At 37.6% G+C, this 1,153,433-nt stretch overlaps 1 protein-coding gene and 1 pseudogene across 3 annotated transcripts; one reads left to right on the top strand and one right to left on the bottom strand.

The window, feature by feature from the left end:
• The first annotated feature begins 9,913 nt into the window (after positions 1 to 9,913).
• On the top strand, positions 9,914 to 11,767 carry LOC135966525 (pyruvate kinase PKM pseudogene; annotated as a pseudogene).
• Positions 11,768 to 223,132: 211,365 nt separating this feature from the next.
• Positions 223,133 to 1,130,606, bottom strand: THSD7B (thrombospondin type 1 domain containing 7B). 3 transcript variants are annotated; one of them, XM_065525431.1, is made up of 28 exons: positions 1,130,464 to 1,130,606; positions 1,016,151 to 1,016,324; positions 844,952 to 845,762; positions 811,259 to 811,504; positions 790,603 to 790,772; positions 742,037 to 742,192; positions 732,201 to 732,398; positions 674,520 to 674,711; positions 672,587 to 672,821; positions 663,398 to 663,513; positions 632,529 to 632,658; positions 629,180 to 629,283; positions 511,150 to 511,344; positions 504,735 to 504,998; positions 465,812 to 465,990; positions 350,074 to 350,207; positions 333,500 to 333,650; positions 285,583 to 285,724; positions 283,080 to 283,195; positions 280,848 to 280,965; positions 257,920 to 258,065; positions 245,177 to 245,336; positions 243,837 to 244,010; positions 243,646 to 243,741; positions 240,443 to 240,525; positions 236,903 to 237,095; positions 232,634 to 232,721; positions 223,133 to 224,330 (listed from the first exon to the last, which is right to left on the bottom strand). In XM_065525431.1, exons 2-28 carry the CDS (start codon positions 1,016,287 to 1,016,289, stop codon positions 224,249 to 224,251), a joined length of 4,818 nt encoding a protein of 1,605 aa, XP_065381503.1. In that variant the 5' UTR covers positions 1,016,290 to 1,016,324; positions 1,130,464 to 1,130,606; the 3' UTR covers positions 223,133 to 224,248. The 3 variants fall into 3 exon arrangements, with proteins under 3 accessions (XP_065381503.1, XP_073864684.1, XP_073864683.1); XM_074008583.1 differs by lacking the exon at positions 504,735 to 504,998; XM_074008582.1 differs by lacking the exon at positions 1,130,464 to 1,130,606 and having other exon boundaries at positions 1,016,151 to 1,016,325.
• Between the last annotated feature and the right edge of the window lie 22,827 nt (positions 1,130,607 to 1,153,433).

The raw sequence follows: 1,153,433 nt of genomic DNA, 5'->3' as shown, positions 1-1,153,433 counted from the left end.
GGTGTATATGTGTGTGTGTGGTGTATATATGTGTGTGTGTGTGTGTGTGGTGTATATATGTGTGTGTGTGTGTGTGTGTGTGGTGTATATATGTGTGTGTGTGTGTGTGGGGGGGGTGTATATATGTGTGTGTGTGTGTGTGTGTGTGTGTGTGGTGTATATATGTGTGTGTGTGTGTGTGTGTGTGTGTGGTGTATATGTGTGTGTGTGTGTGTGGTGTATATATGTGTGTGTGTGTGTGTGGTGTATATGTGTGTGTGTGGTGTATATATGTGTGTGCGTGTGTGTGTGTGTGTGTGGTGTATATATGTGTGTGTGTGTGTGGTGTATATATGTGTGTGCGTGTGTGTGTGTGTGGTGTATATATGTGTGTGTGTCACATATATATTAAAAAAAACATAAAAACTAATGTGAATTTCCTTTCCCTACCTGTACTGGAACAAGTTTAAAAGTCCAACACACATAGGGGAAACATTAAGAAATGTAAGTCATCGTCATCATCACGGTCATCTTCACCAAACACTCATTTGGCTGGTGGGAAACAGATTCAAATTGAGTTCTGTTTGACGTCTGAATTCAAGACATTCACATGTTGAGAGCTTAATCCTTTATCCTTTACTGCCTCATGTATTCTGTATAACCAAGAGAGATGATAGACTTCTATTTATTTGTGCCTTTTCTTTGGTTCTACATGGACACCTATTGGTCTTCCACATAAAACTGTATTTATCCCGAGCCAGTCTGGATAGGCTTGTGTTCCTGAATACTGAGAGTTCTTTGAGTAAATGCTATCTCTAGATAATTTTATCCTATGTCATAGGTTTAAATCTTACCCAAATGCTGGTTATTTCTAAACTAACACATCCAGTTTTGACCTCCCCTCTCTGTGCAGATTCAGATACCTGACTGCCAAATTAACACCTCTCCTGGGATATCTGAGAAGCATTCTGAATTCAACCACTCCAAACAGAAACTTTGTTTCCTCCCTGCCCCAAATATGATGCTTCCTCTCACTTCCAATCTTAGTGGAAATATCATCTCTAACTATGCAGTGACGCAGGCCCTCAATTTAAAAATCAGCCTGGATTCCCTCTTTCTAACACACTCCACGTCCATTCCATTGGCAAAGCCTGTCAACTTTTTCTTCACAACACATCCTAAATGGAGTCCTCACCTTTTTTGTAGCTACTACCCCAGGCCATGCTTCCATTATCTCTCTTCTAAATTACTGCAGTCACTTCTGACTGTTCCCTCTACTTCCATTACTATTTTTTTCACCACCTCAATCCCTAGCTATTTTCCAAACAACAGCCAGAATGATTCTTTCAAAAACATAGATCAGATCACATCATTTCCTGCTCAAATTCTGTAACAGATTTTCATCACATGAAACAAATCCATAAGTTTTCACCATTATCTCCCAGGCCACAGGGAATCTAGGCCCTGCTTATCTTTTGTGTCTGTTACTTACTACTTTTCCCTCTGCCACTCTATATCACTTTTGCACTATTTTTCTTGCCATTTATTAAACCTCCCAGCTCTTGCGGCCTTAAGGCTTCTGCTTGGCTATTCCCTCTTGCCCCAGATATTGCTGTGGTTCTTTCATCATTTCTTTCACTTCTGAACCTTCTCTCCAACAATACTCTCTCTACACACACATTGTGTCATTCCATATTCAATCACACTTTATTTTTTCCACATAGCCCTTATCACAACCTAACACTATATTATGCATTTGCTTCTTAACTTGCTTACTGTTTTCTTCATTAGAATGGACACTCCACAGGGGCAGAGATTTTGCCAATTTTGCTCATCCTTGTATTAAAAACATTTTTTAAAGTGCCTGGCACACAGTAGGTTCTAAAAATAAGTGTTGAATTTTAACATTATGCCTTTAATATTTTTTCTAAAATAGGCTTTTATGCTCTGTATTCTTAGATTATGCTGAACACAATTGTCTTTAAGATTTGCAGCATTTGTTAGAAATGCTACTTGTGGTGCTCTGTTAGAAAGTACAGATCTAAGGCTGGGCACGGTGGCCCACGCCTGTAATCCCAGAACTTTGGAAGATCAAGTCGGTGGGATCATGAGGTCAGGAATTTGAGACCAGCCTGGGCAGCATGGTGAAACCCCGCCTCTACTAAAAATACAAAAATCAGCTGGATACGGTGGCACACGCCTGTAATCCCAGCTACACAGGAGGCTGAGGCAGGAGAATTGCTTAGCCCCAGGAGGTGGAGGTTGTAGTGAGCCAAGATCGTGCCACTGCACTCCAGCCTGGGTAACAGAGCGAGACTCTGTCAAAAAAAAAAAAAAAAAGAAAAGAAAGAAAGAAAGAAGGAAGAAAGGAAAAGAAAGCCAGAAAGCTAGAAAGCAAGAAAGCAAGAAAGCAAGAAAGCAAGAAAGCAAGAAAGCAAGAAAGCAAGAAAGAAAGAAAGAAAGAAAGAAAGAAAGAAAGAAAGAAAGAAAAGAAAGAGAAAGAAAGAACAGATATAAGAATGGTACGATAAAAGTATGGGAGGCTGCAGTTGAATATGGCTTTAGTTCTCATTTTGAACATCAGTGTAACAGCCATGGTAGATTAATGGCTTCCTTACTTTTTTTTTTTTTTACAGTATTACTGATTACATTATGCATATTTTTCTTTCATATCTCTTACATCTTATTCCATGAAATAAGTACATTTTTTTCTGCCTTTTCTTCCTGCTGAATGTTTATTCACACTTCAAAATGCAGGGAAGATGTTAGCTTCATCAGCAATCACTGTTACAACTTTTTCTTCCTCTTCCAATATATCGCTAATTATATACAATCTTACTATAGAATTTATTATGTTATTGCAATCTGATTATTAAATAAACTAGATTTCGTGAGATGAAAGCAGAAAACATAGCTACTCACTTTATCCACTAACTTTTAAATTCCCACACCCAGAGGTTAGTTTCAGAAGATCATAGAATTTGCCATTGTGTTCAGGTACTGAGTATCTCACCTTCAAGTAACAAAAAAGCATTATCTGACACTGTTTTAAAACTATATTTGGAAACACCAAGAATTTAATAGCCAAGGTAACTTTGAAAAAGAACAAACTTTGAGGATTTACATGATTAAATATCAAGACTTACTATAAAGCTAAAGTAAATCAAACAGTAAGGTATTAGAACAAGCATGGACACATAGAATAATAAAACAGAAAATAGATCAGAAACAGACATTTCTATGTATAGTCACCTGATTTTTGACAAAAGTCCTACTACAATTTAATGTGTAGAATGGCCTTTTCAATAAAAGGTGCTTCATCAACTGGGTATCTGTGAGGAAAAATTTATTTTTACCCCTCCTCCTACCCTATAAAAAAGCAAGTTTGTGATTTGCAAAAATCACATCAACTATATCTGAGACCTTGGTGAGAAATGTAAAATAATGTAGCCTCTTAAAAGAGAACATAGGACATTATTTTTGTAATGTTGGGATAGGCAACGATTTTCCAAACTGTACACAACTGTAACTAACTGTAATTGATAAATTAAATTTTCATAAAATTAGTTTCTGCTTATCAAAACACACCATTTAGAGAGTGAAAAGCTCAGCCACACACTGGGGAAAATTTATATATAAAACTAAGGATTTGTATCCTGAATATATAAAAAGAAGCTACTCAATAAAAATGGTCAAAGTGGTCAAAAGACTAGAACAGGAACTTCACACACACAGACAGACACACACACACACACACACACACACACACACACACACACACACACAGAGTCAATACGACATCATTACTTATTGGGGAAATGCAATGAGACACCACTACACAAAGACTCAAACTTAAAAGACTATTCAATGTAAAATTGAATAAGTGAGGAAATGGAGCAACTAGAATTCTCGTACACTGCTGACTACAGTATAAAATTTTACATACACTTAGGAAACTTGTTTAGCAGAATCTACTTGTTTCAGTGTTCACTGGTGGTCAGGTTGTGCTGCAGGATAGACTATCACATGAATGTGGTCAAATGTGGTCAAGGTTAACAGGCAAAGAAGTGCCACCCAGCGGCAAGACCAGTGCATGATTTGAGGTCACTGAGAGCAGACAAGCTGCTTAGCAGGCTCAAATGATACAGTGTTTACTTACACCAAAATGAGAGAGAGAGTGTTTACAAGATCCAGTCCCTTGAAATGTGCCAGTCCGCCATAGACAGCAGATCCACTCCAAAGCCAAGGAGGGCAGTATGGCTGCAGGCATCCCACTTCATGCTGCAGTAGAAGGCCGCCCCCCAACACCCACCCTTCCCATTCCCTCCCCCAACTGTGGGATCTGAAATACGAAAAGCCGGGGACAACCAATGATACATTCACTTAATCAGAACAAAGGAGTGCACACACTGAGTTGGAGGCAGGGAAAGATAGACCCACACAAGGTGACAAGCCCAGTTCAAGGTGCAAGGACTCTATCTCTTGATAAGGAAGTGTTCCAGGCCCAAGCCCATTCTTATGTACCTGAGTGGGGGTGAGTATGAGACTGCCTTTCCCTATATTACCAGTGTTTAATGTGGTCTTCTGTGACCCAGCAAGTCCGCTCTTATGCACTTTACCTGTGAGAAACACATGTACAAATATGTTCATAGTAGTTTAACCCCTAATAGTCAAAGCCTGAAAACAACCCTTCCATCACTAGTGGAATGGATAAACCAGTGGTGATACGTTCCCACCACGGGAATCTATGCAGCAGTAAAAACACACTGCTGACCACCCAACCCTCAGTGTGACACCCACAGACATAATGTAGGGGAAAGAAGCCAGACACAAAAGATTTCATAATGGATAATTCCGTTTATGGAGAGTTCAAGAAGAGTTAGCCATCTAAAGTGATAGAAGTCAGGATATTGTTTGTTTCCTGAGAAGTTCTGGCTAGGGTTTACATGGGTAGAGATAAGAAAAAAGTCATCCAGCTGTACATTTAGAATTACTGACTTATGCATTGCATGTTTGCAAAAAAGAAAAAAGTGCAGCCTAGTCTAAAATAACTTCATTTCCAGCTCCCCGTCCCACTCCCAGGCTTGATGTGAGGTTCTCCAGGCTTACAGAGGGGTAGGGAGGAGCACGTGCACTTTTCTTCTTTCTTCCTTTATTCCAGCCTTACCTGCTTTCTAGCTGACCTTCAGGTCAGGCACAGCAGTGAAAGAGGATTTGAAGAAAAGGCCAGATGTTTCTGGACTGGGGCTTGTGTGACAAATTCCGAAATTCTGCCCCTTTAATCCTTGAGTGGTGACTGTGTACTGGACAGCCTCCCACGGCACTGAGCCTTTGCAGGAGCAGAGCCCTCCAGGGCGGACTCTTCCCGGCGGTGCGGTGCCCCTGCCCAGGCGGCTCTCAGTCACCTTACCTGGAGCCAGCTCTCTGGGGCCAAGTCTCTTAAGATGACTACAGTTATTCCAACATGGCACAAGTATACATATGTAACAAACCTGCACGTTATGCACATGTACCCTAGAACTTAAAGTATAATAATATAAAAAAAAAGAATACCTAAAAAAAATAAAAAATAAAAAATAAAAAGATGACTACAGTTCTGCTACCTCCCATGCGCTAAACTCTTCCTACACGAAAATCCCGCTACTTCTGTCTCTATAGAATTATGAACTCTTCTTATCATGTCGTTCTGCCTGCGCTCCATCACACAAAGCACTTCAGCTTCTTTCACAGAGAGGACTGCTGTCAACAAGAGTCACGCCCTGTTCCTGACTCCTCAACTCCAGGGCTTCTGGTTTTGTTTTGGTTTGGTTTTGAGACAAAGTCTTGCTCTGTCGCCCAGGCTGGAGTGCAGTGGCTCTATCTCAGCTCACTGCAAGCTCCGCCTCCTGGGTTCACGCCAGTGTCCTGCCTCAGCCTCCCAAGTAGCTGGGAATACAGGCGCCCACCACCATGCCCACCTTATGTTTTGTATTTTTTGTATTTTTAGTAGAGTCGGGTTTTCACCGTGTTAGCCAGGATGGTCTCGATCTCCTGACCTTGTGATCCACCCACCTCGGCCTCCCAAAGTGCTGGGATTACAGGCATGAGCCATCGCGCGGCCCCGGCTTCTGTTCATCAAGCCATTCTTTGGATGCGCTTTCACTCTTCTTGAGGTGATGGGGGAGCAGGGGTCCAAGGAAAGGGGAAGAGCACAATTTGCCCACAATTCTCTTCAAGGAAAACCCCACCAATTTCATTTTCTCAATATCCTGGCCTCCTCTTTGCAGATGCTCTTGTTTGGAGGTGGCTATAGGTTAAGGTTTGCAGAATCAGCTCCAAGACCTCCCTGACTGAGAAGTCAGATGAGATGGTCTGTCCTCTTCAACTAATGCCCATTGTCCTTACTGTGGAGTATCAAAAGAATAATGGACATCACTGGAGAAAATGCACTTAACATCCTGTTATAAAACATAAAACGTATTTTTATTTATTTTTTCACATGACTACTTTTCTCTCTACGCCCTACTTTATTCACACACGGAGAACAGACTGAGATGCATGTATTTGTATCCTAAGTGCTCAGATCTGATATGGACGATTGCTGGAAAACAATTCTTGAGAGTTTATATTCATTTAGGAACAACACACCAGTTTTCTAAACTTATTCTAATTTAGACATGTATAAAAGTACAACAGCAATGCATCTGTATCTGTCAGAATAAGCTAGCTTATGCTACAATTGTATATAAAACAATAGCCTCAGTGACTTAAAATACAAAAGCCTCATTTCTCATGCATGCTACATGTGCATTGCAATGGAGTTTTGTGCATCATAATGACTCAGGGATCCAGGCTGACTGAGGGTCCATCTCCACCCGTTTCCATGACCACAAACACAGGTGGAAAGGGAGGGAAATGTGAAGGACATCCTGGTTTTACAAGATTTTGCTCAGGAGACACATGTCAATTTCCCTCACAGTTAATTGATCAAAGCAAGTTGAAAGGAGAAGATAGATATGCATGAGGTAGAGAATTCTAATCCTTTCCTAAAGAGATAATGAATATTGCTCCCAAATATTTTCCCCAAAGCTAGGAGAAGAGGCTTCAAATTCAACAAATCAAGCTGAAAGCCTATACTCTTAATCCTATCAATCTATCTGCAACATGCTGTGTAATTACAATACACAACTATATATGCTATCTCTGAACACATGCAAACATATACATACACAAATACATAAAGAGATGTATATTCCTTTTTAGAGTATTACAAAATGTAAAACCTTTTCTAGATTTCTGTCCACATCTAGACCCCCCTTTTGTCCCAATATTGCAAACTTGGTGCTTGTACTTTCAATCTGCACATTTTCATAATAAAGGTATTAATAAAAATATATTGTGCTTCATATTTAAATAAAATGATATTTTGTCACTTGCTTCTTTTACTCCACATTACATTTTTGAATTAACTACAGATCTTGTTAATTCTTCGTAAGTTTAATTGACATTATTTTATAGTCACACGGCAAAGACACTGGATCATATACTTGATTTATCAAGAGTCCATGAGTCAAAGACTTTTTTATTCTGCTTTAAAATTTCTTTTCTTAAAAAAAATTAGGAAGTCTCGACAAATGCCAAAGCAAATATGTTCTGTGGCTTCTTTCAGTTTTGTCAATGATAGAATCAGGAAGAGAGACTTTCAGTCAGAGCAGGAGGGCACCAAGTTAGGTTACAAAGTTGATGCACAATTATTTATTCTAATCCTGAAAAAAGTTCAAAAGCTCTGCATATCACAAAAACCCCAGCAACTAGAAGATACCACATATTACAATATGTCCCAATACATGGCTTCAAAGACTAGAAACCAGTGTACTCGTAAGTTATCAGATATCTTCTGGATGTTCTAGATGATATAACTAGCTGCTGTGGTTTGGATGTATGCCCTTTGTCTCATGTTTCACTTGGATCCCCAGTGTTGGAGGTGGTGTCTATTGAGAAGTGTTTGGGTCATAGGAGCAGATCTCTCGTGAATAGACCAATGCCCTCCCTCAGTGTGAATGAGTTCCCACTCTTAATTTCTGCAAGAGCTGGTTGTTGAAAGAGCCGGGCACCTCCCCCTCACCCTCTTGCCTCCTCTCTCGTCGGGTAATCTCTGTGCTGGCTGATGCCTTTCGCCATGAGTGGAAGCAGCCTAAGACCTTCACCAGATGCAGATGCCCGATCTTGAACTTTCCCACCATAAGAGTGAACCAAATAGGTCTTTTTTCCTTAGAAATTACCCAGCCCCAGGTATTCTTTTGTATCAGTATTAAACGGACTAAGGCAATAGCGATGCCAATTCTGTAAACAAGAATGTCAAGGGTTCAAAAACACAATATAGTTTTCACTACTTCAATACAACTTTGAGTCTGAAATAGTCACTAGTACTTACACATAGCACTAGTACAAAGCATTTCTGTTTGAAATATGTTATCAAAATAAACTTTCAAAGACACAGTCAAAAATAAACTCCTATAATCATACAATAAAATTTTGGGAGACTACTGTAACTATTTTGAGATTTATATTTTCTTTTTAAAATCAGAAGTAAAAGTTTTCTTCCTTAAGCAGAAACATTTAGTTTTTGGAAACATATTGAGATTTGACCCCTTTAAGTTTCCTATTTTTATAATCTGATTTTAATTTGCTGCTGTCACACATGTTAAACAATATATTTTATGCTGGAGTCAAAATTCGTCAGATTTCTCTGAATCCAAAGGTTTTAAGAGAATTTCCAAAGGTTTTAATTTCTAAAGGCTTCCAAAGGTTTTAAGAGATTTTGTAATTAGACAGGGGCTATAGAATGTTGTAATGTACTCTTATAGGTAGATCAGTGATTATTACATTTCATAGTATGTATTAAGAAAACAATCAGTTTAATTAACACAAACATATACATTTCTTGGATATACTGATTTTTTTCTCAGCTAAACAATTTGGTAAGGGATCTTCTTTCTTGTTAAGAAGAAAATGTATGGAGGGAAATTCTACTTTCAGTAATTTCTACCTCTTTCATCTAGTCTTGTGTTTAAACACTGAAGAAAGTTCAGAGATGATGTATGCATAGGCCCTGATTGCATGTACTCCTTTTGTAATTGGTTATAAATTTGATTTTCATGTGATTAGCCGAGAAAATGTTCTATTTATGGACAAGATTTTAACAGCTGTGAATAGTACTTCATCAAATCTAAGACACCATCAAATTACCACTCTCCCCTCTTTTATCCTCCTCCTTCCAAATTTTTTATTAGAGAAGTAACAGCACGTTTATGAAAAGCTTTTGTTTTCTTCCAATATTGCATAATACTGACTGGGTCAAGTTATATGTTCTTACGCTCACATTTTAAATGTTTATTTTTATATTGTTTTACATCAAGAATGAATTTAATATTTAATCAAACACTATTTTGGCCTCTATTCATAACGTCAAATTTTTTTCATCTGATTTACTGATATGATGAAAAATATAGTGACTTAATATTGAATTATTCTTTAAGTTCTCGAGTAACCTCTGCCTGACCCTATTTTATACTCTTTTTTAAATTTACTAAATTGAATTTTTAATAGTTACAGTTTTTCATTTTGTTTTTCAATCATAATTTATTTTTAATGTTTCTTTTTGTTAACATGAACTTCTCAAATGGAATTTTAAGCTGTTTTTAATATTTTTATTTATTTACTTGTTTTTATATCCTGGAAGAGTTTAAATAGCCTAGAATCTGTTGCTTCAATATTTAAATGTACTCTTGGTTAGAGCATTCTGGGGCTTGTGCAGCTCAGAGAAATAAATTTTTATGTCTTTCATCAAACAATACAGACATTTAAAGTTATATTGTTCTGAGTAAAATTTGGCTATGGCACAGCAGCTGCACGTCCCTGGGATCCACATCTCTTCCAGTTTGCAGCGTAGCCCGAGTCGGTCAGCGCCGGAGGACCTCAGCAGCCATGTCGAAGCCCCATAGTGAAGCCGGGACTGCAGTCATTCAGACCCAGCAGCTGCACGCAGCCATGGCTGACACATTCCTGGAGCACATGTGCCGCCTGGACATTGACTCACCACCCGCCACAGCCCGGAACACTGGCATCATCTGTACCATTGGCCCAGCTTCCCGATCAGTGGAGACGTTGAAGGAGATGATTAAGTCTGGAATGAATGTGGCTCGTCTGAACTTCTCTCATGGAACTCATGAGTACCACGCGGAGACCATCAAGAATGTGCGCACAGCCACAGAAGGCTTTGCTTCTGACCCCATCCTCTACCGGCCCGTTGCTGTGGCTCTGGACACTAAAGGACCTGAGATCCGAACTGGGCTCATCAAGGGCAGCGGCACTGCAGAGGTGGAGCTGAAGAAGAGAGCCACTCTCAAAATCACGCTGGATAACGCCTACATGGAAAAGTGTGACGAGAACATCCTGTGGCTGGACTACAAGAACATCTGCAAAGTGGTGGAAGTGGGCAGCAAGATCTACGTGGATGATGGACTTATTTCTCTTCAGGTGAAGCAGAAAGGTGCTGACTTCCTGGTGACGGAGGTGGAAAATGGTGGCTCCTCGGGCAGCAAGAAGGGTGTAAACCTTCCTGGGGCTGCTGTGGACTTGCCTGCTGTGTCGGAAAAGGACATCCAGGGTCTGAAGTTTGGGGTCGAGCAGGATGTTGATATGGTGCTTGCGTCATTCATCCTCAAGGCAGCTGATGTCCATGAAGTTAGGAAGGTCCTGGGAGAGAAGGGAAACAACATCAAGATAATCAGCAAAATCGAGAATCATGAGGGGGTTCGGAGGTTTGATGAAATCCTGGAGGCCAGTGATGGGATCATGGTGGCTCGTGGTGATGTAGGCATTGAGATTCCTGCGGAGAAGGTCTTCCTTGCTCAGAAGATGATGATTGGGCGGTGCAACCGAGCTGGGAAGCCTGTCATCTGTGCTACTCAGATGCTGGAGAGCATGATCAAGAAGCCCCGCCCCACCCGGGCTGAAGGCAGTGATGTGGCCAATGCAATTCTGGATGGAGCCGACTGCATCATGCTGTCTGGAGAAACAGCCAAAGGGGACTATCCTCTGGAGGCTGTGCGCATGCAGCACCTGATAGCCCGTGAAGCAGAGGCCGCCATCTACCACTTGCAATTATTTGAGGAACTCCACCGCCTGGCGCCCATTACCAGCGACCCCACAGAAGCCACCACCGTGGGTGCCGTGGAGGCCTCCTTCAAGTGCTGCAGTGGGGCCATAATCGTCCCCACCACGTCTGGCAGGTCTGCTCATCAGGTGGCCAGATACTGCCCACGTGCCCCCATCATTGCTGGGACACGGAATCCCCAGACAGCTCGTCAGGCCCACCTGTACTGTGGCATCTTCCCTGTGCTGTGCAAGGACCCAGTCCAGGAGGCCTGGGCTGAGGACGTGGACCTCCGGGTGAACTTTGCCATGAATGTTGGCAAGGCCCAAGCCTTCTTCAAGAAGGGAGATGTGGTCATTGTGCTGACCGGATGTCGCCCTGGCTCCGGCTTCACCAACACCATGCGTGTTGTTCCTGTGCCGTGATGAACCTGAGAGCCCTTCCTCCAGCCCCTGTCCCACCCCCTTCCCCCAACCCATCCATTAGGCCAGCAACGCTTGCAGAACTCACTCTGGGCTGTCATGTGGCACTGGTGGGCTGGGACACCAGGGAAGAAGATTAGTGCCTCGCTGAAACATGGCTGTGTTTGCAGCCTGCTCTAGTGGGACAGCCCAGAGCCTGGCTGCCCATCATGTGGCCCCACCCAATCAAGGGATGAAGGAGGAATGCTGGACTGGAGGCCCCTGGAGCCAGATGGCAAGAGGGTGACAGCTTCCTTTCCTGTGTATACTCCGTCCAGTTCCTTGAGAAAAATGGATGCCCAGAGGACTCCCAACCCTGGCCTGGGGTCAGGAAACAGCTAGAGAGTTAGGGGCCTTAGGGCACAGGGCTGTTGTTCCCTTGAAGCTGACTCTGGCCCTGGCCCTTACTTGCTTCCCCAGGCCCCTGGGCCTCCCCAGTTCGCACCTGTCCACGCCCTCCACTCAGCTGTCCTGCAGCAAACACTCCACCCTCCACCTTCCATTTTCCCCCACTACTGCAGACTACTGCAGCGCCTCCAGGCCTGTTGCTATAGAGCCTACCTGTATGTCAGTAAACAACAGCTGAAGCAAAAAAAAAAAAAAAAAAAAAAAGGGGGGGGGGGCTATTTACAAGTTTTGGAAAAAATAATTCTTTGACTGTTTCATTTTTAGAGTAATATGCCATTGCAGCTCTTATTTCTTACTTGATGTGTTGAAATTTTTAAAAATATTTTACTCAAATATTTTGGAGCTAAAATGTTTTTGATTTTTTTTTCTATTTTTGTTATCTCTCAATTTATTCCAATGTGGCCTGGGAACATTGGCACTAAAATTTCATGACCGATTTTTCTGTATGGTTTAGTATGTCAATTTGTATAAAAGCTCCATTAGAAAAGAATATTTGTACATCTTTTATACGATTTCACATAAGATGTATGTTACTGATTACATTATTTAAATATGCTATATCCATGTTTTCCTTTGGTTTAAATCGTTTGCAAATGACTTAAGAATGTATGTTAAAATAATTTCCTAAAAATTTCATTTTATTTTACGTATTGCAATGTCATGTTATTATATGGTTAAGGGTTTACAAACAATACAATTATCCATGGAAAACTTCATATCAACTTTATTGTTTGGCCTTAAGTTCTCTTCATCATACATTAATATCATTGTTCCTTTGCTCTATTAATGCGTGTAGGTGTCCATGCCTCCTCCTCCACACCAGCCCATAAAATAAAATGAAACACTTGCATGGATGTCCGTAGGATATTTTCCTCACTACAGGCAGAGCTTTACTATAATAATGAGATGTTTGATTGTGAATAAAGAATCAGGTAAAAGGAGGTAATTGGATGAGAAGACACTTAACAGTATTTTGTTAAGTGAGACAACATACGTTTTATATTGAATGAGTAAAAAAGAAAGAATATTTAATGTTCTAGGCTTTATAGTCTGAAGTTCTCTTTTTTAATACTTTGCATTTAATTTTCTCTTTTGTGTTAAAGATTTGAGTCATATCAATAACATGCTATAAGTTTCTGACCCCAAAACAAAATAGACACTTGAGATGGGCTGCAAACCTTATTCTTTATGAAAACTGATGGCCTGAACTGCAAATCTTCTATTTCCATTAGCCATGGCTGCTTTAACACTTGCTCCAACCTGTGTAATTTATGTTCTTTTTCTTGGAATACAGACTTTTCTTTAGATTTATTTTATTAGGTTTGTGCAAAAGTAATTGTGGTTTTGCCACTGAAAGTAATGGCAAAACTACAATTACTTTTGCAGCAACCTAGTAATTATTATTATTTTGTAATTATTTTAAAACAGATTATAGCTACACATAATACAAGTTTCTTATTTTGAAAGACAAATTTCTTATGTTTATGGCTATAACATGGTTTCCATCAGATTGGTCTGAGTCTTTATTCAAATACTTGCATCCCAGAAAATAATGAATTGAAATCAATTAGATTTAGATTTAGATCAATTACATTGCTACGATGCCAGATGACAAGTCCATTTGTTTTGCGATCCGTAAAAGATAAGACTTGGTTAGGGGAAGTGTTTGCACTGTGCTGAAGTTATATTATTCATGTTGGTTGTTACAAACCAGGTTAGCTGGAGTGCTGCTTTATTTCTGTAAGACTTCGGATGGCAGTGCCTGACCCTCTGCCACCCACCAAATATACACACATAGAATCCTTTATTCCACAGTAAGTGCAAGCTAGAAATGAGTACCCTGGATGACATTATGTGTACTAGCACATAAATACTACTCTAAGAAGAACTGAAAAGACTAATGTTTACTTCTCATCTACTGCCCTTGTGCCCAACACCTTCCTTCTGAACTTGACATTGGTGCTAGATTCTGCCAGATATTTATCAGACTTTGACTTTGCCCTTGATGTCCTAGCCTACCTCTCATTCTGATCTCATTTATCCCATATCTTGCAAAGATTCCATAAAATTTCTGGCATGTAACCAGCACTCCTCCTCAATTTCCAATGTGGTATAAATATTTTGCTATGGATTTCAGGGAGTTGGAAAGGTGGTGAGGAAAGAGGTTAAATGTGCAAGTTCAACTCACCCTGTAATATTGACATATGTCATTTAGTTAATTTAGACTATTTAATTAACCATATTAATCTTTCAATGAATTGGCAATGTAATCATTAAGTGTATGGGCCTAAGACAAAGGCAAACAGACTTACTAATAACTTTCTACATGATCTTGTACAAGACAATCAATCCGGGCTTCAGGTTTCTCACATGAAATATGAGATAAAAAGGGTTGATTTCTGAAGTTCTTATCACTTCTCTAATTTCATGACTGTGGTTTTTAACAGTGCATTTAACTGAAGCAGTTCACTAAGACTACGTTGCACTGCTGTTTGAGGAGTTAAGCTTCATATATAAAACTGTTCCTAAGTAAAAAGGGAGTATCATTCTCTCTGGATTCTGAGAGAACTGCAGTGATAACAAACAACCTATGCGTAACCACTTTACTTAAGTATCACATGGTAATTGTCCATGTACAGTACTTGATGCTGTAGATATTTTAAGGACCATTTCTCTTTGATGTTCTTGATGAAAAATGTCATGCTCCATTACTCAGCATTTAGAACTAATGACTGTTACTCTGTGCTTGGTGCCAGCCAGTTCCCACTTTTACTTCCAGAACACTGACAATGGCAAGGGGCATCTTTTGAGAGCTTTTGAAAGACATTAAAGATCAAGACAGGTCACATTCATAAAGTCCTTTGTCCCTGTTAATTCTTTAAAAAAATTTAGTCAAATTCCATCTGATAAGAAGGCAAATGTTTTTTGAGAAGCTCTATTTGCACTAAGGAAATAGCAAACAACACTACTGCCTATAAAAGGGAGGTAGTTGTATTAGTCTGTTCTCACGCTGCTTACAAAGACATACCTGAGACTGGGTAGTTTATAAAGGAAAGAGGTTGAATATACTCACAGTTCCACATGGTTAGGGAAGCCTCACAATCATGGTGGAAGGTGAATGAGGAGCAAAGTCACCTCTTACATGGTGACAGCCAAGAGAGCTTGTGTGGGGGAACTCCCCTTTATAAAACTATCAGATCTTGTGAGACTTGTTCATTATCACAAGAACAGCATGAGAAAACGTGCTCCCATGATTCAATTACCTCCTACCAGGTGCCTCCCACGACACGTGGGGATTATTATAGTTCAAGGTGAGATTTGGGTGGTGACAGAGTCAAACCATACTAGTAGTACTAACACTTTCCCAACACTTACTAGTTCATTCATTGCCTCATGCCATTATAAGTCATGCAAAATTGTCAGATACAGAAAACAATCTTTGGATTTGATTCCAAGATAATGGGATCAATTATATTAATTAAATTGACCAGCTAATTTATTCAAATGTCTTAGTAATTTGGTATCCAAGAAGTTTGTTGTTTTTATTTTGGTTTGAAATACATTCGACTACTAAAAGAGATCTGAGGTGTTACCTTGAACATCCACTCGGCCAGTGCAGTGAATTCTAGAATATCCAGTATAGGGGGTCATCTTGTGGCAGGCCAGGTCTCACGAATACAGGCTTCCATAACAACTGTTTCAGCACTGACTGAGTGGTTAAGTTAAATATTAAAAGCTGATAGAGCCAGTGCCCTCATACAAAGGCTGGAATATAGCAAAAGCCCACCAAGAGTTTTGCCTGGGCCTTTCCTGGGCCTCGAACTATGACAAGGTATTGAAGGAATTCTTAACAGGACCAGTTTAGGATTAAACAAGTTTTCCTGTGGGTCTGAAGAAACTCCCCAGAACTTCACAGAGAAGTTTGTTGTGGGTCTGAAGGAATTCCCCAAACCTCCAGGATTTAGCAGGAGACAAGATAAGGTAGTCACTCCAGCACCTGGACCCATTTAGATTAAGTAAATTTACTATGGCTAAAGCTCCAGAGGAAGGTGTTCAAAACTGAGACTTTCATTATAGTTAGAAGAAGTTAATCACTTATGTCTTTAGATGAATGCACACTTATACATAGAAATATAGCTTAGAAGGTATATAAGCTCTGGAAAACTTTGCAATTTTCAGTTGGTCTGGTGATAATTTCCAGGCTTTATCCCTGCGCCGTTATTGAAGTAAACTCCCTTCTCTCCCAGTTCATCTGCATCTCGTTATTGGGCCACAAGAATAAGCAGTCCAACCCTTGGTTTGGTCCAGGAACAATCTAGCCTCAGTTGAACATATCTTGTTATAGAGAAAGCTCTATTACCAACATAGGTGTTTCTCTTTTTGAACAACTCTTTTAAAGGTTAGGTTTACTAATGTCTTCTTGTTTCTACCAATTTGTCCTAATTTTTCACCCATATCCTCATTCACAGCCTCCCTGTTCATCCCTGTACCTGCATAGAGAAACGAAATATTTTCTTCTTTTTATATGCATGTAGTCATCCAACAAGTTGATTATTGTATATATAAAGTATATGTATGTATGTGTTTAATCACACTACATATTAGGCAGCATGCTAGTCACTGAATAAAATAGAGATTAGTATAAATATGGTGGCAGCCTTCAGAGAGTGTACTAGGCAAGAACACCATGGACAAATAAACTGTCCATTCCAATAGATAGTCAGTGTTTCCAATCTTTGAATTCAAGGTTTGGAGATTAACTTTGCATCTAATAAACTTATGTGTGTTCAGCTTTCCTCATGCCTCAAATTAATCATTTTAATTTTATATTTGTAGAGTATTTAAAATACGATATTTCATTGCAACTATGCGTTGCTTAATAGAATTAACAATTAGAATAGAACAATTATAAACCCCATTTATAATAAGCATGCCATGTTAATAGTACACCAATGTATACTACTTCCTTGATGCTCAAATAATAGTGATATAGTGATTAGAAACACAGCACTGCAATTTTTGGTCTGAATAATTTCAAATATGTTTGTAATAAACAAAGACACTTTTATAAATAGCCCTGGGAGGAAGTATTGAGGATTTCTGCTTTTACTATTCCAGTCAGTTGAGCCTACAGTAAATAAACTACAAAGACAGCTGTAAAGTAAATACCAAGAAACATCAGACACGTTAGGCTTCATAAATCTCAGAATGTTATCTTGACTCATATTGAGAGAGAGTTGTATCTAGTAAACATACACCATCCTGAAACTTTGTTAACCAATGACAGAAGAGGCAGAAGTAAGTCTCTGAGTCCTGGGGAATTCTTCTGTACAGAGCTCTACTTCAAACTTTTGCTGCTAATGAATATAATTCATCAAGAAGATTTTTTAAAATTTTATATAGTTACATAGACTGCTCTCCTGTTGTGGAAACATCTGCTTAGAACCTCAGAAATTAGGGAATTTAAGCTTTTCTTTCTTAAATAGGCCTTAATAACAACAGGCAGAATTCGTATTTAATTGTGAAGCCTTAATTGTTGTCATTTCTAGTTATCTTTAAATTAAATTTATAAAATACACAGCCATGCGTGCATGCACACACACACACACACACACACACACAAAATTTTTAAAAGACTTACCAATTCCAAAAGTGGAAACAAATCACAGAACTCTTTTAACATGTCCATGACTGTATTGATTCTTTAAAGTTTATGTTTCATGTACATTTCAATTTGCAGATGGCTATAAAATTGATGTAAGTATGATAACGTAAAGCAATTTTAGAAAACTTGAGAGCAGCAATATCATTCGGTGGATAAAACAAATATTAAATAAAATTTATCTAATTACATTTACTTCTTCTGTATTTCTGACTATAAAACTGGGTAGAGGGGGAAGGTGGAGTGGAACTTGTTATGGTGGCGGAGCAAAGGACTTTTGAGCCCTCATAAATAAATAATAATAAAATATGTGAGAATATGTGATACAATTTCCTGTTATAGGATACCTAATGCAAGTCACACTATCTCATACCATGCATGGTTTAATTTTACCAAAAGAATAAACCTTATTATTTTTCCCAGTAAGAGTCAGCAAATAACCTGTGGTTATGATTTGTTTTCTTTAAGCATGAGCTACTAAATAACACTTTGCAGTTGAATGACAGTTTACACTCCTGTTGGCAACAAAAGACCAAATCCATATAGAAATGGCATTCTTATTCCATAATGATATATTTATTTAGTGTCATTGGACTTTGATCAATATCATTTTCTCAAAACATAGAACCCCTTTTTTTGTGGCTAAAAGAACAACGTATATCAAGTAAAGTCTTTTAGCTCCTAATATCAGAATTTGATTATGTTTCCTGAATTTGTATCTAACTGTCTTCTTCCTTTGTGAGATCAAAATTATGTCAAGTGTTTTTAAATAAAAAACAGTTATTAAATAAAAGAGATAATGAATGTGATGTGTTTATCAAGCCAACAAGGTTTTATTACATCAAATGTTTGTATCATTTCAATATGAAAATTTTTTACACTTATTTGTTATTAAGGTCTCATTTTCCGTAAGATAAGTCACAAAAAAACAAAGAGGTGAATGAGTTCAAGAATTCATGGAGGTTTTGTTAGTCTTAGGCACAGGAACGGGCTTTTGTTTAATCTTACAATTGCATGGGTTTAGCTCTTTCTGTCTGTAAACATTAGAAAAGATTTTAGCCATAAATAAATGAAAACTTGAGTTACAGAAGTTCAAATGAATCAGGGTATTTTTCTCAAGTATATATATTTTTAAGCCTTGAGTAAAGCAGCTTTAGTGTTAGTTTAACAGCTTGACTGTAGGGTTAATGTCTCTGAGATTCTTTGGGCCTTTCCTTCATCCTCGCTACCCTGTGGTCCAGGGTATCTACCCATGTGCAGTTAGGTTATTTGCATTCAAAGCCATAACAAAAGGACAGGGTACCAAGACACTGAGCCCATTGTCTTTCAAGAAATTAAATATGTTTCTCTTTTAACTGCCACTGTCCTGTATGGCTACTTTAGTGGGCAGAAATGTATGGAGATTTTCTAGCATCTAAATGCAGAGGTGAGCAAGAGAGAGAAGAATTGAGAATATATTTTCGATTTGTAAACCCATGGTGCCTACCATAACTGTTGATAGTCAATCTTTTTCGAACAAAAAGCCACACAGTAACTACCTGCTAAAACGACTCTATAGACTGCCAATTCAGAGGAAAGATAGTTTGAATTTGTAATTTTACTGAGCAGACAGGGTGGTGTAATTGGTTCTACTTCTACCACATATACTGGTTGAATTTATGACATTATCTACATATTTATATAATTTCTCTCCTCCAGGTCTTTAATCAAACATCACCTTCTCAGTGAGACTTTCTATGGCTAGGCTGTCTAAAAGTATAACAAACATCCTTTCACCAAAAACTTTGCCAATGCTCTCTATTGATTGATTTTTTTTTTTTGGTAGTATTTAATGTTATATATTTTCTATATTTATCCTGTTTGGGTTTTCCTCTCACAGTAAAAAAGATTTTGACCAAGACAAACATTTATCTGTTTGCTCCATGTCTGTATACTCTCCACCTGGTACAGTGCTTGTTGCATTGTAAGGATTCAATAAAAACATGTTACAGAAGCCAATGAATGAATGTCACTACTGAGTTCAAAGAGAACTAATTACCCAATAGATTCGTTTAAACTAGGACTTTGATTCTACTCACATTGTTGAGATGAAATAAAATTATGCATTTATTGACACTGCAGCATAATATTGATCAAATTAAACACATAATTTGAGATCTACCTGTGTTCCAGAGAATATCAATTGACCATGTTGAATACAGGTATATTTGTTTTCCCAATCAATATTATTGCAAATTACCATTGGACTCCATCATTCTGAAAAAACAATTTTCATTTTTTCTGCTCAGTGAACATAGCCAATCTGGATACAAAGACAATTGGAACAAAGTTGTATAGATCCAGAGATACCAAGAAGGATGTATGATACACAATTCGTCAAGAATGTGGAATATAGTGTAAGAAAATTTAAAATTCTTTTCAATTTATTTACCTTCAAATTAAGACAATTCCTCGTACTAATAACAATAGGTTTATTGTGCATGTACTTAACTTTTCAAAGCCCTTGAAAACTGTTACCTCATCTTATTTCTATAACTTGCATATGACTAAGCACATGTCTATTCCTCTGTTACACCATTATGAACCTGTCTCCCTTAGGGACTGTAGTGCCTTGAAGGTAGGAATTGCATCTTTTTCATTTTTATGCCATTTAGTTAAAACATTCACTTTGTTAAAACATACACTTACATATACGTATATATCCAGAAAGAGGCTGTTAATTGATTATTTATTGGACTTGGAATTGGTGGGGCAAATCCGTATAGTTTTAAAGATCAAAAGAGACCTGTTTCTCTTATCCCATTTTGTTATGCGCAAACTTGACAATAAGGAAGCCAAACAAACCTACCAAACTAAAAGCTCTTGATACGGAGACTGTGAAAAGTATGATCTATTTTCGTTGTCAATCACTAGATTTTATTGAAGATCCAAAAGGTCTTAGCACAATATTAGGTACTTGGGATATAATTTAGACATTAGGTATTCTCTATGTCTTCAAGAGATAGACAGTTATTGACTACTTACAACTTGACAAATGGACCACCCCTCAACAAAGTCAGGGGTCTATTTTCTAATACAGAAATTTATACGCCTTGAGTAGAAATACTTTTACTTTTTTCTTGGCTGATATTGCTTTCATAACGCTAAACTTTTACTCATTTTGCTAACATACTTGATGTTAACACTTTAGCCTTATATATTTTACAAAAAATAGTTTGAATTACTGTCCCATAGAAAGAAATGCAAGCACTTTAAAATGTGCTTCCCCTCAACTCAGATTTTATCATTAAAATTCCATGAAACTTCTTCATGATCCTATCAGTTATCTTAAATACTAACTGCTTACTGCTCTTAACATCTTGGGAAGAAAACCAATGGGGTATTGCTGAATTTTTTGGAGGCATGCCATTGAAACGATTGTAAAGATATGTTCAAACAAGGGCCTCCAAGGTCAGGTCTATGCTTATTTTATAAATTTGTTTCAATGATCACAGTCTGCTCTCTGGGTCATATAATTGATTACAGGTTTGTCTCCCCTCTGACCTATGTACCTGGTAGGCTGCCACCAACTAAATTTATATCATAATGAAATCTATACCATTGTAGGATGACTATAGTTAACCACAATGTATGATGTAGTTTCAAATAGCTAGGAAGAGGATATTGAATGTTCCCAACACAAATAAATGATAAAGCTTTGAGATAATAGATATGCTAATTACCCTCATCTAATCACCATACATTATAGGTATCCAAATATTACTATGTACTCCATGAATATGTATTAATATGGCAATTACTATTTGTCAATTAAAAAATACAATTAAGTCAAAAAAATTTAAAAGATATTTTTTAAAAGCAAATGGTAAATTTTAATTGTGAGCCAGTCTGTATTCTAATATATTAAGGGATCCTTTTGGAGAGTGTTGGGTGGTTGGATGAACTAGTATTGTACAGGTTCACATAAATTGGCATGTATTTCATAGCTTCATGCTTGTCTTGGACCTATTTTCCTGGGTGGTTTTTCACAGCACTACTGTAATTAGCATGTAAAGAACATAAAATCTCTTTATAGTGAAGTTTTAGTTCAGTCAGTTAGATTAGTCTCACCCCTAAGAGCAAGAGATTATTTTGAAGACAGGTCATCTTTACAAAGAGAAAGAAAAAAAACCCACGGGAGAAACCCAAGTGTTCAGCCTGGGTGATAAACCTTTCTCATAGATAGATATAGCACAGATACACACATTTGCAGGCATTCATGGCATATAAGAAAGTGTTTCTGTAATTCATGGATTAACACCAATTAGTAAAATAAAGATAATATCAGAACATAAAAATTAAGTTGATTATGTATACTTAGAGTACATAGACATGCACAGATCTGAACATTGGATAACTATACAGAGATAAAGGAACCTCTTACAATTTGCATATCAGCTTTACTTCCAGGAGACAACTCATTTACTCTCCATTAACATATGATGAAGCCTGATGTCCAGGAAAAGGAAGGCTATAAAGACTTTTGCCTATTTACTCCCATCATAATCATGACTACACTACAAATGGACTGACATTGAATGCCAATTAGAGTTTCAATTTCATTAGTTACTTGTAGATATCATACACAATTTGTTAAACATATTTATCTTCATGTAAATATGTAACAAATTATGTATAGTATATTTGATATTTGGGGTAAAGTATTACTAAATTATTTTACCAACTTTATAAACAGAATACTTTTGTGGAATACTCCCTAGGTACCATTGATTATGTAGACCACGTTAATATTCTTAATAACACCAGATAAATTGTACTGAGTCCAAATAACTTCAGACAGAGAAAAGTTGGAGCATTGTACAATTCCCATCTTCTATAAGGCAACTATGTCTATGAATGCAAATTTTTTAAATGCGTTAGGTGAAACCTTGAGAATCAAAAATCTATTTATAGTCACAGTAAAATCCCAACATTACACTGTGATTGAAGGGCAGAAATTGAATTTTATGAAAATGTGCAATTCAATTAATGTGAGGTTAATGAATTAATTGGTTCAAGTTCATGTATTTAGTCAGAATGAGGCCCAGTGATTTGTCTGTGTGAGCTAAATCCATAACTGGTTTGGGCTGTAGTTTGGCACCACCTAGTGGCTATCGCCCACTTTGAGTTAAATACTGATGGGGATGATTTGAGGTCTTGTGGATGGGTAGACTTTGACCTCAATGTTTCCATACCTGACCTCATTTCTTTGGACGCTCTGTCCACTTTTTCCCACTTCCATAAATACCTAGAACTATAAACTTTCTCTGACACTTGATGAGGAATAGAATGCCATTATCAATTGTATTATATACAAATTTATGTTATCAGTTGCGGCAGGCTGACATGAGTTTTAATATTTGCGAGTTTCAAATTAATATTCAATTTTACTAAAAGATTAGTTTTCCTTAGACCTTTTAGTTCATCTATGTTTTATTAACTTATAAGCAATATTTAGATAAAAATGAGATTAGTCTCTTTCATCTTATTTAAAATTAATGGTTAACCCAAGTTAAGCAGTTAACGTTTCCTAACCAGTAGTTCTTGTCTACAAACTTAGTGAAGTACATTCTCTTAAGCATACTAAACTAAATTTTATGAATTAAACGTATATATATTTAAACATGATATTACACGTTATTAATCTAATAAATAAATTAACACAAGCCAGGAACTGAGTTCTTAAAAATATCACAATTCAGTTTATAAAAACATCCTATTTTCTCACAGCTAAAACCCAGAAAGCTAATATATCAATTATTTTTAGTACAAATATTTTAAATAATATACACAGATTCCAAATTTAACATAAAATATTAAGTCCGATTAACTATTATATCTACACATATTTCTTTGCCAGTCCACTGCTCCAGAGAGTTCTCCATGAAGTAATCATTTAAGTCTTCTCAACAATGGCTTGACTGACTGACGTGACTAGTTTAGAATATGGGGGACGAGTATGGTGCTTATCAGTCTGAGTTTGAATTAGGGACAGAAATTCCACCAGAATGATTTTCACAAAGTCTTTCTTACAATCCCTATGCTTCTATGCCTTTCACCTAGAATTTGGCTTTGCATTCTCTCTCCCCATCCAATGCTCTGTAACCTCTTTTAAGTTTTAAGCATGATTTGGCAGATGCAATTATGCCCTCAACCCTAGGTTTTTGAATTTTCCACTAATATTTGTCTCGCTAGCAGCAACTCTGTTGTCATGCAAGTGATATGCTATGGACTCTGGCAACCTTTTCATACTTTTGCTCTTCACTGGCCACAAATGTGAGGGACTGACAACTTCACTGAATACATATTTAAAGAATGACTTTTGAATTAATCTGAGGAGGACATATCATCTATTTGATACAGATAGTTCAAAATACATTCATTTAACATTTTGCTTCAACATGATTCACTTTGAGACTAAGGCAGTTATTCCCATACACCCAAATGTATCTAATAATACATATGAACATCAATAAATTGTTGTTAATTGAGACCCCTGAATGCAAAATATTATGAAGAAACTAGAAAAGACATCTCTCCTCACTCTCACACCCCACACAACCAGAGGTCTCCAACTTGAGAGTTAACTGCAATGTCACAAAGGCAGTTATGTATTTCCTAGTGAGGAACGTATTTCTTACACCCTACAGCCAAGCTATTGGTATAACCAGGTTATTGTTCCTCCAAATAAGTGAGATTGATGTTCTAACACCTCTTATCTCCCCCAGAAGGAATTGCAGAATAATGGTGTCTATGACAATATATTTTTAATTGTTTGGGATATAAAGAAATATTTGTTAATATACATTTTATAAATATATATGTATACATACCTACATCAAAAAATCCACCAAACAAAATTTTTAGGCAAAAAGTAAGTCACATATTCTTCCTTAAGGCAGATTGTCAAGGAATGCAGCAAAGTTGGAAATATTTGCCTTACAAACAACGAAGCCATAGTTTCTTAAACCATACTTTTTCCATAAGAATAAAAAAGTCATGGCAGACATCAGATCCCATTTGAGTTTGTGCTTCGGGATTATAAAACCAATGCTGACGTTAACAGATCTTCATTCATCTGTATGCTGCCATTTAAGGTACTGTTGAGGAAAAACATGAAAGTAGAAAATAAGAATATCCTGTGAAAGCTTATCTACGCTCTGATTATCTTTGTAAAAACTCCCTTTCATTGATTGCAGCTAAAGTAACATGAACGAACAAAAATTACCCCAGTTCTGAAAGACAAATTAATCTTCTGAGACAGTACTGGTTAATGTTATTATTAAAAATAACCAATCAGCCAGTTCTAGACAACTGGTGAAGGCAGCAGTAATGTTACCAGTTGCAAACTTAAAATCAGAAAGTAACATGTCCTTAAAAGCAATTGTATTAAGCAAGTAAATATGTTTATTTGCAAAATTGGGAAATATAGAAAAGAAAAAAAGTTAACTTAGTACTATTGCACAGAAAGAACTCCTATTAACCATTTGGTGTAGGCTTATATGCTGCCCTTTCTTACATAGAGAGGTTTAATTGACTCCCAGTTCCACATGGCTGGGGAGGCCTCAGGAAACTTACAATCATGGCGGAAGGCAAAGAGAAAGCAAAGACCTTCACATGGGAGCTAGCAAGAGCAGGGAAAACTGCCTTATAAAACCATCAGATCTCACGAGAACTCATTCACTATCATAAGAACAGCATGGGGGAAATCATCCCATGATCCAATCACCTCCCACCTGATCACTCCCTCAATTCATGGAGATAATAGAGATCACAATTCGAGGTGAGAATTGGGTGGAGACACAGCTCAACCATATCAAAGGGAAATCAAAGCAGGGTAATCAGGGTAATTAATTAAAAGTCTACCTATAGGTCAAATACCCCAGTTTTCTCTCCACATCCCCTTTACAATTGCTTGTAATGCAGCATTTACTCCCAGGAAAAATTAACAGGGTTCTTTTTGACAGAGGTAAAAATTACCTGTTTGGGAATTATGATTCCTAGGATAGATGTTGGCATTCCACTCTTTCTGGCATATGCATTCCACTCAGCTTATAGTTCTATCTCCATCCTGTCACCCTAAAGTTAAGCATGTTTTATCTATTTAGCCTCTCTGATCTTCCTTCAGTGTATAGGTAAAACTCCTTAGTCAAGTGAGACTCACTGCTGTAGTTTGGATGTCTGTCCCTCACAATGCTCATGCTGAAATTTTATTCTCAATGTCGGATGTGGGGCCTAGTCATGAAAGGTTTGGTGTCACCCTTACAGGAATGAGTGCGTTCTCACTATTAGTTTCTGTGAGAGCTGGTTGTTAAACAGAGTCTGGTACCTCCCTCTTTCTTTTGCATCTTCTCTCACCATGTGATCTCTGTTCAGACTGGCTCCTTTTTGCCTTCTGTCATGATTGGAAGCAGTCTGAGGCTTTCACCAAAAGCAGATGCCGGTGTCATGCCTCTTGTCCAGCCTGCAGAAAAAAGAGCTAAATAAAACTCTTTAATTAATAAGTTACTCAGTCTTGGGTATTCTTTTATAGCAACACAAAACAGACTAAGATACTCACATATACAAAAGAAGAAGAAACTACAGCAATTTCCTAGAAAAATTAACCCAGAAGCACGGCATGCTTTATATATGAAGTTGACTAAGATCTTGAAATAATAGGATAAAGCACACTTTTAAGTTCAATATGCATTACTAACATTCTTCTCTTTCTTGTGTCTAGATAATTAATACAACATGAAAGAAAGCCCTGATTTGTAGTGTTTGCCAACTTCTGTGATGTAAGTACTTCCACCATTGGAGATTTCAAATGAGCATTGTGATATCTTTGAACACAGAATTGAGAAGAAATGCACAGAAGTACATCATTATATTGTATTTACAATACAGAAAGAACAGGAGTAAATAATTTCAAGATCAGCGATAAAATGTAGTAAAATGATTAAGAAGTAATGAATATCTTTGTTTCTCATGTATTTTATTTAATTTTAAGTGTATGTAATATAATGTTTAATAATGACCATATTTAACAACTGGCTCAAACAATTTCTGATAATTTAACAATGAGCGTTTGTGAACAGTTACAAGCCAGTTTCCACACGACTGCACATTAGGGATTTCACTCTTGCTGGTAGCTCTTTCAGAACGATTCTCTTACCACCCTTTGAGTACCTTGTTTAACTCTCATTTCCTCTTTATTCATTTTAACTGTTTATTAACCACCCAATTGATAGACATGCTTTTTTTAAATTTATTTTTTAATTAACAAAAATTATATTAGCAAAAATCGTGGTTTTTGCATCAACCTAATACATATTTATCATGTTTTTATATATGTATACATTGTGGAATGGCTAAATAAAGCTAATTAACACATACATTACCTCATGAACTTATTTATTTGTGATGAAAACACTTAAAATTTACTTTCTTAGCCATTTTCAAGTGTGCAATATATTGTTACTAACCCTAGTCACCATGTGGTACAACAGATCTCTTGAACTTATTTCTTCTATCTAACTGAAATATAGTATCTTTTGATCAACATCTTCCTGATCCCCCCCATCCTTCACCTTTTTGCCAACCCCTGGTAACCACTATTCTGTCTTCTACTTCTATGAATTGGTCATTTTTAGATTCCACATATATGTAAGATAATGCAGTACTGACTTGTCTTTCTGTGCCTGGCTCATATCACTTAGTATAACATCCTCTAGGTTCATCCATGTTATCACAAATGACAGGATTTCCTTCTTTCAAGAATGAATAATAATCTATTGTATATATAATATATACCACATTTTCTTTATTTATTTATCTATTTATGGATGCTTAGGTAACTTTCATATCTTGACTTTTGTGAATAATGTTGCAATTAACATAGGAACACTGATTGTATTTCCTTTGGATACATACCCAGTGGTAGGATTGCTGCATCATACTGTAGTTCTATTTTTAATTTTTAGAGAATTCTCCATACAATTCTCATCTCATAATGAAGCCCTTTTCTGATCACACTATTTAACACTGCAGCATAGCCCCATCTCTTCCCTTGAACACTCCTTTCTACTTACTGTGCTCATTATCTCTATACAGTTTCTCACCTCAAGTATACTATGCTATTTCAGTTATTTGTTCATCCATTCATTAGTTTAAGTTTATATTTTACTCCTCATTTAAAATATAAGCTCAATAGAAAACTAAATCCTTGTCCTTTTCAGTATTGTGGCTAAAACAGAGATTCCACAATTTCAACTCATGTTACTTATTCAGTGAATTTTTTAAAACTTTCCAACATTCTTAAATGCCACTTAGTCAATCTTCCTGTCTGTCATTGATTCTGCTTGTAAATGCCCATTGTCTAAACAAGTTGTTGAAAAAGTTAAAAATTCAAATAATGCTTTATGAACTTGATTAAGAAAAAAATATAGATTATTTGATTAAATTCAACTAAATTGTTCCTTAGGAGATTTTATGTGAAACAACTCTGAGTGGGTCAATATAATCTGCATTTTCAGATAGCAGTTAAAATTAATATAATCATAATCATGGCTGTTGAACTCTTGTCATCAGATTTATTATCTGAACACAAGTAAACTGATTATTCTTTGCACAGAGTTGCTCTTACCAAGTTCCTAATTGCTTGACTGGATGCAGTCAGAGCCCATAAATGTCCATTCATGACTCAACCAGGTTCTACATTTGAATCTGGAGCTAATATGGTTTTGGGCAAAAACATTACAGTGTGAGTGAGTCATAGTGTTACATTAATCCTACATGCTGTTAATTAAGAAAGTACTTTTTAAATCTATAAATGTTAATTATTAAACATTTACTTTAGAGCTTAATGCACTTTAGTTGGAAAGAAACACCTAATTGCTTCAGAAACAACTAGAAATATCTTTAGAAAGCTAAAAGTAAATATAGTCAGATAAGTACACTTACCATTAACTTCAGCAGTATACACTAAAAAGAGATAATTTATTTATTTTTTAACTAAAAGATTGTACCTATTTTCTGTTTAAAAATGTACAATTCAGTGGTTTTTAATTCTGCCACAATCACAGGGTTCATAGGGTTCTGCAACAATCCTTACTGTCTAATTTCAGGGAATTTCCATCTACCCTGAAACAAACTTCATGCCCATTCATAGTCACTTCCAGATAGGCTGAATACCTGGGTGATGAAATAATCTGTACAACAAACCCCATGACCCAAGATTACCTGTGTAACAAACCTGCACATGTACCCTTGAACTCAAAAGTTAAAAAAAAAAAAAAAAAAATTGTCACTCCCCATGCCTTTCTTCCCCTAGTCCCTTGCAAGTGTTAATCAACATTCAGCCTCTATCGATTAGCCTATTTTGGACATTTCACATAAATTGAATCTTACAATATGTGTCTTTTTGTGTCTGACTTACTTCATTTAGCATAATAGTTTCAAGATTCATCCACACAGCAGTGTGTATGAGTACTCCCTCACCAAACTTTTAACGGTTCTATAGAGATACAATTCACATACTAGACAATGCACACATTTAAAGTGTAAAATTCAATGGCTTTTAGCGTATTCACAAAGTTGACTATCACCAAAATAAACCTTAGAGCATTTTCATTGTCTCCAAAAGAAACACTGCTCTTGTTAGCCCTAATCCTACAATCCTCCATCCCTCTTACTCCTCCCCACTAGTCCTAGATAACTATTCGTGTACTTTTTGTCTCTATAGATTTGCCTATTCTGAAAATATCATATTACAGAATTATATAATATATTGTCTTTTGGGACTGGTTTCTTTCACTTAGAATGCTTTCAAGGTTCAACTATTTTATGACAGGTATCAATGATTCCTTCTTTTTAAATTACAAAATATTATTCCATTGTCTGGATATATCACATTCTATTAATTCATCAACTGACAGGTGAATTTGGGTCATTTTCATCTTTTGGCTCTTATGAATAATAATGCCATAAGCATTCATGTACAAGTTTTTGTGTAGTTACATGTTTTCATTTCCCTTGGATGTATACTTAATTATGAAGTTTCTGGGTCATATGGTAAATATATGTTTAACCAGTTGATGAACTGATAAGCCATGCCAAATGGTGTGGTACTGGTATAAAAATAGACACATAGATCAATGGAACAGAATAGAGAAGACAGAAATAAAGCCACATATTCACAACCAGCTCATCTTTGACAAAGTTGACATGAACATATATCAGATAAAGGACACTTCAATAAATGGTGCTGGGAATATTGGAATGCCATATGCAGAAGAATGAAACTGAGCCCCTGTCTCTCACGATACACAAAAAAATCAACTCAAGATGGATTAAAGACCTAAACATAAGACCCAAAAGTAAAAATACTTGAAGAAAACTTGGCAAAAACTGTTCTGGAGATCCCTTTAGACAAATAATTTATTACTAAGACCTTGACAGCAGAGGAAACAAAAACAAAAATAAACACATGGGACTTAATTAAATTAAAAAGCTTCTTGAACAGCAAAATAAATCAGTAGAGTGAACAAACAACCTGCAGTATGGGAAAAAAAAATTGCAAACTATGCTTCCAGCAGTGGACTAATATCCAGAATACACAAGGAACACAAACAACTCGACAGCAGCAACAACAACAGCAACAAATAATCCCATCAAAAAGTGGGCAAAATACATGAATAGGTATTTTTCAAAAGAAAACATACAAATGGCCAACAGGTATATGAAGAAAATGCTCAACATTACTAATCATTAAATAAACACATATTTAAACCACAATGAGATATCATCTTATACCAGTCAGAATGGCTACTATTAAAAAGTAAAAAAATAACAGATGTTGGCAAAGATACAGAGAAAAGGGAACTCATACATTTTTGGTGAGAATGTAAGTAAGTACAATCTCAAACAGTATGGAGGTTTCTCAAAGAACTAAAAATAAAACTACCATTTGATTCGGCAATTCTGCTACTGGGTATCTACCCAAAGGAAAACAAATCAATGTATCAAAATGATATTTGTGCTTGTCTGTTTATAACAGCACTGTTCACAATAGCAGATACCAAATCAAACTAAGTGTCCATTGGTAGATGATTGGATAAAGAAAACGGGGTATAAATACACAAGGAATATATTCAGCCATAAAAAGAATGAAATCATGTCTTTTACAGAAATATGGATGAAACTGGGGGTCATTATCTTAAGTAAAACAAGTCAGACACAATAAAACAAATACTGCCTTTCTCACTCATAAGTAGGAGCTAAAATATGTGTTTAGATAGACATAAAGAGTGGAATGATAGACAAAGAAGACTCAGAAGATTGAGGGGATGGCAGTGGGGGTAGATATGAGAAACTACTTAATGGGTACAATGTACATTATTAGAGTGATAGATACCCTTAAAACCCTTACTTGCGTACTATGCAATCTATGCATGTAACAAAATTGAACTTGTACCCCCTACATATATGTAAATTAAAAAAACAGAAAAATGATGAATATAATAAAAAGAATAAAATATATTTTCTTAGTTCTGGCCTTGCAGATTAATTAACATCTTAATCTCTAACCACATAGTTTGGATTAATAGCAACTTAATTTCAATAACATACAAAAATTGCTTCTATATAGCAACCTTTCCTCTTTCATCTTTGTGCTATTATTGTTGTATGATTTATATCCTTCCACATTGTATGTCTATCCAAGCACATTTATAATAAGCACTTTATGTGATTGTGTTTTATATAAGATAGGAGAAAAAAGCGTTCCAATAAGTTTTTGGACTTTCCTATGATTCTTTATAACTTTTCTGTTTCAATGATTTTTTGCCTTGACACTACTTATTTTGTCCCTTTTCAAACTTTGTAAAACTTAATATTGAATAATAACAGATTCATTGAATCTTCTCTCAACTCAAGTTTCCTTTGCAAATAATGAATGAATGTCTCCAAGTAGAAGAAACAGCCATTTGAGAGTCACAGCAACATCGGCATGCTTGGTGTATTTGAAGAATAGCAAAAGGCCAGCATGACTGCAGCCAAGGAAGCAAGGGGAGATACAGAGATGAAAATGCAGGAGGGGAGCTGAACAAATCATATAGGATCCTGGAGGCCAAAGCAGAACTTAGGTTTTTATCCTAGGTGAAAAGTAGCAGAGGCTTCAACAAGCCTTGCCTGTTTCTGCCTGTTTTTTCTTAACTGTCTAATGTCTGTCATGAGTAGAGCAGAACTCAGATAGCTGCTGCCCTTTCACCCTGGCTCCCAGCAGATTGTTGAAACTGCTTCTTGTGGTGTATCATGCATGTTTTGAAGTTGGTTTGTTGCTACAGCATAAATTGAGTGATACTTTCTTTTTGTGTGCATGTTTATGTCTGTTTTTGACCAACATGTGGTTCCCATCAAATAGTAGGTGCTCAGGAAATGAATGAGGGTTTTGAAAAGCCCAGGCTACTGCAACAAAATGCCACAGCCTGTGTGGTTTAAACAACAGGGCAAGATAGAGGAGGTGTTGCTCTTGATTGGTTACTTTGCTTGTCAAATACATGCTCCCTGCTGAGCCGTTTGTCATCTCTAAGAAATGGCTAGTCCAGGAGGGGCAGCCTGTCCCCAACCAGAAGGGTTTTTTAAGATGTCAAAATATCATAACATACCGAAAACAAAAACATAAACAATATATCCCCTATTATCTTACTAGTAATTTTTGTATACTCCATATATTTTATGCATATATGTATGTACTTATACATATATGTGCATATATGCTTACAGTATGTGTGTATATTTACCCATACATAGATTTCATAAGTGACATTACAGCATATATATTGATTTGCAACTTGTTTTATCACATAACAAACTAAAACATTTTAATGCTGTTTTTCCTACATCTTTTAAAAAGCTGCATGTTTTATTACATATCTGTACCAGTATGTGTTTAACCAACATCCTATTGATATTTATGTTTTTTTCTAGGTATTTTTCTACAGGTATGCTTGTGCATTTCTACTTGGGTATCTGTAGTGCAAATTTGTAAAAGTAGAATTGCTGGACTCCAGGGTACACATGATTTGTATTTAGATAGTGACAGATTGTTCTCCAAAAGATTCTCCCAGTTTTCCATGTTTATTGTTAAAATCTTCATTGATGATAAGAATGAACCCTTGTTGTTATAAACCACTGCGTGAGATAAAGAAATTCAAAGAAATCTTGAAGTAAGAGGAATAACTTTTCCACTCATGCCACATGCTTAGCCAGAAGTGAAGAAAATGACACTTTGCCATCTTTCGGCTTTCTCAGGAACAGATTCTAGTTTAGAAATTTACTAAACTTGCGCTATAATTTTCCATACAACCAGCAAAATTTTTACCTTTGATCATTAAGGGTATCAAATGCAAACAATCTAAATGGATTTCTTCAATTCTTAGCTTTTAAAACATAGTCCAGATATAATGTCCTTTATAGCCAAGTGTCAATGTACTAAAACTACATTAAGCCTCACTGAACTGAGATAGATAAAAACATCTAATATTTTTTAGGTTTAGAGAAAATCTGAAAATAGATTTTAAAACATTTCCTTTTAATAGGTGTTGTATACCGGCAAATTTTGGGTTACTACCTTCTTTCAGACAAATATTTGAAATTAATAGTACATGTCCATGTAGTGACAAAGGAAAATTACATGATCACTTTTATGGGAAACACCAATCTCCAAGGAAGATGGCAAGACATTATAATTGATGAATTCACTCTTTGGCTATATTTCTTAAATCTGAGGAGTTTAATTTTTGTTGAAAGTGTAATATATTGTATTAAATCTTAATTATCTAAATGCCACGATGACCTTGGAGTGATAGCTAAAGATTCACTAGCCAATATTTCAAGATATGAGCAGCCTGTATAATAGTATTGAAGGGTAGACAAAGAGGGATAAAGTATGTAATGAATTATCTATTCAACCAAATAGATTGAAGTTATATAAAATGGCAATTCAACTACAATATCAAAAAATTATTGCAAAGTGAGAATGTTTCCCTGACTGGCATGGCTTACATTTTCTTCTTTTTATTTTCTCTCACAAGCTGTAATGTGCCGTTTAACAGAACCTAATAGACCATATATCAAGTTAGCTCAAAGAGCATATTATCAATTTTACCGGCTTAAGGTTTGGCCAAATAATAATAATAGTATCAGATTCCAGCCTGTGGATACCTTTCTAACAGGATTTTGAAAAATCTCAAAGTACTGTGAATAATCTAAATATAAAGCTCTGCATATTATCTTGTTGTTATCATTATCGTTATTACTATTAGACTAGCATTTATTTAATTCCTACCAATTCAGAAGTTATCCTAATTAATATAGAACAAACTTGTTAATTTGGAAAGTTCTCATGAAGAAAAATTGTGCAAAGGTGATAGCTTCCTAACTTTGAGTCTTACCATGTCATCAAAAAATCATACCAATTACCAATGAAAATAAAATCTCCCAGAATGCATACCCACAGATAACTAAAAGACTGAAATATTACAAACTTCAAGTTATATCTAAGTAAGCACATAAATAAGCGAGAACATTAGAGTTATGTATAGAGTTTATGCATTCGTTGCTGGTCATGTGTGGACTGCACAGAAAAGAGGAGATATGTGAGAGTTCCATGGGAGAACAAAGATTACATCAAATAGGATTGACCCTTCTAAGAAAAGAGACCCACTGATTGGGCAAAGAATATGTTTGAAATATACCACAGTAGTCAGTCCTCTGATATGCCAGGTTTCAAACATATTCTCTACAACACAATATGGAGAATATGTTTGAAATCTGGTGTATCAGAAGACTTACTACTGGGAATTTACAAAAAAAAACAGTTTGGAATATGTGAATTACCAGAGGAGGCAGCCCTGGGAAATAACTTTTTCTGGGTTTACGATAATGGGGTAGCTGATGTCCAGATGAGTTTTCCTTAGAATCAAATAATTTTGAAATGGTAAAAAGGAGCTGGTAAATAAATAAATGAATAAATAAATATAATCATCTGAGAAGATAAAAAGTTACAAGGAGCTCCAGAGAAAATAGGTATTACTGAAAGTTCATTAGGAGAAAAGATGATAAGAATAAAAAGAGCAAAAAAAAAAAAAAAAGAAGGTAACCAAAATAAATTAAAAAATGTAAAAAGAGTCAATTCAAAGGGGTAAATGGCAAAGTGTCCTTTTATTCACTTCTGGCTAAGCATGTGACATGATTGGAAAAGTTATTCTTCCTATGTCAAGATTTCTCTGTATTTCTTCATCTCACCCAGTGGTTTATAACCACAAGGGTTCATTCTTATCATCAATGAATATTTTAATAATAAACATGAAAGACTGGAACAATCTTTTGGAGAACAATCTGGCACTATCTAAATATAAATCATGTATATGGCATCCAGTAATTCTACTTTTACAAATTTGCACTACATATATCCAAGTAGAAATACACAGGCATATCTTAGAAAAATATCCAGAAAAACATAAATATCAATAGAATGTTTCTTAAACACATACTGGTATATATCTCTGTGTGTGTGTGTGTGTGTGTGTGTGTGTGTGTGTGTATATATATATAAAATAAAACATGAAACTTTTAAAAATAAATTTTAAAAAGCATAAAAATGTCTTCAATTTATGTGATAAATTGCGAATCAATATATATGTTATAATATCACTATGAAATATATGTATGGGTAAATATACACACATACTTATAAGCATAAATGCACATATCTGTGTAAGTACATACATATATGCATAAAAATATATGGAGTATACAAACATTATTAGTAAGAGAATAGGGAATATATTGTTTTTATTTTTGTTATCAGTATATTGTATTTCAACATCTTAAAAAACTCTTCTGGTTGGGGACAGACTGACTCTCCTGGTGTAGCCATTTCTTAGAGATAACAAAGGGCTCAGCAGGGAGCATGTTTTTGATAAGCAAAGTAACCAATCAAGAGTAATACCTCCTCTATCTTGCCCCGTTGTTTAAGCCACACAGTCTGTGCATTTTGTTGCAGTAGCCTGGGCTTTTCACTACCCTCATCCATTTTCTGAGCACCTACTATTTGAAGGGAACCATGCTAGCACTGGGAATCCACATGTTGGTCAAAAACAGACATAAACATGCACACAAAAAGAAAGTATTACTCAATTTATGCTGTAGCAACAAACCAACTTCAAAACATGCATGATACACCACAAGAAGCAGTTTCAACAATCTGCTGGGAGCCAGGGTAAAAGGGCAGCAGCTATTTGAGTTCTGCTCTACTCATGACAGACATTAGACAGATAAGAAAAAACAGGCAGAAACAGGCAAGGCTTCTTGAAGCCTCTGCTACTTTTCACCTAGAACAAAAACCAAAGTTCTGCCTTTGGCCTCCAGGATCCTGTATGATTTGTTCAGCTCCCCTCCTGCATTTTCATCTCTGTATCTCCCCTTGCTCCCTTGGCTGCAGCCATGCTGGCCTTTTGCTATTCTTCAAACACACTGAGCATTCCCATGTTGCTGTGACTCTCAAATGGCTGTTTCTTCTACTTGGAGACATTCATTCATTATTTGCAAAGGAAACTCGAGAGATGATTTGATGAATCTCTTATTATTCAATATTAAGTTTTACTTGCTTTTTAAAGTCATATAGGATGATAATTGAATTTATAATAGAATGAGTTGGGTCTTTTTTTAGATTAGTCAAAAGAATGAATTGTTTTTCAAAATTTTGTTTTTCTGATATCCAAAGGAAATTACATCCACATAGGATCATCCTGGCTGATATTTAGCATTCCTGAAGAGTGCCAATTGGCTTATTCTGATCATTTGAATCATTTGAATTTCAAATCTGGCAATGTCTTGCTGCAAAAATAAAAAAAAAAAAGACCCTTGCAAAATAACACTATAGCTTACATATTATCTTCTTTATCACAGGGAATAATGGGACAGCTGAAAATTGTTTCAGCTTCATGACAAAGATGGGAGAATCACTTTATGGTTTCTAATTATACTAGCTACAGCAGACATGTGAATTCTCCCTGAAATATTTTCGTTTTTGCAGAAACTCTGCCTGCATCTTTTAAACACATTTCCATTATGTTTGAGTAGTTAAGTGTATCTCATTTTGCATTTTATTTCCCTTGATATTTGCATGACAATTGCAAAGTAAGACACAACCAGAATAACATAGTAATATCCTACATATCAGTTCATTTTAAAGACACAGTTCATTTTAAATAGGCAATAGCCTTGGTAATTAATTAGTCCCTCTCAGTCCTTCTTCATCCTGCTGTTGAATCATGTGACCTTTAGATTTGGTTAGAAGAGGGCACTGGCAGTAGAGAGCAGGAGGAGAGAAAGTTCTGTACTTCTCAAGTTGCTTCTCTGGCTGGATAGCAGTTTAATAACAGCAGTGATACTTCATCAACAGCCACAGCTCCTGTGGGGTGGACCCTCACTCATAGGGGCAGTTCTCACAGGTTTTAGCAACCACTTACTCTGCTTCCACTCAGGCCTTGAAATGGTCAGGCTTCATACCATCCTACTCCTCTGCGGTTCACCTTCTCTTGTTGGTTCCCTTAACCCTGCCTCCAACTTTCTAACTAGTCCTTTCATTACTCATTCCATGACCCTGTGACAATGTCATTTCTTCACTGTCCAGGACCATGGCTTATACTATGGCTTATAATATCATCTATCATGTGCCGTGTCCTACAAAAGTTTTAAAATAAAAATGGTCAAGATGACAGTCAATGATAGTTTTCCAACTGACCAGTCATTTCACATCATAAAGGTAAGATTCAGCTCATTCACCCTTTCTTTCTAGTAGACTTGTCCCCCATGTTCTTCTGAGAGCTGAGGGGATGACCATGGTCTGGCCAAGCCTCAGTCTACCCCTCTCCCCCTTTTCTCCTCAATATTGGTAGAACCTGCTATCTGTTGAGAGAAACCAGGCAGCTTTTCTGCTTGCTTGGATTCTTAAGCATATTGGGACCATCTATTTACTAAAAAAAAAAAAAAAAAAAAAAAAAAAAAAATCCTGGCCGGGCGCGGTGGCTCACGCCTGTAATACCAGAACTTTGGGAGGTCAAGGTGAGCAGATCATAAGATCAAGAGATAGAGACCATCCTGGCTAACACGGTGAAACCCCGTCTCTACTAAAAATACAAAAAAATTAGCTGGGCTTGGTGGTGGGTGCCTATAGTCACAGCTACTCAGGACGCTGAGGCAGGAGAATGGCGTGAACTCGGGAGGCAGAGCTTGCAGTGAGCGGAGATCATGCCACTTCACTCCAGCCTGGGTGACAGAGTGAGACTCCATATTAAAAAAAAAAAAAAAAAAAAAAAAAAAAATCCTTCAGAATAGGCAAGTTTATAGTTACTTAAAACATAAGTCTCCATTTCCAATGCCATGAGTAGCATAGGAATATGTTATTTTTCCTAAGATTCAAATGATATAAAGCACACAGAATAGAATGCTCAAAGGTCCCCTTTCTTGCCTCCCATTTCTGTCTCTATAGATTTGTCTAGTCGGTACATTTCATATGAATGGAATCATACAATATGTGGTCTTTTGTGACCAGCTTCTTTCACTTAACCTAATGTTTTCAAGGTTCATGATGTTGTAACATGTGTCAGTACTTCATTCCTTTTTGTTGCAGTGATATTCTATTGTATAGATATACCACATGTTGTTTAACTATTCATCAGTCCATGCATATTTGTACAGTTTCTACTTTTTGGCTATTATGAATAATGCTGCTATAACCTATGCAAAATTTTCTGTGTGAATATATATCTTCACTTCTTTAGGATATATAGGAGTGAAATTGTTGGGTCATGTACTAACTCCAATGTTTAACATTTTGAGAAACTTTTCCAAGAATATTCAATTGGCTGTAATTTATTGGTGACATTTTCTGTAGTATTGTGGAGTTTATAAGGCAAAGAAAGTTTTATGAAGATCATAAATATTTTCTTAACATGATTAATTGAGAGATATAATTTTGCTGAAAAGGTAAATTTACTATTCTAAAAATATTTATAGATATAAAGAGAAATCTAGAAAAAAATAAAATATATGTTTCAGACCAATATTATTCACAGTTATGGCCAGGTTGGACGATTATTACAAATATTTAGAGCTTAAGTTTCAAAGTGTTGTAGATAGATCTTATAAATCATCATTTCAAATGTCTGTATCTTACATTTAAAGAGATAAAGTCATTATCTTCCAAATATGACTGAATTGGAGATTAATCTTGGGTTTTTATATTGTTGAAACCTCATATTTTATCATTAAGACCATGTATTTCATATTGTGTATTTGTTTTTGTTTTAGTAGGGGTTATCTGCTCAAAATTAATGTCTATCTCTCTAATAGAAGAGAGAGGGTTTGGGGTATACATGGATTTTTTAAAAAATAAAGCTAGACCTGTTTGGGGTGGATAAAATAACAGATATATTCAATTTTTATAATAATGTGTAATGATCTTGATTTTATATGAGAATTTTAGTTAATGCCCATGTAACAAATTATCTTCAATATATGCTTCTATATGCTATTTATCAAAATAGCGCTTTAAAATTTTTTAATTTATTTATTCTTTTAGCAATTAATGCTAAAAGGGTATTACTGTACTCGTGGTTTACATAGAAACCACAACTCGAATGGTAATTGACTTATTTAAAATCAAATGACAAACAGTTGTAAATTTAATGCTCATTTCCTAATTCCATACCTAGATTTCTGTAGCACAGCTGCAAAGTTTGGACGATATAAGAAAATGTACTTTGTAGATTAGTTGCCCAAAATAGTGACTTCCAGTAAACTGTGATGGCTTCATGAGGCTATTATTTAAAGTTTATTATACTTCTACGGATTACCTAGCAAGAGCTTTGGTGAGTCATATAAGAGGTGATGCCTCTAAGAGATACCTGCTGGAATCATGGAATCCAATCCAGGGCTTCTCAAGGGGCTTCTAGAGATACTTTCCTGTAAATGCAAACCTTATTTAAAGGGCTGTGAATTCTGCTAGATATGTAATTTGTGATAAAGAAAATGCTTCACATTAAAACTATTCCCTTCATTTTTGTGTCACGGATGTAGTCATTCAATGATATTTTCTTTAAAAGTACTGACAATTAATATTGCAATTTTCAAGCAAAAACCCTTAAGAAACTAGCATTCATCCAAATACTTTTCTTTTCAATAAACGCTATCAAACGCTATTACTTAGAAGTAATGATTTCTAAGGGCCCCAACACGGGTTTTATAAATTAAATATCTTCAGGACTGTCTCTGAGAACAGTAATCAATATTTTATTTTATTATTTTAAACTATTTTCTGTTCTTTTAAATATCAACTTTCTCTGGTCCGTCCTTCCTTCCCTCCCTCCCTCCCTTCCTTCCTCCCTCCCTTCCTTCCTTCCTCCCTTCCTTCCCTCCTCTTTTCTTTTTTCCTTCCTTCCATTCTTTCTTCCTATTTTATACTTAATTTTTCTTTTGCATTTATATATTAATTTTCTTGTGTGCTTGTAGCTTCTTGGTTTTTTTTTTGTTGTTGTTGTTGTTGTTGTTCCTATTTAAAAACAAGGCATTTGAAACTTGATGGGGACTTTGGTTTACATGAAGGAGGACTGATAATCAACAGGAATACCTAAAGAGAAGTAATCTCATTAGTTAGGGAAATTCAATGTAATTGAAACTGAATATCCTTGATCCAGGATACTAATGCCCACGGTAGTAGAGCTAGTTCACGAAATAGTGTGTTGAGTGATTGCTGTGTATGCTGATCTTAGGAAGAAGAGAAGATAGGCACTGTGGTCAAGTCACCCCCTGGAAACACCTCATCCTTAATAACATTATTTGGGGAATTGCTGGACTCAAGGGATACAATTATAAAACTTGGACTTTGGTCTAAAATAAGCCCAAACTGTTTTATCATTGTCAAGCCAAAACATTTTATTACTGGAAACAAGTTTATGCTCTAGTTTTACTATTTCCACTAGTGGTACTACTGCTCTCCTTTTATCTCTTGTTTAAACACTTGAAATTATTCTCAGATCCTCATCTCTCTGCTTGTATTCAATTTAGTAATTTATCTTACGTCTTTTCCTCTTTTCCATTTACGCTGGAGCCACCCTTTTCCTGGACTTCTATAATGTTATTTTAATAAATGAATCATGTTTGCCATGACCGTACCCATGCCTGCAGGAAGATAGTCCAAATACTCTGGTGCCAGGCAGAACCAAGTTCAAATCCTGGCTTTGCCCCTAAATATCTACATTAAATAAGGAACTTACTTAACCTCTTTAAATTATTATTTCTTTTGTAAAGTTGAGATAATCATAGTTCTTACCATATATGGTTTGGAGGAATTTTAAAAAGGAATGTAAAATGCTTCACACAGTACCTGCCACATAGTAGGTCCTAAATAGTAAAAAATGTTAACTATTACTATGTTAAAATTGTACTGCCTGTCAACTTTTACATTATTACATTTAACCCAACATTCTTAACACATAAAATAAAAGCTATAGTTATTTATATCAAGTGTGTCTCTTTCGCATAGCAAGAAGCCGCTTCTAGATTCTTAATGACAAATCCATGGTTACTAACATTTTACCGTCTCTATTTTTCGAAGACTTTAAAAGACAAATTATAATTGTATACAGTTATGGGGTGCGATGTGATCTTTTGATATATGTCTACAATGTGCAATGATTAATTCAAGCTAAATTAACATATCCATCGCCTCACATACTTACCATTTTTCGTAATGACATTTGAAATTTACTTTCTTAGTTTTGAAATATGCAATATGTTGTTATTAACTATGTAGTTACCATGTTGTTCGATCAATCTCAAAAACTTGTAACTCCAATCTAACTGGAATTTTATATAACAACTTTCCATTCCTTTTTCCCCACACCCAGCCTCTAATAATGACTATCTTACTTTGAGTTTGACTTTTTAATTTCAACATGTAAGTGAAATCATGTGGTATTTGCCTTTTTGTGCCTGGTTATTTTACTTAGCACAATATCCTCCAGGTTCATCTATGTTGTTGCAAAGGATATGATTTTGCCCGTTTGTTAAGGACTGGATAATATTCGTGTGCATGCGCACGTGTGTATGTGTGTGTGTTTGTGTGTGAATACACTACATTTTATTTATCCATTTATCTATTGATTCCATATCTTGACTATTGTGACTAATGCTGCAATGAACGTGGGAATGCAGCTACCTCTTGGACATGCTGATTTCAATTCCTTTGAATATATAGCTAGATATAAGATTGCTGAGTCATATGGTAGTTCTATTTTTAGTTTCTCGAGCACTCTCCTTAGTTTTCCTTAATAACGTTACTAACTCACATTTCCAACAACACTGTACAAGAGTTTCCCTTTTCTGCACATCCTCACCAACTACTCTCCTTTTGTCTTTTTAATAATAGCTATGCTAAAAGGAGTAAAGTGATATCTCATTGTGGTTTTAATTTGTATTTTCCTAGTGATTAGTGATACTCTGTACAAAAAATCTCTAAAGACTCTACCAAAGTCTGTTAGTATTGATACATAAATTCAGGAAAGTTGCAATATGCAAAAATTAATATCCAAAAATTAGTAGTATTTATATACACTAACAATAAACTATCCAAAAAAAAATCAAGAAAAAAATTCCATTGACAGTAGCTACGGAAAAAAAAAGCACTTAGGACTAAACTTAGCCAAGGAGGTAAAAGATCTGTAAACCTTGGATAAAGCAAATTGAAAATAAATGAAAGGAAATTCTGTGTTCATAACTGGGAATAATTAATATTGTTAAAATCTCCATACCACCTTCCAAAATCTATAGATTAAATCAATCCCTATCAAAATTCCAAGTCCTTTTCCACAGAAATAGAAAAAAAAATGTCTAAAATTCATATGGAACTGCAAATTATTCTGAATAGCCAAGGCAATTTTGAGAACAAAGCTGGAGGCATCAAACTACCTGATTTTAAAATATGTTACAAAGTTATAGTAATTAAAACAGTGTAGTATTGGCATAAAAACACACCACAATAAAACAGATTAGAAAAACCCAAAATAAACCTACATATTTACAATCAATTGATTTTTGTCAAAGATGGCAAGAACACACAACTGAAAAGTTTGATCTCTTCAATTCAATAAGTGGTGCTGGGAAAACTGGATATCCTCATGCAGAAGAATAAATTTAGACCTTTATCTTACAGCACATACAGAAATAAACTCAAAATAGATAAAAGACCTAGACATAATAATGGAAACTGTAATACCACTGGAATAAAACATAAGTGAAAAGCTCTGCACCAGTTGTCTGTGCAATGATGTTTTAGATTTGATCCCAAAAGCTTAGTCAATAAAAGAAAAAATAAACAAATGAGATTGCTTCACACTAAAAAGCTTCTGGACAGCAAGGGAAACAATGCTAACAGAGTGAAGAGACAACCTGCAGATTGAGAGAAAAAAATTTGCAAACCATACATCATATAAGGGATTCATATCCAAAATACATAAGGAATTCAACTCAATAGCAAGAAAACAAGTAACTCGATTTTGAAAATGGGCAAAGGAGTTGAATAGCCTTTTCTTAAAAGAAGACATACAAATAGCCAACAAGTATATGAAAAAAAAATATTTTTCTCTATTTTTAACCACTTGCAATTCACACCCCTAAAAAGTATAGATTCCTATAATGCCTTTTTGAGTATCAACCTCATAATGAGAAATCATATTTCTTCCAATTGACTGAATAATAAAGTCTAAATGCCTTAAATTATGTTGAAAGTGCTTTCCTATCTGGCCTCTACCTACTCCTGATTCTCCATTGATGTCCTATTATTTCTGTATATGAATAAACCATGTCAGCAAAATTCATCTTCTTATTGTCTGTCAGTCCACTGTTATATATCCTGTCCCTATCCTTTTACTGATGAAATGATAAAACGTTCTCCTTGAATTCTTAATTCCAGCTTCAATCTCTACTTAAAGTCTAAAAATCAGTGGCCCTTAGCTTCTACTTCATTGTTTTCTACCACATTTACGACATGCTATTTTGTATTTTTATTAATCTTTATTACAAACATGACAAATCTTTAAACTTAGTTAGGTACCATATGCAGTTCACCATTATCAGTAAGTAGACAATAAATAAGGAGAGTAGGACCAATTGCAATGGACTCTTTAACAAATTCGCACACTAGACCCAGCCAATCCACTTGGAATAGAATGAGAAATAATTCAAAATGCAAAAACAATGTTCATGATACATACAGATGTCCATGAGGAGATTGTTACTGTTTTCAGTCGTATAAATTTTGAAATGACCTAAACGTCCAACTATAATAAGGTGGTTAAAAAATCACAATGCATTCACTTGGTGAAGAAATATATGTTATTAAAAATTAGGTAGTAATCAGTCTGAAAAACATGGGGAAATGCTTCTTCTTATATTTCTTACTATTTACTGAGAACGTACTTTATTCCAGAGTTGGGCTAAGAGGCTACACATATCCATTAACTTCATTTTTTCTATATTACCTGATGACAATGGAATTTCTACTATTTTATTATTCATCTGTTTACAGCACTGTAGCCACTACATTTGCAAGCTCTCTAAGAAAGATTATTGACAATGTTGATAATAATCACAGGATTTGTCTATTAAAAAAATACAGAAAAGTAGAGTCACCGATGATGCTACCACAATTTTGCATCTTGATTTCTTTCCTGGAGGCTTGTTTTCATGAGTTTTGGCTATTATAGATGGAAGTAAGTTTGAGCTCTCTTATTAAAGAGTCAAATTAGCTAACCTGAAGTCAGTATCTTGTGGGTTCTATTTTTCCATCCAGGTAGTCATCCGTTTGTAGAATAGGTGAGCTTTACAATGATCTAATACAGCCTGGGCAGTAAACGGTAAGAATGGATGCCTACAGTCAATAAGAATCAATACCAACATAAGTAAGTAATAATGCCATAGTTGTGCATAGTGGGTTAATATCCACCTTAGTGATTGAGCATTAGAAATTTATTTGTGCTGTCTTATGCCCTTTCAGTCACACTTCACCAGCAAACCCTGAACTATTAGACTCTTAGGAATCAACTCATGCTTCCACGGATGGCTGAGCAAAGTTTTAATGAGACAATCTAACACACTGAAAGCAGTTTCCTCATGAAATCCCAATAACCAAGATAAGTAGAGTTTCCAACAAGTTATATTGAGAAATCTGTACAGAGTTCTTAATTAAGTGGCAAAGATAATTACAGACTTCTAATTAGCTACTTAGTTGCTATGAATTAGTGAATCTCATTGCTTGGATAGCTTTTACTCAATTTTGTTGTTGAAAAAAATACATCCTCTTCAACTTCCTTCTTATTATTCTCTCACTGTAATTAACCATTTCTTTGTACCACTGACCTTTTTGAAGAGACATTTAATTATTGTTAATCCTTAGCTCTTGTTTTTAATCATCCAAAAAATGTAATAGCTTTAGCAGCAACAAGCACCTTAGCTTAGGACTGGATCTATGAAAATGATAGAATATTGAGTCACACGACCTGAAGACTAATGTAGCCTATTTCTTAAATAGATGAGAAACGCTCCCAAACTCTATTACCAGGAAAGGGAAAGCATTAGCTAATATTTTGTGGTACATATTTGACCTTCTTATGTGCTAATGTATTTCTCCTAATCATCACCTCCTCATTATTGAAGAGAGAAGTTCATCCTAATGGACAATTGAGTTTCACCTCCAATCTAGGCCAATGAAGCAGAAAACATTAAGAATCCACTTCAAAACAATCTTTTTCATTTACTGAACATATTCTCAGAGGCTTGACACAAAGACTCATTTATTCCTTTCTGTTGATTGTAGAAATAAATAATCATAGAGTAGAAAGAATTTTTTTTTTGGTCAAAAAAATTTGAGTTCTATTGACGGTCGTAACAATAACAACAGTGATAACAATAAGAACAGTGATAACAATAACGACAATGATTTGTTGGCTAGTATGCGCCAGTCACTGGAGTAGAAAGAATTTTAATTCAGTGAGTTGATTGAGGAAACTAAGAAGTTTGGTCAGAATTGATACATAACATGTAATAAAAATGATCACACCATTGCCCTTCCGTGATCTCATGGATGGGATAAAAGAGTCTATTGATCCCCTGTCTCTTCCATGCATTCTTTCTAACAATTATTACCCTCATTGGCTCATCTACCTATTTCTTATTTTGTTTAATAAACCTGTTATTTCCTGGATGACCTAATCTAGAACAAAGGACAAATGATAGTTCCTGACCCATTATAAATACTCTTTTTTAAAAAATGAATGCTCTTAATGAAAATCTATCCCATGAAGAATTCAAATGTGACCCCTCTCAGAGTCACAATATTACACATTCTAGCACGAAGGATACGGAGGTGCCAGACATAGCCTATCTTTGGCATGAGGACATTAAAAGCAGATGGACAAACCCAACCTCTATCCCGAGTTTACATGATTGAGGCGGAAACTGATTTGGTAGGGAAGTGGACAAAGATAGACTATGTCTGAGAAAAACCAATCCGTTGAATAAATAATAGAAAGGCTAGTGAAATTTGATTAAGATTTGTTTGTTTGTTTGTTTGTTTGTTTGTTTATATTTAACTTCTGTGTTCTCAAGTAACAGTAGAACTCAAAAGGGTTAGAGCTGTGAGGGGAACATTAATACAATTCTTTACTCCCTATGTGAACTTGGGGAAGTCATTTGACTTCTTCAGGCCTCAGATTAATCAATCACTAATTCTACTCACTTAATAGTGTTGTTGACTACTTTACATAAATAATGTACATATGTTTCTTAGTCAAGTGCTTGCCATATATTAAGTACTAAATAAATGTTACCAACTAGTCCAATTTATCTATCAAATACTGAAAAGAACTAGCCATTACTTTCTAAAAACTAAATTCAGGACAGCTGCAGTTTAAAAAAGTTCCAGTGAGGCACAGAGGAACAACATATGATGGATTCTTGAGTGTATCCTTTCCAGTCTTCCTCTGGCAGGGTTGACTCAGGTTATGCTGGAATGTGGCCTTAGCCACTGCTTAAGTGGACCAGGTTGACAGTCTTGTCACACTGAATTAGCATGCTGGACTTGGCATACTCATTGAGCTTAGGGTTGAACAATTCTCAAAGATAAAACTCCATGGCTTTCTCTGAGGAGGTACTGGGTGTATTCACAACAGTGCCTCAAAGTACAGTTGCACATGCAGTCTGCAAAGGCCTCATTACCCAAGCTATGACCACCTCCCTACCACATCAGTTTCAGCCTCAGCTATGTAAACTCAGGATGGAGACTGGGTTTGTCCATCTACTTTTAATGTCCTCATGCCAAAGTCCCTGGTATGTAATGAATGTCAAGCTCATGCAAATCTGAGAACTGTGATCTTGTTGTTGGTACTAGGTTTTCCAGTCCTCATCTAGTCCTCCAAGTCCTAAGGTTTCCAGCGAGCAGGAGTGGAACTGAGGCCACAATAAAAACCTGGTGACCCTTCTCAATGCTGCCATCTAAGTGAGAGAGTTGGCAAAGATCCAAGCAGAACTGGTCACGGCCAAATGTTCTCTGTTTGTTCCAGGAAGGTCTGACAGACCTGGGAAACAGAGTTCTGTTTTCTGATTCTACTGAGGCAATTAAAAAGACCATCAGGGCCAAAGTAAAACTTTGTATTTGGTGCCTTTTTAATATTTGTAATGTGCAAATTAGCATTTTACTGTTTAGTTTCTGTATTCAAGGAATTAATGCATTATAACCATGAACGTTACATAAAATTCTAAAATGAAATATATCTTCAAACGTACTAGATGTATTAGTCCACTTTCACTGATAAAGACATACCCAAGACTGAGCAATTTACAAACGAAACAGGTTTAATTGGACTTACAGTTCCACGTGACTGGGAAAGCCTCGCAACTATGGTGGAAGGCAAGGAGGAGCAAGTCACATCTTGTGTAGATGGCAGAAAATGAGCGTGTGCAGGGGAATGCCTCTTTTTAAAACCACCAGATCTCATCAGACTTATTCACTATCATGAGAACAGCATGAGAAAGACTTGCCCCCATGATTCAGTTACCTCCCAGCAGGTCCCTCCCACAACACATGGGAGCTCAAGATGAGATTTGGGTGGGGACACAGCCAAACCATATCATTAGATGTCACAAATTCAAAAACATTTACAATAGTTGTAAAAAGTACCTTCTCTAAGGAACATATGCATAAATAAAGTTATTGAAACAAGACTATAGGGAACACATAGATTTAGCCTACCTAAAAGCACAGATTTTAAAAAAATAATTTAAGTAAATTGTTTTGGGGTAGCTCATAATCAATGAACTTTTAAACTCATTATTTCAGGACTTCCACAGACAATACCCTTTAGTATAATAAGATGGTTTTAAAGACATTTTTATTTTTATTGCCAAATGTTTACTGCTTTTTAGGGCTAAAATAGGTCTTGATATAACTTAATGGCGTGTGCGTGAATGTGTGTGTGTGTGCATGTGTGTGGAAGCAATACATATATATGTATCCAACCACCATTAGGAAACAGGTCAAAATGACCACATTTCCATGTATATTCTTATACAGTATGGAAATAGTCACCCAGGTGGGTACATTGGTATGCATGTTCTAGAAAATGAAGAATAGAAAGAATTAAGGAAAGATTATCTTCCTCCTTTTGTAATTTGATTTTTTTGTTTCAATCGCTTTTGGGGAACAGGTGGTTTTTGATTCATGGATAAGTTATTTAGTGGTGATTTAGTGGTGATCATGGGGTGCACCTGTCACCGAGCAGTGTACACCCCCTCCCACCCTTCCCCCCAAGACCCCATAGTCCAAATTATCATTCTTATGCCTTTCTATCCTCATAGCTTAGCTCCTGCTTATAAGTGAGAATATACAATATTTAGTTTTCTATATCTGAGTTACTTTACTTAGAATAATAGCCTCCAACTCCATCTAAGTTGCTGCAAATGTCATTGTTTCATTCCTTTTAATGGCTATGTCTTTCTCTTCAATGTTCTCTACAAATGCACCTGCACCTAAAGGTATATGATTTGGCAAATTCTATACGTATCATAGGCTATAACTTGGTCTCTAATTTCACACATGAAATCTTTTTTCATCCACTTGCAGTTAACTCAGTGAGGATATACACTGTCCTTTCCTTGTTCCCCAAGCACCAGCAAAGTGTTTAGTTGGGTGTTTAGTTAATCTCCCCTTAAATATTGAATAGAAAAACCTTCATTTGCAGAAACTGTTCTTTATGAAGTCCTAATATATGCCACGTGCTCTGCTCTGTGCTCTTTGGAGACTCTTTTATTTAAGCCTTACAACAATACTAGGAGGAAGGTATTACACCCATTTTAATAATGAAGAAACTGAGCTTAGTAATATGCTCAAGTTCTTACATCTAGGAATAAATCTGGGATTTAAATTGAAATCTGTCTAAATCTATGCTCCCATCTATTATCAAGTGTGGCTTCCAAAACAGTGTGGGCAGAATCTAAGGGTGGGTGTGTCCTCATGCTTACAAGCCTCTCTGCAGTCTGTGAAGATGGAGAGGCAGCGAGAAGTGAAAGAATGATCTCTGGGTGGAACCTGCCTGTCCCATCACCACCATGGCCCAGCAAGAAACACTTCAGTCCAGATTTCCCTTCTCTTGAGCATTGAGTAAGCACAATAATGCCCCACCCACACCACCAAAGATGTCCAAGCCTCAATCCCTGGGACCTGTGAATATGTTATGTTCCATGGCAAAGGGGAATTAAGGTCGCAGATGGAATTAAGGTGGTTAATCAGCTACCCATAAAATAGGGAGATGGGCCATTATCCTGGATTATTGTAGTGGTCTCAATATAACCGGCAAGGATTTTTCAGTGGAGAAGAGGACGACAAAAGAAAGCAAACCAGAAAGATAGCAATGTGAGTAGGACTGGAGCTATGTTGCTGGTTTTGAAGAGAGAAGAAGGGGCCCTAAGCCAAAGAATGCAGACAACCCCCAGAGGTCGGAAGAGGTCAGGGAACAGACGCTCCCCTAGAGCCTCCAGAAGACACCAGAACACCTACTCCTTGGTTTTTGGCCCGTGAAACCTATTTTAAATTTCTGATCTCCAGAACAGTAAGATAATAAAAATGCATTGTTTGAAGCCACTAAATTTGTGGTAATTTTTTACAACAGCTACAGAAGGAGATTAATACTAGCACTAGTTGGTGTCTTGCAGCCTCAGAATGTATATTTTGTAACGGGGCGGTGAGACCTCCTTCCACTCCACATGTACACAGAGACACTCAGCACATATCCCTGAATGGGTGATCTCACTCCGGCATGTGCGCTGGGCAGTCAGTACCAGAGGCAGTTCTGCCACGGCTTAGTGCAGATGTCATCTTTGGTAGGACAAAAATCGTGTATTCAGATCTAAAAAAGTAATCAAAAGCAAGTCTATAGGTCATTTTCATCTAAACTATTCCTAACACTTCTGTCAATTTACCAGGGGTATACAATCTTTTGACTTCCCTGGGTCACATTGGAAGAATTGTCTTGGGCCACACATCAAATATACGAACATTAATGATAGCTAATGAGCTTTAAAAATTGCAAAAATGCTTACAATATTTTAAGAAACTTTATGAATTTGGCCACATTCAAAACTGTCCTGAGCCCCATGTGTCCTGCAGGCCGCAGGTTGGATAAGCTTTATTTAGATCATGCCAAAGGAGCACAGTTCCATGAGGAAGGAGGAGGGGGAGCATGTGGTGCGTTTGCATCCGATTTTAATTTCTGGATGTTTCAAGTCATATTCTGAGTACCGAAGGTAGGCCTAACTCACTTCTCTGCTACACAAAATATGACCAAGTGGGGTACACAGATGTAGGAGAGGTGTACAGGAGAAGCCCTGCGTGCATATATGGAAGCGAAGGCATGAAGTTGATGTAGATTTTATAGAATCACAATGCTTAAAAGCCATATTTGAATATCAGTTAATTACCAATACCCTCCCCCTCACCCCCAAGAAGAACGAAGACACCAGAAACGGTATTATTTGTAATTAATTATATATCCACTAGATGGCAGTATAGTGTAAGCAAAAAGAAAATCTATTCCCTCAGCCCCAGGCTTCTCTGGCTGTTGGTAAAGGATGTTTTGTCGCTGTTTCAGGAGAAAAGGAGGAAATTCAGTCATGTTAAGGCAGTCAACTTAGAGGGCCAGGGCTGTTCTAGATTGACTCCACGGCTAGAAAGAGCGTGGACTCTGTGTATCTCAGCTCCTGTAATTCTTAGCTATGAGATCCTGGCAAGTTGCTTAACATCACAAGGCCTCAGTGTTCGCATGTATATAATGGGTGGGAATGTTATCTTTCTTACAAGGGAAAGAAAAATGAAGTAAAACGGAGTAATATTATTAAAACATGTAAGATTTAATAAGCAGTCAATTATTAATAGCTCTGTGTCTCCTTTGGGTAGGGAAAAAATAATAGAATTTAGATTTTAGGTCCTAAACTAATCTAATCTCCAGGTATGGTTGTGAGGAAAATGTGGGTCTTGAAAAGTAAAGAGAGAAGATTTATTCTTTACTCTGCTTCAATGTGGCTAAAACTTCCCCACAAAGTGTCACAATAACCTTTTCTTCACGTTCTCAAATGCAGTTGCTCCCCTTACCATCTCTCCTTGACACGTGAAGTTCCTCTCCTGTGAGGAGCATTGCCAACTTTTGAGAGGTCTGCAATGTTGGACTAACGTTTACGGCGTTTGCACAGGCAGGAGGTCACAGTATGGACGCCGGTGCTCGCCATTTCCCTCTTCCTACATCTGCCTTTAGTTTGTGAATGCGTGAGTTCATAGTGAGTTAATGGAAGATCTACCAAAATATGTCCACATAGAACCAATGAATGTGACCTTATATGGGGGGGGAAGCTCTTTCAAGATGTAATGAAGTTAAGTATCCTGAGATGAGCTCATCCTGTATTATCCAAGTGAGATCTAAATCTAGTGGCCAGTGTCCTTAGAAAGGCATAGGGAGATTTGTGACAGAGAGGATTCTGCTGTGTGAAGACAGGGACAGAGATTGCAGTGATGTGGCCACAAACCCAGGAACACCTGAGCGCCCAGAAGCCTGAAGAGGCAGGGAAGGATTTCCCCCTAGAGCCTTTGGGAGGCGTGTGGTTTTTGGCCAGCGCCCTAATTTCAGAATCCTGTACGCCACAACTCTGAGTAAATATTATAAATTCTTATCGTGCTAAGCTACCAACTTTGTGGCCTTTTGAAATGGGAACTCTAGGAAACTAGTACAGGTGTATATCAAGAAAATTCCTATCCCCACGTATTTTTTTCCAGTATGCTAGAAATTCCATGATTAGCAAATTTATTCCTTTGGTTTTCATTGCAGATTCTTTAAAAATAAAATACACAAGGTCCTGGGAAAGGTGTCCTATTTTAGAGAACGAATGTTCACACCACAGCCTCTGTGAATGGATGGCTCATATCTACAGAAAAGCACTGAATATTTGGAAGGAAACAATTCTAAAGGGTTGTAGGGTTGTAGGGCACTGGCTCTAGCAGACTAACTTGCCTGGCTGCAAGGAAACTTGTCTGGTGTTTGACCCAGAGGTTCCTCATTACTTCAGTGGTCTTCAATGAAAGAAGCCAAAGTTTGGAGAAACCCCAAGCAGTATTGCCTTTAGACCCATCTAAGACCCCACTCCGGACTAATTTCTGGAGGTCCCTTTCCATAGAGGATGTGCCCACGGGGCTAATGGAACATGTCCCCAGAATTAGCATCTTCTCCTCCCTGCTGTGATGCAGGTGGTGCCCAGATCCCAGAATTCTTCACCCACATGGTCTCCCAGCCTTTCCCCAAGGCCCCTGCAGGCTTCTCCTCTAGATCTGCCCTCTCTGGGGTGGCTAGCACCATACTGTGCACACTCCTAGGCTGGGGGTGGTGAATGTGTGAGGCCCTTCGCAGGACAGAACGGAGCTAGAGGTACAGACAGGTGGCTTGCTGGGACCCAGGACCCTTCTTTTCTGGCACCACCAGGTTCTGGCTGAAGAATTTGATGATTCTGAACTCAAATGTGGCCTTTCTGGTCTCTTTTGCATATTTGTCAAGGTAGGAGGATTGAACGTATTTTATTAAATGATTAGTTAACTTGGCTTATAAATTAAAATATTTAGACAAATGGAATGTGGGCCTTACATTTGCATCCTTTCGTTGGGACCAGCCAAACACGAGGCGGCCCTGCCTCTGAGACAGGCAACGCTATAGGAGCACTCTGGAAAGCTGGAGTAGTGTGTGAACGGCAGGCCATAAAAGGCAGGACATAAAAGCAGAATCCCAGTGCTGGAGGTGCCCACAAGGAAAAAAAAGAAAAAAGAAAAAAAAAACCTAGAAAAGGAATTGGTAGTAAAATCCAAGCATCACACCAAGCATGGAAATGGCTACATCACAGACAGCAGATACCAGGTCCCCCATCTCCTGGCTCTTCAACTTTAGAAAAGAAGCTTAAAGTCTTGAACTGAAATTTCTTAAAATGTAAAATCAGGATGATTAAATATATGTCAAAGCGTTATTATGAGAATTCAGAAAGCAGTAAATCAAAGCCATTACTTTAAAACGAGGACACATACTTCAAATACTAAATGCAGCGGAAATTGTAACTATCCTGGTTACAGCTATTGACAATGTATCACATGGAATTGCTGGGACTGGGTAGGGTGAGTCTTGGGATGAGAAACAACATTGAAATGGACATCTCACTCAAAAGCATCAGATGTCTCAGTAAGAGAGGCAAGCTCTGAACTCCCAAATTGAATTTTGTATGGACATATACCCACTTATGCGTGGAAATATAATAATGGAGCACAACTAGTTGGGAATAGCTGTTTTGAACATTCTAAAAAAAAATTGCTTGTCTGGTCTGCCCACCTTGGCTCCAGAGTGGTAAATGTGAGTCTTACATGTGATTTTTAGTTTGGGTTTGCTCAGATCAGACATCTCTCTAATACGGTACATGGAGAGTTATTACTATTAATTTTTCATAATAGAGTACTTCGAGAAAACATATGAGCCTTTTCAAAATGAAAATGATATGCAGATTATTAAAATAGCAATGTGAGAATGACTGCATAATAAACTGAAAGATCTAAATGGCACACTCTGTGTTAAATTTCATTCTGCCTTTACTAATATCTTGGCCCGTTGGGAATGGTCTTGTTCTGCTTTAACTCAGAATGTCTTATTTATTCCTCTGAACAGAACTTGTTAATTTCCTTATGAGATAGATACCTCTCTGGAACCTTCCCAGGTGGCTGGGAAGATTGCTTCCTGGTATCATGATCTTCATTGTAGTTACAGAGAGTTTACCCTCTCTGTAGCTATAGCCACTGAGAGAGAGTTTAGACGTTAATTTAAAAAGCCCTTACCAGGTATTTCTAAGAAGAGGCTTTTTCGCCTGCAGCCTGCGAGCACCCAGCCTACTGGCTATGAGTTATGAATGGATCCAGAAAGGCACCTGGCTCTGCTTTCTTGGGTCAGTACCCTTGTCTTGGCTTGGCCTCATGTACTTGCTCTGTGTTCTGCCCAGTCAACTTTTTGTTCTTCTCAAAGCTGTGGCAGTGAGTAGACTTTTATGATCCATAGCTTTTTCCCCCTTTGTCATTCAAAGAAGTTTCCAATTAGGTCATAGCTAAATATTGATTCTCCATTAAGCAGAAACATAAATACAATTTTATTTCCTCTGTAACACCATTAAACATCCTCCTTGGCTACAGAGGTCCAAGTTTTATGATTTTTACTATTTCTCACCCAGTGATCTCTTAGCTGGTGAAGCACCCAGGACACTGCCTGGTGAGAAAAAGAGAAGAGAATCTCTGGCAATATATTGCAAGGCAAGAATACTACAACTTAATGGTGATTGAGAAATTCAAGTCTATTTTTTTCAGGCAACATCCAGTAACATCTTTCTTGGTATCAAGCTTGCTATCAAGCTTATCAATAGCTTGAAAAAAATACTGATGAATGTAGAAAGCTGAAAAGGGTAGGTAAAATACTGAAAGTCAGAGTTGGGAGGCAAAACATCTTTACCTTGGAATGATAAGCAGAAGCCAACACTGTTAAATGGAGCATAGATGAAAGTAGATTCCTGCTGCAAAGGTGGAAACCTGCTGTCCAGGTGCAGCATGGGAAGATGTGTGCTAACACTGGACTTGTTTCAGGGATCACTCCCCACAGTAGCTTCAGAGGCTGGAATGGCCTCAAGGTACTGCACACTCCAGCCTTTACCTTCCTGTCCAGCCTCACATCTAGTGATATTTTCTGCCAACCTGCTCCCTTCACACAGGTAATGGGGAGGAACATTTTAGCTCAGTATAAGGAAGAATTTTCTAACAGAGCTGTCGGAAAGTAGAATGAACTTTCTTCAGAAGCAGAAGCAGCCTATCTCCCCCCAGCCATTCAGGGGTTCTAGCCAAGGCTTAATAACCTTTTGTAAGGTAATTGGAAAGAAGATTGAAACAATGTAACTAAGAAAATGGGCTTTGGGAAAAAAAAAAAGACAAGTTCAAAGACTTTCTCTAAATAGATACATTGTTTTGAGCTGAGTGGTGGTTTCTGAAGCTGGATAGCCTGGTTTTCAATCTAGACTGCACTTACCAGCTGTATGACCTTGGCATGGCACTGAATGTCTCCTGGCCTCAATAATCTCATCTACAAAATGTGGACAGCAATACTATCTGTCTTGTAAGTACTATTACGAGCATTGTGTGAGGATCAAACAAGTCAGCAAACATAAAACTCAGAACATTACCTGGCATATAGTGAGTACCTAAATAATGTTAACACATTTGTCTATTTGTTTTTGAGACAGAGTTCAGCTCTGTTACCCAGGCTGCAGTGGTGCAATCTCAGCTCACTGAAACCTCCGCCTCCTGGATTGAAGTGATTCTCCTGCCTCAGCCTCCTAAGTAGCTGAAATTACAGGCATATGCCACCATGTCCAGCTAATTTTTGTATTTTTAGTAGAGATGAGGTTTCACTATGTTGGTCAGGCTGGTCTCAAACTCCTGACCTCAGGTGATCTGCCCGACTCAGTCTCCCAAAGTATTGGAATTACAGGCATGAGCCACCATGTCCAGTCAAATGTTAATTATTATTCAACTATCTCAACCTATGTTTCCTCTACAGTAAAGATAATATGTGCCTTATGGATTTCCTTTAAAAAAATAAAATATGTATTGTATTTAATATGGTACTTGACATACTAAACAACTATGTTTATTAATATGATGAAATGCTTTGAGCTACGTAATATCTAAGATGTTAGACACTATAAGAATAAACCTGAGATTTTGTGATCCAATGACTGAGCAACAGCAGGTTATCAAGAAATTTTCCCAGCATGCTCTTTGGAGACAGATACCTATAGCTTGTGTATGGAAACAAAATGTTCCATTTAATTTAATACATTAATAATTTGAAAGAGAGAAGGATAGAGAGGAAGGAAGTGTAATAGGAGTAAGAGAGGAGGCAGGGAGGAGTAGTGAGTGAGAGAGAGTGAGAGAGAGAGAGAGAGGGAGAGAGAGAGAGAGACAATGAAAACTTGAAGCTTGTATATTTCACTCCCACTATTCCATGAAACAACATATGGACAATTAGGTTAAAAAAAAAAAAAAAGAGAGAGAGAGAGAGAGAGATAAAAAAAAGAAAACCATAATGGCATTGTCATCTTTCTGATGAGCAACTTATTTGTTAATCTTCATTATCATTGTATTTGATTGGGTTTTGAAAATATTCATTTTCAGGTTGAAGAACAGAAGTTGATTTCAAAGTTTCTACGTAATTTTTCAGCTATATTCTAAAAACTACAAATTCCTCTCAGTCTAATCACCTACACTGAAGTGTCAGTCTCCAGACACAAGTGAATTACTTTTTGTGCCAAAAACATTTTTAGTTAATATTTCTTGACATTGTAGATTCAAATATATTTCTACTGTTATGCATCATTTAACTTCTGTCTTCTATTTTGGGATTAAAATGTTACAACAGAGACTCTTATTCTCAAGTTTCCTAACTCTTATGAATTAAAATTGAATGCTTCCTCCAATTGCTTTTATTTTAGTTTTCTAATAAAGCATTTCATTTGTACCTTGATTTAATAAACCCTAACCTGTCTGCATGCCATGGGCCCTACAGGAGATATAATGGAAGCATAAATTTTGTCCAAGTTTTCCAGGTTATTGTGCTCTAGTTGGGGTGGAGGAAGAAGGAGGAATTAAGTGTGTCTATGAAACAGTTAAGATTCTGATTAGTTATTTACAAGATAGGCACCATCATACTTTAGGGATCAGAGATAACTCTGGACTGATGGTGGGAGGTGAGTTCTCATTCTAAAGAGTTGCTGCTTCAAGGCAATAGCAAATGCTGGCTCTTGGCCTTTGTGTGCCATGACAGTGGGAAAAATAACTGCAGATTATCTTTCTTCAACTACAGAATGATCCTAATGATGCCTCCCTCTCCACGTGGCTGTAAGAACTAAAGATAAAGTATACAGACCACCTGTCCTATAGGAAATAGTCGGTAACTGTGACTTTGTCATGTTTATCCTTGGTATGCAATGTGGTGAGGGCCTAAAGTGATGGGTGGGATTTAGAGACACACAGGACTTGAAATCCATGTAAGACATGTTGAGGGGAAAAGGAGTAAATAGCAGGAGTAGAAGTTCCTCACTGACAGTGGTAGAGGTTGGGAAAATTTGGAAAATACATGAGCAGCCCAGAAGGGTGAGATGAGAATCCGGAGCTAGTGTGTTCTTTAAAAGATAGGAGCAAGGGTGAATCTTTCTTGTTGTTGTTGGAAGCTTGCAGCTTGTATAATTTGGGGCACCATCATAAAACTTCTGTTACAAAATTAGGTACAAAAATAAACATCATGGGCAAGGCGCAGTGGTTCATGCCTGTAATCTTAGCACTTTGGGAGGCTGAGGTGGGTGGATCACTTGAGGTCAGGAGTTTGAGATTAGCCTAGCCAACATGGGGAAACCCCATCTCTAAATTAGCTGGGCATGGTGGCAGGTACCTGTAATCCCAGCTACTCAGGAGACTGAGGCAGGAGAATCGCTTGAACCCGGGAAGTGGAGGTCGCGGTGAGCCAAGATGGCACCATTGCACTCCAGCCTGGGCAACAGGAGCAAAACTCCATCTCAAAAAATAAAAATAAAATAAAAATAAACACATTATTTTATGTAAGGAAATAAGCCACAACATGCTCCAGTTTTTTTTCACAGCTGACAGATTTCAAAAACATCACAAAATTCAGGAAAATAGCATAATGGCACAATGTGGCTATGAATCAAAAAAGGATATATGGCACCAAACTGGATTGTAATATACGCTCAGCTGAAATTCCTGTTACACGAATCTAAAATATCCACACTACGACATCACCTTCTGACACAAGGGGGTGTGTACGTAGAGAGAACCAAAGCAGAGAGGCATGGAGGTATGAATTTATTTAGGTTAAATATCTTACTTTTATTTATTTTACAGTGACATATGACCATACAAACATAATGCCAGGGGCCCTGCCTGTGAGTGCCCTCAACCTTATGCCTCATTAGCTTCATGGCAAATCCACTTCTGCACATGGACGATGGGAGAATCATTGCAGTGAGGCATCAGAACTGTTGCTTTAAGGAGATGGAATCCAGTTTTGCAATGGCTAGAAACCCAATGAATGTGGAGAGACCACTATTTAAACACCGCAGAAGAGAGAGCCATTGGAGGGAGTATCACCACTTATTAGATGACCAACACAATATGGACAATGACAGAGAAGAAGCAGCCCAAATTCACAGGGATGTGGAGCTCATGTGACCAAGAGAATATACAGCAGAGGCTTTGGCAAGAAAACAGCTACTGTCTGGAAGAAAGTGTGTCCACATCATATTGGCCATGGACTTCAGGAGGTAAGCACGTCAAACAGGTAGGGAGGAGGAAAATGCCCCCTTTCCGGCATGACTGACCACATCACACGTGGAAATAGAATGAATACCAATCCCAGTGCTCATGACAGAAAACACAAACAGATTGAGATCCTCCTATGGCAACAAGATAGCCAGAGTCTAGGGATACCCAAGTTAACCTAGACCAGGTTTTTAGAAGGGAAATTATTCTTGATTATTGTGGGGGTTCTCTGCAAGTCCTGTAGTAATCTGAGGCCTACCATGTATAGCACTCATTTTGCTCAGGTGAGAAGCCCTTTCCTTAAGTTTAATTCTGAATCCCCATGATAGGGGAATGGAAGCAGCCAGACAGCAAGTGAGAAAGTGCTGTCCACAGTGTCTCTGCCGAACCAGCCTGCCCAGGTACCTGGACACTAGACTCACCGGCTCCCACGTGAGATGCACAGTTTCAGGGGGAACTGGCCAAACTCAGGTAATAGAAGGTAAATCCAGGGTAACTGGCCAATCCAAGGTAATGGCTTCCAAAGTCAATGTAACTGGCCAATCCCAGGTAAGATGACCAGTCTAGATGCAGAAAGGAGAAGCAGGAAGCGGGTGCCCATCTATATTTTCTGTCTTCAGTGGGCAACAGGCACCATCTTCCTTGATGTCAACTAAACTAGAGAATGACTCCAACTCTTTGGCAGCAAATTTACTTTCTCACTTAATCATCACAGTCTCTAACAGGCAAGCATTTTTATTCTACTTCATGGACAAGCTAATAGGCTCCAAGTTGAGCTACTTTTGTAAAGACTATGTGGCTATAAAGGCAGCACCAAGCAAATAAATAATGAACGTATTGTAAGTAGATTAACTGTGTTAGGCCATTTAATTATCACTGTAGCCCTATAAGGTAAGTGCTGTTATTATTATCCCCATTTCACAGCTGAGGCAACTGAGGCACAGGGAAATCTGGAAGCTTGTCTGAGGTCACACAGCTTATAGGAGGTGAGGCTGGGATTTGAACCAAGACAATTAGATTCCAGAATATATTATTTCACCATATACTGTTCTGCCCCTACAAGATTTCAAATTATGACTTTCTAATTCAGTCATCCTCCTCAGCTCACTCCACCACTCTAAGCTGAATTCACAGACAGATCCTTCTTCACACAAATACAGACAAGATCACTTCATCCAAAGTGCCAATGGAAGTGTCTGGTTGATGGAAAAGTAATTGCACCATTTAATTGTCATTAAAAGCAATGGAAAAAACCGCAATTACTTTTGCACCAACTCATAGAAGAAAACACATAGGGGGAAGGTAATGAGTCCATTTACGGAAATGCAAAGTGGAGACTTGTGAGTGCCCCTGAGGAGAAGGAGCCTTCAGGGATTTGTCCTAGAAATGCAGATTCGAGAGTCAGCAGCAGGCGGTAATAGGCAGAACCATGAGATAGGAGCTGCTCCTGTGTAATTATGTAATTAAAATAATGATACCTTAGAGTCGCTTAGTACTTTATAATTTTCAAAACACTTTTATGTATGTTATTATATTTAATCACCTATAATATTTTTAAATTTAAGTGATACTAAACCTGCTGCATATTATAAAAATGTTTTAATATGTTTCTATTCTAGAGATAAAAGAACAAGATGACAGAGAAAAGTGTAAAGGAGAGAATATGATTTCTTGTCTTTCCCTCATAGGCTCTTAATTGAGACATTTTCCTGAAAACAAAAGTCAGATTAACAAGAGAAAAGCCAGGAGAAGTTTAGTAATGTGTACAGTACCCATCACACAGAAGAGGCCTCAGTTCAAAGTATTTCTCTCTCAAGGCAGTGGCTTGGGGGATTTACTTATATAGTATTTTGTCAAAGAGCCACAAATCCTGTATAGTAACACGATAAAGAAGAGAATATCTTCAGGCTTCCTAAAGGCAGGAAAACATGAGAATGTAAATTTATGGGAAGAGTAAAGTCTGCTCCTAGATGCTCTGGTGTTGCTGTCTCTGAGCTGATAAGCAAGCATTGGAAAGCAGCCTATCTTTAGGTGGGAAAGGCGGAGGAGGGAAGGTCGACTTTTGTCTTTATAAATTGCTGTCCTGACATCATGCAGGCAGAGGGAGGGGCAGGATACCCCATGCATTCTTCAGCTTAACAATCCTCAGTATTCTGGAGAAGACTATTTTGGCTTCCTTCAAAGGCTAGGCAACTGGTATTTGTTGAACTCGTGTTATATGCCAAGAAATATGTACAAGATGTTTATGCCATTATCTTACTTAATCCAACAAAAAAAGTTATGAGAGCAAACCGTATTCTCACTTTACAGATACAGAAAATGAGGCTCAGAAAGCTTAGTAACTTGGCCAATATCACACAACTAGCAAGTGTTCAGGCCATGTTCTCCCAGGTCTGTCTCACTGGGGAGTTCATTCGCTTACACAACACTACAACAAGCTTCTTTTGCAAAGTCTTCCCAGCTGTGCTAGGTGCTTATGTATCACCCAGTAGATGACACCACCCAAATACGTATTCCCAATGTTGTTGTATGATAATATTCATTAGAGTTTTGTTATCTCTGTACACAGATTACTCACATTCACACAAAATGAGTACAACGAAGACCAGAAAATTGGTGTCAATGCATCTCCCATGGCTACCAGATTCCCTCCTCCTGCTTCCAGGCCAGTTCACATGGTTGTGATTACCCTTCCACCTGAACATTCTTTGTTCTAGAATCAAGCTGTATCCCTATCAAAGCTGCTATTTACCATTCACCAAAACTTGCCGGATTAACACATATTATCTGCCTCCTCCATTCTTCTGGTATTCTTCACCGCCTGCCTCCGGGGACTTCTGTCAGCTTTTAGAACTTAAAGATTTGGACTCTGCCACATGCTGCCTCTCCTTTAAGCTCCCTTCCCAGCTGACTAAGCCTAACTGTTGTACACTTTTGCGAAGAGATTGAGGTATCAGAAAGGCCCTTCCAACAAGTACGACGCCATACAAGATCCAAACGGAAAAAGCCCACCAGGCCAACTTGAATAAGTATGTTTGTGGGATCCAGCCTTCCTTAAGTCAACACAAGACCACACATTCAAAGATATTCTTCAAGAATCTAGGACAGGGGAGGCAAGTGGAGTATAGACTGGTGATTCCCAAACTTTGCTGCATATTAGAATCAACTGGACAGCTTTCCAAACTTCCAATGCCCATCCCACCCTAGTTTAATCAGAATGTCTGGGAGTGGAAATGAGGCAGCCATATTTTCCAAAGGTCCCTTTGGATTTCAACATGCAGCAAAGTTTGGGAACCACTGATACAGACAGAGTTGCTTTCAATTCTTCCAACTTCTATTTGTAGGACCAGTGTCTCTCCACACGCACTCCACCCCCCACAAGGGGAGGGCAGTAACTAAGGCTCCCTTGCCTGGTATTCCATCCTCCCCTTGGTACCCGGACTCCATCATTGGGAATCTTGACAAACAGCTCTTCAATAAGATGGTGAAGGAAGAAAAAAATTGGGCTCCTAAGGAGAGAGCAAGTCGGGGAGGCTGTAGAAGAAGCCATAAATTCAGCAACATAAGAGACGAGAAATTTGAGGCTTTGTGGCTGAGCTGGCAAGAGCAGTTATTCAAATGATGGTCAGTTCCTCCCCAGAGCCAGACCCCTTTTGGGACCTGCAGAATGGCCTCACTCCCACTTTGCTCCAGCTAATGGGATAACGTAGAATTCCTCTCAGGAAAAATGCTGAGCTTTTCAAAGGGATTAATAAATAGGAACAGTAAGGAATGACTATGAGGGTCTTCCTGTGGAGACAAAGGTTTGGTGAGTGTTATCTGTAGTCATTCCTTTTCATTGGTGCCAGCAGCTGCCTCTCTGTGGTTAGGTAAGGTTAACCCTAAACCTCTATGTACGGTGCCTCAAATCAAGTAGCAAAGGCCTGACTCAAAATGAAAAAGGCCCTTGTATTTGACACTGGGACCTCCTCTTGTTTAGCACTGACTCAGACTCCTGTTCTTCACCAGCATCCTCTCTTCTACTTCTTACCAAATATGTGAGTCTACTTGGCTTCTCTGCTATTTTGAAGGAAAATACATCAGGAAAAAAGGGGCGAGGGAGTTAAGCAACTCCCAAAGAAATACTGATCCTGGCCTTTAAGGCTTTGGATCACTTGTCAAAAGAGTCCAGGAGTCCCCAGAGCCACAGAAGCTGCAGTGTGGTCATTGCAGCACAACTAAACTGACGCTTGCTGGACTCCAGCTCTTCAGCTTTTTAAAAAGTGAGTTGTCAAGAAAGGAAGATCCCTAAGCCAGGTTATCCCATTAACCACTGGATAGCAAGATGGAAAATAATGTAATTTAGTCATTTGTTAACATGCTACCATCTGGTCAGTGCAGGTGCCATTCTCTTGAAACTGTGGCACAATGAAGGACATACATACTTGGATTGGACTCACTGGGTTGCATCACATCTCTGCTACTTACGAGCTGAGTGACTTTTGGCTTTTAAAAGATAGAGTTTATTTGAGCAGATAGTAATTCATGAATCAGACAGCTTAAAACTAGAAATGGTTCATAGCACTAAAAAGAGACATGAGGGGAAGCTTTTGTAGAGTGAATGTAAGAGCAAATAAAATAAATTATTTGATTGGCTAAAGTGTGAGCAAATGCCTTATTTAGAATATCTTGACAGGAAGTTCAAGACAACATTACCTAATGCCCAGGAGGGTGCCTGTGATTGGCTGAGATTAAGTTTTGTTTTCTTTTAAGTTCTGTATTGAGTTTTGGCTTGCTTACTCCAGAACCCAGGGTGTCAGAGCCATCTCAGTCAAAGTTCCTCCCATTTAATTATTTTAGCAAGGCATTGCTTCTCTGTGCATCAGCTTCTATCTGTGAAATGGGGTAATAAACTTGCTCTGATGACTATATGATTAATACGTGTAAAGTACTTAAAACAGTTCCCAACACGTAATAAGCATGTTTTACTTGTTTGTCATTATTATCCCAAAGTTCTCCATAACCTTCTAGTTGTTATTCCCTTTGGCAACAATTTACATTTTGGATTATGAATTTTTCTCTAAACTTTGTTTCTTGTTTTTCATAACACACATCCTGTCTTCTCTAATTTCTCCATTCTCCATATTCTTACTCCTTCCTCTTTCTCACTATTCACTCAAATTGGTCTGTCCCAACATTTTCTTCAGGGTTATCTGTCTTTTAATATCTCTATTTCCCTTTGAACAATTTTGTCTTCCTCCTGTAGCTCCTTCTGCCATGACTAGGTGGATAAACCAAAGCCTCTGGCTACTCTCAGGTAGACTTTGTGGTTGGAATTTGCTCTCTGACTCAGTGGTTGATCAGTTTTGCATCAGAAGACTGTCTTCATTTGGATTTTGCCACTTACTAGCTGAATGGTATAATTAGTCATTTTTAATATCTCTAAGTCTTAGTTGTTCTCCCAGTAAAATGGGGATAATAATAATAGTTTCCACTTCAAAGAGTAATTGTAAGACTTAAATGGGCCAAGTGCGATGGCTCATGCCTGTAATTCCAGCACTTTGGGAGGCCGAGGCAGAAGAATTGCTTGAGTCCAGGAATTGGAGACCAGCCTGGGTAACATGGCAAGACCCCATCTCTAAAGAAAAAGCAAAAGAAATTCGCTGGGAGTGGTGCATGCCTGTAGTCCCATCTACTTGGAAAGGTGTAGCAGGAAGATAGCTTGAGCCCAAGAGTTGGAGGCTGCAGTGAGCTGTGATCGTACCACTGCACTCCAGCCTGGGTGACAGAGTGAGACTCTGTCTCAAAAAAGAAAAGAAAGGAAAAGAAAAGAAAAGAAAAGAAAAGAAAAGAAAAGAAAAGAAAAGAAAAGAAAAGAAAAGAAGTGCACCTGAGGCAAAAAAAAAACAACACAAAATGTGTTTAGCGATTCTATTTGACCTCTCCAATCCAAAATATCTAAAATCCAGACTTACTGCCTTCTTTCCACCCAAACTAGCTCTTCTAAATTTCTTAGCACTGCTGATGGTACTGGCACATTTTTAATTACCTGTTTTCATGATTGAGTCATCCTGACTCTATTATCCTTTTCACTCCTCATCTGAACAATGGATGGGTCAGGATAATCTTGACTTTTGTTACGCAGGTTCTTGCTACATTTAACTTTGAATGTTGTTAATCTTTTCAATATGCCTTAAGCCCTGCCCTCTTTTTTCTTTAAAATTCTGTTTGGCTTTAGAAATTTTTTTGAATTTGCAACATCCATTAACCTTATTAATTCCAATCCTTTGATGGTATAATGAGCATAATCGTCCAAAAAGTGACCCAGAAAGTTAGCTGGAACTTAGGACCACTATGTCCCAATGAGAGTTGCTGGGTCCAAATTCAGCTTCCCATGTGGCCTCCTAGGGATCACACAGTAACATTCAGGGGACCCACGGTCTTTAAGTTCCAGCTATCTGGCTTCTCCAGACACTTCCTATGAATTCAGACACCACGTGACTAATTAATCTGTGAATTCACCCACTGATAGGCTAATTTATCATACTTTTTCTGGAAAAAATGAGAGTAACAAGGTAAAGTGTTACCAGTTGGATCTGCTGCAGGGTCAGCATTGCCTTGGCCTCTATACATCTCTCTTTGGGGTGAAAGGAACATCAGAACTCACATGATGTCTTTTTCCTTGTATATGGGCTTATTTAAGTTTCTCCGAAAAGCCTGTTTTTTGTTTGTTTGTTTGTTTTTGTTTTTGTTTTTTAAATCCATACTATGTAAAGTTGTAAATTTAGCATCAAATCCTAGCGCTGTAATGCACTGTCATGGAAACTCAGAAGGGACCTACCTATCTTGCACAAAAACCTTTCAGCCTGCCATATAAAGTTCTTTATAATCCTATGCCCAACTTTTCTCTCCAGTGTCTTCTTCCATTAGTCCCTCTTCCCTTAGCCTTCTATGTACTTATACCTTTAAATCACTACCTGGTGATTTGTTGCCTCTGCTCTTAATAAGTTATCATCCACTCCTACCTCTTCCTGTGAAAATCCTGCCCACCTTCTGTCATCTACTCTAAAACTACCTCCTCCAAGAAAGCATCCATTAGAGACAATTCAGGTGAGATCTCTGCCCCGGACATCGTTCCTCAGACTATCCTTATGGCGCTTAGCATATCATGACTTGGATTGTGAATATTTGGACATAAATTCTTAACGCTTTTTATCATAAAATTATTCAGGGATAAAACTGCTGTTACCCATCATTATACATCCAAATAGTCAGCACACACTACTAAGCTTGAAGTGGTCAATAAATGTGTGGTAACATAGAACTTATGTTTCATAGCATATATAAAGAAAAACACGGTCCATTTAAATGCTTGGAGCTTTAAAAATGAGCACAAAGCTTTTCTTCGGTTTTAAAGACTGCAAAAGCCAATGATTTGCTGAATGCCAGTGACAACTACAGCATTTTTTTGCCATTCTGACTCATTGTAGATGTGTCTTCCCCCTCTGAATGGCTGGCAAGTACTCTGAAATGAGTTTTTGTTTGTGGTCTTTCTTAGCGACACATTATAAATAGCCCTGATATTTTTATTGATTGTGTTTGGTACTTAAATTACTCTCAAGCAATTTTTGCTGCAAGGAGGGCCTCATTTCCTAGCCAGCCTGCTTATAAAAAATACCAGCTTAGTCTTGTATGTGGACCACTGCCCCTCTTTCACTGCTTTATTGTCTTTTGTATTCAAATATGTCTCAAATATGAGTGACTACTTTAGAAGAAGTCTTCCTGATAAAATGTCCTTCATCTTATGTAAAATAAGGCTATGGTAAGAAGTGTAAAAGTTCTGGATGTAACATCAAAACAATGTAGATATTAGACATAAGCCATATATCCTCCAAGGTTTACCCTTTTTCTCTCCCAAAATGCATGGTACCTTTAAAATAAATCTCATTTTTAAATTTATGATTATTGGATTGATTTATTGTGGACTAAACTAGAAATGAGTAAAAAGAAAAGCTGCCTATATCCATACTGTCTCACGTGTCTGCGTGAAGAGACCATCAATCAGGCTTTGTGTGAGCAACAAGGCTGTTTATTTCACCTGGGTGCAGGCGAGCTGAGTCTGAAAAAGGAGTCAGTATAAATATTGACGCGTAGTCCTTTTGCAAGAGTGAGGGCTCGAGTTAAGGCAATGAGTTTGGCTTGTTAAGAGGTAGTGGAGGGGGCAGAGCGGTAGCCTCAATGATAGGTGTGGAAGATATTATAGCATAGTCTGCCTTTGCTGGTGAGTGGCGATTAGGCCTGGTGGAACTGCCATCAATAAACCAAGTGTGTTCAAGGTGAGAAACAGGAAAGAAGGAAATATGGGGAAATGGAGTGAATGCCTGGTGGATCAGAGAGATACAGCCATGGGGTTCAGATATGGTATCAGGAATAATGTGGGAGGCTGGATTGAAGTCCGGGCCAGGAACAATGGTAATTGTGGGAGACTTAACAAAGAGTGAGTATAGCCGAAGGAACCGCGGAGCAGAAAGTATATGAGTCAGGTGGGAGGAAGAAAATAGATTTTGGAAGTTATGAGAACTGCAGAAAGTGAGTTGAGCATAGTTTTTGATTTTGAGGGCCTCCAAAAGTATTAAAGCAGCAGCAGCAACCGCACGCAGACATGAGGGCTAGGCTAAAACAGTAAGGTAAAGTTGTTTGGACAGAAAGGCTACAGAGCGTGGTCCCGGCTCTTGTGTAAGAATTCCAACCACACACAGATTCTAACAGCTAGGATTGTTTTTTGTTTGTTTTTTACCAAATGCAAGCAGGCATGAGGTAAGTAAAAATCACAGTCATGAAAATAGTCATGACTTTTCACTCAGTCATGGAGTGGAGGTCGGGGGAGGGATAGCATTAGGAGAAATACCTAATATAAATGACAAGTTAATGGGTGCAGCACACCAACATGGCACATGTATACCTACATAACAAACCTGCACATTGTGCACATGTACCCTAGAACTTAAAGTACAATTAAAAAAAAAAAAAAGAGTAACAGGAACTGAATTTATCCCCCTTCTTAAACTAAGAAACAAGACAAAATTTGTGAAGCAATGGTTTTCAGACATTGTACAGCAGAGAGTAAGGAATAGTGACAACAGAGAGAACAAAAATAAGCAAGATGAGACCAATGACATCCACAGCCTATTGACTGGAGAGGTATTGACTGGAGAGGATTTTAGGCAAAATGGTAGTAAAGGTATATTAGCCGGGGTTCTCCAAAGGAACAGAACTGGTAAAAGATATTATATCTATATCTATCTATCTATATATAAGAGAGAAAAGGGTGAGAAGAGGAACAGGCAGATGGGGATGGAGAGAGAAGATGATTGGTTTAATTTATTATGGAAATTGGCTTATGTAATTATGGAGGCAGAGAAGTTCCATCGTCTGCCATTAGCAAGCTGGGAAACAATCCAAATTTGGAGACCTAGTAATCAGGGGGCTCTTGATGTCATAATCTAAAGAGATGATATAAAGTCTAAAGAGTTGGTATAGGAGGCTAAAGACCTAAGAACCAGGATCTCTGATATCTAAGGTCAGGAAAAGATTGATGTCCCAGCTCAAGAAGAGAGAGTGAATCTGCTCTCCTCCACTTTTTGCTGTTTTGGGCTCTCAGTGGATTGAAAGATGTTGATCCATGTTAGTAAGGGTGATCTTTACTCAGGTGACCAATTCAAATGCTAATGTCTTCTGGAAACAACTTCTCAGACACACCCAGAAATAATGTGATATGGTTTTCTCCGTTTCCACATAAATCTCATCTTGAATTGCAGTTCCCATTATTTCCAAGTGAGGTAGGAGGGACCCTGTGGGAGGTAATTGAATCATGGGGTGGCTCCCCTACACTATTCTCATGATAGTGAATAAGTTCTTACAAGATCTGATGGTCTTATGAGGGGCTTCCCCCTTCACTGGGCTCTCATTCTTTCCTTCCTATTGCCATGTGAATAAGGACATGTTTGTTTCCCTTTCTGCCAAGATCGTTAAGTTTCCTGAGGCCTCCCCAGCCATGCTGAACTGAATCAATTAAATCTCTTTCCTGTATAAATTACCCAGCCTCAGGCATGTCTTTGTTAGCAGCATGAGAATGGACTAATACATAATGTTTAACAGCCATCTGGATATCCCTTTCTCCAGACAAGTTAACACAAAAAATTAACCATCACATAGGAGTAACCAAACTGGAGCTTAAAGTTTTCTTGAGTTGAGGAGACAAAGCTGGAGTTCAGGAAGGCCAAAGCAACTCAAATTTATGGAGCAGAATACCAGGGATAAAAGATCCTCTAGAGAAGGTGGGTTCCAAAGATCTTCAGAGGGTTTCCTTAAGCCTTTAGCTGTGTACTGATCACTGCATGCATGTGAACAAACTACCAAGACTAAGCAAAGAACCATCAGAAAAAGACAGTAAAAATAATATTCAGAGCTTACACAGGGCCAGGAATAATTACTGCTTTCACCAGCCAGAATGAAAATATATCTTAACAATATGCATCAAGTGAAGTCTTTAAAAGGGTCCTACCTTAGAAGCAGAATAAGTTAGCCCTAGAATAAAGGGTGCTCTATCCCAAACTAACACATATTAAAAAACAAGCCTCAAAAGGATAAAACAAGTGACTTAACTGCATCGAGGGGAAAAGAAAAACCTCTCAAGTATTTAAAGAAGTAAAAAAATATTCAGCACCCAATACAAAATCCACAATGTCTGGTACCCAACACAAAATTACTAGGTACAAAAGAAGCAGGAAAATATGACCCATAATGAGGAGAAAAATTATTCAATAGACACAGATACAGAAAACGGCATGGATGATAGAATTCATCTAAAAAGAACATTGCATACCTATTAAAAATGTCTTCTGTATGCTCATTAACATGAAGGAAAGCATAAATATGTCAAAGAGAGAAATACAATTTATAAAAGAAAGACCAAAATTTAACTTCTAGGGATGAAAAATGTAGCAGCTAAGACAAAAACAAACAAACAAACAAACACCCTGTATCATATTAACAACATTTTAGACCCCGCCTAAAAAAAATTGATAAACTTATTAAACATGCAGGGAACAAAAGATTTTTTTTAAAGTGAACATGCTGTGGGACAATACAATATCAAGTAGCCTAATAGATCTATAATTAGAATCCCTGAAGGAGAGAAACAATAATAGGGTAGAGACAGAAAGATATTTGAAGAAATACTGTTCAATTTTTAAAAATTTAATGAAAACTATAACCCCACAAATGTGAAAAGCTCAACCAACCTCAACACAAGAAACTGAAGAAAGACACAGCAAGGCACATCGTAATCAAATTGCTGAAACTCAGTGATAAAGAGAAAAATCTTAAAAGCAGTCACGAAAAAAAGACCATTTGTACAAATGAAAAAAGGTAAGTGACAGCAGGCATTTTGTCAGAAATAATGCAAACCAGAAAAGAGTAGAGCAACATCTTTAAAATGTTGAATGAAAAGTGTCAACCTAGAATTCTATACACAGTAGAAAGAACTTTTTTATTATTATTATTTTATTTTATTTTTAGATGGAGTCTTGCTCTGTCTCCCAGGCTGGAGTGCAGTGGTGCAATCTCGGCTCACTGCAAGCTCCATCTCCTGGGTTCACGCCATTCTCCTGCCTCAGCCTCCCGAGTAGCTGGACTACAGGCGCCCGCCACCACGCCTGGCTAATTTTTTGTATTTTTAGCAGGGACGAGATTTCACTTTGTTAGCCAGGATGGTCTGGATTTCCTGACCTCGTGACCTGCCCGTCTTGGCCTCCCAAAGTGCTGGGATTACAGGCTTGAGCCACCGCGCCGGGCCGAAACAACTTTTAAAACCAAAGTGAAATAAACACTTTTTAAGACATACAAAGCGGAGGGAGGCAATTCATTATCTGCAGATCTTCACTAAAAGAAGAAAGAAAGAAGTCCTTTAGATGGGTAGAAATTTATAAAAGAATGAAGAACACTTAAAAAGTTAAATATGTGGGAACATATAAGATACTTCTTTTTATTTAAAAGTATCTTTAAAATATGATTGCTTAAACCAAAAACGATAGCAATGTATAATGGGGGCTTATGACAATAGGGCTTATGACATAAAATGCATAATGACAATTGAACTAGACTAGTCTAGTCTTAAACTTACAGCATAGATATAAGATTCTTATACTCTAGGTAAAGTAATTTCTTTTCTTTCTTATTAGAGACAGGGTCTCACTTTGCCATCAAGACTGGAGCACAGTGGTGTGATCATAGCTCACTGCAGTCTCAAATTCTTGCACTTAGGCAATCCTCCTGCCTCAGCTGGAATTAGAATCCCCCCAAGTAACCGGAACTACAGGCACACATCACCAGGTAGGTAAAGTAATATTATTTGAAGGTAAACCTGGATAAGTTAAAAGTATACATAGTAATCCCTTAAGCTTCATGGTATAGCATTTGATAGCTGTATGTATCTATTTGATATTAAATTTAAATCTACTTTTCAAAGACACAATAGTCATATGTAACTAGAGAATAGTGTTGGGCGGTGCAGATAATAGAACATTTTCATAATCATATAAGGTTTTATTGGACAAAAAATAGAGCAACCACTAAAAACAAAACAGAGGTGCATAACTAATAAGTCAATAAAGGAGATAAACTAGAATAAACATGTATTCTTCAAACAAATGGGGAAAATTAAGCAAGAATAGATTGAATAAATGAAAAAAATCCAGCAATATGGTAGATTTTAACCCAGCCATATCAAAATAGCAAATATTTGTTTTTGTTTGTGAGAAGTCTTTAATAATAAGTTGACCAGTAATGTGGTCAGTATATTTTTTTCTATGAAAAACCTAATGTTATTCTGCCTCACAAACCATCTAACAGAAAGGGTTTGTTTACTTCTTTGTTTCTACTGCTTTTTGCTATTTTTCAGCTCCCATTGCTTATGGGAAGAATCATATAGGATGAAGATAGACTGATAGATCCACATACACTGAGAGTGTCATATATACCTAATTCACTGGGGAAGAAAGAAATACAGCATTTCTTGACTGAATGAAGACCATGACACTTGAGCTAGCCTTTGTCACCTTGTTTTGGCATGTAGACTATTTTGGGGGAAGACTGAACTACATTTACCCACTTTACTGTCTCTGTCTCATAGTCTATGGGCACCAGATCGCAGCATCTCTTGTTTTAGCCTTGATTTGTCATTAAAGAACACTAACACATACATGTTTGTTACTATCTATGCATAATCCAATTATGGGGAGGGAAAATATGTGTCACTGGTTGAATTTCAGTGAAAAGGATTCTACTGTTTATGCTAGTCTGAAAATGTACTTTAAAATACATTTTCCCTTTATATAGAATTTCTCTGAGTTTGAAGATTGCAAATAAAATCTAATATTTCACGTGTTATTTTCCTGTTTAAAAACAACAACAACAGTAATAACTTAAAAACAACTAACAATATTCCGGCATTGAGTCTAAACCACTCAAAGTCATTTAGCATACTATGAAGCAACTAGCAGATGATTTAGAGCTAGACACGCCCAGGATCAGTTTTACAATTTATTAGTCCTATGACTCGACTGGGACAATTTATTTAAACTCTTTGAGCTCCCTGGGTTTATTTGAATTTCCTGACATACATTTAAAAACTGGATAATGACACCACTTAGGGTTATTGTGTAGATCAAATTAGATAATGAAAGCAAAAAAAAAAAAAAAGTCTCTTATTCAATTCTTGGCTAGGAGAATGTCATCAGCAAATGTTAGTCTTCCTTCCTCCCTTTTCTATATCATTTTTGCGTAAGTTTCTTATTACAATTTAATTTTTTATCCAGCAATGAATAAATGCATAGCTTTCCCCAATGTCTGGGAAAATAAATTTGGTAGCTTCCTGTTCATGATGGGAGATTGAGACACACACATGCCAAAATATGTTTGAGATTCTAGTAAGAAGGTACAAAATGAAATATATCCTTAATAATACAGAGAATAGGCCAAGCATCTCAGGAAACAGGACATTTTGGAACGTGAATGGGACCACATTAACATGCAAGTCATAATAGAAAGAAAAAGCCCAAAGAAGGCTACATTGAAGCTACATTTTGGGAGGCTGAGGTGGGAAGATTGCTTGAGCCCTGGAACCGTATATGAGTCTGGGCAACATGATGAAACCCTGTCTCTACAAAAAAATGCAAGAAATTACCTGGGCATGGTGGCATGTGTCTGTAGTCCCAGCTACTTGGGAGGCTGAGGTGGGAGGATCCATTGAGCCTGGGAGGTTGAGGCTGCAGTGAGCTGAAATCACACCACTCCACTCCAGCCTGGATGACCAGTCTCAAAAAAAAATTAAAAAGTAGAAGCTGAGCTTCCTGGCAAAACCCTGGAAAGAATGGCAAAACCCTGGCAAAACCCAGGCTCAGAATCATTAGGCAGGGAAGGTACAGAGGGTTGTAGAGTAATAATCTGAATAAATAATTTTAAAACTGTCTATATAAATACTAAGTCAATTGATCCTTTTAAATTTAAGCAAACCTACATATACCAAAAATCAGAGAGCAGTAGAGTTGCCTCTGTAGCTAAAACTAGAAAAAGAGTTTTCCATTGAGTTTGAACAACCTATTCATGTAAGGTTAGGATTCCTAAGGCGGTATGTATCTTAAGAGGGAAACACATTTCTTTCAGTAGAGGAGAAGGACAGTTTGCTACCTACACCCCATCTGTGTACCCTAATAGGAAACCTGAAAGCCAGCTCACCTTGTCCCGACACCCAGGACTTATAGTCATCGCTGTCAGTCCTTCATTTACAAGAAGGATGTTTTGATTGTTTTAACAAAAAAAAAAAAATAGGTATTAGACTTGTCAGAAGCTTAGAACAGGTCTCTAATTATCTATGATCATCCACCTCACCATTTACTCGTAAATATGATAGAAAATTAAAGACGACTAAGCATTTGAGGAAAACAAATGACTTGATACAGAAGTACCAAAATGAACACACAAATCAACTGATCAAGAGGAAAGCAGATACAATTCAGCAAAGTTAACGTAATATTTTTAATTTCAATTTTTATTTTCAAAGAGAATTGAAAAGACATTTATCTTCATTGCAAAAAGACTTCTAGGAAAAAAGATCATAGTACTTACACTAGAAATGTCATTAATAAAACAAAAAGAAAAAATGAGAAATGAATTGAGGAAATCACATATAACCTAAAGCCAATAGAATGTTACGTTATGACTGGGACAATTTGTTTAAACTGCAATTAATTTAATTTCCAATTAAATTAACAGTTAAAACTACAGGACAGAAATTCAAAATATAAAATTAGGAAGATCTGTTTCTAATAAAAATTTCAATATTATGACTTAAAAGCTAGAAGACTTCAATTAAGACTAGGGAACATAGGCCGGCTGCGGTGGCTCACGCCTGTAATCCCAGCACTTTGGGAGGCCGAGGCGGGCAGATCACGAGGTCAGGAGATCGAGACCATCCTGGCTAACACAGTGAAACGCCGTCTCTACTAAAAAAAAAAAAAAAAAAAATTAGCCGGGCGTGGTGGCGGGCGCCTGTAGTCCCAGCTACTCGGGAGGCTGAGGCAGGAGAATGGTGGGAACCCGGGAGGCAGAGCTTGCAGTGAGCTGAGATCCGGCCACTGCACTCCAGCCTGGGCGACAGAGCCAGACTCCGTTTCAAAAAAAAAAAAAAAAAAAAAAAAAAGACTAGGGAACATAGAGGGAAAAATTAAGGGAGGAAAAGAAGAAATTTATTAGAACTAGAGAGAGACAAATGTTTAATTGAAGTATGAATGAAACAAAGTTGACACTTAGACAATCCTTGGAAGAGTTCAAGACACCAATGATTAAAGATTCTAAAACTTTTCTGAAAGAATATGATAAAATATATCAATCAATTAGCAGAGAAATTATAGTTAAATTGGTATCAAATCTTTCTTCAAAAGCACTGGATGCTAGAACAGTAATTCAAAATTATATATAAAAAAATTCTCAACCATACATGTCAAGCCTGTATCAGAACAGAGTAAGAACTCTTAAGGTAGCAAATGGCCCCATATGTCTAAGTCACATGCCCACTGTGGGCTGACTGTAGCTCTCTTCTACATTGTCTTCACCCTAGGATCCAGGTCCTTTTCTGGGACATGGCTCTTCTGCTGGAAGAGGGAAAGAATGCATAAAGAACAATGATGGAAAGATCAAAGTGACATTATTTGGCAAATTTTATGACTTAAAAGCTGGAAGATATCAGTTGCATCACAAAAGAAGCATTGAGATATGATTGAATCCTCCAAAAAACAAAGAGCTATCCATGAAGGTGATGCTCAAAAAAGCAAAGCAAAATACGTCTGGAAGATATCAGTTGCATCACAAAAGAAGCATTGAGATATGATTGAATCCTCCAAAAAACAAAGAGCTATCCATGAAGGTGATGCTCAAAAAAGCAAAGCAAAATACGTCATGTTCGAATGATAGAAAATTTTAAAAGAGAATTATTTTGATTGATGCTGGCTAATTCTCTTCTCATTAGCATATCTTACGTGATGTTGAATTATATTTCTTTCTATGGGTTTCTTTTCATGGTTTTGACCATACTCCTTTGTTCTTGTAAAAAGTAGTATTTGGATAATCCAAATATTATTAATGCTATTTATTGGCATTTAGATATGTAGAATCTCAAACTATTAACATACTTGAATGAATTACAGTTTTATCGGAAGGAAAATTGTACAAGTCTTGATACTTCAGTAATAGTACAGTAGGTACGATAGTGGTAAAAGGAGTAGATTAGTGTAGGGGAAGTACATTGCCTTGTCTTTTTTTAGGTTTCAAGCTGATGGAACAAATATGTAGGCCCAGATACTTTATTTACATTGTGTTTTAAAACCTGCAGCATAACTAAAATGATAGTATAATTCTTGAAATTCAGAATGAGGGGAAATATTTGGCAGATGGCAGAATAAGTAAGCTGAATTTTTCGTCATTAATAGCTTAAATAAAAGAAAACTATCCTAAGTTGGTAAGTCAAGCAATGAAGTCATATTGATATTACTAAGATATTATTAATCATCAGAAACTGAAAAACACAGGTAGTTAAAAGAGGCTACCTATGAGCTAACTGGAAATGGCAATGGCTCATTATGTGCATATGTTATTTTTATAATAAAATATTGATCAAATTAGAGCAAGTAGATAATAGAATTTAGACAATTTTAAATTATAAAGTGTCTAGAAGTTATCACAACAAGATATTTGGCAAAGTTGTTTGCAGATTAAATAAGGTAACAGAAATGATGGGCACATGATAGATATATACCCACAAAATTCTGTGGTGTAGAGTTTTTTCACAATTTATGGGACTCATTTTGTCCAGAGCCAAGTTTTATTCTTTTATTGCAATCAGATTTATCTCCTCACAGGTCATAGAGGAAGTCATAGTGTTGTTAAACATTATGCCTTTGATGCATTTTTTCTGGAACAATTGAAAGTTGATGTCCCATTTAACTAGAGCATTCTCCATATCAAATGTTCTCTTTCATTCAACCATGGGATAATTTTTAGAGAGACCATTATGTACCAGGCATTATTCTAGGAGCTGATCATGACCCCCATTTGTACAGTATACTCATGGTTACCAGGAATATACTGCCTTCAAAGAGTTTGCAGCCTATCAGTGAGGAGGCAACCTTAAGGGCAGAAGTAAGTGAAGATATTTTAACAACACAGAGAAGGGGTTTCCTAACCCAGCCAAACCAGGTCTGAGAAGCACCCCTGAGTGAGAGATTTTTTAGTTGCTACTGAAAGGCTAGAAATTAGTCATAAAAGCAGGTTGAAGAATTGGGTGTGACTTTCCAGGCAGAGGAAGTTGTAAGTACAAATCATGTAGGCATCAAACCCAGATGAGGTTTTGGAGTAGCATTAAGTATTCTTAGTGCATTAAGTAGCATTAAGTCTAGCATTTTCATGTGAGAGAGTGAGAGAGGATTAAGCCAGAACTGGAAATAGCTCAATCATGGCAAAGTTTACCCTGGAACTTTATCCTGGAGATGCTGCTTCTTGAAATAGTAACTGGATCCCACAGTTCAGAGTAATCGCACTCTACTCAAACTTTTCTTTGCCACATATTTAGGGTATTACTGATGTTGTCTTAGACACCTCTCAAACTGTGTGATACATTACTTTTTTCTACAGTAAGAATCTATAATCCAGAAGGCAGAGACTACAGTTCATTTGCATCTTTCATGGATGTTAGCATAGTTCTTAGTATACATAAGATAAATATTTTATTGCAACAACTATATATTTGGGAACATATTTGTTAAATACAGCTTGATAAATCTGTGATAGTATACTTCATATGATGTCAGCAAAATGGATAAACACAGTGTCATTGTTGATGTATTTATTTATTCCATATGAAGTTTTGCACATCGGATTCTAGAATTTTTCCCTTTTTAGGGTTGCTGAGTTAAATAAGAAATAAAAATGAAATGCTACAGTACTTTGTCAATTTATTTTAACACTCAACACTTTCTCTAAGTTCAAAATGGAAATGCTTTCATCAGAATATGCCTACATATTCAAGAATAACATCATAAAATGAATGTTAAAAATAACTTTCGTTCTCTTGTCAGTCCAGACTGCCAAAGTATTGTGGCATTTTTAGCAAAGTCTAGATCCTTATTTTCCAATGAAGGCTTGATTTCTCTTCTAAGTTCTGGGCTATGGATCAACCAGACACCTCATTAAAGCCTTGGTTTATTAAAATAGAGGAAATTGCAACTCCCAGCATTGCTTCTATAATGTGCACCATCTTTAACAACAAACCCAGTAAGTAAACTTGAATGGCTGTAGCGTAAGAAAATAATTAATTAGCAAAATGCATTATAATGAAGAAAGAGAAGTTCAAAATAAATCATTAATTACATAATGCCATGATATTTTGTATATTGTCACAAGAAAAATACAGGAAACTATCATGCTAACTTCAGATAATATAAAGCATTGATTTACCTGTGGGAGAGCAGATAAGAAATTATTTTATCACCTTTACTTTTGTTCTTTTAATTACCTCTTTTATACTGTGGCAAATGACACTTGTGGTTATTTTACTATGTAAAATAATCTTTCTCTATGTCCCTATCTCTATTATCTAGAACACGTGTATGGCACAATATAAAGTGTTCAATAAACACTGGTTGAACAGAATCAAATTTCTAGGTCTATCCTGAGACACAAGACAGGAAAGCCAATTCAAAATAAATTTTTTTAATGTATCCCCTACTGCCCACCTTTGCCCTCTTCAGGGCTTTCTCAAGGCCACATCATATTCACATGGTTTCCTAAGCTGAACCACAGTGTGCCTCTGACTACATCCAACATCAACCTTCTCCTACTGAACTGTCTGTGAAGAAAGCACCCAATTAGCCATTTATCGCAGTTATAAATTTGTGGTCACCAACATTAAGCAGACTGTCAGTCCTACTGTGTTTCTTTACTCCACTCTCTCTCATTTTAGTTAATCCTCCAACACCCACATCCATAGATCTTCATAGATCTCACAGTAGAAATCTAACTTCCTATGTCTTTAAGGAAACAAATTCTACCAGAAAAAAATCATTTCAACTTCTTGCTATGAAAACCTCAGATTTCTGTGCCCTTGAATCCATCCATTCTGCCTGGTCTCCCATCAAAATGAAAGGAAAGTCCCTTCCTCAGTCTAAAGCCAACCTTCCCTCTGACTCTTCAGAACTCTCATCCATTTGATTGTCTTCTTTCTGCCTGGTGCCTTCAACCTCTTTCTCTACCAACTTGTGCATACCAGATTTTCAATATGTTCCAGACTTCTGCATCAAAGAACAAAAACAAAAATTACACCTTTTACTGCACTTTTACTTCTAGCTACTACATTCCCTGTTCCTACCTTCATAACAAGTCTTCTTGAAAGAGTTGTCTACACTGACTCTCTTCTGTCTTTATTATTTATTCTATCCCTTTATTATGCCTCAACCCTCGGAAAATTGCCTTACTCTGCCCTGTATGAAAACTGCTTTTGTACTGTCATGAATAACTTCCTTATCAATTAATTAATTGACAGTCTTTGATTCTCTTTAGCTTTAATCCTCCCAAACAGCATCTGACACTTTGGTGCTGCACAGAAAATATATAAAGTAGACCTGACCACTTATCCTTAGAAAGTCCTGCTTACAAGGTTGCCCTTGGCCGGCATCTGAGAATCTTAATTTGAGCAGAATTCCCAGCATTCCCAGAAGTAATTATTGAAATCAGGATTGTGAAGAGATATCTGTACTCCCATGTTTATTGCAGCATTATTCATAATAGCCAAGATTGGAAGCAACCTGAAAGTTTACAGACAGATGAGTGGGTAAAAGACATTGTGATATATAAGTACAATGGAATATTATTCAGCCTTAAACAAGAGAGAAATCCTGCCATTTCAAGCAACATGGATGAACCTGGGGGACATTATGCTGAATGAAATAAGCCAGGCACGGCTGGACACTGCATTATTCCACTTATATGAGGCACCCTAAATAGTCAAACTCCTAGAAACAGTGAAAAGAACAGTGATTACCAGGGAATGGGGGGAGGAGAAAATAGGGAGTTGCTTCTCAGTTGGTAGGAAATTACAATCATGCAAGAAGAATTAGCTCTAGAGATCTGTTGTGCAGCATAGTGCTTATAGTCAACAATATTGTATTATGCACTTCAATATTTGTTTAGAGGGCAGATTTCATATTAAGTATTCTTATCACAGAAACAAACAAATTCACAAGGGACACAAGAAAATTTTTGGTGGTGATAGATAAGTCTTTTACTTTGATTGTAGTGATGGTTTCACAGGTATATGCATATGTCCAAAAATATACAATCAATGTGTGCAGATTTTTGTATGTTAGTTATGCCTCAATAAAGCTGTTTTTTTTTTATTATTTTATTTTATTTCTTTAAGAGTAGCTAACAGTACCTAAACTGCCTATGCACACAATACGATTTATACTGATCACCTGATTTCCTTCAGGGAGTCTGGAATTTTCATACATGCCAGGAATTGGTTGCCTGTATGATAAACCCCCAGTAAAAACTCTCAGCACTGAGTGTCGTACAAGCTCTCTAGGTTGGCAACATTTCATATTTGTTGTCACAGCTTGATGCTGAGGGAAATTACCTGTGGTCTCTGCAGCTCCCCTGGGAGAGGATCCTGGGAAGCTTGCACCTGCTTTCCTCTGGAATTTATCCATCTGCCTTTAATTTTGCTGATTTTGCTTTATATTCTTTCCTATCATATAATTAATCATAGTTGTAAGCACAATTTATGTTGAGTCCTGTGAGGCTTCCTAGAGAATCACTGAACCTTGGAGTGGGCTTGGGGACCTCAACACAGATATTCATTTTTAGAAACTCCCTCCGCTTCTGGCAACACATTTCCTGATTTTATTCCTGCTGTTCTGTCTTTCTTATTTTTAAAAAATTGTATTTATTTATAGTTTTGTTCTTAAATTTTTATTTTATTTTTTCAACTTTTAGTTTGGAACCAGGGACAACATATGTGGGTTTGTTACATGGGTATATTGTGTGATGCTGAGGTTTGAGATATGACTGAATCCATCATCCAGTTATTAATCATAGTATCCAATAGTTTGTTTTTCAGCCCTTGCCCCACTTCCTCTCTTCATGCTCTAATAGTCCCCAGTGTCTATGCTTCATATTTTTGTGTCCATGTGTTCCCAATGTTTAGCTCCCACTTATACGTAAGAACATACAGTATTGGGTTTTCTGTTTCTGCATTAGTTCACTGAAGAAAATAGCCTCTAGCTACATCCATAATGCTGCAGAGAACATGATTTCATTCTTTTTTATGGCTGCATAGTATTCCATCATTCCTCAATAGCAACGGCAATAAAAACAAAAAAATAAGTGAGACCTAATTAAGCTGAAGAGCTTCTACACAGCAAGAGAAAACATCAAAGCAGTACACAGAAAACCTACATAACAAGAGAAAATATTCACAAACTATCGATCTGGCAAAGGTCTAATATCTGGAATTTATAAGGAACTTAAATCAACAAGAAAAAAAAGAAATAACTCCATTAAAAAATGGACAAAGGACATGAACAAACACTTCTCAAAAGAAGACATAAAAGAGGCCAATAAACATATGAAAAATGCTGATTATCACTAACCATCAGGAAATGCAAATCAAAACCACAATGAGATACCATCCCACACCAGTCAGAGTAGCTTCTGTTAAAAAGTAAAATAATAATAATAATAACAACAGATGTTGGCAAGACTACGGAGAAAAGAGGAAATTTATACACTGTTGCTGGGAATATAAACTAGTCCAGCCACCGTGGAGAACCATTTGAAGATTTCTCAAGGAACTAAGAGTTGACCTACCACTCAACCCAGCATCGTGTTACTGGGTATATACCCAAAGGAAAATAAATTGTTCTACCAAAAGGACATATGCACTTGTGTGTTCATCACAACACTATTCACAGTGTCAAAGATGTAAAATCAACCCAGTTGCCAATCAACAGCAGATTGGGTAAAGAAAATATGATACATATATACCATCTTAATTTATTTTTAGATGACTTTTTCTTTCCCCTCCTCTAAGTGTTAATGTACTGTGGATGTTCTGCTCCACTGACTCTGTGGTCTCTCTTGGTGATACTTCATTCTGCATTGATGCCAATGATTTCCAAAATTTTCACTTTTCTCTAGTTCTATATTCTGAGTTCCAGATTATTACATTCAATTTTCTTTCTTTCTTTTCTTTTTCTATTATACTTTAAGTTCTAGGGTACATGTGCATAACATGCAGGTTTGTTACATATGTATACTTGTGCCATGTTGGTGTGCTGCACCCATCAACTCGTCAGCACCCATCAACTCGTCATTTACATAAGGTATAAGTCACAGTGCAATCCCTCCCCCCTCCCACCTCCCCATGATAGGCCCAGGTGTATGATGTTCCCCTTCCCTATTCCAAGTGATCTAATTGTTCAGTTCCCACCTATGAGTGAGAACATGCGGTGTTTGGTTTTCTGTTCTTGCGGTAGTTTGCTGAGAATGATGGTTTCCAGCTGCATCCATGTCCCTAAAAAGGACCCAAACTCATCCTTTTTTATGGCTGCATAGTATTCCATGGTGTATATGTACCATATTTTCTTAATCCAGTGTGTCACTGATGGACATTTGGGTTGCTTCCAAGTCTTTGCTATTGTGCATAGTGCCACAATAAACATACGTGTGCATGTGTCTTTATAGCAGCATGATTTATAATCCTTTGGGTATATACCCAGTAATGGGATGGCTGGGTCATATGGTACTTCTAGTTCTAGATCCTTGAGGAATCGCCATACTGTTTTCCATAATGGTTGAACTAGTTTACAATCCCACCAACAGTGTAAAAGTGTTCCTATTTCTCCACATCCTCTCCAGCACCTGTTGTTTCCTGACTTTTTAATGATCGCGATTCTAACTGGTGTGAGATGGTATTTCATTGTGGTTTTGATTTGCATTTCCCTGATGATTAGTGATGATGAGTATTTTTTCATGTGTCTGTTGGCTGTATGAATGTCTTCTTTTGAGAACTGTCTGTCATATTCTTTACCCACTTTTTGATGGGGTTGTTGGTTTTTTTCTTGGAAATTTGTTTGAGTTCTTTGTAGGTTCTGGATATTAGCCTTTTGTCAGATGAGTAGATTGTAAAAATTTTCTCCCATTCTGTAGGTTGCCTGTTCACTCTGATGGTAGTTTCTTTTGCTGTGCAGAAGCTCTTTAGTTTAATTAGATCCCATTTGTCAATTTTGGCTTTTGTTGCGGTTGCTTTTGGTGTTTTAGACATGAAGTCCTTGCCCATGCCTATGTCCTGAATGGTATTGCCTAGGTTTTCTTCTAGGGTTTTTATGATATTAGGTCTAACATTTAAGTCTCTAATCCATCTTGAATTAATTTTCATATAAGGAGTAAGGAAACGATCCAGTTTCAGCTTTCTACTTATGGCTAGCCAATTTTCCCAGCACTATTTATTAAATAGGGAATCCTTTCCCCATTTCTTGTTTTTCTGAGGTTTGTCAAAGATCACACAGCTGTAGATGTGTAGTATTATCTCTGAGGACTCTGTTCTGTTCCATTGGTCTATATCTCTGTTTTGCTACCAGTACCATGCTGTTTTGGTTACTGTAGCCTTGTAGTATAGTTTGAAGTCAGGTAGCGTGATGCCTCCAGCTTTGTTCTTTTGACTTAGGATTGTCTTGGCAATGCAGGCTCTTTTTTGGTTCCATATGAACTTTAAAGCAGTTTTTTCCAATTCTGTGAAGAAACTCATTGGTAACTTGATGGGGATGGCATTGAATCTATAAATTACCTTGGGCAGTATGACCATTTTCCCAATATTGTTTCTTCCTATCCATGAGCATGGTATGTTCTTCCATTTGATTGTGTCCTCTTTTATTTCACTGAGCAGTGGTTTGTAGTCCTCCTTGTAGAGGTCCTTTACATCCCTTGTAAGTTGGATTCCTAGGTATTTCATTCTCTTTGAAGCAATTGTGAATGGAAGTTCATTCATGATTTGGCTCTCTGTTTGTCTGTTACTGGTGTACAAGAATGCTTGTGATTCTTGCACATTAATTTTGTATCCTGAGACTTTGCTGAAGTTTCTTATCAGCTTAAGTAGATTTTGGGCTGAGACAATGGGGTTTTCTAAATATACAATCATGTCATCTGCAAACAGGGACAATTGGACTTCTTCTTTTCCTAACTGAATACCCTTGATTTCTTTCTCTTGCCTGATTGCTCTAGCCAGAACTTCCAACACTGTGTTGAATAGGAGTGGTGAGAGAGGGCATCCTTGTCTTGTGCCAGTTTTCAAAGGGAATGCTTCCAGTTTTTGCCCATTCAGTATGTTATTGGCTGTGGGTTTTTCATAAATAGCTCTTATGATTTTGAGATACGTTCCATCAATACCGAATTTATGGAGCATTTTTAGCATGAAGGGCTGTTAAATTTTGTCAAAGGCCTTTTCTGCATCTATTGAGATAATCATGTGGTTTTTGTCTTTGGTTATGTTTATATGCTGGATTACGTTTATTGATTTGCGTATGTTGAACCAGCCTTGCATCCCAGGGATGAAGCCCACTTGATCATGGTGGATAAGCTTTTTGATGTGCTGCTGGATCTGGTTTGCCAGTATTTTACTGAGGATTTTTGCATCGATGTTCTTCAGGGATATTGGTCTATTTTCTCTTTTTTTGTTGTGTCTCTGCTAGGCTTTGGTATCAGGATGATGTTGGCCTCATAAAATGAGTTAGGGAGGATTCCCTCTTTTTTTATTGATTGGAATAGTTTCAGAAGGAATGGTACCAGCTCCTCCTTGTATCTCTGGTAGAATTCAGCTGTGAATCCATCTGGTCCTGGACTTTTTTTGGTTGGTAGGCTATTAATTATTGCCTCCATTTCAGAGCCTGCTATTTGTCTATTCAGGAATTCAGCTTCTTCCTCGTTTAGTCTTGGGTGAGTGTAGGTGTCCAGGAATTTATCCATTTCTTCTAGATTTTCTAGTTTATTTGCGTAGAGGTGTTTATAGTATTCTCTGATGGTAGTTTGTATTTCTGTGGGGTCGGTGGTGATATCCCCTTTATCATTTTTTATTGCATCTATTTGATTCTTCTCTCTTTTCTTCTTTATTAGTCTTGCTTGCGGTCTATCAATTTTGTTGATCGTTTCAAAAAACCAACTCCTGATTCATTGATTTTTTTGGAGGGTTTTTTGTGTCTCTATCTCCTTCCGTTCTGCTCTGATCTTAGTTATTTCTTGCCTCCTGCTAGCTCTTGAATTCGTTTGCTCTTGCTTCTCTAGTTCTTTCAATTGTGATGTTAGAGTGTCAATTTTAGATCTTTCCAGCTTTCTCTTGTGGGCATTTAGTGCTATAAATTTCCCTCTACACACTGCTTTTAATGTGTCCCAGAGATTTTGGTATGTTGTATCTTTGTTCTCATTGGTTTCAAAGAACATCTTTATTTCTGCCTTCATTTCGTTATGTACCCAGTAGTCATTCAGGAGCAGGTTATTCAGTTTCCATGTATTTGAGCGGTTTTGATTGAGTTTCTTAGTCCTGAGTTCTAGTTTGATTGCACTGTGGTCTGAGAGACATTTTGTTATAATTTCTGTTCTTGTACATTTGCTGAGGAGTGCTTTACTTCCAATTATGTGGTCAATTTTGGAATAAGTGTCATGTGGTGCTAAGTAGAATGTATATTCTGTTGATTTGGGGTGGAGAGTTCTGTAGATGTCTATTAGGTCTGCTTGCTGCAGAGATGAATTCAATTCCTGGATATCCTTGTTAACTTTCTGTCTCATTGATCTGTCTAATGTTGACAGTGGGGTGTTGACGTTTCCCATTATTATTGTACGGGAGTCTAAGTCTCTTTTTAAGTGTCTAAGGACTTGCTTTATGAATCTGGGTGCTCCTGTATTGGGTGCATATATATTTAGGATAGTTAGCTCTTCCTGTTGAATTGATCCTTTTACCATTATGTAATGACCTTCTTTGTCTCTTGATCTTTGATGGTTTAAAGTCTGTTTTATCAGAGACTAGTATTGCAACCCCTGCTTTTTTTTATTCTCCATTTGCTTGGTAGATCTTCCTCCATCCCTTTATTTTGAGTCTATGTATGTCTCTGCATGTGAGATGGATCTCCTGAATACAGCAAACTGATGGGTCTTGATTCTTTATCCATTTTGCCAGCCTGTGTCTTTTAATTGGAGCATTTAGTCCATTTCCATTTAAGGTTAATATTGTTATGTGTGAACTTGATCCTGCCATTATGATATTAACTGGTTATTTTGCTCGTTAGTTGATGCAGTTTCTTCCTAGCCTCGATGGTCTTTACATTTTGGCATGTTTTTGCAATGGCTGGTACCGGTTGTTCCTTTCCATGTTGAGTGCTTCCTTCAGGATCTCTTGTAAGGCAGGCCTGGTGGTGACAAAATCTCTAAGCACTTGCTTATCTGTAAAGGATTTTATTTCTCCTTCACTTATGAAACTTAGTTTGGCCAGATATGAAATTCTGGGTTGAAAATTCTTTTCTTTAAGAATGTTGAATATTGGCCCCCACTCTCTTCTGGCTTGGAGAGTTTCTGCCGAGAGATCTGCTGTTAGTCTGATGGGCTTCCCTTTGTGGGTGACCTGACCTTTCTCTCTGGCTGCCCTTAACATTTTTTCCTTCATTTCAGCTTTGGTGAATCTGGCATTTATGTGTCTTGGAGTTGCTCTTCTCGAGGAGTATCTTTGTGGCGTTCTCTGTATTTCCTGAATTTGAATGTTGGCCTGCCCTACTAGGTTGGGAAAGTTCTCCTGGATGATATCCTGAAGAGTGTTTTCCAACTTGGTTCCATTTTCCCCCTCACTTTCAGGCACCCCAATCAGATGTAGATTTGGTCTTTTTACATAATCCCATACTTCTTGCAGTCTTTGTTCATTTCTTTTTCTTCTTTTTTCTTTAGGTTTCTCTTCTCGTTTCATTTCATTCATTTGATCCTCAATCGCTGATACTCTTTCTTCCAGTTGATCGAGTCGGTTACTGAAGCTTGTGCATTTGTCACGTATTTCCCGTGCCACGGTTTTCACTTCTGTCAATTCGTTTATGGCCTTCTCTGCATTAATTATTCTAGTTATCAATTCTTCCAGTCTTTTTTCAAGATTTTTAGTTTCTTTGCGCTGGGTACCTAATTCCTCCTTTAGCTCTGAGAAGTTTGATGGACTGGAACCTTCTTCTCTCATCTCGTCAAAGTCATTCTCCATCCAGCTTTGATTCATTGCTGGCGATGAGCTGCGTTCCTTTGCAGGGGGCGATGCGCTCTTACTTTTTGAATTTCCAGCTTTTCTGCCCTGCTTTTCCCCCATCTTTGTGGTTTTATCTGCCTCTGGTCTTTGATGATGGTGACGTACTGATGGGGTTTTGGTGTGGGTGTCATTCCTGTTTGTTAGTTTTCTTTCTAACAGTCAGGACCCTCAGCTGTAGGTCTGTTGGAGATTGCTTGAGGTCCACTCCAGACCCTGTTTGCCTGGGTATCAGCAGCAGAGGCTGGAGAAGATAGAATATTGCTGAATAGCAGTGTACCTGTCTGATTCTTGCTTTGGAAGCTTCGTCTCAGGGGTGTACCCCACCGTGTGAGGTGTGGGGTGTCGGTCTGCCCCTAGTGGGGGATGTCTCCCAGTTAGGCTACTCAGGGGTCAGGGACCCACCTGAGCAGGCAGTCTGTCCGTTCTCAGATCTCAACCTCCGTGTTGGGAGATCCACTGCTCTCTTCAAAGCTGTCAGACAGAGTTGTTTGCATCTACAGAGGTTTGAGCTGCTTTTTGTTGTTGTTGTTGTTGTTGTTTAGCTGTGCCCTGTCCCCAGAAGTGCAGTCTACAGAGACAGGCAGGACTCCTTGAGCTGCTGTGAGCTCCACCCAGTTCGAGCTTCCCAGCCACTTTGTTTATCTACTTAAGCCTCAGCAATGGTGGGCGCCCCTACCCCAGCCTCGCTGCTGCCATGCCACGAGGTCACAGACTGCTGTGCTAGCAATGAGGGAGGCTCCGTGGACGTGGGACCCTCCTGGCCAGGTGTGGAATATAATCTCCTGGTGTGCCCGTTTGCTAGGATCCTTGGTAGAGCGCAGTATTGGGGTGGGAGTTACCCGATTTTCCAGATGTTGTGTGTCTCAGTTCCCCTGACTAGGAAAAGGGATTCCCTTCCCCCTTGCCCAGGTGAGGTGATGCCTCGTCCTGCTTCAGCTCTTGCTGGTCAGGCTGCAGCAGCTGACCAGTACCAACTGTCCCACACTCTCTAGTGAGATGAACCCAGTATCTCAGTTGAAAATGCAGAAATCACCTGTCTTCTGTGTCGCTCGCACTGGGAGTTGGAGACTGGAGCTGTTCCTATTCAGCCATCTCGCTCCGCCCCTCAATTTTCAAAACACATCTCCAGTTTGGTGGGTCATAGATTTCCCAAATATAGAAATTAAGATACCATGCCATTGTTTCCTTCTTACAAATCTTTCCTCTCAAAGCTTTCCCACTTTAGTAGTGGTACCACTTCCCACACCCAAACAATCTGCAAGTTCTACTGTTTCTAAACATATTTTGAGTTCACCTACTTCTCTTCAATGCATGAGCACTACTCATTTCAAGGCACAGTCAAGATCTTAGCATACTTGTGTCTTTCCATTTCTAGACTTGATCCATTGTCTGGTTGTGTACCGAATTTTGTTTCCTTCAAATGTGTGTGTATGTTGAAGCCCTAATCCTCAGTATGGCTGTATTTGGAGATAGTGCCTTTAGGACATAGTTATGGTTAAGGGGATCATAAGGATGAACCTCACCTTGATAGGAATGAAATCTGATTTTGCTATCTTAGAGAACACCAATCAGGTACTTTTTGCTAGTCCCTGTGATAGCTCCTGAAGATACCATGGTATCATCTTATAAGAAGAGAAAGAGACACTGGAGACACCTCTCTCTCTCTCTCTCTCTCTCTCTCTCTCTCTCTCTCTCTGTCTTTCTCTCTCCCCCACCCCACTCGTTGTATGCACAACAAAAGGCCTTGTGAGAACACAGTGAGAAGGTATCCACCTGCAAGCCAGGAACAGGGTCCTCACCAGAACCCAATGTTTTAGTACCTTGGCCACTACTTTCTGTTTAAACTTTCAATGGTTTCTTCTTGCTGTTCAGATAAAATCCAAACTCATTGATATTGTCTACAAAGTCCCTGTCTAACCTGGTAAACCTTTAACTTCACCTTGAACCACTCTTTCCCTCTCCATCTACATCACAGTAGCTGTATTTATTTCCTTAAACATCTCAAGATATTTTTTGCCTTTGGGTATTCAAACAGGTGTCCTTTAGCCTATAATCTTCTTCACAAGGCTTCTATCTTCTTACCCTTCATTTATCATCATAAATTATATTTCCCTAGAGAAACCATTCACACCCCCTTATGTACATGAGTTAATTTCCATTATCTTGTATCATTATATGAAAGTTGTTTCCTTTATTGTACCAATAAGTCATATGACATATTTGTTTCTTTGCTTGTTTATTGTTCATTTCCCCACGTTCTGTATAAATTTCACAGTTAGGAAGTGTGTCTAGTTTTTTCTCTAATCTAAAGCTAATTCCTGCCTCAATGCCTGTCATGTAATAGAAGCTTAATAAGTACTTGTTAAATAAGCAGATGGATATGTGGGTGGTTGGATACATAGCTATCTCAAAGAAACTTCAAACACAAAATCCAAATTCCTTAAAACAATTTACAAGGCCTTCCACAATCTGGCTCCTGGTAACCATATAATGACTTGCTGAGTGAGAAAACCTTGAAGTTGGAATATGATTCTCCCCATAGAACACTGGTGTGATGCTAGACATCAACTGTTTTAATATTTTTAGTACCTACTTATGATAGTTACTAGCTAGCTCCATCTTCCCCCAATGTCCTCTTGCTGCATCATTACATGAAAACCATAATGGACATATTGTGGTTCCACCAGGGTCAGTGCTCCTCTTCTCTTCTTATTCTTCACACACACTTTTCTTGCTCTGTAAAACACTCTCTAGAGCCACTTTTACTTGGCTGGTGTTAGTTGTCCCTACAGTCTTGGCTTAAACATCAATTTTGAAAGGAAAGTCTTCTCTTCCCCTAGATTAGTCAGGCTTCCTGCTACAACTTAACCTAGTTCCCTAAGCTTCCTCATTAGTGCCTCCTCATATTGTAACTATTACTTGCCTGTCTTCCTTCCTGTTAGACTAGCAGTTCTATGACACTGTGGACTATCATTTGTGTTCCATGGTATCTTCAGAAGCTATCACAATGACTAGCAATAAATAAATAAATAAATAAGCCTGGTAGGATTAAATTGGTGTTCTCTAAGGTAGCAAAGATCAGATTTCAACTCCAGGGCTTTCTGGCCCAAGCATCTCTGAACTGATATTTAATATGAAGACTCTACTTACCAAATCAACTTCAGAACTGACATGTTTTCAAAACAGACCTTTAAAAAAACATGTCACAATGTTCTGTGACAGAAGCAGGCTTTGTATCAAGGTATCTGACTTTCTATGCTTCACTCAGCCCCTCCCTAAACCTATGAATGCTTAAATGAGTATAAAATATGATAATCCCCATTTTGCTGAATCTTTAATTTCTTGGCTTCTTTAATATGATTTAAATAAGCCTTGTGGTGCTTTCTTAAGAAATCAGGCTTATACATGCTCTGGAGTTTTGTGTAGCATCGTAATGTTAAATAAGACTGATTGTTACCCCTGTCCAAGAAGAAGCATTTTAGTAGTAAACCAAAGATAGCACTGAGGCTGGCTAGCAGAGAGCAACAGTCAGAATTACAAGCAAAGAGGCAGAGACCTTGGTTCCTGGGTATTTATGAACTAGCATAGCCATCAGATGATGAATTGGGTGAGTTGACGAAGTTGTGTGCATTAGACTATTTCCTGACCTGAGGTGTATTCTAAAACCTTTGAAGCTAAAACATTCCTCAACCTCTTTCTCGGCTCTATCTTCCCCAACTTCCTTTCTCTCTACCTCTCCTGTGTGTCTTGGGACTCCCTTCCATGGCATATATACATCCTTTATTCCCCTCTAGCAACTCTGCCTTCATTTTCTGGCTAAATTCACTCATCTAATCTCTGTTTTTAAGCCTCATAATCTTAGGAGTGGTTGAGCCATATTTGTACTCTAACTAGAAGAGTGTTTTAGCTGGAAGTGTGCAAGTGTTCTCTTTTCCCCACAACCTTGTCAGCATCTATTATTTATCTTCATAATAGGTCAAAAGTTGCAAGGGAGAACACCACCACTTAAAGCAACTTAAACACACTTGGGAGCATTTATTGGTTTAGGAAGCGAGAAACGATACCCAGGCTGAGACAGAGATGCAAGAATGAAGGCCTCACTTCACATGCTAACATGGAAATTCAAATCCTATTTTTGTTCTTCTTTTTATTTTTCTTTTATATTTTTTTAAAAAAGGTTTTTATTATTGTTATTATACTTTAAGTTCTAGGGTACATGTGCACAATGTGCAGGTTTGTTACATATGTATACATGTGGCATGTTGGTGTGCTGTACCCATGAACTCGTCATTTACATTAGGTATACCTCCTAGTGCTATCCCTCCCCTCTCCCCCAACCCCATGACAGGCCCTGGTGTGTGATGTTCCCCACCCTGTGTCCAAGTGTTCTCATTGTTCAATTCCCACCTATGAGTGAGAACATGCAGTGTTTGGTTTTCTATCCTTGCAATAGTTTGCTCAGAATGATGGTTTCCAGCTTCATCCATGCCCCTACAAACCACATGAACTCATCCTTTTTTTATGGCTGCATAGTATTTCTTGGTGTCTATGTGCCACATTTTCTTAACCCAGTCTATCATTGGTGGACATCTGGGTTGGTTCCAAGTCTTCCCTATTGTGAATAGTGCTGCAATAAACATATGTGTGCATGTGTCTTTATAGTAGCATGATTTATAATCCCTTGGGTATATACGCAGTAATGGGATGGCTGGGTCAAATGGCATTTCTAGTTCTATATCCTCGAGGAATTGCCACACTGTCTTCCACAATGGTTGAACTAGTTTACAGTCCCACCAACAGTGTAAAAGTTTTCCTATTTCTCCACATCCTCTCCAGCACCTGTTGTTTCCTGACTTTTTAATGATCGCCATTCTAACTGGTGTGACATGGTATCTCATTGTGGTTTTGATTTGCATTTCTCTGATGGCTAGTGATGATGAGCATTTTTTCATGTGTCTGTTGTCTGCATAAATGTCTTCTTTTGAGAAGTGTCTGTTCATATACTTTGCCCACTTTGTGATGCGGTTGTTTGATTTTTTCTTGTAAATTTGTTTAAGTTCTTTGGAACAATGAGAACACTTAGACACAGGGTGGGGAACCTCACACACCAGGGACTGTCGTGGGGTCAGGGGAAGGGGCAGGGATAGCATTAGGAGATATACCTAATATAAATGATGAGTTAATGGGTTCAGCAACCAACATAGCACATGTATATATATGTAACAAACCTGCACGTTGTGCACATGTACCCTAGAACTTAAAGTATAATAATAATAAATAAAATAAAATAAAATCAATTTTGAAGATGTATCTTTCAACAGCTTGGCAGATACCCTTAACAGCTCAATATTGATACCAGCGGTTTAGCAATCCCAGTAAAAAGATGACATCATTCTTTCAACATCTGCATAGCAAAAAACAAACAAACCACAAACAAAAAAACACTAGCTAAAAAATTATGAACTTGTAAACCAAAAAGTGTCTGAGACTGATCCCAATTAATTAAGAAATTTATTTTGCCAAGTTTGAGAACATGCCTGGGAAAAAGAAACACAAATTATAGTAGGATCTGTGGCCTGTGCTTTTTTCAAAATAAGGTTTTAAGGACTTCAATATTTATTTATTTACTTACTCATTTCTTTTCTTTTAACTTTTATTTTAGGTTCAGGAGTAGATGTGCAGATTTGTTATACAGGTAACTTATGTTATGGAGATTTGATGTATATACAGATGATTTCATCACACAGGTACCAAGCATGGTACCCCATAGATATTTTTTCTGATCCTCTCCCTCTTCTCACACTCCACCCTCAAGTAGGACCCAGTGTCTCTTGGTACCCTTTTTGTTTTCATGTATTCTCATTATTTAGCTATTTAGCTCTCACTTATAAGTGAGAACAGGCACTATTTGGTTTTCTGTTCCTGAATTAGTTTGCTAAGGATAATGATTTCCAGCTCCATTCGTGTTCCTGCAAAGGACATGATCTCATTTGTTCTTATTGCTGCATAGTATTCCAAGGTGCATATGTATCACATTTTCTATCGAGTTTACAATTGATGGGCATTTCAGTTGAATCCATATCTTTGCTATTGTGAAAAGTGCTACAGTGAACAAATGCATATGTGTGTCTTTGTGGTAGAACAATTTGTATTCCTTTGGTTATATACCCAGTTACGGCTTTGCTGAGTTGAATGGTAGTTCTGTTTAAAGTTCTTTCAAAAATATTCCAACTACTTTTCACATTGGCTTAACTAATTTCCATTGCCACCAGCAGTGTATAAGTATTCCTTTTTCTCCACAACCTTGCCAACATCTGTTATTCTTTGACTTTTAGTAATGGCCATTCTGATTGGTGTGAGATGGTATCTCACTCTGGTTTTGATTTTCACTTCTCTAATGATTAGCAATGTTGAGCATTTTTTCATATACTTTTGGCCACATGTATGTTTTCTTTTGAAAAGTGTCTGTTCATGATGGACTTCAATATTTAAAGGGAAAGACTGGACAGGAGAGGAAGAAGGAAAGAAAAAAGGGAGAGGATAAGTAATGAGAAATCCACATTTTACAGGTGAAAAGGGAGTAGTGGGGAACAAGTCAATTATGTATCTGTCGTATGCTCAGTAAATCTACATTTTATGTAAGATAAAGTAAGCATATGACATTATAGCTATCTGGGAACAAACGGAAGACAGGTTTTTGTTTTGTTTCTGCTTTTGTGTTTTGCATGACTCAGTTCCAAAGCTTAACTTTTCCCTTTGGCATTGTGAGTTTGGGGTCCCAAGATTTTATTTTCCTTTCACAAGCTGAAAGACAACAAACAAAAAAGGTAATGTCTACCTCTTGGACCAATCACTTTCGTTCAGTGAGAGTGATATAATAATTACCCAGACTTGGAGTAGGTGGTCATTCTTATAGCCTGAGGAAAGTAGATTAAGGAAGGAGTGGTTTCTGGAGGAGCCAGGGAGATCAACAATGGTTATACCTGCAGATGTACTCTAAGTATAGTGAGATAGCAAAGAACTTGTGTTCCACTTAACCAATAACTAGCAGAAAGGCTTACCTATCCTGTGTCTCAGGATCTTCATTTTCTTTCCCACCTAAAAGATGTATTGTGATAATCAAATATAATGAGATAACAGAGAAATCATTTGAAATCTTTTAGAATGCTGTACATAATTAGGGTGTTGATTTTTTCCAAGTTTTGTTTGTTGACTTTAAGCTTTTGATTGTTGTAGTTTTTTCTTTACCAAGATAAAGACTGACTGAGATGACTTCTGGGATCATTTTACAACTGAGAAAGTTGAGTTTCAAAATAGGAAAATTTCTGCTGTGCTGTAACAGAAAGTTGCATCATAGATGTCAGTAAGCCCCAGCAGTTCCGGAGAAGTATCACTCTCTGCATGTCCCAGGAGAGGGCTGCAGATCTTGCCACATGCCCCTGACTAGATAGTCTATTGCATGGTGTCTTCTTTCTTTGTTTAAGTCACCCTGTCTTGAGTTTAAAAGGTTCTCTGTATCCTGGGGTCCTTAGTGTAATTGTAATAACCCACTGGGTTCATCTTGCCTGCTGCCCAGAAAAGTCAATGCACTGAGAACAGAAGGTTTTTGCATAAAGAAAAGAGGTTAATTAACACAGGGCTAGCCAAGAAGAAGGCAGAGTTTATTACTCTGTAGAGTAATAAACAAGTCAGCCTCTCTGAGAACTCAGAGACTAAGGATTTTAGGGATGATTTGCTGGGCATGGGATTAGGGAATGGGTGCTGCTGATTGGTTGTGGATGAAATCCCAGGGGTCTGGAAAATGTCTTTGTGCTCTTAGTCTGCCTCTGAGTGGCTGGGTGGGGTCATAGGACCTATTGAGTCATGCATCCTGAGTATAGGTGGAGTCAGCCAGTCCCCAGAATACAAAAGTCTGAAAAACATCTCAAAAGACCAATCTTAGGTTCTACAATAGTGATGTTATCTATAGAAGCAATTGGGGAAGTCACAAATATTGTAAACTCCAGCATAGTGAATGATTATAGAAGGGCAAACTATGTTTGCATTTTAGCAGAATTCAGGTTCTTCTCATAATCCTAATCTTGTGGTTACAGTCCCTGAACAAGAAGAGGTCAGTTTTAGAGAATGACTATTATCCTTTCTTCAAAGTTAAACTATAAACTAAATTCCTTCCATGGTTAGCTGGACCTATGCCCAGGAATGAGAAAGGGCAGCCAGCCTATGAGGCTTGAAGCAAGACGGGGTCAGCCATACTGGATTTATCTCACTGTTTCTGCAAGGGCGGTTTTGTAATCCCAAAGCAGACTAGGAATAGCACTCATTATTCCTCAGTTCCTTCTAAAGCAAGTGAGCTAAGACACCTACAGATACCAGGTAACAAAAGCTGAAATCTGAGGGTCATAGCAGCCAGATGTAAAGTCAGAAAACAAAAGAGGTTGAAAGAACTTATTCCAGAAGTTATCTTCCTGCTCCTGTGCACTGCTTATTTTTACACAATGACCTTTTACTTTGGCCCCAACTCATTTATCCACTCATCTATCTGCATTTGCTTGGTTCTTTAAGATTTGCAAGCAAGAGGCATAAAATGTTGCATTTGGTAAAACTGCCTTTTCAAAGATACTGAAAAATGTAGAGAGACAAAGCACTTCAATGTTTCATATAGATAATGTTTTAGGCTTCCAGTACTTCCAACATATATGGCAGATATACAGCAGGTCTCATGGGAAACTGGAAAAATGCCTCAGGATTCTTCAAGGGTCACACTATATGTATACTTATTGCCTTCACTTTTTAGGTAGGAATTCATTTCCAGAAGAGTGGAACTGATAGGATGTTTAATCACCATGTAAATGCCAAGCAACCCTAATGGGTGGAATTTTACCCCAAGTTATTTTTGGGGCAATTGGACTCCTATGTGCTTTTAGAGAACCTTTTTTCTTCAAGTGCTAATCTCTGACCTAGTGAGTTAACAAAGAGAAAAGTTTGATATTACTCAATATATGAGCCATGGTTATTTCTGCAACTTCTTTCCTACAACAGAAGATGCCTTTATGACGGGAACACATGGCTTCATTACCCAGTGTGTTACCCAGCGTTTTCACTGCCATAAAGAATTGCCTAAGACTGGGAGTTTATGAAGAAAAGAGGTTTAATTTACTGACAGTTCCACAGCCTTAACAGGAAGCATGACTGAGAGGCCTCAGGAAACATACAATCATGTCAGGAGGTGAAAAGGAAGCAAGCACATTCTTCACAAGACGGCAGGAGGGGTAGGGGAAGAACCACACTTTTAAACCATCAGATCTCCTGAGAACTTACTCACTATCACAAAACTGCATGGGGAAAATCTGCTCCCATGAGCTAATCACCTCCCACCAGGTCTCCCCTCTGATATATGGGTATTACAATTCCATCTGAAATTTGGGTTGGGACACAGAGCCAAATCATATCATTCCACCCCTGGTCCCAGACCCTCCCAAATCTCATGTTCTTTTTACATTGCAAAATTCAGTTATCCCTTCCCAACTGTCCCCCAAAGTCTTAACACATTCCAGCATTAACTCAAAAGTTCAAGTCCAAAGTCTCATCTGAGTCAAGGCATATCCCTTTTGCCTATGAGCCTATAAAATCAAAAACAAGTTAATTACTTCCAAGACATGATGGGGAGTACAGGGATGGGGCAAGTGCTCCCCTTGCAAATGGGAGAAATTGGCCAAAACAAAGGGACCACAGGTCCCATGCAAGTCCAAAACCTAGCAGAGAAGTTATTAAATCTTAGAGCTCCAAAATAATTTCCTTTGGCTCCTTGTCTCACATCCAAGACATGCTGATGCAAGGGGTGGGCTCCCAGCACCTTGGGCAGCAGCTCAACCCCTGTGGCTCCGCAGAGTACAGCCCCATTGGCTGTTTTCATGCACTGTTGCTGAGTGCCTGAAGCTTTTCAGGGTGAACAGTGCAAGCTGTCAGTGGATCGATCATTCTGGAATCTAGAGAACAGTGACCTTCTCACAGCCCCACTAGGTAGTGCTCCAGTGGGAACTCCGTGTGGGGGCTCCAGCCCCAAATTCCCCTTTGGCATTGCCCTAGCAGAGGTTCTGCCCCTGCAGCACATTTCTGCCTGGATATCCAGACATTTCCATACATCCTCTGAAATCTAGGTGGAGGTTTCCAAACTCTTGCCTTCTGCACACCCACAGGCCCAATACAACATGGAAGCTACTAAGGGTTGGGGCTTACACCCTCTGAAGCAATGGCCCAAGCTGTACCTTGGCTCCTTTTAGCCATGGTTGGTGCTTGAGTTGCTGAGATGCTGGATGCCAGGTCCTGAGGCTACACAGAGCAGCAGGGCCCTGGGCCTGGCCTATGAAACTATTTTTCCCTCCTAGGCTTCCAGGCCTGCGATGGAAGGGGCTGCTGTGAAGATCTCTGAAATGCCCTGGAGACATTTTTTCCATGGTCTTGACTGTTAACATTTGGCTCCTCATTACTTATACAAATTTCTGTAGCCAGTGGCTTGAATTTCTCCCCAGAAAAGTGGGTTTTTCTTTTCTGATCACCCTAGGATGGAAATTTTCCACAGTTTCATGTTCTGCTTCCTTTTTAGTTTAAATTCCAAATTCAGACCATCTCTTGTGAACACATATGACTGTATGTTGTTAGTAACAGCCAGGTCATATCTTGGATGCTTTGCTGCTTAGAAATTTCTTCCACCAGACAGCCTAAATCATGTCTCTCAAGTTCTGTAGGGCAGGGGCAAAATGCTGCTAGTTTCTTTGCTAAAGCATAGCAAGAGTGACCTTTACTCCAATTCCCAATAAGTTCCTCATCTCTGTCTGAGACCACCTCAGCCTGAATTTTGTGGTCCATATTGCTATCAGCATTTTGTTTAAAACTGTTCAACAAGCCTCTAGGAAGTTCCAAATTCTCCCACATCTTCCTGTCTTCTGAGCCGTCCAAACTGATTCAACCTCTCTGCCTGTTACCCAGTTCCAAAGTCATTTCCACATTTTCAGATATCTTTATAGCACTGCCCACTCTCCCAGTACCAATTTTCTGTATTAGTGTGTTTTCACACTGTTGTAAAGAACTACCTGAGGCTGGGTAATTTATGAAAAAAAGAGGTTTAATTGACTCAGTTCTGCATGCTTAACAGGGAGGCCTCAGGAAACATACAATCATGGTGGATGGCAAAAGGTAAGCAAACACCTTCTTCACAAAGTATCAGGAGAGAGAGTGTGTAAAGGAGGAGACGTGCCACACTTTTAAACCATCAGATTTCATGAGAACTCACTCATTGTCATGAAAACAGAATGGGAGAAATCCACCCCCATGATCCAATCATCTCCCACCCAGACCCTCTCCTGACATGTGGGGATTACAATTCCACATGAGATTTGGGTGGGCTCACAGAGCCAAACCATATCACTCAGTAAATATCCTTTCTGGATTCAGAAATTCAACCCAATTTCAAAGGGAATAGACCCTAGAATTTATGCATGCAGTTCATTTATTCATTGATTTACTTATTCACTCATTGAGTAGATATCACTTAAAGATGTCAGCTACTTATTTATACTGTGGAAAATAAAAGGTAAATAAACTAAGGTCCTCATAACTAGAGAAACCTACAACCTCATAGAAGAGACAGTTATGCAAATTGTCATTGTAATTTTGCTAAGCATGCAATTCACAGATGTATGAATAAAATGTTATGGAAATGCACAGAGAGAAATAAGTTGAACTCCCTGGAGGTGTCTGTGGGTGTTGGAATACTCTAGTTATCTGTCTCCTGTAAGACTGCAAAAAGAGGAAGTAAAAAACTATTTGAAACTGTTGACTCGAAACTAAATCTTGAAATAATGAGAACAAAATTGTCTACAGTTTTAGATGAGTCTAGCAAGAGTGTATCCTGATATGTAAGGATTAGAATGCTATTTATTTTATATCTAAGCTGAGAAATTTTGAGAGACAAAGGAAACTTCAGAATTACCCAGCAATAGCAAACATTGGGCTGTCTTCCCCCAGGTGCAGACTTGAGGGCAAGAATTTGAGTACAAGCCATTTATTTGGGAGACTATCCCAGGAAGCACAAGCATGAGAGTGAGGAACTAAGGCAAGAAAAGGATAGGACACAATAATAGTTATGTATCAAGTCAGTTACCACTGTGGGTAACAGGGACTCAATCTTGCTGAAAAACTGAAAATTGATCTAGAACATAACCCAGATGTATCCCCAAGGAGATAAGAAACTGGGCTATTTATCCCTCAACTTCCATCTTTTATCATCTAAGGGCCACACTCAAGAGCATAAACAACTACACAATTCTGGCCTGCCATTCTTTCTAGCCTAGAGGAAGCCTTATGGAGAGAGTCACAAGTGCTTATGTTGGGATGTCTTAGACATAGACTTGAATGTGAACACCCGATGCGTCATAGGTGGAAACCAACAACATCTGCTATAAGGTGTTTCCTAAGATGGTCCCAGGGAAACTAGGCCATATGATCTTCCTACTAATTGCCCCATGTATTAGGGCATCTCCTCTTGAGTTGAGTATAAATCTGAATAGTTCAAAACTGTTAAATTTTTAGGGAGGGATAAAAAAACTTCTACTGTTAAACTTCTACAAAGATCTCCTCATACTATCTTGCTCATACTATTCCACATCTATATAAAAGCTCACTGAATTGCTATGTCCCTCGATTCAATTACATTTGCTCCATCTGTACTTGCTTGTGAAAACTCTCTAATTACCAAGTACACATTTAATTAAGCACCTTTTTAATCAGTTAGCATGAAGTTGTGAAAGTCGTAAGAGTGAGAGTCAGTCATATGAGATGAATAGCCAAAACCATAATAGATCCACCTGTTCAAAATTGGCAGACTAAAATAAATGTGTAGAACTTTAAATATTCTGTGGACTATATTCTACTTTGCTGTTTTGCAAAATGGCTTTTGAGTCATCATTAATGCTCTCAGTAATTAATGAACACCAGATGGAATATGAAACAAACACTGCCACATCCATCAGGAGGTGTTTCCTCAGAGTTAAATGAGGCAGAGCTTGAAAAGTTTTACCTCCCCTAGTCTTGGTTCAAAGAAGGAAAGAAGGTCCTTAGATACATTTTTACATATTTTGGAGGAAACCTGGATGCACACCTTGACTTCTATTATACCCAGACCTTACACCATCTGTTTCTAATGAAAGATTCTATAACTTTATGTCAAATATCTTCAAGCAGTTTTTCTTCTCTCTCACTAGGTAGAAGGCATAATTTTGAGAATCTATAAAATGGGTAAGAAAAGGAAGAAAGCAACTCATATGATCCTATGTAGCTAAATTATGAAAATAAATGAATTGGTAGTTACTCCATTGCTCTCTGCTTGGCAGGCTAAGTATAAATCTGCAATTAAAGAATAGCATCAATCTTAGGACTTCCAAATAGTAATAACAATGGATGTTCTGAGGTTCCCTATGCTCTTGAAAGACAGGGAACCAGGGCAAAACACAAGGAACTTCCATAGAGGGCTTATGGAAGATGAGGTCATGTGGAATCAGGCAGTAAATTGAGATGCAATGGCTGTGTTCTGGGATGCAAAAGTGAGAAGATGATCTGTTCTTTGGACTTTTCTAAAACTTTCATTGTAACTAAAATGTTGGGAAGTCATGAAGAGAATGCAATAAACTCGTTAGTTCTAGCAATTGAAATTGTGGTGGTGCAATAGTTTCAAGAGAAATTTAGGTGGAAAAGACTCATTCAGAGAGGAAGCAAGGCAAGACTGGCTGTAATCTAGAGAAGTTCTTCTAAGAAGTGAGTAAGATACAATTGTGTGAGATAGCACAGTTGATCTGTCCATACTCTACGTCCTAAGTTTGCTTCTTATATAAACTGGGAAGAAAGTTGGAAATAGGGGCTCTGCAATATTCTGGACTGAATGTTTACGTGCCCCCACCCAAATTCATGTTTTGAAATCCTAACCCACAATCCACAATGTGATGATTGTATAAGATGGTGTCTTTGGGAGCTAAGTCATGAGGATAACCGCTCATGAATAGGATTAATATCCTTATAAAAGAGACCCTAGAGAACTCCCTTGTCACATTCACTATGAGAGGATACCGCAAGAAGTTGGCCATTTATGAGTCAGGAAGTGGGCCTCCATCAGACAGTGAATTTGCTGGCACTTTGTTCTTGGACTTTCCATCCTTCAGAACTGTGAGAAATAAGTGTTTGTTGCTTAACCCATCTAGTCTATGGTATTCTCTAAGGCAGTCCAAACTGACTAAAGCATACAAGTGAAAAATAAACAACGTTTTACCCTTTGAAACAAAAGATATATTGAGCTATCTCCTTACTTGGCTTTACCATGCTCCCTCTCATATCTGGGCCCTGTTGTGTATTCCCCATTAATTGAATTACTGTTACCTGTTACATTTGCTATTTTATCCATCTACACAATGCCTACCTCAAAGGCCCAACCCAAGTCTAACTCTCTCTAAGGAACTTTATCATTTGAGTCTGCCTTACTCTCTCTTGCTATTCTGAAATGTTTTGACACTTGTGATCTGTTCCACTAAATTCATTACTAAAATGTAGTCTGTTCTGTAGTGCATGCTATTATTTCACAGGGACAGCCTTATCTCTGCAGTAGGATTGCAGTTTCCTCCAGTCATGACTATGATTTACACTTCTGTACTATGCTCGTAATATTAAACCTAGAGTAACAAGAATTCACAGAATGTTTGAGCTGAAACAGAGATTTGATTTAAGTCCAGCATCGAGGGATGAGGCAACTGACACCCAGGAAAAACAAACAAACAAAAAAAACCAAAAAACTTTTCTAGTGCCTTTCAAAGAGTTAATTACAGTGACAAAACTGGGGTATAAAATTTCTGACCCAGCCAGGCACACACCTGTAATCCCAGCACTGACACCCAGGAAAAACAAAAAACAAAACAAAGCAAAAAGAAAAACTTTTCTAGTGCCTTTCAAAGAGTTAATTACAGTGTCAAACTGGAGTATAAAATTTCTGACCCAGCCAGGCTCACACCTGTAATCCTAGCACTTTGGGAGGCCCAGGTGGGTGGATCATGAGGTCAGGAAATCAACACCGTCCTGGCTAACATGGTGAAAACCCATCTCTACAAAAAATACAAAAAATTAGCCGGGCATGGTGGCAGGTGCCTGTAGTACCAGCTACTCGGGAGGCTGAGGCAGGAGAATGGCTTGAACCCAGGAGATGGAGCTTGCAGTGAGCCAAGATTGTACCACTGCACTCCATCCTGGGTGACAGAGCGAGACTCCGTCTCAAAAAAAAAAAAAATTCTGACCCAAAACTAATGTTTTTTCTCTCATACCATATAGCCTCCAAGATGTGATATATAATTATACAAATTTAATCACTTTGAAGTTCTTGAATGTTTAGGGGCATTCCTCGAAACAAAAGGATTGGAACCTACTACATTTTCTAGAAGGTAGGCCATCTTTAAAGAGCAAACTAAAAGGTTTCACTCAAAAGAACATTTAACCTGTTTTAGTCTAAGCAGAGGTTTTTGTTTTTTCTAATGAATGCCTCTGCTTTTGGTTCTTTCTAATAATCAGCAAGAAGGAGGGCATTGATATCATTTAAAGTATATCACTCTACCTGACTGCAGGACCATCTTTCTGTCTTCTCTAGTAGTTAGGAAGTATATAAATTTGGTTCCAAGTGACAGGTGAAAAAGGTCTAGCTACAACTTGAGACTTCATCAAAAACCTGCCTGTTCCTTCCAGCTATAGATCACTCAGCATTATCCCAGCAGCATATAAACTTTCTTCCAAGGAAAAAGGAACAAACACACAGTAAGAAAAGAAAGGGAAAGAGCAGAGAAAAAACTCAAAGGAATTGAAAGCAATAGATAAGTCCTCCTTTTGCAAACCCAATATTGCCTGACCCCCACCTCAAACCTCACCCACACATAAATGACAAATGCCAGTATGCAGACTTAGGTGTGAGCTGCTGAAAATGCACAACCACTGGATTCTTTAAAACCTGACAACACAGATTAGCCTCAAGGAGTCTTATACAGAGAGTGCAAATTGAGCATAGAGAAAGAAGCTTCTTGAATGTATCAAGGATGAGGACTTGGGCATGCATTCTCTAAAATTCATATCAGTATCAATTTTTTGAGCCCTAAAAAAAAAAAATAGCAGAGCTTTAATCCTAAGGGAAAAGAGTTAACCATCCAATTACCCCTAGGTTTACAAACTTAAAGGCTAGCTAATCAACTCCTTGATTTTTAAGTTTGTTTCAGACCAGCATTTTTGTTCTTTCTGCTAGGCTAGAAAGCTATCTGAACTGCCTTAAAGTACTGTCTTGTATTTCTTTCTTTTCAAATGCACTCACAAAGTTGAATTTCTGAAATGTATCAATTTGTAAAATATCAGTTCATATCAGAGAGAAAATGCTAGGTTTTATGGTTTGGATATCTCAGGAAAAAATTAACGTGTTACCTGACAACTAAAAAAAGTTAGGAAACAATTTGTGCTTTTGACTTGTCGAAGACCACTCCTCCAAAACCCATGATTTTCTTAGTATACTGAACCAAAGTTATTTCTAGAACCAAAGGAAATAAATATGTCTTTACATGGCGCTGATTAATTATATGACAATTTGCTACTAAAATATAAGTATATGTATATATGTAGAAATTGTTTTTTAGAAGTTCATAGAGGTTGTGCTGGACCCCTATTGACTCTTCCATAGGAATGACACCATGTTCAAAGAGGCAGGAGAAGAGACATAGAACCAGCAAACAAGACATAGAGTTTATTGAGGAGACTTATACTACAGTGTAGCCCAGTGGTAATGGGCTGGATAGTAGAACCACTACTGTTTGTAAAAAACACACAGTTGATATAGCGTTTTATCTTAGCACCCTCCCCCTAGCACCCTCCACCTGGCAACCTTCACTTAACCCAAAACAAAAGGCCTTGATCCACTGTAAGGCCTACATGATGGGCCAGGGGTTCAGCTGTTCCTCATCAGTAAGGAATAAATCTCCAAGTTGTCTGCTTCCAGGTTCCTTAGCTTGGACCTCTGAACACACATTCTTCTTAGATGATGGGGTCTTTAAATTATTGCTGTCAGATGAGTCTGCCATACAAAAGACTTTTAAGGGTGTCATATATTAACATTTAAACTTAATACCTAGAAATGTGTTTTAAGTACTTATTAGGAAGAATAAAAACTCTCTGGTTACTTTATATATAAGCAAAATAAGTCACATGTAACAATACTGTAAAAGAAATGTTAATGTGTTTTTTGAGGGAGCAAGCTTCTGAAAATTAATACAATACAGTATCTTTTGTGCTTTTTTCCTTCATTTTAGTTATACTGATCAGAGAGTGATATGGTTTTGCTATGTCCCCACTCAAATCTCATCTTGAATTGTAGCTTCCATAATCCCCACATGTCATGGGAGGGGCTTGGTGGGAGGAAATTAAATTATGGAGCCAGGTTTTTTCCTGTGCTGTTCTCATGATAGTGAATAAGTTTCCCAAGATCTGATGGTTTTATAAAGGGAAGTTCCCCTGACCCTGCTCTCTTGCCTGCTGTCACGTAAGTTGTGCTCTTGCCCCTCCTTTGCCTTCTGCTATGATTGTGAAGCCTCCCCAGCAATGTGGAACTGAGTCCATTAAGCCTCTTTTTTTTTTCTTTAAATAAATTACCCCATCTCAGATATTTCTTCATAGTAGTATGAAAATTGACTAATACAGTAAATTTGTACCAGTACAGTGAGGTACTACTATTAAGATACCCAAAAATGTGGAAGAGATTTTGGAACTGGGTAACAGGAAGAGATTGGAAGAGTTTGGAGGACTCAGAACAAGACAGAAAGATGTGAGAAAGTTTGGAGCTTCCTAAAGACTTGTTGAATGGTTTTGATTTAAAAAAAAGTCTGGGCTAAGGTAGTCTTCAATGAGATGAGGAACTTATTGGGAACTGGAGCAAAGGTGATTCTTGCTATGCTTTAGCAAAGAGACTGGCGGTATTTTGTCCCTGCCCTAGAGATCTGTGGAACTTTGAACTTGAGAGAGATGACTTAGTGCATCTGATGGAGGAAATTTCTAAGCAGCAATGCATTCAAGATATGACTTGAGTGCTCTTAAAAGCATTCAGCTTTATTCATTCACAAAGATAAGGCTTGGAATTGGAACTTATATTTGAAAGGGAAGCAGAGCATAAAAGTTTGGAAAATTTGCAGCCTGAACATGTGGTAGAAAAGAAAAACCCATTTCTGAGGAAAAATTCAAGCTAGCTGCAGAAATTTGCATAAGTAATGAGGAGCCAAATGTTAATTGCCAAGACAATGAGAAATGTCTCCAGGGCATGTCAGAGACCCTAATGGCAGCCCCTCCCATGACAAGCTGGGAGGCCTACGAGTTAAAAATGGTTTTGTGGGTCATGCCCATGGTCTTGCTGCTGTGTGCAGTCTCAGGACTTGGTGCTCTGCATCCCAGCTGTGGCTAAAAGGGACCACAGTAGGGCTCAGGCCATTGCTGCAGAGGGTGTAGGCCCCAAGCCTTGGCAGCTTACATGTGGTGCTGGACTTGTGGGTGCACAGAAGTCAAGAATTGAGGTTTGGGAACCTCTGCCTAGATTGCAGAGGATGTATAGAAACACCTAGATATCCAGACAGAAGTTTGCTGCAGGGGCAGAGCCCTCATGGAGAACCTCTGCTAGGACAGTCTAGAAGGGAAATGTGGAGTTGGAGCCTCACACAGAGTCCCCACTGGGGCACTGCTCAGTGGAGCTGTGAGAAGAGGGTCACTGTCTTTCAGACCCCAGAATGATTAATAGACAGTTTGCATTGTGCACTTGGAAAAGTCACAGACACTCAACGCCAGCCCATTAAAGCAGCCAGAAGGGGGGCTGTACCCTTCAAAGCCACAGCAGCAGAGCTTCCCAAGACCAAAGGAGCCCACCTCTTTCATCAGCATGACCTGGATGTGAGACATGTAGTCAAAAGAGGTCATTTTGGAACTTTACGATTTGTACTGCCCCACTGGATTTTGGACTTGCATGGGCCTTTAGCCCCTTTCTTTTGGCCAGTTTCTTCCATTTGGAATGGGTATATTTACCAAATGCCTATACCCCACTGTATCTAGGAAGTAACTAACTCACTTTTTATTTTACAGGCTCATAGGCAGAAGGAACTTGCCTTGTTTCAGATGAGACTTTGGATTGTGGACTTTCAAGTTAATGCTGAAATGAGTTAAGACTTTGGGAGACTGTTGGAAAGGCATGATTGGTTTTGAAATGTGAGGATATGAGATTTGGGAGGGGCCAGGAGCAGAATGATATGGTTTTGCTGTGTCCCCACCCAAATCACATTTTGAATTGTAGCTCCTTAATACTCTTGTCATGGGTGGGACCTAGTGGGAGATAATTCAGTCATGGGGGCTGGTTTTTCCCATGCTGTTCTTGTGATAGTGAATAAGTCTCCTGAGATCTGATGGTTTTATAAAAGGCAGTTACCCTGCACACACTGTCTTGCCTGCTGCAATGTAAGATGTGCCTTTGCTCCTCTTTTGCCTTCTGCCATAATTCTGAGGCCTCCCCAGCCATGTGGAACTGTGAGTCCATTAAACCTCTTTTTCTTTATAAATGACCCAGTCTCAGGTATTTCTTCATAGCAGTATGCAGATGGACTAATACAGAAATATATGTCCTACTGAAACTTTTAAAAAACACAAGTACTTAATTTTCTCTGTTGAACCTTTCAATTTGCTCATAATGTTTAACGTAATATTTATTTCAAGTCACCAAACTAATGGCAAGATAAAGATGTGGACACACTTAATTTGCTCAATGTTTGTTGAGGTATACTAGTGGTTCTAACATTATTATTCGTGTATTTTTAAACCTGGACATAAAATTTTTAAATTCTTCTAGTATTTTTTAATGTATACTCTAAAAAGAGAATGCAATATATATATAATTATATATATATATTTATATATATCTTTATATATAATTATATATATATATCCCCATGTGTGTGTAAAATTTTTTGCTGACTTCTAATACAACCTACTGTAAGTTACAGTTAAAATGTTTACTTTTCCAAGCTTTGAATGCTATTCTATATTTATAGCCAATGTGACTTAGTGTTGCAATTCAGAGCCAGGATTAGGGTAAAGGGAGTGAGGCCCTGGGGCTCAAAATTTTGGAGGCATTTGCTCCCAGGGCTGACACTGCACTTGTGGGACCCTCAGAGCAAATGTCTCCTTAAATTTCCCAGCCTAGCAATGTCACTAGCAGCTTCAGCCCCAAGTTACAAATTGTGCTCTATGCTCTTTACCAATAAATGGCCTACTGCACTATCCTGAGTGTTACTGTGTCACCTACCCTGATATAGCCACTTTTCTTACCATTGATTTGTGTTCTAGTGAAGAGTTCAGACCTACATACATCAGACTAAATGTGCATAAGGAAAAGGAGTGAATCAAAGAAACAAAAGGGATGATTATACCAGAAGCTAAAATGTCAACTTCTTAACAATTGAAATAAATTAAAAAGACCACATTAAAATACCAGAAAGTAATTGCGGTTGGGGGAGGTGTTTTAAAATTAGCTAGGGTGTTATAAAATCTCTTGCCTCAGTTTATGGAACAACAATCATTTGAAGTGTAGCTGGAAGAAACCAGATTACAGCATGTTCTAACTCCAGGGGAATTGAAGAGAACAGCAAAAAGACTGCCAGTTTGGGGATCTGGCAACCATCTCCTCAGAGACTATGCTGTAAAATCCCAACAGAGCCATGATTTGACTATCTCTGTAGCTCACCATTTTGTGAGCACCTACTTTGTTCCAGGTACCCATCATACTTTAATTCTCACAGCAACTTGTTTTAAAGAAATTACAGAGTATCAGAGTAATTAAGGTAATTGCAAATACCCATGCAATTTACAATTTTCAGACCTGGATTTTATTCCAAGTTTATCTAATTCCAAAGCCTTCAATATTAATCATTGCTTGTGTTTCATGATTGTGAAATATAAGAACGATGTAATTATTGCAATTTTAAAAACCAGAGTGATTAGCCTTACAATTTGGGTAATATTTAAGCATCTTACCCTAAGTTCAGGTCATTGGGTTCTCTTTATTATATGTATTCTCATTCAATTTCCCAGTAGAAACACTAAACTACACTGTGTTCTACACACACACACACACACACACACTCTCTCTCTCTCTCTCTCTCTCTCTCTCTCTCTCAAATAGAACCATGTTTTAATCTCAATATGCAGAATTAAGGAAAAATGATCTTTCCCAATATTTACTAGTTGGCCTAAGCTTGTAAATAATTATCATCCCTACAAACGCTTAGGAAAGTAAATATCCCAGTCCAACTAGTAATTATGGTAACATTGCATGAGCTTAATATTAAAGTTTTTCAGATTTTAGCATTATGAGCCTTACTTATCAGTAAGTCAGCAATTGCTTTTTATGTTTTTGGAGAAAAGCTGCTATGTCTTTGTCTAAAGTAAGTAAAAAAGTAGTGGTCTCCTTTATTAAGAAAACATGTGACTGATCTTGTAGTTATTAAGAGGTTATTTTTCTCACTTGTGTCTTTCTCATATGGAGGATAAATTTAAATGTAAAACTCTATATATTCTCATTTATATATTATTGTTTGTGCATGAACAGGGATTGTGTGTGTTGTTACAGAGATTGGGAGGGGGGAGGCAGAGGGGAACTGATATTTAGTGAATATCTTTTATGTAACAGACGCTCCTTTTAGCTCTCTACATTGTTTTTCATTTAGTACTCACAAAATTTGATTATGCTCTGTATTTTTCAGAACTCTCCTGTTGCAAGTGACAGAAACCCAATTCAAAATGGCTAAAGCAAGCAAGTGGTTTATAAAATAAGCTCATACTGCCAGAAATGCAGGGTAGGCTGGCTATAGTCACAGGCAGAGGTTCATGTAATGTCATTAATCACCTGATGGGTTCTTCCTGCCCATTGCACAGACAAGACCAATTCACTGAGACTGTTATTTTGCAGTAAAAAAAAGAGTTTAATTAATGCAAGGCTGACCACATGGGATAACTGAGGTTATCACTCAAATCAGTCTCTCTGAAGGCTTGGAGGTTAGGGTTTTTCAAGGATAGTTTGGTGGGCAGGGGACTAGGGAATAGGTGTTCTTGATTGGTTGGAGATGCAATTATAAGGATGTGGAAAACAGTCCTCTTGTGCTGTGTCCACCTCTCTGTTGGGGTCCATAGGACTGGTTGAATCATGAGTCATGAGTCCAGGTGGGGATCAGTCAGTTGCCAGCATGCAAAAGTCTGGAAAGCATCTCAAAAGACCAATCTCACTGATATAGCTGGGATGTTTTTACCCTCCAAATCTCATGTTGAAATGTGGTCCCCAGTGTTGGAGGTGGGGCCTGGTGGGAAGACAGACTGCTGATGAATGACTTGGGGCCCTTTACACAGTAATAATGAGTGAGTTCTTATATCATTTCCCAGAGGAACTGGTTGTTTCAAAGAGCCTGGGAGCTCTCTGGCTCCCTCTCTCACATGTGACATGCTTGTTTCCTCTTCACCCTCTGCCATAAGTAAAATCTTCCTAAGACCTCACCAGAAGTCAAGCAGATGTTGGTGTCATGCCTATATGCTTATATGTCTGCACAACCGTGAGCCAAATAAACGTCTACTTTTTATCAATTACCCAACCTCAAGGTATTTCTTTATAGCACAGCAAATGAACTAACACAAGTTCTACGATGGTGAGGTCATCTATAGGATCAACTGGGGAAGTTACAAATCTTCTGACTTCTGCCCACATGACTCCTGAGCAATATAGGATTATACAAGCTATGCCTACATCTCAGCAGAGTTCAGGCCCCTCCCATAATTCTTATCTCATGGCCTTTCATTAGTTTTCAGTCCCTGAGCAAAGAGGGGATTAGTTTTAGGGAAGGACTATTATAGAACTTGTTTCCAACTTAAACTAAATTCTTCCCATGGTTTGTTTGGCACAGAAAAGACAGCCAGTCTGTGAGGCTAGAAGAAAGATGCAGTCAGCCATGTTAGATTTCTCTCACCCTCAATCTCTGCAAAGGTGGTTTCAATTCCTTCCTTGGGCTTCACCCTACCTTAATACTTAGGCATGAACTATGGAGATGGAAAAAGACTGAGGACTCCTCTAACTTCTTCCTGTTGACAGTGGGCATAGTTGGGATGGGGTTTCCCCAAGGACAAGAGGAGTGAAACCATTTTGCAGTTGTCTGTATGTATTCACAGGTGCCTAGTTCGGGTCTCAAGTTCTGCATAACAAAAACACTAATATTCTTACCTATGGTTTCGTACAGCACTTGAGAGAACAGTGGACTATAAGATAATAATGAGCCCTAACATAAGGGGTAAAATTCTTAGCTTCAGGAGTCTCTGTAAAACTGATCTGAGGCCTTGAGGGATCCAGGTGAATGACCGTGAAAACCAGTTAGATATTGGGTTGTTAGTGGAGACTCAAAAACAATGGACAAGAATGGAATCTAATAACAAGTGTACTATAATTTTTCTGAAATAATGTTTATCTCTTCACTTTTTCATTTCTATCAAAGACACATCATAGTAGGACTAATTTATTTACAAAATAAGTTTTATCCTTATTATACTTGGCATAATTATACACATAAAATGAGGTGAGAATAATTAATAGCCATATATCCTTTTTTTAAATTGGCTTTTCTGGGACTTTTTTTTATAAGGAATCTCAGAATAGACCTTTTAAAAGTCTCTTGAGCCCAGCCAAGGATTTATTTGTGCCTGCAGATGTTTGTATGAATTGAATGAATTCCTTCCTTCTCAATGTTTCCAAAATAACTTGGGGTTCCTTGGCCTGTCGGAATGTGACATTCTTTACTTACTACAGGCTAGGAAACCTGTAAACGACAAGGTATGAGACCAATTTTCCCAAGGAACTTTTGTTGGCTCTGTAGTTCAATATCAATTCTTCAAAGCAGTCTGAAAACATGTCATACCAGTCAACGCCTTGGTAAAATAATCAGTGTCTGCAATTGTTTCCTGTTAGAAAAGAAAACAGATTCTCATTGAATTATTCCATATAAATATATTGTCATAAGTTAAGAATATTCATAAATAGTTTCCAAATTCTGGAGAATTCAGGTAGAGAGAAAGATATATATGCCAAACGTTGCTCAAGGGAGTATACTTTACTCAGCTGTTAAAACGTTGTAAACAGCTCAAAAGAAAATAAGTTTTCTTGACTCTGGAAGACAAGCAATGTTTCAAGCAATAAATCATAAAAAGATTATTTCAGTCTTCTATTAGTTCAGTCCATGCCAATAACTCCTGTTTTGCTCAAATCTCATGAATACATCAGCTTTCCATGACAGTCTGGGAAGTTTTCCTATTTCAAATACACAATTTCTAAAGTTATCAGAAACTTGCATTCATGAGCACCCGTCAGAGTTCTCTAGCTTATTATAAAATCACCTTTTCAAAAGGATCTATCTAAAGCATTTGTGGATGACAAAAGTTTTAGAACATTCAAGGTTAATGATACAATTGGTGAAAATGGGCTTATTTTGTGGCATAAAAATTTTAACATAATTATAATTATTACTGGTGACATATACAGAGACATATCAGAATACAAGAATCTCATGCAATTCTGTAACACACAATAATTACACATTCATACAAATATGATCCAAAGAAAGCCAAACATGGGGGGCGAAGCAAGATGGCCGAATAGGAACAGCTCCAGTCTCCAGTTCCCAGCGTGAGGGACACAGAAGACAGGTGATTTCTGCATTTTCAACTGAGGTACTGGGTTCATCTCACTAGGGAGTGCTGCACAATCGGTGATGGTCAGCTGCTGCAGCCCGACCAGCGAGAACTGAAGCAAGATGAGGCATTGCCTCACCTGGGAAGCACAAGGGGGAAGGGAATCCCATTTCCTAGTCAGGGGAACTGAGACACACAACACCTGGAAAATCAGGTAACTCCCACCCCAATACTGTGCTCTACCAAGGGTCTTAGCAAATGGCACACCAGGATATTATATCCCACATCTGGCCAGGAGGGTCACACGCCCACAGAGCCTCCCTCATTGCTAGCACAGCAGTCTGTGATCTAACAGCAAGGCAGCAGGGAGGCTGGGGGAGGGGTGGCCGCCATTGCTGAGGCTTAAGTAGGTAAACAAAGCTGCTGGGAAGCTCGAACTGGGTGGAGCCCACAGCAACTCAAGGAGGCCTGCTTGTCTCTGTAGACTCCACCTCTAGGGACAGGGCACAGCTAAACAACAACAAAAAAGGCAGCAGAAACCTCTGCAGATGCAAACGACACTTTCTGACAGCTTTGAAGAGAGCAGTGGATCTCCCAACATGGAAGTTGAGATCTGAGAATGGAAGACTGCCTGCTCAAGTGGGTCCCTGACCCCTGAGTAGCCTAACTGGGAGACATCCCCCACTAGGGGCAGACCGACACCCCACACCGCACATGGCTGAGTACAACCCTGAGACGAAGCTTCCAAAGCAAGAATCAGACAGGTACACTCGCTGTTCAGCAATATTCTATCTTCTGCAGCCTCTGCTGCTGAGACCCAGGTGAACAGGGTCTGGAGTGGACCTCAAGCAATCTCCAACAGACCTACAGCTGAGGGTCCTGACTGTTAGAAGGAAAACTAACAAACAGGAATGACACCCACACCAAAACCCCATCAGTACACCACCATCATCAAAGACCAAAGGCAGATAAAACCACAAAGATGGGGAAAAAGCAGGGCAGAAAAGCTGGACATTCAAAAAATAAGAGCGAATCTCCCCCTCCAAAGGAACACAGTTCATCGCCAGCAGTGGATCAAAGCTGGACGGAGAATGACTTTGACGAGTTGAGAGAAGAAGGCTTCAGTCCATCAAACCTCTCAGAGCTAAAGGAGGAATTATGTACCCAGCACAAAGAAACTAAAAATCTTGAAAAAAGACTGGAAGAATTGATAACTAGAATAATCAATGCAGAGAAGGCCATAAACGAACGGACAGACATAAAAACCATGACACAAGAAATATGTGAAAAATGCACAAGCTTCAGTAACTGACTCAATCAACTGGAAGAAAGAATATCAGCGATTGAGGATCAAATGAATGAAATGAAGTGAAAAGGCTAAAGAAAAAAGAGGAAAAAGAAATGAACAAAGCCTTCAAGAAGTATGGGATTATGTGAAAAGACCAAATCTACGTCTGATTGGGGTACCTGAAAGTGAGGGGAAAATGGAACCAAGTTGGAAAACACTCTTCAGGATATCATCCAGGAGAACTTCCCCAACCTAGTAAGGCAGGCCAATATTCAAATTCAGGAAATACAGAGAATGCCACAAAGATACTCCTTGAGAAGAGCAACTCCAAGACACATAATTGTCAGATTCATGAAAGTGAAATGAAGGAAAAAATGTTAAGGGCAGCCAGAGAGAAAGGTCGGGTTATCCACAAAGGGAAGCCCATCAGACTAACAGCAGATCTCTCGGCAGAAACTCTCCAAGCCAGAAGAGAGTGGGGGCCAATATTCAACATTCTTAAGGAAAAGAATTTTCAACCCAGAGTTTCATATCCAGCCAAATAAAGTTTCATAAGTGAAGGAGAAATAAAATCCTTTACAGATAAGCAAATACTTAGAGATTTTGTCACCACCAGGCCTGCCTTACAAGAGACCCTGAAGGAAGCACTAAACATGGAAAGGAACAACCGGTACCAGCCATTGCAAAAACATGCCAAAATGTAAAGACCATCGAGGCTGGGAAGAAACTGCATCAACTAACGAGCAAAATAACCAGTTAATATCATAATGGCAGGATCAAGTTCACACATAACAATATTAACCTTAAATGTAAATGGACTAAATGCTCCAATTAAAAGACAGACTGGCAAACTGGATAAAGAGTCAAGACCCATCAGTGTGCTGTATTCAGGAGACCCATCTCACATGCAGAGACATACATAGGCTCAAAATAAAGGGATGGAGGAAGATCTACCAAGCACATGGAGAACAAAAAAAAGCAGGGGCTGCAATCCTAGTCTCTGATAAAACAGACTTTAAACCATCAAAGATCAAAAGAGAAAAGAAGGCCATTACATAATGGTAAAGGGATCAATTCAACAGGAAGAGTGAACTATCTTAAATATATATGCATGCAAAACAGGAGCACCCAGATTCATAATGAAAGTCCTTAGAGACTTACAAAGACACGTAGATTCCCATACAATGATAATGGGAGACTTCAATACCCCACTGTCAACATTAGACAGATCAATGAGACAGAAAGCTAACAGGGATATCCAGGAATTGAACTCATCTTTGCACCAAGCAGACCTAATAGACATCAACAGAACTCTCCACCCCAAATCAACAGAATATACATTCTACTCAGCACCATATTGCACTTATTCCAAAATTGACGACATAGTTGGAAGTAAAGCGCACTTCAGAAAATATAAAAGAACTGAAATTATAACAAACTGTCTCTCAGACCACAGTGCAATCAAACTAGAACTCAGGACTAAGAAACTCAATCAAAACCGCTCAGCTACATGGAAACTGAACAACCTGCTCCTGAATGACTACTGGGTACATAACGAAATGAAGGCAGAAATAAAGATGTTCTTTGAAACCAATGAGAACAAAGATACAACATACCAGAATCTCTGGGACACATTTAAAGCAGTGAGTAGAAGGAAATGTATAGTACTAAATGCTCACAAGAGAAAGCTGGAAAGATCTAAAATTGACACTCTAACATCACAATTAAAAGAACTAGAGAAGCAAGAGCAAAAACATTCAAAAGCTAGCAGGAGGCAAGAAATAACTAAGCTCAGAGCAGAACTGAAGGAGATAGAGACACAAAAAACCCTCCAAAAAAAATCAATGAATCCAGGAGTTGGTTTTATTGAAAAGATCAATAAAATTGATAGACCGTTAGCAAGACTAATAAAGAAGAAAAGAGAGAAGAATCAAATAGATGCAATAAAAAATGATAAAGGGGATATCACCACTGATCCCATAGAAACACAAACTACCATCAGAGAATACTATAAACACCTCTACGCAAATAAACTAGAAAATCTAGAAGAAATGGATAAATTCCTGGACACTTACACTCTCCCAGGACTAAACTAGGAAGAAGTTGAATCCCTGAATAGACCAATAGCAGGCTCTGAAATTGAGGCAATAATTAATAGCCTACCAACCAAAAAAAGTCCAGGACCAGATGGATTCACAGCTGAATTCTACCAGAGGTACAAGGAGGAGCTGGTACCATTTCTTCTGAAACTATTCCAATCAACAGAAAAAGAGGGAATCCTCCCTAACTCATTTTATGAGGCCAACATCATCCTGATACCAAAGCCTGGCAGAGACACAACAAAAAAAGGAAATTTTAGATCAATATCCCTGATGAACATCGATGCAAAAATCCTTAATAAAATACTGGCAAATCGAATCCAGCAGCACATCAAAAAGCTTATCCACCATGATCAAGTGGGCTGCATCCCTGGGATGTAAGGCTGGTTCAACATACTCAAATCAATAAACATAATCCAGCATATAAACAGAACCAAAGACAAAAACCACATGATTATCTCAATAGATTCAGAAAAGGCCTTTGACAAAATTTAACAGCCCTTCATGCTAAAAACTCTCAATAAATTCGGTATTGATGGAACGTATCTCAAAATAATAAGAGCTATTTATGAAAAACCCACAGCCAATAACATACTGAATGGGCAAAAACTGGAAAAATTCCCTTTGAAAACTGACACAAGACAGGGATGCCCTCTCTCACCACTCCTATTCAACATAGTGTTGGAAGTTCTGGCTAGGGCAATCAGGCAAGAGAAAGAAATAAAGGGTATTAGTTAGGAAAAGAAGAAGTCAAATTATCCCTGTTTGCAGATGACATGATTGTGTATTTAGAAAACCCCATCATCTCAGCCCAAAATCTCCTTAAGCTGATAAGAAACTTCAGCAAAGTCTCAGGATACAAAATTAATGTGCAAAAATCACAAGCATTCTTATACACCAGTAAGAGACAAACACAGAACCAAATCATGAATGAACTTCCATTCACAATTGCTTCAAAGAGAATGAAATACCTAGGAATCCAACTTACAAGGGATGTAAAGGACCTCTTCAAGGAGAACTACAAACCACTGCTCAGTGAAATAAAAGAGGACACAAACAAATGGAAGAACATACCATACTCATGCATAGGAAGAATCAATATCATGACAATGGCCATATTGCCTGAGGTAATTTATAGATTCAATGCCATCCCCATCAAGCTACCAATGAGTTTCTTCACAGAATTGGAAAAAACTGCTTTAAAGTTCATATGGAACCAAAAAAGAGCCCGCATTGCCAAGACAATCCTAAGCCAAAAGAACAAAGCTGGAGGCATCACGCTACCTGACTTCAAACTATACTACAAGGCTACAGTACCCAAAACAGCATGGTACTGGTACCAAAACAGAGATATGGACTAATGGAACAGAACAGAGTCCTCAGAAATAATACCACACATCTACAGCCATCTGATCTTTGACAAACCTGACAAAAACAAGAAATGGGGAAAAGATTCCCTATTTAATAAATGGTGCTGGGAAAATTGGCTAGCCATAAGTAGAAAGCTGAAACTGGATCCTTTCCTTACTCCTTATACGAAAATTAATTCAAGATGGATTAGAGACTTGAATGTTAGACCTAGTACCATAAAAACCCTAGATGAAAACCTAGACAATACCATTCAGGACATAGGCATGGGCAAGGACTTCATGTCTAAAACACCAAAAGTAACTGCAACAAAAGCCAAAATTGACAAATGGGATCTCATTAAACTAAAGAGCTTCTGCACAGCAAAAGAAACTACCATCAGAGTGAACAGGCAACCTACAGAATGGGAGAAAATTTTTGCAATCTACTCATCTGACAAAGGGCTAATATCCAGAACCTACAAAGAACTCAAACAAATTTACAAGAAAAAAACAAACAAACCCATCAAAAAGTGGGCAAAGGATATGAACAGACATTTCTCAAAAGAAGACATGCATACAGCCAACAGACATATGAAAAAATGCTCGTCATCTCTAGCCATCAGGGAAATGCAAATCAAAACCACAATGAGATACCATCTCACACCAGTTAGAATGGCAATCATTAAAAAGTCAGGAAACAACAGGTGCTGGAGAGGATGTGGAGAAATAGGAACACTTTTACACTGTTGGTAGGATTGTAAACTAGTTCAACCATTATGGAAAACAGTATGGCGATTCCTCAAGGATCTAGAACTAGAAGTACCACATGACCCAGCCTTCCCATTACTGGGTATATACCCAAAGGATTATAATTCATGCTGCTCTAAAGACACATGCACATGTATGTTCACTGTGGCACTATGCACAATAGCAAAGACTTGGAATCAACCCAAATGTCCATCAGTGACAGACTGGATTAAGAAAATATGGTACATATACACCATGGAATACTATGCAGCCATAAAAAAGGATGAGTTTGGGTCCTTTGTAGGGACACGGATGCAGCTGGAAACCATCATTCTCAGCAAACTATCACAAGAACAGAAAACCAAACACCACATGTTCTCACTCATAGGTGAGAACTGAACAATTAGATCACTTGGACTCGGGAAGGGGAACATCACACACTGGGGCCTATTATCTGGGGGGGGGGCGTGGAGAGGGATTGCATTGGGAGTTACACCTGATGTTAATGACGAGTTGATGGGTGCTGACGAGTTGATGGGTGCAGCACACCAACATGGCACAAGTATACATTTGTAACAAACCTGCACGTTATGCACATGTACTCTAGAACTTAAAGTATAATCATAATAATAAAAAATAGAAAGCCAAACAGTATTTCATACTTGAAAATACCTCCTGTATGATTTTAACACAACAAATTAACCAAATGTATCTTTTGGATTTCAGGGGACCTAATATTTTAAAAAGTTAATAAGATAAAAAGGATTGAATTTAGAATTTGAAATTTTCTTTTTTTTTTTTTTGTAGTGAAAATAATTTTTATTTAAGGTAGAAATATTTAAATTTATTTATTTTTATTTATTTATTTATTTATTTATTTATTTATTATTATTATACTTTAAGTTGTAGGGTACATGTGCATAACGTGCAGGTTTGTTACATATGTATACTTGTGCCATGTTGGTGTGCTGCACCCATCAACTCATCATTTACATCAGGTATAACTCCCAATGCAATCCCTCCCCCCTCCCCCCTCCCCATGATAGGCCCCTGTGTGTGATGTTCCCCTTCCTGAGTCCTTGGAAGATTTGTTAAAAATCAAATGTTTAAAGCACTTGATACCACAAAGTTGGATCACAGGTCATTCATTTAGTCAAAGTGATAACTGACAAAATTTCGAGAAGTCAAAAACCTTTTCTCTGATAAAGAGGAGACTCAGCTTTTCAAACAAGATCCAAGAAAGACAGCTTGAGATCAACTGACAGTCCTTCTCCTCTCCATTCCTTTTTCCTTTTTACCTGCAGTTTACTCAAAAAGCCAAAAATAAAAATAAAAATAAAAAAACCCCACTATTTTTAAGTATTACATGGAAAGTTCTGTTCAGAAGAGAAAACCGAATTCTACCTTTGCATTAGTGCATTATTAATGTAAAAGTTAATTTTTACTACAATGTTATAAATAAATATATCTAATTTTAATTAGTTTAACTGTAAGGTATGATTTCTACAAACCCTTTATTACCTTTTATAATTTTTTATTAAAGGGCAAATTAATGATCCACAAAACTCTATTTTTCAGACACAGTGGCCCAGATTCTGGGCCTGCAGCAATGTGCTTTACATATTAATGTTCAGTTCAGAGAAGAGCTAAATAATCTCCCTCAAATTTTGGACAACTTGCTCACACACAGAAATTCCTTTACAAGATCAATTTTTTACAAATGTTTTACGACTTGCTTAAATCTTCAATTTTGTCTTCTCTTTTTTTAAACTTAGGACAATTCTTAAAAACTGCTAAACTTGACAAAATTACTTTCCCTTTAATAAAAACCATACTGCAATGACTTCTTATATAACCTTTTACCAAAAATGCATTCTTTCTTTATACATCTTTTATATAAAACTGTTTCTCTTGTAGTCTCAATTTCATATTTGACAATGTTAACTCTTTGAAACTTTTACTTTTAGTGAAAATCCTGGTAAGAAATTTTAACCATGTATCAGGCTGCAGAGCCCAAGGAAAGGACAGACCACAGACAGTATCTGACTTTTCCCAGCATAGGCAGGGGACTTGGCTAACTCTACATGTCTCAGGCCTTACTAGTATTTAAATGACTGTAAAACAGACAAGTCAAAAAGTTATACAAAAATGTCATAGCCCAAGTATCTAAATTCTGAAGACTTTTTTTTTAAATTTTACCAATAATCTTAAAAACTATCTTTGTTTACCAAAGATTACTGAAGTTATATTAATTATAAGGAATTAAATAAAATATTTGGGGGCAGATTTCTCATGAATGCTTTATCCCCATCCCCTTTGCTACTGTCCCCATGATAGTGAATGAGTTCTCATTAGATCTGGCTGTTGAAGAATGTGTGGCACCTCCCCACTCTCCCGCTTGCACCTGCTTTCACCATGTGATGTGCCTGCTCACTTACTACATTCTGCCATGATTGTAAGTTTCCTAAGGCATCCCCAGAAGCCAAGCAGATGCCAGCATCATGCTTCCCATACAACCTACAGAGTTGTGTGTCAATTAAACCTATTTTCTTCACAATTACCAAGTGTCAGGTTCATCTTTATAGCAATATAGGAACATAGTAATACACTGGCTCCCCCAAAAGAGAGAAATGCTGGGGGATGAGACAGTGCAATGCTTCCACAATGTATGTCATTGCACGAACATTTTCCCATGGCTGCTGGGTAACCCATCACCCATCAGCCTATTCTGTAATCAGCCCATCCCTCATTCCATGCCTTCTAGGTGCCCAAGAGCATGATTTTATTATCAAAACATGCAAAGAAAGGAGTATCACCCTGTAGTAATAACCACTCACTGTAAGCAACTGCCATTAGCCATCCTTAAAAATATATCTTCTACATAGCTATTACACACTCAAGCTAAATGTTCTGTCATAATGCAAAATAATTTCTGATGCCCTCAAAAGTCAAAAAGGTCAGGTAACACAATGCAAAACAGTGTAGAGCCTTAGAATTTGAGAGGGATCTGTCTATTTACAATTCTTGGGGATCCAAGAGGAAAACAGGTTTTTCCCAAAACAAAGTCTGAGGTTCCTTCTCTATTTTCCCCAAGGGATCCCATCTGTTAGAAACTACTTTAGATCCCCTCATACGGACACTGAGTTTAGCAAGAGGAAGTGACAGGCAGAAGTAAATAGAGAAACAGAATTCAGTTTGACTGAGGAAAAAAAAACTTACAAAAAGATATCAAGAGAGAAAAATCATAGAAGCCTTATATATATACATATTATAATATGTATACATATTATAATATATATATAATATATATATTTGAATATCCACTTTTAATTGAGCTGGGTTATAACTGTAAGAAAATCCTTTCAAATCTCTTATTAACAGACTGTAGCCAGAACAAACCACCAAAACCTCTGGCTTTTAAGTATTTTTTTTCCTTATACTTACTCTCCCAAGTGAAACCAATAAGCCCCAACTAAGGCCATGATTTATGACACACAAGGTGTCCCTAAAGAGGTGGCAAGCAGTTTTTACAAGATCTACCCTAAAGGTAACTCAGAGAAAGGAAAGTTTCACTGGCTATAAATGGGGTACAACTTACATTTCTATCCAGTCATATTCTGCAGGGCCTCAGCTTCTCAGCTACCCATCTACATATAAAGGTCCCAAAACGCTATATGTGCACACAGATGGAAGGCAGGAAAACAAAACCATACATGGGAGGGAAAAGATCAATAAGTGGCAAAACTGACACAGGTATCAGAATAAAGAGGATCTATTCCCTAAGCCAGGACTTGATCCCATGCCAGCACCACAAAAGGGCAAAGCCTTACCTGCTGAGCTATAGCACGGGTGAGTTTTCATTCCTCTTCCCAGGAGTCTGGAACAGTCATTTGTGAACTTGCAAAGGATTTTAAAACTACCTAAGGGAATTCTCAAGGCTAGCCATGACACTATTATTAACCTCTTTTCAATTGTTTGGAATAAGAGAACTCTAAAATCTTTTTTTCTTTCAATGGTGTGCTTAGTTTCAATAGTGACTCAACCTCAAACCTTTCTAAAGCCAGGATGAAAATTTTCCAGGTGTTCATCATATGTTATGGTTTGGATTAGTGTCTCCACTCAAATCTTATGTTGAAATGTAATCCCCAATGCTGGAGGTGGGGCCTGGTGGGAGGTGATTGGATAATGAGGGTGGTTACTTATGAATGGCTTAGCACCATCCCCCAGTCTTGTTCTTGAGATAGAATTCTCACAAGATCTGGTTGTTTAAAATTGTGTAGCCTCTCCCCAGTCTCTCTCTCGGCCCTGATTCCGCCATGTAAGATGCCTACTTCTGCTTTACCTTCTGCCATAAGTAAAAGCTCCCTGAGACCTTCCCAGAAGCAGATGCTGCTACATTTCTTGTACAGCCTGTGGAACCATGAGCCAATGAAACCTGTTTGCTTTATAAATTACCCAGTCTCAAGTATTTCTTTATAGTAGTGCAAGAATGGACTAATACACCATACAAGCAAGAAGTATTTCTAGAGAGTGGGTAGAAAAGGCCTCCTTACGCTCTCCAAGAATTTCCTGTCAGAAATGGGATTAAGGCAGCAAAAGACAACAAAGGCCCCATAGGAATGGGTCCTTTTAAGAAAAAATTCACCTAAGGGCCTGATACATTCAGGATGGAGAATGTGCTGATGTTTCTTGGACTCCCAGTCTTTCAGACAAGCTGCCTAATATGAACCTGAAAATTTCTGCCTTCTGGATTGCAGAATACGCCCACATGGTTACAAAGTCAAGCTCCCAAGAACATGAAACAAGATGAGAGAGAAACCTTATCTAGTTTTTGCTTCAGGGACCTGCAGCAAAGTTTGTATCTGACCAGTCTGCAGGGCCAGCTCAATTGGTGGGTATATAGGGGTCCTAGGCCACCTTCTATCTTATGGTATTCCTCTTTGTGACAGAATGACTCAGAAAGATAAATGCACAGCACAAAGTAGGCTGTATGCCAGATTCCCCACAACCTTAGATTAGTCTCATAAATCCTTTCCCTCATCAATGAAAACCTTTCAGAGGAGACAAACATTAATTTTTACCATTTACTCAAGTGGTTTGCACACACACACACACACACACACACACACACACACAGAGAGAAGCCAGAAGCTGGTCAGAAATTCTTACCCTTTTGCCAGCTTGCCAAGTTTCTGGGCTCCCTTTTTCAAGAAGAGTAGAGTAGAGTTTGATGAAACCACTCTCTGCACCATATTTGTGGGGGCCAAGTTGCAATACAGAAGGAAATCATCCTTTTCTATTTCATGGAATCATAGGAAAAAGCCTCTCAATCGTACAAGATGCAGCCCAACAGGCTATATGGGGGAATTGAATTAACATTTCCCATTCTGGCCAGAATGATATACGTGTGACAAAACACAGACAGTAGTCATCCCACTCAGCACCGAAGTATCAACCTGGCAAAGCTCAAACATCACCCACTGGCCTCTGTTGTCTTTGATCCACTCAAGATCAGGAGGGATGACCTCCAACCCAGAATTTCAACAGTCAGTATCTGGGCAAGATGGAAGGGCAAATGGTCATCCTGAGTTAGACCTGTTGAGCTTCCTTCAGGGCTCACCAAATGTGAGCCGACCAAAAAAGAGGATTCTCCAAATTAAGGCCTGCTGGACTTCTATTAGCAATTCCTTCAGGGATTCCTCCACATATATAAACACACACACATGGGGCCGACAAAATGTGGATCTGGACCAAGGAGGGCAGATCCTGGATGAACCCCCAGATTTGTAACCAACTGATGGGTTCTTCCTGTCCACTGCACAGACAAAACCAACTCACTGAAACTGTGGTATTGCAGCAAAAAAGAGTTTAATTAATGCAAGGCAAGCCACATGCATGGAACTTCCAGTTCCATGGAAGAACGAGTTATTATTCAACTCAGTCTCCTCCAAGGCTCAGAGGTTAGGGTTTTTAAAGGATACTTTGGTGGACAGAGAACTAGGGAATGAATGCTGCTAATTGGTTGTGGATGAAATCATAGGAGTGTGGAAAACAGTCCTTGTGCACTGAGTCCACCTCTTTGTTGGGGGCACAGGACGGCTTGAATCATTAGTCACATGTTTGGGTGAGATCAGTTCATTGCCAGAATGCAAGTCTGAAAAATATCTCAAGAGTTCAGTCTTAAGTTCTGTAACAGTGATGTTATCTATAGGAGCAATTGGGAAAGTCAAAAATCTTGTGACCTCTGCCCACATGACTCCTAAGTAGTAAAGGATTATAGAAACTATGCCTCTATAATCCTAATCTCAGAGGTCAGACCCCTTTCATAAGCCTAATCTCATGGCCTTTGTTAGTTTTCAGTCTCTGAGGAAGGAGGGGTTAGTTTTTGGGAAAGAATATTATCATCTTTAATTTCAAGTTAAACTGTAAACTAAGTTTCTTCCATAGTTAACTTGGCCTATGTCCAGGAATGAATGAAGATAGTCAGCCTGTGAGGCTAGAAGCAAGAAGAAATCAGCCATGTTAGATTTATTTCAGTGTCATAATCTTTACGAAGGTGGTTTTATCATCAATACACAATCTAACTCTCTTTAACTCTGAGGTCTACACTGTGCCATCCTGGCTCAATTCTCCAGAAGTCTCTCAAATCATGTCAGCAAAACAGATCCAGCAACTGCTGGTTTACATCTGTAGCTCGTCAATCCCAGAGAGAGTAAATTCATCTTTCGGAGATGTTTCATTGAGTCCCCACATTGAATTCAATTAGAACACCTTGGTCTCATAACCAACTTTGAACAAGAAACAGAAACAAAGAGAGTTTGGTGCCCAGTTGACCAAACCTTCATCCTATTACCCTGCTTAGTGCCACGCAGGAGAAACTCTACTTGAAGCACATGGGCTTACCATTGGGAGAGGAGTGCTTTCCTAGGGAAAGGTCAGAGATTATCAGAGAAGGAAGAGATGGGGTAAGCATAGGGTTCTGAATAGAAGGCACCAACTTAAATTCCAATTTCAGATCAATAATTAATATTTTGATTATAATTATGTACCAAATGTTATATAATTTTTATTATAAATATGTCCCATGCAATATTTGGAACAATACTAAAAAATTATTCCTTGTTGATCTAAATTCAAATTAAAGTGTGTTTCCTCTACTTTTGTTGGTCAAATTTGGCAATTCCAAATAAGCAAAAACAGCAGAAGTGTACTACAAAGACCCTATTAACATAGCATTTTTCACATGAGAATGTCATAGTTTGGAAACATTTTATAACAAGCCCCAAGTCATACACATATTGCATATCTTAACATAAATTCATAGCTTACTATAAAGTCCCTATTTAATCTACACCTATTTTTCTTGCCCTAGGTCCCTTGAAGTAAAAGGTCCTATACGTACACTTGAAACTAAGAAACTAATCTTTACTTTAAACACAGTAATGCTCAACTGCAACCAATTGACATGACTTCCTGACTCATTAACATAAACTTCAGTAGACTCAGCAAATATTTGTAGTTTCACATTATTCTAAGAACTCTAATTAGCCAATATTCTGTAATTCATACCTTTTTCATGGTCCCTGTGTGATGGCAAACCTGACTAATTGAGAGGAATATTCCAAGGTGGTGGAAAGAAGATCCAGGATGTGACACAAGGAGGCTACACAGAAATTAACTTTCATCACACACAGCTTACCAATAAAGGAATACAAGAGAAACTTTATAGTGCCTGGAGGCCGACAGATCCTGGAGACAAGAAGAACAGAAAACATGGTCTCCATGGATGAGCAGGAAGTTAAAAAACCTAACAGAGAGGATCTAAAGAAAAGAGAAATCTTGTTTCATTTGTGTTAAGTACATAAAGCTAACCCCAATTTCAGACTTAGTGTTACTGCTCCAATGTTATCTTCTTTGTTATCATTTCAGGAAAAAAAAATGCAACTGGTTGTATTTTATTTCCTGATAGTGTATCCATAATGTTTTCATCTCCTCACAAAGACAAATTAGCATATTAGGGTTAAATGAACCTTCTATTTTAATTACGAATCTTCTCACTGTGCTTACAAACTTCCCTCTGAAGACAAAGTACAAAGAACTGATAAAGTAGATGAGGGAAGCACCAGTAGAATGCCTGCTTAAACTGATTTATTAGCTCATTAGGATGGATTAGCCTGTATCACTTATGGACCCTTGGTCTAGGTGAAACCAGCACAAGCAGTCTATCCATACAAAATAGTGAGACATAGTAATGAAATTAAGAATTGAATTTAGTTAATGGGTCATTCTGTTTAGTCTCTCCGTGTCTCCAGAATGATCCAGCATGAACAAGTGGGCATGACCAGTAAGAAAATAATTATAACAGTAACAACAATACTTATTTATCACTTTCAATTATATAGGCTTTATGCTAAATACTGGTATAAGCTTATTTAAAATCTGCAATAATTACATGAGGTAGATCTTATCCCCATGTTTTACAGATTAGGAGACTGTGGTTCCAATACTCATTATGGAACATATTCATGGCAGAGCTAGGGTTTGTAACACAAATCTATTCAGTTTCAAAATCCATCCCATTACCCACTGCCTCGTATTGCCTCCCTGGGCTGCAAAAGAAATATAAAAGTGGGGTCAGAAAATCTGTACTTTAAAAGTGTTTGAAACCTTATTCATGGACACATTTGCTACTCATCTAGACCTCTAAGCTTCCTTTCAGGAAAATAATCACTTCAAGCCTAAATATGCTCTCAGGTAATCTGGCAAAACTGTCGGAAACTGTGTTCCTATCTTCCCTCTGACCCCCCAGGCACCCTGCTGAGATGCCTGATGTAGGACTTCCTTTCATGTTCAGCACCTAAAAAAATCCCAGCAGAATTCCCGCAGCCTGAAATGGACACTGCAGCTCTCATTATGTGGTGAATCTTGGGTGACACTTTCTGGCTAACAGCTCAGGTGGAAGGAAGTGAGATGCCCTTATCCAACCCCACAGCCGTGTCCTGGATTTTCAGCCATACCTCTCCTCTCCCATGTGCCTTCTTTTATTTTCCATTCAATTGGATCCAGGGACAAGTCCATTTTAAAAAGCACTACTCTTCACCACAGGATTAAGAAAATGTCAGGACATACATATTTTTTTTCTTTGAGACAGAGTTTCACTCTTGTTGCCCAGGCTGGAGTGCCATGGGGCAATCTCTGCTCACTGCAACCTCTGCCTCCCAAGTAGCTGGGATTACAGTAATGTGCCACCGTGTCTGGTTAATTTTTTGTATTTAGTAGATATGGGGTTTCATCATGTAGGTCAGGCTGGTCTTGAACTCCTGACCTCAGGTGATCCACCTGTCCAACCTCCCAAAGTGCTGGGATTACAGGCGTAAGCCACGGCGCTGGCCAGGACATACACTTTTGAAATAAAACCCATATGGTGTCTGGTATTCATCACTCTTGATACCCCACAGTTTCCAACCTAACACATCAGTCCTGCCCCCTTTTTGGTAAATGTAAATGCTATCATGACTTCCTCAACTGTTCAGGCTACCTACCCAGATGAATTGGTCAGGCAACCAATTATCAATGGGAGGGTGGGGTTACAATGAAGAGAAAAGAATCCAACAAACCACAGTCCCCTGGTTGAGGACGCCACTTGCTGTGTTAACTTTGTGACTGATAGGTTTTATGCATGGTGCTAGCACTCAGATTATTTGTGAGCATTTTAACAAGGACTGTGAGGTGGCACTCTTTCAACCTAGTGGAATGAATCTAATGTTTGGAATTCCCAGTCCCAACTGACAAGTAGGACTCAAAAAACAATACCCCAAAATGAAGGCCTCAGAAACACCTTAGAAATAAAATTTGCCTCTAACTTTCTCTTGCTCTCCTATCTCTCAGTCTCATTCTCCCCTAGGGCTAACCACAGAAACTATAATCCTTCTTCCCCGAGGCAGGTCACAGAAAGCAGAATGCTTTTTTTTGAAAGGCAGCCATAAAACAGAAAAATATCCTATGTGAAAACTAGTCACAAGTTATCTGACCAACTTTATTTGACTGTAAGTTATAAAACCCCCCTTCCAGAGAGGGACCTGCCCCAAACCCAGAAGGAAAGATGTAGACACTATGAGGTCAAGAGTCTACACAGACTGGCTTTGCTGGATTTCCCAATCAGTCTATTACCATCAGCACATACCCCTTTTGTCCAATCACATTTTTACATGGCTTTCTATACTTTATTGAACATAAGCATAAAAATGAACAATTTCCCCTGTATTTTGGGATCTTCATTCTAAAGGCTCCCAAGTATACATGTTAAATAAATGTATATGCCTTTTCGCTAATCAACCTGCCTTTTGCAATTTGATTTTTCAGTGAAACTTCAGGAGGAGAGGTTAACCCTTTTGACCCTACACAGGGAATTGTAGGGGAGAAATTATATATTTCATACTTCATATAATACTCTAATATTTTGATGCCATTTTATGTACATACAAAGCCAACCCTGACAATGTAGACAAAGGAAAGGGCACTCTACTAAGAATTGAATACAAGGAACCTTATCATAGTCAGTTGTTGAAGTGGAGGTTTTTAAAGGTATTTAATTATGTTAGGATTGTTTACTAGATGGTAGATAATTTCTAGAACTCTGACTGATATGCTTCTATGATTTTGTGTAATTCAGAAAAAGATACTCTTTACCCAGAAGCATTCAAACACATTTTGTCTAACCATGACTACTATTATCCTCACTAAATAGTAGCTCGCAATTAAATGTATGACCTGAAACTATAAAAAGCCTAAAAGAAAACCTAGACAAAACTTCTGAACATTGGCTCAGGCATAGAATTTATGGCTAAGACCTCAAAAGCAAATGCAACAAAAAGACAAATAGATAAATGGGACTCAAACTAGCTTCTGCATAGCAAAATAAATAATCAACAGAGTAAATAGACAATGTAAAGAATGGGAGAAAATATTTGCAAACTATGCGTGTAACAAAGGACTAATATCCGGAACCTACAAGGAACTCAAACAACAAGAAAAAAATGAAAGAACCCCATTAAAAATTGGACCAAGGACAGAAACAGACATGCCTCAAAAGAAGACATCCAAGTGGCCAACAAATATATGAAAAAAATGCTCAACATCACTAATCACAAAAGAAACGCAATTAAAATTGCAATGAGATACCATCCCACACCAGTCAGAAAGGCTATTATTAAAAGGTTTTTTAAAAAACAGATGGTAGTGAGGATGCAGAGAAAAGAGAACACTTATACACTCTAGGTAGGAATGTAAATCAGTACAACTTCTATGAAAAACAGTATGGAGATTTCTCAGAGAACTAAAAATAGAACTACCATTTGACCCAGTAATCCCAGTACTGGGTATGTGCTGAAAGAAAAGAAATTAATTTATCAAAAAGACACCTGTATTCATATGTTTATCACAGCACAGCACTACTCACAATAGCAAAGTCATAGAGCCAACCTAAGGATGGATCTGATGGATGTGGATGACTGATATATATATATCAGTCATATATATATACAGTGCATATATATATACACTGAAATATTACACAACCATGAAAAAGAATGAAATAGGTTTTTTTTGCAGCAATGTGGATGGGGCTTTGTTGTCACCTATAAGTGGAAGCTAAACAGTGGGTACATATGGACCTACAGAGGGAAATAACAAACACTGGGGACTTCTAAAGAGGAGAGGGTGGGAATGGGGTGAGGGTTGAAAAAAAACCTACTGCATACAGCATTCACTATTCAGGTGATGGGCACACTAGAAGCTCAAACTTCATCATTATGCAATATATCCACATAACAAAGCTGCAACACATCTCCTGAATCTATAAAAATAAAAACGTAAAAAAAAAAGTAGTTAGTAACTATCTGCTAATGTTTGTCTTCCAGCAAGAATCTCACAGGGAAATTTCCTGAATAATTTTAAAATATATAGTGCTTACTGAGCACTTACTATACTCTCCAACCTATGCAAAAACCTGTTCTACTGCATCCCTATGTAGAGTGTATAAGTGTACTGCAAAAAACTGTTTACTCTAAAAGAACTTCAGTCATGGTCTCTGAACCCATACTTGGGTGGGGGTGGAGAGGTAGTTGTTTAAAGGCATTTTGGTTTTCCCTTCCTTCTCGGAAGTTTCAGACTAGGTGATAAATTACCTAAGTGCTACCACAAGGTGCACAAGGTGACCCCTGCTCACTATCTCTATGTTTGTGGAATTTGTGACACAAAGATCAATGTATAGCCAGTAGATAGTTTATGTTAATTTAATGAACCAATGTAAATTCTTGGGGAACAACTTAGGAACTGCCCCTTAACTTCTTATTGTTCTCCTTTAAAAACCCACTCATAACTGCTGCTAATGGGAGCGTATGTTCGGGACAACTTGAATCTATGATTCTTGTGCTTTAGTCCTCAACCTTAGCCCAATAAACTCTTTCCTCATATTAAGTTTGCCTCAGTTTCTTCTTTTTAGGTCAACAGCATTATTACATACTTCCTCTTTGTAAGTAAGAAGACTAAAGCTCAGTGAGGTTTGTAATTTATATGTAGGGCTAAAAAGTCTGGTCAGCAGAGGCAGCAAAATTAAAATCTGAAGAACCAGGTTCTGCCTTTGTTCATAGATATGAATGGAAAAGTAGCATCCTGTGCTATGCTAATTGGAGGCCTCCACATGGAGCAAAGTCGACAGAGAATGCACAGGATAAAGGAACACTAAAGCATTTCACTGTGAACCCTGAAAGAGCCAGTCTTGCTCTTTTTGTAACGTTTCTTAATAGCAACAAAAGTAGTAGGGTGGTTGTTGGTGCTGAGTCTTTAACAAGTAAAATCCTCATGTTTAGCCTGTAGGCGCAATGCCCATTTCTTCCCATGAAAGCCAAAACAAAAGCTCTTGCCCACATTTTCCTCCTGCTTCCTCTGCCTTCTCATTGGCGCTGGCGCTTCCTCATGTGGACCTGGGTAGTGGGTTCTTCTCCCTCCTCTTGGGAACTATGAGTAACAACTCTCTGTTCCATGGCAGTCTTCTCCTGATCCACTGTCCTCACCATACCTGAATAATGTAAAAAAAAACCTACATTTTAAAACGTATTGACAGATTTGTGTAAACTGTCTATGTCTTCAGTTTTTTCCTTCGGTAAAATTGAGATACTAATAGTTATCTTTTTCATCTTGTTAATGAAAAGTTTCTATAAATGAATGTGAATGAAGGGCTCAGCACAGTGCCAGGCCTGTGGTGAGAATCAACAACTGGTAGCATTATCATAATTATTCTTTATGAAATTAGTATTATCAATAGAGAGTATCCTTCTGGAAAGTATGGACCAATCTGATTTACCTCTGTATCTCCACTAGCTGGAAAAGAGTTGGCACTAAAAAATGGTCATTGGGTTTTAAATAAATTAAATCATTTATTCTTTTTAAAGACCTTTATGACTAATGCTGAGGACCTAACTAAGCCAGTCAACCTTTATCATTAGAGTGCTATAAATTATCAGCATCTCTGTAGAATGACTGAGCAAAACTACGACTTTTGGGGCATACATGTTTGAACTTATTTAACTTCTAACTAAATAAACAGGTGAACATAAAAATTCACACCCATAAAAGCAAGAAAGTGACAAGGAAAATTCTTCCATGTGTATTTTTCACTATCTTGCCATATAAACTATTAAGAGTTTGGAGTTTGGGATATATCCTTTGAGGAAAAAAATCATAAATTTTTAAAAATGAAATAAATAATAAATATTCTTTCTCAGAATATGATGTCTGCAGGGGACAAACAAATGCCACATTAAGTGGAGACAGTCAACATTCTTCATAAGCAGAGTTATTCTAAAACTATTCCATCTTAAATTTTTAATTCTAACTGTTAATTCCAGAGGCACATCATAACATGAAGTTCTGGTGAGTGAAGCAGAGCCATTCTCAGGAAGACTTTGGACTCCAATGACAGAGAATAATGAGGTATTTCGAGCTTTTGTCACATATGTGCAAGCTCTGATCTGGCTCCAACATGGATTTCTTTGCCTGTGTTGGGGAAATGTTACCCAGTGCACCAAGCAGAGAGCATCGGTGTTAAAGGCAGTTACCGTTGTGTCTGGGCAATGATTTCTTGGTACATAAAACTCTCTATAATACTTCCAAAATTTGCCGTAGCTATGGGAAAACAGGATGTGAGAGAACTGTGGTGCTACAGGAAATTTCTAAATACCATTAGCGCTGCTTCAGAATGACAAAGTGGTTATAAAGTAATGGCCACAAAATTGCTCCTCAGTCTTGTTCTGATGCCCTCTCTGTGGGCTGAAGTTGACTGATTTAAGGGGCAGTTTCAGTTCTCCTCTTGCAGTCTCCCTTTTTTGTGGTAGTTTGTTTGTCTTTTCATTTCTGTCACAATGCTTATCCTTTATTAAGATAATAGCAAAATTGGGACCAATATCTGTTACCCATATCTTCTTAATTACTTATGGTTTTTATATATTCCTAAACCCACTGATGTACATGGCTAAAATTGCATCTCTTTTTTCCAATAATGGCTAATCCTTAATGTTGATCTGAAGAAAAATATATATAAAGAGTACTTAAATCATCATTATAATGTGCCTAAGGTGTGCTGACCACTGTACCAATTTACACTCACTGTCTCTAATTCTTATATAAATACTCCAGGCTAGACGTTCTCATTTTACAATTGAGGAAACTGAGACTCCAAGAGGTTAAACAAGGCAGTGAAAGTCACTCAGATGTAAGTTGTGGCTTATGAACTCTACAGCCCATACACTTTCCTATTATTGCATTTTGTGTTTCAAATTACCATTATTTTCAGTGAATCTCTAAAATTTAACAAAAGTACTTCTTTGGTTATTTAACACAGAAATTCACACTGTCTCTGTCCTTGGGTATGTTAAGAAATAGGAAAAAAGCATGGCCTTTCTGGCAGACTCAAATCAGCCTGGTTCCATAGCATTTCTGAGGAACTCTAATTTTTTAGGCCCTATGCAGCCTTCAAATTGAATAGATAATTCCTAATGTTCTCCTATCTTGAGAAAACATTTCTACTCCACTGTGAGGATCAGGTTCCCTCCTGTTGTCACTGTTCCCAAAGCTGAGCTAAGAAGACAGATGCTATGTGATTCTGTGAAGATCTAGGATTACGTGGGCCTTCTGATGAGGTGTTTAATGGGTGGGGGGGGAGGTTAGCACTCATTCATGCAACAAACACTGCAGGGCTGTTGATAGTGCTGGGGCCAGGGCCTTTTAATCGTGATGGTTGTTCTGTCTTGCTGAGGTGGTTTCCTCAGCTTAGCATATAAAACAGAATTATCAAGCAGAAAGCTGCTTGAATGCCAGTGAACAAGCACTGGGACACTAGCTATGTCATCTTAGGGTAAACTAGCAAAATACCAGGAAGGAGAAGTCCCCTCACGCCCCACCAAGACCCAGTGAATCAAAGGACAGTCAGCTTCTTGTTAAGCTCCCTTCATCAGCAGCCTACATTAACCAACCGCCATTGTGGGTGCATGTTTCCGTCTCTCTCTTCTCTTCTTTGCTTTTTGCCTCGCAAGTGTTTAAGGCTTAGAGTTTCTCTAACCCATACCCCAGCCTTCTCATAAACTATTCATGTAGATAAATTGGAAATGAGTCAGAACTGACACCCCTCTGTGGCCTCAGCTGTTTAGGTAGGACAGGCTCTTCTGCATTGCACTTACAGACTTAACATGAGAAAGTTACTTGTTAAGGACTCGTTCCAAAAATTAGCATTTTTCTTGCTATTGAGAAAATGTTACAAAAAGAGCAAGATTGGTGATGGAAAGAGAAAAGGGAAGTATAGCAAATTTCAAAATAAGAGAAGCAGTTCTTTTAATGTAGCTTTGCTAAGGTTTGAATAAAATGAAGCCAAGTTCCTCCAGGCCCAGAAGGATACCACTCTCCAATCTCTTTTTGGGTATGAGTGGTGTTGAAATGCTATGTCAAAGGGTCTCCTTAACGCATGTAGGCTCTGACAAGATATGCTCAAGGGTAGAGACAAAGACAAAAAATCCAGGGTAAAAATGGGAAGGTAGGGTAATATCCCTAATCCCACACCTAGATATCCCCTCATCTGTGCCTGGTTTAGTAGATTAAAATTATCTCAAAATTTTTCTTACTTTGTTGAATTTTTAAAATACGAAAGAGAAAGTGGGATAACTTATGGTTCATATTTCATGTTCTGAATTAACCACTGTTAAATCTTGGCATATTTGCTTCAAGGTTTTTTGTTTTTTTTTTTTTTCCTTTAAAGTTAATATTTCTCAATTGATTTCATAAAATTGAAAACTGCTTTAACAGAATTTTTAAGAATTGAAAATCAAAAGGAGCATTCAAAAAGATGCTCAAGATGATACTCTCATTAGAGAATTTTTAATTAAAACAAGAAAGATACCACTGCCTACCTATTCAAATGGCTAAAATCCAGAACACTGCCACCACCAAATGCTGGCAGGGATATGGAGCAACAGGAACTCTCATTCATTGCCAGTGAGAATGTAAAATTGTACAACCACTTTGGAGGACAATTGAGCAATTTCCTATAAAATCCAACATAGTCATACCATGTGATCCAGTAATCATGCTCCTTGGTATTTATCTAAAGAAGTTGAAAACTTACATTGACACAAAAATGTATATAGTTGTTTAGAGCAGCTTTATTTATAATTGCTAAAACTTGGAAGCAGCCAAATGTCCTTTAGTAGATGAATACGTTTTTTAAAAAACCCAAAGCAAACAAACAAACAAACAAAAACTGGTACATCCAGACAATGGAATATAATTCAGAGCCATGAAAAAGACATGAAAGAAACTGAAGTGTATATTACTAAGTGAACAAAGCCAATCTGAAAAGCCTAGATACCATATATTTCCAATTATATGACATTCTGAAAAAGGCAACATTATACAGACAGTAAAACAGTTAGTGATTTTCAGGGGCCAGGGAGTAAGTAGAATAAATAGATTTTTTAGGACAGTAAAGCTGTCCTATGTATGAAACTATAATGACAGATACATGCTTCTGTAGTGTGAATGTTGTATCCCCTCATCCACAAATTTACATGTTGAAACCTATTCACCTATGTGATAATATTAGTAGATAAGGCTTTTATGAGACTATTAGATCATGAGCAGGGAACTCTCATGAATAGGATTAGTGCCTTTATAAAAGTGGCCTCAGACAGGAGAATAGCTTGAACCCATGAGGCGGAGGTTGCAGTGAGCCCAGACCACACCCCACACCATTGCACCCCAGTCTGGGCAACAAGAATGAAACTCCATCTCAAAAAAAAAAAAAAAAAAGATAAAAGAAAAGTGGCCTCAGAGAGCTGTCTTGTCCCTTTCACCAGTGAAAAAATATAAAACTTTTAATTTATCCGGTGAGGACACAGTGAGAAGGCATCACTTATGAATCAAATGGGCCATCACCAGACACTAAATCTACTGGTCCCTTGATCTTGTACTTCCCAGTCTCTAGAACTGGGAAATTTCTATTGTTTATAAGTTATCCAGTGTTTGATGTTTTGTTATAGGATCCTGAATGAACTAAAACATGTCATTACACAGTATGTCAAAACTCATAAGATGTACAACTCTGAGTGAGCCTTAATACAAACTATGAAGGCTGGGTGATAATGATGTCAATGTAAGTTTGTCAGTTTTAACAAACGAATCACTCTGATGTGGGATATTGATATCTGTAGAGACTACCTGTGTGTGAGGTCAGGGAGTATATGGGAATTCTCTTTGCTGTGAACCTAAAACTGTTCTAAAAAATCGTCTATTTTGAAAAAAACCACAAAGGTAAAGTATTATTTTAAACTTAATTCTCACCATCCATGCATTTTTATTATTGAAATAGTCGGGTGCTATATTCTGAATATACAAGTAGATTGATGGATTTATATGCAGATGGATGAGAATAAATAAACAAATATAAATATTTATATAAAAGAATTTATAAAGTACATGCTATTTTGATAATAAAGTAAATTTTACTTGAGGTTAAAATATAGAAGTAAAGCTGAAAAAATTAAAATTAATATTCTTAACTATGGTTTCAAAAAGATGCTATGAAATTTTTGGTAAAAGTTGGAGTCACTATCCTTTTTTTAAACTATGTGCTTCAATTTTAAGCCATTTCTATAATTTACTCTGCTTTAGAAGGATGCCACCAATCTCACCAATCTTATCAACTCTCCTCAACTCTTCCTCTGGATTTTTGGTTACTGGTATTCCTGTCAAGATCAACTTTTATAATATCAGCATTTAGTTGTTAACCATAATTCTAATAATTGGTTTTACTCCTACATTTAGTTGATATACTAGTGTTAAACAAAATTTATGGGAGACCATTTTTTTGGACTAGCCTCCTGTACTAGATCCCAGCAGGCCAGACCAAACCAGAATGAAGCCACTCATACTAGGTGCCATGTAATCAAACTGAACGCTGAAGTGGGCCAGTATTCCAAAATAATTCAAAACAAAATGCAGAAGATCTTAGTCAACTTAAGTCAGCATAATAAGGAAGTCCCTCGTGTTTAACCCTATAAGGAAAGTAACTTTGAAATGACCAATCTATTTCTTATTCCCTGTTTCTGCTTTTTTCAGCCCTTTTCTGTCTATAAAACCAAGCCTCTGCTCAGCTCATCAAATCACTAATTATATTTTATAGAATGTGTTGTCCAAATCTAGAATTTCCAATAGAAGTCAATCAAATCTTTAAACTATATAAATTGAAACTTTATGCCTGACAAAATTAAAAATAAAAATAAAACCCTGAAACTTTATATTCAAATAAGCATAAAAAATAAATTTGTTGTAATTTTGTCTTTTGACAGTATGAAGCAGTAATCCTTTAACACATTTCCCTGTTCCCAAAATTTTTATTTTATTATTTTTATTCATCTTTTAATAATTGGAACAGTGTATTATTTATTTATTTATTACATTAGATAATATGACTTTTTTCCTTCTTTCCTGGCTTCTTGATTTTAAAAATTTATTCTTTTTATCTTAGGTTTTTCTAGTTGCCAAGATTTTGTTTTAGTTTCCATTTTTCTTCTTTTTGAGAGTATTTGTCTACACATTCTATTTGCTCTGATACAATGTGGTTAACTTTAGACTCTCTCCCCACAAGTGCATTTTTAGTATAATTTTTCTTTCGTTTTCGTTTTTCTTTTTCACTATGAGATATAATGAGAGCTGGGTACTTTGTGTCACTTCCAATTTTCTACAGCCTGAGGACATGGCAAAAGGATGGGTAAAACTAAGCTAAGGGATGTGTATTTTTAGTTGGAATAGCTGGGATCTGTTCTCTGTCCTGAGGTTTTTGTAACAGGAGAAACAGTAATTACATTTATTCCTTCTTGTTGGGGTTAGATTGAGCTGGTTACACCATTCCAATGGGGACAGACCGGAGAGAATGGTTTTCTAGGATTCATTGCCAAGTCAAGGTGGGAGACTCCATTCCTGAACAACAAACCTTGAATTCTAGATCGTTTGAATCTTATGTGTAGTCCTCAAACCCATACATCTCTCTAAGAAGGTCCGTTAGCAACTTCATTTTTTTTTTCTATTTTGTATCATAGAGATTTCCAGTATTGTAGAATCATAATTCAGAACTTCTAAAACATTCGCAAGTATTCAAGTTGCTCAGTTTCTCTGGAACCTCAGATGCTGCAAAAAGTATCCATCATCATACAGTCACATGAAACAAACCAAGACACCACGCCATGTTCCCTGACTACAAACATGGCAGCAAATAGGAGGCTCTCTGTAGGTAAGAAGAAGCCACCTGTGGTAAGTGATAAATTTTACTTCAAAACTCTTCTTTTGACAAAGCAAATAAATATTTAAATACGATAATATTTGTATCCAAATTATATGTAATAATTTAAAAAATAGAAGCAATCTTAATCTTCTCAAATAAACAATTAGGTAAACGATGATAGCTCTCAATCATAAGAGATCACAAAGCTTCAAAAATTGTGTTTAAATACAGTAGTTGTAAATGACACAGAGAAAATTGTGATAAAAGGTCCTAAACAAGCTATCGGGTTGAAAAGGTCCAATACAGCACCTATGCTCTTTACCATTTTGTTCCCATGCCTGCTACAGTGTCTGGCAGTATAAATGCAATGAAGGAGAAAATTAACGAAAGGGTGAATCTGACTACTCTCCTAGGAGAAAGAAGGAAGATGATACTGCTCAAATGCAATCAATTCCAAGACACCACTTCTAAATACTGGCCCCCATCTCAAGGATACCACTATCTAGGACACTACATAAATGTATTTATTTTTTCTTTTCAATGGAATGAGAAGTTTATGTGTCTTCTTAATGAATTCAGGTCATTTAAAAATTTCAAAAGGAATATTCATCACATTGAGATTCTACCAAGTTCTGAGCAGCCACATTCTTTTTCCTTTTCTTAGCTCCTAATTACTGTAAAATTTTGACAAGTGGTTACACATTCAAATATCTGTACTCAGTTCTTCACAGATTCCCAGAATCCTTTAATCATCTCAGCACTGTCAGCTGCGTCAGCACAGTACCAGAGAGGGGACTACAGCCAATCAGATGTGGAGCGGCCTCGTGCTTCCTCCTTTTAAACTCAGAGTGGCAGACAGGATGCAAAGCAAAGCATAGCCCAAAAGCTAGAGTGTCTTTTCAAAGGCCAAATGAAATTTAATGAAAGAAGAAAGTTTTTATTAAAATGAAGAATCAGAGAAACCAAAAAAGTTGGAGACATTTTAGAGGAGTCAGGAAGTAGCGACTTTGAACTTAAAGAATGTTGAAGATTTTGAATACGTGGTCAGGAATCTTTTAACTACCTACACAAAGACTTCACATCAAATCACAAAGAGGGAGAACGATATAAAACTTTTAATTTCTCAGCATGTTGTAGTTTATTCATCTGATCTTCACGATTTTGTGACTCATTTGATTTATCCTCAATGAGCAAATAATTCATAAAAGGGATAGGTTATTTATTCATTCATTCATTTAGTGGACAATTGTAGTCACTTAGCTAGGCATAAGATAAAAGACAGTTCCTGATCACGTCATGGATAGGCAGACAAATAAATACATAAATATCATAAATAAAATTCTGGCTGGCAATCAAGAAAAGATAATGTGATCTTTACCTCATTCCATACAGTAATATAAGCGTTGTCAAGATGTTCATGTAGCACTATTTGAAATAGTACAAAAAGACCCAGCTTAAATGATTATGTCTCCATTTCTTGAATGATAAATATAGTTAAGTAGAAAACATGCTAATTGTTGCTGAAATGGGGCTGTAGTAAAACAGAAGGGCAGGACCTGGTGGCTCATATCTGTCACCCCAGCACTTTGGTAGGCAAAGCTTTGGATCATCTGAGGTCAGGAGTTCAAGACCAGCCTGGTCAACATGGTGAAACCCCAGCTCTACTAAAAATACAAAACATAGCCGAGCGTGGTGATACGCACCTGTAATCTCAGCTACTTGGGAGGCTGAGGCAGGAGAATTGCTTGCACACGTGAGACGGAGGTAGCAGTAAGCTAAGATCACACCACTGTACTCCAGCCTGGGCAACAGAGCAAGACACTGTCAAAAAAAAAAAAAAAAAAAAAAAAAAAGAAAAAGAAAAAAAAGAAGAAGGAGGAAGAGGAGGAAAATATGCTCTTCTATGGAGAGATCAAGTTCTTCCAGTTTTTCCAGAGTTAAATTAGCAGCTTCCAGCTGTGCAAACTTGGCCAAATTTATTAAACTCCACATACTTCAGTTTCATCATCCTGAAATGTGAACAATAATACTACTTATCTCCGGGTTTTTTTGAGGATTATGTTAAGAGCTACAGAGGACTTAGAGATGTTGCCTCATCCATAAAAAGTGGTGTATAAGTGGAACCTATGATTATTATTCAAAATATATTATCTGTAAATGAAACAGATTATGAAAAAATGCAGTATGAATTCAATAATATAATGATGTATATATTAATATGTTCACATATGTATGTAGAGGCACATATAAAATTATTTCTGAAGTATGTACATTTTACTACTAACAATATTTAACACTTGAGTGAAGGCAAAAATATGGAAGTTATTTTTAACTTTTATTTGAGGTTCAGGGGTATGTGTGCAGGTTCATCATATATGTAAATTGTGTGTCATGGAGATTCAGTGTACAGATTATTTCATCACTTAAGTAATAAGCATAGTACCCAAAAGGTAACTTTTTGATCATCACTGTTCTCCCACCTTGCACCCTAAGTAGGCCCTGATATGTTGCTGTCGTCTTTGTGTTCATATGTATGCAATGTTTAGCTTCCACTTGTAAGTGAGAGCATGCAATATTTGGTTTTCTGTTCCTATGTTAGTTTGCTTAAGATAATGTCCTCCAGGTCCATCCATATTGCTGCAAAGAACATGATTTCATTCTTTTCTATGGCTGCATAGTATTCCGTAGTGTATATGTACTACATTTCTTTTTCCAGTTTACCATTGATAGGCCTTTAGGTTGAATCCATGTCTGTGCTATTGCAAATACTGCTGCAATGAATGGACACATGCCTGTGTCTTTATAGTAGGATGATATATATTCCTTTGGGTATATACCTGATAACAGGATTGCTAGTTTGAACAGTAGTTCAGTTTTAAGATCTTTCAGAAAACGCCAAACTGCTTTTCACAATGACTGAACTAATTTATATTTCCTCCCGAAGTGTGTAAGCATTCCCTTTTCTCCACAACTTTGCTAGCACCTGTTATTTTTAGATTTTTAAATAATAACCATTCTGACTGGTGTGAGGTGGATGGTATCTCACTGTGGTTTTGATTTGCTTTTCCCTAATAATCAGTGATATTGAGCATTTTTTAATATGCTTGTGTTTGATCACAAGTGTTTGATCATGTCCTTTGCCCACTTTTTAATGGGGTTGTTTGTTTTTTGCTTGTAAATTTAAGTTTCTTACGTACTCTGGATATTAAACCTTTGTCAGATGCATAGTTTGCAAAATTTTTCTCCCATTCCGTAGGTTGTCTGTTTATTCTGTTGATGGTTTCTTTTGTTGGCCAGAAGTACGTTAGTTTAATTAGGCCTTATTTATTAATTTTTGTTTTTGTTGCAATTGCTTTGGCATCTTTGTCATAAAATCTTTGCCAGGCCCTATGTCCAGGATTGAATTTCTTAGGTTACCTTCTATGGTTTTTACAGTTTTAGGTTTTATATTTAAGTCTTTAATCCATCTTGAGACTTTTGTATATGTTATAAGGAAGGAGTATAGTTTCAATCTTCTGCATATGACTAGCCATTTATCTCAACACCATTTATTGAATAGGGAGTCCTTTCCCCATTGCTTATTTTTGTCAACTTTGCCAAAGATCAGATGGTTGTTGGTGTGCAGCATTATTTCTGGGGTCTTTATTCAGTTCCACTGGTCTACATTTCTGTTTATGTCCCAGTACCATGCTGTTTTGGTTACTGTAGCCTTGTAATATGGTTTGAAGTCAGGTAATATGATGCCTCCAGCTTTGTTCTTTTAGCTTAGTATTGCCTGTTCGAATAGTATTAATATTCAGGCTCTTTTTCCTTTGTTCCATATGAATTTTAAAATAGTTTCTTCTAATTCTGTGAAGAATGTCATTAGTAGTATGATAAGAATATCATTGAATCTGTAAATTATTTTGGGTAGTATTGCCATTTTGTATCGATTCTTTCTATCCATGAGCATAGAATGTTTTTCTGCTTGTTTGCATCATCTCTCATTTCTTTGAGAAGTATTTTGTAATTCTCATTGTAGAGGTCTTTCACCTCCATGGTTAGCTGACTTCCTATGTATTTTATTTTGTTCTTTTTGTGGCTATTGTGAATGGAATTGTGTTCCTAATTAGGCTCTCAGCTTGGATGTTGTTGGTGTATAGGAATGCTACTGGCTTTTATACATTGATTTTGCATCCTGAAACTTTGCTGAAGTTGTTTCTCAGCTCAAGGAGTTTTGGGCAGAGGCTATGGGGTTTTCTAGCTATAGAATCATATTATCCACAAACAGGGATAGTATGATTTTCTTTCTTCCTAATTTGATGCCTTTTATTTCTTGTCTTGCCTGATTTTTCTGACCAGGACACCCAGTAGGCCAGAGCACTCAGTGGTGATTGAATAGGAGTGGTGAGAGAAGGCATCCTTGTCTTATGTTGGTTTTCAAGGAGAATACTTCCAGCTTTTGCCCATTCTGTATGATGTTGTCTGTGGGTTTGTCATAGATGACTCTTATTACTTTGAGTTATACTCCTTCAACATTTAGTTTTTTGACAGTTTTCAACATGAAGCAATGTTGAAGTTTATCAAAAGTCTTTTCTGCATCTATTGAGATAATCATGTGGTTTTTGTCTTTAGTTCGTTTATCTGATGAATCATGTTTATTGATCTGCATATGTTGAACCAACCTTGCATCCTAAGGAAAAAGCCTACTTGATCACGATGTAGTAGCTTTCTGATGTGCTGCTGAATTCGATTTGCTAGTATTTTGCTGATAATTTTTCGCATCAATACTCATAAAGAATATTGTCCTGAAGCTTTCTTTTTTTGTTGTGTCTCTGCAAGATTTTGGTATCAAGATGATGCTGGCCTCATAGAGTTGTGGGGGAGCCTCTCCTCAATTGTTTGGAATAGTTTTAGTAGGAATGATACCAGCTTTTCTTTGTACATCTGGTAGAATTCAGCAATGAATCCATCTGGTCCTGGGTTTTTTTGGGGTTGTCAGGATTTTTACTTACTGATTCAATATTGGAACTCATTATTGGTCTGTTCAGATGTTCAATTTCTTCCTGGTTCAGTCTTGGGAGATTGTATGTGTCCAAAAATTTACCCATTTTTCCCCTAGATTTTCCAGTTTGTGTGCATAGAGGTGTTGATAGTAGTCTCTGATGCTTATTTGTATTTCTGTGGGGTCAGTGGTAATGTACCCTTTGTCATTTCTAATTGTGTTTATTTGGATCTTCTCTCTTTTTTTCTTTATCAGTGTAACTAGCAGTCTATTTATCTCAGGAATTTTTCCAAGGACCGACTCCTGAATTCATTGATCTTTTGTATGATTTTTCATGTCTCAGACTCCTTCAGTTCAGCTCTAATTTTGGTTATTTCTTGCCTTCCTCTAGCTTTGGGGTTGGTTTGTGTGTGGTCAATTTTAGAGTATAGGCCATGTGCAGGTCAGAAGAACGTATATTCTGTTGGTTTGGGGTGGAATGTTCGGTAGATGTCTTCTAGGCCCATAGTTCAGGTCCTGAATATCTTTGTTAGTTTTCTGCCATCCTGATATGTCTAATACTGTCAGTGGGGTGTTGAAGTCTCCCACTATTATTGTGTTGTTACCTAAATCTCTTTGTAGGTCTCTAAGAAATTGCTTTATGAATCTGTATGCTCCTGTGTTGGGTGCATATATAGTTAGAATATTTAACAGTTAGATCTTCTTGTTGAGTTGAGTCCTTTAACATTATGTAATGCCCTTCTTTGTTTTTTTTTTTTTGATCTTTGTTGGTTTAAAGTTTGTTTTTTCTGAAATTATGATTGCAACTAATGCTTTTTTCTATTTTCTGTTTGCATGGTAGATTTTTCTTTATCCCTTTATTTTGAGCCTATGGGTGTCATTGCATGTGAGATGGGACTCTTGAAGATAGCATACCATTGGGTCTTGCTTCTTTATTCAACTTAGCAATCTGTGCCATTCAACTGGGGAATGTAGCTTGTTTATTTTCAAGATTAGTATTGATATGTGTGAAGTTGTTCCTGTCATCATGTTGTTAGCAGGTTATTATGTAAACTTGTTTGTGTGGCTGCTTTATAGTGTTAATGGTCTATGTACGTAAGTATGTTTTTGTAGTAGCTGGTAACGGTTTTTCCTTTTCTTGTTTAGCACTCACTTTAGGACATCTTGTAAGACAAATCTGGTGGTAATAAAATGCCTCAGTATTTACACGTCTTAAAAGGATGTTTCTCCTTCACTTACGAAGCTTACTTTGGCTGGATATGAAATTCTTATTTACATTTTCTTCTTTAAGAGTGCGGAAAATTGCCAGACGCGGTGGCTGATGCCTCAGGTGGATTACCTGAGGTCAGGAGTTCGAGGCCAGCCTGGCCAACATGACAAAACCCCGTCTCTATTGAAAACACAAAAATTCGTCAGGCATGGTGGCGCATGCCTGTAATGCCAGCTGCTCGGGAGGCTGAGGCAGAAGAATCACTTGAACCTGGGAGGTGGAGGTTGCAGTGAGCTGAGATAGTGCCACGGCACTCCAGTCTGGGTGACAGAGAAAGACTCCATCTAAAAAAAAAAAAAAAAAAAAAAAGCTGAAAATTGACCACCATTCTCTTCTGGCTTTCACGGTTTGCTAAAAGGTCTATTTTTAGCTTAATTGGGTTCCATTTGTATGTTACTTGTCCCTTCTCTCTAGCTATGATTAACTTTTTTTTTTTTTTTTGACCTTGGAGAATGTGATGACAATGTCTTGGGGATGATCTTCTTGAGTAGTGTTTCATAGGGGTTCTCTGCATTTCCTGAATTTGAATGTTGTCCTCTCTGGTAAGTTTGGAAAATTTTCATGGACAGTATTCTGAAATATGTTTTCCAAGTTGCTTGCTTTCTCTCCCTCTCCTTCAGGGACACCAATGAGTGTGTGATTTTTGTCTCTTTACATGATCCTATATTTCTTAAGGATTTCGTTCATTTTTCTTTATTGATTTTTCTTCAGTTTTTCTGACTGAGTTATTTCAGAAAGCCAGTAATCAAGCTCTGAGATTCTCTCCTCATTTTGGTCAATTCTGCTGTTAATGTTTGCAATTGTTTTTTAAATTCTTGAAATGAGTTTTTCAGCTCTATCATTTGTTTGTTTTTTCTAAAAATTGCCATTCCATCTTTCATCTCCTGTAGTGTTTTTTTGTATTTCTTAAAATCCTTGGATTGGATTTCAACTTCTTCTGAATGTCTGTGATCTTTGTTTCTACCCATATTCTGACTTGTATTTCTGTCATTTCAGCCATTTCAGCCTGCTTAAGAACCATTGCTGAGGAACTAGTGTGTAGTTGTTTGGAAGTAAGAAGATACACTGGCTTCTTGAGTTGCCAGAGTTTTTGTGCTGGTTCTTTCTCATCTGTGTGGGCTGATGTTGCTTCCACCTTTGAAGTTGCTGTTCTGCGTATAGGTTTTTGTTTCTTTTGTATTCTTTGATGTGCTTGGTATTTGATTGTGGTATAAGGTGGGTTCAGTCATCTGGCTTCATTTCTGGTAAATTTTTGGAGGGGCAAGGCTCAGTAGGGCATGCCTGGGCTACATGCTCTAACTCTAAGGGCTGGTATCAGGCCCCTAGCTTTGTTCTCTGACCTCTTGAGTTTGGGTATGTACTGTGTTGGAGGGACTGAGGTGTTCCTGGACTGTTGGTCACAGCTCTCCAAAGGGTAGTGCCAGCCAAAGTGCTTCATCAGGTGGTAGCAGTGGAATCGATGCTTGTTTGAATATGCCAGAAGCAGCGGCAGCATGCTGGGCTGCATGCTTGTCAGCTCGGGGGGAGTGCTGGCAGACCCAGGGATACTGGCTTCCATGTAGGAGTTGGTAATGACTGTAGTGGTTACATGGCAGGGGAGAAAGGTTGGGGCTGCTGGGGTCCATTTGTGCATTTGCACCCATGGCAGTGTCAGTATAGGGGTGGGGCCCTGGCGAGTGCCAGGCTAGTGACTGTGAGCACTTTCATGCCAGTGGCAGTGGGGGATGGTTGGGGGAATGCTGGTGTCCCTGCATGTTTACACTGGTGGCAGTGGCAGCACAAGCCAGAGGCAGGGTTGCTGGTGTCCACACATGTATTCATGCCAACAATGGTGATGTGGTGGTGCGGTGGTGGAAAGAGGGGCCTGGTGCACTCATGCTGGCAGCAATGGCATGACAGGATGCATATGCACTCATGTAGTGGCAGAGAAGGGGAGGCAAGATCCACCTGCATACATGCTTGCTATCGAAGCAATGAGGGAGTGGCCATGGGCAAGTGTAGGCCAGCAAAGTGGCATGGGGGAGGCTGAGGTGGAACGAAGATGCAGACAGCTGGTATGTGTCAGTGGGGGACTGCTCTGCTGGAGCTGTCTGATGTTCAGGCATGGTCTGCCAGTGCAGAAGCTATGATGCAACTTCAGGACAGCACTCCAGTTGGGCATCCAAGGATGAATTGCTAACAGGCATGGCCAGGCTGGGGTCCTGAGAGAAGGAGGCAGACAGGAAGACTGACTCCATCTCATGGGCAAAATTGCCCTTCTCTCTTCAGGTCCAACACTTCTCCTGAGGCTAGAGTCTCCGAGGGGAACATGGTGAGCCTTGGGGGATGGGTGTCCCTGGCTGTGCTCTGGAGGAGTTTTTTAGTGAAATGTTTCCACCAATGGAAAGAGAATGATGAGAAAAAAGGAGAATGTGAAAGTTTATTTATTCAATTATATATGTCAATTTCTATTATGTTCCCATTTCGAAGTGGAGATCCTTGAAAAGATTCAAGGATAACCATGGTAAGTCAATAGCAAATCAATATGTATGGTGCTATCATAAAAGTTGACTAAAGAAATAGTACAATATTACCTAAAACAACCTGGGTCAGATGGTAGATGATAGTGTGTCTTACCATCATGCTCACGAATTATTTTATCAAACCATTTCAAAGACAAGTGGCAATTGCCTTTTTTTTCCATGTAGTTCGCCAGTTGTTCCTACACCATTTGTTTAAAAGACTATTATTTGTCCCATTTAATGGTCTTGGCATTCTTAATGGGAATCATTTGACCATACACACATGGACGTATTTTTGATCTCTCAATTCTATTTCATTGATTTATGTCCTCATGCCATACCATAATGTCTTGATTAGTTTTTTGGTAAGTTTTTAAATCAGAAAAATGAGTTATAGTTTTTTGTTCTTCCTTTTCAATATTGCTTTGGTTATCCTGGGTCTCTTACAATTCCATCTGAATGTTAGAATCAGCTGGACAAGTTCTGTGAGAAGTCTTCTGGGATTCTAATAGTAATTACCTGAATTTTTAGATTACTTTTGGAAGTATTGCCATTTTAACAATACTAAGTCTTCGAATTCATGAACATCAGATTTTATCTTTTATTTAGATCTTCTTCCATTTAGTATCTTTCAATAATGTTTCGTAGTTTTCAGAGTATACATTTTACAGTTGTTTTGTTAAATTTTTACCTAAATATGTTATTGCTTTTGATGCTACTATAAATTTTTTCCTAAATATGTTATTGCTTTTGATGCTACTATAAATGGAATGGTTTACTTAATTTTATTTTGCATTTTTTAGTGCAAGTGTACAGAAATCCTGTTGTGTTTTTTTAAATATATTGATTTTGTGTCTTGCAATCTTACTGAGGTCATTTATTATCTGCAATAAATTGTTAGTAAATTTTAAAGATCTTCCATATACACAATCATGTCATTTTCAAGTAGCTATAGTTTTACTTTCTTATTTCCAACCAGATGTCATTAATTTACTTTTCTTGCATAATTTCCCTGGCTAGCATCTTCCATGCAATGTTGAAGAGATGTTGTGAGAGTGGACATCTCTGTCTAGTCCCCGATCTTAAGAGGAAAAGAAGCTAGTCTTTCACTATTCATCCTGATGCTAGCTATAGGTTTTTTTCATAGATACTCTTTATCAAGTTGAGGAAGTTTTCTTCTATTCCTATTTTGCTGTGTGGTTTATCATGAAAGGAGATGGGATTTTGTCAGATTTTATTTCTGCATCTGTTGAAATGATCATGTGGATTTTGTTTGTGCTTTTTCCTTTTCTATTGACATAATATAATATGTTAATTGATTTTATAGGCAGAGCCATCCTAGAACACAATACAAAGAATTCATATAGTATATAATCTTTTGTTTCTGGCTTCTTTTCTTCAGCATAATGCTTTTCAAATCCATCTGTTTCTCTTATAATCTTATATTCTTAAACCAATAATCGGTTCTAGGCTTATCTTAAATAAACCAATTTCAGCCCCAAAAGAGTTATGAAGGTCATGTGAAATTAAGTTAAAAGCAAAGTTTTTGAGGCAATTGATTAATATTTATCTCAAGTACCTGGATTTGTCCAAAAACTTCTTCCACCTTAATTATTGTCAAGTACTTTGATACTTTGATTGCATTAAACTAAGAAAGAGGCAACATACAGTTTAGGAGTACAAATGTTAATTGAAATTCATCAGTTTCTCATATGGTCAATTTTCATTACACACATTTTGGGTTTCATGGAAAAATTTGATTTGATAAACTATGTAGTTTTCTCATGCTGCCACCTAGGTAAATGATGTAGTAGAAGGATAGGGGAGTTTGAAACTAAGCAAACTAAATTCAAATCTTGGTTTTGCTCTTTTTCAGCTGTGTAATTGTATTTGATTTTCTTAACATCTGTCGATCTCAATTGAGTTATTTGTAAAAGAAAATTTATGCATAACATATGATTTATTATTAAATATGTTAATAACAATAACATTAAGGCAGAAACTGATATACAGAGGTTGCTTCATAAATGGTTACAAATCTTATAAGAAGTTTTCTCCATAAGGTATGAGGAAGGAATAGACGAAATGTGAACACATGGCTGAACATAATGGATGTTCATTGAATCTTTGCCTAAGGATAGTAAAAAAGAAAAATATAATTTAATGGTCAACATTACAAGACACCAACAGAGGCCATGGAATAGGTGATCTTTTAAAAAGCAAATAAAGAAGAAGAAAAGTTAATAGCTTTCTATGTTCAGAAGTCATTTCTTTCTTTTTTTTTTTTTTTTTTACAAAGTCTCACTCTGTCACCCAGGCTGGATTGCAGTGGTGCGATCTTGGCACACTGCAACCTCCGCCTCCCAGGTTCAAGCAATTCTCCTGCCTCAGCCTCCCGAGTAGCTGGAACTACAGGTTCTATGACACCACAACCGGTTAATTTTTGTATTTTTAGTAGAGACGGGTTTCACCATGTTGGCCAGGCTGGTCTCGAACCCCTGAACTCAGATGATCCACCCGTCTTGGCCTCCCAAAGTGCTGGGATTGCAGACATAAGCCACCACGCCCTGCAATATTCTTCTTTAAATGTATAGAATAGTACTTTAGAATTAGCAAGGTGTTGATACATATTACCCATTTATCAACCTTCTGGGTTAATAAATATCCTTTTCTATTGCCTCAAGCTAAATCTGTTGCAGTATCTAATAACCCCCTAAATCTTAGTGTCTTCAACTTCAGTCAATCTTTTTCTCTTGTTACATGGTCATCATGGGTTAAATGCAACTCATTGTTCTCATTCTAGGAAACATGACGAACAACTACTGTATGAGATATTTTCAGTCTCATGTCAGGAAAAAGAAAACAATGAATGAAGGACATGATGACTCTAAAAACTTCTACTCATTAATGAGACACATCATTCCTACTCACATTTTAGAATCTGGCATCCATAAATAGATTGAAGTGTATAAGAGATATTCAAAAAGTTCATGAAAATGCACATTATGAAATATCTATGCAGGGATTTCAAAGTTTTACACCAAAATAAAGTCATACTAACTTGTTATAACATGTCTGAACAGGATCTAGTTTGAGGTACTAAGAAGGATAAAACATCAGTTTGAACAGAGTCTTTATCAGAGCAACAAGAATTCTAAAATTGATACAAAACAGACATTCAATTAATGGGAAGCTTGGATGAAAGAATGGTAAAACCATTGATGCTTTCGGAAAGTTTATGGGGACAACGCCCTAAAGATATTAAAAACTTACAAATGAATAGCTCATTTTAAGAAGGAATCAGACATTGTTGAAGATGAAGCCCACAGCAGCAGATTATTCACATCAATTTGTGAGGAAAAAATTAATCTTGTTCATGCCTGTATTAACCAGGGTTCTCTACAGGGACTGAACTAATAGGATAGATGTAATTAGGAAGGGGAGTTTATTGAGAGTATTGACTCACATGATCACAAGGTGAAGTCCCACAATAGGCCCACTGCAAACTGAGGAGCAAGGAAGCCAGTTTAAATCCCAACACCTCAAAATAAGGAAGCCGATGGTGCAGCCTTCAGTCTGTGGTCAAAGACCTGAGAGCCCTGGCAAATCTCTGCTGTAAGTCCAAGAGTCCACAAGCTGAAGAACTGGGAATCTGATGTTTGAAGGCAGGAAGCAGCAGCATGGGAGAAAGATGAAACCTGGAAGACTCAGCAAGTCAAGTCCTTCCAACCTCTTCTGCCTGCTTTATTCTAGCTGCACTGGTAGGTGATTAGATGGTGCCACCCAGATTGAGGGTGGGTTTGCCTCTCCAAGTCCACTGACTCAAATATTAATCTCCTTTGGCAACACTTACAGACATGCCTAGGAACAATACTTTATATCATTCAATCTGATCAAGTTGACACTCAATACTGACCATCACAATGCCCTAATTGTAAAAAAACAATGATTAATAGCATCCACAATAGCCAACATCATAGACATCTTAATTGGTTCAGCTTACACAATTCTGACTGAAAAATTAAAGTTGAGCGAATATTCTACTCAATGGGTGCCAAAACCATTGCACCCAGATCAGCTGCAGATATGAGCAAAACTTTCAATGGAAATTTTACACAAGAGAGATCAAGATCCCAAAGGATTTCTTTGAAGAATTGTAACAAGAGATTGAACATGGCTTTACCAGTACAATCCTGAAGACAAAAAAAAAAAAAAAAAAAAAAAAAAAAAAGGCTACCAAAAGATAGAAATGGTCCAATTGTGAAATGGTCAAGAACAAAAGTAATGGCAACAATTTTGGGAGATGCTAAATGCATTTGGCTTGTTGCCCTTGCGGAGGGCCAAAAACTGATAACATCTGATTATTATGAGAGAGTTTTAAGAAAGTTAGCCAAAGTGTTAGCAGAAAAACACCCAGAAATTTTCATCAGAGAGTTCTTCACCACTATGACAATGTTCCTGCTCATTCTTCTCATTAAACAAAGGCAATTTTGTTAGAGTGTAAATAGGAAATCAATAGGCATTCACCTTACAGTCCTCATTTGGCTCCTTCTGATTTTTTATTGTTTCCTAATCTTAAACAAATCTTTAAAGGGCACACTTTTTTTTAAGTTAGTAATGTAAAAAAATCAGCATTGGCATGGTTGAATTCCCAGGCCCCTCAATTCTTTAGAGATAGACTAAATGGCTGGCACTATCACTTAAAAAGTGTCTTGAACTCAATGGAGCTTATGTTGAGAAATAAAGTTTAATTTTTTATTTTTATCATTTAATTCCATTTTTTACAAACTTTTTGAAGTATATCTATAACTCTTCCACAGGGAAAGGTATAGGATATTTTATGTAATAATATAATCTAATAGAAACTCCACCCTTCCCTCCTTTTCCATAAAAATAAGAGAATATTACAGGTTTAATAAGTACTGAGATATTACTCAGGACATAAATTTATGATATCTCTTCATTATATGAAAGGTATATCCTTCATAAATGAGATTTTTTTCAAGTTTCTGGCTGATGCATTGAGATATATAAAGCTGAGCATTGGCCTTTTGTCATTGTACCAAAATATCATCTTTAGCCAACATTGATTATCATGTTACCAAAATTTTTAGATAATGATAAAAATCTAATTGTAATGAGAATCTCTGATGTTTGAAACATATGAGTTAGGAAAGAATTAACTTTATAAAGAAATAGAGAAAACTGCTGACATCTACTGGATAGAAAATTAAGAACAAAATTTATTCAACTTGTGAAAACTGACGTCCTGATTGGTGTGTATTGAACTAAAAAGATTCTAGAACTATCTATTAATTTCATTTTGACCACCTAATTATATTTTGAAATCATTATTTTGTGGCATTATGTCAAGCAAATTATTTTTCTTTAATATCTTATTGAAAGTTTGACCAATCCCTCTTTTACTATATATTGCACTTTGACTCTGTGCTGAGTGTTGTGATATGCAAGGGAAATGATACCAAGTAACTTCCAATATTGAAGCAATGTATTGTATCAGAAACTGTGATCACTGTTTATATGTGATGTTTCACCTTATTATATTGTCAGCAACTGAAGGCTCTGAGATTTTACTTTATTGGGAAGCTAATTGGTTAGCTTGCCACAGTTTCATGGATTCTGGTAAATTATATGAGCTTCCTGGTTCAGAAAATATAGTTAATTACAAACAATAATGGCAATAGCAAAGGTACTGGCATTTTTTTTTTTTTTTTTTTTTTTTTTTGCCCTGTGCCTCCAATTCCTGATTTCCACAGGGCTATTCAGCCAGAAAACATTAGCACATGCTGCGGTATGTAATACAGGAAAGGGATTCTGTGCTTAGAACTCTAATATTTCATGATAGGTAATGAGTATGCCAGCCCTTTGGTCTGGAAAGAGATATTATCATCACTGCATTTGACAGTAAGCATGCTTGCTATTTGCTCTGGAGGAAAACTCTTATCTCTGTCTTCCAAGGCTATTCTCTATACAAAAATCTTCTAAAAGATAGTTCAGAATAAAGTACAGTAACTGCCTTCCTTATAAGACATAAAATTATGAAATAGCCCTAGAGAATTATGTCACAACAGTATTTGCTTCTTATTGCTACTTCTCTGTCTTGACTGCTGGTGAATTTTCCCATGAGTATGCTACTCAGTTGGCTAGTCTCATTAATTTTAATAAGGTAGGCTAGGACTAAATCCATCACTTTGTTTCCTGTATCATTTAATTAAGACTGCTATCTCCAGAGCTACAAGTAGCAGGAGGAGGCCAATCTGCTGTATTGACCATTCTTCCCAGCTGGACCCAAACAGCTAAATAAATTCCTTTAAGTCATCAGGGTCTACCTTAGAAATCGAGATAATTTTCTTCTTAAATTTCTGCATTAACCTTTCCACTTGGTCCAAAACTTTGAGGTACAATAAGATGTATCAGTGAATATGTAGATTCTGCTTAAACCCAAAAGGGGGAAGTCTAGGGCAATTGTGGCCTTTCAGTTATGGCTGACCTGAATTCATTCTAGAGCTGAAGTGGTATGTTTAGTCATTTCAACAAAGTTAGGGACAAATTGCTACCTGAATGCTTTCCATTGTAAAACTAACTGCTCACAGGGTGTGCTAAAATAATGAGTCATTTATCTCACTGATCTCTCCAGGAATCTTCCCTGAGTAGCTAGGGGTGATCAAATTTTGAAGAGATTTCTACAGTCATATGAGAGCTACATGATCTACTTGTGTTCCTAAATACTTGAAAGTCTTTTAAGGTAAAGACATTATGTCTTTAGGAGAAAGTCAGTTTATGCCTGCCTTAGAGTTAAGAAGCAAATATACACAGAACCCTAGGAAACAAAGTGTTGGCTACAATTGTTGGTGTCCTCAAAGTAGTTCCTACATGCGTCAGGACGCACAGGTTGACAGGATTTCTAACAGCCTCTCTGTCTGGCCATTAGACCTTTGAGTGTCCAGTTCCGTTAAAATGATTGAATCAAATGGTTGTTCTGGAGGACCTGCTTGAGGGCAGTCAATCTAACCTGTCCCTTTTGTCTGTCCCACTGGTTTGGTAGAATTAGTCTGCCTCATCCTCACGGGACGGAGCAAGGGCTACATGAATGAGGGTGGAGAAGACCTCCAGATGTGTTGATGGCTGTTTCACATGAAAGATATGGAAGATATGTTTCTACTTATCTTCTCAGTAAGGTGAAAGGAGATGTTGATCCAATTGTGTTCACAGATATCTGGTAGGGTTTGTTAGACTGAGCAGTCAGCTGAAGTAAAGCTTCTTATAATATTTTGGGAGAGAAAATCAGGGCCTCCTTCTTTGTGAAAGAAGTCTCCAGAGTTGATTCTGGAAGACAAAGATGATTAACGTACCCCTCTCTCCTCTCCCTCTCCATATCTGAAGTGTTCTTCTCCCGGGTGACAGGGTGTTGTTTTCTGCCACCACAAAATAGATGTGCCTCATTTCAACACAGCACAACAGTTGTTTTTTTTTTTTTTATCATCTCCTGCTTACAATTAGATTTCTCATCTAGAAAGATCAGGTATGAGAGAAACAAGGTCATTTTTATAATGTTTGTAGAAATCTATTATGTTCAATTTTGTAGAAGTGGGCCACTGCAGGGGGACTCAATGAACAATGTGGTCAACCAAGAGATCGTTGTATTATGATCCAAGACCAGATCCATCCAACAAAAGAATCCAAGATGCTAACCCAGAATTAAGTTTTTGGGCCCCCCTTTTGGACATCCACGGGGCATATCTACCAAGACCACCTGTGTTTATTATTAGGGGAAAATAAGAAGCTTCAGGCCCAAGAATGATCAATGAAGAATCTTGAATTTTCAAAATATGTTTAAATAACCTCTCACATCTTTGGTCCTAATTATCACCCAAGAAGCAGCCATAGGTAGATGATCCCTTTCTGGGGGCAGCAGCACTCATTGGCCAAATTTCCTTGCTATGGTGTGTGAGCCAAAAGAAAGTGAGAAACACAAAGTCAGAAATAGTTTGAATCAATTTTTGAGAAGGGAGATGCAATGCATGCACAATAATATCAGATACCTGTAGATAAAAGGGAATGTGGAAATTCTATCAAATGCCTTAATAATCAACTCATTACTAAGTAACATGTAGGATAAAACGTGCTTATCAGACTGAAAATGATCTGGAAGGCCAAATACACAGATCATTTGAAAGACCACAACTCTGGCCAAATACAGCTGATCTTTAAGGAACAGAAACACTCACAATGAGAGAAAGCGTAAACAGTGGTAAAACACTGCTGTCAGCCTGGAGAGGGGGTCAAAGGTGCAATCTAGTCCGTCTACAAGAGTGGGGTGACAGCTATACCCTGTACAAGGTGACCTTCCTTATCACAAGACAAATGGGTCAACTTTTGGCATATATCACAAGTTACACATGTGGTGGTAATGGTAACCTCTGCATCAGAAACATAGAATCCTTTTTTTTGTGCCTTGCCTATGACGGTATACGTACTGATTTTTCTGGTATGATAATGAATCCAGACAGCAATAATGGCAAGCTGAGCAGTATAAGCTCAGGCAGTCAGTCTCATCAGAGAATGGACCCTTACCATAGACATCTGCACAAGTAATCAAGATAGCTCCTTTAGCAACCATGATTTATTTTCAGTTTGTGGCCCCAAAGAAAGTGTACTCTAATCTGCCAATATGTAGTGTAGGAAAGGAGAAACAGGCTAATGAAAAAACAGAGGAGCCAAATAGAAAACATACCAAGTCATAGATTTGATGCATCCATATTAATATAAAAAAGGGCTATAGACTCCGATTAAAAGAACTCGTCAGGTTGGATAAAAAGCAAGACACAACTATTTATTTCTCACAAGAGATACATCTTAAATATAAAGTTAGTTTCTACACTATCTTAAGCAGCTGAACCTAAGCCTTAAATTAATCTGCAAATATGTACACGGAAAAGTGTAGAGACTCAGGCAGGAACTCATGCTAAAGTTTATTATTATTATTGTTTTTGTTATTAACAAAAGAGTGTGGCCCTAAGTCCTAGAAAGAAAAAAAATTGAAACACATTTTAAAGGAAAAAACCAGTAATTAATGACAAATTGGATACAGGATAGGATATAAGGGTGAAAAATGACTTTGGACTTAACTACAGTGGCATTTTCAAATTAACATTTTATTGAGCAACACTTTTTTTGTTTATTCAGTGGTTTTAGTGGTTGCCATAAAGGAAGTAAACATAGTTGTGTGTATTTGATTTCCTTCTTTCAATGGGCTCCCGGATGGGCAGAGAGCTCCCATCCAGAGCCTTCAATTGTCAGAAATGGCCAGCACCCAAGAAATTCAAGGGAGAAGTGAAATTGAGTTTCTACCAATCTTGTTCAGAAAGTTCTTTTAATATGTCAGCTAAATTCTCCAAACCAGTACTATCAACATGCTCAGATGCCTTTTTCTCTTTCCTAATCTTCCTAATTCCTGCATGTGGTCTTATATGTAATAGAAAAGCTTATCTTGCTGAGGAGGTAAAACTCCAGATACATAATTTAGTTACAATGCAAAAAACCCACAGTGTGTTTGCTGGCTTGACTCAATATACAGAGATATGCACATTGTTTATCAGAATCTGGAGTAAATTCCACACATATAAACATATTTATCTTTAGTATCTCCAACTTATGGCGGGGGGGGGGGAAGTGATACGTAAAAATCAAAGCTGTCTTGTGCTTTTTTTTTTTTTTTTTTTTTTTTTTCATGAAATGAAAATGTTCATCCTAAAATCACTGTGTGAATCTGCCTGGAGGGTTGATTTTTTTTATTTTTTTTCGAAGTCTCATGGGGATGTGGGGATGTTTTCTGAACAAATTTTTCCTTTAATGTCTGTGGTGCCCTATGTTTAGATTAGCTTTATGAGCTCATAGTGGAACACAAAATAGCCTCATAGGGAAAATATCCCTGAAAAGGACACATTAATAATCCAAATAAATCCCCACTGTCCTGAGGAGATAAGATATGAAGAAATGAGAAGGCTGAATATGGATTATACAAGAGACATCAAGTACACAAAAGACTATGTAGGAAGGAAGTTACCTACTATTCTTCATTTGAATGCAATTTTAGACATTGATGTAGTAATTTCCTAGAGTAAATACTGCAAGGTTGATTAGAGTTACTATATCTTCCAAAAGCACCTCCCTTAAGTCTCAAAACATAGATTGCATTATAAAACCAGTTGAGAGGGCGATAGATAAAGTAATTCTACAGTTTCCTTTGCTTTTCAACCTTGCTGGGGAGTCCTCAGCCAAAACAAAGAGACTTTACATTCAATGCTAAATATAAAATATTTTAGAGATCAAATTTGTTTCCGGAAGGTTAAAAAGTACAGCCTTGAGTGAAATATATATTCCTTTGGAATAGTCATTGATTTTGTTTATTGGGTTATTGTTTTTCACTTCGATGGTATATAGAAGAAGAGAATTAAGTCTCATTAGGTCTGTATTCAGTTACATATTCTACTACATATTCATCAGGGCATGCAGCTGCTTATCTGTCTAGTCCACTGTGGGCACCAGAATCTTGACTCTAATTTTATAAGATGGTTTTCATTCATCCCATCACAAAACATGTAGGGCATTTTAAATGGGGAATATATAGGAAGACAAAAGAAAGACAATAAAAGTGATATTTAATTTACACATATATAACAAACTCTAAAGGAATTCAATAGCTTTTGATATTTATTTGCAGTTCTGATTACTGTTGAGCTGATGATAATCTTTGAGCAATGTGATAATGGGCTAATGTTAATCTTCTCTGGGTTCTCTGGGTGTACTCTGATGTCTGCTTCTTTCTATTGGTTTCAAAGTCTTATTTTGTTCTTTCTTTGTTCCTGAAACAGCCTTTAGCAACTGATTTCCACAGAAGCTATATTTTACTCCCCTTACCTCTGCTCAATGCTAGCTTTCTGTTTTGTATATTGTCAAAAACAATTGTGAGATCTTGCAAGGCTTTACTCTCTACCTGAGACCTGGGGCTGTGATCTCTGTCACCTGCATTTGATGTGTGAGATCTGTATTATCCCGGGTGCTGTTGAGCTAGGAAGGACATTTCAAAACCTCTTCTATGGAAAAAAACATTTTCTGCCTAGAGGCTTTATAGAAAATGTGCTGCAATCTGGCCTAAGCCAATGTAATGTGGTCATTCACAAGTATGAGATTCTTCTTGGTTGACACTGGGCAGTCTCCAGTAGTTTAGAAATAGCTGAAAACAATAGGCATCCTCCCATACAGCCTCACTACCAGAGACTAGGTTATGAAAGCAAATTTTGTACATCAACATCTATTAACAAGCATGCACAAAAGTCATCATAAAACATTTTCAGTAATATTGATTAGATTCTAGGCCTCTCTCCACTTCTGTGTTCTGATACCACCTCACATCATTAGAGACAGATGTGACATCATTCTAGAGGCAGTTTTCACCTTATATTATAGTTGGAGCACATGTCAAATGTCTTAGACAGATGGTTGTGATAATTAATTTAATAGGTCAACTTGACTGGACAATGCAGTACAATGTTATTTGGTCAAACATTATTCTGGATGTTTCTGTGATAGTGATTTTGGATGTGTTTAGCATTTACATCAATAGACTGAGTAAAGCAGATTGTACCCCTGAGTGTAGGTGGGCATCATCCATTCGGTTGAAGGGCTGAATACAACAAAAGGCTGATCTTCCCTTGAATAAGAGGTAATTCTTCCTACCTGACTGCTTTTGGACTGGAATATTGGTTGTCCTGCCTTAAGACTTGAACAGAAACATCAAAACATCAGCCCTTCCTGGGTCTCAAGCCGGCTGACTGTAGATTTTGGGATTTGTCGTCTCTGTAATCATCGCATGAGTCAATTCCTTATGGTAATTCTCTTTCTTCGCCCCCCACTCCACTTTCTCCCTCGTAGTACACACAAACACATATGCTATTGATTCTGTTTCTCTGGAGGACCATGACTAATACAGTGGTAAAATAAATATAGGTTTAATTTCAGAAGTCTAAGCCTAAAACAGTGTTCTGTAAGATTGAGCATATTGGGTTTGCTGATTATGATTCTTATTCTCTATTTTTACGAAGGTGTTGGAGTAGGATATGTTGCCAGGAACAATAACTCTCCTCTGCACTCATCTGAAACAGCACCCAGTTCAATGATGAAAAACTACTTTATCATCCAGTATGTTCATTTTAAGAGCTCCGATGCTGTTTGGAGATTAAGATAGCTAAAGCCTCTGACCTGGAGACTCACAGGGTTACAGGTTGGCATATTGTCAGTCATGGAATTTGGAAAGTTCCTAAGTTATAGATTTAAAGTAACACACATATATATTGGCCTGAGGTATTTTAAAATCAAGTGCAGAGAACACAACAAAACAGCTTCCTTGCCCCCAAGTACATGGACAGCAAAACCCTTCCTGCATACGCCAGTGGCTGTTCCTCAGCAGCAGTAGCCTGAGACTTTCCTCTTTTATTCCATGTCCTTTATTATGGGGTTAGCCAACCAATATGGTATTTGATACTTTATATAAGACCAAATCTGCAGATTCAGCCTGTTATCAATACTTTTAGGAGCATCTAGCGACAGGTGTCTTACTGTGACACACTCTTATAGTCTTGTATTCAGAATCTGCAGCTCACAAGCTTTCCTGAAGACATACCATTTCATGCCCAAGAATAAATGCTTCTTGCAACTTTTCATCGAAGCAACTTTCTTGGCTTTTGAGTTATTTTGAATATGTAAATTTACAGACAAAAAACAGACATTCACTTTATATAATCCCAGCCTCTCATTTGGATAGCTCTTTCCTTAAAATGTGTGCATGTCCTAAATAATCTCCTTCATATTTATGCCTATTCTTTTGAGGAAGAAAAAAATACACTTTTCAGTCTTTGCATCATTTAAAAAATATTACAGAGCATGGGGCTTGTGCTCATTCCTCCTGTGAAGCCATGGCATATAGATGAGATCTTCCAGGGACCAAAAGCTCATCCCTTTCAGTAACAGGTTTTGTATTTGAAATAGCTATGGCCGGTCACCTTCAGTGAGAAGCTTGACCCCATCAAGGCCCTTAATTGGATTATCACTAACCGCTCCCTAACTGTTCTGGTCTTCAGCTTGAAATGTAGCAACATATTTAAATTCCAAATAGGTGAAAAATATGTTTTAAGCCAAAGACTATATCCCAATAAGGTATCTCCTCTATCAATTTGGTACTCCACACAGGAGAGCAACAAATTAGGGGGACTTCCAAGTCTAATATGGGTGTGCTTACAGGGAGACAATGAGTTTCCTCCTCCTGCCTCCTAAAGTCATGCCGGGCTTTCAAGAGACCTGCAGTCCCATGTTGAGCTTTAAGAGTATAATGAAAATATGCTTCTTAATTAATCTCATAGCTTATTATTTGGGCTAAAATTTGGGCTATTTCACCCAGAGTCAATCTGAAGTGAAACCATTGGGAATCTCGTTCTCAGGTTCAGTCAACCAATATGCAAATAATAGATTTCATAACTTCCTCATAATAGGCCAATTAGATAAAAGCAATAGGCAAGTCAGATGCTTGACTGAATTACCCTGTTATTTTTATATTTGATTGAACTTAACAGCCTGCTTAGTTAAAAGAAGTAACCTGAATATAATAAACTAAATGGGACGACCCCTTGTAGTATGGTAGAATACACTACTAAGTCTCTAGGGCCTAATTGGATAGATTGCTATAGCAATTTCTAAATTTGATGAGGCAACCAGTGGGAGAGGAAGCATAGTGATTTTATTATTAATTTTGTTCTTGCAACATTTTCCTCTCAAGAGTGATTTTGGAAGCCCCTGACAAATCTAGAGACCACCAAGGGCTGTGAAAACCAGAGAGTTCTGTTTCTGCAAGTTTTAGTTTTGCTCAATGGGCTTGAACGCCTGGAGGGCACAGGAAGGAAAGGTCTCTAGCTTCAGACTGATTTCAGGGTCTCCAGCCAAAAAGCATCTTACTACATGATTTCTGGACAGGAAAGAAGAGAACATAGCAGAAGCTCACATGGGTAGCAGGGAAAAAGTCAGAAGCAGAAGACAGAACGCAATGGCCCTGGGAAGCTTAGCATCACCCGAGTCACCCCAAAAGAGATGAGGCTGAGCTGGTCCAAACAGATAGAGCTCCTGCTCTGGCAGGCAGGAACAGCAGGGTGAATTGTCTGTTTAATAATCAGATCAGTAGCTGCCTGTGAACTGTGATAAGGAAGCACAAATAGGACTGGGTTAAAGGGGAGAATAATGCACCGTGTCTTCAACTGACAAGTTCTAATTGTCCTGTAGGACTGAGAAAGGATCAGCTTTATAAGGAATATACTTCTAAATATATCAAGCAGAAACCTCAGGCTGCTTAGAAATCTATGTGCCCTTTCATTTAAAGGAGCTCTCAGCCTTGCAGTGTTAGGGCTGGAATTAAAGAGACTGAGGAGGAGAAGCTAAACAAATGGGCATGTGAAAGGCTAAATTTCCAGGTCAGCATTTAGGAAGCCATAGTTAAAACTTTTCATTTTTCATTTTTTTTTTTTAACAGTATGGTCATTATTAAGAGAGAGTTCTGGAGTCATATAGCATAGGCTCCAATTCTAGCTCTGTCACCCGCTGTGTGACCCCAAGTAACTTACTTAGCTTTCTCTGCCTTTATTGACTCATCCCATTAAAGGAGGGCATTGGTGGTGTTGCTCATCATAAAACAGACACTGGGTATAAAAAGCTTATGCCTGTGCTTGACACGCAATGAGTGATCCACCCATTTTCACTATGATTTTTCATGGCTCCTACATCCTGATATGTACCTGCACTGAATGAAAAGACTTTAGAATTCTGTGCTTCCTCTTGACAATGACAATTTGTGTGATGGTTTGGTCCCTTTATGTGCTCCTTTTTAAATAAGAGATTGAGTGATGATGACAGGCAGGAAGATAACAAAGAGACCTCCAGGGAATGTAGAACATGCAGAAGTCGACTTGGAAGATAGTGACAGGCTCCCACACAGACAGGACTGGGGAATATTGCTGTTTTTGTCTTCTTTTCTTTCCATATTTAACTGAAGCAATAAAGTATTCTTAACGTCCACTCTTGGCATTTTCACAGCTTGCTTTTACCTACTTCCAGGTGTCACAACAGGATGACTTCGTAGTGCTAAGTTATTTCCAGAAATATGTTGGAAAATAACTTTTAAGGCAAAGAGGCCAAGCAGCTCACGCTGCTGAACTATTACAGGTATTGTGAGGAGTCAAAATCGTTTGCTAAGTTAATGAAGTAACAGACTTCCATCTACAGTTTACATCACCTTGTCAGTTCAATTTACTTTCTTGCCCATTTCCCTTCAGAATGCAAGGGTGTCAGAACCAAGTTTCTTTTGGTTGAGGCACCTATTTTATGTTCATTTACTTACTGTGTGGCATTTTTATGTCAGGAAAACCACATTTGCTGTCATGAAATGACCCTAAGGTAATAAACCATATATTATGTTTAAAACCTGATAGAGAATTTTGAAGTTACAAACAAGTAATAGAATAATTTGCAGGCAATGTTATTTCCCCACCAGATTTACCTAAAGAAACTACTCTATGGCAAGATCCATTTATTACACAAATCATCGTAAAGATGGTGAATGGCTATTCCAATTTTCATTTACTTTACTTTCAAATTTGGAGAGAACTAGAGGTGGACATTACAGGGGGAAATCAAGATCACTGAAGAATTAGATAAATAATTTTAATCAACAAGCACTTTCAAGGGCTTGCATCATGTCTAATAGAGGTGTATAGAGGGGAAAACTTGCTTTAAAGTTGGTATGGAATTAAATTTTTATTTTTATTTTTATTTTATTTTTGAAACAGAGTCTCACTGAGTCACCCAGGCTGGAGTGCAGTAGTCCAATTTTGGCTTACTGCAACCTCCACCTCCTGGCTTCAAGTGATTCTCCTGCCTCAGCCTCTTGAGTAGCTGGAACTACTGGCATCCTCTACCATGCCCAGCTAATTTTTATATTTTTAGCATAAAATATGTTTCACTATGTTGGCCAGGATGGTCTCAAACACCCGACTCAGGGGATCTGCCAGCCTCAGACTCCCAAAGTGCTTGGATTACAGGCATGGGCCACCATGCCAGTCCTGGAATAACATTTTTAAATTCATACATATGCACACACATTAGTATTTTATGCCAGTAAGTAGCATATCATGCTATGAAAATCACTGGGATCAAATGTGTACAAAGAGGGCTTTTTCTTTTCTTTCCTTTTCCTTGTTTGCTGATAATATGTGTTCTTGTCATTTTGTAACAAAAGTTTTCTTTAAAGAACACTGTTCAGTATCACAGAAACACACACACACACATATATATTTATATATAGTCCTTAGTCCTTAGTCATTGTGTTTACCTGTTAAATTGCTAAAATGTCTCTTTTTTGTATTTTCCAAAATTTCAGTAACTCAAGCATTTGGGGTGATGAGAGAAATAATAAATAATAACTATTTTTTAGCAGTTGTAATATGTATCTTAAAATGCATTGAATAAAAATACAGATTAAAGAAAAGAAATGACAGATGGAGAAAAGATAAGAGAAGGGGGAAAAGCAAAGGGCAAAGCTAGAAGAAGGAAAGTAATGGGATGTTGAAGAAAAAGTCAGATATTAGGGAAAGGAACAAAGAAAGGAAGAACAAGGAGACATGATCTCTCAATTATCTATGAGTAAGAGGTAAAGAAATAGCTTTCTCAGGTAAGAATATCTTCGTTAGAGAATCAGAGAAAAATAAGAGAATAAAATTATTACTACTTCTTTCATGATTGAGGGAATAATGAGAAAATGAAATCTTGCCAACTTCCAACCAAAAGTGCAGGAAGCAGTCATGAAAATCGTTTTGAAAAATCATTATCTCTTACAAACCACCTCCTAAAATATAGATACTTTACCTCCCTTTTATTTACATATTTATGTTTCCCTGTAGCCATGTAGCTCTTGGGGATTGAATTTGCCTGACTGCCTGTAAATGTAAACAAATTGAGGGTTTAGAGCCCAATCACACAATAAGATATCCAAAGGGAGATACTTGTAGGCACTGGTCTTGCGGCTGAAAAATTTCTGAGTCCAGGATTCTGTGACTCTCTTGGCTTTTCATTAATGGTTTTAATGGCTGCTCCATCACCAGCTTTCATACTCACAACAGATAGGAGTAAAGGAGACGGTGAAAAGTAAAAGGGTACAAACCTGCTGAGTCCACCTCCTTTAAAGAAGTTTTTCAGAACGCTCTGTCAGCTACCCTCTGATTATATCTACTTGGCCAGAATTGCAAAAACTTGGTCATCACCGTTTCACAGATACCAGTGAATGTAGTTTTGTTTGCTTGTTTGTTTTTATTCGAGCCCTTTGCTGCTGCCCACAAAATTAGGATGTCACTAAAAAAGTATACCAGGTTGGCAGCTTTTTTTGGATTGCATAAATTGAATTTAAAAGTTACAATAATAGATGAAACTGGTCTTACTATTGCTTTGCTGATGATATACAAGTATTACATTTTTCAACTAATATACCTTACAAAGAAAAAGGCAGAAAGTCTGAAGATGGCAAGTCAGAAAGATGGCAAAAAAGAAAGTCCTGTACCATCCTTTCCCCTCCCCATTAAGAAACCAAATCAACAATAATTCATCTGCAAATTTCTCCTCTAAGAATTTAGAAAATGGTTAAAAGTCTTCTGCACCTTGGGTAAATGCGAAATCAGATATGTAGAAACTGATAGGGAGATCAAGACACCCTCTTGCAAGAATTCCTATTCCTGCCCATGCCGTATGATTGAAAGGAAACCATCAGCTCCTAGCTTCTCCCTGGGGAGGGAAAGAGTTGGACCATGCATCCAATGCCACAGCTTTTCTGCAGGCTACCCACTAAAATGGCTTCTGTTTTGCTTGTTTCAGAGGGCTGATAAGAACCAGAATACTTTAGACATCAATGGGCCAGTGAGAACAAGACAGTGGTTTGATTGAGCATGCAACTGGTTGCCACAGCCCCATCCCCCAACTTAGCACGGAAGGAACAGGCAAAATATCCAAGATCTCAGATTTTTTCTGGAGAAAAGGTTTGGACAGAGCATCTAGTTATTCAACTTTTCTGTGGGCTACTCTGGTAGCTGGATTCAGTCTCACTTGTCTCAAAGCTCTAGGTAGGACAAGTATAATCTGGACACTTAGGGGTTGCTAAGAACAAAGAAAGCAATTGAACCAGCACAAAGATTTGAGAGATCCCAAGAATCAACCAGCCTGACTAGTGAGAGTCTTCTCCTGATGAGAACAGTCTTCATAGACTGGGAGAAATGGCTGTTTTTCTAATGTGCCAACACCAACACAGAGAGCAAAAGAAAACAAATAAATGAATAAATATGTTCCAATAACATCTACAAGATAATTATCTGGAAACCACCACTAATTAAGTGGAGATATGTGATTTATCTGACAGAGAATTCAAAATAGCGTCATAAAGATGTCCACTGAGGTCAGGAGAGCAACGCATGAACAAAATGAGAATTTAAACAAAGATATAAAAATATAATAAAGTACCAAACAAAAACGGTAGGGTTGAAGATTATTGAACTGAAAAATTCAACAGAGAAGGTTTTTTTAAAAATTTTTTCTCACCATTTTGTCTCTTAGTGCACATGCACAGAAAGTTTATTCTTCCTGGCATTTGTATCCAATTAACACTTTTTGTTTTTTTTTAAATTTTAAGTTATGGGGTATGTGTGGAGCAATGCAGGTTTGTTACATAGGTAAATGTGTGCCATGGTGATTTGCTGCACCTATCAACCATCACCTAGGTATTAAGACCAGCATGCATTAGCTATTTTTCCTGATGCTCTCTCTCCCCAGACTACCCTGTGCTTGACAGGCTCCAGTGTGTGTTGTTCCCCTCCCTGTGTCTATGTGTTTTCACCATTCAGTTCTCACTTATAAGTGAGAACATATGGAGTTTGGTTTTCTGTTCCTGCATTAGTTTGCGAGGATAATGGCTTCCAGCTCCATCCTTATCCCTGCAAAAGACATGATCTTGTTTCTTTTCTTGGTTGCATAGCATTCCATGGTATATATGTACCACATTTTCTTTATCCAGTCAATCATTGATTAGGTTGACTCAATGTCTTGGTTATTGTGAATAGCGCTGCAATGAACATACATGTGCATGTAAGTTTATAGAACGACTTATCTTCTTTTGGGTGTATCCCCAATAATGAGATTGCTGGGTCAAACAGTATTTCTGGTTCTAGATGTTTGATGAATTTCCACACTGTCTTCCACAATGGTTGAACTAACTTATGTTCCCACCAACAGTGTAAAACCATTTCTATTTCTCCACAACTTTGCCAGCATCTGTCATTTTTTGACTTTTTAATAATGGCCATTCTGACTAGAGTGAGATGATATCTCATTGTGGTTTTGATTTCCATTTCTCTAACGATCAGTGATGTTGAGCTTTTTTTCATATGTTTGTTGGCCACATAAATGTCTTCTTTTGAGAAGTGTCTGTTCATGCTCTTTGCCCACTTTTTACTGGGATTGGGTTTTTTTTTTCTTTTTTTTTGTAAATTTGTTTAAGTTCCTTATAGACTCTGGATTTTCGACTTTTATCAGATAAAGAGATAGCAAAAGTTTTCTCCCATTCTGTAGGTTGTCTTTTTGCTCTGATGATAGTTTCTTTTGCTATGCAGAAGCTCTTTAGTTTAATTAGATCCCAGTGGTCAATTTTTGCTTTTGTTGCAATGCTTTTGGCATTTTCATCATGAAATCTTTGTCCATGCCTATGTCCTGAGTGCTATTGCCTAGATATTCTTCTAGGGTTTTTATTTATTTACTTTTATTATTTTATTTTATTTTTTTATTTTCATAGGTTATTGGGGAACAGGTGGTATTTTTTTTATGAGTAAGTTCTTTAGTGGTGGTTTGTGAGATTTTGGTGCACCCATCACCTGAGAAGTATACACTGAACTCTATTTGTAGTCTTTTATCCCTCACCCCCTTCCTACCCTTTCCCTCTGAGTCCCCAAAGTCCATTGTGTCATTCTTATGCCTTTGCGTCCTCATAGCTTAGGTCTCACTTATGAGTGAGTGCATACAATGTTTGGTTTTCCATTCCTGAGTTACTTTACTCAGAATAATAGTCTCCAATCACATCCAGCTTGCTGCGAATGCCATTGCTTCACTCTTTTTTATGACTGATTATTATTCCATCATATATATACACCACAGTTTCATTATTCACTCATTGATTGGTGGACATTTGGGTTGGTTCCATGTGTTTTCAGTTGTGAATTGTGCTGCTATAAACATGCATGTGCGAGTATCTTTTCCAGTTTCTCAGGCCTTGGCAGGGGAAAACAGCCTACTGGAGCCACAAAGGTGGCAGCCATCCCTCCCGCTAGGAGCTCATTCATCTTAGGCAGTCTCAAGACTGCTGCCACTGGCTGGTGGGAATTCCAAGCCTGTGGATCTTAGCTAGTGAGTATCTGTGGAAGTGGGGCCCACTGGACAATGCTACTTGGCTCCCTGTCTTTAGCCCCCTTCCTATGGGAGTGGACAGATTTCCTGCCTCACTGGAATTCTCACTAGAGGAATTTAAGAGCAGGCTAGATCAAGCGGAAGAAAGAATCAGTAAACTCAAAGGTGGGTCATTGGAAATTATTCAATCAGAGAAGCAAAAAGAAAAAAATAAACAAGAGTGGAGAAAACTTAACGTATGTCATCAGTTGGACTGGTGTGTGCACAATGGAAATCATGGAATTAGGAGAAAAAGAGAAAGGACCAGAAAGTTATTCAAAGAAATAGTGGCTAAAAATGTCCCAAATCTGGGAATGGAAATGAATATCCAGAACCAGGAAGTCCAAGGATTCCTAACAAGGTAATAACCCAAATAAATTTACACCTAAACACACTGTAATCAAATGGTGAAAAGTCAAAGACAAATAATTTTGAAATCAGTAAGAGAAAAGCAACTTGTTGTGCACAAGGGAACTTTTATGAGATGAGACCATCAGTCGATTTTTCAGCAGAAACTTGCAGGCCAAAAGGTAGTGGGATCATATGCTCAAAGTGCTGAAGAAAAAAACACTTTATAAAATTAAGAAGATTTAAATCATACCATGTATTTTTTTTTGACCACAATGGAATGAAATTAGAAATCAATAGTAGGGGAAAGCTTAAACATTTCCAAATATGTGGAGAATAAACAACGCACAATGAACAACCAATAACTCTAAAAAGAAATCAAAGGAAAATCAGAAAATATCTTGATACAAACAAAATTGAAAACACAACACACCAAAACTTATGAGATGCAGGAAAAGAAATAAGGACAGAGAAGGAAGTTTAATGTGAAAAATGCCTACATTAAAAAATCTACCAAAGAAGAAAACAATATCTGGCAAAACTTTCATTCAGAAATGAAAGACTTTCTCGGACAAACAAAAACTGAGAGTGTTCATAACCACCAGATTTGCCTTACAAGAAATGTTAAAGAGAGCTCTTCCAGTTGAAACAAAAGGATGCTAAGCAGGAGCACAATAAAATAAAAAATTATAAAACTCATTGGTAAAGATAAATTTATAGACAAATACAGAATACTTCTTGATTGTAACTTTTATCCTAGAAGAAAAGTTTTAAAGGTATTATAAATGAATGTAATTTTAAAATATGTTAAGGGTACACAATATGAATAGATGTAAATTGTGACATTAATAACATAAAGCGTGTGCGTCCAGGATATAAAGTGTAACCTTTGTATGCAATTTAGCTTAAATTGTTATCAGTTTGCAATAAACATAACTATTGATATGTAATGTAAGCCCCAAGGTAACCACAAAAAATACTTGTAGAAATTACACAAAAGAAAAAGAGAAGAAAACGAAAGCATAGCGATACAAAAAAAATTAGTGAAATTCAAAGGAAAACAGCAAGAGGGGAAAAGAACTACAAGAGAAACAAAACAATTAACAAAATGGTAATAGTAAATCTATCCCTATTAATAATTACTTTAGATATAGATGGATTAAACTCCTCAATCAAAAGACATAGAGTGGCTGGATGGAGTCTTAAAATCCAACTGTATGATGTCTACAAGAAACTTGTTTTCAGTTGAAGGACACACATAAGCTGAATTAGAAGGGCTGGAAAAGGCTATTACATGTGAATAGTAACAAAAATAATGCAGAAGTGGCTATACATATACCAGGCAAAATACACTTAAATAAAATATTTTGCCACAAGAAATAAAGAAAAACAATATCTATCTATCTATCTATCTATCTATCTATCTATCTATCTATAATAAAAGAGTTAATTCACCAAGAAGATATAACAATTCTAAATATATGCGTCCAAAAGCAGAACACCTAAATCTATAAAGCAAAATTGATAGAATTGATAGAGAAATATAAGCCAATACGATAATGGTAGGAGGTTTCACTGCCCCACTTTTAATAATGGATTAAATGATCAGATAGAAAATTGAAAAGAAGCAGTAGACTTAAACAACATGAAGTACTAAATGGACCTAACAGACCTATACAGAAAGTTTCACTCAACAGTAGTAGAATATACATTGCTCCATAAGTGCACACAGAGCACTCTCCAGTATGGATCACATGTTAGTTCATAAAACAACACTTTATAAAATTAAGAAGATTTAAATCATACCATGTATTTTTTTTTTTTTTGACCACAATGGAATGAAATTAGAAATCAATAGTAGGGGAAAGCTTAAACATTTCCAAATATGTGGAGAATAAACAACGCACAATGAACAACCAATAACTCTAAAAAAAATCAAAGGAAAATCAGAAAATATCTTGATACAAACAAAAATGAAAACACAACACACCAAAACTTATGAGATGCAGGAAAAGAAATAAGGACTGAGAACGAAGTTTAATGTGAAAAATGCCTACATTAAAAAAAAGAAAGATCTCAAGTAAGCAACCCAACTTTACACTGCAAGGAACTAGAAAAAGAATAACCCAAAGACAAAGGTAGCAGAAGGAAGAAAATAATGAAATTTAGACCTGAATTAAACAAAATAGAGAATAGAAAAACAATAGAAAGTCAATAAAACTAAGGGTTGGTGTTTTCAAAAGATCAACAAAATCTACAAATCTTTAGCTAGACTAACCAAGAAAAAAAGAGAGAAAAACTTGAATAAAATAAAACAAAAATGTAAGCAGAGACATTAAAACTGATGCCATGGAAATGAAAAGGGTCACAAGTGATTACTGTAAGTAATTTTCCACTAACAAACTGGATAATCTAGAAAAAATGGATATATTCCTAGAAACATACAACTACCAAGAATAAATTACAAATAAATAGAAAGTCTGAGCAGACCTATAACTGACCTGGAGATTGATTCAGTAATCCAAAACCTCCACAAAAGCCCAGGACCAGATAGCTTTAAAGAATTAATGTTGATAATTCTCAAACTCTTTCAAAATACTGAAACAGAGAAATTTCAAAACTCACTTATGAGACCAGCATTATCCTAATATCCAAGCCAAACCAAGATGTTACAAGAAAAAAATTACAGACCAATATCCCTGATAAACAGGTGCATAAAACCTGAAAAAAAAAAAATTACTAGCAAGCTGAATCCAACAGTGCATTAAAATGACCATACACCATGAACAAGTTGGAGTGTTCTTGGGTCATAACATCCAAACATCAATTAATGTGAGATATTCCATTAACAGAATACAGAATACAAATCACATGATTGTTTGAATAGATGCCAAAAAGAGTTTCACAAAGTTCCACACCCTTTCATGATAACTCTCAACAAACTAGGAAAGATGAAAATTACCTCAACATAATAAAGGCAGCCCTATATGACAAGCCCACAATTAACATGACAATCAACAGTGAAAAACTGAAAGATTTTCCTCTAAGATCTGGAACAAGGCAAGATGCCCACTTTGTCCATTTTTGTTCAACTTAATACCAGAAGTCTTAGCCACAGCAATTAGGCAAGATTAATAAATAGAAGGCATCCAAATTCAAGAGGATGAGATAAATTTTCTCTGCAGATAATGTGATCTTATACATAGGAAACACTAAAGACTCCACCAAAATCTGTTAAAACAAATGAATTCAGTAAAATGGTAGGATACAAAAATCAATAAACAAAAATCATTGGGATTTCTATACACTAAGAATGAATTACTGAAAAGAAATTTAGAAAAATGATCCAATTTACAGTAGCACTAAAAAGGAATAAAATACTTTGGATTAAACTTAACTAAGGAGATGAAAGACATATAGTAAAAACTACAAAACACTGATGAAAAAATCAAATAAGGCCCAAACATGTGGAAAGGCATTCTGTGTTCATAGATTGAAAGACTTAATATTATTAAAATGTTTGTGCAACACATAGTAATCTACAGATTCAAAATACTATCCCTATTAAAATCCCAATTGTATTTTTTAATAGAAATAGAAAAACAATTCTAAAATTTATGTGAAACTGCAAATGACCCCAAATAGTCAAATCAGTCTTGAGAAAGAAGAACAAAGCTGGCAGCACCACACCTCCTTATTTTAAAATATATTACAAAGCTACAATACTTAAAACAGTATGGAACTTTCATAAAGCTAGGCACATGGAACAGTGGAACAGAAAAGAGCCCAGAAATAAATTCATGCATACATTGCAAACTGGTCAAGGGTGCCAAGTTTCTTCAACAAATGATGTTGGGAAAGCTGGGCATCCAATGCAAAAGAATAAAATTAGAGCATTGCCTTATACCATATGCAAAAATCAATTTGTAATGGATTAAAGTGTTAAATATACAAACTAAAACATCAAAACTTCTCGAAGAAACCACAGGAGCAAAGTTTCACGACAGTAGTCTTGGCAATCATTTCATGGATATGACACCAAAAGCACAGGCAACAAAAACAAAATCAGACAAGTGAAACTACATCAAACTAAAAAGCTGTACAGCAAAAAAAGAAAGAAAAAAAAGCATTGTAAAAAAAAAAAAAAAAAAAAAACCCTATGGAATCGGATAATTTGCAAAGCATATATCAAATAAGGGAATAATTTGTAAAATAAATTTAAAAACTCCTACAATTCAATAGCAAAAATACCCTTAAAATTCATGTTTAAAATGGCTAAAGACTTGAACAGATCTTTTCTCAAAGAAGACATACAAATGGCCAACAAGTATATAAATAGATGCTCAATGTCACTAATCATTAAAGAATGAGGATCAAAACTAAAATGTGACATACCTAACACCTGTTAGTATAGCTAATATCAAAAAAAAAAAAAAAAAGAACAATTGTTAGACAACATGTGAAGTAGAAACTTGTGTACACTGTTAGTGGAAATGCATAATGATGCAGCTTCTGACAAAACAGTATAGAGGTTCCTCAAAAAAATAAAAAATAATAGCATTATAAGGGGTATTACTAATCAACAGGTGAAAGTCTCAGTCACTCAATATTAATAACTGCTAGATAGCTACTATACCACAATGTACTTATAGTTAACAATATTATATTGTATACTTAAAATTTTGTTAAGAAGGTAGATTTCATGTTGTGTTATTACAATAAAATTAAAATTTAAAAATTCATCCCAAAATATAGCTAAATGTTTACTAATGGCTGCATTTTGTTTTATTTTAATAAACTCAAAACAATCACTGGGGAAAGCTGTAAAGTTGACTTAGACACATATAAATGAATAAACTATCTACATGAATAAAAACGACTTGAACAAAATTAGGAGAATTACTGTACTAATGGCATGTATGTCCACAAATCTCTGGAAATACTTAACAATCATTTGTAAGCAGAATTCCTTATTTTTAAATATAAAAGCAATAATGTCTGATGGTTTATAAAGGGCTACTATGATTGTATAAATTAAGGTTAGTTCGGTTGCATAAAGAAGAAAACTCAAAATAACCATGAGACAAAGACACGTTAAAGGTAGGCTGTCAAGGCTCATGTGATGATTTGATGAATTATTCAGCCACCTAACTCCTAGTTTTCTCCTAAAATGTCTTCACTACAAGGTTTCTATTTTCAAGGTTGATTCCTGAACAAATATGACATCTGGTGTTCACGCTATCTCATCTTCAACACAGGCAATAGGAAAGTGGAAGAACCAAAACAGTTTGTGAAACTGAGTCAACACCCCTTCAACCACTTTCCTGGAAACCCCATGCAATACTTCTGCATATGTCTTATTGACATTAAGTATTCACATGCCTATACCTTGCTGAAAAGAAGGCTTGAGAAAGTCGTGGAAGGCTAGTTACATCATCACTCTAAATTAAAACTCTGAGTTTTTTTGTTTTTTTTTTTTTATGGAGGAATTAGAAAATAAATATTGGATGGTAATTAGAAGTATACGTTAAAGCAAGTTAAAACTGCTTCCAGCACTTACCAGTGTGCTTCTATTAATAGAGAAGTGGTCACCCAGCCAAATTCATGATTAGAAAGAGCAATTTCATGGTGTTTATAACAAAACAATAGCAACAAAGAAAATATGATTTAGTTGCTTACTGTACCATGTGTCTGTTCTTGTGTTTTGCCCATCTTCAGGTTAAACCTAGCATTTGGTAACTTTACCCCATCATCCGAAATATCCAGCTTTGAAAGATTTGATGAATAACAAAATGTCCATAAAGTTTTATGCAGGGAAGAAGATGATGACCAATTTACATACCATGAAATCTTCCTGCATGGGTTTTCTCCCTCTGGTAGCCGCATCTGTCCACTCTCTTCTGGTCTTCTCTGGCCTTCAGGCTAACCCCTCACTCAGACTCACAAGGCTTTCATATCTATCAGCTGCAACACCAATAGTAAGCTCAGAGATGGGCCAAATGAACATCACATGTGTCCCTTAATTAATCTCAAACATATTGACCAACCATTAAATACTTGCTCTTAGACATAACAGGGTCTAGATTCTCAGCAGTGTGTAAATGCTTATAAAGCCTTGTTGTGGGCTCTAGGAGTTTGAACATCAGTGTAACAGCATGTGAATACCAAGAGGACAAAGACTTGTCCTGCTTGGTGAACAGTGCCTGCTTGTGACCACCAGTGAGAAAATTCATGAGCAAATCTCACCTTTATTTCTGATGGGGCCCAACATAACTCGTCTGCTGCTAAGTGTTTGCTCTTTGGTAGCTTCTTTGAACAAATGCAATTCTATAGTCTTTCGTGCTCACGTTTTCCCAGCTTTTTTTGTAATGAACATTAGAAACAGAAATTTGCAATAGCAGCATTGTGTGCTCCCCACAGAGCTAATAGAAATAGTTACTATTACCAGACAAAGATTTGTCTGATCAACCACAATGATTCTTCAAATCCTGATATTCAGTGTATTAGGTTCTTAATATTAGGAGATGCTTTCCCAAGAAATGAAAAATAAAACCTTTTTGGGTCAAACCTGCAATAACCAGATTTCTCATTAAGAGCGTGCTAGTAAATGTTTAACAACAGGCTGTTCACACACACACACACACACAAACAAAACAAAACAAAACACCAGCCCTAACTTTACGATTTTTTCCAGCTTCTATGGTGTAAATACTCCCTCCAAGGCTGATTTCAAGCTACCTGGGTGATGGCATTAAGGTGGAGAGAGGAAGAGAATTGCAGAAAGGGCTGTTATCAGTCAGTGAGAGCCAGCTTATCACTGACTCTGAGAATTAGTAACAATGTCTGTGCTTTGTATTCACACTTAATGACATAATTAATCAATGTGTCACTTAAATATGGCATTGTGGGAAGCACTTCGACTTTTCAGCCAGGTCACAGGAAACCCTGGCCACACTACTAAATAGCTTCATATTCATGTGATTGTAGGCAACTTCATTCTTTCTAAACCTCAGTTGCTTTATATTTTAAATGGAGAGAACATCATGAGATCTGGTAAGTATTTAATGTAAGAACATATGGAAATTGCCCTCCATGGAATGAATGTTAAGTATGTTTTGTTCCCTACATACTAACACTCATTTATTCATTTTCATTCATTTGTTTTACCTGCATTTATTGCTTAATAAATGCAAAATAATTTTTTTAACTGGCTTTATGTAATATACCTTTTTTGGTTTTCTTAATCATCAAAAGTTACTTTATTTTACTTTTTATTTTAATAAGTGTTTTACTTTCCTCTAACACTAGTATTAAAGTCAATATATCAATACACACCAATTAACACAAGCTAAACAGTTACTGTTCCCTTAGCATCAGTATTTCGGAGAGAGTAGGGAGCGGAGGGGTCCATTCGGCTTAAATAAAACAGTAACTTCTTAGCTCCCATGAATTACCGTGAGGCGATAAGTAGGCTCAATGTTGCCAGATCTTTCCATTTTTCTGAAGAATGAGGAATCTGATTTTTTGCGTGAAAACATCTAATTTTTAAAATCTTACTTTAAAATGCCACAAACCAGTGCTGCATAGATCACATCTGACCTATAGTCTATTCATTTGCACATCTGAATTACTGGATAAGGAGGGTGTGGACAGCAGAAAAGCTGGAAGGAGGAAACTGAGCACGTTGTAGAGGCAGGAATGACAAAGGGAGAAGCTTCAGCCAGAGTCTGCAATTGCTGGAGAGATAGGCTCTCACAGTAGACAAGTTTGTATCAGGACTGTTGGGAGAAATTGAATGTGGTCTAGAATTCCAAAAATTATGGTTTTTTCTTCTGTTGACAATGGAAAACAATGTTTTCTTACGGAAAGAGATTTAATTAAGTTGCTTGTAGCTGAAATTGAATTCAAGGATGGGGAACAGTATGCCTAGTGTTTCAAGACTTGGTGTCAGGTTGCCTAAGTTTGCATCTGGCTCACCAATTTATAATTTTGTTACTATGGCAAAGTCATTTTATCTCTCCAGGAATCATGATAATAAGATTGTTCTCAGCATTAAGATAATTACTGATTATGAAGTGCTTAAGTACTGCTTAGCACATAGGAAGAATTCAAAACAATGTGAGCTATTTTTATTAGTGTCAAATAAAGAAGTGAGTGGCAGAAAAACTGGTTAAGAGGTCAATATAAAATGCAGGTGTAGATTGTTCAAGGAAAGATTCAAATGCCTGAAAAAGAAAAGAAGAAAAGGAAGTATAAAATTAAAGACTGAGGGGTTTTTTTGCTTTTTTTGTTTTTGTTTTTGCTTTGTTTTGTTTTGTTTTTCACTTGGCTAGTGAGTTGTTACAAGACCTACCTTGACAAAAACAAGAAATTGTAAATGGAGAATCTTGTGATCAGGGGAAGATGAGCCGAGCTTTAGAAATAAGCAGAATTTTAGATAAAAATAAAATAAATATTCTGTCAGCAATTGAAGATGGAGGGCAAAAGGTAGATTGCAATTTGAGTATGACGTTTACTGAACAATGAATAATGTACAGTGTCTTATGTTTAGTGTTTTGAAGAAAAACAGGTACGAAAAACTCAATCCATGCCCTTCAACAAACAATATGCAGTTTATTTAACACAGAAAATTGGACAAGGGCAAAAATGATCATTCCACTAGGTAAGCATTGATAAAATGGTGGCAACAAATACTTTGGGTGTTCACAAAAGAGAAAAATAATGTTGAAGGTGGAGGAGAATGGGAGGCTTTAAAAAAAACCCAGCTTTTTATAGGATCTATAATGATGTGGTGCAGAGTTTACAGGGGACAAAGCAAGCTTGAAACAGACACTCGGGAAAATATAGGGTATATTCATGATCAAGGATCAGGGTACATTGGCTGGAATGTGAAAGTTCTTTTGCTATACACATTGTTGAAGCAGAAAGATTAGTTTGGGTCATGTTAGTAAGGATCTTAAATGTCAGGATGGGCACTTTTCATTTAATGCATATGATGAAGAGTTTGCACTCAGGATTTTAGCAGAGTGTACTAATACAAAGAATCTCTGCTTTGAAGAAATTCCTATGGCCATATCATATAGGACTGAGTAGATGGAGAAGGAAAATAACACTGGGAAATAAGTATGGATGGAAAGAAACTACATGAGGCACAATCTGCACAATTTAGCACCAATTATGTCAATGTGGTAAAGTTAAAGGAGGAGTTTAGGAAAAGTGCCTTTAAGCAAATCGGTAAAGTTGGGCAAAGCACCTGATACCCAGATAAAAAATCTGTAATTCAGAAAAGAGACTTAAGCTTAAATTGCAAATTTGATAATCCTCTATAAATCATTATTGAAACCAAAAAGTAAATGAAAATGTCAAAGGGGCATATTCAGAAGAAAAGAAAGTGATTTTGCGTCAGAGCCCTGGGTGTTAGCTACATGGAAGGAGTGGGAGAAAGAGGAAAAGTTAGTGAAGGGGACAGAGAAAAAGAGGTCACTGCAGTAGAAGACATACTGAGAAAGATACAGGAGTGCTGAACAGCAGACAGCCAAAATAATGATTGACGATGAGTTCCTGAGCTCTTTCACTCCTTTTCCTTCAAAGAAAAAGGAGTCTATGGAAAAAGTATAAGGCCACACTGGGCTCTGTCCAACTCTGGGGAAAGCCCGACTTCATAGAGTGCAGAATAGAAGCAGCCAGAAAGAATTCGGGCATCTAAAATACTCCAAAACTACAACTGAAAATGCAATTGGATTTCCTGGAAATTCTTCTATGCCTAGATCAATTGACTTCTGTATTTTTAGAAGTTGTTGACTTTTAATGGAAATGTTGGGATTTATGTAGACATATCTTAATAATGTAGCTTCCAGTGCACTACGAAAACCATTCTGTAGTTCAAAGTTTATCAACCTTAGCACTATTGACACTTTGGACTGAATATTTTGTTGTCAGACTGTCTCATAAATTGTAGAATGTTTAGCAGCACCGCTGACCTCTATTCACTAGGTGCTAATAGTAACCCTTCCCACTTCTGATAGCCAAAAATGTTTATAGTCACAAAATACCCTCTTTCTCTGTATTGGGAACCACTGCTGTAGTTTAAGTAGCCAGAATAAGGGTTTTTTTTTCTCTTCCACAAGAGGAATAATGATATCTAGGCAATGAAGTTCCTAGAGAAATAAAAGTGTAGTTACCAGATTTGTGACATAAAGATGTTACATATACATATATTAAAACATATATATGTGTGTGTATATATATATATGCAAAGAAAAGACAGAGAGAAAGTTATGCTTTCAAGTATCTAACAAGTGGAAGAGGCTGAAGTTATAAAACCCAAGAATAAATTAACCATTATATCTAAGCAGACGTGCCAGAGGGTAGTATTTTCAGTTAGTGGCAAATACAATTAAATAGACAGTCAGTTTGAAGCAAATAAAATTCTCCATATATCTGGTGGCATCTTTACACTGATATAAATTGCAGTGAGAAACAATTTGCATAAATCACTATTATTCCAGAGAGAGACATATAGACCAAGCAAATCTAATGTGACAGATGTTATAAATGTCGTCATTATGGTTTTTCATTTCAATTCACACAGTTCATAGACTTCCTCCCCTGATTGCATTAAACAGGGAATTGGAGCTTCTCCTGTCAGGAAAGACAACAGCTTTGTCATGCAGGGAATTTGTTCACTCAGACTGAGCATTTTCACTTTCCTATGGATAAAACAGTTTTCATGATATGGTATACAAAGCAAATACCTTTGATCAGAAACAGGCTGAAGAAATATCCCAAATTACAGATTAAGACAAAACAAGAGAAGAAAAAACATGTGGTCAGTATCTAAAACAATTTTAGGTAAGTCTGTGCAAAATAATAATGAATTTTATATTTTTTTAATCTCAGTAAACATTAAAATGCACAATAAAGAGCCATACTGATGGTTCAAAAGGGTCCAAATTCTCATATGCAGAGACTGTAAGGGCTATCTGTGACCAAATATGACAAATTCTTTTTAATCCCTTAAATGCAATAGATCACATAGAGCAGAATTTAACTGTCGGTATGTTTATGTCTCTAAGTCTCTTTCATGAGAAATATTATTTCCCCTTAAGACCATTCCTAAAATAGATATATACTGCTGTCTGTTAAAGGTGAGTTGGCTATGTAATTTTTAAAAATATTTTTATGGTTTTTTAGATTTAATTTTTTGGTGTATATATTTATGGGGTTAGATGTTCTAACACAGACATGCAATGCATAATATCACGTAATGTAAAATGGGATATCCATGCCCTAAAGCATTTATCCTTTGTATTACAAACAATCCAATTATACTCTTTTAGTTATTTTTAAGTGTACAATTAAATTAATATTGACTATACTCATCCTGTTGTGCTATCAAATACTAGGCCATATTTATTCTTTCTAACTATTTTCATACCCATTAACCATCCAGACATCCCCTCTACCCGCCTACTACGCCTACCAGCTTCTGGTAACCTCCTTTCTACTCTCTACCTCCATAGGTTCAGTTGTTTTGATTTTTAGATCCCACAAGTAAGTGAGAATATGTGATGATTGTCTTTCTGTGCCTGGCTTATGTCACTTAAGATAATGACCTCCAGTTCCATCCATGTTGTTGCAAATACTGAATATCACTCATTTTTATGGCTGAATAGTACTCCATTGTGTATATGTGCCACATTTTCTTTACTCATTGATCTGTTGATGGACACTTAGGTTGCTTCCAAATCTTGCCTGTTGTGAACAGTGCTGAAACAAACATGGGTGTTCAGCTATCTCTTCAATATCCTGTTTTTTGGGGGACGGGAGAGGGTTATATACCCAGAGTGGGATTGCTGCATTGTATAGTACCTCTATTTTTAGTCTTTTGAGGAACCTCCATACTGTTCTTCATAGTGGTTGTACTAATTTACTTTTCCACCAACAGTGTATAAGGGTTTCCTTTTTTCCACATCCTCAGCAGCATTTATTATTGCCTGACTTTTGTATAAAAGCCATTTTAACTGGGGTGAGATGATATCTCATTGTAGTTCTGATTTGCATTTCTTTGACGATCAGTGATGTTGAGCACTTTTTTATATTCCTGTTTGTCATTTGTAAGTCTTCTTTTGAGAAATGTCTGTTCAAATCTTCTGCCCATTTTGAATTGGATTATTCATTTTTTTCTGATAGAGTATGAGCTGTTTATATATTCTGGTTTTTAATCCCTTGTCAGATGGGTTGTTTGTAAATATTTTCTCCCATTCTGTGGGTTGTCTCTTCACTTCGTTAATTGTTTCCTTTGCTGTGCAGACCTTTTTAACTTGATGTGATACCCCTTGTCCATTTTTACTTTGGTTGCCTGTGCTTGTAAGGTACTACTTGATAAATTTTTGCCCAGTAACCTGGAGATTTTCCCCAGGTTTTCTTGTAGTAGTTTCATAGTTTGAGGTCTTACATTTAAGTCTCTAATTCATTTTTATTTGATTTTTGTATAAATTGAGAGACAGGATTCAAGTTTTATTCTTCTGCATATAGATATTTAGTTTCCCCGGCATGGTTTATTGAAGGCTGTCTTTTCCACAGTGTATGTTCTTGGCAACTTTGTTGAAGTTGAGTTTACTCTAGGAGTGTGGATTTGTTCCTGAGTTCTCTATTCTGTTCCATTGGTCTATGTGTCTGTTTGTATGCCAGGTAACTATAGCTCTGCCACATAGTTTGAAGTCGGGTAATGTGATGCCTCCAGTTTTGTTCTTTTTGCTTAGGATATATTTACTTATTTTGGGTCTTTTGTGGTTCCATATGAAATATAGGATAGTTTTTCTTCCATTTTCATGCAAAATATCATTGGTATTTTAATGGGGATTGCATTAAATCTAAAGATTGCTTTGGGTAGTATGGACATTTTAACAATATTCATTCTTCCAGTCTAGGAACCTGCACTATCTTTCTAATTTTTTGGTATCCTCTTCAATTTCTTTCATCAGTGTTTTATAGTTTTCATTATATAGATCTTTCACTTTTTTCGCTCATTCCTAGGTACATAATTTTATTTTGGCTATTGTACATGGCATTACTTTTTAAATTTCTTTTTCAGATTGTTCGTGGTTGGCATATGGAAATATGAGTGATTTTTGTATGCTGATTTCATATCCTTCAGCTTTACTGAATTTATTGATGAGTTCTAACAGTTTTTTTTTGTGAGGATTTTAGGTTTTTTCAAATATAAGATCATACCATCTGCCAACAAGGATAATTTGACTTCTTTTATTTTCCAAATTGGATTACCTTTATAGTACTGTGTTGCATAACAGTGGTGAAAATGGGCATCTTTGTTGTGTTCCAGATCTCAGAGAAAAGGTTTTCAGCTTTTCCCCGTTCAGTATAATACTAGCTGTGGGTCTATCATCTCTAGCCTTTACTATGTTGAGGTATGTTCTTTCTATACCTAGGTTTTTTAGCATTTTTAGCTTGAATGAATGTTGAATTTTATCAAATGCTTTTTCAGCATTAATTGAAATGACCATACGATTATTGTCCTTCATTCTATTGATATGATGTATGACTTTTTAATTGTGTAATCAATAAATAATCACAATCAATACAACATAAATAATAAACAAACCAATAATAAATAAATTTAAAAAATAATAAAACATAATTATAAATCAAATAAATAGATAATAAATAAAACACAACAAATAATATTTATTTATATTAATATAGTTATTTAATATTTATTTATAATATTTATATAAATAATAAAAATAGAAATGTCATATATTTATTGATTATGTTGAAACTTTCTTGCATCCCAGGGAAAATTCCCACTTGGTCACGATGCATGATCTTTTAAATGTATTATTTAATTTGGTTTGCTAATATTTTGTTGAGAATTTTTATATCAATATTCATTGGGGATATTAGCCCGTAGTTTTCTTTTGGTGATGTGTCTTTGTCTGCTTTTGGCATCAGAGCAATAATGGCCTCATAGAATGACTTTGGAAGTATTCCCTCCTCCTCTGCTTTTTAGAATAGTTTGAGTAGAATTTGTATTAGGTCTTCTTAAAATGTTTGATAGAATTCAGCAGTGAAGGCACTGGGTCCTGGGTTTTTCTTTACTAAAAGACTTTTATTCTGATTTCATTATTATTACTTGTCTGCTTACATTTTGGATTGCTTCCTGGTTCAGTCTTGGTAGGTTGTATGTGTTTAGGAATTTGCCCATTTCTTCTAAGTTTTCTGATTTATTGGCATATAGTTGCTCATAGTAGCCACTAATAATCCTTTGAATTACTCTGGTATTTGTTCTAATAATCTCCATTTTCATCTGTCATTTTATTTATTTGAATCTTCTCTCTCTTTTTTTTTTACTTATTTAGTCTGGCTAAAGGTTTGTCTGCTTTATTTAACTTTTTTTTTAAAAAAACAATCTTTTGTTTCATTTATCTTTTGTATTGTTCTTCTCACTTCAATTTCATTTACTTCTGTTCTAATATTTTACTTCTTTTCTTTTACTAATTTTGGACTTGGTTTGCTCTTGCTTTTCCAGGTTTTCTTTTTTTTGAGATTCATTATTACATTGTTTATTCGAAGTTTTTCTTCTTTTTTGATATATGCACTTACAGCTGTAAACTTCCCTCTTAGTACTGCTTTTGCCATATTCCATAGGTTTTTATACATTGTGTTTCTATTGTCATTTGTTTCAAGAAATTTTTCAATTTCTTTCTTAATTTCTTCATTGACACACTGATAATTCAGGAGCATATTGTTTCATTTTTATGTATTTTTATGGTTTCCAAAACTCATCTTCTTATTAATTTTTAGCTTCTCCATCATGGACAGACAAAATGATTGATATTATTTTAATTTTTTCAATGTTTAACAACTTGATTTGTGACCTGATACATGGTTCATCCTTGAGAATGATCCATGTGCTGAGGAAAATAATGTGTATTCTCTAGCTGTCGGATAAATATTCTGTAAATATCCATTAAATCATTTTGGCTTATAGTGCAGATTAAATCAAATGTTTCTTTGTTGATTTTCTGTCTTGAAGATCTTTCCCATGCTGAAAGTGGGGTGTTGAAGTCTCCAGCTATTATTGTATTGGAGCCTATCCCTCTCTTTAGCTCTATGAATAACTGTTTTATATATTTGGATGGTTCAGTGTTGAGTGTATATATATTAAAATTGTTATGTGCTGCTTCTGAATTGACCCCTTTATCATTATATAGTGACCTTCTTTGTCTCTTCTTATGGTTTTCTTCTTTAAATTTATCTGGCCTGATATAAGTATAGCAATTCCAACTCTTTTTTGGTTTCCATTGGCATGGAATATATTTTTTCATCTGTATTAGTCAGGATTCTTTAGAGGGACAGAACTAATAGGAGATGTGTGTGTGTGTGTGTGTGTGTGTGTGTGTTTGTGTATGTATGTATATGTGAGTTTACTAAGGAATATTAAGTCACACGATTAGAAAGGTCCACAACAGGCCATCTGCATGCTGAGGAGCAAGGAAGCCAATCTGAGTTCCAAAGCTGAGGAACTTGGATTCCTATGTTCACAGGCAGAAAGCATCCAGCACAGGAGAAAAGATGTAGGCTGGGAAGCTAAGCCAGTCTAGTCTTTTCACATTTTTCTGCCTGCTTTACATTCTGCCTATGCTGGGAGCTGATTAGATGGTGCCCACCTAGATTAAAGGTGAGTCTGCCTTTCCCAGGCCACTGACTCAAATGTTAATCTCCTTTGGCAACACCCTCACAGATACACCCAGGATCAGTATTTTGCATCCTTCAATCCAATCAAGTTGGCATTCTGTATTAACCATCCATGTTGCTGAACCCATACATGACCTCCATCCCTGCTACCATGACCATTTTGTTCATGGGTCCATTGGGTGATGACAGCAGGTGGCTGGGGTAAAAGGCTGAGTGGTGTCCACAGAACAGGTCATCCTATCCACTTGATTATTAAAATCCTCCTCTACTGAGGTCACCTGTTGGTGAGCACTCATATGGGATACAAATATCTTCAGTTTTTGACTACTCAGAGAAGTCCATCCACATACATCTTCATCAAATTTTTTTGTCACCAATTTTCTAATCATGTTTCTTCCAAGTCCCTAACCACCCAGCCAAACCATTGGCTACAGTTCGTGAATCAGTATATAATCACACTTCTGGCCATTTTTCCTTCCATGCAAAGGCCACAATCAGGTGCACTGCTTGAAGTCCTGCCCACTGGGAAGATTTCCCTTTACTGCTGTCCTTCAGGGTTATCTTAGAAAGGGTCTGTAGTGCTGCAGCTCTCCACTTTCAGGTGGTGCCTATGTATCGTGCAGAACCATCTGTGAACCAGGCCCTAATCTTCTCTTCCTCTGTCAACAGATCATAGGGAACTCCCCATGAGACATCAGTGCAGTCTATGGGAGGGAAGGCAGGGTGGCAGGAGTGGAGACCATGGGCATTTGAGTCACTTTCTCGTGTAACTTACTTGTTCCTTCAGGACCTGCTCAAGCCTGATCATGTATACACCCCTCCATTTGATGTTGGAATGCTGATGTCCATGACTCACTTTATGGATAGATGGGTCAGAAAGCACCCAGTTCATGATAGGCAGTTTGGGTCGCATAGTGGCTTGATGATGACCCATAGTCAAGCATTCAGTTTCCACCAAAGCCCAGTAACAGGCCAAAAGCTGTGTCTCAAAAAGAGAGTAGTTATCTGCAGAAAATGGTAGGGCCTTGCTCCGAAATTCTAGAGGCCTCCACTGTGATTCATCTATGGGGGCCTGACAAAGGTTCCAAAGAGCATTCCTATCTGCCACTGACACCTCAAGCACCATTGGATTTGCTGGGTCATAGGGCCCAAGTGGCAGAGTAGCTTGCATAGCAGTCTGGACCTGTTTCAGAGCCTTCTTCTCTTCTAGACCCCACTCAAAACTGGCAGCCTTTAGGGTAACTCGATAAATGGGCTGGAGCAACACACCCAAAGGAGGAAGGTGTTGCCTCCAAAATTCAAATAGGCCCACTAGGCATTACCCCTTTCTTGGTTGTAGAAGGGTCCAAATGCAGCAACTTATCCTTTACCTTTGAAGAAATATCTTGACAGGCCCCACACCACTGAACCCCTAGAAATTTTACTGAGGTAGAAGTTCCTTGGATTTTAGTCATATGTATTTCCCACCCTCTGGCATGTAAATGTCTCAGCAATAAGTCCAGTGTGTTTACTACTTCTTGCTCACTGGATCCAATCAGCATAATGTCATCAATGTAATGGATCAGTGTGATACTGGTGGAAGTGGAAAGTGATCAAGATCTCTTCAAACAAGACTATGACACAAAGCCAGAGAGTTGATATACATTTGAGGTAGGACAGTAAAGGTCCTTGCCAGCTGAAGGCAAATTGCTTCTGGTGGTCCTTATGGACAGGAATGGAGAAAAAGGGATTTACCAAATCAATAGCTGCATATTAGGTACCAGGAAATGTGTTAATTTGCTCAAGCAGTGAAACTACATCTGGTACAGCATCAGCAATTTGAGTCACCGCTTGGTTAAGCTTACAATAATCCATTGTCATTGTCCAAGATCCATCTGTCTTCTGCACAGGCCAAATGGGAGAGTTGAATAGGGATATGGTGGGAATCACCACTCCTGCCACTTTCAAGTCCTTTACGGTGGCACTAATCTCCACAATCTCTCCATGGAAGCAGTATTGTTTTCGATTTACATTCTTTTAGGTAAAGGCAGCTCTAATGGCTTCCATTTGGCCTTTCCCATCATAATTGCCCTCACCCTGCCAGTCATGAAGCCAATGTGGAGGTTCTGCCAGCTGCTAAATATGTCTATGCCAGTTATGCATTCTGGCACTGGGGAAATGACCACAGGATGAATCCGTGGACACGCTGGACCCACTGTAAGTCGGACCTGAGCTAAAATTCTACTAATTATCTGACCTTAATAAGCCCCTACTTTAACTGGAGGACCACAAGAATGTTTTGGGTTCCCTGGAATCAAGGTCAGCTCAGAGCCAGTGTCCAGGAGTCACTGAAATGTCTGACTATTTCCCTTTCCCCATAGCACGGTTACCCTGGTAAAAGGCCATAGGTCTCCTTGGGGAAGAATGGGAGGAATATTAATAGCATAAATTGTCAGTAATGTAGTGGAGTCCTTCCTCAAGGAGACCCAGCCTCTCCTTCATTCAAGGGATTCTGGGTCAGTCAACTGGTTCAAGTCTGGAAATTGATCAATGGGTGGTGATTCTCTGTTTTTATAATTCAAATTACTTTTTTGTCTGCTTGACCTGGAAGTCTTCTGCTTATATAAATTAAATAGGAATGCAGTCGGCTTTCTATCAATTTTACTTCCAGGAACACCATAATTAATTAGCCAATGCCAGAACTCTACATGTATCAGACTATTCTGATTGCTGCTTTGCCTCTGCTGTCCATTACAGTAGCTACTCCCACCTTGTCTTTGATGGTTGAGTGCTGCCACTTGCTCCCTGCCACCTTATAATCCAATAATTCTCACTAGATTTAAATGTTGTAGTTGAGCGACTGTGGTTCCCACAGTTCGATCTGACAAACAGAGAAGAGCAATTACAGGACTCTTCAAAGATGCAGGTGCTGCTCTCACAAATCTACTTTGCAAGAATTGCTCAAAAGTATATCTTCTAGACCCTTCCAGCTGGAATGAGTAGATTTAAAGTGACTAACCCACTCCAGCATCCCAATCTCCCTAAGCCTTTGGATCCCTTCTTTTACATTAAACCAAGAGAGATTAGACATTTCGAGCTCACTCACAGTGGGCCATCTATTAACCCATATTTCAGTTAAGCAAGCAAATAAACTATTAGAACCTTTTTTTAACTCCCTGATCTACAACATTAAATGCAGAATCCCTACTTAGTGGGTTCAAACCAATAAATTCAGTCTGATCCAAATCTGTGTTCCTTCCACCATCATCCCACTCCCTTAATATCCATTCTTATGCCTGTTTCCAGATTTCTGCTTATATAAATTAGAAAACTCAAGCAGTTTTTTTCAAATCTAGTGCATCTCCTTGTGTGTCACACTCTGAACCTCACCTTTTAGAGGGCTGTCAGCTTTAGTCTAGTTATAGGTCTAGAAGCAAACTGGGGTGCTGGAGGAAGGACCTGAGGAGAATCAGCACTGTCTTGCCTGGCAACTGCCTCAGAGGAGGCCATCACTGTTGCCTCAGGCAGTGTAGGGTTTATCTTCCCAGACAAAGGTGGAAAGGCTGATGGCAGCATGGACCAAGGAGGCGATGTTGCCCCTACTGGGAATGGGGAAGTTGTTTCTTCTGGCAAAAAAGGTTCATCAGAGTTTACAAGCTCAATGTCCCCAGCTTCATCAGGGTCCTCCCACACATCCCCATTCTAAGTTGTAGGGTTCCATTCTTTTTCAATCAATGCCCTCACTTTAACAGTAGACACTTGGCGAGGCTGCACATGCACTTTTCATTGCAGATCAGCCACTGGCATGATAAGAGCTTGTGTCTGGTTTTCCACAATTTCAGCTCTTTCTCTACAGGAGATAAGACTCTCACTTAGGCAATCTTAGCAATGTAAAGTTCAGGATCTGCTTCTAAATTCGGGAGTTAGAATCCCTGAGTTCTTCATTTTCTTTCATCACTTTGTCCAGTGAACTTAGGAGCAACCAACAAACTTCATTATATTCTTTGGTTCTCCACATATTGTCAAAGATATTATGTATAGAGTCACTAAACTCCTTGCCTCTCATGACTGGCGAATCAGGAGTGTCAAATGTATTTCTTTTGCATAACTCTCTAAACAGTTCACACCAAGGACTATCAGTGTTCTCCATACTATTAGAAGTAGAGTCCTTAGCATTTAGGGTTGAATCATATTAAGCAGGCAACTCCGGAAACTACAAAACCAACAAAAGAACTTTATCCTTAATATTCTGTTTCTCTAGAACCCCTCTCCTGATATCAAATCTGTATTAGTCAGGATTCTCTAGAGAGACAGAACTAATAGGATACACACACACACACACACACACAAACACACACACATATGTGTGTATATTTATATTTATATGTATGTATATTTATATACATCTATTTATATGTATGTATATTTATATGCATTTATATATTTATATATACATATATGTAAAGGGAAATTTATTAAGGAGTATTAACTCACAGTATCACAAGGTACCACAATAGGCCATCTGTAAGCTGAGGAGCAAGGAAGCCAGTCCGAGTTCCAAAGCTGAAGAATTTGGAGTTTGATGTTTGAGGGTAGGAAGCAGCCAGCATTAGAGAAAGATGTAGACTAGAAAGCTAAGCCAGTCTAGTCTTCTCATGTTTTTCTGCCTGCTTTATTTTCTGGCCACGCTTGCAGCTGATTAGATGGTGCTCACCCAGATTAAGGGTGGGTCTGCCTTTCCCAGCCAACTGACTCAAATGTTTATCTCCTTTGGCTATACCCTCACAGACACACCCAAGATCAATATTTTGCATCCTTCAATCCAATCAGGTCGACCCTCAGTATTAACCATCACAACATTCCTTTATTTCAGTCTATATGTGTCTTAACAGGTGAAGTGTTTCTTTTAGGCAACAGATCAATGGGCCTTATTTTGACTGTGTATATTAACAGCAAAATATAGACATTATTTTGAGGTCCAGGTAAGAATCATTAATTTTTTATACATATATATGTATATACATGCACACATACACATACATCTTTATGTATATTTGATATAAACATATATACTACATATGTATGAATATATACCTATAAGAGAACAAAACGCAGCAATATTAAAGATCACTCTTTTGAAACAGTAGAAACCCATGTAACCAGATTATTACAGGAATTACTAGATGTGATAGAGTAAGCTATGTTTTCTCCAAGTTTATAAGTTGATCCCTATTGTTCACTGTGACTGTGTTTGGAGATAGGGCCTTTAGAAAGATAATTAAATTTAAATGATGTCTTAAGGGTGGGGCTCTGATTCAATATGACGGATGTTTTTTATAAGAAAGTGAAGATGTACCAGTGATATTTACTCAGAGAGAAAAGGCCATGTGAAGATACAGTGAGAAGGCGGCCATCTGCAAGTCAAGGAGAGGAGCCCCAGAAGAAACCAAACCTGCTGACATCTTGATCTTGGACTTCCAGCCTCCAAAGAAACTACATTTCTGTTGCTTTAGCTACCCAATCTGTGATTGTGATATTTTTATGGCAGTTCTAGCAAAAAAATATACCAGAGAAAGTTACCTTTCCTGATTTTCCCAAAACTTCTGCTGCTACCACTTCTTAGACTTACAAGAACATATAGACTTTGAAAGATTCTGCTTCAACAAACATCTTTAAAATTCCCTAGGAATGCATATGTTTTTACCCACAAGTGAGAATTTAGTAAGACTTGCTGTGCTTTGCCAGTATAATAGCAACACATGTGGGTCTGTCAACACATGTAGAGCTACACAGGACTCTAACAATCTTTGATATTAAGGTTACTTGCCCAAGACAGTTTGGGCTACTATTATGGTCAGTGCTCCATAACAATAGTTGTATAAGATCTGACACAGCTGCTACTGTCTCAAAGGAGTAGGCAGGAAATTCAGTGCTGTCATCATATGTTAGATGTCAGTTCTACAAAAAGAATGGTGCTGCTACTACCGCCATTGTGGTAGTTGTTTTGAGGCATAGATCTCAGAGCAATGGGGACTAAGTTCCTATTCACACAGACCTTATCTAGTGATAAGAGAAAAAATATGTAAATGTACATCATTAACATGAGACTATTTTCATGCAATTGAGTCACTTAACCTAGTTTTAGAAGTTGGGGAAGATTTTCTTGAAGAAACAATTTTAAGGCCGAGGACAGAATGATGAGTAGAAGTCAACTACTTGAGCAGTCAACCAGTGAAGAGCATTGATGAGCACAGATCTTAGGAAACCTGGGCAACAATGCCAATATGTTGAACCATAGTGAACACACACAATAGGGTTGGAGGAGCAGGTGGGAGAAAAGGATGAAAGGAGTATATGCTAGGAGAAGACAAGAGGAGAGCACATGAAACATAATGCTTGCAAACCACCTTTCGTGTCTAGCAAAAAGGAAAAAAAGATAATGTACTTTGTAATGCTTCCAGGTAATTAATTTAACCACACCAAATAATTATAAAGCTAATTACCTTGAAGCGATGGTTTAATGTGTGTATTGGCAGTAATGGAGTTGTCACCTGAGATAGATTCAATTGGTTATATAAAAATATTTCTTTAGAGCTCTTGCATTAACTGCCTGTGTTAGAGCTGTTTCTTGAAATATATGGTGGTAGGAAAAAAGCCTTAAGGTATTTGAATGGGGCTAACCAATGTCTTCAAAATATGTAAAACTCTAATAGGCTTCTCCACTTGCCAGAAAAGAATGAGATCTCTTAATTTGTTCCAGCCTCAGTCGTCAGCCCAAAGAATTACAGCTCCTGAGACTCATCATTTACCAATCCTGAGAGATGTCCAGATTTGAGACTGCTCATACCAGAATTCCATTGTGCTGCCATGTGCCTGGCCTCCAAAATGAAGGTGGAAGTGTGTAGTTTTCTCTACTGTGTTAAATGCCCTAGTCAGGGCTTACGTATAAGAACTATCTGAGAATGATAGGGCAACAAAACAAGAAAATATATCTTCAATTCACATTGTTATTAGATAAACATCCTTGCTTACTTTAAAAATCATTTCCAGGACAAAGCAGCCCTTGAGAGTCTTGATAGCCTGTGCCTCAGCTACAATCTATTGTAACCCAGCCTGATAATTTCAGCAAATGAATCTTAAATGCAAATGTACCAGTAAAGATTTTAGTCTACAATTTATTTCTGACACTATTGTCTACCTTAGAGCTGATTAAATTATTTAAACTAGAAAAATAGTGATGGCTTTGAAAGTGAAAACTAAATAATCAAACATGGCCATCAAAATACCCCCAGGTAATCACTGGATTCCTAAAGCAAAGATAATTGGTAAAAATCAGACTTTGTTTGTTTTAAGTCCATGTCATTGTGAGCTACTTGGTCATGCCTACAGTAAAGATTCGAACATTATTGGTAAGAGAAATTTTGATGTAACCAACTTTTACTTTCACCTTTTTCTCACTCAAACCTGAACTGAAATTTTAAAAACAAAAACAATAATAAATCAATTGCTCCTGGGCCACTAGCATTGCTCAGCCTTCAGCAATGTATTACTGAAGCATTGACTATGTAAAAGGTATGTGTTAGGGGCTGCCTGGACATGATGGATAAGACAAAGATGAGTAAGAAAAACACTTTTTTTCCTCCAATAAAAATACTATTTAATGGAAGAGAGAAAGGCTCCATAATAAATATAATACCAACTATGACCTAATAATAGTTGCTAAAAATGAAGAATTGCAAGTGCTATAAGACCGGGGCTTTGGTTTCAGTTGATTAAAAATAAGAAAAATGTAGAGATATTTTGCATAAAGGTAAATATGTTTAATTGAAGGAACTGAACTTAATTCTAAAATAAAGGTTCTTTCTGATTTTATTTTCCTAGCCAAGTACAGTAGTGAGAAGAGAGAAAAGAATAGAGCAAGGAGTTGGATCTGTAACTGAACAATCGATTGAGATAACTCATCATCTTCAGATCAGCCTTTTCCTGATTTTTTTAAGTGAAGATAATTCTTTATTTTGTGGAAATATGGTGATATAGATGATAAGGTTGGAAATTCTGGGATATATTTAGATTCTCTGCCCTTAACTGGACAAGAACATCTAAATATCTGAGACCCACTGTTCTGAGAGCCAAAGAGGAAGACATTGAATAGCTGTGTACATTGAGAATTTAAGAAATCTTTATAAAAGAGACAGCTTTGAGGTAGGTCTGCTTGGCATGAACTACTCAGCCTTCTATCTGATTTTATTTTCTTCTGCTCATAATTAACTAAAATATTGTTGATAGAAGAAAAGATGTTGAACAGCTCACTGTAGTCATCTTTACATTCAAGCAATACTAAAACATTTAATACAATCAAGAGATTTAACTCATATGTACTGTATAAATTGAGATTTTTTGTTCAAAGAAACAGAAATCAAGTCAAAGAAAAATTTAAACATGAAATATAAGAATTTATGAGTATTTCCTAGAAACCTAGAAAGGTAGAAATGCAGCATAGCTGGGCCTTGACCAAAAGAAAGAAAGCTACAAGGCATGGTCACATTATAACTCCCAGGGTTACATATTAAGTTCAAGTTATTAGTAGAGACTAATTTGCAGTTTCTCAATCAATTCTGTTTCCAGGAGATGATCTACTTGACTTAGCATGAAAAATATATCCACCCAAGGTCAAATGAATACCATCTTTGATAAAGAGGGGGAAATGGGCTTACAGATTTATGTGAAATAATAATCACCTTATGTCAGACTATTCTTTTCAACTTTTATTTTGGATTCAGAGGGTGCATGTGCAGGTTTGTTCCATGAGTATATTGTGTGATGCTGATGTATACAGTATGGATGACCCCATCACCCAGATTGTAAGCATACTACCAGTAGTTTTTCAACCCTTGCCCCATCCCTCCCTGCTGCAGGTCTAATGATTTTGGCCTGGTGATCCTACAGGTGCATCAGATTAGTTGATTCTCTAACTCTTCTCACCATCTTTGTCCCCAAACCAGAGCTACATATATTTTCAGTTCACCTCCTTTCTGTTGCCATAGCTATCTCTTCCTTGCCTTTAATACCCCACCTTCCATTCTATGTTACTAGAATACAAATCTGAGGTCTATTCTGCTTAAGCCTATTGAATGTGTATCCATAGCCCTTGGTCAATGTCTACATGGCTTATTATGCTACGAATGGCTCTCTATAATCCAGCTCTTTTTTTTTCTCTCAAGAGGTACTTTCTACATTCCCCTTACACCCATGCTTCTTGGAATTATTTCAGGTACCTCATATCTCAATGATATGCCTCTGTTTCTTCTGCCTGGAATACCATTTCCCAATCTGTCTCACAACTTAGCTCCAAATCCTTTGTAAAGACATCTCTTAATCACCTGAGACCAATTTATTGGCATCTTTATGCCTCCAATGTATTGTGAACATACATTTACAATATTATCTAAACATTTTATTGTTTTATACCACTTATGAATCTTCCCCATAATATATTGTAAATTCCTTGAGGGCAACACTTTGTGTCTCTAACTCCTAATACAAAACTTATTGCTGAGAAGGTGTGGTTACATACTAGTATTCTAGCAATTGTAGATGTGCAATGTCCTGAATAAACTGGAAAAGACAAAGCTATGCCAGACTTCAATGACTTGTGAAATTTTATTATCCTCCTGAAGTCAAGGCTCCTTGGAAGATAAGAAATATAACTTTTGTCTTTACCTTTAAGGCATACAGTTTGACAGAAGTTTATATTAAAGAAACGTTTTTTTCTCTTTAAATTGTAATTTCTCTTAGAGTTTGCCCTCTATATGTTACCAATTTCATCATTTTAAAAGATGGAAATGTTCCTCTTTTCTTTTTATCTTACTACACTCTTCAGAAACTTTAGTAGTCATCATACATTCAATAAGCATATTGTTGACTTATCCCTGATTTTATGGGGGAATATTTCTAATATCTCCTTTACTTTTTTTTCATTTGCTCATTGATTATTCAATAGTATATTGTTTAATTTTCATGTATTTTTAAAGTTTCTGAATGCCCTCCTGTTATCAATTTCTAGTTTTATACCATTGTGATTAAAAAAGATGCTTGTTATGATTTCAGTCTTTTTAAACTTAAGATATGTTTTGTGGCCTAACATGTAATGTATCCTGGAAAATGTTCTGTGTGCAATTGAGAAGAATGTGTATTCAGTAGCTGTTGGATGGAATGTTCTATAAATGTCTGTTAGGTCCTTTTGATCTAGAGTTCAGTTTATATCTGATGTTTCTTTGTTGATTTTCTGCCTGGATGATCATCTATCTATTGCTGAGAATGGAGTGTTGATGTCTTCTACTATTATTGTATTGCAGTCTCTCTCCTCTTTAGGTCTATTAATATTTGTTCCATATATTTAGGTGCTCCTATGCTGGGTACATATATATTTATAATGATTATATCCTCTTGCTGAATTGAAACCTTTATCATTATATAATGACCTTCTTTGCCTCTTTTTAAGAGGAAAAGAAAATTTCAAGTTTTTAAACTGAAAAGTCTATTTAATCTGATATAAGTGTAGCTGCCCCAGCTCTCTTCTGGTTTTCATTTGCATGGAATATTTGTTTTCCATCCGTTCACTTTCAGTCTGTGAGTATTCTTAAAGGTAAAGTGAGTCTCCTGTATGCAACATATTGTTGGGTCTTTATTTTTTATCCGTTCAGTCATTCTGTGTCTTAATTGAAAAATTTAATCCATTTGTATTCAGTGTGATTATTGATAGGTAAGAACTTACTACTGCCATTGTGTTAATTCTTTTACAGTCATTTTGTAGATTCTTTGTTTATTACTTTCCTTCTTAGTGTCTTCCTTGATAGTTGTCATTGTCTCTAGTATTGTGCTTTGATTCCTTGCCTTTTATTTTTAGGTTATCTACTAAACTAAAGGCAGGTTTTGTGCTTCATGGTTACCATGAGGCTTACAGACAATATCTTGTAGTTAGAATAGGTTATTTTAGGCTTCTATCAACTTAACCTTGATCTCTTCAAAAAAGTTATATTTTAAGTTTACTGTCACCCCATATTTAGAACTATTCATGTCACAATTTTACATTTTTATATTGCATATTCTTTAAAATAGAATCATACTTACTATTATTTTTCAGTGTTTTATCACTTAACCATTATACTAAGAGTATTAAATGGTTTACATACCATCATTACATTTTTAAAGTATTCTGAATTCGACTATTAGAATACTTTGACTAGTAACTATTATATTTTTCAGATGTTTTGTGTTACTTATTAATGTTGGTGGGTTTTTTTTTTCTCTCCAGCTTGGAAAAAATCCTTGAGTGTTCCCTGTAAGCAAGGTCTGGTAGTGATGAACTCCCTCAGCTTTTGTTTTTCTGGAAAAGTCTTTATTTCTCTTTTATTTTTGAAGTATAGTTTTTATGGGTAAAGGATCATTGGTTGGAAGGGTTTTTTTTCCTTCAGTGTTTTGAACATATCATCCCACTCTCTCTTAGTTGGCAAGATTTCTGCCAACAAATCCACTGAAAGTTGTACTAGTACTACATTGAAGAATGTGATATGTTTTTTCCTCTTTCTGCATTAAGTATTCTTTCTTTGTCTCTGATTTTTGAGGATTTGTTGGGGAATTATTGTTTGTCTTACATTTGATTGGTGATCTATGAGCTTACTGGCATTATTTTTGAAAGTATTATTTCTAGGCCTTTTTCTCTCTTACCTCCTTCAAGAACTTTTACATTATGTGAAGACTAGATCACTTGATGGTGTCCCATGATTCCCATAGGTGTTTATTTTATTTTTATTTATTATTTTTACTTCCCTACTTGAACAATTTTATACGTCCTTTGAGCTTACTGATACTTTCCTATGTTTGATTAAGTCTGCTTTCAAAACTTTCTATTGAATTTTTCAATTCAGTTATTGTATTTTTTAGTTTTAGGGTTTTAATTTGTTTCTTTATTTTGATTCCTCTGTCAAATGTCTTTGTGAACATCATGAATTGTTTTCTAAAATTTTATTTAATTTTCTAAATATACTTTCTTGTAATGCCATGAATTGTTTTAAGAGGATCTCTCTGAATTCTTTGCCAGTCAGTTCATATATCTTCATTTCTTCTGGGTCCAGTTTGGGAGCTTTATTGGTTTATCTTGGTGGTATCATATTTTCCTGATTTTTCACAACCATTGTGTCTTTATGTTAATGCTTGTGCATTTAAAGAGACAGCCACCACTTTTATCTTGTGAAGATGTTATTTTGTGGCTTTAAACTTTTACTATTTAATGTCAGAATTTAACTACTGGCCTGCAGTTAAGTTCTGTTCTGGGGAACACTTATAGTGAGCACCAGACCTCAAATGTGCTGTACCAGAACTAAATCAATGACTTGCAGTTCTTTTCAAATCTGGAGAAGACTTAATCCGAACACTGAAAAATAATTACTGAAGTTTTAGTTGCTTCCTAGTCAGGGTAAGACTCAATAAGAGTACCTGAACCATGTGTGAAAGCTAGCCAGAAACTTGGGCCTAGGAGATACAGGAAGCATGCCCCCTGCACTGTAATTGTGCTGGTTGGTCTCCTCAACATGATGCTCCCACTGATCAGTGGTAGAGTAGCCACTAAGATCTGCACACCAGTCACTGCAATCAGTGCTCCTGATCTTTATCTCCAATTTACCCCAGGTGGTTTGGCCCTATGGGCACTCCCAATGCTTCCATGAGATAGGGCTGGAGTCCTACTGGCACTTCCAGTGCTTTCAGGAGATGAGACTACAGCATTTCCCACCTTCCTGGGAAGATTCCTGGACCACTGGGGAGATCAAATATCCACCTCCAATTCCCTCCTCTCACCTGAGAAACTGTGGGTTGATAGGAATTCTCTGTAAGTGGCATTATGTTAGTTTAGGGGAGGGGTAGTGCAGTCTGAAATAACCAGCCCTCTTATCAGTTGCAGCTTTTGTCATTTTTGCAGATCCACAGGGGTTTTCTGCTTCTCCTCAGAGTTCTGGCAAGTTCAGGGTGGTATTCTTGCCTATTGATAATTGCTAGTTGTACTTTTGTGGAGTGAGTGATACCAGGGGACTCCTCTTCTGCCGTCTTGCTGATATAATATGTCTCCATTATCAATAATACTTCTCATATGTTTCCATTGTTAATAATAAACCATGTAAAATTTTGATAGATGTCTTATACTAGGCTAAAAGAGTTGCTATCTATTATTAGTTTGCTAGCAATTGTTACCATTAATGAATATTACATTTAATCAGATGCTTTTTATATATTTGACATAATAGTTTATTTCTTTTTCTTTAATTTCTAAATATAGAAAGTTACATGTTATTTTTAAATACAAACTGTCTTTATGTTATTGGGACCACTTGATATGGCCATGATATATTTTTTAAAACAAATATTTCAATTTGGTTTGCTAATATTTTAAAACATATTTTGCCTCTATGGTCAGAGTGAGGCTGGCCTGTAAATTTTCTCTGTACTTACTTTTGGTCTTTCATACTTTCTTTTTAAAGTTCTTTATACTTTCACCTTTCTATTTTATCATTATATATACATATATGTTTATTCACTGTGACAGAAAATAAATTAATTTAGTCATATATATTGGTGTTGTATTTTTTATTTAGATTTTCTAATTCTCTTCCCTTATTCATCTTTCCACTCATATCAATCATCACTTCCTATCCAGGAATGTAGGCACTACTCAAAATTTCTCCACAATCCCACAACAATATATAAAATATATATTATGTGAAATAGTCATATATATACTTAAAGATGTAACTCTCATTATTTTTATTAAAAAATAAGCGATATTCTCTATGCTTTTCTCATTTTTCAGCATCTTGGGAGGCAGTGAGATGGCAGCTGCAAGGACGTCAGTTGCAGTGGGGGAGGCATAGCCAGGGCTCTGCGCTCTGCAGAGGCGGCAGGGGCTGGGAACAGGTGATCCCAGTGGAAGTCCCACACCCTATCTAGTTGGCAGAGACTGTGCTCCTCGGTGTAGCTGCAGCCACCTAATCACAGCTCTGGAGCCAATCATCCCTGTACGTTCGGGGACCTAGGAAGCCTCCTGCACCCACAGGCTTGGAAGTGCCTGCTCCGACTCCCTGGCCTCTCCCTGCTCCCAGTGCTACTCTGCAGCAGAGCAAAGTTGCGGACATGTCCCGATAGCTGAGCCCAGGCACTCTTGCTACCTAGCTGGGCATGTGTACACTTAGGGTGGCACTGACATACCAGTCTCTTGCTGCCTTGGCCCCCTCTGGAAACTGCTTCTGAGGCTAAAACATTGGGTGCCGATGGGAGGGAGGCGGGGGGGGCTGAGGGTGGCTTGGTGTGGGTTTGTGGGTGCCCCTCAGTGCAGACATCCTGGGCTCTGTGGATGGCATATTGATGGCAGTGGGAGGCAGACAGATTCCTAGGTGGGAGGGGGCTGTTCCCCTGTGAAACCCCACCTTCAAGCCAGGGATATCCTGAAGCCTGGGCTTCCAGTTCCCAATGGAGTCCACAACCTGGAGTGAGAACTTCCTTGATGCCTTTTGTGACCAGATGGTGCCCATGGCTGCCCATGGACCAATCAGCACATACTTCCTCCCATCCACGGATCAATCAGCATGATCTTCCTCCCTTTTGAGCCCATGAAAACCTCTGGACTCAGTCAGACTCAGATATTCATCAGCAAGACCTGCTTGCAGAGAGTAGCCACCCACTTCAGGTCTCGTCTCTGCTAAGAGGTGTTCTATCAATAAAGCTTTCTCCCTTGCTCACCTTCCATTTGTCCACATAACCTCATTCGTTCTGGACACAAGACAAGAACTTTGGACCTGCTAAACACCAGGAGTGAAAGGAAATGTAACACATTCCTGGCTGGCTCGCAGAGGTGTGGGTGGCAGCTAAAGGGGCTGTAATAGGTTCCTCGAGGGTTTGTTGAGTTGCAGGCAGCGACATACTCCCAGACTGTGGGAGTGAAGGGTGGTGACTCTGCTGGGGGCCCAGACCTCAGGATTCCCCCAAGCCAGAGCTGCTGTAACACTGGGCAGCTGCCCCTTACGACAAGAACCAGTGGCAGGGCTTGGCCAGCCCAGGAGCTGCAGACCTGGCTGAGGGCAGCAGGACTGAAAGAACTGTTACACAAATAGACTTAAAAACTCCACCTGAAACATGCCCTCCACCCCGTCTGCCACCCAGCTCACTGCACAGCAAGTGACGAGAAGGAAAGAAGAGCTGTAGCTCTTCTGAAATCCCAGACCTCAGGGCTCCACAGGACAGGGCTGTGACCTGTTGTAACACCCTCTCTGGGGCTCTGTGGTTTGTGGCGTCTCCAAGCTTTCAAGTGCCATTGCATTCCTCTTGTCCAGATGCTGGTGCCCACAGCAGAGGGTACTTGCTGTATGTCTGTTCCAGCTTCAGCTTTGCATGGAGCTGGCACATATGCCAGTGTCTGGAGCTTCCCATCCCACCACAGCAGACAGAATGCCTGGCTGTGCACAGTGGCCGGCTCCTGCACTCACTCGCTTACACACTTCTTGCCGCTCCATGCCTGACTCTCCCTTGGCAGGCATGGCATACTAGCTGGTAGCATAAGCTGAGTGCAGCCTGCCGGGCCAAGTGTGCAGAATGAGCCCAGAGGGCACAAGGAAAACTCAAGCTGAGGTTCCGCTGGCCACAAAGGTTTCTGGCTGGTGAAGCAACACCCAAAGGATCCTGTGACATAGTCACATGATGATATTTTATTAAATCCTTACTAGTCAAATTCTTTTTAGTGGCTGCATAGTAATTACTATGTGCACATATTGTTATTTATTCAACAGTTCTGTATTGAAGGGCATTTACTTTTTAAAAAAATATGTTGCAATTAACATCTTTATATATATGTTCTTATGTGCCAGCTGATATTTAATTTTTATTATATGGATTCCTAGGAAATAGATATCTAGAAATGTGCAAATGTGTGTGCAAATGTTCAAATGTATGTTTGTTTTTTCAGTAAAACTTTAACATATATTATAATATAGAAAATTACACAAGTCATAATTGTACATCAGATAGTTTAAGATACAGAAAAAGATTAACAGTGCCCGATGGTTGAACTTTACATTGTCATAAAACCCAGACAGTCCTCAATTTACAATCATTTGACTTATGAGTTTTTTACTTTATGATGTTGTGAAAGCAGTAAGTTTTCTAAAGAAACCATACTCTGAGTACCCACACATCATCTGTTTTTTTACTTTCAGTACAGTAGAGTATTCAATAAGTTACATAAAATATTCAGGATTTATTACAAAATAGGCCTTGTGTTAGGTGATTTTGCCCAATTGTAGGGTGATGTAAGTGTTCTGAGTACACTTAAGATAGGCTAGGTGATAATGTTTGCTAGGTTAGATGTATTAAATGTGTTTTCAACTTACAATATTTTCAGCTTAAAATGAGTTCATCGTGACATAACCCCACTGCAAGTTGAATAACATCTGTATTAAGCAAAATAAGTCATAGGCAAGAAAGTAGTATTCACAGATCCTTCTTAACTTATGATAAGGTTACATCCTGATAAATCTATCATAAATTGAAAATTTCATACGTGGAAATTGTGTTTCTTAAATTGTAACTTGAAAACAATGTCTTGGGAGTATAAATTGGTCCAGAAACTTTAGATAAATATGTCTGAATAAACCCATAGTAACTTGAAATGTTTTCAAGTTACAATGGCTTTATTCACACATATCATCATGAGTTGACGAGAATCTTGATGTGTGTCACTTTGCACTATTGTAAAATCAAAAACTCATAAATCACACCATCAACAGGCAGGGATCATCTGTATGTGCTTGCTACATTAATCCTTCTTGGATCTAAACATATTTGTATCATTTTCATTGTATGATGTTCTGTCTCATGGATATGTAACACTTTATCAACCCACAATTAAACATTTGTATTGTTTCTAGTTTAGGGATATTATTAGTAGGGCTGTTATGTATATTCTTGTAAATATCTTTCTTTGCACATAAGTCCATATTGTATGAAAATTGAACCAATAAGTCATCACTTATGCTTTTATTCCACTTGAGTGGACTGCCACAAAATTTATCTAAAGTTTCTGCACAAATGTACACTCCCAGTAATAGTACTTGAGGGTTTCCATTGTGCCAAAGTATTGCCAATATTTGATACTGTCTTTTATTGTTTTAATTTTATTTTTTATTTTAGCCATTTGGCAGATGAGTTCTGGCCTCGTTGTGGTTACAACTTCAATGTGTTAAGGACTAAAAATTTAGTATTTTTTTAATGTATTGGCAATTTTGATATTCTCTTTTCTAAATTGTCTATTCAGTGTGTTCACTTTCTTACTTGGTTGTCTTCCTATTATTGGTTCATAATAGTTATTCATATATTCTGGATGTATGTCATATGTACACGTAGTTATATGCAGTTATATGCACATATAGACACACACTTACATAGTTGACCCTTGAACAATGTGAAGGCTAAGGGCACCAATCACCCATAGAGTGTAAAATCCATGTATGACTCCTGACCCCCCCAAAACTTAACTACTAATGGCCTACTGTAGACTGGAAGCCTTACTGATACCATAAAGAGTCAACATGATTTTTTTATGTCATATGTATTATATACCAAATAATTACAGTTAAGAAAACTAAAGAAAATGTTACGAAGAAAATTATAAGGAAGAGAAAACATATTTATACTACTGCATTGTATTTATACTGTTAAATTTACATTGTCTGCTTACAAGACAAATCATCTGTCTCATATGGCAGGCAACTGCAGCTGCAGACCTCAACCCATAGTACGTATCAAGCAATTCAACTTTTTCATGTAACGTCATGTCTTTTCTCTGCTTAACTCTTTCAGCATCAGTAGAGCCATTTCATAAGGGTCCTGTGGTGTTATTCAAAGTTTCTGGTATTGCACTAAGCACAATGAAAAATACATGAGAACCATGAGAGATCGCTTTTTGATGTGATATACAATTTACTGGAGAGAGAAACTGCTCAGCAGAAATGATTAACATCACCTAGTATTTTAAGTGGATACTCACAGCACTTGAGCTAACTGCATAGTAACCTATAGGAAGTGGCTACAAAATTATTACAGTAGTGGGTCCTATAGTTCATTTTATGCAGTAGTAGGTCCTATAGTTCATATTTACATTTGTTTACATTTCTCTTGACCACAAATGATTCTATGTACAGTCTATGTTTATATGCATAAATTTTGATACATTTTAACTGTTTATATCTGTGTATATTCTATGGTAGTAAATGATGAAATAGATTAGTATCAAAGTAGATTTTTATATATTTTATGCAGTCATGACATACTTTTTCCTAATTTTTAAAAATAATTTTAGGCTGTGTGTTTTATCTGCACTTTTTTTCAAATTGTCTCGAATCTCCAAAATATTTTCCAATATATTTATTTTAAAAATTTGCATATAAGTGGAATCGTACAGTTCAAACATGTCGTTCAAAGATCAACTATATGTATGCATACAACTGTATTCTTCTCCCACTTGTTGTTTACCTTTTCACTCAGTAATGGTGTCTTTTAATTAATAGATATTTAAAATTTTAATTTAGTTTATCCATTGATTTTTTAAATTCATGGTTTATATTTTTATGTCTATTATAAGAAATCATTGCCAACCCCAAGACTACAAAGATACTCTAATACATTTTCTTCCAGAAGTCTTATTACTTATTTAAAATTCACATTTATATTTACAGTACTTCTGAAATTCATTTTGCAAATAACATGAGCAATGTGGCAAGATTAAATATTTTTCTATGTAGATATTCAATTGACTCAGCATTGGTTATTGAAAAGATCATTCTCTCCACACTATAACACAGACTCTCCTTTGATATAAATTAAGTGACCATATATGTGTACAGTCTTTTTTAGATTCTCTGTTCCACTCTCTTGATGTATTAGTTTGTCTTACCCCAACACTACATGATCTTAATAGGTGTAGCTTACATAAAGTTTTCATACCTGGTAATAAAATTCTTCCAATTTTGTTTTGCTTCCACAAATTTGCCTTTTTTATTCTTGACCCATTACCTTCTCTCATGTATGTAAGAATGAGCTTATGATTTTATTTTATTTTCATTTATAATTTCAACTTTTATTTTATTTTATTTTGATTTGGGGGTATGTGTGCAGGTTTGTTACATGGGTATATTGTGTGATGCTGATGTTTGGGGTATGTTTGATTCCATCACCCAGGTAGTGAGCATAGTACCTATAGTTTTCAATCTTTGCCCCTCTTCTACCCTTCTCCCTCTAGCAGTCCCCAGTGTCTATTGTTGCCATCTTAATGTCCATGAACACTCCATGCTTAGCTCCCACTTTTGAGTGAGAACATGTGGTATTTGGCTTCTGTTTCTGTGTTAATTTTCTTAGGATGATGACGTCTAGTTGCATCTGTGTTTCTGCAAAGAACATGATTTTATTCTTTATGGCTGCATAGCATTTCATGGTGTTTATGTGTCACATTATCTTGTATACTGTCCACCATTGGTGGGCACATAGGTTGATTCCATGCCTTTGCTATCACAATATATAGATTTAATATGCATTAAATATTAATCAGTATAATATATATTAATTCGATATTTACATATCTAATTAATGACAGTTAAGTAATTAATTATTTAGATATTTACATATCTAATTAATATATATTTAAAATTTTAAAATTTTAAATTTAGTAAGACACCATTATTGAGTGAAAAGGTAAACAAGAAGTGGGAGAAGAATACAGCTGTATGCATACACACAGTTGATCTTTGAATAACACTTGTGAATAGTCCAGGCTATGATTTTAGACATATTCACATATTCTGAGATTTTCTTTAATTTGTTGATTGATTTGGAGATAATCAGCATCTTTACAACTTTGAATATTGCCATTCATAAAGCTCCATTTACTTACAAAGACCATCTTTAATTTCCCTCAGTAATGTTTCATGACTTTTCTGTGTCTATATCTTATACAACTTTTAGTCTTACTGTGTTTGACAGTTCTTGATGCTAAAGTAAGTATAATCATTCTTTTAAAAATTAGTATGTAATTGTATCTGTTGTTGCCTAAAAACATTTATTTATATATTGACTTTTTAATCTATTAATAAATTCTCTTTTAAATTCTACTTTTCATAGTTTTTTGTGGGTTTTATACATACCTAATGACATTATATGTGAACAATAAATTTTATTTCTTACAAACATTATGCATTCTCTTTTTCTTGTCATATTGCAATAGCAAGGGCTTTTCACAGTGTTGTACAATGTTACAATGAAGTGGTGATAGTGCATATCTTTTGTCTTGTTTTCTATTTTGTAATTTACTACTAAATAGAATGTTTGCTATAAATATATTTTAATACTATTTTTAATTCAGTTAGAACTTACATACAGTGGAGTGCACACATATTAAGTGTTCAGTGTAGTTAATGCTTACATATGTATACATATGTAACCACCATGGGATCAAAATATAGTACATTCCAGGCATTCCGGAAGGCTAAGATGTGCCCTCCTCACATCCTCACATTACCATCAGGGCCTCCTATAAGTGGCTATATACAGTTGGTATTAAATGTGTGAGGGAGCTTATTGATGGAATCCATAAACCATTTTCTGGAGCACAGAGCATGGTAGAGAAATGTGAAAGTTAATCTGCTAGGGCAAATGGTAGATATTCAGCCATTTTTCTCCTTAGAGTTTACTTTTGCCCTTTGTTCTGTTGAAAGATACATATTCCCATGTCAAGTTCTAACACCTTCTATATTATCCTGACATCATTCCAGTTCAGTCATCTCTCTTCCTGAAATACTGCTGTTTGCTCTTCATTTAAGACAGTAGTGAGAAATAGGTAAAGAGTGGGAGAGAAAGTGATTAATATAAAACGTATCTCTTGGAGTTATGATCTCAGTTAAATTATAAATGGTCACAAAATACAACTGATCACTCTGTAACATTAAGAAAAAAACATATAACATGCGATATATACACACACACACACACATATATACACACACATACACACACTCACACACATATATTTAAAAGCACCAAAAAACTATGGGCACAAAGAAATTTAAGTAAAATCATGTTTTATTTTTATTTTTTGAGACAGCGTCTCACTCCTGTTGCTCAAGTTGGAGTGCAGTGGCATCATCATGGCTCACTGCATCTTCAACCTCCCAGATACAAAAGATTCTCCCATCAAGGCCTCCTGAGAGGCTGGGACTATACTTGCATACGCCACCACACTTGGCTAATTTTTTGTATTTCTTGTAGAATTGGGATTTTGCCATGTTGTCCAGGCTAGTCTCTAACTCCAGGGCTCAAGCCATCCACCTGCCTTGGCCTCCCCAAGTACTGGGATTATAGGCCTGAGCCACCATGTCTGGCCTAAGTAAAATAATTTTAGAAATATGTGAGACCTTTAGAGATGCACAGAGACTGCAACATCTTTCATTTCTGAATGCATTTGTTGAGTCTAAAGGAATAATTGGGTGGAAAAGTAAGACCATTATAAGCAAAGCAGCATTAATGCCAAAGGGAGAAGCAAGCTGAGATTTTTACCAGTGCAAAATGACTGACAAGGCTGCTAATGAAATTCTCCATATAAGGAATCTGGGTGACTCAGCAGTGGTTCTGAAAAACTGATGGCAGGCAGGTTGGAAAGTAGAAAGAAGTTGCTTAAGCCCTGCTGCAGGGTGGGGCCTGATCGCATTCTGGAAGCTTTTAAAGACTGAACCCAAGTCATCTAAACTACTGATTAAATTGAAGATATAAGCCACTAGCTCCATAACAAACGAACAAAGCAAGTCCTTTCTGGAAGAACTTATCAACTTGGGTGTCTGCTGCTATTTTGTATTTAAACTGTGGCACGCAATAGAAAACTAGAAGACATGAAAAGTGTTAAGACAATGTGATTCCTGATAAAAAGTTAAAAAGCCTAATTATGTAAAGAAAGTCATTGGTAGCTTGATGGGGATAATAGCATTGAATCTATAAATTATCTTGGGCAGTATGGCCATTTTCGTGATACTGATTCTTCCTATCCTTGAGCATGGAATGTCTTTCCATTTGTTTGTGTCCTCTCTGATTTCCTTGAGCAGTGGTTTGTAGTTCTCCTTGAAGAGGTCCTTCACATCCCTTGTAAGTTATATTCCTAGGTATTTTATTACCTTTGTAGCAACTGTGAATGGGAGTTCACTCATGATTTGGCTCTCTGTCTATTATTGGTGTATAGGAATGTATGTGATTTTTGCACATTGATTTTGTATCCTGAGACTTTGCTGAAGTTGCTTACCACCTTAAGGAGATCTGGGGCTGAGACGGTGGAGCTTTCTAACTATACAATCATGTCATCTGCAAACAGAGACAATTTGACTTCCTGTCTTCCTATTTGAATACTCTTTATTTCTTTCTCTTGCCTGATTGCCCTGACCAGAACTTCCAATACTATGTTGAATAGGAGTGGTGAGAGAGGGCTACTGCTGTCAAAACACCTTTGAGGCAATAAAATTAGATGAAATTATTTTTTAAAAACGTTGGCTGGGTGCGGTGGCTCACGCCCGTAATCCCTGCACTTTGGGAGGCCAAGGCAGGCAGATCACGAGGTCAGGAGATCGAGACCATCCTGGCCAACATGGGTGAAACCCAGTCTTTACTAAAAACACAAAAAATTAGCCAGGCATGGTGGTGGGTACCTGTAGTCCCAGCTACTCGAGAGGCTGAGGCAAGAGAATGGCGTGAACCTGGGAGGCGGAGCTTGCAGTGAGCCGAGATCAGGCCACTGCACTCCGGCCTGGGCGACAGAGCCAGACTCTGTCTCAAAAAAAAAAAAATTTAAAAAGCCAAAAGAGGCAGAACTATAGATGAAACAATTACAGGAATTAGTAGATGAAAAAAATTAAAGTGAAGTAATTTAGAAGAAAAAATGGATGAATTGGTATATAGATGAAGAATTTCAGCAGAGAAAAGGAAAACTAAAAGAGGAAATTCTGGAACTGAGAATTGTAGTGTTGGAAGTGAATAATTAATCTGATTGTCTTAAAAGTAGACTGGACACAGAAAATAAAAGTTATTGACTTCAAATAAGGTAATTTGAAATTCTCTAAACTGAAGCACAGACAGGAAAAAGAAATAATGATTTTTAAATTGGTGATCAGGGCCTGTAGGAGAATGTCAAATGGTCTCATATAGGTATAGTAACACAAAATTGGAAAATAAAATGGGGCCACTTAAAATAGCGATTAAAAAAACACACAAAACCATAAAATACTGAATAATAATTTTAAAGAACCATGTGTAAGACCTTCACATTGAAAATTATTGAGAAAAATTTAAAAACTAAATAAATTGAGAAATAATGTCATAAATTGGAAATCGGAATGTTGAGATGCCATTTCTCCTGATATTAACATATGGATTCATAGTCGTATCATTCCAAATTCTAGCAGGTTTTTAAATTCTAGAACTGAAAAAGTTTATTCTGTATTTTATTCAAAAATGCAGAAGAGTCAAAAGGCAAGTCTTAAAAAAAAAAAAAAAAAAAAAAAAGGACTTACCATATTTCCAGGCAGAATAAAACTACATTAATTAAGTCAATGAGTGTTAGTACACAGACAAATAACATCAGTAGAACTAAAGACAGTGTACAATTACTTGATTTTGACAGATGCACCAATGCAGTTTAATGGGATAAGGGAGAGTTATTTCTTTCTTTCTATGTATCTATATCTATCTATCTATCATCTATATATCATCTGTCATCTATCATCAGCTATCTATCTGTCTATCTATCTATCTATCTATCTATCTATCTATCTATCTATCTATCTACCTACCTATCTATCTATCATCTATCTATCATCTATTTCTTTCTTTTTCTTTTTTTTTTTTTTTGAGACGGAGTCTTGCTCTGTAACCCGGGCTGGAGTGCAGTGGCCTGATCTCAGCTCACTGCAAGCTCCGCCTCCCGGGTTTACGCCTTTCTCCTGCCTCAGCCTCCGGAGTAGCTGGGACTACAGGCGCCCGCCACCGCGCCCGGCTAGTTTTTTTTTTTTTTTTTTTTTTTTTTTTTTTTTGTATTTTTATTAGAGACGGGGGTTCACCGTGTTAGCCAGATTGGTCTCGATCTCCTGACCTCGTGATCCGCCCGTCTCGGCCTCCCAAAGTGCTGGGATTCAGGCTTGAGCCACCGCGCCCGGCCTCTATCATCTATTTCTTAGAGACAGGGTCTCGCCCTGTTGCCCAAGCTGGAGTACAGGGGCATGATCATAGCTTACTATAACCTCAAACCCCTGGGCTCAAGTGATTCTACCACTTCAGGCTCATGATAGCTAGAACCAGTTTTTTTAGAAACAGCATCTCACCATGTTGCCCAAGAAGTGTTCTTCAATTTAAAATACAACTATTTCTGGAGAAAAAATATGTCAAATGAAAAAAACAGGTTTAAAAAATCAGTTAACATTGACCATCTACATTATTCCTTATCCTAAAATTAATTCGACATAAATCTAAATGTCAAAGCTAAAAACTTTTAAATTTTTAGAAGGAAACATACACAAATTTCCTGTGTGGCAAGTGTTTCTTCAGGGCAAATAAGGCTTATCCATTAAAAAAAGTTGAAAAGTTAGGCTTAAAATTAAAATATTCTGCTCACAGAAAGACAACGTAAGGAAATAAAAAGAAAATCCACAGATTCAGAAAAATGTTTATAAAGCATGTAGCTGACAAAGAATGTATATCCAGAACTATGTTCTGCAAATCAATAATAAACCCTACAAATCAATAATAACAAAATAACAAGCAACATACTTTTAAAAAATGACCAAAATATTTGGACAGACACTTAGAAAATGAAATATCCATATGGCAATAAGCATATGAAAAGCTTCTCAATTGTCATGGCTAATGCAAATTACATGTATAATAAGATTTTTAAATAATAATAAAAAAAACTACATATACCAAACAGGCTCATGTATGAAAAGCCTGAAAAGCAAGGATTGTGGAGAATGTAGAGCAATGGGAATTCTTACATTGAGAATCTAAAATTATACTACCTCCTTGCAAAACTGCCAACTAATCTCTAATAAAGCTAAAATACTTCGACCATATGAACCAGCAATTTCACTCCATGTATGATTGTGTATGTCTGCAATCAGCCATCAGGTGGCTAGCAGATCTCTTTAAGAAATGGTGCCATTTAGAGCTCCATTTTGTGTGTCTGCTATTAGCAGGTTTTGCACTTAACAATGGGGATCCTTTGTTGAGCTATGTATAACCACCACACATGTCATTAGGGCCTTAGAGCAAAGAGAAGAGTGACAGGGGAAAGAAACTAATTGACATCAGAGAAAGATCTTGTCTCTCTCTTTTCTTCTTCTTTTTTTTTTTTTTTTTTTTTGTCTGTCTAATTCTAATTCTTAAGAAGGTCCCAGGTTGTGGATACCCTCTGGTGGGTATTTATGTGGCATATGATCATCTTTATATGCCGCACCAAGGTATTCATCACCTTACTTCAGTCTCAGCCTTTGTTGTTACCAGTTTGTCAGTTTTGTTCTTTTCCCATCCTTGATTAACCAACCAGTATATAGCACTGGCTGTAAGTTGATGTCAGTCTTTACCATTGGCCATCTCTATTTCATGTAAAGTGAACCACCAACCCACTGGGAAGGAGCCCTTCACTACTGTCTTTATCTTTCCTTTATTTTAACTCATGGCAGAACATTGTGCAGATCTATTTACCAGCCAGGTCAGTCTTGTTTCATTTTTCATTAATTGGTTTTAGAACACCTTCCATTAGGCTGTAAGTGGGGTAAGAGGCAGCGGTGGGAGTGGGCACTGAAATCCGAAGCACTTTGTGCAGTTTACCCATGCATTTGAAAACTGCCAGTGCTGGATTGCATGCTATTTCCATCTTACAATGAAACGACTGCTGAAAATGTTCCAATTTTACGATTTGGTAAATTACATAATGCCAAGTACTTAACAGGTAGTTTCTATTGTGTAGATACTTGGTGTCACAGGGTTACGTACTCACAGAGCCTAGTAGCAAACCAGAGACTGCTTTTCAGATGGCATATAGTTGTCAGGGAAAGAGGGTAAAGAGAACATGGCCTAACTCCAAACCTCTCAGGGACTGCACTGAAGTTCTTATACTGGGGCTTGCTGAAAGCTTTATTCAGAATCTCTCTACTACAGATCTTTCCAAAACAGTTACGATTGCAGGTCATAAGTTTAAAGGGACAGGGCAGCTTGCATTCCAGCCTATACTTGCTACAGAGACTTTTTTGCTCCAAAGTCCTACTCAAAACCATGAGCCTTTCAGTTAACTTAGTAAACACATTGAAACAGTAAGGCTGAATAAGTTATAATTACCCCCAAATCTAGAGTATCACCACCTTGGATTTCTTTTTTTATTAATCGGCAGGAGTCAATATAGTGGTTGACTTTTACTTTATAAAAGAGATCCCAACATGCCGTAGATCAGAGGGTCCAGAAATTTCACCAATGTAGTAGGCCTCTGAGTTTCATGGGTATTTATCACCTTCTCTCAGGTATACATGTATTTCTTCTTACTCATTAGGTACAATAAGGAAAATGTCATCAATAAAATGAACTAGCAAAATACTTTGTAGGCCATCAGGAAAATTAAGCTCCCTTTAGAATGTATTATGAACGGAGAATGGGAGAGCCGACGAGTGACAAGAACATAATAGTATACTGTTTTTCCTAATATATAAAGACAAAATGCTTTTAACTAACTTTGCTGGTAGCAATAAGGAAAAAAAAATTGTCAAGTCATTATCTGTATACAAGGTGCCAAGGGCTGTGTTGTTTTGCTCTCTAAGAGAGACCACATCTAAAAAGATAGCTGTAATTAACATCACTGTCTGATTTTTTGTGTTGATATGTACCAGAAGACATCTGGGTTTTGCACCCATCAGACAAAGTAGAAAGGATTGAATACCTCCCATGTCATGGGTAAGAGGATCATATTTGGGAAGGACTTTATCTAGAACAACACCAATTGGTGACCTGAACCATAAAGGGCTAAGAGTTCTCAAAGTAGTAAGTATGACTTGGAAATGTAGTCATGTAAATTTGTGGCCTCCATCCCAGAAGTACCAAAGCAGAGACTTTGGGGTGGTGCTTAGAAACCTGCATTTTAACTAGTCCTCCAGGTGATTCCGGTGTGAGCTAACTGGTTTTCATTCATTGGTTTTAGAATACTTTCCATAAGGCTATAAGTGGGGTAACAGGCAGCAGTGGGAGTAGTCACTCTTCTATTTACTAATTATACCTGAACTGAGCCTTAATTCTTGAACCAGGTGAATCATTGTAACATATGTTTGAGCTTTTGCTGGACTCATTGTGATACAGACTGGAGTCAGCAGTTCATCTATCACTGGACCGTCATATGTCCCCTCTTTGACTTGTACATGTTAAAGATTTTAGACCTAGGGATTAACATCAGTTATTCCACTACTTAATTATGTCCAGAAGATTTGTGTGTCTCCGTTTACGTACTGAAAAAGCATCATGGAAAATGGCCACGAGCATCTCGGGGGAAGGCTTGAGCTATATTACTTAAAATATACTGCACTGGTCACATAGTAGGGTCTTTTTCTCTATTAAAGGACTTAGGTCTAGGCATCATGTAAGAGATCACAATTGTCTATGTTAGTGAGCTACAACTGCTACCAGACCTAGAATTTTTTTTCTTATATATGTAAATCAGTAAAAAACAAACTTTCCATCCTTGGGTGTGATTAACAATCACCACACATCACTACAGGTCAATATTCTGATTGCCACTTTGTCCTTGTGAATTTTTATGGCAATTACGCCTAGTTTTAGCTGCTGATGTTTAAGTTCTACATCCTGACCTTTCTTATGTAGGATCTTATTAATTATTCTCATTAAAAATAGGGAGCCCAATTCCAGTGAAGCATCCTCTACCATCATCTCTGACCTACAGAGTCAGCTACCACAGAACTTATCAAAGCTGCTGCCTTGCCAATGCAATTCTTAATGATTTGGTGAAGACAGTATCCTCTGGGCCTTCCATGAGGGTAAGGTTCATGGGTGACTAAGCAGGTTTGAAGTAGGTCCAGTCCAACATCTCCATCTCCTTGATATTTGGTCTTCTTCTAGTGCATGTCTAGTTCACAAGTAAGTCCAGGCCTAAATTCACCATAGATTTAATGCAACTCTTAGAAGCTCAAGTTAAAACATTAAATGATGGATCCAAGGTGACTATTTCCATGTAAACAAACTCATCTTAGGTCTGAGATATATATAGGGCTTATATATATGGCTTATATATCAGACATAATTGTCCTGAGACACCAGCTGTCATACAGTCATTCTAATTTTTCACCCACAATCTGAGTTAACATTAAAGTCATCAATTTTTTTCTTTTCTTGGTTTGTCCTCTCCTGCATTATTATAATCACTTTTGTCATCATAGCAATGAGGGGCCATAGGTGATCTCCCAATTTCCTGCTCTCCATTTGCATTCATAACACACCACCACCAGTGTTAATCTGGGTAATTGTGAATCCATTACATGCCATTGGTTTCTAGAGCAAGAAAATAATTTGTGCTCTCCTTAAATATATGAGCAATGCAATGTGAGAGTCCCATTTCCTGGGGTCACTTTGGTACAAATGACTTATTACTTTGAGTTTAAGCAGGAAAGAAGTGGCTTACTCAAACAAGATGATTGATTTGAGTTTAATAAAAGCGTTTTTAATGAATGAGCAGGATTAGTGGAAAACCAACAGTCATAAATGATTATCACTCTTGTGCCTGAAGTAGCAAAGGAAAGTAGATTGAGGGAGTAATTACTGGAACCCAGAAACAGAATCTCTAGCTATAAAAGAGAGCCACTCATTTTACAGAAGCTGTGGCCTTCATTAGAGGAATATAATCATTCCTTGACCATCCAGCAGGAAGACAGTTGGCTGAATATTCTCTTTTTGCTCTCTAATCTCATGCCAGTGCTTCTTGCCTGATGATGCCTACTAGAATCTAGGGTTCAAGGGAGCTCATTGATGTAGTCCATAAATTTTGTCCTCAAGAGTTTGTGGAGAAAAGTTGCGAGTGGGTCAAGAGGGAAAACAGAAGAAAACATCCAGCACATATTCCCATTTAAGCTTTATTTATAACCTCTAAATAAACTGTTATTCTACAAAAACTTCTTACATATGCTTTGTTGAATTTATTCCTAGTGCTTTTTTGGGGATGTTGATATTTCAAATGGCATATTTTCATTGCATTTGTATTTGCTGTTGGTGTAAATAATTGCAATGAAAATCAGTATGTTGATTTTCTATCTGAAAAATTTACTAAACACTCAATTTTAGTAGTTTGTCTATATTTTTTGTGGCCTATTGAGACAACTTTTCATTTGTAATAATAAGGTTTTTATTCTGATTTTACAATCTTTGTAAGTTTCCCCTCCACCTTACTGGGCTGGTTAGGATTTCTTAATATATTATATTGAAAAAGAATGATGATATTAGAAATCCTTATTTTCTTCCTAATTTAAAGTGAATATTCTAATATTTTATTATTGCATATAAAGAAAGCTGTTACATTTTTTAATAAAAACATTTTATCAGGTGTATTGTTATCTTTTGCTGCATAACAAGTTACTTTAAAAATTAGTGGCTTGAAACAACAACAAACATAGGTTAGCTCATATTTTCTGTGAGTAATGAACCTACGAGCACCTTAGGTATATGATTCTGTCTTAGGGGGTCTCTCATGAAACTGTAGTCAAAATGTCAGCCAGGGAGACAGTAAGTTATAGTCAAAATATCAGCCAAGGCTATAGTCATGGAAAGATTGACTGGAATTGGAGTATTGGCTTCCAAAATGGCCTGCTCATATGGGTGGCGAGTTGATGCTGGTTGCTGAATGGAGACTTTAGATAGGTTCCACACGGACCTCTCTATAAGGTTGCTTAAATGCCTTTAGAACATAGTAGCTGGCTTCCCTCAGAGTGAGCAATCTAAGAGACAGTAAGGCAGAAGCCAAAATGTTTTTATGACACCCTTGAAAGTAACACACCTCTATTTCCACAGTATCTTATTGGGTACACAGATTCACTGAATATCATGGAGAAGTGTTAGTTAAAGTTATGGGAGGTCATTTCTTGGACTGAGCTCCTGCACTAGACACAATCAGACCAGACTAATACAGAATAGAGTCACTCATGCCAGCTTCCACATAATCAAAGTGAACTTAGAAAAAAAGTTTTCCAAAAAACAGGAGATACACAGAGACCCATCCAAATGGGCCCCTTCAACACGAACCAGCGCAGTCAGAAAGTCCTCTCTACTTTAACTCTGTAAGGAAAGTTACTTTAAAACAACCAGTCAACTTTTTGTTCCCTATTTCTGCTTTCTTCAGCCTTTTCCTGCCTATAAAGCGCTCTCTCTCTGCTCAGTTCAGGGAAGCGCCTTTCTGTTTCCCAGATGGAAGGCTGCTCAACTTATGAATCACTAATAAAATCATTAGATCTTGAATTTTTTTTTGAAATTTTGTTCTGTGATAGAGGAAATTACATAAATACATGAAGGTAAGAACAACTAGGAGGTAAGAATTATTGTGGGACATTTCGGAGACCAACTACCATATCAGGTTAGTACTTTTCTTCTATTCTTTCTATTTTTTCTATTAAGAGCTTTGCCGCAGATTGTTCCATTTTTTCAAGTTCTTTTTGAGCATTTATTGAGATGATTACAAGGTCTTCTTGCTTTAATATGTTAATGTGACTAATTATATTAATAGATTATCTAATAAGCCATCTTTGTATTCTTGGATGTATTCCAAAATTGGCGTAGTGTATTTTGCTAGATTAAGTTAATATTTTCTTTAGAATTGCATGAGTGAGATTGGCCAATAATTGTTATATTTTTATAAATTGTACAGTCTTTTCTTATTGTGGTTTCAAGGATATGCTAACCCAATTTAATGAGTTGGAAAGTGCTGGCTGTTTTACAAATTTTATGTAAAAGTTGGTGAATCCTTAGAATTACTTTTTGAGTGTTTGCTGGAATGTATAGGCAAAGTCATCTGGACCAATTATATCTTGTATATAATTACATTTAATCATCAATTGAATTTCTTTAATGTTAAGAAATCAGTTCAATTGTTTTGAGTTTTTCTTTCAAGGAATTTTATGTAAGCTACTAATTTTATTCTCATAAAACTCATCATGTTATTCCCATTACATTTCATTCTCTATACCATGCAATATGTCCCTTTTTTTCATTCCAGATGTCTTTATTTGTACTTTTATCTTGATCAACATTTTCAGAAGATTACCTGCTTTTCAGTGTTTACAAACAATCTTAGGCTTTGTTAAATTTCTTCTTTTTTTTCTGAAAATTTCCAACTTTAGGTGACATTGCAGTTATCTTCCTAATTTACTTAAAATTCTTGCCAATTGTTTTATCTATGTATGAAATTAATGTATATTCTTCAGTTGGTGATTGCAATGCTGATTAAAAATTGTACTTACAATTTTATCTTTTATCTAAATGACCATTTACTGAAAGAAATATGTTAAAAATCCAGTATGTCAGTGAATTCTCTGGTACTTCAGTGGTTTTTAACTTTCATATTTGAGGCTATATTAATATATTCTAGTTAGTAATTTTTATAGCTTTTTATAACTTTTTATTATTATATAATCCCATCCCCATTTTTTAGCCTAGAATCAAACCATACAAAGATGGAATATGGTCTCTTCAGACATGGGAGGGCTCAAACCATTAGTATGTTCTTCAGCAAAATAATGGAGTAATCCATAAAAAAGAAAGCCATGGAATCTAAAAGACAATGGACCCACCCAATTAAACAATAAAGACAAGTCCCAGAATGAGATCTCTATAATAAACCTAAACTATAACCAGTTTGGATTGGAGAAAGACAATGAAGGACTGGAAGTTTGGTAGCTGGATAAAAAGAAAAAAGGTTTTATAGCATATAATCTATATTTAAGAAGTTAAAAATTAATATAATGAAAACAGGTAATAATATATAGGGGAAAAATCAACTAGACACTCCAAAAGGGGGAGAATTGGGTGAAAAAAATGGTTCCCAGATGGGAAGTAAAACGAAAAAGAGCACACTTTTAAGCACTCAATAAGAGACAGTTGGACTGGATGCCTAGTGAAGAAAATTTATATTCCAATATGCTACCTGGACTAGTAGAGTGCTACATTTATTTGGTCATTAAAAATGTCTGTGGCATAAGGGTGAGGGAAAAGGAGACAAATGTTAATATTATTATTGCAAAAAAAAAAAGTGGTCAAAAGATTATTGAATATATGGATGTTTGTATATATTTTTGAATTTAAATTATAAATGATAGAATATTTAAAATAATGTAAATATGAAAAAGTAGAAACAAAAAACTATATTTGCAAGCTCAGTGCTCATCATTCATATTGAAATCAATTGCTATTTTCCAAAGTTAATAAATCAATAAATACAGGTAGAAATATATTTTCTGCAATTACGACAATACACATTTACCTATGCAAAACTGATGAAATTACTCAAGACATTCCATGTGTTTGTGGTCAGTCACTACATCTCACAGTGAAGATAAGACTTGGACATTCAGTACTCTGTAAATAAACTGAGAGTCACTTTGAAACTTCACTGCATCCCCTGTGTTTTCTTTCTTTTCTTCTTTTTTTTTTCACTTTTTTTTAAAAATTATACTTTAAGTTCTAGGGTACATGTGCACAACGTGCAGGTTTGTTACATATGTACATGTGCCATGTTGGTGTGCTGCACCCTTTAACTCGTCATCTACATTAAGTATATCTCCTAATGCTATCCCTCCTGTCTCCCCTCCCCACAATAGGCTCCGGTGTGTGATGTTCCCCTTCCTGTGTCCAAGTGATCTCATTGTTCAATTTCCACCTATGAGTGAGAACATGCGGTGTTTGGTTTTCAGTTCTTGTGATAGTTTGCTGAGAATGATGGTTTCCAGCTGCATCCATATCCCTACAAAGGACAAGAACTCATCCTTTTTATGGCTGCATAGTATTCCATGGTGTATATGTGCCACATTTTCTTAATCCAGCCTGTCACTGATGGACATTTGGGTTGATTCCAAGTCTTTGCTATTGTGAATAGTACCGCAATAAACATACGTGTGCATGTGTCTTTAGAGCAGCATGACTTATAATCCTTTGGGTATATACCCAGTAATGGGATGGCTGGGTCATATGGTACATCTAGTTCTAGATCCTTGAGGAATCGCCATACTGTTTTCCATAATGGTTGAACTAGTTTACAGTCCCACCAACAGTGTATTCCTAGGTAATACCATTCAGGACATAGGCATGGGCAAGGACTTCATGTCTAAAACACCAAAAGTAACGGCAACAAAAGCCAAAATTGACAAATGGGATCTAATTAAACTAAAGAGCTTCTGCATAGCAAAAGAAACTACCGTCGGAGTGAACAGGCAACCTGGGTTTTCTTTCTAAGACAGACACACTTGTTAGAAACATCACTCTTCAAAGAAAGACTTGAGTGGGCTAACTGGCTAACTGAATGCTGGTTGCGAGGGAACCAGTGTGGTCGTACCAGTGTGAAAAAGAGTGAGTTTGTTGTCAGTTCCAACCTAGAATGTTTGATTGATATCTGGGTGACATATATGAACTCTTGGACCAAGACGAACAATAAATTAAAAATAAGACAAAACAAAACAAAGAACCTCAAAATTTAGGAACTGAATCACTTACCAAAAAAAGATAGTTAGGAAGCTAGTGAGTATGTTCTGGGATCATTGCCTGAGTTCAGAGAGTTTTTGATGTATTGTTTATTGGACAGTCATTGCTTGCCTGTGTATTTGTCTAGCCTGAAAGTATAGCACAATTGGGACATGCTGGCTTTTTGTCTCTTAATCTGCAAGCCCACGGTTTGATAGTGAGTAGAATGGTAATAGACTCTGAAGACAGTTTTCAGCTTACCTGGAAAAGCTAATTATTTATGGTAATGTAAACCTATCAGCCATTGACTGAGTAGAGCTGTGACAGCCTACAGTCAGATGAAGTAATTTTACTGTCTTGGTGACCATCAGCATGACACAACATTTGATGGAACCCATATTACTGTTACATTAAGGCATCCAAATGTGTTTTTACAGCATGGTTTTCTCTTGTTTTAACTATGTTATTATAAGTCACTTTACAGCATCTAGCAATCCACTATCCTGCCCTATTGCTCCTGTATTTCACAAGTGAATGTCTTCCTTAAAATAGCCATAATATGTTCTTTGCTCCCAGCCCCCAGGGAACAGTATGTTTTAATTAACATATACATTACACAACTATCTGCTCCTCTTAGTTTTCTGCATAAAAGGGATTGAAATTTGTTCCACCAAAGAAGTAAAGTCAACATGCTCAGAGGGCGCGTTGCAGGTATATTAGCATTTGAGAGGCACAAGTGTCATAACTGGTTTAACTGAACAAAGCTATAATCTACATTTCAGAAAACTGCCAGGGAGAAAAATCAATTCTGTATTTGAGTTGAATTCAAATAAATCCAGCACTATGTATCTGCATTCTGCATATATATCCCTGTTGGGATTTCTACAAATTATTTGCAATGAAAGGCTTACTTAAATTTGTTTAGAGAGAGGCATATATTTGCCATTTTTCTTCAGTGGAAAGGTCTGTTCTTAGAAATTTATGGAAATAACTTGTATCTTCAAAAGTGACTACTGTTGACCTTCTATTTTTCAATTTTTATTTAGGTACAATTATTAAAAATTTAAGCTTTGATTATAAATTTATTCATTGTCTGTAGGAGATGGACTAAGTAAATTGGTACTGGCATATATAATCTAGTGTCAGATTAATCAATGGTAGTGAATATTAAGACATGTATATATTTAATGTTTCTACAATTGAAAACAGATTGGTTTGTAAGGTAAATCTGCTAAGTTAAGGAATTGGTATTACTATTTAGTACTTAAAAACTTATTTTTTGTATCTTTTCCAAATCTTAGGATGAGGCAAGATACTGGTGTGTTGTCATTGTATTTGAAATACACAATGCACGTGAAAAGCCAATAAATTAAAATTTTATACTTAAAGTAATTCCCAGTTTAAAGAATAGAATCAACAAAATATAGTTTCTGAGTAAAAAACAAATTTATAGCACTTGAACTTTGTTTTCTTTAAGCTACTATTTGCTGCTCTAGCTTCAGGTAAAACATTCTTATTCATTATTTAAAATATAAAATATGACAAATTCAACTTACAAGATTTAAAAAAGTTCAAGTAGTTACTCCAAATTATCAGACTAATTATGAAGACCATCAGGGCTATAGCATCACACAACTCCTGTTGGAATCACTCACATAGACGAAACTGAGAATGGAAACCCCTGTTGTGCCATAAGGGATGTTAAGTGGAGTTCTTTGGTTCTGGGAAAAGCCCTGAAGCCTTCATGAGGACTGTGAATGCTTTTCTTTTCCTTTGTGTCAAGTACACAAAAAGGAGGACTTGAAACTTCACCCACTTTCTAATGTGCTCAGAACTTTCCTCCTTCTCTCTCTCATTTGCAGTACTTGGAGCAGCCTGAGTAAGTACTTCATACTGAGTTATCTACCAAAGGTGATTCGCCTTACCGTCCAAGCTGTCTAGTTATCCTGTCCAAAGGAAGATACAATACAGAGCCATTAAAAGGAACTACCCTCTTATTCTGTTAAAACAAAAGATGGAAACAATAAGAATTATTCAATGGCCCTGCATAGAGCATGACCATATGTCCACATTTGCCATTATGATCAAATCTATAAGATCTTAGTTTGCAATGTGACACACAGCCATTTTTCACCTTGGTTAGGCTACAAGATGGGAGCCATTCCCTGTCTATTGGTTAGCAGATTAATCCCCCAAGTAGTTTCAGACCTATTCTAGTTGATTTGTTACAATTTGCTGATGAAATCATATTCCAAAGTACCTAACAACATCTATAAAATAAGAATAATAAATTAGTTTTTGCCTAATGTAGTGAGATGGAGCTTATTAACTCAGAGAGGTCTTAGACCTTTTCTTGTTAATCTTGAATTTAGTTCCCCTGAAGAAATACACACACACACACACACACACATACACACATGCCTGTATACATACATACACATATATGTAATCTCAGAAATATTAGTCATGAATAAAACTTTTATAAATTGCTTTTTGTGACAATGGCCTTGCTTTCTTCCAACTTCTCATAAAATAACCAGCAGCTGAAGGTGTCTCTACATCCTTTACTTTTATTTCTTCAATTTCTGTACAACTTTTTGCCATGTTCTATCTGTCGTTCCAACTGCATGTTTCCTTGTTACTTTATTGTTAAATATCAATATGCTTATGTTAAAAAGGTGTCAATGAACAGTGTTTGGGTAAAGGGTCTGATAATAGAAAACTTGGTGGGGAGACGGTATAATATGCCATTTTAAGGAAATTTCCCATAAAAATTATATCTATACAGAATGTATTTATGAGGGGTGAGTAGCCACACTCACAGAAAAGCCCTTTGACTGTGCCCTTTATGCTTTTATACATGCAGCAAATCAATAATGCTTGATAGAGAGATACTTAGAGATTTGAGAAATAAGTTGAAGCTGCAGTTTTAGGAAGCAAAATAACAACAAAATGAGACTCATGAAGTTTTTCATCCCTGAAATGAAAAACAAGCTCATGGAAAAAATTGACATTGATATCTAGAATGCTGGCCATTTAGAGACACAACTTTCATTGGCTGTGTATCAAAGATCTCTTTGAGATTACATCTACCAGATTTTAAATTTATGAGAAAAACACAGCAAAATGTAGCATCCATCAGACATGGTATGAACTACTAGCTTGAAGTAGTTCATATTTCATCACACTATCTTTCTGTCAATGATGTCACATCTTTGTTAGGCTAGGTTTTCATTGATTGCTCTGAAAAACAGTGCACAGAAATCAATATGAAATTGGAAATGAAGGTGATAGCATCCAAATAGTTTCCAAAATTTGAGAAGTTCCAAGAACATAAATCGACTTTGGCTCCTAATGACTTGGTAATTGTGGTAATTTAAAAATAAAATAAAAATATTACTTTTTTAATTTATGGATGTATTTTTCTTAAAGGCTACTAAATTCTTAAGACATAAATTGTTTTGATCTAACTATTCATAAGCAGAATAAACATTGCTTTTGGCCAACTATTGAGACACAAAGGCTCTGCGGATCAAGAAAGTTTGGGGACTTCTGAATCATATTATTTTGTTGTTTGACATTGTTCTATCATTTGAATCTGTTGAACTTGCTTTAAGAATAATCATAAAAGGTCAAGTGACCTCCTAGGAACTTTTTTTTGGTATGCCTGTGTGTGTGTGTGTGTGTGTGTGTGTGGGTGGGTGGGTGTGTGTGTGTGTAATTCCTATATTCTGTGACCAAATAGTCCCCAGTTTCCTAGTCTCTACCTATAAGTGAATTGAGGCAGGGTTTTCTTAATGAGGTAATTGGGTAGCATACACTGCTTTCAACAACTCCTCCTTCCAGAGTGAAATTGGTGAGGCTGCTCCATGATAGACATGGGATAAAAACTCTTTGGTAGGAAGACTGCCAATAATATGGATCATGAGGTATTAATCAAAAACAATTTCACGCTGTTTGATGAAAAAAAAATTGATACAACTGTTTGGTATCTCATTCCTAGATCAATCTAAGAATGTTAAAATGTCCTCACCCTGGTTCTTATCACAAAGAATGTGGACTTTCGATTGAATCTTTGGGGCAACACTGTCTAGCCAATTATCAGTTACCTGGCCCTCTATCCTTGCCAAAAAGTCTTTACTCTCCAACTTGCAACTCAAACTCCTCTTCTTCCTAAGCCCTACTTTAATCCCCTAGATGCAATTAGTCAAGCCTTCTTTTCTGCACCCATCCATATCATTGTTTCTTATTGTTTATATGTGCTTCCCTGGTTTGTAAAGTTATTAAAAATAAGAATATTCTCAGGAAACCATTGTCAAGTTGTTCTAATGAGCCTCCTTCTTTTATGAATAACTACCAACTTAATGATTTTTCTTCTTTTTCGGAAAACAAATATCATTAATAAATTATGATCATTGCCAATTGCAGGACCTTAATCTTATGGAATGCATAGAAAATGATAGTTAATTCTATAAAATCTGAGGGTAAATGGCTGTGGCCATGGCTAAGATACTGACTGGCTGTGGTCACCCCCAAGGGGAAGAGGAATCAATATTCCAGCACATCTGAAACCCACTTCTGGCACACCTATGTACTTAGCATATTAGCTGATAAGATGTTTTATCATGCTTTGGTTACATCATTATATAAATTTCACAGAAGAAAACTCACAAGCATTATAACAAATGTAATACATAAGCTTGTAAAATTCCTGTAAGATCCCTCTGTCCCAAAATAATTGAGCTTGATGTTTAATGTTGTTATTAAAGAACTATGCAGAGCTTGGCATTAAAACCATTTCTCCCCGGGGCCTCTGCCCACAGGGAAATCTTCTGAGGTGAAGTGGTTGAATGCTCGTCTTTTGAGATTCCATTACTATAAGCATTTCTCATTCATGAAGTCTTTGCTGGACTAATATGTAACACAGACCAAGCACACAGGTAAATTCACCTGTCTAATCCAGGGTAAGGAGTGTAGGAAGTCATGAGGTTGTGGTGCCATGAATCATATCATGTTTAAAACACCCTTGTGGCTGCCTATAATATTCAGAATAAAATACAAATTCCTCAACATGGCTTCCGTGGTTGCATGCTGTAATTCATCTAACCTCATTCAATCACTCTGCAAATATGGTGAGCAAAATTAAGATCCGTGCCCTCATGGTGTAACATCTAAATGCAAGGAAAAAATAGACAAACTATAAAATAAGTATGTTTAGTAAATAGAATGTTAGAAGTAATCAGGCTATTAAAAAAAAAAAGAAGAAGAAACTGGGGAGAAGAAACTAGGTTGAGAGAACCAGTAGGAAAGAGGTCAGCAGTTCTTTTCTGTAGAGAGCCAGATAATATTTAGGCTTTGCAGGCCATACTATCTCTATTGCAACTACTCATTCATTAATGTGTTGTCTATAGCTACCTTCAGAGAGTTGAGTAGTTGCAATAGAGATTGTATGGCCTGCAAAGCCTAAATATACGATGTATATTTGTTTAATCAATGAGAGTGAATGTCATTTCTAAAGAGTGCATTCAACATTCAGTTCCAGCAAATTACCATGAAGGACTGAGGTATTTGTTACCAGATCGTATAAGTTTTCAAGAGAACCTAGAACTCCAAATTTTTATGTAAAAGCTCTCAATTTTAAATGACTTTAATTCAAAAACAAAAACCCTTTGCATACAGAACTGAATCTTTCTGCAAGCTAATTTTCTGGGACTTCTACTATATACATTCACAGGGTAGATCAGTTGGTGTTTGTGAGTCTGTTTTCTACACTGTGCAATGTGGAAACTGACTTAGGTGGCTTATTAAAGTCAATGGCTAGCTAGTAGCAGTACCAGGCACAAACTCACTTCTGATCTCCTACTTTTATTCTCTGCCTATAAGCACTACACATGTTAAAACCATTTGTCCTGTAGGAGCAATGTGCTGTCCTAAGGAAGTGTTCATAGACTTCATTTATGAACTTTTGAATTGTGTATCAGTTTATGGGATATACGTAGTTTTTTTACTTATATTATTTTACTTGGCTTTCCTCCTGAGGAGTAATCACCCCAAATCTTTGGATCTGTCTGGCATAATTTTCAAGTAAAGTAAAAGTCAGAAGGCATCACATTGCATTCAACAGTGTAACTCTGAGCACTGCCTAACCGATGGTAGATGTTTATATATATATGATTTGCTTAAATGAATGAAAGACATATGTAGTGATTATGATATTTGGGAACTGGATGTAACTGAAATAATATTTCAGGCATGTATTATTGGAAAAGCAATTTTATTCAAGCCATGAGTACTAAAAATCTAATATTATCGACACAAATTAAATATATGGATAATTGTTGAATCTGTAATGAATGAAAAACTTGAATGACCTAAGGGTTCCAACTCTGAATATACAATACTCATTGTGGATAATTTTTATTGTACTTTTGATATATAGTGAATATTAAGCATTTTACATTTATTATTAGTGTCTGAATTTAGAGGAACATAATTTTATTATCTTCATTTTGTGGGTCAAACAACTGAGGCACAGAAAAGTTATATGCCTGGTCCAGGATCACACAGGCAATAAACGGCCTAGCCATGGTCTGATCTCCAAAGCAGCCTTTCTTAAACTACTAAGAAGGCTATTGATGATTTAGCTAAAGTGAACTTTTGAAAGTACAATTCTGGGAATTGTTTCATCAATTATACTAGTAAAATAAAATATTCCCTTTTTGCTTTCTTTTTTATTTTAAAATTATGGTATCAGTGGACACAATTAGCTAGCTGGAGGGCTCACCTAGATGTTAAATGGTTAGTAGAGGTCACAGTGTAAATGAAAACATCCTGTAATCTGGTCGTTTGTCAGATTTGTAACATTTCAATTTTCTTCCTTCTCTCACATCATTTATATATCAGTGTTTGCATGATTACAGCGGCTTTTTCTAATATTATTTCAGCTCTAACTGTTCCCTAAAAGCTACTCTATGTCATTGTGACTGGCGCTGGTTCCTAGTATGCCTGATAGTGTGGAGGGGTAAGATTCCTTTTTTTTTTTCTGTCAGCGATAGCAGCTGTCAAGTCCTAAAACACTGAAAAACTGATATTAATACTGTTTTTGTCAAAGCAAGGGCAAGGCACTTCAGAAGTGAATAAATCTAGAACGGCCAACACTGCAGTCTCTTGAGCAGTTTATTTGTTATAAATACAAGTCAATACCACAAGATGGCACCTTTTTACTTTCAACACCTATGATTACAAACAATTATCTTCATAAAATGGTCTCAGCTTTTTAATGTGTTGTTTTAGATATTATTGAAACCTTATAAAAGCAAGACTTTCTACAAACAGGATTGGTGTTTGATGTATATTAAATGAGGTCAGATAATTAAATTTGAAAAAAGAATTTATAAATATTCAGATAAGAAAATTGAAATTACAAAAGCAGAGTTTGTCATCATTAAACTGAATTACAACTGTGTGTGGTTAATGCTATATCTACATGGATAAGTTTTTGTTAAAATACAGTTTTAGTAATCAAATAATCTACCTCATTCTCCAATTTGACCACATATTTCATTTGTACACTCTAACATTCAGTACACATTCCCTGCAGAAATGACCTAGCTTTCATCTAGTCCAGCAATTAACACACACTCTGCTATTTTCAGTAGCTGCAAACCATGAAGTGCCATCATCCCCTGGCTACAAAACAAAATACAATATTTAAAGGTTAAAAACTCAGAGAATTTCTGAAATGGTAATCCATTCTCTCTGTGTTCATGAAAATAGGCAATCCAATTTGAAAGTCTTTAAACCAATGTAAACTTTAGAAAACTCAGTGTTGATGTATGGGAAGAATAAAGACTTTGCACTAATATAGTGCGTAACAATGCAGTGTCAGACTCGTCATTTACAGTAAATGCCTTGATTGGACTTTCCTCTGGATTGTCATTATGCTGCTGAAGATCAAGTTTACTCAAGTCTGTGGGAATTCCATCATGTTTTCTTCCTCCCAGTTCCAAACAGGAAGAGAAGGGTTTTCAGGTCCCTTGGGAAAACCAAAAAATAAAATACTCACACCCACAAACAACTTGAAAACAAAATGGCAGACCTAATAATCCTTGACTCCATGTCCAAATGAAGTTGAGGCAATATTACTTTTGCAATATTTGTATTCTGCCCAATATATCACATCATGAGATTCCTCAAAAAACTGAGAAGTCTGAGAGCTCCAAAAGAGAAAGCGGTTAAGGCAGTTGATGTCTACATTTGGATTTCTTTTTCAGGTTACATGTCTAAGTCTCCATCGTAGGCTAAGGTCAGAGGCTTCTGTTGGGGAGGTGTGCTTTGATGTGGTTTTGGCTTCTTGCTGCAAAGGGAAAAAAAATTCCTCAGATAAAGTAAGTTCATAGAGCTCTGTTTCATCTGCCAAAGACAATTTTGAGGTATAGAAATTCAAGCAGTAAAAATGACAAAGAGATTCATTTCTCTACATGTGCGAGTTTCCTTTTGTGAATATTGAATGCTTTCACTCTCCGTGAAGGAGAAGCCATCATTTTACACAATCTTAAAACTGGTTTAGTGGAATGGAGGAACTTAGCAGAAGGGCTGTTTCCGTTTTTATATTCTTGTTGATATACAACAACGGGAATGTCTTTTCTCACTAATTTTTAAGCTTTTGTGACCTTCACATCACAGATGCTCAACATCATAAGCAGCTGGAGCAGCCAGGCCTCACCCTGCTGGTCTTGTTTTTCAGTAAACACACTTCTGCTCTGACCTGGAACCTGACATTTAGCTGCCAAGATGCCAGAGTGTGTCAGGAAAATTTAACCAATTCTACTCCGTGCAAAGCCATTCTCACCTGGTCTCTGCTTTACCTGAAGTCCACAACTTTGCCAGGTCAGAGAAGGCTGTTTTTCCTTCTCATGGAGAGAAAACATGTTGAACAACATCCCCAAATCATACAGCGATGCCCCAGATGTGGGGCAAAACACCCTGCAGTACATTCCTTGTTTCTTAGTACGGGAAAATCTTAACTTGTATTTACAAATGCTTGTAACCTTTAATTCTGCCACTTAACTTCTCTCACCGCCACACTTACCCTCCCTCCTCAAGGGCTTTGCTTTGCCCGGCCTACACAGCCTGACTTCACCTCTCTCCCTGTCTCCAACCTTCCATGCTTTTATTTTATATTAGCATCTATTGCTTATTGGATGCATACTAAGTGCCAAGATCTGTGCTGAACATTTTACACAAAATCTCTCAAAACATCCCAGAACAACCCTGCAAGGGAGGCATTCGAATTATTGCTACTTTACACAGAAGGACCACCGATGTTGTTTACATTCCCTCAGGTCACTGAGTGAGTGGCAGAGCCTGCATTCTAAGCAAATCTAACACACGTTAACCTTTTCACCACACTCTCCATATATCTATACATTTGGCACTTGGTAGAAATTCATTTGGCACTTGGTAGAAATGACATTTTTTGGTCTACACCTATGAATTAATTTTTGTATTCCGAGTGAATCTAACTTAAAAACAAAGATTTTAATCTATACAATTCAGTGGCATGTGGCACAGTCACAGCGTGGGTGCCATCACCATTATCTAGCTCCAGAACCTTTTCATCGTGCCAAAAGGCAACTCTGCACTCTTCCAAGCAGTCTCTCCCCCATTTGCCCCCGCTCTCAGCCCCTGGCAACCATTCGTCAATTAACTTTCTGCCCGGATAGATTTTGATATCTTAAATGGAATCATGCTGTATGTGGCCTATTGTGTCTGGCTTCTTACACTTAATGGCTAAAATGGTGAATTTTATGTTATGTGAATTTTACTGCAACAAAAAATATTTGATAAAATTAAAATGGTTGTAGGGAGAAACTCCTAGTTAAAAATGCTCAAGTTTTAATTTAAGGAGTAAAATTAATTTTTAGATTGATGTTTGAAGCAAATGATACAAGTTAAAGAAATAAATTAAAAATGGTTTTGGCAGAACCCCTAAAAGGAACTGCAGATTCTCCTGGTGCCCCCCACTCTGGCACCTGGCATGCTGCGGGTGCTCATTGAGAATGTGCTGAGTGCTGGGCGGAGATGGCTGCAGGCAAGCAACTTCCAACCAGAGAAGCTGCGGAGATGCAAAAACATGATTCAGAATTTTCTCCAGAGGGAGCTTCAGCCTTCAATTTCCTGCTTTCCAGGTCCTCTCCAATTTTCAAAAAGGGCATTGCTTAATTATCTGAATAACATCCAATTTAACTTTATCTATACTAAATATGTTCCAGTGACTCTAATTATACTGATGGGCTCAGGCTCTGGCATGAACCCCGCTTGACATGGAGTCCTGGGTATCCCATTCCATGGCATTTTAAGGTGCTAAGAAATCACACACACACCAGAGGTTGAGGCAATCTGAAAGTGACAGCCTGTAAATCTACCCTGACGGTGGTGGTGGTGACGGGGTGGGTTGTCTTAATGGTAAAAAAGAGTACATGGAAGTTCATCTGAAATTACAGCAGGAGTCTTCTCCCTCCCACCTCTCTTGGCTTTCTTTTTTGTGTGGGAAGGGTGCAAAGAAGAAGAGAGGGCTAAGAAATGTAGTTGCTTCCAAAACAGAGATTTTGGCGGTCTACCCTTAATTGGCATTTGCTAAAGGCCACTGGGCAAGGATAAATTAGAGAATCCTAAACACTGGGGAGTTGAGAATGCAAAGCCAGGAGAAAGGCTAGAGGTGGTCATATCTCTATAAAGAGACAATACTATCTCCGGGGAGACACATCAACTTGGCCAGTCTGTATGATCTAGGCTTGGAATATTCGATTCCAAATTTACACAAATATGTTCATACCACTTACCATGTTTGGAATCATGGACTCTGTGGCCACCTCTGGCGAGAAGAGGGGGCTACTAATAGGTAGGCCTTGGACCTCTGTGGGCCATGTGGTATGCTGGGGTTCATTGGGATTAGGACCTCATTTATCATGCATCTTTTCATATTGTGCAACCACCCCCCAATTGCCAGATACCAAAATCGCAATTATGAATACATGAGATCTGAGAAGTTTTATGGCTTAGAATAGATCAGCCTCCTCTCAAATATTAATCTCTGGACCACTGAATATGGTAGCACTTCGCCAAATAGCGGCTTTGCAAGGCTTTCTGGCTAGTAAAAAAGAACCTCAGCAGGAGGAGCTGAGGGGCAAGACTGCACTCAGCAAGGCCAACATTGAGGAGGCCAGCAAGTAGGAGCCTTGTCTTCAGAGCCTCTGGCTTGCTTTCCTTTCTCCCTACAGTATCCATATTTTTCCTTTAGAAGTAAGTTTATTTCTTTTTTTTTTTCTCCTCCACTCTGGTTTCAGAAAAGGTATGATCACCTCCCTCACTCACTAAATCAGGACCCATAAATGCCTGGCACATCATAGGCCACCAACACCACCAGTCATCCTGTGCCCAGGTGGACATCTCTAATCCATCACTCTATTCTCTCCTGTTGAGCTGAGGTGTAGCCTCATCATTCTTCCTAACGGAGCACTCTTGACAGCCATAGCCACTTTTAGAGTTGGCACAAAGCACAAAACCATTTTGCAATCCTAGCTGTGAAAGATCACTGGCAGACACATTTTAAAGTGACCTCTTTTAGGGTCATTTGCATTTTAGCAAAGGATAAAAATTCATTAAGCCAGAAAAGTGAGCTCATTGTGGACTGACAAGCCAGCCTCTGGCACTTCTCAGCAAAGACTCATTCTCAAGCCAGGAGAGATTAACTAGTTTGATGAAAGCAGCAAACCATATTTTGTTTTGGCAGCCACTTGTGAGAGACAAGCCTATGGAGATGCAAGTACCACTCTCAAATTTGGGAAGAATGAGAGTGTATTACAGAACTATGCTGGGCAAGGCAGACTGGACATTATTATCTGGTGTAACTTCCAGGTGCTACATCTAGGTTAACAGAAAGTTCATCCAGTGGTCATCCCCATTAAATTGCTTCATGGATATTTACTGCCAGGGGAGAAGGGGCATCAATAATATTTCTGAAACTCCAAACACTAATGGTAGATGTTCAAAGGCTAGTATTAGAAAGAAGTAGTCTTTAGAAGACTATTTTTTGACATTTTCTCAGAAGCATTTTCAAGTTTTATTATAAATTGCTTTCATCTGAAGTATACACCAAAGACCTGGCATATTTTAGCAGTTCTCTTGTCCTAAGGCTTCTGTTTTTGGCAAAAACATAAAATCTCTAAAACTGTCATCCTCTAACTCTTCTGCAATCCATTTAATAGAATTAGATGCTGGGAAAATATCTATTTGGGTTTCTTTGGCGGCTCATATGTAACCGTAAATGGTACATGTTTTTATATCAATAGGTCTGTACCAGGTCTACAGCTTACTTTACCTGTGAAACAAGGAGCCTCTAAGAAATGTGGAAGCTATAGACATTTTGTTGAGTCTAAGGAGTTTTGGGCATCACTCAAGAGAAAGAAATCACAAAGATTCAAAGGCCAGTAGAAAGAGTGTGCGCTCTAGGGATAGGCAAACCTGGGGTTGATTCTACCATGCTGCTGACCTCAGAAAAGTTAAGAAATTTCACTAGGGATCAATTACTGTTTAAAATAGGGATGGCAATAGCAACACCTCCTTGGATTATTATGATTGAATAAGGCAATGTATGTAATATTTGACATATAAATATTAGACTTTTTTTCCTAGACTGTTTTTTTTTAAAAATACAGGCAATAAGTTTTTACTAATACATTTTATTTATTTGCTCAATAAATCTTTATCAAATTCATGCTTTAAAACAATCCATAAAGCATAGTCATTACTTCTCTCCACCCAAACTCCCTGGGGTTTGATAGAGGAGGAAGATGTTTATATAAATAACTACAATATTATAATGGCATAAATACCACGAGAAAAGGGACATGAACAAATTATTCCAGACTGTTTAAAAAGGAAAATGTTGGTATTTGAGTTTTACAGGGATTAATGAACAGGCAGAGTACCAATAGCTAGCAATGGAAAACAAGGAGTAATCCACAGAAGCAGAAACTTCCTTGGAAAATTAGAGGGGCAGTTCCCTAAGTGCCTGATATGGTTAGATTTTGTTTCCCCACCAAAATCTCATCTTGAATTGTAATCCCCATAAACTCCATAATCCCCACATGTCAAGGGAGAAACTAGGTGGAGGTAATTGAATCATGGCTTCCCCCATGCTGTTCTCAGGATAGAGAGGTAGTTCTCAAAAGATGTGATGGTTTTATAAGGGTCTCCTTCCCCTGCTCTCAGCACTAAATCCATCCTGTTGCTCTGTGAAGAAGGTGCCTGTTTCTCCTTTGCCTTTGGCCATGATTGGAAGTTTCCTGAGGCCTCCCCAGTCATACAGAACTGTGAGTCAATTAAATCTCTTTCCTTTACTAATTACCCAGTCTTGGCTATTTCTTCATAGTAGTATGACAATGGATTAATATAGTGCCCTAATGTGAAATTATTCCTCCTCAAAATTATCTTTCAGAAAGAGGTGACAGTCTTATATTCAATGACTATAAAATCTTTTATATAATGAGGGGCTACATTTGCTATACCAAAAGCTATTTAAAAAAATGCAAATCACAGATATACACACAAGACAAATAAAATGGCCATCTCTCTAATGTATGCAGATAGGTATTTGGATGTGAGGATAAAATCTGTGAAACAGCAGCACAAAGAGATCCAAAGAAGTGCTGTATCTCAAACAACTTGGGTGGAAATGAATATACTAAACCTGATACTGAAGTGAACTGTGGAAAGAAAGACTAAAGCAGTGATAAGAGTGACTTATCTGAAAGGTAGATGGAGACATTGAATAAAATTAGGTTATGAATATGAAATTAGAGAAAAATGAGCATTTTATATAATGAAATACTGTATTTATGTGTGATATAAGATAATAAATGCAACTATAATTTAGCACATTGATTAAATATTAGCACAGACAATTTACTATCTTATCTAAATCAAAAAGTTTATTTAAAAAGTCTATTTTTTTCTTTTTAAAAAAATTTTCCTTAGTTAGAAAATGAAGACTTAAATGTGTTTGAGCCTATATAACATACGCGCCTGTATAGGGTATAGGGAATTAGTAGCAGATACATTTGAAAGAGTTGTTTGGGCTCCAGTTGTGGAAGACTTTAGTCAACTGGTGAGGCAGCCAAAACATGACTTTAGTTTTGCTGTCAGTGGGAAGCTAGAGCTCGTGTGTGAGTAGGAAAGGGCTGATCCTTGGAGCTAAGCTTCAGAAAGACGAATCTGGCTGTAGACTGCAGACGGGAGCCGGTCCAAATATGAGCGCTACTTCCACAGGGACATTATTAAAGGCAGACATTCAGCATGAAAAAAATGTCTATGAGATACAATGTTCATAAATACTTACGTAATTTGGCTACTGAAAAGTAAAGAGAAATTTCATTGATACTTTATATTTTAAAATTCACCAAAAAGCGATGTAGCAAAACTGCACTTGTATCCCATGAATATATATAAAAAAATTCTCTAGAAAGTGGTTTGTTTACAGAATACAATGATGTACCTAATTAATTCCCAGAACTTAGAGTCATGCAGAACGGGGCCTTAATAAACATTTGTTGTCAAAGGAATAGATTACGGTTAACACATTCTTAGGTTGAAGGGAATGGAGAAAAATAAAAAAGGCAAAATGTATGTGTTACTACATGTAAATTTTTAATCTTTTAAATATTTAAGGGAAAAGGGAAGCATAGAATCTGGATTTGGGGATATGGTTGGTTACTAACAGCTAGAATTCATCTAAGCTTTTATAGACCGACAGACTATCTAATTACCTTACACTGGGTTGGTCTATTGATTGCTTTAAAAGTAGTTTCCTATTGGCCAAACCTTCATGTCCTTTGCTGCAATTTAAGAAATTTCCCCTTTGTTTTAATCTTTTCTGGTGATGAATGCTTCCTGTTCCTTTAAACCTCATACAAAGCTTTCAAATTCACATTTGTTCATTAAGAGTAGATCTAGGCAATACTAGCCAAACATCAATTTGAATAAAGAAAATCAGTAAAAAAAATTTGATTCTAGGATGAATGACCAACTGAAGATGACACTTTTTTCACTACAACAACAGAGAAATGTTAGTTGCATAGAAATCTAATTTCTAGGGAAAAATTTCTACCACTATAGGTGGTAGAAAGAATTAAAGTCATCTTATTTCCTTCACCAAATTTCACTGACCAAGAGCAAAGATTTAAAAACCTGTGTAGCCTTGGAAACAGAATTTGAGGTTAATAGACAATGGCTGAATTTGAATCAAAATTAAAACTTGGGTAAAAATTCTCAGGAAAATAGTCTCTGAAATAGATGATGAATATAAATATCTTTATTAGGAGAAAAAATTGAAGTAACACTTTGATCTCATGAAAATTTAAAAAAAATCAATTGAAACTTCTGCTCAAAAAGCTGATATAATATTCTTAGCACACTTGAAAACATTAACATCTACAGTTGACCCTTGAACAACACATGTTTGAACTGCATCAACTTACATGCAGATTTTCTTCCGCCTCTGCCACCCCTGAGACAATAAGGCCAACAACCCCTCTTTCTTCCTCTTCCTCCTCAGCCTAGTCAGTATGAAGATGGTGAGGATGAAGACCTTCATGATAATCCATAACTACTTAGTGAATAGTAAATATATTTTCTGTTCCTTATGATTTTCTTAATTACATTTTCTTTTCTCTAGCTTACTTTATTGTAAGAATATAGTATATAATTCATAAACATATAAAATATGCGTTATTTGACTATGTTATTGGTAAGGCTTCTGGTCAAAAGTGGGCCATTAGTAGTCAGGTTTTGGGGGAGTCGGAAATTATACTTAAATTTTTGACTGTGTGGGGAGTAGGCACCCCAGTCCTCACACTGTTCAAGAGTCAACTGCATTTACTTCTGTCTGGTTTCAAGAGCAGTTCATCAACTAAAATATATTCTGTATGATGAACTAGTTATTATTTTCTGAGATTAATAAATTCTCAGAACTAGTCACTTTACAAAATGGTTTTTTATTTTTTTTTGGAAATGACCATCAGTTAAATTTTGTCTCATAGCTTGTCAATATAAAAAAAAACTTGCTCTACTATTTAAAATGTGCTTACAGGTTGTTTTAACCAACTGGTCAGTTTAACCTAACCGTTCAAAATTTAAGAACAAAATTTAAGAACTGAAATTATCTGTAGTAATTTTCTTAGCCTGGACCACAAATTAGAATTACCTCAGAAGCTTTTAAACACCCAGATGACCTGGCCACATCCAAGACTAATTAAATCAGAATCTCTGGGGAGGGGGATCAAGCATGATTCCCTAGGAGACATCAATGTATTGTCAAGGCTGAAAACTACTGATCGAAATCAAAACACCCAAATGGAAAAGTTCTGACCAATGATTTTCATATTATTCAAATACCAAATTTTAAAAAGTTATCTCAAATAAGAACAAAAAAAATAATGATTCCTCATTTCAACTATTCAGCCATTCTACTGTTGAAGATTATTTCTTGGCCTCAAGAATTCTATTATAATGGGCAATGATCCTGAGATACTTTTTTCAAGTATAACATTAAATCCATAAAAAATACGGAATATAAACTTTTTACTAATTAGTACTTACCAAACAAGGTAGGAAGTAAATACTAGGAAAATCATGATAAGAAAAGCGCCACCTGAAACGCCATAAACCCAAATTTTTACTCGGCCATCTGTTTAAAACAGAGATAACATAAGAAGCTTAGCATACAGAAGTCTGCAGCATTTGAGAGACAGGGCAACATTAGATCTGACAACCCCAAGCTGACCATTAGTTCTGTACTTGAACACCAGCACCTTAGCCAACTGTGCACTCAACTGCAGAAGTTAGCAGTCTTCTAGCATACTCTGTAAATTGCCAGGTATAATCAGAAATTAAAGATTGTCTTAGAACATCATAGGAATATGGGTTTCCTACTAGAAATTATGTCTATGAAAACAACTTTAAAATATTACATGGCACCGTTTTTAATGGACTTTTATAGATAAACAGTTGGCATTGTTGTTTGATTTTTAGCAAATTAACTCTCAAAAGCATTAGGTGTAACTTCATGGCACCAAAATTTTTATGTTACTGAATGTTTTACTTTTTATCTGAATTCTGAGACATGCACAAGTCATAAGCATAAGTGGAAATATCCATAGGTAACAGCTCTCAAATGATGAAAAAGAAATGAAAATGTAAAATATAAGATAGTCAATCAAATGTTTTCATAATACCAAACAAACACTGGTAATCATTATTTCATAAAATCCAGTCAATTGGTAGGCTAATTTGAATTTAAGGTGTTTATAGTTATATGCATATACAAAAATATGGCAAAACATTTGACAACATAAAAAGAACAAAGAAAATTATAATTAAGAGACAACTTTGCATGGAAAGAAAACTACTATGACCATTTTTAGTGGCTCTACTTCCAAAATGACGTTAGGCAAACAAAAACTACATGACCAAACAAGTTAATCAATTCATCAAATTACTGTAAAATTATCACCATGTGTCTACAAGTACACATTATTTTGGATCTGATGTCTACTACAGTTAACAAAATGCATTAACCATGTATTTTAATCTATTATGTTACTTTTATTCTATATAAGATATAAGCTTGAGTATATATATACATACATTCACAAATATATATATGCTTTTTCTAAATATGATAGAAACTTGAGTTGTTTCTGTCACTCTAATGTTTTTTGCTCTATTTTATGTGAGCATATAGCTAACTAAACTTAGAATTGGACTGACAAAGGCAATACCTCAGTATCCAAAACGAATTGCATTTATTTCTGAAAGAAACACACAGAGATTCATCATACTACACCAATGTAATTAACTACAGGTCCAAAATACACGTAACAGTATCTTATTTGAAAAGCTTCTATGTGGGGAAAAACAATCAAAATCTATTGTAAACAACACTTGTTTTGAATAAAATCACAATTACTTTCAATTACATTACAACTACCTATTATAGTTTTTGCTTATAGGACACTTTCAAGTCTCAATCAGATTTTAGAATAAGGTTCAATGTAGTAATGGTATTTTTCTATGGTCATAAAACTTTTACCAAAGCTTGGATTCTAATCTCTTTGAAACACTAATGATGAAATGGCCTATTCTGAGTTTTTACGTTGGTCAAAAAAAAAGTCTTTCCTGAGTTAGGACGCTCCTTATAGCTTATAATCCATAACACCCTGATTGATTCATTGGGAGGATCCAGTGCTTTTAAATCCCCAGGTTAGAGGTGTGTGGTGGTATAAAACCTTTAAAGCCATGTTACTTAAAAAAAGCATTAATGTATTCTATAAGGACATAAAAGATAGGCTAAACCTTCTAACTATTAAAAAAGATACGTAGTGAAAAATAAGTCTTCCCACTACCCTCTCAATTCCCTACAGAGTAGCTATTACTGTTACCAGTTTCCTTGTGAATCTTTCTAGTTCTCTGCATATGCAAGCACCTGAGCACACATATACCAATTCATACACTTCTTAAAAAGACAAAAATGGTACATATCATTCACTTTGATTTGTACTTTTTCTTCCACTAAACAATATAGGTTGGAAATATTTTCATACTAGTTCATAAAAGAAGGTCTACCTCTTCTTAGTATCCCTGTGATTCACCATGACACAGTTATATTTTGGTTTTCCCATTATTCTATTTGTGGGCATTTATATTGTTTTCATTCATTTTCTATAATAAGCAATCATATAATTAATATAACTTACAGACTTCTTTTAGTATATGTGTAAATAACTGCATGATGAGTTCCTTAGAGGAACATTTTAGGTCAAAATATATGACAGGTAAATAAACATATTAGTATGGCCTAATCGTCCTCCTGACAGGTTGCTCTAATTTACACTCTCACCATGAGAACCTAATGAAAGTTGTAAACTCTCTCAAGACCAAATACATATTTCATATACACTTATCTATATATATACAAATATAAGCACACACACACATGCAATTTATATCCCAATATACATATATATGTGTAAATACATATTTTTGTGTATCTAGACACACACAGACACACACACGTATACTCACACATATGATATTGTTGTTTTAGTTAGATCTCCAAGTTCCATCCATGAATAAAAGGTTAAGGGCTTACTTGTGGATTCCAAGACTCATTTCCCTGGGACCTCAAGTTAATTCTCTTTCAGAAATAGGGTCCACAGGCAATGGGTGAATCTGGCTATATTTAATATCATGTTTCCTTCACATTTAAATCTACTTCTAATTTAGCATTAAAGCTAATGAGATGTTTTTAAACACCTTTGGCATTCCCAGACATGCAGGGGAATCAAAAGTTAACTAAGATATGGTGGTATTTCTTAAAAGTTCACTGAGGTGTATAAATATTGCTTCTCCAGTTAGATCTGTGTTTCTCTGGGCCTAGGCTTTGGATTGTGTTCCATTTAAACGGGTCATCAAGACCCTTCTGGTACGGCTAAGGCCTAGGGTCTGGAAGGAAAATTCCTAGGGTATATTTGCCTGAGTGTTTTCTGTGTCTTCCCTTCCTATGCCCCAGGAGTTATGTTGCTTTCCTTGGTCATTTTCAGCGTTTTGTTTCTAAAAGAAGTGTCTGATGGCCACAGAGTCTCTGGCTTTCCCCTTCTACCCAATTCACAAAGTGGGAAGCAGGGACAGGGGTTTGTAAAAGCCTTAAAGGTCTGCCTTTAAAACCTTCCTCTGTCACTTGCTGGTGGTCTGAAACTGATAACATTAACCTGCACTGCCATTTTCAGTTACCTCATCTCTCAAATGGGATGATAACATCTCATTAGGTTCTAAGAACGTAATGAGACATTTCATGCTGTACAACCAGCCAGCACAGAGCCACAGGGCAACAGAAAGCATCTAATAAATGTCCATTCCTGCACTTAGTAAAAGTCGATTACTGAGCCCTGCAGGCCTAATACTGCAATATCTACGACAATCCTGCAGGATAAATACCACTAGATTGAGTTTATAGATGAAAAAATGAGGTCCAGAGAAGTTAAGAAACTACAGCTAATCACAAAACAGGTGTGTGTAAGCCATGACGCCAGTAAGGTCTGTCTACCTTTGAAACTGATACTCTTTACCTTTTCACCAGTGTTTCTTGAAGCAAATAGGATCTCTGGACATTTCTTATAAGTCCTTGAGATTCTATTCCAATTTTCTCATTTAGTTATATATACAAATTCAGTTATAAGAGTAGATCTTTTCTCAGAGATAAATTAGGATTGAAAGATATTTTCAGGTGAGGTGCAGTGGTTCATGCCTGTAATTCCAGCACTTTGGGAGGCCAAGGCGGGCAGATCACTTGAGGTCAGGAGATTGAGACCAGCCTGGCCAACATGGCGAAACCTGTCTCTACTAAAAATACAGAAAAATTAGTCAGGTGTGGTGGCAGGCACCTGTAATCCCAGCTACTCGGGAAGCTATTGCAGAAGAATCGCTTGAACCTGGGAGGCAGAGGTTGCAGTGAGCTGAGATCACACCACTGGACTGCAGCCTGGGTGACAGAGTGAAACCCTCTCCCCAACCCAAGAAAAAAGAAAGATATTTTCAAAGGATATTATTTTGTTACTTAACTCACTGTCTCTTAGACTGGGGTTGAGAGACTTATGTTCAACCATTCATGAAAACACTGTACACTTAAAGGGACTCATGCATCATGCAATATTCAAATCTGAGAAACCCTGAATTATGCCATACTGCCTCTTTCTTCTCTCCTCTCCATTCTCCTTCCCTTCTCCTTCCCTCCATTCCTTCCATTATGAGAAGTGGTCAAAACATAGACCTCCTGTGAGAAAATTCTCATTTCTTACAACTGAAACTCACCTGGATCAAGTGGTTGAAGAGACCATCCTTTAAAAATATCATGTATTTTTGAATTCACAGGTCTGTTTTTCCCAGAAAGGTTTTTCACATCAGCTTTTTTATCCTCTGAGCCTGGTACTTTCATGCAGTAATCCAGGAAACCATTTGATCTCATTATCTCTGTATAGCCCTTCTCACAACCACAGACTCCACCCTATAGCATAAATAATATTTTTATGGTTACACAGTGAGTCAAACATATGAATGAATAAAAATACATATGTTAAAATCACTTAATATTTGCACTATACATCATGGCAATTTAGGGTTTGGGGCAACTGACTTACCAATGACATGATAATCAAATACATAGTTTGTCTTTTTAAATTCCAAAGTCAGCTCTTAAATCAAATGTTAGGTTTTTCAACTGTGTTTACAATTCTGACACCTGCCACATATTAAACCATAGTTCTTTGTGAACAAAGTTAATTAACTATGTCTTTTCCTCTCTTTCTTTCTTTTTTTATCTTTTTTTTTTTTTTTTTTTTTTTTTTTTTTTTTTTTTAGATGCAGTTTCACTCTGTCATTGAGGCTGGAGTGCAATGGCGCAATCTCAGCTCATTGTAATCTCCGCCTCCCAGGTTCAAGCACTTCTCCTGTCTCAGCCTTCTGAGTAGCTGGGATACAGGCACCTGTCATCACGCCCTAGCTAATTTTGTCTTTTTTTTTTCTTTCAATAGAGACAGGGTTTCACCATGTTGGCCAGGCTGGTCTTGAACTCCTGACCTCAGGAAATTTGCCTGCCTCGGCTTCCCAAAGTGCTGGGGTTACAGGCGTGAGCCACCGTGCCCAGCCATCTTTTCCTCTCTTATGGAGATGTTTATGGCATTTAATCAAATTATCTTCAACTCTTATCTCCATTTGTTTCAGATCCTTGCCTACTTGCTCCAACCCACCCTTCCTACTGAGAAGCAAAACAACAGGGATTATGTACATATCTTCTTTGAATTAAGTGCTCTTGCTATCACAGCTGCTAAATCCCTCCATCACCTTTTACTGTTGACCACTAACTGTTAGAGTCGGTAGCTAAGAAGACATAAGCAGGACAGGAGAAGGGTCCCCCACCAGGAATGTCAGGCAACCAGTAGGTGATGGTTAGGCAGTTGTTAAACTGTCTCGCTAACATAATAATTGGTTGCAGCCAGCACTAGGGAAAGGCAGTCTCCCAAAAGATAGAAAACACCTGAAGCTGGTGGTCAGCAGCTTCCTGATAAAATCTCAGGAGTTGGGCAAATGGGCTCAATCACGCTAAGAGGCAAAATGTTAGAGTTTAACTGGTATATGACCTTCCTCTAGGAACACACAACTTGTAAGGGAAAAATGCCTCAAGTGAGCATGCGTACAACTTCAGTAAACACACTGTGCATGCGGCCCCTCCCAAGTCCTGGCAGGTCACTGTGCATGTGGATGGCGCACCCTAAGGAAAGAATCGGGGGAGAAGGGAAACAACCCCCACCCCTGAAGCATGCCAACATATAAAACCCAAGTCAAAGGTCAAAGAGGGCACTTGGATCTCTTTAAGTTGCCTACTTGGCCTTCTTCCAAGTGTACTTTACTTCCTTTCATTCCTGCTCTGAAACTTTTTAATAAACTTTCACTCTTGTTCAAATACTTGCCTCAGTCTCTCATTCTGCCTTACGCCCCTCAGATGAATTCTTTCCTCTGAGGAGGCAAGAGTCAAATTGCTGCAGACCTGTACGGATTTGCTGCTGCTGATGTAACCATATGAAACTACGTCTCTGCTCGAAGGCTTACTTCTGCACTCAAGGAGGGCAGCCTTACATGGGAGATAAAAGACTTCACCAAAGACACATGCTCAAGAGAAATATACCTATGGCTATCTGAGTTATTCCTTCCTTGTAATAACTCGAGTATCATCCCACATCACATCCCTAGTTGGCATTGTGACAATGGGTCTTTAATATTTGTCTGTAAGTTTCTGGTCATTTTCAAGTACAATGAATGTCACCAAGAAGCAGATTATTGTGACACATGATGGATGAAGATTCCTATCTGCCTCTGGAAGTGAACGTGAAAATTAACAGCTCTTCCTCCAGCAAGTATACAGACCATAGAGAAGAGTGGAAGAGAATAAGCATAAGATTATGAATCTCTATGACTTCGCTCTTATGGCTCCTTACCTAAAGCTATTTATCTAGCATTTTCTGAACAGAACTTAGCTTCACAAAGCTACTCATGCCAATCTTCAACAACCAGTTAACTTTATTTAGGTCACCAATTATTGACTGAACACATGATTTTGAGGATAAATAGATACTAAAAGTAAACAAGGCACCTCAATTTTCTACAAAAGGAAAAAGGTAAGAAAAGCACATGTTAACTGCCCATAGTTTAGTTCAGGTTGTAGTCATATAATAATAACACATAGATATGATATTGTCAGTTGGTTTTAATTGAAAGTATCACAAAATGATATCTTCATATCACAGTAGAGAGATCTAACTAAGAAGGTTTGTATATGCTCAGCTATTAAAGCCATATTCTCAAGATGCATCTCTATTTTTAGCATGAGAGAAAAGTTGTAACCAGTCAGTCATATGTTCAAGAGTTCAAGGAAAAAAAGTAATTTCTGTTTAATTAAAGAGGACATCTAGAGAGTTGGTGAAAAGCTACAACTTCTACTTTTCAAACATCATTAACCCAGATGGAGTTGTTCCTGAACTTCTCCTCTTTTCCTTCTATTGCCCTCTGCAAGCTTACCCACTGTCTTTTCTGTGGTAAAGAATTAACCCATCTTGAATTGCAAGGCCAATTATAGGACTGAGTACTTGAATTATTTTTAATCAAATCACTTTTAGAATAAGCATACTATAAGAAAAAGCTTATTTCTTTAAAAAAATTAATATAGTTTTTAAAACTTATAATGCACTGCACACTATGAGTGCCATTGATTAGAATACATTACATGTTTTACATTAATTCCTGAGTTGTTGTAGATGGGAGTTATAGGAGAAAAAGCATAAATAAATTTCTGCTTTGAAAAAAAAATACACGCACAACCCCTACCCCACACACGTATTTTTTTCAACCATAGTCACATATTCAGCTTATTTACAATAGACTAAAAATGTACTCACTCGACAGTAATCATAGTGTAATACAATTTACATAATAACTTCAGCAAATATGAACATTTATAATATCTTTCAAAATAGGTGAGGCGTATAAAAGGTTAAGAAGAGAAGACGTAAGTCAACTGAGAATACTTATTGATAAATAGAGCTGTAATTTATAACATAAATTAGACATTTGAAAGATAGATTTGGCTACAGACAGATTGATAGAAAAAGACTGTTCTCCTTAATACATGGTCCTAACAAGAAATTCTTTATAGCTGGGATTACTCCTGCAAATGCCTCTAGATGGTATCATGGGCATGTGGAACTGCTGCTTGAGCTGCAGCAGACAGGAGAACATCTGATTGTATATGTAAAACACAGCAACTAATGCACTTATAGAAGACTCCAGCATATGACTCACCTGGGTACAGTAGGAGAAAGGTTTTCTGCAGGCTGGAATGCACTGCCGAATGGCAGCAGGACGGGCCTGAGGGGAGCAGCCTCCTACAAAGGAAATTCCATCATCATTTGCAGATTTCTCTATGATAAACATTTCTAATTTTTTGGCATTTTTTTAACCTGTGGCACTGGCCTCTTTGCAACAGTATTATTATTTTTGAAAAATCTATTTGCCAACATTGTGGTCCAAGCCTATTTTATTGATTACGTTAAAATGAATCGTTTGAGATGGGAGGCTCTTCTAACAGAGGCTATTTGCAGTAGAGTTTTTATACTTGTTTATTGGCGATGTGATTCTATCATATGGCTATGCTTGAGCACAAAGTCTATGACAGCCAGAATCTGTAGAAGAATTGATAAAATCTAAATTTAAACTCAGGAGCAGAAAACATATCTACTGGAATACTCCTTCTACATATATACTGCTCCAGCTCCTGAGCACCCAGCTAGGCACTAGCCCAGTTTCAACAACCCAGTAAGTGCTAAAAGAATGCCACGAATGAATTCATGGGACCATGGTATCAAACACGTTGGTAGTATTTTTAAATGTATTTCAGCTGGAATACATACACACAGAGTCACATATAAACACATTCTTAAGAGCAAGCACTGAAGCTCTAGGAGAGACAATCAAACATCTGACACGGTACTTGTTGCTGCTTCGTACATATTTTTGAGTAAATGGATGAGACAATGTATGTCTCTATAACTGGACAATCATTTACATGCTAGTCTTGCTTTGCTAAATTCAAGGTAGTAAAAGAGACATGAGACAAAGCCTAGAGACAATTTGATGAAGCACCATTTATATAGTACTGGTTGCATGGAAAGGTTCTAGCCTTTGGATAACTACAATTGCCAACCCATTATAGTTTATAGTTTTGTAGCTAGCAAAAAGCTCTGGGCCTAAGGCAGAGTAGGGAACAGTTAGACCTACATTGTCCCTAGGAATGAAGCAGCTAAATTCTTACTGTGACTTGAAAAATAACACAAGGAATCCACACAGAAATTTTTAAAAAGCAAAATTCACAGTCCAGAATTAGCATCTAGGTGTGAAATCGATAATTTGGGTGTTAGTGGCAATAACCACACAGTCCTGTTTCTACCAACTGTGTTAGTGGTGGTGGGGGAGACTTTCCGCTCTTTAAACCAGGGATCTCCACAGCAGGAGTACCTCAGCGGGAGGAGGACTCTTGGGAATAGGAAAGAAAATCTTGGAATTTACATAGGTTATAAAACATATTTTTTAATTCTAAGAATTAAATTAAGCTTTAATAATATTTATCAGTTGATACCAGTGACCTGAGCTTCTTCATCAGATGACTGCATGTTATACACTGTGCAAGACAAATTCCGTGCAGAGAATTGATAGCGAAGCCCCTAGAAGTATGTTAACTCTCAGCATATTGCAGAGTATGATACCTTCTGTGTTTCTGACTTGGGAGACTTAGAGTATATTTAGTTTTAACAACTTACAAAAAGGGTAAGCAGGGTAATTACTTAAATAATTAAGTAAATTATTTTGTGGATAAACTATGAATTAAAAACAATACAATAGTGCAAGAGCAAGTAAACAAGAAAAAGGAACTGACAGTAATTCTATTCCTATAGGCATTTCAGCTCTTGCACAAGCTCTCTGTAAACCATAGTACTAAGCAAACATAATGACAATTTAATTTGCTTGGACAAGAAAGCATTTAAAAACCTCAAAAATTGGCCAGGTGTGGAGGCTCACGCCAGTAATCCCAGCACTTTGGGAGGCCGAGGTGGGCAGATCACGAGGTCAAGAGATCGAGACCCTCCTGGCCAACAAGGTGAAACTCTGTCTCTACTAAAAATACAAAAATTAGCTGGGTGTGGTGGTGGGCGCCTGCAGTCCCAGCTACTCGGGAAGCTGAGACAGGAGAATCCCTTGAACCAGGGAGGCGGAGGTTGCAGTGAGCTGAGATTGTGCCACTGCACTGCAGCCTGGTGACAGAGTGAGACTCTGTCTCCAAAATAAAACAAAACAAAACAAACCAAAAAAAACCCTCAAAAATTATTGAGAAGACCAGTTGTACAATCAAATAGTGTCTGTCATCATGAATGAGGGACCTTATGCTCAGTCTATATTTAGATATTAAGAAATAATCATGACTCACAAAATATTCAAAAACTAAGCATCCAGTACATGAATACAAATACCTGTAATTTACATCATTAAAGCTTTCTATGTTTATTGCGGCACTATTCACAATAGCAAAGACTTGAAATCAACCCAAATGTCCATCAATGACAGACTGGATTAAGAAAATGTGGCACATATACACCATGGAATACTATGCAGCCATAAAAAAGGATGAGTTTGTGTCCTTTGTAGGGACATGGATGCAGCTGGAAGCCATCATTCTCAGCAAACTATCACAAGAACAGAAAACCAAACACCGCATGTTCTCACTCATAGGTGGGAACTGAACAATGAGATCACCTGGACTCGGGAAGGGGAACATCACACACTGGGGCCTATCACAGGGAGCGGGGACGGGGGAGGGGGTAGGGATTGCATTGGGAGTTATACCTGATGTAAATGACGAGTTGATGGGTGCTGACGAGTTGATGGGTGCAGCCCACCAACATGGCACAAGTATACATATGTAACAAACCTGTATGTTATGCACATGTACACCAGAACTTAAAGTATAATAATAATAATAATAATAATAATAATAAAATCTTTCTGCATCATTAACATACAAAATATTTTAATTTTTAAATTTTATCTTTATTAGCCCCTTTAATTTCAACTTCTGAGTATGTTTTATATCAGTTGAGTACTGCACACACACATGCTAAGATATGTCGTTTGAAACATTTTATTGAGAAGGGACATGATTTAAAATTTTACTAGCATCTGTCTTTTTCAGTCTTTATCTCAGATCATGATATTTAAGGACATTTTATTGTATTTCAGCTTATTTCTTTAAGTTGTTTGATATTTTTATAGGTCTTAAAATTCAACTGCTTTCTTTCTAAGATGCAAATATCTAATGAAAATTTGTAATAAAATTCATCTAAGCTACCTGCCCAAGTCACCCCTTGCTTATAATTTGTAAGCAAATTCTTCTCACAAATAACAACACTCAGCTGTCTTTGTGAAGTGCCTACATGAGTCTTAGGCAGGAATACCTGTGACATTAACGCCATCTGAACGCTGGCACCACACAGTTCGTTCATTATTGTTCCAAAGACTTGCTTTCCATGTGTAGTGATAACATTTGCCTCCTGTAAGTAAATATGATAATAGCAGTTCTATTACACCTCACTTAGAATAAGCATTGATCAATCAAGGCTAAAGAACTGAAAAGTGCTCTTCGTACCTGTACAAGGGCGTGTTTCTAGAACCTGTTGGGGGCAGCTGTCTTGGTTCTCAAAAGACTGAATTATAAATGTCCTTGATCTAGACTGGCGACCCACAGTCTCAAAGCTTCTTCCATCAATGCAGGTTAATTCACATGTGCTCCACTCTGACCATTCCGTCAAATGGCAGTCTCCTGGACAGTCATGTAGTACAGGGTGGAGAAAACAGCATGAAAAGTGGCACTGGACAACATTTGCATGGGCAGGGCTCACACAGAGATTTGCAGTGATACGTGCAGTTCCAGATACTACACATTCTATATCGATCAATTTTCCAATCAGAATGTCCTAAGAATGATGAAGTAATTTATAGTTTAATCTTGTTTAACAAGAAAGTTGCCAAAAACTAGATTGTTATTACTTTGCTTCAAATTGTAATAGTCACATCTAGAAAATATTATGTATCTGCTAGCGTTAATAAAACTTTTAAAAGAGAGATATAAAAATTATGGTAACTCAGTGTTCAAAGATCAGAATAACATCATAAAATGGATGTTCATAGAAACCATATAAAAGAGAATAAGTAGGTCACTGAAATGAACTATCTTTTGGACCAAAGAATGTTTAATTGAATACCCTAAACATCTTTCTCACTCAATAAATATAATTTATAATTTATATAAATATATCTTTATATAAATTACGTACACAAATATTTTTTGTTTGTAATACATATATGCATGTATTTTATACATACATATATGTGTGTATACATACATACATATATACATGTTATACACTGTATTATAAAAATATATTGCCACCTTGAACTTATGCCATACAAACTATGTTGTGCTACTAGGATTAAAATAAACTGATACATTTTATGTAACTAATAATGACCTTCCCATTTATATAGAACACATTTACAGAGTGCTTTCATGAACTCATAGCCTTACTGGTTCCCACCATGCCATCACCCAGAATTCAGTCAACATTTTTTTAATGCTGGCCAATGTGCTAGGTGCTGTTAGATACGGAATTAACATCACAGTTTCTAGATGAAGAAATCATTGCTCACAGGGGCTAGACTACATACCCCAAGTAAAACAAAGAAGTGATAGAGATATGATTCTAACTTAGCTCTTAAGTTTCCAAATCCAGTGCCTTTTTTTTTCTTTTGCCTACTTTGGCTCCCTCAAAGCAGTAGGTATATACCAAAGTGATAATCACAATTAAAAATGAATTAAAGTTATTTAAAAATTTAATTTTGATGAGTTAGAGCATCTCCAGGAAAAAATTAGTAAAATAAACAAAAAGATCACCATTGGAGGCAATCCCAGTCACTAGCATTGCATACCTGGGCAAGGCACAGAACACAACTGCTTTAGGATGCTGTCCTGAAAGGGCATTTCTCCACACAGTGCATCCTGGACACGTCCAGCTGCATGAGATACTGAACCATTGTGGACCATGCAGGAAAGGCTGCGGATCTGAACTCCTTCCCCACAGTCTCCACCCTATGAGAGGAAAGGATACTTTCACAATTACCCAAATAATTTACATCTCAAAGTTTTGGCTCTTGCCACCTCTTGCCTAAGAAGACCATAGCTGCATATTTTGGTAGCTTCCTCCTCTTGTGACCTATCTCTCAATTATTGACAATAAAGCATCCCTGAGCAACACTGCCAGAGCTGATAGAGAAGCTGCAGTGGGAATGCAAATTTATGCTATGGAACCTATGTACTTAGAATAGACAGTTCATTTTGGAACTCAGCCAAGATTGACTAAAAAAGAAAAACAATACACAATTTGTCCAGGTGTATGTGATAAAATGACCTAATCTGTAATCACCCCCAATGGGAACATGTGAAGTTACAGGGCATAAATTTCTTTTATTTTACTTGTTTTTCTTTTTTATAGAATTCTGTACTTTTTAATATGGATTAGGTTGAGGTTTCTAATAAAACATTGTTTTTCTCTATTGCCACAATAAGTTGTTTTCACAGCATGCCTTCTATGCTGAATAATGTTCCTTGAAGACATGTCATTCCCATCTCACTTAGATATTCTAGGCAATTAGAAAAATTTTGTACAGTGTCTCACAGAAACAGAAGTTTAGAATTGGATGGCTCCTAGTGGTAAACTGGCCCAACCATCTGCCTGATAAAAGGCTTCCTACTATAATATTTTTGGCAGAGAAGACTTCAGTTCCAAAATGTCAGCATAGAAGCAAGCTGGCTTCACCCTTCCCCCAGCTCCCCACAGATATCCAAAAACAAATATTCAATTCTGAGACTATCATCAGCCATATCTCAGAGCTCAAATATGAGGATAAGACAGTTCCTGGTACCACAGAGAAGTGAAAAAACTCAGTAAGTAGTAAGAGAATCAGACTTTCATGTCTGCAATAGCCCTCCACCAGATCTTCCCAGAACAAGTGCACAGACATTTTCCCTTTTACTCATGGTTTCTGGGCTGCAAAATGTGAGATTGAGGTAGACAACCAGCTTCCCCACCATCTTCAGTATCCTGGCAGGAGGCCTGTCTCCGCCTCAACCCACCAGAAGCGTGGGAAGTGCCTGAAGAAAGAAACATCCCTAAGGACATCCAGAGACAAAGGGGAGGGATGACTACTATCCCCAGATCTGAAAACTCTGTTCTGTAATTCATCCAAAGGAGATACCAAGTCAAAATGGCTCTTCAGCAGCACCATACTGTAGGAGGTTGGTTTCACAGGTCCCCTAGGCACGAACCCCTACCCAGCCTTCTCACACTATTGGGATATCCCCTTGGGGACCTCCCCTATTCAGGATAGGCAGCACACTAATTGGTTACTGAAGCAAAGCAAACCTACGCTCAGGATGCTATCTAGTGCTGAAAAGAAGGCCAGAACTTAGCAGCAGAAAAAAAGAAAGAAAACCAACAGTTAAATTACAAAGAGTTACTAAAAAAAATCCAATAAAAAACACAACAAGCCACACAGACAAGCCTAGAATTAATAGCTAGTCCTTCCACATAAAGACAGAGATGTCCATTAAAAAAACAAAAACAAAAAACACGGAAAACAGGGAACCAGGACCACCCCAGATGAATAAAGAAAGGAACCAGTGCGTGATCCTAACTATATGGATATGTGAGCTCTCTGACCAAGAATTCAAAATAACAATTTCTAGAATACTCTATGATCTCCAAGATAACATAGAAAATCTATTCAGAAATTTATCAGAAAAATTAAAGAGTTTGAAATAATAATTTTAAAAAAATAGAAATATTGAAACGACTATATTTGCTGAACTGAAAAATTCATTAGAGGCTCTCAAAAGTGGAATGGATCAAGCAGAGAAGAGAATTAGGGAGCTCAAAGACAGGTTACTTGAAAATACACAGTCAGAGGAGAAAAAGAATGAAAAGGAATGAAGACTGTCTCCAAGATATAGAAAATTACCCTAAAAGACTAAATATAGGATTTATTGGTGCTCAAAAGGGAGTCGAGCAAGAGCAAAGTGTAGAAAACATATTCAAATTAAAAAAAATCAGAAAACTCTCCAAAACTTGAGAATGATATAAATATCCAGGTACTGCAAGGTCAGAGAACACCAAACAGATATGACACAAATAAGGCTATCTTAAGGCACATAATAATCAAACTCTCAAAGGCAAAGGAGAAAAAGAGGATCTTAAAAACATTAAGAGAAAATAAGCAAACAATATGTAAAGGAGCTCCCATTTATCTGGCAACAGATCTTTCAATGGAAATCATACAGGGTCGGAGAGAGTGGGACATTTTCAAAGTTCAGAAGGAAAAAAATCCACTGCCCAAGCATACTGTATCCAGCAAAGTTATCCTTCAGATATAAAGTCCTTTACAGACAAACAGAACTGAGAGAATTCACCACCACCAGACTTCTCTTATGAGAAATGCTAAAGGGGGTTCTTCAGTTTGAAAGAACAAAACACAAATGTGCAAAAACAAAGCATTTGAAGGTATAAAACCCCACAGGAAAAATTAAGCACATGGACAAACATGGAATATCCTAATACTGTAATTGTGGTGTGTAATTCATTCATAACTGAATTTGAAGCCCCAAATAAACATCTATCAAAAGTAATAACAGCTACAGCAACCTGCGAAGAGATATGTAATATAAAAATATGTCAGTTGAGAAAAATGAAAGTCAAAATATCAGGGGGGCAAAGTTAAAGTGTAAATTCTTTTGTTTGTTTCTATTATTTTCTTTGTGATCTAAGCTAACTTTTCATCTCTTCAGAATAACTTGTTATACAGGATATTTTTGTAAGCTTCATGGTAACCATAATTAATGCAAAAACTTACAATAAGTTTACTAAAAGTAAAACGCAACAAATTAAAACTTACTACCAGAGAAAATAACTTCACCACAAAGGAAAAGGGGAGAAAATGAAAAGAGGAGGTACAAAGCAATTAGAAAACAAGCAACAAAATGACAGTAGTAAGTTCCTATCAATAACACTGAGTGTAAATAGACTAAATTTTCCACTTAAAAGACATAGAGCATCTGAATGGATAAAAGAACAAGTCCCAAGTATATGCTGTCTACAAGAAACTCACCTTACCTATAAAGACACATATAGTGAGAGATAATGAAAGTGAAGGAATAAAACAAGATATTCCATGCAACTGGAAACCAAAAAGAGAAGGAGCAGCTATATTTATATCAGCTAAAATAGTCTACAAATCAGAGACTGTAAAAACAGACAAAGAAGGTCACTATATAATGATAAAGGTGTCAGTTCAGCAAGAGGATATAGCAATTATAATTGTTGATATACCCAACACTGGACTTACCAAGTATATAAAGAAAACATTAATAGATTTAAAGAGAGAGAGAGAGAGAGAGAGAGACCATCGCACAGTAATAGCAGAACATTTGAACACTCCACTCTCAGTAATTGACAGGACAGACACATAATCAACAAATAAACACTAGAGTTAAACTACATTAGACCAAATAGGTCTAACAGATATTTATAGAATATTTCACCCAATTGTAGAACATACATTCTTTTCATCAGCACATATATTGGGCCACAAAGCAAGTTTCAACAAATCCAAAAAAGTAGAAAACATATCAAGTATGTTTTCTGAACACAAGGGAATGCTACTAGAAATAAATAACAAGAGGAACCTTAAAAACTACACAAATACATGGAAATTAAATGACATGCTCCTGAATAACCAATGAATAAATTTAAAAATTAAGAAAATGTAAAATTTCTTAAAACAATGAAAATGGAGATAAAACAAATCCAAATCTATGAGATACAGCAAAAGCAGTATTAAGAGGGAAGTTTACAGCAATAAATGTCCACATTGAAAAAGCAGAAAGAATTCAAATAAACAATTTAATGATGTACTTCAAGGAACTAGAAATGCAAGAACAAACCAAACCTCAAACTAGTAGAAAGATAAAATTATATACATCAGAGTAGCCATAAGTGAAAGTAGTCTCACCATACAGAAGATCAAATGATCAAATCTTTGTTTTTCTAAAAAATAAACAAAACTGACAAATCTTAGCTAGACTAAGAAAAAAGTAGACCCAAATAAATAATATTAGAACCCCAAAAAGGAACATAAAAACTGAGTTGACAGAAATACAAATAATCATTACAGTATATTATGAGCAACTACATGCCAACAATTTGAAAACCTTAGACTAAATTGATAAATTCCTGGACATATACGTTCTATCAAGATTGAACCATGAAGAAATAGAAAATGCCAACAAACAAATAACAAGTAAGAAAACTGAAGTTGTACTTAAGTCTCCCCTGAAAAAATAAACCAGACCCTGACGGCTTCATTAATGAATGCTACCAAACATTTATTGTAGAATTAATACGAATTCTACTCAAATTATTTAAATAAAATTGAAGATGAGGGAATACTTCATAATTTATTCCATGAAGCCAGCTTTCCCTGATCCAAGACCAGAAAAGGGCATAGAAAAGTAGAAAACTATAGGCCAGTATCACTGGTGAAAATAAATGTAAAAATCCTGAAAAAATATTAGCAAACCAAATTCAACAATGCATTAAAAACATCATTCACCATGATCAAGTGGGATTCATTTCAGGAATGTAGGAATGATACACTGTATGCAGGAATAACACGTAACTTTAACAGAAGCAAGAACAAAAACCATATGATCATTTCAATAGATGCTGAAAAGCATTTGATAAAATTTAATATCCCTTTATGATAGAAACTCTTGACAAATTAGATATAGAAGGGAAAAGAACTCAAAATAGTAAAGATTTCATATGACAGACCCACAGCTAACATTGTATTGAATGGAGAAAACTTGAAAGCCTTTGCTCTAAGATCTGGAACAAGACAAGGATGCCTACTGTTACCACATAACACTGGAAGTCTTAGCCATAACAATTAGTCAAGAGAAGGAAATAAAGACATCTAAGTTGGAAAGGAAGAAGTCAAATTAGCCTTGTTTGCAGATGATATGATCTTATACTTACAAAAACCTAAAGGCTCTACCAGAAAACTCTTGTAACTGATAAAAGAATTAAGTAAAGTTGCAGGATACAAAATCAACATACAAAAATCAGTAGAATTATATACACCAACAGTGAACAACCTGAAAAATAAATCAAGAATGCAATCTCATTTGCAATAGCTATGAAGGATATGAAATAACTGCAAATCAATTTAACAAAAAAAGTGAAAGATCTATACAACGAAAAGCATAAAACGCTAATGAAAGTAATTGAAGATGATATATGAAAATGGAAAGATATTCTATGCACATGAGTTGGAAGAACTAGTATTATTAAAATGATGATACTTCCCAAAGCAATTTACAGATTTAGTGCAACCCGCATCAAAATACCAAAGATATTCATCACATATGTAGAAAAAAATCGTAAAATGTATATGGAACTCAAAATATCAATGTAGTGGCATAATCAGGGCTCACTACGACCTCGACTTCTCAGACTCAAGCCATCTTTCCACTTCAGACCCCCGAGTATCTGGGACGAGAGGCATCCACCACAACACCTGGTTAACTTTCTTTTTTTTTTTTTTTTTAATTTTAGTAGAGATGAGGTCTCACTATGTTACCCAAACTGGTCTCAAACTCCTGAGCTCAAGGGATTCTCCCACCTCAGTCTCCCCAAGTGCTGGAATTACAGGCATTAGCCACTGTGCCCAGCTGGGACTCAAAATATCTTGAATAGCCAAAGAAATCCTGAGCAAAAAGAACAATGCTGAAAGCATCACACTACCTGACTGCAAAACATACTACAAACCTGTAATAGGCAAATCAGCATGGCACTGGCAAAAAAACAGACACTTAGACAAATGAAACAAAATAAAAAACTCACACTTATATGTATGATAAAAACCCCAGATTTATATCCAGATTTATATTCATGCATTTATAGCCAACTCATTTTTGACAAAAGTGCCAAGAACATGCAGTGGGGAAAGCATAGTCTCTTCAATAAATATTACTGGGAAAACTGGATAAGCATGTGCAGAAGAATAAAACTAGTCCTCTCTCAATATACACAAAAATCAAATCAAAATGTATTGAAGTCTTAAACCTAAGAACTGAAACTTTGAAACTACTAGAAGAAAACAACTTTGGGAAAATGCTCCAGAATATTGGTCTGGGAAAAGATTTTTTTTTCTTTCATGTAAGGTATCAAAGCACTGGCAATCAAAGCAAAAATAGACAAATGCCATTACAACAAGCTAAAAAGCTTCTGCATAGCAAACAATCAACAAAGTGAAGGGACAACCAACAGAATGGGAGAAAATGTTTGCAAACTACCCATGTGACAAGGAATAAATAACCAGAATAAATAGTTCAAAGAATTCAATAGCAAAAAAACCCAAATAATCTATTTAAAAATGGGCAAAAGACCTGAGTAGACATTTCTCAAAAGAAGACATGCAAATAGCCAACTGTCATATGAAAAAAAAAAAAGGTTCAACATTAGTAATTATCAGAAAAATGCAAATCAAAAGCATAATGAGATATCATCGTACTCCAGCTAAAATGGCTATTATAAAAAAGACAGGTAATAATAGATGCTGGTGAGGATGTAGACAAAGGGCAACCCTTGAATACTGTTGGTGGGAATTTAAATTACTACAGCCATTATGGAAAACTGTATGGAGGTTCCTCAAAAAACTAAAAATAGAAGTACCATATACAGAAATTCTACTACTGAATACATACACACACATATATATATATATATACACACACACACACACACACACACATATATACTCAAGGGAGACAGGTCAGTAAATTGAAGAGACAACTGCACTGCCATGTTTATTGCAGCAAAATTCACAATAGTCAAACTATGGAATCAACCTAAGTGCACATCAATGGATGAATGGATAAAGAACACATGGCATAATGTATACAAATGGACTATTACTTAACCATAAAAAAGAATAAAATCCTGTCATTTGCAGAAACATAAATGGAACCAGAGTTTATTAAGTGAAATAAGCCAAACACCGAAAGACAAATATCGTATGTTCTCACTCATATGTGGAAGCTAAAAAGGTGGATCTCATAAAGAGAGAGAGTTAAGATTGATAGTTACCAGAGGCAAGGAACATTAGGGGTGAGGGTGGATGAAGAGAGGTTGATTAATAGGTACAAATATATAGTTTGATAAAAGAAATAAAACCCAGTATTTGATAGATCAGTAGGGTGACTATAGCTTACAATAATCTACTATATATTTCAAAATGGCTAGAATAATTTGAGTTGTTCTAGCGTATAGGAAAATATATAAGGTAATGGATATCCCAATTACACTGACTCGATATTTACAAATTATATGAATATACTAAGTTATCACATATACCTGAAAAATATATACATCTATTATGTATCAAAAATATAGTTCTAAAATAAACAAATAAATAAAATTCTGTCAGGCACTCATGACATGAGTATCTTCGATTTTAGTCAGGTGTTCACACTTCAAAGAAGTCTATTAGATATATGGATAACTTCAGTTGATAGCTCTGTTTTCACGTAGATATTCCAGAAAACAGAGTCCAAGGCAAACCTACTAAGATGCAATCTTAGTATGACTAGAGTAGTGGTAAAAGATAACTGAAGCAGGAAAGGAGGGGAAGCTAACATGAGGTAGTGTGTTACCAAGCTGGCCTTGGCTTCACAAACAAGCACAGCTGGTTTCTTGGCTACCCACATGATCTTCCAAACAGGTCATGGGGTATCACCATGTCTCAGTACCATTCATGAAGAGCAGAGAGGAGAGGAAAGAAAGGAGAGGCATTTAAATGTCAACAACTCCTAGGATCCAGTTCTTATTGATCAACGGTCATTTTAGGAAGTCTCAACCCTTTGTACTTCCAAGTCATGTTACTCAGCTTCCACTAAGTCCAGAAGTTGGTGGAAGAGCTAGAGGCTTTGTGATTATTGCTGCTGCTGTGGATGCTAAGACAAAGAAGAAAAGTGAAGGTGGGAGCAAGAGACAAAGAAAAAGGAGAACAGGAGAAGTGAGTGAGTGAGACAGAGAGAGAGACAGAGAGATCAGAGTAGGGACTCAGGCCTTCAAAATTCCCAGTCTTTTTGCACCTCTGTTGCTGCAGTCAGATATGCTACATGCTACAATCCATTATTAGGTGACAGTCTGACAACTATGCACTTGAAAACTGAGTGTCCTCTCCTTCTTGTGCCTCTTCCCCTGCAGGACTCCCAAACTGCATTGTCTCGATTTTAGAGATGCTATGGCTCTTGCAGAGGCAGGAGTAAAGAAGGACAAGGTGGCCCGCTAAAGCAGTCATGACAGTGTTCCAGGCCGTGGAGCAAGTGATCCATGGGCTGACAGGTCAGTTGGGCATCAGCCATGCCAAGGTACCATGATAGCAGCTGCTGGGCATCAACGGAAGGTCACGGATAAGCTGCTGGAGGGTGCAGGGTGGTATAGAATGGTTGCTCATAAAGCTTCTTAACATATTATTCTTCTTCTTTCTTCTTTCTTTCTTTCCTCTCCTTCTCCTTCTCCTTCTTCTTCCTTCTCCTTCTTCTTCTTCTTCTTGAGATGGAGTGTCACTTTGTTACCTAAGCTGGAGTGCAGTGGGGCAATCTTAGCTCACTGCAACTTCTGCCTCCCAGGTTCAGGTGATTCTCCTGCCTCAGTCTCCCGAGTAGCTGAGATTACAGGCACGTGCCACCACACTCAGCTATTTTTTTTTTTTTTAATTTGTAGTAGAGACAGGGTTTCACCATGTTGGTCAGGCTGGTCTCGAACTTCTGATCTCAAGTGATTCACCCTCCTCGGCCTTCCAAAGTTCTGGAATAACAGGAGTGAGCCACCACGCCCCACCTGAAGAGTTTAAATGAGAGCCAGGTCCTCATAGATGGTGACTTCTGGGCGTTCTCAAATGGTGCAAGGGCAGAAGAAGCTCCTTCAGGCCCCTTTTATAAGGACAATAATACCATTCCATGAGGGTGGAGCCCTTGTGTCCTTATCACCTTCCAAGAACTCCACCTTTGAATTCCATCACATTGGGGGTTGTTTCAACATGTGAGTTTGGAGGAGGCACAAACATTCAGACCACAGCACACAGTCATTCCCACATTTGTTTAATCAGTATTTCATAATTGCTCTAATAATTTCTATGCCTGTTATGAAAGTGTCCCCAAAAAGCACCATAATTTTACATCTAAATGCATTTTTTGGAGATAAGTGGAAGTTCAAAATCAACTCCTAGATTTATTCAAAGCAAATATTCTAGTAAATGTTTATTCCTTAGAGTGAAAAACAGTAGGTATAAATTATTCCGGGGAAGGGCGGGCTCACTTATAACTTATTATTCCAGATGATAGACTCATGGCAGAATTGTCTAGGTGTATGTTTTACTGTGGAGTATTAGACTTTGTGTACTTGGAAAGAAGAGTTTAAAGATACTGCAACATGCCTGAAATTTGAAAGTTTTGAAAGTACTGATATATGGATCCTTAGGTAAAATATGCAGTTTATTAAAGTGTTTTTTTTTAAACACATCATGAGACAGAGTGTGAAGAAATAACGGGAAACAAACTTATGCTGCAGATCACTTTAAAATCCAAGACAAATAACACTGTGCTCCTAGTGTGTATCTTGGGATCAGTCCATATTCAACCTTCATCGCTTATACCTTTGACAACAACAGTCACGATGTGAAGAGAAATCAGCATCAGAATTAATAATTTCAGTCATAAAGCAAACATTCACTCACCCACAGTCAAGAGATTTTACACACAAGGGCCTGAAAATAGACCCAGGTCTCTAAGAGAAAGACTGTAAATGGCACAGGTTCTCTCGCTAACTCTCCATTGCCTAGAGTATTAATAGAGGTTTTGTATATAATGAATTGGCATTACTGCCTGATGTGAATAGGCAGATGGTGCCTATAATCATAATCATAGGTTTAATAAAAATTATAATACTAACTATAACTATGGAGCTCTTAACTTATGTCTATTACTATGCAAAGTACTTTGTATAACTTATCTACTTCCTGCCCACATAACCAGAAAAATAGGTACTACTGCTACCCCCACTTATAAAAAAGAAAACAGATGCTTGGAGAGTTTATAGACTTGGCCAGAAATGCAGAAAAATGGGCAGAACCATGACCAAAATTAGGGCTGCTAGACTCCAGAATCTGAGCTCCTCAAGCAGATTGATGAGCATATGGTGTGTATGTGTTAGCAGCTGAGAAACTTGGGAAGAGTTAGAAAATGCTAAAAAGGAAAGTATGCCTGAGGATAAATACTTCCTTTTTCACAGAAGATACTGGCAGAATTGGCACATCCACTGTGCCCCACGCGAGTTTCTTTTATTATGGGTTGATACTTGTGAAGGCAAGCAGCCACCTAAATATCACCACCCTCATTGAATGAGCTCCCAACTTGTGTTTGGCAGGCAAGGACATGCTAGGACAAGAGGAAGCACAAATGCAGCTGTAGAAAGATGTTTTTCCTTTGTGTAAAAAGGCCCACATGCATTTTGATCACTAATGTTAAAAATCCAGCTTATATATACATTTAAGTATAGTAAATTTTTAAAAAAGATATGGTGTTACCTATCTCACAAAGAGTTAACAATTAGGCTGCAGGAAAAGTAGGAATGTAGCTGGAAGTCAGGAAAAACTCAACTTAGATATTGTCATGATTCCCTTTCTCTTGCACCTCTGCTTTACTTTGTGTCATTTTCGGTGTGCTTTTTGCTTCTGAGTGACTGACTTCATCTATAAGGTAGAATGACGTGGCCACTAAGAGCTTCTGATTACAGTACCTTGGGATGAGATCAATTCCACTTTACATTATTGGGGAAGAATGCTGATTGGCACTGTTTGGGCAAGTGCCCACCCTAGAATAATTAACTATAGACTTGTTTATTGAAGGTTTTGCATAGATTAAGTCTAGCTCCAGAGTTTCTTCCCAAGTGGAAGTGTCAGTGAACGGGAGTCACTCTATCTAGAAATCTGACGCAAGTCTGAAGTTTCTGGAAGCACAAACCAATCCCCTGCTCTGGTGGGTCTCCAGAAGTCTTGTCAGGGCTTTCAAGACTAGGTATTTCCAACAGATGCCATAACCCTCCACCCATCACCAGCACCACTACAGAGAATGACCACCACCCACCACTCTTGTCCTTATTACTTTTGCAAAAGCTTGACATTTGACAGCAAAACACTGCATTTGGCATTTTCCTATAATATTCCTATGGAACAATTTGGTAGACTTGCCTATCAAAGATATGGATTCCTGATACCTGAGAAGATAAAAGAGAAAGTGCCCAAAACAGGTAAGGTACAGTAGTAGTTGTATTTCTGGTAAGACTTGGAGTGTGGACATTGTCTGTTCTCTGTCTGTCTGTCTCTCCCTCCCTCCCATCCTTTGTCCTCTCTCTTCTTCCTAACGTTCAACTTTCCTCTCCCTTTCCCTGAAATGGCTTCCTAAATTCCTTGAGCTTATTTTCTCTATTCTGTCAAAGCAGTCCCAATGATAAGGAGCAATATTCCTTCAATTTTTGTAAGTGAGTCCAAACAACATTTAAATATTGCTGAATACTTAGGAAAGAATTTAGACTAGTAGACAAAGTATTAATATTTAAAGCTATTAAGTTACTTCTGAATTGGTTAATTAGCACGGTTACCTTATTTTCTGTAAAAATGAGACTGAACAAATGTACCATGCATTTTTGTTCTTCTGGGACCTATTAAAATACATAGGCATTTAACTTCTGCAAGATAATAATGTTGCCTGACAATGTCATCCTGACAGGAACACTAAACATCTCTACGAGAATACTCTGCAGATTTCTTAATGCATAATCAAAATTATTGTTACCTAATTAAAGTATGCTTTGGAACATGAACTGAAGGATAAACTACTAGGATAAGAAAGCAGGAAAAAGCAATGTGCTATTTCTTAAGCAAGAAGCCAGAGAGAAAATGCAGTAGAGGATCTTTGCTGATCTAGCAAAAGCTCTTGGTACGTGATATATTATAATGTTGTTAGGCATTTATCTGTCAGGCCAATAAAAAAGTAATCATCGAGGAAAATGTAGTAACCATGGTTCATGTAATAATGTTAAAATATAACTTTTGTACACTTTTGGTTTTCTGCTCATATGCAAGATTTTGTCTAACCCTAGAAGTGCTTTTTAAGAAATCTAAATTTCTTAAACAATCTAAAGCAAGCTATGGATTTTCACAGCATCAGGATTTTTGCCTAATTAAATAATACTTTGATATTCCCAACAAGCCAATAAAATAACAGAATTTTAAAGGATGCCAAGGAGATTGAAGGATTTGTGACCTGTCCTATTATAATCAGTACTTAATGAATGGCTATTTATTATCCTATCGATATCACTCTGCATGAGGTTAAGCCATTTGATTGTATTTTTCCATGTTCTACGTTGCATTAAAAATACATTGTGCCAGACCCCTGGTGCTGTGAAATTTATTCCATCAGTGCATATGTTTGACCAGACAAGTGCTTTGAATATACTGATGAATATTTCTCTAACTGTCATTACATGACCTACCTCCAATTTACATGCAGACCAGTTGCCAAGGACCCAGCTGTAGCAGGGGGTCACTGGGCAGGTTTTCTGCTGGGTAAGCTCTGTGGGGCATGGCCGTCCTTCTCCTTGGGTTGGCATAATGATAAATCGAGTCCGGCTCATTCGACCTAAAATGATAAGGGAGGTGTCAGCTTTTCAGTTAGTTTGGCCTGGAAAGGGACCTGAAGAACAGAACGTTGCCTTATACATGTAAGTCTTCATTTTAATAGACTGAACTATGTCCTATCCCACTTTTAGTTTTTCTGTCATTTTCATTTAGAGTTCTACAGAGATGCAGGCTATCTAGGTTTTCACAATGTTTGAAGGATCTGAAATTCTGTCTTCTACTTCTTTTAGTCTTCAAAGTACAAACTTTCTATTGTTGCCAAGTAGACTAATCTTGTAAACATTGGTAGACTGTTAATTCATTTAATAAATATTTATTAAGCTCTAGCATGATCAAGGCATCCTGTAGTGTGCTAGGGTAAAGTAAAATTGCCAGATGTATCTTCTACCATCAAAGACCTCATATTTTAAGACAGGATTACAAATATTAAATCCAAATAGTGAGTATTGCCTCTTCTGTGAGGCAATAAGCATAAGCATGAACATAAGCAAGTAAGGCAAAAATTACACATAGAATCCTAAAAAATTCCCTAGGAAGGTGCCACCCCAAGGTCCCAATAGTGTCTTTCAATTAATTCAAAACAGATAATTTTTTCAGAGGTTTAGAACCAATTTCTTTCTTCGCTGAGCACAAGATAAAGTTGTTGGCTTGGATGAAGGAACCAAGATGTTTAAAAAACATATGTGCAGATACCAGCTCCTGTTCTGCAATGAAAGAAAATTGATTAGTAAAACTGACTCAGGAAACAGCAGTGCTCCCATATCATCTTATGCCCCCTCCTAGGCATTAGGTCATCAGCTCATCAAGTGGAATAGTGATGGAATAACCTACATTATTGGTTTCTGCTTCTCTCTGTCTCTCTCTTGCACTCATTCACTCTCACTCTCTCATTCCTACTCACCCTGGTTCTTTCTGATGAAGTACTCAGCACATATAATTTAATTACTACTAGTTATTTATGAATATGATGGACTCTCAATGTTTTTATAAAGTTAATTATGTAATTGTATTTGTGATAAATGTTAAAAGAAAAACAGGGTTCTGTGGAAGCATGAATTAGAATGGCAGCCCATTTTGAGAAGGAACCAGAGATCACTGCCACGAGTAGTGGAACTTTAAGTAGAAATCTGAAAAGATGCAAGTCAGATATGATGTGGAGAGAGAATGGGCCACACAGAGCGAAGAGAAGGTGAGGCACAAAGGATCACATGTCTGAGGACCTGACAGAAGCCAGTGCAGCTGAAGCGGAGAGTGACGGTGCAAAGGGCTTGAGAAAATGTTGTTAAAGCTATTACAAGCAGAGCCTTTTAGTTGATGTCAAAGATTCTACATTTATATCCTAAGAGAAATGGAAAGCTAGTGAGGACTTCACTTCTAGATAGAATTCACTTGAAAGCCCTGGATAGAAACAATTACAGATACCTTCAAGTTTAGTGATAAGTAAGGGTGACTCACACTTTCAAAGAACTAGACCTCTTACCGTCCACCAGAATATTATCATAGATTTGGTGGTAAACTAACTCTCTGAGAATATCCTTGAAGAAAACCAGGGGGTTCTAATCACTGGCTTCTAAATTCCTTAAGGTTTATACTTCCGTGTCTAACATGGTACTTCACAGACATTAAGTAAAGTGGACTATATGTTTAATTTATATTTTCATAAATTATTGATGTGATATTATGTTATATGCAAATATGTGATGATATAATAGTATCAATACATTGATTGAGCTGGTACCATACATTAGGCAATATTTTCAACACTTCGTATGCATGGACTCATTTAATAGTGATAACAACCCAAGAGGAAAATTCTACTGTTCTCCCATATTATAGATGACAAAACTGGGGCTCAGAGAATTTAAGTCACTTGTTTCGGTTTAAAAAAACAAACAAACAAAGTAGGCTGCAGAACAAGGTTCAAAGCAGTTTTACTCTAGTAGCTGCTTCATTAATCATGCTGCTGGGTAGACATGAGCAAGACAGCAAAGACAGCTACCTTAGTTAAGTCTTTTTATAGGAGACACACAAGGAAGTTTAGATGGTAGTTGTATTAATTCATTTTCAGGCTGCTGATAAGACATACCCAAGACTGAGAAGAAATAGAGGTTTAATTAGACTTATGGTTCCACATGGCTGGGGAGGCCTCAGAATCATGGTGGGAGGTGAAAGGCACTTCTTACATGGCAGTGGCAAGAGAAAAATGAGGAAGAAGCAAAAGCGGAAACCCCTCAGATGAGATAAACCCATCAGATCTCATGAGACTTATTCACAATTACAAGAATAGCATGGGAAAGACCGGCCCCCATGATTCAGTTACCTTCCCCTGGGTCCCTCTCACAACATGTGGGAATTCTGGAGATACAATTCAAGTTGAGATTTGGGTGGGGACACAACCAAACCATACCATTCTGCTCCCGGCCCCTCCAAATCTCATGTCTTCACATTTCAAAACCAATCATGACTCCCCAACAGTTCCCCAAAGTCTTAACTCATTTCAGCATTATCCCAAAAGTCCACAGTCCAAAGTCTCATCTGAGATAAGGCAAGTCCCTTCTGGTTATAAGCCTGTAAAATCAAAAGCAAGCTAGTTGCTTCCTAGATACAATAAGGGTATGGGTATTGGATAAATACAGCCATTCCAAATGGATAACTTGGCAAAAATAAAGGGGTTATGTGGCCCATGCAAGTCCAAAATTCAGTGGGGCAGTCAAATTTTAAAGCTCCAAAATGATCTCCTGTGACTCCAGGTCTCAATGTCACATCACACTAATGCAAAAGGTGGGTTCCCATGGTCTTGGGCAGTTCCATCCCTGTGGCTTTGCAGGGTACAGCCTCCCTCTTGCTTGTTTTCATGGGCTGGCGTTGAGTGTCTGCAGCTTTTCCAGGCACATGGTGCAAGCTGTCAGTGGATCTACCATTCATGGGGATGGAGAACGATGGCCCTCTTCTCACAGCTCCACTAGGCAGCATCCCACTAGGGACTGTATCTGGGGGCTTCAACCCATGTTTCCCCTCCGCACTGCCCTAGCAGAGGTTCTCCATGAGGGCTCTGCCCCTGCAGCAAACTTTTGCATGGGAATCCAGGCGTTTCCATATATCTTCTGAAATCTAGGCAGAGGATCACAAACCTCAATTCTTGACTACTTTGCACCCGCAAGCTCAACGCCACATGGAAGCTGCCAAGGCTTGGGGCTTCCACCCTCTGAGGCCACAGCCCAAGCTTTATGTCGGCCCCTTTCAGCCATAGCTGGAGCAGCTGGGACACAGGGCACCAAGTCCCTAGGCTACACACATCATGGGGACCCTGGGCCTGGCCAACAAAACCACTTTTCCTGCTGGGCCTCCGGCCTGTGATGGGAGGGCCTGCCGTGAAGTTCTCTGACCTGCCGTGAAGACATTTTCCCGTTGGTCTTGGGAATTAACATTAGAGTCCTCATTACTTATGCAAATTTCTGCAGCTGGCTTAAATTTCTCCTCAAAAAAATATGGCTTTTTCTTTTCTACTGCATCGTCAGGCTGCGAATTTTTCTGAATTTTTATGCTCTGTTTCTGTTTTAAAATGGAATGCTTTTAACAGCACCCAAGTCACATCTTGAATGCTTTGCTGCTTAGAAATTTCTTCCACCAGGTACCCTAAATCATCTCTCTCAAGTTCGAAGTTTCACAAATCTCTAGAGCAGGGGCAAAATGCCACCAGTCTCTTTGCTAAAACATAACAAGAGTCACCTTTGCTCTAGTTCCCAACGAGCTCCTCATCTCCATCTGAGACCACCTCAGCCTGAACTTTATTGTTCTTATCACTATCAGCATTTTTGTCAAAGCCTTTCTACACATCTCTAGGAGGTTCAAAACTTTCCCACATTTTCCTGTCTTCTTCTGAGCCCTCCAAACTGTTCCAACCTCTGCCTGTTACCTACTTCCAAAGTCGCTTCCACATTTTTGGGTATCTTTCTAGCAGCGCCCCAATGTACTGGTATCAATTTGCTGTATTAATCTGTTTTCATACTGCTGATAAAGACATAACCAAGACTGCGAAGAAAAAGACGTTTAATTGGACTTACAGTTCCATGTGGCTGGGGAGGCCTCAGAATCATGGTGGGAGGTGAAAGTCACTTCTTACATGGCAGTAACAAGTGAAAAATGAGGAAGAAGCAAAAGCAGAAACCCCTGATAAACCCATCAGATCTCGTGAGACTTATTCACTATCATGAGAATAGCACAGGAAAGACTGGCCCCCATGATTCAGTTATCTCCCCCTGGGTCCCTCCTACAACACATGGGAATTCTGGGAGATACAATTCAAGTTGAGATTTGGTTGAGGACACAGCCAAACTATATCAGTGGTAAAATTTCTTTCAGTGATAATATAGGCAAGGGCTCATTCTGCAACTCCAGGCACAGAGCTCTTGCATGGAGTGTATATGTTTACACAGATGTTCTTCCCAGAATCACTCAAATCATACAGGTCAGATGTCATTCACATCAAATGTTGTCCCTGCCAGATGAACACATTTAGCACAAGATTTCACATTCAGTTTTGCTTAAATACTCTTCAAGTTTTATAATAACTTTAATGTTTATTCTCTTGACTCAAATACCTATTATCCTAATGTCTTTATAATTGCAGGCTGTGCCATCCATCTTTGTAAGGATAATGACAATGTGGTGTCACCTTTATCACAGCCAAAGAGGCTCTATTTCATTATAACCAAATAACTTCCAGTTTGTCTTGAATTGATGGCATGCTGAGGGCCAGTACTATAGAATCATTTTATTTATTTCCATTAAGGTGACAGATAAGTTTTGCTGGATGTAAAGGTAGAGAAAATCTAATAAATGCAAAAGAAAAAAAATGATGCTATTACTTTTTAAAATAATGAAGTCTCAAGATCATTCATCGGAAGCACAGCTATATGGTTTCTCTAGCTTTTGGTATCCAAACACAAAGAGAAGATTTCCAGACAATGCCTATTACTTCCAAGAATATTTTTTGAAACCAAGGAACATATAGTAAATCTGTATTTTGATGTATTTTGTGTTTAATTGTTTCATGTTAAAGTTCAACAAAAAATATTCCTAATAAATGCATGCAAGTGTAAGAGAAAATTACTAGACCTGATACTTCTGTTGGGTAATTGTTGTCTCTATGTTTCCTTTTCTATTTAGGTCAAGGATGTTTTGATTGTATGAGTTAAAGAACCAAAAATGTATCCCTCAAATAAAAAATGTGGATGTTCCCAATAAAGGGGCCTGCCACCTCCCAGGGTAGTGGTCAAGTATTACTTGAGATGCCAGATCTCAGAAAGGATGGAATATTTAACCAATCAGCTATCTCTCAGCAATAATTGTTCTATCAAGAACTCCGAACAGCAGGAGCCAGAAGGAATTGTTTTGGCAATGATGAGTTTTGATGGGAGAGAGAAAGCAGTGGAGGATGTGGTCAAATTAAAGGTAAAAGTATGGTGTGGTATGGAACATGAGAGAAAGAGAATTTGAAACTAGCTGATGTGCCAGGTACAGTGGCTCACGCCTGTAATCCCAGCATTTTGGGAGGTTGAGGAAGGGGCATCACTTGAGTCCAAGAGTTCGAGACCAGCCTGGGCAGCACAGCAAGACCTCATATCTATAGAAAAAAAATAGAAAGCTAAAAAATAAACCTGATATATGGTGGAGACAGGCCTGGAATGGGCATTAAAAGTTTCTAGTTGGAAACAGTTCTCTCCAATTAACAACTAGTAAACGATTATGACTACATGCAAGTACTTTAACTCCTCTGAGCATAAATTTTCTGTAAAATAAAACTGAGAATACAAAACGTCTTTATTACTTGAAGATAATTCATGTTAGAAACAAATGCCACTTAAAAGTGAAGCTATTTTAAATAGGAATTAAATTATTTTAAATAAATAGTAGATTGGATTAAGAAAATGTGGCACATATACACCATGGAATACTATGCAGCCATCAAAAAGGATGAGTTTGTGTCCTTTGTAGGGACATGGATGCAGCTGGAAACCATCATTCTTAGCAAACTATCACAAGAACAGAAAACCAAACACCGCATGTTCTCACTCATAGGTGGGAACTGAACAATGAGATCACTTGGACTCAGGAAGGGGAACATCACACACCGGGGCCTATCATGGGGAGGGGGGAGGGGGGAGGGATTGCATTGGGAGTTATACCTGATGTAAATGACGAGTTGATGGGTGCAGCACACCAACATGGCACAAGTATACATATGTAACAAACCTGCACGTTATGCACATGTACCCTACAACTTAAAGTATAATAATAATAAATAAATTTAAAAATAAAAAAAAATAAAAAAAAATAAATAGTAAAAAATATTTAAATGAGACTTTTTTTCCGAAACTAAAAAGAATGGAAGTGGGTTTATTTCATCCAATATCCACAAGTATATATATTATGATTACAATTATGTACTCATTATTAGGACAAATAAACTGGTCATTGATATTTCTTACATAATTTTATGACAGCTGTAAGAGATCTTGATGTTTCATAACTGACTTTCACAGCTTGAACATGAAGTCTTTGGCTGTTGAGTCAATGATCATCAGTTTTCCAAGGGCTCACTTTATTCTTGGTGTGACGATCACTCCATAGTGTATCCCCTTTGTGGTGGACACACATTTAATTTACAGATAAAGATAGATCAACAAATCCCCTGATTTGCAATGACAGAACATGTGTGTTAATGGAGAAAGCTTGTTGACTCGGTACAGGTTCTGTAAATGATAAGTTTATTCATGAATATTTTGATGTTATGAGGGGTTTGGCTGTCTGTGGAATTCAAAATAATGTAGATTCAGGTGAAGAATATCAGATGATGAGGACTGCCTGGATGTGTGTCACATAGGTTATACAAATAAAAAGTACTATATAAAACCAGCTCACAAGGGGTTGGGCACAGTAGCTCATGCCTGTAATCCCAGCAGTTTGGGATGCCAAGATGGGCAGATGACTTGAGGTCAGGAGTTTGAGACCAGCCTGACCAACATGGTAAAACCCCATTTCTATTAAAAATACAAAAATTAGCAGACATGGTAGTGTATACTTATAAACTCTGCTATTCGGAGGTTGAGACAGGAAGATTGCTTGAACCTGGAAAGCAGAGGTTGCAGTGAGCCAAGATCGCACCACTACACCATAGCCTGTGACTCCATCTAAACAAAACAAAACAAAACAAAAAAACTTGTGGAATATTTTAAATATAGTAGATGCTTTTATTTTTTTCTTCTTAAACATTTATTTATTTATTTATTTATTTATTTATTTATTTATTTTTTGAGTCGCAGTCTCGCTCTGTCGCCCAGGCTGGAGTGCAGTGGTGCGATCTCAGCTCATTGCAAACTCCGTCCCCTGGGTTCACGCCATTCTCCTGCCTCAGCCTCCTGAGTAGCTGGGACTACAGGCGCCTGCCACCACATCCGGCTAGTTTTTTTTTTTTTTTGTATTTTTAGTAGAGACGGGGTTTCACCGTGTTAGCCAGGATGGTCTGGATCTCCTGACCTCGTGATCCACCCGCCTCAGCCTCCCAAAGTGCTGGGATTACAGGCACGAGCTACCGCGCCTGGCCTTAAACATTTATTTTTAACAAATACTCTCATATCAATTCCTAGAACTGACCCTGAAACATGCCTGTAATGAGCACATAAAGCATGCTACCTGTGTCTCCTATATTTTATTGGGCTTATTATAGTAAATGCACAAAATTATAAAATACATAATTACTCAGCCAGGTCCCAACCCATCAAATCCCTTAACACTGTATCCTGGACTCTTTCTGTTCTCAGAGTAATAGTGAAGCTTGCCGCCATACATATCCTCCTGCTTTCAAAGTCAGAGGGGAAGAATTTCCTTGGAAACTCTCTGGAGTTGTCTTGCTTGGGTTTGTGTTTTCCAATAACAGCATAAGACATGACAATAGGTATCAGCTGGGAACTAAATTCAATCATAAATATTGACAATATGCTGAATGAGCAATGCCCGTTGAGATGAAGGAACAGAAGTTGCTCTCTATTCGTGCACTCATCAGGCTACAAAACAGAGAAAGACACTCCCTATAAAATATATTTCCAGTTAAAAAAGACCTAAATCATGGTAGGGTAGATTTGCTATTTGCTAGTAATTCTCCTCTCTGAGCCTTTTCCTCTTTTTCCCTGGAGAATACTGGGACCTCATTATAAACAACATTGATATTAAGCTTATCGTTATATGAGCAATAATCACTAGCAATGAAAGAAAAAGGATTGAATGGCAAGATCTTTAGAAATGGTATACAGGTTGTAGAAACAAAAACAGAAACAGAGGGGCCAATCCCAGTGACTGCATACAGGTTTAAAGCATATCAGACTAGATCATATTCCCACTTAACTAGGCAGTAGTCAAACTTCCCTCTTGAGGCTCCACTGACAAAGTAAATGTAGGAAATTTTAAGCAATTCAAACAAATCTCAAAACTGGTAAACATTTGTCAACGTATACACTTAGAAAAAGAAAGGAAGTCAAACGCAGTAATTCCCTATTCTGACCATATTTTCCCATCAAAGTAGCCAGTCACCATGCCCTTTAGAGAGACATGCTGTAAACAACAATTCTTCTGTGGCCCTGACACATAGTCACTGAATTTACTGGAAATTATGGTTTTGATAGCTTCGGCCAATTTGGATACGGCCCAGGCAAAGTATATACGTAAGAGATAATGGAAAAGGAAATATAAGAATAATAGAGAGATTGTTCAAGACGGTTCCTATTGACTGGAAACAAACAGCTCATTGAATAAAATATCTGAGCAATTTACATAAATGTACCTATAAACTCCAGGGCACCGTAGATATATAAAAGCAATAATAGTAGTATATGAAGTAACTTTGAGTTTCCAGCGTGTCTATGAATATCATTATTATTGGCTTGCTTTCCATCTGGACATTACTTCTTTTGAACATAAGTTAAATTTCCAAAGTTTATGCACAATCATTGACAGAAAATGGTCACCCAGAAGCCAACATCTAGAAGGGGTTGGCCAACTAAAACACCATGCAGAATAGGATACAATGTCACTTAACTCAAGTTAATGGTTCCTGATAAGAACCCCCAAATCAGGTTAATGAATAAAAGATTTTCGCTTTCAAGGGATTTACCCCTATGGATTTATTCTTAAGCATTGGGTACCTGCAACCTAGTGCTAGACAATAGCAAATACTAGCGGATGACAACATAAGTGAAAAAGAAGCAAAGGAATACTAACAAAACCTCATTAGTAGATGGTCATATTCAATCTAAGTTAACTTTAGTCATATGTGTTTCTGTGTTTAAGGCATTTTATTGTATGATACCTTTTGTCATTGTAAAAGCATTCCTTGTTATGGAGGGAGGCGCTAAATTAATTGAGGGAATACAATGTGTTTTAATATACAAATGATGTCATACATTCTTGCTTAGCTTTTTCTCTTCCTTATCCTGCTTTCTTCACTTTCCTGCCCCTGATAGTTCCTCCCCTTACTCTCCGAGTCACATAAATCACTTTAACAACCCCAGTTTCAGGCTGAGTTTAGGACATAGTTATTAATATTATCTCTTAACACATGATAAACTGAGACTCACAGAATTTAAATATTTTTTGTGAAATGATACAGTAGAAGGTTTGAAACAAAGATTTGTCTTGCTCCAAAAGCATATGCTTTCCAATAGATCTCATCTAATCCATTTCTTAGGTATCAGATACTATGCTCTAGTTATTAGGCCACTCCAACTAGTTTGAGAATTGCACTTAGATCTATCTTTTGCAATAAATTTGTTATATGTATTTGTACACTCCATATTTTCTTTAGCAAAAAGTAATGAAGGTGACTGTGCTAACACCTTTCTCCTATGACAACTTTTTTATTTGCTTTCAGGTACTCATCAGAGTAAATTTCTGAAAGTAGTCGAAAATCAGGTTGTGTATAAAATGCTCAATTAATGTCATGTGGCTCTTTAGGCAGGACATCTACTAAAAAGTGGTTAAAGCTGTACTTTTCATTTCTCTTAACAAATATCAGGAATTTTTATCCAAGTTCATTTTAAGTGCAAAATTTATTTTAAATATTACTGGTGGATATAGATTTAGAATCAAGGCTATTTTCCAGTATAGCAGAGTGGAAGAAAATTATGGTCCTGATCTGCAAACTAAAGACAGCTCTTTAGCACGTGTGTGGTGTTAACACAGCAGTAATTCTACACCAAGAGATACAGTCCATGAGCTTCCCCTATAGAGGAATTCCTTGGCTTATATGAAAATTGCTTCAGGTCTCCAGATACCCTGTTATCCTAGAGAAGATCCAACTTAAGATAAACATTCTATAGGCTTTTCAGAGCAAAACAGACTCTAGTCCCAGCCAGGATCACATCTCTGCCAGGTACATGGGAAGTAACAAGACCACCAGTTTAGAAGTCAAGGCCGTGCTGTCAAGGGACTTAGATACGTTTTGATGGCAGAAGATTAGGCATTTCTGACATTGCTTGGATATGACTCCAGACTTTTCAGTAGTAGAGTATGTATATGCATTCTGACCACTACTTTCAGTTCTATTTTCAAAAATCACATTTCAGTTCCATTAAAAACTAACACAAGTTGAGGGACCACTGTAATATCTATAAACAGCAGCAATACCCACAATGAGCCATTTTCATGGGATGCAAGAGGGTCAGAGAGAGTGAGTTTGCAAATCTTGGAGCTAATATTCCCACTCTTTTTAGAGAAAACCATCAGAGTCACACATTACCTCTGTAAGATTTGCAGCTATTAGATAAACTACATAATATGCAACATTATTGGTTGTGAGGCAAGAACCTATTTACAAGGTTTAAAATTCAGGGGCACTTCTCAAAGCTTTAATATATCTCACTGTCCTTTGTGTTCCCACCTATGACCCATTTTATCTGCTTATTCTCAAATATACCCATAAATTATAATAATTTTTATAGTGATATAGCACGCAACCCAGGGCCATGTACACAATAAATGATACAGAGTGTCAGATATACAGGATCACAGTAGAACAAATGGGGTCTTTGGAGACACCTGAGCTTGGGTTCAAATTCATTCTCCACAACTGACAAGCTATGTAACCTTGGGCAGATTACTTCAGTGCCTATCATTACATCTGTAAAATTAGGTCTACACTTCATAGTACTGTTGTGAAGAATTACTAACATACTCCTAGCATCAGTAATTATACCCTTGACCAACAGGTATTAAAAAGCAATCACTCTCATATTTCATCATTTTATAGATAAAAACAGTGCAAGAGAGTTCTACACAGGATAAGTGAGCAGTCCAACATCCTACAACTTGCCATGGAAAAGCTGACTTTAAAACCCAGATCTCTGAACTTCTTGTCTATTGTTTTTCTTTCATTCCACCACCTAGCTTCTTGTTCTTTTTCCATAAGAACTAACTACTTTATACAGTAAATAAGGCTGAATTATTATGACAGACTGTCCCCAGTCAAGAATACCACACATTGATCAAATTGGATGCAGACACCAAAAATTAAAGTTACTGGCTTGCCCTTGAAACCTAAAAAAAAAAAGCTGGAAATCACAAAGTTGTTGTTGTGTTTTGGAGTTAATACAAAATTATTTTCTCATTATGGGCTAGAGTCAACAGAAAAATTATATGCCATCTGGGAAACACAAGAAGTAGGCTGGGTCATATGCTATAAAAATATTATAAACTCATATGCATTAAATTTAAAAATATAAAATACGGCCAGGCGCGGTGGCTCAAGCCTGTAATCCCAGCACTTTGGGAGGCCGAGATGGGCGGATCACGAGGTCAGGGGTTCGAAACCATCCTGGCTAACACGGTGAAACCCCGTCTCTACTAAAAAATACAAAAAAAAAAAAACTAGCCGGGCGAGGTGGCGGGCGCCTGTAGTCTCGGCTACTCGGGAGGCTGAGGCAGGAGAATGGCGTGAACCCGGGAGGCAGAGCTTGCAGTGAGCTGAGATCCGGCCACTGCACTCCAGCCCGGGCGACACAGTGAGACTCCGTCTCAAAAAAAAATAAAAAAAAATAAAAAATGAAAATAATAAAAATAATAAAAATAAAAATATAAAATACAAAGAAATCCTAGTCTGGATTTAATAACATTCTTAGAGTGTTATCAGTTAAATAATTATGAATAATTCATGATATGCTAAATTTAGAGAGTTCTATATCCTACTGAACTAATGAAAATTCAAGAGACAAAAAAACATGACTAATCCAAATATTAAGCTCTTCTATTACAAGCTTTGATCTTTGAAATCTATCTAAAAAGATCCCTTAGTGGAAGCTTAGAATCAGTCTCTCTCTAAATTGAAATAAATTGGATTCAAACTGTTCTGACCTTGAAATCTTTAACACAATTAAAAAGTATATGCCAAGCATCAGGTGTACATTAAAGAGGCAATCCAGACACTTGGAAAACAAAGTAAGAGCTCATTCAAAATTTCCCCTCAGATCATTGCAGTTCTGTGGGTTCGATGATGAAGTGTGGCTCATGGGGAAGCATAAGGGACATCCAGCACACCAGGTTTTGCCCAACAACTCTGCGAATGCAGAAACAGAGATAGCCGGGCGTGGTGGCTCACGCCTGTAATCCCAGCACTTTGGGAGGCCGAGGCGGGCGGATCACAAGGTCAGGAGATCGAGACCACAGTGAAACCCCGTCTCTACTAAAAATACAAAAAATTAGCCGGGCGCGGTGGCGGGCGCCTGTAGTCCCAGCTACTCAGGAGGCTGAGGCAGGAGAATGGCGTGAACCTGGGAGGCGGAGCTTGCAGTGAGCCGAGATCGCGCCACTGCACTCCAGCCTAGGCGACAGAGCAAGACTCCCTCTCAAAAAAAAAAAAAAGAAAAAAAGAAAAAGAAACAGAGATAATTGTGTGAACTTTTGTTTTTGATAAAGACATCAGCTGAGAATTGCAGCTGCTGAAGTTTGACTCCCAGGTAACTCGCATGCCCACTTTAATGTGACTAAATAAACTCTACCTCTTCCTGTCGTCTCTGCCTATTGCTACAACCTGTTCGAAAAGAGAAAGCGGCTCCTACACAAGACAGTTGCTGGCACTTTGTCTTAGAACAGGCGAGCTGCTGATAGTTTCCTAATGATAGTCTCCAACCTTTGCAGCTCCACAATTTGGTCCCTTAAGAAACAAGTTCATCTGTACCATACATTCCTGCTTCTGATTACTGCTATTCATTTACTGTTTGTTTTTCAGGTTGTGCTCTGTGAGGATTCAAGCATGATTTAAAGACAGAATTATCTTATTTTAATAATATTATTCTCTACCACAGGAGTGATGGTTAGGGAAGAGTGGTGCCATCAGACTGGAGCAGGAAGGCTGGAATGGGGACGACATTTGGGGATGGTAGGGAATAACATGATACACCCACAGAGGCTGCCTTGGCACAGTCTTGAGGGTATGTGCTTAAAAATTCAAGGGCCATATATTCTATTCCTCTTTGTACCACTCAATTTTGTTTTTAAAGTTGGAGACTTGGGCTGGGTAGGGTGGCTTATGCTTGTAACCTCAGCACTTTGCGGGGCTGAGGCAGGCAGATTACTTGAGCTCAGGAGTTTGAGACCAGCCTGGGTGACATGGCATAACCCAGTCTCTACAAAAAATACAAAATTTAATCAGGTGTGGTGGCATGTGCCTATAGTCCCGGCTACTTGGGAGGCTAAGGTGGGAGGACTGCTCGAGCCCAGGAGGCAAAGGTTGCAGTGAGCCAAGATTGTGCCACTACGTTTCATCCTGGGCAACAGGATAAGATTCTGTATCAAAAAAAAAAAAAAAAAAAAAAAGATAGAGGTTGGGCACAAATAAATACAAGTAGAAAATACTCATCTTTATATTTTTGTCTGAAGGTCTTAACATGGGACGTTAAATAGAACAGGTAGTCAAAAAATGCTTGTGAGATTGAACACTGAGCAGCCTAGCAAAGAAAACACTAGTCACAAGAGCTATAGCACCATCCTGCCCAAATATTATCCTACTATACCCTTAGAAACTAGCCAGAGGTGATGTGTAACTGATGCCATACTTACATGCCAATAGACACCATCTACATGATTTCCAAGTACTTTATGCAACCTGATTTCTTCGCTAGTCTTTCTATGCCTTAGTTCACACAAGGACTTTTCTTGTGAAATCTGTGTTTTGTTTTCGTCTTTGTTTATTATTCTAACGATTGGAGAAAGGTGAATTTTAGCTCAGACTATAGCTGCCTAGAACTCCTGAATAGTAAGATTCAAATTTGCATGGGTTTTTGTTGTTTGTAGATAAACGGGGTCTAGTAGACAACAGGGTCTGATGAGTCCACAGCACTACTAGAACTGTTCACAATTTTTAAGTGATCTTTTAATACTAAACTTATGGTTTGGAGTCTTATTCGTAAAGGCTTGCAATCTAGTATGCAAGCTCTTCCCCTTTCAGCTTTCTTTCTATGGTCCAGAACCATCTAGGCAATGACAATAATAAAATTTTTTCAGTGTGCCAAGAACTGTGTTTCAACTGTGAAGATTTACCCACGAAGAATACAAACAGGGTCATTGGCCCCTTAGAAAGAGAGACATGAAAATGGATTCAATTCGTGCATGATAAAAAATCGTAGGAGGCAGTCACGGGGATGATGGTGAGAGGCTCCATGTAAGGAAAAGTGGCAAGGTGAGAAGAAGCATAATTTGATCAAGGGTGTGGTTGAAATGTAGTATATTGGAACTGACAGAGCTGGCAGGGCAGTACAAGGTGATGGAGACAGCACAGGGGAGATCCTGAAGATTCCCGTGGGCCATGTTCACAATACAGGACTTTATTCTTTCTTGCCTTTTCCATGCTATCCTTTCTTACTGAGAGAAACAAACATCCCAGCAGTGGCCCTTGAGGACAACACTGTAGTGCTTATGGCAGTGGGATATCCAGAGTGGGTCTCTCTGGACAGAGGAGCAACCAACTTTTTCAATGAAAGACATCACTGATGCAAACAACACCTCTCATTTGTATGTCTTTTGTGGATTCATCAATGAACATTATTACTAACTTGTTAGTTTACTCTCTGTTGTCCCTAAAATAGATTTTAAGCTCCATAAAAATAGGGAAATTGCCTTTTTTCCCCCAGTGCTGATCTCGTAGTACATAAGACTATAACTGACACGTATGTATTTGTTTATGGATAAATAAATAGATGAATGACTTATATGTCAACATAAAAACACTTGGTCAGATATTCATTTTTAGAATATCACATAGGCTACGAATATAGTGTGTAGAATTTGGAGAGGGGTAAAAGGATGAGATATAAAATTGACAGATGAGGGTGACTGTGTCTATGGAATAATTTTTAAAAGATCCTATGGAGTCTCCAAAAATCCTCTCTTCTACAGACAGGTAGAGGAACATGGAGGAGAAAACTCACATATACTAAACACTCATGATGTGTCTGTTACTATGCCAGGTGTCTTTTAATACTTAATTTCATTTAATTCTCACAACAAAAACTAAACCACTAACATGTGCAAAATTCCAATTTATAGATAAAGAATCAGAGACTCAGAAAGATTTAGCTAAATGTACATGCTTAAACAGCTACATTCGCACGTAGATTTATACAACTTTAAAGTGGATGCCCAATGGAAACCATGCCTGGCTGCCTCTGAAAACAATTGACAAACTATTGGTTAATCACTGTAATCTCAGTCCTAAGACCTGTCATTTCATTTCCACAAGGTCTTTGCTCTCATTTGTGCAAGAAATTACATATTATTGTTGGACATTGCAATTCCCATGTTTTCATTATGAGTAACATTCTTTGTAGAAGTAGTTGTCAATTTTTCTTAGTCACATTTTCCTAATAGGTACCCTGGTTACCGTTTTTGGCCCTGCCCTCTCTAGGACCTTACAGTTGAGTTCACAGATGAGCTCCTTTTTAATCATGAGTCATACCTAGTTTCTCACACAGTCCCAACTAAAGAAGATAATTATCAACAACATCAGCACATCCATTTGTGAGTAGCTTATAGATGAGTCCATAACTTAGTGCCAGTGGTCCAATATGAGAACTTCTAGAAAACTGCTCTCAAATCTCTGTGGTTGACAATCAGATCAAGGTCCTGGTATCTCATCCTCCCCTCCCAATTATGATCTCTCCAAACTGCAGTTCTTCTTCCCATCTCCTCCCCTGTTTAATTTGCCTGCTATGGTTTGGATGTGGTTTGTGTCCACCAAAAGGCATGCCAACATTTGATCTCCTCTGCAGTGGGGTTGGGAGGTTAGGACTAGTGGGAGGTATATGAGTCATAGGCGAGCATTCCTCATTAACAAATTAATGCCCTCCCTTGGAAGTGAGTGAGTGCTCACTCTTGCAGGAATGGATTAGCTCTTGCAAGACAGAATTGTTAAAAATGTGTGGCTTTCTTGGTTTCTTGTTCTTGTTTTCTTTCTCACCATGTGACTGTTTTGCACATGCCTGCTCCCCTTCCACTTTCTGTCATGAGTTGAAGCAGCCTGAGACCCCCACCAGATGCAGCTGTCCAATCTTGCACCTTCCAGGCACCAGAATCATTAGCCAAATAAACCTCTTGTCTTTATAAATTACACAGTCTTAGGTATGCTGTTATAGCAATACGAAATGGACTAACACAGAAAATTGGTACTGAGGAGTGAATTCTGAAAATATGAAAATGATATCTGAAAATGTGAAAGTGGGTTTGGAACTGGGTAAAACACACACAGGCTGGAAGAGTATGCAGGGGCAGGCTAGAAAAAGTCTGCATTGCCATAAATGGAGCAATAAGTGTGATTCTGATGAGGTCTCAGAAGAAGACAAAATGATGAGGGAGAGTTTGGAACTTCTTAGAGACGGTTTAAGTGGTTGTGACCAAAATGCTCACAGAAAGATGGACAGTAAAAGACATGCTGATGAAGTCTCAGATGGAAATAAGGAACTTATTGGGAACTGGATAAAACACTATCCTTGTTACACCATAGCAAACAACTTCGTTGCATCATGGTCATGCCCTATAGCCTTGTGGAATATAGAACTTAAGAGTAAAAGAATAGCATACCTGATGGATGAAATTTCTAAGCAGCAAAGCTCAGGCTGCTGCTGCTTCTAACTGCTTATAGTAAACTGCTAGAGAAAAGGGAAGCTGAGTGGAAAGATTTGGAAAATTTGTAGCATGGCCATGTGGTAGAGAACGAAACAGTATCTTCAGGAAAGGAATACAAGAATACTGCCAAGAGACCCTTTGCTAAAGAGAGTAGCATGGCTAAAAGGGAGCCAGGTGGTAATGGTAAGAACAATGGAGAAAAAGCCCTGAAGGCATTTTAAAGATCTTCTTGGCCAACCCTTCCCATCAGAGGTCCAGAAGTCTAGAAGGAAAGAATGGTTTCAGGGGACATGACCGGAGCGTCACAGCCCTGCGTTGCTGCAGAGATCTGCTACCCACATCCCAGTGATTCCTGCTGGAGCAGCCATGGCTCAATCTTCCCTAGATGTAACCATGCTGTCACTCTGGAGAGTCCAAGCTATAAGCTTTAGGAGCATCCACATCCACATTACTAATTTTGTAATGGGGAGCAGTGAAGGTATGTTGACTTCCACCTAGATTTCAGAGGATGTGTCAGAAAGCTTGGGAGCCCGGACAGAAACCTGCCACAGGAGTGGAGCTGCCACAGTTTTCACCATGGCAAAACCTAGTAGATTCCTGGAAGCAGGGCTGCCCTGGGGACCCCAGACTGCAAAGCCATTGGCAATGTGCAATGCCCACTTGAAAAAGCCATAGGCATTCAACTCCAACTGGCGAGAGCAGCCACATGAGCTGCACTCAGCAAAGCCATAGAGGTGGGGTTGCCCAAGGCCTTGGGAGCCCATCTCTTGCACCAGTGTGCCCAGGACATGAAGTCAAATGAATCTGTTCCAGAAATTTAAAATTTCATGCCAGTCCTGCTATGTTTTATACTTTCCTGGGTCCTGTCATTTCTTTATTCAGGCCTATTTTTCTATTTTTTTTTTTTTATTATACTTCAAGTTCTAGGGTACAGGTGCACAACATGCAGGTTTGTTACATATGTATACATGTGCCAAGTTGGTGTGCTGCACCCATTAACTCATCATTTACATTAGGTATGTCTCCTAATGCTATCCCTCCTGCTCCCCCCACCCCATGAGAGGGGACGTTCCCCACTCTGTGTCCAAGTGTTCTCACTGTTCAATTCCCACCTATGAGTGAGAACATGTGGTGTTTGGTTTTCTGTCCTTGCGATAGTTTGCTCAGAATGATGGTTTCCAGCTTCATCCATGTCCCTGCAAAGGACATGAACTCATCCTTTTTATGGCTGCATAGTATTCCATGGTGTATATGTGCCACATTTTCTTAATCCAGTCTATCATTGATGGACATTTGGGTTGGTTCCAACTCTTTGCTATTGTGGAAAGTGCCGCAATAAATATATGTGTGGATGTCTTTATAGTAGCATGATTTATAATCCGTTGGGTATATACTCAGTAATGGGATGGCTGGGTCAAATGGTATTTCTAGTTCTAGATCCTTGAGGGATCGCCACACTGTCTTCCACAATGGTTGAACTAGTTTACAGTCCCACCAACAGTGTAAAAGTGTTTCTACTTCTCCACATTCTCTCCAGCAGCACCTGTTGTTTCCTGACTTTTTAATGATCGCCATTCTAACTGGTGTGAGATGGTATCTCATTGTGGTTTTGATTTGCATTTCTCTGATGGCCAGTGATGATGAGCATTTTTTCATGTGTCTGTTGGCTGCATAAATGTCTTCTTTTGAGAAGTGTCTGTTCATATCCTTTGCCAACTTTTTGATGGGGTTGTTTGATTTTTCCTTGTAAATTTGTTTAAGTTCTTTGTAGATTCTGGATATTACCCTTTGTCAGATGGGTAGATTGTGAAAATTTTCTTCCATTCTGTAGGTTGCTTGTTCACTCTGATGGTAGTTTCTTTTGCTGTGCAAAAGCTCTTTGATTATATCCCATTTGTCTATTTTGACTTTTGTTGCCATTGTTTTTGGTGTTTTAGTGATGAAGTCCTTGCCCGTGCCTATGGCCTGAATGGTATTACCTAGGTTTTCCTCTAGGATTTTTATGGTTTTAGGTCTAACATTTAAGTCTTTAACCCATCTTGAATTAATTTTTGTATAAGGTGTAAGGAAGGGATCTAGTTTCAGCTTTCTACATATGGCTAGCCAGTTTTCCCAGTACCATTTATTAAACAGGGTACTCCCATTTCTTGTTTTTGTCAGCTTTGTCAAAGATCAGATGGTTGCAGATGTGTGGTATTACTTCTGAGGGCTCTGTTCTGTTCCATTGGTCTATATCTCTGTTTTGGTACCAGTACCATGCTGTTTTGGTTACTGTAGCCTTGTAGTATAGTTTGAACTCAGGTAGCATGATGCCTCCAGCTTTGTTCTTTTGGCTTAGAATTGTCTTTGCAATATGGGGCTCTTTTTTGGTTCCATATGAACTTTAAAGCAGTTTTTTCCAATTCTGTGAAGAAAGTCATTGGTAGCTTGATGGGGATGGCATTGAATCTATAAATTACCTTGGTCAGTATGGCCATTTTCACAATATTGATTCTTCCTATCCATGAGCATGGAATGTTCTTCCATTTGCATGTGTCCTCTTTTATTTCACTGAGCAGTAGTTTGCAGTTCTCCTTGAAGAGGTCCTTCACATCCTTTGTAAGTTGGATTCCTAGGTATATTACTCTCTTTGAAGCAATTGTGAATGGGAGTTCATTCATGATTTGGCTCTCTGTTTGCCTGTTATTGCTGTGTAGGAATGCTTGTGATTTTTGCACATTAATTTTGTATCCTGAGACTTTGCTGAAGTTGCTTATCAGCTTAAGGAGATTTGGGGCTGAGGCGATGGGGTTTTCTAAATACACAATCATGTCATCTGCAAACAGGGACAATTTGATTTCCTCTTTTCCTAATTGAATACCCTTTATTTCTTTCTCCTGCCTGATTGCCCTGGCCAGAACTTCCAACACTATGTTGAATAGGAGTGGTGAGAGAGGGCATCCCTGTCTTATGCCCATTTTCAAAGGGAGTGCTTCCAGTTTTTGCCCATTCAGTATGATATTAGCTGTGGGTTTGTCATAGATAGCTCTTATTATTTTGAGATACATCCCATCTATACCTAGTTTATTGAGAGGTTTTAACATGAAGGGCTGTTGAATTTTGTCTAAGGCCTTTTCTGAAAATATTGGGATAATCATGTGGTTTTTGCCTTTGGTTCTGTTTATATGATGGATTATGTTTATTGATTTACATACGTTGAACCGACCTTGCATCCCAGGGATGAAGCCACCTTGATTGTGGTGGATAAGCTTTTTGATGTGCTGCTGGATTCGGTTTGCCAGTATTTTATTGAGGATTTTTGCATCGATATTCATCAGGGATATTGGTCTAAAATTCTCTTTTTTTGTTGTGTCTCTGCCAGGCTTTGGTATCAGGATGATGTTGGCCTCATAAAATGAGTTAAGGAGAATTCCCTCTTTTCCTATTGATTGGAATAGTTTCATAAGGAATGGTACCCGCCTCCTCTTTGTACCTCTGGTAGAATTTGACTGTGAATTCATCTGGTCCTGGACTTTTTTTGGTTGGTAGGCTATTAATTATTGCCTCAATTTCAGAGCCTGTTATTGGTCTATTCAGGGATTCAACTTCTTCCTGGTTTAGTCTTGGGAGGGTGTATGTGTCCAGGATTTTATCCATTTCTTCTAGATTTTCTAGTTTATTTGTGTAGAGGTGCTTATAGTATTCTCTGATGGTAGTTTGTATTTCTGTGAGATTGGTGGTGATATTCCCTTTATCATTTTTTATTGCGTCAATTTGATTCTTCTCTCTTTTCTTCTTTATTAGTCTTGCTAGCGGTCTATCAATTTTGTCGATGTTTTCAAAAAAGCAGCTCCTGGATTTATTGGTTTTTTGAAGGGCTTTTTGTGTCTCTATCTCCTTCAGTTCTGCTCTGATCTTAATTGTTTCTTGCCTTCTGCTAGCTTTTCTATTTTGGAATAGGAATGTTTACAAATGTCTATACCACCATTGTACTTTGGAAGTAAGTAACTTTTTTTTTTTTCGTAGACTCAAAGCTGGAAGAACTTACCTTCAGTCTCAGATGAGACTCTGGATTTTGGGCTTTTAAGTTGGTACTGAAACAAGTTAAGACATTTAGGATTATTGAATGGAATGGCAGTAGTTTGCATGTGAGAGGAACATGAGATTTTAGATTCACCAGTGGATTGCTATGGTTTGAATTTGGTTTGTTCCCATCGAAACTCAGATCAAAGTTTGATCCCCTTTGTGGTGGTCTTGGACAATGAGGTCTATGGGGTGGTGTGTGGGTCGTAAGTGCAGATCCCCCATGAATGGATTAATGTCCTCCCTGGATGTGAGTTCTCATTCGTTGAATAGATTCATTCCTGCAACACAGGGTTATTTCTCTCTTGCTTCCTCAGTTTCTATCTATTGCTTCCTCTTTCATGATGTGATCTCTTTACAAACACCTTCTCTCCTCTGCTTTCTGCCATTAGTTGACACAGCCTGAGGCTTTTACCAGATGCAGCTGCTCAATCTTGAACCTTCTAGCCACAGGAATCATAAGCCAAGTAAACCTATTTTCTTCATAAATTAACAAGCCTCAGGTATTCTATTATAGCAGCACAAAATGCACTAAGATGTACTAACAGTGTACCAGGATTTCTCCCTAGGTCCTTACTCCAAATTTTTGACATGTACCTTATGATATATTGCAACTCTACTTTAGGACCAGAGTTCTATCCGAAGCCAACTCTGTTTTATGCTATGGTCTTGTTGCTTTCTCTTCCGTGGACCCAGATCTTGATCCCTACTTCAACCTAATGACTGGAATGCCATCTCCGTTTCCACTTACCTGCCTCACTACTGAGTATCAATTGCCTTCTGCATTCCTTGCCATGGTGCATTACTTATCCATTGGGATTCTGGGATCGTGTAGTAATGATTTCTGTTTCTTCCCCAAATATTTATACTCCCTTCTCTTTATAACATTATCGCTGAGATGTGACTGACAACTCAGAAAGTACATTTCCTTCCCTGCCATCTTCCAATGAGTTGGAAATGTAGAGCAATTTTGTCTAATATATATGTAAGAAATGTATGCTGCTTCCAACCCAGTTCATAAAATCTCCACAGTGCCAAGTGATATCACCATCCAGAGTAACTTGGTCCTGTTAAAGTGGCAGAACCTCTGTGAACTTGTGTCCTTGATTTACATTTTGAAGAATAAAGCCCTCTATTTATATGGGTGAAAAGCAAGTCTCTAGTCTATTAGGTTCAGCCTAGGGTGTGCTTTGGGGGTTTACAGCTTTACTTAATAATACAACTTTAGTTAAATAATACATACTACTTTTTCCAAAAACCACTGAGGCCAACATGTTTTTTCAATTTGTTGAGCTTATGACCTTCTGAATAAACACTGTCCCACAGATTCCTCAGCCTCTCTGGAGTCTGCCACTGTTATCTGGTCCATTCTGCAACCTCTGCCTCACTCTCCTAGACTGATATGAAGCCAGGCTCTGGTTTTCTTCCCCTGTGGGTCAATTTCATGTTGACTTCAGCTGGGTCCCATACCCTATGCCATTTATCAAGCTATAGCATACTGAAAGATATTTAGAAACCCTATACTAGTTAGTGGGAAACATGAGGAAACCAATACCTCCATGGCCACAAGTCTGTGAACACTCTGTCCAAGTCGTCCACCCTGAGAGCTGACAGTTGACGATGCATTCCACCAAGCAGGGAATGCTCATTCTCTGGGGCTTCTCCAAATTACGCTGCAAATGGAAATGAAACACAACTTTATTGGAGGACTCACTCTTTAGTCAAATCACTGTCCTTCCGCGAGAAAGACTCTCCTTTACTCTGTGATACTAACCTTTCCATATTTCAGTGGGGAGATATATCCTTTCTTATATAAACTGGTGACAATCATAGAAAATGATTGCCCTTCGATTACCAAATAAAAACTTGTCAGCCCAAATTTCTTTTTATAAAATCCTAAACTCCATTAGGCTGCCAGGAAAGCAGAGGTGTCTCATTACACAGAGATCTGTCCTGTTGTTCAATCAGCAAGGAACCAGAAAGACACTTCAATACCAAATTCAGGCACTTTGTGCTTCTGAATAGGCCAAAAGTACATAGAGGGCCAACACAGAAAGCCAGCTAAGCTAGAAAATAAATAATATGGGGATAAAAATACAATCAGAAACCCATCTGAAGTGCATAAAAAAGCCTGGGCTAAAAATACAATCATGGTCGTAACGATGGGTCAAGTTGATGATACAGTTTATTTTTTTTTCTTGTCCTCTCTGAAACCAGCATCTTGGGAAATGGTAAAATTTTCTAATGGCCAAGGTAGCAGAGGTCTTCGTGAAAGAATAAAACACCTGAGAAACACAGAAAGAATAATAAAAAATTCTGCTCTAGGAATAACACACTATTTGTGTGCTTACTTAGGAAAACTTGGACATTCAATGTGTGTTATATGTTAGCAATACCCTCACCAAGCTAAAATTAATGATTACAGTACAATGACTTGCCAAGTGGGTGAAATGGATATTATTGTAATGAGACATATAATCTGTCTGAGATATATGGATATTCTAGTCATGTTAATAATTTGAGATTTTTAAAAACTGATATTTTTTACATATTTATCGGGCATATGGTATCTGGAAATCACAGAAACTGACTTTCTGTTAATGAATAGTTTATATATTTTTGTATCAAAAGAAAATACTCATTACATACACTAAATAAACAATGCTCACCTATTGGGAGTTGTAGATTAATGATTTTTTTTTTTTTTACCCTGAAACAGTCAACTTCTTTAGAGGCTGATTAAACAAAATAAATGTCAAAATAAATCATGGTATACAGCACTCCGCCCTATCAGCCAGTTTCAGAATTTGACCAAATGGAAATCCATTTCAGATGTTCTGTTCTTAGGATTGGTGACATAGTCTGCAACTGCTCCGTTGGTTTAAAGAGCATGAGCGTGTTGTGACAATACTTAACAGAGCGAAGTCAGGATAGGTGACAGAGGTTTGTCTTGTTTTAATTCCCACTGATGTATTCCACCTCTCTTAAGAGAAATGCCACCAATTTTCATTTTGCCAGTTTGTTAAAGAAGTTTCTGGGGAAATGTGAGTTAACTGGCCCCCTTTTTCCAATTTATTGAAAGATTCTTTCAAGTGATTCTTGAAGTGTGATAGTATCTTTACTTCTATTAAACTGCCTCCACAGTGGTTTTCATTTACATGTTAGCAAGAAAATGCCAAGTTCTTTGGAAAAGTTCTGACTATAGCTTTTGTCTGAACTCCATATAGTTTGGAACAGAGGAAAAAAAGGAGGGCAATAAAATTACAAACATTCAGAACCCATTAATTTGAAACTTGGCAGGGATGCATTTTAATGTAGGTTGCAAAGAAAAATCTCTGCTATTTATCCAAATATTATCTGCTTAAGCAAACTGACATGATTCTGTAATGGCAAGTATCCATGTTCGTCTTCTATGCAAGGGACAGTATTATCACATATGCAAATGAATCACCTGTCCAATACAAAAGAATCATATTTAAATATTAAAGTCACCCCAAGGTCAACAGTTTGGCAAACAAGTACAGTTAAATAACATTTTATAAGTAATAAAAACATATATTTTTAATGAACCCATTTCTCCACTACAAAAATGACCTTTCCCAGTCATTTTGACTAAATTCAAAACTAGTGAGCTATAACCGTACTATACTGGCACCCTTTACTCTAACTGAACCTAAGCTGAGATGAGAAGAAATTAGTCTGTTATCTATATTGGACCTCATGGAACTGCAGACCAATATTAAGAAAAACAAGCCTTGGATGTGAGATATTAATATAAACACATTACCTGCTCACATTGGTCCATGCTGACTGGCTTGCCATCACTGCGCACACAGCTTAGTAGGCGGGTCCTGACGCCTTGACCACAGGGTGCATTTTCACTCAGCTGGCATGTGCTCCACTCTACAGGCATAGGATCACCCATACTGAGTTTCAAAATTATGGCCATGTGAGCAAAATACAACAGATCTTTGATTATCTGCATTGGTGGAGGATAGTCCACACATAATCCTAAAATCATTTCCAGGTAGCTTTGGGAAGCATAGTGCAATGCCTTTATTGCAAAACAAAAACCAAATACACAAAGAAAAGTGAGTTACCTGCTTAAATTTGCTTTCCAGAGATAAAGAGCCAAATGGTTTGTTAGAAACCATCTCATGGTTGGCTGAAGTAGAAGAGGAAATATACTAACCAGGATGGTGACGAAAAACCACTTTAGAATCAACTATTCGTTTAGGATAATTGAGAGAAAAAACAACCCAGAAATGATGCCAGTTGCTATGGTCCAGAAGCTTGTGTCCCCCTGCAAAATTCATATATTTAAATCGCAACCCTCTAGGTGATGGTATTTTGAGGGAGAACCTTTGGGAGATAATTAGAACATGGGAGCTGAGCGCTCATGAATGAAATTAGTGCCTTTATAAAGGAGGCCTAAGGGAGTTTGTTTGCCCCTTCCATCCCGTGAGAATGTAGCTAGAAGGCACTGTCTGGAGATACAGGCCCTCCTCACTAGATGCTGAATCTAGTAGCACCTTGATTTTGGACTTCCAGCCTCCAGAACTATAAGAAATACATTTTTGTGTTTTATAAGCTACACAGTCTATTGCAATTTGTTATAGTATCCAGGACAGACTAAGACACCAATCTTTTATGTAAACTTGAAAATGTTTTCAATACTAAAACCAATCATTTAAACCATTTAGTGCATTTGATACAGAATAGTTAAAAGAGATGCTCCAGGAAAGAAAGAGGGAAAGGCACATAAAATTGCATGGACTGTTACAGAAACTATATTTTTTTCAAATTATTCTATCATGAGAAAAAGTTTTACAGATTTGGCTAGTCATATTACAAACTAGATGGTGAAGAATTAGAATAAATTATCCCATAGTTAATTTGATTTTGCTTTTTTTCTTTTTTTGAGACTGAGTCTCAGTCTGTCGCCCAGGTTGGAGTGCAGTGGAGCAATCTCGGCTCACTGCAAGCTCCGCCTCCCCGGTTCACACCATTCTCCTGCCTCAGCCTCCCGAGTTGCTGGGACTACAGGTGCCCGCCACCACGCCCGGCTAATTTTTTCTATTTTTAGTAGACACGGGGTTTCACCATGTTAGTCAGGATGGTCTTGATCTCCTGACCTCGTGATCCACCTGCCTCGGCCTCCCAAAGTGCTGGGATTACAGGCGTGAGCCACCGTACCTGGCCGTTAATTTGATTTTTAAACAACTGTTATTTTTGGTGTCAGTAGAAAGGAAGACCCTTGATCACACAAAAACTCATTAAGGAAATTTTCCATATTTGGTAGATGATCTAGTAGTTTAATAGGAATAGAATAGCAAACCCATGTATAGTAAAATCAGTCTTTCAAAGATATGCTCTTCCAATAAAGCAAGTTTTATTGTATTTCTGAAACAGTACTATAAAAACCAGAGATCTTTTCTCTAAAGAAAAAGGACAAATACACCAGGTCATCTTCACCCATGAAGACAATCAGACAGCCCCACAGAAGTCACTATGAGGTTTTCCACAAGAGGAATCTCAGCAGTCAACGTGGCTGTGGTGAGGATTTTTTTTTTTTTTTTTTCAGAAAAGGCAATTACCTTGCCTCTGCAGGCATGTGGTGGTTTGGTTGTCAGTATTGAATTCAATGCTGTGACTTAACATGGTTCCACATTTTGCAGCATTTTGGAATGTCTGCTGCTGCAGGGAATGGCAAGGAGCAGATCAATGTAACCATAACAGTCCTCTAGTTTTAGACACTGAGCACTGTAGTGCCTGGAAAAATGCTGAGCAGTGGCCAAACAGCTAGACTTGATGTAATTCCCAGTGCCTCGAAAACATCCCTGACCAGCCAGTCCTAGCATTCATTCTTATTCAGACCCATACAGAAAGTACATCACAAGCTCAGTTTTCTGAAATAATAAAAAGCAGGAAAGAGCCAAATTCTATGACAGTATGATTCCATTTTCTCTCAATGGTAAATTATTCTCTCCTAGTTATTTTTGTTGTTTCAGTTTATCATGGCTTAAATCAACATTTTTCTGAAATGTTGCCAAATCTTTCTAAGCTTCTCTTACTACAGAGATTTTATGTGGCCTTGCTGATTCGACAGGCCAAGAGTGAGCATTTCTTTCTGTGAGGGGATACTAGAAACATCAAGTCCTCAGCCTTTTATGCAAGACACTCACACATTCTACTCTCCATTCTTAATCTTGAGAATGAAAACACACACAAAAATTCTCTCATTAGTCAATGTTCAGGGAAAACGACAAGGTCATAGATTTCAGCTGTACCTGTTAGATTGTACTGGAACTGGAAGCAATTTTCGTTAAGGAGGCAAGGCTGCACCTGTGAGTCTTCAGCACAAGTCCTTGAGCTCAGTGATGGTCTTAGCAGGTGGCGAGTTCTTCTCTGCATTGTGTGGGGATCGCATGACTATTAAAATCAGAGTAGGAAAAGTTAACTGTGGGCAATTTATTTGATAAATTATATAAGATATACACATATAAGTAGGCATATATATAACAATATAGGCAATAGATTATCTGGAGGGTTAAACATATTACTTAGAAAATGAAATCATTCTGTGATTTCTTAAAAACTGTTTTTTTTCCACCTGACAATTCTTTGGTTTTTCCTGTGTTACCTCGAAGGCTACATTTCTATCTCCCATATATAATTAAACACACGGAGACTATTTCTATCATTTAAACTCACACTGTACTCTCAAATAGTCTGCAACAATGTAAGAGATCCATATATTTTGAATGTTTAAATGCTTTAAGAAAAAAAAGGAAGACACTGCCCTGTGACCTCAGATAGTCTAGTCTAATAAAAATAATCACACAGAAAATTTTCATGAGAAAATCATTTTTTAAACACCAGAACACAGAGATATAGAAAGGGAATTATAAAATCAATATTGCCAATACACTAGAACCTTCTTATTTGGGGATGCCTTTGGTCCACAGAGCATGGACAACTGTGCGCTGTTGCCTTTCCGGCAAAATTAATGTGAAAATGTGAACTCCAAAGATATCCTGCAAATATCATGATACCTGTGGCTCCACGTGTCCTCCTCAGCTCCTATAACACTCTTGACTCAGCTCCTATAATAGCCTCAGCTCCTATAATACTCTTGACCCAGGTCAACTGGCCTGCTAGATTTCATCTAGCTGGACTACCCATAGTGGGGCTTCAAGCTCCTCCTACTCGAACAATCTTCTTTCCACTGTCCTCCAAATCCTATTCACCATTTTCAGAACACTAATCAAGCCTTACTCTTCTCACAGTCTTTTATCTAACAATGCCAGGTTCTTCTCTTCCTTTTTGAGCAAACTTCCACCCATCCTAAGGGATAGTCTGTATACAACTGCTTCTAAACACATACATGTGTATCCTCGTGTGCTACCTTTCTTTACGTCGCCATTCTGTTTCTTCATTGCCCTGCCTCTTACTTTCTTTACAAATTCTTTTAGGGCATGTCGAATGATGGTTTCTACTTCTCATGTCACTCCTTGAAAGTCTTGATATCAACTATATGTTGCAATTTTTCAACAAATACTATTAAACATGTTGACAACGTGTAATCCCGGACCCCCAAATCTAACAAGGCCCATAGATTCTTAAATCATGGGAGAAATAAAAGTCTCTGGATTAAGATAATCAAATCACCATTTCTATAGGTGAGACATTTTATTTGGTTTTTATTCCTATTCCCCTTTCAGATATAGTAATAAAGAACAAAACCTATAAACTGAGTCTTGGCTATGAATCAAAATTATTATGTTGGATTGCACTAAAATATGCAAAAAGTATGCCACAATTTTTTCTTTTAATTGTAAAAGTTTGAACCATTGATACACATTCACCATCCATGTGATTTTGTATTTGGATCTGTCAGTACTTATAAAGTAATTTTATACTGAATTGAATCAAATTGTCTCTAGATAATCAAGAAAGGCCCATGAAACCAAGCAATTATTCTTAATTATCTGCACATGCATTCCATGCTAAATGCTTACCGATAATTTATTACTATTTTACCAATTAATTTGAATGCTTCTTCTCATGTGGCAGAATAATAACAAATGATTTGTCGATAAAATAAAATGAAAGAATCTTGGTAGATGCTCCTGATTAGTGCTCTCCTGCATTTCTATCTTATAAAGTAATCAATTAATGTCTGAAACAAGTGATTACAGGTAAAGGCTTAGGTACCTGCTTAGTCTAAGCTATCAAGTAAAAGAGAAAATAAAACATACACACATCAATCAAATTACTATGTAACCTTGAACAATTCGCTTCTATACTCTAAACCTTAGTTCCTCATCTAAACCTAGATGAGACAGAAGAATGGGGATGGGATGAAACTTGACGAGATTTAAAAATTTTCTTCCTCGGATCTCACAGTCCATATGTGTCTAAGTCTGATGGGTATAGTTCTAAAATATCTTCTTGAGGCTCATCCACATTTCGTACCATACAGTTTCAGATAATTACATATTAATATAAAGAAAACCAACACTGCATCTTACTCCCCTACTAAGTTACTTCCCATAGAAACAGGCAAAGAGGATTGCATGGGTTCACGAGCATGATTCAGCCTCGTCTCAGGCAGTATTTTCACACTTCATCTTGTAAAAATTCTCCTAGTGCTGCTAACAAGTGATAGATTACTGTTTCTCCTTATTTCTTTCTAATAGATATTTATAGAAAGTTTAATGTTAGTGTTTTTATCCTTATTTGTTTCTCTCTATTAGCTGTTTATAGAAAGTCCATAAAATAATGAATTATCCACAAGAGAGATGGAGGAGGGTGAGGATAAGTAAAAAAGAGAGGAGAAAGGATGTTTATATCTATCTGGATGATTTCTTTATTAGATCAAGACTCTTCAAATACAATTCTGGATCTTCTCTTCTCTAGAGTAATTATATAAAGACATATTGTCAATTTCCTGCATATAGAAGTGGGAAAATGATGTGTGAATAACTAATCAAAAGTCAACTTTGGACCACTTTTATTTTTAAAAAATCAAGGTTATATAGCTAATGTTTATTTGCTAGGGAAGATGATCCAGTTAGAACCTGTTAGTGTCTAGTACAGAAATCCCTTCTTGAGACTAGTTTTTCTAACTTACTACTTTTGTAAAGCAGCATTTACCTTAAAGTTCAGTCTTCCCTTATGACATTATGCCTTCACACATTTTGTTATCTCTAGAAGCAAAGCCTTTTGCCTGACTTAAATACTTGTATTCATATCCCTCAAGATGAAATCAGATGTCCTTTCTGTGAGCCTCAATTGACTTGCTTGGACCCATAATAAATGGAATTGCCTCATCTAGTAAACATTTCTGTTACATGTATTTATGTTTGTGCATTCCTTCCTATGGGCAATTTGAGAGCCAAAGTCTTAATTTTCTTAGACATTCTGTGCCATGTACTGTGTCTGGTATAGAGCATACAAATAATAAATGTTTGTTATGTGTAATAATTTGGTTCTTCAAGGGTAATATGACTATATTTTTGTAAGCTGCCATTAGGGACAAATGGCCAAGCCTGGATTATGATCATATTGTCTGAATGTAAGAGTTTCCCATAGCTATGTATATCTGATGAAAAGAATATAATATTTTCTCTTTTCTCATAACATTTCCTATAAAATCTAGATGGCATTTTCTAGAAAAATAGAATCCGTCAGGAAATTAATAAAAATATACATAACTGAGTTTTAATTTACTCATATAAAAGATGACAGACAATTTAGATAAGACATTTTAAATACATCTAAACAAAGAGGTATAACTTGATGTTTTTCTCATTATCACTGAACTAGTAATAATCAGAGTTTAATAAAACTTGTGATAAATCCAATTATTTGTGAATTTAAATCACTCTGCAAATTTCTTGTCTGGGGATGAGCGTGACTCCAAGGCCTGGCCTTGTAAGCTTCCATCAGATACAGAAACTCAATGCCTTTATTCTGTTACAGGGTCTAACTGATAATTCTGAGATGGTCTCTCCCTTGGTTAGCCTATTAGTCCTACTGTCAGTAGCTTTGCTGTTTCTCTCTCTGTCTTTTCCTGAGGCCAAAATGGATCTATACTTCAAGAACTTTAGTTTTCTTGTTTGGAAAAATAGTGTAAAACGTTCACAAAAATACCTTTGCAGAGCTTTCGGAAGAATTTTTTAATGAAATTAAACTCTAGTTCTCCAAAGCTGACAAGGAATGAGAAAATATATAGAAAAGTCTGGATCTGAAGAATTGTTACTCATACTTCACAGGTTTAACACAGTTCTCAGAGATTCTTAGGTGAGGGTCACAGAAGTAGAGACAAGATCTTTTCACATCACAGTGCAACAAGGAGAGCCAAACCAAGAACACACAGACCATATGCTCAGTATAAAGTGACAAGCCATCACCACAAATCCCAAACCACAAGCAGGTGGGACCGACAGTGGAAGCCCTGGACCTGTGTGATATCAGCATCTGACAGAAGAGAGCAGAAGGTAAAAATGGGGCAATCTGATGACCCAAGGCAACCAAAATGGGGAACTAAAGCTGAGACCTGGAGAAATTTTCACACTTCAAGAGCAGCTGAATATAAGGGGTTTATGGAGAGGTCTTGGAAGCTGACACAGTCTGGATCCACTGAACTGTCAACATTAACAAGCCAGAGCTCCCTTCCAGAACAGTCTCCTCCTCTCCCCCACCCCTCTACTAAACAGAAACAGGTGGGAAGAATTTCCCAACTGAGTGAAACAAGGAAAATAGCAGTGAGGAAAAAGAAAGGACCAGGAAGCAAGGTGAGGAAGGAAATGGGAAACATTAAATCTCACAAAGTAAGCTGTTTTCTTTTTGACTGTGTGTGTGTGTGTGTGTGTGTGTGTGTGTGTGTGTGTGTGTGTGTGAGAGAGAGAGAGAGTTGGAGCCTTGGAGCCATGAAATCAAATGAGAAGAAAATAATCCTCAACCATACACCCTTTTAAAAGTTCACAGAAACGAATTTCACAGAAAAGTAAACAAAGAAAGAGATAAAATTTAGAAAGGATATTCTAAGGAAAAAGAATAAAGGGCAGTTTAACATCCCCACAGATTAGGCAGTGCAGCAGAAAGAAATGCACACAAAACATATAAAAACTACTGTATCCAAAGGGGTTAAAAGTCACTTAAGAAATGACCCAAGATATAAAAGAACAGCAAAAGATTAGAAAAAATTCAAAAATTAGGTGACAGAACCCAATAAATAATTAGAACTTTAAAAATTATTTTTAGCAACAAAAATGAAACAAGAAGAAATACAAGAATAAAAATACAACAAATAATGCTTAAAGAGAAATTAAAGATGTAAAGAAAACAATTACAAAACACATTCAAAAAGAGATATAAAATAATTTGAAAAAAACTGACAAATAGAGAAGTAAGGAAAAGCAGATGCCACATGTATGTAATAGAATTTCATGAAAATGAAAACCAAGGCAAGAGCACAGAACTTAACAAAAAGAAGATTCAGAAAACTTTCCAATAAAAATAAAGAAAAAAATTTCTAACTACTTATTGGAAAGGCACATCAGAATCACCAATACTGAGACATATCCTAGTATAATTATTAAACTTTATAGAAGAGAAAAAAATTCTTTGAGTATTGGTTTATAAAGAAAATAAAGTATTGTCAGACTTTTTTACAGGAAAATTTTATTCAAGAAGAAAATGTAGAAATATAATAAATATGCACGAAGAAAAAAAAAAAACCACATGATCCAAGGATTGTATGTCCAGCATAGCTCACTTTCAAGTATAACAACCAAAGATAAATGGACACAAGACCTGAAGAGACATTTCTCAAAAGAAGACATAGAAATGGCCAACAGGTAAATGAAAAAATGTTCAATGTCACTAATCATCAGGGAAATGCACATCAAAACCAAAATGAGATATCACCTCATTTCAATTAAAATGGCTATTGTCAAAAAGACCAAAAAAAAAAAATGTTAGGCATGGATGGAGAAACAGAGGGACTTATACTCTTTTGGGGGGAATGTAAATTAGTCCAGCCACTATGGAAAACAGCAGGAAGTTTCCTCAAAAAATAAAAAATAAAATTCCATATGATCCAGCATTCCCACTACTGTGTAGTAGTGGGAAATGAAATAAAAGGAAATGAAATCAGTTATGTTGAAGAGACATTTGCAGTTCCATGTTTATGGAAGCATTATTCATAACGGGTAATATATGGAGTGAACCTAAGTGTCCATCAGTGGATGAAGGGATAAAGAAAATGTGACATACACAATGGAATACTATTCAGTCACAATAAAATTACATCCTGTTTCTTTTTTTGCAGCAACGTGAATGAACCTAGAGGACATTAGGTTAAGTGAAATAAACCAGGTACAGATAGACAAATATGGCATGATTTTACTCATCTGTGGATTCTAAAAAGTTTGATGTCATAGAAGTAGAGAGTAGAATTGTGGTTGCCAGAAGCTGGGGAAGGTAGAGGAGAGAGTGAAATGAGGAGAGATTGGTTAACGAATAGAAAGCTATACTTAGATAAGAGGAATAAGTTCTGGTGTTCCAGTACACAGTAGGGTGATTATGCTTAACAATATTACACTGCATTTTTAAAAACAGCCAAAAGAGAGGATTCTGAATGTTCTCATCACAAAGAAATAATTAATGTATGAAGTGATGTATATGCTAAATACCCTGATTTAATCATTATACAATGTATACATCTATCAAATCATCACATGTACCCCATAAATATATACAATTATGTGTCTATTAAAAACGATTTTTTAAAAAACATAGATATACTGTTAATGAACTCAAACTCATGTTTCCATGAGCCCTATCTTAGGAATTTCCTGGAGACCGAGTTTTAGACATACATTCCAATGACTGGAAATACTTCAATATAGAGATTTGCAATGAGCCACTTCACAGGTGGAACTTAGATAAAAGCTACATGCTCTGAAGATCTATATAAAACACAAATGTAAAAAAAAGGAGAATTTATGTGAAAAAATATTAATGTTTTCAAATACTCGTGTTGGTGGTAGTATAGTATTATTCTGAGAATGTTTTCTTTTATGTGGAATAAAGCAAATGTGTAATTATTATATATTCTATTTCGATTATAATCTTCAGTGTCCTTGATAAACTTGATTCTTAGTATGAAAAAACGAGATACAGATGTAAGACAGAACTAACTCCTGTTGTTCTGAATTTCAATTAGAAACATTAGTATATACCCACTTTTATATTTTGTCTTCAAAATAAAGGAAATAATAATATATATTATAAAGTTCTGCCTACTGAAGTATCTAGGAATAGTGGAATCCAGTAACAATAAGCACTCCTAAAGCTCTTTCTGTGGCACTGAAGAGGCATTACCACTAAAACAAATCAGGTCTTTATAGAGCAATAGCTGATTCCAACTCTGACAAAGGAAATGTCCAAGATGAGCCTGAAACATCCTGACATATATAGCACAGAAGCTAATGAGGACCACCACAGTCTTTATTGAAATATTTATAGGACATATTTTAAAAGACTATCACTAGGAGAATCTGAATATTATTGTAAATGATAATTGAAAAGGATTAAAACACATCAAATTTGTTTAAATCTGTGATTTCATAACAACACAAAAGAAGTCACATATGGTGAAAGCTGCTAAAAATTCCCCATTTTGAAAACCAGCAAATAAAAAGTTGATATTAATTTTGCTTGCCTCCTCAATACAAAATGGATTATTGAATAATTAAATGGCCACGGAAGCAAAAATTCTTTCAATAGAAACAGTTCCACAAACAAATGAGGAAGAATGATAGAATTTGAACACTGCCATTTTGCATTCCCTAAACAGCAAAGGCTGTGGTCGTTGACCATCAATGATAGCCACACTCACAAAAAGTGATAAACACACATTATGTGCTTTCTGGCAAACAGCACACTTTCTATGAAGGAGTCTTGTCAAAGACTAATGAAGCCTTGATATCCAACTTCCAATTTACAGGAAATTCAAGGATAAAGGAACATGTTAAACCTCACCATGCAGATGCAATTCACGAAAGAGAGACTGAAAATGTTTATAGGACAGGTGGCCTGTTTCCTCACCAATAAATTACTAGGAAGGGGGAAAACAAGCAAGGGGAAGAGAAGCTAGGTTAAGAGAGGTTTAAAGACATATCTAAAGACAGAACTAACAATCTGAATTTGAACCACTCTGGTTTTAGACCTGTAAGGAGAAGTAAGGAAAAGACTATCATAGACATCAGGGCAGAATTTACTTTTAAGGGAAGCAAGTTAGTTACTATTAGGAGGAAGTTGTGAAGTTCTTCCTTCCAAGTAGCTGGGAAGGTTCTGCCTCCTGGGTGACTGTTACAGGGGTATTCAGCTAATAATTATTTAATTGTATATGTGTGAAACATATAGTTTATTTGTTCTGCATCTGTGTCCTAATCAGTTTTGAAGAAGTTAAAAGAATCTTTCTCTCATCGTTCTTGGAAAATGCAAGATTATTTTCAGTATGAGATTTGAGAGTTTCCTGACAACCATCTTTTCCAAAGTGTGTTGTTTTCTATAGTGTGTTAGGAGGTACCAAGAGAAAATCAGGGTTCCTAGTCAAATATAATGAGAAAACATTGACCTAAATAGTGCTAAACAAGGATTTTTTGCAATAGAACTTAATGATGTTTGGCAGAGTCTGCGATTTGTTATTAAAATCTATTTTCTGTTTTCATTGTTGGCACAAGACTGATCACACATCCCAGTCTTCTTTGCAGTTAAGTGACCATGTTACTGAGTTCTGACCAATGAGAGATAAATGGGAGGTCTTATGTGACACTTCCACTCCTGACACTAAATCCCATTTGTCATCCTCCAAGCTCTTTGCTCCCTCCACAGAGCTGGAATAGTGGTAACCAGAATTACTTTGAAAGTCAAGCTTGAAAGCAGCACACCCACTATGGGCTTGGGCCTCAGAGTGATGCATATAACAGATTCAGATTGCCCTTTCTACAACTGGAAAACTCACTTTGGACTGTTTTATGGGTGATCAGCAAAAATTACATTGCATTTGAACCATTATAATGTGGGGCTATGTGTTTTGACAAATTATCTATAACTGGTACACTGTACATGGTGACTCTTGAAGAGTTTCAAACTTTTATGTTTCAATTTAGCATTTCATGTAACACAATTTGAATTACAGATTTAAGACACATGAATGTGAAATCATTGTAAATTACAAAGTTATTAATTTATTATCTATACGCATCACTTGGTCTCCTTGAAAATTTTTCTATTAAGATTTACACTCATTTTAAACAAATAGTTTTTGAAAATACATTAAATGCAAGACACGACACCAATGAATAAAACATTATCTAAGGAAGAATTTTCTTTTTATAGTCTGGATTTTCAAGATATCATACCTTGTCTCCCCAAAAGACTTACAATTATGCTTTAAAAGAACATACTAGGGATTTAAAAGGAAACGGAGCTATTTCACCCTCCATACAAAATAAAAGAACTTACTAATGTTGCCTCTGAGAAAGTTAATTTACTAATTTTTTATACGTGTTGAAAGGTAAGGTGGCAGGTGGGTGAGGTTAGTCTTAGTCATCCACATAAGTGGTTTTTTGTTTGTTTGTTTTTCAAACTTCAAGCCATTACATATTATTGGGTCGTGAAAACAATATTAGTAACTAATACTTCTGTAGTGTTTACTATATGTCAGTCACCATTCTAAGTTCTTTAACTCATTTCATCCTTGTAACTGCCTTATAAGGTCGATATATTATTATTCCCATTTTACTGATGGCAAAGTTAAGCAATGGTTAACTTTGGTTAAGCAATTTCATCAAGATTACACAGTTAGAGGCAGAGCCAAGATTCCAACCCTATCAATCTTGTGAGTCCATGTTTTTAATTATGCCATCTTGGTTCTCAATTTAGTGGGTAAAAGCCAGCAATATTCAAACTGATAGGGCACAGCATAGTAAACATCTCTCATACACTCAGGGTAAAAATTATTTCAAAAAATTATATATATATATATTCATAATATCTATAGGTAAACAATGATTTGTGTGTTTTTTGTGATATAAAACACATTTTTATAGTAGACCATGATCAAAAATGATTAAAGGCCACTAAGGTAATGATAAATTCTTATCAAAATAATTTTTCCATTACATAGACTGTCATGATCATTATTGCAAAACTGTGTTTTCATTATAAAGGTTTGCTTGTCCATTTTTTGTGTTTTGCTATAAGCTATAACTTTTAAAAAGAAGTGGATGTTCACTCTATTTTTCTCTCTAGAATATTTCTCCATAAGAAGAAACAATTTTCTTCTTTAAATGCCAGAATTAATTTCAGAACAAAACAATTATCAAATTAAATTTGTACCTAGAAAACTCACATTTGCTTTCAATTATATGACATCTAAAGCAAAAAATGTGATTCTTAAATGTAAATTTGTCAGACAAATTGATTTCTTAAGCATATCTCTTCCCATAGAAATGGGTATGTAGTTAGGTTGGTGTCTGCAGCCTATCTAGATAAATTAGACTTAACTAGAGAAGAAGCAAAAGCTAGTGTCTGAGTCAACTCTTCATGTGTTTAGAATATTCCGTTTCACAGGGTTCTTTGTGACCGAATGTGAAGGAGGATCAAAACTCAAAAACTATTGTTCACCATGGGCTAACACATATCAATACTGACCATGAGGTAGAAGAAAGTAGAACTGAAGGGGGTACTCCAGCAGTCCAGGTGCAGAAAGCATTCCAGTAACTATACTTCAACTCCCCGCTGCTAATGCCCTGGGCTTTTTCACCTTAGCCCTGCCTTCCATGGATACTCTCAATACTAGAAAAGTCATTCTTCAAGTGTGGTCCCAGGACCAGCAGCATCAACATCACCTGGCAACTTGTTAGAAATACAAAGTATTGGGTCCTATCCCATTCTAGATCCACTAAATCAAAAACCCTGGGGTTAAAAAAGACAAAAGAAAAATCTACTTCAGGGTTTGGATGCGGCAATCTTGTTTTAATGAGTCCTCTAAGTGGTTCTGATGCATGTTCTAGTTTGAAAACCAATGCCGTCAAACCATTGTCTCTGAACTTTATGTGCACAATAACTAACTGATATCCCTATCCCCAGCACCCTCCTCTAATCTTCCCCATCACTGTTAATGGCAATTCCAACAATCTAGAGGCTCAGGTCGAACAGTTTGGAGTCAATTTTGATTCCCTTACTTTTCTTACACCTTACAACCCAAACCTGAGCAAATTCTTTCAGCTCTATCTTCAAAGTAGAATGCACAACCCATCTACTTCTCACCATTTGTGCCACTCCTACCCTGGTAAAAGTCACTATCACTCTTCACTTAGATTATAACAATAACCTCATAACTGACTCCACTCTTCCCATTCTACAGATTATGTTGCCCTCTGGGGCCAGAACTATCTTCTTAAAATAGTGCAGGCCAGATTATTTAATTCCTCTCTTTCATACCCTTAAATGGCTTCCCGACTTAGTGAAAACCAAGTCCATTTCTATGCCTACAAAGTTATACACAACAAGGAAGTGTATAGTCCGGAGGAAGAAAGAGCATTACATCTGAATGCTCATGGCCTGCTTACACAATCTGCCCATTCACCTCCTTACACTACCTGCTTACATCTCATTCACCACTCTGGCCTCTGTGTTGTTCCTGGAGAGCTCCAAGCATTTCCTTGCCCCGGGGCCTTGATCTTGCTGTTCCAGCCGCCTGCAACGCTCTTCCTCCAGCACCTGCAGGACTTGCTGCTTTATTTGCTTCTGGTCACCACTGCTCAAAGCCTTCTCTATTAGAGAGGACTTCTCTGATCATGCTATGTAAAAATATCATCAACTACTCCATGTTACTCTTTGTCTTCCTATATATTTTTTCTTCTCCATATCACTTATCACTACTTCATATGCTTTATATTAATTTGGTGCTTTTGGTGTGTTTTGTTTCTTTTAAATTTTATCTTTCCCCTAATAGGCTCATGCCCTTTAGAGATACTAGACAAATAGATTTCCACAGACTGTGTGTGTTAGTGAGTGACAACGCAAGCTTTGCAAGGGCAGTCTGGCCTTTCAGTTGTCTCAAGTAGAGAGAATATTTACCACTTAGCCTCCCCAGGGGGTTGGGATATCTAATGCGTTTAATGAGATTAATGAATGTAAGTATCCTGATTTCCTGGGAGTTTTGGATTTTGCAAGTGCAGTGTACTCTTACCATTAATGCATTTTACACAGGTAAAAAGATAGCGTACAACACAGGAATGTTTTCCATAACATCATTGCACACCTGATCAGAAACTGAAACACTATAAACTAATCTGGTCAGTTAGAAGGGCCGGAGGTTTGGATTTCTGGGGTCCTGCAGTGAAGATGGTCTCTTTCTATACTTTAATTTTAAGGAATTTAACAAGGCATACATATCTGTGCATAAAGGAATAGCTCCTTACAGCTTCCACTGGTCTTTTAAGAAATAAATGGATAATAGAGAGGGAAACCAAAACTATATTCTGGGTGCTATGTTCTTCCCAAAATAATAGCAACAGGAAACATTTAAAAATGTCAATACATACCTAGAACTGTGCTGAACATTCCATATTTATTCTCTCACACAGCCCTTTAATCTCCCAATGAGCTAGGTGTACTTTTAATATCCTTGTTTTTACAGATAATGAAATTAAAGACCAAAGAACATAACAAGTTCATAGTATATGTCTAAGCTGAGATTTCAATCTGGGAGGTCTAATGTGCTCCTCAGTAATGGTTATACTTGTAAAGCACTGGTGCTTGTGGAATATGTTGAGTCGGGGATAACTTTTTTTTTTTTTTTTAAGAAAAAAAAAAAAAAGCACCACAGAGCTGTATTGTTATTGCAGTTATTGTAACTTGAAAAGCATTTAGCATGGCCAATGGTAATTACAGATGGGGAAAGAGAGGGAACAGACACAAGAAACTATAGCTTATAAGCTAATCAAAAAGCAAGATAAATCACAGGCTAAAGAATGAGAGAGCCAAGCTAGGAATAGAACAATAAATAAGGCTTGCTGCCTGCCTTTGAGGAGTCCACAGTTCACAAAAGATGTTCCCAGTCAAGGGGGCTGGCTTGTCAGATTTAGAGTTAATTGGAAGGAGAAGTGCCAGATACATGTTTGAGCATTAACGGGACTGACAAGACCAGGGGCAAAAGCTATGATATCATCAAGATGATATAACGTTCCTGGTAAGACTTTGCTGGCCTACTGCAAAGAGGAAGTTAGGATGATGCATAAATGTCAGTAGATGTTTTGCTTAGCTAAGTTGTTTGGGTGAATATTTTATAATAGGCAGGGACATCTCCATGTAGTCTTTTTGTCTGGTACTTTATGACACTAAGGAGTTGTGAAGTTGCATATTTACAATCCAGTCAAAAGTTTTGGAACAGATAAATGATGTATAGCATAGCCAATCACGGAAATTGAGGCTGTCACCTGTTTATATTACAGTTGGAGTCTGGGAGTAAAGAAAGAAGAAGACCAAGTAAAAGCCAAAATGCTGGCCTGCATTCTCCAAAAATGTCAGTGATTTGCATTGAGAGAGGAAGAAAGAGATTAAAGAGATATGATCCTCAAATGCAATACAGTCTGGATCCTATAATCAAAAAAATATAAATACTATAAAGGGCATTATTAAGACCCATGAGAACTACAAATGTGGACTACAGACTAGTTATAAGTATTGCATTGAGGCTGAAGTTTTAAACCATGTTGTGATTATTTTAGAAAATATCTCTTCATTTAGGATTACATACTAGATGCCTACAACATATACTGAAATGGTTCAGAAAAGATAATAGGTGTGTGTGTATGTGTGTGTTTGGAAGATCTGTGTAGAGTATAGCAATAGAGATACATAGAAAAAGACCTAGACATAGAGGTAAGTGTATGTAGTAAACTTAATAATCGATGGGGCAAATTTTATGTAAATGAGTTTTTCTGGAAATTTTTTCAATGAGAGAGATATAAATGGCACTGGAACACCAATATTAGAAGACACTAATGAATAACACAAGTGAACTGTAGGCTCCTCAAAGGCAGGCAGCAAGCCTTATTCATATTTATCTATATGCCACCCAAAGGGTCCTTAGGTGACAGTTGCTTTTTGAAATGAGGGCACACGAAACTCTTAATCTCAGTTTCCTTCACTCCTTTCACTTTCTCTCTCTTTCCTTTCCTCCTCCTCCTCCTCCTTCCTCTTTTCCTTCCCATGCAATGCTTACTTCTCTTTCTTTATTCTAAGCCCCAGCCATTCAAGAACCAAATTTAAAGTCAAGCCAAAGTAGTCAATAAATTGCTCGAGGCTTCCTGGTCTGTGAGGAGCCCCAGAATAACATCTGGAATGAGACTCCCAGGACAAAAATTCTAGTCTCTGCCAGCAGAGTAGGGGTACTGGGTCTTTCTCTAGACCCCAGAAAAGTAAAAGGGGCCACTTCTATGACATTTCTGTTTTAATATTTGTGCCCCCTTCATTCCTACTCCCTACCATACCCAAGAAAAGGGGCAAAACAACAGATCTAGAACGTGTGTGGGATTTCACTCTTCACCTTCTCCTTTCTTCTTCCACCAAAGAATGCAGGGCCCCTTTCCTCTCAGGTTAGCCAAAGCCACATGATCTGCTCGTGGAAGAAGTGTTAGTCAGTTGCATACTTGGGGCTAGCAACATAGAGGCCCCCACATGGGACTTTGATCTTGGTCCATTCTTTCCAGTCACGTTGTTGTTCTGGGCTCTCCTCATACAGGATGTATTCTTTTTTTTTTTTTCCCTCTTTCCTCATCACTCTCCCATGCCACTTTGCCTAACTCGCCCTTACTTGCCTCTCAGGTTTCTAGAAAAATATTCTCTTCCTGAAAGATGTCACTGATCTTCCCAGGGGTTAGAAAATGTGCCAATATCTGGGTGTGGTGGCTCACACCTGTAATCACAGCACTTTGGGAAGCCAAGGTGGGTGGATCATGAGACAGGAGATTGAGATCATCCTGGCTAACATGGTGAAACCCTGTCTCTACTAAAAATACAAAAAAATTAGGCTGGGCGTGGTGGCAGGTGCCTGTAATCCCAGCTACTCAGGAAGCTGAGGCAGGAGAATCGCTTGAACCAGGGAGGCAGAGGTTGCAGTGAGCCGAGATCACGCCACTGTGCTCCAACCTGGCAACAGAGGGAGACTCTGTCTCAAAAAAAAAAAAAAAAAAAAAAAAAAAAAAAAAAAAAAGAAGTGCCAATATATGCTTTTTAAATACCCTTGCTTTTTTTTACTTTTAACACTACTGCTCTGTTGAGATTGAGTTGGAATTTTCTCTATATCTCAGGAGACTGTTTGTTCCTTGGGGACAAGGTCTCTTCATCATAGCACTGATCTCTACCATAATATCTGTTACATAACAGGTACTTAATATTAGTCAAACACATAATATCTACAACTGATTTTTGTACTTATGTGCCTGACACTGTTAAGTGATTTACATGTATTAATCCTAACACTGGCCTCTGAGTTGTGCACTATTACTCCAATTTTCCAGACATATTGAGGTTAAATTACTTGCCCAAAGTTCCAGTGTCAAGGTGTATATGCACATGAAAGGAGACAGGGTAAAAAGGAGAATGTGATGAGTTTGGGCTGTTTCTAAATCTTAAACTTATTTTCCACAATTGTTTACTCAGCATCCCTATGTACTTGCCTCTCAAAATAGAAATTAGCATCTGGAAAACAAGACATGCAGCCAAATAGAGAAGGTCCATTTTGTCCAGGGGCCTTATTGAAATGTGAACAGAATCTGGGAGGTGAGAGGATGCTCTCTATAAAATTTATGCTTATTAGCTAACTTGAAGGTCAAAATACCCAAAGGACTTATATGTGCAATTTCAGAATTATTATTATATTATTATTATATTATGTTGTTATTACTTTTCTACTCTTACAACCATAGCAAAAAAGTAATGATTTAGAAATTCTACAGATAAATATTAAGATCTAAGAAATACTAGTGGGATGTAATAAATCTAATATAGTCAAATATATCACATACTTCTTTAGGAAATCACAGTTTGCATAATATTATTCATAGATACTTTTAAAGGTAATAGTTATATTGTACCCCAAATGGAAAAGATATTAGAAAAGACTTGGAAAGAAACATGTAAATTTTAAAAAAGTTGAAGTGTGTGCAAAACTCAAGAAGAGATCACTGTGCCCAGTATGACTCATCAGTAGGGACATTTTATGGAGAGCGTCCCTGGCAACTGACATTGTGAGGTTCCATGGGAATAAGTGCATTTTTACATTCTTTTCCATATAAGCAATTTTGGGGATTAAAACGATGCAAAAGAGGACTTCTAGGATAACCTAGACGATAGATACATGTTAAAATTCAAAGCAAAAATCTGGCTTTTCTTCGTAGACATGAAACACATATATTAGATGAAATAAAAATCACAGGTAAAGTGGAATATAGATCACACATCTGAGTTCAAAACCGGTGCTATAGAGTAGTTTAATACTGAAGTTTTAATAATAGCCATCATAATAATGAAATATTATTGACAGTAAAGACATATATCCCCTAGATCAAAGAGAGGAATTGAGTCATTTTTAATTTTTTTTTATTTTTTATTTTTTGAGACGGAGTCTCGCTCTGTCGCCTAGGCTGTAGTGCAGTGGCCAGATCTCAGCTCACTGCAAGCTCTGCCTCCCGGGTTTACGCCATTCTCCTGCCTCAGCCTTCCAAGTAGCTGGGACTACAGGCGCCCGCCACCTCACCCGGCTAGTTTTTTGTATTTTTTAGTAGAGACGGGGTTTCACCGGGTTAGCCAGGATGGTCTCGATCTCCTGACCTCGTGATCCGCCCGTCTCGGCCTCCCAAAGTGCTGGGATTACAGGCTTGAGCCACCGTGCCCGGCCTGAGTCATTTTTTAAAATTAAATTTTATATTTTCACTATTTAAAAAGTTGAAATAGTCACTTTTTTTTATACTTCTCAAAGAAAACTCTTTCCTTACTTTCAGAAAGCTATGAGCAATTAGAAATATTTATTATAAGTGAATTGGGGATCTGATGCTGTTGTTTTTAAGTTGTTTTAGATTTTATTATTATTATTATTTTCGAGACAGAGTCTCACTTTGTTACCCAGACAGGCTGGAATACAGTGGCACGATCTTGGCTCACTGCAACCTCCACCTCCCAGGTTCAAGTGATTCTCCTGCCTCAGCCTCCCAAGTAGCTGGGATTACAGTTGCACACCTCCAAACCCGGATAATTTTTGTATTTTTAGTCTTGAACTCCTGACCTCAGGTGATCCACCTGCCTTGGCATCCCAAAGTGTTGGGATCACAGGCATGAGCCATCATGCCTGGCCATGTTTTAAATTTTTTTAATATTATTAATTTTTATGCATTTGTGATGCTAAGACAAATTATATTTGATATTCTAAAAAAGTAATTACACTAAGTTTTATAGATAGTAATCTGAGCTTGAAAGAATATCAGCAACATGCCAAAGTCACATAGCATAATAAGCAAAACAGAGAGCAAAATCTAGATATCCCCTTCTTGCTGTCTTCTTGGATATCAAGTACTATATCAAGTGCTATCTTTTTATACTTGCTCTATAAATATTAATTCAATAGCAAGAAGAATCATTTTATTATTACCACAGTGGCTAATGAGTCTCAGCCTTCATTCTAAATTATATGGTAACTAGGACCTTCCAAGTATACTGTTCAATGATTTGGGTGTTCCAATGTCAAAACCATCCTACAAAGAAAGTTAAAGAGTTAGAGAACCCATTTTAGGACATTTTAATTACACAGGACTCATTGGAAGAAGTATACTTCCTAAAAAACAAAAAACAAACAAACAAAAAAAACTAGTTACTGTGCAGAAATAAGATTCATTTCTCCATGTCTCAGTCTCTTCACTCAGCTTTACCCCATATAATTCACAATGATGTGAAGGCAGTGAAGTGAGATAAGCTTGAAAGCACTTTGAAGAAACAAAAGGTATTCTACAAATAAATGGTGGTGTCCATATCGCAATGGTGCGACACTCAGGCAAGGGGAGGAGTTCATGCTGGACTGTGCCATGAGACAGCAGTTCAGCAAAGCATCATCTAATGAAAACCAAAGACTATCAAGCTCCAACTCACCACCAATTACACTAAGCTGGAGCAACTCAATCAAGCTCCACTAAAAACAAAATAAAAATTGGTCAGGCACAGACAGACTCTGGGATGTAATGATTGGGCATGGGAAGGGTTGGTAACTGCTAAAGCAGGGTCATTGTGGATGGTAGACACAGACATGTGGCACAAAGAGAAACTCCCCATTGAAAGGTGCTATGGTTTTAATGTGTCCCCCAAAGTTTATGGGTTTGAAACAATCCCAAATGCAACTGTGTTGAGAGGTAGGACTTTTAAGAGGTAATTAGGCCATGAGGGCTCCATTCTCATGAGTAGATTAATTCTGTTATCTCAAGAGTGGGTTCCTTATAAAAAAACAAAGAAACTTGTCCCCCACCCTGATGCTTCTTTTGCCCTTCCACCTTGGGATAATGCACCTAGAAGACCCTTGCCAGATGCTGGCACCTTGATATTGAACTTCCCAGTCTCCAGAACTGTAAGAAACATCTTTCCTTGGCGGGACGTGGTGGCTCATGCCTGTAATCCCAGTACTTTGGGAGGCCGAGGCAGGTGGATCACGAGGTCAGGAGATCAAGACCATCCTGGTCAACATGGTAAAACCCCATCTCTACTAAAATACACAAAATTAGCCGGGCGTGGTGGTGCACGCCTGTAGTCCCAACTACTCGGGGGGCTGAGGCAGGGGAATAGCTTGAATCCGGGAGACGGAGGTTTCAGTGAAAGATATATATATATAGATAGATATATCTATATATATCTTTCCTTTATAAATTACCCAGTCTGGGGTATTCTGCAATAGCAGCACAAAACAGAACAACACACAATGATTCTCCACTCTCAATTAATGTAGCCTCAGAATAAACAATACATTTGAAGGATAATTTGGATTGTATTCCCTCAAGAAGCCCAAGGGATGACCAGAAAGGGGTGAATGAAAGCAGCACAGGTAAATGTGAGAGGGAACAGGCCACTGCAATTTTGGGAACTCAGACACAGTGAACAGAGATAAAATTTCAGAGCGCTCTGTTGAATAGGCGTGACAGATTTTCATCAGATTGAAATAGTTTGCTACAGTTATGACCAATTAGGTGGAGCTGAAAGGATACAGATGTTGGCTTCTGAATGAGGCTCAATTTCAAATTCTGATCCTGCAACCTCAAGTATTATGAGTTTGATTAGTTATTTCATTGCTGTATCTTTCACTTTCTTCATTAATAAAGACGGACTAAGAATGCTACACTGTGAATTAGTACTCCTTTAATAATGAGATAATGCATGCAAAATGCCCACAACAAAGAAACATCATTTTTAAAAACTCCTTTTACTTAGAAGAATGGTTTCAAAGACATACAGTCATGTGTCACTTAATGACGGGGATATGTTCTGAGAAATCCATCATTAGGCAATGTCATCATTGTGTGAATATCATAAAGTGTACTTAAACAAACCTGGATGGGATAGCCTGGTACACACCTCGGCTATACGGGATAGTGTATTCCTCCTACGTTACAAACCTGTACGGACTACTGTATGCTAAGTACTATAGATAATTATAACACAATTGTATTTGTGTATCTAAATACACCTAAAATAAAAAAGGTCCAGTAAACTTATGGCATAAAAGATTTAAAAAATGGTACAGCTATGTAAGTCACTTAGCACAAATGGAGCCTGCAGGACTGGAAGTTGCTCCGGGTGAGTCAGTGAGTGAGCAGTGAGCGAAGATGGAGGCCTAAGGCATTACTGTACACTATGGTAGACTTTATAAACATTGTGCACTTAGGTTACACTCGATTTATTTTAAAAATGTTTTTCATTCTTCAATAATAAATTTACCTCAGCTTATTGTAACTTTTTTATTTTATAAACTTTTATTTTTTTTAACTTTTTGACTCTTTTATAATAACACTAAGCTTAAAACATAAACACATTGTATAGCCTAACAAAAATATTTTCTTTATTTATATCCTTATCCTATAATTATTTTCTATTTTTAATTTTTTTCCTATTTAAACTTTGTTGTTGAAAACTAAGATATAAATACACATTTTAGCTAGGCTACACAGCGTCCGGATCATCAATTTCACTGTCTTCCACCTCCCCGGCTTGTCCCACTGGAAGGTCTTCAGGGGCAATAACATGTATAGCACTATTATCTCATACAATAACAATGGCATCTATTGAAATACCTCCTGAAGGAGCTGCCTGATGCTGTCTTGTAGTTAGGTTTTGTTTTTTTGTTTTGTTTTGTTTTTTGAAACTGTCTCTCTGTTGCCCACACTGGAGTATAGTGGCGTGATCTCAGCTCACTGCAACCTCTGCCTCATGGGTTCAAGTGATTCTCAGACCTTAGCCTCCCAAGTAGCCGGGACTACAGGTGTGTGCCACTACACCCAGCTAATTTTTGTAGTTTTAGTAGAGATAGTGTTTACCATGTTGGTCAGGCTGGTCTTGAACTTCTGGCCTCAAGTGATCTGCCTGCCTCAGCCTCTCAAAGTGCTAGGACTACAGGCCTGAGCCACAATGTCCGGCCTGTAGTTAACTTTAAAATATATATATATATATATGTAGATGGAGTACACTAAAATAAAGATAAAAATTATAATACAGTAAATAGTAGGCAATAAGAAATTTTCAGCTCCATTGTAATCATATGGCACCACCTTCATACATGCGGTTAGTCATTATTGAAATATTATGTGTCACATGACTGAATACTGAAACCAATAACCTTTATTGTTTCCAAAGCTGAATGCTCATTTTGCTTCTGATATGCCATAAGTTTTAATGAAATTCATGGTGGTAGGAACAGAAAAAATATGCCTGAACTGGTTTCCACAATAAGTGTTTTTATCTCTCTCTCTTTCTCTGTTTGTGTGTGTGTGTATGTGTGTGTGTGTGTGTGTGCACGCATGGGGAGGGGAAGGAAGAAAAGGGAGAGACTATGAAGAAGAAGAGGAGACAATGGAGGACGTGGAGGGAGGAAAGAAGAGGGAAGACAAAGGAAACTGGAAGCTGAGGGGCATTGGAAAATTGCCACACCTTGCATGGCCATAGAGGATTTCTGAGTCTTACAAGGAGGAAGGCTTGGTAGAGAAAGAGGAAAAGGATACATGAATGATGGCCCAACCGTGTGCAGTGGAAAGTCACTCCATATGCTTTTTGTTGATTCCCTCTCGTTTAGTTATACACTAAATCCTCCAGTTTCTATTAAAAAATAAAGCTTTATAAAGGCATTCAAAATGAATTTCTTCGAGCTACATGTTTGTCGATATCATACAAGAAGGGAGGAAAGAAAACAAGAGAAAAATCTCTAACGTTTTCTTTCAAGGGTTGCAAATCATTGAAATATGAGTTACACAGATATTTACAAGCTTGGCCTAGATAGAGTATAGTAATCTATAAATGCTATTCAAGTGATTTATGGTACAACTGTTCTAACACATTAGCAATATCAGGAAATGTATTTAATTTATTCTCAGGGATGCACATTTACATTATTCACAACAAACCATTTATAGGGAAACATGCAACCCTTAAACTAAAGTGAATGCATCTCTAGTGAGTTTTGAACAGTTATAACTGTCTAATAAATGCTCGTTTGCTAACTTACTGTACAAGCCAATGTAAATGTTTTCCAGTTCTTCTGTAAGCACTTTATTCTATGAATTAGTGAACAGTTTGGAACACACGGCAGAATCTGTACACTGGGTCCTAAATGATAAAGAATCTGAATGATAAAGAACATACTTTCCTTGCTAAAATTTTGCTAGCACTTGAAAAAGAAAATCATCTTTTACTCCTGATTCTATATTCTAGATTTATCAGATGTAGCAGTGTGATATATTTCAAGGATCTGAGGATTCCTTAGCATGCTGGCTACTCTGGAGAATGTACCATCCAGCAGACTGCTGTGTCACTGGTCTAGTTCCCTCTCGACTTTCATCAGGACAAAAATAATGTTCTGGAATTTGTTAGATCTTTATTAAAAATATGCATATGTGCATGGCATGGAGAATGGGGTGAAGAGGAAAGAAAGAAAAAAAGAAAGATGGGGAAATGGGGAGATAGGAACAGGAATGAGACAGAGTGAGGGAGCGAGAGAAGTAGGAGCTAGGAAGATAGACTTAAGCTCAATCGTTGGGGTCTCTTAGGTCGCCTATCGTTTATTTATCTTAGGAACTCTTTGAGAAATATTTACTAAGTAGCTATATTATAGATATGAAAAGTGAGGGCTATATCTCTATAAACAGAGAGTGTAATGACAATTTTAATAATCTTTTATCAATAAACAATGTCAACCCAATTCAAAATAATTAAATGGTAACCACTAAAATTGTGTACCTTTTGCAAGTGTTCCCTCAGAAAACTACAGTGCACAGTGCATTGCCCTTTTACAGATTTGGACGGCTGAGTTTTACAAAATGGAATTATAATATGTGTTTGAAACATAATATACTTCATTGATTTTGTGTATTTTGTTCTTGGAGATGCCTGCAGTTGTCCTGACTCTATGTTCTCTGTAGTTTGACTATTGTTAAGGACTCTCCTTGTCACTATGCAAGCAGTTTGTTGTACTAGAGGACCATTCTTCCCATGATTCCAGGTAAATTTTATTGTAGTGATATCTGCAAACAATAGCATCTTAAAAACAAAACAAAACAAAACAAAAACAGGTTTCTTTTGTTTTTCTTTTGCCCATTGGACCTTCTTGGATTAGGAAGTGACCTTCACAGCTGACTCATACAGCCAATGCATTTAAACACAAAGAATCCTGTTTCCAAGCACTAAAAGATCAGGACCTCTGACCTGATAGACAATGGAGAATTCCATGGTCTAATATTATTTGAGAGTCAGAGAATCATAATTTAACTATACAGGTGTTGATAACAAAGGCACAGTTCCATTATTCTAAATGTCATTACAACAAAGATTGTATCCAGAAAGGCACTTCCATGTCCTATTTGATCGTCCACGGCAACAGTAATTTTTATTAGTTAGTATACTCCAGTATACTAACCTCCATTCTGACAAAACTTCAAAATTTATCTCAAATCCATGATTTTGGGGCCTAGGCTACTAGTAATGCTAGTTTCCAAATGTTCTGTACATTGTCTTCCAGGTAAGGCAGTCAGCTCTGTCTCTGGAGGATGCTGTATTATCCAGCAAGTGTTCATGCTTTTTACCTGTTTGGTGAGTTTCTATGTTGCCCTCTGTGCTTGCAAGATGTGTGACTTTTACCAGCTGTCTTTCTCAAAGTTTCCAAATGTTCTTTGTGGTTTGGTAAAAAACCACACAACGGTTGCTTAAACATTTATCAAACTTATCACCACATGTTGTTGTATCCTTACATTCTATTGTTTTTATGGCAATATACATTCTCTAGCACCCCTTACAGTTACACATAATAATCTTGTTTCATTATGTCTTTCAAACTTCTAAAAATAATTTAGAATATATAGCAACAAAGAAGAAAATGTGCTGATCAATCCACTCTGTTACTGGACCACAGAACATAGCCACATGGTATTAACAATCTTGAAGAAGAAAGGAGGAGGTACAAGAGAAAAAGGAGGAAGAGGAGAGGGAAGGAGGGAGAGGAGAGAAAAAAAGGAGGGTGAAAGAGAGGGAGAGAAGAAAGAAAACAAAAAAAGAATAAAAGAAGCCATTTATATCAGACACTCACAGCACAACTCTCACATTAACTCAATTTGCATGTGCTTTGATGAATTTGATTGAAACCAATTCATTTTATTTCAATGGAGATAAATATGGGTTAAGACACAGCTATAATTGTTTGATATTTGATCAGAGTATGCTTAACCATGATGATAAGATTTTGGTTTCAGGAGTTTTGAGCAATTAGAAGATGATGTTTGAACACAGCCAAATAAAGAATAATTAAACATTTTTTAACGTATCTAGAAAGTGTGCAGATTTCAAAACATATACTAATTCCATATACTGGCAACACAAAAATAATTTGTTAATCTGACATTCAAGTCTTGTGTTATCTGCCTCCATTTAACTGAATCCTTAACAGTTAGTTAACAGCTACATTGTCTTTCAGGTAAGGCAGTCTGAGCTCTGTCCCTGGAGGATGCTGTATTATCCAGCAAGTGTTCATGCTTTTTACTGTTTGGTGAGTTTCTATGTTGCCCTCTGTGCTTGCAAGATGTATGACTTTTACCAGCTGTCTTTCTCAACCTTTTTGGCTTACAATACTCTCACTTTTTAAAACCCCACAATAAGATATATAGGCTGAAATATATTTGACTACTTTGTATAGCTCTCTGTTTTTGCTACTTGTATTTTAGGGTTTTTTCTTCACTAAGATTCTGAGTCTTTTAAAGATTAGAACTATGTAATATATAGCTTCAAAAGTATTCAGCAATTTATAAGCTCCCAAAAATATACTAAATATTTAATGACTTGAATTAAAATATTAAATAGGTATATAGTTATAACCTTCACTTGAAGTTTGTAATACTATTTTTTAAAGTTTTGTGTGATTAATGAATCATTCATGATTGACATAAACATATATGTGTGTATATATATATTTATTGATTCATATGGAATGTGTACATATATCTATACAAGTATATTTTTAAAATGAAATTTCTCCCAATGTACATCCAACAAAAAGGGATTAAGTCTATAAAAGATAGTCCATTTTCTGTTTAAAACTGAAAGTTTAGTATTTCCAATACCAAGCCACCATAGTAAATCTCAAATTAAACTTTCTTGGATTCACATTTGAATTCAAGAATTGTGCACAAAAGACAACTAAAGTGTTAGAAACCAGAAAGCATTTTTATGTGCTACCTCACCCCTTTGAAAGTATTTATCCCTGGGTTGTTTGAACATGCCTGCTTTAGGGCTGCCTAATTAGCCATGTGCTATAAATATGATAGAAATCATGTCAAGGCTTATGAAACTCACCGCAACAAGTTGCCCATATTACTGCCAATGAGAAGATGTGGTATGTAAAGAAGAAACTTTGACAGACTGAAAAATAAAAGGAGCAGGTATAGCATTTTCATATCTTCTTGTAATTAAATACTGTCACTTTGGAATAGATAGAGGAATACAACAAATGCAACAAAGGGGATAATTGGAAAATTTGAGGCCATAACATATGGCCTTAAATATCATATGGATATTTGAGGAGTGATAAAATATCATATGGAAAGGTGTGCGTTGCATAAAGACTGGAAAGTTGTGTTTGCCACAGAAAAAGAGTACTTTTAGTAGCATTGAATTTAGCATAGTAGTGCCATATAAGGTTAATATTTAATAATTAATTGCATATCTGTACAGTTGCAACCAAAAATGGGAAAGTAAAAATAGCAAAACATTTTCATTTACAGTAACATTAAAAACATACAATTATATAAATAAACTAAGATATGCAGAACATCTACACTGAACTCTATAAAACATTGTTGAAATAAATTAAGAAAGACCTTAACAATGGAGAGATATACCATATTCATGAATTGGGGGACTATTTTTATGATATCAGGCTTCTTTTCCAAACTGATCCTCAAATTCCATTTACTATCAAATAAATACACAGCAGGATTATTATAAGAAATCGACAATGCAATCCTAAAATTTATATGGAAATGCTAAGACATAGAATAGCTATGAAAATTTTGAAGAATTAAGAATAATGAAAAAATATATTATCAAATTTTTAGACTTAGTCTAAGTCAACACTAATTACGGCAATGCAATACTGCTGCATGGATAGACAAACCAATCAATGGAATAAAATAGACAGTTTAGAAAGAGACACATAGCTGTTTGCTTGATGGTCTACAAAAGCAACAATGCAATTTGAAACTATATGGAAGTGGGGGTCATTAATCTTATAGCAGATAACATTGGTGCCACATTCAGATTCCTTCAGATATTTTTACCAGTTCTGTGTACCAATTTCTCAGCTTTGCCATGACTTGCAGCTACTGGCTTGCACCTGAGACTCTCAAATAATTGCCCATGGATTATCTTACCTTTTTAAAACTCTAAGGAGAATCAAAAGTGCCTGAAAGATTTAATCCCCAACTCCAAACAGACAACCTGTAGCTGGTAAGTAACTACTGGCAGGAGATATAAGCCTAGATCCTTTGTCTCAAAAACGGTCATCTCTGTAGTGCAATTCTGCTCCAGAGAGTCTTTCAAAATCAGACTGAGTCTGGGACTTCATTTGAAATAGCACCCTTGCCTGGCTTCTTTCCCTTTTCAGTACTGCTTCCCCTCTATACCTTACAGATTTCTTTCTGGAACATTTAACACTTCCTTAATAAATCACTTGCACTGAAGCTCAGGATCCACCTCCGAAAGGACTCAACCTTATATATTCCTAAACCATCCCACACGCACATAATGTACTTGAGATGAACCATATATCTAAATGTGAACACTAAACTTATAAAACTTTTAGAAGAAAATATGAAAAAAATGCTTTTATGGTCTTGAGTAAGAAAAAGATTTCTGGGGGGGCGGAGCAAGATGGCCGAATAGGAACAGCTCCAGTCTCCAACTCCTAGCGCCAGCGACACAGAAGACCGGTGATTTCTGCATTTTCAACTGAGGTACTGGGTTCATCTCACTGGGGAGTGCCGGACGATCTGTGCTGGTCAGCTGCTGCAGCCTGACCAGCGAGAGCTGAAGCAAGGGGAGGCATTGCCTCACCTGGGAAGTGCAAGGGGGAAGGGAATCCCTTTTCCTAGCCAGGGGAACTGAGACACACAACACCTGGAAAATCGGGTAACTCCCACCCCAATACTGCGCTTTAAGCAAACAGGCACACCAGGAAATCATATCCCACACCTGGCCGGGAGGGTCCCACACCCACGGAGCCTCCCTCATTGCTAGCACAGCAGTCTGTGATCTACCCGCAAGGCAGCAGCGAGGCTGGGGGAGGGGCGCCCGCCATTGCTGAGGCTTAAGTAGGTAAACAAAGCTGCTGGGAAGCTCGAACTGGGTGGAGCTCACAGCAGCTCAAGGAAACCTGCCTGTCTCTGTAGACTCCACCTCTGGGGACAGGGCAATAGCAAACACAGCCAAAACCTATGCAGACGCAAACGACTCTGTCTGACAGCTTTGAAGAGAGCAGTGGATCTCCCAACACGGAGGTTGAGATCTGAGAAGGGACAGACTCCCTGCTCAAGTGGGTCCCTGACCCCTGAGTAGCCTAACTGGGAGATATCCCCCACTAGGGGCAGTCTGACACCCCACACCTCACAGGGTGGAGTACAGCCCTGAGAGGAAGCTTCCAAAGCAAGAATCAGACAGGTACACTCACTGTTCAGAAATATTCTATCTTCTGCAGCCTCTGCTGCTGATACCCAGGCAAACAGGGTCTGGAGTGGACCTCAAGCAATCTCCAACAGACCTACAGCTGAGGGTCCTGACTGTTAGAAGGAAAACTATCAAACAGGAAGGACACCTACACCAAAACCCCATCAGTACATCACCATCATCAAAGACCAGAGGCAGATAAAACCACAAAGATGGGGAAAAAGCAGGGCAGAAAAGCTGGAAATTCAAAAAATAAGAGCGCATCTCCTCCGGCAAAGGAGCGCAGCTCATCGCCAGCAACGGATCAAAGCTGGACGGAGAATGACTTTGACGAGATGAGAGAAGAAGGCTTCAGTCCATCAAACTTCTCAGAGCTAAAGGAGGAATTACGTACCCAGTGCAAAGAAACTAAAAATCTTGAAAAAAAAGTGGAAGAATTGATGGCTAGAGTAATTAATGCAGAGAAAGTCATAAACGAAATGAAAGAGATGAAAACCATGACACGAGAAATACATGACAAATGCACAAGCTTCAGTAACCGACTCGATCAACTGGAAGAAAGAGTATCTGCGAATGAGGATCAAATGAATGAAATGAAGCGAGAAGAGAAACCAAAAGAAAAAAGAAGAAAAAGAAATGAACAAAGCCTGCAAGAAGTATGGGATTATGTAAAAAGACCAAATCTACGTCTGATTGGGGTGCCTGAAAGTGAGGGGGAAAATGGAACCAAGTTGGAAAACACTCTTCAGGATATCATCCAGGAGAACTTCCCCAACCTAGTAGGGCAGGCCAACATTCAAATCCAGGAAATACAGAGAACGCCACAAAGATACTCCTTGAGAAGAGCAACTCCAAGACACATAATTGCCAGATTCACCAAAGTTGAAATGAAGGAAAAAATCTTAAGGGCAGCCAGAGAGAAAGGTCGGGTTACCCACAAAGGGAAGCCCATCAGACTAACAGCAGATCTCTCGGCAGAAACTCTCCAAGCCAGAAGAGAGTGGGGGCCAATATTCAACATTCTTAAAGAAAAGAATTTTCAACCCAGAATTTCATATCCAGCCAAACTAAGTTTCATAAGTGAAGGAGAAATAAAATCCTTTACAGATAAGCAAATGCTTAGAGATTTTGTCACCACTAGGCCTGCCTTACAAGAGACCCTGAAGGAAGCACTCAACATGGAAAGGAACAACCGGTACCAGCCATTGCAAAAACATGCCAAAATGTAAAGACCATCGAGGCTAGGAAGAAACTGCATCAACTAACGAGCAAAATAACCAGTTAATATCATAATGGCAGGATCAAGTTCACACATAACAATCTTAACCTTAAATGTAAATGGACTAAATGCTCCAATTAAAAGACACAGACTGGCAAACTGGATAAAGAGTCAAGACCCATCAGTCTGCTGTATTCAGGAGACCCATCTCACACGCAGAGACATACATAGGCTCAAAATAAAGGGATGGAGGAAGATATACCAAGCAAATGGAGAACAAAAAAAAGCGGGGGTTGCAATCCTAGTCTCTGATAAAACAGACTTTAAACCATCAAAGATCAAAAGAGACAAAGAAGGCCATTACATAATGGTAAAGGGATCAATTCAACAGGAAGAGCTAACTATCCTAAATATATATGCACCCAATACAGGAGCACCCAGATTCATAAAGCAAGTCCTTAGAGACTTACAAAGAGACTTAGACTCCCATACAATAATAATGGGAGACTTCAACACTCCACTCTCAACATGAAGCAGATCAACGAGACAGAAAGTTAACAAGGATATCCAGGAATTGAACTCATCTCTGCAGCAAGCAGACCTAATAGACATCTATAGAACTCTCCACCCCAAATCAACAGAATATACATTCGTCTCAGCACCACATCGTACTTACTCCAAAATCGATCACGTAATTGGAAGTAAAGCACTCCTCAGCAAATGTACAAGAACAGAAATTATAACAAACTGTCTCTCAGACCACAGTGCAATCAAACTAGAAGTCAGGACTAAGAAACTCAATCAAAACCGCTCAACTACATGGAAACTGAACAACCTGCTCCTGAATGACTACTGGGTACATAACGAAATGAAGGCAGAAATAAAGATGTTCTTTGAAACCAATGAGAACAAAGATACAACATACCAGAATCTCTGGGACACATTTAAAGCAGTGTGTAGGGGGAAATTTATAGCACTAAATGCCCACAAGAGAAAGCAGGAAAGATCTAAAATTGACACTCTAACATCGCAATTAAAAGAACTAGAGAAGCAAGAGCAAACACATTCGAAAGCTAGCAGAAGGCAAGAAATAACTAAGATCAGAGCAGAACTGAAGGAGATAGAGACACAAAAAACTCTCCAAAAAATCAATGAATCCAGGAGTTGGTTTTTTGAAAAGATCAACAAAATTGACAGACCACTAGCAAGACTAATAAAGAAGAAAAGAGAGAAGAATCAAATCAACGCAATTAAAAATGATAAAGGGGATATCACCACCGACCCCACAGAAATACAAACTACCATCAGAGAATACTATAAACACCTCTATGCAAATAAACTAAAAAATCTAGAAGAAATGGATAATTTCCTGGACACTTACACTCTTCCAAGACTAAACCAGGAAGAAGTTGAATCCCTGAATAGACCAATAGCAGGCTCTGAAATTGAGGCAATAATTAATAGCCTACCAACCAAAAAAAGTCCAGGACCAGATGGATTCACAGCTGAATTCTACCAGAGGTACAAGGAGGAGTTGGTACCATTCCTTCTGAAACTATTCCAATGAATAGAAAAAGAGGGAATCCTCCCTAACTCATTTTATGAGGCCAACATCATCCTGATACCAAAGCCTGGCAGAGACACACCAAAAAAGAGAATTTTAGACCAATATCCCTGATGAACATCGATGCAAAAATCCTCAATAAAATACTGGCAAACCGGATTCAGCAACACATCAAAAAGCTTATCCACCATGATCAAGTGGGCTTCATCCCTGGGATGCAAGGCTGGTTCAACATTCGCAAATCAATAAACATAATCCAGCATATAAACAGAACCAAAGACAAGAACCACATGATTATCTCAATAGATGCAGAAAAGGCTTTTGACAAAATTCAACAGCCCTTCATGCTAAAAACGCTCAATAAATTCGGTATTGATGGAACGTACCTCAAAATAATAAGAGCTATTTATGACAAACCCACAGCCAATATTATACTGAATGGGCAAAAACTGGAAAAATTCCCTTTGAAAACTGGCACAAGACAGGGATGCCCTCTCTCACCAATCCTATTCAACATAGTGTTGGAAGTTCTGGCTAGGGCAATTAGGCAAGAGAAAGAAATCAAGGGTATTCAGTTAGGAAAAGAAGAAGTCAAATTGTCCCTGTTTGCAGATGACATGATTGTACATATAGAAAACCCCATTGTCTCAGCCCAAAATCTCCTTAAGCTGATAAGCAACTTCAGCAAAGTCTCAGGATACAAAATTAATGTGCAAAAATCACAAGCATTCTTATACACCAGTAACAGACAAACAGAGAGCCAAATCAGGAATGAACTTCCATTCACAATTGCTTCAAAGAGAATAAAATACCTAGGAATCCAACTTACAAGGGATGTAAAGGACCTCTTCAAGGAGAACTACAAACCACTGCTCAGTGAAATAAAAGAGGACACAAACAAATGGAAGAACATACCATGCTCATGGATAGGAAGAATCAATATCGTGAAAATGGCCATACTGCCCAAGGTTATTTATAGATTCAATGCCATCCCCATCAAGCTACCAATGAGTTTCTTCACAGAATTGGAAAAAACTGCTTTAAAGTTCATATGGAACCAAAAAAGAGCCCGCATCTCCAAGACAATCCTAAGTCAAAAGAACAAAGCTGGAGGTATCACGCTACCTGACTTCAAACTATACTACAAGGCTACAGTAAACAAAACAGCATGGTACTGGTACCAAAACAGAGATATAGACCAATGGAACAGAACAGAGTCCTCAGAAATAATACCACATATCTACAGCCATCTGATCTTTGACAAACCTGAGAGAAACAAGAAATGGAGAAAGGATTCCCTATTTAATAAATGGTGCTGGGAAAATTGGCTAGCCATAAGTAGAAAGCTGAAACTGGATCCTTTTCTTACTCCTTATACGAAAATTAATTCAAGATGGATTAGAGACTTAAATGTTAGACCTAATACCATAAAAATCCTAGAAGAAAACCTAGGTAGTACCATTCAGGACATAGGCATGGGCAAAGACTTCATGTCTAAAACACCAAAAGCAACAGCAGCAAAAGCCAGAATTGACAAATGGGATCTCATTAAACTAAAGAGCTTCTGCACAGCAAAAGAAACCACCATTAGAGTGAACAGGCAACCTACAGAATGGGAGAAAATTTTTGCAATCTACTCATCTGACAAAGGGCTAATATCCAGAACCTACAAAGAACTCAAACAAATTTACAAGAAAAAAACAAACAACCCCATCAAAAAGTGGGCAAAGGATATGAACAGACATTTCTCAAAAGAAGACATTCATACAGCCAACAGACACATGAAAAAATGCTCATCATCACTGGCCATCGGAGAAATGCAAATCAAAACCACAATGAGATACCATCTCACACCAGTTAGAATGGAGATCATTAAAAAGTCAGGAAACAACAGGTGCTGGAGAGGATGTGGAGAAACAGGAACACTTTTACACTGTTGGTGGGATTGTAAACTAGTTAAACCATTATGGAAAACAGTATGGCGATTCCTCAAGGATCTAGAACTAGGTGTACCATATGACCCAGCCATCCCATTACTGGGTATATACCCAAAGGATTATAAATCATGCTGCTATAAAGACACATGCACACGTCTGTTTATTGCAGCACTATTCACAATAGCAAAGACTTGGAATCAACCCAAATGTCCATCAGTGACAGATTGGATTAAGAAAATGTGGCACATATACACCATGGAATACTATGCAGCCATCAAAAAGGATGAGTTTGTGTCCTTTGTAGGGACATGGATGCAGCTGGAAACCATCATTCTTAGCAAACTATCACAAGAACAGAAAACCAAACACCGCATGTTCTCACTCATAGGTGGGAACTGAACAATGAGATCACTTGGACTCAGGAAGGGGAACATCACACACCGGGGCCTATCATGGGGAGGGGGGAGGGGGAGGGGGGAGGGATTGCATTGGGAGTTATACCTGATGTAAATGACGAGTTGATGGGTGCAGCACACCAACATGGCACAAGTATACCTATGTAACAAACCTGCACGTTATGCACATGTACCCTACAACTTAAAGTATAATAATAATAAATAAATTAAAAAATAAAAAAAATAAAAAATAAAAATAAATAAAAATAAAAAAAAAAAGAAAAAGATTTCTTAGGACAAAATAGATATTAACCATAAAATAAAACAATAAATTTGGCATCAATAGAACTAAAATCCTCTTCTAAAACAAAACAAAACATTGTGGTAAAAAGTAGAAAGCAATCTAAAATTGTGGAAAACATTCACAATGCTTACATCTGACAGATGACTTACATCTAGAATACACAAATAACTTATTTAAATCAATAATAAAAATAATTAAATTCATTAAAAAAATAGGCATGTGCCTTCAACAATCATTTTACAAATAAGATATCTTAATGATCCATAAGCTGATAAAAAGTTGCTCAACAATATTAGTTATTAGGGAAATACAAATTAAAATCACTAAAAAATATTACTGCATACCCAGCAGAGTAGCTAAAATTAAACAAGAAAAAATCATGGAAAATATCAAATGTTGACGAGGTTGTGTTAAAACGGAAAGTTTCCTACATTGTTGTAAATAGTGTCAAATGGCACTATAACTTTGAAAACTACATCACACACCGGGGCCTATCATGGGGAGGGGGGAGGGGGGAGGGATTGCATTGGGAGTTATGCCTGATGTAAATGACGAGTTGATGGGTGCAGCACAGCAACATGGCACAAGTGTACATATGTAACAAACCTGCACGTTATGCACATGTACCCTACAACTTAAAGTATAATAATAATAAATTAATTAAAAAAAAAAAAAAAAAAAAAAAAAAAAAAAAAGAAAATTTCTAATAATTAATATACACCTATTTTATAACTTAGCTATTCTACTCCTAAATATGTGCTTAAGAGAAATGAGTGCAGATGTTTACAAAATGCCTTTTACAGAATGTTTGCAGTAGCTTTCTTCATAAAGGCTCTAAACTAGAAATGAACCAAATGTCCACTAACAAGAGAGTACATAAATATATGATGCTATAATCCTGCAGTGAAATTTAACAACAAAAAAGAACAACTACTGATCTGCTCGACAACACACAGACATCTCAAAGGCATTATGTTGAGCAAATGAAACTAGACCAAAAAAACTGTGTGGTTCCATTTACATGAAATTAAGACATAATGTTGAGTTAATGAGATCATACACTAAAGGCTAGGGTATTATTCCACTACATGAAGCCCAAGGCGGGCAAAACTAATAGATGTAATAGAAGTGCCTAAATTTGGGTAGAAAATTGTGCATATACACTGAAAAGTAGCATCAAAGATCCTGTAGTGTACTAGATTTGGCTTATCTTTTTGTGTTTAGTGGTTATTCAGAGATATAAGAAGTAAAAATATTGATCAACTCATACCCTTGAGATCTATGCATTTTAACATATAAAGTATATACATCAAAAGACAATTAAAAATTTCCTAGAGTTGAGATAGAAAATAAACATGTAAAACCTTAAACCATACAGGGGATAACAGAAAAATGCAGCTTGGGTGAAGATTCATCCAGTAATGAGAAGTGATTTAGGAATAAAAGTTATGGTCTCAGAATGCGCTAAAGCACTTGAAGTTTTGTCATAATGAAGCATACAGAAATTCAAGGTATCATTCCAACTTGCTTAGAGTGGTATTCCATAGTTAAAATACAGAAATTAAAGGGTACCACATTCATAAAAGCAAAAATGTTCTAATAGAAAAAGATTAGCTTTTCTATGTGGATATTTACAAATAATATATGATTATGTAAAATACAGAAGCTGATGAAAATAATCATCTAGCTCTATAATTTTAAGTTATTATTGACAAAATACAAAAAATTTGAGGGAGAAATAAAACAAGCTATGTATTTTTTGATATGCAAGGTTCACTATTGAATTTTTTGTTTCTATATTTGTAATGCATAGAAATACATATTTAAGATTTTTAATTAAAAAAAAAGATAACCAGTAGTAATATTAAATTACTCAAGTGCACAGACAAATACAAGGCATAGTCCATGAAACTACTGGAGATAAAAGAAATATCAAAGATCCTTTCTTTTTGTAGCATAATACAACAGATGCCCATTATACAAAATAGATTTTAAATACTCCTATGAAAAGCCAAAAATATTAATCTATCTTCTAATGGAAGTCTTCTCTAAAAGAAATAAGCATAGAAAAATTTAAAAAGGGTCAATAAAGATATTTTAAAAACAAAAAGAAAAAGAAAGGAAAACAGCATAACTGTTAGACAGAATAAAATCCCAGGCAAAACGTTCTTATGAAACAAAGATCAGCCAAACATTATATAAACAAACATTTGTGATCCTTATTGAGCTAAATAACATGGTATCAAACTATAAGAATAAAACACTATAATAAAAGCAAAAAGAATTTGACAGAAATATAATTGTTATGGCGTCCTCTAATAGACTGCTATCATTCTATAACTTTTTGATAGGTTTATGACAAATAGGACACAAGAATATTGAAAAATATAATAAATGGAACCAATTTTTTCAATATATATGTATTCTAAGAAAGGCAATCACTGATTTTGTTAAAACTTAAATATCTTTTTAAAGCAAACAAATTAATAAGTAAAAAAGCTTAAATAATATGAAAAACCTTTGAAATTTAAAAACTGAAATATACTGAACTTTATAAAATATTCAGGAAACAAGGACATTTATATCATTATGGGCTTTTTAGACATAATGAAAATGAGAATACTACATGTCAAATTTAAGGTCGGAGTCAAAACCTTACCATTCCACTCTGCCCAAATTCTACTAAAGGGAAATTAATATCTTTAAATGTTTTATTACTACTAAAGATAGTAAATATATTAATAAGCATTTTATTCTAGTTGGAAAAAATGTATGCCTTAAATGCCTCCCCAAATAGGTTACATAAGTGCAACAACTAAAAATGATAAATTAGAAAATAAAAAGACCAGATACAATCATCAAATAAAATTTTGAAAGTAGATTACTAAAGGGGTAAACTTTTAACAAATCTAATCAAGAGAAATGAAGAGAAAAAATAATAAACAAAGTGAAATAAAAGTAGACTCTTCCACAAGGGGATTTTTAAAGTGTATCAGAAAAAATAAAAGTTCTGACAATTAACTCAAGAAATTATTGAAAATGTGAATAGACTAATCAGTCTGGAGGAAACTAAGGAATAGTTTGATCAAAGGTCACCAACCAAAATGTTCTGTATCCAGAGAGTTTCACAGATAAACTCCTTAATGTCATCAGGTATCATGTACCTCCTTAGCTCAAAAAAAAAAAGAAACTATTTCAAAGCAGAGGAAAAAGTGCAAAATGTATTTCACAGCAATTAGATGCCCTAATCCCAAATTTACAAAATTAACATTTAAAAAGGAAATTATAAATCAATGTCAATTATAGAAATATGATGCAGAAGCACTAAAAAACCTATGCTACTTTAAAAAATATTATACAGTAGGAGTGATTGAGTTGTTTTTCTTGGAAAAGCAAAGATATCTAATATAAAAGACTTTCAAAATATTATAATAATTCATCCATTTATACGCAAACACACACATACACAAACACTCATTGCGATACATACAGGGTATTCAATCAAGAAAGTCTAAAATCCAAACCTGATACAATCTTGTATGTTTAGAAATAAACATATTATTATTATAGTCAGCTATACTGGCCAAGTCAGCCATGATGCCTGTCCTGCACAAATTTCCATTCCAGATGATGTCACCCTGCCCATGGTTCTAGCTCAGAAAATGACCATCAATCAGACCATCAGTCTGGTTCTTTGTGAGGTAATCAGGCCTAAGTGTGTCTCACATTGGTGTGTCTTGTACTAAACGCTTGTATTAAAATGCTTGGGCAAGTATTAGCAATGGTAAATAGTACGGCCAGTGATCTAGCTCTTTCCAGGACTTGTACAAAAGAATATTGTGAGTTCTGTTCTGGAGTAAAAGGAAGGGAGAAAGCATGGCTTAGATATGAAAAGTGAAGCACAGGTACTGATAGCAAAAGAGAAAAATCAGGAGGCCCATGAAAGAAAAAAAAATGAACTTAAAAGTTAATCATTTCACTCAAATTTTCTATAATTTTTAAACACAAGTGGCAGCTTATGTAGTCTTCATCTTAGTTATGGTCTCAGTCTTAGTCTTTTGTTCCTTAAGGCGAAAATCATTAAATGATCTCAATCTAAGAGTCATAATAATTGTGAAGCACTTGGCATTGCTGTGTTAATCAGGAATGCAAGGATGTCCAATAACCAGGAGTATATAATTGCCATGGTGGTTGTTGGCTCTTCCCAACTCAGTAAGTTCTGATAGGAAAAAGAATTCTACACGCTTGCATGTACACATCAGAAAAAAAAGCATATCTATTATTTGAGATAATACACTTATATGCCTTAAAATACTAAGAAACCAGACCCCAAATATGCGAGAGCAAATATAAAATTCTAGTGAAGTGAGTAAAAATATGAAAACCAAAAACCAAAAAGAAAACCCAACACTATACTGCCTCTATGCTGGCAATAATATTTTAAGCCGTGTAATTTAAAATGGCAATGCCTAAATATAAACTTAACGTAAAATACCTACTTGAAGAAAATCACAAAATTTCACAATTGGATATAAGGAAAGGGTTGAATTTTTAAAATGTAGGCATAAACTGCTTAAGATTTTATAAAACTGGAGGTTGGACACTAAAGTTTTATTTATATGATTCTGGGTAGTTTCTGCATGCTTAAATGTTTCATGATTAAAAAAGAGAAAATACATTACATTAATAGAATGAGGTAAAATTTTTTTCTAAATAGAATATTGATTAAATAAAAACTTAACAAATAGATCTAAGTATTTTTTTATTTTACAAATGACAAAAATGTCAAAGTTTAAGAATAATAAGAAATGTAAATAGCCAAAAAAGGGAAAAGAAAACCAAATGACAGGAAACTGTGTGCCCAAACATCAAAACCTTACACTTAAGTTATGTGATTTTAAATGGGCAACATGGGGCTGGGTGTGGTGGCTCACTCCTGTAACCCCAGCATTTGTGGATGCCCAGGAATCACCTGAGCTCAGGAGCTTGAGCCCAGCCTGGTCAACATGGCGAAACCCCATCTCTACTAAAAATACAAAAATTAGCTGGGCATGGTGGCATGCACCTGTAATCCCAGCTAGTTGGGAGGCTGAGGCAGGGGAATCACTTGAACCCAGGAGGCAGAGGTTTCAGTGAGCTGAAATCATGCCATTGTACTCCAGCCTGGGTGACAAGAGTGAAATTCCATCTTAAAAAAAAAAAAAAAAAAAAAGACAACATGAGTCAACATACAAATATATGGATATAGATAGAAATGTCAGAATCCAAAATGCCAGAGACACTCATACACATTAGTATGTGAGTAAAAAGTAGTAAAAAGTTGGCGATCACAGATATATGAGACTAGATTAGTTTTTAAAAAAACTATGTGTGCTGGATTTCAATGGACGTTTAAAAATTTAACAGAAATATGCCATAACTGTGTGAAATATAAATGCTAAAATTGAAACAGAAGCATTCAAAAGACTATAACAAGAGAAAAGGGAGAAATTGTATATAAAAAAAAACACTGAAAAATATTCCAGCTCCAGATGTATTTTAAAATGTCAAATAACTATTTCCTACACTTAACAAAACTAGTTCAAAGAATATAAAATGCTGAAACTTGACAAATTATTTTAAAATTAGCATACCAGTAATGCCAAATATGCTAAGATGGGAAGAATAAGAGAGACAGAGATGAGAGAGAGAAACGTCTTGAACCAGAACATCCTGAACCAGTTAAAAAAAATGATAAACTAAAGAGAATTTAATTAATTTATTTATTTTTATTTTTTAGTTTTTTGAGAGGGAGTCTCCCTCTGTCACCCAGGCTGGAGTGCAGAGGCGCCATATTGGCTCACTGCAACCTCCTGCAACCTCTGCCTCCCAGGCTCAAGCAATCCTCATGCCTCAGCCTCCCGAGTAGCTGGGATTATAGGCACCCACCAACATGTCCAGCTAATTTTTGTATTTTTAGAAGAGATGGAGTTTTTACTGTGTTGGCCAGGCTGGTCTCAACACCTGACCTCAAGTGATCCACCCACCTTGGCCTCCCAAAATGCTGGAATTACAGGTATAAGCCACCATGCCCAGCAAATTTTATTTATTATAATTTATTTTTTTATTTTTATAATTATTAGTTTTTGAGACAGAGTCTCTCTCTGTCGCCCAGGCTGGAGTGTGGAGTGCAGTGATGCAATCTCAGTTCACTGCAGCCGCTGCATCCTGTGTTCAAGTGATTCTCCTGCCTAAGCCTCCCGAGAAGCTAGGATTACAGGCATGCACCACTATGCATGGCTAAATGTTGTATTTTTAGTAGAGATGGGATTTTGCCATGTTGGGCAGGCTGGTCTCAAGCTCCTGACCTCAGGTGATCTGCCCACCTAGGCCTTACAAAGTGCTGGGATTACAGGCGTGAGCCATGAGCCCGGCCTCTAATTTAAAGTTTAATTTAAGAATTCTCGGGTATTTCAAAACTAGACATTCTGCTTTATCATATTTATAAAAGACAAATTCTAAAAATAATACCAGCAAAAATGAAAAGCATTGAATAAAACTGACTAATCATTTTTGAACACATACATCTGGTGATATATTGTGTATATATATATTTAAAAAGAAATTCACAGAAAAAAATTAAACATAATACACAATGACTATTTGTTTAACAATAGCTCAAACATATTATATCACCTGATTAAAGCCAGGTGATATAGTTTGGATATTTATCCCCGCCCAGATCTCATGTTGAATTGTAATCCCCAATGTTGAAGGTGGGGCCTAGTGGGAGATATTTGGATGATGGGAGTGGATTCCTCATGAATGGCTTGGGCCATCCCCTTGGTGATAAATGACCTCTTGCTCTGACTTCATACGAGATCTGGACATTTAAAAGTGTGTGGCACCTTCCCCAATATTCCCCTTCTCTCTTGCTCCTGCTCTTGCCATGTGATGTGCCTGATCTCACTTCACCCAAGTAAAAGCTTCCTGAGGCCTCTCCAGAAACCACGCTTCCTGTACAGCCTGCAGGACTGTGAGACAATTAAACCTCTTTTTTTTTTTTTTTAATAAATTACTCAACCTCAGGTATTTCTTTACAGCAACATGAGAACAGTCTAATATACTAGGAAAAGATAAAAATGATTTTTGATTTTTAGCACTATTTAGAAAGTTCTTCGTAATAAAGTATGTATGTCTAGGAAAGATAATGTGAATATCAAGAAAGGATAGGTAAATCATTATTTGTATATTATATAGGTATATGTTAGGAAAACCTAAGACTATGAACTAATTTTGTAAAAACTACTAGTAGAATTAATAATAAAATTAAGATAACACAGCTGGATGCAAGATATTCCTGCAATACCAAAGCACCCATTTGTTTCTTTATACATTAGCACTAACCAATTAGATACACACATGGAAGAAAACACTCCACTAATAATAGTGATTAAAAAAAATGTCAATTCACATGATATTAAATGTAACTGGGTACAGCAAAAATATAAATAAAACTCTTGTGAAAACTTTTTTAAAATGTCTAGAAAATGGAATCCAGAAACTAGTTGGTACAGGAATATTCATTTGAAATGTAATAGAACTTGTGTCGACATACACAAAACTAAGTAAAACATGTTTATGCATTTTTAAGCAATTAAAATATTAGAAACATATCTAGGATTTTTTTAAAGCAAGAAAGAGTATCATAAAAAGTAAACACTTTTATATGACAGAAGGTATCACAAATTGTGTTAAAATTTAATTTGATAGGAAATTTTGGTTAAAGATGGAAGACTATACAAAACTCTTTCCAGGAATACCACTAAAATGATATTAAAAGGATCAAAATGAGAGTGAAGACATTTGTTTATAAAGGTGTACAAACAACAATAGTAATATAAGGACCTAATAGTAATAAAATTTAAGAAGTTAGAAAACTTATCTGATAACTGAGAGCCGACTTGAAAGTACTGAATTCCAAATCAGCAATGGATAAATTGGAACTTGATTTGGACTCTATAGCCTCAAAAGACTAGGAATTTGACCATCAAGTAAATCTGAAAAAGGAGTTAAAAGTAGTGTTCAAAACTAGAGAACTAATCGAAAGTGCATCTGTCAATAATTAACCCGTCTATATTAGGGTTCTCCAAAGATACAGAATCAATAGTGTGTGTGTCCGTGTGTGTGTGTGCGTGTGTGTGTGTGTACTCACATGCATATTAATTTATTTAGGAATTGGCTCACATGATTATGGAGCTTGACAAGTCCCAAGATCTGCAGTCTGCAAGCTGGAGACCCAAGAGAGCCAATGGTGTGGTTCCAGTCCAAAGGGCCTGCTGGCTTTATACCCAAGAAGAGCCAATGTTTTGGTTTCAGTACAATGGCAGGATAAAACTAATGTCTCAGTGCAAGGCAATCAGGCAGGAGTTTCCTCTTACTCATGGGAATGTCAGCCTTTTTTTTTTCTACTTGGGACTTTTAACTGATTGGATGGAACTTCATTATTTGGGAAAAGTAAAGCAGAAAATCTCTACACTGGGCACAATTGACCATGGTGCTACCATTTTGAAAATAAAGTGATTAAGGGAAACATTGCTAATGTACTGGTACTGAGACCTTCTAGAATATTTTTTCTATTTTATCCTCAGAATATTGTCAGCCAGGATCATATGATCCAGATAACATTCTCTGAAAACTGCAACCACTCCAAAATTTGAAATAATTTGAGCTATTACTTCTTCAAATATTTTTCTGTCCACTCCCTACTTTTCTTCCAGGGCTCTAATTATGCATGTGTTAAATGACTTGCAATTGTTCTACAGATCACTTAGTCCCTATTCATTTCTTTTCCATTCTTTTTTTTCTTTCTGTGCTTTGTAGCTATGTCTTCAAGTGAAAACACCTGTATAGCCAGAACAGAGCTCATGAAATAAAATGTTACCTTGTAAAAAAGAAACAAATATTACCAAAACCACCTAGGTCCCTATCATGCCTCACATCTGGCCAATAACCACTCCTAGATGTTGTGAATGTAACACTGCTGAATGCTTGTGGGGGCCGGGATTGTCTTCCTTTCAAATGTGCTGAAGTATGTTTTGGCAGGCAGTAATGTTACCTGTGGATCAGCTTGGTCTTTCTGTGGTTTGTCTTTAAATTTCATTAGGGAAATTCCGGAGTAGACTTTAAGGTTAATTTAACCCTCCTGCTAAGGCAAAACCCTTGTTAGGTCATTAATAAATGATCTCAGAGCTTAAAGAGGTATCTCTGTTTACACTACATGAAATTGAAATGTCTCCTAGACCTGTGTGAGCTTTAGAATATGTATACCTTGCAGATTCTCAGAAGTCATTCTTTGTCTGAACTTGGGGGGTTTCACTCCATGAATGTCCAAATTAATAGTTAGCTAAGAACACCAGGAGGCCCCTTCTAGGTATCTAGATTATTTTGTTTGCCTAGCTCCTTTCTTTTCAGTACTTTGTGTTTCAAATTTCAACTTCCTGTACCTCTCCGACTCTGGTTGCAGGATCCTCACCATGGTCTCCTTGGAATCTCATTCCTTTAATCACCATTCAGAAATTGCCTCTAGCCAGAAACCCATGGTGATTGGAAGGCTCACTTCATTTGGTTTTCTTCCCTCGGTCACCATAGTCCCATGCTACTCATCCAATGTATCAAAACTGTTGGTTTATACATTTTGCCCTTTGTAACACTGTTTACTATGGAGCATAAATCCAGCCCAAAGAAATCCAATGATATTCCATCACTGTTAGACGTGAAAATTCTCTTTTCTCTCCAGTTCTCTTTGAATCGCCTTACAATCATGCTAGTTTAATGACTAATCAGTTAATTAACTTTTGACACTTTGTATGAGTCACATTTTTAATTTTTTGAAAATTATACTTTTACAAAGTATAGAATTATAATTTTACAAGGTATAGAAAAGTGTTGTTAGGTGTAGTTGTTTTCATTAATCATTTTCTCTTAGGAAGGTATGCAGAAGTATTTATGGCTGAAATAATATAAAATGTGGGATATGCCTTAGTCTGCTAGCAAGAAAGTGAAAGAGAAGTGGGGGAAGAAGAGATAAATGAAATAAGGTTTGTCATATGTAGATAATTGCTGAAGCAGGATGATCAATGTATAGGGCCCATCATACTATTTTTTTATAACTGAGAATTTCATGAAATAGAGACAGAGATAGAAATGGAGATAGAGAGGGAGAATGGAAGGTGTCAGGGCAAAGAGAGAGACAGAGGGAAACTGACAGCAATGGAAGCCTTATTTTGTACTCCAGATTGATGATATTGAGAATCAAAGAAGTCAGGCTGTATAAGAAAGAATGATAACAAGCATATTAAATATCAAAACCTTGAGGAACCTAAAGACTGCTTCTATTAGATTGTCATTCACTGCTCCAATGCATGAAATGAGGCACCCTTCTTGCAGTGCCTCATGTGGTTCTGGAAATAAAAGTGGCTCTAAGTGATATTACATCTCACTGCACACAGGGGTAAAATACTCTGCAAGCCCCTGAGTGATGAATTACTGTCATCTGACAAGAGCCAATATCAATTTAGCACACGCAACCAGAATTTACTGTCCAGATTATAGAAAATTATCATCATTCTCATCCTCTGGCTTTCAGCTGTGAGTCAAACAAAAGAACTAGGTAGCATGAGGGTCATGACCATTAGGCACCTCCTCCAGAGACAAATACAGGTTGCCATCTGCATGATAAAAACTGTTAGGTGAGATTGAGGAAGTGCTTAGAGCTGAGCTCCAGTACTAAACTTTGGGATAAATTGCTTCCCTGAAACATAATTTGCACAGGTGATGCTAAGGTGCTGAAAATACTGAGTCATCAGGAATAAAATGTCATTGCTCACAGCATTTCCCCAAAATAACACTGGAGCACAATTAAAAAAAATGGAGGGGGTGTTTTTCTTAACCTCAAATGCTTAATTATAGATCACTTATCAGAAAACCACATGCATTTCTCTTTCTCTTTTAAAGCAGGGCATTTGCCTGAAGAAATAATTTCGGTTTCTGCACTGGCTTTCACTAGTATCTCCTGCACACATAAGGAATTAGAGAAAAGAATAAAGCACAGAAATAAGGTGAACTTTAAAAACACAATATTCAGACTGTGATAGAATCCAGATTCCATTGCACTTAAGCCCTATGTAGTTTCTTTGCAAAGTCTTCCCTTGTGATCCTTTTTCATAGATTGTTCTGGTGATAATTCAAAGATTTGGGTCACTTTTTGATCATGAAGTTTCCTTGGGACCACTGTTTAATAAGCCTCTAATTCCCATTATCTGAAGGGATGCTTGGCTACAGTTCTGGCCAACCCCTGATACATTCAGCTAGAGGTGAATCAAAGGTCAAATAGGTTTGCTACATCTAAGTCACCTTTCTGGAGTGGGTTTGCAAAGTCTTGCTTCTGCAAAATATACAACAGTTTCGAAATTCACTTCCAATACCCTTGTCCTATCAATATCAGTGTTTAGGAAATTCCTTTGCCAAGATTCCAAGGAGAGATATAAATAGAAAATCTGTGTTATTCAATGTTAAATTTCTGTAAGGATTGGTAGCATAAATGAAGGCAACCCAATATTGTTTCAGACACATAAGTGGCTCATCAATTTCAAATGTTCCAAGACATTTGCATCCAGAAATTTATGAACTTCTCTTGAAGAATACATGATTCTATGAATAATCCTCAGCATAATTCTGAAGTATGTAGGATCAGGACAAAAACTGGAAAAACTGAGGTAAAAGAGAACACCTGGTGGTAAGTAATAAACTACAAAATGTCTATATATTTGTATGTGTGTGCATGTACTTATATACATGTATGAACATGTATACACACACACATACCTTTAAAGCAGAAACACCATTAGGAAGGTTATTGTACGCACAATTACATAATCTTCCTTTCATAGTAAAGCATTCTAATACACACACACACACATATATATATATATTTATATATATAACATATGTTATATATATATTTATATATATAACATATGTTATATATATATATAACATATGTTTAACATATGTTAAAGTAAATATATATATATGTGTGTGTGTGTGTATTATGGGAATAAGAAAAAACACGAACATAAAACAAAGGAAACAAATAGTTTTTCATTTTCTTCAAATTCCTCTTTGAATTGTATTTGTTTCTGCTTGATTCATTTATGGTTTTCCCAATACAGTTTTTAAAAAAAGGTCCCAATACAATTTTTAATGCCTTTGTCTTATTTGTCCTTCTGTATGGTTTGCAATTTGCAGTTACTGTCAGGTCAGTAACCCATTCATTCAAAGTTATCTTTGTGATGCGTTATTTTTAAGGACCACTATTAAATTAGATATAAGTTATGTTTCAGTAATGGAGGTGACATTTTATTTCTAAAAGATCGAGTAATAACTTATTTTGTGCAGGGGAAGGGATCTTTCCTGTATAGCTTAAAAAATGTACTGCCCCCTGTCTGGGATTTCCCAACCACATGGCAAACAAGGTAAGTGGGAAGGGGCTTTGTGATGGTTCTTCTTCATCACAATTCTGTGTTAGGTAATACCTTATGACATTTATTTTATACATATTATATCTAATTTTTTAAGCAATCTGAAAAAAATAGCTATTATTATCCTCACTTCCCAGTAAGAAACCTGTAACTCAGATTTAAGTAACTTGCTGCAACCATACTTAAAAACATGTTCAGCTTCTTTATGTGTTTGTCTCTAAAGAAGTACCTTTGCAGGAGAAAATACCCAACAAATAGTGAATTTGTCCCAATATCATATGTCACATGGTAGACTATCAAAGGAGAATTTGGTAAAATAATGGCAAATATTAAAGATCCTTAAATCAGCTCATGGTCTACAGAACACTTATAAAGTAATTGTTTCCTTTTTCTGATGAAATGCACATTGAAGTGCTAATTAAATTATGGGCACAATGATTTAGTTTGCTGCATTTGCTATAATCATTCTCATTCTCATTGTCAATACTGATTGGGATTGTCCTATGATGTTGGGACAGTATGCTAATATCTTGCAACTTAACTAAAGTTATGCAATATATCTAGATCTAGGGAAAATAATCAGATATGAGCCATAATTACATTTTTTCACTTTGAAGTTTACATTTACATGGGATAGTATAGCATACCATCTGAGAAAGAATAAGGCCATTGTGGTTAGACAGACCTGAATGGCCATGGACAAGTGTTACATCATCATAGTGCAATGTTGTTATAAAACTTAAGAGTTACATGTAGCCTTCAGTATACTGTTGGTTATATAAGATATGCTCAATAAAAGTCTATTGCTATTGTCATAGCTTCTATCATTATGTAATTTAGAAGGTACATATGCAGGTAAAGGAACAACCTTTTCATTTCATGCTTACAAGTGGGTAACTCTGTTGTCTTTTTGACACATGAAAGGAGGTTAAAATATTTTCTCTATCTCCAATTTCTAAACACTCCAAAAATTAAATAACTATGTTTTGAAAAAGAAGCCTTGAAAAAACAAAAACCCAAAGGAAATAAACACAGAATGCTAAACCTTCACAACTTTGTATAAAATGTTCTTACAATAAAAATTTTAGCCCAGTGGCCAGATACCTTAAGAGGGCAATGTTTTCATTGCAAAGTGATTAGAACTTAATGGAGTCTTCTGTGAGTAAATTAGGAAAACAAAAGTGAGGAAGATCATGACCTTACATTTAATTAAACTTCTTCAGGCTGCTAATTCGTCTATAGGTTGATTAATAAAGAGTGGTACTAGCACACTTTTTAAAATATAAACATAGTACTCAATCATGGCATAATCATACAGACAGCTAAAACAGCTTCCCTTCTTCTTAAAATAAATATTGCATTTTAAACAAAGAAAAGTATTGAGTCTAAATCTACCTTAACTTTTCCAAGATAACTGGGCCAAGAATGTAAGAGCAAAATCTCTGGCTTCATCAACAGAATAATGTTCATTCTGAGCTCATCACTTATTAAGTACAAAACTTTGTGTGAACCACTTAACATTTCTACACATCAGTTTCTAAGCTGTACAATGAACTAGTAATACTACCAACCGAATAGGATTAGTGCAAATACTAAAGGGAATAGTTCCTACACGTGCCTTGCACAAAATAAGTGGTCAATAAATTTTAACTTTCATTATATTCAGGTTACACACAAAATACACGACTTAGTAGTACAAGTATCCCATTTCTACAAGTTATTCTTATTAGTTTTTCTTCATGTCAATATTGTATTGCTCTAAAAACAACTTGACAAATAAAAATGACAACAGGGTGAAGTCTCTTTCAGGAACAGAATTATACAAATATCAAAGATAAGGGCTCAATATTTAATAAGGAATCAATAATTTGAAGCTCTAAACATACGATAGTAACTGCTTTTAAAGATGTTTTCCATTTCTATATAGAGATTTCCACAGTCTTTCCACAAATTGTCAGTATGACAATTGAGTTCAAAGTATCCTAATTTTCCTTTCTAATGTTTGAACTCATATAATTTGTTCCTAATCCCCACTTCCATTTTTTTCAGTGTTTACTTTGAAATATGAGTATAAAATATCAGAATTTATCTTCTGGGAATAGTAAGTTGAAATATGCTCCTTGAATAATATTTATTTTGTCATACTCCTGTTGTGCTTCCAATTTTTTAAAACTCTAAAAGAAAAAAATAAAGGTAAATGCTTTAGTTTTTTGTTTTTTTTTTTAAGGTATTTTTGTTAGCTTTGGAAGAAGTAGGAACATCGCAAAAGAATGCCTCATCTTCAGGAAAACAGCAAAAGGCAAAAACAGATCATCACTAACAGAAGCTAAATTGCACAGTGGAGTTGAGCTCCTAAGATATAATTGATTCTGCTGGGATAAAAATGGAATAGGACCAAGATATTGTAACGAGAATCATTTTGTTACTAAAGAAGACCCCTTTCACAATGGGTGCGCAGTTTAATCCTAATGTGATCATTATAGGCTCATTTTCCTTGTTCATGTTCCTGCGATAAAGACCCTGAAAGAAGCACTGGCATTTTAAATTGCTCAGTCTTGCTTGCAGACTTTTTTTTTTCTTTTTTTCTTTCTTTGGATTTCCCAAAAAGAAAAAAATTATTTTCCCATGTTACTAGAAGAATGCTTTGGAGACCAGCACTATGAATGCACAGAGAATAACAGTGAAGGCAACAATAGATTATCAGAGCATTGACAAAGAAAGAGAAATTACCTGTGGGCATTTGCTCCAAAGTCCCCATTCAGACATGACACACTCATTGGGACACATAAGGGAACAGGACTGGGTTTCCGGGGGAATTTCATCCTGGTTGCACAGGTTGCTATCCACTGCTCCACCTTCGCTATCTGCAGTATTCACACACCTGTAAAGCCAGGTCACAAGATAGCTTGATTATTTAAAACAGTGGAGAGTATATTTAAAACAGTTATGATGTATCACAGTAACTGACGATAGTTAAATATAACATAAGACCAGCACAGAAACCAAAGAGAACAAAACTTTCCTCCTTTAGTCAGTCAGGCTTTGTGAGCATTAACTCTGTACAGAACCCATTATTCATCAGGGCAAGGGAGAACAATGGAAAGACTAGAGGCAATGGTTGACCTTGGACTAAAGGCAGTGGTTGACCTTGAAGAACTTTATATTTCAAGAGACTTACAATATATTTACTCGGTCCAGCACTGAGTGACTATTCTTTTTATTGTAATGAATCTTGAAGGCTCTCCTTCTCTGAATAAATCCATCACTTTGTAATAGCTAGAACCTTCCTACTTCCCGTGGCATTCTTAAACCTTTCCCAAACTTCTATCTGATACCATGTAAAATTTCCTAAACTTTGTCTCACCCATTTTTAAAGTCATGGCAAAGTAATATGAAAAATAACTGAAGACGTATTTTTTCAGGTAACTTCTGCATTTCAGCAAAGAATGTTTCAAATCAAAAAATGAAGGGCAATGAGCAAGTATTTTCACAAAGCAATTAATCACACAGCACAGATGTATGCATCATGGGTGCTTGGCCTACTCTGTGTCAGGTTTTGAGATAAGTACTGGCAATAATGAGATAATCACACTATTGTTAAAGATGATGAAGATTCAATCAAATTAAAACCAAAATGTTATACCACTATATGCTTGCTAAAATGGATTAAATTGTAAAAACATGGAAAATATCAAAAGCTGGCAAGAATGCAGAGCAACTGTAATTAATTCTTCTTATTCTGCTGGTGGGAGCATAATCTGTTTTGAAAACTGGTTGGCAATATCTACTAAAGCTAAACTTATACATACTATGTAACCCAACAATTCACTTATACTTCCATAGAAATGCATATAAATGTGTACCAAACCAAAAACCAAAGCCAACTGAAAATGTTCACAGCAGCACTATTCATAATGAACCAAACTAGAAACAGTACAAATGTTCAGCAAGACTATAACCTAAAAATATATTATAGTAAACTAATCAAGTTAAATGCCATAAAATGATGAGAATGAATGAAAGAATATGAGTGACAGTCAAAAATACAATGTTGAACAAAAGAAGCTAGACAGAAAACAGTACATATGATCCCATTCCAATGAAGTTAATGAACAGGTAATACTAATCTAGGGTGTCAGAAGTCAGAATAGTGGCTACCTTTGAGGAAATGCTTAATGACTGATAGGGACTTAGGTAGTCTTGATAATATTTTGTTTCTTGACCTCTGGGCTGGTTACACAGTTGTGTTCACATTGTTAAAACTAATCCAGCTGTACCCCTATGATGGGGGCATTTCTCTCTATTTATATCACATCCCAAATAGAAATTAATTTTATAATTATTTTTCAAAATTATTTAATAAAGACTTTCTATTGCAAATATCTTTTGCTAGCTGTTGGGATACAAAGTTGTTATTTGTTAGTGATTCATTTAGTCAATATTTTTGATAGCTTGCTACATACTAAGTCCTCACCTGGGTATTGGGGTACAGAACTGAAATAGAGACAGACAAGATCCCTAGTGTTATAAGTATTTTGTTCTAGTGAAAATGATAAAGATGAAGATGAAACTGGCAATGATGATGAAATAAATCATGCCATTTGCTGATCTAGCAATTCAGATACAATGTCAAGGTCAAGAAGTAAGCACTTTAGTAACAGTACGCTAAAGAGCTCTCGGTGCTCCCTAGATCATGCTATGCTAATGAATTATCCTACACTTTAAGAGTTTCTTTTACACACACATTAAAAGTAGAAAGAGATCGAGACCAGCCTGGCTAACACGGTGAAACCTGTCTCTACTAAAAATACAAAAAATTAGCCGGGCATGGTAGTGGGCGCCTGTAGTCCCAGTTACTCGGGAGGCTGAGGCAGGAGAGTCGCGTGAACCTGGGAGGCGGAGCTTGCAGTGAGCCAAGAACACACCACTGCACTCCAGCCCGGGCGACAGAGCGAGACTCTGTCTCAAAAAAAAAAAAAAGAGAAAAAAAGAAAACTCCAGAAACATTTCAAAGTAGTCAATCACATACTGAAAAATAAAACAAGCTTTCTGAGCTGCTAACTCATGAAAAGTTAGATATTGTATGAAAGAGGTTAGCAGAGAATGGCATACAAAAAAGTTGTAAGTAATGCCTTCTAATACAGGGACTTTAATTCTATGGACTTTAATAATGATGGACTTTAATTTCTCCTGTGGCAAAAGTCAATAGTAGAAGGAAAATCCATGGGATAGCTTAAATGTCCTTTCCTGGACAAACTTAAAAAAAAATAAAAACTGGAAATTGCTTCCCTTCCTGCTTGCACACTATCTGCTGATGTTCATTTATTATTTCACTGAGAAAGAAGAGGGAAGACTTCTGGTTAATGAAATCCAGTGAATGTATGTATTAGCCTCCATTCACTCCCAACATGCCACAAAAGCAACAGTAAAGGAATTTGTTACCAAAACAATAATAATAAAAATTATTATTATGGGGAGAGAAAGGCATTACTCCACAAGGACACAGAACGTGGGGGAGGACAAGTACAAGAAATGGAAAATAGATGGGCTCCTGGTAACTCCTTAGCACATCTGAAAAAGCTGATACTAAACCTTCAAAGGGAAACACCAAAAATAACTCCATTTACAACACAGAACAAAGAAAAAATTCTGGAATTCATGGCACCAAGTACCTCTGGAAATAAGGATGAAAATCAGGCTTAAAAAACTGAAGGATTTATTGAAAGTATGTTTAAGCAGTGCCCAAACCTTTAGATCCTCTCCCCTGGTCCACACAGGTAAGTGATTGTCCATCCCCTCCCCCTGCCGGTGATTGATGGTTTACTATCTGGAGAGGGTCACACAAGGGTCTTTGGACTAGAGAACACCTGGTGCACTTGATGGAGACACTATCCTGTAAACAGAGGCTTAAGTAAAAGTTTACATACCGCAAAAATTACCACAAAGTTGGTGGCTTAAACCATGGAACTGTATTATCTTACAGTTTTGTAGGATGGAAATACAACTTGGGCCTCATGGGCTAACATCAGAGAGTCAGGCATCAGCAGAGCTGCACTCCTAGAGGGGCATCTCTTGCCTTGCCTTTTCCAGGTTCAGGGGCCACTTGTATTCTTTGGGTGACACCCTTCCTCCATCTCCGGAAGCAGCAACACTGCATTTCTTGGTGCCTGGCTTCTATGGTCACATCTTCCTCTCTTTCTTGTCTCCCCTTCCACTCTTAAAAATCCTGTGAATATATTGTTCCCATTGGACAATCTAAGAAAATCTTCCCATCACAAAGTCCTCGCCTTAATAACATCTGCCAAGTCCCTTTTGCCAAAGTTAGCATATCCATAAAGTCTAGAAATTAGGATGTGGACATCTTTGGTGGGCCATTATTCTGTCTATAACCCCAGCATTCCTGTTTCACTAGGTTTCCAGAATACTGGTTGATATGGTTAGGCTTGGTGTCCCCACCCAAATCTCATCTTGAATTGTGATCCCCAGGTGTTTAGGAAGATACCTCATGGGAAGTGATTGGATTATGGGGGCGATTTCCCCCATGTTGTTCTTGTGATAGTGAGTGAATTTTCACGAGGTCTGATGGTATTATAAATGGTAGTTTTTCCTGCGCTGACGCTCACTCTTTCCTTCCACCATGTGAGAAGGTCCAAGCTTGCTTCCCCTTCGCCTTCCACCATGATTGTAAGTTTCCTGAAGCCTCCCCAGTCATGTGTAACTGTGAGTCAACTAAATCTCTTTCTTTTATAAATTAACCAGTCTTGGGTATTTCTTTATAGCAGTGTGAAAATAGACTAATACAGTAGCTGTTAGGATTATCTATTTCACGTATGATTTAATAAGAGACTTTACTGGGTATTCTGACAAGCCCGAGAGTAAAGAATTCAAAATATTTAAATTAAGGGTGTTCCTGAATGAAAATGCAGTTATCCACTACATATCCTGCATCATCAATTTCCTTGACCATCTCCCTTCAGTCATCACCTCACTTTTACTCAAATTCATTGCAAAATTGCTTTAAGGCATTGTCTGTATTTGCTATCTCTACTTCCTCCCCTCCTCTCCTCCCGCCTCCCCGATTATTACCTCTTGAACTCACTTAAATCACACTTTCATTACCATTCCAGAGAAACCTTTTAGTGAGATCATCAACAGACTCCCCATTGCCAAACTCAATGGTCAATTCTTATCTCAGTAAACCAAAAAGCATTTGAAACAGTTAATTACTATATCTTCTTGAGTAACTCACTTGTCAATCTTCTCATTTTCTTTGTTTTCCTTCTATTCCAGTTTTTTTCTTAGTCTCACTTGTAGAATCTTCCTATTCGCTCTAATCTATGAATGTTGGAGTTCCCCAGGACTCAATTTCTTCTCAATACTAAATTTGTAAGCTAATGGTGCCTAAATTTATATTCTAAATGTTTCCTCTGAACTGGACTGTAATAGTTCAGTTGGAAAGCTACTATCACCTCAAATTTAATGTGTTCAAAAGCTAACTTTAGATTTATATCTCAAACCTGCTTCTAATGTTCCCCAACTCAACAAGTTATGCCATTATTCCTAATGTTGCTCAGGCCACACCATCTAACAGTCATTTCTGAGGCTTCTTTTTTTTCCCACTCTGCAATCATTTTATCAGCAAACCCTGTGTTCTGCACCTTCAGAATATATTTCAAATTTGACTTTCGCATCACCTTCACTTTTACTAAATCGAGTCCAACCATTAACTTCTTTCACCTGGAGTTCAGCAACGGCCTCAAAACTGTATCACTCGCTGTTCTACACTGCACTCTAAAACACCTTCCCTATACCACGTCCAATAAGGCTCTTTTCAAATGTAAATAAGATGCTGGGCAGGGTGGCTCATGCCTGTAATCCCAGCACTTTGAGAGGCCAAGGGGCAGATCGCTTGAGGTCAAGAGTTTGAAACAAGCATGGCCAACATGGTGAAACCCTGTCTCTACTAAAAATACGAAGATTAGCTGGGCACAGTGGTGGGCACCTGTAATCCCAGCTATTTGGGAGGCTGAGGCATGAAGAAAACTGCCTCAACCTGGGAGGCAGAGGCTGCAGTGAGCTGGGATTGCACCACTGCACTCCAACCTGAGCGACGGTGCAAGACTCAGTCACAAAAAATAAAATAAAATAAAATAAAATAAAATAAAATAAAAGTAAATATGAGCATGGCATTCCCCCACGTCAAAACTTCCATAGCTTCATGTTGCAGTTGGAATAATATCCAGTCTTTATCTTGTTTGAGTACTGATGCTAGACATATGGGACAGCTTGTTACTCTGTTAATAAGCCAAGAAGGTTCCTGCTTTTTACGCTCCTTGTCACTGGAAATCTCTTTCTAGAGATCTTCATGCTCATTCAGGTCTCTCACTACATTTAGGTTTGTGCTCAAATATTTTGCTGACCATCTTGCCAAAATAATACTCCTGGTAACTCCAATCCAGTTTTGTTTTTCTTTTTGGCATTTTATAGCAAAGACATTTCATTGTATATTAATTGTTCATTTTTTTCTCTATTGCTATTATAACCACATCAGACCAATCAGACTGAATTTTTATGTAACAAAGTTGTGAGTTGTTTCTCTTTTTTTAAATTTCTTTGTTTTTTAATTATACTTTATGTTCCAGGGTACATGTGCACAACGTGCAGCTTTGTTACACATGTATACATGTACCATGTTGGTTTGCTGCACCTATTAACTCGTCATTTACATTAGGTATATCTCCTAATGCTATCCCTCCCCTCTCCCCCCACCCCACAACAGGCCCCGGTGAATGATGTTCTGCTTCCTGTGTCCAAGTGATCTCATTGTTCAATTCCCACCTATGAGTGAGAACATCTGGTGTTTGGTTTTCTGTCCATGTGATAGTTTGCTCAGAATGATGGTTTCCAGCTGCATCCATGTCCCCACAAAGGACACGAACTCATCCATTTTATGGCTGCATAGTATTCCATGGTGTATATGTGCCACATTTTCTTAATCCAGTCTGTCACTGATGGACATTTGGGTTGATTCCAAGTCTTTGCTATTGTGAATAGTGCCACAATAAACATACGTGTGCATGTGTCTTTATAGCAGCATGACTTATAATCCTTTGGGTAAATCACCAGTAATGGGATGGCTGGGTCAAATGATATTTCCAGTTCTAGATCCTTGAGTAATTGCCACACTGTCTTCCACAATGGTTGAACTACTTTACAGTCCCACCAACAGTGTAAAAGTGTTCCTGTTTCTCCACATCCTCTCCAGCACCTGTTTTTTCCTGACTTTTTAATGATTGCCATTCTAACTGGTGTGAGATGGTATCTCATGGTGGTTTTGATTTGCATTTCTCTGATGGCTAGTGATGACGAGCATTTTTTCATGTGTCTGTTGTCTGCATAAATGTCTTCTTTTGAGAAGTGTCTGTTCATATCCTTTTCCCACTTTTTGATGGGGTTGTTTGTTTTTTTCTTGTAAATTTGTTTGAGTTCTTTGCAGGTTCTGGATATTAGCCCTTTGTCAGATGAGTAGATTGCAAAAATTTTCTCCCATTCTGTAGGTTGCCTGTTCACTCTAATGGTGGTTTCTTTTGCTGTGCAGAAGCTCTTTAGTTTAATTAGATCCCATTTGTCAATTTTGGCTTTTGTTGTCACTGCTTTTGGTGTTTTAGACATGAAGTCCTTGCCCATGTTGATGTCCTGAATGGTATTGTCCAGGTTTTCTTATAGGGTTTTTATGGTTTTAAGTGCAACATTTAAGTCTCTAATCCATCTTGAATTAATTTTCGTATAAGGAGTAAGGAAAGGATCCAGTTTCAGCTTTCTACTTATGGCTAGCCAATTTTCCCAGCACCATTTATTAAATAGGGAATCCTTTCCCCATTTCTTGTTTCTCTCAGGTTTGTCAAAGATCAGATGGCTGTAGATGTGTGGTATTATTTCTGAGGACTCTGTTCTGTTCCATTGGTCTATATCTCTGTTTTGGTACCAGTACCATGCTGTTTTGGTTACTGTAGCCTTGTAGTATAGTTTGAAGTCAGGTAGCGTGATGCCTCCAGCTTTGTTCTTTTGGCTTAGGATTGTCTTGGCAATGTGGGCTCTTTTTTGGTTACATATGAACTTTAAAGTACTTTTTTCCAATTCTGTGAAGAAAGTCATTGGTAGCTTAAAAGGGATGGCATTGAATCTATAAATTATCTTGGACAGTATGGCCATTTTCATGATATTGATTCTTCCTATTCATGAGCATGGAATGTTCTTCCATTTGTTTGCATCCTCTTTTATGTCATTGAGCAGTGGTTTGTAGTTCTCCTTGAAGAGTTCCTTCACATCTCTTGTAAGTTGGATTCCTAGGTATTTTATTCTCTTTGAAGCTATTGTGAATGGGAGTTCATTCATGATTTGGCTCTCTGTTTGTCTGTTATTGGTGTATAAGAATGCTTGTGATTTTTGCACATTTATTTTGCATTCTGAGACTTTGCTGAAGTTGCTTATCAGCTTAAGGAGATTTTGGGCTGAGATGATGGCCTTTTCTAAATATACAATCATGTCATCTGCAAACAGGGACAATTTGACTTCCTCTTTTCCTAATTGAATACCCTTTATTTCTTTTTCCTTCCTGATTGCCCTGGCCAGAACCTCCAACACTATATTGAATAGGAGTGGTGAGAGAGGGCATCCCTGTCTTGTGCCAGTTTTCAAAGGGAATGCTTCCAGTTTTTTCCCATTCAGTATGATATTGGCTGTGGGTTTGTCATAAATAGCTCTTATTATTTTGAGATACATTCCATCAATACCGAATTTATTGAGTGTTTTTTGCATGAAGGGCTGCTGAATTTTGTCAAAGGCCTTTTCTGCATCTATTGAGATAATCATGTGGTTTTTGTCTTTGGTTCTGTTTATATGATGGATTACATTTATTGATTTGCATATGTTGAACCAGCCTTCCATCCCAGGGATGAAGCCCACTTGATCACGTTGGATAAGCTTTTTGATGTGCTGCTGGATTCGGTTTGCCAGTATTTTATTGAGGATTTTTGCATCGATGTTCATCAGGGATATTGGTCTAAAATTGTCTTTTTTTTGTTGTGTCTCTGCCAGTCTTTGGTATCAGGATGATGTTGGCCTCATAAAGTGAGTTAGGGAGGGTTGCCTCTTTTTCTATTGATTGGAATAGTTTCAGAAGGAATGGTACCAGCTCCTCCTTGTACCTCTGGTAGAATTCAGCTGTGAATCCATCTGGTCCTGGACTTTTTTTGGTTGGTAGGTTATTAATTTTGCCTCAATTTCAGAGCCTGTTATTGGTCTATTCAGAGATTCCACTTCTTCCTGGTTTAGTCTTGGGAGAGTGTATGTGTCCAGGAATTTATCTATTTCTTCTAGGTTTTCTAGTTTATTTGCATAGAGGTCTTTATAGTATTCTCTGATGGTAGTTTGTATTTCTGTGGTGTCGGTGGTGATATCCCCTTTATCATTTTTTATTGCGTCTATTTGATTCTTCTCTCTTTTCTTCTTTATTAGTCTTGCTAGTGGTCTATCAATTTTGTTGATCTTTTCAAAAAACCAGCTCCCGGATTCTTTGATTTTTTGAAGGGATTTTATGTCTCTATCTACTTCAGTTCTGCTCTGTTCTTAGTTATTTCTTGCTTTCTGCTAGCTTTTGAATATGTTTACTCTTGCTTCTCTAGTTCTTTTAATTGTGATTTTAGGGTGTCAATTTTAGATCTTTCCTGTTTTCTCTCATGGGCATTTAGTGCTATAAATTTCCCTCTACACACTGCTTTAAATGTGTCCCAGAGATTCTGGCATGTTGTATCTTTGTTCTCATTGGTTTCAAAGAACATCTTTATTTCTGCCTTCATTTCATTATGTACCCAGTAGTCATTCAGGAGCAGATTATTCAGTTTCCATGTAGTTGAGCGGTTTTGATTGAGTTTCTTAATCCTGAGTTCTAGTTTGATTGTGCTGTGGTCTGAGAGACAGTTTGTTATAATTTTTATTCTTTTACATTTGCTGAGGAGTGCTTTACTTCCAACTATGTGGTCAATTTTGGAAAAGTGTGATGTGGTGGTGAGAAGAATGTATATTCTGTTGATTTGGGGTGGAGAGTCCTGTTGATGTCTATTAGGTCTGCTTGGTGCAGAGTTGAGTTCAATTCCTGGATATCCTTGTTAACTTTCTGTCTCGTTGGTCTGTCTAATGTTGGTCTGTCTCCCATTATTATTGTGTGGGATTCTAAGTCTCTTTGTAAGTCTCTAAGGACTTGCTTTATGAATCTGGGTGCTCCTGTATTGGGTGCATATATATTTAGGATAGTTAGCTCTTCTTATTGAATTTATTCCTTTACCATTATGTAATGGCCTTCTTTTCTCTTTTGATCTTTGTTGGTTTAAAGTCTGTTTTATCAGAGACTAGGATTGCAATGCCTGCCATTTTTGTTTTCCATTTGCTTGGTAGATCTTCCTCCATTCCTTTATTTTGAGCCTATGTGTGTCTCTGCACATGAGATGGGTCTACTGAATACAGCAAACTGATGGGGTCTTGACTCTTTATCCAATTTTCCAGTCTGTGTCTTTTAATTGGAGAATTTAGCCTATTTACATTTAAGCTTAATATTCTTATGTGTGAACTTGATCCTGTCATTATGATGTTAGCTGGTTATTTTGCTCGTTAGTTGATGTGGTTTCTTCCTAGCATCAATTGTCTTTACATTTTGGCATGTTTTTGCAGTGGCTGGTACTGGCTGTTCCTTTCCATGTTTAGTGCTTCCCTCTGGTGCTCTTGTAGGGCCGGCCCGGTGGTGATAAAATCTCTCAGCACTTTCTTGTCTGTAAAGGATTTTATTTCTCCTTCACTTATGAAACTTAGTTTTGCTGGATATGAAATTCTGGGTTTAAAATTCTTTTCTTTAAGAATGTTGAATATCAGCCCCCACTCTCTTCTGGCTTGTAGAGTTTTTGCTGAGAGATCCGCTGTTAGTCTGATGGGCTTCCCTTTGTGAGTAACCCGACCTTTCTCTCTGGCTGCCCTTAACATTTTTTCTTTCATTTCAACTTTGGTGAATCTGACAATTATGTGTCTTAGAGTTGCTCTTCTCAAGGATTATCTTTGTGGCGATCTCTGTATTTCCTGAGTTTGAATATTGGCCTGCCTTTCTAGGTTGTGGAAGTTCTCCTGGATAATATCATGCAGAGTGTTTTCCAACTTGGTTCCATTCTCCCCATCACTTTCAAGTACACCAATCAGACGTAGATTTGGTCTTTTCACATAGTCCCATATTTCTTGGAGGCTTTGTTCATTTCTTTTTACTCTTTTTTTCTCTAAACTTCTCTTCTCACTTCATTTCATTCATTAGATCTTCAATCACTAATACCCTTTCTTCCAGTTGATAGAGTTGGTTACTGAAGCCTGTGCATTTGTCATGTAGTTCTCATGTCATGGTTTTCATCTCTATCAGATCATTTAAGGACTTCTCTACATTGATTATTTAGTTAGCCATTCGTCAAATCTTTTTTCAAGGTTTTTAGTTTCTTTGCACTGGGTTTGTACTTACTCCTTTAGCCCGGAGACGTTTGATCGTCTGAAGCCTTCTTCTCTCAACTCGTCAAAGTCATTCTCCATCCCGCTTTGTTCTGTTGCTGGTGAGGAGCTGCGTTCTTTTGGAGGGGGAGAGGCATTCTGATTTTCAGAATTTTCAGCTTTTCTGCACTGCTTTTTCCCCATGTTTGTGGTTTTATCTACCTTTGGTCTTTGATGATGGTGACATATAGATGGGGTTTTGGTGTGGATGCCCTTTCTGTTTGTTATTTTTCCTTCTAACAGTCAGGACCCTCAGCTGTAGGTCTGTTGGAGTTTGCTTGAGCCCCACTCCAGACCCTGTTTGCCTGGGTATCAGCAGTGGAGGCTGCAGAAGACTGAACAGCAAATCTTGCTGTCTGATCGTTCCTCTGGAAGCTCCATCTCAGAGATGTACCCGGCTGTGTGAGGTGTGAGGTGTCAGTCTGTCCCTAGTGGTGGATGTCTCCCAGTTAGGCTACTCGGGGGTCAGGGACCCAATTGAGCAGGCAGTCTGTCTGTTCTCAGATCTCAAACTCTGTGCTGGGAGAACCACTGCTCTCTTCAAAGCTGTCAGACAGGAACATTTACATCTGCAGAGGTTTCTGCTGCCTTTTGTTTGGCTATGCCCTGTCCCCAGAGGTGGAATCTACAGAGGCAGGCAGGCAGGCCTCCTTGGGCTGCGGTGGGCTCCACCCTATTCGAGCTTCCCAGCTGCACAGGCACTTCCGCAGCTGGGCGGGCACCCCTCCCCCAGCCTCGCTGCCGCCTTGAAGTTAGATCTTAGACTGCTGTGCTAGCAATAAGGGAGGCTCCGTGGGCGTGCGACCCTCTGAGCCAGGCGGGGGATTATAATCTCCTGATGTGTTGTTTGCTAAGACCCTTGGTAAAGCACAGTATTAGGGTGGGAGTGACCCAATTTTCCAGGTGTTGTGTGTCACCGTTTCCCTTGGCTAGGAAAGGGAATTCCCTTCCCCCTTGTGCTTCCCGGGTGAGGTGATGCCTCGCCCTCCTTTAGCTCTCACTTGTTGGGCTGCACCTACTGTCCTGCACCCACTGTCTGACATGCCCCAATGAGATGAACCCAGACCTCAGTTGGAAATGCAGAAATCACCCAACTTCTGTGTCACTCACACTGAGAGCTGGAGGTTGGAGCTGTTCTCATTCGGACATCTTGGCACCACCTTCTGAGTTGTTTTTCAGTTGCCATGGGTCTCTTACACTAAAGGTTATGAAACCCAATGGGCATGCCCAGATGAACTAACCACCAGGGGAATGTAAGTATGCAGAAGAGAGACTGAATTAAGAGGTGGATACTGCACAGTAGGATGTAGGATCAATCAGGTCAAGTCCCCGGCATCACCCTATAGGAGGATCCACTCAAATCATGTCTCTCAGCATCACCTTATTGCAAGATCCAATCAGATCATACCTTGTTATTTATGCTTATAAAACATGACCTAATCCCCAACTCAGGGAGGCAGATTTAAACATTTCCTCCTATCTCCTTATCAACGAACTTACAGTGAACTCTTCTTGCTGCAAAAACCTGGTGCTTCAGTGTTTTTCTTTCCACTGCATGTGGGCAAATGGACCAAATTCGACTCAGTGACATTATATTGTCAATTCTTGGAGGACAAAAATGTTATTCACTCTTTTATATGATGTGCTTAGAACAATATTTGATACATAGAAGGCAAATATTCATAAATATTTTTTGATTTAATAATTGATTCTAGTCATGGATGAACTATGAAGATGCCCTACAGTTGGAAGGTTTTAAGAAAGAGAACAGATGAGCTATTCCATTCATTATAAGACTTTAAGGTCAATAATAGCTCAGAATGCAAGGTAACTGGAAGATCTGCTTCACATATTTAAAAGTAATTATGTACATACAGCATGGTGCATTGTGAGTATGTATGTTTTCTAGGGCTACCTCAGTGGGTTGAATGGGTTCCCCCAATTTCGTGTATTGAAAACTTAATCTCCCAAATGTGTATGTTGATTGGAGATGGAGCCATTGGGACATAATCAGGATTAGATTCAGTCATCAGAGTGGAGCCACCATGATGAGACTGGTGGCTTTATAAGAAGAGAAAGAGAAAGACTTGAGCTAACATGCAAGCTGTTGCCCTCTCTCCATGTGATGCCCTCCACTTCATTTTGATACAGTACAAAAAGCCCTCGCCAGAAGCTTCCACCAAGTGAAAAGGACATAAATTTTAGGGGACTGGGGCAGAATGATATGGTTTGAATATGTCACTCTAAAATTCATGTGTTGAAAATGTAATTGCCAGTATAATAGTACTAAGATGTGAGGTCTTTGAGATGTAATTGAGTCCTGAAGGTGGAAGCCTTATGAATGTCATTATTCTAGTATTGAGTTCTTATGTAAGTGAGTTTGTTCTCATGGGAGTGGACTGTTGTAAAAGCAAGCTTGGCTCATTCTTGTAGTCTCATTCTCACATGCTTGCTTGCCCTTCTACTTTCCTGCCATGTTATGAAACAGTACTAAAACCCTTGCCAGAAGCTGCTGCTCTGTCCTTGGAATTCCCAGCCTCCAGAGCCATGAGCCAAATAAATTTCTTTTCTTTATAAATTGCTAAATCTGTAGTATTCTGTCATAGCAAAATAAAAAGAGCTGAAACAGCTACCATAATAAAATACCACAGACTGGATCACTTAAATGACAGAAATTTATTTTCTCATAATTCTGGAGACTAGAAGTCTGAGATCAAGGTGTAATCTGGATTTTTTTTTCTCCTGAGGCCTCTCTCCTTGGTTTATAGATGGGCATATTCTCCCTGTCTTCACATGGTCTTTCCTTTATGTATGTCTGTGTCCTAGTCTTCTCTTCTTATAAGGCCACCAGTTAGAATAGATTAGGACCCATACCAATAACCTCATTTTACCTTAATTACTTCTTTAAAGATCCTATTTATTTCCAAATCATCACATTCTGAGCTACTGAGGGTTAGAACTTAGACATACAGATTTTTTTTGTGGGGAAGGGGTTGGAAGATATACAATTCATCCTATTGTAGAGTAATGCTTGGTAGTTATACCGCTTGTATTATATCAGTCTTTGTAGGTTTAAGCTGAGGCAAATGACTGAAAGGCCTTCTTGTTCAAGTGTGTTTTCCTCAATAAACCTTCCATAATTCTGTCTATAGCAATTTATTCTCTTTTTTTAAAAATTTATTTATTATTATTATACTTTAAGTTCTAGGGTACATGTGCATAACGTGCAGGTTTGTTACATATGTATACTTGTGCCATGTTGGTGTGCTGCACCCATCAACTCGTCAGCACCCATCAACTCATCATTTACATCAGGTATAACTCCTAATGCAATCCCCCCCCCCATGATAGGCCCCGGTGTGTGATGTTCCCCTTCCTGAGTCCAAGTGATCTCATTGTTCAGTTCCCACCTATGAGTGAGAACATGCGGTGTTTGGTTTTCTGTTCTTGTGATAGTTTGCTAAGAATGATGGTTTCCAGCTGCATCCATGTCCCTACAAAGGACACAAACTCATCCTTTTTTATGGCTGCATCATATTCCATGGTGTATATGTGCCACATTTTCTTAATCCAATCTGTCACTGATGGACATTTGGGTTGATTCCAAGTCTTTGCTATTGTGAATAGTGCCGCAATAAACATATGTGCGCATGTGTCTTTATAGCAGCATGATTTATAATCCTTTGGGCATATACCCAGTAATGGGATGGCTGGGTCATATGGTACATCTAGTTCTAGATCCTTGAGGAATCACCATACTGTTTTCCATAATGGTTGAACTAGTTTACAATCCCACCAACAGTGTAAAAGTGTTCCTGTTTCTCCACATGCTCTCCAGCACCTGTTGTTTCCTGACTTTTTAATGATCGCCATTCTAACTGGTGTGAGATGGTATCTCATTGTGGTTTTGATTTGCATTTCTCTGATGTCTTGGAGATGCAGGCTCTTTTTTGGTTCCATATGAACTTTAAAGCAGTTTTTTCCAATTCTGTGAAGAAACTCATTGGTAGCTTGATGGCGATGGCATTGGATCTATAAATTAACTTGGGCAGTATGGCCATTTTCACGATATTGATTCTTCCTATCCATGAGCATGGTATGTTCTTCCATTTGTTTGTGTCCTCTTTTATTTCACTGAGCAGTGGTTTGTAGTTCTCCTTGAAGAGGTCCTTTACATCCCTTGTAAGTTGGATTCCTAGGTATTTTATTCTCTTTGAAGCACTTGTGAATGGAAGTTCATTCATGATTTGGCTCTGTGTTTGTCTGTTACAGGTGTATAAGAATGCTTGTGATTTTTGCACATTAATTTTGTATCCTGAGACTTTGCTGAAGTTGCTTATCAGCTTAAGGAGATTTTGGGCTGAGACAATGGGGTTAGCAATTTATTCTCTTAAAGCTTTTCTTTTTCTCCTGAGATTTTCCTTGAATATTTCTAAGAGGCCTGAATAGGATACAGGTAAGAGATGCCACAGTTCATTTACATATTACTTTACAAGCTAGGTTGGTCCATCGTTTTTCAAAACCATGAGAGAATAAGACACAGGAGACAGAGATTTTAAAAAGAAAAAGGTAAAAGCCCCAAATTTGCAACAGCCTGAGCATCTGAGTTTCCAGAAGAAAGGGCAATGAACAAATGGAAGAAAGATAATTTGTCTATTAGCCATTTGCTTGAGCTGGTGGGGAGAAGCAACTTTATAATTTCCCCAGCAGCTCTTCCTTTCAACATGACTACCAGTGATTTTGCAACATTGAGACTGTCATAAATAGTGGGTATATACTCAATTACTGAATAAAGTATATTTCACAGATGTTGAATAACCATCAATGACATAACCAGGCTCTGCCTTGCAACCGACTTCCAACAGTTAACTCAATAGGCAGCTACCTGATTTGGATGCTGACTGTCCATTTGAAACACAGTTTCCTAAATCTGACAAAATAATACACTATGCATGTGCAGGAGTTAACTAAGTTATGCTTCTTATCTATTTCACATACTAATCATTATGTATAAATATTGTAACTTTTGCTGTTTGAATTGTCTAATGTTCATTGCCATTATCCTCAGTTGGTAAGGACACTGTTCTTCTTTCTTTCAAAATCATTTCAAAATAGACCATCTTGGCAAACTCAGGCCATGTAGTTCCTTTGGTTAACATTGCTATATTTATAAACCAAAAACTTTAAACCAGTTTCCACAGTAAATAATCTAGCATTCACTAAATTATCTCAGAGATGTGTTCCTCTTATATTAACATGTATTGCTACTATTCATAGGCGTTCTCAGCCTTTAGTTTCCAAGGCTAATCATGGGGTTTAAAGTAACCTTTTTAATTATCAACATCCACAGTTAAGAAAAAACGTTCATCAACTATACTAACCATAATGCAAGAGAGAGAAATGGCAACACAGTCAGTATCTCCTAATTTGTTAAGAATGACGGCCATGAATCAGTGGAATGACACCAGCCTGCTCCATGCAGGTGGTTCTCACACTGATGTCATTTGCAGGATATGCTAAAGGATTATGGCTGCACTGCAGAGGAACCCTACTACACACATGTGGCAGGTCAGGATGCACACATTTCAATGAATATTTCAAAGATGAGCAAAAACCAGAGTATATGTCATGAAAATTGAGTGTACTTGGATAAACATCACTGCTGTTTTTATAAAAAATATGTAAGTTCCACTTCCCCCTATTTCCCAAATCTCTCCATTTTCACACACCTGATTTTCCTAGACTGTGTTCCTCCTCCACAGCGCAGGGACCTCAGCTCATTGTTGATTTTGCATGAAGACCAGTGTTCTACAACCCAGGAATACTGATTGCACTCACTGTAACATGGGACTGCCTCATGTACCTGTCAAGAACAGGAAAGAAAAACAATTATGTGGAACTATCCAACTTATAGAAAAATAGCCTATCTTTTAGTAATGCTTGCTGAACATAACCCAAGAAACTGCACTCTGGCCCAAACAGCCAAATTACTTTCCCAAAAAGCAAGATAGATTTGGCTTCTCTGAATTTACTGACTTGCCTAAAGAAGCATACAGGGGAAATCAACTAAAATATGATGGTATGCTTTCACAGAAGAGAACAAAGGACAGTCGTTTTCTAGTGCCAAGAATAGGAATTCCATTATCATTTCATTTCCTCAGAGAGCTCACACAGCATCTATTAGATGGTCCAGCTCTCAATTATATGGTATATTGTATTCTCAGATGTACTTTAACATGTCAATTGAAACAAACATATATAAGGAAAATTATTCTTGAATATAAGAGGTTCTTATAATGCATAAGAAAAGTGATATTATTTGCACCAGAAATTTCTTTTTATGCCCTCAAATGATCAATGCTAACAGGCAATCATTTAGCCTCCTGTGTATTGTGGCTTCATATAAATTTAGCTATATGTAGGTTGTTTTCAGAGGGTAGCTAAAACAGATGCACACACACACACACACACACACACACACACACACACACACCCCAAGAGAAATGCTGCTAAACTGTTAGTGGTTCTGCATGATTACTGACTATGAATATTTACACTTTTATGGTGAAAACAATGAGTACAGTAAATGAATTCTTAGGTTATTTCCTATACATTTGTTTGTGGTGATTTTTTTTAGTTGAAATTGTATCCCAGTGGGCAGCCAATTGAGTTTGTCTGCCTCTTTGTGGCTGCATTTCAATTGCATTGCTCCTTAATATGGGGAACAGTGCTCTTTCTAGGTAAGAAAAAGAACACTGTTCCATTGCATGATCACAAAGATGGCTCAATTGTAGGCATGCTTACAAAGAATGGGTCCACCTATCACCAGTGTAGTTAATTCATGCTTTTTCTTTTAAGTAATAACTTAATTCTCAATCCTTTCCTCCTCTTGCCTTTCTAATTCCATAAAATTATAAATGATAACTAGGTTGCATTATCCAAACAGAACCATTGCTTGTATGGTTTTACTAAATGCAAAGGAAAGCACTATGTAATAGGATAATCAAAAGACAAGATTGGAGCACTGTCAGCATGTTAGGTAAAAATCAAATGAGAAAAGGTGATTTGCAAGACTGCCTCTGAGGAATCACAAAATAATGTCAGAAACTATTTTTAACCATCTGGTCCTTCTTGGCTCTCTCACTTAGAACTCACAAGAAGATAAACTACAAAGTCACAAATATATGAGGGCAAAATGAAAGGAGATGGGAAAATAGAAGTAGAAATGGGTGTGTGGAAAGAAAGGAATTAAGTAATAAAAGAATCACATTTCATGCTGTGAATGCTACCAAGAATTGAATGAAAGGGTCAGAAGTATTTCCTACATTAGAATAAGGGGGTGATATCTTATGTCCAAGAATTATTTCCCATAACAGTCATAGGATAGTAGATGTAAGAGAATAATCTATAAAAATGAAGAGATAGGATCCCAACCAACCAGATACTAAAACTGAGCTGATGACAGCTGAGGGTTTAGCTGATCTGACTGTATCATGACAACGATGCTTTCACTGAATTTATGGTTTCATTCTCTGAACCCTTTAATATCTATTAATTTAAACAAAGCTTTTTGGATTTCCCCTGAGATAGAAGACAGCACCTCTGTCAAAGTACTTTGTACAAACAGGGGGTGGATGAAAAACTTAATTTGAAAATTAATTTCTCCTATATTTCATGCATGAATTCAAGAGCAAATGGTTGAGATAACGTCTCTGAAATGAAAATATTTTTTCTAAAGCTATCAATAGTAAGTAGAACTTAGATTTTCACCTTCCCTTCCATATAAAGCCAAACTGAAAATGAAAAACTGTTTGTTTAGTTGCATGTACCTTTGGTATAAACATTTGACCACCTGATTGTATATTGGTTTCTTGCTTATATTCTTTATGCTCCAGTTGTCTGCACCTGCAGCAGGATAGCTATCTGCAATGCCAAGCTATTGGAAGACAGGGAGAAGGTCTGCGTAGGAAGATGTGGGGATACCTTCTTGATTAATAGCATTAAAAGAGCACCTCTTAAACAAGATTCTCCATTCTCATGGAATTACTTGAAAATTTTCCCCATATGTATCTATCACTTAAGAATTTTTCATGCTGTTCATTCTAGCCAACAAATCCTTACCCTCTTCCTTTAAACCCCAAGTTAACCCCATCACAACACAAGGCTTTTTCTCTGACCCCAGTTAGTGTTTCTTTGGCATGTAGTGACAGTCCCAGTTTTAAGCCAGATAATAAAGCCAGGGTGTACGTGTTTGGGGCTGGGCAGTGGTATTGTTAGGGACACATGTTAGGCTGCTAGGGTAGCAAACACTTAAAAAAGCAGGCACCTGGACTCCTTTATGTATCTTTTAGCCTTTCATTACTTTAGCTCTTTATCTCACCTTAGTCCCAAAAACTGTATGTCTATTTCATACTGAGTGAATATGCTCAGAGAGACACAATTTGAACTCTCCATGCATACATATGCTTCTGATCGTAACCAAAGTTATACTTGAACTATCAGCATTTGTTTAAGTGTCTACCAGGGAAAAAAATGTGTGTCTTCTGTAGGGAGAGGCTGTGTTTTCATGATGCATATTTTTCGCAAGACATAAGGTGAAGGGGAGGCTATTAATAAGTATTGGTTGAATTGAAACTAATTATTGAAGGGACCCAGGTTCCTAAATGCCTCTCACTTAATTCTCTAGAGAAAACAGTCCCACTCCATGAAATGAGTAAGGGATATTTTACAAAGCACAAAGGATGATAAGAAGGAATAAAAATAAAAACCTTTTCTTTCCATTGTGGAACTTGGGTGAAGAACAGCAATCTCACTATGTCATTGAAAGGTATCAGTTGATGATTTTCTTGTTGAAAAAAATATATATATCTTTTAAGAACTGTGAAAAATGTCTCCTTAAAGCCTTTATCCAACAGGCAAGGAATCTTATCTAGAGGACCAAAAACACCCACAAAAGACAAAAAGGCAGCAGGGCATTCAAAAATAAAAATTAACTACCCAGATGCCCAATTCCTTCTCCTGTCAGTCTTTTATGCTCTGCCTATTTTACATTGCTGTTTAGTTGGTGCTTATTATAGTTTTATAATGGAAATATGTTGCTGCATGGACTTTATCAGGGAATCATATGAAAATGTTCTAGGGAGAGAAATGAGCCATGGGAAAGTTAAATGAAATCCATTTCTGAATGGCACAAATTAGGGAAAAAAATAATAAGCTTTAATAGGGCCATAGATGCTAAAAAATGCCACTGAAAAGACCAAATCCTCTGAGAGAGGCAACATTTCATTCTCCTAGTAATGAGTCCTATTTGTTATTTCTTCATTGGGGAATTCTGTTTTTATAATTTTGCCAGTTCCAGAGTCATATCATAAACTCATTCATTGAGTCAGTTTTTAAATATTTATTAAATAAGCCTCCATTCATTGTAATTGATCAATTTAACTAAATACTGCTTTCTGATACTGCTTCTCTAGCTACAGACTGACTTCCTTGCCATAAAAGCCGGGTCTTACTGGGGCTTGGTGGAAGTCATTCTTGTATGTCTGAGCTGTAGGGTTCAAAGAGTCAAATAAAACAAATAATCCTTTAACAACAACCACATAAAAAATAGAAAATTTACAGCTTCTGCCTTTCTGTAGCAATAAACCTTTGCTCTAGTGAAGCTGCAAGTCAAGACCCAGGTAGAGGCCTTCAGGCTTGAGACCTCCATGCTGGGCACTGTGGCTGCTCAGTAGAACTTGGAAACCAGTTCAAAGGCCCATCTGGGACCAGAGATCCTGGCAATTCATATTCAATGTCAATTTCATTGGAATGTTAGGGGAAATGGTCTCAAGGAACACTGAGATCAATAAAGCACTATGAGATTGCTTCTTCTCCGAATGTTGTGAGCTCTTTCCATAAGATGTCCAATTTTGCCTTTCATCAGGCCTAGGATCCCATCCCCTAATTCAATGAACTTACTCCTAGCCATTCAATAGGTGTCCATGCTTTCTCTCTTTTCTCATTCATGGCTCACACTTTCCCCCCAGATGGGTTTCCTGGGCTATACTCTCCCCCAATTTACCACATTCTGACCCTTTTCTTATTCAATCAGCAACTAAATTATGCTTTCCTCCATGCTGATTGGTCTGACTGACTGGAAAAGATCACATTTACACAAAGAAGTTGTTCTTCCATTTTTATCAATCATGCATTTATATCTGTTTGTGTACAATATAATGCATGCAATGCTAAGTTTTAGTCCTAACACAACCATTCCCACAAGCTGTACAAATATGTCCATTAATAGTATCTGGTCAGCAATGATACCACCATAATACTGTGTAGAACTTTATAGCTTATGTAAGGTATTCTGTGTCTTAAATCTTGGTCATCACACTCATTGCAGTTAGACAAGGTTGGTATGATCCTTACTTACAGGAAAAAAAAAATAACTGAAATTTGAGGGAAGCTAATGCCCACACTCACACTGAGATGGTGAGATGCCAAGTCTGTAGGGGCCAGTGGTACACGGGCTCTGCCTATTTAGTTTGTTCAGGCACATCACTATCCTCCAAGAGACACTGAATACCTTTTCAATGAACATAATTCTAATAGTTCTAAATTCCTGCAAAAGGAAAGCCAGAAACAGACTTTTCAAAGTTGCCTATAAATTAGATGATGCCTGTTACTTTATATAGACAAAAAAAAATAAAAAATAAAAAATAAAGCTGCAATAGCAGTTTATTCTTAGTCTTTGGGTAAGGAGAGGTATTTGACAATTTCAAAAAGTTAAAAGTCTTTCAGTAAACTACCTTTCATGTTTAAAGCAAGAGCAGGCCTATGTCTTTTGTAAGGTTGCAATTATTTGTGGGAAGATGGTGGGTTAGGAAATTTCCAGAGAGATTTTTGAATTGGTATATGCAGGAAAATTATTATGCCTGTCATATGTACTACTGGTCACTCAAAAGGGCAGTACTGGGAATCAGGTATCTCTGGAGATCCTAGGTCCTGTCACGTGTACTACTGGTCACTCAAAAGGGCAGCACTGGGAGTCAGGTATCTCTGGAGATCCTAGGTCCAGTGGTCCTGGGTCAGTTACCCATCTTGATAACTGTCCATTTTAAGCCAGATGCTCAAGCCTCAGGCCCAGGCTATCCTCCTGTTTGCAGGCATTTTCACACACTAGATTTTTTACCTACACAGAAAGTGAACAGATGGACTCAGAATACTCTGAGCTTCCCATCATGCCTGGTTTGTTAGGAATCGTCTTGGTTTTAAATATGCATTACGTGTTCTCAATTTTGATATTAAGAACTTAAAAATGAAACTAACAATACTAAACAAGCTTTATTTAGCAAAATGTATTGATAAATAAATTGTTGAACTTTAAAGCCAATGGGACGTTTATTAGAATAACTCTGGTAGCTGTGTTCCCCTTCGCCTAAGAACAGTGGTTTGCAATCTGGATGTGTGGCTCTTCAGGACAGCAGCATTATTGCAACTGGCCCACGAACATTTCACATCCTAAACCTTGTCTGTAGTCTCAATGAATAACATAATCTAAGGCGTGTTGGTGCCATCTCTTGTCAAATGAATGTAGGCACCGTTGTGATTAATGAAATTTTAATTTCATTTGAAGGCACTGCTGAATTTGAATGAGCTTTTCTCCCCTTAGGCATTTTCCCAATTCAGGCTGACTAAGAGTATAAGATCTTCATATCAAAAATGCAGGGAACAGCTGCCTTTACATATAAAGAAGAGAAGAAATTGGCTAACAAAAAGGCTATGCCCTAAAAACATACTGCTGCTTATATATGCATATAATAGACCTTCAGAAATCACTTTCAAAAGAGTAATTTTTTGAAGAACAATTTTGAAGAAAATTTTGAAGAATAATTTTTTTTGAGAAGTTCTGAACTCTGGATTTTTTTTCAGCTTATATCTTTACATACTTTTTTAATTACTTCAACTTTCATTTTAGGTTCAGGGGTATATGTGAAGGTTTGTTATGTAGGTAAACTCATAACTCGGGGGTTTGGTGTATAGACGATTTTGTTACCCAGGTACTAAGCATAGAACTGAGCTCTGGACTCTTTACCTTTCATTTTCTAATGATCTAAAGCACTTAACCCTTTCCCTCTGGCCTGAGTATCACGGATGATCTTATAAACATGAGATCCTCAAAATCAAGCCAACACCTACGCCCAGCTAAACCATCCATGTCATCCACATAGTCTTATTTTCCTTGCCATGGTGGAAGCACTGAGACTTAATAAATGCAGTCTTAAGCCATGTATGTACTTCATCCCCGCTCCTGTGCTTCCTGACTCCCTTCAAGGATGTTGCACACAGTGCTGCTTCCCACTAGACAACATATTTAACAGAGGGCAGCCTCTGGCTGACTACTCGTCTCAAAGACCATAGTTAAAGCTAAGCTATCTGCGCTGATGTAGTTTAGATTATTTGTAATGACAGATAAGTAGAAATTCCTTAGTTTTTAAATGCAGAATATTATATTTCCCCCTATGGCAGATTTATATTTCTGATTGTGCGTGGTTTAAGTGACAATGAAAATAAACTACGATTTTTAAGTGAACGCATAGTAACGGGCACTCAATCAGCAACATATATTATTGTTTTACAGATCCTATAAAGTGCACGATATCCTACAAGGCAAGTACTAACACACATATACAGACACACATTTGAGCGTTGATCAGACTCCCGCTGTATTTTTTTTTTTTAACAGAACTGCGGGAGCATATTGACATAGGCACTTGGGGCAAGTTGAACTGTAAAGCCCACATTCTGTTCCACAGCACTATGCAAACAGTCACAGCAAATAGAATGAGAGAGGGAAGCTCACTCCAGAGTCTAAAACGCCTTCTCCAGTACCCTGGGAGATGCTTCCCACTGTCATGCTGTATTATGGCAAGAAATCAGATAGGATTTTGGAGATTGTTCACAGCATGCCAGGGACTCCAGCCATGGTGGTCCTTCCAATTTTCGTAGAACAGATTGTAGTCATCAGTCAAGTTCAAGTGAAAAAAGCAATACAATGCTAGCTATGATTGATACTCTCAGAAAATATTGGAAGAGCTGAATTTACAGGTCTTCAGAAAAGAGGTTATGGATGAACCTTGAGGACACTATGCTATGTGAAATATGCCAATCACAAAAGGACAAATACTGCATGATAGACTTAGGTGAGGTATCTAAAATAGTCAAACTCATAGATACAAAGAATAGAATGGTGGTTGCCAGGGGTTGGTGGGTCAGGGAAATAGGGAGTTCCTAATCAGTAGGTATAAAACTTCAGTTATGCAAGATTAATAAGTTCTAGAGGCCTACTGTATGAAGCCATGCCTGCAGATAACAATGCTGTATTGTACACTTGATAATCTGTTAAGAGGGTTTCATGCTAAGTGTTCTTATCAGAATAATTTTTTTTTAAGTTATGTGTCTCAGAAAGGGTTGGATTGCACCATGCAATGCTTTTACCATCTAGGAGATACTGTTTAGAGTCTAGTGCAAGAATGGGTATATAGATAAATTGAGTGAGTGAGTCTGGGCCACAGAATATGACGACCAGAAATCAGCTGAAAACGGAAAACTTTCTATCTCTGTTGCAAAAAAAAAAAAAAAGAGCATCTGAAAAAAAGACATGTCTGCCTTCTGGAAGGCAGCTAGGGTTCTACAAGTTACAGGCATAAGGTGGGGTTAAAAGCAGAGATCAGTTAACAGATCTCAGTCCTTAGAAACATATGTCCTAAGATGAAGTGAATCAGAAAGGTATGTGGTGCTGTTTAGGATTTACCAAGAAAAGGAGGAGAATGAGTTTAAGCCCCAGGCTTGCAACTTTTTGTTACCTAGAAATAAAGGCTTGGGGAAAACCTTTACTTTCCTTATGGACTTTTGTTAGAAGAAGGCTTGATACAACTCCCTGTTATTCTCAGTGGTTAAGAACTTCATGCTATTCCTTTTCTCTAGGCTGCATGCAACTTACTCAATATATGTAAGAAGGCAAGAAGCTTATAGAGTATGCCCAGGAAATCAATATAATTTGGATTACAAAAAGGTGTTTGTATAAAGAAGCAATATAATTTAAGGCACACACTCCTTAGGCAGAGAAATCCTACATTTGTGTGGCTGGACTATTAAGTACAAATGGACAAGGATGAGTAGCCCTAGTTAGGATTAACCTAATATGAACTACTATACGTTGAAAGGGAGGTTTGTTAATCAATCAAGCAAACTAACCAAAATTTAATTCTCATAAAATGTACACAGGGCCATGACGTGTACAGAATAAAATCTGGAGACTGCAGCTAGCTGGGGTATGTAAATGGGAAAATGTAATGATGTAAACTTGTATTTGTGGACAGTGAGAGTTACTAATACTTCTGAGATTTATATTGTGAGATATTCCAAATAAAGTTTGGGAAAGAATAAGTCATCTTGAATGTGAGGGAGATGAGAGTGTGGGAAAGAGCTAAGAAAGGAGCAAATTGCTATGGTCTCAGTATGAGGTGATAGCTATGGAATAATGATCATCACTATTACTATTTTCACAAAGCCTCCAGTATATAACAAGGAAAAAGAAACACCAAGATTTAGGAGTGAAAATGAAAGAGACAGTTGAAACATCACTGCTACTTTTTGGGATCATTTAAAATTAGTATATTCTAATACTTAGGAATGCATTCAAGTTTCCTGTTTTTCACCAACAGCATTGTGAGGAAAAAGACAAGGCAGCAGCCTCCCAAGTGCCCTGGATTCCAGGGAGTATTGCTAATGAGAAGAGCAGCAGAAACTCTTGGGTATTTGCAAAGAAAATTTCTTCATAACATATTTGCCATCTTATTTCATCTTATGTTGGCTTCCTTGGGATAAATCTGATGTCATGCATGACCTTAAAAGCAATCTGGTCTTTGGAAGTTTTGCTCAAAACTTACCAATATTCACAGTAGGCGAGCACAAAACTGGATCTGGCCTGAATTCTAGGATCACATCCAAAAGGAAAGCCCATAACTGGTAAGAAATGCCTTTTAAAGACTTTCTTATCATGCAGTGAGAGCTACAGGCCCACGATGCTACAGTCTCTTAATCAGCACTGCAAACAAACCTTTCCTACTCTGAAACACATCAGAGTTCTTACATATCACTTATGCCACAGTTTATCAGGAAGTGAAAGAGGACAGAACAAAAGGGTAACTATCAAAAATGGCCTTTATTCTGTCTAGAAAGTCTGATTTTTTTAAAAAAGGAAAAACATAAGAATTGCAGTCTATAAACTCCATTTGATGTGGCTAATTTCTAAATGAGTTTGTTTCAATAGGAGAAAGGAGGAAATTGCTGCATCTTTTTATCCAAGAGATAAAATAGATTATTACTTCATCGTCGTTTAGGGAAAAGACAAAAATGAAAATAATGATTATAATATAGCCCTAAAGAGACTTTTGCACAGAAGTGTTACAAACATAAACACACACACACACACATACACACAGTGAATTTTTTCTTCTCCTGTAGAAAAGTATAAATGTATAAAGAAGCAGTTCTGAGGCAGCCTTGTGCTATTACGAGTCAAAATATAAGGCTAGGCCCAGTACAAAATGGCTTTTCAAGGTATGAACACTTAATGGGAGTTCTTCTATAACAGACCTGATACGTCCGGGAGAAAGCTAAAGTGGAACATAGAGCCAGAAGTGGTGTTTTATAACCAAGGATGGCACAGTCTGACCTTTGCAAAAGTGAGAAGCAAAATTGATTGGATAATGGAATTCCTGCCATTCACTTACATGGTGATAAATTGGGATCTTGGCTCTGAGTTCCACACTAATTTCAACAGCTGGAGACTTTTATTATGGACTAATTGAAAGCTGTTGCTGTATGGAATAAAGGGTATTTTGTTGCAAACATTTTTCTTCTGAGGCAGACAGTGAGGAACAGACAAAGACTGATACAGACCTTTCTGGCTCTTCACAAAATAAAAACAGATGATTGCTGAAGAAAAGTGTTCATTTAAGGCTAACCTGTATCTGGCCTCCATTTGATTGAACTTCATCTGTTTGGCCAAAGGAAAGGCTGCTGTTGGTAAGGTAGAAGCCACTTTTAACAAGAGGAGATATTCCTACATGCAATAAATAATTAAGACCACAAAATGTTGTTACTGAATGGCCAACTAACCCATTTATATAAGGTGGGCATATTTCCACAAACTTGGCCTTGATAATGGGTTAAAACATAAATATACATATGTGTACAAACAACAACAGCCTTCCTCTGATATTTACTGAGAACTAAGAATTCCAGAAAATCATATTTTCTGTAACAAAAAAGCAAGAAAACTCCAAAAAAACACAAAAACACAGTCTCCACAAAAGAAAAAGAAAGAAGGAAATAAAGAAAGAGAGAGAGAGAGAAAGAGAAAGAGAGAAAGAAAAATATTTGTAAACCATTGTCCCTGGTTTATGTTCTGTGCTCAATAGGTATGTATATTGACTTCAATACTGAATGCACGAACACAGAAATGAATATGAATATGCTTTCTGAAAAGCATGCCTATACCAAACCACGATGCTAATATCACCTGAAGCTAAAATTTTTGCCCATTGTTATTATTTTTACAAGATCAGCATTATGCACTAATATCAGTTCTAACTGCTTATAACTATAATCTATAGTGTTTAGATTTGAATGGTTCTGGAGAGTAAAAATATAAATGAATTTAGAGTCTTATATTTCTTAGATTGATATGAATTCAAAATCTTCTCATTTCTGAATCCATTTGTGTTTTTCTCAGTAGAGATGACAGTAATAAGACAATATCACCTCACTTTCCTGTCCCAATTAAGGATGTCTTGAATTAATTTAAAAAATAAACTTCTGAAAGAATTGACTTTTTTCCCCTTAAAGGCAGGTAATATTCAAGGTAGTCAGCCCTCACCGTGTATAACTACAGGCAGACCCTGACGGCATGAGGGAGCGAGGATCACAGAAACAGCTTGATCTCCCAGAAAGTGGGGACCATGTCGTGCACACCTTTTATGTTCCACATAGCACCTCTTTTGTGCTGGACTCATGATGGGCTCATAATAAATGCATGTTGACTGAACTTTAAAGTATAGAGCTTAGGGTTCTGGATCTGAGCTGGCTTCTCACTTGTTGGAGGGGTTTGTTAAAACATGACTCCTTAGCAGGAAACACACTGCTTCTGTTTAATGAAATGGCATCTGTAGAGCAATTTAGGAGATGGGCAGCATCAAGTACTTTATTTGTCTTGGATACCTGTCCTTCATGATTGGATTCCTTGGTTGGGTTCTATTAAATTGATAATGTGGTCCTCTTCGGGGGTGGCTTCATTTCAGTGATGGGTGAGGTGATCCTTGATACTGTGTGAAAGATTATCTGTGGTCTGGTGAGCAGGGCAGTATTAAGGAAGCTGTGAGAAAGAGGTTTTATTTCAGGTTCCGCCATTGATTTTCTGGCAGCTCACTTACAGGACTCTTGGGGTCTAGTTTTTCTCTTCATAACCTGATATTAATACTTATCATTTTCAAGAGATGTACAGCAATGGTATATGAGCTTTAGAAACTTTAAGCGAAGTTGCTGTAATAAGTAACTTTTTTTTAGTAAGATTAGGATTAAAACGCAAAGTTGATGAAATTTTGGAGCTCAGAGTAAACGGATCATCAATTCCAACTGTCTCATTTTCTTCATCAAAAATACACTTGCACTCCCACATAAATTAATCTTTGAATACTTACTAACATTGCACCCTCAAAAGTATTGACTGAGACAGACACAAGCCTTGAAATTGTATGCTTTCTCATCCTCCATAGCCCTGATACATTATTGAGAACAAGAGATGCCCAATCACTAACAGCTAAGCCAGCAAAACAACCTCAGTCATTCAAAAAATATCACTGCCATTTCTCATGATAGTATGAGGAGGCATGTACAATTCTACAGTAATGTCAGTGTTTGAAATTCCTCTTGAGTATGAAGTGATTCCTCCAAAAAAAGAAGTCTTTAATTTTATAATTGAGACATATAAAGTGCCCTACATTGAAAGAATTAAAATCAAGCCATTAACTATTTATAAATCACTATATACAAGGTAGATTATAAGGTATTGATGAAGAATAAAAATAAAAGAGAATATGAATATTATAAAAATCACTCTTCATTAAAAATAAATGTCATCTGATTATAATAGTCATGGATTATATACATCTTCAACAATGGGAACTAGATCTCTTGTACTTACTTTTACTTACATAAATATTCACAAAGTTGTCCAACCACAACCACTATCTGTAATTCCAGAATATTTCCTCATCACTAGAAGAAAAACCATACCCATTAGCAGTCACTGCCCATTATATTCTTCCCCCTTCTTGGTCAACCCAACCACTAGTCTACTTTCTGCTTCTATGAATTTGCCTATTCTGGAAATTTCATATAAATAGAATCATATAATCTGTGACTTTTTGTTTTTGGCTACTTTCATTTAGCATAATATTGTCGAAGTTCATCCATGAACATGTATTTCATTATTTTTTGGAGCTGACTAGTACTCATTTGTATGAATGTACTACATTTTGTTTTTGCATTCTTTATTTGATGGACATTTTGGCTGTTTACATCTTTTGGTTATTCACCTATGACTAATGCTGCTATAAACATTTATAGGCAACTTTTTGCAAGAACCTATGTTATCAATTTTCTTGGTTATATACCTAGGAGTCGAATTGCTGGGTCATGTGGAAATGCTATGTTTACCTTTTTGAGAAACTGCCACACAGTGTTCCAAAGTGGCTGCAACATTTTAGGTTCTCACCAACAATACATGATGATTACAATTACTCTACATCTTTACCAACACTTAACTGTGCTGTAGGCATCTTTGTGGGTGTGAAGTGACATATCATTTTTATTTTCATTTATATTTCCCTAATGACTAATCTTTAGCATCTGAGCATTTTTTCAGGTCCTTCTGGCTGCTTGATTATCTTCTTCAAGACATATTTTGGAGAAATGTCTAAGTCCTGAACCCATTTATTAATCAGGTTATTTGTCTTCCTGTTGTTGAGTTGTAAGAGTTCTTTATTTATCCTCAACACTACACCCTTATCAAATGTATAATTTGCAAATATTTTATCCCATTCTGTGGATTGCCTTCACACTTTCTTGATAGTGTCTTTAAATTGAAAATGTTTTCATTCTGATAAGGTCCAATTTATCTCTTTTCTCTTTGGTTACATAACCTTTCATTGTCAATTGGTTAATCCATGATCATAAAGATGTATATCAATGTTTTCTTCTAACAGCTTTATAGCTTTGGTGCTTATATCTTGGTATTTAATCCACCTAAATTACTATCTTCATATGATATGAGGGAGTGATCTAAATTCATTGTTTACATGTGGATATCCAGTTGTCCAAGCCCTGTTTGTTGAAAAGACAGTTTTTCTTCATTGCATTGCCTTGGCACCTGTGTTACGCTGAACAACAGAACTGCAGAGATATTCCCACCCTGTCCTTAGAATCTGAATAATCTACATGTTTGCTGTGTAGCAAAGAAAAAAGACTTTGCATATATGGTTAAGGATCTTGTGTTAGAGAGATTGTCCTATATTATTTTAGTCAGATGGTAATAATGAAAAGAGTCTTTATAAGAGGATCATAGAAAGGTCAGATACAGGAGAAGCGGGTGTGAAAATGATGCAAAGATTAGAGTAATCTGGCCACAGACTCTGGCAGCCTCTAAAAGTTAGAAAAGGCAAGAAATAGATTGTCTCCTGGAGCCTCTGAAACGAAATAGTCCTGCCAACACCTTGACCTTAGCTCTGTGAGATCTGTTTTGATCTTTTCACCTCTAGAACTATAAGATAATAAAGTTGTGTTGTTTTAAGCCACTAAGGTTGTGATAATTTGCTATAGCAGCAATGGAAAACTAATACAGCACCATTGCCAAAATTGTCATAAATATTTGGGTGTATTTTCAGACTCTCACTTCTATTCCATTGAGTTACAGGATTATCCTTATGTTGGTACAACACGATTGTGACTATTGAGCTATGCAGTAAGCTTTGAAACAAAAAAGTGTAAGTTCTCCAAATTTGTTGTCTTTCAAGGCTGTTTTCGCTATTCTGTTTCCCTTGAATACTTTGTGTGATATCAAGACTTCTAAGTTTATTAAGACCGTTATGAATCTGAACATATGGCAAACCCTGGAGAATGCTCCATGTGCAGTGAAGAATAATGTATATTGTGTTATTGCTAGGCAGAGTGTTCAACACTTAGGTAGTTATTACCTTTAGCTTTACCTTTACTGGTATTCTTTATTTTCTCTATGCAGATTTGAATTACTTTCCAGTGTCCTTTCATTTCAGCCTGAAAGACTTCCTTTAGTATCTAATGTAGGTCTGGTCAGCTAGTAATTAATGTACTCAGTTTTAGTTTATTTAAGAATTTCTTAATTTCTCCTTAATTTTCAAAGAATACTTTGCTCGATATAGAATTATTGATTGACTGTTTTTCAGCATATTTAATTTGTCTTCCTCATGTCTTCTTGTCTCCATGGTTTCTGATGAGAACTCAGCTGTTAATCCTATATTGACATTCATTTGTTTATAATAAGTCACTTCTGTTTTGCTGCTGTCAAGATTCTTTATGTTTGGCTTTGACGGTTTTTATTATGATGTATCTAGGTGAAAATAGCTCTTATTTTATGTTTCACAAAGTTTGTTGAGCTTTTGAATTTATACTTTTCCATCAAACTCAGGAAGATTTTAGGTTTTATTTCTTTAAATAATCTTTTTTGCCCCTTTCCATCTCTCCTCTTTTTTCTGGGACTACCGTTACGTGAATGTTTACATACTTGATAATGTCCCATAGATTTCTGAGGCTCTCATTGTTCTTCACTTTTTAATCTTTCTTGTTCCTCAGACTAGATCATCTCAATTGGCATATATTTCAATTCATTGAATTTTTTTTTCTGTCTGCCCAAAACTGTTGGTTAAGCCCTCTAGCAAATTTTTCATTTCAACTTTTTACCTCCAGAATATCTATGTGATTCTTATAATTTCTATCTGGCTAATTGATATTCTTTATTTTGTTTCACATTATTCTCATACTTTAGTTCTTTAGATATGGTTTTCTTTAGTGCTTTGAAAATATTTAAAATAGTTTCAAAACCCTTGTCTAATATTACAGCTGGACATGCAGTGTTCTATACTGTAGTATGACTATAGTTAACAATAATATATAGTTTCAAATAGCTAGAGGGAAGATATTGAGTGTTTCCAACACAAAGAAATGATAAGTGTGTGAGATAATGGATATGTGAATTAACCTGATTTGATCACCATACATTATATGTATCAAAACATCACTATGTACCCCATGAATATTTACCATTATTATTTGTCAATTAAAAAATAAAATTAAATAAAATATTTGAAGAAGATTGTCTCCTTAAGTCCAACATTCCAGCTTCCTCAGAGACAGCTTCTAGTGACTGCTTTGTGTTTTTGGACCATATTTTGTTTCTCGCGTGTATCACAGTTTTTTGTTAAAGAGGAGACATTTAAAATAATATAATATGGCAACCCAGGAAACCAGATTCTTCATTCTCCCCAATGTTTGTTGTTGTTGCTATTTGTTATTGTTGTTGTTTAGTTACTTTTCTGAAATAACTCTATGATGTATATTCTGTTTGTCATGTATAATAATGTCTCTGTGTTATGATCTGACAAGGATTCCTTTCGATATCTGGAATTAGTAAGTTTACCAGTCTTTGCTGAGTGGCTGTAGGTATGTGTTGGGGCACACGTTCAACATTTAGCTAGGCAATTTAAAACTGCCTTTGTTTTCATCTTTTTTTTTTTTTTTTTTTTTTTGCTTCCAACAAGTCTCATAGTTAGCCTGAGGTGAGATCTTAGGGTCTTGTCAGTGCTTTCCTAAGTATGTGCACAGCCCTATATACTTGCATGCTCTTTTAATTCCCAGGAATATCTTACAGTTTGTCAGAACCCCTATGAACATCTCATTCTCTAGCTTTCCCTTTTAAGGTTTTTGTTACCTTATTGTTTACCCTAACTGTTATATACCATCTCAGGTAGCTACAAGTTAAACAATTGCCTCTAAGTGTTTTAGACTAAACAGTTTTTTTCTCTAGAGAAAAAGCATATCAGAGAAAAAGCTGTTTGTACCAGACCAGCTTTGAATCAGGTCAAACAAAGACAGCCATGTGAGTGGAGTCTTCCAGGGAAACACTGGACAGTTCAAACAATAACAATTCTTCAAAAATAGGGCTTTGAAGGAGTTCCAATCCTGTTCAGCCCTCTCCACTGGTTTCCAAAATGCTAGGTGTTGGAGTTGGTTGTTTTACCACAATTGTGGGCAACTTCTTTCAAGGCTACCCTGCAGCTGGGGTTGGAAACAGGGCAAGTTAAAATGCAAGAAATCTCTCAGTCTCTCAGTTCTCACCAAGAATCAGTCATTTTTCTGAGTAAATGCTCTCCAGATTGCTGCAAACCCTTGATTTATTTCCAGAATTCTAAGAAACTTCATTTTGACAAGTTTTGCCAAGTGGTTCCTGCTGCTTTTATGCAGGAAGAGGTTTGGAGAGATCTTTTCTCCACTATTTTTGCTGACATTACCTACTTCTCTAAATCAAGTTTTACTGAGTCGCAGCCATGCTCATTCAGGTATTTATTGTCTATAGCTGCTTTTGTGCTACTCTAGCAGAGTTGAGTAGTGGCAACAAGATCTTATTATCTGCAAAGTCATTATTTGCTGACCCTTTTTCTACAACTCACAGTTCATTTTAGATAAGACATTATATGTATATCAGACTTTCAGTTATTGTTTTTATATTGTGTGACCAAGTTTTGGAAGAAAAATTCAAATGTGATCCTTTTTAGGGTTAATTTAAATTAAAATAATATATACTAATCAATAAGATGAAGTATTGATTATTCAGCAAGAAACACATCACGAATTGGGAAGACAGCATTCACTATCTTCAACTGAAAAAAAGAAAATGACTTTAAGTCAACACAATGTAATATTTTGGGTCAGTAAGCTAAAACAGTCCACCAAATTGCATGTGTCATGCAGCATGGTATACAGTCTTACTAGCAATAAGTCATTATTTTTACTCAGAGAAAAAAAGTTTCTATAGGACTCTAAGTATTCATCTTGACAAATCATTATAACAATCTTGGAAGTTAAATATGAGATTATGATGTGAATACTTAATTTTAGCAAATTCATCCTCTACACAAGCTGTTTGCACATGACCAGAATGTGAAATGGGAGCCAACCCCAAGAATGTCATGCCATGATTTTACTTATACACCATATGACTAGAAAAAGTCAACTTGAACAATTTGATGAAGCTTAGACATAACAGAAGGTATGACATTATAACATTCCTGGATGTTAAAGTCTGCCTCCTAACAGCCAAACAGCATAAGGCAGAACAGGTCTGGAATTGTACATCTTACCCCCTTCCCACTGTATGAGATCCAAACCACCTAGCCATTTGATTTTCCTTTCTTAGTCCTTGCAAAACCCTGTACGTGAAAAAAAAAATTGAATTATCCCGTGAGTGACAAACTCACTTTAGCTACACTTAGCACTTGGCCCCTGAGGCATTATAAACATCACTCCAGTCTACTACACATGTAGTCGCTGCAAACATTACGGACGTTTTTATTTATTATATGACCAACAATATTTCAAGTAAGAATTGGGGTGGACAGAAATAGCATGTGGATTTATTAAAACTATAAAAGTAAAGAACTTGTGATTTATATGAGATATTGATGTAATCTAGAAAGTAGACTAATGCCTTTAAGAAACAGAGAGAGAAAAAGAGAAACACCATTAATTTTCTGAAAGCTATTTACTAAGAATCTGGTGATCCTAGAATCAGATCTGGCTAGGAAGCTATGTATAAAATTCTCAGCTGTTTGGAGCTATATTAACCATGGCAATGACATTTAATACATTCTGAAAGTACAGGGCAGATTCCGTATCAGAAATCTTTTCAGAGCCTATTATATTATGCTGATTCTGAAATCTCAGAGCATTGTTTTCTTCCTATCATAAAATAAGCCAGGCATGGCAAATTTAAGCAGATATAAATCAATTTCCTAGGTGTCTGAAATAGTCCATTTACTGAAGTAAAGGAATTCATTCAACAGCAATGTATGAGAAAGTGACTCTCTATGGGAGGAATTTTTTTCTGTCATATGTGAACAATGTTTTGATCAGAATTTACAAGAGAAAAAAAGCTGATTTGTGAAGGAAAACATCAAAGCTTCTTTTCACTAAATAAAAACAATAAAGATCAAAACAGATTGCAACACCAACCTGAGCCTTTGTAGAAGTCCATGTTAGCAGTACATGATAAGCAAAAGGGAAAGAAAATTATATATGCATTAGTTGAACTGCTATTATAATGCAAAATTGAAAAAAGTAGAAATCCTTTTCCCTGATCACTCAAAATTAATGGCTATTTTTCAGCTAGAATTTGAATGTTACCCTCCCAGTTCTTGAGCAAAATACTTCCCCCTGATTGATATTAAACACATGATTGTGTGGAAATAGAGAACACATGGATCTGAGAAGGTTAAGCAGATGTTGTCCTAGCTGTCCTCTGGCTATGAGAACTGATTCCTAGGATCAAGGGCTTAACGAAATGAAATAAATCTCTGAAGCTTAACTCAAATTCCCTAAGAAGTATCTTAATCACAGTTTATCACAGGAAAAGACATGAGAATTGATATTTTTCAAGGACACAGGACGTATAGACCAGACTAACTCCTGGAACGTGGATTCCATGACACTTATCCCTACTGGTCCCCTCTTCCTCAACCATGTATCTTTCTTTCCTCCTTAACTTTACCACAACTTCAATTTTGAACTTATGTGAGTGACGGTTTAATTACTGCCATCTTTAAAACTAGACTGTGTGCTCCCTGAGAGCAGGGCTAGGATCATTTTTTTAAAAAAATATTGTAGTCTCAATACTAAATCCAGTGCCTGGTATAAAATAGATATTTCCAAAATATTTTTAGAAAGATAAATAAATGAATGTAGTCTAAAGGCAATGTAAATTATAAATATGTATATATATCTGAAAAATTGTAACCCAAATCCAAAATCCATTTGCAATTTGAAATCAAATTTTACTCTTTTATGTAATAGACCACAAATCTTAATGAACAGAATAATAGTTCCAAAGAAACTAAGTTGAGAAGGTCAATTAAATATCCATATACCTGGCATCTTGTAAACTCTAAGCACATTAGAGTTATACAGCCCATAATTGTCTCAATCTATAAATGATGGTTGTTTGCAACCAGAAGTCATTGAGCCTACAGGCATTCTCAAACTTAGCAGAAAGCCAGATTAACTATTTCAAAAATATTACCAAAATGAGTAAATTGCCATTTATATATTATTATATAGCCTAATCAAAAGAAGAATACCTTTGACTTTAGATAGAAGTATAAAAACATTAAAAATCCTTAGTCATAAGACACCCAACAAAATTCCTGACATCAGGGAAAAGTCGGCTTCATACGTAGTAGACATAATTAAATCAGAATTCAGTGATTAATGAACAATGTTCACATGATAATTTTATTTCACATTAGTATTATATCTATAGAATTATTTCTGTGCCATCTTAGTATTACTACCAAAACTTGATGATGACTGCCCATGCATTGGAATTTAGATCAAAGATCATCAAAACTTGGGTGTATCACTTGCTTCGGTCTTTTTTGGTGTATAGACAACCCTTGCATTTTGGTTTGTCCGGAACAGAGAGTTAGTAGTGTTCTAGGAATGCAGCTGTATAGCTGAAGAGTTGCTAGAATTATTCCATTTTAATTTATTGCATTGCTACAGAAAATATGTGCTGGGTAAATAACAAATGCATTATTAATATTAAAGACCAAAATTCTCTCACTGAATTATAATGGGTAATTTCTTGGATATGGATGGTTAAATTTCTATGTGGCAATAAATAAAAGCAATCAAAAGCACCTCTTTGTCATTCCTCAGGGTACATACTGAAGAAGCATCAATCACATTAGATATGGAAATTTGAATGTATTATGATGTACTAAGTTGTTTTCCTGTAATTACATATATCATTTTTCTTTCTTTTGTAAAAAAATCTTGTTATTATAATTACTTAGTCTCTTGTTAGATAAATATATAATTTCTGGGTAAGATTAGTCCTTTACTGTTCTTGCTTAAAATATTTTCAAATATTTCAACCACTTTTACTTCTGTATGCAATCTTAATCTTTCTTCTTGGCTTTAGTAAAACTGCTTCTGGCTATTTGTACATTAAAATACTGCTATTATGTCAACTTTAATGGCCTAAACAGAAACTGCTTAATTTTCACCCTGGGCCAACACCATTTTCACATATCTAAGTACTATTCTTTCTTTAGAGTTCAGTTCAGATCTCACTCTCTTTAACCCTAAACTTCCCCAAATCTGTGTTTCCACAGTCCCATGAATTTTTGAGACTCAGCAGACAGTACCATAGTTTTGACTTTTTATATATATGTCCTATTTTCCAAATGGAGTCTGAGTCTGTTTTGAGACCGGGATCTGTAGCATACACTTCAGACAAGCTCAGACCAATTCAGTCTCCTACTCCAAACACAGCAGGGTCCCCTAACAGGCCATGAGTATGGAAACCACTGGTATCATGAGTGGTTTCTGTACTCATAGCCTGTTAGAGGGCCCTGCCGTGTTTTGTGTAGGAGAGTGATTCACATACCCATGGTTTCCATACTCATGGCCGGTTAGGTCCCTAAATAACCCAAACCTTGCCTATTTATCTGAAATTGTTTTCAATACTCTCCCTGTACCTTATCCACTCCAGCCACACCACCCTTCTTACTGTTCCTCCATGACAAGTGAATGTCTGTTTCCAAGTCTGTTCCCCCCATTGATAATATTCTTTCTTCAGGCCTCCCGAGCATCCCCCTCACATCATTCTTGGCTATGTCTGACATTATCATCTCAGAGAAGTCTTCTCTGATCATTCTGTCCTCCAAACCATCATAACCTATCATTATCTGCAACTGTTTCTTTGTATTTTTACTTCTTTGCAATCAATTTCCTTCACTTGAATATATACTTCATTAAAGCAGAGTTTTTGACTGTCACATTCCTAGCTGTATCCTAGCAAGGAGCACACAGGATATATTAAATAAATGTTTGTTCCATGAATAATTACCTCTTAGTAAGTTAGGCACCTGGTATAAAGTCTTAAGCAAAGACTGTGAGGATTGATAACTACAGAAAAAGAAAATGTGGTAAAAAGATACTCTGAAGCCATATTATATTATATGGAGCCTATGTGGTCATTGCACTTAAATAAATAGGTATAGGTGTTCGAATTCCATTTCCACGTAATCCAATTTATTCATTACCTGAAATTAAATATCACTGACAGTTAATATAAATGGTAATTAAGGCAGGTCACTAGGAGGTATGAATATCTTTGCTTTTTTTTCGTATGTGTTCCAGCATATACCTCCTCTACACTTCCACAAATAATGAATTTTCAGCCAAGTGTGTCAATGTGAATGGATAGAAATGGTATAGACTTACACAAATAATGAATGCTCATCTAGGGAAATGTGAATCCAAAACACTAACCAGGAGTAAAAATGAACAGGTCATCAAGTTTTACATATTAAAACATTTCCACAGTATTATCTGTATTCGCAACTTTTTGTAGCACCATACAACCATCAAGTTAAATAAAATGCTAAAGAATACTTGAAATTTATCTTAGAGAAAAATGAAAAATAGGGATTTTTATGCATAATTAAGGTAGATGCCAACAGATAAAATCAAGCTTCAATTGTAAGAGGATATATGAATTGAATATGTCTATATTTTTCTTGTGAAATTTCATAATTAAACAAGAGCATGATGTGTATAGACATTCTAACTAGTTTAATATGGAATCACTTGAAAGAATATGTTATTATATAGCTTTTATATGAGAGATATCTAACGTGATTATAAGAAATATGCTTTTCAGCTTCTTTGAGAAACTCAGAGATGTTAAGATACATTTATTACTCATAGATTTATACGTCTGTTTTGACATATCTTAGAATTTGGGGTAAAAAAATGAATACTGATAGTATATATTTTAGTATCAGGTACATAAAACTTTCCTGTAAGTTAAGCATTATTTTGTGTTTAGTTCATGGAAGTAAAAATGAATTGAGTATTATATACATTTTATAATTAAAAACATATAGAAAAGTTGAATGATACAAAGAAAAACTTAAGTGCACTTCCTCTTTCCTCATAGAACCTGTATTTTGCTGTCTCCTCGAGAACAAATGGAAAATACACACACACACACACACACACACACACACACACACATATTCACTGCCCTGGAGCTTTATCAATGATCCTTTTCTGAGTGCAACTTACACTTGGTCATAAAATACTATCCTGTATATTCATAATGACATAAAAGGGACTGCTATCCACTATTAAATAGCCACCAACAATCTGAAAAATAGATGTACTACTATTAGAACCCTTATTCTCGTTAATCCTCTTTACCCCTTCATAAATAGGAAAGAAGGCAAAATAAAAGAGATTACTATTTCTATTTTATGGTACTGAAACTAAAAGAATAAACCTAGATCAAAGGCCAAAGGGGAAATGTAAAGATTAGGGACAAAACAGTGTTTCAAACACTACAGAAGATCAAAGTTGGAAGAAAACAAGCTCTTTTCCCATCAGTTAAATGAAGTCTGTGTGTGTGTGTGTGAGAGGGGGCAGTTATTTAATATATACTTTTTTAAAGGATATTGGAATAAACAACCAGTATTACAGAGAGGAAGCCCCTAAGATTGTAGTTGCCAAATTAAGTGTTTAGTCAACGTTTTTATTGTGCTTATCATGTAATAAGAGAGGGTATCAATCAAGCAACCAAGCAAACATTTTCAGAGACAAATTGCTGGATCTGAGAGTCCTTTTAATCATATGCAACTTACTGAAATCTCAATAACCCAGAAAGCCCAGTCAGTGGCAGCCCAGGCTAAGGGCTCACATGCTCTGACTACATTAAAACAAATATAATAATCTATTTAGGGAATAATCATTTTCTTCTTTTGAAGAGCTATTTACAAAACATTTGTAATGCAATGCTTTGCATATCATTGGACTAGGTCACTAAACAAAGCCTGTGTAAGAATGGAAGATCCAAAACAAACAAGGCAAAACAACAAAACAATAATAACAACAACAAATGCTCCAACTATTTTGCTACCTTCTTGGTAAATGCCAGAATAGTTGAATTTTTTTTTTAAATAAGTAGGGTATTGAGTTGAAGGAGGAATAATGGAGTTATTAGTTTAGATGAACCTGAAACCTAATAAAATAATATGATAAAGAAGTTGTCTCTCATGTAATTATAGAGAGGAGAGATTTAACCAGAGTAGAAATAACAGGATTTACTCTGTATTTGACTTATTTCCTATGGGAAACAATCCTGGAGAGGCACATTATAGAGAACTGGAACATTTCTGATACGAGAGGAATGAGTCAGAAATGAATTAATCTGAAAAAATTAATTTAGCAATAGGGAATTATTTATACTCAAATGCAGTTTGGTGATTTAAATTAAAATAAATATATTTTGGCTTCTCTAATATTTCTAAGCTACATTGTTAAGAAAATATATTATTTCATTATGCATATGTATACCATTATTTATTTATATATAAATATTACCTATTATATATCATATAAGGTATATTACAGATACATAGATGTAAATAGAATGTATATATAGATACATAAATATATTGTATGTGCATATCTATGCATATATGTATCCATATATATGCATATATCTATCCATATATATGCATATATCCACATATTATTTGCTCATATAAAATATATATATTTGTCCTAATAATTGTGATGTTTACCTATATGGTCACTCACTGGCTAGTTTACAGGTTTGTTTTACATTATTACAGAATTTCTAAATTATTCATTATTAAAATCTTAAAAGTGGAATCATAAAACCCTGCAGATTATAACAGAGAAAGAATTAGAAAGAGAAACAAAGATGCAATGAGACAGCCAACAATACTCTGTATCTTGAAACAAACTCCGAGGGACATGAATAACACGTTTTATCTCTATTCCATAACCAAGTAGTTTAATCGTTTATAGCAAATCATTTAATTTCTTGCACTCTCTAATAAGGAAATCTTATCTCAAAGATGTTAATTTTTCCCTAAGGGCTATGATCCCATCAAATTAAATCTAAATTAAATGTGCTTTGTAGGAATTTAATGAGTTACAAAACACAGAGAAACAGAATAATCTAGAATAATTCTTTTTTTCTCAATCTAAAAGTTTTGCCTTTTCCATAATTAGATTTTTTCCAGTTTCCTCAATGATTAGTAATACCAAAGATCAAAGAATTTCTGTTTTAGGATCAAATCAGTAATAGCTTTATGTATTTAGAAAATTGGCATTTGATATACAGAAGAACTACCATAATACATTTGATCAAGATGGCTCTATTGAATTCCCAAGATTCAGATTCAGAATGGTCCTAAAGTAATTGCAAGTCATGTTCTTTCATTCCCCAAACATTTATTGAACTCCTACTGTGTTCTCAATATTATTATGTTAAGCAATTAACTTGGTAAATCAGAATTCACTTCTTTAACATTCAACTCCAAAAACACAGTTCCAATGTGTAAGTCTCCCTTCCAAATACACCTTACTCGGTCAAATACACTCTCTTTGTTTATTTTGTAGAAGGCTAATTATCTCTATTTGGCTATAAGCCCCAGATTTGTGCTTATTCCTCCTCTGAGGAATACTACTTGATATTCTGTGAGCAAAATACCACAACTCACCCAAATTTTCCATGTCACTCCAAGAAGACACTTTACGTACTAAGACCTTAAAACACTGCTGAATTAAGCATTAGATACTAGGTAGTGGTACAAAGCACATGAGCATTAAGGGGAAAGGGTCACACGGATGCCTTTGTCCTAAGTTTACGTTTAGCCCTTGCAATTATCTGCAGATGTAAAAATTCGTATGCAGAAATCATTGCACCTGAAATTAGCTAACTGAAGGTGTAACTGGTCAGTTGCATCCTACTAAGGGAGCCCTTGGTTAATTATCCCAATTATTAGGTAATTAAAGGTATAATTATGTAAATTTCCATGCAACTTTACTGCTTAAAAAAGTCTAGGGCAGAAAATAAGATATGAAAGTAAGCTTTCACAAAAATTTCATTGAGAGTGCTGCTGGGTTTCAGGTGCTTGAGAATTGAATTTCAAACTAACAGTTTTTACCCTGAGTGCTACCTCTATACTTAATCATTGTGGACTGGAATCATATCTTTACTTTGTTCAACAAAGCAATGTGTCAAGGGCATCAGTGTCAGAATATTTTCTTGAATTCACTATTAAGCCTAATTGCCATGATTAATTGTAGAAAACATCACACTCTCATAAGACTGTTTTACTGATCTTGAAGACCAAGCAATGCAACTATTACTAATTGCGTGCTATGTTTCAGAGGAAGCAGGGTGTGTGCCTTATAAGGCCAACTTTTACTGCTTTGGGATACAATGCTTATATTATCCCCACTAGATAATAGGGATATTATCTAGAGAGTCTGTTTACTATCATTTTATTTTATTTTCTGTCCACATAACAATGGGTTTGTAATTTTTAAACACACCATTTAACAACAGAAAGATGTAGGTTAGAAAAATGCTTTGTAGTGACAGAAAATGCATCCCAAAGACTGTGTGTTTAGTTAGTCAAGAACTGATCAATGTTAAGTTCTCTTTAATCTAGATGATTATATATTGGAATTCAAGGATCAATGATGCCTACACTCCTCTGTATCCTAATTCTAGCAACTCAGCTTATGCTATAATCCTTGTGAAATCAAGCCATGTCGCTTATCACAATTCTAGTAGTAGGTACTACACTTGTTTGCATATGCTTTAGTCCACTTTGTGATTCACAGAACCCTGTTTGCTCTTTCTAGGTCTCCTAGACTTCTGCTTCTGTGTTCAAGCCCCTGAGACCAAGTCTGTGACAGCTATCCCCAGAACACCCCATAATGCTGCCCCTTTGGCGCTTCCAATTTTGCCTGCCCTTCACAGTTCAACTTCCTGTCTCTGTAAATGAGACAGCCTGTGCTTAAACAGCACAATTACCCAAGTAAGGCCGATGGCCAAGCTGACTTGAAGCTCTATTTTGTTGTCATTTCAAGGGTCATTTTACAAATCCAGGAAGTATCATTTATATTGTGGTTTAGTCCCATTTCAGTTGTTTTCCAGTGACACCATTTGCAGGGGTACAGTATAGACTACGTACCTTCTCATTGAGAAACATGGTGGGCCTGGCAGGTTATTTAGCCATGTCATGCAATACCCCATGAAAATCTCATGAATGATTTAATAGAGGCATGAGGCATCCTCATGGTAAAAGAAACATATGTTTCATGTAAATCCATGAAACTTTCAATTTTCCAGTTGTAAACATAATTCACTCATGTTGGATCCCTAGAGCTTCTCTACCTATTGCTTAGTCAACAATTAACTATTGCAAAGCCTCAATGAGGCACACACATCTCAATAGCTGATTGCTAGAGCAATAGTAGAATGCTGATTTTTTTTCATTAGGCCTGCACAGCTTTCAAGTTCTAATTCTCCCAAATGTACTCAAGACCATGTTGTGGTACTAACAATAAATGTTTTTCAATTAACAGTCAATATGTGGAGGGAAAAAAAATTAAAAGACTCCTTTGCACTTAATTTTTCCCACATACTACTTAAAAGGCATTTTCTTTCCCTTTTAATGTTCATTGAATCATTATCCGCTTGTCACTTAAATTTCAAATGCATGGGAGGACACTTCTCTAAGTGCTGACATGTAGTTAGAGGTCACACTACAAATCCAGATGTCCCTACTCTCATTACTCATCTCAACCACAGCAGGGAAAATAGGTATAATATCTAAAGGACAGTTTAATTCTTCTGATGATTTTTTTTAACCATAATCTTATCAAAAAGCTTAAACTTTCCATTTGAATTTCCTTTTTCTGAAGTTTTCTGTGGTCTCTCTGAACACAGGTACACTCTGGATATCCTTTAAAAAAAAAAAAAGATTCTTAGGAGGATTCTAAATCCCTTAAACTATCCAGATTCCATGAACATTCTACACAATATTCGCCTAACTCTAATGTTTGCTTATTCTTCTCTTTCAAGGTTCAACTCTTCCCTTACCTTCTTTATGAGGCCTCCCTGTGCACTAAAGCCTGTATCTTTGGGACAGTCATCAGTCCCTTAGCACATATAGGCCTTCTATATTTCACTTAAAATAAATTTTAGGTGAAAGAGATAGTTCCCCGACTGTCTTGAAAATCTCTACCTTGCCTTTTTATCCTTGTATTCCCAATGCTTGTCACAATGAATCATTCATTCTTTCATTCATTTATCTACAGAGTATCTACAAATATCTACAGAGTACCTCATTAAATAATAATGATCATATCTAGATTGCCCATAGTCCAGAGGAAAAAGTGGGAGAGGAGAGGCAGTTAACAGTCATGTAAAGCAAGTAATTCATAAAATGAAATGTGCCTTAGAAAGAGAAAGGACTGTCTCCATGGAAGTGGGAGATCCTGGAAGATTTAATATCTGTCACTGGCCATAAGTAGGAGTTTGCCGAAAGGTAAAGAGAAAGATTTTTCAAGTGAAAATAATTACATGTAAGAAAATTTAATGATTAAAGAGGATTGTATGCTCAAGGAATGCCAAGAATTTTTGGTGTGGCTGGAATGCAGTTGATAGAAAGATGAGTCTGCAAAGTACCAGACTGAGAAGAGCTTTGCATACCATGCCAACCAGTGTGTTCTCTATCCTACGTAAAAGCAGGTCAAGGATTCTGGCAGGTCAGAAGCTCCTATGGAGGCTAATGCAGTTGATATACAGTGGAGTCTGGGAATTTGTATTTTCAACATCTCTAGTGATTCTGATACAAGTTGTCCTCAGGTGAAACTGTGAGAAATGCCATCTGTATGCAAACAGGAAATCTAAGGGAGTTACTGAAAAGGCAGTATGGGGGATGGCTAGCCCACTTCTAGGAGGTTTTGGCACTAGATCAGGCAAAGAATGTCAGTTTTAATGATAATGATTACAGACAGATTAATTTAGTTAGTTGCTACTATGCTTGTATAAATCAAGATTGTACCTGAGTGATCTATAAGTAAAGGCACTGAAATATCATGTGTTTGATTTACAATATTCCAGCAGCTATTATTCTTCTGTTGCTAAACATATTGTCCCCCATACGCTGCACAAAAAAATTCAGTGAGGTAGTCATTACTATCTCTACTTAACAGACGAGGAAACAAGGGCTCAGATAGTTGAAATGACATGCCAGGTGTTACCCAATGCATGCATGATAGGAGTAGGAATTAAAGTCTACGGCTGTCTGACTCCTCCTCCTTCATCATGCTTCCTTTCCAAATATCTGCAATGTAACTTCCAAACTATCCAATGAAATACAACAAACCCCAATTCTGGGCTCAATGAAATACAACAATCAATTTTGGGCCAACAAGATTGGGCACAATTTTAGGTTCAGCAAAGTTCAACATGAATTTGATGCAATTGAAGTTAAGAAATACAGGAATCCAATCAAGTGTGTATCAACATTATTTCTATTGTCAACGATACAAACTCAAGTCCAGCTGATTGAAGCAAAGGGGAAACTTACTGATTCTTATGGCTGAAAAGTCCATAGTAGGCTCCAGGAATTAATTGATTCAGGGAAAAAAAATGACTCTAGAATCCCGTTTTTCCTTCCTTATCTCTTGCTTGCTTTCTCTTTGTCATCTCCATGTTCAGTTTCACTGGTCCTGACAAAATGGCTCACTCCAGAGTGATGTCCTCATATCCTCCAAAATTCAAGTTCAATGGAAGACAGCACTTTTCTTTTTCCTAATCTCTTTCAATGACCCATTGCAGTCCTTATTGGGTCACAGATCTATCCCTAAGTTCACCTTGTAGCCAGGGCAACTCAATGCTCTGATTGTCTATGTGGGAGCCTAATGTTTACTTCTTGATCAAGCACCAAGTCAACACCACCCAAATGTCACAGACTTCCAATGAGGGTTGAACATGATTCTTTGAAATAAAATTTAATTAATGGTACAAAAAAAGGAGTTTCAAACTGGAGGGAGCAATGCTAGCAAATAACCATAACCACAATGTTCAGCTAAAAAATGGAGTAAGGTAACTGACCTTGGCTTTTTATTATTATGACAGAATCAATTACACTCACTGATGAATTAGGTGATACCTTTCCAGATTTCTGTATTTCCTTAGGGCACATCTCTGGACAAATGAAAATTTACTCTAGCAGGAAATCTGTTTTTAGATGGTTTTTATACACATGCACACACACATATGTACGTACACACACACACACACACACACACACCCCAATTTCTACAAGGCAGTTTTCTTGATATGGATTAAATCTATTCAAATAAGGTTATTCTGTAAGCAACTAACTGAATTCTTTTATTTTCTTTTCAAAATAACCCACTGTTCAAATTAAAATACTTTTTTTAAACTTTAATTTGTGTGCACATATAGCCACAATCCTTCTTCAACTAAAGTACATTGGTTCTTTTAATCCTTTAATCAATGCTTCCTTCCAGCAATTCATATCTTTTCATTCCCTTTCCAAAATTATTCATTTCTCTAAGGAAGGTAGAAAGCTTTGCTGACTTATCTCCTCAGTGGTTTGTTACGGATTGGATAAGCAGTACAAAATTTTTGAGGATTTTCCTCTTTGGTGATATTTTATGTTCTCTTGAGTACATGTGTTAATTTTCAACCTGCTCATTCTTCAAGGCACAGTTCAAACCTCCAAGACACCTCTCCTCTATGTGCCAATACCCCCTTATTCAAAACATTTATCACTGTGCACATTTATTATTAATACCATAATAATAACATTAATTACACAAAAACTAATTAAACTGGCTGGGTGTGGTGGCTCATGCCTGTAATCCTAGCACTTTGGGAGGCTGAGGCGGACGGATCACCTGAGGTCAGGATTTTGAGATGAGCCTGGCCAACATGGCAAAACTCCATCTCTACTAAAAATACAAAAAAGTTACTGGGGTGCGGTGGTATGTGCCTGTGGCCCCAGCTACTCAGGAAGCTGAGACAGGAGAATCGCTTGAACCCAGGAGGCAGAGGTTGCAGTGAGCTGTGATTGCACCACTGCACTCCAGTCTGGGTGACAGAGTGAGACTATCTCTCAAAAACAACAACAACAACAAAACCTTAAACTTAAAGGAAATTTAGTTTAATTCTCCATAAACTGAAAACTTACTGAGGGCACAGCTCTGCATTCTCAGCCCCTAGCACCACATCTTACAAATACTAATAAATGGACTTAATATAATAAGTCATGTGGTAGGTTAATATTTTATTTTCAAAAATTGATTTTGCTCAATCCTTTTAGATGAAAAGGAAGGGAATGTACCCAGTAGCCCGGTATCCTATTGAAATCTACCAGGCAGAAGTGGTGAAGTGGTAGGGGACATGGCTCTCTCTCTGCCTCTCTCCTAGCAGTAAGCGTAATGAAACCAGGGGAAGGAGGGAGAAGAGCAGCAGAGATAACGAGCCAAGTGGCTGCTAGCCTGGGAGGGGTGGGCTAGGTGAGATATCTGCAGCTGAAGGGTCATGGCAATGAAACAAAGACCCAGGGACAAGAGAAGAGACACTTACAGGCTAAGGAGGAAAGGGGCTGGCTGGCATACCTGTGACAAGGGCTGGGTGAAGCTAGCTTTTATCTGACTCCTAAATGGGGATGTACGACTACATTAAGAGCTAGGAACAGAGGGAGTAATTTGGTTACACAGCCACTTACTTATTCAGCCCCCTCTGACTCGTTAAACACTTATAAATGTGTGAACTCACCAGCAGCTCTTTGATCTCCAGCTTTCTTCTCATTCATTGCTACACTTTCTGACTATAATATTTCCATTTGTAAGCATGGTACATTGTGAAATACTGTTATTAATGATATTTAAACAAATGAAATTGCACTATTATGTTCAAAATGTGGCTCACATCTATCAAGACAACAAATTACAGATGCAAAACACTACTTAAGCTCCATAATGACAGCATATTTTAAAATGTCTCCCGGAGTAGCAGTTAGGAATTTCAAGAGAAGAGAGAATTATAGTGGCTGGGAAATGGATAAATAAGTATAAGTAACTAGTTTTGGAAAAGGGTTTGCCTCATCAAATGTATGCTGAAGAGATGCTCATAAACTGCCTGTTAAAATAAAGAGAGGTTTGCAGCTACATAGGAGCTAGCAGCTCCGACCTCAGTTATGATCTGGGGCAGTGATTCTCCCTTAGCATTCTAAGAGTTAGAATAAACTGTGATCTCTGGGGTCAGAAAGAGACAGCTAGAAACTGTGCATTGTGTTTGGTTTCTATTTTTTCTGCAGCAGTCCATGTTCAGACTCCATCTGTTTTGAACATTCTGTTTGTGTGAACACAATATTCATGTGTGGTTCCACTACCCTTGGTGCTTTGAACCTCTTAGCCAAACAGCAAATATTTATTTTGAACTAAATGCCAAAGATGGTGCCACAATTGTGAGAAAAGTAAATCAAACACCAACCAACCAACAAAAAAAGCACACCAACAACGACCACATAAAACACGAAGCACAGCCTCTCCTTATCGTCTCCCATCTAGCTGCCCACATACATGAAAAAAAAAAAGAATGAATAGCAAAATGCCAAGCAATGCTAGCCACAATGCAAGTAGATACAAATTCTACAGCAGTGATGACATTCAAAATATTCAGCCACCTAAATGACTGATATCCACCACTGACAAAAGTCATTTACAATCACAGGGAGAACAGCTGGTGAGCCAGAAAGGTACACATCCAAGGAATGTTCATCCTAAGAACAGTCTTAAGGCTGTTCCATGTAAGAATAACCTCAGTTTAGAAGACTCAGACCAGTGCACATCAATTTCCTGACCTTATGAACACACATCTTTTTTCTGCATAATTGATATTTACAAAGCAAAGCAAAACCTAAGCTCCTTCAGAGTTGGGACTCTTTCTTCTCCAACATTTATTCATGGCAGTTGACTCTATAACATTAGTTTGGCAAACATAAACAAGGATGCAGCCATCACCTATAAAAAAAATGCAGCTATTTCTGTCCCAGACTATGTCAAGAGAGGAAGAAGCACCTTGTACTCCAAAATAGCTTAGACTCAAAAATAGTGTTGAACAGGAAAGGAAGAAAAATGAACAGTAAGCTCTAAACTGCAGAGGGCCCTGTGCTCTGCCAGCCAAGCAGTGATTTCCAGTGGCCCATGGCAGAGAAGGTGAGGAGGCAGTTCTACATGAGGAATTTCTTCATGAGTTGGGAAATAGCTCTTTGCTTGGGGAGGCTAACGGCAAAACCTCCCCAAGCAAACTTGAGATTTTTCCAGTGGCTTACTGAATATCCTATTTATACCGCAAGGCATTCATTTAAAATGAGGTCTTGATGCCAACCCTTTTGACATTTTGACAGGCTACAAAACTCAAAGCAGCAGGACTTTCTGTTCTTGCCGTTGTTTGGGTTTCAATGCAGTAAACACATATGCAGTTTCACTTAGTAGACTATAAAAAGAGTTGGTTGAAATCCAGAAATTGATTCATATTTTAATGGAAAAAAAATCCATTAAACTACTTTCATATAAAATTAAATCCCCTCACTGTATTTTGAATTAAAAGTAATGTGTTGAGGACCTATTTGTTCAGAATATGCTGCAGCAGTGGTTTTCAACCATGGCTTCACATTTAGAATCATATAATGATCTTAGGAAAAAAATAGATGGTGTCTGACATTCATCCCGGAGCTTATAAAAGAGTGTGCCCTAGAGATCTGTAAGAGGCGATGGCAAGAACTAGGTCCATTGAAACAGCACAGTGGAGTAACCATGACCAGCTCAGACCCATCTTGACTAAATCAGTGGAAGTGGGCACATACCTGACTGAACACATTTTGGTTCTATGAGCATGAAAAAGGGAATGGAAAGAAGAATGGCTATTGGGCAGACAATTATTGGGTATGTAACCAACTGTGTCTGTCGTGTATTCCAAGTATCTCAAATTGCTCTTAAAAATTTTCAGTGACGTGGGAAACTTACCAAAGCATAGTTTGAAAATGATATTTCTCGTATCAATTCTTCCAGTTTCCTTCCTTTTCTATATGAATAAACAAGGTAACAGAATGTCCCAAGAAAATGTGGGATTGGATTCAGTAACATATAAGCTTCTCCCAAACTCTAAAACAAATCCATGATTCCAGACACTGTGGTAAACTCCAAATGTGAGAAGAAACAGAGGTTTCTGGGCTTGGAAATGTGAAAATTGCATGGAGAAATAGCATAAGTACAGGAAAAACATCTGAAGACTATATGAGCAAATAAAATTGATGTGACAAAAATTGAATTTTCAATTAATGACAGAAGAAGCTATTAACAAAATAACAACTGCAACCTATAATCAGAACACTGATTATATGCCTAGTCCATTTCTACATCTGTGAATATGAAATAATATTTATACCACCCCAATGGTCTAAGAAAAGTATATGACTCCTTGCAGCATTTTTAGGTTGTGGCCTTTACAGTGTCAATAGTAATCTTCAAGTGTATTCATTCAAAACATACATGTCTGTTTAGTAGCCACTATATGGAAAGTCCTCCACCATCCATTAGAGATATTTAAAGATGAATGAGATGAAATCCTTAACATCAGGCAGATAAACAACTAGCTTGAATGCAATCACCCAGCACAAATGGTGGTAATTGGCAGAGTCTTCAATGCAGAAATGATATATCTGGTACAAATGTATACTGTGTCACATTAATTCCTAAGTGCTCTGTTCTGCTCTGCTGAGAGATTTCTAATCAAAATCTGCTTTGTTCTCATTTAAGTAGCAGGTAGATTTGCTACAAAACTTTGCTGGCATGGAGCTGGATTTATAACAATGTCAATAAAATAATGCAAAGGAAAGTTCACAGCAAGAGGAGCTGCAACTAAGGTTGCTAACTGAGAAGAAATTCCACAGTTGCCTTATCCTAATCGTTCCCTCTCCATTCCAAGAAAAAGGAAAAGAAAAAAAAAAAGTGACTCTGAATTGCTTTCTTTCCCTCACCAGCAATTCATTCAACAAACATTCATCAAGCGCTTCCTTTGTGTCAAGAAATATGCTAAAAGGGAAGAAAGACATGCATGCAAGGCAGTCACAACTCCGTGGAATTTCTGGATTATCATTCTAATTTTAAGAAATACATTGAGACATTAAGTGACTTGCTCATGTTACAAAAGAAACAAGCACAAAGCTGGGAATTAAACTTGTCTTTTACAGTTTGATGCGGTTTCTGCACTATCCTTCTGGAAAACACATGCAGTCTACAGGGGACTCTGGAAGGACACTCAAGACTACAGACAGAGAGAAGCATCTGAGGGGTTCACTATAGAGCACTCACGAGGAGTCTTGGCTAGCACACCAAGAAGAGTTTATCTGAGCTGATTCAAACCTGAGAAAAAAACAGCCCAGCCCATGCAGTTCTCAGGCTGAGTTCAGAAGAAAGGGTGGTTTATCTCCATCTGGGAAGCTGTCCACATTTACAAAACGCAGAGCCAAGGAGGTCTTGTGGGATTTTCCTTTGTGATACCCCCACAAGGATGGATTAGAACCCTGGATATCTTGTGCTAAAAAATCATGCAGAACATGGCGTAAGGTTACTCAGCAGCTGAGGGATGCGTGCCAGCAGAGTCTGCCCTGTTGTGTGGACATTCTCTCACTGACAGGCCCTCTGATGCTCTGTCATGTGACATGGTGACCATATGCTAAGAGCACTCCTGCTCTATAGGGAGACAGATTGTCAGAGAAGTCTCAAAAGCCAGCCAGATGCCAGTGTCCCCTCTACTGTCCCTGATCTACCAGAAGTGGCTTTGCCAGCTGGCATCTCCACTTCTCCCAACCATGCTCTGATCACAGAAAACAAACAGGGCTGAGACACTAACAACTTTATTCCCCCGTACCAGTGAAGCCCACCATTGACAGATGAACTAATGGGCAAGAGAAAGAGTCCAATGAGAGTCCAAAGAGAAGAAAAAGAGGGATGGGGGAGATTTTTTCCTTCCTGTGGGCTTTTTTTTTTCCTTAGATGAAGGTGTGCTGCACTCCACATGACTTATTACAATTTATTTACAGATCTCTCTACCCATGAGTGTACAAGCTTCTTAATGACAGTGATGGTCTCACTGATGTCTGTAGTCACAGCCCCTCCCTACTACAAAGGCTAACCCAGAAGGACAGCTCAACAAATATCTATTTTGTTTTATTTTTTTAAAAAGTGCTGTGAAAATGAATTGAGATAAAACACCTATTAAATAAGGACTATAGAATCCAATAATCTGGGGTGGGGGCAGAGTGCTGAAATCCCTGGATCAGCTCTTTCTCACCCAGAAATTGACACAAATAACATGTTAATCTCCCTGGCAATGCCCAAATGACTCTTCGTCTCTATAGCAATTTTACACCTGCTCCCGTGATACTACCAGCCCGCAAAAACAACTCTAACCCAATCCCCAACCCCACCTCAGGTCAGAGAAATTAGGAAGCCTTCTATTTTCCTGTTGTCTGACCAAAGAGTTCACCCACAATGGTTCACTAAACACAACTTTCAAACAACTTGAAGAGTGTGTTAAAAATTCAAGTGCTAATGATTTTTAAGCATGAATCGTGATTCATCCAGCATATTAAATTATGAAATGTAATTTGTAGAAATTTCATCATGCTCCAGCATTATGAAAGAAGTAATATGTAATTGCAATTTAATATTGAATGTTGCCATGTTTATTGGTTTCCTAGTCATATACTGTGCTCCAGGGATGCTGAAGATAAAAGTACCTTATGCCAAAGGGCAGCAAGTGAATGGACTGATAAAAAAATAATAAAGCAATCAAAGAGCTTACCATTCTTATGAGCACTCCCACTGTAGCAGTGTGTACCCAAGAATCTCTGGACATAAAATATATCCAGCATTTATGGGCATCTTTCTCTTATAAATTTAGTGCTTTTAATGAAGCACTGAGAATTAGTTTTAGGTCTGCATTCAGCTATACACACATAAGGAGAGTAACTAGTTCACTTATGCCTAATTTTCTCCTCTGTTAAATGCAGGTGCTTTAAATACATTAACAATGGTTGTCATTATATATACAGAGTGCTTATCCTAGTTTCTGGCATATGGTTAGCATTCAATAAAAATTCAATTCTATTTGTTACACAAATTGTCATCATCATTATCATTATCATCATCCATTTTCATGAAACAGAACAATAAAGCTGGACAAAACCTAAAAAGAATTAATGAATCCAAGCTTTTTTTTTTCCTCTGTAGAAGGGAAGCCCACACTCTGTAAACTAATTTATTCCTACTGCCACCCAACAAATTAGTGAAAAAAAACAAAAACAGAAACGCATCCTAATTCCAAGTCTAGAGGTTTTTCACACAACTATTAAATAATATAAAGTATTTTCACATTATTAAGGACATTGGACAATAAAATGGGAAGTCTTTACCTTTTAGCCTCCCTCTCACAATGTGCCTGTGACAATATTCTCCTCACCTCAGGGCTTTCTGTCTTCATGTGTTTAGCTTTCTTTCCACATCAGAAAGGAAATAGTAACAGTTACTGAAAACTTTATATTCTCTTGCTGGGATTCACTCATCCTCTGAGATACGTTTCCTTTTAAAGCCCCAGTGATCAAATAAAGTTGTTGTTCTTATATTTTAAGTATTTATTACTGAATTCTAAGAAGAATGTGAAAGCAACTATAAGAAGGCTTACATGTATAAAAATAGGACCACTAAGATCCCTACCTGATGACAGATGCTTTCGTTTTTGTTTTTTCTTAATGTGTTAGACATTTACTTATTAAGCCTCAGCCCCAAACTTGTCATTCTATATTCATCTCCATCTTCAAACTGCTAGGGCTAGAAACTTGCAAACTATTATTTGCAGCTTTCCTGGCTAGCGAGTTGCTGATCATATTCTGCCAATCAGAAGTAGTTATGCCAAAATGAAAATCAGTAAGAAGTGAGACATTCTGTTTCTGATGAACCCTCCTGTAGTGATAGCAGCAGTGGGAGCCCAAGTTCTTTTAATGAAGCATTTTAGAATCAGGAGTTAGCAGTTCCACCAGGTGAAGGAACAACAGCTCTTGCTTATACCACCTGCCATGGTTTCAGCAGTATTGAAGATAACTGTTCTAATAATACTAGTGGCAAGAAAACTTTTAGGGACACCAGTCCAGAGATGGCTACATCTTGCTCATGTCTGGATAATGTCCCTTTCCTTTTTTTTTTTTTTTCAGACGGAGTCTCACTTTGTCACCCGGCTGGAGTGCAGTGGTGCGATCTTGGCTCATTGCAACCTCCACCTCCTGGGTTCAAGTGATTCTCCTGCCTCACCCTCTTGAGTAGCTGGGACTACAAGCATGCCACTATGCCCGACTAATTTTTGTATTTTTTAGTAGAGATGGGGTTTCACCATATTGGCCAGACTGGTCTTGAACTCCTGACCTCATGATCCACCCAAAGTGCTGGGATTACAGGCGTGAGCCACCTTGCCCAGCCCCTTTCCCCTTTTCTTTTCCAGCTTATCTAATACTTTTGCAAACTTTTCTATAACAAATCTGTTTCTGGCTGAAAAACATACATTGGTGTTGATTTCCTGATTGGACAATGACTGACAGATACACACTTAAAGCATCTTTAAGGAGGTATTGTTATCTCTGCTTTACAGATGAGGAAAATAATTATTAGGAAAGTTAAGTGACTTGACCAAGGTGATATAAATAGAAGAGCTAGAATTGGAACTATAGTTCTCCTGGGCACAGAAACCCTTATTATTCAATGTTAAGAACTAACTATCTAAACATGTTATAAAATGTTAAGTATATTCTATTGTAATTTTGAAATCCTACATGGCATTTTATAAAATTTGAAATAAAATGCAAGAAATAAATGTCTTTTAAGCCTCCAAATGAATTCATCAACTTTCTCATCCCCATAGCTTTTAGGTGATGTGATCTACAATACAGTATATACCACTCTGTTACTCAGGGTTCTCTAGAGGGATAGAACTAATAAGATAGATATAGATATATATGTATGTGTGTGTGTATATATATCAGAGTTTATTGAGGACTATTAACTCACAGGATCACAAGGTACAATAGTCTGTCTGCAAGCTGAAGAGTAAAGAAGCCAGTCCGAGTCCCAAAGCTGAAGAACTTGGAGTCCAATGTTCAAGGGCAGGAAGCATCAAGTACAGAAGAAAGATAAGGCAGGGAGGCTAAGCCAGTCTAATCTCTCCACTTCTTCTGCCTGCTTTTTATTCTGGCTGTACTGGCAGCTGATTTGATGCTGCCCACCTGGATTGAGGGTGGGTCTGCCTCTCCCAGTCCACTGACTCAAATGTTAATCTCCTTTGGCAACACCCTCACACACATGCCCAGGAACAACACTTTGCATCCCTCAATTCAATAAAGTTGACACTCAGTATTAATCATTACAAGTCCACCCCTTGTCAACTTGAACCCATACACATCTCCTGTGCATGGGTTCAAGTTGACAAGGGGTGGACTTGTAATGATTATAGGTTATAGATTATATGTAAAGATTATATAATCTTCGAATAAAGACAATAATAAGGTCATAATTATGCCTAACATAATACAACTATCCTTCGTACAACTGGAAACGCACCAATCCCCAACCCAAATGCTATTACATAAAGTTAACAACACTTAAATGTTGATATGAAGTCAATAAATCTTATATCACATGATAAAGAAAAAAATAAAATTAAGATATGCTCTTAGTGCAGGTGTATACATGCATAAACATGTTTTTAACAAAAGAAGGAGGAAATACTCATGACAATTACCGTCCTCATTTCTGCAACTCGTCACATGGTTGTAGCTGGTATTGATGACTACCTTCTACTAACATTGTTTTGTTCTTTTTCCTGGTGGAGTGACCCAAACCTTCATTCCTGAAAGGTATGGACAATTTTTAGTCTTTCCTGGATTAGGCTGTTGTAGTCTCCCATTGACCTTAATCACAGGGCATGGTAACACTAAGAGACACCCTAATGGATCATTTCCTGTATTCCACACATAATCTTCCTTACCTCCGTTGTGGAATAGTAGACTGATTTCATCTTGATAGTCTGAGTCAATCACCCCAGCCAACACTGTAACTCACTTCTTAGCCTGTTGACTTAAAGGGAGGGGAAGCCCAAAGTGTCCAGGTGACAATCTTAACTTCCAATTTAATGGAATTGTTGTTGTGTCTCCTGGTGACAGCATTCTTCCCTCTGGAACTAAGACCTCTAGGCCAGCAGAACATAATGTAACAGGAACAGGAAGCAAATATTTTGCTAGTGGATCATTAGGGGTGATGATGGTTGGTGCCATTTGCACTTCCACCCCTTGATTCCTGGCCCTGCAAATCCTGGGTATGGGAGAAACAGTAGCATACATTGGATGCTGATTCAGAGCATGCACAGCCTTCTGGAAAACTTTGCCCCAGGCCTGCAAAGTATTGTCATCTACTTAGCATTGTAATTGTGACTTCAAAAGGCCATTCCGCCATTCTATCAATCCAGCTGTTTCAGAATGATCGGGAACATGTAAGACCAGTGAATTCCATGAGCATGAGCCCACTGCCACACATCTTTAGCCATAAAGTGGGTGCCTTGGTCAGAGGCAATGCTGTGTAGAATACCATGATGGTGGATAACACATTCTGTGAGTCCATGGATGGCAGTCTTGGCAGAAGCATTGCAAGCAGGATTGGCAAACTCATATCTGAAGTAAGTGTCTATTCCAGTGAGGACAAACCTCTGCCCTTTCCATGATGGAAGAGGTCTAATATAATCAACCTGCCACCAAGTAGCTGGCTTATCACCCTGAGGAATGGTGCCATATTGAAGACTCAGTGTTGGTTTCTGCTGCTGGCAAATTGGGCACTCAGGAGTGGCCATAGCCAGATCAGTCTTAGTGAGTGGAAGTCCATGTTGCTGAGCCCATAGAGGATGAGTGGTGTCCACAGAACAGGTCATCCTATCCACTTGATTATTTAAATCCTCCTTTGCTGAGGTCACCCATTGGTGAGCACTCACATGGGATACAAATATCTTCACAGTTTTTGACTATTCAGTGAGGTCCATCCACATATCTCTTCAACAAAATTTTTGGTCACCAATTTTCCAATCATGCTTCTTCCACATCCCTGACCAACCGGCCAAACCATTGGCTACAGCCCATGAATCAGCATGTAATCACACATCTGGCCATTTCTCCTTCCATGCAAAGTGCACAACCAGGTACAGTCCTCGAAATTCTGTACACTGGGAAGATTTCTCTTCACTGCTATCCTTCAGGGATGTCCTGGTAAGGGGCTGTAGTGCTGCAACTCGCCACTTTCGGGTGGTGCAGAATCATCTGTGAACCAGGCCCTAGTCTTCTCTTTCTCTATCAACTGATTATAGGGAACTCCCCATGAGGCCATTGGTGCAGGCTAGGGGAGAGAAGGCAGGGTGGCAGGAGTGGAGACCATAGGCATTTCAGCTACTTCCTCATGTAACTTACTTGTGCCTTCAGGGCTGCTTGAGCCCAATCACATATATACCACTTCCATTTGATGATAATGCTGCTGTGCATGACCCACTTTATGGCTAGATGAGTCAGAAAGCACCCAGTTCATGATAGGCAGTTCGGGTTGCATGGTGACTTGATGACCTATAGTCAAACATTCAGTTTCCACCAAAGCCCAGTAACAGGCCAAAAGTTGTCTTTCAAAAGGAGAACAGTTATCTGCAGAAGATGGCAGGGCCTTGCTCCGATATCCTAGAGGCCTCCACTGTGATTCACCTATGGGGGCTTGCCTGCCAGAGCTCCAAACAGCATCCTTATCTGCCTTTGACACCTCAAGCACCATTGGATATGCTGAGTCATATGGCCCCAGTGGCACAGAAACTTGCAGAGCAGCCTGGACCTGTTTCAGAGCCTTCTTCTTCTCTTCTAGACCCCACTCAAAACTGGCAGTCTTTTGGATCACTTGATAAATGGGCTGGAGTAACACATTAAAATGAGAGGAATGTGTTGCCTCCAAAATTCAAATAGGCCCACTAGACATTATGCCTCTTTCTTAGGTGTAGGAGGGACCAAATGCAGTAAGTTATGCTTCACCTTAGAAGGAATATCTCAACAGGACTCACAACAATGGACCCCTAGAAATTTTACTGAGTTAGAAGACCCCTGAATTTTAATCAGATGTAGTTCCCATCCTCTGGCATGCAAATATCTTACCAATAAGTTCACTGTGTTTGCTACTTCTTGCTCACTGGATCCAATCAGCATAATGTCATCAATGTGATGAACCAGTGTGATACTGGTGGAAGTGAAAAGTGATCAAGGTCTCTTTGAACAAGACTATGACACAAAGCTGGAGAGTTGAAATACCCCTGAGCTAGCACAGTAAAGGTATATTGCTGGCCTTGCCAGCTGAAGGCAAATTGCTTCTGGTAGGCCTTATGGACAGGAATAGAGAAAAAGGCATTTGCCAAGTCAGTGGCTGCATACTGGGTACCAGGAGATATGTTAATTTGCTCAAGCAATGAAACCACATCTGGTACAGCAGTTGCAATTGGAGTCACCACTTGGTTAAGCTTACAGTAATCCACTGTCATTCTCAAAGATCCATCTGGCTTCTGCATAGGTCAAATAGGAGAGTTGAACAGGGATGTGGTGGGAATCATCACCTTGCATCTTTCAAGTCCTTGATGGTGGCAATAATCTCTGCAATCTCTTGGAGAAGCAATATTGTTTTAATTTACTATTTTTCTAGGTAGAGGCAGCTCTAATGGCTTTCATTTGGCCTTTCCCATCATAATTGCCCTCACCCTACCAATCATGGTGCCAGTATGGGGATTCTGTCAGCTGCTAAATATGTCTATGGCAATTATGCATTCTGGCACTGGGGAAATTACCACAGAATGAGTACGTAGACCCACTGGACCCACTGTAAGTCGGACCTGAGCTAAAACTCCATTAGTTACCTGACCTTAATGAGGCCCTACTTTAACTGGAGGATCACAATGACATTTTGGGTCCCCTGGAATCAAGGTCAGCTTAGAGCCAGTGTCCAGTAGTCCCCAACATGTCTTATCATTTTCCTTTCCCCAGTGCACAGTTACCCTGGTAAAAGGCTAGAGGTCTCCTTGGGGAAGGATGAGAGAAAGATTAATAGTGTAAATTGTTGGTAATGTAGTGGGGTCCTTCCTCAAGGGGACCTGGTCTTTCTTTCATTCAAATGGTTCTGGATCTGTAAACTGGTTCAAGTCTGGAAATTGATTGAGGGTCAGTGATTCTCTGTTTTTAGAATTCAAATAAGTCTTTTGTCCACTTGACCTGGAAGTTTCCTGCTTATATCAATTAAGTAGGAATGCAGGAGGCTTCCTATCAATTTCACTTCTAGGAACACGGCGATTAATTAGCCCATGTCAGAGCTCTACATGAGTCAGACTATTCTAATTGCTGCTTTGCCTCTGCCGTCCATTATGGTAGCTACACCCACTTTGCCTTTGTTGGCTGAGTGCTGCCACTTGGCCCTAGCCATCTTGGGATCCAATTATTCCCATTGCATTTAAATGTTGTAGTTAAGTGACTGTAGTTCCCATTGTTAGATCTGACATGCAGAGAAGAGCAATTACAGGGCTCCTCAAAGATGCAGGTGCTGCCCTCACAAATCTATTTCACAAGTATTGGTGAAGGATATATCTTCTGGACCCTCACAGCTGGGATGAGTAGGTATGAAGTCAGTAATCCACTCTACCATCTCAATCTCCTTAAGCCTTTGGATCCCTTCCTCTACATTAAACCAAGGGACATTAGGCATTTCCAGCTGACTCACAGTGGGTCATCTTTTTTTTATTTCATTTTTTATTTTTTTATTAGACTTTAAGTTCTAGGGTACATGTGAACAATGTGCAGGTTTGTTACATAAGTATACATATGTCGTGTTGGTGTGCTGCACCCATTAACTTGTCATTTACCTTAGGTATATCTCCTAATGCTATCCCTCCCCCAACCCCACAACAGGCCCCAGTGTGTGATGTTCCCCTTCCTGTGTCCAGGTGATCTCATTGTTCAATTCCCACCTATAAGTGAGAACATGAAGTGTTTGGTTTTCTGTTCTTGCGATAGTTTGCTGAGAATGATGGTCTCCAGCTGCATCCATGTCCCTATAAAGGACATAAACTCATCCTTTTTTATGGCTGCATAGGATTCCATGGTGTATATGTGCTACATTTTCTTAATCTAGTCTGTCACTGATGGACATTTGGGTTGATTCCAAGTCTTTGCTATTGTGAATAGTGCTGCAATAAACATACGTGTGCATATGTCTTTACAGCAGCATGATTTATAATCCTTTGGGTACATAAGTGGGTCATCTTTTAATCCATATTTCAGCTAACCAAGGAAATAAATTATTAGAACCTTTTTTAACTCCCTGAGCTGCAACATAAAATGCAGAATCCCTACTTAGTGGGCCCAAACAAATAAATTCAGCCTGATTCAACTCTATGTTCCTTCCACCATCATTCCACACCCTTAATATCCATTCCCATGCCTGTTCTCCAGATTTCTGCTTATATTAATTAGAAAACTCAAGCAGTTCTTTTCAAGTGTCATGCACCTCCTTGTGGGAACCTCACCTGTAGGAGTCCAGCGGGACTTTAGTTTAATTATAGGTGTAGAAGCAAACAGGAGTGTTAGCGGAGGGTCCTGAGGAGAATCAATATTGTTTTGTCTGGCAACTGCCTCAGGGGAGGCCATCACTATTGCCTCAGGCAGTACAGGTTTTATCACTTCAGACAAAGGTGGAAAGGCTGATGGCAGCATGGGACTGGGAGGGGATGTTGCCGCTAATGGGAATGGGGAAGCTGTTTCTTCTGGCCAAAAAAGTTCATCAGAGTTTACAAACTCAGTGTCCCCAGCTTCATCAGGGTCCTCCCACATGTCTCCATTCCAAGTGGTAGGGTTCCATCTTTTCCAGTCGATACCGTCACTTTAACAGTAGACACTTGGCGAGACTGTACATGCACCTTTCATTGCAGGTCAGCCACTGGCATGATAAGAGCTTGTGTCTGGTGTTCCAAAATTTCAGCTCTTTCTCTACAGGAGATAAGACTGTCACTCGGGGCAATCTTAGCAGATTTGAAGTATTTGCTTCTGAAGCCAAGAGTTAGAATCCCTGTGTTCTTCATTTTCTTTCATCACTTTGTCCAGTGAACTTAGGAGCAAACAACCAACTTCATTACATTCCTTGGTTCTCCACATATAGTCAAAGGTATTATGTTTAGAGTCACCAAACTCCTTGCCTCTCACGAGTGGTGAATCAGGAGTGTCAAATGCATTTATTTTGCATAACTCTCTAAACAGTTCACACAAAGAACTATTAGTGTTCTCCATACTATTAGAAATAGAGTCCTTAGCATTTTGGGGTCTATCATATTAAGCAGCCAACTCCAGAAACTCCAAAACCAACAAAAGAATTTTGTCCTTAATATTCTGTTCCTTTGAAACCACTCCAAATACCAAAATCTGTATTAGGGTTCTCTAGAGGGACAGAACTAATAGGATAGATATATATAAAGGAGAGTTTGTTAAGGAGTATTAACTCACAGTATCACAAGGTCCCACAATAGGCCATCTGTAAGCTGAGGAGCAAGGAAGTCAGTCTGAGTCCCAAAGCTGAAGAACTTCGAGTCCAATGTTCAAGGGCAGAAAGCATCCAGCACAGGAGAAAGATGAGGCTAGAAGGCTAAGCCAGTTTATTCTCTCCACATTCTTCTGCCTGCCTTTTATTCTGGCCACACTGGCTGCTAATTAGATGATGCCCACCTGGGTTGAGGGTGGGTCTGCTTCTCCCAGTCTACTGACCCAAATGTTAATCTCTTTTGGCAACACCTGCACAGACACACTCAGGAACAATAGTTTGCATCTTTCAATCCAATCAAGTTGACACTCAGTATTAACCATCACAACCACATCACATATACTGTCATATATATGGACAATAAGAGAGGATATAAGGTCAATTTCAAGGCATTTATCAGTTTTCAACTGATGTCTAGTGGGAAAATACTGTCAATAATGAAAAGAGATCAATATGGACAGGGTCAAGAAAAGAGAAATGCAGTGAGGCATAGAGATAGAAAGCAACTGTGTTGCTACTTTGAGACATATAAAATTATAACTTGTGGTAATTGAGGGCGGAGCAAGATGGCCGAATAGGAGCAGCTCCCGTCTGCAACTCCCAGCGCGAGCGATACAGAAGACCGGTGATTTCTGCATTTTCAACTGAGGTACTGGGTTCATCTCACTGGGGAGTGCCGGACGATCGGAGCTGGTCAGCTGCTGCAGCCCGACCAGCGAGAGCTGAAGCAGGGCGAGGCATTGCCTCACCTGGGAAGCGCAAGGGGGAAGGGAGTCCCTTTTTCTAGCCAGGGGAACTGAGACACACAACACCTGGAAAATCGGGTAACTCCCACCCCAATACTGCGCTCTAGGAAACAGGCACACCAGGAGATCATATCCCACACCTGGCCGGGAGGGTCCCACACCCACGGAGCCTCCCTCGTTGCTAGCACAGCAGTCTGTGATCTACCGGCAAGGCAGCAGCGAGGCTGGGGGAGGGGCGCCCGCCATTGCTGAGGCTTAAGTAGGTAAACAAAGCTGCTGGGAAGCTCGAACTGGGTGGAGCTCACAGCAGCTCAAGGAAACCTGCCTGTCTCTGTAGACTCCACCTCTGGGGACAGGGCACAGTAAACTAAGACACACAGACACCTCAGCACAGACGCAAACGACTCTGTCTGACAGCTTTGAAGAGAGCAGTGGATCTCCCAACACGGAGGTTGAGATCTGAGAAGGGACAGACTCCCTGCTCAAGCGGGTCCCTGACCCCTGAGTAGCGTAACTGGGAGACATCCCCCACTAGGGGCAGTCTGACACCCCACACCTCACAGGGGGGAGTACACCCCTGAGAGGAAGCTTCCAAAGCAAGAATCAGACAGGTACACTCGCTGTTCAGAAATATTCTATCTTCTGCAACCTCTGCTGCTGATACCCAGGCAAACAGGGTCTGGAGTGGACCTCAAGCAATCTCCAACAGACCTACAGCTGAGGGTCCTGACTGTTAGAAGGAAAACTATCAAACAGGAAGGACACCTACACCAAAACCCCATCAGTACATCACCATCATCAAAGACCAGAGGCAGATAAAACCACAAAGATGGGGAAAAAGCAGGGCAGAAAAGCTGGAAATTCAAAAAATAAGAGCGCATCTCCCCCGGCAAAGGAGCGCAGCTCATCGCCAGCAACGGATCAAAGCTGGACGGAGAATGACTTTGACGAGATGAGAGAAGAAGGCTTCAGTCCATCAAATTTCTCAGAGCTAAAGGAGGAATTACGTACCCAGCGCAAAGAAACTAAAAATCTTGAAAAAAAAGTGGAAGAATTGATGGCTAGAGTAATTAATGCAGAGAAGGTCCTAAACGAAATGAAAGAGATGAAAACCATGACACGAGAAATACGTGACAAATGCACAAGCTTCAGTAACCGACTCGATCAACTGGAAGAAAGAGTATCAGCGATTGAGGATCAAATGAATGAAATGAAGCGAGAAGAGAAACCAAAAGAAAAAAGAAGAAAAAGAAATGAACAAAGCCTGCAAGAAGTATGGGATTATGTAAAAAGACCAAATCTACGTCTGATTGGAGTGCCTGAAAGTGAGGGGGAAAATGGAACCAAGTTGGAAAACACTCTTCAGGATATCATCCAGGAGAATTTCCCCAACCTAGTAGGGCAGGCCAACATTCAAATCCAGGAAATACAGAGAACGCCACAAAGATACTCCTCGAGAAGAGCAACTCCAAGACACATAATTGCCAGATTCACCAAAGTTGAAATGAAGGAAAAAATCTTAAGGGCAGCCAGAGAGAAAGGTCGGGTTACCCACAAAGGGAAGCCCATCAGACTAACAGCAGATCTCTCGGCAGAAACTCTACAAGCCAGAAGAGAGTGGGGGCCAATATTCAACATTCTTAAAGAAAAGAATTTTAAACCCAGAATTTCATATCCAGCCAAACTAAGTTTCATAAGTGAAGGAGAAATAAAATCCTTTACAGATAAGCAAATGCTTAGAGATTTTGTCACCACTAGGCCTGCCTTACAAGAGATCCTGAAGGAAGCACTAAACATGGAAAGGAACAACCGGTACCAGCCATTGCAAAAACATGCCAAAATGTAAAGACCATTGAGGCTAGGAAGAAACTGCATCAACTAATGAGCAAAATAACCAGTTAATATCATAATGGCAGGATCAAGTTCACACATAACAATCTTAACCTTAAATGTAAATGGACTAAATGCTCCAATTAAAAGACACAGACTGGCAAACTGGATAAAGAGTCAAGACCCATCAGTCTGCTGTATTCAGGAGACCCATCTCACACGCAGAGACATACATAGGCTCAAAATAAAGGGATGGAGGAAGATTTACCAAGCAAATGGAGAACAAAAAAAAGCAGGGGTTGCAATACTAGTCTCTGATAAAACAGACTTTAAACCATCAAAGATCAAAAGAGACAAAGAAGGCCATTACATAATGGTAAAGGGATCAATTCAACAGGAAGAGCTAACTATCCTAAATATATATGCACCCAATACAGGAGCACCCAGATTCATCAAGCAAGTCCTTAGAGACTTACAAAGAGACTTAGACTCCCATACAATAATAATGGGAGACTTCAACACTCCACTGTCAACATTAGACAGATCAACGAGACAGAAAGTTAACAAGGATATCCAGGAATTGAACTCGTCTCTGCAGCAAGCAGACCTAATAGACATCTATAGAACTCTCCACCCCAAATCAACAGAATATACATTCTTCTCAGCACCACATCATACTTACTCCAAAATTGACCACGTAATTGGAAGTAAAGCACTCCTCAGCAAATGTACAAGAACAGAAATTATAACAAACTGTCTCTCAGACCACAGTGCAATCAAACTAGAACTCAGGACTAAGAAACTCACTCAAAACCGCTCAACTACATGGAAACTGAACAACCTGCTCCTGAATGACTACTGGGTACATAACGAAATGAAGGCAGAAATAAAGATGTTCTTGGAAACCAATGAGAACAAAGATACATCATACCAGAATCTCTGGGACACATTTAAAGCAGTGTGTAGAGGGAAATTTATAGCACTAAATGCCCACAAGAGAAAGCAGGAAAGATGTAAAATTGACACTCTAACATCGCAATTAAAAGAACTAGAGAAGCAAGAGCAAACACATTCGAAAGCTAGCAGAAGGCAAGAAATAACTAAGATCAGAGCAGAACTGAAGGAGATAGACACACAAAAAACCCTCCAAAAAATCAATGAATCCAGGAGTTGGTTTTTTGAAAAGATCAACAAAATTGACAGACCACTAGCCAGACTAATAAAGAAGAAAAGAGAGAAGAATCAAATCGACGCAATTAAAAATGATCAAGGGGATATCACCACCGACCCCACAGAAATACAAACTACCATCAGAGAATACTATAAACACCTCTACGCAAATAAACTGGAAAACCTAGAAGAAATGGATAATTTCCTGGACACTTACACTCTTCCAAGACTAAACCAGGAAGAAGTTGAATCCCTGAATAGACCAATAGCAGGCTCTGAAATTGAGGCAACAATTAATAGCCTACCAACCAAAAAAAGTCCAGGACCAGATGGATTCACAGCCGAATTCTACCAGAGGTACAAAGAGGAGTTGGTACCATTCCTTCTGAAACTATTCCAATCAATAGAAAAAGAGGGAATCCTCCCTAACTCATTTTATGAGGCCAACATCATCCTGATACCAAAGCCTGGCAGAGACACAACAAAAAAAGAGAATTTTAGACCAATATCCCTGATGAACATCGATGCAAAAATCCTCAATAAAATACTGGCAAACCGGATTCAGCAACACATCAAAAAGCTTATCCACCATGATCAAGTGGGCTTCATCCCTGGGATGCAAGGCTGGTTCAACATTCGCAAATCAATAAACATAATCCAGCATATAAACAGAACCAAAGATAAGAACCACATGATTATCTCAATTGATGCAGAAAAGGCTTTTGACAAAATTCAACAGCCCTTCATGCTAAAAACGCTCAATAAATTCGGTATTGATGGAACGTACCTCAAAATAATAAGAGCTATTTATGACAAACCCACAGCCAATATCATACTGAATGGGCAAAAACTGGAAAAATTCCCTTTGAAAACTGGCACAAGACAGGGATGCCCTCTCTCACCACTCCTATTCAACATAGTGTTGGAAGTTCTGGCTAGGGCAATCAGGCAAGAGAAAGAAATCAAGGGTATTCAGTTAGGAAAAGAGGAAGTCAAATTGTCCCTGTTTGCAGATGACATGATTGTATATTTAGAAAACCCCATTGTCTCAGCCCAAAATCTCCTTAAGCTGATAAGCAACTTCAGCAAAGTCTCAGGATACAAAATCAATGTGCAAAAATCACAAGCATTCTTATACACCAGTAACAGACAAACAGAGAGCCAAATCAGGAATGAACTTCCATTCACAATTGCTTCAAAGAGAATAAAATACCTAGGAATCCAACTTACAAGGGATGTAAAGGACCTCTTCAAGGAGAACTACAAACCACTGCTCAGTGAAATCAAAGAGGACACAAACAAATGGAAGAACATACCATGCTCATGGATAGGAAGAATCAATATTGTGAAAATGGCCATACTGCCCAAGGTAATTTATAGATTCAATGCCATCCCCATCAAGCTACCAATGAATTTCTTCACAGAATTGGAAAAAACTGCTTTAAAGTTCATATGGAACCAAAAAAGAGCCCGCATCTCCAAGACAATCCTAAGTCAAAAGAACAAAGCTGGAGGCATCACGCTACCTGACTTCAAACTATACTACAAGGCTACAGTAACCAAAACAGCATGGTACTGGTACCAAAACAGAGATATAGACCAATGGAACAGAACAGAGTCCTCAGAAATAATACCACACATCTACAGCCATCTGATCTTTGACAAACCTGAGAAAAACAAGAAATGGGGAAAGGATTCCCTATTTAATAAATGGTGCTGGGAAAATTGGCTAGCCATAAGTAGAAAGCTGAAACTGGATCCTTTCCTTACTCCTTATACGAAAATTAATTCAAGATGGATTAGAGACTTAAATGTTAGACCTAATACCATAAAAATCCTAGAGGAAAACCTAGGTAGTACCATTCAGGACATAGGCATGGGCAAAGATTTCATGTCTAAAACACCAAAAGCAACGGCAGCAAAAGCCAAAATTGACAAATGGGATCTCATTAAACTAAAGAGCTTCTGCACAGCAAAAGACACTACCATCAGAGTGAACAGGCAACCTACAGAATGGGAGAAAATTTTTGCAATCTACTCATCTGACAAAGGGCTAATATCCAGAACCTACAAAGAACTCAAACAAATTTACAAGAAAAAAACAAACAACCCCATCAAAAAGTGGGCAAAGGACATGAACAGACATTTCTCAAAAGAAGACATTCATACAGCCAACAGACACATGAAAAAATGCTCATCATCACTGGCCGTCAGAGAAATGCAAATCAAAACCACAATGAGATACCATCTCACACCAGTTAGAATGGCAATCATTCAAAAGTCAGGAAACAACAGGTGCTGGAGAGGATGTGGAGAAATAGGAACACTTTTACACTGTTGGTGGGATTGTAAACTAGTTCAACCATTATGGAAAACAGTATGGCGATTCCTCAAGGATCTAGAACTAGATGTACCATATGACCCAGCCATCCCATTACTGGGTATATACCCAAAGGATTATAAATTATGCTGCTATAAAGACACATGCACACGTATGTTTATTGCAGCACTATTCACAATAGCAAAGACTTGGAATCAACCCAAATGTCCATCAGTGACAGATTGGATTAAGAAAATGTGGCACATATACACCATGGAATACTATGCAGCCATAAAAAAGGATGAGTTTGAGTCCTTTGTAGGGACTTGGATGCAGCTGGAATCCATCATTCTTAGCAAACTATCACAAGAACAGAAAACCAAACACCGCATGTTCTCACTCATAGGTGGGAACTGAACAATGAGATCACTTGGACTCAGGAAGGGGAACATCACACACCGGGGCCTATCATGGGGAGGGGGGAGGGGGGAGGGATTGCATTGGGAGTTATGCCTGATGTAAATGACGAGTTGATGGGTGCAGCACAGCAACATGGCACAAGTGTACATATGTAACAAACCTGCACGTTATGCACATGTACCCTACAACTTAAAGTATAATAATAATAAATTAATTTAAAAAAAAAAAAAAAAAAAAAAAAAAAATTATAACTTGTAAAAATAAATGAAGTGACACAAAGTATGTGTGTCTGGCACAATTTACATTTCCTCTCAGACCCTCTGGATACCAGTCTCCTCGTACTCAGGTTTTGTTCATAGAGATTCCCAGCTTCCACCGCTGCCTCATCCACAAACTCTCCTGGTTGTCTGGACATCTTTTGAATAAGAATCAGGTTCCAGAATAGCCCTCACGGTGCTAGCTCTAGCTCTACCTCAAGATCTGTTTTCTAAGATACTCTAAATAAGACAGAAAGAAAAAAAAAATAACATTTTAAATGAAACGTTTGCATATTTTAGTTACATTATTTTTGGTCAAATGTATACTAGAAGATTTTTGTTATATTTAATATGTGTCTGTATATCATCAAAAACTTCAAATTATAAAATGCATATATTTATGCCTACTTTGCAGCATTTGGAGCATAGTTTTCCTAGCATAAATTATTAGAAGATTTTATCTTTCCTTTTATGTCTCATTGATCAAGCCTAGATTTATTTGCATATGATGCTGAATTCTACTCTCTCCAAATCCTCTACTTGCAATTAAAATATCAATCCTATAGCAATGTAATTAATTTTTAACAACTCACTTTATTATGCCCTTTTGGATATGTTTTGTAGTAAAACTTACTATTCTCCCCCAATTCTCAGCCTCAACAAATTAATGCATAATCTCAATGTAACCTACTGCTTTTTATTCTTCACTTGTTCACTATGATAAATATGAGGGATTAATTAGAGAAATAAACAGCATTGTTTTAAAAAGTGACAAACAAGCCCCAATGGCTTAGAGAACCTGAGTTATTTAATGTGATAAAGTTTGAGGAAGACACCAGGAAATATCAGGGATCCTTATTGTATACCCTTTAGAGGTTTTTCAGTGGTGTTGCTTTTAACAGTCCTTGACAACTTTTGATATTCTCTTAGGTTTGCCTCTCTAATGATACAAAGTGATTATCCCACTCTGCTTGAACTTGAATCCTGGCTAGGTGACCTTGGGCAAGTCATTCATCTTGTTTCTGCTTAGTTTACTCTTCTGGAAAGTGAGAAAAATATTATTACTACCTCATGGGGGTAAGTATTAGCTGTGAGGATAAAAAGAATTAGTACATGTAAAGGATTTATAATTGTACCCACATAAATTAATCTTTATATCCATGATATCTTTTTCCATAGACTTTTCAAGGTTCTTTAAAAGTAGTGAATAAGGCCAAGCGTGGTGGCTTACGCTTGTAATCCCAGCACTTTGGGAGGCTGAGGCAGACAGATCACTTGAGCTGAAGAGTTCGAGATATGTCCTGGGCAACATGATGAAAGCCTGTCTCTACACATAATACAAAAAATTAGCTGGGAGTGGTGGTGAGTGCCTGTGGTCAGTTGCTCAGGAGGCTGAGGTGGGAGGATCCCTTAAGCCTGGGAGGTCAAGGCTGCAGTGAGCTGTGATTATGCCATTGCTCTCCAGCCTGGGCAAGAGAGTAAGACCTTGTCTTAAAAAAAAAAAAAAAAAGGAAATAATGTAACTAATGTTTCTAATAATCATTTGAAAAGAAACAAAACTTACATGCATTCTGATACTATGAATGATGTAAAATAATTTATAAAAATCACCTAAAATAAAATGAAAAAAATGTACTTTTAATAATGCTTGATAGAAAGTGTGGGTGATTACACTGTTTAGAAAGCAAGTTTAAAATTGCTCTATGGCCATACCACCCTGAATACACTCATCTCATCTGATCTTGGAAGCTAAGTAGGGTTGGGCCTAGTTAGTACTTGGATGGGAGAAAACAAGTTTAAAATTAGTCAAAATTATTAAAAATAATTATTTCCGGACATCGAAAGAAGATAAAAAGTAGATAACAATTTGAACATTGTTTTTTCATGAAGCACTGCTAATTCATCAGGTAAAAATAGTAATTTTGTGGCCACTGGCTGGGACATTCCTACTGCTTCACCCAGGGTGGCAAAATCGAATAGCTTTACAGTTGATATTTGCAGACCCAGTTCAGGGCAGGTGGCAAAGGAACAAGAAATTTGAGTGTAAAATTTCGGAAGTTAGGGAAATGTAAAAAGGTTGAAATAATAAACTCTCCATACATCCCCAGTTTACTTCTAAACTCCCCTGCAGGTGAGACACAGTAATGATCCAGGCAAAGACTGAAAGCCTAGGAGAATTAAGGATTTGCTGTCTCTGAGTCTGTTTACCAACCAACAAACAGCTTGGGTGGCAGAGGATGTAAGCCTTACTGCATGGGGCCAGTATTAGCATAACCTCTGTGTATGTCATTGGCTGACCCTGCAACTGTACAAGGGAACCAGGCTATCGAACACTAAATGGACATATCAAGGACTGCCCCCTTCAGAGCAGACAGATTTCTCAGCTTAAGTCCAGGGAACTTAACTGACTATTAAAACAAAAAACACAACAACCCTTTGGTTGCAGGGGGGACCTGAAACTGACATGAAAGTAACTGCAACATAACATCTGCATCATATCATCTCCACTGTCTAGTTTCTCACACAATTACTAGTCATGCAGAGAAACAGAAAAGTTATCCATGCACAGAGGGGAATAAAACAATCTGTAGAAATTGACTAGGAGTGGACTTAGCAGACAGAGACTTTCAAGTAGGTATTCTAAATATTTGCAAATTTAAGAAAAATACATTCAAAGAATTAAAGAAAAATATGTTCAAATAATAAAAAATACAGATAATGTCCAAACAAATAAACTTCAGAACAGATCAATATCCAGTCGAAAGAAGAGAGAGGAAAAAAATGTTTAAGATAAATAAACAGAGATCTGTGATACACTGTTAAGCATTCCAACTATCATACAAATGGAGTCACAGAACAAGATGATAGAGAGAAAGGAGAGAAATCATATTTTAACTAAAATGGACAAAACCTTCCCCAGTTGGCAACAAATACTGAGGTATGGGTATATGTGGCATAGTAGTTAGCATAGCTCCCTTCTAAATCAGTGAAAAATATTAACTAGTGCATCAAGAAGTTCAACAAACCCCAAATAGCATAAACACAAAGGAGACTGCACCTGGACACATGACGGTCTAATTCCTAATAGCCAAAAATAAAGAGAAAATCTTAAAAGTAACCAAAGAAAAATGACAAATCATGTACAAAGGAAAACTATATGATTAGTGGCAGAACTGTCTTCAGAAACAATGGAAGCCAAAGAAGGCACTGAAATTGCTAACAATTAAAAAAAATTGTTGCTAGGAGAATCTCACTATGAAGCATACTAAAAGAAGTCCTTTGGTGGAAGAAAAATAACACAAATGCTAACTTATCTACATTGGAAGACATGAAGCACATCAGAAATGGTAAATATGGGGTATGTGTTTCCTTTCTTCTTTAAGATTTACAATTGTGTGAAGCAAGGTTATACTATATTTGGGGGCTTATAATGCATATTATAATGCACAGATGTAATATGTATGACAACAACGCAAAAATAATGGGGGAAATGGACCCATACTTGTGAAAAATTCCCACATTTTATCAGAAGTCAGGGTTAATTACCATTAGATTATAATAAATTCAAGATGCATATTATAATCCCTACAGCAATCACTTTTTAAAAATAAATATAGCTAAAACTTAACTAGAGGAGGTAAAATGGCTATTAAAATTCACAGAAGATAGAAAGAATAGAGGAATAAAAAATAAATGATGGAAATAGAAAATAAGTAACCAAATTCCTTATCTAAATCCAATCATACCAATTATTATATTAAATATGAATTTGCTAAACACATCCAACAGTAGAGATTTTCTGACTACGTAAAAAATAATCTCCAATTATTTAATATTAACAAGAGACATAATTCCAATGCAAAGACATAAACAGGTTGAAAATAAAGGGAGAAAAAAATGTTAAAACAAAACGAACAATAAACAGAAGAGAACTAGAATGACTACACAAATTCCAGATCAAATAGCTATCAAGAAATAAAATGTTATTAAAGAAAGAGATTTCATATTTACTGATAAAGGGGAATAACCAATCATAAACCTGTAACAATTATAGACGATTAAGCATCTAACCACAGTCTTTATTTCACCTTTATTTCACAGTGGTGATTGCAAAGAGGCACAGGGAAAAATTGGGGGATTATAGACATGTTCTAAAATTTGCTTTCGGTAGTAGCCAAAATTCAGTTACCAATGCACAGAAGGGAATAAAACAATCTGTAGAAATTGACTAGGAGTGGACTTAGCAGACAAAAACTTTCAAGTAGCTAATCTAAATATTCTCAAATTTAAGGAAAATAGGTTCAAAGAATTAGAGAAAAATATGCTCAAATAATTAAAAATATACAGATAATGACAAAACAAATAAAATTCAATATAGATCAATATCCAATCCAAAGAAGAGAGAGAAAAAAATGTTTAAGATAAACAGATATCTTGCTGTATACTTAAAATGGCCAAATTTTATTGTGAATAAATAAAGGTATACAAAATAAAGGAAGGAAGGAAGGAAGGAAGGAAGGAAGGAAGGAAGGAAGGAAGGAAGGAAGGAAGGGAAGAAGGAAAAAGAAAGAAAGAAAGAAAGAAAGAAAGAAAGAAAGAAAGAAAGAAAGAAAGAAAGAAAGAAAGAAAGAAAGAAAGAAAGAAAGAAAAGAAAAAGAAAGAAAGAGAAAGAGAGAGAAAGAAAAAGAGAAAGAAAGAAACAAAAGAAAAGGAAAGGAAAGAAAAAAAGAAGAGAGGAAAGAAGGGAAGGAAGGAAGGGGAAAAAAAGAAAAAGGAAAAGAAAAGAAAGAAGACAGGAAGATGACCTTAGGCTACACAGGGCTATCATAAGTTGTACAGGACTCCTGTCTCTTTAAACCAATCTGAGTCCTGCAAAATTAGTGTATCAGCACTGTTCATATGATTCTGAAAAAGAAATACTGCTTTGGCCAGGGAGAATGATTCACTGGCCAGGTTGCCTTCAGGAATTAGTATCTACCTGCCCACGGTGTCCCAGAATGACCTCACAGTGGTAAGTCTTGGAACTTCTTGGAGCGCTGGTTAACCCTGCATGGTAGAATAGCAGGTTGGACAGTGTCCTGAGGCAGAAAACAGGTCCCAACCCCACCTAGCTCCAGGTCCAAGTCCAGCTCAGGTCTCTCCTCTAACCACACTGCTGGCCCTGGACAATTCTAGGCACAGGGTATTTTCTATAAAGGAGGGTGTTCCAACTCATAATTGCCTTGAGAAGGGATGGGGCAGCACTTGTCCAGGCATAAATTGAGTACTGAGACTCAGTTTATACACATGAGCTCCAGCTTAATTAATTTAGTTTAAAATTGTTTTATTTAGCAGAAGTCTGGCAGGAGGATGACTTGAGCCCAGGAGTTTGAGAATGCAGTGAGCTATGAGTGTGCCACTGAGCTCCAGCCTGGGCAACAGAGCCCTGTTTCTAAAACACAACAACAAAAAGCAAAACCAGAAATTTAAAAAGAGAGAAGAATTTAAAAATAAATACAATTGGACAGGGATTTCTTTCAGACAACTGAAATCTAAACTCAGTTGATCTCAACTTGTCATTTTTCAAATAACACTTTAAGGTACTTTATTTAACGAATACTTACAGCACTTACTGTAAACCAGTCGCTATTTTAATTGTTTTGCAAATACTTTTTTTTATTACAAGAACCCTGCGAAGTAGATAATATTATCTTTCTTACTTTTTAAGATGAAGAAACTATTATACAGATATGTTAAGTAACTTGCTCATGTTTACACAGCCTCTTAGAGGAGACAGAATTTGATCCTCGAAAGCCTGGTTCTACAATACTGGCTCAATTTGTTGACTGGGATAATTATTTTAGCCCAAATCATCGTTCAAAAGTAATCAATTTCACCAAACATAAATCAAAACAGAAAAGGAAGAATGAAAGGAAGGACAGAAGGACAAAAGCAAAGATGAATGAAAGGGAGGGAGGGAGGGAAGGAAAGAGAGAGAGGAAAGAAGACAGAAAAAAGGAGGAAGAAAAGGAGGAAGAAAAAGGAAACAGAAAAAAAATGGATTTAAACACAGTAAGAAAAATTCAGGTTTGGAAATTAATCTCCTATTTGAAGGGTAATTATAACTTTACAAGGAACTTTATACCCATTTATTATCTAATTCAGGCCCTTATTAAAATCACAAAGGAGGAAGTGGGGATTTATGACTTCATGCAGTTTAAACCACCTGCCTGAAGTGGCCAAGCTAGCTGCTCACAGAATAGCTCTGAATCTGAACCTGACTAAGCTTATTCCATCAAACTTCACTCTCAAATGTTCAAATCACCGAACCCCAAAGTTATGGGAATTTGTTGCCAAGGGAGAAAGACAGTGGAATTTCTGGTATGATTTATGTTCTCAAAATCCCTGAACTATAATACATGACTGGAGTTTGACCTCCCCAGGGCTGGCAATTCTTTGACTTTGTATTAAGGTGGCTCTATTTTCTGTGGTTTGAAGAGAAGCCTGAAGGTTACTTTCTGGCACTGGAGTGAGAGCCATTTGTAATTTCTCTCCCATTGCTAGCTGTCATTGTAAGATGGGGGTTGACAAACAGGCCAGATTTTGTATGAAAGAGAATACTCAGTTCCTGGAGGGGTTATCTATTTTCCTTTCAAGGATATAATTATGTACTGTGCTGCCCTCTCAAATATCCTCAGGCACCTGGAGTCCACCAGCTGAGCTTGTATTGTTAAACTGAAGTAAACATTACTTTCTTCAGAAAACACCAATTATTTGATTGTTAGTTCTTTCAAGCCTCTGGAGATGAGTGGGTCTGCTGAGTTTAAGCTTGCTAATTCACCTTTCTTGAAATTTACTATGCAAGACTCCTTTCTGATTCCGATATTTTTACTATCAGCTGCCTACTGAGCCCAGAAACTGGGTCATCTTGCAGTAGCTTCCAGAACATTCCCAGACTACAAGAGCTTACAGTCTACTGAATCAGGTTTTCATCAGGAGGTTGTCCCAAAACCTGAAAGAGCCCTGTAAAAGAGCGAATGCTGAAGAGAAGGATGTCCGCGCTCTGAAGCATTTCGTGTGGTAAATGCTAACGGAGAAGTCTGTTTGTGGGCTTTTTCGAACCTCCCTCCTGAGTATTTATCTAAGTGTCTCCACATCTCCCTGTGCTTTCCACAAAGCAGCATTTGAGAGTCAGAATCACAGAGAGAGTCATAGGCAGGTAGGTTCAGTCCACTTGGAGAAATACAGGGGTAGTTTTAATTGGTTGCCATTAGTATAGAATCAAGGATTGGAATAAGTTTTTATTCAGGAACACTAAAGAATCCAAAAGAAGGGAAGAGGATGCCTAATCTGACCAGAAAATGGTTTACCAACGGACATATCCATCCTCTAAAGAAAATCCCCCTTGTGTGTAAATGGTGATGTTTATGAAGAAGAGGTATCTAAGGGCTTTTGTGGCCTCAACTCAGTTCTGAAACAAAGCCAGTGGCTGTGTTAGCCTCATTGTAGCTTCTGTAATGTGATGCTGTAACCACTGCCTTGCATGGATATGAAGGGTATGCTTTGCTTTGAACAACCTAATGATAGGCCTGGGTCACCTTGCCTTGGCCTCCTGTCGTCTCCCACTCAACTGCCCTCCTCCTCAGGAGGAATCCCCTTCCCCAGGGATGTGCTTTTCAAACACAAACAGACCAATCCAGAGTCTACACCTCAACTACCTCCTTTACAAGCTCCTACGCACAAGGTCACTATCCATCTGTCCTAATCGCTCCTAAGCCAGGTACCAGATAATTAAAGCTGGCCACTATGCCAGTTATTATAACTAGCCAATCTTAAGCCTGCTTACCCTGCCGTATCCATTTCTTCCCTGGAAAACCACGATAAAAGCTGTTATCACAGTCCCTGCACTCCCTCTGCTTCCTGACAGCCCTGGTGCTATCCAATGTGGGCCCCATTACATGGAGCATCCCTCCTCTTGGGAACTGTGATATAGGGTGTCTTTTCCATGGCAGTCATCTTCTCATCTGATGGCCTTGCTATACCTCTAGTTTTCCATTAATATACTTTATTTGAAAACACTGACTATTTATTATGCAAAGTTGCCACTCTGTACAACTTTATCCCAGGACTTTATCACAGATCGTTGGTCCAGCGGTGATCATGTGGCACAGAACAGTCATCTATAGACTGGACAGTGGCCTATGAGTTGGGCTGGTACAAAAGTTCTGTGGAATTTGGCTTCCCAGGTTGCCAGTGAATGGAACAGCAATGAATCCACAAATGTGGATGGACTGACCCATAGCTAAGCGCTCCTACCATTGTGACCCAACCTGTGGTCCAGGGGCCAGTGCCATAAGCAGCTCCTGGAACTTGGAGCCACAGAAGCTCATGTCCTTCCCCAGAACCATTGAATCAGAATGTGCATTTGAGCAAAAACCCCGAGTGATTTCTATGCATATTAAAGCATATCATCTTCTCATATTAAAGTCTGAAAATGACCACTTGGTCCATGCTTCTTGTGGGTTGCCCCCAGCCTGTGACTGACTGCAGCAGAGATGCAAAGCAGGCCCCTTCTTGGGAAATGTGGGACAGGCAAATTTGGCTCAAGGATCCTCCAATGGCCTTGCTGAATTCCTCTTAGGACTGCATTCTAAAATATTTGCTCCTCCCTCCCTCCCTCTCTCCCTTCCTCTCTTCCTGCCTTCCTCACTTCCTCCCTTCCTGTCTTCCTCACTTCCTCCCTTCCTGCCTTCCTCACTTCCTCCCTTCCTGTCTTCCTCACTTCCTCCCTTCCTTGTCTCCCTCAGTCCAGGGCAGACCTGCATCATGGCAAACTGGCCATGATACACGCCTGTGTATTTTCTCTCACAGGCGTTTCCTCTAAATACATTGCCTTTAATCTTGTCTTGGAGTCTGCCTATTGGACAGCCTGGATTAACACACATCTCTATACCATTTTACATGGCAGCTTTGCTGATCTGCAGAAACTATAAAACTGACCCAACAGATATGGATATAACTTCACCAGCAAAGCAGCACTCTCGCATATCCTTTCCTGACGTTATAATCCAAGACTAAATTCAGGTATGTGTTGTACCCAAGATGACTCCAAAGAAAAGAGAAACAATGAACAGTCTACCAAATCTTCAATGGGGATCTAATGTTTGTGTGGCTCAATCATATTTGTATTATACCAATAATCATTTTAGGTAAAGATGATAATACCTTTCCTTGTTGAAAGGACATAGTTAGACTTGTTGCTGCTATTTTGGACATCCTCATAAAGAAAAACAGTCAACTACATGGATTAGATGGGAGTGGAATAATCCAACACCAACATTTTCAGCAGCATGGCAAGAGTTGAGGGAGAATGAGCAGGTCTTAGATTAGACAGATGCAATAATGACTATCATCTTCTCAAAAATACAGATGAAGGATTTTTTTTTTGCAATTACCTTTTATTCTACATATAAACTATATACATACTTTTCATTAATTTCTTCAGTAAACTATAAATGTTATAAATTCAATTCCTCATCCTGAAAATAAATATTGTAAACCATCACCCATGGAGTCAGAGGTATTGTAAAGAACTGAGATGAACCAGAAGTGGCCTTTCAAGTAAAGGTAATTAGAGGGGAAGTTATGTTCAGGAACATAAACATGACAATCACTGCATCAAAGCTCACTTTCTCTCTCTCTCTTTTTTTTTTTTTTTTTTTTGAGATGGAGTCTCACTCTGTCGCCAGGCTGGAGTGCAGTGGCATGATCTTGGCTCACTGCAACCTCTGCCTCCTAGGTTCAAGCGATTCTCCTGCCTCAGCCTCCCCTGAGTAGCTGGGACTACAGGTGTGTGCCACCATGCCCAGCTAATTTTTGTATTTTTAGTAGAGACGGGGTTTCACCATGTTGGCCAGGATGGTCTCGATCTCATGACCTCGTGATTCACCTGCCTCGGTCTCCCAAAGTGCTGGGATTACAGGCGTGAGCCACCGCGCCCGGCCCACTTTCTCTTTTCTATATTCTGTAAGTGGGTGTTGTCTCCACTTAACAGAGGAGGGAACCAGGGTTCACAAACATTATGTAACTTGTACTGAACACCGTGCATTGAGAAAGTAGGTAATCCGGAATTTAACAGCAGATCTGTTTTGCACCAATGCCTATGCTGTTTTTATTACTCTTCAGCTGCATCACTTGATATTCTTCTCATGAAAAAGGCAAAAATATAACATTACATAACTATAATATCTACATGTACAGCAATGTAGAATTTTCAAAATTCTTTCTCATGTCTCTGTCCCTCAACACATAACATGTTTATTCATAGAGGGTGTAGGACAAGCTTAAAATGGGGAATAGCTGTGATTTTGAACCAAGACCAGGGTCTAGGGCAACAGCAGTGGCAACTAGAAAAGGGAATGAGGAGGCTTTTTTGTGAGGAATTTTTTTATACTGATTGGGGTGGGAGAAATATTCTGTGTTATGACTGGGGTGCTACTTACACAAGTGTATACAACTCATTGAACTCTATTGTATACTTAGGATTTCATTTTATTATATATAAATTAAACCTCAACAAAGTTCATTTTAAGAAGTAAATATATATTTTATATATATATACACATATATATGTGTGTGTGTGTGTGTATATATATATGTCCCAGAGTTATAAAAATGGTATGCTTGCTTACAGATTATACCTCATATATGGCCCATTTGGATGCATGATACTCTGTATATAACAACTATAGAATGAATATTGTGTTTAAAAAATGTATCTTTCCCTACTGTTTCTTTGGAAAGGTTTGTGACTGTTGACAGCCTGTTATTATGTAATATATGTAATATGCAGTAATGACTAGCATCTTCTAAAAATTACAGAGGGAATGGACTTTTTCGGTTTACATTATATCCCATACATGGATATACATACACACTTTGCATGATTTTCTACAGGCCTCTAAGAATATTATACATCCATCAACTTGAAAATAAACATTATAAACCATAACCCATGGAGTCAGAGATATTGTTGTACGGGGCTGAGATTGAATAGAAGTAGTATTCAAAGTAAGAGTAATTTGATGACAAAATATATCTAGCACTGGATTAATCAAAGTGGGGACTGTCTCGAGGATTAAACATCCAAGTTTATTTATATTTATCTAAGTTATTGATTGTAGTTATGATGAGAATCACAGCTTCTCAAAGTTAGCTGATTTCAGTGCATTTTTGTCCTAATTCACAATAAAGGTAGCTTGATTCTGAAGCATTTACTTAGTATCAAGTCAAGGTTAGCAAGAAGTTAGGTTGTATTCATTTCACCCTTGAGATTTTATTAATGGAATCAATGCACTCCATTTCAAATGTAAGACTTGTCTCTGACCTTTCCCTCTCTCTTTTTCTTTCTCTTTTTCTATCCATCTGTTCCTATCTCTGTATCTGTCTCTCTTTCTCTTTATATGTGTACAAACATACATATATACACACATACATATATGTGTGTGTTTATCTATCTATCTATCTATGTATCTGTAAGGATTTATGTTGCATAGTTAACTACAAACCTGACTTAGTATCTCATTTAGTAAGATAACCACTGAAGTTCAAAATTATTATAATGAAAGAACATTAACTTTGGAAGAATAATAAATCAAGGGACGTTATCCTCAATGCATAGAACCTGACTTCATCACAGTGATTTTATTATCTAATATATTTTCAGATTATACTAAAATGTTTCACTACACATCATTTATTGGCTTATGAGTTTCTTGTATTTAGGATTAGGATAAACACTGAAAGCAGACAAATCAACACTTTAGCTTGTGCATTGATCATCACAACCCATTTAATCCTTTCCTGTTTAAATTACTTAATTCATTAGCCAGACCACAGCGAACAAGGCACTTCCAGTTGCATTCAGGGGAAACTCAACATCCTTCACTAGGGAAAGCCCTGGTTAGATTTTTGTAACTACCCTCACAATTAACCACTAAATTTAACTTACCTCTGCTATTCTGTGGCTTCAGAGATGCTAATTTCCTTGCTAACCCACAATTAGATTAGTAAATTATAGGCAATTTTCTTGAGGAAATCTTGAATTAAATGCCAATTACTCGAGTGGTTTTTATAAGTACAATCATATTGGTAATGCATCAATGATTCTTTTCGGGGAGGGAGTTGAGATTCTAACTTTCATTCCTCTTTAAGGTAAGGTTCCTATCGCTGAAGAAACCTATAGAGGAATCAACTAAGATGAATAATAGCAAAATAAATGGAAGAATGAATTCATTTTCATAATATGTCATAGTATAAAACCTAATCAAAAATTTGATTGATATTGTATATTTTGATCTCTTAATAAAATGCCTTTACCAAAATTATTTTTTTCCAAAAAGTGGATGCAGAACCCCTCAATGTAATATTGAAATGACTCTAATATTAGGGATTAATTCATTCAACATTCCATACTTATTGGGCTTGTATTCAGATACTTCATAAAAAGAGATATACCATATTCTATTAAAAGAGTTAATTTTGCTAGATCATAGAATCCTCTTCTTTTCACTGTATGAATAATCTTCAATGTTGATTAATAAAATACATTTGCATATGTCAATAGTATCTTATTCCAAAAGGGGCAGATGCAGTGAATGTTTAGTTTTATGATTTCATGAACGGATGCTAGGTGAAGCAATATACCCCCTGAGAGAATCACCCTTAAAGTAAAAGTCACAATTCAGGGTGATCCTAAATGTTAAGTGCCCCTGCCATGCACTAGCTTTTACCCTTGTGTGAAGTACTGAGAAGATTACATAAAACTATAAATCTTTGTTCCCGATTTAAACCTTTCTAATATAAAAAAAAAAACATGAAACATAAAAGGTACTAAGTATAAAGTCACAATTCACATTTGCAACAATCCTTTCTTGTGCAATTACCAAGTTCTAAGCTCTGGGCAAGGCTGTAAGAAGGCATTGACTGACCTGAGTTGATACCTAATATGCACTCCTCATGTGCATAGAAATGCCCCCAACATGTTTTATTAACATGTATATAAACAAAATGAAATATACTCATGAGTGCTTACTGAATGTCAGATTCCATATTAGGAGCTGCACACATATCAGTTCATTTGATTCTCACAGAAACACTTGAAATACGTATTAGTATGTTCATTTTCCAGATTTAAAAGATAGCTTCACAGAGCGTTAAATGACTGTCAGGATTGTACTGGTGGTAAGTGATAGGGCTGGAAAGTAAAACATAAGTGTGCCTGACTTATAATTTAGACCTTCCTAATTTGCCTCATTTTCTTTTTTGGTGTGTCAACTCTCTAGGCACTGGAAAGGCTAAATTTTAGAACAAACTGTGGCACATGTTAAATTGCAATGACAGCAGGGCCATTAGCCTGACTATGCATGTCAAAATATCTAGATCTTTGCTACTGAGTCAAAAAAAACATGTTTCTGAATTATCCAAATAATTGATTTAATTTTATTTTTCCTATGGTAGATTGAACCTTAGATTCAACTTTTATACTTCGCTTGAGTTGTTCTGATATCATTTAATCTTATGCACTCAGATAGGTTTCATTATTCAATATTCAGTTCTTTATTCTGAGATATCAAAGTGGGTATTTTAATTAGGTCGGGATTTCAATAGCGATGGTTTTTCAAGGAAAGACAAGCCTTTGATTGGAATTGGGGGGTTTTTGTCTGAACTCCATGCATAAACAGTGGGGTGTCTTGAAACATACAGTTTTGGTTTTTCCTGCATTGTCAGGGATTACATACTGCTATAGTCCTTTATCATCCTATATTTCTTCTAAGCTGCATTCCTTTTAATGTAGACTATTTTATCTTTATGTTTTCCTCCAGGATTTATATGGTTTCAATATGCTCCTCATTGATTCCAGATTACACTTTATTGCCTGCCCTCACGGGATGTGTTTCTCCTCCGAGAATTCCTGATAGTCCTCCGGTGCGTATGTGTGTGCACTCATGCATTTGGCTTTCAGCTACAGTCACCATATGTTATTTCTCAGTCTGTCCTCTTCTGCTGCAGCTCATGTTCCCCATTGTTGATAGCTCTGTTCATGAAGCCAACTGAAGGAGCTTCAGTATTGTCATGGCTCCTATCCATTGATAGGCATTGGTGAGAACTTAAGCAATTCAATGCTTTTTAGAGATAAAGATTCAGATGAATCTTATGAAAACCTTTCAGTGTTGAAAGGCTAGTATTCTTTGCCATAGATGTCAAGAGATCAAAAGTAGTAGATGAGCTAGATCACCCAAAGCAAAATTGGGAGTAGGTACAAAATTCAAGGAATGGGAACATAATGAAATGTTGCAATGGGGAAATTATTTTGTTATTGTTTCTTATGCAAGCATTGATATGATGGTATTAGGGCTTTAGCCAGGCTGAAAATATCCATACACATTTTTCTGTAAGTACCAAGATATATTTAAAATTTCTCAGAATTCTGCAGGTTAGACAAGTCCCCGCAATTTGTATACTATTTTATGTTTATAATGAACCATCGAGACTAAAAGAGGAACTGGACCCTGTAATAGAATAGATCAAAGAAGCAAATGTCCTCTGCACTTCACTAAATATAATTAGTCATATTTCACCAATAATTGAGATTTTTCTGATCTTGCCTCATCTACTCACAAGAGACTACCACACTTACCCTTCTCCTGCAAGAGGCACACAGTGTACCCTTCATTTCCTGGTGGTTCTGAACAGGGGCCCACAGATGCTTGGAAGCCAGGCTCTCCATCACGGTTATATATGGGAGATCCAGTACTTCCTTGCCCACTTCCTGAGGGAGCCTCAGCATTGCCCCTGCTAGTAGTCCTGTTGACAATGCCCGTATTCATGGCAAGGGAGCAACCTACCTCTGATCTTTCAAAGGTCTCCATGGGATTCCTGAAAAAAGTGGGGAGGTATTCTTTTCTTCAGCATGAGGCAGCTCACCCTCATTTAGGCCTCTGCTCTCTTAGGGTTTTGCAAGGGCTACCATGAAGATAATGTTGTCAGGATATAATACCTCTCTCCCCCTTATAATTAGTCCAAAAGGCCAATTCCTACCCCTTCTCCCTTTCTCTTTTGTTTCTTACTGAATGAAGGATTGCCATGGTGATTACAACACAACCAACAAACAATTAAGAGCTCCCCTACCCCCGGATTTCATTCTCTCTTCAACAATAATAAAATACCCCCACCCAATAGATCCAAAGATGGTTCACTGGTCAGTAAACTCTGAAGCTTAGGTTAGGATTGGTGGGTGAAGTTGTTCTAGATCATTAAGAAGATATATAAAGCCACCAGGTCAGATGCTTTCATTTAAGGATAGGGAATTAAGAAGTAAGATGCACGGCCAATGTTTCAGAACTACTTGATTATGAAATCAATTCAATTGTCTAAATCATGATAATATACTTTCCACATGAAAAAAAAAAAGACTTTACTGTCACTTCTACAGAGATGTGATATACTGACCTAAACAATCTTAATTCATCTTTTATTTTTTGTGCCTAACACGGTATCTTGGCACATGGTGGGGGGTTCAGTAAATACATCCTTATTGAAGAAAAATAGAAGATACAACAATCCATAAATTAATTTAATTTCACACTTATCTGAACATATTTAACAGATCACTAGAAATCACCTAATTTATTAGCTGTTGTACTACCATTTTATATACGAGAAAGTTCCATATGCCTTGGATTATTTAAAATGCAATGGTGGTAGAGCCAGCATGTTGAGGTGCCATAAGTCCTTGTATGGTGTTTAGTGTCCAGCATTGCGAGGAAAGTAAATGATCATCTAATATAAGTTCTCAGCAGGAAGGTTATATTTTGCTTCATTTTAGTAGAAAAATATTTCCTTGAGGTTTTTGAGCCTTAAAAGAAACAAGGACTCCATGAAAACCAGTATTACTCTCTTAAAGTTGCATATGTGTGACTTTAAAAATGGGAGTCAATGAACAAGTTAAGAAAGCTTCCTGTCATTTAATAATGCTTTTATTTCATGAGGGTAATTTTAGTTAACAGTCTGCCAGTTGAAATTAAGTTATACTGCTATCAGAGATGTTTTTAAAGAAATGAAGTATTTTTATCCATATGCCAGAGGAAATTCTTCATTGAGGAAATACACACACACACACACACACACATATGTATAATTATATGTTTGATACATATATATATTCTTAATTTGGCTATATTCTATCTTGGAAAGTTTGTATGCAATTGGTACATTTGGAAGTGGGTCTAGCCTCAAAAAAGGCAGAGGGGGAATTAGGCTAAATTCATCATAGATAATATAGATTTCAGAGAAGACCTACACAGTTTACTAACCAGTTGAAAAAATTAGGGTCATGTGAAATGTTTTTAAGGTCTACAATTATTTTGCCAGACTGTAGTTGAAAGAAAAAATAATTATATTAAAAGTTATCTTACCATCAATGTTAATCAACAGAATGTTATCTTCTTTAATAAGAGGATTAAAGTGAGATCTAATGTGTGTGTGCGTGTGTGTGTGTGTGGTGTGTGTGTGTTGTATGTGTGACTATGTAGAGTTTCACTCATTAGAAGCCTAAAAAAGTAACTACCAATCTTTCTGGAAGTCTTTGCCTGCATATAACAATTTAGGAAAAGGTTAGGCTGAATTAGTAGTATTTATTTACCCTGTTTTGAATTACAATCCCTTAGAGGACCAAATAAAAATTATGACTATTCTCTGCACAATAGAAAGCATGGACATACAAATAATCACATTTGCCTACCACTTCTGCAATTTGCTGACCCTAGCAGACAACAGGAATGAGATGATTGGAACTATTCAAGGGTAACCTCTGTGTATGTGAATTTCCATATCCCTAAGACCAGGCACATGATAGGCACTCAAAAAAATGTGACTGAATTAAAAATTATCTTTATGAAAAAACTTAATGAGAAGTCACAACTCTATGGGAAGAAATTAAATCCATTTTGTAAACTGCCTCTACTCATGAGGTATTTACAACATAATGATCACTTTAGAATCCTTCCAATTATAACAGTTTATCTTATAAATAAATTGATCAGAGATTTATGCTGCCAAAAGAGAGCAAATATTGCCCATGGTTTTTAAACAGTGCACTTGAAGGAGAGAAATTATTGATGCAATGGTAATTATACTGGTAATAACTTAAAAGAGCTCGCCGTATGAGAGAAATCTGCACATAATAAAAGCTGGCTATATATTTGGGAGTCTAAAAAACCCACACAAAACAAAAAGGACTCAAAAGAGGTAGAAAATAGGCCTATTATTGGGAGTGGACAAAATTTGAGATAAGAGCACATATTAACATGCCTAGATTTTACATTTATCTTTAAAATGTGGAAAGTGCTGGATTGGCTGGAGGGAAAAGTACATTAATCTGGTCATCAGAAGGCCAGCTGTAGTCCAAATCTATCAGTCTTTGGCCATAGGAGACCTTAGGAAAGTCAGCTAAGAGCACTGGGCCTGGAATCTACTCATCGCTTGCAAAATGAGAGGGCTCATTAACTGAGCTTGTAAGTCTTTGGTAGATTTAAAAATGTGACTATCTTTGATATATCTGTACTTGCAGAATTTCAAAGGATGGCTCAAAGTACGCTCACCAATTTTTAATTTTTCTCTCTTAAATTTTTGTGACTGTGATTCGGAGCACATACTATTTTAAAAACTCAGTAAAACAGATAAAGACTCCAATAATTGAGTCTAAATTGAGATGTGATTCACTAGAAATAAAATTTTTGACTTTTATTTTTGTAATATGAAAAATAAAAATTCTGTATTATTTGTAGAAAGTAAAATTGGCCAATAAATTTAGTGAACTTGCCAGGGGGTAGAACTGGAGTTTTGATTGTTAGTTTTGGCAGAATATGCCATTGAAAAGTTAAGAGGCATATATTTTGTCCCAGTACAAATATCAAAGCTCTATTGGAGCAGAACTTCTTTGGAAAAGAATCATGTGAACAGTCCCTTTTTGTTGTGTAACCACTCACTGCTCAGAAATGTATGTGATAAGGGGGCATTTGGAGAGGTTGAGAGGCAGTTGGATACTTGGGACCTGTCAGCAGGCTCTTGGATGGTTAATGAGAGATGAGTGTTGGGTCTTTTAAATTACTAATTTACTCATTCTGGAGTCCCTCCCAAGATAATCCTTGGGGTGATGAAACCCTTGGAAGTGGCTATTTGTATAGAGAAGGACACTTCCGTAAAGACTGAGGGTGTAAACTCCAGTAAAGATTTCCCTGGATTTTGGAATTACTATGGGTGCTGGATTGAGGGAGTTAAGATCTAATTTTCTTCCAATACCAACAAGAGAAAAGGGTTCAGGTGGGCAAAGTGGCTATATGGGTAACGTGGCTATAACAGCTAGAGATCAGAAGATAGCTGCTTTTAAGGAACAGAAAGAAGAAAAGGCAAAGGGCCTACTGCCTTATTGCCAGGCTATAGGAAATATTAAACCTACCAGTTTTTCCTGGGTGTTATTTAATTTGAAATAGTGTATTTATTAAAGTTACTTTGCATTTTCATCTGGAACAACTAACTAGAAAAAAAAATCCAAATTGGTTGAAATAACATTTTGAATACACAATACTTAGCACTGTGCAAAGGATTCTACCTACTATAGAGAGAAACAGACAAGCAACAAATAATTCGACTGTGGTAAGTAATGAGTGAGAAAAGGAATCCCAGCATGCCATGAAATGCAAAGTAGCACTCTGTGTGGTGTGGGGTGGAGATGGTGATCAAGGCAGCATTCTTAGAGAAGGTGATACAAAATATGGGTATTAAAGCATGCATAGGAGTTACAGAGGTAGAGAATGGATACATGGATTGAGCTGACAGAATGATAATGAAAGTGTACTGTTTGTGGGAAAGAAAAGACGTTTGCATGTAATTCTAGATGACTGGGAGAGGGGTATCCATAGAGGCATAGCACCAGATCACAAAGGGCCATCGTTACAAAGTCAGGGAAGTTAAACTTTCTCTTGATATAAAAAATGGTAGCGGGAAAATGGTTATGGAAGCAAAATGAAACTGAATAAGTTAAAAGTACATGTAAGGTAATGAAAACATTCAGTAAGAGTAAGAGTGTGGTAGGCAGAGATGGTCTGGTGAGTTTAATAAGTGCTTCCTAAGAAATATGAGATTGCCATGTTGGTTCTGCTTGCTAGAATAGATCCTTACAAAGGGCAAGAAAACAGCACAGAAATGTCCGTGCATCACATGATCACAGGCTCATTTCTGACTAGGGTACAGGATCTCAGCTAACTACCATCTTTATTTTCTTTTTTTCTGTCCTCGACTCTCAGAAAGAAATATATAAGAAGAAAATCTGGCAATAAATACCAACTTTTTTTAAAAGGAGTAAATTCCAAGGAATTTTTTTTTAGTTGATACAGTCTGTTCTCCTGAATCTTATGAATCTTGATCTACTGTACTCATTTACAAAAATGAAGATGTTAAAGAAATAGAGGGGGTCTGATCAGCAGAGAAGAGTCCATTTATTTCATTCAGCATACTATGCTCTATTAATAAGGCTGTGAAGCAGACTAATAAATTTTAAGCTATTTTCAACATGAAAGACTAAATTAGTAACTTTCTCTTAACTGCAGCTTTAAAATTTAATAATGAATGCTCTCCTTTCATGCAGTTTGATTAATCAAGAGGCAGGAAGATTGATTTCCTAGGAAAATGATATGCTATTGTTCAATTTTATTTACTAGTAAAATTTTACATTCAAAAATGTCATGCACCAAATTTAATTACGAAGCAGCTGATTTCATATAAAAATAGGCAATGTACTATGAGATGTGAAGATTTAAACTGAGGTATAGACAGCATCATTTTCCAAATGACACAAAGGGTATCATATCCAGTGCTAGGTACATTTCCCCTGAGGATTGGCATCACTCTTCTTAAACTACATCTGATCAAAATGAAAGAATAAAAAATTAAATAAAGAAAACAGGAGCAGGAGATAACACATTTACATTATGTTGCTTTTCTCTCGTCTACATTTTAGAAGACTGAAGACTTAAACGTTGTCAGCAACTTGGCTTATATCTGTGCAGTTTTGTTTCTCTCCAGTCCGTAAACCAAAGGTACAATTGGACTCACGAGCTGACCTTTACCACCAGGCATTCTTTTACTTGAAGATGATAATAGACTTTCCTTGTGGTGGAAGTTGTGTGCCATAAATGTCCTCTCTTGTGTCACTGTACTAGTGTGTAAAGTGAGGAGTGCAGGCAGGGAGTAGGAGGACTTGGCTCTTAGGACAACAGAAGACAGAGCTGCATTGCAGGTCATTAGCCTCAGAAAGTTCTTGGATTACATATAATAAAGTTAATCTCTTGCTGACATTTAACCTGCCTCTTTATGGCCAAAATAATAAAACCCACTCTACAAAGGGTTAGAGAAAGCAATTGTTAAAACTATAAAGAAAAGTCTTCACTAAATGCAGTATCTAACTTCCTACAAATCTCTTTCTGGAAAAGATTCAAGGAATACTATGGAGAACATATTAAAACAATAACAAAGAACTGCTGTCCAAAAATACTTTTCTTTTTTTTTTTTTCTTTCTTTTTTTTTTTTTTGAGAGAGAGAGAATGTCACTCTGTCGCTCAGGCTGGAGTGCAATGGTGCAATGTGCAATTTTGGCTCACTGCAACCTCCTCCTCCCAGGTTCAAGCAATTCTCCCACCTCAGCCTCCCAGGTAGCTGGGATTATAGGCACCCACCACCATGCCCAGCTAATTTTTTGTATTTTTAGTAGAGACAGGGTTTCACCATGTTGGCCAGGTTGATATTGAATCCCTGACCTCAGGTAATTCCCATGTCAGCCTCCCAAAGTGCTGGGATTATAGGCGTGAGCCACCATGCCCAGTCCAAAGATACTTTTCTTGGTTTATTGCCATAGTACTTGAAATTGTATCATGTTTTAAGTGCTAAGTTCTTGTGTTATTTATTAACTACTAATTTATGCCAAATACTATGTGTGGTGCTTTAGATAAATCATCTAATTCAATCATGGCAGAATTCCTAGAAAGTAACCACTGTTTTATACCTTTTTATAGAGTAGGAATAAATGAGGCCCAGAATGTCTACACAAGTCTTCTTGATTCCAAAGCTCAAGCTCTTTTCATTAAACCCATCTATCTCCTCTTTACTAACCTTGAATTACAGATGTTTGGCAAGGAAAATTATTGTGGGCAGATGAGAATACTACATCTACCAGTTATTACCCACTTATACCACAGTACAACTTGTTTCAATTGAGATGATTTCTTCTCTGGAGTTGGCATAGTTAATGCAAAAGTAGAGGTGTGGAGGTTAATACCTAAATAGGAGAGGCATGGTAAGAGACTCCTAGCAGGCACATGTATATAATTGATAATAAGTGGGCAGGGATGTTGAATCTGGAAAATAGGTTTAAGATGGAAAGAAAAAGGAGTTTCAAAACTTAAATTTGTCATTTTGTAGTTATAAAATGGTAGTAAGCCAGCTTTCCCTAACTGCATTTGGAACTTTTCTGAAAGTAGGCAAATGGAGTTTCATTTCCCTTGCTTTGCAGTACTGTAGCCTAAAGAAGCAGAAAAGGAGTTTAGGGTTAAATGTAAAACCGTAAAGAATGAATTTAGTTGAAAATAGAGCTAATCAAGAAATTGCTCTTGTCTTCCTTATTGAGATGCAAAGACTAGCTCAAACCAAAACCAGATTAGAAGTAGTATTCTTCAAGAAAAAAAATAAGAAAATGAATTGCTCTACATTTTTCAAAGACCAACACATCACTGATGGTTTAATAAAATCAGAAAATCATGACATATCAAATACTAGAAACAATCTAGAAACTGTTGGAGTTATACACTAAACTAGGAACAATTTAATTCATTTCTTTCCAGAAATTTTTTCCCCAATTTGTCCTCTTAAATGGTTTAACTTTCTTTCAGTTGACACTAATAGTGGAGAAGGCATAAATCTTTTTAAAAGGAACTGGAATGATTTCAACCTGTGTAGCATGAAACAGGTCTTGGCTCAAAGTTGTGGCGAACATAGAAAACTGGCTTCTAGCATCCTGGTATGAAGATATTTGTCAAACACTCAGCCTTTGGGCCAACCCCAATCTAAACCTGTCTCAGCATGATGACAGAATACTAGTCCATTCAGCTAAAAATATTAAGATGAAGGGAGTAAAAGTTAACTATGTGGCTTGGTATCATATAAATACAACTAACCACTTGACTTGATTTAATATATTTTTTCTAGTTTGTGTTACATAAAACCAGATTAATGGGCAAACTCAGAAATAGTACTATCAAAAACATAGTAATAGTACTATCAAAAACGTTGGCCACACCTATAATTCCTGATAGTCTTTTCCATGATCAATTCAGAAAGGTCAATTTACTTTCTTTTTATCCCTCTTCACCTTTCCCTCATTTCAAATCTAGGTAAGGGGGAAAAAGCCACTATTTCTTTTGTATATACACAGCTGTGTGTGTGTTAGGGAGAAGTGTTTTCTTCAAGAGTTAAGTGAAAAAGCCAATCTTCGTTTGGTTAAGAGGTTATAGTTTCATTGCACAGTGTCATTATGCACACGGAAATTACTCCACCTTGGGTCAATGTGTCTCTAATCTAAAAATACAGGGTCACATAAATAACTCTATAAACCTTCATTGGTCTATGGAACTCAGATTCAGATTTTAAAATAAACCTTTCAAGTGATTGTTTGTTACTAATGTGACCAAAAACACAAATGTAAATGAAGGTTTTGAAAAACCATGTTGGGATAAAAACCGGTTATTTGGATAATCCAGAATATGCTTAAATTTAGTTTTCTAACAATTGTCTTTGTGATTAAAATATACTAATTAATGCATACATGCAAAGATTTTTTAAGACAACTTACGGACTTTCTAGACTATGTCCATTATCCCTGGGACCCTCAGACCCTAGTACGATAAACTTTCATATACAGGATTAGCAGTTATCACTTTCTCTACAACAATGCTTCAGCTGGCATTGCTAAGTGACAAAAATAACACCAAGAGTGAACCCTAATGTAAACTACAGATTTTGTCTGATAATGTGTGTCATTGTAGTTTCACCAGCTGTAAAAATTGTAGCACTCTGATGGGGTATGTTGACAGTAGCATAGGCCATGATGTATGTGTAGGGGCTGAGGCTATATGGGAAATCTCTGTATCTTTTGCTCAATTTTGCTGTGAACCTAAAACTGCCTTTAAAAATAGTATCTAATTAAAAAAAGAAAAAAGAAATTTTTAAAGCTCCAGTTGCACCCTATGAAAATATTTAACTTATCTCACTTTCTAACATCATTAGGAATAGATTTTTTTTAAAATATGGTCTTTGTGTATTTAAACAGGGAAGTGTCATCAATGTAAAAACATAATTAACATTTTCACATTGGATTCTATACCATCAAAAAGAAGTTCTGAAAAGTCACCATCTTGTCTAGCATAACCAAAAGCTGCTTGCTCTTACTTGAGACTTAATGGGTATCTTTTGTATGCTGAATGAATTCCAGTGGCCAATTACTAATGGTTAGGAAATGCCCATGTCTTAGCTATACTCACTTTAACACAGTTTATGTCATCATCCCTGCTAACTTGGTGATTACTCTGATCATATGGTATGTTCAAAGTATTTGCATTTGTCCTCAGTGAAACTCACATTACCATTGATTTCTCTGATGGATTTTTCTAATGAATATCTATTGTTCTTGAGTTGCTCAAGTGTTTTTTTCTACGTAACACCACACATGCACAAAAAACAGAATATTGTTCCACAGACTTCACAATCAGTGATGTTCATGCAGAAATGGGGGAAAAAAACAGTAAAGGAAGGAGAGGCTTTTTCTTTAAACTACCAGTGGTTTGAAATATGGTCAGTGATTTCAGGCCAACAAAATATAAAAATATTCCATATTGAGGATATATTTAGAATGTGTATTTGTGTGTGTGCACATTAGGAATGATGCTGGGTCCTGATCCAGGATTTTCTTTTTAATCATTCAAATTATAATTAATCTGGGTCACATCATCTACAGAGTGACTCAACAGTGACTTTAAAGGCTACTATAAGAAACTTGCAACTATGGATTTGATTTTAATTCAATGAATGCAATTCTTAAAACTAAAATCCAAACCAAAACAATTTATGTCAATAAGACTAAATTGGCAAACATCGAAGAAAAAAACTTCTACTTGCTATGAGATTGGGTAGGCTGATATATATATATATATAGTTGTTGCCGTTGTTTTTGTTTTTGAGATGGAGTCTCACTCTGTCACCAGGCTGGAGTGCAGTGGAGCGAACTTGGCTCACTGCAATCTCCGCCTCTGCCTCCCAAGTTCAAGTGATCCCCTGCCTCAGCCTCCTGAGTAGCGGGGATTACAGGCATGCACCACCACACCGGGCAAATGTTTTATGTTTTAGTGGGATGAGGTTTCACCGTGTTGGCCAAGATGGTCTCGAACTCCTGATCTCGTGATGTGCCAGCCTCAGCCTCCCAAAGTGCTAGTATTACAGGCGTAAGCCACCACACCCAGCCCAACATTTTCTTAAGAAGGGGAGACAATAGACCAAATTGCCCATTGCTATGTCATATCTATTTGTTAGCGTAACAGACAACCTAGAAAAAAATATTGTTATTCTTTTAGTCAACAAGTATAGAAAATTAACAAGGGTGGAAAATTATGTTGGCATGGATGAAATTTCAACTTAATCTCTAAAATCTGAGAACTGAGTGGCCAGAATGCATACAGCAGTAGGGATCCTGGAGACTTCATGCTAGTTATAGCTCTGCCCCCCATCAAACTGGGAAAGTCATATACTCTGCAGTGGGGATCCTGGAGACTTCATGCTAGTTATAGCTTTGCCCCCCATCAAACTGGGAAAGTCATATACTCTTTCTGTGGCTCATCCTACAGGATAGGCAGGACTACCCAATGAACACAGTTCTTTTTCCTCTAACATTTGGTAATTTCAGATTCAATCTTAGACTGACTTGTAATTCTTCTTTCAGGCAAGATACAAGTGAATGTTTCATTCCCCCAAAATTGATAGAGGATGCCTTGGCTTCTTCATCTTAGAAGACAGGTGATTTTGAGTACACTGTGCTGTATGCATGCACACATGTGGAAGGGAGAGAAAGACAGTGAGGGAAGAAAATTGTGAAAACACCATCTTTCAGGTCACTAGAACCTCTACTTCTAATTTCATCATCAGTCATTGATAATTCTGTTTTTTATTGTAAGCAGTTGATAAAATTATAGGTAGGACCAATCTTAAAGATTAAGAAAACCTGCTTCCATATCAATGAGTTGAAACTCAAAGTGCCTTTTTTCATAAAAGATACATATATTCTTCAAAATACAATACATGTAATATATATTACATATATCATGTATACATTAGTTTTAAATATATAGGCGTATAAATATAATGTGTATATTGGTATACACGTGCGCATATACATATGAATACCTTAATAGTTAATTAAATAATATTTATTTTACAGTATACTTTAAGTATTAGAAATAAGTTACTTCTCACATATAATAAAAGCTAATATCAGTTGAAATAGTTCACCTTTTTAGCTCCAATGCAGTCTGGCTGGTATTGAGCATTTTACTAGGTTTCAAATTTAAATATCCAAGTATTGATTGGAAATCTGCAGCTAAACACCTTAAGAAACCTCAAACCAAACATGTCTGGAACTAATTGCATCATGTCCAGCCCTCAAGGTGTTCTCTGTCCACTAATGGTGTTAGCATCCTACCAGCCATCCAAGCTTGAAAAATGGTTCTTCTTTAGCTCTCGCTGCTTCAAGTTTCTATCCATGAACACAGCCTGTACCTTCTGTCTCCAAAATGATTCCTAAGGTTATAAGCAGTCGTACCTGACAACACACTGCTTCCTGCCACCAGCAGGGGCTTCTGGGTCTTTGTGCTTTCTCCTGCCCAGAAAGCCTCTCTCCCGTTTTCTACGTGTTAGAATCATCCCACAGGCTCAGCTCCACTGTTACTTTTATAACACCTTCCCTAGCTTCATTGACTAAAATTAATTGTCCCCACCTCAGTGCTTCTAAAAATCCATCTCCAAAGAAATAAAATAAAATAAAATAAAATAAAATAAAATAAATAGGCAATAATAGAGTTCAATGAAGTAGGTGGTGTGGAAGTGCCTTTAGAGTAAGAGTTAGGCCATTTTAACTTCTGAAACCACTGCTCCTGGCACAGGGCCCAGCATCTTCAGTTAATAAACATTCCATGTGGAATTAGTAGCTTATGCTCCTTCATGCACTGGATGGTTATGAAGAGGTATTACCTAAGACTCTGAAGACAAGCTCCCGTGGGTTTTAGTCCTAGATGCATGACTTATTAGTTATGTAACTTTCATTAATTACTTAAATCTCCCTGAGAAATTACCTTCTTCATTTATAAAAAAGGGATGATAGTAGTACGGTCCTCATAGGGTAAACAAGAATTAAAACAGATAACGCAGGTAGAACATTCTGCTCATTAGTTCAAACTCTTAATACTATAATTCCCTCGAGTGGGAGAGCCACCAAAACACCGGAATAAATGGCAGTTAAAGGAAGCAGAGAACCAAGGAATGACGAGCTGTAGGTCCCAAGGCATCCTATTGAGAACACATCTCAGTCCCAAGTGAGACAGAACATACCCTCATGACTTTTGATCATGACTTCTATCACTTAGTGATGTCTCACTCTTTCCCTCTTATTAAGTTTTTTCCTAAAAGTCAGAGCACCTTGCAATGTTTTTATGTCCCAGGGGTTGAAGAGCAATTCATCTGCATTTCAGTGGTCCTGTGCTGTATTGGGCATCTGGATCTCCCACCCACTTCCTGCCTTTCCTCTCACCCTTGTCTGTCATTTTCTTTGCTCTGGAACAAGGTGAGAAGTCGGAACACAATCAGTGCAGAAATGATGGTTCTGATGAGTACACACTAAAAAAGGAAAAGCAATACTTTTTCCTTTTTTACCATTTAGGATTTATAATAATATATACCATTTAGGATTTATAATAATAAATGTAATAATAAATCCTAAATGGTAGCTCAAAGAAAAAAAAAAGAAAAACAAACAAACAAAAAAACAGTTTTCTTTAGGTGACTATTGAGCCTTTGAAGCTGGGAAAGCTACTGCCAGATGGCCAGTCATATTTAAGAATACTGTCAGACATACCCAAGCCCAGGAATAACTATGCAAGCATTTTTCAAACTATGTTTCACGTACTATACTTTCTGTGATTACTCAGTAAGGGTTTTATGATTAAATAAGTTTAGGAAACAAAATACGCTCTACCATATTCACCCTGCACCACCCATTGGAGACCCACAGGGCACATAAGTATATTAGAAGTTTTATAAAATTCTACAGTAAATAAACAAATTTAATTTTGTTTAATCCTGTGTTTCTAGAAATTATTTGAACATGAGAATTTATGCAATTACATTTATTCTTAGAATGCAAATTAGTTTCTTGGTGAACATGCAAAATACAGTTGAAAAGTTGGCCTCTACTAATAATTAGAGTAGTCAACAGTTTTTATGCACTTGAAATTAACCTATAGCTAAACTCTTTTTTTTGAGACAAGAGTCTCGCTCTGTCATCCAGGCTGGAGTGCAGTGGTGCTCTCTAGGCTCACTGTAATCTCTACCTCCCAGGTTCATACCATTCTCCTGCCTCAGCCTCCTGAGTAGCTGGGACTATAGGCGCCCGCCACCATGCCTGGCTAATTTTTTTGTATTTTTAGTAGAGACGGGGTTTCACCGTGTTAGCCAGGATGGTCTCGATCCCCTGACCTCATGACCCACCCGCCTCAGCCTCCTAAAGTACTGGGATTACAGGCATGAGCCACCACGGCCAGCGGGCTAAACTCTTATAGAATGTTATTTCCAATAGCCCAAAGAGAGAACACCATTTAATATTATAAGCATCATTCCTGAGACTCCTTGGATATATGAAAATGCTAGTAGGATCTGCTATTATATTTATGTATTCTCCAATCTTTAATATCTTACTGGGGAATGGGATGTGGGTTGGCAAACTATATCCCAAAGGTAAAATCCAGTCTAATGTCTGTTTTTATAAATAACATTTTATTAGAACACAGCCATGTTTATTCATTTCTTTATTGTTCATGGCTGCTTTTGCAATACCACAACAGAGCTAAGTAATCATTACAAAGATCATGGGGCCTGCAAAGCCTAAAATATTTTCTATTTGGTATTTTGTAGAAGCAGCTTGCTCACCCTGATTTCCAGGGTTACTTTTTATTTAACATCAGATGACGACTTTCTAAAAGTAATCTTAGAGAAGATGTTATCAATAATAATTCAACCTGGAAAGTGTCTAGCTAATAACCTTATCTAATGCCCAGACAGAATTTTACAACTGTCATAGATATAAAACTAAAACATCAAAACCCGATATTTCTGTATGAGCTGCAAAAGTCATGGTATAAAGAAAGTTTCAGTGTTTTGACATGTAACAAAGATTTGCATGCATATGTCTTAACTAAGAGTTGTATGCATAAGTCTTAGTATGCTTGTACTATTATAACAAAATACCTGAGACTGGGCAATTTAAAAAATAGAAATTTATTTCTCACTTTTCTGGAGGCAGGGAAGTCCAAGATCATGGTACTGGTAGGTCTGGTGTCTGATAAAGGTTGTTCTCTGCTTCCAAAATGGCAGCTTAAAAGTTATTTTCTCCAGAGGGGACAAATGTTGTATCCTCACATGGCAGAAAAGACAAAAGGGTGAACTCACTCCCACCCCAACACCTTTTATAAAGACTTAACGACCTTGTAAGAGGCCTTGTCTCTTAATATTGTTGCATTGAGGATTAGGTTTCAACAAGAAATTTGGAGGAGACACAAACACAGCAGAAGTACATAGCACGTCGTGCTTCTGGGAGAAATTATTTTAAAATTCTGATTTGATTTCAAAGATTTACAAGGTTGTCTTTTTTAAAAAGTCTAGAGAATTCCAGTAGCCCATCACATGGGTAAAATTTTAATCCTGTTAATTTATTAATGCACTTAAATTTAGCCTCTTCCAAACACTAATGAAAAATCTCTATTTGAGTTATAATTAATTGGATGGTTCTTGAAACATGCAATTTAGTTTAATCAAAAGTGAAAAATCTCATCTTTTCTCAATAAAGATGGAACTTCAATGTAATTGCCAAAAATATGGAACATTCTACATGCAAATTTAATAAAATAATCTAATACTTATAGCTAGTTTTTTATTAAATTATATAATTTGGTGAGGCCTATATGGGTACTTTGATAGATGTCTTATGTTGGCATTTCAAATTATCATAATGTACTATAAATCGAAATGAGTTTTTCAAAACTTTATAAGATAACTTGACCACAAACGTTTTGTAAATATTGAAATATATTATTTCAAAATATTGAATATATTATTTCTATAATCAATAATAGTAGTCTAATACCATGTTCTTATCCCAAATGATAAAGGAGATTTTCTATAAGTGGGGCTTCAAGACGGCTGCCTAGAGGCATCTAGTATTCACCTCTCTACAAAGAAGAGTCAAAACAGTGAGTAGATAATCACACTTTGAATAGATTGCCTAGGAGAGAAGACAGGGATTCAAGAGAGAAGTGACAGAAAACACCTAAGGCAAGGAATGAGAGAGAAGTGAGGCAGCCTGCTCAACCAGATTTTGTTGAGTGCCTGGAGAGCTTCCCATTGCAGGAAAAGGGTAAATGAAAGACCCAAGCAGTCCACATTCCCACTGTGAACTCCTGCAGTCCTAGCCATGGGAGACCCCCTGACCTTCATGGATCCTGAGACTAATATAAAGATCTGCCTGGAGATTGTGCACCAGCATTGTTACAGAGAGAGCTCATGCTGAGTCCCACAAAACTCTGAGTCCTAAGCAGCTACAGCACAGCACCAGTTTGAAGCCTTAACCCTCATCATACTACTACATACTGCCAGCATCTCAACAGCCGCTGCAACTTTATATCTCTGAAGTCCTACTGATATTCCCTGCCTGCAGCCAGGCACCATTTCTAGATGCTGCTGCCAGGGCAAAAACATGAACCACTGGCAGCAATCCCCACTATTCCCAGAGAAGCTGAGCTTCTGTGCTTTTTACAAGCGTACTGAGGAAAGGCTACCTGCTTGCAGCCACCAACTGGGGCCAAAGCATGTGGTCCCTGGCTCTCTGCCTAAAGCTGCTCCCAGAGAAAGGAACTCCACTTTCCCCAGCAACTGCTGCTGCTCCAACCTGAGCATTCTGACAAGGATCTGAAGATTACTCTACCCCTGTCTACCACAGCCAGCACCTGCATGCACCACTGGGAAGCCAGAGGACAGGCCCACCAAGCCCAGCTCCACAGGACCCAAGCATACTATCTGGGAGCCTGGGAATTACCTGGCACAACCCACCACTACTGACACCTGAGCACTCCTCCTGGTGGCTTAACAGCAGGCCTATCTCACATTCCACTACCACCGGAGCAGGCACCCACCTGCGCACACCATGTGTGGGCCTGCAGACTGGCCTTCCTAGCCCATTGCAGCCACCACTAACACTGGTGTAGACCACTTGGGAGATAGTGTTGTCCTGCCACTGCACTGCCATTGCCTGTGCCATGCCCACGTCCCAGGAGCCCAAAAACCTGTCCACCTACCCAGGCCCACTGCTGCCATTCCTAGCATTTGAGCAAGTTGCCTGGAGGCCCAAAGATAAGCCTGTCTGGACTTTCCAACATCAGTGCCAGCATATGTATATGCTTCCCTGGGGCAAAGGACAGGCACCACTGCCACCATTAGGGTCCAAGGGTTGGCCTACCTGACATCCCTGTCACCAGCAAATTTTCACCACAGACTCCACTAACAACCAACATAAGCCACTGAGCGAATCACAGACACTACTGACGCTGTTTACAGTAAAATAAATCATATGAAAACTATACTGTGCACACAGGATCAAAGCCAAAGTGCCCAACACAATTGACACCATAGATACAACTTCAGGAAAATGTCCTACCCTATTAAAGAGAATTCAAAAAATTAGAAGAAGTGACTCTTACACCACAGGCACAGATATCAATGTAAGGAAACAAGAAACATGAAAAAGTAAGAGAACATGACACCTCAAAAAATACAATAATTCTTCTGCAAGAGATTCCAATGAAAAAAAAATTATGAAATTTTTGAAAAAGAATCCAAAATAGTCATATCAAAGAAACTCAGTGAGCTATAAGACAACTGAAATAAACAATACAAGAAAATTAAAAAAAAAAAAACAGTTGAATGAGACATTTACCAGAGGTGGATAACAAGAAAAAAACAAACAAAAAGAAATTTTTGAACTGAAGAATTCAGTCAATGAAATGCAAAATACATCTGAAATCTTCAACGACAAACTCAATCAGACAAAAGAATTTCAGAATGTTAAGATAGGTCTTTTGAAATAACAGATGAAAATAAAGAATGAATAAAGTCTACATAATATACGGGACACCACAGATTGAATTTTTGCTGTTTTAGCAAATGAAAAGTAAACAAAAGGGATAGACCCAAAATAATAGATGAAAACTTCCCAAGTCTAAGAAGAGATTTAGACATCCAGATAGAGGAAGCTTAGAGATGCCCAAATAGATACAATTTAAAAAGATCTTCACCATGGCTCATTATAGGCACAGTCTCAAATGTCAAAGAAATAAAAGAGAATTCTACAAAAAGCAAGAGAACAGCATATAGCTACTTATAAGAGAATCTCCATTAGACTAACAACATATTCCTCAATAGAAACCTTACTGGGCAAGAAAGAATAGGAAGATATATTCAAAATGCTGAAAGAAAGAAAAAAAAAAACTATTCGTCAAGAATTCCATACCCAGCAAAGTTAACTTTCATAAATGAAGGATTAAAAATAAGTCTTTCCTAGACAAGCCAAACTGATGAAATTCATTGCTATTAGATCAGCCATACCAGAAATGCTTAAGAGAGTCCTACACCTAGAAGTGAAAAAACAGTATCTACCATCATGCAGACACACAAAAGTACTAAATCCACTGGTAAAGCAAATACACAAATGAGAAAGATAAAGAACTCAAATGTTATCACTATAAAAACCCACCAAACTGCAATGATAAACAATAAAAGAGAAAGAAACAAAGACTAAACAAAACTACCAGAAATCAGTTAATAAAACGAAAAGAATAAATATATAAATAATATAAATAATAATAAAAATAATAATCTTGAGTGTAAATAAATTAAAATTTACACTTAAAAGACATAAGCTAGCTGAATGGATAAAAAGGACATGACTCAATTATACGCTGCTTACAAGAAATTCATGTTACCTGTAAAGATAAATATACACTTAAAGTAAAGGAATGGAAAAAGATATTATATGCAAACAGAAGCCAAAAATGAGTAGCTATCTTTACATAAGATAGCACAGATTTTAAATTAAAAACAGTAAGAAGAAAGAAAAACAGTCATATACAATGGTAAAGGATAAATTCAGCAAGAAGATACAATAATTGTAAGCATGTATACACTCAACACCAGAGGACCAAGATTTATAAAGTAAACATTAGATCTACAGGCAGAGACAGACTGCAATACAATAATAGCTGGATATGTCAACACCCACTCTCAGTATTAGAGAGATCATCTAGACAGAAAACTAACAAAGAAACATTGCATATAAACTGGACTTTAGAAACAAATAGACCTACAGAACATTTCATCCAACACCTATAGAATACACATTCTTCTCATCACCACATGGAATGTTCTCCAGGATAGACCATATGTTAGAACACTAAACAAATATCAACAAATCAAGATCATATCCAGTATCTTCCCATACCATAGTGGAATAAAAGTAATAATCATGGCTGGGCACGGTGGCTCATGCCTGTAATCCCAGCACTTTGGGAGGTCGAGATGGGTGGATCACCTGAGGTCAGCAGTTCAAAACCAGCCTGGTCAACATGGTAAAACCCCATCTCTACTAAAAATACAAAAATTAGCTCGTTGTGGTGGCACTCGCCTGTAATCTCAGCTACTTGGGAGGCTGAGGCAGGAGAATCCCTTGAACCCAGGAGGCAGAGGTTGCAGTGAGCTGAGATTGTGCCATTGCATGCCAGCCTTAAAATTCTTAGTCATTTATTTGTTTGAATCCTCAGCAAGATTAAACTCTCAGAATCCCAACATCCTTATGACAAATTATGAAAATAGTTTCTATCTTATATGAGAAAATAATACACAAAAGCTACATACCACAATCTGTGGCATATACTAATCCTTGATCAATGATAGCCATTATTGTAATGTTAATAAATCATTTAAATGGATTTATATCCCATTTCTGTTCACTTCTTCTCTTAGCTCTTTGTAAATCTGTCCAAGTGTAAGTTTCTCTAGAACTGGGTATTCTTGTACTTAAACTTCAGAAAGAAAGAAACTCTTTTCAGACATGCCAGTGACCTCAATGTGCTTGACTGATGTAATTTACTTTCCAAGTATATTGCTAACAGTCATATTGGAGTCTTTGTTCATATGAACTTAGATATACATTCAATTTGGGGAGTCTTTTGACTTTTCACTTTTAAGGTACTTCTTAAGGCCCTTTGAAAATTGATAGATAATGTTTGTATTTATTTATGGGATACATATAACACATTTTGTTACATGCATAGAATGTGTAATAACAAAGTCAGGGTATTTAGGGTATCCATTGCCCCAAGTATTTATCATTTCTATGTGTTTGGAAACTTTCAAATTCTCTCTTCTAGCTTTTTTTGAACTATACGATACAAGGTTAACTATAGTCATTCTACTCTCTTATTAAACATTAGAACTTATTTATTCTCTTACACTGCTTTTTGTATCCACTAACCAACCTGTCTTTATCCTCCACATCCCCAGTCAACTCTACTTCCATGAGATACACTATTTTAGATCCCACATATGAGTAAGAACATGCAGTATTTGTGTTTTTGTGCTTAGCTTATTTCACTTCACATAAGGACCTCCAGTGACATAGATATTGCTTCAAATGACATGATGTTATTATTTTTTATGGCTGAATAACATATATGTATTGTGTGTATATACTACATTTTCTTTATTGATTATCTGTTAATAAACATCTAGGTCAATTCCATATCTTTGCTATTGTGAATGTGCTGCAATAAACATGGGGGTGCTGAGATCATTTTTATATACTGATTTCTTTCCTTTGGATAAATACCCAGTAGTGAGAGTGCTGGGTGATAATGTGTTTATATTTTTAGGTTTTTTAGAAATCTCCATATCATTTTCCATAGTTGCTTTACTAAATTACATTTCCGGGGGCGGAGCAAGATGGCCGAATAGGAACAGCTCCAGTCTCCAACTCCCAGCGCGAGCGACACAGAAGACCGGTGATTTCTGCATTTTCAACTGAGGTACTGGGTTCATCTCACTGGGGAGTGCCGGACAATCAGTGCTGGTCAGCTGCTGCAGCCCGACCAGCAAGAGCTGAAGCAGGGCGAGGCATCGCCTCACCTGGGAAGCGCAAGGGGGAAGGGAATCCCTTTTCCTAGCCAGGGGAACTGAGACACACAACACCTGGAAAATCGGGTAACTCCCACCCCAATACTTCGCTTTAAGCAAACAGGCACAGCAGGAGATCATATCCCACACCTGGCCGGGAGGGTCCCACGCCCACGGAACCTCCCTCATTGCTAGCACAGCACTCTGCGATATCGCGGCAAGGCAGCAGCGAGGCTGGGGGAGGGGCACCCGCCATTGCTGAGGCTTAAGTAGGTAAACAAAGCTGCTGGGAAGCTCGAACTGGGTGGAGCTCACAGCAGCTCAAGGAAACCTGCCTGTCTCTGTAGACTCCACCTCTGGGGACAGGGCACAGTAAACAATAACAAAAACAGCAGAAACCTCTGCAGACGCAAACGACTCTGTCTGACAGCTTTGAAGAGAGCAGTGGATCTCCCAACACGGAGGTTGAGATCTGAGAAGGGACAGACTCCCTGCTCAAGTGGGTCCCTGACCCCTGAGTAGCCTAACTGGGAGACATCGCCCACTAGGGGCAGTCTGACACCCCACACCTCACAGGGAGGAGTACACCCCTGAGAGGTGCTTCCAAAGCAAGAATCAGACAGGTACACTCACTGTTCAGAAATATTCTATCTTCTGCAGCCTCTGCTGCTGATACCCAGGCAAACAGGGTCTGGAGTGGACCTCAAGCAATCTCCAACAGACCTACAGCTGAGGGTCCTGACTGTTAGAAGGAAAACTATCAAACAGGAAGGACACCTACACCAAAACCCCATCAGTACATCACCATCATCAAAGACCAGAGGCAGATAAAACCAAAAGATGGGGAAAAAGCAGGGCAGAAAAGCTGGAAATTCAAAAAATAAGAGCGCATCTACCCCGGCAAAGGAGCGCAGCTCATCGCCAGCAACGGATCAAAGCTGGACGGAGAATGACTTTGATGAGATGAGAGAAGAAGGCTTCAGTCCATCAAACTTCTCAGAGCTAAAGGAGGAATTACGTACCCAGCGCAAAGAAACTAAAAATCTTGAAAAAAAAGTGGAAGAATTGATGGCTAGAGTAATTAATGCAGAGAAGGTCATAAACGAAATGAAAGAGATGAAAACCATGACCTGAGAAATACGTGACAAATGCACAAGCTTCAGTAACCGACTCGATCAACTGGAAGAAAGAGTATCTGCGATTGAGGATCAAATGAATGAAATGAAGTGAGAAGAGAAACCAAAAGAAAAAAGAAGAAAAAGAAATGAACAAAGCCTGCAAGAAGTATGGGATTATGTAAAAAGACCAAATCTACGTCTGATTGGGGTGCCTGAAAGTGAGGGGGAAAATGGAACCAAGTTGGAAAACACTCTTCAGGATATCATCCAGGAGAACTTCCCCAACCTAGTAGGGCAGGCCAACATTCAAATCCAGGAAATACAGAGAACGCCACAAAGATACTCCTTGAGAAGAGCAACTCCAAGACACATAATTGCCAGATTCACCAAAGTTGAAATGAAGGAAAAAATCTTAAGGGCAGCCAGAGAGAAAGGTCGGGTTACCCACAAAGGGAAGCCCATCAGACTAACAGCAGATCTCTCGGCAGAAACTCTACAAGCCAGAAGAGAGTGGGGGCCAATATTCAACATTCTTAAAGAAAAGAATTTTCAACCCAGAATTTCATATCCAGCCAAACTAAGTTTCATAAGTGAAGGAGAAATAAAATCCTTTACAGATAAGCAAATGCTTAGAGATTTTGTCACCACTAGGCCTGCCTTACAAGAGACCCTGAAGGAAGCACTCAACATGGAAAGGAACAACCGGTACCAGCCATTGCAAAAACATGCCAAAATGTAAAGACCATCGAGGCTAGGAAGAAACTGCATCAACTAACGAGCAAAATAACCAGTTAATATCATAATGGCAGGATCAAGTTCACACATAACAATCTTAACCTTAAATGTAAATGGACTAAATGCTCCAATTAAAAGACACAGACTGGCAAACTGGATAAAGAGTCAAGACCCATCAGTCTGCTGTATTCAGGAGACCCATCTCACACACAGAGACATACATAGGCTCAAAATAAAGGGATGGAGGAAGATTTACCAAGCAACTGGAGAACAAAAAAAAGTGGGGGTTGCAATCCTAGTCTCTGATAAAACAGACTTTAAACCATCAAAGATCAAAAGAGACAAACAAGGCCATTACATAATGGTAAAGGGATCAATTCAACAGGAAGAGCTAACTATCCTAAATATATATGCACCCAATACAGGAGCACCCAGATTCATAAAGCAAGTCCTTAGAGACTTACAAAGAGACTTAGACTCCCATACAATAATAATGGGAGACTTCAACACTCCACTGTCAACATTAGACAGATCAATGAGACAGAAAGTTAACAAGGATATCCAGGAATTGAACTCATCTCTGCAGCAAGCAGACCTAATAGACATCTATAGAACTCTCCACCCCAAATCAACAGAATATACATTCTTCGCAGCACCACATCGTACTTACTCCAAAATCGATCACGTAATTGGAAGTAAAGCACTCCTCAGCAAATGTACAAGAACAGAAATTATAACAAACTGTCTCTCAGACCACAGTGCAATCAAACTAGAACTCAGGACTAAGAAACTCAATCAAAACCGCTCAACTACATGGAAACTGAACAACCTGCTCCTGAATGACTACTGGGTACATAACGAAATGAAGGCAGAAATAAAGATGTTCTTTGAAACCAATGAGAACAAAGAGACAACATACCAGAATCTCTGGGACACATTTAAAGCAGTGTGTAGAGGGAAATTTATAGCACTAAATGCCCACAAGAGAAAGCAGGAAAGATCTAAAATTGACACTCTAACATCGCAATTAAAAGAATTAGAGAAGTAAGAGCAAACACATTCGAAAGCTAGCAGAAGGCAAGAAATAACTAAGATCAGAGCAGAACTGAAGGAGATAGAGACACAAAAAACTCTCCAAAAAATCAATGAATCCAGGAGTTGGTTTTTTGAAAAGATCAACAAAATTGACAGACCACTAGCAAGACTAATAAAGAAGAAAAGAGAGAAGAATCAAATAGACGCAATTAAAAATGATAAAGGGGATATCACCACCGACCCCACAGAAAGACAAACTACCATCAGAGAATACTATAAACACCTCTACGCAAATAAACTGGAAAATCTAGAAGAAATGGATAATTTCCTGGACACTTACACTCTTCCAAGACTAAACCAGGAAGAAGTTGAATCCCTGAATAGACCAATAGCAGGCTCTGAAATTGAGGCAATAATTAATAGCCTACCAATCAAAAAAAGTCCAGGACCAGATGGATTCACAGCTGAATTCTACCAGAGGTACAAGGAGGAGTTGGTACCATTCCTTCTGAAACTATTCCAATCAATAGAAAAAGAGGGAATCCTCCCTAACTCATTTTATGAGGCCAACATCATCCTGATACCAAAGCCTGGCAGAGACACAACAAAAAAAGAGAATTTTAGACCAATATCCCTGATGAACATCGATGCAAAAATCCTCAATAAAATACTGGCAAACCGGATTCAGCAACACATCAAAAAGCTTATCCACCATGATCAAGTGGGCTTCATCCCTGGGATGCAAGGCTGGTTCAACATTCGCAAATCAATAAACATAATCCAGCATATAAACAGAACCAAAGACAAGAACCACATGATTATCTCAATAGATGCAGAAAAGGCTTTTGACAAAATTCAACAGCCCTTCATGCTAAAAACGCTCAATAAATTCGGTATTGATGGAACGTACCTCAAAATCATAAGAGCTATTTATGACAAACCCACAGCCAATATCATACTGAATGGGCAAAAACTGGAAAAATTCCCTTTGAAAACTGGCACAAGACAGGGATGCCCTCTCTCACCACTCCTATTCAACATAGTGTTGGAAGTTCTGGCTAGGGCAATTAGGCAAGAGAAAGAAATCAAGGGTATTCAGTTAGGAAAAGAAGAAGTCAAACTGTCCCTGTTTGCAGATGACATGATTGTATATTTAGAAAACCCCATTGTCTCAGCCCAAAATCTCCTTAAGCTGATAAGCAACTTCAGCAAAGTCTCAGGATACAAAATTAATGTGCAAAAATCACAAGCATTCTTATACACCAGTAACAGACAAACAGAGAGCCAAATCATGAATGAACTTCCATTCACAATTGCTTCAAAGAGAATAAAATACCTAGGAATCCAACTTACAAGGGATGTCAAGGACCTCTTCAAGGAGAACTACAAACCACTGCTCAGTGAAATAAAAGAGGACACAAACAAATGGAAGAACATACCATGCTCATGGATAGGAAGAATCAATATCGTGAAAATGGCCATACTGCCCAAGGTAATTTATAGATTCAATGCCATCCCCATCAAGCTACCAATGAGTTTCTTCACAGAATTGGAAAAAACTGCTTTAAAGTTCATATGGAACCAAAAAAGAGCCCGCATCTCCAAGACAATCCTAAGTCAAAAGAACAAAGCTGGAGGCATCACGCTACCTGACTTCAAACTATACTACAAGGCCAAAGTAACCAAAACAGCATGGTACTGGTACCAAAACAGAGATATAGACCAATGGAACAGAACAGAGTCCTCAGAAATAATACCACACATTTACAGCCATCTGATCTTTGACAAACCTGAGAGAAACAAGAAATGGGGAAAGGATTCCCTATTTAATAAATGGTGCTGGGAAAATTGGCTAGCCATAAGTAGAAAGCTGAAACTGGATCCTTTCCTTACTCCTTATATGAAAATTAATTCAAGATGGATTAGAGACTTAAATGTTAGACCTAATACCATAAAAATCCTAGAGGAAAACCTAGGTAGTACCATTCAGGACATAGGCATGGGCAAAGACTTCATGTCTAAAATACCAAAAGCAACGGCAGCAAAAGCCAAAATTGACAAATGGGATCTCATTAAACTAAAGAGCTTCTGCACAGCAAAAGAAACTACCATCAGAGTGAACAAGCAACCTACAGAATGGGAGAAAATTTTTGCAATCTACTCATCTGACAAAGGGCTAATATCCAGAACCTACAAAGAACTCAAACACATTTACAAGAAAAGAACAAACAACCCCATCAAAAAGTGGGCAAAGGATATGAACAGACATTTCTCAAAAGAAGACATTCATACAGCCAACAGACACATGAAAAAATACTCATCATCACTGGCCATCAGAGAAATGCAAATCAAAACCACAATGAGATACCATCTCACACCAGTTAGAATGGCGATCATTAAAAAGTCAGGAAACAACAGGTGCTGGAGAGGATGTGGAGAAATAGGAACACTTTTACACTGTTGGTGGGATTGTAAACTAGTTCAACCATTATGGAAAACAGTATGGCGATTCCTCAAGGATCTAGAAGTAGATGTACCATGTGACCCAGCCATCCCATTACTGGGTATATACCCAAAGGATTATAAATTATGCTGCTGTAAAGACACATGCACACGTATGTTTATTGCGGCACTATTCACAATAGCAAAGACTTGGAATCAACCCAAATGTCCATCAGTGACAGATTGGATTAAGGAAATGTGGCACATATACACCATGGAATACTATGCAGCCATAAAAAAGGATGAGTTTGTGTCCTTTGTAGGGACATGGATGCAGCTGGAAACCATCATTCTTAGCAAACTATCACAAGAACAGAAAACCAAACACCGCATGTTCTCACTCATAGGTGGGAACTGAACAATGACATCACTTGGACTCAGGAAGGGGAACATCACACACCGGGGCCTATCATGGGGAGGGGGGAGGGGGGAGGGATTGCATTGGGAGTTATACCTGATGTAAATGACGAGTTGATGGGTGCTGACGAGTTGATGGGTGCAGCACACCAACATGGCACAAGTATACATATGTAACAAACCTGCACGTTATGCACATGTACCCTAGAACTTAAAGTATAATAATAATAAATAAATTTTAAAAAAATAAAAAAATAAAATTAAAAACTAGCAAATTAAAAATCTTATAAATCTAAAAAAAAAAATACATTTCCACCAACAGTCTAGAAGAGATCCGTTTTCTTTGTGTTTTTACAAGCATCTGTTGTTTTTTCTCTTTTTAATAATATCCATTCTAATTAGAGGAGGATGATACAGTACTTTTGCATTTTCTCAATGATTATTAATGCTGAGTATTTTTTCATATAGTTGGTAAGTCATTTATATGGCTTCTTTTAATACATGTTGACTCCTGTTTCTTGCATGCTTTTTAATGTGACTAGTTGTTTTTTTGTTTTTATCCTGTTCAGTTGTTTGAGTTCCTTGTATATACTGGATATCATTATAGTATCCTGTTGAATAAATAGTTTGCAATTTTTTTCTCCATTCTGCAGGTTGTCTCTTCATTCTGCTGATTGTTATCTGTGCAGAAACTTTTTAGTATAATAATAGAGTTATTTTTTTTTTTCTTTTTGCCTGTGCTTTTGAGGTGTTACTCATAAAATCTTTGCCTAGACCAATGTCCTGAAGTGCTTTCCCTATGCTTTCTCATAGTGGTTTCAGTTTTTGGTTTTCTGTCTAAGTCTTTAATCCATCTCTGATTGATTTTCATATATCGTGAGAGATAGGGGTCTGGATTAATTTTTTCTGCATATGAATATCCAGTTTTCCCAGTGATATTTAATGAAAACGGTGTCCTTTCCCCAATGTATGTTATTGGTGTTTTTATTGAAAATCAGTTGTCTATAAATACATCTCAGCTCTCTGCAACCTCCACCTCCCGGGTTCAAGGGATTCTCCTGCCTTAGCCTCCCGAGTAGCTGGAATTACAGGTGAGTGCCAGCACGCCTGACTAATTTTTGTATTTTTAGTAGAGACGGGGTTTTACCAAGTCCTAGGATTCCATGCCTAGGCCCTTGTAACTGTGCTCTAACACCATAATTGAGAAACTCACTGACTGGGGCAAATAAAAATATAGACCAAGAAGTGTCTGTGTTATGATTCAGATGTTTAAACTAAAAGAGAGCTAACAAGAAAATAAAGAAATACTTCTTGTGAGACATCTAGCATTCCCATACTTCTCAGTCAAGTTCAGTTGACTATGTGGTCTCTATATTGGGAGACTGGGGATAGAAAGTGCCACTGGTAAAGCTAGAAAAAAACTAGAGAAAAGGGAAACCAAAGGGAGTGGACTTTGACAAGTAAAAGCTGAAACCATTCCACCTGTTTCCTCCAGGCCTAATGACTTAAATGGGAATAGGAATAAGCAGAAAAGAATCCAGGGAAATGGCTGATTAATGGCACACAAAGTAAATTTCCGGAAAAACTATAGTAACCAAACATCAGAAAATTGAGGAGCAATTTGAAAGCTGTGTTTATATAGAGGAATTATGAATGGTAGGGCAAACATATGTACAAATACATTGAACATACACTTCGGTAGAATGAAAATATTATCCTTGGAATTCAAGTCTCTATCAAAAATGATACCATGAAAAATAATGTGGTGGGTTTTAAGAAAGTGGAAAGGGCTTAGATCACAGATGGAAATTATTTCACTCATTTATGTCACATGCCTACGATCTGCAGGTGTTGGAGTTTAAGACCTTTGGTTAGTCATCTTCCTCTTGTTCATATTGCAGTGCTGCATTTGTTACATGGTAGCTGCTCATGAATATTAACTGCTTGTCTTCATGCCAGAATACGAGATTTGTGGAAAGTTCATTAAATTATTTCAATTTAAATAGAAAAGAAATTAAGAAAAGTTTCTTGAAGCAACCATAAAAAAACAATAGAACAAGTTTCATTATAAACGGTCACCCGCAGTACTGCCTTTTGGTTTTTGCCCTCAGCACAGAAGAACATTTTCTGGCCCTTGTCCAGCCACGTCTCTCCCCACAGTGAAGAAGCTGCAGAGTCTAGGGGACATGCCATTGGGAGCCTGCACCTAAATCCTGTGTCACAAGCTCTGGACCCCAAAGTTCTCCCCAAAATGGGTTTGAATTGCTTCAAGGACTTGCATGAGCCTCTTTTCTAGATTTATCCTCCTGAGGCTGAGGACTGCACCCTCTTCCCATGTGATGACCCCTAGACCTGAGGAGATGGCAGTGGACAGAACTTATCCAAGTAGACTAGGGTTTCTGGGACAGAGTAGGGATGAACAAGCAGGAATGCAAAACACAGTGTGAAGATGGGCTCTTCCTATGGCACCACGTGCCACCCCAGAACTTTGAGAATCATAAATTTGAACTTAGGCTTCTGGGTAGTTATGAACATATATTTGTCCAGGTAGAAGGATAAAATATATTTTATATAACAGTTTGTTGGCTTGGTTTATAACTTAATTATTTAAACATATGAAATGTGGATGTGTATTTGAATTCCCTCTCCAAATCACAAATATTAAGGGATGAGCCTGGCTTTTGATGTTTGGCTTAGAAATAGGAAGAGCTGACCAGGTGCAGTGGCTTACACCTATAATTGCAGCACTTTGTGGGGGGGCAAGGCTGGTGGGTCACCTGAGGTCAGGAGTTCAAGACCAGCCTGGACAACACAGCAAACCCCATCTCTATTAAAAATATAAAATATTAGCCAGGCATGGTGGTAGGCACCTGTAATCCCAGCTACTTGGGAGGCTGAGACAGGAGAATCACTTGAACCTGGGAGGTGGAGTTTGCAGTGAGTTGAGATTGTGCCATTGCATTCCAGCCTGAGTGATGAAGTGAGACTCTGTCAAAAGTAGAAAGAAAGAAAGAAAGAAGAAAGAAAGAAAGAAAGAAAGAAAGAAAGAAAGAAAGAAAGAAAGAAAGAAAGAAAGAAAGAAAGAAAGAAAGAAAGAAAGAAGAAGAAGAAGGAAGGAAGGAAGGAAGGAAGGAAGGAAGGAAGGAAGGAAGGAAGGAAGGAAGGAAGGAAGGGAGGGAGGGAGGGAGGGAGGGAGGGAGGGAGGGAGGGAGGGAAGGAAGGGAAGGAAGGGAAGGAAGGGAAGGAGGGAAGGAAAGGAAGGAAAGGAAGGAAGGAAAGAGGGAAGGAAGGAGAAGGACTGGGGGAAGACGGAGGGAAGATGGCCATTATATTGCTATATTCTGTCTAAAGACCATAGACATTCTCCGATTCAGCTGAAGTGTGGCAGACATTCTGATTTTTAAAGGAATATTAGGAATCGAAATTTCAATGCAGAAAATTCTAATTTCAAAATCTCCACAACTAATTTTTAAAATTAACAGCTGTTAGCAAACACTGACTAGTTCAAATAATGTATTCTGTAACTGAGAGCTGGCCAGAGCCCCACTAGCTTATAATGGTTTGGGCTTGAAGAAAATTTATAACATTATGGAGTTTCCAATGCTCTTCTTTCAGCACCCTTACCAGCATCGTGATTAATGATAATGGCTACCTATCATTACATGCCAGGTGTTACATTAAGATTTTTGAACATGCTATTTCAACAGCATTCATACTTCCCAATGTTTTTTGTTTGTTTGTTTTCATCCACGGGAAAGCTGAGGAGCTCAACCAACCATTTCCACTTGTCTAGTCTCTTTTATAATAATTTGTAACAAGAAATCTGTTTATCCTTTTGCTCAGCAAGTACAGTAAGGATAAAGTATATGGTCATGGATTAGAACATTTACCTGGTCTGTGAAGAGATTAAACCTTGGTGCAAATTGTTGTAATTAAGTGAGTTAATCTGCTTCCCATATTGATTCCAAGTCTGTAATTCAATAATAGGTTCTGGGCAAGTGAAACTTGAACCTTCTAAGCAATATGGGCATTGGGCATAAAACTCTTCTGCTTCTATGCCAATAAAGTGTCATATCTCGATTACAACTTCTTTTATAGCTTTTCCATAACTCCTTCAAATGGTCTTCTAGATGGGCTATAAAGTAGTTAATCAGAGTAAATTAAAATTTGTACTTAGTACTAAAATGTAAATTAATTGTGTGTTTTCCCCCAAATCTAACCATTTGAAACATCTGGTATGGATATTTTAGTGCTTCATTCACTCTAATGGTGATAATTTTAGCAAGTTGTTAAAAATTACTTCTCACTTCCCCATCATAGTAGTCCAAAGGATGCAGCTAATGTTTCAGCATTGAAGCATCTCTTGCAAACTCATTAGAGAAACAACCAGTCCTCTTTGGTTCATCATAAAGTAAAATAGAGCAGAACGTTATCATCTGTCCACTGCCCACCAGACAATGAAACCACTATCCTTATTGTGAAAAAAGTTTAAAGTTTTCAAGAATCAAGGGCATTAAGTACAGAAAATTAATCTTTTCGCTGCCAAGTTTTATAGTTTTGCATATCAATTTCCCCCAGCTGTGATAGTTTCTTTTATAACATCTGCTGGAAAGGAGGGATGCAAAGTGATTGTATTTAAGCACAGCAAAACTTATTTGATGATTAAGGCCAACAGAATTATGGGAATTTTGTGACATGTAAATGATATAAATTATATAAAAACTAAAAATGCTCATTACTTTTAATTAAGAAATAAGTCAGGAAAGATTTTTCCAATGTTCTGAATAACGTGCATTACAAATGACTGATAATAATTCATGCAAAGAGGATCACATATTGAATTCAGAATGTTCATATTTCACTTTTACATTACAAAGCTATTTCTATTCAGTTTTCTTTCTCTTAGTACTTCTCTATCTCTATTTAGCATTACGCAGCTAACTTGATTAATTTTTCCCCCCAGAATTATTCAGTATTCTACTCAGTTATCTTTCTGGTTTGGTCTCTCAGACGTGGGAGACTTAAATGTTAGTCCCTGTAATCCCAAGGATGGGGAGTCAGAATCTAGACAGATCCAGATAGGTCTACATTCAAACCACTACATGTTCCATTTTCATAAATTCTTTTCGCTGGACTTTATTGAACTTGCATTTGTTTCAGTTTCATATAGACATGGCCTACTCAATTACATAAAAACCAACATTTTAAAAAAGTGGACAAATACACAGAATTAGCAATTCAGTAGTCAACAAAAAGCCCCAATCTCTTTTGACTACACCAACACATTAAAAGGACTGAATCAAACTATTTCCCTTTTACTCTCTTTCACAGGGCTTGATGCTACCTGTCTGGTTTCTAGTTCTGACTGATGTAGAAGGTAATGTAAACACCATAAAGAATCCACAGGGAAATTCATAGAAGGCCAAAAATGGAATCCGAAAGTAAAGTATCTAAATATACACGCTAACTATTCTCCAGTGACTCAATTTACTCACAGAAAATAATGTAATACTTTCACTATGTCAAAAGTTCTACCCACCTCCCCACTCCCCAGCTCCCTTACACATACAAATCTGTTTGCCTCTAAAGCTTTTATTTTTTCTTTTCTTTTTTGTTTGGAGGCACACAGACTTTCACTCACGTGGTTCCAAGTGTTCAGCCCTTGGAGACTCATGATGGCAATGGAAGATAAGACACATGCCTTCTAGCATCTTCAAGTTTAGAGGACAAACCAGGAGAGACACATGCAAAATGGTAGAACATTAGCAAATAACTAGATGGGTATGTAAATATTAAACCAAGCTTTAAGTGTTTGATGTCTCATTGCCTTGCACTTACTAAGATTCTACCCTCACCTATACTGAATGTGTCATCCCTCTGGGACTTTTTAAACTTTTTATAGCAACTGTATATCTAAATCTAAATATATAAATCTCCTTAAATGACAGTTTTCACTGGGATTTCTTTTCATAAATACAGGCTCTTATTTCACTTTCATGCAGAATAATACGCAGCTCTACTTCTCCCTGCCAGCTGCTATTGTTACATGCATTACCAAATGGTGTTGCAACTTTGAATAGTTTACAGAAGGTTTAACTTGGATCAAAACATTCTTGAGAAATCTATAGAAAATATTAGGCTTCGTTTTCTTCATTAGTATTGTTATGAGCCCTCATTGATACGTGCATAATTTTACTATGCCTTTAAATCATTCATAAATAACCCAAAAAGGCTTACATGGTTACAGAGGTCAGAGAAAACAGAAGGAGAAACATGTGTTGTATGCATGTATTGCTTATCTGATTTGGGGTTTGCTTATTTATCATTTGAGTGAAGCACTGGAAAGTTGTTTACAGAAAATAGCTTGCAAGATAGAATCATCCCTTTGCCAAAAACATAAGCGTCAAGGAAGAGCCCAGGTCAATGCAACTCATATACTCCCAGAGAAAGTATTCGGCCATTTTTCCCAACACAAATGAGACTTTCTGATATGTGACATAAAATATTATTTAATTTTCCCATCTCAATATTTTATTTAAAACTATATGCTTATCAAATTAGGTATCAAAAAGAGAGTAACATGAAGTGTATATAGTGGACATTCTTATTTACTCCTCAACAAGCATTCCACCCTAGGTGATCAGCCTACTGAAAAAACCTCCCAACTAGTTAAGATACAGTAGCATCTCAAAGTGTAATCTGCAGACCAGCAGCTCTGCCCTCATCTGGCAGCTGTTCGAAGTGCAGGCTGTCTCCTTTTCTCCAGACCTACTCAATCACAGTGTGCACTGAAGCAACATCTGTCAGATGATTCATGTACATATTAAAGTCTGAGAAGTCCTGGCCTCCCACACCATATAACAAATGCATTCCAGGTGTGACTGAGACATTGCTGTCACCACCCCGCAGAGCCCAGGGTCTCAGATCGTTCACTGTTGCCTTCAGCAGTTCTGAACATGTATCCCAGTTCGTCAAATATTACAGATTTCTATATGTGCCAAGAAGTTTAAGAAATAAAAGGTTGGAAACCACTTGTCTGAGCAAATCAAGCTCTTCCCAGGACTTCTTCCAATGAGTAGTTCACGAATGCAGCTTCAGTCAGTGCGGCATGAGGGAAAGGTTTCTGTGGGAGCTGGGGAGACACTGGGAGAATCTTGTTGTACCTAAGATTCCCAGAACAGCAACACTCTCTTATTCTTTGGTCACTGCTGCTTCAGGAGGCTACTCTGCAAACTGCTGGGCCGTCTTGCTAACAACCAGAGAATGAAGCCAACACTGAAGATGACAAAGCAGAGAGAAACGAAAAGAAGCTCTGTCTTTATGACATTGCTGAGCCACAGAGCCAACCTGCCCTGGAGCCTCCATAACCTCTGGACTTCTTGCTATATGAGGTAATGCATTTCCTTACTCTTCAAGCTCATTTGGCTTAAGGTTTCTTTTAGTTGCAAATCATCCTAATAAACAGGAGAAGGGGCAATTTTACTGACTGAGTGCAAACTGGTTTCGTGTATATTTGAAAAAGATATAGCAGCTCGGATGCCATAAGCATCTAGAGTAGCCGTGTCCAATCTTTTGGCTTCCCTGAACCACAATGGAAGAAGAATTGTCTTGGGCTATACATAAAACACAGTAACATTAATGATAGCTGATGAGCTAAGAAAAAAAAAAAATCACACACAAAAAAACATCTCATAATGTTTTAAGAAAGTTTACAAATTTGTGTTGGGCCACATTCAAAGCCGTCCTGGGCCACATGCAGGCCACGGGTTGGACAAGCTTTATCCAGAGCATTATTATTGATACTTCACACTTTACGACCTCCCATTCAAAACTCCTGGAATGCCAGTTCTCAATGGAAACTCACTGAGCAGTAGAGTAAAATAAATGTGTGATGAATAAATGAAAGAATGAATGAATAATAGCACAAGTACACTAAGTTAAAGCCTTCCAAAATATTTACAATTACCTTGAATTCCATTTTATTGTTACCACTTCTCTTTTTGAAAGCTACTGGGGCTTATTAACAAAATACTGTTTGCTACAAAATTCTCATCCATATAATAAACTCATATCATTTTACCCACCTGCATAACACTTGCAATGTTTTTAATTATATAGCTTGAGGATACACATGTAATATTTAACAAATAATGCAAAGGAAAATACATTTACCACTATATTGTGCCACTCCAAACCATGGGGCCATGAAATACCTTATGTTTTATTTTTCCACATAGAGGAATACACACAGCCATCAGGTAAGGTCTTTCCCCGCCTAAGGAACAGAAAGTTGTTGGAAGTTACAGATTCAGTTAAAACATCTTCCAAAAGAGATTACTTGCTCATGGTAAAGGCCACTTGACATTAGTGGTTCAGAGAGTCATTGTCAGAAGGGAATATTAGAGGATGAAGTCGGAGTGCCACTGGCTTGTTTGTGTCTAAGAACAATGAACATGTAGTGCACACCCATGTTACTGATGTGTCTTATTGCACTTGCATTCCTTTGGGTGGAAGATGTATTCAAAGTAGGAGAGAATAACAATGGGCCAAGTGTCAGGACCTCTGTTCTAGTCAGTAATTAGGTGTCACATCACCTCTCTGAGCCCCAGTTACCTCATTCGCGGAAGGAAGGGGTTGCCTCAGACAGCAATTCTCAGTCCTATCTGCCCATCAGAATCACCTGGAGATTTATAAACATATGGACAGTTGGATCACATCACTAGAGATTCTGATTTAATTGGTCTAGGAAGAGGAGTAGGGGTCATAAATCTTCTCATGTAAATCTAACGTGCAGTCATGTTTGGCAACTAGTAGATTAGATATTTTTAGGTTTCTACCCAACTTGAACTATCTATTACTCTAGTATCCAATTGTCCTGGAATGTCTTAGTTATGTTCAGCCAGGTTCTCTTTGTTGTTGTTGTTGTTGTTTTTTTCATGCATGGGGAATGCCATCGAAGGGGCTCACATCCCAGTCCCACCCTACTCTGCCTCCTGCTTACTCCTAGTTTCAGACAAATTTCAGACAAACAAAACCATACTTGCTAGCAGTGGTAGAAAGGAGGATTAATGTACAGCAGAGCACATAAAGAAGAAAAAAAGGATCCTTGTAGGGTTGTTCTGAAGCCTTTGCATGTCCTTATTTCTCTCTCCTAAATTGGGACATGCTTTGGGCTCTACACCCAGATTTGCTCTTTGCAATAACCTTGATTCAACATCCACAAAGGATAAGGAATCAGTCTCAGGAGAGACCACATAAGATTGCAGAGCGAGATGATTATACACTTATTTTACTCCAAACACAAGCGACTAAAGATACACATCTAATCGACCACTGGGCTATCATAAAATATATTTTTATTGGAAATAAAATGTACTTCTGGTTTCGACATGGATAGCACAGACCACACACTATCCTCAGTAAAAGTAAATAAATAAATAAATAAATAAATAAAATAATTTTTTAAAAAGCCAATTAAGCCAATTGAGCAGCTTTTCAATATGGAGATAATAATAGTAGCAACTTTTCACTGTGCTCTGGCCAAATTCCAACTGCTGGCATCTGTATTTCTATGCCTAAGGGTTTCTTTCAGAACAGAAGACTGCTTATGCTTAGTACAAGGTGCACAGACTTAACATTCCCTCCATTAGGGACTCTCAGAAATTTCCTTATGAATATCCCAGCTCCCTGGCCTTTCAGGTGAGATAAATCTGAGGCATGTGTTCTGCCTCCCAGAGTTACCCACAAGCTTAAACTTCAGTGGCCACTACGGTACCTGGCTTAACAATGTATCTCTCTTGGCTTCTTTTTTTTGTAACACTTCTTACTCACTTTCCTAATGGCATTGTCTGCACTTAAAAATAAAATTCTTGCTCTTGAATCCTGCACTGTTTCTGGGAGAACCCAACCTAAGATAACACTGTTAGCAGTTTTTAAGGCATTCGTGGGAACTAAGTAGTATATGTTTTGGGGGTGTTGGGGAGGGACAAACATTAAAACCAAAAAGTAAATGAGGAAATCATATTGTAGTGTAATATGAGAGACCCAAACAGATGCCCCTCTATCAATTATGATGGACCCAAAGGTTAAAAAACAGTTATCTACAAGTTAGGGATTCAGGGTCTGGCTAGCATGACAAATATCTATACGCCTATGGGCTAAACCTCCTAACCATTGGAGCCATCAGCTCTGATTTACAACCCAGACCTACAACTCTGAGTAGACATGGGACCAGCCTTACAAATATCCTTTTCTGATAAGCTATTGCAGACTTTAATCCAGTTTTAGTCAGCTTATAGAGGTTGTACACAAGCTGTCTTTGTGTCTCACAGATCACTTTTTGACATAAAGTGCAAAATTCCACCTCATTGTAATGCTAAAGCCCTCCCAAAGTGAAGATGAGATATTCATTACATATATGTCTATCCATTGGTCATGCACTCACCTTGCCTCATAAATATGTATAGGTTTTCCCCCAAACCCGCCAAATATGGATGATACTGACTCTGTGAGGCAAAAAACTCAATACATCCTTCTCCTCTTCAAAGAGTGAACATCTTTTGTACAGACTGGAGACTTTTCCTTCCAGGCTTGATAACCAATATTGCCAACAAAGCTCTTGTAGCTATTATTTAGCCATCCTGTTGGCCTTTGGGATGACAGTAGAAGAAGAAAAACCACAGAAGGGTAAATGGGGGGAGTGATGGGGGGTAGGGGCAGCATGTTATATTAAATAGGTTGTCAGGTAGGAAAGAGTAAAAAGTTGAGTTTGTTTCAGACTCCCAGAAAAAGAGAAGAAAAAAAAAAGCAGTTGAGTTTGAACAAGATTTTAAAATATGGTATAAAAATACATGCATGGAAGTGTGAAATGTCCCTTTAAATGAGCAAAATATAAAATTTCGGACCAATTATAAGTTTAATACAGTTGTGTCTCCTTGCTCTGAATACAGAGAAAAGCAACCACAACTTCTGTCTTGGTGTTGTAGTTGCCCCCTGTCTTACGCTACATGATCCTTGCTGTCTCTAGATTTGCGAACTGTCTTTATTTACATGACAATTGAACATGATTTTAAATCCAATGTAGAAGGAATTTGATGAGTAGTTCCCAGAAAACGGCAATAGAGCAAGCTCAAATACTGTACTGTGCCCCTTTCCCCATGGGGGATACATTCCAAGACTCTCCCAGTGGATGCCTGAAACCGCAGATAGTGCCAAACCCTGTATTACTATGTATGGACTTGTTTTCCTTCTTCACAATTTCACAGATAGAAAATGTGCTCTTACCATAGATCTCAGCAACTTCAGCATACAATTTTTTTTCTTTCCTTATTAAGTTGAGAATTTGTACCTATTCACTGAAAGGAAGCACTTCATGGCTTCTCTTTGGCATATGTGAATTTTGAGTTTCACTACCCTTGTGCTTTTGAGCCATTTTTAAGGAAAATAATGGTTACTTGAACACAGGCACTGCAATACCACAACAGCCAATCTTGTCAACCTAAAAGGAAGAAGTTGAGGCTAAATTAATATTGAGAGTTTATTTGGGCCAATGTTGAGGGTTGCAGCCTGGAACACACTTCCAGGTTACCTTGCAGAGTGCTCTGGAGAACAAAGGAGAGCCTGAAGTTTTGTTTGTTTGTTTGTTTTGTTTTGTTTTAAAAGGACAAATCAGGAGAGGGAGCAATTACAAAAGTTGGTTGTCAGGCATTCGTATTGGCTTATAGAAATAGCATTGGTTAGTGATTGGCTATGCGTTGGTGAGCTACAGCATGCACAGCATTTCATGGCTACTTGGCCTCAGTTAGTCTAGAGCCCACATAGCAAGTGGCTTCAAAAGATAATTACTTAGCTCAAGAGGGAGTGAGTGAATGCTGTTACATTTTAAATGCCCCTGTGAGCTTTTATAACTTAAAGAAGGTCACATTTCTCAGATATAGAGTTGTTCATTTTTCTTTCTCAATCTGCTAACCAAGAGGGCTACTAAGTGACGAACTGGTAAATAGCGTATACAGCGTGGAGACACTGGACAAAGGGATGTTTCATGTCCCAAGCAGGATACAGATATGTGGCATGAGATTTCATCACTCTATTCAGGATGCTGCACAATTTAAAACTTATGGATTGTTTATGTCTGGAATTTTTATTTTAATATTGACTGCAGGTAACTGAATCCATGGAAAGCAAAACTGCAGACAAAGGCAGATTACTACATACAATTTCATTAAAGAATCTCTGGTGACTTGCAAAGTAAGTTGAAAGACAAGTTTTATTAAGAGACACCATATTTGATATCAATCAGCTGATTTAGATGATCAACCTGAGGACATGAAACTTTCACACTCTTTATGAGACAGCCTGGATGAGGACTGATGAGGAGATAGAAAGACAAAAGTGGCCCCTTCCATCTGAATCCTCAGCAGTTTACCTGAGCATGGTTATTTAAGCATGTCTCTGGCTCAGAAAAGTGTTATTGGGGAGGGTCATAAAACATTTTTAAAACTATACCATGTCGTTTGTATGTTATCTCAAAGGCAACAAGAAGTTTTGAAAATTTTTAAGGCATATTAGACTAATGATATAGAAAATTCATTAAGGTTTCTGTATGAAGAATAGGTTGAAGCGGAGGGAGGGAGATAAGAGACAGAGGAAACATAATGGTTATGATGGTTATTTTGGAGTGCAGTGAGCAGAGTCCAGAGGGAAGGTAGTGCTCATGTACTTTTGCCATTTGGGGCAAGATATATGACTCAGGAGTAGGCAGCAGTTACTGATATGCTGTGATGAGAAGTGTTGAAATAAACATTTATTGTACCCATATGGCTTTTACACCTCTTTTCATGGTTTCAGGTCATACGTTAAGTCATTATCTAAAATTATCTACTATCTGTATTTAGGAAGACCTGTGATAGTTTACCAGTTAAGATGAAATGCCAATTGCTTACTGAAATGGAATATACACATATCCTATGATCTAGCAATTCTACTCTTAGGCGTGTACTGAACAGAAATGCATACACATGTGTCTACTATTAAAAGACTTATACAAGAATGGTCAGAGTGTTATTTGTAATAGCCCCAGACTGGAAATAATCCAAATGCCCATCAACAGTAAAATGACAAAATGTGGTATATACAATAAAATAATGAAGTATATACAATGAAATAAGGCACTAAAAATCAACAAAATATTGCTACATGTAACAACATGAATAATAATATTAAGTAGAAAAAGGTAGACACGAAAGAGTACATAATGCAAAATTCCACTTACGTAAAGTTGTTTTCCTCAGTGATAAAACTAATCTATTATGTTTAAAATCTGCATAGTAGTTATATTTGGTGAGAGGAAGGTGGCAGCGAAGGATTTAGGAAACAGAGGGGTCATCTGATATATTGATGATACGTTATTTCTTGATCTGGGTAGTAAGTGAGTGAGAATGTTTACTTTGTGAAAATGCATAGAGTCGTGTACCTAATGATTTGTGTGCCTTTCTGTATGCACTCCTTATAAGTATACAAAAAGGGCTAAAGAATTACACATTCATGGGAAGTTATTTAAAAGTTATATTACTTTTTGTCATTAGGGAAAAAATGCTATGCCAAATAAGGTGTTTAGGAATAAAATAAAACAGACTGCTTCCATACAGGATGCAGTGACAACAGCTTTTCCTATGCATCTAAGCTGAATCATTACAATGAAAACATTTGAGTCCAAATGCTCCAGGAGACAATTGAAAAAAGAGGAGCAATCTGCATAACTTATTTCTAAAAGGCAATATAATATAAATAAAAGTAAACTGATGTGGAAATAGATATTATATGTTAGAGACCAAGAAAAACTTTTCATACTTAATATTTATCAAGTACTTACTGTGGATCAAGCAATGAGATATGAAGTTTATATTCATTTTAGCTTATTTAATAATCATAATAAGCTTAGGAGACAGTTGTCACAGTTATACCCATTGACCAGATTATGAAATGGAGACTCAGAAAAGTTCAATTTGAAAAGAGAACTGATTGAGTCTTAACCACTTAATATACCAGTGGGTGACACTGGACACGCTATTACATCCTCTAAACCTTAGTCTCCTCTTCTGTAAATGGAAGGGTCCTCACAGATTTGCTTTGAGTATGGTATTATGCAAATAAGAAGTGATTTCTTCCATTGTTTGAATTAGAAAGGATAGGCTAAGTCAACTGCAGAGAAAAGTTTTTCCATGGCTGATTTCAGAAGAAATGATGACTTCACTGGGCAAGAATCTTAACCCTGATAGTATTCACAAACCTGCCTGATCAGAAGAACCAGCAAAAATAAACCATTTTTGTTTTAACAAATACACCTTCCTTGATCTGCTCTGAGTGTACTGAACTACAGATTCCAGAGCAGGTGCCTGGGAAGCTGTTTTTTATAACAATCTCCTCCCAATCCCAGTGATTTTTCCATTCTTATGACCAATAATGGTTACGATCAATAAACTCTGGATTTCAAAAGACTTAGATAGGCTCCTCAGAGAGATTAATTTTATCTTGAATTTTTTTTTTTTTTTTAAAGACAGAGTCTCACTCTGTCACCCAGACTGGAGTGCAGTGGAACAATCTCGGCTCACTGCAACCACAGTTGAATCTCGGTTCAACTGTGGAGGTTGAACCCTAGGTTCAAGTGATTCTCCTGCCTCACCCTCCCAAGTAGCTGGGATTACAGGCACCCATCACCACCCCTGGCTAATTTTTGTATTTTTAGTGGAGATGGGGTTTTGCCATGTTGGCCAGGCTGGTCTTAAACTCCTGATCTCAAGTGATCTGCCTGTCTCGGCCTCTCAAAGTCCTGAGATTACAGGCTTGAGCCACTATATCCAGTCTTTTTATCTTGAATCTTAAGTCATGTAGATAAAAATAAAATCATGTTTTAAGAAATGTTTTTCTGCAGGAACCTGTGACAATGTATAGGTCACTTGCTTTCTGTTACTTTATCTTAATATTGGAATAAAGTTTGAAAAAATCTAAAGAATGGGAGACTTAGCATGCAATTTAGAATCTTACTCTCAAATGGTATTAGGAAATTTCTTTTTTAATTTTTTTAAAAGATACTGTACTCCCATCTGTTTGGATTTCATTTTCAAACTATTATAAGGGGTCCTTAAAAAGTTCATGGAAAATGTGTATGGTGAAAAAATTACACAGAGATTTCAAAATTTTTTGCACCAAAATAAACTCATATTAACTTCTTACATCATGTCTGGACAGGATCTAGTTTGATGCATTAAGAAAGATAAGATATCAGTTTGAAAAGAATCCCATCAGAGCAACATGAATTCTTCTAAAACTAGAGCAAGAACAAAAATCAAATTTATGGGGAATCTTGGGTACAAGAATGGTGTAATCATTGATCTTTATGAAAAGTTTATGGAGACAGTGCCCCAAATAAAGTATCAGTTTACAAAAAGATAACTCATTTTAACAAGGGATTAGACAATGTTGAAGATGAAGCCCAAATGGGCAGACCATCCACATCAATTTTTGAGGAAAAATTTTATCTTGGTAGTGCCTGAATTGAAGGTAACTGATGACTAACAGTATAAACAATAGCCAACACTATAGATGTCTCAACTGCTGCAGCTTACACAATTCTGACTAAAACAAAATTAAACTTGAGCAAACTTTCCACTTGATGTGTGCCAAAACTGTTGCATCCAGATTAGCTGCAGACAAAAGCAGAGCTATAAATGGAAGTTTTTAAAAGTGGGATCCAGATTCTGATGCATTTTTTCAAAGAGTTGTAACAGGAAATGAAACATGGCTTTATCAGTACTATCCTAAAGACAAAGCACTATCAAAGCAATGGCTACCAAGAGGAGGAAGTGGTACAGTCAAAGGAAAAGCAGACCAGTGAAAAGCAGAGGCCATAACAACAGTTTTTTGGAATGCTCAAGGCATTTTGCTTGTTGACTTTCTGGAAGTTCAGAGAATGATCACATCCACTTATTGTGAAAGTGTTTTGAGAAAAAAATAATACAAACTTTAGCAGAAAGACCCCTGGGAAACCTTCACTAGAGATTCCCTCTTTATCACCACAATGCTCCTGCTTATTCCTTTCTTCAAACAAGAGCAATTTTGTGAGAGTTTTCATAGGAATCATTAGGCATCCACTTACAGTCCTGATTTGGTTCTTCTAACTTGTTTTATGTTTTCTAATCTTAAAAAGAACTTGAAATGTACCCACTTTTCTTTAGTTAATAATGTAAAAAATGATTGATTGCACTGACATGGTTAAATTTCCAGAACCCTCAGTTATTTAGGGATGAACTAAATGGCTAGTATCATCACTTACAGAAGGGTCTTGACCTGGATGGAGCTTATGTTGGAAAATGTTTATCTTTTTTATTTTTATCTCTTAATTCTATTTTTCCACAAACTTTCTAAAGTCCTCTAGTACATTTAGTATAAAAACTTCACACACATAGTTAAAATCAGATCCTTATTATTTCAGTGCCTGAAAGGAGAGGAGAGCTTTTCATTCTCTATTTAAAGCTTAAATGACAGACTGATTCAGAGAAAATTTGAAAAGCAGGTTGTAACGTTTTTCTAGAAAACTACTTGGGAATTTCTACTTGAAGCACTTGGTTAAGAAGACAGTTTTGCAAAATTACAAACAGGATGACTTGATTTTCCTGTTGAAGCTAATGTTATCTAATATTTCAGGACTTTAGGAGTTAAGGGACTAGGGATAATGTGAGATATGGTAGGACAGTGAAAGACTTCCAATGGCAAAATTAGACAAAATTTGCCAACTTCACAATTTTATAGCTGTCTCCAGCCAATCCTGACAACCCTGCCCAAGGGCAGCCTTAGGGACATTTGACAAGCCAGCCTAGAAGAGAACATTCTAGAGGTATATAGCAAATACCTCGAAAAACAGCTAAAAGGGAGTTTGGATGCATGCAGAGTAGCAATACCCAGTATGAAAAAATGTAGTAAAATGTAAGACTAAGTGGACAACGGATATAGGAAAATTGCTTCTCATGATTGATTCTGACAGCTCGCAAGAATAACAATCAAAGATTCAAAAGATTTAACAAGCCTGAGGGGGTAGTACTTTGCAATGATCTACAATAGAGTGTGTGTGGATACAAATGTTGGCAGAGAGGAATCTCTTGAGGAGAAGAAAACAATTTTTATTGGAAATGGCGAAAGGGCAAGAACAAAAAAGAAAAATTGCCTCTCCTCTGAGCTCCATTCAGCTCAATTAGCGCAATGCCACAACTTGAGAGCACAGAGTCAGGGCTAGCTGACCGGCATAAAGGATACAAATGGAAGAACATCAGCTTATATAAGGCATTTTATGCCACCTCCAAGATAGGGTACATGCCTGGGCTTTGGGATTATTACTATGTCAGAGAGAGGTAAAATGTTTTAGAGGTTTCGTCTTCTAAATTAAATCCTCCCAAACAGCCCTGAGTAATAAATCACTGCAGCCCTTAATTATATGGCACGTGATGGTTCATATTTAAAACAAGTTCTTATCCAAGGTAAAACCACCAACCTCCCCTCTGCATGTAAGAATGGCACACCTGAATGTGCTCAATCGTGGATCGGTTTGGGCTGCCTTCCATATGGATACCCAGGAAGATGACTTCTTGCTCCAGTAAAGTCTGGGGCTCCTGCCAAAGTTCTAAGTCCAAAGTGAGCAGCAGTCTGCCAGGAATGATCAGGCCTAGGTCAGGATCAGAGAGTTGGGCTGGTCGAAAAGATGCAAGAGGCCAACACCGATTAAACCAAATTAAATCTGAAGCATAGTCATATATTTCTGGGTAAACAAACATTGTAATAGAATGACAGTTATCTTATTTTCACATCCCAACATGCTGCTAATATAGTTAATGAAGCAGGATCAGAATGAGCATAAGCTACTTCTCCATAGAAACTGTTCTCACTCCAAAGTCATCTTCATTCTAAAATATATTTGTGTATCTTTGGAAAGAAGAAATTCTTAAAAATATCATTACCCTGCTATGAAAAATAAAATTTATTACATTATTCATTTCCAAATTTAGAGCACCTCTCTTTGGGGAGAAGACACGCCTTTAAAATAGCAATTGCTTCTAGAGAACACACATATTTAATTTATATTCTCTCATTCAGTTGCAAACATAATAAAAATATTTTCAAAATGCATTTAAATAGCATGTACTTATAAAAAGTACAGGTAACCTTGATACAAAATTTTTATTCAAACAAACTGAACACAGTGCTTTGCAATTAATAAACAAAATATAAAGATTTCTGGAACTCCCTTGGTTTCAACCGTGTGAAGAACTCACAAAGGGAAATGTAAATGTAATGTCCTCATATTTATTTTTCTATTAGGCAACATTAAAAAAATATGTAGCAAAAAATGTACAGTGCAAGTGCACTTAAATCTACTCAACATATTAGAGACTGTGAAAAATTAAAATATATTAGGTATTTTAATATGCAAAGCTGAGTCAAGGACATTAGCCAACTGACCTGATAATACAATAAACTATTTAGAAGACCTTTTATGCCTTGATAAGAGCTTTGGACAAGCTGCATGCTCAAAGTATTTAGCATCACAAATACACTTAGCAGAAAGCTACTCGAATATTGCTGTCATTTAGGCACTTCTAGAGAAAGAGCTATCATGGTGATAGGTTTTGGTTTAAAAGGAGGCATTTATGAAAGATGATAAATACTGATTTCACTAACAGATTCAGACCAATTTATGAGAAGCATGTGTACGTAATAGCAACCTTCCCATTTATATTGTTGTGTTAGATTGCAATGGGGAATGAAACACCCAAAATGCTCCAGGAAAATTTTGAAAGACTCTTTGGGCAATAATAATTTGGAGATTCTGATCTCTTTCCTCTAGAAGATCTCGCATTTATGAGAATTCTAATGACAAATCACAGCATAAGAGACCAGAGTTCTAATATATTTTTTAATTTCTGTGGAACTAGGCACCACTCATCCAGACAGAAAGCTACCTTTTAAATAAGGTTTCCAGTGAATACAATTTGACAACCCACAAGATAATGTACAGGGGCTGGAATGAGTTGCAAAAGTAGAAAGACAGCCCTTGCCCTCAAAAAGACCTCATATTCTAAAGAGAAACAGTGGAGGAGAATGAATAAGTATATGCAGGTATACTGACATTTACATAAACACACACACACATCAAAATTCAAGATTTTTATGAACAGTATGTTAGGCTCAATCTGACACATAATGTATCCTCCTCATGCCCAAATAGTAAAGATATGTTCCTCTCTTAATGTTATAATTTGGTTACCTTTTTTTCAAAGCTCTTACTTATGGGTAAAAATGCAATAGGGTATTAATCTGGTTCCAAAAATAGGAAAGTAAATCGAAAACTAAAACAAATTGGACAGGAGACGAATAACCTAAAGCTAGCAGTAAAATTGAACTTTATAAAAAAGTCTCAGTGGGTATAACTCTAAATATACCATATGCCTAGCCTAGAGAAACAAATAGTGGCCTCCTCTAAAGAATTGCCATAAATTATAGAAGCTGGGGAATATTTTTTAAAAATGAAAATTGCTGACAACCCAATTTATCGTCATATGAATTACAAAAATATGAATAACGTCAAACAAAGCTCTATATAAAGTATAACATACACATGGGATTCTACTATACATAAGAACAAATATATAATGAAGTCACCACAGAGATCTTTCCAAAAACATACTTATACACACACACAGACACATACACACAGATAGATAGATAGATAGATAGATAGATAGATAGATAGATAGATAGATAGATAGATAGAATGGCTCTGAAGATAATTTCTTTTAAATTTAGGATTTTTCACTACATTATTTCAAAAACTTATGAGTGAGAGAGAGGACTTATTACTTATTGTCCTGATCAATTAACCCATGATAAGATATAAAGTATGTGTGGAGAAAAGTGATTCCTTATACACATTTGGTGCAAATGTAAACTAGTAAAGCCATTATGGAAAATTATATGGCAATTCCTCAAAAAATTAAAAGTAGCATTATATGATCCAGCAATCCCAATTCTGGGTACTTACTCCAAAAATTTGAAATCAGTATGTTGAAGAGATGCCTGCACTCCCATACTCATTACAGCACTATTTACAACAGTCAATTATGGAATCAACCTAAGTGTACATCAACAGATGAGTGGATAAAGAAAATGTGATATAGATACACAATGGGATACTATTCAACCTTATAAAGAAAGAAACCTTGCCCTTTGAGACTGCATGGATGCAACTGGAAAACCTTATAAGTGAAATAATCCAGACACAGAAAGAAAAATATTGCATGCTTTCACTTACATGTGGAATCCAAAACTATCAAGTTCATAGAAACACTGAGTAGAATGGTGGTAATCAAAGGCTGGAAGTCGAGGGAAGGGGAGATGATGCTTAAGGGGCACAAAATCTCAGGAGAAATACATTTTACTTTCAATTGAGATATATTGCATACCATGGTAAATGTAGTTAATAATAGTGTATTATACATTTCAAAATTGCTATGAAAATAAATTTTAAGTCAGCGTGGTGGCTCACACCTGTAACCCCAGCACTTTGGGAGGCTAATGCAGGCAGATCACGAGGTCAGGAGATTGAAACCATCCTGGCTAACACAGTGAAACCCCGTCTCTACTAAAAATACAAAAAATTAGCCGGGCATGGTGGCGGGCACCTGTAGTCCCAGCTACTCAGGAGGCTGAGGCAAGAGAATGGCGTGAACCTGGGAGGCAGAGCTTGCAGTGAGCAGAGATCGTGCCACCGCACTCCAGCCTGGGTGACAGAGCAAGACTCTGTCTCAAAAAAAAAAAAAAAAAAAAAAGAAAAGAAGTAAATTTCAAATGTTCTTAGCAGAGAAGAAAAAGTATTTGAGGTAACAGATATGTTAACTAGCCTGATTTAATTTTTCCACACTGTATTCATAAATTACACATCATTTTGTACCCCCCATATTGTCAATTTACAATAAACAAAATTTTTTTAAGATATAACATACAGATTGGGGTGAGGTTCTTAATTTAGCCACATACATACTTGATATCTGAAATCTCTTTATAACAAAATAAAAGTCAAACTAAATTCTATTTCTGATCATTAAAACTCTGGATTCTTTTTTGAGCATCAAGAAAAACCAAAAAGAAAATATCTTTGGAAGGCTGCAATTGCCTTCTGGAACTCAAAAGTTAGAAATACCCTCTACAGACAGACTTATCTTCACTTACTGAATTGATGTGATTATTCTTGAACTTTGATTTAATTTCTAGTTTGTACAACTTCCCACGGGTATAAGTGCTACATGTTAATAAATTGTTTAGAACAAGTTTCTTTTAAGTCACAACAGGCCCCCAAATACTGTTGTGTCATCCCTTCATAAAATGAGTTATTTTTATCTTATTCTTACTCTCAAATATTATAGATATGTCTATACATTTGCCTTCACATACTGAGAATAAAGTCTGAAAGTCAGAGTTCAAATAAAATCGTTTTATTCTCTTGATAATTTCCTAGTTCATAAAATTAGCATATTAAAACGAGTGTTTAACACTAGTGTTATCAAGGCTTAGCCTTCATTGATGGTTTTGAGGAAGATATAAAAAAATTATCATACATTATTTATAAGTGCTTAATTCTTTTCATTTTAAATGCCCAGAAAATTCCCCCAGGGATGGGCAAATAGTCTTTATACAGAGTATTTCCCTCAAAGTCTCCCTCCTGAACATAAACCTGCATTATTTCTTTCTTTGTAAGGCTTATCTCTTCAGACTATCTCTGCTTTAATTATTTCTCTCCTGTTTTCACTAATCATATTTTACTATCCTGTCACCAAAATCTTGCGAGGTTTTTTTTTTTCAACCTTTACATTGATTTTATAATCCTCTGCTTTGTTTTCCCTAAAAGGTTCATATCTTCTTTAAGAGAATAAACTCTGGTCATTATTTTATCATATAACCTTAAAAATCAAGACTAGCATAATAACTATGCTCTGTTTTAGAACTTAAACACATCTTGTTGAAATTTTTTTTTAAATTTCAGTGAGTTATATGTCTTTTATAAAAACTTAGGGAAAAATAGCTAAAGAGATTGGTCTTGAATTGACACATATTATTCAAGTCTGAGCAGTAATAAACATGCTATTAAAATTAATTAAGAAAAGACATATGAGATTTTCCTTACATTAAACAGCATGCATAGAGTGAATGGAATTGAGAGGGTAGAAATTCATATTCTACAATTAGTAATAGAAGCATGTGTAGCTATTCTCTTAAGTTTCCCAATTACAGAGGATCCACCAACTCATATTAGACACACTTCACCTGTCTAAAAATTTAAAAAAACTTTTTTCTTTTTTTCATTTTTTTTTTTTTTTTTTGAGACGGAGTCTCGCTCTGTCGCCCAGGCTGGAGTGCAGTGGCTGGATCTCAGCTCACTGCAAGCTCCGCTTCCCCGGTTTACGCCATTCTCCTGCCTCAGCCTCCCGAGCAGCTGGGACTACAGGCACCCGCCACCTCACCCGGTAAAAAAACTTTTAACCAAAATCATCTTGTACTCAACTTAGTCAATTGATTAATGTAATATCAGTCCTAATCTAATAATCAGTATGCAATCATGGGAGAAATTTGAGTCCTTTATTATAATTCTTAACAAAATCTTAGACTCTATTATATGTACAAAGCCAAGTGAAATACTCTAATCAACTTTGATTGCTTAGGATGGCAATTTCATTAGACATGTATATGGAAAGGGATCTATCAGGGTTTTATTTATGAAAATATCTATGATTTTTGAGAAAGCAGGTAGAGAACTAGTTCAAAAGAGATTTATAGACTTGTGGAAGATTTGGCAAGATTGAGAATGAAAAACATTAGGATAAAGCGTTAGGTGAAAGAAAAATAGAACACCATTTTTGGAGTTGATGGATAAGGCCACTAATCATATTGCCATGAATGATGTAAGTGATACTCTCCCAACATTATTACTTATGTTGAAATATATATGTGTATATATACACACACACACACACATATATACATCCAACTTTTAAAATATCAAAATTATAGCTTAAGATCATTTAAATATCAATTTGATTTGATTTTGTAAATATTATTACTGCTAAGGATATCAAGTTTGTCTCAGCATTATCTGGAGGGGGCCAAGCTTCGATTACTAATACTATTATTTTAATTTTGGCCCCCTTAATCCTTCTTCTGATATTGTGATAACTTTTCATGAGCTCCTTGTAATAAGAGAATGACTTCAATTTCAATGGGAAATAATGATGAGGATAACTTTTTTAGCTTTTTATTTGTTGCTTCATGTACTTTACCTGATTCTTGAGATCCAGTTTGGGACATGGTCGTCCTCCATTGTAAGGTTTTTCTTTTAGCCATTTGGATCGAATTCTCACTCCAATTCCACAAGATGAACTGCAAGACCCCCAACTAGACCAATCGCTTAACTTGCAATCAAATGGGCAGGGTATGACACATTTTTCTTGAATGTAACCTAACAGAAAAAGATTTAAGAGAAGAGAGGAAAGTCTGATTAAAATGTACTGATCAAATTCACTTTCTATTTCCATGATCACAGTTTGGATTTTTCAACAATATTGCTGTAGTGGGTTCAATAATTTTGTACTCAAATAAACAGACCAAAGTTTTAAGAAATAAATAAATATGACATCTGCATTCAAATTTGTGCCATTCTGTTTACTTTGTAGGCAATTTTGGGATGAAAGGAACAGGAAAAAGTACACAGTTCTGGTTTCTGATAAGAAGGAATGAGGTAGCTCAGAGCTAAAGATGGTGATATCTCCCCTCACTGGGCTTTGTGTTTTCCATCCTATGATTCCTACAATTCACTGTCTGGAAGAGGGATCATAAAAGAGTCCATCTTTCTTAAGGGTCTATGATCTGCAAGGCTTTCACTGAAAAAGATGTTGATTCTGTAATGTGACTTGGGGATGGGAAGAGGACAGACAGTGGACCACAGATTAGGAAGAGTGGGATATTATTGAAAGAAGACAGTAGAAGAATAGCAAAAAGTTGTATAATGGGATATTGCACTGAAATCAAGAGACGTGGGTTGAAGTACAGCTTTAGAAGTTCTAGCTTTACTTGGCCTTGCTTGTGTCTTCAGCCCACTTCTTGCTACAGTCTTTCTCTGGATAATCTCACTGTTTTAACTATCACCTCTAATAATCACTATCAAATATATACTTCCAATGCAGATCTCTCCACTAAATTCTGTACCATCTACTGAACCACTCTAATTTGATGCCCAATTTACTGAAAATTCAACATGTCTAAAACTGAGGCCACCAATTTCCTAAAAATTTATACTTCTCTTGTGTTCCTTTCCCAATTAACTGCAGCATCATCTAATCCCTGTATTCTGTTGTACATGCCTGTATAATCTCTTCTGCTTGACTGTGGGAAGGAACTGTGAATGTGACAGAATGTCCCTCCCATTATTAGGTTATGGTATATGGCAAAGGTGAAGGGAATTTACAGATATGATTAATATACCATATCAGTTAATCAGATTGCGATATGCTAGGTGGGCCTGACTTAATCGGGTGAAGAACCTTAAAAGAGGGCCTGGGTCTTTTTGTGTAGAGAGAGAGAGATTCTCCTGCTAGCCTTGAAAAAGAAAATAGCCATGCTATGAAATGCTGATGGCATGGTCACATGACAGGAAACTGCAAACAGCCTCTAGGACCTGAGGGCAGCCCCTTGCTGTCAGCTAGCAGGAACACAGGGACTTCAGGCCCACAGCTGCATGGAGATAAATTCTGCCCAAAACATGAGGGAGTTCAGAAGAGGAGCTTTCCCCAGCCAAGCCTCTGTTGAGATCTCAACCCCAGCCCACACCTTGATTTTAACCAAGTGAAGCCCTTAAGCAGAGAATCCAGAGAAGCTGTGTCTGAACTTCAGCCCCATGCAAACTGTGAGATAATAAAGATTGTTTTGAGATGTGAAGTCGGTGTTATTATTTTATGCAACAATGGAAAAGCTAAGAAGTTATCCAAAATAAATATCTCCAGTTAGCTTAGACACTCCTCCATCATTCTACACAAACATTAAAATGTATCACAAATCCTTATATTAAAACAAACAAATAAGTCCCCTATTCTACAACTCCTTTGTCAGGCCCTAATTCAAGATCGCACCATTTCTGGCCCAGAATAATGACATACTCTCTCCACAAGTCTGCCTTTCTTTTTCTTAATTGTTCTGTTTTGGTATCTGTCAATTACTCTGAGGGGGGGGGGAAATAATTTTCTAAAATACAAAATAACTTTTATTACTCCTTTTTTGAAACCTTTGCCAAATCCCTATTGCCTTTATAATAAAATGTCAACACACTTTACAAAAACAAAACAAACAAACAAACAAAACCAAGAAAAAAAAAGCATTCTTTATAAAAGACTCTAAACAATGGTTTACAACCTCATCTGTAAAATCTATGTCCATTCTCCAGGACCAACCATAGACCAATTCTACCTGAATCTCAGAGGATGGGACGCAGGAAAGGGTCGTTTTTAAACACATTCAGGTGATTCTGAGGCCTGCCTACCAAACTTATTGCTCCTCCCACCCTCCCATCTCTTCTATCTTAAATTACACCTACACAGACTACTCCATCTTCTGCACAAGCCTTTGCTTGTGCAAAAATTAGTTATTTTCCTAACCAGCTTAGCCTCCCTGGTTCATTACTTTAACCACTCTCTTGCCAATTTGGTTGATGGCCTCATCCCAGTGTTCTGCCATCCCAGGCTGGAAAAACTTCAGACTTAGTTTCCTCCAACTGTTTTCCTTCTCTGTTCTTAAAACAGTGCTGCCAAACAGAGATGAAGAAAATGCTGATACCACACTGGAGACACTTTAATATGTACTCTACCTTCAACCAATTTCTCACACCGCTTAGCCATTCTTCTGAGTTTTCTTCTCACTCTGATTCCATAGACAGCTCTTTCAAACCTCCACCTATTATCAAACTCCTAAGACCTCACGTCTTCCTCACATCTTCCTTCACAAAAAAAAGCAAGAAATGGACGAGACTCCTTCAGTTTCCTATGAGTGTGTCTGTATGCATTCTCATATTTTTTTCTTCTCTCTTCATATTAACATGAAAAAGGTGTCCATTTTCCTATATAAGGAACATTCTTCATTTCCACCATCTCCCCTGGTCTACAGACTCTTTCAGAACCTTGTTTCCTTGATTCTTCCTCTCTCTCTCTCTCTCTCTCTCTCTCTCTATATATATATATATATATACACACACACACACACACATATAATATATATGTATATATATAAAATATTTATATTTCTTTCAGATTAATATTAGAATGACTTTAAATTTCCCCAATAATAGTCATTGACAAGAGAGAATACACTAAAATCTAAGAGTGATCAGAAAAGATCCTTGTGGAGTTGAAAAAAAAAAGCTCCAATAGACACTCCTAAAAGACTAATCCTCTAACATAATGTTAATTTTACAGTCATTTCTAAGGAGTTTTGATTACTAATTCACTATTAGATACATAGTAAAAGCTAAATAAAGGATTAAAAAGAAGCCACAACATTACTTAATTTTAGAGAGAAACTGAGTCACAAAATGCTTTCATTTGCTACCAAATAAAAAGAGGAAAACTAGAAATTAGGTGGGATTAACTCTCATGGCATGCATACTTCACAAATGCAAATCTGAAATTCAAGGAGGTTTCAGATAAATTTTAAATGTTTGAAAGTCTATGTTGGCCGGGCGCGGTGGCTCAAGCCTGTAATCCCAGCACTTTGGGAGGCCGAGACGGGCGGATCACAAGGTCAGGAGATTGAGACCATCCTGGCTAACACGGCGAAACCCCGTCTCTACTAAAAACACAAAAAATTAGCCGGGCGAGGTGGCGGCGCCTGTGGTCCCAGCTACTCGGGAGGCTGAGGCAGGAGAATGGCGGGAACCCGGGAGGCGGAGCTTGCAGTGAGCTGAGATCTGGCCACTGCACTCCAGCCTGGGCGACAGAGCGAGACTCCGTCTCAAAAAAAAAAAAAAAAAAAAAAAAGAAAGTCTATGTAGACCCTATGTTAAAGCAGATTTTGAAGTAGATGCCCTTTTAATTGAGATTTTAAATCATTTTCTTCTACACTTGCATATTGAAGGATTTTAATTAGCAAGCCTGTAGCAATACTTCTTTTTTTCTTTCCCTATGATAAGAAGTAAACCCAGAGGATCTCTATGAAAGTCAAGGTTATAAATTCAATGAGTAAAAAATAATTTTGAAATTCAACAGGACTAAGCAACAGTGACATTTATTTTTCAGGAAAATTATTTTCATGCCAGAGTATACCCCAAAGGAAAATTCATAGTGAGGAATATTAATACTTGCATATTCTTATACCTATCTCATATTCAAAAGGATTAGTTTTACCCACATACTTAACACTTACAGTTTTTGGCAACAGAATATAATCAAATGTGACTATGTACAAGGTTTACCTGCCACATAAAAACTCTAATTTCTAACTACAGAAGTCCAACTAATGTTTAAAAAACTCATTTCCACAAAATATGCCACAGAATCTCTGTTCCCATCTACATAATATTTCTTGGCAACACTCATACATCTAAACCTAATTGCTACCAAAAAAAGCAGTTTTTTCTACCAAAAAGTGTTTTACACTACAGTTTATATGCAGAATACACTGTTTGGACCATCTTATTACTTGGCTTAGGGATACTTCAATGTTTTATTTTAGTTATCAGTGTGCACATAGAATTAGGAGTGAAGTAGTCACTACAGAATTATCAGTGGAGAATACACCAAACTTTGTACTTTTGTAAACCATATTCATTATACATAGTATATGCTCAAAAAATATCCTATTACAGATAAAGATGCACTGAATAGGATTCATTAATACTATCTCTATCGATGTTACAACCAGTGTTATTTATTTAATGATCTACTAAATAGAGTTGAAGCCCAGAGACTTGGAATGAAAGGACTTTTCAGTCTATATTTCTAATCCCCAAAGACCGAAGCCTTTGAGTTAGCATAACGGAAGTATGTGTAAGCACAGTTCTCTGAATAAGGTGGTCTCATTAATACAACCTCTCCCAGAATATTACCTTATGTGCATATTTTCCCTTCATCAGTCAAGTACGAACACATTTTTCTCCCATTAAGATCTAGTTTTGAAAGATCTAAAAGTAGGAAATATTGATTATATTAATCCTGAGAAAATAACCTAGATTAATTTACTTATATTTTCCTGCTATATAAAGTAATAGCCAACATCTCACTGGACAGCTTATGTTCTGTCTACTGACACTGTGCTCAAATAATGAAACACAGTACCAAAAAGGAAACAGATTTTTTTTTTTTCCAATGCTGAACAAGCTAAGATCCTGGAGAATCTTGTAAGTTAAAATATCATGTTGTGATTTTCTCAATATTTAAAAATCTTCTGTTTAAAATTTATTTTATGTTTTTTCCTTTTTAACTTTTATGGATACATAATAGTTGAATATATTTATGGGGTACATGTGATATTTTGATACAAGCATGCAATGTGTAATGATCAAATTGGGGTAACTGGGATATCCATCACTTCAAACATATATCTTTTATTTGTGTTGTCAACATTACAACTCTTCTCTTCTACTTTTTTAAAATATACAACAATTATTGTTATCTATAGTTGCCCTACTGTGCTATTGAATGCTAGATCTTATTCTTTCTATCTAACTGTATTTTTTGTACTCATTAACCAACCTATCTTTCTCCTTCCCTCCCTACTACCCTTTCCAGACTCTGGAACCACCATTCTCTTCACTACTTCCATGAGATCCATACTTTTTCAAATCTCCCACATATGAGTAAGAACACCCAATACTTGTTTTTCTGTGTCTGGTTTATTTCATGTAACATAATCTCCTCTATTTCCATCCATATTGCTGCAAATGATAGGATGTCAATTTCATTCTTTTTATGGACAAATAATATTCCATTGTGTATATACATATTTTCTTTATCCAGCCATCTGTTGATGGGCACTCAGGTTGATTCCACATCTTGGCTATTGTGATTATTGCTGCAGTAAACATTGGAGTACTGATACTTTGATATATTCCCTTTCTTTTGGTTACATACCCAGCAGTGAAACTGCTGAATCATAGGGTAGTTCTATTTTTAGTCTTTTGAGAAATCTCCATACTGTTTTTTATAGTGACTGTGCTAATTTGCATTCCTACCAGTTGTGTTTGAGCATTCTTCTTTTTCCATATCCTCACTAGAGTTTGTTAGTTTCTACCTTTTTGATAATAGCCATTTTAACTGGGGTGATATATCTCATTGTGGTTTTGATTTGCATTTTCCCTGATGATTAGTGGTGTTGAGCTTTTTTTTACATACCTGTTGGCCATTTGTATGTCTTCTTTTAAAAAATGTCTATTCAGATGTTTTGACTATTTTTCAATTGGATTATTTTGTTTTTTGCTATTGGAGTTCCTTATATATTCTGGTTATTAATCCCTTATTGAATGAATAGTTTGCAAATATTTTCTCTCGTTCTGTAGGCTGTCTCTTCATTTTGTTGAGTGTTTCCTTTACTGTGCAGAAACTTTTTAGCTGGATGTGATCCCATTTGTCCATTTTTTGCCTCGGTGGCCTATGCTTTTGAGGTCTCATTTAAGAAATCTGTGAACAGACCAATGTCCTGGAGCATTTTCCCAAAGTTTACTTTTAGTAGTTTTATAGTTTCAGGTCTTATATTTAAGTCTTTAATCCATTTTGATTTGATTTTTGTAAATGGTGAGGGATAGAGGTCTAATTTCATTCTTCTGCATATGGATATCCAGTTTTCTATTTATGTATTTTAGTACTACGAGAATATAATTGTTTTTCTATTTATCTAGTAAAAATACACTATACTAAAAAGTACCCAATGACTTAAATCAGATTGGTTTAAAGGGCATATTTGTTTGGGAAAGGTGGGGAAAAAATTGCAAAAGTTATTTTAACCTTAGTTCAAGAAAGACAATTTGAGAAGTTAGATCAATACTTTACCATTGTTACGCAGAGAGGAACTGACAATGTTAAACACTTACTTAAAATCTCAATCCATCAGCATGTGAAAATGTAAATCAAAGCAATAGAGTTACCAGTTTGCATTGGTGAATGTATACATTTTCTTGGAAATACCACTCACGAAAAGAAGTTGCATACTTTCAAAAAGATGCTTCCAACCTTTTTTAGGTCTCTGTGAGGCCTAAGAGATGATAGTTAAAAAGTGCCTATGTTATTATCTCTTCTTTTTAGAATTCTAAATTATTAAGAGATGGTTTTGAAAGTACTGTCTACTAGTAGAAAGTATTTTACTGCTTTTTAGAGAACTCCATCAGCACAGAAAAATAAGGTTAAATATTATAAATGACGCTAATGTATTGCAAACAAAATATCTCATTTAGACCCACAATATGATAAGGTAACTGAAATGTGGCTGATTTACAAGTCATACAATGTTCAAACAATTAACTGACAAAAAAAGTTTTACTAGATTCCTTAAAACCCAATTTTTTTGTAATACAATAACTTATTAAATTATATTACATCCACCAGGAAAATCATTTCAGTGTCAGCCAGTTTCCTTAATTAAATTACAATTCACTAATTCACTGGTGTACTGTATTTTGGATGTAGATGAGCTATTCAAGGTCATCTAGAAAAAGGCTTCATTTTATAGTCAGAAGTAGAAAGGGAACTCAAACTCAGACTTGGTTGAGATAGTTCACTATCAAGTAGAAACAAATAATTACTATGGCACAAAATGTTCTCTTTAGTAAAGGATTGACAAGATAGAGAATCAACCCTGCTCTTGATCTAATTAATTCATATTTGGGAACAGATAATTCTTATAAATGAGGGAAAAAAATGTGGTATGTGATCAAGTACATATGTTGTATGATACAAACAATGTATACAAATTCTATGACAAAGTGAGATAATATGAATATATTATGGTTTTAATTTTCTAAGAGATTCTTGTGAAAAGTATTTATCATGGTACACAGGTTTTTGGCTAATGGCTTGACTTGCTTCACTTGCCATAACTAAATGTATCGGTGGTAACCTAATCAAGCAGCCAAATCCTATAAAGAACTGATCTTTGAAATTGAACAGTCCAGGCAATTTAATCACAATGGTATCTCTAGTTGTTCCTACAGGCAGAGCTTCCAACATTAACTTCCTTGTGCCAGGTTCCTCCCGGCAGAGAAAAGATATTTTTTTTCTTAGATGATATTGAGGATATTAGAGACAAATGGAAGACTAGACACAGAACAATCTGAACTCTTCAATTAGGACTGCACATACACTAGCTATTTTTCCCATTACTGCAAATAAGTGCTGTTAAAATTAAAGTGACTGAATGCTTTAATCACATAATAAACTTGGCATTTGCAATACAACAAAGACACATAGATTTAAATAACCCAATATTACCGAGTAATTCTTAGAACTGTGGCTCCAAGGGCCTATATGAAGTCTTCTCATTACATCTTCTTGCCTTGAGAGAATTTCACCTTAAACTACACCATACTGTCTGTACTTTACATTTTCTCATTTATGAAAGCTGATTTCTGAGCATATCTTGTATTCATCAGGCTATTCCCCAAATATTTCAGGTTCTGTTCCTGGACACTTTACCACACTTTGAAGTTTGGTGTGATCTTATCATTTGTTTTAGCCAATCAAATGTGACCAGAAATGAAGTGTGTCACCTCTAGGTAGAAGCTTTAAGAGCTGCAGCATAATTTGCCATACTCTTTCTTTCCCTATGCCACAAGGACCAGCAATATTCCAGGTGCTGGCTGCTCAATCAGCCCCGGTCCTTGAGTGATGAGGACTTGGCGCAGTCTCCAGCCAACCCAAGATGGACATGAATAGTGAGAGACCTTGTGGCTTTCAACCACCGAGACTTTGAAGTAGTCTGTTCTGTCTGTTTCTGCAGCATTACCGATCCCATCCTGATGGATCAAGCTTGGCACAACAAAGCATCTTCAGAAGGTGAAGTAAAGAGCACAATGAAACAAATATTTAGAATATTTTGAGAATATAGTGTCCTGAGAAAATACGATTAAGCTATATCAGCAGTTAGCACAGTGTGAATGGCAAATCTAATCAAACGAGGATGTGACTTTGCAAAAAGTTGAGCTTATATATATATTTCAGGAAAATGTATAATTTATTATTTAAAAAAGGACTCACAATATGGATTATAAATCAAAGTCTAACCTTATGTCATCTGGGATAAAATATTAAATCTCCATAGTTCAATTTCCTTGTGTGAAAATAAAAGTGTAACTATGCTTCTCCTTTCTAATTTCTTATAATGCTATGAGGGTCAAAAAATATAAGAAGTAGAATTCTGTGGAAAATAATTAATATATGATGAAAGTGACATACTAACATTTTACTGCTACTAAAAGCTATATAGCAGAGTAAAAATGTTCTTTCATTATTATGTTTTTGGGGCAGGTAATTGATAAAAAATATAATTCTGTAAAGATACTTTAGCAGAAAAATTACAGGGTAATAATTTTCAAATTTGGGTGTCTTTCCTCATTCCAGCTCATTTCCATGTAAATTAAAGACTAGGATAACATTGACAAAATGAGAGATTCTGCTTTGGATCAGTAAATCAATTGTTTCATTCCATGTCTGTCTTTCCAAATCTGCTGCTACCAACCAAGGCCAGATACTCAATATCTCTCACTTGAACTATTTTAATAGTCCCTTAACTGGGCTACAGGTTTCCAATTTCTTTCTTCTAATCCATTCCATGTCTGATCAACTGCAATATTAATATCCCTAAAGTACAACTCTACATATGTCATGGCCTAACCTAAAATAAATAACCTTCACAGTGTAGCAGAATTTTGATAAATAGGCATGTGGAAGGCAATCTTGGCAGGGGAGAGACCACAAATTAAATTAAGAAGATGAGAATGAACCCCAAATGTTTATAAGTCAAATATTCTCTACAATAATTTTTGTTTGAGGAGAAGTATAAATTTGGCTAGGGTGGTGTAAGACCACAGCAGGAGGTTTGCTGGGGAGGCTTAGAAAATTGATTAAGAATTCTGATATAAATTTGATTGTGGCACTGGACTGAAGAAGAGACAGCATGAGATCAGAGCACTTGATTAAGAGAGAATTTGAAAATTCTAAAGTGGCAAATGCTTTGCCCTTAGGCTAAAAGACCACTAAATATAATTAAAAATGGTATGCATGTTGTTAGAGAACAATATAATGAAACATGATAGGATATTACTTATAATTAACTAGTTGTGACATGTACACATGGCTAATATACTATCTAAATGGAAATGACTGCCTTCAAAATGACCAGTGAATCTGCTCTTTAAATAGCAGCTTCATTTCGAAACTGTGAAGACAGGTTTGATACAATGAATCCTAAGCATCAGCAATCACCAGTTTATGAGTAGATACATGGCTCTATGTGTTTCATGGGATTCAGAAACATATAAGCTTAGAAGAAAAGTATGTCTCTTCTTTTTGCTTTATCTCCTAGGTTCCCTAAAGAAACTCTGACCTGAATCCAGCCACTATATTGGACTAGAACAGATTTACCTACTGCTTACCTGCATACTTATTTGCTTATTTATTTATATATTTGTATATTTATTATGAGGATAGGAGTGCAAAATTGGGAGATTTCACATAAAATAAACATTTCTGACTTCCCTTGAAAATGTGGATGATCTGGGAACATCTGGGATCTCATTTCAGCATAGCAACAATTGGCTGGAATCAAATAGCAGGACCTCTTCAGATGAAATGTGCTATCACAGTACTCTACAGTCCCTAAACTAAGGACTGCTTTACCAACGGAAACAAGGCCAAAACTTACTCATATGTCCAATTTTTTTAAAAAGGTAAGGTGAGACTATGGTTATTGGAGAGGAGGGTGGATGATACAGAGATCTACCTGTCCAGGCTCACCCTACTCATCACATGAAGGGATCTAGGAAGAGTTGAGTCAAAACTTTTTTAGTCTGAAATCTTCAGAAGGAGCCGGACTCTACACTACCAGCCAGGGTGGGAGCAGGCAAGTGGGCTCTGGAAATTATATAACGAAAAAGGCATTCTTTAAAATTTAAAAACAGAAGACAAAATTATAAATGCAAATTTAGGTGCAATGATTTAGAAGAGGATCATGATAATAAAGTTTCTGAAGTTTAAGGTTCATTAGGTGGATTAACTTCTATTGCTATCAGTATTCTACATATTACTACACCAGCATTCACGAGACATCGTGAATACCTAGAACATGAATATCTAGACATAGATACATGGAAGCACTCTTTATTGAGAGCCTAGCTCCTCCAAAGAACTCTGTGGACTGGAAGAAAGTTCATAATGTAATACAATGTCTGCACAGCAAGCTTCAGAGACGAGAATCCATTTTTCTATTTGCTGGACTGCAAGGTCATCCAGACAATGATTTGTAATCATGAACAATGAAACAAGTTATTATAAATTCTGATTTATAATCAGAATATGGATTACATGACAAAAAAAAATTTACCTCCAAAAGTTTTCATTTGCCAAAGAACTGTACCTTTCACGGAGCTAATGCAGAAATCAATGTACAAGAATGAATTCACAGTACATTAACTCCTTGTAAGTTACTATAAAAACCTTTGAACTATCACCAAGGTGTAAAATTAAATACAACTTACAGTTTTGATTTATACAGCTCTCTGGTAATGGAGAATTTGTTCCATTGCCAATAATTTTGTTTCGTAACGGATTGTGCATTATCTAATCCAGAGATTTAGACTTCTGTTGTCTGCAATTGACAGATATCTTATATATTTAATGATATACCTTGGATGAAGGAATAAAAGAAGAAATAAAGAAAAGAAGTCAAGACATTTCAATTTATTTATTTAATTTTATTTTCTTTAAAAAATTACATAGCCAGAAATCTTCTAATTACACTAACAGAAGTATCAAGAGACTGTGGATAATCCTAATTCACACAGAGAGGGCTGTTGAAACCAGAAAAAAGCATCAAAAGCAACCAAAATATTCCTCTGAAGAAAAAGCAAAAAGCAACAGAAAAAGAGGGTTTGTTAGTTTTCTAGAACTGTTGTACCAAGTTAGCAGAAACTTGGTAGTTTAAAACAAGAAAAAATTATTCTCATTGCCCTCTCATAATATATGCTCAATTCATTTTGGTACATTCTAGAAGCCTGACATTAAGGTGTCAGCAGGGCTGTGCTCCCTCTAAAGTTTATAGGAGAAAATTCTTGCCTTTTCCAGTTTCTGGTGGCTCCTGGTGGCCCCTTGCTGTGGCAGCATACTTCTAATTTCTGCCTTCATCTTCTCATGGTTGTTTCCCCTTTGTTCCTCTGTCTCAAATCTTTCTCTTTTCTCTTATAAGGATGCTAATAATTGGTTTTGCAGCCTATCCCAAACCTAGGATGATCTCATCTCAAGTTCCTTAATTACATCCGCAAAGACTATTTGCAAATAAGTTCACAGGCACAGGTACTGGGGGATAGAACTTCAACATATCTTTTGCAGGGACAAAATTCAACCTACTAGAGAGAGGAGTGAAGATTATAATAAAGAAGAGAATGTAACACATGGACAAGAGTGCAGCCTTAGATACACACCAGCCTGTCCTAGGTTTATATCCCACCTAAACATGAGTTGCCTAAATCCACTAAGATTCATCGTTATCAACCATCGCAAGGACTACTGCAGGTCAAATCCAGCCTCCACCTGTTTTTGTAAATACAGTTTTGTTGGGACAGAGCCACACCCATTTGTTTCTGCATTGCCTATGGCTGCTTTCAAACTGCAACAAGCAGAGGTGACTAGTGACAGAGACAGTACGGCTGACAAAGTTGAATATATATACTATCTAGACCTTTATAGAAAATGCTATCAAATGGGGTTAATAACACTACCCATTGCATAAGATTATTACGAGAATCAAATGAGAGCATTAAACAGTACTGACCACACAGTGAGCACTCAGTAGGTGAAAATTCACCGTTTCTATTAGAAAGGCATAGTGTCATGGTAGATAACAGCATGGGCTTAGAAATTTAAAGACCTAAGTTCAAAATCAACCAGGACACTTACTACTTGTAGTGTTACTTTGTGCCTGTCATTGAACCTCCCCAATCTTCAATATTCTTTTCTGTAAAGTGGAGGTAATTATTACATCTACTTCAAATTGCTCTGTACATCAGATGGTCTGGAGCAAGAGGTTAGCCATTTCTGCTACTAGTATTATTCTCTAACAAAGAAAATATAACATATTCAGTGTATGAGATGGGAGTGGGAGTTGGGAATACAGTTTCATTTTGAGAAATTCCATATTTAAGAGGATCAAATGTCTCAAGTCTTCCCCAAAATGATGTTTTCTCCTCAAGGCCAAAACCTCTATGGCATGCAGAAAAGGGTAGAGTGCTCATGTGAATTTTTATCTATTTCTTGGCCAAATAAACAGAGTAGGTAAAGATTAACTTTGGTATACAGCAATCAATAGTTCCCTGCTAATTAAAGCAGAATTATTTAAACTATTGAACACAGAGCCTGAAGGCTGGCATCGATGGGGATGAAATCGTAAGACCTTAAATAAAAACAGTTACATTGAAATCTTTATCATCCTCCCACCCTCACCAATCAGGTTCCTCTTCCTGTGTTCCCTCCCTTGCTCCTATATTAGGTCCAAGCTCTTTGAAATGACTCATAGGGACTTCTCTAATCTGTTGCTTTCATGTCTCTTCTTGCTTTAAAGGTGCATGAAATTCTGTAACTTCACAAGGCTCAACAGCTGGTAATAATTTTGTAAAGTGGAGATATAATTCAGGACATGTTGAAGACAGCTTCCTTTGTTTTGCCTCCTGTTCTTCACAATCATCTTAGCTTTATAGGAATTTGTCTACAACCATCATCCCCTTAGAAATGAACTTGGAGCAGCAAGGACATGGGCAAGACCATCTCCTTATGCCGACTGTTTAGACAATAACGGTAATGCATGGGGGGAGTGGGAGACAACGTGATTAGTAAGGATTTTCATTTGATAAGATTTCATGAACTGTCAAATCAGAGCTTGGGCTGCCAAGGCTACAGCTGTGTACATTTGAAGTATAGCTCTGATCCAGGAAAGTGCTGGATTATTTCATCTGGGATTAGAATGTACTTTGCATTCATCTTTCTAGTATATCTCAAAAGATGATTTGGGGAAAAAAGACGAGATAAAATCTTCAAGTGTTATTCAAGAAAACTGAGATACTGTAGAAACAACTATGGAATTTCAGGGCACAAATATTTGTTTTGCTGCTATTGGAAATAATTAAGTAAAACTAACCTATACCTAGGTGTGTGCAAAATTAAGTGACACAATACACAAGCCACACAGGTAGAAATTTGGCTCTGGCTTTGATTTCACACCTGAGACTCAAAATCTGGGGGCTTGTCAACAGTACAATTCTAAATAGAGATATGAGAAATGAGAAGCAAAAAGAGAAAAGAGTTGGAGAAAGAAAACATTCTTACCATTCAACAGCTACCAACTACTAACATTTTGGTACCTTTTTTTGTGTTATTGTTCTTGTTTTATGGTTTGTTCGTAAATTATATTCATACTATTTTACTAGCCATCTAGTAATCATACTGTGGCACAAGAGGCTATTATAAGACTGTTCATAACAGTTATCAGTTGAATGGCCAAGAATTGAATGAAGGCTTGCTAATTTATCACTAACGGGAAATAAATGTAAAATGCTAAATAGATGCAAAATATGGAATACCATGCACTGCTCCCCAAATAAAATCTAATCTACAAACAGCAGCAGGAACAGAGGCAGTTAATACACAGAATAGGGGACAAGCTCTGGAACCAAATTGTGTGTATTACAAAACAGCCTCTGACATTCTTAGCTGTGCATTCTTGTGCAAATTATTTAACCTATCTGTTCCTTGATTTCCTTATCTGTAACAAAAGAATAAAAATAATATCTAACTGATACTATTGACATAAGAATAAATTAGTGAATAAAGAGAACACTTAAAGATATAGCATATTTTAAGTGCTCAATAAATGTTAGTTACCATTATGTATCAGAAATAAGATGAATATGTATATCATAAATGTAAATTAAAACACAAGCTAAATAATATTTATATGTATATATCAGGAATACATATACATTAATATAAACAGATGCAGAGTGAAGTAGAAGGTTATAAATTACATATGAGGGAAGCTAATAGGATTGGGGATACAGACTGAAAGGGGAAATTATGAAACTGAATTAAAAATAACAAGAGGGTGTGCATGGACTGGAGATGAGAACATGCAGTAACTCAGATTCTCTTAGGGAATTTTAAATGTGAGATGCAGAGAAAGTGGTAGAAGCATGGAAGGAACCGGAAAGTTAGGCTGAATCAGGAGACCCAAAGACATAGAGTCACCTGAACAACCGAATCCTACAGTGAGGAGCCATGCAGAAGGCAGAACCAGGAGCCACTGTGCATTTCCTCCTGAGACAGAGGAGTTCCTCTTTGCTTCCTTAGCTCCCTGTGTATCCATCCCTGGGCCCCAATACCTGAGACTACTTCAGGGTTTTCTCATTGTTTGAAATTAAAAATAGACTAATAGTGTATCAGTTTGATTAGGCACTCAGCAGAGAACATTGCCTGTGGATGTGAAAATGTTCTTTAGTTCAATTTGAGGTGTACAAATATAAGGACACAAAATCTATGATAATGACCTTCAAGATAACTTTGTTCATTTTTTCCTGCTCAAAGCCCTGCAGTGGACATCGGGTGGGGCTGGAATGGAGAAAATAGTATCTTTAAGATCTCTGTGCATAGTGATTCATCATTGTATTACTTGGTATTACATCAAGAATCTGAAAAGATTTAAAATATTTTAATTGCTTCCAATATCAAACTATATCAAGAGTGGGTTGTGTGAGTCTGAGGTTTTACTCTGGTGAACAGATGTTATGAAACAACATAAGCAAAGTCCCGGGCAGAGTGCCGAACACATGGCATACCCTTAAAAAGTTTGTATCTTTCCCCAAACCTTCCTCAGGCATGGCTCCAATAACCAAAAAAGGATGCCAAAACTTACCAAGTTAATTAACTGCGACTTAAATGGAATGATATTAGTGTAAAGGAATATAATGAATGAGAAATCTGGGATGTAGCTGCTGGGACATTATAGTCTTAGATATGAGGGGAAGGGGCTAGAGTGAATACAGGTGGTATTAATATATTATTTTCCTAGAAGAAGGCTTTAAAAAATAAAAAGAAGGATGGACATAAAAAGTAAAGTGTTTTCAATGTACATACTACTGAAGATTACAGTAAGATTTTTAGGTGATGAACTATAATGAGCCTCTTGGCAAACAATTAAGTACACCTTAATGGAAGAAAAAAATGTTTGCAGCTGACATAATTATAGGCTTTAAGGCAACCTTGAGGGAAAGGGAGAACAAATGAACAGGTAAAAGTACAAAACTGAGAACAAGACTTGAATCAGGAGTAGAGGAGACGTATGTTATCATAACGAGAAAATAACCGTAGAAATTGAGGAACTATCAGTGTAGCCGAAAGTATCTGTAAATCAATACACAAAATATAGAAAACAGACACAGTAAAGCAAAGACCCACTGTGGGAAATCTGTTCTGCAGTTACATCCCCACATTGTCATGCCTGAGTGCTGAATAGCATCACTACCTGAAAGGAGCTATGAGCTCATGAAAGACCCATTCTTTTTGGAAGTTGTGTAACTTGGCATGAGTTTCAAGCCATTGAAATATTATCTTTGCCCAGGAGGTCTGGGCCTAACCAGAGCACACAGTGCTATACAGCATTAACACAAACCTATGTTAGTGCCTGATTCTGACAAAAATATATGAACATACTGCTAAAGAGCTTCTGAATATTTCAAGAGAGAAGAAATGGGCATCAGGTGTCCAAATGGGCTCCTTTAGATCAACTCAAAGACAGGCATCTAACCTCTTTTGTGATGGGTTTACTAGACTTGTAGAGAAGAAAGGAGACGGTATATGCAGAAAGAAATTTGACAAAAAGTCTCCTGATACCCTCATAAACAAATGTAAAGAGCTAGAGGGATTTTTGTAGCTACCCAAACAATGTTGATTAATGTATCAGTGCCATCCTGAGGGATATCTTCCTGCAACAAATGCTGAGGGGGAATGCTTGGTCTTATTTTGTCCAACATTTTGATTAACAACTTGGATAAAGACACAGATGGCATGCTTATCAAATTTTTGGATGATATAAAGCTGAGAGTTATGGCTAATATATGAGATGTCAGAGTCAAGATTTAGAGCCCTTAACAAGCTGGAATAATGAGTTGCAACTAAGAATATAAAAAGGAATACAGGTAAAAGCACAGTTCTGCATTACGGTACCCAAAGGGCAACGGAACATGTATACTCAGAATGAGGGTTACAAAACTTTATATGAGTTCTTAAAAAACAGACTTCAACAGCTTTTTAAACTGCATACTGAAAATGCATCAATAGTGATTGATGATTGATGATATATAATACTTATATATCAATTGTTATATAGAAATTGATAATTTCTATATCAATACTTATAGATATTAAAGTATACATTTTATTTATTTTAATGTAAATGTCATCTACTGAGCAGTATTTGAAGTGATTTATAAAACATGCACAAAAGCAATGTTGAAATGGCCTAAAGAAAGCAGAAAAAATAGGTGGGGTGCGGAGGCTCATGCCTGTAATCCCAGCACTTTCACAGGCCGAGGTGAGTGGATCACTTGAGGTCAGGAGTTAGAGACCAGTCTGGCCAACATGAAGAAACCTGACTCTACAAAAAATACAAAAATTAGCCAGGGATGGCACATACCTATAATCCCAGCTACTTGGGAAGCTGAGGTAGGAGAATTGCTTGCACCCAGGAGGTGGAGATTGTAGTGAGCCGAGATCACACCACTACACTCCAGCCTGAGCGACAGAGCAAGACTCCATCTCAAAAAAAAAAAAAAAAAAGAAAGAAAGAAAAACGCATTACAATATTGCAAATATTGTATTCCTATTGGTTCAAGAGACAATTTTGAGCATCTTTGCTGTCCAAAAGAGTGTTCTTTGCCTATCATACATCTACTCATCCTTCACTTTTTTAGATCACATTTTCTTCCCTAGAGTGGTCCTCCCTGATTCCGCAACTTAAATAAAGTCCTCCATCTTGTTATTATCTTATAGCGCCCTGCTCCTTTTTGCACTTAGGGCTATTTGAAATTACATATTCTATGTATATACTTTCTTAATATCTTCCTCAACTACTAGACTGTATAGAGATCACATCTGTCTTGTTTAATAGTATATAGTCAAGGCATAGCAGAGGTTTTGGAATCTAGACGTTATTAAATATATCCTATGTTAATGAGTAAATGAGCCAAGAACTAGAGGCTAACAATCTAGAAAGGGAGAAAGACAAGCAAAGAGATAAAGTCTAATGTAAATAATACTTTAGTGTCTGACTAAATTTCTGTAAGAGTATAGAAACACACTGGTGAAGTTGAGGAAAAGGCTTCTTGAAGAAACCGACTTGAGTTAGGGCTTAAAATTGAGTAGAAGTTCACCTTAAAAAGAAAAAGACATCAAACTGAGGAAGGAACACAGGCAAAGAAATGGAGTCATGGAAGGACAGAAGGCGCGTGGGGAACAGTGAGAGGAAGTCCATATGATACACAAAATGTGTGGTTGAAAATGACATTGGGACACTATGTTCCCTTTACTGTCATTTAAGTGGTTAGTGGCCAAATGAAAACATCCTAGGAAAACAGGAGCACAGAAACAAAAGGGGCTAGAGACACTCATATGAGTCAGAAAACAAAAACTCTGGATATTTAGCCTGAAGAGTAAAACATTTATAAGCTGAGGAAGCATTATATATTTTTTCAAATTTATGAAATCATCTTATGCGGACAATTTTTATTTTATTTTATTTACTTATTTATATTAATTATTTGATTTATTTTATTTTGAGACGGAGTCTAGCTCTGTCGCCAGGCTGGAGTGCAGTGGCGGGATCCCGGCTCACTGCAACCTCCCCCTCTTGAGGAGGAGAATCAAGCGTTTTCCCTGCCTCAGCCTTGCCAGTAGCTGGTACTACAGGCGCACGCTGCCACGCCCAGCTAATTTTTTGGATTTTAGTTGAAATGGGGTTTCACCATGTTGGCCAGGATGGTCTTGGTCTCCTGACCTTGTGATCCACCCGCCTTGGCCTCCCAAAGTGCTGGGATTATAGGCATGAGCCACCGCATCCGGCCGCTGACAGTTTTTAAATTTTTTTTTTAATTAAATGAAGTTAATTTGAACGAATGAATGGAAGGAGCTACTTTTAGGCTTTAAACATAAAGATCTTTCCAATCTTACGAGTAGTTCAGCTGAATTTTGCAGTGGTAATAAGCTCTTAGTCAGGGAGGAGGTTTAAGCAGATTCTTCCATAACCATCTCAAATAAAAATATTTCTTACAGTTTTTCTGAAGTTATCACTTCCCATTGTCAACATCATTCTTATCACCTATAAGCTATTCCAAAAGCTATTCCAAATCTAAAATTACAGAAATTTCTTTCTCCTGACTTACATAAAATATTTCAGTTGTGTTTTCTTCTTACCACTCGAATGAAGACTAAGCTCTAATTTTTCTATCTTGCCCAAATTCCTATCTATGGGGTCTCAGGTGTCATGACCTACAAACCACAAATTCTCATCAGATATGTTTTATTTAACCTTATAAATTGCGACTTACTTTCCAGTCTTACTCTGGCATAACATTACAAATCAAGGAAGAAAATCAAAATATTTTATTCCAAAACATGTTTCTCTGCCATATCTTGAAATGGCCCTGCAAAGCCATCTTTTGTGGGGAAAATTTTCATCTATAAAGAATCTCTATTAACATAGCTAGATCTTTTTCTTCCAGACCCTCCCAATCCTAAAGAGATTAACTAAGATCTGAATAGGAAACATTTGTCATCTATTGTCTTTAAGGGCAGCCACTGTAAGACTTCAAAAGAACCATGGTCTCTACAATCTTTTATCTTAACCTGAACATTCCCTTTCTGTCAATCCCAGGTCTTCAGACAAACTGAATGAATTGTCAACCAGAAAATGTTTAAATTCACCTATAGCCTGTACTTTGAGTTGTCTCACCTTTCTAGATCAAACCAATGTATTTCTTAAGTGTATTTGATTGATATCTCATGCCGCTCTAAAACGTATAAAACCAAGCGGTGTCCTGGGCACATGTTTCCGGAATCTCCTGAGGGGTGTGTCATGGGCCATGGTCACTCTTATTTGGCCCAGAATGAATCTTTTCAAATATTTTACAGAGTTTTACTCTTTTTGTTGACACTAGTTATTGTTCTGCTCAGTCCTCCAACCATCCAGAACCGAGTTCTTTGTTTTCCTTTCACCTGCTGGATATTTACCCATGTTAATGTCATCAGCCATCCCTAGCTCACTTTTCTACCTTATTCTAGATTCCTCCGTGTTTCTGCACCTCTGGTCAGTGTCTTCCCTCCCCATCCCTATGGTTGCTGCCTTGTCCCACACTCTCTAGGACCAATGTCACTCTCCTGGCTGGTTTCTCTACCTTTGATTTTATTCGAATCCAGCCTCAACCCTGAAGTCAGAATTACCTTTCTGAAATAAACATGGAATCCTATCCTGTATATGCACACGTATACACACATTCACACACATTTATAAAATATTGGTACTAGGAATTTTAATTCATTTGGAGTATTTTCTGGAGAATCACTTATAGTGCTAATGCCTCAACTTTCTAAAGCGGCAATGTTCTTGACAGTTGGGGATCTGAAGAATCACTGGGAGAGAGAAAGGGAAGTTAGGGCCAGGGCCCCTGAGTTTCTTCCACCCTCAGGCAGGAGATCTTATCCATGGGGCAGCCCTTGGGCAATGCCTCTTCTGATGGGTGTGCTAGAGAAACATTGTTGGGTAAATGTGTTTTTACTTCACCAGAGTAAAAAATGAAGAATTACTGGCCTAAAGCTGAGTTTTGCAGACATCTGAAGCTATTTCTCAGAGGACAGTCCATTTCAAAATTTAACGTGTGAAATGTCATGTCTCTTTCAGTTCATATAGCTTATATCCTGTAAGCATAAGGAGGTTATGCTTAGTTTATGTTGATATGTACTTCAGTAATATTTTAAATTAAAATAATTTTTTCTTGAGTCAGGGTCTTGCTCTGCCACCCAGGCTAGAGGGCGGTGAGATAATACAGCTCACTGCAGCCTTGAATTCCTGGGCTCAAGTATTCCTCCCACCTCAGCTTCCCAAGTAGCTGGGACCACAGACATGCACCACCACACCCAGCTAAATTATTTTTAAAATCTTTATGGAGATAGGGTCTCCCTATGTTGTCCAGGCTGGTCTCAAAATCCTCGGCTCAAGAGATCCTCCTACCTAGGCTTCCCAAAGTGCTGTGATTACATGTGTGAGCCACCACACCTGGCCATACTTAATAAATTTTATCATAAAAAGCGTTTTGTTAACACTGGAGTTCTGTTAGACATGAATCTCTTTAAAAAACAAGGTGAAACTTTACTCAAATTCAGAAAACAGTAAAACCAACTCAAATAACAAAGCTTCTTTAGCACGACAGTTCCTAAACAGGTTAACTCCAATCCACATTTCTAACCCAGTCTTCTATCACCTACATATACCCTAATCACATAGCACTAGTCAATGTTGCCAAACAACAATGAACTCTCATTCTTCAAAACTCAGATTAAATATTCCTCTCTTCTGAGATGCTGTTTATAAAACCTAAAACCACACCAGAATTTCCCAATGTCTAACGAGAATACTTCATTCAAATTTATCTTTTGGTATGTTTTACATTTAATTAATTTACACGTCTATAAGTGATTCTCCAGAAAATCCTCCAAATGAATAAAAATTCCTAGTGCCAATATTTTATAAATGTGTGTGAATGTGTGTATATGTGTGGATATACACACACATAAATAATACATTTATATACATACACAGATATGTGCATATATATATTTGCATTCAACTCTTCTTTTGAATTGTTATTCTTTTCTAATTAGATCTTAAATTGACTTGATTTTTCACAGCTTACTGAGATATAATTCACATATAATTCATGAATTTAAAATGTAAAGTACAATATTTTTCATTATATTCACAGAGTTGTACAACTATTACCACAATCTGACAATACTTTCATCACCCCCAAAAGGGACCCTATATCCATTGGCAGTTTCTCCCTGTTCCTCCAATCCTAAGCAACCACTAATCAAATTTCTGCCTCTATAAAAATGTCTTAGTCCATTCCTGCTGCTATAACAAAATACCTTAAAATGGGTAATTTATAAACATATTTATTTCTAACAGTTCTGGAGACTGGGAAATCCAAGATCAATGTACTGGCAAACTTGGTGTCTGGTGATGGTCTTTTCTTTATACAGTAACTTCTAGCTTCCTTCTTACACAGCAGAAGGGGAAAAAAGTGACAAGCAGGCTCCCTCAAGCCTGTTTATGAAGGCATTACTCCCATGAAGTAATTCATCTCATGAAGGTGGAGTCCTCATAACTCAATCACTCCTAAAGTTCCCACTCTTGTACTATTATATTGGGAATTAAGTTTTAATATATACATTTTGGAGGGGCATACACATTCAGACCATAGCAGTAAATTAGCCTATTCTGGACATTTCATTTAAATAGAATCACATACTACTTGGTCTTTTGTGACTGGTTTCTTTTCTTTCGTATAGTGAGGTCAAGATTCATCTATGTTGTAGCTGGTATTAGTACATCATTCTTTTAATTACCAAATAATATTGCTTTATGGAGAAACTATACATTTACCATTTGTTAGCAGATAAAAGTTGGGTTGTTTTCACTCTCTAGCTATAAAGAGTAACACTACTAAATGTTTGTGTACAAATTTTTACGTGGATGTGTGTTTATTTCTTTTGGATATATTGTTCATCTCTGTTGGGTCATATTGTAATTCTATGTTTATCTTAGTGGGGAATTGATGATTGTTCAAAGCAGCTGAATCATTTTGTATTCACACGAGCAGTGTGTGAGAATTCCAAATTCTTCATATCCTCACCAACACCTGTTTTTGCCTTTTTGATTACAGCCATTCTAGTATGAATTAGCATCTCATTGGGCTTTGGTTTGTAGTTCCTTAATGACATGATGTTGAGCATCTTTTCATGTGTTTGCTGGCCATTTTTGTACTGTCTTTGAAGAAATGCCTACTTAAATCCTTGGGTCATATATCAAGAATAAAAGGACAAATACCTTTTATTTGTTGTCTTGTAAGAATTCATTATATATTCTGCATACAAGTTTCTTATCAGATATATGATGTGCAAATAATTCTCCCATCCTGTATGTTGTCTTTATACATTATTTTTTCAGTTTTATTCTGATATAATTGATAAATAAAAATTGTATATAAGTATACAACATTATGTTTTGATATATTCACATATACTACAAAATGATTTCCAACAAGCAAAATAATATATACTTCACCTCACATAGTTTCCTATTTTCGTGTGTGGTAAGAATCCTTACAATTTTCTCTCATAGAGAATTTCAAGTGTATACTATTATTAACTATGATTGCCATGATGTACATTCAAGTACATTAGTTTTACAGAACTTATTCATCTCATTACTGCAAGTTTGTACCCTTTGATCAGCATTCCCCTAATATCCAATCCCTGGTAACCACCAATCTACTCTCTGTTTCTATACATTTGACTTTTTTAGATTATACATGTAAGTGAGATCATGTAGTATTTGTCTTTCTGTGTCTGGCTTAATTCACTTAGCCTAATGTCAAGGTTCATCTATATTGCCACAAATGGCAGGGCTTTTTTTTTATACTGAATATTTCGTTACACACACACACACACACACACACAAACACACACACAGACACACAAGCACATACCCCACACACCATAATTTATTTGTTGTATCCATTCATCTGTCAACAGACATGTAAGTTGTTTTCTTATCTTGGCTGTTGTGAATCGCACTACAATGAACACGGGAGTGCAGACATCTCTTGGAGATAGTGATTTGATTTGATTTGATTTGATTTGGAAGGGGGAATTATACCATGAAGTTGGACTGCTGAATCATATATTAGTTCTGTCTTTAATTTGTTAAGGAACCTCCATACTGTTTTCCATAATGGCTAAGCCAATTTACATTCCCACCAGCCTTGTATAAAGAAACGTTCTATTTTCTTTACATCTCATCAACATTTGTTACTTTTTGACTATTTAAGGTGATATCTTATTGTGGTTTAGATTTGCATTTCTCTGATACAGGTGATGTTCAGCAACCTTTCATATCCTTGTTGGCTGTTTGTATGTCTTCCTTGGAAAAAATGTCTGCTAAGATCCTTTGCCCTTTTTAAAATTGGGCTGTTTTTCACTATTGAATTGTAGTAGTTTTTTTTAATATATTTTGGATATTAACCCCTTACTGAATATATGGTATCCAAATATTTTTTCCTATTCCATGGGATGCCTCTTCATTTTGTTGGTGGTTTCATTTGTTGTGCAGAAATTTTTAGTTCATGTGGTCACTTGTTTATTTTTGCTTTTGTTGCCGGTATTTTTGGGGTCATATCCAAAATATCATTGTCAAGACCAATATCATGGACCTCTCCCTTACGTCTTCTTTGAGTAGTTTTATTGTTTCAGATCTTACATGCAAATCTTTAAGCTATTTTGAGTTTATTTTGTGTATGATGTAAGATAATGATTCAATTTCGTGATATCCAGTTTACCCAATATCGTCTATCAAAGGGACTCTCTTTTTCCCATTGTGTATTCTTGTTACCTTTGTCAAAGATAACTAGAGCATATATTTATTTCTGGGCTTTATATTCTGTTCCATTGATTTATGTGTCCCTTTTTATGCCTGTACCATACTGCTAATGATGACTATAGCTTTGTAATATAATTTTAACTCAGGAAGTGTGGTGCCTCCAGCTTTGCTCTTCTTGCTCAAGATTATTTTACCTATTCAAGGTCTTTTGTGGTTCCATATGAATTGCAGGATTATTTTTTCTATTTTTGTGAACATTGCCATTGGGATTTTGATAAGGGTTGCATTGAGTCTGTAGATCATTTTGAATAGTATAAACATTTTGACAATATTATTTTGATCTAGGAACAAACAGGATATCTTTCCACTTATTATGTCATTTCAAGTTGTTTCATTGATGTTTTATAGTTTTCAGCTTACAGCTCTTTCACTTTCTTAGTTTTATTCCTAAGTAATTTTATTCTTAAAATGCTATTGTAAATGGGATTGTATTGTTAATCTCTTTATTGGACGGTGGTTTTTAGTATATAAAAACACCAGTGATTTTTGTACGTTGATTTTGTTTCCTGAAAATTTACTGAATTCATTTATTAGTTCTATCAGTTCTTTGGTGGAGTATTTAGGGTATACTATATATAAGATCAAGCCATCTGCAAACAGGGTCAATCTTTCTTTCTCTTTCTTTCTGTTTTTGATGTCTTTAACTTATTTTCTTGCATCATTGCTCTGGCTAGGATTTCTAGTACTATGTTAAGTAGAAGTGGCAAGAATAAGCATTCTTGTCTGGCTCCTGATCGTAGAGAAAAAGCTTTCAACTTTTTACCATTGAGTACCATGTTAGCTGCGGGCTTGTGATATATTGCCTTTATTGTGTTGACATACATTCTTTTATATATATAGTCATCCCTCAGAATCTACAGGGGATTCTACAGGGGATTGGTTCCAGCATCCTTGTGTATACCAAAATCTGTGGGTGCTCAAGTACCTGGTATAAATTCTATAGCATTTGCATATAACCTACATATACCCTTCCATATATTTTAAATCATCTCTAGGGCTGGGTACGGTGGATCATGCCTGGCCAACATGGTGAAACTCCACCTCTACTAAAAATACAAAAATTAACTGGACATGGTGGTGTGTGCCTATAATCCCAGCTACTCAGGTGGCTGAGGCAGGGGAATCATTTGAACCTGTGAGGCAGAGGCTGGAGTGAGCGGAGACTGCACCACTGCACTCCAGCCCCAGCAATACAGTGAGATGCCATCTCAAAGAAAAAATAAAACATAAAAATAAATAAATCATCTCTAGATTACTTTTAATATCTACTATAATGTAAATGCTAGGTAAACAGTTATAGAATATGGTTTTTATTTGCACAATTTTTATTGCTGCATGGTTATTTTTTAAAATTTTTTTATCTGTGGTGGGTTAAGTCCACTAATGCAGAATCTTTCAATATGGAGAGTCAACTGTATTCAATTTATTGAGAGTTTTTATTATGAAGGATGTTGAATTTTATCAAATATTTTTTCTTTATCTATTGAGATGATCATATGATTTGGGCCCTTCATTATGTTAATGTGATATATTACATTTGTTTACTTTTGCATTTTGAAGCACCTTTGCATCCCAGGGATACATCTCACTTGATCATTGTATATGATCCTTTTAATGTGCTATTGAATTTGGTTTGCTAAAATTTTGTTGAGGATTATTGCATCTACATGTATTAGAGCTACTGGCCTATAATTTTCTCATAGTGTCCTTTTCTGGCTTTGGTATAAGGATCATGCTGGCCCCTTTATTTATATATTCTTAATGGTATCTTTTACAGCACATACATTTTTAATTTTGATGAAGTACGATTAATTTTTTCTTTTGTTTCTAGTGCTTTGGGTGGTGTAGTACCTAAAAAGACTCTCCCTAGTCCAAATCTAGAAGATATACTTTTATGTTTTCTTATAATAGTTTTATAGTTTTAGCTATTACATTTAGGTCTATGATTCATTTTGTTAATCTTTGTTATGGTATAAGAGTCAAGCTACATTCATTGGCATATAGACATTCAGTTGTTCCAGCACCATTTGTTAAAGAGATTATTCTTTCTTCATTGAATAGTCTTAGTACCCTTGTTGAAAATCAAATCAATTGAGCATAAATGTAAGGGTTTATTTATGAAATGTCAATTCTGTTTCATTAATCTATGTTTCTCCTTATGCCAGTACCACAGTGTCTTGATAACTGCAACTTTGTAGTAAGTTTTGAAATCAGAGAGTGTATCTCTTTCATTTTTGTTCCTCCTTTTCTTTTTTTTTTTTTTTTTTTTTTTTTTTTTTTTTTTTTTTTTTTTTTTGAGACGGAGTCTCACGCTGTTGCCCAGGCTGGAGTGCAGTGGCGCGATCTCGGCTCACTGCAAGCTCCGCCTCCTGGGTTCACGCCATTCTCCTGCCTCAGCCTCCTGAGTAGCTGGGACTACAGGCGCCCGCCACCGCGCCCGGCTAATTTTTTGTATTTTTAGTAGAGACGGGGTTTCACTGTGGTCTCGATCTCCTGACCTTGTGATCCGCCCACCTCGGCCTCCCAAAGTGTGTTCCTCCTTTTCAAGACTGTTTGACTATTCTTGGTCTCTCGCATTTCTGTATGAATTTCAGAATCAGTTTGTCAATTTATTCAAAAAAGCTACCTAAGCTTTTGATATAATCTGAACTAAATAGTAGATTAATTTGAGGACCATTGGTATTTTAAAATAACAACTATTAACAATATTAACAATTATCATCCATTAACATAGCACATCTTTCCATTTATTTAGGTCTTCTTTAATCTTCCCCAACAATGTTTTATAGAGTATAATACATGAAGGTTTCAGACTATAACAAATTTCTTTAGTTAAATAAATTCTTAAGTCTTTTAGCCTGTTTGATGCTATTATAAATGAAATTATTTTCTTAATTTCATTTTATGGTTGTTCATTGTTAGTGTATAGACCTAACAGAGTATAAGATCAATGGACCTTTGTGACCATTGATCTTATACTCTGCAAACCTGCTAAATTCTTTAGCTCTAATAGCTTCTTTCTGAGGGTGGTTCTTAGTATTTTCTATTTATAAGTTTATCTTATCTGCCAATAGATGTAGTTTAACTCCTGGATTTTCAATATAGATACCTTTTATTTACTTTTATTGCCTAATTGCCATGGCTAAAACCTCCAGCATGGTGCTGAATAGAAGTTGAGAATAGACATTCTTGGTTTTTCCCCAATCTCAGGAAGATTGAACTATTTTTTCTTTAATCAAGGTAGAGAAAGAGTTACTTTGCAGCCCTTCATAAGATACCTACTTGCTTTTTTTATGAAGAAAAAATGAGTAATAAATATTAATTTATTAATTAAAAATCATTTGTTTAGAAGTTCTGTTTACTTTCTTATTTAGGGTAAAATATATTCCATTTTATTCCAAATAGGTACAAAGAAAGTTGTACATGGATTTCATCATGGGTCCATAATTTATTCCCTGAGAAGGGTCAAAACGCACAATGCCTTCTCTAGAAAGGTTTTCCTATCAAATTCATACAGATCAGGCTATAAGGCCCTAGACATGTCTTCTCTCATTTTCCATTTTCAATCACCAGTAAAGAAATCTTGATTCCATACTTGGGCATAATTCTGGATTTAGATATATAGAGTATATTAAACCATTTGACTGGTTGAGATCCTGAAATTTTTGTTTCAGTGTAATTAAAAAAAAAAATTAAAGTATGGTCTGCCTCAGAGGGAGGAGATATTCCTAAATTTGCAAGCCCCTAACACAGTCTTTTATTAGACTATGAATATGTTTACAGCGTATGACTTGTTAATCTTTATAAACTGATATATAGGAAAGTGCCTGATGAAAACTAGATGTTCCATTGATATTTGTTAAAAGTATAAATGAATCCATGAGCAAATGAACCACTATTCCCAATGGATCCTTCCAGGTGACTTCTTGGACAACATGAGCTCCTCAAACATTTTCAGTAGCTGAATTTCTCTTCAAATGAGATCTCATCAGTAAGCCCTTGTCTCCAGCAACTGCTAAACAGGTTGGAATTAGAAAATACAACATACTAAATAAGCAAGGTAAAGCAAATATGTGACCTGGAGACAGACAAGGGGATGCCCAATGCCCTGTAAAAAAGAAACAAAACAAAAGTAAAAGGAAATACTAATTCTATATAAGGTTGTTCAAAGAAATACTGAAATCCCATATTTACTTTCTTCATTGTAACATTTTTGCTGACAGTATTTTGTCTAATAGTTTTCTAGATTATAATTCAATTCAATATAATTCACATAAAGTCCCCTGTGTAGATATCATGCACGAGGAAAACAAAAAGTAACACTATGCGAATGCTTCAAACCCTTGAGCAAAGTTTCAAATTATTTATCATTTGTACATTTCAGGAGTTTAGTTTCAAAAACATGAGAGCCTTCTTAGCATATTCTGGTAGGCTGAAAAACATCCCCAAAGATTTCCAGGTTTTATTCCTTGGAATGTGCAAATGCTACCTAATAAGGTAAAAGAGATTTTGCAGATGTGATATTGAGATGGTAAGTGTGGTGTTACAATTTATATTGGTGTTCATCCAGGGTTCCTGGCTTATAAATCCCATAGTCCTTGATACAATCTTTTGTCACAATGTTGGGTGTGTTAGGCAGGAAACAGAATCTCTCCAACTTCTCCTATCCTCCCTTTCACCTGCCCCAAGGCAGGACTCTAATCTTCTCCAACATTTCTGATTATGGGTGTTAAGACCCTCCCCAGAGAGGGTCATGCCCTATATCCTGTGGAAGGAATGCTGACTTCATGAAACTTCCATAAAAACTCAAGAGGACCACGTTCAGGGAGCTTCCAGATAGCTGAACACATGGAAATTCCTGGAGGGTGGTGTGCCTAGGGAGCGCATGGAAGTTCTGTCCCTACCCCCATGCTCCTCTTGTCTCTTCCTCTGTATCCTTTAGAATAAGCGAGTAAATGTTAAGTATTTCCCTTAGTTCTGTGAACTACTCCAGCAAATTAATCAAACTCAAAGAGGGAGTCATGGGAACCCCAACCTGAAGGCAGTTGGTTAGAATTTTCAGAGGCCCAGAGCTGCAACTGGTGCCTGGAGGTATGGTAGGCAGTTTTGGGGTCTGAGCTGCCAACCTGTGAGATCTGATATTATCTCCAGATAGACAGTATTAGAATTGAATTGGAGGGCAACCAACTAGTATCTGCTGCTGGATGTGTGGAGGAAAAACTCCCATAGATTTGGTCACAGAAGTATTTTTCTGTGTTGATGATTGGTGTTGTGGTGGTCTGTGGGCAGAGAAAAAACATAGTCAGGGTGTTTTTCCCTACATCGAAAGGTTATCCTAAATTGTCCTCATAGGTCAGGTAGTTTAAGTGTTTTTAAAAGAAGGCATCAAAAGGTTTGCTGCAGAAGAAGAACCCAATGTGATATTGAAGCCAGATGCTATGCCACCAGATTTAAAGACAGAGGAAGAGGCCATGAGCCAAGGAATGTAAGGAATGCAACTCTAGAAATGGGAAAAGGCCAATAAAAGCTTTCTTCCAAAGCCTTTGGAGTGAGTATGGCCCTGACTACACCTTGATTTTGACCTAGTGAAACAGACTTTGAACTTCTTACTTACCTTCAGAACTATCAGAGAATAACTGCATTGTTTTATGCCACTAAGTTTGTAGTTTTGATAAAGTAGTCATAGGGAATGAATTCACATATGTAAATTAAAATTAGTTATTCATAAGCATAATTTACAATCTGTGTTTTGTGAGCCATTATTGAGTATGTGTGATGAGCTGACACTTCGCCAGCTGTTTGTGATGATAGAGTGATGAAGTGTTCATGGTCCCTCTCTCAGGGGACACACAGCCCTCTATGGCAGCATGGATTAGCAGTAAGATAGGTAAAATAGGAGAAGTATAGGACTGACGACATCTATCTTGCTAACAAACATTAAGCAGGTAAGCTCTGCTCCTAGTGGGTTCTAGGGTTTGGGGAGTGGGGAAAGGGCTGCCGGGCAAGACTGCCTGTGGTTTTTCAAAAAGGGTGACATTTCTAATACAAGTTCAGAAAGGTTATTAGGAGTCAACTAGAGAATTAAGTTGCAAATTAAATTAAATTAAAGTCACAGCCGGAGGAAGCTAGATAGGTACAGAAGGCAAAAGAACCCTGTCAATAAATTGTGTATATTGAGATATTCCAGAACCCAGGACTGCTGGAGTTCAGAGTGGGGTGGATGAAAGATGAGGCTTCAGGGATTAAACATGGTTAAAATCAAAACCACAGTAGATATCATCTCACTCCAGTAAAAATGGCTTTTTACCAAAGAGGGAATAACAGATGCTGCTGAGGATATGGAGAAAGGGGAACCCTCGTACACTGTTAGTGGGAATGTAAATTAGTATAATCATTATGAATAACAGTATGGAGGGCCCTTAAAACACTAAAAACAGAACTACCATATTATCCAGCAATTCCAGTACTGAGTATACAACCAAGAGACATAAAGTCAACATAGCAAAGGGGTGTCTGTACTCCCACTATTTTCAATAGCCAAAATATGGAATCAACCTAAGTGTTCATCAGTGGATGAATGTATAAAGCAAATGATAATGACAGGAGGCAGACAAATCCTAAGCAGACAGGGACAGGTCCCCGGTGAAATCTGACCTTGAAGCTGAAGACAGTCCTGGGTAAATCCTTGGACCAGATTGAGAACATCTCTGCCTATTTGCTGTGCTTTCGTCCGATTGATCCCCACCCTTCACCTATTTTACATATACCTACCCTTTCCTAATTGGTTTTCTAAACTTTTGTGCCCACCTTTGAGTGATGCCTTTGTTTTAGCCTCTTTTTGCACACTCAAACCAATCAGTACACACTCCCCATTCTGAGCACATAAAAGCCCTGGACCCAGTCACACTGAGGGAGAGATGACCTGACTTCAGGTGGGGGGCACCTTTGCATCCCATCTCTGCAGAGAGCTATTTCATCACTCAGTAACATTATTCTCTGTCCTTTTCACTCTTCGATTGTCAGTGTATCCTCATTCTTCTTTGATGTGTAGGACAAGAACTCAGGACCTACCAAAAGTGGGGCTGAGAGCTCAGTTGCAGTGGCTGCGGGATAAGCACCAGACTACAAGGCAGGCATAGCCTGGCAGGCTGAGTAGATGGTGTGTCTCCTGCAGCAAAGCTGGCAAAGGGGCCAAGGAAAATCCTGTGTCAAAAATGTGGTGTAGCTGGGCACGGTGGTTCATGTCTATAATCCCAGCACTTTGGGAGGCCAACACAGGTGGATCACCTGAGGTCAGGAGTTCAATACCAGCCTGGGCAACATGGTGAAACCCCATCTCTAGTAAAAATACAAAAACTAGCTGGGTGTGGTGGCAGGTGCTTCTACTCCCAGCTACTCATAAGGCTGAGGCATGAGAATCACTTGAACCCAGGAGACAGTGGTTGCAGTGAGCCCAGATTGCACTACTGCACTCCAGCCTGGGTGACAGAGCTAGACTCCACCTTAAAAAAAAAGTGAAATATATACACAATGGAATATTATTCAGCCATTACACAGAATGAAGTCCTGTCATTTGCAGCAACATTGATTGAACTGGAGATCATTATGTTGAGTGAAATTAGCCAAGCATAGAAGGACAAATATCACATGTCCTCACTTATATGTGGGAACTATAAAAGGAGATGTCATAAAAATAGAGAGTAGATTGGTGATTAACAGAGGCTGGAAAAAATAGGAGGGATGAAGAGAGGTTGATGAACTGGTCCACATATATACTTAGGAAAAAATAAGATCTGGTTTTCAATAGATCAGTAGAGTAACTCTAGTTAACATTAATCTACTGTACATTTCAAAATATCTAGAAGAGGAATTTGAATGTTTCTAGCATAAAGAAAAGATACTTAAGGTGATGAATATTCTACTTAACCTGATATGATTATATGAATGTTTCAAATTATCGACAGTATGCAGAAAATATGTAAATCTTGTATACTGATTTAAAAAAAAGGAGGGTAAAATCATGAAGGGCGTGTATCCCATTCTAAGAGGTCTGGGCAATGGGTTGCCATTTGAAAGTTTAAAATCTATGGGAGTGATAATCAGATTTGCCTTTAGGAAAGAACCTTCTCCTTGTAAAGGGAGAAAGGCTGGCAGGAAGAAGGACTGAGTGAGGACAGTGGATGGGTCACCACTGCAGTGAGTCTACAAGAAACGTAAGGCAGCCTGAACTAAGGCAGAGCAATGGGGCTGGAGAAAAATGGACAGAAGAAAGAAACAGCTCTAATGCAGCAATATTATATGAAGTTTTTATCTATGGTCATGTTAAAACAAAAATAGCAAAAGAGGCAAAATCACAACATGAAAACATAGAAACATATTCTTTATCTTGTCAATGCAAATGTCCTTGGCTGAAACACTATTATTCTTCCCCAAGTGGTGAATTGAAGAGCCTTTCGAGGTCTTAGTAAATAAACATAAAGGTGTAAAGGATCTAAGCAATGAGTCATTTGGCAAGAATTTCAGATGACTAGAAAGTTTCTATTTATTTCTGGGAGAGAGGGTATAATATAATTATTCAGTCCCTTCCATGAACTGGACTTATGAAGACTGCTCATAATAGATTAATATGTGTGTCCTGTCTTTGATATCCACAAATCTTTGCCAGGACACTTCATATATAAAATGCTCCTTAGGCCAGTTGCAGTGGCTCATGCCTGTAATTCCAGCAGTTTCAGAGGCCTTGGTGGGCAACATAGAGAGATCTCATCTCTACATAAAAATAAATAAATAAACAGAAAATTAGCCAGTAGTCCTAGATACTCAGGAGGCTGAGGAAGGAGGATCACTTGAGCCCAGGACTCCGAAGTTACAGTGAGCTATAATCATGCTACTGTAATCTAGCTTGGGCTACAGAGGAAACTTTGTCTAAAATAAAATAAAACAAAATAAAAATAAAAACAAAATAAAATAAAACAAAATAAAATAGTTAATTTTGAACCTAGACCTGGAATCAGGAAAAAAGCTATCTTAATCACCTTGATTAATAAAGATATAATTTTCAGTCCTAAGCATGTTCTTCCAGCTCAGCCAAAATAAATTTGTTCATATAGAGTTGTAAGAGAAATATTTCAATATGCAAAATTCAACACATACACAGAAAATCTAAACTTTCTAAATGCATTAATATTAAATTCACTTTTCCAGTGATTGCAAACATGTAAATATTTATTCCTTAAATCCAAAAAGAGATTCTTTATGATGATTATTATTTTGCTTTGTCTTCTATCTATACCTACTTATATATTACAGTAAATTAATGAAATTATAATTGTTAAATTGCAAATGCTAAATTACATCTGGATGATATATTGAAAATCATTAATTGCCTATCAAATCAATTATAATTTATCTGGAATCAGATAGAAAACAGATTACACTTTCATTTCATAATTTGATGAATGAAAGCTTATTCACATTTTTGTCATTGGATCACTTGAAAAATCATTCCTTCTGCATTCTTCCATTGTTTCAAAAACATTGCTTATCCACTAGTAGCGATGCAATTTCATTACCTCTATTCCCAAACTATACATCGAGGGCAAAATAGAACAAGGTTTTCTGTGCTCTTTGTGTGTTACACAGGTGGCTTCTCTATGGATCTGCTTTTGTTATACACAGCTGTTCTACCCAAAGGGCTGTTAAAACATGTGCATACACTCCACACGCACTTCAGAACTTGTATATGGGCATATGTGTGTTGACTCTTGTCTAAACTAGCCTTTCCATTCATTCAGCCAACAGATACTGAGAACCTGCGTGGGGCCAGAGCCTGGGATAGGTATGGGGGATGGAGAAGTGAACATGATTCAGTCATAAATTTCAATGAACTCTCAAATTAGTAAGAAAAATAGAGATCTACATGGATTTTTAAAAGTTAAATGTAGTCCTAAAAAGAAACACAAGAGTGGAAGAAGGGGAAATACTTCCTGCAACGGGTAGCACCTGATCTTAACCCAGAGAATGAAGAGTCCCATGAGAGGAAGAAAAAGGGCATGCCAGGTGAAGTACATCCTCATGGAAGTCCTTGAGGGTTCAGTTGAGGAGCAGCTATATAAAGAAAAGACCAGGAAGGACTGCAAGCAGGCTGATGGCTTGGACATATTTTCGTGTCAGTGTGATGGCTGATGGCTGCTGGCATGACAGATAGCAGGTGGATAAGTCAAGACAGAATAGCATAACATCAATATGTGCAGAGGACAGCAAAAGGAAAGGAAAAGACGAGACATACTTTGGAGACAAAATTACCAGAACCCGATGATTAAGTCATGTTTTCAAAAATATGTTTTGAAAGTCTATGAAATTTCTGACACGTAGGTGCTGTGGATAAGCAGTTGAAAATAAATAAAAGACATTTAAAAATGTTTCCACTCTTCTGGAACTTTGCAATATACTGGAGGGAGAGACAATAAGCACTCATTTCTAAAAAGTAAATATATAACGTGTCAGTTGGTGATTAAGTGCTATGAAAAAACATAAAGACTGGCAAGGGAAACAGGAAGTGATGAGGTGGATCAATTATTAGAGGAATCGGAAAGACTTGATATGACGGGATATTCAGCAGAGACCCGAATGGAGAGATGAAGGCAGGGCCAGGGAGAGAGAAAATTCAGTGTATTGGCATGCTGAAGTACTTTTTTGTCCTGTTCTTTGAGGGGGAAAAAAAAAAAAAAAAAACCACTGATATAAGAAACATGGTTGGAAGTGGCTCACCTCAAGAATCTTAATTTTGTCATGGGATATTTTGTGGCCCAATTTAGGTAGTCCCATAACTGGACCTGTTGTCATACAGATGGAGATGACACCATGCACTTTTGCATCAGGCAGTGATGGAACTCATTAAGAGCCAATAGGGGTTGACAGAACATAGAGACAAACTCCATTTTAAAGTTTTTTAAAAAATAAATTGCAATTTAATATTTCTCCTCACCATGATATTCCCAAAGCCAAGCAGACTCGGCTGTGATTATCTATGGTTTGAGTTATCCATAGAATCCATTAGTATGGATAACTCAGAATTTATGCAGTTGTGTTCCCACAGTTATGTGTATCCAATAGGGGCCATTGGAACATATTATGCTTGATGAGGAATAATTATCCTCATGAAGAAGTCTCCCTTATGTCATCGTGGGGAATCCTGCTCATGTCTAAAATGCAAATGGAAGACAAAGTCCAAGTAAAGATTTAAAAGTGGGAAGCACTTATCATTCTTATTGGGAGATCCAGATTCAGGTCATTACCCTGTGCCTCAGTTTGCCCATGATAAAAATGTATTTTTTTTTTTTTTTTTTGAGACAAGGTCTCTCTCTGTTTCCCAGGCTAGAGTGCAGTGGCACAATCTCGGCTCACTGCAACCTCCGCCTCCAGGGTTCAAGTGATTCTCCCACCTCACCCTCCCATGTAGCTGGATTGCAGGCATGTGCCACCACACCTGGCTAATTTTTGTATTTTTAGTAGAGATGGGGTTTTGCCATGTTGACCAGGCTGTTCTTGAACTCCTGGCCTCAAGTGATCCACCTGCCTTGGCCTCTCAAAGTGCTGCAATTACAGGTGTGAGCCACTGCACCTAACCTATGATGTAATTCTTAATAGTGAGCTAATTCATATACATATATATGTATAGTTAGAGGCAGGGTCTCATTCTTTCACAAAGGCTGGACTGCAGTGGCACAATCATGGCTCACTGAAGCCTTGACCTTCCACAAACTCAAGTGATCTTGCCACCTTAGTCTCCCAAATAGTTGGAACCACAGATGCATGCCACCAGGCCTGGCTAATTTTTTATTTTTTCTAGAGGCAAGGCCTCCCTATGTTGACCAGGCTTGTCTCAAACTCTTAGGCTCAAGCAATCCTTCTGCCTATGCCTCCCAAAGTGCTGGGATTACAGGCATGAGCCACAGTGTCCTACTCCAATTCATGGAGATATATATATATATGTATATGTGTATATATATATACTTTTTAAAACTACGTCTTTATTAGTAACCATTGAAAGATTTTTTTCCTTTGATAGACAAGTATATGTCATATCCCTAGAGGTGACACAATGAGGTATTTTCACTTGCTATTTAAAAAAAAACCTGTTTTTGAAAATATATACTGTGAAAGTAGATTAACACAAGTATCATAAAAGTTATAAGGCTGCAGTAAACTTTGATTAAAGCACGATTTTCATTTGGTGAAAGTCTCTTAGATTCCCTAATAGCTTTTGCTATGGCATTGCAAATTGGTTGAATTACAAATGTCTCCTCTTGTTTCAAGATGTTTTCATTTCTAATCTGAAATGATTATTTTCTAAATTAAAAAAACTCTCCATAAATTCATGCAAAATTAGGGATGAATGATAGATAACATATAGAAAAGATGCCTTGTGTTTGGAATAATCTTGCCAATTCTATCTCTAAATTACATCTTAAAATTACTTCAGTATTTCTTTATTGCCACCACCCTAGTCTGACCTACCATCATGTCTCTCCTTGATTAACTACAGGAGTTTCCCAGCAGCTTCCTTACCCCTTTTAAGTCAGTCTGTAGACAGTAGTCAAAAGTGATCTTTAAAATCTCTAAATTGGATAACATTACCCACTCTACTTCCAAGCTGATGACTGAAGTTAAATTATATCCATATTCCTTGGCTTGTCTCACAAGATTCCACATACTTCTTCAACTTCACTTCACACAGCTCTCTCCTCACTCTCTATGCTCAAACCACAGGGTTTACTTTTATGTCTAAAACATCTTTCCTAGCTTTTATCTTCTGGACACCCCACTAACTAAAACAACCTTGTTCTGTGCTTTGTGCATCTGTCTCCTTCTTACCCTTCACATCTTAGATTTATGTCACCTCAGTGAAGGCTTCCCTAAAGTCTATCAAAAAATTTTCTATTCAGCATCCTCAGAGCTAATCAAAACTTGAAATTCTTTTTATGTATTTGTTTATTTATATCCCCCACCGGACAGTAAACTCCACAAGTTTCTGACTTCCCCTTAACTGTACACTCAAGTCATAGATGTCCAGGTACATAGCAGATGGTCAATAAAAACGTTTTGTTCAAATGAATGAATAAACCAATGCACACATACAAGCTGAAAAGAAAGATTAGAGTCACCCTAAAATGGGTCCATTACTTTTTTGTGATGTATTTAATGTTTCTGAAAGTCAAATCCCTTAAGAAATTAATGTAGACTAATCTAGGAAACCTGTATAAAGCAATAAGAGTATTAATTTAAAAGTCATTAAATCTCATTGTATAATGATATGGGCATATCTTAAATAAAGATAGCTAGTATGCTGGCAATAAAGAAGATCTATCATTTACTTAGTTTGTACACTATAATTGAATTTGAGTTTCTGGTATTACTGAGAACATTTATTAGTACACAAAACCTTGATGACTAAGACCAACATCTACCCATTTATTTCTAGACTTGTTTATTCTTTTTAAAAAAACTAGTAAAAAAAAGAAAAACAGAGCAGGAAATTCAGAAGCTCCATTGTAATGATTGCTTTCAGCCTGTTTCACCAACTTTCACAACAGCTGTATTTAATCTCCACTCCTTTTTCCATACACCCAGATCTTTCAAATTCTCCCAATTAAGGTTCAAAAACAGTATTTTCCTGGATTAACATCTCACAGAACTCTCTGAGATTGTCTCTGTCATTTTCCTATAGTTTTATTCTATTAACTTGGGTATACTTCTACTTTATATAGTGAAACTTTTAAAATTAACTTTTTCATTGATTTTTTTCTCAACTACATTTGAAGACACTCAAGTTCTGATGCCTTCCATGTATATGGTCAGAGCACCAAAAAACAGCATGGAGCATATTTGTTTGTACTTGGCGTTGGCTTTCTCAGTGAAGTGGAGCAGCAGTGTTGACCACCAGCAAACAGGCGGCTAATAAACAAAGGTGAAGTAGAGAATGAAGTGAGTCAGGGATCCAGCACCATCACATTCCAGATAATCATTGAGATGCAGATGTATGCATTTCATCTGTCCATATTTTATGAGAGACAATGTGTTATTGACAAAGGAAAACTAAAACAATTATTATAGAGCAGAGCTATTAATTCTAGACCTGAGAAAAACCTCCCAAACTGTGTGTGAGTGTTCTCATCTGTTACTCTTCATCCATCTCCTTACCAGAGCTGCTGCAGAAGGAGGGGTCAACAGGTCTTCCATTTTTATCAGAGCAGGCTACTGCTCGAAAGCGCATGCCTTCTCCACATTCTTTCCTGTCTCCTTGTACCCGCAGTCCTCGCTGAGGCTCCCTTCTGCCTTCTGGAAGAATGCAATCTGACCAGTTTCCATAAGGTTGGGATATAAATTCATCACAAGGACATAGTTCTGTCTCCACTAGAGGGTAAAGGTCAGCATCCTGGCATTTCTCCTTCTTTCTGCTTTTCCCTGTTCCAACAAGAGACATTGAGATATTAAATGTCTATCTGCTGTTTTGTTAAAACTCACTCACACTTTTGTATTTGTAAACTTTTAGAATATTAAACCTTAAATAAAATAAAGCCTTTGTTTTCTTCACTCTTTTGCCATGAAAGTAATCCTGAGACAATGAAAACAACTCCCAGAACAACTGTGAAATTCAAGTTAATTTGAAAAAAAGTAGAAAATGGTTTAATGTTTGAGAGTGGCATAAAATATTTGGAAGATGTTTGCTACAGCTAGAGAATTCCAGTTAATTTATTTAATATTATTTTCTCTATAGTTTGCTGGAAAAAACATATTGATAACCCTGTCCTCATTCTCCTTGACTAATGATTGCCAGGGAATCAACGAAAGCATCTAAGTGGTTAACTCCCTCTCTTTTTAGTAGAGGTCTCTTGCAATGAGATAGATGGACGAAGTTAAACTCATTTTGGTCTCTGCCATCAGGCAGCTCCCAAACATCTATACAAACAATAAATTGAAATAAATGATCAAGGCATACTGGATAATTTAATCAGAGAAAAAGCTCTTTCATTTTGAGAGATTCTTCTAACTTAAGTATTCTGGAATATGACTTTACCTTACCAATTCACTTTGATGAACCTGTTAGCTGTGGTCCCAACTCTGAGTAAGACAATGCAGTGTCATTTTTCACAGCCGTAAACACTTGGTAATCACGTTTAGTGGATTCTGAATCAGCCTGTAACTTGATTCAACTTTGCTGTCAACACGATTCCTCTAGATTACTAAAAATTTTCCTAGATCTAATAATTCCACCTTTTGTTTTCTCATTAGTTAGTCATCAGCTAGAGTCATGGCTGATTATAAAATATATAGGCAGTTTTATTGGTCTATTTTCTACGTTCATGGCTGTTCTGAAAATGCCTGATACAAGCTGATTGATGCATGGGCTACTTTCTCACTGCTACATGGTTTGCATTACATATAATTCTAGAGTTGTTGACAGGGTGATTGGCTCTATGGTCTGCCATGATGCTTATGTTTGCAATAAATAAGAATTCCTAGGCTGGGCATGGTGGCTCACAACACCTGTAATCCCAGCACTTTGGGAGGCCGCTGCAGGAGGATTACTTGAGATCAGGAGTTCAAGACCAGCCTGGCCAACATAGGGAAACCCCATCTCTACTAAAAACACAAAAATGAGTCAGGTGTGGCAGTATGTGCCTGTAATCCCAGCTACTCAGGAGGAAGAGGCAGGAGAATCACTTGAACACAGGAGGCAGAGGTTGCAGTGAGCCGAGATCGCATCACTGCACTCCAGCCTGGGTGACAAAGCGAGACTGTGTCTCAAAAAAGAAAAAAAAAAAAAAAAGAATTTCTGCAGGACCTGAAGTTGATCTGGTAGCAGATTCAGCTATACTTCTGATAGAAGGTATTCACTTGCCTCTACCATTAGGACACTAGAATAAGTTTGAAAAGCACAGCCTCCATCACAGCCATGAAAATTTACTGGCTGAGAGATATATCAATAGTTAGTGAGTGGCTTCTTTCTATTAGCATTTAGCAAGTTCAAGACCTCCCTTTTTTCAAACTTCCATAGAGTATTGTTCAATCTCTCAGTCTCCATCTCTTCAGTTTCATTTCTCTTCTAAATCCACTTAACCCTGGATTCTGTCTACTTATTTCTGGAAACCACTGTTATCAAGCAAGAAACAAACAACAACAAAAACAAGAAACAAAGCCAAAGCCCTGGAATATCTTTGATTCCTTATCTTTCAGGTCTAATCACTCAGTGATAGTTCAGAGTGTTGACTATACTTTCATTCTTGAAATATTCTTTCCAAGCTCCACCGTAACATATCTTTTTGTTCCTCATCCTCACCCCGTGCCCCCACCTCTATCTTGCCATATATTATTTATTTTTACTTGGTGAACTATTTTTCTTCTCTACCTCTCTTAAACTGATGGGGTTCCCCAAGGCACCATCTTAGGTTCATCTCTCTTCTGATTCTACAACTTCACCCGTTTGAAGAGTTTAAATTATCATCCATATTTCCTCAATTTTAAATTAATGTCTTCATTCAAGATTTCTTGCTCAAGCTTCTAATCCATAGACTGAAAAATCTACACCTAAAGAACCAATCACACCCATCCTCTTTACATCACCTTTCTTTCTCCTGTGTTTCTCAATTCTACCAATATCACCAAGTTAAAAGTTGGAATGTTCTGAATTATTCTGTTGAACCCCCTACATCTGATTAATGACAAAGGCATAGCACTTCAAATGCTTAAAGATTCATTGCATCAGTCCATTTGTTTCCATTCCAATGGGTGTCACCCATATTTAGCCCCACCTGCAAGTCTCCAGCTGAAATTACAGCAGCTTCCTCCAAGATCTTGTTGCCATCATACCTCTATACCTTCAATCTGTCCACCACATTGCAGTCAGAGCCAGCTTTCAAAGTACAAATCTCATCAAATCACTTGTCCACTGAAAACTCTGCCGTGGCTTACCATAGTACAGAATGAAGTCCAGGCTCTTTCCCTAGGGTCATTAAGGACCTATATGATTTGTGCCCATTTGTATCTGCCTCTGGCCTACATTGTACCACTCTGCCTCTAGCACGTTACGATACAGTCATAGTGAGCCTCTTTCAGTTCCTAGAAATTACTCATTTTGCTTCTGGCCTTTGTATGTTTACTCCAGAAATTTCCACAATTTCTACCATCCTTCCGTAGGCTAGCTAACACCTACTTCTTCTTCAGATCAAAACTCACAGGTTACTCCCTCCAGAAAACCATCCTTGAACATGGAAGAATGGTTAGCGAGATGCAATGTTGCTGGCTTTGAAGATGGAGGGGAACGTGAGCCAAGGACATGCGCAGGCTCTACAAGCTTGAAAATGAAAGAAAACCATTGTCCCCTGAAGCCTCCAGAGAGAAATGCAGCCTTATCAACATCTTGTCTTTATTTAGATCTGCGAAACACTACAGACCTGTAAAATAATAAATCTGTGCTGCTTTAAGCCAGCAATGTTGTGATAATTTGTTACAACAATAGGATTTGGGCCGGGCGCGGTGGCTCAAGCCTGTAATCCCAGCACTTTTGGAGGCCGAGACAGGCGGATCACGAGGTCAGGAGATCGAGACCTGGCTAACACGGTGAAACCCCGTCTCTACTAAAAAAAAAAAAAAAATACAAAAAACTAGCCGGGCGAGGTGGTGGGCGCCTGTAGTCCCAGCTACTCGGGAGGCTGAGGCAGGAGAATGGCGTGAACCCGGGAGGCGGAGCTTGCAGTGAGCTGAGATCCGGCCACTGCACTCCAGCCTGGGCGACAGAGTGAGACTCCGTCTCAAAGAAAACAAACAAACAAACAAACAAAAAAATAGGATTTGTTTCAATACCTCACCCAATACAACAGCTAGTATAGCAGAAACTATACTGTAACTATATCCAGTAAAACTCTTGCCATATCTCCAATTAGACTGCAAGCTCTGTTAAGTTAGGATCATGTCTATTGATTCCCTTGTGGTATTACCAAGGACTAGCACACATAAGTGGTAAACAAAAAGAAATTCGTTGAATAATTGAGAAAAGGAAGTTGTAAAACAAAAGAAAAAGAAAAAGATAAAGGAGAAGGAGGAAGGAGAAAAAAAGAGAATGAGAGTGAGGAGAAAAAACTAAAGAAAAAAATGTTCATCTACAAGGTGACCAGAAATTACCAGCAGAACAAATATTCTGTACAAATATGTGCTGCCTCTATGTTTATGATATCCTTATTAATTATATAGCATCACTATTTGATGAAGGATTTAAGCAAGTTAATGCAGATACAGTTGTCACAATAAGAAACAAATTATCAGCGGTCCTTTACTTTGATTATATACTAATCAAAATCAGCATTAACCTTTGGATTCAGAACAAGTTAATATTAAAAATAAATCCCTAGTACAATTCTAAAGACTTTTGCTTCCTTAAGTCAGAATATGTACTAGTTATCTAGTTATTATAAATAAATATCTGTATATTATAGCTCATATAATATTTATAAAACCTGGACAGGTTTTCTATCTAATAAATGGAATATTCTTGGCATTCTATAAACAATTGCTTTAAATACTATTGAGTCTAAAACCTGCGATGACATAGTTTGGGTACAACATACAGAATGCTCAGTGAATTAAAGCCTCCTGTTACAAATGGACAAAAGAAAGTTAAATATCCTGTATGGCCCCATATTCAATGAAGTGGCTTGTATTTATGTTTATATGTTTCAGTGTGTGTGTTTGTGTTAAAGAGAGAAAGAATCACATGGCTTTGGAGTTTGAGTCCAAGGCTTTCAGCAGCATTCATGTTAGAGATTGTTTACTGCATTTACTACCAAATTACTTAGGGATAACAAAATACAAGCATTAGTTTCACGACAATAAAAATAAGTCTTGAAAAGTGAAAATATTTCAATTCACTAGTGGATTATTTTTTCAACAGTGATATTAAATGATTCATTTTACTGTTTTGTTTTTTTTTTAAACTCATGTATTTCATGAAATTGCTAACTTGTTTTGGTGCCACATAGACATAAAGATACACAAAGGTCAATTAGCCACCTGAAAGTACAGCCATTAATAATTTAGAAAAGAAATTTCAAACAATCTTTTAGTATGAGTAATTTTTAGATTAGAGTTTACAGAAAAAAATGTACAGCTATTCTTCAATATTTATATAAAAGGAACATTTTAAATAAAAGTCAAATTCATTGGAGTTTTAACAATTTATAACATAAATGGTGCTGGTTGTAAAATGAATAAATATCCTAGGCTTCTCAATATTTTCCATTTTCATTATGTAGGTGTAAACTATCATCAATAAACTTTCAAGAAAAAAGAAAAAAACTGGCCACTAATTAAAAACTTCCTTTCCCTCTACAGGAAATTCTCTCTCATCTCAAGTATATAAAGAGTTGCTACAGTAGTGGCTTCTGATGCATTATGTTTGTACAGGCAAACAAAGTTTCATTAATTGGCCCCTGAACTTCAAATATTCCTGTCACATACATTCTATCTCATTGTGTTGTTTTTCTATGAGAAATCTGTTGTATCTTAGAAACAAGCAATGTTGCATAAAATTATGTGGCACAAATTTTTGTGGAAGATAGGGCACAAAGCACAGAATTTCTTGTTTGGTGTTTCTGTTTATGGTTATGCATTTCACCTACACTTACAAATGGACTTCCAGTTTGTGTGCAGAAATCCCATTAAAGGCTCTAGTGGATTACTTAAATCCATAATGGTGATTTAAGTTTGAAATGTGATCAGGTAAGCAATGCATTCAGACAAAAGAGTGTTGAAACCAACAGAATTAGCACTTCAACTGCTCATGAGAACAAATGGTCATCTGTGCTTAATTCTCCAATGTCAACACCAATTTCATTATTTCAATGATTATTCTGGCATTTTCCTTTGGTTCTTTGTTTTCTGCACATACAAATGCATAAGAAGTTAAGAAAAGTTGTGGGATATTTATCTAGGCAAGTAGTGAAATACACTATTGCATCAATTATTTGCATACTGCAGGCAAAAAATGCCCCCAGAATTCAATTAAACAATTAGTTGCTTTAATTTCCATTAAATTTTGCAGCTGAAAACAGAACTCATAATTAATATCACAAAAGCAGAATCAGTCTATGTAATTTGATTTTTGCCTTACACTAGTAAAATTTTAAAATGTTAAATTGCTTATAAGATAATGGCAAAAGACAATGACGTCAGTTAGATCTGTTTTGGATCATCTTTCCAAATCGGTGATTGCCTTCAAGCTCACTGAGATCCGGGCATGATAGCACAGGACAAACTTTGCCATTACCTACTCAAAAGAAGTTAGCGAATAAAATGCCTTTTATAACTGCAAAGATTATAAAACTATATAGAGAGGAACTTGATAGCTATAAAATAGTTCACATATTTCATTCATTTTGCAAACATTAATTGAGTACATGTTACATACCAGGCATTGTTCTAAATTTGAGGACATGTATTGAGGAATGGAGAGAGAGGGCGAGACCTGATGCAAATTCCTGTCCTTTGGACCTCACATTCTACACAAAGATCCAGAGATGTTCAGCTTGCCTGATGCTAAAGTGTGAAACGCACACTATACCTGTGAGCTGTCGCCGCCTACTCTTTATGGCTTCACAGTTCGTGGAGCAGGCCGTAAACTTGGACCAAGCAGTGAAGGTGCAGTCTTCTCGACATGGGACCGTGCATTCTTGCACAAGGGGAGGCATGCCATTTGTCTGTTTGAGGCAATCCATCATTTCTGCCGACTGGTTGTCATCAGAGACACATGAGACAGCTGGAAAAAAGCATGGAATCTTTTGTTATTATTTTGATTAAATCACTCAGCTGCTGGTTCCTTGACAAGACAGCAGAATCCCCCAAGGTTTAAAAACTTGAGTTTCACGAATGGTGCAAATTGTGTTCAACATAGCTAACCTTATTTCTCCCTGGAAATTAAATTTTTCTTGTTGCCATTGGAGATATTTGAGGATTTAATTGGTTTCATTATTAATCCAAACCCTGCATTGACAGCAACCAAAATAACTTCCAGTAATTTATTGTACTTCCTGCTCCTCAGCATCTAATCTCTAGAGATGATACAAAACTAAGAAAGGGAATCTATAAGAGTAAGATGAGGACCCAAAAAGGACAAAACCACTTTTAAAAAATCATATAGACTCCTTTTATCATTTTTTCCAAGCACAAGCATGATCTATTCAGATCATTTCCACTGCAAATATCTTTTATTTTTTAATTTTTATTTTTCCATAAGTTATTGGGGTACAGGTGGTATTCAGTTACATAAATTCTTTAGTGGAGATTTGTGAGAACCTGGTACACCCATCACCCAAGCAGTACACACTACACCCTATTTGTTGTCTTTTATCCCTTGCCCCCTCCCATTGTTCCCACCAAGTCCCCAAAGTCCATTGTATCATTCTTATGCCTTTGCATCCTCATAGCTTAGCTCCCACATATCAGTGAGAACATACGATGTTTGGTTTTCCATTTTTGAGTTACATCACTTAGAATAATGGCCTCTAATCTCATCCAGATCACTGCAAATGCTGTTAATTCATTCCTTTTTATGGCTGAGTAATATTCCATCATATATATATACACACACACACACTATGATCATATATATGTACATATGATCACAATATATATGTGTATATATACACATATGTGTATATATACATATGTGTGGGTGTCTGTGTGTATATATATATTCATTCTCAGAGTTTCTTTATCCACTCATTCATTGATGGGCATTTGGGTTGGTTCCATGATTTTGCTATTGTGACTTGTGCTGCTATAAACATGCGTGTGCCAGTATCTTTTTCGAATAATGACTTCTTTTCCTCTGGGTAGATACCGAGCAGTGGGATTGCTGGACCAAATGGTAATTCTACTTTTAGTTCTTTATAGCTTTTTTAGTCCTTTATAGCTTTTCAAAGTTTCTCACACACACTTTTTCAACTAGGAACTCTCTAGTCATTCCTTAAAATAATAATCTTGAGGTAACACATTTCTAAAATTTTGTTTAAATTTTTACTGAATTCTTTGGACTAATGCCATTTATTTTGTTTTATTTTATGAATGACTGCACAATATTTTGGTGCATCTTTTTCACTCTGGTTAATTATAGACTCTCAAAGAATATACATTTATATTCTCTGGATCAACATTTCTCAACCTTGGAACTATTGAAAATTTAGATTAGACAGTTTTTTGTGGGTGTGTAAATGGGTGTTGTGCGTGGTGAGATATGTAGCAGCATCTCTGGCCTCTACCCATTAGATGCTAGTAGCATACACCCCTCTTAACTGGTGACAATCAACACTCTCTCCAGGCATTGCCAAATGTTCCCTTGGGGTCAAAATTGCCCCAGTTGAAAACAACTCTTCTAATTCTTAACCATGGATGTATATGAGGATACACAGATTCCATGGTACCATTTCAGATCTGCCGTATCAACATCTCTGGGTGAGAAAGCAGGGAATATCTTTGTGTTTAAATGGCCCACGTAATTCTGGTCTACCCTGTCTACCAACTACCCATATTTGGCGTGATGCCTTAGACATGCTGTGTGTTAATGGATATTTGCTGAATTCATCATTCTAAAGAAATCACAGTTTAGGATCACTTTTTTTACAGTTTTTAAAAATCTGCTATGTGAAAGGAACAAAAAGACCACAGCTTAGGATCACGTTGTTAAAAAACTTTTTATATAAACTTCTCTTATGCAGGGTAAGTGTACATAGGGGCTCCTTTCAGATGCCCATTCTTCTTGTATTCTGAATTTATTTATTTATTCTGAGCACATCAAATAATACGTCTGTCTGAATACCATCTATATATATATATATATATTTAGAACTGGTGAAAGACAAACCCATCTAATGCTTTAGAACCAAGGAATTAGCTAAGATGACAATGGATGCATACACAATACTTCCCAGTTTGTACATCTGCTCTGTGGCAGGTGGAGCTATTCATTCATTCGGAATATTTTTTGTTTTTGTTTTTATACACGTCGCAGGAACTAAATCCATCACACATCAAGCCAACATCACCTGCATTTTCTTTGTTGGGAATATTGCAGCCATTAATGATGAATACAGCAAGACATTTTATCTTAAGTAGGGTACAAGCAAATGTTCTTTGAATTGCTTGTTTAGATAACCAATTTAGAGTTAATTTAGAGAACTTTTATCTTGCCAAGTTAATTTTTTTCCAAACTGACAATGCACTGAATAACGTGAAGACACATTTTAAATACTTTCAAAAGCATTGCTATGAAATTTAAACCTTTTTTTTTTTTTTTTTTTGAGATGGAGTTTCGCTTCATTGCACAGGCTGGAGTACAGTGGTGTGATCTCAGTTCACTGCAACCTCCGCCTCCTGGGTTCATGCAATTCTCATGCCTCAGCCTCCAGAGTAGCTGGGATTACAAGTGTCCAACATGCCTGGCTAATTTTTGTGTATTTTTAGTAGAGATGGGGTTTCATCATGTTGGCCAGGCTGGTCTCAAATTCATGACCTCAAGTTATCTGCCCAGCTCGACCTCCCAAAGTGCTGGGATTACAGGTGTGAGCCACCACACGTGGCTGAAATTTAAACCTCTTGACATATATAAAAAACATTTTTTTCAATTATAATAAATTATTTTAGAATATTTTATTACATAATTTATTTTGAATATGTTTATAATTTAAAAGCTATGATAAACCAAACTGAATGATGTTTTCAAGTTCTAGAAAGTATCTAACTTAGAATACACTGCATTCATAGAGATCTATATTGAACTTTTCAAATTAATAAAGGAAAGCATTAGAAATTACGAAAGAAGAGCTACAGAATAGGGTGAAATTCACACATATTGCAGTGAAATGGCAATGATTGAAATTTCAAGTCTAAACAAGGAGCTATGTGAACTAAGATAGTTATTTAATTCTTCATGCCCTAGTATTTTCATCTTTAAAATGAGTATCATAAGAGTATCTATAACAAAGACTAGTGAGAATTCTTAAAACAATGTCTCACACTAAGGAGCTTGATACATGCTATTGATTATTACTATCCTTTATATTTGTTTTTAAATAAAGCAGTCTGATGATTCTCCAAGCAAGTATATGTACACACGTTCTCCTCACCATGCCTCATGTGTTTCTTGGTCATCCTTAGTATGTGAAGAATAAAGGTAAGGAGAAAATATTTTTGCATCTTTGCTGGATTTGGTGCTAGATTTGTAAGCATCAGTAATGAACCAATAGCTCAGATATGGTGAAGACACATTCACTGAATTAACAGGGCTGTGCAGAGCAAATCCGTCTGTTTACCTTTATAAATTGATATTGTAAAGTATTTTAATGGAGGCATTTGGGTTTTCTAAATGTCACCAAATGCATGCAAAGTTAGGACATGATGTTTGACAGCACCCACATTAGCCTGAAGACCACAGCTCTCTTAATGGTAACCCAAGGATGAAGGCCATTGAAGAACTACAGAGTTGAAGGGAAAAAAAAAGAAAAGAAAAAACTCAACAAGTACAGATCATACAATCATCAGTTCAGACCAGGAATTAGTTTTCAGGTTTCTTCTAGTTTAGAATTCTAATTTATTTTCAAGTGTGAAAGATCACTGGAAATGAAAACTAAAAAGTTAAATGAAACATTTCCTTCTTGGGAATGTTCTAGTATAAAAGTAATCATTTTATTCATAAACATTAATTGAATTACTGTGTATTGAATTATACTAGAGGGTATGAAAATACTAAAGAAATAGCAAGTAGGAAGGCTGCAGGACTGGAAAATCAGCAAAGCACACAAAACAAATACACAAAGGAAATTAGAAAAGACATTTAGCAAAAATGGGGATCATAAGTAACCAAAGTACAACCCAATTCAGAGGCCCCTTCCATTGCACAATTCTTGGGAAAAGAAATTTTAAAAACTTATTAGTTATACATAACCTACAATATAATTCTGGGACCAATATTAAAGATATATAGTGTCCTTAAATCAGAGAATATTTCCGAGGATTAAATCAGAAGTAGAAATCTATGGATAAAACTATAGGCTTTAAGGTCCCACTCCTGTTGGCCAAGGCTGAAGCACTGGGACTACTTCTACCTCACTGTGCTAACTCTTTGGCATGTCAGCAGTTGCCTCCTAAGCCAGGCATTCAACAGGGGGCCTGAAGATTGCCCCACCACTTCCATCAGGGCTGGCAAATGCACCTGCCACTAGTGGGCCTGAGTAGAGGCTGGCACTATCTAGCTCCACCCACCTTCTTCCCCCGCTCCAGGACATAGTACAGGATCCAGGCCCCTGGTGTTCCATAGCCCAATCCAACATGTGAGACAACCCAGCACTTCTCCCAGGAAAGAGAGGTTGGGCATAAATCCTACCTCTATCACTGCAGCTGGCTCTAACCTGCAAACGCCACCTACTGGTCTGGAGGCCAGACCACACAGCCCACTACAACAATTCCTAACACAAAAATCACAATGATAAGGAAGAAGAAAAGCTTCTCATGACCCCTGCCATCCCTCATTGTTTATGCCACCCTAGCTGCCCAACAGGTCATGAGCCTGCTTATCCACCCAGTGTACCACTACTACAGCTGCATTCAAAGAAGCTACCACACTCAAGCTATTTATAGCCAGGGAAATCATACAGTCTTTGCCACTACATGTATCCAGAAGCAAACCAAATGACCTTACCCAATCATCATAGCCATATCTTAAAGAAAAAAAGTGCTCCTCCCAATAAAAGTGAATTCAAAAATAAGAAGCTACTGCTGCTGTAGATGTGCAGAAATCAATGCAAAGGTACAAAAAGCATGGAAAAAAAAGCAAGGTATTATGACACCCTCAAAGAAACACAGTAATCCTCCTCCAGCAATAGATGCTAACTAAAAAGAAATTCTCAAAATGCCAGGTAAAGAATTAAAAGTACATGTTTTAGAGAAGCCCAATGCAAGAGATGCAAAAGAAATCAGAAAACCAATTTAGGATATGAATGACAAAAACCAAGACAAAAAAATTAGAAAATCAATTTAGGATATGAATGAAAAAATTACCAATGCGATAGATATATAGAAACAATAGATCTGAAAAGTTCATTGAAGAAATTTCAAAATACATTTAAAATGTTAATAGTAGATTAGATCCAGTGAAAGATCTCAGGACTTGAAGACACATCTTTTGAAATAATCTAGTCAGACAAAAATAAAGAGAAAAGAATATAAATAATGAACAAAGCATTTAAGATGTTTGGAACTATGTAAACTGAATGAACTTAAGAATGATCAGTATTTCTGAGGGAGAAGAAAAATAAAGAAGTTAAGAAAACTCATTTAAGGAAATAATTGATTAAAACATCCTTATTCTAGCTAGTGATTTAGATATCCAGATCAGAAGGCCCAGCAATCCTCAAATACACTGCAAAAAAAACCCCAAAAAACAAAAACAAAAAAAAAAACACCCTGATATATCATCGTCAGACTGTCTAAAGTCAGAAAGAAGAAAATAATTTTTAAAGCAGCAAGATAAAAGTGCCTAGGCATCTTTAAAGGAAACTCCATCAGACTAACAGCAGATTTCTCAGCAAAATACTCACAGGCCACAAGAGAATGGGAAGGCATATAAAAAGTGCTGAAAGAGGCTGAGTGTAGTGTCTCACGCCTGTAATCCCAGCACTTTCGGAGGCCAAGGCTGGCAGATCATTTGAGGCCGGGAGTTCGAGATCAGCTTGGCCAACATGGTGAAACCCCATCTCTACTAAAAATACAAAAATTAGCCAGGTGTGGTGGTGCGTGCCTGTAATCCCAGCTATTCAGGGGGGCTGAGGTGGAAAAATTGCTTGAACCCAGGAGGCAGGTGCTGTAGTGAACCAAGGTCGCACCACTGCACTCAAACCTGGGCAACAGAGCAAGACTTTGTGGGGTGGGAGGTGTGCGGGGGTTGGGGGGAAGGCTGAAAGGAAAAACCTGCAGCCAAGAATTTTATACCTAGCAAGATCAAGCTTCACAAATAGAGAAAAAATAAAGCCTTTTCCAAATAAGCAAATATTGAGGAAACTCGTTACTGTCAGACTGGTCCTACAAAAAATCTTTAGGAGTCCTAAACATGGCAATGAAAGGTTGATATTTATCACCATGAAAACATAAAAAAAGTATAAAACTCACAGGTCTTATAAAATAATCACACAAAGAAGGAAGAGAAAGGAATCTAATGGCAACACAACAGAATTTCACCTAACCATAATTTCACCTAAAGACAAATATGACAGGAACAAAACCTCACATGTAAGTATTAACTTGAATGTAAAAAGATTACATTTACATTCCTTTTTAAAGACATAGATGGATTAAATTTATGCTCCCCCTAAAAGATATAGATAAGCAGAATGAGAAAAAGAAAAGATGATCCAACCATATATTCCTTATAAAAAACTAACTTTCTCTCTAAAGACATATATGGACAGAAAGTAAAGAGGTGGAAAAAGATATTCCATGCAAACAGAAACCAAAAGCTAGCAGAGTAGCTATATCAGATAAAATAGACTTTAAATAAAAAACAGCTTATGAAAAGACAAAAATGATCACTATACAATGATAGAGGATTAATTCAGTAAGAGAATATAACAATTCTAAATATATATGTACCCAACACTGGAACACCCAGATTCATAAAATAAATATTACTAGAACTCAAGAAAGAAAGAGACAGCAATACAATAATAGTGGGGATTTAAACATCCTACTCACAGCATTAGACAGATCATTAAAACAGAAAAGCAACAAAAACCAATGGATGTGAATTGGACTTTAGACTAAATGAACCTAGCAGAAATTTACAGAACATTCTACCCAAAGGTACCAAACGCAGAATACGCATTCTTCTTACCAGCACATGGAGCATTCTCTAGGACAGACTACATTTTAGGCTGAAAACAAACCTCAACAAATTTTTAGAAACAGAAATCATATCAGGTATCTTCTCAAGCCATAGCAGAATAAACCTAGATATTGGTAACAATAGGAACTTTGGAAACTAAACAAATACGTGGCAATTAAACAACATATTCCTAAATGATCACTAGGTCAAGGAAGAAACTAAGATGGGAACTTAAGCCATTTTTAAAACAAATAAAAATGGAAATACAACATACCAAAACTTGTTGGGTACAGCAAAAGTAGTGCTAAGAGAGAAGTTTATAGCATTAAATGCCCACATCAAGAAAGTATAAAGATGACAAATTTAAAAACTAATATTCCATCTCAAGGAACTAGAAAAGCAAGAACAAACCACACCTAATGTTAACAGAAGAAAAGAAATAAAAAGATCAGAGTAGAACTAAATGAAATAGAGTCAAAGGTAACATGCAAAAGACTAACAAAAAAAGAAGTTTTTTCTTTTTTTTTTTTGAGACCGAGTCTCACTCTGTTGTCCAGTCTGGAGTGCAGTGGCATGATCTCAGCTCACTACAACCTCTGCTTCCCAGGTTCAAGTGATTCTCCTGCCTAGGCCTCCCAATAGATGGGAATACAGGCACGTGCTACCATACCCGGCTAATTTTTGTGTTTTTAGTAGAGACGGGGTTTCACTATGTTGGCCAGACTAGTCTCAAACCCCTAACCTTGTGATCTGCCCGCCTTGGCCTCCCAAAGTGCTGGGATTACAGGCATGAGCCACCGTGTCTGGCCTGTTCTTTAAAAAGATTTAAAAAAATTGATAAACCACTAGCTGAACAAACCAAGAAGAAAGAAGATTCAAATAAACATAATCAGAAATGAAAAAGGGACATAACAATGATACCACAGAAATACAAAAGATCAACAGAGACTATTAAGAAAAACTATATGCTCACAAATGAGAAAACTGACAGAAAATGGATTAATTCCTGAAACATACAACCTCCCAAAATGAAACCAAGAACAAACAGAAATCCTGAACAGACCAATAAGAAATAGTGAGTTTGAAGCAGTAATATAAAGTCTCCCAACAACAACAAAAAGCCTAGGATCAGATGGATTCACAGATGAGTTTCACCAAACATATGAAGAACTGATATTAATCCTCCTGAATACAACAACAACAACACACACCCCACACCACACTACAAATATCCCTGGTGAACATAGATGCAAAAATCCTCATCAAAATGCAAGCAAAGAAATCCAATATCACATCAAAAAATGCACCACGATCAAGTGGGTTTCTTGCTAGAGATGCAACAATGGTTCATATGCAAATCAACAAATATAATACAGCACATAAACAGAATTTAAGACAAAAACCATTTGATCATCTCAATAGACAGAAATAACATTTGATAAATCCAGCATCCCTTTATAATAAAAACTCTCAACACATTAGGCACAGAAGGAACATAATCTCAAAATAACAAAGACCATGTATGACAAACTGACAGCTAACATCATACTAAATGGGGAAAAGTTAAAAGCATTTCCTCTGAGAACTAGAACAAGACAAGGATATCCACTTTTACTACTTTTATTCAACATAGTACTGGAATCCTAGACAGAGAAATCAGGCAAGAGAAAAAAATGAAAGGCATCCAAATTGAAAAAGATGTCAAATTGTTTCTCTTTGCAGATGACATGATTTTTTATTTAGAAAAACATAAAGATTCCATTAAAAATCTTAGATCTGATATATAAATTTAGTGAAGTTGTAGAATATAAAATCAATATACAGAAATCAGTAGCATTTCTATATACCAATAATGAACTAGCTGAAACATAATCAAGAAGGCAATCCTATTTATAATTCCTACAAAAAATCTAAAAATAAATTTAATTAAGGAGGTGAACTACCGCTATAAGAAAAACTACAAAACAATGATGACAGAAACTGAAGAGAACACAAATGGAAAGACATTCTATGCTCACGATCAAAAGAATTAATATTGTAAGAATGACCATACCACCCAAAGCAATCTGCTGATTCAGTGCAATCCCTATCAAAATACCAATGTCATTTTTTTCACAGAAATAGAAAGGGTAATCCTAAAATTTGTGTGGAACTCAAAGAGCTGGTTTAGCCAAAGCAATCCTGAGCAAAAAGAACAAAGCTGGAGGCATCACACTACTAGACTTCAAAACCCCAAACATCATCTCATTGGTTTAAAAACAGAAACACACAGTAATGAAACATAACAGAGAATCTAGAAATAAGTTCATGTATTTACAGCCAATAGATTTTTGACAAAGGTACTAATAATATACATTGGTGAAAAGAAACCCGTTTTAACAAATGGTGCTGGACAACTGAATATTCACATATAGATGAATAAAAATAGACATTGTGTCTCTCACCATGTACAAAAAGCAACTCAAAATTGTTTAAAACCTAAGCATAAGATGCAAAAGTATAAAAATTCTAGATGAAAACCTAGGGAAAACTTTTCTGGACATTGGTCTAGGCAAAGATTTTATGGATAAGACCTCAAAAGCATGAACAGGAAAAATGAAAATAAATGGGACTATATTAAGATAAAAAGTTTCTGCACAGCAAAGAAAACAATCAAGAGTGAAGAGACAGCCTGTTGAATGGAAGCAAATATTTGCAAACTATCCATCTGACAAGAGACTAATATCCAGAATATAAAAGGAACTCAAAACAACTGAACAGCAAAAAAAAAAAAAAAAAAAAAAAAATCACATTAAGAAATGGGCAAACTATCTGAATGGACATTTCTCAAATGAAGACAAACAATTGTCCAAGAGGTATATTAAAAAATAGTTAACATCATTTGTCATTAGGGAAATTTAAAACCACAATGAGATATCATCTTATGCTAGTTAGAAAAAAATAATGTGTGTGTATGTGTGTGTGCGTGTGTGTGTGTGTGTGTGTGTGTATATATATATATATATATATATGATAGATATGTGGTGAGATCCTGGTTGAGGGTACAGAGAAGAGGGAACTCTTATACACTGTTAGTGGTAATGTAAATTAGCAGAGCCACTAAGGAAAACAGTATGGCAATTTCTCAAAAAGCTAAAAATACTGTATGACCTAGAAATTCCATTATTGGGTATTTATCCAAAGGATAGAAAATCAGTATATCACCTCTATGTTTACTGCAGCCCCCATGTTTATTGCGGCGATATTCACAATTGCAAAGATACGGAATCAACATAAGTACATCAATGAATAATGGATAAAGAAAATGTGGTATATACACACAATAGAATACTGCTCACTCATAAAAATATAATTAAATCTTCTCATTTGCAGCAACAGGTTTGGAACTGAAGGTCATTATGTTAAGTGAAATAAGCCAGGTGCGGAAAGACAAATAATGCATTTTCCTACTGATGTAGGCGCTAACTAAGCTGATCTTATGGAGCTACGGAGTAGAATGAGAGTTACCAGAGGATGGGAAGGATATGTGTGTGGGTGAGGAGGATAGAGAGAGGTTGGTTAATGGGTACAAACATATAGTTAGATAGAAGGGAGTTCTAATGTTTGATAAGAGACTAGGGCAACTATAGTTAATAACAATGTTTTCTATATTTCAAAATAGCTGGAAGACAGGACTTGAAATGTTCCTGATACATAGAAATGATAAATACTTGAAGTGATATATAGCCCGACTCAATCATTACACATTCTCTCTATATAAAGCAAAGTATCATATGTATCCCACAAAAAAATGTACATAAATTATATATCAATAAAAAAACTCAAAAAGAATTAAGGGTGACTCTCCTTTTTTTTTTAAACTGTTACTTTGGTTAAGTTATATAAATTAAGACTCAATGAACTCATCCATGAAATGGGAATAATAATACCTACCTTGCAGGATAAACTGATACAGATAAATTGCTTTGCAAAAAACTGAGCACTTAGTACATTAGTACATGAGCCCTGGGAAGTATATACTATTATGAAAAAGTCTGTTGAAAATGAAATGTAAGAAATGGTAGGAACAAAGCATTTACTATCATCTGTCTTGGTTCTTGGCTCAGGAAGAATTTCCAAATTCCATCAAAGCCTCTTGGGCCCTAAATGTATTACTAGAGCCTCTCTTATATGATAATGTTGAGGTTAGCAGTCTGCTGTGAACAATTACAAATGTATTTTGTGTGTGTGTGTGTGTGTGTGTGTGTGTGTGTGTGTATACACACATATACATATCAGTAATCTGGCTTCTGGGAGGCCACAGTAGTGTCAGTGACAGGCAGGTAGAGAGATAACAGTAGTACAATATTACAGTTTTCATAATGGTGATAAGCAATGGGAAACCTGGCACAGAAGGGAAGAGTACACACTTCCATCTTGAATGAAAGGGATGTGTAATGGATAGGTAGAAAAAAATATGCCATTACAGAGAATTTATCTGTCAGACATCTGCTATTTAGTTGAACAAGTCCTGGGTCCTTCAGATCATAGCAAATCATTCTCAGGACATAATCTTAGAAAAACAATTTCTTTTTTGGTTCTTTCTGTTATTTTAAGTACTACACTATACTATTGGGAAAGGTCTTTCCATTAGGATGGGGAAGACATTTATATACTTCTGACATTTCTTGTTGTATATTTTTACCTGTAATGAGTTAAAGGGAGGGGCAATTTAATGCTTAATTATATTTCATTTATTTAACTTGGAATATTGTTGTCTTTACTGGAGGAAAATTGTACTCCTAGGTAAAATTATTCCAAATAGCTCTACAAGGATCTCATTATGGGGTATTGTTTGAAATTTAGCTATCTTAAGCTCTGGGCAGAAAGCCCTCTGAGAAACTGCCTGGGGCAGCTGAGTATCCTTGTTAGGGAATGATGGAGAAGTAGGTGTTTGAGGTAAGCCACTCAGACAAGAGCATTCAAATGAGAGCAGTCACCTGGCAAGTGGGTGTGTCAGGGTGACCTGGGACCCTCCAAAAATCTCCTTGATGACTGAGGCCACACGTTGCTATGCAAAGTATCTAACAAGCTACATAACACAGAGAACCGAGTTCAGCTACTTCATCTTTTTCTTAATTGCTACACAGGATGAGCCTTGGGAGAAAGGTGCCCAAAAGGGGAGGTCAGAGTGGAGAGAATAGTCATTGATTGCTTTCCCCTGTTACCTGATTCTTTTCAATTCTAGCAGCATGAAAAAGAATACCCTGGCACAAATGTAAAATTATCTAAAAACTTAGCAAAAGAAACAAAGCAAGGATCTGTATGAATTCTCAGTGTGTCTCATAGTTAATTTTTTAAAAAGAATTGCTGTTAACGGTAGGCTAGTCAGGCAGCCCTCTTAAGCTTAACTGATGTCTCAAATAGGCAGATTATTAACTATTAACAAATGACTGGTCTTTTTGCCCTGTATCACCTCTAAACTTTGATAGTCAGACATGCAGTGATAAGTTTTGCTTCTTTTCAATTATGATATGAAGAGGGCAGGGGTTACTGGCCTTATGGTAAGAAATTATAATGTTCTCCCTGGAAAAACCATAAAAGGCTGGAGCTTGCTACTTCAGATCATCACCTTCACCAAGGACACTGAAATTACTTTCCTGAAGTTGATTCTGATCAGAGTTCAACTCTAATAGTTAAAGAAAAAGGATAGAAAGAATTCATTTCAAGAGGTCATAATTTCCAGGAAATGGGGGGTGACATTCTTGAAAAATTGAGGACCTCTACCTATGAAGCTTTCTGTCCTGCAATAGCAGAGGATCTCAGTTCAGCTGCATGGCTCAATTTACATGCATATCAAAGAGCTGAGAGAGTGGGAAGCAATCGCTCAGCTAAACCAATATTCCTACAATGTGTTCTATATGTCAGGCCCTGCACTAGTGGCCTAAGATACACAGATGAAAGAAACAGAAATAAAATTTCACTACACTCAGGGGGCTGCAAGAGCACAGCACTAGGATCTCGAGCACCAGCCAGTCAGTGGAAGCTTTCTGGAAGGAATGATGCATAAATGCTGCACAGGACATGTCCCTTGAAAACAGCATGAGTTTGGCCAGGGACTTGGAACACCGTGAAAGCTGTGCAGAGAAACAAGCAATGTGACAGACTTGTTTCCTGCTCATGCTACTCACTTCAGTAGGAACTTCTAAATTCCCCTTTGATAAGACTTATCATATGTATAATTGCATGTTCAGTGTCTAATTTAATGACACTACATCAGGCTGCCCACATGTGTGGAAATCATGGTTAAAATATAAGTGGAGGTAACAACCACAAGTCCAAAGAGTTAAAGGTTATAATCGAAATTTTAAAAGGTGTAATAAATTAGTTCTATTTCTGCACCTTCACAAATACACCTTCATAATGACCTGAAACCAAGATTTCATTAAAGAATTCTGGGATGACTTGGAGTTTCAGGCTGGAATATGGTGGCAGGAGGTCTCTGGCCTTACTCCTTCTCTTCTCACTCCCCGCTTGACCCTGTTCCAGAATAGACTTTGTTGCATATGTGTGTGGACACTGAAGTCAATCCTCCAATGCTCAAGTCACAAATTGGCCACCTTTTGTCCACTCCATGGCTTAAGATATACACATACACAGTGCAAGCTTTCCTTAGAGATTAAGATTCAGAGTAGAGGCCCCTGCAAACCCTAGAAGCTGGATCAAGACCACTGGGCAGAAGTTCCAAGGTGCCGAGTACTGGGGAGAGTTTAGACAGGTGGCTGAGTGGAGGAGCATGGGCTCTGGTGAGGCTCTCATCTGCCTCATAGATTTCTTGCCCAAAAATGAAGCACAGCAAGAAGGCCAGAGCAGGGGCATGGAGGCCAGGGCAGGTGCCCTCTTGCTGAATCTAAGGTCAGAACTACACTCTATTGCAATTATTTCATCATGGGTTGATACAATCTTCCTTAAGAGCTCCCAACTAGGTAATTATGAAAGGTAAAAATGGCAATTAACACTAGCTCAGTTCCGGCCATTTTAATTAGTTGCTTTCTTGTTTAAAATATTTCTTTTCAGGTAAATGTGCAATCTCTCTCTTTTAGTGACTTCCCTTCTTCTCCCAAGATGGCACCTGGGCGTCTGCTGCAGCCAGCAGGGGCCTTAGCTCTGCAGGAAAATTCTTTGAAGCTCCCTGGGTCTTTACTATCCTCTGAAATAAGAGTGGCTGGAGTCCACCTGGTGACTGCTTGCCCTGGTGATATACATTGCTGAAGTCTCAGGCTGACGAACTCCAGATCCATTTCTCAACATGTGCCTCATCCTCCAGCTGAGGAGGTCTCACCCCACCTCGGCACCTGCTGGGGAGAACCAGCTTGCAAAGGCCATGTGATGAGTGGCCCAGCAGTTCCAGGGCAGGATCTTCTGCTAAGCCAGCCAGCCAGCACCATCAGCTACCACATCCTCCTAGGGCAGGGCATGGGGAAACTTCTGGAGACTCTCTCTTCAGAGGGAGAACTCAGGGAGCACCTGAAAAGGCATTAAGTCCCTCCTTCTGCCAAGTCACTCCAGGGCACAACCGTAAGATGACACAGCCCATGCCATGTCGGGAGTGGGGCCCCTGTAGAGTTATCTCTTCTCAAGATTCTAAACAGGAGATTGAGCAGACCCTTCCTCCACCTCTAGAACATAAGTCTGAGTCAGGGGAAGCCTTGGTTCATATTCCCTCTATGCCACTTCCTTTCCCTACCCCAGTCTCTTTCCTGATCCCTTCCTTTACCTATGCTGGCAGAAAGAGGAGAATTTTAATCCCTTCTGTCTGACAGGGACTTCCCTGGAATTACATCTCTCTCCCTCCGGAAGTGGCATTTACCTTGTCCCTTTCTGTGATGTTATAATGACAGGTTGCAGAGAAAGAAATCTGATTGAATTAAGAATATCAATTAAGAAACATTTTAAAAAATATGAAGCCTGAGATCCATATGCTTTACCATGAGCTGAGTCCCAGGAGAGCTAAGCCTGTGACTGGCTTGTGTCCTGAGGTATCTCCTCATAAGTTCCTGGGACACATTAGGATTCTGCTAAATAGAGTAGTTGGAGTCTTTGAAGCCCACCTTGGAGCAGGTGGCAGAGGGTGTCTATTCACCACATGCCTGCAGAGCAAAGCTAGGTATCAGGTGCCGAAGGACTTGGATGCTCTGCTGGAAAGCTCAACGCCCTTAGTCCTTTTGTATAAAGTCCCACGAGATTTTTTTTTTAAATGCTTATTTGTTTCAAGGGTATATTAGTTTCCTGTTGCTGCTGTAATAATACACAAGTTGAGTGGTTTAAAAGAACATAAATGTATTTGTTTACAATTCTGGGGGCCAGAAATTCAAAATCAGTTTTGCCAGGTGTCAGATTCTAACTGACGTCTGAAAGGTGTTGGTGGGCAAGTGGCAGAGAGCTGGAAAAACACTTGAGAAATCATAGACAGTTTTGACATGGTTTTACTCTCTCTCTGGGCACAAGCAAGCTTGGGCATGTCCCTGGGTACGACCCATGGATGAAAGCCGTATGTGCAGTGTTAGCAGGGTAATTACACATTTTGCAGACAATAGTGGCTCTGAGTCAAGCACGAGCTCATGTGGGTGATCGCCTAATGCATCTTAAATGGCGTGGTTACATAATGTGCGGAGTTGTGCACCTGCACTCCAACCTCGCTGAGTCATGCTGGACCAGATGTCTGCTTCGGCCTCTTCTTGACTGCAGCACATCCATTTTCCTTACATTCCATTCTCAAGGCCAAGGGAGACATAGGCCTTGGACACACAGGTCTGATGCAGAGGCCTTATATTCCACCCCCTAGGCTGAGGGTTTTTCTACTAGGGAGATGCACCCAGAGGGTGGAACCCTTGACCCAGAGGCCACAGCAGTAATACAGGAAGCAATAACTCCAGGTTATGGTGTGCAACCACCCCATGGTGACATTACCCCAACGTTGCTTTATACATTAATCCAGGTTTTTATTTCCCTACCTTTAGGGGTGTTGGGACAGGTAACAACAGGTTACCATTTGTCCCATACCTGGTTGGAGGAGGTCATCCTTCCACCTATAGGTCTTGCTACATGGCTTGGCCCCACATGGATTAGTGGCTGACTAGCCACTTCTGTATTTTCCAGGTAGTTCACCACAAGGTCAAGCTTTGTTAGAACATCCAGCTGTTGGTACAGATTACCACAGGTGTCGCTTCCTTGGTGATCACCATCTATTCTGCTCTAAGTTCAGCCCATTGGCTACTCTATCCACACCCACTATCAAACCATATCGTGTCAGTACTAGGCTAGACTTCAACAGAAGTCCAGGCAGCAGCAGCAGCACTCTGGCTAGACCCATCCATATACCATGCCCCATAGGGAATGGGGGGATGTCCTTCTTTAAATAGTGAAGGTTCAGAGTCTAGGGGTGCCTCAGGCCCCATGGCTTTATTGTGCATTAGGACTACAGATCCCTAGACCTCTTGCAACACTGCTCCTAAGGGGTTTGTACTCAGTGTACTCTGCTGTTCTAAGTAAGTGACCCACTTTGCTAAAGTGGATGTCTGCACCATCCCAGTCCAGGGGATCGTTATGCATGAACGCACCCATCCCACTATCGGGTAAGTCGTCTGCATGATGACTGCAGCCCATCCTGCCATACTCTCACAAGCCTGAAGGGTGGCATATATAGCTTCTAGCTGTTTCTCTATCAAGGAATACTGGAGCTCAGCTCCCTTCCATAGTTGGGACCAAAAGCCTACTGGCATTCTCAAGTGCTCCGTGTGTTGCCACAGGCCCCAACCAAAACCGCCTGTGGTCATACGCACGCCCTGCTCAAATGGGCACTCCTGGTCAACTACCCACAGGGCTTGTGCCTACTGAATAGCCCACTTGGCTGCCAGGAAGGCAGTCTCAGCTGCACCATCCCAATCTTAGGAAAGAGGAATGTTGCCACTTCTAAATCTGCAAGAGAATCAGAGGTTAACATAACATTTTCAACAAGACCATGACATATGGTGGGGCTAGGCATATAGCCCTGTGGCAACACTGTGAAAGTCCATTGTTGCCCCCCGTGAAGACAAACTGTTCCTGGCTCTCTAGAAAAAAAACAATGCATTAGCCAAGTCCACCACATAGTCGTACTGTCCCAAATCCATCATAAGCGGTCCATCAAGTTCATGATAGACAGCACAGCTGTCAAGCTGTGTAAAACACCCACCCCCAGAAGATACCGGCATGGATGTCTACCAGTGCCAGCACTTGCTGTACGTTGGTGGGGGACCAGTGGATTGCTCATTTCACATGTGGCCTCCAGTCGTCCAGTGGCACGAGCGCCTCGGCCGATTCCCTCATCAAACAGAAAAGGCTTTACACCTCCGCCTGGCTGCAGCACATAGTCTTTGAGTTGAAGTGCCTGGATGGGACTGGGTCACACAGCAATGTCCTTTACCCACTTGGGCATTTTCTGGAATTGCTGTTCCAAAGACAACTGTCTCCACAAAGTTAAGAGTATTTCATTGGGCTGCTTACCGATTTTCTCTCAGTCAGCCCCAGCCAAAATCAAACCTATCCACATCTGTGAGTGTGTCACTCACTGAGGCCCCATTTTCTCCCACTGGGGAGGCCCCTGCAGGTGGGACATCTTCACCTTCTTTACAGCATGGACCTCTTGGTACTGCTGATGGTCTCCAGGCCTGCATTCACAGTAGCCTCTAATTCTTTTTCCAAGCTCTATAGCCGGGCCTCCAGGCACCCCACCTGCACCTAGAGGACCCCATTCACAGAAGCTTCTAACTCTTTTTTTGAGCTATGTAGCCAGGCATCCAGGTGACCTGCCTGCATCTGGAGGGTCCTTACCTCTGCTGTATCCCTCAGGGACTGGGTGTGTACTTCTCATAGTGTCGTCAAAAATGCCCACCCAACTCTGCTGGCAAAGGCTCATTCCTCCTTGGTGCTCTGTGCTTCCAGCTGCTTCAGCACCTTTTCCACGCTTGCAGGGGACCCATCTACTGCCACCCAGGTTTCCACCAGGGCCCATCTGAGCAGTACATCTGCCACCAGGTACCACAATCCATGTTGCAGCCACGTGGCTGACCCAGAATCAGTGGGGACTGAAGGCTCACTCACTCTGAAATCATGTTTGTGACACCAATTGTCAGGTTCTAACTGAGGTCTGAGGAGAGTCAAAGGGTGAGTGTTAGGTAGTTGGAAAAACACTTGAGGAATCGTAGACAGTTTTGACATGGTTTTACTCTCTCTCTCTGGGTGTGAGTGAGCCTGGATACCCGCTGGGGCACGAGCCATGGGCACCAGCCATATGTACAGCATTAGCAGGGTAATTATACCTTTTACAGACAATAGTGGCTCCAAGCCAAGCACGAGCTCACGTGGGTGATCACCTAATGCACCTCACGTGGTGTGGTTACATAATGTGTGGAGTTGTATGCCTGTGTTCCAACTCACTGAGTCACACTGGACTGGATGTCTGCCTGGGCTTGTTCTTGACCGCAGCACATGCATTTTTCCTTATACCAGGCTAATGACAAGATGGCAGTAGGTCGGGTTCCTTCTGGATGCTCTAGGAGAGAATCTGTTATCTCACCCTACTCAGCTTCCAGAGGCTGCCTACACCCCTCACACAGAGCCCCTTCCTCCCTCTTCAAAGCCAGCAGGGGAGTGTCTTCACTTCCCTTTCCATCTGTCCCTCTGCTTCTGTAAAGTCCTTTCCATTCATCCAACTATTGTGGTTCAATTGTTTGCTTATGAATAAATGAAGATAAAAATATTTTCAGAGGAATACTGGTATTGAGAAGGGAGTAGGAACAGCTAGAAGGAAGAGAGAGTCCTATGTCCTGAAAAGAAGACTAACTCTATGCTCTCTTTTAACCAAATGCAGTCTTGACCTCCCAGGTTCAAGCAATTCTCCCAGTGAGTAGCTGGAACTAGAGTTGTGCACCACCATGCGTGGCTATTTTTTTTTTGTTGTTTGTTTTCTATTTTTCGTAGAGATCAGTTATCACTTTTTTGCTCAGGCTGGTCTCAAACTTCTGGTCTCAAGTGATCCTCTCACCTTGGCCTCCAAAAGTGCTGGCTTTACAGGTGTGAGCCACTGTGCCTGGCCCAAATGTGTCTTGTTGACTCTACAATGGACACATGTGCTCTAAACTGTCTACCAGAAGCAATGGCAGCCCTGGGTCGCTCCCATATTCCACCTGAAGCTTAAGAGCCAAGAACTACCCGAGTTAGGACATGCATTGGTATTGTCAATGGGATGTTTGCAACAGAGTCTTCCCAACCTACCTGTGAAACTATTACTTGGGCCACAGGGAGAAGGATGAATTGCTTTCATCTTCTCACCAGGTAAAGAGCTGGTGTGGGGCAGGGCAAGAGTCCTAGTAGCATAGGAGGAACAGGGAAGGTGGACAGCTAGCATTAGCATTTTCCAGGCAAAGAGACAGGTAATCCTGGCTAAATTCCTCATTGGAGGATCAAACGCCAGCCCTTCCCCCTGGACTTTAATCACTAGAGCTTCACAAACCAACCACTCTACATATTCATATCCTCTCAGAGGATGTTCTAGCAATCTCATTACTGTGACACTGTGAGTAGAAGAGATCTTTTACTTGCTATTATACAAAGAAATCTATTTGGAAGTTAAAGCCAGTTCTTGCCATACCCCAAATGCTTTCCTTCTCCCCTTGCATTTGATCTCTCCCTGTGCTGCACTCAGTTTGTGGGAGCACAATATCTGGAGGCCCCATTCTTCAAAACCAATGTTTGAGGAAAGTATGTACTTATGATTACATGCTGACTGACATATATGCAACTTTTGAGTGGGAACAGCATGAGTTGTGGAAATTGAATTAAACAATAAACCTGTAATTGCTTGTTAGGGTGCTTTAATTGACTCATAAGTACCATATGCGAAGCTGCGTGGCTGCAGGAGCCCAATTATAAGCTTGCTTATGGAAAGATACAACTTATTTTGCACGTTGGAAACATATTCTCCAATTACTGTTGCCTCAAAAAAGTGAATTTGTAAATAAATAAATGCTTAGTAAGCTAGTAATATATACTTAGTTCCTAGGTAACCTGGAAACATTTTATTTAGGTTCTAATACAAGACCAGAAAATGCCGAGTTGAAAAATACTCCTTCACTTTATTCCAAGGTGTTTGTTGAGCCCTGTAGCCCTGTGTGTTCCCAGCTAAACCAAGAAGTTACACAGATAGGGCTTTTGGCTTCAAGGTATCACTTATAAAGACTGACAAGAATAAGCATTTCAGAAAAAAATGGATAAAATAAAATCACAAACAATTCATAAATTAGATATAAAGAATAGCTAATATAAATGTGGGTCACAGAGGAGGGAGGAGAAACATCTTAAACCGTGGCTGACGATCTGTTGTGGCCAAGTCCAGAAGGGAATGCTAGGAATTGCGGTCAAGTTACTCAGCCATGGTTGGAAGCAAAATCATCAGGACCAGCTCTGGGCTTGGGGAGTAGATTGGTGGAAGTGGGAATCACAGGTGCTCCAAATTAACTTCCTAGCCAAGTCAGGAAATCAGGCACTTCCAGATAAGTAGAGTGAAGACTTTCAAGAATGAGTGGTGAAAGACTAATTGTTGGGAATCCTAAGTCCAAGGAAGAAAGAAAAGTGTTAAATAGGACAAAATGTAACCCACGGATGATGTCTACGTGACAACAAGTGGTGTTGAACCCCAATAATCTCCATCAGCCATGATGAAACCACCCAAAATAAATATACAAGTACAAAAAGTAGCTTGCTTGTTAAGGAGGCTACAGGACAAGTTTCTTAATCCTCAGCTACTCCCGCCTGTAAACTGGACCAAATAAGTACACACTCTGAATAGAAACAGTGGATATGCTGGGCAAAGTCAGTTGCAAAAGAAGTTCCTTAGCCGCTCTTTCCTTTTAGATTGCCTCTTTAAGTCTTTCCTTCTACAAAGAAATATTAAAACCTATATTGAAGAAATTCATCATAAATGTATATAAATTATATTCATCAAGACACTGGCTGGCTGCAATCATTCTAAATTAAGATTTGACAGTGAATATGAAGGAGCTTTCATTGCAACCAGGCTTTTGTGTGTGTTTTTTTTTTTTTTTAAATAGATCAGTGATCCTCTCCCAGGTTTTACAACACCTTAGAGTAGCTCCTTTTATTTCAGTTGACTTTCTTCCATTAAAAATAATTCAATGGGGAATGACTGCTAAGGAATATGGTGTTTCTTTTGGAAGTGATGAAAATGTTGTGAAATTAGTGTGATGGTTGTACAACTCTGTGAATATACTAAAAGTTATCAAATAGTACACTTTAAAGGGTGAATTTTGGCCGGGCATGGTGGCTCACGCCTATAATTTTAGCACTTCAGGAGGCCGAGGTGGGCAGATCATGAGATCAGGAGTTCGAGACCAGCCTGGCTAACAGGGTGAAACCCTATCTCTACTAAAAACACAAAAATTAGCCAGGCATGGTGGTGCGTGCCTGTAATCCCAGCTACTCAGGAGGCTGAGATAGGAGAACTGCTTGAACCTGGGAGGCAGAGGATGCAGTAAGTCAAGATCGTACCACTACACTCCAGCCTGGGTGACAGAAGGAGACTCTGGCTCAAAAAAAAAAAAAAAAAGGTGATTTTTATCTCAACAAAGCTGCTGCAAAATTTCATAATTTAAATATTCTGAATCTTAAATAAATGTAATTTTTTAAACTGAGCTCAGACATTGTATCACAAAACAATGTCAATTAGATGCAGCTTTCCAGAAATCTTAGGAATCATAAGCATTCAGTAGTGAGGAAAAAAAATGATTTTCCCAAAAGTTATGCACTAGACCATTTATATTAACTTTTATAAATAAAAGTACATGCACAAATAAGGAATTAATATTTTGTCATTAATGCAGTTATTTTCACATGCTTATGACCTTCAAAATTTTGTTTTTGAATTTTATCCTCCATTAAGGACAAAATAGACATTCACCTAGACTTTCTGCGATGTCATATTTACCAAATTAGAATTCTGCAGAACACTATCTGGAGGATACAGTCAGTTAATGAAACATAACAGTAATATAAACAGAAGTTTTTTCCTAAGAGGGCTCATAATCTACACGGAATACCCAATTTCCACCACATATGGAAAAAATGCACTAAATATATAAATATCTATGAATCAATTGCATTTTAGTATATACAGAATATGGAAGCATTGAATGGTGATTAAAGTTAATTTCTTACCATGTTATAAAAATCTGTTCGGTAAGAAATCATGTAATCCCCTTTTAAATGAGTGTTCTTTTTCCTTCCTTCTTTCTACATGGCTTCATTAGAGGTGTAAACTAATGATGAGATGCTTTCTGATATTTCCAAGTCATTTTTCTCACTGCCACTCAAAAGGCATCAGACTAGAATCCTTCAGAAATATCTCCTGCATCAGAATTCTGTCTTATGCTGAATGAAGTCTTCAATTCAAATTGTATGAAAGTTTTTGGCATTTCTTTTATATATTTGGGAAAAAAATTTAGACATACTTCATTCTACAGACTATTGCCTACAACTATGCAATATGCTAGAAGCTTTATGCTCCTTAAACCCCTATTTTATGTACATGTACAAGAGAAATGCATATTTGGCAGGTAGAAAGAATAAATATGCTAATTCACACACTGCATGTGTATGATTTATTCCACTTTTGAAGGAATATGGCAGTATTTACATAGGTTTCACCTGTATCTCTGCAAACAGCTGTTGTGCAACTAACTTCCAAATCAGAAGAAAAAAATGGGCTGCGTAATTTTTAACAGTTGCTCTGGGTTTGACAGATGGATGGTGCTTTAGTCACCTGCTGCACTTCACATAAAGGCACAGGGAACAGTTGGGCCAAATCACTGCAGCAGGTAATTATAGATTTTAAAACTGTACTTATTCTTGAAGTATGAGAAGTAATATTCTTAAAAAGCCTGTGTACAACTGAGGTTCTAACTACATCTGCCATGAAACAGGCTATCAGGATAACGAATGCAGCATCATTTATTAGGAAGCTAAACTTTGTGTCATATAATCATTCTAGAAACAGTAACTAAGTAACAAATGGAATGTGAAACCCGAATTTAGAAATAATTTGCTGTTCTCCCATGAAAAACAACTGCAAAGATCCAAGATATTATTATCTCATTGCTATAGAGAAACAATAAATTAGCACAATATCCACATTTATCTTCCCCACTTGCCAAAGTATATTCTACATTTTCTTGTGGATCTGGCTACTTAAAACATCTTCTGAGGAACTTTCCTTTCTCTAAAACGGATTTCCTTTTTGTAGATCACTATGAGTAGTCAAGCTTTGCATGGGATCATAATCACCATTATTTTAATACATCGTCTGTTATGTACAAAGCTGATGCCATGTCAAGAAGGCATTTGTTTTCATTTTGTCTGCTCTCCTCCTCCATAGACTCTCCCAAGGTGCTGCTAAAATTATGTTTATTCATCCCGATATCTTCTTTGGTTTCTCTGGAGACCATGCATTTGCTACATTCTTTATAAAAAAACAAATTTGTTACACTTTAATTCTGTTCTAGAACCTCAAACTTGATAAAATTCTATTATAAAAGTCTGAGTAATGGTGGATTCAGAGGATCATTTTGTAGTCCTTATACACTATATTCATTAGTCATATACCTTCGTGTCTCGCACGAGACTTTTTTAATGAGAACAACTCACTTCATATAATATGCAGATGGATTCCTGAAAAGTTGTATGCAAGAAACATGAAGGAAATGAATTTATTTTAGTGTAGTAGGGAAGCCTGCTATTGAAATGCTTTCCATTCAGAATAATGGTATTTAACCTCAAAGATTCATTTTTCAATGTAAACAACAGATGTTGTGCTTATGTGAAATTGAATTTGCTTAAAGTGATATATATTTCAATACCAAATGACCTCTGCTTTTTTGTGTACAGTGCTTTTTTTTTTTAACCTGTTAAAATTAGCTGAGTTAAGTGTAAAACTGCCTTCCAATGTCTCATGAGTTATAACTTCTTTAAGTCAGGAACTTGACTTATTTTTACCTTGAAACTCTGCAAAATAATTAACCTTAACGTGACTAACAATATTAAATTTGTACATTTGACTACTTTGAGGTAGTACTGGCCACCCAGATGATTCAAATTACCAAGGCTAATTGGACCTGTAACCAGGTCTGATAAAATGTTATGCTACACACTTGCTTCAAGTCTTCATAGCACCCAAGTGGAACTTGTGTCTCCACCAAAGAGTTCCATGACAATGTCCAGGACCCAAGCACAACCTGAGGAGGCAACACAGCTGGTCAGGATGGTCAATCTGGCTCTGGCTTTACCTGTGATTGCTGCATGACCCACTGGCTAGGCTCATGGAAATTCAAGTGTATTGATATGCAAAATGAAGGAGCTGGACCTGGATGATCTGGGTCCCTTCCAGCCCTAATACTCCATGAATACATTATGGGCACAAGCATGTAGAGTGCATTCTTACATATATTGTTGTAATCTGTGGTTCTATTGAGAACTTGCAAGATTAGCATAGCCAGCTGGTACTTATGCATAATTATATTGTTTTTATTCCACTTAGTGACATGTTAAGTACACACAGCATGCTAATACATAACAGAAAACATTCTACAATCTTGGTTAAAAAAATTCGTAACTCACTTAGAAAGGCATTTTACACAACAAATATAAATTAATTGGACTTCCCGACAAAGATGTCACAGTGGAAACTCAAATATACTTTCATGTCCTTCTATAACTGCACTAAAACTTTATGAGTGCTAAACACATTAAGGACAAAGAGAATGGGAAAGAACAAAATAGTGTCATGATTTTGGAAGCTATAAATCAATGAACAAGAGGTAAAGGAATAAAAAGACCAAAGAAAATAGTAAATTTTAAGGCAGAATAGAAAAAGCCAAGAAGTAATCTGATTTACATCACAGAATAAAAGAGGAGTTAAATGGAAAGTAAGGATGTGCTTTAAAAAATCAGAAATATCCCATCCTGTGTTTACAAAGCAGCCAGATTCCCAGCTCTCGCTCTCTCTCCGTCTCTCCCTTCCTCCCTCCCCTCATGCCACAGAGCTATGCATGACCTTCCCTTTATCTTTGCAGAAGACTAGATGTTAAAGGGTATTATCAGACTCTCTCTGACCTGGGGGCCAAGGCATAGCTGAGGGGATTACCTGACCACATTCATGCTAAAGCTGAAACTCCTTGCCATCTTCCCTAACTTAGCTTCCAGAAGACTGACAATCAGGTCTTCCCCGTCTAGGCCACCACTGAAAAATTCTTCTCTTAGAAATCCATTCAGTACAAGAGGAAATGGTCACCTGTGTTGACATGAGTAGCTTTTCAACTGAACAGCCCAGCCAGACCGCTTTACTCTTAAGCTAGTTTGAGCAGAAAAACTCAAACAATTCAACTTTTTTACTTCAATCTTAAAGAGAAACAGAAACTGAAGGATTACCAGATACCTGAGGACAATGTCTGTCACAAATACAAGTTGGAACAAATCAAAACATGGTAAGGGGAAGAAAACTTTGAGAATGAAAAGACTATTTCTAAAACTATTATATTGAAGAAAAACAGAAAGATTTCTACCATGAAACCAGTAGTGCTTACTATGAAAAAAGAATATCTAGCAAGTAAAGATCTTTTAGAAATCAAAGAAAAATAAGAATTAAAAAAACAATTCAATAGAATGTAAGATTAAGTCAAAGAAATCTTTCAGAAGTAGAGTAAAAGAACAAATAGATGAAATCTAGGAGGAAAAAAAGTAGAAACATATATCTAGGAGGTTTAACATTTAGATTATAGGAGTTCTAGAACTAGAGAACAAAAATACGAAGGGGAGGACATCTTTAAAAAATTATTCAAACTAATTTCAAGAATATATTTTTCTAAATTAAAAGAGATAAATAAATGCCCAATCAATTTGATTAAAATAGATCCATATAAGGATACATCTTCATAAAATTTCAAAACAATGAGGACAAATATCTCACAGCTTTTGATTCATTGTCTCTACTGAAATTTAGAAGGAAAATATCTGCAAGATGCTGAAAGAAAACTGTGTCCAACTTAGAATTTTATACCTCACCATATTATTCAAGTGTGAGAACAGAATGAAGATCTTTTCAGATATTTGTAATTAGGAAAATGTTACCTCCACATCCTTTCTCAGAAACCTGCAGAAGAGCAAGATGCACTTCTCTAAGACAACCCACCAAGGAAGAGTAGGGGAGAGAGTAAGAAGACAGAATAATGTTTAAGGGAAATTCCAGGATGGCAGATCTGCACTAAATATCGAGGTTGAGTCCAGATTAAATAGGTCAGAAACATCCATGACAGTTTTACAGAAATATGAAACTGAGGGATCTGATAATCTTGAGAAGAAATTTACTCAATCAGTAGAAATTTTGTTTTTAATAAGATTTTGTAAAAGCAAAAATGTATATAGAAAATGATTCCAGGAAAAATAAAATGCTGCATGAAAAAAAGATTATTATAGTTTATTTACCCATGTAAGCTTTTCAAAAACTTGTAGATAGCTATACTAATATAAACACTGAATATATTAATAAAATTATACAACTTTTGGAGAAGATGGGAAGTGTACATGCATAGCAAGGGGAGGATGAGACAACAGTTTTAAATCCTTATTATTAAGGGCCAGGCATGGTGGTTCACACACGTAATTCCAGCACTTTGGGAGGCCGAGGCAGGTGGATTGCTTGAGGTCAGGAGTTCGAGACCAGCCTGGCCAACATAGTGAAATTCCCTTTCTACTAAAAATACAAAAATTAACCAAGCACGGTGGTGTATGCCTGTAATCCCAGCTACTCGGGAGGCTGAGACGTGAGGATCACCTGAATTGAGGAGGCAGAGGTTGCAGTGAGCTGAGATTGTGCCACTGCATTCCAGACTGGGCAACAGAGTGAGACTCTGTCTAAAACAAAATGAAACTAAACAAAACAAAATCCTTATCATTCAGAGTGGGAAAGCAAAAGATAATGGTTAAATCTGCAATATAAATATCACAAAACAAACACTCTTTAGAGGTACAGTTTAAAAAAACAACACAATCAGCTGAAATAATTGATAGTAGTTGATGCTGGGGAGAACAAATGGAGTCACATATCATAGAAATATCCTTCAAATTATGGGCATGTATACATTTGATAAAAAACAAAATTGAATGAATGAATAAAACAGATTAAATCTAACATCTTTAAAATACTTTCACAAGTATACGAAATAGCATATCAGATCCAATACATGATATACAGGATTCTATATCATATATGCATTTTTTATGGGCAAAGCCTTTCCAATTTTCCTACTTTTGTCAATAAAATATAAAGGAGCATAAGTTTGTATTTCTTTCCTCCAGATATTCCACCTATTATTTATCTTTCTCAAGAAAAATGATACAACAAAAAGTGGCAGATTTTTTTTCTTCCAATATTGTGAAAATAACAGAGACAGCTATTCAAATTCATTTCTTTCTTGTTTTAATGGCTTACTATGTGCCAGATGCTCTATTAAGCATTGCAAAGTAAAAATACACGAAAGATACTCAGTCCTTGGCTTCTGACACCTTAAGTGGGTCATTGGTTGGGAAGGATGGGCAATGTAATTTATTTTTAACCTCCAGAAGGAGAAATTAGAACAGGACACAGAGAAAACTCTGTTGATAGCAGAGGTCAAAATGATGAGGATGAAATACAATGGCTATTTGCTCATAATGAGAGATGAGCTAGCTGGAAACACCAGGGCCTACAAAAGAGAGCAATTTTTACTGAGCTGCGTGGAAAGCCAAAGGTAATGGGTTGCTTTGCAGCTCTTAGTTCACTTCCCTTAGCTGGAACTATTTAGCCTCTTTCAGCACACTCAACCCCCAAATATAATCTCAGATTTAATTTCCATGTTCTTCTTTCTCCATTTCTAGGAGAGTAGCATTAATTTCTGTATCCCTTTGATTTCACAAGTCACAAAGAAACAGTCCAGTGCAAATTCAAAGCAGTAGACATGAATTCTGGTATTGAGGGCATCTCTACTCCTCAGAGCTGCTGCCTGCTAACGCAAATAATGCCAGAAATCAATTTGAAAGACTGCTGACAGCAATTAACAAACTCAAGCCAAAATAATCTCATTTTATTCTCAGCCAAGATAAACTCATTAGCGACTGTGAGGCATCTGCTCCCTTCCAAAACTGTAACCTTGTGAGGAAAAGGGATGCAATGCCAAAGAGTGTCTAAGGTTGTTTTAAAAAAAAAAAAAAAAAGTGCACCCCACCCCCCAGCCCGCCCCACAAACAGCAACAATAACAGCAAATGAGGAAGGGGTAGTGGCAAATTCAAATCAAAACAACTTCAAAAAAGTAAGTGGTTTGGGTGTGAAAATGATACAATTATTTTTTGCTTTAACATATTTTAGGTACTACTAACATTAAATGCTCCTAGTACTCTGTCTACTTGGAAAAGTTGAACCAAGTAAATGAGGCCGAGTCCAAGAAATTCCAAGCAGAGTTCTATAACCGTCTCCCTTAAATATGATCGAAAATTCTGAAAATTACATGACGGTAATCTTTGTGGTCATGATTGCAAATGCAAGTTACATAATGAACACATTTTCTGAGTAGTGGGCAACTGGGAATTAAAGAATCAGGATAAGGCTAAAATTCAACATAGTCTTTTACTTCATGGTTTGAGACAAAAATTAGTTTCCTTTTCAAGTTATTTTCCAATTGTGGAAATGAGATCATATCTGTTTTTTAACAAGTAAAATTCTCTTGGTTCTATAATCTTCAATTCTGATTTTCTAAATTAGCATAATAAAAATATGTCTAAAATTACCCAGATGCTGGAATATGGTATCACTGAAAAGATGAGCTTCTGTTGAAGTAAACTGCATTGATACATCATCTTTACAAACAAACAACTAAATGTAAGCTAGCTGAAAAAGCCAGAATTAATTTAACTAATACCCTCCTTACTAATAACACAATTTTCACAGGGCAAGGATAAACCAAAAGACTTGAAAAAATGCCTAATGATTGACACTTTTTTTTTAATTTTTAAGCAAAAAAAGAGACAGAAAAGGAAAAATGAATTCTGATAGGAAATTTCAGAGTAAAATTCTATAAATTTTTCTTTTTTTTATAAATCTAGAGATTTGGGTTAATTTACAATGATTTTTCTTTCATATACCCGAAGTCCTTCCCTCTTTAATTTCTGAAGGTAGTTCCTTTTTCTTTCAATTACAGGGACAGAAAACAAAGTGGGCCCACATTCTTTGCATAATCTTCAGATACAGGAAGGCTTTTATTCTTTCTCAACAAACTCCATCAAGAAAAGTGGCCCTGAGTCCTTTAGAGTCTTGAACTACAAAACTCATGCTGTCTGACATTTTCAGAAAGACAGACTGAGTAGGTTAGTCTGTCCATGTAATGGACCGAATATCTGTGTCTCCTCAAATCCATTAGCTGTATCCCTAAACCCCAAGAGATGGTATTTGGAGAAGGGACCTGTGGGTGATAAATAAGGTTAGATTAGGTCGTGAGGCTGGGAACATCATGATGGAATTGGTAGCCTTATAAAAGGATGAAGATCTCTTATTCTCTCATGCTCACTCTTTCTGAATGTGCACACTGAGGAAAGGCCACATATCAAGAAGGTGTCCATCTGCAAGCCAGGAAGATGGTGGTAGGGTTCCACCAGAACCCGACCATGCTGGCACACTGATCTCAGACTTCCAGCCTCCAGAACTTTGAGAAAATAAATTTCTGTTGTTTTTGCCACTCAGTCTGTGGTGTTTTGTTATGCCTTCTGAAGCAGACTAATATAGGTTAGAAACATTACAGAACTTTAAAGCTGGAAGGGAACTCAGAGATGACTCATTCCAAAGGTTAAAAACTGGTGACCTTTTGAATTAGCCTGCACACTTGCTTTGTTTTGTGTGCATAGAATTAAAAATACTTTCAAAACATATATTACATAGGGGTGACAGCTGTAACTTCACACAAGTGCCATCATTGCCCATTGCATTACTCCTACCCTAAAAACTTATCTGTGTAACCTGCTTCATGCCTGTGACTCCTATTTCTGCCGTCTCTCTCCTTTTATATACAAAGAAACTACAGTTCAAACATTTAAGGTGACTTGCCCACGCTAAGGCAAGTAACTGAAATGAGAAATGTGTCTGGGATCTTGCTAATCTGTATGGTTTTCTACTGCACGGCCTGCCTAAGGAATATGGTAGTTAGCTACTGCATTGGTATAAAACAGTAGCACATATTTTAGCTACTTGATGCATGGATGCCACGGAAAGATTTCAAGCTAAAAAACAAAGAAACAAACAAACAAACAAACGGAAAAAGCAACCATTCCTTTTTAAATTTTATTTATCTGCCCAGGTGAATTAATGAGTACATAGTAACTTTGAAGATGTAGTATCATCACTTTGGAAGTAAACAGGGAAAACACATCCTTGTACTATATTCCTTAAAAGTATTTCTGTTAATGTTGACTTAAGAAATAATTTAAGGGGTTTTAGTAAGGGAAATAGTATAATAAAGATTATAGCAAAGGAAATAACAGAAAGAGAAAACATAGTCATAGAAATGCTATATTTTAGTAGTATATTAGAAGAGTGAATCTACTAAAATGTCTGTATTTTACTTTAATTACATAAGTCCCCCCAAAATATTTTTATACCAATTGATATCAAAAACGTGTATGTTTTATTTGCCTTTTTTAGATCTTTGCAAGATTTGCAAGGAAAGAATATGAATGGCCTAGTTTTTCTTCTATTTTTATTTTGCTGATTGTATGTCAGTAGCATATTTTGAAGAGAAAAAAATAGCAGAAGTAGATGTAACACATATAAGGGAATGGAAAGAGAAACCTTTTGTAATAACAACTGTAATAAAAAATATTTTGTCCACAGATATTCTCTTATTTGACCCTTCCCAAAAGTCTATCTACACATGTAAAGCAAGGCATTACCTCCATTTCCGAGGAGAGAAAATTGAGGCTTAAAATTCTTCTTATTTTTTATTATTAGACTTTAAGTTCTAGGGTACATGCACACAACGTACAGGTTTGTTACATATGTATACATGAGCTGTGTCGGTTTGCTGCATCCATTAGCTCATTATTTACATTAGGTATTTCTCCTAATGCTATCCCTCCCCCATCCCCTCACCCCATGACAGGCCCCAATATCTGATGTTCCCTGCCCTGCCCTGTGTCCGAGTGTTCTCACTGTTCAATTCCCACCTATGAGTGAGAACATGTGGTGCTTGGTTTTCTGTCCTTGTGATAGTTTGCTCAGCATGATGGTTTCCAGTTTCATCCATGTCACTACAAAGGACATGAACTCATCCTTTTTTTATGGCTACGTAGTATTCCATGTGGCATATATGCCACATTTTCTTAATACAGTCTATCATTGTTGGAGATTTGGGTTGGTTTCAAGTCTTTGCTATTGTGAATAGTGACACAATAAACATACATGTGCATGTGTCTTTATAGTAGCATGATTTATAATCCTTTGGGTACATGCCCAGTAATGAGATGGCTGGGTCAAATGGTATTTCTAGTTCTAGATCTTTGAGGAATTACCACACTGTCTTCCACAACGATTGAACTAGTTTACACTCCCACCAACAGTGTAAAAGTGTTACTATTTCTCCACATCCTCTCCAGCACCTGTTTCCTAACTTTTTAATGATTGCCATTCTAACTGGTGTGAGATGGTATCTCATTGTGGTTTTGATTTGCATTTCTCTGATGACCAGTGATGATGAGCATTTTTTCCTGTGTTGGCTGCATATATGTCTTCTTTTGAGAAGTGTCTGTTCATATCCTTTGCCCACTTTTTGATGGGGTTGTTTGTTTTTTTCTTGTAAATTTGTTTGAGTTCTTTGTAGGTTCTGGATATTAGCCCTTTGTCAGATGGGTAGATTGTGAAAATTTCCTTCCATTCTGTAGGTTGCCTGTTCACTCTGATGGTAATTTCTTTTGCTGTGCAGAAGCTCTTTAGTTTAATTAGATTCCATTGCTCTATTTTGGCTTTTGTTGCCACTGCTTTTGGTGTTTTAGTCATGAAGTCCTTGCCCATGCCTACGTCCTGAATGGTACTGCCTAGGTTTTCTTCTAGGGTTGTTTTTTTGTTTGTTTGTTTGTTTGTTTTTGAGACAGTCTCGCTCTGTCGCCCAGGCTGGAGTGCAGTGGTGTGATCTCGGCTCCCTGCAAGCTCTGCCTCCCTGGTTCACACCATTCTCCTGCCTCAGCCGCCCAAGTAGCTGGGACTACAGGCGCCCGCCACCATGCCTGGCTAATTTTTCTGTATTTTTAGTAGAGATGGGGTTTCACCCTGTTAGCTAGGAAGGTCTCGATCTCCTGACCTTGTGATCCACCTGCCTCGGCCTCCCAAAGTGCTGGGATTACATCTTCCCGGGTTTTTATGGTTTTAGGTCTAACATTTAAGTCTTCAATCCATCTTGAATTAATTTTTGTATAAGGTGTAAGGAAAGGATCCAGGTTCAGCTTTCTACATATGGCTAGCCAATTTTCCCTGCACCATTTATTTAATAGGGAATCCTTTCCCCGTTTCTTGTTTTTTGTCAGGGTTGTCAAAGATCAGATGGTTGTAGATGTGTGGTATTATTTCTGAGGCTTCTGTTCTGTTCCATTGGTCTATATCCCTGTTCTGGTACTAGTATCATGCTGTTTTGGTTACTGTAGCCTTGTAGTATACTTTGAAGTCAGGTAGCGTGGTGCCTCCAGCTTTGTTCCTTTTGCTTAGGATTGTCTTGGCAATGCGGTTCCTTTTTTGGTTTCATATGAACTTTAAAGTAGTTTTTCTAATTCTGTGAAGAAACTCATTGGTAGCTTGATGGGGATGGCATTAAATCTATAAATTACCTTGGGCAGTATGGCCATTTTCACAATATTGATTCTTCCTATCCATGAGCATGGAATATTCTTCCATTTGTTTGTGTCCTCTTTTATTTTCTTGAGCAGTGGTTTGCAGTTCTTCTTGAAGAGGTCCTTCACATTTTTTGTAAGTTGGATTCCTAGTTATTTCATTCTCTTTGTAACAATTGTGAATGGGAGTTCACTCATGATTTGGTTCTCTGTTTGTCTGTTATTGCTGTATAAGAATGCTTGTGAATTTGGCACATTGATTTTGTATCCTGAGAGTTTGCTGAAGTTGCTTATCAGCTTAAAAAGATTTTGGGCTGAGATGATGGGGTTTTCTAAATATACAATCATGTCATCTGCAAACAGGAACAATTTGATGTCCTCTTTTCCTAACTGAATACCCTTTATTTCTTAGAGACCAACAAAGAGACCTAAACTACCACACAATAATATTGGGAGACTTTAACACCCCATTGTCAATATTAGACCGATCAACAAGACAGAAGGTTAACAAGGATATCCAGGACTTGAACTCAGCTCTGCACCAAGCGGACCTAATAGACATCTACAGAACTCTCCACCACAAATCAACAGAATATACCTTCTTCTCAGCACCACATCACACTTATTCAAAAATTGACCACATAGTTGGAAGTAAAGCACTCCTCAGCAAATGTGAAAGAACAGAAATCACAACAGTCTCTCAGACCACAGTGCAATAAAATTAGAACTCAGGATTAAGAAACTCACTCAAAACCGCACAACTACATGGAAATGAAACAACCTGCTCCAGAATGGCTACTGGGTATATAACGAAATGAAGGCAGAAATAAACATGATCTTTGAAACCAACGAGAACAAAGACACAATGTACCAGAATCTCTGGGACACATTTACAGCAGTGTGTAGAGGGAAATTTATAGCACTAAATGCCCACAAGAGAAAGCAGGAAAGATCTAAAATTGACACCCTAACATCACAATTTAAAGAACTAGAGAAGCAAGAGTAAACACATTCAAAAGCTAGCAGAAGGCAAGAAATAACTAAGAGCAGAACTGAAAGAGATAGAGACACAAAAAACCCTTCAAAAAATCAATGAATCCAGGAACTGGTTTTTTGAAAAGATCAACAAAATTGATAGACTGCTAGCAAGACTAATAAAGAAGAAGAGAAGAATCAAATAGATGCAATAAAAAATAATTAAGGGGACATTACCACCGATACCACAGAAATACAAACCACCATCAGAGAATACTATAAACACCTCTACGCAAATAAACTAGAAGATCAAAAAGAAATGGATAAATTCCTGGACACATACACCCTTCCAGGACTAATCCAGGAAGAGTTTGAATTGCTGAATAGATCAATAACAGGCTCTGAAATTCAGGCAATAATTAATAGCCTACCAATCAAAAAAAAGTCCAGGACCAGACAAAATCACAGCTGAATTCTACCAGAGGTACAAAGAGGAGCTGATACTATTCCTTCTGAAAATATTCCAAACAATAGAAAAACAGGGAATCTTTCCTAACTCATTTTATGAGGCCAGCATCATCCTGATACCAAAGCCTGGCAGAGACACAACAAAAAAAGAGAATTTTAGACCAATATCCCTGATGAACATTGATGCAAAAATCCTCAATAAAATACTGGCAAACCAAATCCAGCAGCATGTCAGAAAGCTTATACACCAAGATCAAGTTGGCTTCATCCCTGGAATGCAAGGCTGGTTCAACATACAGAATTAATAAATGTAATCTATCACATAAATAGAATCAATGACAAAAAAAAAAAAAAAAAAACCACATGATTATCTCAACAAATGCAGAAAAGGCCTTCAATACATTTCAGCAGCCCTTCATGCTAAAACCTCTCAATAAACTAAGTATTGATGGAACAAATCTCCAAATAATAAGAGCTATTTATAACAAACCCACAGCCAATATCATATTAAATGGGCAAAACTGGAAGCTTTCCATTTGAAAACTGGCACAAGACAGGGATGCCCTCTCTCACCACTCCTATTCAACTTAGTGTTGGAAGTTCTGGCCAGGGCAATCAGGCAAGAGAAAGAAACAATATTGTTATGTGTGAATTTGATCCTGTCATTATGATGTTAGCTGGTTATTTTCCCTGTTAGTTGATGCAGTTTCTTCCTAGCACCAATGGTCTTTACAATTTGTCACATTTTTGCAGTGACTGGTACTGGTTGTTCCTTTCCATGTTTAGTGCTTTTTTCAGGAGCTGTTGTAAGGCAGGCCTGGTGGTGACAAAATCTCTCAGCATTTGCTTGACTGCAAAGGAGTTTATGTCTCTCTCACTTATGAAGCTTGGTTTGGCAAGATATGAAATTCTAGGTTGAAATTTCTTTTCTTTAAGAATGTTGAATATTGGCCCCCACTCTCTTTTGGCTTGTAGAGTTTCTGCTGAGAGATCCGCTGTTAGCCTGATGGGCTTCCCTTTGTGGGTTACCAGACCTTTCTCTCTGGCTGCCCTTAACATTTTTTCCTTCATTTCAAACTTGGTGAATCTGATAATTATGTGTCTTGGGGTTGCTATACTCGAGGAGTGTCTTTGTGGCATTCTCTGTATTTCCTGAATTTGAATGTTGGCCTGCCTTGCTAGGTTGGGTAAGTTCTCCTGGATAATACCCTGAAGAGTGTTTTCCAGCTTGGTTCCATTCTTCCCGTCACTTTCAGGTACACCAATCAAATGTAGATTTGGTCTTTTCACATAGTCCAATATTTCTTGGAGGCTTTGTTCATTTCTTTTTCTTCTTTTTTCTTTAGGTTTCTCTTCTCACTTCATTTCATTAATTTGATCTTCAATCACTGATACCCTTTCTTCCACTTGATCAAATCGGCTACTGAAGGTTGTGCATGCATCACGTTGTTCTCGTGCCATGGTTTTCAGCTCCATCAGGTCATTTAAGGTCTTCTCTACACTGGTTATTCTAGTTAGCCATTCGTCTAATCTTTTTTTAAGGTTTTTAGCTTCCTTGTGATGGGTTCAAACATCCTCTTTAGCTCAGAGAAGTTTGTCATTACTGACTTTCTGAAGCCTACTTCTATCAACTTGTCAAAGTCATTCTCTGTCCAGCTTTGTTCCGTTCCTGGTGATAAGCTGAAATCCTTTGGAGGAGAAGGCGTGCTCTGGTTTTTAGAATTTTCAGGTTTTCTACTCTGGTTTCTTTCCATCTTTGTGGTTTTATCTACCTTTGGTCTTTGATGATGGCGACCTACAGATGGGATTTTGGTGTGGATGTCCTTTTTGTTGATGTTGATGCTATTCCTTTCTGTTTGTTGGTTTTCCTTCTAACAGTCAGGTCCCTCAGCTGCAGGTCTACTGGAGTTTGCTGGAGGTCCACTCCAGACCCTGTGTGCCTGGGTATCACCAGCAGAGGCTGCAGAACAGCAAATATTGCAGAATAGCAAATATTGTTGCCTGATCCTTCCTCTGGAAGCTTCGTCTCAGAGGCACCCAGCTGTATGAGGTGTCAGTTGGCCCCTACTGGGAGATGTCTCCAAGTTAGGCTACACAGGGGTCAAGGACCCACTTGAAGAGGCAGTCTGGCTATTCTCAGAGCTCAAATACCATGCTGGGAGACCCACTGCTCTCTTCAGAGCTGTCAGACAGGGACGTTTAAGTCTGCAGAAGTTTCTGCTGCCTTTTGTTCAACTATGCCCTGCCCCCAGAGGAGGAGTCTACAGAGGCATGTGGGCCTCATTGACCTGCGTGGGGCTCCACCCAGTTCAAGCTTCCTGGCCTCTTTGTTTACCTACTCAAACCTCAGCAATGGTGGACGCCCCTCTCCCAGCCATATTTGCCACCTCACAGTTCGATCTCAGACTAGTAGTGAGCAAAGCTCCATGGGCATGGCACCCACTGAGCCAGGCACGGGACATAATCTCCTGGTGTACTGTTTGCTAAGACCATTGAAAAAGTGCAGTATTTAGGTGACAGTGTCCCGATTTTCCCAGTACAGTCTGTCATGGCTTCCCTTGGCTAGGAAAGGGAAATCCCCTGACCCCTTGTGCTTCCTGTGTGAGGTGACACCCAGCCCTGCTTCAGCTCGCCCTCCGTGGGCTGCACCCACTGTCCGACCAGTCCCAATGAGATGAACCAGGTACTCATTTGGAAATGCAAAAATCACCTGTCTTCTGCATCAATCACACTGGGAGCTACAGACCAGAGCTGTTCCTATTCAGCCATCTTGGAATGGACCTCAAGGCTTAAAATTCTAAACCTCTTCCTCAATTGTGTCTTGGCTAATAACTTGAGTCCTCTGTAGCCATTTGATCTATATTTCACAAGTCATGAGCCACGGTTTCCAAGGACCCTGTTACATTCATTTAAAAAGTTCATAAACTTCTACATAATCTGTTTGACAAGTTAATTTTTAGTATTGATTACATAAGCTTTAAACAAATATCAGTTGCCCATTTAATGTGGCCCTGCTAGATTTATTTTAGGTTGACTTTTATTCCTGTGATTGGATTTCACATTAAGATTTCTGTATTACAAGTGGTGCACTTATTAATTGATTCACTCATTAATTCAATAAAAATATTTTGAATATCAACTGTCTTGTGAGCCTGTATGTGTTTGTGAATGTGGGGTTGGCGGACTGTGGGAAGAACAGCAAGACAAGTATAGCATAAATCCCATGATATAGACAGAACCTTAAAAGACAGCAAAAGAGGTTTTACATACATACATCTAAACAGAGCATCTGGTGGGTGATGTGTTATCCTAGAAGTTCACGGTACCCAGGAGGTGACCAAATGTTCTAGCAAGTGTCCAAGGTTACAGTAACCTATCATTCTCTTTTAAAATGTGGGTCAGGGTTAAATCCAGACCAGATAAAGAGCCAGGGACCTGTCTGTAGCATCCCATCATCTCTATTCTACCACCCTTCTTCAGTGAGCACCTACCCTGAAACCACCCCACACCCCTGTTGGTAACCGTTTTCCTTGGTAGCACCACAGTTGGATTTCACTAGCACCCCTGTTGGTTTCATCTCCTCTTCCTCTACTCTGATGTCTTGACATTTTGACTCTTTTGTGCCTAGTTTAACTCTCACACTATTTTAAGATAAAGCTGATCTTTCTGTGTCTTGACTCTAAGCCCCACCAGGTCTATTTTTCAAATGCAATTCATCAAAGTCCTAGTCCACTCTCCACGTGTGGCTTGCCCTCGCTCCTGGACTGAGATGCTCCTAGAAGTAGCTGCTTTCTGGGACCCTGAAGGATAGATACAATTTTACTTGACAATATACTTGACAATAAGGGAAAGGAAAATATTCTATGGAGAAGATATGGCACAGCCAATTAGCCTTCCTTGGACTAAAAGACAAAGCTTCATGTGGGAAAGAAGTCTATAAAAGTAAGCACACATGAAATTGTAGAAGGCCTTGTGGGCTATATTAAGAGATTTGGCCTATACAGATAAAGAGTATCTGTGGAATTTATTTTATTTTCAGTTGAGGAATATGCGTTTTTGATCTCTGAAGAATGTCCATAAGTAAAAGCCTTATTTTAACAAAGCTGCAGGCACTCAGGGAGCCTACAAACACAAACATTCACAAGCAAAGGCACTAATATACACTACTTGTGAACATCAGAAACCAGGTTGTGATAATTGGAAAAGTAGAGCTACTAAAGCCATGGTGAAATAGCCATTGAATAATAATTCACTAAGCGCCTTCTACATGTGAGATACTGTGTTTGGCTTAAAGGGGATCTGAGGTATAAGATACAGCATCTGACCTCAAGAGACTGCAAGTGGCTCCTGATCATTCTGCAACCAGCTTCTCCAGAACCTCTAAAAGTAGACTGCAGGAAGTCATGGAAATTGCCAGTAGGATTGTTTATCTGAGAATTTATCCAGAATAAATTCCCTTCACTTTCTTTGATGCTATCCTTCATAAAACAATAACAGGGGTAGCATGTTTAAGATATTTTGTTACATTTATTTGGCATGTACATGTCCAGTTTAAAAAAATTTTTTTCAGTCCTCTGAGTACATGTATCAAGTTCACATCTAAATAAAATACCACATCTAAATCATCTACAGTCTGCAAATTAAATCAGTGCATAATCATGACCAAAAATGCTCTTGCAGATGCTATTACATGAGATTGTAAGGTCAGTTCTATTTTGAATCAATTTATAAAACAAGAGAAAGAGGAAATAAGATTCTCATTAGAACCTTGGCTAATAATTTTAAAAATGTGTCTTTTCAGGGAGGAAATTTAAGTGGGACTTTTAGAATGGTTTGTAGGCAAATCCAAACAAGAAAATAAAACTGACTAGTTTTCCACCCTGCAAAAGAAGCTCATGTTATTTGTTTTCTAATATTTGAAAGAGGCAGCATGTCAAGGTTGGTGCCTGAGGGCATAGCTGTTCACTTAAGCAAGAAAAGGAAAGAAAAAAGAAAAGAAAATCACCATAAAAAAGAGAAAGTGAGGCCGGGCGCGGTGGCTCAAGCCTGTAATCCCAGCACTTTGGGAGGCCGAGGCGGGTGGATCACGAGGTCAGGAGATCGAGACTATCCTGGCTAACACGGTGAAACCCCGTCTCTACTAAAAATACAAAAAACTAGCCGGGCGTGGTGGCGGGTGCCTGTAGTCTCAGCTACTCGAGAGGCTGAGGCGGGAGAATGGCATGAACCCGGGAGGCGGAGCTTGCAGTGAGCCGAGATCACGCCACTGCACTCCAGCCTGGGAGACACAGCGAGACTCCGTCTCAAAAAAAAAAAAAAAAAAAAGAGAAAGTGTCTGGTAAGGTAGGAGACAATAAATGGAGAAATGTTTTGCTCTGAAATGTGAACAAGTGGTGATATTAAAATGCAAACACAGAAGGGGATTACTGGAAATACAGAGCAAAGCCTTACTCTTCACTTAAAATGATCTAAAATGTATGAAACAGAGTGAGCTGCAGAACAAATGATCATTGCTGCCCTTCCCCATGGTATAATCACATGGGCTATTGCAATTTCATCATTACTACTGTCTCCTCCTCTAACACTGTTAATCATATGTCTCAACATTTGGGAGTACAAGAGTAGAGAGTAGGAGAACTGGTCAAGCATTGTTCTCAAAAGGGAGAGACAAGTTAGGCTATCCATTTTCTCCAAATTTATTTTTCAAACACCAATCCTTTCCAGTGCTTTTACTTAACGTATGTCCAGATTGCCTCAAAACTGGAAAATTGGTAATGGCAAGAAGAGAGAACACTAAACATATGGAACAATTACTAAGGCATTGGAGGTCCAACATTTTGCTGCATACCTTATGGAATAATTTTCTAATATTTATAACAATCCTATAAATAAGATATATAATCTCAGTTTGTAAAAAAACAAAACAAACAAAAAAACTCTAAAGCTCAGAAAAACCTATTATTTTTCTCCAAATTAAAAAAACAATAAATGGAGATGTTAAGATATAAACCTAAGACCACCAAATTTCACACCATGTAGTCACTGGAGTATGCCTAACTGTTTCCAAATAGGGAAATATATCTTTGAAGCATAGATACATTTGAAGATGTTTACTTGTAAGTATTAATTTAATTATTTGTTTAAAATTTATTTTCCTTAAGAGTGACTTTTCTTGGTACCTAGCAAAATCTTTTCCTGGGTATTTACTAAATCTTTGATGTAGTGAATCATGCACATATAATGTCATTAACATATTTCAACAAATATAAATAGAAAATATACTTCCTGTGATCACATAATACATTTCTAAGTCAAGCATAACAATGTCTGCTACCAAGGAGGTAAAGTGTGTGTGTGTGTCCTCACTTGGAAAAGATACAGTTGAAAGTAGCAGCTTGAAAAAATAGGCATTGACCCTGTATTACTGATATGCTGCTACGTACAAACTATCCCAAAATAAAGGCTTAAAGTAAGTGTGGATTAACTTGGCAATTCCTTGGGTTTTGCCTGGGCTTACTTAAAAGGTGTATTCAGTTCAAGAGTCAGCTGAAAGCTGAGCTGAGCTGTCACAGTGGAGAAACTGGCATCTCTTCCATGTGGTCTTGCACACTGGAGGAGTCCAGACAGCCCCTCATATGGTGGGATCAGCCTCCCAAGAGGGCAAGCTCCAGTGGGCAAGCTCTCACCACATCTAGGCTTGTGTCATGATTACCAATGTTTTGTGAGCCAAAGCAAGTCACGGCAAGTACAGAATCAACATTGGAGGGGACTATACCAAGGACATAAACACCATGATATGAGACTCATTAAAATAATAATTAAATATTAAAATAACAATCTATTAAAATAATAGATTAAAACAATAATCTAACACAGACATCTTTTGGACTTAAAGACAGCTTTCCTTTAGAAGCATGGTAGAGCAACTTTGTCAATTAAGCTCCAAAAAGGATGTTATCTGATGCTCGGTGTTTGAGAATTTAAGAGGAAAAGAGATCTAATTTTTAAGGTGGATTCCTAAAGAAAGAAGGGGAGGGGACAGAAGTTCTGGTCCGTGAGTTGGTGGATCATGAAATTAGCCCTGAGTGGGCATAGGTATAGCCCTGGTATGTGGATATGTGTAAGAAATAAAAGTAGTAAGCATAAAGATATGCAAATTTGTTAGCCCACCGTGATGCACCCTTGACCAAAATCCACATTAGCAATTGTGGTTCACACAAACAGCCTTCGTGTCTCAGTGATACTCAGTGCCAGTGAATGATATAGGACTACCACAGCAGAGCAGCCTTCAACAGTAGCTAACTGTGTCAGTGAGAAGCCACAGCTGTAGTGGATCTCACAGATGCCTACTCTCTCCATGACTGGATGTCCATGACACACTACCGTGCCTAACACTCTCAGAAGGGCAAAGAAGCATATCCCTTAAGGCAGATGGGCAAAGAAGCATAGCGTTAGCCTAGCTTTACAGAGTGCTCACTAGGTGTCAGTACCATTCTACACACTCTACAGTTGGCTTCTGTGACCATTCCCATTTTATGGAGAAGGAAAAAGGGGCAAAGAAAAGTTAATTAACTTTCCAATTCCAAACAGCTGTTATCAGCAGAGCTGGGACTCAAAGCTAAGCAGTTTGCCTTCCTTGGAGATTGATTCATTAGAAAAGTAAATGGTGTGACCATATTTGCAACTCTTTGGGAAGTTCATGCTGATTTTAAAAGCACTCTTGAATTGGGAATTGCATACTCTTGTGTTTTAATCTTAACGATACTCTGGTCCCCTCCCAGGTCTGAACAAATATATGTTTATTTTTCTACACAGTGAATTTATATTTCTTTATACTTTTTATCTTGTATTGAGATACCTTTAGAAGAATAGATAGGGATTACAATGTATCTTTACAAAAAAAATTCTTTATGTTTATGAAACATTCCTGTTTATGACTATCTCATTTATTTCCTGCAAAAATAAATGTCTGCCATATGATATCACTTGTTTTGTAACACAAGTTTCAGTGGGCCATTCTACTTTTCTGGCTTTGCAATATTTAAATGGCCACTCACATTTCAATCTTAGAGTTGGTGACAACTGGTTTATTTTCATTATTCTTGCTCCAGCAAAAATAAAACTCAACCCAAGACTATGAAGCTCTCAAAAAGCCTCAAAGTTTGTGGCTGTTCTTAAAAAAGAATAAATATTTGAGATCTGATATTCATTCATGATTACTTCTTTCTTAAACTGTCAAAACCTCAAATCTTTTCAAATAAAGCTATTAAAGATACTCATGGTGGATGCTTACTAAATTTTGTTTTTATTTGGTTGTTTACTTTGCCATTTCTATGCTAGACTGCAGGAGTCCCTTGCTATTCTTTTTATTTAACAGTTACTTCCAATCTTTCATAACATCTACTTGAAGCTTCACTGTTAATTTCAGATAAAATGAAAATGCATTCAGAATATTCCCTTTTGATTAGATGATCAAGACTTAGAAAAAAAACAGCTGCTCAGATACCCAGAGGGAACTGAAATGCAAACTTCAATGGAAATAGGACTGAGTTTATGGGCTGTTTTTTGGACAAAAGTAGTACCTTGATTCTAAATTTCATGATACAAAAAATGCAAGATTACTATAGATTTCATAATACATAACCATAAATGCAACTGCTCAATGACTCAGTCAAAAATGACTATAGAACTTATATTCAAAACTGTTAACTTAAGGCTATTTCTTACTTGCTAGATGTACATTATACTAAAAATTATAAAATAAAATACTTGGACATCTATAAAAGACACTAAATACAATATTATGCTATTTTTATATTGCTTAGGGAATGATTTTAACAGATGATGATTAAACATACATTCAATTGGTCAAACTATGAATATGATCATAAATTATTGCTCTGACAGTATACCTATAGGAAATTTCATAAGTTTTCTTTCCTCTTAAATAAGAGTTTTAAAAGGTAAAACAATGTGCATTACACATTTGCCAGAATTAAGATTTCTAAAGTAAAGAGGTTTTTTTCTGACTGCATTAATCATATTCCTGCATTCAACATCCAAGATCTAGGAGGCTGTGGGGATACAAAGGCAAATAAGATACTACTGTAGCCCTTAAGAAACTAATAAGTTCATGGGAAAGACAAATACATAAACACATAACTACAATAACAATGTGATAAAGTATTTTAGTGGAGTTATCTACATAGTTATCAATTCAAGGTGAGGGGAGGGAAATACCAGCTCTGTCTGCAGAGCCAGCCATGTAGTTACAAACAGAATTAGTCTGAGACAGAGAAGGATCAGACATCAGACTCAGCTGGGAGACTAGAAAAGTGGGCCAGATGGTTTTAAGATTGCCTTTTCTAATAAAAACTGGCACAAAGATTGACTTAAATGTGTTCTTTTCTTTCTGTAACTATAGCTTCCCAATTCTTCCAAAGCCTACTCTACCTCATTTTCAATCACATGTGGAATCTCCTGAAGTATGTAAAATAAGGATGGCATAACATTCTGAAAGGTAAGAAAGAAAGCTTTTGTGTGGTTGAAGCTTCTATTATACTTGGCAGAATACGTATAAGATTCTTTTATTTGTATGTATTTATCCATAGGTCTTGTCTAGAAAATTGAAAAGAATAAATTCAAGTGAATTCTCACTGCAAAACACTTAAAAGAATGCCAAGCATGAACACAAACAATGTAATTCTACAGTGAACTTTAGAAGATCTGGAAAAATGATCTCTCATTCTTTTCTCATTCTTTGTTATTTTAGGGAAATCCACGCCATGTCTAGGATATCATACAGAATCCATTCCTGCTTTAGAGACACATTAGGTTGCAAGGAAAAAGAAACAGGATTGGTTAGGTCAGTGAAGGAAACACAGGGAAGCTGGGATACACAGACCACTGCCCATAGGTCTACAACTTGGCCTCATGGATAGCTGGCTCAAGGGTTAACTATCATTCAGAATCCAGTTGCACCAGGAATGAGCTAATAACTGATAACTGACACATCTTGCTAAATTTCAGATATCTATTTCTCCCTAAGTTGGCAATTCCACCATACTCATTACTCAATTTCTTTGTGACTCTGCTTTTACTATCAGCATCTCCACTTACTGCTGACATTTTTTCTAACAGTGCCTCCTTGTCTTTTAAAAAATGAAAATCTGACTGAATCAATTAGTTACTGCCTAATACAAAACATCTCAATTGTCAGAATTCTAGAACTCGGCCAATTAAGAGTTGCCTAGTCTCCTAGTCTCCTTTATAGCTAACTCAACATTTCTACTATCTTCCAGGAAACTCCAATTCTAGGAGATGTTAAGCAAGGATCATTCTACCATTAAAAAAGCTAGATAAAATATGTACCAAGTCTGTCTGTTAGAAACGCATTATATATATATATACACATATTTATATATATATTTCATACATATATATGGGTATATATATATTTCATACATATATATGCATACGCATATATATGTGGATCTAAAATGGAAAAATAAAAATTCTGCTTTAAAAAGAGGAATTCATTTTAAAGGTAGAAGTTTATTTTTTCTCAATACATTTTTCTCCCTTTAACCCTTCTTAAACATTTTCACAAAGAGTTTAACATTAACTACAATCCGAGAGGCCCTACATCAGTTACCTTTAACTGGAGCACTCATATGTGGTCCATAATTAGAGGGCAGTGTCAGGGACATACAATATGGTACTCCACAATTTATATGTCAGGAACCACCGTTGGACATTTGCCTAAGAAGAGGGCCAAAGTCATGGCAGAAAATTTGAATCCTGTAGCCACCCACTCCAGGTAAACCCCATAAACCATGGGGTGATAACTTTAAAAACAAAACTGATTCAACAGTCTATAAGGCCAGGAGGATTAAGTGGGTTAACCCACGAGCCAACTTCTCTGAAGGCCCAACAGAGACTGAAATGACCAAGCTGTTTTTGAGCGGGGAAATAAACAAGTTTTTGTCCTTCCTTGAAAGGAGACACAACTCAGCATGTGGACTTTCAGAAGCAAAATCATGGCTCATCCCATCTCAACCATTTGCCCATTAACCTCCATCAGGATCTTGCAGGCAGATGTCAAAAGTGAGGGAGAATAGGATCTTGATTTTTCTTGCTCTGAAAAGACTTCATCCTTCCTTTATAATGACATGAATTTTTTTTTATCTCCTCTCTTTTCCCTCCTCCTCCGTCTCCCCTCGCCCCCGCCCCTTCCTCTTTTTTATTTTTAGGTAAAGAGTTGCTTTGGGAGTACAATAAATAATGCAACTATTTAGTGCAGAGGTGTCCAATCTTTGGGCTTCCCTGGGCCACATTAGAAGAAGAAGAATTATCTTCAGCCGCACATAAAATACACTAACACTAATGATAGCTAATAACTTAAAAAAAAATTGCAAAAAAAACTCATGATGTTTCAAGAAAATCTATGAATTTGTGTTAGGCCACATTCAAAGCTGTCCTGGGCTGCATGTGGCCCAAGCTATGGATTGAACAAGCTTGATTTAGTGCATTGTGGGCTTAGGGAGGACTAAAAGAAAACTACTCATATTATTAAAAGACCATCCTTAAATAAAACACGTAGTTGGCAAAATTGATCTCCAAGCTTTTCATCCCCTGGTTGTCTTAGCTACATCTAAGCTTTCCCTCTACCTCTTACGTGCTCAGTGCCTCAGGTTGAAAGCCACCCAGGCTTCATCCTTCCTTTATAATTACATGAAAATTTGCTGGTACTGTTCTACATTTTATCTACTTCCTAAACTCTATCAAAGCTCACTCATCCATTGCTTCATTCTATCAGAACTCTATTTTCTATTTAGTTGGAAATGATCCCTAGTAGAAATGTCTGCTCTAGTGATAACCTACTCTGCCTGTTCATGCATGGACCATTGGGTAAACTGATTTTAACAGCAAATAAACTGATGCCTTAGACACCATGACTTGCCTAAAGTCAGAAAAATTGCATTTGTGAAATATTGTGTCCTGCTGAACATATAGGACATCCTTGGTGATGACAAAAATATAACAAATGTATGACTTTTAATACTCTATGTTAAGCTTATCTTGCATATCTTCTATGTTAAGCTTATCTTAATATTCTATATTAAGCTTATATTATTAAATAGCACCTAAGACTCATACCATGTTCTGACACTTGTCATTTAAATGTTGAAGTTCCTCAGGGAATGATCTTACGCCTTCTTCTCACTAGACATTGTCCCTCTCTATGAGACTGGCAGATCTCGTCCAATCCCAAGGATTCAATTATCAATGCTGATGTGAATGATTGCCAGGCTTGATGTGAAGCCTGATCCACTTAGCTCCAGTTATCTACCAGAGATCTCCACTAGGCTATTTTTTCAGGTTCTTCAAACTTGACATATCCAGAGTTCAACTGATGATCTTTCCGGTGTCCTGCTCTACTCTCACAACTAACTCAGTAAGTGGCATCACCATCAATGCTGTTGCTCAACCAGAAACCTGGGTGTTGTCCCGGTTTTGTCTTTCCTTTTACTCCTGTATCCAATTAGTCTTTGGCATTCTACTTTTCCACCATCTCTTCAGCACATCCTCTTCTTCCCATCTCCACTAGCATACTGATAATCAAAGCTACGATCCTGTCTCCTCGGGTTTATGAAAATTGCCTTCTGCCTGGTGGTCTCTCTTAATCCAGTCTTCTCCCCAACCCTCCCCACCTCATTCTCCACATTGCTTCCAGAGTGATCTCTTTCAGACGTAAATCTACTCATGCCACTCTCCAACTTTATGCTCTGCAATGGTTCTATTGTTTTTATTATAAAGTCTAGACACATGAATGTGGCTTATAAACTCCTCCATGATCCCCCTTCTCTCCTCACTGATATGACCCGGTGCCACTTTCTGACTTTCTTCACTGCTAGCTTTAGTTTAACCACAACGGTCCTGTTTCAATTACTCCATTGCACTGAACACCTTCCTTACACACAGATTTATACATAGTATTACTTTTACTGGAAATACTCTTTCTCCTCTTCATCACCAATCTAATTCCCTTCATCCAGTCTAGGCTCAATTATTAATATATTTCCTCCAAAAAAAAAAAAACTTCAAGGATTCCTTAGCTTTATTAAACTCGCTTATTATACCCTGAACTTTTCATTTGTAATGCTTATCAGAACAAGACTTGATTATTTTTATGAATATTTAACACATAACTTCACTATTAGGTTAAAAGATCCATAAGGAAGCATGTATCTTCTTCTGTATTCCATCCCTAATACACTGTACATAACAGGTTATCAAATGGTACTTTTATAAAATAAGTTAATGAGAAATATCTAATACATAAGAGACTTTTTAAAGGGATACTTGATAGCAATATCACTGTCTCTAGCCTCAAACTGTGTGTTCCATAATAGAGATATGAAAACCTTAGTCTAGCAAATTACGATTAACAATCGTCACATCTGATGTTTTATCTGGGATTTAGAAGACAAGATAGATACCTTTAAAGGACATTTTTCCCCTCTTAATCTCTGTTAGTTCTCATGTTGTTATGACTTTAGCATATTATCATTGTCACGGACTGATCATTGAGCAAAATTTTGAAAAATTATGGGCTCATTTATAAAATGAGAGAGAGAGAGAGAATAGAATTTGAAATAACTATCACAAGTAACTACCTAGGTATGCAAGAGTCAAAGAAAAAATGGTCTCAATAAAATGTTGAACACAGCAAGCAATAGCAATAGCCTACTTTTAAACTGTAACTGAAAACAGGGTTTGCAATAATTATAAGTGGGTCAGACAGCTTTGCCCTCCTGGCATAAGGTTTTAAGGTAATTGAAAGGTTCATGAATTAAAGATAGACCTTTCTAAAATATTACAAATCTATAGCTATCATCTGGCACATTATTTAACAAATTGCTAAGGATTTTTATGAACTTTGCACATGCCAGACATGATTCTTATAAACAGCATTGGGGTACTGTCTCCCAGCTGGCTTTAATCAGCTGGAATGGAATGCAATCAGCATCACAAATTAATAATACTCCTTTTCATGATCATTTTATTCCATAAAGAAATGACAAATGGGTAAAAATGCTGTTAAAAATCACAAAATAATGTTTCCAAAGGGAACATTAGTTTGATTTGAAGATGCCCATGATTGCTTATATATGATTTCCCAAAGCAACAGACTTGAACGGATGCTTCTGAAGCCATTTCCACTTTGATTGTAGAGTCAAATAAAGAGTTTTGCCACAGGACAAAATGTGGCAAAAATCACTAACTTTATCTAACTTTATTCCAGTTTATGGAAACAGTTACATGTATACACACTCACACACATGCATCTACACACATTGACATTCAGAAAATCAACATTTGAGATGGTCAGAAAAATACTATTTCATAACTATTTTATAATATGGTTCATTTAATTTTTCAAAACTTTTAGAGTTAGTATCACTTTTTGAAACCTCCAGAAAAAGCAAACCTCCACCTGTTATCCAGGGATATGCTGTCTATATGCATAAATGATCGAACTTTCAAGATAATAGGAATGAAAAATGTAGCATTTAGATTCCTGTGTCTTGACCTTGGCTTTAACATTAAGTTAAACTTTTGTGCCCTCCACTCCCATGCCCCTAGTAAAACCAAAAAGGAAAAAAAAAAAAAGGAGTTCATAGAGATAGGATAAAGAACTGTTCTACACAGCTCATGAAATACTACTACTGTTTCAGATAGACACTTTGATTTCACGTGCATTGGCAGACAATTCAAAAATTATGACTGAGCTCTTATGTGACACACGAACCCGCTACAAAGCTTGAATTACTCATTTGTTTATCTCATAAAGCATGGGCTGGTGCAACATAAGGACATTTCTAGCATACTCCATGGAGACATAATCTGTAACTGTTTAAAATGATAAAAGGCTAACAAAATGGATTGAACACTGCATATCAAGGGCATATGATTAACAGCCCTCAGAAAATCAAAAACCAGAGAAAACACAAAAAAAGCATGAATATGAACATCTGGTCTTGCAGTTATGGATACTCTCAGTAGGAATTCAGTTGCAAACGATTGCTTTTTACTTATTAAATTATACTTGGCTTTTGACACCACCTTGTGTAATCTGCATCTAGAGAGTATACTGGAGACATTTCAATCATATCTTCTGTTGAGTGTCTACATCAACTTGATATTCATAAAATTTTGCATTTGGTTCTTTCATAATATCTTTCTTCACATTAGAGCCTTTAAGATGGTTCAAATGCCTCCATATAGAATTTTCCACGTTGTTGAATTTACACAAACAAAAAGATTAATAATCCAATTTAAGTGCAGCTACTGTGAAACTCTGGCCTACATTTCCTCTAGTAATGCTTTCTATTTTTTTTTTTTTGAAAGTGAGGCCCAAATTAAATTTAGAGCATAATACAATAGAGTTCTATAACTTCTTCCTGTGATTTGATTATAACAATTCTAATTTTAATGCTTTAGAGATGAACATCTAAGCACAATAATTCTAGTGGAACTATAACATTAAGAACTATTTATCATGTAAATAACTCTTAAGTCACTGTATAAGTTTATATCCTAAGCACAGAAGTTGAAAAAAATCGAGCATATAACACATCCAAACTCAATTGTAGAATCCAAGGTTAATTAAGGAAACAAAGGGGATATGACATCGAGATCTGCCCAAATTCATACAACTAGATAGCAGCTGAGCCAAGAAGGTAAAGTAAGCCCAGTGTCTCTTCCTTATGCTCTACTGCTTCTCCTCTTGTTATTAAAAAAAAAAAAAAAAAAAAAAAAAGCAGTATCAATGAATGTAAGTCATTCCAAAGAAGCCTAGTGAAAAGGTGTTCTCTCCGTTCCCAGTACATGGTACCGTCACTCCAGCTCTCCAGAGTCCACACTTTCTACTGCTTCTGTTGTTAAAGTCATATCTTCCATAACTATAAATTCTATACTAATTCTCTCATTGACTTATTAATCAGTGGAACACTACTGACTTCTCACCGTGGTAACATGTAACTCGTACCCACTCACAGGAATGTTCTGTTTCTTAAACCACATGGTAGCATAACAGCATTAGCTTGTCTATATCAACCTTCATCTCTCTTTTTTCCTTCTGTCTCAACTTCTGCCCTGGTAGTTTTACATTGTCAAGGCTGATTAATATTTAAATTCCATAATTTTTTTGTGCTTTCTCATCAAGCAAGGGTTGGGGGCTTTTTTCTGTAAAAGGACAGATGTCAATTATGTTAGGCTTTGTGGAAAATAGTAAGTGTTGGTGAGGATGTGGAGATACTGGAATCCTTGTGCACTGTTGATGGGGTTGCAAAGGTGCAGAAGCTATGGAAAATAGTATGGAGGCTCCTCAGAAAGTTAAACATAGAACTATATGATCCAGCAATTCCGCTTCTACGTGTTTATTTTAAAAAATGAAAACAGGTTCTCAAAGAGATATTTGTGCACCTATATTCATTGCACAGCATTATTTACAATAGCCAAGAAGTGGAACCAACCTAAATGTCCACCAATGAATGAATGGTTAAAGAAAATGTAGTGTATACATACAAACATAAAATAATTGCGTAGTGCCTTCAGAGAGATAAAGAAAAATAATTTATAGGCTAGAATTTTACAGCAAACCCACACTATCCTATCCATGTGTGAGGAGAAAATAAAACTTCAAAACAATTACACATACAAAAATGTATAACACTTTCTAGACACAGACCACTCTGGAAGAATTCAAAGTTGTGCTTCAGAAAGAAGAAAAATAATTTGAGAAAATAATTGGTATAAGAATCAATGCTACTTAGGGATATGCTCAATCAAGGGCATGTGGGGTGGGGGGGAGGGGGAGAGAGAGAGAGAGAGAGAGACTGAGTGAGAGAGAAAGAGAGAATGGAATATTAGTATTATTATGCAGAGCCTTATTAAATTGAATATGATACAGCCATATTAAAGAAGAAAATCCTGTCATATTTTACAACACGAATGAACCTGGCAGACATCATGCTAAGGGAAATAAACCCATGGCAATAAAACACATATTGCATTATTTCACTTATATGAACTATCTAAAGTAGTCAAAATCTCAGAAATATAAAGCACAATGATGGACTAGGGAATAGGGAAAAGGAGTATAGTGTTTCAGTGGCTAGAGAGTTTGCAAACTGTTCTAGAGATCTGTTGCACAACAATGAACATAAAGTTCACACTTTGCACTGTACACTTAAAAATGGTTAGGATGGTAAAGTTTATATTAAGTGTCTTTTACCACTAGAAAAATGCTCTCAAAACAAAGGTAAAGAGGATAAGGGAAGACACAGGAGGCCCTGAAGCAGCCAATAGCACCCTAGCCTCTCACAAAAATAAAAGGGTAAGCTTTCTATCCCAAGCCCCCACCACACCAAGCAACCTTGACATGTCATCAAAGTGGGCGCAAATGTTTTCTAAATAAATATATGCCTGTATGTCTATATGTGTGTGTGTGTGTGTGTGCGCATTTATGTCTGCTCATATATGTGTGTGTGTGCTGAGCTTTTAAAAAAATGTCTTATCCTTTCTTTTCCTTTTTTTTTTTTTTTTATCAGCTGAATTGCTCACATCCTAAAGTTGTTTTCTAATCTCACATACTATCTAGTCCATGGAATCTACATACGTGCTCTTTTCTTCAGCTTTTATCTGGGTTAGAGTCTAAAAAAGAAAAATGCTAAGCTATTTTTCTTTATTTCTTTCTTCAATTGCTCTTCTTGGTCACAGTCATTAATTCTTTAATACCATATTAATTCATATTCTCTCTCTCTTTCTCTCTCTTAGTTTGATTGAGCATGTGACCAAGTAGCATAGTCTCTCACACCCCATTTTTTTAAAAATCAAATTATGTTTCTTCATTCTGAAGCACATTTTTCAATTCTTTCAGAGAGGTCTATGTCTAGAAAGCATTATATGTTTTTGTATGTCTAATTTTTTTCTCCTCACAAATGCATAGTGTGGGTTTGCCATAAAATTCTAGCTTATAAATTATTTTTTCCTTATCTCTCTGAAGGTACTATGCAATTATTTTCATGTAACCAAAATTCTTAATAAAGAAAGTTAATGTCAAAATCTGTTTTATTCTGAATGTACTTCCTCAATTGACCTCATTCTTGGGAATAGTTTCTTCCATTTATTCAGTTGTCTTCCTTGCTTAGTGATACTGCATTTTCTTAAATGTTTGATGGTTAACAATATTTGCATCTGTTTATAGTTAAGATTTGCTGTTAAATTATTTGATATTTCAATCCATATGATATGCCTCAGTATAGGGCAAGAAGTAGCTTCCTCTGATTGCATTCAAGCCTATTTTCAGAAGAAGGGAGGGTGTTGGGTAGCTGAACATACAAAGAAGATTCTAGAGTCACTCTATGGACAGGGAACTCCATATTCTACTTAAACATCACCAACTTGTCTTATTCTTATAAGTTACCAGGTATCAGACTCCCTTTGATAACATATATATCCCCCCATCACTGCCACTTGACCTAGGTGGGAGTGCAGAGGATACGCAAGGGCCAGTCTATTTGTATCTGTTCTGTTAAAGTTGACTACCCACACTTTTATTTGCCCTTAGACCATCATCATGCTCTTTCTATTCCTTATATCCACCCCTTGCAGGCATGCTGCACCCTTGTTTTAGGAGTTCACTTCTATGTAATAATTAGAGAAAATGGTTCTTTCAAACTGGTGATATCTTCTCCAAATGAAGGAAGCTGCACTAGCTGTAACATTTCTGGTTTGTGTCCACTTATTCCTCCCGTGGATAGGAGAAAATCGATTGGGGGTATTTGGAAGAATGTAGTCACATATAAAGCAGCATCTTTTTTGTCACTCAAAAGTGGGCCACTCTGCAGAAATTATAAGTTCTCCTTTTTTCATCTCTACCATGAATGTTATACAGGCAGCAAACACATCTGTAAATGTGGAAAGGCCTGTACAGTCTGATGCTTCCTTGATTGGGTGGTAAGTTTGTCTTATTCTCATATTAGAAAACTCATTTGTTCCCACATATAAGCCACATTATTCAACATAAGCTTCATATGTGAAATATTTAACTCTCTGTGTCTTAGACCAGCAGTCCCCAACCTTTTTGGCACCAGAGACCAGTTTTGTGGAAGACAATTTTTCCACAGATATGGGGGAGTGGCTTTGGGATGATTCTGTTCCACCGCAGATTGTCAGGCATTAGTTACATGCTCATAAGAAGCCTGCAACCTGGATCCCTCTCATGTGCAGTTGACAATAGGATTTGCTCTCCTGTGAGAATCTAATGTGGCCAATACTGGTCCGTGGCTCAGGTGTTGGGAGCCCCTGTCTTAGACCATTGTCCTTTTTTTCTCCATTGATTCAGAACTCAGAAATAACAAAGGAATGTTATTTTTAGGTCACTTCAAAGAACTCAACATGTGTATTTGAGATTAGTGCTTCTATCACACCTCTAATGCTTCTTGTCAGCAATTTCTGGTCCACCAAGGGCTTCAGTGTATTGTAAAAGAATGAAGTTATGCATTAGTTAAATTCTATTTTCTATTGTTTTTAAGAATACACGTGTGGTATTTTTACACTATAGCACGTGCTCAGCCTACATATGGAAATGTGCTCTCTTCTAAAATAAATAAACACTTATTTTAGTGCAGACATTCTCAACTGAAAGTAATTGTACTCCTCTAAGCAGGATTTTAAAACAAGAAGCAGGGTCACGTTTGTTAAAATGACTGAGTGGCAGTATCCAGGAAAAAGTCTAAACATCCTGCATTGGCACAGAATGGTCATGCACAGCAAGAGTCATCCTGCCCCAAACACCAATAATGCCTATGTTGGAAAACCCTGTTCAGGGCAACACTTCAATTACTGAAACAATTCTCCTCTCAGACGTTACAAATGATACAACAGAAACACAAAGGACAATAAGCAATTACTATAAACAATTATATGTCAAAAAACTATAACCTAGAAAAAAAGAATAGATTCTCAGCCACATATAACTTACTAAGACTGAATCATGAAGAAACAGAAAATCTGAACAGACCAATAAGGACTAAGGAGATTCAGTGAGTAATAAAAAGTCTCCCATCACAGAAAACCCAAGGACCTGATGTCTTCACAGCCGAATCCTACCAAATATTTAAAAAACTAATACCAATCCGTGCAAAACAGTCAATAAAAAAAAAAACTTGCAAAAATAAAAAATAAAAAAAAACTCTTGCAAACAAATCAAACTCTTGAAACAAACAAACAAACAAAACAAAACAAAAAAATGGAAGGGATCACTTCCAAACTCATTTCATGAGGGAGCATTCTCCTGATATCAAAGTTAGACAAGGCTTTAGAAGAAAGTAAAATTACAAGTCAGTATCCTTAATGAACAAAGGGGGAAAATCCCCAAGAAAAAAACTTGCAAACTGAATTCAACAACCATGAAAAAGTCCATCCACCATTACTACCTGGGATTTAGCCCTGGGATACAAGGATGGTTTACTGTATGCAAATCAATAAACATGACACATTACATTAAACAGAATGAGTAACAAAAACCATATGATCATCTCCTTAGATATAAAAAAAATCCACAAATTCAGCATCATTTCATGATAAAACAAAACAAAACAAAATCCTCTCACTAAACTAGGTATAGAAGGAATGCATCTACACACAATAAAGGCCATATACGAGAAGCCCACAGCTAATATTATATTCAGTGGTGAAAAATTTAAACCTTTCCTCAAGATTTACAACAAGGCAAGGGTGCCCATACTAGCAACTTCTATGTAACATAGTACTGCAAGTCCTTGTCAGAACAATTAGGCAAGATAAATTAAAAAAAAAAAAAAAAGGCATCTACATAGGAAAGAAAGAAGTAAAACTTTCACTGTTTGCTAATGACATAATCTTTCTTATATATGAAAAATCCTACAGAATATACCAAGAAACAACCTGTTATAACTAATAAACAAATACAGTAAAGTTTCAGGATACAAAATCAACACAAAAAGTCACTAGTGATTCTATTTACTAACAATAAACTACCTGGGGAAAAAAAAAATCAAGAGGACAATCTCATTTACAATAGTTACAAAAAATAAATAAATTTGGGAATAAGTTTAACCAAGGAGGTGAAAGAACTGTACACTAAAAAGCTATAAAACATTGATGAAAGACATTCAAGACTATACAAATAAAAATATATCCCATGCTCATGGATTGAAAGAATATTGTGAAAATGTCCACACTACCCAAAGTAATTTACCAATTCAATGCCAAGTCAATACTAATTTTATCTCTATTAAAATTTCAATGTCATTTCATGTAGACATAGAAAAAACCCTAAAATTCACATGGAGCAACAACAAAAATCCTGAATAGTCAATACAATCATGATAAAAACAAAACAAAACAACAACAAAAACAACAACAAAAAACCCACAAAGAAAAAACAGCTGGAGGTATAACACTAGCTGGTATCAAATTATACTATGGAGCTACAGTAATTAGAACACTTCTGGCAGAAAAAAGAAAGACACATTAACCAATGGAACAAAATAAGAGTCCATAAATGAACCCGTATATGTATGGTCAATTGATTTTTTATAAAAATGCCTAAGAATACGCAATAGTAAAAAGGACAATCTCTTAAGTGGTGTTGGGAATACTGGGTATCTATATAAAGAAGAATGAAAGTGGACCTTAATCCCACAACACATACAAAAATCAACTCTAAATGGATTAAACACTTAAACATAAGATCATAAAATGTGAAACTGCTTGAAGAAAATGTAGAGGAAAAATAAAAACAACAACAAAAAAACTACATGACATTGATCTAGGCAATGATTTTTTGTTTGTTTTTTTATTCGACCCCAAAAGTGCAGTCATCAAGAATAAAAGTAGACAAATGGGATGATATAAAACTGAAAAGCTTCTGCATAGCATGGAAACAATTAAGAGTGTGCAGAGACAACCTATGAAGAAAAAATATTTGCAAACCATATATCTGAGAAGGGGTTAATATTCAATATATATAAGGAGCTCAAACAACTCAATAGCAAGAAAAACAAAAATTTAAAAATGGGCAAGGGATCTGAATAGACATTTTTCAAAAGAGGATACACAAATAGCCAACATATAAATGAAAAAATGCTCAACATCACTAATCATTAGGGAAATACAAATTAAAACCACGATGAGGTATCATCTCACATGTTAGAATGGCTATTCTCAATAAGATGAAAAATAACAGGTGTTGGCAAGGACATCGAGAAAAGAGAACCCTTGTAACTGTCAGTGTAAAATACAGTACAGAAGGTAAAATACAGTATTACAGCCATTAGGGAAACTGTAAGGACGTTCCTCAAAAAAAACAAAAGGAGAATTAGTGTATGATCCAACAATCCCATTTCTGAGCATTTATCCAAAAGACTTAAGATCAATTTGTTGAAGAGATGTCCACACTCCCATGTTCATCGCAGTACTGTTCACAATAGCCAATTTAGGAAGTAAACCTAAGTGTTCACCAGAAGACGAATGGATAAAGAAAATGTGGGATATATACACAATGCAATATTATTCATCTTTCAAAAAGAAATTCTGCCATTTGCAATCACATGAACGGAACTGGAGAACATCAAGCTAAGTGAAATAAGTGAGGCACAGAAAGACAAAAATAGTGCATATTCTTACTCACACATGGAATCTAAAACAATTGAACCCATAGAAACAGAGAGAATGGTAATTATGGAAGCAGGGGTTTAGAGTGTGGAAAAATAATGGTCAATGGGTACAAAATCTCAAACAGAAGGAATATGATCTTTTGACCTTTTTCATATCTTTTACTCAGTGTAGTAATATAGTTAATAATAGAGTATTGTACATTTCAAATACTATGTCCTTACTACAAAAACTTTTTAAGTATTTGAGGTACTGAATATTTCAACTGGCTTGATTTAATTCTTCCACATTATATTCATAAATCATAACATCACTTTGTACCCATTTATATAATTATAAATTATCAATTTACAAAAAACAACTGTCCTCTGAATTCCTCCTAAAACCTTTACATCCCATATACCTGAGTTTTAAGATATATATCATCTGAAACTTAGTTTTTTAAGAGAAGTTCCGAATTTTCCTGAAATTATACATATGAAGAATATATTTTAGATTTGTATCTATTTGATTAAAGTGTAGGAAGTAGAATCTCAGTTCAAGATAAAATGTCTATAAAAAGGAGAGTGATTGCAACTTTTAATGACTATAAATCACAATGATATATTTTATATGATGTTTATCTCCAATGTACCAAACACTGAACTAGTAAGTTTCCATATCAAAACAATCCTATGACAGAATTATTAGACCTTCACACTAGACAAAAGAAAACTGGGGTATCAGCAGATGAGGCAGCCTGCAAACATATGTAAGTAGAGAAGCTGGGATTAAATACAGGTTGGTCTAATGAAAAAAAAAAAAAAGCCCATTCTCTTCCCTCTTTCCTGAACTCAGTACTTCTTCTCTACATAGTTAAATTAGGTAGCAAGAAAAAGCTGAGGAAAGAGGTTCAGGCAAAAATGGGAGAGACATGTCTGTATGGAAGTGAGAAAACACAGCAACCCTTTCCCTATCTGTCCCCTTCCTCACCAAAGCCACCTGAGTCTTAGGGTTGATTTCCACAGGACTGATCTTTCTTCTAGAGTCACGTGATGATGACTACTTACATCAAAGCATTTTTCTTTATTACTGTCACTGAGAGATCAATTTATGAACAACAGCTGCCTTATAGATGTCCCAAATCTCCAGACCACAAATGATGTGCATTATATTTTGAATTATTATTATTCAATTTAGATGTTTGGGCATTCAGTTGAACCCCAGCTCCCAATTCATCCCTTCACAATACTGTACTTTCTACTCTGCTTCATCCATTCTCACGTCCCCAAGAACGGCCAGGAAGACAGTCTCTTGAAATTTTTATATTTTCTTCTCCCCTAGCACTCAGTAGAGCATGAAGGAGCTTGTGCTCATTTGCTCCTCTCTAGTTATTTTTGCATCTACCACAAACACACCTGCTCCAGTGATTTCTGGACGCGCTGGATGCTCGCCATCTGACAGAAACAGTTGTGCTTATTTGTCTGAGCAGAAGGGCCGCATTCTAATGGCACGGGACTCCAACTGATGACACAATTCTTGGATTTCATTATCAGGGATCAGTCTTTCATTTATCTTCAAAAGATATTTATTCAGGAAACAAATATATTTATTCTTCATTGATTTCTAAGAGAACATTTAGGCTCCTACTTCTTTATGTTATCAAAACAGAGATTACAGATTCCTTCAGAGTGGGGATCATGTATCTATTATATACGCAAACTTATGAGTACATACAAGTAGCCAATTCGTTATAGAACTATGCAAAAGACAATTGTCAGATGCCAAGGAACCTTCATAAAATCTCTAAAGAGCAATTAACCTCCAGAGCCATGAACTTTACCATATTTCCTGTTCTTTGTCTTTCTCCATCAACAAAAGATTTCATGATGTGTGGTACACACAGAGGCTTTGTAATTGATTAAAGGATAATGTCTTCCCTACAACATTCAGTACCACATCCTAAGCAGAATTTTGGTTTCAATGAAGCAACATCAACTGTCATATTTAATTAATATTGCTAATTTGAATTTTTTTGGTTTTAAAAACTTTCTGTTGCATTTTATTTTTATTACTTTATAATTCATTAACATTATAAAGTAAAGAATATTTCCTTAGTTTTATGTATGTTGACTTACAAGTGGCATTAAAATTAAATGGATGTAAACCAACAGTAGGTATATGTAGTAGTTTGTCTCTAAGATGCCATCATGAATTTCTTCTCTCTTTTTCGTGCAAGCAATTCCTCACTGAAAGTCAGAGGCCAGTCCTCCCACCTCCCAACCTTGAATTCCCTGACCCATAACTGCTGTGATCAATAGACCATGGCATGACACCTCAGGCTTGGATGTCAGAAGCCTTGTAGCTTTTACCTAGGTCCCTTAGAGTTCCTGATCTGGGAGAAGCTATTCAACATGCAAAATGCTCAACTATTTTGAGACTGCTGTAATATGAGTAAGCCTACCTGGCCATTTGAAGGGACTATGTGGAGAAAAAAATACCTGAATAACCTCAGCTGCTACAACCATTCTTAGCCAGGCTTCAAACTAAAGAAACCTTCAGCACAGTCTCAGCTGCTGTCTGACTGCAACGGATTGAAGGATAAGTGAGAATCACCAAGCCGGCTAATCTTTAGAAGCGTAAGAATGAAAATCTAGTGTTGTTTTAACCCCTAAGTTTTGGGGTTATTTGTATATAGCACTAAATAACCAGATTAGTGTCCATAAGAATATAATGGTTTTCCTCTTAAAAAAAAAATTAACATTAGGAGCCATCCTGAAGAAACTTCCAATGACCAAATTTGGCACAACTTCAGCAATAAAATAATGATAGTAATGGATTAAAACTCATATAGCAAAAGAACTGCCCATGAGTCTGGGCCAATATAAATAGTGGGAAAAATAAATACATAGGAAAGAAGAGACAATTCTTAGTTTCAGTAATATTCAAATTAATAAATAGTAAGACTGATGAAAAGTAGATAATTGCTATTTGAAAATCACATTTATAAATTTTGTGGGTAAGAATCACTGATAGTTGCTAAAATTAAGAATTAAAAGAATGATAAGACACAGGATGCTTTTATACTCTCAAAGTAACCTCACACATAATATGTATTCATTACAAGAGAAAATTTGTCACTTAACAGTGGAAAAATCCTTCAGACACAACATAAACAAAGTGATCAAAATTAATCTGTAATAAGACATGTTGATATCATGTAACTTTTGATTTGATGCTATCATTGCCAAGAAAGTATAACCTCAATCTAATCATGAGAAAGATATCAGACAAACTCCAACTGAGAAACATGCTATGAAATAAATGAGAGGTGATCTTCACAACTGTCAGGGTCATAAGAGATAAAGAGTGAAGAACTGTCTTAGACCAGGGAAAACTAAGAATGCATGACAACTAAACGCAATGTAGGATCCTGCAGTGAATCTTAGACTGGAAAATCAAGACAAAACAAAAGTAGTGGGATAATTGGGGAAATTTGAATAAGTTCTGAATATTAATAGTATTATACCAATGCTGATGTCCTCGTTTAGGTGACTCCATTATTATTATTATTCTCATATAAGATGTTAACAACAGGGAAAGGTGGTATACAAGGAATCAGCCTATAATTTTGCAACTATTTTGTAGTTTTTAAAGTATTTTAAATAGAAAGTAAATATAAAGTTGATACATTAAAAAATTGATATGAAGGAAGAATGGAGGATTAAGCATGACTTCAAAGTTGCTTCATTATATTCTTGAAGAACAGACATTTAAATGCTTATTTTTGAATACTTTTAAAAAGTAATGGAAACCTTTTATGTACATAATGCTTTGATAAAATGTTCAAATAAATAAGAAAAAGTTGCTACATAACTCCAGTTTGACAAACACTGTTTTGTGGTATTCTCTTACAGAACACAACTTCATAATTTAATTGCCCGTCCTGTGCTCTAGCTCATTGCAGCTCCTCATGGTCTTAGCACAGGGAGCAAGACCATGAAAAGAACTGCTGTTACTGCGACTGATCTACTGAGTTTTGCACATGTCTTGATTTTGGTTTGATATGCAACCCATCCTGGAGGTGGAGGATGGAAGAGAAGGTTATTTAAGTTCTTTAACACCATCTCTGTAAATTATCCTCTGATGCAAAGGGGATCTTTGGCTGACACACTGATACTGCAAAATCTCACCCACTGTTCGCAATATATTGGACGAGGAGTTGAAGGGATGAAAACTCAACTTATGTGAGCTAAGGTAGAGTAAAGACAGATGCCATCATTCAGTTTCAGGACAGCTTCAGAAGACAATAGGTTGGGGAGGAAGCAGGTAACTTACTGGTTTTTCCTGCATCAGCACTTTTTATTGCAGCTTTGGAAGGCAGTTAATTATTTAACAGACATAAATACAAAATTGTAAATAGTCTCAAAACATGTAAAGTCTTCTTGAATATTTTTGATGATCTAATCCTCATGATTAACTGTTTCTCTGACACTTTAGTAGTGTTAATTGTGGACTTCCCTCTTCTACTGTCTCAAGAAAACAACTTAAATCAACGAGCTCTTATATTTCTCTAATTAGTAAGCATCTGCTTTCTTTGAAAATTAAGGTTATTAAATAATATTCATTGATGGTTTACTAATGGAATAGTTTGCTATTAGAAAGAATACCCAAGAAAATTAAGAAAATATATAAACAAATAAATCAGTAGAAAAAATAAGCTACTATAAACTAAAAAAGAAAAAAAAAAGAAAAGCAAGCATTTCAAACTTGATAGGGTAATATTCTTCAATTACAACCTAAGAAACTTTCCTCCTGAATGTGTGGCAGCTAGAATTCTAATCACCATTCTCTGTGCAGGTAAAATCACTTAAAATCAATATCCTGGCCTTTCTTAGGCTGTTGCTATCTTCGAAACCAGCATTTGATCTATTTACTCAAAGTGCGCTGAAGGGCAATAACTACAACTCAAAATCACCTTATTACCCCCTCTGTCCTTAAGCTGGTTCCAATCTGTCTAACTACCGCAATGCATGCCAAACATTATTTCTCTCCCAAAACCAATATTATCACCAACTGTTGCTGATTTATTTAGAGGTTGTGAGCATAGGCTATTAACTTTGGGAGGAAAATTCAGTGTGGATAAGAAAAAACTACTTCCAAGTGGGGAAAATAAAAGGAAGGTTAAAATAAAAGAAGCAGGAATTAACGCATCAGTTGATAATCTCTGCTGTGTTGTTTTACCAACCCTTCCTGGAAGGAGAAGGAGGAGCAAGATCAGTTTATAAAGCCCCTGGAGACATCCTCCTTCCTTGGTCACTTTTATAACTAACAGTCAGTGCCCTCGTTACCTTATTTTTGTGCACTCGTAAGATTCCAACACTAAGCAATTCTTGGCTTAAATAAAATCATGAGGTAGTTTTTTAACTTATAAATGGTTGTATTGCAAAAGCTCATATGTAATCGTTAACTTGAATCTCCAAATAGCTACTATATTTTCCCACTAAAATATAAAGTTTCTGGGGTAGGTTACTGGATGAGTCCATTCCCACACTACTATGAAGAAATACCTGAGACTAGGTAATTTATAAAGAAAGGAGCTTTACTTGACTTATAGTTCCACACTGCTGGGCGGCCTCAGGAAACTTACAATCATGGCAGAAGTCACCTCTTGACAGGTCAGCAGGAGAGAGAATGAGTGCCAGCAGGGGAAATGCCAGATGCTTATAAAACCATCAGATCTCATTAGATTCACTAATTACCATGAACACAGCATGGGGGAACTGCCCCCATAAAACAATTACTTTCACTTCCACCTGGTCCCACCCTTGACACATAGGGATTATTACAATCCAAGGTGAGATTTGAGTGGGGACACAGAGCCAAATCATATTAGTTACAGAAATCTAGTTAATCTATTTCTATTCACATTTAACTGTATTCTGTAACCACTCCTATATGGGGAAAATGCATTCAGAAATACCCTAAGAAGTATTGGGTATCAGAAGAGAATTACCTCTGGCTGTTCCAAGAAAGTTACCTTTCTTATAAAAGGTCAAATAAAGACTCCATGGGACTCTCTTGTTGGCTTTCTATTCTCTACTTGTCTATGCTGTAAAATTGTATATTTCATCTGCCCTCTGGCTTGCTTTTTAGTCCAGGTGGGAACCTTACTTTCTCAACAAGGTAATAATTTCTTCAAATGCAATATTCCTTTTATGTCTTCCATGATGTGTAGTACAGTCTAGGTACAGTTTGAGCAATGTAAAGTGCAGAAGCTAATTGCACATGTAGAGGCACTCAGAGACAAGAAAATACAAGACTTAATTTAGTCAGGTGAGCATCCCTGATAATTCTGAGAATTTACTGAATAAGAAACCATTATAATTTGCATTTTTTCCCTCCAAATTTTCCTAAATTTTAAAATGTTACAATTGCAAAATAAATAATTTTTTTAAAGTTTACTTCTTAGCAATTTTAGGAAGTTGTGTTTGGAGAAGGCTGAAATTTTAGCAGCCTTTTTGTGTTTTAATACTGGCTTTTCATGACACATGTGTCATGCCATCATTCATGATGATCTGAGTGGTAACATACTGAAGTGCAGACACTGTGGAGGCACTCCAGAAGGAAATAATGTTTAATTTCTGATCTCTGATGGCTCTCAACAGATTCAAACAAATACTAATAAGAGATTTCTTTTTTGGCATCAGACTGTGCATTTTGCTACGTGCCACAAATTGTCCTTAAGGAAAATTAGATTGTTGATTAATACAATATTAACACAGAGCTACATATAATAATAGTGGCACAATGTTAATAGCAATAATTATGTTAAGAAACATTATATAACTTATCTTTACAATCACTATGTATATCCGACATTATGAACCTTGTCTGACATTATGAACCAAGTCTATTGAAGATTATGTACCTTGACCAAGATTACATAGCTAGCTAGCAAGGAAACCAAGACAGAAATTCCAGTTGGCCTATACCCAAACCAGATTTCATATCTACAATCCTTTATTTCCTTCCATACTGAATGAACAGTTACTTATTTGTATATGTGTAAACCAGAGTTCTGGGAAATCAGGAGTAGAGTAACAGGCATGAGTTTATAATTTGGTTATCATGGAATTTATAATCTGGTTTTATCACATTATTAATTAAACAGTGGATATTAATCTACTAATCACACAAATTCATAAGTGAAACTTGTAACCAGTGCAATGAAGAGATAGGATGTTATAGGGAGACCTTAGCAGGCTGGAAGACAGAAAATTTCCCTTACTGAGCAGAGAAGGATGAAGTGCAGGATGTGCCAAGGGCCAGACGTTAAAGAGAGCAAACTTTTTAAAGTGTTCTAGGAACTGAAAACAGGTCAGTGCAGCTGTAGCTGGATTGAGGGAGGAAAGGGCTTTCCTGACCTGCAAAAACGTACAGACACGCAGGATTTTAACATCGTGTAGACGATTGTGCCTTTGTCCTAAGAGTAAAGGAAAAATTACTGAAAGATTTTAGGCAAGCAAATGGTATCATTTGATTTCCATACATAAGAGATCATTTTGGCTGCAGAGTAGAGAATAGATTAAAATGATAGTATGAACAACAGTACTGGTGGTGTAGACGAAGACAATTTGAGTCCTCCCAGGAGGTAGATGTATCAGAAACTGTTGTTGGGCAGGGGATGAAGGGGGTTAGATGTCCAGGATGAGTTCTAAACTCCTAGCATCCATCAATCTACCTCTCCACTTGCACAACTATTTCCTCTACCAGACAGACCCTCCCAAAATTTCTCTGGGCAACTTTCAATGAGTCAATGAATATGGTTTCCTTCATTCTTGGATCCACACAATTGATACTACAGGGCCACTTAACTCATTCTGTTGCTCTCTGAAAGTCTGTGTTAGAGGAATGTATGAGTCCATTCTCATGCTGCTATAAAGAACTGCCCCAAACTGGGTAATTTATAAAGGAAATAGGTTGAACTGACTCACAGTTCAACATAGCTAGGGAGGCGTCAGGAAACTTATAATCATGGCAGAAGGCACCTCTTCACAGGGCAGCAGGAGAGACAATGACAGAGCTGAGTGAAGGGAGAAGCCCCTTATAAAAGCATGAGATCTTGTGAGAACTTAATATCACAAGAATAGTATGAGGGAAACTGCCCCCATGATTCAATTACCTCTCACCAGGTCCCTCTCAGCACATGTTGGGATTATGGGAATTATAATTTGAGATGAGATTCAAGTGGAAACACAGCCAAACCATATCATTTCACTCCTGGCTCCTCACAAATCTCATGTCCTCACATTTCAAAACACAGTCATACCTTTCCAACAGTCCCCCAAAATCTTAGTTCATTTCAGCATTAAATCAAAAGTCCAAGTCCAAACTCTCATCTGGCACAAACCAAATCCTTTCCACCTCTGAGCCTGCAAAATCAAAAGCAAGTTGATTACTTCCTAGACACAATGCAGGTACAGGCTTTCAGTAAATACGCCCATTCTGAATGGGAGAAATTGGACAAAACAAAGGGACTCAGGGCCTGTGCAAGTCTGAAATCCAAGAGGATAGTCACTAAACCTTAAAGTTCCAAAATAATCTCCTTTGACTTCATGTCTCACATCCAGGTCATGCTGAAGTAAGAGGTGGGCTCCCATGGCCTTCAGCAGCTCTGCCCCTGTGATTTTGCAGGGTACAGTCTTTTGCTGTACCTTCTGCAGGGTACAAACCTCCTCCTGGCTGCTTTCACAGACTGACTTTAGTGTCTGTGGCTTTTCCAGGTGCACAGTGCAAGTTGTCAGGTCTACCCTTCTAGGATCTGGAGGATGGTGGCCCTCTTCTCACAGCTCCAATTGGCAGTGCCCCAGTGGGCACTCCATGTGGGAGTTCTGACCCCTTATTTCCCTTCCACACTGCTCTAGCCAAGGTTCTCCATGAGGCCTCTACCGCTGCAGAAAAATTCTGTCTAGACATCTAGGCATTTCCACACAGCCTGTGAAATCTAGGCGGAGGTTCCCAAACCTCAGTTCTTAACTTCTGCACACCTTCATGCCCAACACTATGTGGAATCTGCCAAGGCTTAAAGCTTGCATCCTCTGAAGCAACAGCCTAAGCTGTATGTTGGCCCCTTTCAGCCATGCCTGGAGCAGCTGAGATGCAGGGCATCAAGTTCCAAGACTACATACAGCAGGAAGGCCCAGAACAGGAAACGATTTTTTCCTCCTAGGCCTTCAGGCCTGTGATGACAGGGGCTGCCACAAAGGTCTCTGACATGCCCTAGAGACACTTTCCCCATTGTCTTGGTGATCAACATTCGGCTCCTCACTACTTAGGCAAATTTCTGCAACAGGCTTGAGTTTCTCCCCAGAAAATGAATTTTTTCTTCCTACTGCATCGTCAGGCAAATTTTCCAAACTTTTATCCTCTGCTTTCTCTTGAACCCTTTACTGCTTAGAAATTTATTCTGCCAGGCTGGGTGCAGTAGCTCATGCCTATAATCCCACCACTTTGGGAGGCCGAGGCAGGCAGATGACAAGGTCAGGAGTTCGAGACCAGCCTGGCCAACATGGTGAAACCCTGTCTCTACTAAAAATACAAAAAATTAGTTGGGCATAGTGGCAGGCACCTGTAATCCCAGCTACTTGGGAGGCAGAGGCAGGAGAATTGCTTGAACCCTGGAGGTGGGGGTTGCAGTGAGCTGAGATCATACCAGCACACTCCAGCCCAGACAACAGTGCTAGACTCCATCTCAAAAAACAAACAAATAAATTTCTTCTGCCAGATACCCTGAATTATCTTTCTCAAGTTCAAAGCTCCACAGATCTGTAGGGCAGGGGCAATATGCTGTCAGTCTCCTTACATAACAAGAGTGACCTTTACTCCAGTTCCCAACAAGTTCCTTATCTCCATCTGAGACCACCTCAGCCTGGACTTTATTGTTCATATCACTATCATCATTTTGGTCAAAGCCATTCAACAAGTATCTAGGAAATTTTAAACTTTCCCACGTCTTCCTGTCTTCTTCTGAGCCCTCCTTCTGAGCAATCTCTGCCTGCTACCCAGTCCCAAAGTTACCTCCACATTTTTGGGTATCTTCATAGCAGCACCCCAGTCTTTGTGGTACCAATTTACTGCATTAGTCCATTCTCACACTGCTATAAACAAACTGCCTGAGACTGGGTAATTTATAAAGGAAGGAGGTTTAGTTGATTCACAGTTCAGCATGGCTGGGGAGGCCTCAGGAAACTTACAATCATAGATGAAGGCACCTCTTCACAGGGAGGCAGGAGAGAGAATGAAAGAGACAAACAAAGCGGGGGAGGGGGCCCTTATAAAACCATCAGATCTCATGAGAACTTACTATCATGAGAATAGCATGGGGGAAACTACCACTATGATTCAATTATCTCCCACCAGGTCCCTCTCACCACATGTGGGGATTATGAGAACTACAATTCAAGATGAGATTTTGGTGGAGACACAGCCAAACCATATCAGAGAATTTGGGAAGGAATGGTTCACTTTTGTAAAACCAGTCAGATGTCACTAGACAAAACATCAGTCTGCTGATGTCCATTTTCAAAGGAAGAAGCGTAACTGCTATTACTATATATTCTGCTATGTTTCCTTGATTCGTGTTTTCAGTCGAGAAAAACAAATGTTTTTGTAGATTTGTTTGTCACAGTAAAAAATAAAAGGATAATTATCAGTATCCTAGCTAACATTTAAATGTTTTAAATTAAATTTCAAAAGTGTCCTCTATGAAATTCAATACAATTAAGTGTTGGAGTAAGAGGACATTCAAAAATCTGTTGCTACTAGAAACTAGTCACTGTATTTGTGCATAAATGTGTTCGTTGTTGTTGTTGATGCTGTTTCTGCCAAATTTTTAGTAAAGAAACTCTTACAGGATTAAGAAAATTCAATGAAAATATTAGCCGTATTTTCAATTACATTTAAAAAATAATATGCTGTCTTTATCTAATATTTTAGACTCATACACATTTATCTAAGTATAATATGTCAAATTTCATGCAGCTATGTCCCCCTTGTAAAGGAGAAGCAGTGAAAAATGCCAATTACTTGTAAAAATCTGATAAGAAGCTAAAATCCCCATATCAATAAGAGAGAAACACTGCAACAGCTTTGTAATTCTTTGCCTCAGTGGTGTTTTGAAAATTCATCCAGCTGCGAAAAAAATGTCAACTTGGACTATCTGCTTTTTAAAATGTCAGCATACCTTTCACAAAGAGGCTACCAAAGAATAATCTAGAAACTCCAAAGGCCACATCTGTAGACGTTAACAGCTTTTTTTTTACAATAATTAATAAAAACGGTTTAGCTTTTGTGCTAAAAAGAATGCATAACTACTTTTATTATCTAACAATTCTAAAACTATTGCTTGCAAATGTTTTTTATTACATCTAGCCTTCTACATTTCAAAGTCAGAGCTACCTAAAACTATGTACCATAAATAACTGTCTCACTTCCTTGTATTGATTTATCTATGATAAGCTTGCAATAAATATTTAATGATGGATAAAGGTAGAAGAGAAAGCAACATGGGGGAGTACAAAAGGAGTAAGGAAATGTAAGAAGAGAAAAGAGCAGAGGAGAAAAGGAAAGGAAAACAGAGAAGAGAGAATGGAAGGAAAAGGAGAAAGATGTCAGAGGTTGGAATAACTAATCATACAAAACAATACCAAATTTCTACTCCTTGATATCATATTATAAGCAAAATTATTATAATCACATATTTTTAATACTTACAGTAAAAATTCAAAGCTAACCAATCAAATCTTCAATTCAGTACCAGAAAATACTAATAAGGAGGTCTACAATGCTCAGTAGATGTCACAGAATATCTCAGGCTTGGCCTGGGCTTACCAGATGCTCACCTAGTACAGCTGTCTCAGTTCTAACACAGGCTTGCTCTGTAAATCAGGGACTTCAGTAGAACAATATGCATATAGTGCAAAAAGTACACTAAGCTTTCATTGGAGATGACAAATAACTACGCACCACCAAGGGAAGGAAAGATGACTTAGTCAAATAGAAATAAAGCCATTAAATGTGCGGATAAATGTGTTTTCTGGGAAAGAATCAACAAGCTTAACTATTCTAGCATTGACCCACAGAGAGATTTTACTCATTTATTATTTTCACACTTAAACATTTATCATAAAACACACTTAATCTTGGCTGCTGTGTGTTTGAAATTGCAACTGCATTTATCAAGGGAGGGGTCCATTTTTCTGGCATTCTTATATTGATCTGTGCTAGTATGCTTGCTGCTTTGTAAGGACTCACATTATATTCACTTGCATACATCCAGTTTTGTCAACTGTATTTTAAGTCCCCCAAAACTGTTCACTCCAGCATCTTCTATTTATTTTAATATCTCCAAAATGGCTTAGCATTTGATAGGCATGAAATCAATACCTTGGAATAACTGATAGCCTTTGTTACTACGAAAGACAGTAAAGGGGAACTGCAAGGTATGAGTATAGGTAGATTTCACAATTTTTTAAAAAATAGAGCCACCGTTTTCTCTGTCAATCATTCAGCCTACCACTTTTAGGAATCTCACTGGCTTTATATAACTTTCTTTGAAGTTTTTTTTTTTTACATTTAGTTGTTTTTAGGTCATTTTCATTTCTTGCATGTTTATGCTTTGTTAAGAATGAGGGGGGCTTAAGACCTTTTGTGGTAACAGCCAAGATAAGAAAGGATGAATGGCGAAGAAATTAATCTACATTGAGTATCAACTACATGCCAGACAAAGATCTAGGCATGTTCATGTGTTGTTATAATGCTATTTATTTTTATGCATTATTTATTAACTCTTACCCTTCTGAAGGGCACACTGATTTTCCTTAGGGTATCTACCCCTCCTTGCTATGATCATGGGTCTCGATAGAAGCTATGCCTCTCACCAGTGTCAAAGGAAGTCTGGATGGATCTAACATAATACCCCTTAAAATATCCATTAGGTCAAGAATCCAAACTGAAGCCAATCAATTCCTGACAATCCCCTGTTAACACGACTCGTTCTGGAATGAGATTGTGACCCGATCCAAGTCAACGGTATATGAGAAAAGATTTCAGAGGGCTACTAAGAAAAATGCTCCCTCACATTTAAGAGAAGGCACTGGGAAGGTATGTCTCTCTTCCTTTAGATGTTATGGCAACACATGAATGAGAGTTTGGGATTGTGAAGCTAAGGGAAAACCTGCAAATGAAGATGGCAGAGGACAAAGCCAAGAGAATCAGAAACCCTGTGAAGCAGATACTAAGTCTTGAGTTCTGCATAGTAGAATAATTTGAGCAAGATTTTAAATTACTTGCAGCAAAAAACATCCTTCCAAATACATTTATGTTACTTTATTACATTCTACCAAATATAAGAAATATATATATATCTCATTCCTATTTTACATTTATTAAACTCAGTTAACAAGTGTGGAGTATCAGGCACCGTGCTAACTGTATTTATTTGTGTGTTGCATGTCTGTGTGTGTGTCTGTGAGTTATCTCCTTTAGCTCACAAAACAGCTCTCTGATGTTGTGTTATTAGTTTATTTTACAGGTCATGAAGTTGATGAAGGATAAATAATTCCACCATGGTCAGGCAGCCAATACATGAAAGGGTGCAGGTCCAGTGAAGCCCACCACCAGGTTTCCTGTGCAGTCCCATTTTGTTGGGTACTAAGATTTTCACCCTGCTTTCATTGCTGTCCTTGCTCTTTTCCAAGGCAAGCACAAAATGGAAAATTTAAAAATCCATGGCTGAAAAGCAAGTCAAAATGAGGTTAACTGCTTGTTTTCACTTCATTTCAGAGCTTTCTTTTCACTTCCATTCCGAGATGCCCGAGATGTGGAGTTTCTGTCTGTGACCAGAAGCTTAAAAAAAGCAGTGTAGGTGGAGAAGGGAGCTGAAATTCAGAGAGATGAGTTATTAACCTGTGGCCACCTGTCCAGTGACTTCTTTCTATAGCAACAACATCTCAAATAGACACACTACTTAACGCCAATGCCTATGGCAAAACCACAAGGAAATCTGTCATATCATATCACGGAAACTGAACAACCAGTTGAATGCAGTTAAGTATGAAATGGAGTTTGCTGACCTCTATTCACAAGGAAGAGGCATGCATTGATCAAGTTGAGTCATGGCTTGAGGCATTCTTCCTCCTGGGAGAAAGTTCCTCAGAAAAGGGTCAGTAATATGGAGTTTGATTTTGTCCTCCTTCCTAATTTTAATCTGTCTTCTTGGTCCTATCTTTGAAAGTTCTTTCCTGTTTCTATACCCTTGATTTGATTAGCAGTCCCCTTGATTTATGCAAAATTATTTTTAAACTTTTATTTCTCCAGAAATATACACTTTCCCTTAAATTATCCATTGTCTCCAAAGGTTGAAAAGCTTTGCTGTAAGAATCAATATGAGAAAGCAGCAAGCACTCAGAATGGTATGTCTGTTGGTAACCATGTAATTTATACCCCTTTAACTATAAGCATTTTGAGGTTAGGAACTATAGAGGTTTTTTTGTTATCTCACAAGATGCCTAGTAAAATTCAAAGCAATGAATGAAAGAATTATAAAACATACAGAAATTTTTGATTGAATGAAATAAACATGAATGTCATTAATTACTGGCTGACTACATTTTTCTTGTGAGGATTACTATTTCAAATATTATAAATTCAACCACAATTATATAACTCAGGGAAGAGATATAGTATCTTATGTCATTTTTTTCATTTGTTAATTAAAGAAACACTTGCTAAGTGTCAACTGTGTGTCCAACTACACTAAGTTTCAGGGCTGCATATGATAAAGAACTTGGTCTCTGCTTCAGCATATTTAGGACACAGAGAAGTAATCAAAATTGAAAAATGATGTGGTAAGTGAAATGAAAATTATACTATGTGCTTATTTCCCAAGTTAACCTGTAGTGACTTTTTACCTCTGAAACATATTAAATCCTTAGGAATTTTGACAATGAGGGAAAAGATAATCCAAGTCTCCAGTGATAAAGTCTGCTTTTTGGCCACTCATTGCTATGAGCCTCAGAGAGTGATGTATTTTCCTATTTAAAATTCGCTTTCAAAATGATTATGACTTAGGGAAAACATGGGAATAAATGAAAGGTATTACTGCTGACAATAATGTGGCATTCTGCTTTGCTAGAGCCAGAGCATTTATTTTTGTCAAACAGTATCTCATTCATCTTCTCAGATTTTCTCATATAAATGATGAATATTCATCTGTAAAATTTATGGAATTAATATCTTTCAAAATTACCAGTTCGCCCTAGTTTTTTGTTGCCAGTTTGGCTTATAGACAAATTTGTCATCAGGCTTCCAGTCAAATTCATTCACATAAGCAAGAGACTAAACACTCACCTAGTCGCTACTACTTAATCAAAACAGACTCCCCACTCCCTCAATAGCTAATAAGTGTCAAAGAAGAGATTCAAGCCTAGAGCTGTGTGTAGCCACAATTCTCGCCTTCATGCCATATACTACCTCTCAGCATAGTTAGTGAAGAGTAGATGCATAACTTATTCTTTTGACTGGAATGAAGAGTAGAAGGACGTGGTAAGGTTATGATGTTGGTCAATAAGGGAGAATGATTTCATAGTAATACAAGAGGAGATTACGAATATCAAGCTTCTCATGGGGGGCAGGAACTGGGAGGCAGGGCAGCCAGAAGGTCAGCCTACCAGTCTCCTTGCTTATGGGTGGAATGGTGTCTCGGTCATGCTGCCTCCGCCTCTGACTTCATATTCATTCCAGTCTACTCTGTCAGTTAACTGTACTGTCTTTACACTCCTCTATTTTGTAGAATATTTTTAACTCCATCATTTCTGCTCAGTTTTTCTTTCAGAATTGTGATTGAACCTGATCCATCACATCCTCCTTTAATTCTCTATTATCACATTCCTTGACTTTCTACTACACTATGTGTTGACTGGTGGGGACCAGTGAGCTTGCCCAAGAGTCAGGAATATGGAGCCACATAGAGACAAGAGCCATGGCATGAAGTTGTCCTGTCCATAGAGCTTGGGAATGACTTTCCTTAACAAAAGCTGTGGAAATGCCAGATAATATTCTTGTTGTGTTTATGATAGAGATAAGGAAATATCCTCTCCTCCACGTCCCTCTATACCAATTAAAACTAGGTTTCTTTACTTACCAGGAAACAAGGTGAGACTCTATGACAAAGAGAGATGTTCCAAGTCTAGAAATCAGAATGGATTAGAGAGTATTCTAGGGCATGTATTGATTCCTACCTAAATTAGGATAACATAGCTAATGCATGGTTAACAAATGTCTAATCAAATCTCAGCTGAAGGTCAAATCTGCTTTTGTGTTAGCTTTAAAGATCTGTCAACTGACATTTATGAAGTGAAGAAGGGTACAGTTAAGGATGCTAGCTCTGGACTCTGAATGGGCCTGAATCCTGGTTCCATACTGTCTTGATAGATGAGCTTGGTGGAGTTAATTTCTCCAAGATTCATTCTCGTTAGATATAAAATGGCAGTGATAATAGTACCCACCTCATAGGATTTCTTGAAAACTAAATACAACCCATGGAAAGATTTAGAACAGGCCTTGAAAAGTAACTGTTCCTGGCTGATATGTTTGCTATATGTCAGGCTCCATGCTACGTGCCCTACTTCTTTAATTTCATTTTAATCATCATAATGTCTCTACCGAGAAAGTGTTATTGCCTGTCTTTGACAGAGAAGGTGGCAGACCTGGGAGTGGAATTAAAGTTTTCACAGGAACTTCCAGTCCCATGATTTGCAACTTTGTAAAAGCTTCCACTCCGATTTGAGATTAGAGCTTAAATTATGATCTTACACCAGGGAGGAAAGGGGAACTGAGTTTTAGAATGAGCAAATGACTTTTTAAGGTTTCAAAATTATATTCCCACAGTGGTATTAACACTTGACAACCTTAATGCTCTACAACCTTAAAACCCTGCTTAATTCAACATATGAGAAGTAATGGCAGTGCAAAGGCAGCCACAATGCGGAGTCTTGGAGTGCATAAAAAGCATCTGCTTCCCCATAATGTCTCAATGAATCATCATGACAAACAGAAATAAAGCCAATGCATCTCACTATATAGCTGATGCCGCTTTTCTGCTCACAAGGCACAGAAGTTAATTATTATGAACAGATGTGCTTAGATTGGACAAGAATTTATACTCCATGAAATTCAGCATGGACTAAAACAACACAATATGGTTGGTATATTTGTATTTCTTGGGTGGTTGTTGAAAGGGATGCACTGCTCACCATCCCAGAATGTTCACTTGAAGGCCCTTGAGAGTCTTACTTTCCTATTACAGACCACTTTGCATATATATCAGTCCAGAAGAACCCACTTTACACATTGAGATTACCACATTGCCTCATTCCTAAAGTGCCTCTGATTGGTTGGTTCAGCTGTTGATGTGCCAGACTAATGAAGCCAGGATTATGCGTACCTTCCCCACCTGGGGCAGTTAATTTTATTTAATATCACGGTAAGACATTCTTATCCCTTCTGGAAAAGGTGACCAGATAAGAATATGTCAACTCATTAGCACAAACACAACATTCCTATTATAATAGCTAAGGATTCATGTGCATGACTTTCATATACAAAGCACAAGGCTGAACAATTATTAATTAATTCAAAAGATACTTATTTTAGATTCTTCCAGTTCAATAAATGAATTATTCACTTTTTAGGTCTAGGGTATTCAAAGACGAGTTAGAAAATTTCCTATTCGATGCCATACATTATTTAGCCTGTAAGAGACATAATACTCTAAACTACAGCATATGTTCAGTTTCCACCTAAAATGGAAAGAATAATTTTCATAAGGCTAATTAAGATAAAGATGATGAAAAATGTTATAATTTGAGTGATAAATATGGGCCGACTTCTTTGTGAAGACCTTATATAACTAATCTCACTTATCTTACAGCTACTTTATGGCATAGGTGTTACCATTATTTTAAAGATGAGAAACTTGTGGCTTAATGAAATCAAGTAACTTGTCTAAGGCACACACACGCTCAAAGCCAGAAAGCCTCTGTGGGATCCCACGTGCATATGCTGCATTGATCTGGGAAGCTAGAGGGAAAGGAATAATTCTTTGAATTGGGGAAGGCTTCAGAGAAAAAAATGCCATCTGATCTGGGCTTTGAGGATAAGTCAGATTTTATCAGTCGAAGAAGAAGAAGGACATTCAAGGTAAAGAAATAGCAGGCCCAAAGCCAGGGGTATGAAAGAATTAATACATTTTCTCTAATTTGAACACATCTCTTTCCAATCCATCTTTGTAAGCACTTTTTAGATGGTTGGTGGATTCACAGTAAAGCCTGTGGACAAGAAATACAATAAAACTTATTATTCCATTTAATATGAAAAGCATGACCTTGGGCTTTGGGCATAATTACAACCCTGACACTAGTCCACATATCACAGTCATTTTTTACATGGCCCAAATCAACAGAGATTAACTCAAAGTTAATAAGGCTTTATAAAGGACAAATTGTACATTTAATGTCATTTCCTTAACCAAAGACTGATAAATCTTACTGAAGGTATATGATTTCAACATAGTTAAACTTTCCAATCTATTTGGATGATTCATTTTAGAGAAACAGGGCAACCTGTTTTTGTGGATAAGTATGACACAGTATGCAAAAATGATCAACAATACTGTTTGTGTAATAAAATACATCCATATATATAGTAAATATACATATAATATTAGAATATAAGAACTGGAGTACAATGTGATATAATCATACTATCTTTGCACATGTGTGAGGTCATATGCCAAATATGGTTACTATGAAAAGAAAAAAAAGAGTCTAATCAGCTAACTATATTCAGCTGCTAATAACAGAAATCCAATTATAGTGGCCTAAACACATTGATAAACACAATAAAATTGTCTGGCAGTTTTATTGTCTCTTATAAAAGAAATATAATGATAAATGCTCCAAAGTTGACAAAGCAACTCCCTTAGGACTTTTCTGTATTTCTACTCTATAATCCTCAGTGAATGTCTCCATCTTCCAGGCCACAAGAACATAGGTGGAGCTCCAAGAGTCTCATCCATGAGCCAAGCAAGAGCAAGAGAAGGGCAAGCCGAATCAGCAACCTTTAAAGGTATTTCCCAGAAGCTCTACACAATATTTTATGCTTAAAACTCATTTCACACACCTAAGCCTTAAGAAACAATGATTTTTTAAGCTAGGCACCTCTAAAAAATGTCAAGTTTGTGTTACTAGGGAATAAGAAGAAAATTAGAATTGTGGAGGCAACAAGAAACCTTCACCACAGTGTCTGATATGAAAAATCTGAACTGATAAGTTGAGTACATCCTATGAGAAAACAGTAGCAACAGCCATGATAGCATCTTTTCAGTGCTTTGCACTTCATAAAGTGCTTTTGTAGTCCACACAATATTGAACATGAAATGATTAAACAGCAATGGTCTGGATTAAAGGGGCTTGGGAACATAAATAGTGTGACACAGAAAATGTCACAACGATATTCACTGAAACATTGTTAATAAGAGAAAAAAGCAAGACTAACATTGCTCTGTAGATAGTAAAAAGAGTCTTGAAGCTGGAGGTGGACATCATGGTAGAGATCACATGGAATGACACAGGAGACACATAAGCACTCGAAACATGGAAGAAGAGTAGAAAACAACAGAACATTTCTAAAGCCACATGGATGGTGTGTTATTACCAGTATCTTGGTGAGAAGGAGCTAACCCTAGGTCCCATTACATGTCCTTCACAGAAATATACACATACGGTATAATCATCTTAACTCCATTTTTTTTTTCAGTCTTCAAAAAACCACAAGTTATAAGAACACGAGTTTCTTCATGGAGTTTCAGAGAGTACAGAAAGATATTTTATAGGAGGTTTTACACCCTGAGTAAAGATTTTAGAGTCAGAAACCTTAAGACAAGTAAATAACTTCCATTACAAAATTCTGTTTAATGAGTCTTGTTTCTAGATATGTTATACATTACACCTTTCCACTGTGAGACAATTCAATCTTCAGAACTTCCTTTAAGATAAGCGGGTGCCTGTGACTACTTGGGAGGCTGAGGCAGGAGAAACACTTGAACCTAGGAGGCGGAGCTTGCAATGAGCCGAGATAGCGCCACCGCACTCCAGCCTGGGCAACAAGAGCGAGACTCCATCTCAAAAAAAAAAAAACAACAAAAAAAAACAAGATAAGCATTCCTATTTTAGAGTTGGAAAAACTGAAGGACAAAGGGGTTAAAAGGTTAAAACCAAGGTTACAAAGCTCTTAAGTATAGAGACAAAAGTTAGACACAGATAATTAGGTTCTAAATCCTATGCTGTTTCTGCTAGGAAGGAGTAGACAAATTTCAAAAATGTTGAATCATAGTTTTCCAATATTATTGTTGCCCAGTTTGTACTCCTTTGTCCTCTGTATCAGTACCCTGCTTTTTTTGGGTGGGGGCAGGGGAGTGAGGGTATTACCTCTGTTTTCACTTTCAGTAGACATATTTGGGATAAGATTGGCCCTATATTGTACCTCCTGGGGTGAGTACTAGACTTAGACTTGACCAATGAGAGTAATGGTGATTGGTTCTTCCTGGGCTTTTTCTGCAACACTGGACAAGGAAAGTTCCCATTATCCTGTGGTTGTTAAACCTGGACTAGGAGGTACTTCTTTATGCACAGAGATGGCTAGAGAATAAAGCGAGAACATAGAGAAGTAGAGTCAGGAAGAAAACCCAAGCCCTGATGATATCATTTGAGTCTCCAGATTTAATCATGCTTGAAGCAAAATCAAAACCTTATACTTTTCAATTATGTGCGAGAGTAGGTCCCTCTTTTTGTAATTTGAGTTAGATTTGCTGTTAATATAATGCAAACAATCTTGCCTAATAGTGGATTTACAGATGTAACTGTAAAAGATGTATGATATAACTAATATGGAGTAATCTAGAACTCAAACAGGGAATAGCTGCAACTCACAGCATGGATCCTTTTTCTTTTTTTCTGTAGAGACAGGGTCTTGCTCTGTCACCAAGGCAATGGTAGTGCAGTGGTATTTAATAGCTCATTACAACCTTGAACTCCTGGGCTCAAGCAATCCTCCTGCCTCAGTCTCAGTCTTCTGAGTAGCTAGGTCTACAGGTGTGTGCCACCATGCCCAGCTAATTTCTTTTAATTTTTTGTAGAGACGAGGTCTGGTTATGTTGCCCAGGCTGGTCTCAAACTCCTGACCTGAAGAGATCCTCCCACCTCAACCTTCCAAAGCTCTGGGATTATAGGCATAATTATATCGCCAGGAGCCACCCTACCCAGCCCCAGCATCAATACTTTTCAAAGCCCACATTTTGTGAGTTAGTAAAACTGGCTTATCTTGAAGCAATCTGAGAATTTTTTTCCTCTGGACATATTTATGGATATACTATAAGATAATTTGATTAGAATGTTCTAGAGTACTTATGATTTGTTTGTTTTTCTTGACCTCACTTGATCCTCTAAAAATAGTCCAGTTACCATATTTCAAAAGGTGCCTCTGCATGTTAGGTAATTGTAGAACATGTAGTCACGCCATATCATTATAGAGGTTTATGAGAAATAGGCTCATTATACAATATCAACAAACACTATTTGAGCACGTAGCATTAATAAATAATACTTGATGTTTGTATCATAAAGGACTTGACTGTCCACTGAACACTTGGGAAAATAAAAATAGATCAGATAATTAGTATGTAGGATAGTCTCATTTCACTAATGAAAATAATACCTGAACAAAGATAAAAGAACAGGAAATAAAATCAAGATATACAAAAAAATTATATCTCCATCACCTGGGAAAAACAGTCAACTGTATTTCATGGATCAGCTTAATGCTGTGAATAAGACTTATGTTTACAAAAGACTTCAATTTATACTCTAAATTCTACACTTTTTCCCCTATGGTTTTACTTTTACTCTTGAAATACAGATTATGTCAGAACTACCAAGTCAGAGGAGTAAAAACCTTAATCATCTGCTGGGAGAAATACATTTATGCAATGTTAACAACAGTCAATGATTATAAATCCCAATTCTACTGGTTCACTCTCTCCTCCCCATCCTCTGCCCACCCAAATTATCATATCATAAGAACCTGGTAGCCTTTTCTTAACAGCAGTTAGTTCTTATTTAGATGATTCACTTGTATGAACCTATCACTTTTTTCCAAAATCTTTGAGAAATCTGTACAAAAATGAGGGAGGGGAACTCATCAGGGAAACCTGGAGTAAATTCTTAGTAACTTTTTGGTTAAGTTTCAGAGGTTATTTTTAGCACAAAATGAGTACTGTGGCATTCTGTTAAGATCAGTCATTTAACCTTCACCAAGTTCTATAACTTCTTAGTTTGAAAGATTCATTTTGAAGGTATCGTTTGTGGTAATTTTTTCACCCACACATGCAGGCTTAGGCAAAGGCCATAACTTCTAACAGATCCGTGAAAATATATACTACTTCGCTATAATTGTCAATATATTTCCACCAGTTGTATCCTGCTGAAGTAATTGTTTTACCCAAGTAATAATTCTGGGATGATACCAAAGACTAAGAAACACACATAATACCAAGAATTTAAAAGTTAAAATAGAAATTTTAAAAGGACTCACAAATTCACATGGAAGAATAAATATATAAAATTTTGAAAATAACTGTACAATGAAAAAAGTATACTAGATGTTAAAACATCATAAAACTAACAATATTACAGCAGTGGAATTACTAATGTGTGAAGCGATGAATCAGTGAAAGAAAATGGAACAGGCAGAGATTCTAACATGAGAAATTACAACAGGCAGCTTTTGAAATCATGGGGTAACTAGGGATAACTGGCTATTTGAGAAACAAAACGCTCCATCTCTACCGCAATTTCCCTCTTAAATATATTCCAACTAAATATAATAATTAAATTTAAAAAGGTAACAGAAGAAGAAGATCAAGTTAGAGATTTTTATAATCTAGAGATAGAGGGGCTTTTCTATAATAACACCAAATCTAGAAACCAAAAAAAAAAAAAAAAAAAAGTTGATAGAGATGCTACTGAAAAATGTTTTAAAATTATATATCTCTAACTCTGAACTCTGTCCAATAATTTTTAAAAAACAAGTAAGTCCATAAGCAAGGTTAAAAATAAATATCAAATGGGGAGCATATTTGCAAAATATGTGACAAAAAGGCTTACTATCCACAGTATGCCAACTAAGTCTTTCACACTTTAGGGAAAGACAAAAAAGCAAACAGCCAGTATAAAAACAGTAAAGAAACTCTGAGAGGTAATGTCTGAAAAGGAATATAAATGACTAAGAAATATTAATAATAGCAATCAAAGAAATTCAAGTACAAAAATGAGTATTCCCATCCATTTTGATTGACAACTATTACAATATTTATTAGATCTGGCATTAGCTAAAGGAACGAAGAATGAGGCACTGTCCTATGCTATTGTTGAAAAATAAAATGATATGATGTTTCTAGAAGCCCGTTTGGAAATATTTACGAAAAACTTTAAAGATTCGTGCTGACTCACAAATTCCACTTATAGAGGTAGGTCCTAAAGTTCAAAATGGATAAAGTTGTAGTTCAGAGCTGTTTCTAATACAAAAACAAGCTCATATCATTCAGTAATAAACTGGTTACCACAAAATGAAACATTCATATGATCAGCTTTGTACCAATGAATAAGGACTTTAAGATATGTCTGCAAACTGTTACGAAGGAAAAAAGCAGATGTGTTTCAGTACATATATGTATAGAAAAATGTTTGGAAGGTTGTACATTAAAATATCAAAATAAATAGTGATTTCTTTAGGTTGGTGAGATTTCAGGTAATTTTTATTATATCTTTTTCTCAATGAATTCTGTGAAACAACAGGATTCTTTTCAAACATAGAAAATATTCTCATAATCATAAAGCAAATTGTATTTTGAAAACACACAAAAAATTATATAAACCCACAAAACAAAAAATTGTTGCTTGCTCAATACCTCTAACTTGACAAGTATGAGTTAACTTGTACTAATGAACAATTTAGGAATATGATATGTCTACAATGGGTAATGACTCTGAATGAAGTCTAAAATAAGCCTTTTTACATATGATATGTTACATATCATGGCACTCCGTCACTTATAAAGCCCCTACACGACTTCAAAGCATAGAAATGCTTCAACCGGATCTCCTCCTAACAGATGATACAAGACTAATCAGACAATAAGCTGGCCTGGAACCTGATCAGGAAGCTCACAGCCGATAAAATCATCACACACTAAACGGGCCTGCTCCCTTATTCCTGGTGATCTTTTCTGCTTGGAGCTCAAATAGGGCAGAGCCAAACCCATCACTGCTAGGACTGAAGTATGAGTTTATGAGTGTGAGCGCACATGCATACAATGTTCTAGGGGTGGGCAGGAGCATCAAGACGGGGTTACTTTAACACCTGGAGGAAATAATCATGGGGAAGCCTCCATTCTCTCTTCCATAGTGTATCACACACAGATGTAATGAGATAAGAGCATTGGGATAGACTGATAAACGACTCGTATGGTAGAAAATGGTTGCCCTATTTGCACCCCTGCCTCCCTCCCAGAGGCATTCTTACTTCCTGTCCGGTGGTAGAAGCTCCTGTGAGGAACCTATAAGACTCCTTGTATCGTAAGAGACAGTCTCCAGAGAGGGTCACCCCTCCTGGTCAGCTTCTGGACTTGCCTGACTATCAAAGGCATTAAAGTACAGTATGATAAATCCTGAAATACATGCTATCTACTCTGAGAAGAATGTAATTTATGCTTGTGCAAAATAAATCCAATTTATGCCTGTGTCCAAATTGCACAAAGGACAGACAATTATTATCAGTAGTACGTGACCGTTGTTTTTCATCTTTCATGAAGATATATGTTTGGTTTCTCAGGAATGGAAGCCTGAAAGCATTTTTAGGGATACATTTCACATTTGGCATTTGACATTCCCATTTCCACATTCAATAAACAAAGCTGCAATTTATCCAAAGAATTCTATAGCTTTTCTAATGTGTGTGTCTTCAGAAGGTAAACGGATTTCACCTTTGGATTAGGGATGAAGCGGAAATTCATATTGATTCACAGGTTCCTTTTATTCCTGGGTTGTCGAGACATGTTCCTAGAGAGTTTGGGGTCTCTTTTGTTCTTTTCCTGTGTGTCACCACAGAATGTCCCCTCTCATTCTGGGTGGGCTGGGAGTTACCCTGACTGATGGTGGTCTGTGGTGGGAGGGATGGAAACGAGCCTCTCACAGACCCACAGGTAGCACCAACATCAGAGGTGTTAGAATAAGGCCTAAAGTCAACTTGAACTTCTCATCTAATAGACCTAATAGGGTCTGTGTATGTCCTTAAAACTGAAAGAGCTGCTGACCCCAAAATAATTCTTCCATTTCAGGTGTTACACTTATTTTATAAAGCTGCTGCAGAAGCTCGTGTTTCAAACTAGTTTTTCAGCTGCAGATATAAATGAACAACCCCAAATCCCCAGATAAATGTGGAAAACCGACAGCTTATTAGACAAAGGTCAAGATGAACAAAGACAATGCAGATTACAGAAGAGAATTTAAAGTAATTCTGTTCTCAAAGAGCAATTTTTTAAAAAAGGTTCTTGCCTGAAATATTGTTATATTCTATTTATCTATCAGTATCCTCATATTTTTTCTAAAAGAAACAATCAGAAAATAAGAAAGCAATTATGGAATTTTAAAAACATGTTACAAAATAGAATAGACATGGCTAAAAATCATATCTGGGAAATAAAATGAAAATACTTTTAAAAGGGCAAAAGAAAGAGATAGAGAAAAATCAAGATATAAAAGGGTAGATATAGAAGACATGTATCAGTCTAACTATATCACAGAAAAAAGACAGGACAACATGAAAATAATAAAATATAATTCTTTTTCATCAGAAGAGACATATAAGTTTTTAAATTATACCCATTAGGTATAGAGCAAAAAATAAGAACAAAATATCTTATTACAATAAATGATGACGAGAATAATGATGATGGTGATGATAAACACATTGACAAATTCTTCTAAAATTTTATAAATTCAGGGTAAAAAGAATCTTTAAAGTTTGAAGAAAAAGGAATGAAAAAGGCACAAAAACAGGCTACCTAAAAATATTTAAGTGTGATGGTTTTATAATGTGTCAACTTGGCTAGTTTAAATTACAATTCCAAGAATGATGGTTTCCAGCTTCATCCATGTCCCTACAAAGGACACGAACTCGTCTTTTTTTATGGCTGCATAGTATTCCATGGTGTATATGTGGCACATTTTCTAAATCCAGTCTGTCACTGATGGACATTTGGGTTGATTCCAAGTCATTCTCAGCAAACTGTTGTAAGAACAGAAAACCAAACACCGTATGTTCTCACTTATAGGTGGGAATTGAACAATGAGATCACTTGGACACAGGAAGAGGAACATCACACACCGGGGCCTATTGTGGGGAGAGAGGAGGGGGGAGGGATAGCATTAGGAGATACACCTAATGTAAATGATGAGTTAATGGGTGCAGCACACCAACATGGCACATGTATACATATGTAACAAACCTGCATGTTGTGCACATGTACCCTAAAACTTAAAGTATAATAAAAAAAAATAAATTACAGTTCCTAGAATTCCATTACTTGTATACAGTCATGTGCCACATAATGACTTTTTGATCCGTTAATGACTAGCCACAAAGACAATGGTGGTCCCATAACATTATAATGGAGCAGAAAAATTCCTATCACCTAGCAACATCCTAACATCACAGCACAATGCATTACGCATATACTTGTGGTGATGTTGTGTAAACAAACCTACTGAGCTGCCAGTCATATAAAAGTGTCTAGAAATGTCCTGAGGCTTCATGTTCACTGCCACTCATTCACTGATTCACTCAGAGCAACTTCCGGTCCTGCAAATTCCATTCATGGTAAGTGCCCCACACAGGTGTACACATTTTATCTTTTGTACTATCTTTTATTGTACCTTTTCCATGTTTAGTTAAGCAAATGACATTGTGTTATCATTGCCTACAGTATTCAGTAGAGTAACATGCAGTACAGGTTTGTAGCCTAGGAGCAATAGATCATACCATATAACCTTAGGTATATCGTAGGCTATCCTGTCTAGGTTTGTGTAATGCAAGTACACTGTGTGATGTTCACACAACAACAGAATCACCTAAAGACACATTTCCCAGAAAGTATCCCTGTCATGAAGTGACACACGACTGCATTTCAGCTTAGAGAGGGTCACAAGGGAGAGTCTAAGAGATCTGAAAGGGGTAAGGAAGATAGCAGGACTTTGGTAGTTCATCTGCATTGTTGCTGATGTACTGACTTGCCTCCAGTGCGTGAAGCAGCAGCTAAGCCTACAATTTTTCTACCTTTCCCTCCTTTGGCTTCTGGGACTCCGAGTTATGTTTAACTCTCAAAGAAGCCCCAGCTTATTCAAGATACCCTCCTAAGCAAGGTTAAAGATAGCAAGAATGGACATGAGTTTCAATTCATCCTCCTGGGTTCCAAGTAGTGCTATGAGTTCCAGCCTGCTTGTGACATTCTCTTTCTGACTGCTTGTCCTGTAGACTCCAAGGTTCATCATCAAATGCAGAGATGACAGCCTTACAGAGACTGATTAACCAGTTTCAACAACTGTGTAAACCAAGTCCCTGTAATAAACTCATATCTCATACTGGTTCTGCTTTTGATCCCGACTGGTACAATAAGTGCCTGATTGGCATAAGATTTCTGACCTGCAGCATGGGGGAAAATTATTTTAAAGCCAGCATTCTATACTCTATCAAACTGTCATTTCAGTTTCGGGGCAAAATAAAATCATCTTTGAACACACAAGATCTCAGAAAACTTACCACCTCAGGGATCCTGAAAAATAACCCAAGCAAAATTAAATATAAATCCAAGAAAGAAAAAGTAGAACTAAATCTAAGTTCAGGTCCTATTTTATAATCACGCAGTAGGTCTAGAAAGCCCCCATGGGTATATCCTCAAGAAGACAACATTCACCATTAAAAAGACAACATTCACCATTAAACTAAGCTACTCATGTATATTAGAATATATATGCATAGCTTAGAAATATTAATATTATACTATGAATTATTATTTCGAGGCACAGTTGCTAAGAAAACTACATATCATGTTTTGTTAAACAAATAAACAAAAATGGAAAGAAGGAAAAGAAAAAATTCCTAAAGAGAGCTATGGTTCCTAGATGAAACAAGCTAGGCATCATCTGACATGAAGCAATTAATAGAATATAACAGACTTTTCTAGAAAAACAATAGCATACATATACCAGTGAAGAAATTACAGAAGAATGAGGGGGCCTACTGAGAATATGAAGTAAAGCATAATTTGTAATTTTTAAAAAATTTATAATGTATTAAGTATAATAATTATACCATGAGGTAGTTCCTTTAAAAATCTTTTGTCACTAATAGAAATTTGGCTTTGAAATCAAGCGTTCCCTATTATTATTTCTAAATCTATATTTATATATGAAAATTTATTCTTATTTTTAAAATGAATGTAAGTTGCATGAGGCAAAGGCTTTATCAACACTGGCAATAACTGCATCTCTGTTTCTCAAAAGTATGCCTACCACACAGTCTTTGCTTGATAGATATTTTTTGCATTAGTTAATTTAAGGAAACCAGGAAGGTTTAGCTTGGTGTTTAGACATTAGTGGTGCAATCTGACTTTTAGGGGACATTTGTCCAAGTATTTTTAATGAAAATAAACTAATGACAGTGAAGAATCACATATACACCATGGAATACTATGCAGCTGTAAAAAAGGATGAGATCATGTCCTCTGCAGGGACATGAATCAAGCTGGAAAACATCATTCTCAGCAAACTAACACAGGAACAGAAAACCAAACAACACATGTTCTCACTCATAAGTGGGAGTTGCACAATGAGAACACATGGACACGGGGAGGGGAACATCACACACTGGGGCCTGTCAGGGGGTGGTGGGCTAGGGGAGGGATAGCATTAGGAGAAATACCTAATGTAGATGATGGGTTGATGGTTGCAGCAAACTACCATGGCACGTGTATACCTACGTAACAAACCTGCAAGTTCTGCACATGGATCCCCAAACTTAAAGTATAATAATAATAAAAAGAATACTCAGAGAAGTTACAAATCCTATTTATATACAGGATTTGAAACTACATATATATATATAAACATTAAAATGTATGTTTATATATGTCTGTAAAGAGTGGGACAATTAAACTTCTTCTATTAAAAAAAGAATCATGCAATTAAAGTTATAAATGACTACCCCAACTTCTTAATGTATCTCTCAACTTTTCTTTGAACCTGAGATTAATCTTTGAGGATCACATTAATTCTGTTTATTAAAATAAAATAAAGCATTTGAAATTCAGCAACTTTCTCATGTGCTTCTGTTTCTGTTTCTTTTTATTCTGTTAAATTCATGTAAGTAAAGGATAATATTTTAAGATAAAAATGTTTATAGTTGTATCTGAGAAGTGAGTTGAGGAAAAATATATTTTCCTTTTATGTTACAGAATTTTTTAAATTTTCCAAATATTTTTACCAACATATTATATATCAATTTTTATAATCAGAGAAAAAGATTAAATACAAGTTTTAAAAAAGAATGAATTCTACATATTATTGTGAAAATACAGTTGTATTATTAATATTAAATAAAATTGCAAAGGTTGTAGTACAAAATGAACCTATATTTTAGTGGCTGGAGGCAGTGGCTCATGCCTGTCATCTCAAAACTTTGGGAGGCTAAAGCAGGGAGGTGGTTTGAAGCCAGGAGTTTGACATCAGCCTGGGCAACAAAGTGAGATTCTGTCTACAAAATATAAAAATAAGTTAGCCATGTACAGCAGTGGGCACTTGTGCTGTGGTATGTGCCTGTTGTTCTGGCTACTTGGCAGGCTCAGGTGGGAGCATTGCTTGAGCCCAGGAGTTTGAGGTTATAGTGAGCTATGATTGTGCCATTGCGCTCCAACCTGGGTGAGAGTGAGAAGACCCTCGTTTCAAAAAAATAAAATAAAGAAGTGCCTCTCTGTGTCTATGGATATTTGCACCTGCATTTGAGAACTACATACCGAGTTATTTTTGAGTTGACTTGGGAAGTAAAGATTGTGGTAGGAGAATGAAGGGGAAGAGTGAATTTTGACTGTACTATTTTTCCTTTCAATTTTTTACAATGGTCATAACTTCGTTTTTAATACAGAAAAGTTTTCTAAAAACAAAATCCATCCATTCTTGCTTTTAAGAACATCCTTCTAACCCGGTGAAACCTCGTCTCTACTTAAAAAAAAAAATACAAAAAACTAGCCGGGCGAGGTGGCGGGCGCCTGTAGTCCCAGCTACTCGGGAGGCTGAGGCAGGAGAATGGCGTGAACCCGGGAGGCGGAGCTTGCAGTGAGCTGAGATCCGGCCATTGCACTCCAGCCTGGGCGACAGAGCGAGACTCCGTCTCAAAAAAAAAAAAAAAAAAAAAAAAAAAAAAGAACATCCTTCTAGCATTTTACTCCTTTTTCTCCCTCATGAGTTTCTCTCTCAGTGAAATAATTCTCTTCAGATATTATTTTTCAATATTAGAAACAAAAGAGCAAATAAAAGAACACTTCTTCTTTAACTGCACTTCACCTCCACCAGCTACTACCCCACTTCTCTACTCCCTTCACATCAAAACTTGTTACAAGATCTTTACTTTTCATTACCCCCAATTACTATCTCCGATTTTCTCTTGAACCCACGACGTCATGCTCTTGTAATCCTTCCCCACTTTCATATAACTGTTCTTGTCAAGGCCAACAATGACCTACAAGTTGATACATCTTATGGACAATTCTCCAACCCACCTTACTTGTCCTTTCAGCAACATTTAGCACAGACAGCCATTCCCTTTCCCTCCTGGAAACATTTCCTTCTCTTGATGTCCAAGACTCCATCCTCTCTTGGTCTTCTCCATGCACCACTAGCATCTTCTCCTCAGCCTCGGCTGTTTTTTTGTCTGTTTGTTTTGTTTTGTTTTGTTTCTCATTTCCCCAATCTCTTAGCCTTGGTTCAGTCCTTGGAGTCTTCCCTAGCCACATGCAATCCCTCCATGATCTCATTCAGTCCCATTGTTTAAATACCAACTATGTGATGTTGACCACCCAAATTCTATCTCTCATCGTACCAGAATAACCTTTCCCTCATAACATTTATAGGGCCTATCCATTCTACCCTCAAACCGTATTCAATATCTGGCCATTTCTTACCTCTAATGACAGCACTCTGGTCCAAGTCACATCATCATTCCCCTGGATGGTTCTAGCAGCCTCCTAATTGGTGTCCTTGATTGGGTCTTTTCAAGTATAGTCTATTACCCACTTAACCACCATGTAAACCAGATCCTATCAGTCTTCTGTATAAAGCTTTCAAAAGCCATCCATTTCACTGAGTAAAAATCAAACGTTGTCACAAGGCTTTATACCTCTCCCCCACCTTTTGGCCTCCTGTCTCACTTTTCTCCTCCTGATTTTTTCTGCTCAAACTTCACTGTCTTTTGCTATTCCTTAAATGCATCAAGGTCTATACTAACCTGGGACTTCTGCATTTTCTCAGACATAAGCATCCTTTACTCCCTTCCCTGCTTCTAGTATTTGCTCAAATGTTACTTTCTGAGCAAGAGCTTCCTTGATCAACATAATATATTAAATTAATATGTTAAATAAAATATATTAAATTTTAAATAAATTTAAATTAAGCCATTCTCTTCACCTCACTCCTGCATTCTCTGTCCTCCTCTCCTGATACATTTTTCTCCATAGCATTTGTCACCATGCTGACATCATATACTATCCATTTCTGTTGATAATCTGTTTTCTTTCACCATGATATAAAGAGTTTAATTTTGTTTATTACTATAGTTCAGTATCTAGAAGTGGTGTTTATGATAAAGTAGGTGATCATTAAACATTTGTTAAATTAATTAACACACCAGTGATGGAATAATTAAACAATCATGCCAGAAAGAGTCAAAAGCAGCAAGCCGATGAGGTCCACAGCCAGTTGCCTGGGAACCATAAAGGGAAACGCAAGAGCAGCGGTTCAAAAGGAAGCTGGGGGCAGCTGGGTTAATGTCTGTAGTGAACATTAACGGGCCAGCTGTGATTCAGCACTGGGTAGAATGATTTTGTCTTAAAGAGCCAGTGGGAGGCAGGTTTTTATATTGCTTTATGAATTACAATAAAAGTTATACATTCCAATTGTAAAAAGATTTTAATTCCTTTTGATAGTGATGAGAATTGCAATAAATAACTTCATACTTAGCACAGGCACATATACTTTACCGGCCCTCATCATGCCAGCACCAAAGTGGTTTCTTGAGCTTCCATTTTTCCCCACATGACCCCTGATGTCTCTGTCCTTGCTGACCTGTCTTGTCCTCTACTCTCCTCAGTCACTACATGAGTTCTTTCAATCCTTTTGTGCGTATAAACTTGCTCAACCATTCTCTTACTTGTCCTATATTCCAGTATCAAATCAACTACTCATCTATTCATGAGCACAAGTATAAATGTATTTCTCTGGCTGATTTCACTTTTTCCTTTTTCCAGCATGTGCCTTCCTCTACAGCAATGCCATCCTCTCATGAATTCTTATAAATCATCCATCTCTACATTTTCAGGCATGTATAAATTATAAATGTTGGGGACAACTTATTCCCTCTATTCCACATAGATTTTGTAATAAATTTTGAAAATGTAATTTGCCATGTGGATACGTATTAATGCACAATAGTTGCATAGAAAACACACACACATACACACACACACACACACACCAATCACTCGGCTAAGTTGCATCACTTAAATAGTAAATAAAACAGAGATGGCATATCATACAATTATCATTCAAAGGAAGGAAGACAAGAAGGAAGGAAAGCTTCTAAATTTTCATAACCTTTTGTAAATTACAAAATAACTTGCCCAGGCTCAGTTCTTCATTATAGCTGATTAAAAGATATTGCTGTAATAAGTATGGATTTTTTAGTTGGAATAAATTAACTTTTTCTGGTTAAGAAACTTGCAGAGGGCAAGGGTAAGTAGGAATAAGAAGCAATTAAAATAGCATTAAGTTTATAAATGCTAAGTATAATAAAATTCCTATTTGATTTCCCTTAGCACATGATATGTAGAGGAACAATTCCATTTAAGAAACAGATTTTTAAGAAAGCATAATCAACCTTTACCTGCTTCTACTCATTCCATAAGGTAGACAAAATATTTTCATCAAGCCCATAACAGTGAGACTGCACTGCTTCTATAAGAAATATTGTTCAATACTTTATTGTCCAATTGAGAGAACAGATGTAAAAGATTGCATATAATATGTTTTATGGTTTAAAAGCAATTTCTCAAAAATATAACAAATCTATACAGAGGGAAAGTTTAAAAATCATATCTATCATTCAGTGGTACAAAATCAATTTCCTATACTGAATAGAGAAAAATCCATGGTACAATAGCAACTATTCATAGTTAAAACTATGTATAATGTTTACATTTAACAGCCGGTTAAGGCCACAAGTTCAATATTTTTAAAAGTGTGAAAACAGTGTAGTGTTTTTTTTCAATAAAATAGAAATATTCCCCAGATCTTTCTTTATCTTAATAAATAAGCTGGTAACTGCACTAAAATGTTGTTATTTTGTAGCCTCACCCTCTGAGATTTCTTAGGAAATCTCAGAATTCTGGGAAATAAAATTCATGTTGAAATTTGGGTGGGGGCACAGCCAAATCATATCACTCCACCCCCGGCCCCTCCCAAAACTCATGTCCTCACATTTCAAAACCAATCATGCCTTCCCAATAGTCCCCCAAAGTCTTAACTCATTTTAACATTAACCCAAAAGTCTATAGTCCAAAGTCTCATCTGAGATAAGGCAAGTCCCTTCTGCCTATGAGCCTGTAAAATCAAAAGTAAGCCAGTTACTTCCTAGATACAATGGGGGTACAGGTATTGGGTAAATACAGCAATACCAAATGGGAGAAATTGGCCAAAACAAAGGGGTTACAGGGCCCATGCAAGTCTGAAATTCAGCGGGGAAGTAAAATTTCAAAGCTCCAAAATGATTTCCTTTGACTCCAGATCTCACTTTCAGGTCATGCTGATGCAAAAGGTGGGTTTCCATGGTCTTGGGCAGTTCCATCCCTGTGGCTTTGTAGGGTACAGTCTCCCTTCTGGCAGCTTTCATGGGCTGGCATTGAGTGTCTGCAGCTTTTCCAGGCACATAGTGCAAGCTGTCGGTGGATGTACCATTCTGGGGTCTGGAGGATAGTGGCCTTCTTCTCACAGCTCCACTAGGCAGTGACCTACTAGGGACTCTGGGTGGGGGCTCCAACCCCACATTTCCCTTCCACACTGCCCTAGCAGAGGTTCTCCATGAGGGCCCCACCCCTGCAGCAAACTTTTGCCAAGGCATCCAGTCGTTTCCATACATCTGAAATCTAGGCAGAGGTTCCCAAACCTCAATTCTTGACTTCTGTGCACCCACAGGCTCAACACCAGGTGGAAGCTGCCAAGGTTTGTGGTTTCCACCCTCTGAAGCCACAGCCTGAGTTGTACATTGGCTCCTTTCAGCCATGGCTGGAGCAGCTGGGACACAGGGCACCAAGTCCCTAGGCTGCACACAACACAGGGATCCTGGGCCCAGTCCACAAAACCACTTTTTTCTCCTGGGTCTCTGGGCCTGTGATGGGAGGGGCTGCCGTGAAAGTCTCTGACATGGCCTGGAGACATTTTCCCTATGGTCTTGGGGATTAACATTAGACTTCTTGCTACTTACGCAAATTTTTGCAGCGGGCTTGAGTTTCTCCTTAAAAAACGGGTTTTGCTTTTCTTTTTTTTTTTGAGACGGAGTCCTGCTCTGTCGCCCAGGCTAGAGTGCAGTGGCCAGATCTCAGCTCACTGCAAGCTCCGCCTCCCGGGTTCACGCCATTCTCCTGGCTCAGCCTCCCGAGTAGCTGGGACTACAGGCGCCTGCCACCTCGCCCGGCTAGTTTTTTGTATTTTTTTTTTTTTTAGTAGAGACAGGGTTTCACCATGTTAGCCAGGATGGTCTCGATCTCCTGACCTCGTGATCCGCCCGTCTCGGCCTCCCAAAGTGCTGGGATTACAGGCTTGAGCCACCGCACCCGGCCGGGTTTTGCTTTTCTACTGCATCGTCAGGCTGCAAATTTTCTGAACTTTTATGCTGGGTTTCTCTTTTAAAACAGAATGCTTTTAATAGTACCCAAGTCACCTCTTGAATGCTTTGCTGCTTAGAAATTTCTTTCACCAGGTACCCTAAATCACCTCTTTCAAGTTCAAAGTTCCACAAATCTCTAAGGCAGGGGCAAAACGCCACCAATCTCTTTGCTAAAACATAACAAGGGTCACCTTTGCTCCAGTTCCCAAACAAGTTCCTCATCTGCATCTGAGACCACCTCAGCCTGGACCTTATTGTTCATATCACTATCAGCACTTTTGTCAAAACCATTCTGCAAGTCGCTATGAGGTTCCAAACTTTCCCACATTTTCCTGTCTTCTTCTGAGTCCTCCAAATTGTTCCAACTTCTGCCTGTTACCCAGTTCCAAAGTCGCTTCCACATTTTCGGGTATTCTTTCAGCAATGCCCCACTCTACTGGTACCAATTAACTGTATTAGTACATTTTCACACTGCTGATAAAGACATACCCAAGACTGGGCAATTTACAAAAGAAAGAGGTTTAATTGGACTTACAGTTCCACGTGGCTGGAGGAGGTCTCACAATTATGGTGGAAGGCTAAAAACACTTCTTACATGGCAGCGGCAAGAGAGAATGAGGAAGAAGCAAAAGCAGAAACCCCTGGTAAACCCATCAAGTATCATGAGACTTATTTACCACCACGAGAATAGCATGGGAAAGACTGTCCCCCATGATTCAATTACCTCCCACTAGGTCCCTCCTACAACACATGGGAATTCTGGGAGATAAAATTCAAGCTGAGATTTGGGTGGGGGCATAGCTAAACCATATCAAACACTAACTGCAAGGACATTCGGTGAGTCATGATGGAACTTTGTTTTAAATTCAGAAATTGTCATATTTATGGAATTACCTTTTGGTGATCAATTTACTCCTTTTTAGATATCTGAGTATTTCTTACCTGGAATTTTCAGCTTAAAAAAAGAAAAAAAGGTGGGGCACGATGGCTCACGCCTGTAATCCCAGCACTTTGGGAGGCCGAGGAGGGTGGATCACGAGGTCAGGAGATCGAGACCATCCTGGCTAACACGGTGAAACCCCGTCCCTACTAAAAATACAAAAAATTAGCTTGATGTGGTGTCGGGCGCCTGTAGTCCCAGCTACTTGGGAGGCTGAGGCAGGAGAATGGCATGAACATGGGAGGCGGAGCTTGCAGTGAGACGAGATTGGACCACTGCATTCCAGACTGGGCGACAGAGCGAGACTCCGTCTCCAAAAAAAAAAGAAAAAAAACTTCAAAAAAAATTAGAAAGGCAGTGGGGACATCCTACTGGCTGTTTTCTTTTCCTTTTTTCTTTTTTCTTTCTTCTTTTAGAAACAGAGTCTTGCTCTGTCACCCCAGCTGGAGAATAGTGGTGTGATCACACCTCAGTGAAGCCTCAAACTCTTCAGCTCAAGCACTTCTCCTGCCTCAGCTCCCTAGAATAGATGGGACTACAGGTGCAAGCCACTGCTCCAGGCCTACTAGATACTTTCTGGGACCCCCTCCTATATTCACATCAGTAATTGTTTGAAAAAGGCAACAAATGTAAATAAGAATGTATAAAGCCAAGTATTAAAAAATAATAAGAATTAAAAAAACAGTTCACTGGAGACAAAAACAGAAAAGGCAAAGCAATAAATATAAACCACATATTTGAATCTCTTATGCCAATTAGAAAGAATTCAGTTTGAAGATGTCTTTTCAGTTGAGGAGAGACTGAGTGTATCACAATGGACTAATCAATGAGCAAGGAAGCCACAACAGCCCTGAGTTTCTAGCTAGTGGAGCTTACACCTAGGGACTATCCACCCAAGCCCGACAGAGCCCAGGTGGGAGGAGCTGTACTCTACTATTCCCTCCTCTGTGTAGTTGTTGTATTCAATGATAATTATAAGGGAGTTGGGGACATTTTTAGAAATATCTGAAATTTGTCTCAACCTACATGTGTGGAGTATTTGCTTGTAAAAACTGTCATTTAGCATTCAATGGTAGTATTGGTAATGAAGTAACCATTAGTAAAAATCAGATGCACAAAATGATTTAAGATCCTATCTGCATTATGAGTTTACAGTCCATGGTAACTACATTGCCCTCATTACCAGAATCCAAAAGACGGTGACAGAAAGACAGTGACAGCGTTCATGATAGATAATTACCTAGCTTCAACAGCCTTGCTAATAGATCCTTACCAACTTGTTTGTTAGCCCCTTAGAGGTAGGATTCCTCTATTTTGTTGCAAGTTCTGTGTTTGGGTAGCAAATTGAGTCACTATAACTAAAAAGGTAAGCATATAAAATTTTTAAGAAACTACTGAAAGCAAGAAAAATAATCCCTAAGTGCAATAAGAATTAAGCAGAAGAAAACTATGAAAAAATTCTAGTTCAGCATAAAATGAAGGACTTAGTAAATTTGTAAACAACATATAACATGAATTATCCTAAGTCTGAAGCTTTTGGGTCAATAGAAAACATGTAAAAGAAATTTGCGATATGGAATATGTGAAGAATAAAACTCATTTTCAACCCGAATGGATTTGTTTTCTCCAAAGAATCTCAAACCACTTACAACAAGAGAAAAATGTAAATTTGACCTTTAACCTTCTGGGTTAACATATTGCACCATTATTCAATGATGACCGTAAAATATCTACCATAAAACAAATTCAGATGAGCTCAATCCTCTGTGAGTGAAAGAGGTCAGATTACACAGGACATGGATTTGCAAAGTCTAATCTATCTGATCCGACAGAAGATAAAATGTTTTGAGGTCTCAGATAGGAATAAAAACAAATTAGCCACCATGGAACCTCAGCATTTAAAAACATATAAGCAGGGAAATTCTACTACCTGAAAAGATATTTTGGCTGGGTGCAGTGGCTCACGCCTGTAATCCCAGCACTTTGGGAGCATAAGGCAGGAAGATCATGAGGTCAGGAGATCAAGACCATCTTGGCCAACATGGTGAAACCCTGTCTCTACTAAAATACAAAAGTTAGCTGGCCAAGGTGGTGCGTACCTGTAATCCTAACTACTCAGGAAACTGAGGCAGGAGAATTGCTTGAAGCAGGGAGTAGGAGGTTGCAGTGAGCCGAGATTGCACCACTGCCCTCCAGCCTGGAGACAGAACAAGATTCCATCTCAAAAACAAAACAAAAACGAAAACAAACAAACAACAAAAAAAAAGATTTTTAATTTCAGTAGGGCAAAATATTCTATGTAATTCAAAATATTCTATAATATTTTGTCTGTTTGATGGATGAAGGCACGATATGTAGCAAAGTTCAAAATTGCCATAGAAATCAAAATTCAAAGAGAACAGAAGCAAAGAAACATATATATGCATTTGTGTAATATATTTTAGAGCAAGAGACTAAGCATATATCACTCTATTACTAGGTAAAGTGGAAAACTAAATATTCATTCAATCGGCAAGTTTTCTCTTTAGCATTTGTTGTGATGTTGCTCGTTGTGCTAGTGTTTTAATTGGAAAAGGCCTTGTTCTTGTTCTATAATAACTCCAGTGAGAAAATGTGAAGAAAATTGAGCCAATTATACACTCAACTAGGAAACTATATTTGAGACAAGTAAACAAATGTCAGCAGAGATACAGGGGGAGAGGAGGGAGAAGAAATGAAACGTGAAAGTAGTATATTCGTATTAAATACTGGTACATGGATAGGTACATGTATGAGTTGTATATTGGAAAGCTTTCATAATGAAAAAAATTTTAAAAGTAAATATTAGTTAAAATTCTGTGAATACAAGAAAAGATAAGCATCAAAGCACTGATTTTCCTAATATTTTCTGAGTGCCAAAAATGTGCCAGACACTATGCATAGCAGTCTCCTCTTACCCATGGAGTATATGTTCCAAGACCTCCAGTGGATGCCTGAAATTGTGGAAAGTACCCACTCCTATAAACACTGTTTTTTCCTATAGATACATACCTATGATAAAGTCTAATTTATAGATTAAGCATAGTAAGAAATTAACAACAATAAAATAGGACAATTTTAATAATATACGGTAATAAAATTACATGAATGTAGTGTCTCTCCCTCTTTTTTTTTTTTTTTTTTTTTTTTTTTTTGAGATGGAGTTTCACTCTTGTCACCCAGGCTGGAGTGCAGTGGCATAATCTCAGCTTCCTGCAACCTCTGCCTCCTGGGTTCAAGTGATTCTTCTGCCTCAGCCTCCCAAGTAGCTGGGATTACAGGCACTCACCACCACGTCCCGCTAATTTTTGTATTTTTATTAGAGACAGGGTTTCACCATGTTGGCCAGGCTGGTCTCGAACTCCTGACCTCAGGTGATCCACCTGCCTTGGCCTCCGAAAGTGCTAGGATTACAGGCATGAGCCACTGCACCCAGCCCCTTCTCTTGCAAAATATCTTATTGTACCATACCATAGGAAACTGAAACCATGGAAAGCAAAACCTCAGCTAAGGCAGGACTACCCTGTAGAGTGTACAAAGATGAATGAAAGACAATTGCTGCTCACAGGTATTTAATAGGAAAGAGAAAGACGAGTTAACACCAAAAAAGAATGAAAGAAGGATGCCAAGGGAGCAGAGAACTGTTTATTGAAAGCCCTGTGAAGACTTTAGCCATAGCAGAGGGAAGACAGACCTTTCGGAGAAAATTAAGTGTAAAGGTGAATTAGGTATTGTAGGGGCAGGGCCAAGTGAGTTACAAAATAAAATACAGGGGGTAGATCATATATAGCCCTATATTTCATGTTTTAGAAGTATTCAAGGCAGTATAAAAATATTAAAGACATAGTTACATAATGAGATAGTAATGTTTGAAAAATCATTTAGAAATATTGGCAGGGATTTGGAGATTAATAGTCCACGTGACATGATGAAGTATTTTTATTTTTTATTTTATTTTTTTTTTTGAGACAGAGTCTCACTCTGTTGCCCAGGCTGGAGTGCAGTGGTGCAATCTCAGCTAACTGCAAGCTCCACCTCCCGGATTCACACCATTCTCCCCTGCCTCAGCCTCCTGGGTAGCTGGGACTTCAGGTGCCCACCGCCATGCCTGGCTAATTTTTTTTTTTTTCGTATTTTATTTTAGTAGAGATGGGGTTTCACCATGTTGGCCAGGATGGTCTCGATCTCCTGACCTCATGATCCGCCCACCTTGGCCTCCCAAAGTGCTGGGATTACAGGCGTGAGCCACCGCACCTGGCCATGATGAAGTATTAAACTAAATTGGCAGCAGTAACAAGGGAGAGAGGAGAATAGATTTACGGTAAAACCTGTAAGATCTTGTGTTTAATAAAAGATGATTGCTTAAACATTGAGAAAATTCCAGAGTAATTTTTCAATGATGCCATTCTTTTCAATATAGAATACAGGAATAACAAGTTGGGAATATTGAGGTACCTCAGTTAAAGTTCTAAAATTACAATTAAGAGAACCAATTCTGGTTAACTTAACAGAAAAGATATAGAAAGATAGAGATAGGAATAGAGAGAGAGAAAGGAAAAAAGAAAAGGTATGAGGTATTTCACAGAACAGGAGAATAAATTATCTCTGGCTCAGCATGAGAGGTCGCCCATGGAATGCCAGCACTTTGGGAGGCCAAGGTAGGTAAATTGCTTGAGCTCAGGAGTTTGAGACCATCCTGGGCAACATGGCAAAAGCTGTCTCTACCCAAAATACAAAAATTAATTGGTAGTGGTGGCACACACCTGTCATCCCAGCTACTTGGGAGGCTGAGGTGAAAGAATCCCTTGAGCCTGGGAGGTTGAGGCTGCAGTGAGCCAGGATTGTGCCTCTGCACTCCAGCCTGGATGATACAGATCATGTCTCAAAAGAAAAAGAGAGAGAAAAAAAAAAACCGACTATCTGTAAAAAGCCAAAACTATGCCGGGCACGGTGGTTCATGCCTGTAATCCCAGCACTTTGGGAGGCCGAGGCAGGCGGATCACAAGGTTAGACCATCCTGGCTAGCATGGTGACACCCCGTCTCTACCAAAAATACAAAAAATTAGCTGGGCGTGGTGGCAGGTGCCTGTAGTCCCAGCCACTTGGGAGGCTGAGGCAGGAGAATGTGTGAACTCGGGAGGCGGAGCTTGCAGTGAGCTGAGATCTCGCCACTACACTCCAGCCTGGGCCACAGAGCGAGACTCCATCTCAAAAACAAAACAAAGCAAAACAAAACACTAAGGCGTTCTTTTTGTTGTTGTTGTTCATTTTTTTAATTATACTTTAAGTTCTAGGGTACATGTGCACAATGTGCAGGTTTGTTAGGTATGTACACATGTGACATGTTGGTGTGCTGCACCCATTAACTCATCATTTACATTAGGTATATCTCCTAATGTTATCCCTCCCTGCCCCCCTCCCCACAATAGGACCCGGTGTGTGATGTTCCCCTTCCTGTGTCCAAGTGATCTCATTGTTCAATTCCCACCTATGAGTGAAAACATGCGGTATTTGGTTTTCTGTTCTTGCAATAGTTTGTTGAGAATGATGGTTTCCAGCTACATCCATGTCCCTACAAAGGACACGAACTCATCCTATTTTATGGCTGCATAGTATTCCATGGTGTATATGTGCCACATTTTCTTAATCCAGTCTGTCACTGATGGACATTGGGGTTGATTCCAAGGTTTTGCTATTGTGACTAGTGCCACAATAAACATATGTGTGCATAGGTCTTTATAGCAGCATGACTTATAATCCTTTGGGTATATACCCAGTAATGGAATGGCTGGGTCAAATGGTATTTCTAGTTCTAGATCCTTGAGGAATTGCCACACTGTCTTCCACAATGGTTGGACTAGTTTACAGTCCCACCAACAGTGTAAAAGTGTTCCTATTTCTCCACATCCTCTCCAGCACCTGTTGTTTCCTGATTTTTTAATGATTCCCATTCTAACTGGTATGAGATGGTATCTCATTGTGGTTTTGATTTGCATTTCTCTGATGACCAGTGATGATGAGCAATTTTTCATGTGTCTGTTGGCTGTATGAATGTCTTTTTTGAGAAGTGTCTGTTCATATCCTTTGCTCATTTTTTGATGGGGTTGTTTTTTCTTGTAAATTTGATTGAGTCCTTTATAGGTTCTAGATATTAGCCCTTCGTCAGATGAGTAGATTGCAAAAATGTTCTCCCATTCTGTAGGTTGCCTGTTCACTCTGATGGTAGTTTCTTTTGCTGTGCAGAAGCTCTTTAGTTTAATTAGATCCCATTTGTCAATTTTGGCTTTTGTTGCCATTGCTTTTGGTGTTTTAGACATGAAGTCCTTGCCCATGCCTATGTCCTGAATGGTATTACCTAGGTTTTCTTCTAGGGTTTTTATGGTTTTAGGTCTAACATTTAAGTCTCTAATCCATCTTGAATTAATTTTTGTATAAGGAGTAAGGAAAGGATCCAGTTTCAGCTTTCTACTTGTGGCTAGCCAATTTTCCCAGCACATTTATTAAATAGGGAATCCTTTCCCCATTTCTTGTCTTTCTCAGGTTTGTCAAAGATCAGATGGCTGTAGATGTGTGGTATTATTTCTGAGGGCTCTGTTTTGTTCCATTGGTCTATATCTCTGTTTTGGTACCAGTACCATGCTGTTTTGGTTACTGTAGCCTTGTAATATAGTTTGAACTCACATAGCATGATGCCTCCAGCTTTGTTCTTTTGGCTTAGGATTGTCTTGGCAATGTGGGCTCTTTTTTGGTTCCATATGAACTTTAAAGCAGTTTTTTCTAATTCTGTGAAGAAAGTCATTGGTGGCTTAATAGGGATGGCATTGAATCTATAAATTACCTTGGGCAGTATGGCCATTTTCACAATATTGATTCTTCCTATCCATGAGCATGGTATGTTTTTCCATTTGTTTGTGTCCTCTTTTATTTCACTGAGCAGTGGTTTGTAGTTCTCCTTGAAGAGGTCTTTTACATCCCTTGTAAGCTGGATTCTTAGGTATTTTATTCTCTTTGAAGCCACTGTGAATGGGAGTTCAGTCATGATTTGGCTCTGTGTTTGTCTGTTACTGGTGTATAAGAATGCTTGTGATTTTTGCACATTGATTTTGTATCCTGAGACTTTGCTGAAGTTGCTTATCAGCTTAAGGAGATTTTGGGCTGGGATGACGGTGTTTTCTAAATGCACAATCTGCAAACAGGGACAATTTGACTTATTTTCCTAACTGAATACCCTTTATTGCTTTCTCTTGCCTGATTGCCCTAGACAGAACATCAAACACTATGCTGAATAGGAGTGGTGAGAGAAGTCATCCCTGTCTTGTGCCAGTTTTCAAAGGGAATGCTTCCAGTTTTTGCCCATTCAGTATGATATTGGCTGTGGGTTTGTCATAAATAGCTCTTATTATTTTGAGATATGTTCCATTCATATCGAATTTATTGAGAGTTTTTAGCATGAAGGGCTGTTGAATTTTGTCAAAGGCCTTTTCTGCATCTATTGAGATAATCATGTGGTTTTTGTCTTTGGTTCTGTTTATATGCTGGATTATGTTTATTGACTTGCATATATTGAACCAGCCTTGCATCCTGGGGATGAAGCTGACCTGATTGTGGTGGATAAAGGTTTTTGATGTGCTGCTGGATTCGGTTTGCCAGTATTTTATTGAGGATTTTTGTATCGATGTTCATCAGGGATATTGGTCTAAAATTCTCTTTTTTTTGTTGTGTCTCTGTCAGGATTTGGTATCAGAATGATGTTGGCCTCATAAAATGAGTTAGGGAGGATTCTCTCTTTTTCTATTGATTAGAATAGTTTCAGAAGGAATGGTACCAACTCCTCCTTGTACCCCTGGTAGAATTCGGCTGTGAATCTCTCTGGTCCTGGACCTTTTTTGGTTGATAGGCTATTAATTATTGCCTCAATTTCAGAGCTTGCTATTGTTCTATTCAGAGATTCAACTTCTTCCTGGTTTAGTCTTGGGAGAGTGTAAGTGTCCAGGAAATTATCCATTTCTTCTAGGTTTTCTAGTTTATTTGCATAGAGGTGTTTATAGTATTCTCTGATGGTTGTTTGTATTTCGGTGGGGTCAGTGGTAATATCCCCTTTATCATTTTTTATTGCGTCAATTTGATTCTTCTCTCTTTTCTTCTTTATAGTCTTGCTAGCAGTCTATCAATTTTGTTGATCTTTTCAAAAAACCAGCTCCTGGATTCATTGAGTTTTTGGAGGGTTTTTTGTGTCTCTATCCCCTTCAGTTCTGCTCTTAGTTATTTCTTGCCTTCTGCTAGCTTTTGAATGTGTTTGCTCTTGCTTCTTTAGTTCTTTTAATTGTGATGTTAGGGTGTCAATTTTAGATCTTCCTGCTTTCTCCTGAGGGCATTTAGTGCTACAAATTTCCATCTACCCACTGCTTTAAATGTGTCTCAGAGATTCTGGTACATTGTATCTTTGTTCTCATTGGTTTCAAAGAACATCTTTATTTCTGCCTTCATTTCATTAAGTACCCAGTAGTCATTCAGGAGCAGGTCGTTCAGTTTCCATGTAGTTGAGTGGTTTTGATTGAGTTTCTTGGTCCTGAGTTCTAGTTTGATTGCACTGTGGTCTGAGAGACAGTTTGTTATAATTTCTGTTCTTTTACATTTGCTGAGGAGTGCTTTACTTCCAACTATGTGGTCAATTTTGGAGTAAGTGTGATGTGGTGCTGAGAAGAATGTATATTCTGTTGATTTGGGTTGCAGAGTTCTGTAGATGTCTATTAGGTCCACTTGGTGCAGAGTTGAGTTCAATTCCTGGATATCCTTGTTAACTTTCTGTCTCGTTGATCTGTCTAATGTTGACAGTGGGGTGTTAAAGTCTCCCATTATTATTGTATGGGAGTCTAAGTCTCTTTGTAAGTCTCTAAGGACTTGCTTTATGAATCTGGGTGCTCCTGTATTGCATGCATATATATTCAGGATAGTTAGCTCTTCCTGATGAATTGATCCCTTTACCATTATGTAATGGCCTTTGTCTCTTTTGATCTTTGATGGTTTAAAGTCTGTTTTATCAGAGACTAGGACTGCAACCCCTGCTTTTTTTTGTTTTCCATTTGCTTGGTAGATCTTCCTCTACCCCTTTATTTTGAGCCTATGTGTGTCTCTGCATGTGAGATGGGTCTCCTGAATATAGTAAACTGATGGGTCTTGACTCTTTGTTCAATGTGCCAGTCTGTGTCTTTTAATTGGACCATTTAGTCCATTTACATTTAACATTAATATTGTTATGTGTGAACTTGATCCTGTCATTATGATATTAGCTGGTTATTTTGCTCGCTAGTTGATGCAGTTTCTTCCTAGCATTGATGGAATTTACATTGTGACATGTTTTTGCAATGGCTGGTACCTGTTGTTCCTTTCCATGTTTAGTGCTTCCTTCTGGATGTCTTGTAGGGCAGGCCTGGTGGTGACAAAATCTCTAAGCATTTACTTGTCTGTAAAGGATTTTTTTCTCCTTCACTTATGAAACTTAGTTTGACTGGATATGAAATTCTGGGTTGAAAATTCTTTTCTTTAAGAATGTTGAATATCGGCCCCCACTCTCTTCTGGCTTGGAGAGTTTCTGCTGAGAGATCTGCTGTTAGTCTAATGGGCCTCCCTTTGTGTGTAACCCGACCTTTCTCTCTGGCTGCCCTTAACATTTTTTCCTTCATTTCAACTTTGGCGAATCTGACAATTATGTGTCTTGGAGTTAGTCTTCTCGAGGAGTATCTTTGTGGCGTTCTCTATATTTCCTGAAGTTGAATGTTGGCCTGCCTTACTAGGTTGGGGTAGTTCTCCTGTATGATATCCTGAAGAGTGTTTTCCAGCTTGATTCCATTTTTCCTGTCACTTTCAGGCACCCCAATCAGACATAGATTTTGTCTTTTCACATAATCCCATATTTCTTGGAGGCCTTGTTCATTTCTTTTTACTCTTTTTCCTCTACACTTCTCTTCTCACTTCATTTCATTCATTTGATCTTCAATCGCTGATACTCTTTCTTCCAGTTGATTGAGTCAGTTACTGAAGCTTGTGCATTTGTCATATAGTTCTTGTGTTATGGTTTTCATCTCTATCAGTTCTTTTAAGGTTTTCTCTGCATTGATTATTCTAGTTATCCATTCATTCATTCTTTTTCAAGGTTTTTAGTTTCTTTGCACTGGTTATGTAATTCCTCCTTTAGCTCTGAGAAGTTTGATTGACTGAAGTCTTCTTCTCTCTACTCATCAAAGTCATTCTCTGTCCAGCTTTGTTCCGTTGCTGGTGATGAGCTGCAGTCCTTTGGAGGTGAAGATGTGCTCTGATTTTTTGAATTTCCAGCTTTTCTGCACTGTTTCTTCCCCATCTTTGTGGTTTTATGTGCCTTTGGTCTTTGATGATGGTGATGTACTGATGGGGTTTTGGTGTGGGAGTCCTTTCTGATTGTTAGTTTTCCTTCTAACAGTCAGGACCCTCAGCTGTAGGTCTGTTGGAGTTTGCTTGAGGTCCACTCCAGACCCTTTTTCCTGTGTATCAGCAGCAGAGGCTGCAGAAGATAGAATATTGCTGAATAGCGAGTGTTGCTGTCTGATTCTTGCTCTGGAAGTTCGTCTCAGGGGTGTACCCCACCGTGTGAGGTGTGAGGTGTTGGTCTACACCTACTGGGGGATGTCTCCCAGTTAGGCTACTCAGGGGTCAGGGACCCACTTGAGCAGGCAGCCTGTCCATTCTCAGATGTCAACGTCCATGCTGGGAGATCCACTGCTCTCTTCAAAGCTGTCAGACAGGGGCATTTACCTCTGCTGAGGTTTCTGCTGCTTTTTGTTTAGCTATGCTCTGTCCCCAGAGGAGGAGTCTACAGAGGCAGGCTGGCCTCCTTGAGCTGTGGTGGGCTCCACTCAATTCAAGCTTCCCGGGCAGCTTTGTTTACCTACTTAAGCCTCAGCAATGGCGGGCATCCCTCCCCCAGCCTCGCTGCCGCCTTGCAGTTAGATCTCAGACTGCTTTGCTAGCAATGAGGGAGGCTCCATGGGCATTGGACCCTCTGGACCAGGTGTGGGATATAATGTCCTGGTGTGTCACTTGCTAAGACACGTGGTAAAGCGCAGTATTAGGGTGGGAGTTACCCAATTTTCCAGGTGTTGTGTGTCTCAATTTCCTTTGGCTAGGAAAAGGAATTCCCTTCCCCCTTGCGCTTCCCAGGTGAGGTGATGCCTCGCCCTGCTTCAGCTCTCACTGGTCGGGCTGCACCCACGGACCAGCGCCAACTGTCCGACACACCCCAGTGAGACGAACCCGGTACCTCAGTTGAAAATGCAGAAATCACACGTCTTCTGTGTTGTTCACGCTGGGAGCTGGAGGCTGGAGCTCTTCCTATTCGGCCATCTTGGGTGCGCCCTAAAGTGGTTCTTAATAGCAAGAAGTTTTGACGAAAAGTACCACCTGGGCCCACTCAATTTAATATTCAAAATCCAGGAAACAAGTGCCATAGGCAATGGCTGGGAAATCATGCCACCTATCCCATGGCAAGGAGAGGGTATGCAGTTTGATTCATAGTTCCACAAACTAAAGAAGGAAATGCACTGTTCAGACTAGGTAACTGGTAAAGATAGGGAGTATTAATGTATAAATTTAACCCATAAGATGAAATAACTAATGAGGAAGTTATGATATACATGGCATGACCAATGCAGAGCAGGGTTATGAGGAAGAAGTGGTCTAGAGTGATTGAAGATAACTGGCATGCTAAAATTGCAGTTGGGAGTTAAAGAAAGGGTGAGGATCTTTTAAGCCCAGCAAATATGGGTAGTTAGCATCAGCTAATAAATAATCTAATATAGTAGATAACAACAACCATGTAGACAAAATTATTTTCCTGGTAATGTAAGGAAGAAAAAGTACTTATTAGAGACCACCTACGTTAACAGTAGATTGGATTGTTGTAATAATACCAATACAAACTACACTTAACAGGTTCTAAAACATAATAAACAGCTCTTTTTTTGAAGTATAATTATGCCATACATGTCATTCCAAAACCTAGGCTTCCAAGGGGAGTTGCTAATAAGATGACACAGTACTCAAATTTTCAGTCTACACAAGTGTTTCAGAATTGAATTGTGAGTTTGCAGTTTTGCAACTGTCACATCACCATCCACCAGCCAATTGTAAATTCTGAAGTGCCTTGGACCCATATGTAGAAACAAATGATTCTGTAAAAAAGTATTTAGCACTACTTCAAATTAAAATGCATTTGTAATTAATTTCTATCTATACACACAGTTAAACCAGTTAGCTTATGTTATTAACAATAAGCACAAGCTGTAAGAAATATTGTTTGTATGGGAAGCATTTTGATTAGTCCTGAAAATGAACAAATATTTTCAAATTAGATCTGTTTAATCATGAGAAGTGAAGCCAACACTCCCCTTCTGGTTCCAGATGCAGCATTTCTGAATCTCAGCACTATTGCTATGCCAGAACTATTCTAGTAACAGCCTCTGCTCCCCTAGTTGTGATCATTGAAAATGTCTTCAGATGTTGCAAATGTCCCTTGAGGGAAAAATTCACCCCCGATTCAAAAGCACTATTCTAAAGAAAGAGAAAGAGAAGCCACATTTTTGGCCCACTCTGTTATAGGTAAGGGACAAAATTCTCTCAGTCTCATGTAAATTCATAGAGTGGCACCTGAGAAATTATATAAATTTGATTCATAATCCTAGCATCAGAGAACTGGGTTGTATGGCATTTTCTCATCATCTCATTTTTATTTCACTAGAAATACACTTTTGAAGGAATCTGTAAAATATGCACACACACAGTAAAGCTGATAGAGCCTCTACTCTCTAGGAGATTAAACTCTCATAAGCACAGTTCCCCTTTCCATTACTTGATTTAAGCCCAGAAAAAGTGTTTTGTTATAGTAATTTTAATGTGTTATAATTTCTGCATTTGGCTTTCCAGAATAAAATCATACATTCATTACATGTATTTTTGTTCATCATAGTTTCCCAAACCTCTGAACCTCCAATAATGGCACATGGATTAATATTTATTGAGCAAACATTTATGGAGTAACTTTTAAATGTGTAATATATCACTATTTGGGGCACTGGGGATATAAAGATGAATAAGGTACACTTTCTGCATTTTGGGAGCTGAAAAATCCAACAAGAAAACCTTTAAGGTATAATTCCTAAACATAAAGTATAAGTAAGAAGGGAATGAATACTGAGAATTGCTTAATTACAACTGGGAGAATGGAATTATTTGGAGAAAGAGATACATGAGATGAGACTAGGACAGAATATAGGATCGCAACAAGTGAAGAAAGGTGAGAAGATTTCCAGGTTAAAGGAGAAGCCAAGAGTTGATGAGTGTTTGTAGATTATGGGTAATGACTGATTAATGGCTAGTGGATGAGGAATATGAGAGACATAAAAGTGTGCATGGTAATAATGACTTTGAATAGAAAAGGACAGCCACTGAAAATTATTGGGCAGGTAACTGAGATAATCATACGAGTTACTCTACACAGACGACCTTTGCTTCATAATTGTGATGGATTTGTAAGAAATGTACCTAGAGCCGTGGGATGTTACTACAATTCTCAGGTGGCTATCAACAGTGGTCTAGTAAAAGGGAATAGGCTGGAGAGTCCTCATGAGGTTGGAACTGACGGGATTCTAAGCCTGATTCTGTTAATGGATCAATGGAGATGCAACTCCTTAAGATTGAAAACTCAGGAGGAGAAAATAGATTCACTTTTAGAAACAATGAATTTGAATGATCATTATATTGTCTGTAAGGTGACTGATGTTCAGCAGGGGAAAATTCTAAGCCTGGTACTGAGAGGGAGACTTCCCTTGAAATAAAGACCTGGGGATTATCTAAAGAGCTTAAATCCTGGGCAGAGCTGGAATGATCTGGGGAGACATTAAAGATGGAAACCACAAAAGGAGAAGCTTGAAGAATGATGCCATGTAAGGTTTCAGTGGAGAAAGAGAAGCGGAGCTCAGCGACTTGGGGATCTGAGCAGTAGAGAGACAGAGTAAGCGCCAGGAGAAAACTGCAAAACAGGAGTAGAGTTACGGAGTCTCAGAAAAAAAAAAAAAAAAAAAAAAAAAAAAACTCTTTAGGCCGGGCGCAGTGGCTCACGCCTGTAATCCCAGCACTTTGGGAGGCCCAGGCGGGCGGATCACGAGGTCAGGAGATTAAGACCATCCTGGCTAATAAGGTGAAACCCTTTCTCTACTAAAAATACAAAAAAAATTAGCCGGGTGTGGTGGCATACACCTTGTAGTCCCAGTTACTGGGGAGGCTGAGGCAGGAGAATCCCTTGAACCGGGAGGCATAGGTTGTAGGCTCTACAGCCTGGACAACAGAGTGAGACTCCATCTAAAAAAAAAAAAAAAAAGAAAAAGAAAAAAAAGAAAACTCTTTGGGGCTGAAAAGTAATTACTGGATTTAAAATGAGAAGATCACGCATAACTACCGGGAGAGAGGTTTCTACGTACATTGAGCCATTTTATAAAGAGGCCTTTTATCTTTCTTCCACATTGCCCTTATACCTCGGTTCTGATAGTTTCCCTTGGAGTTTAGAAGAAAGAAAAAAGGATTTTCTTGTCCAAATCCTGAACTCCCTTATGCATTCATTCAATCATATCCCCTCACCCAAAAATCATACTTACTCAAGTATTTTCTCCTTCTCGAACACCTTCAATATATTTACCCCACTATTTTTTTCTCTTTTTTCTTCATATTTGTACAGGGTGGTCCTATCATCACTCTTTGAACCCCGAGTTTTAAAGCTACTTATTTCTTGGTTTTCTTTGGCAAATATTTTGTAAAGCCATCTACTCAGTATTTGTTTGCTGTTAGCCCTTGGTCCCAAAATTATTATTTAAAAAAATATACAATGACTTTGTTGAGACTAGAGTCTGTATATTCAGCTGCATCCACTCAATTGCCAAATCATTTTACTGTCTTTATTTACACAATTATTTTACAAACATTTGACAATACCACACACATATTTTCTTAAATTGACCCATGTGATTTTTATGATACCATATCCACATTTTTAAATAGCATAAAGATCTTAGGTGCTATTTCATGATAAACAGTCATAGGTAAATGAGTTAGAGAAAACTCTGTTACTTAAAAGAAAAAAAAAGTAACACACTTCTTTATTGCCACAATCTAAGAGCCTTCAATATGCTAACTCTACTGAGGATTTCTTTTTTCTTTCTTTCTTTCTTTTTTTATTGAGGATTTCTAAGAGGAAGATCATTTGGTCACAAAAACTCCCCCCTTCACCCTTGTATTCATATAACAATGAATCTCTCCACTAATTTCCACTCACTTACTTTAAAAAAAAAACATGTCTTGTAATACTTCCATTTTCCCTGCCTTCTAAGGATTGCTGTCTTCCGAAATTTGAAAAAGAAAAAGAGATCAATATTTCCTAAGCAACGATAAGCACTGGTAAAAGCATCAAAAAATTGGAATTATTATCCACTTCATAGATAAGAATATTGAGAGGTTAAGTGGTTCAACCAAGTACACTCAAGTCGTGAGTGGAACAACTATGATTTGAGTCACGTCCCTCGCATTTCCAAGTGAAGGAGCATCCTTGTCATCACACCGGTTTGCCTCTAGGTCTTAGGCCTGTACCTGCCCTCTGTGCTTTCAGTAGAAACTGGTATCAACTTCAACCTTTATACAAATGATTCATATATATATATTTATATATATATAAAATGTTTCTAGAAATAACTATTCTTGCATATTTCAGTCCTCTCTCACTGTATATGTGTGCTCTGCATGTGTGCATTTTTATGTCAATTATTGATGTCAACTTTTTAATGTCAATATTATCCTATTCTCATTGGCCTAAAACCACACTGAGTCTGAAATTTTAACTCATCACTATCCTGTGCTCTGTACATAAAGTTAGCTGTTAAGTCCCGTTGTTTTATTTCCTAAAATGCCTTTTATGTATACTCCTTCTAATCCATTCCTAAAGTCATTCTTCTGGTATAGGCTTTCAAAACCCTTCCTGGCATAATTACAAAGTCTTCAAAAACCCCCAGCTTTCCCATTTTCAGTTCCTACTTCTCATATCCTGCTATGAGGCAGATTACTTTATGAGCTTGCTAAGTTTAATAGACTCTAGTAGGTTTTAAATTCTCATTCCCCATACATCTCAGCTAAAAGAGTGATTTGTTTTTTATTTTGTTTTTCTCACAATGTAAATTTTTCATAACATGGTTGGCATAAAGAGGCATTGTTCACAATTTTTGTATTTGTTTGCGTTCCGAGTAGTGGTGAGGCTGAGTTTTGACTCTCCTCTGTTAGTTTTTAGAGCCTCTAGAGCAAGGGCGGTCTCCTTGTTCTTTCATTGCTACCTGGAAAGAGTGTTAGTGCTTCTGTTCTCCTTAGAAATGAAAACAAAAAAGGTACAAACATTACATGTTTCTGATGCAATCCTGAGATGGCACCTGAGATAAACAGACATGAATACCCTGATCTTAGTAATCCAAGTGTTAAGGGAAGCCAGGGAATTCACGTCTATTTGAAGAGAGAGAATTTTAGTCATGAACAAGAGACATATAATCCTATTACATTTACACAGTTTGCAGTAGACTTTGAAATTCACATTAGCATTCCTGAAGGGAAGATAGTTCTGTGACTGAGAACCATGTAGCTAGAAGAGAAATTTCTTACTACCAGTCTTACAAATGACTGCATTCACTAATTAAAAAAAAGAAAATTACCCTCCACCCACCCATCTTCACATCCAACAACCATTTTATCAATGAAATATCTGCTGGGATGTGGGTGGGTGGAGGTGGAAGAAGGGGCTACTCTGTTCTTTGTATCATAGCTTATTACGTTAAAAATGGGAGGCTGGCCCAAGACAGCATCTCTGAATCTGCACTTAGTTCATCCTGTGTTACGAAAGCATCATTGCCTTAGGTTGGTCATCTCCTTTAATATTTATTTTTAATTTATCACCAATTTTTAAAAGTGTGCACATTCTACCTGCAGCAACCATAAAAGTCACAAATATAATCCTACCCTAAAACATGCAAAGAAAATGAAAAATACCTCACAGAATCATTATTCACTTAGATTAAAATGCAATCTTTGCTGTGAATCCAACACTTTACTCTCAAAACCAATGCCTCTGGTGTTATCAAACACATCCTTTTGTTATAATCTGAAGATATTTTAATTTAGAAAGTTGCCCTACACTGTCTAATTTCTACATTTTAACCTGATCTTCCTCTCTTTTTACCACCTAAAAATCATAATATTTAGGAGAGATTTTTTAGGTTCCTTAAAATATTTATAACCTGTCATTTCATATCAGGTGGTAATTAATTAGATAAATCAATAAAGAATATTATGTCTTCCAATATTTTACTCTGGTGTTCATGGCAGAGTTCTCCCCAAGAATAATCCTTAATACAAAAATATTGGGGTATAATCATTTTTTTCTATGCTATGAACACAGTTATTAAAAACTATCTCACAAAAGTTATTAAAAATAGTGTGGTTAGATAAGTATTTTCTTGTTGCCTATATCGGCAACTTTGATATGTTGATTTGGACTGAGTTCAAGTCCTCTCTTCTTCAAGTCCACAAGAAAACACTGCCAATTGGCTTTGCCCTCTTAGAATACAGTTACATTTGTGGAAGGGGCACCTGGGCTAGGTTACTGTTGCTCCGTATCCCCTACTGGAAATACCCACAGCTCGTGGATAAGGCATTTTTGTCCAAGCCTTGAAGTAAATGGAAGAAATTACTTTCTTTCCCAGAAAACCTTTATCCTCCTCCTCCTCCCATACTAAAAATAAAAATGGCTGTGACTATCTCTATTTTCTTACTATTGTTCAGTCATAGTTCAAACCTATATATGTGCTTTGCTTTCTGAATGAACTGAAATGACTTTTTCCTTGTGATGTAGGTAGATGACTATGGCAGAAAATAAAACTGCAGCTCGAAGGTTAAGTGACTATGATTCTTCCATTTGGAGAATGAAAGTCCATTGTTCCAGAGGTATCCTTTGTCTCCTAAAATACAAGGATACCTGGCATCAGAAAGAAGAACACAACAAGCTGATTGGCTGTCTTGACATTTGGTAGACTATAATAACATCTTTATTTTAGAGTGTGTGTTTTGCTATATTTCTATGTATTTTCCAGACAAAAGTTGGATGATGAGCTGATGGTGGGTAATATCTTTAACCTTCTCTCCATGAAGATACCATACTGAGGAGAACACTTTTAATCAGAAAATAAGACTACTCAGATACACAACACAAATAGTTTTCTCTGAATCCAACTCATGCAATCAACTTACTTGCCTTTGTTTTATATAAATATATACTTTATGTTATACATAGTGTTGGAAAATCATACAAATTAATCTTTTTTTTTTTTTTTTTGAGATCTTAGCTCACTGCAACTTCTGCCTCCCAGGTTCTAGAGATTCTTCTGCCTTAGCCTTCCGAGTAGTTGGGATTACAGGCACTGACCACCACACCCAGCTAATTTCTGTATTTTTAGTATAGATGGGGTTTCACCATGTTGGTCAGACTGGTCTCGAACTCCTGACTTCAGGCAATCCACCTGCCTCAGCCTCTCAGAGTGCTGTGATTACAGGCGGGAGCCACTGCGCCTGGCCATAAATCAATTCTTAATGATTCAATCACATATTGCAAGCCTTAGTGAAAGAGTAGATTATGAAATGTTATGTTAAATAAAGCATATCAGGCAAAAATGGTAAACACACACAAATATATGTTTCTTACGGATTTTCATTTTTAAATACCAGGTATTATTGCTGTATAATTAAGACTTTAGATCTCCATTATTTAACTTCTTCTGATTTCTAATTCCATTCACAACAAACAAACAAACAAGCAAAAACTAAAGGTAATCCACAACTAATGTTGAAAGCGAATTATTTTGCTCATTTTTTTTCCCCAGAAAAACATCTTTACTTTAAAGGGGTTCCCTGAATGCAAAGAAAAGCATACAGAATCTCCATCAAAACTATTGTGTAAGAAAACTGTGACAAAAACTAATTTAAAAAGAACAAAAAGATTTGACAGAGTTTAGAGATCTGACTCTTTTGGTCCACCTAAACACTGTTCAGTGAAAATAAACCAAAAAAGACTACAGATAGTTCAAAAGAGTCAACGATATCATAGACAAGATGATTTCGATCTCCAGTACCTACTCTGTATCCATTACAGGGCCATAATGTCAAGTCTGTCGCTGACAGAGTATACTCACGGGCTGATAAATGACCAGAAAGTTCTGTACAAAAGAAAAATACTGGAAAGTCCATTAAGTCAGCTTTAAAATAGTTACTGTGGATAGCAAAACAAAAAATCAGTCCCTAGCGAAATACACTCCACTTATAGAAATGACAGCATCTTGACTTTTCTCTCTCTCTTTTTTTAGTACTAAAGTTATAGCATTTTAAGAGCAGTTTCTACAAAACGTATTATTATGTTTAAATTTCTTCCTCTTATACTTTTATTTGCCATAAAATATAAGTCACCGTTAAAAAAATTATTCTGATAAAGCACAAGACTCTGGGCAGAAAGAATACTTGGGTCTCCTTGAAGTAGGAGACAACTAGGACAATGAAACTCAAAATGCCCATCTTCCTGGAGATGGTGTAGACGTTTAACTACAGTTATAACTCTATGTGCTTTTCTACCTTCTTGTTTTTCTTATTTTTTAACTGAAAAATTATTATACGAATGAAATCTTAACATGAACCAATTAAACAGGTCAGCAACCAACGCACAATGAAACAAAACAAGTGGTACTTCTGTTTCTGGCAGTCTAATGGCACACAAATCCTGAAATATCCTTTCAAATGAAAAAGACTAAAGCATACGATAATATATATATTTTCTGAATGTATTGCTGGGCTGGTCTGAAAGTAAGGAATCCATAACACCCAAAACAAAGTGAAAGTATGAGACCCTGCAAGGTAAACAAGAAAGACAAATTTCATCCCAAGGGTTTCTATTAAATCTTGAAGATCCCAGGTTTACTTTTATGGATTCATAATGCACAGAAGGAAAAAAAATATGAGGTTGGCTATGGAGAATCTTATAAAATTCCCACACTAGAAGCAATGGCAACTAACACTCACCCTTAGTGTTTAGGGATGAACTAGATAGAAATAAACTTGCTAGGCACAAGGTTTTGGCAAGACAACTTGCAATTCTAAAGCATAGCATTGGATAGCAAGAGAGGAGAATCCTTCACGAGAATGTATAACCTCAAGCTGGCCTTCCCATGACTTTATGGTCTAAGTTCAAACTCCCTCTGGGATACAAATAACTCAAAGACAAAATAAACTTTTCCAAATTGATAAAGGCTTTAAATCCTTGAATTAATTACATCTACAAAGATCCTTTTTGCAAATAAAGTCATATGTGCAGGTTATGATGATTAGCATGGGGACATGTATTTTTAGGAACCACAATCCATCCTATTAATATGCGTGAAGAAACAAGACCGTATCTGTTTAAACAAGCAAAAAATGCTGACCGCAGAAGCTTCTTCATACGGTATAAAACAGGCAGGTCCCTCCTCCTCCCTTCCCTCACCTAAATTTCCTTCCTGGACCTAGCTTTTTCAGCATTTTACAATGCATTTACTTAAATAATCCCTTAGAACATTGAATAGATCACTTCATTGCATTATTATTATTGTTTGAGCCACGGTCTTATTCTGTCACCCAGGCTGAAATGCAGTGGCATGATCACAGCTCACTGTAGCCTCAGCTGCCCAGGTTCGAACGATACTCCCACCTCAGCCTTCTGAGTAGCTGGGACTACAGGCATACATTACCATGTCTGGCTCATTTTTTAAAAATTTCTATTTTCATAGACACAGGGTCTTGCCATATTATCCAGGCTGGTCTTGAACTCTTGAGCTTACGGAATCCTCTCACCTCAGACTTCCAAAGTGCTGAGATTACAGGTGTGAACCATCACACCTGGCCAGATTATGTTAAAAAATAAATTTTTACCAAAGTAGTACATATTCATAGCATTGAAACTTGAATAATGATAAAACAAGTAATTACCCGACTCCTCACTTTGAGTCAATTATTTTTTACTGTTCTACAGTTTCTTCTAATGGGTACTTAATGTTTCTAAAAATATATCCATATACCTCCATTAGCCAATTCCTTAATGATAGGTGTTTTCTACTGTTGTCTTTTTGAGGACAACACCCCCCAGGTCCCTTCACTAAACTCTCAATACTGTTGAATCACATTCTTTGCTTAAATCCATAATTTAATGTTTTTGCTTTTATGACAATATATTCTTTATAGGTAAGCTGAAAAAGTATATTGTAACTATACCTTCTATCTACAACATTTTGTATTTCCTGAAATTCTTTCACTTTTATTTGCAGGCATTTCTATGAATCTGGATAAGTGCTTTTATACCTATGAAATGCTTCTCAGTGCAATTGTCCAGGTCAAACCTGACAAATCCTCTATTCTTTCTATTGTTTATGTTAAGACACCCCTCCTGACACTTTATAGGTCTCCTGCTCTCACCACATGAGCCTAGTGAACAACTCGAGGCCTGTGAACAGCAGTGGTCCATGAATTTCCCTTCTCTTTCTTCCTAGGAATGCCAATGTCCTCTCTTCTGGGGAGGATATCCAGTGTGCATCCTGATTTATTCATCTTTGATGAGGCATATACCCTATTTACTTCTCGACACAGGATGCTTTGAAGGTAAGCTTTTGGAGATTTTGTTTTCTGCAAACATTTTCATGTTATCCTAATAACTGAATGATAATTTAATATGGACTTCTTGGTTGAAAATATTCACATTTCACATTTAGAAGCTATTGCTCTATTTCCTTCCACTTTCCAGTTGATGTGAAAAGTCCTATAATCTTATTCAAGAACTCTGGGTGAGAGATCATGCTGTTTACTCTGGAAGCCTTTAGGGTAATGACTTTACCCCATGTGGTCTGAAATATCACAATGACAAGCCTTGATATGGGTCTTATTTAATCATTTCGGCTCCTTAATGAGTATTTTTTCTAGTATTATTTCTTTGGTACTTTTCTCCCCTTTATATTCTCATTTCTCTATCTTCAACTCTTAGCAGTTTAATGTTCAGAGGAAATCATAGTCTCATAATTCCTTATTCAGACATTCCTTTGATCCACCTGATTTCAGTCTAGCCCTGCATCTCCACCCACCTCTGCTTATTGTCCAGAGTCTAAAACCTCTCTGTTTCCCAGAGAATACATCTCCATGCTCCCACAAGAAAAAGAAAAGGTAGAAATCTGACTCAGTAGAGTGAAAAGTGAGGAACTTAAACAAGGAAGAACTTTGCTGCTCTTTCAGACTTTCAGAGCTCCAGTTTTTATCCTCAACTCCCAATACACACACACACACACTTGCACACTTCCTTCTGCAGAACGTGGAGAATGTGGTTTCTTCCTGGAGTTGTCCAGGATATATCATTTTATTTCCCTCCAGCTCCCACACCTTCACCCTTGCCAACACTTTGTTGTAATCTTGTTCTGCAAAGTACTTTACCATATCTCCATTTACTTTCCAAATTTATATATTATGATGTAGGTTACTGATGGCTCCTAATTTACCTGAAAGTAAGCTTACTGTATTCCTTGTTCTTTGGAGTGATTTTTAAAGGAGATTGATCTCACTGGAGATGTATTTAGTCTTATTGTTTTGTATTTTCCTTTTTGGTTCTTAATTTAAAGAAAAGATGGAGGTAGAAATGTCTTTCCTCCATAATCCTAAAATTGAAGACCCATCCTACTATGCTAAAAGTGCAACTTGCCCATCAACTAAACACCAGGATTGTTCTAATGCTGGTATCAAATTTAGAGAAAGTTCATTGCCTAATCTAAAGGACTATCAGGCATCCAGCTAGAAATGTTCATTTAAATTGAAATCCAAGGAGATTTCATATTCTAGAAAATATGAAATATCTTGCTTTTTATGTGATAATTCTACATCATTTACAAACAATATCCTTGCAGAATTTACTAAATGATTTTGTTTAGTATTGTAGTATCATAGAGTAACAAATTCAAGGTGCTATTTAAACTGTACACTACATAGAGTTGCCACTTTTTAATAGGGCTCCATCCATGGAGTAGATATTGGTGATTTGGATATTCTGTAACAATTTCTCAGCAGAAAGTAGGCAAAAATCTTAAAATAACAATATCATATTATTACAATAATTTAGTGATATATAAAAGTAAAATGTCTTAAGAAAGTGATTCATTCTTATAATTTACACAAAGTCACTGTAGATCCCCACAGAAGTCTTAAATCAAACTACCTGACCAATCAATTTCATCTACCAATTTTTTGACAGTGGTATTATTTCCAAAGGATGACCTATGTAACAAAACAAGAAACTTAATTCTAAATATGCCTTGTAAAAGAACATTAATTATGAAACCAGTATACTTTGATTGATTCTACAAGGTCTAATTTTGCCACATACATCCCTTTAGTGACAAAGTGGTCAGATTTGGAGAAAAATGCGCTTCATATCAAGCTTCATATAATTGGCACCTAGATTATGAATGAAATAGAAAAGTGAGCAGTCTGATGATTCTCTGAGTACTTTTCAGAGATTTCCCACACCTTCTAGACATTGATGATAAAAGGAAGTTCTACTCAGGTCCAGAAGCTTATTCATATGTCTTCCAGAAATTTTAATACTTCCTTTGTATGCATTTGACATATGAGATATGAGTATGTATATGACAATTATATTTAAGCAAGATCCTATGATCATTAAGATTAGTCAATTCATTCAGTTATTCTTTCATTCATCAACAAATATTTAATTAGCACCAAAAAATCTAAAGTATACAGACAGTTGAATTTAATCTTGATATAACCTTCATTCACAGATACCAGGTAATATCTAATATGTATTTGGAATATGAGCATTGGTGTATGCTATGACTGAGAACAGAATTTGCTTATATTTCTTTAGTCCTTAGGTACACTAACTGGTTACAGTTAATCTAATATAAAATGTTAATTATGCCAAAATCTATTTATATTCAACATCAATAAATATAAATAATTCAAGCCAATAATATCACAATTAATTCAAGTATACAAATAAGCAACACATACGAGTTACATAATATTAACTTATGTATTAATAAAAAACTATGTAAAAATCATCTTACCTCTTGTTTGTAACCCCTTTCCACAGGCTTCACTGCTGCCCATTATTCCCTGCCGGACAGACTCTGGCACTAAGATGCAAGGGCTCCATTTCTGTAGCTTCCACCTGTGATTACCAAAAACAATGGACTAGAAACTTCACTGTGATCAACATGCAGAAGAAATACTTAGATATGTTTCAAGTTCAAAAAAACATAAAGACAGCAATTCAATAAAACTGGATGTGAAACCAATGTCATAAAACCAAGCCTTGGCAAGCACTAGAATGACAATAGTCCATTCTACCCCAGATTCATGATTTAGGCACTAATTCAATGTTTTTGAATTGGTCCTGTGGCTAATGAGAAAAAACTGAATTTGGATATTTTGCACATAAACTTTGGTTAATATAGAAAGTGGCAATAATAAACATTAGAGGCATAGATCAGTCTAGAGGGTCTAGTTCTTTATGCACTTAAAATTGTTTCAAAAAAAAAATACAAGAAAAAAAAGAGAGTGAGAAAATCCCTATGTCCCATTGGTGTGTTAGAGAATCAAGGTTTGAACATCCGTAAGCTTGAGGTACAAACTTCACATTAATCTTCTGCTTCAAAATTTTTATAAGCTTGAGGTACAAACCTTCACACTTAATCCGCTGCTTCCATTTATAAGGTGTTCCCAAGGTCTTCTGAAGTAAATCAAACATCTCAATAGGTTATAGAGTAAAAGAACGGGCACCATGGACCTATCTTATCCGATAGTTCATCTTAGGAAAGAGGAATGGACCTGCCGTTGATAAAATACCATGATTTCTAGTCCTCAGAGGATACAATCTTAAAGGCAATCTTCTCACTTTCTACTGGCTTTTCTTTCTCAGGTCAACAAAACTCTCTTTTTATGACTCACAGGGCAGATGATGACTTGTGTCCTTAAATCTGTCTCTTCACAACATTCCAGAAAATTCAAACCCTAAGTATAACTACAGATCCTGCTCTTTCACTTAGTACATTTTAACCCTTTTCATATGAGCCAATACCTCTGATAAAAGAACTACTTCAAAAAAGGAAAGAGAAACATGAAGCAAAACATCATTGACCTCATTCAAGTGGCCTTCATAATGGGAATAGCTGAAGAGTTGGGGAAAAAAAATCAGGAAACAGCTAAACAGGAAACCTGTTACATTTAAAGAAATCATCTATTAATTTTAAATTGTTATAAATTTACTTTATACATGAACAGACACATTCCACATGAATCCAAGATATAGAAGCCAAAAGGTAAGGGATTTTAGTCCAACTTTTGAACTAAAATATGTCGTTCATTCATTAAATTTCCTTAAATTGAGTTTACATAGGCTTTCTTGACCAAAGTGAGATTGAGGAGTTCAATGTCTTTTACCTTGGTGAATAGACTGAAATGGAGGAAAGAAATTTTTGGAATTCCTTTATTAAACTTTCAATTTTAGGATAATAAATCCAGGCTCAGAGAGGTTAAATGATTTGTCCCAGGCTGCGCAAGTCAGGACAGGCCAGTTGCCAGTCCTGTCTCTGGATATTCAGCCACATCCTCTTGGCAACATCTTATTGCCAATTCTACATAGGGATAAAGGTGCCCATGCTGTCTTATCTACTGAATATATTGAGAGAAGTTCAAATACACATGACAGATTAAATAGGCATTTTGATTCTGTTTTAATTTGGTAAACATGTGAATATATCACCTTAATGGAGTCAGAAAGAAGAATCAGAAGAGAATGATAAAATCCTATCTTAACTCACTTCCTAAGACAACTTCCTCCCTAACATAGCAATAAAGGGGAAAGCAAAATCTAAATTGGAACTACATTGCTCAAAATTCAAGGATGTTTCATGAAGGAGCAGAGATTCATGCTGATAACTTGGATACATTTTGAACTACGCATCAGGAAAAATGGCACAATGATCCAATTCATACACAGTAGAACTGATTTTTGGGGAACAAGGCAGGAGGTCATTGATAGCAACTAGCTCAAACACAAGTAGCTAAATTGAAAGGCAATGAGAGAGTAAAATGAGTGGACAAAGAAATAGAAGATCCCACTAATAGTTTTTTGATTTTGTCTGATTATAACAACCCTGGGTTCATAAAAACGTCTAATAATATTTGATTTGGCTATTTTTTTTCATTTGGATACTTTCCTTGAGAGCTCTTGCTGGGCTCAGAAGTTTCAATATTTAGACATTGTACAAAAGGATGAATATTGACAGTGTTTCCACAATGGCCCTGTGGTTAATGAGAAAAAAATAGGAGTCTGGGCATGTTCCCAGTGTTTATTTACATCCTCCCAAAACTGGTCATCGGATAAAAACAATGAAAGTACAGGATGATAAAATCAATAGTAATTTAGACTTCTTCAACAATATCTTTCTTCTTTAAAAAAAAAAAGGAAATAAGTTGTATTCTCTCAAATAATTAGCCCTCGAATTTCACAGCTTTTAGTTTCTCAAATAATTAGCAGAAACATGGGACATTTTTGCTGAAGGCATTTTTAAGTGTGCTGATAAAACCCATATTTTTTTTAAGACCATGGATTATTTTCACAAATCAGTAAAACCCCACAGAGATTGAATTTAATCCCAATACACTTTAAAGTAGCATTTCAATCAGATTTAAAACTGTCAGGTGTTAAAAGGGGGGAAGCTTGTGAGTAAGCAAAGAAACCTCAAGTATTATTTTTATAAATAGTAATCACTAATTTGCCAAGAGGGAATATACAGGGAACATACATAGTTTAAAAGTTATTCATCTTCTTTTTGTAATAAAAAATTTTATCCGTAAGTTAAACTTTTTTTTTTCTAATTGAATGGTTTCTGAAACTGTGTATCACAAAAATTGAGAGCCAAAAACATTTTTAATTAAAATAAACAAGGGAGTACAAATTTGCTCTTAATTCTTGACTAAAGATGTTAGGATGAGAATAATAGAATGAAGGTAAGTTGCCTCCTGCGCGCGCGCGCGCGTGTGTGTGTGTGTGTGTGTGTGTGTGGTGTGTGTATTCCTTCTCCCAGCCCCCAGATAACAACCGTAACAACCTCATCCTGAACCTCTTTCGAACACGATCCTGAAAATGGATTGCTTGGTGGCATAAGTCAAGCAGCTCACTTACAGTCAAACATGCTTCCTTTCCCCTCTGTTAATTAGACTTTCATATTCTCTACTCCTCCCAAATATGTTCCAGATAAGAGGGTAAGAATATTAAAGTATTTGAAGATATGTAAATCCCAGATCCCCTCTTACTTCTTATTTTTCACCAAACGACCGTATATTATATGAAAGAAAATAGGTTATAATTTGTAGTAGGTCTAATGATAATTTTAAAAGATAACTACTTACCGATATATAGGACACAAGGAGACATCTTCACACTCTCTCTCCTCATATAAGGTATCTGGGCATTCCTGGCCTCCATTGGCTGCTTCTTGGATGATGATTCTGTATCGAGACTGTTTTATTGTGGCATTTCCTGAAGTAAACGAAAAAGAAAATTAAATACTGCCCTTTTATGTTGATGCAGATCAAAATCCAGGTAGCAACTGAGAGACAGATAAAGTAAGCACATGTGGAAAGTCAACCTGGGAATGAAAATAACAAGCAAAGACCAGGAGTGAACACTCCATCTTACTTTTATGAAATAAACACACAATACTTAACAATGGTAATTTCAAATATAATTATTTCTCACTGTCTTAATATGTTTAATTATAATCTACCTTACCAATGGCATGAAAGTTTTTTGACATGATCAGAGGGGCCCCAGAAGCCCTCTTTGATCTCCAAACAACAGCTGAAATCACTGGTGTTTTATTATTAGCAACTCAGTCTCTTGAGTAAGGGATTTCTCCATCCAGGCCACTTTTTATAGTGCAAACAAAACACACCTATAATAATTAATATATTAGTAACCAATTTATGGATATTAGTTTATTAGATTTCTTATTCTCTATAACCTCATAACCTTATAACCATATGTATATAATTGGAATTTAGGGAAGAGGCACTAAAATTGGGAAAGAACAAAATATTGTTTACTTCAGGGTTTTGCTGAGAAGTAGAAGTATTAATAGGAACATCAACAAAAAAAAACAATTGATGTTCACTTTAATGTGTTGAGGCACTCATTTCACAATCTTTAGATGCCTTCTGAATCAACATCAACAACAAAAATCAATTATCATTAAAGTGCTTAGCAACTATTTCAATTACTATGTGGAAGATAGACTATTGGCACTATAAATACAGACACAAATCTCTGACCTACAGAACTTACAATTAAGCAAGAAGAAAAGGGGCAGACATATACACAACTAGTTAGAAGACATTGCAGTGTGAGCAGTGTCAGAGAGTGACACAGGGTTAGGTGGGTATAGAAGAAACAGAAATCATTTTAGAATTTGGCAACCAAAGAGGGTTCATGAAGTAGACAGATTTTTATCTGCTTTGAGGGCCTTGATGGTTAAATAGAAAAAAATCATATATATATATATATATATATATGAATGAAATCATATATATGCATATATATATGAATGAAATCATATATATGCATATATATATGAATGAAATCATATATATGCATATATATATGAATGAAATCATATATATGCATATATATATGAATGAAATCATATATATGCATATATATATGAATGAAACCATTCAGGCCAGGGAAACACTTTGAAGAAAGGCACTGAGATGTAAGAATGCAAGGCATTTATTTACAAAGACAGACATGTAATTAACTACACTCAGAAGGAAGGTATGTGAGTATGGCTCTGGGTGTGAGCACATGGGGAGGTGGGAGAGAGGGAGGAGTACAGTGAGGGTTTTAAAGAATGGAGAGAAAAGACAGTGTAGGCAAAGATGGAATCAACTGGTAGGTTTGGTACAAATAATGGACCTACCCATATCAAGATGTTAACTTACAGAAAGCCAGCACAATGAAATAAGAATTTATTAAAATTATATATGCATTTAAAAAAAATCATGAATACTAGAAGACTCACAGTGAGAAGCAACTCACCCACTATGAAAGCTTCCTTACTCTCTGTCTTCCTTTTCAGAAGGAACACTTTCAACTGCTTCTGTATTTAATTTTTCTATGGTTACCTCCAAATCTATAAATACTATGCTTATGTCATTACTTCTTGATTTATGAACTTCAGACATTATGTATTGACTTTCTGCAGTAATTGCCAATTTACTTTGTACCATCTTTCAATCTTTGATAATGATGTTGCTATTTTTATGCCTCTACTGGTTACTTAATAATCCATATTTTTTTAAGTCCTACCCCTCACTCCTGTCCTCCATCAGACCAGTCACCACAACTTGGCATAGTCCTCTTGGGTAGAGGAGCTTTCTCCCTGCCACCACCCACCTTCCTGCTACATTAGGTCATGGCTCCCAATGTCGTGTCATCAATTTCTCTACTTTTTGGTCTTACCCATTAGTGTTCTGTCATCCATAAAGATCTCCCCTCCACTAATGGTCCTCTCCTTTTGTTTTTGAGAAGGAATTAGGGCTTTGAAAATTCCTTTCCTATCATTTTAAATGAGATTCTCAGAAGGAGGAGAGACCAACAACTTCGCACATCTCGTGACTTTGAACTAGAAGTTAAGGAGATGTACAGGATCTTTTCAATCTGTTCCCCAAGATCCCCTTTGTCCTGCTTTAACCTGCTTTATACCCATAGGTGGGCTGCATTGGTGGCCCCCTGCCTTATTGGCTTCTTTTTGGCCTTTGCCAATGAGGCGATGGGACACACAAAAGAAAAGAAAAAAAGGGCAAGTGAAGAGACAGAGAGATGAAGGTATTTATTCCACCAGATTCCATCCTCTGTATTGCCTCAAGTTGTCTCCTTACCTCTAATGAAAGCCACAGTTCCTATGGAGTGGCATTTGCTTATAGCTATTAAATACTTTTCTTTCATTCCACTAAATGTTTCTCCCTCCATCAACTTTACGGCTCTTAACTTTCACTAGCCCAGGTACTAAACCATCATACCCTGTAAGTCTACCTTAACACTTCCTATTCCTTTGTAAATAGTCCCTTCATTAAATCTTCCTCAGTTGCCCCATTTGAGTGGGCTACCTCTTTCCTGGCAGAACACGCCAATAAAGTCAAAGGAGAGATGCTGCTATTTGAAAGACTAGATGCTGTAATTGGCCCCTTTTTAAATGTAGTTAAGGTTATGTGAGGAGTTTAGAAATAGACGCTTAAAAAGAAAAAGAGGGTTGCCAAGACAGGTCTGCCTCATAATAATATAAAAAGCTATCTTTATTTGGGTGGGAACAATCTTTTGTAAATAATTATGCCTTTGGAAAAAGTCTCTTTGCCTACTCCCAATTAATGCCAATTATATTGTACTATCTCTGTTTAGCCTATACTGTACTGTTTAGCTTTAGAATGTTTACTTGAGTGTAGGTTTGTGTGTATGTGTGCTTTGTCCAAATACTATCTTAGGAGTTTGTAAATAAAGATTGAAAACAATAGAAAAAAAAGAAAGGAATGCCTTCACCTCACATGGAGAGAGAAACCCTAAGGGAGACTACATATACAGCATGGATCCATACTTCTCCCTTTACACTAAACATGCACATGTACACACCATACACACACGATACACACTCACACACTGAGGTAGTCTGCCTTTATGGTGTGACTCCAGGTAAAATAATCTAAAGTTTGAGAATAATAGTTGCATTGACTTTCATGCCCTACAGATATTCGGGTGGAGGTTGAAAAGGATGGATCCTCCAGTGAAAATCAACATTTAGTATCGAAGTAACATTTTCCAGAGGAGAAACTGATTCCCACTGTGCATAAGTGAAGAAAAATGTATGCCTTTGGAGAGAGAGAGAGTTAAGGGATGATCTTGAGCTAGGGAAACAACACCAGAGATGTGTGAACTACCTGTTAAGAGTCTTTCTTTCTTTTTCTTTTTCTTTTGCTCTCTCTCTCTCTCTCTGTATTTCCTTGAACTTTGCAATGGACATATTTAGCAATCAATTTTAAAGAATTTTCCTCTCCTTATGATGTAAATGCCTCAAATTATGGTCAAACCTATAGCAGAATCCTTTACACACAACAGACTTAAGTGACGTTGTGGGAAGCTCAAGGGCAGGCAGTGTACACTTGGGATAGAACAGTCAATGATTTTCCCATTTTTGTCTGAGGCATTTAAATCACAGCAACTCCAACTTGAATAGGGGCTGGGTAAAATAAGGCTGAGGCCTACCGGGCTTCATTCCCAGATGATTAAGGTATTCTAAGTCACAGGATGAGATTGGAGGTCAGCATAAGATATAGGTCATAAAGACCTTGCTGATAAAATGGGCTACAGTAAAGAAGCCAGCTAAATCCCATCAAAACCAAGATGGCCACAAGAGAAACCTCTGGTCATCCTCACTGCTACCCTCCAACCAGCTCCATGACAGTTTACAGATGCCATGGCAACATCAGGAAGTTATCCTACATGGTCTAAAAGGGAAGGCATGAATAATCCCCACCTTGTTGAGCATATCATCAGGAAATAACCATAAAAATGGGCAACCATCAGCCCTCAGGGCTGCTCTGTCTACGAAGTAGTCATTCTTTTATTCCTTTACTTTCTTAATAAACTTGCTTTCATTGTACTCTATGGACTTGTCCTGAATTCTTTCTTGCACGAGATTTCAATGATAGACTGCATTATGAAAATATGGCACATATACACCATGGAATACTATGCAGCCATAAAAAAGGATCAGTTCATGTCCTTTGCAGGGACATGGATGAAGCTGGAAACCATCATTCTCAGCAAACTAACACAAGGACAGAAAACTAAATACCACATGTTCTCACTCATAGGTGAGAACTGAACAATGAGAACACTTGGACATGGGGCGGGGAACATCACACACCAGGGCCTGTGGAGGGGTGGGGGGCTGGGGGAGGGATAGCATGAGGAGAAATACCTAATGTAAACTACGAGTTGATGGGTGCAGCAAACCAACATGGCACATGTATACCTATGTAACAGACCTGCACGTTGTGCACATGTACCCTAGAGTTTAAAGTAAATAAATAACATAAAATAAAATAAAGAATTATCTCTTACGGTCTGGATCCATATCCCTTTCCTGTAAAAATTTCACTTCATTTTGAAGCCCACATGAGGGCTGTATCAAGGGAGAACAATAATTCCAGAAATCCAAAAGGTAACCAGCAACAAAAGAAGTAGAGTCTGAGGCAGCCCCCAGTATCATGATTTGAAGCCAGGTAAGAGAAGATGGGGAAAGGCCAAGTAGTAGCTCTAAGAGTGATGTCAAACAACACCTCCTTTTCCATTGAATACTGAAGAAAAAGTGATTTGGGGAAGTAGCTATAGAGAGGGGAGGATAGTGGCTTTGCCACTGGACTACATTTAGATCACCTACGTGTGTAAAACATATTAAATGTTTCTAGGAATTACCATCTTAATCTATGTCAGATCCACGTCTGGGCATTTTATGTATGCATATGCTACCTTATTTTATTATTATCACTTCTTATAATTATTCCCTTTTTACAGGTAAGAAAATGGAGGGTGGAAGAAGTAAATAATTTCCCAAAAATCACCTAGCTAGAGTTAAAACTGTACTAGGCAGACATTTAGGCCCATGATATTTCCACTAAAATAGACTTTATAGTATGATGAAGGAAAAGAGGGAGCATTCGGGGGTGGGGGTGTGAGGGGAAATAGTTTACGTCACTGTCCTTCTGTTATTCTAAAGGAATACTTATTCCCTTCTAAGCAATTTTTCAATAGCACTCGCTTACAGAAGATTTCAGTGTTAAAAAAGTGCCATGTTTGTAAGCTTTTGTGAGTGATGTTTCCAACCTCATTAGGCCTATGAAAAATAACAATAAATTAAAGTGCCTGTTTGCCAACATGAACAATTGCTCAAGCATGATTATGACTAATAACTAGTTTAAATTCAGTTTTGATTTATGCATATTTTATCATCACTAAGTCATCAGGTATAATTAAACTTGCTATTAATTATAGTCAAAAGAAGTAACATTTAGAGAAGATGGTGACTTAAAGATTAAGAAACATATTTACCATAGAAAGCACATGAATGGGCTACAAACATTGAGAGATGTTTATAGATTCTTCGTGAAGGTCTACACTCGTCTTTTCCAGAAAGATGAAAGAGAGAAGAAATGAGTATGTAAAGAGACCCGTTGGGTCATTTGCAGCTAGGTAGGCTGGGGCACATCACACTGAATTCATGTCATGAATGCTGAGCCCTGATGTCAGGGTTATTCGATTAATGAGTTAAAATAAAGGACTGACTCACTAAGTTTGCAACTAATCTAAAATGTAAGAGTAGGGGGACAGCAAGTAGGTAGTAGAACAGGAGTGGACATAGGCACTGGCTGATAGGAGAGGCAGGGTTGGAGACGAACGTGTGGCCAGGAAATTGGGGGCACTGCTAGAGGCAACCATAGGTGCAGAGTAGATGAAGGATAGTCACGTACCAGCAGCGCGTGGTAGTTAATCCAGCAGCAACCTGCAGAATTCTAATAGATTTTAAAAATTAACCTTCAGGGGTTTCCCTTGTTTCTCAAATATTCTTATTACTCATTAAACATCAGTGGTCTATTATGCTTCACAGCACCACTACTGTTCCAGGCCTACCACTTTATAACTCCTGGTTCTCACCCTGAAGTTCTCTTTCCTTCTCTTCACTTATATATACAACTCACCACTCAAAAACAAAACTGAACCCATCCTGGTGATTCCTCTCTCACAAAGATTGAAGCAAAAGGATGACACCAATGCTTTTGAAGATTAATATCACATTAACAGTCTCACATTAAATACTTCCTAGGGTTGAGTTGCAACCCTAACACCTGTTAGACTTCAGGTTATTTCTTTGACCTTGCTAAGCCTCAACTTCCTAAGTTGTAAAACAGGCCAGCTAAGTTTCTAGTTCTTATAACTGCTAGGAGGATTACATGAGATACTGCACGTGAAGCGTGTACACATTGCCACGTACAAGGAATTTTCTCTAGCATAATGGGAGTTCATGAAAGAAAAGAAAGATTTTAAAAAATAGAAGAAAAGTTTCAATAGTTAAATTTTCTGTAATTTAGACAGAGAGAGAAAAAAAAAGTGACAATCCAGCTTTCCATTCGGAACTGAGTCTCATTCCTGTTTTGTACATCTAGGAGCAGACAACGAATGGCTTAAAACCATTCCATGTTCCTGGTAAATTAAACTACAATTGCAAGGCAATTAGTACCTACAACTATGTTCTCATATTATTGGAGAGGAATGGCTAGGATGGTCAAACATCCTGCTCTCTCAGGGCAATTTTAGCTAATACCTATTATCCTAGCTTAAATAATAATAACTCCTCCATTCACTCTCATAAATGTCTTGGTTTGTATGAAACATTATATGATCATTCAAAGACTATCACCCCCATGTGCATGTATAATAAGAAACATGTACATTTTATTTCTAATTCCAGCATAGGATTGCATTTCAAATGTGTGGAAAAAGTAGACTGACTGCACTGCTATTCTTAATATTATCTACTCAACAGGATCACTGGACCTTTTTATTTCTCGATACAGAATTCTGCTGGCATGGTTCAAACATTCGAAGAAGGCTGTTTTGTGTCCCTCAACAAACTTGTTTGTGAAACACTGAATTAAAATTTAATGGGAAGAGAGTATAAGGCTTACCTCAAAATAACCATAGCTACTCTATATGTGTTACTATAACAGAAACATCACAAATGGATGCTATAAAACTGAAAAGACTTAGCATTTATTCAAAAATGAGCATTAATATGAGGGGAAAACAACTTGGACTTGGAAAAAATTCCAAATTGTCATTGAGAAGGCTGGGCGCAGTGGCTCATGCCTGTAATCCCAGCACTTTGGGAGGCTGAGGTGGGTGGATCACGAGGTCAGGAGATTGAGACCACCCTGGTTGACAAGGTGAAATCCTGTCTCTACTAAAAATACACAAAATTAGTCAGACGTGGTGGCGGGTGCCTGTAGTCCCGGCTACTCAGGAGGCTGAGGCAGGAGAATGGCATGAACCTGGAGGCAGAGCTTGCAGTGAGCCGAGATTGTGCCACTGCACTCCAGCCTGGGTAACAGGGAGAGACTCCATCTCAAAAAAAAAAAAAAGCAAAAAACAAAAAACAAAAAGAAGGCTGTTTCTAAGTCAATACTAGTGACAGACAAAGATGGTAGTACAATATTAGGCAGCTTGTTTATTCACCTTTAAATCTGTGACTCTGAGTTATCAGAGTGAAGCATTTACCATATACAGTGTTGTCATCATTAATAAATATTTGTGAGGTACCTGCTATATGTAGGCAACTCAACTAGGTGCTGGTGTTATGCTGAAATGTACATACATGCATTATTAAATCTACCCAGTGCAGCAGAAGTAAAACTTGACAGATAGATAATAACGTAAAAGATCTCTTTAGTTTTATAGGAGTTCAGAAATGATAATATGAACTTTGTATTTATTATCCAAATCCATCAATGTTCTCTCTTTGTTCAAGGAGAAATGCAGGCTTAAGTGGTTAAAAAAAATGCAATGCCCTAGTAGAACTATGAATAGGAAGGTTTTATATACTTCCTTCCTATCCATCTTGGTGTTCCGTATATAGAGCAGATACATCAACAGCAGCATGTTCCCCTAAAATTCCCTCCCAGCTTAAATCTTGAAGTACTTCAAAATGAACACTGAGCTAAAGACTGTATCTATCTATATATAAATGAAATTAGGCAAAATTGCAAAGCTTTTCTGCTAAACTTTCCAGGAATGTTAAAAATAAGCTTCAGAATATCCATATACTTCTTTCATTTTGAAATACTGCCTGAAAAAAATGTACTCTATATTCTTAAATTTTTATAATCATCATTCATTTTGCAACAGAAGCCAAATTCAATGGATCTGACAACAGACAAGACCTTCAGGGCTCTGATTTCTAATCCCAGCTCATTACTGAATTGCTATATGACCTTGGGCAAGGCACTTAACCTTTCAGAACTTCAATTTTCTTACTTGTCCTATGTGGGTAATACTGCTGAGACAATTCACAGGACAGCTGCTAGGAATGCTTAATTAAGCGGGATTTAACTTTTTTCAAATGCTATATATATGTGTATGTGTATACACATATATTTATATATATATATATATAGTGAACTTGAAATTTTTTATATGAAAGCCCTTTGTATAGACTTAAGAAAGAGCAATTCATGTTTATATCTGCATAAACTATCCAGGATAAGAGTCAAGGCAAAAACAAACTTCCTGTAGTAGACACAACACACAGAAACCCAGGGCATAGTTCTAAATTTCCAGGGACTCCTTCCAATATCCTCGGCTTTCTATCCCCAACCACTGCTGTTCTTAAAACACCTCCAATTTAGAGAGAACTAATCTTATCAAACAGTGATCCACTTTGAGTCTGCCCTTCCTTAGTCTCTACATATCACAACTGAAGTCATCCATAGCTGATCTCCTTGTGTTTAATTCCAGCTGCATATCAGAATCTCAGGGATGCTTTCTCAAATTCCTAGTGCCCCACCCTCCTCTCAGAAAGCCAAACCAATTAAATGACCATCCCTGATGGGTGCAGCTCAAGTATTAGCATGTTTTAAAAAATTCCCAGGGAGGAGAACCACCAATTTAGCACAATTAAAGCAGAGTTTCTTATGCATCCAATATGTAAAACAGGAAAAAGACCATACAGCATGCTTAACCAAGCAATAGAAAACAAATGAACACTAGCTAAACCACTACTGCTCTCAACCCGTTTAAAAAACGCGACCTGCCCTCTAGCTAAAGTCCATCATAATGGGTATAATTGGAAATGTGCAGTATAAACAAGGAAGGTTAATAACAACATCTATACTGATAAGTTGTACTTGTCTTTTCTTCCTGTCAATGTGTTATGAAATGACAGGGATTTATTTATTTATTTATTTCCCAAATCCTGACCCCTTTCATTTTAGCAGAGGAAGTGACTGCAGGTGCTTGCTATAACAGGGTCCCCTAATGTGTTGCATTCCATCAGCATTAAGACTGAAATACACTGAAACACCATACTACGTGGGATACAGACAGGTTTGGACGGGTACAAATGTCATCGAAGATATAAGCTGAAAAAATACTGCTGGAATTGAAGCTGAAAATGCTGTCTTCATTGTTAGGCATGAATATTGAACTACATATCTGAAAACTGCTTTAAAACAATTCATGTTGCCCTACTCTATAAATGCTTTATGTCCTTAAGAATGCTATTCAGGCCGACCATTGTGCTGATAGCTTGAGAGAGAAGCTAGCAGAGTGAGGACACGACTCAGAAAGGGCACAGATAGCACCACTAGGTCCCTGCATCCTCAGCTCTTACAGGACGGTGAAATGTATCACTGGACCACTTGCTGTTAGGGAGTTGGCCATGTTCTGCCCATCACTCACTATTGCTCAAACACAAAACTCCTGGGCTTTTTTTTTTTTTCTTTCTGACAAACTTTTCTCAATGTCCCTTCCATGATGGGTCTATATGGAAACTGTCAGGTCTCCGAGCCCAAGCCAAGCCATCGCATCCCCTGTGACTTGCATGTATACGCCCAGATGGCCTGAAATAACTGAAGAATCACAATAGAAGTGAAAATGCCCTGCCCCCGCCTTAACTGATGACATTCCACCACAAAAGAAGTGAAAATGGCCAGTCCTTGCCTTAAGTGATGACATTACCTTGTGAAAATCTTTTTCCTGCCTCATCCTGGCTCAAAAAGCTCCCCCACTGAGCACCTTGTGACCCCTACTCCTGCCCGCCAGAGAATAACCCCCCTTTGACTATAATTTTCCTTTACCTACACAAATCCTATAAAACGGCCCGACCCTTATCTCCCTTCGCTGACTCTATTTTTGGACTCAGCCCACCTGCACCCAGGTGATTAAAAAGCTTTATTGCTCACACAAAGCCTGCTTGGTGGTCTCTTCATATGGATGCTCATGATAGAAACATTGGTTTTCCTAAATGTTAAGGTGAGGGAAATTACTCAGACATTAAATATCAGTTGTGATATTAAAATTTTTGTTTTGGAGGTGTTTGTAAAACATGACTAAGGTCGAGACCACAGTGAAACCCCGTCTCTACTAAAAATACAAAAAATTAGCCGGGCGCGGTGGCGGGCGCCTGTAGTCCCAGCTACTCAGGAGGCTGAGGCAGGAGAATGGCGTAAACCCAGGAGGCGGAGCTTGCAGTGAGCCGAGATCGCGCCACTGCACTCCAGCCTGGGCGACAGAGCGAGACTCCGTCTCAAAAAACAAAAAACAAAAAACAAACAAACAAAAACATGACTAAGGGAAAATAACTCTGTGAATACAAACTAATTAAAATTAGGCTTTTCATTTTTAACCATAAATTTTAGCACAAGGTAGACAAACACTCTTAATTACCTCTTTTATGCATAAGGTACATGTTAATGCTTGTATTGCTGTCATTACTTTTGCAGTGTCAACATGGTCACTAGCGTTCAAAATTTCTCTTTTGGCTTTGTATTGATGAAATAATGTGACTTTTTAGAATCAGTAAACCTGGAGCCCAAGGTCTGTAAACCTAGAAAAATTACTTCTCTCTCAGTACCTCAAAGAGCAATAATAAGAACACTTTATTTGAGGGCTTTGAAGAAGAATAATCAGGTAATGAAATATCAAGTAGCTAGTTCAGGGTTTGGCATCTAGTCAGCATGTAAAAATGTTAGTTGGGAGACAGGTTAGCGTGCAGGAGAGGTTAAACTTATTTCTTCTTTCTTCTTCTAGATGACCCCTGTACTTCCTTTGAGACTGAGCAGAGGGTCACCACTTTCAAGAAGTTTTTTCCACCCTCACCTAAGCAGCCCTCTTCTCATGTTCCTAAACCTCCACAAAGAACTCTGTTGCATCCCGTTGTCTTTTTGACTACCTGTCTTTGAACAGTGAGCCTGTCTAGGTCTTACTGTAGTGCTTAAAGCCTAGTAAGGGCCAGGCGAGGTGGCTTACACCTATAATCTCAGCACTTTGCAAAGCTGAGGTGGCAGGATTGCTGAAGCCCACGAGTTTGAGACTAGCCTAGGCAACATAGCAAGACCCCCATAGCTACAAAACACAAGTACATAAAAATAAAATAAAATAAACCTGGTAGGCATTAATAAATAATTGTTGAACAAATAAAAGAATGAATGAGTGAAAAAAAAATGACTGAATTACCATATAGTCATTTAAAACACATCTTTCTTCTGAATGAGAAGATGGAGACATTAGTTTCCAATATAGGAAACTGCATGTCTAGAGAACCTCTCCTGAAAGATTTGTTTATTTATTTATTTATTGAGACAGGGTCTCACTCTGTCACCTAGGCTGGAGTGCAGTGGCAAGATCATAACTCACTACACCTCAACTTTCTAGGCTCAAGCAATCCTCCCACCTCGGCCTCCAGAGTAGCTGGGACTACAGAAGTGTGGCACTGCACCTGCCTAATTATTATTTGTTTTTTGTAGGACAAGGTTGCCCTTTGTTGTCCAGGCTCATCTCCAACTCCAGGGCTCAAGGAATCCTCCCACCTTGGCCTCCCAAAGTGCTGGAATTACAGGCATGAACTACCATGCCTGGCCAATTTTTACCTTTTTAAGAAATGTTTAAACAAATCAAATGAACCCAGAGTTCACATATGCCAGCTTCCATAACCATCAGTATATGACCTACCTTGTTTCATCTATACCCATGCCACACATGACGCAGATTACTTTAAAAAAATTCAGAAAGCACAGTATTTACATGCAAATATTTCAGAATATATTTAAAAGACAATAACTTTTTAAAACTTTTTAATATCAGAGTAATATACATACTTATACAAATTCTCTTAAAATATTAATGAATACCCAACCATTACTTGTGCTATAATTTGTTGATATGTCCTGTAAGTTTCTTCTCCTTTTATTTTTGTTTCCCTTTCAATTCACTTTGAAATGTTTTTAAAGTGTTTTATAAATCCATGCCTAAAAAAGCATTAAAGTCAGGAGACAGTTTGGAGCACTGGCCCTTGGGAAAATTTCTCCATCACTGATGGTGAGAGCCTGGGATTTACTTGATAAGAGAAATCAGGAAAGAGGAGTCAAAATCTACAATCTCCAACACACACACACACACACACACACAAACACATGCACACACAAATAAAGAAAGCCCAAGATGAGAACTATTTATAGGTGCTTTGAGTTCTAGAAGAAGAATATTGAAATATTCTAAGGAGAGGATACCATTCTAGAAATTGAAGCTATGACCAAACAAAATAAATTATTCCTGACTTCAAGGACTTTTCATTCTAGTAGAGGGAGAAAGGCAATTTGAAAATAAATAAGCTAAACATTTAGTGTTTCATATAGTAATTAAATACTGTGCAAAAAAATACTGTGCCAAGCAGCAAAAGAAACTAGCATCAGAGTGAACAGGCAACATACAGAATGGGAGAAAATTTTTGCAATCTACCCAACTGACAAAAGTCTAATATCCAGAATCTACAAGGAATGTAAACAAATTTAGAAGAAAAAAAACAACCCCATCAAAAAGTGGGCAAAGGATATAAACAGACCCTTGTCAAAAGGACATTTATATGGCCAACAAACATATAAAAAAAGCTCATCATCACTAATCATTAGAGAAATGCAAATCAAAACCATAATCAGATATCACCTCATGCCAGTCAGAATGGCAATTATTAAAGTCAAGAAACATAGATACTGGCTAGGCTGTGGATAGGAATGCTTTTACACTGTTGGTGGGAGTGTAAACTAGTTCAACCATTGTGTAAAACAGTGTGGTGATTCCTTAAGGATCTAGAACCAGAAATACCATTTGACCCAGCAATCTCATTACTGGGTATATACCCAAAGGATTATACATCATTCTACTATAAAGACACACGCACATGTATGTTTATCACAGCACTATTTACACTAGCAAAGACTTGGAAACAACCCAAATGCCCATCAATGATAGACTGGTGAAAGAAAATGTGGCACATATACACCACGGAATACTATGCAGTCATAAAAAGGAATGAGATCATGTCCTTTGCAGGGACATGGATGAAGCCAGAAGTCATCACTCTTAGCAAACTAACACAGGAACAGAAGACCAACACCACATGTTCTCACTCATAAGTGGGAGTTGAACAAAGAGAACCCATGGACACAGGGAGGGGAACAACATGCACCGGGGCCTGTCGGGGGGTGGGGGGGACATGGGAAGGAGAGCATTAGGACAAATACCTAATGAATGTGGGGCTTAAAACCTAGATGATGGGTTGATAGGTTCAGCAAACCACCATGGCACATGTATACCTACGTAACAAACCTGCACATTCTGCACATGTATCCTGGAACTTAAAATAAAAAAAGAAATACTGTGCAGAAAAAAAAATTTTAAAAGGAGCATGGTATGCGTGCCTGTGTGTCTTTCCATGTGTGCCTGTGATGGGTAGGGGGCAGGGGAGTGGTGGCAGGAGAGAAGGTTTTGTAATTTTAAATTTCAAAATCTTCAATGAGAAGGGAATATTTGAGTAAGAACTTGAAGGAGGTAGGGGGTCATCTAATGTAGTATCTTGGGAAGGACAAGTCAAGGCAGAGCTGATAGATATTATGCGCCAAGGCCCAGAGTCAAATTCCAGACAGAGCAACAGCAGAGGTGTGGCTGGATCATTGAGAGAAAATGAGAGGAAAAGCGGGCCACTTCCGCCCGCCCCCCCCCCCCCCACACAATTGGATTTCTACCTGGAACCATATTAAAAATAAATTAGTAAAGACTTTGATGTAAAAATTTCAGAAGAAAAATATAGGCTAATATCTTTGTATTTTTAGGATAAAAAAGGATTTTAAAACATAAAAAAATAAAAGCCATAACGTAGTTGGATAAATTCAACTACATTAAAATTAAGCATTTCTCTTCCCCAAATGACAAGCTTCATTCCGAATGGGGATAATTTTACTACATGTAACCACAAAAGTTTAATATGGAGAATATAATCTTCAAAACAATAAGAAAAACAATTCAACCACGTGAGTCACTTACCAAGTGCTTTATGTGAATCAACTCACTCAGTCCTCATAAGAATCTGTAACAATTACTCTTGTCATTCCCATTCTGCAGGTAAGAAACTGGAGACACAGAGAGCTTCTGTTCCTCATGCAAGGTCCCAGTAAGTGGTTGAGAGGGTTTGGAACCCAAGCAATCTGGGTCCAGAGTGTGCATTCTGCTTTGCTGGCTGTCACAAAAATGAACCTCTCCCTGGTCCTATTCCCTCCAGTTCTTAGATGTTCTCAGCTGAAGAAATGCAATCCAGTAAAATAATCTGGGTTAATGGCAACTCTTCCCAGAAATTAAAACTCAAAGCCAGTTAGGATCTTGGCCTGTAGAGAAAGGCAATAAAGACTGGGGCCAGCATCATGGATGGGCAGGTGATCTGTGCAGGCTCAGGGGTGGTTTAGAGCTCTGTGACAACAGTCCTGAAATTCTCAATAATTTTTTGAACACTGAACTCCACATTTTCCAATTTTGCACAGGACCCTCATATTTTGTCACTGATCCTGATAAGAAGAGATGGGAACGTGGGGACTTTGTGAGATACCCTGGATCTTTGGAACCATTTTACTCCTTGAAAGCTTACACGCAGGAGAGGTGGCTAAAAAGGATGTGTGCCTTGCTGAAATCCAGCCAATTGCTTACTATTGTTTCTATTAAATCCCCTGAGCAGGGAAGAGTGTTTGCATAATCATCTAGTTATGTGAATTACACAGGATGAATGGAAGAAAAATTGAGTGCACTCCAGGTCATGAAGACATACTATTAAACAATATTGAGTTATGATAATTCGTATGCTTATCTACTGCTATGGTTTCAATATTTGCCCCCTCCAAAACTCATGGCAAACGTGAATCTCCTATGTGGCAGAAGTGAGAGGTGGCTCCTTTAAGAGGTGACTGGATTTTATTTATGGATTCATGGGATTATGGATCATGGGAATGGGACCGTTGGCTTTATAATCTGACAAAGCAAGACCTAAGCTCACACGATCAGCCCTTCATCGTGTGATGCCCTGTGTCACCTTGGGACTCTGCAGACTTTCCACGAGCAAGAGGGCTCTCACCAAATGCACACCCTTAACCTTAAACTACCCAGCCTCCAGAACTGTAAGAAATAAATTTTGTTTCTTTATAAGTTACCCGGTTTCAAGTATTTTGTTATAAGTAACAGAAAACAGATGAAGATAACTTCAATTCCCCTTTTCTATTCAAGAACATATTTTCCTCATTTCTTGCCCAGATAATTGAATGGTCCCCTAATTTTTGCACTGGTTTCCAATGTCATCTCACCTCATTATTTCCTATCCTATTTTCTTTTCCTAAAACATAAATGTGATTTTTATCACACCTATGGTTAAAATTTAAATTCCACCAGAATTCCAGATAAGATACAAACTCTGTAGAAGGTCTTCACGAGCGGGTACCTGCATATCTCTTTATTTCTTATCATTCTCCCATATGGGTTGTGTATCTCAAGCATCATTAGCCACCTGTAATTCATTCAATTACAAAGTACCCTCACACAGCCAAGCTTCTGCACACCTATCTCCTCTGCTACTTACTACTTGTAAACATCTATCCCATGTTGACCTGGTAACTCCTGATCTACTCAATTTCACCTTCTCAGTCACATCCTCCCCAATCACAGGACTCCCTTCTCTCTGGCTCCATAACTTCCTATACCCATTCCTGTTATGCAAAAACAGTGTTTGCATGCCTGAATTTCTATTTGAGTGCTCCGTGATAAAAGTAACCTCATTTTATTCATCTTAATGTAACTAGCAGTCAGCATAAATCTTGGTATATAGTAAGCCCTAGAAAAAGGTTTACTGACTCATCCATTATCATTCATTGAACAAATATTTAAGCACTTACTTTGTGGTAGTCACCATTCAACATGTTTCAGCAGAGAACAAGACATGGAACTTCCATTCTAGTTGGGATAATGATAATTGCTGTGAGAAAATAATATAGAGTAATGAAGAAGAAAAAACAAAAACAGGGAGAAGGGCGATTTTTAAATAGGGTAGTCAGAGACGGACTCTCTGAGGCAATGGCATTTGAATTGAAAACAAAGTGTTGAATAAAAGCACCCAAGGGTCAGGCACCACTAGAGGCCAGGAGTTTGAGACCATCCTGGGCAACACAGAGAGACTGTACGTCTAAAAACATAAAAACAATTAATCAGGCATGGTGGCACGCACCTGTAGTCCCAGCCACTCAGGAGGCTTAAGCCCAGGAATTCAAGACTGCAGTGAGCTATGATTGCATCATTGTACTCCATTAGGTGACAAAGCCAGACCCTGTTTCTTAAAAAAATGAAGTTTTTAAAAGTCACCCAGGCAAAATGCTAGGAGAAGAGATTCCCAGAAAGAGGGAGCAGCAAGTGCAAGTCTGAATGAGATGGAAAAAAGCTTGGCCAGAAAAGAGGCCAACACAGCTAGAGGGAAGTAAAGGAGGCAGTAGAAGGTATTAGGGTGAGAGTTCGCCAAGTCACACAGCACCAGACAGCAAGAGTGGAGTCCTCTTAATGAGGCCTTGCCTGTGAAGGGAGATCCACTTCCATAGTAGTTCTTGTGCCTCAACCCTCTACACCTCCCTCACCTACATCTCCTGTGGAGATGTAAATCATGACTTTGGCAACAAGAAACTGACATGTTTCTTGTTATGATATCCTCTCTCCTTTTCTTTCTTGGGATACATCTGCTCAGAAAATGCACTTATTCATCTGTCTTCTCAGCTGTGCTCAGCCAAGGAGAATGTTTTGCTATTCAACATAGGCTGTGGCCAGGTAGGAAAGCCTGTCTCAGTCTGGGGTTGAGAAGCAGCTGATATTTTTATCTCTCTTTGCTTTGATTAACTCTCAGTTGTTTCTGATTTGAGGTAGAAGGAAAGATGGGAAAAGATGGAATTCTTCAAAGTTCATGACCATGTATGACCTTGTTGGTCATATATAATGTTATTTTATATTCTTGCAATGTTTACATTCCTGCAATATTACATTGCATGTTTACATTGCAAAAATGTAAGATAACATTATACATGATAAACAGGTCATAATGTTTAAATACTAAACATTATTATTGTTCCACTATGAGAGCCCCCCCACTCTTTCTCTGTCACGACATACACAAGCACACACATACACACTCACATAAACATACACACCACTAAGTATCTTCTGCTTATAAAATTCATAATGTTTATGGCTTGAGCTTAAATAATCATGAATCCTACAACTTACTTGGGGTAGAAAAAAATACATAATGGAGAAAATTATCACATGCTGAGCAATTGTTGCTGAGCTAATCTCTTTGCATGGGATAAGAAAACCCTATGAAATTAAGCTGTCTTACAGATATTACATGTTATATCTATGTTACATATCAGCATATAGTTTCAGAGATGTTAACTAAAATTCAAAACACCGCGAAAAATTGACAACAGCAAGAGTCCACCAGAAGTCTGTTAGATTCCAAAAAAGGTCAAGCTCTTCCCAGTACCCACGAACAAATAAGACAGAAGCTTAAGACAGAATATAATTCAGTGCAAAACTAAATATGATCAAACATCCACTCAAAACCATTGTGGTCATTCAGCAATGAGAGAGGATATTGCTGGCTCAAGTTAGAAATTAACACACTTGCCACAGAACTTGTCACCACATTCATGTGACCTGTATTCCTACTCCGGTTATCCATAAGGTCTGAAAATACAATATGACAAACATATTTTAGATATCAGCAAATTAAATTTAACTTGGAAAGATTTCAAAAGGCAGACAGCCTATCATTCCTAGCTTGCTTATTTTTGGATATTTTATTTCTTATCATTGAAAACATAACATTCAAGAGATATTCTATCTGAACCATCTATATGTAGCAACTTAATTTCAAAACAATTTCAAGAGATTCACAGACTATCCAGGGCTGATTTTTCTACTAGGGGACACTTAAAAGTTGTTTGTCTAAACCATGAGCAATCTATTTCATTTAAGCATAAAATTTAATAGTTTCTTGATTTTTAATCATACATAAATTATTTGATGTTTTTATAAAACCTGAAGTTTCAAATTGACATATTAAGATCCTAATGTTTAACTCCACCTCTAATTCTAGGCTTTGCTACAGTAACATAAATTAAACACTTTATAAATCTACCATCATATTAGCTAACCCAGTGAGTCAAATACCTCCGGAAACAACACTCTAATTTAGAAATCATATTGAAATGGGACCAAAGCCAAGGAAGCAAAAAATAACTAATTTATTCTTTTTAATTGTAGAAGATTATTTAATAAACTGAAGGAAACACCCCAGGTAAATCAAAGCTAATTTATTCAATTTCTTCACAGGAAGTACATCAAAAGACCAAAAATATACTTCTAATTAGAATAGGTACCTTGGTTTCCGTAAAACAACTCATTTACCTCTATAGACAAACAAGAATCATATTATATCATCTGTGGAGAATTCTACAGATATGAGAATGAAACCAGCCAGAAGAAAAAGCATTTTGCAAAGAAAGAACACTCACATTGAAGGAAACACAGATTTTTGCCATCAATGCTAACAATAAATCATTTTAAATATCCATGTGCCATAGGATTTATTTATGGTAACATAACTTGGCTGTTCCATGAAGGAAATTAATAGCGCTTTAAAGTCACTATTAGATATAAACTAAGACAGCATAGTATTGTATTTCAGGTGTAAAGAACAGAACTCCACACACCAAACCTACATTTGCTTATTTTTCTGCTTTTTAAATTTATTTTGTTTTCCTTGGTACTTTGGTTTATTTTATAAGACAACCAAGACAGCACTGTTTATCATAGACCACTGATAGGAATCGTAGCCAAGGCATTTCGGTAAGAATGCAAGTACACCAGACTGCATATTTTGCTTGTTTGAAGTAAAACATCGCTCAGATCACACTCAGAGTGAGTAATATCAGACTCAGATCATACTCAGAGTGAGTACCTCATTCTGCCAGTTTCTATTCCACATGAAGGTGTTATTCTACTGCATTTCTATTCTCCGGAGCTTCATTTTCCTTTTCTATATTTCTACCTAATTCACAACAGCCCTTTTCCCAAAGCAAAGCTGTGAAGTAAAAAAAAAAAAAAAAAAAAAGCAAGCCTTTTCAATTGGAAACATGCTAGCCTCTTCCAATACTTTAGCACCCAGAGTGTAACTGGTAGAAGGCACAAGACAGGCACGAGCCAGGTTCTGAATTCCTTCTGAAAAGCAGAGCTTGAGCCAGTTGGAGAGGCCAGTCTCCCTGCGGACCACCACAAGCCCTCAGTCCCTGCCGCCTTTGGGCATCACTGTCCCCTCCCCTTCCACATGAGTCTCTGGCCTCAGGGGCTGCTCCAACAGGCTTCTGAGTCATCGAGGGAACCTGGCACAAAACTATTAGGCAAACCGGGGTCAGGCACAGTGGCTCACACCTGTAATCCCAGCATTTCAGAAGGCTGAGGCGGAAGGACAGCAAAAGGAGTTCCAGACAAGCCTGGGCAACACGGCGAGATCCCATCTCTACAAATAAATAAATAAATAAATAAATAAAGGGCCAGGCATGGTGGCTCATGCCTGTAATTCCAACACTTCCAGCATTACTTCCAGCTGCAATCTAAGCTGTAATTCCAGCATTTATAGTTTCCATCACACCCATAGGGTTTTTTTCTTACATCTGGACATCTGCCAGATCTGTTATAAATTCCCATCAAGCCCCCCACTTTTTTTTTTTTTTTTTTTTGTGAGATGGAGTCTTGCTCTATCGCCCAGGCTGGAGTGCAGTGGCATGATTTCAGCTCACTGCAACCTCTGCCTCCTGAGTTCAAGCAATTCTCCTGACTCAGCCTCAGGAGTAGCTGGGACTACAGGTGCGTGCTACCCCGTCTGGCTAATTTTTTGTATTTTTAGTAGAGACGCGGTTTCTCTGTGTTAGCCAAGATGGTCTCGAACTCTTGACCTCGTGATCCACCTGCCTCGGCCTCCTAAAGTGCTGGATTACAGGTGTGAGCCACCGCACCCAGCCAAACCCCCTTTTACCTAATGTAGCTTAAAGGCCTTTGTTCCTTAAAAACTAAAATAGAGTCAATTAAAACAACACAGTAGGTGCCAGTCATACATTTCTTAAACATTCTGTTGGTCTATGGTTACATCGAATGCTTCTCGAATACAGTGGTTTTCAAACTTCAGTGAGTCTTAGAATCACTAAGTTAATTTTAAAATGCAGATTTTTAGGCCCTAGTTCCAACTTCAAAATCAGAATCTCTTAGGGTTCTAGCAAGCATACCACACAGATCTGAGCTGAAGGTTTGTGGACCACATTTTCAGAAACCTGTTCAATTATTTTAAGTTTTACCCATGGGTAAACTTAGGCCACTAAAAGATTGCACATGACCACAATTTTGCATTTCACCTTATATATGGCCTTGGGTTTTTATCAAGAAAGAAACCCTATTAGTGCATTGCATTTCCTATAACCATATGGTTGAAAACAGTAACTACTACTGTTTTTGAACTACTAACTGACTTTGAAGCACCAGTGGGAAATGACTTTAAGAAATTAGCAATTCACCCCGTCTCTACTAAAAATACAAAAAAATTAGCAGGGCGTGGTGTCAGGCGCTTGTAGTCCCAGCTACTCCGGAGGCTGAAGTAGGAGAATGGCATGAAACCAGTAGGTGGAGCTCGCAGTGAGCTGAGATTGCACCACTGCACTCCAGCCTGGGCGACAGAGTGAGACTCTGTCTCAAAAAAAAAAGAAAGAAAGAAAAGAAATTAGCAATTCAATAGGGTTTGCTTCCCTGAGATATATTCATACAACTTCATTACAGATAATAGACAGACTGACAGACAAATGAACAAATAAGTACACAAAAAGTAAATTAAAATGATAGAATGTTTTTCCCTTTTAACCACATTTGCCAGGAAAACATCTGATTCTCTAAGTCTCACACATTCTGTGGCCAGCGTCATCACATATGTTCTTGCATTAAGCTATGCAAATTTTTATGAGGAAAATTGAGCTGTGAAGGTAGACTAACTTCTCGTTCAGCAGTTTGCTAGGTTTGCTTAAGCAAACTGGTTCTTGCTAGCAACTATTTATTTGACACGCATTTACTAAGTTCTGTTCTGTCTTAAGTTATTTCTTGGTACCTTGGGGACTGAAAACTGAAAAGGGCAAGGTTTCAGCCCTCAAGGAGTTCACAATCCTTCAGAGGGACACAAAACACCTTTACCAATAGTCAGACTGCAAATATTTCAGACAGAGTATGGGACTTAAGAGGGGGACGTGTTTATTTCCAGCAGAAAGGTCAGAACAAATTCTGTGGAGGAGGCTAGGGTTTAGGCTATAGTAAGATTTGGGCAAGCAGTAGAGATGAAGGGAGACATTCTAGGCAGAGGGGAAATCTGATTTTTCTTGCCTTCTTCCATAGTGCCCTGACCTTCATAGCACATTTTGTGACTGCATCTTTATTTAGGTAGTTTTGTGTTCAACTCCTCTATCTTCCCTCATTGGATGGTATTCTCTATGACGGAAAGATTTCTGTATGTTTAATTCATTACTTTATCCATATACACCAGCGCCTAGCACAGAGCCTGAAATGCAGTGATCATTCAGCAAATATTTGTTGCTAATGGTTAAGAGCTTAGGATTCCATGTGGTTTTGGTATTTATTAATGTTAGTTTTGCAACCTTGGGCTCTATCTTTAAGCCCTGTTTTCTTTTACATAAAATGGAGTAATATCGCTTCTCGGCCCTTTTGACTAAGATCGAGTGCATAAAATGGAGTAATAATTCTTTCAATATAAGGTTGAGGTAAGAATTAAATGGAATAGTGAGAACATTTAAAGCCTACCCTGGTGGTAATTTTGAAATATACTTTATTATTAACTCTGGGCAGGTGAGGTGATGGATATATTAATTAGCTTGATTTGATCATTCCATCGTGTATACCTGTATCAAAACAACACATTGTACCCCCATACTTATATATAGTTATTATTTGTCAAATTAAAAAAAAATTTAAAATAGAAATAATCAAATAGAGTAATGTATATAAATTATAGCTATTATAAATTTAATAGGAAGATGCAGTGAAATAAAGCACAACTATGCTGAAGTTATAGCCTTTTGGTGGCTAGAATTAAACTTGTCTAGTTCGCCTTTCTGTAGCTGAACAGGGGCACCAGGACAGACAATATAGCAAGTTTAAACACTGGGTTTTTAAACTTGGTCTTTGCTCCTTTGAGGCCATATGGCAACTTCCCTTGAGGTGTGTGTTGCCTCATCTGTGAAGCTGGACTAATAAAACAGCTCTTCCCTTACCATTAAACTGTCCTGACAATTTATGAGATAGCACATGTCAAATTAATGTGTGATCTATAACATCTTTAGTGCAAAGCCTGCACTAGAGGTACTAGGCTTCAAATTCTTGATTTGCTAATAGACAAGCAAGATTATCTGTACCTATGGATGTAGCAAGTAGCTCATCGTCATGGGATAAAAACAGACAAGCCCTAGAGCCAGAGAAGCCTGGATTTCCACCATGCTCTGATTCTAACGTACCAGGTAACCTCGGAGCAGTTACTTGATCTTTCTGAGCCTGGAGATTCTCACCTGTTAGTCATGTATGATTAGACTTACCTCCTGGGGCCACTGTAGGAGGTAAGGGAAAATCCAGTAGATTATACTGTAGATTTCAGGTCCTTCTAAGCATACATCAATCTCTAGTCCAGAGGGAAGATGGAATAATGGGTTGAGAGGAAAGAGGTTGGACTGACAATGCTTTCCCTCCCAGATATTACCTGGATTAACATTTCTCTGAAGGAGTTTACACCAGACTAAGAGTGCTGAGCTCTGAGCAGCAGCTCTCATTCTAATGTAAGTGTTCCTCCTTGTCTCAATATGGTCATCGGACTCTAATGCAATGTTGTTGTTTTTTTTTAAACCAAATTTGATAACTTCTTATGCTGTGTTTTAATAAAACAGGCAGAAAATCCCATAATTTAAAAAAATAGGAAAAAAATAAAATAATATTTAATTGAGAGAATTGTATCCACGAACTTTTTCTCCTTGTGAGATAGGAAAAGGTGTTTTTTATGAATGTTATCAGCAGAACTCCTCAGTTTGGCAGGAGTGTGATTGAAAACTGTAATCTCTACAAGCCCAAGTGTTTGTCATTCCTCCTACTAAATTATCAGGAATATTTATTGAGCACTGGGACCATGTAGTGATCTATGGACTTTAAGTTACAGACTAAAGGAAGCAAGTTACACCCAGCAGCACCTGTGAAGACAAAGATACCTGCACTCATGTATGAGGCCTGGGTCCGGAGACATATTTGTGAGCTATACATCTTACTGTGTTTAATTTCTCAAAAAACTATTTGGAAAAGATAACATTATCTAAAATTTACAGAAGAAGCAAAGAAGATTGAGGTAATGTCAATCTCAAGGAAGAGCAAGGTGTTAAAGGGCCTTGAACATTATTTTTTGGGCCAGTGTTCCAGGCTCAAAGCTTTGATTAGTCAAACACAGCAGATCCTCCATTATTTGGGAACAAATGGGTGAACAAAGGTGTGGATGGTTCTGTGAAGAGGAAGGGCCACATCTGCTTGACAGGGGAAAGTAAAGAGGAAGGTAGTGCTTGTATGTATTTGAGTGGGCAAAATTCTGGAATCCAGAATAGGTTATTTTTGACATTCAGATTGACAAATTCCGTAACTGGCCTGTATCTGTGGAACAATCCGTTAATGCCATAGTTTCCTTTAAAAGAAAGCAAAATCTTTAAGCATTAGAACTGACTGGGGGGCTAGGCGTGGTGGCTCACACCTGTAATTCCAGCACTTTGGGAGGCCAGGCGGGTGGATCACAAGGTCAGGAGATTGAGACCATCCTGGCTAACACAGTGAAACCCCGTCTCTACTACAAAATACAAAAATTTAGCTGGGCGAGGTGGCGGGCGCCTGTAGTCTCAACTGTCAGGAGGCAGAGGCAGGAGAATGGCGTGAACCCGGGAGGCGGAGCTTGCAGTGAGCTGAGATTGAGCCACTGAACTCCACACTCCAGCCTGGGCGATAGAGCAAGACTCCGTCTCAAAAATATATATATAAATAGTAAATAAATAAATAAATAAATAAATAAAAGAACTGACAGGGGAATAGATGTGTTTATTTATTCATTCACTCAACAACAATTACTAAATGCCCACCATGTGCCAGACACTGTACTAAGCACTGGAAGTTCATTAATGAAATGAAAGACTCCTACCCTGTGAGTTTATAGTCTGTCCAGAGCAATACAGGCAGAGAAACAGGTGCCATAATACCAGCAGGTAGAGGACTTAATAACTGCAGGAACTCAACATAATACAAGCTCTCTGACCTTAAGGAACTTTTATCATCATCATTATCATCTAATAATAATAATAATAATAATAATAAATAAATGTTAAGCACTGAGTATTTCTCATCCTCCACCACGAGTAAGAGTCACCTATGGAGAGTTTTAATACTGAAAATTTCCTTTAAACCTGAAGACATTCTGACTGGGGTGAGCTGGGGTGAGTCTCAAGACATCTCTGGATTGAAAAAAACTCAATGGGGTTGAGATTAAATAAAAATAAATCATAATAAATTTCTATATACCTGGCACTGTTCCATGTGTCCTCCTTATAACAGCTCTTTGAAGTAGCTGGTAATATTACCTTATTTTGGAAAGGAAGAAATTGAAACACAGCAAGTTTAAAGTAATTTGTATGGCAGAGATGAGATTCGAACCAAGGAAATCTAACTCAAGAATCCATGCTACATGCCTACGTGTTTTTTTAAAAAAACTCACTGTCTGTTTTTGATACTGAAAACTCAAGAGGTAACTCCAGGAGGGTTGACACAGGAGGAAACGAATTCCACCAAATGAGGTTTCCTACCAACTCCCAGCAGTAGTCTCTGCTGTTGGCTTTCCCGTTACCATGACACTGCTCTCCAGCTCACTCCTTAGAGATGAAAGTTAAAGGAGTTCCTTCAGCCTCCAATTATTTGAGACTGACAAATAATTAATCATTAGCTCCATGGTTTCTAGAAATATTCTGTTGAATATTCTATTTTTAATATACCATAATTTATCTTCAGTCTAATAACTTTACCTCTTTCATATTCTCCCTTTCCATAAAGCGGTAAACATATCTGGCAATTATTTCAACTAGTCCTTTTGGGAGTGGAAGTGGGGATTAATGTATAGATAAAATAAGAATGTCCATGAGGTGACAATTGCTTTGTGTAGCCATCATGACAGGAATACATTGTATTAACCATTAATACTTTGTATTCACATTGCATTCATTTATGCATATGTTTGAAACTTCATATAATTAAATGTTGAAAATATGCAGTGAGGCTCTTTAAACATTCTCTGATATAAATCATACAAAGGATAATATTGATTTGTGATCTTAAAGTGAAAAAATGAGGAATGACGGTGATGACAGCCGTGGCCAACATAATTAATTCCAACACTACCTCGGCAAACAATTATCAGTGATCTCCTATAACAGGCCAAAATGTATGTAAAAACATATTGTAAAATATTAGGCATTAAATGAGTGTTTCTCATCCTTCACCACTTATAAGTTACCTATGGAGAATTTTAGTATCGCAGATATCCTTTCAATCTAAAGACATTCTGACTAGGGTGGGCTGGGGTGAGGCTCAGACATCAGTCCATTGACAAAACTAAGTGCTGAGAAATGTTGCAGTAAGCGAGCTGTTGCTATTATTAACTAGACCACATTGGATACTTTAGGCAGGCATTTGTTTTGTAGGCTGAAAAAAGAATAGAAGAAAACAGAAAAAAAAAAAGTACAAAGGAAATGGTTCTTGATCATTTGGTTAATTTATTACAAGGATTCAACAATTAGGCCACAACAGGCCAAAGCTAGATAGACCTTTGGTTTGCTTAGAAAAATATGAGACTATCATTGATCTTTTAAGGAAAGACTCAGAAGAGGCGGAGCAAGAAGATCATAAGCATGGCTTAAGATTGTCCATGACTTGAAAATACCTTTATGTTTTAAGGTTTTAGCTCTTGAATCAAACCAGGACAAAATAAAACCTGATGCAATTCATCCACTGCTATGTCACAAATCACTGCTGGTGCACTCAGTCCCCTAAACAACCTTGGCCTTCTGAGAGGTTTAGAATGAATGTGGCTTGGGATTTACATAATCCAGTGATTCCCTGGCTGCCAACCACAAACCTATTAAATCAGAATGTATTAGAGTAGATTCCAGGTATCAGTATATTTTAGAGATTTTCAGGTGATTCCATTGTGCAGTCAACTTTGAGGACTGCAAACATAACCACTTCTCAACTTTGATGACCCAACCTGAAGTCACAGCTGCAAAACAAAACAAAAAAAAGGAGTTCTTCTGTCTTCATTAGTTGAGGTTTCCACTTGCTCAGGTCCATCCTCCTGGATCTTTTCCTGATCTCTCAGTTTAAGTTAAACCACTTTTAATCACTCCCCTTCACCTCCCATATTGTCCCCACTTGCTGGTCTGTCCCTAGTCCATGCTTCTCACTTTACAATTTCGATTGGACATTGCCTTGCCCAGAAACTTCTAATGAACCCAACCCTACCCAGAGCTTTATATCCAACATATATGTATCACCTGGGAACTTATAGAAATGTACAATTCCAGGCCCCATTTGGGTCTATTGAATTAGAATCTGCAATTAATAAGATCCCCAGGGCACTTGTATGTACATTCAAGTTTGAGAAGTACTGTTTTAGGACACCATTTCCCAAAAAGTCTGTTGAAGGACACTCTCAAGGACACAAAATCCACTGCCTAGATTTTAATCCACACTCTTCTATCTCTTTACAGAACATCTGTACATTCAAAATATATGCATTGAGTGGCAACTATATGCCCCATACTAGGCTGGGTTTAGAGTATCCAGCTGTGAAGATGACAGAAGTGGTCCTCGTATTCATGGACTTAAAATCTAGTAGGGGCAACTCTAACAAGAAAAGATAAGTTAAGGGGATGAATAGGACGACGTGGGATAATCTACTTAATGGAGGAGGATGTGGGGGGATCTACGGTAGTCTGGTAGATGAGAGCAGCATTCTAGGGAAAAGGCGGGTCTCTGTGGATACACAGGCTGAGGACCTAAGAAGGAAGGGCAGTGAAGAGAGTGGAGTGCCAGTCTCATGCACAGCAGGTACAAACTATACAACTATACAAACACTTGCCCAGTACCTACTCGGTGTCAGGAGGTGGTCTAAGTGCTTTCTTTATAGGCAGGTATTATTATTAACCTCCATTTTACAAATTAGAAAACTGAGGCAAAGAGACATTAAGTAATATATCTGTCACAGAGCAAATGAAAATGCAACCACAGTTATCTGACTCCAGCATCCATGCTCATATGCACCAATGTACAGACTCTTGAACTGGGAGAAAAACATGATACATTCAAGAAGCTGAAAGAAGGGCCATATGTCTAGAGTTAAAGCAAGTTTTGTTCATGGATCTATGGCATTCATCAGAATGAGGGAGAGGAGGAGGAAGAGGGTCACTATTCAGGGGGCCCTAGCTTCTTACAACTGAAAATTTCTGGGACCCACCCCATAGTTATTGAATCAGAATTTCTAGTCATAGATCCAGAAATCTGCATATTAGTAACGCTTCCAGGTGATTCAAATGCAATAAAGTTTGAGAACCATAGGTTTACAGATACAATTTCCTCCAAAATTTTCCCCCTCTTATAGTGTCCTTTAATTAACCCATGGTTACTTAATAATATCTTAGTCCCAAGCTATAACCTAAAAATTAGGGTAAATAGGATTGAAATGGAAAGCTGGAAGAAATCTGAAAATTGAATCTTTGCCTCTGTTGGTCCCTGACTGCCAAGCTGTGAAAAGAATTATCTGGGCTTGAAAAGTTGGCTGCAAGGAGGGACCACAGAGACTTAAAACTATTTTCATTACAATGCCAATGATTTAAACAACTAATTGAATCTCTGGAAATTGGAGTAAAATGTAAAGTTGCTTGAGGAACAATTATTTCACATGCCTGTGATTCTGCTGCCTTTACCCAATGCTGGGAAAAGACTCTCTAGTAGCAGAGAGAATTTTCTTGAACGTAGAATAGGTGGACTAGCAGTGGCTAAAGTAATCTCTGGTCACCAGGGCACACTGACTCAACAAAGTTAATCTGCTTCCCTATGTATCAAGAGACTTCAGAAACTCCAACACCAATTTCTGGCTGCTGGTGGGGTATTCTCTTAAATCCCGCCTCTTTTTACAAAAATTTAACAGGAATTGTACTAAACTCTCATGAATAAGAAGTTAAAATAAATAGCTAAACATCAACAAAACTGCATCATCATAGATTATATTATTCCCTTGCATCTTTTCAGTATTTATCTTTAAGAGCCTGAAATGTCTTTAGGTACATTATCATTAAAATTCCCAAAGTCAGCCTCCTAGATGCTGTCTTTCAAATGGTTCAGAATAGAGACAGAAGCTTTTCTATCCTTGCCTGCTTTGAAATGACATTACCCTGGCTATTTAAAAAACCCTGTTCATCCAGTTCATTTACTTTGGATCTTCACTCAGAAAAAAACAAGTTTTGGAGAGTTTCTAGAAGAGATTGTTGTTTCCACCTGTCAAAAGATTAAATAAAGCACTGTATTTTCAAAGCACTTTCTTATTCAATGTTTTTATTTCCAATTCTATCCGTAAGCAAATCTCATTGTATGCTACTATATTAATTCTGTGACAAATGATCATCAAGAAGATGAAATGCCATAGTTATAAAACTTCATGCTGGTACTCCACCATTGCAATACAAAGATGATAATTTTCAACAGGTGCCTCAGCTCCGTTTTCAATCACTGAGAGGTGTTTGAAAGACCATCAGATCTATGTCAATATTGGCCTTATTTTCATGTCACTCTCATGAAGTGCTGCCATAGATATGTGAGTCAAAGAGCATGTGAAGGATCTTAGATGCACACAGCTGGAATTATCCAAGGAAAGTAAACCTCTGACAGGTTCTCTCTGCAGAACTGCATACTTTCTTCTTTCTTCTTCCAGGCAGCTGGTGCAGCAAGAGAGCCATGACCTGCTTGAGAGGACATGGCTGCCCAGAGAAGCCCAGGGACCAGTGGATGAGACTCACTGAACTCCGGGCGTTAGAGGTAATATTCTTTCTGTCTCTCTTTTTCTTGGATTTGCCTTTTGTAACCGTGCAATGGTAAGATCCAAAGGACCAAGGCTAGTGTCTGAGACTAGGAGAGAGGGACCAAGTTATTAACTCTAGATCTTAGGCCAAAATGGAGTTTTGGGATGAGGATTAATTATATCTTCACATGAACTAGCCCATCAGGGAGCTGCAATAAGCTTTGGGGAAAAGATCTGTTCTAAGAGAGGGGGTCACTTTAGCATATACTCCTATGTGTTCATCTAGGACTTCACTATTAAGTATCCTGGATTAAACCCCTTCAAATATACCCAGATGTATAAAGTATCACCATTAAGAATAAAGAAATATAAATCATATATTGCCAATTTCTGTACTTGTTGAACACTTCATAATGTATCTGCTCTTGTACTCATGTACTCATATTTATCAGTGATGTAAGCACTGTATTCAAGCCCTATATTCTAATGAGGATACCTGGAACTGGGGTCCAGACACACAAGAGCCACATAGAAACTGTGATAGTGATGATGCTTTATAAGGAATCACATGGGAATGACTGTTCAAAATGCCACAATGGGGTTAGCAGAAGATGAATAATTCTGCAATACATACAGGTGGAATTATGACATAAAATAACAGAATATGTTTTCTCTTCCAGGCTCTGGTAGATCTGGAAATACAAGATTTCATTTACAAACTTTACCAAACTTGTTTCCAGGATAACAGGCAAATGAGAGAGAAAAAAAAAGGTGCTTGCATTCCACAACCTCTCACTTTCTTAGCTGTGGAGAAATAATCAGGTTAGGGAAGAAAGGACTAAGAACGCAGCATCCACCTACCTGCTTGGCACATCCTTGGACAGGGTGTCCACTCACTGAAAGCAGTCACAATACAGTCTTTTTTGCATGGGAGAAAACAGGGGCGCACGGTTTCAGGTCGAGTAGAATCTGGACATCTGTCAATGTGAAGAGACCGTGTCAATGCCTCTTTGAGAGACTAAGTGGTTGAACACAGAACTACAGAATTTTAGAACTGAAAATATTAAGGCCCTGATGTTCCTTTAACAGATGAGGGAAGAAAGATGCCTGAAGGTGGAGCTACTTTTCCAAGCGCTCTTGCCAAAGAGCACTTCGGCAAGGTGGAGCTACTTGCCAAAGCTGGAGGCAGAGCCTGAAGCAGACCTCAGCTCTCTTGACCTAGAGACCAAAATAACTCTTCACTACACGAGTTTAAAAATAACCTCTGAAACCAATGAAAGACGAGTGCTGAGAAAGTGTCTCACCATCAGCATCAACTAATTTTATCTTTTTCAGAAGGAAAAAATTGAAATATTGTTTTATACGTTTTATTCAGGGTTATATATCAAATTAGCAATATTCTACAAAAAAAGGATTATAAAAGAAATATAAAAATATATCAGGAAACAAAAATCTTTGATGGTCACTAAAAAATACTAGGAAACTTTGATCGTTAACAGAATTCTAGACTACTTAAATGATTAACAGGTATTTCTTTCCCTTTCTTTCCTTTCTTTTCTTCTCTCTCTCTCTCTCTCTCTCTCTCTCTCTTTCTTTCTTTCGAGATGGAGTCTCACTCTGTCCCTCAGGCTAGAGTACAGCGGCACAATCTCGACTCACTGCAACCTCCACCTTCCAAGTTCAAGTGACTCTCGTGCCTCAGCCTCCTAAGTAGTTGGGATTACAGGCACGCCACCACGCTTGGCTAGTTTTTGTATTTTTAGTAGAGAGTTTCACCATGTTAACCAGGATGATCTCGATCTCTCAACCTTGTGATCTGCCCTCCTCAGCCTCCCAAAGTGCTGGGATTACAGGCGTGAGCCACCACACTCAGCCAATTAACAGGTATTTCCACAGAACACATAGACTGAAAAGTTGGAAGAAGCAAAATATGACAACCTGTTAATAACAAATACACTAGCCAGCATTAACAAGAAAAAAGATCTTGATTTTATTATTTTGCTGATAATTAATTTAATCCTCAGACTTGGGAAGAAAGTAATATAAATAGTTAATGGATTCATAATTATTTGGAAAACTAAAGTCTCAGCAAATAGCAAGCAAGTTTTTGTTGGTTTGCTTGCTTGTTTTTACAGTAGAGATGGCTAAAAATCACATGTATTATATTCTACAACAGTGTTACACCAAGAAGAAAAACAGGAAAGCACTTTACACTATACATTTGGTTTTTAAATTGTTTCCCATAAGTTTCATATAAAGAACAGAGATGCAGTGTGTATAAAGTTTAATAGTGTGAGCTCTGTATCAGATAGCCAGTGCCGGGTTAAGTAGTCTGCCTACATTCTTTCAGTTACTCTTAACAGCAAGGACAAGCATTATAATCTTCATTTTCATATCATAAGCTGAGGTGTTGAAATGATAAGTAATGGACCCAAAGCTTCATGGAGACAAAGCACCTGAAAAAATTATGATTGAATAAACACCAGTCTGGCAAGTTTAAACAGATAATTAATAGACTTCCAGTAAGAGAGAACACAGGAAAATGGAAAAGATAAAATTGATGAGAAAATAATGGACTAAACTACTACAGAATTGAAAAAGGGATAATTCAGAGTGAAAAACCCAGGAAGTGTATACAAAATGACCAACATGCAAATACAGGGACTGTCCAAATTTCAAACACAAAGAAAGCGTTAAGAGGAGAAACTAGTAATCCCAATGCTTTGGGAGGCTGAGGCAGGAGTATTGCTTGAGGCCAGAAGTTCAACACTAGCCTGGGCAACAGAGCCAGACCCTGTGTCTACAAAAAATATAAAAAATATTAGCCGAGCATGGGGATACATGCCTGTAGTCCTAGCTACTTTGGAGGCTGAGACCAGAGGATCACTGAAGCCCAGGAGAGTTCAAGGCTGCAGTGAACTATGATCACACCCCTGCACTCCAGAGCCTGGCCAATAAAGACCCTATCTCTATAAAAGAAAGAGAGAGAGTGATAGAAGCAGGGAGGGAGGTAGGGAGGGAGGGCAGAACAGAAACTAATAACTGTTAGGGCAAAAAGGAAGAAAAATGGGTCATAAGGGCAACAAGGAAGAAAAATGGGTCATCTAAGAAGGGAGAGGAATCTGACTGACATCAGACCTCACCAACTTACATAATTATAAATCTGAAAGCATTTTCATAGTGTTAACATTTTAGAAACAATGCATAGGCAAAACACAGAAGAATAAATTTTGTTTTGGGATAACATGTTCCAAAACATCATTCTGGTCACAGAGAGTACAGGATGACAGCTAGAAAGAGGAGAGAGGATGAACACTGGATGTCCTCCTCCAACAAAGCAGGTGTTCAGAGAGTTGATCTAAACAGAAATGAAATAAGAAACAAAATCATTATGAACAAAATGTTTGTGTCCCTCCCAAAATCTGTATGTTGAAACCTAACCCCCAAAGTAAAAACATCAGGTGGTGAAGCCTTTGGGAGATAATTAGATCATGAGGTTAGAGCTCTCATGAATGGCATTAGTGTCCCTTATAAAAAGAGACACCAAGCTGGCTTCCTCTCTGTGTTCTCCACCATGTGAAGGTACAAGCAAGTGGCCGCCTGCAAACCAGGAAGAGGGCTTTCCCTGGAATTCAACCATGAGGTGACACTGGTCTCGGACTTTCAGCCTCCAAAACTGTCAGAAATAAACGTGTTTATTGTTTCAGCCTCCCAGTCTATGGTATTTTTTTTTTTATAGCAGCCCAAACTGACATTGACAAAGGTTCTAAGGAACTTGATCAAAAGTACTAATGTAATCAACCAACAGAATGCCAACATTCTGGGAGGAGTCAGGAGAGGAACTAGTGAAAATGAGCTGAAGTTGATTACTTTCATGGGAGCAAACCACGGAATGACAATTTTAAATTGATAAATGCAGAGCTGAAAAATATATAATTTAGAGTTAGGAGGTAAACACCAGAAAGGGAGAAGGGCCAGAGATATACACTTGAATTTGCTTGTATCCACATAAAGATATAGGGGAGGTAGATGAGGAATGAATAAAGTGGTTGTTGGTGACAGGGAAGGAGGAGGGAAGTGGGTGAATGAGAGCCGGGGTGGCATAAGGCTTCCAACTGTTCACCTTTTTATAGTTACAATTGGTGAACTATGTGTCTGTTTTCCCGATCAAAATTCAGAGAGAGACAGAAAAAAAATTCAGCAACTGTTAAAAAGTGGTGGTGCTATATAAATACATTTTCTGGCTTTGATAATGTACTATGGTTATGTAAGATGTTATAGCTGGGGGAAGCTGAGTGAAGGGTACATAGGATCTCTCTGTACAATTTTTGCAAGTCGCTGTGGATCTATAATTATTTAAAAGTGATTGTGTTAAGGAGGTAGGATACGAAGTAGAGGAGGAGGTGGTTAAGAACCTACTGCTTTCCACCATCAGTCCCTCTATTATTTTACTTACACAATAAAACATGTAATACTTTGATAAAAATTAACTAAAATTAAAAGATATATACTCAGAAAAAAAGGCTCATAAATTCATTCTTATTAGTGGCATTATTATTAACTATCTTTAAGACATACATACACACACAAGTCATCCATCAAATAGATTGATTCAATGAGCATAACAAGAGAAAGAAAGATGACTGTCATTATCAGGATATAGTGTTATTTAAACAAGCTACTCTGGTAAGGAAAATTTATATCATACTTTAGTCAAGATAAGAAAACACTAAAATCATTCCTAAGTCTCTTATTAATTTTTTAAGGTCTTCTAAAAATGAATTGAACTGCCATTTATTCTAACTCCTCTTCAACCTCTCCTGGTAGATAGCTGGGAATGAAAACACAACTTGAGCAATGCCGACTTCCTGTGCCCAGGAATCACAAGGGTTCCCACATGGACCCACCCAACCCTCAAACATTCATAAAACAGCCTGGAAATTTTTGTGGTGCAACACTTCAAACTTTCTATAGAGACTTGCTAATTATCTCAGGAACTTTACCCGCTTCAATTAGGAGTAAGAGTTAATTTCTTTTAGGGAACTGATATTGTCCATTTTATTGATCCTTTATTGGTGTCACTCACCATAAACACTCACTGAGTAATACTTGAACTCTCCGTGATATGGCCCTTTCTCTCTCAAGTCCAAAAGAAAGAGTATCATTCCCTCAAGAGCAAAGGTCAAGCTTAGGTTACAGTGCTACTACAGAAGACATGAACTGTGGGCTTTCCTGGAAATGAAAGTTATTTTTGGTTTGATAAGGGCCAAATATTTTCTTGCAACTGAAATTGTCTTTTTGTCACTTCCCCTGCCAATGAGGTTTACCTTTTCCTCAGGGATTCAACTTTCTCTTCCTATATATCTATACATTGTCTATCCTTTCATGCATCGTCACATTTCCAATTTCCATAAATTTTCTCATAGTACTCAAAAATAGTCTTTGGCTATTAGCAACCTAGGTGCACCCCAATTTCTTAAAACAGTAAAGTTGGTTTTCTGTATCACTGTATTGTCACTGACAGAGAAAACTTTTGGGCTGACTTTTGATTGTCACTGACTTTTGATAACTTTTGGGCTGCTGATGCTGTGTGTGTACATACATGCACATGCTGTACATACACTAATTTTGAGTGCCTTGATGGTAGAATTACATTTTATATCATGTCTTAAAAATCCCATATTATCCCATATTTAGCTCAGTGTAAATGTTTAGTAACAGTAAGTGAATGATTGAATAGTATTCTGTGCTATTGAAGCCTGAAGACAAATAAATCCCTGGGGAATATTAGGCTTATTTCTCCAGCTATTTCCTCAACAAAACTGAAGCCTTGAAACCCAGAGAAACAGACGGATTCACTTTTTAGTTAGTAAGCATATATGGCCCCTTGCCTTTTGTCAAAATTTAACTTCCCGTTTTCATGTAATACTCTGATTTTGGATTAGCAATGCTCTCCATAAAAGGGAATGAATTCCATTTCGATGAATACATTTTCCTGCACTTGCACTGGAATGTTCTATAACTCTTGTCTCTTGGCCTCATTGTAGGCTTCAGTTTTATTTATTTATTTATTTTTAAGACAGAGTTTCTCTCTTGTTGCCCAGGCCGGAGTGCAATGGCGTGCCATATCAGCTCACTGCAAGCTCCACCTCCCAGGTTCAAGCGATTCTCCTGCCTCAGCCTCCCAGGTAGCTGGGATTACAGGCATGTGCCACCACACCCAGCTAATTTTTGTATTTTTAGTAGAGATGGGGTTTCACCATGTTGGCCAGGCTGGTCTCAGGCTCCTGACCTCAGGTGATCCACCTGCCTCGGCCTCCCAAAGTGCTGGGATTACAAGTGTGAGCCACCGCGCCTGGCCAGCTTCAGCTTCTTATAAGCACTGTGCTGAAATACATCACATTGAGCTACAAAGACCTGCTGTTTTTTAGCTATGCCTCCAGGATTAGTCATCTGACCCAGGAACTGATGTATTCATCTCACTCAGCTAGATGGGGAAACCTGCCAAGCTTTTAAACATTAAATGTTTAAATGGAGCGATTTATTGCTATATCTCACAAAATGCCAGTTGTTTTCACATTAAAGGCAGAAAGCACCTTATCAGGAACTTTGAAAGGCTTTGAGTCATGTGTTTTCAATCTTTATTATCATTCTTTTTTGTACACTGCCACTGGGGAAAGAAAAGCATTGAATAGTAAAACAAAACCAAACACAACTTCAGGAAGATCCCAACAAGCTCTCACTCTGATTCAGTTGTGCCCAGGTAGCTCTCATTTTCTGATACGATCAGTTCTATTACTCGTACAATGGTAACAGTCTCACCTGTACAATTACATGGAAACCAAAACACTAACCCAGGGACACAAGAACTTGCGAGAAACTCTATGCCTCTCAGTGCAGTGGGCTTAGATATAACATTATTTTGATCCACATGTTCCATGGAGTCATGCTTCCTTCTCTTTTCTGAAGGCTACTTTTGTCCAGGGTATTTTCTTCTTCCTTTCCATTTCTCTATCCCCATCCCAAAGATTTCACATATGACAGGGGATCTTTTCCCACTGCAATGACTTTCATGTGAAAAAGAACAAAAGTATATTTCTGGAGGCATAGCAAAGGATACTTTAAATTGCTGATAACCTCCCTGGTGTTTCACCGGACACTAGGTATTATTTTCTTAGCTCAATTAATCTCATTAACCTCAAGAATTGTAATTAATTTCACTAAAGTCAATTCAGGATGCTCATGTTTAACAGGATTATTTGGAGACATACAGTAAGAATTAAAACTAGGTTGTTAAGTCTCCAGCCTCATTAACAGTACAGACAGTAATTAGCAATGTCTTTATATTTGTATGTGTATGTTAGGGAAAACATCTGTATAATTGATTTTTCTGTGCTGGTAAACCACAGCAAAACTGGAGATGATTTACTGTAATAATAATATTTCAGTCTCACTTATGTACATTTTATAACAAATGCATATTAGCTTTATGAATTATGTTTTAAACTACACACTTCTGTTCCTGTGATTTTTTTCTTAATCATCTTTAACATTTGAGTAAGCTGATGTGCTCAGAAACCTTCATAAAACTGTTATTTAAAGTAATAATGATGATGCAAGAAGAAATAGACGCTGATTTGAACATATAACTCAACTTTTTCTGTCCGAATAGCCCTTTAAAATATGATGATAATTCATGGAATAGGTATTAGTCTCAATTCTAACACCTCTTTGCTAAAAAACAAACAAGTTACATTCATGTCCAGTGAATTTTCGTGTCATGGTGGTTCAAAGATGAAAAGCTTTGTGGAAGGGAGATTGGGCTTCAGACATGCTAAAATTTTTCATCACTATAAAGAATAATAGTTTGCTGCATTTTATGTAGGGTTACTCCTACATCTAAGCCATGCTTATTTTTATTTTTACATTTATTCTAATCTTCCGTGCATCTTTTCTTAAGCAGTTGAAAATTTAGGTCATAAAAATAAACATTTTCTAGGCTTCAATTCTTCTCAGATAAAAGGAGTTCTCATGTCTGCATAACACCTTTATAAAGCTTACAGAACTTTACCATAACCTCATGACTTAGGTTATCACCTGAAGCAGGTGATACTGAATATTATTGTCCATATTTGTCTATAACTTCCATTGATTCATTGGTCCAATCAATCCATGTGGTGCTATGGCTACTAGGCAAGTTGAAAAATACAAGTGATACAAGTTGACATTTCCAAAATCACTGCTAGCAATGTAGAATTAGGTTCTGGAGCAAAAACAGTATTTATGAGCTAAAAAGAGCAGGTCATATGTACGACATGTTCACTACTTTTCATGACAGTCCTCTTTAACAAAATTTATCATGGGAGATTAAATGTTTTTCTTGAAGCAAAAGATAAACATCAGCTTCCCTTGATCTTCATATCCAATCCTTGGCAAACCTATCACTCCTCTACACATAGGTTTAGTTCATTCATAAATTCCAGAAATGTTTATACTAACTACCTGCCAGATGCTGTGCTAGACTGGGGTTGGCACAAGAAAGAACATCCAATCCTAGAACTCCGGGAGCCACATTTAGGAGAAGAGAAAGGTGAGACGTTCCAGTCTATGCTTCCCTTCATGTCAGAGTGTGAGTTGCAAATACATGACTCCATGTGTATTTGCAAAACCATCCGCTCATCAGATGCTCTAACACAAGCTCTGGGCAGTGTCTGGCCAGTCTGCACTCTATCCACCGTAAGCAGTTCATTTCCCATAACAGAGCTTGCGTGACTTTCCTTACACATGGCCAAAGTGGCTTCCATGACAGTGTGGATCAAGCCCAGAGCCCTTCACCGTGGTTCCCCGGATGAAATTATTCAGTGTTTCCATTGCTCATAAGAGAAACACAAATTAAATTGAACTAGGCAGGACACTGAATGTATTTTCATATTTTGCCATGGAGGGCAGGGTGTAGTCAGTAGGGACAGGACCACGGTTCAGTGCTGCCAGGATTTGTTCCAACTGCGTATCTGTTTCTTCCTGAGCATCAGAATGAATCTCTCCTTTTACTTTTTCCACAAGACCTGACCTTGTCTATGGCAACTCTCAGCTCATATGCTTAGAGTATCATGAACAGAAAAAAATAAGTTTCCTTCTACCAGCTTGAAAATCCCTGGGGAGGCACTCTGTGTTGCCTAGCTTATGACGCTAGACCAAAGCTGGCAGCAGCTCATCCTAGTGTCCCACACCCTGTGCCTGGAGTAGGGTCTCTGAATATGGCCACTAGGAATCTCTCCAGATAGACTAGTCACAAGTCTCTCTATAATGCATAGGGCCCTTCTGTTTTCTTCTTTATCAGCCTTCCCACAGGAACTTTAGGAAAATATACATCTCCTCATTTGATCTAGTGATAAAACTCCCACAGCCAGTTCTTTAGTCAATTACTTTTTTTCCTCCCATCATTTGCAGTTGTTCTTGATCTTTTTTGACATCTATATCCTAGTTTCCAAGCCCATATTTTCCTACTGTCTTTAAAACATTTTATATCTCCATGTACAGAGAGTATAACATGCATGAGATTGTAAGCCATCTGAGGGCATGGATTCGTTTAGTCTAATTAGAATGGCTGTAATATGGATGTATCTATTTAATGCAGGAAAGATCTGTGGAGTCTAAAGGAGAGTAAGACACAACCCTTTAATGCAAAGCACAGAACCTAGCTTTATGTTGACCTCATCTTTATGTGATTTGAGAAGAGTAAAAAATACTGAGGTCAGCTCTAGAAAATTTGTTTGATTATTCAAACACATTCAATGTTTGTAGACACTATTCATTTTTATCCATGTACTGATATATTAATACATATTATAAATGTGCCAATGATACATACCATAACTGTGTTTATCCTTGTTTGAGGCACATGTTTTAATCTTTAACAGTCAAACAGCAACAACAAACCCTCTCACTCTATCAGAGACCCAGAAATATCTATATCTTGATAAACACTTTCAACTAAAAATACTCAACATGAAATAATCAAATGCATTTTCAGTAACAGGCTAATAATACCTTTTGGTCATCACTTGTCCCACATGACTCTTGACACAGAAGACCCTCCGAGTCTGAATGCCTACACCACACGTGGCTTCTCCATTCCAGCCAATGGTTGCATTAAGGGCAGTTACCAATGTGTCCTCAGAACAAGGGCCCCAAGGTGATGTCTCCCAGTAAAGTTGCATACAGGAATGGTCGTTACACAAACGATGCTCTTGGAGAGCCTGACCAGGGGGACATGGCTTTCCACCTGCCAAAAATAAGAACAAAAGATAAGACATAGTTGTTGCTGTTGTTGCTGTTCTTGTTTTTGTTATTTCTGCTGTTTTTATGGTCTAGAGAAAGAGCTTTGCTGACATAGCCTTCCAAAGACGTGAGCCATTGTGCTCTTCTTTCCAATCTAAGAACAGGGATTTTTGTCCTGAGCAACAACTGAGGATAATATTGTGCGTTCTTTTTCACTAAATAACAAGCGGCAGTCCACATCAATTAGATTTTAAAATTAATTGACTCTATTGCCCACCACTGCAGCATGTATCTCTGAGATAAAATTCCAAAGAAATCTGCTTTTCAAAAAATATTTTTATGCTTCATGTATTAGTTAGAATAGTCTATGACTTTGAAGTGATATTATCTTGAACACACACACAAAACACACACACACACACACACACACACACACACACAGACACCCTTATGCAGCATGGTCTTCCTTTCCTATGAAAGGCGTTATTTTTCTAAGAGAACCATTTTAAGACACCTATCCTCTATCAAGCAGTGCATTTCACTGCAATTTGAGAAATCCAGAAATAACTGTTACAGTTTGGAGAAGAGAGCCCTCCTTAAACTCTGAAATAATACCTGACAATGTGCTATCCCCTGGCAGGAAGACCAGACACACATGCATCCATAGACTCTTGGATGAGTCAGACAATCCAATTTCATTATTGCCCTTTTCACAACATTTTTATTTCCATATAAAAAGTGGTATTTATCTAAAGCATTGATCTTTTCCTACTCTTCCACACTTTAATGGTTTATTCAGTGGGCCAAATGCCCAAGATTTGTGACCTTGGTTTTGTTATTCTTGATTTTTTTTCCCATTCACCCCTTCCAGAAATATAAAAGAAAAGAGCAGAAACCAACTTCACTTTAAGAATATGAAAATCTTCATTTATCTTGACCCTGGCCCCATTTCTCAGGATCAAAGAACAGAAACTTACTTAAAAAGTAGTTTCTCACAGCCAGTGGCCATGCTGTCCTGCTGTTCTAACTGAGCCATGGGCAGAAAAAGCCAAGGGAGGGCATGAAAGAAATGACGTGTGCTGGAGATAGAGACCATCACCGTAAATTACTGGAAGAGCTGCTCCTGTAATTTGTTCTGATGTCACCTGCTTATATTCTCATAGCACTTTTTAGCTTCATCAAAGCCATTTTCACAGTCTTCATGCTGTGCCCCCCTCCTGCAGAATGCTGGCATGACAGAACAGGATACCAGCATGCACGGATCAGGTAGTTTGCAGATGTTAGTCGCAGTTCCCAGTTGAGAAGCCATGTCTCCTGATTATTAATTTGAAGCTCTTTTTACTAAGCATAGTCTAATTATGTTCCCAACTGCACAAGCTATCTTCAGTTTGGATGTGTGTCAACCAAACTCTGCCTTCTTGTCTAAGAAGGGTATTGAAAAATAACATCCATCTGATTGCCATGGTCCATACACAGGTATGTGGTAAAGCAATTCATGTAAACGGGTGAACCCAGCATAGCTAAACTAGAGGATCAAAGCAAAAAGCATAGAGGGAAATGAAACGGTTAACTTGGATTCAGGGAATAGAGATATCATCTATGTGTGACTATTTCCTCCATATAAACTTCTCTATCACCAATGAGGAAAAATGATAATAATTGAGCTAATGCATCCAGAGTGAAAACATTTTCTGTTACTCACCTTCCCCAGCCAGTGCCAGGATAGTTCTTGACCTGGTCTGTTTCCCATCTGAGTTTTTATTTGAACAGGACTGGGAACAGGATGACCACTCCGTCCACTCGCTCACCACACAGTCCATTCGGCAGGGAATTTCACAAGCCTTCCTCTCAGGAGGAGGTGGTACTGGGCAAAGACTCCCTGATACCTCTTCCCCTACAATCAACAAGATCAAGACAGTTGGTGATTAATGCACAATCAAGGCCAGTCCAAGGAACAGTTAGGCTCACTGCTTTATCTATTACTTCAGTTTAAACTACCACAAAAAAAAATGAATCCAGAAATATCTGTTGAAGTTTGGAGAAGAGAGCCCCTCCTTAAACTCTGAAATAATACCTGACAATGTGCTATCCCCTGGCAGGAAGACCAGACATACACGCATCCATAGACTCTTGGATGAGTCAGACAATCCAATTTCATTAATTCCAAATGGCTGAAGACAGTTTCTTCAGCCATTCACAATCTTTACATCAGAAAAAACTGCCAGGAGATAATTTGGCATTTAGAAAGGTAGAGACTGCAGCAAAACTCCCATTTGTAATCCTTCATAGAGACAAAGTTGATTCTTTCAGAAACAATTGAGCCATGGATGGCTGAAGACTCATGTGGTAGATGTGTTACGGACAACCACATATAACAAGTATATGCTTTTCTTCAAAACGGAAGTCAGAGCCGTCCGTTCACCTGAAAACCACAATTTATGTTGAGCCTTCTAATCTACTAAATTAAAAGGAATTTTATAATTCTAGCTTTCTTTTGGGTACATTCACCTCCAAATATGCAACCTTATGCAAGATGATCACATAATGTCTCTTTTGTTCTCCTCTTTCATGGTGGTAAATTATCCAAAACTAACATGAAACTGGACCTGTGGCTAAAGTTATGTTAACAAGTTGACATAAAGTTGACAGCCAGTCTGAAGTTCTCCCTAATACATTTACTATTCCCCCTTGAATAATCTAATGCATTGCTAAACCAAAAATAACTATACTCAAAAATACTGCACAAACACACCAGTTGTCAAGGATCCTCAATTTTGCTATTGCCTCAGTGCCTTTCTATAAATACTATTTACAATCCTTTGATACCATATCATAGAACATGATTTTTCAGAAACTATAAAATAATGGAGTTTTATAATTAACAGATGTTAGGACTAAAGGGATAATTTCTAAGTAACGGAAAGATATCTCAATGACTACAATGGCTTCTTAAAACTCTCAGGTTATTTATTTGATATTATTAGAATTCAAATATTCCTCTTTTATAGATAATAACTCAACTCTTACTATTCCCCTCATTCATAGTCTCCTCATAAAAACAGAGGACACAAAGAATAGTGACATCATTTATTGTTTGAAATAACAACGTAAAATGTGAAATGGCAACTATACGAGAGAGGCAGTTTTGTTTGTATGACTTTATGGCTTTGAAATTCTCTTGTCATGATCTGGCTGAAACAAAAAAATAAATGAGAAGGGGACTAGTATTTATTGAAACATCTCCTTGTGCCAGGCACTGTGTTTTGCATATATCACTCAGGCTTTGCATATGTTATTGAGTCCTCACAAGAAACTCTGAATGGCAAGTGTGATCCATCTCATCTCATAGATGAGGGCTCAGAGCAGAGGCTCAGAGAGGAAACTTTGCTCATGCTTACACGGGCCTGAGCTGGGGAGCAAACCCGAACTCTCTGACTCTAAAACTTCTGCATCTCCCATTAACCATGCTGTGTCTAATTCCAAGGAGATGGATATTCTTTTTCTGAGGAAGTAAATAAAACAATCTGACAGTCAGCAAGACTGCCTGAAGGAGAAGATAGTGCACAGCTAATATCTGTATTCATATTTGTAAATGAGACCAGAATCATTGCCCTTGAGGTACAAATAAAGCTTTTCAAGCATATCATGAGAAGTAATAGAGGTTCTAGCAGATAATCAAGCTGAAAGACCAGTTCCAATAATTCTCTCTTCAGTCTCAATCTATTTCCAGGTTGAGTCCACACTGTGTGTAACACACACACATACACACATACAAACACACACACACACCCCCAATACAGCACTTTCCCAAGTATAGAAGCACGCAGTCCAAACAAAAGGCCCAACCTACATCTAATCAAAATTTAATTTCCATACTTGTGAATATTATTAACATAATCTATACACAAAATATTTTAAAGCTATGTCTTGCTATAAACATTTTGAGGAACAAGATATTTGTTTATGGGTTTTATGAATAAAAGTAAGGGGAAAGGTGGGGAATGTTGGGTTAAAAATAGTAACATTGGTTTCATTGCTGAAAAACTTCTCAGTGTTGAAAATGCCAATATATATTGTAAGTTTCCTAGAAGGGAAATGAGATGTAGTGCTTTTCATCTGTATTTGATCAGGGGCCATACTTTTTGAAGAGCATCTGTCTCTTTCTTTCAGAAATGGTACTTTTATGAGTATGCTTTGAGAAAACTCTACATTAAAGAATTATAAAACTGTCAACTACTATTTGATGAGTAAATACTATGTCTAAGACATATGATGGGATAAAAATAGATGGGTTGACTGTTACTTATCTTTCTAGAGCTCATGATTAATGATGAAGATGAGCTATTAACACATAAAAGTAAAACCAAGCCCAAAAGTAAATATCAAGTTGCAACTGTGTGATTCAAATGTAAAATATTTTAGTGATTCAGGGGATTGGCATGGTTCCCTCCAATAAGGGAAATAAAAGGGCTGAGAACTTGTGGCAAGGATGGACGGTATTTCAGGCGTTGGAAGGATCAGCAAAGGTTACGTAGGAAAATATGAGGTATCTGGAAGATAGTTAATACTGAAGGTGTGTCATGAAAAGAGAAAGCCTATCTTGGAGGAGTTATTTGACATCAAATTCCAACTGATCTAGACAGAAACATAAGTTTTATTATATTTCTGCCTTCCTTAAGTTCCCAGTTACTCAGGTTTCCCGTGACCCAAAATTTACCATCCTCCCTGTTATTACGTTTAGTGTTCTCAGTATTCACTTCAGGTGCTCAAATACTTTTTAAAATCTCAGACTTTTTATAAGCTGATACACCTATTTCCTCAGTGAACTTTAATGTCAATACTCCCACCAACACCAACCTTTTGATAGTTTGGCTATACAGGCTAATTCAGAAAAGTGAACAAATAGATCAGAACTTCAGGGAAGCCAAACTAATAGTCATAAGCATCCTGTAATTCCTGTGGGAGTTATTTTAAAAGAAATCTTGAAAAAACAAACAAACAAAAAAAAACTGCACAATGGTGTCTAAGCTGCAATGTGTCTAGCCAGACTCAATGAAGTGTATTAAGGTGAATTGTAGCTACCAACATTTACTCACTTAAGGACATCACTTAACATTTTTGAATATCAATTATTTCACTTGTAGGAATAAAATAATAACATTTACCTTTTAGAGCTATTCTAAGGATTAGGATTCATTTATTCAACATACATATCAAGGTATCTAACACATGGTGAGCTCTCAATATACGAGAACCTTAAAAAATGTCTTTGCAAAGACATATACCACACAAAAAAAAACAAATGGTCTTCATCTGAAATCTAGATATTTATGTCACAGTCATGGAAAGCACTTGCTTTACTATTCATATTTGTGTACAAATGACAATCAACAGTTTCACAGATTGGTTTACATAAAATATTTAAAACCTTATAATTATACGGATCCTTTTATTGACATGGTTGGCTAATCTAAACCATCTAAGAGCCAAAAATAAAGCACTTGAACCTAAATAACCTCATCTGCCCATATACATTGGTATAATTATCTTCCCATTGTGCAGAGAGAACCCATCTCAGAAGAGGAACATTTATGCTTTCCTGTTTTTATTTTCTTGGATCGATCAATGAGACCACGGAAATCTCAGGCAAGCATGGAAAATAAAGCCCCACATAGTTCAAAAGCTTAGCCATTAAAAGTGAATTTCACAAGCTCAGATAATCTAATGTCATAATAAAATGGAATGTATTTAAGAGGGAAATTGAATTCATCTTTCAAAAAGACTCTATACAATTATTCCCAGCACTCACCAGGCTCCCAGGGATCAATAACAGCAAACTCCCTGTTCTCTCCTCGTGGAATAGACTTATTTAAACCAGTTATGATTCTGGGAAAAAGGAACATGGTGCTGCTTTGACCGTATCACTTGGGATTTTGAAAAATAATTTAATGTGATGAAATTCACATAACATAAAATTAACTGTTTTAAAGTAAACATTTCAGTGGCATTTAGCACATTCACAATAGTTACAAAATATTTTAATCACTCAAAAGCAAAGCCCCATATGCATTGAGCAGTTTCTGTTACCTCTTCCCCGCAGCCCCTGGAAACTGCCAATTTACATTCTTTTTGTCTCTATGGATTTATTTATTCTGAATATTTTATATATGCTTGTGATGTTTTGCATCTGGCTTCTTTAAGCATAGTATTTTGGAGGCACATTCACCTTACAGCATGTTTCAGAACTTCATTCCATTTTATGAATGAACAATATTCCATTGTATGTATATACTGAAATGTGTTTATTCATCTGTTGATGGACATTTGGGCTGTTACCGTATTTTGGTTACTATGAATACTACTGCTATGAATATGCATGTGCATATACTTGTTTGAATACCTGTTTCTACTTATTTGGGATATACATCTAGGAGTGGAATTCTGGAGTCACATTTATCACTCAATTTTGCTGGCTGGTGATTCTGGGGGCTGTGGCATAGATATCCAGAGGAATAGGCCCTGGCTACAGTTCACACTACTCTTCTAATACCTGCACATTCTCAGCAGAATCAAAAGCACTTGGACACGACAAAGATTCCTAACATATAAATATACTCAAGATTACTTAAGAATGTTTCTTTTTTCAGTTCAAATTTATATATCAATTAAAAATAAAATATAAATAGCATGTATATTTTATAAAAATAAACAAACAGCATAGTCTATAATTCTTAGTTTCTGACCCAAGAGTACAGGTGCCCAAAGAGAGAAAGAAAAAATAAAGATATGAACAAAATAGAAAGACAAAGAAAATAAAAAAACCTAGAAAACCATGAATCCACAGTGTAATTTGAAAAGCAGACCAACACTTTGTTATGATACAAACTTCAAACTACCTTACTCGTCCAAAAATAATGCATACTGGGTACTTTATTGATATTTCCTCTTGTATGCTATTACACTATGGAAAATAACGAAACAGTTATCGAAAATACTCTACATGTCATAAAATTTTATGTCCTATTAAAATCTAAGAAAAGAATGCCAATAAACCTTGATTAAATGCTTGCCCACAGCTCAGTAAGATATCAACAGACAGTACGTAGCAAATTTAGTGGAACTCACATGCATTTAATTCCATTTTTAAAATCTAAATATTATGTCCTCAAAAGCAAGTAGCCCCTGGCCACTTCTGGATTGAGACCCTAACCAGCTAAGGAAATGTTTATACTCAGAACCATTAAAATATGGAACAAAAGCTAAGGGCAAAACAGAAGCTATTTACAATATCCTAATATTGCCAACAACACAATTAATGTCTCCTCTTGCTAGTTTCAGAATTGGAAGCATATTTGTCTATTTAGCTCACACATATAAGAAGATACATAAAGAAACTTGATGTCAAATATTATAGTAACAAAAACAACATCAACAACTGCAATAAAATAACAACAGCATCTGATATTTGGGAAAGCTGACAGTGGATTAAACTCTAGCTAACCACATCACATGCAGTATTTCACTGAATATTCATATTAATACCATTAGCTTGGCACTATTGTTACACCTGAGGCATGAAGAAGTTAAAAAACTTGCTCAAAGTTTTTTCCTTACACAGCCAGTGTCTGAGCTGGGTTTGGAAAGCAGATCTGCAGTATGTAATAAGCTCAGTTCTTATCCATTAGGGGTTGTGTTGCTTTCTGGTTCATATCTCACATGTATCTTTCTCTTTACATTACTTTTAGATAGTACCAAACCATGAATAAGGGACTCTACACAATTCATTATCAGCTCATCAGTAAATCTAGCATGGGGGGAGCAAGCCCAGAAGAGTGGGCACCTTGATTATTTTGGAACTGCATCATGGCATGGGGTGGAATTATACAATGCTTTTCAAACATAGAAAAGATAAGTAGATGAAAGAGAGTTCAGAATGAAGAGATGGGAGGAAGTGATAGAATACAAGGCCACATAAGTAAAGACTCAAGTAGGGAGATTCAGCAAAAACTGTACAATGAATGGTGAGCTAAATTACACAAACACAGGCAAAAAATATAATAATGATGTAAAGATGCTCACAAAGTGAAAAACAACGAAGTTCTAAGAGCTGATAGAAGTAAAGAAAGAGAACATAGAGCAAAGGCTAAAATGAACATGGGAGGAAAACCCAAAAGAGACATTAAAAAGAAAATACTTGAGATAAGAAATAATAGCAATAATAAACAATAAGAAACAGTATTTCCAAATAAACATGATTACAAAGGCCAGGAGTTAGCTAAAATGGCATCCGTGTGGCAGGTGAGCTGTTTGTTTCAGAAGCCTAACTGGGTAGGTATACAAAGTTCTTCAACATACAATAATACAACAATAGTAGCTAACAATTTGATCACCTAGGATGTACCCAGAAACATACTGTTATGTTCTACAAGTATTAGTTTATTTAACCCTCAAAGCATTAATATCAGTAAACACATGCATAGTACTTAATAGATGTCAGTTTCTGCTCCAAGTAAATCATCTATATTAATTCATCTAAATTTCACAATAGTCCTTTGTGGGAACTATCTTTATTAATACAGGCACTGTGTCTTGGGTAAGTTAAATATTCTGTGTAGAAACAAACACAAGTAAATGGTGGAGCTTGAATTTGGACATGGACAACCCAGTCAGAGTATGTTTCTTAATCATGATGCTCTACTGATACTCAAGCGTTCTATTCTCTCTCAGGACAATGTATGTACCTGGCTACAGAAGGATCAATCCAGTGGAAAGTCAGTGAAGTGTAAGTATGATCACACCTTTAGTACATGAATAGCGTACTATGTGTTACTCAAGGTGAGAGGAGATGCCAAAGAGCAGAAACAGACTCTATGATTTAGGAGCAAACTGCAGTTGCTCAAAAACAACAAATCAAGCAAAAATCTAACAAAACATCTTAGTGGTCGTGTTAGTTCATTCTCACACTGTTATAAAGAACTGCCTGGGTAATTTATAAAGGAAAGAGGTTAAATTGGCTCATGGTTCTACAGGCTGTACAGGAAGCATGGCTGGAGAGGCCTCAGGAAACTTACTTCATGGCAGAAGGGGGAGCAGTCACACCTTACAGGGCCGAGTTAGGAGGAAGTAGGGGTTGGGGGATACTGCACACTTTTAAACAAACAGATCACATGAGAACTCCCTGTCAAGAGAATAGCAAGGGGGATATCCGCCTCCATGTTCCAGTCACCTCACATCAGACCCCTCTTTCCAATATTCGAGATTACAGTTCAACATGAGAATTGGGTAGAGTTGGGTAGAGTCACAAATCCAAACCACATCAGTGCTGAAATGTTACATTGAGGCGGTCCAGTCACACATTCCAGGAGGAAGCAATCACTATTTTATATTTGTGTAAAGAGTTTGAAAATTACTATAACTAAAATGCAGGAAAAAACTTTGTTGTTGTTGTTGTTGTTGTTGTTCCTAAAAATAACGCCAACTTGTTGATAAACCTTTCAGCTTGGTAGTCAGGGTGGATGAGAACAGGGTAAGAAGGTATCCATTTAAAGTAACTTAGCACTGGATGGTAAAACTCCATGTTTCAGAGTTAACTCAATCTCAGGTTTTCAATGTTTCTCTTCTGTCTCTTTTCTCATTTTCTCCGGGCAGCAGTCAAGGGTCAGGGAAAAATGTATGTAACAATGTTGAACACTATTGTGTGAATTTTGTTGGTTCTCCAACTGAGTTACTGCCATCAAATTGGTCTTGGTGTATTATTACCTAGTCTTGAAAGTGCACCTGCAGCCACTGTGAATTTCTAGGGTCCATGACACGGTTTTCCTTTCTTCTGGTCCACATGCTTCACAGCCACCTACACCTGACTCCAAGCAAGTCCTAGTTTCCTGGAGTAGCCAACATTTCCACAGTCCACACAGGGGCATTCGGGAATTTCAGGACCATCCCCACATGATAAACAGGCCTCGGGGACCTGGTTTGGAGGGTGGGTAGCAGGTAGCTCAGGCCCACTCTGTGCCTAAACACAGGGAACCATTTTCTCTGCTTTCAGTTTCCTTTTAACCTATCTGAAATTTCCATAGTTGTCATTTCCTCAGCCCAGCATTTCATCCACAGAATGAGAGGGGCCAGGGACTCTCACCATCTACTGTCTTCTCCACATCCTCCCCAGGCTCCTCATTTCTGACCCAGGAAGCCAGCAATGTGGGATCCAGGCTTATGCTAACACTCTACACTCTAGTCCTTTGGCCTTCCTTTATGATATTAGAAGGGAGCTACGTGGGATTTACCAAGCACTGTTCTATACACCTGGCTCTTGCATATGAATTACTGACTTCCGGACTTATTGTCTCTGATGTGAGCTCCATTTTGTGCACTAACTCTTGTCTGTATGTTTGTATTTGAGGTATAATTATCCCAATTTTTCCAGTGCATGCCTCAGAAATCAACAGGGGGAGGGTTTCTTGCCCATGAAGGTGTACAAGAAAAAAGCAGACTGCAACATCTCAAAATATGATCTGATGACATCTACTTAATGTGGAAAGCTTATTTCTCATGAGAGTTCTACAGAAAAATTCTGTATAATTTTCAGAAGATGAATCCAGAATAAAAGAATAAAATGAATAAGTGAGCTCTGTAATGTAGAAAATGCTTCTTCAAAAGGAAAATATTGCAGCAAGTAAACAGTGCATCATAATGGACAGAAGAGTTGAGGAGTAGTTGGGACGTCTAGATTTCAGTTCTGCTTTTGACACTTATCAAAATATAACGTTGGAAAATTATTAAGCTTATTAGGCCTAAGATACCTGCCATAAGTGGAGGGAAGGGCAGTACTAACATTTCTGATTATATTATTGGATTTGATGATGGATCAAAGAGGGCAATAGAAAATAACATTTAGAAAATTGTAAACACTATTTATACATAATGTGGTTTTCTTATTATTGGTAAAAATGGGGATAAAAGGCCGGGCGCGATGGCTCAAGCCTGTAATCCCAGCACTTTGGGAGGCCGAGATGGGAGGATCACGAGGTCAGGAGACCGAGACCATCCTGGTTAACCCGGTGAAATCCCGTCTCTACTAAAAAATACAAAAAAATAGCCGGGCGAGGTGGCGGGCGCCTGTAGTCCCAGCTACTCCGGAGGCTGAGGCAAGAGAATGGCGTAAACCCGGGAGGCAGAGCTTGCAGTGAGCAGAGATCCGGCCACTGCACTCCAGCCTGGGCAACACAGCAAGACTCTGTCTCAAAAAAAAAAAAAAAAAAAAAAAAGGGGGGGGGATAAAGGACATTCCAAATAGAAAAATGATTTGAGTTAAAGATACTATGTCTCTTCTCCATCCTAGTTTTGTCTTAGCTAGAAAAGTATAAGAGGAACTGAAAGGATTATAAAGTCAGAAATAATATTCCTCATTTCATTTAGCTGTCTAGCTAGCTCTGCAGAAAAGAATCTGGACCAGCTTCAATATGAGGTATACCTTTACAAAGTACTTCAAGTTATCTAGAAGTTTCTTAAATAGTTAAATAATAAAAACTTTTAAGTTAGACTGGGTAAGTCAATAGAGTAAATTGGTAACACATCACTAAACAATAATCATTTATCTCTGTAATTAACCTTCAGAAACATAACTTTAATGTCTGTACATGGGAAATGTATGGTAATTTATTTAACTACCTCACTATAATTGCACAATTAAGATGTTTTCAATTTCTCTGTGATAAATAACACCCCAAAAATATTCTTGACCATAACACGTTGATTACTTTCCTAAGAATAGATTTATTGAAATGGAAAAACAAAGTCAAAAAACATAAACTTCATTAAAGTTCTTAGTAGAAAAAGTTGCGCATTTGCTTTTTTCCCATTATTTCCATTATTTATCATCACACATAGCTTTTTAATGTACATTCAATAAAATTCACTCTTTGTAGTTGTATAGTTCTGGCAAATGCACAGTCTTATATCCATCACCAAAATCACGAGGCCGGACAGTTCTATCACCACTAAAAAGTTCCCTTATGGGGTCCCCCTGCAGTCAATACTTTCCCATCAGTTCTAACTTTTGGGAACAACTGATAAGTTGTTGTCCCTATAGTTTTGCTTCCCTCCTCCCCCAGAATGTCATATATATAAAAAATGATACAGTATGTATCCTTTGAGGTCTTACTTCTTTCACATAGCAAAGTGCATTTTAGGTTCATCCATGTTACTGTCTCTATGAATCAGTCATTCTTTTTGGGTTGCTGAATAGCATTGCATGTATGGATGTAGCAGGTTTTGTTTATCCATTCTCCTGCTTAAAGACTTTTGGGTTGTTTCCAGGTTTTGGTGATTGTGAATAAAGCTGCTATGTAAGATTTTGTGTGACTACAAGTTTTCATTTCTCTTGAGTAAAATAATCAAGGGTGAAATGTATGAGAGTTCTACATTGCTCTAACTGTTCTACACCCTTAATAGCACTTTGGTATAACCAGTTTCTTTCTGTTCTTTATTGAATTGTTGTCATTCTTATAGGTGTGTAGTGTTATTAAACTGTATTTTTAATTTGCATTTTCCTATTGACTAATGATGCATCTTTTCATGTGCTTATTTGTCATCTGTATATCTTTGGTGAAGAGTCTTTTCAAACCTTTGGCTTATTTTTTTAATTGAGTTTTTTTTTATTGTTGAGTTTTGTAAGTTCCTTATATATTCTAGAAAGAAATTATTTGTCACACATGTGATTTGAAAATTTCTTTTTACAATCTTTTTTTTTTTTTCATTTTCTTAACACTGTCTTCTGCAGAGAAAAAGTTTTAATTTTGCTGAAGTCATCTTATTAACTTTTTCCTGTATAGATTGTGCTTTGGTGCTGTATTCAGTTTGCATTTAAAAATACAAATTTTCAGGAAGGAACAGAAAATACATTGCTCTATGCATACACACAAAAAAGAGAGTTGAAACTTCTATATTAGGACCTATAATTTTATAATTTTGGATAGAGTGAATTCTCCAACCAGTGTGTCCTAGTATACAACACCAACACTAGTTTTCACCTACAGTTCTATAGCACAATTTTTCCATAGTGAATGTTTACTGAAGTAACAACTGAGAGTCTAGCACTATAACATCCTGATAACCTGTATGATGCCATGAAAATTACCTTGTGGCTAAAAATTATTTGGTAGCCATTGAGTATAATGCACCATGATGAAGGTGAGATTTGTCTTTTATAACACTGCGAAAACATCTGGCACAATGTCAGCCACATAGTAGGTCTCAATAAATTTTGGATGAAGAAGTAAATGAGAAGTAAAGGGAAAGATGGTTAGTCTACTTAATGTATAAGCAATCTTTTGCTTTTACAGTATTTGCTCCTAATAGTTTTTATGATATAATTGTGATCATAACATATTGAAAGTTACAGACCATGGCAAACTATTTTCACTCTAACACATTTTTCAGCTCAGGCCTCTAGGAAGCTTGACTTTGAATAAAGTACGCAAAAAGCAAGATGAGTTTGCCTTTTTCTTGAGTTGGGTGGTAACCTCTTCTGTTTTTGTCTGAATCATATGCCTGTTATTATAGCAACCATGATATTGCCAGTTCTTGTCTTTGGATCCTGTACATTTTGGAATTTATGAAAAATTTGTAGAGCTCATCAAACATCTAAGAATTTTTGTACTGGGGAAAACAAATCTACAGAAACAGAACAGTTTAAGGCAGGCAAATCTCACTGACTATGTAATTCTCAGAGGATAACCATAGTGTTTCCCTTTAAAAGGCATTCTTGATGTCTTTTCCCATGCCTGATTCCCTGGCTATTAAACTGTTCCTATTCAATTTTGCAGAACATGGCAGGGGTCTAATGACTAGTTTTGTACTATATTGAAGAAGTATAATAAAACAACAAACCACATAACTACATTGAAAGTTTGCAGTGGTGAACTAGGGGAGAATCACGCTGTATATTTTTCTCATGAAAATCTTGCAAACTAATCAAGACCTTAAAACAATGAATGTGTCCCATTTTTCTATTTTTTTTTCATGAATTCAGTTGAGATACAGTATTACAATACTGCAGACAAAGCAGCATAGAAGCTAAGACTTAGAATAGGTTTCGCACCCATCAGAATTTTTTGTGCTCCAAAGAGAAAACAGCCATTAAAAGTTTAGTTCAGTCTTTAGTAAAACCAGCCAGCTGTAAAAACTAAGATCTTCACATGAATATTAGAAAGATAATAATCAGAAAAACAGAATGGGGAAAGAATAAATTCTGAAGGGATAATCCCAAAGTTCTTACTCAAGGCAAGCTGATATCAGTTGGAAATTTATGTAAATAATAACACCAAATTAATGATATGCATATATCATGAATATATAGATTTCTACTGTAATTATTTTTTATGTAGCACAATCTTCTAGTATTGTCTTAAGACTGATATTTACGCCTTTATGCAATTGAATGAATTCTAAAGAAGAATAAACCTTTACTTTGTCTATCTTCCCTAAAGTCACCTACCAGTTATTACAACAATCAATTTGGCACTGCCATGCTTCTAGCCAATCTCTAATAATTCAGAAGGAAACCAGCACTTTCACTCAAGATATATTTAAATATAAATAAAATATGTGCTGAGATATTTCAAAACACAAGGAGTGAACTTAAGCAAATGTTTCAAAAATCCAAACATCACTTCATATCATTGTCAAATTATCCTTAACACTTCAGAGTGATAGTGACATTTAAGTCAACTTGTATGCTCAGACTAAAAAAAGATGAAGAATACAGACATTTGAAATACAGGTACTCTTTTCTCCTCTGCATTAAAATAAAAAAGAAACATGCCCATGAAATAAGTATGATTTTATTGGATGTTTACTTAAGAGGTCAAATTGTAATTATATCATTAATAATTATATTGATAATTATTGCCTGCAAGGCATAGTTTATTTGGAAGCAATTTAAGAATATTAGATATTTCTGATCATTTATCTTATTCTAACTGGCCTATTGATTAAAAGAATAATTTTCTAATTTTTCTAGGCAATTAAACTGCACTTATTAGGTTATTTGTACATAGGCATTTCTTCCTGAGACATAACAAATGGAGGGAAATAGTTGCTCAATAAAGTCAGGGTTGTATAATATCTTAAGCCTTTAACCCATTATATCACCTTGTTGGCCACAGAAAATGATGTATCTTATGTATTTCTGAATCCCCAGTGCCTAGAATAGTACTTGGCTCATAGTAAGTAGTCAATAAATGCTAATTGAACTGAAACGAGCATAATTGAGCTGAACAGATGTTTTAGCATCTGAGATGTTTTTGGTTTCCATAGAGCTAGCACAAACTGAGGAAATTTTTAAATGACTAGAAATGTATCAACATCAATATATCAAGGTTCTACTGCTATGAATACTGGTAAAGGCACGGATTTATAAGCAGATAGACCCGAGTTTAAATTCTAGCCTGCCATTCTAAGTTGGGTGTCTCTAGGTGAGTTATTTCATCTCTAAGTTTGCATTGGCTTCTTCACCTAAATATGTAAATAATGATTCCTGTCAATACTTCACAGAAATTATGTCATAATTAAATGAGGTAAGATTAAAGTAGCAGGTACACAGTAAGTGTTCATTATGTGTTGGTAATAATAATGACATATGTCTACCAATTTCTATTAATGGCTTTAGATTTTCCATAAATTCCTCACAGATACAGTCAAGTCTGTAAAAACTATGCCAACATAGGAAGAAAGTAGGGAAGAGTGTAAAAAAATAATGGGTATATGAAATGGCATTTATGCAAAGCTTAGCAAGGCACCATCTGATAGTCAGTATGCTTGCTTTGGCAGTGGGTTTACCTGTCCAGTACCCTTATTTTGCTTTTGCTTGGGGTACTATCCATCAGTATACAATTCCTCAGGGGCAGATGTTGAGAAACAACTCTGGATGGAAGGATGACCATGTCCAAAGGAAAACTGTGCAAAAGGGAGTCTCATTTATGTAAGAAAAAATGACTAAAAGTGCCAAGAGAGAAGAGAGTTGAATAATCACAAAAGAGTTAAATCCACATTACACGTATCTCTCGGAAGATACGGGAGCAAACTTGCCCATAGACAACTAGGCAGCTAACCTAGACAGTGATATTCGAGCATCCTTAAAACTATGAGCACTAGCATTAGCAGCTGGAGCCTATGATGTATCACTGTGCTTACAGATCTGGCCTTATGCGACTTCTTATTCAAGTTTGTGGAGATTCAGGAAACCACATTTTCTTTCGCTGTGAAATTTCACAAACTGTGAAAGTTTAATCACCAACCCTGGATTTGTACATCCAGCCAATGCTGAGCTGACTTACGGATCTTTGCCGAGCATGCCAAATCCATCCTTGGACATCTGGGCACCATGGGGCACCCATTTCAGATTCAGAAGTAATCATACAGTGTTTACTGCCAGGCAGTGACAGGATACCTATAATTTCAACAACATGGAAAAGGGGTTCTGTTTCATTTCCCTTATTCATCAGTGTACCTAAAATCTCAAGCCTGCCAAAACTAATTTCAATCCACTCTTCCAAATGTAGATGTAGAGATGGAAGAAGAGCATGTGTGAAAAATTTGCCTGAAAATAAGAAAAGCCCCGGAGTTACAGAATGCAATATTGTTTCTCTAACTTAGAAAATATTCTTCAATTTTCTTCACTATTCAGTTATTATAATGTGGTGTGGGGGGATACCCTGACAACTGCTTTTGGCAGAATGTTTATACTTATGTGTGCAAAGGAGTAAGTATGTAAACAGAAAAATATTAAAACTTTCAGTGTTAATCTATATTTTAAAACACAAGCACATCTTGACAAACTTTCAAATACAGAATGCATGAAATTCATAAAATATATATGAGCATGACTGCAATACTGTTTCTAATTTATTTTTCCCCTCAACAAAATTCTGCCTTTGAATTCTTATTCATTATGCCTTTTATTCAATTGAGTACCCAGGAAGAAAATACAATAAAGCTTTGCTAATTTCATAAAATATTGAAACACTGACACTGCAAATAGAATTTCACTATCTTTATGTACTTCTGGGCCTATCACATAACTTAATCTAAAAACCTATTTAAGAAATGCATAATTTCTATTCTGATGAATTGCTTTCAGTATCTTAGAGAAGAAATATTCAAAACTTGGAAAAACCATTTCCACTTGTTCAAAGTGGTCAAAGAGCTAATTCACACAGATTAAGAGAATAAAGAATATAACAAACTTGGCCAATGTCTTGACATAATCATTGCAAGATGTGTCTCTGGCCCTCTTGCAAGCTTTAAAGGTGAGTTCAAGTGGTCTTCCAAGAAAATAAAGACTATTACTAGGTGGTCATCTTTGCTCAGTCATCATTTTAAAATGTACTATAGTGTCTTAACTTCCTGATCAACAGGTTTCTTCCCATGACTGAGGGCATACAGAGCTTTCCAGGCCAGCAGGCTCCTTTCTGCATTTCAGAATGACTTATTTCAAATGACTCCTCCCCTAGGGAGAATTGATTATCACAGTTTTAGAACTCATATAACCTGTTCAGGAATCTTCAGCTTTTGTAGAATAGGCAGAGAAAAGTTTCTGTTAAAATGCTTGTACTCTGGATATTAGCCCTAATACAGACATTTCTCAAAGAAAATATTTGTGCGGTCAACAAACATCAAAAAAAGCTCATCATCACTGGTCATTAGAGAAATGCAAATCAAAACCACAATGAGATACCATCTCATGCCATTTAGAATGGCAATCATTAAAAAGTCAGGAAACAACAGATGCTGGAGAGGATGTGGAGAAATAGGAACACTTTTACATGGTTGGTGGGAGTGTGAATTAGTTCAACCATTATGGAAGACAGTGTAGGGATTCCTCAAGGATCTAGAGCCAGAAATACTATTTAACCCAGCAATCCTATTACTGGGTATATATCCAAAGGATTATAAATCATTCTACTGTAAAGACACATGCACATGTATGTTTACTGCAAAACTATTCGCAATAACAAAGACTTGGAACCAACCCAAATGCCCATCAGCGACAGACTGGATAGAGAAAATGTGGCACATATACACCATGGAATACTATGCAACCATAAAAAAAGGATGCATTCACGTCCTTTGCAGGGACATGGATGAAGCTGGAAACCATCATTCTCAGCAAACTAACACAGGAACAGAAAACCAAACACCACATGTTCTCACTCATAAGTGGGAGTTGAACAATGAGAAAACATGGACATAGAGAGGGGAACATCACACACCAGGGCCTGTTGGTAGGTAGGGGGCTAGGGGAGGGACAGCATTAGGACAAATACCTGATATAGATGACAGGGTGATGGGTGCAGCAAACCACCACGGCATGTGTATACCTATGTAACAAACCTGCATGTTCTGCACATGTATCCCAGAACTTAAAGTATAATAAAGAAAAATGCTTGCATTTCCCTCTACTTTCTGCCGAAGGTATGACTTTTTTTTTTTTTTTTTTTTTTTTTTTTTTTTTTTTTTTGAGACGGAGTCTCGCTCTGTCACCCAGGCTGGAGTGCAGTGGCCGGATCTCAGCTCACTGCAAGCTCCGCCTCCCGGGTTTACGCCATTCTCCAGCCTCAGCCTCCCGAGTAGCTGGGACTACAGGCGCCCGCCACCTCACCCGGCTAGTTTTTTGTATTTCTTAATAGAGACGGGGTTTCACCGTGTTAGCCAGGATGGTCTCGATCTCCTGACCTCGTGATCCGCCCGTCTCGACCTCCCAAAGTGCTGGGATTACAGGCTTGAGCCACCGCGCCCGGCCGAAGGTATGACTTTTGTGATTTGTATATTTATTACATACCATGCTAGAGATGCCTACTAGAGTTAATGTTATTTTAATAGTTCAATTTCCACTCAAAGGTATCTGACATCAGCAACTTGGTGTCGTAAACATAAGGAAGACAGCAGACAGAAGGAAAATCAAGGTAAAACTACATAAATAGGCATGGTGACAATGTTACATGCCTTTTATTTCCCAGAAAGTAAAACAACATATATGAGAAAAACATATATACTGCCATTAACACAAAAATGGAACAGAGTTATTATCTAAAATCAAAGCCTTCAACTTATTAGTTTATTTCTTTTCCTCCTGTCTGAAACACACTGGCATGCAAAATCACCTTCAGAACAAAATTTATTACTATTATTATTAAATGAGATGCTGAATTTTACCAAAAAAAGGAAACATTAAAATATATACTCTATGGCTTCATGGCTTCTGAACATTAGAACTGTATCCTAACACAATAAGTAGATTCTAAAAATTTCAAGCTTATAAGATAGAGAGTCATATCATCATGGGGCTAATGAAACAGCTGGGGTGATCCTGATAGTCAGCTCAGTGTTCCAGGATCTGGCTCTGTGAGCCAACTCTACCTGCCATTTGTCACCACCCAGTAGCCATTATCTACTTTGATTTAAACAAGGATGGGAATAATTCTGGTGCTAAAACTGGCTGAGATTTCAAGCACCATGATCGAGATTTCAAAACAGGTTTATTGATATCTGTTTTGGCAGCCCAATCTGACAGGGAGAATACTAGGGATAAGGGGATCAATTCTCTGCCTTGCCACTTAATTTTATTTTACTGTGAATTAATGATCTTATATATCATGTATCATTATATATGATTATTCACTTATATATAAATTATACATACCATATACTATTAAATAAATTATATAGTATATATAACATAGAATACATATAACATATGACCTAATATAAACTTCATATAACAATATATTATATATTATGTATATTAACATATACAATATATAATATATATTATATATGTTAGTTAATACTAATATTGAATATAGCATATATTATAACATTATATATACTACTATATTATATATCAGATAACATATTAGATATAATTATTTGCTACTAATAAAATGTGCAAATGGGAGAAAGTTGGTGATACATAACAGCAGATATATAGCATAAGTGTCAGATACTTATCTGATATCTAGCTAGCTAGCTACCTAACAATGAAATATAAATTTTAAAAGCCACAGAAAATGTTGACACCAAAGGGTACATGGTTGTGTGCTCCCAATATATGAATATTCTTTAGTGTATTTCAAATGATTTTACAGCTTCCTTCAAATTTAGGCTTACAAAAATATTACATATTTGATAATGTCTCTGTATAACCTTTTCTTTTTTTTTTTCTTAGCATACAGACATCAGCGTATGCAATTTAGAACAATTTTGATGTGGCAGATGCCATAAATCTGGGCCTGAATTGAATGACATTCCTGTCCTTGAACTTTCTTTTATCCAGTATCAACTATCGAGGGAAGTATTCTAGTTCTACTTTGATTCCTGATCCATAATTTCACACCATTTGTGGTTCTTTCCTTACCCTTCTCTGTATAGCATGTTGGTTTTGTCCTGGAGCCATCCTCAAGACTCAGTGCATGTTTTCACATATTAAACAGCCTCAGTCTCATCTTAAAAATCTTGTATTTTCATGGCTGACTATGGATTGCCTTAAGCAGTGAATTTCTGAACTATAAGTCACGGGACAAAAATGATATTTTTTGTGTGCACTAAAAGAAAATGCTTTAGAGATGAGGCCTACCTTCAAGCATTTAGTATTACCATCACAGCTCTCAATACATTCCATTTAGAAAGCCAGTTAGTCCCAATTCAGACAATGTTTTAATTAGCTTTAAAATTATTCTACATGCTATTTCTCTTGGACACATTTTCAATTACCTAATTTGATAAAAATCTTGACATATCAAATTAGGCTTTGAATAATTTTCAAGCATTTCCAAATCTTGTCAATATTCTAAAGAGTTTTCTGATGAAGGCTTTTCATAATTCTGATAGAATAATTTACTGTGTACCATTGAGATAAGTTCTGAAATGATTGTGGAGACATGGAATTTGAGAATAAAATTATGAAAAAGCTCACTCATTACAAAATGAATTTAGGAGAAACCACCTATGAAACTATGATATCTGCCAAAAATAAACAAAAGGTAAAAACTGACCAGAATCAAACATAAGTGAAGCCAAAGGTAGTGAATTCAAAAGTAACATAGGTTTACATAAAATGTAGCATTTAAAAATATTTGATATAATAAATATCTAATAAAATTTTTGACTTTGTGAGGTTATATTAGAAAACATCACCAAAAATACTAGTGCAATTTTATATGTATGCGATTGTTTTGATTCACATTAGGAGTCCCCCTTTGTTTATTGTTTGTTTAGCTCCAGCATGGTGGATTCTGTTCCTCTTTTTCTTACCATGATATATATCCTTACTTCGAACACTGAATCTGGTACAGATTCACTTGATAAATATCTATTGAATGGATGAATGAAAGACTAACAACAAAGGCTAATTTGCATTCTTATCTTTTCTTTCCATAATCTGGTAATAGGCAGGTGCGTATGCAAATGCCATGAAAGACACTTTGAAATAACAATCATAATTGCAGTGACAAAAATAACAAAAAAAATACTTGTAGAACACTTAGCTGTTTACCAAGCAATTTCACAAACCATGAATCAAACAGTGTTCACCAAGGTATTAGCACTCTTAAATTGACAAGGAAACTGAGGCAAAACAAGATTAATTGGGTTGTTCCAAGTAAGCAAGCCCATTAACCACAGGTCATCCTAACTAAGATCATTTATAAATTCTATATTAAAATTCAGCTAAAAAATTAAGATACATCATTACAGTATTAAAATGAATTGATTGAAAATGAAAATTATACAACACATATATTACACTAATAATGTGATGGTTTAATTTTTTCACATAAAACACTGGCTTCATTGAGAAAATCTTGAGTGTGAGACAGTGAGAGGGCGCAACTATAACATCTATAATATATTCTGTGTATGTGCATGCATGTGTGTGTGTGTGTGTGTGTGTGTGTGTAGGAAGGACAGAGTCTATTGAAGTAATAGGCAATTTAGGTTAGTAGTTTTAAATGGATTATGCTGTACTGTTCCATGTCAAATTTTGTGAACAAAATAATTAAACAGTTAAACCATAAATTACTCTTTCTCATGGCCAGTATCTATTTGTTTATACAAATTTCATTTCCAAAGCCAAAGTGAAAGATATTTGAGGTCACACCGATACCTTTGAAACACTAAACGTCAAGGAAGTAACTTGCAATAATAGGGTCTCAATGACTGTTCACTTTAACAGGCAGGGGAGAAGTAAAAAATGTAATTAAGAAAGAATAGTTAATGTTGCTGCAATCAACAGAATCAAAGTTTGGAAGAAACAGCTCTATTATGAAGACATTCTCCTTTTTCCCCCAAATGAATTATTCTAAAAATTATTCAGAATAAATGAAAGATAGATAAGGAGTTCAAAAGCCATATGACATTCAAAAGCCTGATACACCTAGAGGGCTAAAAATTCTATCTTCTGAAATAACTTTTTTTTAACTTTAACTAAAACATAATCTCATTAAATGACATAATACAAAAGTGAACATAAAAGTTGTACAAGAGAAATGTTAAACACTCTCAGAAGAAATTAATGTTTATTGGTGCAGTCTTTGATACTCCTCTCATCTCTACTTAAATGCAGTTTAAATGTATTACTATACATCAAACCAAGTTGTAATTTCCTACAAAATTCTCTCACTCAAAGTTTATAAAGATTTGGCAATGACCTATAGGTAGTTTACAAAGAGATTTATCCTTGAATGTTTTGAATGTTTAAACTTGAAAAGAAAAGAAAAAAGAGGCTCCTACATGACTGTAAGAACAAACACTTCTAATCAGCCTCAATGGATAATTTTAAATGAATGTATCTATTTTAACACAATTTATAGAGTACTTCTTTTCCCTATATATCTCTGAACCAATTATACAATTTTTTCCAACTCTACATGACAGAATTTTTAATATTGTATGTCTATGTGCTTAGGCATGATCTACTTTTGTTTATTGATTACTTCACGGTAATAGCTACTTAAATGCCAAAAAATGAAAGCTTGATAGATGATAAAGAACCTAGATGATAGGCATCATTGAGAAGGAAAATGAGTATTATGCTGTGCTAATTTTCTTGGGCTATCATAACAAAATACCATAGACTGAGTAGCTTGAACAACAGAAATTCATTTTCTCACAGTTCTGAGGGCTGGAAGTTCAAGATGAAGGTGTCAGTCTTCACAGGGTTGGTCTCTCCTAAGGTCTCTCTCTATGGCTTGCAGATGGCAGCCTTTTTGCTGTGTCCTCACTGGTCTTTATTCTGTGTACATGCCTTCCAGGTGCCCCTTTGTATGCTCAACTTTCTCTTTTTATAAGGATACCAGTCAGATTCAAACAGGGTTCACCTTAACAGCCTAAGTTTAACTTAATCGTTCTTTAAAGGCCCCATCTCCACATGGTTATATTCTGAGGTACTGGATTCTAGGACTTCCCCATATGAATTTTGAGAGAGCACAATTCAGCCCATAACATATGCCAAGTTATTATAATTTAAACGTGTTAAATGCATTAGCATTTCTTAAATTTAGATAATACATGGTAACTTGTTGTCTAACTTTCAAGTAGTTAGAATTGCAAGTAAATAAATAAATTCTTATAGTGACTATTATTAGGCATCATTAGAATGATTTAATCACTTGCCAAATCCAATAGTATTTAGTTCAGGTTCTTAAATTTGAACGCTAAACAAATCAGTTTACAAATATGACCAGACTTTAAAAAACAAATCATAGCTATAACAGTAATTACATTATTTCCAGGTAAATAATGCAATTGTGATGTGTGTCTGTCCACAAATCTGGCACACTGTGGGACCTTGTAATAGTCACTAATAAAAAGAATGAAGTCAATCCATTTATTAACATATTTATTGATCTTTTAAATCCACTCATTTTTTAATGGGGAGACATATCCTGTGCTAAGAGCTATGGATTCAAGGAGAATTAAAGCATGATTCCCATCTTCAAGAGGGTCACAATCTAGTAACGTCAGCTATGCAAGCAAATATTCTATCTGATCAGTGTTATAGGCCTTGGAAAGGACCAACTGAAACCACCTTTGCAAAGATTATGACAGTAAGATGAATCTGACATAGTTGACTCCATTTTGCTTCTAACATCCAAGCTGTCCTTGGTAATTCCTGGAAATAAGCCAAGCTAACTTTGAGAAAAAATTTAGTTTACAGTTTAACCTTAAAGCAAGGAAAATAATAGCCCTTCCCAAAACTAAACTGCCTTTGTAAAACTAATGATATCTACAAGGTTAGGATTATGAGAGGGGCTTTAATTTTGCTAAGATGCAGGCATAGTTATACAATAACCAGCCACTATTCTGGAGGTCATAAGATCTGTAACTTCGCCAATTACTCCTATACATAGCATCACTATTGTAGATCCTAAGATTGGCCTTTTGAGAAGTTTTTCAGACTTTTGAATTGCTGATGACCAGTTGACTCTACCCAGACCCATGGCTCATGATTCAACTACTTCTGTGGCCTCTACCCAGAGGCTGACTCAGCGCATGAGGACAATTTTCCATACCCCTCTGATTTCATCCACAAGCAATCAACATTCCCCACTCTTTACCACCCTGCCCACCAAACCATCCTTGAAAAACCCTAACCTCTGAGCCTTTGAGAACACTGATTTGAGGGATAGCTCCAATCCTTCTGTGGCAGACCTCCATAACAACTGTTTCAGTATTGAGTGGTTAAGTTAAATATTAAAAGCCAGTGCCCTTATACAAAGGCTGGATTGTAACAAAAGCCCACCCAGGGTTTTGCCTAGGCCTTTCCTGGGCCTTAAAGCACAACCAAATAACAAAGGAATTCTTAACAGGACCCATTTAGAATTAAACAAATTTTATTGTGGGTCTGAAGAAACTCCCCAGGCCTCCACAAACAAGTTTACTGGGGGTCTGAAGGGACTCTTCACACCTTGGTAATTTAACAGCAGACAGCTAACGGTAATCACCCCAGCACCTCGACCCATTTAGATTAAGTAAATTTACTGAGGCTTCAGAGGAAGGTCTTCAGGACTCAGACCTTAGTTATAGGTTAAAAGAAGTTAATCACTTATGTCTTTAGATGAATGCACACTTACACATAGACACATACAGTAGAAGGTATATACGTTCTGGAAAACTTTGTAACTTTGAGTTGGTCTGGTGATAATTTCCGGGACTTCTCACTACAGCTGGTTACAGAACTAAAAACTCGCTTCCTCCCGAGTTCATCTGCATCTCGTTATTGGGCCGTGAGAAATAGCAGCCCGACCCTCAGTTTGGTCCGGGAACACTTCCACTTGGCAGCTTTGCATTAATTAAATTCTTTACTGCAAAACCAGGGTCTCAGCTAATTGGTTTTGTCTGTGCAGCGAGCAGGACGAACCAATCAGGTGATCACACAACGATGGCACAAATGAGACGGTGATCAATAATATAAGCAGAGATCAGTACATACTTCATGGAAGAGGTGACAAACAGACTGAGGTTTGAATGAGTTTGAATGAGCTCACCAAACTCGGGAAAGAAGTACAGTCAAGGGCGCTGTCTTTATGTTCTTGCCCAATATTCACTTCTTAAGTGAACCCGCTCTCCAAATGTCCACCAATACCTCAATCCAGTGCCATCTCTTAGCCATATTATGAAAGCCATGCTGGCTGCCTATCCTTACAGGTCACTTTATTTCTCTTATTTCTCTTTCTACCTGCTTTTAAACTCCATGATTGATTGACAGGGTCTTCTTCCTACAAACAATTTGCATTACACTCTGGTAGTTAAAAGATTAACAGCAAAGGAACAGCTAGACATTTGTTGCCACCTGTTGCCTCATATCCATTAATTCAGTATTTCTTGATTAACTGCTATTCTTTATAATACGCGCCCTTTACACGGCAGCAGTGTTTGACAGAAAAGGAATGTAGTGAATGAGTCAAGCTTTGGACCAGAGAGACCTAGATCTGGGCAATGACGTACCCATTTCTAATCTGACCTTGAGCAAATATTTTAAATTTGCTCAGCTCAGTTTCCTCATTTGTAATACAATGCCCACAGTAAACTCTACCTGGTCAAGTTGTTAACATACCAAAAAAAGTATTAACAACACAATAGGTAGCCCTGAAAAGTACATGCATTTTCTTCCTCCTCCTCTCTCCACTTTTACATCTTGCAGCTTCTCTTCATTCCCTTAGACACAGTCCTAAATTACCTATGAAAATGTCTTTTCTTTCTGACATCAACATCCTCTCTCCCCTCTGAACTTTCGTTTTTGGAAAAACAGTGAAAACCTTCCACAAGCCTCACCTGATCAATTACATCCTTTCTTCGAAATCCCACAAAGATATACATTCCTGCTTTAATTAGATGAAATCCTTCCTTATCTAACTGCTTTTATTTCTTTCAATGTATTACTTTGTAGTCACAGCTCCAACCATGAAAACAAATCTATTATTCTGCTTTCATTCATTTAAGCTGAAGTACTGGGCTTCAGCAAACGATGTGTCTATGAATAGTGACTCTCTAATACAGTTAAACAAAATGTATCCTTGACCTTACTCAGATACATTACCACAAAACATGCCTCTTCTACCTGTCTCTAATGCTTTTCTGAGCAAAATCCTTTATGGTCTGTCTCTATTCCCACCTGGACCTGTTTAATTCTTATACAGGGAGTGGTGCCTGGCAGCCCTGTTTGCATATTAGAATCACCTGGGGATCTCTTTTAAAATGCTGATACAAGGATTCAATCCAAATCCAATTAAGTCAGTGCTTGAGGATGGGACCCCCTGATAATGCAACTCTAATGTGACAGGTAACTAATATGCAGTCAGGGCTGAAAACCTCTGAGTGGCAACTAGCTACATGTGATTGTGTATTTGGGATTTTAAACACTCTCACTTATGCTTATTCTTTCTTCCTCATTAATTATATTGTTGAAAGTCAAGATCATTTCCACTCCCCTGTTAGGTTTGTACTGGTTACTAGATGCATGCCTTTAGGCCACTAATTTCACCTCTCATAACCACAATATCTTGCTCCTCAGGATTTAAGGAGTCCTCCTACCTCTGAGGGAGGTGTCAAGAATTAAATGACACAGTTGTAAGATGACTACATGGAGCAGTCAACAGCTGCTTAAGAATCACCCACTAAAAATCAAATACTTGGCCGGGCGCGGTGGCTCAAGCCTGTAATCCCAGCACTTTGGGAGGCCGAGACGGGCGGATCACAAGGTCAGGAGATCAAGACCATCCTGGCTAACACGGTGAAACCCCGTCTCTACTAAAAACACAAAAAATTAGCCGGGCGAGGTGGCGGCGCCTGTGGTCCCAGCTACTCTGGAGGCTGAGGCAGGAGAATGGCGGGAACCCGGGAGGCGGAGCTTGCAGTGAGCTGAGATCTGGCCACTGCACTCCAGCCTGGGTGACAGCGCGAGACTCCGTCTCAAAAAAAAAAAAAAAAAAAAATCAAATACTTTGCCTCCAAAACCACCCTCCACAATTCCTACTCTTTTTTTTAAAAAAAGAAATATGAAAGACATTTAGATTTTTTAAAAAAGGATAATCACTGTTGGAAATATAAACTATTTTTTTTTTTTGTCAGAAAAGGCAGAGCTTGTATGTCGATATACTTTAGTAATGGAAGAAAATAAGTTAGTAGATAGTATTAATATGTAGAAATATGCTGCAACAATCTACCACCGACATTATTCTTATTCTTAACACAATGATAAATAATGTATTAGAAGAGCAAGTAGGGTCTGAATTAATGCAAACTACTGTAAAATAAATGTACAGCTGTTGTAGAAACACTTCTATGGGATTTAAGACTCACATGATGTTAAAAGTAACAGATATTTAAATTCAAAAGTAGAGCTCCTGAGGAGTTGAGAACCTTTAAATACGGATCTGTTTCCATCGCCTCAATTTTTGTAGAAATAAATGAACTTGCAAAAAAATGGTTTCCAAAATGGAAAGTGACGTTCAATGTCTAAAATCATAACACTGCAGAGGCCTCACATCTACTTAACAGAAATAACAGCTATAAAAAACAGAAAATTGCTCTTGCCTTTGTTACACCAAAAACAAAAAAGAAATAAAAACTACATAATTAAATTAAAGGAGTCTAACCATGCATTTCATTAATTTCCTGGCAACATCCCCAGCAAATGGTGTGTCTTTATTTGAACATTTTTCAGCGGTGATAAACTTAGATCTTAATTATGTTGACTGGAAGAATTTCTTATAAATTCCCTTCATTTGTGGTAGGAGAATCTTTGGGATTCTCTGGAGTTCCTCTGGGACCACAGAGTACAAGTTAACACATGTTCTACATGACAGTCTTTTAAATACCTAAAGACAGCTTTTATAATCTCCAAGAATCTTTTCTAAAAATCCTACAGTTTTTTCACCTTCACTGGCACTCTATCCGGCAACAAAACTGGCATTACAAAATGGTATTCAGAAGCATTCTGCTATCTTCCTTCCTTCAGGATTTTGGTTACGGTAGGATCTGGCCCAGGCTTACCTGGAGTCAACAAAGAAATGGATGAGTGTGGTAGACAGAAGAAAACCTTTGGGTCATCTGTGTGGGTGCATCCTAACCTAGCCTCTCACACAGTAAATGGGTGTTATATTCAGATGCAGTATTCCCGGATGACAAAGATTTTGTCCATGCAGTACTAATGCTTATCGACTCCAAATCTGGTTAACTATTACTTATTTATAACAATGCCAGTGTGTTTCAGTGACTTTTTTTTCCTTTCAACAAATCTGCTGATTTCTGGATGAAATGACTACATCATAATCTAAGAAAAATGACACATACCACAAATCATACTTTTCAATATAACTTCTTAAGATAGGTGATTCCTGATTTACTGATGCATTTCATGTATGCAATAAGCCAGCACAAAGCCACCTATAGATTAAAATAATTATGTATTTGTGAATGAAAATGTCTCATATATGAAATGATGTCCTTCTAAATGTCGTCTTATTTCTGAAATGGTGTCCTAATCAAATACTGAATGTCAACTAGAATTTCTCAAAAAGTCTTCACTTGTAATCTCAGATCTCAATCACACTAAACACAACTGAACAGCAGATAAAGTGACATGCAAAAGAGCTCTAAGAAAAATTCACAGCTTACACCGCAACACAGAATATATGGAAATCTGAAGACAATACCACCAGGAGAAATTAATATATAGCATAGTCCTCTTCACCATAACTAAGCATTCTCAACTGAAAGACAAGGGAAAATCCCAACTTTGCTCTTTTGTCCCTTTATTAAGAATTTGATGTAGATATTTCTTAATTTAGAGAAATGTTAAAGCAATCTTTACTTTCCTTTAAATAAAAGTATCACTCTAAACTCTAAACCAACATATCGGTGATGATCTTTACATAGAAACTCCAGAGGATAGAACAGTCTTGCCTATCATTCTATTCCAATTATCATCACATCACCAATATGAAAACTATTTGATGTTGACTTCCGAGCAGCTGTAAACTATTCCTTTTTCCTTGAGATTGTCTATGGATATATTTCTTTCACATACTCATATTTATCACTAGATGGTCTGTGTACCCTTACCTGACAAGGAAAAGGTTATCTATGATATTACAAATCAAAATACTGGTTTGGCTGGGTGCAGTGGCTCTATATCTGTAATTCCAGTGCTTTGGGAGGTCAAGGCAGTAGGATCGCTTGAGGCCAGGAGTTGGAGACCAGTCTGAGCAACATAGGAGGCCCCATCTCTTCAATATATATATAAATTAGCCAGGCAAGCAGCATGTGCCTGTAGCCCCAGCTACTTGGGAGGCTGAGGCAGGAGGACCACTGGAACCCAGGGTCACTGGAGCTTGGGAGTTGGAGGCTGCAGTAAGCTATGATTGTGCCACTGCACTCTAGTCTGGGCGATAGAGTAAGATCCTGTTTCTAAAATTAAGAGAAAAAAATGGTTACAGCATGGACCATATGTGTGACTGCGATGGGGCAGGAGAGGTCGGAAGTCAGGAATGTCTATTTATTTATGTGAGTACTAGGCACATGTGTGTTTGCATTTTAAAAATTCATTCAGGGACTACTGTGATTTATGCTGACTTCTATATGTATGTTACACTTTACTAAAAATGTTATTTAAAAATAAACAATGTAAACTCATTTAAAAAAATACTCGACAAACCAAGAAGAAACAAAAATGTGAAGGTTGGCCTAAAACAAAGTTGAACAGTCAAGAAGTTACATAAATTGTATGTATATAATGCCACAATAAAGTGGGTTCAAACGGAGATTTAAATCTAAACTGATTTCTTTCATTAATTCCACAAGCACTTACACGCATCCATATCATACTCAAATTGAAGTGGGAATGAGTAAGGCATATAGGAATATAAAAGAATAAAAAGGTACGCCTATGCCCTTGAATAATTTATAGCCTTCAGAGAGAAAGAAACATATTTCTGAAATATCTAAGGAAGAATGCAGTGGTACAGATATAAAAATCTGAGTAAGAGAAAAATTATTAAGAATTGAAAAATATTCACATTTTCAACGTTCCTTGAGGAGGAATTACATCCTTTTAAGGATGTAATTATGTGAAGATTCTGCAACAGTCTTGTCAGATGCTGAGGTTATTTCTTCCAAAATCTCAGTTGCATCTCTAGAAATATTTGGCCACCAGCATTGTTTTCTCATTAATCATTCTAGTCACCTGGCCTTTGGAAACTATTTTACCCTATCATGAGCTTTTTCATTTTCTCTATTAAAATCTATTATCAAGTATAGTTCAAAAGTATAATGCAAAATTCTCATATTTGCATATTTCTCTTAGTTAAGGATACACAATAACTTTTAATAATCTGATATGGGGAAATAAATTATGCTTACTTATCAAAAGCAAAAATGCAATATGGTATTTTTTTATCAAAAGTGTTTTAGTGATATTCATCACCACATAATTCTTCTTCTCCACTTCATAAAATGAGCATTGGAATTAGCTTTCACAGTCATTTCAGGAAGAGCATCACAAAACCAAGTATATCAGATCCTTAAATATCAACTCAAAGGAATTAGCTAATGTGTCTGCATTTCTATACACGACTAGTGTAAACAACTAAGTGCATCTTTATATGCACATACGAAATACTTTAAAGATACGCAGTTAATACTGCAAACCTTGTAATTACTGGGACTAGAGGGAGGAGGTAAACGGAAGGAGGCTTTGAGAAGGGGACTTCCTTTATATTTTATATAAACATTTTAAAGTATTTACAATATGCATACATTACTATGCTTCATATTTTTACAGTAAGAAAAGACTAGATACATTATCTTTCAATATATTTTTTTAGAAAAGAAAGAAAAATGAAAACAAAAGCCTGGGAAAAGCATTTGTTTTTAAAACACGTTTTCTTAAGTTGTTCACCACTGTCAGTGAAGAGCTAGACATGGAAAGTAACTTAATAGGACTCACTTGTAGACTGGGAGGGCAGCACCATTATTTACCCAATTTATACTGCAGATCACACACAAAGACTACACTAGGAGTGCCGTGCAGTTCAGCTCTGCCCCTCTATGGTTATGGCAAGAAGCCTTAACAGCATCTACTCTGATTGTTAATTTCCTATAAATAGTGCAAGTCCTGGACATACAAATCTCCTGACTCAAATATCTTAGGCAAAATAATGATAATTTTGTCCCGAAGGCATCATAATACTCAAATAACAAGAGTAAAACAGCAGCAGTAAGGTGGTTTAAATTCTCAGTCTGAAAAAAAGAAAACCACCAAAAAGTCTTCCAAAAAGTTTTTCTTTTATAACTCATCATTTACCAATCTATCTTGGAATAAAGGTTAGTATTCAGAGATATAGTAAGTTAATGAGAATCTACAGATGAGAATCCACAGAAATGGTAAGGTAATCAGAATATACATTCCCATTTATACACCTAAAGCTCCCACCCTCAGCCTTTATATACCCATATTTTACCGCTTAGAGTGCATATATGCAGTGGAGGGGAAGAAGGACATTTTCTGGTCATTATTCAGGTGGTTGAAAGCTAGCAGCTGAAACCCTGAGTCTCTTTTCCTCAGAAAGCCAAGAGGTTGGCAGTAGTAGGGGAATTGTCTTCCAAGTGCAGCTTCCAAGTTGGGGAGGAACTATCAGGGAAATGTGACCTGCAGTGAAGCATTTTTCCATTTATTCTCCTGAAGCAGATTTTTATAAACATAAGTCATTCCTCTCCAAGTGTCAGGATCTACCTCTAAGAGGTTTAGGGATAAAGTTGCAGGTTACACCACTGAAAGATAAAGAGAAAATACCAATCTCGTGTTCTCCTTTCAAAACTGGAGAAGGGCAGGCGGTGAAAAGAGGAATCCCAGAAGGAAGAAAATAAATGAATACAAGAGAAATGCCAGTCTCATTGATTTCTGGACCCAAAACATCTCTGAAGAATTTCTGATAAATGACTATATAGACTCATTAGTATTTCCGTTTCTCTTTTTATCCTTTGGTAAAGACGTTATGAAAATTTGAAGCTAAATAATGAAAAGCAAGCAGGCAGAAAGATGAAGTAGACACAAAGGCATGAAAGATGTACTTGCTACTCCTTGAAAATAAAAAATGAACTCACCAAACCTCCCCACAACACATATCATGCACATGCATACACACGTGCATGAGTGTGTGCTGAATAGGAAATTGTCCAGGTTATTTGATGGAGATAGGATTCAAGTGGCCATCAAAGACCTGAAGACATGGTCTTATTCTCATTCAGCACATTTAGTACAATGGGCATTTCTTAACACTTCAGGGAATCATGCTTCAGCTTTCACAAACATGGACTACACTCTCTGAACAAAGTGCCAATGCCCTAAAATGTTAAGAGGATGCTGACACTGCTTCTGTGATGTTCCTAAACACACAGAACCCAAGAATGGATTCTTTCTGTCCCTTCTGACAACAGCATTTCTGAAGTGCCAATTGTAGCACTTGTCTCCCTCATTCATCTTCATAAAGTTTAAGACTTACTCTGACATCAGCTCAAACCTCTAACAGTACCCCATTCCACAGGGTCCTAATTTCTCTCTCTAAATTAAGTCTGGTATCTTTCTTTTTTAAACAAATTTTAATCAACACATCCTTTGGTGGTGATTTAGTCAGATTACTCCATTTAATATTTATTTCAATGTATTTATTTTTATTTTCTACATGATTTCAGACTTACACAAAAGTCACAAGAATAAAACAAAATATTACTGGATACCATTCAACAAGATTGCCTGAAGTTTAGCTTTTAGCACACACTCAACTGGATTATTCACACATCTCCCTCCTCCAACTTCTTCCTTCCTCCATCTCTCTCTCCTGTGCACATAAGCAGTGGAACTTCACATTGGAAATAATGCTATTGCCTTATTTCCAGACCTTTTGAGATTTTGTCAGTTATCTTACTCATGCCCTCAGTAGCACATCCAAAATCCCTTTCTATCTGAAAAAGTCCCACAGTCACTGTATTTCATGACTGACATTTTTGAAGTTATTTTGGACAATGTCTCTAATTTACATTGGTCCGAAGTTTCTTCGTGATTACATTAGATATTTCCTCATGATTGTATGATTAGATTCAGGGTCTGCACCTTTGGCAGGAATAGCACAGAACTGATGCTGAGCTCTTAGGGCATCGTAACAGGAGGACCCCGCTGTGCATTAGCCCTATTACCGCTGATCTTTGATTACAGTTTGAATAGCCCTTATCTAAAATGCTTGAGACCAGAAGAGTTTTCTATTTCAGATTTTTGCAAATTTTGGAATATTTGCATATGGATAATGAGGTATCTTGGTGATGGAATCCAAGTCTAAACATGACATTCATTTATGTTTCTTTTACGCCATATACACGTAGCTGAAGATAATTGCATACAATATTTTTAACAATTTTGTACATGAAACAAAGTTCTTGTACAGTGAACTATCAGAAGGCAAAGAAGTCACTGTCTTAGCTGCCCACATGGACAATCTGTGGTTGTTTGGCATCACCATCATTCCTGACTCTGAATTTATGCTACAGACAAGCAATCATTTTCTTACACTCATTCACCCACAAGTATTTAGGGGTCAAAATATGGCATGCCATTAATACAGTGAAAAAAATAATGGTTAAAGTTTAGGGTAACTAAGTAGTACAGTAGCATCACCAGAATACCTGGATCAGTTGCAAAATGGCAGCCACAAAAAAAACAACAGCAGGTTTTCCCTCTCCAGCTAAAAGGCTGTGTTTTGATTAAAAGGTTATTGTGTATCTTATTTTTTAGGTCAGAAGAAACATCAGAAGCAGCTGAAGGACCAGGAAGTGGGTCCTCTAGGGAAGAGGAGGCATTCTGCGGGAGGGCTTTTTAAAATGTTTTCTCCAGGTTTTAAAATGTTTAAAACCTCATTAGCAATGGTTTTTGGGTTAGAAGTCTCTCTTTGATTTTATAAATGAACACTATTTCTTGTTCTGTGACGAAGGCACTGCTCCAGTACAATAAGCTCTTCACACTTTTTCACCCTGTCGTCTATAGGCATTTTTTGTGCAGTGCCAACGATGTCATCTCTATGATCATGTCAGTGCTCAAAAATTTTGAAATTTAGAAGCATTTTGGAATTCAGATTTTTAGATTAGGGATGGTCAATCTGTAAAAGTTAAAGTAATGTCTGCTATTTTTTTTTTCCCTCTGTAAAGTTATCATTTCACCTCTTGCAATAAAAACATATCCTGTGGGTATATACTTTCAGATGATGTGAATATCCTGTTCTTCGTCAAACTTTCATCCACTAGTGTCAACATTCGTTGATGATTCTTGCCTGACTTAATTATTACTCTGATGGTTACGAATAGTGACTTTTTAATTCCATTATTCATTTGATATTGGTTGGCTTTCTAATGCAAGTAAGAGTTTTACTTTCTCCCATTTATCTATTTATTTATTCATGCATTTATTAATATCAAGCAGACATACACTTTATTTAATAGTTATAACAGTTAAACATTATTTATTTGGAGCTCAAACTGTCATAGACTTAGCCAGTAGAAACCCCTTCAAAGGGGACCTGCATTCTTTTGCAATATCCCCACCATTCTTGAAATATTTTCTTAGTTTTTGGCACATGAAGATCTCCCAAGCTCATCTTGTTTTTTCTGATTCGCACCAGGAATCAGCTATTTTTGCAAGGAGCCCAGGGTTATTTTAGTAGTGAATGGCATTTAGAAACCAAGATCTGAGCTCTGGGAGTGGCTTGTTGCTACTGAAGTGGCAGTTTCTCGGTTCTCTCAATAAAGAAGCTGAAAAATTGATACATGTCTATACACATATACAGAAACATGTGTATATAGATATATAGACACATATACAGAAACATGTGTGTATACACACACACACATATATATACACATACATACATACATATATATATATATATATGAGTGTGTACCTGGAAAACCCTAGTCAATGATAAAATTAACTCAATAATTCAATAAAGTAGCAAGCTATAAAATTAACAGAAGAAATCAGCAGTGTTCATGTAGATGTATAATAATTAGAGGATACAAAGAGAGAAAACATTCTTTACAATAGTAACAAAAGATAGAATAAGAATAATCTTAACAAGAAATGCATAAAACCTGCATGAGGAAAATACTGAAACAACCCTGAAAGACACAAAGGTTGATGTTATCATATGTAAAGATACTCTTGTTCTTTGAAGGAAAAATCAACCTTGTAAAGACAGAAGTTCTCCCTAAGTTCATTTATAAACTAATTCGATTGAAATAAAAATACTAACACACTTCTTTCTATTTCTGGAGCTTTATTTTTCCAAGACTGCTTACTCAGATCCTGTGTGCGCTTTTAAGTCACTTCCCAGGAGGGCCTGCTCTAAACTGGAGGAAACTCTCAGTATCACACACAGGGTAGTCTCTTTTTCCCTTGTGGCAGCTTTAGGTCAATTTTAGGGCTGCTACTAAGTTCCCCCGCCCTTTCTTTACTACAGCATGGCCCCTTTTCCCCACCCTCAGCTACTCTTGCACTCCCCACAGGGAGGGAATACAGGAGACAGCTCAGTGGACTTGGTGTTTATTTTCCTACTTAATGTTATTGGAAGTGGGGTTTTCTCCATGTTCCAGTTATGCTGGGATTGTGGGTTTTGTGTGGTCTTACTTGTTACTCTCATATTTCCTTACTGTGTTTGGAGGCAAGTTGCGAAACCAATTTTAGAAGGCCTGTATGGCCTTGGCTATTATCCCATTAATCATTACAAGAACCCTGTTGGGTGAGTCCATTAGCTCAATTTCCAAATGAGAAAACCAAGGTTGCAAATTCAGACTCTCATACAATGTCAAATAGCTAAGGAGATCAGGAGTGAGAAAGTCCAGAGTCAGGAGAATTATCTAGAATGCACAAGTTTATGTCTATGATTTGCCATCTAGGTCTAAGAGAGGATGAATGCTTCAAGACATGCAGGTCAGAAGTTTTGTATGCATCCCGTAACCTTATGAGTTCTGGCTTTTATATTCCAGTTTATAACATTCCTTGAAACAACAAATTCTTGATTTTACAGGGAACTGTTCCTATACAGAAAGTCCAATGACATGCTCATCACTGAGGGTGTCGGCAAGGCGGGACAAAGGACCTGCCAAGAGCATCTGCCGCCATTCTTTTCCTTCAGAACCTGAGCCTACTATCTCAAGAAGCTTTCTTGTCAATCAGATGTGTCCTGTCACTGCTGTTTCCACCTTCACAGTTCTCTCACGTGTGGTGAATATGATTAATAATAATGTCCATTTCAAAATTACTAAGAGAGTACATTTCAGATGTTCTCACCACAAGTAATGTTAAGTATTTGAGGTGATGAATATGTTAACTAGTTTGACTTAATTTTTCCACACTGTGTTTATAAATTTAACATCAATTTGCACCTCATAAATTTATGCAATTATAAATTATCAATTTATCATAAAAATGGACAAACACACCGTCACATACAAGTCACACATACACATGAACGTCCAGGGATGTATAGGCAAACATACACACATACATACACACATGTATGATATTCCAAATATTTAACCCCTGGCATAGCAGGGTAACTCATCAAGTTATTGGACCATAGAAAGGTCTGGAAAGTGCTGGGAAAATGGCTGGACTCTGAAGGGTTCCAGGGGTGAGTGAACATTTATCAATACATGCTACACTATTTCAGCATTTCCACAGTCAGTGCATACCCTCTGAATATCAGCTATGCAAATACACACACACACACACACACACACACACACACACACACACACACGCTTTCCTTTCTAAGCTATGGAAGAATACTTCAATAATAGACAGAGACACCACATCAAATAATTTAGCTTAATTTAAAAACCCTACTCAGCATTTCCTATGGCTCCTCATCCTTTGTTCCAGGTTTTCCAATGGTAAAGGCAAATGAGGAAATACTGATTTTCCATTTAAAGTGGGTTTTTTCTGTATATATTTAATTTATTATCGATTTGTTAAATTCAAAATATATCCAGATTTCAGGAATAAGAGTAGGCAGTTAAAGCAAAATGCACAAAAGGCAGTGTGTAAATGGCAGGAGTTTATTTTTTTAAAAAACACTGCTATTCCTTATTCATATGAAAATTGGAAACACTCACTATTCTGGAAAAATGCCCATTGCTTTCCTGCTTCCAAGTTTTGCTTTCACAATTCTTTCTATTTAGAATTTTGCCTCAATTTCCATCTTTCTTTTCAAGTATACAAGTATTCCAAGTCTTTCAGCTTTGTTCCAAATAACACCTTATCAAGAGAATTCCCCCAGCCCCAATCACTCTGGCTAGAAACGACATTCATGATTGATCACGAATATCACTTCACTCTTCTCCCTGTGAGATTTTCCTTGCTTATACCCTTTCTATGTGCACCTTGTTCACTACCTATACTACAAACTCTTGGAGGACACTTTATGTATCATCCATATCTCCTAGAACACATATACATGTGTTGTTGTTTTGAATAAACATGCTGCTTATTAGCATATTATTTATGTATACCCACGATTAAGCTGGGATAAACTTAGATGATCACAGGGGCTTTTCCCACTTCGATTTTTTTCTTTCACTTCTGATTAAATCTCCAATCCCAATAACACTGTAGGGAGGTATAAACCCACAAAACACAAATGGTAACACCAGCAATTTCTCTTCCAACAATCTATCCTAAGGAAAGCATAAAGATTCAGTTATTGGTATATTCATCTTAGCATTATCTGTAATAGTCCACAAACTAGAACATCCCAAATATCCAACAATAGGTAATTCCTTAAAGAAACTGAGGTGCCTTTGTCCTTTGTAATGCAATGAAGCCATAAAAAGACAATGTAGAAAAAAATGTGCAAATAATCAGTAAAATGCTCATACCAAAGTGACAGGTCATCATTCAGTATATATAATATGATCCATAGCTGCTGAAGTAGGGCTGTGTAAGCCTGTGCACAGGCTGCAGTTGGAGAGCATTTGAGGATACTCAAACAAATGAGGGGTGAGAGAGAGCTTCCTGGAGATGATCCCTAAGCCGAGATGACTGACCTAGTACAGGTGGGTAGGCAGCCATGGGGTATGGTCTAGAGTATGCTCCAGGTTGACAGAATAGTGTTAAATAAAGGCTGAGAGGCAAGAGGAAGCATAGGTTTGAGGAATCCCATGTAGCTTACTAAACATTACAGGCAGACATCGTATAAGAAAAGTGGCAGAACCAGGCAAGCACCAGGTTCCCTGCCCTCCTGCCAGGCTGTCTCCAAACAGAAAGGCAACCCCTCATCCCAGCCTAAGCCCCAGACTGTGTTCCTGTCTGAGCCTTGAGGATGTAGCAAGAGAACAATAAAAATGCAAGTAAGAATTAGGAGATTTACATACAATTTTGAAAATAAAACTATATATGAATAATAAAAGAAACACAATGGCATCTGGTAGCAAACTAACATGGAGAGAATAAAGTCGAGAAGGGAATCACAACTCCTGCCACCAATGGACAATTAGCATTTTGTTGAATTCATACTTGATGAAGGGAATAAAGGCAGCAACACACCTGCTTGCCATTCTCAGGAAGAATGGTGTCACCTGCAGGGGTTATCGTCAGCACCTCTGCAGACAGCACACTCTGCCAGAGGCCCTTCAGGAGAGAAACCCTGCTCGGGCCCCAGGACCTTTTGTAAGGGCAAAGGCATACTGCAGTAGGCAGCTTGGGTGATCGCCTGTCAGCAAGAGTGTGGCTGTGAGATTGCAGCGCCTCTCAGTCCCGGCTTAGACCTGTGATAAATGGTCTGCCCTGAGGAGACACACAGCAGTCCGCTGCCAGCGAACAGCCGCCAGACTGTCAGTGGGCAGCCTTCTCCTAGAGCAGCAGTGACAGCTGACGGGGAGCACACCCAATCAACTCTCCACACGAGGGAAAAGGTACAAACCCCTTAAAAGCTGTGAAAAATCCTATGCTTGTCAGAAATATGCTTACCTGACATTGTGAACGGTAAATCATTTCCTCTCTGAATTAGAGTGCTAGATATGCATATGTGCTTTAACCAGCCCCAGGGGATTCTGGTTCCATATTCAGCACTGAAGCTGCTACTGTGACTCATGAAAGCCCAGGAAAGGATGACCAGAAGGACTGTGCAGTACAGAAACCAATGCTGCAAACACCCGAGGATACTTTTGCCAAGTGTCATCAAAGTCAATGGGTTCAGTAAAAGAGCAAGCTCCCTTGCTGCAGGCGGGTCTGGCAGAATCCTTGTCACCATGGCGATCCCACGCTCCCAACCCTCCTCGGAGACACCTCGGAGCAGATGTTATGATGCCGATTCTACATCATAAGCTGCCCAAAGTCAGGCAACTTGCTTCTGTTCTTCAAGCCATTTGCACACAAAAGAATGAAAAATTAGAAAAAAAAAATTGATATGAACTATCATGTACTAAGTGCCTGGTACGCCCTGGATTTGGAATAGCACATGGCATATACATTGTCTTATGTAATCTTCATTTCAAACCCACAGGGTTCAAAAAATCATCTCCATGCTGTTGCCTATGAGAAATACTGAGGAGACAATAAGCAGCAGAAATTCTCTAGTCAGTCACATTCAGCAGAAGCCTACAGAGTGATCTGGACCTTCCAAGCCTTAATTGTGGGATAGTCCCCCTTATTAACCCACAGTTCTTCCTGGCAACCTGGATTGGCCTTCCACAAATGGGTGACCTCATGCAAGTCTCTGAACATGTTTAAGGACTGAACTAGATGAAATCTAAAATATCTTCTATGATTGAAAATCCCTGATTGATTTGAGTCTAACAATGTACTAGGCAATGGAAGGCAATTTAGACTTATTAAGACAGTTTCTATTTTCGAGGAGCATATATAAGAAGGAAGCTCAACGTAGAATACAGAGTTGAATAAACGTGAAGCCATGCAGTAAGAAGGATGTGTGAAATAGCAGACGAGAGAAGAGAGCCGTCTGTGAGGTCAGCATAGTCAAGTCAGAAATACCCTTGGCAAAGAATTTATAGCTAAGTTCTTAAAAGCAATCACAACAAAAAACATGCAATGCACAGCATGGTACCATGGCAAGTAGAGACGGGCACGAAGTGACCAGAAGGTCAGTGTGAAGAATCCTGAGGACAGGACCCTGTGGATGGAGCAGATTTGAACCAAGCTCTGGAGGGCATAGGCCATGAGGAGGATCCTGTAGATGGAGCAGACTGGAACGAAGATCTGGAGGGCACAGGCCATGGCTGACATTGACCTTGTGCCTTCCTAAGTGGTGACACTAGAGGCCCTGAGAAAGAGCAGGGCCTAGAGTGAACACCATGATGGATGTGGACAAGCAAAGGATCAGTGCTGGGGACTATGCTACAGGGCCTACGTATACAGGGGGATTTTTGTTGTTGTGGTTAACTTTCTGTTTTTTCCCCTCATAGGTTCTTGACCAGTGTTGAAACCCTTTGATAGGGAGAAACCAGTTTTCTGACAAGAATTTATGCACCCTCACTTCTGGTGAAAAGAAGCTGCCCATGGGTTTATATAGCTACAGGACAACTCTGCCTAAGAAAACAGCAGCCAGGGAAGTGGGAAGTGAGTGTGGTAAGGAGGAAAATGAAGGAAGGAAGATGAATGAGATGGGAATTGGCTGCCAGAGAAGAGAACAGGTCCAAGAGAAAAATGATAGCTAATATGGTGGCTCTAGGCTTGGAAGAATGAGTGTGTCAAAACCAGGACATTTCTGAGGTTGAAATGTAGTGACATTCATAATGACAGCAGGATAATGGGGATAAACTGGGTTTCACTGAGCAAACCACGGTAAATGACTACTCTATGTAAAATTCTTCCTCCATCTTTCCTGTGAAAACTTCAGTACAATATATGTTTCTGACAAATGCCAGGTTTGGCTAATATCCATATATACATATTTTAAAGTGCCCAGGTCCATTTTCAAATTTATTACAGCATAGAAAAAAGATGCTGCTCCTAAGGACTGCAGAACTCTGGGTAACACATTGTCAAACCTGGAAGTTAGATGAGGGCCATCCCCAAAATGCTATCTCTAGGAAAACTATTCTACAAAGTGTCAGTATGCATTTTACAAATAAAATATTCAATGCTCCAACAATTTAGGACACTCCCAAGGAAACACAATTAAGCAGGTTTTCTCCAGAGGTATTCTCCCTGCAGCCCTTTCTAGGGTAATGTGTATCATGAGTTTCCATAAGAGAGATAAAGTACGTAGTCTTGTTCACTTTTATTTAATTGGAAGATCTATTTTTCCAGGTTATTCATTAGGAGGCCTTCGAACTAATATCCCATGGAACATAATTTGGAAAATTGTCTGTTAAATGAATGGGTTAGAAGATTTCCAGATAGAGTATCTGCCTTCAGCACTCCAATTCATAAGAACAAGAAGAAGGTGGCATTGGTCTGAGACATGAAATATCCATTTGCTGGTAAACAGAGTGGGAGAAAGAGCTCTTGGCAGACTGAAAGGTGATTGGATTCTGGTCTCAGAACTACCTCCTTTGAAAAAGTAAACCCCTTTGATTCTCAATGTAATGAAAGGGTTGAATTCAATGCCTAAGATTCCTTTAGCTCTTACATCTTGATTCCTATATTGTCATTGGGTAAATCCAGCATTTATTTAATTCATTAAATATTGAGTACCTACCATGAGCCAGGCGCCATGCTAAGTGTTGGAGATACCAGATGAACAACAAGACTTATCTTACAATGTCTAGAGCTGGCAGCTCTAAATATTGGGGGATTTCCCATGGAAAGCAAATAAAGAAATTATTTTTTTTTCAAATTTGGTATTAAAATCTCAGATCAGGGGTAAATACACTGGTAGAAGGGTGTGTGGATGAAAAGAATATTGGAAAGAAAATTTAAACTAAGTAAAATAAATTAGCCAGATTGAGAAAAATGAACTATACATTATATACTATATACAGCAAAGGAAATATGAGTTGAATATGATAGTCTATCAACACAAGATATTATCTAACCACCAAAGATAATGCAAAATAAAAAACATTTCTTTCACCACAGCTGTAACTCCCTTTTCTCAGGATTGTCATGGCTTTCTGGGGTAGTGGTAGTTACTCTGGCATTCATTTCAGGCTTCCCAAATCAACTTCTAATCTTGGATTTCTAGCCTCTTAAAACACAGAGATCAGGAAGGTATGTGTCTCAATTGCGCAACTCACTGTGCATTGGTCTAACGCATTTATTCAAGATTACAAACAGGGTTTCAGGACAGATCTTCAGGCAAAAGGAAGTAACTGAGAATTCAAAACACTTCTGGCCCTCTAATCCCTTAAAAGGAAGTGCTGCTCTTGAGTTTCGTATAAAACTTGCACACTATGGTCTATGTGGCGAGTCACTGTGTAGAGCTCACAGATCTCCTGAGGAACAGGCAGGTCATTTGTTTGTGAAACACAGCCACACTCTGGTTGGTTCACAAGCCCCCTGTTCACCTTAGCCCTGGAGAAGCCATGCTGTCATTCTCAGTGTTGCTTCTGTCCTCCCAGAGCAGTTCCTAAGACAATAACTATCCAACATCAAAGGGTTGGCAATGGCTACATTTTCACAGACACTAAAACGACTTCAAATGACATCTCCTAGTGAAAGAATGGAAAGATAACCTAGGGAATCATATCTATACTTTCTTTACCCAATCACATAAGCCACTTGGATTTTCTGAGCAGAATTTTTTAAAGGCACTAGATATTTTACCCTTTTTTGTGGCTATTGTAAGTGGAATTGCATTTACAGTAGTCACGAAAAGAATAAAATACCCAGGAAAACTTCTTAACCAAGGAGGTGAAAGATCTTTATAAAAAGAGCTAAAAACACTGCTGAACAAAATCAGAGACGACAGAAACAAATGGAAAAACATTCCATGCTCATGGATTGGAAGAATATCATTAAAGTGGTCATACTCTTCAAAACAATTTACAGATTCGACACTATTTCTATCAAACTACAAATGTTATTTTTATAGAAGTAGAAGAAATAATTCTAAAATTCATATGGAACCAAAAAAGAGTCCTAGAGTATCCTAAGCAAAAAGAATAAAGTCAGAGGAATCATGTTACCTGACTTCAAATTATACTACAAGACAACAGTAATCAAACCAACATAGTATGGGTTCAAACACAGACACAAAGACCAATGGAACAAAATAGAGAACCCAAAAATAAAGCCACACATCTACAGTCATCCAAAGTCCATAAAGATAAGCAATAAGGAAAGGACTCTCTATTCCATAAATGGTGCCAGGATAACTGTCTAACCATATGCAGAAGAATAAAACTGAACCCTTACCTTTCACCATATACAAAAATTAACTCAATATAAAGACTGAAATAGGAGACCTCAAACTATAAAATTCTTAGAAGAAAACCTAGGAAATACCCCTCACGACATTGGCCTTGGCAAATAATTTATGGCTAGGTTCTTAAAAGCAACTGCAACAAAAACAAAATTTGACAAGTGAAACCTAATTAAACTAAAGAGCTTCTGTATAGCAAGAAAAACTATTGATGGAGTAAACAGACATCCTACAGAATGGGAGAAAATATTTTCAAACTCTGCATCCAACAAAGGCCTAAGATCCAAAATCATAAGGAACTTAAATCAATAAGCAAAAACAAAATAACCACACTAAAAAGTGGGCAAAGGATATGAACAGATAAATCTCCAAAGAAGATATACAGTGGACAACAAACATATGAGAAAATGCTCAATATCACTAATCATCAGAGAAATGTAAATCAAAACCACAATGAGGTACTATCTTAGAATGACTTTTGTTAAAAAGTCAAAAAAACAACAGATGCTGGCAAGGCTGTAGAGAAAAGGGAACACTTATACACTGTTGTTGGGAATGTAAATGAGTTCAATCCCTGTGGAAAGCAGTTTGGAGATTCCTCAAAGAATTTAAAATAGAAACATAATTCAACCCTGCAATCTCATTACTGAGTATATAACCAAAGGGAAATAAACTGTTCTACCAAAAATCACATGCACTCATATGTTCACCGCAGAGCTAATCACAATAGCAAAGACATGGAATCAACCTAGATGCCCATCAAAGGTGGACTGCATTAAAAAATGCGGTATGTATACATCGTGGAATACTATGCAGCCATAAAAAGGATGAAATATGTCCTTTGCAGCAACATGGATGCTCTGGAGACCATTATCCTCAGTGAACTAAAGCAGGAACAGAAAAACAAATACTGCATATCCTCACTTATAAGTGGGAGTTAAAACATAAGTACACATGAACATAAATATGAGAACAATAGATACAGGAGGATACAAAAAGGGGCAAGGGATGGATGAAAAACTACCTATTGGGGACTATGCTCATTTCTTGGGTGATGGATTCAAACAAACCCCAAACATCAGCATCACACAATAGACCTTTGTAACAAACCTGCACATGGACCCCCAGAATCTAAAATAAAAGTTGAAAAAAAAAGCACTAGAGATATAACTTTGTAGCCAGCCCTGTGGCTAGAGACTCCCCACAATTTTTTTCTTTAATAAGTTATATAAATAGGTTGCTTTTATTGTAGGAAGTATATTCTCTTCTGGATAACGGTTTGCCAGTTCTGTGGCTCCTTTTTGGGGCCACCCAAAGCTTTTGATTGGGCATGCCATTTTTATTCTCCTTAACGTAGCTGCGCGCTATTTGTTGTAATACCCAAGTCAATAAGGGAATGACAAAACAAAACAAAAAGCTAAAAGTCATTCATCTGCGACTATAACTAACTATATAAAATTCAAAAGAGAGTAAATAACTTTTTCCAGTAATTTCATTTGGGGAGAGTAGAATGAAGCCTCATATCCCCAAATGCCTATTATCACCTCCAAACAAATTTCAAATTAGTTTTGGCCCATCTATGTTTTAAGAATAGTTTTCTAGTACAGTGGGCTTTCTATTATTTTGCCTTTCCTCTGGATCTCTGACTTTCTTTTCTTCTCTTGTCCAAAATATTGGCCTAAGAAATGAGAATGTTAGAAGGAGCTAGATACAGATATAGACTTAGACATATGATGTATAGACAATATAGACAGATATAGACAGTTGATATGAATATGGATGGATATGTACATGTGGATTTTTTAAATTCCCCTAGATTACATAAGTGATAGACATTTTTAGGTACATAAATTTCACTATTTTATAGTAGCTGTCTCAACTGTTCTCATATAGAATCCTAGGATTCAGTAGCTCAGACCTTGTAAATATATTTGCCTTGTGGCCACAGGCAAGTCTTAACCCTCCCCTTTTATCAATCTCCTCTGTTGTAAAATGGGGTAAGTCACTGCTGTGGTTTGAATGTGTCCCCTCCAAGCTTCATAAGTTAAAACTTCATGGCCAATGTGATAATGTTAAGAAGAGGGGCCATGAAGAGGAGATTATGTTATGAGGGCTCCTCTCTCCTGCATGGGACTAAGGCCCTTGTAAAAGAGAGTGCTCAGCCCTTTTTTCCTCCTCTGCTTTTCACCTCACACTGTGAGGACACAGTGTCCCTGCTCTCCCAAAGATGCAGAAAAAAAAAAAGGCACCATCTTGGAAGCAGAGATGGACTCCTCACCAGACACTGAACCTGGCTATCTCCTTGATCGTGGATTTCCAGCTTGCAGAACTGTGAGAACCACCGATGCCTGACCACCATTGCAGGTCTGTTGTGAGGAGTAAAATGAAATAATGTAAGTGAAAGTAAGTATTTTGAAAGTGGAAAGTAGTATATAAACAGAAGGTTCCATTATCTTTAATCAAAACCACTACAGAACACAGGCATTTTTCATCCTTATTGTACAACATAAACAAATTTGAACACTAAAAATGAAATCAGCCCAAAGTAAAATGTTAGAAATGACAATGAGTCATTTTTCACAACAAATAAATTGATTTTCCATAGATGTTCTTTCCTATTGCATATAAAGGCCTATATCCATCAATACCTAGGTCCCTTGTTTTGACACTGAATATAATTACGTTTCCTCACATAGCTGCTTGGCTCAAGTTACTATCAGAACCTGAGGCCACAAAATTTCCTCCCTATTACCAGAGGGATATGCCAGGATTTATAGTAAATTGTGCTATTACTAAGGCATTTTCTTTAATTAATTAAAAAAATACAAGTCATTCTTTTTAAGAATGTGATCTCAGACTATAATGTAGGCTATGCCTACACCTTCCAGTTCAAACATTCTAACTTTTTACAATCATCATTTGTAAATAATGCTTTCAAACATTTGAATTGACTGAAGATTACCAGACACTCCACTCTTGCAGATAAGAACAACTTCCAGAAAAATCAAGATAGCTGCCAGATCTTCCATTAAGCCTTCATGTTATCTTTTTAACCCTCAGAACAAGCTATATTATACCAGTGTTAAATTTCTAATTTTTGATCATTGAACTATGGTTATGTGAGATGTTTACATTGGGGCAGTGGTCAAGGAATACAAGGGAACTCTTTGTACTGTCTCCTCAACTCTTCAATATTTCTGTAAAGATTTTAAAATTTAAAAGAGTTAATAAAACAAAAATTTTACAAAATAGCATCCTTACAACCATAAGTCTGGAAACTAGGCCTCTGAGAGATAGTCAATTGCCTAAAGTCAGTTGCCATTTCCACTAATTGATACCACCAATTCATTCTATAAAGTATTTAAGTAAGTTTGTTTATACAAAATGAAAGATAATTATAACAATGATAAGAGCTGACATTTCTGCAGCAGTAATCACATGCCAGGAACTGTTTTAAGAACTTGACATAGATGAAATCAGCATCTATATCAAATTTATGATGTAGGTCCTATTCTAACTTCCGTTTCTCACAGCAAAACTGAGATGTCAAAGACAGCAGTAACTTTCTCAAAGTCACACACCTAGCAAGTGGAGACACACAGTATACAAGATGACACTCAAATGATATGAAAGAAAAGAAGGAAGTGAAATGAGTCCAGGAGGGAGACAATCTGGGAATCCGGTCATCAGTATAATTTTCAGGGTGCACTCAACCCATGCTGGCGGCTACATTATCACAAAGAGATGGGCGAATATGTTTGATTTAGAACTGACCAGTGTTACTCCTATGGATTCTCATATAGGATGCTGAAACACACGAGGTAAAGACCCTAAATCTCATACCTTTTGAGGAAATGACGGTGAGTTTCATGGTGAAGAGTCTTATAACTTCATACACTATAGGCAGCTAACATCACAGTCATGAACATTTCTGTAAAAACAATTCTGTAAGTTGTCAGTATTATGTTCTCCAGGCACACAGTTCTCCCCAGTCAGAATTAATCCAGGGAAGGCTTTCAGAATATCTGGATATACACTGTTTCTCTCAGCTGTGCCTGTGATAAATATTGCATGGAAATGATTTTGTGATTGTGCTCTCTGCCAAGTTCCTAAAGCACAGGGTCCTACTTGTCTCAATAAACAAATACCCATATGCCTTAGTATTTCTCTAAAGAGGAAGTCACACTTTCCCTTTCATATTATCCTCTTATACCTGCTGGAATGCCTTATAAACAAAGAAACCCTATTTATCAATAATGATGATGACTGGCCCTTCTGGATAAGTGAATTTTCTATTTACCTGAAGTTTCCAATTTAAACTTGCAGCCTGATCTTATTTTAGCTTTTAATTACAATGCACTCAAAATATACTGCTACTTTCCTTAATCCATTCTAACTTAAATTTTAATATTAAAATTGATTAATTAAAATCAATTAATTAATGGAACATAATCTTGACAACTGAGAAAAACTAGACTTCTCCTTGCCTGTGGTTTTCTACCAGGAGCAATACCACCACTCCTTATGGAGACAATAAAAAATATGTGGGCCATTTTGTTTGCCATGATGATGAGGGGATATGACTGCCAATCCGTGGAGGAGTGCCAGAGATGCTAAATATCATTAATTGCAGGACAACAAGGAAAAATACAAATTTTTCCTGTCCAAAATGGCAGCAGATGGTCCACAGAGCTAACCTCATTGCAGAATAGTGAGGAGATTCCCCTGCAGAAGCCCTAAGCGCTGGTCCCAGCCTTTGTGAGTATGCCTCTGGTGATACTGAGCTCATTACTCACCATTGCTAGGCAGCTAAAATGGAACATGTATTCTCATGTTAGGCCAACATCTGTCATCTTTTTATTTGTACCTATTTGCCCTCTGGAACAACACAGAAATAACTACCATTCCTTCTCAATGAATCCTTATTTAAGTATATTTAATGAACTCTGATGTAATATTAAAGACCACTTTGGTGTCTCGAATTTTGCTTGCTTTTTACTAAACTTTCTCAAACTTCTCAATATGGTGTATTAGCAGCTCCGCTATCACCCTCCTGCAGGAATATCTCTACGACGAAGGAGTGAAAAGCTGTTTATCCCTAAAGAGCTGTCTCCTATCTTCTTTGTGATTTCACATATCTCCTTTTTCAGAGACTCTGCTTCTCTCTCCTCCCAGTCCATTCTGATGAATAAATTCTACGCTGCTTAGCTGTCTGAATATGATCAAGATTAGAATTACAGTTGCAGGGAAAACCAGACAAGTATGTACTATATATCTAACTTAAATTCACTTTGTGCCAAAGGGAAATGTGTGTGGGATTTATGTTTTCATTGTACTGGTGATCTCTCTTGCTCTTAGCTCACACTAGGGAAACAAAAGGCAATATGCTTAGTGTATGGTTAGGAATAGGTTTCATGAGCCTAGCCCAGTGAGTTGGCACAAGTGCCTCTAGTGCTGCATTGAGAATAAATCTCAGGCCAAGTTGGACTTTACCAAAAAATAACATCTTAACTATTGAAAGTTATTGCATAGTCTGGTACAGGGCAGCATCGATGTAGCTGGTACAGGCGACATGCATTCACCAACATTCATAAAGTAGAACAAGCACTGGTTTGGAGTTCTATAACTGGAGTTCAAACTTCTGGTATCAGAAATTACTAGTTAAGTGACTTTAAACCATCAACATCTCTGCCTACAATTTCCCCATCAGTAAATTTGGAATAAAAAATAACAATAATTTCCAATTGGGCTATTATGTGAATCAATTGAAATAACTCTTTCAAGTTCTATAAACATTAAGTGTACCTTAATATATCAGACACTCTGGTATCATGCCTAGAATAAAATGATAAATGAGTCAAGGTATGTGCCCTTGAGAAGCTGAGTCAAATGGCAGAAACAGAGAAATAAACAGATAATTTTAACATAATACAGTAAAGGTATTGATAACTGAATCACAAACTGTTATGAAAACACAAATGATAAGCAGTCCATCAATTATAATGATTTCTGCAGCAAGTGGTACCTACTCTGATAGAAACTGGCTTTAACAGTAAGGAAATAGATTGTCTCACATAACAGCCAGTGCTCACACTGTGGGTTCAGTGGCTCAACAATATCTTCCAGGACCCAGAGTATCTTTCCATCTCTGACCTACTATACACAGTAATGCCTTTATCCTGAAGCTACATATCCTGTTATAATAAGATGGATCACAGCAGCAACTAAAACAACACCCTTCCTTGTTCAAGTCCCTCTTCTCATATCTTGTTGACCTAAACAAATTTAACGTTACCCATTTCTGAACCAATAACCTATAAAGGAATGGAAATTACTATGAATGGCTGTGACAAATAATCTTGGGCAGGTGACAAACATAATATTCACTTGAGATTCTAGACTAGCATAAAATAGTTGGAGTGGGAGTGAAGAAAATGTTTCTTGAAGGACACCAATTCAAGTTCGTAAAGGATAAATAAGAATTAGCCAAAGGAAGAAGAGGAGGATAAGCATCTCAGGCAGGGGAACAACATGACTGTGACTGTGGAAGCAAATTACCATAGAGGTAACAGAGGTAAAGCAGCACTGATTATGAGCTATGGCATTTCAGAGCACAAAAAGTTACACACTATGAATTCTTGATTCATGAATCAGTTAAAATATATGTATATATTAATTTAGTAATTCAAAAAGTATTTGATTATAAGATTAAGTAAAACAAAAATATTGATTTTGCATGGGGTGGAAGGGGCTTTCTACGAGGGCTTTTTGATCACTATATTTCCTGAAAGCATTTGAATAGGTACAGAATGTGTAAACCTCTGATTACTTTTCCTTATCTAGTCATATTGGTCATACCACCAGTGTAAATTTCTCAATCATAATGGAGAAGTGTTTTATCCGTGTTCGTTACGTTTTTTTGTGTCTACATAGAGGGAAAACCAGTAAATGTGTCAAGAGTAATGAGCCAAGGGTCCTATGAAACAGCAAAATACCACTTTAAAATACATTTCAGAAAGTGAAACAAAACTGTGTCCCTGTGACTAATGCTACAACTAATCCCTGTATTGGCATTACAGCGGAATACAATAGGGAATAGAAAAACTCAGGACCTGTCTGAAGGGAAGATGAAAAGGATAGCAAAGGTGACAATCTCACATTAATTCTCACTGAAAGGTTGGGTTGACCATTTAATCACATGAGCTATATTTTGAAATATCAGTACAATCTAGGACTAATTTTGCTTCTTGAATCATATAGAATGGGAACAGAAAGTCGATTGCCTAATAAGAATTTCCAAAGAGATAGAAAAAGGAGACAGCACTCCTATGAGAGACACAGGCACAACTCCGGAAGCAATTTACTCTAAGCTATTTCTAAATATTAAAGTTTGGAAAAAACAGATAACATTTAGTCTGATTGTGAAATATTGGTGGAGTACTGATGGGAACAGTCATTTATTTAGGCCCCTTTTTAAAGGAGAAAAAAGACAAAAGCTATCTTGCAATGTCTATGTATGCAGCAGGGTAGAAAGTGGAAGTAATTCAAAATACAATGCCTGTTTATCAAGACAACATACAGTAAATATATTTAAACCCGCATTGCAGTTCCTCTCTCTTTAGCATTTAAATTGATTCACCAGTTTACATCTACTCCTACCTTTACGTCAAACGTGGATGGGGAAACTCTGATTAGAATGAGTCTGTATTTTTCTCTTTTGGATTTCCTCATTGCAAAACATTATTAGTTTCATCTTTAATTTCACTGCAAGACAACTAAATGAAAGGGAACAAGGAACTTGGCTATAGAAACTTTCTAATTTAATCTCCCTTGCAGTCTGATTCCTGTAGCGTGAACAGCACAGCCTGATCTTATTGGCACTTTCAACTGCAATGTCAGGTTCATTTCAAAATTTAATACAACGTATTTGTCATCACCACATTTCCTTAGGTAAAGACACTGACACCAAACTGCTACCAGTTGGTGGTCTGCAAAAGACAGCTTGCTGAAATGAAAATTCTCTCCTCTAAACCTAAATAACTCATCTCACATATTACGTGTCTTCTGTTCCTGCAAGAGAACACTATTGCTTTCCACTATTTGATCATTTAGTAATTCACAGGTAACAATAAAGAAGTAAAAAAAAAACAAAAAAATTACTCACTGCTTGCTTCTGGAACATTCCAAGAATTTCAAGAATAACTTCTTCGGCAGGAAACAAGAAAGAAGATTAGGACCAATACTACTACTTTTATTTTTTATTTTTATTTTTTTTTTGAGACGGAGTCTAGCTTTGTCGCCAGGCTGGAGTGCAGTGGTGCGATCTCGGCTCACTGCAACCTCCGCCTCCCAGGTTCAACCAATTCTCCAGCCTCAGTCTCCTGAGTAGCTGGGATTACAGGCACGTGCTGCCATGCTCAGCTAATTTTTATATCTTTATTAGAGATAGGGTTTCACCATGTTGTCCAGGATGGTCTCGATCTCCTGACCTCAAGTGATCTGCCCACCTCGGCCTCCCAAAGTGCTGGAATTACAGGTGTGAGCCACCGCGCCCCGCCCAATACTACTCTTGATTCTAACTAAGTGTAACACATGCCTTGTAAGACACGCTCTAGCCTACTTCTCTGTTATATGCTAACATTATGAAGCTGCCCACTGTCCTTCATTGGCTTACAACTGTGTTTTTCAAAGTCTGGTCCCTGGATCAACACCAGCATCGCCTGGGAAACTGCAAGAAATACAAGTTCCTGAGCCCTATTCCAGCCCTACTGAATCAGAAACTCTGGGGTAGGGGCTGGACACATGTGGTTTTACAAGCCCACCAGGTGATTCTGATGCCCACTAGTTTTAGAACCACCGATCTAGAAGAAACAAGATAGAGCACCATGTTTCCCCTACATTTCAGACCCAATTTTCCTATACAAGTAATTACCTTAACACCCAGTAGAGGTCTGTTTATCTTTTTCTTTTTCAGAACTATTCCAATACAATCTGGAATCAACTACATAATGAAAATAAGAATAATCTAGTCCCCCTCCAGAGTCATACATGACTCAATAGTTGAAAAACAAGACTCAAGATGATGATGTATGTTACCCAGATTGCTTAACTGGAAAATAAATGGAATTCAATATTTTTTATGTTTTCATAGGGAGAACAGAAACAGTATATTGAAGCCCTTTGAATAACGGCAAATAATGAATAAAGACTGAGGGTTGTTCAAAATATTGAATGATCTCTCATGAGATACCGTATCATTTCTGCTTTGAAAGGTAATTCTTTAAAAAACTATCATCAACATGGTTTGATTTGAATTGGATTTTGTATCTCCTATAGGAATAGACTGACTAAATATCTTTCCAAGCATCTTTGTTTTAGTTTGAGCTGTGTCATAATGAAACTCTGTGACAAAGATTCCCAGACAAGTACTTATTGGGAAGCCACGCCAGGCAGCCAGTCAAAGAGTGGGGAAGTGAGGCAGGAAAGGGAGGAGCCTGGTAAAGAGTAGGTAATCAATAAGGAAACAGCTTCAAACATACATCTCCGGGCTATTCCAACCAAGAAGAAAGAAACTGGGTGTGTATCAACAACTCTCAACCAATAGTTGAAGACTGCTCCCTGGGGTTGCCAATTCCCTAGCAAGGCTGCAGTGGACAGAGACATTTCTTAGACAAAGAGATGTAGGTGATATCAGCTAGAATTTCAGGCTGACACCCACAGAAATGGGAAATGGCCAAGGGGATCTGGGCAGGAAACAACAGTGTGTGCTACAACCCACTACTTCTGACTATTCCAAAAGGCCATTTCTCTGAATTTGCATTGCTAATACAAATGCATGTCCATGTTTATTCTCCCATTCTTCAATTCTTCCAAACAGGTGGCAAGATGTTGGCAAGATAAGATTCTCATCCTTATATAAAGGTAAGTGGGAGTTTTTCCTACACAAATAAAAAATTGATAGTATAAGAGAAAATGATAGTTACTTTCTTAAAAAAGAAAAGAGATATCCAATTACTATTATCCCTTCCAAAATGCACACCTTAATAAACTGCATACTTATTTTAACCAAGTTGCCATTTCTCAAAACTTTTAGAAAACCCACATTTTAACTTTATTTTAGAGCCTACTAACTTTATTTTAGAGCCTACATATCCTCAGGGGTGAGTCTAATTTTGTAGCATCTCTTTAATAGGTTGATTCACTGCAGGAATATACCTATGTGAAAAAGAAATATCTGATGAATAATCTATTCTTCTTTCATCCTAAAATACAAGAAAATAAATATTGTACTGAAATAGCATTTAGAACATCTTATAAGCAAAAGCAAAAACACACAGAGCAGAATTGTAAAGCAGCATCTGTTAACAACATGAGATACAGCATAATCGAAGGGTTTAAAAATAAAGTCAACACAAAAGGAGTTCTCTTTAGAATTCTGGTGAATCGCAAAATATTCCAAAAAATGATTTTTATTTGAATGGAGTCTGACATTATTCTCACAGGTAAGCCAAAGAACATTTTTGAGATCTAAAAATGACACAAACAAACAAAACAAAACTTGCAACTCCAATCATAGATTTAAAATCATTTTTAAAATGTTTGCTCCAACTTAGGTAAATGATTATTCTAACACTTTCCACTAGTTGAAATTCTCCTTGAAAAGGTACTTACAGTGTTAGAGCTTACAAGTACATGCCATTTTAGCCAAGATTAAAGGTAACATTCCTGGAGTGTTCAAGGCCAATGATTTAAGGCAAGGACTCCTAGAAAAATACCCTTGAAATAAAAAGCAAAGCCACTTTAATGATGCAAAATCATTCATAGTGCTGTGCAAATATATACACTGCTTAAGAAAAATATTTGCATGGAAAAGGTATAGTGCAACTGTGAAAATAAAAAACCTTGTATGCAAGGGAGTGTTTTTGGCAACACTGCAGAACTGTAACTCCATGCACCTATCAACATGTGAACTTCGTTTTTTGTGATCTATTATACTCTTCACCAGTGTGGGCATTTACCTTCCAGAAGTGCAGATTGTATGTTGCATTATCCCTGAATCAAGATGTTTGTGGAAACATATATACACTTTTTTTTTTTTCAAGATAGCCTATTTGGCAAATTATGGGGCAAAGCAGGTGGTGAGTGTTCCAGGTCTGACTGCTCCAGCAGGCAGACAGGTGTTTATCCAACGACCCCGTGGAGTCTTCTGCCCACTTTGCATTGTGGACACATGAAAGATGATACACAGTAGTCACTTGCCAGCCACTGGGAACACTGTCTACTCTCCTGGCATGATGGGGGTTTTTCCAACTTGCTTTTGAAGATGTCACTTGGTGGTAAACTTTCATCAATCGCCAGTGAAATCTGGCAATAACGAACCAGTTATATGTTTGAGAATCGATATTTAAAATGCAGTGAGTAAATCTGATATTCTAAGGGAGAATTATGTTGGGCTTGCATTTTTGAATCTCACTCCATTTACATTTCAAGTGCCTACTTTGAAGTGAGAAAACATCCTTGTCAATGAGACAAGAATAACCTATGCATATTCTACTCTCTGTAAATGTCTATTGACCCATACAATGATAAGATGTTGTGCAGAGGACAGAAATCAAAGCTATTCCACCAATCAGAGACTCAGAAATCAGATTCCAAATAAGAACACTCATTTGTACAATCTATTATGCAATTTTCCTCCTGAAAATAAATATCACTGACTAACATATTGTTTGCTATAATTACGGGCTTGAGGGAGAAATAGGAGCTTCAGTGGCACTGATAGTATTGCCAATAAATCAAAGTAGAGAATGGAACAAAGCAGAGATAGCTGTAGAATTTAGAGGTGACTACTCAAATCTAAGATAACCCAAAGTAGACCACATTCTTAAACTAATCCACAAAGTTTAGGCACACCAAAAATTGCTATTTCCAAATACTCCCTGGTTTCAATGTGACATAGATTATATATTTTTGAAATTTGTAAGCTAATGGTCTAAACAAACTTCTGGGGAAGAGCAGTATGTCTTCCTAGCAGCTAACAAGGACACCCAACAAGACACTATCAAGAGTCCTACAGAATCTTGGTCACGCTTATGTAGAAATCTCATGGTTCCACAATTTGAATGGGACATAGGGATGCTGAATGTTCCTTTCTGAACACCTATATGCAGGATATCTGGAAGGAGATCATACGTAAAAGCCTAAAAATGGTAAATAAGCCAAGTTATCCTTAGAAATTACAGTAGGCCTCAAGTCTGAGTAGATCTAATGTAAGTGGTTTTTTAAAAAATCAAAAATAATTTCTTTTGGTCTCATCTGTTAAATTCAAAATAAATTCTGAAAGAAAGTGTCTATGAAGCAATTAATAAACCAAGAGTAATGGGGGAAAAATATCAAATGTTACAAAGAAAAAAAAAAAGGAGATCAAAGGACACTGTATATCTCAAACCTGTCTTTCTCCATTCATTTAAATTAATGTCAACTGTTCTGTCAACTCCTGTAGTTTTATGGAAAGACCCTGACAATATGTAGGAGTCAAACAGGAGCACTTCTCTGCCAAACTTCTATCATCAATCACCCAGATTCACACTGAAGCTGAATCACAAAAAGTGTAACCAGACCACATTTTCAGTTTCACACGGAACAAAAGACAGCGTCAGCCACCGGGAGGCCAAGCATGTTCCCATAACCATGACCATGGTCATTGCCCCACAAACGATGAGGGAGTCATTCAGGTATTTAAAAACCACAAAGACTTCATGGAGCTGATATGAACAAATATTAATTCCCTCTTCTGCACACGTAAGTTCGGAGTGTAGGTCAAAAGTTGAAAATTAGTCATTTCACAGGAATAAGCAAGAAAGCTCTAAAACTGCTGTAAAATAGTAAAGGTGATGATTGTAGATGGTTCAGTATAAATTATGAAAAAAGTTCCTAGCCAAGTGGACAGAGATAACATGACAACCCTCTAATATCTGCTGTGAGATAACAAGGCAAGAGAGTCATTTATCACTGGGTTCCAACCAAACCAATGATCTTCCTGTTTCCTTAGCTGGAGTTGGGGAGGAAGAAGTAGTTTTGGTTATTCTAATCCTCCTTATTATTTCCATTTTTAAAAAGAATGCTCTTTGACCAATTATTCAGGACAGGGTAGAATAATAATTGTACTTTAAAATATACATAAAATAAGTTTATGACTTTTTTGAATGGTTACATGCCATTCAAAAAATCATTGCCACTTCATTAATCATTGTTATATAACTAATTTAACTCTCACAGTCTTAAGAGTGAGAGGGGGGTTTTATTACCCCACTAGTCAGCTGAAAGAAAGGATGCTTCCAAGTTAAATAAGTTTCCTGAGATCACCTAGCAGGTGAGTAACAGAGTTGAAACTGCAACCTGTCTAGCTCTAGAACTCATGTTTTAAACTTCCATACTTCACTTCTTACTCCAAACTCAACAAAGAACACTTCTGTAACCACACAATTCTCCAGCACCACTTGGACATCCTACAATTTCCCTCAACTATAACACTATCTATTTGGAGTTAGCATTAGATCCCACAGGTTATGGGTTCAGTCCCGTAAGACTGCCCCTCACTTCAGATGCCCATCACAAGTCCCAGACTGTCGCCAGTGCTTCTGACCCATGGTTATACATCCGGGTTCCCACAACTCCTTCCTCAGGTCCTATAATTTCCTAGGATATATTACAGAACTCAAGGAAATATTTTACATTTATTGGTTTATCATAAAGGATATTACAAAGAATATACATGAAAAGTCATAAGAGATTCATGAGGAAAAGATGCACAGGACAAGGTATGGAGGACAGAGTGCGGGGCTTCCATGCCCTTGCTGGGATCTGCTACCCTCTCAGCACTGCCACGTTTCCAGCAGCCCAGAAGCTCTCTGTACCTCATAGTTTAGATGTGTTTATGTAAGTAGGATCAATTATTAACCCAATCTCCAGACCCTCTCTTCTTTCCAGTGGGTGAACTGAAATCCCTAAGCTTCTAATCATGGTTTGGTCTTTCTGGTGATCATCCCGCATCCAGAAGCTCACCAAGCATCACTTCATTAGAATAAGGCAGGCCTCGCACTCAGGAAATTCCAAGGGATTTAAGAGCTGTGTCAGGAACCAGGATCAAAGACCGACTATTAAAATAAAAGATTCTCCTAGCACCCCTGTATCTCAGGAAATTACCAGAGTTTTAGTAGCTCTGTGATAAGGAGCCAGGGATAAAGAGCAAAAAAATATGTCTTCTTATAAAACACAACATCACACAAACAAAAGGAATACAAAAGTGATCTGTTACTAAACTGCACATATGTTACCACGATTCAAAAATTATATGATAATATCCACAGGAGTTGCTATTAGTTTTAACACTTTGCTGTAGCTAATACAATCTGTTGTTGCCCTCTAATTAAACAATCCCCTGGTTTCCACAGGTAACCAATTATATCACCTGACAAAATCTATACCTGTGTAATTATGCTAATGATTGAAAAGAAAGAAGGAAGGAAGGAAGGAAGAAAGGATGAAGAGAGGGAGGGAGAGAGAGAAAGAAAAAAGGAAGGAAAAGCTTTGTATCAACCCTGTGTGGATGCTATTATCCATTCTGAATCTCTTTTGTGATTTCCTTCTGTTCTATGAATTACTTAGCTGCATAAGTTCAAAACACTTCATCCCACATATCATGAGCATTATAAATGGGGCTTCTCATGGCAGAGCTGATTAATAAATATACATGATATTCTTCCAAGGCACTGATTTTTTTTAAAGTTTTGGATCAAGGTTTAACATGTCACTTTTCTTACTTCCACATGACTTACATGTTTTCTGAATCACCTTTCATTTCAAACAACCTACCAGGTACTGGCTGATCGAGGAAAGACATCATTGTTAATAGTTTTGTAAATCATGACAACTTGTATTTAAAAACAGTTCTTTGGAAATGTTAGTATTGTGTCTATAGCTGACTCAACTCTAACGTTATATAAATACAAATCCACTTAGTTAGTCTTGTTTGGTTGTTTTTTAAACTTGAAGGATGTTTCAGTCCTGGATTCTTAACAAGGTGGTGCTTGTTTATAATATATAAAGGCATGTTATACATTGGCCTTTACGTGTTTTGCATTGATAAGTTGAACACTATCCAAGAGATTTGTTTTCTAATTTTTTTTTTTTGACAAATTAAAAACTCTTGAGAAATCTCTAGGTTTGCTGTACTGTATTTAGGTACAATCAAATGGTGTTCTGTCGTGGAGTATGTGGCCCCATATTAAGTCATGGCATCTTACTTTGCAGCAATGTGTCACTTGATGTAAACATAAATATTCAAGGATAAAAAAGGCTGTGCTTCTCTTCCTCATAAGGATGATCTATTGAAGGGTGGCCATGTGTTATTTGGCTGATACTTAACATCCTAACACCTCTAATGGGTCACTGGGTCATACCGTGGTCATTCTGGCAGACGGCCTTCAGAATGCGATGTCCCAGGCCACATTTTCCATGATCAGGGAAACAGATCCCTTCTGATGCCAGCCATCGGTAGCATGTTGGATCCTCACAAGGAACAGACTCCACCAAATGAGGGCAATGCCCTGCAGGTCCTGTAGATTCCATGAGGACATGGCGCTGCCTCATTCTAAATCCTAAAACGAGACAGAAAATGTTTCACAGAATTCCACTCTTTTCTAGTAAAGGAAAAGAAGCAGCTGGGTGAGAGATGAAAACTTTTATTCAAGTACTCATCGGTCTAAGCATGTATTATCTTGATGTGTTTTATTCTGTGTGAAGTGAGAGGATGAGATGTGGGAAAAAAAAAAAAGAGAATGGGAAAGAATAAAAGCAGGAAATCTGTTTTCCAAGAGTTTACAACTTAGGAGTTGGAGAAGTCAGACATAATTCAATGGAATAATAAGTAGCATAAGTCCCATGGTATCAATAAACCAGTAAAAATAAATGGAGACTCAGAAATGATCTAAATATAGATTAATCCACATTTTCCTTTTGCTGTCGATTTTGACATTCTTGTTATGCTGCATTCAGTTGAAATACATCACCTCTTTGGCATCTCCTTGGTGCCCGACCATTCACAACTTCCTGCACTGAGATTTATCTGCATCATGTCACTGAGATTTATACATCAGTCTGCCTCGTAAAGACAATATCTCTTTGGAGTTAACTTTCCACCCAGGCTAGACATGGGTCCATGATTGTTATTCTGTTTAAAAAAAATGTACTAGGGGACTAGGGCCCCAAAGTCCCAGCCAGAGACTGTAATAAGAACATAGATGTGTTTTACATGCTATGGGCCCAGAGTCACAAATGCAAATCAACAGGAGTCAAGTAGGTACACACATCGAGGCAAATGGGTCAACCATGAGACTGCAGCGAGTGTTTGGGTCAATGGGCCTGCTCTAAAGTGCCTGACTACTATTCAGCTTCTATTGACTCTCGGCATTAGATCATGAACCCTCTGTTAGCAGATCCTTCCATTTTGTCTAAGAAACCAGAAAACCCTCTATTTTTAAATGATAAAAATGAATGCACAATTTTTAAAAAGTAAAGTGACCTAATAAAGAAGGACTGAGAACCAGATTAAACCCTTTAGTCCAAATTTTCAATCTCTGGACCCCATGATATAATATTACTTCTAAAGGCTACGTCTACCTTCTGTGGATCTCATATCTTCCACCGTTTCTATTCCAAATTTAATCAACAGATTTAATTCTTTTAATTCCTTTTTCTTTCAACATAACCAACAGTTTTGCATGAATAACATTTAAAGAAATTGTTTTTCATTTATTCCTCGGAGTAAGTAAAGAAAATGAGAGAGTTTGACAGCGCAGAGAACATTCAATTCCCAGAGTGAGGGCTGCATACCCCACCACCCTTTCCACAAGGGGAGGGGAGAAGGGTAAGTTAGGGAGCATGAGAGGTAACATCTCTCTCACGAAAAAGTTACACACCTCAAGGTATAGTTGGAGAAAGACCACCTGTCTTAAATAGCACAGCCAAGGAGCCTAGAACACAATGAACACGTGGTTTTGGGACATAAGAAAAAGTGGCAGGGAGGTTCTGGGTTATCTTAGACCAAAAAAACAAACAAACAACAAAAAAAAAACCCTCAAATAAAGCACTTAAAAATCCTTAAAAATACTAAGTATTTTGGCAAAGTACAGGGCTGGGCAAGAATTTTAGGTAAGGATTTTTAAGTGCTTTATTTGCGTTTGTTTGTTTGTTTTTTGGTCTAAGATAACCCAGAACCTCCCTTTAAAAGATACTCCTAGACTCTTTAAGGATTAGACCTTAGGAAGAAATCATTCAGCCAGTCAGAGGCTATATTCTCATGGCATTAACACTGTTAAGATCAGGGCAGTTAAAAAAAAAAAAAAAAAGGCTTCTCCTGTGCTTTATACCTCCATACCTCCAAGTCTATATCATTAACTAGCCAAATAAAATTGACAGAAGGGCTCAGTTTCCTTCCTGGGCCACCTTGAAAAGAGATGCATACAGGGCTCTAAACTTCACTTGATGAGCATCAAACTCCAATGACCTACAAGCTCTCGCTTCCGCAAAACTCGAATTACCTCTATTGTTATATGTAACATCTGCATGCTGCTTATTTATTGTCTTATATTTTTGCTTGTTTTGATTTTATCTTTGAGCAAGACATGGCACGAGTCACCATGATTTACACGGTTTGACAGCCAGCCCAGACTTGAGCAGAGAAACTTAGCAGTCTTTACGAAGGATTCTGGGTGTCCTATTATTTGGAACCTAATGCCACTGAGGGGCATGTTCAGTTTTCCTCCATAAATCAAGTTGCATCCATCTTGCCATAAATCTACAGATTACATCTCCTCAGTCAATAAATTCCCTCAGTCTTTCATTTGTGCTGCCCTTGTCCTGACTCTAACTAGGATCAAATCACAGCACAAGCTCAGCATAAAACAAAAACCTTGGATTCTCTTGGTAGCACTTAACTTTAATCACACATCGCTGTTCATGCCTGCAATAGTCATCAGGCTTCTCCCAGGTGCTTCTGTTCTGAAAGATATACAATTGCCAAGTCCACAGTGGCTGGGGCCAGCCCACCAGTCATCTTCATATACTGAGTTTCATATTAATTAGACGATATTATTCCATAAATATTAACTGACATTTGCACATCACTTTCCTGTACTATGGGAAGCCACAGGAGGAACTGGAGACGTGTTTTCTTCTCAAAGCGTAAAACGCAACAAGGGAAAAAAGCACATGCATAAACTAATATTCACCCTTTACCAAGACTGGGACAGTAACTTTATTTTATTACTTTAAATGAATAAAGCCTCAAAACTCTGTTATGTTACTATTCCCATTTTGCATGTGTGAAAACTAAGATGCCACTTTATTACTTCTCCAAAGGTGCATTATTACTGATTAAATGGATGGGTGTGAAAATCAGCAGAAGTCTTTCAGAGTCATTGCCTCCTCACAAGAAAGGATTAAAGTCAGCTCCTGTGGATATAGTGTTTTCGCTACACTTTATAAAGTGAACCTGAAAGGCACTATGGTTTATTTGAAGGTACTAAAGGTGAGTAGATTGGACGGTGGAATTTTAGATACTGGGTAGCAGGGGAGAGTCATAATTATCACTTCCTGACTACAGATTCAATTCACCTTTAGTGAAACTAGTATCTGCAGGGTTTATTTTTTTCTGTGACCCCAAGAATTATGATTTAGTATATAATTCTACAAGAGACAATTAGAAAAGAACTGATACTGGGTTGGGGAAAGAAAAGGGAAGATGAGCAGATGGCAGAAAAGGGGTCAGTGTTTTTTAATTGAAGCCACGGAAGAATTAAAGGAGGCTCAGGAGGGTATATCCAGGTCTGAGGGCTGTATTTCTGCGTGAGTTAGTAGACCAGAAGTGTACATATGAGCTATCTACGGGCAATGCTATGTCTCAACACTGACTCCACTGGGACAGGTGTGAAGAAAGTCCAGCAGGTTTCAGCCTGGCCAACATGGTGAAACCCCATCTCTACTAAAAATACAAAAAAATTAGCTAGGCAGGGTGGCACATGCCTGTAGTCCCAGCTACTTGGGAGGCTGAGGCAGAATTGCTTGATCCCGGGAGGTGGAGGTTGCAGTCAGTCGAGATCGCGTCACTGCACTCCAGTCTGGGTGACAGAGTGAGACTCTGTCTCAGAAAATAAATAAGTAAATAATAAAATAAAATAAAAATAATAAAAAAGAAAGTCCAGCAGATTAAACAAACAGGACAAAAGCTTATTCTGTCTTAAGTACTCCATTTGCTCTTCCTCTCTGGTAGCCCTGAACTTTGGGTAACAACTCTGAGTGAAAGAATCTGAGCAGATTGAAGCTTCCATCCTAACCCTTTAGAAATCAACCACTCTCCTGCAGGGGTAGTATTTCATAGCATCATTATTAGTCTACAGCCTGGTGTAAATACAGAAACTAAGAAGACATATTGATAGGGTGATGTCAGCATGAGAACTCCCAAAGCTTAGAATGAGAAGTTAAAAGAACCCCCCGACCTACCCCAAACACATAGACACAGAAAAAAACAAACAAAAAAAAAAAAACTGTCTCTTAGCATATACTATCTATGAGAAAGCAAAATGATTTCATAGACTTCGCATTCAATGGAAAGCCTATCTAGCAGGCAAAGATGGAAAATGGAAATGTCCCCCATTTTTGTTATGTAAGATCTAAAACATGTCAGCATTTTCCAACTTTAGCATGTTATCGAATTTGTTTAAGAGCATAAAAGACTGTCTTCAAAAAACAAACAGTCATGGCTTCTCGGTTTCAAAATATCTTGTCCTTTGGGAATTTTTAAGGACTTGGATGCTCTCATTGAGGGAAGGAATCCCTGAAGTCCTGCCATGTAAGCAGCTGGCTGTTGTGACACCCTATAGGGAGCCTCCAGCAAATTCCTCTTTAGAACAACTTCAGTGGGCGATTCTGCCTTTCTAGTATATGTCTGAAAGGGACAAGGATGTCATATAAATGTGTGTCTACATGTCAAGAAAAAATTTTAAAAATGCTTCATATCTATGTGTAGAGTTTGTCTATGAGTGTTTCAGGCTAATTCTCTTCCCTGTATCTCTAATTATAACACTCTGGGAGTATATCAAAGAGAAAGCAATAAATGATAAAACCTGACCTAATTTAAATTCCTCTGAAAGGCATCCTAGCTTCACTTGACAAGCACCAACCTGCCGATCAAGGTTCTCTTGTCTGCCTGTCATGACACCATGGAAGGGTGTGAAGGCTGTGAACATCAGCTGATTTTCTAATGTACTCTGAATAGCTGACAGCCACAAGTCTTCGATTCCTAATGGAAGGATTTCTGATTAAGAATAAAAGTCATGTAAAGATAATTTCTATAGCAACTAATTTCTTCTATTTGGTAATAAAACATTTCCTACTTTCCCATTCTTTTCTTCTTTTTTTCTTAATGTGAATGAAGGAAATGTACCAGAGCAATAACACAATGACTGGGAAAGCCTAGACAGGAGAAAAATGGTATTCTCTCCTACTTTCCACATTCTTTCTTTCTTTTTCTTTTTCTTTCTTTTTTTTTTTTTTTTTTTTGGCTGTCGTTTGCTTGCTTTTCTCTTAAATAGTCCATCTTTCTGGGTGTGTGTGTGTATTTTTTAAGAGTATGAAATATCTAGGAAGGTATAAATGTCCTAGATTTCTGCTAGTGGAATCACTGCATTTTAGAGTAGGGAATTCAAATGTGAAGCTAAACACTCCCGCTTTTATCCCCGAGTTTTGCAATGTTTAATGCATTAGCCCGTGTACCCCAGCTTCTGTAGAATTCTAAAGTATCTTTAGTTTGTACCAGTCAGTGATCCTGGCAGAACTCACAGTAGAATCATGGGACAGAAACCAAGACTGAGGGGGATCTCAGACCTAATACATACAAGTCAGTAGAAATAACAAGACTACTTGCTGTCATCATAACAAGCTTGGATACCTTGAAGGAACAGAATCATTTCCCTAGAGGGAAAACTCAATTCTTTATTCTTCCCAAGAGGGAATATAGGCAGGTGGTCCTGGCAGGCTTCAGCAAGACCTTACAAACCAAAATTCTCTCTGCTCTAGGGAAGCATTTATAAAATAGCAAACTCCTAGACCTGAATAACAATCATCAGGGCTTACCGTCCCTCCCGTCAGTGACTACAGTTCAGGGGACAGCCATTCAGCCACAGTATGGAGTCTATTAACAAATGGCTAATTCTCACCAATCCCAACATGTCCCTAAACTCTGCAGGAGGCTGCGGGGACAGTACCACCTTCAGGTGAGAGGTTCTACTGCCTCCATCCTCTCCTTCAGCCCTTTGCAAAGACTGAGTCTCCCTTTGAAAAAAAATATTGATTGGGGCAAAACACTCCCCACCTCTAGTTATCTGGTACTCTTAAGCTACTCTCAGCACAACCTCCCTCCCTCCCACAACTGCAGTCTCTTTTCCCACTTCTTCCAATGATGACGTACTGACACTAGATACATCCCACGCCCCACACCTCGTCTCCTGCATCCACTCAATGATTTGCTCTGAGGAGTAATGGCTCAGACTGACTAACGTGGTGCATGATGGGCAGATGGCTTCTCTTTTCAGAACTGAGCTTGTACTTTGATCCAAACTTCTTTAGGCCTATGGAGAAAAACAACTAAGGAATCTTAGGGTTTGGAGGGACATTGGACTCCAGAGACAGGAAACCAGATCTTTAGAGCCAGCATGGCCATTATTAAATCACCACAGGACTTTAGACAAATTACCTTACTTCTTGACACTTTGGTGTAGTCATTTTGTGCAGTGCTGTATCCTCGTTGAGCCTAAATGCTGATCCAAAGTTGGTCAGTGTATTAGTTTCTAGAGCTGCCATAACTAAGTACTGGAAATTGGGCAACTTAAATCAACAGAAATGTATCATCTCACAGTCCTGCAGGCTGGAAGCCTGAAATCAAGGTGTCAGCAGGGCCATGCTTCACATGCTCCCTCTAGAGGCTTTACAGAAGAATCCCTGCCATGCCTATCTCCTAGCTTCTGGGGGTTGTGGCTCTCCGTGGTGCTCCTTGGCTTGGAACACATTACTCCCAATGTCTGCCTCCATTTTCATGTGGCCTCTCCTTTTGTCTTCTATGTCTCAATGTCCTCACATGGCACTCTCCTCTCTGGGTATGTCACTGTGCCCAAATTTTCCTCTTCTTGCAAGAACACCAGTCACTGGAATAGAGCCTACCTTAATCTAGTATGAGTTAATCTTAACTTCATTACTTCTGAAATAATCCTATTTCCAAATAACATCCTATTCATATGTACCAGGGGTTGGGATTTGAACACGTCTTTTTGGGGGAACACAATTCAACCTATAGCAAGTGGTGTCTTATGAAAGATGGACCAGGGTATATCTGCACAGGTTGGCTTTTACTACAGAGGAATAGGGGCCAATGGGGATAAAAATGTGGCAAAAATGTTACTTTGTGGAATGGGGCCAAGGCAGGGGGTCTGAAGTTCCACGGGCCAGTTCTGAATTATCTGGAAAAATAAAACTGAAAGTTCAAGGAGCCAGTTTTTAACAGGAGTTTTGTGAAAATTTGAGCTCAAGTGACAAAAAAAAATGCAACACACAATTAGGGCAACCAGCCTGATCAACACGGAGAAACACCATCTCTGCTAAAAACACAAAAATTAGCCAGACATGGTGGTGCATGCCTGCAATCCTAGCTACTTGGGAGGCTGAGGCAGAAGAACTGCTTGAACCCAGGAGGCAGAGGTTGCAGTGAGCCAAGATCGTGCCACTGCACTCCAGCCTGGGCAACAAGCGTGAAAAAGAAAGGAAAGGAAAGGAAAGGAAAGGAAAGGAAAGGAAAGGAAAGGAAAGGAAAGGAAAGGAAAGGAAAGGAAAGGAAAGGAAAGGAAAGGAAAGGAAAGGAAAGGAAAGGAAAGGAAAAAAAGGGAAAGAAAAGAAAAGAAAAGAAGGAGGGAGGGAGGGAGGGCCATTCTCTGAATTGCCATAGAGAATCCATGGCCCAGAACGAAGGGGAGAAAGCATTTAGTAAACATCTATTTAATAAACACCTATAAAATCTGACCCTCAGAACTGCTTCTACCTGCCTGCAGTACCTCACTTTTTTCTGAGGGAGTCACATCTCTCCATTCTCCATCTGTGAAGTTTGAAGGAAACTGTTCCTCTCCTGATCCCAGTAGTGGCCACACGTCCAGGATTTGAACATATAAACCCCACATCCTCCAGTCAGAGTAGTTGGTTCAGGAATGAGGACATGACATAAAACAGCTACAGAGATTCAATTCCTGGGACCAATGGAGAAGACATTTATTTTGCTGTATGTACTACCTTAAATTGAACCTAGTATAGAGAAAAGCAGACACAAGAGATGGAGAGAGAGAGAATTGTAAAGGTAAAGAAAGAATCAGAAAACAAGACGGAGACCCATTGGCCTGTTTATACTCTTGGATGCAGCCTTATCCTCTCTTCTCATTTCAGCTACATGAGCTCAAACAGTCTCTTCTTTTGACTTAAGTTGGTATCAGTTGGGTTTCTGTCACCTATAACCATTAGTCTCCCAAGTAATACAACCAAGAGTCTCCCAGATCTACTTGGTCTGATGTGGTTCTACAGCTTTGAAAGCAGATGAAGGCAGCACTTCATGTAGCAAAGTGATGCCACAGCCACAGTGACTGGGGGAACCTTGGTCCAACCTCACATGATTTTCTGGACAGTGACTTAAACAGGAGCAGCACAGGCTAAACATAAGATGACTGTTCTAAAAATATGTAAATCACCCTGAGGAATCTCATATGACTGCATGCAACTGACTATATACATGTAGATCATAAGACTGCAAGCTATAGGTATTAGTATAAAAGGAAATTTATTTGTGTACACAAGCTGCAGAGGCATGGGGGACATTCTGGTTACATGTCAAATAAGAGAATTGCCCAAGGCCCCCTCCAGGCTTCAATGAGATCCAGATTTCTATGGTTTGACAAAAGAATGAAAGTTAGCTTCTTCCTGCCTGAAAGCCAATGCACATCTTCCTTGCTACCTTAGAACAAGAGTCAGAATGAAAGGAAAAGCCCAGGAACAGGGGTAAGTGAGTCTGGGCGTACACATGTGTGTATATGAGCACTCTAGGAATTACTGAAATGTGGGTTTTCATGTGAATGGAGCAGTAAGCAGTGAGCAGGGTTCTAGGAACACAAGCATGCTACCATCAAGTGTTTGGCCACGGATTCTTGCTTTGCATGTAATAACTAGAACCTAATTTCTGAAATATCCTTGGATCTCATTTCTCTTGATAAAGGAAATATTTCTTTTTAGTACTGTCATTTAAGGGAACACAGTATCAAGAGAAACTAAAGGGTCAATGAAAGAGAAAACAAGATATCACTAGGAATGAACTTTTGAAGATGAAGATGTGTATTTTGACTACAAACTGAAGAAAACTAGACCACAGAGGCCTACAAAATTAAACAGGAATATAAAAGTTGAAGATTTTTCCTCAAGCTCAAGATCAGTATCAGAAACTAAACAATATACATAATGACCCTTGCAAAAATCTAAAATATAACATCGAATGTTAAATGTGGAAATCTAAAAAGAAATGCATAGATTAGAAAATGTGAGTGTGGAAATCATGTCTAATTTCCCCTATATAACCATTACATATAAACAAAACATGAAGTGGCCAGGCATGGTATCTTATGCCTGTAATCCCAGCACTTTGGGAGACTGAGATGGGCAGATCACGAGGTCAGGAGTTCAAGACCAGTCTGGCAAACATGGTGAAATCCCATCTCTACTAAAAATACAAAAATTAGCAGAGTGTGGTGACAGGCACCTGTAATATCCCAACTACTCAGTAGGCTGAGGCAGGAGAATTGTTTGAACCCAGGAGACAGAGGTTGCAGTGAGCCAAGATCATGCCATTGCACTCCAGCCTGGGTGACAGAGCAAGACTTCACCTTGGAAAACAAAACAAAACAAAACAAAAGATGAAGTTATACCAAATAGAGTAGTAGTCAACTGTGAGTCTAACTGAAGGTCAATCAAGGTCAGATTTTGTACTCCACAGAAATGTCTCAGTGCCTCCCTAAAACTGAATACCGTCAGGCTTGAGCTGGTTATCTAAATTTTGCAAACAAATATTGTCTTAAGCAGGCTTAATCAGTGACTTAGCTACCGGAATAAATGTTTGTACACTGGCAGTAAATGAAGCGCATGTAAACAAGGGACTCACCTTTTTTCCCCTGAGGATCATGGCAGTTTTCATGGATGCACAAGCCCCAGGCTGACCAGGAAGATACTATGCAGTCCGTAGAGCAAGGGTTATTGCAGAGCTGAGAGGGCAACGGGGCGGGTCCCGCACATAATGTCTTTTCCACAGGTCTAGAGACTGAGGGACAAAAAGATAACGGACCATGTCACATTTTCTGGACATCCTTAGCATTGTTTCTGCCTTTATTTGCATGCCTGCCTTGCAAATAGAACTTTATAGCTAAAAAGAACATATTGTGTTGTTTAGCTCACGTGATTAGTATTTTGGTTGAGAAAAGGCAAAGAAGACAGTGGCAAAGTGCATGCACTTGAAATTCCTGCTTTGCAAGGTATTCCCTGGGAATCAAAGAGAGAACTGGAAATATCATAGATACAAATTATCTAGAGTTATGACTTTTTAAAAAATTAAATGGCTTTGTGAAGTTTCAAGACGAGTCTATCTCAACTATATAAATGACTGGGTCACTGTGAAAAAAATCCAGATCGAAGCCCTGCGGTAGAGTGTTTAGCATAACCAATCTACTGCTGTGACTCCCCTGAGTGAGGGAGCTGGCGAAGACACACAAGAAAAATGGTTCTTAGGATAAGAAGAAAATTCAGAATCTGTGACTGCAGAACTGGCCCTTGGAAATCAGTTTCATTTGTGAGGCTACACAGAGGCCCCAGTGTCCCCTTGGAAAATGACTAGTAGCTTCCAACTCCTCCGGGTGTGCACCTGCACCCAGCACCCAGAGTGGGGCTACATGGAGGTCACTTCAGGTTGCAGCAACCATCTCTCCATCAAGTGTTCACTATGTGTCCTCTGTATGCAGATACTTTATTTTTTTTTTCTTTTATATTTTTGCTCTTTTTAATTTAATTAATTTATTTATTTTTTGAGACAGGGTCTCACCCCGTCACCCAGGCTGGAGTGCAGTGGTACCATCATAGCTCACTGTAGCATCAACTTAATCGATCTTCCCACCTCAACCTCCTGAGTAGCTGGGACCACTGGTGCATGCCACTACGCTCGGCTAATTTTTTCTATTGCTTTTTGTGGAGAGAAGGTCTCCCTGTGTTCCCTAGGCTGTTCTGAAACTCCTGGGCTCAAGCAATCTGCCTCCATCAGCCTCCCAAAGTGCTGAGATTATACACGTGAGCCACCATGCCTGGCCAGGAGACTCTTTCTAGGCACCATGAGAATACACAGAAGAAGGAGAAAACAAGATCCTAACCGTTGTGAAGATTGTAATTTTATAGGAGCTAGGATAGTAATACTTGGAGATGACACTCTAAAGGAACAGACAGATGCATTAAGTAATTATTCTTGCATAGAGAGACCCTAAACTAGGAAGGCTTTGAAGCAATCTAGAGTTTCTTTTAGCAAATGATTAAAGTTCCAAAAATGTTACTTTACACTAGTTTGTACTATTGTCTAAATATTTCTGATATGTCATTTCCATTCAGTTGAGAAGACCAGAAATGCCTCCAAGGTGGACACTGAGGTGAGAGGAGTGAGTTGTAAATCACACCATCTATTTTCTGTCTTACCCTTAACACATGTGTAAGAGTCAAATCTGGTCAGAGTGAAAATAAGTTGCAGCACTGACCAGCAGAACTTCGAACACCAAAATAGCAGCAAAATAAAAAAATACTGTCATGACATAGTTGCAACCCATGGGGAAAAAGTATTTCTAATGAACAATGAGGCAGCCTGAGCTGCTTATGAGGGTAAAAGGAAAAGAGAGGCTGTGAAAGAAAATAATAATAATGTTTTATTTGCAATTAATTCTTTTCCAGTTTACCAAAAGGATTTGATATGACTTAAAGGGCAAGTGCAAAGCAAGATTGTCAATGTAAATGTTACAGTTTGCAAGCCATGTGGAGGGGACAGAGAAAGGAAGAGAGAATAGGTATTAGGGGAATGTAAAGGGATTGTCCAGGGAGACTGAGGAGAGGTGGCAATCAAACAAAGGTTGTGCTTAAAATGGGAACAATAGGATGAGAAGATGGAGTGACCGGAACCGGGGATGCACAGATGAGACTGATGAACCATGGGTAAAGGGGAACCCAAGAGATGGGGAAGGGGTTTGTGATTCCGCCCCAGGGTTGAGGAAATCAAGACACACACAAGACAGTCATTCATTGAGTAAATCATGCATTCATTTCAAAACACTGAGCATTCATCTAAATCAGGGACTCTTGAGTGGTGTCTGGTTACAAGGAGCTCTCAGTCTAAAAGGGTAAATCAAGCAGTATATTAACAGAGTTGATGAAAGAGATATGCCAGAGCATTGTATAAGTAGAAAGCTGCATAGCTGGATGGCTTAATGCAGACGTGTATTTAAATCTGGTCTCATACATGTTAGCATGTGTTCTCATAAACTCAAACTTTAGTTCCTAAACGAAACCTTAGTAATGATGGAAAAGAAAGTGGGCCGTGTAAGCTGATGTTTAATAAGCATTTATAATGCATGCCAGGCACTAGTTATAACCTGCTTATCAACATTAATTCATTTAGTCTGCCTAACTTCCCTTTGAGATATATGTTGTTATTATCTCTAGTTTTAAAATAAGGAAACTGAGGCACAGAAATGTTCACTTATTCACATTCCCAGCTAGTGAGCAGTGGACCTGGGATTGGGATCCAGGCATCTGGGTCTGAGTTTATCTTCTTAATCACAGCTCCATATGACCTTGGCATTTGTCATTCAACCTATATTAAGCATCTGCCATGTATAGGACACTTCTCGAGTGGCCTTGGACTGATGCAGTTTTCCCTCTTTGTTGTGTGTAGCTTCCAAATACAACTGTAGAATGAGCTGAAACCGCAATATTCAGAGATAAGGGGGAAGCTAGCCAAAACAGCCCCGGCTATGCTCCAGTCCCCCATAAGAACAAGATGTCCTTCAACATTTTTAGCCCAGCATGTCAGGCTTCCCCCAAGATAAAACTCAAGATGGGCCACTTTTCAGGGTCCCTCATCTGCAGTACAAGTGGGGTATGCACAGTGGAGACCCCATCCACCCTGGGCAGCTTTCTGTACCGTGGGGCACAAGCTCACAATGAATCGTAGGCATCTGTTGTCCCTTGCTGCCTATCTGTGAGTAATAAATCTGCTTCATATAACTTGTTGCATATGAATGTATTCTCTCCCACTGGTCTCAGACAAGTTGGTAACCAGTGCACAGTGGACCTACATCACACCATTTGTTAACACTGTGTTAGGTGCTGAAGCCCCAATGGTGAGTAAAACATACCAGGTTTCTGTCTTCATGGAGTCCATATTACAGCAAGAACTGATAGTAATTGTATATAGGTCCACGAATCCTAGTAAGACTGGAAAGCTGTATTACTGCCCTCTTTTCCTTGCCATGGCTGTCTCTCTCATTATTAAGAAGATACTCGAAGCCCCTCAGCCCCAAGATCCAGCTGACAGCTGCTGCCACAACCTCTATACTTGATGTAGGGCCCTGCAGTTGAAAGTACTCAATCAACCAGAGCAACTCTCAGGCACACAGTAGGCAAGCACTACAGTGTATCTGAAGTTCCCAGCATGTCTGTGCAGGAAGGGCTTATGGTTGGCAGTGCAGCTGAAAAAAGCCTGGGAAATATGTTCTGAAGCTGCGTTTGTCAAGGACACGGTGTCTACACAGATATTATGCTTATGTGGCTTATTTTTGGAGGCCTGTTGAAGATTATGGGGGTTGTGAGGTTAAGTCCCCAGAGTCCCCTTTGATAAATACTTAACTGTCAATTAGTTGACTATTGAACATTAGAACTAATGGTACTCTCAGATTTGAAATTAGAGAAGGACATGGTTTGCTGGAAAAGAACAGCGAAGGATTCCTCTGGGGACTACTAAGTGACATATTGGAGGACCAGGGGTAGGAGAGAGACCATTTGTCAAAGTAGTCACGTCTCTTCAGCACCTGCTGTTTTGATGGACAGTGAATCTTAATCCATATCAATAAATTATTCCAGTGTCTGGTGACAAGTCTAAGATGCTTCATTTAGACACTGAATCAATGTGCTTGGGTCAGCCTGTCTCTATCACAGACCCACTGTGCCCACCCCAGGCTAAATTTGTTCTAGAAATAAATCATGAGTAAGTCACAAAGAACTCACCAGCTTCAGACCACTTAGCAAGTCACATCTTCCAGAGAACAGTAAACAGGATATTTCTATGCTCCAACAGTCAATAGGACTTTTGGAGCTAGAGGGAGCTGTAGAGCTGATTTAATTCAATTCATCAATTTTACTGAAAACTAAGCTCCGAAGACTGGGTGGTTTCTCCAAGTTCATTCAGCAAGCACAGAGCAAGGCAAGAGCTAAGCCTCTACCCAAGTGGCCAGCTCATCTCTGTCTATCCTTCTTGGTTTTCCTTCCATAGAATGAAAACCTCAGACAGTGCAGATGTGATCATTTCTACTAAGGATATTTTGTTTATGAATCACAGTGACCAGAACTGGAGGCAACAAGTGACACAACAGATCCAAGACTCTTTAAATAAATTTAACACTTTAAACCTTTATACCGTTAAATAAAATCCAAATCCTTCCCCTCCTTCATTGCTACTGCAAAACTCCAGTCTTTTCCCATATGGTCCCCATCAAGGAGGCAGTGAGAACAAAATTTGCTCCAGTTCAAATGACAATCATACTTTTTAAAAATTTGTGGCTGTTCATGTTGAAATGAATTTATCTCAGGAAGTGGGCGGGGTGAAGGCATTTCCTGGGTCACCTAAAGTTGGGCGATCTATGCAATTTACTCTGAGTCTTCGGTTCTCTTTGGCCAAACTCCAGCCATGACATTTGTAGTAAGAACTGCTGCTTTTCTATTCACCTGCGCTCCTTTCTCTGAAACTACTACCTGAAACAAATGTATTTCTATTAATTAGCTCTGTCTTCTCTTAATGCAATAAGCCCCTAGGAGCAGGTCTGTGCTCTCCCACTTCCTCCAGCTGCCTCTTAGACCATGTCACCTTGGAGCCTTCTGCCATTCCTGCGTTGACCAACTGCCAGACTAGATAAGCAATTATCCAAGGTCTTGTAGGCTATTTAGGCCTGGTAGGCAGCAATGTTAATCCCCACAGAGACTCTTCATGGTCACAAAATGTTAGAGAGTCAAAATAACATGTAACTCAGACAAATCTGGATCACTGCCTAGCAGCATCTTTCTAAATGCTAAGGAAAATATTATAGTATTGTAAGTGATTGCACATATGCAGTAGTCATTAATATTTTGAATATTTTGGTGTCTAACCTGGAATTTTTCATTTGCAATATGAAATTATTAAATTGATCTGCCTCATAAGAAATGTTAAAGTCTGCTACTAATGATTGCAAAGTCACCTTAAATAATGAATTCCTCCATGAACAGAATGTTAATTAACAGAAGGAAAAATATGCTGGGTAGGGGATATGTTTAATGTTAAGAAAAAAAAAAACTGTTCTTAATTCTAGAAATGAACAAAGTTCACGATTTTCGTTAATGACATGGTGAATTCAGATGAGCATACAAATTCATTCAAAATGAATTGTAATTAAGAGGAAAATGCCTGTTGTGATCATTAGTATGTAACTGCCATTGTAAAGATAAATGAGTATCATTCTTTGAAATTAAATCAAACTCTACTCCAAACTAATTTGAATTAACCCAAAAATAAGATGCTAAAGAATCAATGAGTATACATTTTCCCACCCCTATTGATAGCCATTTTGTAAGATTTAAATTTCAGTGCATTTAAACTCCTCAAAAAGAAATTTAAATAGAATTGCATAATAGTATTTAATTATAATTAATAGGCATGTATCCCCCTTTAATTTAAATCCAAGAAGTTATATTTGCTTAAAGTAAAAAGAAGTACTATAAAGAGTCATTGGCGCTTTCTTGTTTTTAAATATATCTATTACTGAATGAAAAATCAAGTCAGTCTTTCAAAATTCAGAAAGTGTTGGAAGTAATTCTGCCAAGGCATACCGGAGTTCATCTTTCCTTTAGGACAAAAAGAAGTATCTTACAGATGGTAGAGGAATTCGTCACAAGGTACTAATTTTTTTCCCCAGCATTTTTAAGAAAGTAGAGATGAAAAGAAAATAAAGGTACTGTTATTTTCTAAGAACCCCCAAAACCTAAATTATTTTGCTTGCTTTCTACTTTAGGGGTACCTAAGTAACCTTACAAATAAAACATTCTATCTTCAGTTAATTTTAAATATGATCTTGATTTCCAAAATATAACAACAACCTCCTCAAAGAAGTCAAAGAAGTTATAGTAATTTCCGTTTTCCAAATCAAATGAAGGCACCGTAAACCTCAAAGGAAATTCTCACTCAAAGACTCAGAACTCCCTAATTCCATGGGCTTTTCCAGAAACAACCAGAAAAGCATCAGCAATTGCTCAAATTTAATTTGAAACTAATGAAAGAGCCCACTTATGTAAAAATGCTACTTTCTAAATGATTTTTGAGAAACAATATTGCCCCTGATATATTCATTTAGGGAGTACGCTGACTTGGCAGAAACTCCATCCACCTACTGCTAAAATAAATAGGCCTCTTCTACAGACTGAAGGAGTCAAATGGTGGAAGGTGAAAGATAAATAATTTTACAATTTTAACCATAAAGCTATTTTCCTTCAAGAAGCATCATGCATTGTTTCAGTTGACTGTTGCCACGGGGATTTGCAAAGTAATGAATCAGTCTTTTAACTTAGTAAACAGAATAAAATTGTCTCCTAGCACTTATAGGCAGCTTAAAGAATTAAATCACATCTTATCCTATTATACCTAATAAAGCTTAATTTTAGCCATATTGTGACTCTCTTGGCAAAGTACCATGCAATACAATTTGGCAGGAAGATGTGTGTATATGTACAGCAGATTTAATATCTAAAAATAATTCCTGCAATTAGAAATAATTATGTAAAATTTGGCCACATGTCAAAAAGTTTTCTGAATTTCATTCATTTCATATAGCCAATTAGAAAATGAATATCAACCAGTGATTTTCCTAATGATAAAGAGTAACAGCACCGTACGCAAAGATAGAAAAACACTCTTCAGGAGAAAAATAAAGGCAAAACAAGTGAGGTACACATATAATTTTAGAAAGAAATCAAAGTCAGTAGCCACCAATTACATAATTAAGGAAAAAATAAAGTAGCCTTCAGCCATATATTCATCTGTTCTATTATCATATGTTCTCTCCTCTGTCACCCTTTTGAAACTTATTTTCTGATTATTTCTCAGACTTTTGGCTCACAGATAAAAGAAGGGCATGGAGAAGATAGAACAAGAGCTGATCTAAAGGACATCTTATACAGTTCTTGAAGTGAGAATACCATTATTGATGACACAGAAGAGAAAGGAAGTAAGTGAGAGATGGGGGAGTGGTCAGAAAAAGAGAAAAAGTAAAAAGGCCGAGAGGCAGGTAAAATGAAAGAGTTATCTCCAGAGATTTCAAGGGCAGAAATATGCAGTGTGAGGGAAGGGCAGGTTTCAAAAGGTCCAAGAGTCCTCTTTAGACCCAGTGCTTTGTAACTTATAATTCATTTTCTTTTCCAAAGAAACTATGACAACAGTTAAATGAAAGCCAGTCTTCCCAGGAATGATCACAAACGCCTATTTAACTGACTAATGTTGGTATTAATAGCTAATAGGCATTGACAACCCACTTGGCTCTTGGTGCTATGCTAATGGCTTTAATGTGATTTCTCATTTACTCACCACAATCACTCAGGTGCGTACAATTTTCATTTCCATTTTACAGATGAGATAACTGAAGGTAAGTTATTTGCCTCAAATTACAAGGCTAACAAGTGACAAACTCCAGGCTTCTTAAATGTCCATATCCTTTAATACTACACTATACAATGATTTTGTATTTGCAAGAAAAATTATAATAGAAAAGCAGGCTGTTGTAGTAATAATTAACTAGGAAAAAAATAAGTGACCATTTTGACTGCTTCCAAAAAATATTTGAAGTGAGATAAAATAGAAAAAAAAAGGTTTAAAAATGTCACCATTACAAGCTAAACCTTAGGAAAGGTAAGTGTTGTTAAAGTAAAAGAAGCTAGGTGAGTATTTTTGTGGTAATTCTAAAAGGTACTTAAGATTATTTCCAAAGGCTTGAGAGAGGGGATGAAATGTATTTATATTGACTATTTTCACTTTAATATTTAGTTGTAGGACCATTCCTAAAAACATTTGAAGAGTTCACTATAAGCACCCCTCCTCTTCAAGTTTTGCTTGAAGGGCAAAGAATGACCAAAAAAAAAAAAAAAAAAAAAACCATTACAGTAGCTTTGAATGGTTTTTGGGGGAAGGGGTGGCAACTGGGTGCAAAGGTCACCCTCCACTAGCTACAAATACAGTCATGTGCCACATAACGACACTTCACCTCAAGGACAGATTGCACAGACAACTGTGGTCCCATAAGATTATAATGGACCTGAAAAATACCTGTTGCCTAAGGACATCATAGTCATCCTAATGTTATAGTGCAATGCATTATTTACATTTGTGGTGATGCTGTATAAACAAACCTGTGGTGCTGCTAGTCATGTAAAAGTACAGCACATACAATTATGTACAATATATAATACTTGATAATAAATAATAGTATTACTGGTTTGTACATTTATTGTACTACACTTTATATTGTTAGAGTGTACTCCTACTATAAAACAGCCTCAGGCAGGTCCTTCAGGAGGTATTCCAGAAGAAGGCATTTTTTTTTGTTTGTTTTTGTTGTTGTTTTTTATACTTTATACTTTAAGTTCTAGGGTACATGTGCATTGTTAACAAAGGAGATAGCAGATCCATGTATGTTACTGCCCCTAAAGATCTTCCAGTTGGACAGGATGCAGAGGTGGAAGACAGTGATACTGATGATCCTTACCCTATGTAGGCCTAGGCTAATTGTGTGTGTTTGTGTCTTAGTTTTTAACTAAAAAGTGTAAAAGTATAAAATGAAAAATAAAAAAGTTAAAAATGGAAAAAAGCTTACAGAAAGGATAAGATGAAAGAAAATATTGTTGTGCAGTTGAAAAATTGTGTTTTTCGTTTAAGCTAAGTGTAATAACAAAATAGTTAAAAGTTTTAAAAAATTGAGAAGTTTATGAAGTACAAAAGTTAAGCTGAGACTAATTTATTATTGAAAAAAGGAGTTTTAAAAATAAATTCAGTGTAGGATAAGTGTACAGTGTTTACAAAGTCTACAGTAGAGCATAGTAACATCCTAGCCCTTCACACTCACTCTGGATTCACTCACTGATTCACCCAGAGCAACTTTGACTCCTATGAGCCCAATTCATGTAAGCGCCCTACACAGATGTGCCAGGTTTTAATCTTTTACACTGTATTTTTATGGTATCTTTTCTATGTTTAGATATGTTTAGATATACAAATACTTTACCACCGTGTTATAATTGCCTACAGTATTCAGCACAGTAACATGCAGTACATGTTTGTAGCCTGTGAGCATTAGGCCATACCATATAGCCTAATTGTGAGTGGACTATCCCATCTAGATTTGTGTAAGTACACTCTATGATGTACAAAGACAAAATCATCTAACAAAGCATCTCTTAGAAGGAACCCCCTCATTAAGCCCTGTATTAATCCATTTCCATGCTGCTGTGCAGAAATACCCAAGACTGGGTAATTTATAAAGAAAAGAATTATAATTAACTCACAGTTCTTCAGGGCTGGGGAGGTCTCAGGAAACTTACAATCATAGAAGAAGGGGAAGAAAACATGTCCTTATTCACATGGCAGCAACAAGGAGAAGCGCAGAGTGTAGGGGGGAAGCCCCTTATAAAAACATCAGATCTCATGAGAACTCACTTACTGTCATGAGAACAGCATGGAGGTAACCACCCTCATGATCTCAATTACCTCCCACCTAGTCCCTTCCACATGTGGAAACTATGGGAAATAAAATTCAAGATAAGATTTGGGTGGGAACACAGCCAAACCATATCATTCTGCCCCTGCCCCTCCCAAATCTCATGTCTTCACATTTCTTTCTTTTTTTTCTTTTCTTTCTTTTATTTATTTATTTATTTTTTTTTGAGATGGAGTTTCACTCTTGTTGCCCAGGCTGCAGTGCAGTGATGCCATCTCAGTTCACCACAACCTCTGCCTCCTGGGTTCAAATGATTCTCCTGCCTCAGCCTCCAGAGTAGCTGGGATTACAGGAATGCACCACCACACCTGGTTAATTTTGTATTTTTACTAGAGAAAGTGTTTTCTCCATGTTAGTCAGGTTGGTCTCGAACTCCTGACCTCAGGTGATCTGCCCACCTCGGCCTCCCGAAGTGCTGGGATTACAGGTGTGAGCCACTGCACCCAGCCATGTCTTCACATTTCAAAATGCAATCATGCCTTCCCAAAAGTTCCTCAGAGTCTTAACTCGTTCCAGCATTAACCCAAAAGTCAAAATCCAAAGTCTCATTTGAGACAAGTCATGTCCCTTCCACCTATAAGCCTGTAAAACCAAAAGCAAGTTAGTTACTTCCTAGATACCATGGGGATATAGGCATTGGATAAATACACCCATTCCAAATGGGAAAAATTGGCCAAAATGAAGGGGCTACAGGCCCCAAGCAAGTCTGAAATCCACAGAGACAGTCAAATCTTAAAGCTCCAGAATGATCTCCTTTGACTCCACGTCTCATGTCCAGGTCATGCTGATGCAAGAGGTGGGCTCCCATGGCCTTGGGCAACTCCACCCCTGTGACTTTGCAGAGTATAGCCTGCCTCCTGGCTGCCTTCACAGGGTGGCATTGAGTGTCTGCAGCTTTTCCAGGTACAGAGTACAGGAAGGCTCATGGCATTCACTAGGTCCCAAGTAGTGCAAGCTGTTGGTGGATCTATCATTCTGGGATCTGGAGAATGGTGGCCCTCTGCTCACAGCTCTACTAGGCAGTGCCCTGGTGTGGACTCTGTATGGGAGCTCCAACCCCGTATTTCCCTTCCACACTGCCTTAGCAGAAGTTCTCCATGAGGGTTTTACCCCTGCAGAAAACTTCTGCCTGGACATCAAGGTATTTTCATATATCCTCTGAAATCTAAGTGGAGGTTCCCAAACCTTTATTCTTGACTTCTGTGCACCAAAAGGCCCAATATCACATATAAGCCACCGATGCTTGGAGTTTCCACCCTCTGAAGCAACAGCCTAAGTTGTACATTGGCCCCTTTTAGCCATGGCTGGAGCTGAAGCAGCTGGGATGCAGGGCACCACATTTGAGGCTGCATAGAGCAGGGGTGCCCTGGACCCAGCCTATAAAATCATTTTTCCTTCCCAGGTCTCCAGGCCTGTGATGGGAGGGGCTGCCACAAATGTCTCTGACATGCCCTGAAGACATTTTCCCTATTATCTTGGTGACTAACATTTGGCTCATTTTTACTTATACAAATTTCTGCAGCTAGCTTGAATTTCTTACCCCAAAATGGGGTTTTCTTTTCAATAGCATCATCATGCTGCAAGTTTTTCAAACTGTTATGCTCTGCTTTCTCTTGAGCACTTTGCTGCAAATTTCTTCTGCTAGATAGCCTAAATCATCTCTCTCAAGTTCAAACTTCCACAAATCTCTAGGGCAGGGGCAAAATCCCACCAGTCCCTTTGCATAGCACGAGTGACCTTTGCTCCAGTTCCCAACAAGCTCTTCATCTCCATCTGATGCCACCTCAGCCTGGACTTTATTGTCCATATCACTATTAGCATTTTGGTCAAAGCCATTCAACAAGTCTCTAGAAAGTTCCAAACTTTCCTACATTTTCCTGTCTTATAAGCCCTCCAAGCCTCTAAGTTCCAAACTTTCTCACATATTCCTATCTTATTCTGAGCCCTCCAAACCTGTTCCAACCTCTTCTAAAGTCACCTCCACATTTTCAGGTATCTTTACAGCAGTGCGCCACTCTCTGCAGTAGCAGTTTTTTGTATTAGTCCATTCTCATACTGCTATGAAGAAATACCTGAGTGTCCGCAGCTTTTCCAGGTACAGAGTACAGGAAGGCTCATGGGATTCACTAGGTCCCAAGTAGTGCTAATTACTTTATAAAAGAAAGAGGTTTAATTGACTCACAGATTTGCAGGGCTGAGGAGGCCTCAAGAAACTTATAATCATGGTGGAAAGGGAAGCAAACACATCCTTCACGTGGCAGCAGCAATGAGAAATGAAGAGCAAAGAGAGGGAAAAGCCCCTTATAAAACCATGAGATCTCATGATAACTCACTAACTATCATGAGAACAGCATGGAGATAACCACCTCCATGGTTCAATTACCTCCCACCAGCTCCCTCCCATGACATTTGGAGATTATGGGAACTACAATTCAAGATAAAATTTGGGTGGGGACACAACCAAACCATATCAAGCACCTAATGTCACTATAACGTAAGTAGCATAAATTCTTCTTATCAATTAAGAAAGGCCAGAGGCGACAGTAAAATGTCCCTAAGGCAAATGATCAAGAATTTGAAGGGAGAAGGATGTTTAAAAAAATACAAAATCATGGTTAAGATAAGAATGTCTGAGAGGAGAGAAAAGGAAGAGGAAGATCTGGTAAGAAAGAGGTGAGAAAAATCAGAGCTAGGTCTCGCAGTCTCGCAGACTTCAGTCCTGGTCACAAAGTGCCCTTTTAGCCCACGGTGTGAATCAAACAAGACAAACCTTCATCTGTGTCCCTTCAGAAGGTAGGTACCCTGACCTAAAGTATCTGAATGGAAATCTGTAATAATGATAGCAAGAAGGAGAAATCCACATTCTCTAAAATAACACTCTTCTCCAAAAACATTGTCACAAACTCTAAAGCTTAAACCTCTTTATAAGGGACGAAAAAAAAAGCAGACAAGGTCCAAGTAAGACCTCTGTGTCTCTGAGGCAATAATTAATAGCCTACCAACCAAAAAAAGTCCAGGACCAGATGGATTCACAGCTGAATTCTACCAGAGGTACAAGGAGGAACTGGTACCACTCCTTCTGAAACTATTCCAATCAACAGAAAAAGAGGGAATCCTCCCTAACTCATTTTATGAGGCCAACATCATCCTGATACCAAAGCCTGGCAGAGACACAACAAAAAAAGAGAATTTTAGACCAATATCCCTGATGAACATCGATGCAAAAATCCTCAATAAAATGCTGGCAAACTAGATCCAGCAGCACATCAAAAAGCTTATCCACCATGATAAAGTGGGCTTCATCCCTGGGATGCAAGGCTGGTTCAACATACGCAAATCAATAAACATAATCCAGCATATAAACAGAACCAAAGACAAAAACCACATGATTATCTCAATAGATGCAGAAAAGGCCTTTGACAAAATTCAACAGCCCTTCATGCTAAAAACGCTCAAGAAATTCGGTATTGATGGAACGTATCTCAAAATCATAAGAGCTATTTATGATAAACCCACAGCCAATATCATACTGAATGGGCAAAAACTGGAAGCATTCCCTTTGAAAACTGGCACAAGACAGGGATGCCCTCTCTCACCACTCCTATTCAACATGGTGTTGGAAGTTCTGGCTAGGGCAATCAGGCAAGAGAAAGAAATCAAGAGTATTCAGTTAGGAAAAGAAGAAGTCAAATTGTCCCTGTTTGCAGATGACATGATTGTATATTTAGAAAACCTCACTGTCTCAGGCCAAAATCTCCTTAAGCTGATAAGAAACTTCAGCAAAGTCTCAGGATACAAAATTAATGTGCAAAAATCACAAGCATTCTTATACACCAGTAACAGACAGACAGAGAGCCAAATCAGGAATGAACTTCCATTCACAATTGCTTCAAAGAGAATAAAATACCTAGGAATCCAACTTACAAGGGATGTAAAGGACCTCTTCAAGGAGAACTACAAACCACTGCTCAGTGAAATCAAAGAGGACACAAACAAATGGAAGAACATACCATGCTCATGGATAGGAAGAATCAATATCGTGAAAATGGCCATACTGCCCAAGGTAATTTAGAGATTCAATGCCATCCCCATCAAGCTACCAATGAGTTTCTTCACAGAATTGGAAAAAACTGCTTTAAAGTTCATATGGAACCAAAAAAGAGCCCACATCTCCAAGACAATCCTAAGTCAAAAGAACAAAGCTGGAGGCATCACGCTACCTGACTTCAAACTATACTACAAGGCTACAGTAACCAAAACAGCATGGTACTGGTACCAAAACAGAGATATAGACCAATGGAACAGAACAGAGTCCTCAGAAATAACACCACACATCTACAGCCATCTGATCTTTGACAAACCTGAGAAAGACAAGAAATGGGGAAAGGATTCCCAATTTAATAAATGGTGCTGGGAAAATTGGCTAGCCATAAGTAGAAAGCTGAAACTGGATCCTTTCCTTACTCCTTATACAAAAATTAATTCAAGATGGATTAGAGACTTAAATGTTAGACCTAATACCATAAAAACCCTAGAAGAAAACCTAGGTAATACCATTCAGGACATAGGCATGGGCAAGGACTTCATGTCTAAAACACCAAAAGCAACGGCAACAAAAGCCAAAATTGACAAATGGGATGTCATTAAACTAAAGAGCTTCTGCACAGCAAAAGAAACCACCATCAGAGTGAACAGGCAACCTACAAAATGGGAGAAAACTTTTGCAATCTACTCGTCAGACAAAGGGCTAATATCCAGAACCTACAAAGAACTCAAACAAATTTACAAGAAAAAAACAAACAACCCCATCAAAAAGTGGGCAAAGGATATGAACAGACATTTCTCAAAAGAGGACATTCATACAGCCAACAGACACATGAAAAAATGCTCATCATCACTGGCCATCAGAGAAATGCAAATCAAAACCACAATGAGATACCATCTCACACCAGTTAGAATGGCAATCATTAAAAAGTCAGGAAACCACAGGTGCTGGAGAGGATGTGGAGAAATAGGAACACTTTTACACTGTTGGTGGGATTGTAAACTAGTTCAACCATTATGGAAAACAGTATGGCAATTCCTCAAGGATCTAGAACTAGAAGTACCATATGACCCAGCCATCCCATTACTGGGTATATACCCAAAGGATTATAAATTATGCTGCTATAAAGACACATGCACACGTATGTTTATTGCGGCACTGTTAACAATAGCAAAGACTTGGAATCAACCCAAATGTCCATCAATGACAGACTGGATTAAGAAAATGTGGCACATATACACCATGGAGTACTATGTAGCCATTAAAAAAGGATGAGTTTGTGTCCTTTGTAGGGACATGGATGCAGCTGGAAACCATCATTCTCAGCAAACTATCACAAGAACAGAAAACCAAACACCACATGTTCTCACTCATAGGTGGGAACTGAACAATGAGATCACCTGGACTCGGGAAGGGGAACATCACACTCCGGGGCCTATCACGGGGAGGGGGGAGGTGGGAGGGATTGCACTGGGAGTTATACCTGATGTAAATGACGAGTTGATGGGTGCTGACGAGTTGATGGGTGCAGCACACCAACATGGCACAAGTATACATATGTAACAAACCTGCACGTTATGCACATGTACCCTAGAACTTAAAGTATAATAAATAGAAAAAAAGAACTCTGTGTCTCTAAAATAAATATGTGCCTTTTTTAAAAAAGGAAGGAATAATGAAAGTCTCATTGTAACTGATGTCCTTGTTAGCGTATGCTTCTTTAAATTTGCAAATCATTTTAGACTAAACAAGTTAATTCAACTTCACAGGAAGGCTCATGGGATTCACTAGGTCCCAAGTAGCGACAGGAACAAGAGTCCACAGAATTTTTAAAATACAGACTAGTTCATTCTTCTGTGTGAGGAAACGCATAACCCCTTTACTGCAAAACTGAACAAAAGCACTTTCTTCCCAGGTGCATTCATGTATTAAAAGTCCTATTTGTATAGCTTTTCACTATGTCACAGCCAGTATTCTAAATTAGTAGCTTCCAACCTGTCTAAACAAATGGAGTCTAACACAGACCCAAGTCAGAGGCCCTGGGTCAAAATTGGGAACAGGGTAGCAGAGAGTACAACAAGGATTTATACTTTATAAAAATCTTTATGATTACCAGGTTGGGGAGTCATTCTTGTGAATAATTTATGAAGTATAATTTTGACAAGCCAATTGACAAAATAATCTCATTTAAAAACCATTAAACTGAGAGTCTACTACTACTACTGTGAACTGGGCAAATCTCTTAGCAACTGAGCTTCAACAAAATAAACATATTAGACTATACAGTGTTTCTCACCTATGTTACATGATCTCCTCCCTAATTTTTTAAACATTTTTTTCCTAATTGTCTCTTCCTCCCTTATATTTTCATAATAAAAGTATGCTGTATATCTGCATATGTGCTGTATATGTATTTGTGCTTTATATATATTAAGTGCAATATTTTATTTAACCCTAAGAACTAATTTTTGTCCCCTTGTGGGTGATATCACCCCTACTGAGAATGCCTGGACTAGATCACATATTGAACACTTGATGTACTAAACAACATACAATTATAGTCTAATTTAATTAATAAGAAAATTATATGAGATGAGTACTACTAGTATCTCCAGTTTTCAATGAGACAACTGAAGTTGTTTTTTTTTTTTAATCTCTCCAAGATTTTATGATCCCTAAACGGCTGAGGCAAGAGTTGAATTCAGAGAGTGTGATACTAGTTTTCCCTCTTTATCATAATGTCAGACCCTTCCGGGTTAAGTATTTGAAACTCTTGGATTTGTTGCGCATTTCCATGGCTATAGACTGAAATCTATCTTTTTGACTACAGTGCATCTCAGCACCTGTGTATTGCCTATAGTTAAAATTTATGTGCTGATATTTTTATTATAATGAGTGGGAGATAATGCTTTAGTCAATAAGATACACTATTTTCTGGTAGCATTCTAGTACATGAGGAGAATATGAAAACTTAAAAACAACTGATATGCTGTAGAGTTTTATGAATTTTTTTCTTTTGTTTAAATAGCATACATGTTATAAAAAATTGTCTTAATTTGTATATGCCTAAATTTTTCACATATACATATATCATCAGAGAAAACAGGCAATAAAATGAAGCAGACAATTATTTACATTTTCAAATACTACAATTGTCTTCTGTGAAGTTTTGAGAGAGAAGGCATCAAAGATAATAAGATAATTATTTCATTTAAAAATGAAATTAGATGATTTTACACTAAAAACAACGTGGATATATCTGGAGGTTCTTAAATGCAAATAAACACTGATTCTGAAAGTGTTATTACATATTTCTAAAAGGACAGGTAAAATGAATTTTTCAAAGTAATACAGTTTTTTAATAACATAAGAAAAACTACAGGTGCAGCAATCTTTTTTTTAGCATTTATGCCTTAATTGACGTGCTCTAACAAATATTGTTTTGTTCAAATCAATGAAGCCCACAGATAAGACATACTTATTATGGCTAATATTTGGCAGCATGGGGGGATCTCAATGGATAGTAGTCATGGCTTTTCAGATAATATTCCTACCTCTGGCAGCTCAAGATCTTTACAGTAATGAACTCAATTTGGCACAAAAGTCAGAAAGCCTTTAGGGGCTCCCTAAGAGAGAATACAGATAATGGTAAGGTACCTTAACTGAGAACCATCAGCATTACCTATCCAGAACCAGCCTGCCTCCAATCAGGCCCAGTAAAATCCAAATAGGACAAGACTCTTATTACAACCATTCCTTCTTTCTGATATATTAATATTTCTTATCCTGGGAACAAAGACAAGACCCATCTTGCAGGCCACCAGGTCATAACCAACTGTGGCCTCTTCTTAACATTCATTGTCAACTAATTATATCAGACTCCTTTCATCTACAGTTATTTTATTCTATATCTACGATAATAAAAAGCTGACATATACTGTTCTATTTTTGGAAAAAAGAGGCTTCTCCTTTTCTGAGTTGTCACTTGCACGATCTAAGGAGGCTTTATGTCTCAAACAATAGCCAGCCAGACCCTAAAGAAAATAACCTACTTTTCTCCTCAGAGCTGCGCTCTCTCCTTGAATCTTAGAATGAATGAAATCTTAATTATATCTTATAATAATATCCTACTTTTACAAACGAGGAAATCAAGGTCTAGAGTGATCATATGACTTTTCCAAGATCAACAGTTAGTGTAAAAATCAACCTCAAATTCCCTGTCCTGATGCTTAGTTCATTCATTTGTATTGCCTCTAGTTGAAAATAATAATAAAAGATAAAATCCTTGATTAATTCATATCCCAGTATCTCCAATACTTCACATCTACTCATTTTATTCCGCAATGATGATGTTTTTCTCCACGAAATGGATATTTTTTCTCCTTCCCAATTAGGTGGCAAATACCCTGTAGTTAGGACTAGATCATCTATCTCCACCAGATAGTCATGATTAGTATGTTTTTACCCACCAAGAAAAACAATACAGGTCTTTTTGTCAATACACAGCTTGAAATAATCACTCTACCTACAATGAAAGACCTCTGTAGACTATGTAGATATTTAAATAAGAACACATATATTAAGTTAAATTCCCCTATGATACTGAGTCTGCAAGAGCAGACCTGTATCTGTCCAGCTGACCATTTAAATTTGAGCCTCTCTGATACTGGCAAGCAGACAGTCAGCACTCAACAAATGTTGAATAAATACATAAATAAATTAGTGTGGTTATATGAATTCAATTCTAACTGAAATACTAAATAAAAGAGGGAAAAAATTGGTAGCAACAATTTGATGTATATTTGAGAGTATGAAATGGCCTTAAAATCCTAATATACTAGGTCTCAATAGGGTTGTACAGGTCAAGTCTAGAAAAGTTCACCTTACCAAGGGGGCAGGTAGCGGCTGAAATCCAGCCAATTCTCTTCTTTCTAAGCTGTTCCCTCTAGTTTATGCCTCAAAAGGCACTACTTTCTACTACTTCCACCCAGAGGAATGACATTTTAATTCAAATGATGACTCTGTTAATGCCGTCTGTTGCCCTGCCCATGTGCGATATTAAAACATAAATACCTGTAGAGTCAAGTTGGTTTAAATGTTTCATCTTGAAATTAGAAGGCACTCCTATAGCCATAAACTCTTATGAATTGTTTTAAAGTTAATTAAAAACTGGAAAAAAAAAAAAACACCAGGCAGTACATCAGAAATATGTACAAATAAAAAAAAATTCAGACGATTGGTTAAAAAAAGATCCCAAACCAATAAAAATACAGTATATGGAAGAACTAAATATAAGTAAGAGATTCTTGTGGTCTGAGATTAACCAGTACAGTTTCTTAGAAATAAGATACTATGATACAGAATGAAAAAAGACTAGAGGAAATAAGAGCAAGGTTAATAGAGGCATGCATGAAAGGTCAGCATGTTAAATTTACTTGCTAATGATACCAAAGTCCAAAAACTGAAATAGACACAGTGTGAAAGTGCCCACATTAGGCCACTTACCTTTTGTAACCTCTTAGCAATAAGCAGTGTAATGTTAAAAGGAAAGAACACATTCTTCATAAAAGGAAATATTCTGGAAGCAGAAAGTACCTCCTTAACACAGATCACTGTCAAATAAGACATGCCAGCTGAGCTGTAATTGGAATAAAAGTGTTGAACTCCTAAATCTCTCCTTCCCACCCCGCTGCCTGCTTCCTCAAGGCAAAGCAGTTATTACTAAACAGTCTTTTTCTAGGCACTGTTAAAAGGTCCCAGAGAAGAGACTGTATGATTCCACATTTTGGTGGGCTTATAATTTGACTGGAGGAATTAGAAAAAACTGGGGACTACAAAAAACTGGGGACTATAATACACACAAAAAACTGGGGACTATAATAAAACAGGTATGTAATTCAGCATTCATGTGTATAGTACCAATTGTACACGAGGTAGGTATTCACAAAAGAAAAAGATCAGGCACATGTTTTTTTTTTTTTTTTTTTTTTTTTTTTTCTTTTCTGCCTTTTTATTTTTTTATTTTTATTTTTTTAAATTTATTTATTATTATTATACTTTAAGTTGTAGGGTACATGTGCATAACGTGCAGGTTTGTTACATATGTATACTTGTGCCATGTTGGTGTGCTGCACCCATCAACTCGTCATTTACATCAGGTATAACTCCCAATGCAATCCTTCCCCCCTCCCCCCTCCCCATGATAGGCCCCGGTGTGTGATGTTCCCCTTCCCGAGTCCAAGTGATCTCATTGTTCAGTTCCCACCTATGAGTGAGAACATGCGGTGTTTGGTTTTCTGTTCTTGTGATAGTTTGCTGAGAATGATGGTTTCCAGCTGCATCCATGTCCCTACAAAGGACACAAACTCATCCTTTTTGATGGCTGCATAGTATTCCATGGTGTATATGTGCCACATTTTCTTAATCCAATCTGTCACTGATGGACATTTGGGTTGATTCCAAGTCTTTGCTATTGTGAATAGTGCTGCAATAAACATACGTGTGCATGTGTCTTTATAGCAGCATAATTTATAATCCTTTGGGTATATACCCAGTAATGGGATGGCTGGGTCATATGGTACATCTAGTTCTAGATCCTTGAGGAATCGCCATACTGTTTTCCATAATGGTTGAACTAGTTTACAATCCCACCAACAGTGTAAAAGCGTTCCTATTTCTCCACATCCTCTCCAGCACCTGTGGTTTCCTGACTTTTTAATGATCGCCATTCTAACTGGTGTGAGATGGTATCTCATTGTGGTTTTGATTTGCATTTCTCTGATGGCCAGTGATGATGAGCATTTTTTCATGTGTCTGTTGGCTGTATGAATGTCTTCTTTTGAGAAATGTCTGTTCATATCCTTTGCCCACTTTTTGATGGGGTTGTTTGTTTTTTTCTTGTAAATTTGTTTGAGTTCTTTGTAGGTTCTGGATATTAGCTCTTTGTCAGATGTGTAGATTGCAAAATTTTTCTCCCATTCTGTAGGTTGCCTGTTCACTCTGATGGTAGTTTCTTTTGCTGTGCAGAAGCTCTTTAGTTTAATGACATCCCATTTGTCAATTTTGGCTTTTGCTGCTGTTGCTTTTGGTGTTTTAGACACGAAGTCTTTGCCCATGCCTATGTCCTGAATGGTACTACCTAGGTTTTCCTCTAGGATTTTTATGGTATTAGGTCTAACATTTAAGTCTCTAATCCATCTTGAATTAATTTTCGTATAAGGAGTAAGGAAAGGATCCAGTTTCAGCTTTCTACTTATGGCTAGCCAATTTTCCCAGCACCATTTATTAAATAGGGAATCCTTTCCCCATTTCTTGTTTCTCTCAGGTTTGTCAAAGACCAGATGGCTGTAGATGTGTGGTATTATTTCTGAGGACTCTGTTCTGTTCCATTGGTCTATATCTCTGTTTTGGTACCAGTACCATGCTGTTTTGGTTACTGTAGCCTTGTAGTATAGTTTGAAGTCAGGTAGCGTGATGCCTCCAGCTTTGTTCTTTTGACTTAGGATTGTCTTGGAGATGTGGGCTCTTTTTTGGTTCCATATGAACTTTAAAGCAGTTTTTTCAATTCTGTGAAGAAACTCATTGGTAGCTTGATGGGGATGGCATTGAATCTATAAATTACCTTGGGCAGTATGGCCATTTTCACGATATTGATTCTTCCTATCCATGAGCATGGTATGTTCTTCCATTTGTTTGTGTCCTCTTTTATTTCACTGAGCAGTGGTTTGTAGTTCTCCTTGAAGAGGTCCTTTACATCCCTTGTAAGTTGGATTCCTAGGTATTTTATTCTCTTTGAAGCAATTGTGAATGGAAGTTCATTCCTGATTTGGCTCTCTGTTTGTCTGTTACTGGTGTATAAGAATGCTTGTGATTTTTGCACATTAATTTTGTATCCTGAGACTTTGCTGAAGTTTCTTATCAGCTTAAGGAGATTTTGGGCTGAGACAATGGGGTTTTCTAAATATACAATCATGTCATCTGCAAACAGGGACAATTTGACTTCTTCTTTTCCTAACTGAATACGCTTGATTTCTTTCTCTTGAGATCAGGCACATGTTGAGAAATTCTGATTTAAAAGCCTGGCATAGCCAGGCTTTTTTTTTTTCTGGTGATGTATTTTTAAAGTCCCTGGTATGTAGGATAGTCTTATAGCCTTTTGGACAATTACATGTACCTTGGTAGGATGCTAGATTTTTTATTTTCCCAAAAACGATTCAAGGATAGTTCCACATTAAAATATCTATTAATGTAACTTACTGCATGAATAGATTGAGGGAGGAAAATGAACTCATCTCAGTAAGTGCGTGAATGCCTGTGTAGGCATATTCCACAGCCATTAACAATCAAATACACAAATCTTCAAAACAAATAAGAAAACAATCGCCTTTACTTAATAAATGTCATATAACATAAATAACAATCGTCATATTTAGAATTGCAAAACTCTAAATAGTTAGAAGCAAGGCAAAGATAACAGTGAACATACTATGACCTAATGTTGTGCTATATTTCCTCCCTAGTGTGATAACAAAAAAGACATATGTTATAAATAATAAGTGAGAAAAGATAAATATTATGACTTATATATGACTATTGTCCAAAAAATTTGATAATATCAAATAAAACCTATAAGAATGCTCAAGATAGTATAATAAACAAGGTTTTAGGTACCATCTTTAATTTCTCAAAGTCTTCTTGCTGTGGTTTGAATGCCCAACCCCTCCAAAAAACAACCACAACAACAACGACAACGAACGTTGAAATTTGCTTGCCATTGTAATGATATTAAGAAACGTCACCTCTAAGAGGTGTTTTGGTCAGGAGGGCTCCTCCCTCATGAATGAACTAATGTCATTATCACAGGAGTGAATGGATTCCTTATCTAGTGAATAGGTTTGGCCTCTCCTGGGCTCATTCTCTCTTTGTCCTTCTGTCATGTGATCTTTTCTGCCATGTTATAACACAGCAAGAAGGCTCTCACTAGATTCCTTTACCTTGACCAGCCTCCAGAAATGTGAGTCAACAAATTTCTGTCTATTATAAATTACACAGTATGTGGTATTCTGTTATAGCTGCACAAAAGAGACTAAAGCACTTCTTTTACGTTTTTTTTTTTTTTTTTAAGTCATCTGCTACATTTTGAAGTAATTATTTCTTTGGTTAAAGAATGTTGTTGAAATATTGTTTATCACAGTATCGAGTGTCATATGTAAAAACAACTATATGTGGGAAGTTTTTAGTAATAGTTAAAATAAACCGATGGCTTGATCGCTATTAAAACTGGAATTCATCCTATCAACTATATGAATGTTTAGGAGACAAGGGTGATAGCAAAAAAGCATTAAAAATAACTTCTAGACTGTAACAGCGAGTACCAGGAGTGGGGCACAGGGAGCAGGCTGCCCCGGGGAGGAGTGTTTTATCACTGTTATTAAGAATTGCCAGCAGATGGTCATACCTATATATGATTGTTTTACTTTTTATCTTGAAGATACACACACACACACACACACACACACAGGGGCATGGAGGTCCCATGTACCTTTCACTAAGTTTCCTCCATGGTAACATCTTGCACAACCAGAGTACAATATCAAAACCAGGAATTTGACATTGATACAATCTACAGAGCTTACCCAGATTTCACCAGTTTTGCATGCATTCGTGTGTGTGTGTGTGAGAGAGTGTGAGTGTACGTGTGTGAGAGTGTGACTGTGTGTATGCATGTGTGTTTCTATGCAATTTTATCATCTGTGCAGATTCATGTAACCAGCATCTCAATCAAGCTACAGAGCTGCTCTATCACTGCAAGACTCGTTTCTGCTACCTCTTTATAGCAACATCTGCTCCCTCCCATCACTAACCTCTGGTAACTGCTAATCTGTTGTCTCAGTTTTGTTTACAAATTCTCTACAGAAGATGTACCCTTACCCCTGCCCTCAGGCTTGTAGCTGGCACTTACATACCCTTGGTTTACCACAGAGCTGTGGTAATGCTTAGAGAAATTTGGCATCTCCTGTCACTCAACTAAATCTCAAACCCTTGCCTTGGCCAATACATCTCAGAATCACCTGGCCCCAGTAAGAGACCAGCTCTCAGACTCCCCTTCTGCCACTCTCCCCGGCCTCACACTCCTCCATGTGAGAAACTCTCTTTGGGGAACATTCCAGGCACCCTCTTGCCCTATAGCTTTGCACTTTTTAACTCTTCTGCCTGGAACACTCCTTTCCCAGAGAGACAGAGTCTCAATTCCTTACTTTACTTAAGTCTCTACTTAAATATCATCTCTTGAGATAGAACTTTTACTGACTTCCCTATTTGAAGCAGTACACACTCTTACTCATTCCTTTATTATTATTTAGTCTCTAAGCCTGCTTAATTTTTCTATATTGCATGTATCACACTTAGATGTTCATTTTTTGTTAAATAATCCATTTTTCCTCGCTTCCCATCAGAACATAAATACTACTAAAAAGACTTACTGCTTTGTTTATTGCTATATTCCAAGTAATGAAAACAGTTCTTTGCATAAAATGGGTACTCAATAAATATTTGTTCGATGAATAAATTATCCTTAGTTATCATAAAAATAAACTCTAAAAAGCAAGACTTCAATTCTCTCTTATCCAGTTGGCAAGAAATTAAAACTAATGAAAATATTTAATACTGGCAGGAAAATGAAGAAACTGGCCGGCTTAGACACTGTTAATGAAATTTAAATGACACAGAATTTTTGGAAGAAATTTTGGTGGTATCTGTCAAAAGTTGGAATGTACAAATCCAACAATTCCATTTCAAGGAATCATAGTAAAATATTGACATTTGAACACAGGTATAGAAAGACGTTCCCCTCAACATCATTTGAGGATAACTGGATGTTGTATACGTTGTTATAAGAAAAAAAATGCTAAATGTCTTTCTAAAGAGACATAATTAAACTTTCTGAAGTAATTTATATCACGGATATTAAGAAATTGTTATAAAGAAGGATATACATAAGTACTATTTTGGAAAAATTAAGTGACAAAGGCAAGTTTTGAAAAAATATTCTGGATGTACATCTAGATATCACTATATGGTGTGAGTGTGTGTGTGTGCACGCACTAAATTAGACCAAAAAGTATTTATGCCAATTCATTTATAATAACTACCCCTGATATTCTTAGGAAAGGCAACATCCAACATTCAACCGAATGTTGAATGAAAAATTTTAAAACATTTTGCACTACAGATTCTCTCTATGAATTTTTATAACACATTTCTTTTATGAATAAAAACCAATTAGAATTAAAAATTAAATGGAAGACAGTCTCATTAAACTAATTCAGATTAATGTGTCATTGATATAAAATATCATAAAGTATTTGACATAATGTGTTATCTTTTCACTAGGGGCACTTGTATTTAAATACCGTTTTTCCTTAAGCCAAAGGAATAAATTGCCAACAGCAGAATCTCAGCAAGAGTATTTCTTCTATGAAGGGATCCTGGAGCATCTCACAGTGAATCAGGAAGGCAAATATAAGATCTACATCAATCAAAAGGCAGTCTGGAGGAATCTCTAAGTCTCCTGCCATCCAAAAATCCTAGCCCACTGGCTGGCAAACTACTTAAGGGCCTGGTGTGGAGAGTTTAAGATTTCATAGCTAGAAATCAAATGCCGAAATATAGATAGAAAAAAATCCTCTACTTTCTCCTTGTCTGTAATCTTCTTAGTATCACGTGCCTACTTTGGGCAGCCTCCTTGGCCACATTGCAGCATATTACCTTGGGGTTCCACCGAAGCACTGGTCAGTGAGTGGATTTGCATCTGTATCACACTGGCTCTCTACCACATCCAAAATGCCTCAGAAATGTGTTCTTTTAGATACAGAGTAGAAGATCTTTTCACTACTAGTTTTTTCTCAGAGATATAATTTATTAGCTGAGGAATTTCTCAGATGTTCATCTAAAAGAATGGAGATGACTAAGTGCAATCTAGTTAACATTCCTTGAAAATAATTCCAGGCACATTCTCTACTGACCCTCAGTCAACAGCAACATGACCATACAGTAAAGGCTGCATATTAACACAGCAGTTAACACCCACCAAATAATTATAGAATTTACTTCAAGCTGACAATGAAAGGGAAGAGAAAAACCAACATAAAACTGAAAAATGGAATAACTGGAGAATAGAATGTTAAATGATAGAACAGAAAAGAATTCATTAATGGAAGATGTGCTCAGTAATACACAGGAATAAATACTTGGGGACAGCATGGAAAATAACATAATCATAGCACCTTACAGAATGAAACTAGAAATATAACAGAAGGAGGTAAATAAGATATGGCAAATGACACCAAGACTTGCTGAGCTGGAGAGTTCAAGTAGAACATACATAAAATTATCTTCAAAAGAAACAAATTTGATATTAAAAAGGAATGGAAACATACTTTAAATTTGCAAAACTTTCAGAATACAGCGTTTTCCTATACATTTTTTTATTAAATGTCATAGCTATGCTCACCTTCTTGGATATCAATGAAACTAAACATGTGGTGGGTAGCTCAGGAGAGAAACAAAACAAGAGGTAGATGAAGAGAAGTAATCTTTGGGGAGAATGATAAACCCACCCAGTTTTCTGGAGGACATGGACAACACGTTATTATTCTGGATGGGAAAGCTATTACAACGCTCTATAATGATTTAAATACTCCAGCTTTACAGAAGAAGATATACAATGTGCACACAGAAGATCTCAACATCATTAGTCACCAATGAAATGCAAATTTAAACCACAAGGAGAAACCACCATATATCCACCCAAATAACCAAGAGTAAAAAGACCGAAAACACCAAAAGCTGTTAGGAATTTAAAACAATCAGAACCTCATATGTACACACAGCTGGCAGGTGTATAAAGTGCTACAATCTATTTGGATATTTTTAATAAAAATGTATTCCAGAAATTCTATCAAACTATTATCCAGTGATTTCACTCTCAATTATTTACTCAAAATAAATGAAAGAATTTTTCACAAAAATCCTTCATATTCCAAAAATATTCCAAAAAAATACTCATCTTGCCTTAGGACTTTGAGAAGTTGAAACAGAAAAGTCACTTGAGGCCAGAAGTTTGAGACCAGTCTGGGCAACATAATGGGACCCCATCTGTACAAAAGAAGTATTTTTAAAAAATTAATGAGGCATGGTGGTTCTCAGCTACTTGGGAGGCTGAGGAGGGAGGATTACTTGAGCCTGGGAGGTCGAGGCTGCAGTGAACTGGGATCACACCACTGCATTCCAGCCTGAGCAACAGAGTGAGACCCTATTTCAAAAAATGAATATTCACTATTGCATTATAAATAGTACTAAAAAAAAAACCTAACAAAATCCTGATGCCCTTCAAGAAGGAAATGGGTAAATAAACTGCCATATTCCTACAATGGAATTTTACTCAGCAATGAAAGAATAACATGGATGAAAATCAGAAATATTATCCAGAGTAAAAATCCACAAAAAACTCACAAAAAGTTATGTGTCACTGAACCATAGGAATGCATTTTGAGAAACGTGTCATCAGGCAATTTTGTAGTGCAAACATCATGTAAGTGTTACTTCCACAAACTTAGATGAGTTAGTGGCTATATGGCATACCCCATTGCTTCTAGGATGTACACCTATACAGCATGTTACTGTACTGAACACTGTAGGTATTTATCCTAATGTTCTCTCTCCCCTAGCCCCCAGCACTCCCAACAGGCTCTAGTGTGTGATGCTCCCTCCCTGTGTCCATGTGTTCTCATTGTTCAACTCCCACTTATGAGTGAGAACATGCAGTGTGTGGTTTTCTGTTCTTATGTTAGTCTGCTGAGAATGATGGTCTTCAGCTTCATCCATGTCCCTGCAAAGGACATGAACTCATCCTTTTTTATAGCTGCATAGTGTTCCATAACGTATATGTGCCACATTTTCATTATCCAGTAGTTCACAGTATTGAAGAAGAACAGTGTGTCTAATTGTCTAATGAGAAATGTTGCTAAGGTGTCTTTTTTTTTTTTTTTTTTTAGTGTAGGATATAACTCTTCATTTCTTCCTTTCCTCAAATCTTTAGGCAAACATGCATTTCTCATTAAACCATTGTGTGAGTGAAGCTGTATTTGGAGACTGTGTTCAGAGACTGAGTCTTGTTGCAGGATGGAGATGGGTTAAAAGTAGGGACCAACCATGGGTGGTTCTACTCCTCCCAGGGTTTCCTTCGGGTATTCTAAGATTTTGTGACAGACATGGAGAGCTGAGCTAGACTTGCACCCTAGACTAGAAAAGCAACTTTAAAACAATGGTAAGTATTCGTGTATCTAAACATATCTAAGCATAAGTTTAGCTGAAAGTACAGTAAAAAATATAATCTTAAAGAACGACCATCCCATTTGCGGTTTGTCATTGACTGAAACATGGTTATGCAGCACATGACTGTACATACTATATGATGCATTTATACAAAATCCTAGAACAGAATACACTAACCTGTGGTGATAGAAAACAGATGAATTGTTGCTTCTGGTGGGGGTTAGGAGTGGAAGCGGAATGAGTTAACTGGGAAGGGGCAGAAGGACACTTTCTGGGGGTGATAGAAATATGTGTCTTGAAAGGCACCCAGCAAAATATACACATCATCTGAACATTTTGCTGTTTGTAAATGACGCCTCAATAATCACAGAGGTATAAAGTATTAATGAGGATTTCAGTGGTGCAAATATTTTACCAAAATTTCATTTAACTAAAATTTAGAACATTTGGAAACTTCTACTGACAGCACATTGATACCTGAAATTGTGAAGAAAGTAGGAAAAGGAACTGCCATCTCAGGACAAACTCTAACAAGTGGGAAGGTGAGAACATTGGCAAAAGCAATTTGGGTGGAATTAACGGTGATTCTGTTTCCTACGGTCCTATTTAATGGCAATACAGAGTCAATAATTTTCTAATATTCTTCTTTTGATTTGCTAAATGTAGTATTTTCAAAATGAAAAATGAATTGCCTTTCAGAAAAAAAATTAAGATGAAACTTTTGCATTTAAAGAAGAAAATGATATAAAAAGGCAATCAGAAAATGAGTTCGGAGGATGATAATGTGAACTTGAAAGAGTTAATTCCTGAAGATGAATGCCAAGTGGCTAATTGAGCCTAAAATTTAAAATGAGACAAACAGCCGTTTGTTGACAAGAGGTCACACACATACTCAAAGTTCCCAGAAAACCCACACATCTGCTTAACTTTGAGCCCTTCATAGCTGACTGTGCCCATTCATGTCTCTTGAATCAACCAATAAGCTATGGCCTGCATCAACCAATCAGAACTCAGCTGCATCAATCAATCAGAACAAAGCAAGTTTGAATCCTTCCTTAGCATAAGAGGGCCTGATTGAAAACTTTTATAAAAGCCAAACCGTTCTGCTGTTCTCTGGAACACCTTCATTTCACACAGAAGGATATTTCTCCTTGTCTGTGAACTGTTTACTGGAATAAAGTTTCATTCCTCCAAATTCATTTTCACGGAATTTTATTATTCTTTAAGTTCTGGGACACATGTGCAGAATGTGCAGGTTTGTTACATAGGTATACATGTGCCATGGTGGTTTGCTGCACCCATCAATCCATATCTACATTAAGTATTTCTCCTAATGTTATCCCTCCCCTAGCCCCCAACACTCCCAACAGGCTCTAGTGTGTGATGTTCCCCTCCCCGTGTCCATGTGTTCTCATTGTTCAACTCCCACTTGTGAGTGAGAACACGTGGTGTATGGTTTTCTGTTCTTGTGTTAAGTTTGCTGAGAATGATCGTTTCCAGCTTCATCCATGTCCCTGCAAAGGACATGAACTCATCCTTTTTTATAGCTGCATAGTATTCCATAACGTATATGTGCCACATTTTCATTATCCAGTAGTTCACAGTATTGAAGAAGAACAGTGTGTCTAATTGTCTAATGAGAAATGTTGCTAAGGTGTTTTTTTTTTTTTTAGTGTAGTATATAACTCTTCATTTCTTCCTTTCCTCAAATCTTTAGGCAAACATGCATTTCTCATTAAACCATTGTGTGAGTGAAGCTGTATTTGGAGACTGTGTTCAGAGACTGAGTCTTGTTGCAAGATGGAGATGGGTTAAAAGTAGGGACCAACCATGGGTGGTTCTACTCCTCCCAGGGTTTCCTTCAGGTATTCTAAGATTTTGTGACAAACATGGAGAGCTGAGCTAGACTTGCACCCTAGACTAGAAATGCAGGTTTCAAAAGGGTCACAGAAGAGCCATGGGATAAATCTGTTAGAATTTTAAGGTGTAGGCTCCCCTCAAAAAATAATTCTGATAATCAATTTGCAGGAATCTCAACGCAGATCTGAAAGAAGAAAACTCCAAAGAAGGGCTCCTGAGCTGCACAGGGAGCTCTCCAATGAGTACATGTTTTAAGGACTTGCAGATATTTAGAAAGAAGGAAACAGCACCACAACCAAATACTAGTGACTTCAGACAAGCATTATAATAATGTTATAAGGGCTAAAGCTCTGAAGAAACTGGGCCTGTATAAATGCTAAAGAAAAGTAAGAGAATGGAAGGGGCATTTGAAAACTTTATGGTAAAAAACATAAGTAAAAGAACTGGATGACCTTTCAGCTTGGGCAAATAGAATAATGAGATATAAGGGTTAGAATGGCAATAATAATTTAAGAGTTAACATTACTGACTATTTTTTAAATAGAAGGGGCTAAGCTAAGCATTATATGCTTACTATTTTATATAATGCTTACAACAGACTTGCAAGGCCAGTGTTAATATCAGCCTTTTGTTAGGCTCAGAAGAAACTGAGGTTCATAGGAGGTAAGTGCCTTAGGCGAGGTCACATAGCTAGCAAGAGATATGGCCAGACTCTGAAGGCAGCAGTCTGAGCCTAGGGCCTGTTGTCTTAGGCACCACACAGTAATTTACCTCTCAAACCCTCATTGTTACTGCTGATAATGAATTCCTGTTCTACATCTGAAAAGGGTAGAAAGAACTTGGTTAAGAGGGAACCAAAATCGAAAGCAGGTAAAGGGATTGTGTTGCTTTTCAAAAGAAAATTGAGCCTCTTGTTCCAGAAAAATTGCAGCCCAGAATAAAGAGGGAATTTATATAACTAATGCCTCACCCACAGTTGAGATGGCAGAGGAGGGCCACGGGTTTGCTGTTTCCCTTTGGTATACAAACAAAATCATGTAAGCCCTTGCCCCATGTGACTATGGAAGGCCAGCCCCTGGGAATGGGCTTGACAATGCCCCCTCCCCCTGCCCCCACTAGAGTGCTAGTGCATGACCTGAACCACTTCCCATCTTCCTCATCCTCTGGACTGCTGCTCCAACTGACACTTGGGCCATCCCACCATATGCTTGTGCAGAGTACCCCTTGCATCCCTAACAATCTTAATTCTCGAAAGCACTGTCAACAGGAGACCATTGCCGCTAGATTATTTAGAAGGGAATCAACTGTGCTAAAGGCTTAAGGATACCACAAGAAAACAAGATCACACGAAAAAAAAACTAAAACTCAGTGTTAGGAATGCTGACTTGCTTCCTTCAGAGGGTCCTCTGCTCTGAAACAGTGGGTAACAGCATGGGCTTGAAAAATCCAGCTCTACCATTGTGACTTCACACAAGTTACCACCAGTCCAAAGCCTCACTTTCTTCCTGTGTATGATGGAAATAATAATGTTGCTTACTTGACTGGGATGTTGTAAAGGTCTTAGGAGATGACTCAGATGAAGCATTTATATAGCACTTACATCTCATATCCATGCCATGCACAAAGTAAATACTCAACAAATACTAGTTATTTGTGTTATTTCCAGGTTCTGAGAGATCAAAATCTTGAGATCTAGAGTAGTACTGTCCAAAACAGTGGCCAGTAGCCAAAGAGCTGCATATGGCTATGGAGCACTTGAAATGTGGCTGATCCAATATGAGATGCACTGCAAATGTAAAATATATACAAACATTGAACTCTTGGTACCAAAGTGAAATACTTTAAACTATCTCATTATTTCTTTTTATGCTGATTTATGTTGAAATGATAGTGCTTTGGACATATTTGGTTAAACAAAACACTATCAAAATTAATATCACCTACTTATCTTTTTTCTTTATGCATTTTTCACGTGGCTCCTTGAAAATTTAAAATTACATATGTCATTCACATTTGTAACTCACAATGAATTTGTGCTGGACGGTGCTGCTCAAAATGTGGTCCATGGAGCAACAGCATAGGCATCTCCAGGGAACTTATTAGAAATGCAAGATCCCCCTCCCATCCCAACTTTATTTACTCAGAATCAGCATTTAAAAAAAAAAAAAATCCCTGGTTAATTTACATGCTCACTGAAATATGAGAACCACTATTCCATAGGAAAAACCAATTCACCTCCTACACTGTCTGCATGGCAGAGGTGGGAGTCCCTTTTACTTTATTGAATAAAGAAGTTTATGTTCCATTTGCCTAACCTCCTCCTTTTTCAAAATATGCATAACTAGAATTCCCATTAACATTCCCACTCTCCACCCTCATCAAATGAACCCTTCAGGTTGCTTTAAAATAGATTATTTGCGGTTTTACTACATGAGGAATTTTAGTGAGACAGTGGAGACAGAAAATAAACCAGTTTTGTACTGTTGGCTCAAGACAGGAAAAGAGAGTGATTTCCTAGGTATTCAGTGTGATAATAATCCAAGGCAAAAGTCAATGGGGTATTTTTAAATAGACAGTAACCACACAGAAAGGAAACCATACTTCATTATAAGATGATTAGAGTTCTTTAATCACCCTTTATGATAAAAGAGTTTGAAAATATGACCCATGAGAAAAATGTCAGACTGTCAGCGTTTGGTAAAGACAGAAACTGCGAAAAGCACAGTGTGGCTGTCTTTACATTTTTGGAGAGATTTTACAGAAAAAAAACAGATAAATGTCATGAAGCCTGTAAGCACAGAACTGGGAGAAATGGATAGACATTAACAAGAGGCAGTTGAATACAAGGGAAAAGTCTATGTAATAATTGCAGCTTTGAGTAGTAATGAATTACTTATCGCTAGCATACAACCTGAAACCACTCTCTAGAACTCAAGAGGAAATCACTGTCTGAGAGAGGTTTGCACCAGACAATCAATCCAATTCCTTTCCAATTGTAGACCTTACGATTCCACTATCTTAGTTAGTAAAGATAACAGGGATGAATACAGTAACAGTGCTAGGGTTATATCTTGATGTCTAGCCTTTGTCTAAAAGTATAATAATAATAATAATAAATTTTAAAAAATAATAAAATAAGAAGGATTAGTTAAGCGCTAAAAGATAGTCACTTAATATTGGGCACAGTTAATACATTGATAATATGTAATGTGAACTCACATAAGAAAGTATCCTTGCCTTATCAATACGAAAGGTCTAGTCTATTACTCCCCTATTGAAAATAAACATTCTCAAAATCAAATCTGTACATAGCTTCTTTAAAAAAAAAAAAAAAAAAAAGGTGAGGCTCGGGAAAAGTAAGGATTTTAGTAATTATGGAGATTGAAATGATAATGTACTACAGTCCTTTGAGCAAATGGGGTAGGGCTCCATATACTACTAAAACATATTAACAAACTAGACAGGCATTATGTGTTTTTTCAGTGACTGCCCCATCTTAGGCCTTTTAAATCCACCTCATCTGGCCATAAATCCACTTCATCTGGGTATTACAAAACAGCACCCACCTGTCAGTGCTATGCCCCAGCCCCTTGCTCTCGCCTTCCCTCGCTTCCTGATGCAATCCCCTCTCAATGTGGCTCCTTGAGTTCTAAAGGACCTCCAGTTTTTCCCCGCATTGACAATTTACTGAAAAAACATCAAAACTGTCAGACATATTGTTAGAACTATCCTTCAACACCAAATGTCAAGCATACTGAAATAAAAATTTCTTTTACCCCCTACATTTTCCCACTAATGCTCATCCTATTCTCATTAGAAAACAGTGATGAGATATTTAGAATTGGGACTATTTCATAAGTTAGGATCCCACCACCCAACAATGCAAATGGTCAAAATGTAGGTAACAAATACTTATAATCATAAATGGTATTAAGAAACCACTGTGTAATGCTGAGTTAAAAGGTATTATAAGGTCCGGTGCAGTATCTCACGCCTGTAATCTCAGCACTTTGGGAGGTTGAGGCAGGAGGATCGCTTGAGTCAAAAGTTAGAGACCACTATGGACAACATAGGGAGATCCCATCTCTAAAGCTATTTTTTTAATTAGCTAGGTGTGGTGGCACGGGCCTATAGTCCCAGCTACTTGGGAGGCTGAGGCAGGAGGATCACCTGAGCCCAGGAGGTTGAGGCTACAGTAAGCTGCAATGGCGCCACCACACTCCAGCCTGGGTGACAGAGTGAGACCCTGTCTTTAAAAAAAAAAAAAAAAAAGAAAAAGAAAAAGAAAAAAAAAAAAAAAGGTATTATAGAATGTTCAAAGGGGATTTGAATTAAAGAGAACAAAACTCCTTTAAGAAGTCTTATATCTGACATAAAAAGAACAAATAACATTGACTGCAGCAACAGGGTCTAAATTATCCTGTACAGAGTTTACCCCTCTACTAATAAGAAAAAAGAAATCTAGAGAAAAGTCTTAATAAGTTGAGCTCCAGTGTTGCAAGAAGAGAGTAAACTGATTGATACCTGGTATATCACCACTATGTCTTTTAAGCTTTAATTCCACCCCAAGCAACTTGAAAATGAGTAGAAAATAATTATCTTCTTCTTTTTAAAAGGTTACAGATTTACAGATAATTCTTTGACAAAGAATTATCACAATAGGAGATTTTTTCAGGGTCATGAAAAAAAGCCATGTGGCTTATATAAGATGTAAGAACCAACCAGGAAACAAAAATCCAGGAAGTCCTAGCTAAAAAACAATTAGAGTTAGCAAGTCATTACAAGCTTTGATGCTAAAGCTTCAAACTCCACATTGATCCTGGACACTTAAAGTTATTTTCGTTGGAAAAAGGTTCTTATAAGAACTCTGCGATTCCTGAGGCTGCTTTTCAACCCCTGAAACTTGAATAGTTGCTAAATTTAGCTAAGAAGAAATTAGACTAGTGAGTAAATTAGTGTCGGTAAAAAGTCAGTGTAAGTTAGTAGAGAAGGTACATGTTTTATAAGCACATTAACTTTCAGCTTAGGGAAGTGGATGGAGACCTGACTAAAGTGCTAGAAGTTTAAGGCATGGGCCTTAGGCCTGCAACTGACAAACACTGGGAACTCAGGCAAGTTTCAACTACCGCAGGTCTCAATTTGCACATTTTACTATAAAAATATTGGGTTATATCAATCTTTCCTAGTTTTCCCTATTGGTAAGAATCATCTGTTACATCACAAACATTTTCAAAATTTCAGGCCCAGACTAGATTCATTGAATCAGAATCTTCAGGAGAGGAAACCAGAAAATAATATGTTTATCAAGTACTATGGGTGATTTGTGTCACAATGGTTGTTGATAATTACTGCTTAAACGATACTTTGATTCTTCTCAATCTCAAAATCCAATTTCTTTAAATCTTAGTTGAAATAATACTCTTAACCTAAACAGATTAATGTAGAAATAGATTAATAATCACAAATAATTTATTTTATTAAAGTTATGTGTTAAAAATGACAGATGTTGTTGTAAGCTTTATTTAATCTACGGTACACTAAAAGAGTCATCAATTTGATAGTATATCCTAACTAGCAGGAAAGAAAATTACAGGTATAGAATTTTGGGGAAATAAAGAATCTATAGTGTTCCCAGTCCATTTTAGTTCAATGGAAGAAAATATTACCAGTAATAAGCAAATGAAGTATCACATTTACATAGATTTTCTTCAGAATGCAACTGCCTTTACATCTATGTTTCCCTATATTTTTTATATTAATATATACTATATTAAACTAGTGGGGTTTTTTTGTTTTTTTTGTTTTGATTTGTTTTGTTTTGTGGCAGGTTCTCACTCTGTCGCCCAGGCTGGAGTGCAGTGGCACAATCTTAGCTCACTGCAACCTCTGCCTCCCAGATTCAAGCAATTCTCCTGCCTCAGCCTCCTGAATAGCTGGGATTACAGGTGCGCCCCACCAAGCCTGGCTAATTTTTTTTGCATTTTTGGTAGAGATGTGGTTTCACCATGTTAGCCGGGCTAGTCTTGAACTCTTGACCTCAAGAGATCCACCCACCTCAGCTTCTCAAAGTGCTGAGATTACAGGCCTGAGCCATAAACTAGTGTTTAATATACTTATGAGAATAAATAAATTCTATTATTCACACTATTAAAAGTAACAAATCGATACCCAAATCAGATAGCCCACCAGCAGAAGGTCAGAATTAGAATTCCACTCATCTAACTCTCAATTCAGTGTTTCTTCCTACTTAATTTCATTTTACTAAAAAGTAATAACTATTATCTATACTTATGTACCTTTGACAATTTCCAAAATGAAAGGTTTCTTTTTAAGTATCATTAGGTATGCAGTGTGTTATCAGCAACAATATTGATGGTGTGCCACTGTAAGTTAAGGCACCTTTTCCTCTTCCTTAAAGGATTGGAATCACGTTGCGGTATGCAGCTCAGTATAAATACTAATCTCCTCAGCACAGCTAGCAGATATTAAATACAGGTATACTTCATTTTATTTCACTTTTCAGCTATGGCATTTGTTACTAATTGAAGGTCTGTGGCAACCCTGTGTCCAGCAAGACTGTAAGCGCCACTTTTCAAACAGCATGTGCCTGCTTTGTGTCTCTGTGTCACATTTTGCTAATTCTTGCATTTTTCACACTTTTCATTATTATTATATATATTATAGTCATCAGTGATCAGTGATCTTTGACGTTATTATTGTCATTGTTTGGGGGCTCCAGGAACCACACCCATCCATGGCAGTGAACTTAATCAATAAATGTTGTGTGTGTTCTGACTGCTCCACTTACCCACCATTCCCCCATCTCTCTCTCTCTCTCCTCAGGCCTCCCTATTCTTGGAGACACAAAATTGAAATTAGGCCAATTAATAACCCTACCATGACTTTTACATGTTCAAGTAAAAGGAAGAGTCTCATACATCTCTCACTTTAAATCAAAAGCTAGAAATGATTAAGCTTAGAAAAGAAGGCTTGTTGAAAACCAAGACTAGCTGAAAGCTAGGCCTCTGTGTCAAACAATTAACCAAGTTGTGAATGCAAAGAAAAAGTTCTTGAGGGAAATTAAAAGTGTTACTGCAGTAAACACATGAATGATGAGAAAGCAGAACAGTCTGATTGTCGATATAAAGAAAGTTTGAATTCTCTGGATAGATGAAAGTAGTCACAACATTTCCTTAAGCAAAAGCCTAATCCAGAGCAAGGTCCTAACTCTCTTCGATTCTATGAAGGCTGAGAGAGCTGAGGAAGCTGTGGGTCGGGGGATGGAGGAAACCTTTGAAGCTAGCAAAGGTTGGTTCCTAAGGTTTAAAAAGGAGCTATCTCAATAGCAAAAAGGTGCAAGGTGAAACAGCAAGTGCTAATGTAGAAGCAGAAGCAAGTTATCCAGAAGATCTAGCTAAGATCATTGATGAAGGTGGCTACACTGGAAAACCAATTTTTAATGTAGAGGAAACAGCCTTATACTGGAAGAAGATGCCATCTAGGACTTCCATAGCTAAAGAGGAGAAGTCAATGCCTGGCTCTAAAGCTTTAAAAGACAGGTTGACTCTTTTGTTAGGGGCTGATGCAGCTGGTGACTTTAAGTTGAAGTCAGTGCCCATTTACCATTCCAAAAAATCCTAGGGTCCTTAAGAATTATGCTAGCTATATTCTTCTTGTGCTCTATAAATGGAATAACAAACCCCAACATATCTATTTACAGCATGATTTACTACATATTTTAAGCCCACTGTTGAGGCCTACTGCTCAGAAAACAAAAGAGATTCCCTTCAGAATATTACTTCTCATTGACAATGCACCTGGTTCCCCAAGAACCCTGATGGAGATGTACAAGGAGATTAATGTTTTCATGACTCATAGCACAACATCCATTCTGTAGCCCATGGACCAAGGAGGAATTTTAACTTTCAAGTTTTATTATTTAAGAAATACTTTGTGTAAGGCTACACCTGCCATAAACAGTAATTCATCTGATGGATCTGGAAAAAGTACATTGAAAATGAAATAAATGAAAAGTAAATTGAAAATGTGTTCATCATTCTAGATGTCATTAAGAACATTCGTGATCCATGGGAGGAGGTCAAAATATCAACATTAACAGAAGTTTGAAAGAAGTGGATTCCAAACATCACTAATGACTTTGAGGTATTCAAGACTTCAGTGGAGTAAGTAACTGCACATGTGGTAGAAATAGCAAGATAACTAGAATTCGAAGTGGAGCCTAAAGATGTGACCGAATTGCTGCAGCTTTATGATAGAACTTGAATGGATGATGAATTGCTTCTTACAGATGAGCAAAGAAGATGGTTTCTTGAGATGGAAGCTACTCCTGGTGAAGATGCTGTCAACATTGTTGAAATGGCAACAAAGCATTTAAAATATTACATAAACTTAGTTGAGAAAGCAGCAACAGGGTTTGAGAGGATTGACTCCAATTTTGAAAGAAGTTCTACTATTGGTAAAATGCTATCCAACAACCTCTCACGCTACAGAGAAATCTGTCATAAAAGGAAGAGTCCAATGAAACAGACAATTTTCTGAATTTTGGAGCAGTGGAGAAGACTCTGATATGGGTGTGGGGAGGATGATGAAGGGTCAAATATAAGAAAAACTAAGTTGTAAATGCCCATAGATTATTCAAATAGAAATGACTGTGTCCAGAACTGAGTTTCAAAAGAATCGGGACAACTTGAATAAACTCCATCAAAAGTCACAAATACAATTAAAGTCTTAGAGAAGTAGATCTTAGGAGAAACAAGTTCAAGAGGTATTTTTTTGTACCTCATGGTGACTATAGTTAATCATATGTTGCATATTTGAAAGTTGCTAACAGAGTAGACTTTAAGTGTTCTCAACACAAAAAAGATAAGTGTGTGAGGTAATGCATATGTTAAATAGCTTTATTTACTCATTTCACATATATGCCTATACCAAAACATCATGCTGTATGACATAAGTACATATAATTTTTACTTCTCAATTAAAAAAATAAAAAGGTAAAAAAGAAAAGCAGATCTAAAAAAATAAAATGAGCTACAATTATATATTCCACATAGAGGCACACAGGATCTTGGAGTTAGAACTAGCATCCTAGTTCACTGGCTTTCCAGATTTTCTCTTGGCATAGGAATAAATCCCTTCCCCCTTTCCCCTGTGTGCCTGAGGAAGCAGACAGAAGACTCAAGGAGTCATTTAATTATTCTTAAGCACAGTGAGATCTTACTAAGTGACTATGTCCTCTTATGAAGAGAACCTGATGTAAAGTTTAAACCAGAGCATGAAAAAAAAGCAAAATACTAGAACAAGGTTTGTGGAAATGTTCTGAAACTTTCTTGCAGGAAGAGTTGGGCAGTAAGTGGATATTTCTTCTGTATCCTACTTGCCAGTTGAATTGGCAAACTTAACAAAGCTGGAGAAATAGATTGGAAGTAATAACTTTGTTTCAGAAATTGCACTGCCAAGAGGAACCTCATTACCTCTTGGCTTGGTGTTTGAGAAAAATCCAGTCCAGCTGACAAAATGAAGATGAGCGAGACACTCAACTAAAGATTGTAAATGCACTAGTCTCAGCGTGGTTTTCCAAATGTAATCCTCTACTCCCAGAAAAAGAACTTAACTGTTCATTAATGAAGTGCAGGTGTATGCGAACAACTGGAATGAAGAGAAAAGTTGTCCCAAAGTGAAAAGCAATGCCTGAAACCGAATGGTAAGACTATATGCAGGGGGCTACATTCATTTGTTCAGGAAATATCTAGAGTTCTTATCTACCTTTTGCCAGGCAATGTGCTAACTGCTGCGAAGTCTATCACAATTGCTAAAACTGTTCTCTTCTCAAGGCTTATGCAAGATGAAAGGAGGAGGGAGGAGAGAAAATAGAAATATTGGGTGATGAGAAAGAGAGATACATAAAAGAAGAGGAAGAGAAAGGAGACTGAGGGAGAAAAAAGAGAAGGAAATTGAAGGAGGAACAGAAAGAAAAGTTGACGTTTACAGCTTCGACATACTTCAGGCCCATATTATATCCTACCTATTGCAATAAATCCTTAAAACAGTGTCTCTCATTCTTCCTTTCAACACACATTCATTGAACATTATCTCTGAAGTTCTCCAGAAGGCAAAACCTACAATGAGAATTTGGGTGCTAATACTTTACTCAGGAGGTTCCAGGCCAGGAGGCAATGACAGCAAGGAAACAACAGGAGTAAAGCAAAGGAAATACGAGGCAATGCTGTGTGGTATGTTATCCTGCTGACCACCATTTATCATCAAACCACAAAGATACATAGTGAATACTCAGGAGATCTGTGTTTTTGGTAGGATTGCAAAAAGAAATTGTACATGGTAAAAATCTCCAGAGGCACTGTGAGTGGCCTGGCCTCCTCCTGAATCTGTTTCTCACTGGTCAAGGTTCACTCCACAGGGAGCTAAGCTCCCTACACTTGCAGGTTGTATCCTCCAGATTGCAGCATCCAGCCTCTCAGCTGCTACTCGAGGAAGCCAGATCCCAGACACCACGACATAGTGGTTCATCCAAGTTTGAAAATGGACTGGCAACACCTTTAACCGTCTAGGAAGGGAGATGAGACAGTTAAACCACAGAGCACAAGCCAAGGACAAGAAAGAAGGTGGTAAAAGGAGGGTGAGAAGGGACACAAAGCTTGAATTCAGCACAAGCAATTTTTACATGCCAGATACTGTGCCCAGTGCTGGGAAGATGAGAGTAAATAACACAGATCTGGTTATTTACCTGATCTCAGACTTGCACAGCAGCAAGGTGACCAGTATGCATAAACAAGCAAGTATCATGCAGTGAGACAAAGTGCTGTAGTGGCTGAGGAGCAGAGGTACCTGTGTCATCTCAAAGAACTCCCAGAAGAGATACTTTCTAGGCATGGGTTATCCAGGTACAGGTCTGAGTCAGGGAGTAAATGTGTGAGGGAGGAAACTAAGGGAGACTATATGATAGTGGGCAACAGGCAGACAGAGGTGAGCTCCAAAGCCCTAGACAGTGAAGGATGTTCAGCTTTGTTGGAGCTCCAAGGGTTGAACAGAAATGGAGACTTAACAGTTCAGGTATTACCATATCATGGTCTGATCACACGAGGCCTAAGATCATAGCCTACAGTTCTACCTCTCTACCCTAAACCCATAGTCCTTACCTTCATCTCCCTCATATTCATGGCCAGCTTGATTATCAGTTTTACTGAAAGTACGTTCTCTGCCTTTCCACCTCTGCGTCTTTGCACAAGGCCTGCTTCCTCTGAGACTCTGTCCCGTTCACATGAACACCTGTTTAAACCATGCACTTGCTTTAAGGCCCAGGTAGAAGCTTTCTTATTCCCACCTCTACCCTATGCCCCCACGTCTCACTGGTTTAATCTCTTCTTACCTAAAATCCCTATTTTCTCTTAAGGTTATTATTTCATTTCGATAGTTATTTATTTAACTGGCTCACCTCCCCTCCTAGACCATTAAAGAGGTAAAAAGTAACACTGATAAAAATAAACAATTTTCATGGCTTCTATAAACTTTTCTGTCTTTAAAACAACAGAGAGATATATTTAACTATGGAAATCATTTAGAAATCAACTAGCATTGCCTTAGTCCAAAACTACCGGGCAAAGCCCCCATTTCAGTCCCGGCCGATCTCTCTGGCCCAGTAATGCTCCTTGTTTCTTTCTCCTTTGTTTTCCTTCCCAATCTTTCCCCATGGGCCATTTCCCTCACTCAGGATCCTTATACCTTTTATTTTGTCTGGTTGCATTCTGGGCTCTCAGAGCCACCTAGCTTTGGCATGGAATTCTGATATCCAGGTTGCAGAAAGTTTTGGTCTGGTCAACAAACAATTCCTTTCTCTGTGCTATCTAAAAAACAGAGAATTCAATCAAACTCAACGTGTCATTTTCTCATGTTTAAGAGTTTCCATTTTGAATTCCAGAAACATTTGCTATTTGCCTTTTACATGAAGAGTATTGACACTTGGAAATACAAAGAAGAATATCAAACATGGTCTTTAAGGGCCTTTACAGCCAAACCAGTGACAAAGATGATTATAATAATAGTTAGAAATCAAAGAAGTGATGTACTACAAGAGTATGAACTTAGGGCTACAGGATTAGGAAAGCTGAACAATTTCTGGTAAAACCATTGGCAAAATCCAAATTCATATCTAGGTCTAGGTCATTCACAATCTCCCTCCTCCATGATGCCACATGCTTTAGTTTCAGCAACACACAGTAGTGAATTTTCAGTTTAGTTATGTTAACTTTGAAGAAATATATAACACATTGCACGTGTTCTACCTCTTCAGGAGATCAAATTAAACAGGACTCACACATCATTTAAAAAGCAAATTTTTCCATAAGCCATTTGTTTTTCCCAGAGCAACCTCTACTCAGTGCTAGGCTTTCTCCTCAAATATCTAGCCTCTCTCATTCGTCCAGGGTAGCTCTCTCCTGCTCTTGTTTAATAAGGTGCATTTTACCTTGAGCTAAATAAATTAGGAAAATTTTAATATCAAGAACAGTCTGATAATTTAATAAACACTTAAAATAGGAATGCCAATATTTTTGCTAAGCCCATTAATTCAATAAACATTTGCTATATCACACTAAGGTAAGTTTGTTACACTTGATTTTAAAAATTAACTAAACTTAGGTACAAATGCAATCAAATAGAACCAGTAGAAACCAATCTCGCTTTGGACTCTTTCTGACTTCATGTTTCTTTTGTTCCTTAACTCTTCCGAGCATTATACTTTTAAAGAGAATATTTGAACTATATATGTAGATATATGGCTTATAAAGTCTATGTCTGCCTCTGCAAAAAAGTGGGAATTTAAAGAGGGAACATACGTCATTACTTTCACCAACTCTTCTACTTCCTTCCATTTACAGATAACAATTTGGAAAAGAAACTTGTTTACACTTAGCCTAGGCAGCATGACACGCTAAGTATTCTCACTCAAGAAGAAGATGGAGTTAACACTAGAGATCTGGAGCATCTGTGAGTCTAGGATCCTGCATCAATAACCCAGGGAGAAATGGCTTTCAAGTCCTAAACTCTATCTTAGTGTGTAGGTTCAAGATATAAGCGGAGAGATAATGCAGCCTAATGGAAAGAAGTTTGACTTCATAAGTTTCTTCCTCCTTCCTCCCTGCTCTCTCCTTCCCCATCCCCTCTCCCTTCTCTCTGCTGCATTCTCCCTCTTCCTTTCTTCCTCTTCCTCCTCCTCCTTCATCTTTCATCCTCCTCCCCCCTTCTTTTTCTTCCTCCACTTCTGTTCCTCTTCCTTCTTGCTAAAAACACAGGAGTAACTGCTTGCCTTCACTCATCTTCTCATTCTCTCCCCTCCCCACATCTTTTCATTACCACCTGTGTCATTGTGAGGAATCCAGAGATCTGCATGTTAATAATTCTCTTGTGCTACCCTTTGCTGACTTTCTTCTACACCTATGATTTCAATAATTGAAGAGGTTTCCAAGATAGAAAGATTACAAGCCAAGAACCTTATCTCTCTTGGCCTCATGTGAACTGTCATCAAATATCCTGCTGTTAATTAGCAAAGGTTGTTTTATCCTGTTATCTCTGCTTCTCTCTTAGCATAAAGCAAGAGAAAATGCTATAAGTCCACTAAAACAGTCTCATTGCTCCTCTAAGGGTCGACATCAAGGTAAGTTCTTAGTGTACTACTTTCCTGACACCTTATTCTCACACCCAAATGACTTTATTGACTTTAAAACCAATTTCTAAAGACAGGTGAAAGATATTTCCAGTATTTCAAATGATGGTGGAATATCTCCTCCAACTGCCCCTTAAGATATCAGCTCAGAATGTAAATTACTTTATTTCATAACTCAAAAACTTCCTGGATAATCAGACACATTTGCACATAGGATATGATAACTCATGGTAATTTTCTTAACATGCTAATGTTTTTACAAGCTTAAATACAGTCAATATGAGATTTCCTTTCTGTTTAAAAACCTACAGTAGGGGGAAAAAAGGCTGCGGCACATACCCATATTCTCAAAAACAAAGTCTTAATCCAGAATAGCATAAAAGGCCTACCTTTCCACTGTCATTGTAACTTTCTTTCACCCTGAGCTCTCTTCACACCAGTGCACAGGCTGCTACTGAACACAAACCTCTCCATTTCTTCTCATGTGTTCTTCCACACCTTAGAACATGCTTATGGACTCTCCAAGCTCCTTTTAAATATCACCTCGATGAAGATTACTCTTGGGCATCAATAAATGGATTAAACCATGTTAGATATGTAATCATCAAAACACTTAAGTCACTATAACATACGTATTCAATAGTTCAATTATTATTACAACTAAAAGCCTATAAATTACTGGGGGACACCCTTATGACAGATACACTTTAGTGCATAGACTAACTCATAAGAGGCACATAATTTTTTTAAACAAATAAATGTTTGATTGTTATGTAATTTTACTCACCAAATCAACATATTCAAAATCAAATTAATGAACTAGAAGACTGGTACAACATTTATGTGGTTTACATTTCCTTCAAAGTCAGAATTAAAACCCAGAACCCCAAATATATTGTTTCCATATACGACTCATGATATGGTTTGGCTGTGTACCCACCCAAATCTCATCTTGAATTGTAGCTCCCATAATTTCCACATGATGTAAGAGGGACCCGGTGGGAGATAATTGAATCATGGGGGTGGTTTGCCCCGTACTATTCTCATGGTAGTGAATAAGCCTCATGAGATCTGATGGTTTTATAAAGGGACACTCCTTTTGCTTGGCTCTCATTCTTTCTCGTCTCCTGCCACGTAAGACATGCCTTTCCCCTTCTGCCAAGATTGTGAGGCCTTGCTAGTCATGTGGAACTGCTAGTTCATTAAACCTCTTTTTCTTTATTAATTACCCAGTCTCAGATATGTCTTTATCAGCAGCATGGAAATGGACTAATACAACTTAGCATTCCAGAACGTGTGCCCTTATGTGGTCATGTACTCTTTAATGCCAACTCTGAGGCCAGAATGAAGACAATATTATTAGTGCAGAGGGGGCAACTAATGCATTTAACAATTCATAGCTAAATTGTGTTCCATTTTTAATACAATATCAATAGTGAATCTGAAATATATATATTTTAGAAAATTCAAGCAATATTTTGCTCCACTACAACCACACCAAAAATTTTTCCTGATTTTTAAATATAGTTTATTGTTTTAATAAATTTTGCTTCACCATATGAATATATGGCATATCTACTTCTATGCCACTTAAATTCATATTTGTTGATATCCTAGTCTCTAGGTCACATTGCCATACATGGAATGTCTTTATTAGATTTTGAAAGTGCATTCCTTGGTTCATGTTTTACTTTCTGAGAAATGACTGCTGAATGCAAACTGAGTGGCTTTAATTTTATTTGAGAAAAGGCAAGAAGAAAGTGGTCTTACCAAATTCAAGCTTTTATTTTACAGGTAAGCATCACTTGTGATGCTACTTGATTTATAAAAGAAAAACACAATTCTCTTTAAAACAACAAGTGTTAAGCAAAATCATAAATAGTCCTCTACATTTTCATTCCCAATTCTACTGGCTTGGCTAATATTACTGGTAATATTTACACTGATGGTTACAACACTATTTTGGCTGCATTTAAAACACCACATGAACACTGAACAACGGTATCAACTAAATATGCCATAGGTGTTATTATACTGTTGCAGAAAACATCATGAATTGAGGTTCAATGAGGAATGAGATGTCACCAAAAATAAGTCATCAACAGGACCATATCAACGTCAGGATTTAGCTTCAGCATCCAGCCTAGGCCAAGAAATTTGGAGACCTTTGGGAGGGGATTAGCATTTTTAAAAATTATTATTATTATGGCATCTAGGAGTTACATGCATTCTATCACAGGAAGGATCCATGGAAATGAAGTTTGCTTTTCCCCCGAGATTGTGAATTCCTCTAAAATCTGGTTCTTGGAATCAGAGTTGCTAAATCACCAGTGGATGATGGGGTTTTGTACAGAAGAAAAGTCAAGCAATCACACTCCAGAGTGAACAAAGCGTATCCTTGAGTCTAAGGGAAAATTAACCTTGTGGGGATGTCAATACTGACTCACAAAGGAATTTCCAAAGTCAGTGCTACTAAAATGCTTCCTCCCTCCAAAGTATGAATATCTAACATAACAACAATATTAATAATTTGACGTTCACAGAAACTGAATGTGAAATGTTTCCAGTTTTAACCTTTATATTGCATTAACAGACGGATTTAAAATATTTATATTCTTCTTACTTCACTGGGCAAATACTCACAGGTTCCTAACAATAAAAATTCAGTTGTTCCTTTGTGTTTAATGGGGGCCAAGAAGAAATTCTCATTCCAGATTTGTCAAGGTACATCTATAAATGATAACAGTAAGAAGTGAAAGCATTTATAAGAAAGGAAAGTAATGGGCGAACAATCCCGTTAGTTCGCTTCTACACAAGAGCAAAATAAAACCTTTGATAACAACTACTAAGGTAAGCAGTAAGCTATACAGTGCCTTTATGGCAGCTGTGCTGTGTTATCCAGTATAGTCTTACTTGCTATATTCAGCTCTGTACAGGAGTATACGATCATGTTACACATCTATGTATTTACATCCAGGTCCCATATCTAGCCTCTCCCCCTGAGAACTGGACTATCAGACTTACAGCTTTCTAAGTACTTTCTGTTTTCCTGTGAACACAGATATTAATTTCCAAGTGTGCTTTGGCCTAAGACATTTTCCTCCTCTTTAGATGCTTGGAGTAGATTGTACTAGGGCTTGATAGACTGTTCACTCTGCAAATAACATCCCTTCTCTATTCCACCCGCCCCCCACACTATGTAAGCATATAATTCCCAATTCTAGAACACCAGACTTCCACTTGCCTCCTACTTACAATCTTCCTGCCCAGTAAGTTTCCATTGAAAAAACTAGAAAGATGAAGCCTGAAGAAACTTTAGAAATAGGTGATCCATAAGAAAAGCTATTTTTGCAAAAGAAACTTTAGAAAGATGAAAATGTCAATAGCAGATTAAAAGTTGAAGCTGAAAAATAGGTAGGTCATAATGTATCAATTCTATACAAGTTTTATTTATATGTTGATCCCTGAAGACCTTCCAACAGTAGACGGTAGTCGAAGAAAAGAAGAGAGGAGCTGGAATGGAAAGATCACCAAGGTTTGAAAAACTAACCTGGAGCATTTTAATCTAAATTCTGTTCCTACAAATTCAGAGGAGTAACTATAGTCATGTTTTGTCCTGAAATAAAAAGTGTTTAGGCTGTAATTTTCCAAAGTGAAATCAGAGAAGGAAGAAAATTCAATCATTATTTTCAAAAACAACTGTAGCCCTGTCAATGTGGCCTTTTAGCACCAATTGTTGAAGCAAAATGCTAAGCAGTCTGCAAGAACCATCCCATCAGGTACCTTAACTGAGGCTATGGTCACAGATGCCTATGAATTCTGCAAAGCTATGACACACACAAAAAGACATCTAGCATGACAAGCTTTACAGAATTAAAAGGATGCATTACTATAGCAAGAAAATTTGCATCTTGCCTTCCTAACCAAAGCCCACAGTGGAAATATGTCCTCATACCTGGCAAGCCCAAGGAAACATTCCCATCTCTACCACTTCTGCAGGGAGTACTGCTTGTGTTCTCCAATTAGAAGAGGCCACAAATTCTTCTAGAGTGGAAGCATCTTTATCTTCTCATGACTTCTCAACCAATTGACTTACATAAAATCCGAGTAAGTTTCCCAGTTTCTAAATGTTATCACTATCTGCACTCTGAAATAAATGCACTATTGCTGGGTGACACCCACCAATTAGAGAGCTTATCATGGAGGAAGCTACTGTTTTCTCTTCTCCTCTTCCATTTCTTCAGAAAACTTAAAATTTGGCACCAAAACACTGGATCCTTGATATTTAAAAGGAATATGTTTGTAGAAATTTCCACATTAAAAAATTCACACACATAAAAATTCCTTTGAGCAAAAAATTTTAAAAAAAGAAGAATGCTATTCATTCATTACTGACTCATTCCTGGCATACCACACCCTTAGCTTGTAGCATTTATCTATGCTACTCACCCTAACTACATTTTCTCCTTTAACTTTCACAGTGACTCTTGGGAGACATATTACTTTTGCTACTATTTCTAACTATCCCAAGCGTTAGGGGTGGCATACAAATGGTTGGCAAAATAAATATTAAATTCGTGAATGCTAAGTGTCAGTTATTTCAAGAAGAACACCGGAAGAGTTGGAGAGATTTTCCTTCCAACCAGCAGCGCACCATCTCAACCAGCAGCGCACCATCTGTCCCGGAACTGGCTGCCTACCTTCCTTGGCCCTCAGTGCGGCAGCTGCCGGTACGCTCTGGGTACAGTACACCTCCCGGGTCTGGATCCCACCGCCACACACGGGTCCCGTCACATGCCAGTGGGGATCCTGCTGCTCGAGGAGGAGAGACACTTGGCATTCTTTCCATGCAGAGGTTCTCCAGGAATACCTGTTTGGTTTGGTTTATTTAAAAGAAGAAGAAGAAGTAAGAAAAATATACAACTCTAAGGGAAACTTAAGTCATGAAATCAAGAGGCATAATCTCTCTTTCTAGGACCAAATCTTTGCCTGTGGATAAAGAAGTATACTAACTTTGTATTACTAAATCCCTTTTATTTCCTAGGGGAAAAAAAAAAAATCCAGCAGCCCAGCATGACAGTAGCACAGGATGACCAGGCTAAAGGAACATGATACGGATAAACAGTGAATGTGTCTCAGCCTTGAAGCTGGAAGAGAGTGAGGGGATAGAGAGAGGAGTTGGAAACCAAATGAGCCTAATTCTTGATAGCTGAACTTGTCATGGGGTTTGACTTCACAGACTTTCAGATGACTTTGTGTGAAACTTGGCTTTTCTTTCTTAATAGGACAGTGTGTGAATGTGTGAAGTCATAAATACATTGTTTTACATAGAGCTATCTCCAACTTTCTAATCTTCTCGATATAAGAAACTCTTTACCCATTTGACTTGTCATTCACATAAAAGTATATGTATTAAAAATGAGTTAATATCATGCCACTATATTTAACTGGTTAATACTTTTTTACATATGCAGCCATACTGTTATATAAACTGATATAGCAATATGTCTCCCTAGTTTATAACTGGTTAATACTCAAATACACACAGACACACCCACAAATAAAGGGGAAAACACAATGGAGTTTGTATACAATGTACAGAAAACAAAACAACTATCACACTACTACATTCATACCTGGAGAATTATTTTAGGCAGAATTTCCTTTTGTGGATTACTATAGCATTCTTTAAGCCCACAGCATTAATATAACCTTGAGGCACTCGTAAAAACACTGAGAGACTCATTAAATTTGGAACGATAAACAAAGCCTAAGTAATATTCACATATCTGCTGTCCCATTTCATATTTAAAGAAAAATTTATCAGCTTTGTGATTGTTTAAAAGAAAAAAAGGGAAAAACCAGCCATAAAAGTAATCATATGTCACCAAGATCCTGGCTTTACAAAAACTAGAGTAAAATTGAAATCAAGTAACAGATGTCAAAATAAGAAAGCAAATCTCCAAGAAACCTCATAGTGACAAATCCCTCACAATGAATGTCATCATTCTAAAAAGCCTGAAAGCTAAGAATCAGCTGAGAATCATTAGTCTTGTGAAAAGCCCATCAAGAAAAAGGATTTGGACAGTCCTCTGGGATTTGTTGTAACACGAGTTTTTCTCCCTCAGCCTCACTACTTAATTTTCCCTTTTTTTTTCTCCCTAGGCTTATGAATTAGTCACTCAGGCAGACAAGAGTTTGGAGTGCAGAGTTCAGGTCCTTCCTATGCCAGGTGAATATAAACAACAATATATTTCTGGCTGGGCACAGTGGCTCATGCCTGTAATCCCAGCACTTTGGGAGGCCGAGGCGGGCGGATCACCTGAGGCCAGGAGTTCGAGACCAGCCTGGCCAACATGGAGAAATCCTGTCTCTACTAAAAATCCCAAATTAGCCGGGCGTGGTGGCACATGCCTGTAATCTCAGCTACTCGGGAAGCTGAGGCAGGAGAATCACTTGAACCCAGGAGGCGGAGGCTGTGGTGAGCCAAGATCGCACTATTGCATTCTAGTCCGGGCAATGGCTGTTAGAGCAAAACTCCGAAAGAAAAAAAAAAACCCACAAAACAATATATTTCTAATTCCTACATATGAGAAATAAAGAGAAGTTCATTTCTTCACAGGGACAGTTCTTTTCCAGAGCCAGGGCTCTGAAACCCTTTCTCCTCACAGAGTTAGTCCTTACCCTATTCTTAAGGGCCACCTCAGCAGAAGGCTTGTTTCTCAGATTTCCAGTTTCAGGGCACAGATCTTTCATCCAGGGCAAAATAAAATGGGGCATGAGAATGCTGGGGTGGATGACTACCAAGATCTCATTTCAAACCCTCTTCTTCCAAGGGTTCCCCCAAAGAAGAACTTTCTGGCCTGAACAAGGGGGTCAGATACAGCCACTGACTCAGAGACTTCTGTGATATAGTTAACAAAGAAGACAGGCAAAAAGAGGGTAGTGTGATGCAGATGACAAGTATGCTCTGGAGTCCAACCAACTTGGTTTGAATCAGAATTTCACCACTTTCTAGTTAGTGACTTGGGCCCAATGTTGTTTTCCTACCTGTACAATGGAGATAATACCAATCATTGAGCCTGACATATAATAAATGTTCAATAAGTGTCCATTCCCTTTCTTTTTCTATCCATCTACATGGGCCTTTTGCCCATTGCTGATGTGGAAAACACACACACACACGCGCGCATTAACATTTTATTTATGAGGATTTCATTGATTTCATCCAAAGTCTTAATATTAGAGATCCGCAGTGGCCATGGTCTAAGTTCCAGTAACCACAGTTCAACAAAGAGCAAAAAAGAAACAAAGTGTATAGTAATTTTTTTGCTTGTTTGAAAGGAAATGGGCCTCTGTATAAATTGCTTTTGCAATTAATTTAACATGACCCTACACAATTTAGCAATGGAGAAACTTGGGAAGTTATTATGAAGAAAAATGAAAACAAGAGTGTAATGACTATATTTGTATATAAAGTAACAAAAAAACTTGTTGGTAGCTCGTTAACCAAAACCACCCAACTTCCATTCACTGGCAAATGATAAATCCTTTAGAGAAGACATTTATCACTATTGCTATTTTTTTTACCATCTCAGAGAAAATATCAGCCTAGCAAGAGGGAGAGGAAAAACCACACCAATAAACGACTTCTATATTCCTTTTTTAAAAAAAATATGGGTCTTTTCATAATCTTTGCTCAACCTTTTTTCTTTATTTTTTTTCAAAAGCCCTGTCTACGTTTAGTCACAAATCACCCCGGCAGCCATGAAAACTGAACATCCTGAGCTGCTCCAACCAGAGAAAGTGTCGCTAGGATCTGACAGAATAACAAATCAAAGGAGCCCACTCAGCTAAATGTTACTCCCTTTCTCCTTTAGAAGTTGTTACAGCGATAGTCCTCCAGCCTCCAGAAAACTCAGCTTTCTGATGCCTGGAACACTCTCTCTAATGGCTAAGCCCATGTCAAACACCAGACCTTTTCAACCCTCCATCTCCCAACTCTCACGCCTTTCAAAGCAGCCTCATTTGGCCCTCCTGGTTAAAAGGGAATGTGGGGAGTTGCAAAGGCCAGCATGCTACCTCCTCTGAGTCAGTGCTTCGAAATTGGCTATGGAAATGCCTCAAGTAGAGTAAATGGCCATAGAATGAAAGAAATGTCAATTTCCATGGCCCCTTACCAACGTGAGAGTGTGAATCAGTGTGCTTTTTTCAAAGTGTCTGGCTAAACAGAATAAACAAGGCATTAATTTGTTTGGACTACTAGGGTATTAGGGCAGATCCTCCAAGTAGTACAAGTAACCGTCAGTATTTTCTGCCTGCTTACTCTACACCAGGCACTGCACTAATGAATTTAGGGGCATTACTTCATTTAATCCTCCCAACAATCCTGTGAAGAAAATCTTATTTCTCCTTTTACAGATGGGAGAATTGGCATAAAGAGTAAGTAACTCTTCCAAGGTCACATGAGTGAAAGCAGGGTTCAAAGCACGGTTTGATTCTAAAGCATACCTTCATGATAAAATGACACTCTGGCAGATTAAAATGGTAAATGGCAAACCCATTTACTCAATCAGATCGTCCAGAAAGCTCAATCAAGTAGTACGTAATGCAGTTTCAGTAGACAATGGGTAGTTACCTGTCTAGCCATTACAAGGACAAGTCAGTGTTGATCTTGGTCTGAGGAAGTGTGTTCTGCGTGTAAACAAAAATATAATCTGCTGATCAATGATATTTCACACTGCCAAAACAACTTTTCTTCTAGTCTCAAATAGAAGTGCAGTTTGAGAATAGATTATAATGAATCATTTTATAATTAGAGCCCTGTGGTCACCTAGGGATGAATTTCAGCACTTTCAGGAGATAGTCCTGTCTCACTTCATGACAGAGATATGTTATGAGAAATGTGTCATTGGGCAATTTCATTCTTTTGTAAACACCATAGAGTGCATTTACACAAACCTAGATGGTATAGCCTACTATATACCTAGGCTATATGGTGTAGCCTATTGTCCTTAGGCTATGAACTTGTACAGCATGTCAATTTACTAAATACTGTGGGCAACTATAACACAATGGCAAGTATTTGTGTATCTAAACATGTCTAAACATAAACAAGGTACAGTAAAAATAAGTATTATAATCTTATGGGACCATTGTATATGTAGTCCGTGGCCTAGCATTGACAGAAATGCTATGGAGTGCATGGATGTAATCGCAAGTTAAAAGAGAAACAAAACAGAAGTAAAGGAATATCTAATTGTGTAAATTCAAATTCCCACTAAAAGATGCAGAAGATAACTTTCTGAAGAAGAATGTCTTTTCAAGGCCCGAAAATCAAATTCCCCACGTTGCTCCCTGGTCATTCTAACTGTTAGGTAAACCTGCCCTCCATTTATGTAAAAACAGCTCTGATGTCCCTACTTTTAGTGAGAGAGCACATTGTCAGCCACTTTGAACCCTAAACCTCTGAGAAAGGGAATGCTAATAACTCACATATGGGATGCACAGAAAGAATAACTCCTACAAGAACATTTTAGTTAAGATAAAGATATGTAAGGAAGACTGAAGCCTGAAAAGTGCTAAAAAGGAGGCTTGACTAGAAAAAGAAATAGGCCTGTCCAAACAGTAAGTGAATCACTTACTCATCCATGTATTCACTTATCCTTTCTTTCAACAAGTAATTGTTAAGCCACAGCTAAGCACCGAGGACAACAGAGACACATCAGTGAGAGACAGAAAGCCCCTGACCTTGGGAAAATTTTACCTTCTGGTGGGACAGACAGACATAAATGCATCAATATAGGCCATGGCACCAGTTACCAGGTGGGGAGAGAGAGATGGACGAGGAGAGAAATTTCGATGCCATGAAGAGGGAAATCCTCAGAGTCCTAAATAAAATGAGAGAGTGAGCATAAGGATGGTGCACAAGTGGTGTTCTGGGCAGAGAAAAGGGCAGCCTGTCCAAAAGCCCCAGGGAGGCAGAGTGCCCAGCGCTATCTAGAAACAGCAAAGAAGCCAGTGTGGTTAACACAGGTGGGTCAAGGGGAGAATAATAGAGACAGGACATAAAGAGTAGTCAAAAGCCTCATTATGTGGAACTTCGTAGGCCAGAGCAGGGGTCCCTAATACCCGAACCATGGAGCAGTACTGGTCAGCCACCTGTTAGGAACCAGGCCTCACAGCAGGAGGTGAGCAGCAGGTGAGCAAGTGAAGCTTCATCTGTATTCACAGCCGCTCCACATCACTCACGTTGCCACCTGAGCCCCACCTCCTGTTAGATCAGCAGCAGCATTAGATTCTCATAGGAGTGCAAACCCTATTGTGAACTGCACAAGAGAGGAATCTAGGTTGTGTGCTTCTTATGAGAATCTAATGCCTGATGATCCATCACTGTCTCCCATCGCCACCCCCAGATGGGACTGTCTAGTTGCAGGAAAACAAGCTCAGGGCTCCTATTGATTTTACATCATGGTGAGTTGTGTAATTATGTCCTTACATATTATAATGTGATAATGATAGAAATAACATGCAAAATAAAAGTAATGCACTTGAATCATCCTGAACCCATCCCCCTGTCCCAGTCCGTGGAAAAATTATCTTCCACAAAACTAGTCCCTGGTACCAAAAAGCTTGATCACTGGGCCAGATGATAGCTTGTGAGTGTTACTCCAAATATGCTGACAACTGTTGGACAATTTTGGGAAGAATGGTAACATGATGATGCGATTTTAATCTTTTAAGGATCACCTGGCTACTGAGGGAAGTAATAAGCTGTGGGAGCCAGGGAGGTGGAAGAAATTATACATTTGGAGGTCTTTGCTAGTCTAGGAGAAAGGATGATGGCTTCCACTGCAGCAGTCATAGTGAATGTAGTGCAAAGAGATCAGATCCAGTATATATTTTGAAGGTGGAGACAACCTTCTAATGGATTAGACCTGCAATGAGAGAGAGAGGAGTGATGGATGACTCCAAATTTGTTTTTGACCCACGTATTAGCAGCAAAATTTCCTGGCACTGAATTCTTAGGTAAGACAGCGCAGGAAAGGGAAGAAAATCCCAAATATTAAGGACACCATGTATTATAATTGTGAAATTTCATTTTTCTTCATTCACCTCCTAGCATCTGTCTTCTGAACTTTTTTCCCCATGCCTCTTTGCCCAATTTCTCTATGTTTAGTGTATAATTTCAGTTTACTCAGGAAATGGTTCATGAGTGTATCTGCATGAGTAGAAACAGTTAAGATTTAATATGTTATCATAGTCAAAAGGTAGATGTAGCTTAAAATGGCAAATCAAAATCATTCAAAGAAAGGAATCTTCTGTAACTGTGGAAATACAAGTCCTCATGAAGAGATACAGGACACAAACTTTTGATTAGGGAAGCTGAGTCTAGACCTTAGAATTAAACAACTCAAGTGGCTGGCTTGACCTCCTGAGAGTGATGTTATTCCACCTAAGGAATCTCATAATTAAAATATTCCCTAAATTGAGGGAGGAAAGGAGGAAGGAATTTATAGCTGTGAAGCAATAAGTAGAGGCATCCTAAATTAGCAAAGCCAGAATTAGAAAAGTAGGCACATTTAAGTAACTCTTCTTTAAATAGAACCAGGACCATCACAGCTTGACAGCAACCTCTGTCCTTTGAAATCTAAGCTTTATCACTTTCATAAAAGCTTGGGATGGCTTAAAAGTGTGAATTTCTTTTCTCCTTCTTCTAATGGCTTAGATTTAAAGCAGAACAACACAAAATAGAATTTTAAGTGATTTAGTGATAACAGATTGAAAGAATAATTGCATTAGTTAATGGTCATGTTTTGACTGAGCACATATAGATTTGCAAACATTCTTGGAATTGAAACCCTAGTGTAAGGTATTCAAATTAAATGCGCGTGTATATTAAAAATCAGTGTACTGAAGCATGACTAATTTATGATAATGTCTGTTGTCCTTTTAAAGCTGTAAATGCATTTAGAAAAGAATTAACTTGTCATTTTTTGCTGAACAGATGACTAAAATAAAAGGAACTGATCAAGCTTTATATATTTTATGCTCTAGTAATTTTTTATTGGATAAAGTGGGACTATTGATTATGGAAAGCTACTGTGAAGTGCAAAGCTCTTTGGTCTTCAGCAAATGACTTTGCCAGCCAAACTCCACACATGTATTATTAATAGACTTCTATCACCATATACAGCACTTAGCAGTATGTTAACTTTCTTACATTAACTGGGGAGCAAATCTTCCATCCAGGAGGTCTTAAAGTGGCACAATGGGGACTCATGAAATAATACCTCAGTAATAGACAAATCCAATAAAAAGGCAAGAGTCTCCTATTGAAACAATTCCAGATTCTTTGAAAACTATTGTTTCTTTTCTAAAACAGATTATCTGGAGGCTCCAGGTCATGACTCCTCTAATTTTATTATTATTATTATACTTTAAATTCTAGGATACATGTGCAGAACGTGCAGGTTTGTTACATAGGGATACACGTGCCATGGTGGCTTGCTTCTCCTATCAACCAGTCATCTACGTTACATATTTCTCCTAATGCTATCCCTCCCTTAGCCCTCCACCCCCCAACAGGCCCCAGTGCGTGATGTTCCCCTCCCTGTGTCCATGTGTTCTCAATGTTTAACTCCCACTTTGAGTGAGAAAATGCGGTGTTTGGTTTTCTGTTCCTGTGTTAGTTTGCTGAAAACGATGGTTTCTAGTTTCATCCAAGTCTCTGCAAAGGACATGAACTCATTCTTTTTTATGGCTGCATAGTATTCCATGTTGTATATGTGCCACACTTTGTTTATTCAGAGTATTGATGGGCATTTGGGTTGCTTCCAAGTCTTTGCTATTGTGAATAGTGCTGCAATAAACATATGTGTGTATGTGTCTTTGTGGTAGAATGATTTATAATCCTTAGGGTATATACCCAGTAATGGGATTGCTGGGTCCAATGGTATTTCTGTTTCTAGATCCCAATGGTTGAGCTAATTTACACTCCCACCAACAGTGTAAAAGCATCCCTATTTCTCCACATCCTCTCCAGCATCTGTTGTTTCCTGACTTTTTATTGATTGCCATTCTAACTGGTGTGAGATGGTATCTCATTGTGGTTTTGATTTGCATTTCTCTAATGACCAGGGATGATGAGGTTTTGCTCATATGTTTGTTGGCCACATAAAAGTCTTCTTTTGAGAAGTGTCTGTTGATATCCTTTGCCCACCTTTTAATGGAGTTCTTTTCTTGTAAATTTGTTTAAGTTCCTTGTAGATTCTATATATCAGTCCTTTGTAAAATGGATAGAAAATTTTTCTCCCATCATGTAGGTTGCCTGTTCACTCTAATGATAGCTTCTTTTGCTGTATAGAAGTTCTTTAGCTTAATTAGATCCCATTTGTCAATTTTGGCTTTTGTTACCATTGCTTTCGGTGTTTTAGTCATGAAGTCCTTCCCCATGCCTATGTCCTGAATGGTATTAATATAGCCTAGGTTTTCTTCTAGGGATTTTACGGTTTTAGGTCTTACATTTAAGGCTTTAATCCATCTTGAGTTAATTTTTGTATATGGTGTAAGGAAGGGGTCCAGTTTCAGTTTTCTGCATATGGCTAGCCAGTTTTCCCAACACCATTTATTAAATAGGGAATCCTTTCTCCACTGCTTGTTTGTGTCAGGTTTGTCAATGATCAGATGATTGTAGATGTGTGGCATTATTTCTGAGGCCTGTGTTCTGTTCCATTGGTCGCTATATCTGTTCTGGTACCAGTAACATGCTATTTTGGTTACTGTAGCCTTGTAGTATAGTTTGAAATCAAGTAGCATGATGCCTGCAGCTTTGCTCTTTTTGCTTAGGATATGTCTTGGCTATATGGGGTCTTTTTGGTTCCACATGAAATTTAAAGTAGTTTTTTCTAATTCTGTGAAGAAAGTCAATGGTAGCTTGATGGGGATAGCACTGAATCTATAAATTACTTTGGGCAGTATGGCCATTTTCATGATATTGATTCTTCCTATTCAGGAGCATGGAATGTTTTTCCATTTGTTTGTGTCCTCTCTTATTTCTTTGAGCAGGGTTTTGTAGTTCTCCTTAAAGAGGTCCTTCCCATCCATTGTAAGTTGTATTCTTACGTATGTTAGTCTCTTTGTAGCAACTGTGAATGGGAGTTCACTCATGATTTGGCTCTCTGTTTATTATTGATGTATAGGAATCCTTGTGATTTTTGCATATTGATTTTGTATCCTGAGATTTTGCTGAAGCTGCTTATCAGCTTAAGCAGATATTGGGCTGAGACAACGGGGTTTTTTAAATATACAATCATGTCATCTGCAAACAGAGACAATTTGACTTCCTCTCTTCCTATTTGAATATCCTTTATTTCTTTCTCTTGCCTGATTGCCCTGGCCAGAACTTCCAATATTATGTTGAATAGGAGTGGTAAGAGAGGAGATTCTTGTCTTGTGCAGGTTTTCAAAGAGAATGCTTCCAGTTGTTGCTTGTTCAGTATGACATTGGCTGTGGGTTTGTAATAAATAGCTCTTATTATTTTGAGATACCTTCCATCAGTACCTAGTTTATTGAGAGTTTTCAGCATGAAGTGGTGTTGAATTTTATCGAAGGGCTTTTCTGCATCTATCCAGATAATAATGTGGTTTTTGTCATTGGTTCTGTTTATGTGATGGATTATGTTTATTGATTTGCATATGTTGAACCTGCCTTGCATCCCGGGGATGAAGCCGACTTGATTGTGGTGAATAAGCTTTTTGATGTGCTGCTGAATTCGGTTTGCCAGTATTTTATTGAAGATTTTTGCATCAAAGCATCATGTATGTTTACCTGAAATTTTCTTTTTTTTTCTTGTGTCTCGGCCAGGTTTTAGTATCAGGATGATACTGGCCTCATAAAATGTGTTAGGGAGGATTCCCTCTTTTTCTGTTGTTTGGAATAGTTTCAGAAGGAATGGTGCCAGCTCCTCTTTGAACCTCTGGTAGAATTCGGCTGTGAATCCGTCTGGTCCTGCAATTATTTTGGTTGGTAGGCTATTAATTATTGACTCAATTTCAGAACTTGTCATTAGTCTATTCAGGGATTTGACTTCTTCCTGGTTTAGTCTTGAGAGGGTGTATGTGTCCACAATTTATCCATTTCTTCTAGATTTTCTAGTTTACTTGCATAAAGGTGTTTATAGTATTCTCTGACGGTAGTTTGTATTTCTATGGGATCAGTGGTGATTTCCCCTTTATCACTTTTTATTGTGTCATTTGATTCAAAACAGAGAAGAACTCTTTTCTTCTTTATTAGTCTGGCTAGCCGTCTATTTCGTTAATCTTTTCAAAAAACCAGCTCCTGGATTCATTGATTTTTTTCTGAAGGGTTTTTGTGTCTCTATCTCCTTCAGTTCTGCTCTGATCTTAGTTATTTCTTGTCTTCTGTTAGCTTTTGAATTTGTTTCCTCGTGCTTCTCTAGTTCTTTTTTTTTTTTTTTTTTTTTTTTTTTTTTTTTTTTTTTGAGACGGGTCTCGCTCTGTCTCCCAGGCTGGAGTGCAGTAGCGCGATCTCGGCTCACTGCAAGCTCCGCCTCCCGGGTTCACGCCATTCTCCTGCCTCAGCCTCCCGAGTAGCTGGGACTACAGGCGCCCACAACCGCGCCCGGCTAATTTTTTGTATTTTTAGTAGAGACGGGGTTTCACCGTGGTCTCGATCTCCTGACCTTGTGATCCGCCCGCCTCGGCCTCCCAAAGTGCTGGGATTACAGGCGTGAGCCACCGCGCCCGGCTCTAGTTCTTTTAATTGTGATGTTAGGGTGTCGATTTTAGATCTTTCCTGCTTTCTCCTGTCTGCATTTAGTGCTATACATTTCCCTCTAAATAGTGCTTTAGCTGTGTTCCAGAGATTCTGGTATGTTGTGTCTTTGTTCTCATTGGTTTCAGAGAACTTATTTATTTCAGCCTTAATTTCATTATTTACCCAGTAGTCATTCAGGAGCAGGCTGTTCAGTTTCCATGTACTTGGGTAGTTTTGAATGAATTTCTTAATCCTGAGTTCTAATTTGATTGCACTGTGGTCTAAGAGACTGTTTGTTATGATTTCTTTCTTTTTTTTTTTTTTTTTTTTTTTGAGATGGAGTCTTGTTCTGTCGCCCAGGCTGGAGTGCAGTGGCGTGATCTCAGCTCACTGCAAGCTCCACCTCCTGGGTTCATACCATTCTCCTGCCTCAGCCTCCCGAGTAGCTGTAGCTGGAACTACAGGCGCCCACCACCACGTTTGGCTAATTTTTTTGTATTTTTAGTAGAGACAGGGTTTCACCATGTTAGCCAGGATGGTCTCAATCTCCTGACCTCATGATCCATGCCTCGGCCTCCCAAAGTACTGGGATTACAGGTGTGAGCCACCGCACCCAGCCGATTTCTGTTCTTTCACATTTGCTGAGGAGTGTTTTACTTCCAATGGCGTGGTCAATTTTAGAATAAGTGTGATGTGCTGCTGAGAAGAATGTATATTCTGTTGAATTGGAGTGGAGAGTTCTGTAGCTGTCTTTTAGGTCCACTTGGTCCAGAGCTGAGTTCAAGTACTAAATATCCTTGTTAATTTTCTGTCTCATTGATCTAATATTAACAGTGGGGTGTTAAAGTCTCCCACTATTATTGTGTGGGAGTCTAAGTTTCTTTGTAGGTCTCTAAGGACTTGGTTTATGAATCTGGGTGCTCCTGTGTTAGGTGCATATATATTTAGAATAGTTAGCCCATCTTATCCCTTTACCATTATGTAATGCCCTTCTTTGACTTTTTTTTAATCTTTGCTGATGTAAAGTCTGTTTTATCAGAGACTAGGATTGCAACCCCTGCTTTTTTTCTTTTTTTTAATTTCCATTTGCTTGGTAAATATTCCTCCATCCCTTTATTTTTGAGCCTATGTGTGCCTTTGCATGTGAAATGGGTCTCCTGAATACAACACACTGATTGGTATTGACTCTTTATCTAATTTTCCAGTCTGTGTCTTTTAATTGGGGCATTTAGCCCACTTACATATAAGGTTAATATGGTTATGTATGAATTTGATCCTGTCATTATGATGCTAGCTGGTTATTTTGCCCATTCGTTATGCAGTTTCTTCATAGTGTCAATGGTCTTTATAATTTGATATGTTTTTGGTTGTACCAGATTTGCCTTTCCATATATAGTGCTTCCTTCAGGAGCTCTTGTAAGGCAGGCCTGGTGATTTTGTCACCACCAGCATTTGTCTCTCAGCATTTGCTTGTTTGTAAAGGATTTTATTTCTCCCTCACTTATGAAGCTTAGTTTAGCTGGATATGAACTTCTGGGTTGAAAATTCTTTTCTTTAAGAATAGTGAATATTGGCTCCCACTCTCTTCTGGTTTGCAGGGTTTCTGAAGAGATATCCACTGTTCATCTGATCGGCTTCCCTTTGTGGGTAACCAGACCTTTCTCTCCGGCTGCCCTCAACATTTTTTCCTTCATTTCAACCTTGATGAATCTGACAATTTTGTGTCTTGGGGTTGCTCTTCTCAAGGACTATTTTTGTGGTTTTCTCTGTATTTCCTGAATTTGAATGTTGGTCTGTCTTGTTAGGTTGGGGAAGTTCTCCTGGATAATATCTTGAAGAGTGTTTTCCAACTTGGTTCCACTCTCCCTGTCATTTTCAGGCACACCAATCAAATGTAGGTTTGGTCTTTTCACATAGTTCCATATTTTTTGGAGGCTTTGTTCATTCATTTTCATTCTTTTTTCCCTAATCTAGTCTCCAAGTTTATTTCATTAAGTTGATCTTCAATCTCTGATATCCTTTCTTCCACTTGATCGATTCAACTATTGGTACTTGTTTATGTTCACAAAGTTCTCACGCTTTGTGTTTTTGTGTTTTTCAGATCCATCAGGTCATTATATTCTTCTCTAAACTGGTTATTCTAGTTAACAACTCCTTTAACCTTTTAGGTTCTTAGCTTCCTTGCATTGGGTTAGAACATGCTCCTTTAGTTGGGAGGAGTTTGTTATTAGTCACCTTCTGAAGCCTACTTCTGTCAATTCATCAAACTCATTCTCCATCCAGTTTTGTTCCCCTGCTGGCAAGGAGTTGTGATCCATTGAAGGAGGAGAGGCATTCTGGTTTTTGGAATTTTCAGCCTTTTTGCACTGGTTTTTCCCTCATCTTCGTGGGTTTATCTAACTTTGGTCTTTCACGTTGGTGACCTTCTGATGGGCTTTTTGTGTGGACGTCCTTTTTGTCAACGTTGATGCCATTCTTTTTTGTTAGTTTTTCTTCTAACAGTCAGGCCCCTCTGCTGAAGGTCTGCTGGAGTTTGCTGGAGGTCCACTTCAGGCTCTGTTTGCCTGGGTATCACCAGCGGAGGCTGCAGAACAGCAAAGATTGCTGCCTGTTCCTTCCTCTGGAAGCTTCATCCCAGAGGGGCACCCACCAGATGCCAGTTGTAGCTCTCCTATATGAGGTATCTGTCAACCCCTGCATGGAGGTGTCTCCAAGTGAGGAAGCATGGGGGTCAGGGACCCAATTGAGGAGGCAGTCTGTCCCTTAGCAGAACTTGAGTGCTATGCTGGGAGGCCAGCTGCTCTCTTTAGAGCCTGCAGGCAGGAATGTTTAAGTCTACTGAAACTGTGCCAACAGCCACGCCTTCCCCCAGGTACTCTGTCCCAAGGAGATGGGAGTTTTATCTATAAGCCCCTGACTGGGGGGTGCTGTTTTTCTTTCAGAGATGCCCTGCCCAGAGAGGAGAAATCTAGACAGGCAGCCTGGCTACAGCTTTGTGGCGCTGCAGTGGGCTCCACCCAGTGTGAACTTCCCAGCGGCTTTGTTTACACTGTGAGGGGAAAACCACCTACTCAAGCCTCAGTAATGGCGGACACCCCTCCCACCACCAAGCTCGAGCATCCCAGGTCGACTTCAAAGTGCTGTGCTGGCAGCGAGAATTTCAAGCCAGTGGATCTTAACTTGCTGGGCTCCATGGGGGTGGGATCCATTGAGCTAGACCACTTGGCTCCCTGGCTTCAGCCCCCTTTCCAGGAGTGTGAATGGTTCTGTCTCACTGGCATTCCAGGCACCACTAGGAGATGAAAATAAACCCTGCTGCTCTACTTCAAAATAGCTGGAGAAAAGCTGCTTAATTTAAACAGTTTTTGAAAAGCTTCCTTAGAGAATCTGCTAATTTATCTGACAACCATTTATTAAATACCTACTATGTGAAGAGTGTTCAAAAACTTTGACAAATTCAGACTATGATCTCATTCCTCACCTAGTTTGAAGTAACCCTCATAACTAATGACAACAGAGATTTTTTATCTGGAAAGCTGTACACAGTATCAGCAGGATTGTGGAACTGTGGTAAGCTCCCTGGGTCCATCCTTGTGCTGGGTGGATGTCCTTTTTTGATCTTGATGATGCCAATTTCAGCTGTTCTTTATTTTAAAACACCTTTGAGTCTGCTATATTTACTATACAATAAAGATAAACATGAAATAAAGTGCTGAGTGTATAATACTGTTCTGGAACTACCCCACATTTTAACCTTCATTTATTCCTTCAATGTTTGGTGAGCATTTACTATGAGCTAGGCACTTTTCTAGGTGCTACTCTTTCTAAGGAAATGGAAACAAACAAGATAGTCCTATCCATATATGTGAGATGATGTGTTGGGACATTATCCTTAAGCACTCTTAAAGGACATGATTATCGTGTTCTGGGCTATCTATAAGGTTGGTGCAATTGTTTTTGCAGCAACCTAATAGTTTTGAAAGAGTACATCAAACAAGATTCTTAAGACAAATAACCTAAGTGAACACAGACTGGAAGTTTTCTGTTTTGTGAATTCTCCAGTGGTTAACACAGTGACAGGCCAAAGCAGATTCTGAACAAACAACCCTTCACAACACAGCACTCTGTTTCAATAGGCAAAGGAGGCAAATGACCACGCCAAGCTTTCATCTACTGTCCTTTTTTCTTGGCACTATCCCAGGCTTCAATATTCATCTAAAAATTCATGAACTAATACCCAGGGTTTTCTCAAGGAAAAAAGGATGTCTAGAAAATCTAAAATTAGGTACAATGCCCCAAAAATATGTTAGGGAAAACCAGGCTGGTCTCAGGGGTTTGTTTCACAAGCAAATCAAAGTGGGGGTGCAGGGCGCCCAGATAGATCTCTCAGCATAAATTGGCACAAATAGACTTATTTTAAGGGATCTCTAGTCCATGCAAAATAAGGATAAATTAATACATACCAGAAACAAGGCAGGATGAAATAAAAGAGCCCATCTATTCAGTGCCAGACCACAGTATTGGAACGATATTTTACAGATTGGCTTCTCTGTGTAGTAATATCACACAGACTATGTAATACTCTCAGCTGTGCAGCTTCTGCCTTGAGATTTTCTTAAGAGTTTTACTTGGTATTGGTCACTGTCACCATTTAATACTGCTGTCTTACATTTGATTTCATATTCTAAATAATCATTTAGGAGATAGAACAGCCATTTTCGGATGAAAACTGTTGCCTCCCAGTGGGGTGGTAGGAATTCCTGGTAGGTCATCTGAGCTGTCGCTTCTAAGAAAGATGTTTGCAGCTGATGTTTTCCCAATATTCTTGTGTGTTACAGTGTCTTTCACCAGAATGGGCCTCTATGAAAGCACAAGAGATCTGGAATCACAGCTGTTCTAGAATCAGGTTGTGTCTCAGCTCTCTGACATGAAGCATTACACTGTTACTATGTTCTTTGTCTTTCTTTACCCCATCTACTAAACAGCACTGCCTCATCCTGCAGTGTTAGAATGCTTTTTGCCTTCCCCTCAGTTGAGATCTAGGATACAATATTTTAGATGTTAGTCAGGACACAGGAAAGTGCCCGAGTGCCAAGGTGTCTTAAATGACTCCTATCTCATCATGTTTGGGGACATAGAATAACATGACACCCAAGATCATGATGCCCAATGACAGGGGACAACCACACAAAGAGCCAGGGTGGCAACTGGCAAGCAAATTTATTCTCTCTCTCATATCCGTTTCCCACCCATAGTATACACTGTGAGTGTTTAATGATATGTTGGAGGTTGGGGAGGTCCACAAAATTACAAATAGACTGGAGGAAGAGGTTTCCTGTGCTCTATATATGTCTTAGTCAAAAAGTACAACTTTGAAACAAACTTACGGCTATACAATGCTAATCTTCATGTAGTTCTAAAATTTCCCACAATAGCATAACATGAACTGGTCTCTGTCTCCTTTCAACTTAAATTAGTTGCTCACAGCAACTACTTGGTGGTGTGGTGGCCCCAGGGAACGCTTCTCAAATGATCTCCTGTTAGTTACAATTCCCTTCATGGAGTCATGCCTTAGGGACGGTCATTCATAGTGTTTAGTGTGAAAATGCTGGACAGTTGAGCCCAGCTCGTGAGAAGAGTATCCCCAAAAGCGATGCTACTGAAGATTATTAATATCCAGGGACTGGAGCACTTTTCTACCTATACCTTGTTCTTAAAATATTTTCCCCTAATTTCCTGAGTGACTAATTTATTTACTTCCTTTGATTTCCCTACCTTCTCAAATCCTGCTTGTTCAAATGATGCTTCTCTAGGGACACTTTAATTTCATCACCTGTGCTAAGCCCTCATCACAGCATTCCAGAACCTCTAGCTTTACCCTACTTTGATGTTTTATTTTTTTGCACAGCTCTTCCAAGTTTACTTTATATTATTTATTTGGTGTATTTTCACTAAAATTTAGGTTCCAGTGGGGGAGGGAAGTTTGTCTTTTGTGTTCTCTAAGGTATCTCAAATGCTTAACATAGTGTTTGGCATATAGCAAAGGCTTAATGGGTATTTGTTGAATGAATAAACACATCTCCAATAGCAAAAACAGCGGAAGGATAAAAGTCAAACAGAATTCTGAAAGACTTTTTAAAACACTATGAGGAATCAAAAAAGGATGCATTTACCTCCTGGGGAGAAATAAGGTGAATTAACTTGATGCATGTGACTTGCTCATGAGTTCTGGGAAAAGAAACATGAGAATTTTTGTTCCCTAAAAGATTTTCGTTTTCCTTTCCCTTGTTAACAATTAATTTTAATCACTGATATAAAACCAGAAACAAAAGTTAGTACATAGCCTCTATGCTTTCCCGTGGTAGAGGCCACAGCCCAGATTTCAGACAAATTAGAATGTCAGCTGATGTTTAGTTGCCATTACTTATGTATTCTCCTTCCCACAACCAAGTAGAATCATTAGTTACATCATTCTCCCTATGGAACACCGGTTGGTTGGTATTTCAGTTAATTCTCCAATACTCCTATTTCCTACAGCTTTACCATTTTAACAGTTTATTTATTTATTTTTATATATTTATTTGTGTGTGTGTGTGTCAAACTCAGCAACATTTTCAAACGGTAGAACTAGGGGGGCAGGTTCATCACCAGTGAAGCCTGTCAGCCTCTGTTTTCAGACACTAAGGTTCTACCAAATGAAGATCAATATAGAAACTCATCTTGGCCGGGCGCGGTGGCTCACGCCTGTAATCCCAGCACTTTGGGAGGCCGAGACGGGCGGATCACAAGGTCAGGAGATCGAGACCACGGTGAAACCCCGTCTCTACTAAAAATACAAAAAATTAGCCGGGCGCGGTGGCGGCGCCTGTAGTCCCAGCTACTCAGGAGGCTGAGGCAGGAGAATGGCGTAAACCCAGGAGGCGGAGCTTGCAGTGAGCCGAGATCGCGCCACTGCACTCCAGCCTGGGCGACAGAGCGAGACTCCATCTCAAAAAAAAAAAAAAAAAAAACAGAAACTCATCTTGCGTACATCCTGAATTATTACTTTCCACATTATCTTGTTGAAAAAAAAATGATGCACACAAATGCATGCATATTAGTAGGTATAACCTTATCTTAGTGCATATCTTCACTGTGCCTATCATGAGAGTCTGTGTGACATAATGGAAAGAACACTGGCTTCAGAGTTGAGTGAATTTGTGCTTGGATCTTAAAGCAAATTCACATCCCCTTTCACTCTCAAAAATGTTCATTTGGGTGGTAAACTCTCTGTCACACTAAATATTATTTATATTTACTTAATTTATAACTCTGTTACAATTATTGGCCAACAGTAGGTACTTGATAAAAGGTAGGCATTGTTTAACAAACATACATGTAGTTCAGCTTTCTCAGCATTGCCAGGAAGGTACCATTCTGACTTCCAAGATAACTGCAATAGTTATTAACAAAGAAAATGGAAGGTTGCCTATACATCAGCAAACCTTTGAAAGTATCAGGAAGAGAGTATTAGCTATCCCATGAAAAAAAAAAAACTGAAGGATAGAGGCATCAATGTCAAGGTCATCATGAAACCCAGATTTTATTCCTGCCTGTATACCATCGAGAAGCCTTCTAAAGTAAACCTCCAAAGAGAAATAAGATTTCTAAATTATATAGAAGAAATATGTTTCTACCCCATGAAACTATTATTGTATGCTAAGGAAAAGAGATACTCTCTTTCTGGAAGAAACAAACACACCTGCAAATAGCAACAATAGTGGTCATCCTTCTTGCAGTGCCTCCTATGTGCTAAGCCCTGGGCCTGGCATTTCACATGCCTGGTCTTCAACCTTTCAAGCCTGCCACACAGGCAGTATTATCAGATGCATTCTACTGAAAAAGTAAATGCCTTGGAAAAGTTGTATAGCTTGTTCAAGATCACACCGCTAGTAAGTGATGAAGATACAATTTTAATCCAGGTATTTCAATGTTAAAAGGGATAGAGGTCTCAGAGTTATGCCATTTTCAAGCTTCTGTTTTACTTCAAAATTAGTGTTTTGAAAGACTCAACACAACACAACAAGAAAGGGTTCTGTGAAGCTGAGAATTTGTGGTAAAGAGACATGCACTGCATCTATACCTTCTGCATTTGAGGGAAGGAATGATACAAATCTAAGGGGTCATTTTAGCAAAAAACGAACAATAAGAACATAAGGAACTGTGTTCAATCAACACTGGTTCCAACTGGGAAGTGGGGATGTGAGAGGCTAAGAGTTCTGACAACAGAAACCTGCCTTTCTAATGCACACTTGATATCAGGTTTGAGGAAGAGCCAGGCTTCACCCCACCACCAGTAACTATTGAGTCGGTTACCCATACCCTTCACACATCACCAACTCACTAATTTATACAGAAAACTATTTTTTCCTTCTTTTATTTTTTGCTGGGGAAATGATTCTATAGACATGGAAGTTACAAGAAACTATAAGAAAAATGCCTATCATGAATAGCTACAGATTTAACAGATACAGTTCAGGGCAGCTGCTCAGCAGGAAACACCACAAAACCATCCCTAACAGATTTCTGTCTGTTATCAAACCGGGCCCACTGCGAGCCAACGACCTAAAGGAAAACACACTGCAGACCTTTACCCAGGTCTATGGAGCCACACAAAATATAACCAATGTTAAAATGTAGGCCAGGCACAGCGTGGTGGCTCACGCCTGCAATCCCAGCACTTTGGGAAGCTGAGGTGGGAGTACTGCTTAAGCCCAGGAGTTTGAGACCAGCCTGAGCAACATAGTGAGACCCCATCTCTATATAAAATAAAAAATATATATAGTAGCACATACCTGTAGTCCCAGCTACTCAAGAGGCTGAGGTGGGAGAATTTCTTGAGCCCAGGAGGTGGAGGCTACAGTGAGCCATAATTACACCATTGCACTCCACTCTGGGCAACTGAGTTTTTGTCTCAAAAAAAAAAAATGAAGTTAAAATGTAGCCATTAATATATGTTAAATCCTTTCTTGAATATTCTCTGGCTCCTTAGGGATTCAGGAATTGAAGAATGCCACATAGCGGCTTAAGATTTGAAAACAGAACTGAGTTCGAATCAGGATACTGCCACTCATTACCTACATAACTTCAGAAACTATTTAATCTCTCTGAACATTAGTAGCTTCATTTGTAAAATGGAGATGCCATGAATGGCCTCTTAGGTTACTATGAGAATTAGGTGTGTTGTGTCGGGTAATAATAGCTAATGGTTACTGAGCATTTACTATCTGTCAAACACAGGATGAATTAAGCACTGCTGGTAAACTAAGGCACTCTAATTAAGTTACTTGAAGAAATTCACATAATTAGAAAGTCACAGAAACAGGACTTAAACCAAGGGAGTCAACACCAAAGCCCATGATATTAACCTGTTCTCCTGTGCTGCCGATTATGGAACTTGTATACTGAGTGAAGACTCAATAAATATGAGTCACAGCTACTTTCATTACTGAATGAATGTAATTAATTACCTTTCTATAACATTAAATGAGGTTATATATTAAAACACTCACACTAAAGACGGCATAAAGGCATAATACCTGGGACATTGCTGCAGTTCTCCTTCAACAATGCAGGCTTCTTTCTCAAGAAGTTCAGGGCACTCCTTTCCACCTCCAATAGCAATGTGCTTCACATTCCGGCTCCTGCTCCTAAACCCTGGCAAGAGACTCCCTGAATGGCATGTCTTGGAGCAGGGGCTCCAGGAGGACCACTCGGAGGTTTCACAGTCTTTGGGCATGATGCAGGACTGAACAGTCAATGGGAAGGAGTCTTGCATGCAAAGGCTGAAAAAAAAAGAAGTAGAAAACAGGAGGCCATAGATTAATGGATGTGAGTAACATTATAAACTGCCTACTATGGGAAAAAAAAAACTCTGAAATTTCAGCATTTAATAGGAAGATTTTTAAAACAATTTTAGAGACCTCATGAAAAAATACTGAAGAGCATAACATTTGAAGTGTTTATTTCTTCTGAAATAGTGAAGCTGCTTCACTCTAACAAGATATACATGTAAGATGGGTCCACCTTTATCAGTATTATTAGAAAATAATGAGGGTCCTTCTAGGCTGCTTTTTTTTTTTTTTTTACTGAGACGGAGTCTTGCTCTGTCGCCCAGGCTGGAGTGCTGTGGTGCAACCTCCATCTCCCAGGTTTAAGCGATTCTCCTATCTCAGCCTCCCAAGTAGCTGAGACTACAGGAACACGCCACCACGCCCAGGTAATTTTTGTATTTTTAGTAGAGAGAGGGTTTTATCATGCTGGACACGCTGGTCTCGAACTCCTGACCTCAAGTGAGGTCCCGCCTTGGCCTCCCAAAGTGCTGGGGTTACGGGTGTGAACCAGCCACCGCACCCAGTCCTTCTAGGAGGCTTTCACCTACGTTAGCCTACTATTACCATGGATTGACTGGTTTTCAGGTGTCCAAACTGTGCTGCATTTCACAGATAACTTTCTCACAACAAGCTCACGAGCTTACATTTTATTACATCTACTTTGTAGATACATTTAGGCCCAGAAAGGCTAAGTAATTGTACAGTATCAAAAAAGGTAAATACAAACTTTAGAATATTCATCTATCCATTCTTGTACATACTGGGCAATTTTTTAAATGTGCTGTTATATTTTCTCATGTTGTTAGGCTCTGAGCACCAATTTACTGATCTGCAAAATGTGTGTGTGATCAAGTACCAACAGTCTAATTAGGAAATAGGTAAATAAATAAAAAGATAAGATAATGTGATAATGTGGCCAACCCGACATAAAAGTATTTATAATGATGAGGAGAAACACTGATGAGGCAGTGATGAACCCCCGGTAAGGCAGAAGGGTGCTCAGAGAGGCCACCTGGGCTACATTTTTAAAAGATTAATGGGAGTTTTTCAGGCACAGAGAAAACACTATTCTTAGGCAAAACAACAGCATATTCAAAGGTTTGAAATTATACCTTTTGGGGATGGGAACCAGTGGTATACTGGAGCTAGCTCTAGCTGCTCACAGGAGCCAACTGTTAAATTTTCAGGAATTTGCAAACCACTTGACCTCCTGTAAGCTTAACATTGGCCAAAGTCAGAGTATTTACAATACAGAAATTGGCAAATGCTACGAATCAAGCCCACTCTCTCAGACTCCTGAGAACTGGTTGCTAACCATTCATAAGCACACCACCGGGTACACGTAGGAGCCCATTTGTTCTGCTGAAGCATAAAGTGCCAGGAGGAACGTGGATAGAAACGAGGTATAAGGGTTCTTCAAAAGCTGCTCTGAAAGGGCTTCCTGTCACAGGCTAAGAAATTTGTTTAATTAGGCATTAAATGACTTCAAGTGGGGGGAAATCAGATTCATATTGGGAGATAATATTTCAAATATTAATTGGCAATCTGTTCCTTTTGTCCCTTGTTATTAGTTCTTTTATTCAGTCAAAGGCAACCAATACTTTGGGAGGAAAAGGATAATATTCTAAGAATGTAAACTAAAGAAGGGGTCAATGTTCAAATACTGACAGACAGCTTTTGGTAACAGTTCCTCTGAATGTGGTTTAAAAACGGTGGCGGGGGGACGGGCATAGTGGCTCATGCCTATAATCCCAACACTTTGGGAGGTCAAGGCAGGCAGATCACCTGAGTTCAGGAGTTCGAGACCAGACTGGCAAACACAATGAAACCTTGTCTCTACTAAAAATACAAAAATTAGTCAGTCACAGTGGTGTGTACCTGTAGTCCTAGCTACTTGGGAGGCTGAGGCAGGAGAATTGCTTGAATCTGAGAGGAGGGGGCTAGAGTGAGACGAGATCGCACCACTGTACTCCAGCCTGGGAGAGTCTCAAAAAAAAAAAAAAAAAAGGAAGAAGTCTTAAATTGTTTCATTTCTAACTTGTGAAAATACATAAATGGGGGGGGCAATCACTTATAGAAGAGAGAGTAAAACATGCTCATATTTGGCCATATTGATAGTACATTTCTGTATTATACCCCCATTAAACTATTAAGAGTTAATGTGGTGTTCACAGAGGAAAAGCTAAATCTTCCTCTGGTCCAATATTTTATTTTATTTATTTTTCGAGACAGGGTCTCACTCTGTTACTCAGGCTGGGTGCAATAGTGCAATCAGGGCTCATTGCAGCCTCGACCTCCCCAGGCGCAGGTGATCCTCCCACCTCAGTCTCCTGAGTAGCTGGGACTACAGATGCACACCACCACAACAGTCTAATTTTGGTATATTTTGTAGAGACAGAGTTTTGTCACGTTGCCCAGGCTGGTCTTGAGCTCCTGGGTTCAAGCAATCCACCTGACTTGTTCGCCCAAAGTGCCAGGATTGTAGGCGTGAGCCACCAAGCCCAGCCTCAATATTTTATTTTTTAAAAATCTATTCAGATAATATTAGTCCTTTCAAAATGAAAAGGGCAGTGTATCATTGTTACTGTTCAATTCAATGTGACAATTTTGGGGCCTGGGATCAAAATCGATTAGAAACAACCTCCCCCGGCTGGGCACCGTGGTTCACGCCTGTAATCCCAGCACTTTGGGAGGCCGAGGCGGGCGGATCACGAGGTCAGGAGATGGAGACCATCCTGGCTAACACAGTGAAACCCCGTCTCTATGAAAAATACGAAAAATTAGCCGGGCGTGGTGGCGGGCGCCTGTAATCCCAGCAACTCAGGAGGTTGAGGCGGGAGAATGGTGTGAAGCTTGCAGTGAGCCGAGATCGCGCCACTGCACTCCAGTCTGAGTAACAGAGTGAGACTCCGTCTCAAAAAAAAAAAAAAAAAAAAAAAAAAAAAAAAAAAAAAAAGACCCTCTCCTGAAAATATCTCACCTAATACAGAAAGCAATGTCACTGTTGCCAAGTAAAGCAGAGGTTGGGGGAGGGGACCACCTTTTTCTATTGCGTGATGCAACAGAAAGCTGTAGATCAACAAGAAGTTTCCATGTTTTGACTTTTCAGAAATTGTTATAGGCTGAGTTTCATAGGCTCTAAAATTAATACGTTGAAGTCATAACCCCTGGGACCTCAGATGGCAAACTTATTTGGAGATAGAGTGATTAAGAAGGTGATTAAAATAAAGCATAGGGTAGGCCTTAATCCAATATGACTGCCTTATAAGAGAATAGCACACAGGCACATACAGAGGAAAGACATGTGACCACACAGCGGGAGGGCAGCCATCTACAAGCCAAGGAGAGAGCCTTCAGAAAAAAAGCAATGCTGCCCCCACCTTAATCTTGGACTTAAGGCTTCCAGAAAGTAAGTGAGTGAGTGAGTGAGTGAGTGAGTGAGTGAGTGAGTGAGTGGGTGAGTGAATAAAATAAAATGAAAATGAAATTCTGTCGTTTGACCCAGCAAGTTTGTGGAACTTAACGGCAGCCTGAACAAACTAATGCAGAAATGTAAAAGAGTTTTATAACTTGTGTATGTTTTTAGAAAATAATTTTCAATTTCCAAGACTGATTTCATTTTTCCCTTCATAAAGAAAGCCCCATGCTATTTCATTCCCTGTATACAGCTAAAGCAGTGGTTCCTTTCTTCCCATTCACCAGCTCTCACTCTCTGTTGCTCATCCTTCCCACATTGACTTTTCCTCCTGGACCAGCAGAACAGATAATAAGTCTCCAACAGTAAGAGCATGTGCAGGGAGTTACAGGAATTAATTAAGGCTTTTATATTTTTGAAAAGGGCTCCTAATTCTTGTTTTCTTTCCAAGAAATAGCATATGTCCTATTGATTACATATTTACATACTTTTAATGTTATTGTCACTGTCCCACTCCTTGGTCAAAACAATAATAATAAAAGGTAACATGTTGAGCTCTGGTCTAATTTGATCAGTAAGATTCCCTTTTCTGGAACAGTAAAAGGAACATTAGATGGTGAAACAGAAATATCTGGGTCCTGTACTTTGCATCACGATATATTATTATGACCTTAATCTCTTGACTGCTAAGTTTCATTATCAGCAGGGAAACAATAATAAAATGTGATTTACTCACCCCTTAGATTTGTAGTAACCTTTAGTGTAATTGGAATGACCTTACAAACTAAAATCCACAATAAAAATTTTTGTCCACACACAGAAATGAAAACTGATCCTTTTGTAGAGAATGCTATCGCTTCTTAATGGAACAGATCTATTCTGCTGATTTGCCTTTTTAAAAAAGATGATGTGATAATTTGACCCGTCACATGCATAGAACATGTTGTCTTTTGTAAATTACTCCCCAAATATTTAAATATAAAGAAAATATTGGAAACAAAAATTATGCTAGTAATTCTTACTTCCCCGGGAAATGTAAGAAAATCTCTCTATTTACAAATATGGGCAGAAGCTCTCATAAAATAAAAATCAGTAGCAAAGTACCTCCAATTCATTAGCACTCCACTTACCACTACTTTTACATCATACATCAAACATATAGAAAAATAGAGTAATATAACAAATACTTCCATACCTTTCTAGCAAAACTAACATTTGGTTCAAATTTCCTTAAATAATAAAAAAATTACAAATTCTGGTGAAATCCCTAGTGTTCTTTGCAATTCTAGTTTTATTTCTGTCTCCTCAGACATAGCTACTATCCTTAAATTGATTGTATTATTTCAGATATAAAAATGCAATAATTAATAAGTATAAATGTTTTATGCTTTCAGATGTATAGACCTGTATTTATAGATCGCATGTAGTATTGCCATTTATATTTTTTAAATTTTTATTTTTTAAATTTTTTTATTTCCGTAAGTTATTGGAGAACAGTGGTGTTGGTTATATGAGTAAGTTCTTTTTCCTTTTTTTTCATTTTTTTGAGACCGAGTCTCACTCTGTCACCCAGGCTGGAGTGCAGTGGCACAGTCTTGGCTCACTGTAACCTCTGCCTCTCAGGTTCAAGGAATTCTCGTGTCTCAGCCTCCCATGTAGCTGGGACTATAGGTGCACCATCATACTCAGCTAATTTTTTGTATTTTTAGTAGAGATGGGCTTCACCCTGTTGACCAAACTGGACTCAAATTCCCAACCTCAGGTAATCTGCCCTCTTTGGCCTCTTTAGTGGTGATTTGTGAGATTTTGGTGCGCCCATCACCCAAGCAGTCTACACTGCACCCTGTTTGTAGTTTATTCCTGACTTTTTTTTTTTTTTTTTTTTTTTTTTTAATTTATTTATTATTATTATACTTTAAGTTGTAGGGTACATGTGCATAACGTGCAGGTTTGTTACATATGTATACTTGACTCTTTTCCCACCCTTTCCCCATGAGTCCCCAAAGTCCACTGTGTCATTCTTATGCCTTTGCATCCTCATAGCTTAGCTCCCGCTTATGAGTGAAGACTAGGATGTTTGGTTTTCCATTCCTGAGTTACTTGACTTAGAGTAATAGTTTCCAATCTCATCCAGGTCACTGTGAATGCCATTAATTCATTCCTTTTTATGGCTGAGTCATATTTCATCATATCTTTACATATACACACACACATATATATATACACACATGTATACATATATATGTTTTATGGGTATATGTATATATACATATATACACACCAGTTTCTTTGTCCACTCATTGATGGATGGGAATTTTGGTTGGTTCCACATTTTTGCAATTGCGAATTGTGCTGCTGTAAACATGCATGTGCAAGTATATTTTTCGTATAATGACTTATTTTCCTCTGGGTAATAAGATTGCTGGATCAAATGATAGTTCTACTTTTAGTTCTTTAAGGAATCTCCACATTGTTTTTCATAGTGGTTACACTAGTTTATATTTTCCACTAGCAGTGCAGAAGTGTTCTTGTCCACTGTATCCACACCAACATCTAATATTTTTCGACTTTTTTTATTACAGCCATTCTTGCAGGAGTAAGGTGATATCACATTGTGGTTTTGATTTGCATAATGCTGACCATTAGTGATGTTCAACATTTCTTCATATGTTTGTTGGCCATTTGTACATCTTTTGAGAATTGTCTATTTATGTCCTTGGCCCACTTTTTGATGGGATTGGTTTTTTCTTGTTGGTTTGAGTTCATTGTAGAATCTGGATATTAGTACTTTGTCACATGTATAGATTGTGAAGATTTTTTCCTACTCTGTGGGTTTTCTGTTTATTTTGCTGATGGTTCCTATTGCCATGCAAAAGCTCTTCGGTTTAATTAAGTCCCAGCTATTTATCTTTGTTTTGATTGCATTTGCTTTTGGGTTTTTGGTCATGAAACCCTTGCCTAAGCCAATGGAAGGGTTTTTCCAATGTTATCTTCTAGGATTTTTAAAGTTTCATGACTTAGATTTAAGTCCTTAATCCATCTTAAGTTGATTTTTGTATAAGGTGAGAGATGAGGATCCAGTTTCATTCTCCTAAGTGGGGCTAGACAGTTATCCCAGCACCATTTGTTGAAAAGGGTGTCCTCTCCTCACTTTGTTTTTGTTTTGTTTGCTTTGTTGAAGATAATCTGGGTTCTCTATTCTGTTCCATTGGTCTATGTGCCTTTCTTTGTTTTTTTTGTTTTGTTTTGTTTTGTTTTTGTATTTTTTGTTTTTTTTTTTTGTTTGTTTGTTTTTTTGAGACAGAGTCTCGCTCTGTCGCCCAGGCTGGAGTGCAGTGGCACGATCTTGGCTCACTGCAACCTCTACCTCCCAGGTTCAAGCAATTCTCCTGCCTCAGCCTCCCAAGTAGTTAGGACTACAGGCACACACCACCATGCCTGGCTACTTTTTTGTATTTCAGTAGAGACAGGGTTTCACTGTGTTGCCCAGGCTAGTCTCAAACTCCTGAACTCAGGCAATCCATCCGCCTCGGCCTCCCAAAGTGCTAGGATTACAGACATGAGCCACTGTGCCTGGCCTATGTACCTATTTTACACCAGTACCATGCTGTTTTGGTGACTATGGCCTTATCATACAGTTTGAAATCAGGTAATGTGATGCCTCCAGATTTGTTCTTTTTGCTTAGGCTTGCTTTGGCTATGCAGGCTCTTTTTTGGTTCCATATGAGTTTTAGAATTGTTTTTTCTAACTCAGTGAAGAATGATGGTAGTATATTTTATAGGAATTATATTGAATTTGTAGATTGCTTTTGGCAGTATGGTCATTTTCACAATACAGATTCTACCCATCCGTGAGCATGGGTGTATTTCCATTTGTTTGTGTCATCTGTGATTTCTTTCAGCAGTGTTTTGTAGTTTTCCTTGTAGAGGTCTTTCACTTCATTGGTTAGATTTTTTGTTTTTTGCAGCTATTGTAAAAGAAGTCCAGTTCTGATTTGATTCTCAGCTTGGTAGCAGCTGGTATACAGAAGAGCTATTGATATGTGTACATTAATTTTGTATCCAGAAACTTTGCTTAATTCTTTTATCAATACTGGGAGCTTTCTGCAGGAGGCTTTAGGTAAACGATCATGTCATCAGCAAACAGCGACAGTTTGGCTTCCTCTTTTCCGACTCGTATGCCTTTAGTTCTTTTGTCTGATTGCTCTGGCTAGGACTTTCAGTACTATGTGAAAAGGAGTGGTGAGAGTGTAATTAATAAGAATAAATGTTTTATGCTTTAACTAAGATGTATGTACCTGTATTTACAGATAGCATGTAGTATTGCCATATATATTTTTTAAAATTTTTACTTGTGTTTGTTATACATATTGCTCTGGAAAAGATTTTCCTCATGTAGTATTGTGATTTCTAGATATATCCATGTTGACCATGCAGATAGAGTTCATTCATTTTCAGTATTGAGTAATATTCCAGTATATGAATACCTGGCAATTCATTTCCCAATTAGTGGGACCTTTGGTTGTGCTCAATTTCTTGCAAATCCACAGGATGATGTATTGAACCTCCTTGGACATATCTCTATGTGTTAAACACGTAAAAGAGATTTCTCCTAGTAGTATTGCCTAGAGTTAGGTCATGAATATTTATATAAGCAGATACATAAAGTATTGTCAAATTTTTTTCAACATGCTCCCAATTCTTGGTATCATCAGGCTTATTTTTCTAAAATGTTGAGAAAATTCATTTATTTTCCAGATTACCATGAGCTTTATGTTCCTCTCACATCATTAATGACTCCTCATACTTCCTATTCTGCAAATTGGTCCATACTGTTTGACCATTGTGGTCCACACCTAATAATTGGAATCAATGAATGTGCCACCATACATGGCAAAATAAACTTTGTAGAGGTGATTAAGTTAAGGATCTTGTGAAGGGGAAATGATCCTGGAGTACCCAGTGGACCCAATGAATCACAGCATCTTTGTAAGAGGGAGGCAGAAAAGTCAAAGTCAGGGAAGGAGACAGAAGCAGGAGTTGGAGAGATACGAGTTGGAAACCAAGGGTTGTGGGAAGATAGAAAATGATTTTGCGCCTATAGCTACCAGACTTTTTTTTTAACTTTCAGACATTTTTGGTGGCGGGGGTGGTGGAGTCTTGCTCTATTGCCCAGGCTGGAGTGCAATGGCGCGATCTTGGCTCACTGCAACTTCTGTCTCCAGGGTTCAAGTGATTCTTCTGCCTCAGCGTCCCAAACAGCTGGGACAACAGGCGTGCACCATCATGCCCAGCTAATTTTTGTATTTTCAGTAGAGAAGGGGTTTGCCAGGCTGGTCTTGAACTCCTGACCTCAGGTGATCCACTCACCTTGGCCTCTCAAAGTGCTGGGATTACAGGCATGAGCCACCACACCCAGCCAACTTTTAGACTTCTAACATGTATTTTTTTCCTACTGAGTTTAAGTACACAGACACGCACACACACACACGCACACAGACTTATACATAGATAGATGTTGACAATAGACATATAGAAATATATGCATAGATTCTGAAGAGTAGTTTCTTGGTGGTTTTATATAATACAAACATAGTTTCTTATATTTGATTTTTAATTTTGTTAGTGTTTTTTTGTAATACACAGTTTTTAAATTTCTTGATTTATACTTCCTCTCATAGTTTTTTTTTATGCTACACTTGAGATTTTTTCCTCAGTCCCAATGCTATAAATCCATGCTCTCATATGTTTTCGTTTAGAAAATTTTATTCTTTACAACTTCCTATTTAGGTCATCAATTCATTTTCATGTATGGTGTTTAATAGGTCCTCCTTTTATGGCATCATCATCCATCAGATATTTAACCTACATAATTCTTTTTCTTTTATTTTTGTTCTATTTTCTGTGTTTTTTTTCTTTGCAAGTAATTTACCCTAAATTAGCCTCCAACATTTTATTAATTTTTAACTTATTTTGCAATTAGATTTTTAATGTTCATTTCTTAATTATTCCTTTTAAATATTATCTTGTTTTATCATAACTGCAATATTTCATCTTATGTAACTGACAATATTAAAATATTTTTATTTTATTTCTCTCTATACATTATCCCATTTTATTCGTCATTCCTGATCTCTATTTATTTTGTCCTCACTATTTCACATTGGACTTAGCTTAAATTTTTGGTGAACCTTTGCTATTAGGGATTAGAATGTGGCACCAAAAACACAAATTGGAAGCTCTTTTATTATAGGTGAGTCTTATCCAATATCAATCATTACTATTGGCTGATTATGCAAGGACCAGGACATTTTATTTGTGTTTCTCAAATGCCAGTATCCATAAGTCCTTACTTTTTAGCTTGCCTTTTTCTCAGGATAGGAATCCTCTATCTCTTGCTTCATGTGTATAAACTTGGATGGTGCTTTTATGACAGCTGACTAGAGAAAGGGAGCGCTGTCAGGGCTCTCTCACAAACTATGTAGACTTTCACTTTTACTCTGCATGTTCACAGTATGATCTTTTACACTAACACTATCTTCTCTAGGTAAGCGGGTGACTTTTAGGACCACTGAACACATTTGTCTTTAGTTTCTTACAACACTATACTTCCCAAGGCTTCCAATAATCTTGTATTTGTCAGAATAAAATAGGCTATACTTTGGTAACAACCCTGGAAATCTGAATATCTGTCAAAATAAGTGTTTATTTTCTTTTCACTTAAAAAGTTTGATGAAGGTTGTTCAACTCTTCCAGAGGAAAATGTTCTAAGTAACAACTTAGGATTCAGGTTGTGTTCACCTTATAGATTCACCATCTAGAATATGTGGCTTTCAAGTTCACCCTTAAAAAGGAAAGAGGGAGCAGGAGGGTCACCCAAAGTGATTTATGACTTTGGCTTAGAAGTGGCTTAGGTTGCTCCTGCCTACAAGTCATTGGTCAGATCTCAATCAAATGACTCAAATATACAGCAAAGAAGACAGTGAAATATCAGTGCAGCTATGCCCTGTAAATTGATTTGCTTCTTGAAGATTTTCCAACTGAAGAGGAGCTTTCTACTTTCCCCACTCAGGTAGGTGAATTACCACTCATCCCTTTACTTTTCAGATTCCAAAATTTGTTGAACTTTCTTCCCAATTGTCACTTGCTTTATTATATTTTTTCTTGGGAATTTATGCCTCTTTAATTATTTTACTGTCATGTAAGTAGATTTCCCCAATACAGCAGACATAGCTGTGTTCATTTTATCATGTTCAACCAGAAACCTAAACAGTTATGTGACACAAAGCTTTGCTACAACCATATAATAATCCAATTTGTAAATAAACATATTCCTAGAGAGCTAAATCTACCCTACATATGGAAAAAGTACTGATTAGAAGTAACTAATAACAAAAGAGTAAAGACCCTAATTGTGAAGGTACTTGAATTTCTACTAATTTTGTTCTAAATTATGTAATATTTGTTTACAAAACATAATACTTCTAAAATACACTTTACAGTTAAAAGTAATTTTATAAAACTGAAATTGCAACTGAGTACTTTAGAAACTCTTAATAGAACAGTGGGCTATTCAAAATCATGCTTATTCCAATTATTTAACAAAAACAGTGCCATCCATATGGCAGCAGCCTACCCAAATTATAGCATAATTACAAGGGAACAGTTGCTTCTATAGCTTACAGATTCTAACTCAGGGAATGTTTGCAACTTCGCATCATGAAAATAACACCAAGGAATAAAATGTGAATGAAAAATGAAGAGAAATGAACCAGAACTGAGACAGGTTTAAAAGAGAATCTATCTGGGAAATCAGAATGTATGCTATTACTTTTAATGATTTTGACTCCAAACTGGTAGCATTTTTCTGCCACTAGGCAAACTAATAGAAACATATAAAAAATTAGAATAACTTGAAGGAAAAAAACATGCATATACCAAGGTTTATGTTACACCCCTGACTGCTATAGGAACTAGACCAAAAAGTGAGCATTGCCACCTTCTGCAGTGTGAAATTTAACAAAGGCATTTGAATAAGAGTTTTACAAATATGATGGAGAAGGCAATTTTGAAAATATTAAAAGTGATTTTTAAACTACCAAAAAATAAATATTAAAGATCGCTGATAAATTTAGCTGGAAGAGCATATGAGTTTCCTTTTCTCCATAACTCCTTTCTTAGCCAAATTAACCTGAGGTAACTTATGTGTTATTTGATAAAAATGATGTTTACCTAACGTCGGTGTTTACAACTAATGGGGGACGCTGCTTGAGTTACATAGCCTTTCTCTTTAAAATTCTCAATAAAATAAAACTGCACTGTTAAAATGCCTTATCTTGATTTACATGATTTTAAACTTTTCAAAAGGTAATAAACCTAATATCATGCAGTTAAGCTAAAATAGCAGGATGAAATTATGTTTTAAATATGCTGTTCAGTTGCTTCTGTGGAAGAGAGAGATTGTTCTAGATACAGAGATAAGCACACAGACATACTGAGATATTAAATTCCTGAGGAGTATCCTTGAGTGTGATGTTATATCAAAATGAAATGTTTTTAGTATTATGATCAATTTCTGTCACTGGAAAACATTATTCAACAGAGATTTAAAATGCAGTACCAGTCTCAGAATAAAACAGACTTTATCTTCTCCAAATTTCTTAGACAGAGTACTAAGAACGATATGTGGGTAGATATTTGTGGATGTGTGTACAACTAGTTAGAGATAGAAGCAATATCAGCAATCATCTGAAGGTCTTGGTCATTACCTTCATTTTACAGAGACGAAAATGGAAACCCAAAAAGATAAGTAATTTCCTAATGGCTGCATGGCAAAATTGTAGAATGGCCAGAACTAAAATCAATTTCCCCTGCCTTTTAGACCAAAACTATGATTAAAGTTAAAATATTTGAGAGCTTTTGTTGTTATAGATTCAAATTTTTAAAACCAATCAAGTTGCATTGAAAAGAAAAATCTATCGTGACTTCCAGGTGTGCAAAACAACAGTAGCAGCCTGAGTTTGATATTCCCCTACCAGCACTACTATAAAAGATAATCAACAAGCAGAGAAACCAAACCACACATTACGCCTGCGTTCTCCATTACTAGAGACAGAACATGAACACACACACACATACACTTTCAAATTAGATGTAAGTAGAAAAATATCTGACAGATTACCCAGTATGAATGTCACCCAGTTGATGTGGAACATGGAGGAAGAGAGTCCTAAGAGATTCCATGAAAAAAATTGTAGAGGAGTAAAAGACTTAGGTGAAACACAGACAAAATCATTTTCAGAAAAAGAAAGTTCAACAATGCCTTCAAAATACAGAATACAGTTCAGAACTCGGCAGTTCAGAATCCAGACCCAGATACAGACTTACATTTGCAAGGGATTGGAAGTGGCAGTCATGGATAATCATATATAGAGGGAATAGCTGGTAGTCCTTAGAGATAATGCAGTAAAGGTGGAGAAGAAATTAGAAGAGGGAAATTAGGAATCCTGCAGAAACAAAGACACAACAAGATACCACCTTTTTCCTATCACCACTACCCGCAACAACATCCATAAATCAAACGTCACAAAAGAGGGCAGAAATAACAAAACAGGATGCTTTGGAAATAGAAACCTTATTCATGAAATAAATAGACATTGAAATAAAACACACTACCTTCATGTAAAACTGCAATAAAAGCCAGAAAATGTGAAAATGTTTCTACTAACAAAGTTTCCTCCAAATAATCAAGAACAAAGCTGAAAAGAAAATCCCTATAACATAAAACATCACACAGCAGTAAATACCCTCAAAATCTTTGAAGATATGATTTAAAAATATCTTGAATCAGAAACAGAATATTAAGACCACAATGGACAAAAAGAGAAAGAAATAAAATGAATTGACTGAACTCAGAAAGACAATAGAAGCAAAAAAATTTTCAAAACTGAATTATGAATAACAAGATGTCCATAAAGAAAAGACTCAAATGACAACATACAACATTCAGTGAAAACATTAAAGTAGCAAAATAAATAGATAAATAAGATGAGATAAATATGGAAGTAGATTAGACAAAGTAAATGAAATGGAAAATGGTCCAACATACCTATATTTTATATAAAGAAAATTTAAAAATAATGTTTAAAATTATAGTAACCCCTCAAATTCCCCCCAAATAAAGAAAGCTTCAATCTATACATTGAAAGGAACTACTATATCCCCTGAAAATCTAATCCAGATCAATCAACCCTAGGACATGTAATAGTAAAACTATTAAACTTTAAAATAAAGACATTCTCAAGTTTTCAGCAAAATAGATAATTGAAAATGAAAAAACAAATGGCAACAAACTTCTCAAAAACAGTATACAAATCAAGACTGCAACAGAGTAACATTTTCAAGAATAGTAAATAGAATATTATATCTGACTAAACTGTTCTTCAAACAGATTTGAATCTCCCAAACTCAGAAAACACTGTATATTGTGATTTTCCTCAAGAATCTGCTGGAAACTAAGCTTCATTCAACCAAAAATAACTTGGAAATCTTTGGCATGATGACTGAAACTTGTCAAATATATAACTGTAAAGCAAATATTACAATGAGAATGGGGTCAGTACTAGAAGAATAACATGTAAATATTTCATGCTATGAAAAAGTAGAATAGATTCGATTTATAGAACAGACCTAAAAAAAGACGAAGAGAGAGAAAATGTAAAAAAGGATAACAAAATTATACTAGGTGGAAATAATTTAAAACTGGCATAACAAACAGCACTACATTAGGCCAGAGAGGAAATTAAGGACACCATATAAAGGTAAATACAAAGGTAACTTCTACAATAAAAATGCAAGTGTTTCTAACTACCAAAACATATCGGTCAGATGCAGTGGCTCACGCCTGTAATCCCAGCATTTTGGGAGGCCAAGGCAGGCAAATGACTCGAGATCAGGAGTTTGAGACCAGCCTTGCCAACATAGTGAAACCCTATCTCTATTTAAAAAAAAAAAAATTAGCTGGGCATGGTGGTACATGCCTATAATCCCAGCTACTTGGGAGGCTTGAGGCACAAGGATTGTTTGAATCCAGGAGGCAGAGGTTGCAGTGAGCTAAGATTGCACCACTGCACTCCAGCCTGGGTGATGAAGTGAGACTCTGTCTCAAAATACAATATAATACAATTATATATACATACATACACACACACACACACACACACACATATATATATGTATTTAAAAAGCCAAGGCTGGGCACAGTGACTCACGCCTGTAATCCCAGCATTTGGGGAGGCTGAAGCAGGGTGGGTGGATCACCTGAGGTCAGGAGTTTGAGACCAGCCTGGCCAATATGGTGAAACATCTTCTATACTAAAAATACAAAAAAAAAAAAAAAAAAAAAAAAAAAAAATAGCTGAGCGCGGTGGTGCACGCCTGTAATTCCAGCTATTTAGGGGGCTGAGGTAGGAGAATCGCTTGAATCCGGGAGGCGGAGGTTGCAGTGAGCCAAGATCACGAGATCACGCCACTGCACTCCACCCAGGGTGACAGAGTGAGACTCCATCTCAGAACACAAACAAACTAACAAAAAAACAAAACAGCCAAATGTATACACCAAATAAAGAAAGCAAGTAATACATGTAAAATTAAACACACCATAAATACAATGTAAGCTACTATGAAGAGGCCAAATATAATTATCATATCCATAAAAGTAAACAAGGTTAATTCATTTATTAAGAGAAATTCAGTGTTTACACTGACACATAAAACTAAACCCAACTCTATGTTCACGCGGAATATAAAAGACACACGTAACATAGTGGTTTCAAAAGGCTAAAAATAAAGGGATGGACAAAGACTTAGGCAAATTAAAACAAGAAGAATGTTTGTTGTACAATCCTAATATCTGACAAATTAAAATTCAAGACAAAAAGCATCAGAAGAGACAAATAAAAACACTTTAGAATGTTAAAGTTAACATTTCACTATGAAGAAATAGAAGCTTTGAATATCTATGCACCATAAAACAGCAACTATATGTAGAAAAAATACAGAAGATGCTGGAAAAATAGATAGGAACATACAAATAGTATAACTTAACTATTTTCAGTACAAATAGCCCAATTGAAGAAAAATAGTAAAGATTATTAGAAAACCTAAAAAGCATAATCAATGAGGTACATATATATTTAATAAATCACATCAATAATAGAGAATATCTCTTCTTCCAAATGTACATAGAACATTTGCAATTACAGATTTATTTTTTTGAATGGATTCTCACTATGTTGCCCAGGCTGGTCTCAAACTCTTGAGCTCAAGTCATCTTCCTATCTCAGTCATCCTGGGATCAGAGGTGTGCCCCACTGCACCCAGCTGAACATTCACAAATATTAATTACAGAGTCTAACACAAAGAAAATGGCAGTAGATTCTTAAAAAATAGGAATATCACAAACAACACTCTGCTTACAATGCAATAAAACTAGAATTTAAAAATGAAAACAAACAAAATATGACCTTCTATCTGGAAATTAAAATAGCTTCCATTTAACAAACCTTGAGTAAAAGGAGCAATACAAACAAGAAAACTATAGAATTTTTGGGGAAAAAAGTATGATAATAAAACGCTCTATGTCAGAATCTATGGGATCCATTTAAAATAGTAATCAGGAGAAAATTAATAGTCCTAAACACATATCTCAGCGCACATGAAAATAAATGAATTAAATTTCTTATTCGTAAAGTTGGAAAAAGAAAAAAAAATACATATATAAAGGAAGCATGAAGAACTAAATAATAAAGATAAATGCAGAAATTAATGAGGTAGAGAACATAAAAACAGGAGACAAAATTAACAAACCATAATCCTGTTAAAAAATTTAACCAAACGGGCAAACTACTATTTTAAATAATAGCTGAAGAGAGAAACAGAAAGATATAAAAAGAAAAACTGGTGTGGGTTACAACGCTTAATAAAGGATATACATCTATGCAAATGAATTTGAAAACTTAGAGGAACTAGGTCATTCCTTTTAAGAATATAGCCAACCAAAACTTACCCCAGCATGAAAAGAACAAAATTAGCCTCAGCATAATAGAGAACTTTAAAAGAAATACCTCACAAAAAAGGTTAGTTCTACATAGTTTCATAAAGAATTTCTATCATTTAGTGACCACACAGTCCTAATGCTATATAAATTGTTTAGAACATAGGAAATTAAGAAAAACATCCACATTATTTTTATGAAGTAAATGTCATAATAATATTTCAACCCAATAAAGAGAGAAGCAAGAAAATGACAAAGTGGGGACTATATTACAAATGCAGAAATGGTTAATCATTAGAAAATGTATTGATATAATTCACCATATTAATAGGTCCAAAGATAAAAATCACGTGATTACCCCCTTTGACAAAATCCAACATCCATTCTTAATGCAAACTCTGGCAAGAAAAATAAAAACAAAACAGGAAGGAATGGATATTTCATTAATATGATCAAACATACATACATTCAAACACGCAGGCACACACACCTTGTAACAGGTACAATACACCCCTGCCAATCCTCCAGCAACAGAGCTATGCCCTAATCTTCACAACCTGTGTTATGTGTATTTTCCAGATGTGATTAAAATAAGGATTTTTTAAAAAATTTTTTTATTATACTTTAAGTTCTGCGATACATGTGCAGAACGTGCAGGTTTGTTACATAGGGATACACGTGCCATGGTGGTTTGCTCCCATCAACCCGTCATCTACATTAGGTATTTGTCCTAATGCTGTCCCTCCGTTAGCCCCTTCACCCCATGATGGGCCCCGGTGCGTGATGTTCCCCTCCCTGTGTCCATGTGTTCTCATTATTCAACTCCCACTTATGAATGAGAACATGCAGTATTTGGTTTTCTGTTCCTGTGTTAGTTCGCTGAGAATGATGGTTTCCAGCTTCATCCATGTCCCTGCAAAGGACATAAATGCATCCTTTTTTTATGGCTGCATAGTCTTCCATGTTGTATATGTGCCACATTTTGTTTTTCCAATCTATCACTGATGGGCATTTGGGTTGGTTCCAAGTTTTTGCTATTGTGAATAGTGCTGCAATAAACATATGTGTGCATGTGTCTTTATAGTAGAGTGATTTATAATCCTTTGGGTACATACACAGTAATGGGATTGCTGGGTCAAATGGTATTTCTGGTTCTAGCTCCTCAAGGAATCACCACACTGTCTTCCCCAATGGCCGAACTAATTTACACTCCCAACAGTGTAAAAGTGTTCCTATTTCTCCACATCCTCTCCAGCATCTGTTGTTTCCTGCTTTTTAATGATCGCCATTCTACTGGCATGAGATGGTATCTCATTGTGGTTTTCATTTGCATTGCTTTAATGACCAATGATGATAAACTTTTTTTTCATATTTTTGTTGGCTGCATAAACGTCTTCTTTTGAGAAGTGTCCGTTCATTCCTTCACCCACTTTTTGATGGAGTTGTTCATTTCCTAGTAAATTTGTTTAAGTTCCTTGTAGATTCTGAATAGTAGTTCTTCATCAGATGGATAGATTGCAAAAATTTTCTCCCAATCTGTAGGTGCCTGTTCACTCTGATGATAGATTATTTTGCTGTGCAAAAGCTCTTTAGTTTAATTAGATCCCATTTGTCACTTTTGGCTTTTGTTGCCATTGCTTTTGGTGTTTTAGTCATGAAGTCTTTTTGCCCATGCCTATGTCCTGAGTGGTACTGCCTAGGTTTCTTCTAGGGTTTTTATGGTTTTAGGTCTTACATTTAAGTCTTTAATCCATCTTGAGTTAATTTTTGTATAAGGAAGGTGTCCAGTTTCAGTTTTCTGCATATGGCTAGCCAGTTTTCCCAAGGGATTTTAAAATGGAAAGATTGTTCTGGATTATCCAGGTGAGCCCAGTGTAATCACAGGGTTATTTTTAAGTGAAGGAGGGATGTTGGTAGGAAGGATCAGAATCAGAGAGATCTGAAGAAACTACACTGCTGGACAAAGAACACAAGCGGCCTACAGAAACTGGAAAAGGCAAAAAAAAAAAAAAAATCTGATTATACACTAGAACCTCCAGAATAAATGCAGCCCTGCCAACAACTTGATTTATCCTAGTAAGATTCATTTTTCTTACTTCTGACCTCCAAAACTATATGATAATAAGTGTGTTTTCATAAGTCACTAAGTTTGTAATAATCTGTTACAGCAGTGATATGAAACTTATAAGTACTTACTTAGTGGGGAAATCCTGGAGGCATTCCCAGTGAGATTAGGGAAAGGGAAGAATGCTCACTATCTTTAACTACTATTCAACATTTCTCTGGACTCAATGTATTAAACTAGAGAACACATATAGAGGCATACAAATTAGAAATAAAACCTCTCTATTGTCTAATATAACATTATATTTGAAAACTACTATAGAATGATAAAAAATAATTCAAATAAAAAATTGAACAAGCTAGCATGTTATAAAATTAGCAAGCGTATTTCAATATCATTTTCTATTAACCAGTTGGAGAATAAAATGGATAAAACTCCATCCACAAGAGCAACAAAAATATAAAATACTTAAGAAAATAACAAGAAGTATTCAAGGTTTCTATAAAGAAAACTATTTCAAAAATTTCTATTAGATCCGAAAATAGACTTGACACAAAAATATATCCCTTGTTTTTGGTCAGGTCATTTCAAAATCATCAAGATTTTAGTTCTTTCCAAGTTTATTTATAAATTTAATGTAATCACAAAAAAAATTCCAATGAGCTTGTTTCGTGGAGCTAGAAAAGTTAATCCTAAACTTTATATGAAAAAATTATCTTATAAGGATAGCTTGAAAACACACACAAAAAGAATGGCTATTAGGAGGGAGTAGCACTAACAGATATTAAAACATACTGGTGATGCCTGTCTAATTTAAATGGTGTGGAATCAGTTTACAACAGGGCAGACAAATGAAATACAAGTGTAGTAAGAAATCCAAATATATATAGGTATCTAATATGTGAAAATATGTCATCTTAATCACAAGGACAAAGACAGAGTTTTTTCATGATGGTACGAACACATTGGAAAGACTTTCAGAAAAATATAAAATTATATCTACTCCACACACCACACACAGTCCAGAATGATCAAAGACTTCAATGTAAAAAAATAAAATTATGCATACCCTCGGAAAAAATCATGGGTAAACTTAAGTGTGTTGTGGGAAAATGCTTTATAACCATGACTGAAATTCCAGAGGAAAAAAAAGAAATTAGTGATACATTTGACTATGTAAACATTTTCTTTAAATTTTTTGCATGGCAAGAATCACTACAAGCCAAGTCAAAACACAAATGTCCAAATGAGAGAAAATGTTTGCAACGTATATCAGAGATACATGAGTAATGTCTCTAAATACAAAGATTTGAAAATGAAGGCAAAAACATTTCCTATAGAAAGACAAGCAAACTACAAAAACAGAAAATTCACAAAAGAGCTATAAATATGGCCCCAAAATATATAAGCAAACATGGAAATTTGTGCATATTAAAAGAAATGTCAAGCAAAAACTCTACTATGATATCAACTTCTTACATATGGCAAAAATTCAAAAGCTTAACAATATACTGTATCTGTAAAGTTGCAGTGAGAATGTGAGGATGGTACCACCACCACCACTATAAAAGATAATTTGGCAATATTTAACACAACTTGTATGCATTTATCCTGTTATCCATCAATCACATTTCTAGGAATTTACCCTGAAAACATACCTCCAACAATACCAAACTATACATGCAGGAGATTGTACATTGAAAAAATTGTTTATAATTATAAATTATTAAAAACTACCTAAATGCCCAAGTATAGGAATTTGTTCAAATAAACTATGGCTGCACACACACAATGAAGTACTATGCAACTGTAACAAAAGAATGAAAAAGACCCTGATTAGCTAATATGAACTAATTCCTAGGAAATGTTAAGTGAAAAAAAATTAAAAAGAGATTATATAACTTGCTACCTTTTGTGTAACAAACAAGAGGAAATAGGAAGATACAGACAAGCACAAAGTATAAAATGGAAAATAAGGAAGCTGGTTATCTGCAAGGAGTAGAGGACATGGGATGAGTGACACTCCTCTAACTATGCATATATTTTATTTTTAGAAACATGTTAATGTTCAATATGTACAAAAATAAAATTAAATCAATATGGATGTGGAGGGGGAAATAAAAATCTATAACTGGAAAATAATCCTCCATTCCCACCAACACAACAACAACAAAACAACTATATATATATTTCCACAGATATATATGTTATATATAGTTATATATATGTTTTATATGTATGGTTATATATTTTATATGTAATATACATTTACAGTAGAAATCATATAAATATATACATTTCTACTATTTTCAAAGAACAAATTATGAAAAATATTTGTGTTGTTTGGGGACTTATTTTTATTTATGTTTAAGGAGGAATAGGAATGTAAAATGTAAATCTCCTTTAACAGTAGATACAAAAAACAAGGGAACAATAAGGAGTGAGCTTTAGAGATGACGGCTTTTTAAAAAATCGTCTTAAAATGTATTATCCTTCAGTCAGTCCTTAATGAGGAAGTCACAGTGCATTCATTTAACAAAAGCGGTCTGAGAATTGAAAGATGGTTAACATGTACCAAATAATCATAGCTCTTAAAAGGATGCCCAAACCAAATGTTCCTCTCTATCAAAGTAAAAGTAAAACCCATTGATCTGATTTTTATTCACCCAAACAATAAGTATGCATCACTTTCCGATTTATATAAACAGTCTTCCTAGTCTATAGCTCAGATATTTTAATTCAGATGTACTTTTACTCCAAAAAAAATAAAAAGGAAACAAGGTGAAACAAAAACAAAAACTGAAGAGAGAAGACTATTTCATTTCACAAGTTAAGGTATTATAAAAAGTCAATAATAGCATCACTGATATATGAGAAAGAATGATGAACAGACTATATGACAGCTATTTTTAAATGTAATAATGGAACCTCAGAGAAACTCCTGTCAAAATAAAAGAGAAAAATTAGGACGTGCACTGAGACAAGTAAAAGCAAAAGATCTTTAAGCACAAGAAGCAAATCAATGATGAGAGAGCAGAGTAGCAGCAAGAATAATACAACTGCCTACCACATTGCAAATATAACTGTGAAAAGAAAAGCGCTTGAGGCGATTATCAAAAGTCAGAGCAATCAATGAGATAGCTAGTAAAGGGCATTAATTAAAGCTCTGTCATGTCCTAGCTTGATAAAGCGACTTTCAGAAAGTCACAAACACGAGTTTATATTATAGAAGTAAAGACAAGCTCTTCCTATTCCAAATGACATAATAACCAACAGGAGCCATAATCAAAACAGAGGACATAGAATACCATTTGTCCCTACAGTTTCACAGATACTACCAAAAGGAAGCAGATCCAAAATTAGACATATGAACAGAGTAAAAGGAATCTGTACTTTAGAACAAATTATAATAATTTTAGGGAAATCTATAGTTCATCCTAGAAGTCAGTAAGTGTACACAGGTATTAATGATTTTCTGAAAGCATCAAATACACAAAAAAGTCACTTTTCAGAAATAAATTTGAGCCTTTTAGCAAAAAATCCTGGTAGAGTATGCCAACGTAGTTCATCAAGTTGGACAGAAATGAGACAGCAATGTCAACTATGTGATCACATAACTGTCAAGAGTTAACATTTTTGTTTTAGGCAATGAAAGTTACAGACGTAGAAATGTCCTCATCTAACATGATATTTTCCTAAAACCTAATTATTTTATGATAGTATATGAGTCATTTCATAGTCCTTTGAAGACTAAATGAGAGTTACAGGTTTCATGACATGATAATTTAAAGAAAAATGGTTTGGTTCAATACGCTGTCTAGAACTCAAAAGAGATAATGGTGACTTCTGGTTTCCATTCTGGCATGTAAGGAACTTCAAAGTTGTCACTCTTTTCCTCACAATAAGGAAAAAGCTAAACAATCTGAAAATCAATAACTCTTCTTAGATCCATCAGAGAATCAAAGTCATAGAGAAAATGGCTGCCTACAAAATAGGAGAAGCATATACAAAGAATCACAACATAGTAGAGAAAAACCAGGAGAAGAAACCACTACTAGAACCAGGACCAGAGTAGAAAACTTAAACTATGATTGACGACTTACTGCAGGCTCAGTGTCTATAATCTTTACAGTTAAAAACTTTAAGGGAGCCCAGTTCTAGTGGGAACCCTATACTTCTGTGAATATACCTTCAGCAGCCCTGCCAGGTTCTCACAGTGAAGATAAGAAATAATTTTCTTCATGTTTCAGCAGGGGAAAAGTAAAAGTAGGCATTTTGAAAGACACCAAGAGAATTCTGTTTTTCTTAATTCTGCCCTCACAGGAAGCTATCTTACGAAAAGCCTAACAAACTAGGGTTTTACCAGACTCTGATATAAAAGAAGGCATATACCCTTCTAGCCTTCTTGTCTTACCTAAGTTGGGAGTGAAAAATGGGAAGAGACTGAGAAGAATTTGTGAAGGTCAGTCTGGAAACAGGCTTAATAAAATATTAGAACCTAATCATGGGACAAAAGACTCTTTCCCTGACTCCTGAAACTTAACAATCATGAATAGGGCTCCTGAATAATATTAGGGGGTTACAATGGAAAAAAGAATTGCCTGTTTCAGACCTTATTTAGAAACAAGTCTCTAAGAAAACCCAAAAACAACAGAAAAGAAAAAAATACAACAGAAAACGAACAAAAACAAGGATACCAAAGGAGATTTTTAGCCCCTGACACCTGCAACTATAGCAAACACAGTGTAACTCCAAGTCAGGTAAACATAACAACCTCACACTACAGGTCTAATTACCTCTGTTCTATTTCCCCGGTACATCATGTCCAGCTTTCAAGAAAATATTACATAGCACACTAAAAGACAAAAGGAGTGGTTTGAAAAGCTAAAGTAAGCATCCAAATGAGATTCAGATATGGCAGAGATTTTAGCATTATCAGACTGGAAATGTAACACAACTATGAATAACATACTAAACGTTCTAGTGAAAAAGTAGACAATATGCAAGAACAGATGGGTATTGTAAGCAGTGAGATGGAAACCCTAAGAAAGAATCAAAAGAAAATGACATAAATCAAAAACATTGTAAAGTACTAAAAAGTACCTTTGATAGGCTCATCAACAGACTGGATGGAGTCTAGGAAATCCGTGAGCTTGAAGAAATGTCAATAGCAACTTCTAAAACTGAAATTCAAAGAGGATTAAAAGAGATTGAAAAGAGTATCCAAAAACTATGGTAGGACTACAAATGATGTAACTACACATAATAGAAATATCAGTAGGAAAATAAAGGGAGAAAGTAACAGAAGAGATGTTTAAAGTAATAATGGCTAAGAATTTTCCAAAATTTATGGCAGACACCAAATCATAGATCCCAGTAGCTGAGGGAAAATTAAGCAAGGTAAATACCAAAAATATCTACATCCAAGCATACAATATTTGAACTGAAGAACATCAAAGACAAAGAAAAAAATTCTTTCAAGAAGTCAGAGGGGGAAAGACACACCTTACCTATAGAGAAGGAAGGACAGAATTACATTAGACGTCTGCTCACAAACTATGCAAGCAAGAAGATTATGTACTATCGAAAGTAAAAACCGGGCCAGGTGCAGTGGCTCACGCCTGTAATCCCAGCACTTTGGGAGGCCGAGGCAGGCAGATTATTTGAAGTCAGGAGCTTGAGGCCAGCCTGACCAACATGGTGAAACCCCGTCTCTACTAAAAATACAAAAAAATTAGCCAAGCGTGGTGGCCCATTCCTATAGTCCCAGCTACTCAGAAGGCTGAGGCAGGAGAATTCCTTGAACCTGGGAGACAGAAGTTGCAGTGAGCCGAGATCATGCCACTGCACTCCAGCCTGGGAGACAGAGCCAAACTCCATCTCAAAAAAAAAAAAAAGTAAAAACTCACCAACCTAAATCTATATCCAATGAAATTATACTTCAAAAATGAAGGAGAAATAAAGATTTTCTCATATAAAAATTGAGGAATAGACTTGCTTGAAAAAAAATGTTTTAAAAAAAGCTTCAGAGAGAAGGAAAATTATATAGGTTAGAAACTCAGATCTAGAAAAACAAAAACTGACAATTGGAAAAGGAATTAAGGAATAAAATGTCATTTATTTTTTATATGCAAATTGATCTAACAAATATAATAATCTGTTCAAATAATAGCAACAATGTATTTGGTGATTATAGTTTATAAATATGTGAAATAAATTACAGCTATGATGTAAGGGACGGGAGACAGCAATTCAGAATACTCTGTTATAGGATACTTATGCTGCCCGTAAAGTGTATATAGTGTTATTTAAAAGTGGGCTTTGGTTAGTTGTAAATGTATATTGCAAAATTCTAAGAAAATCACTAAAAAATGTTTAAGATATGTATAACTGATATGCTAAGAAAGAAGAAAAAAAATCAAACAACATAAAATGTTCCATTAAAATCAGAGAGGACAGAGGAAGAGAGGAAATAAACAAAACGAAAACTGGAAGCCTTTCCTCTAAGATCTTGAAAACAACAAGAATGCCCACTGCCACAACTACTATTTAACATAGTACTGAAAATCCTAGAGCAATCAGACAAGAGAAAAAATAAAGGACAACCGAATTGGAAAGGAAGAAGTCAAATTATCCGTGTTTGCAGATAACATAATCTTATATTTGGAAAAACCAAAACAGTCCACAAAAATCATTAAAACTGATAAAAAAAATTCAGTAAAGTTACAGGATACAAAATCAACATATAAAAATCCGTAGCATTTTATATGACAATAGCTAACAATCTTAAAAAGAAATAAAAAAGTAATCCCACTTACAATTGCTACAAATAAAATAAAATACATAGGAATAAACTTAACCAAATAAGTGAAAGATCTCCACAACAAAAACTATAAAACACCAAAGCAGAAAATTGAAGAGGGCACAAAAAATGGAAAAATAATCCTTGTTCATGGATTGGAAAAGTCAATATTGTTAAAATGTCTCTATTACCCAAAGTAATCTATAGATTTAGTGCAATCCCTATGAAAATACCAATGACATTTTTCACAGAAATAGCAAAAACAATCCTAAAACTCATATGGAACCATAAAAGACCCAGAATAGGCAAAGCTATCCTGAAACAACAACAACAACAACAACAACAACAACAACTGGAGGAATCACATTACCTGACTTCAAATTATACTACATAACTATAGTAAACAAAACAGTATGATACTGCCATAAAAGCAGACATATACGCCATTAGAACAGAATAGAGAACCCAGAAATAAACCCAAACATCTACAATGATTTCATTTTTGACAAAGGTATCAAGAACATACACTGAGGAAAGGACGGTCTCTTCAATAAATTGTGCTGGGAAAACTGGATATCCCTAGGCAGAAGAATGAAACTAGACCCCTATGTCTCACCATACAAAAAAACAAATAAAAATGGATTAAAGAATTAAACCCAAGACCTCAAACTATGAAATGATTGCAAAAAATCACTGAGGAAACTCTTCAACACATTGAAATGGGCAAAGATTCTTGAGTAATACCCTATAAACACAGGCAATCAAAGAGAAAATGGACAAATTATATCACATCAAGTTAAACAGCCTCTGTATAGCAAAGGAAACAATCAACAAACTGATGAAAAAATCCACAGGATAAATGAAAATTTTTGCAAACTACCCGTCTAACAAGGGATTAATAACCAGATTACATAAGAAGCTCAAACAACTCAACAGGAAAAAAATATAATAATATGATTTAAAAATAAGCAAAATATCTTAATAGACATTTCTCAAAAGAATACACAGAAATGACAAACAGGCATATGAAAAGGTACTCAGCATCGCTGATCATCAGAGAAAAGTAAACCAAAATTAAAATAAGATATCTCATCCCAGTTAAAATGAGTTTTATACAAATGACAAGCAATAACAAATGCTGGCGAGGATGTGGAGAAAAGGGAATCACTGTACACTGTTGGTTGGAACATAGTACAACCACTATGGAGAACAGTTTAGAGGCTCCTCGAAAAACTAAAAATAGAGCTACCATACTATCTAGCAATCCCACTGCTGTGTACAGACAGAAAAGAAAGGAAATCAGTACATAAAAGAGATAGCTGCACTCCTATATTTACTGTAGCACTGTCCACAAAAGTCAAGATTTAGAAGCAACCCAAGTGTCCATCAACAAATGAATGAATAAAGAAAATGTGGTACATATACACAATGGAGTACTAGTCAGTTATAAAAAACAATGAGATCCTGTCATTTGCACCAACATGGATGGAACTGGAAGTCATTAAGTTAAATGGCCAGGCACAGAAAGACAAGCTCTACATGTTCTCACTTATCTGTGACAACAAAAAATTAAAACAATTGAACTCATGGAGCTAGAGAGTAGAGGCTGGTTTCCAGAGGCTGGGAAGAGTAGTGGTGACTGTGGGAAATGAAGATGATTAATGGGTACACAGTAACAGTTAGAAAGAATGAATACAACCTAGTATTTGCTAGCAAAACAGAGTGATATAGTAAAAAATAATTTAATTGTACATTTTAAAATAGCTAAAAGAGTATAATTGAACTGTTTATAACACAAAGGATAAATGCTTGCAGTGATAAATACTCCATTTACCCTGATATGATTACAATGCACTGCATGCTAGTATCAAAATCTCATGCAACCCATAAATATATATATACCTACTATTCACCTACAAAAGCTAAAAATTAAATAAAAATAATAAAATTAAAAAGGAGCAAAGAACAAGGACAATAAATGAAAAATAATGACCTCAGTAAATATTAATACAATTGTATTAATGCTTACTTTAAGCATAAATGGTCTAAATACACTAATTAAAAGACTCTCAGACTGGATAATAAACAGCATCCAATTATATGTCATCTACAAGACAGATGAATACATTTTTTGTCAGTAAGCATAGATATACTGTGCTAGCATTAATCAAAAAAAGTTGGAGTATGTATCATAATTCCAGACAATGGAGAATTTACATCAAAGAAAATTGTCAGGGATTAAGGGGGTGTGGGCATTACATAATAATAAAGAGATTATTTCTCCAATAAGATATAGCAATCATTAATATGTATTATTTAACAATAGAGTGTCAAAATCTGTAAGGCGAAGTCTGCTATAACTGCAAATAGACAAATTTTGTATTGTTTTTGGAGACTTCAACACTCCTCTCTAGTAATCGACAGATCCATCAGGAATAACATCAGTAAGAACATAGTTGAACTGAACAGCACCATCAATCAACTGGATATAATTGACATTTATAGAATATTTTATCCAACTACAGCAGAGTACACACATTTTTCTTGAGTTCACATAAAATATTCAAGATAGGCCATATTTCTGGGCCATGAAACACACCTTAACAAATCTAAAAGAATAGAAATCATACAACATATGCTCCCAGGACACAATGGAATTAAACTAAAATTAATAACAAAATAGAGAACCCGAAAATATATGGAGATTAAACAAGACACTCTTAAATAACACATGGATCAAGAAAATCTCAAGAGAAATGCAAAAATATTTAGAACTACATGAAAATAATGCAAATTATCAAAATTTGTGGAACAAAGAGAAAGGGCTTGAGGAAACTGAATGCATCTAATAGTAAAGAAGAGAAATCTCAAATGAGTAACCTAACTTTCCACCTTAGGAAACTAGAAAAAGAAGAGCAATTAAATCTAAAGTAAGCAGAAGAAAAGAAATAATAAAATCAGAATCAAAATCAATGAAATTAGAAAAAAAATCAATAGAAAAAAATCAACAAAACCAAAAGTTGGTTTTTTGAAAGCACTGATAAAATTAATAAACCTCTAGCCAGGTTAGGAAAAAAAGAGAGAGGACACAAATTATTAATACTGGAAACATAAGAAGGGTAATATTAATAATACCATAGTAATTAAAAGGAAAAATGGATATTATGAACAACTCTATGTCCCTAAATTTGATAACCTAGATGAAATGAGCCAATTCCTTGAAAGACAAAATCTAGCAAAACCCACAAAGAGAAATCAATGATATGAATAGTCCTATATCTGTTAAAGAGATTAAACCCGTATTTAGTAACTTTCCAAATCAGAAAGCCAGAGTTCCAGAGGGTTCACTACCAAACATTCAAGAAAAAATTATACCAATTCTCAACAATTTCTTTCAGAAAATGAAAACATTTTCAAAAATACTTTCCAATTCATTCGATGAGGGTAGCATTACCCTAACACCACAACAAAGACATTACAAGTAAGGACAATAAAGATCAACATTTCTCATAAACATACATGAAATAATCCTCAATAAAATACTAGCAAGTCAAATCCAACACTATATAAAAGGAATTTACGTTGCAACTAAGTGGGATTTATTCAACATATACAAAGCTGGTTCAACATTTGAAAATCAGCTAATGTAATCCATAACATAAATAGGCTAATGAACAAAATCATATAATCATATCAGTAGATGCAGAAAAAGTATTTAACAAAATCTAATGCTTATTTATAAGGAAAATTCTCAGAAAACTAAGAATGAAGGGGAACTTCCTTGACTTGATCAAAAACACCTACAAAAAAACCTATAGTTAACAAAACACTTGACAGAGCATAGATTTCTTTCACAGTATAAAAAAAGAGTATCGTTTCTCATCACTCCTGTACAACATTGCAGTGGAAGTCTTGGCTAATGAAGACAAGAAAATAAAATAAACAAAACATACTCAAATTGGAAAGAAAGCTCTCTCTCTCTCTCTATATATATATATATATATTTTTTTTTTTTTTTTTTTGCAGATGACATGCTTATTCATGTAGGTAATCCCAAAAAGTCAACAACTACAGTAATGAAAATTTCGGAATAATAAGTGAGTATAACAAAGTTGTAGGATACAAGGTTAATATAAAAAGTTAACTGCTTTCTTGTTACACCAGTAATACGCAATTGGAATATGAAATTAAAAACACAATACCATTTATGTTAGCATCAAAAAAGTTAAATTAATATAAATCTGACACAAAATGTACAAGTTATATATTTTTGAAAACCCTCCAAAACCCTGACAAAATAAACAAGATTTAAATAACTGGAGAGATGACCTATGTACCAGAATAGGATGACTCAGTATTATCAAGATAATTAGTTCTTCCCAAATTGATCTTACATTATATGCAATCCCAGTCAAAATCTTGGAAAGTTATTTTGTGGATATCAAAAAGTAGTTCCAAGGTTTATATGAAAAAGCAAAAGATTCAGAGAAGCCAACACATAAGAAGAAAAAATTAGGAAGACTGACACCTCTCTGCTTTACGATTTACTATAAAACTACATTACTTATAACACTGTGTTACTAACAAATAATAGTAAAATGGAATAAAAATTGAAGGCATAGACTCATACCAACATAGTCAACCGATCTTTGTCAAAAAAGCATAGGAAACTCAATAGAGAAAAGATATTCTTTACAATAAATGGTGCTGGAACAACTGAACATATAATAACCTTTTTAAAAAAGAATGCAGACATAGGCCCCATACCTTTCATCAAAAAACCTCAAAATGAATCACAGACCTAAATATAATAAACAAAATTATGCAACTCATAGAAGAAAGTATAAGAGAAAAGCTTAGTTGACTTTGGGTTTAGTGATATTTTTAAACAACACCAAAAAAATGATCCTTAAAAAAATATTGAGAAGTTCGACTTCATTAAAATTAAAAATATTTTCTCTGTGAACAATACTGTCAAGAAAATGAAAACACAAATCATAGACTGTCAAAAATATTTGCAAAACACATGTCTGATAAAGGACTGGTATCCAAAATATGCAAATAACTTTTAAAATTCAACAATAAGAGAACGTTTGCTCAAAAAAAAAAAACCCTCAATTAAAAAATACACAAAACATCTGAATAGATACCTTATCAAAGAATACATACAGATGGCAAGCAAGTGTATGAAAAGATGTTCAGCATCACATGTCATTAAGGAATTGCAATTTAAAACAACGAGATACCATTACACACCTATTCGAATGGCAAAACTCCAAAATGCTGACAACAACTGCTGGTGATATGACACAACAGAACTTCCACTAATTGCTGGTGGCAATGAAAAGTGGCACAACCATTCTGGAAGACAGCTAGGTAGTTTCTTACAAAACTAAACATACTCTTGCTATATCATACAGTAATTGCACTACTTTATATTAACCCAAGTGATTTGAAAATCTGTGTTCACACACACAAAAAAATACACACATAAACTTTTACAGAAGCTTTACTCAAAATTGCCAAAACTTGATAGCAACCAAGATGTACTTCAATAGGTGAATGAACAAACTATAGTACCACAAAATGGAATATTATTCAGTGATAAAAAAGAAATAAGCTACCAAGTCACAAACGGACATGGAGCAAACAAACGCATATTGCAAAGTGAAATAAGTCAACGAGAAAAAGCTACATATATAATTCTAACTGTACAACATTTTTTAAAAAGGCAAAACTAAGGAGACAGTCAGTAAAATGATCAGTAGTTGCCAGGGGTTCTCAGGGAGAGAGGGAAGGATCAGTAAATAGAGCACAAGGGATACTTAGGGGAGTAAAACTATTCTGTATAGTACTGTAATGGTGGATCCATGTCATTATTCATTTGTCAAACCTATAGAATGTACAATACAAAGGGTGAATCCCAATGTAAACTATAGTTTTTAATAGTAATGTATCAATATTAGATCATCAATTATAACAAATGTACCTGCTGCACACTGAATTGTGTTCCTCCAAAATTCAAATGTTGAAACTCTAACCTGCATTTTGAACATGGGAACTTTCTAATGTAATCACGTCATTAGAGTGGAGCCCTTGTGATGGGATTAGTGCCCTTATAATAAGAGACACAGAGTGCTCTCCTTTTTCTCTCTCTCCAACCATGTGAGGACACAGCAAGAAGATGGCCATCTTTAAGTCAATAAGACAACCTTCATCAAGAACTAAATGAAGACACACCTTGAATTTGGACTTTCCAGCCTCCAGAACTGTGGAAATAAATTTCTCATTTAAATTCCCAAATTATGGTATTTATTTTTATAACAGTTAGTCTTAGTCAATTCAGCTGCTATAACAAAGTACCAGAGGCTGGATGGCTTAAAAAACAACCGAAATCTATTTCTCATAGTTCTAGAGGCTGGAAGTCTGAGACCAGGGCACCAGCATAGTCACATTCTGGTGGGGTCTCTCTTCTGCCTTGCAGACTGCTGACTTCACATTGTACCCTCAAATAGCAGAAAGAGAGTGAGAGGAAGCTCTCATGGCACACTAATCCCTTCTATGAGAACTGCATCATCACGACATAATTAACTCCCAAAGGCCCCATGCCTCCTAAAAACATCACACTCAAGGTTAGAATTTCAATACATAAATGTGGGGAGGGGAACACAATTTGAACTGTGTTATGCACTCAATGTTTGTGTATGTAACTATAAAATGCTTGTTTACAAAACTATCACACAAATGCAAGATGTTAATAACAGGTAAAAGCTATATATTGGAGACAGTGAGGGAGTATACAGGAACTCTCAGTACTTTCATTTTTTTTGAAAATGTAAAAATTGATCTGAAAATAGTCTATTAAAAAAGAAAAACATTGCAAAGATGTGCAAACAAAATGAAAAGATTCTATGTAATGCTCACTTCAGCAATACAGTATGGAGTATTAAGAAAACAATGTATTTACACAATCCCACACACATTCAAACAAATTGCATGAATCATTTGCTTAATCTGGGCTTCAAAGAAGTAGGCAATAAAAAGCTGCAAATCATTCTTCAATGGACTTGCCAATTTCATATGGCATAAATCAGAATGAAGCATTAAGGATAAAATACACTCATTTGGGAAGTCAAATGGACAAAAAAAAAATCATCACATTTGTTCATAAACAACAGTGGTAGTCTTCGGGGTATCTCCGGGCTGGCTGTAGATCCCAAGAAGGCAGCAACTGATGAGAATGATTAATTCTAAAGACAAGCATTATGTTGTTTGGTAATTTAAGTACTATTGAAAGGTACCTTAATTTGAAAGAAACTTAGTAATACACCAGTGCTTCATTTAAGAGTCCCTGGGGGGAAATTAAGCAAATATTACTTTCAATATATTTCTAGGAGTTTATGTCATGATGTTTTAGACTACAATTTAAAATAAAACAAGCATAAATTTGCAACCTAAGCTATTGCTTTTAATAGTTTATGTCTTCCACAGTAGGTCATTCTAATTACGGCTTGCACAGGTTAACATCTTTATCAAAATAATGTCAAAGAAAGCACTCTTGGAACAACTTTTTGGTATTATTGCTAGTATAAAAAATGTACAACACAGATGTCAAAGAATGTTGATAATAGTGAAAACAAAAGTAAACAAAAACAAAATTTTAAAGCACAAATGTTTTGAAAAACAAAAATATTTACATAATTCATACCCCAAATTTGAAACTGAACTTGATTTTTTATCATTATGAGAAGCCTCTCAGTCTTCTATTACCGTAATAATGGCAGATCTATTTTCATACCGGTTACTGTCTTGATAAAATGTAGAAATACGTGACTTACCCTATACATATAATTGCACTACTAATCACACAAGAATGCTAGAATACAGCTTGGTCTAAACTATACAATTTCGAAAACTTCCCAGTGAAATTAAAAATTTCTTACACGAAACTTCTAAAAACCCAAATTATAAAGCTGATTGCCATTTTCCCTAAGAAGCTTTATAAAATTGTATAAAATAAAATATTTTAGGTGAATCAAATACAAGCATCAAAGGTCTCCTACCTTAACATAGCATTTTGTCCATCACTTCTTGTACACCAAACCTGCCGGGTTTGATAACCTATCTCTATTGCCCAAGACTTCGAATGATGATGTGCTTTGTAACTTTGATGTTTAAAGGCGACTCGCTCATTTGAATCAGAGTTAAAATCCAGAACAGTTCTTCCACTTGGATTAATTTCTTTAAGATGAGGCAGTCTGCATTTACTCCATGGTCCAACCTTAAGGCTAAATGTATATTCCTCTTTCCCAAGAGGACAGGAAGTGGGAGCTTCACAGGCTCTTGACTCAGTCAAATTTGGACACTGCAAACCGCCAAAGAGAGGAGGAGCTATGACCGCGCGAGTTCTATGCTGCAATTTCTTCCCACATCCCTCGCTACAGTTGGACCATGGTAGGAACTCAGATACCACACAATCCCGGGGACAAGGAATGAGACAAGCTTGTTCTGTAGGAGGCTGAGGGGCAAAGTGTTCACATATTTCATTTGCAACCATAGTTCGGTTCAACTTCTGAATGCAGCGCACCGTCCGGTGCTGCAGTCCATGCTGAGCTGTCACACACTCTGCAGTCCGAGGCTTGACTTCGCTGTGAGCGTAAGGAACGAGGACACAGTGGTGCCAGTCAGAAACCTCCCACTGAAAGAGGTCACTGTGCCAGTCACAGACTCGGAAACAACTTCTTTCCTTTGGAGGCCTGTTGCTCTCACCACAGTTAGACAGGTGACTTGTCCACCCTTCAACATGAAAACACCACACTGCCCGACTCTGGACTCCTCCGGGACCACAGTCTCCTGTACACCTTCCCCAGGGACCTACAGGCAGAAAACCAAGGATGTTAATTACTCAGAGATTACATTCAGCAATTCACAGAGAAGTAGAAGTCAATTAACACATTTTCCAACACAACCAGTATAAAATTATGAATTTTGGTGGAACAGAGACAATATAATTTAGTGGTGAAGAATGTGGACACTCTTGTTGAAATAAGCATTCCATCAGTAACGTAAACTTGGATGAATTATTTCAACTTTCTAAGCCTTAGAAAGTTCCTCACCTATATAAGGTAGAAGATAATAAAAGCACTGACTTGTAGAAATGTTCTGAAGATAAATGATATAATGTGTCAAGCAGACAATACAAATTTAACAAATGATTTGTACCATTATAACTACTATGTTCCAAAGCCTATACATCTAACTCAATATTAATACTTTCCACTGAGGTGGTGTTTCAGCTAAAAGAAAAACCCTAAAGCCAGGATTTTAATAAAGTAGAATTTTTCATATTTCCAGTCCTTCAGCTCATACTCTAAGAAGCTCAGAAAAGAGATATGTTTAACATTGCAAGTTGTCAAAGTATCCTATTTTCATTTTCAAAATAATCGCCCTCAGTTTTGGTTAGTACTTGCAGAGTGAATTGCATGAAAATAACAATGGGGTGCAGGGGAAAGATGAGGTAGTAAGAGAAGCAGCAGCACTGAATTGTCTGTGGAAATTCTGCCCCTAGAATCCTTGAAGTGTACTCATTTTGATTTCTGATAGGTACTGACTCCAGGTAAAGTTTCCAACATTAGCTTGTAACATGCCAGATCTTGTAATTAACTAATTCATTTGTGTAGGAAAGAGTCCAAGAAATGGACATATGAGGGAGCTGCCCATTCATGTTTATCATATTTTTTGCATCTGATATACAGACATACCAGCAGGCCTTATCCAGAAAGTTGATCATATCTCTTTTCACAAGGACAGTAAGTAATCACATTTTGTGTCAACAGCAATGAAAAAAAGTTTCCTCCCTTTCATTTGTTTAAATATGTAATCTGAACCTGTTGGTGGGAGTGTAAATTAGTTCAAACCATTGTGAAAGACAGTGTGGTGATTCCTCAAGGATCTAGAACCAGAAATACCATTCAACCCAGCAATCCCATTACTGGGTATATACCCAAAGGATTATAAATCATTCTACTATAAAGACACATGCACACGTATGTTTATTGCAGCACTATTTACAATAGCAAAGACTTAGAACCCACCCAAATGCCCATCAATTATAGGCTGGATAAAGAAAATGTGGCCGGGCGCGGTGGCTCAAGCCTGTAATCCCAGCACTTTGGGAGGCCGAGACGGGTGGATCACGAGGTCAGGAGATCGAGACCATCCTGGCTAACACAATGAAACCCCGTCTCCACTAAAAATACAAAAAAAAAAAATTAGCCGGGCGTGGTGGCGGCGCCTGTAGTCCCAGCTACTCGGGAGGCTGAGGCAGGAGAATGGCGGGAACCCGGGAGGCGGAGCTTGCAGTGAGCCGAGATCGCGCCACTGCACTCCAGCCTGGGCGACAGAGCGAGACTCCACCTCAAAAAAAAAAAAAGAAAAAAGAAAATGTGGCACATACACACCATGGAATATTATGCAGCCATAAAAAAGAATGAGTTCATGTCCTTCGCAGGGACATGGATGAAGCTGGAAACCATCATCCTTCAGCAAACAAACACAGGAATAGAAAATCAAACACCACATGTTCTCACTCATAAGTGGGAGTTGAACAACGAGAACACATGGACACAGGGAGGGGAATATCACACACCAGGGACTGTTGGGGTGTGGGGGGCAAGGGTGGGGAGAGCATTAAGACAAATGCCTAATGCATGCAGGGCTTAAAACCTAGATGACAGGTTGATAGGTGCAGCAAACCACCATGGCACATGTATACCTATGTAACAAACTTGCATGTTCAGCACATGTATCCCATAACTTAAAATTTTTTTTAAAAAAAGTTTTATCAGCTTAACTAGGTAAGTTCGTCCCTGTATCAGGATTGTGATGATCATAAGGCATTTCAGACCCTAAGAGGCATATTAATATACACAAGCTCTCTCTCTTTCCCTGAATCTGACCAGCTGCCCCAAATGATGTTTAATTACTCCATGAAAAATATTTTCATTAGCATCCACTACATTTGTACAAATAGTAGACATGTACGTAGTCACATGCATTTAGGAAGAAACATATACATCCCCAGAGAAGCAAGTTATCTGCATTTGGGGCCACACACTAAAATGAGGATCTGTCACTGTAGTAGGACAAAAGGGTGTGCTTCTAATGCACCTGGTCATCTTAGTTCTCCCTCACATCCCTGTTCTAGCCATATACACCTGGCATTCTTGGCAATAGTGTGTTAGGTTACAGTGTCAATGTCTTCCGCCACTTCATGAGAGAAAACATAGAAAACATACTAGAGACTTCTCTTGCTGAAACAGGACAGGTTTCACTGGAGCAGGTCAGCTTTCATTACCAAAATGCCCCTGAGTTTGCCCACTACCTTCCTCCAGCCTGTTATCCCAGCACAGACTGCTCACAGTATAGAGAACATGCATTGAAAACGGTGATCTTAGCACAGGCTGACTTAATCAGCCACCGGCAATTCTAGTGATGTGTTCTTAGATTACTCACAATTTTTTACTTTGCAAATTGAGATGTTTCTTGTTACTTGAAAGTGACTGGGAGGCTTTCTCTGTCCTACTGTTCTAGAGAAGTTTCAGTTTAAGTATTCTATTCATTGTCTATCATGTCAGACTATTCATAAAAATTTTTATTGTTACCCCCAAATTCCCACAGTTACTCAATAAGGGAATATTTCAAAATATATACAAACACGGCAAACTTTAAAATCTAAAGTTAGTCTTGAATGATATAAAACAGTTATTGGATAAAGTTAAAGGAATTTGTTTTTGTTTTTGTTTTTGTACAGCACTGTGGATTTTTAAATAATGACTGTCAGTTCATCTCTGTTTGTTTAGGTGTTAACCACACACAATTTTCCACTCAGGATTTTTTTTGCATGGATTAATGAAAGTAAGATCAGAAAACTTGAGCTATTTCTGATCAATCTTCAAAAGTTAATATTACACTTAATTCATTTAGAATATCTTGCCAAATGACTCGTCTTTACTTTCAAAGCATTTGACTATGACATTCTCTTATTATTTTTTTATTGTAAGTTTTCCACTTTTAAAATAAGCTAACACTTTTTTGGTTATTTGCAATTATTACTATTTTAAACTTTAGAAATTATTATTCTTCCCTTAGATTTCATCTCCTCTTTCTTTACAGAATTTTACCAAATAATTGCTTAGCCTTTTGGCTAAGATCAAATGCAGAATTTTATCAAACAGCAAAATTTTTTCTACATCATTGGAGAACAAAGTATAACTATTAAGTAATTAAAATTGCTATCATTGAAGATGTTTCTTAGCTTAGCCAGGATCTCCTATGTGGATACGAGTTAATCCAATATTAACTCATATCCAATATTAACTCTAAAAATTAACCAAAGGAATATTAAGCTATATTAATTTTGGATATGAGTTAATTCAATATTATGTTATATATGTCAATATTCCTTTGAGTATGAGTAGAACAGGTAATAAAGGCAGTATGTAAACAATTACTCCCCACTCCTTGGCCTGGAAATTTAGGATAGTGGCTCTTGTAAAGTGAGACACATGCATGTTAATAAGCCTTGGCCAGGACATTTAGAAAGGCAGAGTCAAGGCCGGGCGCGCTGGCTCAAGCCTGTAATCCCAGAACTTTGGGAGGCCGAGACGGGCGGATCACGAGGTCAGGAGATCGAGACCATCCTGGCTAACACGGTGAAACCCGGTCTCTACTAAAAAAATACAAAAAACTAGCCGGGCAAGGTGGCGGTGAGCGCCTGTAGTCCCAGCTACTCGGGAGGCTGAGGCAGGAGAATGGCGTGAACCCGGGAGGCGGAGCTTGCAGTGAGCTGAGATCCGGCCACTGCACTCCAGCCCGGGCGACAGAGCTAGACTCCGTCTCAAAAAAAAAAAAAAAAAAAGGCAGAGTCCAGCTAGAATAGTTCCTCCGTATATTAAAGCAAACTTTGAGGACAGCCAAAAAAACGTCTAAATAACAAGCAAGTGCAAACTGAATTGTGTACATGTGGAATAAATGAAAATCAAATTACGAACAAGACATATGAGATGAAGACAAGACCTTTCCGCAGTTGACCTATAGCTATTTGCATTTCTCAGGCATGGAGAGGAAATGTGCTCCATGATTTATTCCGTTGTATTTGGCTATGAACTTTCAATACATACATAAGTGAAAATCACACAGCCCTGAGTGGTTTTGCCATTTCAAAAAAACATGCATATTGAAGTAAAATGTGACTGGCAGTTTGAGAAATCTTACATCTCTTGTCCAAGTTCATAAATAGAAGAAGTAATTAAAAATGTAAGCAGTTGCATGAAGAAGAATATTACCTTTAAATTTACCACACACAAAATAACCCTGCTTTTATTACAAAATATTTACGTATTACATATTAACAGTATTCACAAATAATCTAAAGAAATACATAAGATACCATGTTTTTAAATATCAAGAATTTTATATGCCTAGTGAACAAAAACAGACACCAAGTAATAAAAATAAAACAAAATTTAGAACAATTTGAATATTAAAAGTTTGACTACTGATGTAATGTAGCTCTAAACTATTAATAAAACTCATGCTGGTTGCTTTATCAGAAAATATTTCAATGATGTAATGGGACAGTAGTTCTGTATCTGTTTACCTGGACAAACATTATGTAAAGAGTCATGTATCTGCAACTTACCACCCTTTTTGTGAGAGGAATATAGTTGCTGTTGAATAATCTAAGTATTTTAAGCCACATCACACATTAACACATTAACATTTTGGCCTAGAAGTGAATTCTTTGGACTTGGAAGGGTAGCATTGATGAAATCTCAGATCACTTTCAAATTTAAGGCTCTGTGATTTCTCTTTTTTTCTGCCTGTGTTTTTGCAGGAAATGCAAATATGTGAATGCTGTAATGTCATATTCCTCTAGAATCAGAAAAGTGTTGGCAAATTTTATCATCTTAAATAAGTTACCCTTAACTGGATGAGTTTAGAAGCATGCTTCATTCAACCTAAATCATCACATTTAAGAAAGCATGTTGGATGCCTGAATTTTAGGTGTGGTGTTCAATAAAATGCCTGAAACAAACGAAAAAGGAGGTTCTAGAGGACAGAGAAAATAAACACTCTCCATAGCTCTTGCACAGTACTGGCCACGATTTGAAATGGCAACCCTAATTTTTTTTTTTTTTTTTTTTTTTTTTTTGAGACGGAGTCTCGCTCTGCCACCCAGGCTGGAGTGCAGTAGCCGGATCTCAGCTCACTGCAAGCTCCGCCTCCCGGGTTCACGCCATTCTGCCTCAGCCTCCCAAGTAGCTGGGACTACAGGCGCCCGCCACCTCGCCTGGCTAGTTTTTTGTATTTTTTAGTAGAGACAGGGTTTCACCGTGTCAGCCAGGATGGTCTCGATCTCCTGACCTCGTGATCCGCCCGTCTCGGCCTCCCAAAGTTCTGGGATTACAGGCTTGAGCCACCGCGCCCGGCCGGCAACCCTAATTTAATACTATGCATGCAATAGGAAGAGATGTTTGCTTTATTTTTCATTTTTCCCTGTCAAAGCTTTTATTATCCTGATGTTGCTTTATTTTTAACTTGGGCAAGGGGTGTGGGGAGATGACATGAATAATGATGCAGAGTTTTAGCAACTTAAGCAAACTATTTGTGAATAATTACTAAATCAAAGCACTCATAAACCTCAGAATTACAAAATCGGATTTAAAACAACTTGACTTACCTATAAGATGCTTCACTTCCAATAAGTGAATGTAGTGACTTTTACTTCTCAAAAAGCTACTGCATCAACTACAGAATAATTAAAATAATACCTATCTTATATAGCGGACATTTATCTAAGAAAGTTCACTTTCTAAAATACGTCTAAGATCTCAAGCAATGGGAAAAAGTGGCAACTGAACATTCATTCATTATAACAGCAATTATTCATTCTCTACTACTTGACAAGTAGTGTATTAGATTCTGGGAATACAAAAATAAATAAGGCATTAGATATCTGTTAATGCTGTACACTAAGTGTAATGCCAATTTACTCCTGAAGCGGATGTTTGGTCCTTCCTTTAGGCCTATTTACACTTACTTTATACACAGTATTAACAATCTCAATGCTTTTGTTTCCCAGATCTCACTAGATCTATAGCAGCAAGCCTGAAGTTGAGAGTCAGCCCTGGAGGCAGGCTCACTGATGGAAACAGGAAGGGATGAGAGTTTCCAAGTCTATATTTCTAAATCAATCATGATCATCAATAACTTCCACTAGCAGAGGATGCACAAAGCCACTCAATACTTTCTAGACTAGCAACGAAAACCTGCTCATCAGATATATCCATTACTGAGTCACGCATCAGATAATACTAAAATATATATATATATATATATACACACACACACACACACACACACACACGAGAATTTAAATGAGAGGAAACTTAAGCTCTATTGCATTTCATTAAAAAAAATCCATTGCACTTTTTGCAACAACAACAAAAAATTCAGTTATACCAAAATCATAAAAAAAAAAATCATGGTACATTCATGGCCTGAATATGTGTGCTAAAGTATTCCCATAAATCTCATTAGAAAAATTCAACAGCAAAAGTTGAAAGCTAACATATACAACTTCATTTTCACACAAATATTTACTTGCAAAGGCAGTTCATGATTCCATAGCAGACTACCTCAGAGCATTTGGATGGAATATTTATACCTCAAGTAAGCCTAAGCTTTGTTGCTAATGTTCCCAGCTCTTTCCGTATGATTCTGTTTTTGTTTGGCACTAATAGCACATTTCATCTTTGTGGACAGATGCCTCTGACTGAAAAGCAAAATGCCTCTGTTACTTACTTTTGATTACAAATTATTAGTCGCCAGTGTCTAGAACATCCATTAGAAGTAGCTCGACAGCAAAGCAGATTAGACATGTATTTGAACCACTCATCAGCTAATGCAAACATCACGGAGACAGAAAACCACCTTTTAAAAATTGTTTATCAATATTTCTGGTTTGAATGCTACTTTCTAAAAATTCTAAAGCCTAAAAAAGACTCTCAAACTTCATATATTTCACAGCAATCTGACACAAGTAGGTCTTTTAGGATCACTAAAACCTGCCTCCTGCTAACCTCCTAGAATGTAGGAGTGGCAAGGGAATCTTACAGCCCAGAGTTTTTGCAGGAAAAAGTAAAGCCTAGACAAATTCAGTGACTTGCCCAAGGTCACACAATCATTTGGAGCAAAAATGGGGCTGGCAATTTTATTTACACACACCCCATCCAGTGATTTGTAACACTGTATCATACTGGTTTCTATCAGAACAGTTCTAAGACTGGAAGGGAAGAATAAGGGCTCCATAAACGTTGCAATCTAAGGGGTGGGTGAGGGAAGAGAGGCCAAAAACCAGAATAAACAAGTGGAAATTACATTATAAACCTGTATAACACAAACAACAAATTGCTTGTTAATGCTGAGATTTTTCGCCCTCCTAGACTGTCACCTGGAGCAGACAGCTGCTCCCAGGGTCCCTTCACTATTTGTTACGTGAAATGAGATCCTTCTTGCCTTTGTTTGCTTAAGAACACCAGCCTCATCATCGCTGGCCATCAGAGAAATGCAAATCGAAACCACAATGAGATACCATCTCACACCAGTTAGAATGGCAATCATTAAAAAGTCAGGAAACAACAGGTGCTGGAGAGGATGTGGAGAAATAGGAACACTTTTACACTGTTGGTGGGATTGTAAACTAGTTCAACCATTATGGAAAACAGTATGGCAATTCCTCAAGGATCTAGAACTAGAAGTACCATATGACCCAGCCATCCCATTACTGGGTATATACCCAAAGGATTATAAATCATGCTGCTATAAAGACACATGCACACGTATGTTTATTGCGGCACTGTTAACAATAGCAAAGACTTGGAATCAACCCAAATGTCCATCAGTGACAGACTGGATTAAGAAAATGTGGCACATATACACCATGGAATACTATGCAGCCATAAAAAAGGATGAGTTTGAGTCCTTTGTAGGGACATGGATGCAGCTGGAAACCATCATTCTCAGCAAACTATCGCAAGAACAGAAAACCAAACACCGCATGTTCTCACTCATAGGTGGGAACTGAACAATGAGATCACTTGGACTCGGGAAGGGGAACATCACACACCGGGGCCTATCATGGGGAGGGGGGAAGGGGGAGGGGGGAGGGATTGCACTGGGAGTTATACCTGATATAAATGACGAGTTGATGGGTGCAGCACACCAACATGGCACAAGTATACATATGTAACAAACCTGCATGTTATGCACATGTACCCTAGAACTTAAAGTATAATAATAATTAAAAAAAAAAAAAAAAACACACACCAGCCAACCTACTGCTCAAGTACATCCAGCAAGATTCAGGGGTTTAGCACAGGAACGAACCCTTAGACACCAATCAGAAATGATGTGTCCCTAGAATAACAATTACAATAATAGTAACAGGCAATGTTTATTATTTTTGTTTTTGTTTTTTTGAACACGTACCATCATCTGCCCAATACTATATGTACCTTATTGACATTGTTCTGCTTTGCAATTGAGGACACCAATGCATGAGATCAAAGAATCTGCACAAGGTAAACAGCTCAGGTGCCCTCTCCAGTTCTATCTTATTCTAAACCTTTTTCACAACAATTGCAATTTAATTATTTTTAGCAATGATATCCCTTGAGCAAATGGGGCTTGCAAAGCCAATGGGTAAAACGTATTTAGAAGGGAGTTTGTTTTGAGTGCAGCCGGTATGAGGGGCCGAAGGCCCTACCACCCGTCTTCTGCCAAAAGCCCCTGCCTCCGTCTTGTCCAGTTCAATGGCCTGGTTTGAGCGATGGCCTCGAAACTCTTGGGGCTCTGCTACCTGTCAAAAGATATTTATGAGGTGTTTTCATCCCATAAATATGGCTTCACTCAACTTTGACTTTACTTACAATAAATGCTTCAACTAAGCCCTTTGGATTCCCTGGAGAGGTGGAAGAAAATCATTTACTTGGCTGTTTCGCATCAGTTAAGTGGAAATGGCAATAAAGAGTAAGTCAGAAACACAGACCAGCTGAATCCCACACAACGTTCTCCTGAAGGACTTTCTCCTTGAGCTTAGAGACAGCCCAGGCATTGACTTCACTCAAGAGGACCAGATATCTGTTTGCTTTATACTACACAGAAAGCAAACTAGAAGATGTGCTCAGGAGGCTGAAAACTTTAAGCTGTGCCCCTAATCAAAAAAATGAGAATAAAGTTCTGTTTACCCAGTGAATGATCAATACATGTTGAGCTTGATAAAGGAGGCTTTCTTTTACGTTGTCTACTAGAGGTCAAGGCAAGGTAGTAACGTTGGGACTATGCACACAAGTTTAAAAATACATAAAACAAAAGGGCAGAGAGCATGCAAATATTTCATTTACCATTAAGCAACTCAAGAATTAATATTGCCTGAGATAAAAATTGCACAAGAGCATACCCAAGAAAATATTTTCCCTAACTTCAAGAACCAACCACTGTAAGAGATAAATGGAGTAAATCTGTACCTGAACCCATATCTCTTTCTAGTAGCAGATATTCATGCGATATACAAGTGAGAGCAAAGTACTGGCTGCATTTGGTGGACAGAACATTTAGTGCGTCTCACTTCTTTTTCAACAGAATAATTTTTTGTTTTGAAACAGCAATTTTAAGACTATGTGAGACTCTACTCTTGTTTGTAAAATAATTTTCAAGCTAGCATATTTTTTTAAAAAGTCTGAGAATAGCAGTAACATTGTAACTGAGTAGTTTACCTTCAAAATGCATTATAAAACTTTTTTCTCCTTTCTTCCCAGTGAACATATAACCTTGAAACAAACTGTTCTCACTCATAAGTGCGAACTGAACAACGAGAACACATGGACACAGGGAGGGGAACATCACACACCAGGGCCTGTTGCGGGGCTGGGGGCAAAGGGAGGGGTAGCATTAGGAGAAATACCTAATGTAGATGACGGCTTCATGAGTGCAGCAAACTACCATGGCATGTGTATGCCTATGTAATAAACATGCACATTCTGCACATGTATCCCAGAACTTAAAGTATAATAAAAAATAAATAAATAACTGTAGAGACCTTCTTCCTTAGTCTTAAAATACAGTCTTGAGACACTCTAAAACTCCACTCCCTTCCCTTTCCCACCATGTACTCCTTTGCCCCATGCACATTTATCTAGCTGTATGCTTGTTATCCAGTTATGTGTTTACTTAGAAGTTCCAGGGACTAATCTTGAGACAGACCAAGCCTGGAGACTTAGCTGCAAAATTCCAGAGATTACCTCAAAGCAACAAGCTGGCATTGTTGAGATGATGCCAGCCTCGCTCCTGGTGGACCACGGCTTGAGATGGCCACTGGAACAAGACACACGGACCTTGTATTCAGCACCCCTCCTGCATGGCTCCCATTCCAAATTCTCTTTTTTAGCTCCTCTTCCTAGTTTAAAATTAGAAGCAGTTTCTGGAGGCATAAGCCAGTCACTTCTCCACAGCTAGCTTTAGAAATAAAGTCACTTTCCCTTCACTGTGCTGCATCTTCGTTATTGGCTTTTCAAACAGTGAACACCTGAGCCTGTGCTCGGTTACAACATGGCATAATCACAATATTGTTTTCTATTGAGAATCAACTAAAACACCTATATACCCAGTAGAGTCAAATGGGTATGCCTGAAGACTTTCAGGAAGATTTACAAAGACCAGATTCAATCACCCACCAGCTCTGTCTCCTAAACATGATTTCAATCTGCCCCAGTTTCTTCATCCCATTCCACCGCCAGCTGCAACCTTGGTGCAGACCATTGCTTTCTCTTGCATGGATGAAAGGAGCGTCCTCCCATTCTGCCTTCAAGAATCCACTACTCCACCCTACTCCATCCCTGCTATCAATTCCTTTTCCCTATTGTGGTCCTATATCTTTTAATAATTCAAATTTGTACTCCTTTGGGTGTAGCATGTCATTCTGTATGTCATTTTCATGTGAAAACTCATCAACAGCTTCCTGTTCCTTTCAAAATAAAGAAAAACAATATTATTAACATAACATAAAAGTGCCTGCTTGATCAGGGCCATCATACTCCTTAGTGTCCTGATTTCCTGGCCCAGCCACCTCCACTCACTTCTCTCTCATCACATTGGCCACCATTTGGTTCCCCCAATAAGCCAAGCTCCTTCCAATACCTGGGCAGTCATATGGACTGTCTTTTTTATTTTATTTTATTTTTTTATTTTATTTTATTTTATTTTATTTTTTGAGATGGAGTTTCACTCTTGTCACCCAGGCTGCAGTACAGTGACATGATTTTGGCTAACTGAAACCTCTGCCTCCCAGGTTCAAATGATTCTCCTGCCTCAGCTTCCCGTGTAGTTGAAATTACAAGTGCCCCCCACCATGCCCAGCTAATTTTTGTATTTTTATTAGAGATGGGGTTTCGCCATGTTGGCCAGGCTGGTCTCGAACTCTCGACCGCAGGTGATCTGCCTGCCTTGCCTTCCCAAAGTGCTGGGATTATAGTCGTGAGCCACCATACCTGGCTGGGTCTCTTAAACCAAATTACATGCACTGCCTGCTACAGCCCAGTAACATTCATTCCCACTCACCCTTTAGATCTCAAGGCATACCTGTAGAGAACTCTTCCCTCTGCTCTGATAGTACTCTATTCTCCTACAAAGCATTCACTCTTGAAATTACAAATCTAATTGTAGAATTCACTGTTTAATACTTGTCTCTCTCACTTGACTCTAAACTCCATGAAGGTAGAAACATTTTCCCCCTATTAACTACTCTATAACCTGTAGTAGCCCAGCACTAGGCATACAGTTAGGGTCTAATTAATATTGCACATTACTGAAGCTAGAACTAATAGCATCATAGGAAGCAGAATCATGTCAAGTGTAGTTAGGTGTAATGTCAACACTGGAAACTCACAACACACAACACAATGGGTTGATGATTTTTCCAAAATGAAAAAAAAAAAAGAGTTGAAGACAAAAAGCCTCTTCTCTGTGTTTCCTTAGTTTATGATTATAGGTAGAAACCTATATTCTATTGGGCACCTAATAATGATGCCCAATAGAATTTTTAAATACTGTTTTTTCACAAGTCCTTTTGCAATGCCTGTTATTCTTTATTGCAACTCTATATACCCCTTCTTTCCAGTCTCCATAAAGCCCATGGAATTCAGTGATGGGGTGCCCAGTCTTCTCAAGGCTAGCATGGTAATGTACTAAAGTGCCCAAGACTACAGAAATACCTTTGATCTTAAGTATAGACCTAGTGAGAATGATGCAGGAATCTCACTCAACAAGTAAAATACTATTATCATTTTTCTTGAAGAATGTAAATAAATGAGAATTGCATTTCAGATTCTATTATACCGGCTTACTACAGTAGTTCCTACTTATCTGCAGCTTCACTTTTTGTGGTTTTAGTTACCTATGGTCAACTGCAGTTCCCAAATACAAAATGGAAAATTCCAGAGATAATTCATAAGTTTGAATAATATGATGAGGTCTCACTTTGTCCTGCTTCTGTTTCTGCTTGGGGATGTGAATCCTTCCTTTGTCAGGTGTATCCACACTGCAGATGCTGCCTCCTCACCAGTCACTTAGTAGCCATCTGGGTTCTAAGATTGAACGTTGAAGTATGGCAGTGCTTGTGTACAAGTAATCCTTATTTTACTCATAATGGCCTCAAAGTGCAAGAGTAGTGATGCTGGCAATTCAGATACACCAACGAGGAGTCATAAAGTGTTAGCTTTAAGTGAAAAGGTGAAAGTTCTAGACTTAAAAAAAAAAAGTCTATTAAGATCTACCATCAGAATGAATCTTCTACCTGTGAAATTATGAAGAAGGAAAAAGAAATTCATGCTGGTTTTGCTGTTGCACCTCAAACTACAAAAGTTACAGCCACAGTGCATGATAAGTACTGAGTTGGAAAAGGTGTTAAATTTTTAGGTGGAAGACAGGAAGAGAAACATGTTGCAATTGATGGCAATGAGTTGCACCAGAAAGCATTAAGCCCATAAGGAAGACTTCAGAAAAGGATCCCTTGAAACAAGTGACATCAAGCCACTTGCTGCAAGTACAGGATAGTGACATGGATTCAGGAATTCAGAAATCAGTGGTAGCCTAACACTATGTCACAATGCCTACGTCATTCACCTCCCTTCATATCGTCACAGTCATTTTATCCTTGTTAATTTTAGGATCCATATCACAAGAAGAAAGATGAGTACAGTATGAGATATTCTGAGAGAGAGAAAAAGGGAGACCACTTTCACATAGATTTTACTATAATATGATGACTATAATTATTCTGTTGTATTATGGTTATTAATCTTATTGTGCCTAATTTAGAAATTAAACTTTATCATAGGTATGTATATAGGAAAAAACATAATATGTACAGGGCTCTGTACTAGTCACAGTTTCAAGAGTCTACTGGAGGTCCTGGAACATATCCCCCAGGAACATATCCCCCAGGAACAAAGGCAGACTTTTGTACAAGAAAAACTAAAAAGTGCTGGGAGATGAAATTATCATAGTGGTCACAGGTTCATCATAGTAGCAGCAGCATCAGTACACCCAGTATTATCCTGGACACTTTACAGCCAACATGTCATGCAGTCCTCAAAGCAGCCTTACAAAGCAGACTAATTTTAAAAAGAATTCCTGAATGCCTTAAATTCCCTGGATATTTTCAGAAAAATTGACAGAATAAATGAAAAGGGGGAGAATGTAATCTTTTTGGAGATTGTTGATATGACTACATTCTCAGATATCCAGGAAAATGTCTAAGAAGGAGTGAGCCGGAAACAGGTGTGCTTCAAGGCTGTTAATGTGGACCACTCCTCTGCCTGAAGAGGAAGCAGGAGAAGCTGAGAGAAACCTCAGAAGCAGTGAGAAAGCTGTCAGGATGCAGGTTCCCAACTAAAACCTGGAATATTCTCCAGATAATGTCTTCATGCTTATACCCTAGAGGAGCTTGGATTGAGGTCATTGTTCTGAAGAGTACAGTCTGGGTCAGAAACCTAGTACTCACCTTCAGTGTGGGGTTAAAGGATGGGAGAAATGTGTAAGAAGTAGGTTTTGTTTATAGAAACAGAAAGATGTATTAGGAGAAGATGGTGGAAGACATTTTTGAAATATCAACCTATACAATTGTTTCCTTCCACCTAATATTTCTCTTTTCCCCCTTTCTCCTTTTAAACAGGTCATCAGTGGCCCATGCTCCTGTTCTCAGAGAAGAGATGTAATAGAGCAAAACGTCAACACAGTCCAACAAGCCTCTGGGATTTGTGTGCAGTTTCCTAGGTAGGAACCTTCTAGGTAGGTTACATTGGGTATTTCTGAGGTAAGGAGTCTCTTCCCCTGCCACACACCTCCTGCCTCAAAAAGTACATATGATTAAAATAAAAGCTTCCTCTCTGCTCTTTCTCCTCCTCAGAACAAAACTGATAAGAACCAAGCATGGTGCGGAAGTTCTAGAGAGAGTCTCCAGCCAGCCTATCAGGAAGAAGAGCCCTCTAAACAGTGACCAGTTTCAACTGACTGACAGCTGAAGAATGGTGAACGTCTCAGAGGAAATAATTAGGGACCCTGGTGGTAGGAAGGGCTCAAAGTAAATAACCAAAGTAAGTTAAAGAAAATTATATTCCTTGCACATCTAATTTATTTGGCTGAGAGGGATATCCACTATAATAGTCACCACCACATATAATAATTAAAGAAAATCAGAGATGTACTGCAATAATAAATGCATCCCCAACCAGCCCAGAGACTGACAGCCCCATGGGACATGCAAACCTTCGCTCAATAGTGCACTGAGAAAATCTATCCTCATTACCCTTTCCGAGCTGGGCGAGCACACAGCAATGGCCTGCAGCCTGTGTCAACTCTTTTTAGCCCCTGCATTATTGGAATTTCCCAGAGTGCTTTGTGAGAATTCAGCTTACAAAGAAAGTGAATTGAAGAAATGTCGTTTGAATTATGGAGGGACTTTACAATCACATAATGAAAATAATAATTATAAGGACTCATTAATCACTTGTTAGAATCAATGTTAGCTCAGGCTATTGAAAAGAAAATGCTGACTTTTAAAAGTTCCTGGGGACAAGGGAGTACTATGCTGTCCCCTGCCTTTCCTGGATTAATCATCTCATCTGATTCTAACTGAAGATAACATATTATTACTTAGGATTTTCCAAAATGCTTTAAGTGGAACCACTGTACCCTCTGAGTTTAGTAAGAAAGGAGGATCCCTGTTATTAAATAAATTTGGGAATGATGCAGGGTTAAACAAAATTAAAAGTTTTCATTTTTAAAGGACTCCTCCAAGCTTTTAATATGTAATGTGAATCCTCAAGAATTTATCCCTAGTGTGCAAAGGGTCACAAACTTCTTTCCCCGTGTAACTGTTCCCTGGAGGAAAAAAAAAGAGAGAGACAGAAATATTTTGCATGCATGATACTTTCTTATTGTTGGGTTAGATGAGGTAGTTGATTTTTTTTTTTAACCTCAATGATTATAGATAACATGGAAACATTTTTATAATTCAGTTTTAGGATTCACATCTCATAAGTTCAGGTTAAAATCCAATTTCCCATCCAAAGCCTAGCACTTACATCCTTTACAGGATGTGAACACACAAAACCACAAAACAACGAACACATCAGTAAAAGTCTGAGATCTGCCACATGTTCACAAGGAGTAAGCGTGGAGGTAAAATGCAGGGCAGAGATCAGCATGTTTCAGGGTGTCAGCAGAGCAATTGTCAAAGCCCTGAGACGTGAGATCAGATCCCACAGAAGAGTGACAAGGCTTAATGTTGTAAAGGCACAAACTAATTCAGAACAATCATTGAACATGTGCCTAATTTGCAGACCATGAAGAGGCTCTACCTACAGGACATGCTCTCTAAGTTCACATTTCCTATATCCTTTCAAATATACCTTGTGCTGTGCTGGGGTTTTACTTCAGGATATGACATGATGTACTTTATTGGCCACACATTAGCGAATTATAGCAATATAATCATTGCTTCCAATTTTAGAACACAGCATTATTGACTCTGTGTGCTATGCCAAGAACATTGCATGAATCCAGTATTATATTAATATAACAATACATAAGAAACAGAATTGGCTTATATATTAATATATAATCATAACATATTGTTATATTAAATATATATTATGATATTACATAATATGTTACATATATTTAAGCCAATTCTGTTTCTTATGTATGTTTTTATTATATATCCATTATGTATTTTATATATAAATATATGTGTGATATGACAATATGATATTCTATTATAAACTATGTTAGATATAATATAAATGCATGTATACATTTCTGCGTGTGCACATATATTCATATTAATATATGTATGTTGCCAATTGATTCTATTATTCTTAGTATATTTTGTTAGCATACTTTAATAGCCACATCGAATATGTATTACTTCAATGACCAAAATTACTGCTTATCTGCACCCCTTATGCTCATCCCATCATCAACAACCTCAAGGAGACTTCTCCTTCTTTTCCTTCTATACAAACAAATGTGTGACTATCCCCCTGAATACAAACAAGAAAGTACTGATATCCAACAGTCAAAGAATTTTAGTTTTTTCTCCATACAGAGATGACATAAAAATGGATTAAACAGACAATATTTCTGAATCATCCACAAAATATGAATTTACATTCATTTTAGAGTGAGTTGTACCCTGTTATATCCTTGTTCTCCATAAATCAATACTTAAATCATGGACTAGATATGGAAATTTAATGCTGACCATAACATTCTATTCCCTTGGCACCAACTTACTGTAACATGCCATTAGAACTCTTTATTCCCCTTGTGATTTCACAGAATTAGTCTGAGTACCTCATAATTCCTGTCCCCATGAAACACATTATCAAAGCTTATACCACTTTGGGATAATTGAAGTCTACACTTCATAATCTACATGAAGATTTACTTGAGCTTTTCTTTTTTTCTGTTCAAGACAGATGTAGGCTCATAAGTTCCCTTTTACTTTTTTCTAGCCGACCACATAAGCCATGGGGTACACTAAGTGTGAGATCTACAGGTCTCAGAAAGAAATATAGCTACCTCGGCCTGGCACAGTGGCTCATGCCTGTAATCCCAGCATTTTGGAAGGCCGAGGCAGGCAGATCATGAGATCAAGAGTTCGAGACCAGTTTGGCCAACGTGGGGAAACTCCGTCTCTGCGAAAAATTCAAAAATTAGCCAGGCGTGGTGGTGTGAGCCTGTAATCCCAGCTACTTGGGAGGCTGAGGCAGGAGAATCACTTGAAACTGGGAGACAGAGGCTGCCGTGAGCCAAGATTGTGCCATTGCACTCCAGCCTGGCCAACAGAGTGAGACTCCATCTCAAAAAAAATAAAAATAAAAATAAAAGAAGAAGAAGAAAAAAAAGAAAAAGAAGGATAAGAGAAGAAAAATAAATATAGCTACCTCTTGGGCTAGCTTCCTCTAGCTTCCACCTAGAGGAAGAGAAGAATCAAAATAAACTTTCATATTTAGTCTAGGAGACATGGCCATCCCACAGCTCCTATCTACCTTTCTACTGGAACACATTTGTAAGCATTGTCCAGCCCTTATAGCTCTCATCAAAGAGTTCCTTTGAGAATCAAACACTCCATTATTCCTCTATGACCCTGCTTCTTTCTTGAGGCAATTTCAATAAACCATGCAGGGCGTTGCTCACAGTGTTGCCAAACCTTTTGCTGTACTATGGGGATGATTATTACAGAAGTGAACATTTGTCAGTGATCTGAAAGCCTGGCCTGAGCAGGCAGTGGGGAAGGAGCAAAGCTTCCATAGCAGCAATCAGCTACAGCCAGAAAACCAACACCCTCTGACTAGCTGGGCACAGTATGTGGACAGAAACACAATAGAGTAGGCAGGCTCTGCTCAGAGTGTCTGATAAATCAGCCTTAAAAGCTTACATTCATTTGTTCTTCCAAATATCCAAAGCAAAGAGTCAATGGCAGTAGACAGTTTAAACATGAGGAAGCAAGTTTGTAGAAAGTACTTTGGAGCTGTATAGGCTTTAGTCCAAATCTTGATTTTGCCATTCAGCACTGTGAGACCTTCAGCAGGACACTGTGTGCTTTCATCTTCAATGATCTCATCTTGTAGGCATCTAAAGACAGAGACAAGTATGGAAGCTCCTAACACATGGAGAGACCTGAATGAATAACAAGTCCATGTGGGAGGAACTGTCTGTTACCAGGTTTTTGCTGGACAAAAGTTCTCAGTTTGGCACTTTAAACATTTGGGGCCAGATAATTATTGTAAAGCGTTGTCCTATGCATTGCAGGATGTTTAGCAACAACCTTGGCCTCAACGCTTAAAATGGCAGTATCACCAACCCCCTCTGTACTTATGGCAATCAGAAATGTCTTCAGACATTGCCAAATTCCTGTTGGGGAGCAAAATCACCATAGCTGAGAACCACTGATATAGACTATTAATATATCATTTAATTCTATCAAAAATCCCTGGAAATGGGTAACTTTTCATTCTACAGAGAAGCCACAATACCTATCCAGGATCTCAGCAGTAATAAAGGGAAGATCCAGAATAGTGAGCCAAGAGCTTGAAACCCATCCCTATTCCCCACATCTTTAAAATGTGTATTTTAGAGAAGAATGAAAGAAGTGTCACTGATGTATATTCAGCAGGCCAAGTTCAACTTCTGGTTGCACAGAGTAAGGTTTACATAATTGTGTGCTTTACCCATCCTCTGTTTTTATTCATCTTCAAATAAAGAAATTTTCAGAACTATCCCTCTCCATAAATTTCAGTGCTAATTCATAAAATTCCACTTTACCTTCCTCATTCCCTTTTCTAGAAATAATCCCTAGACTTTGGAATCAGCCTGCATTTGAACGGTGGCTGCTCCACTTTCTAGCTGGGTGACTCTCAGCATATAACTTACTTTATCTCCTACAGAAAAGCAAACTGGAATGTGCCAACTTCATAGTGGTGTTGACAGCCAGCTCTCCACTATAGCCTGCTATGCAGAGCCAAGGTGAATGGTACAGATTGTAGCTGTAGAGTGCAACCCTGCCTCCTTGACCCTTTTCTGCAGGGCCCTCTCTAGAAGTAGTAGGATTCTTTCCTCCCCATTTAATCTGCCTTGCCTATCCACATCCTTAAAAAATGATTAGTCTTATCTTCCTGACAGAAACACAACTTAAAAATGATCCAACTTCCCCCAATTAATACAAGTTAAACATAATCCAGCTGTTCCGTCTAGTCTAAGACTAAGGGACTTTGGAAACGGTCTCGGCATTGATGACTGTGAGTGGCCAAGGGCAGTGGCAGCTCTTTTCCAAAACGGTGCCAGGCTCATCAGCAGTGTGGATTTTCCATGAAAGGTCAGTGAAGACCTGCTGCCCATCACAGAGAAATGGCTCTTCTTCATCAGATAGGTTTAAACATGACCATGTAGCTTTCAACCCCATCTCTGTGGTGATTCTGAATGAAGAAGTTTTAATATGATGCTTTAAAAAAATCTCTTCAAGAAAATGTCAAATATTTCAATCTCTTTCCACTCGTAGAATGTCAAAAAACATGAAACATTCTTGTAAAAGGACATTTTCAGGGACATACAACCTCTTAAATTCCCAAGTGATAACTACCACTATAGGCCCAATTTGGGCCCAAAATGCATAGTAAGGAAATATTATGGACTAGAGTTCTATCTTATGTTACACATTTTACAAGGTAAATAGTAATAACAATTATCTGATTCTCCAAAGGAAGCAATCAACAGAACTTTTTTTTTTTTAATTTTGCTAAACATTAGATTAAAATCTTCACACATAAAATGTTTAGGATTATCCTTCTCATAGGTGACATGACTAACACGGATTCCATTAATCCATCATCCGTGACTTAAAACATCCTCCTTAATGTCCATAAAAGGTATTTTTAATGTCTTCTTAATATCCTTTTTCCATACTCTCTATAGGACATCCAGCTAATATAAACTACACTGTTTATGTCACTTTATCACACAGTTGAAAATGTGAGAAAAAAACAATCTTAAGATACAGTTTGTTCATGCAGAAAGTACTTTAGCCAAATAAATCCATATTTATCTTCTTAAAAGACAAAGAAAAAGAGGCAAAAAAGCAGAACTGTGATTTCCACCCCTGCAATTCCCCCACCTGTCAGATCAAGACCTGTTGGGAAATAAAAATAAGACCTCTTTTCAGACACAGAAGTGTAAAAAATGATAACAGCAGACTGTATTTACATGGAAAAATAAACTAGATTCATAAAGCCCTGTCCTTTTTGAACAAAAGTACAGTATTCGTAACATGCTTTCTCTATATCTGTGTGTGTGTATATATATGTATATATACATATATATAATCAGTTCAAAAACATGACCTTCATTTTCTCTTCATGAGTCTAAGCTAAGAATCTACTGTCCATTTATATTTAGATCATCTTAATACGTAAACAAAAAATATTCAGAGTTGGAACAGTACTATTTGCAGTACTCACATGTAAACTTAATTCAATTCAGGGTTATGTAACTGCTATGTACAAAATGTAGATGTCAGAATTATATCAGAAATGCCAGAAATAGATATTTAACATATCATCTCTGCCCTCGGATTGCTTGGAATCCCTTAGGAAAAAAAAGACTTAGTCAAAAATAATGTTAATGCAAAATATTTTAGAGTAGCTATGCTAACCAACGTACAAAAGCTTTAGGAACACTGAGTCAGAAAATTACTGAATCAGAAAACAATGTTTCACGAACAGCAGAGTTTTGTAACTATACCTTCTTCTCAGAGAAGGAAGAGAGAAAGGGGGTGATGTGAGTGAGGTGTCAGAAGAAAGTAGTGGGCCGGGCACGGTGGCTCAAGCCTGTAATCCCAGCACTTGGGGAGGCCGAGACGGGCGGATCACGAGGTCAGGAGATCGAGACCATCCTGGCTAACACAGTGAAACCCCATCTCTACTAAAAATACAAAAAAAACTTAGCCGGGCGAGGTGGCAGGCGCCTGTAGTCCCAGCTACTCGGGAGGCTGAGGCAGGAGAATGGCGTAAACCCGGGAGGCCGAGCTTGCAGTGAGCTGAGATCCGGCCACTGCACTCCAGCCTGAGTGACAGAGCGAGACTCCGTCTCAAAAAAAAAAAAAAAAAAAGAAAGTAGTGAAAGTAATTTATACCAAATGGTCTCGACATTCTCAAAATGAGACAAAAGTGGACAGAGAAAGGTTCAGCCCAGCCACTGTGAGGACAGACAAGAAATCCAGTAGAAATGAGTACTTGTACTTCCAAACCTGCTGTCTGGTATTACACTATGCAAATATTTAAACGTTACCTTGCATCTGCCACAGATACCCTTTCAGTAATATTCCCCTATTTGGCTAAGTCCCTCTGGGAAAAGAATGTGCACACCATTTTGATTTAAATTTGCAGAATAACGTTCTTTTACAGGCACTGTACAGTAATAGAGGTATTGAAAAACAGCCTTATTTAAGCAAGAGTCTACTTGAAACAGGTATGTCTTTTTACATTTCTGGAAATTATATCTATAAGCCATAATAGTTCCTTCAAGTATACTGAAATGAAAAACCAGTATTTGACAACATTAGTAATGACAATATATTTCCTTCATTCTCCTATAGTTACTCATAAATTTGATAGTGTAACTGAGAAGGAGAAATGAATATTTCCATTGAAAAATTTGCAAGTATTCTATTTGCCATGTTGGTGACATAAAACAAAGATGTAACAGAAAGATTTTACATGTTGACATTTCATTAAAAGCTCTGTGGACATTTGTATATGGCTATTAAGCAGGAAGCATAAGGAAATGAAGATTACCTTTCAAAGAACGAAATTGTAAGGTAGTTCTATGGAATGTTTTCATATAAATAGTGAGTATTTCATGTGCATTAGTGAAAATAACTAAGAATTTCAGCATTCATGATAATGTATTTAAAATACCAGCATTACATATGAAAAACTCTGAATCACTTAATTTTTTTAAAGCACCTAGTCATTTGTTTTAAGTGTTTGCACATTTTGAATATATGAAAGCACATTTTATGTACTTTAGAGTACTGCTGATGTGGTAGGTAGTATATCATCAAACTACTGCTGCAGCAATTCTAAGGTCAAAGCTATTGCTTTTGCATTTGATACATTTTGTACATGATTTGTGGATTAATTTTATGGAAAATATGTAAGCTATATGTCCCAAAAAGCATTTTATAGTGTTATAACAATAAAACATTATAGTTATGGGATGCCCTTCATTGATGCATATCAAAGCCCTCTCCTGACATTAGTTAATCCTTCTAATACCCCTCAGAGGCAAGGAAGTATTGCCTGGGATACTTTTTAAGAACACAAAAAGCACTGGGGATTTTCACCAGCCTAGCTGGGTTTAGAGCTGGTACAAATCATCAGTGCATTTATTCCTTCATTCTACCACCTATGATGAGCCCTAGACAAGTTGGTAGGACCTGAGAATAGAATGGTTTTAAAAAAACAGAAGCACTATCTCTTTCCACTCCCTTGAAACTTGAAGTGTAACGTGTAAGATGTTTTCATTTATGAAGAATAAAAAAAATTATGACATATATCTTAGCTAGAACCTCACCCTGGACATCTAGAAACATGCCTCTCTACAATATCTTCTACTAGCAAAAAAATTAAGATTCTAGGCAACAAAAATGCATGGCAAAAAGAGCTCCCCATGCCATAGAAATTACTGAGAATTACTTTACATACATCCCTAACAGATGTAGGTCAACTGGTTTCTAGTCAAGTAAAATGAGAAAAGAGATGGATACAGTTAAATGGCTGTTAGAAGTAGGTACATCAACAGCAAAGATAACAAAGATAGCTTAACGATAAGAGACACACAAACTTTCAAAAAAGGCAAATGATAGAGCTCAAAGTTCAGAAACTTCTGAGACCAACTAGCATCAGGGCCTGTGAGTTCTGGATCTCATTCTTCCTACACAACATTGTAGCACATTGTAGAGCTCTTTTAAGAAAGAACCATTGTGGAAGACAGTGTGGTGATTCCTCAAGGATCTAGAACCAGAAATACCATTTGACCCAGTAATCCCATTACTGAGTATGTACCCAAAGGATTAAAAATCATTCTACTATAAAGACACATGCACATGATGTTTATTGCAGCACTATTTACAATAGCAAAGACTTGGAACCAACCCAAACGCCCATCAATTATAGACTGGATAAAGAAAATGTGGCACATATACACTATGGAATACTATACAGCCATAAAAAGAGTTCATGTCCTTTGCAGGGACATGGTTGAAGCTGGAAACCATTATCCTCAGCAAACGAACACAGGAACAGAAAACCAAACACTGCATGTTCTCACTCATAAGTGGGAGTTGAACAATGAGAACACATGGACACACAGGGAGGTGAACATCACACACACGGGCCTGTCGGCAGGGTGGGGGGCAAGGGAAGGGAGAGCATTAAGACAAACACCTAATGCATGCGGGGCTTAAAACCTAGATGACGAGTTAATAGGTGCAGCAAACCACTATGGCCCATGTATACCTACGTAAAAAAACCTGTGTGTTCAGCACATGTATCCCAAAACCTAAAGTAAAAATTTAAAAATAAATAAAAAGAAAATTTGGCCGGGTGCAGTGGCTCACGCTTATAATCCCAGCAATTTGGGAGGCTGAGGTGGGCAGATCACAAGGTCAAGAGATCGAGACCATTCTGGCCAACATGGTGAAATCCTGTCTCTACTAAAAATAAAAAAAAATAGCATAAGGTTTAAGGAAGGGATCCAGTTTCAGCTTTCTACCTGTAACTACTCAGTTTTCCCAGTACCACTAATGATAGACTGGATTAAGAAAATGTGGTACATACACACCATGGAATACTATGTAGCTATAAAAAAGGATGAGTTCATGTCCTTTGCAGGGATATGGATGAAGTTGGAAACCATCATTCTCAGCAAACTATCACAAGTACAGAAAACCAAACACCTCATGTTCTCACTCATAGGTGGGAATTGAACAACGATAACACTTGGACACAGGGCAGGGAACATCATAAACTGGGGCCTGTCATGGGTGGGGTGGGGGGAGGGATAGCATTGGGAGAAATACCTAATGTCAATGACCGGTTGATGGGTGCAGCAGCCCTGCATGGCACACGTATACCTATGTAAGGAGTCTGCACGTTATGCACATGTACCCTAGAACTCAATGTATAATAATACAAAACAATGTGTTAAAAAAAATTAGCTGGGTGTGGTGGTGTGCACCTGTAGTCCCAGCTACTTGGGAGGCTGAGGCAGGAGAATCGCTTGAACCCAGGAGGCAGAGGTTGCAGTGAGCCAAGATTGTGCCACCGCGCTCCAGCTCTGGGGACAGAGTGAGACTCCGACTCAAAAAATAAATAAATAAAAATAATATCTAAGAAAAAAACTCCAAATAGTCAATCCTCCCTGTATCTACTCCCTTTGCAATATGACTGCAACAATTCCATCAAGAAGTGGAGTCTACTTCTCCATTCCCTGAAACTGGGCTGACAATCTCTTTACTTACCTTGGCCAAAGGAAGTGGTGGAAGTGACTGTCAGTTCTAAGAGAGGATTCAAGACACTTGTGCACTTCTGCTCACTGTGTTAGAACCTTGCCACTGCCACCTGAACAGGCCTGAGCTAGCCTGCTGGAAGATGGGGGACCACTTGGAGCAGAGAGGAGTCACACCACTTACAACCATCTTAGGTTAGCCAGCTGCTAGAAGACTCTCTAACTGACTGGAGATGCCAGAGCAAGTTCGGCCTAGATCAGCTAGGTCTAGCCAGTATCAGAACCACTGGCTGGCATGTAGACACATACACAATAATATTTTACTGTTTTAGGCCATTGAGTTTTAGAGTACTTGTTATCAAGTAATAACTAACTGATGTAATTTAATTTCAGCAAATATTAGCTGTTCCACATAACAATGAACTTGAATCATGGAAAAATTAAATTCTGCCCAGTATCCTCTGTTTAATAAGGCAGATAAACATAAAGATGTTTTAGAGATATTTCCATCTGAAGTGGCCATTAAAAATACATAAAGAAAATAATCTGAAAACCTTGAAAAGTCCAGTTATTCAGTATGGTTCATTCCCAAGGATGGCACATAATCTTAATTTTACTAGACATGAAAATCAGAAGTCTAACAATGATAAATTAAAGGATACTAGACATATTACATGATACTTTGATGCACTGTAAATAATCTATTAAATGATTCCAATACACATTTAAACTATAATCTGCTTTCTAAAATCTACCTTCCAAGGAATTTTTCAGAAATATCAGTTATGTGATAGAAGAGCACCTCAGGTTTCTCATTATCAGGATTTGAAGCCAACTAGGGCCTGCCTACAAGAACTTTTGTACTAAATTGTGTGAAAAAGTCAAGTTTACTAAGTGTCCTAACACATTCTAAGGCAGTCAAGAGGCTGTTGTAAGAGAGAGCGGGGAGAGAATAAGCTATCCCTGGTTTGTTGGTGAACATCTGCTGGAGATGCCTGTTCCTTTTTTGGGAAGACTGGAATAGACCCAAAATGTTAAGGGTTAAGTCACCAGATGTGAACCAGTTATGTGTCTGGTACAGTACTGGTTGCAAGTATATACAGAGATAACTAAGACAGGGTAGGGTCCCTGATTTTTAGGAGATGCCATTTAAGTAGGGAGACAGGCAAGTTTAAGTGAAGCATCTATATGCCAGACAAAAGACCTGAGGTCAAATATCAACACTAAACGGCACATTTTTTTTTTAAACTTCATGTCCCAACTTCACTCTATTAGTAGGGTGTTCTTGGAGTGCTGTGTTGAGACCTCAGATTCTATCCCAGTTCATTGAAAAGCATGCCATGGGTTGGGTGTGGTGGCTCACGCCTGTAATCTCAGCATTTTGGGAGGCCGAGGTAGGCGGATCTCTTGAGCCTAGGATTTTGAGACCAGTCTGGGTAACAAGGCGAAATCTCGTCTCCACAAAAAAATACAAAAATTAGCTGGGCGTGTTGGAGCATGACTGTGGTCCCAGCTAGTCGAAGTTGAGGTAAGAGGATTGCTTAAACCCAGAAGGTTGAGGTTGTAATGAGCAGTGAGCATGTCACTGCATGCCAGGCTGGGTGACAGAGCAAAACCTTATCCCCTACCCCGGCTTAAAAAAAAAAAAAGGAAAGAAAAGGAAAGGAAAGAAAAGCATGTCATGGTTGGCCAATGATTTAAGACATGGGTAAGGGAATGTGATGAGGCAACATGGATAATTTAAAAGCAAATATATTTAACAAATAAATACATTTTGTTACGCTTCTTTTTGATTATATTAAATGAACTCCTATTATGAGCTAGGTACTGTGCTGGTCCCTAGATATGTACCAGAGATGAACAAAACTTTCATATGCTTGTCCACATGGAGATTACAGTCTGGTTCCGTCCCTGTCACACTGTCTCTGAGGCAAAGTGTGACAAAATCCACTGGCTCTAGCAAAAAATGAGAGACTACTCTCAGAAGACAATATATCTATATTTTCTGCTACTTTATTTATTTAGAGACAGAGTCTCACTCTGTTGCCCAGGCTAGAGTGCAGTGGCATAATCTCAGCTTATTGCAATGCCCACCTCCCAGGTTCAAGTGATTCTCCTGCCTCAGCCTCCTAAGTAGCTGGGATTACAGGCACCCGCCACCATGCCCAGCTAATTTTTGTATTTTTAGTAGAGACGGGGTTTCACCATGTTGGCCAGGCTGATCTCAAGCTCCTGATCTCAAGTGATCCACCCACCTCGGCCTCCCAAAGTGCTGGGATTATAGGCATGAGCCACCGTGCCTGGCCTCTGCTATTTGCGCTGTAGTTTTTCATGTTATGAAGGTGGTGGGTGAATAAATATAATTAATACAATAACAATAGTGACAAGAACTACAACCTAGTGGTTTTAAAAATTTACTTATTTATTTTGAATTATTTTATTTCAATAGCTTTAGGGATACAAGTAATTTTTGATTACATGGATAACTGTATAGTGGTGAAGTCTAGGATTTTACTACACCCATCACCCAAATAGTGTACACTATACCCAAATAGGTAGTTTTTCATCCCTCATTCCCTTCCATCCTCCCCATTTCTGAGTCTCCAATGTCCATTACACCACTCTGTATACCTTTGAGTACCCATAGCATAGCTCCCACTTCCAAGTGAGAACATACAGCTCTCACTTGGTTTTTGATTCTTGAGTAACTTTGGAGTAATGGCCTCCAGTTCCATCCAAGTTGCTATAAGAGACCATTTTGTAAGAACTACAGCCTAGTTTTTATTGAGTATTAGTGCTTAAAATACATTATCACTAAATCCTCCCAACATATTGACCCTCTCCTTGTGGGCAGCTGGTACCTGGCAACGTTAAAGTGTCTGTTCAAGATCTCACAGCTTCCAAAATTCAGAGCTCAGATTCACACTCAAAACTTTCTGACGCACAGCCTAAACTCTTGCCTACTGGCCACACTCTTCTTACTTCTTACTAATATGTCTGACTATATTCCGGATAAACTTAATCTCATACTCCATATCCTTAAAAATGAAAAGCATCAAAGAAACCATCTTTAAATCTATGTGTATATTAAAATATGTTTTCCTAAGCCTTTCGGTGAGCTGTGAGATTTCCTTTCTTTAAGCATCATGCACTTCACCTTCCTGGAGTATCTCTTGTTGTCTGTATACAATGTAAACCATGATTGTATTTGTGTTTATACTACCCAACCTTCTCTACATACACTCATGCATGCACCCATACACGCGAAACCCACACATACATTATCTTGATATATTTGATGCACTAGAAAATCCTTGTGGGCAGGAGCTGCTTCTCATATAACAGCATATGCCCCATGGAGTGTAGCAAGTCTTATACAGATCACAAATATATGACCAATATAAGTTGAATGAAGACATACCTCTTCCTTATTAGCTCCTATAATCATTCAACAGGCAACCAGCTCCTCAAAGTTATAATAAATTAATTATTTCCAAGGCTATGTTCCGTGGAACACTAGTGCTATCAGATGCACTATAAAAACAGGGTACCATTATCAACTAACTTAGGAAATCACGGCAAATAATATACTTCCTCTCTTGTAGATAAACAATGCACCCTAACGCACTGGCAGCTCTGAGAAATCCCACAATGAACTATGTCAATACTGACCAGCAACTTGAAGGACTCCTTGGATCTAGAGAGGTAATACATATTGGGATATTCTACTTCTGCAGTTACAGTGGGAAAAGAGAATTAATTCTTCCTTAATTTTATTTTTCAAGTTATCCTCCAGAGATGCAGACTTTGCTATATTATGACAAGTATGTTTGCATATCTTTGAATGTTTTAAGATAGAATATTAATTCCCACTGATTTTTAAAATGTGAAAAAATGGAAATAATCTAAATATAAAACAATAGGGTAAAGGTGGGATCTATGTTTAAATTGGGATATTTTTTACCCATTAGAACAATGCTTACAGGCTGGGCATGGTGCCTGTAATCTCAGCACTTTGGGAGACTGAGGTGGCCAAATCACTTGAGGTCAGCAGTTCAAGACCAGCGTGGCCAACATGCTGAAACCCGGTCTCTACTAAAAATACAAAAATTAGCCTGGCATGGTGGCAGGTGCCTATAGTTCCAGTTACTCGGGAGGCTGAGGCAAGAGAACTGCTTGAACCCAGGAGGCAGAGGTTGCAGTGAGCCGAGATCATGCCACTGAACTCTAGCCTGGGCAACAGAGCAAGACTCTTTCTCAAAAAAAAAAATGCTTACAAAGACATCAGAAAATGCTTGTAACATCTAAGTAACAAAATAGGTGAATATTGTATATGCATATTTTATATATTTTAATTATATAAAATTTACAGAGATCAAATAAACTAGAATATTAACAGGGGTTTTCTTTGCTTGGAGGGATATGAAACATTTATAGGCACATCTATATATTTTTCCATATCTTCTAAAATAACTGAATACAAAACAAACAAAATATCAATTCTAAGTCATCAGAAAGAATCAAAGCATCATTTACCTGGCTAGTTCTTACCTATTTTTTAGGTTGAGCTTAGAAACGATTGCCTCTGGGAAACCTCCAAGCATCCCATCACTGCGGTAGGTTGCCCATCTTGAGCATCCACAGCATGCTGGGCTCTTTCTTACGATGGACTTATTTCCTGGCATTGCATTGCCTCATTTACTTGCTTGTATACCTTCTAGACTATTACCTATCTCTGTCCAGTTTATTCCTGTAATCCCAGCGCCTCGCACAGTAACTGGAACATGGTTGGTATTAAATAAACATTTACTAAATAACTGAAAGTTTGGATGTTTTCTCATTTCCTAAATGTGTTGTGCATAGTATGGCAAAGATAATGTAATATCTACATTCTGGAGCCACAATGAGATTTCCCTTTAAGTGACATATCTTATTAAGACAGTTGATATTGTTGGTAAGCCTGTCAATAATTTATATTTCCTATGAAATTTTATCTACAAGCAATTTTCTTCACACCCAGTTTTAACAGTAACAGGGATTCCTGCCATTTGTTATATAATTTTATCAGCATGACTGTCTAACCAATGCAGTGTATAAAGTTCCATATGCTCATACTTGAGTCTTTCTGTTTGCTTCAGGTTGGAAGACAATTCTCTAAGCTTATGAATCCAGACCACAGCATTGCTTTGACACCAAACTCCTAACTAGGTCTGAAAACAACCATTTTAATAATGAAATCTATTTGGATTCTAGAGATGAAGCTCTATTTAATTACCCTAAAATTCATGATAAGAAGCATATGTGCAGATATATACATATAGGAATAATAATAACAAGATTAGCTAACATTTATTGAATGCTTATTATGTGCAGGGAACTATGATACGCAATATATGTACATTAACTAATTTAGTCCTTACTTCATGAGGTGGATAATATGATTTTCCTCTCTGATGATGAGGAAATTGAAGCAAGTATCTTGAGTTTACAAGATCAATGAGTGCCCGAGTCAGGGCTATAAACCCCAGCATCTCCCTTATTAATCTTATCGTCATTCATTCTACAAATATGTATTAAGTGCCTACCCTCAGCAACACACTGTTCTGTGCCCTGAGAATACACCAGTGAACAATTACTGATATATAAGTCCCTCCTAGAGCATACATTTTAATCAGGATAGACAGAAACTGCAGCACATGCATGCACACATACTGTGGCAAAGGTGGCTGAATGTCCACCAAAACCTGTATTTCCTCTTTCATAGCACATGTTAGTCACTGGGAAGTAGTTCTTCAGTGAGGATTACATTTCTTTTCAACTCCTCATGCATATAGATATGACTATGTGACAACTTTTTGCCAACAGAATGTGAGTAAAAAAAATTGCGTTCCTTTTGGGCAAAGGCTTCAAGAAGTCAGGTGTGGGGTGTAATTCGCTCTTCTTTTTCTCTTTCTTTGAGCTAGATGCAGAAAATGATAAAGTCCTAAGGAATGGAGGAGCTGCCACATGGAAGATTATTGAGTCTCAAAATCACTACTTGGAGGAAAGACACATGCCAACCAGAAAGACCTTCCCTGGACTGCTCTCTAAGTGAGAAAGAGCCATCTGTGGGCTTAGCCATTATATTATGAGGTCTGTTTGTTACAGCAGCTAGCACTATACTTAAAAATACAGAAATGAGTGCTTGATTTTGGTTCTACCATTAATGTAACCAAAATATGTGGAATTAATCTAATAACCATGCAGTGAATGGCATGGAACAGATATCACAGGCTAGAAATATAAAAATCCATATTATACAGTTACAAAATAGCTGTGAACACTGCTGCCTGCAATAATGGGAAAGGCTGACAAAACACCAAACTGAATCCATAACTCAAGAAGCTTGACTTTGCAGATTGGAATATGTTGGATTATGGTTGCTGCCTTTTCCAATGCATTATGAAAAACTGAAAACCTCAGGAGAAAATTGACAAACACTAAGTAAATTGCCGAGAGGAAATGGGCATATGATCAATGAACCAAAATATCAAGAGATGAGAGTGAAAAAGGAGGACAAATCCTTATCAGAAAATTATAATTTAAACAAGTAGACTTGGCTGAAACAAAAATAAGAGTATGAGTGTTGCTTATCAATGCAAATATATTGTTTCAGATGGCCACAAGGTGGCCTTAATAAGGCTAAGGGTGAGAAGAGTGGGTTTGAGGAAGCAAAGAAGCAAAGCAGACTCAAGAAGAGTACATAAGAAATACTTGGGGTTGGGGGGATAGACACACAACACTGAATGGAAGCAAGCAGATCAAAAGGCTGGTACATTTGGAGAGAAATTTATTGCCAAAGAATCCATGAGCCTACTACTATTTGGAAAAAAAAAAAAAAAAAAAAAAAAAAAAAAAAAAAAAAACACCATGGGCTCTCAAATTTTCAAGGTGATCCTTTTCCCAAAGTTTTATGAGCAAGAAGCCATGTGCAGAAACTGCACAGCTAAAGCAGAGATCCTTCCCAAACTCACTTCAGATGAGGCTATGGAAGAAAGTGGACAAGACAGAGCTTCTCAGAGGGCAAAGCAAGGAACTATAGGGAACAATGTAGAAGAGGACTCCTCCAAAATGGGATCTAGGTTCTAAATAAGAACTTCCTCCACTGGCAAAGCTGAGAATCTTCATATTCCCTGTTCCAAAGGCTCCACCGCTGCCCTGGACTGCTGAGTGTGTGATTCTCAATCTTCCCTTCTCTGAATAGGAATTGTCATGTACATCTGCCATCCCTGTTCTATCATTTTATATTAGTGCTAGAAGAAGGATAGTTCATCTTTTAATTGAATGATCAGAACACAAGAACAAACATGTGGACCTGATGCAAAGAACTGAGCATTGCTCAGAGGTTCTGGACTTTGAGATGGAAGCCATATCTGTCTCACCTGGGGAGAGGTTGAGTGTATTCTTTATGTGACAAAAATGTTATGCACAGAAATTTGTGTCCAGAGGAGTAGATGTGGCAGAGATGGCTGATACCTAACTACATCTATTTTTCTCCTTTAATAATATATTATAATTGGTAGTGTGCAACCTGACAGTCAGGAACTCTATTCCCTATTACCCCCAACCTCCTTGCAAGTAGATGAAGCCATGTGATGAGTTATCACCAAAAGAATATGAACAGAAGTGATATGAATCAGTTCTGGGCTAAATATTTTAAGAAGTGAGAATGCTTCCCACACGCTCATTTTCTCCTTCTGTTGACTTCAGACTCTAGGGAATAGCAGAGCCACAAGATGAACAGCATCTGGGAGCCTGAATCCTCACACAGAATAGAGCTGTCTGCCAACCAACTTTGAGTGAGCGCAAATAAGAAAAACTCCACAGAAGTAGTATTAGTATACTATTTGGAGATCTATTTGTTACCAAAACTCAGCCTACCTGAAATAATCCACATCCATACATAAGATTCCAAACAGTGAACAGGAAGAAAATAAAACAGAGTGATGGACAGAGCCATGTCCCGTGAGCTGGGACAATGCACTGAAACAGGAAGATGAGAGAAGGCTTCTCTGAAGAGGTTATGTTTCAGTTGAGAAAAACATCTGGCAAAATCCGTGGAACAAGCATTTGGGGCAAAAATCATGGCACACACAAAACTCTTTAGATATAGAACAATTTTATGCTTTTAAGGAAAAGCAAAAAGGCCAGTGTGAAGGGAGACATAGTGAGAAAAAAGAGAGAGGCAGGGCCATCTGGTATTTGGATCTTCCCAGCTTCGTGGAAAGACGGGGTAGACTTTAACGGGGAACTCTCAGAAGAAGAGTTTCTGAGCAGAAGACTGGCACGGCTGGGCTACTTCATCCTTGTGGCTGCCACATGGACAATGATTTAGGATAAGCAAAATGGAAGAATGAGTTCAGACAGGACTCCGGGAATGAGATAGTGGTGGGCCCTTCTGGCCTAGAAAGATAGTGGTGCTGATGTTGATATGTGGTTAGATGGAATATATCTTGGAGTTAGAGCTGAAAGGGTTTGCATATGGATAAGATATTGTCAGCAAGGCAAAAATGAGAAGCCAATGATAATTATATATTTCGCCTGAAAGCATTTCAGTAGAGAGTAGAGAGAGGTATTATTTGATGAGATGAAGAAAACTGTGAGAATATTAAGTTGACTATGTGTGGGAAGAACAGGAAGTGTGTGTGTGTGCACGCACGCACGCACACACTTTTATCACGGTACCTGGCATGGTCTGTGTATTAAATATCAATTTTTAATACAGGTGTGCTAATATATGTGGCTAGGCCTTATTATAATGAAATAAGGTGCTAATTTTGAAGGCTTTTGAGGAACCTAAAAAATATATCACACTCTGCTTCTCCTCTTCAATTTGAAATCAACAGAAACAAATCCAGAAATCAGTTGTAGAGAGATTTAAATATGACTTATAATTGGTAATGCTGATTATGATAGAAACGTACTATCCTCAGCGAAGCAACCTTGCTAATGATACTAAACCCCACCTCCCACCCAGCCTCAGGGTGAACAAAAGCATGGCTACACTGCAGTGAGGTCTCTAACCCACAAAGGAGAGTAAATTCTAGTGCACGCTTTCTGAGAAAGAGCCCAGAAAGCCACATATGCAAAGATTCTTCTCCCAAATCCACCACCAATCAGTTTGGTCTCCCCCATTCTCCTGAGGAGAGAGTGAGGTGACAGATCATGTCCAGAGAAATAGAAAAGGCAAAATACTTTCTCCCATAAAACAAATGCAAATAAGTGAGTGTTAACGACGTCTGTAAAAGTGAGGACCTGAGGGACTTCTCAACAAATGGATGTCATTTCAAAGATAAGAATGTGTAAATCAATGGCCTTTTCTGTAACATCTTCCAACCCAGCTTTTGGAACTCAGGAATGGATGGAAGAAAAATTGAAATTTTACCTTATTTCAGATAGTAAAAGAAGAAGGGAAAAAAACTAGAAGGAAGAAAAGAAATGTCTTGTTCGTTTGTTGGATTTGAAGTGAAATCCTGTTTTCCTATTTCCAATCTCTTATGATGTAGGTGGCTCATACTCAGAGGGAAAAAATGTCACAGTTCCTCCAGCTACAAACTGCCAGCTAGCATTCCATCACTGCCATCACATCTCCCATGCTCCTGAGGATTTACTGACAGGACTGATAACTCTATCTGAGGACTCTTGTCCTCAGGCCTTTTATCTTATTCTTTCTTAACTAACCATTTTCCCTGAGGGATTTAATAGTAAAACTACTGAAAAAGAGTTCACACAAAGGAAAGAGACACCTGCACAAAATGCTTCTGTTCTTGGCCACCAGCCTAGTTCAAAGCTCCTTACTTACCTTTAATTTTAGCTTTAATCTGTTGACTAAAATGGCATCGCTCTCAGATCCTTTCCCCATGCTTCCCAGGCTCTGCTTTGAATTGCAGGGAACTACATTTCCCAGAGTCCCTTCCTAATACAGGTTATCTGTTACAGGGCACTGACAGAAGACTGAGTGGTGGAAGCAAAGAGAAAAGCTGGAAGCTACTAGACCTCCCCCGGTGTCTGCTGCCACTGGACAGCCATTCATTCTGCAGTCCTAGACCCTGACTGACAGTCTCCAACATGACTCTCCAGATGAACTCGGAAAACACCTCTGCTCCTTCTCATTGTCCCTCCAAGTCCAGGAATTGGTAGCAGCTTCCAGTGGTTGCTAACTTGAGAGATCGTTTGCCACCCTCTGCCCAGCTTCTCAGCTTTTCCATCTTCTGTATAAACAATTCCCTATTACATTTCTTTTGTTAAAGTACCTATGCTGTTTGCTTGTTTATTGACTGGAGCATATTTGATAGAGCCATTCTTATAAAGCTAATCGTCTTCTTGTGTGTTTGTTTGTATTCATTATCAGGGATTGGCAAACTATGAACCTTGGGCCCACTGTCTATTTTTGTAAATACTTTTCTTGGAACACAGCCATGCTTATTCATTTAAATATTGCATTATCTATAGTTGGTTTGGTGCTACAACAGCAGAATTAAGGAGTTGCAACAGAAACTTTATGGCCCCCAAATCTAAAATATTTACTAGGTGCTGGCCTTCCACAGCATATGTTTGCTGACCCATGCACTAAATAAAACAAGGCCCTCTATCCTGAGCCCTGCTGATCTCTGTGATAATTACAACCTAGACCAGTACTGTCCAACAGAAATAGTGTGAGCTACCAGGCAATCTTACATTTTCCAGTAGTCATATCAAAAAAAGTTAAAAGGAACAGGTAAAATTAATTGCTATGATATATTTTATTTAAGCCCGTGTATCTTATAATCCTTCCAACGCATTATTCATATAAAAAAAAACTAAGATTTTTTGTGGTACGTCTTCAAAACCCAGTGTATATCTACACCTATGGCATATCTCATTTTGGATGCTAAATTTTCATTACAAATACTTGACTTCTGTGTGGCTTTCATAAAATCATAAAATTCACATTTGAAAAAGGAGATGCACATTATTTGTCTATCCGAATGATGAAACAAAAAAGTAATGACAATACTAAATGCTTGCAAAGATGCAGAGAAACTGACTCATTCGTACATTACTAGTGGGAATGCAAAATGGTACAACCAGTTTAAAAACAGGTAGTTTCTTACAAAACTAAACATGCAGCTATCATATGATGCACTAATTGTACCCTTGGGCATTTATCCCGGTTAAATACTTATTTCATGCAAAAATGTGTACACATGTTCGCTATAGTTTTATTCATCATAGCCCCAAACTGGAAAAAAACACAGATGTCTTTCAACAGGTAAATGGTTAAACAATGGTGCAGCTCTACCATGGCTAATTGCTCAGCAATAAAAAAGGACAAACTATTGATACACGTAACAGCATGGAGAAATCTCAACAATTTTAACGCAATTCAAATGACTCATGCACTAAATAAAACAAGGCCCTCCATCCTGGGCCCTGCTGATCTCTGATAATTACAATCAAGACCAGTACTGTCCAAGAAAGTGTCCATTCAGTGAAACACACTAGACTCACGGTGATGCTCACTGAATGATTCCACTTACATAGCATTCTTGAAATGACAAAATTACAGAAATAGAGAACAGATTAGTGGTTGCCAGGAGTCAGGGATGGTAAGTACGGGTGTGACTATAAACGGGCACATCAGGGATCACGGTAGTGATGCAAATGCTCTGGATCTGACTACATCAATGTCAATATCATGTTTGTGCAATTGTACTATTGTGTTACAGGATGTAAACACTGGAGAAACTGAGTAAAACACACATGGGAAATCTGTGCTATTTCTTACAAATGTATGTGAACCTACAAAATAAATAATTTAATTTTGTAAGTAGATTCATATAACCAACTTTCTCCAATAATTGAAAGTTTTTCAGTAACGAAATCAAATATCAGTTTTTAAGTATAAATTAAATAAACATAAATAAAATTAAAAACTCAATGCACACTGTTCAGGTGATGGTTACATGAAAAGCCCAGACATCAATACTACGCAATATATCTGTGTAACAAAACTGCACTTGTACTCCTTACATTTATACAAATAAAAAGATAAAAATAAAGAAACATCCAATCCTTTCTCATATTCGTAACATTCCAAATGCTCAGTAGGCGTATGTAGCTAGTGGCTAAAACAATGGACAGAGTGGCTCCAGACCCTCTTTTGGGGCCAGAATGGCTAAAAATGTAGCCAAATTTGAGCCATTAGACAGGAAAATTGACACACAAAGCTACTCCCAGAAAGCACGCTCCCTACAAAGAAATACACATTTCTACTCGAAAAACTCTGCAGTTCCGAAAGTGGTAATGAACGCTCCATGGTAGTAAGAACTAACCAGTTGTGACAAACTGCTTATAGAGAAGCATTGTTCTCTAGATAGCTCCTCAGCCAATTAACCTGATGCTGTCTCCTGGATAAGATGTACATTTCCTCCTTAAACTCCCATCTTTTAAAATAAAATAATAAGTGTGATTTATTTTAGATTGCAGCTTTTCCCGCCAACCTTTATGTCCATGTGAACAACGGAGTTTAGTATGACAATGAGCAGTGGGGTGGCCCCCATTCACAATACAAAAAGTTGATGCCCTGCTGAAAAGGTCCTTCCCTTTGACAAGTTAACAGACAAAACTGGAAAACAAGCAGACAATCCCAGGGCAAAGCAAAGGAGTGCTTGCGGCTTCGCCACAATCCGGCTGCCTGCCATGCGAAAGGGTCACTGGAGGCTGATGGAGATGCTTTCTGTCAGTGGAGCTCTGGGGAGGGATGCGCAGGGTACAGGGATTTCTCCTCTCTGCCATACCTGCTATGATTAGCTCCTCAATGAAATAACGGGGGGTCCTGGCACAGAGGAACTTGCTGTGTTATCTACCTGCGTGTTCCCACTGGTGGGGCTCGAGCGAGGGATGTTCCTTTTAAACGAACCGCAATCAGATCAGGTTAGGAGAAAATAAGCACAAACAATTTTCTAAAGCGACTGCAGGCATTTAGCAGGTCTGGAAAGAAGTCAACAGTCTCTCAGTCTAGCATTCAGGGCTCTTGACCATCTGGGCCTTTGTGCCTCCAGGCTTTATGTGCCACCATGCTCCATTCACACAGGTCCACTTGCTTCCCTCAGAACACAGCTTGGATTACCCCCTCTGTTTTTGTTCAAGCTATTCCTGCTGCCTGGAATGACACTTGTTTCATCTACTTTTAGTAGGATCTTGATAGCACTTTAACGTGCAGTTAGAACCACACTGCCTGGAAATCCAACTCAGCTGTTAATGACCTTGCCTTCTGCGGGACTTCCACAGCTAGTAATAGTAATAACACCTGCAAGTGACTGGGCAAGTGTATGTTTCCAGTGCTGTGCCTGGCATTTTCCTGATCCCTAATTTAATCCTCACAAACCTTGGGTAAGAATTATTATCTCTATTTACAGACAAGTAAACAGAGGATCAGAGCTACTGAGTAGCTAGACTAAAATTACACCATAGGTAACTAGCAGAGCAAGCAGTCAAATTAAATATGTATTTCTGTCTCTACAACCTGTGCTTTTATCCCTGCACTACACTATTAGCTGAGTGCATGGTCATTTAATCAAAGCACATTTATAGAGAATCTAATAGGTGCCAGGCACTGAGCTAGTCTCTAAGGAGACTAAATAATAAATTATAGGTGCTCACAATTATATAAGTGCATTAGGTAAAAATATATACAAATAATCATAAGGCTTCACAAAGATGTTACATTTGCAGTGGGTTTGCAAGATGTTTGAAAGGTATCAGGTGCAAAGAGCCTGGCAAAGGATAGGCTGGCGATATGGAAATGTGAGATGATATATTCTAGACAGACAAAGGCAAAGAATTATAAAAGTCCACAGAGTGTTCAAAATAGTTCAGCAGCATGCTAGAAACACAGTAAAAGACAGGTTATAAGGGTTTGCTTCGTTACACACAGGAGTTGGAAGTTATTCCATGGTAACTGACAGCCACAAAAGGATTTTTAGGCAGATGATCACTCCATGTCGTCACTTCTTTTATTTATTCACATAAATATTGAGTACCAAGCATTGTGTTGAAACTGGAGACATAAATACAAGTTTTCAGTAGAATGGTAGAGACATTCAAATAAACCAATAATTACTGAAAAACATCCTTAGCAGGGTGTTAAGAAGCAAGAAGGATGAGGCATGGATTGGAATGGAGGGGATTGGAGTGTCCCTTGTGGAGATGTCACATGGAGGTGCCTGAAGGATGCAATGGAAGGGGTGAGGACATGGCAACTGCGATGCAAATATATTTGAGAATCATTCCTTAGAAATGATTAAAATAGGCCGGGCGCGGTGGCTCACGCCTGTAATCCCAGCACTTTGGGAGGCCGAAGCGGGCGGATCACAAGGTCAGGAGATCGAGACCACGGTGAAACCCCGTCTCTACTAAAAATACAAAAAATTAGCCGGGCGCGGTTGTGGGCGCCTGTAGTCCCAGCTACTCAGGAGGCTGAGGCAGGAGAATGGCGTGAACCCGGGAGGCGGAGCTTGCAGTGAGCCGAGATCGCGCCACTGCACTCCAGCCTGGGCGACAGAGCGAGACTCCGTCTCAAAAAAAAAAAAAAAAAAAAAAAAAAAAAAAAAAAAAAAAAAAAAAAGAAATGATTAAAATATTTAGTGACTTACTGGGATGGGGGCAGGGACAAGAAAGAAGTAGAGAGAGGACTTGAGGCTGAGATTAAAATCTTTAGCCAACTGAGTTTATGACAATGCCAAGATATTAGAAAGAGTAAAAACAAACAAACAAAACAGTAAATTTGCAGAGGAAAGAGTCTGTATAGAGTTTTATAAACAACAAGAAGAAACTGCCAATAATTCCCAAACAAAAAGACAATTGAATCAAAAGAAAACTGGAAATGGGATAACATCTGACCAATCACGATAACATCATACTTTTGTTACTTTTAAAATATTAATGATTAGATTACTTGGCTAATAATGGTCAATATCATGCCATCTCACGTACCAAAATAATACATGTTTGAGCTTACTACAATAATAAATACTATTTTATTTGCTTTTTCTTCCTCAGATGTCTTGTACTGTGCAAACTGAATGCCCTGCAGGTTTATACTCTGTATTTGTAAATATACGATGGAATTTTCCAGAAGCTGTATTTTATTTGTTGGCAGCATCACTGTAAGAGTGAATGAAATATGTGCTGGTGAATCCTTATGCTTTTCCAAAATTTTCCAATGTTTAGGGTATAGATGTGTACCTTTCCAGAGATTATCTCAGTTTATTCTCAGTACTTCTGTATTCCTACTAGGTTTCTGTTAACATCTTTGTTATCTTATTAACAACAAATAAATCATGCTTGTGAAACCTTAAACATGTCCTTATGCCTATGTGAAAACACAATAAGAAGGGCCAGGCGCGGTGGCTCAAGCCTGTAATCCCAGCACTTTGGGAGGCCGAAACGGGTGGATCACGAGGTCAGGAGATCGAGACCATCCTGGCTAACACGGGAAACCCCATCTCTACTAAAAAGATAAAAAAAAAAACTAGCCGAGTGAGGTGGTGGGCTCCTGTAGTCCCAGCATGGCTCAAATCCGGGAGGCGGAGCTTGCAGTGAGCTGAGATTCGGCCACTGTACTCCAGCCTGGATGACAGAGCGAGACTCCATCTCAAAAAAAAAAAAAAAAGAAAAAAGAAAAAGAAAAGAAAACACAATAAGAAATAAGTACACTTTTTCTTATTTTGCAAATTTTTAAATGAGAACATTTTCTGAAGTTTAAAATTTTATCTTGAAGTCATTTTCGGATTTAATAATATTTTATTCTAAAATAAAATAAAATGCATTTGCATGATATTTTTCTTATATTTAAGGATTGTTGACTTTAAAAAGAGAAAACTGAAGACGTACATTTTCAACACACAGCAATAGCAATATACATCTAAAGATGCTAAAAAAAGATCAGAGTTTTTGACTCATAAAAGAGAAGGACCAACTCCAAAGAAGCTTAAAAAAAAAAAAAAAAAAAAAAAAAGGCAAGACAAAGGTGTCTTTCCCTCGGCCTCACAGATGCTCTTACCACATTTTATATAACAGAACCTTTGGCAATATTACAACAGTGCAAGCTGAAGCACAGCATTAATTTTGAATCCAGTTGCTCAGAATTTAAAGAACAACAGACTGGATATTCTTTTTTTTTTATGTGATCTTTAAAAGTTAAAAATGGTTTTGTGCAACTCTTTAAATTAGAATTGAAAAAGCCACAAAAGCATCTTATAGAATAAGGCATCACATGGCACCGACGGGAGATTCCTGAGGGAATGAAGCCTGTATGAGTGACAGACCATAAGGGATGTCCTGACACTGGAAAGCGTGAGTCAGGAATCTGTGCTTCAGTAACATTCTCAGTTTGGCTTGACAGTCGGTGTCTACATCTGTATTTGCCATTTCCAAGCCAAATATCATCCCTGCAACACGGAGCAGATGATATTGGCTTCTATGATACCTTATCAACCAGGTCATCAGACCCAAACTCCCAAGCTCTGCCCTCTTTTAACCTCACTTAAGCCATCTTCTCCTCTGCTTGTTGTGATTAATATTGGCATTCCTTTGTCTCCTATTCTCACAAATGGTACATGTCTCTTTTCCAATGTCTTCCCCAAATTGGTTCCATCCCCTAACCACCAAAATTAACTTTCTCTTATAAAAGAGAGAGAGAGAGAGAGAGAGAGAGAGAGAGAGAGAGAGAGAGAAACATGGAAGCCCCTTCGTTCAACTCCAATTTCGCCTCAACTAACTATTCCATGTTTGTTGTTTCCTTTTTGGTTAAGAATAGCAGATACATACCATAGGTCCACAATCCCCCATCCACAGTGCTAAAATGCAAGAAGCTCTAAAAATAAAAACACAAAAAGTTTGCAACTCATTTGAGGGCAAAACCTGATCTGCTCATCTGGTAGCCAAACCTCATGGAAACTCACACTTGGACTGAATATTGTTTATTCTTCAGGGTAATTCCTATTTACAACATAATGGGGGTGCTATGTAACATAAAGTATATATGTACTGTATTATATTTGGAAAACTGTAAAGTATCTGTATTTTGAAAAGCATCTGGCCCCAAGGATCTGGGGTAAGGAATTGTAAACTTGCATTATCTTTCACACCAATCTTGATAGGAACACTTGCAAAAGGATTTACATTAAATGTTTGATTAATACAGAGGTTGATATGAAACACCAGTGGTTTCCTACTTAAGTTCTTCTAAAGAACTGTGGTCTAATTCATGCTACAGTAAAACATTAAGGTGCATTAACATGTCTAGACACTCTTCACATACTATTTAATATTCTCTGAGAATATATCCTGGCCCAAGTGTGGAAAGTAGTGTTAAGGAAATAAACCATGGTAATACCCATGAGAATTAAATAACACATATAATGAGAAAATAACTACAGTGTGCCTCTTTCCCTGCTAGGGGCTCTGCAGAGCAGTTTTCCTAGAAAGATGCGTGCGGTGGCAAGTAGGTTTCACAGTAAGATGGCGGCATTTGTCCAACTTACTAAGGAAGAATATATACACCACCAATCAAAATTACAGTCCTCTAAAAGGTGGAGCTTGAGAGAAATGGTGACAGATGACTTTGTCAAAAATATCTCCCCAAATTAACTCTTATTATTCATCAGGTTAGGAAAGCTCTCAAGAGTCTCTTTTATGTAATTATTCATCCAAAAACCTCCATCAATTTTTGGGAGAGAAACAGCAAAGGAGGTGAGATTGCAGACTCTGACATCAGGCTGGCCAGGCTAGAATCCTCATATGTCATTTTACAATGCCACCTCATCCCCTAAGCCTCAATTTCCTCATAGACGAGGAACACGTTACCTACCTTACAAGGTTCTTGTGAGGATGAAATGCAATTTCCCCTTGTAAAGCATTTAGCACAGTGGCTGACATACAGTAAGCACCGAACAAATGTTAGTGTAGCAAAAGATGAACATGCAGACTCTTATTATGCAGATTGAATTAGTCTGTTTTACCATTCACTGCTGTCCTAGAAGAGCACAAGTATTTCCATTTCTCTTCATCTCCTAGAAGGTTTTGCTCATTAAGCCCTCCCTCCTCTCGAGGAAAGGGGAACGGAGCTCTGTGTGCCACCGGTTCAGGTTCTGAAATTTATAAGACATCAAAGTCCACTTCTGAGACAGAAATAGAGTGGTTGATGTTTACAAAACAGATAAGTAGCTAGAAAAGCAGGCAGTAAAGAGGGGTTTCCCAAGATTAGAAAGAGACTCTTTAAAGTAGAGGGTAATGGTGCAGGAGAGGGTTTTGGTTCCGAAATAGTGAGGACTCTGCTCTTTTAACACCAGTTGCACCAGGGAGGCAGAAATTACCTTCAAGGAATGCAGTATGTATGTCGAGGGAGAATGAAATTCAAATGGAATTTCATATGAAATATGATGTGTCCAGGGAAATCAGCCCACAAGCCTGGAGGTACCTAGCCATACCGATGATGCTCAATTCCATGCATGGCTCTGGGCTGCTGGGACAACGGAGGTACTAGTGCAATATGCCCCCTCAGCAATAACTCCTGAGGACACGTAAGAGATTACTAAAAAGGCCCCAGTATTGTGGCATGATTGCAGTGAGAGGGGAGCCCTCAAGGCTAAGAATACTGAATTTCCCAGCAGTCCATCAGAGTAATTCAGAGTCAAAAATAATGTTGACACACAGAAATAAATAAAGGCCATATTTCTTGGATAATTGGCATTTAGAATGAGACACGTGTCCTCTAGTTATCATTATTACTATTTGTGCTAGACTCTGAATATAAAACAGTGAGCAAGAGATATGGCCATTGCCCCCGGGAGTCTATAGTTTAATAAAGAAAACAGACACTTGAAAAGCCATATGAGTAAGTGGTGATAAGTATTATGATGCAGGGGCTATGAGACAAAAATTAATTTAAAGAAACAGAACCAAGCCAAGGGGCGAGAGAAGACCTCTCAGAGGGAGTGAGGAGAAAGCTGAGACCAGAGGTATGAGACGGAGACGGAGACAGAGGCAGGCAGGGAAGGACACAGGGGAGGGGTTCCAGGCTGGGTGAGCAGTGTGCTCAGAGCTCCGGAGACCAGAAGGGACAGCTGGCTGATGCAGTGAAGGAAACTGAAGATGTCTAGTTGGATGAGAGCACAGAAAGCAAGAGGGGAAATGACTGAGATGAGGTGTGAGGAAAGCGGAGGTCTGATTGTGGAGGGAAAATCTGAATGATCCAGGAAAACTGAGAGAGCAGCTCCTGTTTGAGTCAGGGAAGCTGGTTGCCATGGCCATAAAGAACAGACCAACCCCAACAGGCCAACACTGGGCAGCCTGATTTGGGACTCCTGACTAAGACATGTATTTGAACTTTAATAGATCAAATGAAAGAAGTCCCAGGCTGACAATATTGAAAACTCCAAGACACAGGAATGCCTTTAAGAAAACAGACATGGCTCTGAGTTGTTGTGCAAAAGCAGCAAAGGACAGCTGATCTTGGCCTACAGGTGAAAAAAGTGTGTCTTAAGCGACGAGCCTCACTCTGACCACACTCAGCAGCACCTAGCAAATGGCCACCATCATGCAGGTGCCTGAGCATTAGACCATTCGCAATACCTTTATTCTGCAACTTCTGCAACATTATTTTTGGCCCCATTACACTGGGCTGATGAAACCACAACCATGTGAGTAGTTGCAGAGACATGTGAATGTTGAGCCTGGGGCCTGAAGCCTTCCTCGACCATGTCCTAGCTTCCCCACCCTGAAGGAGTTGCTGGCATCTTTGAACTTCACTTTTCTCACTAGGAAAACAGGAAATCAGTTTGTCAAAGCTGTACTGACGGCAGAAATCCAGTCAACGAGCACAAGTAAAAGAGAATGACATTAAGGATGAGCATGATGACACACCACCCGATGGCAGGGCGTGCAGTCGAGTCTCCAAAGGGAATGGAAGCAGAAACTAGAAAGCTGTGGGAAGCAACCGCTCTCCCACTGGCTGCATCTCTCCACCTGTTTTATATCTGCCTCCACATCCTCTGCTTCCCCAACATGAATGTAATGGACTGCTGTGGCTCCCCTTAAACCCCAGGCTTATATTTCAGCACTTACTCTATAAATCTTAATTTCTAATTCCTAGGAAGTCACCTGGTGGGCCCAGTTCTGCCCCAGAGGAGGCAGGTCACACACACCGGCCTGGCTCTGAGAACCCTCCTTGAGGCAGGGAAGAGTGTAGGGAGTGGAGAATGGGTTTTACAGAAGGATCAGGCGATTGGTAGGCACCCCAAAAGGGAATTCTGTGCAGTGAAATCTCACTAAAGGTGGTGTTCAGGATTCATTTGCTACATGTAGAATAGCTAGTACAGAAAATACTCAACATGTTATAGCCTTTGGACCCTCACAAATAATTTAATAAGTGTTCATTTCACTCAACTGGGAACCCTCTGCCCACCTCTGGAACTTCCTCTCTCTCTGTGCAGTTCTCTCCTTTCTCGTATCCTATCCTATGAACTCTAGCAACCTTGATCTCCCCAGACTCTCGGCTCTTTATTCTGAACTTGTGAAGTTGGCCTGGGTCTACCTGGGTTCCCCTTTCTTTGTGCTGTGAGTTGGAAACTCTCCAAACTGGGGCAGCTGTAGCACTCACCTCATTACATCTCTCAGGGATCACCATCCTTCTTTGCCTGATATCCAGTGTCTTTCAAACCTATTGTTTCATATCTTTTGTCAATTTGTTTGATTGTTTCAGCTAAGAGAGTAAGCCAGTCCCTGTTACTCAATCTAGGCCAGAAGTGGAGGTCTGTATTTAAACTTTAACACATGTATTTATTCTAAAAGTTATTCATACATTTCACAGAATTAAAAGTAATTGATTTTACATATTTTTCAAATAAACCCATAGTTTCGTTAACCTGAAAAAAAATAAACATTCATTTCATTGAGTTGTCTTGAGTGGCTAAGATGAAAGTATTTCAGTAGGTATGGAGTTTGATGCATGAATTTCTCAACATATGGGCATTTCTCAGGTAAGTCTATACCCCAGGTAGTTTCCGTCCAGTTGTCCAGAGACATATTCGGAAAAAATAAAATTAGCTTTACTAATTTAGAAAGTTTATTTTTGACAGAGTATAAGTTCATGTTTCAAAAATTCTTAAGCACTCTGTTAAAAGCACAAATAAAAGTAGGATGACTCTCCATGCGAAGTGGAGTGAACACACTGGAAAACCAGAGCTGCCCACATGTGATGTGAAAGCTGTGATTGTCCTACCTTTCTCAAATGTCATTAAAAGGACCTCGAGTTTGAATTGTCCTACATTTCTCAAATGCCATTAAAAGGACCTCGAGTTTGGTTCTCAGACATTCAATAATTGCCTGAATGTCACATGAGCACTGAACTTGCTGAACAACTAGATACAATCTGAATAATAAGTTGTATTTGGACAAAAAAAGAATTTAAGTGGTTATGTAACCATCTTTCGCATGAGGAGCTAGCAATCAGGTGGAGTATTGTTGATGAAGCAGAAGACCATATTTTTAAAGTGATCGGACTCCCCAAACTCTGGATCACCCTAGATTGAAAATTTCTTTCAGAAAAATTAGTTCTATAAACTCAGTTCCACCAATAATCAGTTCCATCAGTACTGAACCTCTATGGTATTAGTTACAATTCAATTGTAGAAGATGTTTATAAAAATATAATTTTCTAAAATGATTGTTATGAAGATTATACTGTTTGTGTTACCACTTCACCTGATTGAGGATGGGGTTGTTGGTGGATTTTTTGTGAATAGGATTGCTGATGCTAAATTCAACCCATTACTTAATGAGTGTCCTTATTCCAAGTACTTTTTATGTGGTCTACGAAGATGCAGAGGTGACTAAAGCATGGTTTCTCCTTTCACAGAATTTATAATCTAGTAGAGATAATAAAATGCAATCATTTTAACAAATAGTGATGGGTTCAGCTAATAGATGAAGATGGTAGTGACCAAACAAAAGAAACACAATAAGAATTCAGAAATAGAAGAGATGGAACAGACTCTAGTGCTTAGAGGAGACTGTATGCAGTAGATGTGGCCCTAGCTGGGTCTTGAAGGATGGATGGGATTCAGATCACTGGACAGGGAAAAGGAGCTTGTGATGCTGCACAAGCAAACACCAGTGAGTCCAGAAGAAGCACCTACCGGAGACACAGTGCACCAGAGTTGGAAAGATGGAGAAGCTTCCCGTGAGGCAGTGCTTTTCAGCCAGGGCCTATCTTGTCCCCAAGAGACATTTGGCAATGCCGGGGGACATTTTTTATTGTTACAACTGGAAATGAGCATCTAGTGGGTGCAGGTCAGAGATGGCACTAAACATCTTACAATGCACAGAACAGTCCCCAAAACTTAGAATTATCAAGGTCAAAATGTCAAAACAGCTAAGTTTCAGAAACCCTCCTATAAGAAGAGCTTAAAACAGGATTTGAAATAACTCACCAAATTGGCTTTCTTTATACTACCTGAAAAACATAAAAAGGAAAGAGGGAGCTGTTTAGGAAACAAATGGAATATAAAGTTTCAGGGGTAAAACCTCCTTACAGATGGCCTCAAGTGCAGAATGGCTGAATTAAGCCCACAGGTTTGATCCACTGCATTGTCAAAATCTCTATTACAAAGCAAAGTGATCTACCCTCAGCTCTGGAAAGTCATATACTTACTCCTGTTGATGTGAAGGGGAAGTAGGTCAGATAATGTAAATAGTTCAGAATCACTATTAGGAAGATAAATCAAATAACGAGTTCTACTAATGAAAGGCTAATAACATCACCTTGATAATGTTAATCATGATAATGATAAAAATTATGTTAATTACCTCCTGAGGGGCCTCTCCCTGCCACTCTTCATCACTCTCATCCCACTGTGCTATATATTTTTTCATAGCACTTAGTCACCACTACCTGAAATTAGATAGTGAGAGAGACTGATTGATATTTTAATTCTTATTGAAGTCTTGGCCCACTAGAATACAAGCTCCATGAGGGCAGGAACTTTGTCTCATCTATTACCTACTGTATTCCTGGGTCTAGAGAGCTCCTCAGCTGGGCTTTGAAAAGTAGGCATTCAGTAATATTTACAGAACAAATAGATGATGATCACATTTGTACAGTGTACACTAGTAGAAAACACTTGCATTTCTCTGAGAAATAACGTGTGTGGCCACTACATCAGAGACTATGGTAACAGACAGTATGAGCCTGCCCCTTACACACCTTACAGGCCAGCCCGAGTGGCAGGCAATGGAAACAATAATTACAACCAAGTGTGATAAGTCTTCCAATATAGAAAAGATGGTGGAACATAGCAGAGACCCATAACAGTGTCAGGGGAGGTAGATATTACTGTTATTTTATTAGTAAGAAAAGAGCAAGTCATGGAACTTAACAGAATTTTTCCAAGTCATCTAGTTGAGAGGTAGAGGTGAGATTCTTTTACAACTATACTGACTGCTTAGATATGAAGAATATAGCGTTATTATTTTAGAAAGACACATATAACTGAAGTAGCAGCCTTATCTTCACTGTGCCAACATCTAGTTTCTTCCACTGTTGCTGATTGTGAGGGTTTCTGTGCATGATTCTGTATCTCATCATAATGGACAACACATGTCCTCAAATCAAAATGAACTGAAGATGTCTACACAGCAAGATGACCTTTTGTCAGTGCTAGGCCAGAATTGCATAGTTACAAGACCTCAAGCTTAGGTCTGGGAAGGATGGGAGGGGGTGAGGGTGGAAGAAGAAGGAAAAATCACCCGCATTTAATTCAGAATTAGGTAAGAACAACCTTCTAGATTCTCTGATAAAGGTGTTATTGTTTTATGCTGCAGCATTAGCTGCATGTGTATCTTAAGGAAATGTTTATGAATTGTCAATTGTGTGGCAGACATACAGCTCTTCCCTCAGGGAACATTTGGCAATGTCTGGAGACATTTTTGATTGACATGTGATATGGTTTGGCTGTGTCCCCACCCAAATCTCATCTTGAATTGTAGCCCCCCACAATTCCTACATGTTGTGGGAGGGACCCAGTGGAATATAATTGAATTATGGGAGTGGTTTCCCCCATACCATCCTCATGGTAACTCGTAAGTCTCACGAGACCTGATAGTTTTACAAGGGGTTCCCTTTTTGCTTGGTTTTCATTCTCTCTTGTCTGCCACGATGTAAGACGTGCCTTTCCCCTTCCACCATGATGGTGAGGCCTCCCCAGCCATGTGGAACTGTGAGTCCATTAAACGTCTACTTCTTTATAAATTACCCAGTGTTGGGTATGTCTTTATTAGCAGCATGAAAACAGACTAATACAACATGAATGCGGGAGGAGGTTTTTCTGGCTTCTATTGGGTAGAGACCAGATACACTGTTAAACATACTATAAGCATGAAACAGCTTTCCACCACAAAGAATTATCTGGTTCAAAGAATCAATGATCCCAAGATTGAGAAACACTGCTGTAGACCTAAAACCACAAAGAAAGAATTCCTGCCTTCAATGACTCAAGCCTGGCAAATAATGACAATAGTATATGATAAGCCCTACTGTGAACAGTGTCTAAGATATCTTAGTAACACACGGGAAGCAACTCCTGAAAGAGTCACCAGAGGCAAACTATGCTTTCCCACCCTCACTCTCTGACACTCAATATCAATCTTATGTCAAAATTAATCTATATTTTAAGTGTTGCTGCCAGATATCACAAAGCCTCAAAGAGTTAGTGAATTTACTCCCAGTGATTTTTAATTTATTCTGTTCCGTTCTGTCTGCAGAAGAACAAAAGAGCCCCACGTGGCAGGTTAGGTTTAGAGACTGTCGAAGCATTCGTATGTCAACTTTTATAGAACCGACCAAGCTGATGTTTCAAATAATAGAAATTACATGTAGTTTATATATGTATGTGGGGACTTCATTCAAAAATGAAAAAAGAAAAAGAAAACACTTTAAGGTCACTTAATCTCTAGTGGATTACAACAGGCACAATTTATGAACTGGCAGTATCTCCTTCATAAGCAAGAGATTTTTTTTATTATACTCTCCACATTTATGTAAAATAAAAATGTTCCACAAATTGTGATGCCCATGCAAATATAAGGGTATCTATAAGATAAGCTCTTATAGAAAATAGGAATTTTATCTCTTTACATTGAAACACACACACACAAATCCCAGAGAAATCAGCCACATAAAACAAAACAGTATAGTCAAAATTAATCTTATGATAAGAGAGCTTACTTCTACCTGGTTAACTAAAGTACTATACCAACCACTTCAGGTTGCCCAATAGGTCATAAATTCAATTTTCCTAACAGGTAATGAAGACATTTTCCTGGATGACATCTAAAGACACAATGTACCCTTAGGGTTGAATGACTTGTTTTATAGTTCCCCTTTAGTTAAAAGTGATTTCCTTCTTATTTTTATTTAATTTTTTCAAAAGGGGCTTCTTAAATCAATTTGTTTCCACATGTTCAACTGACTGTCTGCCAGAGGACATGCTCATTAAGATGCATTTCCACCCACTCCTCTATCATTATACCATTTAACAATGCACTGCAAAGAGTGTAGAATGTAGAAAGGGCTTTTCACTTTCTGTTGCAAATGGAAATTTTGGCCAGAGGGTATTTTTCTGATCCAGTCCAACCTAGAATATTATACAACACTTTTCATGCCTTTGCTAGTAGATAATAGATTAGATATGAAACTGTGAAGTCTTATAGCTTTGACATCACATCAAATTTATCTGGATAGCTGACTCCCTCAACTAACCACTGCTGAAACCAAGCCAACTAGTATCAATCATGTTCATAAAGGTGGTCCACATATTTTTCCATGTTTTATAATGGATATTTGTTTTACAGATATTAAAAGAACTAATGACAACATCAATTGACCTGGAATTAAAGTGGTATTTAGGTGACTCATGGTTAAATAAAAAGACTGCTGGTCTAGTGAATTCATCATACAGACTTCTCTGAGTTTTCCATTGGCAATATAGTCTCTATAGAAACATTACTGTTGCATACCTTAATTTCTGTGTATGCCTTAATCTCTTTTTTTATGCTACCAAAATGACACAAGTGTCTCTCTGCAATTCTTAGCTCGTTGTGTTGTGCCTTTGCAACAATCAATGGTCCAACTACAGAATTCAAGATCTGACAAGGCCAGAAACTTCATTTGTCACTCACCAATTCAAATTTTACAAGCCATCTTCCATCAGCTTGTACTTTTTCCACAAGTTGTTTACTTTCTGATATGAAAATACATTAAACTGGGCACCTCTAGTCTTTTCCATATAGCTTCTGCCTTTATTTCTCCATTAGATGGTCATCTATCTCTATTAGCGTTAATGTGATTCAAATCTGCAGGAAACTTTTAATTGCTAAAATGCTTTATGGTGTAATTTTAACATCCCTGTGGATAATCAGTGTACATTTAGCCATCTAAATATTCACAGGCATAATTTAAGCTGCCCACAAAACCTCTCCCTTAAAGTGACAAATATCTGGTTTAACTCTAGCTCCATTCACTAGTGCCCACTTTTACAACACGAATATTTCCTATCTTAGGTCTGAGACAGCCTACACATTTACACTCAGGAATGTCTGTTTGCATTCAAACCCCTCTATTAGTCATACGCAATGATGTCACATGGAAAAGCTTTTAGTTACCCTAGTATATTTAAATGCAATACCTTCAAAACTAAGATGACTCTAATATTAATTTGCTTGTCTTCTACACAGCTAGGAAGAAATGTGTTGAGCAATACTGATTTCAGTAAAACGCACATTGTTATCATCAAAAATTCTCTTTAAATTTTTTATAGGTCAGTTTTTGACCTCACAGTTTCGTAGTGTCCAACATGAGTGCTTGTTCAAAAATATTCAAATCCATGAAATAATGAGAAATCTTTCAAAACTGTATGGCTATAGAAAATATCAAGAAAATGTAAAATGTGCCCCTTAGCATGGAGAGCATTTTCATATGAAAGCACTTCGTCAAGTGTAAAACGTTTAACAAATAGGAAATGAGATATACGATATTCAATTAATTCAAATGTGTTGCAGTGCAGTGTTAACTTGGGCTGAGCTAAATATTTAGTTATTTAGCTATATCTTGCTTATTTCTGAAAGAAACTGGGGGAGTTGGTGGCATTTATTCTCTGCATTGATAATGGAGTGTGAACAGGCAGTATAGAACAGACTTGTCAAGCAAACCAGTAGAATGAGGATTATCAGATGAGTCCTTTAACCTCCTGTACATAAATTCCAGGCCATGTCACAGTCAAATGTATATGCTTTTCATATACAACCTATATGTATTTATTAAAACAGCTCAGATGGAATTTCCGGTCACAAATTTTTTGAGGTAGTTCTTATTGCTTTAGTATTTAAAGGTGTGAAAATGGTTTTCCTTTCAGCCTTGTCATTAGTTGAGGGTATTCCTCTTAATAATTTGAAAAGATATAATAAGCATAATTTATATAAATATGGGATACACAGACACATACGTATATGCACATATACACCTAAAATGTTAAATGAGTTTTCCCTCCAATCCAGTAACACCCAAAACTATGTAATGTAAGTCAATGACTTATTATTTTTCATTTCATTTTAAGGCAGAGACAGAAATGAAATCTTTAGAAGGTGAAATTTCAGCTAACAATACAACACGATTCTGCTATTTGTAATACACACAAAAGAATTTAGAAAAAATAAGCTTTTCTTCCTTTTCTTTGTATAATTGAAAAGCCTAGATTTTTCTCTACAATAGAAGCCAAATTAATAGGCTAACTTTAAATTCACGAAACTTGGCAACTGCAGAAGTAATTATGACAGAGTAGCCAACAATACAGGTATACAATCACTTCTGTTAAGATATCTCAATTTCTTCCTGCAGTAATGCCAACATACACAGTCTGAGCTATACACATTAAAGATCTCACAACTCCAACTCCACTGACATGAAAGTCACAAGGTGCCAGTCAAACAAAGTAAAGGATGGGCCGTTTCACTGATGGCAAAGCAGAGCTATTGCCCTGGGGAGAAAAGGTAGCAGATGATATTTTCTGTATTATATCCTACATTTCTTTTCTTTAGGGAATTTAAACATAAAACAACTGACATGCTTTGGCAGATTTCAGAACCTTTCAACTCCTCCAGCTGACTTGTTTGTAAACATTTGGTGGCTCAAGAAGAAAATTATGGGTAAAAAAAGTTGGCTGAGCACTGAAATCACATTTTCATTGAAAAAGTCTGACAACATTTTAGTTCTTCTGGTTTATATTGAATAATGCTTTAAAGGACTGGCAGAATAGACTCTCTTCTGCTACATAGTGCATATACATATTTCATTAGGATTTTCAGAGCAGTAGCATTTATTTAATAAGACTATGTTTATTTTATAAAATTATTTTTCAAAATGTAAGAAAAGTTACAAAATGCACTCATGCATGAGTAAATGTTACTTTTATATGATATTCAACTTCAAAATAAATAGTAGTGTAATACAACAGTTTGCCTCTTCACAGCTATTTAGAACAGAAGCGATCTAAGGAAAGTAAAATATGTTTTATAATAAAAACGCAGTGAATTAATGAGTATATTTCAAATCACTACAAATCTAACAAAATGAAGACCACAGAGTGTTAAGAGTAAATATTCACAAGGAAACAAGATATTTTAGTCGAATATTTGGGTCCAATAAAATGTCCAATAGCTATCTGATTATTTTACCATTATTTGAGATGGCATCAACATCATAACATTTATCCAAACACACACAGACTGTCATTGGGAGTTTAAAAATAGATCTCTTGAAGGTCCGGTATCGGACCATAATTTTCTTGAAAGACAAATTACCTGAGTCCGATAAGCAGTTTTCCCAGTGAGATGTATTTGTATTTTTGTATTTCACTGCCTTTTGAAAAATCCATCATAGGAGGCACATTGAAAGACATTGGTAACCATGAACCCATAAGTAATAAAAATTTGTTTCCATAAGAAGAACTAATGTGATTTTGTAAAAAGAATAGCTGTAGTCATGTAACCTTATAACAGTTCCCCTGGAATAAGTTTGTGTTTGTGTGTGTATGCACATGTGCACACACACTGGGTCATGGGAAGGAGGATGAAGGTAGATGAAGGTCAGTAGCCCTATCTATAATGTATAAATGCATATACTTCTCATTTTACAGAATGCCATATTTATACCCTTATATAATGCCACTTTTTCTTTTGACTGACGAAGAAAATAATTTCACAGACAAGTATCAATTAATGTTGATTTTCCCAGATACTTTTTCTATCTTTTCACAATAAGACACTAAGGCAACATTAGAATTGCAGCTTAAGGCTCATTTCCTTTAGGAAGCAACGGGAGGGTGGAGGGCACTTCTTAGGTACCCATGGAAGAGAAAAGATAGGTTTGGGTTTTGTGATTAAAATCCACAAAATCTATATAATATTTTTAGCACCAAAGAGTAACATAGTACAGAAAAAACAAAAGGCTGTAAAGTCTGATAAATGTCAGGTTTGAATCCTGGATATACCACATTTATTGCTTAATTATGGGCTTGTTACTTACTTCAATGCTTTATGACTCTTTTTCCTTTACCTGTAAGTTGGAACTGATACCTTTCACCTAAGGATTAGCTGTGATGACTGAAGAGCTGGCAAATGCATGGAGAGGCCTAACACAGATAGGTACACAGTAAATAGATGCTTATAAGAAGTCTTGGCTAGGAGAATGACTTCTGGAGAAGCTGCTGTAAAGAGATCCAAATGAAGTCCGAATCTTTCCAGTGCTACAACAGAAGAGACCATTTCTCTGAATGATTTTGCATCTCATGCAATGATTTTGCATCTCGGGATCATTACATGAAATGTAATAATCTTACATTATATTTCACAATACTGCCATGCCATGTATTTCCTCTTTATTTCAAATGAGAGATTTCTGGTCACTGACTTCAAATATTTGAGCAACTCTTCTATTGTTATACTCCTACACTCCTCTCATCTCTATAATCCTATCTCTATTTTCTGTTGAAGGCAGAAAAAATACAGTAACCTGCTTCCTCTCTCCCTCTGAGCAGTTAATCACACCTTTTTTCGTTCTTAGAATGCTCTTTCTATTTTTCTTAGCAAAGCTTTCAACCTCCTTTCAAGACTGTTGTAAAGGAGCAGGTCTCTGAAACAATCAAAATATGCCTCTGAGTTTTTGTATGCCACACATTTTTTAAAAGCCATGTGTGGCCTTCCCATTCCATCAGCACAAGAACACAGCCTCTCGTTCAACTCTTCTCATGAGGTAGGTCATCATACTCTTATTACCTGACTTACAAACCAAATAAAGAGACTCCCCAGAGACGTGTCAAACATTTGAAAAATTCACGATGTAACTGCAGTCAACTGGATAAAAGACTTGAGTTAGTATATGCAGGGTTAATTTATTCAGACACCATAAAATGCTCAGTGACTCCAACAATCACTGACCCTCCTGGTATTGGTTTTAGCTTCCCACCAATTTATCTCATTTTATCATCTATCTTTAACTGAAATCTAGTTGGTATGAGAAGTATAAGAAAAAAATCTGTGCATCAAATGGAGAATTAATATGATATGGGGAAATATAATTTTTAAAGTAATGAGAAGTAGGGAAAGATAAGGCCAAAAAAAGGGGAAAAAGGGAAACAGTGATATACTTACAGGTTAAGACAAGACACAGAAAATTCAAATGCTAGAGGAATATAGACAAGGATATTTAACAACAGTTAGTTAGCCCCTGTTAAGAATCCAATTTGTGTTAGATGTTATGGAGGATGATAGAAAACAGAGAATAAAAGCAAAGAGGTGTGACCTCTGTCTTCTAAGATTTCATAAAATAACTGAGGGGGAAAAGAGCCTCTTACATGAAGGAAGTTTTTAAAACCTTATAAGATACCAAAGGGGAAATCTACTTTGGAATGCTAGGATACAGCAGGTACAAGGGAAACAGCATGGGGTTTGGAATCACCCAGTTCCTAGTCCCCTATTCTGCTCCTGAAGGATCTCGTAATCTTGGGCAGCTCAGGTGACCCAGTCTGGATCTATTTTCTCATCTGTAACATGAGGAGGTTTACTATATGATCCCAGTGGTACTTAGAGTAGTCTATGATTTTAGAGGAGCACCGATGAGGAGATATACCCCATACTCTAGATGTAAAAGATTCTTGAAAGAAAATAATTCTGAGGTGGAACTTCAAGGAGGGGAGATGAATAGATTATTGACAAACTGTCAAAGAGGAATATTAGGCAATGCAAAAATCGTGTACAAACCCCAGAGCTAGAAAGAAAACAGTCATACGTGGAAGGTAAAAGTCACACCTTCTTGCTGGAATATGGACTCAGAGAGAAATAAGAGCAATGAGATAGAAAAGAGAATAGGGTCTTAGAGATCAATAGCTCAGCTGAAAAAAGGAAAATACACAGGAATAAAATGATGAATACACTTTTTGAAGAGTAAGCAAAAGTATTTTTACAAGAAAAAAGAAAAAATTTTGAACAAAAAAGAACAAAGAAAGTGAAATGCAATTAAAAGTCAGAAAAGTAGTAAAACAGCTCTTGGGTTGATAAATAGAGGAGAAAAGTGACTGGTTGTGAGAAAATGAATGAGTAGGTGGTTTAGAAAAAGTGGGTTGAAGCTAAACATAGATAAATGGTCAAAGATTTGAACATATTTCTGAATTGGAGCTTTTAGCACTGCATCAAAATGGGCATTTCATGGTCATTGCATCAGACCAGAAAGTTTGGCTTCTGTAAGTGTTTTAGTTGCCACACTTGAAGCATCTCCAAGCAGGATAAATGTAGAACAGGAAATAAAACTGTTGGAGAATTCTGATGTAAAACTTTTTTCCTCCTAAGCTCAAAACCAATTAATTGGTCTAAAATTGGACTTCCAGAAGTACCAAATGCAAGGCAAACCTAATAATAATTATCATCTCAGCAAACACTGATTGAACCCTTCCTTACATCAAGAACCAGGTTGTGTTATATTGTGAAGGCACAATATCATTTAGTGCTTCCTATGAGAGGACAGAAAAAGATGTGCGTGGCCAGAAATTGTGATTTTATTCTGTTTATAGTTTCTTCATTATACACAGAATTCAGTGCTTCTTGTATGCAAGAGTATTAAAACTCAGATGTTAAGGGCAAAGAAAACTCCTCATCAGTCACCACCACACCGGGAAGTACAGATAGAAGTATCATTATCGTCTCACGCAGGATGGTCCCAATGAATCTATAGCATTAAAAAGAAATCAGGGAAGCGTAAAACATGAAAAAAACTGCAATGCATAAAAGTTAAATGAGGCAATATAAAAGAACACATGCTCTTAAAACCTTCAGCCTCCTATGTTTATTCTGTAATGTAAACGTAATATTGTTACCTGGAGGGTGGATAAGTAACAGCTAAGGACACTTTAGTTCTCATGAGAGTAAAACAAGCAAACATTACCCAAATTTATAATTAACCAAATGGCTTCTGTTACAACTATGAGAGGCATCCTTTTGAAATGCAATGGCTTATAGGTGAGGTTTCCTTCTAGTTACTAAAAATAAAAAATATAATAAAAACATCTGCAAAGGTATGACTGGTAGCTGTCTAATTAATGATCAAAAATGCATTTACTTTGGCTTAATTTCACACTTTTATGTGAAGTCTTATTTGATTGTAATTAGTACAGACTACAGAACTTAATTAAGACTAATCATTCCTTAATGCAATCAGATTCCCAAAAGAACAATATAAGCAGATTTTTATTAGTATTAGTGATACAAACTTGTAAAATATAGAGCCAATTAACCTATAACAATGCTTCCAAAATATATAATAAAAATAAATTATGGGTACATTACCAAATGGTTTCAAGAGTACACTAAGAACGTTATAACAGTGTTGATAATCAACCCCATAGTATCCGTCTTCCTTCTTAATGCTAAAGATATTTATGCAATCACAATTATGATGCATATTAAATTATGTCATCTTTTAATGAGATTAAGCATTAAAAGACTTTAAGACACTGTAGGTTCTATGATGTCAACACAGCTTCCCAGTTAAATTCTGAGTGATAGGAAATCTACAATTTCTAGATTACATAAAATTCAGTCCCCTTAAATTCTGAAAAGTTAAGCAGGGTTTCCTCAACCTAGGGGAAAAACAGTGAAGGAGGAGGGACTCAGTAAACATTGCTGCTCTGTTTCAGAGCACAAGAGCAACTGAACTTCTCTTGTCAATTATATCCTAACTCTGTGTTTGTTTGTTCAGCCTCATGAAATGATGAACCCTCCTCCCCATGCCAGAGACAAACTGATAGCCAGTCTCTTCCATTATACATTCCTGCTGGAATTTATGAAAAGATAGGAAGTGTAATTTGTCTTAAGGTAGAACTGTCTAATGAAATTCTTCCATTGGAATTGGAATCTACCCTAAAATGCCTGGAATATTTCAAACAATTAAATTTGGAACCCTAACTGCTCTCCATCCATTTCCAAAACGCGCCAAATTGAACACGTTAGCACAGCAGGGATTCTCTTGACTGAGCCTTGAAGCAAAAACTTGAAAAATATAAATGGGCTTACAACTTCTACTATACCAAAATTACTTTCCAGCTGGGCTTTAGTCAGACATTAACGGGGAGGTGTAATATTTGAAAAAATGTAATCTAAACAGTATGTTCATATTTCTTAAATATTGTGAGTTTCTCCTCACAATGCTGCAGATTCATAGCAGTTTGCTGGTGAGACAGATGCCAAAATCATATGCTAGGAGGATAGGCAAACAGACTTTTAGAAGCGGTAAATTATTAATCCCTTACCTGCTGCCATAATTTTTAAAAATTTCGAGGGTCACTTCAGCCAAGTTCATATTGATACACAAAAGGGATAAGTTAAAATCAATATCATGCTTGAAAAAAAATAACAAGATCTCTAATTTAAATCTATCACCCTACATTACTTTTACCTAAAACCTTCCTAGCTTTCCTTCTTTTTCAGTCAACACACAGGTTCATCACATTCTGCCTTTTACTAAACATGAAAGAATCCTAGCAAAGGTAGATAAAAGGATTCACCAGGAATTTCTAAAAGTATTTGCTGTTTATTAGGGGTAGCTGTATGGCTTTCATTGCAGTTAGCAAGTATTACTTATCTCTTTTGTGCCAGAAAAGTAGGGTAAGATCAAAAACCATGGTTACTATCTACTTGGGGTTTATAATCTTTTCTGAGGAAACATTACTCTCTCATAAAACTGTTGAGAACTCTGTAGGCAAAATACAATTAGGTCCTTAAATAAGGAATACATAAAATAGATGTTGAAAGGAAGGAAGAGATGGGACTGAACGGCTAAGACTTCAACAAGGAGGTGAAACTTGAACAAGATCTTCGCTCATGCTTAAGACTTGGATAAAAAGAAAGCTGGGGTGTGTGTGTGTGTGTGTGTTGGGTATTCAAGGAGCATAAAACAGCAGATGATAAAAAGCATGCCACTAATTATTTATCTCCCCAATCACCAAGTATGTTTTTAAACTTCTCAAGCTTATGTTTCTGCCTCTTGAAACAACTTTAGACTCCAAACTTGAGAACCTGATATCTGAAGTTACTATTATCCAGAAAGAAACCACCAGCAGCAGTATTCTTGTGTGATCTAAGTATGAAATGAAAGAAAACAACTATGCACATCTAAGAGGACATTCTCCATTCTACAGCTAGCAAATACTGTCTGTCATTTTCAAAAGGGTGCTTGTGAAGTCCAATATGCCACATAACTTGATACTGTGAAGCTTCATACTAAAAGTCTAATTCCTCAGTAAAACTTTATAAAGATCGTCCAGCCTCTGCCATTAGGAGTGCCCTCCCCCCTCCTCCCACAGATGAGATAAGGAGCAAAACAGCAGCCATCCTTACCCATTTAAGTGTGAGTAGTGGGTTGAAATTTGTACATGTTGCACTAAAATGGCCAGAAAAGCATATTTCTACCTAGTGAAAACCAAGGGGAAAAAAACTTAAATTTGCTAATAAAGGAGTCTTATCTTTTCTTTTTTCTTTGGCCTTAATTTAGTCTCTTTCCATTTATAGGAATACTTTAAGAGGTAACCTCTTCCTTTTAAGGATAAATTATAGGCTTTCAAGGTTCCCAATGCTTCCTCTCCCCAGAATGGCATCCTAAGAGTAGCAAAAAGCTTGGATGGGGCCATGGCGTTGAGTGAGGTCTCAGATTTTTTCAGTGGGTCTGTGGTCAGTGTCTCCAGCTGGTCTAATCCTGTCCCAAGCACCTTGCTCAGTTGTCTGCTACAGTGTGACTACTGAATTCTGGGCTTTTTCTCTTAGTCTAGGCCAGGTTATCTTCCCTTGCTCACTCTGCCTTGCCTTTGCCCTTGGTAGCATGAGGAACTCTTTGTGTCTTAGCCATGTCCTCCCGCTTGACTGGCTTAAGCTGAGCTCCCTAAGGCCCGTGTGTAGGGTCCCAAGCTTTGAGCTCAGTTTCCTTCTGTACCTCCAGAAGGTCACAAGAAGCCCTCTGAATCACTTCCATGACATAAATCAACCAGACTAGGCAAGGAGTCATTAACTCATTCCCTCTCTATGACTAGGCATTTGTTTTCACTTTGCAATAACTGGAGGGAGGAAACTAGGACACAAGAATCAGACAGCTTGCTTTTACCACCTGAGTTTCCTCCACCTCTATGCTTCTGCTATCAGAAGCCTAAGGGCTTTATCACATCCTCTTCCCACTTCTGGCGGCACTTACGCTCCTGCTTTCAACTTTCCAATATGAATGAAGTTGAACATCAATAGAGGAAGATAATCTAAAAAGAAACACACCCATTTGGTGTACTAGTTTAAAAATACCATCTCCATCCTTTCTAGGATATGACAGTATCCATACAAAATCAAGCACAAAACCTGTTTAAAATATTTTATTCTTTAATCCCCAATGAAACTAATCTCCGCAGCACATAGATGTTGTCTTATATTTGCACCCTAATTTTAGAAGAATAAAGTAAATGTCAATGAAACAAGTTCATTTTAAGTAGGATCTCAACTAAAGATGAAAGGGAAGAAAAAGGAGCGCAAGGAGTAGATTAAAGGAAAGAAAGGGGGCAAAGAAAAGAGGAGTGGTTTCCTACACCAGGGAATATTTTCAGCTTGATACAGAGTCAGCACAATGTATTTTATTCCTCAACTTTATAATAATCCTTCATGTTATTGGGACTAATTTGGTGGTAATGTAAGAAAATCCAGGATGCAAAAAGGTATCAATGACATTATCTACACTTTATCCAAGGATAAAGGGTAGACAAAATAGTGTTCTAGATTTTTGGCAATATGTATTTAAGAAAAAATATCCATTACTGCTTCGAAAATGCTTTCAATAAAGATAACCCACTCTCCAATCACTGTACTCCACAGCAGTTTTTAAGTGTTTTCCATTTAGTCCAACATCAGAGAGAGTGCAATATTTCATCAGTAAAATTAAACGGCAGCTCTCTCAATCATTTATTTATACTTCTATGCATTTGCTAGAAATATTTGTTTTGGCATCCACATGCTGTTTCCAAGGGTACCCAATGAATATTGATTGAATAATAATTAAATTATTTTATTAAAAGCACCAATTTCTGTTTCTAGTGTGTTTCTAAATCATACGTTAAAAACAAAGTCTGGCTGGATGCACTGACTCAAGCCTATAATCCCAGCACTTTGGGAGGCCTAGGCAGGTGGATTGCTTGAGCCCAGGAGTTCAAGACTAGCCTGGACAACATAAGAAAGACAGCATCTCTACAAATAATTTTCTTTTAATTAGCCAGGCACAGTGATGCATGGCTGTAGTGCCATCTACTCCAGAGGCTGAGAAGGTAGGATTGCCTGAGCCTAGGGGTTTCAGGCATCATGAGCTGTAATTGCATCATGGCACTCCAGCCAAGGTGACAGAGCAACACCTTGTCTGAAAAAAAAAAAAAAAAAAGAAAAAAGAAAAAATGAAGAAGGAAGGAAGGAAGGAGGGAAGAATGGACAGAGAGAGGAAAAAACAGTCTGACTTATTTGTTGGTAAATTAAAATAGGTTTCCATGTCTTTTCCAATTAGTTATTAAGTCGTGGAGTACCTTCATCCAATCTGCTAGCTTAGTGCACACAGACAGATGAAGGAAAATAGAAATTACTGCTACAGCAGCATCTCTGCAAAGGTGTTAACACACACAGGATTAAGACATAAAAATCAGCATAACTGCAAATAACACTATTACATCTTTAAATTATATGTTGCTCTTCAAAGACACAAAATGTTATGTGACATGAAGCAAAAAGTAAAGATGATTCTTTAAAACCTTTGGAAGAAAAATCAAGTGGATCAAGAAGTGAGAGCTGATAGAATCTACTGCAGAATACACTGTTATTAACTCTGACCTCAATAATGACATATACCCTGTCCTCATTACACCCATCTATAAATAAGGCCTAGCATTAAAAATGAATAACCCAGAGAAATACGCTTCCATATAGCATTAAAATTCTACCTTCAACAAGCTTTTCTCATTTAATTCTAAAATGACAAGAACAAAGGCAGGTAACAACCACCTCCTTGTTAGGTTGAGGTCTGGGTGAGATTTTTGTCTCCTGAAGTTGATGAAGTCATGAGAAGTAATTATTGACCCATCTTATTCTTCTTTGTCCAAATAAGGGAATCATTACGCCTTTGATATCGATTCACATCACACTTCCCCAAAAAATGTCCCCTTAGATGGGGTCATTCTATTTCAAGGAAAAGAACAATTTAGTTCTTCTTACTACTCAGACTAGTTCAAGTTAAAACTAGGCATTTATTGGGAAAATTATGACAACAGAATAGAAATATAAGCAGGAAGAAGAGCTTGATCTTGGAGAAGCAAGAAGTGAAGAGTGTTGTTACTGCCTCTGTATTCCAGAGATGCAGGTTTGCTTGTCTATGAGTCTCTGTGATCGTAGGCTTCCCTTCTGCCAATCTTCCCATCTCCTTATCCCAGCTCCCTCCACACCATCCCAGCTTTCCCTGCTTTGGGTGTAGATCATATTTACCATCCACTGGCATACATCAACTCCCACCTTCTGGTCACAGCCCCCACCAGAGTTTGCTCTGAGACAGTCATTCTTAGTCATAGAGTCCTGGGTTGGGTAGAATTGATCCTTCTACCCTACTCTACTCCAGATGCCAGCTTTGAATCACAAGAGATGTTTGTTGATGGATTAACACCTTACTCTGAAATTGAGCTCCACTTTTAGAAAGACTACATAAGACACATGGGATAGGACTACTGCAGACTCAGGCTAGCTCAGGCATCATGAAAGCACATGCTCCAGCTGAAGATTCCAGCATCCAGCAACTCTTTCCACCTGCATTTCAAACAGGATTACCACACAGCAATGCAAATTAATGCCGATTTTCCTACTTTTAGAAAAACGTAGATCATTTTCACTGCTTAGAAAAGTTTATGTCTAGATTGTATACATACTTTTAAGAGGGTAATCTGTATTTGAATGTTAGTATTGATTCTTCATATTCATATAATGTGGAACAAGTTGTTTAAACTTGTACAAATACGTGTAAAGGAGTGTGTTTTCCCTTCTCTAAAATGGTTTCTTAACACCATAAAAGATTGTTATAAGGATCAAATAAGATAACATACACTACCTATCTCAGGACTCAGCACCCAGGAATTCTCGATACAGGCTTTCTTACATTTTCAAGCTACAATTCAAAGACCTTACAAACCTCTTCATGCTTTTCTCTGTCTTACAAACTGAGCAGTTTAAATATATTTTATGCCAGCCCTAGTCAATTATGTATTTCTTTCCAAATTCACCCATCCACCAAGCAAATCCCTCCAGCAACAATCTCGTCTTACAAAGGCAAGTCATCTGTGATGTGGCAATGGCTGAGTGACCTTGAAGTGAGAATATGATTAAAATAGCAAAAGTGTATCAAAGAGTTATCTCTGCTGTTCTCCCCAACCATAACCTCAGAAACTATACTTAGCTCATTGTTTTCCATAACATGTATGTAGAAACATATAGACACAAATATAAATGCACGTGTATATTTATGTTCATCGTGAGCACATCAGGTGATTCTTTGTCTCCCCTTCTGTCTTTCATGCACACACATGCACACAGACACAGACATACATGACCCCACCTTTGGCCATGGGTCATCTGGTATTCATACATTTCCCTGTCTCAGAGGCCTCCAGCCAAATTGACCTATATGTTGTAGCTGGTTGGCAAATGTGTTTTTGTTGTTGTTTTTCACCTGAACAGATCTGGGCCACAGAGTATTTTAAATGTGTATAAATTATCTTCTCATTTAAAGCTTTTGGCAATGTCACGTGAACATCTATGTGTGTACTGTGTACTGGGTGCGCATCCCTATATGGTTATGTTTTCACTTTAGACAAAGCTTAAGCTCTCCGTTATACTGAAGGCTCTACCACTTGCTATCAGATTCTTGACTACAAGGCTAAATGCCACTTACTATTTGTCTAATTACACCTGGCTTCTTTCCTCATTCACTTTACCTTCATAGGCCTTATGGGTATTTCACTTTGTGCACTGTGGACTACGCTATCCATTTCGGTATCTGTTTCTGATTGTAGATTCCAGGAGGAAAGGAGCACACTGGTTTGCCTTGCTTTATATACTGTCTGAAAGTGTCATATCCAAATGGAGATGCCTAAGAAATGCGTGACATTAACGATGACCATGATACAAGCACTCAATGATTTGTTCTCATATACATCGGAAACATCTAAAGCACCTTCTTGGTTGCAAAGGCCAGTACTGACAATCCTTGGCTTTTCATGGTCTGTTTCTCCAGTTTATGAATCATTCAGGTAGCTTTGTTTCCTTCGTTTTGCTCACCACTTGACTGAGGATTTGCTCCAGTGCAAGAGAGCATGAGTAGAAAGATGAAGGAACATCTCTTGATTAGACTACTGATGAGAGGAACAGGTAGAACTATAAAAGAGAGTAAAGCTTTTAGTGTTTAACTTTGTTTTCTCTATTCTTCAGTTCTTCAGATTAATCTAAAGTTGGGCAAACGTTTCAACACACATTGCAGATGACCCATGCATAGTGTTGGGTCCATTCTGTGTGCTGGTATCAGGCTGACTTACAATTGCTGGTAGCTGTCATTTTTTCCTAGAATGATAAATAGGTGAGTTGCCAAGATGTGCTACTGTGTGGCAAGCCAGAAGTTCCAAGGTATTAACATCCCCAGGGATAGGGCAGTTTTCAACCAATGTCTTATGACTAGGTGTGCAATTGTCCTACCTCCTTCATGCCTCAAGTGTGAGTGTTGCCTTGCTTCCCCGTGTCTGCCCTCAGAACTCAGCTCTAGGCACTCATTGTAGTGCTGCCTTAATAGTTCTCTGTTTATTGGCTGTTTTCTTTTTCCTATGTCACTTCTCCATGTCCTACAGGCTTTCCCTGAGCTTTCCAAGTAGACTCCTTGAACTCAAGTGTGGTCCTCAGGTCAGCTGCTGGGAGAATCCACAAGAAGACATATATAGCTCTGGAATAGCAAGAGCTACCAAGAAACAATCATCTAAATTGGTTCCCATGGTTTCCACAAAACCAAAATGACACTTTAAGACAGAAGCTCTATCAAATCAGTTACAGCCTTCAATCAGTACAAGTTCTGCTAAGAGAACAAATTTTATATACCATACTTGAGTCATTTAATTAAGGTCTTGGTAACTTCAGAAGAAAGATTATCGTGAAACAAAGACAGTTTAGTCAGGCTTTTTATCTTGGTCGATCTGAAATGCCTCTTTATTGCTATATCAATCAACTAAATTATTTTTTCCAAGTCTGGAATAAAATTATATATTGGTGTGTTGGGCAAGAGAGACAATGAGGATAAAATTTTAATTTGTTTTCACGAACGTGACATTGTAGCTTATGTGACTGCTGAAGGGGACTCTGTAATTTTTATTACGGTAAAGTGACTAATGGAGAAGGCAGAAGCCAAATAAGAAATCCCAATTTAGAGCCAGACAAGCTTCTGAAAATTGTGAAAACCAAACAGTTTCAGTTTGGCATTCAAAGTTTATGAACCTGAATGACAAAATACTCTTGACAAATTTAATTTGGCCTTGGGGCAGTGGCAAGGAAATAGCAGAATTTGAGGAAAAGAAGTGAAGCAGAAGAAAAATTAATGGGATGAAAGAACTGGCTATGAGGACAGAATGCAAACAATAAGGCTAACAAGAATCCGTAATTCCTGCTGCCTTATAAATATACAGCATATGAAAAAGCGTACAAACAAATGATGCGCTACACTCAATTTACCCAACTCTCCAGCTACTCAGATGCACTGGAAACCACTCAGCTGGCATTTAGTATTCTGCTACTCTGGAACCCAAGTGATACAGCTTCAGAAACCAGGAGAGAAGATGTCCCCCTCTCTACTGCATACCCAGGTATATTCATGACAAAAAAAAATAAATAAAGGTAATCAAAAGAGAAACTCTCTTTCTCGCTCTCTTTTATTCCAAATATATCACTTAGCCAGTATACTTTTCTGTAGAACATGGTTGACTTTAATATTTTTATTTAATTTCTTACTCTACTATCATAGAAGTGTATCCGTCATGGGACCAAAACACTTTTTACCTCCCTCCACAATAGCAGTTATGTTAGAATCATCTTGCATGTGGTCTGACTAAACGGTAAGCTCTTTGAGCTTTGGGATCCTGACTTCCTCTGTTTTGTGTCACCAAAACCCAGCACTGTGTATGACACATAATTACTGCTGAAAAATCTCTTGAGTTTTAAAATGCTAAATTATATGCCTAGCACTTTATGATGAGGCAAAATGTACAGCCTTTCTATTGAAACTCATTTGTCCAGGTCCTTTTTATTTAACACATAACCATCTTTCTTTCTTCTGTTCTGGGAAGGACAGGTATTCACCTGTGCCAGCAGAGATGATGTGACAGTTTTGATGTCTTTCCCGCATCTCATTCTTCTGATTTACCTGCTAATCTGTGATACAAAACCACCTCATCTGCTTTGTTATACATCGTTTCACCTCTGAATATTTTACTTCTTAAAGGGAATTTTAATTTGTGAAAATGCTCAGTACTCAGAAGAAATACCATTGGCCGGGCACTGTGGCGTGTCCTAATCAGTATCTCCATCTCAAACAAGGTATTAGAAAAGGGGAAGAGCAAACTGCAAATATTTCCCTGGTCCCTCAATCTAGTGTATTTAATGTAGAAAGCTGTTGTGAACTTGTCTGCCATTACAGTAAATGTCCTATGAAATAAGGCCATTTTCCCCCATGTTTTGCAAAGCACCTCCATCACGAGTAATTAGTGTCAATGACAGTGTTTCTCGCCCCACATTCCAGCGCAGCCCATCTGCTGCATGTCCTGCAATGCCCTCAGACAGTCTCAGGTTCATCTGCTCCCTGCCTGGCATGTCCCCCCCCTACAGTTCTGTCCATCTGCTGTCTTCATCACTCTGACCTTTTAAAGTCCTGTTGATTTCCTGACTCTCGGCCACTCTTGCTCAGGCAACTTGATCACCTTGGACTGACACAATGATCTACTCCACCAGCTTGTTCTATTAGCTCAGGCATCTCTGCCCAAAGACCAATCTATCTGAAAGGATATCTGCCCCTCACATTACTGAACACAAAAATGAGTATAATGTATGAGAATATAAACCAGGCAGTACATTAGTAGAAAATGCAATCAATGAGAGTTCTAAGTTCTGCTCTGGGCTCTGCCATTAAGTACATGTATAAACTCAGAAATGTTGCTGATTTCCCTCTTGACCTTGTTGCCTCAGTTCTTAAATGAGAAGACTGCATTATATTTTCTATAAGAACATTTCTAACTCAATGATTTAAAGCCATCATCACTTTAGGTTAGCCAATTCAATGAGGACTACTTTTAAAAAAAGAAAAAGCAGAGGACAGGACAGATACACAGATAAAGAAAGCATCAAGTTAAGAATTAACATGTGTGAAACCATTAGAATGCTGTATGATCCCAGTACTAGCCACTATCATTATCACCTCCAAATGATCTCCTAGCTTCCTCCCATGAGATCTAGATTTTAAACCCAGCACTTAGAATAAAATGAATTAAATATAAATACATCATATCCCTACCTCTCTCCCAGCTGGCTGCCCACTGCACGTGGAATAAATTCAAATTCCCTTCCACGGGTTCCAGCCTCTCTGACCTCATCTCGGGTCACTCTCTCTCTTCCTGAAGTACAGCCCCACCAACAGGGCTTTAGTTTTTGGAACATACTGTTAGTTTTGTGTTGCTATGAAGGAATACCTGAGGCTGGATAATTTATAAAGAAATTAGGTTTCTTTCTTTGGCTCATGCTTCTGCAGGCTATACAAGCCTGGTGCCAGCATCTGCTCAACTTCTGCTGAGGCCTCAGGAAGCTTACAGTCAGGGTAAAAGGCAAAGGGGGAGCCAGTATATCACATAGTAAGAGAGAGAAAACAAGCGAGAGAGGAGAAGGCACCAGGCTCTTTTAAACAACCAGATCTCACGTGAACTCAGAGTGAGAATTCACTCATTACTGCAAGGACAGCACCAAGCCATTCATGAGGGATCTGCCCCCATGACCCAGATGCTTCCCACTAGGCCCTCTACCAACACTGGGGATCACATTTCAACATGAGATTTGAAGGGAACAAAATATCCAAACCATATTGTACACCAAGCTCCTACGTCTCTCCTTCTGGCTTGGCATTTGCTGTGCCTTCTACTTGGAATACCCATCTAACAAATTCTCACAAGATTGACTCCCCTGTGGGACTCCAGTCTCAATGAGAATGACCATCTGCTCCTAGAGATTTTCTCCTGACCATCCATTTATATTAACCCCACCAACCATCCTTACACCAATACCCTGCTTTCATTTCTTTGTATCATTGACCGCTGTCTGAATTTACCCTATTTATCTACTCATTTTTTCTCTAGCCCTGGTAAAATGTAAACTTTTGGGGAACAGGGACATTGTTTTTCTGATTCTCTCCTGTATCCTTATCACCAAGGATGGTGCTCAAAATGACAAATGCTTGGTAAATGGAGGAATGACAGAAGTTACTTGGGCAGTGAAGACTTGTTGGACATTTTAAATGAGAGACTTGATTTTTCGGTTAAGCAGGAATGGAGCGGATTTTGAATGGAAAACAGAAATATAAAGTATCATTGGTAGGAAAAATTTACATGCCCCAAATTGGAAATCCATGAGAGGCTTCTCAAGTGATAAACAAGTTTCTTTGAAAAATATAAATTTTCAGAGGGTGAAGACAAAGTTCCCCAGCTTACAGCCACAAGGATAGTCTCTGCTGGAAGCTCCAGGCTCCACACACAGAGCCAGTTTACTCACACATCAGTGGAGGCCAGTCTTCCCAGGAACATCACCCAAGATCACACGCTGGGTAGAGAAAAGGTTCGGAAATCTCAAACTACTTTTTAAACATGTTTATCAACTCTCTCTGGCAGATTTGGAAGCAAATTCAAATTAGGTATTATTTCTTTATGGAATGCATATTATATCCCAATAAAGGTTTTTTTTTAAATAAATATTTGGACTTCATCAGCTGATTTTCCCTGACCTTCAGTTTTAAGGGGAAATTTTCTATACAAATATATTTCTTCTTTTCTTTCTTCATATTAATCTAAAGATGTGGGGAAGTCTTAGCTTAATAATATTGCCGGAGGTTCCCAGAAGAGATCATTTCCATTCCAAAAATCTGTTATTACTTCTTTCATCCTTTTCGTCAAATGGAAAGTGACTAGATATAAAATATTCGGCACAATCTTTGGCACCTGACCAAAGGCAAAAGGACATAATTATCAGATGACATGAAATATCAAGGGAATAATCCAAGCAAAGCTATGACACCAGTCTTGGAGCAAAAGTCAGAAGCCTGAGTTGAGTGGCGGGAAGGCTGGGGAGAAGAATGAGCTTCCATGAGTACAGTATTCTGGCCCTTCTCTGTCTCTCCCTTCCTAACTCCATGTTTTCCACTTTCACGGCTGCCTCATCCCTCTCTTCTTGTAATAAAAACATGCCCATTATTTCTCACCTTTAACCTATCCTCACATGCCTGACTTCTCTATGTGGTTTTTTTTCCATTTACAGATAACTTTTTAGTCAATTTTCGCTCTCTTCTCTATATTTTTTAAAGTATTCCATTCATCAAGGCAGTAAAAATATGAATGGCCCCAGTGCCTCTCCACCACGGAATTGCTACAGATGTGGCATACTTTCCCATATAAGGCATATCAGTATTTCACTGAGTAGGAGTCAGTCCTCTACCCTGGCTAAACAGCCTTACAAAATCAAAAGAAGGAAACTCTTTTATTTGCTCTCTAGTTTATATGTGACAGCTGAGACAGATCTAGATATGTCACATATCGAAATGTTGCTTGAACCACTGTGAGTCTAAGAGTTCTCATCTGTGAAATGGAGGTACTGATAACTACCTTTCAGTAATGCTGAAAGATAATGAAATAACACCATGCATGTTCTGTCACAAAGTAGGTGTCTAATTTCAGGTGGCTAAATAACTCTCAATCAACACTTTGGCTATCACTAACATCTCTGGACTCTGGGACAGCACCAAGTTATTCCCAAAACTCACTAGACAAATGGTTAAGGCATCAAAACAGCATTGATCCTGTTTGCAAAATTATAAGCTGTGCTTACAGTCATAATTTCTTACCAGTGGGAGCTGACAGAGTGACAGAAATAAACTTTTTATGATGGCAGTTTACCAAGGTACACTTGATACTGTTGGCAGGAATGGTTATCTGTCAATTCATGTTCTCGGATAATGAACACTAATCTGACTTTCAAAAAAAAAAAAAAATCATGGGAACACCAGTGCTGTTTGACATTTCCTTAAGAAATGCAGGAGAAACATTACAACTATCTCTACCTTTAGAAGCTTGTTATTTGCTTCCTTATATGTGTTACTCAATGTGCATTACTATAAAGGAATACCTGAGGCTGTGTCATTTATAAAGAAAAGAGGTTTAATTGGTTCATGGTTCTGCGGGTTGTACAAGCATGGCTCCAGCATCTGCTTCTGTTGAGGGCCTCATGATACTTAAAATCATGGTGGAAGGCAAAGGGAGAATGGGCAGTCATATGGCGAGAGCAGAAGCAAGAGAGTGAGGAGGGGGTGGTCCTAGGCTTTTAAATTAGATTTCACGTGAAATAACTCACTCATCATCAAAGGGAACTTCAACATGAGATTTGGAGGGTATAAACGTCCAAATCATATCATTCCATCCCTGGCTGCCCAAATCTCATGTCCTTCTCACATTTCAAAATACAATCATGCCTTCATAATAGTCCCCCCACATCTTCATTTGTTCCAGTATTAACTCAAAAGTCCCAAGTTCCAAGTCCAAAGTCTCATCTGGAAATGGGTTCCTTCCACCTATGAGCCTGTGAGATCAAAAACAAGTTATTTATTCCCAAAATACAATTGTGGTACATGCATTAGGTATCCATTTCCATTTCAAAAAGGAGAAATAGGTCAAAAGAAAGGGGCTACAAGACCCACACAAATACGAAACACAGCAGGGCAGCCATTAAACCTTAAAGCTCCAAAATAATCTCCTTTGACTCGATGTACCACATTCAGGGCACACTGGTGGAAGGAGTGAGCTCCCAAAGCCTGGGGCAGTTCTGCCCTGTGGCTTCACAAGGTGCAGTCCCTGTGGCTGCTCTCACAGGCTACAGTTTTCCAACCCTGTGGCTTTTCCAGGCACAGGATGTAGGCTGCTGGTGACTACACAGTTCTCAGGTACGGAGAGCAATGGCCTCTTTCCCACAGCTCCACTAGGCAATACCCTGTTGGGGACTCTGTGTAGGGGCTCCAAACTCACATTTTCCTTCTGTACTGCCCTAGTGCAAGTTCTCTATCAGGGTTCCACCCCCGTGGCAGGTTTCTGCCTGGGCACCAGGATTTCTCATACATTCTCTGAAATCTAGGGGGAAGCTGCCAAGCCCCCCTTCTCTCCTGCATTCTGCATGCCAGAATTAACACCATGTGGAAGCCACCAAGGCTTACAGTGGCTTTGACTCTCCAAAGCAGTGGCCTAGGTAGTATCTGGGGCCCTTTCAGCTGTGGCAGGAGCCAGAGCAGCCAGATGAAGGGAGCCGTATCCCAAGGCTGTACAAGGCAGCAAGAGCCCTGGGCCTGGATCGTGAAATTATTCTTTCCTCCGAGGCCTCTGGGGCTGTGATGAGAGGGGCTGACTTAAAGATTTCTCAAATGCCTTCCAGGACTTTTCCTCATTGTCTTGGCTATTAACACCTGGCTCGCTTCGAGTCCTGCTAATCTCTCTAGCTAAGTAGTTGCTCCACTGGCTGCTTGGATTCCTTCCCTACCACAGGCCCAGGCTGCAAATTTTCCAAATTTTTACACTCTGCTTCCCTTTTAAGTTCAACTTTAAGTCTTTATTTTGCTCCCACATCTGATGGTAGGTTGTTAGATGCAGGCATGTCACCTCTTGAGTGCTTTGCTGCTTAGAAGCTTCCTCAACCACATACCCTAAGTCATCACTCTTAAGTTCAAACTTCCACAGATCCCTAGGGCACAAACACAAGGCAGCCAAGTTCTCTGCTAAGGTATACTTGGGCGATCTTCACTCCAGTTCCCAATAACTTCCTCATTTTCATCTGAGGCCTCTTCAGCCTGGCCTTCACTGTCCATTTTTCTATCAGCATTTTGGTCACAACTATTTAACAGTCCTTAAGAAACTCCAAACTTTCCCTTATCTTCTACTTGTCTTCTAAGTCCTCCAAACTCTTCCAACCTCTGCCCATTACCCAGTTCCAAAGCTGCTTCCACATAACACCCCATTCTTGGTACTAATTTTCTGTATTAGCTCATTCTTTGTGTCACTACAATGAAATATCTGATGCTAGGAAATTTATTTTAAAAATAGGTTTAATTAGATCATGGTTCTACAGGCTGTACATGCATGGCACCAACATCTGCTGGACTTCTAGTGAGGACCCAGGAGGCTTACAATCATGGTAGAAATAAACGGCAAAGCCAGGAAACCACATGGTGAGAGCAGGAGCAAGAGAAGGAGCAAGAGAAGGAGCAAGGAGATCCCAGACTTTTAAACAATCAGATCTCACACGAAATAACTGAGCAAGAACTCCTTATTATCAAGAGGATGGTGCTAAACCATTCATGAGGAATCTGCCCCCATGATCCAATTACCTCCCACCAGGCCCCACCTCTGACCTTTGGAATCACACATTTCAACATGAGATTTGGAGAGGACAAACAGCCAAACCGTCAACAAGCCTGTCCATTCCACATCTTGTACAGCTTTGCCATTCTGTGGGATGGGAGGGACAGAAAAGTGCTATGAGGTCCATGCTCTTCCATTTCAATAGATATGACCTTGGGTTGACAATTCATCCCAGACTTCCTTGTTGGTGCTTATCCAATATTTTCTTTCTTGCTCTCTTTTTTTAAAATATTACTTTCTAGGCCTTCATGGCATACTTTCTCACTTGAGGGTTACTATCTTAAAAGCAAAAGCTATGCTTACACTTTGCTTCTTGTAAAACGTTTTAACCTATACACTGGTGCTCAGTGAATCTTTACTGATGTCATTGATTGAAGTATTTGTATTGTCCAGAAAATTCCCATTCCACATGGCTATGATATATACTAAACACTCTCATGAACTCCAGGTTAGCAAACTGAGGATTCCTGAAAGGAGGGATTTACCAAATTCCACCCTGCATATCATGCATATACCATGCTGCCTATTCACTCCAACGTGGCACATTTCTCTGCCACAGCTTCTTTTTTAAAAATCACTTAATAAATCATTTATTTGTAAATCAATACATGTGTACTCTACAGCAGCTAAGAATTTAGACAATTTTAATGACCCATAAACATGCTGATTACATTTACAGATTTAAATTGTGTACAAATAGCAGTCATTGCATACATGTATCTTAAGTGTACTTTGTTTATAATCACATTTCTGCCACAGATACTCCTCAGAAATAAAACAGATTCTATTTGGTTCCAGCTGAATTATTATCAACTCCAAATAATGCTTTGAGGACCTCCAAAGGGAAAGTACTAACCCCTTTGGCCATTTGCTTCCCAAGTCAGAGAGAGAGAGAGAGAGAGAGAGAGAGAGAGAGACAGAAAGAGAGAGAGAGAGAGAGAGAGAGAGAGAGAGTGTGTATGTGTGTTGAAGCAACAATGTAACAATGTACCATTAGTAAAGCTGCTATGCAAAATTATCCCTCGGGCCTATTTTAAGCTTACAGTTACAGTTGATTTTACTGTCCTCACCTAAGTATATACAAATCACATATGGGAGAAAAACACTAAATCAAGATGGCTATTTTCACTATTTTGCTTAAGATTCATATTTAAATATAAATCAAGAAGTTAATCTACCTAGTTTGAGAGATGCTTTTTACATTAGAAATGATTTTTAAAATTTTAAACTGATCCAGGGTAGATGGGCCCACAAAGAAACTAACACTTAGTACACATGTTGAGCTCGCATGGGCCTCTACTGACCAAACATGGAGCTTGAGAAGGAGTCAAGAGGTATCTTGGAAGTCTACATTCTGATCCTATCATTCTTAAAGGAAAATAATGCATAATTTTTTGATTATTCAGAAAGAACTTACAATCTTTCCAGTTTGTTTTTAAAAGAACAATTCTGTTTATCAAATTTCTAAATCAACCTTCCTGAATTCATAGTTTTCCAAAACTGGCCGTAAGCAAAAGTCTGAAACCATGTAACCCAGCCCAAGAAGGTACTTTAAAGTGTCTTAGAGTTATTTTTCAACTTAGGGGAAACAACAGATTCCTCTAAATCCTGAAAAGGATTTGTGTGTGTGTGTGTGTGAAAAAGGGCCTGATATACTAGGTTAGACTCCCAAGACAATTCCACATTTTACTCATGAAGGTTTGAAACGTTTTGTCTTATGGGTAAATGGTGGCCAGTTTCACTGATAACATCATTACTCCCATCCCTTACTACAGTTTATACAAAAGAGGCTGGAGAATAAGAAGTACATTTTTACAGCTGGTGTGATGGTTCATGCCTATAATCCTGAAACTAGCACTTCAGGAGGCTGAGACAGGAGGATCCCTTGAGTCCAGGGTTCAAGACCAGCCTGGGCAACATAAGGAGACTCTGTCTCCATTGTTAAGAAAACTTAAAAAAAAATTACATTTTTACTTACATAGCACCAAATATAAGAGCCTTACTTTATTTTATTTTACCCAGAAAGAGTATTTTGGAGAGAGAAACTAAGGATCAGAAGGTTTAAGAATATCTAAAATTTGGGGCCAGGTGTGGTGTCTCACACCTGTAATCCCAGCCCTTTGGAAGGCTGAGGCAGGTGGATCATTTGAATTCAGGAGTTCAAAATCAGTCTGTCTGCCATGGCTTTTAAACAAACACATCATACCATGTTACAGTTAGTGGCTTGTGTGTCTGTCTCCCTAACTAGGTTGTAAGTTCCTTGAGAGTACAATGGTATCACATTTATGTCGGTCTCCCTAGAAATTCACCCAGAGCCTCCTGCATAGTGGTTCCCAAGTGCTCTGTCAGAGCCAGCAGTGCAACTGACACTGGGCATGCGCTGGACAACAAATGAGCAACACAACGTTCTCCCTGACATAGAGCTCACAGGCAGATAAGAAAGAGGAGTGGGTTAGCCAAAGACTACGAGATGCTGCAGCAAGTGCTAATCATAGGTGTGGTGTGCAATCTTCAGTGGGCAAAGGGTTCCTACTCAGCCTGGAGGGGTCAGACAAGGTTTTCCAGAGAAGTTGATGATAGAGAGGAAACTTGAATAAATAAACAGAAGGCACTCAACTGGGGCTCACTAAGTTGAACTAAGTTGAATGGGAGAGTTCTGGCCTTCCAGTCACCATCAGGCCAGTGCCCCTCAGGGACAGAGTTTCCAGAGAAGGGAGTAGTCAGCCATCCTTGCTGTCTGCAGCCTCCACTGGTGATACCTCCAGGTGCAGGAGGGACCCAGGTGAACAGGGTATGGAGTGAACCCCCCGCAAAGCACAACGACCCTGAGGAAAAGGAACCTGACTGTTTAAAAAAAATTTAAAAATGACAGACAGCAAAAACAACATGAACAAAAACCCCACAAAAATGCCAGCCAAATGTCAGTAGCCTCAAAGATTGAAAGCAGACAAACCCATGAAGATGAGAAAAAAATCAACGCAAACATGCTGAAAAATAAAAAAGCCAGAGTGTCTCTTCTCCAAATGATCACAACACCTCTCCAGGAAGGCACAGAACTGGACTAAGGCTCAGATAGATGAATTGAAAGAGAAGGGTAGTAACGAACTTCACTGAGCTAAATAAAGGAGCATGTTTTAACCCAATGCAAAGAAACCAAGAACCATGATAAAACATTACAGGAAGTGTTAACCAGAATTAGTCTAGAGAGAAACATAAATGACCTGATGGAACTGTAAAATACAACACAAGAACTTCACAATGTGACCACAAGTACCAGGAGCCAAATAGACCAAGTGGAGGGGAAAATCTCAGAGCTTGAAAACTATCTTGCTGAAATAAGACAGGCAGAAAAAATTAGAGAAAAATAATAAAAAGAAATGAACAAAACTCCAACAACTATGAGATGAAGTAAAAAGATAGAACCTATGACTGACTGAGGTACCTGAAAGAGACAGGGAGAACAAAACCAAATTGAAAAATGTACTTCAGGATCTCATCCAGCACCACTTCCCAAACCTAGCAAGACAGGCCAACGTTCACATTCAGGAAATTCAGAGAACCACAGTAAGATATTCCATGAGAAGATCAACCCCAAGACACATAATCATCATATTTTCCAAGGTTGAAATTAAAAAAAAAAAAAAAAAATGTTAAGTGCAGCAAGAAAGAAAGGTCAGGTCACTTACAAAGAGAAGACCATCAGACTAACAGCAGACCTCTGAGTGGAAACCCTACAAGCCAGAAGAGACTGGGGGCCAATAGTCAACATTCTTAAAGAAAAGAATTTCCAACCCAGAATGTCATATCTGGCCAAACTAAGTTTCATAATTGAAGGAGAAATAAAAATCCTTTTCAGACACCAAATGCTGAGGGAATTCATCACCACCAGGCCTGCATTGCAAGAGCTCCTGAAGAAAGCACTGAATATGGAAAGGAAAAACCATTGCCAGCCACTACAAAAAAAAAAAAAAAAAAAAAAAAAAAAAAAAAAAAAAAAAAAAAAAAAACACCGAAGGACACAGACCAGTGACACTATAAAGCAACTACATTAACAAGTCTGCAAAATAACCAGCCAGCATCATGGGTGACAGGATCAAATTCACATATAACAATATTAGCCTTAAAAGTAAGTGAGGTAAATGCCCCAATCAAAAGACAAAGAATGGCAAGCTGGATAAAGGGTCAAGACCCATTGGTGTGCTATATTCAAGAGACCCATCTCACATGCAAAGACAAATACAGACTCAAAATAAAGGGATGGAGGAAAATATACCAAGCAAATGGAAAGCAGAAAAAAAGCAGGAGTTGCAATCCTAGTTTCTGAAAAAAACAGACTTTAAATCAACAAAGATTAAAAAAAAAAAAAAGACAAAGAAGGGCACTGCATAATGGTAAAGGGGTCAATTCAACAAGGAGAGCTAACTATCCTAAATATATATGCACCCAATACAGGAGGACCCAGATTCATAAAACAAGTTCTTGGAGACCTACAAAGAGACTGAGACTCTCACAAAATAATAGTGGGAGATTTAAACACCCCACTGTCAATATTAGACAGATCATCGACACAGAAAATTAACAAAGATATTCAGGACTTGAACTCAGCTCTGGATTACATGGAACTGATAGATATCTACAAAATTCTCTACCCCAAAACAACAGAATGTACATTCTTCTTGGCACGACATGGCACTTACTCTAAAATTGATCACATAATCAGAAGTAAAACACTCCTCAGCAAATGCAAAGGAACTGAAATCATAACAAACAGTTTGTTAGACCATAGCACAATTAAATTAGAAATCAAGGTTAAGAAACTCATACAAGGCTGGGCAAGGGGCTCACGCCTATAATCCCAGCACCTTGGGAGGCCAAGGCAGGTGGATCACCTGAGGTAAGGAGTTCGAGACCAGCCTGGCAAACATAGTGAAACCGTACCTCTACTAAAAATACAAAAATTAGCTGGGCATGGTGGCATGCACCTGTAATCCCAGCCACTCAGGAGGGTGAGACAGGAGAATTGCTTGAACCTGGGAGGCAGAGGTTACAGTGAGCTGAGATCACGCCATTGCACTCCAGCCTGGGTGACAGAGCAAGACTCCATCTCAAAAACAAACAAACAAACAAACAAAAAAGAAACTCATTCAAAACCACACAATTCATGGAAACTGAAAAACCTGTTCCTGAATAACTCCTGGGTAAATAACGAAATTAAGGCAGAAATCAAGAAGTTCCTTGAAACTAATGGGAACAAAGAGACAACAAACTTGACTCTCTGAGACACAGCCAAAGCAGTGTTAAGAGGGAAATTTACAGCACTAAAATGCCCACATCAAAAAGCTAGAAAGATCTCAAATCAGCCTTCCAACATCACAACTAAAAGAACTAGAGAACCAAGAGCAAACAAATTCTAAAGCTAGCAGAAGACAAACAAGCAAGATCAGAGTAGAGGTGAAGGAGACAGACAGACAGAAAAGTCTTCAAACAAATCAACAAACTCAGAAGCTGGATTTTTGAAAAAATTAATAGACTGCTAGCTAAGCTAATAAAGAATAGAATGCTAGCTAGACTAAGAACAAGAAAGAGAAGAATCAAACAGACACAATAAAAAATGATAAGCGATGTATCACCACTGACCCCACAGAAATATAACCAACCATCAGAGAATACTACAAACACCTCTATGCAAATAAACTAGAAAATCTAGAAGTAGTGAATAAATTCCTGGACACACACACATTCCCAAGACTGAACCAGGAATAAGTTGAATAGACAAATAACACGTCCTGAAATTGAGGCAGTAATAGCCTACTAACCAAAAAAAAAAAAAAAAGCTCAGGACTAGACAGATTTATAGCTAAATTCTACAAGAGGTACAAAGAGGAGCTGATATTATTTCTTCTGAAACTATTTCAAACAATTTACAAGGAGGGACTCCTCCCTAAATCATTTTATGAGACCAGCATCATCCTGATACCAAAGCCTAGCAGAGACACCAAAAAAAAAAAAAAAAAAAAGAAAAGAAAAAAGAAAACTTCAGGCCAATATCCCTGATGAACACTGATACTAAAATCTTCAATAAAATACTGGCAAACGGAATCCAGCAGCATATTAAAAAGCTTATCCACCATAGTCAAGTCGGCTTCATACCCAGGATGCAAGGCTGGTTCAACGTATGCAAAGCAATAAACGTAACTCATCACATAAACAGAACCAAAGATAACAAAACACTGGATTATCTCAATAGATCCAGAAAAGGACTTCAATAGAATTCAACATCCCTTCATGTTAAAAACTCTTAATAAACTAAGTATTGAAGAAACATACCTCTACATAATAAGAACCATCTATGACAAACCCACAGACAGTATCATCTGAATGGGCAAAAGCTGAAAGCATTCACCTTGAAAACTGACACAAAGCAAGGCTGCCCTCTCTCACCACTCCTATTCAACATAGGAATGTAAGCTCTGGACAGGGAAATCAGGCAAGAGAAAGAAATAAAATAGGATGAGAGAAAGTCACATTGTCTTTGTTTGCAGATGACATGATCTTATATCTAGAAAACCCCATCATCTCAGTTCCTTAAGCTGATGAGCAAAGTCTTAGGATACAAAATCAATGTGCTAAAATCACAAGCATTCCTATACATCAACAACAGACAAGCAGAGAGCCAAATCATAAATGAACTCCCACTCATAATTGCTAGAAGGAGAATAAAATATGTAGGAATACAGCTAACAAGGGAAATGAAGGACCTCTTCAAGGAGAACTGGAAACTACTGCTCCAGGAAATCAGAGAGGACACAAACAAATGAAAAAGCATTTTATGCCCATGGATAGGAAGAATCAATATCATAAAAATGGCCATACTGCCCAAAGCAATTTACAGATTCAATGCTATATCCATCAAACTACCATTGACATTCTTCATGGAAATAGAAGAAAGTATTTTAAAATTCATGTAGTACCAAAAAGAGCCTGTACATCCAAGACAATCTTAAGAAAAAAGAACAAAGCCAGAGGCATCAAACTACCTGACTTCAACTATATTCCAAGGCTATAGTAACCAAAACAGCGTGGTACTGATACCAAAACAGACCCATAGACCAATGGAACAGAATAGAGACCTCAAAAATAAGACCACGCATCTACAACCATCTAATCTTTGACAAACCAGACAAAAACAAGCAATGGGAAAAGCATTCCCTATTCAATAAATAGTACTGGGAGAACTGGCTAACCATATGCAGAAGATTGAAACCAGACCCCTTCCTTACACCTTATACAAAAATTAACTAAAGACTCAAATGTAAAACCCAAAACTATAAAACTCTAGGAGAAAGTCTAGGCAATACCATCCAGGACATAGGCACAGGCAAAGATTTTATGATGAAAATATCAAAAGCAATAGCAATAAAAGCAAAAATTGACAAATGGGATCTAATTAAACTAAAGAGCTGCTGCATAGCAAAAGAAACTATGATCAGAGTGAAAAGACAACCTACAGGATGGGAGAAAAATTTTGCAAGTTATCCATCTGACAAATGTCTAATATCCAGAGTCTACCTGGAACTTAAATGAATTTACAAGATAAATACAACCACCCCATTAAAAAGTGGGCAAAGGACATGAAAAGACACTTCTCAAAATAAGACATTTATGTGGCCAACAAACATATGAAAAAAGCTCAACATCACTGACCTTAGAGAAGTGTAAATCAAAATCACAATAAAATATCATGTCATGCCAGTCAGAATGGTGATTATTAAAAAGTGAAGAAACAACAGATACTGATAAAGCTGCAGAGAGATAGGAACACTTTTACACTGTTGGTGGGAATGTAAATTAGTTTAAACATTGTGGAGGACAGCATGGCGATTCCTCAAAGACCTAGAACCACAAATCCATTTGACCCAGCAATCTCATTACTGGATATATAACCGAAGGAATACAAATCATTCTCCTATAAAGTTACATGCACATGTATGTTCACTACAACACTATTCACAATAGCAAAGACATGGAATCACCCCAAATGCCCACCAATGATAGACTGGATAATGAAAATGTGGTACATATACACCATGGAATACTATGCAGCCATAAAAAGGAACGAGATCATGTCCTTTGTAGGGACATGGATGGAGTTGGAAGCCATCATCCTCAGCAAACTAATGCAGGAACAGAAAACCAAATCCCACATTTTCTCACTTATAAATGGGAGCTGAACAATGAGAACACATGGACACAGGGAGGAGAACACCACAATCTGGGGCCTGTGAGAGGGGGTCAGGTCGGGGGAGGGAGAGCATTAGGAAAAGTAGCTAATACATGCTGGGCTTAATACCTAGGTGATGGATTCATAGCTGCAGCAAACCACCCTGGCACACATTAACATGTGTAACAAACCTGCTGCACATGTAACCTGGAACTTAAAGTTTTTCTTTTTTTTCTTTTAAGTAAAAGAGTATATTTTGATACAAACTATATATAAAGCATTTTTGAATCATAAGAATACTACAATATTATAGAGGTAACAATATACGATGCAAGGAGAAAACAATTATCAATGGCAAGATGAAAATAAATATCAAGTTCAGATGAACATTCATTAAATGCTTACATAAAGCACAATGAGAAAAAGAGCATAATCGAAATCATTACTTGTCAATTCCACTTAGCCTAACTTTCATTTAAGTATAAAATCTTTCAAGATAAGAGGTTACACAATGCATTATCTCATGATAGTTTAGTTTTAAAAGACTGTATCTCAAATTAACACAAATCAGTGAGGAATGAAATATCTATTCATCAAAACTCCACATACTGACTTATACTCTCCCGAACAGCAGAGTTCAAAAATATTATCCTAAATATTAAAACTCAAGGGTGCTGCTTTAATGAACTTAATTATGCAAAACACCAAATGCAAGAATGTACTAGCAAAACAGCAATTTGAAACAGATGGGTAATTACAACAGCTTGCTACAGATGGCATAACAGTACAATGTATTTGTCAAGTTTGGTTTTGATCAAAAAAGTAAATTGAATGCACTTTTCTATTGGTAAAATAACAGAAATATTAAAGACTCAGAAATCAATTTTTCACAAATAATTTTTGAGAATGATAAATTTTGCTTCTCCTATAATGACAAACACTGATACAAAATACAACCCCATTATAAGGAAAAAAGTGCAGAAAAATGAAAAATACAGATATTTGGTCTCTACATTTAACTTATTTGCCAAAATAGAATATAAAAGTAGAAAAAAAATTTTCCATGCGAAAAAGTGCAAAAAGAACCCCAAATGTGAGCAATACAAGAATGGACAAGATATTAATTATATACTTGAAAGGAAAGCAAGGTCAGCTAAGGAAGCATAACATTCAGAATGGACAGTACAGATGGGACATCTTTCATTCCTCTAGAGGAAAGAGAAGACTGGTTATCATATAAAGTAAGGACTGAAGAAAGAACAATATTCTCCAACTATAATCTTTGTGCTTCCTAAGATTCCTTGCCTTAAGGGACAGTGGTAGGAGTGTGGGAGTGGACTGGAGATAAGAGAATATACAAAGAAGATGGTAATGAGTATGAGAAATGATACAATTCTCATCTTGATTCAGCTTACACCACAGACATACCAAATTTTTTAAATCATTATTTAATTTGGGGGGAGTGAGGAGGAAGAGAAAAGAATTTATCCGAATCTCAAACTTTGGTATTCACTAGATCACCAGAAGAGATTTCTACATAAAACAACCCATGTCTGTGTAGTTGCCCCTACATCCCCAAAAACATTTTTATTTTGTTGGTTTGGGGTACAGTCCAAGCACTGAGATTTTATAAAATCTCTCCATGTGATTCATACGTGAAGAAACATTGAGAAGCACCATTTTAATCCTTTAGTACTGTCTTCCTAATAACTTGTCTTAAACCCTAGTTTGTTTAATGTTTATAAGCGTGTCTAAAGTATATTAAATGAACCAATGATCACCCTTCCTGATGTGCAATAGTAAAAATTTTCAACAACCTATATACATTTCAACAAAAAGTTGACTAAAGGTAATGAAAAATTGTAATGGAATGTAATGCTGTTACTTAAAACAGGCTTAATATTTGTGATTTTATTTTGTACATAACATTTTTATCAAATATATACATGCATATTGTTTAAAACATCAAATAACATTAAAAGACCATATAAAAGTTTAAAAAAAAACAGAATCCTTGTTTCTTTACTTACTGCCTATTCGTTAGAGCAACTGCTTTTGCTTTTATTTCTGCTGTTATTGACCACCACTTTTCTAAATAATATATTTATACTTTAATATCTTAATTCATCATATTAGGAAATTATCTACTAACTTGATGAGAACATAGCTGTCACTACCCCTCAGCACTCCCTATCCCAAATTCAGCAGATAATGTTGGATGCCTACCCAACGTCTACCCTGGGTGGAAGACTCTGTCATCGTGGTAGTCCATTCTCCTTGACAGTGATTGGTTGTAGGTGTAGACATGCAACTAAACATTGTCATAGAGACTTCAGGGAAGGTAGCTGGGGAGCTACTGGGAAAGGTTGCCTAGATTATAAGAGGTATCAGAAGAGTAGATTTGGCTTCCTGTGTCTGGACTGTATCATAATTGGATGCAATCATTGGAACTTCTGCAGCTATCTTGCTATCTGCCTGAGCATAAAGCCAAAAGAGCAGCGATAAGAATTAACATTCATAGGGAAGTGGAGCCCAATCCCTGCCAGTACCATGGCGGTAGCTTCCCTGTCTCAAAACTTATATTATGAGAGATATAAAATTTAAAATTAAACTGAGTTGGCATTTTCTGTTATAGTTGAATGTATCTTTAATAGCCTTCAGTTCCTTTTTTCCATTGTCCAATATAATTTTATTATATGTATAATATACATATGTATGTATATACATATTGTGTGTATTTGTTGTTGTTAAACCAGTGACTTGGTTTTTGTGTTCTGCATCTATGCAAGTTTTTTTTTCAGTGATAAGCAATAATTACATTTTCTTTTCTATACAATATTTAGTGTTCCTTGGCATTAAAAATATGTTTTCTTATTTGCTTAGATTGCTTTTTGCCTATAGTTATTTCTTCCTACACCACAGGAAACTTTCAATGCAACATTTCAATGCAATTTTTCACATAGTACAACATGTCTTGAGTGACTGTAATTTAATATTCTACCGTGTCGCTTCTGAGAGTAAAAGTATGTGTTATCAATGAATATGCCAGAACCATATGTATAAATCAGGGTTGTACTCAGAATACCATTACATACCATCTCCATAAATACATCTAATGACCTATCAATGCATTTTTAAATTAACAGTACCTTTCATGGGTACTCTTTTTGGGAACTAGTAGCTTTTTGGGGCCTGTTGCACATTTACAGTTCTATCACCGCCCATCACAGACTTCCTGGAAACTTTGTCTTATTCCTACCTATTTGAGATATTTTGTGTCTGGATTTCATGTCTTTCTCTTTATTTAGGTGCAAAACACTTTCAGGTAGTTTTTGTTTTCTTAGTTTATTCCACTGTTTAGTTGCAACACATCATTTAGTTGTTTCCCAGAAAAAGTTAATCCTTGAAATATGGACATGTAATAGTGGCTTTATTGTATGTTTAAGATTAATTAACCATCTGGCTAAAATTGTAAAGCTTTGATATAATACTATATAGCTTCCAAACTTGCTATCCAGAAATCCAACGCCATCTTCATTCCCATTGCTTTGTAAATAAGGTGCATTTTTCTCTCTCTCTCTCTCTTTCTCTTTGAAAGATTTGAAGATGTTCTCCTTATGTCTGGTATTCTGTAAATCAAGATTTACACTTCAGAGTAAATTTGCTTCTTTTCATTTACTGAACTGGACCTTGGCAGGATTTTTCAATCTAGTTACTGATGTGTGGCAATTCTGAGAATATTTTGTATTATTTATTTCTCTCCTTTAGTTTCTCAGTTCTGTGGTTCTGAAATTATTACCTATCAAATTTTGGACTTCTCAAATTGATAGTTCAACGTTCGTATGTTTCCTTTTATTTGTATACTTTCTTATAGTCTTCTTTTTCCTTTTCTATTTATTTGTTTTAGTTTAGTTTAGTTTTGAGACAAAGTCTCACTCTGTCTCCCTGGCTGAGTACAGTGGTACAATCTCAGCTCACCACAACCTCTGCCTTCCAGGTTCAAGTGATTCTCATGCTTCAACCTCCCAAGGAGCAGGAAGACCACAGGCTCGTGCCACCATTCCTGGTAAATTTTTGTATTTTTTGTAGAGACAGGGTTTCTCCATGTTGCCCAGGCTGGTCTTGAACTTCTGAGATTAAGTGATCTACCTGCCTTAGCCTCTCAAAGTGCTGTGATTACAGGTATGAGCCACCGTGCCTGGCCATTCCTCTACTTTACCTTCCAAAATTTATTCAATATTTTTTGTTCATTCTGTTATTTTTAATTTTCTAGAACACATTAATATCCTCTGATAGTTTATATGTTTAAAGCATCCTGATCTTACCTTCTGGATAAAATATTTTCTCCTATTTCTCTCAAGATTTTTAAAAAATATTTTCTTTTTTCCCCACATTGCCTCTGCTTCCTTCAGGTTCTTTTTGTAGGTATGTGGTTGGGTTTGTTTATGTTTTTGTTGGTTTATGACTTTCATATTGGAAGCTTCCCTCAATTGGAAAGATTCTCATCTGTCCAATTATATTACACATTAAATACTGAAAAGCTCATTGGAAGCTTGTTAACAAGTGGGCTTCACTTAGAATGATTAAGTGGTAACACTTTAGGGAGACTTGGGATCCCCAAATACTAGTATTCCTTGGTCTTTCTTCTGAGATTACTGTTTCTATAAAGAAAATCTTCTATCTCCTGCCTAATGTGCTCTGGGAACAGGGCAGCAAATGAGGGCTCAGAGTCTCCATTCATGCCTTTATTTATAGTTTCACTATTTTCACAAGAAAACTTCATAATTAAATAGCCTTAAACCAATCTTTGAAAAGGAAAATACATAGGACGAATTGATGAATTAAATGATTCAAAAAATATTTTCGAGATTCTACATGTTTGATGCTTTGTGAAATTCAAAAATTATTAAGATTAAACATTCGCTCCAAGGCAGTTCACAAACTACTGGAAAGAAAGACATTGGAGCAACTAACTTTAATGTAAAATATTTTGTGGTATTACAGAGAGTCAGGTCTAGACATACAAGTCTGCCATAGCCATGTGCTGAGAGACAAAATGAAGTACTATTAGAGTAGGGCGGACATTTCTCACTAAAAGGACTTGGGAAGGACTTGAAGATAAGCTAGATTTTATAAGATGTGAAGGCATTAAACATTCAAAACTGGATAGACAAAGAGGTCAAAAAGAGCTTGAAAGAAAAGTTCAAGATGTCTAAGACACAGAGATAAGAGAATCAAAGCAAGAGTCTTTACTACAATGGCAAGCAGACCTATAGCTGACATATTTTATGAACTCAAGAGGTGAGCAAAAACTTGCAAATGTAGATTGGGGTCACTGAACAAACATCTCAAAGTTTAGGATAAAGATGTTAGGATGTTTTCTCTGGGCAACTGAATTATATTAATATTGTTTATTTAGTTATATAATTTTTACTGGGTACTGGGAAACATGCTGCATAATTAGTATATGCAAACTATTCAAATTGTGTTTTAGGGATGTGAGTCTGGTTGCAAAGCATTAGACAGATGGGAGAAGAGAAAAACTAGAGGGAAAACCAAAAAAGCTTAAAGGCTATTGCTTTCTACCTAGCAGCGTAAACAAATATCAAAAATGGACTGAAGACTTAAATATTAAAATCTTTTAGAAAATAATATAGGAAATATCTGCATAACTTCAGGGTAGGAAAGGATTTAAGCAAGATTCTAAGAGTACTACTCATAAATTATTGATAAGCATGTCTACATTAAAATTGAGAACTTCTCCCTTTAAAAGATATCACAAGGAAAGCGAAAATACAGACATAGCAGAAAAATACATTTGCATCATACATAACCAGTGCAGCAGTCATCCCAAGAATATACAATGATCACTATAAACCTATAAGAAATAAAGAAAAAGCTAAATACACAAATGGGTACAAAGACTTAAATAGACATTCAACAAAGGAAATCCAAAAGGCCAATAAACATATGAAAAGATTCTCATCTTCACCACTATTTACAAAAACAGATTAAAATTCCAAAGATACCTTTAAATCCACACACACATAAATAAACAAAATAAAAATTTAAAAATTTAAAAAGCCAGAAGACAGCACAAATTACTAACATATGGAATACTGTGGACATCCCAATAATGCTAATAGGAAAGTAAATTGGTTTCATCACATTGGAAACGGGCCTTTCATAGCAGATTGAAGATAAACATGCCCAGTCAGTGCACTCTAAAATACAAATCCCACACAGTCTCATGCATATCCATATCATGATACAGTCAAAAAAAGTTCAGAGCAGCACTGTTTGTAATAATAAAAATGAAAACAATCCAAATGTCCATTAATAATAGAATGGATAAGTAAATTGTGAAATATTCATTCAATAAAGGGCTATATAGCAATAAAAACATAGAGCGACATGATACTATATGGATGAATCTCAGAAGCACAACGTGGAGTGAAAGAAGCAAATCATGGAAGATCCATATACAGTATAATTTCATTTACATAAAGTTCAAAACTAAGCTATTTTTCTTTAGGGAAGCATCCATCAGCGGTAATTCCAAAGAAAAGAAATGAAAACATTATTACAAACATCAAGGAAAGTACTTTCCTCTGGGTAAGAGGGAGCTGATTGTGATAAGGAAGAGACGCATTGGGAGTACAGGCAATATTCTATTTCTAAACCTGAGTTGTTGGATCAGGGCTCATTTTACAATTATTCTTCAAACTTGCATTTACTTGTATTTTTTCAAGGTATATTTAACAATATCAAATAAATACATATTTTGAAATATGAATAAGGCAAAAGATTGGGAGAAAGAAAATATCTCAAGAACAGAAGGAAAAGCCATCGCAACAAGTGAGGAGAAAGGACATGAAGTCTGGAACAATGGCAGAGGACAGGGAGAGAATGAGACAGAGTTACCAGAAATGAGACAGAATAGAATTTGGCAAATGACTGAATATAATAACAAATAGAACTAGGAGAAATGAATGTCTTCAAGATTTTATTCAGGTGATTGGCAGGATAAAAACACCATTGAAAAGAGTGGGGCAACCCAGGAATATGAGCAAGTTCCCAGGGAGAAAGGTGAGGAAGACAACACACTTTGAGTTTAACACCTTTGTGTGGCATCCATGTAAGGATATCCCATGGGCCTGAAACAACATCTTCAGTATTTAATTTTGTGGCAATTATTTATTTCCAATAGCCAACTAAGAAATGCTTTTCTCAGTACCTCCCACCTGCAGGGTACCATGCTGAGTACTGTAGAGTACACAGTAAAATATAAACAGCATTCTCTTCCCCAGGAAGTTTACAATTCAGCTGAAGATACAGGGCATATCAAAATGGAATGGCAGTTAAACAAAAGACAAGGCTAGGTCAACTGCAGAGATGATAAATGATACAGGGTTTAGTAGGGGAGGGGAAGGAAGAAAGAAAGAAAGAATATAGAATAGGCTTTCTACATGAAAGAAAGTCATTTCCTGTTAGTCTTTCTATCTATATCTTGGAACATGTATAGGACTTAGAAAGAAGGAAAAAAATGTCTTTCTAGGCAGGGAAGGTGCTTCATAGTATATTCAGGGGACAGTAAAGAGGGTACTCTGGGCAGAATAAGACAAACAGCAAAGATGACACAGAAAACATAGGATGGAGCCAGATTTTTGTAATCAGCTGAATAGGAGCTAAGAAAATAAACAAAAGATAAAGAACACAACTCAGAGAGCAGACAACTATAGCGCCAAAACAAAACAAAAAGATAAAGACCTGATCTAAAATGTGACCTGTTCTAAATGTTTTTTCAAATAAAAATAAAAAAACTGATTCAAGACATGTTGTTGGCTGGGCACAGCGGCTCACACCTATAATTCCAGCACTTTTGGAGGCTGAACTGGACATATCGCTTGAAGCCAGGAGTTTGGGACCACCCTGGGCGACACAGTAAAACTCCGTCTCTACAAAAACACAAAAACTAGCCTGATGTGGTGGTGTGTACCTGTAGTCCTAGCTATTCTGGAGGCTGAGGTGGGAGGATCACTTAAGGCCAGTGGGCCGAGGCTGCAATGAGCCAAAATCATGCCACTGTACTCCAGCCTGGGCAACAGAGTGAAACCCTGCCTCCAAAAACAAAACAAAAAAAAATGTTTAGGAAGAATTAATATGAAATAAATTTGAGGGAGGGGGAAAAGCTAAAACCAGCTCTGAGGTTTGAGGTCTAGAAGCAAGATCCTTGAGACCACTGTGAGAAAGAAGGCTGCCAGGAGGGGAAGATTTGGGGGAAGGGCATCAGTTCAATTTTAAGCACTGGGAGCATAATGAGACATAAGTTGATTAATCAAGCAAAAAAGCCCAAGATGGTCTTGAAAAATTAGAGCATTTACTCAAGAAAAATATTAGGTCAGCAGAAGAACTAGGATGTATGTGCAGAGAAGTGAGAGCTCAATCTAGGAAAGTGGAAAAGATTTCTAATGAATTTTTTTGTAAAAAAAAAAAATCATATATTAAGCACCTACCACATGGGAAATACCGTAACAGGCACTTCAACTTAAGGAAACTGAAAATAAAATAAAATAAAAACATAAAGGGAAAGTTTACAAGTTTAGAGGTGGGAGGAAAAGAAAATATTAAAAATAAAGAAATAAAAATTAGAAAATAAAGGAAAACCATGATCTCAACTGGACAGTAAGATAAATGGTAGAAGAGAGACTATCAGAGTCAAATAGGGAAGAGATGTCAAGGAGAAATGAACAAAGAAAGGGGCCTTAGAAATGCCATTGACAAATAAAAAGTCATTGGTGACGTTCAGGAAAGCGGTTTCATAAAGCAAAGTGTACAGAAGTCATGTTAGGAGGCAGGAGTTATGTACTACTTGTCCCCACTACCCACAGCACTTTCCTTGTGGCTTGCTCCTTCCTCTCCTCCAGGTCTTTGCTCAAATGCCATTTTCTATGTGAGGACTTCTCTGATCCTCTATTTAGAACTGTGATGCCAATACATTCTTCCCATCCCCATATTCTATTTTTCAAACCCAGCACTCTTCACCATATGTGTTATTTATGTTTACTATCTGTGTAAAAGTAAACTGCACAAGAGAGGCAAATTAGTTCTCTTTGTTCTGAGCTACAGTGCCTAGAATAGGGCCTATTCAGAGAATGTTCTGAAAACCACGTGAGGAAGCCATGTTAACTATGCCACATGAGAGGCAGGTAATACGAAGACAAAGAACGGATGATCAGATTTTGGAAGAGACCTTAGCAACAGCAATTTCCAATAAGCACTGTAGGAAAAAAAACGGAGCAGCTAAAAGTATTAATGGGTAATTAGAGAGTATAGATAGCTAATATAAAAAACCTTTCTTTTTTTTTTTTTTTTTTTTTTTTGAGACAGGGTCTCACTCTGTCACCCAGGATGGAGTGCAGCAGGATGGAGTGCAGTGGCATGATCTCAGCTCACTGCAACCTCCAACTCCCGGGTTGGAGCGATTCTTCTGCCTCAGCTTCCTGAGTAGCTGGGACTACCGGCATGCACCACCATGCCCAGTTAATTTTTGTATTTTTAGTAGAGACAGGGTGGCACCATATTGGCCAGGTTGGTCTCGAACTCATGACCTTGTAATCCGCCTGCCTCAGCCTCCCAAAGTGCTAGGATTACAGACGTGAGCCACTGCACCTGGCTAAGCAGGTTTGCTACCTACAGAAGAGAAATGAGATGACAGCTGGAGAGATGCTTTTGTTACTGTTTTGTTTTGAGATGGAAGATATTACAGAATATTTGCATAGCGATGAGAATGTTTAAGTAGAGAGAAAATGTGTTGATAATGCAAAAGAAGAGGGTGGTTAAGAAAGTGATTACCTTGATTAGTCAAGGGAGACAAATTCTGAAGCAGAAGGTTGAGAGTTGCCCTAGACAAAAGTTAAGAGTTAAGTTAAGCTCTGCTCTTTCCTTTTTTTTTATTTATCATTTAGAGACAGGGTCTCACTATGTTGTCCAGGCTGGAGTGCAATGGTGCAATCATGGCTCACTGTAACCTTGAACTTCTGGACTCAGGCAATCCTCCTGCCTCAGCCTCGAGTAGCTAAGACTTCACCATGCCTGAGTCAATCCCCAGGCCTATTTCCTAATCCTAAAAGGATTAGGAAAAATTCTCTTCTGAATCCTCCCTTAGTGAAAGGAGAAGTGAGTCTGCTGAAGATTTAAGAAAAAATTAAAAGTTAAACAATTGTCTTGGGCATGAAAAACAGAATTTACTAAGCAGGCATGGTAAAATCTTTACTACTGAGTTCCTATGGGAATTCTGTGGTATCAAATTCAAAGAGAAAATATTCAGCAACAAAATCATGTACTCTTCTCCAGCTATGTTCAGTTGCAAGGGTGCAACTAGAGGACAGATGAAGAGTTGGGCTTAACCAACATGACTAGCTAGCAATATTTTCTATCTATGATAGCACACTATGGCATATAGTTGTAACCCAAATAGATGAGTTTCATGTGGCCTAATCTCACCATTTTAGCACATTAACAAACACAGTCTAATTATCAAAAGGAATAATTTACTGCTCAAAAATATTCAAGAAGATCCAGTTCATAACACACAAATACCACATTCTCTTTCTTCTCAGTAAGTCTCTCAACCCGGAGACACCCTTGAAACTCCTCAACACCGTTTACTCAAAACTCTCCCAATCAAAACTCTTTTGTGACACAGGGTTGGCATAAGCTCTGCTTTCATTTATTTATTTTTTAGAGACAGGGCCTCACTGTGTTGTCCAGGCTGGACAACCTTGAACTTCTGGGCTCAGGCAATCCTCCTGGCTCAGCCTCCTGAGTAGCTAAGACTTCAGGCGTGTGCCATCATGCCAGAATAATTTTTTTTTATTTTAGAGATGGAGTCTCTCTATGTTGCCCAAGTTACTCTTGAACTGCTGGCCTCAAGGAATTCCCCACCCTCAGCGTCCCCAAGCCCTGGCACCCAGGGTATTCAGTCCTGTTCTTTCCTTTTAATTTCCCTTTTCTGCTGCCTATATTCTTTTTCACTTCTCATGAGTAAAAAGTGAGCCTTTCCAAGGCCAATTACCCATCATTTATCCTCCTAGTCTTTCATACTAATTACTCTCATCTGCGAAATAAGATGGAAGGACAGGGGGTGGGGAGGGAGACAGCATGCAGTGTCAAACAGGCCAACCCAAATTTTCCATAGTTGGGCTAGGAAAGAGATGAATACACATACATCTGACCTTGTTACATTGTTTTAATTTTGTAATTTTTACCACACAAAAAACAATTATTTTGACTTATTTCACCCATCTCTGAGATATGATATGTAGAAGCAGTAATGTAATCTCCATTCGCCATTTCATTTAGACTTCTCCTTTGATCCTCTTGTCTACACAAACCACAAAATCTCTGATTTCAAAACACAAGTATTGTAAAATCAGAAGTGAAATGTTAGTTTTCATTTTTCTTCTTTCAAACTGTGTCTGTTTTATAACTGGCAAAAAGAATTTTAAAGACCCCACAAACTTCTAATTCCTATAAGAAAACAGATCACTTATCTTTATGAAGTTGTATTTCGCAGAAAAACGTTTATGATTTTCTGGAGTGCTTTCAATCATTTTTGTGACATGTTTTCCTCAGATGTCTTTTGTGTACCTCTTTCTAAACTAAAGCCCAGGAATAGTTTCTCAAGGCCAGGCCGACTCTGATATCATCCTTTTCTTCTCATCCACCTGCCCTCAGAGACTATTTTCTTCTCTTACAGGGGAGGGCGTGACACCGGCTACTTTGAAGACACTCTGCTCCTCCTTTCCACCCGCAATAGACCGTGGAGTAGGACATCGCCATCCCAACTCTCCACGACTCTGTCCATTCCCATGCAACATCGTCTCCCTTTTTTAGAATATTTATTGCTATATATTATAAAAAAGATAACAGATTTATGTATAGTGTATTAATTTCCTATTGCCTCTGTAAACCAATTACCACGAATGTAGCAACTTGACACAAATTTATTATCTTACAGTTTTGAAGGTCAGAAGTCTGAAATAAATCTCACTGGGCTGAAAACCAAGCTGTCAGCAGGGCTGGTTCCTTCTGAAAGCTTGAGGGGAAAGTCTGTCCTTGTTTTTTCCAGTTTCTAGAAGTCTCTTGCCTTCCTTGGCTTAGGACTCCTTCTCATATTCAAAGCCAGCAATGGCTTGTACAGTCTTTCTCCAGATGCAAATATGACACTCATTCTTGTTCTGCCTCCCTCTTGCACTCATAAGGACATTGATTATAACACTGGGTCCATCCAGAAAATGTAGGATAATCTCCCCATCTCAGGGTCAGCTGATTAGCAACCTTAATTCACTTGGCCATGGAAACTAGCACACTCATCCATCCTGGGCATTAGGACATGGGCATCTTTGGTGATGACAGATGGCCCTAGTCTTCCTACCACCAATGAAATGTTACAAAATCTAAGAAATCATTTTATATTCTTAAAGTTACTGTCTTTAGTTTCCCGTTCCCTTGCTGATGTGATTAGTAACTGAAGGTTGTATAAGGCTTCTACTTGCTTCCATATTCCAGAGACCACCACATTCCTCCATTCATGCAAAGGCCACGTGACTCCCCTTCTCCATGATAGTTTATCTTCTTCAAACATAAAGCTAAAGAAGCAATAAATCTATAATAAGTCCTTGTTTCCAGTTGGACATGTATGAAGACCTCCATCGTAAGGGGTACTGAGCTCAGCCAGGAATGATCCATTTTGGGCATCTCCTTATAGGTTTACTATTTATATTGAAAAATACAGGCTGAGGGCGGTGGCTCACACCTGTAATCCCAGCACTTTGGGAGGCTGAGGCGGGCAGATCACTAGGCTAGGAGATCAAGACCATCCTAGCTAACACGGTGAAACCCCATCTCTACTAAGAAATACAAAAAATTAGCCAGGCATGGTGGCGGGCACCTGTAGTCCCAGCTACTTGGGAGGCTGAGGCAGGAGAATGGTGTGAACCCGGGAGGCGGAGCTTGCAGTGAGCCAAGATCGCGCCACTGCACTCCAGCCCAGGTGACAGTGTGATACTCTGTCTCAAAAAAAAAAAAAAAAAAAAAAGGAAAAGAAAAATATGTATCAATAATATCTATAAGTTAACAGCTTTGCATCAGAAACAGAAATCTTCATCTTTACCTACAACTTTCTAAAATCTGCCCATTCTCACATTTTCAAACATGTCATTGTTTTTCTTCCCTATGAGCCCACATTCCATCCTCTGTTCATTTTGTAAGGATATAAGGAACTGTGGCAGCTCCAGAATGACTCTATGGAAGGAGATTCGAGAAGGAAATCTTGTTGGATAGGGAAGGCCTGACACTAGAGGTCACATGTTAAAGCTGTTGTTTGAAAGGCACTTCTCAGAAACAGTTTTGAAGTGATCCATATCAAAAAATGAAGTGAAGCTAAAGAAGCCCACGGGGAAGTTCAATGCATTTCCCTCCCACAGTTACCCCGTATTTACTACCAATGATAGACAAAACCATGGAAACTTTACATGGGGAAGACTTTAGAGACTATTCCAGGCCAAGCACAGTGGCTCATGCCTGTAATCCCAGCACTTCAAGCAGCCAAGGCGGGAAGATTGCTTAAGCCCAGGAATTTGAGACCAGCCTAGACAACATGGCAAAACCCCATCTCTGTAAAAAATACCAAACAATAATAACTACTGGCTGGACATGGTGGTGCACGCCTGTAGTCCCAGCTACTCAGGAGGTTGAGGTTGGGGGATCACTTGAGCCTGGGAGGTGGAGCCCACAGTCAGCCATGATCATGCCATTGCACTCCAACTTGAGTGACAGAGACCTTGTTTCAAACAATCCTAATAAAAAGAAAAAATAAAAATATAGAGACCATTTCAGTCTAGCTGAGTCCATTACAAGAACTTTCCTGAATGAATACACAGATGAGTCATTTGCTTGCTGAAAAATGACTTCAAACACAAACAACCCAGAACTCATGAACTCCAAATGGTTAGCAATTCAGCTCTTAATTCTGAATCCAGGTGCGGATTCTGAGTCTGATTTAAGTGTGTCTTTCTCCAGTCGAGTATCCTGGTCCTTTTCCTCAACTTAATCTCTAATTTCTGTCTCTGAAATCCCCCTCCAGAGGTTTTCCTGACAGTTCTCAAATCTTGTCAAGGATAACTATCACAATTATTTTAACCAAATAAGCACAGAAACACTCCTATGTTTACGATAAATTTATGGAGATAAGTAGTGAGGCATGAATATTGGTCCCTTTGCAATCTATTCTATCTCTAGTCACCCAGAATTTAGGCTGAAAAACATTTGGCCAAGAAGGAATAATGGCTTTAATTAGTTTCAAGTGCAGCCAACCTTCTAAAAAAATCAACAAGGAAATTCAAGATGATTTATTTCAAACCAAATGTTTTATTTGAAAAAGTTTATGAAATGAGTGCTCTGACAGCCAAGTAATCTTAAGAGGATATAGAAGGTAGTAAGTTTCACCAGAACCTGTTTTTAGGGGCAAAAGTGAAATAGTAAATTCAGAGAATGGGAAGTTCTATGACAAGTAGTAGTAGGAAGGACATGAGTGTAGTTTCATAATTGACTTTGACATATGCTATAAATGGGAGTGAATGACTGACTGCTAAGCTACTGATCGAGAGGAGAGAGGGACAGCTTACCTGTTTCCATCTCCACTGCTTTTAGCCAACACAATTCAAGGAAGCCTTGACACAATGCTGCACCATCAAAGAAGCAGAAAATTATTAAGCAAGTCACAATGACTGAAGTCAATTAGCTAAAACTGTTATATCAAAATAGCTGCTGGCCCTAGGATGTGTTCATGATCCCTAGGTAGTGTCTAACCTCTAAAGTTTCCTTGGGACTTTGTCTGTGATACACTTGTAATCAACTACACTCCTGAATTTTCCAGAATCCCTACTTGGAGAGTAAGAATTTCCCAGAATCTCTGCTTGGAGAGAATCTGAATAGTTAGGTACACTCTCCCTCCCTAGCCCCACCAGCACCTCCATCACCATGACCACACCCTCTGAGGTGTGTCTGTCTGAATCCCCTCCCTTCTATGTCCAAGAAGTGGTTTCCCACATAAGAGTGAACAGGGAACTCAAAGGTCTGGAAGTACCCGCTCTAGATGAAATTCAGCTCACTTTGGGGGCAGTTCTATTAGATTGCTTGGTCTCATGAGCTGTCCAATGGTGGGAGAGATCTAATAAGCTTGATCTAATCAACTGAAACCTCTCTCCTGTAAATCAGGCTGGGTTTGCTCACCAACAATGAATGTTCTCCCTTTCCTCTGAACTCTACCCTTTGGTCAATACCACTTAAGTGAAATGCCGAAAGCAATCTGAGTCTTCAGATGTGACTCCATCATCCCAGAATAAAAGGTTACTATTGCCTCTCAAGTTGGAGGTTTTATATCTGGATTAAACTAGTCTACATCTGAAGCAATGCGTTCAAATTAACCATTTAGGTTAGTAAAGCAGATTGTTAAATCATCTTTGCTTGCGATCAACTAAAACCACCAAGTTATTTTCCCAGTGTTGCGGATAAACCACACAGGACAATCATCCTGCGCTCATGCAGGCTGAAGATTATTTGCAGGACACAACTATGACTCGTCACTCATAGAAATCTTTAGTGTCACTTTTGCTTTTTTAAATAAATGTGTTTCCAACAGTTGCATTTTGATAAGCTTCAAAAAGTCCTTCCTATCTCTCCTTATATCCTCATTTGTTACTTCTACATTTGAACTTATCTCCATAAAACAAGTTAATTAAGATGAGGATATTAATTTGTTTTGGTAAATGAATTAAACATGATGTAATTTTAAAAAAATAGGTTTGACAAATCTTAACAGCGTATATCATTATAAAAATGGAGAACTCTGTTAATCTTGCTACATACAAATAACTATTCTAGTTATTGTAGACCTTTATATATCCTGATTTAGATAGGCAACCTATTAATCATCACTATTAATCATCACTTTCAGCTTTGTATCCATTTGTGCTAACTTAAAGATGCTAAGAAAAATACGGACCATATTTAGGCTAAAACACTGTTTGCAGCTATTATCAGGTTAATGTCGTAAATTTAATCCACACAATTTGAGGATAATCTTTTAATTAGCCAAGAGTTTCTCTGTTTTCATTTGCCTCAAACTTTTCACACATTTATCCACAAACTGATGAAATATGAAGTATTAAATGTACATAATCAGATTATTTCTACCACATTGTGTAGAGTGCTTTAATCCAGATACAATACACAAACTCAGGAGGTATTATTGCAATAACAACAAAAAAGGAAATGCTTTAGTCACACAAATGAAACTAAATTTGTCAGGGCTCTTTCTGCTACTAGTTTCAGAAAAAAAAATATTAATAATAATAATTGAATTAATCAAAGCAAGAACAAAAAAAGTTGTATTGACCCATGTAACTGAAAAGGCTAAAATAGTTGCAGCAGGACTCTGGGCTCATACAGTCCCTCAGGACCTGCCCTCCCTCTCCTGTGTCAGCTCCGCTGTCCTCCATGTTGGCTCATTCTCAGCATGCACATGGTAGCAAGACGGCTGCCACCAGCTACAGTCCTAGCTTCTCTCAGAATCAATCCTTGGTGGAAGAAATGAGTCTCTTTCTGGTTACACCAGCCCAAGGCCTCAGAGTAAGTAAATGAACTAACAAAGGGACTAAATGACACCGATTGGCCAGGCCAAGTCATATGCTCCCCTCTGAGACCAGGAGATGAGCTCTTCTGGAACACAATCTGAAAAAGGCAGTGGGAATTTGAGCCACTGTCACCAGTAGAAGGGTTAATGAATGCTGGGTAGGCCAGATCTCAAATGGCCACTAAAGAAGCCTAATAAAATTCTTACAGGGGCTGGACATGGTGGCTCACGTCTGTAATACCAGCCCTTTGGGAGGCTGAGGCAGGCAGATCATGAGGTCAGGAGTTCGAGACTAGCCTGGTCAACATGGTCAAGCCCGTTTCTTCTTTTTTTTTTTTTTGAGATGGGGCCTAGCTCTGTCACCCAGGCTGGAGTGCAGTGGCGCGATCTCGGCTCACTGCAAGCTCCGCCGTGGCTCATATCTGTAATCCCAGTACTTTGGGAGGCTGAGGTGGGCGGATCACGAGGTCAGGAGATCGAGACCATCTGGCTAACATGGTGAAACCCCGTCTCTACTAAAAATACAAAAACTTAGCCAGGCCTGGTGGGTGGGTGCCTACAGTCCCAGCTACTCGGGAGGCTGAGGCAGGAGAAAACATAGTTTCTACATTTCTCTCTTCTGCTGCTTCCTGTGAATGAAATGTCCTCATGATTGCCCTGCTTTAACATTCACATCCTTCAGGTGCAACGTTCTAAGAAATTGCTACACCGATTTAGAATCTGAGAAATCAGACTAAAATATAAGAACACTCATATCCTAAATTTAATTGATATTAACATTTTTCTAAAGGAAACTACAAATTTAAAAGAACTCTGAGGGCTGGTTCTGTGACTAATTTTCCTGAGGTGGCATATCTGTTACTCTCAGAGCTTCTTTTTTAAAGAGCATGAGAAGCTATTATTAACACATAGAAAAAATCTATACAGAGTAGATTATGTTAGTCATATCAAATCCAATTCCCTTCTGGAGTGAGGCTAATTTAGCTAGGTGATTTTGTAAATTAAGTTACAACAATTTGATGTTACGGGCTGAAACTTGCTCAGCTAAAAATCTGAGCAAACAATAGTTCTCTAAATTTCCATGTATACATTAGCTCCACCAAGGTGACCAAATATATTCCAGCTATCTAAAAATCACCTCAAATTGCACACAACTATATTGCTGTCTTTGGGTTCAAACAAAAGCAGAGTTCCCCAAACTGTAACTCAGTTAGGGTCAACCATGATACTCGTTTCTGCATTGTTAGCGTAACTGGTCTTTTCCTCACCCTCCATTCTAGTCTTCCGGGATCCCTCTGATAAAGTCAACCCAAACATGTCCACTTTAGGCATAAAAACAAGAAAGAAAGATTACTATCTATTGATAAAAAGTAAAAGAGTTTAATTCCAGAGCCTGTTGAAGTTCTCAAAGAATTACTACATGCAACCATAAGCAAATGCTCAGAAAAAAAAAAAAAAAAAAATAGAAACAAATGTATCTATATATATTTTATGGAAAAATAAAATACTTATATGAGACGATGAAGACTGAATCCTGAGGATCTAGAAATGCACTTTTTTACAGTCTAGTATGAAAGTCAAAAGAAACAATATGATAAATAATATAAAAGCTCTTACGTAATTTCTTAAAAACAAGGCAGAGGCACTAACTGGTCAATACATCCAACGAGGAGGAAAATCACTATGAGATGAGTTGGCCAAGGAAGATTTGCAAAACACTTTTACCTTTTCTCACCTGGCTACTCTTTGATGGGTTTCTTCAACTCTCAGTTTAAATATCACCTCCTTAGGGAGCCTTCCTGACTCTCAAACCAGATTAGCCCCCAAACCCATTAAACTCCACAGCAGCTCATTTTTCTCTTTCGGTGCACATTTCACAATTAAGACTCCATCATGAATTGTTTAATGATTTTTTAAAACAACTGATTATTGCAATCTCAGTGACTACAGGGATCCTGCCCATGTTCTCAGCTCCTAGCAATGTCAACAAATAATCCAGTAAGTAATTTTTGAGTGAATAACTGAATGAACCATCTAGCTCTCATGACCTAGAATGTGACTCTCAAATAAAATCTTGGGGCAAATTACCCTTCACATGACTGGGTTAGGCTGTATTTCTGACACATTTGTAATTAAGCAAATCCCTTACATCTCTTTAATTTGAACCCTAGAAATGTGGGTGATTTTAATGACTCTCGGTACGTTGAGAGGAAAGAGCACAGTAAACTAGAGAGTGTCCATGAGACCCTAAGAGGAGAACTGAAAAGCTATTTAAGGATTAGGAATTATAGGTGTTTTATCAATAGATGTTTATTTGCAGGCTTTGGGTTTACATGGGTTTTAAGATTGATGAGATTATTTTATGAGGGAGATAAGATTCCGTTAATGCATGAAGATGGTGGAGTGGTCCTAGGGTCATTTCTCTTCTCTTTGTGATGCTTCATTTAAGTCTGACTCATGTTAACCCTTATTAATGATTTTCATACATTTGTACGTAAGTGGCATAATCAGGAAATAAACCTAGAAATAATCTCTACATGTACAAGAAAAGCTTAAGTATAAGGATATACAATTTCTTCCTTACCATTTCTCTGCTTGAGTCCCATATTACTTGGGTAGTAAATATTATAGCCTCATATGAGGAGAACTCCTCAGGCTGAAAATAGTTGTTCTTTAAAATAGCTTAATGTGTTCTTTAAAGCCAATAATCAGATTAAGCAGCAGTGTCTTTGAAGGAATTAGCTAGCCTTGAAATCCAATAAACAAGTTTGTCTTTCCTACAAAATTTGTCTAAGAGTGATTTTTTTCCTTCCAGAGAGGCCCTCTGCTGTCTATCCCTTTGTTCTCAAAATACAAATTAAAAACTATAAGTGAAGGTTGTGACTATGTTTGTTTTAGTTTTTTTCTCTCCATACTTTTCTATTATTTTTAAATATTCTGTTACTTTTTTTGGATCAATAACAAATGAAGTATCTTGCCCTGTTACCAACATAATTTCACATATTTTCTACCCTAACCTTCATTTTTTTCCTGAGAAATTATCACACAGATTACATGTCACTTGAGTGAAGTTATAAATAACCATAAAAATTTGCTCTGGAATAATCCATACGAAACTGTAATTCTAACTGGTTTATGAATTTTTTATTCCCATTAATGGCAAATATCAGATATCCACAAGGGAGAAGGTAAACCACTATCTTAATATTCTTCCCGAGTATCTCTAGAGAGCCAAACTTCAAAGGCCGTACAAGGTCAAAGGTGAAATAAGCTCAAGGCCTATGTACCTGACTCTAGAAAACACAATCAAAAAAATAAAACAATACCTCTTTGCTAACATACTCAACATAAAACACAATAGAAATTGTAGGTTCTTTGAGAACCTCTTTAGAAGTGTTGGTATAGCATGCAAGTTACATACCAATTCTCAAAGAGTAAAACTATTAAAGTAGGTTTGGGTCTCTTAGATGATTTACTGTAATAACTCAGATAAAAAAGAATCATCCAAAGGTAAGTCCTCTGCCACTGAGCAAGCTTGAGATTAAATCATCTCAGATATTTCCAGGAAAAGAGATTCAGTAACCTACACTTAAAAAAAAAAAAAAATGTTTTCAGTCCAAACTATGTCTCTCACTGAATTTATATTTTTGATGGAAACTGAGAAATGCAATCTATAGTACATTACTCATATTCAAGGGCAAGAAGAATCCCATTGAAACAATTACTTTGACAAATAACAATTTAAGTTATTTCTGTATCATGACCCAGTAAAATATGTTTTGTTAATGTAATTTCAGTGAGTTCAATATATGTGCTTTTTTGGGGGGTTAGGGGGTAGTGGGTGGAGGTTGGCTTCATTTAAAACACATTTAATAAAGAATACTGGCTGGGCATGGTGGCTCATGCCTGTAATTCCAGCACTTTGGGAGGCCAAGGCGGGCGGATCACAAGGACAGGAGTTCAAGACCAGCCTGGCCAATATGGTAAAACCCCATCTCTACTAAAAATACAAAAATTAGCTGGGTGTGGTGGTGCATGCCTATAGTCCAGCTACTTGGGAGGCTGAGGCAGAAGAATCGCTTGAGCCCAGGAGGCGGAGATTGCAGTGAGCTGAGATCGCACCACTGCACTCGAGCCTGGGCGACAAAGCGAGACTCCATCTCAAACAAACAAAAACCAACAAACAAAAATAAATTTAAAAAAAAAATTGATGCATTATCTGCATTGTACATGGCAAAGAAAGGTTGAATTATGATTTAGGTTTTATATTTTGACAGTTCTTTTCTCCCATCCACCAACTAGCGATTATAATGTTGATAGATAATCTATCTGAAATATTTGAATTAAAAAGCCCATCAAAACCATCAAACCATCTTCCCCCACAGAACACTATCCTTTACCTCTGGTAGAATGGCAAAAGATAAAGGACAGAAGTCAGAGAGAAAGCTGGAGTGAGAAAATTTTTAAATCACTATTCTCCTCTCCTTTTGGAGACATGCCATATTTTCTCTCTAGTTTATTCACTACAGAATAAGCTAGACATTTGCTATTTTCCCCCAGACCTATGGGCCAGGAATAGAGTTTAGGTACATAAATGAATTCTAATAGCATTTCCTGATTTAAAAAATTAGATGATTCAATAGAGTTTGCTACATTCGAATTATAGTTATATTTTTACCTAAACAAATTGACAGGACATATTAATCATTTAACTAGTTAAATGCAGAGAGAGAGAGTAGGGAAGATATTAAGAAAATGAGGAAGGGAGAGACAGGAAAAGAATATTTTGTGATGTGTCTAAGCCTTAAATTACTCAATAAAGCTCTCTCTCAAAGGCTGGCTCTCAAACGCATGCTTCATCCCAAAGTAAACTGATTCTCAGTAGGGTCCCATGGCACCTGCTACAATTAGTGATGCTGTGAGGCCTCCCTCCTGCCCTTCATCCTCTCCTAGCCCACCCAAGTTCTGGGGATGCTACCACAGAGAACAAAGTCAATGGTAGAAGCCTTTCAATCACCTAAACAGGCAGTTGTTTAAAAGTACTTTCAGTATCTAGCCACCAAACGTGGGAGCCTTTATCACAATTATAACCTATGTGTATCTCTCCGCACCACCTGCCTAAAACACAAAAGAATCTGAGTTGAAGCAAAGGAGGTCCTTTCTTTGGTTTAGTCCTTTCTTCCACATCGAAAGAATGCCATGCACAACCATGGGTCAACAGTCTTTCTTCAGTATCCCTGAAAGGAAACGTAAAAATTATTGATGGGATCATGCAAAATAGTAGTGAACACCACCATCGGTGCTTAGAAAATTTCATCTTCTCCATCTACTTTATCCTAGCAACTCAATAATCTTTTTTTAATGGCGATATTGCAGAAGGGGATGAGATATTCCATGAGTAATTTTTACCAATTAATTGAATAATTCAAACATTATTAAGTGTAAATTTACCCCATCTGAGCTGAATCATAATATTAAGAATCAGACCTAAAGTCACTTTTATGACAAGGACAGGCAGTAAAAAAGAAAGTCTGAGAGCTAACAGCCTACTTCTGGACCAGTGAATCTCAACTTTGGCAGAATATTACCACCATCTTGGGGCACCTTTTTTAAAATTTTATTTTACTTTCAGTTTTGGGATACATGTGCAGAACATGCAGGTTTGCTACATATATATATACATGTGCCATGGTGGTTTGCTGCACCTATCAACCTGTCATCTAGGTTTTTGGTGTTTTATGTATTTATTTATTTTCTGAGATGGAGTCTTGCTCTGTCGCCCAGGCTAGAGTGCAGTGGCATGATCTCGGCTCACTGCAACCTCTGCCTTCCAGGTTCAAGCAATTCTCCTGCCTCAGTCTCCCAAGTAGCTGGGATAACAGCCATGTGCCACTGCGTCCAGCTAATTTTTGTATTTTTAGTAGAGGTTGGGTTTCACCATATTGGCCAGTCTGGTCTCCAACTCCTGACCTCGTGATCCACCCACCTCGGCCTCCCAAAGTGCTGGGATTACAGGCGTGAGCCACCATGCCAGGCCGCCACATTTTCTTTATCCAGTCTATCATTGATGGGCATTTGGGTTGGTTCCAAGTCTTTGCTATTATAAATAGCGCTGCAACAAACATATATGTGCATGTGTTTTTACAGTACAATGATTTATATTCCTTTGGGTATATATCTAGTAATGGGATTGCTAGGTCAAATGGTATTTCTGGTTCTAAATCCTTAAGGAATCACCACACCTGGCACTTTTAAACATGCATATTCTCCGGCCTCATCACAGACCAATTTAATCAGAAACTCTGGGGGCTGCTGCCCCTTGTATGATATTTTTAAATCTCACTGGCGATTCTAACATGAGCCAGTATTGAGAACCCCTGGTCTGTAGTTACTGCATGTACCTCCTTGGCTTTCCTCACTATGTTGAGATTTCAACAGAAGCGGGTGTGCATTACACAGAGCACTGCAGCAACCACGCTGGGAAACAGTGAACTGCAGACCCTAGTCTTATCAGTCAGAATCAGCTAGAATATGCAGGGGCAATAAACAACCCTCCAGAATCTCAGTGACTTCAAACAAGTCTAGCTGGCTTCAAATGCATTTCATCTGGGGTTTTCTTTTACATCATTCTGAGTGAGGGAACCAAGCTGAGAGGGCTTCCAAGTCCTTTCTCACACAAAGGCTGAAGCAGAAAAAAAAGTTAATGTAGAGAATCACACAGTCGCTCTTAAAGCTTTTCCAAGCTGAGACTTAACATTTTGTGGTGAAAGTAAGGCTCAGAGCCCCATTTGTTTCCAAAGAAACAAGGAAGCACGATTACACCACACAATAAAAGGCAGAGTAGTCAAAGGCCAAAATCTTTGGTAATCAGTACCAATGATAACCACAATTGTCCCCCAGCTTTCCAAAAGGCCATTCAAACTGAGACAAGGTAAGGTTTAGGAAGCCCCTTAGAAATGTACAAAGGCCAAATCCCCTCCCAAGCAACCTGGGAAACAGAATGAGACCCCCAACTCTAAAAACCAACAATTTTTTTAAAAACCAATAATGTCAAAATCAACAGACTCAGTGAATTCTAAGATATATCTCCATTATTATTATTACCACGTAAGAACAACAATGCCAATGTTTTATAGAAATAGTTTTAAATTCTGCATCTTTTCTCCATAGATCAGGAATATATCTCTCACATAAGATGTGACCTACATGTTGCTTATATTTTAGAATTGTGGTGAGAATTAAATGAGAAAACTGTCTGTAAAATTTTTAGCACTGTGCATGACATAGAGTAAGTGCTCAATTAATTTTAGCTATTTTTCAAATGCTTTTATTATACACATATGCGTGTAAGTATATATACACATATCTTACATATGTATATAAATATACATTCTTATACATATCATACGCGAATATCATTAGTAAACTTCCCAGATGCCAGCCAGCAGGAAATAATCTTTCCCACACCTGAATTTCTCCCAATTTTTAAAGAGGGGTGTGTGCGTGTGTGTGTGTATGTGTGTTTGTGTGTGTATTCTTTTATATGATATATATGAGGCATGAAAAAAGAGAAAGGTATAGGGGACGGGGTGCCATTCAGTCAACCATGAGAGTCAAGTTTGTATACTAGGAGAGTAAAAGGACATAAGAATACTGCATTAAGTCAGTTCTAAATTATAAGGGCCTTGCCTGACAGGTCAAAGAATTTCAATTTTTCCATAGACAACAGGAGTCACTGAAGGTTTGTGAGCAGGGGCATGGCATGTGCAACTTAAATTTTCAACAAAGTCAATGTGTGACAAGTAGGCAGTAATGATGGTTTTCATGCATTCAGTCAACAATCTATCACCCACTCCAGGCTAGGTTTAGTCATTTAAAAAAAACATGCATACAGTTATGGAGAGAGAAAGAACAAAACCTGTTAAGTGATAAGGCTTAGTTTACAAGGAAGATGAAGATAGCCATGTAAACTCAGAGAGCTGATGGTGCCATCACTGATGGGTCATCAGGCGTGAGTAAAGGTGACAGCCATGGTAGACTTGTCAATGTTTAGTGTCTGCAGGACACCTCCAGGCAGTTGACCAGCAGACACTTCCCTGCAAGTTGGACCTGGCAGGGAGAGACATACTTGGAATGATCCACATTGAAGTGTTAAGTTTCCAGATCTATAGAGACCAGAGAAAAATGCATCGATCATTAAATGCAGAGGCAAAAAACATGTAAACATAATCTATGGAAATCCTACATAATCTAAAGGAATTAATCTGATACCTACTTTATAAGCACCTTAGAATCAAAAACCAATGTAGGATTTATCCTCCCATGTGCCATCACCTGTGGCAGATCGTAGAACTTTTTTGCAGGGAAGTGACCAGGGGCAAGACAGAGGAAGAGAGAGATAAACCAAAATAATCTTCAAATAGAATAATCTCTGGTCAGGGTCATCTATCACCAGAAATGTTCAGATTTAAGCTATCTTTCCTCCAGGGAATCATATGGATAACACAGTAACTTAAATGGTAACTCAACCCCTGACTGGCATTTGACAGATTTTTATGTTGTTATTAAAGGTAACATAATTCATGAAAGCACTCTGACAATTTAGGACAATTATTTGAAATGTAATTCCTTAAACTATATGCTTAAGTAGAAAAATAATCTTAATAATTATTAAAACATCTCAATTAACCAAATACTTCAAACTGCCTATTATTACCATTCCACCTCTCATCTCTTCCTTTTTGCTTTTCAATGTGGAATAGCGAAAACACAAGAATAAACGGGGAGCAACTAAGCTTCAAATCCTTCCCTGGTAGAAGAAAGACCTTCTCTTAGCGACATACAATCACATTAAGATTTTATCAAGGGTCACCATTCCAAGATGGCCAAATAGGAACAGCTCCGGTCTGCAGCTCCCAGCGTGACTGACGCAGAAGATGGGTGATTTCTGCATTTCCAACTGAGGGACCTAATTCATCTCATTGGGACCTGTTGGACAGTGGGTACAGCCAATGGAGGGTGAGCCAAAGCACGACAGGGCATCATCTCACCTGGGAAGTACAAGGGGTCAGGGGATTTCCCTGTCCTAGCCAAGAGAAGCCATGACAGACAGTACCTGAAAAAACGGGACACTCCTGCTCAAATACTGCACTTTTCCAAGCATCTTAGCAAATAGCACATCAGGAGATTATATCCCATGCAAGGCTCGGAGGGTCCCACGCTCACGGAGCCTTGCTCATTGCTAGCACAGTAGACTGAGATTAACCTGCGAGGCAGCAGCCCAGCATGGGGAGGGGTGTCCACCACTGCTGAGGCTTGAGTAGATAAACAAAGTGGCCAGGAAGCTCAAACTGGGCAGAGCCCACCACAGCACAACAAGGCTTGCTCCCTCTATAGACTCCACCTGTAGGGGCAGGGCATAGCTGAACAAAAGGCAGCAGAAACTTCTGCAGACTTAAATGCCCCTGTCTGACAGCTCTGAAGAGAGCAGTGGTTCTCCCAGGACAGTGTTTGAGCTCAGAGAATGGACAGACTGCCTCCTCAAGTGGGTCCCTGACCCCTGTGTAGCCTAACTGGAAGACATCTCTCAGTAGGGGCCGACTGACACCTCATACAGACAGGAGCCCCTCTGGGATGAAGCTTCCAGAGGAAGGATCAGGCAGCAATATTTACTATTCTGCAATATTTGTAGTTTGGGAGCCTCCGCTGGTGATACCCAGGCAAACGGGGTCTGGAGTGGACCTCCAGCAAACTCCAACAGACCTGCAGCTGAGGGACCTGTTAGAAGGAAAACTAACAAACAGAAAGGAATAGTATCAACATCAACAAAAAGGACATTCGCACCAAAACCCCATCTGTAGGTCACCAACATCAAAGACCAAAGGTAGATAAAACCACAAAGAAGGGAAGAAACCAGAGCAGAAAAGATGAAAATTCTAAAAAACAGAGCGCCCCTTCTCCTCCAAAGGAATGCAGCCCCTCACCAGCAATGGAACAAAGCTGGATGGAGAATGACATTGACTAGTTGACAGATGTAGACTTTAGAAGATCAGTAATAAACTTCTCTGAACTAAAGGAGGATGTTTGAATCCACTGCAAGGAAGCTAAAAACCTTGAAAAAAGATTAGACAAATGGCTAACTAGAATAATCAGTGTAGAGAAGACCTTAAATGACCTGATGGAGCTGAAAACCATGTCATGAGAACTACAAGATACATGCACAAGCTTCAGTAGCCAATTCAATCAAGTGAAAGAAAGGGTATCAGTGATTGAAGATCAAATTAATGAAATAAAGCTAGCAGAAAGCAAGAAATAACTAAGATTAGAGCAGAACTGAAGGAGATAGAAACACAAAAACCCTTCAAAAAATCAATGAATCCAGGAGCTGATTTTTTGAAAAGATCAGCGAAATTGATAGACCAAGTGCAAGACTAATAAAGAAGAAAAGAGAGAAGAATCAAAGAGAAGCAATAAAGAATGATAAAGGGGATATCACCACCTATCCCACAGAAATACAAACTATGATCAGAGAATACTATAAACACCTCTATGCAAATAAACTAGAAAATGTAGAAGAAATGCATAAATTCCTGGACACATATACCCTCCCAAGATTAAACCAGGAAGAAGTGGAATCTCTGAATAGCCAATAACAGGTTCTGAAATTAAAGCAATAATTAATAGCCTACCAACCAAAAAAAGTCCAGGAACAGATGGATTCGCAGCCAAATTCTACCAGAGGTACAAAGAGGAGCTGGTATCATTCCTTCTGAAACTATTCTAATCAATAGAAAAAGAGGGAATCATCCCTAACTCATTTTTGAGGTCAGCCATCATCCTGATACAAAAACCTGGCAGAGACAAAACAAAACAAGATAATTTTAGACCAATATCGCCGATGAACAGCGATGTGAAAATCCTCAATAAAATACTGGCAAACTGAACCCAGCAGCACATCAAAAACCTTATCCACCACAATCAGGTCAGCTTCATCCCTGGGATGCAAGGCTGGTTCAACATACAGAAATCAATAAACGTAATCCATCACATAAACAGAACCAATGACAAAAACCACACGACTATCTCAGTAGATGTAGAAAAGGCCTTCAACAAAATTCAACAGCCCTTCATGCTAAAAACTCTAAATAAACTAGATATAGATGGGATGTATCTCAAAATAATAAAAGCTGTTTATGACAAACCCACAGCCAATATCATACTGAATGTGCAAAAACTGGAAGCATCATTCCCTTTGAAATCTGGCACAAGACAGGGATGCCCTCTCTCACCACTCCTATTCAACATAGTATTGGAAGTTCTGGCCAGAACAATAAGGCAGAAGAAAGAAATAAAGCGTATTCAATTAGGAAAAGAGGAAAACTAACTGCCCCTGTTTACAGATGACATGATTGTGTATTTACAAAACCCCATCATCACAGCCCCAAATCTCCTTAAGCTGATAAGCAACTTCAGCAAAGTCTCAGGATACAAAATCAATGTGCAAAAATCACAAGCATTCCTATACACCATTAACAGACAAACCGAGAGCCAAATCATGAGGAACTCCCATTCACAATTGCTACAAACAGAATAAAATACCTAGGAATTCAACTTACAAGGGATGTGAAGGACCTCTTCAAGGAGAACTACAAACCACTGCTCAATGAAATAAAAGAGGACACAAACAAATGGAAGAACGTTCCATGCTCATGGATAGGAAGAATCAATATAATGAAAATGGCCATACTGCCCAAGGTAATTTATAGATTCAATGCCATCCCCATCAAGCTACCAATGACTTTCTTCACAGAATTGGGAAAACTACTTTAAAGTTCATATGGAAGCAAAAAAGAGCCCACATTGCCAAGACAATCATAAGCAAAAATAACAAAGCTGGAGGCATCATACTACCTGACTTCAAACTACACTACAAGGCTACAGTAACCAAAACAGCATGGTACTGGTACCAGAACAGAGATATAGACCAATGGAACAGAACAGAGTCCTCAGAAATAACACCACACATCTACAGCCATCTGATCTTTGACAAACCTGACCAAAACAAGAAATGGGAAAAGGATTCCCTATTTAATAAATGGTGCTGGGAAAACTGGCTAACTATATGTAGAAAGCTGAAACTGAATTCATTCCTTACACTTTATACAAAAATTAATTCAAAATGGATTAAAGACTTAAATGTTAGACTTAAAACCATAAAAACCCTAGAAAAAAACCTAGGCAATACCACTCAGGCCATAGGCATGGGCAAGGACCTCATGACTAAAACACCAAAAGCAATGGCAACAGAAGCTAAAATAGACAAATGGGATCTAATTAAATCAACGAGTTCCTGCACAGCAAAAGAAACTACCATTAGAGTGAACAGGCAACCTACAGAATGGGAGAAAATTTTTGCAATCTATCCATTTGACAAAGGGCTAATATCTAGAATCTACAAAGAACTTAAACAAATTTTCAAGAAAAAATATCAAAAAGTGGGCAAAGGATATGGACAGATACTTCTCGAAAGAAGACATTTATGCAGCCAACAGACACATGAAAAAATGCTCATCATCACTGGTCATCAGAGAAATGCAAATCAAAATCACAATGAGATACCATCTCACACCAGTTAGAATGGTGATCATTAAAAAGTCAGGAAACAACAGATGCTGGAGAGAATGTGCAGAAACAGGAATGCTTTTACACTGTTGGTGGGAGCGTAAATTAGTTCAACCACTGTGGAAGACAGTGTGGCAATTCCTCAAGGATCTAGAACTAGAAATACCATTTGACCCAGTGATCCCATTACTGGGTATATACCCAAAGGATTATAAATCATGCTACTACAAAGAAACATGCACACATATGTTTATTATAGCACCATTCACAATAGCAAAGACTTGGAACCAACCCAAATGTCCATTAGTGATAGACTGGATTAAGAAAATGTGGCACATAGACACCATGGAATACCATGCAGCCATAAAAAAGGATGAGTTCATGTCCTTTGCAGGGACATGGATGAAGCTGGAAACCATCATTCTGAGCAAACTATCTCAAGGACAGAAAACCAAATACCACATGTTCTCACTCATAGGTGGGAACTGAACAATGAGCACACTTGAACACAGGAAGGGGAACATCACACACCTGTCATGGGGCCTGTCGTGGGGTAGGGGCCTGGGGGAAAGATAGCATTAGGAGAAATACCCAATGTAAATGACGAGTTAATGTGTGCAACAAACCAACATGGCACATATATACCTATTTAACAAGCCTGCACAGTGTGCACATGTACCCTAGAACTTAAAGGATAAAAAAAAAAAAAACTAGGAATAGAAGGAAATTTTCTCAATTTGGTAAAGAACACCTACAAAAAAATGACCCTTAACAAAATAGTTAATAATGAAATAATATTTTCCTCCTAAGAATGGGAATAAGAAAAATTATATATACATATATGTATATATGTACATACATATATGTATGTATGTATATCTCGGCCAGACACAGTGGCTCACTCCTGGAATCCCAGCACTTCGGGAGGCCAAGGTGGGTGGATCACTTGAGCTCAAGAGTTCAAACCTAGCCTGGGCAACATTGTGAAACCCTGTATCTACTGAAAATACAAAAATTAGCCAGGTGTGGTTGTGCACATCTGTAGTCCCAGCAACTCAGGAGGCTGAGGTGGGAGGATTGGAAAAAAAAAAATTTATCAAACTTAAGACTTAATGTTTGATAAAATATTAAGACTTTGTCAAAAAAAGAGCTTAGCGTCCATCAACAGATGATGGGATTTTTAAAATGTGGTATACATATACATTGGAATACTATTCAGCCATAAAAAAGAATGAAATTGTGTCTTTTGTAGCAACATGGTTGGAAGTGAAGGCCATTATCTTAAGTGAAACAACTCAGAATTAGAAAGTCAAATACCACATGTTCCCACTTATAAGTAGGAGCTAAATAATGCGTACACACAGGCTTGGGGTGAGGAATAATAGACACTGGAGATTAGGAAGGGTTGGAGGGTAGGTTGAGGGGTGAGGGATGAGAAATTATTTAATGGGTACAATGTGTACTGTTTGGGTGATGGTTACACTAAAAGCTCAGTCTTCACCATTATACAAATTTTAAAAAAGATAAAAAACCAAACTTAGTTGGGAGTTAGTTTCACAGACCCTATTTATCATACAGAAGGAAGGACTTACTGGCTAGGATAGTGATTACACATGTTAAAAAGTGCTGCACTCTGTACACAGAATGAAAGCTCTGTGTCACCACTGGGTACTTGAGAATGAAATGGTACCTGGTCCTGGTACCAGGTCCAGGTGGTGAGATGAGATGGTCCTGGTGGTGGTGTTTGCGGGAGTGGTAGTAGGGAGGTTGAGGATGTGCTAAATAATCAAACCTTTCTTGCCTAGAGATTTCCAGTGATAGACGGTGCACACTGGCAAGACAGATGACAGAGTTAAGGGTATAATTTGTGCCTGTGAAACAGAGAAGAGAACAACATGTTTACAGGTAAGATGCCTATACAACAACACTTATTAAGGGTTATAATAGAGGAAAAATGTGCCTACCATGGTTCAGAAAAGAGCAAAATCTACTGCCATTGGTCAGAGAGAAAAGAAGGCTTCTTGGAGGAGACAGGAAAGAGCTGAGGCTCAGGGGATAGTTCCTGCTTGGAAGTCCACACAGCGTATGCCTGGTGAAAGGAAAGATCCAACCTGACAGGAATTCTACTATAAAATCATGGGGCATAAGGTGATAAACTTGTACATGCCTGTATGTTACGTAAAAGTGAAAGGAACTATTTACTACAGGTAATGGAGAAAAAAAGGTAAATTCCAGTAGCATGAAATATGTTAGCACGTGTGTTTTGGGGATGGTTAATCCAGTATCTCCCATTGACTGGAGAAGGATACATCAAGAGAGCAGAGAATAATTAGGAGGTTGTTGCTAGGGTGGTGGGTGGCAGCAATAGGAGTACAATGGTGCTTTGAAGAAATTCACATGATGATTGGCTACACTCGAGGAATGAGTCAGTGAAGCAAGTCAAGGCCAGCTAGAGGAATGCAGAAAACAGGCAAGTGCTGCAGCCAACCAAATGGATGGCAAAGTCATTCTTTTTTTTTTTTTTTTTTTTTTTTTTTGAGACGGAGTCTCGCTCTGTCACCCAGGCTGGAGTGCAGTGGCCGGATCTCAGCTCACTGCAAGCTCCGCCTCCCGGGTTTACGCCATTCTCCTGCCTCAGCCTCCCGAGTAGCTGGGACTACAGGCGCCTGCCACCTCGCCCAGCTAAGTTTTTTTGTATTTTTAGTAGCAAAGTCATTCTTAATAAAATCGCTTGGAAAAAAGATATTTAGGAAAGATGCCATGAAATCTTGTTTTGCATGGCCAGGTAGGCTAATGGACAATAGAGACTCAACGAACAGCAAAGGAGTCATGTAAGATCCTTCCCATTACTGTTTTCAAGTCACACAGATATGTCTTAATTTCTATAGCAGTGTGGGTTGCATTCTTTTCCTTTTTTTCCATTAATTCTGCAGTGATTAGCGCCTACTGGAGAATAAATATCCTATTTTGGCAGTCGCCTCTGTAACACCACACTAAGTCAGATTGGTTTATTCATCAAATTACTCTATTACAGACTTGGACACAATGGGGGCATCATCCATTGGGTCCTCATCTTATTTTTCCTTTCAAAAGCTCTGTCCACACATTACAGCATCAAACGCAACCTTCCCAGTGATGTACTGTGGTACAAAAAGGGAAAATGTGCCTCAATACAAAGTCTAATCTGTGCTGCAGCAAAAGCAGAGAACATTACATTATCTTTGGTTCCAAACTAAAGGAAAAGAATGTTTTTGGTTTTTTTCAGATACTATGTACTACAAGCATCTGAATAAAAGCCAAGCAAATGAAAAAATATACACAGTCTATAGGGAAATAAATAAAAATGTTATATTTGGGGAGAAATGGGAAACAGAAATGACTCACTGTTAAGATTTTAGTGTTTTCAAAGCACGAAAAAAAATATGCTTGATCACCCTTCCCCACTGCAAGATAAACTAAATTTCATTGTTTATCTTCAGCTCCTCAGTCTCTGGGTTCTACCTCTTTCCATTCCTTTTCCCCTACTGCCTTAGCATTCTCAGCTGTTCAGTGACCAAGGCTCATTTTCCGCCCTTTCATACCTGACTCCCCTTAAAATCTCACAATCAGCTGTTTAGAAAGGATGGGTACTTTGTTTCCTCTAAGCACTGTTTGTCCAGGTGCGAGCTACAAACCACCACATCAGTATCCATCTCAGTGTCAGTAAAGATGCAAATTCCAAAGCACAGTCCAAGTCAAGTGAGTTGGACTTCTCACCCACTTCCTGCACCTCACACTCTTTGTTGGACTTCTTTCACCTCTTAAAGTATGCTTATTTTTCCTTTATCCTAAGTGAACCTGTACAAAAATAGGATTGAAGCAGAGCGTGTCTCAATACAAGCCCTACTCATGTAGGACGAACCTACCTAAGACTATATGCTTGATAATGACAAGTATTTTATTTACTCAATGACAAAATCAAGCAACTGCTCTACTCAACTATTTCTTCAACAGTTCCATTCAAGATCTCTTCAACTGCAAAGGAAGATGTAGCTTTTTCTGAACACAAAGTACCCACACTACATCTAAGAAGCAGATCTCTTCCATTACAAGAAAGTGAAGATGACTTCCAGCCAAATTCAGGCAATTGTATGAAGCAGATAAGTGAAGAGGAATAACAGTTAATATTAATGCTTTGTGATAAAAATCAACAAGTAATATTTTATTAAATAGTAACTCTATACAAGGCACCACTAAATACTCTGCAGGATACGTGTTGGTCAAGCATCCTGAAATTAATCTGGAGAATAATATCAATGCATGAATAATTAATAACATTTCCATTTAAAACAGTAGAAGGCTTGACTCGGGGCAGCATAAAGTATGCCTGTCAACTCGGACAATCCAAGTTCAGAGAAGACACACCAATTCACCTCGAGATGTCAGCAAAGGTTTTACATAAAAGATGGGGTTTAATAGCAGATTGATGAGAACTGTCTAGGTAGAACGAGGGGTGGGGCATAGTTAGCAAGTAAGAGGTGAGGGAAGGTGGTGATATGGCAAAAAATGCAGAGATGACCAAGCAGAAACCAAAGTACCAGAGATCTTGAGTAAACCAGAGTGGCTAGAATAGGAATTCCAATCTGAGTAAATACAAGAGTAAGGCTCACAACTGAAGGAGGATATCGAAAGTCGATATGTGGGTTGCCTATGGCTGGGGGTGCAGGAGAATGGGGAGAGTGTTAATAAATGAGGTTTCTTACTAGGGTGCTGAAAATCCTCAGTTCGGAATATGGTTGCACAACTTTGTCAATTTTACAAAAACCATTGTACTGAACATTTTAAATGAGTAAAATTTTTTATCACTATATCTTTTTTATTTTTATATTCAGTTATTAAAAAGGGGAAGAGACATGACGGTTTGGTGAGATTTCAGTTTTAGGAAGGTATGTCTATTGGCATTTTGGAAGATGTAGTGGAGGGAAAGGAGAAATATTATCATTTCTTTTTTAAAAAAATATTATTTTCATAGGCTTTTAAGGAACAGGTGGTATTTGGTAACGTGAGTAAGCTCTTTAGTGGTGATTTGTAAGATTTTTGGTGCATCCATCATCCATGCAGTATACACTGTACCCTATTTGTAGTCTTTTATCCCTCACCCTCTTCCCACCCTTTCTCCTGAGTCCCCAAAGTCCATTGTTTCATTTTTATTCCTTTGCATCCTCATAGCTTAGTTCCCACTTATGAGTGAGAACATACAATGTTTGGTTTTCCATTCCTGAGTTAATTCTCTTAGAATAATAGTCTCCAATCCTATCCAGGTTGTGGCAAATGCCAGTAATTCATTCCTTTTTATGGCTGAGTAGGATTCCATCATACATATATACCACAGTTTCTTTATCCAATCATTGATTGATGGGCATTTGGGTTGGTTCCACATTTTTGCAATTGTGAATTGTGCTGCTATAAACATGCGTGTGCAATTATCTTTTCCGTATAATGACTTATTTTCCTCTGGATGGGTACCCAGTAGTGAGACTGCTGGATCAAATGGTAGTTCTACTTTTAGTTATTTAAGGAATCTCCACACCGTTTTCCATAGTGGTTGTGCTAGTTTATATTCCCACTGGATTAATGTAGAAATGTTCACTTTTCACCACATCCACGCCAACATCTATTATTTTTTGATTTTTTGTTTATGGCCACCTTTGTGGGAGTAAGGTGGTATTGCACTGTGATTTTGATTTGTATTAAATGGGTAAATTTTATATGAATTTTATATCAATAAAGCTGTTAAAACAGGAGGGCCTCAACTATGTATATTTCTATATATAATATAGAAATATATTTGTAAATTTAGAATATATAGATAATATATTTAGAATATTCTCTATTTAGAAAATTTTACAATATTATAATTACATAAGATTATATATTACATGTTATAATTATATGTAATTATATAATAGAATATATAATTATTATAGAATGTAATAAACAACTTGGCATATGCCCAAGCATACCTGGCCAGAATTGTCCTGACTGTCCCCACTTCACAGAGCACACTCTTTTCTTCTCTTTCCCCAGATTCTCACCAACCCCCAGAGTATGACAGACTTTGTCAGCAGTCCTCATGGCTTTGTGAACAGTAAATTATACTAGTCACATACGGTATCTTCATGGAGAAATGACACTGGGTTCACCATCTGAATCTCAATATACTAATGTCTTTTTCATCCATGGATTTGTTTCATCAAGTTAAAAATATTTGCCCCTAAACTCATCCATTGTGTTGGTACATCAATGGCTTAAAGTAGCTAGTGATTGGTGAATCTCAAAACATATTCCAATTTTCCATCCAGTTTTATTCCCTACATTATGGAGAATAAAAATGACAAATAATAATACTGTTATTGGCAAGTGCTAAACACTTTCTGTAGTCTCCTCATTGAATCCTCACCACAATACCATGATGAAGGTTTAATGACCCCATCATGTAGATGAAAAAACTGAGGCTCAGAAAAGTGTAGTAATTTTCACCACCACTGGGAGGTAGTAAAATTAATGTTCAAAAGGGTCTATCTGACTCAAATGCCAATAACAAAGGCTCAAAAGAGAGAAAATGTAGAATTCTGCATAAATACAAATATTAAATGAAGTTAGAACACAGAAAAAAAGGTAGTTTTATATCTGAATCATTTCTTGAAAGTGTTTGGATGCTATTAAGTCTGAATATGAACCTCTAATTGCCTTTCAATCCATGATCCTATTCTCATAATCATATTCCTCATAAATATCACAGTTTTGCCTTGGAAGAACGTAAGTATCTTTTACATTCACCTTAACTTCAAAAGTTTCTTAAATTCTCCACAAATAATGAATTATAAATTACTATTAATCTATTCACTGAAATTCTTAAATGATTTATGAGATAAAAATCTTAATACAAGTGATTTAGCACTTTTATAAAATAAACTGGTAGAAATTTTAAGATAGGTCAAAATAATTAAAGTTTTAAATGCACTCAGAAGAAAAGGTGAATTATATGCTAAAATTCTAAAATGACTTGAGTATGCCTAATCTATTGTTGCTACACTACACTTACTTTCTAAAGTTGATAATGGCCAATAATTTCTTTTTATTTGTAATGAAGTTTCCCTAATGCATATATTATTTTTGTCTATCTTCATAATAATTTTTCCCTAGTGCATACATGACTGTTGTCTATCTTCATCTACGGAAGATACTGAGCTTCTTATATCTTGCTAAACAAAACATATATAACTTCTGCAGTTTTACGAATTCATTTGCCAATACTTTGTTTACATAATGATAAAGCAGTGAAGTTATCCATGTTTAAGTGTAAAACAATGAAAGACATAAATTTATTTTTACTGGAAATGAGTGTTCCACTGTTCTGCACAATCCATTAACTACCATACCTAAACAAAGTCTTTATATTGTTATGTTTCTCATTTCATGACTTTTTATAGCTAACGTGTTTTCAGCCAAAAATAATGTGATTAGAAAATAGTTCAATAAAAATAGGTGGCAATGCAATAAGTATAGAAGTTAATGAATTTCTGTGACTAGAAAACAATTATTGATTACCGATTTTTGGAAAGCTTTATATCAATTTTCATGTCATTTACTATAAAAAGTTTCTGAAAAAAAAACTCAAGAGGAGTTAGATAAAAGGTTTTGAAACTAATAAGATATTGATTTTTCTAACTTTGTATGCTAATTTGTGGATTTAATAGCCCCTAATAAAATTAGACTAATGCCTTTTTGTGTGAATAAGGCTTGTAGAGAAAGGCTGCCTGACAAACTGTCTGAATTTCTCAATTGATATATCTCCAAAGAGAGATAAAACACTTTTAGCTTGGGAACCTCAGTTAATAGCACAACCTAAATAGCTATGAATTTGGAGGACCTATGTGGTTTTACACTTATTTCTTAGTAATCTGCCACTCTGGGTCAGTAGAATACATTAGGAACTGAATAAAATTTTCAGTTAGATTCAGTAGCAATTAGATTAATACAATTAAGCATTAGATTATGAAAAGAGAATATAGTAGACTTAATATCTGCAATAATGCTGAAGGACAGCGGGACAGGGAGCAGAGAGAAAGGGAAAGAAAAGGAGAAAGACTGATTATTAAACAGATAGTGATGCAATTAAAATCTATCAATAATAAAATATCCAGTTGGAGTCTCTTCACAAACTAAGAATTTTCTTTTCTTGTTGTTGTTTTTTTGTTTTTGAGACAGAGTCTCGCTCTGTCACCCAGGTTGGAGTTCAGTGGTGTGATTTCAGCTCACTGCAACCTCCACCTCCTGGGTTCAAGCCATTCTCCTGCCTCAGGCTCCTGAGTAGCTGGGACTACAGATGCCAGATACCACACCAAGCTAATTTTTGTATTCTCTTTTAGTAGAGGCAGGGTTTCACCATGTTGGCCAGGTTGCTCTTGAACTCCTGATGTCAGGTGATCTGCCCACCTCGGCCTCCCAAAGTGCTAGGATTACAGGCGTGAGCCACCGTGCCTGGCCAAACTAAGAATTTTCTGACAGTCACTAGATAGTAATCATAACAGAGCTGAAGCTAACTTTTATTTTACAAGTCCAAATAACTTGAAAATGTATTACAGAAGAATGAAATGGTGAATGTTGAACTGGGAGGGGAGGGGAGGGGAGGGGAGGGGAGGGGAGGGGAGGGGAGAAGAGGGGAGGGGGAAGGAAGGAAGGGATGAAGGAAGGAGGAAAGGAAGAGGGGAAGGAAGGGCGGAAGGAAGCAAAGGAGGGAGGGAGGGCAAAAATAGATAATCTATAAATGCAGAAATCACTCCCTGAATCAAGTCTGATATTAAGACATTCCTCCAGTAACAGAAGCTGGATTTACAAATATCGCCTTTCTTTTAACCACTGTGAAAGCCACTCATGCTTTTATCTGGCACCAAGTGGACCCTACTGCCTCTGGTGCCTTCCAAGCTTTTCTGGAACATTACCTCCTCCTGGTGGCCTGAAAGGGAAGCAACTGAGACCCTTTCATCCTTCCTTACCACCTGATTTCTCCCCCAACTCTACAAATTCACACTGAACAGCTGACCCTTGAACACCACAGGTTTAACTGCACAGGTCTGCTTACATATGGATTTTCTTCTTTGTCTGCCACCCCTGAGACAGCAAGGCCAGCCCCTCCTCTTCCTCCTCCTCAGCCTACTTAATGTGAAGAGGATGAGGATGAAGACCTTTAAGATGATCCACTTCCACTTAATGTATAGCAAATATGTTTTCTCTTCCTTGTGATTTTCTCAACAATGTTTTCTTTTCTCTAGCTTAGTTAATTGTAAGAATATGGTATATAATACATATAATATACAACATAGGTTAATCAACTGTTTACGTTATCGGTAGAGCTTCCTGTCAACCGTAGGCTATTAGTTAAGTTTCAAAAGAGTCAAAGGTAAAGCAGATTTTCGACTTCGTAGGGGCCAGTGCCCCAAACCCCCGCAGAGTTCAAGGGTTAACTGTATTTTCAATGTTTCCACACCTTCCTGCTGTGACTCAAATAATTTCAACTCAGGGGTTAATTTTCAGATTAGTTTGCACATCTATCCTTTTTTCATTCTTTTATATCTCTTTCAATGTTTAGTAAATTTCTTTACGAAAATAATTTTCTACTTCTTACCTTTCCTCTTTCTATCTCTCTTCAATTTCTGCAATGAGCTAAAAATTGACTGTTGAGTTTAGAGTTCAATTTCAGGTAAATTATCAACAATTAGTGTGTTACCTTGAGAAACAAGACTTTGGAAAATTATACCAAAGAGACTTAAAGAAAGATACAATAACATCAAGAAAAAGGAAAGCCACCAATGTAATTGAAATAAATATCAGAACCAGTCCTATCTATATTGAATATAATTTTTTAAATGTTAGGTCCGGTAAATCTGCACTAAAGATAATTTAAATAATATCAGAACTATTACTTTCTACATTAAATGATTTGCAAAATACCTAAAATGTTATTTGAAATATCTAAAATTGTTTACCCCATCTATTAAAACCTTTAAACTAAATGTGTCGATATACTATAAGTATTATACATTAAAAGCTAGTCCTGGTTTACTTCTATGGCCTCTTGGTTTGCACAATACAGTCTACTATTTTCATTGTTAATGTGGAATATATCATGGACTATTAACATGGATTATATGGATCTTTATTGGCTAGTGTTTGACTAAACATTTTTCATGACATCTATTAGGAGGTAAAGCTCTGCATATTTTATACAACTGAGAATCACAGGGACATGGGGAGCAAAAAGTCAACTTCCCACAGCACCAAGCAGACCAACAGCGGCTGTGTTTGCTGAGAATATACCCTCCCAGCATGAGGGAAAGATCAGGAAAACACAATTAATATAATTAGCATTAGCCCAAACATGGAGCATGACCCTCCCACCATCACCGTGACAAGAGGCAGTCTCATGAAGAGCAAAGAGCACTGGTTTGGAACCAAACAAACTTAAACTTTGATTCTTAATCCACCTTGTAAGTAGCGATTTAACCTTGACCTGATTACTATATTCCCTGAGCAATAATTTCCTCATCTGTAAAATTCAGCTAGTAAGGTTTGCATTCTAGGGCTATACTAACACGTGCAGGTGTGTGTGCATGTATATGTAGATGCACATACACACATGTATACACATATTTCCCTCTGACTTACTTGTCATTGATCTGATCTTTACAACCTTCTATTTTGGGGCTTCATTCTCTCAGGCTTGCAGTCCCATGAGGTTGTAACAATTGTGGCAGGCATACCCAGTCTTATATATTTATGACCTCATGACTAGAAGAAAAATGGCTTTTTCTAACCAGAACAATCAGGAAAAAAAGTTCTGGGAAAGCACTATTATTGGCCCAGACTGAGATAAATAGTCATTATTAGACAAATTACCCTGCTCTGGGGAATGTAATACTATATTGAACCAGCCTGAGTTAGGACTAAAGGGGCACAGGTCTCTTAGGCCTGTGTTATATTGACTATAAATATATAACCAATTATATAATAATTGATCATTTCCTATCTGTCCTCTTAAGCTGAGACCTGTACCCCTTCAGTCCTGGCTCAGACTGATCCTTTAAAATATTTGTGGTATTTTTTCTCTCTGAGCAAACACAAAGCTTGGCTTACACAAAGACCATGTCACCATCTTGGACTCTTTACTCTTTGGAGCTGACATACGCTAACATCTCTCTGAAGTCACAAATCGTTATTCATTCTTCAGCTACATCCATCAGCCTAGATGCCGGCAGTCATTTTCTAGCTGGGTACCACTTTCAGATTCATCTTCCCACCACTATCCTTTCACATTACTTCTAGACTCAAGAACCAATCATGGTGTTGTATGGCCTGTCGTAGAGATCAAACCTCTGCCATTTAGTCTTAAAGCTTCTTCAGTGGCTGGCCCTCCCTTACCCAGCCAACTTTATCGGCTACTATTTCCTCCTCATGAACCATTATTCTGGGATACTTAATAGTCTCTGATCATGCCACAGTCATTCTCCTCTAGGCCTCTGATTGTGCTAATTTTACTGCTTAAAATGTTCTACTCTATAATTCATTATAGCCTAATGCTCCAATTTTGTCCTATTTTTATATGCGACTCATACTGATCTCTTCCTTCCTTGAATTCTTACAGCATTCATGTGGAATCAATTACATAATAATTGATTATTTCCTATTTGTTCTGCCATTTCTCCATTTTGGTTATAAGAACTGGAGAGCAGAGACGTGCTTTTGTGTCTTCCTCACAGTGCAGGGCATAAAACACACATAACCACAAACTTGATTTTCATGCCCTTTGCAGGCCAACAACCACCTTCTTCCATACCCTAAAGAGTTAATCTTACAATAAAAACAAATAGAATTTCTCTGTGATTAAGCTCATCTGTCTCACTTCTCTGTAGCTGTCATGAAAATGTTATGTTTCTAATTCAACATTTATGTCCAGTTCTGCTACAGCATAAAGGTCATCTTCATCTAGTTATGTGACACAGGAGTCAGAACCTGGAAACTCGCACGTTTTCCACAGCTTCATTGCAAGCAACTATCCCACAGGGAACACCTGGTGCTCTGAGTCACAAATAGGTCAGCAGTCTGCAGTTGTGGACACCAGCTCCTACCTCCTAAAACATCCAAAAACCTTACTCCTAAATCTTAAGTAGCTAGTTTAGCCTTACATCAAGCCGGTAAGAAAAAATACCACTTCCTCATGCCTTAACTGAGCTGACATCAGTGGTTACTTTGAGGAGTGATGAAAATTTGCTGAGTAGCTTCTAAAAGGTGTTACTGCGTTTTTGTTATAACTTATGAATGCACAGAACCTAAAACCTACAAAATGACATTAAAAACCTGACATTTTGAAGTAAATATATCAGACCAATGACTATATAGAAAAACAAGATGTACGTACTTTAGTGCTATTGATTGATTTATGTAGAAAGCTGCAGAAATGGGAAGTCGTAGCAGGTGGGGACAGGAAGGAAACAATCTCTGATTTAGAGTGATAAGTGTCTCAAAACTAAATTGAATAAACTAAAGCAACCATCTGTTTTACAAACTTAAATGATTAATTGTTAGTAAATCTTCTGATGGTGCACATTTTTGGCAGAGTATTAATTTACAAGAAACAGAACAAACGGGCAATCCCGCACATTTCATAAAGGATAACTACATTTTCCAGTTATCCATCTGGGTCCTTTTCATTTCAGTAGTTTAATTAAAACTCAATGGTATCATCAATCTGTTACATTTTTCATGTTGATGGCTATTACATTTACAGTACAGCAGGAGTATAAATTAAAGTGAGAAGATGATAAATCTCATCTTCAAATTTCATTTCTGTTTCTCTAGTAACTAATACTCTGGTAATATTTTTTAGCTCACTCATGTTTATAGAACTATTTTCATGATTTTTATGATTAAAATAAAGGGAAAAAAGGGAAGTGATTTTTCAATAGCTTTTTTCCTTTTTGCATGTATTATGTTTTATGACCCTTCTATCAACCCACTCTGCAGATATATTTAAGATGAGCTCCTAAAACTCTGTAATTATAATTTTCTTCTGTCAAATATTTGTTGTATTTTTTCTGTATAAATCTTTTAATGTTAGACTTCCTCAAATTAAAATAAGAAGCATATCATTCAATTATGAATTATGGGTATTTAAATTTATACATAAAATAAGTTACTTTTTATATGAATCATTAACCAAAAGCAACGATGCCTTTTATGCCAGGAATTCACCTTCCAACCTAGATCATTAGATATGTATCCTTTCAGGTATACCAGGATACAGTCACATCATCTTATTAACATAAAATTATACATTGGATTACAATAATGTCAAACACAGGATGCAGTGGGTTAGGCTAAAAACAAATGCTATACAAATGCTTTCAAAATACAGATGGTTCCCAACTTAGAATGGTTTGACTTACAATTTTTCAACTTTATGATGGCACAAAAGCCATATGTAATCAGTAGAAACCACACTTCAAGTAACCATACAACCATTCTGTTTTTCCTTTTGAGTACAGCGTTCAATGAATTATATGAGATATTCAACACTTTGTTATAAGATACACTTTGTGTTAGATGATTTTGCCCAAAAGTAGGCTAATGTAAACATTCTAAACATGTGCAAGGCTAGGCTAAGCTATGACGTTTGGTAGGTTAGGTGTGTTATATGCATTTTCTACTTAAGATATTTTCAAGATGGGTTTTTCAGAATGTAACTCCATTGTAAGTCAAGGAGCCTCTGTATTAAAAACTTCACAACTGTAAGTTAAGTTGTAAAAATATCAGATTGAGGCTGACTCTCAGAGGTAGAAACTCCTATCTCCCTCTCCCACTTCTCTCCCTCCTGACTTCCAAACCCGGAGATGACATTCATGATGAGAATGGAAAGTGTCTTTATAAGGCAATCAAAGGGCTTTAACTTGCTGACCCTCTGTTAGGAAGCAGAAACAACTGTTGTGAAGTAACTAGTGTCAAAAATTGAGCTGTTGACAACAAGTTCACTCCTGCCAAACTTCCTGCACTTCTAAGCACTAGTTGTGCCCTATCAATATCTGTCATCAGTCAGTCCTCACTATCTACAGTCTACTTGTTTGAACCAAAGTAGACTTCATTCCCCAGAGGCAACATTCACTTTGGTTCAAGCCAACTGTTCTCAGAAGGAAACACCTGTTCCTCAGAAATGCTAACTCAATGCCCTGCAGTTTGACAAAATTAAGCCTTTTGCTAGGTACATAGGTGACCTTATCTGTTCAACATTGAACAACGGCTCATCCCTGAAGCCAATTATTTCATAAGGATTCCACAACATTATCTAAATGTCAAAAGATGCAGGTTCTACTGGAGTGGCAGCAGAGGAAAATCCTCATTAGTATTCCAGAAGTCAATTTGTCTGGAACTCAAACCATTTCTTAATATTCTTGCATAACAATGAAAAGACAACTGCCCTGGAAGTCAGCATAACTGGTGCCCACCTGAGGCAGGCCCAGCTCACTCAGCAGCTAATGTTTTAACTGTTTCTAAAAGACTAAAACAAGTTAATTACGTAGAGATAAGGGAAAAAGGGGGAGGGAGAGATACAGAAGCAGAAAAGGATGGCAGGGAGAAGCAAAAAAAAAAAAAAAAAGAAAACTGGCAAGAAGAGAAATGCACTTTCCTAAAAGGATAAATAGTTCCATATTGCTCAAAATTGTATGTGATAGAAGACAGAATATACAGCTGAGGCATAAGAGAAATCATAAAGTCTTTTTGGTGTACAAAAAAATTCATATTTTATCCTAAAACTGGTAGAGAATTACTAAAGGATGTTAAGCACAGAAGTGTTAGAAACAAGTTTGTATTTTATAAGATAACTGAACCAATTCAAAAATTGGAGATGAGCCCATTTAAGAACAATAGAATAGAAATGCATCTGAAAAAGGAGAAATTATAGAAACACTTAAGGGAAAGGGACTTAGTGAGTGATGGGCTGGGATGATGAACTGTCTATTAATACAGCCAGCTTGGCTGAGGAGATTCCACAGCAATTCACAGAAATATTGAGTAAAGTGGACAAAAGAGGTTCTCAGAACTGCTCATGAGCACTGTTTTTTGTGGGGTTTTTTGTTTTTGTTTTTTTTTTTTTTCTTTTCCTTTTTCAGATAAGGTCTCGCTCTGTCATCCAGGCTGGAGTGCAGTGGCATGATCATGGCTCACTGCAGCCTTGACCTCTCAGGCCCAGACCATCCTCCCACCTTAGCCTCCTGAGCAGCTGGGACCACATGGAAGCACCACCATGCCTGGATAATTTTTTGTAATTTTTGTAGAGACAGGGTTTTGCCACATTGCCCAGACTGTCAAAATCCTGGACTCAAGCAATCTGCCTGCCTCATCCTCCCAAAGTGCTGGGATTACAGGCAGAGGCTACTGTACCAGCCAATTATTTTTTAAGTTCAGGGATACAACTGCAGGTTCGTTACATAGGCAAACTTGTGTCAAGGGGGCTTAGATAAGAGCAAGGGCGGAAAAGGCAGGGAGACAGAGTCAATGTAACAAAAAAGTAGAACTACTTCAGTTAATCAAGAAGGGATAGCACAGGATGGAGAATCCAGGGGAAAGGATGAGACCACAATCCTAGGAGGAATCCATCTGCCCCAGGCAAGGGAGAAAGTAGGGAGGAAAGCATATATAGACAAATGCATGTAGGAGTCCATGAAGGTGGTGGGATTTGGGGCTAAATTATTGTTGTTTGTTTTCTTGGTGAAGTTGATCAAGAAGCTTTTTGCAGAGAGGAATGAGAGTGAGAGTACTGGAAGAAACATTCAATATTCTGCCCAACATTTCTATATTATTATACAGTTGTGTACTTTTAGAGGAATATCATCATATAATTTCCTTTACCAACAATATCAGTAAAATGTGTTTAGGAGGAAAGAGAAACATAGAAATTATGTCACTAAATTAATTTTAAAAATCACCTAACTAGTAAGGAGACTAAAACAGCAATCAAAAACAGTTCAAAAAAGAAAAGCCCAGGATTAAATGGCTTCCCTGGAGAATTCTCCCAAACACTTAAAGAAAATTAACACCAATCCCCTTCAAACTCTTCCAAAGAATTGAAGAGGAGGAAATACTTCCAAACTCATCCTATGAAGCCAGTATTACTCTGATCCCAAAATCACACAAAGGCACAGCAAGAAAAGAAAACTACAGACCAATATCCTTAATGAATATTGATGTAAAAATCTGGTACATAATATTAGTAAGCCAAATTCAACAGCACATTAAAAGAATTATACACCATGACAAAGTAGGATTTATACTAAGAATTCAAGGATAGCTCAGTGTATGAAAATCAATCAATGTAATAGACCATGTTAACAAAATGAAGGACAAAAAAATTATGATCATGTCAATTCATGCAGAAACAGCATTTGAAAAAATTTAACACCTTTTCATGATTAAAACATTCAACAAACTAGGAATAGAGTGTAAATGTCTCAACATAATAAAAGTCACATACAAAAAGTCCATCCCTGTAACATACTCAATGGTCAAAAACTAAAAGCTTTTCCTCTAAGGTAAGGAACAAGACCAGAATGTCCACTCTCACCACTACTATCCAACATAGTACTGGAAGTCCTAGCCAGGGCAAGGACAAGAAAAATGAACAGAAGACATGTAAATTGTAAAAGAAGAAGTAAAATTATTTCTGTTTGCGGATGACCTCATTGCATGTGTGGAAAAGCCTAAAGATTCCACACACACACACAAAAAATACCTCTTACAGCTAATAAACAATTTTAACAAAGTTGCAGGATACAAAATCAAAGTGCAAAACTCAGTTGCATTTCTATTTAGTAATAATGGTCAATTCAAAAATGAAATTAAGAAAACAATCCCAAATACTATGGCATCAAAAAGGATAAAAGAGTTAGGAATAAACAATGAAGGAAGTAAAAGACTTGTACATCAAAAACTACAAACCATTGCTAAAAGAAATCAAGAAGAGACATAAATGGAAAGGCATGCCATGCTCACAGATTGAAATAATTAAGATTGTTAAAATGATCACGCTTTCCAAAGTGATTTATCTGTTCAATGTAATCCTTATGAAAACTTCAATGACACTTTGTGTAGAAATAGAAAACAAATCCTAAAATTCATATAAAATTTCATGAGACCATGCTAAGCCAAAATCTTGAAAAAAAAGAAGGACAAGGCCTCAAACTTCCTGATTCCAAAACATACTACAAAGGTACAGTAATTAAAATAGCATAGCATTAGCATAAAGACACACACACACACACACACACATATATATATATAGCCCAATGGAACAGAGAACCAAGAAATAATGGCCAAATGATTTTTACAAAGTTGCCAAGACTACCTAATGAAGAATGGATAGTCCCTTCAACAAATAGGTCTGGGAAAACTGGATATCCACATGCAAAAGAACGAAGTTGGATTCTTACATTACATCATATACCAAAAAGTAAGAATAAGTAGATTTAAAACCTAAACAGCAAGGCAGGTGGATCACTTGAGGTCAGGAGTTCAAGACCATCCTGGCCAACATGGTGAAACACTATCTCTACTAAAATACAAAAATTAGCTGGGCACAGTGGCAGGCACCTATAATCCCAGCTACTCGGAAGTCTGAGGCAGGAGAATCACCTGAACCCATGAAGTGGAGGTTGCACCCTGGGTGACAGAGCGGGACTCCATCTAAAAATAAAAAAAAATAAAAAAAACCCCACCTAAACAGAAGAGTTAAAACTATAAAACTCCTAGAAGAAAACATAGGGGAAAGCTTCATCACACTGGATTTGGCAATGATTTCTTGGATATGACACCTAAAGCACAGGCAACAAAAGCAAGAACAGACAAATGGGACTACATTAAACTTAAAGACTTCCATGTTTCAAAGGATGCAATCAACAAGGTGAAAAAGTAACCTGCAGAGTGAGAGAAAATATGTGCCAATCATGTATCTGATAAGGAGTTAGTATCCAGAACATATAAGGAACTTCTACAACACAACAACAGTAACAAAAAACTCAATTGCAGAAATAGGCAAAGAACCTGAATTTACTATTCTCCAAAGGAGACATACGAATGGCCAACAAACACAGGAAAACATACTCAAGGTCACTAATCATAAGAGTCACACAAACCAAAACCAAAGAGATAACACCTCACCCCCATTAGAATGACTTCTAAAAAACAAAGAGAAATAACAAGTATTAATAAAGATGGAGAGAAATTGGAACCCTTGTGTGCTTTTGATTGAGATGTAAAATAGGGCAGGCATTAGGGAAAACAGTATGCAGGACCCTCAAAAAATTAAAAACAGAATTACCATATGATCCAACAACCCCAGATATATTCTGGAAATATATCCACAAGAATTGAAGAAAACGGATCTTGAAAAGATATCTGCACACTCGTGCACATTACAGCATTATTCACAATAGTCAAGAGCTGGACGCAACCCAGATGTCTATCAATAGATGAATGGATTTTTAAAAAGTAATATATACATAAAATGGAATATTATGCAGCCTTTAAAAAGAAGGAAATTCTGTTACCTCCTACTACATAGATGAACCTTACGGAGAAATAAACCAGTCCTAAAAGGGCAAATCTTGTATGATTTCACTCATATGAAGTAGCTACAGTGGTCAAAATCACAGAAACAGAAAGCAGACAGTTGGTTACCAAGGGCGAGGTGGGGAGGTAGGAGGGGAACCTAGTATTTAACGGGCATAATATTTCAGAGTTACAAGATGAAACTGTTCCGGAGATCTGTTGCACAATGTGTATGTACTTAACACTACTGAACTGTACACTTAAAAATAGTTAAGATAGTAAATTAATGATACCTTTTGCCACAATAAAAAAAGACACTAGTAAAAAATTACAATTCACGTAACTACATATCCAAATTCACATAAACTCCATGAACAAATAAAGAAATGGCTCTTGGGGATCAAGACAGAGTTAAAAGACATCAGTGGTCTCTGACATGAGAATAGGAGGGTTAAAATGTTTCGCTTTCCTGTTTTGATAGAAAAGTGGTATAGTTAGCTTGACTGCAATAGAGATTAGTCGTGGAAAAGAGGTTTTTATTTTATGGGGTTTTATTTTAGAGAAATATATTATTCTGTCTAGGTTATCTACTTTAAAAGTTAAATGTAGCAAATAAGAGTTCATCAATCAAGTACAACAAATAGAAATGTATGTCTTATATCTATATTCCCAGCTCCTTGGAGAAACTGAAAATGGAAACATACAGAGATAGAGAAGCTTATTATATTTTCTAAGTACAATTTCTGGTTGATAGACTGAAAAGATTACCAACTGAAAATTACATCATGGCCAACTAATTACATGCTACCTCCAAAATAGTGTGGTTTTATTAAACACACCTCCTTTTCTCTCTCCACCACCTTCAGAAAAATGGAAATGGCAAGCTTTCTAGCCAAGAGAAATTGATCAAGGGAAGGATATGCAAGACATGTTCTCATTAGAATCAGGTGCAGAAAGAAGGGTCCTAAATTATAATATATAATCATATGGTGTGACATAATACCGTGTGGCATAAATGCCCTCTGGCTGGAGAATGTAGCAACAGTGGCCATCCATACTGAGTTCCCATGTGGCCCAGGCAGCCAACTGGGAATTCAGTTAAAGCTGATGCTAGGCACAGTCACTCTGAACTTGTTTGCTCATATCCACCAGAGAAGGGCAGGTAGCAGAGAACTAAGAGGCCAGACAGTAAAGGGGAAATAAGATAACAATGCAGAGAACATTAGGGGTTTTTATTCCTTTGAAAATGTTTACAAAAGCATACCTGAGATTAAGATAGTAAAAACTAAGGAGAAATAAATACTAAAAGCACCGAAGGAATCCCAGGCTCTATCTTCTCCAAACTTTCTTTACAGCTTAGAAAGTTTCTAAGGAAATCAGCCACCTTTGTGCAAAATGATAACCAGTTAGAAAGATAGGGTTCATTTGAGCTCCCACAATCTAGAGAAAGAGTGAAGTTGGCCTAATTGTTCTTTTGACTGTAATGAAAACAACAGTACTCTGTTTCACAAATAGTTGTGAAAAACAGGGCCTTTATGAATTCTACCACTTAATGATTTTTCCATTAACATGCTAATTGATTATATAATTAAAGAAAATGTTAACAATCTAAAACACCTTGAAAATCAAGAAAATGCAAAATTAAAGTTGCCACCCATCCTTAAGGCAGTACTGTCAATAGTTAGTGACACGTGAAATGCATCCGAAACATTCTACCTTCTTCATCATCAAACTGCATCTTCCACCTTCCTTAGTTTAGCACATCTTAACAGCCTATGCCTTCATCTTATTTTAGAAAAAAAAAAAAAAAACAGAATATGATATTTATAGACGTAGGCTAGTATGGTGGGTTGCAATGGGGCGTGCCTGTAGTCCCAGCTACTCAGGATTGTGAGGCAGGAGGATGGCTTGAGCACAGGAGTTAGGGACAGTATGGGCAACACAGCAGAAGGCCATTTATACCTAGAGATATATAGATATAAATAAGCAGAAGTAGGCTTGCATATAAGCAGAGTAAGGGGCCCGCCTAAGTGGTTTGTTTGTTTTTGAGTGTCCAGATGATGGTGGTGATGGCCCATCTGAAGCCGCTGCTCTAAGGACACCAGCTGCAGCAGGGGAGGCGCCGCCAGGCCCGCACACTACGCAGAGCTGGTGTGGGAGCCAGGAGCAGGCGAGAGCCCCACCCTTTACCAAGTTGGCAGTGCAGAAGGCCACACTCCCAGGTGCTGCAGCAGCAGATGCCCAGTTCAGCTCCAGACCCTCGCATCCCTGGGCTCTCAGGGGCCCAGGAAGCCCCCCACCCCTGCAGGCTTCAAAGGGCCTGCTCCCACTCCCTAGCCTCTCCCTCCTCCTGGCAACCACTCTGGGGCAGAGCAAAGTTGTGGCTGAGCCCAGGTACTGTCATAACCCAGCCAGGGCAGCACTGACGCATGAGCCCCCTGTCACTTTGGCTCCCTCTGGACTTTGGGTGCCCACAAGCGCAGGAGGGAGGCTGGGGGAGCTGAGGGCAACTTGGTGCAGGCATGCAGGTGCCTCTGGGTGCAGACAGCCTGGGCACTGTGGATGGCAAGTTAAAGGCAGACAGGGTGGGAAAGGGAAGCTTACTGGTGAAACCCCTCCTTCAAGCCAGAAGCAGCTTGAGGTTTGGGGGCCAGGCTGCCAGTTCCAGCTGAAGTCCATGGCCTGGAGACAGAACTTCACTGAAGCCTTTTGGCCAATTGGACAGTGCTTTTTCCAGGTCTGCCCATGGCCACCCATGGACCAATCAGCACCCACTCCCTTCATTCTGAACAATAAAAACCCCAGACTCAACCACATTCACTCATTGAGATGACCTGCCTGCAGAAAGGAGCTACCCACTACAGGTCTCTTCTCTGCCAAGAGCCGGACACTCATTGGGATTACTTACCTGTGTAAAGGAATTACCGACTACAGGTCTCCTCTCTGCCGAGAGCTGGACACTCATCAGGATGACCTGCCTGTGGAAGGGAACTAGCCACGTTGGGTCTCCTGAGAGCTGTTCTGCCACTCAATAAAGTTCCTCTCTACCTTACTTACCCTCCAGTTGTCCACACACCTCATTCTTCCTGAACATGGGACAAGAACTTAGAAACTGCTGAATGGCAGAAGCGAAAGAGCTGTAACACAAACAGGGCTGAAACACACTCCCACCGACTTCCCACATGGTGGGTGACAAGAAGGAGAAAAGAGCTGCAGCCCTTTAGGAAGCCCAGACCTAGGGGTTCCCTGAGCCAGGGTTGTGACATCCTCTTTGGGGTTCTGCAATTCCTGACATCTCCAAGCTTCCAGGCACCACCATGTTCCCTGCTGCCCACAGTGAAAGCAGCTTATGATATGTGTGGTCCAGTTGCAGCCTTGCAGAGCCAGTGCCTATGCCAGTGCCTAGAGGTGCCCGCCCTGCCACAGATGGCATGCCCAGCTGTGCACAACGGCTGGACCCCACACTCACTTGCTTGCACACGCCTTGCCCCTCTGCTCCTGGCTCACCCTTGGCAGGTGTAGGATCCAGACCAGTAGTGTGAGCCATATGCAGCCTGCTGGGCCAAGCGAGTGGAGCAAGCCCACCAGGCCTGAGCAAAACTTGGAAAAAGGTGCCACTGGCCACAGAGGTTTCTGGCTGGAAGTGACATTCTAAACATCCTGTGACAGAGAGAAAAGTCCCCTGAACTTCAATTTGAATAATCCTGCCTGCCACAATCCTAGATTTAAGTACTTTGGGAAAAGATGCTGCACATTTAGAATAAACCTGTTAGAAGATAAACATTCTTGTAAGAAGCAACTGGCATTATAAACAGCCATTACCATGGTCTGATCTTGGTCATCAGAATGAAGCAAGCTGGTCTCCCAAAAAGCAGACTGCTGGAAGGTGAGGTATAGATAAGAAAGTGAGGGAAACACTACAAAAATATTGCCTGCTTGTGTATTGCCTGAGGCTAGTCCTAATTACCAAGAATATATTTTGGCAGAAGCAAAAATATACTCCATGATATTACTGTTTTAGGCAACTATTTATTCTGTGGTTGTTTTATGAGATTGCCAATTGTAGTCAAGAGCTTTGAGAGAGTAAAACGGTCTAAAGCTATTGAGTTGCCAATTATTTACTACTGCAGTCTTAAACTGCATGCATTTTTAAGGAATTCGTCATTTGGGAAATTGTTTCACTCTGAGGTTTGGGAAACACCAATTTAAGGAACTAGAACCAAGACTACTTGTTAAAGGAGTTCTAAATTGAGTGCAAGACAAGGAGGATCTGAGGTACAAACACCTTCATGAAGAGAATGCAAAGTCATCCCAGACCCATTATTCACACACGCCCAGGGCTTCCCAGTGCAGAGAAGCTGTTTGTTTTATTAACTCGGGTCAGGAGAATGGTACGATATATATAGAGAAAGGAAAGATGTCAAATTGAAGAAACGAACGCCCCTTTTAACTCCATTAATTGAGTCTAGGTATTTTTCTTACATGAAGTTGCCAGTTTAAAGTTGTACTTCTGGAAAATCACTGAAAAGGTCAGATTGCTTCCTGACACAGGAAAAGTCAGTCTGGTCCTGGCAACTCCAATTTAGATCTTCTGTCACAGAGAAGAATAACAAAGTTCTGGGTCCCTTCTGTTGTTATCCTTACCTCCAAGGAGTAAGAGTTACAAACCCTTTTAGTAGTGAGCCTATAACTATCAGACCTTTACCTTCAGCAATCTGTCACTTGCCACAGCCTACACCAACATCTTCATTACATGCAACAGGAAAAATAAGAAAGACAGGCTCAGGGAGCAGGTCTTATCCAAACAAAGGTAAGAATAGATATAATGTAGCAACTATATTTGGCAGGGTGATTCAACAAGAGGAAAGAGAGACGGATTGAGTTCTCCACTAGTTTTCCATTTCCAGCTCACTGAAACCAGAAATAAAAATGAAAGAGACCTGGCTTTCATTCCTTACTAAAATAGGATTATGTGATAGGAGATAATATAATGAAAGGTTCCTCCATCAGAAGTCAGATAACCTAAGTTCTAGTTCTAACACTGTAGCCTTCAACATGTCAATTTTGTTTCCAGACCCAATGCTTTTCAGGTACAAACTAAAATGTCTGTACAAGAATAATCTCTGTAGTCCGTTTCATGCCATGCCCCCCCACCCCAAAATCCACAACCAACTGTATTTACAATCAAACTAAATTTACAAATGAAAAAAATAAATAGAACAAACTTTTCAGAGTCAGTGAAAATTAATGCAATTTACAGATTCAAATTTTCTTCAGATTACAACTAGTTACCAACTGTTCCAGAACTGCAATTAATGTTCTAGAATGGTCTTCCCCTAACCCTAAGCCAGTATATTTCAGCTAAAGGATGTTAAGCTTTTGGATACTGTATTTGAGACTTTGTGCCAAAGTAAAGAAATCGCTCAAGGCGCATTTGAATTTTTATGACTCTAATGATGTCAGTTCACAAGATGGACTATTTCCTTTGGAAAATAAAGAGTCCTCCAGGGTGACAGAACAGACGGTAGGCCAACTTTTACTTATGGCTCAGGTTACATAGACTCTGCACCTTAAATAATTTATATGATGTGATCATACACAGGCCTCATCTGTGGGAACAGACTGAAATGAAACCAAATATGTCCCAATCTGTATACTAATCACTACTCAATAACAGAGATGCGGTGGAGAGTCCATTAGGCCAGCCAGAATCTGGAGGCTCATGCTACTTAAGCACTGAGCAGATGCTCAATTCTGGTTAAAAGTTCCACCCCACCCCCAGCTGAGAGCTCAATACACATAAGCTGACTCACTGTCTCAATTAGACAAGAGCTGGCTTTGTGAGTCCACAGACTAAACCATGCAATGATCAGCCCCATCCATTCCTGCTGAAACAAACCAATAAAATATGCTATTTTGTAAGCTAAATAATATATCTACAGATACTGTTACAGTGTGAATATATTTCCATCTACTAACAGGCACTAGGGGACTAGGAACCAAGTGAGAAATAGTAATACCACTATCTTAAACTGAAGATTTCATGCTAATTTAATAAGCTGGGGTGAGGCGGGGGGAGGATAACTCAAACTGAAAAGTTTGAGATTGGAAAACTTCATAATTTGTAACCATCATATCATAGTCAAAAATGTTTCTGATGAAAGCTATTGATGATTTATCCAAACAGGCTCCTATAGGAGACTGATAAACCAATATGAATTTGAATGCTATTTTTCTAGGTATTTCGATAAACCTTCTTTTTACAGCCTCATAATAATGCTGTCTTTAACATCGGCTCAGTGGCTCTAATTGCGTATTTTAGAAATAGGATCCAGAGGCCTATTCAAAGAAGCTCAATGCCAAGACTAAAGAATGAAGCCATTGATTCGTGGCAAACAGTATCAGGATGTGGGTCCTTCTCCACTGTAAACTACCAAGCATTATCTGCCTCCTCCATCGCTACCTATGAGTGTGGAGGTAAAGACAGGTGCTATGGCAACTTAGTCTTCACACTGATGAACTATGTGGATCAAAAAGGAGGCAAGGGAAGGTAAGAGACTCCAGAAAACTAAACGATCTGGAAGCTGAACTTCAGACACAGGGAGAAGCATGGGGAAAAAACATTTTCTATATCATGCACTTGGACCACAATAAAACGCTCTATGGAATGGGTACAAGTCCTGGAGATCCTAAACAACTTCAAAACCCAGTTCTACTGCTCACAAGCTTTGTGACTTTGAGTGAATTTCTAAACTTAATGCTTGGCTCTTGCACTTGTGATACAAGCCTAACTAAGCCTCCTTTGCATTGCTGGTGGAAGGAAATGAGTGGATGCATACTAACCATCTGCCTGGCCTGGTAGGCACTCCAGGAATGGCATTATTTTTACCAGGTCTGCTGCATGAAGCCACCAAGTCCTTTCGAGTCCACAAGGAGCAACCTGAACCAGTAGACTAGAATATTCTCACTGCCCAACATGGCAGAGGTTAGTATGTGCTCTTACAACCCGATTCCCCACAGACCACAGATAACCAGCACATTCTCATGACTAATAAATGCACTGGAAAACTTTCAGCATTTGTGTGTGTGTGGTAGCTGGTACTGGATTAAAAAAAATAAAAACAAGAAACAAAAACAAAAAACATCCATCATCACCTGTACCTGTACTTCTTCCCTCTAGCAAAATTTAGACCAATTACTAGGGAAAGAAAGCAATTGTTAGGGGAAGCTAGTATAGTTCTTTATCTCCTTTTATGCCAGAAGGTGAGTGGAAAGTGATGACTGATTATCTTTACAATTGTTTTAAAATGCACTTCAAGTATAGGCACTTAACATACACTCACAGACCTGAAAATGTACTGTCAGGTTAGAAGAAATCTCCTTTTGTTGTTGTTGTTGTTGTGTTTAATACCAGATCTTATTATAACCATCCAAAAACTATTAAGCACTTACTGTACAAGGAACTAATTTAGGACTCAGGCTCTGGAATCAGAGTGGGTTTGAACCTTGGCACCTTGGTTCTGCCACTCACTTGCTGTGTAACCATGGGCCAGGTACTTTACCTCTGCTTCAGCCTAGAAAATGGAAATGCTAACAGCACCAATCTCTTAACAATCCATGTGAGGCAAAATAATATAAAACAATTGATAAGAAGTATTTGCAATACTACCTGACCATTAAGAAAAAGTAGCAAGTGTTAGCAATTATGCTTAGTATTACTGAGTGAATCTCACAGGTCTAGAAAGAAATGTAATAAGTTGTTCAGAGTAAACTTGAGAATTTGAAATAGCATTTTTTAATAAAGTTCCTAAAAACTCTGTGATACTTACGTTGCCTGCCACTATCACAGGAAAAGCATCATATAAACATATTTACACTTGATAAAGGAGGTGCAGCATTTATGATAAAGTCCTGTCTCCATCTTGGACTGAATACTCTGATTATTTCTATGCTGTGAAAAACTAACTGTTTCACTTTGCTTTGGAAAGGATATTTTGTAAGTCCCTTAACTCGTTTCAGAGCAAATGTGAATACTAAAATGTCTTGAAAAAGGCTAGTATCTCACTTCATTGCATGGATGTGGTTCCACTCCACTTAAGATTCTCCCCTAGAGATAAAACCATCTTCTGTTTGTGATGTTTCATGCCCCCTTACAGTCCAACTCCCATCAAAGATAACCCAGAAGCCATGTTTGTATTTTTTCAGGCTAAAATGCAATTATTTTTATCTTGAATTTTTCTAGTCTAAAATGCCATCTTCAAAATTTCATTGTATTTATCTTGCCTATCTCTTTATTGTTTTCAATCATGTTTCTGGTAACATAGCTCAAAATTAAACAGTTGTATGGTGCCTATCATGTAATAGACACTGATCACAACATTTCACATAATTCATTTTAACTCTGTCTTACGATGCAGTATATTAGTCTGTTTTCATGCTGCTGATAAAGATATACCCAAGACTGGCAAAAAAAAAAAAAAAAAAAAATAGGTTTAATTGGACTTACAGTTCCACATGGCTGGGAAGGCCTCAGAATTATGGTGGGGGGTGAAAGGCACTTTTCACATTGTGATGGCAGGAGACAATGAGGAAGAAGCAAAAGCAGAAACCCCTGATAAACCCATCAGATCTCATGAGACTTATTCACTATCACGAAAATAGCAGGGGAAAGATGGGCTCCCATGATTCAATTACTTCCCAATAGGTCTCTCCCACAAAATGTGGGAATTCTGGGAGATAAAATTCAAGTTGAGATTTGTTGGTGGGGGGGCACAGTCAAATCATGTCATTCCACCCCTGGTCCCTCCCAAATCTCATGTCCTCATATTTTAAAACCAATCATGCCTTCCCAACAGTCTCCTAAAGTATAAACTCATTTCAGCATTAACTCAAAAGTCCATAGTCTAACATCTCATTTGAGACAAGTCACTTCTGCCTATAAGCCTGTAAAATCAAAAGCTAGTTACATCCTAGATACAATGGGGGTGCAGATATTGAGTAAATACAGCTATTCCAAATGGGAGAAATTCGCCAAAACAAAGGGATTACAAGGCCTATGTAAGTCCAAAATCCAGTGGGGCAGTCAAATTTTAAGGCACCAAAATGATCTGCTTTGACTCCAAGTCTCACATCCAGGTTACACTGATGCAAAAGGTGGGTTCCCATGGTCTTGGGCAGCTCCACCCCAGTGGCTTTAAAGGGTACAGCCTCCCTCCCGACTGCTTTCATGGGTTGGTGTTGAGTGTCTGTGGCTTTTCCAGATGCATGGTTCGAGCTGTCAGTAGATCTATCATTCGAGGGTCTGGAGGATGGTGGCTCTCTTCTCACAGCTCCCCTAGGCAGCACTCTACTAGGGACTCTGTGTGAGGGCTCCAACCCCCACATTTCCCTTCTGTACTGCCCTAGCAGATGTTCTCCATGAGGGCCCCACCCTTGCAGTAAACTGTTGCCTGGGCATCCAGGCATTTCCACACATCTCCTGAAATCTAGGCAGAGGTTCCCAAACCTTAATTCTTGACTTCTGTGTACCCACAGGCTCAATACCACATGGAAGCTGCCAAAGCTTAGGGCTTCCACCCTCTGAAGCCCCAGCCCGAGCTATACATTGGCCCCGTTTAGCCATGGCTTGAGAGGCTGGGAAACAGGGCACCAAGTCCCCAGGCTGCACACAGCATGGGGATCGTAGGCCTGGCCCATGAAACCATTTTTTCCTCCTGGGCCTCCAGGCCTGCGATGGGAGGGGCTGCCATGAAGGCCTCTGACATGGCCTGGAGACATTTTCCCCCTGGTCTTGGGGATTAGCATTAGCCTCCTTGCTACGTATGTAAATTTCTGCAGCTGACTTGAATTTCTCCCCAGAAAATGGGTTTTTCTTTTCTATTGCATAGTCAGGTTGCAAATTTTCTGAACTTTTATGCTCTATTTCCCTTTTAAAACCGAATGTCTTTAACAGTACCCAAGTCACTTCTTGAATGCTGTGCTGCTTAGAAATTTCTTCCACCAGATGCCCTAAATCATCTCTCTCAAGTTCAAAGTTCCACAAATCTCTAGGGCAGGGGTAAAATGCCAACAGTCTCTTTGCTAAAACATAATAAGAGTCACCTTTGCTCCAATTCCCAAAAAGTTCCTCATTTCCATCTAAGATCACCTCAGCCATCATTTTTATTGTCCATATTGCTATCAGCATTTGGGGCAAAGCCATTCAACAAGTCTCTAGGAAACTCCAAACTTTCCCACATTTTCCTGTCTTCTTCTGAGCCCTTCAAACTCTTCCAATCTCTGTTACTCAGTTCCAAAGTCGCTTCCACATTTTTGGGTATCTTTTCAGCAATGCACCACTCTACTGGTACCAATTTACTGTATTAGTTCATTTTCATGCTGCTGATAAAGACATACCCGAGACTGGGAAGAAAAAGAGGTTTAATTGGACTTACAGTTCCACATGACTGAGGAGGCCTCAGAATCATGGCAGAAAGTGAAAGGTATTTCTTACATGGCAGCACCAAGAGAAAATGAGGAAGAAGCAAAAGCAGAAACCCCTGATAAACCCATCTGACCTTGTGAGACTTATTATCACAAGAATAGCAGGGGGAAAACCAGTCCCCATGATTCAATTACCTCCCACTGGGTCCCTCCTACAACACGTGGGAATTTTGGGAGACACAATTCAAGTTGAGATTTGGCTGAGGGCACAGCCAAACTATATCAGTTAATAATATTATTATGACCTATTTACAGGTGATAAAACCAAAGCAAATAGAGCTTGAATTGACTGCCCAGAGTAATACAGCTGGAAAGCACACATACCACTGTGTTAAATCCTTTAGTTCCTCCTTTTTTTTTTTTTTTTTTTGAGATGGAGTCTCATTCTGTTGCCCAGGCTGGAGTGCAGTGGTGCTATCTCAACTCACTGCAACCTCCGCCTCCCAGGTTCAAGCAATTTTCCCTGCCTCAACCTCATGAGTAGCTGGGATTATGGGCATCCACCAGTACGCCTGGCTAATTTTTGTATTGTTAGTAGAGACAGGGTTTTGCCACGTGTGCCACGTTGCCCAGGCTGGTCTTGAACTCCTGACCTCAGGTGATCTGCCCACCTCGGCCTCCCAAAGTGCTGGGATTACATGAGCCACTGCACCTGGTCCCTCCTTTCTTCCTCCCTCTCTCTCTTCCTGCATTCCACTATCCAACAGTCCATCAATCCATCAGTGACGCATGGATCTGCTATCCATCCATCCATCCATACATTTATCCATCTGTCCCTCCCTTCATCTAGCTATCAACCAAGAAGTGGATGGAAAGGAAGAAGGAATTGAAGCATATGTTTAGAAATTTGGAATTTAACTAATTCAAATATATCCGTAGGATTTGGTGGCTGTAAAGTGCTCTCTTGTAGTAGTCGCAGCATGGCATGCATTATTAAAGAAACTGATTTGAATGAGTGTCAATTTTTCAAAATGCAGAGACTAGCTCTATTCAAGAGTCCCAGCAGAGTAGAAGGTACACATACAATCTTGCTATACAGCAGTCATGTCACCAAGATATGAACATTACATCTATAAGGAAAGACATTATCAACAATTGTTTCCATTTTTTAGTATGAAGAAAGCTAGGTAGAAGTATGTCTAAAGTATCTTTCCTTCCTTAATGAAACTGCTATTGATTTTTCATGCTAGTGAATCATTGCCTTGAAGCAATTTCTTTTAGCTGCAGGTTCTCACATTTAATTTGGATGTATGCTTAAGGGAGAGTTTATCAATAAAATCTCCAGAGGAACGCCAAAAGGTTTTTGTTAGAAAGAAACAGCGAAAGCAATTTTATCAATTTTGTTAAACACACAGATGATCAAAGAATTATTAATGAACGGCATTTAAAGAGCAATTTCAACATGAATATGGGTCATATCAACATAATCATCACTCCAAACGTTCTCAGTGGTTACAAACATTAAAGATTTCTAAGAGCAAAACATGAATTTTCCTGCCCTTACAGAAAACAGTAGTATGTGCCTTGGCCAAAAGCCAACCTTAAAGTTGACTTTGCTGACCAAAATTAATATTTACCAAGTTATTTCAGAATCATCCTTTAGTATGTATTAGCTACTGAACAAAGCATGATCTTCATAATATCTTTATCAATCTCATTTGATCTTCATAATTCTATAAGGCACCTTAAAGTCTGATTTTATACATAAAGGCTTAGAGAATTGATACAAAATATCAAAATACCATTTACAAAATGATATCATTTATAAAAATATCATTTACAAAATGGTATAATTTAGGGTGATTTTACAATATAGCAAAACCAGCATTCAAACTCATGTTTATGTGTTTCCAGAATCCACATTCATAACTCCTGAACTGTTCATGTATGCAAAGCAGTTTGATTCTTCTCCATGTACTAAAAAGCCTTTGAATAAAGACATATTTTCATAACATTCACTAACACCTCAGGACCATAAATTTTTCAGCTAATTAAGTTATATCTGTACAAAGTCGATAATCTCAAAACCCATGTGCCTGTTAGAAAACAAGATTTTTTTAAATATAAAAACATTCTTGAGGTTCAACTTACTTATAATCTTGACTATATATGGATATCATTAAATCCCACATGTGAGTGACTAATCCCAAATACGAGTGAACACAAGCCTCCATTCCTAAAAGCTCCACTACCCAGAATGCCACTACCATGGCCAAGACTCATTCTGGAACCATACATCCAGTGATGGTTCTTAGCCCTTCCTCTCTGAACTCTCTTCATTCCCTCTTGGCTCTGCTCCTGCTTGGCACCTTTTGCTCAAGAGCATGTTCTGTCTATACTCCATTCTAGCTGTCTGTAGTTCACCTTGCTTCCTCCCCGCTGGCCGAGTTACTCCATAGACTGAGGACACACTATTGGACTCCTCTTTCTCCATGAAACTGCTCCCAGATTGCTATTCTTGAAAGGTGCTCAAGCCAGCAGAGCTATTTCCCCACAGGCTACAGAGGGGCCTCAAAGTCAATATATATCTAAAGACCTGATCCTGTTCTGTTTGCCAACCACATTCCTAGGCTATTACACTCTCGGGGTTCTCAGCATGCCTTCCCATTATGCCAGTAATCTGTGCTCACCCCCAAGGAAATAGTAAAGAAAACCAAACAGTAACAATAACAAAACCAGAACAAAACAATCAATAACAACAACAGGAAAGAATTTAAGTAGCCTGGCCATATTACAAATACGGAAGTATCGTGTGGATTCTACTGATTCAGTAATTTCAAACACTGTTTAGGACATGCTCACAAGCCCTTGATTAACAACTCCATCCACTTTTCCCCTTATTTCCAATATGGTTTTGGACTACATTTTAGATACTGCCTGATGAGCATTCTGGGTTTCCTAGATAAATATAAGCTCAAATGGATTTTCCAAACTCATTTGTGTATTTCATCATGCATTCATTCCTCCCTGCTCACTACGCATTTATTGAGCTCAGAACTCAGCAAGACTCTGGAATCACAACTTTGCTGGAAGAAACTATTTCACAAAGATGTATAAGAAATGGCCTTGCCTTCAAAGGGGTTCTGTTCCAGGAGCACCAACAGTAGAGTATCAGTATTTCGTTTTTGGATAAAGGAAAGTTATCTTGCTATTCCTCCTTGTTTTTGTCTCATTACCCAACCTCCAACCCTCATTTTTTCAACATCTTCCTGTGCCATCTTGCCATTTTCAAGCATTTAGAACTGAACATCTCATTTCAGTCCTTGTGTCACAAGCTTGAAGTGATGATTCTGGTGCATTTTCTAGGGCAGACCCACTTTTTTTTTTTTTTTTCTTTTCGAGACAAGGTCTTGCTCTGTTACCCGGGCTGGAGTGCAGTGGGGCAATCTTGACTCACTGCAACCTCCACCTCCCAGGCCCAAGTGATTCTCATACCTTAGCCTCCCTAGTAGCTGGGACTACAGGCATGTACCATCATGCCTAACTTTTTTGTATTTTTAGCAGAGATGGGGTCTTGCGATGTTGGTCAGGCTGGTCTTGAACTCCTGACCTAAAGTGATTCTCCCACCTTGGTCTCCCAAAATGCTGGGATTACAGGTGTGAGCCACCACGTCCAGCCTAGGATAGGTCCACTTTTAATTAATCTTTCCTGTTGTTCCCATAAGCTTACTTTTTAAATGACGTTCTACTCTTATTTATGCAGAAAATATAATCCTCAGTAGCCATGCCTCAAAATGTCTTACTTCCTCCCTATAAAGAAAACGGGAATTCACTCGGCCTCTGCAGCTAGCTGCATTGCTATGACTCAATCCAATTACCTAAGGTATTATGTCATTCATTCAAAATCACGCCCACTTTTCTGTGTTCATTCAGTAAGTATGTATTATTGGCAAATGTGTGCAAACTCAATCCTAGATGGCTGATGTATAGACATGCGGCTTCCCAGGGAAGATCATCTCCAAATTAGACTCCAGATTACCTGACGGATTTCGGTCATATCAAATCCCACGTGGAAACTCAGTCCCAATTTTTAAAGCAGTTGCTTATAAGCACAAGACTATTATCAATTATAATCTAGTTTGAATTCCAGCTTTGCTACTCATTTCACTATGTGACTTAGTTTCCTCAGATGTAATATAAGGATAATAATCTTGTAATTTTCTTGTGCACGAAGAGTCAATGAAATAAAGCATGTAAAAGCAATCAGAAATCTAATGGGCCAATCAACATAAATATTATTATTGCTGTTGTTATTTCTACCACATTATGTGAAAATTTTTAATATAATTTGACTTATCTATTATTAATTTTGTACATGGCACAATAACTTAATATAGTTCTAGAGATTTAAAATGAGCTCCAGGAAGTAAATTTTGGCAACCATATGCAACATTTGTCTACAAAAAATATTAAAACTATTAAAAAAAACATGAAGTGTTTTAAAGCAAGGCTGTCAAATTCTGTGAAAAGATTAAATGAAAAGTAAATCACTCAATTTTGAGAACTGTAAGATACGAAATTTGTAGGCAAATAAAAAAACTTCAGATAAATGTTTTTTCATCTATTATAGCCGCCTATGCCAAATTTCCTCTATTAGTGTCATCACTATCACCTAAAATACTGCACTGAAAGAAACATCCTACTGCTTAATGTTGGTGGCATTTATTTTCCAGCTTCAGAAGAAAAAACACAAACTTCTAAATTGAAATCTTTGTAGGTCAGCAACATACAGCAGTTACCTTTGCAAAAGGAGAAAAAGCCAATTTGTCAGTATCTGAAACCATAATTATTCAGCTTCTCTTAACACAAAATAAAAATTCTCAGACTTTGTAGATTTTTAGTAATTTACTAAAATAGTTAATGGAACTGAATGGATGTTCACTTCTAGGTATAAATAATATTAAGATAATAACAGTTTAATTGCTTAGGTATTAAATAACTTACTTCCTTCATGGTTCTTATTTATCATTTTATTACTTTACTTTGTATTTTGTCTCTTGGCTATCAAATTCCTGTGATCCAATATAGGTAGAATGAAGTATATCCACTTTCACAGATCTGATAAAATAAATAAAAAATTTAAACTTTCACTTCAATTTTTAAAACAGTATTTCTACCTTTGTAACTGATTTAGAAAATAAATATTGGCGGCTACTTCTGTACAGAATTAAATTATGTTTCTCTTTTTGCCCATTTTAATAAAAAATATATTCAAATATTTTTGACAGTTCTTACTGAGAAAACTTGTATGAAAATGATACCTTGAACCCGGGCATGGTAGCTCATACCTGTAACCCCAGCACTTTGGGAGGCCAATGTAGGTGGATCACCTGTGGTCAGGGGTTCGAGGCCAGCCTGGCAAACAATGCAAAACCCTGTTGCTACTACATATACAAAAATTAGCCCGGCATGGTGGTGGGTGCCTGTAATCTCAGCTGCTCGGGAGACTGAGGTAGGAGAAATGCCTGAACCCAGGACATGGAGGTTGCAGTGAGCCAAGATCACGCCACTGCACTCCAGCTTGGGTGACAAACGGAGACCCTCTCTTAAAAAAAAGAAAAAAGAAAAAAAAAACCTTGAAATTTAAGGAATCTATGAATATATGACTATTTTAAATGAAAGTTTGCATAGCTTGATACTTTCTATGAAGTTTAAGAATAATTTTCACATTATTTTTATTTCTTTTATTTTCATTTTAAAACAAACTAATATTGCCATAATTACTTGAGTGAAAATTTGATAGAAAAACTCAAAGAACCACTAAAAAGAAAGATCATTATTATTTGTCATACTACTTCTCTTCTATTCTTCATGCAGAGTCACCTGTCAATTCTTTATTTCCTAAACAGAAAACAGTGAAGGATTCTGGAAAAGTTACAGTACAACTTCCTAGTCAAATATATCAATATACTAAATTACTATTTTGATGAATCCATACTCTTACTTTTTTGTTAACATCATCGATGAATTCAAGACATATAAAAATGATCCTAAAAATCTCAGATTTATTTGCTTGACTCTACTCCCCCTCTCCAATAAGTGCTTTCTTCTCATTGGCAAGTCCTGCAAGAACAAAAATAATAAACTCAGCTGTGCACTGCACCTTACCCTGTTTTCATTCTTTCTCAATAAATGGATATAGATGTATAGATGATATATAAACGCACATGTATATATTATACACAAACACACATGCATATACTTTTTCTTTTTAGCCAATATTCAGAACTTGCTTTGGGTATTTAAAGTTAGGAAGTTCTCATAAAGTGTATCTGCCTGCTGCTGAACACTGAGAGTTATCTGGAAGCATCAGATTCTCTTAAAACTTCACTCCACACAAGGGAAATTGAATAAAAGAATGAATAAAAAAATATTTTTAAAGGCCCCTATTAAGAAATGGAAGAAAATGAGAAAAGGGATCACAGTGAGCATGGCAGAAGCTGTGAAAGGCAGAGAAGGCCAGGTTCAACGCATTGGAATGTTGAGACTGTGTTTCTTACCATTGAGGGGAACCTGTCTGCACTCACAGAGGTGCCTAGGCAAACAAAATGTCACAGCTTGATTCTGCCTTTAGCTGTGAGTACTCCCCACCTGGTGTTCAAGATTCAGAGGCACATGCATGCCTCCCTTCCCTCCCCAAAATAAGAGGCTACAATGTTAGCCCCAACTGTCTTTTTCGATCTGACTGTCCCTGGAGTTCTGTTTTCGCAGGAGACCACATGCTCCCTCAGTTTTACATTATCCATAATGATCATTTGTCTCAATGCCTAATGATGTACTTGTCTCAAATGGCTGGTTATCATTGGCATGTTTGCCTGCAACCAAAAGTGATACACTATTCCTGATAGACAATATTGTATTAGTTACCAGAACAGTCTACGAAGCTTAGTGAAGAGAACAGCGCCATCATAATTAGGCAGGATGACTATAAACCTGGTTATTAATTTAGGACCAATGACATAGTCTTGCTAATACATTAATGGAATAATTCATGCAAAGCACTTACCATAGTATTTAGTATACACAGCTATTATAGCTCTTTGCCATTGTTCAAAACAATATTTCTCATATAATCTTTGTCTTCGTCTTCTCATAATGCTTTTGATATATGTCTATTAGCTTTTCTTTCAATAATTGTCTATTTCTGTGCTGCCTCACCAACTAGATGGTAAACTCAAGAGTGGAGAGAGGGAATCATCACTGTATCCTCAAGGCCTAAAGCACAATAAATACCACGGAAGATGCCTCATAAATGCCTGACAGCCAACTGAAGAAGCAGAGGTAGAGTTGTGTAAGATTTCACTACTGAACTAAGTAGAATGATCATAAGAGTGTTCAATATATTATTTGGAAAACTGGATTCTGATTTCACCTCTACCAGTGATTTCCCGCATTGTCTTAGCAAACCCATGCAGAAGGAAAGTAAGATACACCTACATAGTTCATAGGGTTCTCATGAGGATCGCATTACACAGTAAGCGTGAAGGTGAAGGCCAAGGAAGCAGCAAATGAAGGAGTCACTTCCCCTCCCACAGTTTCCAGTTGAAAAACAAGAGGCTGTACCAGCCCCAACATTGTATGAGTCTGTGGAATCTCTATGCCAAAGGACACTAAAGTTCTCAGAAGAATAAAAACAAAAGAATCACATCAAATGGAACATGCATTTGCTAGAAGCAAATAATTTTTTTCCTCTTTTTTGATTCTCAGCTTTCTCTGTCTTCTTTATCCAACTTATTTCATGTCCTTCAGAATTATCTCCCAGTAAGACCCCAGGGCCGATCACTAAATGTTCCTTGGGATCTCCAGATCGCTCATTGCTTCTCCTCACCTGGGATGGACTGTCATTAGCTCAGCACCAGCTGTCCCACCCCTGAGTGTCCCAACATGGAAGATGATGACCCCCGCCACAGGGCAGGGAACCTCAGCCTGGCTCCAAGCACCTTGTTTCCAATCCTGGTGAACATGGAGTTATTTTCATTGATCCTTAGCCCATAACAGAAGAGGGAACTTTTCAGCAGCCATACCAGCACATGTCCCTGTCTCCTGCAGCACCAGCCCTAGAAGGATTTCTGAGTAGAAACCCTTCCAGTGGTTGGGGTGGTAAGTGACCCCTATCACTGCACATTACCCTAACCCATTGAGCTCAGCCACTGCCTCTCCTTCTCTCCATCTGCCTCCATCTCTAGGATCAGGATGACTCTTTCACTCAGACACTTTCCCACACTGCCCGGGCTTGTCCCAGGGTGGGTTACCTCTGCCACCACCAGGATGACTCAGGCATGTACCACCAGTCAATGTCACCACTTCCCCCATCTCCACATTTGCTGGAGTTGCCTGATATTCTCCCTACACACTGAATAGTATTGAATTAGAGGAAGGAGAAACATATTTTCTTGCCCATAAAAGGCCTCCTCTTATTCTTCCCTCCTCCTTGAGGAACATTTGGGGACACAACTGGGACTATGGGTTTCATCATTGGCTTTAAGGTTTCCAAAAATCATGCTGCTGGCCCAGCTCAGACACACACACACACACCCCTACCTCACAGGAAGATTCTTCTAGGTACTGAGAACTCCTTTGAAACTTCTATTCTTTCTACCACCTATCCTGAGAGCCTCATGTAAGGTGGTGGCCATGGCCACTGTGCTGGGACTCCAGGGAAAACCTCATGTCTTATTTATTTCTACTTGGCAAAGGGTTTTCTTAACAAGTATACCCAACCTCCCTGGAGGCACTAGCCTAGCTCTCTGGCCCCGTGATATGAGCCAGAGGCTGGCATCCTTCCATCTGTGCAACTTAGAATCACTGATCCTTTGGGTCAAGGGGTGAGCTGTGGTGCTGGCCCGCCATGTGCCTCTGTCACCCAGGATAAAGGGCTGGGGTGAAGTAGGGTGAAAGACCTCCATCTTGTCCATACCCCTGCTCTGTGGCAGCATCACCTTTGAGGTGGACATGAGAAAAACACATGTAACAATGCTTTATTCTCTTCCTTAATTAAAAAAATATTCTGAAAGCAAGCAAGCAAGCAAACAATAGCAACAACAAAACAGAATCCTCAAAATTACCTGTCAGTGTCAGGGAAAGATTGCCTTCAAAACCATGTTATTTCTTTATAACCTCTTTTCTGCCCATTTACATCAGATCCTTGATCACCTTACTCCTTTTCCCCAGATAGAAACTTGGTCTTCCTATGCTAGCAGTTCAACACTAGCGATGATTCTATCTCCTGTGGAGCATTTATATGCCAGGTAACTGTGTAAAGTGTTTTAATACATTATCTAATTTCATACTTTTTTAAAAAAAAATCTTTTTGGGGTAACTGTCAATAACCTTATTTTACATAATCTGGCAAGGGCCATTGTAAAAGCTACATTAATGTTCACCAAGTAAATGATGGAATAGAGAACTCAGTAGAACACTGAGGCACAGCAGGGAGGCACAACTGAGCCTCCTGCTCACACTTACAGCCTCCTTACAGTCACACACTAGTAAAAACAGAGCTGGACACAAGCCAATTTTATCCAATCTCAAAATGCCTCTATGCTGGACCAGCTTGTAACACTGGTCATTCTTGGCACTGATTTTAAAATAAAGTTTTCTCCCATGTGCATATAATGCAGTGGCTGCTTCTTTTCGCAGGTTCCAGAGCCGCTGATGCTGGGCCAGTCTCCCAGGTGCTTCTTCTGTATCCAATGATGGTTCAGGAATCCTGGCCTTCCAATACATCACTGCGGACATTGCCACAGTATTTTTTTCATCTGTCCTTTCTCCTGTGACTGAGGGCCCTCTTCTGAATTTCTGACTTTACCTCCTATTTTTTTAATGACCTTCTACTATTTAGATTGTAAAATGTGGACTGTATACCATGAAGGTCCACCCTCCACTCCCTTATGGCAGGCTCTGGACCCCCATCCTCAGTGCATGTGGAAGAAGAAAGTGACCCATGCTTAGAATACTAAGGGGAGGATGGACTCAGAGGGTACATGGCCCAGTTCTATCTCTGCTGCTCCAACCTGTCCTCCTGGTCGTCATTTTTCTCACTTGTTAATGAAAAGACCAGGTTCGCTGAGCTGAAGATCTCTTCCAGCTTGAAAACTATAAAAACATTGGCCTATGTTATGTTTCATAACGATCCAAACAATGACAATGACCTCTGAAACTATTAAAAAATAAATTTTACTTTTAGCTAACCTCTGGTGTCAGTTCCAACATCAAAGTTCAGACTGCTAATTAAATCATCCTAAACAAGACGCCTATACATCCAATAAATTCAGTATATACTTCATGTGTCCTTCCCTCTGTTTTCTCAGCTTTAAACCCTTTAATGATTCTAGAATTTCCATTATGTGACTTAAGTGTACTCATCCTAGATTAAGTGGCACCATTAAATTCAAGCATCTGACGTTTAGAGGTGAAGACCTTCAGGGAAATGCACTATTTCTGGGCCAGCCCAGGGTATCGAATATCAGTGACATATACTCTACATCTGTCCACTAATTCATTCTGAACACTGTTTCAACATACCTTCAAATCTGATTTTGGGCCTTGGGTTCTGTAATAATTAAATCATTCTCTGGTCTGAAAGCTGGCTTGTCTATTTCAAAATCAATCAAGGGCAAACAACTCAGAGTCTAACAAAGATAAGAGATGGTGAAACCTACCTTTTAATGCATCACTGGCTTTTATGCTGAATACAAGATGCTTTTCAAAGAAAAGTTTTTAAAAAGTATCCTTGATTTGTAAAAACCCTGGTGAGAACACAGAGTTTCTTTCTCACGTGCTATAAATAAAACTCCCTGGGGGGAATTTCTCCTTGTCAAAGTTCATTCTAATGGAAATGTCTTCATAATATCAAAAGAACTTAAAGAGCTAAAGTCACTTCCCCAATAATTTTTTTAAAATTTAACCTAAGCAGTGAGGAGTGTTTAAATAGCTATAAAATTCTTCTCAAATTTCCCATTTCCATTCATCTCATTAGGATCCTCTAGTGGCCTTATTGTCTACTTCAGAATTTAACAATTAGGAAGCACAAGGGCTTTCTCAGATAATTCTCTAGAGCTTTTAAAAAAATTGGAAGTAGTGAGGAAATAATATATTTGTAAAAGGTGAAAAGTTTTACATCAATATAATGGAGAGGGCAATTCTTCTTGGTGCTCCTTCAGCGTGGGCCTTCACAGGCCATGGTCTACTGGTTCCATATTCGGATCATTAAATGGCAGCCTTCCGACTTGGAAACAGTAGCTGTGTCTTGCTCTGCTTTAGAACTCTCACAGCACAGCATCTGACACATAAGAAGTGCCCAAGCACTACTTACTGCATGATTAGAATCTTAAGATTCAAGGATAAAGGCAGGAAAAATAACCTAAGACATTTCAGATCAAAACTTTGTTTTTCTATTAAAACAATAAAAAAAAAATCCAAGGAATAAGAAGCCTTTTCTGTTTTACAGAAGCACTAAGTAAAAGATTATGAAGATAGTTTTCTAAGTATCACACTTTTTTCTAATCTTCTACAATAGAGATTTGTATATAAGAGACACTTTCTGCATGGGGGGTACATATATTTCATTTATCCAAAAACATATACTCACCTACTCATTTGCACACTCATTAGCAAAACTCATGGAGTTCAAGCTCCGTGCTAAAATCAGCTGTGCACGCTTATTTTTCTTTCATCAAAATTTGAGCCCATGATTTTTACAGATATTAACATTTTTCTCTTGAAATGTGAGTTTTGAATCACTTTAAAATTGTCACGAAATATTTATTGTAAAGGTTACATAATGTATGAAAATGAAAGTAAGTGGTATGTAAAGACATTTGTACAAAATAGTGCTCCCTGGAAATAAAAATCACCAAATAAACATAAGCTGAAAAAGCATTAGGTATAGGAAGCAGATCCCTTTTTGGTCTTTTATAAAATGTAATAAAAGGCCCTTCTCTATGGCCACATGGCTGCAATGTTGAAACTGATTTTTTCAAACAAAAATACAAAGAGATTTTGTTGTGTGGTGTGTGTACGTATGCTGTGCGTGTGTGTGTGTATGTGTGTGTAGTGTGATCTAAATTAAGCCATGGTTCAGAGATTACTTTGGCTCTATTAATTGATAACAATACATAACTAATAGCCATCTCAAGGGTAAAGGAGCCAAAGGAACCGTTTTAGCTATCACAAGTAACTTACTACAAAGAGAAAGGCAGTAAGAACAAACACATATGCACACACGTGCACAACAGGTATCGGCAAGGCCCAATATTTTATGGACCAAGTGGGTTAGTAACATTGGTTTAGAGATCCTGATCTCAGCATTAGTGGGACACAAAATAAGGGTATACACAATTCTCAGCGGCAAACACGTCAGATCATTCATGGTGTTCAGATCGTATTCTCTTTGAACATACGCTCTTTCAAGTGAAATTAATCAATCTCTTTATCACTCTCACTGCATCTGGAGCCATAATCATTACCCAACTGCTGAGAAAGAAATGAAACCACTAATCGCACAGGGAGTAGAGCTTAGTGTTCAGAGCAGGAAAGTTTTTATTAAGTTCTAATTTGAAAAGTGATTTTTCATGACCAGCCAAACAAGACATGCTATGAGCAAGAGGCTGCACTATCAAACCTGCCAGCTAAGCATCCGCTGGCATATTAGCAACATGTTAAGAACTTTAGAACTTATACTTTGTTTAAATTATGAAATGATTGATTTTTAAAATCAGCTTATAATACTCAATACTCTACATAAGTATTCTGGGTCGCAGCATGAGAATCTATTTGATTCTCTGAACTCAAGCATCCAACACATGAATGCCTAGTTATGTATAATTCTGAAATTCTTCCACCAGTGATTTTAGGAACCCCACTTACAACAATTGTAACATAAACCCATTAAATTGTAATGAACAAGATTTTTACCTACTTGTAACTTTCTTGTGAACTTTATGAAACCTCACACCATTGGGGGAGCTAAATATAGCTGTGCTTCACTGGAAACTGAAGTACAAAACCGATTTGTGTGTTAACTGAAACATACTGTCCAATTGGCTTGCCTTATAAAATTGGACGTATGTTCCCAGAAGAAAAGTTACAGTGTGAAAACACAATTTTAAAATCACATTTAAGAATAATGCAATAAATATTTATCATGCACCTTATAGCTGAATAAATGGTAGTTACTTAAGGTATATAATAATATACAATACAAATAAATATGAAAATGAAAACACGATATTTAACCCCCAGGGGGTTAGGATTTTAGAGCACTCGACATAGCCTACAGGGTTGAATTTAAAACAGAGTTTTTAAGAAACAGAAAAGTAGTAACTCTTTACGATTTGAACCAGGTCCTCTCAACAATATAAGCTAAAACCCACTGGCCAGTTCCTGATATCACTTAATAGTCTATTCATTTAACTGAGGGTATTTTTTAAGATTCCTTGGTACTTTAAAGGGTATTTGCTATATTTATTTTTCTTTTTGCTGCAAAAATGGCTTTTTCCATGGTAAAAATCTAGGAGTGGCCTCTGGACATAAGTGGTAACAATGATAATTAAAAGTCTGTTTCCGGTCAGGTGCGGTGGCTCACACCTGTAATCCTAGCACTTTGGGAGGCTGAAGCAGGCGGATCACGAGGTCAGGAGATCAAGAACAACCTGGCCAACATAGTGCAACCCCGTCTCTACTAAAAATACAAAAACTAGCTGGGCATGGTGGCGCACTCCTGTGGTCTCAGCTACTCCAGAGGCTGAGGCAGGAGAATTGCTTGAACCCAGGAGGCGGAGGTTGCAATGAGCCGAGATCGCACCACTGCACTCCAGCCTGGTGACAGAAGGAGTTTAAAAAACAAACAAAAAAAAAGTCTCAGTTCCACACTGTTATATCCCAAGTGAGTTTTAACATACCGTGAGCTTTTCGGGGGCGGGGAAGGGGGCAGGAGGAGCTAAACAGAATTTTCTAGACTTTCTGGATAGTAAATGTTGGAGTAAAACTTACTTGCTGTACTCTCTGCCTAGTAGAAGCTCACAGTATGGGGCTGGGCACTGTGGCTCATGCCTGTAATCCCAGCACTTTGGAAGGCCGAGGCAGGCAGATAACCTGAGGTCAGGAGTTCTCTATATTTGTAACAATCGATTGCATTCCTTTGTCTTAGAAGTCAAAACTCTAAAAGCAGAATTTAAAGAAAATCTCTATTCAAACTAAATAAAAAATATTTATGAATAAACTTAACAAAAGGAGGACAAGGCTTATACACTAAAATTTATAAAACATCACTGAAGCAAATTAAACAGACATTCTATGTTCATGGATTGGAAATTCAATACTGTTAATGAGAGGTGAAGCCAGCTGGACTTCCTGGGTCAAGTGGGGACTTGGATAACTTTTCTGTCTAGCTAGAGGATTGTAAACACACCAATCAGCACTCTGTGTCTAGCTAAAGGATTGTAAACACACCAATCAGCACTCTAAAAATGCACCAATCAGTGCTCTGTGTCTAGCTAAAGGACTGTAAAAGCACGAATCAGCACTCTGTAAAAACACACCAATCAGTGCTCTGTGTCTAAAGCATTGTAAATGCACCAATCAGCACTCTGTAAAAATGCACCAATCAGCACTCTGTGTCTAGCTAAAGAAACACACCAATCAGCACTCTAAAAACACACCAATCAGCACTCTGTGTCTAGCTAAAGGTTTGTAAACACACCAATCAGCACTCTGTAAAAATGCACCAATCAGCACTCTGTAAAGTGGACTAATCAGTGCTCTGTAAAATAGACCAACCAGCAGGGCCAAAAAAGGGAATAAAAGCTGGCCACCAGAGCCAGCAGCGGCAACCTGCTTGGGTCCCCTTCCATGCCGTGGAAGCTTTGTTCTTTCGCTCTTCACAATAAATCTTGCTGCTGCTCACTCTTTGGGTCTGCACTACCTTTATGAGCTGTAACACTCACCACAAGGGTCTGCAGCTTCACTCCTGAAGTCAGCAAGACCATGAAACCACTGGAAAGAACAAACAACTCCGGACGTGCCACCTTTAAGAGCTGTAACACTCACTGTGAAGGTCTGCAGCTTCACTCCTGAAGTCAGTGAGACCACGAACCCACTGGAAGGAAGAAACTCCGGACACATCTGAACATCCAAAGGAACAAACTCCGGACACATCTTTAAGAACTTTAACACTCACCACGAGGGTCTGTGGCTTCATTCTTGAAGTCAGCGAGACCAAGAACCCAGTGGAAGGAACGAATTCCAGACACATTAAGAGAATGATTCTTTCTATATTATAGATTCAACACAATCCTTATCAAAATTTTATCAGGTCTTTAGAACAGAAATTGTTAAACTGATCCTACAATGGAAATGGAAATGAAAAAGACAGAATAGCAAAAACAATATTGAAAAAAAGGACAAAGTTGGAAGACTTTCACTTTCCAATTTCAAACTCATTATAAAGCTACAGTTATCAAGACAGCATAGGCCAGGTATGGTGGCTCACACCTATAATCCCAGAATTCCAGCACTTTGGGAGGCTGAGGCAGAAGGATTGCTTGAGTCCAAGAGATTGAGATCAGTCTAGGCAACACAGTGAGACCTCGTCTCTACAAATTTTTTTTTAATTAGAAATAATTAGCCAGGCAGGGTGGTGCATGCCTGTAGTTCTAGCTACTTGGGAGCCTGGGGTAGAAGGATTGCTTGAGCATAGGAGGTTGAGGTTGCAGTGACCAGTAATTGCACTGGCACTCTAGAGTAGGTGACATAGTGAGACCCTGTTGTAAAAGAAAATATATATATATATATATATACACACACACACACATATACATACACACACACATATATATAGTACTGGTATAAGGATTATGTATAGACTATAGATCAATGGAACAGAACAGACATTCCAGAAATAAACTCTAATATTTACATTTAATTGATTTTCAACAAAGATGCCAAGGCAATTCAAGGAGGAATTTCCATAGTTTTTACAACAAATTAGGCTAGCACAATTGAATAGCCACATGTAAAAAAAATGAACTTAGACTTTTATTCATACCAAATAAATTAATTTGAAATGAGTCACAGACTTAAATGTAAAAGTTAAAATGATAAAAATTTTAGAAGAAAACATAGGAGAAAATCTTGAGACTCTGAACAGGGCAAAGATGTCTTAGATATAAGACCAAAGTATAATCCATACGTTTTTAAAAATGAGAAAACTGGACTTTATAAGAATACAAAACTTTTGCACTTCAAAATACACCATTAAAAACTGGAAAGACAAGCCACAAACTGGGAGATGATATTTGCAAAACTCACAGCCAATAAAAGATTTGCATCCAGAACGTACAAAGAACTCTTGAAACTAATAGGAAAACAGTTTAAAAAATGCAAAAAATATGTACACAAATATTTCACCAAAGAAAATATACAAGTGGCTAATAAATACTTTCAAAGATACAGTGAAATGCAAACTAAAACCACAATGAAGAACTATTTCACACCCACTAAAATAACTACAATCAAAATGACAATATCAAATATTAGCAAGAATGTGGGGAAACAGGGACTCTCATATATCGCTGGTAGCAATGTGAAATGGTATAGTCAGGTTGGAAAATAGTTTATTTTTCTTAAAAAGTTAAGCATGTATATTCCATACAACACAACAACTCTGTTCCCAAGAGAAATAAAAGCATATGTCTGTGCCAAAATTTGCATGTTATGCTCATAATGGCATTATCCATAGCAGCCAAAAAGTAGAAACAACATAAATGTGAATATTTTTAAATGTGCTCTATCCATACAATGGAATACTATTCAGCAATACAAAAGAATGTAATACTGATATATGCTATAGTATAGAGGAACCACAAAAACATTAGGTGATATGAAAGAAGCTGGTTTAAAAAGCCCAATATTGTATCATTCTACTCATATGAAATATCCAGAGAAGTCAATTATGGAGACAGAAAGTAGATTAGTGGTTGCCTGGGCTAGAGGCAGGACAGAGGCTAACTGTAAATGGGCATGAAGAATTTTATTAGGGTGATAAAATAATCTAAAATTAGATTGTGGTGATGTTTGCCAACTTAATAAATGTGCTAAAAAGTTTGAATTATACATTTTAAATTGGTAAATTTTATGTAATATAAATTATGCTTCAATAAAGTTGCTTAAATAAATAGCCAATCTTTCAGGCTAACAATTACTAGTCTTTTAACAGCATTGAATTCTGTTTTAAAAAAAAAAAAGTCTCCACTTGGCATAAAACATTTGTTCACTGGATCATCAACCACCCAACATGGAAACCAATTTACATGGTATTAAAAAGTTGTATTTTTTTTATTAATGAGATTCTCTATGGAAAATGGCAACATCATAAGCAGTACTAAGTTAGTTTCAAAAGAGGAAAACCTAAGACCTTTTCATAAAGAAAATTCAAGTAGTAAAAGGGCACTGGCAAGTGTCAGTTCTACCACATATCTACACTATTCAAACTCAGTTTCTTCCATTGTAAAATAAATTGGGGTTCTTGTCCTGCCTACAGCATCCCAGGGCTATTGTAAGGCCTATATAAGAGAAATAAAAGAGAAAGTGCCATAGTACTTTTTGAACTCATTACAAATATAAAGGTGTCACTTATTCCCACCTACACTCTTGCTTTTCCTCATGTTAAGTCTGAAAATGGAAGAAGTCAATCATATGGACCCATCTAAGCTGAAACCCAGGTTTGTTCAAACATGCCACACATTGTCAGTTCTAAGAAAGCTTTGAGACTACATTCTGCGTGGTAATTGCTTTGGATAGAATCCCAGAGCTCTTGCTTTGAAAACAATAGAGTTTTATGAATGGAAATGTCAGAGGAAAATATTGGAGGTCCAATATTTGAAACAGCTAAAGTACATTAAGAATGTCACTAGAGATGTGCAATAACATAAAAAAATTAAATATTTATTTTAGAAAATAAACTTTAAAGTGCAGAAAAGGAATACCTAATGGCCACTTTAGAAAAATAATATTTATCATTAGATGCATGTGTATATATCCAAACTAGATTACGTTCTACATGTCAGAAGGTGGAGGGCCAAAGAATAAAAAATAATAATATATTAATAATAATAATGTCAGAAGGTGGAGGGCCAAAGAAACAATTTTAAAAAGTAGCATTAATTACATGCTTTATATGACTTAAGCATGTAATATGTACTTTGAGTATAGAAAATTTAGTTTCAGTATGTAATACAGAATGTCAACTAGGTTTTACATTATGCTTCTCATTTATTCCCAGTTTACTGATGAGACAGTAGAGGCATAAGGCTAAGGAACTTGCTCAAGGTCACACACAGCTTGGCTTAGAACCTAGACAGCCTGATTCCAGTATCCATGCTCCGGGCTCTGAACCACTCCACCAACCTGCCTTGTATGTAGTGTCAGCTCCTTTATCATGTACAGTCATCAGTATTTGAAAATGGTATAAAGTTGTACAAATAAAGCCAAGTAATTAAGCTGAAAACAGTTTTCTAAAAAGATTAAAAGTGCAGCACTCTTTTTCAACATAGTACATATATTTAGCAATAGAAATCTTTGAGCAGCTGCATTCAATTAGAAAATTATTAACCCTGAGGGAAAAGCTACAAAGGGCAAATCCACATTTTATTCTTTTTGTAGTGAAGTGTATTCATGAATGAAATCCACCACTGGATGATAGAACTACTTATTTCCACAATAGCTTTTTATTTTACACTTTTGGGAGAAGATGATCAATGTAAGAGAGTAATAATATCATGGATTCTCCACATGATCTGTAATAGTTACTTGATTCCCATAGTAACTCTAAAAAGAAACAAAAACCTGAGATGGTTAATTTGTATTTCTACTTTTGCTAAGAAAATAAGCTTTAATAGTACATATTAGAATAAGGTAATAAGTGACGTTAAATGTACACCTTTTGAGTTATTTCTCTGAGTCTCAGATAACATCTGTGGCACTAATGTCTTTAGCATATATGTCATCTATGGCTATAGTGTTGAGAACTCTGGTGAAATATCAAAATAACTGCACAAATAGGGTAAATCCATAAAGTACACAAAAGAAGGTGGCCTTTTAAAAAACTTTGATTCCAATAAAAATTGACTGTGGTTTATAGCATCTAAGGTCATGACCATAAAGGTGTTTACAAGGTAAGCTTTTAAGGTTTCTTTATGACTCCAAAGCACTGTTGTTCAGTCTTTAGTTTATGATTCAATTCCACTCTGATATGTCTGACTTGTTTTGAACTCTGACTTTGTTTGTATTTATACGGTGACCTGTATTTCCAAGTTAATAATAATTCAAACTTAAGTAAAATATCAGAACTCTGCCATGGCAGAAGAAGGTGCAGGGAGATATATCTAGGTGTCAAAAATAAATTTCTCCACCAATAATTTCACCACCAGGCAGAATATTTCCCATATCAATTGTCAATCCAGTATTTCAATTCAATCTCCGATCATCTAAAACCAATTAACATTTGAATTAGGTTTTTTAAAGTTTTAATCTGAAAAAACTTTGGTGGCCAATTAATTTTAATATAGACAGATTTTCTAGCACATGTGCAAAGAGAATACCTGGGTCAATTACTGTCAAATTAACCCAGTTCAACATGCTATTATATTCCAGAACAAACAGACTGTGGTAGAAGTGGTAAAAAGTAAATGAGAAGACTTCCCGTTAATCTGGGAGACATGACATAGGTATAATTTTCACTCCCTGCTAATACTCCACTGAAATGACAGTAAAAGCATTAAAAGATATAACTCAGTAAAGGTCAAAAAGAGAGAAAGGTCGAGAAGATATAGCAACGAATTCTGCAACATGAAGAGGCAGATAAATGTAGGAGCTCTGAGCAGCTTTGCAATGTAAAAGAAGCTGAATATTAGGGGCCTACAGAAGAGTATGAACCAACAACAAAAAGGCAATTTATACTTGCAAAACTCTGGGAAGGCTTGGGACCTAGGCACTCTAAGAAGGGGCAAGGCTTGTGGCTTGAAATGAAGAATACTTAAAAATCCATAAAGGGAACTAATGAGCTCCTCTGTCTCTTCCTTAATCTCTGCAGGGAAACAGACAGCAAAATTCAACTTCTCAAGAGGACATTCTTGAGAAGAGTAGCCAACATGGAAGGCAATTTGAGGTATATCATTCAAAACAGAGGATATAAGTGAAATACTGGGGACTGGATGTTGAGCCACCTGCACCAAGACCCACTCTCTTGCCCTTTTCTCAGTAATACAGCGTAGGCAGTAGAAAAAATGTTCCTATTTGAGGAGATGCTGAATAGCTCCTGTACTAAAAATTATGCATTTATCTTGACTAAATCCATTTTCCCTTCTTACATAACAGCCCATTTACAGCCTTACCTTCCCTTGTGGCTAGGAGAGGCCAGGTAACTATCTTCTCACCAGTGAAATTTGTGAACAGAAGTGATGGGTCATGGTGGTTTTAAAACACATCTGTAAATTATTTGCCACTCCTCCCATCAAGGGATGATCTGGAAGCTCTCTCTTTGGAGACTTAATTGTAACCAACAGAATGCAGAAAAAGTGACCATGTATGGCCCTCAGGCTAGTTAAGAAGAAGCCAAGCAACTCCTCCCTGTTTGTCTGTGGAAGCTTACTCTAAGAGTCTTCAGTCACCTGTGTAAGGATCCTGGCTGCCCTGAAGCTTCCATATGGCAAGACCACACAGAGAGAAAGGGATACCTGAAGAATTTCAGCTGTTCCAACCCCAGCTAGTTAAGTCCAGGTGCCAGCTATGTGAGTGATGAAGCCCTCCAGCTGACCCCAGCCCCTGAACCACCTGATCACAATGGCGCATGAGAACGAGCCCAGGTGAGAACACTTAGCAGGGCCTAATGACCCACTGATGTGTGAACAAAATTGGTGACTGTTATTGTTTTAAGTCACTATTTTGGGGTGAGCTATCACACAGCAATAGAGAATTGGAACATGGACGGAACTGCTGTGTCACTTGTTTGAAATCTGTTGTTCTGGACTTCAGCTCTTCCCTCTTTTCATCAGCCAGAACATGGAAATGCCTGTGACCCAGCTTGAATGGGTAGAGAATGATGTCTTTCCCGAATATGAAGGAAAAGTGCCTGGCTGAATGGACACATGGAGCAGAGCCTCCAGTCTGGACCACTAACTACATGATTTCACATAAGAGATCTGAGCTTCTATTTTTTTAAGCCACTGTATTTTGGAGCTTTGTTATAGCTGCGTAGCCTCCACCTTCAAGAATACAGCTCCAGAGAAAAACCTTTGGGTATTGATAAATACAGATTTTTTGAGGGACCCATGCTCCAACTAAAAAGCCAGCTCTCCACACAAAACTATTTTGACAATGAAGCCCAACAGCTGAGTCATATACACAGAATGTTGAATCTGTTTTACTGTCTTGCTTTTAATACTGTGAAACACTAAAGAGATAGCCAATAATAAATAGACATTAGAAGAAAGCTCACTATGTCAGAGGCCACGGTCAAACACATAAATGAAGGAAACAGGAAAAAATGACTCAGAGGAAGCATAAATGGTGCAGAGAATGAAAGGAAAAAGATTAAACTACCCTTAATATCCTCTGAATGAAAAGCCACTACATCTATGAAACAAGATGCAATTAAAAAAAATCATAGAACAAGCAAAAGACCTTACAAATTAAAGAGGGGATTGTAGAAATAAAAAAATGTTCAAAATAATAGTTAAAAGTTGAAGTAGAAAAAAACTTTAGAAATTAAAATAAATCTACAAACAAAAGACAAATAAGGAAACTATCTAAAAATTGAAGATCAGTCAGAGAGGTCAAACCTTTGTCTAAAGAGTTTCAGAAGGAACTGATACAACAGAGAAGAAATTGCATAAAAAAAAGTCTCAGAAGTATAGAATATGGCCAGTCATGGTAGCTCACACCTATAATCCCAACACTTTGGGAGGCCGAGGCGAGTGGATCACCTGAGGTCAGGAGTTCGAGACCAGCCTGGCCAACATGATGAAACCCCGTCTCTACTAAAAATACAAAAACTTAGCCGGGCATGTTGGTGGGCACCTGTAGTCCCAGCTACTCAGGAGGCTGAGGCAGAAGAATTGCTTGAACCCAGGAGGTGGAGGCTGCAGTGAGCTGAGACCACACTATTGCACTCCAGCCTGGGTGACGGAGAAAGACTCCGTCTTGAAGAAGGAGAAGAAGATGACATGGACATGAATGAGTAATGAGTACACCAATGGAAATATCCTACAAACATCTAGCATAATAAGGAAAAAAGGCTTACCTCAAAGCATATAATCATGAAATTTCAGAACTTTATGGATAAAAAAGATTCCAGAGAAAGAATAACAAGAAAACAGGTACCAAGGTGCAAAAAGGCAAGATCAGAATGGCATCAAACTTCTCAGTAATGGCACTGGGGACTATAATACAATAAGGCAAGACTCTCAAAATTCTGAAGGAAAAAAAAATGCTTTTTAACCTTGAATGTCACACCCAAGCTATCAATCAAGTATATGACAAGCATAAAGACCCTTTCAGACATCAAAGGATTTGAAAAATTACTTCCAGTACACCCTACTTCAGCAGTACTAGAGGATGCATCTGGAAAACACAGCAATAAAGGCAAAGAAGAGAAACAGAACAGGAAACAAGGGATTCAAGATGAGTGAGAGCAAAAGGATGTTCCACAGATGATGACTGTGCAGGCTGTGCAGGGAGACAGGACTGTGGGAAAATCTCCCAAAGAAAACATGTAATCGAGCACTTAGAACTGCGCTTGAATCTTTGAACAAATTAATGATGGGCATGTGACACAGCAAATGGAGCTTTGGGGAAAAGCAGCAGTAGCTTCAAAGAAAACCAAGCAAAACAAAAAAGGAGGAAATTTTTCATTTCTATGTAAAAGAAAAAGCTGAACAAGAAAGGATGCTGGTGCACAGCACACTGCTTGGCTCAGCAGGGGACACTACATAGAGTATGAGCACTGTAAGCCGGGCGCGGTGGCTCACGCCTGTAATCCCAGCACTTTGGGAGGCCGAGGCGGGCGGATCACAAGGTCAGGAGATCGAGACCCCGGTGAAACCCCGTCTCTACTAAAAATACAAAAAAAAATTAGCCGGGCGCGGTTGTGGGCGCCTGTGGTCCCAGCTACTCGGGAGGCTGAGGCAGGAGAATGGCGGGAACCCGGGAGGCGGAGCTTGCAGTGAGCCGAGATCGCGCCACTGCACTCCAGCCTGGGCGACAGAGCGAGACTCCGTCTCAAAAAAAAAAAAAAAAAAAAAAAAAAAGAGTATGAGCACTGTTTGTTGATTTAAGTATTTTGATATAACTATTTTGAATAACTGTACTAAGGAGGAGAGGAGTAGATCTAGGAGAGATAAATGCTTAACTAACATAAGAGAGAGTCAATAGGAACTATTGAATACCTATCAACTAAGAAATATCACTCATGAGCATATTACCTAGAAATATAAAGGTGAATATCAGAATAAACAGCAAAAAGAGTTGAAACTGTCTCTTTATGGAATTGAACTGGAAGGTAAGATATAACTATATCTCATTATAAGATTTAGAATAATATTTACATCTTTAACTATGTGAGCCTGTTTTTTAAAGATTGAGTTCAACGTCTTTTCCAGAGACGATCAGAAATGGTACTGGAATAAAGTGACATGGAAATATATTTTCACATTTACTGATTTATATTTATAAGTTTGACTTTAATTTACAGACGTTTTATATCCTCTCCTCAATATATACTACAAGCTCTAGAATAACATGGGTCATACTTTCATCTCTTCTCAACTCCCCTAAATACAGGCACACACACACAAGCACACACACACACACCCCAAAAAACAGTGCCCCTTATTTGGCTTAATGTGCTAGGGCTATTTTCTATATTATATTCTTATTATATAAGTTATTTATATTCTTGATACCTGGAGTATATTGTTGAATAAAATCAGCAAAACGCCCTGTCCTCCGGGAGCCTACATTTTAATACTACTTAGAAAAAATATAGCAGAGTAATTTACTTTATGCAATTTGGGTAAGATGGATGTTTTTCTGATCTACTGGAAACATTGGAAAATTAGGGATTGTAGTCTACAAAAAAATTAGAATGTTTAGTGGTGAACCCCAGGCCATATGTCTACACTTTTGGATACTGCTGATTTAACACTCATGCCTCTTAGATAAACCAATATCCATGGAAGTAATTAAAATGATGTCAACATAAGTAAAATTTCCAGAAAATAAATTTCATGAACTTCTAGCACATATTTTAAAAAATAGCTCTCTCCTAAGAACATTTTATTTTCTCTAAAATTCCTAACCTTCAATATATAAATAGGTAATAAACATAATGCAATTTTTTCCTTAAAGTACATTCAATACTGAAAACACTATTTAAGCTATAATTAAATATTAATATATGTAAGATACTTTATTCCTTAAGCAATGTAATTTTCATAGTCTCTTTTTTCCCAAAATATTAATTCCAATTTATACACTTAGTTCTTAGAAATAGGTCATTATCTTCACAGATTTTATTCATTGAGCATGAGCTACTGAAATTAAAACTTTCCTAGAATTTGGCATACATAAAGAAAGTTTTAGAACTAAAAAAGTGAAACAATTTTGACCATTAATTAATAAAGTGCACATACCTGTCAAATAATCCCCTCTTTTTTGTATGTCTAAGAAATAGAAGTATACAGAAACTGTATAACATGAAAGCACAATTAAATATTTTAAACCTGAAATTATTATATAATAATGATAGAAATAGTAGCTAACAGTTATTGAATAGCTACTATATATTAGGTATTTCAAATCGTGTCTTACTTAATTCTCAAAGAGTCCTGTGAAGTGTTTATTATCAATATCCATTTTCAGAAGGACAAATATGACTCAGAGAGGTTAAACAACTTTTTTCCCTTAGACAACCAGGATTTGAACATTGGTTTACCTGTATTAGTATTAGTCTATATTAGTGTTAGTATTATACCTGTATTAGTCTGTTTTCATTTCTCTAAAGGAGTACTAGAGACTAGGTAATTTATAAAGAAAATGTTTAATTTGGCTCATCGTTCTACAGATTGTACAGGAAGCACAATGCTAGGATCTGCTTCTGGTGAGACCTCAGGAAGCTGAGGAAGGTGAGACAATCAGGGAGGAAGGTAAAGGGAGAGCCAGTGTGTCACACGGTGAGACGGAGCAAGATGGGGGGTAGGAGCCATGCTCTTTTAAACAACCAGATCTCTCATGAACTAACAGAGCAAGAACTCACTCACTACTGCCAGGATGACACCAAGCCATTCTTGAGGGATCCCTACTATGATCCAAACACCTGCCACCTGGCCCCACCTCCATCATTGGGGATTACATTGTAATGTAAGACTTAGATGGAACAAACTTCCAAACTATATCAAGAGTAATCTCTTAGGATGACTGAAGGCTATTTTAAAAGCCTGTCACACACACACAACAAATATGGAGTTTTCTTCTATTTCAGAACTTATTATTCAAAACATAATTTGTTTTCCAGACTTTGTATAAGGTCACTTGCAAAATATAATTCGGGGTGATGAAAATGTTGTGAAATTAGATAGAGGTGATGATTCCACCACACTGTGATGTACTAATATCACTGAATTGTATACTTTGAAGTGGTTAAAATGGTAAAGTTTATATTGTGTGTATTTTGCCACAACAATTTGCTTTAATGTCATGTCAGTCCATACATTCGAATTTTATCCTCTACCTATGCCAGATTACAAATTTCAAGCCCATCCCTTCATTTCTAGGACTACATATTTAAATCCTACCTCTTTGGTAGTAGCTCTCAAATTCATATCTCCAGCAGAAACCTCTCTCCTGAATTCAGACCCCATAACTTCCTAGTGAACACCTCCACATGAATTTCTAACAGAATCAAAAGTTTAGCATGCCCAATACTGAGTGTTTACTATTCCCTGTATACCAGCTCCTTCTTAGTCCATATTAAATGACAGCAACTCCACTTTTCCAGTTGCTCAGGTCAAAGTCAGTATCACCCATCCCACATCAATAAATCCTGATGGCTTTATCTTAAATCAGGGTTTCTCAACCTGGGCACTGTTGAGATTTTGAAACCTGATAATTCTTTGTTGTAGGAGACTGCTCTGTACATTTCAAATGTTTATCAGCATCCCTGGCTTCTAGTCAACACATGTCAGTAGCACCTCCAGTTGTGATAATCAGAAATGTCTCCAGGCATTGCCAAATGTCTCCAGCAGGGCAAAATCGCCTTTGGTTGATAATTGTGGCCTTAAATATAATATAGCCAAGATTCAACTCCTTGTCCGCACCTCCACTGCCATGGCCTTGGTTCAAGCTATCACCATGGCTCTTCCCTTTAATTCCGCAGTAGCCTCCTACCTCGTCTCCTTGCCCTGCTCTTCTCAGTCAGCCACGCACAAGGATCCTCTTCAAATCTTATTGAAAAGAACGTCAATAAGAAAGTCAGCTTATGTCATCACCCTCTCAAAACCCTCCCATGTCTTTCTATCTCACATAGAGTAAAAAACAAAATCTTATTCTGACCTATGAGGACATACCCCATGTGGACCCCGTTACCCATCTGACCTGAGCTCCCATCACCCTCCCCATGTTCACTCTGCTCCTGCACGCTGGCCTCCCTCCCCACATGTCCTCAAGCATGCTCCCCATACTCCTGCCTCAGGTCCTTTGTCCTTCTTGTTCCCACCATCTGGAATATTCTTCTTCACCTTGATATATCCATGGCTGGCTCCCTCACTTCCCTCAGGTCTTTACTCAGATTCACTTCCTCAGGCTCATGGACAACCTCCTTAAGCTTTTAGTCTCCTCGCTCCCACTGCATATCCCTCCTCCTGGCCTCATCTTTCCTTCTTAGCACTCGCCCTCATCTAACATATTCTATTTAACTACTGATCATATTTATTACCCTCTTTATGAGGACCGGGGATTTGTCTATTTTATTCTCAATCAATTTATCTCATGTACTTGTAACAACGTCTGACACACAGTAAGGACTCAATAAGTATTACTAGAAATAAGTGAACCTCTTAGAACCAAAACTGAGGAATTTTTTTAAAAGAGCACGATTGTACTGTGGGATCAGAGACCATAATCTGTTCATCTATACAAAGCAGGCAGGCATGAACAGTTTTATATTGAAACTTAAAACAGCCAGCAACATTGTCCCTTATCTGATACTGTTGCTGACGTGATCCTTCTTTCTTGACACAGCTAACAGAGTGCCTGACACTAATATAGATTATAGGATCTCATCACAATAATGACAGGCATTCAACAGCCTTGCCAGATCAATGACCTTGCAGCCTATAGCTCACCAGACTCTCCCTCAGTATGGAAATCCTAAAAAACATAAAGCACTCACTTATTATTCATCAACCCATTGTTTCTCCAAAGCCAGGACTCACTTAGAAATGCCAGTAATTTGGATGAGGTTGACTAACATCTGACCTACTGATTTGGAGTGTGGGGGTGGGGAGCAATAGACACCAGCAAAAGAGTAAAGTGGTTGACATGGCAATCAAAACCCAGAGAATGGTTTCTAGGTTTCTAAAATAAAGTATAGTTATCTGGGTCTCCATGGAAATCTGTTCAAATTCCAAATTACATTGGACCTGAGTTCTTGGATTTGATAACATACCCTAAAAATACAGCTAATTTCAGCTGCAATACAGTGTTAAAAATCAAAATGAAATATACTAAACACATCCGTAAATAGGTAACAGATTCTAAGATGTTGATGTTGTCTTTGAAGGTTATAAACTAGAATTTTTCCAGGGATATAACTCCTCAAATCAATTTATTATTGCTTACCTTTAAAATAATACTGCATTCATGTCAGCATTATTTATAATAGCAAAAAACTAGAAGCCACCGAAATGCTAAGCAATAGAGGAAGAGAAGATAAAGCAGCAGGAAAACTAGATAAATTTATTAAATAAAAATGCTAAAGAATACTATGCAATCATTAAAAGATGAGGTTGGCCTATGTGCAGTAATATGTAATATTCATCAATATATCATTGTATGATCAAAGATAGCTGCAAAAAGCAGTGCAGAGTATGATTCCACTTATATGAAATGTGTGTGTATACATATATGCATATATGGATGAATTAAATATTTTCAGGTGCACCATTCTCCATCCTGCTTCCTGCTAAAGAGGTTTACCCGAATAGATACAATGGGCTCCCCTGCCTTATGGTTTTTGGTTGAATTCATCCAATAGGAGGCCTGGCAGATCTGAAAGCTGGAGGAAAGTGAGGTGGGGCCCTTCATTCCCCCGGCCTCCTTCCTATTTGCTGCAGGTTGGTTGTATCCCTTTAAAACCCACAGCATTTGTCAAACACCTGCTCTATAAACATTCCTCTCCAGATTCCGGGAACCACTCTTTCTCGTGGCCCCTACAGACCCAGAAGTTGTAGAGGCTCCCAACTGATAGAGTTCAGGGTCACTGCACAATCCCTTGTTGCTGTCCTTACACACTGCTCACACTTGCCTACTTTTGTAAATGTCCTTCTATGAAACTCTTCTCAACTGCCAACTTTGCATGTGCTGTTTCTTTCTTAACAGAACCTAATTAATAACTATAAGTATAATTATATGTGTATCTTGTGTGTGATTCATACACTTAAATATGCATAAATGTGTACTTACATATACAAGGAAATTTTCTGAAGGATACAAAAGAGATTAGAAAGGGATACATTTGAGGTTTTGTTCTTAATTTTGCACCTTTTAGATTTCTTTCACTTTTAATATGTCAGTCATATACAAGTAATTTGCTTTGAAAGCAAAACCAAATAGGAAAAAATTATATTGCTACCTTTTTGATGGCACTGTAAGAAGGGAAAGAAGTAATGAATACCAGAAGAAGTGACAGTAGTGACTCATATGTTCATTTTAAACAATGTGTTATGTATGATGAAAAGGATCCTCACTTCTGAAACTTAAGTTTGACAGTTACCAAAAAAATCCATCCACTGTAGAGTTTGTTTTTACCATCTTGTTCCAATGACCTACTTTTAGAAAAGCATCCTTATTTTAAAACTTGCTTCAAAATAACCCCATTTTCTTAACACATCTCATTCGTGTTTCAGATTTGCCACTTTCCATTTTAATCATATTTTTTTAAAAAACTTTTGACAGTCGTCATAAAAATGTGCATATTTTGATTTGATCAAATGTTTGTCTTTTGTGATTAAAACAAAATAACCCCATGCCCAGAAAGGAAATACTGACTTTCGGGACTATTTCTAAAGCTTCCTAAAACTACTGTGAGGAAAAAAAATGCAAATCAGTAAGGAAGTATTGGAGCCCACAATTAAATTAATTTATAGGGGCTTTAATGCAATTACATTTCATCCAGACTGTATCTCTAATGGTGTTTTTTTTTTTTTAACTTCATTGACTTTAAAGCATAATTCACTTCCATTTTTGCAAAATTATTTAAATATTACAAATATCACTTTTATACATATTTCCATGGTGACACAATACATTTGAAGTCTATTTAATTTACAGATGATGAGGTCAAAATGAAAACTCTTTGAGGACCATAGATCTTTTAAAACATCACATTTTCCAGTTCCAAGATATTAAGTATATAAGTTATCTGTATTTGACAGAATAGAGTCTTGAGAAAGCAATAAATATTTTAAATGATCTGATTGTGAAACTTAAAGAAAATTAAAATCCAGAGCAAGGAAAAGCACCAGTTATATGAAGAGCTAAGATGTTTAGGGTTCATAATTTAAGTTAATAAATTATTAGGCTTTGAAATTAAATTTAACAGATCTTTTTCACAGCCAAATTAAGGAAATATTTAGAGATGAACATAAGTTATATTCCAGCCTCCAAACCTCAACTAAAATTATTCATATACATAAAGGATCATGCATGAGGTAGCTAAGAATCTCAAAATACATTAAGATGACTTTACAGTCACAACTAATGAGCAAAGTTGTTAGGATAATTTTTCATGCTCTCAAACCTAGACACAGAAGATCTACGCTGGAAAGTATTTAATAATAGATAGCTAACTAGTTTAAACCCTGAAAGAGACATGCAGAACTGGGCCAAGCATTCTTAGCTGAGAACATCAGCTAAATTCAGACGTCATTTTTGCTACAAATATGCTCCATACTGGTGAAATATTTGACAAAGGAGAAGTAGATGTAACTATGGAAATCATAACTTTAATTGACAACAACATGAAAATTCAGAAGGATAACAAGCATCATGGATGGAGAAGACAATTATGCAGGAGTGAAAATCAAACATAAGCTGCAGAATTTTAAAAAAGAGTCTATTTTTCCTCTCTGGATATTTCTCACTACTTTAGAAAGAAGAAGAAGAAGGGTGGAAAGAATATACTTCTTGTTGATGGAAACAGGACAAAGGAACAGCCAGGACATTCCTACCTGGTTTCCAGATGAACTGGTTATCCTTTTTGCCTTCCAAATGAGCTGCATGGGACAGCAAGAGAGAAAGCAATAGAAAGAGATTCCTCATGCAGCTCCATACCCAGCAAGTGACTGTCAGGTTGCTCTTTGGAAACATGCTTCAGATTTTTCAGCCTCTTGACTTGCCTATTCCTAAAAGAGAAAAAGAAAAATCAGGTAAGTTTCTTCTGTAAAGAAATGATAAAAACTCATTTTGACTGCTAGAACCTTTATTATGATGGTATTGCAAATTTTTCATTACCATGAAGATAGTACATATAATAACCCTGTGGGAAAAGCTACAAAAAGCAAATCCATATTCTGTTTTTACCATGTTTTGTATTATTTTTTGTAGTGAAGTGTATTCATGTATGAAATCTACCACTGGATGATAAAACTGCTTATTTCCCCAATTGCTTTTTATTTTATTCTTTTGGTTAAAAAAAAGATCAATGTAACGTGATAATATTATCATGGATTCTCTACAGGATCCAAAGTAGTTACTTTATTCCCTTAGAAACTCTAAAAAGAAAAGAAACAAAAGCCTGAGGTGGTTAATTCATATTTATACTTTTGGTAAGAAAATAAGCTTTAACAGTGCATATTATTAAAAGAAAGTAGTAAATATAAGCTATGTTAAATGTTAAATGTACACCTTTTATTTCTCTGAAATAAAATCAGGTAAGTTTCTTCTGTACAGAAAAATCAGGTAAGTTTCTTCCGTACAGAAATGATAAAAACTTACTTTGACTGCTAGAACGTTTATTATGATGGTATTACAAATTTTCTATTGCCATGAAGATAGTCTTTATAATATTAACATTTGAAGGTCAGCAGTTAATTAGCCAGGTTTTCAATCCTCACCCATTGAAGGCATCATCAATTCTATGGACTCTACAGTCCCTGTGTCATTTTATTCTTAAAAGCAGGTTGGCAGATATGTTGTTTATTCCCTCCCTTCTGCTCAGACAAATTCCATGAGGAGCTCATGATTCGGAGAAAGGGATACACATACACAACAAGTCCAAAGCAGGGCAAGGGATGCGCTAACAGTAGTATTAAGAAAGTGGGATGGAAAGATTGAGGACAAGGCAATTAGTTCCTCTGTACTATGCGAAAAAGAGAGGAGAGCCTCACACAAGATAATACTTGAGAAGAGTCTAGGGAAACATAAGGACTTGAAGGAGTCAGGACGGGCATCTCAGGCAGAGAAAACAACAAGGCGTTGAAATGCGTTTTGTGTTTGGGGACTGGTGATTAGGCTGCTGGCTGCTGTGAAGGACACAAAGAACAGGGAGGAATGGACTAAGATGAGATTTAAAACACAGGTTGGGAGCCAAATTGTAAAGAGTTGTGAGTGGCATATGAGGTATTTGGGCTTCATGCTGTAAACAGTAGCAAGAATCATAGAAGAGTAAATTATTTTTAAATAACTAGGATCAGTGTGCATAACGGATTACTAGTAGACGATGGTAGAGAAATTGAGGGCAGTTAGAAAATTAGTGAAACAGTAGTCCAGGCAGGTATTGGTAAACGAAAAGATCAAGGATCAGGAGAGACTTGAGAAGTCACACAAATTGCTTCTGGATTTAAAGGATCTGGTTAACAACTGGATGTGCTATATAAGAGGAAGATATGAAAAGGGATAGAAGGGCAAACTTAAAAGCCTGAACCAATGGGATCCCTTTAACAAAAACAGGAAACAGGAAGGGGGCATATTTGAGAACGTGCTTTACTTTAGAATAGAATAGATTAAGTCTGATGAGGCTACCAGACATCCAGGTACAGTTTTCCAAAAGATAATAAGAAAATGGTACTGGAGTGAAGGAGATCTAAAATAACTTGCCATAATACATGTATTATGAAAAATAAAAAGATATAGGTACAGGAGGGTAAAAGGAATGAACAGTAAAAAGGATCTGAAGGGTAGAAGTTATTGCCCCTAAATATATAGCCACACAATTACTATAGGTGGGTGGCAAAGCTGACTATGAGCTTCCTAGTGGCCAAAGAAACAGCTATTGCAGTCTATGGTCCTCATATGCATAGGATTAAATTATACCACCCTGCCCACAGTTTTTGCCTTCTTTTTTCCCCCCGCAGGGAAAGACACTGCCTGTTCCCAAGCACTGTTGGGATTTATACCAGGAGTCCTCATAAATACAGGTGGTGTGCTGGACCATGTGCTGAACACATTACTTCATCAAATAAAACAGCAAGTTGTCTGTGGTGGAGTCTCATGGCACTCCTGGAACACTCCAAGGGTACGGTGGCAAAGTACAAATCAGTAAAAATTATTCTACAAGGAGTCAAGCAATGAAGTTCCAGTACATAGCTCTCTGACAGCCTGCCTCAATCCAGGGATGAAGAGTAAAAAGCAACCAAAACTTTTCTTCAAATGTCTACACTGCATACCAATATTGAGAAGAGCAAAGTGGAGTGCTCCAGCTGAAATATGGAAAAGCTCAGTGGTTTGAGTGGTTTTTTTTCTCCAAGAGTGGGCTGTTAGATGATTTCATGAAACTTCTGTGGCACTACTAGGCACAATTCTAAAACTTCTGGCCTAGAGAACTGAATTGGCCACATTTCCTTAGAGCAAACATCTGAGAATATGATTTGTCACAACTGAGCTTTTGCTAAAAATTAGGCAACATGGCTACGAAATTATAGTTTATTCTAAGGCAATTACTAGATTATATGGTATTTTTGTGTGAAGCTGAAAAAGGTAGTCCCTCTCCTCAAGTAAAAATATTTTTAAGTTAGTATCCTATTACAAAACCTGAATTGTTCTGGCCAAGAGTCCTTTTCTGGAATCCAAATGGACAGCAGCCCAGGCTCTGTGCACATGTGAAGATTCATAGACACACACATCACCACTGGGGAGCATACTCTGCGCCCTCCCTCCCTCCCCCTCTCCAGAAGAGGAGATAGTGCCACAGTCAGAACTGCAGCTACAGCAGAGCTGGAGAAGAGCCTCAGAGACCCCAGAGCATGTTAGGGGACAGACTGCAGCCACAGACACATGTGTTTACCCCTCAGTACCTGCTCTCCTTAGTGTACAAGTTTCAGGTGTGGGTTCATGCAGGAAGGAGCTCCCCATTCCAGCTAGAAGCCCTGGAATCTCAGCTCCTGCCCTGATGCTCCCAGGTAAGCTGGCATCTGTCTATGATAAGAATTGTGGTCCAACAGATGAGACATTTTTATACACATACACACATACACTAGATTATGGATATTTCACACTTATAATGATAAGTTCACATGCTTTAAGAAGCAACACAACTAAGAATGGACTGGAAATTATATCATGATATTTAAAGTCTGCCTAAGTCTTTTGTCTCAATAGACGTTCACTCCACTTCTATGGAATGGTGGACTGAAGCCAGGCTATTATATTCTCCAGACACATACACACCACACTACACAAATGGGTGGTTAATTCTGCATAATACAGATTTGATACAAACATTTTAATCCAGACATTTTTCAGAAGACATCATTGCCAATTATATATGCCATTGAGGCAGTTGATAAAAACCTAAATATTGCCCTCATAAGAAAATACAATTTCCTGGTGAATCCTACAAAATAAATTAGTTTAAAAATACAACCCTGGGAAAACAAATGAGTGGCCTTCTATATATAATGATAGATCAAAGTCAATGCCATGTCAGAGAGCTTTTGATAAAGATGATGACTGTGTTTGGTGATAGTTGTTCCTAAGCTATTATTTCCAACGTTAATAAAGTAATAGCTAGCAGGACCAGTTCTATGCAGAGGTTACTTTTTTTCATGACACAAAGTCACTAGGGTATACAAGATGACTTTGTCTGTTCTCACTAATGGCCATTCAGCATATCTAAAAACATATTCAGATCACTACAATGTAAACTAAAGAGAAGGAGGGCCAAAAACACATCTTCTCTACTCCAAATGGCTGTAGGTGGGAACCTAAAAAGAGATTGAAAGGATTATGAGTTACAATGAGACAGCACATGAGCCAGAATGACTGACCAAGGAGTCATATGGAAATACGTTGAATTTTGCATCAATCTTTGAATTTTAATTGCAAAGAAGGCCACATTAATATTGTCTTAGCACAGTTTGCTATGAGCCTTGGTTTTCTCTTAGGCTTCCTCACCAGTCTAGAACCCTGTATTGACTCTGCAAAGTGACCTAATTCCTTTAAGGTTCCTTCTGTGATTACCCAAGCCAGGACCCATCAGGAGAAGATCCAGACAAGTGGCTTGGAGAACCTACCAGGCTCCTGTAGTCCCCATACTCTCCTGGTTATCACTAACAAGGCATAGTGCCAATAGGAAACCAAAAACTTATCTTGACCAAAACAATATGGAATACAGATCTTACAGAATGATTAAAAGAATCTCAATTTCGGACTTTTACTCTTAAAAATGTGTGCTGCATGGTTTCTACTGCACTGATGGAAAGTGCAGGATGGATTTTTTTTTTTTTTTTTTTTTTTTTTTTGACAGTCTTACTCTGTCACTCAGGCTGGAGTGCACTGGCGCAATCTCGGCTCACTAGGGCTTCCTCCTTCCAGGTTCAAGCATTTCTTGTGTCTCGGCCTCCCGAGTAGCTGGGTCTACAGGCGCCCGCCACCATGCCCCGCTAATTTTTATATTTTTAGTAGAGACAGGGTTTCACCATTTTGGCCAGACTGGTCTCAAACTCCTGGCCTCAGGTGATCAGCCAGCCATGGCCTCCCAATGTGCTGGGATTACAGACATGAGCCACTGTGCCCGGCCCAGAATGGAATTTGAATACAGGTGTGTCCTACTCCACTGAACCATGTTGTCTCTCTTCCCAAAATGCCTGCAATTTCCATTAAATTATTCCTTGGAAAATATTGGAAGTCATTTTTGCATCTGTAACTTGGAAAGTGACACAAGAGTTCATCATAAACAAAATGAGAGGACAAGAAACAATTAGAGATTCTACTCCTCCGTTTGTAAAACACAAATGAAAAAAAAATGCTACGACTATGATTACAAAAACATATTATGCGGGAGGCATGTGCTACTCACGATGGCTTGAATAATTTATATCATGAAGGTCGTTGAGTTTCCAGATCTTATTTACTATATATCTTAGCATCCAAAATGTATTTGCAAGGCTAGCTCTAACCTGATGAATATTAAGAGAAATAAAAAACACAGTTTCTCCTTTTAGCCTCAGTTTTCTGATCATTGAAAGGCCATTGAAACTATAAAAAATGTACCTCACACTTCATACGCATTTCATTTTCCCTTAAATGTATTCTTATTGTTGAAGTCCTTAAATATTTAAAAGGCACAAAATTTAAAAAATAAAATAAAGTAAAAATAGTTCCAATTTGCTTTCAGCCTGAAGAAACAGCAATGAGTGGGAGAAAAGGAAACTGTGATTATGTACGTCTCCATAGCGCCATCTCATGGTAACTGCGCAGGGAGGATGGCTCAATAAAGATGGCCCATCAATGGGGCTATTGTCTGACCGCAATATTCTGCATCCCACTTTACCTTCCATAATGGCTTTACCATACGTTGCTGTATACACGACAATGACCTAAACACTTCATTTAATGCTCACCACAGCCCTGCAAAGTAGTTATTCATATTATGCCCCACTTTAGAGATAAGGAAACTGAGGCATAGTGCATCAAGCAACAACCTGAAATCACAAAGAGAGTCAGTTGTTTCCAAGTGACCTCAATGATCTCCCACTGAAGCAAGAGAGACTAGCATTGTAACTCAATATCAACACAAGCATTTTTTCATGTCCCCGATAATATAGATCCTTTATAGCCCTATGTAGGTTCTCTCAGCATCTTATACAAGGCCATCTATATCAAATAATTTCACTTAATCATCACAATGAGCAATTATTCCTAATTTTAGATGCAAAAGACATTGATCCCTAAGGATGTTAAATCAATATTCCAAGGCCATCTCAGCAAACAAGTGTCAAAACTGGGTCACAAAACAGTCCTGATGCTACAACTCATTCTGTTTACCACAACCCATTCTGTTTATATCATGCCATGTGAACCCTGGCAGCGCACGACCTTGGAGCCTGAGGTTCCTCATTCACAAAATGAGGAGGACAGTCATCCATGATAACCCTTAGGAGTGAAGGATGTTTCAGAAGCAGGGATGGAAAGTGTATTGATGAGTGCCTGACAGTGTACACTGAGAGCTCACTAAAGGGCTGTCATTATTACTATTGCCATTGTTTTCTCAAAAGTCAGAAAAACTCCACTCCAGCCATATTTAAGGAACAGTTTGAATGCGGTCCTGCCCTGCAGCAAAATAGTGGAAGATGATTTTTCAACCTTCCAATCTGGTGACTTCGTGTCATATTTCTGAAGAGCTAAAAGCACTCTGTACCAAGAACTCCATTAAAGATTCACACTGACCCTGTGAAGGAGAAAACAGGTATTATCATCTCTGTTTTATGAGAGAATAACCTCCAGCCTTGCAATGACACAATGTTTAGTAACTTGTTCAGGCCTTTGAACCACCAGCCTCTTCCTCTCTGCACCTCACTCTGCAGACCTCAGCATGACACTCTGCGGGTAACTGAAGAATCCTAAATGGTGTGAAATGTAAGAATGTGGCATGGGAATGCATACCATAAAAGTATACAATCACATGTATTTTGGTTTGCTATATTAATAATTGCAATAGCTTGGTGTCATGTAATGAAGCCACAGAAAATTTTGCAAAAAGTCCTCACAAATATTTTTCCTACTTCTTAACAAACTTTTGCCACAGGATATAACAGATAAAAACAGGGGTGGAAAATAAGTTTTCTAAAACCTTCAAAAACAGAACTTGGTATCTGTGACAGACATTGCTATATTCTCCCTTTCTTCTTCTTCTTCTTCTCTTTTTTTGAGACGGAGTCTTGCTCTGTCACCCAGGCAGGAGTGCAGTGGCGCGATCTCAGCTCACTGCAACCTCTGCCTCCCAGGTTCAAGTAATTTAGCAATTATGCAACCCTATGGTAAATATCTTAAAAAATTCCTCCTACTTTATAAATCTGAGTAGCTGGGATTACAGGTACCGACCACCATGCCTGGCTTTTTTTTTTTTTTTTTTGTATTTTTAGTAGACACAGGGTTTCATCATCTTGGCCAGGCTGGTCTTGAACACCTACATCATGATCCTTCTGCCTTGGCCTCCCCAATCTCCCTTTCTTCTAGAACTACTATTCCTCTAAGATGTCCACTTGTCAAGGAAGAAAGGGAGAGAGAAGAGAGAGGAGAGAGAGACAGAAAAGAAAGAAAGAAGAGAGCGAGAAAAAAAAAGGAAAAGAAAAGAAAAGGAAGAAAAGAAGAGAAAAGAAAAGGAAGAAAAGAAGAGAAGAGAAAAGAAGAAAAGAAAAGATCACATTCCCAGATTCCCATGTAGCTAGGGCAACCATGTGACTCGGTTCTGGACAATGATTAGGAGGCAAAAGTATCAAGTGTGTGGAGATTTCCCGTATCCAATAAAAATATAAAGTCCCCCGGAAAAAAAGTATGGGCTTTCGCCATTTATCTCTATCCCACAGAACACAGATGCAACACCCAGAGGCGCCAGAGCCTGCTGGAAGTCATGGGGATAAATGCCACCTGCTAAGGAAGACAGAGTGGGGAACAGAGGAAACCTGAGACTCAGAAACCATCACGAAGCTGCAGCCACTGTCTGAATTGTCAACTTCTGAACTTTCTGTTTTGTGAGCAAACAAACCACTTTGTTTTTAAGCCATGTTTTTGTGTGCCTTCTGCTACATGAGCTGTAAGTCCCGGTGTATCCATGTCACTAAATACAGTAGGTCTATTTATAAACATCTATGTATGCTGATGTATGTTGTATGAGTGTGCCTCTAACATCCTGCTGAACGTGAACCTATAAGAAGCCAATATGGGGAATAAACCAAACTCACCTTTATAGAAACAGGATTAATATACGAGAAGTAGAGTAACTGCATCTGTTGTCGTTTTTCATGTGTCATCCCAGTGAAGAAAGGGGTGCTTCATTTATGTTGGCAATTGCACAGAAGGAAGTTCTGCAAGTGGTTTTGTTCTCACTGGGGGCTCTGACGCAGCTTATACCAAGAAAAATAGTAATTACTCTGGTAGGCTGCCTCAGATTCCCCAGTGAGAATGAATCTGTTCATACAGAGTCCAAAGTAAGAACTTATTTATGTGGCTTCTTTCTATGCAGTTGTCAAGCCCTACCTGATTCTGAAGGTATCATGGATACATTCTTATAATTTCACAACCACCTCGTCATCATTTCATGGAAAATCATCTCCGATTACCTCATGGGATCATCTCTTTCTCACCCCCTAACACTTCTGGTTGTTGCCCAAATTTTCCCCTACTCCCTCTTTCTTCATCACTTTCTACCCTTGGGACAGAGACATCAAACTCTCCTCAATTTGTCTTATTTCTCCCGGGCTATTTATTTTCAACCTCCATTTCTGGTATGTCTTTCTCATTTTAACCTCTAGATTGGTGTGGCTGTGACTCTGTCCTCAGACTCCTCTTCTCTAGCTTTGCTCACTCTCCAGGTGACCTCACTTAGTCCCATGGTTTTAAATTCCATACTTCATTATTTCTATTTGTCTCTATCCATTCCCCTATCTTCAACCTGACTTCGCCCCTGAACTCACACATCTTACCGCTGAACATCTGCATTTGGAGGGGCACACACATGTAACATACAAAACAGATGGAGCTTGATTCCCCTACAGAGCCCACAGCCCAGATCTCCCCGACAGCATCACACTTCACCAGACCAGAAGCCCAGGAGTCATCCTGAAATCTCTCTTTGTTGCATCGAAAAATCAATCCATTGGCAAATCTGGTTGACAGCACCTTCACAATCTATCCAGTATCAAGCAACTCCCCTCCTAGTGCAAGACACCAATTCTCCCCAGAGCTACTAACAGCTTCCTACCTGGCTTTTCTGCTTCCACTCTTCGTTTCCTTCTATGCATTCCTCACAGAAAATCCAGAGTAAGCTTTAGGAAGGAAAAAATATACTTTCCTCTGCAAAATCCTCTAGTGGCTTTCAATCACAGGATAAAATCTAAAGATTGATAAAATCTGCCAGTTGAACTTTACCTCTTTTCCTTCCTCCTTTCTCACCAGTTTCCATTCACTCCTGTGCCCCAGACACACTGGGCTCTTTCTTGTTCCTCATGCATGCACCTTCTTAAGGTCCTTGCGCTGCCATTTCTTCCTATTCACGTGACCTGCTTCCTCACTTCATTGTGCAGCAAAGGCCTTCCCAGACCACCGTCTCCTCAGCACAACTGAAATGACTCTGCCCCTAGATGTTTAGTTTGTTTGTTGTTTGCTTGTAACACTTACAACAGCTCAATAACTGATAATTTAGTGTACTTAAGATTGGCATATTGGTTTATGTTCATGTCCTCTAGTGGTATCTAAGTACTGTATCTTTTTCAGTGTTGTATGTCCAGTTCCTAGTATATTGCCTGGGAAACAGATGTTCAACAAAGATTTGCTCAATGGATCCATGGACTATTGAGTCAACTTTTAAATAATTTTTTCGAGGTAAGTTGTCTTAATCTTGGACCATAACTTCAGTGAAGAAGCTTTAGCATACGATGGGAGAAATATGGTTAGAAAAATTCACCTACTGAAAAATTAGGCTATTTTAAAAGACTTTAAGTAATTATTCATAAAATGCCAACATTTGGAAGGTATGCATACATACAAACACACAGGTAATGAGATCTTACCCAACACACAGAACTATCTGCTGCCACCTATGATATAAGCACAAATGCTGACACTTTTTTTCTTTTTCTTTTTTTATTTATTTTTATTTTTATTTTTTTATTTTTGAGATGGAGTTTCGCTCTTTCATCCAGCCCGGAGTGCAATGGCACAATCTCAGCTCACTACAACCTCTGCCTTCCAGTTTCAAGTGGTTCTCCTGCCTCAGCCTCCTGAGTAGCTGGGATTACAGGCGCGTGCCACCACGCCCAGCTAATTTTTGTATTTTTAGTAGAGATGTGGTTTCACCATATTGGCCATGCCACGCTTAAACTCCTGACCTCGTGATCCACCCACCTTGGCCTCCCAAAGTGCTGGGATTACAGGCGTGAGCCACTGCGCCCAGCTGCTGACACTCATTTTTAAAAGAATCACATTTCCAAGTATCTTATATGAAAAAATTATTGTTTACATTTTTGAAGCACAAAACGGCTCCCAAACACAAAGCATTATGACTCTTGTGGGAAAGGAATGAAATTATGGAATGAAAGAAAACAAACTTCGCTTAAAGAGAATGGTTTCTAGAAGGTATGATTTTTTTACTTCTTATGGTAGGACTGTCTTTACATTATTATTCAACAACAACTGTTATTGCTAATTAATACTGCTGTGCTTCAATAAAAGATGTTGTCAGATTCCAAATCCTTGTATTTAAGATGGAAAATCATTGATTAAAATGTGTATTTGGCATTTTTACTTTAATGGCTACTAAAATTTAGTTTACAGACAAATGGAAATAACTTGAGAACAGCAGTAGGTTATCTCTTAAATAGCATTTAAATTAAGTTTTGCACAGGTGAAAGGTAAATTATATAACTTTAGGAATGTCTCTTGGTTTGAGTCTCTGAATTATCTGTTTTGTGATTAGTAAAGTTAATTCAGCAGTTACACAACCCTATGGTAAATAGCTTTAAAATTCCTCCTACTTTATAAATATATTACGAGTATCCCACTCCACCACCACTAGAAGATCAGAACAGAAGTTCTAAATGGCCTATACTTTAAATCCTCAAGTGGAGAACCTTTTTTACAAATTAGAAAAAAAAAAAGGAAGTTAAATCATTTAATAGAAATAATATCAAAACACATAACCTAGTCACTAGAGAAAAAATAAAATCTATATAATCTGTTGTTTGGAGGAGTTTAGGTTAATTATAAAAAGAAAATGTGTTCCATTCGAAAACCTTGCCTTCTAGAAAGTGTAATAAAACTGATACGATTACCTTCTGTCGATATTTTAAGACATAAAATAGATACCTGAGGGAGTCAATCTATAGTCCATTCTGCTTGAAGGTACATGAAAGAATTTGATAGTCTCTTTCCACCAAATTTACACACACACATACACATATATATGTGGATGATGTCGAGAAAGAGAGATTTTATGTTGGATGACATTTACCAGTTACTCTAAGGAGCTTTATAAAAATTCAAGACAACTGGAATGTGTGAACAAGAAAACATCCTCCTCTCAAATGCTGCTGAACTTTGAGATTAAAAAACTACTTAATTACTCATTAACATTTTCTTCAATGTAAGATTCTAAATATTTAATGTCAAAAGAATTATCCAGTTAAACTGTAAATATAGCTTTGCATTCTCTTGATTAATTATGCATCTACTGTTGCAAAGGAATTTATTGAAAAATGTATCTACAGTTGACATGAAAATAATAAGTTTATAAGCCTATAAAAATTTTGAGCAGTCTCTTCCATTATCTTTATAAGTTTTCATTTATTATGTCTAGGCATTGACCATTAGTAATTTGCCATTCGATTCGGAGATTTGATATAATTTACTTTCATCCTGTGTCATCCCTCCTTGCACAAGAATGGAGTGTTATCTGAAAGAAAACATCCTAAATTAAGTTGAAACACAAAAGGCATTTTTAAATTCTTTTTTCACTGTATAAATTCCAAGAAAATTTGCAAGAACATGTTTGACCAATGGAAAACAAATTATATTATTTCAACTTGCATCTTCAAGGATGTGTGTGTGTGTGTGTGTGTGTGTGTGTGTGTGGTGTGTTTCTAGATGTTTTAAATAGACCAATAGAGTCTGAAGGCAATTGTCTTGAAGTATATTTCATTTACCATTTTCCTATCTTAAAAACAGCCATTCATTCATTCAATCAATATTATCTATCTCCAATTTCACAGAAATAGAAAGAAATTAGTGATACTAAATAAAAAGCCACTCTTCATCTTTATTGCTATACCACACATATGTGTGTGTGTGTACACACAAATACTTTTTAAACAATAAAGTGGCCAAAACACAAAATCAAAATTTTCAAAGAGCAATTTCTCACAGAGAAAGAAGTAAAGTTCACTGGGTATCCTAGCAATTTACCACTGGAAATTTTACATTTAGAAGTTTAATTATAAACTTAGATAAGTGGATTATAATGAAAGATATCTCTAGCAAGGGAGCCCAGACAGATGCATCATGAATGCATTAAAGAAAACACCAGAGAGGGAACTTTCCATCAGCAGAAAGATTTTAATTAAACAGCAATAGGATAGATCTCTTCTGTGAAATGATATTACTGTTGCCCTCAGTTCATTAACTCTATTTACTATATAACATATTCTCTGAAACTATTTCATTATGGAAAGTATGTTTAAACCTTTCATTCTCAGTTATAAGGGCAGAAATGTGTGAGTAAGAAAAAGGGGAAGGTCCATTAAAGACATGTGGGAATGGAAAAGCATTTCTTGTTTGCATGCTTGTCCTTGGTGAACTGCACCTGAGGTACCTCTGCACTGCATGGAAACCCACGGGCTTCAAAAGAAGGCAGATGAGCCCAAAAATGTCCATCAAAATGTCCACTGAATTAACAGTGGTCCGTTAGGGACAGCCAAGGTTATACCCTGTCAGTGATTTTATTCTTGGCATACATTAAATTATTTACTTGAGACACTAGCATGTTAAAGACATGTATTTTCAAAAGCCTCAACAATACTCCTGTGGACTCTGCAGTATCCAAACAAAAGTTTGTCCCTGGATGTTAGGGGACATGATTTTCTTCCTCTTGTATTCCTAGTTTGTAGTCTAGACCCACTGGGTGACAGTAGTTGTTGAATGAATGAAGTGAATAGGTAAAGCAAGGTTCATTCTATTATACTAGTATATTATGATATAATACAATTAATGAACAAAAGAGAACTGGGCTAGAAAAGCCAGCAACCTCAAACACATATGGAAAACTGATTACCAATTAGGCTCCTTCCAAAACTTTGCAAAGTTCCATTTCTCACAGACTCTGCTAGAAACCTAGCTTTCTTCTATTCATCCCATCAACATTACACCTTTTATAACAAATACTTTCCAGACTGTTGCCAATTCCAAAACTGAAGTGAGGACCAACAGGTAGAGTGTTGGAAAATCCCTAAGGCTTTAGGTAGGAATGATTTTCTGCATGAAACCATACATTAAAAATAAAATGCCAAACAATCATATTCATAAGTAAGCATTACTGAATAATTAGGTACAATTCTTAAAGAAAATAAATGAGTCATATTTCCTAAACTAATAGTCTTGGAATGTCAGATGCCCTATAGTTTCTTCAAATAATCTGCCCCCCACCTTTTTTCAGAGTTAAGAGTGAATTTCAGGAAGTTTTTAAAGGACCTTAGCCATTAAAAATAACATAGTTTAATATAGTGATTTTTTATTAAAGTTCAAAATATAGCTTCCTACAGACCTGATATTTCATTAACAGTAATACAGACATGACCTCTGTCAGCTAGGGAAAGAGAAGTAATATGCAGAAATTCGAAGAACAGGAGAAGATGTCTGTGGGAACGAGGCCTGAGAGAGAGAAAAAAATCACAAACTTCTTAAAAGCATTAAAACAAAAATGACAATCTAAATGCATTAGGACAAACACAAAGTGAGCTTATGAAGAACTAGGTAAATAAGAAGAATGAAACAGGCACTCTCACAAGTGGTTAAAAAAAGAAATCTCACTTCTTCCTGTGTTAGGAACATCACAGAAAAAGTGACAGTCACACCCACTCCATAGGTGTTGACAATACTTTTGGGGAACCAGAGGCAACGCTCACCATCCAAGCTGATCAAATCCTCCTCTCATGGAATTGTATATGTATGAGACAATAGGTAACACAATATGTCACCTTACAGGTCATTTCTCACTCTGTTCTGTGGCCACAGCTGCACCTTAACCCTCTACCTGTTTTAAAAATGCTTGTCATTGGTTGCAGGGTGGAAGTCCTGAATAAACTTAGGTGGGATGATGCACTCCAACACATCGTTGCCACTATTTAAAAACATATAACAGAGAGATTCTCATAGATGATCAATGAACTTATGAGAAGAATACAGCTTTTAACTGGTAAAGCCAGCTTCCAGGGATGACATCTTCCTAACTGATGGTGCTATCTTCCCTCAACAATTTTCAACACATGCTATTGTTTTTCTAAACCTTTCTCTTTCTCCAGAGTTTTTCCTGCATCTTCTAACTCACATGGACAAGAAGAAATGAATGTTGAAGTTAATGTTAAAACATAGACGAGTATATTCATAGTACCGAGACAAACATTTGAAGGATCAAGGAATCAGAAGAATGTTGGAAGAGATCTCCACAACTCAAAGTTTCTCTAATACCCTGTGCAGTAATTGAATATTTCCAATGACAGAAAATTAATCCAATGCCCCATCAAGCAGCCCAGTCCAAATATTAGGACATGGATCTCAAATTGAAATAGGTGCTCTCCTTTTTTAATCTAAAGCCTTTGATCTTAACTCTTCTGCTGGTAGTTGTTGCTAAAGTACGTCTTATCTTTCCCCATGCAATGAAGCTCCAAGGCTTGTCTCTTCTCAGCCAAACATGTCCAGCTCTCTCTACTATCCTCCATGAAGCATGGTTTCCCACAGCCTTAGCCAAAATGGCCCCTTTCTCCAGACATGCCTCCAAGAGGCAAAGAGCAGTTCTCTAGGAAGGAGAGGGCTGTGATCCATTAGCAACCAGCATTCACAGTACCTGGCCAGGTAAAGGGGATTTGGACAGGGCAACAACTGCTCCAGAAATAATCCAGTACAGAAATAATCCAAACTGTGTACAAAAGGATTCATATCAGAACTTATTAATTTTAATTAGACACATGGTAATATTGATTAGAAAGGCAGCAACCTAACTGTCTATTATAGTGAAATAATTTTGTCATGTCTTCTCCATGGAGTATTATGTAGCCATATTACTCAGCTATCAAGAGTATAAAAATATAGAAAATGATAAAAAAGAAATATGTTTAAAAAGTAACTCAATATTATAGCTGATGAAAATTATGAGCAAAAGTATGCACATTAAATTTTTGGAGGAAATATACTAAAAATGTTCATTTTATTTGCATGGTAGAAATATGAGAGATTTTATTCTTCTTTGTCCTCTTCCTTTTCCAAGCTTCAACAAGAACATTTATTCAAGATGTGTAATTCAGACTACCTGAATTTTGCAGATTTTTTTTAAAAAAAGAAAATCCAGGGAACACACTGTGTGTACCCAACACCAAATGTGGCACAATTTGGAGCATATATTGAGGGCTTAATAAGCATCTGCTGCCTGCTCGAGGAAGCCAACTCAGCAAGGCCACTTCACTGCACTGTGTGGATTTTGGCAATTTGTCAGCGAAACAATGTTTTTCCCAGGAAGGAAAATAATCTGCTGCAAAATAAACTGTAATGACTACTTTAAAAATAGTGTTGTTTCCCTATGTAGCCATTCCTCTCTAAGTAGCAAAGACAGGACAGGCCTCTCCCTCCTTCATGCGGCACAAAGCTCATCTAAACACAGAGTCACCATCAACTTTTAATGGAAATGCCTGGAGCCAAGCAGGAAGCAGACCCTTGGGTTTCACGGTCCTGTAAATCACCAAGGCTCATTGCTGGATAACTTTTACATTTTTTATCACGAAAATTAAATAAACCTAAATGATTTGCCCCTTATAAGAGGTTAATATCGGTTTGTTTTTGTTGAAGCTCAATAATGAAAGTTAAAGTCAAACACAGATCGGTCTACTCCTCTCTGCACAGCTTTTCCACCTCTAATAGTTGTGGCCGGGAACCCTCTTCCTAAGACCCTAAGCCAACCAAAATCCATTGCAATATCTCCTTCTTTCAATATTCTCAGCTCCAATTGGCTTTCTATTCAGAGAACTGAGACCAAATTCTATCACAATGATAGTCACTGCCACAGCCATCTTTTGGCTGATTTCATTCAGTAGTAGATTGATTTCTAGTGCAAAAGGAACTAATGAGATCAGATGCCTTCCGGGTGGTATAGCCGTAGACTCCAGTGCAAAAGGATCTGGATGGCCTCTTGGGTGCTGTGAAAAGTTGACACACACCTAACTTCATGATATTATATCTCAGCATCACGGTGAACAGAATCTCATGGTTCTGCTCCTCCTCTAGCACTATATTTCATATCAAAACTTGCCAACATCAAATAGTGACAAATGCAGAATGCAGAGACCAAGTGGAGTGCTGGGTTCAGGTGAAAACAAGGAGGACTTGCGCACAGGACCATCTTTCAGGATGCTTACCAACTAATCGCCAAAGGCTGGACATACAATGAGTATTTAATTAACAAAGTAACCTTTGTAAGTGCCAATTTCCCATGACAGACCACAGGTATTCTAGGCACTACTAGAATGACTTCAAGAAGACTTTGAAATGTGAGGTGATTTTAGGCAAGGTTGGAGCATGAGGAAACACACAGAATATCAAACAAGGGAATGTTGTGAACTAAAGTACTGAGATTGGAGAGAAAGCATAAGAGATAGATTGAGTCCCCATGGTAAAGGATCTGAAATGTGAAAACTTCTGATTTCTCTCTATAAGCAATGGATTTGGAAAATCAGACCCATTCAGTTAGCAGTTAAGTCCCTGAAAGTAGAAAACAGGGAAGCTCTCCAAGTGAGAGAATGTGATACAGAGGAGGAAGCTAAGGGCTAAGTTTTGTAGTCTGCTCATATTCCGGGGAAGAAGCAGACATTGCTCATTCCATCTCTTCTGAATAAAATGCTTTTTTCTACTTAACTGCTTTATGAACTTCTTCACAACACTCAAGGCCTAGCATAAAGGATGCTTCATCAGGAGGTCTTCTCTAGCTCATCTGGACAGTTATTCACTCCCCAGTTGATGATCCTAAATTATGTTGTACAATAATCATTTATACATTTCTTTCACCCACTCGACTGTGAGCTCCCCAGTGGTCAACATCCTGCCTTATTATTTTTTTCATATTCCTACCTTAGTGCCTGACACAGAAGCACACTTAATCAATGCTAATCAGGTGTTCAATGTTTAGCAAAGAAGAGAAAAAGTAACCTGGCAGGTAGAAGGGGACCTAAAACGGCAAGATTTTGTGAAGTAAAAGTTAATAATACCTGGAACTGATTTAGATGATAGGATCCTGGACATAGAGCTGATGCTATTATAAGCAGCAACTCTCGGGGCCTGGAGGAGAAATTACTATATTTTGCAAGTGGGAAAGATGGGGTCCTGGGAGGCCACAGGGCAGACTGTGGCAGCCAGCTCCAAGATGAACTCTACTGATCCTCACCTCCTGGTATCCACACCTTGTACAGTCCCACCCACAACGGGATAGGAAATTGTGAAAGTGATGGTGTGTGACGTCCTAGACTACTACATAAAATATATTGCAGCTTCTGACTCACACTGTCTCGATCACTCTCCATGGGGAACACCAGCTTCCATGTCATGAGGATATTCCAGCAACTCTATTAACAGCCCACATGGCAAGGAACTGAGGTCTTCTACCAACAACCAGCATTAACATTCCAGGCTTGTGGGTGAGTCCCCTTGGAAGCAGATCCTCCAGACTCAGTCAAGCCATCAGATGACTGCAGTCCCAGCTGAAGCCCAAGCTGCAACCTCAAGAAAGACCCTGAGCCAGAACCACTCAGCTAAGCAGCTCTCAGGTTCCTGACCTACAGCGACTGTGTGAGATGTTAAATGTGTATCATTTTAAGCTACTAAATTTTGAAGTAATTTGTTATACAACAATAAATGACCAATACATTTAGGTTCTTTCAATTCCTCTAGACCTCCTCCCCAAAAGGAAGAAGATAAAAAGGGAGAGTCAGTAATAGCAACTCTTACAGATTAGACATTTGATTATTCTGCTGGTGGATTAAAGACTGCAAAGTAGAGCAAACCAGATTCAAAACTGGGAGAACAAAACTCAAGTCTTCACCCAGTCCTGGCATACTCTGTGACTCAGGGCAAGTCCTTGCATTCTTGTGAAACACTATTACCTCCCATATAGAGTGAGAATATAATACCTAATTACATGTTTATTGTGGAATTGTCTTAAATGAGACAAAATGTCTTAAGCACCCAACACAGAATCTCACACCTAGTAGGTGCTCAATAAATACGAACGGAATAAGAATCTAAAGGCTTTTCAAAGAGAAACCAGATTTTAAAAGGCTAAGAAATAAGTGGGAGAAATCATTATAGAAGGCAAACCACAAAATAATGAGACCCTAAAATGAGACTTTTGCCTCACACTTAATATTTCTATATGTAACAAAATAGGTTCATATCACTTATTCAGCAAATCTCACTCATGCTACCCAAATTGCCAGCCTTCTGGCCCATATCCTCATTCAAGGTAAATTAATTTTTCCAATACACTTCAGTGAGTTCCTACTACATACCAAGTACTGTCCTTGTGCTAAGAATGCAGCAGTAAACAAAATGAAACAATTAGAAGTGAGCTATGCAGTTATCTGTGAAACAGTGTCCCAGGCAAAAAGAACAGTAAGTGCTGAGGTCCTGAGGCACTGAAACCAGTAAGGTTGTAGTGGAGAGAATAAGAGGAGAAATAGAATGATTCCAGGAAAGCATCAGAGTAGGCCCAGGACCCTTACAGTCCACTGTAATAACTTTGGCTTTTACTATGAGTAATTTGGGGAGCCTCTGGAGTATTTTGAACAGAAGAGTGACGTCATGTGACTTACATTTTAGCGGGATCTCTTGAGCTGCTGTGTTAGGAACAGACTTGGAAAACCAGGAGACTAGATGTGATGCAATTATGAGTGGCAGTGGAAATCATTATTCAAGCTCTAGAAATATTTTGAAGGTAGTGACAGCAAGATTTGTTGATGGATTCAATGTCAGTAAGAAAGAAGAATCAAGGATGACTCCAACATTTTAGACAAAAGCAATTAAAAGAATAAAATTGCTACTAACGGATAGGGGAAGGCTGCGTGGTAAGAGGAACAGATTTAGAATAGGAAGAATATCAGGAGTTCAGTTCTGGATACTGAGACAGAAATGCTTATTATTCATCCAAGTAGAAACAGCACATACGAAATTGTGTACACAAGCCTGGAGTTTGGAGGAGAGCCTTGGGCTGGTGATATAAATTTGGGAGACATTAGCTACAAATAGTCTGATATTGGATGAGGACAAGTTAGTGTGAGAATGGATAGAGAAGACCAAGGGCTGCACCACTGTCAATGCACTCCCTCTACTCTCATCGCTGTCTCCTTTGAGTTCTCTCTCATTCTACTGCCCTGGCCTCCTAAGATACCATCCTCACCTCCTCAAAAAAAATCATGAATTCAGCTACTCGGGAGGCTGAGGCAGGAGAATGGCGTGAACCCGGGAGGCAGAGCTTGCAGTGAGCCGAGATTGCAACACTGCACTCCAGCCTGGGTGACAGAGCGAGACTCCGTTTCAAAAAAAAGAAAAAAAAAAATCATGAATTGTTTTCTCCAATCCACTGCAATGTAAAATTGGGATCCACACTTAATTCCTCCAACACCAGTTTCTGGAATGATTTGGTTTCTCTTACTGCTCTTTCATCATCCACTGATAAACAAAAGGAGAAGGGATGGTCAGTCCTGCACTCACTCCATTGTAGTTCAACTAATGTGTCTTAGGTCTTCCTTCCCTTCATTCCTGACACTTTCAGTGCTGGGCTTCTCTTTTGGGGCTATACCACTTCTCTTTAAAAAAAAAAAAAAAAAAAAAAAAAAAAAGTCAAAGAACTTACAGTAATGCTGTTTCTGATGAACATAAATATGCACTGTGGCCAAGTAGGCTTGACCATTCAAACTTCTTTCTTGGACACACAAAGAAGGGGCATACCTTCCACACATCAGCCACACCAACCTTCTAGTCACTCCCTTCATATCTCATCTTATTTGATGACTGCCACTCACTCTTCCTTGGAACTCATCTCCAGGAACTTCATAAATTCTTCTATTCTCTAAGTAGTCTGTTCCTTAACTCCTGATTACTATAGTTATGATCTATTAGCACATCAGCACAGTGCTTGTTAAATTTGGTCAACTGTGAGTCTATCTTCTCTCCACCAGATTCAATTATTTGAGTAGAGAATGTTTAATTCTAGTTAAGAGGCTTTTAAAACAGATACATGCATAACACTTACCTCCCTTATAAAAATATTCACAGATGTGTAAAGGCCTCATTTCAGACATTTTAAAATTGGTAATGTTTGTTCCTTTTTCAAATGATAAAATGATGGTTCCCTGAAATTAAGTGATTTGTCCTAAAGCATTGTTCATAGTGAAGATGTTCATAGTGAAGACTTATGACTCCTGGTTTATCTCACAAGTGAAGAAATAATAAGTTGATTGGTAGCAGGTGCCAACGGTAAGACACTACTAATTCTAGAGGACATTAGTTCATTGATCTTTGCAGCTGAAACAATCTCATATTCCTTCCCACACATGGGAAAGAAACAGAAACTGTCAGCCCAACCAGCATTTCCAGGAAGGTCATAAGAACCCAGAGTTCAAACTGTCTCTCTATTCCCGTAATTTGTCCTTCCCTGCTGTCACTCCCATTATGGTTCAATTAACAGTGGAAGCCGGGAGCGACTTGATGAACATCTGTCGCATCCACCTGGAAATAATTCAATAAGGGCGCACCATGGGAAGATATTATGGGACGTCAGGCTAAGTTTTTTTCCATTTTCACCCTGGGTGGTAAAAGCAATTCAGATAATGGGAGGGAAAAGAGTAGCTGATCACCTGGAAATATTAGGTCAATTTCCCAGAGTAGCATTCCGACACATATTTGAAAGGAATATAAAAATAATAACAAATGGCTTGCATGTTCACAGTGGCATCACTATTTTAGATCATATAAATAAAATACGGTATTGGCAGAAGCTACTGTCAAGTAAAGTATCACTATCTAAATAGTGTATACTGTGTAAAAGAAGACATTTCTGATGTATTACCTAAGCATTTCACAGGATACCCAAGGATGATCTGGAAATGAACAAAAATGCGAAGGCCCATTAGCCTTATAATGTGTGGCATGAATAGACAATGGCAATAACAACTTAAGAGAGCCGAGAATAAACCACATGTCATAGAACTACATGTGCATAGAACTACAGATTATTTTTGCAATGGGCCTTGTTTGTTGATTTTTTTCAAAGTAGGCATTTTCAATCCCCAAAAGGAAAGACTCCAAAAACAGTGAAAATATGCTGCCCAAGACTAGAATGCTATTTATTTAATAATTATCACTTTAAATTTGTTTTTAATTAACATATCTAAATAACTAATCTCTGTTCACTTGCATTGTTAATTATTTTTCTCGAATGCTGTGTTCAATTATGTTTTTCAGACATCTGTTTGTAATGCTATTACCATCCAAAATAATAGGAAGAAAGGCTACAGACTCTACAAATATTTCGAATAAAAAAAGAAATATAATCACCTTCCAGCACTACAATGAGTAGTAGACAGAGGAGAAAAACAACTATTCTCTGCAGATGCTAGAACAGCAAGGAATGGGGTTAAACTGCTGATGTAAGAACCAGAATTTAGTTTAAACAGAGGAAAAATGAAAAATCGATGTTCAATAGTGACATGAACACTCTTTGTTCATCAAATTATTTTAAAATCCAATTATTGTGTAAGATTTTGTTGGAATAGTCATGTGTGAATTTAGCAACCCAGATCTGAACCTTCAAATCACTACTTCAAATATACATAATTCTGTCTCTATTTGACAGACCTGGATTTAAATAAACTTAAATTCATTCATATGTGTGTGTGTGTGTGTGTGTGTGTGCATGTGGTGTGTTATATATAATGAATTATATAAATTAGCAAATTTTACATAACTATAGAAACACATTATAAACATTGAATAGGATAGATCCAAATGTAAAATTAAACAAGAGAGAGAAAATACGGGATACCTAGGACTTGGTAAAAGAACATCTGCTTTAACACTTTTGGGGTTAGGGAACAAAGAAGCACAAGTTGCTGCCACTTTCAGCCATTTACTGCTGCATCTGGTGGGAACACAGGCACACGGTCGCCATGAGTGCACAGCCCCAGTGGGATCAGAGTGATTCCAGCTCAAGCCTGAGCCCAGGGTGGCCATGCCCAGTATCACATGGAGACCCTGACCCTGGCGACCCAAGGACAGATCATTTTGTTTGTTGTTAAACATGTAAACTTGATCATATAACTTCATGAATTCATATTTCCAAATTGGTGGCAATTTCAAATCAATATAGCCAATTTAAGTTTTAATCTAATGCTTATACATCAAATCATATTTATCAAAGGTAAGTCACGTTCCTGAGATTGTGGAAATGAAAACAGCCAAAATGAAAACCAATGAATTAAAATGAAACTTTCAAAACAGAATTACATCACATCAAGAAACCAATCTAGGTCTCTATTCTAAAAGAATAAAAAATAAGAAAAGTAAAATTCAGCAAACTTTAGAAAAGTTGTTTATGAAATCTTAGATCACTTTCTCTCTCATTCTCTTTCTCTCTCTCTTTGACTGGGAGAAAACTGAAGATTCAAGGAAAACGATTAACAGGAAGTCTGAACACCAGTCAAATATCCAGGTCATGGCTGGGTGTGGTGGTTCATGTCTGTAATCCCAGCACTTTGTGAGGCTAAGGTGGGCAGATCACCTGAGGTCAGGAGTTCAAGACCAGCCTGGCCAACATGGCGAAACCCCGTCTCTACTAAAATATACAAAAATTAGCTGGGATGGTGGTGGAATCCTGTAATCCCAGCTACTCAGGAGGCTGAGACAGGGAGAATTGTTTGAACCCAGGAGGCAGAGGTTGCAGTGAACTGAGATCTCACCACTACACTCCAGCCTGGGTGACAGAGTGACTCTGTCTCAAAAAAAAAAAAAAAAAAAAAAAAATCCAGCCCATTATAATGGAGTGATCTGTCTCTTCAAGAGCTAAGTAAATCGACCTAAGTTCAAGAGAGGATTTAGTATTGACATTAAAAGTCATTTTAAAGAAAATTTGGAAAGAAGCATGACACTGAATGCAATACTAAGAGCCTTTTGATGAAACATAACAAACAAGCACTGGCCTCAGACTGTTAAAAAGGTGGCTGAGATGTGTTTTGAAAGACCCCTCGACCTTTCCTTACATTCCAGTCCTCCCAACTCTCTAAATGTCCAAGTTTATCTGATTCCCTCTTGCTAATGTGGGAATCATCCATTCATCAACTGATTCAACAAGCCAGAGTCTACCACATGCCAGTGACTGTCCAAGAACAGAAGTTCCCTGCTCTTCACTAACATACAGGAAATTAAGAACTAAACAAATAATTACACAAAATTCTTCCTGAAAGTGATAAATACCACTAAGGAAATGAAAGAGTGTGGTGTAATAGAAAGTGCTTATGGGAGTATGAACGTAGGTGGTGTATAGGAAAAACTTCCTTGAGAAGCTGACATTTAAGTTGAGACTTAAATGATAAGAAAGAGCCAGCCATGTGAAGATCTGAGGAAGGGGAGGGGGGTAACCAGGCAGAGGAAAGAGTTTGCAAAGGCCACAGGAGAGGATGCACTTGGTGTCTTTGAGAGCAAAATGGTGATCCTTGGGGTTGGATCATAATCAGTGAGGGAGAGAGTGATAAGAGAAGAACAAGGGAAGCCTGGGCATGGTGGCTCATGCCTGTAATCCCAGCACTTTGGGAGGCCTAGGTGGGCGGATCATCTGAGGTCAGGAGTTCGAGACCAGCCTGGCCAACATGGCAAAACTCCATCTCTACTAAAAATACAAAAAAGAAAGGAAGGGATGGAGGAAGGGAGGGAGGGAGGGAGAGAGGGAAGGAGAGAGAGAGAGACAGAGAGACAGACAGAAAGAAAGAAAGAAAGAAAGAAAGAAAGAAAGAAAGAAAGAAAGAAAGAAAGAAAGAAAGAAAGAAAGAAAGAAAGAAAGAAAGGAGAAAGGAAAGAAAAAAGAGAAAAGAGAAAAGAAGAGAAGAGAAAGGAGCTGGATGCGGTGGCACGTACCTGTAATCCCAGCTACTCAGGAGGCTAAGGCTGGAGAATCACTTGCACCTGGGAGGTGGAGGTTGAAGTGAGCCAAGACTGTGCCACTGTACTATAACCTGGGCCACAGAATGAGACTCTGTCTCAAAAAAAAAAGAGAGAGAAGAACAAGGGAAACAGGCAGGTGCCAGGTAATAGACGTCATTTAAAGTAATGTTAAGTAGTTTGGATATTCTAAGGTAAAGAAAGAGATTTTAAGATTTTAAGTGGTGAAAGTAGGGTGGTGTGTGGGTAGGGTGGAAAGGTGATATGATCTGATGTATACTGGAAAATACATATATATACACTCAAATTTTAGTCAAGATGAACCCACTCTTCACTTTATACATGTAAATAAAATTCAAGTCAAAAAAATGCATACATAAATATACAGAAAACCAAAGAGACATATCTCTATAAAGGAGACACAAATAAGGCTAAAGCCATAAGCATTCTCAGTTCCATGACTGGAAACAGGCAGAAGGAACCACAAATCCATCAGAAGCAGAAAGAAAACTAACCATACTTATATAACACAGCAGACCACATTGAGACTAATTATTTGAAGCCAGTGCCCAGGAAAGGGCTTCTCATATTTTAAAGAGAAATTTAAAAAGAATAAAACCCCTTGATGCCATCACCTGGGGCAATGGCTTATAGAAAAACATGGGGGAGAGAGATGCTACAGATAGTAGCAATCAAGATCTGAAACATGGTGCCCAATGATTCCTTGGTTGGATCTTCCACATCCCAAGTATCACCATGAACTGGGAGCACAAAACGTCATCATAAAACCCTACAGAGAGAGAGCTAAGTAAAGAGAGAGGAAAAACACTGTTGAACTACTTCTCATTAAAAGTGATCTAGTTGCCTTTCCTTTCACACTCTCCCTTCCCAGCTTATCTTTCCTTCTTATCTCTTTCCATCCTTAGCAAAAAGCATGTGCATAGAAGCAGGGCAATGGAGGACAGTTAGTGCTGTGCCGAGGCCATGGTGCTGTGCACTTGAGAAAGGGATGGAGCAGAGCTGGGGGCCATGGGAGGACATCAATAGAGACAGGCCTGATGGGGAAGGAGGCAGTGTGGTTAGAGAGTTGTGTGGTTAAGGAAAAGTGCCCACTTACGAAGCAAAGAAGTAAATCTATGAAAGATAGTAAGAGCCATTTCTCACTATCTAAGAAAAAATTTATAAACATGAATAAAAGGAAGATGAAAATGAATCTCAAAATTTTCAACTAGAATTGAGAATGCTGGTACAAATTCATAGAACATAAAAAAATACATGCATATAGAAACAGATACAGATGTATGCACATATGTAAGTGTGTGAGAGTGTATGTGTGTAAGTATGTGTGTGTGTGTGTGGTATTTTATCCCCCCCACCCAAAGCTGTTTCCTAAGGGGGCCTAGAAGCAATGACATTTCAGTACCAATGTGCAAACTGAGTAACCTGATCTGGTATTGAAATGCCACCCTCCAGGAAAAAAATAGCTAATTCTACGCTGAGTTAATAAATATACAAAATGATAAGATGAGCCTAGAGCATCCTGTTGTGCCAGAAAGTAAGAAAATACTCAAAGATTGGGTGGGATGGAGATATGTTAAAAGAACACAAGTCAGCTTGAGGAGGTGCCTCTGGCCAAATCTAGGACAATTTGGGCATCACACACATACACACAAACACAAAACTAATGAGAGTACATAATTACACCCTGTTGAATAAATAGGAATCCATGAGTCCATATAATTAAATTAATGATTAGATGGAAGGGAAAATTATTTTTCACAATAGAATGCTAATCTGCAAATGTAAAAAGAATGATAGAACTAGGTAATCACCATTTGGCAATTAGAATAGTGGTAGTTAATACAAGAAAGAGTCATCAATGAATGCCAAGTCTGATAAGTAAAGGTTTGGCATAATACGGCAGTATCTCCCCACAAAATGTTACTCAAACACAAAGGTAAAGAGGTCATTTTAAAGGTAAAGTATGTAGAGGCACCATCTTGACCAGGTTATCAAGGGGAGCATCACCAGTACTGGATGGGTCAGCATTGTGTGCCTCCTGATATTAAGCAACAAGAATAGCATAGAATCATTTCTATGGTATCCTGCCAAGAATGGATGGCTGGAGTCTGGTCATGGGGAGACACCAGACAGACCCACATTAAGGTTTATCCTACAAAATAAAGGCCTGTACTCTAGAACTCTTTAGGACATGAGAGATAAGAGAAACATGGAGGAACTGTTCCAATTTGAGAGAGACTATTGAGACCTGACGACTAAATGAAACACATGATCCCGGATTCCCTATGGACCACAAAGGAATAAGAGACATGGATGGGACAGATGGCGAAATCTGAGTGAGGTCAGCAGAATGGAAAACAGTATACCAGGGTTGATTTCCTGAACAGAGGGCTGTACAGTGGAATATAAGAGAGTGTCTTTGTTTCTGGGAGGGAAACAGTAGAGTATTCACACACACATGTACATGCGCACATATACACATATGCACATGCACACGCACACACACACACATGCACACACACACACATGCAAAGAAGGGGGATGGGGAAATATATAAAATGTTAACAATTAGGGAAACTGAGTGATAGGAAGGCAGAAGTACTTTCAACCTTTCTGTAGATTTGAAGCAGTTTCAACATTTTTAAAACCATATACAATTTTTTAAATCAAAATGCCAAAAGACATGAAGAAATTTAATGGTATGAAAGACAGCAAGTTCTCTTCTAGACAAACAGAACTTGAAATCATGAAAAATAAAATTAATTTTGTGTGACACTGTAAAAATAAAAATATTTAGGGTGCTCTTTTAGTTATAAAATGAAAATAGTTTTTAATAAAAAGATAAATCATAAAGCAAAGACAGGCATAAATTATATTAAAAGAAAATATGTTAAAGAACAAAATCAAAACCACAGCAATTGTATTAGTTTTATATTGCTACCATAACAAACAATCACAAACTTAGCAGCTTAAAACAACACTCATCGTCTAACAATTTTTGTAGGTCAAGTCTCAGTTTGGTGTGGCTCAACCAGTGCCTCTTCTCTGAGCCTCACCAGACCCTAAGGCATGGTGTTAGCAAGGCTGTGTTCCTCTCTGAGGGCTCTGCGGAAGAATCTACTTCCAAGCTCATTCAGGTTGTTGACAGAATTCAGTTCCTTGTAGAAGGACTGAAATCCTCCCCCGCCTTTTTTTTTTTCTGCCAGCTGTCAGCCCAGGACCGCCTTAGCTTCTAGAAACAACTCTATTTCTTCCACATGTACCCTTATAACTCAGAATCCTTTCCCTATTCAGAATCTCTCTGACTTCCTCACTTTGTTGTATCTCTTCTGCATTACTCTTCTGCCACATCTCTCTACTTTGAGCCAGAGAACAGTTCTCTGCCTTTAAGGGCTCATCTGATTAGATTGGGCCCATTTAGACAATCCAGGATCATCGATTTTAAGGACCATACATAACCTTAATTAAATCTTCAAAGTCTCTTTTGCCATATAACTTATCAACAGGGAGTAAGATATCAGTGTCTTTTCAGGGTCCTTATTCTGTTACTATAAATATATAAATATATATACATAGTTGTGTATTGAATTGTTGGCCTCAATTCTTCATCTTTCCCTGTGGTTAGATCCTTTGTCACTGATTTTGAAATTCCTCCCACAGTGGCAGGGTATTTCCACATCCCTTTGAGGATATTTCCACATCCCTTGATTTTGAGCTCAGCCAATATGAATTACTTTGTCCAATAGAAAAGGCTGTAATGTAACGACGCAAGACTAAGCCTTAAGAGACTTAAAGTATTTCTATTTGACTTCTTATATCTCCACAGCCATCATGAGAAAAACATCCCTCTCTAGCCTCCGGTTCAAAAAAGAGTAGAGGCAAATAGAACAAAGTCACCCCAGTTGAGTCCAGCCCAGAACAGATAATTTCCAACTGACCCACCAACATGTAAACAGTAATAAAAAATATGTTTAAGCTACTATTTGGATAGCAATTTCCTTCACAACAGGACCTAACAATACAATGATATAAATGTTATCCTAAAAGTAGTCAAAGAAAACTTTAAATAAATCAGAAAGTATTACTGGAGAATTTACACAGAATCCAGTATACGAAGACACAGAGCAAAAAGTAACCGCAAGTTGCTGCTGTTAAGAGACATGGGGAGTAGAATGAAGAGCTAAACAGCATGCAAATGATAGCAGAAAGAACGAATAAAGAAATGGTGGACAAGAATACTTATAGAAATAGCAGATGAGAATAAAGGAATGGTGCAAAAAGATAATTATAGAAGTAACAGATGAGAATTTGTCATAATTTAGGAAAGACATGAATCCTCAAATCAAAAGAATATGTTAGGCATCAAGCAAGACTATTAAAGATAAATTCATATTTAGATATACAGCAAAACTAAACCAAAATATTTTGGAAAGACAAAATTTTCAGAAAGAAAAGTGAGATGACCAGAATAATAGAAAAATTACTCTGATGGCAGAGTATTCATCAGCAACAAAAAATCGTGGGGCAGTATATTCCAATAGCTGAAGAAAAACAAATTTAAATCTCTCATTTTATAACCAGCTAAATTACCACTCCTGGTTGAGTTCAAAATAAAGATAGTTTAAGACATAGAAACATTACAGCTTTTAAAAATTATTAAAGAATATACTTCTACAAGAAGAAAAGTAAAAATAAAGGGAAAATGTAGGATATAAGCAATAGTGAGCACAAAATATTGATGATTATTACATTATTAAATTAAAACTATAATTAAATATTAGTGATAAAATCATTATTTTTGCTTAAAAACAGGTAGAAATTATCCTGTATTCACTGCCAAACAACAAATGAAAAAAAGTCCCATATCATTAGTAATTAGGAAAATTAAAATTAAAGCCATATTCACATATTCTTTTACACTTCCCAGCCTGAAAAAAGTTTAAAATGCCTGCCATTTAGAAGTCTTGCAACAAAAAACTCTTACAAGCTGCTAATGGCAGAGTTCACCAGAACAACCCTTTTGAAAAACTGACATCACCTAGGCAAGTTTGAAGATGTATATTTTCTTTATCCCTGAAATTCCACTTGTTTTATATCTTTTGTTTTACTTTTCTTTTAGGCAATATTAGAGCAGTCTTTTCAATGTGATCAAGGAGAAAAATATACAAAAATGTTCACTGTTTCACTGTTTCCCATGGCATAATATTGAAATGACCTAAAAGACCATTCAGAAAAGAATGGATAAATAATTTTAAAATATTCATACAATGCAGCATTATACAGTTGTAAAAATTGATAAACTAAAATTACATTTATTGACATAGATAGATCTCAAAACATATAAGATTAAGTGAAAAAGCTAATTGCAGAATGATACATAAAGTATGAAACCATACTTTATGGCTTCATACCATAGAGGTATGCTTAAAAATGTCAAACTATATATTTTATAAATGCATATTCTGCAGTGATAGAATTAAAATATATATTAGGGTTATTATAAACACCAAATAAAGGATACTGCTTAATTCAGCAGAGAGGTGGAAGGGAACAGGTTTAGGGCAAAAACATAAATGACTTCCAATGTAAAAGTAATGTTAGGATATTAAAAAACCTTTTGAAGCAAATATTAAAAACTATTAAGATTCGATAAAGCAAGGTGGTTTATTCCTAGGTGTTATATTGTTTGTTTTACCTTTCTGTATGTCTCTAATATTCTGTAACAAAAATATCTAAACAATTTTTCTAAAGATTATTCAGGTTATTTCTCTAGAGAATGAAATGCAATCTGGAAGACTATTTGAGTGCATTAGCCCTCCCAGGGGTGGACTTACTTGCAGAAGACAACCAGAGATATGGAGGCTGTATTTACAGCTATGATGCACTAATGGATATATATATCAGACTCCCCAACCCCTGCAACAGGGAGCTAGAATGGGGACAGGACTTCTCTGTTCCCCTCAAATCTCTCTAGCAAGAAGATTTTCTGTTCTGGCCATCAGTAAGTCTAGCCATAGTTCGGCACAATTAGCAACTTTAATAGCATTTAAGATCAGGCCATCTCAAAGCTCAGAGAAGCAACATGGTGCCTCGAACAGAGCACAGGTTTAGGTGCCAAAAAGACCAGCGTTCAAATACTCCTTCCCAAGTTATTTAGTAAGTCCTTTAATCTTCTCAACGCTTCAGAAGTCTCATTCTCAAAATGAGTTTAGCATTACTTTACTGGCAGAGTATAGTGAGAAACAAATGAAACAGCATAAAAAAAGCTATGGCACCTACTAGGCACTCAATGTGTTAGTCTCTTACACTTCCTTTTCATAATATTGATGTAAGCAAAGACAAATTGCATCAGAAACCAGATGTATCATTGGTGGTAGGTGGATCTGTTTTACAATAAAGAAAATGCAAATCTTTACAATGTACGATATCAGATTGCATATGTCTTTGAATAAGTTAGGTGACATTTCTCAGTATCCATCTCCTCATCTTGGAAATGGGAATTTAAAAATTTAACTTGCAGGGTTATTAGAATACTCAGAGATGCCATAGATTAAAGTGCTAGGGTTAAAAAGACATTCAATAAACAGTCGCTGCTATTGTTGCTGTCAAAATTAGTATCCTCTAAAAACACACAGAAGAGAGTAAAAGAGGAAAAGAAATTGGGAATTTGTGATCACAGAGTGAGAAATTAATTATGAATTTTTAAAACACCAAAAGTCTTGTTCAATCTAACATGTCTCTAAACAAACTTTCAAGAGAATAAGAACATTTCATTCTCAATAAAACTTTGCATAACTAAAAACCCCTACAGCTTTCTCAAAATGATTGACAGATTTATTTCTAGGCAAAAATTGGATTAAAAGACACAATAAATACTTAGGTTTTAAGTCTTCATTGTCCCTCACAAATATATTCGGGAAATCATAATACAATCTAAAATTATGATTTTCAAATTAGAGCCATTTCTTGAAAAAGTTATTAGAATTTATATTATACACTTAATTTAGCATCTGTCTTTTTATCCTATGTTCTTTTACTAGTTTTCAAATCTCCAAAACTATATGTTATATCACTGACTGTCAAAATGTGGTTTCTGGACCTGCAGCATCAACAGCACCTGGAAACTTGTTAGAAATGCAAATTATAGGGCCAGATCCCAGCCCTACTAATTACCAAACCCCAAGAATGAAGCCCAGCAATGTTTCACAAGCCTTCCAGGTGATTCCAATGCATGCTAGGGTTTTAAGAAGCACTGGGCCGCCTAATAGTAAATTCACAGCTTCCAAATCTTGAGGAGACTAGCACAGTGTTATCTGTAGTGCTCTCACCACATCTGACAGAGAAGCACTGTAAATGAATTGTCAGGAATTGTACACTGTACAGGAAACCTGGATTAGAAGACCTCTAAGATCTCTTACTCTTTGATGCTGCAAATAATGGTCTCTGTATTTGCAGAAACTGCTTCAAAACACATAGGAGATTCCACATGATGATCTTTTAAGTCCCTTCCACCCCCAACGCGAGAGACAACCCGGTATGGTGTGAGGGGAACCTTTAAACGCACACTGGAATCTTAGCAAATGTTTTCTCCTAAGAAGGGAGAAATAAGGCTAAGCTGGGCTGCATGATTTTAGAATTCCACACCTTGTGCTTCTGATACATTCATTCAAACTAAATAGAAGCCTGAAGTAGAGAAAGTATCCTGCCAATGTGTAAGGTAAATAGGTAAACATTAAAGGCATATGCAAGAATCTCAAAAGCCAAACTTTCGCTTACATGCTTTTTGACCTGCTTTTGAAGGGCGGGACATAGGTAGACTGCCTTGGTGGGCACTGACAGAAAGACCCTCTCAAGCACAGGGATTCTGTGTCCCCAAAGAGAATCAGCCAGCAATCATATACAGTCATATATCTCTTATTCAAGGTTACTACAAAGAAATATCTAAAAGAAATAGATTCTGTGTATGCAAAAACATTGAAATATATATTTTACCAATTTTACATTCACACTAAATCCAGATACATAGTCACCTTTTTCTAAACTGGGCACTATGGACTTTATCAGAAAGTCATGGTGCTCCTCCCAGGAATACCCACAATCTTTGCTCCATGAGATAGAAATCACCCCAAACTTCTCAAAATATCCTTTCCTCTCTGAGCCTGTAATCCTTTCTGAATAGAAAGAGGATTCCTGATTCTAAGAACTGTTTTCCGGAGGGTTCTAGATAAAACTAAAATCAAGTAGCCCTTAATGCATATTCACTTCCATCATGGAAGGTCCACCACTCAGATCCTATTGACCAAATTTGATTTTCTCATTCTGCATTTATTCCCACATCTCCCTGACTTTATAAGCAATACTGGCACCTTGGCCAGTAACAGAGTCCTCTCTAAATGGGACAGAAGGCTTCCTTGACAGACGTTTATTCCAGATCAAAGCAATTCCATTTATTATTTCCATCCAAATGAAGATGTGTTCACAAGGCATCTTCATTCCCACCTTTAATTCAGCTGTAAAAGTCTTAGATTGGAAAAAAATAGAAAAATTATATTCAACGAAAGATTTTTCAAATGTGTCTCCCGTGGCCAGAGCTAAGCTTTACATAAACTCTAAATAACCCATATGATTACACACAGACCCAGGAGAATATATAAAATATGAAGTCTCAACTTTTCATCACTATTTTTATTATTGATACTTATTGCATATCAATAGAGTCCTAGGAAAGATAGTTGCTAGTAAATTCTAATGCTGTCCTAAAAGTAATATAGAAATCTGTGTATCGTAAAAGCCCATACAGTGTTTCAGTGGGTGAATTTCTTCTGCACCTACCAAGCTCTGGTCATATTCCTGCTGAATTCTACATTATACAAGAAAAAAACTTATATCCTAGTAGGGTAATTTTCAATGTATAATTATGATAATGCCCATGTTGCCTGCACTCTATGAATTACTAAGTAAGGTTGAAATGGAATCACAGAATGCTTTTCAATGAAATTAGGGCATCCATAAACGATTTTCTCATGTTAATTATTTAGCATGAGCTTCACACCTAAAGAAAATCAGGCAGGTACTGGGGTGTTGCTCCTGCTTCTCATAATACATAAATTTTATTATCAAATTACTTTAGCAGAAAGTGTTTTCATTTCTTTAATGAACAAAATGATCACATTCCCTAGTTATGACTCCTTTCCCACATGACACTAAGCATGAAAGGTAATCTTAAGGGTGGCTTCAAGACATCTTCTCAGAACCTAGTGTCTCCTTAGTTACCCAACCCAGGGTATGATAACCCAGGGTATGAGTGTGATAACTAAGGAGACAGAAGAGACAATGACTCCAGAACCCCAGTCTCTCAAGCCAAATTGCTGTGGATGTTGCCACGGAAAATGCAGCGAAGGCCTCATTTTATCTGGAAGACTCCCCACCCCACTCTTGATTCAACCCCTGGTGTTAAGCATCCATCATTAATACAAATAGAAAATCCCTCGCTGGTCTCAGGAAGTCTAAGGAGTCATCCCTCAGTCAAGATAAGGGACAGTGACAGAAAGATGACTTGACTACCCCCTGTGCTCACCAGAGCCCCTCATCAAGCCATCCACACCATGGCCAGACACAGGAATGGTCCCGATACCCCTTTTGTATAAATAACATACTGTGGGAGCTATATCATATCTGAAGAAATCAGTGGAAACGTCTAATTTAAGTTTCCAAATGTTCAAGAATAACTTGTGTTGAGGAATGAGGAATAACCTCTCTCTTTAAGCTCATGCTCACAGACTATTTAAATCTAATCTAGAAGAAACAAACAAGCACATCTTGTCTTAGTGCACTGCCGCCACTCCTCTCCTAAACCAAAGTTCATAATAGGTTAGCACAATATTCCAGCCTGTAATTGCTTACATAACAGTGCCTTTCTGCTATTCTTCGTTTCTCATATGAAACCCCCAAAATGAAAAGAATTTATATCTTAACAATGACTTGTACCTGGCTCAGTTATGCTCTCATGACTAAATGTTTTATGGGGCAAAAATAAATAAATAAATAAACCAGGGTACAAAATCTTGTTAGAAAGCTTATTTAAAATCTGCACACCTCTTTCTGCTACACTGTGAAATATGTTTCCCCAGATGCTGCAAAGTTAAAAAGAAAAACTTCTTTTGCTTATCACGGCTTCTCATCCTTCTCTGAAGCAGAATTTAGTATCAAGGCCAGGTCCTACATTCTTGCACTGCCTTTTGCACTAAGCATAATAATGCCCACTGTTACCCTTTGATTGAGCTCTTCATCTCTTCCAAAAGCCTCCCTTTCCTGCTACCCTATTGACATCTTCCAATCCTTTCACCTCCTCCATAGGAATGTGCCCAGATGCTCCAATGCACAACAGTCTCTCCCTTTTCTGAGGCTTCACAAATCTGTAGAGAATTACAATCCTGTTGGCCCTCCCAGATCCAAAGCATGTTCTTTCCTCCCTCAGCCCTGGATCATGTCCAAGGTTTGAGTTAATAAGTATGTCTCTCTCCAACTTCCAGTTATCTAGAAGCAGATGCAAATGGAGTTTGGAGTGCAAGACGTTTACTAGGTAACAATACATATGAAAGGAAGAAGGGTGAAGTGAGCAGAAAAACAAAGTGAACTGCAATTCAGGCTTGTCAAAGTGTTGGCAAACCTAGCTTAGAGCTTTGGAGAGAATATTGCTTATTAAGAGCTATACCACCTTGCACTCTGATGGCTAGGCCTTTACATGTTCTCCTACCTCTCCAGCTGGGGGCTGCCCTGAACTGGGCATGACCTCAGGCAAGCAAGCTCTCCGTAGCTAAGACAGATTGGAAGAGCTGACAGTTGGAGGCTGTCTAACAACACTTTCCTGCTGCTTCCTCCCTGAAGGAGAGCTCATCTCCATCTCCACGTCTGCCTCAATAGTCATCACCTATGTGTTCTCAGATCCAATCTTAGCCCTTCTCCAAATTACCTTTCATGAGTTTCCAATTCCCTTGCTAGGCTTGGCCATCAGGAGACACTGAAAGGAGGCTGGAGAACAAAAGAAAAGGAGAAACGAGAAAACCAATCGATCTCTCTCTCTCTCTCTCTCTCTCTCTCTCTGTCTCTCTCTCTGTTTTGGGTGGCCTCTCCTCTCTGGTGCCAGCTTTTGCTGAAAAGTCCTGCCCTAGGTAGATACAGATACAGCATCCAATATGCAGGACAACTGTAATTCCAGCTTCCACCAAGTGACCCCAGTTTCTAAGCTTTTGCAGCACTTCTCCCTGTCTTGTTTCTCTAGATTTAGGAATGCTGGTAGCTTTCAGCTGTTGCTTCATAGTTACCACATTGTCCACTGATTGGCTTCTCCCCTCTTCCAACACCTATATTAATCCCTGTGTTATATTCTATTTGAGATCTCTAGAATAATTTTGGTTTACCGGACTGGACCCTGACCAATAAAACTTTCTCAGAATCAAAACCACATGCACAAGCCCAACATCTAAAAAAGATCAAAACCACAAAGCTCTGCCTAACGGGGGTTGGAAGAACATTGCTTTCAGTCTCAGGCCTCTGGTCCCTCAGAGTACAGTTTGAAATCCCTGTGGATGATCCTTAAGTGTGATGGTATACACTGCCCCCACAGCTGGGCACAGTGGATAGCTGTTGGATCAAGGAATTATGTAAACTGGAATAAATCCCTAGTGTTCAAAGGGTTCTGCATCCCTAGGAGAACAACAAGGAGTACCCCTAGAACCCCACCATATGACAACGCATCAGAGAAGAAGCCACCCCAAAACTGTCAGGGCACTATATTTAGGACCCTTCCTCGCCTACTCAGTACAGAGAAACATCCTAACTAAAATAAGCACCTTTTATCTGCAAATCAGGTAACAAGTGACTGCACACTGATCAGCTGTAGATGTCAGTAAAAGTAGACACAAGCCTCCAGTACCACCCTGAGCTCACTGTTGGTTCTTCACATGCCTGTGTCTTCCACCAGAGTGTGGCAATATCTTCTGTGTTATTTACCAGATTCCACCCCAAGAAAGTACAAGATATAAACTAGATTCTCATTCCTGTACTTTTCTCTTGAACGGCAAAAAAAGTTTTATTTAATTTTTTTTCTCCATTTTAATGGCTTCCTTATGCATGTGGTATGGTTATGATGCAGGAGAAAAGAACAATGGGCATTCATGAATACTATTTCATCATGAGGGATAAGCATGTTAATATAAGTATCATCAGAGAGAAATTTACATAAGCCAGGATGCCTCTTGGGAAATGTAAGAAATGTAATGTTTGAACAGAGTTAATAAAATTCTAACTTTTCCCCCAATAGACACCAATAACTGTAACAATGGGACATTGCCTTACTTCCAATGAATGATTACCCTTGACAATAGAAGTATAAACAGTGCTCTTAAATCTGTTAAGTTACATGAAAGAAAAGAAAGCAATACCTTAGTTGGAAGCAAAGGAAGGAAGCAAAAAAATCAAAAATAAAATGAAACCACTCGATACGAGTGAACAGTTATTTTGGTTATTTTGCTCAAATTCAAAATTACAATAACATTCTTCTGGAAAGGGACACCGTGCCAGTCAGCACCTGATTAGAGTACATTGTTCAGAAGGGAAGAGGAAAGAACATTTATTGAACAATTAAAGTACGTGAAAGATTGTGCTTGATGTTTTCACATGCATTTTCTTGTTCAATTCCTAAAACAAATCTGAGAAATAGATTTTCATCCCACTTAATAGAGAAAGAAACAGGGATCTATAAAGATTAAATTATTTGCTCAAAGTCAGATAATGAAGTAATGGGTTCAGGAATCAGGGCCAAAGCAATCTAATGTCAAATTCCCATAATTCTTCACCCCAACTGTTCTGTGATTTGGGTGAAATTATTGCTCCCTTAGTGAAAGTGTTTTATTATTTTCAAAAAACAGTTCCTCCCAAAGAGGAGAGAAGTTTACCTTGTGCTTTACTTCCAAATGTCAATTTTAGGAACATAACTCAGTTTTTATTCTCCTAATAACCCTGAGATAGAAACTAGGGGTTTTATTATCCCATTTTCCCTGAAATCATCTCACTAAATAATTTTTCTAATTATTGCTTTCTTGCCAAGATATTATCTGTTAAATGCATGCCTTATCTGTGAACTGATACTCATCAACTTATTAGAATTAACCTGTCTTTGACCCTCATAATGGGGCCAGATTGATATGGTTGAGATTAATGAGTCAATTATTTTTGGACAAGGAACAAAGAACACAAACTGTTTCATGCTGTTAGTACTTTGTGGTGCTCTCTACTTCCTGTGTAGCTTTTGACACCTATAAAGTAATCCAGCGCAGTTCTTTTTCTCCAAGTTAACAATGATAAATGCTAGTATTTTCCCAAGAACACAGAAATCATTCAGATGAAAAAGGAAATGATAATGAAAGAGTGCAAGATGTTTTTAAAAATAATTGTCCTTAAATCCTTTCATTTGACAAATTCATGCTTCCACAGACGTAGCTGCCTCAGGGTGTCATGGAGACGAAGTTTGCTATCATGACAGTAGGTATGGCATTCCATCCCTTCATTTCTTCAGAAAAAAAATGTATATTTTTATTTTCTTTGCAGAAAATCAGGACACATACAGCTGCAATAATTAAGAAAAGTTTGGTTTTTCTTTTCTTTAATTTTACAGTTTACCTACCACCTATCTACTGACTTTTCCCAAATATGTTTCTCTAGCTCTGACTGCTAGTCTGAGATCCAGATTCATAAGCAACCATCAAGAAGAGATACCCAGCTGTGTATCTTTGTAGGTGTCTCAAACTCCTGCATCCCCACGAGGAAGTTCACCCAGCAAAATAAAGCCAAATATCAGCTTTTCGTGTTGTAATACCCTGAACAATAATTTCTCCTATTCCTAAAAAATTTTAGGTTTTGTTTTGTTTTGTTTTGTTTCTGAGATGGAGTCTCACTCTGTTGCCAGGCTGGAGTGCAGTGGCACAATCTTGGCTCACTGCAACCTCTGCCCCCCAGGTTCAAGTGACTCTCCTGCCTCAGCCTTCCGAGTAGCTGGGACTACAGGCGCACTCCACCAAGCCCAGCTAATTTTTTTGTATTTTTAGTAGAGATGGGGTTTCACCATGTTGGCCAGGATGATCTCTATTTCTTGACCTTGTGATCTGCCCGCCTCAGCCTCCCGAAGTGTTGGGATTACCGGCGTGAGGCAGCCACCGCGCCGGGCCTTTTTTCATTTCCATAACAAATGTGTGTTACCTTTAAAATTGAATATATTAAACATTAAATGTAAAAATGTAAAATATACTTTTAAGCAGACTATGGAGTCAGACAGATGGGTTCAAGTCTTACTTCCAGTATTTCCCATTGTAAAACTTTGGCCAAAGTATCTATATCCCCTTGGAGCTCCAGTTCCTGGTATGTAAAATGGGGTTTAAAATCCTTACCTTATCGGGCTGTTAGAAGAATTGCCTAGGAGTAATGAATACAAAGGGCTTAGCACATAGCAAGGGAACAATAAATGCTAACCTCACTGATGATAGTATGGGAAGTTCTTCTTGATATTAAATATATTCCCTCTTCTTTGGTAGCACCACCAACTATCCAATCAAACCAAAAAATCTGGAATCATTCCATATTTTCCCTCTCATTTCCCACAGCCCTAATTTATTGTTCTGTCACTCTACTTACTGCATGCCCCTTGACTTATTTTTTTCTTTCTCCCTTATCATCTTTTGCCATCTGGTTTCCAGCAGGCTTATTCCCTTCCAATCACTTCTCCATATACCATCCAGAGCAAGTTCCCTGGAATATAACTTGGATCATACCCCTCCTGTGTTTCAAATTCTCCAGTGCCCCCCATCTTTAGGATAAAGTTCAAGCTCTTTATCAAGACATTCAAAGCCTTTGTTGATCTGGACCTGTTTACTTTGAGTCTTATATTCTGCCAATCCTTCGAACGTCCAATGCCGCAAACACAGAGGTGATTTTAGATAACACACCAGGTTTGCTTCAGTGCCTTTGCTTGTGCTGCTCCTCTTCTGCCTGCCTAGCAAGCTGTTTTCCAACTTCCAACTCAGTGGGAACCCTGACATGCTCTGCAACTACCCAAGAGAAGTGGTGATTTCTTTCTCAATATTCCTTTTTATTTATTTGTTTTTGAGACAGAGTTTTGCTCTTGTCGCCCAGGCTGGAGTGCAATGGCACAATCTCAGCTCACTGCAACCTCCACCTCCAGGGTTTAAATGATTCTCCTGCCTCAGCCTCTTGAGTAGCTGGGACTACAGGCATGTATCACCACTCCTGGCTAATTTTTGTATTTTTAATAGAGAGGGGATTTCACCATGTTGGCCAGACTGGTCTTGAACTCCTGACCTCAGGTGATCTGCCCATCTCAGCCTCCCAAAGTGCTGGGATTACAGGTGTGAGCCACCACCCTCAGCCTCTTTCTTGATATTCTTTTGCATACTCAGTTATATGCTATCAATCTGCCTTGTACTTATTTTTCTGTCTATTTCCTTACTAAACTGGGTTTTAAGGCAAAAATCCACGTCATTCCAACTTAATACCCCAACAATGATACAATGCCAGGCACATAGTTGGTACTCAATAAATGCTTACTGAATGCATACACTTGAAATTATATGTAAAAGATACCATTTTGAAGCTCATTGACTCAACTTAAGTACATGCCTTTGTCTACGACTAATTTCTTTGATTAAAAAATCATGAATTAGCAAGACCAACATAAACAACAAGATTGAAATGATCATCAGGCAGCACCAAACCAGCAGAAAAAGAGGAAGAAGAAAAAATAAAATATGTCAAGACAACAATATAATCAATAGGTTAAAGACAGGCAATTTTTTTTTGAAAATTTTTCCCTTTACACCCTCCATTGTGCATGTCGAGTGTCTTCTAGGATGGGGAGGAGGGGCTCTGCCTAAAGGAAGAAGGTCAATGCCAGACTCTGAGTCTCAAAGACTAAAATTAATGGGTACATAGTGAAACAATAATATTAAAGGTCAGAGTTTTTAACTAAAGAAAAAGGTTCTGAGATTTTATTATTATTACTATAAATTCCCTATTTCTATATCAAAACTAACCATGTTGAACTCTGATCACAGAGTTTTACTGTAAGACATAGTGTATTGAGGATGGAGGATAAGAAGCTCCTACCAGCCAGGAAAAACAGTTCTTCCATTTCTCATTAGCAGAGACTAGAGAGAGAACGGGAGAAACACTAGGTGGAAGGAGTATATTCCCAGCCAGGGTTGACCCTCAGGCAGTAGAAAGGAGGTAGGTGTGGCGCATACCCTCAAATGTATGAAGAAACTCTTGTGTGAGGCGTGCTTAATCTTTGTCCTCAAAGCATAGTCTAGGAAAATCTGCAAGCTCCCTTGTCAATTCCTTTGTCCTATATGGCATGAGAACAACATGACAGTGTCTCAAGGGTAGTTTATACATAAATTACAAACATTTCTAGGTTAGTGGACTAAAGCATTCTCTCACTTGAGCTATAAATGTCCAGCATGGTGAAGCTAAAGCACCTGAGAGGTCCTAATATCCTCCTTCACCATCCACGGCTTTCCAGGAGCTGAGAGAATGAAGAAAACTAAGGAAACCCCATACTTACAGAGCAAGGCAGCTGCACAAGCAGAGACTTCAGGCAGGAAATGAAGATTTTATAATCGGGTAAAAAGCAGATTTTATCACTGAGTGCTAGTATGGTGCCCAAAACACATGCAAATCAGGTCTGAACACCTCTGCGGGTACAGTGCCAGACACTCAGGGTCAGACCAAAATGGCCACCCTCAGTCAGATGCCAAGAAAGACCCAGAAGTCAGTGTATCAGCCCCATAGGTTCCTCTTGACTCAATAACCTAATCTTGAGAAGGAGTATGGGCAAGGCAGAGGAACATAGCAAAGCTGAATATGTATACACAAAAAATTAGACGACCAAAATATGACTTGTTTAACCAAGAAAGACTGGCATACCCTTAATTTGAAGGGTTATGTTCCCCCAAGCTCTAGTACCCAGTAGAGTGAGGCTTTCAATTAAGACAAAATCAGTTATAGAAAGTACAGAAGCTACATTTATTGTACAGCTTCATTTGGCGTGGTTTAAATACTGACCTTACTACACATTTAAATGATAAAAGGGGAACTCTGCCCTTAGTATCCCTAAGCCCAAAACATGACTCATCTCATTTAAGAATAGCCAAGCAAACTGTCCCCTCCTCCTTCCCTCTATACCCAACTTATAATTCCAACCCAAGGAAGCAGATCTTAAGAAAAACAGGGATCACATCCAGAGCATCAAACAAAAAAGACAAACAAATGTGGTTACTTGTTAATTGATGATTTAATCACAAAAAATTAGTTTACACAACTCTTTAGGACCAAAGGCAATAATAACAGGTACCATACTTGAGCATTAACTCTAAACCAAGAGTTCCACATGTATGATTTTACTTATTCTTTATAAAAAGCATACGGGTGTGATAATAGCATAGGAAAATAAAGTCAAGAGAAATGAAGCAAACTGTCCAAAAATCACAAAGTTGGTAACTAGACAGCCAGGATGTAACTCAGGTCTGTCTCTTTCCAGGTCCTATGCCTGAACCCATTATGCTCTTTGACTGCCTCTTAAATGAGATGCTCCTCTATTCTAAAAGGAACAGGATATTGTTGAATATTAATTGCAAGGTAGGAGGATATATAAAGAAATGACTTAAACCATCAAAGATGAAAATTAGAGGATGGGTAAGGATATCAAGCAAAAAAAAGAGAATGTAATTCCATCATTGATTCATCCATTCATCACCATATTCTAGATGCCATTTCTAGAGACAGTGATGAATAACACACACAATGCCACATCCAAATGGAGCTTCCACACTTGCCAAGGAGACAGACAATGAATAAACAAGTGAAATAACCAATATTACTTCAGGTAATGAGAAGTGCTATAAAATATTAAGCAGGAATAGAGAGTGGCAGAGTTGCTATTTTAGATAGAGCAGTCACTCTGAATGACATGAGGAAGGAAGCCTTGCAGCTATCCGAAGGAAGAGCACAGATTTGTGAACGAGGGGAGGGAATACGTCATGCATATATCTGGGTGAGGAGAATGATACAGAGGGAACAGAGGCCCTGAGATGGAAAGTTACTTGGCTAGAAGGGAGGCTATGGCTAGAGCAGAGTAAATGAGGTAAGTGCAGAAGTAGAGTGGTAGAAAATAATAAACAGCCACAGGCAATGGCCAGACCCTGGCAGATCTTACAGGTCATAGTAAGGTCTTGAGATTTAATTCCAAGTAGGAAGAAAAGCTCTTGGAAGACAGGGGATGACAAGAACAGCTTTATATTTTTGATGATTCATGACGAATACGGAGGATCAAATACAGACCCACCAGGTTAAGAGTGGACACAGAGAGATCTCTGGGAAAGATGAAGACAATCCAACCTAGGAAGATAGCTGTGACCTCCTGGGATTAATTTGGAGATATATGTGGAATATACTTTGAAAGTATAGCTGCAAGGATTTGCTAATGGGCTAAATGTGAAATGAATGAGAAAGAGAAAGTTCAAGAATAATTCTCAGGTTTTTGGCCTGGCAACTGGGTAAATGGTAGGACCATGGGGATGGGGAAGACAAGAGAGGAGCTAGATCATGGAGGGGTGTGAGCAACAGAAATTAATACCCATCATTTTAGGTGTGTTAGTTTTGAGATGAGTTTAGACATCCAAGGAGAGATATACACTAGATGGCAGACACAAAAACCTGCAGCTCAGGAGTTATTGAGACTAGAAAGAAAAATATAAACATCTTTAGCATGTAGATGGCATTTAAAGCCACAGAACTAGATGCAATCACCTAAGGGGTAAATATAGTTAGATAAGTGGAGTAGTGCAAGAATTGAGCCCTGGAGCATTCTAAAAGTCAAAGGTCAACATAGCATGGGGATCTAGAGCGGTGATGGAGAAAGGACAGCCAGTGAGGTGCTAAGCTCCCTGGGAGGATGTTAGGTCGCAAGGTGGTTTTACCAATTAATACAATATATACAGAAAGTGAATGCACACACACTAATAAATCTCATCCCTGCTAGCCACAGGACTAGACAATATGAAATTAAAATACTGCATGTATATGGACCTCCTGACAGTGAAGATGAAAACAGGCTCTCTCTTCTCGAGTATGGAAACAGTTGAGTATGAACCAACTGAAACACAGAGACCAAATTAATACCCTCAGGTCCAGTTGTTCAATTTGTAGTTGGAGCTCAGCATTAGTGACATTTTCATGTGCGATTACATCCATAAGATGTTTGCATTGCAGTTCACATACATACTTTTTGAATAAATATGTGTTAAATAATACAACAACATTTCCAAAATGGCCTACACTGTTTTGACTAGCAGTTTTCTTTAGCTCTGAAATTAACTTCAAATTCTTTAATTTCATATTTGAAAACAGACAACAGCTGCATGTTCTTCCCACACGCAATGATCTCCTTTCTAATAATGCAGTCTGCTGTTTTCGGAAACAAAGATTAAAGAGTAGTCGCAAACTTCCTAAATAACTTTGATGAGATTAGTTTAATTTCTTCCCCGAGAGCAAAAATAAACAGGCATTAATTCTCAGTCATTTTCTCTGTCTTTATGCAACTCAAACCCCTGTGTTCTTTCATCCTTATCAGGGATAGATTCAGTACTTTATCTAACAACTCAAATGAGTACCAGTTTCTCTTCTTGGACCATGGAATTTAGGAAGTATGGCATATTTTCAGAAAGGACTAATATATATTAAACTTTTATTTCTCCACTTTGTGAGGAAACTGAAGTATAAGAGTTATTGTAGATATTTTTTACAATATAGAATGAAGATGCTAAAACAAAGGGTTACTCCCCACAAAGACCAAATATATACTTCAGAAGGTTTCCCACAGAGTGTAGAGGGAGAATGGGTATAAAAGTCAGCTTGCTGAAGAGCCTAATCTACTCCTGACACGCATGAGGCAAAAGATTTTACAATCAGAGCCTCCTCACAACTGAAAAATTTAATGAATTCACATTCTATATCATAATACTTTACATCATCAATATTGCTAATTTAAAAGTTTCTCAACACTCCATAACATCTCCTATGAGGCAAGCTAATGTTAATAACTTTATTTCGATAACTAAGAAAAAATTGGAGTCAATTAAAGAGCTCAAATATCATCCTACTTTTTGCTCACTTTATGAATGATATGAAAACACAACAAATTTAGTCTTCTTTTTTCAATTTAAAGAGGTCTTCTTGTTATGTCTTGTTTCATGACCTGTTAGTTTTCTATAACTTTAAAAGTCCCTTACTTAAAATATTAAGCTTTGTATAGAAATAGAGTCCTGATAATCAGGAGATGCCCCAGTATCAGAGTAGGTGTGATGAGAGTTGCATGTTGGCTCTGGAGGCAAATGTAAGTCTCAGCTTTGGCTCCACCATTCAAAATAATATGGCTGCTATCAAGTCAATTAGTCTTTGTAAAATACACAGTAGGACCTCTCTCATTGTTTTATGAGGGAAAAATTAGACAATGGGTACACTGGAACATTTATATCCAACCTTATTTCACTAATTATTTAAAACATTTTATTGTTACCTAAAATATAGAAGATAACAGATTTATTAGTAGATTTATTAGTATGAATTTGGCATTTTCTAGAGGTCAATTGTCCATATAAAACTGAGTGGTAAGTAGCAGCTGTCCAAGCAGTGCTCACCATTGTGTTCTACTGCAGTTACTACTATTGGAGTTGTATCATAAACCTCATAAAATCATCTTCTTTTAAAAAACCCTGGAGTCAAAGCATTTCACAATTTATAGAATGTATTTCCATCTACAATCACAGATACTAAAACTATACGCCTAGTTAGGCATTTCCAGAATAAAACTCTGACACTGAGATGCTAAGAACTCCTCAAATATGTCACAGGGTCACAGTCAACCTACATGCATTTCCTTGAAAAACAACAGTAGTAACAAAATAAGGAAGCAAAACTTAGATTTGTCCATTCACTTTTACCTAGATATATGGCATATTTTTAAAGTACTGTATTTACAACTAAGAAGACTCTACCACTAATTTTATATTAGAGCAACGTGTGTCAGCGTTCAAAAGTCAACTCTCAGGTTGACAAAGAGCAGCAAAGGACCACAGCCACTGTGGCTGTGAGCATGTTCAATGCAGAAAGGCTGTGCAAGAACAACCAAGGGTGGATTTAAAACACTTCACCACCAATAAGATGGATGCTGACCAGGGGCTGGGTCCTCTCTGGCCTCTAGTGTACTAGACATTAACCTTTTAGCTCTTTGACTGTGAGAGGTTTCAGCAAGTAAGGCAGTGTCATTTACCAAACAACATGGAAATATTTCAATATTTTGACATGATGTATCATCATACTGCCGGGTACTAGCTACATATTAGTCACAGAAACAACTTCTCTAGCAGGAAAAGGTTCTGATAAGAGTTCTAGCTAAACTATTAAACTCTAAAATTCTAGGAATGAATATCAAAAAACTCTATGGGGATTTGGAGGCCATGCCATGCATTTTAGAGGAGTGAAACTTTTAGTGAATATTTTTATTAATATTAGTGAATTTTACAATTTTTATGAAGTGATTATCTACATCTCAAAAAACTTCCCCCATCTGATCAAACCTTTTTCATCTTCTTCCCCTCATCAAAGGTTGAGCAAGGACCTATGACATATGAAAAAGAAAGATGCTTAATGATGGTCTAAATTATTCTACTTGACCTTTTGCACTTTGCCTGAGTGAAAAACACCCCCTTCTATAAACTAGGCTCTAAATCAGCAGTTTTCAGAAATGTGACTTTGAATACACAAAAGTAAAATCACGAAGTAGGATATTTCTAACTATATGCATTACAAACTTCTTTGAATCATATGACCCACAATTGACCCTTAGTAGTTCACCCAGCTGAGATTAGCTCTAATTATTGCCTTAAATCTAAAAAGGAAAGAGATACGTCATTAAAAGTACCAAACAGTTAATTGTAAAAAAAAAAAAAGAAAAAAAAGAAAAAAAAAATTCCTAGAAAATAATCAAGATCTATGCCTATAATTGCCCTCTCTTTTTTTTTGTTTTTAGTTTTGTTTTTGTTTTTTTGTGTTTTTTTGAGACAGAGTCTCGCTCCATTGCCCAGGCTGGATTGCCCAGGCTGGAATGCAGTGGCACAATCCTGACTCACTGCAAGCTCCACCTCCTGGGTTCACACCATTCTCCTGCCTCAACCTCCCAAGTAGCTGGGACTACAGGTGCCCACCACCACACCCGGCTCATTTTTTGTATTTTTTAGTAGAGATGCGGTTTCACCATGTTAGCCAGGATGGTCTCGATCTCCTGACCTCATGATCCAAAGTGCTGGGATTACAGACGCGAGCCACTGCGCCCGGCCAATTGCCCTCTCCTTTCAAACTTACTAGAGTATGAATTTCTACCAGTATGATAATCACCCAACACAAACAAAGTCTATTATTAAGAGATCAGTAGAAGAGTGATGGTTTTATCTGGAAAATCCACAAATTGTTGTCTAGCTACCAATATTCTCAGGTGAAAAGCAAACATAAGAGTGAGATAAAGTATATCTAGAGGATAAATACTGGCCAACCTTCAAGAGTGGTAGAAGAAAGAATGCATCCCAAGTCAGCTACCTACTTGGTAACTTCAGGCAAGTTACTTTACTTTCTGAGATTCAGTGTCTTAACTATAAAATGGGGATATTGACACCATCTGCATCAGCACAGTTCTTATTACAGGCTATATGCAAAACAAATGATCTCTGTATTCTTTTAAGTTGTATGAATGCCTGGAGACTGGGATAGCCAGTGGCAAAGTGATGAGGACCATTGGGGACAGGTCCATGTTGTGATGATTAATTTTATGTGTCAATTTCACTGGGAGATGGGGTGCCCAGTGTAGACATGATTTCTGAGTGTGTCTGGATAAGATTAGCATTTACATCAGTGAATTTAGTAAAGTAGATAGGCTTCTGCAATGTGGGTGGGCATCAACCTAACCATTGAGGTCTTGAATAGAACAAAAGGCAGAAGAAGGAATTTGACCCTTCTGACTGAATGCATGAGCTTGGACATCAGTCTTCTCCTGTCCTCAGACTGAGACTTACACCATCCACTTCCCTCGTTCTCAGGCCTTCAAACTCAGTTGGAACTACACCACCAGCTTTCCCCGCTCTCCAGCTTACAGATGGCATATCATGGGACTTCTCATCCTCCATAATTGTGTGATATATATATATATCTCACCCAATTGTATATGTGTATATATCCTATTGGTTCTCTTATTGCTGGAAAGCCCTAATAAACATCTCAACCAGTACGTATTACAGCCTACTGTGTCTAGGGTACTATGGTCAAATTGGTAATACAAAATGCATAAGCATAGCCTTTAAATCCAGTTGAGGAAGCAGAACATTTATAACGAAATTAAGTTAACACATTTGCTAGGTGCTAAATGAGCAGGACAGACAATTATTACAGAGTTTCCTAAAAGCAAGATATTTCAGTGTCCTGAGCAACATAGAAAAGCCCATACTGAAGAACTGTGCTGGGCTTAAAGGAAGGATAAGCCTTACATAAGTAGGCTATGAAAGAAAAGGAAGATTGTCTACCTAGGTTCATTTGCCAAGACCAAGGAGTATATCCTCAAAGGATGATATTTGGTAGGGCCTTGCGTTTCTTTCTAAAGCACCTAAAACCATTCATCTCTAACACTGGGCATTTTTATTTTGGGACACCAGCCTTTGGTAAATCCACCAACAGCTGATGTCCATGTCTTTCTGCACAAGTCTATGTCACTAGGCAAAATATTATAACAGCTATGTCTTTGCCATAGAGAAATGGCTTTGTCATGTATTTTGGAGAATATCTCTTTACACAGTGCATCAAACACAATAGTGTGTACTTAAAGGTTAGCTATTCTACCAAAGACACAATGCCTCTGGGAGGCCCAAAAAATCTGAAGCCAGATGATTAGGTTGGAACTCAAGCTCTGCTATTCAACAGCTATACGGACTTTGCCTGATCATGTATCTGTTTCCTCACTCATAAACTGAGACTATAAATGCCTGCCTACTTATAGGATTATGTTATAAGGGTCAAATAAAGAGATGAAGGAGAATATTATACAAATATTAAGTACAAATATGTATGTTATTTTTAATCTTTAACTGAGATCCGTATTTCTCTTTAATGTAAAAATACTGTTAGGAAATATCATTTTGAGTTGTTTCTGATGAAAAGAGGATGAAAATCCCATTGAAAAATTGAATATGGCTTAAAAAAAAAAAAAAAAAAAAGATTCTACAGGCCGAGAACTCCAGACCACCAAACAAATAAGGCAAACTAGGAAACAGGTGGCGCAGTTCCAAAAGATTGAGAAGAAATGCCAAATCATTTTATTGACAGCAATTACCAGTTGATTATCATTTTATGTATTTATAATTGATCCACATATGTCATTTTCTGCTAAGTAGTGTGACTGCTTCCTTTTCTAAAAACAATCCAAAAGGAATCAAGGGGGATTTATGGATCACTTATCCCAAGATCAAACTCCTAATTTTAAGGAATTTACAATCAAGGTAGAGTAAAATAATAGCATGCATTAAGCCAAAAGCAATTCTGGACAGGGCATAACTAAATGCCAAATTGTATACGCAAGTGAATTTAATGACAGTGATACAGACAATGAAACATTTGAAAAATAGGCTGGTATCCATTTGAAATAGCTAAGTAAAGGTGTTTAGAAGAGACAAGAGGTTTTAGAAACTAAGATAAAATGGGAAACAAAAGTCTGAAAGGATAGAGAGGAGAAAAAAATACATTTACAATAAAATTCAACATTGGAGAAAGAAAACATTACAGTATCCTCATGAAAATCTATTTCCAAATACTTTAAGGTTAACAAAACTTAGAATATCTTAACACACTACCTGTGTAGTAAGCTAAATAATGAAGGCAGAAGAAAAGAACCCCCAAGAGGCAATAAAAATGAAATCCGAGTACTTGGAAAAACATATTCAGAGGATCACTGGGGGCCTAACTTATTTGTTTGGTTAATTTTCTCATTTTATTCCTTTTCAATGGAAGAAAATGTTCATTATGGTATGCAGCTAATTTTCCATCTTTTGACTTAATGTACTAAAACAGTTTTACATAAAAAATTTCATTTGTCAAATGCCAAACATCTGCACCCTTGATTACGGATCTGCTATTGAGACTCTGGTTTTTCAGGTACCATATGTCACCGTATTTCACTTCAATTTAATCTTTGTTTATGCACACTCAGGTGTGTGTGTGTGTGTGTGTGCGCGCGCACAGGCACACAAAGAAAATGACATCTGGTACCCAGGAAAAGGAAAGGCATAGATGGGCTGGGAAAACAACACAACCAGATTTGTGTCTGACCATAAACTAAGCCACACACACTGCATTCACAGTTACAGACTATAATATCCAGTGGGGCCACAACTTAGAGCTTGTATAATAAAAATATTAAAAAGACAAAAAGAGGCAAGAGGGAAAAGGATATTTTTAAAGGCATGTTTTAATGTATAATTATTCTATAAATAAAGATTAAAATAGTAAGGCATAAGAAAAACAGATGGAATGCATATGCTTCAAAGAAAAATAAATTCTAGACAATGATTTTAGCCAAATATATAACCCATGCCTGCTCTACCTGGCTTCACCCACAGACCCATATTTTCCCTCAGGATCTTCATGGCTTTCCCTGTCCCTATTAATTTTGATTCCCAGTATGTGCTCCTCCTCTTATTAATGAGTGCTTCATCTTTCTTCTCCCAATTTAAATGAGACAACCTAGCAAAGAACAATGGGCCTGGAGTCAGGGGACCCAAGTTATGGCCACAGATTTTCTTCTAATTAGTTACACAACCTGGTACAATTTACTGCACACCTGCCCCATGCAACGCAAGAGTTTCTCCCATCTGGGTCTCAGCTTCCTGATCTGAAAGGTGAAAAGTTTAAGCCTGTCCTCTTCAAGGTTCCAGAAAGCTCCCACAGAGAAGAGGATGCAAACCAATGTTTCTACTCCCACCTCTCATCTACCCCCAACCTGTCCCGTATCTGAGGTGGCTGGAGGAGAAAGCCAAGAAAAGAGGTGCTATATGCAAAATATTGTGGCTGAACTTCCACATATATAGGAACAAAGGTATACTGATCTTCAAGTCGTGGTTCAAAACCTACTATGTGCTCAAGAGCATTCTCGGCACTCTGGAGGACTTTCTTTTTTAAAAGAACTAGATATGCTCCTTCTCCTCATAAAAATTACAATATTTCCTTATAGAACTTACCATGTAGGTAGAAGAAACCTCAAAAATATAGTAAGAAAGAGAACAAAGGAAGACTCATACGTAATAGAGTGGCCTTGGAAAGGGACAGTTTTGTGCAGATGTAAATAACTAACAAAGAGTTCATGGAAGAAATAGGATTTTGCTAATTCAGCAACTAGTTACTGAGTGCATGCTCTGTGTCAGGTGCAAAAACAAACATAATTCTCGCTCTCATGAAGCTTACAGCTTAGCAGAAGATAGGCGTTGACAGAAGACCATGCTGCTATGTGAGAGATAAAAGGAAAAAACCTAGTAAGAAAGCTCAGAGGGAGCTTCTCTGAGGAAGTAACTCTCATACTAAAATCTAAAAACAAAACAGCACCAGCCAGGTGAAACAAACAAGGCAAGAATATTGCATTCTGAGTATGTAGCATGTGCGAAGGCCCTGTGCCAATTATGTGCTTGGCAGGTCTGAGGAACTGGAAGAAGCACATGTGGCAAGAATGCAAAAAGCAAGGAGCACAAGATGATGCTTAAGAGGAAAGCAAGACTAAGCATACCAGGCCTTGTAGGCCATGGTAGCAAATTTCATTTTGAAACATTATTGCCAGATGTACATGTCTTGTAACTGTTTGGGGAAGGGAATACAGCAAGACAGGAGCAGATATGGGGAGGTATTTAAGAAACTACTTCACAGACCAGATAAGAAATGATGACATGTTGGACTAGGATGGTGGTTGTGGGGAGGGCGTCAAGATGACCAAATTTGCGGATGTAATGGATATGGGTGTAGAAAAGAGATAGTTGTCAATGATAGTTCCTGGGCTTCTGATTTGCATAACAGAAGGAATGATAGTGCCATTAACTGAGAAAGAAACATAGAAAAGGCTACTCAGAGAAAGAGAGGATGATGAAATGCTCTGGAGAGGTTAAGATGGTGCTTTTGAGTTTAGAAACATGAAGATTATTCAAGACAGTAATTTCAGGTGTCATGTGGGGTCAGGTGACAGATAAGAGAGGAATGAAGGGCTGGAGATCAAAAATTAAGAGTAAAGTGTACCCCAGTCTTCACTCACCTGTCAGCATCTTCATGGCTCCTATGTTATCAACACAGGAGCCCATAGGTTATATCCCATGCTGATATAAAGACACAAACAAGACATACACACACACACACACACACACACACACACACCCCTCAAATCACTTATTAGAAATTGTCCCTAAATGATCAAATAGGTAAGAAATAGGCTGAATTCAATTTTTATAGTCTGAAATGGTTCAAAGCACAAAATATGTTGCTTCTTTTATCCTCCTTAATATTTCTCTCTCTCTGTCTCTCTCAATCTCTCTCTCTCTCTCTCTCTCTCTCATTTCAGTGTAACTCTCTAAATATCTCATACTTTTCTACTGATAACCAATGGCTACATCTTTGTAAGCATCAACTCAAGAAATTTACCTGTATCTTCCTCTAAAGAAAGTTGACCACGAGGACACACCCAAACCACCGAAGAGCTTCTGCCTTGGTTTTCAATCCAGTGTCTGAAGCTGGGAGGTTCTTTCTGGCCCTCATCACCCCATTTTCAACCTCCACTAAACTGCAGCAACACTGTGGCAGCAGAGGCAGGCCATCTGAGAGACACTGGGTTATTCTTTCCTCAAATAAGACACTGCTTTCATCCTCTGGTGTATAGATGAATTGTTGCCCTGGCCTAGAGAATTAAACTTAAATTTCTTTCTCCTTGATGCTTAAGGCCATACAAACTTCTTGTTTTCTGTATGTCCTAATAGCTCAGGACCAGCTATTCATCCTTTCAGATACTGATCCCAATAGGTCTAGACAGGAGAATACCATAAATGTGAGTTTTCTAAGTATTGTGGATATTGCATGCACTACTCTATATTACGCTGCGTACTCCAAGTCCATGAAAGATCCCCAGAAAAACTGGGTCAGAAATCCTGCAAGGGTCTGGAGCTGACCTAACACTGCCAGAGAAACCAATGATTTTCATGAGTGTCTTTTTGCTATGGTTACCATCAGGTCAAATCTGACCACTAATCACAGAAACTATAGTAACTATGTTAATCTGTAGCATGTTTTCTTTTCCGGTGTTTGTTCTGGTTTTCTAATCCTAGGTTTCTATTTATCAGCACTGCGCTCTTAGGTAAGGGAAGTCAGAAACTCTGTCTCAAAGAGATGGAGATATAAGTATATAAATTAACCAGCTAATCCCTAAGTCTACCCAGATATAGAGATTATGATGCTCAATGCTATTGCTAAACCATGTCAGATCACTCCTTCTCCATCACTGATCACACAGAGATGGAGACACCTTCTAGTGTTGGGAAGAGTAGCTGATTGTGATTTGGGGACAACAGGGAAGCTCTTATTGTGAAGAAATTCCTTATATTTTCTTACTGCATCTGAAATTCCATTGCCTCTCTTTTTGGTGGTTTTACTGATTATTAGAATGCAAAAAAGCACATTTTGCCAAGCATCGTGAATGAAGAATTTAACTTTAGCTCTTGCTAGGACAAGAGGCTCCCCATGCCTTCCAGAGGAGGAGAGATGGGACAATGTGACTTGGAGGAGAGAGAAAAAAGAGCCTGAAGCCAGAAAACCCAGTCTGATCCTTTTCCCAGTGTTCCTTGGGCCAGTCCTGTTGCAGTTACTTAGTAATCAAAGAGCTCTGTAACAACAAACAACAAATGAACAAGAAATCAGAGGCTCAGCACGGAGCAGCATCCTTCAGGGAAAAGAGGATGAATCCGATTTACCTCCTTCAAGGTGCTTACAGTTTATTTTGTACGAATGTACAAAACAGATAAAAACTGCAGATGATAATAAATCCTCTCAATGCTAATTCTGGGAACCTGGTTTCTTATTAAACAGAGACTCCTTATTTCATATCTGCCATTTCCTGAAATTTATGTCATTAGAGTCCAATTCAATCATTATAAGCTATTTTATACTTCGGAAGGTCCACTTCAGAGTATGTAATTTCATAGCTAAAAGGATGAAACTAACTTATGCATAATGAGTCCTTTTTCAATCTGTCACGAGATTGGGGAATCTGTGATAAGCACGATAATGCCCCCCCCCCATAAGAAGCCTACAACCGAATCCCCAGAGCCTGTGAATATGTTATCTTACATTGCAAAAAGGACACTGCAGGTGCTGCAAAGGAAAAGGACTTGGAGATGGAGAGATGATTTTGATTCAATAATTATTAAGGTGGGCCCAATCTAGTCATATGAGTACTTAGAAGAATCTAGCCAGACGTGATGGCTTACACCTGTAATCCCAACACTTTGGGAGGCAAGGTGTGTCGATCATTTGAGGTCAGGAGTTCGAGACCAGTCTGGCCAACATGGTGAAACCTCGGGTCTACAAAAAAAAAAAAAAATAGCCAGGCATGATGGTGGGCACCTGTAGTCCCAGGTACTTGGGAAGCTGAGGCAGGAGAATGGCGTGAACCCGGGAGGTGGTTGCAGTGAGCCGAGATTGCACCACTGCACTCCAGCCTGGGTGACAGAGCCAGACTCTGTCTAAAAAAAAAAAAAAAGAAAGAGAGGAATCTCTCCTGGCTAGGTTAAAAAGATGAGAGGAAAGAAGAAACATTGGAAGCATAGGAGGGACTACACTGTTGCTGTAGGCTTTGAAGGTGTGGAAGAGATCATGAGCCAAGGAATGCAAGCTGTCCCTAGAATATCAAAAGGGTAATCAGTACAGCTTTCAGAGCTCCTTAAAAGCTCCAGAAAGGAACACAGGTGTCCTGCCAATACCTTGACTTTAATCCAGTGAGTGAGACCCATGCTGGACTTTTAATCTGCAGACCTATAAGATAATAAATTTGTTTTAAGCCATTAAATTTGTGGTAATTTGTTATAGCAGCAATAAAAGACTATCTTGTTTCCCTTTCTATTTTGTCAACTGTAAAATAAGGACAATTTTCTTTTCATTTTTCTCTTAAATTGTTGCAAACATTAAAAGACAAATATTAAACAAAGATTCTTAAAGGAAAATAGTAAAAAGAAATCACATTTTAAAATTTTCTTCAATGCACCTCCTTTTACTAAATTTGACAAGAGTCAGTCAATTAGAAAATAAACCAGAAACCTAATATATCTTAACAGTTTCATGGCATCCCCAGGTAATCAGAGGCAATCTTTCATATTGATCATAATACAAAACTAGTTGAGTTATAGAGACACATATCTTGTCAGTTCTTCGGCAAATGTAAAGCCTCCCTTGGAAAAACACACTAATGAAATATTCTCAAAGTCAGTATGCAGATCTCCAACTGCTAGGCAAGTTAATGAGATGCATAGCTAGGGAGTTAGCATGCATCTCGAGCACTAGTTCTGCATAAGAAACACAGTTGATTCTGATCTCATCACCTTATCCATTTTTTACAGAAACATCTATCAGCAAAGAGACGACACTCCATGTATTAAAAGTTTCCACATCCACCCTTAGCTATCAGAAACAGGACAGCAGGCCATGTATTAGAGTTTGCAAACCTAATAAAATATTTTGCAAGTAACATATTTAATCAGTCAAACACTGATTATATTTGGTACACTCAAAATACTGAAGCTCAGCTACACAAAATGATTTGTCAACATTCCAGGAACAGCCCTTTAAAAAGATAACTTTGGGGTTTATATATTAGATGGGTCCAAAACTGAGCTTCCTAGCTAACATATTAGAAAAAAAGACTGTAACCTCAGATAATATTAAATAATCAAAGGGAGCATGTACATACACACACACACACAGTACAAAGTACATATATATGTACTTATAAAAAGCACATATAAGTACTTAGTACAAAGTACTAAACAGTTCTTTATATAATAATATATTTTTATATATGTAATGAATGAGTACAAATTTCAAAAATAATATCTAGAAAATGTTTTTAAAAGCAGAGAAGTGACAAAGCATAGGTCTAAAGCAACTATCTACATTCAAATCTTGGCCACACCATGTACTGCCTTTATACCTTTGGAAAAGTTTCTTTTTTGTACTTCAGTTTCCTGGTGTAAAATGGTGATAAATGAATATTAAGCTTAGTACATTGTTGTGAGGATTAATAAGGAGATAATGGATGCAAAATGTTTAGTACAATTCTGAGCCACAGCAGATACTCAACACATATTAGTAATTATTTCCATCAATTATGATCAAATGCTCAGGGTAGGAATCCAGTCCATGGATCACAGCTCATCATATCTATCTTTGCTACATCCTGATCAATTTCCTAATACCAACAGGGACAATTCAAAGGAAGACACTTATCCAGACCTTCTTTGTTAATGTAGTTAAGAATGACAGAGAAATTTCTTTGGTATATACTGTTACAAGCAACTACACGATAATACAATCTAAATCCCAAGAAAATGAGAAGAAAAATCAGGAAGATAATAAAAATGAACTTTAGAAAAGAAAGTGCTGCCCAAGTAATAAATTGACTAAAATGAGATATTTCTGCAGAATTCAGAGCAAATGGGAATATCATGAAAAGTAAAGGTTTTAAACATAAAGAAGTAAATGTATAGCAACAGAAGTTTAAACAATGAAAAACAAAGTTAAAGGGTGTTACTAGCAAAAGACACAGAAATACCTGATGAAGCAAAAAGAGAGACATGGGGAGAAAAGGTTAACCGATCATGTTAAGGAGGCCGTCTTGTGTCGTCAAAATGTCTATAAAAACAAGTATCATCTGCTTTCTGCTAACCAAAGCAAGTACCGTCTGTCACAAGAGAAAACAAAATGAAACTGACATTGAGAGATGAAATACTAAATTGTTCTTTAGCAGCTGGATGTCTTCAAATCAGAACTTTAATGGCCCACATTGTAGAATAGTTGAGGAATTTCTGGACGTTAGTACTAAGAGCTCCATTCTCCTTGGTTATTCATTATCTCTTTGCCTTTATCTTTGAGAAATCACCTTATACAAGGATATCCTACAAGATAACGCTCATCCTCCAATGACACACATCTCTTCCACATTAAATAACCAACCAACTAACTAAAAAGCCTGTGCTATGCCTATCATTGTTCTAGATATTACTTGAGTCATGAAAGAAGTATAAAACAGGTGCTTATTGATAATATTGTCTTGTAATTAACCCCCAAACTTCTTCAAGGAAAGCTCCCCATCAGTATGCCACAAAATAAATTAGAATCACATATTTACTTAGAATAAACAATTCCATTAATGTATAGGGCTAAATCTACTCTACTTTCTAGGGAAGTTGGGATATCAGAATTATCCTGGGGAGTTTTCAAAAATACTAGATTCTCTGCTCCATCCACAGAGTCAAGATGACTGCAGGTAGGACTCTCCCTTTCAAACACGCTCCGTGGTGACGCCAGGCAAAGGAAAGCGTGTGCCCTGGGCCATCTTCTACTAGCTCCTTCCATGGGACACTCCCTTCCTCATTTTATTAGATTAACTTGTGCATATGTTAAACAGGGTATAAAAGCAAAATTTTGGAATTAATTATAGAAAGAGTCAAAACCCTGCTGTATAATGTAATAACTGAATGACCTCTCTAAGTCTCCTTTCTTCATCTGTAAAATGGGGAAAATAATGCCTGTTTCAGAAGTCTGCTCTGTTAATCTAAGGACTAAATGACCCTAAGTGTTTAAGGTGCTTGACAGTGATTTCTCCTTCAGAGGACAATTAGTTGTTGCCAAGGTGATCACAACACCAGCAGCAGCAGGAGTCAGTCTCAAAATAGAACCACAATAACATCTAGAAGGAAAAGATGCCCCTTGGCTTTTGTATGTCAATACACAAACAGCCGAAAGGATTCTTTGCTGAAATTAAATCATCTACAGTGGGTATGGTGGAGGCCAGTCTGGGTGGGGTCTCAGAGCCATAGTCCCTGTAACTCTGGGCAATCAATTCACCAAGAGACCAAAAGCACTAGTCTCTACATCATTCAGAGAAAGTAAAAGGCAAGAAGACTGAACTTCCTCTTTATAACTCCCAAGTTGTTCTCCAATTATGCCCTAGTTACTTTGTCCTTTCTAGTGTGAATATGGTTCACTCTCCCTCTTCAGAGGCTCTTGAAATAAGGGTGGTGATCCTTGAGCCATGATCCAGGAGCCCCGCTATCTTATTATGTTCCTAGTTATTCACGTCCTGATGTAATTTGTTGTGTTCTCTGTAGACAGCATACATTTATTGAAGTCTTACTAGGTCCTATGCATACTGCAAGGGCTGCCTTTCTAAAGTTTGCAACAGAGCAAGGAGATCCACAGTGAAAGTTGAGCTGCAGCACGCATCACTGGTAGAAGGTTTTAAAATGATGTGAAAGTTCCCATAGAAGCCACTGAGTCTGGAGCTGGAACAGAGCACACACATTGCCTATACTAAGAATTCCAAGGCAGGAGAAGCTCACAGTGAACACCAGCCAAACCGAGGAAGGAGACCTTGCAGAGCTCATGGTCATCTGACTCCAGCACCAGCCAGATAAGCAAGTAATATCCAAGAAAGGGACCTGCTCCACCAAGTCCAGCTGCTGTGCTTGTCAATCACAAAAAAGAACTTTTTCTTCACCCCATCAGCTACTACCATGCTCTATTCCAACCCAGCCAACAGTTGTTTAGGAAACTGGAGCAGGGAGGAGACAGACGGAAGGGGGAGAAAGCAGTTCATGCTAGCCAGTCCCTGCAGACACACTCCAGAGGAGTCAGGCCCAGGGAGTTCTGAACTATCACACAGGATGGAGTTTCCAGTTTCAAACTAATTATAAATGAATATCAAGTATGACAAAATTATCAGGAGGGACTGAGAAGCCACTAATTGGCAACTTTACATTTTCTTTCCTTCTTTCCCTCAGCAAGTACATTGGATATGGAAGCTTAACAAGTCGAGCTGATATAAATTACTGGGAAAAAAAATAGTCCATGTAAATACATGACTCTGTAAAGACTGGCCAGTCATACCTACCACATTTGCTTTCTTTTTTTCTAATTTTCATTAGAAACATCAAACTCACATGCAATTGTCATTTTTATACATCAAAAGGTCCAAATATTAGTCATTTTATATGGTTCTACCTAATATTATTCTTGCAATTATCTGTAAGTTTGTTTTTTAAAGCAATGGATTCTCACTTATCCTTCACCTAAATTCTCTAATTGGTAAAATTTTGTAGCATTTGCTTTTTGGTTCTTTCTCTCTCTGTCTCTCTCTCAAATAGATACAAATATTGGTATATTTAGTGCTGAAAATTTTGAAAGCTGCAACATTATAATGTTTTACTTTCAAATACTTCACGTGTATTTGTAAGAACAAGGAAATTACCTTATGTAATCTTAGTATAATTATTAAACTCAGGAATGTGACATTGATATGCTACTGTTATCTAATATACAGTCCATATTCTAAGTCTTCCAGTTATCCCACTAATGATCTTCATAGCATTGTTTTCTAATCTAGAACCATACATTTCATTTGTTTACTCACTCTTTTGTTCCCTTTACTCCAGAAACTTCCTTAGCCTTTCTTTTTCATTTGTAGTATCAGTGTTCTTGAAGGATACAAGCCAGTTATTTTGTTGACTAAACCTCATGTTGAATTTATCTGATGTTTTCTTATGTTTCCTTGCATTTGTGACAAAATAACACAGAAGTGATGCTATGTCCTCAGTGCCTTGCATCAGGAGGCAGGTGATGTGGCTTTGTTTCACTCTTGGGGATGCTGAATACGATCACTAGGTTCAGGGTATCCTCCAGGTTATTCCACTGTGTAAGTTATTATTTTCCACTTAGAATTAGCAAGTAATCTCTGGAGGAATTAGCTACCATTTTTATTTGTAGCTCAACCAACACTAATTGAGCATCCACCCTATCCAGCACCATCTGAGGTGCTAAGGATATCACAGAAAATAAGAAACACAAATGTCTTCCTTCTAGGATCCAGAAAAGGTGGAGAAATACTGGCCGTAAACAAATAATAAGGTATTTAGTTTGCCAGAAGACAGCTGAAGAGAGTTTATGGAGGAATGTGTGTGCTTCTATTTTAAGTAGGGTGGTCAGGGAAGGCCTGCTTGAGGAGGAAATAGAGCAAAGACTTGAAGGGGTGAGAACCAGAACAGTGGGGAAGGGGAGAGCTTTCCAGACAGAAGGCCTAGCAAATGCAAATGGCCTGAGGTGCCCATTGTGTTTAAGAAATACCAAAGAGCCAACTTAGCTGAAAAGCAGAGTGATCTAAGCAAAGAGGAGAGTAGCAGGCTTCTTGGGATTCTTTCCTTAGAAGAAAATTCCCTATACTTCTAAAATGAAGAAAGAAGGGAGGTAGAGGAAATGCATTGGCCAATATAATTTTGACATCAATAGCAGAGCTCATTTCAGCCTCAGCTGGACTAGGGGGGGCATAAGTAAGGTCCTCAGGAGCCTCTCTAGCTCTTGCCCCCAATTCCTTCCTCCAGGTGGTGGCTCAGATGGCCATCTCAAGTTCCATGTTTCATGGTACTCACTTAGTCTTCCCAGGGAGAGTGAGTGCCTTTTCCCCAGTACATGGAGGACAAGTCCAGAGAACAAGGTTCTGGACATTACCTGGCTCCAGTCGTATTCCTGAATAAATCCCTAAGGGATAAGGACTGAGGGAAAAAGAAGGAGGAGGGTGTTTGGATTGATAAAGTCTAGGTCACAAATCTACCTGGACAAACCCAGTCCCACCCCAGGACACACTAATAGAGTCAGGGATGGGGGGCAATTCTCCAAAGGTCCCAATTCTAAAGAAAGGAAGATGTAATGAGCAGGAAAAAACAACAGATGTGCACTATTAGTGCGTTTACATAATTATACTTTGTCTCCATAAAGAAATAATAATGATCTTGATTTTTAAAGACCCTGATAAATGACCATTTGACTGAGGGCTTTTTTTTTTTTTTTTGCCTATTATATATTTTTTCAAGGACGCTAGCTTGGATCCTTCTGTTCCCACTGTTGACATGGAGGATCGAGATGAAATAATCAAAACAAAGTACTAAGCAGAGTTGCTCAGTGGGTTTTACATGACAAATATGGAGAACACTTTGAAAGAGTAAAGGCAGTGGTTTTCATGTTCATTAAATCTGCTTTCACCCGAGCATAAACACCTAATTCTCCACTGAGATGTCAGGATATTGAGAACATAAAAGTCTGATAGCACCTAAAATGACAATTCTCCTTTATAACAGCATAATTTTATTAGAGCTATAAGCCGCCAAATCCAGTCCCCTAAAAATCAACTTACTTGAAAGCCAATGGACATTGCTAAATGAAAAAAAAATTAGAAATGAGGAATCAGTGGCATTTTATTATACCATTGGCCTTAACACTCATGTTAAACAATTTCACATAGAGGCTGAAGAACTAAATTAAAACATAAATTCTGTTTTAAGCTAAAAGAAGCAAGGGACTATAGTCAATTCCTAACCCATTCCAGGTTCTTCATAATGCTGAACATAATTCAGCATTCTTTTCTAAGAAAAATCATATTCTCTTATTTTTTAAACAAATTTGACAAGTGACAGCGAACAAAACTGTAATATTTCTGTAAGTTCTACTCTTAAAGGGAAGCAGTCAAACTGGTAGATTAATGCAGTTTTATTCATGTAAATTACATCCTGTCAGCATGTTACTGCTAGCATTGTTTTTCGGCTCAGGTAAGAATGGGCCAACAATAGAGGCTTCTCTACATTGAGGCAAGTTGAAGATCTTCACTCCTAGAATCTACTCTAACCTCTCTGTTGCCTAAATGCAAATGAAGAGAATCAAGTACAATACTTATAGAATCAATAAGAAAGTTCAGTAATATGTCCGTATATAAAATTTACCAAAAATGACTGTTTTCTTAACACATCAGCAATACCCCATAGAAAATAATGGGATAAAGATTCTTATTCACCATGCAAACAGATAATTAAATCTTCGTGTATAATATTCAAAAGATTATAAAACCTTTTTCAGCCATAAGGATATAGATATAAAAACAAATAAACAGGGCATTCAAGTGCATTCCCAGTGAAGATGCAAATGTGTGCAGCCTTTATGGAGGACCATTGGCATAACATATTTTCTTATAAATATGTATACTCTTTAACCCAAGAAATCCTGTGTAAAAATCTATCCTAAAGAAATTACCAGAAATGTAACCAAGAATAAAGTTTGTTTGTCTCAGTGTTATTCATAATAGCAAATAAAACAAAAACTCAGAAACTTCAAGAATAGAGAATTTGGGTAAACAGCCTGTCTCATCATGTAATTGAACCCTATGCAGCTATTAAAATCATAGTTTTCAAAAATATAAAAAATCCTTAAAATAGCATTAAACAATATACTCCTAAAGCAGGATACCAAATTGAAGAAGCAGAATATTCTCCACTTCATAAAATGTGTGCATGTAGTGGACATTTAACAGTATCAAAGGATACCTTCCAGGCCTCTCAAATCCCCAGAATGTAAGGACTCCTTTATGTAATACCTGACTGAATAAACTCTAAGAAGAATGGGGCAAATGAACACTTTCTTCACGTTCCAATAATACCAAACCAAATTCTGATGTCTGCTAAACGCAGTGGCTCATACCTGTAATCCCAGCCTTGGAGGCCAAGGTGTGCAGATTGTCTGAGCTCAGGAGTTCGAGACTAGCCTGGGCAACATGGTAAAACCTCATCTCTACAAAAAAATACAAAAATTAGCCAGGCTTGATGATTCACACCTGTGATCCCAGTTACTTAGGAGGCTGAGGCAGGAGGATCACTTGAGCCCAGGAGGCAGAGATTGCAGTGAGCTGAGATCACACCACTGTGCTCCAGCCTGGGCAACAGAGCGAGATTCTGTCTCAGAAAAAATAAAAAATTCTAACATCCCTCGCCTGATGCTTTCTCCTGAGTGGAAGAAGAACCTCACTTTCAGCTGGGCCTCATCTCATCACTTTGGTCAAAATTTAACCTCTCTGTGTGTTTCCAACATATCTTGGATCTTCCAAGTCAACTTATAACTTAATTTGTTTTCCAAACTTTGGCCATTTGCTTACTAAGTTCATGACATTTACCAACATTCATGTTGTCTGTTAGTCTATTTATTTCTTATATGAGCTTATGCTTTTACTTAAATATTTTAGTCTCATTCATGAAATCATGAGTGTAATGTTCTAATTATTTTTTCTAATATATGTTAAAATGAATACCTATCAAGGGGAAAAAGCATCTAATAAGCTATCTCCTGCAATTCCACCATTGTTATTGATTCCAATAGGAAACACATGGGAATGCCAGCTTAATGGATGCTGATAGGTGATCTGGGTATAGTTTAACAGAGTCTATCAGGAGAAACAACATCTTAATCTGAATATTCTATAGCACCAACAACCATGGAAGGCTGGATGAGAGGGATCTTTTGGAACTGACCCAAAATCGACCATCCTTTTGCCTGACTGACCTACTCAAGTCAATTCTCTTTCTAGATCAGGGACTTCTGTGCTCCTTCTCTCCAAAATACAGCTAGCAACAGCTATTTATTTAGATAATGAAATGTGCATTTAAAACAACACAGATACACTTCCCTTTTAAGTTTCCTTTAGAACAAGAGGTGGTAAACTTATCGTAAAGAGCCAGATAGTAAATATTTTCGAGTTCATGGAGCATACTATCTGTCACAACCACTCAGCTCTGTCATTATAGCTCAATAGTAGCCATAGATAGATAAATGAATGAATGGATAAATTAATGAGCATGGCTGCATTCCAATAAAACTTGATCATGAACACTAAAATTTGAATATGATGTTATTTCGCATGTCAAGAAATATTATTCTTTTAATTTATTTCCAACTATCTAGAAGTATAAAAAACATTCTCATCTTGAGAGCCATACAAAAACAGGCAGTGAGCCATAACTGGTCGTAGTTTGCCAAACCCTGTTTTAGACCACTAGGGTTGGCAATTTTAGAGCTGCCATATAAGCTGTTCGAAGACAAAGATCCAAGTGTTTGTAATATTCTTCCCTAAATATTTATTTGCATATACAAAAAAAAATACTAAGGCAATAAAACCAAATCTTACCCCAAAACAATGTTTTTAAAGGATTTTAAAAAGAATCGTAATTGGTGTCATTTAATTACATATACATAATTACCAGCAAGTCCATTCCGAGGCTAATATAAGTGAGTGTACATTAATAACAGAGCTTTTACTTTTCCACTTCTTCCTATTAAAACCTATTTTCATTTTACATGGGAATTTAGATATCTTCATCTAGGAACAAAGCAATTTATGCAGTTCATGTAATGATTATTCAATAATTACTCTAAAGGAATTCCAGCTGAGTTCAAAGATCAAGGCAAAATAGAAGTCGAAGTTCCCAACTGGTGGTTCTGGAGAGCGCATGCAACAGAACACAGCGGGATACTGGAAATCAGGAAAGCCTGAGTCAGAAAACCTGAGGTCATCAGTCCCTGCATAGCCACTAAGAAGCCAAAAGAGCAAGTCACTGTGCTACTTTGCTGAGGCACAGTTCTTCATATAAAATGGGCATCACTTAACTCACAAAACTCTTATGAGAATAAAAGGAGAAAAGCCCTCTGTAAACAGGAAAATAACACAAAAATTAATGTACTCTAAAAGAGAAATTTTGTAGAGTCACAAGCAGAGAAATAACTTGATCATCTCCATTAAGTAATATAACAAGCAACCTCACTTTGAAGAACATAGTTATCATTTCACGCTGTGCTTCTGGAAGCAACAAAAAATCACTCTTAGAAATTGTATTGACTCGTAGAGTTCACTGGAAAAAAAAATGATAGAATAGCACGTGAATTGAATCATGGCATTTTCATAAATATTATTTGTAATTCTGTAGTTGAAGTTCAAAGTTGTATGAGTTCAAACTTGAAATTAGGAGTTAAAAACCTTCAGCTGTCTCCAAACTAACATCAGTGTAAATACAGGCGAGCCATTTGTCAATTCTGTGTGTAAATGTTTAAGTCATCTCAAAGAGCAGGCGCTCCATTTTTCCTTCTCTTGGGAAATGGGAAGTATCTATCATTAACTTTCCAGCCAACAGGAGCTTTGTAGTCACACTGTGGGGCTAATCCAAAGGGTTTAAATGCACAGCAGTGTCTGGTAAGTCACAGCAGGGCTGAGGTCAGGTTAAATGGCTTTAATTAAGAATAATAAGAAAAAAGAAAGACTGTTTGACACATAGGTCAATAATTTTCCTTCAAACCGATGTAACCATGCTGGGAAAAAAATCATTGCATATTCATCAAAAAGAAGCAAAAAGTATGAGGACTCAGAAAGGATATTAATTAAACAGAAGAAAAGTAATTAAACAGAAGAAAAAGGTGGTAAATAAGACATGCTTACTTTTATCCAATCCTTATTTTATCTTCTGAATCAACTGATTCAGTAATAGTTGGAAGAATTTCATTTAATTGCCAGCCAAATGTCAACTGGTATTGCTCATTTGTATCACCAGATATATGTAAACAGATTTGTATTTGCTCAGTAATGACTACTTATATAAACTTGCAAAAATAATGCATTTTCAGAGCAAAGATTACTACCTAATCTGAAAAACAATGATATCCTGAATTAGATTTGCATGTGAATCCTAATACTGTTATTTATTAGTAGTAATAAATTGTTATTTCTAGCAGCCTAGAATGTTCATAGTGGTGACAACAAAGTGAGGCAAGTCTGAGGCCAAATTCCACTCTGCTGTCTACTTGTGTGTGACCTACTGCAAATTGCTTAAAGTTTCTCAACTTCAGTCTCTTCATCTAGGAAATGAACATACTGTGATGCCTACTTCTGTGAATTACTTTGATGAGTAAATAGGATATTGTATATAAAGTATTTAGCATTATGATGGCACATACAGACTTCTCAATAAATAGTAGTTCTTATTATTACTATTTTATAACTATTTTGCTGAGCTTCTGAATTTTAGCTTTCAACTACCTCAACATAGTCTTATCAGAATCATGTAAGCTAGAGAATAAAAATGTGTTTTTATATTACAAAGAACCAAACACAATATCTTATTGTCAATTAGCAAGCTTCAGGTCAACTAAAGTACTGTGAATTTTTTATATTACTGCTAGATAATTCAGTGGCTATGCCATTAAAATTTTTCATGACAATTACTATGCAAACAACATGGTAAGGTGTGGCCAATTAAACAAGAAGAATACAATCACCATTTCTAGGCAGAAATCACTAAGTGTGTTCAGAGTGTGCTCGAGCAACCAGAATGAGCTTTCAAATTATTGATATTTTAAAAACAAAGCTGTACATTATTTAGAATGAATTAATCACTTAAGCATAATTCACAAGATCCTATGAAGTTTGAGAAATATTGCTCTAATCAAGTAATTTGCTGTCTATTGCACTTAATAATTCATTTTATGTTAGCTTAGATTGGAGCTGGAATTAAACTCTTGACTGCAAAGCACAGTCTCAGAGGAATTTGTTCTTCAGATCAGAGAACCCAAAATCCAATACCTACTGAGATCAGGCAAGTAACATCAGTGAGTACGGAGGATGGTGGGAATTTGAAGAGCCGACACCCTTCCAAAGAGGACAACCACGACTGAGCACATGCCGATAGTTACCACGTGCAAAAGAGGCCCCTGTGCTGCCATGTAGAAACATTTCAGCAGAACAGAAATCATAAGTCTTGTGTAAAATTTCCTGATGGTGAAATAATGGAAAATAATTCAAAAAGATTCAGATCAAGCAAATTATATCTAAAGTCTAGGTTCAACTACTGAAATGTTTTCCCCACGTCCAATCCTAGTGTATGACCATCATGCTTTTTCCAAAATAAAATGTGTTAATCATAATGATAAGCTAATGAGCCAAAAGAGAGCTGAGGAAAAGAAATGTTCATGATAAATAAACAATTCTTATAGACTATGGAATTAATTTATATAATCTAAAGAAGTAACCCAATGGTCTGTGATCTTGATAATAAACCATTCCAAGAAGGTGGAGGGCAGAGTGCCAAAGCAAGAAGGGCATGAGTCCTCACCCTCATTTCTCTACTATTTCACGTGACAATGACTTACCTCCCATGTGCTGTGAATATTTATTCTAAGGCATGAGGGTTGAAATATGAGAAAAGTGCTACTCCCTACATCTATCTAGTGAGTTTGTAAAAAATAAAATAAAATCCAAACTCTTGACTACAAACAAGACAGACATCTAGTCCAGCAGGCGGAAATCCAAGAGTCCAGGCCAGATCTGGGAGATTCAGCAGTGGGGAACGCAGTAGAAGAGGACACTAGAGCGCCCGTTCCTGTGTAGAGCCTGGACTAATCCTTCCCAGGGGACCTGAGTTGTGAATGAGACTTTCCAGGACTCTCCGCCATCAAGGGCTCCCTGTGTTGCCAACCTCTGTCAAATTGGGTTCCATTCATGCAACTTGTATTTAAAACCATGTTTTGAGAGCTGGTCAATGAGGCGCAGCTCTCAGCAGGATCTACCACCCCACATTCAGTGCAAGGGAACAGGTCAAACATGATACCCCCATGAAGGAACTCAAAGAATCCATGCCACAGCAGCACTGGCCCGAGGGTTACAACAATATTATCATATTTTATTTCTTTACCTTTCAAACAAGTTGGGTACTGTGCCAATGCCAGGTCCACAAGGAGCATGCCTTCAGGGAGCAGACTATGGTGACATGAAGTAAAAAGGCATACAAACGAATTGTACTATATAATGACGAAGGATGTAACACCTGAACATTCATGTGCAGAGCCCATTGCACGAGCAGAAAATCCATGAGAGTGAAGCAACGTTTAGTAAAGAAACCCGTCGTTGGCACCAACCAACAAGCAGCTTGATTAAGGCATTCTCAGAGAAAGCACACCATTTCAGCAGCTACAGAATGTATGATGTATCTTTTATAGTTTCTCTTTTTGGCAAGACATTATCTTCAGACCACTTTTGCAGTGGGGAGAGGGAGATGAACTACCACCTGCAGTTTGGGGACTGGCACAGGGAGCTATGACTCTCTTTTTACACTTAGTGACCACTTTTATAGTCGTATAGAGACATTTTAAAGGAAGTTTCACTTCTATCTGCTCATGGAGAGGAGCCTAAAACAAATGACCTAGGTCTGTTTTCCATCTCCTCTGGCAAGAGCAATTTCTTTGAAAGACTACTCTCTGGAAAATGCAAAGTTCAGCTTAGCTCCTCTGTGGCTGCACTACTTTCCAGGAAAAGCTTTCATGGGCCATGAACTCAGGCAGCAGCACATGACAGCACAAGTGAAAACTGAAAGGGAAAGGCTTTTGTCACGCTTGCCCTCTCTACGCGTTAAAGACCCGGAGTCTCCTACCACTTCTCACCCAGAGCACAGCCAGCATACTCCCTATCTTTGCATGAATTATAAAAAGGCACCCCTTACCTTTTGAGAGTAGGAATTGCAAAAAAGGTGCTGCCTGCTCTGGGCTGATGAATCACAAAATGAATGGCTTAGCAAGTGGTAGGTGGCTAGATTGCCAGCCCATCATGCCTACACTGTGAGTACCTTGGGCAGTGCACAAACTATGCAATGGTGTTGGATGGCATTTTTTTCATTATTGTCTCCACCACCCAAGTCCAAGCTCCAGAATCTTTCACCCAGATTGCAGCAGTAGGCACCAAGCTGGTCTCTGTGCTTTCCCCCTTGCTTCCACAGAGAATTCTCTATGCAAGAGCCTTAAAAATTTTGAGACAAATCATGCCATTCCCATGCTAAGAATCCTCATAAGACTTTTTGTCTCATTCAGAATAAAAATCGGCCAGAGTTTCTAACTTTGCTGTTCGTCTTGTGATCCATGGACCAGCAGTGGCACTATCACCCAGCAGCTTATTAGAAAGGCAGGATCTCAGGTCCTGACCAGACCTAGTGAATCAGAGTCTACATTGTAACAAGATTCCAAGATGATGGCATAGCACATTAAATTTGGTTGAAGTCTACCAACTTCAACAAGACCAAGCTCCTATCCTGTCTACAGCCCCATGTCCTACCATCTTCACTTAGCTCTAGCCTCTGGGCTCCTCGTTCCTCCTCAAATGTGGCAAGCATTGTGCTGTCAGGCATCTGCTCTGACTCTTCTGTTTGCCTCCAATGTTCATCTTAGGACATCTGACTGGCTCATCCCTTCACCACTTCCAGATTCCTGCCCACTGTCTTCTAAGGGAGCCCTGACGATCCCCACTCTCCCCTGCCAACTCGTGTTCTCCAGATTCCTAGATCCTGCTTTGATTTGATCATGACATTTATCATTACTTTATGAAGTTCATTACATTATATTATATGTTTATATGAAAAATTCCTCTCCCTTACAAATAGAAGCTCTATAACTGCAAGGACTTTGTCATTTATTTATTTCACTGCTCTATCCCCAAGGCCCAGCACATAGAAGGTATTCAATAAATATTTGATGAGCAAGTGAGTATTTGAAACTAGTGCTTCTAATAAACAGTGGCTTAAGCAAGTATCCAAACTTGTTTTTACAGACCTTAAAAAGATAACTTAGGCACTTCTGACTCCTAAAAGAAAATTAGTCATAGTTGGCAAGCAACCTGGCAAAACTCCAGCATAAGCGGACAGATCAGTAAACGACCAGACGACCCTAGGTAGCTTTAACTTTGGCCAGAAGATATAGAATAGTTTAAACCTAAAAATTACATGTGTTTAAATCTAGGCATTCCTAAGGATGAAAAGAATCAGCAATAGCAAGCGCTAATGAGGATGTGGAATAACAAGAACTCTCATTGCCAGTGGGAATGCAAAATGGTATAGTCACTTTGAAAGTCACACATCTAAGCATTTAGCCAACTGATTGAAAACATATGTCCCACAAAAATCTGCACATCAAATTTATAGTGCCTTTATAAATAATCACCAAAACCTAGAAGCAACCAAGATGTCCTTCGATAGGTGACGGACATAAACCTTCAATAAACACACTGTAATGCATCTATTCAACAGGTGATGCCAGAGAACCATGAAAAGGAACAAGCTATTAATCAGTGCAACAGGAAGGCATATAAACCAGGATGGAATGGGCAAAGGAATCTAACTCTATTACAAATGTATGACATAACTTCACTGGAGGGAGTAAGGAAAAAGAGATGTTGACCTAAGTAACTTTGGAAATGACTGGAAACGGTAAGACTTAAAAACAAAAAGATGTGCACATAAGCACTATATCACATTAGTGAAGTTGTTCCTCATGGGGGTGCACACTGACAATTTCCAGAAAGTGTTATACTTGAGCATCTGGATTGAACAAGTAAGTAAATGGAAGGCTTCTCGCTATTGGAGTTGGAGATGGCTGCAAGGCAAAGGGAGAAGAATAGAACACAAGGTGACAGATCAGATTTGGAGCTATCAGTAGGAAGTCCAAGTTAGCTTAATATAGACAGTGTACACACACATCTATGTCCTAGCTCTATCCACTGAGATGGTCCAGAAGCGATGAAACCACAGTAACAGAGAGCATATCCAGTTCCCATACTGCAGTTTTTTACTACTGCTCAACAAAAGGAACCAGAGTTTCTTGGAGAAATGGCTGGTTCTAGGATAGGAGATATACAAAATGAGCTAGAAATATTTTGTAGTGCTAGGAAGTAAGGAAATGCTCAAAAACAAAATGATGGGGGTATGTCAAAGGAACACAGAAGCCAACTGAAAGAACACCCAATGGCTAAAGATGAAATAATGTGTGCAAAAAATAAATAACATACTATTGGATAATAACCCAAAGTATAAGATATTCATGAGTCAATGCTGATATGAATAAATACTTGAATAAATAAATAAATGAAGGGAAGAAAATGTCTCCGGCACAGAAAAAATTCTGAATGAGTTATGTAAACATTCCTCTCCTTAAGGAGATGGAGTGTAACTTTTCACCTCTTAAGTTTGGGCTCTACTTAGTGACTTGTCCAAAAGGCACCGTATAGAAGAAGGGGAAATAAAAAAGTAACTGTGCAATGGAGAAGCCTTCCAGCGCTACCCTAGCCAGCTGCCAAGTGTAAAAGGTTAACATCAACAGTGATGACTCAAACTGACAGTAAATGCCCTTGATATGTTGTGTTGGGAAAAGCACTTCACCTCCGTGGTCCTGCTCCCAAAAAACCCCAGTCTAATCATGAGAAAAAATGGAGGCAAGCTCAAGATAAAGAGCATTCTAGAAAATCCCTGACTAGGAACTCTTCAAAACTGCCAAGGTCCTCAAAAACAATCTGAGAAACTATCACCATCCAGAGAAGCCTAAGGAGCCATGAAGACTAAATGTAATGTGGCATCCAGGGTGGGACCCTGGAACAGAGAAAGGACATTAGAAAACAAACAATGAAATAAAAATAAAGTGCAGAAGGTAGTTAATAATAATAGGTCACTATTTGTTCAATAGTTAGCAGACTTATCTTCTGCCAAATGCACCAGAGTTGATGTAAGATGTTACAATAGGGGAAACAGGGCATGGGGTATATGGAAACCCTTTGTACTATCTTCGCATCTTTCCTGTGACTGTAAAACTATTCTAAAATTAAAAGTTTATTTTAAAAAAGAAAACATGGCTGAATATAACATGTTTTTCACTCTTCTTGCTAAGTTGTGTCACATCCCATTATCATTTATTAAGTCTCCTAAACGTACACATACTCTCCTTGGTAGTGTTCATGGATTATCGTAATTAGTGTCAGAACAGCCTGAGGAGCTGAGTGTTTTCTCACATTTTACAGAAGGAGAAATATAGATTATATAAAGGGCCTGGGGCCATGCAGCTAGGAGTTGGGGAGGTGGAATTCAAGCCTGTGTTTGCCGACTCCAGAGCCCACGTTGTCCAATACACCTTTCTGACTCCCAGGATATAATTCCTAAAATGTCTAAAATGCCATGGGCTGAAAAAGACCAAAATTTTTTATCCACAATCCTGAAAAAATAGTAGCCTTAGCGCTGTGATCTCCAAGAGAACAAGAGACAACTTTGGCAATGCTGTGGCCAAGTTATATTTAGACACATTTATTAGCAGCCTGAATCTCCCTGAAGGACTCCCACCCTCTAAGTGGGTACCAGCACTGAGCGACAACAGCAGTGTAAGGTCCCTGCAGAAACACACGGCATACTCTAACTGGGTAATATGAAGACAGTTCAGTATAGGTTTTATTTACAAAGGTGTTGGCTGGAAGTGGAGAAGCCACAAGGAATAGTGCAACACCCTTGAGCTAGTAACAGATCTGTTACTACCCCCTAACCTGAAGGGACCAGAAGACAGAGCAGTTGCTGGAGGCTGAGAAAATGAACAAGGTGAGAAAAGACAAGAGGAGTTACAGACTCTGCAAGGACAAAACCATGGGAATTAAAGGCTCCAACTTTTACTTTTCTTCCAGCTCCTCCCCTACTAGCCAAACCCAATCAGCAGCCAATGGGCAAAGGAGCCTGAAGATGCAGCCAATATGGTTCTGCTTCCTGGAGCTCACAGCAGGATAGAGGGAACTAAACCAGATGGACAAACAACAGCTCTTCAACACACAAGAGAAAATAGCTAGCTGTCCCACCTACGCATAGCTAACACTGACTCTCACTGTGCTGGGCTTAGAAGGTCCATTCTCATGCCCACCACTTTGGAATTTTAGGCTGTATCCATTTAGACTCATGAAACAGATCACCTCTCCCCTCCCATTGGTGGGTATGCAAAAATGTTGTTTAAATGTGCTATACATTTCCCTCTAATTCTAATTCACATGAACACAGACAGACTGAACTCTGGACACTAATTTATCTAAATGCCACAAATACAGGAGGCTACTCCAACAGAGGTTTTATCAGTTGAAGGGGGCTGAAAAGAGACAATGCCTGCTAATTGATCAGTTCCTGATCAAACCCAATCAGAAGCAAATATGTAAAGGGGCCTGAAGATGTAGTCTGCATGGTTCTGCAATAAAAATAAGAACTGTATGGAATCAACTTAAACTTTCAGCATTTTTTCTAGGGTGAAGAAAGAAACAGTAGCTATGTCCTGGGTCTTTGAAGGTTTTTAGCTCAGTATAACAGTCTGCTATGTGAACATCATTCAATTCTAACTTAAATTTGTTTCGCAATCGCCCCAGAAAGGGACCTATGTTGCCCAACTCCAAGATCATTTCCACTGAATGACTGTAGGGGACACCATTTCCCTAGAACAAAAACTGAATAGAGAATGAGCTGACCTGCTGGCCCTGACCCCAAGGCCTGAAGAAAGTTGCATTTATCACTCTCTGGCAGCAGCATGACACCTCATTCTTAATAATTAAACAAGCTTTTCCACTTAAGGAGATTTTTGAAGTACCCAAATGGAAAAAGTGACTCCAAGAAAAGAAATGCAAATATCTGAGGAGGTCCAGGTGATCTCTAAGAAGGAGGATTCATACTCTCCTCTTCAATACAACCTAAAGCTCTCAAACAATTCACAGGATCCAAACACTCCAGCTGACTCCCTTACAAAACACCATAATATTACGGAAACACCCAAGCTAAACTTTGATATTCATATTAGTCTTTAGGGCCTTAAATTGAATAAAGAAATCACTCTATTTTCTCCAGCATTAACATCTTTAAGAATAAACCTCAAATGTAAAACACACAAGGGTGAGGGTATGTGTGTGTTGTGTGTGTGTATGTGAGATACAGTACATTCATTTAATGCATTGGTGCTAACGAATGAAGCCACGAACCAACATTAAGTTTCAACCTCTACATATACACATTAATTCATTATACCTTCACAAATAATTCTATATGGAAGATCTTTGCAAATGAGGAAGCTGAACATAGAAAGGTAATTACATTGCTGAAGATCACACATCTATATATGACCAAAGCAATATTCACAGAGCATGCACTTTCCAATGCACCTCATTACCTTCAGAGGCCATATCATATCCAGCTTTGTACAGAAGTATTTTCATGTGAATTTTACATGTCAAGGTGACTGGACTAAGAGATGCCAGATACCTGGTAAGACATTATTTCTGGGTGGTATCTGTGATGGTGATTCCCAAAGACATTACCATTTGAATTGATGAACTAAGTAAAGTAGATGGGCTTCACCATTGTCAATGGGCCCCATCCAGTCCACTGAGGGCCTCGATAGAACAAAAAGGCAGAGGAAGGGCGAATTTCCTCACACCTTGAGCTGAGACATCCATCTTCTCTTGTCCTCTTACACTGGCACTCCTGGTTCTTGGGTGTTTGAGCTCAGACTGGGCCTTACACAATCATTGTCTACTGATGCTCAGACCTTTGGACTTGTGCATTTCACCATTGGCTTTCTATGTTCCTCAGCGTGAAGGCGGCAAATTGTCAGACTTCTCAGCTCCATAATCATGTGAGTCAATTCCTATAATAAATCTCTTCTTACATATCTATCTTGCTCTATATATAACCTATTGGTTCTGTTTTTCTGAAGAACCTTGATTAATACAAATAAATAATCTAATTTTAAAATTCTCTATTAAACTGCCAGGTAAAAACTTTCTCTGCATATTCTACAAAACAGCCACAGTAGACATTTAACTTTCATAATCCCTAAAGTCCTCTACACATAGTTCTACGTAAAAATTTATTTTAGTGCAGACAGACATTTACCTTTAAAAATTGACACGTTCCCTCTTTCCTGATAATAAGAATTTTGCACCAATCATAATATGCCTCCTGGACTTGACTGCCAGGAAAGTCAGTATCAAATTTAAGATTCAATCACAATAGCTATATTGGGGTTCTGGTAGTGCATTCACTTCTTTCATCTTTTCATGATGTTTAGTGTTCATTACATTAATTTTCTGTTTTCTTATTGAACATTAGGATAGAACAAATAAACAGTCTTTTTTATATATATATAAATATATATTTTATATATATATATGTGCATATGTGTGTGTGGATGTATGTGTATTTATATTCCAGGAAATATGACTTGATCCATAATACATCTAAATTCATGAAATAGGAATCTGTAACATCAAGGATGTTACTAGGTAGTTTATCAAATGATTTTATGAGCAAACATCTTTTGCTTGATCTGCACCAGGGCTTATAATTTTTATGAGCTTAGATTCACTCTTTGAAAAATAATAATGTTGACTCTGTTGTTAGATATTAGCTCTGATGTAGGCAAAATGTTTCCTAGCATACCCATCATGAGGTGATAATACAGATCTAAATAATGGTGTTAATAATTCATTTGGTTATATAGTAAGTGTCTCTGTAAGTGAAGAGGGAGGTCTCACATTTCTAAACCATTCTGTTGCAGTTCAGCAGGTGAATTAAATATTCAGTGGGTTGCTTAATATTTCATTGTAGACAAATCATAGTAGGCTTTGCCCACTCATGGGTGCAAAAGCAGTGATCAAATACTACATACATACAAACTTAATTCATAAATTATTTTTAAAGGCATTATAATCAATAGTACGCGTGTAGGGATACCTGAAGGACCGTAACACCAGGTTATCACAAAGCTGCACAGCATTTACATTGCTGAACATTTTGTTAAGCTCTCAGGAAGGCCAATTTGGGGAGAAGAACACTTTCTATTCCTGTTCTGTACATTTCTGAAATCAAAGGAAGCTATCTTCCTTGTTCATGTTACAAAAGAATTCAGTTCTTTGGCCAAAATATGCTGGTTCCCTCTCTACAGTGTAGCTTTCCTCTTTACCTTCACTGTACACATATTGCAAAAATCTATTTGGAAATAAAAGGAAGTGAATTCTCTCCAAGGATCCACGGGATTATATCGCCTCTGCTATTCTCACTTTCTTTCCCTCATGGTACATTTCTGCCAGCTTGAAAATTTCTCCTGATGGTAATTGGCAGTTTACTCCATTAACGTTCCCCTTATATTTAAAGTGTTTTCCTCATTACCAGCTATTTCTTATTCTGTCCCTAATAATGGGGAAGAATAATCCATCTCTATCCAAGTTACAATGATTCAGGGAGGTTTACAAGGAATTGCTTATTAAACAATTATTAACTGTTCGGAAACCACACATGCATTTGTGTTATTGTAACAGCCACTCATTTCGATACAAGCAGCTCACTAAATATGCATAAGCCATTTCTCCACAATAACAGTTTAACCACCACGTCTATATTATGCAATCAGAATGAAATAATGCTCTGGTTTAAGATGCTATCATTTCCTTCCCTGAAGTCTCCTCTTAGTTCTAGCACTCCAGATCACAGCATGTGCTGAAAATTACTGCCTTCGTTTTAGCCATTCACAGCTGCACAATTACACCCTGGCCTCAGACACAATTCCACTGGCTTGCCAATTGCATTACAATAGTATTCAAACCATCCTCCTCGCTTTCAAAATGTCGTCTTATACTTGTTACAGCCTCTTTGCTCTACCGCCACTTTTCTTCTAATACAGATGCTAACCAGAGAATACTGAAACAGCAGAAGAGGAAGAACGAACTGTTTGAACCTTATTTAAAAAGGCAGTCATGACTACATCAGACTGAGGCCAAAATCAGCCTTTCTGAGAAGCTTTGGGATAAAGCAGCCTAGCTCTACCATTTTGCTTTCTTGACATAAGGTTGTATTCTGGAACCCTACCCAATGCTATCTCAAATGATTCTAGATACAACCAAGTCTACAAAATGGAAGTTGAACTTTGGAGGTCTATTCCAGAACGTACCTACCCAAAGCTACCTCAAATGATTCTGGATATAGTAAGGTCTACAAAACGGAAATTGAACTTTGGTGGTCCTCTGTTTTCCTCATCTGTAAAGTGAGAAATTTTAACAGAAAAAAATTTCAAGATTTATTTTAGTCTAAAATTATTTTTGTCCCTCATTCCCCAGTGTTCACGGCCAATTGTGCTGCAAGTTACATCATTTGTCAGAGTAAATATCTCTGTCTTCCAGGTGATCAATTATTTGTGAAGGCAGAGATATGCAAACCATCAAGACTTAGGACTATTCCTACAATGGACATACACACGATGGGTAAAGAGGGACAAAGGAGAAAAAAAAACTTCGGGTCTATCTGGCAAAGTCACCAAAGTCTTCATGAATAAGGTGACTCTGGGTGTGTTGCAAAAGAAGTTAAGAGTTAAGAGTTTACTTGATGAGCTCATTCCAGGGAACTGCATAGGCAATAAAAAAAGAGAGAAAGTCTCTAAGATCTACAAAAGTGCTGTGTTATCTGAGATGCAAGAAAATTTAGGAGAAAACAATTTGAGAAGTTAATCTCTCTCTCTCTCTCTTTCTCTCTGTCTGTCTGTCTTACTACTTTATCTCACAATTTCTATAGAGGCTTTATCCATCATTCCAAATGTTAACGGGGAAAACAAGAAAAATTATGGAAGCCTATACAAATCTGCAGTTACCTGGAAAACGGCTCAACTTGCAAACATGTTATATCTAAATACAACAATTTTAGTAGGTTTGATACAAGTTGAACAATACGTTAAACAGTGTCAACTAACTGTGTGATTACCAGATAAAAACACCCATTGTCTATTGGTTACCAGTTTTAAGTTTTCTATTGACATTTGGAAGCCACAAGTTGGACTATGCTACAACTCTCTTTGTGGGGAAGATACTATGAAATATTCGCCTATTGATGGATACTTATTGTAAGCCACAGAGAGGTGAAATAAGCCATGAGATGATGGAGATACAGTTTCAAATTCAGATAGCCAAAGCCAAGAAACCATGCTACTTCATATGATGCTTAATCACCTCCCTAACGGAGGAGGTAATTGCAAAAAATAATTATTGAAAAAAATAGGCCGGGCGCGGTGGCTCAAGCCTGTAATCCCAGCACTTTGGGAGGCCGAGACGGGCGGATCGCGAGGTCAGGAGATCGACAGACGATCCCGGCTAACACGGTGAAACCCCGTCTCTACTAAAAAATACAAAAAAACTAGCCGGGCGAGGTGGCGGGCGCCTGTAGTCCCAGCTACTCGGGAGGCTGAGGCAGGAGAATGGCGTAAACCCGGGAGGCGGAGCTTGCAGTGAGCTGAGATCCGGCCACTGCACTCCAGCCTGGGTGACAGAGCAAGACTCCGTCTCAAAAAAAAAAAAAAGAAAAAAGAAAAAAATAGCAGAAACTGATACAAATGTAATGACTGTACAACATTTGGTAGTCTGGGAGTTGAAAACTATTTGAAGTACATACTATGTAAATGATTATAGACTCTAATTAACGTGAAAAATTGAGAGTTCAGATACTAACCAATTAGGGTGTCCTTAAATTATAATATATACAATTGTTTTTTAATGAAATTAATTTTCTATAAAGCACCACATATCAGAATATTTCTTATTTCCCAAGAGTGAACACATAGCTCAAAGGGAGCTCTATATATTTTTAAAGGTTTTCTTCTTTCAATTACTTTGGTACAGGGATATTGACATAGTTATTTCACAGGCACAATGATTAAATCATGTCATGTTACTGAGGGCAGAAGTAAAACCAAAGTGACCCATCTTGGGATCTAGAACAATGGAGATGCCCTTGAATATATAAGATATATTAAATAAGAATGGCATTTAAGAATAATTTATATGAGGTTATAGAATTCATGTTGATCCCATTGAAAAAGTGATATTCAAATCTCTGAAAGTTCTATATCTTTCAAATTAACTCAGGTCCAGGAGAAGCACTTCACAGTGATTAAAAAAAAAAGTGTAAAATATACATAACTATGTTTTTGGATGTGTGTGTGTGTGTGTGTGTGTGTGTAGTCAAACATTCTTTGCAATTATAAATTAACTTCAAAAAATCAAATGTTAATTAGCTAGAAGGGAAGCAATGATTTGCAATATAGCTGACCCGAACCGACCTGAATTAAAGTATAGACATGCTTAGGATGGATTTGATGGTAAAGTTGGATTACAAAAAATGGAATCTGTGAAAACTATTGATGAATACGTCAGCATTTTTTGCACCAAAATAAAATATATAGGCTCTAATTAATGGTTCTAACTGTTCAAAAAAATTTTGTTAATTTGTGAAACTTAAATGTTAAAATCATTTTTTTTCAATCTCCCAAAACATTTACAAAATACATTTTGTAAGCATCTAAAATTGGATTATTATAGTGGAGGGCAATAATGACATTGCAGTAAAATCCCATGGCCAGCCAACATCTTTTTTGCTATATGAAATAAATCATTTTTCTTATTCAACTAACAAAGAAGTGTTACACAGCAAATCTAGTTGAAAGATATTGTTGCTGGTTAGTAAAGGAGAATAGAAAAAGAAGTTCTTTCATCAGGAAAGACAGCATTAATCCCGCAAAGGGAGACTTTAGATGACCCTAGAAAATCTATGGATTCACTTTGAAAGCAGCTATATGAAAGGCTAGTAGGGCAAGATGTCAAAAATTGGCAAGGGAATCTCTGGGCAAGGCCTAAAGGAAGTTAGGAAATGTGTGTAGACTACAAAACCAAAAAGAAAGCATTGCTAACTACTTCTATTATCCTTTGGTCAATGTTTATGGGAATTTGAGTTTAAGGGAATTTTCAAAAGAAACTGGCTGGGTAAACTGCAGTCAAATGGTTACTTTGTTTTAACTAAGTTCCACAGAGAAAGGTCACAATCAGTGTGGCTTTGGCCAGTGCTGATTTTGCAAGAGAGTAAAAATGTTTACTGGCCAGTTTGGAGATGGTTGCTTCGTTTTGTTTAGTGCAGTGTTGATATCAGGTCAGTGATCCCCAACCTGAGAGAGTACCACTGCTGGAGGAAGTCGTTAACTAAAAGTAGAAACTACCATTTAGAAGACAGGGAAGCAGACAGGGGTACTAACCATTCTGGAATATGCAGAATAGTCTGACAGGTGAAGAACTGTCCCACTCAACTTGCTTTAGTGACTCCTTTAAGGAACACTGAGATCTTTCCCTACCCATCATATTCGCCCCCTTCAAAATCCAATCTATGACGTCTAAAGCAATCCTGTAACTCTGTGATCCTGCAAAGAAACCAAAGAACTGAAAACAAAGTTTTCAAGGAACTGTTCTGAAGGGGCTAGGAACCAGTCAACCCAAGTCTATCATTAAAGTAAAGTCAGGCATATTCTAAAGAATAAAATAGGGGTTGCTAACATGCAAGATTTGAGGTATTCAGACTCTGAACCCTGTTATTCTAATGAGAGTGGAAAAATAGTCAAACTGAAAGAATTGGGTTTGAATAAAGGGTATAATTTTGAATAAAGGGTACAATTTATAATGGAAACCAACAGGCATCCTTGATTGTAAGGGTCCAAGAAATGATCATCCAAGTAGGAAATGGTCATAAAAGACAGCATGGGAGAGAAAGAATAAATCTATTGGAATGCATAATTTTGCTAGATACTTGTCTAGAATTATAGTAGTGAGAAAGTGACTTGTCTCATATATAAATCACCTCCAAATAAAAGTCAGACATAACAAACAGCAGGACAGAAAATTCACCAGGCCACTTAGTACAGGTTTGCAACAATTCTCATATAAAAGTTTTGATTTTGAATAACTGTAAGTATTTGCATATGGTAAAGAGTACTTGGCAATGTCATTTTCCTTATAAGGCACTAATGCTCTGAAACGAGCATCACTTGGCATCATGCTTACATGCCTTGTTTGAATCATAAGACTGAAGGAAAAAGAAGCATAAAAAGAAAACCATGACATGTCCCCCAATGGTTCAGAAAAATGCAAGTGCCAACACTCAATAAAAATGATTGAAATGAGAATGAAATTGTATTGCTTTCCATTTCACCAATCTTAGAAAGATCATGAACAACATTATGTCTAACCAATGGCCTATCCATCTGCAACACATGAACAAGCTCGTTTTAACTAAGCTCTACTCTATGGTCTTTCTGTGAAGTTCCATCTGCACTAGTAAGACTTCACTAGGCAGATATCTTCTCTGAGTTTATTCACTCAGATGGAGTTGCCTATGGAAGGACTTATGCCTTCTCCAATTGTTTTTAAGTCCATTCATTCAAAACGTGGAAAGGTTATTTAATTTGTGTGGTTTAGTGATTCATGGCCTTCAGAGAGTGACAGAAAGTGTTTATTAACAGCTTTCCCTTGACTTGAGGGAAGAAGGGGATGACGGTTATCTAAACCAACCAGCAGAAACTTGAATAATTTCAATAATTTCTCACCCACTCTCAATACCTTGTTCCAGCATTTGAAGGTCTGTGATTTACAGGAGTGTCTCTCTATTGTCCTTGAAAGGACCCCAAATGAACAAAATTTGGTTTCTATTAAAAAAAAGTCCCAGACATTTCACTTATTCCTAATTATTGTTTCTTTTCATGACAAAAACAAATGAGTCTTCAGTTTTTTTTAGGGTGTGTGTGTGTGTGTGTGTGTGTGTGTGTGAGATCAAATATGATATCACTATCTTGGCCAGTAAAATTGATAGTTATACTCTCCTAAGCTCTTCCAAACCTTATTTATGGTTTCTTCATAAATGTCCCAGATATAGAAGCAGAGAAAGTTATGTTTATAATTTTAAATTACTATTAAAAAACTCAAGTCTTTAAAATGGAAGCTTTTTAAGGAGAAAGATAAATTCATGACTTCAGTCTTCATAGAAATCATACTATAACATGCTTATAACTTCATAATGGATTTTTTTCCAAACCTAAACAAATACTGACTTTAGAGGAACTCAAAACTCCCAGAATTGATAAGAAGCACAGAGGTTAAAACACTGGGGAATACTTCAGTTTTATAATTTAGAAATTAATCTCTGAAAATCTTGAATTAGATTTTATCACAACTGAATGACTCTCTACTGCCACCTACAGGTAGCACCCAACACTCATAATCCCCTCTGAAAAGATTTTAAGTGTAGCCTTCGTAGAGCCAGGCTAGTTTTGAAAGAAAACTCCTCAGACCTGTGTGAATTAGATGACTGCAGAGGCTACTGTTAAAGTTCCACGGTCGCCAGCAGGTTTCCACGCGAGGTCAAAATTTACAAACTGTCCCACGAAGAAATTACCAGATCATAGGAAAATGAGTGAAAGTGTCCTCAAAGACCAGTGGATGCCATCTCCCTGCTCAGGCCAGTGTCCCTGACAATCAGCCTGCCATCCTCTATGCCAGTTTCTTTAACTTTTCTAACCCTCATAAATAATATTTCCTGTCTTGTGCTTTTAGGATAGCTGTTGAGGTCATGGCAACCTGTAGAGGTCCTACAGAAACTACTTTTAAAAAGGCATACATTTCAAAATTCATACCTAAAAAAAACATCAAAAAGCGGTAAGAGCAATAAAGTCTACATGAAGTAACATTTCAGACAGGAGAGAACACTTTTTAGGTGAGATGAGGGTAAATGAGAGTAAGATATGATTATGTGTGTATGTAATATGCAAATGAGGCTGATAACCAAAGGGGAAAAAAACAAAAGCAGGCTCACATATGATCCATGTATTAGAGTTAACATCCAAGGACTTAAAAAATGTATATGATAAAACTAATTAAAGATAAACTATAATAAGTATGCATGCTGAAATCTCTCCAGTAACCACTAAAATCATAAAATAATGCATAACTAAAAAGATTAGAAAATAAAAAATAGAATAATAAAATACTCATTTAATTCTCAAAAAGGCAAGAGAGAGGAGTTAGGGGTGAGAGTAAGTAAAAAATGCAACAAATAGAAAATAAAGGCCGCCGGGCGCGGTGGCTCAAGCCTGTAATCCCAGCACTTTGGGAGGCCGAGACGGGTGGATCACGAGGTCAGGAGATCGAGACCATCCTGGCTAACACAGTGAAACCCCGTCTCTACTAAAAAATACAAAAAACTAGCTGGGCGAGATGGCGGGCGCCTGTAGTCCCAGCTACTCGGGAGGATGAGACAGGAGAATGGCGTAAACCCCGGAGGCGGAGCTTGCAGTGAGCTGAGATCCGGCCACTGCACTCCAGCCCAGGTGACACAGCGAGACTCCGTCTCAAAAAAAAAAAAAAAAAAAAAGAAAATAAAGGCAAGATGGTAGACCTGAACTCATCTGTGCCATTAATTGTATTACATACAAATGGACAAACAGTCAAATTAAAAGACAAAAAGTGTCAGAATAATAAAATGACAATACATATTTGCTGGTGTGACAGGCAGGATAATGGCCCTCACAAAGATGTCTATGTCGTCATTCTCAAGACCTGTGGATACGATACCTCACATGGCAAAAGGGACTTTGCAGATGTGATTAAGCTAAGGATCTTAAGACGGAAAGTTTTTTTTTATTTAGTTTTTATTATTATTATGCTTTAAGTTCTAGGGTACATGTGCATAACGTGCAGGTTTGTCACATATTATACTTGTGCCATGTTGGTGTGCTGCACCCATCAACTCGTCAGCACCCATCAACTCGTCATTTACATCAGGTATAACTCCCAATGCAATCCCTCCCCCCTCCCCCCTCCCCATGATAGGCCCCGGTGTGTGATGTTCCCCTTCCCGAGTCCAAGTGATCTCATTGTTCAGTTCCCACCTATGAGTGAGAACATGCGGTGTCTGGTTTTCTGTTCTTGTGATAGTTTGCTAAGAATGATGGTTTCTATCTGCATCCTAAGAACTCAAACAAATTTACAAGAAAAAAACAAACAACCCCATCAAAAAGTGGGCAAAGGATATGAACAGACATTTCTCAAAAGAGGACATTCATACAGCCAACAGACACATGAAAAAATGCTCATCATCACTGGCCATCAGAGAAATGCAAATCAAAACCACAATGAGATACCATCTCACACCAGTTAGAATGGCGATCATTAAAAAGTCAGGAAACAACAGATGCTGGAGAGGATGTGGAGAAATAGGAACACTTTTACACTGTTGGTGGGATTGTAAACTAGTTCAACCATTATGGAAAACAGTATGGCGATTCCTCAAGGATCTAGAACTAGAAGTACCATGTGACCCAGCCATCCGATTACTGGGTATATACCCAAAGGATTATAAATCATGCTGCTATAAAGACACATGCACACGTATGTTTATTGCGGCACTATTCACAATAGCAAAGACTTGGAATCAACCCAAATGTCCATCAGTGACAGACTGGATTAAGAAAATGTGGCACATATACACCATGGAATACTATGCAGCCATAAAAAAGGATGAGTTTGTGTCCTTTGTAGGGACATAGATGCAGCTGGAGACAGAAAGATTATTCTGGATTATCCAGATGGGTCCAATGTAATCACAGGAGTCCTTATGAGTGAAACAGGAATGCAGGAGAGTCAGCATCAGGTGGATGCAACGTAAGGAAACCTCGAACAGCCCCTTTTAAGATGGAAGCAGCCATGAGCCAAGGAATGTGGAGAGCCTCTAGAAGATGAAAAGCAAGAACATGCATTCTCCCCTTGAGACTCCGAAAGGAATACAGCCCTGCTGACACCTTTGTTTTAGCCCAGTGAGGACCATTTTGGACTCCTAACCTCCAGAACTGTAAGAAAATTCATTTATGCTGTTGTAAGTCAACAAGGTGTGATAGTTTGTCACATCAGCAATAGGAAATTAATACAGTTGGCTGTAAGAGAAATATCTTAAATATAAGTATATAGATAAATTAAGGGTAAAGGATGGTAAAGGTATATCAAGCAGATATTAACCACAAGAAAGCAGGTATGGTTATAGTAATGCTACACAAAACAGACTCTTGGACCAGAAGTTTTACTACACATAAATAGGAATATTTTATAAGTATACCAGTATCAATTTAACTGAAAGACATGGACGTCCTAATTCTTTTTTAATCTGAGGGAAAAAAAATAGACCTAGACAAATCCACTATCGTCATTGGAGGTTTTAACAGTCTTCTCTCAAGAACTGAAAGAATGGCAGACAAAAAATATTTAAGGATGTAGAAGTTGTGAAGAACACAATTAGCTAAACTGTCCTAATCAAATATATATAAAACAATACTCAACAACTGCAGAATCCACATTCCTCTCAAGGGCAAAAAAAAAAAAAAAAAATTCAAAATAAAGCATGCATTTGGTCATAAAGCAAAACAATGAATCTCAAGGGACTGAATCATACAGATTATGTGCTCTGCCCCCAGCGGAATTGATTTAGAAATAAAAAGCAGAAAGATAACCAGAAAAATCCACCAACTTTGTGAAAACTGAGTAATAGGCCGGGCGCGGTGGCTCAAGCCTGTAATCCCAGCACTTTGGGAGGCCGAGACGGGCGGATCACAAGGTCAGGAGATCGAGACCATCCTGGCTAATACGGTGAAACCCCGTCTCTACTAAAAATACAAAAAACTAGCCGGGCGAGGTGGCGGGCGCCTGTAGTCCCAGCTACTCGGGAGGCTGAGACAGGAGAATGGCGTAAACCCAGGAGGCGGAACTTGCAGTGAGCTGAGATCTGGCCACTGCACTCCAGCCTGGGCGACAGCGAGACTCGATCTCAAAAAAAAAAAAAAAAAAAAAAAAATTTGAGTAATATACCTCTAAATAGGAAAATACGAAAAAAATGAAATTACAAAATGTTTGAAGTGAATGAAGATAAAAAGTATAATATATTAAAACTTATGGAATACAACCAAGGCAATGCTTAACGGAAATTTTGGCTTTACATGTATATATTAGAAAAGTATAAAGGTAGAAGATCAATTATCAAAGCTTCTGCCTAAAGGAAAAATAAAAGAAATTTGAAATTTAAGAAAGCATAGACAGGAAATAGAAAGGTAAGATAAAAATTAATGACACGGAAAGCAGATATACAGAATTCAATAGAGTCAGACTTTCTTTGAAAAGATTTGCAAAATTTTTTTCTACTCTCACATAGCAAAGCTGAACAAGAAAAAAAAGAAAACACAAAGCACACATATCAGTAATTAATGAGGGGCATCACCACACAGGAAAAGATAATGAGAGAATATTATGAACAAATTTATGGCAATAACTCTGTCAAACTAGATGAAAGGGATACATTCACAAAAAAATACAAATTATGAAAATGTATGAAAAACAATGAAAATTTGAATCCATAATTTAAAACCTTTCGACAGAAGCCCAGAAGGCTTTACAAATGAATGCCTTCCAACATTTAAGGAAGAAACAATACCAGGCTTAAACATATTCCCTTATGGAATAAAAAAAAAGGGAAAATACTTTCCAATTTATGTTATGAGGCTAGGATAATCCTGATACTGAAACCTAAGAAGGATATTACAAGACAAGAAATTACACACCATTATCCCTCATAAACAAAGATACAAAAATTCTAACCAAAATATTAGTAAATCAAATGCAGCAATATATAAAGAGATGACACAACATGATCGAGAGGTTTTTATTCCAGCAATTCAAGATAGGTTTAACACCCAAAAGCCAATCAATATGGCATGAATAAGACAATATCTGTGAGTTTTGGTGTATCAAAATTAAGTAACTTACTCTTCAAAGATACCGTTAAAGCAAAAGATAAACCCACACACAGAAAAAATATTTGTGAACTACGTATATGATAAAAGACTTCCAACCCAATTTTTAGAATGGGCAAAAGTTGTGAATAAACACTTTACAATGGGAGATACACTGATGGAAAATACGCCATGAAAATATGCTCAACTTCATTAGTCGTGTAGGCAATGCAAATTAAAACCAAAATGAGATGCCTTACATACACACAGGAATGGCTACAATCAAAATGAGGGACATTACCAAGTATTGGCAAGTTTGTAAGGAAACAGAAAACCCCATTCATTACTGGTAAGAATGCAAAATGCTACTGCTATTTTGGTAAAGAATTCAGCAGTTTCTTAAAAGTTAAACATATATTAAAACACAGCAATTCCACTCATATATTGTTGACTCAAAGAAAATATATGCCCACACAGAAAGACCTGTAGCCAAATGTTTATAGCAGCACTATTCATAGCAACCAAAAACTGGAAACAATTCAAATCACTTTCAAATGTTGAAAAAATCAAAAACATGACCTATTGAGATACAGCAGTACTACTCAGCAATACAAAGGAATTAACTACTGATAAATGCAATGACGTGGATGAATTTTGAAAACATCCTGGTAAGAGAAAGAACTCTGACAGAAAACATTGTGTTTGTATAACTCCATTTCTATAAAACTTTCAGGATAGGCAGTAGGAGATAGGAATATAGGAGACAGGAAAAAGATCAATGGTTGTTTGGGTTTGAAATGGGGATTTATAATCACAGAGGCTGATTAATGGGGAAAATAATCCCAGAGGAACTTTGGTTTAATGGACTTTATTTTTTAGAGCAGTTTTAGGTTCACAGTAGAATTGAGAGGAAACTACAGAGTGCTCACACCTCCCCGTCTCCCCATTAGCACAGCCTACCCAACATTCCAGCCACAATGGTACATTTGTTATAATATATAAACTTGCACTGGCACGTCACCATCACCCAGAAGTCCATCGTTCACACCAGGGTTCACTCTCGGAGTTGTACATTTTACGAGTTTTGACAAATGTACGATGGCAGGTATCCACCATTATTGTTTCATACACAATAGTCTCACTGCCCTAAGAGTATTCTGTGCCCTATCTATTGATCTCTCTCTCCCTCCCCCAGAACCCCTGACAACCACTGATCTTTTCACTGTTTCCATAGTTTTGTCTTTTCCAGGGTGTTATATAGTTGGAATCATTCATTATGTTGCCTTTTCAGATTGGCCCCTTTCACTTACAATTTGCATTTAAGTTTCCTCACAGAGGAAATTTTAGGGGGTGATGGAAGTGTTCTAACCCTTGGATTGAATCCAGGAATTTCAATCCTAGATTGTGACATGCAAAAATGCTCAGCATCATTAGCTATCAGGAAAGTACAATTAAAAGCACAATGAGATGCCACTTCATACCCAGTAGGATAAAAAAGACAGATAATAACAAAGGTTAGCAAGGAGGTGGAGAAATTGAAACCCTCATACACTGCTGGTTGGAATGTAAAATCATGCTTTGGAAAACAGTTCTGATAATTCATCAAAAGGTTAAACATAGATTACTATATGATCCAGAATTCCAATCCTAAGTATATACCCAAGGGAAATGAAAACATGTACACACAAACACTACATAAATATTCGTAGCAGCATTATTTGTAACAGCCATAAGAGCAGAAACATATAAATGTTCACCAACTGACAAATAAAATGTGGTGTATCCAAAAAATGGAAAATTAGTAGACAATAAAAAGAAATAAAGTACTGGTACATATTCATGAACATAGGTGTACATTGAAAACATGCTAAGTGAAATGAGTCAGTCACAAAAGATCATGCACTGTATAATTCTATTTATATTAAATGTCCAGAATTGGAAAATCTATAGGATCTATAGGAACAGAAAGTAGATTAGGGTTGCCTCGGATGGGGGCGTGGGGGAGGGAGTGGGGTTGAGAGGAACGGAGAGTGACTGTGAATGGGCATGGGGTTTCCTTTTGGATGATGAAAATAGTTTAAAATTTATTGTAGTGATGGTTGCACCACTTCATATATATACTAAACACCATTGTATTGTACGTTTTAAATAGGTAAACTCTTTGGTATGTGAATTACATCTCAATAAAGTTGTAATATCTTTTTAAAACCCTGGGGTTTTTTTATGTCATTAAAATAAAATTACTGGGTTGTAGAGACAGTTGCATAACTTTTCCTTGCCAGGTTTCCTTGCCCAAGGAAAGCACTGTCTACTGGCATTAAAAAGTGTAGTTTTGTATTTTTGGAGGGGAGAGAACCTAGAAGTTGCTATATCTTCTGATTTTATGCTATTCATTTATTTCCGTGGGATCCTCAATTATTCCCCCTTTCTTCTTTCTTTCCCATTATCACCAACTCTCCAATGGATGCTCCCCATGTCAAGTCACCCTTCTCCATCAGATGCAATGTCTTCTTGAGATAGCCATGTCAGGTCCCATAAACATTCCAGTTATTTCCTTCCAGTGCCCCAGTAGCTGGCACACTGGTCTACAAAGTCTTAGACCTCCTCCTAAGGCCTCCAATTTTGGTGGTACTTTCCCTCTGTTGAGTGAATATTTTCTGTTTCCATCAACTCCCACTGCTTCCCCTCTCCTCTTTTCTGAGTTTCCTCTGCTAGACTTGGGTGTTTCTCTATTTAGAGGTAATCTGCAGTTTGTAGTGTCCTTGGTCTCTAGGTTATGTTGTGGTTTTATTTGCTCTTTTTGTTGATCTGTAATTTTTCTCTGGAAAACCTGGATACGTTTGGATTAGACATCCTAAGTAGCATTTTTACTACCCCCAATATGCTAACTATCATGGCAGAGATAAGTATAAATTACAGTCTTTGAATCTCCAGAAACTTTCATCTTTTTTATGGAGAAAATATTTTAACACAGACAACAGAAAACAAGATACAAGGCAGTATATAATTGAAAGCTATATTACCTACAGAAATTGTAAATGTTACAGAAATTTGCAATAAAAGTAGAGATCACTGTGACCTAAACTATTGATAAAACATTCATAAAGAAGGCAGGATTTTACTTCAACTTTGATGAACAAATGTGCTTTTTTATAGAATTGAAATCTAGATTTGTAATAATATCTAGTTCAATAAAAGTAGCAGGGCACTATTTGAATATTTTGAGATACTAACTAAGGTGGCTTTTTTCTTCTATTTTCTACTCTTTTCCCCATTAACTCAGTGGGGTTTGTTACCTGTGGTGAAACATAATTCATCAAAAGTGAGGACTGGTGAAGGCTGATTGAGTTTTGAAACCTATTATCTAAGGAAACCCAGGGCAAGTAGAATGTATAATAAACACACACACACACACACCCCAAACCAGGAAAGATTCCCAAGCACTAGGAGACCAGAGAGTTAGACAGAGAGGGTGAGCTTACAATTTGGTAAGGCCCTGAGAACAAAGCTCCTTCCCTTCCCAGGCCATTAAAGATCCCTAATAGGTTTAAGAAAGAAAAAAAGATAAAATCTCTCTACAGAGGGCTCCATCCTTTCTATCAATTAAAATTGAAAGGTTCTTTGCTCATGCAATGAGCGTGGTATAAAGTAACATATTCTTCAGTTTCTAAACTAAGAAAGTGTTTGTGGTATCCATTTTAACTATGATGTTGTTTAGATACAAAAACCAATCTTGGAAACAAAAGCAGTTTTTGTAACATTTATTCATCTGTCCCTAATTCCCCACAAGAAAATTCATTACTCTCTCCTCGGTAATACTCCCATAAACGTCACATACCAAGTTGTACACTACTTATTCTTAAAGTATCTATTTCCTTGATCAGGTTGTAAGCATCTTGAGAGCACACAGCAAATCTTTCTATCTTAGTATCATCGACTTGGTATAGTATCTGACACACAGGAGTTCCTTAGTGAATTAGACTAAAATTACTTACTGTACATTTCAAAATAGCTAGAAAAGAGTAATTCGAATATTCCTAGCATGCACAACAGATAAATATTTAAGGTGGTAGATATGCCAATTACCCTGATTTGATCTTTACATATTATGTGAATGTTTCGTATTATCACAGGTACCCTGAAAACATGGACATTTATTATGTATCAATAAAAGCTAAAAAATTAAAAATAAAAAAATAAAACTAAGTAGTGCTTCAGTGCTTTAGGATTGGGAAACTCACATTCACCTTTTTTATATTAAAAAGATTACTTTTTGCTGAGGGCAGAAGCATAGAAAGAAATGGCCTGGAAGCAGTTTCAAAAACTATAAAAACTTAAAAAACCAAACTGTTATAATTTTAATTATTCAATCTTGGCAATAGTATCCCTTTAATTAGTGATTTTAAACATCCTTACCTCTCCAAGAACCTAATTTTGTACTGAATATGGAAATCTAGAGGTCATTTCATTTAATAAAAACATACCTCCTAATCAACTGCATACTAATGAAATTAATCTAAAGGCTAAATTTCAGTTATGAATTATAGACCCTCATCTCTGTTCCTTGATTGCCCAAAGAACCTATATCTGGAAATTTCCAACACATAACAAAATGGTCTGCTGAAAATAACATCTTTTTGTAGATCAACTTCATCCAACCAGGTAAGGAGAAAAGAGACATGCCTCTAATTCTTAATTTTTATATAACACTCCTTATGCAAAACAATGATTTACGACCACCTAGTTGATAACTTGGCTTACTTAAGGCATGTTGCACAGGTTTTAGATGCTTAAAATGAGCCATAAAACTTAAGGTTTGTAATTAAGGCACACACTTCAGCAGGAGTATTTATCCTGCCTTAGTTCTAAGAAATTAATTTGAATTGAAGAGAGAATGGTTTCTCCTCTCAATTCAGAGTGCTCACAGTTTATTCTAAGCATGTATTCTCCCAAGGGAAAAAAAAATCAAATATAAAAGAATATTTTTTTCCTAAGCTGAGTAAGACATACATCATCTGACATTTATACTTCAGTTGAAAATTAATTTGCATGACTATAAAACAAACAGATTGTGTTCTTTCACAATGGGGCACTGCAATTCGAATAACTACCTCAAATAGCATATCTGGAAAAAATAATAACTTAAAAGTCCCAGCACACTTTCAGTTAATTGTTCCAACAGACCACTAGTATTAACCTCAGAGCAGAACCATACTCCAATTGGAAGAAGTCCTTTCTCATTCCTTCAATCAATTGTGATTTGTAGTGTATGCATAACTCTAGTAGCTTAAGGTCTCTCCCAACAGGCACCTTAACCCCATTCTGGTTTAGCAGTTTACTTCATTGAATCACAAAACTGAAAGGAAAATCCGGATGCCTTCAAGTCAACTATGTGTAGCTGAACACAGGCTTCAAATTTCTTAACCTTACCCTCCAGTTGGCTTCAGCACAATCCTGCCTTATACTCACATATCTCATTTCTCCTCTGCATCAGTCAGTTTCGGTTAAGCTGTGCTGCATTAAGAAACAAAGGAAAATCTTACAGGCTTTCAACCATAGGTTTGTGTCTCACACAGACTACACTAATCACAGATCTGAGAGCCAGGTTGAAAAAGCAGCCTCTATCTGGCAGCCTTAGAACAGAAGGAGAAAATAGCATTAGGGCAACTACACAACGGCTCTTAAAAGTTCTGCTTGGAAAAATCACTCATAATATCCTCTCATATTTCATTGGATAAAGCAAATCACATGGCCAAGCTACGTACAGGAGGCTCCTGGAACATTGGATAGCAGTATATTCCTAATAACATAGTGAATAATAAGGTTAATACAATCTACCATACCCAGTACAACCATAAATATTTATATTCACCAAGAAAAACTTCAGATTCCGCTCCAAATCTCCAAGAGATTTTGAATCTTAACATCCAAAGGGACAAAAGACCAGGGAAGTAACTCCTGGGAGCCTGTTTTATGACATGTAAAACAAGATGATAATATCCAGTTTGTAGGGCTATTATGAAGATTAAATGTAGTAGATTAAGTCAAGGACCAAGTCCAGTGACACAGAGCAGACACGTTTAATGGAAATGTTGGTTACTTTTGTAAACTTACATTGTAGGCACATTTTATAAGGCAACCTATTCCTAAAACTCAGTCCTTGAAATTCTATAGGAATCCAGTACCATCTAATCCTTTCAGCAGCCTGATAAATACTCACTGTGCCAGAGCACAGGGTAACTTACTCTTGGCAAACAGAAAAGAATAATTTACACCTAGAGAACTAAAAAGAGAGGGCTTATGAAAAAATTGTCAGAGCTCATAAAATTCAGGTACTTAATCAACAGTATACTATATAGATATAAAGAAAAAAAATTCCAACTCAAAACTTTCCCTGAAAAAAAAAAGAATCATCCAACTTCAATTTTTGAAGCTTCTTAGATTTCATTTTTAAGGTGCTCGAAATTTTCTGAATAACATTGGATTATGAATTCTATCATTTTCTAAATTTTGACTCTCCTCCTTACACTCATCCCGGATACAAACTCAAAGTCTCTTGTTAAAATTACCCTATGCTTTCTTCTTAATTTTAGGTTCAGTTCTTGATATTTCTGGCAACCCTGTATGTCTTGGCCACCAAGACACACCTTACTCAAAGACTGCTAAAATCTGCCACCCCATTAACCTGAACAGAGAAAGCTGATGTACCCCGTTTTTAAATATACTATGCCAATCTCCATCCCTACAACATACTTAAACATTTCTTTTGATTCAAAATATCTTTATGCATTTTAAATGGTGTTAAAATTATTAGGTGAATGACTGATAAGAAATCATCGACATTTATGAAATGCCAAAACAAGCCTACACACACAAGAAAGTAATTTCTTGACAGAAGGGGAAACACGTAACTGCACAATGGAAATATCAGTGTCATCGTTTTAATCCAGCCATTATATTTAGCATCACAGAGACCGTGTGCATTCTGATACGGTGCAATCTGAATTATACAGAAGGCCAGTGAAGCCCAAAATGTTTGCTGATGAACATTTTAAATGAAACGTCCGATTAACTAAATAAATACAAGAGAAACAAGCCAAGCAACACATTGAAGAAGCAATCAGACGAATCCAGGAGGTGATATATTTCACAGGAAAACTGAACAGGTCTCTTCACCAAGCCAACATCATTAAAAAATAGGCAGCTGTTAGGTAAAAGAAACGTTAAGAACCATAACAAGCAGAAGCAATACGTGGTCCTCTTTAGGATGCTGGACAGGAAAAGCCGCAGTGAAAGACATTTTGGTGACAACTGGAAAAATGTGAATATTCTTTGGTACTACAGGAGATGAAAATGTATTTATAAATTCATACATACATATATGTATACAGACAGAAAGACAGATCAAAGTTAATATACACCAAAGTGTTAAAATAGTTATCTCTACATGATGAAATATGATGACTTTTTTCCTTATTGTTGCTTGTATTGTCTAATTTTCTACACTGCATGTGCACTGCTTCTGTAATAACACAAGACTGTGTTTTAAGGGGTTAGCCTCAACATGATTATATGGACAATACTTTGAATTACGGACTTGAGTTTGTTTTCTGATTTTATTTGATCCTTCTGTGTCAGTTAAACTTTTTTCTGTCTCTAAACTATGGCAGGGAGGGGAGACGTGCAGGGAAAAGAACTCATTTGTTTGGTCACTGAGCTTGGTCCTTGACTTAATCTACTACATTTAATCTTCATAACAGCCATACAAACTGGATATTATCATCTCATTTTACATGTTATAAAACAGGCTCCCAGGAGTTACACAACGTGGTTTAAGACCATGTATTGGGTATCAAGCGAGGCATTCTCATCCAGCTTTACTGAATTTCTGAACTGGGGCTCTAAGGCTTTCCCGGCAATCCCAAGGACTTCCACCTAATAAGGTGCTCGTTGCCTCAAGGGGAAGTCTATAAGAGAATCAGAAAACATAAATCTCAAAATCTTTATTTTGGGGTTTACAGATTGGTCTTGTTTGTGTGTTTGAAACAGAGCAGACACGTTTAATGGAAAACAAGAGTTGGATGCAGTTTGGGTTTCTATGAAAGGGAGTGGTGGAGAGCACTCAGACCCCAGGAGCCCTATCCTGCTTTCCTCCTGGGGCCTTCCGAAAGGGAAAGTGGCCCCTGCCCCCACATCTCACTGTCCCCACACTGCTGTGGCCCAGGTGCAGGGTAGTGACAGCAGCCAGGGGCCAGGCAGAGCGGCTACATTGCCTTACCAGCTCTCACCTGAGGGGGTAGGGGCAACAGCCAAACATCATCCTGGTGACAAGAAGGGCAAGGTTTTGACAGAGCAAGCAGCAGACGTGATGGATCCCCAGTGCTGAAGGATGCAGTGTGGAGGGCGGTGTGGACTGGAGAACAAGAGCACGTGGGCACTAGGATATGCTGCAGAGGCCAGTGTGAGGAAGGCTTGACAACATCCAGGAGCAGCAATGGTTTAACACCTCAGAGGATGCCAGCTCAGATCAGGGCAGACTCCTGCGGGCCAGAAGCCCCTCCCACAAGTGCCACCAGGGGAGAAAGGTGGGAGTAATGTCCAGAATTGAATGATAAAAAATAATAGACATGGTGAAGTTAACCTACAATTAGCTCAGATTACATTTTCTGCCATTAGGCTGAATGGCATTATGAAAATAGAGATTGTTACGCCAGAGGAAAAACAACTAAGAAATTTCCTTATTTGCATGCATAAGTACATGGCTTAAAAATATTGGTAGTAGCTAGTATAATAATTTATCCCTGTTTACAGAGCCAGTGGATGTCACTAACTTGCCTTGAAAATTGTACTTCACAGTGCTACTAACAGAGGAAAGGTTAACAAATATTTCATCATGATGACAATTTTATAGACTAAGGATAAAAAGTATCTTGCATATAACACCTTTGAAGCTCAGAACTAAATATTATCAGATAGAAAAAAATTCAGGGTTTTGGAAATTTAAGACATATTTATTAAAATTGAATTGTGTTTTATTTTATAATACTTCCTTCTTGAAGAAATAAATTCATCAATAATTTAACAGCCTTCTATTTGTGCATTTTAAATTTTCTTTAACATAGTTTACAAAAAACAAAACAAAGAATGGAGCCCACAAAATAAATAACCTAAGCAATAACCTAAGCCCTTTAATGTCTCACAAAAAAAGAATCTGTGCCTAGCCATTTCTCTAGCAGAAAGCACTGTTGGTTTAAATAGTAGAAGGAATGAACCAAATAAAAGGCAGCCCAAGTAGAAAGAATGTTTTCCGTCTTGCAGAGTCTGTGCTCAAAATTGTTATTTGTAAAAGCTCCATTTTGATTCCTTTTGTTTTGCCCTAAAGAATACTTTAATATTCAGCTAGAAATATAATTTATGGATGACAATATTGCCTACAAACTGCAAGAAAACTAAGACAGGGTAAAGGTGAGTCGTACCATATTGCCAGTGTGACTTGAAACTAAAGACAGACCACTTTTTAAAAAAGTATTTCACATGATGACTAATGAGTCATAATGAGAAACAGAAGTTTCCTCACAACACACATTCTTAGAACAAACCCTCAGGTTCACTGGATCTATGTGGCCTACGCTTCACACTTTTAACATAAATAATCTATTCACCAGGAAGTTCTCTCAAGGAAACTCTAATTAAAGTCCTAACTGCCATGCATTTCTCTTACGAAATTGATGAAGAAGACTCTCACAAACTGATTCACAGGCAGCACTGACACCATTGATTAACTAACTTGTTGAAAAGGAGGTGATGGAACAGTGGGTCCCCACCAGTCATTTGCCTCAGGGCTCTCTACCTTACTCTTGCTCTCCTCTGTGAGGAGGGGGGCTGAATCCTGCAAATTACAATTCCCACACTCCCCTTCCGACTAACTTCTGATGATGGTCTTCCAATTGGAGGTCCTGGCAGGAAACTGAGGTTGGGAGGCCAGGAGAAGCTCTTAGCTTTTAGAGCCTCTCTACCTCCCTTAGGGCAGCATTTTCAGCAGTGCTGTGACTCCTTCAGGGTTCCAGGTGTCTCTTGGTGGCTCCATTTCTGGGCTCTGTTAATTCTACCACCTTCATTGGTCTCTCCTTCCTGCTGTAGCTAAGCTCTGAATTGTTTCACCATCTTCTGTTTGTATTTCAATTGTCAGAAAGACCTTTTGAATGAGTACCTATCTTAAATTCCCTTTGGTTCAATGAGAACCACTTGGCATGTACTCTGTTTTCCCAGCTCAATTCTGCCTGATATGAGAACCACATAGATAATTCATGAAGCAACCATCCCAAAATTTTGTTAGCTAGGTAAAATAACACACTAAGCCATAATCAGCCTTTAACCCTTTCACTCACAAGGTATATGGCAGGTACAAGGGTCCTGAGAAAACAAGACAAGGAAAGAATGGACAAAAAGACTCATTTATTCATTTTTCAAATGCCAGGCGATGCGCTGGATGATGAGGTTACAAACACGAGCAAAAGCAAACACCGTCTTCACAGTGTCTAACATAATGAAGATGAGCGTGCAGGGAAAATCACACTACTCAGGGTAAGTTTGCAACGGTGTACAGTCAGTTCTGCCTGGATGTTTGCTCTGAAATGTGAGATTCATATATTAGGGAACAATATGAGCATAATGTGATCTTCCTCTGTTGAATGCTGTCATTCCTCTATTTTGTTTTTCTTTTTTTTAATTGACAGATAATATTGCATGTTTTTATCACGTACATGATGCTTTGAAGTATATATATGCACTGTGGAATGGTTATACCTGGCGAATCAACACATGCATTACCTCACATAGTTATCATTTTTGTAGTAAGAGCATGTAACATGCACACTCTAAGTTTTTCAAGAATACAATATATCGACACTAACTATAGTCACCTTGCTGCATAATAGATCACTTGAAAATTATTCCTATCTAACTTTAATTATGTATCCTTTGACCAACATCTCCCCATCCCCCCAATTACCCCAGCCTCAGATAACCACCATTCTATTCTCTACTTCTACAGAATAACATAATTTCATGTTTGCTATGCAGCAATTTCATCTGGCAGAAACACCAGGTAAACAAGCAAAAATCTGCACCTAGCTGAACACAGCCAAGTGGTTCAATGAAGGGAATTTAAGATGGGTACTCATTCAAAGAGTGTTTTTGACAATTGAAATACAAACAGGAGATGGTGAAACAATTCAGAGCTTAGTTACAGCTAAGAAGGAGGAAGGAGAGACCAATGAAGGAGGTGGAATTAGCAGAACCCAAAAGTGAAGCCACCAAGAGAGACCTGGAACCCTGAAGGAGTCACAGCAAGGTAGTAACACACAAATTCAGCAGAAGCACACACCTCTTCTGGCGTTACAACTTCCACACACATTGCAGGTAAACCCCTTCTACCATGTTGCAACTCACACGCAGATTTTCCAAAGCCTACTTCCACAAGTACATTTCAGATCTTTTCCAAGGTAAAATACGTTTACTGAAGTATTTAGGCATTTCTTAACCCCTTTACACATGCAAAAACATACCAGTGTTTTGTATTAGTTTCCTATCTTTTATTTCACGTGTCACTATGGGAGTTTTTTAATGTTGTGCCCTACCTCCTTTTCCCATAAGCCCTGTGGATTTTCATTCTGTGATTTTTGCATAGCATGATGATTTTCAAAAATGTATATGTCACATGTTAATCAAACAGACTATACTTTGAAGGAAAGGGCAATGGTGCTATTTCACCACATTCTAGAAGAGCAGAATAGCAAGGAGTAGCAAGAGCCATGGCCATGGAGACAGGAAGCAGGGCATAGACAGGAGGAATCAGAGGAACACCAGGGTGAAGCAGCAGGAGGACAGAGGGAGAGACAGGAGTGTGGTGGCGGAAAAGGCCAGCGAGCTGAAGTGGTACACAGGGGCTGCATGGAGGGCCTGCCAGGCACAGGAAGAGGGGAGGGGCCATATTAGAGTAGCAGGAGGGAGATGGACACATAGACAAGTATCCAATAGAGCTGGTAAGTAGGTGGCCGGATACGGTGGCTCACACCTGTAATCCCAGCACTTTGGGAGGCCAAGAAGGACAGATTACCTGAGGTCAGGAGTTCAAGACCAGCCTGGCCACATGGTGAAACCATGTCTCTACAAAAAGTACAAAAATACAAAAAAAAAAAAAATTAGCCGGGCATGGTGGTGCACACCTATAGTCCCAGCTACTCAGAAGGCTGAGGCAGGAGAATTGCTTGAGCTCAGGAGGTGGAGGTTACAGTGAGCCAAGATCATGACACTGCATTTCAGCCTAGGTGACAGAGCAAGACTCCATCTCAAAAAAAGAAAAAAAAAATAGAACTGGTAAATAGTCAAAATACAAGGCGCCATTTTCCCAATTATAAAATACAAATTAATTCGTGTCGGGCCAGCTTGCACAACGACCCCCCACCCTACTCCCCACACATACTTAATTTTTGATAATGTTTATTAAATTAAAAACATCTGCATACTAAAATTTGTTATTAACCCTGTTATACATGCATATTGAAAATCACATTATAAGAAATCATATTGTGATTTTGAAACTGCTTTCACACATTGCATGAAGCATTTTACACAGTCTTTATATGCTTCTTCACATTCTTCACAGGCATTGGAGGCATCAATGTTGGCCTTCACTATGGCTATCCACCCTTTTCTAATTATTTTACTCTTTAATTATAGGTGGAAGTGTGGGCCTGTTTTACACCTCTCTGGAACATTAAGAAGCAGTAACAAACTGCTGCCTGGATTTTTCAGTGAAGAGCATAAAAAACAATAAATGCCTTTAGATTTAAATGCACATATAAAGAGATCAGATTTTGGATAAAGAAACTAAAAGTTCTGTTTAAACACTGTTCAAAAAATTAAGTTTTTGAAAGAGAGCCCTATATATGAAAGACATCGTCAGGTGATTCTCACTACTCTATAGAATAATTTGGGGAGGGGGAAGTTCCGTACATACAGTGAAAATGAAAAACAAGTGAACATTAGATACTAAAGAGAGGTGATCATTAGGGAAAACTTGAATCTGCTCTCCTTGCATAAAGGAAATCAAATTCAATGAGTTGGGGGGACAGAGATAGAAAGAGAAAATACAAATACATGCACACACACACACAGAGTTATCTGAATGTCTGTGTTTCACCAACATTCATATGTTGAACTCCTAACCTCCAAGGTAACAGTATTTGGAGTTAGGACTTTTTGGAGGTGCTTAGGCTGTGAGGGCACATGCACTCATGAATGGATGGATGCTGCTATAAAACAGCTGTAAGAGTGGATTCTCTCTTCTGCTCTTCTGCCATATGAGGACACAATGTTCCTCCTCCCTAGAGGACACAGCAATGAGGCACCATCTTAGAACCAAAGGAACTTGCCAATGCCTTGATCTTGCACTTCCCAGTCATCAGAACTTTGAGAGAGTGAATTATTTATGAATTACCCATAATTCATAAATTATAAATTATTCTGTTACAGCAGCACAAAACAGACTAAGATGGACAGATACAAATACACATAGACACACATACACACCCCTCAAAAAATCACCTCATCTGTGTTGGACAGCCAGTCTACAGCCTTAGTTAATACATCCCTTCAACTCTGGCCTTTAAATTTTACTGATTTGGACCAGACTCTTTCTCTTCCACAAGTTTTGTCCATGGTATTCTGAATACACGACCTTTCTCAGCAGGCTGGACCTCAACTCCTCCATAGGACTAACCCTATCTGCATCAATAACCAGTTTGTGTGCATTTTTTCATAGGCTTATTGTAGACCAAATGGGTCTGTGCACATGCATATCTATTCCTATTTAGAGCAAAATCCCATATATTACATGTCAACAACCCCAGAAAATTTAAATAAACAGAATTTATAGTGCCATTCAATGGTAATTGATTTTCTTAGTGTTTTGGGGAATACTCCAAGTTCCCTAAGGAACTTTAAATCATCAGAGCAAGATTAACCTATGTTCAATGAAATTTCCAATATTTTTTTCTTACTCTAATATGATTCATTTAAGAAACACTTAAATTAGCTCCTAATGTATATGCAGCAATGTGCTCAGCATAATGGAGACAATTCCAAATATAATACAAGATGTGGTATCTTAAAGCAGTGACAATACTCATAAGAAAGGAAAGGCTACAACATAAATTAAGCTACAATATAACAATATTTAGACTAATGCCACACACCAACAAAGACACTTTTCTTTCTACTCTAATCTGTCCTGAAAAACTGGGTCATAAATTGGACATATTTCCCAAAGGAAAAACATTATAAATTATGATTAGAAGTTGTTTTCCTGATCAAGGACTTGGCATTAAAAAAGAATACACGGCCGGGCGCGGTGGCTCAAGCCTGTAATCCCAGCACTTTGGGAGGCCGAGACGGGCGGATCACGAGGTCAGGAGATCGAGACCATCCTGGCGAACACGGTGAAACCCCGTCTCTACTAAAGAAATACAAAAAACTAGCCGGGCGAGGTGGCGGGCGCCTGTAGTCCCAGCTACTCTGGAGGCTGAGGCCGGAGAATGGCGTGAACCCGGGAGGCGGAGCTTGCAGTGAGCTGAGATCCGGCCACTGCACTCCAGCCTGGGCTACAGAGCCAGACTCCGTCTCAAAAAAAAAAAAAAAAAAAAAAAAAAAAAAAAAAAAAGAATACACACACACACACACACACACACACACACACACACATATATATAGCCTTTTCACATATGTCCCCAAAAAGGGATAATTATGGAGAAATCATACAACAAGATCCAATGTACTCAAGTTTATACACTTCATAAAAATAAAACTCTAATATAAACTGTAATATATTATAAACTTAATGCCAGCTGTGATAAACACAAGTATATCATTAACCATAGTTTTGCTTGACTTGTTGGATTTTCAAGTGTACTTTTGGGATGATTTTGATGGCCTGAGTCTCTTTTAAAAATGAGCTGATACATTCTTTTTCTACAGATAAATCCCTCTTCAGTGTCCAAATTCCTCCCTTACCTTAGAGTTGACTTATAGGCCCAGGGAAGGAATTTAGTAAATGTCTCTTCCTAATGCTTATAGAGGTATCAGTGCATTTCTTCTCTTTAAAAAGACTGACCTAGCATTTCTTCATTTCATTCTCTTCTATCTCTTGAATTTCCTTAAGGTGACAGTTTCTGACCAGATTTTTTTAATGAGGAAAAAGGAAATATGGAATAAACCTACCGTGTGTAAAGAGATATCTAAGAATTTAATTGAGAAATCTCAGGAGCAATTATTAGATAGGTAACAGAGGAGTTTTTAAAAGATGCATCAAAGTATTTCTCATAGAACTTCGGAGCCCCTGGGTGGTCTTTTGTGTGAATTCCTGGGTAGGACATTGATGGACTCATGGTTAAACGCTGTGGAAGGCAGGTTCTACCATGGGGTGGAGAGTGTGAGGGTAGACATCCACTTCATTCAGCTGTGACTGGATGAATAAGATACAGAGAGGGGCAGAAGAGACACCAAAGCTTGAACTGAGTCACAGGAGGGAGACATGTACAGGATTTATTTTAGGGACAAGTGTAGCTGCCACTGATCTATTGAAGGAGACTATAGAAGCAAATGGTGGAAAACTAAGTATGAGACCTCAGAGTGTACGCTTTTGAATGCCAGTCTAGACCATGTGGATCTAATGACAGAATTTAAGCAGGAAAGCAAGGTGAAGAAAGCAAATTAATCTGGTGCCATGAGGAGGGTGAAAGCAAATGTAGAACTATGCAGACAGAGGGTTGTAGGTGTTCTTGGAAAGATTATTTCCGTGATAGTTCTGTCAATCAGAATATTCTACAAGCAGGCCCTTCATTTTCTGCACACTCTGGATCCATAATCCTTTGGTGCTCATAAGGACATTTGTGTCTGACTACATGTTCATCTTTATGCATTCCTTTAACACTCTGCCACTTAACTTTTTGGCTTCAAAGTCCTCTAGGAAGAGGAACATGTCTGTGCATTAGGCAACGTCTCCCCTCATCCCCCGCAGAGTTAACAGGGTTTCTTCCGTAAAGCATTGTGGTATTTCCTACTAATAAATTCTAATTATTTTTCCCTTTTACCCGTGTCTTTCTCCATTTCCAAAACCTAAAATTCCAATTTTAACTTTATTTGGTAGCTATTCTTTTTGGCCAAATATCACATATGTCAATCTTTTTCAGTTTACGTTTAGTCCAAAATTACTCGATTTCCTTGTCTAAATCTTCAGTAGTTATTTTGGCAGCTATAAAAGAGATAATCAAAATGGCAGGATCATGGGAACTTTGCCAATCCATTCTTGGCTCCTCTCATATACTAAGATTCTTCTTTTAATCATCACAATAAATAGAGACTGGAAAACGTCTATTGGATTTGACAACTGGGAAGTAATTCATGACTTTGGCCAGAACTATTTCAGCAGGACCAGTGGGGGCAGAATACAGACTGCTGATTTGAAGAGTGAGTGCAAAGTGGAGACCTTGAGCAAATTCTACTAGTTTCAGAAGCTAGAATTTGAAAGGAAGGCAAGAGAGGAGGTAGTAACGGGAAACAGAGTCAGGAGTAGTTGCTTTGCATTAAATGGGAAAGTTTTGGGCTCTCATGTACTGTACATGAACTTCTGACAGTACATTATAAGTAACCTTCAATTTCACTACATCACCCACGTTTCATTTCTTTCCCATTCGTTTTTGCTCTTGTTCATAAAGCTTCTCTAAATCCAAGATAATGCATAATCTGATAGTGTTATTCAGATCTCTCCCACCTTTGCAACTGGTGAAACCTCTGGAGCCCTATGTTTCTTTCCTTCTACCCCTTCTAATTATCTCATTTGTTGGTTTGAGCAGATGATATTTCTGAACACATGTCGAGTTCCAACAGCTGAGAATGTTTTTTCCCTTTCAGCTGAATTGTTTGCCTCCTCTTCTCTCCTCTTTTCCTGTCATTTCTCATCTTAGAATCATTTTCCTATCATTCAAATATCTGTCTGTCTTCTTTCTGGTTGTGTGTGTGTGTGCATATGTGTGTGAGCGCACAAGTGTGTGCATGGGTTTGCATGCACACATGAATGCTCTACCATATTTCCATCTGCCTAGGTCCCCTTCCTTAGCCTTCAGAGCACAAATTATTTCATACTATTTTGAGCCTCTCTTGGCTTTCAGTTGTTGGGGCTGAATAACTGCTTTGCTATTTCAGGTGCCTTTATCTTGTAGGCATTTGCTGAACATCAATGCTTGCCAACCTTGTTTCCAAATCAATGGATAATTCTGTCCCTATGTACATTTTTCTGCCACACACTGACATATGCCAGGACAAAACTGTTTATCTTAGATTATAAGGATTTGGGTCTCTCTTTATTTAGACTATGCTGTGAGCATCACAGGTTTTCAAAACACAGAGTTTAAGAATGTTATCAAGTTCTAGGTGGACCAGTAAACCAGAGATAAACCTTCTGCCTACATTGTGAGGCCATAGGAGAGCGCTGTTATTGCTGTTTTTTGTTTTTGTTGAATCTTGAAGAGGTTTCTTAACCCCTAGACTTCAAAACACCACGAAATAAGATGTTATATTAAAGATTAAAGAAAGTATAAATACTTCATGTTTAAGACTAGCATATATAACCCAGAATCCAAAAAACGCTGGGAAAATTGTGACAAAAACAAATAGGTAAAGAGGGAGCCCAATTTCTTTCTTCCCATGCTGAATCTAGTCACCTATAAAACCCGACAGATTCAATAATTACCCTTGAAGCATCCTTCTTTGTTCTCCTAGCTCCATAAAAACTCTGTGAAAATTCCTTAAGAGCATGGCCAATTCTTGGGTATCACTGTGCACCCTGACTGGGCCAACCATAGTACATATATTTCACACTACAGGCAACCAGTACATAAAGATCGGCTGAATTTGCCTTGAGGAACCCAGTAGGCTGAGAAGAATTATGTTAATCTATCAAAGTATAATAAACTCCTTGCCTGGAAATTGCTAAAGAAATGTCTTCTTGATGATCTGATGCCCCCACGGGTAACCGCCACTGTTCTGTAACTGGCTCAAATAGTTAAACTAGCAATGCAGCATATTCTATGCACTTAATGGGATACTTAAAGGGCTTCACCTCTGCAGCTTATATGGCATTTCTAATTTTTAACTGATTCCTTTTGCTCACAAATATTAAATGGTCCTCCTGGTATTGCTCAGCACTATATTCTTCAGGAGACATTGGGAGCCCTATGCAGGCATACGTGAATACACTTTTATCCTGCTCCACTTCCCACCTCCCATATGCATACTTCCAAAGATCACTTAGTGTGACTGAATGATAAGGTTCTTTATCCCCCGAACAAAATAATCTTTTATATTGAATGACTGTATGATTAAGTATACATCTGAATAGAATCCTGGAGTGTTGAACAAAGAGGTCCATATTCCTTTACTCCTTTCAGATGAAAATCTTTTTCTAGTGTCCTGACTTGTTACAAGTCACCAATGGAGTGAGCAGAGCTGATCCAGTCACAGGAGTAGAAAAGGACTGAGACCAGACTTTGTCTACATTATTTGAATTGCAAATCTTATATAGATGGTCCCACTGTAAATATGGCCTGACAGCTATATTTTAATTCACAGGTGTAAATTAAATGAATGTACCCCCTTTCATTTCATTCAATACACACCTGTTGTGTACATACCCTGCAAGGTGGCAAAGATCCAAATATGAGTAAGATGCATTCTGTGCTTTTGTGGAGTTCATACTTACTAAGAGAGAGAGACATATATAAATAAAGTGATTTGGCTTTGCCAAGGACAGAGAATGTGCGTGTCACATCTCTGTAGGTAGACTGTAAAGTCCTAGAAACTGGAACTGGCATCTTACTCTTGCGTGGATCCACTCTATGTCACGGACACAGCAGGTGCCTGATAAATACTCTTTGAATTTATTCATATAGCTTACAAACAAATGCATCTTGGACGTTACATTCGTTTGTCTTGCTATGTGAAAACTGCTTAGTTATAAAAAATAAAAATAAAAGAAGTGCTTCACTGGAAATATATTATGTCCACAAGCATTATGTTTTTCCTCCACCAACTCTGTAATCCAAATGAAATATCTAATAATCATGCACATACTATTACATGACATAGTCTTAGAGTCCATCTCCACAAGGTAGTTCTTCTTTATGAAGTTTAGAATTTTTCTAACAGATGTCTTGTTCTTCATATTCTTTTAAAAAGTAACTAAAGTCAGATTTAAGCTACCTGTGAAATATGCATCCCCCCACCAAAAGAGACTTGGAATTATTAAAATGTTTCACATTGTCATGTACAGCTGAATAGAGGCTGCACTCACAAAGGAAACACAGGACTTTTTTTATATGTTGCACACAATGAAAGGCATGTCACATTCTGTTTTTTCAATTGAAGCAAGTCACAGCCCAGAGGGTCTGTTACTGTCAGAAATTCAACTTGAGAAAAGCCCTTCAGATCACTGAGAAGAATGCTACCTGCCAGGAAATGAATCAAATCTACCAAAAAATTACTACCATTTGATCAGAAATACCACTTTGGTGGGCTGCATGTCATCTCCAACTGCAGTCATTATAATAAAGATACAGTAAAAGAGGGCTGAGAAATGTGCATTAAATGTAAATCAGAAAAACCTGTTACTTAAAATCTTAGTTAAAGGTTATTTTTAGGCTATGCCCATTTCATATGGATTAGGCTACACACACACACTAGCAAACTACTCAAAATAAAAAAAAAGAAACTGGGATTATTAGGCTGGAAACAAGAAGGGTGAGGTGATTTCATAATATGTATGAAGAAAAGTGGAAGCAAGCTAGACATGCCGCGTCTTCCAAAATGAAAGGTATGTGGGATTCAGTTTTTAGTAGATGAGAGTAGTGAGATAGAGAGAAGTCTTCCTATCTGATGGGTTTTGAATTTGTACTCTTGAAAGCAGTCATGGAAGTGGTTTTTTTTTTTTTCTCTTTTTTAAATAGATTATCCATGCTGGTATCTAAAGAAAACATTAATAAACGAATGGTCTCTCACACACAAAGGCTACACAGTAGACTACTATGACTACTATGTTAATTTAATTTACACCTGTGAATTAAAATATAGCTGTCAAACTACTATGACTACAAAGACTACCACGTAGTCTTTGTGTGCACAGTTAAAAGGAAACCCTGTACTATGTAGTCTGGTGTCTACCGTGAAAAGGAAACCCTCTTCTGTCAATAGGCAGGTGGTAGGGTAGAACTGTTAATAGTACAGATTCTAGGCATGTTCAACATGGTGGCCACCAGCCACATGTGGCTATTGAGCACTTGAAACATGGCTGGTCTGAACTCAAATCGATGTGCTTGTAAGTGTAAAATACAGGCTGAGTTTTAAAGATGTAATACAGCAAAGATCGAAAGCATCACATTAATAACTTTCATAATCAATACATACTGAAATGACAATACTTTAGATATATTGGGTTAATCAGACATATTATTAAAATTAACTTCAATGTTTTCTTCTTTAATGTGGCTACTAAAAAATATAAGATTGCATACATGAATTGCATTTGTGGTTCATGTTCAATTTCTAAGGACCTGTACTGCTCTAGAAGGAGACTGCCTGTGTGCAACTCCCGACTTGACGCAAATCACTCACTATTTCTATATTTGTAAGATAAAAATAATAATAATACAATCAACTTCATAAGTTTTTTGAGAGGATTTCATAAGTTAATCCATGTAGAGTAGCGTCTGGCACACAGTATATGTTCAATAAATCTCAACTACTAATATTCAGTGTGCACATCCTCTTTGCAAAGCACCCTGACGTGTAGTTGCTCATACTCTGCTTGAATACTCCCAAAGACGGGTAACTCACATTTCCCTGAGACAGCCTATCACACTTCTAGACAGCCCTGAATGTGAAAAAGCTCATTCCTGGAATGAGTAAAAATCTCTTTACAACTTCGACTTTTCTGAGCTTCTTCCTATATGATTCTGCCAGAGGCAAAGAGAGAAACTGGTCAGATTCCAACAGTATATTTGTTTCGAAATAATTAGTATTGGAAATGAGTTTATTATACACTTTCATGAAAGTTCATGTCAAGAAAACTCATACTGAGCCATCAAAATACTTTCAAGAAACAGATCTTCAGAACTGTGACTTCTTACACATGCTCAACTAAAGAACAGGTCTCCTCTTCTCAGTAAGCTGTCCTCTTTGACCGAGAACAGTTTCCAGTTGGGATATACCTAGAGCAAAGAGGACAGACAAGGGCACTCACCTGACCAGATCACAGGAGTGACCCAGGCACCCACCAGCAACCACCCCTTACATCAAACAACTCATTTTCCCTTTTTTATATTCTTTATGCTAATTTCAAAAGCTAATGCTTTGCATAGTTGGCAGGACAGTTCTGTCCTAATGATAAGCCATTAATACAAAGGAATATGGTGTGGATTTCCTAAATATGTCTGTCTTTTCTGAATTTCCCAATGGTTCCTCAGGAAGCCAACACTTTTATAAGTGAATGTATCTAGTTCTTTACAATTTTAAGATGATATAATCTTCATGCACAAGGTCTGTGCAAAATCAAAATGCAGCCTTTTTCCGTATTTCCAAATGATGCTTCTACCCCCAAGCAGAAGTAATTCAGCAATATTCTTCCTGTCAGTCATCTCCATTGACTATAGAGGCCTTGGCAGTAGGTAAGTATGTGTGTTCTTGCATTTTGGATAAATTCCAGCAGCAGAAAAGACTGAACCCACTGAGTAAAACCTCAGGCTTAGGGTAGTCTGGTTTATCAGAAGCAGAATGGGCCTTGCAATCCAACAATCTAAATGCACATCTAGGCTCTGTGGTTTACCAGTTGCATTCACCTTAGACAAGGTGCTAGAGGTCCCTCGGATTCTCTTTCCTATTACAAAAAAAAAAATGGGACTAAATAACAGTACCTACTTTGCAACATTATTATGAGGATTAGACAAACAAATTCTAATGTATCTAGCTAGGTATGCAGCAATTCATAGGTAATTAATTAATAGTAATAATTACTAGTCATACTTGTTGCCTACATGGATATTGGTAAGCCTTACCTTACAGATCCTCAAATGGCTGTTATTACCCAGGTCCCTATTCTCCATCACATTCTCCTCTTCAAAATTTTCCAGAATTCTCAGTAGAGAGTGGTGCCCTTCTCCATTTAAATCCTTTACCATCAGAACTCCACACATAGATGCTAATAAGAAAATAGATTTAATCAAACATGAAAATTAGAATTTACCACCTGAGTTGTGCGGACCGAGAGAGGGCTTTGTGAATTGGCATCATCAGTGAAAGCTCAGTGGAAGTATAATTGGAAGTGAATTTTGACTAATAGATACAATTTGTATAACTGGGACTACAGGGACAGGGAAAGCAATATTTTCGGCCACTTTAAATAAGTGTGAGTTTGTGGGTGACTTTAAAGAGATAGGTCTCAAAGAAGAAGAAAGTGGATAATAGGAAATTAATGACAGGCAAGTGTTAAATTGATGTAGTATCTGGAATCCTATGTTTTCTGTTCAAGAAAGCAGCATAATTTAGGTTACGTTTTTCAGGGACCATCTAGCAGTGCTGGAGTTTAGTTTTAGCTAGAAGTGATCCAGAAGAAAGCACCAAAAAATTTTCCTCAAAGTCACTAACATCCCTTGCCTCTCTGTGACTGGCCAGAAGATATTACAGTTCATAGAATGGGTCAAGTCAGATGAAATGAAAGGCCTACTAACAATATTTAATCACGAAAATGAATGGAAGTCAATATGAAATAAATTGAGTTAATTCTGAAGACTAGAAACAGAGATTGAAAAAAATAATTACTTTTTCCCCAAAAGAAAAAAGCCTTGTTGAACTACTCCCACTTACATACATTTTAATTAAGTGGTCTGAGACAGCTGTGGGGTAGAAGAATTTACAGTTCTGGCAGATGACCTCGGTGAGAAATTTGGCTCTTCCTCTTAACAGGAAGAAAGGAACTTAATATTCTTATTTTATATTTCCTAAGAAAACAAATTAAATTGAAGGTAGAGTGGCTTTATATGAATTGATAACTCAGATGAAAGGGGTTTTGATATCTTTGGGCTCTTAGATCATATAAATATAACAATATTCAAGTGTTTTAACAGCTAGAAATGTTAGACACAGAGAAAATTAAAATGTAAATGTAAACAGATTGATAATCAACTACTTGATCACGCCAATGGTTGCAGCATTTATTCTTGTTACGAGTACAAATATCAAGGGATAATATTTAAAATATTTACCAATTGGTAGGTCTGGGACATAAGCCAATCAGAACACCTTTAGGAAATATCGCTGGAGTGTGTCCCAAGGCCCCCTTGCCATACCAGGTGGGTGACACCCAGTGGCTCTCTCAAGAAGTGATCTAAGGGGAGTGGTCTGTAGGACCAGGATGATAGTAGGAACTTTAGAGGGCTCAGAGCAATACTCATTGACCTACTGGTGCACAAGTCTTTCAATATTTTTACAAGTATTTCACTATTTTACAAGTAGTTCAATATTTTTGCCAGTAAGAATGTATCAATGTGCACTGTCTAACTTGCCCTGAATATGTCTAACGTAAGCACAAAAGGCAGAAATCAATAGAGGAGAGCCCAGAAGCAAACTCTGCAAGAAGAGATTACTGCAAGCCTTAGTCTTACTATAATTAAAATCTTTCATGTATGCATACTACATGGTATGCTTTTAAAAATAACCATCTGAAAGCACCCAAAATTAAAATATGCATTGCTACAAAGCTGCAGTCTAAGACTAAGGCAATCGTGCCTAACTGCCACGAAGTTCAGAGCTTTACTCAACATTGTGATTCTTCCAGAAGTAATGAGCTGTTCGCTAACATAACACTAGGACACAAATCAGCAGCCAGCCCTCATGCAGGCAAGTGGAACACGGCCATGAGTTTCTTCCAAGTCAAGGCATTGAAAAATCGTTTGTGCATTAGTTACTTAGGATTCTGTTTTTAGCTACGGCATATTTAATTACAAGAGGCTCATAATTAAAATATGCCTAGAGAGGCAAAATCAAAAGCGAGCGTCATGTCTCTTGCTGCAAAACACCTAAGTTCAACAATGATAGCCTTTTTTATTCATGCAGGAAACATTTTCACACTTTCACAGATCGTGTCTAGGTCAATGTCTAACCTTTTCTAGTATGTGAACCTCTTCTTTTTAACGTCAAAAAAATTCTACTGATTTCTACATCACAGCAAAGAGTTGTAGTTTTAGAATCCATAAATTGCAAAAATACCTAGTAACCAAAAATTAATATAAAATTAACGAAGCTTTTATACATACTGTGTTTTAGTCATCACAACAGTATATACACACTTAAAATAAAGTAGTTCTCTAGCTGCCAGATGATTTCATTGTTCAGCTTAGAAACCACGCTTAGATTCAACTCCCATTACCAAAAGTGTGAGTCCCTACCAGCAGTGAAATTATTCTACAGCATCTCTAGAGTTAGTTTCAAAGTTTTACCAAAACGTACAGAGTAACTGGGTTCTACTAATATTTTATTTTCCCTTTCAAATGAAATACTTGATGTGGTAGCAACAAAATGATCATACTAAGTCACCGGTGGACTATAACCTGGCAAAATAACTACGTCTCTCTATTTTGCATAACTAGCCCATACCAGGATTCATGGCTTAGAATGAAAGCATAATTGTAGGAATTCAGTGACTGGGATTCCTATTTCCTTCTGTCAAGAGATACTTACAAGATGACCAAAAACTACCTAATCTTCCTTGGCTTCATTTCAGAAATAGCCACTGTTAGCTATTAAGAATAACCACCCATGAACATCCTACTAAAAACATTAACAAAATAATCTCAGTAGATGGAGAAGTTTTAAAGGGTGGGAATAGAATGCTGATCATCTTGGAGCAAAGGTGTCTGTGATTTTAGATCTGTTAAACTACAGACCCCACTAAAATTCACAATAGTACATTTCTAGACTAGAAGTGGAGTTAAAAATCCCTCTACTTTCACAGGTTTAACGTGCTAATTATCACTTAGATATTAATCCTGTTAACAGCTCTAAATTAAGGACCTGTGTTATATTTAGGAAGCTACCTGGTATTACAGCGAATGCAGCAGCTTCTTTTATAGGTATATACTGGGAAATGTCTTCTTTTGAAAATATAAAGCACTTATGTGCAATCCGTATTCAAAAATCCAACAGCATATCTAAGTAACTCATGTCGTTTTTGATACTACAATATCCAATAGTTATTCAAAGACCCAGCCTTTATGCTTTGTCTGTAGAGCATCTCTGAAGCCTTAATAGTGCTATTCTTTTTTCCCATCAAGTAGTATAGTTGTCACTACTTAGAATTCTTTAATCTGTTTATCTTAATCGTGTATTTAATATATTGTATCATTTGTCATTTTCACAGTTAACTAAATAGGACCAGTCAAATATTCGTCATCATTCTATTCAAACTTTTGACATGATGTTTTTACTTTAATGCCTAATCTTTGTAAAGTGTGCAGAACAGCAGAATTGAAGTTTTGGCAAGACTTTTTTTCCTTAAAGGAATCATATGACTCCAGTTTCAATTTGTGAAGTATAATTAAAGTGAGTTGACATGCTTTAGAATTTTTCTTGTTTGGACATTCCCCCTCCTTTAACTTAGTGCCTATCTTTTTATTCTGCTTTTTCGGTCTATTGTTTAAGGATAAAATTCTTTTGACTGATATTAATAAAAGAGTTATTCCTTCAGAAATAGGATCTGTAGCAAGCAGACAAGGTCCATCACAGCCTTTCTGATGAAGTACAATTTAGTAGCATTTTCCTTTAATTCCTTCCCTACTTTCTCTCAAAAGGCACACTCAGTAGAGAACAGAAAGGTACCTCTCCTTACCAATTTGTTAATGTCAGTCTTCAAACAGTAGAGTCTGTGTTTACATTGTTTATATGATCGGTAATTATTTTCTACCTGTCTAACAGTGTTCCTGTTTCTTAGTCTTTCAACTCTCTAACAATCAACAACTTCGATGGAAAACAATGGGCCGGGAGATTAAGAAATATTGTAAGATCATTTTTCAAGTATTGATTTAAATATTAAGGTTGGCATAAAGTGAGCTCATCGTATTATGAACCCTCCAAACAGACAATCAAAGTCCACCAGCAATAGGCAGCCCTTTCCTGGAGCACATATGTCCAAGCCCTTATCACAGATTAATCTAGAATCTCAAAAACCCTGAATGGTTTGTAGGTGTTCCAGGCTGCTGGATCTGTCTGTGCTGATACATACAAGACTATTCCACCTTTTTAAAGTCAACAATGACACCCACAATTTTTTCATAAGTATCTGTGTATATTGTTACAGGGTCAGAAGAATTTTCTTCATAATTTTTTTTCACTTAAATTTGCATGAAAAAGAGTTTCTAACCCTCAGCTCTCAGCAGGTAGATGAAGAAAACACACACACACAAATACATACATACATACACACACACACACACACACACACACCAGTGACAGAAAATAAAACAATTCCAGGGAATCGACCAGATTAGATCAACTACCCTCAGAAAACAGAGAACTGGCCACATTACGTTTCAAAAGAAGGCTCCTATTATTAATGGCACTAAGGTTTAAAAACAGCAGTGTATCAAAGTGAAGCCTCAAGACAGAAACTTTATAAATAGCTTTTAACCCACAAAGACAGAAGCTTTCACTCACCACTGAGTAAGACTTCTTGATTTGGTTAGTAACACCCTAAGTGGCTTTCAGGAAGCCTTCACCAACTGCTGAGCAGAGTCAAGAGCACAAAAAGGCTTCCCTGGAGATTATCTCCTCTTAGTTACTCGACAAACTCAGATTGCCCTGACACTGCCAGACAAATAACTGTATCCCTTTGACATCCAAAGATTACCTGTCAAAAGGAAACTTCAAACACACACGTCCACACGCACGCGCATATATATATTTACACACACACACACACACCCCACTACCACCACCACAGTCTGGCTGGCATGAGCCCTACCTGCATGGGTTACCATTTCCACGATAACAGAGCACTCACAGGTGTACCGCTGAGAAACACCAGGCAGACTGTCATTTAAAGAGCACCAAGGAGTCTGACGGTGGGAAACTGCCGGCTTCCAGCAGACCACCCTGGCAATGAACAGAGCACCAAGGAACCCTGGTATCTTCCGTAGAATATGCCACGGTCCCATAATCTTAGTCGAACTTCATCTTGACTATACAGTATTGAAAATATCACAATACCTCTTAAGGGAAGCTCAGAGCTCAGACATTCCAAAAGAAAAAAGTACCACCTTAGCCAACGAAAGTTTTTTTGTCTTTAAAAAGAGAGTGAGAGAGCTTAACGCCCCCTCCTCAACATTCCCTCGTCCCCAGTCAAGCTTTCCAACTTCAAATTCAAAATACGCGGTCAACAAAGAGCAGGGTTCATTTGCATATGCAAATAACTTTAATACTGAGGGATGTGTAAGAGAGTAAATGGGACAGGTGCAGATGGGCGATGCAGTAGAAAATATGCGTGTCCTCCTCCCTGCCCCTCACTCTCACGCCCCCTTCCCAGTTTCCTCTCCACAAACTGCAGGATATCACGTCCGACCCCAGCTTGCCCCTAGCCCCCGCAGGGACAGAGGAAATGTAAACTGTTGCTGCAGCCTCCTGACACTCCACTGATAAATCAGAGGAAGCTGCAAAACTTCTTGGCTTGCTCAGCTATCCTCCACTGGCACTGAACGCCCACGCGCAGATTTCGCAGTCAGCGCTACGGGAAAGGGAACCCTCAGTCAACCTGTTTGCAAAGCCTGCAGGGCAACTCCCGGCCCTTCGATCTTGGGCCCCGAGGCTCTCTGCGCAGGATGGGAGACCACCGGTTTCCCTCACCAGTATCCCCCAAAGCAAGCTGGAGGTGAATGGAACAGAGCTCCTCCTGCCCCGGTCCCACGGCTCCGTCCCGTTGCATGAGGTCGGTGCTCAGGTCGCCGCGTGGGGCGTCCCCGCCCGCCTAGAGGGTCTCCGCACACTGCGCCCCGGGCAGCCCATGCTTCCCGCAGCCCCAAGCCAGAGGCGTCCGAGAAGATCCTCTTCCAAGTTCCCGCGTCTGGCTGGGAGAAGGGGCGACGAAGGCTGCCCAGCGAGGAAAGAGCAAAGTATGCGCCGGCGGCGCGCCCCCATCCCCGGCGCCGCCAACCCGCGCCCCAGCCGGCCGGCCAGGGGGCCCGGAATACCCGGCTCGGGGCTCCGCGCGCTCGCACTCACCCGTCTCGCCAGAGCCGCCGCCGTAGCCTCTGGGAGCCGCCGAGCCCCAAGCTTCCCGAGCGCAAGAAAGATGGTGGTGTGTTTCGGGAGACCACCCATTCCAGCGTCTGGCAACCCGGCGGCGACTCTGGCTCCTCAGCACTGGAGGAGGAGGAGGAGGAAGAAAAGGAGGAGGAGGAGGAGGAGGAGGAGGAGGAGGAAGGAACGGCGCAGTCGGACGCCATCTGCTGTACACCTCTGCACAGCCATTGGCTGCCTGGTGCGTCCGGGAGCCGCGGGGCGCGGGGCCGCGGGGAGCCACCTTGCGCCTCGCCTCCCCTGGCAGCTGCTCCCCTCCGGCCCCTCCTTCTCCCCCTCTCCTCCGCCTCCTCCCGCCTCTGCCGCGCACCCGCACGACCCTCGGCTCAGCCGGCTCCCCAGGGCTAGCGGCCGCGGGCGCGCTGGCCTCGACCTCAGCTCCTCTGCTTCCCGCAACTATTTGCCGCAACTTTAGCTTCGGGGTGCCGGTGTGGGCTGGGTAAGGGGACTCCCCAGCTGAGCTGAGCCGGAGTACCCAAGCCACTGAGCCCAGGAGAGGGTCGAGCGCTTTGCAGCCTCGGAGATCCATGAAGTGATGGGGGAAAAGAGCAAGAGAGAGTGGGGGTGCCCTAGGCCCCTGTTGATAACGCGCCCCAACACGCACACATGCGCGACACTCAGACACACCGTAAAACACACAGACCGAGCCATCCCGCACGGTCCGGATGGTCTGGCGTTCCTTTGCAGTCCCCGGGCACGAGAGGGCTTCGGTGTTACTAGGAGAAAAGACAAAGAAAATCCTAGCTGGGGAGTACCCCTGGCAGCATACGTGGGGGAGAGAGAAAGGGAAACAGTTTGGTGACTCCGGGAAACGCCAGGAGCTGGGTGCATACCTGCCTGGACATCCCCCTGTTGCGGGGCTCCCAGCGGGTGTCAGCCCACGCCTACCAGAGCCTGGGAAAACCCCTAGCTCTGGGGCCTCTGTTTAAAGGGTTTGCAGTCCTGGGGCGCGGGGACCGGAGTTGCGGGAAGGAGCGCCTTAGGTTCCTGGGTAGCTGATGCCAGAGGCAGCGAAGGAGGTGGAGAGTCCGAGTCAGCCCAGGTGAGACAGGAGTGCAGACAGCGGAGAGCACGTGGGCAGGCGAGGAGCAGAGTCACAGCTTAGAAAGTCGTTTGCTTACTCTCTGACACTTGTTCCAAACCCTTCTGGGTTTTGACACCTTTGATCTAGGGAACTTCTTAAGCTTGCTCAGAGAGATGAAGTTGCTTCAAAAGGGAGAAGGGGCGGGGGAAAGCATGAGGACTACCTATTGCCAATTACAGGATATTTTGCCCGTCAAATCTCTTTAAATGTGTGAGCCCAGCGACAGCAGGGATTTTATCTTTTCTATTTTATCCAATGCCTGGCACACCATGGGTGCTTAAAAAGAAGCAAAATAATGATGATAACATTAAAGCTTGATGTCATAGAGCAAATTAGATTCAAGAGATAAATAGAGCAGCTAGGATCTGTCACCAAAAAAAAAGGAAATCAAAAGAATATAAGTGCCACTGTAAAGAAAGATGTGAATATGTTGGTAAGGGGCTTCAACTCAGCTTGCTGTGAGATGATGGGTTCTGAAAGTAGGGAAGCCTCACTTAATATTTTGAACAGCAATCGCTATTCTCCCAGTAAGCACTACAGTCACATTGTGGGTTATGCTTTTTTTTTTTTTTTCTGACATCACTGTCTTAAAAATAAATCAGCTGCCATCCAGATCCCAGAATATTTTCTTAAATCCAAGACCATGATTTATTACCCTCAAGAGATAAAAGGCCAATCCTGTGAGCCAGGAGAGAGAGAAACTGGTCCATTATGTTTTATTGTAATCTCAATATATACAGATCAATAGCCAATGAGTCTCATTTAAGTAACTTCAGGAACAACAGCCAAAGAAAAACATTTCTGTTTTCTTGAACTATTACACCCAGGCTTCCCAGGTTTCAGTTTTCCCAGAATCAATGCTGCATTTTCAGGCCACACCCCCTGCACACACATCCATATGGGAGAAAGACTTGTGTTTGCAATCTGTCTGGGAAAAAAGATATCAAGGATGACTTCTGAGTATGTCATGTATGGACATCTTAGTAGTTATTTATGCCCCTCCCTCACCAGAGACAATGATATGTGTATTTTCCTTTAGGTTGGCAATTTGCTTTCAGCATGCATTCTGATTTAATATGCCAGCCCATTCTCATTAACCCTTTGCTCTACGTCAGCAATCACTTACGATACCCAAGAATACTTTGATTCTTAAGACACAACTTTTCTCCTCTGAGGCATTGTTTGTGTTTGGTCTCCTGGTTTTATAATCTAGGATATGAGATCATAGTTATATGGTCATTCTGTTGGGCTTCTTAAAATAAAAAAGGAGAATGACATCTAAATTATTTTTGAAAAATAAAGAACCATGAATGTTAAACATTGTTACATTTGATTCTTTTAGAGAACAATCACTTTTCATTAAGGCACTGCCGACAACATATATTTCAATATAGTCAAAGAGTATAAGACGTCTGAACTTTATCTAACTGTGTGATTACATACAAATTTTGTAGAAGGAGAATGCAAGCACAAGACTCTTTTTCTTTCCATTTCTAGCTCAAATTCCCAATTTATATTTTAAATGCATATTTTACTCATAATATGAGTTACTTGCCAACATAGTCAGCTTTGGTTCTTAATAAAAATACTACTCTCAAAATCTAGATTAGGTTAGAAACATTAAAAGGATAACCCAGGCAGGGAAAGGGATGTCAGTAATGAAGACTGTAAGAGTGGGAACAGAAATTTTTAAACATAAGTGAACAAAGAAAGGATTTGGAATAAGGTAGGCTTAATTAAAAAAAAACAAAAGGTGGCATCATTATCCGTAAGAAACAGTTGAATGTGCCAGGGTTAGAAAATAAGCTTGAGATTAGAAATTCCCATAACCCTGCACACACAGATGCAAAAGACCCCAGTCACCACCAGGCTTCCAATGAGAATGAACAAAACAAAAGTACAATGGCGGAAGAGAGGGGGTGGGAGGAGAAAGCCTGTTGAGATTAGGTCTCCATTGGGAACCAAAGAGGAATCATGGAGAAAAGTAACCCTGTGCTAGCCAAGTACAGGCAGAGTGTAATTTACATTTTTGTAGTTGTCGTGTGTGTTTGCCACTGCTTTTTCTGAACATGATGTTCTCCATATAGTCTAACAAGCTTGGATGGGAAAGTGCTATGGAAATGAAATAAACAAGCAGTGGCATTAAACAAGGAAGAGCTAAAGAAGGCACATAGATAAAGAAGCCCAATCTAAAACACAAGTGATAAATGCGAACATGAGCCAGTATCTTGGACTTGCCCCCCAGGGAGTTGCTGCCCAGGTCTACAATGGCCCATCCACTGAAGTAGTGAATTGAGTCAAATATTCAGTCACTCTGGGGAACAAAATAGGAGGAAAGGGGGAAGAGAAAAAGAACCATGATTGTCTCATTTACACAATTCATTCAGGCCAGTTCCACGTTGGATGAGATTCTGTGGCAAATCTGAACATTTTTTCTGCCAAAAAAGAGCATTTAATCCTGGCATATAAATGTAAGTTTTGAGCTTGGTCCAGTAATTTGATTTTGATGTGTCAACATCTTAAAATACAAGGTAAAGATAATGTCTTCAAAAGTAGTGTAGTGGAACTCCACTGGCTTCTGGCCCAGTTCAGTCCCTCTGAGGCACCAATGCTTTCCCAGCAGATGCTCAACACTCACAAACTAAGTCCTGAACCATCACCCCCGGTCATTCACTCAGCAACATATTTAGTTAGTGTCTACTGTGTGCCTGGCACTGCACTAGGTTTTGGTTATTCAGTGATACAGAGTTCCTGCCCTCATGGCATTCATAGTCTAATGCAGTGACAATAAACAGGTATGCAAATGATCCTAAATATATAATATGACAGAAAAAGAAAAGAGCACTGCAATAAAAAAGGAATGCAGTTAGTGGGGGTAGAAAGGAAGGTCAGAACCATGCAAGAGCTCTCAGAGGAAATGATACTTAGGCTGAGACCCAATCGTGAAAGAGGTAACATTTATGAAGATTTTTCTAGATATCAGGCATCAGGCTAAATCTTTTATTTTTTTATATATATATCAAATTTAATCCTCATAACTACCCCAAGATATGGATACTATATTCAACTCCATTTTACAGTGGAGATGTAGAGAGTTTAAGCAACTTATTCAAAGTCACACAGCTGATAAGAAGAAAAGCTAGGATTTGGCCAGGCAGTCTGGCACTAGTGTGTGCATTTTTAATCACCGAGATACACTGCATCTCATGTAAGTAGGCAGCAGCCAAGAAAGGGGAAGAAGAAGGATACATGGCCAAAGAGCCTGTGGCTGGAAGAGGCTGGCACATGAAGAACCCATCGGGGGCCAAGCTAGCCAGAGAGGAGTGAGCCTGGAAAAACTGCAGTGCGGTGGGATAGGAAGGGCAGGCAGGGGCAGAGGAGCAGGTGCTTGTGACCAATGGGTGGTTTTATCTCTTTGAACAATATGATCTAATTTAGACTTTAAAAAGATCACCTTGATGCTGTGCAGAAACCAAGAAAATGGCAAGAGTGTAACAGGGATTCCAGTGTCCAGGCAAGAGATGGCAGTGGCTTAATGGAAAGAGAGAGAACCAGATGGTTTGATTAATATTTGGAAGGATCTTGGCTCTGTATTCTTGTCATATAGCAGTATTGTGGAGACGCCGGATAGTGATCAGCCCATTCCAGTCAGTTCTGGGACCCTTGCTTCTGATCTCTGCCCTAGAAGTCCCTACTACCCACCCCAATGCCCAGCATTATCTGGGTTCAGTGTTTTGGTGCTCATCCTCTAATAATATTTACTGACCAAGAGATCTATAGTACAATGATCCCTTCTTCCCCATTGCTCTCTAACATTACCAAACTAGAGCAAAGAAAGGAGAGGCAGTCATTCAATCCACACTAAAGAAGCCGGCAACCTCCATATATCTAAGACACAACACTGACTAATGTGGAAATAATAAAACCCCTGGAGTGACAACTTGGATCACATTCATAATGACTTGGTTTGTAAAGACCAGGTATTATGTAGATTGAAGCTTGTTATTATCCAAAGATTTGGCAACCTTAATCCTCTTCTGCTGGGCAGAAAGCCACACGATACTCATAAGCCTAACTTTGATGAGATGGGCAAGAGGGCCCGTGTCTTCTATTTCTCTGTCTTCTAAGGACACCAACCTGTCTGATGGACAGTAGGTCCCTTTATAGGATAGGAAGAATAGATAATATTGGAAAATGACTGTTGTCAACAGATTGCAAGCTACAGTGCTCATGAGTGAGGTATAAGGGGTGAAACAGATAAAAGAGCATCATTTTTTCATGTCTTAGTCATTTAAACTTTAGGACCTAAATATCTATAGGGAAAACCCCCAATACTGCTGATGTTTAAAAGAAAGCATATAAAAGAAATCCCGTAACTAAAGCTTTCTAGTATATTCTTCTTAGATTCTGAATTATGCCATTTTCATTGCTGCTACCTCACTGACTCTCCACGTCTCTAAATTATGCATCATCTTCCTGATATACTCTGTCATATCACTTTGATTCCCAGGAACCCACTATTATCTTCATCTTGTCACTTTATGTGAGTCCCTTTAAAAACATCAGCTCCACAGAAAAGCTTTCCCTTACCTTCCCCTACAGAAAATATCCTCCTCCATCTCTCTGTGTCTCTTATCTGGTCTTCATTTCCTTTGCAGCCTTTATCACAATCTGAAATTTTGCTACATAGTTTTTCAATGATTATTATCTATCCTCTTATTAAGAATGTAAGCTCCATGAGGTCATGGACTACACACACACACATATCATACTTGCAACAGTGCCTGGCAAATGGCAGGGCCTCACTAAATGTTGAATGAATGACATAAGTGAGCACCTCACTGACTTTTGGGATCCTTCCTAATCTGGCCCCACCTTACCTTCCCACCCATTCTGATTCAGGTCCTCTCCATCTCTCCCTCCTCAGTCTTGCAAATCTTACCTTCCCTCAAAGTCCCACTTCTTCTATGAAATTTTCCTGGATCTTATTTCATTCTACATTTATCTATGTCTTCCCATTATCATACTCCTGTAATGCTCGTTGTCTCTGCCATTCAGTTTTTCAATTAACTGTGTACTATTTCCTACTGCTCTCTAATGGGTTCATAGTCATTAGCTAGTCCTTTCAATTGCATTGCTAGTTCCTTGAGGATAGAGGCTTAGATAGATATTCTCTTTTTTTTCCAATGGCACAACTTTTGGTACACAGCAGGCACTCAGTTAAATACTTGTTGATGGACTATGATGTGTGAGGAATCTGAACCAGAGGGTTAGACTTTTCTTAGTCACGTGATGTTAATAGAATTATTATCACCTTATGTTTCTAACAACCAGAACCCTTATCACCTTATATTTGTGGGAGGTGCTCTTGCAGGTGCCAAGGAAGACTGTTTATTCATTGAACAAACACTGACTGAGAATTCACTTTGTGGCAGCCCCACTGTAAGCACTGGAGAGTGTCTTGGAGGAGATATTATCTGAGGAAACAGACACTTAAATTGCCATATACCAGCCCTTAGAGGCATCCAGCAGATGCAGTGGAAACCCTGAGGAGGAGCATCTAACCTAGTCTGGGGTGAGGTCAGAAAAGCTTGATGTGTTGAATACATATGCCTCTGCCCAATTGTGAACCAGCTTAAAAAAATCCTCAGTTTTCGTGACCTGCTGGCTTGAAATAGTTTCTTTATCAGTGTGACATTTTTAGTGTCCAGTCATGGACTTTAGCTCCAGTCATGACTTAATTCTACGAAATCACAGCACAGGCTCTCTCTCACATCCGTGTGTCTAAGGAAAACTCAATTGCCATTGCAGTGTCTATGCATGCTGCAAAATCCCTTTTGCATCAATACTCAGCACTTCAACACCAACAATCCTGTTCTTAGGACTCTTCTCTTAACTTTCTAAGTTTCACACAACACTTGCTTTCCTCTTCTGTTCAACTCCTGCATGCTGGAGCATATTAGGGCTCTAGACTGGTCTCCCCTTTTCTCTCCATCTAGACTTTCTCCTTAAATGAATATGTCCATTCCCATCATTTTAGAAAGTATCCTTTTACTGGTAATGCCTTAATCCATTTCTCTGGCTGTAGTAGTCAGTACAGGCTTAGTTGTGCTACAGTAAAAAAAAAAAAAAAAAAAAAAACAAAAATAAAGTAATAATAATAATTCGCCTCCAAACCTCACTGGCTTAATGCAGATTTATGTGTGTCTCATCCTGTATGACTAATGCAGATTATTAGAGGAAAGGGTGACTCTGCTTCACATAACCCACTCAGGGACCGAGGTTGAAAAGGGCTCTGCCATCTGGGACATTGCTGTTCTCTGTGGCAGCAGCAGGAGGGATCACTGCAAAACTCAAATTCCCTCTTCTATGTTTCAGCCCAAGGTGACATAGCCCATTGTCCAGAACCAGTCATGTGACCCTACCAAAATGCAGAGAGGATCAAAAACTATAGGAAAGCACAGGAATATGCAGTGCGCAGTACCTGTCTCTTCCACACTAGCATTGTGCATTCCTCCATGCTCCAATTCCATATCCAAGTGCTTCCTTGACATCTTTTTTGACATCACACATGTACTTCAAATTGAACATTGATTCTGTTCACCTGCAAACTCCAGGAATTATCCTTCATGCTTTCTGTCATCCCACCTACATGGAAATAACCAGTTCTGTTATATCTACCCCCAAAATAAATCCCACAGGCATCCACTTCTCTTCTTTTCTCCTCCCACCACTCTGGTCAAAGCCACCAAGATCTTTCCTAGTGGGTAATAGCAGTAACTTCCTAATGGATTCCTGTTCTTACATGCCTGTCTTCATACAATCCATTTTCCATATAGCAGCCACAGTGATCTTTTCAAAGGGTATACTGGATAAAATCATTTTTCTGCTTAAAACCCTCCAATGATTTCCCAGTACACTTAGAATAAACTCCAAATTCTTTATTCAATCTGACCCCTATTTTTCTCTAAGAATTCATCTTCTACTTCTCTACTGTGTCACTGTTGACTGTAGTCTTCTATGCCAATTTCAGTTCTGCCTCAGGGACTTTGTATCAACTCTGTGCTGTGCTTTGAACGTTCACCCCAAGACCTGCATGCAGCTGCCTCTCTCTTATCATTCAGACCTCAGTGTTGATGTCAGTACCTTAGAGAGGCCTTTCCAAACACCTAAATAAAGTAGCCACTGTCACTCTGTGTCACATCCCCCTACTTGTTTCTTTGCAGAGTACTTGTCATTGTGTAACATTTTGCTATTGTGTGTTTGTTTATCCACTAGAATGTAAGCTCAATTAGAGCTGAACTTTGTCAGCCTGTTTACTCTTGCAGCCACCAGTGCCTAAAGAAACAGTGCCAAGCACAGAGCAGGTCTTTAAAAAACACGGACTGAAGAAATGCATTCACTGGTTTCCTTACGAATTCTGGTGCCCTTGTTCATTCTCACCTTTAAGTGTGAGTTTTGGGTTCCTTTCACATATCCTTTCAATACAAAAGACTCTTGCTGAAATCCATATTTGCAACTGATGGAGACAAATCTAAAGAAATGAAACAGTGAAATGATCATCCTGGTGCTGGTGATTTGCAGTCTTCTCCTTGCCAGTCAGAGGGAAAAAGTTAACTAAGAAGGCAGCAACTTGTCACATCTAAAGGTTCTTTTGACCCTGGTGATTAAGATGATGTGCCTGATGTGGTGAACTTTTATATTATGTTGCCAGAGAACTGTGAAAACAGCCCTTTTGTCACGGTGAGTTCTCAGTTTTGGTGATGGCTGTCACTGCTCTGGAAGGAGTGATTCACCCAAGGTGGAGGGGAAGCAGTGACAGGATGGGAGACAGGACTGACCTAAGGGTTCATCTCCAAGTCCACTGAAATAAATAGAAAGTGCAGGTACCATGATACACAGTCACATCTAGATACCACAACATTAGATCACTTGTATGCACCATTGGCCCAATTTCTAGAGTTCTCAAGGAAAGAAAGACTTCCATTCCTTAGCAGTCTGCTCTGCCTAGATCGAGGATGCTCAGAGCACAAAAGGCAGTTTACCTCCCAGTGTCTGGTTCCACGTGGCTTCTCAAAACTCTCAGGACAGGTAGCTGGAGACATATAAAGGAAGACTTTCATGGTGCAATGACCTTTATCCAGCACTGCTCTCCCTGCAAATGTTCTCACATCTTGCTTCTCAACTTACTCCTGATGCTCTCTGTCATTGACTCTTTAATTCGGCTTCCTATTTATGGACTTCTTTTATCTTTCCTACCAGGAGTGGCACTCAGCATGCTTCCCCTACTTAGACAATTGGTTTTCCATGTCAGCCATGATTTGGTCCATCTCTCAGGGGATATTGCTGTCAGCTCTTTGAGGACAACACCATACCCAATCTAGACTGATCTCTGTGTCCCTTTTTGTCAAAGCAGGCTTTCTTGCTAAGTTCACCCACTTTGAGTTGTAGCTTAGAGCTACAGCTTCCTCAACAAGTTAGTTATTCACCTTTCTTAAAAGTCTGTACATTTCCCAAAGAACATGTTCTATTATCTTGTAACCTTTAGAGTCAGTCAGGGGCAGGAGGGGCTCTTCTATATTTCCTGTTTAAATTTCTCAGGCTTTAATTTAATTAGAGCTCATACCAAAATGGAGATTTTGACCTCATGAAAAAAAATTCTTTTGATTTCATTCCTGTAAAGAGGACTTTTTCAATCTCTGAGGAACCTTACTGCAATGGCATTTGATCTATTCCTGATTATACAATTATTAGCCTTTTGGTGATCTAACCAATGACATTTAAATGGCATTTATGTGCAAAACTTGAATTATGGAATCACAAAACTTTTGTCCTGAAAGGGACTTCAAAAAATATAGTCCAATTCCTGTATTTAAAAGATAAGGAAAGTTCAGCACCAGCTAGCTGAGGTGTCTTGTACAAGGTCATACAAACTGTCAAGAAATGAAGAGAAGAAAACCTGTGAGATGGCCTTCTTACCATTCCATCTGTAGTTGAAGAAAAATGTTTAAAAAGATTAAAAAGGAATAGAAATGATTTCAGGCTCTTATTTAAAAAAAAAAAAAAAAAAAAAAAAAAAACCTGATGCCTTTTCAATGTATTTTATCACACTTCAAGTATAGATATGTTGTTAATGCAGAAAAATTCATCAGAACATAAGAATGTTGGCAAACCACAATTTTGAAAAGAGGGGATAATTCCCAGATGACTGGGGTGAAGGGGGCAGTAGGAGGAGAGGAGGCAAGGTCTTAAGAATATCAACCTGAATCATAGACCCTGGAACCAGTTTCTACTGACTCTAGTCTATTGGGAGCCTTTTGTAAGACAAAACTGGAAATGTTCAGCTGCACACAGATTGCTTTATTTAGCAGGCAATCTCAAAAAAAAAAAAAAGAAAAGAAAAGAAAGAAAAGAAAGAAAGAAAACCAACATGTTCTTTTGTGATTTGAGGATCGATGATCTAATTTTCTCTTTGTAGCTTTCCTTTACCAGCAACCACCTGCTCAATGGCCAGAACAGACATGACCACTCTGTGAATGGCTCTTGGCCTTCCAGTCTTCCCACTCTGTATGCTCCTTGGGTGTGTCCATCCTCCAATGTGAAGGACCCAAACTTGAGACCCATTTCTAACTGCCCAAGGCATATCTCTATGTTGATGTGGCACAGGCACTTCAAACTCAGCAAGCCTGTAACTAAATTCATGACCCATTCTCCAACCCCAAATCAGTCTCTATAACATATCGAGGTTAATAGGGTCATCAGGCACTCACTCCGTTGTCTAAGCTGAAGTCTCAGAAGCATCGCTGACTCCTCTTTCTACCTCATTCACCAGACTCAGCTGATCAATAGTCCCTCCTGCCTATCTCTTAGCTGCCTCTGGAATATGTTTTCTATACAGTATCCCACCATCGTCTGCCCAAAGTCCAGATTCCATCACCTCTTGCCAAGACTATTACAACAATGTTCTAAGGCAATAATTTCATCTTGTTTTCCTTACCTTCTCCAAATCCAATATACCCTTGCTTAAAAGCCCATCTGTAGCTTACTACTGCCTAAAGAATAAATTCAAAATTATTTAACGTGGAAAATAGATGACTTTAAATGTACTTACTTTACAGTTAGATACAGTGAGCCTAAATATGCCATCCTGTAACTTTTACCCATTAGTCATGGGTCTGCTGCGAAGATCTGAACGGAATAAGAATCAACCTAAGCCTTCGTTCACAAAGAGGAGTGTGTATTGTGGTGGAGAGAAAGGGTTCCAAAAGCAGACAGAGCTTGTTTAGGTCCTGACTCCACCACAAACTACTATCCTGAACCTGCAACAAGGTTCTCAACCTCTAGGACACTTATTTTCTTATCTGTAAAATGGGGGTGAAAACAGTACATAAAGCTTCAGGATGTGGTAGGAATTACATGAGATGGTGTACAGTAAGCCTAACATCTAGAAGTACCAACAAAGAGTAGATATTATTTTTATTAATATCATTATTGTTAATGTGACAGTTCTTTAGAATATTTTAGAATAATTATGATAGGTCCCTATTACTCTCTTCTTCAGTATTTTTTTTTTTTTTTTTTTTAGATAGGATCTGAGTCTCGCTCTGTCACCCAGGCTGGAGTCTGCAGTGCAGTGGTGCAATCTTGGCTCACTGCAACCTCTGCCTCCTGGGCTCAAGTGATCCTCCCACCTCAGCCTCCCAAGTAACTGGGACCAGAGGCGTTCACCACCACACTTGGCCAATTTTTGTACTTTTTTGTAGAGACAGGATTTCACCATCATGCTCACGCTGGTCTTGAACTTTTGAGCTCAAGTAATCCACCTGCCTCAGTCTCTCAAAGTGCTGTGATTGCAAAGCTTGAGCCACGGCGCCCAGCCCACCCTACTTCTTACAATGAAAATCATATTGATTTGAGAATGGCTCTCCATCCTGGTTACCTCCTCTGGACCCTTAAGAAACTAATTATGACTTTACCACAAGACTTGAAGATAAAAAATGTACTTCTCCTTCCTAACAGTTTAATGGTGATTAGTAAATACAAAGTCCTTTTTTTCTAAAGTTGTTTCCTCTTTTAGTCATTACAATTCTAAAGGAGTCAACTCCTTTTTACTTTAGTGTATCCTTTCACTTCCTAATTGGGGCTTTCAAGGAAATTTTATAGTAACTGCCTCAGACCATGAATTAGTCTCTCTTTTCTAAAAATGCACCTTCCACGTTTTGGTTTGAGATTATTGGCAGGAAGTGAGGAAATGATTTACACTTCCTTTCTGTGGCTTCCTAGAGCAGTGCTATCAATCTGACATTTTTACCAGCTCTGAATTTACAGTGATTATAATAAGTGGGAAAAAAAAGTAGTAGAATAGCAGATTGGTCTTCCCTTGCTGCGACAATGAAAACAGAGAGCAAACATAGTATTCTATTAAACAAAAATAAGTGCTCAAAGAACTCTAGATATTGTTGCTGGAGATATCTTCAAAATGTCAATAGGTAATGAGATTGGGCAATGTGCCAATGATATCCAAGAAGACCATGTTTATTTGTTTCTTATGCGAATTGCATAATTTTTCAACCTGAAGTACCAAGGAATTTCCATTTAACACATTTAGAATGTTATTAGTGTCACTGAGAGTGTGAATATTGAAAACATTTTAAAATAAAATTACTGCATAAAGTTTGATGGAGCTGGCATCATGGGTAAGAGCTCTGAAGTCTAAATCCTTAGACCTAATGTCTGCTTTCTCACTTACCAACCTTGTGACCTTGAACAAGATACTAAATCTTTCTGGACTTCCATTTACTCAACCATAAAATGAGGCAGGGTGGGGTGGTAAATATGAACATATTGTTTTGGAATGAGGATCAAGTGAACCATAATGTACAACACGTGTCTAACATCGTGCCCAGCACACAGTAAGCACTCAACAACTATTGGCTGCACATGAATATGGTTAGACAACAAGCAAGACTGCTGTGGCTCTCATTTCATTTTTGCTTGGACATCTGATGAAAAATTCAATCAACAGCTCACATTTTATTTATTCATCCTTTGTTTTTGATTTACATAAAACCAAATACCAGTGGACTTTTCTCCACTGAATGACCAGCTGTTCTATCACCATGTAAAAATGCTCTAAGCGCAAATACAGTAACAACATTTTGCTTTCTTTTTCCATAAGCTAAGCTGTCTCACAGACACCTGTAAACTCTAAAGAGCCCTTATTCCTAAAGTTCCATGCAAGGTCAGTGGCAGTATATGATTATGGAAAAATAATTCAAGTATTATAATGATAGGGTTCTTCAAAGTAAACTCTTTGCTATCCTCGCAAAAGTGTTGACAATGAAAGGAAAGATTCTTCCTAAAAATTTCACTAAGCAGATAGATGGCATTAATTAGGATCATTGAATACGGGATAACTAAAGATAGGATCATGATTAACTAAATCAAGTCATATCCCTATGAGCCTAGAAAATATGATTCTATTTATTGCAACCAGAATGGACATCGGCATTGTGCTTTGAGAGAAGTGCCAAGTGGTGAGTTAGCACTCAGCAGGATTTATTCAGTTATGTCTTGGGAAGGGAGTATTTGAGCCTGCCAGGTTCTGGGTTACTGGAAGGGCTAATCACTACCAAAGCAGGCATGAGCTGGCCCAGAGAGATTTGGTGACTTGTCACAGACTTGTGTAGAGGTCACAAATTTGTTAGAGGCATATCTGAGACTAAAATCCAGCCAACTTGAAGGCATGGTTCTATTAACACTGCCATGCTTCCTCCATGAGGTCTTTGTATACTAGATCAACCTACAGGCCAGACGCCCAAGTTTGAAACTCCACATCTATCAAGTTAGTTTCACCCTTATCTTCTAGTCACTAGTCTGAGTCTCCCTGGGCCTTCACTGAGTGACTTCAGTCTCAATGTAGCAGGAATTCACGGTATATCTTTACACCTATTTCTTCCATTGAAAAAGCAAAAATTAATTAAGTACATAACAAAACATTAAACCCTGGCACGTCATAGAATTACTAATGCCCAATCTTAGAAGAAGGTTTGGGGACTGCAGGACTATTATCCAAGTCTCAGAACTTAGATTTGAGAAAGATTAGATGAGTTGTTGTTTTGTTAGGAATTGCATACATAGGCATGCTTTATCTTCCTCCCCCACATCCCCCTACTGTCATATGAGGTTCAAGTGGAATTAATTAGGTGTCGGATACTGGATAGTAATTAACTAAATCAAATCAATACAAAATGCCAAAATGTATTTTTAATGAGCTGTTTTTCTCTTCTTAATGCGGATAAGTAAACAAACTACATTGTATTAATCCAAGAATATGTAATATTTATTCTCTTTTGATTGATCAAAGTATGTTTGCAGACAGTAAGTTAGTATCCTTTAATGAAAAGGCTAGTACAGAGTGAAATGTTGATAATATTTGCTAACATTTATTGATTTCCAGGTGCTCACATGCATATAGTTGTAAGCACTTCATGGACATTTAATCATTTAATCCTCCCAGCAACCCTATGAATATCCAATGTAGATATTATTATTCCCATTTTATGTAGAAGGAAATTGAGGCACAGAAAAGTAAATTGCTCAAGGCTACGCACCTAGTAAGTTGGTGAGCTACAATTTGAATCCAGGCGTTCCAATCCAGAGCCCTTAGTAATAACCTCCATGCCAGTGGTTCTCAACCAAGAGTGGTTTTACTCCCCAAAAGACATTTGGTAATGTCTGAACACAGTTTTGATTGTCATAACTTGGAGAGGAGAATACTACTGGCACCTAGCAGGTAGAAGCTGGGATATTTCTAAACACACTATAATACATAGAACCGCCCCATACATGAAAGAATTCCAGTGCAGAGGTTCAAAACCTCTGCTCTATGTTGTACTGCCTCTGGGATCAGTTATACCCTAGCTACAAAAAATGTGGTATGTATACCAGCAGCATTGTATCACCTAGGAGCTTCTCAGAAAGGTCCACCCAGACCTACTGAATTAGACTCTGCATTTTAATAAGATCCCTAGATGATTCATCGGCCCATTAAGTTTGGATAGGCAGTGAGTTAGACTATTAATTCTACCATCTTGTGATAGGTCTCCAATAAGACAAATCTCATACATCAGTCTAGTAACCATGCACAGGCACAGAGAGGGAACGTCAGGAAGATGTTTTAGTGGGGTACGAATTAGGGAGGGAGGGGGAAAGATCCATCCATGATGTAAAAATAGGGACTGGAGTTTTCTTCAGCGGACAGCCACCTGAAGTAGCAGATACAGTCAGAAGGCAGTCACTACCTGGTCTAAGAAACAGGGACAAAAACAACACTCAAATTCTAACTCTGTCCTCAGAACTAAGAGTAGAAGACATGGGCAGAAGGCCAGAGGCCAGGTAAGTACAGACATGGAATAGAGGGGAAAGGAACGAACACAGCTGGGCTGTGAGAGCAGGGCTGGAGGTGGTGAGGGACGGTAATTGTCACAAACATAGAAATCAGTCAGAACAGCAAAGCTCCTTGGATCTGAGTGCCAGCAGTGTGCAGTAGCCACTGGCCTGGTTTAAAGGCACAGATACAGAGAAAGTCCACCCACCCTATGATATGTGCGTGTATTTCCCCAAAATGAAACTTCTAGGATGCCATTTTAACAGTCAATAAGGCAGTAGAAGCACCCCCAAAATTACAAAACTCCAACAATAGCTTTTAAGAAAAAGCGGCCCGTCGTTTTTAAGAAACACACATTCAGCAGCTTATGAAAAAGGGATAGAAAAACAGTTCCTACTCTCAACTGGCCCTTGGAGTTGACCACAAAGTGCTTTAGAACCAACCCTCTGATGCATAAGCCATCACACAATTTTGCGTTTGCAGATTTAAGACAATACTTTCATCAAAACATGCCTCCTCCCCGACAGGCTTTCAAAACAACAAGCGAAATAGCAATCTTTTGTGAGCTTAACCAAATGTTAACTGGGAAACCCTACTGTTTTTAATTGTGCTTGAATAAATGCAGACCAGGATCTCCGGGTACAAATAAAGTGGTTTATCTCTCCTCTCTGCCTCCAAATCAGTTTTGCACTGATAGGTGGCCATTCCCAAAGGCAAAGGTGACATGTGGCAAGATTGAGGCAAATCCTGGAGCCCAACCCCTGTGAAAACCATTTCACAGTAAACTAATAATTTAAGAATACCATTGTTGTGGCTATCCAGATAATTTTCCTTTCATTCTCTATTTCTAAATTACCACCCAAACTGTCACATTAATATTATAGGATTTGGGAGCTGAATTGGATCTTAGAGTTCTACAACATGGGAAGAGGAGGTACAAGAGAATCAGCCAAGGAGCCCTTTAAAAGTGCAGGTTGCTTGGGCCCTATCCTGAGCCCATCCCACTCCAGGAATCTTAATTCAGCAGGTGTTTGGTGGGTCCAAGGAATCTGTGCCTTTTTTTTTTTTTTTTTTTTTTTTGAAGCAGAGTCTCGCTCTGTCGCCCAGGCTGGAGTGCAGTGGCGCGATCTCCACTCACTGCAAGCTCTGCCTCCCGGGTTCCCGCTATTCTCCTGCCTCAGCCTCCCATGTAGCTGGGACTACAAGTCCCCACCACCACGCCTGGCTAATTTTTGCACTTTTAGTAGAGATGGGGTTTCACCGTGTTAGCCAGGATGGTCTCGATCTCCTGACCTCGTGATCCACCCGTCTCAGCCTCCCAAAGTGCTGGGATTACAGGCGTGAGCCACCGTGCCCGGCCAATCTGTGCTTTTAATAAACCCCTTCGATTATCCTGATGTTTGGCAGGTTTGGAGAATACTGTCAAGTTCAACTTTCTCATTTTACAGGTGAGGAACCTGAGAACCAGATGGGTAATTCATAGGACTGCCGAAGCTAGCATCCTGACCTCCACGCTTAATTTATTTTGATTACTCAATCCTATCATTTTTTCATTTGATCAACAATACCATATAATGTGTAATAGTAGAATATAGTATTCCAGAGTGCAAGCCACCAAATGCATAATAATCCAAAATTCAGGACTAGTATCTCTTTTATTTTCTCCACTCCCCATTGCTGTTCATTCTATCCCACGTAAAAATGCAATCGTCTCCCTGATGTTCCTAACCACCAGTCTCCTGGCTTTCACAGGGGAGGACAGGAAAGCTTCTCAAGCAACATGTCAGCAATGACATTCCATAATTATCTTTTTTTCCTTTTAATCTTTTATAGCTTTGTTGTTCTTGACCTCTCAAGTAGTCTCCAGTTACATCCCCAAAAGAAAAATGACATCATTATAAATCAGAGACACGGATGTGCTGCCTCAGCAGTGCTATTGGCTGGTCAACCAATGTCAACTGGTATAATGACGTTTTTAGCCACATATGTTCATACTTTTTAAAAGGAAGTTGATTTTAAGAACGTATCTACTCTTTGCTTCGATTTCTCTTTTTCTTGATTTTCTAAGAACTCATGTGACTAATTTATTCAGAAAACACATAGCATTAAGAAAGAAAAAAATGTAACCATTAAGACAGTGGTAAAGTTTGGTTTGACTTGTTTTGAGAGATAAAAGATACCAAAAAAATCTCAGAGAGATTAATTTATCTTTAGGCAAAGGCCCATTCCCATTCATGAAAATATATCCAAATCCTGGTTGAGTTCTTTTAACTTGCTGTTCTGCTCTGAGGTACAAATGTACTGTTACCTTGTCTATTTCTTTTTAGGCATTAGGACAAAAAATAAATATATAAGAGCAGGCAATCCTAACAGCCATGGCTTTCTGGCATGCTGTGCCTGCTGTTTAATCCAGGAAATATATACTCTGTTTTGATGTCTTAATAACCACATTACTGTCCTTGGTATTATCAAGTTAGCAAATGTGTTTCCCTAAAAGATCCCAAATCATATTATATTTTGTCTTCTCTATCTATCAAACTCATATCAGCTTCAGGGCTCACACAGTATCCTGCCACCTCTGAGAAACACTTCAGAATGATCCAGATTCCACTCTTCCTACACATCTAGCATCACATGTGGTCTGTGTCTCAGCTCCTTAAAGTGTGGTCCTCATACCAGAAGCAGCAGCATCACCTGGAAGCTTTTAGAAATGCAGAGTCTCAGCACCACTCCAGACTACTGTGTTAGAATTTACATTGTAGTAAGATTCCCAAGGGATTTATATGCACATTAAAGCCTGAGAAGCACTGCTGTATACCATATAACATTCATTAGAGTTGGCTTCAAACTTTTTGTCTCCTCCAATTCAATTCTTACACCTTACAAGGAGCAACTTTTGTGTTCTCTCAGCATTTGGTATTATGGGAAGTCTAGAGTGGAGTTTAAGAGGGTAATTGTGTAAGAAACTGTTGGTTACCTGTCCCCCAACTATTTCTCTTTATATCTTGTTAATAGTCACTGCATAGGTTTGAATCAAGTAGGTATGTCCAGGTGCCTACCCCATCTCCAGCCCCATCTAACCCAGGGGACAAGTCAGGACTGATCAGTGCTAATCATGGTGATGCCACTTGTCTTCCCAGTGTGACTGAGGAGCACGGATATAAGCATGGACACAAGTCCAACCAAGTTACCAATGAGGGAGACAGGTGACTCCTGGGAAGGGCTTCTGAACAATTACAAGAGATATTGGGCTACAAAACCCCATTTTCTGACTATGGACATTTAGTGATGAAGATACGACCCCTAAAACTAAACAAATCATCTTGTGACTTGTGAAGGGAGTTAGCTCAGGAAGCATATTCAGAACTTTCTAGTGGAAAGTTGGAAAGATCTGGACCTCTTTGGGCATGATTGCACCATTGAAATTGCCCAACTTGGGCCTGCTTTACCTCCAGACTTCTTGCTATGTGGCACATAAATCACCGTATTAAGCTATGTGAGTTGGATTTTCATCACTTAAAGCAGGAAGTCTATTAACTAATAAAACTGTTGGCTGAAATATCAGCCAATAATTGATGGTGTGTATTCACATTTACATTTATCATCTCATGCAATTATTATGTCACTTCTATGAGGAAGCCACTGTTGTCCCCATTTTACTGATGTAGAAACTATAGTTCAGAGAGATCGAGTAACATATCCAAGATTTAGTACTTAAAGCAAGGTCTCCCCATTGTGACAGCACAGACATCTTTTTTCATTCTCCTTCCATGATTTGACTGGTTAGTAGCCACAAGAATTTGCTTACACCGTTTCATTTAGCCTGATAAGAGTGGTCTTTGGGAGGATTATGCTCTAGCTCAGAATAGGGAGGAAAGCCTTTGTATAGGCTTTCTTGAGGGTGGTTTATTATTTGCTTTACTGATGACACTGCATGAGCAGATGTGTGAGTTATTGAAAATGGGAAGAGTCTCATCCTGCAAAACTCTATTCCCAAAGAATCCTGCAGCATGCCAAGCAGGCTTGAGATGAATAAAATAACGAAGCTCCTGCTTGCAGAACTATTCATTGTTAAGAGATGTTGTGTTATAAAATTAATGAATCTTTCTAAGAGAGTTGATAACAGTGAACCAGTAGCCAATTCCTGACACGTACACATGGATCTGAAGGGAGATGAAGCCTCTAAAAGTAGTGCCAGAGGAAAGCATAATACTGTACTTCTTTTCATCTACAAGTTCACTTTGAAAGTACGTAGCTCAGCTTTAAAATTTGCCCAATTTAAAACAGCATCTACATTCATTTGTTCAGATGTTTTGTCTGAAAGAGGAGATAAAAAAAATATTAAAATACGTGGAAGTTTCCAGAAACACTACTTAAATATTTTATTTGCCATCCCCACGTGATGGACTGGTAGAGACACAGCCCTTGAAATGAGGCCAACAGTTTGCTCAGGCTGGACTCCAAAATTATAGGAGATTAAAGGTTTTTTGACCAATCTTTATCTCCCAAGGGAGTGTTATTCTTATTCTTAGAAATGTCATTTCCCAGGTGTTGATAGATACATAACAAGCAGCAATGCTTCTGAAATAAAGGAGAACATGAGCTTAGACACAATTAGCAATATTAAAGGCAAGAAGAAGCTAGCTTTCCACCAAAATAGGGCCATGTTCTCACACAAACAAAATTTCTCTGGACATTGGTCTTGCACTCTCCTTGTGTGAGCTATGCTTGGAAGGTCACCCATGTAGACAGAATGCTAAACCTAGCTGCTAATTAGGTCATTTAGTCAATACAGTGGAAAATTCAGTCCCAATGATTATGTAATGCATGTAAACAGTCTGTCTTTTTTCATTTTGACCTTAAAAATCTCTCAAATCTATTGTTGGAAGTGACCAATTATTTCAGTTGAAAGAATTGAACTCATAATTCTGTGCAGACACAGGCACTGCTGATTAACTCCGGAAATGGCATTAATTCACTCAGCATTTTATCCAAAATATTCCAGTTTATCATCTTCAAACAAGGACTCTGACTCATTATTGTGAGAATCAGAAACTGTTTCTCATTCTCAAGCCAATAGAACAACAACAAAAGACTTATTTCAGTATTTCATCTCCTGCTTTAATTTCTGAGTTCTGCACTGGCATTCTAGTAATTAGGAGGAAGACAAAAGATGTCTGAGAATAGACAAAACCTAATTGCTAAAGTTAAACATGTTCTACCAGTTTGCCATTAACACAATCATAGAATTCAAATTTTTTCTCTTTCTGATTAAGAGTTAATTTAAACCCATCTTTTTTGATAGCTCAATCCCTCATATTAGTCAACGAAAACCTATACCATGATATGATTGATGAATTTTATACATTTTTGGAAAAGAATCTCCAAAATACCAAGTAATTTTATCATGGAAGATTTTAAAAACTATAGACATTTAGGGAAAATTAGAATCCTGAACCTATAATCAGTTTAGAAAAGAAAAGCAACTTAATAATTAATATACTGAAAAAATACTGATAGACATTTTGATTAAAATGAACATATAAAATTTTATTTTTAAATTAGGCATAAACAAATGCCATTAAAAGTGAGACATGTTATATTTAACACCCACATACACATATTTTGATTAAGACATTAAGACTAAAACAATGGAAAAGGTGAGTCAGGGAAAGGGAGGATGAAGAGAAGTGGGTTAAAGGATATAAACAGGAGGAACACATTCAGTGTTGGACAGCACAGTAGGATAGCTATAGTTAACAAAAATATATTGTACTCAGATGATGGACACTTTAAATATCCTAGCATGATCACTATACGCTATATACATGTAACAAAATTTCACATGTACTCCATAAAGCTGTACTAATAAAAATTAATTAATTAGTTAATTCCTTAATTAATGATATATAAAATATGAAATAATTCAAGAATTAGATATCTGAATATCTGAAATCCCAGTTCCCTTTTGTTTTGTACAGTTTATATCATTTAAAAAAAAAACCTTAAATTATGACATGACCTTGGAAAAAGAGATGAAAATTTTCACTCACTATTTTCAGCCAATGAGCTCTTAAATTCTCACTAAATAATAAAAGCCTGTCCCTTTAAAATACTTCACTAAGTAATAAAGGACCATAAATTTTTCATTATTTAGATTACATATACTGCCTGCTCAGTGGTGTGTACATATGTTCCTCTACTTAGGATGAGGTTACATCCCAATGAACCCATCAGAAGCTGAAAATATTTTAAGTTGAAAACATTTGCAAGTCAAGTGCATTTAATACTCCTAATCTGACAAACATAGCTTAGCCTAGCATACATGCTCAGAACATTTACATTAGCCTACAGTTGGGCAAAATCATCTAACGCAAGGCCTATTTTACAATCAAGTGTTAAATATCTCATGTAATTTATTGAATACTGTACTGAAAGTGAAAAGCAGAATGTCTCACTAACAGTGCCCAGCATCGCAGGAGAATATTGTACCATGTATAACTAGCCCAGAAAAAGACCAAGATTCGAAAGTAGACAGTTTGTACCAACTGTGTCTCACTTTTGCACCATGGTAAAATCAAAAAATCATTAAGTGAGCCATCATATGAGTCAGGGATGGTCTATAATTACACGTTTGAATATTTTTTTAAATGTTGAGCATACTTATTCAAGTGACTCTTACTCGTTTTAGAAGATGTTTAAAACAGAGCTGAATGACAGTTGAGTGAGTTCAAATTTTTCCTCATTGTGAATGTTGCTTTCAATGCCGAAAGCTTCTGCCAGCACACTCACAGTATTTATAGAAATATAGACGTTCTTTATAGCGGCTTACCAGTAAACCTGTAAAAGCTAATATTACACTGGCTATTCTTACAGGTGAATAAGGGTTTTCTTCTGGAGAGGACAAAAAGTTGTTACAAATGTGAATTCTAATAGCTACGGGGGTAAGAGAATAGAAGGTCTCTCTCTCTCTCTAAAATCATTTTCCACCAGTTCATAACACTTAAACAATCTTTTGGTTCAAAAAATGTGTAAGGAGTGCTCTATTCTGAAGACAACTGCAATTCAAGACATCTATATTTCATTGTCCTTCTCTAGTTAAAGATCTGCTGACCAATCTAAATCCAAAACATTCTGTTCTTGGAGTTCTGCTTTAGGAGAATGGTTTACACAATATTAGAGAGTAGGAAGAGACAGCAAAAATGATCTACTCCTGTGATTTTTATTACATTTCAAGGCTGGGAAGCTTCTGTGTTCTTTTTATTTCCCCAAACCCCAACAGCTGATGTGATATGAGAACAGAGTTCAAAGAATGTGCAGCAGAAACAATTGAAACAGGCCTACTATCACCAGCAGATCCTTGAATTCTCACTTGAAATTTAATTATCAATGCATTTGATATTTTAAGTGTGTTTGTCA

The sequence above is a fragment of the Macaca fascicularis genome, chromosome 12 (genome assembly GCF_037993035.2).
Source record: "Macaca fascicularis isolate 582-1 chromosome 12, T2T-MFA8v1.1".
In the NCBI taxonomy this organism is placed as follows: Eukaryota; Metazoa; Chordata; class Mammalia; order Primates; family Cercopithecidae; genus Macaca; species Macaca fascicularis.
The sequence above is the reverse complement of the archived record's forward strand: the minus strand, read 5'-3'. Positions and strand labels throughout refer to the sequence as shown.

Excerpts from the sequence above, each read along its gene's own strand:
- THSD7B (XM_065525431.1), bottom strand. The coding sequence starts at position 1,016,289 with ATGTTTCCAAAGAGCAACCTGACAGTCACTTGCTGGGTATGGAGCTGC. Across the intron at positions 845,763-1,016,150 it reads CCAGTTCATCTGGAAACCAG|GTCCCTGGGGAAGGTGTACA; the intron begins GTAGGAATGTCC and ends TTCTGCCTGTAG. Across the intron at positions 244,011-245,176 it reads GTGTTCTGTGCCTTGCCCAG|GAGACTGCCATTTGACGGAA; the intron begins GTATGCAATGCT and ends ATGACTGTCCAG.